The 1,113,674-nt window shown below is 47.6% G+C and overlaps 262 protein-coding genes across 262 annotated transcripts; 129 read left to right on the forward strand and 133 right to left on the reverse strand.

Moving 5' to 3' along the window:
• Positions 1-568: 568 nt before the first annotated feature.
• On the forward strand, positions 569-955 carry H6S33_006603 (uncharacterized protein; the record flags this gene model as incomplete). The annotated part of the gene is made up of 1 exon (XM_044838151.1): positions 569-955. The coding sequence occupies one exon, from the start codon at positions 569-571 to the stop codon at positions 953-955; it is 387 nt and encodes a 128-aa protein (XP_044689421.1).
• A 7,304-nt stretch (positions 956-8,259) lies between these two features.
• Positions 8,260-9,624, forward strand: H6S33_006604 (uncharacterized protein; the record flags this gene model as incomplete). The annotated part of the gene is made up of 2 exons (XM_044838262.1): positions 8,260-8,677; positions 8,765-9,624. The coding sequence occupies 2 exons, from the start codon at positions 8,260-8,262 to the stop codon at positions 9,622-9,624; spliced, it is 1,278 nt and encodes a 425-aa protein (XP_044689422.1).
• A 2,238-nt stretch (positions 9,625-11,862) lies between these two features.
• On the forward strand, positions 11,863-14,549 carry H6S33_006605 (uncharacterized protein; the record flags this gene model as incomplete). The annotated part of the gene is made up of 5 exons (XM_044838332.1): positions 11,863-12,455; positions 12,530-12,584; positions 12,644-13,624; positions 13,716-13,925; positions 13,992-14,549. The coding sequence occupies 5 exons, from the start codon at positions 11,863-11,865 to the stop codon at positions 14,547-14,549; spliced, it is 2,397 nt and encodes a 798-aa protein (XP_044689423.1).
• A 447-nt stretch (positions 14,550-14,996) lies between these two features.
• On the reverse strand, positions 14,997-16,891 carry H6S33_006606 (uncharacterized protein; the record flags this gene model as incomplete). The annotated part of the gene is made up of 6 exons (XM_044838343.1): positions 14,997-15,209; positions 15,272-15,424; positions 15,484-15,798; positions 15,884-16,185; positions 16,258-16,433; positions 16,512-16,891. The coding sequence occupies 6 exons, from the start codon at positions 16,889-16,891 to the stop codon at positions 14,997-14,999; spliced, it is 1,539 nt and encodes a 512-aa protein (XP_044689424.1).
• A 2,451-nt stretch (positions 16,892-19,342) lies between these two features.
• Positions 19,343-21,630, forward strand: H6S33_006607 (uncharacterized protein; the record flags this gene model as incomplete). Its single annotated transcript, XM_044838354.1, has 4 exons — positions 19,343-20,791; positions 20,882-21,045; positions 21,100-21,504; positions 21,603-21,630. The coding sequence occupies 4 exons, from the start codon at positions 19,343-19,345 to the stop codon at positions 21,628-21,630; spliced, it is 2,046 nt and encodes a 681-aa protein (XP_044689425.1).
• A 4,634-nt stretch (positions 21,631-26,264) lies between these two features.
• Positions 26,265-26,501, reverse strand: H6S33_006608 (uncharacterized protein; the record flags this gene model as incomplete). The annotated part of the gene is made up of 1 exon (XM_044838365.1): positions 26,265-26,501. One exon carries the CDS (start codon positions 26,499-26,501, stop codon positions 26,265-26,267), a length of 237 nt encoding a protein of 78 aa, XP_044689426.1.
• A 10,022-nt stretch (positions 26,502-36,523) lies between these two features.
• On the reverse strand, positions 36,524-36,985 carry H6S33_006609 (uncharacterized protein; the record flags this gene model as incomplete). The annotated part of the gene is made up of 1 exon (XM_044838376.1): positions 36,524-36,985. The coding sequence occupies one exon, from the start codon at positions 36,983-36,985 to the stop codon at positions 36,524-36,526; it is 462 nt and encodes a 153-aa protein (XP_044689427.1).
• A 1,320-nt stretch (positions 36,986-38,305) lies between these two features.
• Positions 38,306-39,493, forward strand: H6S33_006610 (uncharacterized protein; the record flags this gene model as incomplete). Its single annotated transcript, XM_044838387.1, has 3 exons — positions 38,306-38,465; positions 38,527-38,681; positions 38,843-39,493. 3 exons carry the CDS (start codon positions 38,306-38,308, stop codon positions 39,491-39,493), a joined length of 966 nt encoding a protein of 321 aa, XP_044689428.1.
• Positions 39,494-39,538: 45 nt separating this feature from the next.
• H6S33_006611 (uncharacterized protein) lies at positions 39,539-41,791 on the forward strand (the record flags this gene model as incomplete). The annotated part of the gene is made up of 9 exons (XM_044838041.1): positions 39,539-39,712; positions 39,804-39,917; positions 39,993-40,163; positions 40,221-40,339; positions 40,413-40,534; positions 40,586-40,782; positions 40,878-41,232; positions 41,511-41,635; positions 41,681-41,791. 9 exons carry the CDS (start codon positions 39,539-39,541, stop codon positions 41,789-41,791), a joined length of 1,488 nt encoding a protein of 495 aa, XP_044689429.1.
• An 18,488-nt stretch (positions 41,792-60,279) lies between these two features.
• H6S33_006612 (uncharacterized protein) lies at positions 60,280-60,609 on the reverse strand (the record flags this gene model as incomplete). Its single annotated transcript, XM_044838052.1, has 1 exon — positions 60,280-60,609. The coding sequence occupies one exon, from the start codon at positions 60,607-60,609 to the stop codon at positions 60,280-60,282; it is 330 nt and encodes a 109-aa protein (XP_044689430.1).
• Positions 60,610-61,809: 1,200 nt separating this feature from the next.
• H6S33_006613 (uncharacterized protein) lies at positions 61,810-62,449 on the reverse strand (the record flags this gene model as incomplete). The annotated part of the gene is made up of 3 exons (XM_044838063.1): positions 61,810-61,960; positions 62,044-62,234; positions 62,291-62,449. 3 exons carry the CDS (start codon positions 62,447-62,449, stop codon positions 61,810-61,812), a joined length of 501 nt encoding a protein of 166 aa, XP_044689431.1.
• Positions 62,450-63,794: 1,345 nt separating this feature from the next.
• H6S33_006614 (uncharacterized protein) lies at positions 63,795-65,484 on the forward strand (the record flags this gene model as incomplete). Its single annotated transcript, XM_044838074.1, has 4 exons — positions 63,795-63,902; positions 63,973-64,132; positions 64,224-65,340; positions 65,391-65,484. 4 exons carry the CDS (start codon positions 63,795-63,797, stop codon positions 65,482-65,484), a joined length of 1,479 nt encoding a protein of 492 aa, XP_044689432.1.
• Positions 65,485-73,883: 8,399 nt separating this feature from the next.
• On the forward strand, positions 73,884-77,987 carry H6S33_006615 (uncharacterized protein; the record flags this gene model as incomplete). The annotated part of the gene is made up of 11 exons (XM_044838085.1): positions 73,884-74,124; positions 74,216-74,829; positions 74,943-74,953; positions 75,099-75,193; positions 75,275-75,522; positions 75,596-76,072; positions 76,171-76,225; positions 76,384-76,481; positions 76,699-76,742; positions 76,926-76,992; positions 77,121-77,987. 11 exons carry the CDS (start codon positions 73,884-73,886, stop codon positions 77,985-77,987), a joined length of 2,817 nt encoding a protein of 938 aa, XP_044689433.1.
• Positions 77,988-82,846: 4,859 nt separating this feature from the next.
• Positions 82,847-83,746, forward strand: H6S33_006616 (uncharacterized protein; the record flags this gene model as incomplete). The annotated part of the gene is made up of 3 exons (XM_044838096.1): positions 82,847-82,991; positions 83,048-83,316; positions 83,381-83,746. The coding sequence occupies 3 exons, from the start codon at positions 82,847-82,849 to the stop codon at positions 83,744-83,746; spliced, it is 780 nt and encodes a 259-aa protein (XP_044689434.1).
• Positions 83,747-87,064: 3,318 nt separating this feature from the next.
• H6S33_006617 (uncharacterized protein) lies at positions 87,065-88,429 on the reverse strand (the record flags this gene model as incomplete). The annotated part of the gene is made up of 7 exons (XM_044838107.1): positions 87,065-87,121; positions 87,206-87,232; positions 87,542-87,583; positions 87,750-87,889; positions 87,955-87,994; positions 88,089-88,308; positions 88,365-88,429. The coding sequence occupies 7 exons, from the start codon at positions 88,427-88,429 to the stop codon at positions 87,065-87,067; spliced, it is 591 nt and encodes a 196-aa protein (XP_044689435.1).
• Positions 88,430-96,162: 7,733 nt separating this feature from the next.
• H6S33_006618 (uncharacterized protein) lies at positions 96,163-96,565 on the reverse strand (the record flags this gene model as incomplete). Its single annotated transcript, XM_044838118.1, has 2 exons — positions 96,163-96,234; positions 96,311-96,565. 2 exons carry the CDS (start codon positions 96,563-96,565, stop codon positions 96,163-96,165), a joined length of 327 nt encoding a protein of 108 aa, XP_044689436.1.
• A 1,238-nt stretch (positions 96,566-97,803) lies between these two features.
• On the reverse strand, positions 97,804-100,041 carry H6S33_006619 (uncharacterized protein; the record flags this gene model as incomplete). The annotated part of the gene is made up of 6 exons (XM_044838129.1): positions 97,804-97,806; positions 97,846-97,967; positions 98,016-98,215; positions 98,278-98,930; positions 99,532-99,964; positions 100,019-100,041. 6 exons carry the CDS (start codon positions 100,039-100,041, stop codon positions 97,804-97,806), a joined length of 1,434 nt encoding a protein of 477 aa, XP_044689437.1.
• Positions 100,042-104,500: 4,459 nt separating this feature from the next.
• On the forward strand, positions 104,501-106,935 carry H6S33_006620 (uncharacterized protein; the record flags this gene model as incomplete). The annotated part of the gene is made up of 15 exons (XM_044838140.1): positions 104,501-104,840; positions 104,897-104,947; positions 104,997-105,136; positions 105,187-105,253; positions 105,310-105,343; positions 105,409-105,421; positions 105,472-105,596; positions 105,659-105,686; positions 105,738-105,817; positions 105,871-106,015; positions 106,068-106,172; positions 106,236-106,262; positions 106,318-106,486; positions 106,539-106,682; positions 106,736-106,935. The coding sequence occupies 15 exons, from the start codon at positions 104,501-104,503 to the stop codon at positions 106,933-106,935; spliced, it is 1,668 nt and encodes a 555-aa protein (XP_044689438.1).
• Positions 106,936-108,415: 1,480 nt separating this feature from the next.
• Positions 108,416-111,614, reverse strand: H6S33_006621 (uncharacterized protein; the record flags this gene model as incomplete). Its single annotated transcript, XM_044838152.1, has 8 exons — positions 108,416-108,837; positions 108,999-109,214; positions 109,283-110,101; positions 110,160-110,684; positions 110,741-111,066; positions 111,127-111,190; positions 111,291-111,327; positions 111,408-111,614. 8 exons carry the CDS (start codon positions 111,612-111,614, stop codon positions 108,416-108,418), a joined length of 2,616 nt encoding a protein of 871 aa, XP_044689439.1.
• Positions 111,615-115,140: 3,526 nt separating this feature from the next.
• Positions 115,141-115,746, forward strand: H6S33_006622 (uncharacterized protein; the record flags this gene model as incomplete). The annotated part of the gene is made up of 1 exon (XM_044838163.1): positions 115,141-115,746. One exon carries the CDS (start codon positions 115,141-115,143, stop codon positions 115,744-115,746), a length of 606 nt encoding a protein of 201 aa, XP_044689440.1.
• A 2,451-nt stretch (positions 115,747-118,197) lies between these two features.
• On the reverse strand, positions 118,198-120,135 carry H6S33_006623 (uncharacterized protein; the record flags this gene model as incomplete). The annotated part of the gene is made up of 1 exon (XM_044838174.1): positions 118,198-120,135. One exon carries the CDS (start codon positions 120,133-120,135, stop codon positions 118,198-118,200), a length of 1,938 nt encoding a protein of 645 aa, XP_044689441.1.
• Positions 120,136-124,220: 4,085 nt separating this feature from the next.
• On the forward strand, positions 124,221-127,070 carry H6S33_006624 (uncharacterized protein; the record flags this gene model as incomplete). Its single annotated transcript, XM_044838185.1, has 1 exon — positions 124,221-127,070. One exon carries the CDS (start codon positions 124,221-124,223, stop codon positions 127,068-127,070), a length of 2,850 nt encoding a protein of 949 aa, XP_044689442.1.
• Positions 127,071-128,883: 1,813 nt separating this feature from the next.
• H6S33_006625 (uncharacterized protein) lies at positions 128,884-130,092 on the forward strand (the record flags this gene model as incomplete). Its single annotated transcript, XM_044838196.1, has 1 exon — positions 128,884-130,092. One exon carries the CDS (start codon positions 128,884-128,886, stop codon positions 130,090-130,092), a length of 1,209 nt encoding a protein of 402 aa, XP_044689443.1.
• A 1,584-nt stretch (positions 130,093-131,676) lies between these two features.
• On the reverse strand, positions 131,677-133,470 carry H6S33_006626 (uncharacterized protein; the record flags this gene model as incomplete). Its single annotated transcript, XM_044838207.1, has 3 exons — positions 131,677-131,907; positions 131,961-133,178; positions 133,267-133,470. The coding sequence occupies 3 exons, from the start codon at positions 133,468-133,470 to the stop codon at positions 131,677-131,679; spliced, it is 1,653 nt and encodes a 550-aa protein (XP_044689444.1).
• Positions 133,471-136,953: 3,483 nt separating this feature from the next.
• Positions 136,954-140,164, forward strand: H6S33_006627 (uncharacterized protein; the record flags this gene model as incomplete). Its single annotated transcript, XM_044838218.1, has 5 exons — positions 136,954-137,420; positions 137,500-137,713; positions 137,782-138,166; positions 138,220-138,371; positions 138,431-140,164. 5 exons carry the CDS (start codon positions 136,954-136,956, stop codon positions 140,162-140,164), a joined length of 2,952 nt encoding a protein of 983 aa, XP_044689445.1.
• An 808-nt stretch (positions 140,165-140,972) lies between these two features.
• On the forward strand, positions 140,973-141,815 carry H6S33_006628 (uncharacterized protein; the record flags this gene model as incomplete). Its single annotated transcript, XM_044838229.1, has 6 exons — positions 140,973-140,979; positions 141,180-141,197; positions 141,271-141,335; positions 141,403-141,474; positions 141,537-141,638; positions 141,708-141,815. 6 exons carry the CDS (start codon positions 140,973-140,975, stop codon positions 141,813-141,815), a joined length of 372 nt encoding a protein of 123 aa, XP_044689446.1.
• Positions 141,816-143,131: 1,316 nt separating this feature from the next.
• On the forward strand, positions 143,132-143,799 carry H6S33_006629 (uncharacterized protein; the record flags this gene model as incomplete). Its single annotated transcript, XM_044838240.1, has 4 exons — positions 143,132-143,180; positions 143,254-143,269; positions 143,352-143,444; positions 143,499-143,799. 4 exons carry the CDS (start codon positions 143,132-143,134, stop codon positions 143,797-143,799), a joined length of 459 nt encoding a protein of 152 aa, XP_044689447.1.
• A 1,503-nt stretch (positions 143,800-145,302) lies between these two features.
• H6S33_006630 (uncharacterized protein) lies at positions 145,303-148,357 on the forward strand (the record flags this gene model as incomplete). The annotated part of the gene is made up of 5 exons (XM_044838251.1): positions 145,303-145,735; positions 146,013-146,564; positions 146,613-146,971; positions 147,059-147,452; positions 147,627-148,357. The coding sequence occupies 5 exons, from the start codon at positions 145,303-145,305 to the stop codon at positions 148,355-148,357; spliced, it is 2,469 nt and encodes an 822-aa protein (XP_044689448.1).
• An 898-nt stretch (positions 148,358-149,255) lies between these two features.
• On the reverse strand, positions 149,256-150,725 carry H6S33_006631 (uncharacterized protein; the record flags this gene model as incomplete). The annotated part of the gene is made up of 3 exons (XM_044838263.1): positions 149,256-149,580; positions 149,818-150,102; positions 150,709-150,725. The coding sequence occupies 3 exons, from the start codon at positions 150,723-150,725 to the stop codon at positions 149,256-149,258; spliced, it is 627 nt and encodes a 208-aa protein (XP_044689449.1).
• Positions 150,726-152,036: 1,311 nt separating this feature from the next.
• On the forward strand, positions 152,037-153,071 carry H6S33_006632 (uncharacterized protein; the record flags this gene model as incomplete). The annotated part of the gene is made up of 1 exon (XM_044838274.1): positions 152,037-153,071. One exon carries the CDS (start codon positions 152,037-152,039, stop codon positions 153,069-153,071), a length of 1,035 nt encoding a protein of 344 aa, XP_044689450.1.
• Positions 153,072-160,256: 7,185 nt separating this feature from the next.
• On the forward strand, positions 160,257-161,027 carry H6S33_006633 (uncharacterized protein; the record flags this gene model as incomplete). Its single annotated transcript, XM_044838285.1, has 2 exons — positions 160,257-160,393; positions 160,619-161,027. The coding sequence occupies 2 exons, from the start codon at positions 160,257-160,259 to the stop codon at positions 161,025-161,027; spliced, it is 546 nt and encodes a 181-aa protein (XP_044689451.1).
• A 1,144-nt stretch (positions 161,028-162,171) lies between these two features.
• On the forward strand, positions 162,172-163,427 carry H6S33_006634 (uncharacterized protein; the record flags this gene model as incomplete). Its single annotated transcript, XM_044838296.1, has 2 exons — positions 162,172-162,490; positions 162,556-163,427. The coding sequence occupies 2 exons, from the start codon at positions 162,172-162,174 to the stop codon at positions 163,425-163,427; spliced, it is 1,191 nt and encodes a 396-aa protein (XP_044689452.1).
• A 4,134-nt stretch (positions 163,428-167,561) lies between these two features.
• On the forward strand, positions 167,562-169,130 carry H6S33_006635 (uncharacterized protein; the record flags this gene model as incomplete). Its single annotated transcript, XM_044838307.1, has 5 exons — positions 167,562-167,682; positions 167,750-168,133; positions 168,191-168,227; positions 168,298-168,341; positions 168,409-169,130. The coding sequence occupies 5 exons, from the start codon at positions 167,562-167,564 to the stop codon at positions 169,128-169,130; spliced, it is 1,308 nt and encodes a 435-aa protein (XP_044689453.1).
• Positions 169,131-170,392: 1,262 nt separating this feature from the next.
• H6S33_006636 (uncharacterized protein) lies at positions 170,393-174,562 on the forward strand (the record flags this gene model as incomplete). The annotated part of the gene is made up of 8 exons (XM_044838318.1): positions 170,393-170,499; positions 170,578-170,898; positions 170,968-171,131; positions 171,200-171,494; positions 171,573-172,347; positions 172,402-172,518; positions 172,581-172,943; positions 173,030-174,562. The coding sequence occupies 8 exons, from the start codon at positions 170,393-170,395 to the stop codon at positions 174,560-174,562; spliced, it is 3,675 nt and encodes a 1,224-aa protein (XP_044689454.1).
• Positions 174,563-175,485: 923 nt separating this feature from the next.
• On the reverse strand, positions 175,486-175,905 carry H6S33_006637 (uncharacterized protein; the record flags this gene model as incomplete). Its single annotated transcript, XM_044838328.1, has 1 exon — positions 175,486-175,905. One exon carries the CDS (start codon positions 175,903-175,905, stop codon positions 175,486-175,488), a length of 420 nt encoding a protein of 139 aa, XP_044689455.1.
• Positions 175,906-182,974: 7,069 nt separating this feature from the next.
• H6S33_006638 (uncharacterized protein) lies at positions 182,975-186,217 on the forward strand (the record flags this gene model as incomplete). Its single annotated transcript, XM_044838329.1, has 2 exons — positions 182,975-185,420; positions 185,469-186,217. The coding sequence occupies 2 exons, from the start codon at positions 182,975-182,977 to the stop codon at positions 186,215-186,217; spliced, it is 3,195 nt and encodes a 1,064-aa protein (XP_044689456.1).
• An 856-nt stretch (positions 186,218-187,073) lies between these two features.
• H6S33_006639 (uncharacterized protein) lies at positions 187,074-188,003 on the reverse strand (the record flags this gene model as incomplete). The annotated part of the gene is made up of 1 exon (XM_044838330.1): positions 187,074-188,003. The coding sequence occupies one exon, from the start codon at positions 188,001-188,003 to the stop codon at positions 187,074-187,076; it is 930 nt and encodes a 309-aa protein (XP_044689457.1).
• A 3,513-nt stretch (positions 188,004-191,516) lies between these two features.
• On the forward strand, positions 191,517-192,282 carry H6S33_006640 (uncharacterized protein; the record flags this gene model as incomplete). Its single annotated transcript, XM_044838331.1, has 2 exons — positions 191,517-191,587; positions 191,658-192,282. 2 exons carry the CDS (start codon positions 191,517-191,519, stop codon positions 192,280-192,282), a joined length of 696 nt encoding a protein of 231 aa, XP_044689458.1.
• A 4,116-nt stretch (positions 192,283-196,398) lies between these two features.
• On the reverse strand, positions 196,399-196,815 carry H6S33_006641 (uncharacterized protein; the record flags this gene model as incomplete). The annotated part of the gene is made up of 1 exon (XM_044838333.1): positions 196,399-196,815. The coding sequence occupies one exon, from the start codon at positions 196,813-196,815 to the stop codon at positions 196,399-196,401; it is 417 nt and encodes a 138-aa protein (XP_044689459.1).
• Positions 196,816-200,409: 3,594 nt separating this feature from the next.
• On the reverse strand, positions 200,410-200,754 carry H6S33_006642 (uncharacterized protein; the record flags this gene model as incomplete). The annotated part of the gene is made up of 3 exons (XM_044838334.1): positions 200,410-200,540; positions 200,601-200,641; positions 200,717-200,754. 3 exons carry the CDS (start codon positions 200,752-200,754, stop codon positions 200,410-200,412), a joined length of 210 nt encoding a protein of 69 aa, XP_044689460.1.
• Positions 200,755-202,887: 2,133 nt separating this feature from the next.
• H6S33_006643 (uncharacterized protein) lies at positions 202,888-203,834 on the forward strand (the record flags this gene model as incomplete). The annotated part of the gene is made up of 4 exons (XM_044838335.1): positions 202,888-203,028; positions 203,088-203,132; positions 203,192-203,270; positions 203,332-203,834. The coding sequence occupies 4 exons, from the start codon at positions 202,888-202,890 to the stop codon at positions 203,832-203,834; spliced, it is 768 nt and encodes a 255-aa protein (XP_044689461.1).
• Positions 203,835-207,352: 3,518 nt separating this feature from the next.
• H6S33_006644 (uncharacterized protein) lies at positions 207,353-208,006 on the forward strand (the record flags this gene model as incomplete). Its single annotated transcript, XM_044838336.1, has 3 exons — positions 207,353-207,431; positions 207,493-207,621; positions 207,687-208,006. 3 exons carry the CDS (start codon positions 207,353-207,355, stop codon positions 208,004-208,006), a joined length of 528 nt encoding a protein of 175 aa, XP_044689462.1.
• Positions 208,007-209,162: 1,156 nt separating this feature from the next.
• Positions 209,163-210,363, forward strand: H6S33_006645 (uncharacterized protein; the record flags this gene model as incomplete). The annotated part of the gene is made up of 5 exons (XM_044838337.1): positions 209,163-209,330; positions 209,400-209,645; positions 209,703-209,948; positions 210,032-210,038; positions 210,116-210,363. 5 exons carry the CDS (start codon positions 209,163-209,165, stop codon positions 210,361-210,363), a joined length of 915 nt encoding a protein of 304 aa, XP_044689463.1.
• A 2,365-nt stretch (positions 210,364-212,728) lies between these two features.
• H6S33_006646 (uncharacterized protein) lies at positions 212,729-213,856 on the forward strand (the record flags this gene model as incomplete). Its single annotated transcript, XM_044838338.1, has 4 exons — positions 212,729-212,745; positions 212,831-212,959; positions 213,032-213,280; positions 213,361-213,856. The coding sequence occupies 4 exons, from the start codon at positions 212,729-212,731 to the stop codon at positions 213,854-213,856; spliced, it is 891 nt and encodes a 296-aa protein (XP_044689464.1).
• A 1,834-nt stretch (positions 213,857-215,690) lies between these two features.
• On the reverse strand, positions 215,691-217,739 carry H6S33_006647 (uncharacterized protein; the record flags this gene model as incomplete). Its single annotated transcript, XM_044838339.1, has 4 exons — positions 215,691-216,740; positions 216,834-217,372; positions 217,433-217,519; positions 217,601-217,739. The coding sequence occupies 4 exons, from the start codon at positions 217,737-217,739 to the stop codon at positions 215,691-215,693; spliced, it is 1,815 nt and encodes a 604-aa protein (XP_044689465.1).
• A 4,291-nt stretch (positions 217,740-222,030) lies between these two features.
• H6S33_006648 (uncharacterized protein) lies at positions 222,031-223,070 on the reverse strand (the record flags this gene model as incomplete). Its single annotated transcript, XM_044838340.1, has 3 exons — positions 222,031-222,260; positions 222,322-222,781; positions 222,843-223,070. 3 exons carry the CDS (start codon positions 223,068-223,070, stop codon positions 222,031-222,033), a joined length of 918 nt encoding a protein of 305 aa, XP_044689466.1.
• A 2,872-nt stretch (positions 223,071-225,942) lies between these two features.
• H6S33_006649 (uncharacterized protein) lies at positions 225,943-227,538 on the reverse strand (the record flags this gene model as incomplete). The annotated part of the gene is made up of 3 exons (XM_044838341.1): positions 225,943-226,849; positions 226,901-227,169; positions 227,251-227,538. 3 exons carry the CDS (start codon positions 227,536-227,538, stop codon positions 225,943-225,945), a joined length of 1,464 nt encoding a protein of 487 aa, XP_044689467.1.
• Positions 227,539-229,391: 1,853 nt separating this feature from the next.
• On the reverse strand, positions 229,392-230,285 carry H6S33_006650 (uncharacterized protein; the record flags this gene model as incomplete). The annotated part of the gene is made up of 1 exon (XM_044838342.1): positions 229,392-230,285. One exon carries the CDS (start codon positions 230,283-230,285, stop codon positions 229,392-229,394), a length of 894 nt encoding a protein of 297 aa, XP_044689468.1.
• Positions 230,286-232,501: 2,216 nt separating this feature from the next.
• H6S33_006651 (uncharacterized protein) lies at positions 232,502-236,235 on the reverse strand (the record flags this gene model as incomplete). The annotated part of the gene is made up of 4 exons (XM_044838344.1): positions 232,502-234,342; positions 234,410-234,478; positions 234,728-235,709; positions 235,771-236,235. The coding sequence occupies 4 exons, from the start codon at positions 236,233-236,235 to the stop codon at positions 232,502-232,504; spliced, it is 3,357 nt and encodes a 1,118-aa protein (XP_044689469.1).
• Positions 236,236-237,155: 920 nt separating this feature from the next.
• Positions 237,156-238,584, forward strand: H6S33_006652 (uncharacterized protein; the record flags this gene model as incomplete). Its single annotated transcript, XM_044838345.1, has 3 exons — positions 237,156-237,378; positions 237,822-237,898; positions 237,964-238,584. 3 exons carry the CDS (start codon positions 237,156-237,158, stop codon positions 238,582-238,584), a joined length of 921 nt encoding a protein of 306 aa, XP_044689470.1.
• Positions 238,585-247,221: 8,637 nt separating this feature from the next.
• Positions 247,222-248,205, forward strand: H6S33_006653 (uncharacterized protein; the record flags this gene model as incomplete). Its single annotated transcript, XM_044838346.1, has 5 exons — positions 247,222-247,284; positions 247,336-247,436; positions 247,554-247,772; positions 248,033-248,086; positions 248,148-248,205. The coding sequence occupies 5 exons, from the start codon at positions 247,222-247,224 to the stop codon at positions 248,203-248,205; spliced, it is 495 nt and encodes a 164-aa protein (XP_044689471.1).
• A 2,086-nt stretch (positions 248,206-250,291) lies between these two features.
• Positions 250,292-252,175, reverse strand: H6S33_006654 (uncharacterized protein; the record flags this gene model as incomplete). The annotated part of the gene is made up of 4 exons (XM_044838347.1): positions 250,292-250,660; positions 250,767-251,170; positions 251,243-251,355; positions 251,484-252,175. 4 exons carry the CDS (start codon positions 252,173-252,175, stop codon positions 250,292-250,294), a joined length of 1,578 nt encoding a protein of 525 aa, XP_044689472.1.
• Positions 252,176-256,761: 4,586 nt separating this feature from the next.
• Positions 256,762-257,282, forward strand: H6S33_006655 (uncharacterized protein; the record flags this gene model as incomplete). Its single annotated transcript, XM_044838348.1, has 5 exons — positions 256,762-256,829; positions 256,895-256,960; positions 257,015-257,057; positions 257,138-257,164; positions 257,226-257,282. The coding sequence occupies 5 exons, from the start codon at positions 256,762-256,764 to the stop codon at positions 257,280-257,282; spliced, it is 261 nt and encodes an 86-aa protein (XP_044689473.1).
• A 392-nt stretch (positions 257,283-257,674) lies between these two features.
• Positions 257,675-258,600, reverse strand: H6S33_006656 (uncharacterized protein; the record flags this gene model as incomplete). The annotated part of the gene is made up of 2 exons (XM_044838349.1): positions 257,675-257,807; positions 257,882-258,600. The coding sequence occupies 2 exons, from the start codon at positions 258,598-258,600 to the stop codon at positions 257,675-257,677; spliced, it is 852 nt and encodes a 283-aa protein (XP_044689474.1).
• Positions 258,601-263,438: 4,838 nt separating this feature from the next.
• On the reverse strand, positions 263,439-264,254 carry H6S33_006657 (uncharacterized protein; the record flags this gene model as incomplete). Its single annotated transcript, XM_044838350.1, has 3 exons — positions 263,439-263,552; positions 263,610-263,918; positions 263,991-264,254. 3 exons carry the CDS (start codon positions 264,252-264,254, stop codon positions 263,439-263,441), a joined length of 687 nt encoding a protein of 228 aa, XP_044689475.1.
• A 6,240-nt stretch (positions 264,255-270,494) lies between these two features.
• On the forward strand, positions 270,495-270,950 carry H6S33_006658 (uncharacterized protein; the record flags this gene model as incomplete). The annotated part of the gene is made up of 2 exons (XM_044838351.1): positions 270,495-270,672; positions 270,871-270,950. The coding sequence occupies 2 exons, from the start codon at positions 270,495-270,497 to the stop codon at positions 270,948-270,950; spliced, it is 258 nt and encodes an 85-aa protein (XP_044689476.1).
• Positions 270,951-275,707: 4,757 nt separating this feature from the next.
• Positions 275,708-278,556, forward strand: H6S33_006659 (uncharacterized protein; the record flags this gene model as incomplete). The annotated part of the gene is made up of 3 exons (XM_044838352.1): positions 275,708-276,822; positions 277,026-278,394; positions 278,455-278,556. 3 exons carry the CDS (start codon positions 275,708-275,710, stop codon positions 278,554-278,556), a joined length of 2,586 nt encoding a protein of 861 aa, XP_044689477.1.
• Positions 278,557-280,444: 1,888 nt separating this feature from the next.
• H6S33_006660 (uncharacterized protein) lies at positions 280,445-280,970 on the forward strand (the record flags this gene model as incomplete). The annotated part of the gene is made up of 2 exons (XM_044838353.1): positions 280,445-280,609; positions 280,692-280,970. The coding sequence occupies 2 exons, from the start codon at positions 280,445-280,447 to the stop codon at positions 280,968-280,970; spliced, it is 444 nt and encodes a 147-aa protein (XP_044689478.1).
• A 2,002-nt stretch (positions 280,971-282,972) lies between these two features.
• Positions 282,973-283,466, forward strand: H6S33_006661 (uncharacterized protein; the record flags this gene model as incomplete). Its single annotated transcript, XM_044838355.1, has 2 exons — positions 282,973-283,146; positions 283,206-283,466. 2 exons carry the CDS (start codon positions 282,973-282,975, stop codon positions 283,464-283,466), a joined length of 435 nt encoding a protein of 144 aa, XP_044689479.1.
• A 4,021-nt stretch (positions 283,467-287,487) lies between these two features.
• On the reverse strand, positions 287,488-288,537 carry H6S33_006662 (uncharacterized protein; the record flags this gene model as incomplete). The annotated part of the gene is made up of 1 exon (XM_044838356.1): positions 287,488-288,537. One exon carries the CDS (start codon positions 288,535-288,537, stop codon positions 287,488-287,490), a length of 1,050 nt encoding a protein of 349 aa, XP_044689480.1.
• A 4,354-nt stretch (positions 288,538-292,891) lies between these two features.
• Positions 292,892-293,413, forward strand: H6S33_006663 (uncharacterized protein; the record flags this gene model as incomplete). Its single annotated transcript, XM_044838357.1, has 1 exon — positions 292,892-293,413. The coding sequence occupies one exon, from the start codon at positions 292,892-292,894 to the stop codon at positions 293,411-293,413; it is 522 nt and encodes a 173-aa protein (XP_044689481.1).
• Positions 293,414-294,618: 1,205 nt separating this feature from the next.
• H6S33_006664 (uncharacterized protein) lies at positions 294,619-296,787 on the forward strand (the record flags this gene model as incomplete). The annotated part of the gene is made up of 6 exons (XM_044838358.1): positions 294,619-294,694; positions 294,752-295,064; positions 295,144-295,329; positions 295,387-295,974; positions 296,031-296,571; positions 296,623-296,787. 6 exons carry the CDS (start codon positions 294,619-294,621, stop codon positions 296,785-296,787), a joined length of 1,869 nt encoding a protein of 622 aa, XP_044689482.1.
• A 1,805-nt stretch (positions 296,788-298,592) lies between these two features.
• H6S33_006665 (uncharacterized protein) lies at positions 298,593-299,249 on the forward strand (the record flags this gene model as incomplete). Its single annotated transcript, XM_044838359.1, has 2 exons — positions 298,593-298,924; positions 299,048-299,249. 2 exons carry the CDS (start codon positions 298,593-298,595, stop codon positions 299,247-299,249), a joined length of 534 nt encoding a protein of 177 aa, XP_044689483.1.
• Positions 299,250-302,375: 3,126 nt separating this feature from the next.
• On the reverse strand, positions 302,376-302,883 carry H6S33_006666 (uncharacterized protein; the record flags this gene model as incomplete). The annotated part of the gene is made up of 2 exons (XM_044838360.1): positions 302,376-302,636; positions 302,713-302,883. The coding sequence occupies 2 exons, from the start codon at positions 302,881-302,883 to the stop codon at positions 302,376-302,378; spliced, it is 432 nt and encodes a 143-aa protein (XP_044689484.1).
• Positions 302,884-306,992: 4,109 nt separating this feature from the next.
• On the reverse strand, positions 306,993-308,396 carry H6S33_006667 (uncharacterized protein; the record flags this gene model as incomplete). Its single annotated transcript, XM_044838361.1, has 8 exons — positions 306,993-307,055; positions 307,119-307,244; positions 307,475-307,507; positions 307,593-307,776; positions 308,001-308,023; positions 308,096-308,166; positions 308,243-308,270; positions 308,355-308,396. 8 exons carry the CDS (start codon positions 308,394-308,396, stop codon positions 306,993-306,995), a joined length of 570 nt encoding a protein of 189 aa, XP_044689485.1.
• A 5,875-nt stretch (positions 308,397-314,271) lies between these two features.
• H6S33_006668 (uncharacterized protein) lies at positions 314,272-315,642 on the reverse strand (the record flags this gene model as incomplete). Its single annotated transcript, XM_044838362.1, has 10 exons — positions 314,272-314,305; positions 314,401-314,430; positions 314,499-314,591; positions 314,688-314,758; positions 314,821-314,892; positions 314,980-315,128; positions 315,210-315,333; positions 315,398-315,403; positions 315,515-315,521; positions 315,602-315,642. The coding sequence occupies 10 exons, from the start codon at positions 315,640-315,642 to the stop codon at positions 314,272-314,274; spliced, it is 627 nt and encodes a 208-aa protein (XP_044689486.1).
• Positions 315,643-318,157: 2,515 nt separating this feature from the next.
• Positions 318,158-319,019, reverse strand: H6S33_006669 (uncharacterized protein; the record flags this gene model as incomplete). Its single annotated transcript, XM_044838363.1, has 3 exons — positions 318,158-318,366; positions 318,434-318,579; positions 318,667-319,019. The coding sequence occupies 3 exons, from the start codon at positions 319,017-319,019 to the stop codon at positions 318,158-318,160; spliced, it is 708 nt and encodes a 235-aa protein (XP_044689487.1).
• A 4,398-nt stretch (positions 319,020-323,417) lies between these two features.
• On the forward strand, positions 323,418-324,555 carry H6S33_006670 (uncharacterized protein; the record flags this gene model as incomplete). The annotated part of the gene is made up of 5 exons (XM_044838364.1): positions 323,418-323,457; positions 323,669-323,817; positions 323,931-324,010; positions 324,095-324,298; positions 324,363-324,555. 5 exons carry the CDS (start codon positions 323,418-323,420, stop codon positions 324,553-324,555), a joined length of 666 nt encoding a protein of 221 aa, XP_044689488.1.
• Positions 324,556-326,826: 2,271 nt separating this feature from the next.
• Positions 326,827-330,515, reverse strand: H6S33_006671 (uncharacterized protein; the record flags this gene model as incomplete). Its single annotated transcript, XM_044838366.1, has 3 exons — positions 326,827-327,151; positions 327,379-328,573; positions 328,646-330,515. The coding sequence occupies 3 exons, from the start codon at positions 330,513-330,515 to the stop codon at positions 326,827-326,829; spliced, it is 3,390 nt and encodes a 1,129-aa protein (XP_044689489.1).
• A 3,692-nt stretch (positions 330,516-334,207) lies between these two features.
• H6S33_006672 (uncharacterized protein) lies at positions 334,208-334,964 on the forward strand (the record flags this gene model as incomplete). Its single annotated transcript, XM_044838367.1, has 4 exons — positions 334,208-334,265; positions 334,460-334,555; positions 334,617-334,738; positions 334,914-334,964. 4 exons carry the CDS (start codon positions 334,208-334,210, stop codon positions 334,962-334,964), a joined length of 327 nt encoding a protein of 108 aa, XP_044689490.1.
• Positions 334,965-337,383: 2,419 nt separating this feature from the next.
• H6S33_006673 (uncharacterized protein) lies at positions 337,384-338,116 on the forward strand (the record flags this gene model as incomplete). Its single annotated transcript, XM_044838368.1, has 5 exons — positions 337,384-337,422; positions 337,483-337,499; positions 337,738-337,774; positions 337,829-337,927; positions 338,066-338,116. The coding sequence occupies 5 exons, from the start codon at positions 337,384-337,386 to the stop codon at positions 338,114-338,116; spliced, it is 243 nt and encodes an 80-aa protein (XP_044689491.1).
• Positions 338,117-339,699: 1,583 nt separating this feature from the next.
• H6S33_006674 (uncharacterized protein) lies at positions 339,700-341,977 on the forward strand (the record flags this gene model as incomplete). Its single annotated transcript, XM_044838369.1, has 5 exons — positions 339,700-340,133; positions 340,310-340,978; positions 341,054-341,134; positions 341,200-341,447; positions 341,523-341,977. 5 exons carry the CDS (start codon positions 339,700-339,702, stop codon positions 341,975-341,977), a joined length of 1,887 nt encoding a protein of 628 aa, XP_044689492.1.
• A 1,741-nt stretch (positions 341,978-343,718) lies between these two features.
• On the forward strand, positions 343,719-345,207 carry H6S33_006675 (uncharacterized protein; the record flags this gene model as incomplete). Its single annotated transcript, XM_044838370.1, has 2 exons — positions 343,719-344,227; positions 344,292-345,207. 2 exons carry the CDS (start codon positions 343,719-343,721, stop codon positions 345,205-345,207), a joined length of 1,425 nt encoding a protein of 474 aa, XP_044689493.1.
• A 5,045-nt stretch (positions 345,208-350,252) lies between these two features.
• Positions 350,253-350,591, forward strand: H6S33_006676 (uncharacterized protein; the record flags this gene model as incomplete). The annotated part of the gene is made up of 1 exon (XM_044838371.1): positions 350,253-350,591. One exon carries the CDS (start codon positions 350,253-350,255, stop codon positions 350,589-350,591), a length of 339 nt encoding a protein of 112 aa, XP_044689494.1.
• Positions 350,592-351,282: 691 nt separating this feature from the next.
• Positions 351,283-353,874, reverse strand: H6S33_006677 (uncharacterized protein; the record flags this gene model as incomplete). Its single annotated transcript, XM_044838372.1, has 4 exons — positions 351,283-352,636; positions 352,793-352,855; positions 352,927-353,792; positions 353,863-353,874. 4 exons carry the CDS (start codon positions 353,872-353,874, stop codon positions 351,283-351,285), a joined length of 2,295 nt encoding a protein of 764 aa, XP_044689495.1.
• A 4,828-nt stretch (positions 353,875-358,702) lies between these two features.
• Positions 358,703-359,080, forward strand: H6S33_006678 (uncharacterized protein; the record flags this gene model as incomplete). The annotated part of the gene is made up of 1 exon (XM_044838373.1): positions 358,703-359,080. One exon carries the CDS (start codon positions 358,703-358,705, stop codon positions 359,078-359,080), a length of 378 nt encoding a protein of 125 aa, XP_044689496.1.
• An 824-nt stretch (positions 359,081-359,904) lies between these two features.
• H6S33_006679 (uncharacterized protein) lies at positions 359,905-361,023 on the reverse strand (the record flags this gene model as incomplete). Its single annotated transcript, XM_044838374.1, has 1 exon — positions 359,905-361,023. The coding sequence occupies one exon, from the start codon at positions 361,021-361,023 to the stop codon at positions 359,905-359,907; it is 1,119 nt and encodes a 372-aa protein (XP_044689497.1).
• A 950-nt stretch (positions 361,024-361,973) lies between these two features.
• On the reverse strand, positions 361,974-362,495 carry H6S33_006680 (uncharacterized protein; the record flags this gene model as incomplete). The annotated part of the gene is made up of 2 exons (XM_044838375.1): positions 361,974-362,127; positions 362,230-362,495. The coding sequence occupies 2 exons, from the start codon at positions 362,493-362,495 to the stop codon at positions 361,974-361,976; spliced, it is 420 nt and encodes a 139-aa protein (XP_044689498.1).
• Positions 362,496-365,523: 3,028 nt separating this feature from the next.
• H6S33_006681 (uncharacterized protein) lies at positions 365,524-366,517 on the reverse strand (the record flags this gene model as incomplete). Its single annotated transcript, XM_044838377.1, has 2 exons — positions 365,524-366,243; positions 366,317-366,517. 2 exons carry the CDS (start codon positions 366,515-366,517, stop codon positions 365,524-365,526), a joined length of 921 nt encoding a protein of 306 aa, XP_044689499.1.
• Positions 366,518-367,135: 618 nt separating this feature from the next.
• Positions 367,136-368,209, reverse strand: H6S33_006682 (uncharacterized protein; the record flags this gene model as incomplete). Its single annotated transcript, XM_044838378.1, has 2 exons — positions 367,136-367,189; positions 367,241-368,209. 2 exons carry the CDS (start codon positions 368,207-368,209, stop codon positions 367,136-367,138), a joined length of 1,023 nt encoding a protein of 340 aa, XP_044689500.1.
• Positions 368,210-370,798: 2,589 nt separating this feature from the next.
• Positions 370,799-372,139, reverse strand: H6S33_006683 (uncharacterized protein; the record flags this gene model as incomplete). The annotated part of the gene is made up of 2 exons (XM_044838379.1): positions 370,799-371,753; positions 371,835-372,139. 2 exons carry the CDS (start codon positions 372,137-372,139, stop codon positions 370,799-370,801), a joined length of 1,260 nt encoding a protein of 419 aa, XP_044689501.1.
• Positions 372,140-374,437: 2,298 nt separating this feature from the next.
• H6S33_006684 (uncharacterized protein) lies at positions 374,438-375,218 on the reverse strand (the record flags this gene model as incomplete). Its single annotated transcript, XM_044838380.1, has 3 exons — positions 374,438-374,623; positions 374,689-375,157; positions 375,208-375,218. The coding sequence occupies 3 exons, from the start codon at positions 375,216-375,218 to the stop codon at positions 374,438-374,440; spliced, it is 666 nt and encodes a 221-aa protein (XP_044689502.1).
• Positions 375,219-375,711: 493 nt separating this feature from the next.
• On the reverse strand, positions 375,712-376,801 carry H6S33_006685 (uncharacterized protein; the record flags this gene model as incomplete). The annotated part of the gene is made up of 3 exons (XM_044838381.1): positions 375,712-375,786; positions 375,853-376,421; positions 376,480-376,801. The coding sequence occupies 3 exons, from the start codon at positions 376,799-376,801 to the stop codon at positions 375,712-375,714; spliced, it is 966 nt and encodes a 321-aa protein (XP_044689503.1).
• Positions 376,802-382,856: 6,055 nt separating this feature from the next.
• On the reverse strand, positions 382,857-384,939 carry H6S33_006686 (uncharacterized protein; the record flags this gene model as incomplete). The annotated part of the gene is made up of 3 exons (XM_044838382.1): positions 382,857-383,129; positions 383,193-384,865; positions 384,924-384,939. The coding sequence occupies 3 exons, from the start codon at positions 384,937-384,939 to the stop codon at positions 382,857-382,859; spliced, it is 1,962 nt and encodes a 653-aa protein (XP_044689504.1).
• Positions 384,940-386,092: 1,153 nt separating this feature from the next.
• H6S33_006687 (uncharacterized protein) lies at positions 386,093-386,604 on the reverse strand (the record flags this gene model as incomplete). Its single annotated transcript, XM_044838383.1, has 3 exons — positions 386,093-386,251; positions 386,313-386,460; positions 386,552-386,604. 3 exons carry the CDS (start codon positions 386,602-386,604, stop codon positions 386,093-386,095), a joined length of 360 nt encoding a protein of 119 aa, XP_044689505.1.
• A 1,095-nt stretch (positions 386,605-387,699) lies between these two features.
• On the reverse strand, positions 387,700-389,549 carry H6S33_006688 (uncharacterized protein; the record flags this gene model as incomplete). Its single annotated transcript, XM_044838384.1, has 2 exons — positions 387,700-389,068; positions 389,140-389,549. The coding sequence occupies 2 exons, from the start codon at positions 389,547-389,549 to the stop codon at positions 387,700-387,702; spliced, it is 1,779 nt and encodes a 592-aa protein (XP_044689506.1).
• Positions 389,550-393,495: 3,946 nt separating this feature from the next.
• H6S33_006689 (uncharacterized protein) lies at positions 393,496-394,431 on the forward strand (the record flags this gene model as incomplete). Its single annotated transcript, XM_044838385.1, has 4 exons — positions 393,496-393,567; positions 393,628-393,665; positions 393,719-394,173; positions 394,241-394,431. 4 exons carry the CDS (start codon positions 393,496-393,498, stop codon positions 394,429-394,431), a joined length of 756 nt encoding a protein of 251 aa, XP_044689507.1.
• Positions 394,432-396,481: 2,050 nt separating this feature from the next.
• H6S33_006690 (uncharacterized protein) lies at positions 396,482-400,342 on the forward strand (the record flags this gene model as incomplete). Its single annotated transcript, XM_044838386.1, has 4 exons — positions 396,482-396,549; positions 396,643-396,754; positions 396,819-397,676; positions 397,760-400,342. 4 exons carry the CDS (start codon positions 396,482-396,484, stop codon positions 400,340-400,342), a joined length of 3,621 nt encoding a protein of 1,206 aa, XP_044689508.1.
• A 584-nt stretch (positions 400,343-400,926) lies between these two features.
• Positions 400,927-402,625, reverse strand: H6S33_006691 (uncharacterized protein; the record flags this gene model as incomplete). The annotated part of the gene is made up of 5 exons (XM_044838388.1): positions 400,927-402,014; positions 402,078-402,266; positions 402,325-402,396; positions 402,461-402,537; positions 402,600-402,625. The coding sequence occupies 5 exons, from the start codon at positions 402,623-402,625 to the stop codon at positions 400,927-400,929; spliced, it is 1,452 nt and encodes a 483-aa protein (XP_044689509.1).
• A 16,560-nt stretch (positions 402,626-419,185) lies between these two features.
• On the forward strand, positions 419,186-419,839 carry H6S33_006692 (uncharacterized protein; the record flags this gene model as incomplete). The annotated part of the gene is made up of 2 exons (XM_044838389.1): positions 419,186-419,579; positions 419,646-419,839. The coding sequence occupies 2 exons, from the start codon at positions 419,186-419,188 to the stop codon at positions 419,837-419,839; spliced, it is 588 nt and encodes a 195-aa protein (XP_044689510.1).
• An 8,920-nt stretch (positions 419,840-428,759) lies between these two features.
• On the reverse strand, positions 428,760-429,086 carry H6S33_006693 (uncharacterized protein; the record flags this gene model as incomplete). The annotated part of the gene is made up of 2 exons (XM_044838390.1): positions 428,760-428,930; positions 429,009-429,086. 2 exons carry the CDS (start codon positions 429,084-429,086, stop codon positions 428,760-428,762), a joined length of 249 nt encoding a protein of 82 aa, XP_044689511.1.
• Positions 429,087-430,746: 1,660 nt separating this feature from the next.
• On the forward strand, positions 430,747-432,022 carry H6S33_006694 (uncharacterized protein; the record flags this gene model as incomplete). Its single annotated transcript, XM_044838391.1, has 4 exons — positions 430,747-430,774; positions 430,826-431,717; positions 431,784-431,888; positions 431,953-432,022. 4 exons carry the CDS (start codon positions 430,747-430,749, stop codon positions 432,020-432,022), a joined length of 1,095 nt encoding a protein of 364 aa, XP_044689512.1.
• Positions 432,023-433,861: 1,839 nt separating this feature from the next.
• H6S33_006695 (uncharacterized protein) lies at positions 433,862-435,515 on the forward strand (the record flags this gene model as incomplete). Its single annotated transcript, XM_044838392.1, has 4 exons — positions 433,862-433,921; positions 434,038-434,140; positions 434,209-435,299; positions 435,378-435,515. 4 exons carry the CDS (start codon positions 433,862-433,864, stop codon positions 435,513-435,515), a joined length of 1,392 nt encoding a protein of 463 aa, XP_044689513.1.
• Positions 435,516-437,748: 2,233 nt separating this feature from the next.
• H6S33_006696 (uncharacterized protein) lies at positions 437,749-441,464 on the reverse strand (the record flags this gene model as incomplete). The annotated part of the gene is made up of 3 exons (XM_044838393.1): positions 437,749-439,789; positions 439,873-440,422; positions 441,230-441,464. The coding sequence occupies 3 exons, from the start codon at positions 441,462-441,464 to the stop codon at positions 437,749-437,751; spliced, it is 2,826 nt and encodes a 941-aa protein (XP_044689514.1).
• Positions 441,465-442,109: 645 nt separating this feature from the next.
• On the reverse strand, positions 442,110-443,008 carry H6S33_006697 (uncharacterized protein; the record flags this gene model as incomplete). The annotated part of the gene is made up of 3 exons (XM_044838394.1): positions 442,110-442,491; positions 442,553-442,733; positions 442,804-443,008. 3 exons carry the CDS (start codon positions 443,006-443,008, stop codon positions 442,110-442,112), a joined length of 768 nt encoding a protein of 255 aa, XP_044689515.1.
• A 2,073-nt stretch (positions 443,009-445,081) lies between these two features.
• H6S33_006698 (uncharacterized protein) lies at positions 445,082-449,695 on the reverse strand (the record flags this gene model as incomplete). Its single annotated transcript, XM_044838395.1, has 11 exons — positions 445,082-446,792; positions 446,866-447,008; positions 447,058-447,176; positions 447,240-447,309; positions 447,371-447,991; positions 448,061-448,114; positions 448,164-448,582; positions 448,632-448,782; positions 448,841-449,296; positions 449,363-449,434; positions 449,504-449,695. The coding sequence occupies 11 exons, from the start codon at positions 449,693-449,695 to the stop codon at positions 445,082-445,084; spliced, it is 4,008 nt and encodes a 1,335-aa protein (XP_044689516.1).
• Positions 449,696-457,143: 7,448 nt separating this feature from the next.
• H6S33_006699 (uncharacterized protein) lies at positions 457,144-458,478 on the reverse strand (the record flags this gene model as incomplete). The annotated part of the gene is made up of 1 exon (XM_044838396.1): positions 457,144-458,478. The coding sequence occupies one exon, from the start codon at positions 458,476-458,478 to the stop codon at positions 457,144-457,146; it is 1,335 nt and encodes a 444-aa protein (XP_044689517.1).
• A 249-nt stretch (positions 458,479-458,727) lies between these two features.
• Positions 458,728-459,533, forward strand: H6S33_006700 (uncharacterized protein; the record flags this gene model as incomplete). Its single annotated transcript, XM_044838397.1, has 3 exons — positions 458,728-458,895; positions 458,984-459,112; positions 459,171-459,533. The coding sequence occupies 3 exons, from the start codon at positions 458,728-458,730 to the stop codon at positions 459,531-459,533; spliced, it is 660 nt and encodes a 219-aa protein (XP_044689518.1).
• A 1,477-nt stretch (positions 459,534-461,010) lies between these two features.
• On the reverse strand, positions 461,011-468,200 carry H6S33_006701 (uncharacterized protein; the record flags this gene model as incomplete). The annotated part of the gene is made up of 7 exons (XM_044838042.1): positions 461,011-461,076; positions 461,138-462,964; positions 463,013-463,339; positions 463,395-465,717; positions 465,774-467,160; positions 467,215-467,554; positions 467,670-468,200. The coding sequence occupies 7 exons, from the start codon at positions 468,198-468,200 to the stop codon at positions 461,011-461,013; spliced, it is 6,801 nt and encodes a 2,266-aa protein (XP_044689519.1).
• A 1,003-nt stretch (positions 468,201-469,203) lies between these two features.
• On the forward strand, positions 469,204-472,837 carry H6S33_006702 (uncharacterized protein; the record flags this gene model as incomplete). The annotated part of the gene is made up of 8 exons (XM_044838043.1): positions 469,204-469,240; positions 469,312-469,416; positions 469,475-469,752; positions 469,816-470,028; positions 470,081-470,179; positions 470,241-470,337; positions 470,385-472,613; positions 472,668-472,837. 8 exons carry the CDS (start codon positions 469,204-469,206, stop codon positions 472,835-472,837), a joined length of 3,228 nt encoding a protein of 1,075 aa, XP_044689520.1.
• Positions 472,838-474,275: 1,438 nt separating this feature from the next.
• On the forward strand, positions 474,276-478,377 carry H6S33_006703 (uncharacterized protein; the record flags this gene model as incomplete). The annotated part of the gene is made up of 5 exons (XM_044838044.1): positions 474,276-474,712; positions 474,771-474,868; positions 474,937-475,207; positions 475,277-475,849; positions 475,908-478,377. The coding sequence occupies 5 exons, from the start codon at positions 474,276-474,278 to the stop codon at positions 478,375-478,377; spliced, it is 3,849 nt and encodes a 1,282-aa protein (XP_044689521.1).
• Positions 478,378-479,180: 803 nt separating this feature from the next.
• Positions 479,181-480,417, reverse strand: H6S33_006704 (uncharacterized protein; the record flags this gene model as incomplete). Its single annotated transcript, XM_044838045.1, has 3 exons — positions 479,181-479,599; positions 479,668-479,948; positions 480,038-480,417. The coding sequence occupies 3 exons, from the start codon at positions 480,415-480,417 to the stop codon at positions 479,181-479,183; spliced, it is 1,080 nt and encodes a 359-aa protein (XP_044689522.1).
• A 265-nt stretch (positions 480,418-480,682) lies between these two features.
• H6S33_006705 (uncharacterized protein) lies at positions 480,683-482,119 on the forward strand (the record flags this gene model as incomplete). Its single annotated transcript, XM_044838046.1, has 3 exons — positions 480,683-480,773; positions 480,839-480,887; positions 480,967-482,119. 3 exons carry the CDS (start codon positions 480,683-480,685, stop codon positions 482,117-482,119), a joined length of 1,293 nt encoding a protein of 430 aa, XP_044689523.1.
• A 793-nt stretch (positions 482,120-482,912) lies between these two features.
• H6S33_006706 (uncharacterized protein) lies at positions 482,913-484,190 on the reverse strand (the record flags this gene model as incomplete). The annotated part of the gene is made up of 1 exon (XM_044838047.1): positions 482,913-484,190. The coding sequence occupies one exon, from the start codon at positions 484,188-484,190 to the stop codon at positions 482,913-482,915; it is 1,278 nt and encodes a 425-aa protein (XP_044689524.1).
• A 2,621-nt stretch (positions 484,191-486,811) lies between these two features.
• Positions 486,812-488,212, forward strand: H6S33_006707 (uncharacterized protein; the record flags this gene model as incomplete). Its single annotated transcript, XM_044838048.1, has 4 exons — positions 486,812-486,966; positions 487,179-487,461; positions 487,590-487,719; positions 487,815-488,212. 4 exons carry the CDS (start codon positions 486,812-486,814, stop codon positions 488,210-488,212), a joined length of 966 nt encoding a protein of 321 aa, XP_044689525.1.
• Positions 488,213-490,182: 1,970 nt separating this feature from the next.
• Positions 490,183-491,461, forward strand: H6S33_006708 (uncharacterized protein; the record flags this gene model as incomplete). Its single annotated transcript, XM_044838049.1, has 2 exons — positions 490,183-490,529; positions 490,591-491,461. 2 exons carry the CDS (start codon positions 490,183-490,185, stop codon positions 491,459-491,461), a joined length of 1,218 nt encoding a protein of 405 aa, XP_044689526.1.
• Positions 491,462-492,743: 1,282 nt separating this feature from the next.
• H6S33_006709 (uncharacterized protein) lies at positions 492,744-494,250 on the reverse strand (the record flags this gene model as incomplete). The annotated part of the gene is made up of 11 exons (XM_044838050.1): positions 492,744-492,795; positions 492,853-492,866; positions 492,960-492,974; positions 493,037-493,078; positions 493,350-493,384; positions 493,453-493,533; positions 493,614-493,676; positions 493,758-493,968; positions 494,023-494,050; positions 494,117-494,151; positions 494,248-494,250. The coding sequence occupies 11 exons, from the start codon at positions 494,248-494,250 to the stop codon at positions 492,744-492,746; spliced, it is 579 nt and encodes a 192-aa protein (XP_044689527.1).
• A 1,050-nt stretch (positions 494,251-495,300) lies between these two features.
• H6S33_006710 (uncharacterized protein) lies at positions 495,301-497,210 on the forward strand (the record flags this gene model as incomplete). Its single annotated transcript, XM_044838051.1, has 5 exons — positions 495,301-496,015; positions 496,090-496,129; positions 496,180-496,290; positions 496,344-496,386; positions 496,479-497,210. The coding sequence occupies 5 exons, from the start codon at positions 495,301-495,303 to the stop codon at positions 497,208-497,210; spliced, it is 1,641 nt and encodes a 546-aa protein (XP_044689528.1).
• Positions 497,211-498,069: 859 nt separating this feature from the next.
• H6S33_006711 (uncharacterized protein) lies at positions 498,070-499,077 on the reverse strand (the record flags this gene model as incomplete). Its single annotated transcript, XM_044838053.1, has 1 exon — positions 498,070-499,077. The coding sequence occupies one exon, from the start codon at positions 499,075-499,077 to the stop codon at positions 498,070-498,072; it is 1,008 nt and encodes a 335-aa protein (XP_044689529.1).
• A 1,096-nt stretch (positions 499,078-500,173) lies between these two features.
• On the reverse strand, positions 500,174-501,487 carry H6S33_006712 (uncharacterized protein; the record flags this gene model as incomplete). The annotated part of the gene is made up of 5 exons (XM_044838054.1): positions 500,174-500,229; positions 500,339-500,768; positions 500,826-501,128; positions 501,193-501,252; positions 501,320-501,487. The coding sequence occupies 5 exons, from the start codon at positions 501,485-501,487 to the stop codon at positions 500,174-500,176; spliced, it is 1,017 nt and encodes a 338-aa protein (XP_044689530.1).
• Positions 501,488-501,773: 286 nt separating this feature from the next.
• On the reverse strand, positions 501,774-502,307 carry H6S33_006713 (uncharacterized protein; the record flags this gene model as incomplete). Its single annotated transcript, XM_044838055.1, has 1 exon — positions 501,774-502,307. The coding sequence occupies one exon, from the start codon at positions 502,305-502,307 to the stop codon at positions 501,774-501,776; it is 534 nt and encodes a 177-aa protein (XP_044689531.1).
• Positions 502,308-504,030: 1,723 nt separating this feature from the next.
• Positions 504,031-504,838, forward strand: H6S33_006714 (uncharacterized protein; the record flags this gene model as incomplete). The annotated part of the gene is made up of 5 exons (XM_044838056.1): positions 504,031-504,248; positions 504,330-504,422; positions 504,487-504,529; positions 504,581-504,699; positions 504,784-504,838. The coding sequence occupies 5 exons, from the start codon at positions 504,031-504,033 to the stop codon at positions 504,836-504,838; spliced, it is 528 nt and encodes a 175-aa protein (XP_044689532.1).
• A 2,151-nt stretch (positions 504,839-506,989) lies between these two features.
• On the forward strand, positions 506,990-508,114 carry H6S33_006715 (uncharacterized protein; the record flags this gene model as incomplete). The annotated part of the gene is made up of 3 exons (XM_044838057.1): positions 506,990-506,992; positions 507,052-507,236; positions 507,343-508,114. The coding sequence occupies 3 exons, from the start codon at positions 506,990-506,992 to the stop codon at positions 508,112-508,114; spliced, it is 960 nt and encodes a 319-aa protein (XP_044689533.1).
• A 645-nt stretch (positions 508,115-508,759) lies between these two features.
• On the reverse strand, positions 508,760-510,075 carry H6S33_006716 (uncharacterized protein; the record flags this gene model as incomplete). Its single annotated transcript, XM_044838058.1, has 4 exons — positions 508,760-509,540; positions 509,614-509,836; positions 509,957-509,963; positions 510,049-510,075. 4 exons carry the CDS (start codon positions 510,073-510,075, stop codon positions 508,760-508,762), a joined length of 1,038 nt encoding a protein of 345 aa, XP_044689534.1.
• Positions 510,076-511,009: 934 nt separating this feature from the next.
• Positions 511,010-513,319, forward strand: H6S33_006717 (uncharacterized protein; the record flags this gene model as incomplete). The annotated part of the gene is made up of 3 exons (XM_044838059.1): positions 511,010-511,057; positions 511,190-513,021; positions 513,145-513,319. 3 exons carry the CDS (start codon positions 511,010-511,012, stop codon positions 513,317-513,319), a joined length of 2,055 nt encoding a protein of 684 aa, XP_044689535.1.
• A 555-nt stretch (positions 513,320-513,874) lies between these two features.
• Positions 513,875-515,156, forward strand: H6S33_006718 (uncharacterized protein; the record flags this gene model as incomplete). Its single annotated transcript, XM_044838060.1, has 2 exons — positions 513,875-513,920; positions 513,988-515,156. 2 exons carry the CDS (start codon positions 513,875-513,877, stop codon positions 515,154-515,156), a joined length of 1,215 nt encoding a protein of 404 aa, XP_044689536.1.
• Positions 515,157-519,774: 4,618 nt separating this feature from the next.
• H6S33_006719 (uncharacterized protein) lies at positions 519,775-521,862 on the forward strand (the record flags this gene model as incomplete). The annotated part of the gene is made up of 2 exons (XM_044838061.1): positions 519,775-520,144; positions 520,502-521,862. The coding sequence occupies 2 exons, from the start codon at positions 519,775-519,777 to the stop codon at positions 521,860-521,862; spliced, it is 1,731 nt and encodes a 576-aa protein (XP_044689537.1).
• Positions 521,863-524,510: 2,648 nt separating this feature from the next.
• Positions 524,511-527,796, reverse strand: H6S33_006720 (uncharacterized protein; the record flags this gene model as incomplete). The annotated part of the gene is made up of 12 exons (XM_044838062.1): positions 524,511-524,669; positions 524,734-525,423; positions 525,473-525,905; positions 525,953-525,974; positions 526,034-526,118; positions 526,185-526,693; positions 526,752-527,026; positions 527,083-527,151; positions 527,208-527,294; positions 527,348-527,390; positions 527,449-527,612; positions 527,681-527,796. The coding sequence occupies 12 exons, from the start codon at positions 527,794-527,796 to the stop codon at positions 524,511-524,513; spliced, it is 2,652 nt and encodes an 883-aa protein (XP_044689538.1).
• A 3,282-nt stretch (positions 527,797-531,078) lies between these two features.
• H6S33_006721 (uncharacterized protein) lies at positions 531,079-532,914 on the forward strand (the record flags this gene model as incomplete). Its single annotated transcript, XM_044838064.1, has 6 exons — positions 531,079-531,130; positions 531,301-531,429; positions 531,534-531,706; positions 532,116-532,192; positions 532,254-532,350; positions 532,405-532,914. 6 exons carry the CDS (start codon positions 531,079-531,081, stop codon positions 532,912-532,914), a joined length of 1,038 nt encoding a protein of 345 aa, XP_044689539.1.
• A 1,965-nt stretch (positions 532,915-534,879) lies between these two features.
• On the reverse strand, positions 534,880-536,095 carry H6S33_006722 (uncharacterized protein; the record flags this gene model as incomplete). Its single annotated transcript, XM_044838065.1, has 6 exons — positions 534,880-535,170; positions 535,234-535,326; positions 535,400-535,459; positions 535,511-535,549; positions 535,728-535,806; positions 536,061-536,095. The coding sequence occupies 6 exons, from the start codon at positions 536,093-536,095 to the stop codon at positions 534,880-534,882; spliced, it is 597 nt and encodes a 198-aa protein (XP_044689540.1).
• A 1,569-nt stretch (positions 536,096-537,664) lies between these two features.
• H6S33_006723 (uncharacterized protein) lies at positions 537,665-541,899 on the forward strand (the record flags this gene model as incomplete). The annotated part of the gene is made up of 6 exons (XM_044838066.1): positions 537,665-539,039; positions 539,122-539,259; positions 539,308-539,384; positions 539,438-541,199; positions 541,270-541,371; positions 541,421-541,899. The coding sequence occupies 6 exons, from the start codon at positions 537,665-537,667 to the stop codon at positions 541,897-541,899; spliced, it is 3,933 nt and encodes a 1,310-aa protein (XP_044689541.1).
• A 4,221-nt stretch (positions 541,900-546,120) lies between these two features.
• Positions 546,121-546,722, reverse strand: H6S33_006724 (uncharacterized protein; the record flags this gene model as incomplete). Its single annotated transcript, XM_044838067.1, has 2 exons — positions 546,121-546,440; positions 546,518-546,722. The coding sequence occupies 2 exons, from the start codon at positions 546,720-546,722 to the stop codon at positions 546,121-546,123; spliced, it is 525 nt and encodes a 174-aa protein (XP_044689542.1).
• Positions 546,723-547,234: 512 nt separating this feature from the next.
• Positions 547,235-548,511, reverse strand: H6S33_006725 (uncharacterized protein; the record flags this gene model as incomplete). Its single annotated transcript, XM_044838068.1, has 5 exons — positions 547,235-547,636; positions 547,710-548,163; positions 548,214-548,243; positions 548,314-548,326; positions 548,412-548,511. 5 exons carry the CDS (start codon positions 548,509-548,511, stop codon positions 547,235-547,237), a joined length of 999 nt encoding a protein of 332 aa, XP_044689543.1.
• Positions 548,512-549,186: 675 nt separating this feature from the next.
• Positions 549,187-550,455, reverse strand: H6S33_006726 (uncharacterized protein; the record flags this gene model as incomplete). The annotated part of the gene is made up of 4 exons (XM_044838069.1): positions 549,187-550,075; positions 550,137-550,163; positions 550,227-550,236; positions 550,326-550,455. 4 exons carry the CDS (start codon positions 550,453-550,455, stop codon positions 549,187-549,189), a joined length of 1,056 nt encoding a protein of 351 aa, XP_044689544.1.
• Positions 550,456-551,461: 1,006 nt separating this feature from the next.
• On the reverse strand, positions 551,462-551,994 carry H6S33_006727 (uncharacterized protein; the record flags this gene model as incomplete). The annotated part of the gene is made up of 5 exons (XM_044838070.1): positions 551,462-551,500; positions 551,579-551,631; positions 551,755-551,779; positions 551,843-551,907; positions 551,979-551,994. 5 exons carry the CDS (start codon positions 551,992-551,994, stop codon positions 551,462-551,464), a joined length of 198 nt encoding a protein of 65 aa, XP_044689545.1.
• Positions 551,995-559,230: 7,236 nt separating this feature from the next.
• H6S33_006728 (uncharacterized protein) lies at positions 559,231-560,602 on the reverse strand (the record flags this gene model as incomplete). The annotated part of the gene is made up of 2 exons (XM_044838071.1): positions 559,231-559,958; positions 560,017-560,602. The coding sequence occupies 2 exons, from the start codon at positions 560,600-560,602 to the stop codon at positions 559,231-559,233; spliced, it is 1,314 nt and encodes a 437-aa protein (XP_044689546.1).
• Positions 560,603-567,110: 6,508 nt separating this feature from the next.
• On the reverse strand, positions 567,111-568,893 carry H6S33_006729 (uncharacterized protein; the record flags this gene model as incomplete). The annotated part of the gene is made up of 5 exons (XM_044838072.1): positions 567,111-567,224; positions 567,517-568,112; positions 568,161-568,247; positions 568,307-568,345; positions 568,422-568,893. 5 exons carry the CDS (start codon positions 568,891-568,893, stop codon positions 567,111-567,113), a joined length of 1,308 nt encoding a protein of 435 aa, XP_044689547.1.
• Positions 568,894-570,244: 1,351 nt separating this feature from the next.
• H6S33_006730 (uncharacterized protein) lies at positions 570,245-570,888 on the reverse strand (the record flags this gene model as incomplete). Its single annotated transcript, XM_044838073.1, has 3 exons — positions 570,245-570,531; positions 570,592-570,670; positions 570,736-570,888. 3 exons carry the CDS (start codon positions 570,886-570,888, stop codon positions 570,245-570,247), a joined length of 519 nt encoding a protein of 172 aa, XP_044689548.1.
• A 916-nt stretch (positions 570,889-571,804) lies between these two features.
• Positions 571,805-573,051, reverse strand: H6S33_006731 (uncharacterized protein; the record flags this gene model as incomplete). Its single annotated transcript, XM_044838075.1, has 4 exons — positions 571,805-571,908; positions 571,981-572,171; positions 572,256-572,787; positions 572,817-573,051. 4 exons carry the CDS (start codon positions 573,049-573,051, stop codon positions 571,805-571,807), a joined length of 1,062 nt encoding a protein of 353 aa, XP_044689549.1.
• Positions 573,052-575,142: 2,091 nt separating this feature from the next.
• H6S33_006732 (uncharacterized protein) lies at positions 575,143-575,906 on the forward strand (the record flags this gene model as incomplete). The annotated part of the gene is made up of 5 exons (XM_044838076.1): positions 575,143-575,218; positions 575,284-575,379; positions 575,447-575,510; positions 575,574-575,661; positions 575,727-575,906. 5 exons carry the CDS (start codon positions 575,143-575,145, stop codon positions 575,904-575,906), a joined length of 504 nt encoding a protein of 167 aa, XP_044689550.1.
• Positions 575,907-576,539: 633 nt separating this feature from the next.
• H6S33_006733 (uncharacterized protein) lies at positions 576,540-578,458 on the reverse strand (the record flags this gene model as incomplete). Its single annotated transcript, XM_044838077.1, has 9 exons — positions 576,540-577,177; positions 577,249-577,348; positions 577,401-577,503; positions 577,565-577,652; positions 577,722-577,782; positions 577,833-577,917; positions 577,988-578,190; positions 578,267-578,348; positions 578,406-578,458. The coding sequence occupies 9 exons, from the start codon at positions 578,456-578,458 to the stop codon at positions 576,540-576,542; spliced, it is 1,413 nt and encodes a 470-aa protein (XP_044689551.1).
• Positions 578,459-581,566: 3,108 nt separating this feature from the next.
• On the reverse strand, positions 581,567-583,474 carry H6S33_006734 (uncharacterized protein; the record flags this gene model as incomplete). Its single annotated transcript, XM_044838078.1, has 3 exons — positions 581,567-581,827; positions 581,978-582,313; positions 582,368-583,474. The coding sequence occupies 3 exons, from the start codon at positions 583,472-583,474 to the stop codon at positions 581,567-581,569; spliced, it is 1,704 nt and encodes a 567-aa protein (XP_044689552.1).
• Positions 583,475-584,419: 945 nt separating this feature from the next.
• Positions 584,420-588,001, reverse strand: H6S33_006735 (uncharacterized protein; the record flags this gene model as incomplete). The annotated part of the gene is made up of 1 exon (XM_044838079.1): positions 584,420-588,001. One exon carries the CDS (start codon positions 587,999-588,001, stop codon positions 584,420-584,422), a length of 3,582 nt encoding a protein of 1,193 aa, XP_044689553.1.
• A 3,261-nt stretch (positions 588,002-591,262) lies between these two features.
• H6S33_006736 (uncharacterized protein) lies at positions 591,263-592,714 on the reverse strand (the record flags this gene model as incomplete). Its single annotated transcript, XM_044838080.1, has 1 exon — positions 591,263-592,714. One exon carries the CDS (start codon positions 592,712-592,714, stop codon positions 591,263-591,265), a length of 1,452 nt encoding a protein of 483 aa, XP_044689554.1.
• Positions 592,715-592,788: 74 nt separating this feature from the next.
• H6S33_006737 (uncharacterized protein) lies at positions 592,789-593,319 on the reverse strand (the record flags this gene model as incomplete). Its single annotated transcript, XM_044838081.1, has 1 exon — positions 592,789-593,319. The coding sequence occupies one exon, from the start codon at positions 593,317-593,319 to the stop codon at positions 592,789-592,791; it is 531 nt and encodes a 176-aa protein (XP_044689555.1).
• A 2,929-nt stretch (positions 593,320-596,248) lies between these two features.
• Positions 596,249-596,758, forward strand: H6S33_006738 (uncharacterized protein; the record flags this gene model as incomplete). Its single annotated transcript, XM_044838082.1, has 1 exon — positions 596,249-596,758. The coding sequence occupies one exon, from the start codon at positions 596,249-596,251 to the stop codon at positions 596,756-596,758; it is 510 nt and encodes a 169-aa protein (XP_044689556.1).
• Positions 596,759-596,835: 77 nt separating this feature from the next.
• Positions 596,836-600,393, forward strand: H6S33_006739 (uncharacterized protein; the record flags this gene model as incomplete). Its single annotated transcript, XM_044838083.1, has 1 exon — positions 596,836-600,393. The coding sequence occupies one exon, from the start codon at positions 596,836-596,838 to the stop codon at positions 600,391-600,393; it is 3,558 nt and encodes a 1,185-aa protein (XP_044689557.1).
• A 1,008-nt stretch (positions 600,394-601,401) lies between these two features.
• Positions 601,402-603,045, reverse strand: H6S33_006740 (uncharacterized protein; the record flags this gene model as incomplete). Its single annotated transcript, XM_044838084.1, has 1 exon — positions 601,402-603,045. The coding sequence occupies one exon, from the start codon at positions 603,043-603,045 to the stop codon at positions 601,402-601,404; it is 1,644 nt and encodes a 547-aa protein (XP_044689558.1).
• A 4,618-nt stretch (positions 603,046-607,663) lies between these two features.
• Positions 607,664-612,416, forward strand: H6S33_006741 (uncharacterized protein; the record flags this gene model as incomplete). Its single annotated transcript, XM_044838086.1, has 3 exons — positions 607,664-608,193; positions 608,622-609,598; positions 609,883-612,416. Coding segments are annotated over 3 exons (4,041 nt in total), but the record flags the coding sequence as incomplete, so codon positions are not given.
• A 1,826-nt stretch (positions 612,417-614,242) lies between these two features.
• H6S33_006742 (uncharacterized protein) lies at positions 614,243-614,425 on the forward strand (the record flags this gene model as incomplete). Its single annotated transcript, XM_044838087.1, has 1 exon — positions 614,243-614,425. A coding segment is annotated over one exon (183 nt), but the record flags the coding sequence as incomplete, so codon positions are not given.
• Positions 614,426-614,502: 77 nt separating this feature from the next.
• On the forward strand, positions 614,503-615,138 carry H6S33_006743 (uncharacterized protein; the record flags this gene model as incomplete). The annotated part of the gene is made up of 1 exon (XM_044838088.1): positions 614,503-615,138. The coding sequence occupies one exon, from the start codon at positions 614,503-614,505 to the stop codon at positions 615,136-615,138; it is 636 nt and encodes a 211-aa protein (XP_044689561.1).
• A 1,103-nt stretch (positions 615,139-616,241) lies between these two features.
• On the reverse strand, positions 616,242-619,799 carry H6S33_006744 (uncharacterized protein; the record flags this gene model as incomplete). Its single annotated transcript, XM_044838089.1, has 1 exon — positions 616,242-619,799. One exon carries the CDS (start codon positions 619,797-619,799, stop codon positions 616,242-616,244), a length of 3,558 nt encoding a protein of 1,185 aa, XP_044689562.1.
• A 76-nt stretch (positions 619,800-619,875) lies between these two features.
• On the reverse strand, positions 619,876-620,637 carry H6S33_006745 (uncharacterized protein; the record flags this gene model as incomplete). Its single annotated transcript, XM_044838090.1, has 1 exon — positions 619,876-620,637. The coding sequence occupies one exon, from the start codon at positions 620,635-620,637 to the stop codon at positions 619,876-619,878; it is 762 nt and encodes a 253-aa protein (XP_044689563.1).
• Positions 620,638-621,593: 956 nt separating this feature from the next.
• Positions 621,594-622,821, reverse strand: H6S33_006746 (uncharacterized protein; the record flags this gene model as incomplete). Its single annotated transcript, XM_044838091.1, has 1 exon — positions 621,594-622,821. A coding segment is annotated over one exon (1,228 nt), but the record flags the coding sequence as incomplete, so codon positions are not given.
• A 2,154-nt stretch (positions 622,822-624,975) lies between these two features.
• Positions 624,976-625,476, forward strand: H6S33_006747 (uncharacterized protein; the record flags this gene model as incomplete). Its single annotated transcript, XM_044838092.1, has 1 exon — positions 624,976-625,476. A coding segment is annotated over one exon (501 nt), but the record flags the coding sequence as incomplete, so codon positions are not given.
• A 57-nt stretch (positions 625,477-625,533) lies between these two features.
• H6S33_006748 (uncharacterized protein) lies at positions 625,534-625,745 on the forward strand (the record flags this gene model as incomplete). Its single annotated transcript, XM_044838093.1, has 1 exon — positions 625,534-625,745. A coding segment is annotated over one exon (212 nt), but the record flags the coding sequence as incomplete, so codon positions are not given.
• Positions 625,746-630,654: 4,909 nt separating this feature from the next.
• Positions 630,655-632,222, reverse strand: H6S33_006749 (uncharacterized protein; the record flags this gene model as incomplete). The annotated part of the gene is made up of 1 exon (XM_044838094.1): positions 630,655-632,222. A coding segment is annotated over one exon (1,568 nt), but the record flags the coding sequence as incomplete, so codon positions are not given.
• Positions 632,223-633,922: 1,700 nt separating this feature from the next.
• On the reverse strand, positions 633,923-634,231 carry H6S33_006750 (uncharacterized protein; the record flags this gene model as incomplete). Its single annotated transcript, XM_044838095.1, has 1 exon — positions 633,923-634,231. One exon carries the CDS (start codon positions 634,229-634,231, stop codon positions 633,923-633,925), a length of 309 nt encoding a protein of 102 aa, XP_044689568.1.
• An 855-nt stretch (positions 634,232-635,086) lies between these two features.
• On the reverse strand, positions 635,087-638,276 carry H6S33_006751 (uncharacterized protein; the record flags this gene model as incomplete). Its single annotated transcript, XM_044838097.1, has 1 exon — positions 635,087-638,276. A coding segment is annotated over one exon (3,190 nt), but the record flags the coding sequence as incomplete, so codon positions are not given.
• A 91-nt stretch (positions 638,277-638,367) lies between these two features.
• On the reverse strand, positions 638,368-639,935 carry H6S33_006752 (uncharacterized protein; the record flags this gene model as incomplete). Its single annotated transcript, XM_044838098.1, has 1 exon — positions 638,368-639,935. A coding segment is annotated over one exon (1,568 nt), but the record flags the coding sequence as incomplete, so codon positions are not given.
• Positions 639,936-640,512: 577 nt separating this feature from the next.
• On the forward strand, positions 640,513-641,658 carry H6S33_006753 (uncharacterized protein; the record flags this gene model as incomplete). Its single annotated transcript, XM_044838099.1, has 1 exon — positions 640,513-641,658. The coding sequence occupies one exon, from the start codon at positions 640,513-640,515 to the stop codon at positions 641,656-641,658; it is 1,146 nt and encodes a 381-aa protein (XP_044689571.1).
• Positions 641,659-642,674: 1,016 nt separating this feature from the next.
• On the forward strand, positions 642,675-644,705 carry H6S33_006754 (uncharacterized protein; the record flags this gene model as incomplete). Its single annotated transcript, XM_044838100.1, has 1 exon — positions 642,675-644,705. The coding sequence occupies one exon, from the start codon at positions 642,675-642,677 to the stop codon at positions 644,703-644,705; it is 2,031 nt and encodes a 676-aa protein (XP_044689572.1).
• A 77-nt stretch (positions 644,706-644,782) lies between these two features.
• H6S33_006755 (uncharacterized protein) lies at positions 644,783-648,340 on the forward strand (the record flags this gene model as incomplete). Its single annotated transcript, XM_044838101.1, has 1 exon — positions 644,783-648,340. The coding sequence occupies one exon, from the start codon at positions 644,783-644,785 to the stop codon at positions 648,338-648,340; it is 3,558 nt and encodes a 1,185-aa protein (XP_044689573.1).
• Positions 648,341-649,480: 1,140 nt separating this feature from the next.
• On the forward strand, positions 649,481-650,460 carry H6S33_006756 (uncharacterized protein; the record flags this gene model as incomplete). Its single annotated transcript, XM_044838102.1, has 1 exon — positions 649,481-650,460. A coding segment is annotated over one exon (980 nt), but the record flags the coding sequence as incomplete, so codon positions are not given.
• A 1,444-nt stretch (positions 650,461-651,904) lies between these two features.
• Positions 651,905-655,387, forward strand: H6S33_006757 (uncharacterized protein; the record flags this gene model as incomplete). The annotated part of the gene is made up of 1 exon (XM_044838103.1): positions 651,905-655,387. One exon carries the CDS (start codon positions 651,905-651,907, stop codon positions 655,385-655,387), a length of 3,483 nt encoding a protein of 1,160 aa, XP_044689575.1.
• A 1,656-nt stretch (positions 655,388-657,043) lies between these two features.
• H6S33_006758 (uncharacterized protein) lies at positions 657,044-658,714 on the forward strand (the record flags this gene model as incomplete). The annotated part of the gene is made up of 1 exon (XM_044838104.1): positions 657,044-658,714. The coding sequence occupies one exon, from the start codon at positions 657,044-657,046 to the stop codon at positions 658,712-658,714; it is 1,671 nt and encodes a 556-aa protein (XP_044689576.1).
• A 492-nt stretch (positions 658,715-659,206) lies between these two features.
• On the forward strand, positions 659,207-661,252 carry H6S33_006759 (uncharacterized protein; the record flags this gene model as incomplete). The annotated part of the gene is made up of 1 exon (XM_044838105.1): positions 659,207-661,252. One exon carries the CDS (start codon positions 659,207-659,209, stop codon positions 661,250-661,252), a length of 2,046 nt encoding a protein of 681 aa, XP_044689577.1.
• A 48-nt stretch (positions 661,253-661,300) lies between these two features.
• Positions 661,301-661,915, forward strand: H6S33_006760 (uncharacterized protein; the record flags this gene model as incomplete). Its single annotated transcript, XM_044838106.1, has 1 exon — positions 661,301-661,915. One exon carries the CDS (start codon positions 661,301-661,303, stop codon positions 661,913-661,915), a length of 615 nt encoding a protein of 204 aa, XP_044689578.1.
• A 1,738-nt stretch (positions 661,916-663,653) lies between these two features.
• Positions 663,654-664,146, forward strand: H6S33_006761 (uncharacterized protein; the record flags this gene model as incomplete). Its single annotated transcript, XM_044838108.1, has 1 exon — positions 663,654-664,146. A coding segment is annotated over one exon (493 nt), but the record flags the coding sequence as incomplete, so codon positions are not given.
• Positions 664,147-664,199: 53 nt separating this feature from the next.
• Positions 664,200-665,143, forward strand: H6S33_006762 (uncharacterized protein; the record flags this gene model as incomplete). The annotated part of the gene is made up of 1 exon (XM_044838109.1): positions 664,200-665,143. A coding segment is annotated over one exon (944 nt), but the record flags the coding sequence as incomplete, so codon positions are not given.
• Positions 665,144-666,479: 1,336 nt separating this feature from the next.
• H6S33_006763 (uncharacterized protein) lies at positions 666,480-667,903 on the reverse strand (the record flags this gene model as incomplete). The annotated part of the gene is made up of 1 exon (XM_044838110.1): positions 666,480-667,903. A coding segment is annotated over one exon (1,424 nt), but the record flags the coding sequence as incomplete, so codon positions are not given.
• A 1,092-nt stretch (positions 667,904-668,995) lies between these two features.
• H6S33_006764 (uncharacterized protein) lies at positions 668,996-671,026 on the forward strand (the record flags this gene model as incomplete). The annotated part of the gene is made up of 1 exon (XM_044838111.1): positions 668,996-671,026. One exon carries the CDS (start codon positions 668,996-668,998, stop codon positions 671,024-671,026), a length of 2,031 nt encoding a protein of 676 aa, XP_044689582.1.
• Positions 671,027-671,103: 77 nt separating this feature from the next.
• On the forward strand, positions 671,104-674,661 carry H6S33_006765 (uncharacterized protein; the record flags this gene model as incomplete). The annotated part of the gene is made up of 1 exon (XM_044838112.1): positions 671,104-674,661. The coding sequence occupies one exon, from the start codon at positions 671,104-671,106 to the stop codon at positions 674,659-674,661; it is 3,558 nt and encodes a 1,185-aa protein (XP_044689583.1).
• Positions 674,662-676,079: 1,418 nt separating this feature from the next.
• H6S33_006766 (uncharacterized protein) lies at positions 676,080-677,022 on the reverse strand (the record flags this gene model as incomplete). The annotated part of the gene is made up of 1 exon (XM_044838113.1): positions 676,080-677,022. A coding segment is annotated over one exon (943 nt), but the record flags the coding sequence as incomplete, so codon positions are not given.
• Positions 677,023-677,073: 51 nt separating this feature from the next.
• On the reverse strand, positions 677,074-677,909 carry H6S33_006767 (uncharacterized protein; the record flags this gene model as incomplete). The annotated part of the gene is made up of 1 exon (XM_044838114.1): positions 677,074-677,909. A coding segment is annotated over one exon (836 nt), but the record flags the coding sequence as incomplete, so codon positions are not given.
• A 77-nt stretch (positions 677,910-677,986) lies between these two features.
• Positions 677,987-680,011, reverse strand: H6S33_006768 (uncharacterized protein; the record flags this gene model as incomplete). The annotated part of the gene is made up of 1 exon (XM_044838115.1): positions 677,987-680,011. One exon carries the CDS (start codon positions 680,009-680,011, stop codon positions 677,987-677,989), a length of 2,025 nt encoding a protein of 674 aa, XP_044689586.1.
• Positions 680,012-680,851: 840 nt separating this feature from the next.
• H6S33_006769 (uncharacterized protein) lies at positions 680,852-684,334 on the reverse strand (the record flags this gene model as incomplete). Its single annotated transcript, XM_044838116.1, has 1 exon — positions 680,852-684,334. The coding sequence occupies one exon, from the start codon at positions 684,332-684,334 to the stop codon at positions 680,852-680,854; it is 3,483 nt and encodes a 1,160-aa protein (XP_044689587.1).
• A 74-nt stretch (positions 684,335-684,408) lies between these two features.
• Positions 684,409-685,638, reverse strand: H6S33_006770 (uncharacterized protein; the record flags this gene model as incomplete). The annotated part of the gene is made up of 1 exon (XM_044838117.1): positions 684,409-685,638. One exon carries the CDS (start codon positions 685,636-685,638, stop codon positions 684,409-684,411), a length of 1,230 nt encoding a protein of 409 aa, XP_044689588.1.
• A 1,780-nt stretch (positions 685,639-687,418) lies between these two features.
• On the reverse strand, positions 687,419-688,159 carry H6S33_006771 (uncharacterized protein; the record flags this gene model as incomplete). The annotated part of the gene is made up of 1 exon (XM_044838119.1): positions 687,419-688,159. The coding sequence occupies one exon, from the start codon at positions 688,157-688,159 to the stop codon at positions 687,419-687,421; it is 741 nt and encodes a 246-aa protein (XP_044689589.1).
• Positions 688,160-689,063: 904 nt separating this feature from the next.
• Positions 689,064-689,714, reverse strand: H6S33_006772 (uncharacterized protein; the record flags this gene model as incomplete). Its single annotated transcript, XM_044838120.1, has 1 exon — positions 689,064-689,714. The coding sequence occupies one exon, from the start codon at positions 689,712-689,714 to the stop codon at positions 689,064-689,066; it is 651 nt and encodes a 216-aa protein (XP_044689590.1).
• Positions 689,715-690,750: 1,036 nt separating this feature from the next.
• Positions 690,751-691,503, reverse strand: H6S33_006773 (uncharacterized protein; the record flags this gene model as incomplete). The annotated part of the gene is made up of 1 exon (XM_044838121.1): positions 690,751-691,503. One exon carries the CDS (start codon positions 691,501-691,503, stop codon positions 690,751-690,753), a length of 753 nt encoding a protein of 250 aa, XP_044689591.1.
• A 547-nt stretch (positions 691,504-692,050) lies between these two features.
• H6S33_006774 (uncharacterized protein) lies at positions 692,051-695,586 on the reverse strand (the record flags this gene model as incomplete). Its single annotated transcript, XM_044838122.1, has 1 exon — positions 692,051-695,586. A coding segment is annotated over one exon (3,536 nt), but the record flags the coding sequence as incomplete, so codon positions are not given.
• Positions 695,587-695,627: 41 nt separating this feature from the next.
• H6S33_006775 (uncharacterized protein) lies at positions 695,628-696,291 on the reverse strand (the record flags this gene model as incomplete). Its single annotated transcript, XM_044838123.1, has 1 exon — positions 695,628-696,291. A coding segment is annotated over one exon (664 nt), but the record flags the coding sequence as incomplete, so codon positions are not given.
• A 717-nt stretch (positions 696,292-697,008) lies between these two features.
• On the reverse strand, positions 697,009-697,407 carry H6S33_006776 (uncharacterized protein; the record flags this gene model as incomplete). The annotated part of the gene is made up of 1 exon (XM_044838124.1): positions 697,009-697,407. The coding sequence occupies one exon, from the start codon at positions 697,405-697,407 to the stop codon at positions 697,009-697,011; it is 399 nt and encodes a 132-aa protein (XP_044689594.1).
• Positions 697,408-697,463: 56 nt separating this feature from the next.
• Positions 697,464-699,515, reverse strand: H6S33_006777 (uncharacterized protein; the record flags this gene model as incomplete). Its single annotated transcript, XM_044838125.1, has 1 exon — positions 697,464-699,515. One exon carries the CDS (start codon positions 699,513-699,515, stop codon positions 697,464-697,466), a length of 2,052 nt encoding a protein of 683 aa, XP_044689595.1.
• A 38-nt stretch (positions 699,516-699,553) lies between these two features.
• H6S33_006778 (uncharacterized protein) lies at positions 699,554-700,783 on the reverse strand (the record flags this gene model as incomplete). The annotated part of the gene is made up of 1 exon (XM_044838126.1): positions 699,554-700,783. The coding sequence occupies one exon, from the start codon at positions 700,781-700,783 to the stop codon at positions 699,554-699,556; it is 1,230 nt and encodes a 409-aa protein (XP_044689596.1).
• Positions 700,784-702,120: 1,337 nt separating this feature from the next.
• Positions 702,121-705,426, reverse strand: H6S33_006779 (uncharacterized protein; the record flags this gene model as incomplete). The annotated part of the gene is made up of 1 exon (XM_044838127.1): positions 702,121-705,426. The coding sequence occupies one exon, from the start codon at positions 705,424-705,426 to the stop codon at positions 702,121-702,123; it is 3,306 nt and encodes a 1,101-aa protein (XP_044689597.1).
• A 538-nt stretch (positions 705,427-705,964) lies between these two features.
• H6S33_006780 (uncharacterized protein) lies at positions 705,965-708,118 on the reverse strand (the record flags this gene model as incomplete). The annotated part of the gene is made up of 1 exon (XM_044838128.1): positions 705,965-708,118. One exon carries the CDS (start codon positions 708,116-708,118, stop codon positions 705,965-705,967), a length of 2,154 nt encoding a protein of 717 aa, XP_044689598.1.
• Positions 708,119-711,241: 3,123 nt separating this feature from the next.
• On the forward strand, positions 711,242-712,343 carry H6S33_006781 (uncharacterized protein; the record flags this gene model as incomplete). Its single annotated transcript, XM_044838130.1, has 5 exons — positions 711,242-711,244; positions 711,305-711,322; positions 711,407-711,594; positions 711,764-711,975; positions 712,036-712,343. The coding sequence occupies 5 exons, from the start codon at positions 711,242-711,244 to the stop codon at positions 712,341-712,343; spliced, it is 729 nt and encodes a 242-aa protein (XP_044689599.1).
• Positions 712,344-713,680: 1,337 nt separating this feature from the next.
• H6S33_006782 (uncharacterized protein) lies at positions 713,681-717,231 on the reverse strand (the record flags this gene model as incomplete). The annotated part of the gene is made up of 5 exons (XM_044838131.1): positions 713,681-714,536; positions 714,597-716,138; positions 716,194-716,280; positions 716,333-716,922; positions 717,103-717,231. 5 exons carry the CDS (start codon positions 717,229-717,231, stop codon positions 713,681-713,683), a joined length of 3,204 nt encoding a protein of 1,067 aa, XP_044689600.1.
• Positions 717,232-718,599: 1,368 nt separating this feature from the next.
• H6S33_006783 (uncharacterized protein) lies at positions 718,600-719,629 on the forward strand (the record flags this gene model as incomplete). Its single annotated transcript, XM_044838132.1, has 6 exons — positions 718,600-718,693; positions 718,770-718,778; positions 719,220-719,310; positions 719,365-719,413; positions 719,492-719,529; positions 719,623-719,629. The coding sequence occupies 6 exons, from the start codon at positions 718,600-718,602 to the stop codon at positions 719,627-719,629; spliced, it is 288 nt and encodes a 95-aa protein (XP_044689601.1).
• Positions 719,630-721,183: 1,554 nt separating this feature from the next.
• Positions 721,184-722,919, forward strand: H6S33_006784 (uncharacterized protein; the record flags this gene model as incomplete). The annotated part of the gene is made up of 5 exons (XM_044838133.1): positions 721,184-721,481; positions 721,559-721,675; positions 722,039-722,194; positions 722,259-722,788; positions 722,854-722,919. The coding sequence occupies 5 exons, from the start codon at positions 721,184-721,186 to the stop codon at positions 722,917-722,919; spliced, it is 1,167 nt and encodes a 388-aa protein (XP_044689602.1).
• A 4,117-nt stretch (positions 722,920-727,036) lies between these two features.
• H6S33_006785 (uncharacterized protein) lies at positions 727,037-727,708 on the reverse strand (the record flags this gene model as incomplete). The annotated part of the gene is made up of 1 exon (XM_044838134.1): positions 727,037-727,708. One exon carries the CDS (start codon positions 727,706-727,708, stop codon positions 727,037-727,039), a length of 672 nt encoding a protein of 223 aa, XP_044689603.1.
• Positions 727,709-729,184: 1,476 nt separating this feature from the next.
• H6S33_006786 (uncharacterized protein) lies at positions 729,185-730,914 on the forward strand (the record flags this gene model as incomplete). Its single annotated transcript, XM_044838135.1, has 3 exons — positions 729,185-729,770; positions 729,834-729,948; positions 730,044-730,914. The coding sequence occupies 3 exons, from the start codon at positions 729,185-729,187 to the stop codon at positions 730,912-730,914; spliced, it is 1,572 nt and encodes a 523-aa protein (XP_044689604.1).
• Positions 730,915-732,779: 1,865 nt separating this feature from the next.
• H6S33_006787 (uncharacterized protein) lies at positions 732,780-735,549 on the forward strand (the record flags this gene model as incomplete). Its single annotated transcript, XM_044838136.1, has 4 exons — positions 732,780-733,549; positions 733,611-734,519; positions 734,586-735,357; positions 735,412-735,549. 4 exons carry the CDS (start codon positions 732,780-732,782, stop codon positions 735,547-735,549), a joined length of 2,589 nt encoding a protein of 862 aa, XP_044689605.1.
• A 4,249-nt stretch (positions 735,550-739,798) lies between these two features.
• On the reverse strand, positions 739,799-740,314 carry H6S33_006788 (uncharacterized protein; the record flags this gene model as incomplete). The annotated part of the gene is made up of 1 exon (XM_044838137.1): positions 739,799-740,314. The coding sequence occupies one exon, from the start codon at positions 740,312-740,314 to the stop codon at positions 739,799-739,801; it is 516 nt and encodes a 171-aa protein (XP_044689606.1).
• Positions 740,315-740,989: 675 nt separating this feature from the next.
• Positions 740,990-741,572, reverse strand: H6S33_006789 (uncharacterized protein; the record flags this gene model as incomplete). Its single annotated transcript, XM_044838138.1, has 2 exons — positions 740,990-741,461; positions 741,538-741,572. 2 exons carry the CDS (start codon positions 741,570-741,572, stop codon positions 740,990-740,992), a joined length of 507 nt encoding a protein of 168 aa, XP_044689607.1.
• A 3,161-nt stretch (positions 741,573-744,733) lies between these two features.
• H6S33_006790 (uncharacterized protein) lies at positions 744,734-746,340 on the forward strand (the record flags this gene model as incomplete). The annotated part of the gene is made up of 2 exons (XM_044838139.1): positions 744,734-744,969; positions 745,254-746,340. The coding sequence occupies 2 exons, from the start codon at positions 744,734-744,736 to the stop codon at positions 746,338-746,340; spliced, it is 1,323 nt and encodes a 440-aa protein (XP_044689608.1).
• Positions 746,341-749,073: 2,733 nt separating this feature from the next.
• On the forward strand, positions 749,074-750,023 carry H6S33_006791 (uncharacterized protein; the record flags this gene model as incomplete). Its single annotated transcript, XM_044838141.1, has 3 exons — positions 749,074-749,293; positions 749,357-749,597; positions 749,663-750,023. 3 exons carry the CDS (start codon positions 749,074-749,076, stop codon positions 750,021-750,023), a joined length of 822 nt encoding a protein of 273 aa, XP_044689609.1.
• A 298-nt stretch (positions 750,024-750,321) lies between these two features.
• Positions 750,322-751,821, reverse strand: H6S33_006792 (uncharacterized protein; the record flags this gene model as incomplete). The annotated part of the gene is made up of 7 exons (XM_044838142.1): positions 750,322-750,412; positions 750,478-750,588; positions 750,650-751,008; positions 751,064-751,366; positions 751,422-751,532; positions 751,610-751,654; positions 751,759-751,821. 7 exons carry the CDS (start codon positions 751,819-751,821, stop codon positions 750,322-750,324), a joined length of 1,083 nt encoding a protein of 360 aa, XP_044689610.1.
• An 843-nt stretch (positions 751,822-752,664) lies between these two features.
• H6S33_006793 (uncharacterized protein) lies at positions 752,665-753,613 on the reverse strand (the record flags this gene model as incomplete). The annotated part of the gene is made up of 5 exons (XM_044838143.1): positions 752,665-752,982; positions 753,035-753,182; positions 753,293-753,299; positions 753,354-753,389; positions 753,463-753,613. The coding sequence occupies 5 exons, from the start codon at positions 753,611-753,613 to the stop codon at positions 752,665-752,667; spliced, it is 660 nt and encodes a 219-aa protein (XP_044689611.1).
• A 643-nt stretch (positions 753,614-754,256) lies between these two features.
• On the forward strand, positions 754,257-756,194 carry H6S33_006794 (uncharacterized protein; the record flags this gene model as incomplete). The annotated part of the gene is made up of 4 exons (XM_044838144.1): positions 754,257-754,430; positions 754,490-754,637; positions 754,688-755,175; positions 755,241-756,194. The coding sequence occupies 4 exons, from the start codon at positions 754,257-754,259 to the stop codon at positions 756,192-756,194; spliced, it is 1,764 nt and encodes a 587-aa protein (XP_044689612.1).
• Positions 756,195-757,000: 806 nt separating this feature from the next.
• Positions 757,001-757,777, reverse strand: H6S33_006795 (uncharacterized protein; the record flags this gene model as incomplete). The annotated part of the gene is made up of 2 exons (XM_044838145.1): positions 757,001-757,665; positions 757,744-757,777. The coding sequence occupies 2 exons, from the start codon at positions 757,775-757,777 to the stop codon at positions 757,001-757,003; spliced, it is 699 nt and encodes a 232-aa protein (XP_044689613.1).
• A 3,111-nt stretch (positions 757,778-760,888) lies between these two features.
• H6S33_006796 (uncharacterized protein) lies at positions 760,889-764,079 on the forward strand (the record flags this gene model as incomplete). The annotated part of the gene is made up of 3 exons (XM_044838146.1): positions 760,889-761,192; positions 761,314-763,349; positions 763,405-764,079. 3 exons carry the CDS (start codon positions 760,889-760,891, stop codon positions 764,077-764,079), a joined length of 3,015 nt encoding a protein of 1,004 aa, XP_044689614.1.
• Positions 764,080-767,516: 3,437 nt separating this feature from the next.
• On the forward strand, positions 767,517-770,795 carry H6S33_006797 (uncharacterized protein; the record flags this gene model as incomplete). Its single annotated transcript, XM_044838147.1, has 7 exons — positions 767,517-768,191; positions 768,252-768,745; positions 768,799-768,928; positions 768,983-769,038; positions 769,106-769,283; positions 769,340-769,858; positions 769,911-770,795. 7 exons carry the CDS (start codon positions 767,517-767,519, stop codon positions 770,793-770,795), a joined length of 2,937 nt encoding a protein of 978 aa, XP_044689615.1.
• A 2,773-nt stretch (positions 770,796-773,568) lies between these two features.
• On the forward strand, positions 773,569-773,835 carry H6S33_006798 (uncharacterized protein; the record flags this gene model as incomplete). The annotated part of the gene is made up of 1 exon (XM_044838148.1): positions 773,569-773,835. The coding sequence occupies one exon, from the start codon at positions 773,569-773,571 to the stop codon at positions 773,833-773,835; it is 267 nt and encodes an 88-aa protein (XP_044689616.1).
• Positions 773,836-774,301: 466 nt separating this feature from the next.
• Positions 774,302-775,333, reverse strand: H6S33_006799 (uncharacterized protein; the record flags this gene model as incomplete). Its single annotated transcript, XM_044838149.1, has 5 exons — positions 774,302-774,327; positions 774,397-774,718; positions 774,806-775,089; positions 775,153-775,258; positions 775,331-775,333. The coding sequence occupies 5 exons, from the start codon at positions 775,331-775,333 to the stop codon at positions 774,302-774,304; spliced, it is 741 nt and encodes a 246-aa protein (XP_044689617.1).
• A 2,619-nt stretch (positions 775,334-777,952) lies between these two features.
• Positions 777,953-781,412, reverse strand: H6S33_006800 (uncharacterized protein; the record flags this gene model as incomplete). The annotated part of the gene is made up of 5 exons (XM_044838150.1): positions 777,953-779,113; positions 779,170-780,321; positions 780,387-780,816; positions 780,924-781,162; positions 781,377-781,412. The coding sequence occupies 5 exons, from the start codon at positions 781,410-781,412 to the stop codon at positions 777,953-777,955; spliced, it is 3,018 nt and encodes a 1,005-aa protein (XP_044689618.1).
• Positions 781,413-787,825: 6,413 nt separating this feature from the next.
• Positions 787,826-791,956, forward strand: H6S33_006801 (uncharacterized protein; the record flags this gene model as incomplete). The annotated part of the gene is made up of 7 exons (XM_044838153.1): positions 787,826-789,445; positions 789,519-789,774; positions 789,911-790,108; positions 790,178-790,548; positions 790,624-791,188; positions 791,360-791,577; positions 791,792-791,956. The coding sequence occupies 7 exons, from the start codon at positions 787,826-787,828 to the stop codon at positions 791,954-791,956; spliced, it is 3,393 nt and encodes a 1,130-aa protein (XP_044689619.1).
• Positions 791,957-797,356: 5,400 nt separating this feature from the next.
• H6S33_006802 (uncharacterized protein) lies at positions 797,357-799,794 on the forward strand (the record flags this gene model as incomplete). Its single annotated transcript, XM_044838154.1, has 2 exons — positions 797,357-799,186; positions 799,252-799,794. The coding sequence occupies 2 exons, from the start codon at positions 797,357-797,359 to the stop codon at positions 799,792-799,794; spliced, it is 2,373 nt and encodes a 790-aa protein (XP_044689620.1).
• An 8,184-nt stretch (positions 799,795-807,978) lies between these two features.
• Positions 807,979-808,887, reverse strand: H6S33_006803 (uncharacterized protein; the record flags this gene model as incomplete). Its single annotated transcript, XM_044838155.1, has 3 exons — positions 807,979-808,228; positions 808,285-808,717; positions 808,806-808,887. The coding sequence occupies 3 exons, from the start codon at positions 808,885-808,887 to the stop codon at positions 807,979-807,981; spliced, it is 765 nt and encodes a 254-aa protein (XP_044689621.1).
• A 407-nt stretch (positions 808,888-809,294) lies between these two features.
• On the forward strand, positions 809,295-810,156 carry H6S33_006804 (uncharacterized protein; the record flags this gene model as incomplete). Its single annotated transcript, XM_044838156.1, has 4 exons — positions 809,295-809,398; positions 809,585-809,626; positions 809,707-809,722; positions 809,794-810,156. The coding sequence occupies 4 exons, from the start codon at positions 809,295-809,297 to the stop codon at positions 810,154-810,156; spliced, it is 525 nt and encodes a 174-aa protein (XP_044689622.1).
• A 329-nt stretch (positions 810,157-810,485) lies between these two features.
• On the reverse strand, positions 810,486-811,233 carry H6S33_006805 (uncharacterized protein; the record flags this gene model as incomplete). Its single annotated transcript, XM_044838157.1, has 2 exons — positions 810,486-810,953; positions 811,015-811,233. The coding sequence occupies 2 exons, from the start codon at positions 811,231-811,233 to the stop codon at positions 810,486-810,488; spliced, it is 687 nt and encodes a 228-aa protein (XP_044689623.1).
• A 5,070-nt stretch (positions 811,234-816,303) lies between these two features.
• Positions 816,304-818,355, forward strand: H6S33_006806 (uncharacterized protein; the record flags this gene model as incomplete). The annotated part of the gene is made up of 7 exons (XM_044838158.1): positions 816,304-816,343; positions 816,410-816,428; positions 816,510-816,811; positions 816,867-816,994; positions 817,047-817,821; positions 817,876-818,168; positions 818,236-818,355. 7 exons carry the CDS (start codon positions 816,304-816,306, stop codon positions 818,353-818,355), a joined length of 1,677 nt encoding a protein of 558 aa, XP_044689624.1.
• Positions 818,356-825,132: 6,777 nt separating this feature from the next.
• On the reverse strand, positions 825,133-825,363 carry H6S33_006807 (uncharacterized protein; the record flags this gene model as incomplete). Its single annotated transcript, XM_044838159.1, has 2 exons — positions 825,133-825,236; positions 825,264-825,363. 2 exons carry the CDS (start codon positions 825,361-825,363, stop codon positions 825,133-825,135), a joined length of 204 nt encoding a protein of 67 aa, XP_044689625.1.
• Positions 825,364-828,833: 3,470 nt separating this feature from the next.
• H6S33_006808 (uncharacterized protein) lies at positions 828,834-829,946 on the reverse strand (the record flags this gene model as incomplete). Its single annotated transcript, XM_044838160.1, has 1 exon — positions 828,834-829,946. One exon carries the CDS (start codon positions 829,944-829,946, stop codon positions 828,834-828,836), a length of 1,113 nt encoding a protein of 370 aa, XP_044689626.1.
• Positions 829,947-838,120: 8,174 nt separating this feature from the next.
• On the forward strand, positions 838,121-841,635 carry H6S33_006809 (uncharacterized protein; the record flags this gene model as incomplete). The annotated part of the gene is made up of 5 exons (XM_044838161.1): positions 838,121-838,400; positions 838,637-838,998; positions 839,131-839,889; positions 839,962-840,341; positions 840,402-841,635. The coding sequence occupies 5 exons, from the start codon at positions 838,121-838,123 to the stop codon at positions 841,633-841,635; spliced, it is 3,015 nt and encodes a 1,004-aa protein (XP_044689627.1).
• An 8,613-nt stretch (positions 841,636-850,248) lies between these two features.
• On the forward strand, positions 850,249-851,550 carry H6S33_006810 (uncharacterized protein; the record flags this gene model as incomplete). The annotated part of the gene is made up of 5 exons (XM_044838162.1): positions 850,249-850,329; positions 850,389-850,696; positions 850,765-850,959; positions 851,013-851,432; positions 851,502-851,550. 5 exons carry the CDS (start codon positions 850,249-850,251, stop codon positions 851,548-851,550), a joined length of 1,053 nt encoding a protein of 350 aa, XP_044689628.1.
• Positions 851,551-852,764: 1,214 nt separating this feature from the next.
• Positions 852,765-853,316, forward strand: H6S33_006811 (uncharacterized protein; the record flags this gene model as incomplete). The annotated part of the gene is made up of 3 exons (XM_044838164.1): positions 852,765-852,839; positions 852,905-852,992; positions 853,063-853,316. The coding sequence occupies 3 exons, from the start codon at positions 852,765-852,767 to the stop codon at positions 853,314-853,316; spliced, it is 417 nt and encodes a 138-aa protein (XP_044689629.1).
• A 2,699-nt stretch (positions 853,317-856,015) lies between these two features.
• On the forward strand, positions 856,016-856,471 carry H6S33_006812 (uncharacterized protein; the record flags this gene model as incomplete). The annotated part of the gene is made up of 1 exon (XM_044838165.1): positions 856,016-856,471. The coding sequence occupies one exon, from the start codon at positions 856,016-856,018 to the stop codon at positions 856,469-856,471; it is 456 nt and encodes a 151-aa protein (XP_044689630.1).
• Positions 856,472-857,173: 702 nt separating this feature from the next.
• On the forward strand, positions 857,174-857,653 carry H6S33_006813 (uncharacterized protein; the record flags this gene model as incomplete). The annotated part of the gene is made up of 1 exon (XM_044838166.1): positions 857,174-857,653. The coding sequence occupies one exon, from the start codon at positions 857,174-857,176 to the stop codon at positions 857,651-857,653; it is 480 nt and encodes a 159-aa protein (XP_044689631.1).
• Positions 857,654-858,680: 1,027 nt separating this feature from the next.
• Positions 858,681-876,421, reverse strand: H6S33_006814 (uncharacterized protein; the record flags this gene model as incomplete). Its single annotated transcript, XM_044838167.1, has 18 exons — positions 858,681-858,818; positions 858,886-860,952; positions 861,002-862,645; positions 862,693-863,921; positions 863,971-864,635; positions 864,684-864,935; positions 864,988-866,108; positions 866,161-866,447; positions 866,501-867,452; positions 867,503-868,386; positions 868,449-868,841; positions 868,897-869,531; positions 869,586-869,656; positions 869,712-869,886; positions 869,956-871,655; positions 871,718-873,010; positions 873,062-876,049; positions 876,119-876,421. The coding sequence occupies 18 exons, from the start codon at positions 876,419-876,421 to the stop codon at positions 858,681-858,683; spliced, it is 16,797 nt and encodes a 5,598-aa protein (XP_044689632.1).
• Positions 876,422-879,410: 2,989 nt separating this feature from the next.
• On the forward strand, positions 879,411-883,478 carry H6S33_006815 (uncharacterized protein; the record flags this gene model as incomplete). The annotated part of the gene is made up of 5 exons (XM_044838168.1): positions 879,411-879,899; positions 879,955-880,364; positions 880,451-883,084; positions 883,145-883,304; positions 883,359-883,478. The coding sequence occupies 5 exons, from the start codon at positions 879,411-879,413 to the stop codon at positions 883,476-883,478; spliced, it is 3,813 nt and encodes a 1,270-aa protein (XP_044689633.1).
• Positions 883,479-890,732: 7,254 nt separating this feature from the next.
• On the forward strand, positions 890,733-892,634 carry H6S33_006816 (uncharacterized protein; the record flags this gene model as incomplete). The annotated part of the gene is made up of 4 exons (XM_044838169.1): positions 890,733-890,884; positions 891,080-891,814; positions 891,888-892,374; positions 892,428-892,634. 4 exons carry the CDS (start codon positions 890,733-890,735, stop codon positions 892,632-892,634), a joined length of 1,581 nt encoding a protein of 526 aa, XP_044689634.1.
• Positions 892,635-892,926: 292 nt separating this feature from the next.
• Positions 892,927-893,398, reverse strand: H6S33_006817 (uncharacterized protein; the record flags this gene model as incomplete). The annotated part of the gene is made up of 2 exons (XM_044838170.1): positions 892,927-893,242; positions 893,298-893,398. 2 exons carry the CDS (start codon positions 893,396-893,398, stop codon positions 892,927-892,929), a joined length of 417 nt encoding a protein of 138 aa, XP_044689635.1.
• A 476-nt stretch (positions 893,399-893,874) lies between these two features.
• H6S33_006818 (uncharacterized protein) lies at positions 893,875-895,540 on the forward strand (the record flags this gene model as incomplete). The annotated part of the gene is made up of 7 exons (XM_044838171.1): positions 893,875-893,927; positions 894,017-894,030; positions 894,143-894,162; positions 894,223-894,332; positions 894,609-894,940; positions 895,001-895,472; positions 895,534-895,540. 7 exons carry the CDS (start codon positions 893,875-893,877, stop codon positions 895,538-895,540), a joined length of 1,008 nt encoding a protein of 335 aa, XP_044689636.1.
• Positions 895,541-895,963: 423 nt separating this feature from the next.
• Positions 895,964-896,592, reverse strand: H6S33_006819 (uncharacterized protein; the record flags this gene model as incomplete). The annotated part of the gene is made up of 3 exons (XM_044838172.1): positions 895,964-896,046; positions 896,109-896,261; positions 896,322-896,592. The coding sequence occupies 3 exons, from the start codon at positions 896,590-896,592 to the stop codon at positions 895,964-895,966; spliced, it is 507 nt and encodes a 168-aa protein (XP_044689637.1).
• A 912-nt stretch (positions 896,593-897,504) lies between these two features.
• Positions 897,505-900,618, reverse strand: H6S33_006820 (uncharacterized protein; the record flags this gene model as incomplete). Its single annotated transcript, XM_044838173.1, has 12 exons — positions 897,505-898,093; positions 898,155-898,319; positions 898,374-898,628; positions 898,695-898,880; positions 898,940-899,444; positions 899,508-899,575; positions 899,648-899,850; positions 899,910-900,068; positions 900,129-900,155; positions 900,209-900,288; positions 900,360-900,396; positions 900,460-900,618. The coding sequence occupies 12 exons, from the start codon at positions 900,616-900,618 to the stop codon at positions 897,505-897,507; spliced, it is 2,433 nt and encodes an 810-aa protein (XP_044689638.1).
• Positions 900,619-907,971: 7,353 nt separating this feature from the next.
• H6S33_006821 (uncharacterized protein) lies at positions 907,972-909,314 on the forward strand (the record flags this gene model as incomplete). Its single annotated transcript, XM_044838175.1, has 4 exons — positions 907,972-908,075; positions 908,140-908,333; positions 908,396-909,125; positions 909,212-909,314. The coding sequence occupies 4 exons, from the start codon at positions 907,972-907,974 to the stop codon at positions 909,312-909,314; spliced, it is 1,131 nt and encodes a 376-aa protein (XP_044689639.1).
• A 3,225-nt stretch (positions 909,315-912,539) lies between these two features.
• H6S33_006822 (uncharacterized protein) lies at positions 912,540-913,965 on the reverse strand (the record flags this gene model as incomplete). Its single annotated transcript, XM_044838176.1, has 6 exons — positions 912,540-912,567; positions 912,636-912,721; positions 912,780-913,328; positions 913,389-913,442; positions 913,516-913,687; positions 913,760-913,965. The coding sequence occupies 6 exons, from the start codon at positions 913,963-913,965 to the stop codon at positions 912,540-912,542; spliced, it is 1,095 nt and encodes a 364-aa protein (XP_044689640.1).
• Positions 913,966-917,377: 3,412 nt separating this feature from the next.
• On the reverse strand, positions 917,378-917,912 carry H6S33_006823 (uncharacterized protein; the record flags this gene model as incomplete). Its single annotated transcript, XM_044838177.1, has 2 exons — positions 917,378-917,623; positions 917,700-917,912. 2 exons carry the CDS (start codon positions 917,910-917,912, stop codon positions 917,378-917,380), a joined length of 459 nt encoding a protein of 152 aa, XP_044689641.1.
• A 1,879-nt stretch (positions 917,913-919,791) lies between these two features.
• H6S33_006824 (uncharacterized protein) lies at positions 919,792-920,350 on the forward strand (the record flags this gene model as incomplete). Its single annotated transcript, XM_044838178.1, has 2 exons — positions 919,792-920,098; positions 920,151-920,350. 2 exons carry the CDS (start codon positions 919,792-919,794, stop codon positions 920,348-920,350), a joined length of 507 nt encoding a protein of 168 aa, XP_044689642.1.
• Positions 920,351-920,404: 54 nt separating this feature from the next.
• On the reverse strand, positions 920,405-921,495 carry H6S33_006825 (uncharacterized protein; the record flags this gene model as incomplete). Its single annotated transcript, XM_044838179.1, has 4 exons — positions 920,405-920,733; positions 921,059-921,235; positions 921,330-921,418; positions 921,485-921,495. 4 exons carry the CDS (start codon positions 921,493-921,495, stop codon positions 920,405-920,407), a joined length of 606 nt encoding a protein of 201 aa, XP_044689643.1.
• A 2,655-nt stretch (positions 921,496-924,150) lies between these two features.
• Positions 924,151-924,671, reverse strand: H6S33_006826 (uncharacterized protein; the record flags this gene model as incomplete). Its single annotated transcript, XM_044838180.1, has 2 exons — positions 924,151-924,372; positions 924,429-924,671. 2 exons carry the CDS (start codon positions 924,669-924,671, stop codon positions 924,151-924,153), a joined length of 465 nt encoding a protein of 154 aa, XP_044689644.1.
• A 670-nt stretch (positions 924,672-925,341) lies between these two features.
• On the forward strand, positions 925,342-926,207 carry H6S33_006827 (uncharacterized protein; the record flags this gene model as incomplete). The annotated part of the gene is made up of 5 exons (XM_044838181.1): positions 925,342-925,393; positions 925,443-925,766; positions 925,822-925,876; positions 926,064-926,115; positions 926,196-926,207. The coding sequence occupies 5 exons, from the start codon at positions 925,342-925,344 to the stop codon at positions 926,205-926,207; spliced, it is 495 nt and encodes a 164-aa protein (XP_044689645.1).
• Positions 926,208-930,046: 3,839 nt separating this feature from the next.
• Positions 930,047-937,220, forward strand: H6S33_006828 (uncharacterized protein; the record flags this gene model as incomplete). Its single annotated transcript, XM_044838182.1, has 12 exons — positions 930,047-930,097; positions 930,154-930,456; positions 930,509-930,771; positions 930,951-931,068; positions 931,137-931,334; positions 932,973-933,747; positions 933,810-933,867; positions 933,941-934,560; positions 934,614-934,756; positions 934,998-935,142; positions 935,992-937,085; positions 937,215-937,220. 12 exons carry the CDS (start codon positions 930,047-930,049, stop codon positions 937,218-937,220), a joined length of 3,774 nt encoding a protein of 1,257 aa, XP_044689646.1.
• Positions 937,221-940,241: 3,021 nt separating this feature from the next.
• On the reverse strand, positions 940,242-940,727 carry H6S33_006829 (uncharacterized protein; the record flags this gene model as incomplete). Its single annotated transcript, XM_044838183.1, has 2 exons — positions 940,242-940,372; positions 940,424-940,727. The coding sequence occupies 2 exons, from the start codon at positions 940,725-940,727 to the stop codon at positions 940,242-940,244; spliced, it is 435 nt and encodes a 144-aa protein (XP_044689647.1).
• A 946-nt stretch (positions 940,728-941,673) lies between these two features.
• On the forward strand, positions 941,674-943,128 carry H6S33_006830 (uncharacterized protein; the record flags this gene model as incomplete). Its single annotated transcript, XM_044838184.1, has 4 exons — positions 941,674-941,708; positions 941,786-941,834; positions 941,900-942,852; positions 942,927-943,128. The coding sequence occupies 4 exons, from the start codon at positions 941,674-941,676 to the stop codon at positions 943,126-943,128; spliced, it is 1,239 nt and encodes a 412-aa protein (XP_044689648.1).
• A 75-nt stretch (positions 943,129-943,203) lies between these two features.
• Positions 943,204-946,626, forward strand: H6S33_006831 (uncharacterized protein; the record flags this gene model as incomplete). The annotated part of the gene is made up of 6 exons (XM_044838186.1): positions 943,204-943,879; positions 943,952-945,544; positions 945,640-946,211; positions 946,287-946,328; positions 946,427-946,517; positions 946,571-946,626. The coding sequence occupies 6 exons, from the start codon at positions 943,204-943,206 to the stop codon at positions 946,624-946,626; spliced, it is 3,030 nt and encodes a 1,009-aa protein (XP_044689649.1).
• A 2,695-nt stretch (positions 946,627-949,321) lies between these two features.
• H6S33_006832 (uncharacterized protein) lies at positions 949,322-949,936 on the reverse strand (the record flags this gene model as incomplete). Its single annotated transcript, XM_044838187.1, has 5 exons — positions 949,322-949,326; positions 949,386-949,580; positions 949,646-949,662; positions 949,739-949,784; positions 949,897-949,936. The coding sequence occupies 5 exons, from the start codon at positions 949,934-949,936 to the stop codon at positions 949,322-949,324; spliced, it is 303 nt and encodes a 100-aa protein (XP_044689650.1).
• Positions 949,937-952,543: 2,607 nt separating this feature from the next.
• On the reverse strand, positions 952,544-954,609 carry H6S33_006833 (uncharacterized protein; the record flags this gene model as incomplete). The annotated part of the gene is made up of 4 exons (XM_044838188.1): positions 952,544-952,702; positions 952,785-954,296; positions 954,389-954,478; positions 954,541-954,609. The coding sequence occupies 4 exons, from the start codon at positions 954,607-954,609 to the stop codon at positions 952,544-952,546; spliced, it is 1,830 nt and encodes a 609-aa protein (XP_044689651.1).
• Positions 954,610-955,229: 620 nt separating this feature from the next.
• Positions 955,230-956,192, forward strand: H6S33_006834 (uncharacterized protein; the record flags this gene model as incomplete). Its single annotated transcript, XM_044838189.1, has 1 exon — positions 955,230-956,192. One exon carries the CDS (start codon positions 955,230-955,232, stop codon positions 956,190-956,192), a length of 963 nt encoding a protein of 320 aa, XP_044689652.1.
• An 8,428-nt stretch (positions 956,193-964,620) lies between these two features.
• Positions 964,621-964,815, reverse strand: H6S33_006835 (uncharacterized protein; the record flags this gene model as incomplete). Its single annotated transcript, XM_044838190.1, has 1 exon — positions 964,621-964,815. One exon carries the CDS (start codon positions 964,813-964,815, stop codon positions 964,621-964,623), a length of 195 nt encoding a protein of 64 aa, XP_044689653.1.
• Positions 964,816-974,114: 9,299 nt separating this feature from the next.
• On the forward strand, positions 974,115-975,658 carry H6S33_006836 (uncharacterized protein; the record flags this gene model as incomplete). The annotated part of the gene is made up of 7 exons (XM_044838191.1): positions 974,115-974,119; positions 974,186-974,330; positions 974,399-974,560; positions 974,626-974,691; positions 974,771-974,892; positions 975,032-975,270; positions 975,477-975,658. 7 exons carry the CDS (start codon positions 974,115-974,117, stop codon positions 975,656-975,658), a joined length of 921 nt encoding a protein of 306 aa, XP_044689654.1.
• Positions 975,659-983,695: 8,037 nt separating this feature from the next.
• H6S33_006837 (uncharacterized protein) lies at positions 983,696-986,134 on the reverse strand (the record flags this gene model as incomplete). Its single annotated transcript, XM_044838192.1, has 1 exon — positions 983,696-986,134. One exon carries the CDS (start codon positions 986,132-986,134, stop codon positions 983,696-983,698), a length of 2,439 nt encoding a protein of 812 aa, XP_044689655.1.
• Positions 986,135-987,526: 1,392 nt separating this feature from the next.
• Positions 987,527-989,700, forward strand: H6S33_006838 (uncharacterized protein; the record flags this gene model as incomplete). Its single annotated transcript, XM_044838193.1, has 5 exons — positions 987,527-987,790; positions 987,849-988,022; positions 988,079-988,793; positions 988,861-989,139; positions 989,213-989,700. 5 exons carry the CDS (start codon positions 987,527-987,529, stop codon positions 989,698-989,700), a joined length of 1,920 nt encoding a protein of 639 aa, XP_044689656.1.
• A 742-nt stretch (positions 989,701-990,442) lies between these two features.
• Positions 990,443-994,685, reverse strand: H6S33_006839 (uncharacterized protein; the record flags this gene model as incomplete). Its single annotated transcript, XM_044838194.1, has 3 exons — positions 990,443-992,791; positions 992,854-994,533; positions 994,599-994,685. The coding sequence occupies 3 exons, from the start codon at positions 994,683-994,685 to the stop codon at positions 990,443-990,445; spliced, it is 4,116 nt and encodes a 1,371-aa protein (XP_044689657.1).
• Positions 994,686-997,784: 3,099 nt separating this feature from the next.
• Positions 997,785-999,380, reverse strand: H6S33_006840 (uncharacterized protein; the record flags this gene model as incomplete). Its single annotated transcript, XM_044838195.1, has 1 exon — positions 997,785-999,380. One exon carries the CDS (start codon positions 999,378-999,380, stop codon positions 997,785-997,787), a length of 1,596 nt encoding a protein of 531 aa, XP_044689658.1.
• A 4,088-nt stretch (positions 999,381-1,003,468) lies between these two features.
• H6S33_006841 (uncharacterized protein) lies at positions 1,003,469-1,007,751 on the forward strand (the record flags this gene model as incomplete). The annotated part of the gene is made up of 4 exons (XM_044838197.1): positions 1,003,469-1,003,670; positions 1,003,738-1,004,505; positions 1,004,901-1,006,188; positions 1,006,308-1,007,751. The coding sequence occupies 4 exons, from the start codon at positions 1,003,469-1,003,471 to the stop codon at positions 1,007,749-1,007,751; spliced, it is 3,702 nt and encodes a 1,233-aa protein (XP_044689659.1).
• Positions 1,007,752-1,008,518: 767 nt separating this feature from the next.
• Positions 1,008,519-1,009,778, forward strand: H6S33_006842 (uncharacterized protein; the record flags this gene model as incomplete). Its single annotated transcript, XM_044838198.1, has 2 exons — positions 1,008,519-1,009,308; positions 1,009,420-1,009,778. The coding sequence occupies 2 exons, from the start codon at positions 1,008,519-1,008,521 to the stop codon at positions 1,009,776-1,009,778; spliced, it is 1,149 nt and encodes a 382-aa protein (XP_044689660.1).
• Positions 1,009,779-1,010,478: 700 nt separating this feature from the next.
• H6S33_006843 (uncharacterized protein) lies at positions 1,010,479-1,010,834 on the forward strand (the record flags this gene model as incomplete). The annotated part of the gene is made up of 2 exons (XM_044838199.1): positions 1,010,479-1,010,571; positions 1,010,637-1,010,834. The coding sequence occupies 2 exons, from the start codon at positions 1,010,479-1,010,481 to the stop codon at positions 1,010,832-1,010,834; spliced, it is 291 nt and encodes a 96-aa protein (XP_044689661.1).
• Positions 1,010,835-1,015,206: 4,372 nt separating this feature from the next.
• On the reverse strand, positions 1,015,207-1,015,940 carry H6S33_006844 (uncharacterized protein; the record flags this gene model as incomplete). Its single annotated transcript, XM_044838200.1, has 2 exons — positions 1,015,207-1,015,719; positions 1,015,794-1,015,940. 2 exons carry the CDS (start codon positions 1,015,938-1,015,940, stop codon positions 1,015,207-1,015,209), a joined length of 660 nt encoding a protein of 219 aa, XP_044689662.1.
• A 2,623-nt stretch (positions 1,015,941-1,018,563) lies between these two features.
• H6S33_006845 (uncharacterized protein) lies at positions 1,018,564-1,020,682 on the forward strand (the record flags this gene model as incomplete). The annotated part of the gene is made up of 4 exons (XM_044838201.1): positions 1,018,564-1,018,661; positions 1,019,238-1,019,730; positions 1,019,786-1,019,900; positions 1,019,955-1,020,682. The coding sequence occupies 4 exons, from the start codon at positions 1,018,564-1,018,566 to the stop codon at positions 1,020,680-1,020,682; spliced, it is 1,434 nt and encodes a 477-aa protein (XP_044689663.1).
• A 2,820-nt stretch (positions 1,020,683-1,023,502) lies between these two features.
• Positions 1,023,503-1,023,935, reverse strand: H6S33_006846 (uncharacterized protein; the record flags this gene model as incomplete). The annotated part of the gene is made up of 3 exons (XM_044838202.1): positions 1,023,503-1,023,600; positions 1,023,670-1,023,857; positions 1,023,925-1,023,935. 3 exons carry the CDS (start codon positions 1,023,933-1,023,935, stop codon positions 1,023,503-1,023,505), a joined length of 297 nt encoding a protein of 98 aa, XP_044689664.1.
• A 398-nt stretch (positions 1,023,936-1,024,333) lies between these two features.
• Positions 1,024,334-1,024,955, forward strand: H6S33_006847 (uncharacterized protein; the record flags this gene model as incomplete). The annotated part of the gene is made up of 4 exons (XM_044838203.1): positions 1,024,334-1,024,361; positions 1,024,483-1,024,504; positions 1,024,655-1,024,819; positions 1,024,892-1,024,955. The coding sequence occupies 4 exons, from the start codon at positions 1,024,334-1,024,336 to the stop codon at positions 1,024,953-1,024,955; spliced, it is 279 nt and encodes a 92-aa protein (XP_044689665.1).
• A 4,866-nt stretch (positions 1,024,956-1,029,821) lies between these two features.
• On the reverse strand, positions 1,029,822-1,032,184 carry H6S33_006848 (uncharacterized protein; the record flags this gene model as incomplete). The annotated part of the gene is made up of 13 exons (XM_044838204.1): positions 1,029,822-1,029,953; positions 1,030,115-1,030,144; positions 1,030,242-1,030,265; positions 1,030,328-1,030,351; positions 1,030,488-1,030,546; positions 1,030,624-1,030,659; positions 1,030,736-1,030,848; positions 1,030,930-1,030,968; positions 1,031,106-1,031,195; positions 1,031,415-1,031,530; positions 1,031,599-1,031,792; positions 1,031,932-1,031,946; positions 1,032,007-1,032,184. The coding sequence occupies 13 exons, from the start codon at positions 1,032,182-1,032,184 to the stop codon at positions 1,029,822-1,029,824; spliced, it is 1,050 nt and encodes a 349-aa protein (XP_044689666.1).
• Positions 1,032,185-1,032,887: 703 nt separating this feature from the next.
• On the forward strand, positions 1,032,888-1,034,286 carry H6S33_006849 (uncharacterized protein; the record flags this gene model as incomplete). The annotated part of the gene is made up of 2 exons (XM_044838205.1): positions 1,032,888-1,033,605; positions 1,033,688-1,034,286. 2 exons carry the CDS (start codon positions 1,032,888-1,032,890, stop codon positions 1,034,284-1,034,286), a joined length of 1,317 nt encoding a protein of 438 aa, XP_044689667.1.
• A 6,139-nt stretch (positions 1,034,287-1,040,425) lies between these two features.
• On the forward strand, positions 1,040,426-1,042,275 carry H6S33_006850 (uncharacterized protein; the record flags this gene model as incomplete). Its single annotated transcript, XM_044838206.1, has 3 exons — positions 1,040,426-1,040,991; positions 1,041,059-1,042,209; positions 1,042,268-1,042,275. The coding sequence occupies 3 exons, from the start codon at positions 1,040,426-1,040,428 to the stop codon at positions 1,042,273-1,042,275; spliced, it is 1,725 nt and encodes a 574-aa protein (XP_044689668.1).
• Positions 1,042,276-1,044,063: 1,788 nt separating this feature from the next.
• On the reverse strand, positions 1,044,064-1,044,853 carry H6S33_006851 (uncharacterized protein; the record flags this gene model as incomplete). Its single annotated transcript, XM_044838208.1, has 3 exons — positions 1,044,064-1,044,307; positions 1,044,389-1,044,751; positions 1,044,831-1,044,853. The coding sequence occupies 3 exons, from the start codon at positions 1,044,851-1,044,853 to the stop codon at positions 1,044,064-1,044,066; spliced, it is 630 nt and encodes a 209-aa protein (XP_044689669.1).
• A 3,384-nt stretch (positions 1,044,854-1,048,237) lies between these two features.
• On the reverse strand, positions 1,048,238-1,049,477 carry H6S33_006852 (uncharacterized protein; the record flags this gene model as incomplete). The annotated part of the gene is made up of 5 exons (XM_044838209.1): positions 1,048,238-1,048,411; positions 1,048,470-1,048,924; positions 1,048,992-1,049,116; positions 1,049,320-1,049,370; positions 1,049,437-1,049,477. The coding sequence occupies 5 exons, from the start codon at positions 1,049,475-1,049,477 to the stop codon at positions 1,048,238-1,048,240; spliced, it is 846 nt and encodes a 281-aa protein (XP_044689670.1).
• Positions 1,049,478-1,051,072: 1,595 nt separating this feature from the next.
• Positions 1,051,073-1,052,786, reverse strand: H6S33_006853 (uncharacterized protein; the record flags this gene model as incomplete). Its single annotated transcript, XM_044838210.1, has 6 exons — positions 1,051,073-1,051,108; positions 1,051,315-1,051,992; positions 1,052,045-1,052,068; positions 1,052,136-1,052,154; positions 1,052,227-1,052,309; positions 1,052,670-1,052,786. The coding sequence occupies 6 exons, from the start codon at positions 1,052,784-1,052,786 to the stop codon at positions 1,051,073-1,051,075; spliced, it is 957 nt and encodes a 318-aa protein (XP_044689671.1).
• A 5,875-nt stretch (positions 1,052,787-1,058,661) lies between these two features.
• On the reverse strand, positions 1,058,662-1,059,092 carry H6S33_006854 (uncharacterized protein; the record flags this gene model as incomplete). The annotated part of the gene is made up of 4 exons (XM_044838211.1): positions 1,058,662-1,058,696; positions 1,058,777-1,058,824; positions 1,058,890-1,058,949; positions 1,059,005-1,059,092. 4 exons carry the CDS (start codon positions 1,059,090-1,059,092, stop codon positions 1,058,662-1,058,664), a joined length of 231 nt encoding a protein of 76 aa, XP_044689672.1.
• Positions 1,059,093-1,062,176: 3,084 nt separating this feature from the next.
• Positions 1,062,177-1,062,662, forward strand: H6S33_006855 (uncharacterized protein; the record flags this gene model as incomplete). The annotated part of the gene is made up of 1 exon (XM_044838212.1): positions 1,062,177-1,062,662. One exon carries the CDS (start codon positions 1,062,177-1,062,179, stop codon positions 1,062,660-1,062,662), a length of 486 nt encoding a protein of 161 aa, XP_044689673.1.
• Positions 1,062,663-1,063,690: 1,028 nt separating this feature from the next.
• On the forward strand, positions 1,063,691-1,065,252 carry H6S33_006856 (uncharacterized protein; the record flags this gene model as incomplete). Its single annotated transcript, XM_044838213.1, has 3 exons — positions 1,063,691-1,064,258; positions 1,064,332-1,064,870; positions 1,064,923-1,065,252. The coding sequence occupies 3 exons, from the start codon at positions 1,063,691-1,063,693 to the stop codon at positions 1,065,250-1,065,252; spliced, it is 1,437 nt and encodes a 478-aa protein (XP_044689674.1).
• Positions 1,065,253-1,069,863: 4,611 nt separating this feature from the next.
• Positions 1,069,864-1,071,344, reverse strand: H6S33_006857 (uncharacterized protein; the record flags this gene model as incomplete). The annotated part of the gene is made up of 2 exons (XM_044838214.1): positions 1,069,864-1,070,871; positions 1,070,943-1,071,344. The coding sequence occupies 2 exons, from the start codon at positions 1,071,342-1,071,344 to the stop codon at positions 1,069,864-1,069,866; spliced, it is 1,410 nt and encodes a 469-aa protein (XP_044689675.1).
• Positions 1,071,345-1,073,635: 2,291 nt separating this feature from the next.
• Positions 1,073,636-1,074,130, forward strand: H6S33_006858 (uncharacterized protein; the record flags this gene model as incomplete). The annotated part of the gene is made up of 1 exon (XM_044838215.1): positions 1,073,636-1,074,130. One exon carries the CDS (start codon positions 1,073,636-1,073,638, stop codon positions 1,074,128-1,074,130), a length of 495 nt encoding a protein of 164 aa, XP_044689676.1.
• Positions 1,074,131-1,076,551: 2,421 nt separating this feature from the next.
• H6S33_006859 (uncharacterized protein) lies at positions 1,076,552-1,078,559 on the reverse strand (the record flags this gene model as incomplete). The annotated part of the gene is made up of 3 exons (XM_044838216.1): positions 1,076,552-1,076,575; positions 1,076,682-1,077,198; positions 1,077,412-1,078,559. 3 exons carry the CDS (start codon positions 1,078,557-1,078,559, stop codon positions 1,076,552-1,076,554), a joined length of 1,689 nt encoding a protein of 562 aa, XP_044689677.1.
• A 2,349-nt stretch (positions 1,078,560-1,080,908) lies between these two features.
• On the forward strand, positions 1,080,909-1,082,319 carry H6S33_006860 (uncharacterized protein; the record flags this gene model as incomplete). The annotated part of the gene is made up of 2 exons (XM_044838217.1): positions 1,080,909-1,081,028; positions 1,081,117-1,082,319. 2 exons carry the CDS (start codon positions 1,080,909-1,080,911, stop codon positions 1,082,317-1,082,319), a joined length of 1,323 nt encoding a protein of 440 aa, XP_044689678.1.
• A 1,956-nt stretch (positions 1,082,320-1,084,275) lies between these two features.
• Positions 1,084,276-1,084,989, forward strand: H6S33_006861 (uncharacterized protein; the record flags this gene model as incomplete). Its single annotated transcript, XM_044838219.1, has 1 exon — positions 1,084,276-1,084,989. The coding sequence occupies one exon, from the start codon at positions 1,084,276-1,084,278 to the stop codon at positions 1,084,987-1,084,989; it is 714 nt and encodes a 237-aa protein (XP_044689679.1).
• Positions 1,084,990-1,100,464: 15,475 nt separating this feature from the next.
• Positions 1,100,465-1,104,136, forward strand: H6S33_006862 (uncharacterized protein; the record flags this gene model as incomplete). Its single annotated transcript, XM_044838220.1, has 5 exons — positions 1,100,465-1,101,890; positions 1,101,958-1,101,962; positions 1,102,022-1,102,280; positions 1,102,411-1,102,490; positions 1,102,727-1,104,136. The coding sequence occupies 5 exons, from the start codon at positions 1,100,465-1,100,467 to the stop codon at positions 1,104,134-1,104,136; spliced, it is 3,180 nt and encodes a 1,059-aa protein (XP_044689680.1).
• Positions 1,104,137-1,107,434: 3,298 nt separating this feature from the next.
• Positions 1,107,435-1,107,743, reverse strand: H6S33_006863 (uncharacterized protein; the record flags this gene model as incomplete). Its single annotated transcript, XM_044838221.1, has 1 exon — positions 1,107,435-1,107,743. One exon carries the CDS (start codon positions 1,107,741-1,107,743, stop codon positions 1,107,435-1,107,437), a length of 309 nt encoding a protein of 102 aa, XP_044689681.1.
• A 1,631-nt stretch (positions 1,107,744-1,109,374) lies between these two features.
• H6S33_006864 (uncharacterized protein) lies at positions 1,109,375-1,111,966 on the reverse strand (the record flags this gene model as incomplete). The annotated part of the gene is made up of 5 exons (XM_044838222.1): positions 1,109,375-1,109,916; positions 1,109,964-1,109,972; positions 1,110,073-1,110,825; positions 1,110,889-1,111,439; positions 1,111,539-1,111,966. 5 exons carry the CDS (start codon positions 1,111,964-1,111,966, stop codon positions 1,109,375-1,109,377), a joined length of 2,283 nt encoding a protein of 760 aa, XP_044689682.1.
• Positions 1,111,967-1,113,674: the final 1,708 nt, after the last annotated feature.

Raw genomic sequence — 1,113,674 nt, forward strand, 5'->3', positions numbered from 1 at the left:
TACTCCTTGCAGCTCCATCTCGATGGACTTTTTCATTAGTTTGCCAGAATCTGAAGCCTATACCCGTATCGGGGTTATTGTTGAACGCTTTACAAAAATCACCTACTTCATACCGCTCAAGACCGAGACAACAATCAAGGAACTTTTGCATATATTCCTTCAAGAAATATGCCGACTACATGGACTATCCGAAGTAATCATTTCTGATCGGGACTTCAGATTCGAAAGCAAGTTCTGGCATTCATTGATCAAGCTTCTCGGAGTCAACCTTTGTCTGTTTACGGCATATCGTCCTCAAGCTGACAGTTGAACTGAGAGGGTCAATCAAACGCTAGAGCAATATTTCAGAAACTTTTGGTCCTACCAGTAGGACGATTGGGCAGGGTTACTGCCGCTTGCACAGTACGCCTACAAAACGGCAACCCAATAGTCCATTAAAGTATCTCAGTTCTACGCGACGTATGGGTTCGAGCCTGATTCCGATTGATATTTGCGCAGAAGGAAGCTGGACAATGCCAATGTTTCCAGTGCCGTACTAAAGTTCAAGTGGAAAGCTCTTTGAAAAACTATGAGGACTGATATTTTTAAGGCACAGGCCCGGCAGAAGAAATGGTATGACCAGAAGCATATGAAACCTCCAGAACCTGAAGATGGGGATAAGGTGATGATGGACCGACGCAATATGGTTGCCAATCGACCCTCAAGCAAGCTTGACTATAAGAAACTATGTCTCTTTAAGGTTGATGAAAAACTTGTTGTTGCGTTCTACAGGCTGAAGCTTCCCTCTCAATGGAACATTCATGATGACTTCCAAATATTTCTGCTGGAGTCCTATCGGGGACTGAAATACCCTCGACGCACTGAAGTCCCTCCTACTCCAGATGAGGTCGAAGGAGAATACAGTTACGCTCTCCAAGAAATAGCTAATAGCCGATGGCAACAGGCTGGGCATTAGAAAATGTTTGTAGAGTATCGTATTGTTTGGGAGGGTTATCGTTCGGAAGACTCCTGGGAACCATACGAAATACTGCAAGGAAGAGCCGATGACGCCCTGAAAGTATTTCATCAAAAATACCCGCAAAAACCTCGGAAAATACGGTGAAACTCTAGGGATCCTCAAAACACGCCGTGAGTAGTTCTGTATCTCAGAAGAAATCCGGGAACAAAAACCAACTCTCCTGTACCAGGTTTTTCATCGGTCTGACAGAGTTCGGATACCATTTTTCCCTGAAAACAATGCAAGAAACGATAGGAAACCGAAGCGTGAGGAAACCCGCGTAAAAAAGACAAGGGAAAAAGAGAGATTCTTGCTAACATCGAAATCTCCACTAGTGGAACGGAAGGTTCTACAACAAGAGTGGAGAATATGTCATTTTCTTTGTTTTTAAAAAGCATTTCATGTTAGAGTTTTCTTTCTCTAATGGAAATAGAAACAGAGATGTAATTTGTACGTAATCACCAATAGAGCTACAGTTTTACTTTTACGCCAAATACTAATGTTCCAGTAACACTACAGTGGACTCAAAACGAGTCTACAATAGAGGGGAGTAATGCAACAAGGCCACTATCAGGCTGTTACAAAAGAACCTATTCCATCAGTGAAGCCACCGACCCAAAGTAACAGCAGCTTGTTCTTCATCGACGCGTGAAGACAAGGGCAGTTAGGCTCCTACCCTTAGTGGTATAGAGGACAGTGATCTCAATGAGTAAGAAGTCTTACAAGTCAAAAATAGGGGCTGAGCAAGCCTGGAACAGAAGAACAAAGATGGCTGATAGCACAGGGAACCCCGGATGGCAGTTTCATACCTAGTCAGTCAAATCTTTCAGGTTTCATATATCTCCAACCGATGCTCAAAGACCATGCTTTAGCACGACAGGAATGATTCTGGCGGTGTCCCGGAGCTAATGGAAAATCTAATTCCAAAAACACGTTTTAATCCCCAACACTAACCTCCGCAGTGTCAAACTGTCGGAATGCTCCTGTTTTGCTGCGGAGCATCTTTGGGGAGTGGGAGTGCGACTCAAGCTACTAAAGCAAAACTTCGGTTTACAAACCCCCAAATCGGTTGTAATAAAGTTAGAATAACCAATTATTATCTGGTCGGCTGTTTCCAATAGTTCTTGAGATTCCAACTACAGATTTCGGCAAATTGAATGATTTGACTCGGACAGAAGTTCATCCAAGGTGTCGTAGTTACTCTGCTCTCCCCTGACAGAAAATAGTTGCTGTACCCCTGACTATCAATAGGCAGACTGTCAGTCGGAAAAAGAACTTGAGCAAATGCGCCATATTCCTATAAGGCACTCGGTGTTGGCCCAGGTTGGCCTCTCATCATCAAAGGATCTTTAATAGAGAGGAGACTCATTAAAGTTATAATTTTCTAGACTTGGGAACGTTCAAACATACAAACTGCCATTTTCTTCTTTCTGAACGTGTATCATCAAAACTCGCTCTCTTTATTTACACTATTCGAAAGGAAGTCACGGTTATGCCTCATCATAGCACGTCAGTCACATGTTTTTATCGATCGTCACTGACATGGTCGCATATGCTTCCACCACATTGGGTCTGTCCGTTCGATAGGTCATGACGTCTCTAAAGTTGTCAGACAATCTTTCCGCCAATTCGTCAATCTTGACCCCTTTATTGTAATGCAAGTGGGATACGTTTCTGATGAACTGCGAGTAGTAGGTGGCAAAGTCTCCTTTGCCCTGCCTCAGGGGGACGAGTTGGTGGTGGGTGGTACTTTGGGTGTTTAGGTCTCTAAATGAGCCTTTCATTTGGGCGACAAAGAAGGTGACGGAGGAAAAGAAGTCAGCAGGATTTGCGTTAACAAGTTGTATTACCTGATCAAGGGCTCTTCCCTCCAAACAGGTGACCGCATGGATAACCTTTGCTGGCCCATTGCGGAAATGATTATGGTTGACTTCGTGCTTCATTCGGAGTTGGGTAACGAATCCGGAGATTTTGGTCCGGATGCCATCAAACTTTTCGGGGAAAGTTTCAGACCCAAAGGTGGAGACAGTGGTTGGTGCAGTAGCAGCGAAAATGGGGATAGGAACATTGGGGGTGGAGGCGGTGTGGTCAACATGGAGGTCAAGGTTGACCTGTATTACTTGCTCTTCCAGGTTGCCAATGGTTTTGTGGACGGCGGAGAGCAGTGTACGAGCACTATCCCTCTCGTGTCGGATGCTTTAAAAGATAGTAGGGAGGTGGTCAAACAGGGCAGCAGTATTCTATTCGTACTGATGGTTAAACTACTCGATTTTGTTAGACGAGACCTATGTAGGTCGGTTGAGGGTGAACATGGCGTATGGTGCAGATTACGACGCAACGTAATCATAGGGAGTTGGGTGGCGAGTGTTCCGCAGGGTACGGGAGATGGTCATAGGGGCTGGTAGGTTAATCAGCGAGAGGGGTTGGAGAAACTTACAGTAGTTTAGGTCCAGCGGTGTTAAGGTCGGACAAGTGAGATGGTCTCCTTATAAAGGAAGAGAAAATAGTACTTGAATAGCAATAGCCAGCGTAGATCACCTAAGCCTTTGCGTACCAAAAGAAAGAGAAGAAAAGAGAGGGAAAAAGAATAGAATCGAGGGCAAAGCCCCTTAATATACATAAAGAAAGCTTAGCAATCACAAATCTCAAGTAACTCATACCCTTAAAATCGACGGAAACTTCTGGAAATCCATAGAAGTTTTCTGATCAATTCGACCCTTTGTAACCTACTATATTATTCAATCGATCCATGAAATCAGACAAGGTATTAGGATCTGAATTGGGTTATACTGAGAACGCTCAAGCCATTGAGGGCTATACTGACCGCCAGTCACCTCAAATATGATATTCTCAATCAAAACCCCCTATAATGTTAATTCTAAAGGTTTGGGGAAATGCGGGTGCATACTATTAATTGGTGGGTGAGGTGGAAGACATGATATTTTGCGGACATCGTCAAATTCCCAGCCGTTTACAAGAATACAAAATATGAGCATACACGTTATTCAGACTGTTATCAATTAAAATAATGAGTTTTAGAGATGACTGCTGAATATTGTTCACTCTCAAGTTCAGAATATGATCATAGATTGTATATATTTCAGAATGGATTGGAAAGCCGCAACCTCGTGTTTTGGGAGAAGATATTTTGCAAACCGTAGTGCAGTATTCAATCTATTCAATATTGATCCAGAACATGGTATACCAATCAAGCCATCAAATGCATTGAGTATCAATTTCAGTATTTTACTGTGCAAATAAATATTCATAGCTTTCAAACCTTCATGAACGATTGTAACAAATGAGAATCTGAATTTCTGATACACTCGCTGTCCTGATACATACCCATCAAAGGATTGTAAATAATACAAAAGGTTTTGTTTGTCAATAACTGTTAAATTTGCTGTTCTGATAAGAACGTATAAGTATGAATCAATTATTAATGATATCAACCAATTTCACTGCTAATTACTGATTCGAATATTTTTCTGACAGGTATCGACTCCTATTTAGTGTTGAAACATCATACAGTAAGCTTTTCTTATCGGTATACACTTTACTTGCCATTCGGATTTCTATGCATGCGTATCAAGCGATTGCCAAAAATCCTCTCAAATCTTATGTACTATTCCTGACTTACATTCTGTTACAGCAAGTATGCATACAAATCGAATCATAGCAAACCATACCAACAAATCTCAATTACAAACTCTGATGCACCTTCTGTTCCGATTGATATTTATACCTGTCAAGCGAGCACAAACATTAGTAACCAATTTCACCATTAATGTGTGCTTTGCATACTGTCCCAATAGGCATGCATATCTATCCACTGATTCAATATTATTCAGTAGTTTCGGGAACAATAACATGGTACAGTTTAACGACGTAGTGCGAGTAAGGAAGAAGATCAGGAAGGAGAGTGATTAGTAATCGGGATTTCGTTTGTTGTTTCTCTTTTGGAATTTTGGTAGTATTTGAGTTTTCTTTCTATGAGTTTCTGTTACGCGATTTAGTCATCAGGTTTTGGAATATATATATATGGTTGTAATTTCCCTTCGTACTTTCTTTCTTTTCTCCTTATTCGAACTTCCTATTCTATTAGAATATATTCTATTTTCTGTCTTTGAACCTCTACGAACTCAACTCATATAACCTCTTCGTTGTGCCCCTTGATGCCAGTCATAGTCTCACTTTCGCTTCAATTAACGTTAAGCATTTGACCCTGTTCTCGTTTGTTTCCTTCGACATTCTATCGTTAGGAAATTTCGTATAGTATCTATCGATATCAAGTCTGATAACCCCGAATTCTGACCCTGACCCTGACCCTGCACGAGGTGAAGAGTTTTCACCTACAAGACCCTGACTCAACTTCTACTGTTCTCTTACCGAAAACCCTCGAACCTCGTTCTAGTTCTCTCCGAGTTGGCCTGTAACACACAGCCCGAAGACTGGTAATTGCGAGGTTCATTGTTATGTATTGGAATTAGAATGTAGGACGGAATAATGAAGTCACACTTTTCTCACTGTTTTTCTTCAGATCGTTATGTTATTCTAGTGGTACAAAACACAATTTTTGGTCAAAATGTAACAGATCAATCTGTATTTGGTGGTGGTTGAAACCTGGTTGTGGGTAGTTAGGGTTACGAACGTTGAAAGTGGATTTTGCTAGTACATCAATGTGTTTTTGGTCGTGGTTGAAACCTGCTCGTGGGTAGTTAGGGTTATGAGCGTTGAAAGTTGGTTTGGTTACGTGTACAAAATACAATGTTCGGTAAAAATGAAATACAACAATGTGTATTTGGTGGTGGTTGAAACCTGGTTGTGTGTAGTTAGGGTTACGATCATTGAAAGCTGGTTTGGTTACGTGTACAAAGTACAATGTTCGGTCAAAATGAAATACATCAATTGTATTATGTGGTGGTTGGAACCTGGATGTGGGTAGTTAGGGTTATCAGCATTCGAAGCTGATTTTGTTAGATCTGCAACATACAATCTTCCGTCAAAATAAAATACATCAATGTGAATTTAGTAGTGGTTGAATCCTGCTTGTGGGTAGTTAGGGTTACGAGTTTTGAAAGTTGGTTTGGTTACGTGTACAAAATACAATCTTCGGTCAAAATTACATACATCAATGTGTATTTGGTGGTAGTTGAAACTTAGTTGTCGGTAGTTAGGATTACGTGCGTTGAAAATTGGTAAAGTGGTGACCTAGAGTACAGAATCCGCTTTAGCGTAAGAAGAAACAGCGGAAACTATTAGTGGGATTCACCCAATGTGGTAACCCAGAGTTCAGAATCCCAAATTTATGTATTCCATTGAAACAGAGGATGGAAAAATATGTCATTAGTAAATTTCGAGTACCGTCATAATCGTGGGCTTAAGAATGTACGTTTGGTAACATGTAGTCATCGATCATTGTACCCACCTGGTGAGTGGTGGTAGTAGGAGTGAACTGGGATATGTTCTTGGATCGATTAATTAATACACTAGGTTATGAGGAGTTGGATTAGTCAGAAAGATTCTATTAGGTTCTATCGGGTTCTGTTGGTCGTAAGTGTATGACTCACTTTGAAATAGTCATCGCTGAGATTTCCTTAGGTATATTAGGAGGTTTTGCCCTCGTTTCTTTTTCTCTTTCTCTTTCTTTCTTTTGACACGCAACGTCTTCTGTACCTATGCTGTCTATTGCTATATAATATTATTTCCTCTTCTTTATTCAAGAAGACCACCGTGCCGCTGCTTCCCTTGTCCCTTTGACCCTTACCAATGCTAGTCCCTCAGGATCCCTATCGCAGGCTCTCCCCCACCGACCTCTACTACCCCCTTCGTACCCTGCGGAATACTCGCTACTCGTACCCTTGAGAGATAGGTTGCCACGACTCACAGTGAGTTACCCTACTCAACACCCCCCAACCACCACCTCCCCCCACGCAATCACAACCACGACCCCCTGTAGGTGCATACCTGATGATGGGAATGGACTCGGGTCGTCCTGTTCAACCCATAGCCACGGAGCCCGGAATTGTGGGGCGACGGTTCCCGGGCAGCCTCAAAATCCTGTCCGACATTGCCCTACTAGACATTTTCTCTAACTTCAACTACTAATATATAAGTCCACTTAAAAGCTCAAGTACCTCGACTGCACCGGAGCTTTGAGAAGTCGAGTGGAGTTGAGCAGCTGTTATCAAAAATAAATTTTAGTCTTGTGTCTTTCTTGCCTCAAGCTGGCTTGTCGACCACACTAGTATTGCTCGGATACAAAAGTGTTCCAACGTTCTATTGAGAAATCATTGACCTGGGTTCCAACCCCTTTATATAATATCTTAAGAAAAATAAGATACCACAACGCGCACCCAATCAAAGATTTAATTTAATTTCGCAAACTCTTCACAACCAGGTGCTGCTTTACATTTAAGCTACGTTTTGATTAATTTCGGAAAAGACCTAGCACTTGTCGCTGACCATGGCTCCCTAGAAATCATCTCCTCCTCTTTTCGGAATTGCAGATAGAAGCAGTACTGGCAAGTGGCTGTTGCAATTGGAATATTTCAAAGGCATTGAAAGCCGCTTAGACATGTTACCGAAGGCTGTCAGTAGTGGTTGTATCAAGGTTTTACAATTCTGCACACGTAAGTACCCCATCTGGTATTTTGATTCGTTACCATGCCAATCAGCAGGCCTGCACACTGATGATTCTACACGTCACTCTCGATAAGACATTAGAGATAAAGACTCGTGATTTCAGAAGATCTTGTCGGGGGGCCCTTGTCTTATGCACGCAATCGGAGTACCTCTGAAAACATGGTTAAATACATGCAGGCAACAATGCTCTTGTAATGAATTGTCTGGAAGGGGTATCCTAGTAATGCGCGCCACTTTACAAATTATTAATCCCGTGCGGGTGGCGTATAAAAATTGGTCGGAGGTGTGCTGCCAATAATTACACTCATGTTAGTGGAATCTTCTGCAAAGTTTACGAATAGTTGTAGCAGAGTTCCCCAGATGGCAACTGGTAGTGGCGACCCGACTTTCTTTGGGCCGGAACCATGGCCCAAGTATCATGTGAATCCGTTCAATTGGACATTCAATTCTCTCCTCCGCGGCGTAGATAAATTGAAAATGGACCACCTACATGCTACAGATAGCCTCTCATCCCCCCCCCCCCATAAACAAAAAGCTACTCGATCGTTCCATCATCACTCTTGTCAACACAGTCCCCTCTCTCCTAGTTAATCTACTAAACTGAACTATTCTTCGCCATGGCTGATGCCCTTGAGTCCGCCGTGAAAAGCCTTGAGAACATCGCAGCCCTAGTTACCGGAGCACAGGTGTCGAAACCTCTCACTTCCAGCGATCTCTTGCGGCCACTTACTGGCCCAGGCCGAATCGTCACGAACCTATCGCCACGACCACCAAACTCACCGAACGGTACCAAAACAGCCTCCACTACCGCCGTGAATAAGCTCCAGAGCCAGAACGCATCCCTGATTTCAACAAACAACCAATTGAAGAATGAGACCGCGAAGATAAAGAATGGGCTGCTGGAAGCCTACAAGAGTTTAACAGAAGCAAAGAAAGGATTGGTGATCCTTACTCGGGATCTTTCAAACACGAAGAAGGAGTTATTGAAGGCGAAGGAGGCAAACGACGAACTTGCGGATGCCTTGGAAAGTAGACGTAAGACACTATGCCCATTCCATCGATCATGTTATGATACGATATCAGCTAGTACTGATTCTGATACTGATACTGATACTGCGACAGCGACTTCCTCTCGGCCAAGATCCACAAAGAACCCCGTCATTAGTAGTTTCAACACCAAGAACGTGAGGCCTGATACCGTCCCAGTCGAGAAAACGTCCAAGCATGTCACGTTTGCCAAGCCATACAAGGCACCCCCGAGTATGGCGATCGGACTGTACGCTCTCGATGTCGCCAGCGGGGATACTATGCGGATCTCGACCTTCATAAGCAATCTTGAAAATAACCGTTTCGAGGTCAACATTGATGGCAATCCGGTGAACTCGGGCGGTTGCATCTGGCTTGAAATCGAACCAGACCATCAAGACTTCCAATGCGGGCGCTACAGCACCCTTGAAGACCATCCTTGGAGCACCTCGCAGGCAACCCACGAGCGTCGAATCTCGTTTGCGAGACCATACGATGAACCACCCGAGGTGGTCGTCTGGTTGAGCGCCTTCAATATGCACTCGGAAAAGGATTGGCGTGTGAAATCGTTCGCATCAGATATCACTGCCACAGGATTCACGGTCCACATCGAAACATGGGGCGATAGCCAGTTGTGTGCCGCTGCGGCTAGCTGGATCGCCTACCCGAGAGAAAAGGCCGATGTTTGCAGTGGCAGCTTCAGCACAACTGATGTGCGCCCGAGGGACAATCCAAGGCCTAATACGTCCGGCCCTGTAGAATTTGCGGAGGATATGTTTTCGACCACACCAAGGGTTGTTCTAGGAATTAATAGCTTGGATGCAGGATGCGAAGGGGGTCTTAGGCTGGAGTTGATGGGGACAGATGTTTCTTCGAAGGGTATGACTTGGAATCTGAACTCATGGAAAGATACCACCATGTACTCGGCCGGTGGAACATATATAGCCCTTACGTGAGGGATAAAGGTTTCTCTATCTTAGGTCATGTACTCTGCAGTCCTGAAAATGTATGATCGGAGGTGCGAATGCTCTCGAGTGGGGGAAAATTGAGTTACACTGCATTCCATTTTCTCTTTTCAGTAGGAAAAATGGTGACCGGCTACCAACGTCTGTAGTCATTATGGCCCAAACATCACATAGGATATACGAGGTGCTCCCAATGATGCGATGTGGATTTTAAACTTACTCATGTACGAAATCGCGAACACTACAGCAAGCGGGCAAACATACCGTACCCCAGTAGGATCTATCATGGGTTAGATGACATGATCAGAACCACATGTAGCTAGTGTAAAATCGTGAGGAGCCAGGTGTTCATATAGTTTTTTGTATCAAAGCTTCCACATACGGTTGAATAACACGATTGAGATCAGACCTGACGGCGTAAAATTTACCTCGAAATATCATCGCCAACCGACTCGATTGTGAAAGGGTTGAGACGAAAGCTCGGTGTCCTCAGAACACTAGGGGGATCATCAAAAGCGCGCAGTGTTTCTCCCGCTACTGCCAGTCATTCCCAGCCGCCTGTAGTTGACTCTTCCGCCGTGACCACACATCCCATTCCGACAGACGTTTACTGGTAAACATATTCTTGCACTTGCATGTATTCATATTATAAGGAATGCTCTATGTTTGATTCGGCCGCTGATCGCCCTTCCCTCGACATACTAGGACATCGATATCAGCAGGTGCAATTGTACCAGATCCCAACGTCAACGGTACAGTCACGGTTAGGGTTCCCACGCAGACGACAGTCATAAACCCGGCGGAGGATGCAAACTTGATCTTTCAGGAGGCTGTTGAGAGGTATAAGCAGAAATTGGCAACAGGCGACAAGCAATATCTCCTGAGCGTAGGTGATGTTTCCGTCGCCAAACTTATAGAGTCCGTGGGAAGGTTCGACAGAGAACACAAGCAGAGGAGCTGCACGCGAAAGGGATTTACCCATGTACTAGGGTGTAGCGAAAAGTGATCAGAATCTGATAAGACAAATACACGTATTCACCGCAACATTCACTTATCAGATTCTGATCACTTACCCTCAACACCCGGTACAAGGATTTCTAGAGGTGGTTGACGGATATCTCAAGTCGATATCAATAATAATTCAGAGTAGCCCGGAGATATCCTCCCTAGTTATCAGTAGACTTAAGTTCTTTGTTGATGTAGGTAATTTATATGATTATCCGCCGACTTGACGATGTTGCCCCATTGAAGCGCTGATAATTTCCTTGAGATTGGTTTACGTTACATTGGCTTTTTCGACAAGCTAGGTGATACCTTGGCGAGGATGGAACGTGATCTGAAGTATATCTCTGAATATGCCATATACCATCATTACCAGGAGGTCAAAATGGTAGGACAGCTGCAGTAACTTGGAAGTCTTGAATATCATCGACTAAAACCTTGTAGGCTTTGTGCGATACGTATGAAGGCTTACTCGAATTTTGCGAAATTTATGGTATTTTCGCAAACCAGGATGGAACAATTAGAGGTATGTATGTAGCATGTTTAACCCCCGGCCCGGAGATCGTCCCGGTTGGATTTCGCCTATCGCTTTCCTCGAGTCGTCCCGGGAAAAACGTGGCTGATATTGTCTGTGGCCTGTCAGAAATCATCTCGGGCAGAATATTTCGTCGACAGCTGACGGCTCCGATTGAAAAAGATTTCGATTCGGTTGTTACCCGATTTGAGGAAAACGTGAGAATGGTCGAGAGGGTTGTATATATAAAGGAATGTAGGAGGAGGATAGATGAAGAGACACGAGAGGCCCAAGAGAGATCAGGTACGCAGCCAGCGCCCCGCTTTGTTTCAAAAGGCTAATTAATCTATGGCCATCATCTTGAAGAGCGGTATCGGCAGGAGCTGCTACGGTGGCTGTCTCAATTAAAACCCGAGAAAGACCATGAGAGGATATATGAGAAGAGGTATGAGAATACCGGGGAATGGTTACTGAAGTCGGAGGAGGTAGGAAACTGGTTTGAGAGTGTTGAGGCATGTCTTGTTTGGTGTTACGGGAAAGATATGTACTGATCCGTCAACGGTCCTCGCGTTTCCATTAATACTCTGTCTGATGATGACCCAATCCAAAAAGCTGGAGTTGGGAAGTCTGTTCTAGCGTAAGTCAATACCGGTGATTATAATTATATACCCTAATTTCATAATTCTGACGACAAACGTATCTGAAGTTCTGCCATGGTGGAGAATATACTATCCAAGTATAAGTCAGAGGATAGGATCGGGATAGCATATTTCTACTTCAGTTTTCAAAGTGAGGAAGAGCAAGATATCAGTAGCGTTATCCGTATCCTTATCAAACAGCTTTGCCGCTGTACCCAACACGTCCCATCTTCGCTTGAAGCACTTCACAAACTATACGGGCAGAGAGACATCTTGCCCAAACTTTCGGAGCTGAAACAGGAATTCCTTCAAATATCGCAGGCCTTCGACAAGGTCTTTATTGTCATTGATGCTATGGACGAATGTCCCAAGGATAAAAGGAATCAGTTACTTCCGTATATCAGCCAGACTTTGAAGGAAAGTCAAACGAAAAGCGGGACATCCGCTATTCTCAAGGTCTTCGTTACTAGCCGTCAACAGAGAGACATAGAGCGCCAATTCACGTCGGATACGTATGCGGTACTCCCGATCCGCGCCGGGGGTGTCCTGGAAGACATTGCTAGATATGTCGACAACGAATTGGAGCAACGTGTGAATGATTACTGTGATATCGACCAAGATCTGCGACAGGAGATTCGGCAAGCGCTTGTTTCTCGATCCGATGCGATGTGAGATATCTTTCGAACGAACAGATTGAATTGATACTGACATGCATCTCAGGTTCCTTTGGGTTCGCTGTCAGCTCGACCATATCTACGATCAACTATCAAGAGCAGACATCATCCACGCTTTGGAGTGTATGCCGGAGGATATGAATGCAACATATAGACGGATATTGGATAAGATAAATGGCTAGCACCAGGTCAGGCGTAGGATCGCAAGGAAGGCATTGATCTGGGTGATGAATGCAAGAGAGCCCTTGAATGCTTGCCAGCTAGCCGCCATCGTCGGGATTGACGAATCCTCACAAAGTGCGGTCAAGTGTTCCAAAAAGTACCACCCAAGTGCAATCATCGATGCCTGTTGTGGTCTGCTTGTCATTGAGGACGGGTGCACTGTAAGGCCAATCCATTTCAGTGCAATAGAGTTTCTCGAGAGCGAGGATGGTTTCGTCGGTAGCAGTATCGGAGGTGAGATTGAGATTGTGACAACATGCGCCTATTTCCTCCGTTGCAAGGATTTCAGTCTACTGGAAAAGACCCAATGGTTTTCTGAAATGAGGGACTGGAAACTGGATTTATCCTATATACTTCGTGAATGGCACTACCACCTCCGTCTCATTAATACACCCCTACCCGAAACCGTGAAGTCTCTTATACGGGCGTTGTTGGAATCCGATATTGACTGGTGGACCCGTTATACTCCATGGATGACTTTAGTTGCTGATTCAGAGCCCGGACAGGCGCCTTTTGTAATTTGCGCGGGGCCCGGTCTCTTGGATTTCTACAGGCAAATATATCATGATCAAGAGGATGATCTTCTGCCCGTTATCAACGGCGAAGTGTTGGCGAAAGCTTTGGAAGTCTACACGTACCTTGGCCATGGGGAGGGCAAAGCTACAATGTTGAAGGAGATGGCGGTTGCGCTCGGCAACACAGATCAGGAGGAAAGATTTTGGCATCTGCTGTTGCCATTTACAGTTAAGCAAAAGATGTACAGCTCATTGCAGCAACTACTGGACCAAGCAAAAGATAAGCCCTGGAAAGGTCAGACGATTAGTGAATTCTGGCAGGCAATGGCTAGTTTCGGAGACGAAAGGGTGCTCGAAATATTAATAAAAAACAATATCGACATTCAGTACAGCAATGACTACTCTGCCTCTCTTCTCCAGCACGTGGTATTATGGTGAAACAAGGAATTGACAGAAAAGCTGATATCGATCGGTGCTGATGTTCATTGTGGGTCATTTTTCCCATACGCTCCTGCAGGCTGCCGTAGCTTCCGGGGAATTGGAGCTTCTTTTCATGTTTTTGTCGGAGGAGATTGATGTTAATTCCGAGGGCGGGAAATATGGAACGGCTCTCCAAACGGCTCTTGCTGGTTATCTCCAGCGGAAGAAATACAATGATGACGTCAAGGAAGAGACTTTACCTATTATCCATCATCTGATCCTTAAGGGCGTACATATTGACGCCAGGGTTGGTCGAATCAAAGATGGAACGGCATTTATCCTATTTCGGTCGGGGTGAATCCGGGACCTTGAGGAGCGATTGCGAAACCCCATTCAAGATCGAGAAGACGATACCGTGCTCTCCAACGCAGCACGCTTTGGGGATACCCGGTTTGTATCGGTTCTTCTTGAGAAGAATGCAGACCCAAACATCACCAGTGGTGAGCTCGGAGCTCCCCTCATCGCTGCAGCATCTCGAGGAGAGTGTGAGATGGTGGGTTGTCTGCTGGAATACAACGCCGATATCCACGCTAGAGGCATGATTTTTGGCTTTCCTCTTGAGGCAGCAGAAACCCCATACAAATGGTTCCAAGCATTAATGGTGGAGACCGGATGCTGTGCCAGCAAGGATGAGCAAGCAGTTGCCTTCCACAAATACCTTTGCTCGGATCCTGCTCGCGCGGAGGTTTTCAGCATGTTTGACTTGGACTATGTGTCGGAAGCGAAGCTGGTTGCGAGCAAGGTTTTGCGTAATCACGAGACGCTTGTTTCGATGCTGAAAAACAGGAGCGACTTCGTAAAGGAGCTCGGTCTTCCATCGGATACTTGTGAACCTGCCGATGGTACACGTGATGAGGGGAGATGCTATTAGGAAGAGACAGTTAGACGTGCGCGTGGGACTTTAATTGACCTGGATCAGGTACTTATATACATATATTGATGCATGCATGAGATACAAATATGTTGGGTATCAGTCGAGGGTGATGGAGAGAGGGGGGAATTTCAGCCCAACTATTTCCACATACAATGAGTGTTAGTTCAAGATTAATTTGTGTTGTAATGTGCTCTAACTGGCGCGATCGGGGGGTTGTGATTATATTCTGTGAAATTGTCAAAGACAGCTAATCTGATAGGGATGATATCATGAAGAATGTATTTATTCAAGAACTTATTTCAATAGGCGCTCTAAACCACGCTCGATGACTAATTAGTTCTCTCTACTATTATCTACTGAGCGGTATTGTAACACTGGATCCAAAGCTACCGATCCCACATGTATGTATTCGAATGAAGTGCTAGGTTGATCTGGCTTCATATATCAGCAGCCAACCCCGGGGTTCTGAAAATGACCAGTTGCACGTTTATTTGTTTTCCATTTCTCGCCCAGTTTTCGCCCAACCAGAGTGAGCATTGTCACCGCCGTCATCGGTATAGTCAGCGCTGGATACCACCACCAGTTGCTACTAACCGAGAACCTGATATTCCCATTGTCATCGGTGTCGGTATTGAAAAAGCCCATACCGAAGATGCCCTAAAATGACATTTAAAATTAGTATCAACGAACCCGCTGTTAACAAAATCTGGGAGACTTACACTAAATAATGATGCTGGAAGGAAGATCATCGTGAGAATCTGTATTGTGCGAAGTGACCGTCCATCATCACGGCTTGATCGCGCAATCTGCGTACTCTCTCTGGCCATCTGGATATTTAACTCAGCGTCTCGCTGGTTGACCATCGCAAAACACTAGTGGTTATATCAGCAAAGTGATTGGATGACTATTCAACACAGAGGATAGGGTATACCTCGTTAATGGCGAGCTGCGTTCTAGTCTCGTATAGCTTTGCGTATGCTTTGAGAAGCTGAAGCTCGGAGATATAGACATCCCAAACATCTTTTAATTCCGAGTTGTCTACACCAGCCGAAGAGTTGTCCATTTCCAAATGATCATCGTTAGACTGAGCGGCTATCCATTCGTACTCAGTCTTGAGGTGGTGAAGAGCGGGACCGAGGATTTCATAGTCAGTTGCTACTTGGGTGATCTGGCGTGCGAGCGTTAGGAAAACCCTAGTCCGAGCTGTGAAAACGGATGTAGAGCCATTGTCATCGACCTTTTGCTCCTGTTTAATCATGCAAAGTTAGACAGCTCCATTCGGTGGCAGCATAGCTATAGAGGATGTGCTTGGGCATAACATGATTCATTACCCACTCATATATAGGATCAGCCCAGGTCTCTGTGAACTTATCCGCTTTCTGCAGGGAATTCTGCGCAAAGAATGCGTGTAGCAGCATGGGCTGCCGCATCACAACTTCACCTTTATCACTGAAACTTGATATAAGCTCAGCTCTCATATCTTTGGGACATCTCAGCACCAGCATGATCGTGGTTCCAGCAAATAAATTGCGGCCCACCCAGACGCAGAGACGCTTCCAGCCTAATACAGATTTGGATGAGTCTAAGGATGTGATGCTTTCGTTTAAACGGAGGATAGTCGAATACCAAAACTCTATAGGTGTCAAGACGATTAGTATATTTCAAGATGCTCTCGGGCAAGGCCCCACAGGACCGGGGGTCTCACGGTGGTGGATGGGTTTCTGGGTGATGGGATCATACTGCACAACTCGGCCAGGCATATGCTGCCGTTCCAAAAGCCTCGCTACTCGGGATGAGATGCAATATGTTTGAAAGATGGCCTGTAGCAGCTCGGAAGTGCACTTGAGACGGTCTAGGTCACCTTGAACCTCATCGATAAATCTATAATATACTGTAAGATTCTCGTATTATCAATATGGTGGACGAGAGTACATGTAGTTACATTATTCGAGTATGCACCCTCTCCTGTAACGTCGCTTCCGTGTCTGCCCGGGACGTTTCCTGCTCATCATATGGAGTATAAGATTAATAAACTCTAAGGATTGTGTGGTAGTTGGATTGGGTAAACAAGCCTCTAGCATAGCAAGAATCTGCCGATCACCGAGGTTGTACCGCATGACTTCCTTAGTATTAATATACGCTCCAAATATCTTTGAATTAAGTAGTTCCGTACCTCCACAGGTGCCTCGCATATCAAAGACATCTGCGCTTGAAGATGCTGAGAACCAACGATCATTTCCGAATGCTTTCTTTGCATCAGGGGCACATAAAAGATCGTGTACTTTGTAGCAATCGGCTTCTCTCTCATGAGATGGTGTGTAAATCGTTGATTTGGCCATTTGACTTTCTCGAGAGCGGCGGGTGCGTAGCTTAGATATAGAATTGTATGATGTTGAGATAGTAGGTTTGTGTAAATACAGTGGGAGGGGTGCTGGTAGAGAATGGAGATGACCTGAGAGATTTCCTAAGGATTTAAGGAGTTCAGAAACCCAACCTTGTGCTGGGCTCCATACTCAAACTTATCCGCTCACTGGCTTACTTTGCGGCTACGGGACGGCCCGTTTTATTTAGGCCAACATGCATGGGATGTACGACAGGGCCCACTCTATTCTAGACTTGACATATATAGCGTGGTGCTTGATCGTGTGTCTCGGAGTACGCCGTCGAGTGGGTTGCCTGATTCCTTTTAGCCAGCTTTAGTTAGCTTAGCCTGCTCTCAAGCAAATGCACGTACATATGCGGATAGAACCTTAGATGTTGTCTCAGGTGGCGGTTGACTTATAGCGTTTTCGTGTCCCCATATATGCTCATATATGTATTGTCTTGGTGTAAAGTGTTGGAGGGAAAGACATCACTACCAGGATCAATGTATTTCCGCTACTGTGATGTTAGTATGATGCCCTCTAGCTTTCGCTCCCAAGCCGGATCTCATTGGTAGTGACCTTTCCTTTTATCACAATCTTGAAGTATCCAGTTGTGCACAGCGTTCGACAAGACAGTATAGAGGATATATATTAGAGTCTTTTAGCTGCGCGAGTTGAACAGAAAGTCGAGCAGGTTGGACAGAAAGTCTAGCTGTTTTAGGAAGACACTTGCAGTCGTTCAATAAATAAGATCTGCAGGACATTTTGTCGAAGTGCTCGACTTTCTGTTCAACTCTTGCAGCTAAAAGATTCTGTTGCAATGGTCAACGGACCTCAGGAGTTCCGCAACGTTATGTACATTATATCCCTTAGTCTGACGGTGCTGTCCACCCTATAATACGAGAATTAGATTTCTATGGGAGATCTATTATTTGATAAGAGAGATAACAGGATCTGTTACTAAAGCTAGACATATATATATATATATATTTGGTTGGCAGCATTTTTCGCCAGACGAAGGGATAAGTCATTTATAGGCCATATCAAACGCTGCACGAGTTGTGTAACGTTGGGTAACGCTGGAACTCAGCGAAATATATTGATAGCTAGCAAAGGCGTACCCAGTTCTTCTCAGTGGATATCCGTGGAGCGTTCCTAGCAGTGTGTGCATGATCAAGCCGGCCTCCAAAGAACTCACAATTTTAATACCATGGACGCCTGGGCCGAATATGTTGCACCTTTTTAAATTATGATGTCGAAGGCTTGAACTATTTGCAAACGCCAACGGCTGCAATATACTCCATACCACGGGCCAAATTAACTACACATTCTCCAGCCTGAAGAGTAGTCTTCTATATAGATATACATACCAGCAGTGAATGTTATCAACATAACTGTCGTCTTCGAGCACGTGGGAATACATAAACGCCCCGCGGTCTTAGTCTGCATGGAATGCATTAAAGTGGTATAGCATAGTAAACGACGTCTATCCAGTGGATAACAAACAATTACAAGGTGAGACACAAGGTTAGACCAACTGAGGTACTGTTTGCATAGACTCGGTTATATTGCGCGCATAGGCCGGGTGGGAAGCGATGACTCTGATTTTCATGTATCCCAGGGCGGTTATCGGGTCCCGGGCGGTAACATGATAGAATGTGTGCTCTCAACTAATCGAGCTCTAGAGGTGGGTGCGGGGGTGTGTGGGAGGAATAGTAATGCGAAGGACGGTGAGAGCTGGGGTTCGTGTAATTGCGTAACTGTACCTGATCACCCACAATTGCAATATCATAAATGACTATCGCTCCCGGAATTACTTGCAATTGAAGTTTAGTGAATAAAGGCTTTCCATTCAGTAGGTATTGGATACGAAGCTGACTCTCTGCCCAATAACTGTGAAGATCTACTCCATGTGTAACAGCTAGGGTACTTGGTAAATTTTTAAGGCATCCAGCATTCCAAGAGCCTCATCTGCGAACCCTTGTATGTATACAAGGCTGTGTGTTGTTCCAGCAAAGCTAGGACGTCTTAGGTCCCAGCATATGGAACCAATGGAATAGGCAGATGATGGGTCGCAAAGAGTGACCTATCAGCCCAAAGAAGTATATATAGCACTCTCGGAGCGAGTGTTGGTTTACCGGCTCGGTGGAGTAGTGCTCGTGGCGGTGAAGGTTAGCTTTTGTGAAAACATACGAAGCTAGGGATCCTTCTGCTCCTCCTCCTCCTCCTCACCTTAAATGTGGATCTTTCTAGGGATTAGTTTTCTCCTCAATCAGGTATGCAGGATTATGTATCTCTAGTTCTCTCGTTACGTCTCTATAGCGGGGCTCCTTTGGCCGAGACTAACAGGCAGCATCAACAGTGTTTATAGAACGTCACAGGAACGGACAAAACAAACATCTATCTCACCATTCCCATATCAAGCTCATGGACCACAGTCGGTTCAATTACCCAACGTACGCGGTACCCGGCTCTGGTGCCATGAATGCGCGACGCGCCCGCTCAGAACGTCTTAATAGTTCTCCCCGCTCTACACCCTCGACCCACCCCAACCCCACACAAAGGGAAGGCCCTCTTCCCGAGCCTGGAAAGGTCCCAATGACCATCTCTGCACCGGGGGGTGGTAGCGTAGGTGTTTGGGAATGTCCGCTTTGCGACCAGACAATGCGCGCCATGTTGAAAGGCGCACACCTCGAGAGCAATGTACACCTTCAGAACGAAATATCACAGAAGCAGGTATTGGATCGAGCGCAGGGGCCGATAGTGCAGGAGGTGATGGGGAAGGATAGAAAGGAGGAGAAGTTAGTGGAACTAAAGAAGGTTAGGGACCTGCAGGACAATACGCAAGAGAAACAACGGTTAGAAGGATGGCTCAAGGAAGAGAAGGAAGAGAGAGTGCGGGGAATTGAGCAAAAAAGACTCGAAAAGAAGAGGTTCGAGGAGCACAGGCAACAGAAACAAGAGGAGGAACGGGGAAAGGTTAGGGAGCACAGAACGGAGAATGCGCGAAAGAGAGGGCAGAATCATGCTACACCAAAATATCAGCAACCGTTGAAGGATGTAACCCCCTGGGAATGCGATGTATGCGAAATAACGATGAAGACACATCTCAAGACCTACCACATTGCTAGTAGTTTACACAGACACAATGCGAACCAGCGGAAAGATGAAGAGAGGCAAAAGGAGCAAGCAAGTGTCGAAGAGCGGCGAATTAAGGAGGAGGAGCGGAAGGAGAAAATGCGCTTAGAGGAGGAGGAGAGGCTGAAGCAGCAAGAGAGAAAGATCGAGGAGCAACGGATGGCGGAAGAGAGAAGGATTGCGGAAGAGAGAAGGATTGCGGAAGAGAGAAGGATTGCGGAAGAGAGAAGGATTGCCGAAGAGAGGAGGATTGCGGAAGAGAAAAGGATTACGGAAGAGAGAAGGATTGCGGAAGAGAAAAGGATTGCGGAAGAGAAAAGGATTGCGGAAGAGAGAAGGATTGCCGAAGAGAGAAGGATTGCCGAAGAGATGAGGATTGCGGAAGAGAAAAGGATTGCGGAAGAGAGAAGGATTACGGATGAGAGAAGGATTGCGGAAGAGAGAAGGATTAGGGAAGAGAGAAGGATTGCGGAAGACAGAAGAATTGCGGAAGAGACAAGAATTGAGGAGAAGCGGAAAGAAGAAGAGAGACAGAAGGAGGAGCAAGTAATCTCAGAAGCGAAGTGGATTCAGGATGTGCGGGAAGATGAAGAGAGACGTAAAGACGAAGCGGCGAAGGAAAAAAGGAAAGAAGACGAACAACAGAGCCTGGAAGTTTCGCAGCTTGAAGACGAGGTGGAGTATTCCCGAAAGGAGAGAGAGATCGAACAGCTGGAGAAGCCTATTACGGAACAGAGAGTAGTTACAGAACCACCACTAGTGTTGAAATCAGCGGCCCCAAACGGGCATGGGCAGCGGCAAGGGCTGATTGGTGGACATAGTGAGAAGGACCACCGGGTGAAGATGCTCCAGTATCTATTATCACAAGGAGAACTTCAGCAGGAGTCAGCTGAGCTGAACACGAAGAGGGTATGGACACATGAAGAAATGTACTTGGAATACAAAGAACAAATGCCACAGGAACAGCCAATCTGGGTGCAAAGTCTTACAAGGTAAGGGTGTCCCGGTTCCCGTATTCTGCGCTACTAGTGATTGACATTTTCCAGCTTCCTCCCTCCGCCGGTGTCATGCGTGACGGACTTGCCACCAATATTGTACCGAGTCTATGATGAGACCTCCGTGAGTCAGTATACCATAGCTGGCTTTAACTCCGGAAATCCGTATCTGCCAAATAATCCGTCAAATTTCAAAACCATGGTCAAACGTCACGCCAATTGGAGCAGTAGAGCCGGGACACCGTTCATTTCCATGACAACAAGCCCAGATGCCGTGGGCTGGCACGTGGCTAAGAAAAAGGCTGATGGAAATTATTATGGTAATGTCATGGTGGCTTTGATAGACACCGCTACCCTCCTCACCACATGCCGATCACAGATCTGGAAGATGCACGATGCGATGGATCACTTCGGTCTTGAGCCGTACAAATGTCAGCGTCGAGCATATGACAATGAGTATATCTGCGCTCTGCGAATTCCAGCGATATCTATCTTTGCTTGTTGCCAACCCGACTATTTTATGGATGTTGCTTTAATTTTCTTGAAAAACTTAGATTCCCAGCGGTAGTGTCCAGCAGGTAGGCCGACTGAGGTGATGTTGATGAATATCCACTACCTGTTATTATAGCTTGTTTTTCACTCTTTACGTTGCACGACCTGTACTCACGTATTTGTATGCTCTCTATATTATAATAAATATGATTCCCGATATTAAATATGTCTAAGGCAGCCGTTAGGGGCCAAATGTTAGTTTTGGTGGGGGTGGTGATGGTAAAAATCATTATGAACTGGTCATGCCTGCAAATGATTTCTGGGTTCACAAGATTCACCCCGCATGAGTCTCGTAGTATAAATATACACCGCCCCCGTCTACCGAGATTTATCCTGAAGTCTTTGAGTAGACCTACGCTTCATATTTTGATTTGAAAAAAGGTTGTCAGTTACCCAATGTCAAAGTAGATCGTAGAACTGTCAGACTTTTGTTTTTCTTTTATACTTTAGTGCAAACTAGGGGGTAGGTTGTTCGGGGTCAGAGACGGGCCCGAGTAAAATTGTGCGAGGTCACGCATTGCCCGAATAAGATTTTTCACAACCTATGTGATTGTTCAATGCGCACACTGTTCATCATTACTGTCAATTATATCGTTATAGATAATCAATTCGAGTCTCAGTTACCCAGCCAGTACGCAATATCAACACTTCAAGATGATTGAGAACTTGATATTCTATCTTTTAATCCCGGAGAGGAGGGCCATTTACTCAAGCAACACTCGGGTGGAATAGCAAACCACAAACTCCATGTTCGGCAGAGGAGAGATCGTGGTTTGATTTGATTTTTTTGGCGGAAAAGAGCAAAGTGGAAAAGGAATCGGTCATTATGCCCTTATTTATATATGCCGGTTAATGGTACCGCGAAGTTCGGTAAATAAAGATGAAAATCGACCTAAGTACCGTATTTTTCAAAGTCTCTACTGGAAATTCCTTACCTCCTCCTCGTTATCACCTGTAGCTGAAATACAACTTCTTCTTGTATATGCGATGGGGATTTCAAGGTTGAAACCAGCAGCCTAGGGTAATGTGGAATTAAAAAGAACACGATACCTTGATAAATAATGGAGAAACAATTCATCTTCTTCAACTCCAAAAGCTTATACACGCTTTTACGGAGGTAAACGGACTTGTTTCATGGATCGATTGATTTACACACTGGGTTAAGAAGAGTTGGATTAGTCAGAAAGATTCTATTGAGTTCTATCGGGTTCTTTGGTTGCAAGGGTATGAGTTACTTTGGATTTGTTATCGCTGGGATTTCCTTGGGCATATTAGGAGATTTCGTCCTTGCTTCTGTTCTCTTTCTCTTCTTTCTTTTGATACACAATGTCTTCTGTACCTACGCTCTCTATTACTATATAATAACATCTCCCATTCTTTATTCAAGAAGACTACTGTGCTGCTGCTTCCCTTGTCCCATTGACCCTTAGCAACGCTAGAGTCCCTCAGGACCCCTCTCGCAGGCTCTCCCCCACCGACCTCTACTACTTCCTTCATACCCTGCGGAATACTAGCTACTCACCCCTTTGAGAACTTGAAGGATAGCGGAGGTACAACTCAGACTACGTAAGAACTTGCCCAATCGAAGCGGAGTCAGGGAACCAAGGAGTACAATCGAGGTCAGAGGTTACGATGGCAAGGACAAAAACTAGGACAGGAACTGGTACGAGGACTGGAGTAGGTTTTTCCTTGGTATGGTATACCAGGTAATATGGATTTAGCGTCAGGACAAGGATGAGGACTAGGACGGTAGGATCGGACTTGATACCGATGGGACTAAAGTTTACGGTAGAGAATATATTTAAAGTAACAGACAAAGCTAACAGAGGACTCGAGCTGAGATGAAGGTAGATGACAATAGTAACACTTAAAGAATAAAGAAAGAAAGAACAGAAAAGAAAGACAATAACCTTATTATATAACTATTTCGATACCCATATGGGATGACAGCTGAATCTCGTATAATAGAAATCTATAGAAACTCGATTACTCATCCAACCGAAAACTAATATTAAAGGAAGACCCAAAACATCCTTTCCTTCATAATGCTACAGAAAATCAAAAACGAAATAAGTACCAAGACAATGTAACACACAACCAAGTTATCAAAGTCTGATATATACTTCAAGAATTCCTTCAATTAAATCCCGATGATTATAGTTCAGACTATTTAAAGTATATAAAAAGCGATCAAACAGAATACACTAAGAAATATTCTTGCGTGTGCAATTATCGGAATGAAAAGTACCTAAAACCTTCAAGCACCTTCAATTTTTTTAAGAAATTATTGGCAAATCCCAACTGGCAAGAAAAGCTTGTCTGCAAAATTAATTGAAAAATTGAGTATATCTATGATGGTATATAGATTTATGAAAAGATTGATGAGAGATTATTGGAGAAGTTACTTATGTATTTCCATTTAATTAGTTTTGGTCCTGCTCGTAGCCTAGAATTAGTAACTATCTTAATTTGAAACTCAAGCACATAATTTAGTAATATCTTCATCTATGACATAGAGTTAGTTTTGGTTACGAATTACCACAAATCATTATCAACAACTTGATCCGACAAATTTATCGCAAGATTTTTACCATCAGGTATAGCTGCTATATTTATATTATATGTAACTGCAATACGTTTATTGGGTTATTCTTTCATTCCATTAAATCCTCAGAACCTGACACAATACCCAGTTATATAACGGGTACGTACACGGGCTAGCCGTGATGCTCCCTCCAAAATACGTGTCCTCCGCTCTCACTTAGAGACCATGCACCTGCATTAACCACCCACGTCACCTACCGCGTCAACTGCCATAACTCCAAATCGCCAAAAGATACCTACCAGCAAAATGATCTCCCTCGCAACCACACTTCAAGTCACAATCTCCAGAGCGGTACCCTCATCTGCGCCATGTAAAGCATTTATTAGCAAGCTCGCTTATTACCCAGGGGGCAGCCCCTTCATCCTGATGAGCGTTCCTCGCTCCGAGTGCTTACCGCTTCTGGTACTGCCAGTATACACCGCTCATTGCTAGTTCCGCCCCAGGAGCACCTAACCTTCTGGCATCACCAGGGGATATAGCTCACGTTCAGAGAGCACTCACCAATAGTCTATTTGTTTGGACCGCCATGAGATTACCTCCCTCTCCGGAGATGCTAGGATGGAATGACATTGCCTACAGCACCATTGGAACTTTTGCTTCTTTTCTTTACGTCGGTAGCGCCATACAAGTACTTTTCAATGTTCTCAAAGTTGTCTTGAATGGTCTCACGGTACGATCAATGCTCTCATCACATGACCAATGCTTTAATAGCAAACCCAATTTTCTCACAGCAGCGCGAATGCTCCCGCGAAGGCTCCCGTGAATGCTCACGTGAATACTCACTTGAATGCTCACGGGAATGCTCCCGCGAATACTCCCGCGAATGCTCTCACGAATCCTACCGGGAATGCTCCCGCGAATGCTCCCAGGAATGCTCCCGCGATTCCTCCCTCGAGTGCTTCTGCAAGTGCGTCCAGAGTACTCACCAGAGCTGAGATATTTGTTATATCCAGTTAAGTTGAAGGAACCCTCACCCCGTCCCATTTGGATTGATATATGGTTTTCAAAGGATAGGAAGATACCAGTCCCTCAAATGTTATCTAACGTAGGTATCTTCAACGCTACTGTATGGTCAGTCGCAGGATACTGATATGAGCACTGTCCTATATACTGTTGATGACTAGCCAATCTTTGATAGAGGTGTATGTTTCTGGTGATTCGTGAAATGCATAATTAGCGTTGAGGCCGAGACCGTGGTACGGCTTGTCTGAAAAACTCAATGTCTATGCATAAGCAGCAGACATAGACTGACATTGCCCTTCCACATCATGCTTGCTGGATAGCCAGACTCAGATACTGAGTGGCCGAAACTTTACCTCCTTCTTCCAATTAGAATGCATAGCAGAACTAAATGAACTTTGAATTAGAGAGTCCAATTGGTTCTAACATTCCTAGAGCACTCATGAATGCCCTCAAGGCTTTGCAAGCATTCACCCAAATTCATTCCATATACGCAATTCTATCCTGGTATTTATCAACTAATTACCAGTCTTCACGTTAAACAAATGGGGTATTCCCAATAGACTCCTAATATTAATGACTAATATCCTATTCCTTCTCCTCCTACAAACCTTCAGGAGCCTATTTGAGCTATCAGCAATACCACAATCCTTTGTGTTGAGTAGCTCCACTATACGTAGTCTACGAACTCGCCCCACACTGTCCCGTAGCTTGAACAAAGCATTCATACATCCTTATAAGTGTCCTAAAACCACTCGCGACTCCTCTGGGAATGCTACCCACACCCATACCCATTCCTACCTTAATTTCTGTTTCCTAAAAGCTACGTTTCCTGTACACCTAATATTGTAAAACTCGTACACCTCAGGTTTTTGGAAGATTGGTATCGGAACCTGCAAATATGTAAACATCTTCATCCGGTGCTCTGAAATGCTCTCAGAGCTTCCGGCAAAGCTTTGAGAACATCCTGCATTCTCTGCATACTCCTTTATTAGGTGCTATAATGTGGTATAGATTATTTGCAGTTAATCTGCAATATTGAAAAGTTCTTACGATTTCGTGGAGGGGTTGCAAAGATGCCCTAGTGGCAACCCTCCTTCTACTGTTGATCGTTCATTTGGAGTTTTCTCTGGTCTTCGGTTTTAAAAATCTGAAGTAACTCCTTCAGATTATATCGATGGCTCCAAAAGATGTTGTCAGTACTCTCAGGACCCCCAACAATGTCTTTCAGATTCAGCATCCGAATCTCTAACACCAACCGCCTCCCCTCATAGTCCAGTATCTGCGTTGCAGCATTGATCTTGTTCGATGCTCCGTATGCCTCTTTTATTTTCATAGATCGATTAGTGAATATACTGGGTTATGAGGAGTTGGATTAGTCAGAAGAGTTCTGTTGGGTTTTACCGGGTTCTGTGAATTGTTGATATATGAGTCACTTGGATTTGCCATCGCTGGGATTTCCTTGGGTATATTAGGGGGGTTCGTTCTTACTTCTTGTTCTTTTCTCTTTCTTTCTTTCTTTAAGCAACGTCTTCTGTATCTACGCTGTCTATTACCATACAATATTATTTTCCTCTTCTTTACTCGAGAAGACAACCGCTTCGCTGTCCCCTTGTTCCTTAGACCCTTACCGATGCTAGAGTCCCTCAGGACCCCTATTGCGAGTTCCCACATCGACCTCTACTACACCCTTCGTACCCTGCAGAATACTCGATACTCGCCCCCTTGAGATTTATCTGATGTACATAGGCGAGTCCGCTGATGTTGGTGGAGTACTGGGGAATACTCTCAAAGCGCTCGACATGTTCCCGATAGTGTGATAATATATGCAATTTGATGTAGTTGAAGTGGGACCTTTCTCGTATCTCGTGAATTTCCACTAAGCCTCGCTTAATACTCTACGAGCCTGAGCCATTTAAGGCTTTTCTCTGATTTGTCGTACCCTTAACAGCTCTCTTGTACGCCTGGAACCATAAAAAGATATTCTTTTACTAATGGCAACCATTGAGATAGCTCTCCATATAATTCAATGTGCTGATTGTGTAAGTCCCATACTGCGCCATTAGGTGGAAGTTGATTAAGCCTCGTACATATTTCAATACCTCTGCAAATTCATCCCTGTATTATGAACCTTATGTCGGCTTAGTCCTAAGACTACGAAATGGACCCATTATGCGAAAAGGAGTGGGTCATCATGAGTCCCAGGAGTTTCCGTGGTATTAGTCATCGGTTATTATTGGTTGTTATCGGTTGTCGTTTCATTGTTATATAAACGTCTCTTACTCTTCTTTGTCTATCTTTTCTTTCTTCTCTACGCAACATTTTGTATTATACCTTGAGTTATTACTTTGGGGGAGTTACTCGCTTCAATACACACTTTATCCAAAGTTACCTTACGTCTGCTGTTCCTAAATGAATAGCTCTATTGTGATCGCTGTCCTCTTGGTCCTCTCGACCATCGTTGCTCCTCTTGTGGCTATCATCACCCTTGCTGTTTCCCCCTCGGTTGTAAAGACCTCCGTCACCTTCGCTGTCTTCCTTGGCCTTGTGCAAGTCACCTCTTGCACCCTAGCGTGCTTTACTGTCCTCTTCCTCAGGTGAACTCCATTGATGTCCCTCAACCCCTATCATCAGCAAGCTCTGCTATTTCTCAGGGTGCAGAGCGCAAATCTCGGTGCCTAACTTACCCCTTGAGCACCTGGTGTGTCCGATGCTGCCAGAGGATACCACTTCCGCCAGGCTCCGCCAGACGATATTGCTTACATCAGGAGAGCACTCGCCAATGCTTTCCTCGCCAGGCAGCATCAGGAGATACTGTTCACGTCAGGGGAGCACTCGCCAAAGCCCTTTCCACCAGGTGCCGCCAGGCTATACACTTCACGCATGGAGAGCACTCGCTAATGCCCTTTTCATCAGGCGCTGCCAGGATATACCATTCAGGTCTCGAGAGTACTTGCCAATGCCCTCTTCACCAGGCACTATCAGGCTCTACTTTTCATGCCTGGAGAGCACTCGCTAATGCCCTCTCCGTCAGGCACCGATCGGGGATATCACCTGCATCCAGAGAACACCCGCCAATGCTCCCTTCAATAAGCCCCTTCGAAGAATATTACTCGCCTCCGGAGGGCACTCGCCAATACTCTCTCTGCTCCGTGAGCGGATATCACCTATATCCGGAAAGTACTCGCCAATACTCTCTTTGCCCACCTCTGCCAAATGAATTCATTCACGTCGGAGATCATTGGGCAATTCCTTCTTTACCTTGCTTTGCAGGAGATATTCCTCACATTCAGAGAGCATTCACTAATGCGCTCTTCGCCAGGCTCGACCAGGAGATACCACCTGTGTCCAGAGAGCGCTCGACAATGCTCCTATTACGAGGCTCCGCCAAATAAATTGACTCACGTCTGGTGGTACCATGAATGCTCCCGCAAATCCTTTCAGAGCACTCACCAATGCTCATAGAGCTACCAAAGCATCCTTAGTAATACCAACTAAGGTGAGGCAACCCTCACTTAGACCCCTTTGAATTGATACACTTTCGTCAACGCCTAGGTAGGTACCATCAGTCCCTCAAATAATATCTCACGTGGGTATCCTTCACGCCGCTGTACAGTCAGTCGCGGGATACTGATACGAGCACTGTCATGTATAGTGGTGATGACTACTAAATCTTTGATAAACGTGTATGTATCTGTCAATTCGTGAAAGGCATAAGCCTTGAGGTTGAGGCCATGGTACGGCTCATCTGAAAAGCTCAATGTCCATGCATAAGTAGCAAACATGGACTGGGAAAAGGTGTAGGATGACTTTACTGGTCGGAAGACCAATGCCTGCCTACCGCGCCCTCGTGGAGCGGGCTTGCTGGATAGTCAAACTCAGATACAGAGCGGCCGAAACTTCATATCCTTCTTCCAATCCGCATGCTTAGCAGAATGATATGAATTTTGAATTAGAGAGTCCAATTGTGGCTAACCTTCCTAGAGCACTCACGAATACCCTAACGGTATTCACTATGGAGCACTCATAACTGCTCTCACAGCATTCAACTAAATTCATTCCACGTATGCAAGTCTATCTTAGTATTTACCAACCAATTGCCAGCCTCCACCTCAAACAAATAGGCTATTCCCAATATACTCCGAATATTCACGACCCACATCCTCTTCCTCCTCCTCCTACATACCTTCAGCAGCCCATAGGAGCTATCAGTCATACCACGATCCTTTGCTTCCAGCAGCTCTACTATACATAGCCTATGGGCTCACCCCGTACTGTCCCGCACCTTGAACAAAGCCTCCACACGTCTTGAGAAGCGTCTCCAAAGTACTCCCCACTGCTCTGAGGAAGCTACCAACACCCATGCCCAATCCTTTCTTATTTTCCCCTTCTTAAAAAATGGATGTCCAGTACACCTAATGTTATGGACCTCGTATACCCTAGGTCTTTGAAAGATTGGTATCGGAACCTATAAACATGTGAACATCTCTACCCAGCGCTCTAAAATGCTCTCAGATCTCCCAGCGAAGCTTTGAGAGCATCCCGCATCCTCCGCATACTCTTTTATCAGGCGGTACAACGTGGTATGGCTTATTTGCAGTGTATCTGCAATATTGAAAAGTCTTTCCGATTTCGTGGAGGGGTTGCAAAGACCCTTTAGAGGCAGTCGCCTTTCTCCTATCGGTCGTTCATTTGGCGTTTTTCTAAGATCTTCGATTTTGAAAATCTCAAGTAACTTCTTTAGGTTATTTCAATGGCTCCAAAGAATGTCGTCAGTGCTCTCAGGAGCCCCACGATATCTTTCAGATTCAGAATCTGAATCTCTAACACCAATCGTCGCCCCCCATAGTCCAGTATGTGCGTTGCAGCATCGAACTTGTTCAATGCTCTGTGTGCTTTTTTTACCTGATACATATGGGCGAGCTCGCTGATGTCGGTGGAGTACTGAAAAATGCTCCCAAAGCACTCGACATGTTCCCGATAGTGCGTTAACACGTACAATTTGATGAAGTTGAAGTGAGACATTTCTCAGATCTCACGGATCTTGTCTAAGCATTGTTGAGTGCTCTGGAAGTCTGCGCCGCTCAAGCTCAATGCTTTTGTCCGATCTCTCGCATCCTTTAACGTCTTCTCACATGCCCGCAATTCTAAAAAGATATCTTTGTATTCATGGAAATCCTCCAGATAGCTCTCCATATAATTCAATGTGCTCGTCATATTACTCCCATACTGCGTCATTAAGTGGAAGTCTATTAAGCTTCGTACACATTTCAATACTTTTGCAAAATCACCCCTAACAGCCACCCCTGGGTTTCTCAGAGCAGCCGTGAGTACTCCAAGAACAACCCGCCTCAGATTTCGCATCTCCTTCCCTTGCCATTGGGTTGTAGCACGATATGCCTTGTTCGGTACGGCCAGTACAGGGTAAGGTGCAATCGAGGCTTAAGCCTTGTCAAATTCCTCCAATCGATGATGCTTCTTCAAGAAACCCTGCATCCACTCCATCATATGCTTCAACATACCCAGATAGATATTGTGTAGAATGTCCAGTTTGTTAAGATTGTATCGATTAACCCTTGACATACCTCAGAAAACATTGAAGAGTGTTTTCACGGATCTCGCAACAGGGTATTCCACCGGTCCAAGGTTTCCTGGGTTCTCTCCAAATTGCTTTACCTTCTCCCGGTAATCCTCGTGATTGCATATAGGGCTCCGGCGAGTGCTCCCAAGACTGTGAAATTCCACCTCGCATCTTGTACAAGAGATAGTACCAACATTTTGTAAGTTTGAATGCTCAGGTTGATCAGCGATCCAACCTGACAATCCCGGAAAGTATTGACGTTCGTATCCGTCGGTGTATGCGATTAGTTCGCCTTCCTAAGAGCACTCCCGAATGCTTTGAAAGATCTCCCCTAAGGTGCGATGCAGCGTCATTTGACTCTGACGTCGTAAAGCGGAATTAGCGAGTGAATTCTTCCCGAGCTTAGGTGGAACTGGCAGCAGCCCTAGGAGAATAAACAAATGGCCAGTGGGCTTGTTCCGCACTGATGACTTGATGTTCTCGATGGTAAGATAGATTGGCTAGGCTTTCTTGTCTCCACTGAAATTTGTTAAATATGTGCCATCCGACGCCCATATAATTGGTACCACAGTCAACTCCTCCGGTAAAGTATTCTGTCCAGAAAGTATTAGCGACTGTCCCTATAGAACTGGCCAGTGCAAGGCTTTGTACAGACATGTATCTCCCACCACCAATCTCTCGTATGCATTTCCCCGTACATTCGCTTGCTAGACTCATTATGCTCTACCACTAGCAGATACACCAATGACTCCCGAAAGGCTCGTTGGCCCTGAGGATATCGGACAATTACCATTGGTGTAACGGGGACTGTGGGCGTAGGAACTATGAAGCCAAGGGATACAACCGAGGCGAAGACGTGGACGTAGGAGGTTCGTGGACTATGGACTATGGACTATGGGGCCGAAGGGTACACCTAAGGCAAGAACGGGGACTGTGGACTATGGGGCCGAAGGGTATTCCTAAGGCGAGAACGGGGACTGTAGACTATGGATGGTTGTACCTGGTCTAGTATACCGGGTAAACCCTATGACGTAGCGCGAACCAAATAGTATTCGTAACTATGAAGTACAGAAGAAGAAGAAGAAACTTATATTGCTTTGAAGTACAAGACTTATCGCACGCCGACCCAACCGCCTAAAACACAAATCAAACCGAACAAACCGAACAAAAGAAAGAACGAAAAGAAAACAACAACAAACATAAACGCAAACGAACAAGAACAAGAACAGAACACGCACAAGCGAGCACGAACAGTAACAAGGAAATTCCAGAACAATACTCGACCAGAAAACCCAACGACAAGGAGAAATAACATATCTCAGCGGACTCGAGCGCTGGACCCATCAAAACAGAACATAAAAACAAATTTTTAAAGAGTAAAAGGAAACTGCCCTTCCTAATCCCGTCCCTAATCATTTTCTTCCATCCCCTCTTCCAAGTCCGCCTCCGCCTCCGCCGACTCGTACCATTTCGAGAGTTGAGATTGTTTTGCAAATTGTAGGATGAGGTCCGTTCTCAGGTTTGTAAACATCCAGTTTTCCCAGGTCATCGCTCCGGAGATCTTTTCTATCAAGGGGGTACGGATTCGAGCCCACGCTGGGCATTCCATGAGTATGTGTTTCGCTGAGTTTTCCATACCACACTGGCATGGTTCGGGGTCTGTATATACTGCGTGTTTGTCGATTCGGGTGGTTTGGCACCGGATTCGAAATACTTTTTTTGCTTCCGTAAGGGTGAGTTTCGCTATCTTGGGAGGGGGGCGGAATTCCCCCCGGTGGTGGTAGTTCGGTATTGATTGTGTGTTCCATTCTTCCAACAGGTGGTCGCGTAGTAGTTTATTTTGGTTCCACTTATCTCTCGCATTTCCGGGGGTCTGGTATGGGAGTAGTAGGGAAGCGATTCGGTGTAGGCCTGTTCCTTTGATATTTGCTTCTTTGTAAGGGAGGAGCTCGATCAGGGATTCATTGTTGGGGTGGGTTGTCTCGGAGCAGAGTATTCTGGTTCCGTACTTTCTTGAGCGATATGTCAGGAGGTGTTCTAAGGGGGGTAGGCCTGCTTCTCGGAGGAGTTTAGCTCTTTTGGTCCATCGTGGTAGGCCGGTGATGATCCGGGCCGCTTCATTATATAGTGGTTCAAGGGATCTTATAATATGGTCTGCGCCAGTCCACCAAGCCTCGGATCCGTAGAGTAGGCTTGGGAGGAAGCCTTGTGTTATGATATGATGGATTGTTTTGACCGTTATGCCTGGCAAGCGGGCTGTGTATCGAATCTGGTGGAGGGCTTTAAGGCCTTTTGCGATCGCTGCTTCGATGTGGGGCCGGAAGGAGAGGGTCGGATCTATCCAGACTCCTACATATTTCAGTCTTTCCTTGGGGTGTATATTGATATTGTTAATTTTGACCGGAAGTCGTGGTTGTTGTGTGGATGATTTGGTGGGCCGGAAGAAGATCAGATCGGATTTATCCGGGTCGTATTTAATTTGGAGTGGCTCAGCTTTTATTAGTCTCTCTCTCATTCGTTCCTCCATTCTCTTGATTGTGAAGCCTGGTGTTTTGGATATTTGTACCAGCGCGTCGTCATCGATGTAAGTAGTGTCCATCTCTTTCGGGCTGTTTGTTGGGTCCAGGATTACTCCAGCATAGATCATAAATAGCACCGGGGACATGGGGCTACCTTGCGGCACTCCAGAATCATAGGGCTGTGGCTCTTCTAGCTCATGGTTGAATTGAAACAGTAGTTTTCTGCCGGTATTGAATTCCTTGCACCATTCTGTTAAGTAGGTAGGGAATTTTTGTTGTTGCATGATTTCCGCGAGGAGTAGGTGGTCGACGCAGTTAAATGCTCCTTGGATATCATTGGTTAGGATCGCTGGTCTGTTTCGCCGAGCGACTCCGGTACTGTTTTTCAGTAGTAGGTTTTGTTGTATTGGCGTTAAGGTTCTCAGCAGGGCGTCGATTGCCGAGATGGTTGGTCTCCCCCCAAATTGATTCGCAGTAAGTGTGCCTAAGATTTCCCCGGAGGTACAGAGTCTTTGAGCCACTATTTTCTCCAGGATTTTGCTAAAGCATTGTAGAAGGGAAATGGGCCGGTAGGCTTTTGCTTCATGATAGTTTGCTTTACCGGGTTTCGGGATCGGGATACACTTAGCTATTTTCCATTCCGCTGGGTGTACGCCGTGCCGGAGCATGGCGGAGAACATATCTTGGATTAGAGTTGTGTTTGCTTTGGCTATTGCTTTAATAAAGGTATAAGGGATGCCATCCGGGCCGGTCGCCGAGTGCGCTGGGCAGGAGTCGATTGCTTTATGAAGTTCTTCGGGGGTGACTATGTCGAAGGTGTTGCTAAGGTCAAAAGAAGGGGGTCTAATGTTTAGGGGGGGGTGGTCGGGGGACGTCCGTTTCGAGGGGAAAAGTTGGGCTCTTAGAGCTTGGCACTTCCCCGTAAACGTTTCTTCACCTTGTATGGTTGGTATGATTGTGTCTCTTCTTCTTCCTACGTTTAGGATTCTCCAGACTTCACTACCTTTCGCCTCGTTCATCGTCTTTTCCCGCTGGTCCGCTTTTGCTTTCCGGATCATGACTGTCCATTCTCTGCAAGCCTTCCGGTGTTCCTCCACGTGATTGGGTTTCCTTGTGTTCCTCGCCTTCCTTTCTGCTGCATTTACCTTTGCCTTCATTTGTTTCATTTCATCTGACCACCAGGAGTTGGCTCTTACCCCCTCCTTCGGGAGCGGTGTTACTATGCTGACTGTCGACCTGACCAGATCTAGGAAGAAATCAACAGTCTGTTCTGTAAGTTCCTTGGTTTCCCATGCCTCTGCAGGGATGGAAATGTTTGACATGTAGTTTTCCAATAGCTTCCAGTCTGTTTGTCGCCACATTCGTCTTGGTACAAAAGGTGGTTTCTCCAAGTGTAAGTGAACGGAGGTTCTCCCATGGTCTGAGCCCGCTCCGTAGGGTTCAGTGCTCCATCGTAGGTTGTGATCGAGTATTGGGCCTTTTACAAATGTAAGGTCGATGGTTGTGGGCCTTTTCCCTCTGTCTCTGGGGAAATGCGTAAAGACGCCTGGTTCGTTCAGGAGGGACAGTTTCTGTCGGGTTATCCACCGTTTTAGTCGTGCACCATTGACGCGGTCTGCTCGAATGTTGTTTCTGTATTCATGTGAATTTACTCCGTACCACATTTGATGGTGGCAGTTGAAGTCTCCCATTAATAGGCAATTATCAAGGGTTTGGATTGTACTTGCTATCTGAGCGTAGGGGCCACTTCGGCCTGGGGAGTATATGTTTAGGATTTGGGTTTTCTTGTTCTGGATTTCTACCGTAATCGATACTATGAAATTATCGTGTGTGTAGTGGTGTTTTGGTTTGAGGTTGGCATGTTTGCGGACGTATGTTGCGCATTTTGTATTGGTATTGCTGGCTGTAAAGATATAAAAGAGATTCGATTCTGGTGGGTATCCCTCTGCTGAGGTCCATGGTTCTTGTAATAGTAGGAAATAAATACTAGAGTCTGTTTCCGCTTCTTCTACCGCCGCCTTGGTAATGAGTTCGCTCCGTGCACAATTGAGTTGGTGTGCGAGCGCGGTGGTTTGAGGCCTAAGCATTATTTGTCATGGGTTGGTCATCTTCGGGAACGGGTGTGGCTCCGACTGGGGCGGTGGCTGGTACTTGAACTATCGACTCTTGGACGGGTGCGGCCGGTGGGTCTTGAACGGGTGGGGCGTTTTCTTTTCCTTTGTTAAGGAATCGGCGTTTGACTCTTTCGGGGCATGCTGGGTCGGAGGCCTTATGGATTCCTTTACAGTTCAGACATCTGATTGGGGTGTGGGTGCATCTGTATCCTCCCTGGCATTGATTGCATGGGTGGAAGCTGGTGAGATGGTCTCCGGCACAGTGACCGCATCTCCCGTTGTTTTTGCATTTCTCCTGGTGGTGACCATATTCGAGGCACTTCGCGCATTGGGTGTCTGGGAAGGTTGGGAGGAAGGCCTCGATGTGGCAGCTCCGGTTAAAGAGGGATAGGAACTTAACTCCTAGTGATTCCATTGTAACTTGTCCTGGGAGCGCGATGACCATTGATGAGTGGGTTTTCTCCATTCGAGTCTCTGCTCTGGAGATCCAGCGGGGAACCTGGGCAAGTTGGAAGTTCTCTCCATAGTTGCTTCTAATTTCGGATGCTACCAGTTGTCCTGCCTCGACGCCTTCTCCGACCGTCGTGGGGATTCCGTGAATGAGGAACTTTGACCATTTGGAGTTTGCCCGGATGATAGCGACTGGTACTTGTAGGGTGAGGAGAGCCTCCTCAATTTCTCTGGCATATTCCATTGCCTTCGATGCTGGGGTGACAAACTTTGTTTCCAGAATAAAGTTATCCTTGGGTGTTCTCCTTGCTGAAATGAAGTGGCAGGATTCGTCCTGAACTCTTGAATTGACTAGGGTCCTGATCTCGGAGGGATTGACGTCGGATGGGGCAGTGGTTTCGACAATGATTTCTCTGTTGATTTTGGTATATTCTGGCTTGAAGAGGGGATCCGCTTTTGGTTTTGCAGACTTCTTTCTTCTCTCAACAACCTGGAAATTTCCTTGGGCAGGACCGGGGGCCGAGGCCACGGCGGCCCAGGTGCTTGCTTTCCATCCACGGGGTGGGGCTTGTTGGGGGGGTACGGGTGGGGGGGCCTGAGGAGCTGCCTGAGGCGCTGCTTGGGGAACTATTTGGGGGACCGCTGGAGGGGGCATTCTCTGTCCCTGCTGTTGTTGTTTTCGCTGTTGTTGCTGTTATTGCTGTTGTGGTTGCTGCGGTTGCTGCGGTTGTGGTTGTTTGTTGAGGAGAAGGTGGATCGCCGAGTGCATACTGGTGATCATGTTTGTCTGCGCTTCGATTTGGTGTTTCAGTGTATCCACTGTTCTCCGGAGTGTGGTCGTTTGCTCTTCGAGGATTTCCATCCTGTCGGTGGGTGGGCAGATTCGGCTGGTGGCATGTCTAATGGCCCAGGTAATGTAGTTCAGGTCCGTCTGGGTGTGAGTGTCCTGGGGAACGATGCTTGGGTAGAGGTAGTCAATTCTCGGTTGGTATGGGTCGTTGTAGTCGGATTGTGATGCAAAGGTCGAGGAGAATTCTTGTTCCTGAGCTCCGGATGGGGTTGGATCGGGAACCGGAGTATTCCTGTTCTGCGGAGGGGCTGTCCCTTGCTGGGAAGACTGGGTGAAAAAGGACTGGAGCGAGGCTTGTTGCGACATAATTGAATGTCCAGTTCTTCTGGCGGCGTAGAGTGATGTTTCGGAAAGGTTTCTTTTCCTTCCCTTTGGGAGGTCAAGGCTGGAGAATTCTTCGCTAGAAGCCAGTTTTCTTGGTGTTTCTTTCGCTTGGAACAACAAAACGCGACCGTACGATCGGGGACAAAGTGGCTCAACCTGGTATAGTATACCAGGGTAAACCGAGGGGAATAAAATGAAGTGTTTTTGAAGCGAGGTTTGTTATCAGGGAGTTTTTGCGAGCTAGAGGCGAGCAAGTAGAATACAGAGGTTGCATAAAGAGAAAAGGAAAAGAAAGAGAAACAAGAAATCACAAGACAACGCCCCCCTTATATATCCATACCCTATACCAATGCTGACTCATACCCTCGTGTAACAGAAACAGAAAGAACATAATAGAAACCCGCTTCACTAAACCCAACCACACTGCATAATCCTTCTCCCTTGTACCTAGACAACTCAAATAGCCAACCCGCCTAGCTGCCGTTACAATTGGATGCCGGTAATAGTAAGAGATTTTCACCCCCCAAATATCCACCTCCGAATGATGCTAGCTCGCTTTGCCCAATAGCTCGTTCATTTCCTCCAACCTATTGATAAAACCTCGCCCAGTCCTGTAGGAGTACTCACCACAGATTACCGGAGCATGTAGAAAGAAACTATCGATGTTTCCTTGTGAGGCTTTCGAGAGTATGAAATAACGTTCCATTCTAAACTCGTATGGTGAGCGGAATGGTTCCCACGGGGATCGGAGAATATTCTGTAAGCATTTATCGTAGTCCTCTGAGCAGTAGAGATGCTGCCCACAATCTTCATAAATTGTTGTTGCTGCCTTATGACTATTTGCATCTCTATCCGCCTCTTCCATCATAAAATATGATTCGGATTCTAGATCTTAACTATTACCAGGGTCTTGGTCCAAACTATCCAACTTCGAACCGTAATGGGTATCTGAATAGCAGTCGAGAATGCTCTCTGGGCTGTCGTCAATGTTATCTGATGTCTCTTCAGTTGATCGCGCTCCAGGAGTAAAAGTTGGTTTCCCAGCCATTCATCTGCTTCGAAAGGATGAATCGTTCAAAGATGTCTATCAAGGTTCGCGTAGGAGCTATACCTCTTCCTGCAAAATGGGCAAGACGATTTCATCGAAATGTCATGATGCTGGCAAAGCACTCGAAAATTTGGTTTCTACTGAGGCCGAGGAAGCTCGTTCCTACATGTGGTACAGAGTGCTCGAACCATTTGATTTGTCATTCAATCAGGCTCTTTCCTGCAGAGTGCTCAAACGATTGTGTTTATCACCCAATGAGGCTCTTGCTGGCAGCTGCGTCCCAGTCAGCAAGGTCGCAAATCGTCTCCCAAAACTGTCAAGACTATCCCGGAGGAGATAACAGGAACACCCTCGAGGCAGTCACCCGTGCTTTCCGGGTTCACCTTGATCAACAACAGCTGAAACCTAAATCCCGTACCTCCACCAATCCGGACTGAACCTCTGACTCCAAGCATAACTGCATCGGATACTGAAGGGCGCTTTCTGCCTGAGTGGGGAATCATCCAATCTGATTCCGAGCCTAACGATCAGGACCAAGAAGCAGGCTCAGCAACAGGCTCAGGAAGAGGCCCACTAGAATCAGTCTCCACTGTTTCCTCAGCATGCACCAGTGCTTCACCTGAGGCTCCTGTATAGACAACCGTACTTCCCGTTCGTTTTGCCCCAGCAGCACCCGCCAATGCTCACCAAAGAAACGTTGCCCTGAAGACCACAGTACATCGGCCCAGGTCAAGTACAGTAGGCTCGACTGTCCTAGAAGCATCCCCCACTCTCTCACAAGCACCCGTCAGTACTTTACAGAGGGCTCAAACACCGGCGACCCCTATATTCAATTACCGACACCCCCGCCGGTTACCAGTCCCTCCTGTCGCAGGCCCATCCAGACCTTAGTAGCAGAAAGCCCCTCACCACTGCCAGTATGCCAGAGACAAAACATACCTGAAACACCCCCGGGTGTTCAAGGAGCATGCGCGACTGTTCCAGAGGCATCCCTGAGTATTGGAGAGATATCCACAATCCCTCAAGAGACACCCCTGACACAGCGATTGCCTTTCAAGATGACTCAAGCAAGCAAAGCAAAGATGACTTTGGGTTTACTTAACATACCCAAAGTCTACATCCTCATCTGCAATAGCCTAAAGACGGAAATTCAAAATGTAGGTTGGGTCAATAAAAACACCTCCGGATTGGCTGCGTTTAATGCCCTATGCCTTTACTCAATGAACCTGCCCTACCTCAATAGTTTTCTTCCATTTTGGACTGGGGTTGACTCTTATACCCATGGAGCACTGGCAAGGGCTCTACAGTGGCTCATCGGAGATATTGGCACGAAGGATAAGTTATCAAGGGGACAGGGGGACCGTCAGTTCAAAGATGTTGCCGGTGATAGTGATGATGATGATGACGGTGGTGCTCAGACAGCTGGAAGATGCGCTCGCTAAGGCAAAGAGTATGCAGTACCCCCAGAGCTAGTGCGACCTTTCATAATGGTCACAGTGGTGGACCCTGATGCTCTAGGAGCATTCTTTATTCTCACCCCACCGCCTACCTATGACTGGAACGATCCCCTGAACGAGCCTTCCTTCATTGGAATTTTGACCAAGATAACTTTCCCCGAGCTATGCAACCTAATCCTGAAGCACATCGCACCAGGCAGAGCAGTCAGGACTATTTGGGAGGCCTCGGAGAATATTGGCGGCATTCTCCAGAGCAGGTGCGGGTACTAATCTATGTGGTTCTGAATCCTCCCAGTTGAACCACGCTTTCTCTCACATTGAGGAAGACGATTACAGTATGATCGATCTTCCTGCAGAGGATTCAGATTACGAGGAGGGAAGGCATCGCATAAATACAAAAGGACTGAGGGTATATTTGCCTAGAACTGATGCGAGTAATCAAAGCCCAATTCAGACTCTTGTTGGACGTCGCGATTGACAGCAGGATGCTATCGACGATTTAGACCCCAAATACCTTAGGAAGTATCCTTTGAGTGTGGGGGTTACTGACCCAAACTTCGTACAGGAGATCATCTGGACGCCTGCTGGGATAGTAGTCAAGAGAGCTGCTGATGCACTCGCGGCTTCTGGGGAGGAGGTGGAGGAGGTGGAGGAGGTGGAGGAGGTGGTGGTGATGGTAGTGGTAGTGGTCTAGGACCTCCTCCTCCTCCAGGTGGCAGGGATAGTGGAGGACCAGCTGGAGGTGGTTGTAGTGGTGGAGGTGATGGGTCAGCAGGAGGCGGTGGAGACGGTGGTGGTGGTGATGGTGGTGGGCATCATTAGTCTCCTTGAGTATAGTCTCTCACCACTCTTCCTGCGGATTTCTCACTACTAACCTTTGAAAAGCTGTACAGATTGTCCTCAGAGCACTCGCGACTGCTACTGAGATGGAGGAGGTGCGGTACAATTTTATGTTTTGGATTTCCTTTGTCTTGCGATTTCCCGAACTTCTTCCTTACTCGTGCTATGCGGTTACAACAGTCCCAGGTCAAGTTTTCACTGAGTCCAAGTCTAGTGCAGTCTGCTGAACAGGCCCAGGAGTAACAGGCCCAACAACAGGCTCAGCAACAGACCACTCAGCAAGCCCAACAGGCTCTACTAGTACTCCCTCACCAGCACCCGTCAGGGTTCCACCGAAGGCTCTTGCACCGGAGACCCCTACATTCAAGCCCCGATACTCCTCTCGGTTATTTTCTAGTACACGGCGGTCCGAGCTAGTGGACTACCCCTCACTAGTACGACAGAGATGAATTAGACTCGAGACATCGCTTATTGTCTAAGTGACATCCCCAGGGTTCAAGAGATATCCTTGGACTCTAACGCATTTAAGATTACTCAAGGAACCAAAGCGAAGATGACTTTATGTTTACTCAACCTATCTAAAGTGTACACCGGTATCTACAATGGCCTAAAGATGGAATTGCAAAATGTAGGTTGGGTCAATAAAAACACCTCCGGATTGGCTGCATTTAATGCCTCATGTCTCTACTTAATAAACCTGCCCTCCCTCAATGGCTCTCTAGCAATTTGGGCTAGAGGTAAATCCGATGCCCATGGAGCAGGGGCGAGAGCTCTACAGTCACTCATCGCGAATGTTGGTACCAAGAATAAGTTACTAAGGGGACAGGAAGACCGTCAGTTCAAAGATGCTATTGGTAATAGTGATGATGATGATGATGGTGGTGGTCAGGGACCCGGAAGATGCTCTCACAAAGGGGAAGTGAATGCAGTACCCTCACAACTCATGTGACCTTCCATAATTGTTACTATGTTGGACTCTGATGCTCTAGGAGCATCCTTTATCCTCGTCCCACCACTTACTTATTATAGCAATGATCCCCTGAACGAATTTTCGTTCATCAGAATTTTGAATAAGATTGGTTGAAGAACAGCAATACCAGGCCTCGGAGGATATTGGCAGTCCTCTACAGAGTAGGGTTGGGTGCTAACCTGGGTGGTACAGAATCCCCCCCATTCAACTCGGCTTTAACTCACGTTGAGGAAAATGATTATAGCATGATCGATATTCCTGCTGAGGATTCGGATTACGAGGAGGGAAAGCACCAGAGAAATGCCAAAGAATTGAAGGTATATATACCTAGAAGTGCTGCCAATAATCAAAGGCTAATTCAGACTCTTGTTAGGTATCGGGATAGACAGCAGGATGCTATCGACAATTTTGACTGCAAATACGTTAGGAAGTATCCCTCTGGTGTCGAGATTGTTGACTCAAACTTCTTATAGGGGACGATCTGGACACCTGCTGGGATAGCAGCCAATAGAGCTGCTGACTCAATTGTAGCTGTTGGTACTGAAGGTGGTGGTGACAATGGTGGTAGTGGTGATGATGGCAGGTATCATTAGTTCCCTTTGATATAATCTCCAACTTCCCTTCCTGTGGAATTGTCACTAACCTTTCAATAGTTTTTAGGATTACTATTTGAGCATTTGCGATAGCTGCTAAGGTGCAGTATGATTTGGTGTTTTGGAATTCCCTTTGTATATCAATTGATGGTTTATATCGGAGAAGTTTGGATGAGATTGAATTAGATTAGTCCAGGTAGTAATTGCATGGCTTTTATTTCATAGTCGAATCAAACTCCTACATTCCTCTCAGAGCACTCGGTACTCTTTCAGAAAGTGCAGTAAAACGATTGATGATAAATGATACGGTTGAGTACGGAAATAACGGTAACACCAGATGATCCCTATTGTATGAAGATTAGCGGCGCAAATCCTCTTGCCAAGAATTAATTTCTAATTGAAGATATCGCGAGTGCTCCTAGAGCACTGTAGATATTCCTACCAGTCATCAGGATAGTTCCCACTAAGCATTCTTCCAGTACAGCACCTCCTTCATCAAAGTACTCACGACTCCTAATATGACCTGAAGAAGATGGAGACACTGATTAATCTGAAATATATTACCGACTATTGACTCCACTGCCAGCCCGCACTTGGATTAGTCAGTCGACCACCGTTAGCTAAATAACTTGTAAAGGTATTCTCCGTTCTTCCGAAACCCCCACTGGTAGGAGCAGTCCCCATCTCTGGAGGGTACAATTCCATCTCTCCGAGCATCATACTGACAATTTTGAAGCACAGGGGACGCCTGAGACAATTGAGGTGCCTGAGGTGGAAGAAATAGTTGATACTAGCAATTCAGAATATTATGATGCTCCAAAGAATAACCTGGAAAGCTCTGAGGATGATGAGGATTAACTGAAGGATAAACCTCAAGCCCTCCCCCCATCTTCTATCCAGAGGTCTCAGACTGTTAGAAAGAGACCTCATACAGTTTAACCAATCACTCACAGAGCAATAGGCAATATTCAGAGGAAATCAACTGACGCCGTAGCGGAGGTCATTGCTTCTTCCGACATATCAGTGGATGTGGTACAGGTTCAACTCCATCTCAGTCATTGATGCTTTTTAATATGTAAGTATTAATGGCTAACGATTTAGAGTGGAACTCGACAAAGCGCGAAAGTAATACGTGAACACAGGAGAACAACACTCACTCCAGCATCCAGCCAGAATGCATTCCAGGGAGCACTCTCAGCATCCCAAAGAACACTCTCAATACCCTCATCGTATAGACCCTCTGTACCTGTTTATCTTCTTGAGTATATCTCTTCTCCGCTCCAAATCGATCTTTCCTCGATGCGCTCCTGACACTGGGAGTGCTCCCCCAGTTACCAGACATTTCGTTCTTCACTGTCTAACGAGGTTCTTGGCGAGATCTCTGTAAGCAGTTGTCAAATTCCTTCCAGCCAACCTTATGATCATGGTTGATCACAAAGAGTCTACAAAATCAAGTACCTTCCCTCATCTAGGGAGGATGAGAGTTCTCCGATGCCAGAAAGCGACAGTATTTTGATTCCGGGAAGTGAGGGTAGTATTCTGAAGGATACTCAAGATGTTTTAGAGAACACTAGCGATATTATTTCAAGCCAATTGATTCAGAGGTCTGTGGTCCCTAACTCTAGGAGTGCAAATGAGCTGTCAGTGCAGGCTCAGAGAATTGAGAAGCAATGTAGCGTATTAATCGGGGAGCATACTCTTCTAAATGAGCCCTTTTCAACTGCAGCAATGCTTTCGGTGCTGCTAGTGAATATCTGGGCAACTTCAAGTCACCGAGTGGAATTTAGAGTAGACCTTGATAAAGTTATTATTAAACAGTTGAGTGCACCCAAAGGGATTCGAAATGCTCCGGGAGCATAATTGAGAACAAGTGGTCAGAAGACCGCACTGCCGTATCAGTTCCTACTTGATGAACGAGGTGAAATGGTGCCTAGCAGACTCTACGATATATGGGTTGGAAATCTTATGGGGCATGAGGCAAGGGCATATCAATTGGAATCCCTTTTGAAGAAAGATCATTTTTTGAGCCCAAAAGGGCATTACGTGGTATGATGGATGCCCAGAAACCACTCGAGATAGACACTGACAGATTATAGATCCATCAACTGCACTTCCTGATGCAAGAAATTATAGATATATTCTATTTTAAATACTTCGATGGGGTAAGAATGTGAGGGGTTAAAGATCCAGGATTTCTAGAGCGGATAATCGCTACCCTTATTTGCATGATATTGACGGCGATCTGAGATGGCATTCGGGCATAGCCAACAGGAGTTACTTGAAACCTGATAATTTTCACTCGTAGGATGAGACTATTGTGAGTAAGTATGGCCCGATGCCCTCATTAATATGGCGAGTGCCTTAGGAGCTATGCCAGATGCTCCTAGTGCTATATGGGATTGCCGAGCTGAAATCCAAACTTGAGTAAAAACGTTCAACAGGAGCAGCAATACTTGGAATGAGGGAAGTAAATAGAAACAGGAGGCAACTTTGGAGGTAATCAAAGATAAACTCTGAGAAAAGGTATGATACTTCTAGATGCTGATAATGCGAGTGGTATTCTAAACGCTAACCCTATTTCATGGATCGACTAGTGAATACGCTGGGTTACGAGGAGTTGGATTAGTCAGAACGGTTCTATTGGGTTCTATCGGGTACCGTCGATTGTTATTGTATGAGTCGTGTTGGATTTGTCATCGTTGCGATTTTGTTGGGTATATCAAGGGGGGTTCGTTCTTATTTCTTGTTCTTTTCCTTTTCTTTCTTTCTCAACGCAACGTCTTCTGTATCTACGCTGTCTACTACTATACAATATTATCTTTCTCTTCTCTACTCAAGAAGAGCACCGCCTCGCTTCCCCTTGTCCCGTTGACCCTTACCGACGCCAAAGTCCCCTAGGACCCCTATTGCGAGTTCCCACACCGACCCCTACTTCACCCTTCGTACCATCCGGAATACTCGCTACTCGCCCCCTTGAGACCCTAATAGATACTAGATAAAAAGGGGTAACTAATGAGGTGACACTAGAGGAAGTTTTTAGCAAGGATGATGAATCTCTGACTGCGGACCTTGCCGCATTCCGACATACTTAGAGAACACCTTCGAGTGCTCCAGTAGGTCGAGTTTGTTCTGACAGCACCGAGAACGAAGTGATTAATGTACATCTTCACCGAATTGGCACCGAATAGGAGGGGAAGGAGGGAAAAGAGGAGATAGAATTATCTGTAGCGGGAGACTACGAAAGGGAAGGGGGGTCAAGATGTGTAGAATAATCGGGAATGCTGAGAGAGATAGTAGGGGATTTGTTATTTTCCATATATTGTATTATGGTTAGTTAAGGTGTTTAATAGCTTATTGTATTTACTATTAAGTGGAGTATCACAGTGTTGAATACAATAATTCTAAAAGTGGAGCCACAAGTACTCTGGAGGCAGTAGAGATTGTTTTGTGAGTGATGTTTTGGTAATTTCATAGGGAAATTGCGAATACCAGAGGCCGGTATGGTGATGAGGTGAAAGCCTGGAGAGAATGAGGGGCTGACATATAGGAATCGGTGCTTTGGGCATGAGCCAGGTTTCAAAGCACCCGATCCGGCAACGTTAGGAGCGGTCAGGGTAATCATTCTATCCCAGGGTCCGCTGAAGCATTCAGGAGTACCCCAGGAGTAATCAGGATATACCAACGAGCAACTAGCATTCTCTAGTGATTAGACTGACGTACGGGTTGCACCCAGTACTAGAATTAGGTGTCGGTACTTGTTGGGTAGACTAGTCTGCACTGGGGTGGATAACTATAATCCAGAACTCATTAGGAGTATTTGCCGTATCTCTGGTGAGGTAGTTTACCTACCGAGCTCCCTGAACGCCATAAGCATACTGGGCATCTGGGGAATGCTGCAAGTCTGCTGATGTACTACAAGTTCTTGTGGTCTGTAAAAACCGTGATTTCCTGCTCACAAGATTTGAGCATATACTACCATTCCAGGAAAAAGGCCATGATAGCTCATATTTCCTTATCATAAATGTCATCGCTAATCTCACCAAGAGAGAACTTCTTGGAATAGAATACCACCGGGTGTAGCTTTCCATTATCTCTATACTGAGAGAGTACTGCTCCATTGGCGTAATCATTGGCATTTGTTTCAACTACAGTTCACCTACTAGGGTCAAAATGGAGAAGGATTAGAGCACTTGTGAACAACCTCTTGAGTTCTTCAAAGACTTGCTCATGTGCTGCCATCCAATAATATTTCTTGTTATTTTGCAAGTGGTCAGTTAATGACTTGAAAACCTTGCTAAAATCTTCAATTAATCGGCGATAGAAGTTTGCAAATCCAAGGAATACCTGTACTGCCTTGTTATTTCCAGGGACCAGCTATTCTTTAACAACAACCACTTTGTCTTCTGACATATACGCTCTCTTCTTTGAGATATGGGAGCCTAGGTACTGTATTTCTCGGACATGGAAGGATGTCCTACAGATCGAGGCACTGAGCTTAGCGTTCTTGAGCCTCTGTATGACCTTCATGACCACTATCTCATGCTCTCCCTCAGTTTCTGAGTAGCTGAGAATATCATCAATGTAGACAACTACTCCTTCATACAGTTGTTCCTTTAGCACATCATTGATCATTACCCAGAAGGCAGAAGGAGTACTGCATAGATCAAGCGGCATCATATTGTACTGATACAGTCCATAGCGGGTTCTGAAATTGGTATTCCATTGATCACCTTCTGCTGTCACGATCAAATTGAAGCCGTTCTTTAAGTCTATCATTGTGAAGATCTTCGCTTTACACAACCTGTCTCTGAGCTCACTCATGATAGGCCGCAGGTACATGTCCTTGACAGTGACCTTGTTCAATGTTTCGTAGTCTACACAAATCCTCAATATCTCATTCTTTTTGAGAATGAACAAAATGGGGGCCGCAGCGGAGCTGTTAGATCTAGAGATCTTTCTTGAAGCCAATTCTTTATCCAAGTACTCACGGAGGGCCTTCAACTCTGGAGCGGAACATAGGTATAACAGTCCGAATGGGGGAACTATGCCAGATAAGAATTTGATGTTCAGATCATTATGGGAATGCGGCGGCATTTCTCCAATCATCTCTTGACTGAACACATCAGCCGATTCCCAGTATAGGTGGTATATTTTCTCAGCAATATCTCCACCATCCTAATCATATCATACTGAAGCAACCAGGTAAGAGACTGTGTCTTCTTCTTCCAGAATCTGGTATGGAAAGATCAGTACAATCTTGGTTGCCGTTGAGAGACAATTCTGCTTGCAGTAGTAACTTCTCCAACTTATGGTCTTGAGTTCCCAATTGATGTTCAGGTTATAATTCCTTGCCCAGCTAATTGATAGATAGCCGGTTATCTTTTCTTCCAAAGTAGCCAATTCCCATTGCAGTGTATCCTTATTATCTCCCATTGTTATACGTACTGGGTGAGTATAATCCTCGCCTCCTCCAATCATGATATCTCCTTGAGCATCAAAAATTGTCAGAGGCTGATCCTGCCGCACTAATGGAATTCCATATTTTCTGACAAAACTTTGATTGATAATAGTTACTGTACAATTGTTGTCAAACAGGAATGACCCTTGGACGTCTTCATCCTTTCCTTTGAACATTCATGACAGTCCTGCTTTCAGTATAGGGCTTTTTTGATTTACTAATACGGAGAGAAGCCTCTGTTCAAACCTTCTGAGCTCAATAACCGGTACTGATCTTGTTTCTCTTTGTATTCTCAAAATAGCTAACAGCTCTGGGGCACTATTTAACTCAAAAGATCTTTTGGTTCTATTCCTAAGCGGTGATTTAGCAAGTGTGATACGTAATATTCTGGTAGCTGTTTGGAATTCTCTTTGTCACAAATGTAACTGTGGTAGAGCACTGACAGACCAGCTGTTTCGTGTTTTAAACCCATTCTTTAAGTGCTTGGAGTGATCAAATAGTCAGAAACACAATCATAAATTTTTCAAGAGAAACATAGAAACCGAAAAACCCATAATAAAGAAAAGTAGTAAACAGATACCCAAACAGATACATTTTTACCAGATGATTTCATTGTCCGAGTTTTGCTCAAACTCAAAAACGAAATCTTCTGTAACCTCCGGGAGTACAACAAGTGGTTCTTCTACTACAATAGCAGCCACTTTAGTCTTCTTCTGAGGGTTCTCCTTGCCATTCCCTCTTTTCTGCTTTCGTACTCTCACTGCTGCCACTCTGACAACAGCATGTTCCTGGTACCAACAATTAGTCTATTTGTGTCTGGACTTGCCACAATATCGTACAAGTCAGTCTATTGAGTCTACCAATAAGGAGTACTGAAAGATCATACCTTCAAGCATACTTCTGCTTTTACTCTTTCTTCTTGAATATCCCGCAGGAAACCCTTCAGTTTCACCGCTCTGTCTTTGAGTCTGGAGGCCTTCTGAGGTCCAAAAGAGCTTGCAGCTTCTCTTTTCCTCTTGGACTACTGGTCCTTCTCAGCAGTAGGATCCTCTTAGTATGAGGAGGCATTTTCTTAGCTGCTAGCCCTTGATACCTCTCATGTGTATGCCATAACTCTCTTAGTGCAGCTATTCTCTTCATCAAATACTTTGGCATGGGGGCAAAAAGACCCCAACTCATACGCAGGTCTGGAAGTAGGGAATTGTGGATCTTGTAATCCACTAATTGACCTTCATAGCCAGTCTTCCAAATCAGCTGAATAATAGTATTCAGGAAGATATCCATTCCTCCTCGAGCAGTTTGGAGAAGGGTATTTAATTGGGTTACAGCGTCATTTCTGGAGATGGCTTCACCGAATGCTACTCTAAAAGCATCTACAATGGAATCCTAATGCTTCAATCTCTCATCTACCATCACCGGCATCCCAGCAAGTTGATTTCATGGAGGCTTGATCGATTGAATTGTGGCATTCCTCATACCATCGGATTACTGTTTCTTCTTTCATCAAGTTGCCTGCATAGTGAATCTTGACCTCCTTAGAGGTGAATGGTAGGCCCCCAATAGAGAACACATTCTCACATTGGCAGATGATAGTTTCCACTTGCTCCACTTTGCCTTGAAACTCGGAGGGAGGCAGTGTTTTAGTTCTCTAACCCAATTGGGTTCAGGAGGGGGAGAGGTGGCCGGAAATCAGTACTGCTGAGACATTATAGCTAACATATCCCTCTTTTGTTTCTCCAGCTTCTTTCTAAGTTATATTGCTAGCCTCTACTAGCACCATCTTCTGCCTCCGAGTCTGAACTGCCAGAGCTATGTGAATCTCCTAGAGAGGGATCGCAAGCCATAGTAGAAGGAGGATTCTGATTTTCACCGCTTCCAACTTGTGTATTAGCTGAAGGAGGAGCACCAACCAACAGCAGAAGAGACCACTGGTGCTATTGGTGCCAGGTTACTGGCCAATGATGAGGTTGATGCTGTATGAGTGGCTCCGAACATTGCTACTCTTCAGGGTTACTGGCTGGCGGGCTGGAAGGACCTTGGCCTCCACCTGAATAGAGCTCACCCTCATAGTCAAACAGTCGATGGATATCTACAAGAAGTGGGTGCATTCCACTAGAGCAGTTGAGTGGTAAGAGAGAGGTTACTACCACTGGTTGTACAATAGGATGACTCTTTTAGTGTATCATACTGGAAATGCTGTAAAGGGACTCTTTCCTCGCCGCATTGTTCTGGTAGCTGCCCGGGAACCAGACCTGAGGGAAGGATTTAGTGCCGGAGCTCCTGCTTTATCCACTATCAGCATTCCTTCATCAACAACTTGCTGTATTTTGGCAACAAAGTCTGATGGAGTAGCCAGGTTTTTCCACTCAATCTCTATGGCATCATTGTCCAGTTCATGCTTCTCCGCATAGCTCCGCAGTTTTTCCTGAAGAAAGTTAACCTCCATCTTCATATACTGGAGCGCTTCTCTCATGATGGCATTCTGTGCTTCCTGCCACTCTTGTATGACGAGAAGCCCCTGACTACCTCAAATCAACTGATTTCGCAGGCAATGGTGGAGGTAGCCCTGGAGTTCTGTAAAGAGCTGTTGGAGGGTAACCTCATATGTGTCTTGCCAGACAGGCTCACAACTAATGATTTAGGTCTGTAGATTGATTCTATGCTTCTTGACAAGCTATGTCTGCCAACTGGCATCAAGCTGGAGGGGCACTGGCTGCCATTCAATCTGGAGGGGCATATCTGGAGTTGGAAGTGTGAACATTTTGTCTAAAGGAAAAATAATGTGAAGTTGACTTGAGCTTTAAAGATTATCTCCCATCGGGGCCTCTTACAAGAGGAATTGAATAGGATAAAATAGAGATAGTTATGCAAGGTAGACAATCAGGTTCCAGATTATTCAAAAATACTATCACTGGAACTCAATAAGATTTAAGGGCTCTGCTACCGATAAAAACTTGGTTTCTTTTCTGATGAAAACGGGAGAGAAAAGGCCTGAAGGGCGAGAAAAAGTTTGAGTACTTATACTCCGAAGATTTCTATTCTCTGCTCCTAACTTCGTACTAACTTCTGATGAAACCTTTCCTCTGTTCGGGAAACAATACCACCGCTACTTTACTTTTCTCTAAGCGCCAGCAGGTATATCCGATACTCAAAGCAACCACCCTAATTTAAAGCCATTGTAATACCTGCAGTCTTGGTTGCCAAAAAACTGGGGCCTGCATGAATGAGCTGTCACTCATGTATAAGCTTAACCAATGCTGTATAGCTTTCGCTTATTGTAAACTTCCCTGCTATAGTCCCTGTCACTATCGGCGGACCTGCAATACTCAGAGGATACAGAGTATCAATGGGTAATCAGAGCTTCACTCTGGCCAGTCCTCTAGTCATTGGTTAGGTATAGTCTCATCAATCATTGCTCTCATGAATAGATCCTCTTACTCGCACCCAACATGTAGTTACTCTAACAGCTTGTAGCTAACTACACTGCCGGCACTTGCATATCACTGTGCAACTAGCTTCCAACAATAACTCTCAGCATGTAACCGGGCCAAATGTATGTACTCATATACCAGACAGTTGAAATGGCTCTGTTACATAGAATGGGTCTTTGATTTTGTCCGTAGAATTATTAGTTTCTCAAGGGGGCGAATAGCGAGTATTCCGCAGGGTACGAAGAGAATAGTAGAGGTCGGTGTGAGAACTCGCAATAGGGGTCCTGAGGGACTCTAACATGGGTAAGGGTCAATAAGATAGGGGGCAGCGAAGCGGTACTCTTTTCGGATAAAGAATAGGAAGATAATATTGTATAATAATAGATAGCGTAGGTACAGAAGACGTTGCGTAAGGCAAGAAGAAAAAGGAAAAAAAAACAAGAAATAAGAACGAACCCCCCTTAATATACCCAATGAAATCCTAGCGATGACAAATCCAAAGTGACTCCTACATTAACAATCAACAGAACCCGATAAAACTCAATAGAACTCTTCTGACTAATCCAACTCCTCGTAACATGGTATATTCACTAGTCGAGCCATGAAATAGTTCTAGTGAGGAGAGATGACCAAAGAGTGTTAAACTTGGTTAAATATCTCTTGATGCATTTGTTAGATATATACTGTAGTATCACAAATTAGTGAGTAGAGGATAAAGGTAAGAGACAGTTTTTCAATCGAATCTGTCCTCAAATTGAGTTCAGAAATGGTGAGGGGTATCATTCGGAGTGAAAATGAGAATGACTTTAAATTCGATTTTGGATTGAAAGAAGCTGATTGCAAGATTGTCTTTCTTGTCTTACTCACTGATTTTTTCAGTATTGTCTCTAGATTCTCCTTCTTCCTCTTCTGTTTCATCTCTATCTACTCCTGATACTAATGGTACAGTATTGGTGATGGTGGTCAACACGGGACAACGACTAGTACCATCGGCTAGATTCCACAGATCGTGAATCTTTCATATTCTGCAAGCAAAATCCCTCCATATAGTGTAATCGCCTTAGCCAGATAGTATAACATGGGTCTATTGGCAAGGAACTATAATGCCAAGGAATACAAATGAGGCAAGAACGTAGTAGAAGATATTCATGACTATGGACTATGGGGCGGCTCTGTTTGATTTGACAACCAAACTGAACCCTATGACGTAGCGTAGAATAAGAAAAATATTCGTGGAGTAGAATACAGAGAGAGAGAGAGAGAATCTTATATTGCATAGAGGCCGAAGCTTATTGCACACCTAACTACCCGATTACAACCTCCACCGACTAACCCGAAAGCAAAAACGAAGTACAAAAACTAACTACCGCAGCTACGAGAACTACGTACATAATATAAAAATAAAAACAGCGCTCGAAGAGGGCGCGAATAACAATTGGTACAGGTAAGCAGAATCTAAGCGACAATCAAAGAAACCTCCCCGTAGTAAGAATGAACCCCAAACCTCTCCGTCAACTACATTAGCGAGCACAATCCTAAACATGGTGTTCAACCGAAACGGTATCATTACCAATGTTCCCGGTGTCATATCTGTGGACGAACCTTAACAGGACTGGGAAACCACGCGCACGAAGGCAGGAGAGGCCAACCGCAACAGCGTCAGGTGTGAAAGCGAGGGGGGGTGGGTCGAATGTGTGTCCTCGGGCATCTAGTTGTCAGGCAGCGAGGAATTGAGGAGTGGTGACTGGTTGGTCAAGTAAGGAGTGGGTGGGGTCGTCGGTCCCAGGAGCAACGGCTAAAGACTGTGCCCGAGTCGTGGTTGAAGTGGTGTCCTCTGGAGCGGACATGCAAAGGGGTGAGTCGAAGACTCAGTATGTATGGGGGTCGCAATCGAAAGTGCCGACCGTATTGTATTGAGGGGTGGTCTCGGAGACCGGTTTAGGTTGGGGTGAGGGGAGCGGGCCGCCTCGGTTAAGAATGGGTTGCCTGGTTAAGGCCAATAGGGAGGGGTAAGGTCACGGGACCTCGGGTAAAAAATTTGACGATAGTTTCGCGACCGAAGGGTCGCTAACTTCGCGGGCTGTCGAGCGCTTTGGGAGTAGGTTTTCGCTTACTGGAGATTACTGACAGTGTGCGTACCCGGCGTGTGGGATCACTCGTGCGATGAGTGAAAATAAGGAGGGGCGAAGGCGGCTTTCGAGAGTAGCCGCTGGTTTGGCGAGGGGTGAACGGTGGACGCATCCCGTGAGGGCACCGAACGAACAAAGAAGGGGGGGTGTCGAGCGAGGGAAGTTCAGGGACCGAAGAAATTCGAGAATCAGTATAACTCCATCTCGGGGGGAAGAAATCCTATCGCGAGCCAGAGGCGAGCGAGTAGAATACAGAAGAAGAAGAAGAAACTTATATTGCTTTGAAGTACAAGACTTATCGCACGCCGACCCGACCGCCTAAAACACGAACCGCACAAAAGAAAGAAAGAAAAACAACAAACACAAACGCAAACGAACAAAAACAAGAACAAAGCAAACGCGAACAAACACAAGCAATAACAAGAGAATTCCAGAACGAAACTCAACCAGAAAGCCCAACGACAAGGAAAGATAACATATCTCAGCGGACTCGAGCGCTGGATCCATCAAAACAAAAAATAAAACCAAAATTAAAGAGTAAAAGGAAACTGCCCTTCCTAATCCCGTCCCTAATCATTTTCTTCCATACCCTCTTCCAGGTCCGCCTCCGTCTCCGCCGACTCGTACTATTTCGAGAGTTGAGATTGTTTTGCAAATTGTAGGATAAGGTCCGTTCTCAGGTTTGTAAACATCCAGTTTTCCCAGGTCATCGCTCCGGGGATCTTCTCTATCAGAGGGGTGCGGATTCGAGCCCACGCTGGCCATTCCATAGGTATGTGTTTCGCTGAGTTTTCCATTCCACACTGGCATGGTTCGGGGTCTGTATGAACTGCGTGCTTGTTGATTCGGGTGGTCTGGCACCGGATTCGAAATACTTTTTTTGCTTCCGTAAGGGTGAGTTTCGCTATCTTGGGAGGGGGGCGGAATTCCCCCCGGTGGTGGTAGTTCGGTATTGATTGTGTATTCCATTCTTCCAACAGGTGATCGCGTAGTAGTTTATATTGGTTCCACTTATCTCTCGCATTTCCGGGGGTCTGATATGGGAGTAGTAGGGAGGCGATTCGGTGTAAGCCTGTTCCTTTGATGTTTGCTTCTCTGTATGGGAGGAGCTCGATCAGGGATTCATTGTTGGGGTGGGTTGCGTCAGTGCAAAGTATTCTGGTTCCGTACTTTCTTGAGCGATATGTCAGAAGATGTTGTAAGGGGGGTAGGCCTGCTTCTCGGAGGAGTTTAGCTCTATTGGTCCATCGTGGTAGGCCGGTGATGATCCGGGCCGCTTCATTGTATAGTGGTTCGAGGGATCTTATAATGTGGTCTGCATCCGTCCAGCAAGCCTCGGATCCGTAGAGTAGACTTGGGAGGAAGCCTTGTGTTATGATGTGGTGGATCGTTTTAACCGTTATGCCTGGCAGGTGGGCGGTGTATCGAATCTGGTGGAGGGCTTTAAGGCCTTTTGCGATCGCTGCTTCGATGTGGGGCCGGAAGGAGAGGGTCGGATCTATCCAGACTCCTACATATTTCAGCCTCTCCTTGGGGTGTATCTCGATATTGTTGATTTAGACCGGGAGTCGTGGTTGTTGTATGGATGATGTGGTGGGCCGGAAGAAGATCAGATCGGATTTATCCGGGTCGTATTTGATTTGGAGTGGCTCAGCTTTTATTAGTCTCTCTCTCATTCGTTCCTCCATTCTCTTGATTGTGAAGCCTGGTGTTTTGGATATTTGTACCAGCGCGTCGTCATCGATGTAAGTAGTGTCCATCTCTTTCGGGCTGTTTGTTGGGTCCAGGATTACTCCAGCATAGATCATAAATAGCACCGGGGACATGAGGCTTCCTTGCGGCACTCCAGAATCATAGGGTTGTGGTTCCTCTAGCTCATGGTTAAATTGGAACTGTAGTTTTCTGCCGGCATTGAATTCCTTGCACCATTCTGTTAAGTAGGTGGGGAATTTTTGTTGGTGCATAATTTCCGCGAGGAGTAGGTGGTCGACGCAGTTAAATGCTCCTTGGATATCGTTGGTTAGGATCGCTGGTCTGCCTCGTCGAGCGATTCCGGTAATGTTTTTCAGTAGTAAGTTTTGTTGTATTAGTGTCAAGGTTCTCAGGAGAGCGTCGATTGCCGAGATGGTTGGTCTTCCTCCAAATTGATTCGCTGAGAGTGTGCCTAGGATTTCTCCAGCGGTGCAGAGTCTCTGAGCCACTATCTTGTCCAGGATTTTGCTGAAGCATTGTAGAAGGGAAATGGGCCGATAGGCTTTTGCTTCATGATAGTTTGCTTTGCCGGGTTTCGGGATCGGGATGCACTTAGCTATTTTCCATTCCGCTGGGTGTACTCCGTGCCGGAGCATGGCGGAGAACATGTCTTGGATTAGAGTTGTATTTGCTCTGACTATCGCTTTAATAAAGGTATAGGGGATGCCATCCGGGCCGGTCGCCGAATGCGCTGGACAGGAGTCGATTGCTTTATTCAGTTCTTCGGGGGTGACTATGTCGAAGGTATTGCTAAGGTCAAAAGAGGGGGGCCTAATGTTTAAAGGGGGATGGTTGGGGGACGTCCGTTTTGAGGGGAAACGTTGAGCTCTTAGAGCTTGGCATTTCCCCGCAAACGTTTCTTCACCTTGTATTGTTGGTATGATTGTGTCTCTTCTCCTTCCTGCATTTAGGATTCTCCAGACCTCACTACCTTTCGCCTCGTTCATTGTCTTTTCCCGCTGGTCCGCTTTTGCTTTCCGGATCATGCCTGTCCATTCTCTGCATGCCTTCCGGTGCTCCTCCACGTGGTTGGGTTTCTTTGTATTTCTCGCCTTCCTTTCTGCCGCGTTTACCCTTGCCTTCATTTGTTTCATTTCCTCTGACCACCAGGAGTTGGCTCTTACTCCTTCCTTCGAGAGTGGTGTTACTATACTGATTGTTGCCCTGACCAGTTCTAGGAAGAAGTCGACAGTTTGTTCCGTATGTTCCTTGGTTTCCCATGCCTCTGCAGGGAGGAAAATGTTTGACATGTGGTTCTCCAATAGCTTCCAGTCTGTTTGTCGCCACATCCGTCTTGGTACAAAGGGTGGTTTTTCCAAGTGTAAGTGAACGGAGGTTCTCCCGTGGTCTGAGCCCACTCCATAGGATTCAGTGCTCCATCGTAGGTTGTGGTCGAGAGTTGGGCCTTTTACAAATGTAAGGTCGATGATTGTCGGCCTTTTTCCTCTGGCTCTGGGGAAGTGCGTGAAGACGCCTGGTTCGTTCAGGAGGGTCAGTTTCTGTCGAGTTATCCATTGTTTTAGCCGTGCACCGTTGGCGCGGTCTGCTCGGCTGTTGTTTCTGTATTCATGTGATGTTATTCCGTACCACATTTGATGATGGCAGTTGAAGTCTCCCATTACTAGACAGTTGTCGAGGGTTTGGATTGTTTTTGCTATTTGGGCAAAGGGGCCACTTCGGCCTGGGGAGTATATATTTAGGATTTGGGTTTTCTTGTTCTGGATTTCTACCGAAATCGATACTATGAAATTATCGTGTGTGTAGTGGTGTTTTGGTTTGAGGTTGGCATGTTTGCGGACATATGTTGCACACTTTGTATTGGTGTTGCTGGCTGTAAAAATATAAAAGAGATTTGATTCTGGTGGGTATCCCTCTGCTGAGGTCCATGGTTCTTGTAATAGTAGAAAATAAATACTAGAGTCTGTTTCTGCTTCTTCTACCGCCGCCTTGATAATAAGTTCGCTCCGTGCACAATTGAGTTGGTGTGCGAGCGCGGTGTTTCGGGGCCTAGGCATTATTTGTCATGTGTTGGTCATTTTCGGGAACGGGTGTGGCTCCGACCGGGGCGGTGGCTGGTACTTGGACGATTGGGAGCAGCTCTTGGACGGGTGCCGGTGGGTCTTAAGCGGGTGGGGCGTTTTCCTTCCCTTTATTGAGGAATCGGCGTTTGGCCCTTTCGGGGCATGGTGGGTCGGAGGCCTTATGAGCTCCTTTGCAGTTCAGGCATCTGATTGGGGTGTGGGTGCATCTATATCCTCCCTGGCATTCATTACATGGGTGGAAGCTGGTGAGGTGATCTCCGGCGCAGTGGCCGCATTTCCCGTTGTTCTTACATTTCTCCTGGCGATGGTCGTATTCGAGGCACTTCGCACACTGGGTGTCCGGGAAGGTTGGAAGGAAGGCCTCGATATGACAGCTTCGGTTAAAGAGAGATAGGAATTTAACTCCTAGTGTTTCCATTGTAATTTGTCCTGGGAGCGCGATGACCATTAATGAGTGGGTTTTCTCCATTCGAGTCTCTGCTCTGGAGATCCAGCAGGGAACCTGGGCAAGTTGGAAGTTCTCTCCGTAGTTGCTTCTGATTTCTGATACTACCAATTGTCCCGCCTCGATGCCCTCCCCGACCGTTGTGGGGATTCCATGGAGGAGGAACTTTGACCATTTGGAGTTTGCGCGGATGACGGCGACCGGTACCTGTAGGGTGAGGAGAGCCTCCTCAATTTCTTTGGCGTATTCCATCGCCTTTGTTGCTGGGGTGATGAACTTTGTTTCCAGGATGAAGTTGTCCTTAGGTGTTCTTCTTGCTGAGATAAAGTGGCAGGACTCGTCCTGGATTCTTGCATTGATCAAGGTCCTGATCTCGGAGGGGTTGACGTCCGATGGGGCAGTGGTTTCAACAATCATCTCCCTGTTGATTTTAGTGTACTCTGGTTTGAATAGGGGGTCCGCTTTTGGCTTTGCGGGCTTCTTTCTTTTCTCGACAACCTGGAAATTTCCTTGGGCGGGACCGGGTGCTGAGGCCACGGCGGCCCAGGTGCCTGCCTTCCATCCACGGAGTGGGGCTTGTTGGGGAGGTGCGGGTGGGGGGGCCTGAGGAGCTGCCTGTGGCGCTGCTTGGGGAACTGTTTGGGGGACCGCTGGAGGGGGCATTCTCTGTCCCTGCGGTTGTTGTGGTTTTCGCTGTTGTTGCTGTTGTTGTTGATGTTGTTGCAGTTGCTGCAGTTGCTGCGGTTGTGGTTGTTTGTTGAGGAGGGCGTGGATCGCCGAATGCATGTTGGTGATCATGTTTGTTTGTGCCTCGATTTGGTGTTTTAGTGTATCCACTGTTCTCCGGAGAGTGAACGATTGCTCTTCGAGGTATTCAATCCTGTCGGAGGGTGGGCAGATCCGGCTTGTGGCATGTCTGATGGCCTAGGTGATGTAGTTTAAGTCTGTCTGGGTGTACGTGGTTTGAGGGACAACGCTCGGGTAGAGGTAGTCAATTCTCGGTTGGTATAGGTCGTTGTAGTCGGATTCTGTTGCAAAGGTCGAGGAGAATTCCTGTTCCTGAGCTCCAGATGGGGTTGGGTCGGGAACCGGAGTGTTCCTGTTCTGCGGAGGGGCTGTCCCTTGCTGGGAAGACTGGGTGAAAAAGGACTGGAGCGATGCTTGCTGCGACATGATTGAATGTCCAGTTCTTCTGGCGGCGTAGAGTGATGTTTCGGAAAGGTTTCTTTTCCTTCCTTTCGGGAGGTCAAGGCTGGAGAATTCTTCGCCGGAAGCCAGTTTTCGTAGGTTTCTTTCGCTTGGAACAACAAAACGCGACCGTACGATCGGGGACGAAGTGGCTCAGCCTGGTATGGTATACCAGGTAAACCGAAGGGAATAAAATAAAATGTTTTTAAAGCGAGGTTTGTTATCAGGGAGTTCTTTGCGAGCCTTAGCGAGCAAGTAGAATACAGAGGTTGCATAAGGAAAGAAGGAAAGAGAGAAAACAGGTAAAAGCACAAGACAATGCCCCCTTATATATCCAACCACAGTCCAATAATAACTAATACCTTCGCATAACAGAAACTGACAGAACGTAACAGAAATCCCCATTACAAATCCTAATTCCACTGCACAATACCTCCTTTCCTCGTTCCAGTTTATCACCTCACCGAAATACATAGCTGTCGTTACAGATAGCTTGAATGCTAAAGCGGGAATTTTGACACTATTGCTAGACATGTTTGAAGTAAAATGGGTTGGAGTGTGTAAGCATGAGTGCTCTCCGAGCTCATAACCTAGAGAAAATATATGTAAAGAATTGACGTAAATGAGCGTTTTGATTCAACTCTAGCTAAGTGGGAATCATCCCATATTTATACTTAAAGAAAAGTAGTACAAACAACAATAAACTGACGAATAGGAAATAAAGAATTAGTCAGAACCCGTGAATATGAGTACAAATGAAATCCTCCAATACTATGAATGGGTTCTGAGCATACTATTTCAAGAGAAGTCATTCTAGATCTCTTTATGGGAACAAATGCTCCTAGTCTTAGGGTTTCCTACTGCAACATTTTCAACTAAATTCCCAAGGATAATGTCACCCACCATTATGATTAAAATGATATACAAAACATTCGATCGTTTCAATTTGAGCATTGGAAAAGCTTGAGCCAATTCGATTCATCAGTATAGTTAGTCGTAACTGCTTGAGTCAAGTCAACCTGTCGACTATAACACTTTACCACCGATTTGGTATTTTTATAAGCGTCGTATAATGCTGAAATAATGCTTATTTAACTGTTTTTGGCAGTTTATTGCTTATTCCACTTTTACGTCTGCAGTAATAAACTCAAACGAATAACCATTATCTAAAATAAGCATTATCTCAAATAAGGATTATTTTAAATTTAAAAGCTTATTAAAAATTATAAGGATTATAAGGCTTATATTGATTTTTAAGGATTATTTTCAAATAAAAATAAAAAGAAAAAAGCGGGGTATCGAATCTAAAGTCTTGCAGGTGGTATCTACCTCATGCTACCCATTAAACTATAGAAGAACTAAAATACCGATGCTAGAAGTAATATATGGCTAATACAATGTGAATTTTTCAGCATTACATAAACTTTATCCACCAAAAATCCTTAAAAAAGCCTTATTTAATGTATAAGGGAGATCAGGTATAAAGACTTAAATTCTTTGGTAATAATTATCTAAATCTAATGCTTATCTATAAAATAAACTGTATATATGCCTTATTGTTGAAAAACTCTTACCCAAGAAAGAACCTTATCTCAACTTAAGGCTAATACCGCCATTGTTTATCAATAAATCCTTATTTAATGCTTATTTATCAATAAATTGTTTCTAGAGGCTTATCTTTTTACCAAATCGGGAATTAATGTACCGAAGAGTAGTAAGACTTGAGATAGGCAAGCATAATAGGTCAGGTTCGATCCCTGGTGAATTCTTTTTTCTTGTATCTCTTTTGTTTTTTCTTTTATTATATAAACTTCAGGGTTTATAAATAATGTGTTTATTAAAGTAACATATGGACTTAAGATTAATTTCCGAATTCACTTCCCCATAGTAAAAAGATTCATTTCCTCATTAAAGACAGTCTATTTAATAAACACATTTTCGATGATTTATTTCAGACCAAAGTTTTACGTGAGTATATGATGCACTTTTTGATTCATTTCCATAGTTGATAGAGTGGGTCTCGGCATCCTTGATGTATGCCTTCTCCTCCCTAACCTTCCTGTCAAGCGGAACTGAAGGCCTCCCTTGACTCTGCTGAAGCCGCACATATACCCGCATCTGAGCTTTCCTCAACCTCTCCTGGTTGGGTACATGCTCTTCCATGCAGAGCAGATCATCAACGCCGAGAATATCGTCAAGAACGAGTGAATTGATTTTTTGGAAGCGGGCAAGGTGGTCAGGTAGTTGAGACATGGTGATAGGGAAAAGGTCCATCTGGTCCGCGCCACCTGAGTTGAAATAGGTGGGTGCGCATAAAGGTTATTCATTATTGATGCTACTTCCGAACAACGTTATTACAAGTAGTTACTGTTCATGGAGAGGTTTAGGACGTACTAGTGATCCGGGACCCGATACAATAATTTTTCGTTGCTGAAACTCCCCATCCGGCGTTGTTTGTAGAACGTCGATAGCCCTAACCCTTAGTCTCGGCGGGGAAACGGCTTCTCCAATCCTAGCCCGCAGCACAAGTACTGATCACCACATTCATCATTGGCGGGAACTACCCGCTGATCATGGAGACCTTGTAAACTTAAGCTCAAACGTACAAGTCATAAATCTAGTGCCTATACCCCCAGGGATACCAACATATAGAGTAGTATTTACATACGGGATGATGCAATTCCAGGAACTAGGATATATATATATGCTTATCGGAAGCAGTCGATCGACTGTCGAGTTTACAGCGGATTCTCAAATTTCTTGGTACTTATCGATAACATGCAACAACTTCATGCAAGCCAGGTCTATGTTGAAAGTAACACGGGAAAGACGGATTGCCGGGGGGGTGTACCTGCGTCTACGGCTTATTGGCGCATACATTGTGCCGCACTTCGTCTGAGTCTTGAATTTTGGACTCAACTCAGGTGTAGCTGATCAGGTGTACGCTTTCATGTGACCAAAATTTATTCATACAATTACATGTAGTATGTGTTCCCAAACACAGATCTATTCCACCGCCGATACGCATGTAATATAAAGGCCAGCATACTCACGTGAAGGTGGTCCTTCGTTCGCCCTCACAGGTATGTATATTTTCTTGTCATGTGATGTACAGTACCTTATACTTGTGTCTAATTACACGTACGTACACTTTTGCAGTGCTATGAAGTACGGCCCCCGACGTGGTCCTATGACTGGCCAGAATGTAACAGAGCACTACAGCATGATCCTGTGATAAACCTCATAAAACATTTACTTGTCGGAAGCACTACGCTCATACCATTGGGAGTAGTGGCCACGATGACCGAAACAAACATTTATTTGCTATTTTTCTACGCTCTCTCAAACATCACCAAACACCCAGCTGGCCAGATGACCTCTCTCTCTGTTTGACACTGACCACAACTGCTAGTCTCTACCCATTACATCCTACAGTGCTGTACCTGGATATGTCTAAAAGATACCCGTCACCTCAGCCATTCTCGGCATCAGTGCCAAAGGCATCGTGGTTGTAACCGTCACCGTGCACTGGGCTGCACTGGTAGTAGTCGAGGATGTCGTCGCCGAGATTTGGTAGTTTACACTGTTCCCAGGGTCGTAGTATCTTTGCAATCACAGTCGTGTCAGCAAACATATTGTCTACAACTGCAACGAGGGGCGGGGGAGGGACGCATTGGGAGAACTTACGAAGTACCGCTAACGTCATACTTGACGTAGAACTGGGTCGCGCCCACCGCAGTTCCAGAGAAGGTCCACACCTCATAGCCGTCCGATGCTGGGCCACTGCTGTAGGCGGCCGCGAAGCTCTGCGAGGTTGTCCACGTGCTGCCGACGGCGTAGACAACAGTTACGACCTTGGTGTAGGCGAGGTTTTGGACCTGGTATTGTCAATTTCTGCGAGGATGCATGCGTTGAGTGAAGGGGGTATACGCACCTTGATGGAACCAGCAAGGACATTGTTGGTGAAGGTGTAGCTGGTGACAGAGACCTGGGTTGCACGCTTCTCAAGATGCGCTGCTGGGGAGGAGGTTGCCGCGCATGTGTAGGAGAGGAGCAGAGCGCTGAGGAACGTAAAGAGGGCGTGGAACTTCATGATGGCCGAAGATGATGAAAGTTACAATCAAAATCAGAGGGGGGAGATCAGGGAGAGAGGGGGGGCAGTGTAGGTTGTAGCAAAAGAGATCTCCAGAGGCCTTTATCTACCCACGTCCTTTGGAGCGGGAAACATCGTGAGGATAAACCTTCATGTTCAGCCCCGGGCCCATCTCGCTTGGTTCTTTTGGAAATTCCCATGCGCTTCTTTCACACGTGTGAATAACACAATCTGAATTAGAGTAAACCAGGCTACCCCAGCTTACGCCTGATGCCCCGCCTCTACCCCTGATTGCGCAAATACTCCACATTAACTAGAGGACAGGACATGGACCGGCATCGGCACCCAGGAACAGGAACGCTGCCACCACCGTCCGGGATGCCGCTGAGTCTCCGGCGAGGGGAATAGTTTAAAGACGACGGTATTTCCGGGAAGTTTCCCGTTGGTGAGCAAGACTCGCCCAAGAACTCAGCAGGATGGCCGAGAGACTGCAGGGATGGGCGTCGGATGCCGGAGGAATATGGTTATTCTAATGTTTGTACCACTCGACCCACGCCCTTGGCTTTCTTCCCCGGAATGAGAGGGCGGGGGTGGGGTTTCTACTATTTGGGCCTTAATTTGGTGGTAGTGATACTGGTTTCAGGGATCATTGGCTAATATTCCCAGTTTATTCAGATTGTTCCATGCGTGCTTACTACTACAACCCGGTCCCGATTAGGCCATTAGTGCAACCGGGACATCACATGCGCGCTTCTCAGGCACCATTTGCACCATCTGCTCCCTCATCAGAGGCACCACTTTCGACCGTTACCGAATGATGTTGGTTCTACAACCTAAAGACTTGGTATTAGCCCCAAGAAACTCTTCACGATTCACCACTAGCTACCCCACCAGCAACGGAAGTCAAACGGCCGGCCGGTTAATTGTTATTCCTTTTCACGAGAGTTCAGGGCAGACTCGCTATAGGCCGGCCGGAAATGAGGAAATACCTCGTTCAGTACTGTTGATGATGCCTTACGGGATTGCGAGCTGGGGACTGGGCTGAAGAAAACAGAGTGCAATTAATTAATTACACTCCCCCATGTTGCCCTGGGCAATCCACGTTGTGTGGGGTTAATCTTTGCAGGGAAAAAGGAAAACTCCCCAAGCCCTCTAGCTCTCCCCCCCTGTCGTTTCAGTGCTTGGATATCGAATTCGAATTGATCATTTCAGACACAAAAAGATGCAGATATATAAAGTCAATCATCTGTACCTCTCATTGTATCTATTCCTCATCATCATCACGGTGAACATTCCTTAAGCCTCAGGTCGCATATCTCAGCAGATCAGTCAGTCCACTGTCAACATGGTTAACCTCCGCAACACCTTCGCCTGCCTTCTCGGCGCCCTGCTCGCTCCTTCAGTCGTTCTAGCAGCGGACAGTGAAGCATGGAAGACAAGATCCATCTACTTTGTTTGTTCCCCAACCAACCAATAGCTATAGCTATGCCTCCACAGGTCAATGACTAACCAGCAGGATTTAGGTTCTTACGGACAGATTTGCCAAGACCTCCAGTTCCAGCACCACCGCCTGCAGCAGTCTGAGCTCTTACTGCGGCGGTACCTGGAAGGGGATGGAGCAGAGGCTCGACTACATCAAGGGACTCGGATTTGATGCCATCTGGATCACTCCCATCGTTGCTAGTAATTCAAACCCCCTCCTCTCCGCACTCCCGGTAATGATAATATACATATTCTATATGATTCGATTCTGACCACAATCATCTGCACTTAGACACTGATGGCGGATACCACGGCTACTGGGCCAAGGACCTCTACTCTGTCAACACCAACTATGGTTCTGCCGCGGACCTGACCTCGCTGATCACGGCTGCGCACAACAAGGGGATGTACATCATGGTTGACATTGTCGCCAACCACATGGGTGCTGGAGACGTCACCACCTTCAACCCCTTCAACAACGATGGCTATTACCACACAAGCTGTGACATCACCGACTACAACAACCAAGCCAACGTCGAGTACTGCCGTATCGCCGGTCTCCCTGATATCAAGACTGAGGACTCCAATGTCCGCTCAATCTTCCAGTCATGGATCAAGAACTTGGTCTCAACCTACCAGATCGATGGACTCCGTCTCGACACCGTCAAGCACGTCGAGAAGGACTTTTGGTCGGGATTCACCAGTGCTGCTGGTGTCTTCAGCATTGGAGAGGTCTACAACGGTGACCCCGCATATGTAGGACCTTACCAGAACTACATGTCCTCGCTCGTCAACTTCCCCATGTACTATGTGATCACGGACGCCTACGCCCGCAAGGCCAGCTTCCAGCCCCTTGTCGACCAGCACAACAGCGTCAGCAACAACTTCGCCCGTCCCGAGCTTCTCGGAATGTTCATCGACAACCACGATGTGCAGCGCTTCCTGAGCATCAACTCTGACTGGACCCTCCTCAAGAATGCCCTTGCCTTCACCATGCTTTCCCGTGGTATCCCCATTCTCTATGGTGGTACCGAGCAGGCATATACCGGTGGAAACGACCCAGCAAATCGTGAGGATCTCTGGAGGAGTGGATACAGCACCACGCACGACCTGTACACCTTCACCGCGAAGCTCATGGCCGCGAAGAAGGCTGCCGGTGGTCTTGGCGCGAACGATCACGTCCATCTGTATGTTACCGCGAACGCATACGCCTTCAGCCGTGCTGGCGGGAAAGTCGTTGTTTTGACCACCAACAACGGAAGTGGCACCAGCGGCCAGCACTGTTTCAACACCGGTGTTGCCAGCGGAACCGTCTTCACCAGTGCTTTGGGAACTGCGACCTACACTGCGGGCTCCAACGGAAACATTTGTGTCAACGTGTCGAATGGACAGCCGGAGGTTCTTGTCTCGTGAGTACCTCGGTCCGAGTGAGAACAATAAGTACTAACAGTGTAGATAGGGGAGTTACTCTCACGACTACCACGACGGCGGCTTCGACACCGACAACGACGGCCGGTACCTGCGTTACTGTCACGGCAACCGTTTATCAGTAGTTTATAAAAAAGGAAAGGTTCTGGCCAAAATGCGAGTTTGGACGGATCACGGAGATGGAATTGTTTATTGTTTGTGCTTGTTTTGTGTAATTAATATCATGGCAATTTATGTGTCTCAATTACGAAACATAAGTCTCGAAATTAGTTCAATAGTTGGATAAGCTTAAGGGAGTGTAAGGGGGCACTGCTCTGGCAATAGAGAGTACCGCCGCCTAATCAATCTTTCGCCTTTCCCGCTCCCAATATTCTCTTTCTGTTCATCTTCGAGCCCTTAAGATAATTGTTTCTCTAAGAAGACCACGTCCGTCAAATCGAAATATTGGCAAGCCTCTAAATTAAGATCTATCGACTTAAAGATATCAAATCCTTCGAATAACCTTCCGGATAGGATTGAGAAATAACGTGTAACCCAGTATTGATTAGTCTTTTCTTCTCTGATTGATCGATCAAAAATCGAAGGAAGACGGGTCTACATAAATTGAAAACTGAACCCTAACCCTGACCTTTACGAATACAGCAAAACCTACCACAATTCCACCCCCACGGTGGCCAAACTCTGCTAGAAGTATTTTAGGGATGAAATCTAGAGATAGGTATTTGTTAGAAAAAAATAGGTTCTGTTTCCTCCGAACGCTAGAAGTTTAGTAAGGTGGAATTTCGAGAATTATGATAGGTTTCTCTGTAGTCCTAATCTTGGTCAGGCTGGCCGGACAGGGGAATTCAAATAAAGCAAAGAGTATAGTATCAGAGAGCCTACTAGCTGTTGTAATGGTAACTCGAGAGTTTCAATTACAACTTATGGCCCGCCATGTGTACGAACTTGTTATCCCGTCTATTCTTTATCGATATTCCATCTATACTTGCCGGGAACAACAGGACTTTATATACTTAATCCAGAGATGCCGTGGGAAAGATTACAGCACCTGCCCATTTCCACGCCTGTTGAGAATCTTATTTTTTGGGTACAAATCTTTAGAACCCACCCCGGTTTCTCAATCCTTATCTTAACTTACGTATTTCATATCACTAGTATACTGACTCTACATCTATAAACATATACGCGGGCCCGTCGGATATCCCCAGCCTTAATGAATGCCATTTCTCAAAATTCTCAGTTGTCATGATTAGTTGATCATTCCTGAGCAATCCTAACGTTCCACACGCGTAATTACTCCAAGGATTACTACGTCGCAGGCGTGGTCAATTACTTAAACATTTGTATCTGTTGATTCAAGTTCTGGTGGCTAGGAAGGGGGATGAGCTCTTGACTTTGAAAGATGGGATGCCTGATATGGGGGTGCGTCAAGCTAGGAGTGGGTTACCTATGTATATTTAGGACAACACCCTAGGAAGAACTGGGTATCAACACCCGCCCCTATTGAATAGTTACTCTGCAATGTATTATCGATGCGTAGCGCAGGAGATATCGTCTCAAGTGGTGTAAGTGTCAAATCTACAGGGTTAGGGTTCCTCTTACATATAATTATCGAGATATCTCCCTTGGATTTCATTCGAAGGTAGATCTTCAATCCTCCACGACCCGGGAAAGAAAGAGGAAAACCGACCCAACCAACATATTTAATGTTAAAGAGCGTCGTAGTTACATGCAACAATAAAGATTGCACCTAGCATCTAACATTTACCACTCCTCCCCATGATCCGCCACAACTTAGGCTCAGCCCATTCCAACTTAGCAGCTTGTGCGGCCAATATTCCTGGCACAGCCTTCCTCATGCTTTATAGCCAGCTTCAACTGCAACTCTAACTCTGTTTCTCTCTCTCTCTCTCCTTTACTACCTATACTACATGCCTCCGCGTTGTTACTCTGGTAAGCGAGGGAAATCTTTTCTCCATTTGCTAGAGTAACGACTGAGGTGCAAAATCTCCTCCTTTACCTCGAGCTCCTGTCCCCCCAACTCTCTTCTGAACTGGAAGCATGGCCTCAAAACCAGCCCCCCGTTCAAACCCTCTAAACGAGAACCGCAAAGCTGTTCCAGGATTCTTTGGTGGATTAGGGTTTCTTCGGTGTGTAAGTTGTTTTTGTACATGCTCTACCACGGAAGTTGATGCATCAGGGAAATGCATCACATTTGTTGTGGAAATTCGAAAAGCATCAATAAAGTCGTCTGGAAATGAAGAAAATTAAGTCGTCCAGAAATGAATCACGAAATGAATCAAGCGATGAATCAAGTAATGAATCAGGAAACGGATCATGGGCTCAAACTAGGCTAAAAATCTATTTTTTGAAAAGATGACTTGAGTTGGGATTGAACTCAGGCTATCATAAGATTCACAGCTAATCTTTGGTTTTCTGATAGGTACAATTGTTGATTATTGTCAATCGTTGCTATGTTGTTATGTTTGTTGTCAACAATTCTATTGTAGACGTATCAGACGTATCATTGTAAAAGCTAGACGTTGTTCTATGCTATGTGTACTATTGTACTAGAGGCAGTTTTGGCCTCTAGATTTGTAACTATAAAGAGAGAGCTTTCGCTCTCCCACCTTTGTTTTCTTCATCAGTCATACAATATATTCTTCGTTTCTTGGTTACACTTCTTTGAAATATCTTAGAAAACAACAATATCATTAGCTCTTGAAAATCTATAATTTTAGTTAGTTTGACATCAGAAAGTCATCACAAAGGCATCGGGAAAGGCATCCCTGGATACCTTCCACAGGAAAGGCGTCCAAACGATGCCTTTCCAAGAGACCCTTGCTGGAAAGGCATCACCTTGATGCCTTTCCCTCAACATTACTATAGCACGATGCATTTCCCGATGCATTTACTCCCGTGGTAGAGACATAAGTATCAATTTTTTTTATCCTTTTTAAAATTGGTTTTTATTTCTTGTACATAGTTTCTTCGTATATGATTTATTTCTTTCTTGTACAGAGTTTTTATTTTGAACTTGGTCCATTTATCTTTATATTAAATTTAACTAATTCTTTCGAATAATATTTTTCAGTGAAACCAGCTAGTCGGCCGGAGGTCGCGGGCTATCCTTCTAGATCTAGATCAATGCGATATATCCAAACTGACCGTCTCAAGTAATCCAACCCCAGTGAAGGTTATATCAGCTTCACCCTCCTAAGCTTGGCGTGTATTTCAAATCATTGACCTTTAACCCAGGATATATTACACCTACGACCCGTTTGGGAGCCGTCCAAAACGGGGTTATGGGGGCTTAAGACTCCCTTTTGACGCGCGGAAACTCCGTTCTGGGAAAACGGGTTGTGTTTGGCGACCCATTTTGCGGGTCCAGAAAACAACGTTAACTCCATGAAAACGGAGGTTCCCAATAAGCAACTAGGACCTATTTTTTCGCTTAAAACTCCGTTTCGAAATTTCTCCGTATCCTACCCACTAACGGAGGATAATTATATAATTGAAACGTTGTTTTCTACTGAGGCCAGCTCCCAAGCGGGCCCTTAATGTTTCGCCTGAGCGGCCGCGGCGTGTATGCCCATTCAATGGTTAGGCGTATACCAGTGGCTTTAGCGTGTTGTACAGCCGGTCCGGGCCGAAGAAACGGTAAATCTGTCTCGTTTCGCCCATTGATAAACCTGACCCGTTCATGAACGCTCACCATAACACAATCTGTAAGCTTCGCCATTGTCTCTTTAAACGACTGCTAATGTTCCACGAAACCCTGATTGGTGATGGACCGCCAAGTCATAATTTAAGGCCAGACGAGGACGACAATGGCCCTTGGGCTAGGTAGGAGTGTCATTCCATGTTCTACACTGGGTCAGGCCTGTGGTTGTTTCGGGTTAAATTGAAACTTGAAACAGCAGGACCCGGCGGCATCTTTCGCTGGACGCCTCAAGTTTCGAGAGCCTCACCCGCCGGCCTATTTCTTTTCTCTCCTTGGTCCGACTGGGGCAGTTGAGTCCACTTGAAACGTGGGCTGGTCCAATGAGAGGCGTTCCCGAACAGAATTTCGTTATTTACCCAAATTTCATGTCAAATATCGAAGAAAATGAAATTTTCCAATATTACGTCGATGTTACAGGCCGAACCTCGTACTCTGGACTACGTTTTCCGCTGTGCACCGATATATGCCGGACCACTCCGGCCGAATAATGGCCCCGGCAGTACTTTTTCTACATTCTTCGGCCATATCGCTGTAAAAGGCCCATCTAAGCTCATGTCCTCGTGGACAAAACAATAAAGGTCGAGCACTCCACAATATACGTCGCCCTTGAAGTCTTCAAGGTTATCCATGGCCATTTCCACCCGCTATTCTCCTCGTCGATCATACAATTAATGAATTAAACAAAAGAAAGAAAAGAAATCCTCGTCGATCATATGATCAATCGCACTAGTACTCCGAATATCTATTTCAGCCAGAATGTGAATATAGTTCTTGATTACGATGGGCCGACCGAGCATTTTTCACCTAGTCGGGCCTTGGCCCCCGGCCTCCAAACACGGCCATACAGGCTAGACATTGTCGTTGGAAACTGTCGACAGAATTAATAGCACCTCGCCCTTCGATTCGAAGACACCAGTCACGTGGCCATACCTATTGAGGACAAATTGACTAAGCAGGTCCATATATTCCGGCGCACGCGATCATTGACAATAACGCTGATCGTTGGCCTTGGCACGCCTAAAGTCTTGGTTACGGGCACTACAAGCATATCCGTAAATTTCGGGGGGTTCTCAGGGACAGGTCTGGTGCGGTCCACATAATACTTCCTTGCCGGGATATAGTAGAATACGTGGACTATGGGGGGAGCTTCTGATAGTCATGATGCAGTGGAAAGCGGGGATGCTAGTACGTACTGAGAGGTGTAGAACAATGCCAAGAGGCACGAATAAGCACATTTTAATCATTGACACTGAGTACAAGTGGTGATGATGCGATTGCCGTGTGTTTGAGTGTGTTTTAACTGAATGTTCTGTTTACTTCTATTCATCTCCAATGTATGGTGCTGTTCATTCTACGGTATTCAGTCTCCCACTTTTACTTTTTTTAATACAGGGCGCGCGGTAAAGTGTATGACGTATGAACAGAGAGCTAGAGGCGAATGCCCGAGGTTCCTATAATTTGGATTTGGCCCTGACCACAAACAATAAACGCGGACCAGTTAAGACCACCGAAACTTATGGTCCATTCCCGTCCATCCACTAGATATCAAAGCCTGCGCATGATCCAAGGACGTGTAGGTCTTGGAACCACTCTGTTGACCTATTGATAACACCGACATTGCTGACGTCGCAACTAAATTTCCATCTTGTTTAGGGGCCGGAGGGACACCCATATATTAGAAAGTCTTGGGCCTCCTATCTGGGAGTCTAGGTGGCGGTGCCGAAACCGGTCCTAGTGATGCCGACTCGGCTGTGGTTGGTCTCCAGGTTCGTTTGTAGGGTGTGTGCATTGAAGCCGTCCCGTCGAGATTTTGTCTTTCGTGTCAAAATACACGTAGAAGCGAATGCAATATATCCCAGGCAAATCATGATTGCACTCCACCTATCACACACTGCCATATGAGCCGCCAGCTACACATGTGCAGCGCACCGACGATCCTTTCCCGTTCCCGAGTGACATCCCATGATCCAACCCCATCCCCCGCCAGGGCTCTCATATATAGTCCTCAGGACTCCATACCCGTCCCTAGCACAAAGCCATCCTGGTAAGCTCTCCCTGGGCCAGCTTACTCCCCCGCCCTCCACGTATCGGAGAGTTTCTCGCCACCTCGTCCCCGTGATTCGACCATGTATCCAGTCACCCATCACGTGTGCATTCTCGTTTCCGCTCCCAAAATACGGCCCGCATGTAATCTACCTTAAACTCAATCTCGCTGCAGGGGCAGCAGAGTCTCCAGATCCGCGTCTGTTCGCGAGTCGAGCCATGTTTGTTCCCCCCTCCCCTCCCCTCCCCCGGGAGGCCGTGCTCCATCCAAGTCAGCTCAGCATTTTTCCTGTCCTGGGTCCGTTCTAAACCCGCGTGAACATGTACAAGGATATGTGCAATATTCGTGATACCTGCCTGCCCTGCTGCCCCGGGATCAGGCAAGGTGTGTGTTTCTGCGAGGGGCCTGTGGTTGGCTATAGCGTTGAGATCGATTTTAAACTTTGCCATGTCTCTCAAACATGTTTGTGATTACATAAACACTAGGTGGGAGGGTGAGATATCACATGACGGACTGATTTGTGGGTGTGAGAGAGGCCGATGATCTGCTCTATGGATGTCTGTCTGTCTGTCCCTCTCACCTCCATGTCTGTCCCCTCCCCTACAGGCTACCTACCTAGTACAGACTACAGTCCCCCCCTTCCCTCCCCGGTCGACGGTCGGTCTGTCGGTCTTTCGGTTAGGGCCGGTCCCCATTACAATCATGTATATCAATATCACACCAGGGCCCAGCTCGAGCTCGGAACCACAGCATCCGCACATTATTAATTGGCAAACGGGCTGCCTGACTGTCTTCCCTGCAGGCCTGCCTTGTGCTCGACTCTATCCTGCTGCCTGCATATATCTATCCACATCCACCAATTCTCGAAGCCCGGTAGCAGCCCTTAACGCCGAAAAGGGCCGTCAAGTCTCCATAATCATCACTCGACAAGGTCCCCTCGGACCAGCAACTGGTCATTGCATGCAATACTATGTACCATCATCATCATCACCATAATTATAATATATCCCTATCCATATCTATCCCTCCATCTGCAGTCAAGATCCCACTCATCCACTATATATGCGCTCAGCTCTGCGACGAGAGCTGTGAGGAATGCAGCGTGACCACCTCGGAACGTTGCGAAGTACATACATCATATCCCTCTCGCTCTATTAATTATAATTATTTTATTCTACTCTCCGTACCCTGTGCTCTTGCTGCCTACCAAGCCCGGCAACAAGAGGCTGATGTGTGTGCTATGCTGCACCCGTCGCGTTTCAAACTCGGCGCGGAAGCGTACTTTCCAATTGTAGAGCAGGTCTAGACAGCCAATGGGCATCGGGGTTTGGCTGTGGGGGTATGGCTGGCCAATTTGTTTGTCAGGGTTAGGTGGGGCCGAGGCATAGCAAGCAGGCAGGGCATAGGCCAGCATGGCAAACAAACAAGTATGTAACCCTTGATCTACATACATGTAGTTACAGGCAAGTAAATGGCAGGATCACCGCCCAGGCAGAAACGTGGTTGACCGTTTCTGGCAGTGGGAATAGAATTAGTAGGAAGCGTTACTTGGATGGGTAGTCTGTCTGTGATTGGCGGGCGGGCCTAGACTTCTTGTGGTAGGTGAGGGGGAAAGTGAGGCTCTCTCTCACTCGATCACTAAGGGCCCATGGCCATCTGTGATCCCTTCCCTCGGTGGTCTCGTTAACCCTCGTTAAGCTTACTTGCTAGCCCTGTACTCTACTCTACTCCACAGTGGGGATGTTCAAGACCTCGTTTGGTTCAACACTCCACTCGCTAGCTAGCTCCAAGGCTTCGTTCGATTCAGCCATCAAGCCTTTCCCGGTGCCAAGACCGGCCTTTTTCTGGTGTGTATTTTCAATACCTGATTTGGCCCCTCCGTAGATGTCATCACGGACGACAACAGACGGTACTTGCTGTAGACTTACGGGTGCGCATCCTCTCACGGCATAACCTACATACATCCTATACATCACGGAGAAAACCGCGACAATCGAATGATCTCTCAGCCCAGAATTCTCCGCACAGTTTCTCCGAAGCATGACCGAGCATTCCCCGTGTCAATCAGTCCCCACAAACGTTCCCCAGAGCCCCAAAACCCCAAAGCCCCAAACCCCACGCTCCCAGAAAGACTGAAAGAACGTCGATAGAAACAGACAGAAACCGGGTCACAGAAAAGCCCGAGGATTATCCGTACCGAGATCTCGGCCAATCCTCGGGTTATCCCCCGCAAAGGGTTTAAGCACCTGGTCGGGTTGTCCATTGGCAGCGGTCTGGGGAAATAGAGTATGCAGATCAATCAACCCTCGTGCCTGAATGCGGTCCATGTCGTAGGTTTATGCATATTTTTCCCCGGCCGCGTCTAGCTTTTGGCCCTGGGGGGCTTGGAACGGGATACTCACGGCTTCGCGGAGATCATGGAGCATCGACAGCTACTGTATGCCGCCGGTAATTCTCGTGAGTCGAGTCTGTTGTTCTGTACGTCGGTGTACTGTCTGTAGGTACTCTACATCGCGGTCTGATCGTGTCTCTCTCTGTACTCATGTCCCCGTGTGAGCATGAGGCCTTGCTGAACGGGAAGGTACACACGGGCTATCGTGCTCTGCGGATTGCAAGATATAACTGCACGCTCCCGCTCGACGAATATATTCCCCACGACACAAGTACGTAGCAGCAGTCAGGACCGTACGCACAAGAGCTCCTCCTGCTATCATCCTATCGTACGTGCTCCGAAGTGAAGGTTTCCCTCTCCAGCCATGAAGTACAGAATCTACACCCTCTCGCTGCTGTTTGCCGTTGCAGCAGGCAGTGCCACCACCGTCGTCCCCTCGCTGCACAAACGCTCCGTGGACGTGGACGCCTGCCCTGGCTACAACGCAAAAAACATCAAGAAGACTGCAAACACCCTCACCGCCGACCTCCAGCTCGCGGGCAAGGGCTGCAACATCTACGGTGCAGACATTGCTGAGCTGCGTCTGGAGGTCACGTATGATGATGGTTTGTTTATACCAACTTTAACTTATCCCTCATGCCCTTCGTCCCCGGATTTCCACCCAGACTGATCGATCGTGTTGTCGTGCTTCCCCAGATTCGCGCATCCATGTCAAGATCCTTGACCCCCACAACCAACGCTACGAGGTGCCCGAGTCCGCCTTCCCCCGCCCCTCCAGCACGCCCAACCAGTACTCGTCCCGCTCGCACATCCGCTTCGACATCACGCCCTCGCCCTTCTCCTTCGCCGTCGTGCGCAGGTCCAACGGCGAGACGCTCTTCGACACTACGGACCACCCCCTCGTGTTCGAGAACCAGTACCTCCGCGTCAAGACGAGCCTCCCCGAAAAAGCAAACATCTATGGCCTCGGTGAGCACTCGGAGACGCTCCGATTGGACGAGCGCAACACGACGAGGACCATGTGGGCGCGCGACGCCTTTGGCATCCCCAAGGACTCGAACCTCTACGGCGTGCACCCCGTCTACATTGAGCACCGCACCACGGGCTCCCACGGTGTCTTCCTGCTCAACAGCAACGGCATGGACATCAAGCTGAGGGCGGACAAGGCCACGGGCACAAGCCTCGAGTACAACGTCATCGGCGGTGTCCTCGACTTTTACTTCTTTGCTGGCCCGTCGCCCGCTGATGTGTCGCGCCAGTATGCACAGGTGGCCGGACTGCCGGCCATGACGCCGTACTGGAATCTCGGTGTAAGTGGTGGGATCTCTCTCCCCCTTTCCATGCATATTCCAGTTTCGTCATCTAGCGTGTATGTGTGTGTGGTCATTATGCTAACCAAGCGCTGTAACGTTCGCACATGTAGTTCCATCAATGGTATGCTAGTGCTGGTCTTTTGCTTTTTTTTCAAACCTCCCACCTCCCCAATCCCCCCCGACATTCCCCGTGCAGGTGGTCAATGTCTCAGATGGCGTCTTATATAAATAGTAGCTGACCGTTGGCCCCAACCCTAACCCTAAAGTCGATGGGGGTACAGAGATGCCTTTGAGGTCGCCGAAGTGATTGCCAATTACAGCAAGGCCGAGATCCCGCTCGAGACCATGTGGACCGATATCGGTATGTGAAGCCTGCAGCGCTGTTAGATTCGGGGTGTTTGTGGTTGGTGCTTGTGGTGTTAACGATATCATTGGCATGTAGACTACATGAGCAACAGATGGATCTTTACGGTCGACGAGGGAAACTTCCCGCTCGAGAGCATGAGGCAGATTGTGGACTACCTCCACGAGCATGATCAGCACTACATGATGATGGTGGACCCTGCCGTCGCGTACACGGACTATCCGACGTTCAATAGGGGCGTGGAGAGCGGCGTGTTCTTGAAGGAGGACAACGGGACCATCTACAAGGCGGTGGTCTGGCCTGGTGTCACTGCGTATCCGGACTTCGTGCGTCTCTCCTCTCTATTCACTATCTCTCTATCTCGCACTGGGCCAGTTCTTAATATGAGGAAATGCGTAGATGCACCCCAACGCTTCGGCTTGGTGGACAAACGAGTTCAAGCTGTTTTTCAACCCAGAGACTGGTATCGACATTGACGGTCTCTGGATTGACATGAACGAGCCTACCAACGTAAGCCAGCAAGCACTCTCCCAACCCCCCAACCTCCCCCCAAAACCCCGGCCAAAACACTTCCAGCAAAGCCTGCATCTCAACAATCAAGAACAAGAAGAACAAAGAGCTAACACTGACAAATTCTCAATCAAGTTCTGCGACTATCCATGCGTTGATCCTGAGCAGACGGCAATTGACCGAGGAATGCCCCCGGCAGCTCCTCCGGTCAGAGCTCCCCCGCGCGAGCTGCCAGGGTTCCCCTTCACTCAGCAGAAACAATCAAAGGTCAAGCGCGGGGATGTGGAGGAGGATCTGATTGATCCCCCGTACGCGATTGCAAACGACTGGCCAAACGGCATCTCAGACAGAACGGCAGACACTGACGTGAGTGCCTCTACTTCACTTACAAGCTCTTGATACAACTCAACTCCCAGTCCTGTTTGAAACCGGTGCTAATTGGTTCCATCGTTCGGGCACAATAGCTTGTTCACGCAAACGGAATAACGGAATATGACGCGCACAATCTCTATGGGAGCAGTAAGTCAATCCTCTCTTTTTTTTTTTTTTTATTTCCTTTTTTTTTTTTTTTTTTACCTCTTTCCCCAGACATGTCGACAATTAAGACGAGACGAAACGGGACAGCTGTCCAATGAGAGAATCTGACTAACACCCCCTTTTTTTCTCGCTTTACTCAGTGATGAGCGTTGTTTCTCGCGAGGCCATGCTGGCTCGCCGCCCAGGGTTGAGGCCAGTGATCATCACCCGCAGCACCTTTGCTGGTGCTGGCGCCAAGGTTTGTAGCACTCACAAATTCCGCAACGTCTCCGCAAATCCGCAAATCCGCAAAAGACTCACAAAATGATTGTTCTCTTTTTTCCCTTGCGGTGACGCTGGGAATGATGGTGGTGGTGCGCCATGCCATGCCATGCCATGCAAAATCAAAAAAAAAAAATTTAATCTATTAATCTATTTTCGCCCCCTTCATTTACTAATTTGGGAATATTTGACAGGTATTCAAATGGCTTGGTGACAACAATTCGTTCTGGGAAAACTAGTAAGTTTCAACACCCCGCCGCCCCCGTCTCTGCCAATCCCCTCCCCCCCCACTCAACCCCCCCAATCTATCTCCCCCCCCCCCCCCCGCGAATCTGACCTGGCGGAAGACGTCCGTGCCCACGAGAATATCGGAGTTTTGAAAAGCTTCACATACTAAAATAAAGAAAAATGAAACAAACAGTCGTGATTCTATCGCCCACATGCTCGGGTTTGCCAGCATCTACCAAATCCCCATAGTTGGATCTGATGTGCGTGAGATTCCATCCAGATCAGACAACCTCTTTTTATTTATTTTTTATTCCTTTTTTATTCTTTTTTCTTTTCCCCAACAATTCCAATATGGGGTACATCCAATCTAACCCGGGAACGCACATAGGTCTGTGGATTCGGCGGCAACACCACCGAGACGCTCTGCGCCCGCTGGGCCACCCTGGGCGCCTTCTACCCCTTCTACCGCAACCACAACGTCCAGGAGGCCACCGTCTCGCAGGAGTTCTACCGCTGGGAGTCGGTCGCCCAGGCCGCCCGCAAGGCCATCAACATCCGCTACCGCCTACTCGACTACATGTACACGGCGCTGCAGCTGCAGCACACCACGGGCACGCCAGCGCTGAACCCGCTCTTCTTTGCCTACCCTCAGGACGAAAAGACCTTTGGCGTGGACATGCAGTTCCTCTACGGCCCGTACATCCTCGTGTCGCCGGTCACGGCCGAGAACGCGACCTCCGTCGACATCTACCTGCCCAAGGACATCTTCTACGACTTCGAGTCGCTCGCCCCCGTGCAGGGCGCCGGCAAGAACGTCACTCTGGAGGACGTGGGCTTTGATTCGATCCCGCTGCACATCAGGGGTGGCGGCATCATCCCCCTGCGCTCCGAGAGCGCAATGACAACTGCCGAGCTGCGCAAGAAGGACTTTGAGCTCGTCGTTGCGCCGGGGATGGACAACAGGGCGGAGGGGTCGCTCTATCTCGACGACGGCGTCTCCATTGAGCAGGAAGCAACTGTGGATGTTTCGTTTACCTACTTCCGGGGGGTGCTCAAGGCGACAGGGGGCTTTGGCTTCGACAGTGGGATCAGCGTCAAGACGGTCAAGTTCCTGGGCGTAGACAAGAAGCCGAGGAAGGTCACGGTCAATGATAGGGTGCTCGACGGGGGTGATATCACGTACGACGCGGAGACAAAGGTCCTGGTGGTCGCTACGAGTTTACCCTTGACGGCAGGTTTCGTGATTAGGTTGTAAACTACATGGGGGTTGGATCACTGTAGGTACGCAAGTATGATAGATTGAATGATAGCTCATAGTAGAGGTGGAGGGGGGTGGTTGTGGCGGGGTCGGGGAGAAGTTTGAATGAGAAAGAGTGTGAGGGTTGCAGTACCATTCATGTATGTAGTCAAGAGTAGCAGCCAATGAGAAACGTACACGAGAGTACATATAGTAAGGGAAACGGTCGTTCCGAATCTTTCCTGCTTTTCTTTTCTTTTCTTTTCTTTTCCTTCCTCTCTCCCTCTTGCTCTGACCAACAAGCTTGTGGGATAAAAAAGACATCAGAGTGGAGTGGACCAATATATTTTTCCACTTTGGACCTGGTGCAGCGGCCGGAAATCTGATTTAAGAAAAGAAAAATTACATAGTTTCGCCGTGCAAGCGGTGAATAATAAATACAACCCAAAAAGCGACAAGAGAGGAAATGTTTATGTATTACGCAGGGCACAGCTTGGTGGTTGGTTGGTGGTTCGTTGAAGGTTGCAATTGATCATGGTTGGTGGTTGGTGGTTGGTGGTTAGTGGTTAGTGGTTAGTGGTTGCATGTATGTAGTGGGTTGGTTGCCCAGCACAGCTCTTCCCTGCAGCCCAGCCAGGCCCTCCATTCAGAGGATCGAAGACGTTCATCCAACGCCGCCGCACCACCACCGAAACAGAGGGCAGAGAGCGATATGGGGAAAAACTAGTTTCCCTCTGGCTCACCCATTCCGATTGCCACTTTCCCAATCCAGATGTCATTGCATGGGCCGAGTGATAATCTGTGAATGTTACCACCACCGAGCCCCAACCCCGCACCAGCTATTAGCTGTTGTTGACTTTGCTTACTACCAGCTATCTATATCTCTGCCCACCAGCAGCACAGCACATGAGCAGGCAAGCAACCAGCACAGCGCCGGCGCGGCGCCTGTTTGTGTATTCAGCGAATATAATTATTCCGCAACCGCGACGCCGATATTATGTGCATCTCGTCTTGAAGACTAATCCGGGAACAACACCCGAGAACTATAGGGTAAGAAGATATGTACATAGCTATCTATTAATCCCCTCCCCCTCTATCTATCTATACTACCTACACTATCTATACCCCATCACATCACTGCACGAAAGATATGTAGTATTTTACCTGAAGTAGGTTTTTTTTTTGGGGGGGGGTGGCCATGGTTGGAAACATGCAATAGGATTGGGCCAACCAGATATAGGCACCACACATGATGGCGCTTTTCGTTTCTGAGCAAGCAAGCAGAGAGGGATTTATGTATGCGCGCGCTGCATCAGGGCGGTGCGGTGCGGTGCGGTGAAAGTGGCTCGAGGGGGGAGAGTGGATGGGGGGTAAGGGGGGTACCGGTACCGGTGGAGGGGTGTCATGGAGGTTAAGTATGAGCGGTACCTAGGTTTTTAGAGTGTGAGTAGAGAAAGTATGTATGTAGCGTGAAAAGGTATGTAGATTGGGCACAGTGGACTAAACCCGTTCTATCTATCACTACCTCAAAGCCAGGGCCCATGTCGTCGTGAAGGGACCTCGACCCTTCAACCCTCCCTTCCCTCGACCACCTTGCTATGGCCCAAACCCAACGGACCAACCACCTAAACGTCAGCGCAGCGCATCCAATTTCGGGAAAATTTATAACTGGCTCCCTGCTGCTCCCCTCGCTACCAAAATAAAACCACGACCACCAGAAAAGTAAGGAAAAAAAGTGAAAAAAGAAACGAGAAGTAAAGCCAACCCAATTCTTTCATGTGATTCGATCACAGACGAGAGGTGTTACCACTTGCAGCGAGCGAGGGTCCTCTTTCCCATTTTTATTTTATCACACACATCCATTCACTCACTCACTCAATCACTCACACACACTTCACACACACCATACAAATCTCAGCACGCAGAACACAAGAAGAAAAGAACAAGAAGAGGAAAATATTTTCGCCGAGGTTACCGAAGTTTGTCCGAAATGCCGCATCCGCTCCGCTAGGCCGTGTCGCTTGCAGGTGATCGACCGGGGGTAAGAGCGATAAGGAGGGGAGGGGGGTGTTATTATCTAAGGTACCCTAATATTTGGGGCAAGAAAAGAAAAAGGCCATGTAGGTACCAACATACCTACCTCTCTTTGTACTCTCTCATGTTCAAATGGGGGAATAGAGTGGTACGGTGCAATGTAGAGCAGGTGCAGCTGTGGTATGGTACGCCATCAAGGTGCAATGGCGCAAGATAAAACGAAATCTGTGAAATGAAAGGCAAAAAAAAAAAGAGAGTGCCAGGCCCTGGGTGTAATTATAGATTATGTAGAAAGTGGGTTTATTCAATGTTGGTTTAGTTTGTTCGTTTAAGATGTGGGAATCAGCCTATTGTTTCCCAGGGTCGCAGACGGGTGTGTGCTTTGCTGACTGATGAGTTGGTGTGGAGTATTAGTGGGCTTTGTGGAGGTTGTGGTGGAGGCGGAGGTGGAGAAGAGCTACGCTGCTGGTTACTGATTGTGGTGTTGAGAGAGAAAGAGAACAGTGGTGGTTAGCTGGTAACTAGTTACTAGGCAGTGTAGGTGGTGGTGGTTGTGGTGGTTGTGGTGGTTGTGGTGGCCTAAGAGACGACGTACTCTACTCAACAGGACATGTACGTATCTATCAACCCAATCAATTCTCTATCAAGATATATGGCCAAACAGCGAGGGTTGGTCAGGGCGCACCTACATACATTACATAGATAGACAGAGTAAACCTCTTTCAGGTTTTTTCGGTTAATAATCCTGGTACCCTTCAACAGCCCTCCCCTTCTCTTCCCTTCCCTTCCCTTGTCTTCCTTGTCTTCCCTAGTTTCCTCACTCCCTCTCTCTCTCTCTGACTATCCCTCCCTCCCCCAGTTCCGAATTTCTTCTTCACCGTAGAGTACCTAGCTCATGGAGCAGCTAAGCAGAAACGAGGGCAACCGACGCACCGCACTCAGTGAACGAGTAACCAAGTGAGTTGAGTGAGCAAGTGAGTACACCCCCCCCCCTCTTCCCTTCCACCTCCGCCCCCTCCCCCCCCCCCCCGGTTTATCCCTCCCTACATCATACCTTACCTGTATACAATACTCACCGACAGCCGTTCCAACCAGTCTACGAACCGAATTCATCCCAATATATTCCAAAAGTCTTGGGGTATGTAAAGTCTCCCTCCCAAGGTCCAAGCAAGTGCGTTATGGAACCCAGAAGGCTTCCCCGAGTGGACTTATATATGTCATTGACGCACGCAACACAACGCACATACATGCATAAGGTTGTGCTGTGAGCGTGTATAGGTTGTATATAGTGTATGTGTGTGTCTGTGTGAAACTAGGACTTGTTTAACATCCTCCGCCGTATGTATGTGTCTGAGTAGGGGGATCTGCCCACCTCTACCCCCGTCCCTTCATCCTTAAGCCGCCAAATAAGAATTTAAGACCGGTCCCCTAGGATCAGCGTTATGCATCCCGCTTGCTTCTGCGTTTGCTTGATTGATGATATATGTGCTCGTTGCTCCTAAACCTATTTTTTTTTCTATTCTATTCTTTTTTTTTTGCCTTTTCACAAGTAAGTTCCCCCTGGGAGACAACACTCCAAAACGCAATATGCATCAAGAATTAGGAAGGGGTTAGCTCGAGCCAGATTTTCTCTTGCAAAGTACGGACGGAGCAAAATACCATCAGGGAAGGGAAGAAAAAAAATCCGGTTCCAAGGATGATGATGAGCTGAGGGAATCATCTGTTCTTCCCCTACCTCTCTGACCTTATTCTGTTTGGTTGTGGTGGGACGTATGTAGTGGTGGGGACCCAATAGCTGGGACTCACGTTGCGTAGAAAAATGGGTACATGTTATTTTCTTATTCTCTGCGAAAAAAAATTGTGTTCTTTCACACAAGCTATTATTCCCGAACACTAGCTAGCTAGCTGGTAGAGCTACAACAGCAGTAGAGACACTTTTTTTTTTTTTTTTTTAGTATTTTTCTTTTCTTTTCTTTGCTTTGCGAAAAAAGCCACCGCCCCTTAAGCATTCTCTTCCTAGGGACTTCCATGCTCCCAATTTTCGTTCCTTTTTTCTTTTTCTAGCTGTATTCCGGTACCTGGGTGAGAACATGTGCGAGAATTGTGAAAGCCATCAAGCTGTGAGCCATACGTACATATGATAGAAAATGAAAAAAAAATAAAAAAAAAATACAAGAGCGACAAAACTAGGCCTACAAAGGCTGTCTTCGAATTCAGATTATTACCCTAACCGCTTTTTCACGGCCACCACCTTATCGAAGTGATACGAGACAGGCCATGGTCTCTCTGCACCCACATGCAGGAAGACATGGTGGGGCCCGTCGGCATCTCCCCTAGGCGTGTTGAGAAGGCCAGACAGATTACGTACGGTTCGCAGAGAGAATGAGCAAGTACTGCTAGGCATTTTCTTGTCGAACCTAACCTTGCTTGCTTACCTACTTGTTAGCTACGTGCATGTTCAACATATGATACCTCATTTAATTAATTCCTGGGGCCCCATCTCGTGGATATATCTTGTGGACGACAGCCCGCCGAAACGAAGGAAAAAAGAATCATCAATCATCGATCCATCGTGTATTCTCAAGATCCACGCTACCACTACTATTACCACTAGTACTACTTTTGCTACTACTACTATCACTACTGCTACTATCATTACCACTACCACTACCACTACTATCACTACCTCTACTATCACTACCTCTACTATCACTACCACTACCATTAGCACTACTACCTGCCTCTAACTCTCATCCAACTACATCACCATCAACGCCATCAACGCCATCATCATCTAAGACTACATCATCAAAACTCCCACAACCATCATTACCACCGCAAATATGATCTCCCTCCACCACACCACAAGCTCAAGAATCGGCTCAAGGAAATCCACAGCAACAAGACAGCGAGTCTCGCGCGCTTGCGACCGCTGCAACCAGCTGCGCACAAAATGCGACGGCCAGACACCCTGCGAACACTGTGTTGGTGAGTTGGTAATCATAGCTTCAGGTTTAAAGAAAACTTCAACTAACGCAACCCAGTATTTGGCCTCGACTGTGAATACAAGCGCGAACAGAAGAAAAGAGGAAAGGCCTCAAATGCATTTCTCTCCCGCCAGAAGCAGCGCCCATCAATCAGCAGCAGCATCGACGGACTCGAGACCCCCCTCCGCTCCCCCACCATGATCAACACCTCGAGCTCCTCCTCCTCCGCAGATAGTAGTGTCGCCAGCTCACCAAACTCGCTCCCACCTTCGCCACTCTTCAACATCGCTTCAGACGACGACAAGCTCGACCCCAGGCTACAATTCGTACGTTCCCCGCTCTTCATTAGACATCCCCGAAATTGTAAGCTAATAGGCACTTTTTTTCCAGATCAAGTCTGAAAACAGCGAGAGCTACTTCTCATCAAACTTCTTCTACCACAAATCGCCCGAAGCTCCCTCGGCGCACTTTGACGACACCCCTGACTCCTCGTTCATGCTACAGCCATGGGGGAACCGCTTCGCAGACACATACGACCCACCCACACAGCACCCGTCGCCCACCACAACCGCGCCAACATCTCCATATGTGCCGCTGTGCGCAAGTTGCCATGTAAACCCCAGCTCGAGGCTATACCCGGCGTCGATGTTCTGGATGCCAAATGGCGCATCAACCTGCTCATTCCCGTATCCGGCTGAGGATGAGGGCTTCGAGTTTGGTTCGTCTGAGGATGGGTCGAGGAAGGGGAGCCTATAGATTGGAAACCCGACTAGCTCTCTCTTAAAAACTTATTTTCTTTTTTTACTTTTTCCTATGTTACGACGGGTGGCTTATAAACATAATCTCTCTACACAGAGTACATTCCTTTACAAAAACTACATTTCCTTTGTCATTTTGATTTTTGAAAAAAGCAAAAACTACAGGAGTTTATTTGTTTATGGGATTGGGGCGATGGGGGGATCCGGGAGAGATGGGGGGTGGCGGCGCAATATACTCCACACACAAAAAAAAACTCACAGCGACGACGGACGGCTCCTGCTGGCGGAAGTTGAAGGTTGGAAACTCTTCTTTTACAATGGTTTAGATGTACTACGGGATGGGATGGGATGCAAAAATGATTTTTGATGATCTAACGATGATGATAAAAAAAGATTTTCTTTATTTATTTTTCTGCTGTATATATTTTCCTTTCTTTTTTTTCTTCCTTTTCTTCTTTATGAGATCTGGTTTTTGTTTTTCTTTTCTTTTTTGTATTATATTTTTCTTTTCTTTTTATCCATCCCTGTTTCAATGTTTGTATCGGTAGCGCCTACTCTAGAAGAATTCGAAAGAATAAAGAATACCTCTTTTTTTTCGAAACCCACGAACTCAACTCTGTTTCCAACATCTCCGTCGATTCCTAACTATCTACCTTATACGAACCAAACCTCTCGATAGATTTTCTCAGAGATTGATTGAGTGATATTCCGCAGATCCCCTCGTACCAGCAGATCAACCCCTCTGTCGATACTTCGATATTCCCACAGAAAGCTCAAGCTCAGACTCAGACAGGTTCGCCACCAGATCAGGTGGGTGAGACACAGATTTGTTTCCAAGGAACATTCCGTAAAGGAATGGAGGGGCCGTAGCTATGGTGGTGGAGGTGGTGGAGTCCCGTACCGGTACCGGTATACGTACCGGTGGGGAAAAAACCGTACGTACTCTTGGAACCCGTACCTACCTCATGCTCGAATCACCCCACATCACTCGATAGCGCAGAAACAAATGGAAACAAAAAAGAAAAATTAAACAACGTGCGTTATCGTCCATCACCTGAGAAAAGAGCCGACTAGCTAGCTAGCTAGCTGCTACACCTACATTGCAGTAGTTCTCTATTTTCCCCGGCTTGGAGACACCATTAGAAATAAACCAAAAGGCATGTTTTGCTCATGGTGGTCGAAAGCAAGTATAGTGCACGTGTGGAGCAAAGTACATACATAAGCTGATCCACCACCAATCCAGATCCGACCACTGCTCAATTACCGCAAGGACCAATGATCTGAGCGAGGATGTACATACACCCCCCCCCCCCTCTCTTCTCCACATCCTCTTCCTCCAGCTTCCCTCTACCAGCACAACCACCCCCCGCCGGAGATAACTACAAAAATGCCCGAAAGAACCCGCCCCCAGAAGCTGGAAAATCTACCTGTTCTGCACACCCTCAGAAAACCCACCCGCCTCTTCCGTCCGAACCCATCACGTTAGCAGCAAGTATGCTGGAATTCAGGCCCACGGTGCCTTGCAAAAATTATTATGCCAACAATGATATATCACCGAAACCACCACCCCCCTTCAAGTTCCTGCTTCTCCCGGCTGTGGGACAGACCTGATGGAAGATAGTACATGTATCACGGAGTGTGAATCCACCACTAATGTACCATCAATACCCACTCGAAACAATTGCCCTCGCATTGACCTCCCTGTTGTATGTATGATGATAATACGGCCCCTCCAAGGTCCATATCGCCGTGCATATCAGCTCGACGCAAAAATATCCTCATGTAGATGTAAATGCAAAGTAAAGGCACGAAGGGGTGACATTTCTTCCAGAGGATGAAAGCCGTTTCCCCGGTGTGGTGTTTGGATGAAGTCGATGAGCGCAGAGTGAAGAAGAAGCCCCACAAATGAAGATGAAGAACGAGAAGCTGATATTGCCCCCAATAAGGCATGGTATCGCTTGAATTGGTAAGTTTTCCTGGCCTGGTCACTCATCATCCCTCCCCTAGGCGGTAACTCTAACCCTTTTTTGTCGCGCGCACGTTTCATTCGGGCTGGGTACATAATAAACTAATAAGATGTTTTTTTCCCGCCGTATTTATCTCTGCCTCATCCTTGACCCTTTTTTTTTCTCTGCCCCTCTCTATGCCCCTTCTCTTTTCGCGTTTATTGAAAATAATTTATACATACGGTACGAATAGGTAGGTAGCTGAGCCTGGCCACGCTGGCATGCAATTCTCTTCTCTCTATCCCATTCTTACCAACTCAAGTCCATTTTGCCGGAATTTGGTGTGATTCAATTAGTGATTTGCTGCAATTTCCCCCCGTTTCCTATTCCAGATGCTTACTTTACGGGCCTTCCATCTAATTTCGTCCGTCTCTTTTTTTTTTCATCCTCATGCATTTTATGACGAGACGAAAGACGAGACGGTGGCCGTTTGGTTACAATCAGGTATAGTACTCTACTCCTGCTAGATGCAACTGGGGAAAGGAGGAAGAAGAGTAGGAGCAACGGGCCGCGGGCTTCTCCCGGGGCTACTTTGGTCGCATACATACGGTAGAGCAGATAACCTCTTATCTCCCACCAACAAACCTCTTCCCTGGTTCGTCTGGTTCGCCTTTTCGTCTACCGACCTACATTATTTTTAGGCGCACACACGGACTTTCCATCCTGCAACCAGAAACCAAGCTTGTTCGAGGGACGTGAGTTATTCCAGCAATAGAGTACCTACGGTACCCACTCCAGGAAGGGCATTGATGATGATGGTGATGATGGGTTTGGTTGGTGATATCTGTGGGCCTTTTTTTTATTATCTCTACTGCTGTCAATCAATTCCACAATCTGTCAGTCAGGCTTTAATTTGATTTACTTGTTGCCCCCTTCTCTTCTCCATACGTGCACCTGCCTACTCTTCTATCAGAAGAACATCAAGGTTCTCGCCAATCACGCTGCGAGCTGAAGTAAATGATTGTGCCTTGCACAATCGATTCGCCGCACAGACTCTGACTGCCTATGATCTTCAAAGAATAGATGCATATGTGTAGTAAAGCACAGTTAATTGCTTGGCCTTAAGCAACGCATAGGTAGCATAGAGTGGTACACACCCACATAGAGAGGTAGGTACCTGAGCATGGTAGTGTACTGGGAGGGTGGGTGGATGGATTATTGATGGAATCCAGCGGTGAGTTTCAATTGCGACTAATGTCGTTTAAATTCGTATTCCTGGGGTTTGCATTGGCCTAGCAAGGTACGTGAAGCGAGAAATTTCGGAAGTTGAAGCTTCCTCTCGAGAAATCATGCCTGCTTACAATATTCTCTCAAACCCAAACCATAGATAAAAGTGAAGCCACTACTGCCTCTCGCTGTCCTGATAGCTGAATATTCGCGTTGATAAGCATTCCTTCAATCCTGCTGCCTGCTTGCTTGCTTGCTGCACATATTCTATCTGCCTACCCTACCTGCTCGCTCACCGCACCGACATAAGTCTTCTCTTGGCCACGTCATGCACAGGAATCAGCCGTTGTATGCTGCCAAGGAAAGGCCGCCTGGGGGGGGGGGGGGGGCAGGGAAAACAACTGTCAGTCAGGGTTGGCTGTGTTCCTATCGACCCCGCAGCCCCGGGCCCCAAGGATGAAGGAGAGTTTGAGGCATAGTCCCTCACTCGCTGTACATGTTTACCCCTCGGTGTGAATAGCAATTGACCTGTGATTAAGCAAAGGAGGCTCTACGTTTCCTGTTCTGATGTAGATGTCGACCTTTCAATTGGTGAGGGGACAAGGATGGTGAGAGGTTACAGGGAATCTAGAGACAGAGGGGAGAGAGGACGTTGATTGGCGCTGCTATCGAGAGTGTCGTTAGCCACCTGTGTAACACACACCTGTTAAACATCTGTACTTGTACTAGCCACTTTCAACATCCAGTGTTTCGCGGGTGCCACAATATGCAAGCAGAATATTGAACGATTCAAGATAGAGTAGAGTAAATTAGGATGTATGCATGTACCTTGGATATTTCGAGTACATCAAACGGAGAAACCCAGAAGAGACCCCTAGCCCTGTATCTTGGATGTATTGATCCACCGGACTGCAAAAAAGGTTTCTGTGCAGCCAGGTAGTACTGTACTGCTGTACGGGCTCGGACAACTGTAAAGTAATGTCATCCATTCCAATTCAAAAAAATCCATGATTCACAATGATGTACTTCGTACAGATAGCTGTCTCTCCTTGCTGTACGTGCAAATCCTCAGACTGCATGTACATATTACACTCAGATCAAAGGCAAAACGTCAGTAAAGATTATAAGGTAGAGCATGTGGGTAATGTAGCTTCTACATGTACATACATCATGTAGAGTACACATCCCTTTGAAAGACCCACGATCCTTCAATCCACGTCCAGATCGTACACCCACAACCATCACCATCCACCGAACGTACATCCAGCCGCCCATAACCACGAACCCGGTAACACTCGCCAGATGAGATAGATGTTGGCATGTAGGGGGAGTATCACTATGGAGGGAGCCAGGGCAAGAAAAGTCACCCTCCTCCTCCGGCTTCTTCCTCCCTCCCACCTCCCCTTCCCTAGTCCCCACCCAAACCCAAGCCAGCCAACCCACCTAGACCACTTCTCGATCGTGAAACGGTCCCGTACCACCATCGCTTCACTCGGTGTGGTGGGCATAATGCGATACGCCGGTGTATTTGAAATGTTAAACCGCCCCCCCCGGTCCCCTGCTCTGCTCTTCTCTCTAAGAGCACGTATGTACGCCCCGTTATGTACCTACGTCCTAGCTTGCCCTGCGAGCAGATCGCCGCCGAAAAAAATAATAATTCACAGCCGCGTATCTAAGCAAAGTAAAGTATGTAGGTATTCTAGAGTGGAGTAACTAAAGCATTAGCACTCTACGGCAATTCCCAAGCGAGAATTTTTCATTCCCGTTTTTCACTTACATATTTTGCTTTTTTCTCTCTTCCGTTCTTTAAACAGGAACTTTGGCCCTGGTAACATGTTAGTCTCAGAACGAATTGTTCCGGTGTCTGTCTCGCTGCCCTCCCCGGGAACAACAATCAACGTATTCGCGAGATATGAACACGTTACCTGCTAGCCATGCACATAGTATGTTGAATAGCCTAAGCTCAGTACAGTGCTCTAGAGTGTTCTGGCCACATCCATCATCTCCCGCAAGCACCGACGATAATTATAACATCTACTTGATTTTAATCTGGATTGTTTAAACCTGGGTTCTGTAACGCAGGGTTAGGTGTAGGGCTAGGTGAAGGGCTAGGGTTCTGTCACTGGGTGGTGTGATCAAGATGCAGAAGACAATAGAGACTTTGCGCAAAGTCTCTAATGTCAGACATATTGATCGTGGGCGGTGAGATCCGGATGATTTGCACAATCTATTGTGAGATTTCAATCTTAATCTTTGGAGAGAAGAGTACGTGATTAGTGTATTATCCGTTGATCGCGTGATTCCATAACTTGTTTGATAGGGTAGGATAGAACACCGTATATTATTGTACCTACATGATACGAGAAATTTAAGAACTGCTCGTTATGGGCATGAGCACCCAGTGGTGTGTATCTACGTTGTATATGTGTGTGTGTGTTTGTGTGTGTCAGTGTGTGTGTGCGTCTTAGTATGTGTGTGGTTCACAAAGGTAATCAATCAAGCTTTGCAAACTGGCCGGAGCGATACAAGGATGGCCAAATCGCGAGCACTCAGGAAACGTCAAAGAAATGCAGGGTGCCGGTCAGAGATGCACTCTCGGACCATGACAGCATGGAGGAGTTGCTACATACATGCTTGAGTGCACACTCATGATAATACATATATAGCAGTATCATAGCCTAGCAATACATGGCTGTACACTATTAATCAGGATGTATTTATCATAACGTGTATATATGCTATCTCACAGCTCAAGATATGATTCCTCACCAGCTTGTTTGCTGTACATACATTTAGACCATGCCGGCGATGCATTTGATAACAAGTAAGCGGACCGGGAGCCAACACGGCTTAAAGGGGTTCTCTTTGCGAGCCAGCGTAAGAAACGGGTTTGAGGATCGGGGCCACCAGTAATTACACCATGGCCAGAAATCGTTATTTTGACAAGTTAGCCAGAGAGCGATGGTAGTGATAATATCATCCATGTAGTGATAATATAATATATGTAGTATACATTATTACACATATACAGCAACGATGCATAATGGTTTAGTTCCACGATGGTGGTTTGGGACACTGGGTTGTAATTTCGCCTGCTTCGGTCAAGGCGGTCATGCCGGAATTTCATGCATATAGCGGGGTATGCTGTGGACCGAAATGCCGGGGATTTTTTTCGGATCAGGGCGCTGAGTACATACCAATGGATGAGGTCGGAAGTGGAGAGGGAAAATACGGACAGGAAAAAGAAATTTGTTGTTGAAGATTACCCAATTGCAAATCACATGTCCGTGTCTTGTTGAGCAGACGGAAGAGCGATTATCGGTCAAGTGCACATGTCTCAGCGACCTTCAGTTAACGAAATAAGAATTACTGTGTTCGAGACATATCTATCGGCCTTGTCGTGTTACCGTACCGCCGTGAAACCTCGGCATCCCGGGGGCCACTGATGGTGAAGGTCTAAGACAGTGTGAGCCGTCACTACGGACAACATCGCGGTGGTACAGGGAAAGTGGTGATCAATGGTTCAACTAGCGAGAAAACGATCGAGGCAGAGGAGGGACGTAAACACAAGCCCTGTGCACTTAAAAGGGGATTCCGCGACGGCTGTCCAAAGAGAGTCTCGTTCTATCATCTTATTGCGTCAATCGCATATATTTGCGCACAACAAGCACGAGTGACACAGAAAGTGCACATCTTGCAAATCTCAATCTTATTGATGCGGAGAAGGTGGAACACGAGATGCTGAAATATGCGGATTGGAGGTGCAAGATCTTCGTTCAGTCCCGTTTTTCATTCGGTTGGTTTACACGTGTGACCATAAGACGACCGAACGAGCGCTGTACAGAGCCAAGGCAATATTTAGCTATAGGACCATGTGAAAGAAATGATGTTTGGACGTTTTTGGATGTTTACCACCTATGATGCTTCCTATTAAGGTATTATGCTTTGATAATTTTGATCTATGAAGAGAATTTTTTTTTTTTTAATACATGACATATAGCAAACATGGTCACATTCACTTGGACGTCCTCGTTCCACCGAGCCGTAGTCTTCATAGCCAAAAGCCACGGGCGCTATTACTTTAACCTTTCCAATCAAAAGGCAGGCGCCTGTTGATCTTTTTTCAGGTGCGCTTAAACTGTACGTAGCAATCCCGACTCTATATATCTCAAGCTGAACAAGACATCACCGTTTCCACTGCACTCCGCGCAGGCTTTATGTCCTATGGTCAAGAATCTAGCCGTGGACTATGATCGGCGTTTACGTGCTTTTCCTACTTGATGGATAAATCAATCAACCAATCAATTTCTACATCCTTCACAAATTATCACTCGGTTTTGCTTTTTGCTAGCGCGGTTGAGTTCGATTGATTGCTTGATTCGCACGGTGGAGCTCTCCGGTGTTGGTCCAATATGCATCCCATACTTGCTATCAATGATCGTCTACTACGCAGCAACTCTTGCATTGGCTCTTTTCGAATGGTGGTTGTTCAGGTAATGATCATGAGGTGTTACTGCGAATTCAATGCTGCAAGTTTTCCTGGGGTGCATTATTCCGCCAGGAGGGATATTGTGGGGAATGTAATATTAAGAGAGTGGTATGGGAGTGGTATGCGCATAGTCAGTAACCTTGATTGTTGACGGTATATATCATTCGTTATTGCATCATTTCCAACTCGTGTAGATCAGAGTCCATCGCTTAAAATTTAGCACTATTAAGAGGTGTGATATGGTAGTAGTTGCAGGTAAGCCCTCCCTCGGAGTGGTTCGAAATGATATATTTACTTGCCATTTACAGTTTATGCAGATGTAATGAACCTTATTTCTACCCCAGTCTTTAAATTTGAGAGTTGGTACTAGCATGCAGTGTAGATTATCTGATTAGATCCCGACGATCAACCCAGTCACGTGAAAGTGTCTAGCATGGACACAGAAAACAATCGGAGCGGACAGCAAATAAAATAAATGCAAATTTTTCAAAAATAGTTGTCATAAAAAAGGGGTTTCAAGCTGTTCCTTGATGACAAGTTATTCCGTTGCGGGGAATTGAACCCCGATCTAGTCGGTGAGAGCGACTGATGCTAACCATTACACCACAACGGATTGTGCCATTTCAGGGTTTAGCCGGTTTTATTCTTTACTCAACGTGTAGTGCTCAGTACCAATGATACAAGAATCAAGTATTTTGTTTCGGGAGATCATCGGAGGTTTAGGATCATCCTAGGTCCTTGCATAAATAATTTGTTCAACTGAAACAAGAGGAATACTCTGATGCCAAGAAAAGCTGTTATGGAAAGCTTTCTACAGAAAATGGAACAAGAAGCAATCGTATTATAACTGAATGTATCTCTACTGATCTGCGCGTGCCTATGAGGCCTAAACTCACATCACCTTCTGTAGATTTATCTTTCACGCCTGTAGGTCTTTATTGTGATCACCACGCCATTAGGCTTTGTATGTATCTCGGAAGCTGGGATGTGTCGAGTTCAAGAGGAATGATTTGGGATCTTCTTTCTTTTTAGGGAGGTTTATTCACTACTTATCTGTCCTGATGGAGCACAGGTTTATAATCATTTGTTCAACTCTCTTTCAATCATGAATATAGGATGCTTTGGTACCTAGGCAATGCCGGCGGTTGTTCTCCAGGCCTAGAACAAGCTCCTTAATTACGGTATTGTAGCGCAAACCGGTTCATGGACAAAATTCATTTCGTAGTGTTCTGTATTGAAAGATGATTGAATTAAATATAAGTGATGAACCGAAGTGGGTTCGTTTCACAATAGTTGTTATCGTAAAGCTCCAAGTCAAAGTCACAAAGTCTATCAAATACTAAGCCTGTCGAATACTAGGTCCGGCGGACCCCCAAAGTGATATTAAGCATGATAGGTCTATTCTCGAAGATATATACTGTCTTTATTCTGAGCTAGGCATGTACTGCTTCCGCCTTTCCTCCTTTGATACTGTTGGATAATTTAGTTCTACTAATTTGCTGGCCATTTGGGCTGCTTCAAACATCAACGATGAATTCTGGAGCCATTGTAAATATCCGTCGTGAAGGAATAAGTATAATATATCAGAAGGGTACGTATAACAGGCCAGGAAATAAGTTCCCCTCAATCATTCCCTGCCAAATTGCGAAGTGTTGGCACACAGGCTGCAGTATGCATAGTTTGTAGTACGTGGGGGTATAAGGATGAGTAAGCTACGGGGGCAAGTCTAGTTAGAGAGGACACTGTACTATAAGTCTTGACAGAAGCCAACATGTATCATTAGGCTAGTTTAAAGGGTGGTGGACTCTTCCTCCCTCGTAAGTCATCATCAATAGAAGTGTCTATCAAATTACTTAGTACGTGTCACTTCACAGGCGCTCAAGTTTCGGAGGTGATTTTCTATACTTCACTTCATACATAGAAGCTGTACGTAGCCATATTTGTTCAGACCTAACTATGAACGTGCTCTGACCCAACAACGAGCGCTGACTAACCGCAGACAGGACGTTCCATATACTTATATATGACTGGAGCTGCGCTACGCTTAGCAGTGCCCTGAAGCTTAAGCATACAGTCGACTCTAGTAAAATATAAAGAATTCGACTTATGACCCGTACTCTGCACTTGCAGCTTTTCGGCTCCGCCGCTGATCTGCTTCCTCTTGCAACCGTCAATTTCGAAGTATCAGTTACTCTATTACATAAATTCGAGTATGAAGTAGTCAATATTAAATAATTACATCTCGATAAAACTCATAGAAAATGGGTGGATATGAGCTAAATTAAGGTCAATAACTAATAAACGGAAGGACGTGGAAGAAGCTCTGTACGGGTAGGATGTCAACCCGGCCAGGCACACACCTCTCGAGCTCACCTTTAGCCTAGACGCAGCTACCCTTGAATGATCTAAGCCATGAGCGAGCACGATGATGACTAAAGTAGTTACTAAGCATGCCTGGAGTCCTGTGCAACGAAGTGATATGCAGGATTACAAGGTGTCTTTGAAATTTCGAGTTTGCTACTATGTTTCAGGGACGACATGCTATAGAGGTATTGCAGAAAGGCCTACAAGCCTATCAATTGGTTTAAACGACATTACATGGCCATTGATCATGAAGTGTTCAATCCTCGAACATTCGATATTAGTGGATGGAAGAGGATCGTGGATGGAAGGGGTTCGTGGTTCGATCAGAGCACCCCATTCGTTAATAAAACTTTACATTTCAGCGTTCTTACCAGGAGATGAGCGTTAATGATAGACGGTATAAGATGTAGTATTTTTGTGCATCACGGGCAAGCCCCCGATATCCACATGGGACGTAAGAAAGTGAAGATCAAGATACATACTCGTGCAAATGGACACGTATCTCCCCCTTTATATCTGAGTAGGACTGCAACGCCCATGAAGCCTCCATGGACACATGAAAAAGCGATGAATTAACAGTACAGAAAGGCTCGGATTTACTATTTACGTACTTGTCACAGGATGGGCTTTTGTGAGTCGAGGTTTTATGACTAACTCCACTCGGGAATGTTCCTATATGAAATTTCAGTTCATGAATGGCCATATGGGGCGCGCTATCTATGACCATTCGTGGTTGGGTACGTTCGGTTGGACCAGAACCAATGTCTCGGTACTGTGTCGCTGAGAGCGGAATTTTCACTACTCCAAGGGTCATTTCGATTCTCTTTCATAACATATATATACATGCTCAAAGAATCGCAGCTCAGCAAGCGGCAAATTGACCTAAAGATCTAATTCATCTTCGACGTTGGCGATTTTTGTATAGATAGATAGATTTCGAAGAGAAAGTCTTAAAAACGATATACTCCTATGAGATGTGTCAAAGATATGTCACTGAAAGAACACATATAATAAAAATGATATACCGTAGGAATTGTTCAGACGTACTGCAGGGGATTGTAATGGTGGGAATATATCACACTGGTGTATTCTTCGTTCAGTAGAATTATTCAGAACTCTGATTAGACTAATATTCATCCCAACTCTGACGTATACAAAATAGGCTAAAAACGATGAGAGTTAATTTACAGCATGCAATGGAGAGAGGTTTGAAGTCACAATGAAGTGAAATTGAGAATATCCGTTTGCAGATATCGGTGGGCATGCACAATGTTACTCCCATGGTCGATGGGGTCTGGAGATCTTAGTCTTGAATGATGTATTCCCTTCCTATATATACTGTACTAGTCGTATCTAATCAAATATCAATGCTCTGAAAAGGCAAAGCTTCTTGATGACTGCTTGATTCTTCAGGATCATGTAATATCACTCGATATCATATCCTCCTGTTTTTGGGTCCAAAACGCTCGAAAGGTTTCTCGACCTGTGTTACAACCTAAATCAACTCATCGATTAGTAGAACCTGATCCACGGTCCAAACACTTCGATGTGCTTATAAGATACCAATAACAAATCATAATGCATTCAAAGTCTTGGCGAGCAGTCAACGCCACAAACCCTAACCCTCATGTACGAGTGATCAGACATGAATCAGGCTCTATCAATGCGCTGGAAATGATCAGCCCCGTTATCTCCGCGCTGAATCCCTTGGAAGATTACAGAGGTCTCAATAGTATTCTTTCGCTCTATCCGAAGGCTGACAGGTAGCACATGAGGTTAAGCGACATTTGTCAGATACATGTATTCTAGCTAGACTAAGCACCTGGGGAATCACGGTGAAAGAAATGAAAACACAGGTGAGATTTAGAAAGATCTAGAGTAGAGAAAATGCAGGAGCCCTGAGCCCGAATTATGAGATAGCCGCCGTTATGATCTCGAGACCACACATCGTGATTTGCGCCCGTGCGCGCCGGAGCAGCTAGTGGCGGGCAAATCATTGACACGCGCCTGATGCAGGCACGATCGATGAAACACAAGCCTTCGTAATGGTGGACACGTCCGGAGAAGATCAAAAGATAGAACATCACGATTATTTATTCTGCTTCTGATCGTCCTACATGGTCTTTCTTTCTTTCACTAAAGTACAACTAAACCAAACAAAGGCGCCGAAAGAGAAGAATCCCTCGCGCCTCGCCAAAGAAAAACGGAACTCAATCCAATCAACATCCTCTCCAAAATCAATTTGGAGCTGTACAACCTATGAAGCGCACCTAACGCCAGCCCGCAAACATGAAAAGATCCTCGCCAGAGCCCCCGAAATAAAAAAGGCCGAATCAAATAATGAAAAAACTAAAGAAACCCCCATTCTTGATATGCGACTCTGACGTATTAACGCGAACTACGTGTTCTCCTGTGGCTGCCCTTTCCATCTGTGCCCCTCATCTTCTTCGTTCCCGCCGCCTTCCCATTCCACGAGTCAGCATCATCCTAGATCATTCCATGCGTCTGTTTCTCTTGGACACACTAAACAACATACCTTGACTCCCGGTCTTCCAGTAATAGTGCCCTCAACCTTCATGGCCGCACCAATTAGCTTGTCGCCAATACTTGGCTTTCTCTTGTGGTGAGTCGCAGGAGTTGGGGTCTTCTTCTTTGTCGGTGAAGATTTGGTGATCCTGCCAGTGGCAGTGACAGGCTTTTTGGGAGTCTTTGGAGGGGCGCGTGGGGCTTTGCGACCGGTGTTGGTGGGGGTGGTAGTCGCGCGGGTTGTGGAACGTGTGTTGTAGGCCATGGTAGCTGTGAATTATGTTTTGTTAGGTATATGAGAGATTCTGTGAGGCTTATAAGCTAGCGGATCAAATGGAGCGGTGAGGGAAGAGGAGTAAGAAGGGAGGAAAGCAAGACGGAGGGAGAGGGGCAGTGACACACTTTATATACACGGGCATAGGAAAAAAACAAAGGAATAGTTCATACATGATAGACCACCAGGTCATAAACTGGGCACGACGAGAGAAAGAGATAGAACGATCCTAGGAGAGAGGTCAACGTCATTGAGAAAAAGTCACGCATGGTTATGGAGGGGAATCATCATGTGGGTTGTCATAAATGGATGGTTTCAAACGCTCCGCGTGTGACATGAGGTTAGAAATGCAGGGATAATATTATAACCCTGTGGGGAGCTAAATGGTACTGGTACCGGTAATTATCAGTAAATTAGTGCTTTTTCTATCATCTAGATCGCTACATATCTCTACCGCCGTGAATGATACCTGGTAGGCAGGGAGGTATCTGGCACATCTATCGACCCAATCTTCTTTGGGGCTCTACATTTCGTGTTGCAGTTATACGTTACAGCTTTTTGCGGCGCGCGAAACAGATAAATTTAGTTGTTGTTATTCGACTGGATCCGGACCCAGAGCTAATGTGAATATTTAAGCGCCCGATCTTAGATCATACATCAATATTTTACTTACTTAGTGATAATTACTTACATATGTATTCACACTAAATCACTCGTAATCATACAAGCTTGCCAACGCATTCAAATTCAATCGACTTGGCATGTATGAATTTCAGCACTACCGATTTGTCAACTGTACGAAACATGGAGTATGAACCTAATCCGTCTGTATTTATCTCACCCCGCTGGGTATGTTTCCCTATAAAAAATTACATATCTCTAGGTACATGCATGAGGATGGTTTCCCGCCCTCTTGTCACTTTCTCAGTTCAACAATCCACTATACTCTCTCATCATATATCCCATCACAAAGCCGTCTGGACCTACGTATATGGAGGGTTTTTAGATTTCAAGCTGTAGATTATATCCTCAGATGCCGTAATGTGCCTAAAACAATCCGAGTGTCAATGGCTTTCGAGTAGCTTTACTGAGGTAGGTAGATAGGCCGGCACTCACCCAACTTGAGTCGCTTCCAACTTCAACATAACCAGATTTACAGTTAGGATGCCAAATACATCGAAGTTCATCTATCAGCCTATTCCATCCGGACTGTTCACTCAAAGTCAATCTCACTATCAGAGTTAGTATGGGATGCATGTCCTATCACTTACACCTCTCGTGCCCACGAAATTGTCACACTCTAGAGCCATTGTTAACTGCAGAAACCACTTTATTGTCATTTCGGTCCTATTTCCAAACTTCTCCAACTGCGTTACAGGCCCGCCGTTGAATCCTATCAAATCAGTAAAAAAGAGATGAACTGGGGAAAGAAGTTTCATACTAGGTATATCCGACCAATACCATTCCCAACCCTTACTTGTTGACATTGGCAGTAGGCTTGAGATATTTCGTGCATCATAGAGCACGCTTGGATCTTCAGTTGATATGAAAGCGATTCTGCGTGAGCTTTGCGGGTTCCTGATAATATGTTCCTCCGCGGCCATGACATATTTCTTGAGCTCAACGAGACTCATTTCGATACTACGATCCACAGCTCTTAGTCAATATTCCATCTTACCCCAGTGCTATGCTCGGAATCATACCCTTTATCCCCGTGCCTAACGTGCATACTCCAAGCCCCAACCGGGAATGGCCACGGCATCCCCAATTTTATTCCGGTAATCGGATGTTTCCCCTTCTGCAAAGTTACCCCTTTGTTCAGCCCATCTTCAACCCTCAATTCCTTGAGTCTTTCCATTGCAACTCTATTCGGCCGCATCGCAAACGCAGCGACTTGCCCTCGCCACCAGTACCGTACCGCATCATAGTTCATATCTGCAAATTGAGTTCTGAATACCTGCGCCAGGACGGGCGGGAGACTGGCCGGGTGCGTGCGGTAATAAATTTCGGTGGCTTCGGGCTCCCATGGGAAATAGACTTTGTCAGTTGAGGCGGCAACATCGGCAGGGGTGCAGCTGCTGAGGGGGTGAAAGATGTTGTCTAGGGTGCGTCCTGCCCCTGGAGGGGGGGAGAGAAAGTGTGCGCCAGGCGGATCATGAGCGTCATAGACGAGAATTCGATCAGTACGGATTGCGAGGGCGAGGTTGTGAGCAATGGATTGGGCCAGGGCGCCGAGCCCAAAGGCTTCATCATTGGGAAATTTGCGGAAAATGAGGAAGGCCTTGCCCGTGCAATTCTCTGGGTGCTGGTGACGGTGAAGGTATCTTTGCGTAAATTTCGTGAGTGGTGCTAGACCCTGAAGTTACTTGATAGTCAGTGAATGGTTGAGAAGACTAGATTATATTTGTGACATTGTGTCCGAGTAATGAATATCTTTTCACACAGCATGCCTCCAGTTCGATTTCCTCAGCTATAGTTGACCGACTCAAGGAGTACACGAATCTTTGACTGATTGAATCACCAATCTGCAAACTATATAAACTAGCTTGCAGAAAAGGAAGAATTTTTGAGCATATATAATTTTGTGTGATCGCGATGGAGACTGGCCCTGGCCTCTTTCACCCAGTTACTCAAAGTAATGGCATCCAATGCACATGTAATGGGTAATAACTCCATAATTCAGTATTTCTGGTGGGTATAAGTGTAAAGGAATTTTTGGCATCCATCCTTATCGAATAGAGGAGTTAAGTTGATTGGGATATTGAATCGGAGAAAGGCACTTAATCCGATGTCAAGAGTATATATGTCCTTACCGGCATGCAGTGCCATTAATTCCTAGGCACCTGAAGTTTGTGCTTTGATCCACTCTAAGACCCTCTCGGCTGGAGTTCTGGCAGAGAAAAGGGAATTCTTGTCGTTTGTGCAGAATATAGATATCGGGAAGAAAAAAAACCAACCTCATCACTATGTCCCTCAATATAGCGTCTCCAATCATCACTCGTCTTCAAGGCGTAGAAATTCTCAACCCTCGCTCTTTTATCTCTCTGTAAGTCGTCTGAGTACTTATAGAGCTCCTCTTGCATCATTGTTTTATCTTCTTCGCTCATCAATACCTCATAGTCTTCCTTTGACGGCACATTCAACCACAGTCCGTCATAGGGATCATCTTTCCATCCTGCTCCGAAGACATGTTCTTTCGGATTTTCGTATCCCCATGGGTCACCGAGGAGCTTGTCGACCAGACAAGTGGGGGTCTTCTTTGCGGAGAATGGTAGGAAGTTATAGGTGCTCGAGAATGAAGATGACGAGGAGACGATGGTGAGTTGCACGGTGAGAGAGACGATGAAACAGAGACTCGCGAGAATTATGAGAGCCCAGAGGCTATGTGCCCTAATAGAGAGGTATGTCAGACGGACTTGAGGGCACAGGTGTGGGGCAACTAACGTTAGATAAGGTTTAAAGAGCATCTGGGTGACGTCTATTTCGCTACATAAAATGTCATTAAAGAAGTTGAGGAGGTTCGAGCCTGGAGGAGTGGATTAATCATGATCATGAGCGTATAAAAAGGAATAGTCATAGGTGTTAGTATTCTCAGCTCCAAGTCCGGACCGTGATGCCATAGGGAAGTCACACAGGTTCACGGAGCGGGACAAAAAATGAGGTGAGGGTTGGGTTTGTGCAACACCATATATGGGGCCAAGCTTAGACATAACACGAGGCTTGAATTCGGATATCAGTACAGGAACACATCCAACGGCTGATGGTTTGTTCGGTATCGTGTCGATATTACCGATCGGCTATGTTCAACTGATAATTAACTCCCCTGAAGCTGTTTTATCCCAGTATAGACCCACTATCAAGACACGCGCGAATCGACCCCGGCGGAGGAAGCAACTCAATCTCATCGATCCCTATCTAGCCCTGCGTTTATCATCTGACCATACCTTCGGCTCCCAGTGTAGTACAACCCATAAGGAAACTCAAGAGGGATATTAACCTACTTTTGCCTGAGTCTAGACAACCTATGTAATCAAGAGGGTTTACCTGGTTAGGAAGGAGTTAACGACGTTGCCAATGGATCTTTAGTGAGATTCACACAGCAATTCTCCACTATCCGTATTTCGGCACGTCGTCGCTGTGGATGCTAAACCTTAGCGATGTTTCGTCTGGCTGTGTTCTCGCGCTCAAGAAGATGTTTACTCCACCAGACTGGAACGTAGCTCTGAAGCGCATAAGGAGCGGGAAATTCCGCAAAAAAACAACCATTTCCCTTTCGGTGCTAGGCCAGGGACACCAATGCATCGGTCGTTACACAACAACCACGGTGAAAGAACAAGAAGCATAAGAATAAAGATGTAGACAGGTTGCTCTGGTAGCTCAGGGGTTAGAGCATGCGATTGCAGATCGCAGGGTCGATCGTTCAAATCGGTCTCAGAGCTTCTTTTTTGCCTCCTCCTAAGAATGCTAACTAGTAGAAACCGCGAAAACAATACATAAACGGTAGTTTATTTTATTTCGCGCAACCGAACACCAGAATAAGCGAAGGCATTGAATATTGCGTACTTATATCTCTAAAATTTGTAGCAAAGTGGAAGAAAACGTCACAAACAGAATGAACAGAATGCATTGTTAAAAACAGCAGGAGCCATCGGGCATGTAATAGGGAAAACTTGTTAGACTACTTGTAAGTATGTACTCTTATTGGACTCTTCTCCCGAGGGCGATAACACAAGGAATTTATCGGAATGAAAACGCTCATCGAATGAAAGCACCTCCACGTTGTACCGAAGTCTTATAAAGGCATTAAAACATGCCAATGGCCAAATAGCTAGAGTCTGATACGTAGGAAGCCGGGCCCATATAGGACTCGCTTCTGGAGAAAGGTTCCATAAACTTTGAATAGGGATGTATATACACATTGTGAAGTTTTTTTTGCGGTGATATAATTATATACGTACAGTGGAGTCTGAGCCCGCGATCATACTACTAAGACATAAGTATATGCTCCGGAACGTCGCCCAGTGTGCTACTGCCGAGAATATGCTTCTACCGAACGTTTAAGGAAGTTGCCCGTGCGGGTTTTTCCGGGATTGGCCAACGATTAGTACGCATTCTACGGTGTTAGTAGTACTATCGGGACTCCGCTTTACATACTTTCTAGAGAGAAAACAAGCTTTCAACTCTTAAGATCTGCATTAGAGTTCCGGTCGATCCCTCCCTTGATTCGCAAGCTCGGCCTTTCTTCAGATACGCGAAGTCGCCGGCCTATTAGTCCGTACTTTTGAATTAGCGAATAAGTGGACTATTGGTCCTATGCTTTTGGAGGGAACCCATTCAATAGTTCCCAATGGTGCTACCACGGTCGAGTACCGTTGCACATCTAAAATGATATTATACCTGTCAATAAAACCCACATTTTAATCATTACTAACGTGTTCAGTCATAGAATGTTGAAAACTGGGAATCCCGTCGGCTCTGCCCGTACATAAACATATCGCCCAGTTAGTACTGCAGTGGGTAACCATGTGGGAATCCTAGGTACTGAACTCAGTTCCTCTCATTTTAATTTTTGAACCGCTAAAGGTGGTAGTTTTGGATCTAGCACGTGCACAGGGCGTATCGCTGGACTTCGTTAGGCTGTGAGGGGTGAATAGAGAGCGCTAACTGCGCCAGTTGAATAGAAAGTCGAACACTTGGATGGAAAGTCCTGCGCCTCTCATTGACTAAATTCTTGAAAGTCTTTTCCTAAAATCGCTAGCTATAGACTTGCTGTCCAACCTGTCTGGCTTTCTGTTCAACTGGCGTCGAAGCTAAAACTCTTGAATGAGAAGAGCATTTCAACTTCTTCGGGCAATGATGTATCATAGAAACTTAGAGGTTAATAGAATTGTATTATGCACTTGTAGTCCTAATGATGTTTCATAAGAAGGAATCCACATTGGGAAAGTTGTGGTTAAGGTTGTCAAATACAAATGCAGGCGGCTGTCCCAATCCCTCAGGCCCATCTAGTCCATTCAGGAACATTGCCAAGGATTCTGGAACTAGTACGGAGGTACCACTTAGGAAAGAACCTTACAGCGAAGCTAGCTTTCATCAATCATGAACCTCTCTATGACGGCAGAATGTCACAAATATCCTAGAAACACAGTCAACTGAATACAATACTTTATTGTGGGCTCACAGACGGCGTAAAGGCCCGTTAGTTGCGGGTGAAAGTAATATTGTGGGTTGACAAGAGTTCTCGTGGTTTTCGCATAAGAACCAGGAGAAATTACTCAAAATACTAATTCACAAAGTTGGTAATTTGAACTCATACCTAGGAGGAATTCTCTATCAACCTTCACCTCTCTAATCATATAACTATCTTCTCTATATCTTTTGTAGTTGTGGAGTTATAGTCGTTTCATGCCCCATCCTTGTACGAAATCACGAGAACTTTTGTCAACCCACAATACGTACAGTACTCCACCCACACTATGGCCAATCAATTCCAACTGACACAGTTATATGGTACATGGTACAGATTTCTTGTATTCCATTTCAACGATAATCTCTAGTTTGATGTTTACGAACTATGGCCATTATATAGCTTATCTTATAAAACCCGACTCTAGATAAGACTTTGTGTCTGAGTGGTACGCAGTACTTCATGCCGGAGTAGATGGAGGATCTCCGCGGATTGTCCAAGTATCCTCATCAATCGTGCTTTCGACTCGCGAGCTGGAGTAAGATATCATAAAGTGGACCGAGGAAAGCGAGTTGTTTCTTATTCGATATTATTGGTGGAGGCGCTGCGGAGGTAACACTGGGGATGGTGCCGGTCCTATAACTCTCATAAATCCCTTGCCGAGACCTTATCAAGTTACCACAAGTGAGGTTTAATTGTTATTTGAGAACCTAACCTCCCATTCATCACCATACTTTTTTCAGTTCTACAGCGTCGTAAAGATAGGCCTGGTCGAGATGATTGGTGTAGATATATCTACATGTACAACCCTCCCTTGTAGGCTAGTAAAACGTCAACTCGGTGAGGCTAGCCATCGAGGTTAATTTCTTTTGGGGCGTCAAATTTCGTGAGAGAATGGAGGCAAAAGAAAAAGAAACTTTAACTCCTAACTTGTACTAACTCCAAGGATGTACTTCAGGAATCAGCTGTCTATAAATCACCCCAATATATAAACATATTAGTAGAGCCCAGATAAGGTGATTAGTATACCAGAGCAGACAGCACGAGGACTACTTGAGTCAATTTCAACATAGCGAGTGATTCATATTCGTAGTAATTGATCTTTCGGCTGTCCTTTATTTAGAGGTTTACTTCCAGAACTTAGCTCCCTTCTCTCAGCCAATAGCGTGGTTCTTACGGAACGACTGAGGTTTTAAGTTGTTAATGATCTATCCGCGGTGGCAGCTGCAGAGAATATTTGATATAACCCCCACAGTCTGGTATCAAACGGGGCTGAAAACAACACTCCGGTATCTCTGCCATACCCATGCGAGCATGATCAACAGAATATGTGCACACGAGGACTCCAAGGCACAAGGCAGGAATTCTTGTTGGGTTCAGTTCTTCTTGGGAGGTTTTCATTTAAATACTAAACCGGACTGGATATGGCGAGCTCTGTCATCAAATGGCGGAATTTGCATAGCAACCGAGTCTCTCTCACGTGGTAATACGCCATCAGTACCTTGCGTCGCACCACCTGGAACAGACAGGGGTAGCTTGAGAGCTTGATAACAGCTATCCATATGTGTTTAACGTTGCAACCCAACTACATGTATTTGGTTTCAGTACCTGTTCAAACTCCCGACTCCCGATATCCTCAACCCCTCAATCATGGGTTACAAAAGTCCTCTGGTTCCCAACTATCCCGAGGACAGATTCTGCCCAAGTTCTCAAGGGTCCGTACTGATAGCTAGCCAGCCATGAAGCAATTCCGCCCCGTTGAGAACGAAGAGTCCAAACGACCTGCTTCCGCTTCCTCCTCCTCGTCTGCACCCCTTCTATCTAACGAACAGAAAGGCTCGTACGATACCCTAGAAAGCAGCACTTCCGACTCAGGAGTCCAACAGTCAGTATTCGATGATCCAGTACTAGCGCATTTCTATCAGCCCCATTATCTCTATGAGGGCCTTCACCGGTTCGATCCAAGGGCGGATTGGACAAAAGCGGAGGAGGAGAAAGTAGTGTCCAAGATCGATAAATGGATTATGAGCTGGTGTTGCGTTATGTTTATTGCATTGCAGTTAGATAGAGGGAATATAAGTATGCTTTTCAATGTGGTGAGGTGGATTTGGTGGGCTAGACTAATGGTGTATTAGAACAGGCGATGACAGATAATTTTTTGGAGGACCTGGGAATGAATACAAATGGTATATTTTGCGCTTCCACTATCCTGTACTTATTTTAACGCATGTACAGACTACAACATTGGTCAGGCGATATTCTATTCTTCGTTTCTGCTTGCGGAGCTTCCATCACAGATGCTCAGCAAAAGAATCGGTCCACATAGATGGATTCCTGTGCAGATGATATTATGGAGCGTAGTTGCTGCAGCGCAGGTAGATGCCATCATATCTTCCACGATACCAGAATCTAATATATGTTGTAGTGCGGATTGACCGGCAGGACTTCCTTTTTCATCACTAGAGGACTTGTGGGAATGATCGAGGGGGGATGTCAGTATATTTCTTGCAACTCCTATAAAAAGCCGGTATACTAACAGCGCCAATAGTTATCCCTACCGCAATTCTCTACCTATCTTACTTGTAAGCATATTCCCGAAGTATTCGATTTATTGCTACAGATCGCTAACTATTCTTGCCTCCATTAGTTACACATCAAAGGTTATATCAAGTCACATTTTCTGTGAGGAATTAACTGACAATACAAATAGGAACTTCCCGTTCGTCTTTCTTGGTTTTGGACTGGAACCGCTCTTACTGGAATTTTTGCTTCATTTCTTGCCTGCGGAATCCTTTCTCTGCGGGGATCATATGGTTGGGAAGGCTGGAGATATCTGTAATAACTCACTTAATCCTTGCTCTGTCATTTCATAAGCTAACAAAGTTGTTTCCTGAAAGTTTCGTAATAGAAGGAAGCGCTACAGGAGTAAGGACCCACTTAGCACGAATTTTCAATACTTAACTAACCACTTGGTAGATTGTTGGAATAATCAGCTGGTTCTATATGCCGCCTTCTCCCACACAAACCAAAAGCCGCTTTCGGGGCGAGGATGGATGGTTAGCACCCTGTTATATTTTTTTTCTGTGTTGTTAAATATTGACAAATCCAGGTTCACCCCGAGGGAGGAAGTGATTATGGTCAATAGAATCCTGCGAGATGATCCAACAAAGGGCGACATGCATAACCGACAAGCTATTGGAGCAAGCGGGTTTTTCAAAAGTCTCATGGATTATGACATGTGGCCACTCTATGTGGTACGTTTCGTAGTAAGAACTGAAGGTGGTTGAGAGTGCTAACGGAGTCCAGGTGGGAGTTATGGCATATATACCAATGAATCCGCCAATGAGTTATTTGACTCTGACATTGAGAGATTTGGGGTTCGATGTGATGCAGAGTAATCTTTTGACTATTGTGAGTTAATGTACTCCACCTGAGAATATTGAGGGGCGTACTAATCCACTCTCAAATCCTTAGCCATCCACTATGCTATTGATCTTTATGGTGAGTACTTTACTCTTCTTTAAGCTTATTGGGTATTGAGCTAAATTCCGCACAGCTTCTGAAAATTACAAAGCTCTCTGGCCGCTATTCTGAAAAGACGTTCATTGCTTCCTTTGGGGTTCTTTGGACCCTCCCGTTCCTCGTTCTTCTCCGGTTTCTCCCATCTCACGCAAATCCTTGGTTCAAGTATCTGATCACCACGTTGATTTGTGGCCATCCCTACCGTAAGCTCGTTCTACCCCCTCTCAACGTTTCCCCACTAATTTACAATCTTAGCGCATGCAATCCTTGTGGCCTGGGTCTCATCAAACTCTGGCTCGGTCCGTACCCGCAGTGTTTCCGCTGCAATTTACAACATGGCCGTCCAGTCCTCATCGATATTTGCAGCCACAATATATCGCGAGGATGATCGCCCTGACTGTCAGTATTCTCATTTCCTTTTTCGTTCCGTAAGCTGACTATGAGAAACACAGATCGTCGCGGAAATACGGCACTGATATGCATCGCATTGTTTGATGTGCTCTTATTTGTGGGAGTTAAGAAGTATTATGTGTGGAGGAATGCGCAGAAGGAGAAGGTATGGGGGAAGATGGATACCACGCAGAAGGCGAACTACCTAGCGACGACAGAAGATGAGGGGAATAAGAGGTTAGACTTTAGATTTATGCATTAAGAGTAGGTAAAGATACGGAGTTTTGGGGTTTGGGGGGCCTACAGGCCTGGCGGTGTTACGTAGCGGTGCTATTTTTGAGTTGAAATGATATGTTTATGCAATTTAGAAATTCGGATTTTTGCCTTCACTAATTTACTTGACGGGAATAAAAGCACGTAAATCTAGTAGAATCAGGTAAGCTATTGTAGTTTCCTCTCTTAGGTAGGGACAGAGATATAACTCAACCAAGCTGATAAATCTTTCATTCGAGGGAAAGAAGTGAGCCACGGGTTGGCCTTTTGATCCTTCAATATTAACCCCAATACATAAAGTTGAGAAGAGAAACTGAGTAGTGATAGTAATTAGGGAAGTATGAGCCACGGGAATCATACAGATCAACTCACCTTGAACCGCCGTGTGATTTTGTAGTTGGCTAGTTGTGTGTGGTTTCTGGGCGTGAAAGCTTAACGCAGAGAGAGGTTACGTCAATCCAAATTAACCCGCGGGCGCGCCAAGAGAAACGGCAGACAGCGGGGTCGAACTATGTACTATCACTGCCTGTCGGCGAACTAGTCTTGGCATCAAAGTTGCCGTAGCAACGCTGGACATAGCTGCATCACCCGCTGTCCTCTGGATATGGGTCTGTCGCACGTCTACCTTTTGGGGCTACCTACGTAGTATGTTGCTCACCATACTAGGAGCATAGCAGATCCAGATCCTGGGATGAGTCGAGCCTCATCGGAGGTACATATAAAAGCCAGGTATAGCCTTCGATCAGGATCATACTACGGCGTCTAGCTTCCTTCGATGCTAAGTACTTGGAGACAGTTTTGCAGGGATCATGGATTATCACTCGTCGTGGAAGACAAAATGCGGCGAGTGATTGTGTGTGATCCGGGGGAATTACTATGTAGTCTTATTGGAACTGTGGGATGCGGGCGGAGGGGAGATTTGGGGTGTGAGTGTACTTATGTTTTAAAGGGGGGTTGGGTATGGAGAAGAAGTGCGGAATGTGTCCAAGTGTGGTGACTGCGAAACACGAATTCATAGCGTTTAAGATGTAAAAGCGGAGGTCACAACTGGATTCTAGGAAAAATAGAAACTAGCGAGTAGAGAAAATATACACCCCTCGTCAACCCCCACGGTCTCTTTTTTCTTCAAAACTATACCTGCTCTGCAGTACATATAAAAACCACATACACACCAAATACACACAGGATATAAGCACCTACATAAACACCCCCCCCGGCGGGGGGCCAAACAAAGCCCACCAAATCATTAAACCCAGCCGCAGCCAGCTAGCACACATGCAACATACATAAATATAAGACCCCACCAATCAAAAATCAAACATACCCATTTCAAACCACAAAAACACACAAAAAAAAAAAAGCTGCTAGAAAATCCCTCCAAAACACAGACAGAACTCCAATTTTTTTTTTTTTTTACCATCCCTTCCTCCCTCTCTCCCCCCTTCCTTCATTTCGAGCTGGGAAGGGGGCTATCCGCTAAACCCCATCGCATACCCCCCATGCGCGCCCAACCCGCCCTGCCCCTGCCCACCATGCCCCTGCCCCTGCCCCTGCCCACTCCCCTCCTCACCAAACTCGTGCTCGCCCAGCCCCATGTCCATGCCGAGCGGCGGGAGGATGCTGTTGAGATACGTAAAGTCGCTCTCGAGCATGAACTCGCCGAGCTGTGCGCGGAAGGGCGAGGTGTTGTACCCGTTGACGGGCGCGTTGGGGTCGAGCGGCTGGTTGCTGGTGTGCGGGAGGGTGGCGGTGGAGGTGGAGGTGGGGGTTGGCGTGGTGGCGGTGGTGTGGTCCGTGGGCGGGTGCGAGGAGGTGCCGGATGCGGCAGCGGCGGCGGGGTTGTAGGTTATTGAGAGGGGGTTGGATTGCAGTGTGCGCGGGGAGGAGGTGACTGGGTTGTTAGTTTTGAGATGCGAGCAGGGAGGAAGGGGCTGGCTGGGTTCGCTTTCGGGGGAGGAGGGAGTGTAGCGTTTATTCAACGCTTGTGTCCTGCCTAGCCCTGAAAGCGGACCCACCCACCCGGGGGAGAGTAGCGGGGAGACAGAAACATACCTAGTGGCGCAACATACTGCATCAGGTTCTTCAAGAACAACTGACACCGGTTCGCGATGCGGTTCCCGGCGGCGAGCACCTCGATTGTCTCCATGGCCATCTCGAGATGCTTCAATAACGACCCCGTCTCGGGCACAAAGTCTGTCCGCATTGCCAGCTGTCGGACTTGGGAGAGTATCAACACCTTCGATACAAGCACGAGTGACGCATTGAACGCTACAATAAAGTCAGCCACCATATATCACTCGTTACTCGAAATAATAAAGAAAAGAAGGGGAACCCACTGTAATATAATGTAAACCACCAGAAACCCAACAGATCACTGCGGTACTTGACCTTATGCACAATCTCCACCGTCTCGATCGCACTCTCCGCACACACCTTGATACTCGCCCACCCAAAGTTCCAGAAAAAGTCTCCCTCAAACCTATTACAGCTCGGCCCGCCCCCCCAGATCTCACTCAGCCCCTTGACCACAAACTGCCTATGCAGCAGCGCCCTCGTATTATAGTACCTCAGCGACAGAATTATGCTCTGCCGCCAGAACTTACTCGGCGGGCCACCGCCCACGGGGATATCGGCGGCGCTGACGATGGTGAGCGCGCTAGGCAGCTGCTGCCGCCAGATGGACAGCTTCTCTTCGATCTCGGCGACGCGCGCGACGTCGGCGAAGGTGGGCTCGGGCTGGTCGCCGCCGCCGAGGTTGCCGCCGTAGAGGGTGTCGATGATGCTGCCGAGGAGCGAGTACAGCTTGATGCTGAGGATGAAGAAGGTTGTGGAGGTGGGGCCGGAGGGTGGGATGGGCGACATGTTGGGCTTGAAGACGTCGTCTTCGACGTCGAGTGGCAGGTCGAGCTTTTCGGCGTAGGCGGTGATGGCGGAGGGGCGCCCGAAGGTCATGCAGAGCGTGCGGTCAAGGAGGACGCACCCGTACCAGGCGCGTTTGCGGAGTTCGCGTTCCAGTGGGGGGAACCGTTGGAGGGCTTGGTTGGAGTGGAGGCCGAGCTGGAGGGCGATGCGGACTGCGAGGCCGTGGGTGGTCCAGCATTGGTTTGGTTTGCGAGTGGATTGGAGATAGTGCGACATTAGGAGGAGGAGATGCACTACACAATACCTATCGGTACTTGAATGATTGACGGGGGTGTTTTGACAGAAACTCACCTGAATCCAGACTTGCCAGCCGCAGAAAGTGCCCATCGCATAGGCCCCATCCGCGCTGGTAGAAGACCTCCGCGGCTTTGTACTTCTCCTCCGCGCTGACCTCACGCTCCGTACTTGCCCTGCTCCCCATGGCCATCACCAGATTCAGCAGTGCGAGCCATGTCCTCCGCACCTTGGTGAACCCCTCTTTCTGCGCCTCTTCATACGTCTCTAGGAAGCTTGGCTGATGTAGATACGGGAAGAGTATATTCGTGTTCTGGAAATACAGTGTCACGTAGTGCAGCACCCGTTTGCGCGGGGGTATCACGTAGATGTTGACATTACCGGTGCGGGCCTCGAACTCGCTGCCCGAGTCGAGAGGAGCGGGGGAGGCGCGCGCGGACATGAAGCGGGCTGAGGTTGCCGATGATTGCTCGAGCGCGCTCTCGGTGCGGCGGAAGTCTTTGGGGAAGGCGGCGGTCACGGAGACGGAGGTTGCGAGCGCGCGGGTTACGTGTCCAATGAATGCAATATTTGAGGACGGGCCTGCAGTTCGCTATCAGTATCTCCACAGGCAATTCCGGGGGTCTCGAAGCACGTACCAAAGTAGCCATAGTCCTCCTCATCACCGAGGTTGAGCGCTCCCATCCCGTCAAGAACCGTGTCCGGCGCACTTGACTCATCCTCCAATTGCCCCTGTCGCAGGTTCACAAACGTCTCTCCACCGTTCGTATCTACTGGCCCATCGACTCTGAGGCGTTTCTGGGGCTGCTGGAGCTCTTCGGGGCTGTGGCTGGTCTCGTAGTCATGGCTAATGGTGCTGTGGTCCGTAGGGGTTTGGGGCAGGTTATTTCGAAGTGAGAGCGACGCTTGTGCGGCGAGCAGGTTCTCGACGGCGAGCAGACGGGTTTCGAGGCGGCCAATGTAGCTGTAAAGTAGTATCAGTATGGAATCGCGAGTAGAGCAGGATGTGGTAGAATGTAGTTACTCTTTCCCGACTATCGTATTCGAGGAAGAGGCAGACTGCTGGTAGACACAATCGAAATCGAGATCTATGGCGTCACCGTCGAGTCAGTCAGTCATTCATCCTTCCCAACCCCAAGCCAAACCAAAACCAAACTGGAACAGAAGCTCCAAAACGATCGTTCTCACCTCGACACATTGAGCACTTTGGTCTCACCCCATCGCACTGTAGCCAACCCACGCACGCCATATCAGCCTCCTTTCAATCCACAATATGATCCAACGTGAACAAACTACCACACACACCTTTGACTTTCTCGTCCTGCACGCATTGCACGCCAACGACACCCGCTTCCTCTTGCTCCCCCCTCCCGCACTGCTGCTGCTCCCTCCGCCTCCTCCACCACCGTTGGAAACACCATCACTCGCGGGGGGCGGCGAGAACTGAGCCTTCCTCAGGCTGGGGTCGTCACGGTCCTGCGAGTTGCTGTCGCGGTCGTGGTCATGGTTCATCTCGGGAAGTAGGTGGTATTTACGAGGGCTCCTCTTTTTTCTTTTTTCTTTTCTTTTTTTTTTTTTTTTCTTCCTTCCTGCTATCGCTCTGTGGATGGACGGATACGTCGGGGAAAGGTCGGGGGGTGAGTGGGTATGTGTCCGGGACTTCTTGCTGGCTGGCTGGTGGGTACGGATGGATATGGATAGAGAGAGGCGGGCAGGTATCAGTCAGTCTGTCAGGTAGGTGGGAATGGACGCGAAAGCTACTAATGGACGGGAATTCTTTTTGGGTTACTATTCTACAACTGGAACTGGGTTGATCGAGGGTGTGCGCTGCGTGGGTTTGGGTTTGGAGGAGTAGGTATATAAGGTAGTGATCTAGCCCCAGGGATGGATGGAGGTGCGTGGGTAGACACAATTGGGAGAGGCGGTACGATGATGCCAGTGTCTGTCTGTCTGTCTGTCTGTCTGTCTGTCTGTGTCTATGTCTGTCTGTCTGTCTGTCTGTCTGTCTGTCCGTCTGTCTAGGTCTCTCTGTCTCTTCTCTGTAGACTCTTCTGTAGACTGTATAATGTACTCTAGATAGCGGGTCTCTCTCCATCACAAATCACAGCCATCCCTCGACTCTCTGCAACGCTTCCCTCCTGACTAATCCCCGCGCCCGCCCAATAGGAGCAATTACGACGCCGATGTCCAGTGCCGGTGCTTCCGAGATCCCTGCCTGCAGCAGGACCCCCAAGCCTTGGCAACTCCCCCCAACGTGCAATTCCACCCTCGCCTTGGCCTCGCAGCCAAAAGCTTGACTTATCTCCACTCTCGACGACACTGATCGCCGGCCCTTCACTTTACTTTAGACTCTAGATCTCCACCCCGCTACCCCCTAAGCAAAGCGGGCAAAGACTGACGGTTAGCCGAGGGTGAGGAATGCTCGACCCCTTGGCGTGGGGAAAAAAAAAAACCTGGGGTTTGGCGTGGACGGCTGGGGAATGGTGCAGGCGGGAGGCAAAGCGCAGCGATATTGGATCGCCAGTGAGGTTTGCCGAGTCTGGGGATGTGTGCCTAGAGTAAAGTGCATAGAGAGCCAAAGGTAGGTAGGTAGGGAAAGTAGGTTATTCCGAACTGGGCTCGAGGTTTTTTTAACCTTAGATTTGGCGAGAAGCGGAGGGCTTACGGCTTGGTTTCCACACCCGCGTAGAGTGAAGGTGTAGGGCTGGCTGGAGCTTATCGTTAACTTTGGGGGGGAGGGAGGGAGGGAGCCACAGATGGAGTAATGTGGCTGGAATGAGGCCGTGTTGCACGGGGTCGAACATGGCCGGATTGATTGATTGATAATTCGAACCTGACCTAGTTATGTCAGAAGAATATATCACCTGAGAATTAAAGAAGTGATTAGATGATCACCGCTGGATATTGAGGATCGGACCCTCGATTGAAATTGCGGTGCAGCAGCAGCAGTAATTACACTACTGTCCTGCCTCTTGTGGGCACATGATACCTGGTTACATGTATTCTCGAGGAGGTCCCAGGCGTGAAATGCAATATGCAGGATCAAGGCATCTATCTATAAGCTTCTAATTTCTTGTGGTGGCACTGCACCTGGAATATGAGATATAGCTCTAGTAATATCAACCCCCCTTACCGTACGGAACCCGGAACTTGAACTATCCAGGTAGAAGAGATTGGATTGAATCGGCCTCGAATGGTCAAAAGTAAATACTCCCTAGCCACTTGTACACCCATCTCACTCGGACAGTCAATGATGATTCGTAGAGAAGCCGCTTACAGCGTTGATCTTCTCTTTTAAGCCTTTCTACGTTAGCTATCCAAAACCGAAACCACGATATTGGCTACTCCGAGTGATATTTCATGGTTGTAAAAGTCGCATCACCCCTGATGAACCGCAACGTTGGGCTATCAAAGGCCGAGTGGCATCTTTACAATCAATGGAAATGCATATATATCGTTGTAACCTACCTTTGTAGACGTTCCGTCATCATCATCATTGGCGGTGCATTCCTTCATAGGGCACCTTCCTCTCCGCCTTATTGCAAATAGCGGCCTCGGGCCAATCCACAATTGCAATCAGTGTGGTCCACGAGGACGAGTATCCTTGTGTCTTTGCCTCGGGGATATGTCCTCGACAAAACGCAAGGACAGTGGTCCAAAAGGACAAGGAATCTTGAGGACAATCCCTGGCTATATATGTATATAATACACACTTAATATGCCCTAATCAGATGAGATCATGAATAAAACATAGCTTTCATTTTTTTGGGTATCATTTTTTTAGTTTACCGGGTCATTTCTTTATCGTCCTCGAGGTGTCCCGAGGCACCTCGAGGACGATAGTGTCGGATTTCAGGCACAGACAAGGACAGAGGTCAACAAGGACGAGGTACATCAAGGACACCCCAAAATCTTGCCTCGAGCGTCCTTGTGGACCACACTGACCACAATCTACCTTCTCTTCTAGCTCTTGATCAAATGTCATAGCCTCCGCCCGGGCTGCATATATAATCAATGAATTATCAATTATAGCTCTTGATCCGAACAAACGCACCCACAACTTCATGGTGTTCCCGAAAATGACTGATATCGTATGCTATGCATGCAAAAAGATGGATCTGGCGCGTTTTGTATGGCATCCGATATCAGTCGTGGTCGGAAAAGTCATTCATATACGGGTACCTGGCGTCCGGTGAATCTCCTGACCAGGGCGTTTTATTCAGCTGAGCTATTGTAGCCAATTTCTGTGCGATGATCATTGGCTCGCCAGTCGATCACCCGGATGTTTCTGCAGCTTTGGAATTGACTTATAATACTAAGTAGCTCTTTGGCTTTTGACACTATTGATTGCAATTCAGGGGATATACGCTGTAGACGGCTTCCCTAGCCACTAGTCGAACATGCCTCTCACTCGAGCAGTTGATGATGATTGGTGAAATACAGATAGAAGCCGGTTAGAACTGTTTCTTTCTTTTTCGTTCACTGTTCGAGTGACGGGGGTATTCGAGTCGCTAGAGAAGTCGTCTTTTAGTATACACTGATCAGGACATAAAGCAAACCTAGCTGGTATATGTACATTCTGTAATTTTGCGATGTGGGGTGCATTCAACTCCTGACGTTGTTATAATTATCCGGAGTGTAATATAATGTGTTAATTCTCCGTGTGTATAATGTATTATCCTCGTTATATGTATTAATGGTCGCTTCGGCCTTGTCTAGTTGTGAATGACCGAATCCGGTTAGTTACTTGTTTCAAAACCCAGTGGTCATAGGATATCACTCGGGCCACTACATAGTATTCTGTGCAGCAAACTCACCTCCGGCCAGCGCCAGACCAATCCCACAAATCAGGCAGCAAAGCGCAGATCACTAGAGTCCAGAAGCAATCAAGATTGCACTACCCCGGGTAACCCCGCTCTCAACCTCCATAGCTAGATACAAACGCGTGTGTCGGCCAATCGCACAGTACATACAGCTTCAAAACCCAACCACCTTGTTTATTTACCCCAGAAGTCTCCCCCCCCCCCCCCAAAGCAAGATGGCCTTCTTAGAGCTCCCAACAGAGATCTTATATCTCATAGCCACTGGCCTTGACACCTGCTCTCTCTCCCAGCTCATCCTAACCTCTCAATACTTCAATGTTCTCCTCACACCCTACCTCCACAAGCTCGCCGTCCAACAGGCACACGGAGACTTCACACCGCTCCACTGGGCTGCCTGGAAATCTTACCTCCCCCTCGTCAAGCTCATCCTAAGGCTCACTAACAACGCCAACATCAACAAGTACTCCCCAAACGCTGACGGCGGGAGTGCCCTCAACTATGCCATCTGCACCTGCAGAAGGAGCGCGGGAACGTTCGTTGCGCGCGCAGCAGACCCAAATGCCACGGGGACCAAAAGTACCCTGAATCCGTATCGCGGGTGGGCGGAATGTGAGGAAATTGTGGAGTTCTTGTTGATGAATGGGGCGGATCCGAACCTGCAGGATAACGATGGACTCACCGCGCTCCATAAGGTGCTGGCATTGGACTCTACAGATAGTTATGATTTGGTGGATATTCTACTGGAAAATGGAGCGGGGTCGCCCTTGCTACTTGCGGCGATGTATTGTGGGTGTGTGCTGATGGTGAGACCATTGAGGTGACCGTAGACTCGTCCCCAGCCTCCCTGTGGCCATTCGCACAATACTAAGGTGGACGATAGATGTGGAGCTTAGTAGGGTAGTATTGGTTTCTCATTTCTTTTCTTTTCTTCTTCATTTCCTGACTTGTGAGGATACCTGCGATACGGGTTAGCGATATTTTCCTATGCCATTGCCATTTACCTCTTAGGTCTCGTATCTATGCTCTTATTATACTGTGGATTATCTACCCGTTATAACGTTATCGGATGGTGAATAAACAAATAAAATCAAGTATACGTAACAATAATCGGTTTGCAGGTGATGGCATCGCTCCGGGTTAGAACTGGCGCTGATAGAGCTCTTGTGGGCGAGCTACAGCTCCTGGAGGCGTGGCAGAGGACTGCACTCGTGCACGTGCACATGAGCTACTGATCATGATATAGCTCCGATCCTGGGCAAGTGATCATGAAACAGCTCCTGGGGGCGTGGAAGAGCACCGGAAACGAGTAGAGCACTTGGTGCACTTACTAGTGGCGTGGCATGGCTCCTGGAGACGTTCTAAATACATGTAGTATAGCTACTAACAGAGCTACTGGAGCTCTTGCAGGTACCTAGGTGCTTATATAGCTGCTAGAGCTGGCCGTAGCGGGTGATCGTTCATCATGAGATATCACTCGGTTCATCCCCCCCCCCCCAACAAAAAAAAAAAAGAGAGAGAAAAAACGCAAGACACCCGTCGGAATCTTCCCAGACATGTATATGTGTTTCTCATGAGCGGCTGCAATACTACCATCCGTCTCCCGTCACTACTATGTGCCTATTGCCCCCCTATTTCTTTTTTTACTACTGCTACTGTTAGAGAAGTTAAAAACATCGCCCTCAGAACAACGCCGTCAAACATCCTGCGCTGTTATGATCCGTACTCTTCCGCTCTGATGCTGTGGGGAGCTTCGCGATTGCTTTTTTCGACTCCGGCGTGGAATATATATATATATATGAACAGCCTTCCTGGGGTGGTTGTTGGCGACATGGGACACAGCTTGATTGATTGATAATTCGTTAATTGTATACTAAGTAGCTTGATCAATTGGACAGGCATACAACAGCTAAAAAAAATTTCTTGTCGTGCAGGCACAGCACCAAAATGGGGGAACGCCTAGTGTTATATATCACAAATCTCGAGACAGAGAGGGCCAACACAGAAGAGAGATAAATGGAAACCAAGCTAATATTATTTAGGATAAGATTCAACCTATCAGTACAGCGGCCTTTGAGGGGAATATTAAGGTTTTTATGATTTTTCATACCAGTGGTTAGACTGGCGAAATACTTCATTACCAGCCTGCAGAAATTCGCCTCATTGGATATGGATATAGAGAGTGAAAGGGCTGTCTTGAATATCATATATTCCTTTTCTCCACCCCCGAAGCTATCCCCTGCCTAGCTACATGTAGTTAATTTGTGGCATTTTTGGATGTACCTATCTACAAGCGGCCTCAGAAATAGAAACGAGTTTCCAGACCCCTTGTAGTTATTCCCCGTCAGGTCTCTACAGTATGTGCTATCAACATTCTAAAGCCGGAAGCGGTATGTACTGCATGCCGAGTCCTCGTCCTTTATTAAGCTACGCGCCAATGCAAGAATGCCAGGCACGTGTCTAGCTGTTCTCTCAATCCTAGGAAGCTGGAAAGATACATACATTGATTCCAGGGGGCGTAGTTGCATACATCAATCAGTCAGTGTCATAGCAGAGCCTAGTCTCCGTGCCCAGCCTATGTTCTCTTTGTGTCTGCATGCACGCAGTGCGACAACAAAACAGCCTGGGAACGAGACTAAGCAGAGCCCATCATTCGCATCACGATTAAACCCAGACGTTGCGGTGCAGGTTATGCATATAATAGGTGCTGGGACACGATTCAGCGGTAGCTGAACTCGGTCAAGCATACTTTCTGTTACATAGTTTCTCAGATCTAGACTGTATAAAACTAGGCTGCGGCATCATCACTCCTCTATACACGCATCTGAGTATAATTAACCTATGCTGGCGGGACCTCGATCACGAACGGCGTACAGCCTGGAAACGTGCGACAAGCTTGGCGCACAGACGCTCACTCGGTCGAACTAAGGGTGGAACTGAAGCCTGATATCAGGAGCAGAGACTGAGACCGAGACAGTTCTACAATTGCAAAATGGAACACTAGTGATCACCATTGAGAATCTAGATCTCGACCTCTCACGGGATATAAATTATCTTTGAAATAAACAAAAACTTTTTTTTTTCCCCCCTCCAGCGGCACACAACACGCATTGCACAAAACAGTCCCTTAACAGTCAGATAAAGTATCGCAAACGCTCCCAAATAATAAATAATAAAATAAAAAATCAGCCACCAAGAAAAAAAAAACCACAGACAGAGCCCCCCCCCCCCCCCCCCCCACACACACCATCAAATTAAAGCAGCCAGTCACTCACTCACTGCCCCATCTCCTCCATCACCTCCTTCCAATGCCGATACGGATCCTCCACGCCCGCCTCCATCAGCGCCCTCCTCGCCCACCCCTCGCCCGCAACGTCCCACGCCGTCACCCCCTCGCAGTCCGACTGATCCGGGTTCGCGCCCCACTTCATCAAGAACCTCACCATCTCCCCACACCTCCCCTCCTCCCCCTCCATCACCACCTGGTGCAGCGCCGTGCGCCCCCTCACATCCCTCAGATGCAGGTCCGCCCCGCCCTCCAGCAGCGCCCTCGCAATCGCCACATGTCCCGCGACCGCCGCGCGCCTTAGCGGCGTCTCAACATCCATCTGCCCCATCCCCATCCCCATCCCCATCCCCATCCCCATCCCCGGCGCGCCACACCCCCACTCGTCAGCATCGTCCGCGCGCGCGTCCGCCTCCAGTAGCAAGCGCACGGTAGCCTCGTTGCCGCTGGCCACGGCGCACAGCAGCGGCGTGGTGTCGGCGTCGCCGCCGTCGAGGCGGGCATTGACGTTTGCGCCCGCGGCGATGAGGATGCGCGCGCTGTCGGTGAGGCCCTCGACGCAGGCGGCGTACAGCGCGGCGGTGAGGTAGAGCGTTGCGGGGACGGCGTGGGCGGCGAGCAGGTCGACGCTGGCGTTGACGATGATGTCCAGCGCGTCCGGGTCGCGCAGCTGCTCGGGGTCCGTGAGGTACTGCAGCGGGCAGAAGGGCGTGTGGTTGAGCATTGCGGTGACGAGATCGTACTTCTGGCGCATGTGCGCGAGGTGCACGGCGGTGTGGCCGTCGGCGGTGAGGTCGGCGGGCTGCACGCCGCGGTCGAGGAGGAGCTGGACGAGCGCGCGGTCGCCGTCGCCGAGGACGGCGGTGTGCAGGAGGGTGTAGCCGTTGTGCTCGCGGCCCTCGTCGATGCCGGCGCCGCGGTCGAGGAGGAGGGCCACGATGGCGGTGTGCCCACTGTATGCCGCCGAGTGCAGTGGGGATCTGGTGGGGTTCATGATGGTGAAGTCGGCGCCGTACGAGAGGAGCAGCGAGACCATCCGCAGGTATCCGCGCTGGGCGGCGATGTGGAGCGGCGTGTCGCGGTCGACGTTGTGGGCGTTGACGTTGGCGCCGTGGTCGAGGAGGATCCGGGCGAGCCCCTCGTGGTTCTCGCGCGCAGCCTCAATCAGCGGCGTCTGGGCATCGGAGCCCAGGTCTTCGACCGGCGCACCGTACTCCAGCAGCGCCACCGCAACCTCCTCGTGCCCCGCCCACGACGCCCAGTGCAGCGCCGTCTCGTTCCACATCGTGGTGGCCTTCACGTCCGCCCCGTTCCGCAGCAGCAGCCGCACGACTCTCTCGTGGTCGTTTATCGCCGCCAGGATCAGCGGCGTGTACCGCACCATGCCGCCCTTCTGGTCAATCTCCGCGCCCCGCTCCAGCAGCAGCTCCACGGCCGCCACGTTCCCGCAGGCCGTCGCCCAGTGCAGCGGCGCGTGGAAGACCAGGTGGCCGCGGAACCACGACCGCGAGGAGATGTCGGCGCCCCGGTCGAGCAGGATCCTGGCGGGCTCTGCATGGGCAGCGCTGGACTCGACGGTGTGCAGGTCCGACTTGACCACGGCGTGGATCTCCTGCCCGCACTCGAGGCGCGTGATGAGGTGGGCGTCGTGGGCGTACGTCGCGGCCCAGTGCAGCGCCGTGCGCTCGTCGCTGTCGTGCGAGTCGATGTCGGCGCCCATGTCGAGCACCAGGGATATCAGCTCGCCGCGGCCGTTGCGGGCGGCCCAGCGGAGAACCTTGTTCTTGTCCATGGAGTCGTAGAGAACCTTGCTGACGATCCTGTAGAGGCTGCGACTCGTGCGGGCGAATCTGTTCTTGTCGTCGAGGCCGTCGAGGCTCTCGGCGATCAGGAGGATGAGCTCCGGGGGGAGGTCGAGGAGGTTCATGGCGCTAGGTGTTGTCTGGGCATATATCATCTGGATTCTGTTTGCAAGGATTATTAGCTATATATAGTTGGTGGGGCTTGTCTCTTGTCTCCTGTCTCCTGTCTCCTGTCTCTTGTCTCTTGTTTCTTGCTTCTCCATGTATTCGAGGGATGGGGGGGGGGGGGGGGGGGGATGGCATACATGATCTGGTGTTTGGGGCCTGTGTCCATAACTGCTCTCCCTTCAGTTCGGTGAGCTCATCTGCAAAACTCGGTGAGCTCATCACTTGAGGTTGGCCTGGGGAAGAGCTAGTCGCTTGGCGTGGGCTAGGGTTGACGGGCCACTGGTTGCCTCGCTGATTGGTTCTCTTATTCCTTTTCCTCGGGCAGATCCAGTCAGGAGGAGGCACCAGCCAGAGAGAGCCCTGTTCTGTTTGTAGATGTATCTATCTATAATTGTAAGCATCTCTGCCTTGCAGCCGGGGATTGATTCGCTGCGTCTGGTACGTGGAATGAACGTCGCTTCATAGAGTCAAAGTGCTGTTTCAGCACAACACGCTGAATGGTCACGGGAGCTATGTATATATATGAGAGTAATCGCCCTGGGCAATACTCTGCTCTGCTCTGCTCTGCTCTGCTCTGCTCTGCCCTGCTCTGTTCTATTCTACTCTCCTCTGCTCTGCTCTATGTATACATGCTTAGCCACCCACTGGCCTGTCAGCCACTTTTGGCACTCGTACTTTACTCGTAGGCGCTGACGTCTCCCGTTGCAAGGCCAGCGTATGAGTGGAGTATATATGTAGAGTGTTCGCAGTCTATGTGTAGTAGTACATGTAGTAGTAGCAGCCCAAGATCTACACGGAATAGACTCTGATACAGCTGACAGCCAGCTACACACCTACATGTAGCCAGCTGTGTGGCTTTGCGCGGGGGGGGGCTATCGACGAAAGTGCCGAGCAGCGTTCATTACAGTACATACATGTAGTAATCGCAGATACGATATTCTCACTCATCCTTTCATCCTTGGTTCGGCGGCGGAGTGAGAGCCATCACTCGTCCTTGACACACACTAACCAGAATAGCCCGGGTACGTTAGATGTAGGTGTATGCCCAGCAACAATTGAGGGTTAGGGTTGGATTAATTGCCAACTTCAATTCTTCTACTTTGTACTCACATGTGCCTACAAACTAGACCGGAAGAATCAGTCATGTCATGTAGTAGTAATTAACTCTGGCATCCCCTCTCGTCGAAATCACAACATCTCACTCACCGCCGCTCGCACACTACATGCGCCAAACACCGTACCATGCATGCTGTGCACCCAATCACCCCAACACTTCCGAATTACTTTCCCCTCCCTCTCCTCATCCCCTCTGCCCCGCAACTGTGGGAAAGAAACCCCGCTCTCCAAGAAGCTAACAAAAAAAAAATGTATTTCGTCGCTCCGTCTACCCGGGGACGTACCGATAGTCACAAGCTGGGATTGCTGCTATCTCTACATCTTGAACATGTGTAGCCAGATGTGCCGGAGTGAAGGTTGAAGGTGTCCTTCTCGACGTTTCTCGACCGGCACCGCGGCCGGCGATTGGATACCGGCCATACATACATGTTCTGCAGGATATTATGGCCTGGTTTCAAACTTTGCCCCGGGGGGGGGGGGGGGGGGTGGGGAGACGATGATGCCACTCTCTCTGGATAACGTCACAGGAGCAGAGCAGCGCGCGGGTGAGGTATAGAAAAAAATAAAAAATAAAAAGGGTATTTTTCTGCTATTTTCTGCTGTGCGGCCTACATATACACATTGCTCTCTCTAGATGAGCGCTGGTGGGTGGTGGTACTTAGATCAGCCATCTTATCGATCGGCTAGAACCAGAACTAGGTAAACCAGATTATGATCTTTCTTTCTACCCTGGGCCCAATTAACCCCGTGACAGTACATACATGCACCGGGACGTTTGGATTGTCTTGTCTCGGGATGAAGGGCAAGGGCAAGGGGAAGGAAGGGGAAGAGGGGGGGAAGTCGAAAATCAGTTTTGTTTTTTGGTTGCCTGTTCCAGATCTGGCCGGCGTGGGTTGCTGAGGTGGTGATGTGCATAGCTGTCGGAATATAACTCAGCTGCCCTTTCTTTTGCCCTCCGGGCGCGGGCGGAACAGAGTGCAAGTAAGCAAAAGACAAGGATTAATTAAAATCAATTCTCTTTCTACGCGGGAATTGGGTTTTTCGGGATGCGGTGGGTAGGTACTACAAATACGCACATGCTCTCGAGCTCTATCTTATCGAGCAAGAGAGATGCCCGCCGGGTTTGGGGATGGAGTGGATGAGCGAGGGAAAGTCGATAATGTCAGTACCTACCAGTACCAGCCAGTACCGCATCTACATCTACCCCCGCCACGAGAGAAGACCCCATACCGAGTAGATGAACCCCCATGAAAGCTCGGTAGATGAAGGCACTCTCCCAAGCCCGCGCAAAAGGGAACTTTATCATATTCCTTATTTCCTCACGACCCCCCTACCCCTACCCCTACCCTCCTCTACCCCCCATCCGCAAGGCAGGCGAATCTCAATCATTTCCATAACTGTGGTGGAGGAGGAGGGGGGCGGTAGGACAGGGTATCATACGTAGGGCACACACACACACACACTTCTTCCATACACACCACACACCACACTCTCCCACCAACCTGCAGTGCCATGTCAACGTATGTACCACACACCACACACAGGGTGAAGGGAAAAAAAAAAAAAAAAAAAAAAAAAAGAGAGAGTCTGCCAACGTGTCTGTTGCAATGGCGGCCCCCTGCTCGGCGGACCATGTGTCTGACTGGCTGGCTAAGGGGAAGCATAATGTAGAGAGTATCCCCATTCTACGGAGCGACCGAAATATACTTTTGGCGGTTTGAGGAAGTAGAATGATGGAAAGACCGAAGGACGGAAGCAAGGAAGAAGTGTGGAAAGGAAGGCAGTATGGAAGGGGAGGAAAGGGCACCGAGGAGAGGAGAGGCGGAGAAAAGGCACCGAGAATCGAGGATTCGCCGCAGCTATATCACTAGTAGAGTAAGTACCCTAAAATACCCCTGCTTCTACCACTTTAAAGTACTAGATCCCTGTGCAGGAAGCGAGGGTTCGAGTGAAGTAAAGTGAAGTACATGTAAGTGAAGGTAAGTCAAGTGAAGGAAGGAAGGAGAAGGAGCGGAAGGAAAAAAGAGGCATCTCTTGCTCTCCTGGTTGTATCATAGCCCCTTCCCAATCCCAATCCCAACAGGCAGGGCAGGGCAGCGTAATCCCATAGGTTGAGAGGAACCTCAACACATGATTCATTCAGCCTCTGACAGCTCCCCGATCCACGATATCTATCACCTTGTCCCCTAGCTCTACTAGTACCTACTCTTACCGTCTCCTGGTTCTGGTTCTAGTTCTGGTTCTGGCCGCTCGCTGTTTGATTTGGGACGCTGAAATTGTTTTCTCGTCATCCGTCTTTCGAGAGTTACTCCTCATTGCAGCGAGGAGATTGACAGAGTGAACGTGAGAGAGAGAGAGAGTGTGTCTCCCCACATATCATCATCGTCAATCAAATCACATCACATCATAATATCACATCCCATCCAAAGAATTCCTCTCTCTTTTTTTTCTCCTGCTCGCCCGTGATATTTTTCTTCCAACGAGCTGCTGGTGGTCCCTTCTTTTCAGTCAGTGTCAGTCAGTCAGTCTTGCGCCCAGTCTGTGAAAAATTCCCATACCTACCAAAGAGGAGATCAAGAACAGAAACAGAGGGCCCAGAGGTACCAGGTTAGAAACTCCTCACTCAACCACCCTATCTTCGGCTGTGGTTCGCGATTCCCGATTTCCATTCCGCCTGCTGCTTGTTGCTTGGATACTTGTTCTCCTCTCACTCGCACCCGCGCTGACTCCTGTAAGTTACAGCTCGAAGCTCCATTGAGCCGTTACTTCCGCACCTACATACACCACGTCTATTTGCCCTCACCCACTCCACTCCACTCCACTCCTCCTCCCTCTCCCCCAACCCAAGCAAACAACCCATACAGCACACAACAAGAGTAGGAAAAAAAAATTAAATTAAAAGGAAAAGCGAGTAATAGGACGGAATATGGCCGATTTCTCACCCCCTCCGTCGTCACTGGAAGAGACGCATGGGCGACAGCGCCAACACTCCTCCCCGCTGCTGCTACTGCGCTCGATTTCTTCCGAAGAACAGCTCGTGGGTGGTTGTGGAGTTGCTGCTGCTGCTGCTGCTGCTCCTGCTTCTGGAGAAACCCCTCCCACACCGCCTGCTACAACTCGTGCATCTACTGCAATCTCTGGTGCCGCAGAGACCGATAACGAAGAGGAGGACTTCGACGAGCAGGAAACCACCGTAGGAAGAGCTGCTCCGGTAGTGGACGAACGACAGTACCCAGAGACTGTGTTTGTGGTGCCTGAACCGCAGAGAGCTCCGCCGTCTCCGCCGACCCTCTCTCTTCCTGCTGTTGCTGCTGCTGCTGCTGCTGCTGCTGCTGTTGCTGCTGTTGTCGACATCACAACTACTCCAGCAACACCGCAGGCACAAGAGGAAGAAGAGGAGTTGTCCATGCCTTCGATCAAGACAGTCCCCAAGCGGGACGGCCCCAAACAGAGCTCAAGCAGTAGTAGCAAACCGCGGCCAGCCCCGGTGTCCCTTCCCCTCCCCCCCCTTCGGCAGGTCTCCGATACCCACAGCTCTACAACAACAACAACCTCCACAACAATAACCTCCACAACCACACCACTGTCTCCATCGTCACTCTCGCGGGTACTGAGAGAAGAAGGAGTCCGCTCACCCAGCCACCCAAGCATCACCGCCCTCCCGCCCTCCCCCCCACTCACCAGACGGGGCACCAACAACACCCGCACCACCTCGTCCTCCCGCTACGGCCCGCAGGCCATCGCCGTCCGCGGCGGCTCCCCCGACAAGCTTGGCGCTCTCCGCCCTGGCACGTCGTCGTCAAACGCATCGCTGAAGGATGTCACCCGCATGGGCAAGAAGCTGGGCCGCCAACCCATCGACTACCTCCTCCCGAACGGCTCTCTTCCGAACCCAGTATCGACAAACTTCCACCCCTGGCAGGAACCAGACTCACTCGACGACAGCGTGGACACGGACCAGCCGGTGTCGGCGGTGTTTGCAAACCTGAACATACTGCTGGAGAACTACCACAGCATCCTCTCTAACGGCGGCAGCATTGCGGTCGCAAACGGGTACCACAGCGTCGCTAGAAAGCTCCTGGAACAGGTAGGCGGCGTGTTCACAAGGGACTTGGGCGTAGATGGCGTGGGCTGGCACGATATATTAGAGTATATCCGCGGGGGACGCACCCGGCCATGCCTGTGCGTGCTGCCGGTTAAAGGCCTGATGTCGCGGCGCAACATTGAAGCCTCGATCCTGAGCGGGGCCACCGGGGACGACGATGTCGCATCGCACCTCCACCCGCCAAGTATGTACATCACCAAGGAGCTCGCGCAATCCGTCGTCGCGGGCGTGAAGCAGAAGACGGGCAAAGTCGAGGACTGGCTCGAGGAGGTGGAGAAGGTGCTAAAACGGTCACAGCCACCGCCGTCCCCCACCACCGCATCGGTGCTCAGCGACGACGGCGAGTTCGACGAGCACAGCGAGATCGTCGTGCAGATCATTGAAGGCATCCTGAACCAGACTCAGATCCTCATCTTCCGCGCATACTTGTCCGACCCCCACATCCTGGCCGCCACAAAGCTCGCCCTGGTCCGCCTCTACCCGCAGCACACCCCCGCGGCCATCACCGCCCCCATCATCGCGCTATATCTCCTCCTCCACGACGAGCTGCACCCGCTGCTGACCGCCGTCTCCCGCCTCACCGACGCTGAGATGGAACTAATCAACTCCGGCCGCTTCGACGGCTTCCTCGACGGGTCCAGCAACGCCGTCCCCCGCGACGAGGAGGAGGAGCTGCGAACAATCACCAGCCTCGACCGCAGCCTCCTCCGCGTTCTCGAGGGCCTCGACGACGAGATTGAGGAGCTCCACAACCGCGCCCTCATCGTCCGCCGCGCGCTCAAGGAGCGCCAGAACGGAATCGCAAAGAAGATGAAGAAGCGCAGCATGCAGCAGCTGGCCGAGGGCGAGGTAGCGGCGCCTGTGCAGCTGCCGGACGAATTCGAAGATGAGAACGAGTTGCTTCTGCCGCCGGTTGAAGAGTGGGAGGGTGGGAAGAGTATATTACTGGGCCCAGATGACAGCGCTAGTAATGTGACGTTCAATCGCCGGCGACGGGCAGAACGGCGGATCGAGAAGGAGAAAGAGGAGGCGGAGCGGAAGAAGGCGGAGAAGAAGGCACGGCGCATTGAGGAGCGGGATGAAGCGAGTGGGAAGCGGGAACGGAAGAAGAAGACTGACGAAGAGGATGCCGCAGCTGAAGATGATGATGATGCAACAGTTGATGGCCGCAGTGTGCACAGGAAGGAACGTAAGGAGAAGAAGGAGCGTAGGGAGAAGCACCACTGTGACGGCAAGGATTCCTGCGACGACTGTAGCAGTTCCGCAGCGGCTAAGCGGTCACGGAGCGGTGGACGTAGAGAGGAACCAGAGACAATCAAGGAGGAGACCAAGGAGGAGCTGAAAGAGCTGAAAGAGAAGGCTTCAAAGAGCAGCAGCACAAAGGAGACCAAGGACAAACATAGGCATAAAACACCAAAGGAGGAGAAAGAGAAGGATGCAAAGAAGGGCGGGCTGTTTGATGCTACACGACGGCTCTTCGATAAAAAGATGATGGCCGATAAACCATCAAAGTCTGATAAGGAGAAGGATAAGGACCGACCCCCAACAGGGTCTTCAGGGAAGTCGTCGGAGAGGGAAAGGCCGCCGACGTCACACAGTCATAGGGGAGGCGGGCACAGTCATCGCGAAGTCGACCATCACAGGGATATACATCGGGAGATCAAGATATGATGTGCTACGTGAGAATTAGTGGGGAATATAAACATACGAGTGTGGGGGGGGGGGGGGGATTGGAATTGTGAATATGCGACTGATACGATTACAGGCCGGCGTTTTTTATTTTTATTTTATTTATCTCATCTCATAATGTTCTTCTCTTTCCTAGAGTTTATTTTTTATTTTATTTGGTTTGGAAACTTTCTTGGGAGGGGCGCATAGGGTGGGGATAAAAATGGCTATACTACACAGCAGGACACTTGACTTATTAATCCGTTTTTTTCCTTTGTCTTTTTTTTTTTTTTTTTCTCTCTTTCTCTTTTACTTTAGGAGGCCTGTAATTCTGATCTTTATTTTTTAAGAGTTTTTCATCTCTTTGGATACCTTGCCTACCGCTATCGTTTTTTGCACGAAGGAATGGAATGGAATTGGGATGTATGTAGTTAGTTGGATTGGGATTGGAAAAGTACTTACTTCACTGCTGTCTATTTTTACGATATTTATATATACATACTTACCGCTCTTCTAGGGCGTTGATTTTTTACTCTACTACACATTTGGTTCTGACCATTCACGTTCCCGGCAGTTGTGGTTGTGAGTTGAGGTTTGAAGATTTGAGTGTACGACAGTAGTAGTAGTAGTAGTCGGAGGTGGGGTTGTAGTTGGACACTGAACAGCGCAGTACTGCTGTAGTGATGGTGGTGGGGTGGGTAAGTGCATAACCTCTCACTCGCCTTTTCTCTCTCTCTCTCTCTCTCCCCCAATCCAATATGACGTCAACCAGCCAGCAACCCCATCCATCATGCACTCCATAGAACGTCCCACACAACCCGCACGCTCGCTGTCCACTTCCACATATATATTCTGCCCCCCCCCCTCTTTCCGCGGCCCAAACACCCAGCAAATCGAAACACTTGTTCCTCCGTCGTAGTTGACAAAAACCAGCTGAACCCCGGCCCAGTTTCTGATCTACCAGGATCCTCCGACTATCTCCCGCGTACGTCCCACAACACTGCAGTGATTTGCCCAGGCACATTGGTCTACATACACTACATGATTAATTGTGTTCTGCCTCTCCGTCCACACCACACACCGACATGTACATACACACACCCACCCACCCTACGCTACCTACTATTTTACCAGCCAGTCGCAGCAGCGCCCTGCAACCACCGCCGTACCCATCCTGCCGGCCTGCTGTGCAACCCCCGATCTGCTCCAGCCTGTGTGGTCGCGCCAGATCTCTGCGCGTGGCATTTAGAGTTTGCTGTCTAGACTCCTCACACTCTCTTTGTTGTGTGCAGCGCGTGCGGAGCAGACATGAAGTGAGCATAGCCAGCCAGCCAGCAATGTACAAGGATAGCGCGCCGCCGCTGCCATTGGCTACCGGCCACAAGCGCGGTTTCGCGCGCTGCACCTGCTGCCGATCAGGGGGGGGGGTTGCAGCTTGTGTGAAGTGCGAGTGATAGCGTGTGATGCTTGTGCACTGTGCTAGCTAGCCTAAATGATGGCCGCTTTGTGGGAGGGGGGGGGGGGGGGAGGGACAAACTTACGCGCGTATTGAGCCGTACCTCTCTCGTTGTTGTGGTGGCTCGTAGCATGGTGCGTATACGGTGCGGTACGGTAGCTCACATCATGGTGGGAGTACGTTGACAGTAATGGTACGTCGTGGCATCTCATGTCACATCACAATATCATGGTGGCTTTCTCATAGCACATATCACACATCATCATCATCATCATCAGACTGCCTCACTCGTCTTGTATCAACCCCTACATACTATACTACATACCCGCTTTGGCGTGTACGTATCCAAGCTGCGCGAGAATGTCTTCAAACGCACTGAGCATGTTCAGTCCCTACCACCTCGTCGTCACATGGCCAGCCGTCTTCCTGTGTGCCTTGATGCTGGTTGCGTGGGGGGGCGGCCAGGAGGAGCAGGAGATGGTGTTTGATGATCAGCGGTTTCTGCTGTACATGGAGAGTGAGCGGAGAAGACTACGTGCCGAGAGAAGAGCAGCGGCGGAGTCTAGAGCTGTGGTGGGTGGTAGGGTCAACAAGCGAAGGAGGAGGAGGACGAGTGGGGTGAAGATAAAGTTGGAGAAGGGTGAGAGTGATACAGAGGAACGAGGACAGGAGCAGAAAAAGAGGCAGAGACAGGTTGATGATGGTGATAAAAATGATGATGAGGTGGTGATGGTGGAGATGGAGGTAGAGGAGCTCTCTGATGCTTCTGATGTCCCTGCCCAGGGTGCCTTAGACACCATCGATCAGGACCAGTCCCAAGACCAGATCGAAAAGCCAGACAAGTTCGTCTCATTGGCTTTCAGCTTCCAGAGCAGGCACAGCCCACTCGGCTCACCCCCCCGCAGTCCTACTCAAACCTCCATTCAGGCCGCCCCCATCCCACCTCCCATCTTCTCTATCAAGCCCGAGTCCCCCCCACCCCGTACCTTGGGTCCAATCGTGGAGAACTGGTCCCTCCGCTCCCCTTCGATAATCGTTCCACCTACGCCCTCGCCCTTCACACCTCAGCCCACGCCCCCCACACAACCTGCACCACTAGTCAAGTCCCCACCACCCCCAGGAAGCTATGTTCTCCGCCGCCGCCCGCCCTCCTCCCATCTCCCCAACAGCATCGACACCACCGACCTCTACGACGGCCCCTTCCTCGTCGTCCCGAGTTTCCCCCGGCAAAACCGGTTTGTAACGATCTCGCTGCCCTTAGGCTCGCTGACATCGCCACGAATCGCAGTCGACGACGTCGTTGTTACCTCGGCGCCGGAAAATAAGGGGGGGTATGGGAAGGAGGGGAAGGGCGGAGAGCACGGGGTCTATATCATCGATAGGATCCGCGGTGAGAGGATTGTGGAGGCGAAGCGTGGGGTCGGGTGGGCGAGAGAGATGCTGGTGCATTGGGAGGGGTGGGGGTGTGAGGATGATACTTGGGAGCCGGAGGAGGGGCTTCCGGTGGAGGTGGTGGACGCGTTCGATGCGAGGGTTTTGGAGTGGAGGATAGGCTTGAAGGGGTATTGAGGCTAGGTATGTGGAGCGGTTATGGGGTGTGGGTTGATGGTAAGCTTAACTTGGGCGGTAGTGGACTTAGATATGGGCTGGATTTACCTTTCTTTTTGCTTTTATATGGATTTGGTGGTGGTTTTAGAGATGGCCTTTTCTTACATTTTTCATGGGCAGTTTGCCATACGATTGACTTGTTGGTGGCTCTGATTAGACGCACGGACTTAAGATTGATAGCTATATATTAGACAGTGCTTGATCCAGTAGGATATTATAGTTCGGTATGTAATTAGCTCGTAACCAACTAATAAACTTGGCTGATAGTACTCATCCACAGCTTTTACAAATTAGATTCTAGGATTCACATGCACCGCACTAGTCTCCCTTCGTATTTGCCAGAAGTGTTATTACTAGCGCGCCTTTCTGCACTGAGACGCACTAGCACGCACTAGTAACTATTCTACAATTGGAACACTCATATGCTTCTTAATTCCCCCGCCCTCACGCACGACAAGATCGTGGCCAATAACTAATACAATAGCTAATACTAACAATCAAAAAGCTCTTATCAATAGTTGATCCGAACCAATCCAATCCCCGATAAGCGGGGGCAGCATTATCAACAGTGCAACTAATACACAATCACAGCCCATCACTCGTACCATAACCACCACTCCAACACTCCCCCCCTCTCACCCTAACCAACCAACCACCCAGTTTCTCCAGCCACCACCCACGAATGATACTCCGGGACTGTTCGGAAACTCGCGCCCGAACACTGAAACCACCCACCGCCGCCAATGATCGGCCAATGCTGCTATCCAACCCTTACCCCGTCAATCCAGATTGCAGGATCGCTCCTGCCGACTCGGGGGCGAGGTCCGGAGGCGTTGGACTGGCGGTCTATGTGGGCGGGTGTACATGTAGTTAACGGTGTCTGTGTTATTTTTGGCGCAGACGGGGTACTTGGCAGAGATGGGTCTTTGGGTCAAGCGTTAACGCTAGGCTGGCCGCTGGCGGTGTTGGTTAGTGCTCCCACAGAGTGTATGGAACGAAGATTGCATTGATGCGTGGGGAATGCTATAAGTAGATTATTCCATATAGGTGTAACTATATGGTCTCGCTGCACAATTTACGGATAGTACGGTACGCGGATCAGAGATGCTACCATTTGTATTGATGTTCAACTGAGGGAAGTGAGGCTACAGATCTGAGTAGTATTGTGGGGTTTATAAGCTCGAGGATAGTACAAGAACCATATCAGCTAGATCGGGCTTACTCTCACAGACCATGGAAATTGGGAGAGAAAGACAGGGTTTACCTTGGGCTGCTAGTGTTGTATATATATTGTCTGTTAACCACTAGCTACATGTATGCCACAAAGCAATCTTTTCATTTATATTCAACTCACCAACTACGAACCACCACCCTCCCCCCTCTTTTCTCCCCCCCTCCCCCTCCCCTTAACCTATAATATATAAAGAAAAAAAACCCCAAAATTACACAAACCCCGCCATTAAAACTCCCCGCAACACAAATACACCCACCACATGCATAGAGAAGAAACTATCACACAATGAAAACGGAATACTTGCCCACCAACTAAAACGTCTGTACAGTCTTCACCCTCCTTGGCTTCACCGGCGTAAAATCGGTGCTTGCCACCTTCCTCAAAGTCACCTTTGTAATCCTCCTTGTGATTGCCGTGGCCGGTCGCCCGACTTCTTCATACACGACATAGTCGTCCCCGAAGCCTATTATTGGGGATCTCGGCGGTGATGGGGCCGGGAATGCGGAGAACTTGTAAGGAAGCTTCGGAAGTGGCTTTTGCAGCTGGTAAGGTTAGTTCATGTAACAGCATTGGGAATAGAGTAGGCGCTACTTACTTCTTGGGAAGGAGCAGCAGAAACGGCTAATGTGGAAGAGGTATCTCCAGTTCCACTCCTGCTGCGTCCTGCCAGTGTTTCACCATCGAGTTCCTTGAACATCTCGGTGATTTGGGCTTTATCGAGTGCGAGACTTTTGTATTGGGCGTTTGTTCCCAACTCAAGGCTTGGTCTTCGGGGTGGTATCGGCGGAGATATGATTGATAGTTTGCTGCTATTACGTGTAGAAGTGAATGACCTTGATCGAGGACGGAACTTTATGGATGGTGTGGGAGTGGGGAGTGGCGATGATGTGGTGGCCCTAGTAGATGAGAAGGAAGGTAGTTTTAAGTGTGATAGAGATTTTGAGCGCCGGACTTCAGCACGGTTACGAGTCGGGGTAGTAGTTATTGCGGGAGTGGCGACCGGCGCGAGCGACGGTATGCCGCGGCGGCGTGATATTGATGCTGTACGCCGTTCAGAGGGAATATGGTAGACACGGGTGTTGAATTGGCTTTTGGGAGGCTGTTTCTCGATGGCATCCATGGTGATTGTGCGCCTGGGCTTGTCTGACGGTGTAGGCGCCCGTTTCCTTTTGTCTGAGGATTTGGAGTGTGGTGAATCCTTCGAGTATGTGAGGACACACAGCACCGCCCGCGCAAAGCGAGATATGCTCGACTTGAAAGACTTCGGTTTGGGAGCATTTTCCTGCTGTACTGGTTTCTCTGTGGATGTGGTCTGCTCCTTCTCCGAGGGTTTGGAAGAATGCCCTGAGCTCAACCCAGAAAACATCTCAACAGACGCGTCCCTCTTCTCCTCCTCGTCCACCTTCTTAGACCACTCCTTAATCATGTCTCTTGATGTCCGTCTGCCATGAACATTAGGCGTTCCAACGGGGGTTGGAGGCATTGGCACAGCCTGCCCAATGATAACACCCAGTTGACCCATGTACGTACTAGCAGAGTCGTAAAGACAGCTATCCTCCGACATTCTGCTTGTAAAAGCCGGTGAAGCTGGTGGCGAACTGTGGCGGAAAGCAGGTAGTGGTTCGAACTTGAAGGTCACTGGTGAGTTTTCTGCCTGCAGGGAACAAGTGTCGACAATTATTGTCATATCCGGTTCGAGCAAATCTTTCCAAACGGGGGGTAGAATCGAGTTTCCGTGCTGGTCGGTTATGCGTATTGAAGAGTTGTTGAAGATGTCGAGGCCAAAAAGGCTCTTTAGAGCTTCGTGTAGGAGCTATATTTGTTTATATTTTGATCAGCATATGTATATAGACCTAGCTATAGATAGAGAAATTTAGTCCAATCGAGATTTATGCACGTACATCCCACGTTTCGACCTTGTGTAGTGGTACAATGAAAGAAGACATATAGGGTGCAAGCAGTATCCGGATCCTTGGGGCCGAAAGACTCTGCGGTTTAAATGTAGACTGCAGCGATGTCGTGGATGAGTTTGCCACCTCTGTTATTTTTGTCCCGATAGGGGGAATAATTGCTGAAGACGGTGATTTTGCTATTGGCTGAGCCATGCTGAAAGAATTGAACTAGCCTAGCTAGTGCTTGAGTGTACTGAAAGTAAGATCTTAAGGGTGAAATGACTGTAAGGCGATTGTAAAATGCTGATCCCCCAATAATTGCAATATCCAAACTGTTTGCATATGTAGGTGTACTAGTAGGTCCTTGGATATATCCTTACTTCGAAACCTAATCCTTCCAGAAGCCTAAAGAGCGAATGAAAATAATACAGAGAGGAACACCGTAGACTGGAGCCGGTCCTTTTCGAATATAATTTGAATGAATGTAAACGGACGTTAGACCAAACTCTCAAAGTTACTGTCCAACCGACCTTAACAATCCGACCAAGAAAAAGAAAGAAAAAGTTGTCAGAGAACGACGTCGTCACCGAAATGGATGAACGGAGAAGGAAAGAAAGAAAGAAAAGGAGGAGGGATAGATAGATTATAGATCTTTTTGACCCTTTGCCATACCAATAATTATTGGTCTGCCATCTTTCAGCGGAAATGTCCAGCATCTCCAATACTTTTTCTGAAACCTCTTATACAAGGGTGCCAGGTTCCAGGGATGGGCCACTGGGAGCGGGTTCTGAGGTTATCGATATTTGGTCCATCCTCCCTGCCACAGTAGGGATGGCTAGTCCGTTTCAGGTTTCATAGGCCCAGATGGATAGCCTGGCCAACGACAATCGAAGCGAAAAGAGTTTCGGCGCGTCAGAGGATGAGTGCAACGGTTCATGCAGTCGTTATAGGTGAAGGTTAAAATTTCCCAACGCCTGAAAATCGCCTTTAAGATCAATAACCAGTGATAGGGCAGTGGATAATTATTAAGGGCCCCATGTAGGATGCAATGGTAATTGTGTGTATAACCACGCAAACGCCCCATACGGAGGGCAAACGGCTGAGATGCGGATGCGTATAACACGTTCCTTACATACAGCAACCTAGCAAGGTGTTCCTTACATCGAATATTCCTCGCATCTAGCCCGGCAGGAACCCTCGACCAGCCTGCGTCCCGGGAGTAGCTGGTAACCATACTCTTTCGGCTCCTTCTCCGGGGTAATTCTGTGCAGGATGAATGACGAGTAAATTGAAGGAGTCATTCAGAGATGCCTTTGTACATACATTCGATGTGGCCGTCTACTTAGGTGACTTTCTAGCGCACATTCTACTAAGGCTAGCCTTCGTGGATCTCGGGGATTAAACTATAATTACACGCAATCGGTACCATGGGAAGGAAAAAAAGACCTCCTTCAACTGCCGTGAAACATCAGCCTCCATGAACCCTAACCCAGATGCGTGGTCCGTGGCTGGCGTACGCACCAACCGCCAGCACCTTGCCTGGAGTACTGGTTTGACAATGTATGGTACTGGTATCGCATATCTCAATTCTGCTTCTGACTTCCTATCGGATATGCTTTCTGTCCTTGGATCAGAAACGTTTGAAGATGTCTGGAGAGAGAACGAGAGAGCTAGATAGGAAGGTTAGCCGAAATCATTACACCAATGAAAGTCGAAAAAGGATATGGCCAGGGAGTAATCTTCTCCAAAGCTAGTAAGCAACAGGCCTGTGTGCACAGAATATCACGCCATGACCGATATCGATCTAAAGGATCGACATGAGGAAACTTGGTTTTTAGGGGCCATCAGCTATCTGATGACTTATAGCTTCGTAAAATGGAATCTATAATTGTCCTAATGTAAGTTTTGTAGATATAATATATCGGTCGAGTACTCGACTATCAAATAATACAATTCTCCTCGCTCTATAATGGCAAAGCTTGAAGGTCAAGTTTTGCTTTACTGAGACTTTTAATTTCTCTACTATTCCTTTACCCTGTGATATAGACTCGTTTCAAACAGCTGGCCTTTGTGGAAAGCTACAATTTCAATGCCAATTCTAGACTTATTTGGAGGTTATCTCAGGCGGTAGTACTCTAGACTGATACATACATATACAAGGGTTAATTAGTACATGAAAGACATGCTGACAAGTAGTACATGTAGTGACGTGGACGGAGGCATGTGCTCTCTCCCGATTTTTGTGTAATTTTACATTTTATACTTTTGAAAAGTGCTCTACCACGCGCCTTTTTCTTTCCCATGGATATGGAGTACATTATGTAGCACGTACACAGAAATTACCACATGCCCAATAATACAAATTCCATGTTTAACGTGATTGTACACAGCGCTTCTGTCGAGATGTGTACATTTCATTTCCCAAGAACTTTAAGAAACCGGACTTTTCGGTCGTGTACTACCAGCGAGTATTACACTTCGAGGAGTCCTCACACAGATACATTGAAGTGGACAGACAATATATATTCTCATCTGTATCGCCATGAAATAAATTGTCTAGACCCGGGTTAGAAAAGTGCCATATTAAGCCAAGAACTATTTCAAAACGAGATTGCGGGTAGAAGGGCCATATTACGCCTTTTCTATGAATCCAAATTACTCTACTCTACTATAAAGCCCTGCATGAATAGATGAATCGCGCAAGCTATTAACCCGTCCTACCTATATACATTTACATATAGCCATCATATTTTCTAGCCCCTAAGAATTCATTATGATCAACAAGATCTAACAAGTCAACTAACCAGAGCTGGGCGGATATATATGATACCTACAGCTAGGTTAAAGTGACGACTTTCGCGACTCGACGTTCAATAGCCGACATGAAGCTTGGATCAGGCTGACCGTTATTCATCCACCTAATTAACTGCCTGTTATCAGCTTATCCATGTAAATTAAAGTATACATGAAACGTGCTCCTCGGGAAACGCGAGGAGGGCTTGGAGTTCTTGATAAGATTTAATTCGCCTGTTTACCGATGTTATATTGAATTTCCAAGGGCAATTATCAACGACGTGAAGGAAAGCCCACCAATACCATTTACAAGCGCCGCCACCTTCCTTGCCGGTGATCAGTTTGGATGGGGTGGGTTTGAAGAGCTTTCTCTGGTATCCTGATCCATGAAATAAGGTTGCGGTATCCAGGGCGCGCCTACCTCGTGAACCCTTGGAATTGGAGGAGGATGTTAAATTAAAAGGGGATCGGGGACAGTCCTCTTCATCGCTTCTCACTCGTTCGGGGCCGGTCTGGGGATATGTGAAGAGCTAGAATAGTGAGACACAGAAAAGCTTGATTTCACCGATCAAATAATCCGGGGTAAGTATATACCGGGGGCTAGCAACAAGCTCTTACTGATCTACAATGAGCAGTATCTCATAATTAGCCATCTCTGAGGCTAAAAGAAAACATAGATGCAAAATAACATTTAAAGTTAGCCGATACCCACATAAAGGCTTTTATGCTTATGATGGACATGATCCCTCCAAAGTCGGTGCGGAATAGCCCGGTCGCCGACCTCAGTTCATGATATGTCACTCCTGAAGCGGTGTTTATAAGAGACCGTATGTTAGAGGTTGGCGTGTTATCGCAGTAAGAGAGAGGTATCGCGACTCTTTTTTTCCTGCACAATTCGCAAATATGTTGATACCATGCGCGGCATTGCTGCTCGCATCTGCGACCCTCTGCCATGCCCTCGGAGAGCAGCGTTTCATCTCCTTCACCTCACCTGGGGTCAGTCTTCTCTCCGCTCCAATCCTCGTAGATGAGGAAGACTTCAAAGGAGTACACATAGCCGCTCAATCGCTCTCCGATGATTTCCGCAAGGTCACCGGCCAGCCCGCCGGGGTGCAGAATTATACTGGAAAGATGAACGCTCCGATGGCGATCATTGTAGGTAGCTTAGGGCAATCTGGGGTTGTGGATGGGATGGTGAAGGAGGGAAGGGTCAATGTAACAGGGTTGGAAGGTCAGTGGGAGTCGTTTATGACGGCGGTAGTGGAGAAGCCTGTGAAAGGTGTGGATAGAGCGCTGGTAATTGTGGGGAGCGATAAAAGAGGGACCATATTTGGGGTGTATACACTTTCCGAACAGATTGGCGTCTCACCGTTAGTACCCTGATCTCTCTCTCTCTCTCTATTCTCCTTCTAAAGATAAAATTAATGACTAGGAGTACGTACTATACAGATGGTATTGGTGGGCAGACGTGGTTCCGCAGAAACGCAAAGAGATATATGCACTCCCCGTGAGAACACATCATGGAGAACCCAGTATTCGTTACCGGGGGATCTTCATCAACGATGAAGCTCCCTCTCTCACGTCCTTCGTGTTGGATAAATTTGGTCCGGTTTATAATGCCGAGTTCTACAAGCATGTTTTCGAGCTCCTTCTCCGGATGAAGGTTGTTCCCCCCCAAGCTAGGATTGGTCTCTTGAGCAATTTTAGGACTTACATGTGCGGTACCACCAGGCGAACTATCTTTGGCCCGCCATGTGGCCAAGCTACCCTGAACCTGGGAATAGTTTCTTCGTCGACGATCCACTGAATCAGGCCACTGCAGATGAATATGGAATTGTCATCTCTACTTCCCACCACGAACCCATGCAGAGGGCAACAAATGAGTGGCTTACCTCAGGCCAGGGTTCATGGGATTGGACTAGTAACAAGGCCAAGATTTCCGACTTTTTCCGAGTTGGAGCTGAGAGAGCAAGGGGTTTTGAAAGTTACTTCACTATGGGAATGAGAGGCGCGGGGGATTCTGGGATCAGTGGGGCAGATCCATTGGCAATTCTAGAGGAGGTTATTACGACCCAGCGTGATATTCTGAAGGAGAATGGAGAGGAGGATGTCAAACGTATTTGTTCCTTGGGAAGTTGGTAATGGGGCAGGACTGATTGTTTCTTATAGAGGTTTGGGCACTGTATAAGGAAGTCCAGGCGTACTATGAACAGGGCCTAGAGGTACCAGAAGATGTCACTTTACTGTTTGCAGATGACAACTTTGGAACAATTCGAAGACTTCCAACCGAAGCCGAGAAAGAACGCTCCGGAGGGATCGGGGTAAGTATTTACCTAAAGTGGTTACAAGAGGACTAGCTATTAACAGTTGCTACTTTCAGGTTTATTACCATCTCGAATTTGTTGGCTCTCCCAGAAGTTATAAGTGGATGAACACAAATTCTTTAGGAAAGGTATGGCAACAATTGAACACCGCCTGGCTTCGAGGGGCGGACCAAATATGGGTGATAAATGTTGCCGATATTAAGCCCATGGAGTTACCACTTTCTCTCATCATGACAATGGCTTGGAACGGCAGCTATGTCACTAAAGATTCAATTCCAGATTTCTTGGAGACTTATGCAAGTCGTGAATTTGGTGCAGAATACGCAAAGCCCATAGCAAATCTCCTACTGGGACACAGCCGTTTGGTGGGTTTGAGAAGACACGAAAGTATCGAAGCAGAAACTTTTTCGATTCTCAACTACAACGAAGCGGAGAGAGTTCTTGGACAGTGGAAGAATCTTTCCGACACGGCCTCAGCGTTGTACTCGAAAATTCCAGATAGTAGTAAACCAGCGTTTTTTCAGCTTGTGCTTCACCCGATCAAGGCTTCTTACACTTTTCTTGATGTTAAAGTATCGCTAGCCAAGAATAGCGTTTACGCCAGACAAAGGCGCAATTCTGCCAATAAATTCGCCGAGAACGCTATCGATAAATTCAACGATGATTTTGACTTGACGGAGGAGTATCACTCATTGCTCGGCGGTAAGTGGAATCACATTATGGGTCAAGCACATTATGGCTTCACTTCAGCTTTCCACCCGCCATCAAGAGATATGATCTCCGGTCTATCTTATGTGCAAGTCAGGCAGGACACCGTACCTGCGCTTGGACAAATGGGAGTTGGGGTGGAAGGAACAATCGGCGTTCGCCCTGGTCTTTTTAACGAAGGGAGCGATCTCGCAAAGCCTTCAAGAGATGACCTAGCACCAGGTTTCCTACTACCTCCCATTGATCCGTATGGAGCCGACAGATATATTGAAGTTTATGCCCGAGGAACACCAAAAATCCAATGGTCTGTAAAGGCGCAATACAGCTGGATAATCCTCACACCTTCATCCGGCACCCTCACCTCCGACAGACCAGACCAAAGAATTGAAATTAGTGTAAATTGGGCAGATGTACCCACCGACTTTATTGGCAAAAACGCATTGATTTACGTCAATTCGACACTCGGGGATTATGAGGAAGTCCGCCTCCCAGTTAACAACAGAAAGGTCCCTGACGGATTCAATGGGTTTGTAGAGACAGATGGCCACGTCTCAATGGAAGCTGCGCATTTCACCGCATCTACACAGTCTCCTTTAAACAGCTCTTCCCCCCACTATGAAACGCTGCCATATCTTGGCAGCCGCACAAACTCCGGGGGTATTGCCCTCTACCCGGGCACTTCACCCAGCCAAAGTCCCCCAGAATCACCATATCTAGATTACTCCGTCTACCTTTTCTCACAAAAGTCGACCGTGAATGTAACGCTTTACTTTACGACTACCCTTGACACTGACCCAGTACGGCCACTCATGTACGCTGTTTCTTTTGACCAAGATGCCCCGGCGAATAAAACTAGGCTTTTGGCTCAGCCAGCAACAGCGGGGGACCTACCGTCGGGATGGACTGATGCTGCTAGAGATGGTGTTTGGAGGAAGAGCCACACGTTTGAGAGTTCGGGGGCGGGCTCGCACAGAATTAGGTACTGGGCCTTGGAACCAGGTATTATATTAGAAAAAGTGCTGGTGGACCTTGGTGGTGTAAGAGGAGGGTATTTGGGACCACCGGAGAGTATGAAAATCTGATAAATGTAACATTCTTGTACATATGTGCGTGTATTTCTGCATACGGGTATATCGGTGTGTACATGTTCATGTAGCTAGGTGTGTGTGTGTGCGCGGGTGATTGTGTGAATGCGTGTGTGGAACGGGAACAAAGAAGAATCAATGCGCCCTCTTGTGCCCTTGTCTATCGCATTCCGTTCTCGACGGAGATACTATATAGAATAAGGGTTTTTCACTGATATATATATAATTTATCCGCCAGCGGGATGAATTAAACAAAAAAAAAAAAAGTCCGCCAGCGGGAGTGAGAGTTGATGCGAGTGATTTCTTATGAGTGAAACATATTTTGACCCTATCCCAGCAGTCCAGGATGGATATGATGTTTTATTTAGCGGCCAAAGCTCAAGTATAGAGAGCTCCGATATGTAGAGTGAGGGAGTGAAATTGACACAGATCGAAGTACGCGTACCTTAGGAGTATGCACGCCACGACATCGTCACTTCTAAGCAGAAAAATACATGTAAGTGGAAGGGAAATTTCTTAACAACACAATAGAAGGTTTGGGGTGGTCACGTTGGGAGAATCGAACTTCTATTATATTGCAGGTGCGTCTCAAAGGAAAAGAAACCCTATTCCAAACCCTTAATCTCTTGGCGGCCACCAACCACCACATCACATCCCACTTCAACCCCTCATTTGTTCCCCCTCTCAAAACCAACACCACCACCACCACCACCACCACCACCACCACCACCACACGGATACCTCAACTGCCCGTGAAGTATAATTTCTCGCCGCTCGACAGACACCCAATTTCCTGAAGCTCAAGATGTCCAGTAAGTTTCCCCTTATCCATGTATTCTTTTGAAGAGAGGGCGCGGGGGCACGGGAGTGAGTTTGTGCTAGGTCTAGATAAGAAGTAGGCGAGGGAAAGGTGGATTTTAGCTGCGACAGCACTCATGGGGCTTCCTTAAAGCTGTGTGGAGGTCACTTTTATATCCTTTGCGATTTACTAACACTCTTGTCAACTTTCTAGGTTTTGTTGAAGTTGCGAGTATGCGTCTCTCTTCACATTCCACTTTATGTAGCTACCCGAGGCGGGGACGGATTCTGATATGAGTGGATAGCTCAGTTCGCTGAATACTACTACAACACCTTCGACTCTGATCGCAGTGGCCTGGCTCCTCTCTACGTTCGACCGCCACCCCCGAATGTCTCGGTGGAGTAGATGAAAGGCTAACGACAGGTCCTAACACTAGAGGGAGAGCTCATTCATGACTTTCGAGACGAACCAACACCAGGGCGTTAAGCCTATCATTGAGAAGCTTACAGTCAGCGCTACTTCTGCTCTCTGGGGCTAGTTATGTGATACTAACTTTAGTATGAGTTATAGTCACTACCTTTTGCGAAGGTCGCCCACAGGATTACCACTCTTGATGCCCAGCCTGCTGGAGCTAGTGGATCCATCATTGTTCTTGTAACCGGCGAGCTCTTGGTTCGTTTCTTTATCTATCATTTCCCTTTCCTGCCTTGTACCCACTGCTGATACATGCCCTCACTTCAGATCGATGACAGCGAACACCCCCAGCGATATTCTCAGTCTTTCCACCTCGTCCCAGAGGCAGGGTCCTACTATGTACTCAACGATATCTTCAGGCTCGTTTACGCCTGATTACTGCAGTCAATGCTTCTACGCGCAGTATAAAATAAAAATATAAAGATCAAGTAGTTTTGGTGTTTTCCTTGTGCGTATTTGTGTTGTGGGCGGCCAGGCCCGCGGGGTGAGGTAAAGACGCAAAAGTTGGAGGCAGTTGGGGCAGAGGTAGAGATGCAGCAGTTACAGGCAGTCAAGGCAGTCCAGCAGCCCATGGATGTTGGCAAAATCTTTTTTTTAATTATTTTTACCTTGCTCTCTTCACATTCACCTATCTGCGCTTCTACTTTCACAAGTAATCATTCTTTCACTACATTTTCCCTCACTCTCTCGGTAGTTGCACGCGTGTGTTTTAAGTAGGAGGGCAATTGATAGAAGTACTCTTTATTCTATTTCTGGCCAATGAGAGGTCCAATTTTGCGGGTATTCGAAGGTTTTGTGTGAACAGGCTGGTTTCAAGGAGTTGGGGGAGGAGTTGAGGGGTCATGAAGGGGTCAAGGTGATCCTTGGTAGAAGTCATAGTTAAAAACGTCGATTTAGGTAAGTGAGCATGGTATGGTGATTGCTGGAGCTGTTAGTAGAAACTAGAACAGTGGCTAGTATGTACGGCGCCCGTATGGCCGATGATGACTAACAAAGAAGTGTTCATCGGTCCTCAGCCCTGCGGCCCTGACGGCGACGGGAGGCTGAACGCGCGTCTGCGGGAGAGTGGCCGAGTAGCCGCTGCGCACCGGAACAGTCTCTAGAGAAAGATACAGATGTCTCTCCGGTGGATGCTGAGGGAGGGAGGGATGAATGTAACAATAGTAGAGCCAGTATAGCAGAGGAATAGCAATCTATATAGAACTGCATATAAGACTTCTGACAGGATTCACGGGGGAGGAACATGTAATTTCTATTCCTGGCGCCAAGGACCGTTTGTTGCCGCAACGGTGCCCCATTCTACTTTTGGCGAGAGGAATGTGTGGCCACAAAGGAAGGAGAAGGGCCGATGACGGGAGCTCTTTTTCCCACCTGATCCCTTCTCTATCACTCACTCCCAACCACCACCACCACAACCACTGCAGCTATCGCATCAACACCATCGCAAGACGAAGGAAGGGATATACACATAGACAAGCAAGCTTGTTACGAGGGAACGAACAACAACGGCCACACCATATCTTCTTCACACATCACACGACTGCAGTTACGACCACGACTCCCACGCTTCCCCGGTTACTATATATACACTTCGCGCTTCATTCAACCACTACCACTACCGAGAAAGCCTCCGTGGTTATAGTTTAAAAAGGCACCTAAACCAAAGAAGCAACATATACACATAATTCAAAATGGGTATCATGGAGAGCATCGGTTCGGAATTTAAGACGAGGAATTTCAGTGAGTCTTACCTGGGATAAGGGCGGGGTTGGTGGTTTACGAAGATGAGGCTGACTGAGTTTGTCATTGATAGGTATATATGGCCAATGGTATTCCTCATCTCATCTACATCTAATACGAAGGGGTGGTTTGAACGTTTATAGATCTTTATCGCTGACTGGGGAATTTCAGGACGGGCATCCTTGCCATCATTCTTTGTGTCGCATTAGGTATTGCGAACATCTTCAGCTTTTCGCTTCTCATCATCTTCTCGATAATCTGCCTGTTTGTTTACTCTTTTATCCCCTTATGGAGAGCTGTAATCTGACGCGTAATTAGCGTTTGCGGGCTTCTTCTGGTCTTCATTGAAATTCCCCTGCTCCTCCGCATCTGCCCGACATCAAAGGTATTCGACGACTTTGTGCGCAAGTTCCACTCCAACTATGGTCGCGCGGGTATCTACCTCGCCATGGCAGCTGTCCAGTGGGTCTCGATCGCTGTAAAAGCTTCATCTCTCATCGCTGCAGCATTCATCCTGACCCTCGCGGGGTCCTTCTACGGATTGGCGGGGTTGAAGGGCCAGGAATTCATGGGTAGCAAGACGTTGGGCGGTGCAGGTGTTGCTCAGATGATCGTGTAATAAACACATAGATACTGACAGTGCTGGTCATGGGGGGAAGCATTGCAAGATCGTTTGAGGATGGCTAGATGAGGAAGAGAAAATATCGGTCACGGAGGCGGTTTTTGTGGATTTGGGGATGCGAAGGAGTTCTTTTCTTGTAGCTTTTGTAGCTCGGGTTTTCCTTGGTTTTGTCATGCTTGGCGATTTCGGGTGATCCGACTCCTATTTTTATTCCCTTTCTTTTTCTTTTTATTCATTCATCTATTCTTCTTGTGGTGAATTCAGTGTAGTAATGAAAGTTTTATGCCCCGAATGATTTTCTTTTTTCTTGTGGGTTCATTCTATGTCAGGTTGGGGATATTGATGGTTTGCGGGAATTTATGAGCTTGAGATGAATGGTTACTTGTGCCAAAATGTTGAGCTGAGATATTGTACTACAGAAGAAAGTGATGGGAGGCAAAAGGCACCCTACAAGATACATGAGGCACCTATATGTAGGTTTACCCCACAACCCCCTTTCGTGTTATGAAACGATATCGCTGAGAATCGTTCCAGTACCCGCTCAGAATAGCCAAGGGTAGCCCAACCCTGTTCTTCTGTTGAATCCACAAAGTTTCATGAGGCTAGCTGTGGATTTAAGCAGTTCTTATGATGAGTTATTTCTAGGGTTAAATATATTAAGATCAGAGCAAATCATCTCAGTCTGCCACGAAATAGCAGTTACATACATACATGATGTATGCGGGACATGTAGGTACAGTAAGTTAGAGTAGGACCATAGGAAGGAGCTCTTCCCCGCAAAAGTTATGGTTGGAGGGGTAGACTTGAAAGATTAAACCAATCAGAAGGAGCTCTCTGCAGCCTGCAAGTCGGACCGGGGGTACAAAGCGATTGTTGCAGCCGGATGTGTCAGAGAAATCACCAATTTGATATTCGTACCTGTGCTGTGCATGTTGGGGGGCATAATGAGGGGTTGTTTTGGGATGTTTGGATGGCCAAAACGGCATGGTATCGATGAGTAGCTTTGGGGTGGAGGAAAGAGAAGGCTCCGGTTTTCTGATGGAGAAAACAATCATTGTCTGCCTGGTAGGTGGTACATGTAAAGTACTGTAGGTAGGTAGGTACATCATGTAGGCATGCAGTTAGAATAGAGCTCCGTCGTACAACAGGCTACAGCACCTACTCTACTCTACAGTCCTCCTTCAACACCCCTCCTCATGCAAGCGGCTGCAAGCCTTGTTCCCATGACTTGAGACTTGAGCACGTCGTATGTTTTTGCTGGGATGAGTTGAGGATGGATGTATGATGGGTGGATGGATTCCGGATTCATAAGGATAGCGGACCCGCGGGTTTTCTTAACCTACCTAGCTCTGGATTTCCTTGCTTGTGTGGACGGATGATAAGAGGCGGTTTGAGCTTCAATAACGAGCTTCTATTTATCTAGTACCCTTTCCCACCTCTTTTGCATTCTCCCTCCTTCACCTCATCTCACCTCAAACAAACTTTAAAATAAACGTAACAATGGCCTCAGCAGCACCAGCACCCTTGGTCCCGCCGCGTCCCTCGAGGGCATCCAATAATGATGCAACTTCCGCATCAGCCTCCGTGCCCGCCATCCCGCCGCGGCCTTCCACGAAGCCACGTTCCACCCCTGAGGAGGGAGAGGCGGAGGGGGAGCAACAGCAGCAAGAGCCAGAGCTCCACACCATCTCACCATCTACGGAATTGCATCAACCAGTGGCCAGAGTTCCCTACAGAACTCCAGTGAGGAAGAATACTGGAATCCCGCAGATTGGGAAAAGAGTCCCAATGTATCCGAATGCGGGAGATGTGCAGGCCCCAACTCCGGCAGCTACGCCAGGGGGTGGGAGAAAGGCGCATGTGTATAAGGAGGAATGGGAGATGGATGAGGGAGCATACGGGAGCCATGGAACGCCGAGGGTGAATCCGCATGGTAAGTTTAAGTTTCTCTCCCCCGCAATTGTTTGGCGGGGTTTTAGGGGCAGGGATAATTGTTTTCCTTTTTTCTTCTCCCTCTCTTTGGGCCCTCCCATATTTCCTGTGTTAATCCAATCATCATTGCAAAACTGGCTGGGTCTTTGTTTCCTTTTTTTCGCTTTCTTTGCTTTTTGTTTCCTTGTTTCCATGTTCAGTTGTTTGTGAGGAGTCAAGGTGCGGAGGTACGGACAAACAAAAAAAAAAAAAAACTGACTTGGTGTTGCTTGCTTTAGCCCGAAGTGTTAGCGATCTCAACCAATCGGTTGCACAGGGATTGTCAGCACCAGAAACCTCCACTCCGGTTCCTGACGAAGAAATCGGTTATCTAGCCAGCGAACACTATGCACGCGTTATCTCTCCGCCCGAATCTGGGACCCCCGTGGTCGGTTTTTCCGATCAAGATACTGCTTCGCTAGCACGAGCAATTGGAGGGGATGCTTCTGAAGATAAGGATTCGGAGCTTGCGATACATCTGGATCCCCCGACTTATCACCACCATCTGCATAACCACCACCCCCACCGTATCCCAAGCTCTAGACCGGGAACCAGGCCTAGTACTAGGCCTGCTTCTCCGACTAAGCATTATCATGATGATGAAGATGCAAACGACACGGAAACTGAGATTGAGAGGGAGCAAGAGTACCCCATCTTGGCCGCTGATGAAGTATTGAAGAGAGCTGGTGGAGGGTATATGGCGCCAGCTATTTCGCCGCCTCTTGCTGCATGGAGACCCGAGTCTGCCGTCAATTCAAGGCCTCACTCAAGGCCGCAATCAACTCATCCGGGTATAGATGATGATGATGATGATGACGAGGATGCTGATGTCGAGCCAGTCAAGTTATCCGGCCATGGCTTCGAGTCGAAAGAATCACTCGTTCGGGAGTCTTTAGAATCCGGAGAACGTCCTGAACCATTGTTCCCCGAGTCCGATGAAGAAGCCGAAGGAAAGGAAACTCCAGGGGAGATGAAGGTTCATGAAAAACCAAAGAGACCTGGAATGCCGGAGTCTATGGGATCTTCAGGTGGACACAGGTTCCCGAGTAAGGATGTTTGGGAAGAGGCGCCAGAGTTCTCGCAGTTGGAAGCAACTGTCTCATCTACCCCGCCTCCGAAAGATACGGAGATGACAGATGAGGAAAGAGAAGCCGAAAGGACTATCCCAAAGAGGACCGATGGAAAGCCGGAAACTGGGGTTAAATTTATTCACGGCCAGCCGAACGAGCATTATGTACCCGGCGATGAGGTTGAGTTCGAGAGAAAACAGAAAGAAGCATTAAAGACGGCGGAATACAGACATCATGTCAGCCGCGAAGGACGAGACGATGGCCTCGAGAAGCTCCTCAAGCGCGGGTCTAGCACTGATGACCCCGATAAGCTAGGCGCCAGTTCCAGCCGCGAGAAGGTCAAAAGGTTCCCTAGTAATGATATCTGGGAGGATGTCCCACCCAGCTTGGAGCTCAGTGCCGAACTCACGCACCTCCCCGAAGAAGAGTACTCTGCAACGGAGCCCAAAGATCGCGCAACCACTAGCGGCACCACAAAGTTCGAAGACCCTACCACTTCAGAGGTTGAAAAACGCCCTACGACCGGCGCTCCTATCGAGGCCAGCTCAAGACCAGAAATTCCTGCCCGCCCAGCAGTTCCATCCGCAAGACCAGCACCGAAGGTGCGAGGTGTTCCCCCCACACTTCCGGACCGCCCACAAGCCTCGGACCAGCCTGCAACGGAGAAGAGGCTGCCGCCAGGTCTTCCTGACCGCCCAAAACCAAAGGTCCCATTGAACCGCCCGGTGCGCCCTGTTGGAAGCTTAGCCGCAAAATCCCCATCCGCGGATGCAGTCCCCACAGTCCCGAAATCAAAACCATCAGTACCTCCCCGTACAGGCGGCAAGATTGCAGCCTTGAAGGCAGGTTTCCTTAGCGACCTCGACAATCGATTGAAACTCGGCCCTATGGCTCCGAAGAAAGCGGAGGAAGAGGCCCCCGCAAGCCCTGAGAAGGAGAAGGAGAAAGAGGTTCTTGCGGATGTGAGGAAGAGCCGTGCAAAGGGCCCAAGAGGACGGAAGCTACCCACTGCAACTACAACTGAGGCTGCTGCACCCAAGGAAGAGAAGAAGCCGGAGATAATGAGCGTGGGCGTCTGGAGCATCTGGAGCGTAGGTGATCAAGGAGACGTTGAAGTCCTCACAGACTCACCGCCCCCTGAGAAAAAGGAGGCACAGGAAGACAAGAAGGAAAAGAAGGAGGACTCCTCTGTTCCTGCCGCGACAACCAGTACGCTTCCTGGTGTAACTGGAACCGGTGTTCAAACCGTTCCGTCAGTCTCAGACACGCAGGAGAAGGATCTTGAGGTGCCAGCTACCACCGCAGCAGAAGAGAAAGAAGAAAAGGGCGCTCTGCCTACCGTTATTCCGGCCGAGGAACATCCTGGAGACGCGGCCCCAGCTGCTGCTGAGAAAAAGAGTGATGCTGATGCGGTCGGGGAAACCGAAAAGGGCAGAGTAGATGAAGCGGCCGAGGTTGCGGTTGCGGGCGGCGATGTGAGTAATACGGAAGGAGACGCCAAGGTTGAGGTTTAAGGTCGGCAAGTCTGGCTTTGTTTTGGGGAGGCCGCTTTCTTTTCCGTAGCAATATTTTGAATTCGTTCCGTTCACTCTTTCTCTTTTTTTCGTTTTGTTTGCTCTCTTTTATATCCGCTGAATTTGTTTCACTCGTTTTGGGAGTAAGGCAGTGGGGAATTGAGTATGGATAAAAGGCCACCGCGAGGCGCATCATATAAAAAATACCCTAGATATATCCGACTAGGAAAGATCGTCCCTATTTGGGAACCATGGAATAAATTATTGGATCATGAGATATCACTCGATGTGGTGTGGCTGGATTCGCTGCAAAGTGATGAGTACAGTCGGGTCTCCCTATAAGGGTAGGTGTTTAGGGTCCTCATTAGGCTTCGTAGGTATTTACAAATTTGCTCCTCCTATGGGTAACGGCTCTATAAGGGTACCAAATTTCGGTATGCGAGCGTTCGTTACAACTGGCGAGCGTGTGATAGACGAGAATTTGACCTGGTTCCCAATAACACTAAGTCACGCTATCTGATGATTGTGTATGTCCCTCATCATCGAGGATGATGGTTACTACATGTAATATACAATGACCAAGAATACTTGCCTTCAAGAGAAGGCCACAATTTTGTTCCCTGACAGGGCGACTGTACTACTGTTTTGACGATAAGAGCTAGTAAAAACGTATCATATGAATCGATTCGTATAGGTATTACATGTAGTCAATAAACATAGTAAAAAAGAACGACAGATTAACAAATTAATGGATTAAAAAAAAAAAAAAAAAAAAAAAAAAAACGACAGATTAACAACCAAAATCAAGGAAATTCGTAGCCACGCTCATCTTCCCGCCACCTACAACTTCATCAACGCTCGATAAAGGACCTCCGTCACCGCCGCCATATCCTCCCTATCAAAAGTAACCGTCTCTCCCGCCTTTGCCATCTCCCCCATCCCCCCCCAAGTACGCGCACAGCGCCACCACTATCTGCGCCACCTGCTCGTGGGTACACTGCGCAAAATAGCCCTTTGGCAGATACGGGCGTCCCGTGGCGCTGAACGGGATTTCGGGCAGCTGCGGATACGGCGTCCGCACGCCGGTGGCCACATCGAAGCTGGGGTCTGTAAGGGCGTGGGATTGTAGGATCGTGGCCAAGTCGAACTGGATGGTGGTCTTACGGACGCCGAGGGTGGTGAAGGTGGAGATCGAGGTGGAGGTGGAGGTGGAGGTCTTCTTGCTGCATGAGGTATCACTCGGGTGGCTGACTCAGCACGGATCGCGACCAGAACTCCCGGAATAAGTTGACTGGAGCTGCGCTACGCTTAGCAACGCCCTGAAGCATACAGCCAGCTCTAGTAAAGTCTACTATGTAGTGGATTAACGATTTTTCTAAACTCTCTGGCATTTCATTGGTCGAGAGCGACAGGGGAAGTTTAATAAGCACGACACATCAAAGTACTGAGCACTCACTCACGAGAGGAGGAGGATGGGGCCGAAGGCCCCCCATAACTCTAGAGAGAATTGAATTGGAGAGAGCAGGAGGTGGAAGGGGAGGGAGGAGGTGGGGCCGAAAGCCCCCCATTGAAGGCCTCCGATTCCACCATGATTTGATACCCATAATCCAAAGTACAACTCGCGGTCGCGAGCTGGGCCACTACTAGTAGTACGTACTCTGCAAGTGCTCGAAGTCGGGCTCCCAAGCCGCTGCGCGGCTTTCGAACCCTCCTTTCTTGCCTTGCAGCTTTGCGGCTTCGCCGCTCTATGTAGTTTATCAGTTCTGCCTTTGCAACCGCCAATTTTCGAAGGGGCAATTGTCAAAATGACACTTAGGATAAATACGCTCTATTATGTAAATTCGTAAATCCGTAAATTCGAGTAACACAATAATGTTGCTGAGTTGGACCACATTGTCTGCCAGTTATATGAGTGATCACATTGATTTTTAACATTCCCATACTACTTCAAACTGAATATTTCAAATCATACTCCAAACCACTATTATTTAGAATTCAGTGGATACTAATACTAATTCGAACTGGTATAATATGGGTGTCGATCTAGCAAAAGGTACCTGTGTGGCAACGCAACAAGGCCTCATCAGTTTGCTACCGCGCCCTACAGGCTCCAACTGATGGAACCAATGTCCCGAAAAATTAATTCTGGGCTCTCGCCAAGGTTCTCTGAGCTTTAGGAAAATTTGGAGCTTATCGGTTGTGTGGTTGATCTTCGGAATAAGGATTTGGCTGTGCGGACGGTTTTCTTAGAACGACACCCATATGTATACCATGGCCAGTCGAGGCTCATGAGCCACCTGAATCCTAGGATTCAGGTGGCCCACATGCACATCATCCACTCTGCCAATTACATGAGGTGCACGCTCATGGTCTACGTACCAGCTTAGCTAAGCGCTTATTAATCGGCGATATGGATAGGCCGTGTAGTTTGTTGAAGGTACGGTGCATGCGCGAGGTGGGAGGGGCTGTATATATATATATATATCCAGTTTTGGGCAGGGTTAGGGGTGTGTGGCTGTCACGCTTCTGTGGGGGGTGTCACGCCTGCATGCAGCGGTCGATCTGCCTGTGACCGCGTATCAATTTAGACCCCCGGCCTTTGCAATACAATATATGCAGCTCAAATATACCAAGCCCTCTTCTCCGATAAGTAGGTGGAGTACGTACTAATAATAAGGTTGGTTCAGTCAAATTTAATTGTAGTGTCGGACAGGTACAATGTTGTCCACATGATAATGGAGTGTGAATTAATACTGGTCAAGCTTTTTGGTTGGGATGGATTGGTGCAAGCTAGGTGGGGGAAACACATATATGCCCTACCACACGAGAAATCTCGCGGATGTTAAGTGAGCCCGTAGGTAATTTAATTTTCTTGTTGAGTGGGTTAGGGTTGTCCTACGCACAGCAGATCACTCGGCCATCCAGCGGCTCAGTATCAACAACATGCATGCACCCTGATCACCTCGCATGCCGTGGATCAAATATTGATTGCAATTGAACGAAAGACTTGGTATTAGACTCGATTTCTTTGCTTGCACAAACCACAATCCAATGCATACAGCCCAAAGAATAGTACTGTCTGTTTCAACCATCCTCCCCAGTCAAGAAGGGACTCTTTTTACCAGGAGCCGGGATTAAAGTTGTCTACATGTCTACATCTGGGAGAGAGTGCAGCCTTTAGATTCGACTTTGCCGCCAAGCGCATGAAGCAGCGTTGCAGGGGCACAAAACAGCTAGCCAGGTACTCGCAATCAATCCCTGTGTCCCTCTTGGTTACATGTGTGTTTCCGCCGCACAGCCGCATGCATCTTGTTCCTCGCGGCGAAGATGAGGACCACACAGCTAATAATAGCAGACACCGACGTGACGGATATCAAACGCACCATATATAAACAACGCCGCATCACTGCACACTACACTGTCTAACGTGCTCTGCTCTGGCTGCACTCGCTCACCGTAGAAAGGACACACACACCACCTACTCCGTCTATCCACAGTACTTATTTAGCAGGCAGCAGGTCACTCAACCACAGCTCTCCTTCTCCCATATTATATTCTCATACTTCAACCCTTCCTCCTCCTCCTCCTCCTCCTCCTCATCTCCGCACCACCACCCCTCCTCATACTACACACTTGGATCAATCAAACCCATTAATTGCAATACACATACAACACCAAAATGGAGCCACTCACCTCCCCCACTCCCGCCCCCGCGGCCACCACCACCACCACCATCACCCCCACCGTCTCCCGCCTCACCTCCCTCCCCAATGAGCTTATCCTCGACATCGCCTCCCACCTCCCCGGCCGCGACATCGCCCGCTTCATGCGCGCCAACCACCACCTCCACACCCTCCTCCTCCCCTCCCTGCATGCCACCATCCCCGCGGCCGCCGACTCCATCCTCATCTGGGCCGCCCACTACAACGACCTCCCCGCCGCCCTCCTCGCGCTAAAACACAACGCAGACCCCAACGTCCTCTCCGCCGCCAACGTTGCCCCACTCTGCATCGCAGCCCGCAACAACTACATCCCCATCGTCGACGCCCTCCTCGACAACCCCAAAACAACAATCGAGTACCCCAAGACCGAGTGGCACTACTACCTGTCCAAGCGCCCCCTGTGCCTCGTCGTCGACGACGGGAACATCGCCATGGCGCGCCACCTCCTCTCCCGCGGCGCCCTCGTCTACCAGAAGCGCGAGGCGCACCCGCCCATTGTGTCGGCGCTCGTGCGCCGTAACGCGCCGATGGTGGCGCTGCTGCTCGACACGCAGAGCGGGTGGAAGAGCGACACTCAGAGTGTTGCCAACTCGAATGCGCTGATGGATGCGTTTGAGAGGGGAGAGGTCACGCTCGAGATATTGGAGCTGTTTGTGAAGTGGTCGTCGGAGGTGCTGGAGGTCGAGGGGGAGGGCGGGCTGTTTGGGATTGCGAAGGTGAATCTGAAGTATGAGGGGTACGATAAGATATTGGAGTTCTTGAAGCATTATGGCGCGCCGTATGAGCTTGTGGAGGATGTGAAGGAGGGTGCTGAGGCGGCGAGCACGGAGCCGGCGGCGCCGGCGAACACAGAGGGAAACGCTGAGGATGTGACTACGGTGGTGGCAGATGCTGACGACCTAGACGATGACGACACAGACGATGACGAACCGCGCGTATACGCTCCGCCGGCGGACACAGAGGGAAACGCTGGGGATGCGAGTGGGTGGTAACAGGCACTGAAGACCTAGATGTTTCGTCGACGCCCACTGCTTCCTAGGAGGCCTTTCTTTTAGTGCTCTAGTTTTCAAAAGGCGTATATGGGTGTGGGCTTTTCCTTGTAAAATTCGGGGTAGAGTAGATTTCAATGAATCAAAACTTCTGGTTTAGCGTTGTTATATAGAGTGTCAGTCGGTGCTGCCGGAATTGACTGGATTGTGACCCCTATGTTAAATGCGGTAGAAAGAAGAGCATGTGGGTATAGTCTGCTGTTGTAAATCTACGTAGGCCTGCCTGGTGTTAATCAGTCAAGTCTCAAATATCGAAATTCCTTCACGGGGGATCACTCGTGCTGTTTAATATACGCTTAATTGTAAATAGTAAAAATAAAACTTATAAATGATATGGGGTAGACCAGGGAGATGTAGTAATCGATGGCTTTGAAACTGGGGTTGGCTGGCTGGCTTTTCTTTTTCTTTTTTTCTTCCCTCCCTTTTGGGCTGGGCGTGATTGGAAAATAGGCTTGAAGGGGGCGTAATGAATCGATCACTAAAGTGTTCAGTCTTATCTTGCGGGAAGGGTGGAGAATCGTCATTTTATCCTTTACCATCTAATGAACATGTGACTAAACTACATCTATCTCGTCACCGTTCTCTGGCCTGATTAATTCCGAGCTACGCTAATAGCCTTACAGTATGATGTGATCTGTCCATATATACATGTATCTCATGCTCACATGCGCAATAACGCCTACTACAAGGCCTCTTTGGAGCCCCGGAATTTCAATTCGTCGTATGCAACGATTCAGCGAAAACATTTCTTGTTCTGTATCAGCTCACCGAATAAGCACTCTATTTCATCTTTAGCACACTTGTTAATACTACTTGTAATATTCGCTCAAATAATACTGCAACCACTTTATCTTGGCACATCCCATTTGGAGCTAGCATTCTAGAAGACTTGCTATGCCGTCTTGTGTCATTTTACTTTTGAGTTACCCTGGATGTACGTGCGCTCTGGAGGACAAGCCCTGAAGATGGTCCTCAGGTTCGACCGCAAGTCCTAGCATCCACCCACCAACGTCATCTGCGAACCGTTTATAACCGCATCGATGGTTTTTCATCTTCACCACTACTAGGCTCGTCCCCAACCCCCTCTGCTTCCATCCTTACTGGCGAGAGCAGCTTGCTGCTAAGTAGGGGATGGGTACGAGACTACACCACTACATGTTCAGACGGCTATGCATTCTTCTTGAATATGCTTCGAGGAGAATCTCACTGATTACACACGTCTAGGTTCTCCGGTCCTGTTACCCACACGGATACAGGCTCTACACGGTAAACGGCGCTGGGAGGGTTACAAGTCATCTCTTTTGTTAGACAAGGAGCGTCTTGATGAGACACCTTTCTCTACCGCCGGGACACCCTCAGAGGAACAATCAAAGCTAAGAAGGAAAATATCGTTAGTAGAGCTGGTTTCTCCACTATATATCAACCAATCAACACCCATCCCAGCGAGGGGGGAGCCGTCTACTGGCGATCCGGAAATGTGCAACATGAGTGATAATCTATGACTCAGTCAATATACAGCAAGTGGTTCATCCCAAAGCATAAGGGGCGGCGGCTTCGCGGGCCGATACTTCGGCGACTTGGGCAGGCGCCCGGATATATGTACTACGTACTACATGCTCTGTCCTATATTCTGACACTACACCAAAATGCTCCACTCAGAAAGCCGGTCGAATATACCGGGCGGCCCACCCATTGGGACCTGACTGTAATGGAACGAATATAACTAGGTTCGTCTGTCAGTACAGCGATTATTGTCCACTCGCTGATTGTATGCAACTGTCAGTACGATGGGCGATTTAGAAGGCTGTCTCTGTCCAGTAATACATGCTGATCACATCGCGGACCACCCCCAACGTCATCTCCGGCCCGCGGACCGCACATAGTCTTTGGCGAGGAGCCACTAATAATCCAGTAATGGTCTCTCTCATTTTTCTATTAGTTAACAGCACTTGGTTCCTCCGAAGCGTTAAGTTTTAAGACCTCGGAGATAGTCAATTAACCCCTCATCCACAAGAGATGATATATAGCGAAAAGGCATTTAATACTCTCCAAAACTCGCACTTAATATTATGTCTTGCGTAATGGTATTACTGGGGGTTCTGTTGTCGGGCGAACACAAGAACAGCGCTTCTGGGTGGGAGGGTTAGTTACGTAGCCGCAAAGAGTATCAGGTCGTGCGACATTCCCTTGGTCCTAGGAACAATGCATATAGAGCATTGGGATTACTATCTAAGAGCACGATATCTACTTGGTCGTATAGTAAAATGCCGTGAAGCACCTCAATATCCTCAACATCTATGCGATGGATTAAAGATTAGTTTCAAGCAAACCCCAGCCGGCGTTGAGGCCCGTTATTTCCGATCATTACAATGAGGAGGCTTCTAGTGATGTCTCTTGTATGGTCTATTCTACGGAGGTGCTGCTGACAGCTGACAGTCCATATCCAGCTATTGCCGATGTCCTTTAGACCTTAGAAGGAAAGGATTTTCTGGACGTCCGACGATATGCTTACTCTGCACGATTGTTCGCAATTCGCAATCTGAAACATGTCTAAGACAGACGGTTTTGCTACTACGTTGAGCTCAAGCCCACTATCAAAGTGACTATATCACCGCATCGCAAAAAGCTCTAACAATTAGTAGATTAATATTTGCATCTACACGTCCTAAATGGAATACATGAGAGCCTTTAAAAAGACATCTCAAATCAACGGTGTGAATTGCAGGAATACAGAGGTAAAGAAAAGAGAATTGTTTGGCCCGATTCGCTCTTTTTTACCTGCCCTAGCAGAATGAAGGAGCTCTTCCCTCAAATGGTATCTACAAAACCACAATTTGAAAGAAATTGCCGACTTCCGAGGATCATCACACAACATTTCAACCTATCGAGTGATAGGTTGAGATTTCAATTTCCCGGAATTTAAGCCTGATTCGGAACATGCCCGTCGATCTACCTGCAGGGAAAGCTTGATTTATGCATATATTGGTACCAACGGTACCAATCATCTGTGGCTTATGTGGAGGAATAACCTTTTGATAGTCGATTAGTTCTCCGGGCTTTACTGCCGTGGGGGGTAAGGGCTCCATGGTTCAAAGGTAAGCAATGTCTTGAGGGGTTTTATTTGATATGTCTATGGACAATATGAAATCTCAAACTACATGTCACTAACCTACATGCATGTCGTAGAATAGCTGACGTTTCCTCAGAAACTGAATGCTTCTTGATCCCCTTGAAAGTTTGACATGTCGTGCTCACTCCCGCATATATGGCCACGTCTACCTAGCTGCGCCGGCAGCGCGACCCAGTATAAATACATATAGCCGTCACCTGGGAACACTATATGTAAACTCTTTTACCCCCTCTCCACCTCCCCTTGGAAATTGAATACGCAATCCTGATATTATGATGCATATTCTTCTTTTCGTTTCTTCTAATGTGCGTGTGAGCTTCGACAAGGATCTCTTTATTTGCATTTACTCTATCAAATCTACTCTGCTCTACCGACGTATGATATCCCTGTACATACATGTATGTGCACACGATACATACATTCGTCAGTTTTGCTAGAGTGTACTCTACTGGCTGACACCTTAATTCAAATACACAGTTAGGTATATAATAAGTAGTATGCCAGCAGTTTTCAAAGTTCTGGAGGAACTTGTTTCTTCTAAAATCCATCTATTCTCAATACTCTCGAATATGTGAATAAAAATACAACAACCTCATCCCAGCTTCTCATCACACATACCACCACATCTCTTGGCTACATATCTTCTTGGCCCACATGCTCCTCTCCGACAACCAAGTAAGGTCCACGAGTCAAGACCTGCTCCAATTATCACCGGTATCGTGCATGTCTCCTAAAGGATATGGTTACAGCAGCCAATGCCCCTTGTGGTAGTGAAATGGTTATATGGGTTGAACACACCTCGTGGCTCGCTTCAGCTAGCCAAGTCTCTCGGCGCAGCTACTCTACCGTTTAGGTGCAGTCCACGAACAAATTAACGAGCCAATCCTATCAGCTCAGTAACAATACAACTTACCCAAAGATAAATACAACATCTCCCCGCTGTAAGACGATGTTTTCTCTACCTTTATTCATTTTTCTGCTCCCTTTGCTTTATTTGCTGCACTGCACTGTGCTGCACTGCTTATGCTGCAGTTGTAGCCAGGTAGTTATGATCTGATAACTCGATATCCTCGGCCCAGCTCGGCATCGTGCGGGTCCTTCTATCCTTTCATCATCCCAGTCGATTGCTTGCCTGGCTTGAGAGGTGACTGCAACGCATCGTTTATGATGATCTGTTTCCCCCGGATCTTAAAAACTAGTTTTGATTATGCTTTCCGTTTATCAACAGAAACTCTAAAGTACCTGCTACCGGCCAGTAGTAGTACTCTCGCAAATCCAGGTACCATTTCTCTCCCCCTGCGCGAATTTTCTAGAGTTCCCGCTCGCGCGAACCACTACCACCCCACACGTGCGAACCGTCGGTTCCCCGGACCCCCGGAAAATTAGGTGGGTTATAGATGAGCAGAACGGCCCAATCTATTCAATTTAAAGTACTCTATTTGCAGGCACGCACCACACCTACGGAGGACTCTTATCGGTTACTGACGAATATAATCCGGAGGTACTTGGTACTTATCTTCAACAGCCAGGCTGCAGAAAGGTTACATACCAACCAACCAAACACCAACTGCCTACTACCTACTGCCAAACAGCAAACGATAAGAAGGAAAGGGTGGAATAATTTTTGGGGATGGAGGTTGAAGCTATATACCGACACCCACCAGAGGGCAGGAGAGGTAGACAAGTCTGAGGAGTTGGACTACAAGTGAGTGATAATCTATTTCTTATCTTATTTCCCTCATACTTTACTTAAGTACCCTTTATTTATTTTTTGTTTCGTTTCTCCAGCTCCGAAGTCATCCGTGTTTCTTGGGGTTAAAATTTTTACTTAATACTCCTAACACTTACTTGGTCCTGTTCCCTACGCTCTTACCCCTTCTCTTCTTACCTTTTTATTCCTTCATGCTATTGTCTCTGGTGCTTTCTGTCGTGATGTTTCCTGATCTGACATCATGTGCCTATCCTTGCGTTAATCAGTAACGAACCAAACTGTTAACGTCAACTAGCTCTTCAATAGAAATCCTTTTAACTTCCAACAGCTACAATGGTCCACCTATTTCCAGCATTATCACATCACCTCACATGTATTCTAGCAAGATGCTAGGCTACTGTGGTGGTTAGCTACAATCAGTTACCACTAGGGGCGCACTGGCATCTCCCTCGACAACCTGACAACAGCCCACCATGCTTCAGCCGCCGACGTAGACGCCACAACTCCTACCGCATTTTAATCTCGTCATTTCTTATTCGCATATGGAACGTGCATCAGATCTTACTTACCGCTCGATGACATGTGTATAGGAAAAACGTTCTTCCATCATCCGGCGGAGTGTGATTATACAACGACGTCGTAGCAGGAGTGGTATGTCATGGCGAGGCTTGAGCAATATAGGTGACAGTGGCGTGGGTTTTGTTTTGGAATATCTGGGATATGGCTGTTTGGCGATGCCACTGAGTTGTCGGCAACCCGGAGTGAATATTTTATTTTTGGTCGGTGTATCGGGTGCTGCCCTGCTGGGCGACGGGAGATGTGGTGATTGTTAAGGACAGGTAGTGATATCGAAGGGAAGGCAGTTCAATTAAGTGTTAGTCTTCCCCTCCCTTCTTCCCGAAAATGGAATTCGTGGCATGGTGGATCATTAGCGGGGAAAGCTGCGAGCTGCGAGCTGCGAGACGTATCCTGTGGGCGGTCTCGTGCATGTCCGTTCTCTGAGTCCTAATCTGCAGCTATCCGAACCCGTGGAAAGTCTAATGATGCGGGAGGGAGGAAGGAGGAGCAAGTGTCTCGCAGTTCAGCCAGTCTACCCACACCTTCGGGATCGTGCACGTACAGACAGATAATAGCGTCGCACCCGGAGATTCGGAAATTCACGTTCACTGGCTCTGCGACTACTCTACTCTACGACGAGGGAGATTATCCGGGTTCTTAAAATGCTGTACAGAGTAATGGAATGAACGTTACATTGGAGCTGAGAGGTAACAATCCGATGATCACGCGGGGAGAGGTAGTGGTGGGTGGACATTTTGATAATGTGAGAAGATGATAGCCTGTGGGAGAGGAGGAGGAGGAATATCAGGAGGTCATTCATTGAGATGTTTCGCGATATTTTTTTTTGAGCGGGGGGGATGACGAGTTGGAATTGATTAGTGAACATGATATGACGACGATTATTATTCTTGGTGAGCATAGGGAACAGGAAAGAGATGAACATGGAGGAGCAGGAGGAGGAGTAGGAGGAGGGGTCAGGATTGGAGCCGTTGGTTCAGTTTGAGAGTGTTCAAGGATAACTACGCTACAGAGGCCGAATACGCAAGCGAGGCGCTAAGTCTAGTTGGTGCCAGAGGGTCAGAGAGCAAGTGATAAGAGGTATGTTTTGAAAATTGGATTTGTCGATGAAAACAAAACCGTGTTCTGGATTCAAGTTTGTTTCTAGAACCAGGCTGCGTTTAGTAGATGTGGGTATAGATTTCCAGGGTCCACCTCTCGTGATGATTCCCGGGTCCTGTACCCTGCGTCTCCCGGTTCCCCCACAGGTTGAGGCTCGTAAGCCCCGTGAAACGGGTACAAGACCCGTACCTCGCATGTGCTACGAAGGGCCCCCAAATCTTTAACTTTTTCGCCTTTGTGGATGTAATTGTTTTAGGGAAGGCAAGATAGGGAAGGGAAACTAACTGGGGGGTGGTTGTGGAAGGGCCCGAAGAGAGAGGGCGTGAGAGCGGTGGGCTTGATGGATGGATTGACTGGACGGATTGCCTGGAGAAACGAAAAAGAAATCAAACAGGGCCGCATCATAACCCCCGCGATCGCCTTTTCACCCCGCATCTACTCTACATCCATCACTTTTTCTGCGCGAAGAGGTTTCGGGCCTGTGGAGATGGTGAACCGTGATGGTTGTAGTGGTTGGGTGTGTTGGGGTAGTGCAAATATCCATTAGCGAAGCCGAAGCAATAAGCAATCAATCGCGCTAGCAAACGGCACCGAGTAGTCCTGGTCGCTCATGTCCGTGTTTACCGGCGACATGTCCCGCGCCATGCGCGTCACGCTTAGGCTTGAGGTGCGGGCTACGGGCTACGGGATCAACATAATCTCGCCCGAGATGGTGTCGGTCTTACTCTTCGGTGTGGTTGAGGGGGGGTGAGTGGGGTGGTGATGAAAGCGGGGCTGGCTGATGGTAGGATGCTGAGGACTGGGGGATGCTTGAGACCAAAAGCGTTACCTTGCGCTATCTTAAACCCGACCGAGACACGCATACAGATTACAGACCGGGGGGAGGGAAAGGGTTAGGACAGACAGAAACTAAAAGTGCTTTGGCGGCGAGTAAGATGATGGAATAGGATACTAAAAACAGCGGCTACACAGGGTCGCAGACCCAGGGACACAGGGACAAGACGCACACAGAGAGACAGGAAAAGAAAGCATCAAGATATCGATTTGGACTAGGGACCGTTACATTGAGCGCGGCATGTCAAATTGGGCCGAGGCAGCAGCAACAAGCAACAAGCAACAAGCAACAAGCAACAGCAGCAGCGCAGCAAGGGAACAGCGGAACATTAGGCATGATAGAGAGAGTGAGAAGGGGAAGAGAGATCAGAACGGACATAGTCATATCACGGCTATTAATTGCTTGCTTATGATTACAATTTTGATCTGGACAGGCAACTTCACGCAAGAAATCAAGCAATCAATCAAGCAAGGCAAGTCAAGCAAGTCCAGCAAGACGGACCGACACGTGGTGCTGGGATTGGTCAGAAAAATCAAGAAGGGCTAGGGTTACTCAAGCGGCTACGACGGAAATCTGCGAGTGTGTGGTTTCTGTGATTGTGTGGTTCTGTGGTTCTGTGGTTCTGTGGTTCCGCGGTTCTCTGGTCTGGGATTTGCTCATGAGCGGAGAAAAGAGAAGGGGATTGTCATGCTGCATATGTGTCTTCAAGTTTGTTACGTTGTGTCTGCCTACTACTTTTTGGGGTTGTGTCTTGTTGTTGAACAGTGTTGAAAGGGAAATTACAAATAGAATTAAGGTTATCTAGATGGCAAGAGGTTTAGTGTGTCCCTGTAATGACAGGATGGATCAAGTTATTTCTCTAGTCAAAGGGGGAACGAGAGGGTTGTCTTATCTAGCGCAGAGATAAGATACGCGAGGCTTAGCGGGCGTCAGACTCTGACACAGTGTTTAGAGAAGAGTGATTCTAGAGTGAGAAAGGCGCGCGCAGTGGAGAAAGAAGTTGTAAGAGAGTTAGGAAGAGTACAGTAGGCAGGTAGAGGAGCAGGCACGCAGGCAGGCAACAGGCAGGCGTGTGAGCAGGTATGTAGGCAAGTACTCTAGGTAAAGAGTACTAACAGACTGGCAGGCAGATATCGAACATGTAGGATAGCCCACAGGCATCGGCAAGTTGGTAGGCAGGGCACTTTCTTGGCTTTCAAATCGAGGATTCACGGGGAGGACGGCTTTCAAGGAATGATGTACTGCACTATGACTATTATAAAATGTATGTATCGAATAGTGAGCTAATGAGCCAAGAGATACATAATTCTCCCTCTACTTTATTAAGACTGCGTGTTTCCTCATCCTCATCCTCCTCCCCCTTCACACACACTCACCCACACACACAACACTCACACACTCAGACAACCCACACTTGATCAAGAACAGTCTCTGCACAGACGTAACAACCCAAATATACTCACCATCTTATATTAAACAAATTTAATATAAACTTTGGTTCCCCCCTCCCCTTTACTCGACTCTCCTCCTCTTGTTCCTCCACCCCATAAAGCAATCAATACCTCACTACTACATCATCACTATCATCATTGCTTCCTCACCTTCTTCCGTGTTATCTGAGTCAACACCTCAATCTTATTCTCTACCTTCTTCCTTAATTCACAAAGGAAGTCAACTTTTCGAATCAGATATGCTCCGTTTCGGTCCTGGTTCACAGCTACCCACTGGGCCTGCTTCCGCGGCCTATGGTGTTGTCTCTTTGGGAGCGATATTTCTTGTTCTCGGATATCTTCGACGTCGTAGATCTTTGTTCTCAACCTCAACACCGACAGCGACACCAGCAGTACCTGAGGCAGAAAAATTAATCCAGGCATACAAATGCCCGCTTCCCGTTGTGAATATCACTTCCCTCGCGGGATTCAATTACAGGGAAATGTCTCCGGCAAAGTTTAGGCCGTTCAAGCCCACTTATTCGCTTTCCATGGGAGCTTCTCCCCCAGATGCTCTTGGTTCGTACAACTTTTTCTTTCATCTGAATTCACTGGATGTTGGTGCTAACAATGTCGTGAAACAGGCATCGAATCTTGCTCACCTAACGATCTCATCTTGCTCGATCGCCTCTACCCGTCGAGAATCTCGCTACGGAAACGTATCATTCAGACGCAGCCCACGGAAATGATCCTTCACTCATCTCCGGCGTCCATCCCAGCTGTCGCCGAACTTTACACTTTCGTGCTACAGAAATATCTTCCGGTCAGGTTCCCAACCCACTTCATGCTTTCTCCCTCCGGAACGCTATTCACAAACACAATCACCCACGACACTCACCCGATCGCTCCCCCGCCACACACAAATCCCTCAGATCCCGCACCGGCGCTCAAGATTCTCGCCACAACTATTGAGGAAGATCTCATGATTCTTCTCCCCGACTCAAACGGCCTCTACAGTCTCGCTGCTTTTGCTTGCTGTTTCCCATCTGGCGCAGCCCCAGAGAAGAGGACTGGTCTGACTCTTGATGAGATCCACCATGCGCCTGCATCCGGCGATAGGCTCTCGGCGTCCATGAACCGCCTCTTCACCCGGCTGCGCCCCGGTCTTGAGAACGCCGTCAGGCGCTTCAACTGGAGCATCACCACTGACGACCGCTTGTTTGCACTCTCTGGAAACCACATGTACTCCGATGACGAGGATGATGAGCCCGAGGATGAAACTGTCGATCCCAGGAACTGCAGGCTGCGAGTGGAGCGCCAAGTCCTGTGGAAGCTACCAGGATCTCACGCGGCGGTCCTAACGGTCAAGACTTACATGTACACGCTTGCAGAAGTCAAGGCCGAAGGGCTCGGAGAGGAGCTTGCCAGGGGTGTTGAGGGTATGGGAGAAGAGGTTGGAAAGTACAAGAAGCGTTGTTTCTGGGGTAAGGATGTTGTTGAGTACTTGAGATCTTAGATCTTAGACGGTGCATCATAAACATGTGATTTTTCCTTTTTCTCTTTTTTTTATTATTAAATTTCTACTGGGAAGGGTTTGGGTTATTCTTTTTCTTTTTTTTACTTTACCTAGCTTCGGTGGTGTGATGGGATTCTAATTTTTCCTTTATCTTCTACATGACAGCGGAGACTGTCGGGCTGGGCTGGCGGACAATACGGAGTTTGATTATTGAGTCTTTTTTTCCCTTTTCTTTATTCTTATTCACAGCGTTGGGGATATACAACTGTTGAGCTTTTTGATTGAATTATTGGTTCCTTTTTCCTATATATACTATCTTTCGCTGGTTCCGTTTCTTTCATTTGTTGGCTTTCCTCAGGATTCTTTTTTATCTTTTTTTCTACAGGGTTTTTCTACAGGAGTGTGAAATCTGTTTTTTGTTTGTTTGCAAACATGCGCAGGACAGGAGTCTTACAAGGGCAAAGGGAATTTGAAAATAAACTCACTTACACTACCGTATCAAATTATTCATGGCCGTGCGTGCACCACCGCCATGTCTCGTTTCACATGTGCAATATCTACACAAGAGACACGCTCGCCTGGGTTGACAGCAGTTGGTTGGGTTCAGGGTTTTTGCTGCCTTGCTTGCGCTCGACGCAGCTCTACGCTGCATGATGATACATCGATATCCTACTCAGGGTCCTTCCATCCTTGGCCTCCCTATTCTTCTACCCTGCCTGGCTGGCAAACTTTCTAATCTACGGCGAAAAGTGTATCCGCCGCCCGGGCGTCCGTGAGATAGCCAATCAGCGTACCCCATCTTACCATACCGTGGTGGGGTGACTAAAACTGGTTTGATTACGTCAAAGCCACAGGTGAGTGAGATGTTCTACTCGTGTTCCAGAAGGACTTTTTTGTTGAGGTGGTGTATGTAGTTCGGGGTACACAGGGGGGGGGGGGTGGTCGGACAATTTCTCCTAGCAGATTTAAATTTCGTGGTGGCGGGACTGGATATGGACAGGGGAGATATGGCTATGCTACTCTTGGTACTCTAGCTGTTCTTGCTACGAACGTGCTTTAGAAGGGGGACAGCCAGCAAACAAGCAAGCCAAACCTCGCATCATAAGCGCTCGCTCGCTGGATAGTGGCGAAACCGTCGAAACGGAGCGCGAAACGGAACGAGTGATGCCAAGTGACGGGTACGCGTGCTGGAAAGGGAAATGACCGATTGGCCATCTTTTTGAGGTCGTCATCGACGAGGCAGCGCTGGAGGAGGGAGTTAGTTGGCTGCGCTGGATGGTGGAAAGAAGGGATATTGGATGGGCTGTGGGATCGGAAGGGATGTGTTCGATCCGATCGGGGAATATTGGTAGCGTATTTTATCCATTTAATTGTATTTATTGATTTGTGGAGGTGGGAGGCTCGTGATGGTTTGGCGGGGTAAAATCTAATTTATAAATTTGACAGGTCTACTGTGTATTACTACAAGGCTGTGGCATTAAGTGAGCAAACTAAATGGGGTGTTGACAGGTGAGGATCCGTTCACTCACTAAATGCCAGAGCCTTGTACATATACTCTACACTCATCGGCCAAGAAGGAGTACAAAACGCCAACATCACCGGTATGAAGAACACGTCTCCACGTGCACATCCCATAACTCCTCCTCCTCCTCTACGGCCCAAGCCTCCAAATCCGGTTCCCCAAGAACTCCCAAGAATAACACCCATAAACAATATGTTTCATCCGATTTAATCAATCCCTATCCCTTATCTCGCACCCACCGATCGGATCGCGGGGGGTCAGCACACCACGTTTGTCAACGAAACTACATGATTGGGTGGTTTGGCTTATGGCGTCCCTGGGTTCCACAGATCTCCCCTTCCCTCCCCCCATGCCTGGAGGTAAGGGGTTGGGGCCCCGGTTGCGATCGTGATTGCGGGCGCGGGGGGAGCGGCGAGGTGGTGTGTGGTGTGGGTGCGGGGGGTGGAGATATGTGCCGGCATATCGATATGTACTCTGCTAGTAGAGCAGAGTAGAATATGTAGCGTAAGTACGTATCCCCCTTCCTATTAGACGCGCGGATATGGTGGTGGTGGGTCACGATCTGGTCCAGGGTTAGGGTTCTGTGCAGGGGGGGATATACTTATGTCTATTTCTTGAATATACTGACTCAGGTATATACATGCACCATTCCAATAAAGTTAGGTTAAAGTTCGGACCAAGATTATATGTTGACGCTGTCTTATATGTAGTCTTATTCCTCGTACTCTACCCCCTTACCCCTAACAGCGTATCTTCTCGGCCGATCAGAGGTTGGACGGTGATTGGATGTCCGAGCTGAGGGTTGTTGTCGGTACCGGAGTAGATACGGCTCTCTCGTTCGAGGGCCAATTGATGCCGTGAGAATGGATTGTGGACCCGGGTAAGAAGAGCTCTAGGTACGTAGGTAGAGTATTGCACTTTGGTATGTAACGTAGAGATATAAACCCGAAGTTAGGTAGCCAGACAGACAGGTATATTTGGAAACACTGTCAGTAGGTGTGCAGTGGCTATCGTATCGGGCGTCTGATACAGCGAGTTTAATTAAGAATAACCAACATACTGTACGAGATACTCTACCTGGTATCCACTCCAAAGTGCAAACTTCCTGGCTTCTTCCTTATCCGTGACAGTATTATCATAGCTCACGGGCTGCATACAATTAATGAGTTGTCAGTCAATCAATCATTACCCGTGACAGTTTTCGGCTTGCCGAGTGATATCTCGTGAAATCCCCCCTCGAGCTCCCCCACGCACGACGAAACATTATTTTGGTTGAGGATCTGATTCAGGGGTTCATGTGTGTGTCTTGGCGAGAGGCTTTAGCGCGGGGGGCTTTGAGACATCCACCATCGGATATCGTAGAGGTATCGGTGGCATTCGGCGTTTTTGTGGATTGCATTGAGGAACGTAACGGCAGATTTTGGAGTTGTCGTTCGGGAATTGGAATTGACGTGTGTTTAATTGTTTCTTGTAGGATTGTTTGGAGTGTCTGGATATAATAGCAGCTCAGGATCAGGGAGGTGGGGTGGTCTCGTCCCTAGAGTTTTGGTTTGGTATATCACTTGTGTTGTTGACACACTTGGGAGGATCAATTCAGGCTGTACATCGTGGACTGTAACGTAGCTCTTGGCTTGAATACACCGACGCAATTGTCTAAGTATAACTATACTCCATCACATCACCAAGATCCCCTCAAGCATAGCACGAAAGCGCTTACTCCACTTTGCTAGTACTTGAAGGATCGCTATCGAACTGCAATACCACTACCAGAATACCACCACGATCTCCACAATCCCATATCGCTCCAACATCTATCCAGTCCCCCTTTTCAATACCGGACTAAGATATGTTCGCCCACCCCGGCAAAGTTCAAACATCCAAGTCACTGCTAGCTGTTCCTATCCCCATAGGCACTAGTTGGGCCGGGGGATTCCTCGCCAAGTAGGCTAATTTCACAGCTAAGAACAATTACATGTAGCCTTGCGGCCCAGTAAACTGGTCGCACCCCCAATGAAAAACCTAGGATGGCATTTGCGTATATTTTGTCAGGAATAGCTAGAGTCTAAAGAAAGTTACCCCTGTGGGCTCGGAAAGCTTGTGTTGGAGAGTTTAGACCTGGTAATGGGGTTGCTAAACGTTCTATCAAGAATGATGAATGTTTCGCCGTCGACAACGCTTTCGAAATCCTGAAGAATTTTGGACAACGCTCGAATAGGATAGTATTTCCTGATCAAGCTTGTTTGAGAGATTTTTGGGTGGGCACACACGCCTATGAGCCCAGACAAACGGCAAAAGTGTAAGGATCGAAGTGCAAGCCACATTATCTTAGCATAAGCTCACAAGGCCTGGTAGTTTCCCAGCGATATCCCAACTGGGCCGTGTTGGATATATGAATTACCGGTACCGTGTACGACTCTTCTCGGTTATCACAACTCTAAATCAGCGCGGGAAAAAACACAACTTGGTTCATGTTGTGGCTGTCTCGTCGTGCTGGATTTGGTCTAGGGAAGGGCGATTGTGGTCCCTATAAAAACGAAGGGGTTTCCCTCCTCCCGTGGAGGAATTGATACGGTGTATCGCTGCTTGAGTGTTTGTTTTCGAGAATAGTAAAAATGGTGGTTTTTGGTTTCTCGGGAGCTTTTAATGCTTGCATCGTTCTTGCATCCTTGCATTCGGCTGTTGCTGCTGCGAATGATATTGATAGACCGCTCTATGTCAGGGCGGATAAGAACTGTTAGCATATTCCCCTGCCCTGTTTATACCCTTACGCCGGTCTAAAGCTCACGTTTCAATTCTGCAGGGGGATACAATAGCAAGGCCGACACAGCACACATCATCCGCGAAAACCATCTCGAGAAATGGTGTTCCACATGGCTCGGCCACCCGTCGAAGCCGGCGCCAGTCACAGTTTCAGTGACCTCTACCAAGACTCAGAAGGTCCACACCACGGAGATTGTGACAAAGACTTTCACCATCACGAAGGGGACTACTACTGTTACGACGGATGTCACGGTGACAAATGATGCTACTGATAGGGTCGTTGGGACAGACTATGTTATGGAGACGGACCTGGGGTATGCTACTGATATCGCAACGACGACTGTGACGAGTGTGGTGGGGACGTCGACTGTTACTTCTGTGGCGGCGACGGAGACGGTTGTAACTGTTACTGGGGAGTCGACTGGTAGGGGATCTCTACTTTAGACTTGATCACTGAATGATACTAACTGGGTGTGTTTAGTTGTGGTTACTGCCACCGTGACGGATCCTAACACTGTGTAAGTGATATTGAATATATAATCATATATCCTAGGCCTCATCACATATTCCAGGGCTAATGATACTTAGGACATCAACATCAACCTTCCTCTTCACCCCAACCCTCGGCCCCCGTCCTGTACCAGCAAAGCAACGAAGAAACCACCGCCGCAGGGTCCCTGACTGCCTCCAATACTCCAGTGATGACCGCATCAGCGAGGGCTGCTCCTCCGTCATTGGCGGGCCCAAAGCAGGGCACACAATCACCAAGGTCATCGCAACCACCACCATCACAAACACGCACTCCAAGACGCACACCAGCTTCAGGTGGCCATGTCGTCGTCCCTAAGGAAACCGTGACTGTGACATCCACCATCACCGAGCAGGCCACAAACGACATCACCGCAACACTCACCACAATCCTCACCACCACCGCCACACTCTCTTCTACAACCTCCATCATCGCCCCCTCCACCGTCCTCACCACCGAGCTCTCCACCTCCACCACTATCATCCCCACCATCACAACCATCACCACAACCACCACTAGCATCACTACCCCTACTACAACCGTCACAGTAATATCCACCCGCTGCCCCGCGCCCCCGGCCTCCCGCATCACCGGCACCGACGGCGTCCAAGTCCCCGACAACAATGCCCCCGGAAGGCTGCAGTTCCCAGACGTGAAGGGCAGCGAGGAGTGTTGTCTTGCCTGCTGGGGGCCGGGCAGAGTGGAGGGGTGCTCGGCGTGGGCGTCGGGGCCGAATTATTGCTTCTTGATCGCGGCGGTGGAGGGGCCCGGGGCTACGGATGTGTGTCCCGCGGGATTGGGGGGCGGGGTGTTGTATTATTCGCCGGGGAGGATGGATGCGGTGGGCGGGCCGGGGCCGTGCGCGGGGGCGAGTTTTAGGACGTCGAATTAAGGGAGTTGGGGTGGGTTTTGGAGAGATAGAGGGGTAGGGGTAGGGGTAGGGGTAGGCGGTTGGAGGTGTTGGCGTGGGATTTAATGTATTGGGAAGATTAATGTAGGATTTAAGTTGTAATACAGATCATGTAAGTACATAAGTAGTTTTAAATGTAGTTAATTGTTTCGTTCAGGAATTAAATGTGCTAGTTATTGCATAAACCTCGATCAACACCAGCTTATGATAGGTCGTACATCATACCTACCAGGAAAGCGATCTCATCATTTCAACCCATCTGGCAAGTATTGCGCGCTCCATATCACACTACCGCGCAACCAATACCACACTCTATGTCCTCCCCCGAATCAGAACTCACAGCAGAATGCTATTCTAGTCACATTTTCTTGCTTGAAACCTATATAATATACTAGACCCTTGTATCAACCCTTCTCGTAGAAGAGCACGAATATGTAACTCCCGTAACGCTCTGAAACTGAAACTGAGGTCTGTGCACACCGAGTGATAGGTCATGACTAGCGCTAAGATACCTCAGGTACTATAGGCACAGTAAGAGGTGGGTTCTTTGTGGGATTGGAGTTTGATCACAGGATGTCACTCGGGTAAGAAATGAGGCTGATACAGGGCCGTGTTGTAATTCTTAGCCACTTGTTGGGTGGCGGGCTAGCGTATTCACGGCCGGGGTTGGGGGTTCTTGTTGTCGTATATCTGATAGATCACGTATGTAAGTCCTTTATTAATATATTTATGATAGATATAATATAAAAAAATTTAGAAAATACATGTACTGTCAAATCAAATCAAACCAAACGTGCTTTGAATGAACTACTATATCTTTTCTGATTTATGAGGTGGCGTATATTTGCATTTTCTGTAAAAAGATGTGATAGAAAAGTCTCGGGAGAGGTAGTACACAGACCAACTTGGTAAAACTGTATGGCCCGGTAGTGCGGGAGAACACCGGGAGGGTACTCTAGTGAAAAGTTTATCGTAAAACTAATTGAGAAATCACTAGTGCTGTTTCGGCTGTTTGGGTAACACTGGAGCTAGTGCCTGAGAAATAAGGTTGTTGAGGGGATAGTACGTACGTACTCTCTCTCCCGGTAACTTAACCTTTTCTTCAACCACCTCTCGTCAAACTTACGTGGACTTCCTCTTCATGATCTTTAATCATTGATAACCTCTTAACTATCTCGACCTTTTATCATTGATATCTTTGATATCGCCGCCAGTGTTAGTATCCAGCTATCTGCTGCGGTATCATGGAAAATCTGTCGAGGGTGGCTCCAGATACGATAAAAGCATCAAAATCATCGGGGAATAATAAGAAGTCCGGCCATTTGAGCTTAATTCATTCATTTCCGTCTCCGTCTATCACCCCTACTCCACGCCCTCCTCCTTTGCCTGCCCCTTCTTTACCTGCTCCTAAAGATATCGGTGTTCACAGTGTGGTGATGAACCCAATTTATCGACCAGATCCCTTTGGCGTACAGGCTGTTATTCCCACTGGTGATGCTACAAGAGAGCTTCATCGGAAGGCACCTTGGCACCACAAGATGAGGAATTATCTCAAATCCGAAGTAAGTGATCTCAAGGACCGTACTATTCACGCATTCTCGGCACATCATCGCACTAGGACCGAAGAGCTTCAAGCCGATACAGCACACCGTGAAGAGCCTGGAGAATCAGATGAAGACATTGGAACCAGAAAGGCAAGAGCAGTCTCGAGGAATTGGAAAAGAACTGATTTGATGGCATGTTATATTTGGTGAGCTGCTAATATTTTCCTTCGATCATTTCTGATGATCAATTACTAACAGTCTATTTTCCATCTCAGTCTCGTCATTCTTGTCAGCTTCTTCAGCTTTGGATCGACCAATTCGCCCTTAATCATTACTGAAGCACTCCATGATTTTGCAATGAGAGGAGAAGTAAGATTCTACCAATTCGAGTTGGCATTATCAATGTTGGATGTATCCAAAGTCATCGGGATCATTATCTGTAAGTTTTTTCTGATTCCTTTATTATCAATTGAATCAAGTAGCATGCTGATAATTAAAAAATTGCAGTTGCTAAGCTCACAAATACCCAATCTCGTCCTCTCGCCCTCTTAGTTGCTGTCCTAGTTGCTAGCGGAGGTGCAGGGCTGGCTGCATTTGCTGTGACTTGGGAGTCGTTCAGCGCAGGCACTGCATTGTTCCACCTAGGGATGTCAGGAGCTTTACTGGTATCTCAAGTTATTGTTGCTGATACTAGCGACCTGAGCTGGAGAGGCATATTGCTTTGGGGTCTGGAGATGAGTTCAATTCTCTGGGTTTGGTCAAAACCGACTGTGGCAAAATCTATTGTTGGAAAGGTTGAATGGTAAGACTGGTTTTTCCCATACTTGAACTCACCTATTATGTTAAAGATTTAAGTTACTAATTTGTGTTATTGGTATAGGAATGTCCCTGTCTGGATTTTCTTCAGTTTTTCAATACCAGCCATGATTCCATGCATTGTCACTACATATATCTTTCACCGCCGGGCAAAACATGGTGGTTTTTTCCCAGCATCAAACCATGTTTACAACCATATCTGGTGGAGCCCGAAAGGATTATGGAGAAGGCTTAGCTTGCTAAGTTGCGAGCTGGATCTTTTAGGGATGTTCCTATGGTCTTTAGGCATGGGCCTTTTATCTACGACGTTATCAATGTCCGAGAGGATGCAAGCCGGGATCGGAATGTGGGTAGTCGCGCTGGTCACTAGTGGAAGTTTATGCATCATGTTGCTCGCTCTTTGGGAGGTATGGCTTAACAAGGGCTTGAAGACAACACATAAAGCGCGGAGACAGGCACGACGCGCCCCTAGAGTCACATGGGGTGCTCTCCCAGGGGAACGTGTAATGATGATGGGGCCTGCTGTACCTGTCGGATACAGTTCAATCACAATGGAACAAGCGGCAGCAGAGTTATCTGTGAGGATTGCCGAATCGCAGGATCAAGGGAAACTCAAAACTTGGAGAAAGTTTTATAATAGTTTTAGAGAGAAATGTCACCCTCTCTTCCGGGAAAGGCTGTTAAGAACGTTTACAATTCCTGTGGGATGTATGATTGGGTTTTTGGCAAGCTTTGCCATGAAGATCGGGTCCTGGTCCCTCTGGGATCGACTGGAGACTTTACCTATTTCATATAGAAGGATTATTGAGTCGTTACAAGGAGGGTATACCCTTATCAACGTATGCCTTCCCTTATAGTCTAAAATATCTCAGTGGGTTTCTAACAATATCTAGGTCGAATTTACCTCCCTCATGGTAGGCGGTTTCTTTTCGGGGTTGCTCATTCGTTTGAGCCGTACTTACAAGGTTTTTGTGGTCGGCGGGCTGTTCCTTATGATTTGTGGTCTTTTGGTAGTTTTACCTTGCCCCCCCTTTTTTTACTATCCAATCGATTTAATTATAAGCTTTCGCAGGTCTTTCAATCCACCGAAGTGTATGAAATACAAACCTTCCAAATTTTCATGTCCCAAGCCATTACTGGGGTTGGTGCTGGTATGGTATGGATAAGCCTTCTGGCTGGTGTGCAAGCCTCTTGCAAGACGCATAGTGATGTTGGCATGTCTATAGGCTTACTCACAAGTTCAAATATACTTGGAGCGATGGCTGCAGGGGCCATGAAACGGTCTATGCAGGCATATATGATGAACCTACTACCCCCAGAGACTTCGCCAGAATACTTCTTGCGGGCGTTGAGCGGTCATTGGAGTGTTATGCTCATAGTAGCAATAATTGCGGCAGCATTGGCTCTAGTGACGACAGGTGTTGGATTAACAGGAGTATGTTGAACCACCCATAACCAGTCTACATAAAATCGTTTTGTGGATTTATGTGAACTATATATACTGACTGTATCGAATGATAGTACAACCTGGACAAGGTCAAGCAACATGTATCTGGGGTCGTATTTGGAAGGGATGATGCCGACCGCCACAACTTACTTGATGAACATGCTAGCTCTCGGACTCTCTCTCCGTTCGTTTCTACCCCCGAGTTTCAAGGTTCGCCTCTAAATGCACCAACGTCCTCGCCATCTACGACTCATTTGGACGGAGTAAGGACTGCTGAGAACTATAACGCAATGCTTCTACAAAAGCGCGCAAAGTTTCGTGGAATTAGCCCACCTCCGCGCCCGAGAAGTTTTTCTGAAGAGGAAGAAGAATCGCCCCCTAAAACTGAGAAGTCTATGGATAATCAAGAGCGTGAAAATACAGGATCGGGGACCGCACCTTCTGAATCAGCGAAAATTATATCCCGCCCAATCAGTGATTCATGCACGGCTCTGTCACCGCCACTGCAGATTCCTGAAAGCTATGGATGTGTATTTACAATGGATTCAGACTTGGAACCGACTCCTTGGGCTACTACCTCTAAGAAGGTTGAGTCTTCAAAGGAACTAGGAATTGATTCTTCGCCCCCCCAACAGGCTAATACGATTGAATATAGAGGACCAGCCACAATGAAAAGGATGATCAGTAAAGCCCGAACTTCTAACGTACCTGTGGTTGCTGAAAGTTCGAGTAGTTGTAAGACACAGTTCTCGTTCAAAAAAAGACCAATTGGTTCAGTACCTTTCGGCCCGAAAAAGGATCTTAGTCCGGAGAATAATATTGGCCTCGGGAATATTACTAGTCTGAGGAATGCTATTAGTCAAGGAAAAAATGTGGAAAATGAGGCAAGAGACAAGCCAACCTGGAGCAATTCGACCTCGACTAGCAATAAAGAAAGCTCTGAATCCAGCAGCGTTTTTGAGGAGTCCATTGTGGTTAACGGGTCTTTTGATGCTCAGACCCCAATGGACTGGGACATTCTCGACGACATTAGTGCAAATGGCACCATTCGCACACCGGAATCTAACTCTTTGACCGAATTTGGAGATTCTGGGAGCGGGAAAGCTTCACCGTACTCACATGCCGTACTTGGTCTGTCTTCGGATGGGGAACAGGAAATTTTGCAGAGATGGCAGTCTTGGGTAGAAGATGGTGACATTTCGGATGTCCCGTCTGAGGCGCGCGAGGCATCTGATGAAGAACCTTCTCTCCCATCTGGTCAGGGGGTGTCGCAGATCACTTCTGAGGTTAACGCCCTAACTGTCAAGAACTCATACTCACCAGAGCAGTACTTGTCTACAATTGAGGAGCTTAGTTCTAAAGCGCCATCCGCAACTGATTCTGTCGACTTGTCTTTCATTGGAGGAGCAGGAAGTCAGTTCCAAGCACGTCCTCCTTTGGTCATCGGCGTTTTGTCGCCATATCATCCTCATCCACGCGAGAGAGCTGAGGGAGATATGGCCGGCGCAGGCCAAAGTGCAGCTGCTGGTTCCGGATCCAATGGCAAGAGAAACAAAAACAAAAAGAGAGGTATGGGAAAGGAGGAGGGAGTGGCTAATAGTGATTGATCAAAAGTTAGGAGTAGTGGGTTGGAGGAGGATAAAATTTGTGCTTTGAGTGTTCTATTCCTTCGTATAGAAGATGATGTTCATTTCCGGGAGAGCCGTTGCTTAGATAGAGTTAGATGATGTGGGGATCACCAGTCATCACTCGAATAAAAGTGCTTTACGTTTTGCTGTAAAAAAAAAAGGGCTTCAGTTCAAGTGAAAGTGACTTCAAGGCTCTATTGTGAAGCTTTTATGTGTTTTTTCATATTAAACAATATATCCCAAAAAAGAAAGATGAATTATATTGAAAATCAGAGATGTGTCACTGTGGAGATTCGACAGCCCCAGATCCGTGGGTTGGAAGTTAGACGGAAATGTTCCAAGATAATTCCCACGAGTGATATTCTATGTATCACTACTTGATTGATGATTCACTCGTGTATGATGTATCACTACTCTAATTTAGTTAGTGCGCGCCAATATTACGCTAGTACGTATGTACGATATCTAGCCAATCCAGATGGAATGAATATACCATTGCAATTCAACATTCAACATTCTCTCCAACTGCGCAACAAAAAAGAGCTCCATTATTTGACAAGCATAAATACATAAATACATACAGATGAAACAACTCAGTGGGTATACGCATAGGTATCTAGTGATTAATAAAGAGAAGTGTAGAAGAATTCAATGGGAGGGTATCAAAAGGTCAGCCCCAAGAAAGGAAGAAAGGAAGAAAGGCACTACTCTGCTCCGGCTCCTACAAAAAAGAAAAAAAGAAAGGAAGAAGAAACACCAAACGCCCATTGCACAAGGCAAAGCAAGTTAACTAAGCCACACCTCAGCACCTCAAAAAGAAAAGAAAAGAAAAACCTTAGTGATAGCTATATAGCCCCCCTCCAGCCCTCCAGCCCTCCAGCCCTCCCCAACTCCCAGCTACACTACCACCCCTCCACTCCCCCCTCCACTTCCACCTCACTCCCCCACACGCCCTCACAATACCTCTCAAAGATCTTCTTCCACGCGCCCCGCTTCCACCACTCCAGCCTCCGCGGCTTCGCGCAGCTCACGCTCGCACACGTCTCCATATACTCCTCGACCGCGGCGGCCGCGGCCGCATCGCACACACACGCCTTTGTGGCGCAGCCGACGCGCGTACCGAAGTTGTGGGCGCTGAGGGCGCCGCCTGTGAAGCAGAGCTGGATGCAGGTGTCGAGGGAGGCGAAGCCGGGGGTTGTGGTGGGGTCGATGGCGGGCGGGAGGGCGGTGGTGGAGGCGGAGGTTGGGTGGAGTGTGAGGAGGAGGAGAGACAGGAGGAGGAGAGGTATGGAGAGGTGGTGGTTGCGGTGAAGGAGGTTCATTGTGGTTGTGGTGGGGGACAGCGGCGCAGTGGAGGGCGCGGGGAGGGAGGGAGGGAGCTGATAAGAGGCACGGTTGGACGTATGTATGTAGGTGGATAAGCTGGGATCCAGATCCTGGCAGCTTTCTGTTCGACTGGTGGAAGGCGCTGTTTGTGGGTTATGGCGCTCAGTGCTGCGATGGACGGGCTTGGAGTATGGAGGTCGTGAGAGAGAGAAGGTGTGTTGTCTGTTGTGTCTCGCACGCTTCCCCTAGATTGCGAGGAGGTCCTATCGTGAGTTGGTGGGCGTGTGTGTGCAGCAACCCTAACCCACACCGTTTCATGCAGAGAATTTCGGATGTCGGGTGCGTCGGCGCGCAATCCTTCGAGGGTGTGTGTGTGCGTGTGTGTGTGTGTGCAGAGAGTAATAGTTGTGGGAGTTATGCAATTGCGTCTGGGGATAACCTGGGAGCTTTGGTTTAGTTGACGGATGACAGGCTGGGTACCGCGGCCATGGTGCTTGTTCGGATCTACGATTTCCCGGCAGGGTCCACTTCCACTTCCACTTCCACTTCCACTACAGCTGGAGCTGGGTTGTAACTTGTTGGGCCCTGGAGTGTCATGGGGTGCGGACTTGGCTTGTTTTATGGGCATGAGCAGATGGATGGAACCCGTCAGGAATGATCGCAGTTTACAGGCCTACATAGGAGAGAGAAGCACTGCTGGTGGAGTCTTTCACAGAGCACCTTTGTTTCAATTGGCAATGGTAATTCGCAAAGGTCCCATTTTCTACGCTCAAGTCCTCTATCACATTAAGTCACGTTCTTGGATCATATAATTTGAAAACTCTTTTTATTATTTCTATGGATATCGGTAGGCATTGACGGCTAGTCCAATCAATGCCGTACCCCGGCGAACAAAACCTATATGTAACTTTCGATAATATCAGCTTTCGTCCAAAAGGAGCGGGCAGCTTCGAATTAGACAATTGATGTGTATGTTGTGAAGATCAGTTCGAGGAATTCATATTTCACATCAATGAGGACGACATTTTGTACATTGTCATTCCTCTAAGGTAATACATGCTATTAAACGTTCATCATTTCGACAACGTGTGAGGGAAAAGAAAATGTGCGGGATAAAAGAAGTTCGTTAAGCTTACCTGTGATTTGAGGGAAGGACTGCCTCCCGGAAGAGCAGTCCCTGTTTGATGCTCGAAAGTGTAGAGCTACATCCTATATTGATAACTGATTGAAATGTTAGCCTCATGCATTTCAAAGGTGTTGCGATATAGGGAAAGGAAAAAATTGGGTATAGAGGCGTAATGTCAGACTGTTGAGCTTGATATGTCGTTTGTTCACCATCCCTTTAAAAGGTCTGAAAGTGAAGAAGTAAAAGATCATCATTGTACGCAGGGAAGGAAAGGATTCAAGAGTGTATGATGAGAAAAAAAAAGGAAAAAAAAAACATACCATAAAGGGACAACGGCCAGAATCCGGTTTCTACCAATGGTAGAAAAAGAAAGCTCGCAAAGGAAGGAATGTAGTACACGTATAACCACCGGCTCCGCTATAGAGAAGCGGGACAGTTTTCTCAACAGAGCACACCATGCCCCATGCCCACGACAACACGATTTACGAATGATTGACTTGTGAGTCGCACACATGGAGGGTAATCTTCCTCTCTTCCAGGAACCCTAAAGCCTGATGACAACAGTAGGGGCAGATATGGAGAGGTTTTTTTGGGGGCGGGCCAACTTAGGAGAGGGGAAAGGGAGGAGGGTATGAGCGAAGGTGTTCGGACAACACCCCGATACGATCCAGACTTCGTACACCGACCAAGATGTGAAGTACCGATGATGCGTCCGAAGCGTGCACCTTCGTTCAACGTGATGTACACATACCTAGATCTTCAATGTACTAACATTAGTAACGATTATTGACGTAATGAACGCGGAAAACAAGCGTAAAGGGTATAATTTGGAGTCAGAGGATGCACGATGTCTTCAAATAATTTCAGACAATGTAGATAAGATTGAGTTTATGTTCATCACACAAATGTGAACAAGTGGCCTGGGCAACGAAGCGGATTGAGGATCAAGATCCGGAGTGTACTCACAATTTATTTCATAGCGGGGTACGGCTCTTGTCGCGTTCTTGATAGAGAAAGCAGCGAAATTCTGAAGGGGAGAGCGTTAGCTTCGATCTTCTCGTCACAGGCATGTCATTGGTGTTTCAAAGACATAAGAAAGCGGTAGTTCAGGAACCATAACGCATAAAATTTTAGACTTCATCGAGGAACTCAGAAGTAGAAATTGTTTTATGTCTTCATCATCCTACCGTACGGACAGGGCAGGCGGGATGATGAACAAAGGAGATGGATGAAGCTTACCTTTCACACGAGGAGAATTGATGATGGAGGCGGTCCAATTGATGAACATTGATGCATGATGTCGGTGTGGGGGTGGGGGGAAAATTATTCGCGATGGGCGTTGGGCAAAAAATCTTTTAAAGCAGGCGGGGTTGTGCGTACCCTAAGCCCTAGTCTTGAATAAATTTTTGGCCGCTTTGACCTTGGCCCCGCTAAAACCGGGATCTTATCGTTATCCTCCTGCCATCTGCACAACTAACCCATTTAAGAAATTTCACTTGAGTTGTGAACAGCAAGATATCGGCTCCGCACTGTGTGTGATCATACCGGATATCAAACTTGTCCGTAAATCCAGGTTCAAACTTGAAGGTGGGAGAGGGGGAAATGAGCGAGATAAACTACCTTAAACAACCCCTACTAAATCGTACGTACGCTTACAATAAATCACTTATCGTGTTAAGAGATTCACATATTGAGAAGACAATGTTTTGGCTGAGGTTTTAGCTAGGTAAGCTTTGTTTTTTGTGCTTTCTCGGCATGCTAGATGTACGATGTAGAACGGGCAAATTAAAGCAGGGCATGACCGACATCCTCTAGCTCTTCGCGCTCTTCAACGTACCTCATCGGCCCCATCCCAAACAGCCTTTTTCATAAGACTATCTCACAAAACAATGTCAGCTACGGGAATCTTTCTCACCGCCCGGGTATCTTTACGTATCGTGTTTGTGCAAACATACCTTAATCAAGGAATCAAACTCGCAAACATGACAGAATCCACTAGGCTCTTCAAAACAATATATCTCCGGCGTTCTCGGACTCGAGGTCTCCGCTACACCTCGCCAGTGGGCCTCCATCACTTCCGTATTATTATAGATACTGATTGGCAACTGCATCTTTCACATCTCCATAAGCAAACCACAAAAATATGGCCTGCTATTGAAAAAGGCCCGGTCTGGAACGGGTCGCCACGGACACATGGTCCTCGAGGAGCAGAAGATTCTAGACCCTCTCAACTTTTATCAAGTCCCCGGCCCCGACTTGAATATACCAAAATGACATAGTTTTCGTCATATAATTTGAGCTATGATGGGGGGATAAACCGCTATATATCGGAATTAACAATGATTTGGAACGTAAAAATCAAGTTTAAGCGCGGGAACCTGAGAGTGCGATAAATAACCTCTCTACAGCCTAGATGTGATGATGATGTGCTGGCTTGATACTACATGCAGGGGATTGGTCATTATTTTCTAAAGCGTCTAACATTCAAGAGGAATATACATGTAGGAATAATGCATATTATATGGTCCTTTTAGAAGTTGTAAATAAGGCGTTTTTGAGGGAGGATTTATTAGTCGGCTCGGGTGGGGATTAGCTTGATTAGGTAGTCATAAAGGAAACGAGCCAAAAACCCTAAATGGTGAAAATCCGCACATGTACATACGTATTGGTATAAGGGAGACCTTACAGCGTGTGTAACAAGTCTTTGTGCGTAAAAGAATTAGCTAATCCGATGATGGCTACAACTAGGACCTCCCTTTCCGAATTAGAATATTCTCTTCCTTTCTTTTCCATGTAACGAGGATCCATTCATTACACACATGCCCCTTGGTTATGATCTATCAAGTCCTTTTTTTAAATTTATTATTATCATCAACCATCATCCCTCATCTTCAAACATGTCCCCCAGCCTTTCAATTCCTCGTCTGAAGGGCACGATCCTTTTCCATCCAGAAAAGGGACTGTGAGGATCCAGAACCAGCGAAACATTGTCCCCCGTATGGCCTCGGTGCGGAATCGAGACTTCCGCTCATATGAAATATCAAATAAGAGAGACATGACGTTGTCTTGAGTATTGAGGTAACTTTCTGAGGTTTTCGACTTATCTCTTATGATGGGTTTAACCAACATAACCACAGATTCACAGTAATATTAGTCCATAAATAGTCTCAGAGCGTCGGCGAGGGGGACTGGGATCTTTGGCTCTCCTGCTTTGAGTATTATGGTACTCGTGAGATAATCCCACCCACTATGATTATGATCCAATACTGATGTTCAACGGGCACAGCTATTTCCAATTCCCTCCACTCACCAAAAAAAGAATCGAGGGCGAGTGGCTTAACCGAGATTCTCTGGGGCGGGGACAGAAGATTCAAAGGTTTGCAGAGTAAATTGTAATCAAATCTTTTGATACTAATTGATTTAGCTGTCGCTGATATCCCTCATCTAGGACATAAAATTAGGTTTTATGTATCGGTGGGGCCGGACACCGCCAGGGAGGCGCAAAGATCTCTTCCTCTACCAATCTTCATCTGAGATTTGAGACAGCGATTCAGAGTTGGACCTATTACACCAACGTTATGAGACTGGCTCAATAAGACTTTCAGCTCTGAGAGGGGAAAGGTATATATTGAATACAACCTTATAGCCCGGTAGACTAAGCTCGAACTGAGGTTGGGATATTATAATGAGTATTGAGAGCACCACTCGACTCGGAAGGTAGTCTTTACTGTAAGAATATGACAGATACTACAAGACAGGTTTCGGGGCCCGAGCCCTCAGCTGGTGATATCGAGGATGACTACATGTACTACATGCACCTTATCTGAGAATGATGGCAGCGATATGCATTGTTAACAATAGAACCTCTGGCCCCTTCTCTGTCTGTTATGTAGCTAGGGATGTAGTTTTTTTTAATTGATGTTATAGATAAGCCGAATCAGATAAGATATGCCCCGAATGTCGGAGACAGAGGGGGTCGCGGGTAGGGTGGTACAAAGTTACCTATCTAAGTTTAGTTCACTATGGAATCAATGATTATTCAGCCAAATCCATCACAGCCTGGGAGCATTTTCCGGCGTAGTTTCTGGCAGTCATTCCTTGGCACATATAAATCTCGAGGTCAGTCCCTTTTACTAGGTCAACAGAGAGGAGAGCGAAGGGGATCCCAGAGGGCGGGAGGAGGAGGGGGTGCCGAAGGCACCCCAATATCGATATCGAGTACCCCATGATTATTGAGGAAAAAGTCAATATATATCTATAATCCATAATTATAATCCAAGTAGTCGCAAGGTAGACTTCAAAGAAGAGCAGAAACATTCGGGGCCTAGCCAGACTGCTGGCAACCAGTTGGGATGGGTGTAGGCATTATTTACTCTATATTAGGTATAGCGTCTTGGTTTGGCAAACACTAAGAATTAGTAGAAAATGAAGCTCAATCACATACCTATGATAACCACACTCGAAGACCGCAAGATATATTATAATCCCCATTAATCCTCGTTTTGCATTCTTCGAATCCGTCTTTTCATATAGAAGCCCACATAGACCATCCGCGATTCTCTATGCAACATAGGTATTCAGCTTCTAATGTCAGAGGGGTAAAGAAAAAGCTGCTGTTGTGTTAGTTTTGGTGTGCGCAAGATGTCTTGCGAGTGGTGTAGTTGACTACGATTTAAGTTTTATCTCCCCTAGCAAGCACCAATAGAAAGATTAACAAACACACCCTCAAAGGTTTTAAATTGGGGGATATGAGAAGCATGGATTACTAAATACGTACTCTACGCCGGTGGACACTGAACTGTCCGATGCAACCAGCAAAAGCATGAGCCGCAAATGGGAGCGAGAAGTTTATGTCCAACCAGCCTGCACAAAAATAGGATTGGGAATTCTTCATCCCAGGCAGGTATGAACAGGTACTTATACTAAACGTTCGGGTCTCCGATGATTCATTGATGCTAGGTATGTGGGGAATGACTAATTATAACTGAGTCTTTTGGCACACCATACGCATAGGTTACATGTACTAGGTATTGGGTGCTTCAAAAATGTTAATGCACAGGATAATCCTCGTAGAATAAATAGTAAGAGTATTAGGGCTCTAGATACCTTTTTTCTGTTTCTCCCTCCAAGGTTAGCTTCGCAAACTTTGGCCCACAAGATTGAAACCCGAGCCCTAAACTTGTTGGTGGGTACCTCCCGCGCAGAGCCTCGTTGAATATAGGCGGGGGTTACACAAAGTCTAGGAGGTTTCCATTAGTGCCGGCATGGTACTCTAGCCGGGATAGCTACATACACGTATGAAGTACATGTACTCTAGCTATCGCTAGAATGTGACTGTAGCTTCTAATGGTCGGTCGAAGTAAGCTTCCACTAAACTCGATTTCATATGCTGTTTTGTATCTATGTATATATTCACTTACCTTAAGCCATTTTCTTCAACTTTCCAGCACTGAAAGCGGGTTGATTCCCCTTCCATGATGGCACTACTATCATCCAACCAGAGCGAGTGTGCTTCTAGCTGAGTACGAACCGCATACGCAGTAAGGCATCCACCTTAGCTATAGGATGTCAGCCCTGCACAAGATCAGTGATGTGATGGATGACTCTCCCCCCACCACAACTATCGTTAGCTACTTATCTATCATGAATCGCATCTGCGTGTCAAAGTCCCGCATGTACATAGTGTAACAATCGTCAGCTCTATCTCCTCTCCGCCCGTAGGTATCCCGTGCCCTTTCGCACTCAGCCCATATGTATAAAGGCTTCCCCTCCATTTTCCCGCCTAACAAATTCCACCCTTACCTTACCGTTAAGCTGTTTTCAGCTCCCCCTCCCATTAAGCTCGTTCAAGTTGCTCAATGACCAACACCGCTGTGTCGAAGCCAAAGCTAAAGCCAACAAATCAAGGAGGATACCACTACACCCAGGCTGACTGAAAAATGGCCACAACTACTCCCGTTAACGAAAACACCGACCGGACTATTCAAGAGGTCATACATTCCCTGATCATCTCGAAGAAAAAAACACGCACCTATTCATCTTCCACTCCCCGACTACCCCCAAGGCTCAGACTACCCCTCCTCAATCTCCAGTCACCCGAGAATGATACCATGATCTATGTGCAATCAAACTCGCACTCTCAACCACTTCGATGTAGTTCCCAAAAGCTTCTTGCGACCGGTTCATCGGTATTTGAAAGGCTCCTCGGTCCAACCTACCAGTTTCGAATTCTGCGTCGGAAAAACCTACTCAAGCTTGGCCTACCCTTAGGAATTAAATTTGTTGTGGACCTATCCCCGCCTATTGAGGGCGAAGAAGCAGTGGATGCGGTGGAGCGCTTTTGGTGCCCGGATGAAATCCTGGAGTGGAATAGCAATCTCGACGGCAATTTCATCGAGGATGACCAGTCCCCGCCGGATTCACCACTGTTCGACGTCAACTTACCACTTTCTCTCACAGTAAAGATGGAGAGTGATCTTGAGGCGTTTCGTGAAGACCTCCTCAAGAAAACCAAGGGGGAAACAGCTCAGCCTGAAGAAAATTTAAAGGTTGTAACGCAGGTGGAGAAGGAAGAGACGAAGAAGCCAGCATATTCGTTATTGAGGCACACGGGCGCCATTGAGAGGGTGCTGTATATCCTCCATGGCCTCGATCCACAGATTTCCACCACGCCCATGTGGTACACAGTTCACAAAGTTGCTTTGCAGATGGAATGTACAGCAGCAGTACAGGATCATATCCTGTCGTGGCTTTACCAGAATCAAAATTTCATGGAACAACACCCAGGATACGTACTGCAGACTGCTGCAGAGATGAAGAACGCCGGTCTATATCGTGATGCATTTGCAATACTGGTGGGGAAGCAGTTGCAGGGTGGCAAGGTGGAGAAGGCGGGAGTGTTCAATTTTGACGAGAGTATACCCCCCGGAGCGGAACCGTGGGGCGAGAGTATCATTGCGGCGAAAAGGTCCCTACAGGGGAGGCTAGAGAGGTTGTATAATTATATCAATAGCACGGCGTGGTTAGATAACGCTAAGGTTATTCCAGAGTACAACAAGATTACCGTTAATCTTAAAGCGAAGGGCCCAATGCTTCGCAGAGCCACATCGGAGTTAGATGAAGCTATCAGAGCCGTGATTAAAGCACAGCTCGCAACTCTATTCGCATTTTCGGAAGATCCTGGGGACCCAAATTGGATGAATCCATGGGAAAAGGCGATGTTTGATATGATGCCAGGGCCCAAGCAAATCTTCAGCAGAATGTATTGGAAGCAACTATTCAATTTTCCAACAGATAGGATAGGAACTCTCCAGGTGTCAAGAGCTCTAGCTCACTGGAATATTACATTACATACGGTAGAGACAGATTTGTTGATTGATGAGGACACGCAGGGGACGAACTTCGGGGCCACGAACTCTGAGGTGGAGACAGCAATCTGCTTGCTATCTTTGGGCCGAGAAGCGGAGGAGTCCGTAGAAGCTGATCCTGAACGTGCAGAAACCAGAGTAATGAGTTCAATGCCGAACAATCCGACAAGAACCCGGTGGCAGAATTTCAAGAGGCGGAGCACACAAAATACCGTCTCGTCTTCTTCTCGAACCCCGATTTCTGGTCCCACGGAAGGCAATGGCACAACCACGGGGTTTTCATATCCTTCTGCCTCGAATAGCGTACCACCGGGACAAAACTATCCGCATGAGCTTTCAACCATCGATCTTCTCGACGGGCCACCGCCGTACACACTCCACGCCATAGATACGGATAAGGTCGGCGAGAAGCGCAAAATGAGACTATCCGACTTGGATGGGTCATGTACAGATATGAAGGAGATTGAGTCACACCGTAAAGAAACAGAATTCATTGACTCCTCCACTATCTTCCCTGATATCAGGCCAGGGCGAGTTGAAGTTGAGAATCCAATGAGAAAGCGCCGTTGCTCTGTTGAAAGAGATCCTGGCGAAGACGAAGACGAAAACATCACCGAAGCCAGTTTCTTTAGGCAGGGTGATACTGAAGCCGGTGAACCAGAAATGTTCAACATCTCTGGTGTCTATTCCGATCCCCGACTTTCCTCTTCCCCACTCCCAACACCTCTCGGCAAAGGCAAGGAAAAAGCGATTGAGGATGAACCAGAAAACCCTCCATCCGAAGAGTATGATTTAGGGGACCATGAGACCTTGAATGCTGCCGACGACGAATACCAGTTACACTATTTTAGGGCTGCTCGCTCTGCTCCTCCCCTTTTTGACGAGCCAATGACCCTCGACCCCACCTCCGACTCAAGTCTTGGCCAGTTTACTTCCCTAGAATTCTCCCATTGGCTCCCCCCATCTCACGAAAACCTACCTTCCGATGCTTTAACCACAAATTGGGTTGATCCTACACGTGCACCTTGGGCCCCTCAACCCCATGCTTGGGCCGATCCTGCAACAGGCTCGATAATTGCCCGCGTTGTTAATGATCATAATTTTCAAAGATCATCCCATACGACCCATACAACGGGGGTAACTGAGACAGCTGAAGAGGGGCGGGCGCCCAGTTATTGGAGAATCCCAGTTTCAGCTTTAACGGTTCCTAACACGAGGCATCATTTACCCGACACCTGTCTTTTATTCAGCATAGAACAGCTGAAAAAGGAGATTAAAGCTTATCTAACGAAAGTGAGTTCGACGCAGCTGAAGATCCCTATCAGCTTTGAACCGTTCTGGGCCGGTGATGGATTGATCGTGAGCCTGAGAGAAGAAGAGTGGGCTTTTTGTCCAGCCTGGGCGGGGGGGTTGGATATCTCTGGAGCTCCTGCGGACACAGTCGATAATAATAACATTAGAACTGAGGGCAGAATGGTGGAACTTGAAATCAGGGGGGGGTTGTCCTCAGGTTTACCTAAAAGGGACCAGAGCGAAGGGGATGAGAAGGAAGAGGAATATGACGACTGTGCGACCGAAACTGGAAGCATAGGATCATTCAGCACGTCTGGATTCTCGAGCTTTGGTGTAATCTCCGAGGGAGATGGAGAGAGCGATAATGGAACGGTGGCTGGAGACGATGTCCAGTTTGACGTGGAGACGGAGAGCTTATTGGGTAGCGATGCAGAAGTAGGAGACCAAAGTGCAACAGAGGCAGGTGATAGTAGTGATAGTGATGATGGATTTGAGGAAGTGGTTTGGGATGAGGGATTTTGAAGGATTCTCCGGGTCTGTTTTTCGAAAGACTGAAGGGTAGGGGAGGGCGAAAAAATTGTGGTGCCTTTTCGGGGCCTTTATCATTGTTTATTTCTATTTTTATTACTTTTTATTTCAACTTTGTCTCTGGATGAGTGTAGTCATATAAGCACTATCTTTTTTCCTTTTATTCTCTGTTTTGAGATGCGATTGGTACGCTTAGGTGCAACAAATGAAGTGATGGCTTTCCTCTTCACACCAACGAAAATATATGACAACAAAATAGTAAAGATTGCTCGCTCTGGAATGAATATTCACTTTCCTGGAACTAAGAATGTACTCAGAACTCTTCAAATGCCCTTAAATTTACCCATAAATGCGTCACAAGGGATTAATGATGAATTAAAAGGGGCTATTTTTTCAACGAAGAACCGTGGCTGATACATGAGATGGGACAGGAGATAGAGTAGGCCAATCAATAGCAAATAGAGCGGGGATGGAGGTAGAGGGGATGGATAGGTACAAGACTGAGTGGAGGGAAGACAATTAAGAGATGCGTTGAGAGAAGGTAGAAATTTCTAGGATGAGAAAAAGTTCAAGTGGGTGTCTAGTTTAAACTGATGTCCCTATAGGTGAGATATCATTATGAGAGTGTGTCTTGTTGATCAGGGGGTTTCAAACAGTTCGTCATATTCGAATTCAAGCAATAGGATACATGCAACAACTTGTGCACTCAATCAAACACATAGAGATTTACTTCTCACCTTTATTTAATTTATTAGGGCAATTAAAAATATGTATAAGTACATGTAGAAGATATAATAAAAAATTTACCAAACAGCCTCCTTCATGCATAATCACTCGCCCCAGACATCTCTCAGTCTCGAACCGGCTGTATTTCGGATTCGGATACTTCTGGTTTAGCCCCTCCCGCCGGCAAAGCTGTCACACTCATCACTTCTCTTTTTACCCCGCCCAGATGGTCTCCTTCTGCTACATCCCTTGCACTATGCCCTTCAACTGCTCCGCCCGCGTTGTCTGCTTCTGCTGACCCGTTCTCCTTCCCTTTCTCCTTCCCTTCCGTTCTTGCCTCCTCCAATCTCTCTTCAATACTGGTAAACTGCGTAGGGTCTCCAAACGCGGACACTACCAGACCTAATTCTGTCTCATCGGGCTTACCCTCATGTGTGTCGACTTTTGGCTGATTTCTCTTTTTCTGGCGGCGGCGCCAAACAAAACCTAGAGAGCAGAGAGCAACGATTACAAGAACGCCCACCACAACTCCGCCCGCGACAGCCGCTGTTGGCAGCTCGCTGTCGGAGGGGGGTACCGGGTCTATCGGAATTCCAGAAGGAGTGGATTCTTCGCTGGCGGCGGCGCGCCGGTGAAGATCGGAGTGTGTTTGAATTGAGAGTTCCCGGCCCCTGGTGCCGAGTATCGTAGTTTCATCATCGCCGATCAGGATACCCTGATCATCGAGGATATATATATCTTCTTTTCTATTAATTCCGTTGTTTGGGCGGTGGATCGTTGTGCTATGTTCTTCATTCGCATGGATGAATAACATCTCGCCATCTCCCAGAAGTGGGCTCCGCCCAGTACATAAAGATTTATTTGGTATACACACCCCTTTCTGCGTATTTGTAGCAATGTCGATAATATGAAGGCAGCAGGTCCTCTTAGATCCGGTGATACAGAGGCCATCGTCGCCACCGAAGAGAGTATATCGAATATTGGCCCAGATGGAGTTTACGCAGTTTACCTCCGGCTGGGAAGCGGGGATATGCGTGAGCTTTAATACCGGCATTTTCTCCGACGATCAAAAGTCAATAATAAGAGGGGAAACTGGGATCATCCAGAACTTATGGAACTCATAGAAGAAGGCCCTCTGCTCGAGTAGCTATGCTTTGTGGCGTTTGGGGAACAAAGAACTTACCACCCATTTTCACCAAGGTTGCCAAGGAATATAAAAAATTACTATATCAGCCCTATAATAGTTAAATCTGTGACAGCGCGTCGAACAAAGCCTTGGCTTCATGAACTATCAATCTGATGTCGAGTGATAATATATGATGGATATGAGCTTCGCCTTGCTTATTCCAGGCTTAGAGAGCATCGACAGTTTCGGGATATTCACAGTGGAATTTTACTGTTTTTCAAAAGCTTAAGGCTATAGGTTGCGCACCTGTGATTCTCGTAACACAATTCCCTATTGGATGTTCGTGCATCCAGAGAAACTTTAATTTACAATTAGTAGAAATGGTTCAACATCTATATATAGCAAAAAGAAAGAATCCCTTGGGAGAAGTCTATTCCAAAGTATAACTTGTATACTATATGTGGAATTATATGAGCGTCATCAGTTGATTTGACTGTGATTAGACGGTAGTCATGGTCAATTTTCTGCCATTCAAAGCTGCTAGCTACAGACTTCACAAATCATGCTAGCTACATGTAGCTACACGCATGTACGAAAGCCAAATTTGCAAAGAATGTAAAATATATAATAGGCTCCAGGCCGAATTTCCCTTCAGCTTAATTTTGCTTGTTCTTGTTAACTTTTGTTTACAAGTACAAAAGCAGGGCTCACTTCTCGCTTCGACGTGCGCGTGATTGTGACTTCTTATCCGTCCATTCAATTGAGTACGTTACCCGCTTCACTATCTCCGCTGTGGTCTCTGCTAGTTCTCTCACATGTAAATTTCTCGTCCTGTTTTTAATTAACCTATAGCTATCCAACTACAATTCAAACTGACGTTTCAGGCCAGCAACTCGCCGTCGAGTACTACTATGTAAATCTTTGGAATGGGGTGGATCTCCACAGGACCATCTGACTTAGATCCGATCAAGAGCTTCAGCTACTTCAATTTCACTGGTAGACGATATAACCTAAGTCTAAGAAAATACACCTAGATTCTACCTCTCTTTCCAAGCCCCCCCCCCCCCCCAACCCCCCAAATCCGTCCATCGTTCTGAATACTGAATATATCACGTCTGTGCCTACAGCACGTAGTGGTGGTAGCACTAGCCTATTATCTCCACCGGGGCCAGAAAAATGCCAGAAAATCCACCTCGTCCATTACCAACCTTTCTTTCGCTACTAAGCCCCATCAGCTGCTATAGTGGAGACCGGTTTAATGAGCGGTAGTCTATTGGAAAATTCTTCATGAGGGAAGTGGCAGTGGGTAACTTGTTGATGTAGGCTATCCTGATTTCACATGAAATTCTCAACGAAATGGACACATTCCGTTAACACCTTTCACAAGAGAACCTCAAGATCAATACAGAAAACAAAACTGATTAGAACAATTAGGCACATAAATTCGAGGATGGTATAATACAGCCTTTTACTTTCGATAGGCGAACATTTCACCTTCGCCAGCACTGAAAAGGCTTTCAATCTCACCCACAAAGGGGGTGTCAAGAAACGGACTGGGAATTTAGAGATTACCTGTTCGATGTTATATTTAGGACCGTAGTATTGATATGTTCAGTCACATCGAGATGTTCTCAAAGGGCCTAAGAGCTAACCCTAGACACTTCCACCTGGGGTACCTCGGGCTCGAAGCCATTTGGCCTAGATTATTGAAGCTTGATGTCTATTCAGTGTGGTCCACGAGGCGCATCGAGGCGAGGAAGATGGGGTGTATCGAGAGGCCTCTACCTCTAAGGAGACATGCTCTAGGTTGCCTCGAGCCATATACACCTATGCCTCGACCTGTCTCGATGCTCCTCGAGATAGATATTGGCAGCGGGTTCTCAATAGTTCTTGTCTGGCTTGATCCTCCGAGATGTATATTTATACGAGTATCTCCGTTTTGGAAGCCTGAAGAGTATATCTTATGTTGACTCGAGTCGAGGAATATACCATATATCGAGGTACATCGGCCTCACCGAAGGGTATACCTCGTGCTACCTCGAAGCATTTGCTTCGAGGCGAGGCACGAAGTACTTCGCCCTCGTGGACCACACTGTGTCTATTGTTGAAATTTTTAATCCAGTATTTCTAGGTCTATTGGGGGGTCTGAGCCTTAAACACCATCGCGCCTTGAGATAGCTTGGGATTATATCGTGCCTGTGGCTTAATTTCTCCATTTCATTCTGAATGCTCAATTTTGTGTGCATAGGACTGCTGCCTGGGACTGTACTAAAAGGCGAGGTTTCGAACTGTGTTATGGAACAGTATTGGCAGCTCTTGGCATTTATACTGCGCTTCGGCACTGTTCGAAACCTAACTTATAGGACTGCAGCATGGGATCCAGGGGCACAACTTAATATTGAGCATTTGACCAAGAAAAATCTTTCGTGTCTTTGGACATTTTGCGTTTATACACCAATGATGATAAGCCAATGGGTATTCGTCCCCGCCCCCAATTGTGTCTTTGATAGCGATTGGATTAATGAATAGCAACGTGTTGAATCATTCGTTTCGCGTCGTTGTCGACGCGAATGATGTTGCAACACCCCACACAAATCACTACGAACACTGAGGAACTTATAATTGATCAAGAGACTCCCAACCTGAGGCTTAAGAGGCACTACGTGGTAATCACCGTAATAGCAGAATGATTTACCCGTTCTTGACCCGTTATGGAAGACTTTGCGGATCTTAGATAGAGTCCAGTCAACAAAGCACAATGCCGATCCCGAACTCTAGGTGAAACCATAGCTTATGTCCCAACAGCCGCTGGTCTAGCAAATATGCCCACTCTTCTATATCGCTGCCTTACCTAGCTTTCTGCCTCTCTCCCAATAACGCCTTCCGCCAAGGATCATCAAACAGCACTCGATTGTTATGGGACTAACAGTGTCACGTGAAGAGTTTTCGCTTGCAGCAATCGTTCGATAGGGATAGCCGGAGCACTCAGCGCCTAGGCTCTGAAAATTTCAGCCTCGAGTTTAGAACACTGATAAGTTGAAAGTTCATAGTATGCAGGGTATTTTTTTGCAGCCTTGTTGGTAAGGGAGAATTGTGGTTACGAGTTATGAACACGCCTGCATACACATATGCGTACATACCTGTGAACCAATGAGTAGATCATTTGTTTGATGGTGCATATGCATCTCACATTCTAATCGGATTATGCCGCCTATATCGGGAGACAGGGATCTACTGTTTGATATGAATTTTTATAAATTCCAAGCATTATCCAAAATAAAGGATTCAAACAACCTACCTATATATCACCACTATCAATCATTACTTAATACCACAGTAAACTACAAATTCCATATATAAATCTTTCTCTGAACACTCTCAGTCTTCAAATACACGATGGGTTTCGGATTCTTCAGCCGTATAAAACGAACGGCCCGAGCAATGAGAATTGCCTGGTCTTCCAAGTCGAGCAACGATGAGAAAATCCCCATCTACGAAGAAACATCCTCAAGGTTACACAGCACCATCGTCTACCTACAAATCTAGCCCAAGGTCTTCTCGCTAATACTTAATACGAAATAGCTGCTTCCCTGATGAGAAGATCCCACAAGGGAACAATCTCAGAGAGTCTACAGCAATAGATATAGTTGCACCCCCCGCATACGCTCAGCGAAGCACTCCAGCACCCCAAAAAGGCACCGTCGCTCTCCACCACGCAGCTTTCACAGGTAACGTACTTCTCACGTCTGCGCACCTATGTACACCCGGCATCAATGTCAATACTACCGACAAACACGGCTACACCCCACTCCTTTATGCCGCCCAAAAGGGACGAGCCGGGGTCGTCAAGCGTCTACTCAGGACTTCAGAAATCGAAGTGAACCCATGTGACTCCTTTGGAATATCGGCACTCTCCTGGGCTGCAAGACGCGGCCATTTAGAGGTTGTGGAACTTCTCTGCAAGACTCCGGGTGTTACTGTGGATCATAAATGTAATAAGGGTCGTACACCGCTGTTGAGAGCGGCTATGAAGGGGCATGTGGCGGTTGTAGATGCGCTGATTAAAACTGGTCAGGTGGAAATCGACGTGAAAGACAATATAGGAAGCACGCCATTGATGCTTGCGAGTCAGGGCGGGCATGAAGATGTAGTTGCGCTGCTTTTGAAAGTCTCCGGAGAAAGAGCTAGAAGCACTGGTTTAAGGTAGGGGGTATGGATTAGGAATTGGGAATATTGAGGGTATCATTGTCATATTGCAAACGAGCAAATTTTTCATTATCTTTTCACACAATTGGGTTTTCCGGATTCCATCACAAGGGTTTATTTGAATAAAGCAACAAGGGCAGTAGGACCACATGAGGGCTGCAGCAGTACTACAAAGTACCTCTACTCCATATGAGAGGCAGTGAAAAGAAAAAAGGTGCTTCCGGAAACCATTAGGCACATGTAAGAGAGTCCCGAAAGCTAAACCCCGAACACGCTCTTTCAGCTTCGTACATAACACATGAACCAATGGGACAGTAGCAGCACCATACCAGTAGGGCGGTTATCCAATCCTATGGGACGCGCGATGCCTTAGGGGTCCTCACACATATATTGAAACCCAAGGCTCCACTAAACCCCCACCCCCCCAATCCGCGGGGATCCACCACTTTCTACCAATAGGCGCAGCAGAGGCTAGGCACGTACTAGGGAAGCAACACTAGTACTAGCATCCATCAAATAGTAGACCCGACACCCCCACTAAGACCGTTGCATGTGCTGCTTGTAAGAGTGAATAGGACGAGAGTAAAGTGAATAAACGACGTATGTAATATATAAGGGTAGTTTCATCTTCTCCCCACGATCATGAGTGCTGGCTAGCTCTATGTAGTAGCTAGCTAGCTGGGTTTAGTTATACGACTTGCACCTCGCTATTCCGGACGGTGAAGATTCACCGAAATCTCGTACATAAATATCCCAAGCTAGGAAGCCGAGATAGCAAATTGATTTTGCAGGAGGAAAAATAGAACTCCCTGAGTAAGGGACCCGGCATATTGAGCTCTGCCATATATGGCGAGGTCGTCGTGCATATGCGCATGGACTATACCGTTTTCTGACCGGCGCCATAGAAGGTTCGAAACAACATCTCAACTACACAACGTCACAATCAACTGCGTGGAGAGCTCTCCGCTGTCAGCACGCTGTTACTTCAATTCTGCCAACACGAGATCAGGCGAACTTCGCACGCAAGCCACTGAATTAAGATACGATACTTGGCAGTCCTAGCAGTGTAAGGGACGTCCTCTGAAAGCCATGACAATCCAAGGCGACATCGCGGTACCAACCTCAACCTCGAAGGCAAGGGGGCCACTTACTTCGTGAACTTCCCGAACTTGAGCGCTCGTTAATGCATAATTAAACACATTGCATCTGCGATTACTCCATCGGGCTGTCATCAGCCGTACCGGTCAGCCTTATGCTCGAGGAACAAGGTACAGGCGACAAGGCTATCTACCAGCTCAAGTAAGGTGTACCTAGTTTCTGCATGTACTATACTGGCACTAGGAGACGTCGAGCTGTGTTGAGGTTTTCGTAGGGGCGGTGTTTGCGCGGGCTTTTTCTGTGTTGATACTGGCGTACGAGGTTGTGGGTTTGGGGGGCTTTGGGTAGGTTTTAATGGCGGTGAGAGCTGTGGGAGGGTTTTATTTACCAGTCTAGGAGGAGGGTGCAGGCTTGATCATGTGTACCTATATATGGAGAATCGGTTTCGTGAGGTGGGATAGGTGTTAATTGTCAAGACGTGCATACGTGTATCTCTATTAATGAGCTGTACACGTATAACTCAAATCATTTCCTACGAGCGAGGGATCCGGGATGATAGACGAAGACTTAGGCGTGACGGGCAAGTTCGAAGCCATGTCCACGTAGCCTACACGCAGGGACACCCATGTCTACGATTATTAAATCCAGCCAAAAGAATACATTTTCACTACTAAGAATCTCATGAAAGAATGATCGAATTTAAACCCAGCTACACAAATAGCCAGCTATAACTTCATTTCACAATGACTACGATGCACAGAAATATCTGACCGGAAATGAACTTGTATTTCTATCTCGCCAACCAACAAAAAACAGAACCTCATTAAAAACCCCGCTGGTCAATGCGTGGGAAAAGAGTGAACCGACAAACAGAAATACAAGCTCATAAGAGGTACATTTTAGGAACCCCATCTATCATAGATGGGTGATCCACAAGACGTGATAATGGTATGAGGGGGGAAATAAAAATATAAAAGAGATGTAAAACAAAGGAAAAAGGAACCCCATCTACCATACTAGATGGGCGATCCACAAGACATGATAATGGTATGAGGGGGTAAATAGAAATATAGTAGAAATGTCGTTGTGTAAGGAAAATAAGAAAAAAGAGAAATAAAAGGAAATGATATGACATGATAAACAGGAACCTCACTAAAAAAAACCCAGTGAGAAAAAGAGCGTTCCTAACATGAAAAGGAAATAAATGAAATGAAAGGTGACAGAAATGAAAGACATAAGAAAAATATATATACGAGAAATAGATGGGGTGGGGAGAAGGATTCCTAGGATTCACTAGAGGGGCGAATCAGAAAATATCAAGAAACGAAAAGAAGAGAAAGACTTTCCAATAGGTTTACTGAGGAGTGGTAAATCCCTATATATATTATACAAGTGAAATCAGAAAAAGGAAAGGAAATGACGAGAAGGGTGGGAAGACTTTCCGATATGAATAATCGGGAACGACATTTGAGATGCCTAGAATATACAAGACAGATCAGAAGGATAAGGAAAGAAGAGAAGAAGGAAAACTTTCCACTATATTCACTGAGAAATCGTGGATCCCTATATATAATTTACAAGGGAAATCAGAAAGAACAAAGGAAACAATATCAAGAATAGGAAGTAGAAAAGGAAGACTTCCAATATATCGAAAACTCGGGAGAAACACATCCCTGCGACAGACTAGAGAAGTGATAGTATAATACAAACCAAAAAGAAAGGGAGGAACACTTGCCCATATGAATACTCGGGAAATCCAAGTCCCTAAAATTACACAAGACACATCAGAAGACACCAAAAATAATTAGTAGAGAAAGAAGGAAGACTTCCCAAAATATGTAAACTACTTGTACATTGGGGGCCCGATCACCACCACCGCCGCCCCCAAGGAAAGAAGAAAAGGGAAGAAGAGGTTTAGGCGGAAAAAATGCCTCTTAAGCGAACTCAAAGAAATCGAGAGGGTAACAAGGTCGGCGAAATTTAAAGGCCACATATCGTGAGAAATGATTCCTAAACAGGTACCCGGCTTTCCGCGAAACGAAGTGGCCACATCGCGTGTATCTGGCCAGAACTGGAGGAAACATTTCGACGGAGGAGAAGATGTATGGGAATTGGGATTTGTAAATGTAGAAGTAATAAATATAGGATTTTAATTATTGCATGTTTTCGAATTCATGAATTATGTATTTGAGATTGATATATATTTTCCCACCCTGACGCGTCTATGGTCGCAACGCGCACGCACGCACGCGGAAGTGTTGAGAGAGTTCTATCTTGTCGCGTCTTCAGTATTAGATGTATTATTCTGGCACGTCCACAAAAACACTTCTTTCTCCGCGTCACAAAGTGTCACTCGCAACTCCAAACTTCAATAAATCATCAGGCCAGCCGACTAAGAGGTCCTATCACACATCAAACAACTCGCATGACAAACGATATTTGCCTAGAATTGACCCGGGCGCTTTGGAGTTCTCCTGTGGCGAAACATGTAGATGCCGCCAAATTGCTGTACATAGATAGGAAAACCCCCTCGAAGCGCGGCAGGACATTCTCATACACCGCCTTTGAAGCATCAACATGTCACATCAGTGAAAATTGTCGCTTCTCTTACCCAGAACCAGCAGGAGATAAAAAAAGCTTGTAACTTGGCTGCCGTAGAGTCATCAGTAATCACTCGGATCACAAGCTATCACTCGAAAAGGCACTCCGGTCCGGTGGAGAAACATCTGCAATCAGGCCCGTGGACGATGGAACAGATCGAAGACGGTATCATGAAGCCCGACTCGGCTTCTTGGGTTCCCCACAAACTTAGCGGGATGTAAGCAGCCTTAGGAAAAATGGGCAGCTGGTTGTACTGATTATCATATACTGGACCTTGCTTTGAGAACACATAGTTGAACAACTCAATCGGACACGAAACGTGCAGTATAGTGAGCTCAGGCTTTTGGGTAGCCACAAACAAAACATAAATAATGCGGCCCTCTAAACCAGGACAGAAGACGGTCTTTGCAGAATCTGCCTATACCCCGTCTGCTACCCCGCTACCACTACCAATACTTCCAACCCCGGCATCTGCCTTCTTCACCGGCGGCCACGTCGGCAGCGGAGAAAGCAGATGTTTCATCCCTAAACTTTCAAGACGTGTTTTCGTCTGCTCTATACCACACGCGGCTTGGATAATTCTTGTTCTGCTTCTCCCCTCCCTCTTGTTCTTAAACCATAGCGACCTTCGTACAGATAGTTTCCGCCCCACCACTCTCCAGCCGAGAAGACTATTCACGAGAGCCTGGTCGCACTTCTTGTCCACCGACTCGTTCCGAACATCGACACGACACACCTCTAGCAAAGACCATCGTCCTCTCACGCGCGCAGATATACGTTCGCCTCCCCGTGCGAGGAGGAAGGGTAAACGCGACTCCGGGCCCTCGTTGACCATTCTCTACTTCTCTAGACCCTCATTCTCGCGCCATCCATCTTCGAAGATCATTCCCATAGTAAATGAACTTACTCTATTCCGCTCGCCGCGGTGCCTTTTATGTTCCCGGTGCCGCTCACTCCCACTTATCGATGCATAGCTTCTCATCCACCCCTATTCACCATTAACTCCGCATTACTCTCGCGACCCCAAAGACCTGCCACTTTGCCCACCCGTTCATTCATCCATCGCCATCTCCATACCCACACGATCTCACGCCACAGCGCACCGATTTTCCGCCCGCTTATCATTGAGGTTGGAAGCGCCACGTATATGGGAGCTACGTTGAAGACGAGGGACTGAGCCATGATCCCAAGAAGATGCGGAATATGGGAGCGGTATCCATCGACACTGTGGATGGGGGTGAACATGCATGAGATTAGAACCAGCATGCGCAGTGATCTGGAATCTCTGTAAAGAGGCTGCTTGCGGTGTTATCATGGATGCGCGTACATTTCATGTAATCATAGATATATGTGTATATTCATAATCAATCCTCTAAAAACCACGGAGAAAAAGAATTGATCTCCTTGGATTCGAATCTTGATGACGTGCCCGGGGAACTCCCGCCCGATGCAAACGCATCCAGGTCTCTATTACCGACGCACCGCCCACAATCCCATCACTTCTGCTACTCATAAAATCCCACCCCAAGATACGGATAGTATGGGACCAAGTGGATACCCCCTGGCCGGCCTCCCACTAGCCGCTGCACGCTGCACCCATCCACACCCCCGCCGGCCCCGACTCAGTTTCGCCACAACCCGGCCACCAACCACACAATTATGCTTATCTGGGCATCTCCCAGCTAGCCACATACATATACATATTCCGCCAACTAGGCCCTCATCAGCGCTGCGACAAACAAGCCGCAGGGACTAACCACTTGGCGGAAATAGGATATGTATGCATGTCATGGGCTCCGGTGAAGATGGGGCTTGACAGCTGTCCTGCAGCGTGATCCGCAACGACGAACGACCCACTTCGTTCCCACTCCCCATTTCCGGCGGCGAACCGAATTTCAAACCCCCATCGCCGTCCGTGAAGAATTTTGAAAGGGTTAATTACTGGTAGACGTTCGGCCGGTCTGAGGTTGTATGACCGGAGATATGCAGTAGTATATGTAACTGAGTCCTAGACCTGTACTCTACTGGCGGCCAGAGAATATTAGATGGGGCTTGGACATGATATTCTTAACCAGGAGATGGCACCCGGCAGCATGTTGTGTGTGCTCATAGAAGTTCGTATCCGGCGGCCCCTCACATGTTCAAACAAGACGTAAGGCCTATTCCCGATGCTTTTGTTACCATGAGCAGCTAGACGGGAACCTACCGCGCTCAGAGATGGAGTTACCTGTAGTAGTGGCAGGGCATGGTCAATGCGTGCTTGGAGTAGGATGGCTTTTGTAAACTTTGTATATGTAGTCCGCCTTCGCGCTTAATGAGCGCCGCGTAGATGTCTTGGGAGATTGTCCAAGGAGGATCGCGGTTGTGTTTCGGAAGTCAGGGGGTTATTACTGCGCCGAAGGGCTCCAGACCTGCCGCATTCTCTGGAGGGTTTAAGATATTCCTCCTTCTTAATCTGTCTGTTTGAAGTCTGTCATATCAATTTAGTCCCTAATAGAGCTTAAGGAAATAGTGGCTTCCGCACCATAGGCGGCCCAATACAATTATGGAGATTGCTCAAGTTGAAAACCCTTGTAATTGAGAGTATTCGCAAAGGATCGGTCCTGAATTACCGGTACTTTGGCAGGGTAGGACGGCGGCCGATACGGGAATGCCCCAATAATCAAGGAGTTGAAACGACCGCTAAAGCCACAGTTTATACCTCGACCTACCGAAATGGGCACATATCAAGGCTGACGGGTAGCGAGCCAATCAATCCCATAGGGTGTCCCCCGAGTTCCTTTTTTGGACCCAGTAAGCAGCCTATCATTATGTAAATTCACACTTCGAAGATTCTTACTCAGGATCCTTAGCTAATAGGTGCCCTTTTGGCACGCAGATCAAGGTCTGTGCTGGAGCTGGCACCGCTGTCAGATATCTGTAACCCCACAATTTCCAGAAATCGCGGATACTCCTAGAAACTAAACAAGTACTACCACGTCCCCTTCCTCGTCTGATAATGACCGCTCTTGATTGTGTGTCTCCTTGGAATGCACTTCTGCTGGAGCCGGAATCCCCTCCTGACTAAGTTGTATTACATGTCTCCGAATGGTAGAATCTGTATGGGTTGCAGCTAACTAGCCAACTAGGCTCTTGACTCTAGGCCTCATACATGAAATCAATTTCTATGACATTAGTTATACCTCCGGGTAAATCCAGACATAAGTTGCCAAGTTTCAATTAAAAGAGTTTGAAATCGGAGCTATCTCATGATCATGTCAGGCAATAGATATCAAATTTCTATGTACCAAGACTAACCGCAGTAGTGTCCAGTACCGCAGTAATTCGTCTCAATGGACGTTTACATTGACGTTGAAATTCCTTGATCTGGTTATTTGTCTTGAAAACGCCCCCCTATAGCTAATCTTCCCTCATACGCGCAACCTCGACGTCTGTGTAACCATCCGCTGAGACGAATTGCTGCGGTAGTCGAAAGTCTCCTTCCGGTTTGTGACAAGCAGCAGGGTACCAGGGTTCTAGAAAGAAAGTTGAAATAATTTTCAGAAACACCAAGAGGGTAGGACAAAATCTCTCGGACAAAGCTTCGAAAACGGAATCTTCAGTCACCTTACATGCATTTGTCTACCCCTCCTGGCACTTATTCAACATGTTGGACCTGATAATCGCCCCCACCATAGTCTCTTCAGGTCTCGAGAATCAAGACAGACCTACGAGGAGGTCACAGGTGACCATACACCTTAAAAAGAAAAGTTATCTCTCTGGTGCGTTGGCGGGGGAAGGTCGTAGGGGATTCGCCCGTATTCGACTCTTTGCATTATAAAAGCCGATCATTAACATAACGTCCATAGCGCCTCTCTTCTACCAGAGCCCCGTGCCTTCTTAACTAACATCGTATACCCTGCGCATGCATGCATGATTTGTTTCTTAGGATCGCCCCCGTTTTTTTGCCCCTAGAGGCTGTCTCGCTCTCCGTAATGCCATCCCCTCCCCGCTTCTTCCTACAGTAGTTTAATTGGCAAATTGAGTTTAAAGATTCTGACACTGATGCCTGCAGAGGATCGAGTGGAGGATTCTTCCAGTGCAAAATCAAGAGGCTTTTCTCCTGTCCAGGCAATGTTTTGAAACACATTTAGTTCTAATGATTGAATGTGATATGTGTACCAAGCCGCATAGACCTCACCCAGTAGTTGGTCTGTCATCCAATCCTGTTGACCGGGGGTATCTTTACAGTGATATTTGCCCATATTTTCTACACGGAAGTAGGGTGAGAACATTTCACAAGAAAATTCCGCCTCAGCTGGAGCAATCAGCAGCAACATCTAGTTAACCATTCAAGATCTCATGACTTTAATATGCCTTTGTGCGCTGGCCTTGCCTGATGTTCCTGAATGTGTGCCTTAAGGTGTGCCTCGAGGTAAAGGAATGTTATTCAGAACGAGCACCGGATTTTATTTGAATTTCCAGGCCCTGAGGTCGGCCAAAGCGCTGCTTGAATTGATGAAGGGGAGCTTTTGATGTAAAATTCTACAGCAATATTACTCCCCCCAGATCCCTCGTATTCTGAGTCGATGAGCCCATAGCCAACGAATAGATCAAGGATAGCCACAGCTTTGCACATACCTCTCACTTTGAATCGACCGCTTATATGTGGACCAGCTGATCTGTGATCTGTGAAAGTCTCGGTATTAGCAAACTATGTCCAACATATAATAGCCAAAGCTTAGAACTTTGTTTACATCGCATGTATAAATATCGACACCGGGTCAAAAGCCATAGCCTCGTGGGCACGGTCAAAGTCATGAAGCCCCAGGGTTAGGGCCAACAATCACTGTTACTATTCTTAGAGAGTTATTTGGTTTCGGCAAATTAGCCCTAACATCCTTAGTTAGACGATGTCATAATTCACCGCCAAGAACCACTAAAAGTAGAAGTTCAACTCTGTGCCACCATGCATGCGCCTTCTACCACTTCTAACCCTTAGCCTCATTACATGTATCCTTTGCTTGCGCATAGAAATTTAAGCTCATGGACCTAGGTTGGAGGCTCCTTCGGATCCAACGGTTTTTCTGGAACAGTGTTTTGTTGTTCCTCAGGCGTGTTTACCAATTCCGGGCGTCCCATATGCATATATGCGGAGTAAAAGTATGTCAACTTATGAAGTATGCATCAGCTACAACTATGCCACGGTGGTACCGGTCATTCAGGAGACAGATATATGTGGTGAGATAAGAGAGTGATGAGCGAAAATCCTCCTAATTGTGATTGAGAGCCTGTGTATATAGCTTAGTTCATAATTTGCATGGGAATTAAAGTTTCGCAATTCGATTACTCAACCCTGCATATCTGGTAATCTATGTGCGAAAGGAATGATCAAAGGTGGGGGCATGGCAAATAGTACTCTATGTGATGTCGAAGGTCTCTTCACCTTTCAGGACGACACGTAAAATAGTCCCTGCCGGTAGTTAGTTCTGTATTGGAATTTCGATCGGAGTAGACGTTACTCTATTTACCCTGATATTATCCGACATTTCAAGACCAAAGTGTATTTCGGTCACTTTGGCCATATACATCTGGGAATATGGACGGTTTGAGTGATGTCCAGACAGAAATATCGATAGTTGTATGTTTGTGGGGTGCCGGTGCCTTCAATTACTTCTAGAACACCGGGTCGCTTCCGATAGGAATTCTTGTTGTGTAGTGCTGACAAGCGCACGGGCCCTTACTGTTTTCCCGGTACGGGGTTTGGAGTTTACTTGACTACACTAGTACAACTACTATGTACCAAGACCAGCTAGGGCATATAGGTACTCTATCAATGTAGAGCATAGCTCAATAGCACCCAATTTATACCCCTTATGCATGCGAAGAAACATATCTGTAGCCGCATATTGCATAGGGAGCATCTGAGAAAAGAAATCCGGCTATGCATGCTGCTTGAGTCCTATTAGTACTCTGTTGACCGATGCGAATTATGCGACTATCGAAATATCACGGTAGACAGGTAGGCACTGGACATTCAGATCCGTACGCAAGAGGTGAACGAAGAAAAAAAGAGAACTCCTTACCGTAGGGATAGATCTAATTCAGCCACTTCTTCTCGCTGCCGCTCTTATTGCCGCCCACATTGCCACTTTATTTGCCGCTTCCGTTGCCGTTGCTTGAATTATGAAGCCTACATGTAGCTAATGAAGTCAATATAGATTTATCAATAACGCCTCACGGGAAAAAGAAAGTTAAACCTCTGGGTAATTTCTGTAGGGCAAGAGGCTCAAAGTATCTACACTGTAGACACGTAGAGTTTAGCTTGGCTCCCTATGGCGCAGAACGTATGTATGTACCATGTCGTAGTGGTTTGGAATTTTGTATGGATTCGAGCTCTTGGCACGCACCAGTCGGAACGACCATACCCCCATCCTACAGCTAGTGCGACAGCCAAGTTATTCCGCCCATACAACCAAACAGGTCCTATGTATGCACCTGCTATTCTTCTAATTTGTAAACATTGGCCGGTTCGATTCTTAGTAGAGATGATAGATTACTTACCGAAGAAAGAAAGGAAGGGGTAATCGTGTTGCAATTATGGTTTGATTCTCTAGGACCGCCCACTCCGCCCCGGTTGTGCCAAATCCTAAGCCTCACCCTATTGCCGGCAATCTAAAGGTCAAGTATACAAGCTATCCCTGATAGATAGGGTCACCACAAGGGAGTGAGATCCGTGCATATACTTTTTGTGGAGTTGACGGGTGGGGGCAACTCAAGGTCAAGGTTCAAGTTAGCTGAAATATAATGACCCCTAATCCGCAAGAAACGAGGTACTCAAAAATTGAACTATCAGTCCCACGCGACCATAAACCCAACCCAACCCACCCCAACCACCCTCATTATTCAACTCAAGTCGACATATATAATGCTTTTAAACCTAGGAAAGAAAAAGACAGTGGATCAATTCATTTACGGAGAGGGGATGACACCGCGATGGTTTGAAGCAAACTTTGCAAAGTATGTTGGACCTGACGTAGAATGGAAATTCTGCGTCCACATGGATAATGTAGGTGCACTCCATTTTAGAATATCTGTCTTAAGAGAAATTTCTAATGATTGGGTTAGGGTAAAGAAGGTTTTCTATGTAAAGTTCGTCAACAGATTGCCCCAGTATGTTTAAACTTCTTTCACCGGTCAAGTACTAGCATGAGCTGATGATTATATCTTAGGAAGTTATCACGACCATGAGAATGGATTGCTATGACGCAAGGCAGAGGTCGAAAGAGAATGCAGAGCGTGCTTACTTTGGTAAGTATTCGCAGCTTATATTCCATTTTATTAGCATTTGTTAATGTAAAATTTCTCACAGAAAGGCTTGAACTTACTTGGAGAGAGGGGAATCGTGACTTTCCTGAGACGAGGCGAGAAGAAAGCTGGCGATACAACAGAGGAGGTCCTGGATCAGACATCCCCGCCCTCCAGGTTCCACCACCATATACCCTTACTCCAGATAATCTACCTTATGGAGATCGACCTCAATCAATTGGAGAGACAGCATGGAATTCCGAGACCGGATGCTGGGAGAATCGCAACTCCCGGTTCACACGGTCAACACCGGCAACCCCGACTACTCCGTCTGCAGGCTTTTGGAGAAGCAGACCCGACAGTGGAGTAGGCTTATCTCCAGTATCGAGCCATTCATCTGACCCCACTTTCCTCGGAATAAGATGCTCAACTCGCTCATCGGGTGTCGTTTCACTCCACGATAAATCCATGGGCATCCGAAGGCCGCGTTCTGCTGCAGATATGCGGACATCATCCACCGGCCAGATGTTAATCAATATGTCCCGAGGCTCATACGGCTGGATATAATCGTCTATCTAATCATTACTGTATTATAAGTGTTATCTTTGCTTTGTTTTATAACTTATTCTCTTTCTTTCTTTATTTCTTCAGTTATAGAGTATCGGGATTCGGCGTTTAGGATTTATTTAGATTGGACACAGGTTTTATTTCGTTTTTCTTTTCTCACTCTTGTAACTATACACCCATTTATTTTCGTCCGTGTACTGCATAACTGCAGATCTATCAGCACTTGATCCTTATCAGTCATCCCTTCATTTTCAATGTTTGGATATTTCATAATACTTCCCTTGAGTACTTCATAGTTCACCCTCATTTGATCTCTATTTCTTTTCTTGTGTGATTTGGCATCAATAGAAGATATGAGATTGTTCAAGAGAGATAATACGTTTTACATGCCTCTAGTCCTTGCGGTTTCATTGATAGCTACAAAATTTGTGACCAACAATCTTACGAGATGAGCAGTATAAATCAGGATTGATTAGCGTATGTGTATCATTGAACAGGAAAGGGGAAGTTAAGGATGTTGTTACTCTCCAGTTGTTCTAAGATCTCTTTGTATATATTCACGAAATGATCTTCTCGACGATCTGACATAAACGCGAATAGCTTGAGCACAAACCAAGGTACATAAGTCATTCGATGATGATGATGATGATAATGATGATTATGATGGCAAGATAAAGTGATAATTCATACGACGATTTGTCTCTTTCGGCCACGTACATACTCCCGCCGGCCTTGAGCTACTCATCCCCAATTAGTCCCACCATGCGCCACAACGCCGAGCTAAGAATCTTGGCGCACAACTACTCACTCGATCTAGTGCACGTGTACTTATTAATTAGAACACGATGTATATTTTTCTTCCAATGCCCCTGGCCTATACACCCCAATCTCAGCTAAATATCTTGATGAATTCCGCGCCATACAGCTGTAACTGGTATTATCTTAAGGTTTTGACTTGAAGGACATGCATGCTATAATGAATAACTGATTAAACGGAATGAGGTTTGGTTTAATTCAATTCGACCCTCGGCTAACTAGGCTGATATCAAACTCATGATATTTGCCGAATAAACTGGAGGTGATTAGAAGTTATCCTTTGTCAGTCTTGGCCCAGTTGCTTAAGACTGTATTTCAATGCATAGTTCAATTATTTATCAACCATTATCATACACCCAACTTCCCCAGAAACCAAGGCCGGCATCGATTATGAGGGACGCCGAATAAAGTTAAGACTTGACCCTCCTCCGGTCCCTACTAGGCATTCTGAAGCCATCGAACCAACCTTTCGTGCCGCGACTCAAATACGATGGTATACACTACGATAGTGATGAGCCTGAGACTTTTCGGGAAACGTATGAGACTTTTGGTTTCACTATGAGACTTACAACTAACGTTGTCGTTGTCTTATGCCCAGGCTAATTTATAAACCTTGGCACGAGTTCGTACCTCACGCGTGCACGACGTTCGTTTCCTCTGTAACTAGAAATCTGGCACTAATCAAGCCCTCTATAGCTACAACTACACGTATGTACGCACGACCTATGAGTTCAAATAGAATAAATCTCCGGAATCAAAAAAGGAAGACTTAAAGCACTTTTCTAGAATATATAAAATTTTCGAAAAAAGTTAATTTACCGGCCGAGGCTTGTCCGGAGTTTTGGTATTACGTACATGTAGTTCCGAATTTACTAAACAAAAATGTATTCTATCACTCTCAGTTCGAATTAGTACAGAGATATGTATCTATATGTTTTTCAGTCTGAGCACTGGAAGATGTTCCGTACAACATAGCTTTTCACGGGTCGATATTGATCATGTATATAGTGGAGTCGGGAACAATGTCCCGCACCACATAAATCTCATGACCACCCCACCCACACATTTAGAAGTATAGCTAGGTATTAAACCAGGTTGTACTTATGATGAAAGCACACACCCGACCAATACATGTATCCAATCCGAAGAATTCTTGGACACGAGACAGACATCATCGGCGTGTGAGTTTTTCCCCAGGAGGTGTTATGTGGCTATAGTCCCGCGGCCCAACCCGGAGCCACGTACCGCAAAAACTCGCTAACTTTAGTAGCGGATCTGTCCAAAAACTAACTTGTAGAGAAGCTGAGCTCTGCCTTTCAGCCAATCATCAATGGGGAAATCCCTGCACGGAGGTAATCAAGTCGGTGAGTTTCTGCGGTACTTCACTTCGAACCTTAATTCAACGACGCATATGTTACCCCCGAAATCCTTGATACACGCGTCCCCCCGGATATTCTTGTCCACCGAAAGCTCACGATTTCCTTTATAGGAGGCCTACCATCTCAATACTACATGTAGTAAGTGTGGTGGGGTATGTACACGAAGCTGTATGTGCTTATAACCCGCTTCGAATCCTGAGCTAGTCCCCACCTTTTTAGTTCCGCCAACCCCCGAGACTTAATCGTGACTCCACGGACAACCTCCGGCTTCAAAGAAACGTCTTGCGTCCGCTAGTTCAACAAATTCCTTTTTCAACACGACTCATGTATTTTGAACTTCGAGCACAAATAAAGAGATCTCCCTCTCCCCTATCGGCAAGGGATCTCAAAGGCCCTAGCGTTACCTTGTGTTTCCAGATAAAATATTGGTCCGCGGATACCCCGCGTTGTGCAAAACGGACTGATCTGCAAGGTATGTTTAGATCCCATCTACTTGCGACCTGGACCGTGCACCACTTAGTAAGGGAATTATCTTGCTTTTTACGGTTGGCAATAACAACAGAGCCAATCAAGAATTTCGAACAATTGCCATATTAAGCTAGTGATAGCTGAAAGAGTGTGGTCGCGAATTTGACAACTTTCATCCGTCCAAGGGATAACATGTAATAATCCACGGAACGTAAGTCTGGCACCCCCCTCACCCGCCGGGGTCTGAATTTTCACTCACAACGTAATAGAAAGGGCAGAAAAACATATTGAGGATTTCAATTGCGAGTATTGTAGCTAGATAAGAAATATTCCCTTTCTGTCTTTCACTTTTTTTCTATAATCGATACAGTAATCTCAATTGCACTTTGTTGACTATTTCTCAGAAAAACCAACGCCTCCGCACCTGGACCGGGGTATTGGCGCTCTATGTGGGTATAGTTATGTTATACGTACATACATAACAGGCTATAGAAGCGTTATGTAAGTATCTTAGCACTTATAAACCTATCGTTTACTGAAACATACGTACGTACGTGCGTATCATGAGGTGTCGAAGTCTCAGTGGTTGAAGAGCGGAGAGGAGAGCACCAAGAGACACTGCGGTGCCATTATAACCAGTCATTCATGATCAGTCAAGCATGTACTGGGCATTTCAAATTAGACCGCATCAATATTTGCAAACCCACTAAGTTTACAAGAAATACTATATATATTGCACCAAGAAGCTGTTTGCACATCCTAAAAACACTCAGTCGTCCTAACTGCACTTCATCCTTGGGTGAATACACGATACCTACCGACCTCGGCAATTGTTAATTTCGTTTTGAAGACGAAATGGATGTGGATGATGACAAGGCTGATCTTCTCCGCAAGGAGATGGATGTTTTGATGGGAGCTGTGAATAAGCATTACGGTAATAGCTATTCTTCCACAAGTTTTTAGGAATTATCTTTGCTAAATCTTAACGCGTGTAGCTTGGCTCGTCTCGGACAAACTTCCAGGATCTGTTAAACGTAGGAGGGAGATGCAAAATTACATCAAACTTCCAGAGGGGGCAGAATGTAGCAATAATACCGGACACATATCAGTGCTATTGGGGGCCTGTAAGATTTAGTTATTTGTGTAACTATCATATATTAACGCGTATCATATATTAACATATATCAAGTTTTCGAATATAACGCTCCGGTGGACCCGGAACTTATGGGCCAGGGCCTAGTTGAAAGGACTTATTTCGCGCCTGAGGGGACACTCACCGCCACTCCTTTGCATCATCTATATCATGTTACCGATAAGGGTAGCGATCATGTTACTCTTTCGATGAGCACACCAAAGGAATTCCGTAGGCGAATTACCGAGACAGAGGAATTCCGTACGCGGATACCCGAGAGAGAGTACTACAAGATGACATTATGTTCCATGTATTTCCTTCCTAATCTGGATTCTCGAACCCTACTTAAGCTTCTTGCGCCATTATTGGCACAATAATATGGGGCGGTAAATGTGTCAAAAGTAATTTTACCAACGGTAGTAAATTATTTTACCACCGGTGGTGAAAATAATATCAGTATTTATACCCTATAATGCCAATTTTTATGATAAAAGCACAGACCTTTTGGCCAAAAGGGGCCATATAATGCCAATATATATGAAGATTGTCCATTGGTGGCGGTATTTCACCACCGGTGGGAAATTTTCATAAGTTTTGGCATTAATGATTGAACATTTACTTATTTAGTATAGCGCAGCATAAAGACCGAAACTCAGTGTTTATACCGGTGGAAATGTACTAATGTAGGATAGCGTGCAGATACAATGACTGAAATTCAGTGCTTATACCACCGGTGGTAAATAATTTACCACCGTTGGTAAAATTACTTTTGACACATTTACCGCTCCATACAATAATACGTTTTGCTTCGCTAACTACATAATCGAATGATTAGTGAATTTCCAACTTTCCGTTATGTCGCAGTAAGTCAAACAATTTATGAAAGGATTAATATGATTAGTATCCGCATTAAAATCTTTTAGGACTTTGTTCGAATGGTCAGGCCTGATATATCACTAGAAGAAATATTAAAAAATTCCGAGAAAAAAATAATCAAAGCAAGCCAGAATTCAGACTTCCTTGAAAGTGCGTTCTATTGGGACATCGATCCGGATCCGGAGCGTACGTTACTGTTTATAACAATTCCATATCTCGGCTGGGAACCCTTAGACTATGGAAGCCAGCAAACCGATTTACATGACCCAAATATCTCTATTCCAAAGTCCGGGGACAAGTCCAGCAATAAAGAGAGGGAATCATTCGAATACCGGTCTCAAAGGCCCCCCCAGGAGCCTTCCGGAGGCCCATCTACCATACTCAGCCCTCTAGAGAAAGAGCTCGAAAGATTGACTTCATATAATTTAACGAGCGGTGAAGAAACCCCTTGGAAATCAACTTTGAGCTTATTCGAATACCGCTTTCCATTTAGACCAGGTCTTGATACGAATAGCATTTTCACCGAAAGGGGGATGTTAGATTCCCTGGATATGTATTATAAGGCAGTATCTGTTCACAGCATCACTTTTATACTTCTTGATAAGAGTTTGTTTCCTTCTATCTCTCGTTTTCTATGATTCACTTCCTGAGCTCATCATGCCAGCAGCTCTCATCTCCTTTAGAGCTGAAAGCGACCAACAGTCCGGGATTAATATTCCCAGCCCGACCAGTCCTTACCCTGAGTTAAACAGTGCCATCGAAAGAACTATGCAATCGCAAAAAGACGAGCTCATTCAGATCTTTCAAGACAGGATATCTTACATTGTTCGTCTAAACACTACTATCTACGTCTAGACTCTAGATGACTAGTCATAATTTATTAACCTAATGCAGGACCTAATTATACACAGCAAATTTGCTGAACACCAAAAAAAATTGTTTGATCTACTTGCCTCTATAAAGATAGAGCTTATAAGTATTACGAGAGTTGTCGAAACCCAGATACAAGCATTAAATAAGCTCCAAATACATTTCGGTGATAACAATAACTCTCAAACTCAGCAGCGTGTAGAAGAGCGGAAAAAATTCAAGAAGTGTTTTGAGGACTTTTTGGTAGAAATAAAGAACTCTCAAAATATTGTAGGTTTTCTGGCTTCTTAACTCTGCCGGCCTCTTTAACGGCCAACTGGTGCATAGACAGTGGAGCTCGCAAAGATTGAGACGATGCGCCAACAGCAAACCGCAGCAGAGACTTCTATACGGATGACAGAGGAGAGAATTTCTCAGGAAGCCGCGGCTGCAGAGAGATTTCGAGCGAGGCAAGAAGAGATGCACGAGAGAAACATGGAATATACTATACGGGCACAGGAGTTCCGTGAAGAGACCACACTGGTATTCACGATTGTCACGACAATCTTTCTACCACTAAACTTTTTCACATCGGTATATATACTTCAACTATCGATCTATCGAGTTAGTTGAGCTTGAAATGATCGCGATCGCTGACTGGCCGGCTACGCTTTTAGTACTACGGTATTAAATTGAGCCCGCTATATATACGAGGGCCCTAGATACACTACATGGAAAGAATACTAACCAGCAATTATCAGGAATGAACACAGCTGACATACGTTCGACCGCATCGACTCAGGACGACTTCTGGACCGTTTGCGGGCCTATTTCAGTCGTTGTTGCCGTGATAGCGCTTGCAATCGGATGCCGCAAGCAAATAGCCCGTTCTGCGCCCTCCCGGTGGATAAAGGCCAGGACCCCCCGAGTACTAGTGCGAACCCCCGCAATTGATAGGGTAATATATGCAGCGTTCTCCGGCCTCTACTCCCTGGTTTTACTCAATTGAAAATAAAAAGAAAAAAGAGAAAAGGAACTAGAACCTAGCTAACTCGCGATCGGTTTATTAGTCTATACCTTTATAGGAAAAAACGAAGACGTGTTTTTCGGCGCAATTATCGATCGGTGAACTGGCTTTGGTGGATGTATCGCGCGCATCGCCGCGCCTGAGTAAACACATACGTACGTGTATGTAACTTGCGATGACTGGGGAGCTGGAGAGGAACATGCGTGTGTTGATTTGCTTCATGATTTTCCTTATGCACTGTTTCCAGATATTGTTTTTCACATATATTATTTTTAGCACTTATGATATATTCCCTTCAAATCAATGATTATTTTTACACTTTATTAGCATGTGCCCCCGAACGACAAGTGACAAGCCCTGAACCCGACCCTGATGGTTGATTCTACTCGCCAATAAAGAGTAGGCGGTTTCCCTGGCCACCCGGACACTCCCCTCACTCGGACAGTCAATGATGATTGGTGGAGAGCTTAAGAGGTACAGAAACCACTTGTAATATACAACGTTGATCTTCTCTTTTCTACGTTAGCTGTCCGAGTGAGGGGGGATCCGAGTGGCCAGGGAAACCGTCTATCTCCTATTACTAACTGTCAATTTCGACAACTGACGATTTGTGGGGCTAAAAAGCGCGCGGCAATTGGACCTGCAGTCAATTTTGGATTTAACACGTTATCGCCACTTCAGGGGTCAATTGTCCAAAATGATAGTTAGTAAATATAAATACTCTCCAATGTAGAGATTACGCCAATCGTAACCTTGGAGGATGAATGGCCTCACTTTTTCCGGCCCATTTAGCACAATCAGTGCAGATGGTCTTCATACGGTATCACTCGGTGAAGCGTTACCACTGCACCTATCCTTTTTTTTTTTTTTTTTTTTTCTTTTGTTTAATGCACCTATCCTCTCTACAGCAACACATACATCTAAGCCTACAAAGAGATACCCAGCTAGCTACGGATCGTGCTCCGCCTGCGCTCTCTCTAACTTGCACTGTCCCCACGAACCCCCGGCCCCGCCTATATACAGGTCCCTGATATTTATTGCCGCCGCGCCGCGCCGCACCGCAATTAATCTGGCTCGGTGGCGGATGGCTACTAATTATATTACCCGCGTAAATAAAATGGCCTGTTTGGGCCTTGCCCGGTTACGGAATAGATGCCTGGGGTGCACGGGGTGTGCTGGGGTCGTCTAGGCATATATAGGCGACCAACCATGCCATAGGTATGTAGATCAGAATACTGTATGTTAGACATTGGCCTACATGTAGACAACGTACGTGTTATTAACTACAAGGAGAACTGTATTTAGAGCAGAGGGCGGAGATAATAGAACATCATTATTGCTTTACTTATATACTCATGCAGGTACTCTACTTTGCTCCGCTTTACTCTACTCTACTCTACTCCGGACTACCTGGATGGATGGATGGATAAATACATGTGTGTAGTTCATCGCACTACAACCGGTAAAACTGGGGCTTTCTTCATCAAGGTAAATGGATTTCCATAAGAACTACATATAACCTGGGATGCTGCCATCGCTGCAGCGCTGGCTATGGTGGTCTGGGTATTGGATCGAATGTGAGCGCATGGTTGACGCAATTGAAGCTGTCGATGAGACTAGCTCATGTTTGCTGTACTTGAGAGCAGATACGTGCCTTGACATCGCTTTTGAAAACGAGTCAAGGACTCAAGTAGACACTGTAAGGATACTCCCATGGTCTAGAACGCACCGCAACCTCGTATCTTCGGAGGACGAACCCCTTCTTGGCGCTCCTCTACCAGCCAGACTGACTAATGATCTTCACTGATGTTCATAATCCCACTTCTGCACGTCGGAGAGCTGAGCGATATCCAGTCTCGCTTTGTAATTCCATCCTCCAAACGTCGCATCTCTCCCTCTCCCTCTCTAGCTCCCCCCTCACTTCAGCCTGAACACGCTGCCTCGCTCCCACGCGACCCCGCTGACGTCAACCCGCACCCCTGGGCCCTCCCGCAGCCATGCCGCATTGGGGGCAGACTACGGACGGATTCTGGAAGGGCTGGCTTTTACCGGCGGCTTTAACCGGTTACCCCTCCGCTGCGTGTGCGGGATGGCTGGATGGAGGAGAGAGAGAGCTCATCTGAATCTTGGCCGGGCGTGAGGGTTGAGGGTTTGCGGGGAGAGGGAGAGGGAGAGGACAGGTATATTTATACCCCCTCCTCCCCCCCCCGCTGCCTGTCTAATTCCCTATCCATACCCATCAATTGTGCTGCTCAACTCCGTAGACTGAACTGTTCTGCTCCTGTCTAAAGACTCAATTCCTATCCACCAGAATCCATCAAGAAACATTCATACACACACTACAATAATGACTGAGTGGACCAAGTAAGAAGCCCCCCCCCCCCCCCCCCCCACTGCAATTGCACCAAAACTCAAGAAGCAAACAATCCGCTGACCCCCGCACCACCAGGAAAACTGCCACCCTTAACACTGGTGCCAAGATCCCCCTCGTCGGCCTCGGCACCTGGCAGTCCGGCCCCAACGAAGTCAAGCACGCCGTCGAGGCCGCCCTCCGCGCCGGCTACCGCCATATCGACACGTAAAGCCCCCCCAACCCTTCTTCCCCAACTCCTCAAACCAGCCCGCTAATTGACCCCCGCCGCCCCCACAGCGCACTCGCCTACGGCAACGAGTCCGAAGTCGGCGAGGGCATCAAGGCCTCCGGCGTCCCGCGCGAGGAGATCTGGATCACCACAAAGCTCGACAACCCATGGCACAAGCGCGTTGAAGAGGGCATCGAGTCGTCGCTCAAGTCCCTCGGCGTCGACTATGTCGACCTCTACCTCATGCACTGGCCGAGCTCCACAGATCCCACGGACCTCAAGAAGCACTATCCCGACTGGGACTTTGTCAAGACCTGGTTCGCTCCCCCCCCCCCCCCTCTCCTCCTCCCCCTCCCAGCCGGGCAGCTTCCCCTTGGCATAACTAACCACCCTCCAGGGCCGAAATGCAAAAGATCCCCGCGACCGGCCGCGCCAAGAACATCGGCGTGTCAAACTTCGGCATCAAGAACCTCGAGATCCTACTCAACGCGCCCACCACCACCATCGTCCCCGCCGTCAACCAGATCGAGCTGCACCCCAACAACCCCTCGCCCAAGCTCGTCGCCTACAACACCTCCAAGGGCATCCACAGCACCGGCTACTCCTGCCTCGGCTCCACCGGCTCCCCGCTGCACAAGGACCCCGTCCTGCAGGACATCGTCAAGAAGACTGGGAAAACGTCGTCGCAGGTGCTGCTCAACTGGGGGCTGCAGAACGGCTGGTCCGTCATCCCGAAGTCGGTCACGCCGGAGAGGATTGTTGCAAACTTTCAGCTGGATGGATTTGATCTGGAGAAGGAGGATGTGCAGAGGTTGAGTAGCTTGAAGGATAGGTTCAAGGTGTGTGGGGATTCGTGGTTGCCGGTTAAGGTGTTTTTTGGGGATGATGAGTAGGGGTTTGTATCGGGGGGTTGAAGAGGCAGAGGCGCGTGTGCAGGGTGCATGTACCTACCTACCTACTTTTTAGAAAAAAAATATCAGAGCTTGTGAATGGCTTGTTTCGTCAATCGTTGGTAGCTACATGTAGTTGTGATGAGTTGTTTTGCAATTACCCCCGTGACTGTCTCATATTACAAAGCCAACCCAGAATCTCACGAGTATAAAAGGGGCCAAACTTGGAATCATGCCACTGTAAAATACCACGGTTCTCGGGGGCTGGTGTAATCTGGCGTTCCATCCCACCCCTGACCTTGGGCATTCTCAAAAAATAAAAATAAAAATAAAAAACTGCCAAGCCAAGCGAGCCGAGTGCTAGGCTATGATTGACCAACTACATGTAGCTATGGTGCGCACACTCGTAAAGGTGATATGGCGGCATACGGAAGTGGAACAATTGTGGCTGCAATAGGGCTCATGAGCCAATAAGAGGGCCCATTTCTGGCCATTCTGCCACGGATCAGTCAGGTTTGCTTTTCTGGGGGGGGGTATAAATGGGTATAATACTGTTCCACTTTGTTCAGTCTTGGCGCATTTTACATTCAAAAATACGCAATTCCAACTTCCTAAGGCTTTTACAACCCAGACAGATATTTTAAAAATTCTGGAAAAAATAGAACGAAAGTTCATCACTATTACTATACTTTCTATTTTTTTTTCCACTTTTTTGATATCATTTTTTTGGTGAAGTTATAAGCGATTGACTTTCCGTCACCTTTGGGTTGGTTACCTTTTAAGAGTGGGCGCGCCACACCATCATCATAACTGGGCTCAGTCCCATTCCGCCTAGCTCGTTCAACCGGCGCGTCCGTGCGTGCGTGGCGGTGCGCTGCGCCATGACGGAATCGATTTTTTTTTTTGTTTTTGTTTTGTTTTGTTTTGTGCAACCTATGTCGGAACCGTTAACATTAATTGCAACGTTAGGAACGTCGACGAAATTAATCTTCGATAAGACCGTCATCTTAATTCTGTATAACTATACTGGAAAAAAAAGGGTCTCGTGACGTTCTTTTACCCCCCCCCCCCTGTGCGCGACGTCGTTCCGAGAGTACATGCAGTTATTTTAACTGCGCCGCAGGACTTTAATTTGGGGGTGAGCTCCTTGATCTGGGAATTTGAACTCGTTGGTGTGACCGGCTGGGCGTTTAATTGTTGTGCCTACCTGGTCGAGACGAGTAGCGTACTGGGTATTGGTACTCAACTAATTAAATGGGAGGGGGATACATAGAATAGTCGGGTGATGAATTAAACAAACAAAACAAAACAAAACAAAAAAAAAAAAAAAAATAGAATAGCCGGGTGTATGTAGTTTAGTTCGTCAATATTATTGTGGGTCGATATCATGGTGATCATTGACATCTGCCACGGTTTGTTTTGAGGTTTATTGTATGGATTCTGCCGTAGCATTTCTACATACTACATGTACAGAGTCCTCTCTCTCTACCATACGTTATCACCGGTGGTTAATGAAACAATGAAACGAAACACTCTCACGCATGATATACCCTAATAATATACTGCAATTATCTCCTGCTTCTCTAGTATCCCTCCTCCCGCCGATCGTCTGCGCGTGTACATACATCCATAAAAGATAAATACAAAAGAAATTATCACTGCTCGCTGCAGCACAAACTACATATTTGCAACACACAAACTCCAACTGCATATATATGGCTCCCAAAACAGTCAAAAAAAAATAAACAATACGTAACATTGAAATACGATGCGATGCCCGGTGAAAGGAAAAAGGAAAAAGGAAAAAAAAAAGGGAAAAAGGGAAAAAGATTATTATTTAGGCACCCTCCGACTTCTTGGTAGTGGGAGACGGGTTTGCCCCCGCTACGAAGCGCTCTACCCCATCCACAGTACTCTCTGTTCGTGATGATGGTACGTATGCGTCTAGTTCATTGAGTGCAGTGTATTCAGGGACTCCGTCTGCCTGCCTCGCATAGTAGCCCCCCCCAAGTTCGTAGACTGAGGCTTCTCCTGGGTCAAGCTCGTGGGGGGTCCCCGCATTAAGTTCTTGTGCGCTTGGATGGAGATCTTTGGATTCAACAACCTGGCTGTGGGCAATGCGGCGGCGGCGGCGCAGGAAAAACAGACCAAACGCTATGGCAGCCAGTGCGGCCACTCCGCCGGCTATACCCCCTACGATTGCACCAGTGGGGGTAGAGCTCTCTTGAGGGGGTGTATTGCCATCTGGTGTTGATGTTGATGTTGATGTTGGTGTTGATGTTGCAGTGCTTGATGCATTTGTCTGTGATACATCACTGCCGAAGAAGATATCCTGGACAGCTGCATTTGTCCAGGATTCGGGTCTGTTCCTGCTTTCGACCGCGTTCCCAAACTCGTTGCCCCCAATCACGTTCGTGATGTTCTTCGGCAGCTCATACGCAACCTCATCCGGGTCATATCTATTCCTCCATACCAGCGTGGTCAGGTCGAATACAAACACCGACCTTGTATTGCACTGCTTATGCGCCGCAACATCGCGCGCGCCCCCAACAACCGTCATCTGTCGTTTCCCAACGAGGCTGCAGGTATGGGATGTCCGCGCTCCTGGAATGTCGTTGCTGTCACTCGCCGTGTTTCTGATCTTGATCCATTTGAAAGAGGGAAGCGATAGGATCCACATATCGTTGTAGGACCCTTCTGTGTTATCGCTGGTGGATCCCCCAAACATGTAGATATTATAAGAACTGTTGTCCGCAGCAGGCACAACCACTGTACAGGCCTGCACCCGCGCAGTAGGTATGCCATCCGCCGACGAAGCTGCCATAGTAGTCTGGTAGTACCAGGTTGACGATGCAATGTCGAAAACTCTGATTTCGGAAAAGCCTGACTAAAGCACATCCCCCCACTATATTAGCGCTAGAATCAAAGGGCATGGATGGAAGAACACCAAACCGGATATATGAGATGGAATTAAACATACCAATTGTGAAAATCCGTCTGCTGCGTTCGACCTCCTTCCACTGAGAGCCACCAGAATACCCTGACTCCCCACAGGAACATACGCTATCGCGTTATCCAGCGTGCCCGGATCATTCGACAGATCTGTATAAGTTACATTCCGGGCGGTTTTTGTCTCCCAGTCAAACTCAATTAAACTTGGACTTCCATATCCCTCCGCCGTTAACACCCACCACGGATCGCTCGTTGTCTGTGCGTTCTGAAATCCACCATAGGCATACGACTTCTTAATCATGGGCGCATCAGTACAACCACCTGATGCTAGGCGGTTGACAGTCCCAGGAGAGACCGATGACCATTTAGACCCATCGTAGTCCCATACTCTGAAGCTCTCCTGATACGAGCTGGATCGCCAGCCTCCGTATTGGTAGAAATCGACCCCATCGCTCCAGGCACAGGCCTCAAGAATAGACACTAAGGAAGACGGTTTGGTTTGGGTCGTGAGTTCTGGAGCGCCAATAGTCCAGCTTTTGGATAGGTCGATGTATTGAATATCGTTAACTATTTTGACTCATTAATTATTGCTGATCATGAAAGTGGCCGCTGGATATGATGACATACAATTATCAGCGTAATCCTCTGTACTCGCGGTTCTGTTTTTAATATTCTGGCCGCCGTTTATCCAGAGCTTGTTGCCTGCAACAGTACCTACACCCGGGTGTTAGCAGGCATTTCGTTTTCCAATTTTGGGGGATATATATCTCTGTGTGATCATGAGGGTTCACTTACTAGAATGTAATCTTCTGTCACAGAGATCAGCGGCATCCTGTGAGATAGTCGGGGACTGCCGTTTACTAATCAAGGCACCTCCCCAGGAGAAACCAAACAGCGTCGAGAGCATCATCACAAGCAAAATAGCGGACTTCATATCTGCTATTATTCTCAGAGTGCAAATGAAAAAGTTCACAATATAAATCGGTGTGTGCTAGTCCACCACCCGGGCACACGCGAATATAAGTACTGCATGAAGCGAGTGTAGTACCCTCCAAAGCAAAGCCTCCTTAACTTGGTTTGGTAAAGAGGGGTACTAGTTACATGTATCAGTTTATGTGCTTTTTCTCATTTTGCGAGTTCGACAACTCATTCAAGCTTTCTGCTTTATTTAGACTCTTGGTCGGGGGGCTTCCCGTTTGGCAATCTATGCTCATACTGGCCCCCTAGCTAAGCCCTACTCGATAGCTACTGGTTAATGTTAGAGTCTGGTGAGGTGAGTTGCTTCTCGCGTTAAATGCTGTGGCTGAATACACCCGCATCTGTACAAATTCTTCGGATAAATTTGATGAGGTTAAAAGGAAAGGCAAGGATCCAATAGACTGAGAGGCTATTTGGGAACACATGTAGGTACTCGCGCGGCCGAGTTTCGACTAATTAATCACATTGCCGCGCAAAAAACCTGCTAGTTAGCGTCACGTGAGTAAGTTGAAACTCGGCGCCGCGCCAGTATGTAGTTACGTTACTAGAGCACGGGTAAATCGGAGTGGGCCGGAATACCACTTACCCATTGGTCAAGACGACTGAACTTTACGCTTTGGGTCTGTCTGATTGAGGCTCAACTCGCGTTTGACCAATCTGAAGCCCAGTATTCCCAGTCCAGTTCGATTCATTATCCCTGTGATTTTGCGGGAGGCGTTCAGCTCAGGGCGAGACACTCATACCAAAATAAGTTTGTGAATATGCACGATTTACGCCCAGTCCAGTTCGGGAAAGTAAAAAAAACTAGGAGTACCTACGCCTCTTAGACATCCTTTTATGTAACCGCGCGCACACGTGAAACGTTAACACCCGCTCGATCGATAAGCTTAAAAATAAACTTTATACATGTACTCAATAAGGCTTTATTCGTCCGTTCCATCTTCTTGCCATCACCATTCCAACACATGTTCTACTGCTATGAAATCTCAGTTTTGTTCGACGGTTCGTACTACTGACATGGATTCATGTACGTAAATTATAAAGCAGAGATGAAACCGTGGGAGCATGTTTACTGGGGCATACAGCGAGAGGTAGAATTATTGTAGAGTAGAAACAGGGGTCTAGAAACAGGGTTTCTATGGCTGGGCAAGCCAATAGGACTCTACTGCACAATCCCAACTAGTATTGCCAAGACATGTCAACCGCCCGTTCGTTGACGCCTACATAAATCTACTTCTAGCTCTAGAAGCACAACGCCCAGAGAAAGTAGTGATGATCATGATTGTGCCACAACCCAACTTGATAGGTAAGCCGCTTCTACCAATCAACTCGGATTTAGCTGACAACGGCCGGTGAGCCAGTCAATATATGCAGGTACTATATAAACACCGAAATGCCTCGAGAAGAATACCCCCAGCCATCAGATTCTAACTAGTATCTCTTCCCCGATTTCCCTTTTTGTCAATCTAATACTACTATCGCCTGGTAGGCCGAGACCTGCTCAGAATCTGGTGCTCTACAGCCTTGGTAACTTTGGGTCAAAAATTACTGTTCGTGGAAGTTTCTTGTTGAAATCTCAACTGTATCAGTACCCTATATATGGCAAGGCAATCACCGGGTTTGTACAATATGTAGAGAACCAGATTGAGCATGTTTTGGCCCACCAGGCGATACTCGTAAAGTCCTAAGACCATGGTGCATGCAGCTAGGTTACACTCATATGCATATCTTTTTCTTAGAGTAGTTACATACTCCCCCGCGATAAATGAAGTCCGGTGATTATTAGGACCATTCTATCCAAGTTCCTATAAGATATGCACACTACATGTAGTTCGGACTAACAAAATGACTTTATTAAGGAGAGCTATGTTGTATAGGTACACGTGACTTCGCGTCGCAGGACGCGAGATGAGGAAGTACTAAAGTACCTACTTTTGAAAAACTCAACGCCGTCAGTGGATGGGTTTTGCAAGTACTTAAGTGGCGCAAGTGGAACGAGTCAATTAGGCTGCGAGGCCCATGCGGTCCGTTACTCACAGTATATCCAGACTGAGTAAACCTCTACAACGACGCAACACCGGCACTTTAGAGTACTAGTATTAAAAAGTTGAACAGACTCCCCCCCCCCCCCAAATTAACCCACATTTTGGAGAATTCTCTTCGCTTTCGATCTCTGGGTGGATGATTTCCTCCTATCGATTAATAAGCGCAGTCTACAAATATACCGCAAAATCTGAGTTCGTTCGGACGGTTGCCAAGAGGACAGCTTTGCAGAGGAGCTGAAAAATATCACCCTTAAAGGAAGAGATCAGAGCCTTTTACAGCAGGATTAAAGCCAACACCGCTCTTGGCAACCGTCCGAACGAACTCATATTTTGCGGTATGCGAGATTTGAGTGGTTTACTTTATTATATATGTACCTAGATGTAGTGAATAACCATGTCCTGGCCATACGCGGGTATCTTATTGATCATTTTTGATGAAGAGTAGATTATGCAGTGTTCCGCTACCTAGAGCCTCAAGTCTTTGATGCTCACAGTGGCCTCTCGATCATCGCATACCCGAACACTACATGTACCGTACACGGTAGCACATCAGACATGGATATTCCTAGCCAAAGCACTTTCTGTATTCTCTGAAAAGTGTAAGAGAAAGCGAGATGCGCGCTTGTCCATAATCTGTTTCGAGCAGTGAGGCCTAGTACATCTAATTAGTATGTATATAGCTTATATACCGAGTATGCAATGTGTATTTTAAAAGTTTTGATTGGCTGTATTTTGGATGTTTTCTTTTTCTCGAGCTATTGATTAGGGAGAGTCAGCTAAAAAGAAAGATTATGTTGGAGCTTTTGTTAGGTTACCGTTTCTTTTGGTTGTTATTGAATTATGCTATTCGGTAATTGTGATATGTTTTGTGATTTTGATATCGTTTGGGATTGTTCTGTGATACTATGATTGTGATATATCAATGGTATACCACTTTAGCAGAGCAGCGCAGAGGCAGTACACCTCTCTGGCCATGACACTCTTCATTATTCTTTATTTCATTATATAATTATCCTCACCGGCTTGTACATGTATATGGTGATCAAAAAATATTCTTAATCAAGAGCGATCACTCGGCTGCCAAGACATCCTAGAGGCGGAGTGCGATTTCCGCTTCATACCCCTCTCCCGAACATCGAATCGGTATTTCTTTTTGTGACTTTACTCTACTCGTATATTCCTGACGTTTATAAAAGAACCACTATTGCATACCATACAAATACGCGCTAAGTCCACAATTTAGTATGGTATGCAATAGCGGTTCCCTTTACAAACGTCTATCACTGGCTGCAGTGAAGGCCACTGCACCTACTTTCGCGAAAACTCCGGCTACGTATGTACATACACCAGTAGTATGTCGCCACTTACGAGGCGGTTTCGCACTGGCATGTCTCTGAATTAGGTAGCCTTGCGATGTGGGTATACCCCATGATGCCGTTTGTCTCACACGAGACATGTCCTTGAAATCTATATCGGCCCCTATGACATGTATGTATCTACGGCAATCCAGATCATACTATCTATATACCTACATATACATGCATCCACCAACGTCTTTATCCCCAAAGTCTCAGCCACTGTTGGCAAAGTTCGACTCTCGCGTGAAGTTTACTCCTTCGGCTGTTCCTTATCTTCTCCTCCAATATGGCCAGCTCGAGAGACCTATAGGCACTTCCGAGCTGCATCTGGAACCGATGGCTAACATATTTCCAACGCGAATATTGCCATGTTTGTTTCTTTTTTTTCCTTTTTTGGAAGAATGATTTTTTTCATCACGTACAGACTGAATGGACCCGCACCGTCATGTACGGTGATAAGCACGATACTCTAGGGGGTCCGGGTCGTAAAGATACCTCCTTTCTTCTCCCTTTATATAGGCTAGAGAAGAAGAGACTGTTGATGACGGCCTCATGTGCTATTTGGTTTTCTCAACACCATATCATTATGGCCAAGTACGGAGATGGGCCGCCCCATCTCAAAAATTGAGGACCTGGCGTGACCCAAAGCTTTCACGGGGTCACCTCCGTCTTACCTTGGGGGATAGAATTCTAGCTTGCCAATTTTCGCACGATGAGTTTTCTCCTAATCATCTCTTTAACGTTATCTAATCACTTTGGTAGGTAGGGCGTAAACCCAACCAATTCTCTATTAAATACAAGGTGTATTATTATGTATTTACAACTACAAGGAAACCTTTTGTCGTCATGACTCGTTATCATCATACTCCTCACTATCCACCCTGATTACAGTTCCGTGCCTCACCACCCCCGACAATTGCGGGACATCCTGCGGCGCCGTCCACTCGTACAGATCCCAACTGTCGCTATAGATATATCTCGACTCCTTATACCGGTCTCCAAAGATCCTATACCTTCCATCTGCCAATCTCACGACCGTAGGCCCTTCCATCTCACCCCACCCAGCAAAGTCACCTACAATACCACTATTATCAGCACAACTTCAATTCCGAACCTGTGGGGAGAAGGTACATACCAGTCTGCACAAGTGTATAAGGCCCCTCGACGTTATCCGCCACCGCATGCTCTGTATTCGGCACCCCCTTCGTAAATGCATGGTACACACCGTCTTTATACACCAATACTGTGTCGATGTAATTACTCGGGATACCCTCCATCACCACAGGGCCCTCCCACTCCGTCAGCGCATCGTTAGTTGCCGTATACAGATTCGTCGTGAAATCCGGATTATTGGTCCCCAACGAGACGATTATATGTACTTTCTTCGTCTTTGGATCCTTCCAGATCTCGGGCGCCCATGTGCGTGTGATGGTGGTGTTGGTGATCTCGATGGTGGCGAAGGGAGTCCATGACAAGAGGTCGGTGGAGGTGATGAGGGCAAAGGTCCTACCTGTCCAGCCAGTGGTGTGCGCAACATAGTACGTACCATCTTTGAGCATTATACTGGGGTCTCGCAGAAGGCCTGTGGCGGGCGTCTGGATGTTGTTAGTCTGGAGAAAAGGAAATACTAGGGGATGGAGTAAGGGATAGACGAACATAGGCAGGGCCTTTGATGAGGTCCCATGAGGTCGCATTGGAGGAACCCCAGATATACATGTCGCGCTCACTTGTCTCTGTGAAAGACGTGAAGACATACTCTGCTGGTGACACTGCCGGTAGCAAAAAGAGGCTTGAGAGGAACGGGAGAGCCTTGAGGAACTTCATAGCTGTTGCTCGGATATCTGTCTGGTCGAGGAAGACTTGGGCTGCTGCTGAGAACAACATGATGGGCGATTCGGCTTTGGTCTTATATATCTAAATCTTTCTCTGCAATGAGAATTTGGCCGTCTGTTCGCGATGATGATGTGGAAATGGAGGTTCTCAAGCATGGAATGTTGACATCTCACCCCGCGTGGCTTACTGATCCCGGGCGGTATAGACCAATGCGGACATTCTGGGGCCGGTCCTTGCCCTTTGTGGGGGATGGTCCCTGAGTTGCGCCATGGATTAACCCAGGCACAGGTGACAACTGTTGATGTCTACCCCTGTGACTTTAAAGTACAACACCTCCAAACACGAACAAGAGGGGTTCATTGTACCTGGCAAGGCAGTCAGAAGACAGAGATTTTTCAGGTGGTATCGCTATTCTTTGGCACTGATAGGAAACAGCACACGACGGAAGAATAGCGCCATCCCACTACTACAGGTGACAGACGTGGGAGGTAGGTACAACTCAGGTACGTATACCTACTCTTTTTTGACTGTTGGAATGCGTGCCGTGCAAAAAGCGTGGATGCGATAGCAGTCCGTTTTAAAAACACTAAATTTCAGCTCCTGGCTTTCATCTGAACTTTCTGCACTTCTACTCGTGAGGGCAGGAAAAAAGAGAACCCCGCCCAATCAAAGTACCCGCCGTTGCGGTTCGGTAACATCCGGAACACCTCGCGATGTCTCATTTGCTGAATATCTTATTACTCTAGTTACAACGAGATAGGTACCTATATTCATACGGAAATATAACTAACCACATAGTTTAGTCCGAGGCCCGTGACAAACAAAAATTTGCACCGTGCTCTAAAAGACCACGGGAAACAAAAAAAGACTTCTCCGCCGGCCTCGAGGGCGGGACACATGACCAATCATAATTTACTAACTAGTACTACCTCACGTCTTGGCGCCCGCTCCCCCGCTCCCCCGCCGAGAATATGGCACAAGGCACACCACAGTACAATATCAATATATCTCTAGACATCTTGTGATGCAAAGAATTCAAACTTCGGGAGAACAACGACCCGGACGAGAGATGAAAAGGAGGGAAAAATGTATTTTGGACTAAAAAACAGTACTGAGTTCCCGGTGTAATTCATGCCGGTATTTCTTGATAGGAGCGGAATTTTTGAAGGCTTATGAAGTAGTTCAGAGTGGTATGGATAATAGGATGAGGGACAGGAGGATACGATAAGTTGTATAACGCCGGATGTTTTCAGCGCTTGGGTATATATGTATATAAGGTTCGGAGAAATGGCACTATCTCTAGCAGTACTGTATCACAACAACTATAAAGCCGAGAGAGTTGTTGTAGAACCACCCTTTTCACTACAATGGTATTGGGATATAAACACATATACATGTACTTGTCATTGTCGTCATTCTATCTCATATATCCGCACCGTCGCACACGCCGCACAAGTCCGTTCCATCACAACTCCAAATGCTGTGTGAGAACTCCTTGAAGGGGAATCGTACCAACATCTATAATGCTAACCAACTTATACCAAATGCTCAAAAGAATTGTTATGATGTAATAATGATTGTATTCCATTCAACATACTAGCCAAGACTGATTCCTAGCCGCGGAGGAGATTTCAGTTGTCCGATTCTTTACTAGTGCGGTATCCATTCTTGGAAATATATAAAGGGAATCCAGCGTGCCAAATGAAGGCTGTGAGTGATATTCGTTGATCGGGCTTAACATTACTCTACACCTGAACCCTCACTTCATCCTAAATCTAATATGCACATGATGTGATAGACCAACTCGCGCGCATGACCACAACGCCCTAGGCCCTGCAGGCGTTATATAAGTCCTGTATGAGCCCATTTCATCCCGGGAAATAGGAAATCAGGAGCTCTGGATATTCAGATGCCTGAAGTACTACACTACGGGAGGGTGATATCATCATAGAATATCACTCGGCTTTCTCCGTACCCCTGTCCTGTAATTAAGAAGACACCACTGTCATTTTCAAAGCAAGAGGGGGCTAAACGTCTTTCTCCGCTCCGTGAATGAAGGAACGTGTAGATGGCAGCTAGACCTTTTGTGAAAAAAATAAGAGTGGTCGTGTGAGACAGATATCTGCATGGTGTATCACTCGGTTTTCAAATGCTATGTATCTGGGTGAAATCGGAGCGAGAACAAAGAGAAAGCCAATCAAATGACTATCTATCGTATCATATTATCATTTCCTTGTATCGACCTGCATGTATTCTGAGTAACCACGCGGAAATGGCTCACTCTGGAGCTTCGGCTTTAGGTAGATTCGGTCACTACTACAACTACCCACTTGCAAGAAAGAGATACTCATCGTTTCGTTGCTAACACTCAGGCTAGTATCCTGATGGGTAATAAGACAAAATGAAACATGGAGGCAGAAAATGCGACAGCTTTTTCACCACCGTTATTTGAACCCCCAGATTAGTTTCAAAGTTTGATTTCGCATTATGAGTTGCTAGCCAGCCTTAGCATGCACCTAGAAAATCAATGTCACCGGGAATGAAACATGGGGTTTTTCCAGCGGTGTTTCAGACAGGTCATGCAGGTATAATATTTGGTTACGTTTGCTAGCAGTCGTGACCGTCCAGTCTGGTGCTCGTGGATTTTAGGACTGGATACCCACTGGTTATGGGCCAGTCATCTTTTAGAGGAGGGGGTGCATGACGGGTTTGGTCGCAGATCTAGAGTGCCAAGACATACGTACATGTAGCGACATAACTGAATCTTGAGTAATCACTCATTTATCGAATAACATGGCCGCTTTCCACTGTTATCAAAATCAATAAAACATAGGGAAAAAAGAAAAAAGAAAACCTGCGATACACAATTCTCACCAAAACTTCATGGACCTCTTACCGTCATCCCCTACCTCACGAAAGTCTATTACGCCCCCTGTCCTACCTCCCTGTTCCACCATTCATCCCAGTCCACAACCTTCCTCCCGAGCCGAGCCTCCTCCGCAGCAAACACCGCTGCATGGCTCCTGAGCACATCATCAACCGTCACACCTACAACCTTGTTCTGAGCCTCCTCCACTGTCCACCCTTCACCAACCTTTATAATCGCTCGCACAAAAGCACCGACCAGTCCGCCATCTCCACCGCCATGTCCACTAACCATATCTACCCACGGTCTATAGACCTTGCTCTGTCCCGTTCTAAAGTCATGGACTGTGATAGTATTACTATTCGCCTCCACCTCACCCAAAGTGCCGTATACTCTCGTAAACCTCTCACAAATCCGCTTCGAAAATGCTGTCATAGTCAATGTAGCTGTCTTTGCACCTCGGCCCGCTGGTCCGTCGTCATCCCAGGTCATGGTGACAACCTGGTTATCCACGACGTCGTTACCTGCCTCATACACACACCTCCCGTAGTAGCTTTTATCTCCCTGTTCTTTATCAGTGCTGTAGTCCGCTTCCAGCGCTGTTTTTAGCATCGTCTGTGCGTCCGCGATTGAAGGTGCTTCTTCAATCTCTGGGACTACGATCTTAACTGGCCAGCCTTTATTGCCTTGCGCAAGGTTAAACTCGTCGTAGATCTTCTTTGCCGAAAAGATGCATTCAGTTTCGGCTGCAGGGCATGAGTAACAATTGGTTGCAGCGCCTGCTGTGAGGGGCTTCTGGCTGGGTTTGAAGTGTACGAGTGAGCCAGAGGATGTTATAGAGCTTGGAAGATGTGGGCGAGCAGAGGTAGACGGTGAGCAAAGAAGCCATAAGAGGAGGTCTATGTCATGGCAACATTTCGTCAGGAGAGATGGGGCGGACGTGGACGTTTTGCGCCAGTTACCGCTGTAAGTGTCAGGAGCTTGCATGTGTAGAGACGAAAGTCAGGGTGGTTACCGGACGTAGCTATGGGCAAAATGCCACCACCCGACAGGTTCGGTGTGGTTTATATTGACGATGTCACCAACTACTTTATCGTCACAAAGGAGCTTGCGGAGGAGCATGTTGTGGGGGGAATATCGTAGCACATGTCCGATTGCGAATATGATGGGTTCGTGCTTTTTTGAGTTGAGAGCTTGGCACATCTGCACGCAAGAATCTAGAGTTGTGCTGAGTGGCTTCTCGCAGAGAATGTGAATGTTGAGAGGGCGAAGAGCTAGTACGATCTTTCGAATGTTTAGTAACATAACGTGAGGGTATACTCGTATCCAGACCAGGCTTGAAAGCTAGTCAACATAAACACTCACTTCACAATGAGTCTCATCAAGTGTGCAGACGCAAATCCCGTCCACTTCCCTCTTCAACTTTTCTCTAGCCTCCTCTGTTGCGATCATATGTTTCCAGTCTTCGAACACTAACCCCGCACTAACGTCAAGAGCGTGTTTCGACGCGAACAAATCCCGTTTGAATTCCACCGGTTCGGCGACACCGACTATGGTGCCGGGAGTACCTGTTTTGATTGCCCATGCGTATGCGGAACCTCGAGAACCTGCGCCAATGACGAAAATACGGGGGACTTCGGTGGAGCTTGACATTCTGGAGACTGTTGTAATGGAGGACTCTGACAAGGCTGCACTGTGGTTATCGGTACATGTAGCTACATGTAAGCTTCTTGACACCAAACGGCAGGCAGGCAGGGTTACACGAAACTATTGTCGAATCAGCAGGAGTTGATTACGAAATCTACTAAAGAGGGAATAAACGAACAGGGGTTTTTAATAAGGAACTGCGCATGTTTGGCGTCCGTTTCCGCGATATAATTATTGATCCGCCCTTGCATACACGTGAAGTATCTGCGCTATAGGTAAAGACCCAGGTAAATGTTGTTGAGCATCAGCCAGTCTGGTCGCCGGTGCGTGACAGGTGCGCATGATATCACTGTCCAGGTAGCCCAGTCTTAAAGCTCGGTGGCCATGACAAGAACGCCAAGACCTCTATAACTCCACAACCACAATAGATATTGAAATCCGGTAAAGAAAAACTCTTCTTTATTATGATACCCAGCCTTTGTCTTTACGGACCTTTCCTAGCACCTGTGGTTGTAAAGTTATATAGGGCTTGGCGCCCTGGCGCTCTTGGCGTCACCTTTGAGATTGCAGGTAGGGCAGAGTGTAGTGTACCAAAAAAAATCGAGTTGTAAGTAATAGATGTAACATACGACCGTCATCAATTGGAGAGCTAGAGTTCAGAGCTGGTAAGGGAGAAAATGCTCGATCCAGTTTACTAAGATATCGCCAGCTTGCTACGTATACGTAGCGGTCATGTTATAAGATGTCCTTGACGGTTCTTTATGACTTTAAAATCAGAGATGTTTAATCCGTTCGGGAATGCAGTGAATTCAGGAAGAGAGAGGGTTATCTACTTAGCAATGCGAATTGTATGCCAAGATACAACCACGCGCAGCTATAGCTATTCTCTCATTGATATTTGCCATTCCATTTCAGAAGCTAATCGGGAGCGATACGTGAAGAAGGAACTCTTGAAACATATCTCTCTCGGCAACGTGGTCTACTTACAGGTGTACCGGCCTATGATAGGCACTTACAGGTGTACTGGCCTACGATAGGCCAGGAAGACATACCTTGCAAGCTCACTCGATCTTTCGAGAGATGGCGCCAGATTCCCGATGTTGCCACCAATATTGCCCTAGAAACGGATATCACATTAGGACAGATCTTATCGCGTATGTTTATTCACGTCACTTATAATACCGAAACCTCTGACCTTATTTTAGAATTCTTGTGTCCTAATATTCGCAATGAAATTGTCTGCTCTACCTAATAGTCAATATTCGAAGATATAGACACGAAATCTAGATGGCTATCCTCCTAGAGTATGTACTTTGGCCCCGTGATTAATTCGGAGGTCATCAGCTCACAACTATCTAGGCTCATCTGTATTCAACTCAAGGATAGACCCTTTTGTATTTCCTGAATGCAGTATAAATTCACAATTCCTAGGACAAGAGTAACATTTAACAAATATCAGATATTCTATCATTGAATGCCTCGAGTTCCTCCGATCCGCAAGGTATCTTCTGTATTTGGCAGACAAGATAAATCATGTCCCCAAAAGACATAAATCAATACAGTGGCCTCTACCCATATCGAGCGGCTTTATAGAGCACACACTCTATCTAACATTGATAATTGTTAATACCCTACATACAAGTTAGCTAATTGGTTTCTGAAGCTTGAGTATCTCAAGATGTTCAATACCTATCGAAGAAACAAATATGTTTATGTTTATTAATGCGGATTCATGTAGACTCTCTATCCCAAGATATGAAGACTTCTGTCTGATTCTATCTGATCTAAGCCGCTTTATAGAAAACTTTATGCTTTCCTTCACCCACAAATTAGTGCTTCCCCTTTCTATCGGGGCTGCTTCACTCACTTGGCATTCTTTGGTCAATAGTATCATGATCAGATTCGCTCTCATCGGATTCACTCCCATCATCAGAAGGTTTGCACTGAACTACTCGATCGAGCCGTGCTTTCAATTCAAGATCACATCCAACACCCGTCCTTTTCTGTGAGTAAACTGAAAACTCTTTCCAGTCAAGCTCGTCAAGCTCGTTAACATCATCGATTTCCCTCAATCCACTATCCTCAGAGTGAGGGCGGTCATCGATCCGATGAGAAGACAAGTCTCCGATGAAATCCGCCCAAATTGCCTCCCTCTCTGGATCCTTGACAACAGCCTCCATCAAGGAGCATTGCGACTCGTCCGACGACTCTCCCAGGCTCGAGTTCTCGTCGAATACAAAATCTTGCATCTTGACGTTCCCCTTCTCAACCCCAATCTGCTCCACCAACCACTGCTTGAGTTCTTTCCAATTAGGACCGGAACCAGAATTTGTAACCCAATCAAACTCGACGATTCCCGGCTCAACCCCATCCTTCTTTGCCTCCCACAACCAATGAAGAATCCCCTTCTCTTTGTCGATCGGTTTTGTGCGGATCCACCTTAGCAGCATCTCATATGCGGTTAACCTCATGCGCGGATCCCAAGTTGCTGTATGGACCGTTGGGACATGACCGCGGCGCCAGTAGCGGGGCATGGGTGGGTTTCTCACCACTGCCGGAAGTCGAAAGTCGATAAGTCTGTTGCAGTCGCGGAACATATGGCTGTACACGAAACGGGGCGGGCAAGCCCTGTAGGTGGAATACCTCGGATACTTGTGGATGGGGTAATTGGCCGGAGGAGTCACATTGTGGCCGGTGGTGTTCTCGCGGAACGGGGTGGTGGGTGAGCCATAGTCGGTGGTGCTTCGGAACATTTTGATATATGTCCCTGGGTTTCGAAGATAGAGGTAATTGTGACGGATGATTAGGAGAGGTTTGAAGTCGATAAGATGTTTGGGAGAGAAGGGGATGGGGTGCAGATAGACGAGCGGTGGGGTTATGTTGCTTTGGCGCACTGGTAATAGAATGTGGGGGGGCTTCTGAGATGGTTTGTTTGGTTCAAATTTGAGCCTGCTGGCGGATACAGAGCTTATTTTCCTGTAACCACTGTTTTAGTGCGAATGACAGTGTTTTATTTCTAGAAACAGCACAATTCGTCTGTATATATCAAACTCTTATCCCCGAATCAACTATCATAACGTGAAGCTTTTTTGACGACCAAGGAGATTAAATAGGCCACTCAATCCCGGGATCTCATGGACCATGGTAGGTAGGCTTCATGAGCTGGAAAACAGCTGTCTACCCAAGGGGGTTCAGTGTTTGTTCAAATTCAACCTTTGAACCTAGTGCGATCGCTCAGCAATCATTACATCTTCGAACACGCGATAGTAAGGCTCTGTAATTGTTTTATTACCCGTTAGTATCGATGACTACTCCCGGGAATGTTTTAAAGAAAGCCAAGCAGGGAGAGAGATATATCTACTCTTTGCGCTCTGCTGGTGTCAGCTTTGACCAATAGATATTCTCCGCAGCATGCTTGCCTCTGACCAATCAGGATATTCACAGGATACAAATAGATTTTGTACGCCCAAGTGGGAAAGCATGAGAACTACTCTCCCGAGTGTTTTTGACAGCTCATCATGTCCTGCGAGAGCGCTGAAGTATTAACTTACAATCGGCAATAATTAATACCTCATTAATTAAGCTAGACTCAGATGGATCCATAGAGAGCCCGTGGGCTGACGAGATAGATACCTACTAAGAGTTAACCTTAATATCAGTATGTAGTAGAAGCAATACTGCTTATTATGGGGATTTGGATCAATTGTGGGGGGTTATTTCATCATAATTGTCAAAAACCTACCCCGCAAGATATCACGCGCAGCGCAAAAATCTCCCCTGCTCTTGTATGAGGTGATATATCTGTTCTCCATCGTCCCAATTCTCCATTCACCACTCCTCGATAGATCCTCTCGGTCTGTCGAGTTTCTCCTAAAAATTTAGGAATCCCCCGTTTGCCTACTGCGCCCCGCCCGAAGCCACCGGCCGCCGAACCGCGCCCGCACTGTAAATTCTGCCTCTTGTTCATATCTCTACTCTCTTAAGATACTATCTTAATAAATACCTAAGTCTTAACGTCCTTTCCCTCTATTCCACAGCTTGTTGTAAATTCTTCCGAAGTCACCAGCTGAGCGCCACATGTGCGCACTGGGTGCGCATCCCATAACAGCCTCCTTGACTACGAAGAAAAACGCAACCCCACAGTTCCCCACTCCACATTGGAGGCCGAAGCCGTAGATTTTAGCAGTAGACGCGCTGGATATGTCTTTATACCTATTCTTGAGGATAGGCTCGGGGACGACGGTTTGCGGTGGTGATCCTCGAGTGTATTTTTTTTGGCGGCCGCTGTTAGGGCTTGGGGCTTCGGGCGTGCCGTGACCTGATATGAGGACTGGGTAACAGCGAGGTCTCAACTAAAAAACCGGAAGGGCTTGGAGTTTGTGAACTCAGGGAAATATCTGAGTTAATGTCTATTGATAACCTCTATAATTAATCTAAGTATATTTTCCAGCAAGAAGTTGCGGATATGGCGGACTCGTCAATGCGAATACCTAGGTTCTACGGACTACTCTTACTCGGGGATAATTACATATAGGAGGAACAATGGTGACCAAATAGCCGCGTTCACTAACAAAACGATAGAAATAACAGTAGCGATCAAGGCCATGTCAATGACCTGGAACACAATAGACGCCCCTGGTAAAAAAGAAAACTGCAGAAGAGCAATAAAACAGAAGAGATGAGAGGAATCTAACGCTCCAAGAAAGAAAGAAGGGAAGAAGAGAATTGCATGAACAGACACCAACTATATCAATAACATCGATCATAGCCCTTAAGCTTCGATCTTCATTTCACTCATTAGAAAAAGCAAGTCATGCAGAGGTATAGCAACAAGAAAAAAAGAAATTACAAATGAAAACAGTATTTATTTGACGGTCCCTGACGGAGCTTGCCTGATAGTTAAGATTTACGATGCCAAAATGATATCACTATGCTCTCTCAGCAGTCAATCTACCATAATTGCGGTCATTCACCACCTCAACTTCTTCTTCCTCCGCATCTTCTTCTTCGCATCGGCGGCGGCAATAGCGGCGGCGGCTTCAAGCTCGGAAGGGGAAGGGTCCGGGGCCGGCTCTGGTTGCATTGTGGCCCAGGGAATCAAGCGTTTCAAAAATTCTCGAGCCATGCTATAGCCTTCGATCTCCGTTTCTGCGAGGATAGGATCCATCGTAGGGAAATGATCCATTATAGAGAAAGGAACTGGGTCTGAGCCCGCATCCATCAAATCGGACACTGATGAAGCGGATTTTGTAGCTGTTGGTGTGGTACTCCCGTCGCTCGGCCCCTTATCCTGGGTGGGGATGTCAAGCTCTTCCACAGTTTTTTTCCTTTGAGAGAGACACCAGGCCTTCTCAGCCGCAATCTTCGAGGCTTTATCTACAAGACGCACGGTTTCGCGTGTATAGTCTTCCCGAAGGCTATCTCTCTTCCTTATGAGCTCGCGATATTCTTCCCAATTGGCTTGGCCTCCATCATTTGTGACTTTTAATGAAGCATCAATTCTGCGTTGATAGTAGAGCTCTTGAGATTTAGCTGATGCGTTGAGAGCATCAAGTTCAGCTTTGACATCATTTTCCGCTTTGTTGAGACGGAGGATCCTGGGGAAGTATTCATCGTCTTTTTCTTGACGTTTCCTGAGGAGGAGAGATGCCTGGTGTAACTGTAGTGCTTTATCACATTTTGATTCACTCAAAAGGTCCTCGACGGTGAAACGTTCGAATATCTTCCTTTTACGCTTGTTTGAGACGAAAGACTTGGCCACAGTTGTGGCGGAACCCTGCAAGGTAGTGGCCGAAGCGGCATTCTCTTCTTGAATCTGATTACTCGGACTTGAGGGCACTGCAACCTCCTCTGGAGTCTCCACGATTGGACTTGGTGAACCCTCTTCCTCTTGCTCTGCAACCACCAGATTCTCCGCCATTTGATTTGATAGCTCCTCTTCCTCCTCTTCTGCAACCACCTCTGGATTCTCCACGGTTGGACTTGCTAACCCCTCTTCATCTTGTTCTGCAACCATTGGATTCTCTGCGATTTGACTTCGTAACTCCTCTTTCTCCTGTTCTGCAACAACCTCGGGATTCTCCGCCATTGGGCCTGGTAAACCTTCTTCCTCTTGGGAGTCATCACTAGTCCCCAGAGTCTGTTCCTCGATGTACTCGGTTGAACATATGGGTTCTGTAGATCCCTCAGATAGTACTGATTCTTGTAAATTTAAAGGTGAGCTGAGTGACCCAACTAGCTGTACGACATCACTGGCGATGGAGCCTTCAGTTCTCCGTGGTTTTCGTCCTACCAATTGTTCAAGTGCATTTCCCGTTTCTTGGGCATTAGGCACAGAATAGTGGCTGCTACCACTATCTGAAGTAATCGAGGTTCTCCTAGAAATACCAGGCGATCTTGGGATTGACAATATTTCTGAGGCAGAGATGATTTCTGGAATATGAGATTTGGGCACCTCAGCGGCCAATGTCTTACCCGGTTCTTCTCTCACTGCCGAAGATTCGATGATTTCAGGTGGCACACCTTCAGATCTCTTTTCACAAGACCTCTGTGCATGTTCTGCATCTTCAGGTAGTATGAATTGGCCTTTAAACCTTGATTTATCTTCCTTCCAACATTCGAAGGTGACAATTGACCCTTCATCTGTTACTACACATAAACGTCTCAAAAGTACTGCAAGGTTCTCTGATGTAGGGTACGCTCGGTTTTCGGACCACGTAATGTGATGTCGTAAAGCTTTGCTCTGGTCTTTTTGAATCTCTAACCTTTGGATGATGTCTTCAATGCCTATACATAGGCGCTTGCGCTCATCTAAAGAGATTTTGACCATGGTTAGTTTAGGAAGGTTTGCTAGCTGAATTCTCCAAGGTGTTCGTACCTGGCGGTGTTTGAGGCGAAACACACTTCGTAAATAAAATATCCGTCACACTCAATGCCCCTGTTAATCCTAAATGAGTTTGGTTAGCCGGGTTTATCAGAAATGCCTAGTGCTGCGAACTGCGCTCGGTAAAGGTTATTGCCGTTCGATACCCTTTACCCAACAGGAATCACGGTCCTTACTGCTCTACAGGAAAGGAAACTTCGTAGGTTACATGATTCCATCAATCAATGGGTAGAGGACATTATTGAAAGCGTAACAGAAAGGGCTCTCTTCATTACCGAAAATGATGGACAAAAGAAAGTTGAAAGCACCCACCAGCATAACTTGGGGTATTCGAAGATTGTTTTTTCTGCGTTCGTCGCGTGTCCTCTCCGGACTGTGGGGAGGGTAAGTTTATTGTAATGTCATCGCTATCTGAAGGAATATTGTAAACGGGAGGCTTTTCTAGCCCTCTTCGTTTCTCATTTTGTAGGTTAAATCGATTATCTTTGTTTTTCTCCACGGAGGATGGAGAAGAGTCTATTAAAATAGCCTCGGTTACACTATTCCCTTGCGCTTTATATGGAGCGCGAGAGGAAGCCGAGCGGTTTGGTGTTTTTGACTTGGTTTTGGGCGGAGGGTGCGGTATGGCAGCCTGGGGATTGGCACTAAACTCAATGATCATGGGTTCATGGGATACTGAAGGAGGGATTGAAGAGTTAGTTGTTTCCTGCTGTACGTTAGAGACGGGTTGCCTTTGCAGGTAGCGGTCCCTAGGAACCTCATAACGAGGCGGCAAGGTGGGGACGACGGGACCTCGCGGAAGATGCTTGAGGCGAGGGAGATGCGCGACGGGTTGAGGCTTGGCGGCAACGTTTATTGTCGCGCCCGTGATGGGCTCAATTGTATCCCTCAGGCTAAACCTCCCGGAGCCCTTGATAGCTTTAGCTTTCCTACGTTCTCTTGCCTTTTCTTTCTCGGACATAACTCCTGGAGGTCTTCTCTTCTTTACTGCAGTGCCATCGGCATTCATAAAGGGCTCCTTCGCAAGAGCAGCAGCCTTTGCAGTTGCGACCTTTTGCCGTTTCGGTTTCGTTGAAGAAATTGTTTCGGATAATACGAGCTGTAGCCTTTTCGTGCTACTCGATTTGGAGGGTGCTGCTACTGCCGATGGTGCTGCTGCCGCCTCGGAGGCAGGTACAGCAGAGGAAGCTGCCGCGGGCATCGTAGAGCCACTATCTTCGTTGTTGATGGGTGGTTGTGGTGTTTGCTGGATTTGTTGTGGTTTAGGGGGCAGAGGGAATTTTTTTGGAGTGTGCTGCAGGGTGTGGTTAGCGGGATGGATTCAACCAAGCCAAACTTTGCCAACATGAAATTACCTTATGATTTTCGAGTGAATTCTTTGCTTGGACTCGAATCGGCGAACCAGTGGATACTTCACTCGTTGACAAAGAGTCGCTCTCTTTCTTGTCCCCCTCTGAACTAGAACCAGAAACACACTTCCGGCCACTAGTTCTACTAGGTGATGTGCTATACCCGCTGTCTCCTCGGGATGAGGGACTCACATGAAACGCTGATTTCCTTGCTGTCCTTGCTTGGGCATTGGTCCTGGGTGGAGGTGCCAGAAGCGATTGAGGACTGCTAAGAAGTGAATTAATTGGTATTTTGCCGTTAGCACGTGCCGACGCTACTCTTTCAATGTGACCAGGTGGCACTCGAACATTGCTCGTGAGGATCGTGGGCTGGAACCCGTTTGTCGCCGAAATATTGTTGTCGTTCATCGGCGGGATCCTGGGAATACCCGCAGTTTGTACTGCCTGCGGAAAAAAATGCGATGAAGACATGATGGACGCGTGTGTATAGTGAGCGTTGCTCAATGGCGAACTTATATTGATAGACAATTCACACAATACTCTCGGCTATGACTGGGTCAAAAAGTGAATTTCACCAAGTCATCCCGTCTGTGGATGCGCAGGGAACACTCCTCGCTCTCGCAGATAGAAAATTTGAGCCTCTGAGATTTTGAAAATTCAACTTGAAAACGAAAGGTGCTAGAGCACTCGATCGTTGTGGTGAAGAAAAGGAGTGGTGGCAAGAATAAGTTCACCAAGCTGAAAACGATTCAAAGGGTAGGATGGGGAGGCCTCGAGGACTGAGGTGGTAAATAGAAAGAATAGAAAATCTCTGGGATTTTACCCCTCAGTTTTAGCTCTCCCGAAGAGGAAAAAATGCCCTCGGTTTTAGCCCTAGATTAACTTACCTAGACGGAGGTGTGTCAGTGAAAATAAGTCTGGATCACATAAGTAATTACTCAACTATCCATTTCCTCTTATAGTATAGGAGCACAATGGTCAACAGCCGAAGTTCACATCCTTTCGTACCTCTGCGATATGATTACAACATACTCAGATTCGGGTCTGCTTCGAGTGACTCTTGCTCAGTAGAAACGCCCAATCTTTTATGACAAACATGGTTAGCGTGCGGAGCATTAATTTATCGGCCAAGACATATGTAGACAACGTTAACGACACGCCGAAAAAGTCGATCTCTGCACCTCCTCTTTAAATGTGTGTGGACTCCTTCGGCCCACACACTTGGAGCTGTGCGATCTCATATATCAGAACGGCTGGAAGACACTCCAGAGAACCCATATTGCTGGAAGATCCAAGACTTCGAAGCAGATCGATTGCATTTCTACTGGGAATAATTGGCCGACCTCCAGGGAAGACCCAGCCGCCCTACCCCGCCGCTAAATTCTCAAATCATGAGGGCATTTCAACCGATCAGTCGGATCAGACATATTGGTCGAAGAAACTATGGCCCCTGGCAGTCTTCTCGTCCTAAAGTCAACCTACTACTGACCTTCGATGCTTTCGGGACGCTCTTCGAGCCGAAGGATTCGATTGCCGCCCAGTATGCTCATGTGGCATGGGAGCATGGCATAACAGGTGTGGAAGAATCTGACATTCAAGTGACATTCAAGCAAGGTAATAAGACTCTCTCCACTTGAGAATTGCTTCATTTCAGAACGTAATTCTTGTTATCCACTTTTCCATACGTATACGTGATGTCATTACATTTATACGTCAAATGTCCGGCTATAACTTACCCGGTTCAACAACTCTCCTGGCTTTTTTTCCGTTGAAATTATATATACTTTTGAGGGCCAATCATGACTTGATAAATCAAAAGAACATAAATACCAATACACCCCTGAGCAATAGGGGGCTATCTATAGCAAGAACGTCTCTACCTTCATATTGAGCAGCAGCACCAGGTACAGATATCAGATACCCATCTAAGATTTGAAGCGAGACGAAGCCAGTGCCAGATATGTTGAAGATTGATTACATCCCTATTCAAGCGCTTTTTAACCACTGCGGGCTCCTATTACGTTCTTTTTGGTGTTCCACCTGCTAATGGAACCTAGCCTTCAAGCAACAGGCCTCAAAGAATCCTAACTACGGAAAGAAGTCTGGAATGACACCTGAGCAATGGTGGACCAGCGTGTGTCTCCCTACGTGCAGCCTTTCTATATCAAAGACTAATCATGTGTCTAATCTCTAACGTAGGTAATAACCAATACATTCACCCCTTTAACCAAATCACCTCTTCCTCCTTCCTTAGCACACGCACTTCTCCATCGCTTCGCCAGCAAAGAAGCCTATAGACTCTTCCCAGATGTCCTCCCGCTTTTGAATCGCCTGAGGCAAGACACGCAGTACGATACGGTCACGCTGGGGGTCATCACCAACTCCGACCACCGCGTAATATCAATCCTGAACGATCTAGGAATAGGAGTACGCGAGTACAAGTCTACTGTTCCAGGCCAACCACATCCTGAGAAAGGTGTGGGCGACAGCGCGTTGATTGATTTCGTGGCCTTTTCATACGATATTGGCTGTGAGAAGCCTGATCGTAAAATATTTGACGCTGCACGAAGGATCTGGAAGGACTTGAACCCAGAAGATGATTACGGTATGCTGGTGCCAGTGCATGCTGGTGATGATTATCGTAAGGATTTCTGGGGTGCTCAGAATGCAAGCTGGAATGCTATCTTGGTCGACGAGAGAGTAAGGGAGAGCGCCGTTGCCAATGATTGGGAAAAGGGAAGCTCGGGTGATTTCGTGGAAAGCCTTGAGCAAGTCTATAACATTGTAGAAGAGATTGCCAGCGACATGTATTACCCTTAGGGCGTAGCTTCATGGCTAAAAAAGACTTGTACGGCAGGAGCTTACCTTGGCCATGGGCATTTTATCTTAATTAGCGAGGTGGGTTAATAGGTAGCTGAGCTTAAATAGATCAACTGGGCTGTTTTCTTTGCTTAGACACGTCAAGCAGTGATGCGTGTCAAAAGTGAAGTTATTTGAGGTTGGAGCAAATTGGAAGTCTCTTTATTGTTTCGATCCTAATTTTGTACCCATTTCCAAAGGAACAGCCTGAAGGTGAAGTTATTAGTGCAGAGCTTGCAACCCGGGAGCGAATTAACCTTTCTGGAATTGCAGTGTTTAATACTAACCCACGTCACTAGCACCGTATTTTCGACGTTTCTGGAATCAATGCCATATATATGTCATGTCCATTTATCAAGGTACCTTGGATTTGGTTACCTTGCGTGACGCCGAAGCATAATCATTACCTCTAGCAGGTTGAAAGGTCTTTTTTGTTCACAAACCCTATTGTTGTCAACGGTGGTCGGAGATAATAATAAAAATATAGAAAAAAAAGATTGTAAAAACATAAAAACCGACGAAAAGAAAAAAGAAAACGGGTACTGCGTAGTGTTGGGCACGAGCCTGTTCGAGACGAGCCACACCTAGAGCTCGAGCTGGCTCGGATTGTGCTAACGAAGGCTGGGAATGTTCGAGCCCGGGAGTATGGCTCGAGCTCTCATTAATATACATGTAGTTAAAATAGTCATCTCGATATACTTTTCAATTTGAAGGACGAACTCGGAGGATTTACCCCCGTTCTATTATCTAATTTTACCATATAAATCAACCCATTAATACTAGTCCAAAGGCTCGAGCCTAAGCTCGAGATTTTCCAATATTGCTCCGAGCTGGCTTAGACTCGTGAGAAGGAGAGCTCGAGGTGTTCGAGCCTAAAGCTCAAGCCCAAAGTTTGACCCGGCTCGGCTCGTGCCCAGAACTAGTACTGCGGTACGGCACCCCAGAGGGGACCCCGCCCTGACCTTCGGGAGTCCCCTCCTGTTTTCTATTGTTAAAAAAACCATGATTCGCGGGGTGTCTTGCACCGGGAAGAACGATGAAACGAGCAGTGCCCTCTGGGGCAAGACTGACAGATTCTAGGACGAGTACAACAAAAACAACGCTAATCCATAGGGGCAGGAGGGTACGAGATAGGAGCATAACCCGGGCAGGAAGAGGACGTGTGATACTCGCAATGAGAATGAGTGCAAGAAGAACAAATAGAAGGTCGACAACAGGAGAAACAAAAAACAGGAAGAGGTGGAGGCGGCGGGGTCTCAGCCGCCTTTTCGTAAAGATGCAAAAAACAAGGACACGCTGCAGTGATATGCCGAAGACAGTGAGCCCTAGGACAGCGGGTACAACGGGAAGGCAGAGAACAGCCAGAAGACGCACAGGAGGAAGACGGATTAACCGCATGAACACACTCATCACAACAAGGAATATATTGACCCATCACGAAACATGATGAACTAGAAGAAGGACAGACTAATAAAACATTTATACCAAGAAAAAAAAAAAAAAGGCATCCAACAGAAACCAGTCGAAAGTGACATGCCGCCAGCTGAACAATAAAAGAGTAACATAAATTTAAAAATACAAGTGTGCGGGTACTCCGGTACCGCGGTGCGGCACCGCAGCAGGGATCCCGCGGCTGACCTGCATCCCTATTTTTTATATCCATATGTAACCATACTTCGACTTGGAAAATAATAAGACAGAAAAAAAAAGAGAAACAGAAAACCCAAAAAATGATCCTAACCGCCACGACGACGTCGCCTTTTCTAGTTTGACGTTGTGAAAAGACTTAGAGTGTAGAATAGGTGGGAGCTTCGGCGCCGGTGAAATACCACTACCCTTCTCGTTTTTTTACTTAATCAATGGAACGGAGGGGTTAGTAGCTACCGCGTACCATAGAGACGGGATCTCCCCTGCCTCGCAAGCTCGGGGGGTCCCCCCCCGCCGGCTAGCAGGAGGTATCATGCAAGCCTAAAAAAGAAAAATGAGATGATAGAGAATATGTACATATTTAAACCGAAGAATCTCCACAAGAAATAAATCACAATGCTCATAGATATCCAAAACGCAATCCGAGACGCAATAAAAACAACGAAAACCCCTTCAACAACATAACAAGTTAACAACTCAAAACATCAACCCAAACAACCCAAAACATAATGAAGTCTTCATCGGAAACAGTCTTTTACGAGGCCCGTAGAGGGTTCATGGAAGAATTCTTCCTAATCGCAACGCTATGCCTCGTATAGCTACGATCTGGCTGGTAACAAAACCTGGGCCCGACGAAACGGGTATGAACTTATAATTATTGCTTTGTCAGCTTTCGTGGCGCTAGGTGTTGGTAAAGACCGTGGCGGGTCAGTACGCTGCGATTAATTAGGTATTCGATCCCATCAACTATGAGATTAAAAGGAGGATAGAACTATAGATTTTGGTATGGGTAGTGTCTGTATAAATATCTTCCCACTAGACTTCGTGATCGAATATATCCTATATATATGTCTTTAAGACGCTATGCGCGTAGGTACATATATAATTTAATTAGATTTCTTGATTGGAGTCATCTTACATGCGGGGTAATCCGAGTAAGTAAGTGATTCGATAAGACGCATCCCAAGTTGACGTTAAAGCTTTCGTTCGATTATACAAAATCAATAACTACATGTATCCACGCGCACGGGGATTCCAAACGCAGAGTCAACCGATAAAGTAGGTCCATATCGTTCTTTATATACTCTAGAAACTGAGCTTTAGTTAATTCAATTGACATTATCATATGACATAATTATTATAAATACCAGCTCTCATGCGTGTGGACACCAGAATGTTTCAGTGGTTGAATTCACCTAACCCTGTTGTCTTGTTGTCGCAGTCATCATCCCCTCTTTTACGCAGTGGAACAGGTCCAATTACAATGAAGAAATACATAACCGATTAGAATTATGTCGGCACGGGCATATGCATGCACGGGCAAAATCGACGGCCCGCATGATCGATATCTCGTTTATGAGTAGAGAATGCGCTTTTGTGATCTATTGATCCCCAGCTGAGCGGTCACCTTTGCAAGTTACCCTGTTGCCGGGTGTTCTCGGCCTGATAATCGTTCTGTCTTTCATCTCACACCCTGTTGACTCTAGATCTTGAGATCTCTCTAGTTCAGGTCTCAGTCCTCCTCGAGACGCCCGAGAGGTCGCTCGGCCGCTGACTGAACCGAGCTCTCGTCCACTGTTGATGCTACACTCACCCTCGAAGTTTAGGCATTAATTTGTCCACTCGGACCCAGAGTTAGTGAGGGTGAGTAGATGACTACCCCCGACAGACTCACCTAGTACGTTGGATTAACCCTGATAAAGGTGGAACTTTATTTGAACATCAGGTATCTTCTAGTCTCGAGCTCGAAATGGGACATTTGCACTGGGGTTTTGGGGCTCTATAGATCCCTCGAACCCCAAATATGTGTTCTCCCTGAACCCAGTACGCACCACTTACCTGCAGGATGTTCATTTTTGCTGACTTAACCAATCATATCGACACCAGAACTCGTCCTCGACATCTAGACCTACACGGTTATCTTGATCATGAGGTATAGCGAAGTAGAACAAGTTTAATACTACCCCGCATTTCCATCCCAGTATCCGATTGCACCTCATATATATAAACCACACGCAACCCAGTATGATAAACCTCACCTCTCGCTTTTGTGACGTTCAGGAGGGAAACTGACTCTGGTTGAAAGAGACCCATAGGAACAAAGGCTTCTAGTAAACAGCAAGGCTCACTGCAGTGCTTCATGCCTACGATGGCGTAACCCATATCCAATGATTACTACCGCTTACTAAATAGGTGATCGACGACTGGCCCGTCATCTCTCAATTACTCTTCGTCAGAGTATGACTTTCGGAAACTGAAATCTCATTCACTTTCATTCGCCATTACATCAGCCTATCAATGTTCTAGTCCTTGAATTGAAAGGTGGGGTTTTCCGAACTAAGCGTCGCTAACCTCCAAAGTAAATCGAGGACTCGTAATGATTGTCATCACCTTGCTGATAGGTGTGACGGATTTTACATATGACCTAGCAAATTTATCTTTGGTTTGGCATTCCCGAAATACAGAGGTAGGACTCAGACCAGATAATTATAAATCGGATCCCTTTGAACCAGAACATAGCCTTAGTGTAGGGGCGTACCGGCTCACAGAGAGAGGACTTATCCCCTTTGTCTTTTCGGATTTCTTCCCAAAGGACAAGTAGAAGGTCTCACGGGGTCGATATACATCAGCCTATGAACTATCTTGTTCTCGGTTCAATGAGACCAGAAATCACAACGGACTGGATGAGGCAGGCAGAGATGTTTTATATGGGCCTATGGCCAGAGTATTCTACCTGGAAAGCTCGCTGGAAGGAAGCGACCCCTCTGGCGTCTGACTAGATGGGCGCTATTGAAATATATATGGGGCCTATATAACTTTCAAATACCCATCGCTTATACATCAACCTCCTTGGGAAGTTCTCTAATCGCCGCGATTTCTCTGTCCCGGGCATGAATTACCTTCCTCACGAATTCACAAACTTTCATGAGTCAGATCTTATACTACGGCGATCATCACCGGCATTCCTACCTCAGACAGAAACATTAGGTCTACCTATCGTTATTTAAACCAACTCTTATGTCCGGCAACAATTAGGTTTTTTAGATCGCGTCTTAGTGCCTATATGAGGTTTCTATAATAGAAATAAGGAGCACTGTGCCATCTACTAGATCTTTTTTTTCGTAAGTGGGCCCTATTCCCGCTTGTGATAGTGAGGCGATGGGTAAGTCCGGATACCAAGAAGCGGGCAGCCATGAAGCTTCAAAAAAAGAAGAGAAAAAGTAAAAAAAAATAAAAGATATATCATGGAATTACTAGCTTTTCTTCTATGCTCGCGGTCAATATTCTCAGCTCAATTCCTGTTCATATGGTATATGAGGACACTCGGATGCGCAAATCCCCGGCCTGCCCGGTCTCGGCCATTTCGAGGGGTTGGCCTTGGGGTATCATGTCTTGAGGCTTCTAGAGCCTATCAGCAACTTTTTTTCCGTCTAAATCAACGCATTCATACTCAAAATTAAGACATTGCCATTCTCCACTGGGCTGAGCTCCATTAGTAGCCTCTGCGCGAATCCGCGTGGTCACCGACTTCATGAATCATGCTACTCTTTATTATCAGAAGCCGCAGAGCATTGGGTTCGATAGACCAACCTTGATATCATGTCGATAAATTAGGTATTCAGTAAACACAATTCTTTACTGGCGTGCAGGTGGCAGGTGCTCCATGGAGCGCCGGCCCGCATGAGTGTTCACATTTCATATCGCATTCGATATGCGTGCATTGCTTACTTAGTACTCATATGAACTAATATTCAGAGTTTTTATATGAACTGGTTTAAACTTGCAGATACAATACGCGCGTCCTGCATTTACTATTCCTTGACGGAGGACTCACCGAGTGTGGCTAGTGCCGCGATTACCCATGTCGCTTAGGCCTTGTGGCGGCGCGTCACATAAAGGGAAGTTTAACGACACTCTCAGTTAGCTACTCTCACAGGCTTCAAGTAGCCGTTCAGAATGGTTCTCCCGTATATCTCCGTCACCAGATAAATCCATAGTTTAAAGTCGGGCAATTTATCTTTCTCCGCAGTTGAGACTGCGCATGAATGCCGTGCAAGTACGGCAGTCCTCACCTGGAAAACTCCCTAGCTTGAGAACACTTTCAATTCGGCTCTTCCTTAGTTTAGTAGACTGGAATATACTGCTTGGGCAGCATCCCGGTACACGGTGCAGATCAAACTGAACCTCCCTCACGCAGGCCGGCCAACGACACCTAAAATATGACGAAGAAAATACCAAAGAACCCAGTTCACCCTGCTTGTAAGGATTACCGCAAATATCGGCGCTCTCTAGAATCTAACAATTGGTCAAACCGCGGATAACAGCAGTGGCTTTCCTTAACGAAAAAAGTCACTTCAGTTCTGCCAGTATTCAAAAAGGTCTTTATTTCCGGAAAATATAATAAGACCACCATAATTTCTAAGATCTGTTGCGGCTCATGGGAAGTCTTTCCTTCTGGTAAGTCCTGTCAATAGATCGTTATTTCAAGGATTTGTGTTACACCGGAGTTCCCTGGTTTACTCAGTTCATCCAAGACATTACCATATACGTATCCCCTGGGTTGGTGAATCTTGCATATTACAGACTTTCGATTCAGGTAATTCTAAGCCAGATTTCTTCGAATAATCGGGCGCAGTTAGTGGTTGACCGTCGGGCCTAGTGATTTCGCCACTGGAAAACACTACATATATATCAAGATAACTAGAAAGTCCTGGAATCTACGTGTCTCACCAACTCAGGGGATATCATAGTTGGTGGCTAATGATTATACTATGCAACCTTTTGGTCATTCAATGCACCATAGATATTTAAATATAAGCTATACTTAGAGTTTCAAATGATAAACGGTTCAGTTCCTACGGCGAGACAGGCTCCCATTGACAGAAAGGTTTACAGAAAACCTTTCTCTGGTAGAAAGTCTTGCCAGACTTTTCTTTATCTATTAAAAGGACTCTTGTCCTGCAGATAGAATGCTGAACTCAACGTGGTTTGTTCATAGCTCTTCCTGTGATGCTGGTCTGATCTGATTATAGAAACGCTACATACCACAGGTCCCGATTCCTTATTTCTCAACGACCACAATTAACTTTTCAAAGCTAGGTTTTTGAACCAATTCGTAGGCGTATGTCTCTCGCAAATAAAGAGAATTAGATCACGTAACGTCTGGATATGCTTTGCGTTTTCCCTCTATTTTTAATTTTAGGTGTTCAACCCTGATTTAACATCCTATAGCCTACTCTAGGGGGAGTGGAAATGTGTACCTAGAATATTCAGTAAAGTCGTCGGTAAAGTCGTTTTTCGAGCTTGGATTTACGTGGGTAATGTCAATATTTTGGCAGAGGGAAAGTCGTTTTAAGGGAAATCGGACGACATTACAAACGATATTTAATGACTTTACCGACGACTTTACCGATGCCTTTCCCTGTCACGCTTCTGTTACCCATATTGGGCGTATACACATGGGGGGGATAAGTTTCGGCCACCGGTGATGCTTCACATGATTGACCAAGGCCACCGCCAATGAAACGAATCATCACAGAGAATCCTACTCTTATACCTGAAGCATCAAGTCAGAATATCCTACATGTATATGCGAAACAATGGATCCACAAAAATGAAATTGTATTCCCCAACTGTTACAAGCCCATTGATGCCAGATACCATTTGATGACCCAACCGAAATATTCTATTTGGGGACTCAACTATCTCGAGATCTAGAGGAGAGGCTTCATTGGAAAACATTGATTTTCTGGCGGAAAACAGGAAACCCCGGAAACAGTCAGTAAAGTCGTATTTTATTGGCTTTAACATGCCTTTAACATGCCTTTAACAGGTAAAGGTATCTGTAAATGCATCAGTAAACTCGTCTGTAATGGGACAGGAATGCCTTTAACACAGAGTAGGTCGATTATTGCATCAAATAATGTGTATCTCGCAACTTTTTGTATGGGAAACGTCAAAATTGATGCATTCCCACTCCTACTAGAGCTAGTCATGTCAGAGACAAACCTTTTATCGTAGAACGAAGTAAATACTAACTCGGGCACTTATATCAGTATAATTGTGGCTGTAGTTCAGTCGGCATACGTGGCTGTACTGAAACTAGACGGGTAGATGTGTTAGAAAATATGCCCATCATATGATTAGAAATCCGGTGAGTTGGACTAGTATACCATGATGATTGTTTTCTTCATATATCAACGTTGCGTTTGCTCAACGACGGAAGTGGAAATCCTTGGCGGCGATCACTGGCTCTCCGAGTGATATTGTGTGGAACTGCCACGCAAGTGATAAATGAAAATTGGCGACGGGGGCAGATATTTCTAACACGTGCACAAATTCTGCATCTTCAGATGAATTTAGCGTTTTCTTTCATAGTCATGCCTTACGTATGCAACGTCTGCATAACACCTATGAAGAAAAAGGCGGATAACTACATGACATTATGAGTTCATATCCATGGAATGGTTATTTAGATAAAGCGCGACATATACGTAACGTGTTGACCCCAACTACCTCAAAGGACGAGAGGTAGAAAATAATCGAGTTTGGCCGATACGGAAATAATGGCTATCCAAACGCGTTTTTGAAAGGACCGTCCGATAGGGAACATGTCAATAGTTATGGCTAGTTTCTCTGTTACGGAACCGAGTTACGACTGGATACACCGATAAGCTAGTAATTAGCCCAACATTCCTCTATCGACTAGAACACGCCGCTAGCAGGTTCGGCATAAGGTCTGGCTAACGTACATGTAATGTAGTCTCGTGCGCAGCCTGTGGTGTGATTCTGTAGTCTGCAGGACGAGGAACGAGTTGACAAAAGTCTGGCACGAGACTGCATATAATGTTGTTCTTCCTAGACACGTATACGTGATGTATATGACCCTTAGATCTCTCTATACAAGTTCAACTGGCCAACCCAAACACCTTCCCAACTCATATTTGTTCAATGTTTAACTCCAACCAGTCTAGCAAAGCAAATGGAAACAAAATTTTCATGACCAAGACAAACGTTTGCCCTCTTGGATCGGATGAGGAACCACAGCATCTAACGGTTTAACAGAAGTCACCCGCCCAGCTCCGAAGTTGGCAATTGACCTCCATCGCGGACTATTCGATACTGTTGTACCTCTTCGGCTATGGGGCTTACTACTTTGAGGCATTGTGAATATGCATGGGTTCTTGTGGCCACCTTGACTTTCTATGATATATATCTTGTGATAGGATTTTCAAAAAAAGGACATGAGTTAAGTTCCATTCTCGAAACATGCAGTACAAAAGGCTGATTCGAGATGAGAAGGCCTTCATGAATAATGATTGGACATCAATGTCCCCAGATCTCAAGGAGCTTAATGTTCTCTACTCCTTGGTTAGCCCAAGTGGTTCGCGATCGATTATCACCACTTATAAACAACTTAACTGCATTGAAAATCAATCCAGTCCTAGAGTTCCTACGGCACCTTCGTGTGATACAGCTTGCTTATTCCAGGCCATTGTGAGGTTAGTTCAGCTACTTGGTCTCAGATAAAGACATGAGTACTGTGTAACTCTAATTCCTTTATTTGCAATTAATTGTATGCTGCGCGTATGCTTAAATTTATAAAGGGGCGTTATAAGTCAGCTCAGCCGACACCTATCTATCTCAAACACCCACTATTTGCGTTATGTCAAGGAGTGGACGTCTATGTATCGTCAGCTATTCCATGTACTCAATGGAGCCTTTGATTCGCCAAAGTTACTTGGCATTTGACGATGCGCAGATTTCTCTTATTCTCGGTTTCAGCTCTGAAGTTCACCTGCTTCGTTCAATTCAAGTCGAATATATTCTTTCATTCTTTACGCTTACGTTGGAAGACTAATCTAGCGATATTATAGAAACTTGAATGTGTTCTCAACTCGACGTATCATCGCTGCGCACGACATTTATATTTAATAAGGCAAACACTCCTACCAGCGAGTAGGTCCACCAGATTTAAGGAGTACACCAACCTTGTATAATGCCAACTTCCTACTCTATTAATTAAGCCATACAGCAGACATTTTAAACAACATAATTCTCAAGTTCACGGCTGGACCAAAACGTGCGCAATGCGCAATCATCGGGGCGCAGCACTGCAATGTAACGCAACCCCAGCTCTAAAGCTATATAACTAATCAGAAGAGGTACCAATCCCTGAATCTACCAGGCATTTTCATTCCTACACCTCTAGAGACAGACAAAGCTCGAATACCAGCTCTGAACCTCGACCGATGCGGCTCTGTCGATGCTAACCGCGCATCGATTACCCTACCTAGAAACCGAGTGATATCCTCTGAACCTCACCTCCCAATTAATTATCGATATCGCCAATTGATATACCCCAACAAGATAAGATTACGGGCCTCTTTGAATCTAGAGCCAGGCCTTTGGGTGTTTTACTACCGCCCGGCGCTAAAAAAAAAAAACAGTCTAGAACCCACACCGCAATCTCCGGCTAGAAACATTTCCAACAGCTCCCGCGGACGAAAAAGTGCGAGGCACCCATGCCAGTAGCTACCTAACGGCGAGACGCTCCGGCCCGGGCCTGCGTACATACATGTATGTAATTCTCGTCATCATCCAGCGACGTGCGGCACTTGCACATGACTCAGAAAATGCAGCAGACTCTCATTAGACGGGAACGGGAGTTGTGGTCGCCTCATCTTTTGGGCTGGCGGCTGCCACCACCAATGGAGACGAGGTTGCTGGATTAATGCCGCATTTGGCTTAGCTCGAGTCAACACGCGGAAAATCAATTTCGAAAGAGAAAAATAAATCTCAGATATTTTGGATGGGGTTTTCTTTGCATGGGTTCTTTATGACAGTTCACAGTCTTCCCTTAAGAAAAAAGGCTGCCAGCAGACCTCGTGCGCAAAACGGGAGAGGTCGTTAATATCCCGATTTTCGGAAGTGACCCTGTCTGTGCCTCAAGGTTTTGTTGGGGAAACAAGCTTTTTAGAGTACGGTGCTAGAATATTGTAGATGAATGTCCCACGAACCTTGGAAACGTGGGTTGGGGTTGGTCTAACACTAAGGTAACCCTAACCCACAGCTAGTACAGTCCAATCAGCGTATAGTAAACCTAACCCACATTGCATGATTATTGCATTTATTGTATTTTTGAGAACGCGGTTTCGGTACCGTGTAGGATATTCAAAACAGGTTTTACCATGTATATAAAGTTATGCTATTCATGGAATAGATGCAGATATCCGTGAAACACCCGAAAACTATCTGCGCATCCTTATCGTATCAAACTACCGCACTAAAATTTATTCTTAAATATATATTTGCTAAAAACTACGATGACGCAGATGGGCTAGCTAGCAAAGCAATCCGGCTTCCAAAATATGAAATTAAAAAGAGAGTAGAGTACACCCTTGCCTCCCTAAAATCCTGCTCTTTCTTTGCTATAATCGAACACGATTCAAAGTCGAAACGTTAAGCAGTGGTATAGTACCCTCAACTCCACCCCCAAAAGACGAAGACACTAAATGAGTGGATGGACGTGATGATATGAAAAGGTTGGAAGGGAGAAAGGAAATACTTCAAACATAAATATAAGGAAAGAGTAAAAAGAATGTGGTTAATGATGATACAGGAATCATGTGAAAAAGAAAATAAAAGAATACGTGTGTCGATCTCCGGAAAATCTATGCCTTTCCCCATGTCTTGACTTTCACGTCCACCAAAACTATCTCAAGCCTAAACCCCCGAATTCTTTACAACCAACATACTACAAACCGCACTTCGCGCCCTAGGACCCCATATAGGAGAAAACTTGCAATGATTGTCAAGTTCCTTCTCCAGGTATCTCACGGGTTAACTCGGCGCAGCATCCCCTTTGTGCAAACAGACACAAACTTAACGTACTCAACAAATAGAAAGAAAAAAGAAATTCAACCAAGAATAGCACTTAGAAAGGCCCAGAAATACCTGAAATGGTGTTAAGAATTCCACCACTCCTCTACCATTGCCCCCATCCATTCCTGTGAGTCCTTCATAGGATCTCTTCCTCCATCTCCATGCCGCTCGATAATAGCCCCCCAAACTCCATTTTCCCACCCCCATAACCCGCTGTCATCGAAGTGATAGGAGGGGTGTTGTGCCCAAATCCCACCCCCCTTCCCATAGCAGCAGCATTGTTTGCTGCAAGATTGGGGCTCTTTACGTCAATATCACCACTTCCACGGCGCTTTTTAAGTGGAGTTTCTGCCTCCGTATTAGCCGCTTCGGGTGCCAGGTGATTATTTCCCGGGGTGGTAGCGAAATTATTCGAATTCCCGTCCCCAACTACCGGGGGTGGGGTGGCATCCTTGGACTTTGATCCATCACCCTGGAGTGAAGATGTAGAATGGGAGCGCTTGAGCTGAAAACCAAAATACAGATCAGTATTCCGATGCAGGTCATTTGGGGTTCATTGAGGAGAGAGAGGTGGAAAAAAAGAAACGTGCTGGAGATGAGCATGATCAGACCTTAATTCGTCCGACTCTTCCGACAAGTTCTTCCTCAAGCCTAACTTCCTCCTCGGTCTTCATCCTTTCTCTGATAGCGTCCCTAGCGTCTCTACTCAAATCATCTCCCATGAGGAGTTCACCATCATCCCTTTCATGGATGCCTGGGATGAACTTGCCGCTTCCATTTGAGTGGCCGTTTTGGTGCCATTCGGCGTCACCTTCGCGGAAGTCTGTAAATCCTTTCTTTTTCCCATTCAGTAACCCGTCACTCTTGGGGATGAGCGAAGAGAGGGCAGAGGAGAGAGATGCGAAATCTTGCTTCTTCCACTTGGTCTCAGCGGCAGATGTTACAATAGTCTCAGCACGCGTGAGAACGGGGAGCGGAGGGGGCGGTTTGATCAAGCCCATCTTTTTAAGTTGACCTAGATATATAAACCTAGTTAGCCTTGCTCCCAATTGATAATGGAATTGCAAAAGTAGACATGAACACATACGCTCTCCGCGGTAAAAGAACACGAAACTGGCGTAGACAACGCCCTCGGGATCCAAATGACTGACACTCTGTGTCGAGACGGTCTCTCTGTCAAGTGGTTTCGGTTCCGATAATCTGTTCGCGCGGAAAAGAAAAATGAATAAGCTCTCTATAAGAATTGATACTCACTGCCGGAAACTTTGTTCCGTGTGCCCACCCGGCCAATTCTTCCCACCAAACCGGGTTTAAGACAGTTAACGTACCCCGCAGTGTGGCTCACATCCACTCCGCCTCCAAAATCTTCATTGTCAGTTCTGTTATTGTTGTCCTTGAACATTCCGCCCCAAACACCTCTTCTGACAGGACCTTCGCATCGGACTCTAAACAAATCTACCCTGATTTGCCCTGCTGATTCCTTAGCTCCTTCTTCCTCCTCTTCTTCTCCTTCAATCATTTTTGCCGGCATGCTGTGCCTCCTGTTGACTGCTTTCCGACCACTGGACTTGGAATTGGCCTGCTTCTCGGATTTGGAGATATCCAACCCGTTGAGGAAGTTTTCCAGCCCAACCTCTTTGAACACAAACTCCCGCTCTGCGAGCTCCCCCTCTTTAACCTCAACCCACCTACTGCTAATCCACGTTTCAACGCCCCGACGCAGCAAGGTGGCGGTTTCTTCCTTCTCTCTCCCGTCGAAGTAGACATACGCCGCCAAACTCTCCCGGTCATCGCCCTCGTTCTTCGGAACATAGCTGTCAAGAATCGTGATGGAGATAGCGAAGGGCGAGTTTGTCGAAGAGGGGATATAACTGGTGATTTTGGGGGTATTGCGGAGACGGTGCACCCCATACTCGGACAAGGAAGAATGGGCAGTGTTGGCCCAAGAGAAGTTTTCGGTAGACACCGGGGGGTCCTTCGGTGTGTGAATGTTGAGGGTGACGTGCTTAAAAGTCGGCATTTTTGGCTAGTTTATAGCGACGTGCGATGTTGGTTGTCTTTAGGTGAAATCTGTGCGAAGGCGACTTTTTGTGAGCCTTCGTTTCAATGGACCACAAAAACGCACTACGAAAAGAACGTAACTCAAGAAGCTTGGTGACAAGAGTGGGGATTTGGGAACAGAATGGACAAAGTAGGAATGGAATGTGTTCGAGCCTGTAGAGCACGTTGATGCTGTCCTTTCGGAAAACTATTTATTGGGTGGGTTTCGGGGAAGTAGGGCACTAGATAGAGGGTGTGATGCAGGGGGGGTATCGATGATAGCAAGGAGCAGAAGTGCAGAAGATTGAATCAAAGAGAGTCAGAGAAATATCACCAGGCTGGCAATTACCTAACAGAGACTTTGGACGTGGGCAAAGCAAGTTGGCCTCCTGGACGGTTTTGAATACGAGTTCCTAGCCGAGCGAGTCTGCAATGGAAAAAAACTATGAACCGTTGCTGGGGCAGGAACGCAATCGATGGAACTGTAGAGCAGGAAGCGATGGGACGAAGGGGTGTCGAGATGATGATAGTACTCTTGGAGTGAAGTCAGAAAGAGAGTGGAGAGGCTAGGGGTTGTTGAGGGAGGTGGTGGGTGGGAGGAGACGAGAACAGGTGAGGAGATCCGACCGAGATGGAGAGATGGGTAGTGTAAGTGGAGCGAGAGAGCAAAGTGGCTGAGGAACAACAACAATAACAACAACAACGGAGAGGATATACTTCGCAAGAGTGGAAGAGAAAAAAGTCCTACTCTAGTTCGCTACCCCCGTGGTAGTGAAGTCACACTTTGTGGTGTTTCGCCGCTTCTTGAGTGCCCACTGCCAACGCTCCAAATCTCCACCCCCCAGCTCCCCTAGCGCCATCTGACTGACTAAACTTACCCCATCCCCGCCTTGCTCCATACGGCGTTCTTCCACGCTGTCCCCTAACCCTGCAGGACTCAAACGTTAAACGCGAGATTCACATAGAAAACGAAAGCGTGCACGAACCCAGGCGCCAATTGCCAAACCAGGAGCATCAAAAGCAATAACCGAGAATTTCCTATCACGAGCGCTCTACATATATACGCTACATGAGGGAGGTGGAAGTGGCAGGAGATCCCCCACACTAGACCCCTCTCTTCCCCAACGGATCTCATCCCCACTTTGGAGAAGAATGAACTTGTGAGGATAATAAAGAAACATTTTCTTTTTCTTACGGAACGAGGAAAAAGTCTCTGTTGTAAAAAAAAATTCCCGGGACGTCCAGCTTTCTTGTGTCGAGAATACTGGGACTCCTCATTGCACCCCGATTGTTGTACCTGCTTCTTTTCCTTTCCCCTTCCACAACCTCTCGTCACCTGCAGATTCCACACATGTCGGCATCCCATTGGCTCTCCATCAAACAGCGCGGGAAAGATAATCTATGTACCATTTTTTTCTCATGTACCCTTACAACCCTTACATGCTTCAAGACATCCCAGTCATCTCACAATAGGTGTGTAGGTCTCTCCGCTTTGGCGGAACGGTGGTTTCCGAGGTTTTGGCATCAGTTGATATCGATAAGTTCCCCGAACCCGGGAAAACAAAAACGGGAAATGGGAAATCATATCGTGAAGACGAAATAACAAATCATCACTGTGTATCCCACGTTTTTTATGTTTCCTACTGCGAATCAGCACCGTCTGTCTAGAGTACGCGCATGGGATTAGATGGTTCACTCATATCACCGCATCCGCAAGCGTCTTTTGAGGCTCTCGACAGACGTGTGGAGCATGCAAGGTGTCGGTTGAACAAAAGCAATTGCTCAGCGTCCTGTGTCAACCAACGGATGAAAAGATTATCCGTTACCCTAGAATTTGGAGTTTCTCAGTGGCAAGACCAGGAGAACCTTCTCTACTGGTAATCAGGGAGGTATCTAAAATAAAAGGATCTAAGAGCTGCATATGCCCTCAAACCAATAGGTAGAGCCCTTGTGCTGCAATTGACGGTGAAATCGATCTCACCCTCTCCATCATCCACAACTTTCGAACGAGAAACGTTACTTCTTCTTTCAAGGAAGCATGCACTGCATGCAAACGCAACGACATGTCTATCCTACCGATTCCTAGGCCTGCTCTACTGCTCTGCTATTTAACAGATATTTAAGTTGCGGAAGACAGGCACAACTTCCGGCAGAAAAGCTGAAATACCGGCAGAGCCCTTCGTGTTTCCACTGTACTACTCATTGGAGGAGTAACAGTTCCGTAATTATGGACATATGCTGCCAATGATAATTTTCGTTGCTCGACAAAACCTGAACAACAACAACCTTACGCCTGGAACGTTTGGGATTCAATATCGTATCAGCGATGCAGGAGCTGAATCGCCGTTCAAAGAGCCTGGGCGACCAATAGCTTTTGACGTTTCGAAATGCGTAGAAAATATAAAGAACAACCCTTTCAGAAGTTTCGAGACTTTAAACCATGAAAGAGAACTAACTAGACTCTTTTTGAAAAATTTCGAGCAGGTGTGAAAAAGACCTCGCGTGGAGACAACATTCGCTACACGTACGCATCGGTCGATTTCCTCGATTCGAGGGATTCCAAGGATCCTCCCGCATTGAGACCCGATAGAGAACCCCGCGCCTCGGAACACCATCGCGGCAATACCAAAAAGCTATCATGCTTTCCACGAGTGATGTCTCATGATCAGTACTACTTATCCGAGTGGTGCATGGAATCGCGAGACGGATAATTCCTTTCTCTTTGAGCTAGCGGCTATCTAGATAGGCAATAGTCACGGGCCGAGTTTATCAATCGCGGTGAGAATATTACCCCGATATAAATTCGGCAGATCTGGCTTTTACATGTTCGCTTATAAAAAGTTGAGTTATGGTGCCCCCAGTCTTAAAGGTAACATGGGAAAAACGCCAAATCGCTTATAACTTTTCAACCACGATAGATATTAAAAACCTGTCAAGACAAACCCTTCTTCATCACGGTATCCAGCTTTTATCTTGAAAGATTTTTAATACATATCGTGGTTGAAAAGTTATAAGCGATTTGGCGTTTTTCCCATGTTAACTTTAAGACTGGGGGCACCATACTACTAATAATCATGTGCGATGCTAATTTAGGTACGGAATCTTCAGCTGCAGCACAGGGATGTGGGCACATCACCAAAGCCTAAAAAACCAACCAGAAGTATATATTCTTTACTCAATAATCAATAAGAGAATAAAGTCACTGCAGTAAGGGCCTTTGTTTTTGATGAAAAATTCAAGCTTATCAAGCGGCCTAGTTGCATTTCAAAAATATTGATATTTCCATCAGACCTAGCCCGTTACAAAAGTGGGGGCGATAGCGAAAGGCACTTTCAACTCGCGTGACAAATCGGAGTGACGCCCCATGACCCACAACTCAACTGTTCTTTATTCTGGCAGCCAATAGAAGTATCATAGATCAGATACTAAATATCCTTGCTAATAAGGCTACGAATGAAAGTACCTAATCTAAATTTTTATTCTTGGGTGAATGGGGTGGTTTTAGCTATTGGCTATGGAGAGGCGCTTCCTGTGAAACTATTTGTCGACAACGGACCACTCGACATGTGATGACTTTTACGAAGTTGGAGGCTATCCAGCCGAGAAACAGATAAAAAAAATCTGATCAGATCATCGGTTTCATTTGTTTGACTCAGGGAGGACGCTCATGTTAATTACCTTTATAGCCACACCCGTGATAAAACAAAGCTAGCAGCACAAACGGTGAACTCAACCAACCAAAATTCAAGGGGTTATATATGTATATCATTGTACACAGATGTGTCATTATGGCGAGTAGGTTGACTCTGTATGTTAATTCTCCTGTCGATAAGCCGATGTATCTCCGAGTCATCACATCATTCCAATCATTTGAACATATCAGCATCGAAAAACACTGGTCCTCTGGGCCTTTAATTATACAGCTCTAACATACATGAGTTCACTACTCGTCGGTCATTTCAATAAGATATATAAACCGATTTACTTGCTAAAATAGAGACTTTACGCAAAATCCTCCCCTTCCCATGACCTTAACGGAGCATCATGAACTTCTACCAAAACTCGGCATCGATATTTCATTAATTTTATACAGCCAGGAGGCTATGACAGAAACTCGGCATCCATAACTAACTTGGCATCAACTCACTTGACTACTCGGCTGTAGCTGGCTCTTATCTATCCTGTCAGTGCGATTATAATTGAACCATAATACACTCGGGAGTGGATTTATCAGACGTCAAGCTAACAGGATGGACCGCGTACCCGCAGCAGATATATTCCGCAGACTTGTGCTCATTGCAAAAAATCTAGTACAAGCATATGGAGAATCTCTTTCAGTGCTGTCGTATGCGTGTGGCACACGTAACTATCAGTTACGTATACTATAACTGCGGACTTGTGGCGAGGAATAGGTGGCGTGACAATCTGTCCTTAATCATTTTGTATAAAGCTAGAGATTCTAGTAATCCTAGCAATACATTATCATCTCTTCTCTCATCCAATAGTTTGGTCTCCTTGCAACCATTGGAACACACAACGCCTTACAGCACCCAAACACATAGAAACATGGGTTCACAAGCGTTTCAACTCGGTAAACGAGATTATTTTTGCCTCCCCCATCTCATAATACTTTTGTACGCATCTACTCTGAGAAAGGGACCATCTATCGTGCGTTATTCACCAATTCTACTTATCTAAGGGGAACTTTTACGGACAAAAATCTTCTATTTGGCCGATCGACGAAGTTTATTCGAAACTCACCTTGGTTTGTTTTCAGAAATTATTACCTAAGTCAGTTTACTGACTGAATCTTCTTTAGTGGACTTTGGAAACCCAGTGGCAACACCACACAAGGGCGATTGGTACAGGTGTAATTAAGACAAGCCTTCTTATCGAGAATATTCAGCTATATTCAAGTTGCTAATATCACGGCTTCAGCTAGGGGAACATGGAAATCAATAAGGTTGAAGTACAGATATATTTCTCCTATACTCTCCCTTCGAGCCACTGATTTAGGGTGTGTGTGCTAGGCGAAACAATCACTGGATAACAAAGAATATTCAAGTTCCTCGGGATTCTGCATCTAAATAGCTTATTGGCTCTCTGCGGTTTCATGCCCAGCCTGGAAACAAGATATGGATACACAACCTTCGACTGAGGCGACAACTATGACTGCATCGTTTAGCGCTCCGGCTTTATCAATGACTATCTCTTACTCTTCTAGATTCTAATGCGGGAGGGTTGGGTGTAACAGCAAATCCATACTATGATTCATGCTGATCGAGTGATAATCTGTGATTGCATTACCTATCTTCCAGTCAGTTGAACTAAATATGTACAGAGAACTAGGGGATTTGTTCGTCAGGGTTCATTCGCTCATCAACACATGGCCACATAACTCTATTTGGCAGCTGATTATCTCGAAAACGTACCCACCCTACACATGTACACCCAGCCCATTATCAGATAAAGACCAGCCTTATCTTCGGACTGCCGCAGGTACAACAGGAGCCCTCAAGGACGCCCGCGGGCGTGGGAAATACTCGCCCTCACTATTCACTTCCCGGCGCCTAATCTGAATCATCGACGGAATCTTTGCGTACGGGCTGGGGCTGAAGGAAGAAACGTATAATACAAGCGTCTGAATTAGCCCACTACGACAACGCCGCAAAATTGGCCCACATACCACATAGATCCGCCAGTCACTTCCACTGCATCGTCAAGTATCCTCTTCAGCTCGGCGTGCGCCTCTTCAATCGCGCGGATATGTGTCTGCAGATTATCTCGCAGCGCGAACAACGCGCCAGCCTTCAGGAGCGCCTTGAAGCCATAGCGTATGGCATACATATCGGCCGCAATTGACCCCATCTTCTTCTCTGTATCGTACGCAAGGTTGAAAAGGAGGTACATCCTGGGATTTGGGTTTTCGCCCTCAACCCGCGACCATAGGAAGATCTTGACGTCTTCCATCTCCTTGCGTAGTCGAGCGGCTACTCCGGGGTCTGGCGCGGTAGGGGAACGAGAACCGTTGTTGTATCTGGAAGCGCTCCGCCGCTGCTCGACCTCTCGCACTAAATTTACCTCAATGGCTGTACTGTACAGGGCCCTACTAGAGGATCCAGTGCCATTGAGCCGTGTACGGTCAATGAAATTATACGAAAATCTCGTTCTGGCGTAGTCTTCATTCTGGCCCGTATCCCAAAGGCTGGCTGGCCGCAGATGTTGCGTAGCTCTCCCACTAGCCGCGTATTCGCTGGCCCAAGGGTGTGGTGGTGGTGGTGGTGGTGGGTTTTGATCAAGCTCCGGGCCCGGACCTCGCTCATTCGGGTTGTAGAGAGTACTACACGTACTGCTACTCAGACTGTTACCGCCCTCATTGCTGTTGTTCAGGTTGGTCTCGGACATTGATCAATTTCAATTGAAGATACTTCCCGAATTCTATCAGTGAGATTTAGTATGCGCGAGAAGATGACGATTGAGCGGGTTTTTATAGACTCGTTCGGGCGCATCCCATGACGAAAGACAGTGGAAACGCGGCCTTGGGAGCTGTCATTACCAGGACGGATTACGCCCGGGCGGCAAATAGAAAAAAAGCATCTGTATTGCAGACCTGACGGTGAATGGAACTGTGTGGTGATGGTTACGCAACTGGCCATTCAGGTAATTTAAGGTGCGTGCTAACCCAACTTGGGATCGCGATGTGGAACGCTCATGATGAGGTGAGCTTTTCAGCGAGTCTGTGTCTACGGCACAGAATACAGTCCGATGACGCAAGAGTAGCTATATAGCTATCCCTTAAGCTGGCATGCTGACCCCTATAATAGAGGAATTAGATTTGTATGGGGGGTCTATTATTTGATAAGAGAGATAACAGGATCTGTTAGTAAAGCCGCATAAAAATTTGCTCTTTTGAGGGGTCAGCATTTAAGGGATAGCTGGTTCTCCTGTTAGGGTTTGCATGCACCTCGTTTTCTTTGGATTTCATAAGGCTAAAAGGACATACAGATAAATATATACGCTCCGGGAGTCACTCTTGATCATGCATATATATGCTATACGTATGGTTAAGAGAGTTCACAACCTCGTCACCGGTGTTTCCTCACATGATTGACACGGATTAAACATTATGGCTAGCGGTCAATTATCAAAACACCATCTTTCCAGCGGGCACGGTGACCGCAGTGTCGTCGCCATTGCAACATGCAACCGGCCATATTGCTCGTTAGGGTAATGACCGCCAGAGCACGGGTCCATAGGCGATCCGAGGTTGCGCGCATGCAGGTACCGGCCGATCGACGCGTAGAAGTGTTGCTTCTTACGACTAAAACGAATACCGGTGACACCGGGGGAGCGACTGGCGGCCGAGACACAACTGTTCAAGCAGCGTAGGAGTTCCTTGGATTGTTTGTATTCAAGATGACTGCGACAGCTCTGGCTCCTTTATACGAGCTAGTTTATGACAACAACGTGCAGTCACCTATCTGTGACTACAGATACCTATTCTAACTACATGTCGCTACAACCCCGTGCGACTAGCCTAACGCCAGCCAGTCCCAAGTTAGCTGTCCCTCATACATTCTTAAGTTGCGCAAAGGACTCCAGCTCTAAGTCTCGCTGGGCCATGAGATCCTAAACCATTGCAATATCCATCAACCTTTAAGCAGCAATGCGGTAAGGATATCCGCAATGGATGGTAGATATACTAATAAGAACTCATAAGGTGGGCAAGAATGAAACGTCGACAAATATCCTGATTAATAACTACATTGACCCCATATCTAGGTAGTCCATTCCGTCTCAACTATTTTGCAGGTCGCTCGCGCTTTCGCGGCCAGGAGCCCGAATGATAAGCTAGCTCGACCGAGCCGCCGGTGGTCAATGACCAGGGTATAACGACACATCCTTAATTCTGCCAGGAGATATAGCCGTGACTGGAACGAGAGATGTGTGCTAACAATATTATAAATACTCGGGCTCCTAGGCTTGAGCCTTTTGTATATGAGCGTGAGCTGGTTCAGGCCCGTTGGGTATGGGGCTCGTCAAGCTCGACACTTAAGGCTTGACTATCTAGTACGTACCAGTGCATAGCCTTCAGATCGTGAAAGAACCGATAGAATTATCGGCATCGCTTCATGTGCTTCCGCACAGTTTATGTATGATGCTCAAGATGTTTTATTGATTACTATCGTACAGCAGGTTTAAGCATGGCGGTAGCACAAAAAGTTCACTTTGAGCCGCAGACGCCAAGGCAAGATGGCCGAGTGGTTATGGCGCAAGTCCTAGGTCCCATCCGCCAAGCCTGGATCCTCGCTGACTCATCACCCCTCACCACCATGGACTGGAGCTGCGCTACGCTTAGCAACGCCCTGAAGCTTAAGCATAGATTCGACTCTAGTAAAATATAAAGAATTCGACTTATGACCCGTACTCTGCACTTGCAGCTTTTCGGCTCCGGGGCTCTGGTTTCCTCTTGCAACTGTCAATTTCAAAGTATCAATTACTCTACTACATAAATTCGAGTATGAAGTAGTCAATATTAAATAATTACATCTCGATAAAACTCATAGAAAATGGGTGGATATGAGCTAAATTACGGTCATTAACTAATAAACGGAAGGACGTGGAAGAAGCTCTGTACGGGTAGGATGTCTACCCGGCCAGGTACACACCTCTCGAGCTCACCTTTAGCCTAGACGCAGCTACCCTTGTGCCCGCTTAACCCTGAAGGCACCACTCTCTGGAGGGTGGCTCTAGTACGCGCCAGGCCAGATAGACGCTGCCGCGATACTAGGCGCCACCTAATGCTTGGCGTGCTAGTAATAATAGTTGTACACAATTAAGAATAGTACATGTATCATGTTTCCTGCTACACCAGCGCACAGCAGTTGCCCTTGATATAAAAGATTGTAACGTCTCGTTAGTCACACCAAGTTTCGATCCTCCATGGCATTGGTATAATACTCTTACGCCTGATTACTTCGTTCTAGCTTCCTATTAATTGTGTAAAAAAACATCCCGGCGCGCCAGTGAAATGCCAAAATCAATGTTTTTTTTTGTTTTGAAAATAAGAACTCTAGGGGCCCATACAAGGTCCCCCTGTTTTTTTTTTTTTTTTTTTTGATGGCATTTTGGACAGTTAATATATAGTGAGGCCTCGAGGCCATGATATTGAGGTTGGGCCGTTGCTATGGAAAAACAGTCTCGATAATCATTTCCTTGTTTTTTTGTCTGAGCGGCTTCAATCCGGTCGCGCGAGTATCAGCAAAAATACCATTTCCCTCTTCCCCGACTCCTATCCATCTCATTGCTCGCCTGTGGGCACCATAAACAGGGCGCACCACGCGGCGGCAACTTTCTACCAACGATACAGACGGAAACGCGACTAAATAGAGCTCAAATAATGCATGGAGGGTGGGAATAAAATATACCCACTCCTGCGATAGATCGACGAGTAGCACCCTCTCCCTCTCCCTCTCTCGATCTCTCTATCAAGTCTGCCTCTTTTCTAGATCTGGGACCAGCTGCTCGGTCGGTGTTCTAGTGCGTGAGAATATAGAGCGCGCGAGTAGCCGATATCGCTACTATACTAACACCCCAAAGCCTAGCTCAGGATCTAGAAACATAGCCGTCCAGATCGAACGTGTAGATTCCTAATATCCCGAATTAGATCTCATTAGCCATCCCTATCATAACTCTAACGCCCGGTTTGCATCTTACCAAAAACCAACCGGAGCTGTCAATTTTTTGAATTTCAGTGGGGGGCCGGCAGCGTGCTGTGAGATATACGAGGAGAACCACAATTTTTACCCAGTTTTGGCACCACTACTGTAATTAGCATCATATTGGGTATATATATATATGAATGTCAAGTCCCGACGGTCGCGCGGCGCCGTATTTCACAAGTAAGCGTGACAAGCTCTTTGGTTTTCCGAGTTTATTGTGTCATTCCATCTAATTAGCCAGATCGATTTTGCCAGTGAGGGGGGGAACTGCCAACTCCGCCTGTCCCCCGCAACTGTCAAGTTTGAAGCGTCAATAGTCGAAATTGACGGTTGGAAAAAAATACTCTCTAATAGGATAGCGTAGGTTTACATCAATTGACCGATCACGACATTCGGTCACGTGAATAGAGGACACATCGCAAGATTCGAGTGAGTTTCTCGAGTATTAACGAGCCCGGTTCGATTCTCCGCGAGGCAGACCGGAGCGACTTGATGCTTGGCTCGTCTCGCCAGAGACAGCTCGTCTTAAGCCAGTAAGCTAGTCGTTGAGCCAGCTAGTCGTCTCGAGCCAGTAGCCAGCTCCGCTTAAACCAGCGTGATAGAGGAACGGGAACCACGATACCGGCAGTCGTGATCAGCGAGGGAAATGATTAATCCTCCGTTTATTTCGGGACGGGGGTGAGAAATAGCGTGCTATTTGTGCTTTGGGTAGACTCGAACCAGGCTCGAGCGAGTCGAGCATTGACGAGCTGTCGAGCTTTGAGGGACGAGTCGAGCCTTAACGAGTTAGCGAGTAGAGCCTAAGTCAGTATATATCACGAGTGAGCTCGAGACAGAGCTAGAGCAATCTCAGCTTGAGCGGCCCATGGGTTGCAGTTACAAGAAACCCGAGCAAAAGGACAACATGGCGGGGGAAGACTGGTGTATACGTAGTAGTGGTTGTGCGATCATTACAATACCATCGCCGTCTGGCAGCTGGTCTTCTTTTTCATCTTCTACTGAGTTCAGTTCAAAAACCACGGGCCATATGAGGATAAAGAAACATGAATCCATTATATTAGTGACAAAATAACAATACAATGGACCCATGGCCATGTGCTAGAACACTATGAAAAAGAAGAAAACTCCAGTCTAATTAATGTAGACTACCCTTGCTCTTAGGATAATAATAGTAATAACAGTATAATAATAACGATGATGATGATGATATCGATAAGTGAACCCCGCCCCCCCCCCCCCCCCGGGCCTGTATAAATGTGGATTCCCTCCACGTATTAAAAAAAACTAAATATTGTAAGAAATGGATAGCTCATAAGGTGGCTATAAATAATAGTAAGAAAAAATAAAAGTAGATCGCTAATGAGCCTAGCAGCCATGTGAGAAATCACCACACTCAGTCGTAATAAACGCATGAAAACCGAATGAGAACCTAAACCATTAGTCAACAAATGCCCAACATCTGAACCTACGAGACCAAAGGGCCACGCAAATACAGACACTGACCACGTATGAAGCAAGCAGTCAAATATCCTCATACCACCCACTACTGCCGAACCTCATCCTCCAGTTTGTGGCAAACCACAGCCTCCAATTCATGGCACCAAGCAACCTCTGGTCGACGCAGAGTACAATGATCTATATATATGCATCCATGTCAACAAGCTCTGCAAATTAGAATATACGTACGCACACCCGTGTCGAAAATTTAAACGGCACACGATCTGGGGGTGAAGCATTACCATCCCGCACTCCGGACCACGTAGCGGCTCCGAGACGGGTACGTAACAGTGCGCGTTCCTCGGCGTTCGGGGTAATCCTACTAGCGGGCCTCACGAGAGCTGCAGCCGGCAACTGCAGGTCGGCCGCGGGGTGGTCGTGATGGAAGCTGTAGTAGTTATTCACTACCTGCGTGGTGTGGCTGTTGGCCATGCTGATGCTGGACTCGAGGGGAGCGCCGGCTTCGTTTTCGATGTCTTTAACCCCCCCTTCCTGGTCGGGAGTCTAGGAGGTGTGCTTGTTAGTTGAGAGTACGTCCATGTCTCGCATCCATGGCGGGGAGGTATCTTAGAATACCTTTCCTCGAATTGACCGCCACCACCTCTTCACCGCAAGCTTCTTCTTCGCCGCCCAAGAGAGCACCTCCTTTACAAGCAAAACAATCTTCTCTTTCCAGAATGCGAGGAGAATTTCGATCAGAATACCGGCGATGGCTAGCCATGCTTCCACAGAAATCCCTCGAAAGCCCCAGCTAGCTATACTAGTAGTATTGCTAATAGTATTACTAGTAGTGGTACTAGTAGTAGTATTATTCATGGCCATGAGCGTGGAGGAGTTCATATTGAGTGTGTCTGTATGTGTGGGATTTCTGTGCGTCTAGCTGCTGGTATGAAAATTTAGAGTGGTTACTTTTTTGTATCGATCGATCGTTTTCCTGAGACAGATAGAGTGAAGAAAGCAAGGAAAGCGAGTCGACTGAAACTAGCAAGTATCCAGGAAGAGCGGCTGCTGGAGCGATCTGTGAGCTGCGGTGCAAATAGGCTTTGGTTAGGCTGCAATTGTGCTACTATCATCAGCTGATATTTGGGGTCGAGCGGTATGCGCCTTGGAGTCACGGTTAGGGTTCTCAAGGCTTTCCAGTACTTACGTGGGGGTTCTGTACTTCTTTATTTGCTGTTGATGGCGACGATTTGTAGGATATTGATAGGTAGCTAGTATAGTGGGGAGAGGTTCCTAATTGTTGATTAGTTTATGGATTCATTAATTAATTGAGTATTTCCTTCATACCTACGTATCTGAAATGCTATAGTCGAAGATACGTTCTCTCAGATAAAGACCCGTCGTAGGATCAAATCATCAGTAATAATTCAGATATCATAAGCTTGTCTTTGCACATTGACGTTATAGCGTCAATTGGGCGATTTGCAGCACTCGTAAAGCAGGGCACTCCGAATCAGTACAAGCTTTATATACACCTCCGCCCCATGCAGGGACTCGTGCAGTCTGGCAAACCAGCGTCCTGTTGATCATTCCCCTTCACCGCGTCGCGTCGAGCAGTACCGGTACGGTACCATGAACACTCCGAAAACAAGATTTGTATATACGCCTGGCTCAATTGTATTGGGCGGCCCATAAGGCTACCATATTTCGACAATGATCCCAACGGCAATTGCGTAATTGCTGCGATCCGTTAATTACGCATTCTCGGCGGTGTTGGTAATGACCCACCGCCCGGGCGGGACATGCGATCATTGACAAGACCCATAGGTCGCGTCGTGAAATGTCACGACCTAGGACTTCGTACCTATATCCTAGGCGTAGGGCTGAGAGTTATTATCCTCTACTGAAAATACCCCTTCTTGGCGCCGATATATCGCGATAGGGCCTGCATGTAGGATAAGTTACAACCCCGCAGTTAATTGCGGACCTGCGCCATCAGTCTTCTCCCCGCGAATCAACGTCTTCCCGTCTACAGATCCACGGCTATGCCTTCCCACTTCGCCTTGAACTCACACACCCCCCCCCCCCCCCCCCGCGCAGTACATGCAGTGCAGATTCCAGGCAGTGCCTGTGTACCCAACGTCCGATCATGATCCGCCCTGCCAAACCACTACTGCTCAAGGGCTAATTAATTTAAGCTCGCGATCAAACATGCACAGCTGTACAGTACAACGTGCAACCGGGGAATGAGTGAGGGGTAACATAACCGCAACACCCAGATCCGTCTACTCTAGGTATGTAGCTAGGTAGGCTCTTCCGGGCGCTTCATGTTCGAGATCTCTCTATCGGCAGTCTTGGAATGTAGGAGTGATGACGGTAGTATTGAGTGGGTGCCGCAGCGCAATTTTATAGGTTGTAAGAAATTAACACATATATGCTTAACCGAGTCCAGCCGCTGCAACGTGTTGATAAAACACCTATGGGAATAACCCGCACTACAGCGTCCTAACTTCTGGCCCTGAGCTGGCCTCTTGGGTAGCTTAATCAATCAGGCCCCGCGCGCGAGGCCGAGAGTACCGGCTGGTGGTAGCATGCACAAAGGCACTATATGCAACGGGTTTCGACTGTCTATATAAGTATATATATCGATTTAGCTTTTGCCCCGAAGCCACATTTTTACGTACCTACGCTAGCTCTCAAATTCACGAGTCCTCAAGCCCCCAATTAATCAAGTCCTCAAATATAGGGTGCAGTGAGTACGTCTGTAGCTAGGAGTAGTACTTACAAACTGCCGTCGCGGTCAACTGATAGCGCCACAAAGCAAGTATGTTGTAGTACTTACATAATTACCTACCGTCGCGATCAACTGATAGCGCCACAAAGTGTAAATACATGTAATTATAAAGTCATTCCTGGGTTAAGCTACCTAACGACGTTACAACAGCTGCAGACCGCACATCCCCGCAGGGCTGAGGTTCTTACCATTGTTCTCTGCTAGATACTCTCGGGATCCCACATGAATTCAATCGCGTCCGCTCAGTTCAGTGTGAGCTGAACGACGCGTATGTCAGGAGGAGGGGTCGTTTCACGAAATCTGACACCACTACTTATAGCACTACTGACGTTGTAGATACATCTGACTAACCCTAACCCTGACTTGGGACCAGGCTATGGGACAGACTTTTTTGGAAACTTTTTTTTTATAGAGTTTGAAGGGTCGTTGAAGGTAGCAAGATTCCTTCATATGGGCATGCACAATCGTGATGAAATACTAAATCTACATGCAACGATACCAGTCTAGTCTAGGCATCTAGCGCTCAGAATGGTCAATGATCGATATTGCAAGATATTTTCTAAACTGGAGAATATGCGCTTGGCGTTGATTAAATCAAAACAAGGCAATTGGAGTAGGCTTTTTTGCGAGATTTGCGTTGAGGGAATAATAAATAAGACCTCTTGGGCGCGGTGTGAGTCAATTGGCCTCGTAAGATACTTTCATTGGGTAGCTAGCTCGGAGATGGGGGTCTTCTTGCATGGCTTCAAGATTGCTGTCTCCCAGCCCAACTCCCGCCATAAATAGCATCACGTGTACCTGAATTCACCGTTAATCAGTAAGATTGTCATGGACAGCGCTAGCTAGTACGTAGTTCAATTACTCACCGCTCTGCCCATAATCATTGTAGGTTTATCCGCTATCAAATTATCAGGATGCGAGCGTCCCGCCGGCGTGCACCGTATCGTGACCCATACTCTACTCAGAGTACCTTACGCGCTCGCGGGGGACAGGAGCTTTATATAACGGCGAGCAACCCGCCAAGCCACTCATGTATGTATAAGTGACAGCTGCGTGGAGTATTTATGGCTACATGTGGATATGTGTAGCTCGAGAAGGCCGGCGATTTAAGGTTTTCGCATGTAGGTGGGTATATGGTGCTTAGCGACGGGATTGTGCGCATAGCCAGGGGAGCAATTGAAATGATCGTCAATACTGCGAACTTTGGTTCCATGCCGGCGCAGCAAGCCTTCTTGACATGACGCGAAGATCACAGAGACGGGAGGATCACAGGGCCGGAATTGAGCGGCTTTTTCTTCCAAACGTGGAGGCGCGCCTTGCAATTGAGCTTCTTATCGCGGGCTTGTCAGTGAGTCAATTGAGATTCCGGCGACGCGCGATATATCGATATTATGCTATCTATTGCAATTATAGCCAAATTAAATGTCTAGGTAGACAGCTATGTAGAGAGCATGTGCCTATAGCTAGCTAGGATTGAGCTTCCCGCTGGGATTAGTAGGCCTCGACAAGGCGCTCGCGGTAAGTCTCTGTGGTATCATATGCTCAAACCAGGCGTCCTCTACATACCATGCCCCGAGTAACTTACGGCAATAAACGGGTATACCACCTGCTCTCGGTCTGTCCCCCGCATGCATCACTCGGTCAAAATTTCATGCATGCTCCCGTAATCTAGATTGCCTGATCGAATTGAGGGGAGCTGGGTCATGTCATATGAACTGCTTCTTATAAGAACTGTGAGGAATGTCAGAATAATTGTGTACGTCGTTGCTAGATGATAGTCGATACTGCCTAAGCTTCAATTCGATCTCTTGTCTGTCAGCGCTGGTCAGATACTTTCTACAGAGAGATAGTCTAGTGGGAATACTTGGACCGCCCGTCCCAGCCGTACATTCCTACGCCTCAACCAGTCGACATCTTGCATTTAGTCTGCCTACAGCTGAACTACAGCCCCCTCCTAGGGCGGTGAATAACACCTACGGGTCGAGATCGAGAGAAGCCTACATATTAGAGGAAGTATGGTCCTTATTGGGTACCTGGGCGCAGTCCGAGGGGCCTGAAAAGAGTCCTGCTCCTTTTACTAGTCAGAACACCACTGCAATTTCTGCCATCCTCATGTCTCTAGATTGTTTTTTCAAAGTTGTTCGAATATTGGCTGCTAGTAGCCTTGGGGGGGTAGGGAAGGGGCGCGGTCGTCTATCGCCTTGTTAGCTATCTCTTCATCTGCGCCCTAAAGTTAGTGCTAAGAGTGTATAATTTTACTCACAGATAGATCGATTTATCTTTCTTTCTTATCAACAAATCAATCTCTCATCAAGATTGCGACCCTCCGTCATAAGGTGGGCAGCATCGACAACGAACGCAGTACAGTGTGGACACAGTAGATGTCTTTTCATTACAGACTGCTCGGTCCCCGCTCGCGACTTATAGACGGTTGCTAGATGATCTAGCGATGTGTCCTTTGTCCAATCTCAGCTAGTTGGCTTTACACGCTGTCTTCATCTATCGCTGATATAATGACAGTACATACAGTACATACAGTACCTACACGCACATCTACACAGCCAGTAATACGTATGTAGCAAAATTGAAGACAAAGCACAGATATAGCGTCCAGTCCGTCCTCCCCATTGCATTCAACTTCCCAACAGCCGCATCGATCGCGCACTCATGGCCGTATCTCTCTAGCTCTTGTGAGGACCAATTGCAATCATTACTTAAATAATACTAGCCCGAATTGCAACACCGGCCCGAATTGGAACGCAATTATTACACACCGCCCGATCGGGACATGATCAACTAACCATCCCCTGTCGCTCTCAGCCACCAACCAAATCGGTATCTATATATTTCAAATGTGTCGAAAAACAACCCGTAGTCGACGCCACTATAACAACGAACGTCATAACATGTAGATTTAAAGTGGTTGTTCTCCCTCCTTCCCCGCAAATCGCAAATTATACCGGTCGGACCTGCATCTGGGAGACCTAAGCGCATGTCTGAGTGGAAGGTACCTAGGTATCTAGATCTAGAGCTAGATCTATAGAATTCTAGAAGACACATGCTCCAAATATCCGGCTCCATCGGTAGGAACCCTAATCCCCCCCCGGGGCCCAGTTCGTTGGGTCGGCGTCTTTACTTCAAGCCTTCAAGCCACAAAGCTACACCTACGTAGCTGACTTTTCAACTCATCATCGCACGCACAAAGTAGTCTTCCCCATTTGAAATCCTTCAAACAAACACCCCATCTATTTCGAATGAAAACAAGCTTTCTCCATCCCCATCTAACCGTCCCATTTCCTCCATTCCCCCGATAAAGGAACCCCCATCTACAAACCCCGGATTCCCAGGGTTAGGGTTCCCACGTTGCAATCCGGAACCGGACAAGGCACCGGTCGACAAATTAAACAACGTGCAACCCGGCACCGATTACAACGGGAACAAAAAGAGACGGAAGGTGGTGCCTAGAAACAGAAACAGAGCGGTCGGAGCCATGCTTGCCATGCGGAGAAGTGCGGACATTTCCGATGAGTAGCGTGGGGAGGAACCTTTTTGGGGAGCTTGGAGTTTTTTTGTTGCGGTTTGGAGGTATGGGGATCGGGATATGACGTAGAGTATTTGGACATTCATCCTCACTCGACTAGGTCACACCAGATTCTTTCTTCGCTCATGACTAACCAGGCCAGCTTGGGGATACATAATTGCCAACAGCTATGAAAACGCCAATAACCGATCACAGCGCAACACACCCTACCAACCAATCGCGCATGAGCCAAGCCAAGCCGATACATCTATATTCTTAATATTAAAATTTAGCGTACATACCATACGTACAGATACCAAGAACCAGATGTGCTGTCTCGGCCAAGCTTTTGCACAGAGATCGTGGAGGAAAGCTTATCGAGACCCCGGTGATGGCGGCTGAATTTAGGGATTTCATTGTTCCCGACAATTATGGGACCCACGGTGGCGGGACTGGATGTTTGCGGACGGTCCTTGGCGGGGAGAGGGTGTTTTCTTATTATTGAACTTCAGAATCGATACGGGATAGGTTTCCTTGATGGAGTGAACTCCTTGATGAGGCGGTATTTGTGTTGTTGAAGGGAGACAATGAAAGGGCATGACATGACGTGGGGATCATGAATGAATAGGTAGATAGACCAACGGCTTGACCGGCAGGATCATGTCTGTTTAGGTGACTATAAAGCCAGAGACATTCTTCTCCATTACTCTCACCAATCCAATCACTCCAGCAGCAGCATCATCATCACAACCACACAATAGTACAAACAAATACACAAGCACAGCAATCCAACCAATAACACATACTCACAGCCAAAATCAGAAACATGCAATTCTCCACCTCAAAAAGTCTCATCCTCGCCCTCTGCTTCTTCCTCTCCCTCCTCTCGGTCTCGGATGCATTCCCCATTCTGCCACTTCCCAGCATAGTCCCCCAGGAGTTGAAAAATCTCTATATCATCTTGTCCGCGTCGACTGCAAACTTCATCGCCCAAGCCGTCACCTGTATGATATCCCACCCAGCCCCTCCCCGTTTTTCCCCCTCGTAAACAAAAGCATCCCACTAATACTTTTTTTTTTTTTTGCACCATAGACAGTTGCACGACCACCCTCCTCAAATGCACCAAAAAGGCGAAACTGAGTCAAGCTCAGTGCGTAGCTAACTATGACTATTGTCTTAATATTGCCGAATACCTCAACCAGATCTTCTCGGCACCCTAGTGGCGCCAATTGGAAACATAGCGGTCTTAGAGTTCGACCAAAGGGGAGCGGTGGCAAGTTAGTTCTTTTCCTGATATTGGTCGGGTCTGGAGGGATTTGTCGGACGAGTTACATGTATCAGATCTTTGGATGGGGGCTGTATTGAGAGCCTAGCTATTTATGTAAGCCCAATTAAGTGGGATATGGGAGGAGGTGCGGGGAACAATCAAACATGTATTCTTTCTTTAAGAAACTCAATAATAACAATCACTCGTTACATTAATTCTGTCTTTTTCCGGCCCTATCGAGCTAGAAAAACCGCCTCGCAATCCCAGTCCGTGCCGACCAATACTGCCCTTCCTGCGCACAAGCACCATCAAGCATCGACCGTGCAACACTAGGCTCCGATTGTGGGTCCATAGACGGATTCCCAGTTCTTAAGTACCGTACCGTTCGTTATTGTTCTCCAAGTTAGAGTTGTGCATGTAGCCGGTTTTGATATTCGCACCGTTTATAACTAACTCTGCTGTTTCATGCATGGCTTGGCAATGGCTTGGCAATGGCTTGTTTCATGATATGCGGTTTGATGTATATAGACATATCGTTACGCGTCGCCCCCGGGGGAGCTCGACACCGTTCTGCGGTTAGCTAGGCTGTGGTGGAGGTGGTAGTGCCATCGGTTGATGTGGCTCTGGAGAGAGGAGCTGTGGGTGGTGGTGGTTGGGTGGTTTTTTGTTAAGTTGGATTCCATCGAAAGTACGTAGGTAGGAAGTTTAAATATGGCCCTGTATGAGGCGATGGAGAGCTAAAGGGTCAATAGTAGATGGGGTGACATGGAGGCGTGGTTGACTATGGAGTAGGCCTGCTGTAGTAGTTGGAGTATGTGGTTGTTGAAGCGTGGTGGTTGTGAGGCTGAGTGGAAAGCATTTGGTCTTGGCTTGTAATGTGGTCTTTTACTGCTCGTCTATTGTACGTCAATTTAGTTAGGGACACGTTTACATGTGTAGTGCGATCTCATCTATGTCCAATAGAGCTCTTTCCTCGAGAATTGTTTATAATCAAGATCTAGGGCTTATCCAGAAGATCGAGGTTTCCCTTGCTTTCTGTTCCATACTGGTAAGTGGGCCATGGGCGGATAGATTTCTTTGAACGCAACAAGCACTTCTTCTGCTCCATACGATCCAGGCACTGATTCATCTTATCCTAGAGCAAATATGAAGCTAAAGTAAATTAGACAGCTTGAAATGTGGGTTAGCGCGATGCCCGCGGGAAGGCTTGATCATGGAATATCACTCGTGTGGTAGCCAGGGCTTTGTGGTTATGGGCTCGGTGTGCAAGCTTCGGTCCGACGGACCAGAAATAAGAACTACCCTGGACACACCTGCATAGATTTATTGCAACCGTAATTCTAGTGGTCGGAGGGGTTTTCTGATCGATTGGTTGAGTGATTCATCAAGGCGTTTTTCTGACCATCTGGTCAATACATTTAGATAATCCTCGAGGCTGGCCACATTTATCTATACCTATTTAACACATGTAGTTACTTTGAGTGCCGCCACATATTCCTTGTTTTTCTGTGAAGTTGATTTACAATGGCCAATTCTGCTTCCGACTCATGCATCCGGATCTATTCAACACATTGGCACATTACTTGACTTCAGAGTTTACGAATATCCAGTTATTCTCACCGCCGTGTCCCTATCTACCTTGTTAGTCTTTATCTGAATACACGCGCACCCCTGGGTATGCCGCTTCGATCTTAATTGCTTCGGCGCGACTCCAAAATACGGTCGGTCGGGTTGATAGCAAGGTCGCTCCCTGCGAACATTCGAAAATATGTGTGGTATTCGGTACGTATATATACTAGAACGCATGCGTACAGCCTATAATACAGTGTTAATTGATTGTATTTGTATTATACTCAACTTCCAAGAAGCCTCTGCCATGGAAGCTTAAAGGGCCAAAATCCCCCGAGGACGGCATGGCATCCCGGACCTCACCTCACTCTACTTTACACTTCGTTGTCGATCATCACGCACAACCCCTGGCACCGCGTTCCACCTATATTACATCAGTGCATTGCACCACCCCACAAAAAAAAAGTGACATAGTAAGAGAATTTTCTTTCTCAATTTACCCAGTGAGCACGAAGAGGCTAACTAACAAAGAGACATTGGGTTATTACTCACCTTGGGTTGGTACTCCGTTCCATCGGGTAACTATAGTTGATGCACATATGCAGATCGTCGATCTGGTATTGGTTTGCAAGGGTGCGGTTCGGCGCTTTGAACAGATCAGGACCGAGTTGGTTGCTGCGAAAAATTTAAAGACCTGGAGGCAGATGAGGAGGTGGATGAGCGGGGGATGGATATCTACCTATGTGCGCATGCCAGATGGGTGTGGCGTTGTGTCGCAACGGAGGCTGAGAACATCGAGATTTCTCTGCAGAGCCTCTTTTTCGTAATTCTTTCGCACAGTTTTATCCATTTCCATCAGCAACTGCGTCTCACTCAGAACACTGATCTGAGAAAAAATTGGCGCTCGGGCCTGCGGACCAATGCCGCAAGGCAATCAACCACTATTAGACCTTCCTGTAGCGGTTGGGATCAGCCACATGTGTTCCTACGAGTGATTCTCCGTGATATTTGCATACTGGGCAGCTAGCTAGATAGCTAGAGTAGCTAGTAACATTTGCCAACGGTTATTCCGTGTCTCACCCAACCAACTGGCGAGAAAATGAATGGTGGAATCTGAGATTTCTGGAAGAAATCACACCTGCCTGCTACCTGACGACTCGGAGTAACGTTCATCACCGACTGGCTGGATGGGCTGGACCGTGACGTTTTTGATATGATCCGCAGTGGACATATACTTCTTACTCGGGTTATCTAAAGGCAGGTATCAAGCCCACCAATTCAAACCGGCCAGCGTGAGGTATGTATGTATATTAAAACATTTTATTGCCCCTCACGGTCGATGTGACGCAGTAATACGAGTATTCTGTTTGAATTTCTGCCCTCGTTGACGTTTTTATGATTACAACAGTAATGTGTCGTTTTCACATGCTCCTTAGTGCGATCTCATATCACCAGTAATTCTCTCGAGTGATCCTTCATGACCCATGAGTATCTCACCTAACCCTATGCTTAATTTAGAGTATACTACTAGGTTAATTTGGCGAAGCTGTTTGTGGAGTGACGTCGGGCTTGCTAGCAAGATGTAGATGATGGATACATGGCACCTGTAAGTCTACGGAAATCTCCGGTTATGCTTATGGAACTTCTAATTCGGAGATAGGGCCGTGAGCAGACGGGATTGGTGTTCCGTGAGAGTGGATGTGGGATAAAATCGGGTTTTGTATAGCCCAGAGTGAGGGGAGAGTGAGGGTTATGGCAACAGCGGCAAGTAACCTACCCCATGGATTGTGGGGGAGAATTGGTTCGTGATTGGGCGATATCCATCCAGTGTTGATAGAGAGTCCAAATGCTGTCGTTATCAAAAGAACCGTCAAGCACAGTAAGTTAGTAGAGTAGCTCGGCTTTGAGAATCTCAAGAATCATCCATCCAGAATTAAATAAGGAAGAGAAAATTGCCGTTCGTGGTGCGTGCCTGCATCATACCCTGTCAAACCGGGGAACCAAAGAGGGCAGGCGGCAAAGCATGATCTCTTGGAGTTTAAAAACCAAGTTTCCTCCATAACGAAGCCAGAGAGAGAGAAAGAAAAAAACAGTTAATAACCAATGGCTGAAACAATGCAATTCTCGAGGGCAAGCTGCCCAGCCAGACATGTTTTCGTGGGGGCTGTGTCCAAGGGAAGGGTTATTCCTTTCTATTTTAGCGGCAGAGACAGTTTCGACAGGGGACAAGGATGGCGCTACGGCCCGAAGAGGAAATGGCCACCGCTGGACAGGAGGCTGCCAAAGGTCACAGAGATGATGAGGTGAGAGAAGGTGAGAGGGTGAGAGTGAAAGGTTGAGCCGAAGGATGATACCTAGCGACAGGACAGCTGAGAGTCGAAGAAGCATGTTCTTTTTTCTTTCTTCTGGAGGGGGGAGGGTGTATGTTTCCCACCTTGTTTGCTTTCTCCTCGACCTCCTTCTTCCCCTTGACTGGACTTTCGGATCTGTACCCTGGCTGGCGACTAGGATGATACGCCTAGTGTATCTTTTTGCTGCTGTTGTGCCATTCGCTGGGGCGGGAAGTGTGCAGGAGCTCAAGAGAGAGTTCAGTTAGCATGCAGAGTAGCGGGTGGAGCGGAGCCAATAGCGAACGAGAGGGGGGGTGTCCCTAACCCTCTTAAAATTCTGTAAAGGCAAGCCCTGGGCTTCTCTGCTTACGCTCGTATGCTCTATGCGCCCCTGCCCACTACCACTACTACCACCACCCCCCATCGCCTAGCCAACTTCACCTCGCAAGGTGTGTGTGTGTGTGTGTTCAACTGTGTGGGAGTGTGTTCTCTGCTAAATCTAATTCATTTCACACAAAGGGGAAAAAAATAATCAACCGGGATTATATTAATATTTTCTCGAATTCGTTCCTATTCCTCACACATCTGTCGAACTGCAGAAAGAAGAAACAGGTAACATACCTATTCTCACCGGTCGCTTACTCCGTTCCATTCAGTACCAGCTCGTTTGATACAGACAACAACAACATCACCCACTGTCACCCATCATCGCCGCCCACACCACCTTTATCCCCCTCGAGGTAAGGGGACATTCTTGCTCCCTTTCACCCCATCATTATCACCACCGGGCCTTACAACCATCAACCCTCGCCTAGAGCGTTCTCACCGTCAACCCCCCCCCCCCTCGACTCTCGCCCTTAAGGGCTGACCGTAATGGAGAACCGCTTCTCTCGCGCTTCCTCTCAACGGTCGGCTACTGCCAGTGACCTCGACGATGCTCTCTATCCTGTCTACACCCAGTATCGACCAGGTCAATCACTAGGAATATCAACATCTGGTCGTCGTCCAGCTCCTTCACCATCACGCGATTACCAACAGGCCCGTCCAAGTAGCCCCGAAGATGTGTTCGCCGACCCAGCCGACTCGCCTCCCCCCTCGCCAAGCGGGTCTGCATTCTACTCGAGTTCCATTGTTACACCAACTCCCTCGGTTCGCCGTCCGTCCTTGTCGTTATCGTCACGACGTTCCCCGAGTCCGTTGCCAGGTGGTGGTGGTACCGGGTATTACCAACACCACAGAATATCACAGTCGTTGACACCTTCCGTTAGATCTTCGTCTTCGTCAACATATGGACATGGAGCCCCTCTTAATAGATCTAACACTACAGGAACTACTGGAACTGGTTACTCGACACTATCATCGATACCTTCTAACCTATCTGACTCGACGGCCGCAGGAGTAGCACCGCGATGGAATTATGGGGGACATCAACAGAATATATACCCAGAGTCGATAAATACTCAGGGGTCCGTTGTGCCTGAGGAGGAAGATGGCGGGATGGATGATCCTTTTGCGGACGATTTTGGGATACCTGTGAATGATGGGTTTGCGCCACACAGGCCGCCGCCGGCGGTGGTGTTCCCCTCTGGTGCTAGTAGTTTGAGGAACGTGGAGCCGCCGCCGTATACAAAGTATCCCGACCAGCCAAAGCCGGAGGTTGTGGGGGTGCCACTGAGGCTACAGGTGTCGAATGGGGATTCGGGGATTGATGTGGGTCGGGACGAGGAGGATGAGGAGGAACGGAGGAGGAGAGCAGGGGCATTGGCCGCAACTGGGGCGGTTGGATTGTTGGCTGCAAATAGGGATCAGGGAGGAGATGGAGGAGAGCCGGATGATGGAGGTGGAGGGCATCTCAAGGAGTGGGATGAAAAGAGGTGGATGGGATTCAGGACAAAGACAGTCCTGATGGGAGTAGCGATTGCGATCGTGATACTCCTAGCTGTAGGGTTGGGAGTTGGCTTGGGTGTAGGGTTACACCACGCACAAGCGTAAGAATGGCTTTTTTTATAGATTTTTATCTATCATAGCCTTTTGCGGGAACAGAGCGAGCTCCAGTTTTCAGCAACCTGGATGGTGCCAATGCCTTATTTACCATGCAGGTAACGGAGAACTGGAACTGGCTCTGTTTGCGCAAAGGCTCATTTTAGGCTCTTCCATATTTTTCATTGGCACTGTAACTAACACATCCCAGTCCAACAGCAACAGCAACCGTTTACCCAGAGCCTACGACTGAGGTTCCACCAACCTCTGAGGAGACTGGCCCACCGCTATCAAGTCCTAATGACACCTTTCCCGTAATCCCCACCGGCACCGCTCTGATCGACCCTATTCTCCTCTCCGAAAAATCCACTTCTTGTGATATTTCAGCCCAAGATGCATCCTCGCCTGGCTGGTTTGGCATGGGTGCTAGTCTCCTCTGGTCCTGTGCCTACGATCAAGATGACACCAACGAAGCTCTAACGTGGCGTTTTGAGCGGGGTCCAGTCAACCTTACCAACATGGAGCTCTTTCCCAGTGAACCCGATTTTCTCCGCGGCGCAGAATATGGCGAGGGAGCCTGGGGAGGCTACGTGGTTAGTTCTGCAGAGGGAATTACAAAGTGGGAGATTGGCGACGATATGATGGAAGTTACTGTTAATGGGGACGTAGTGGAGTACTCGGGTAAGCCGTCGTGGAGGGATGGAACACAAAATCAAGTGTTTTGGAAGATCCCATTTGCGTTTTATAATACGACGGAGGCTAGTCATAATAAGGGCAGGAAAAAACAGCTTGCAGGGAGGAGTCCTACCGCACATGAGTTGGGTACAAGGTCTACTGGAAATAGGTTGTGGGGCAGAGGAGATCACCCATTAGACGACAGCTACAAATTTGGGATCCTGTTCAATAAGACAGTGATCATCAAGCAGTCAACCATTGACGAGAATATCGCCCGAGACGACAACATCATCAAATCTGGAAATGGTACCGCCCTATACCCGGGTGAAATAGTATGGAAATGTGTATGGGAAAAGACCCTCCTCGAAGTTGAAGTGATGCCCGATGTTCCCTCTACAGCGGTCACAAAGGAGAAGGAAACACATGACGATAAAGACGAAAACGATAATGGATATGATAGTGATGACGACGATCATACCACATGCTCCACGTCAACCACAGCAACCCCAACAATGTCTGCAAACACATCATTCACCAAAACCAATGAACAGCACCCACCCCCAACCGGATGCAATTTCGAACCCGATTGCCCCCACTTTGACGACGGCGAAGACCACAGCTTCCCCAGCTTCCCCAGCATCCCCCCACCACCGCCCCCAAGCCATCAGCACAACACGGACGACTTCTTTGGCCTTAAACCCCCAAAACCCACCGAAACCCCCACCACCAACGGTAATCTCACCCGTAAACTCCGCCTGAAACGCCACGTCGAACGCTCAACACCCACCTCGTACCCGCTGAAAGTCAACATCAAGGAGTCTCGCCCCAGCAGCTCGCGACTCCGACGACTGTTGGGAATGGATTTGACAGATCCGGACCCGAATGGGCGTGCAAACCTTGGTGAGGTGAGGTGTACGCAGTATGTGGTTACTATAAAGGGAGGGTTGACACCGCTTGTGGATAAGGACACAGGGGAAGGATATGTGATACTCGACGAGAAGCCGAATTCAAAAGGAAGGCTCCGGGAGAGGGACGATAGCACCTGCTATTGTAAGTGGGATTCGTGAAGCGTTACAAGTGGGGAGGGTATCCTGGTTGGTTCGGTTGTTCGATTGCTTTTTTTTTTATATATATTGGTTTAAGGTGTCTTGGTGTAATTTGGACGGAGTTATGGGTGATATACTATTCTCTAAGGAAGAGCAGGACTTATTTTTGTCGTGGCGAGTGATGTTTGGGGGACCTGAATACATGAGATGGATAAGATAAAGATAAGATAAAAGATGGTAGTATGAAAGATCAAGATCATGATCATGATAAAGATAAGACGCTTGGGCTCGTGCAGGGCTTAAGGTTAGTACTCACCTCCAGTCCCACCCCTGTGGATCTATGCTTACCTTTATCTTAGTTATATCACTACCGAGTGCATTGAAGGAAGGGCATACAAAAATTCTAGTTAGCCAATTAGCTAGCTAGACCATCTCGTCTCCGGGCTGGCTCCCGCTTCGCGATACTTTTTTACTCCTAATGGTTACATTCCTTTCACTCAATCATTCATTTTGGGGGCTTATGGACTTCTTTTCTTTCCTGGTGAGGCGGTTACCTTCGTTTTAGTATCTCTTTTTTTAAACTACTTTTTATATATGTTATTTCCTTGCGGAGTACTCTTTCTTTTCGGTGTTTAGCATATCGGATACCTATGTTTCTTTTGAGTTTTGGGTGGTCTTTTGTTTCGATTGGGTTTCTTTTTTTTATTTTCTTTTCGGGAATATCTTTTTTTAGGGCCCGTTTGGAAGCCACCCAAATCATGGTTGCAACGCCCTAAACATGATCCCGGGACCGATTGTGATTTGGGGGGTGGGAGCTGTTTGGATACACCATTTGAAGAGCCTGGGAACCATGATTCTTGTAATTCTACTTTTTCTCTATTGCAACGCAATTGCATTCCACATCTTCGTTGCAACTGACATGCCCCACCAAAATATACCCAACCTCAATATAAATTTTGATGTGGTGAGCCGTTGCTACGCAGTACTGTCAAGGCTTCGATTCAGAGGTGTTTGGCTCACCAAATCATGAATTGGGCAGATTGCGAATCGGCGAGGATGCGGTTGCCACACCGGCGTTCCTCCTCACTCGCCAAAAAATAAAGTCTGGGGTGAATTAAGTACCTGGCCGAATGGCTGCACTTATTTCACCGCCAGACTTTATTTTTTGGCGAGTACAGTCGTTCGCCGATATAACGAATACCAAAAAAGCCACAAATTTGCTATAACGAACGGGTTTCGGTGATCCGAATCTAAATTTCACATAGAAACTTGCCTGCTATACCGAATAATCTGCTGTATTGAACGGAAAACTTTGGAATATGCACGTTCGTTATATCGGCGGACGACTGTAGTTAGTACCGCCAAAACTCGATAAATTGGCTATCTCCGGCCAGGGATTATCTCTTTAACGATTGGTTGAACGCTATTGATCAGCCTCAGAAGTGACCATTAGTAGTAATTTTGATCTTGCATGCATAGCCAATTTCTCGAGTTTTGGCGGTACTCGAATCCCGGCGGATGGGCGCAAGCATATGGCAAAATGGTAACCACAACCATTGCAACGGCCGAAATCTTGCGCCCAGGCGAAGAGGGTTACGAAGAGATTTTTTTTTTTTTTTAATTCATTAATTGGGTTACGAAGAGAGCCTCGAGCGTCAAAAGAGACAGAGAGAGCAGGGACCAGAGGAAAAGCAGAAACAGGAGAAGCAATATCACGAGAGCAGGAAATGGGCAAATGGAGACAGGACAATGCACCATATATACCCTCTAGAGCAACCGGGCCAACGCCTCCGTACCAGAACACACCTTACCAACCCCGCTACAACTGGCTTTTAATTTCCACGACTATTCGGAATCGGACAATCTCGATCTAATATATATAACCACAATAAACCACATATTTCAAGCCATGATTAACGAATACAGCCGCCATCCCCGCGCTGAAGGCAGTAAAAACCTCGACAACAGTGATATTATTGCTATTGTGGGAATCTTTGCGTCTGTTATCGCGACAGTTTTTGGCGTGTGGTTTCTGGATAATCTTCGGAGAAGGTTTAGAAGGTCAGCAGCGGACGTAAGGGCTTTAAACTTTCTCTTCACCTAAATGTGTATACGAATGTACAGTGAGAGCTAAACTCTACATTCTGCCATTGTAGCATGAAGAATCAACTGAAGGTCTCGAAGCAAATGTTCATCAGGTCCCATCATCTCGCGAGCCCCGTTCAGCCTCCGTTATCCCCCGACAAGACCCGGGGCCTTCGACTATTCAACCTGTACAAATATCACGGGCAATGACAATGGCCATATTATCGGCACCCGAGGGGAACGTATCCCCATCGCACCCGCGAACAGACCCGGTCCACCGGCTTGAGGCTGGAATAAACAAGCCAAAGCGAGCCTATACCTGGACTGCAGACAAAACGAATTTGTATTGAGAGCTATAATGTCAACGGACACCCCTATCGTGGGGAAGCCTTGCAATGTCACGGAGTGATTTGGGGACACCCATAGCCCAACTTTCGTTAATGTATTTTTTTTATTATATAGATCAACTCAGTTTTACCTGCTCTTTCATCCTATCTGCTTGGAATTTTAAAATCGTTGCTTTGTTGAGTTATAAAGATTCTGAATTCGAGGCAACGTGAGATTCAGGGAGCAAAAAGCACCACCAACTCTAATCTACAATATTGTGACCCTTTGGTCAGGTTTAGGGTTATATGTGTTTCGAGGCAACGTGAGATTTGTCAGGTTTAGGGTTATATGTATTTCGAGGCAGCGTGAGATTCAGGGAGCAAACAGCACCACCCACTCTAATCTACAATATTTGTGACCCTTTGGTACCAACCCGCCCACAACGCTCCACCTGCAATGATATCTTGCAGCGCTTGTGTATATATATTATCGAGTGAAAGGACAACCTCATTGGCACGCCATAGCGTCAGCTGCATGCGAGACAACCTCCATTGGACATCAAGCATTGCGGCTCTTGCCCATATTTTGTTTGATTTTTCGTCAAAAACACTGCCGTCCCTCAAATTCGCAGCCTTGTTTTCGCGACTTTCCTATCTGCAGATATAAGTCTACGGGAGGAACAGGTATTTTTATACGCCTGATAGGCGGAATCAAAGCTTTTATTGTTTAGCCTTGCGTCTCAAAAAAGCTCAAAATTGGCCTGTTTTGGGCGAAATCCCGACTTTTACTCAGGATTACATAGGCATAGATCAGGTTCTGTTAAGGTCTTTCCCGATAATAATGCCTAGATAGGTAAAAAATAAGGTTTCGTGGGTTAAGGTCAGGAACTTAGCGAAAATATACCACCGCCGTTCCCTCTACCGCCCTTTCCAAAAATATAGGCTAATCAGCGAATTTATTGTCAAACCAACACCAAACCAAATCTAGCAGCAAATTGCTCTGAATCAAGCACCTAACCAAGCACCGAATCCAGCAGCAAATTCAGATAATCTATCGCCAAGCCAGCAGCTACTAGTAATCCAGCACTAAGTCAATTAGCTAACCCATCACCGCATGCAGCAGCAAATCCAGAAAATCCACTTTCGAATTCCAGCACCAAATCTAGCACTAAATTAACCCAACCAATTCAGCGAATTTAGTCGATAGGCAGGCAGGCAGGCGGGCGAGTAGGCGGGCAGGCGAGTGGGCGGGTAGGCGAGTAGGCGGGTAGGCAAGCTAGCAGCCACATGTAGCCCTCTAGATGACTGAATATCATACTTTTCCCACGAATAAATAATATTAAGTCTTATCCGATATCATCAGCCTTCCGAAATATAAGGTTTAATGAAATCACAAGCTTTCAAGAGACTAAAAATGCAGTAAGAGCTTATTGTCAGAAGAGCCCAATATCGGACTTATATAAGCCTATGAACAGGCTCCGTTCTAACCGTACTTAATGTACTAATTTAGTAACCGTAGTAGAAATGGCCTTAATACAGCCTTACGTGGAGCAAAAGTCATGTTCGAAATCAGGCCTATAAAAAACCCTATTCGGGCGGTAATTATAAAAGGGGGTTGTTCACGCGTGCGCGCTCTGTGGGGGGGGGGGGGGGGAGGAGCGTGCGTATGTAGGTATTGCTAGGTGACGTGATTTTGTACCCTGCGTCCGCGGCCGGCAACGCAGGCCGTTGAACGACACGACGAATAGCCTTGAAACGGTGGCGCTCAGTGCTAATAGAAATTGTCTCGATCGGTTAAAATCTGCCTTTTCTTAAGCATTTGCATTGAATCCTACCGTATAGAGTCCCATCATGAGATATCACTCGCCACTCAACTCCCAGCTAGCAACCGTTCCAGCCCGATTGATTCGTTACATTGCCTTCGGTCTAGGTCATCAACAGAAAATAAAATTGACTCTCACTCCTCACCAACACTACCACAACACCCTTTCTTTTCCCTGACTATTCTTTGGACGGATTCCAAGCCATGAACGAATTCGAATACAGCCTCCGTTCCCGTGATGAAGGCAGCGGCAGTAGGGGTGGCCTTGACAATGGTGATATTATTGCCATAGTCGAAATCTTTGCGTCTGTTATCGCGACAGTTTTTGGCGTGTGGCTTCTTGATAAACTTCGGAAGAGATGCGGAAGGTCAGCAGCGGTAAGGAGTGTGAACTACCTGTTTATTTCAGTGAGCTAAACTTTACATTCTACTTATAGCATGAAGGTCTCGAAGCAAATCATAATCAGAACCCATCATCTCACGAGCCCTGTTCAGCCTCAGTTCGCCCCCGACAAGACCTGGAACCTTCGACTACACAACAAATAACACGGGCAACGATGATGATGGCCATATCGGTGCCCGAGGTGAACGGATCCCCATTGCGCCCGCGAGCAGCCCTGGACCACCCGCTTGAGGCTGGAAATATAAACAGGCCGAAACGAGCCTATACCTGGACTGCAGACAAAACAAAACATTGAGAGAGACCAGAAGTCAGGATTAATATACAGTTACGAGTGCGATGGTAAATCTCCCAGTATTTGGCCAATTTATACATCTTCCGGCATGATTGCTAACGAATTTACTTGAGCTGGAAGACGATTTTTCGCTTAGCAAGTAGAGAGGGGCTTTGATTTAGCTACCAAGGAAAGTATGTAAAGGAGTAGATATAAATTTATATATTTGAAAAGTCGAATGTCGCGATAAATAATACAGAGTATATACCACGCAGCCAGTTTGAAGCCGCCCAAAGAACTATGGCGAGTCTTTGGAGCGTTTGTTTTGGGCTGCTTTGATCTCATCCAAAACTTCTTGGCAGTCACGTGATTTTCTGCCATGGCGAGTGATAAGTAATGACACAAAATACCAGACTGGGTACGAGGTCACAGCGCACCTTATCCTCACTATTACCGCACCTATATATTTGAGGAGTAGGGCATAATTGGTTGGAAAAGTCGACAGCTTACATTAGTATGTAAGGTTTTCGATGTGGCGCTGCTCCTCCTCCACCTCCATACGTATACACTGCCCTCCAACTCTCTAGTAGCAATGTAAATGCATCGGGAAATGCATCTCATTTGCACCTATATTTTATGTGGGGAAATGTATTGGGAAAGGCATCAGGAAAGTCGTTATAGAAAATGCATCCGGTAATGATCGAATCAGGAAATGCATGAATTTAGTATGAGGAAAGACATCTGGAAATACACCTGGTAATGAATCAGGAAATGAATCAGGAAATGCATCCCGAGTGTAAACGAACGACCTTTTAGACGACGTTCAAGACGACTTTCCAGACGACTTTCCTTCTAAAATATCATGTAAAAAAAAAAACAGTTTCCTAGGATTTGAACCCTGGAATATCCAATAACTAGAACAGAACAGAACTATTAAATTATGAATTGTTAGAATAATAAAATATACTAGCTTCTTTCAGCGAGTTATTTCTTGGAATATAAGGTTATGTGGACGACTTTTCCAACGACTTTTCCAACGACTTTCCCGACGACTTTCCAGTTGAAAACGTGAAATGTGTAGGGAAAAGCATCACTTGATACATTTCCACACGGCCTCGTCAGTCAATGCATCTTTTGATGCCTTTCCGTCAATCTTTTGTATGGGAAATGTGTGATTTGATGCATTTACTTCGCTAGTAGAGCCTCCACATCCTCCCGTCCCTTTTCCCCAGGAAATAGAGAGCCCAGATTCCCCTAAAAAGAAAAAAAAAATAGTATGGCTTTCCTATCGTATCCCATAGTCCGTTAAAACTGCCTATTGATTCGGGCGGCGTATTTTCTGCTGCGGCTTGTGTCTGGATCACACACTTATTCGGCTGCCACCCTTCCTCTTTTAGTAATTATAATATTCTGTCAAAATAGACAGCATCTATATCTAAGCACCAGATCATGGGAGAGCAATATATTAGCGATGAAGTTTGTAGTCGTAACTCGATATGCCGGAACTCAATACCCCGGATCCCTTGCTGTCCCGCACGGAATCCTCTGAGATTTTAATTTTCTTACTGCAAAATCAATTTTCTATCCCGGATTTCTCGGCGCTATTCCGTATGAAATTGCCTGAATCTTGGCAATCCGGCATAGCGAGGTGCGCCTGTAGCTGACGTGAACAAGGTGGAATACTCTAATATTATATCTATTTATACCTCCGGCCCGAAAAGCGTGACGTCGTAAACTACGGGTTGCGTACACGGATGAATTATCTACCGATCAATAATCCGGCCCGAAAGGCAAATTGAGTGATTTCTCGTGGGTTAGGCCAGTGGTCTGTGTTTGTTTTTATTTTGATGGTGCCGCGCCGCGCCGGTGGTGGTATGGAATCATATATTTCCCTTTCTTGCACAACGCTTTGTAAACCTACCAGCTGGCTGCTGCTGCGGCGCTGCGGCGTACGTTACCTAGTCATACACGCACAGCTAGATCTATAGATAGCTTATCCATAGTTAATTTATGCCAAATATCATCACCCAGGCAGGTATGGCCTTCTTCTAGCTTGTCATGTTTGGGCATCTTGGTTCTATATCTTCGTCGCCTCGCGTTTCTCCTCCTTCAGGTTCTTGCGCAATTGTTTCACTTCAAATACCGCCGTATCACCCCTAAGACTAGTGGGCGCGCCATAACTATCATACAGAGTGGCTACAGCCGGTGGTCATGTCAGTTTGGCTTATATAGACTAAACAGGAGGAGACAAGTTAATTGCAAAGCTCGAGCATGATGTAAATACAATTCGACATTGAACTGTCACTGTAGCTGATAGGGTGCAACTTCGATTGATAGTGCGCTGCGCAGAAGCCTTTCTCGGTGTTGATTGCGAGAAAGTTGACTAACCAGCGAGACTGGTATATCTACATATATACAGTCGAATCTCCCTATAATTAACGGTACGCTGGGGACTGGAAATTGGCACCCTTATAATTATAGTGCGTGTAACGTACCCTTATATATAGCAGGCATTATTTTGTACGTAGAAGGGCCAATAAGGACCGAGAGGTCGTGCCCTTATAGGGCGATTATTCTTATAGGAGGTATCCTTATAGAGAGATTCGACTGTAACCCGGGATTCGTTTCCAGAATATATGGTCATATGATCATTGGTACGTAGCTAGCTCAATTAAGGCACATTTGGATGATACTAAGCTAGGCGTTTAGAATATGGTTAGCGGGTGGAGTTGGCTTATAATATTACCCCACAGCAACGAATACTTAATCAACTGGGAAGATCAATGCAATGAACGCTTTCTGGTCCCATACTCAGTGCAATCTCTATGGATGAGAATCTTTGAAAAAAAGAAAAAAATGCATCGACCAATCCGTGCCGGTTACAGAATAGTTCGGGCGGTGTGTTTCTTTCACGTGCACAAGTTTCAAAGTACATACATGTACATACATGTAGACAGAACAGATATAGGTTGGCATTCGCGGCGCATCGGTGCGTTGGCCCTTTCTTTCCCCCTTTCCTCCCCGAATCCCCGGCGCCCACTACACAGGTGTATGGGATGGATGTATCAGAGAGCTTCCCTATTTCAACAATAATAGAACTGAGGTAAAAGAAAGAAGAAAAGAAAAAAAAACAATTGTTTGTATAGTGGATCTAAGCGGGATTCGAACCCGGTATCCGCTGTCGTCATAAGTTTCCTAAACCGGAGGCATAGACCACTACACAAACAGAACTTGTTGGAGGAACTGCGTGCTGGGGAGGGTTGTAAACGACACACGTATACATACATAGTCTCGTACCCATCTGTAAGTACCGTACGCGTACTTGCAGTAACTTCTATGCTAGCTGCCCACCAGTCCCAACAAGCCGTCCGTCGGTCTTCCTTTCTGGCGTATGTACAATGTATCACACAATGTACATACAGCCACTCTGCAAAAGTGTTCGTGATTCCGATTTCGGAGTGAGACATTTCTCTATATATGTAACTCTGGCGGACCATTAAAACCCTCCCCAAGAGAAAACCTTCCCAGTGACCAATGGAGCCCGGAATCAATGAAGAATAAGATCAATGACCTATCTTCTTTTATATATAGTCACCAACTATATTATATATTTTTCGTTGTTTTAAATCTCTACATTAATAACATCAACGTCATGGGTGCGCCACACTGCGCACTGACATTAAAACTAAATCACGAACACTTTTGCTAAGTGGCTGTAGAGCATGCAAGCATTAATAGCACTAGCATTATATTGCTCTTGATATCCGGTTTACCCCTAAATATAGCTCTATAGAGGGGTTTGTGGGAGCACTGGAACGCCATGCAGGCAAAAAAAAGAAAACGCATAATTCCCATGGCATAAAAATTACAAGCAATTTTAGTTGGATCATCTACAACATTACCATGATTCGGAGACGCATTCTCCAAGCACACTATAGTGCTAAGAGTGAAATGAAAATCAGCCTATACTCCTAGAAGAAGAAAAGAAAAGAAAACCCAGATAAAAAGAAAACAGAAGCGGAGATATAAACGCTAAGGAAACCCTTCAACTCTCTTCCTCAACCTCTCCCTGATCAGCAGAGGCAGGAGCAGCCGGAGACTCGGCCAACTCTCCCATAAATCCCTCCAGCCACTTATCGCCAACCTTCTCCCTGCGTCTCCTCTGCACCTCTTCCCTCTTCTTCTCCACCGCCTCCTTCCTCTTCTTCTTTTTCTCCTCAACCTTCTTCCTCTCCTCAGTCGTCCTCAACCTCAACCTCTCCAACTCCTCCATCTCCGCCATCCTCCCCTTCTCATCCCTACTAAACTGGTAAAATCCCACACCCTTCGTGCGCACCTCCTTAGTCGCATCATAGTGCAGCTTCGTCTCCTCCTCCTCCTTCGGCATCGCCCCCGCCAACATCGCACTCGACGGCACCGCCGAGAACGTCGCCGTCGTAAACGCCGCCGTCTGTATCGTATTCCCCACGATCAGCCCCTCGGGCACCGCATTCATCGCCGCCGCCTCCTCCGCGGCCCTCTTCGCAGCCGCAACACGCCTCTTCTCGCGCTCAACAACCCCCCTCTTCCCCTTCCGCGTACGCCCAAACTCATCCTCATACTCGATGATCTCGTCGTCGTCGTCGTCGTCGCCACCGGCCTCCTCCTCCCCCTCCTCGTCCGACTCATCCGACGGGTGCTCGGCCCACTTGCGATCAAAGTCGACCAGCCCCTCCCCGCCCTCGTCGGCGAAGTCCCCGCGCTTCATGGCCGCGTACAGACGGCTCTTCTCCTTGAGCTTCTTCCTGCTGCGCTCCAGGTCGCGCTCGGAGACGCCGCCGCCGCGCTGCGCGATCGTCTGGCCGCCGTAGTGGACATTTGGGGTCTCGTCGCGCGCGGCGCGCTTACTGACGCCCTTGTTGGATGGGGCGAAGAGTGCCTTGGTCTTGGAGGGGCGGGTGCGGCCCGGTGCGGTCTTTGTGGTGCTGGTGGAGGAGAGGCGCGCGCGGGCGAGGGTGAGCTCGTTGGCGAGGGCGTGGATGGACGTGGAGGAGAGGGGGATGGGGTTTGCTTTGGACTTGGGCCGCGGGGCGCCGTAGAGTGAGTTGGAGCTCATTTGTGAGGTTTTGGGTGGTGGTTTATGGGGGGTTTGGGGTTGGGCTGACGTTGGGGGTTTGGAGCAGGTTCGAGGCGTGGTGACAAAGCAGCTGCAGGGAGGGATGCAGTTGCAGGGACAGGGCCAATCGGTAGTTGCGGGTTAGTTACCAGCCACACAGAGCCTGCCAATTGGGGGTTGCGATATGTGCGATTACCAAAGGAGACGCCAGTGATGGCACGACTGGTTTTTGTGCGGCGTGGGGGCAGGATAGGCACATATAGGCTAGGAAGATGTCACTACAGGCCTACAGCGACCAGAATTAGAGATTGCAGACTAGGTTTTATCGTATCATTAGAGCAATAATCAATACAAACTACGTACAAAAGGATGTTCTTTTGGTGAAGCAAATCCCCAGCACCGCGTCAAGGTAGAACAGGAGTACAGGCAACTCCATAGCTAGGGTGGGCATAGAATCTAAGGGGAGAGCGGGTAGCGACAGTGGAGTGCGGGTAATGAAGACTAGGAGAGCTTAGCACTGTATATAGACCGGTTCTTCCCACTAACGAGTGTACCCCCTCGTGGGTTTCATTAGGTGGCGGCCGGAGGGTTTCAATCTAGCTAAAGTCACGAGTGAGGGAGGCGTGGTACGCTCGTTGGCGGGAAGAACCGGTATAAGACCTCACGATTTAAAAGATGTTTGGGTATATATAGTACTGAAGGGCCGGGGGGAGTAATGAATTATATGTAGTATTATGGCCACCGAAAAGAGAAAAGAGGAGAGACATATCTAGAGATCGAGAGCTGACCCTCGCGAGAGCCTCCACACAGTCATAAATCAGAAAGCAGATCAGCTATTGATTGGTTTTCTTAAGGTCGGGTAGTTTTGTTGATAAGGTGTGAACGTACATTGAATCCTTAAGGCTCTTGATACAAAATATGGCGCTCATGGACGCTTCTTGCGTGTTGTGGGCTGACGCGTGATGTAGAGAGCTATTAATAAGATGTAAGAGACTTAAACAGAGACATTGGAAAGTAGAATGAGTGAAGGAAAGTAAACGAAACAAGATAGATATATGCAGTGAGTAAATTATAGAGAGGTCGCAGTACCTAAGGACGGCGGAGTTCTTGCTCCAGCTCCGGCGGCCGGGAATGACGGGTAGAGAATCGAACATAACACGGTCGTACGTGGGACCGATCGGCAGCTGGGTTAGGGGAATCGATACGAAACATCTGAACACATATATCATTAGTCGCGAGCACGAAACAAGCACGATCGACAGCTGGCCTTTAGAATTTCGCCGCCTTGTTACCCTCTCTCAATTTCAGGTTCGGTTAAAAGCCTTTTTTCGCCGTAACTCCTCCTCTTCCTCTTCTTCTCTCCTCGGGGGCGGCGGTGGCTTCGAGGCCCTCATTCAGTTAAGTCTTTCCTTCCTCAACTTACTGTCTTACTTTCCTTCAACATCTTTGATAGACATTGAGTTACATGTCTCGTGTACTTTTAGGAATATATCTATATTTTTCCACTCGAAAGATTCATCTGTCGACCGTGTCCTTTCATTCGAATTCTCGAATGGGAAGTTTTCTTCCTCCCTTTTTTTTCCCTTGATGTTTCTGATTTCTGACCTTTTGATTATTTTATATCGAAGGTCTTCCTCATCATTCGTCATCTATTCTTTCATGTGTCGACTTTTCTTTCTGTTCTTTTATGTCTTCATATCTTTCATCTCTTATTTTCTGTTTTTTTTTTTTCATGTAAGGAACGCTCTTTTTCCCACTGGGTTTTTTAATGAGGTTCCTGTTGTTCGTCATGTCATCTGTCATTTTCTTTTCTTTTCCTTTTTCTTATTTTTCCTTACACATTTCTTTTATATTTCTATTTCCCCCCTCATACCATTATCACGTCTTGTGGATCGCCCATCTATGATAGATGGGGTTCCTTTTTATATTTCACATATTTCTATTTCCCCCCTCATACCATTATCACGTTTTGCGGATCGCCTATCTATGATAGATAGGGTTCCTTTTTCTTTTAACATTTCTTTTATATTTTCATTTCCCCCCTCATACCATTATCATGTCTCGTGGATCTCCCATCTATGATAGATGGGGTTCCTAAAATGTACTTGTTATGACTTGTATCGCTATCGGCGGTTCGCTCTTTTCCCAAGCATTGACCAGCTGGGTTTTTAATGAGGTTCCGCGTTGTCTGTCAAAATAGAATACAAGTCATTTTCCGGTCAAATATATGTGCATGTGCTAGTGATTATCGTAAATGCTTTCATTCCTGTAGATACAGTGTGACGGTATGAGCATGTGTCTAGCTAGTACGTAGACGCGGCATTCTCATATTGTGTATCCCTTAAGCGGTCGGTGATTCCGTGCATATAATATACAAAGTGTCTACATGAATATTGATGAACCATCGCTATCTGTGACGCCCATAATCGAAGGAAGCACATGCACGGGGGAGTGTGAGATGTACTTTGGGGGGTTTGGGATAGGTGAGAAGACACCCTTCTCACGGTCTCCGCAGGTAGGTGTCTTCTCACTTACGTACCCTTGCACCTAAGTACCTGGGCATTCTGAATCCATCTAACGTCCAGCTATGTATCGAGTTATCTTAACAGCGATGCAGACCCATCTTCCATCACAACCTAAAGCTTTCCAACATCTTATCACATCTACACGGCCACGTGGAAATATCTCCCGAAGCCATCACTGGCGGCCCGCCGACACGGCATCCTGGAGGGTGGTACTAATGACCGTGTCCGGCCACAGTCTGGCTTAGCTAGACGTGTCACCTTTAAGTAGATACTTGGCTCTTTTCCTCCTTCGACGTGATGGAATCTTCCATCCCATTATTTATTCACTCTTCCAACATATCCTCTCCGTGAAGACCAGCCGCGACAGCTGACAGGCACGAGTCCGAGTCATGATTGGAATTCATCCTAGAAGGAGGTTCGGGTTCCGCTATCTCCACTGTTTTGCGCGTCCTCGTGTGACATGGCAGGCTGCACGCGTCCGGTTTATGTACGTACGGGACTACACGTCGTCTCTGGCCGTCTGGACGCTGTACGTATACAAGTGAGTGCACAGTATCCTATCGCCTTCTAGTAGACTAGAGCGTGGGCAATTGGGCCAACACTTTCGAGATGTAACAGGTACGTACCTCCACGATTCGACTTGCAAATTGCAAATTTCTTTTGTTTTGCGCGAGACATGCCCTGTATTTCAAACTACCTGGCTATATCGCATCTCGGAACACCACATATTTGCGTAGCTCATCTCAAGTCAGCGTGCTTGATTTCTCAAGAAAAAGAGCATCCTAGGGGTTCCTTGGTGAAACGGCTATTGTACTAGGTCCCTCGTTTTAATCTGGTCCGGATGTGGATGGGATTGATGAGGCCGCCAGATGACGGTAAGTCCTTTGTTCTTGCCAGTACGGTGTGCAGCCACTCCAATAGGCATTGCTAACGGCCAAACATCACTTCTGTTTAGATCATCGATATCAAGAACCTCAAAGCCGATGTTTGGTTCATCAGCCAGGATAGAGGTCAGTTCCGATGCACTGGTCTACCGCTCGCTTGGCGTGCCTTATCAGGATTGACGTTGGGTTCTGGGGGGGGCATCGTTGCCAGATCGGGCCGTGCAGCAACTAGCGGCATCGATTCCCAGTATTCTATTCGATCCCCAAACTGGCTATTCCCCAAACCGTCCAAAACTCTGCAGCATCAGGGCCTATCGCACCTTTCAGGGTCCATCTTGCCTAACAGCACGTTTGCCAAGGCCGAGTGATAGACTGTGATTGTCTTGGCTCTCACTGACGTCATTGCAATCTTCCCCACGTTTGGTTCTAGTCTACGCTCGTTGTCGTTGGAATCCAAGTCACGCACAGGCTAGAGCAGAAGGAGAGGATCATGCCCGTGTTAACGTTCTCTGGCAGACAAAGGGCCAAAGTGGTGGAGATTCCCGTTGTCCGTCTCGGGCTTTCCGTCATTAGATGTGAGGCGGTGACATCATGGCCGCTTTAATTTATGCGCTCATCAAACCTCCTCGGGAGGCAAAGAAAGAAGGGGGTGGTGGGGGGGAGAATGGGGGTCATGGGGAGGAGGAGGAAGGAGGAGGAGGAGGGCACACTTTATATCGCAAACATACCCAATACTTTCGTCTCTCCTCACTCCTCCCACCGAAAGGAAATAAGCATAAAGGCCCAAAACAAAGAAAGGAAAGGAAAGCATCAACCTAACATCATCATCACCCACAAACCGACCAAACCACACCCACCTCACTACAAAACCATTAAAGCACGTGAAGAAGAAGAAGAAGAAGCAGAAAAAGAAAAGAAAAGGATAAAGATAAAGTATATCCCATAATGCGCTCCATCCTCCACCTCCCCCGCTCCTCCCTTCTCACCCGCACCGCCGTCCCCTCCGCCGCCACCGCCCGCGTAACCCTCTCCATCCCGCGCCGCCGCTCCTTCACCCGCAGCCTCGCAACCCCCTCCACAAGCGGCTACGGCGATGCCGACCAGACCGGCGAGTCCGCCTACCCCGAGCGCGCCGGCTCTCGCCCCCGCATCGACACCGAGCACCCCGGTCGCGAGCCCGTAGACGCAGGCAAAGGCACTGGTAGTGGCGGCACTGCCGAGACTGGCAGCAGCAAGCACAGCAACAAGACCTCTGGAAAGGGCTACGGCGAGGCAACTAGCGATGGCCCGGGAGACCTCCACAAGGGGGGTTCATCTTGCCACAAGAACGTGTTTGATATGGACGACCGGCCGGAGGTCGAGAGCGCTGATGTTAAAAAGCATAATCGCGAGATGGACAACCGCTATGACCACAAGAAGGCGGGGCCTGACGAGAAGGTTGAAAAGGGCTACTGGAATGGTGAGTAAGAAAGGGTTTCACAGCCAAAACGAGTTCTATCCTGGCGATGCATCCGGGGCTGTCTCCCCTTTTTTTTTCTCTCTTTACTGATTCTTGGTTTTTTTTTATGGCATGTGAAGATGGCGAGAGGTGAAGTAGAGTTATGTTTGTTGGATCCCTGGCGATATGTCTCTCATTTGTACCACCTGCTCTACTCTGCTCTACCTGAGTGAAGGGAGGGGAGGGGAGGGGTACACTTTGAACGACCGGGGAGATTCTGTTTCTATTTCTGTTCTAGTACGCATCTGCATTGGGGCCTTTCTGTGCTTTCGCATTATTATTTATTGATGTTGCATGATGTTTGTTTTTTTGTGTTTTTTGTTTTTTGCTATTACTTGCATTGACGGATGAGAAAAGCGTGACGGGGAATGCTGGCACAATCAACGCCTGTCACGTAGTAATTTTGTATATGTACAGTTTTGATACGATAGGATGGTAAGCTACCGGGGATGAGCAATTGGAATTGAGCACTTTGTATTTTGTCTTTGACCAGTAGAGTTCGAGTTCCTCCACCGTGTCCAATTGCACAAATTGCATCAATTAAATCTCACTGTCAACTCACAATCCCCATGTATGTACCAAGCTTTCAATTGCCCTTACTGAACGTTGGTGTTCCTTGCTTGTGTAACACCGAACCTGTTTCCTTGATTACTATGTCAATCACGTGACGCATCCTTCACAACAGGAATGACGAGAGATTGCATCACCTCCGTTCCAGCCCACGCCAGCCCACAGCCAACCCTTTCCTTTCTCCACAACAAGGCGGGTGCGTCGATCGATGCCCGGCATGAGGCATGGATGGCATGGAGGGAGGTAGGTAAAAGTAGGTTTTGGTGGAGTTGGCGTCCGGTCGCGTTACAAGTAAAGGAACAAGTTACATAGCGGCATCATTACGACACCCGGTTTTTTTTTTTTTTAGAGGAGGGTAGGGGAGTGGGGGGGGGGGGGGAATAAATAAAGAGAGGAGAGCCCCGTCGACTCAACCCTTAATTTTTTTTTCATTGTCACCTCATCCATCGATTCTACCTTTTTTTTTTTTTTTTTTTTTTTACCCATCTCGTGTGTAGAGTGCCCGAGCTGATATCCCGTGATATTGTTTGCCTACTACTTTTTATACGACGAACGGAAAGGAATTGGTTTGATTGATTGATTGTTAATTTTTTTATTTGCAACCATGAAACTCTCGCACATTATACTCGCGGCTGCGCTAGCCGGCGAGGCCTGCGCCTGGGGAATGGGCAGCAAGACTGGTTTGTTTTCCCCGTTTTATTATTCCCCAATCCGCCCATTGCTTACTGACCGGATAGCCTACAACAAATGGAATGAAAACGAGCTCGAGCGCTGGCTCAGCGACCACAACGTCCCATATCCCACACCCGCCGACCGAAAGGATCTCGAGAAGCTGGTCAAGGAGAACTGGAACAGCAAGGTCGTGAGTCCGTACTCCGACTGGGACACACCCCAGCTGCAGCACTACCTGTCGCAAAAGGGCCAGCAGATTGACGTGGAGCAGGCAAAGTCAAAGAACTGGCTAGTGGAAAACGTCAAGAAGGCATGGGAAGAGACAGAGAGCACGGCTGAGGAGGCGTACGGAAGTGTCAAGGGGTGGATTTTTGATTCGTATGTTTGCAACTTTTTTGTGTTTTGCGTGGTGGTTGTCATGATGACGTCATTAACCGTTGTGGTTGATTGGTTGCAGGTGGTCGGAGAGTGCGCTCAAGGCATTCCTGGATAGACATGGGATTCCAAACCCGCAGCCCCGGACCCGCGACACGCTTTTGGCGACCGCGAGAGACAACTACGATACCGTTGCCAACAAGCTTGGCGAGACCACTGCGTACCCCGGAAACTGGCTTTATGAATCCTGGAGCGACAGCGACCTGAAGTAAGCTTGCATTTTTCTTGCCAAATTATCATTACCCTGCTAACCACCACCGCACAGGAAATGGCTTGAAACCAACGGCTACGCTGCACCCAAGCCATCAACCCGTGACAAGCTCATTGCCATTGTCCGTCGCAGCTCCCGTATTGTATCCCTAAAGGCAAACTCAGCTGCCAACTCCGCGCAGTACCACGCCAACAACGCTAAGCAGGCTGTCTCAGACACCGTTTTCAACTCGTGGAGTGACAGCAAACTCAAGGAATTCCTCGACAAGAACAATGTCAAGGTCCCTCAAGGATCTGGTCGCAACGAGCTCCTGGCTCTTGCGAGGAGGAACAAGGCTTACTACACTGGCGATACCATCTCCGCTTCCGCAAACAGTGCCTACGACTCTGCAACTTCGTACGCCGGGGAGAAAACCTCCCAGGCAACCGATACTGCCGCTGCATACAAGAATGATGCTTTCGAGGCTTTGATCCAGAACTGGAGCGACAGCCGTTTGAAGGAGTACCTTGACTCCCGCGGTGTCCCTGTCCCACAGAACGGAAAGCGTGATGAGCTTCTCGCAAAGGTCAGGCTCAGCAAGCACAAGGCCGCCACTGGATTTGGTGCTTGGACATTTGACACCTGGACATACGACAACCTGAAGTATTTTCTCACGCACCCTCCCCCCCATTGTTCTTTATTTTCTAACCCACTATTAGGAAATGGCTTGAGGCCCGGGGCAACAAAGCTTCCGCCAACGCCGCCGCCTCCCGCGACGAGCTCTACTCTTCCGCCGTCTCCGCCTACTCCGTCGCCAGCGTCTCCGCCGCATCGGCCGCATCAGTCGGTTCTGCCTCTGCCGCCTCCGCCGCTTCCTCCGCCGCCTCGGTCGCCTCAGCGTCCGCCTCATCTGCTGGAACCGTCGTCGGATCATCCGCCACTTCCGCAGGATCAAAGGCCACCGATGCCGCCAAGGACGGAGCTAACGTAGCCTATGATGCAGCCACGGACGGAGCAGCAATCGCATATGCCTCTTTGACGTCTGCGCTGGCCGCTGCTACTGACTCTGCCAAGGACATCACCTTCGACACCTGGTCTGACAGCGAACTCAAGGCATACCTCGACCGCTACGGCATCAACACCTACCAGGGTTCTACCCGCAACGAGCTCATTGCCGCGGCGAGAAGAAACGCTCACGCCTTCCGATATGGCTCTGCGGACCAGGGAGTTTATGGCCAGTTTTCCACTGGTATGGGCTGGGTAAGAGACCGTATTTATGAGATATTGGGATACGGAGCTAAGAAGGCCGAGGTCGTCGGCGATAAGGCGTACGAGGCTGGACAGAAGGCTGGTGATAGAGCCTATGAGGCTGGTCAGCAGGCTAGTGACTCGGCGAAGGAGAAGGTACAGCAGGGATACGATGCCACGAAGGAGAAGGTGCAAGAGGGTTATGATAGGGTTAAGGAGGAGTTGTAGATGGAGAAAAAAACGAAGTCTTGGCGAAATTCCCTTTTAGTTTCTTTTGTTGAGTGGCGGGGGTCTCTTTTGTTGTGATTTAAGGTTATTTCTTATGGCTTTGCTTTATGAAGATATGATGTGGTTTACTTACTTTGGGGTTTTGTATTTCTGCATTTTTTTTGGATGTACTGCAGGATTAACAGAAACCTTTAATCTTATATATTCCGGTATTTATAAGCTATATATTACCATTTGCCGTGAGTTGTGATGTATACACCACTGCCTGAAGCTTAATTAAAATCGAAAATAATCAAATTTGATTCATTTGACATGTAACGTGCCTCCATAAACCACTTCCCACAAATAGATTTCTTTTTCAAACACCACATCTCACTCGGGCGCCACACCCGTTATCAAATATTATGGACCTTGAGCAGCCCCGTCCAGATGCTTAACTTGGATGGAACAAGTGATACTTCCATTTATGCCCGAGTACCCAAATTTTTTCAAAAATGCAACCCTTAATTATAAGCTTTAGCTCTCGAAGTTTTCTAGAGGCTATTCTAACTGTGCTAAAGGCTATATGCAGGTATCCACGTTTTCAGGCTGTTGGTGATCGAGGCCTCGCTCTCTAAGGTCTAGAGGCTCTATTTCTCTTAATGCTCGAGATGAGGGAGGATGAGAGTGATGATGATTGGATCAAGTCGGTGTCGCAGCTCAACTTTATAGGAGCTCAAAACTAACACATATGCTTAACCAGTTACAACAACGTAGCCGTCGTAACGTATCGCAACACCTATTCCGCTAAGTTGCACTGTGGCTACAAAGTCAGCTCACGAATAAGGACAGCTAGCGGATCCTCACATCATTATCCCGAGGGCAGCAATCACCCCAGCAAAAATGAAAAGAGAGAGGCTGGCGAGTGATATGCGGTGATGCAAGTACTCGGTACGGGTCCGCGCGCAGCCGCGCAGGTAGCGGAGTGACACTTCATGATCTGGTTTGAAAGAGTTGGAGACAGAAGATACTAGGGCAAGGAGACGGACGTAGATGCAGCAAGCCATTGATTGACAAATATGATGGCTAGTTGCTGCTGCTGGAGTGAGTGATTATAGGGATTGGTTGGATGATGATAGGAACAGAGGAGAGAGGGGATGCGGAGTGGGAGGTCGATCTGTGGCTTTTCTACTCGTATCTCTTGGCACGCTCCCAACAGCACGAGTACAAGTCCTCTCAGCGTGGGCGGGCATGTCAAGTAGCCAAGTAGCCGATGGAGCCGGAGGCGGCGTCGGATGTGTCGAGCTGGTCAAGTTACGAACGCCAGCCAGCACCCAACATTAGATGACTTGTCTTCATGAATCCAAGCTTCGATATATATATGGCTACATGTACACGCAGTTCCGATCCGCTTCTTTGTCTTGTCGTCTTTGTGATAATGCACGCCCTCGGGATCCTGCAGTATTCGAGACATCCTTTCCACCCTGCTCCTCTGACTAAGGCCCGCTGTCAGTCCTCTGGGAACTCCTTCTAGAAGAGTCCCAGCCATCGATCCTTCGCATCCATGGCCTCTTGCAATCGGCACCAGTAACACCAACTATGAGATTGAATGAAGCATCTCATAGCTGCCCCGCCCCCCCCCATCTATACGCCCTTCCCTCCCTCCCTCCCTCCCTCCCTCCCTTCCTTCCTCCCTCCCTTCATCCCTCCCTCCCTTCATCCCTCCTCCCTTCCTGCCGCCCCCTTCCTCACGATTATCTTGATTGCTGACCTTCGCACCTCCCAGCACCAACCCACTCCCATAAATACCCCATAAATAACCCCCGATGCCCAATCACGCCCCCAGCACCCTCACCCTCACCATGCCCAAAACCGACCCCTCCAACTACCCCCTCATTCGCGAGCTCCTCCAGCACTACCCCTCGTCCTCCATCAGCGACACCCACCCCTCCTCATGGCTCTCCGACCCGGGCGTGCTACAGGTACTGCGCTCCAACATGCCGCCCGGGTACTCGGACCCCACGCTGCTGAGCCGCACGGGGCAGCTGCTGATGTATGGGTGCCCGAAGGCGAGCTGGCGGCATTGTCTCGTTGTGGAGGGCCTACCCTGGGGGACGCTGAAGCAGGATCTAGAGGCGCTGTTTGAGGTGCATGATAAGTGAGTTTAGCTCATATACAATTCGTGTTTTTTTTTGGCGGGTCAATGATACGGCGGAGCTAGCTGTGGGTGCGAGAGCTGTCGCGGGTGTGTTAACTAGCTGGCCAGTGCTAATATGTGCAGTGTGGAACCACCAATTATCTTAGGGAACGATAGGGCGTTTATGGCGTTGGTGTACATGATGGGGAGCGAGGCGTGTGAGATTGCGATTACAGACCTGGACGGGGCAGTGGTTGGCGGAGAGGCGCCATTGAGGGTGAGGTTTGCAGGGCAGACGGATTTGGAGAGGGCTTTGAAAGCTCAAGGAAGGGGATCGATTTCTTAAATAGGAAGCTATGAGTGTTAGGTATTATACTACGGACCTGGAGTTGTGCTGGTTTTTCTATGTGGTGTTTAGGGAGATTTTTGGGTTTGGATTGGACGAATTGGTTATAGACGGGCGTTTCTTTCTGGTGCGGTTTGAGTAATGGAGTAGGTTGGGGTCGTGTAGCGGTGGATATCGGCGATTTTTGGTATGTCTTATAAGCTGTTGGAGACTAGAATCTATAGACTGTTTGTTTTTCCATTTCTAAAATTTAGACTTTAAAAATACGTACTTCAGGCTCATAACCTCCACCGACCCAAATCAGATTATAAACCGAGGAGAAAAGAGTGAATATACACATGGAATTAAAGTTTCCGCCCGCCCTATACGTGAACCAGCATGCCACAGCCTGACCCACGAAACCGGACCAGAGAGTTGTTACCTAACTCACAGACTCGGGCTATATTGAGCCATAAGTGCACAATACCGGCCAAAAACTAAGGCACAATTCCTCATGTAGTTACGAAATTACTAATTCCTCCCGTACGTTTCTCAACGTTAATGTCCCAGCATCACCATTCAAACCTATTAAGCTCGGAAGCGGGGGAATTGACCACTCATTTCTGCTTCTGTACCGCGCTGTCAGCTTCGATGATTGGCGGAGTCTGTGCTGTGTATTTAGTTGTTGGCGTAAAATTTGGTCCTTTTGGGCATGAGCAGTGTGGTCCACGAGGTTTGAGAGTGTCCTCGAGGTGCCTCGATGACGGTTCCGGGAGAGCAAAAAGCGGTATTTATTTCAATTAGGAAGCATATTCAGTCCTTGATCTCATCTCAATCGGGCAGATTAAGTATATAATATACCAATAATTGCCCTCGGGGGTCCTCGAGGCAAGGATAGGTAGTGTCCTCGAGACTCCTTGTCCTTTTAGACTATTGTCCTTGTATGTCATCGAGGATATATCCTCGAGGCAAGAACACAAGGACGTTCGTCCTCGAGGACCATGTTAGGCATGAGATCTAGACATGCTGTATTGCGTTCTAAGATTTTACCGGATATATATTGGAGAATAAGGGATTGGGATATAGGGAGAAAATACATCGAGGGAGGATGGAGTATACGTGTGAGTGTTAAGATGGCTGAAAGGGGCGAAAAAGTCCGAAACTGGGTTTTGGGCATTATATTTCCAGTTTTCATTGGGTAAGTTCTAATTATTTATCTCTTTCTAGTCGTAAAGCTTTGTATCCTTTGTGAGAGAACCTATCAAGAAGGTCCCCGCGTGCAAGCTTCAGAACTTGACTAAAATTCTCATGCTCATTCATGTACGTACGTACGTACGAGATCCCCATATTTTAGATGTCTGTGTCAATTAAAGTGAAAAAGAAAGATTCAGCAAGATGGGTATAACTATTGTGTCAAATACGTATCCGTGAGCACTCATGTCTGCCACGCGGACAAAGTCCTGAGATTTGTAACCTTGATGATTTAACCTATATAGTAAAAGACAATGTGTGGCTCTTAGCACTGGTATATAGCAATGATAAAAATAAAGGTATATATATTCTACAAATTGATTGGCAAATCGCCGGTAGTGCTGAGTTTCAATTTTCAAACATGCCAAGCCGGTTAATTTTGAATGCGTTGGCAAGCTTAGAGTGTTAAAATGCCAAAGATGTCCAGTCATTATCACTGATCTGAGTACATAGCACCTAGATATTGGATATGTAGGTTTGCTATCCCATGAACCGTAGAGGCCTGAGGTCCCAATTGGGCTCTTTGCAACTCCAGCCTCGATAAAAACACAAAAACACTATAATTCAGTTCTGTTCACTAACACCAAAGAAGCGGGGAAGTTTATCAAGCGATCTCGATAACAGCTCCTAATATAGGACTCACGGAGCTGGTGTTGTTGTGAATTTAAGAAAGGTCACTTTATTTCAAGTGGGAGCTTTTTTTCAAAGCCGCACTTTCCATCAAAAGGTCCTTAACTCGGTTGCTACGGTCGATGGGATATATATTTTATTCAAATTTGTTGATCTGGTGATCATTGACTCATACGACCGAACCACATATTATCAATAAATAAGCCAGTAGGAACTTCGTGTGGTCACTTACATATGATCTGCGAACAGGAAATTCCAACCTCAGCACGCGAAAACCAGGCTACGAATTTGAGGGATGGCGTGTCAGCGACAAATAATTCTAGACAAATCAAAAGAACCGATCTAAGGTATAGTTACACTGCACTTGGCCAAACAACCCTGTTCACACGTACCAGTTCTTACATGTAGGTATTGTGTCCTGAACTCCGCAGCTTTATGGGTTTAGATCTCCAATGAATCGACCGAACGCGGGCCAGTCGCCCAATAAGTGGTCCCTAGCAAGTAGCCACTCTCCATACATGGAGCTTGTTGAGTCAAAAGCCCTAACCCTCGCAGCTTGCATGCGCATCTATGCAGGCGGAGTGAAACATATGACCTGTCAGCAGCTTGCGGCTACCAATGATAAGCCAGCCCGGCCCACTTACTCTGGCCCACCTACTCAACCGTATTCCACACATGTTGTTATGGTTCCTTATAGTACAGCCAGAAAAACCTATCATAATTCCGGATCCGCTCGATCGAAAGTTTCAGAGACGGCCGTCAATTTTTCTGATAAAACTCGACTTCTCAGGCCAAACCCCGCCACTGTGCAGAGTTCATGGTCAGTGATTGATCTTGGAAAAGGCTTACACAAAATATTTTATATATGTAACTCAACAACAAGCAATAACTTTAAAAGTTCAAGCAGATAAGACGATAATCGGGTGAAACTGAGGTGATTTATATTAAATAAAATTAAAATCACAAATGCCTCCAAACTGCTCCGTGATAAGGTGCTGTATTCTCACTATCTGGACAACTTTGTTGACATCATAATATTGTTTATCCCGACATTTGTACGTAGTTAGTTTGACAAAATCTATATAAATCCTCTCTTTTCCTTAACAGCTAATTCAAAGTCCCTCCCTAATAAGCGAAAAACTTCTTCCAGCTCAACCTATCCGTCACATAAACTCGTTAGCCATGTCGCAAGACGTATTGGAAAGGTACCGGGAGATTTACCTTCACACTGGTAATTAATACCGAACTCTAATCTCTCTCAATGTTTCATTTATCTGCAGCCCAAGTATGGGCTCGTTTTGGCTGGTTTATTCCGACTTCAAGCCGGCGGACCGGGTCTGCCCACAGGCGCGACGGAGATGCGTTCACCTCGGGCGTCGATATGGTCATCATCATTGTCTGTGATGTTTGTACAGGTTGAGTGGTCGTAGGTTCCAGGTCTTGTCGGCAGTGAACGGCAGCTGAACAAGGCTCCTGCGATGAGCCGTGGTTAACATTTGCTTCGAGACTTTCGGCTGATACTTCATGCTATAAGGTAGAATTATAGTTTAGCTCTCACTGTATATTAACGTATACCTTAAATAAACAGAAAGTTCACACTCACCGCTCCTGGCCCTCTAAATCTTTTCCGAAGTTTATCTAGAAGCCACGCGCCGAAGATTGTAGCGATAACAGACGCAAAGATTCCAATAATAGCGATAATATCACCGTTGTCGAGACGGCCCCTAGTGCCACCGATGCCTTCAGCGCGGGGATGGAGGCTGTAATTCTTCATGGCTTGGGACCTGTGGTATGGTGGCAGTTAGATCGGGATTATACGGTTCTGAAGATAGTCGTAAAGATTAAAAGCCTGTCTATTGTAGCGGTTACAGTAAGGGATTAGAGAGTTAAAGGCAATTTTCTTTGCTGTGTGCTGGCCAGACTGACGGCAGCCCGCCAAGGCGCGATATTCATCAATAATCACTCGATCGGTGGTGACTGCGTAACCCTAACCCATCTGGACGATTCCAAACCTTGGCAGGCATGGTACATGTATTAATCGGCTCCAACTGAACTAATGATGCGCGGTGGGGGGGAAGAACGTCCATGCCCTTCCGAAAACGAGACGGGAACTAGTCAGGTATTCCTTTGGGATGCACCCAGAGACCCTGCCTGCAGCAGTTTCGCCCATCTGTAAAGCACTAGGGCCAGCCAGCTTCTTAATATCTCCCATTCGCGCAACATAGCCGGTAGAAGGGATGAATAGATTTTTTTTAGGTGCATGCAGATAAATGTGAAGTGGGAATCATGTGCAGCTTGGAAACAAATTTGCGCAGCTTGGTGCAGTCAATCTTTGATCCCGTCCAGACGTAATAGGTCGGGGTTCTGAATGCGAAAGCCACATGTCCTAGCTACAGCCACATGTCCTAGATTAAGCCACCCGCTGCGCCACACCAACTGTGCCAGGCATCCCGAGGGGAACTGTAACACGAGCTCCGTGAAGGACTACTACTAGGTGTTTTACGTGATGAAATTGTATTAGATGTACAAGTCTACACGATAAAAAGCGGTTTTAGGCGTAATCAGTGCCAAGACTGGTTACGTAAGTAGACACGCATTCTTTGGATGACAGGAACACTTCAGCAAAAGGTCATGAACTATTGAATCGTTCCATACATGAACGTTCCGAGAAGTGGTCTCCTGGGATTTAGGCGAGCTGTTGCTTGCGCGCCATCATGCTGCGTACCCAGTCCGTCCTCGGTAACTGAATTTTGGCGAGTTGTTGCCGCGTGTACTTGGATGGGGGGAAGCAGCTGCAGCCTCTCACCTTGCGGGGGCTAGAACACAGGCAATCAAAGGTCTGTATCAAGTAGGCACACAACGTGCCCAAAAGATATGGATACATGTATCTTATTGGCCTAAAGGAGGATGTGTGTACGTTGCAGGTGGAGATCGATGGCTCAATTCAAAGAGACATGTACAAAACAATCGAAACTGCTTTATATTTCCAGTTTTCGGGGGGAGGGGGAAGGTGGGGGGAATTAGCAGTTCGCACCTCGCGACCGCAAGTTGTACTTTGGGTCTCCAAGAATTTTGGAAGGCCTTCAATTTGGGGGGGGGGAGCCTTCGTTCCCCGTCCTTCCCCTCAGTATTTTGATGTGCTTATGTACATGTACTTACCATCTCGACCAATCAAAGCTCTAGTACATATTACATATTATGTAGATATTATGTGTTTGTAGCTCAACAAACTCAACAAGTATTCTCATTATGGGACCAACTTTGTTAACATCAACCTGATATTATTTGCCCCGATATTTATACAAGGTATATAAATATCTATGTCTTCTTCGAATTGTTTCTTTTGCTAGCTTGGTTGCTAAACCCCTCTACCTGCTAAGCGAAAAATGTAATGAGTTAAACAAAAAAAAAAGCTAAGTCAAAAAGCGTCTAAATTATAAACTCGTTAGTAACTATATCGGAAAATGCGTTAAATTGGCCAAATACTAGGAGATTTACCATCGCACTCCTAATTATATATTAATCCCGACTCCCGATCTCTCTCAATGCTTCGTTCTGCCTGCAGTCCAGGTAGAGGCTCGTTCCGGTCTGTTTATTCCAACCTCAAGCGGATGGTCCAGCAATTCTCGTGGGTATGGCGGGAATCCGTTCACCTCGGGCGTCGATATGGCCATCATCATCATCAGTGTCTGTGGTATTTGGGCAGGTTGTTTGGGCGAAGGTCGCAGGTCTTGTCGGGGGAGGACGGAGGCTAAACAGGGCTCATGAGATGACGAGCCCTGAATAATATTTGCTTCGAGACCTTCAGTTGATTCTTCATGCTAGTCAAGTTTAGTTTTCATTGTATATACTTATACACACTTAGATAAACAGAAAGTTCGTCCTTACCGCTGCTGATCCTCTGAAGTTTTTCTAGAAGCCACACGCCAAAAATTGCCGCGACAATAGACGCAAAGATTCCGGTGATAGCGATAATATCACCGTTGCTGAGACTGCCCCTACTACAGCCGCCTTCGACGCGGAAATGGAGGTTTTGTTCGTTCATAGCTTATAACCTGTAGTGTATGGCGTTTATATATTGGGTAATGAAGATTGTACGATTGCAATTGCAAGGAATAGTCGTAGAAATAAAGAGACTGTTCTGGCGGTGTTGGTAGGGATTGAGCCAGAGACTAGTATCTTTTCTGTTGATGTTCCGGACTGAGGGCGCTGACCGGGTTGCCGGACTTTTTTTTTTGTCTGTCCAGCGGTTTTAGCTTATACAGGTCGGGAAATAAGGTCTTGGTCGCCTCGAGTCTCATGCATATGTCTAATATAAACGCAGCAACGCCTCTCCTTCTCTCCACCTTCCATGGCCAATGCTGCGACGGCACTGCAGGAAGGTGAGATTGGGATAACTCTGAAGATCTGATAATTCCTCACACTATCTGTAATACGCTGACGGGATATGAAATGCGTAGGCTGCATTTTATATCCTTTTGACGCATTTCACAGCCTGGCAAGCAACCCCATCCAAAATTGACACTTGCGGATGTCGCTTTAGAGAGTGGCGAAGTGTCAATTGTCAGAATTGACGGTTAGTAAATACGCTCTATTAGAGTCTTTTTGCCAACGACCGTAAGAGGTGTTAATAGGGGAAGGGGACCTTGGCCTGCATGGTAATATGAGGAATACTCGTAAAGAACAATTCTAAGGATTTGTATTCTAAGTATTTGACGGCGTATTCTTAAGCACGGTGTTCAAAAAGTGATATATGATACGCACCCTGCATACAGCAGTCTTGGGTATTTTAATTTAGTGTTAACGATTCTCACGGTTGTTGGCATAAAGACTAGCTCTAATGTAAACACTATGGCGGAAGAAGCTCTGTACGGGTAGGATGTCAACCCTGCACACACCATCTTGAAAAGATTTCGCACGGAAGCCACAGTTCGCCACAAGAGTATGGGCAGCAACAAGGGCCACTAAAACGGATCAAGGCACCTTCCACGCTATTTGATAGACCAAAAGTGAGAGGTGTGCCGCAGGGTTGACATCCTACCCGTACAGAGCTTCTTCCGCCGGCCATATATTCAAACACAACGTCTACCGATCGAACGGGCCCTTAAATTTGCTATGTAATTAGCGTGACGAGTTTTACTGTTTTCTTGGGGATCGCTCCCTCTAAAGTCAGATGTTTGCCTTATCTCCTGATTTTCCCGCGCTTAAGAATACGCGCCCGGTTTTTATTCGATCTAACAGAATATGATATATAAATACAGTTGCCGTGTTTACCTAGCACCAATGTCAAGTCCCAATGCATGGCAAATGCAGATTCCATGTCATACATTTACCTACCAAGGGTTTTTCTGAGTGTTTCACTCGGAGTTGTCCTGAGAAACCAAAGATTGATTATCAACTTATGTTGAGATTCCCCCAGTTGGCCAGCTTCCCAATTGTATATATATTATCTTTTTGATAGGAAAATGTTAGATATGGATTCACTGATAGGGATAGTATCTATAGCTGTAGCTCAATTGTCAAATATTGCGTTCGCTCACTTGTGGCACAGAATAATTCCTAGACTACATGTACTACATATATATGTACAAATTAAAGTAACGTTATCCACTAACAAAAGCAGTTTTATAACTCGAAAAGCAATGATTAAAATACAAGCAAATAGAATAATAGAGAATGTAAAATCTAGCTAGTTTATCTATATAATGAAATATCGCGAAAAATATGTGTGGTGGTTGATATAAGAGGTAAGAGTTGGGTGTCCAAATATGTACCCTGTGATAAGGTCTCCCCACAATAGGGGTGTCCGTTGACATCATAATATCATCTACCCCGACGTTCGTAATTGTATGTAGTTTAAAGCCCAAATCTTTATCTACCCCATTACTTTCCTTGGTAGCTAAGTCCCTCTCCACCTACCAAGCGAAAAGCGACTTTCGGCTCAACCTATTCGTCCCATGAACTTGTTAGCAGTCGCAAGACGTATTGGCAAGATACTGGGAGATTTACTATCGATATAACACGCTCGCGATTAATCCTGACCCCCGGCCCCCGACCTCCGACTCCCCCCCCCCCCCAACCCCCTTCCCCCAGTATTTTGTTTTGCCTGCAGCCCAAGTATGTGCTCGTTTCGGCCTGTTTATTCCAACCTCAGATAGGTGGTCCGGGACTGCTTGCGGACCCGATGAGGATCCGTTTATCACGGGCGCCGATATTATAATGGGTACGATCTCTTCTGGGTTATTAATTCCCTTCGTTCTTGTCCCTGATATTCGTGTAGGTTGTGTATGCGAAGGTTCTAAGTTTTGTAGTAGGGGGGTGGAGACTGAAAAGGGTTCATGAAATGGTGGTGAACCCTGACTAACATTTGCTTCGAGGTCTTCAGCTGGTCGTTCATGCTATAAGGTGGAATGTAGCTTAGCCCACTTAATCACACTGTATAAATGTACACACATAGATAGACGGAACCTGTAAAGTCCTTACATATATAGCTCCCGGTCTGCTGAATCCTTTTCGAAGTTTATCTACAAGCCACACACCGAAAATTGTCGTGATAACAGACGCAAAGATTCCGACGATGGCGATAATATCACTGTTGTCGAGACCACCCCTAGTACCGCTGCCTGCAGCGCGGGGATGGAGGCTGTATTCGTTCATGGCTTGGAAGCTATGGTGTATGTCTTATATATTAGATGATAAAGATTGTACGATTGCAAAGAATAGTCGTAGAAATCAAGAGCCTGTTGTAGCGGCGTCGATATTTAGAGATGATTTCTTTTCTGTTGATTTTTCTAAACTGAAGGCCATGGGCGGGTTTCTATAATTCCGCATCGCAACGAGTGATTTTTGTGTCAAATATCGAGTTGTGGGTTAGAGGTAACGAAGACCCACGTATGGCTAAGAACCTTGCGCTTCTTGGACGTTTCAGCAGCACCCCGAAAAGAAATGCATCTAATATCTAGATCTTCCATCCCGATTGGACGTACCACAATATAGCTGTTAGGTCCCAGCGAGCTGCCCGTAGTGAATGGACACACGTAGGTAGAACCTTGTATAGCTTGGACATCTCAGCAGCATGGACAGAACATTGTACACCAATCAGATCTTGAAGAGAAATTCGTCTTGGTTCCTACATCTCAGTGCATCTCTATTGTACAGCCTCTGGCAGAATTATTACCAATGCTATCGTTCAAATCTTCGATCTACCATGCCACATTTCCACAATAATTCTACCAGAGGCTGTACTGATAGAGTATTGGCGCCGTGAACAGAGCTTTGGCAGAACATTGTTATGCGCCGCCGTGGACAGAGCCTTGTCACCGTGGATGGAGTTTGTGCATGTAGGTAGTACTGTGGACAGAGTCTTGGCACCGTGAACAGGTCTTGGGCAGAACCCCGACAGCACCGCCGTGGGGTCCGAGTCTTGGCAGAGCTTGCCGGGATAGAGTCTTGGCACAAAAGCTTGGGCAGAACGTCGTCATGCGCCGCCGTGGTGGTCCGAGTCTTGGCACAGTTCTGAGATATTGTAGTTTGGACACCTCAGCTTTGACCGCTTATAGCTCATCAACCACCACACTTATTTTTAATTTTATTAGATATACTCAATTTCAACTGCTCTATCATTCTATCTACAGTCGCACCTCTAGCGTATTCTAGGAGCCAAACCCCTACGAGATAGCAAATATACGAGACAGCAAATAGTTTTTGGTGGAGAAGGGCAGTACCTATCCCGCAAGTCCGCACGAGACAGCAAGAGATCCGAGATATCGAATTATGAGATAGCGAGGTGCGACTGTACTCGGATTTTTAAAATCATTCTTCGTTGTTGAGTTATAAAAATATTTTAGCCGGAACAATCCTGCTTGTATGGTTAAAAAAAAGTACTTTTCCTAGTCCTAGACCACTCTTGGCACATAATTTGTATGCAAAGTCAATAGAGCGATTTGACCAACGACTTCTGAACCTAAATATTTAGTTCTTGGCGACAGTTTTTGGTGTGAAAATCCCGCCAAGACCTCAAAATTTGAGCTCAAAATTTGAAAAACAGGGATTGGCCAAATCGCTCTAATGCCGCAGCACTCCGTAGAGTTTTGGCACCGGGACAGAGCTTTCCGGGATAGAGCCTTGGCACAGAAGCTTGGGCAGAACGTCGTCATGCGCCGCCGTGGTGGTCCGAGTCTTGGCACAGCTCTGAGATAGAGTCTTGGCACAAAAGCTTGGGCAGAGCGTCGTCATGCGCCGCCGTGGTGGTCCGAGTCTTGGCACAGCTCCGGGATAGAGTCTTGGCACAAAAGCTTGGGCAGAACGTCGACATGCGCCGCCGTGGTGGTCCGAGTCTTGGCACAGTTCATAGATAGAGTCTTGGCACCATGAACAGCTTCGTCATGCACCGCCGTGGACAGTCATGGAACTGTGGGCGGAGTTTCTCCGAGTTTGTGCATGTACTGAGGACAGGGTCTTGGCACTATGGATAGAACTTTGTTGCATGAGTTTCAGTTTCATCTCTGGCAGCTAAAACTTTTTAATAACGAAACAGCAGATTGTAGCGATAGAGTGAATTTCTATTAGCACTCATTATCCCATAAACCGTCGATACTATAGAAATATAAGCGCCAGCTTCACCCCAATCTAGGTCCACCAATCGGGCTTTTCCTATTAGCTTTCGAGCTCTGATGTAAAAACAAAGGCAACTGTCATGAGCCCCATAAGACCAGCTATGGTCTTGGCGATTTGGCACTAGATAAATCGTTATTCTTAGGACTAGACCTTGTAATCTCATCATCACAATACAATTACATTCAGTCTTCGCACTAAATCATCACTCCCGTGTCTTTAATTTGTGACCGTAGTGGGGTGATAGCAACCGTAAATTTTATTTATAATCACTGATTACGACTAGGAAAAGATCTATGTGACAGCGAAGAAATACAGCGTGTCGCCTGTGACATGTCCTCCTTCCATGTGCAGTCATGCTGAGATTCCTGTCAAGACCTCGAATTTACATACGGCTTGGCAAATATCACAAATCGCTCTTTTAGCTGCACGAGTTGCATAGAAAGATTACTTCTGTACTTCTTAGGAGCGGAACGTGTATTTTTATAAGCCTTAGAGACGGAGGGAAAGCCTTGTTTAATTAAGCCTTGTTTAAGCCTTGTGTCCAAAAAAAATTACCTTTGCTCAGGATTACGCATATATCAGGTATTTACTGGCGCTAAGACTTCCGAATAGGTAAGAATTAGGGAAATTTGTCAGGAAAGAAGAGCTTCACGGGCTAGCTAGGGTTAGATACTTGGCAAATATCAAGCCATGTTCCAATCATCAAAATCATCAAAATATGGGTTAATTGGCGAATTAAGCAGCGAATCCAGCAAATTAGCATCTATCACCGAATGAAGCAAATCCAGCGAACCCGCCATCAAATTAGCATCAATCCAGCATCAAATCCAGCAGCTAATCTACCTCCGAATTGAGTAGAGAATCTACCTCCGAATTAAGCCAATTCAGCGAATTTGGTCGATAGGCGCCCGCGGGCAGGTAGACAGATAGGCAAGCAGGTAGGCAGGCGTGCAAGCAGGCAAGTACATAGGCAGGCCAGTAGGTACAAGTATGTATGTAGGCAGGGAAACAGCTAGAGTGAAAGCGCGCCTACTCATGTATCAATCTTTTCCAACAAATAAATAGTACATAATAAGTTTATCCGATATATATCATCAGCCTGATGGAATATAAGGTTTAGTGAAATCATATCTTTGCAAAGGACTGAAATCAATAAAATCTTAATGTCGAAAAAGCCCAATATCCGGTTTATATAAATCTATAGTTTTATGAAAATACCTGTTCCGACCTAAGTAATTAAATCATGAAACTTTGTTACGCAACGGCTCGTTACAAGTAGGCGAGTGCAAACGGAGAGATATTTTTTGAAAGTAGACAGCAGGGTTATGAGCCAGCCCGTCGAGTGATAGTTTATGATGATGCAAAACAGGATGCCGTCAACTCATTCTATTCAACAAAGACCAATGCATCCCAAGCACAGAGAATATATAAATTGGCCAAATACTGGGAGATTTACCATCGCACTCTTAATTGTATATTAACCCCGACTTCTGGTCTCTCAATGTTTTGTTTTGTCTGCAGTCCAGGTATAGGCTCGTTTCGGCCTGTTTATATTTCCAGCCTCAAGCGGGTTGTCCAGGACTGCTCGCGAGCGCGATGGGGATATTCCGTTCACCTCGGGCGCCGATATGGCCATCATCATCGTTGCCCGTGTTATTTGTTGTGTAGTCGAAGGTTCCAGGTCTTGTCGGGGGCGAACTGAGGCTGAACAGGGCTCGTGAGATGATGGGTTCTGGTTATGATTTGCTTCGAGACCTTCGGTTGACCCTTCATGAATTCATGCTATAAGTAGAATGTAAGGTTCGGCTCACTGAAATAAACAGTTCACACTCCTTACCCTTCCGAATCTCTTCCGAAGTTTATCTAGAAGCCACACGCATGGTGCCATGGCGTTCCAGTGCTCCCCCAAACCCCTCTATAGAGCTAGGTTTCAAAATAAAACGGATATCAAGAGCAATATAATACCACTGCGCATGCTTCTAATGCTTGCTCTGCTTTGAAACTCGCGTGAAGGAAACATCATTCTTTAATGTCCCCTCCTCTTTAGTCTAAGCCAAACTGTCCACCTATGGCCACTCTGTATGATAACTATGGTGCGCCCAGTGTTAAGTGTTAATAGTATTTGATAATCGCACGATTAGAAAAACTTGATTGAAGCAGGAGAAACGCGAGGCGCAAAAAACCAGGATGCCCGGCCAAACACGTCAAGGATAGAAGAACATGATCATGATTAGCGGTCGGCAAGAAAGGGAAATATATGACTCCACGCGTACGCGCGTCACCACTATCAAAATAAGAGAAATAATGACCACCGGTTTAATTCATGTCAAATCACTCGGTTTGCTTTTCGGGCCGGGGTATCCCTTGGACGGATGAAAGTTGTCGTATCCTGTGGCTAAGTGTCGATCTACCCCTGCCCGTTGGAGAAGGTCCTGCACCCCACCTGTCAACTGGTCCGAGCGGGGGCACTTGGATCCACTACACGTATCTGCCCAGACAATTGCCTAGAACAATGGCTGTACATGTCTGGATAGACCCTACATGATCATTGAAGGGAAATCTCGCTTCCTCTCACCTTATTTCATCGGCGTATGAATTCCCATTGGCCAGAATACTCGTTAGCGTCGTCTCTAGAGAAGAATTAGTAGTGATTTATTTCTTTTGCCATAGGATACACACCTACATGTACCCTCCATCGATTCTTGAACCATATATGTATGTTGGTCGCGAATTTGACAAGTTTCATCGATCCGTCCAAGGGATAGTTGCCCGGCTTCCCGGCATGGTTGTTGGCGCCGCTGGTGCCGAACATGCATGACTCAGTCTACAGTGGAGTCCCGATAGTAGCATTCTCGATAATAGCATATCCTCGATTGTAGCATATAGTTGGGCAATCCCAAACGAGTCGGTACGGGCAAATTTGTTCTCGATACAAGCATATTCTCGATAGTAGCACACGAAAATCCGTTCCCGACCATATGCTACTATCGAGACTCCACTGTATCTACAGCGAGAGGTAGAATTATTGTAGAAACAGGGATCTAAAAACAGGGTTTAGGTGCTGGCTCGGCCAATAGGACTCTTACCATACTTCTACAATAATTCTGTAATATGTGCTGTCTCAATACGTCTTGCGACTGCTAACAAGTTCATAGGACAGATAGATTGATCAATTGAACCGAAAGACGCTTTCGCTTGGTAGGTGGAGAGGGACTTAGCTACCTGCAAGGAAAGTAAAGGAGAAGATAAAGATTTGGGTTTTAAACTACATACAATTACGAACGTCGGGGTAAATGATATTATGATGTCAACGGACACCCCTATGGTGAGGAGGTCTTGTCACAGAGTACATATTTGAACACCCCAACTCTGACCGCTTACTGATCAACCACCACATATATCTTTCGCGAATCGCGATATTTCATTATATAGATAAACTAGCTAGATTTTTCATTCTCTATTATCCTATATTCTTATATTTTTAATCATTGCTTGTTGAGTTATAAAACTGCTTTTGCTATAGCTAGATATAGAATATAACGTCACTTTAATTTGTACATATATATGTAAATGTAGTTCATGTAAACATCCGGGCCATGATACGTCGATAGCGCAATAAATATACGAGCACTATATATACAAAATCATTAAATTTAATTCTACTTTTAAAGCTCGGTTACATATTACTATCTACACGACACAGTCTTCATCATGGAAACTGTGTTCTTCCAGATCTCGATACCAAGCCAGTTTTCGCCGACTTATTGCCCTCCTCTCGATTTGTTTCATGTCCTCGAAAGGCTCGATCGAACACATATTACAGTAACCAGTAATCAATGTAAGTATATTAGTAATTATAACGAAACGGTGTGAAACAGAATTATACCTACAAATACCTATATAGCTACATGTATATACCGGTGGAGTACCACCCAAAAAGGTGTCTGTTTTTTCAGGCCGTTCCATCACTTATAATTATGTAGAACATAGGTACATGTACTTTGGTAAAGAGGTAGCTACAAGTACATGTAGAATTTCTAAATCCTACGTATGTATGCAAATCACATCACAAACTCTCACTCGTCGTATCACCCTACTCTTGCCAAATGTAAAATCCCTAACTCTAGAGCAATGAACGTTGATTGGTTGGACAGCTTTAGTAGCTTTACGAAACCGGCTAGCTGGTTTATTAGCTTCCATTGGTAGACTAGACTAGCTACATGTGGATGGATTTAGATCACCCCACATCCATGCGCAAAGACACCCTAGCCAGCCCGTCGCACAACCATAATTATAAACAACCCGCCGACTTCCTGGTGTAAAATACATGTGCCTCCATCCCCTCTACCACCCATAAACACACACGCAATACCGCAGCTACAGTACGCGCGATCGGTGACACTACTGTCCCTGTTGTTACTGCCGACATCAACACCTAGTAATATTACAGCCATGCTGAATACCGCGCATCCCGTCCACGCTGTAGTACCGCTTCCCAGACCACCCCGCCTCGATATGAATTCGAAGAGCCCGCCTCGTCGATGTTTCAGAGCGCTGTTAAGGCCAAGATATCTACTCGTCTTCTCAAGATCGACGATCTAGTTAGTTGTTGGTCGGAAAAGTTGAGGAAAGACAGTAGTTCAAATAAGACTGAAGAAAGTTTTCGAGGTCCAACCTAACATAACCGGTTAATTCTCCGGTTCCTCTTGCAAGGGCGCATCGTAGCTAATGGTATTTCCAGTCGCCCGACCATATCTCAGGGCGCAAAGCTACTGGGAAACAAAGTTACGGGGCAGAAATGTAGCCAAATCGGGTCTAGTAGACTGCACAGTTATGAGCCAGTCGGTCGAGTGATATATTATGATGCTATAAAGCAGGATGCCGTCAGCTCATTCTATTCAGCAGCTCGCCGGCAATCCGAACACAAAGAAAGAGACTCCCCTAGCAAAAATGGCACCATACTTGGCAAACCCCACCACGATCATACCGGCTTCTGCACCGTTCCCTTCCCTCCACCGCTTGCCGCCAAGACTCTTCCGTCAACTCATTTCACTATCATTCCTAACCTCCTCGCCAGCATCCTTCCCTCCTTCACCACAGCTACCACCGATTTTCGCCGGCCGCTAAATACGCCGTGTCGCCGTAAGCATGCATGGAAAGTGTGAGACTGGAGAAAGCTCGAGGCTCATCCTAATTAAGATAGGCTTTGATTGATTGATTGATTTATATTTTCAACAAAGATAGAATTACATACCTCGATATGTTTATCCCTCTTCTTCTTCTCAAAGCACACTATATTATCAGCGGCATAGGTGAAACCATGTGGGAGGAGCACAGAGGCTCCACCCATACGCCAGCCAATGGAGTAGAATTTCCCAGCATCGGAAGTCTCGAGAGAAGTAGCTTTTCGTTACCACTACTATTCAAGGTTGTTTGACAATCCATGTGAGCGTTTTGGGGCGAACGCAGCTCAGATCCGGGAACCTGGGTCTACAGGATGTGCGTCCTCTCTAGAGCCCGAGCCTGCGCGTAAGGATTGATAATTCAACAATCGTTGAGTGTTAGAGGGCCCCGGAAAACCACGAGTGAACAACCAGAAGGATAATTTCTAAAATTCTCGAAGGAACGTTAGCTGCAAGGATCCTTCCAACAAAGATTCCCATGATCACAACCTTATACTACACCCAAGCAGACGGTAGACGGTACTGCCAACTAGTGTATAGTTGGTGCATCTCGTGCATGCTGCGATGCTCTCCTTGAGTATTTGAGGCTGGACAGAAACGGTGAACTTTGATTCTGTTGGCTCATAAGCCCATGAGTACTGGTACCTCACGTGCGGGACAAACATCAACACCAAAGGAGTAATAGGAAACTACCTCAAAAGCCGGAGTTCTCCTTCAGATGTATGGCCTTCCATGGACAATGACTTCTCGGTCTAGGTATTTCGCGTTGCTTGACCAATTGAAGAGATTGAATTGAAGACTTTGGAATAAGACTGTTGTCATTTGATCGTCGTCTATTTGAACCTACATCAAACGCGTGTTAACTGTGCGCCCCTCAAGTAGAATAACTGCTCACCGGTCGTTTGGTGACGCTCTCGGCGGCGGCTAGTGATTGAAATCCTCGAGCGGTACAAACAAGTCAACGCATCTCAACTCATGGTCATCCACAATCAGTAAACAATATCACACAAGTACTATGGTTCCATGGCCTAGATAAAGATACTAGTATTGTCAGACCGCAACAAGAGGGGGAAGTCGAGGAGCTCTCAACAGGAAAAGAAGTAATTCATAGGTTAATCCAGTGGCTTACCAGTATCACATCGGCATGAACGTTCTCAAAGTACGGGGTCGGGAATTGACAGGTTGGATCTTTGCTATAATGACTACAATCACCACAGCCTTTATCATTCGGACTCAAATTACCAACTGGATTTCCGGGTTGACGCGAGACAGGATTTCAGCTTACCAGTATAACTTCCCTCGTTAATTCTGTAAGAGGCACATAAATGTTTTTTGGTGGACCGCATCACCAAAAACCTAAAGAGGCCAGATTTCTGACACGCCACGGACGTGTTCGATACTCGCAACATTAAAAGGATTATATTCTATTCCGAATATATTATTTGTTTAAAACATACATGCATAGATATATATAGAGAGAATACGAAGAATCACATATCAGAAAGATCTTATTTAGAATTAGAATTCGCATATATAAAAACTTGACATGTATATAAGCTACTCGCAGTACCTATCTCTCCTCAGAGATGGAGTATAATAGAGTATGCTAAGATCATGTGTTTATCGAACACGGTGTACTCAGTCTCAAGTGTTCGCGCGCACATAGTAGAATTCCCGAGCTCTTGGAGGGCACAGTGGCCTCAAGCCAATATCTGGCCTTTCGTCCCATATTTCGCCGACTTGTTACCCTCTCTCACAACCCTTTAAACCCCCTTTTTCGCCGTAACTCCTCCTCCTCTTCTTCTTCTTCTCTCCTTGGGGGCGGCGGTGGCTTCGAGGCCCCCAAACTGGAAAACTCCCTTTCCTTCCTTCTTTGATTTTCTTTGATATTGTCTGATCCTCTTATGTGCTTTTAGGAAATTATTCGAATGTTTATCACATTTCAAATGGCAAGTTTTCGCTTACATAGAACTTTTTCCGAGCTTTGTTTCCTTTTTTCTTTTGTTTTACATTTCTTTTATATTTCTATTTCCCCCCTCATACCATTATCACGTCTTGTGGATCTCCCATCTATGATAGATGGGGTTCCTTTTTATATTTCTCATATTTCTATTTCCCCCCTCATACCATTATCACGTCCTGTGGATCGCCTATCTATGATAGATAGGGTTCCTTTTATATTTTTCCATATTTTTATTTCCCCCCTCATACCATTATCATGTCTTATGGATCTCCCATCTATGATAGATAGGGTTCCTAAAATTAATGTGTACCCCTTATTACTTGTATCTCTATCTGTTGGTTTACTCTTTTCCCAGCATTGACCAGCTGGGTTTTTAACGAGATTCCGTTATTTTGTCTGTCAAAATAGAATACAAGTCATTTCCGGTCATAAATTTCTTTTCATACGTGAATTGCAAATCCTAGTGTGAATGATGTCGTGGCCTCACATGCCATCCAGCCACCTTCTTTGAGCCTGTCTAGTGCATCATGATATATCACTCGGAAACATTATCTTGTGAAACCAATGAGAGGAAACATTGTAACACTGAAATGTACTATTAGTGTATGGAGAAGACAATCTATAGGTACCAGTTGCTGTCATACCGATTTGAGTAAGAAACGCTCACGCTTGCCATTATCTATGTATATACTACATACTGTTGGTACACGTACACACAGGTGTCAATTCAGTTTCCACGTTTTTACGACCGACAAGCTATCTCGCGTGCTTCTTATGTTCATATTAAGCTTGCTAAACTATACGTAACTAAAAAAAACTAAAAAACTAAAAAAGAACATCATAGTCTTATTAAGATTCATGTACATACTAACCCTATTTTATATAATTTATACGCCCTGTTGGCGCTAGAATCGTGGTACCCACTTTCTGGTATATGCGCATACATATCAAGTAAATGAGAATTCGGTTATGCCTTCATTGGGGTTTAAAAGTTATCGATGAAGAATAGATGTGTCTTCTTTTAATCAAGTATACAAACAAAGATAAATTGACTCTGGTCTTACACCGATAAGACCTAAAGATGAAAACCCGAAAGCAACCCTGAATCCTACACACCCTAAAGAAATATAGGAAGGAAATTATAAGCAAAGGTACTGACCGCCGCAATCGGCGTCAATGACCCGTCGGTATCAGCTGTAACCCCCACCCCAAAAATCTAAAAGAAATTCTTCTAAAAAAGTCCTCCGCGCCTAACAATTCTCATGTTATTGATATCCCGTGCAGCATTAATAGCCGCTAGCACCATGCCTCTCGTGCCTAGAACAAAATATTTCCTCTTCTACGTCTCTATGGGGGATTAGATGATCTGCACCAAGGAATTCCAAAAGACGCCAGAGCTTATTTTTCTTGGTCTCTCCATGGGGACGATACTTCCGGTCGCAGCTGTGTCCAGACGTGAGATTATATGCAAGGAGAATACGATCCAGGGCGCTGCCTAAATCATGATGTGGCTATCAGTACGGCAGCAACCAGGTGAATCCGAACACAAAATTGATACTTACTGTCCATAGAGTTGAGGTCATCCACTGTCTTGGGGATGCTGAATTCCTTGGGCCAAGAGCCATTGTACATCATTTTAGGATGGACCTCGCTCCAGAGTGCAGTCGTTGTAATGCTCCGATTGACCATATCCGTTTCCAGATGGTTCCTATGAGAATGCGACTTGTTACATCCTGAACACCCTCTGCAATTTATATGGGTAGTAGTGGTAATAGCAACAGGTTTAAAGGCCAACCTCCTGATAATATCCGCTAACATGGTGGGCTCAATGCGTGCATGCCCTCCCCCATGGCCTTCTCCTCCTCCATGACTTCCATGCCCGCCATGTTCCCTATGCCCTCTTTCATTTCTTCCTCCTCCGACATATATCCAACGTCCTGCTGGGGATTCGGACGTATAGTGTGTATCAGAACTTCCTGTCGTAAGGCTCCCATTAAAACAGAAAGACATTCCGGCTCCAGCTCTGGGGCTTTTGTGTCTTGGGCTGAGGGCCTCTTCTACCACACCAAACTGACATGGGGGGCCATCTTCGCAGCTACGGAGATATGAAACCCTGTCGTCGTCGTAGCTTCTGAATGGACTAGACATGTCAAATCGCTGCTCAAGGTATATTTTTTAGTAGTTTTGATTAAATTTCAAAGTAATAAATTGAGTTTAAGATCGAAATGTGACTTTAGTCCACTTAAAGGGTAGAGGAGTTGAATGAGGAGTTGAATGAGAACTAAAATCTGGCAGGAACTAAGGCTATTTAACGTCTGAAGGTTTGTAAAGATTGCTGTGAAGTCTTCTGTCGACTGGGTAGTACCCCTGGGAGTTCATGATCTGTTATGGAAATAGATACTTCGCATACAAGGTCATGATTTGACGGGTATATACATACACCCCTATGATTTCGTGACTTTATTGATATGAAATCAACGCCTTGAATACTTGTAAGGGGAGTCACTAATTCGTTTTCGTGACCGGGCGAATGAACCCTATAGCGTATACCAGTCTAAGGTTAATTGAATCAGCATATTTTCAGAAAAGGAAAGCCCAGATCAATCCCATGTGAGCTTTTCGATGTAGCTATCCGATATGCTGTTGGTGGGCCGTTATTAATCACAAGGTCGTTCGTCATTTGGATAGAATAAATATGTCAAATAAAACCATCAGTACAAGATCACTAACCCATAGCTCCACGGTTATAATTAAAGCATACGGTGGATGGAATCGTGTATAATTTGCATACATCATTTCTCGTTCATGACAGTTCTGTTGTTCATATAGACACAAAACTTATATGTATGTATACATGCATATCACCGGATTAATCGTATACTTCCCCGTTTGTGGGGTATCGTCGCACCTGGGCTGGAATTTGGATACGACGCGCATAGGAGGAATCGGTTAGACTTTCTTTCCTTGTTTCCAGTTGAGATAAAGATGCACCAATGCATATGTAAATGCACTATTGGATGTATGGTGAGCTCATGTGTCTCCCTTAACCCCAGAGTTATTTATTATCGGAATGCATTGTTTATAGAAGTCAACAACAACTTCAATAAACATAAAATGAGAGTTCATCGCATGCAGTCGTATCCATATTTCTTTTTGTCTTTATTTCGTCATCTGATAACTTTGCCCGTACTCTGCTATCTCTGTACTTTGCGTAAGGTTGCAAGACAAACGGTGGATTCCTTAATATCTAATGGTATGAAAGTGTAAAAGACGATCGCTCGATGAGTGTCGTACAATGAGGTGCATAGGGTTTACTTTTTCTCCAGTGCATACCCGGAATATGTTGTGCTGGCCAGTACTTTGCGCTTAACTAGACCAGCGGCCGCGTGCATGCAGTTCATCCCGAGGCAAGTAAGCGAGTGATAGGCTGTGAAGCATATTGTTTGTGAAGCTCATGATCAGCAGGGAAACGCTTAAATCTCCCATATTGAGCCCAGAAGACCGGAATTCAGTATTAATTATCAAGGCCTCTGCTGGTATCCTCCCTAGTCGAGGCATATCTGGAAGTACAGAGCTTATATCCTGTAGCCAATGAAGAACCGGAACCAGAACCAGAACCAGGTTGGTAATATGTTAAACACAGGCCTGATTAGTGATACAAACCTTTGCTCGGGTATATCAGCCCAATTCATATTCAATCATAGATATTATTTGAAGAATTGCCGTCTAGTAGTACGTTGAATGTTTGTTCCTTATATCCTCGCCTGATAAAATGACGATATTTCATCACTAAGACCTCCCTTTGGTAAGCAAAAGTGGTGAGGGCAAGGTCCTATCTGTTCGTACGTCATTACTCATGTATTCGCAGCTGATTATCTCAAACCCTAAGTGAAATGAATTAAGTCTCGAATAACCCCAGAAACCTCGTGCTAGCCTAGACCCAGGCCATGAAAATAGACCACCAATTCTGTATTTCAAGAGGACAAGTTGGTTTCAATGCTATCCCCGCTCAAAACGGTTATAGCCATCTAGTAATTTATTTTTCTAAAGAACGTGTCGTAATTCGGACCCAGCAGTCATGATATGACTTAATGGGGAACCCGATATATGTTGATTGCATCCCCATTAGTTAACCCGGATAATTAAACGTATCAGTCCACAAAAAAATGATAATGAGGTGGTTGATGACCGGCAAGGTACGGCCGGTATCCAGTATAATCGCTCACAGCCTCGGTTCCAGGTCATCCCCATCTCTATTACGAAAAATGTTAGTCGTCTTCTATTAAAGTGTTAAGAACCTCCTACTCAAAGCAGTTCAGCACTGATTCTCTTATTTCTCTGAGCTGAATCACCGGCCGTAGTGGCCCAACGCTACGTAATAAGCCCTGGGATGAGCGTTGGGCACTAATTCTCGTGTTTCCCAGTGTTGAATAACTAGCCCCAGCGGCCTCCTCTCTGCGTAGAAGGCCCTACAGCAAGTGTGGAGCACTGGATTGTTTCAATATCTCCGCTGTAGCTTAATGCTTTAGAAGTTATTCAGAGGTCGAAAATGAGCCTTGCTATAACTCTATAGGCCTTCATACAGCTGTCTACTATATCATAGTAGAGTCCCGGTCCCAGCTGGATGGTATCCAAACTCCCAGTGAGGGGCGCCTCTTTGTAAGAGAGGAAGGATAATAAAACGGCCGATAGTCATTGTTCTCTACCCCTAGTCAAGAGTAAGTTTGATGGCTTTAGTTGAGCTACTAGTCAAGTGGCGCGCATCTAGTAACTAACATTACTGAAAAGTGTGGTTGGAGCCTGGGTGGGTGCGACTATGGTTGGTGGTATCGTCTAGCTCTGGTGGTTGAGTTAGGTTTGTCCCTTCGTCTGTCGGAAAATGCCACCCACCTTAAAGTTTGTGGCAAGAGAGTGGGTGGCTTTTTCCCACAGATCACTTTATATTTCTTATCAAATTAATCTCTCATCAAAATTGCGACCCTCTATCATAGGGTGAGTAACACCGACAGAAAGGATACCAGTACCAAACACTCACTCACCAAACACCGTCAAGCCAAGTCATCCTAAACCTCAGAGGTATCAAAAGGATACATTACAATCGTAGGGGGCAGGATAGCCAGGGTGAAAGAGCAGTTGGTTCTGACTCTTGCACTTTTAATTACTTGAAGAGTAGGATCGTCACCGGAGCAGTGCGTATAGGAGAGCACGTAAGTCTCCCGCCACGCAGAAGAACAACGAGCCTTTATCGGGATAGCTGCTAGTCACTCTTCCTCCCCCCATATTTCAAGTTCTTCCTCCCCCCATGTTATTCGCGAGAATTGAAACCGTTCATTCCTTCCTATTCTATTCGTTCTCCCACTTTCTTATAGTTTCAGATAAACCCACCCATACCACCAAGCAGAGCATAATCTCAATGACTATGAAACAAAACAGGCAAAACTCCAATCTTCTCTCGGTTTCCATCATAAGACAAAACGTGTGTCAAGCATGTATTAGTGCAAGTATGTGAAACTGCTTACAATACTGCTAGGAAATAAATCAATAGTAGCAATAAAACGTTATCTTAAACAAAGTGAAAACAGATAGATGTGTGTGTGTGGAGGAGAGAGACGGTGCTCCCTACCGGCCACCAGTAGCTACCAACGCATTTTGGGTATGTATGGGTACGAGGCGTCGACTATATAAGAAAAAAAAAGCGAAGTGCTAGCTTCCTACTCGGAGGGGATACGTACGAACTACATTAGTAGGAAATAGGTCACCGTAGATGCCATCTCCCTATTATACTCCATTTCACAGCGCTCTTTATCTTCCGAACTATATTCCACAGCTTATTCATAAGCAATCAGTAGCCGCAGGCCTTTAGAAACAGCTGTATACGCCAATGGGTAGCTAGAGCCAGATCGACGAGTGATATCTCATGATGGAAACCCTACCCACATGTGTGGGTGAGCTTACGTAGAATGAACCAGCGCGTTCCATTTGAGGAAGGGATCTCTTTCTGCTGCCGCCCCTGGCGCGAAATTCAGCTCGGTATCAAAAACACCTCTGTCCTGTGCATCATATGCTGACAAAGCTGTTGTATGTGTGAGTCAATGACGTCTGCAAGTCAAGTCGCACTATCTAGAAAAATATAGTAGCAGCCAGTCAGTCGGCATAACATTGCGCCTTAAGCACTCATAAAAAGGGACTTCACAGAGTAATTTCTCGCAAACTCTCCATTTCTGCACAGCCAATCATTTCCCTTTCCCACCGTTGTCGTTGGGATTGGTTCGAATCCTGACAAATGTCGTCTGTCGCCTAGGGTTGCCGCCCTACCCGGAGTTAGGACTGTTTTTTTCGGTATTTAGCCCTGCAGCCGACCCACACAAATCACCCCTCTCACTTTCCTCGCCACCTTGCTCGGTAATCCGCATTGCCAAGACGCAGCATTAGAAATCAACCACAACTGCCTCTTGATCAAAACTCCTCCCCCTTCCCCTCGCAACTCGACCAACACAGCACACCCTAACGACACCTATTCACGACTAACCCACACATCAAGAAAAAATGGCCCGCCGTCCCGCCCGTTGCTACCGTTACTGCAAGAGTGAGTTTCTCTTCCCAACTGCTGTTGGCTTTTTTTTGTGAGAGGAAGTTGGAGGAATTCTTGGGCGTGGGAAAGCGGGAGGAAATGGAGATTTGGATTCTGAGAGCGGGGGGGTGTGGGATGGGTGCTGCGTGGCGGCGAGAAGGAGGAATTTTGTTGTTGAAAGTGAAGTGGGAACGAAAGACTGACGGTGATTTTTTCTTCTGAATAGACAAGCCGTACCCCAAGTCGCGCTTCAACCGTGGTGTGCCCGACCCCAAGATCAGGATCTTCGATTTGGGCCGTAAGCGTGCCGGTGTCGACGAGTTCCCTCTCTGTATCCACCTCGTCTCCAACGAGTACGAGCAGCTTTCTTCCGAGGTACGTCATCAGCGAATCATTTTTCTTATCACCCCAAGCTCCACCCATTACACCACAGCACCTACAAATACACACTCGAAGAACAAAATAGCTAACGGTAACTATTTGGATAGGCTCTTGAGGCTGCCCGTATTTGCGCCAACAAGTACCTTGTCAAGATTGCCGGAAAGGATGGTTTCCACATGAGAGTCCGGTATGTTCCACAGACGTCACCTCCGAACCGAACGGAGTAAATATCAATAGTTGGATCAGCCTTTTGCTAACTTGGACCTCGCAGTGCCCACCCCTTCCACGTCATCCGTATCAACAAGATGTTGTCCTGTGCCGGTGCGGATAGACTCCAAACCGGTATGCGTGGTGCCTGGGGTAAGCCCAACGGCACTGTCGCCCGTGTCAACATCGGACAGATCATTCTCTCCGTCCGTACCCGTGACTCACACCGCGCCACCGCTATTGAGGCTCTGAGGAGATCTCAGTACAAGTATGCTCCCCCCCTCCGAGCTCCCATACAAAGCGAAGACATTAACCTCACTGTCACCAACTAGGTTCCCCGGTCGCCAAAAGATCATTGTCTCCAAGAACTGGGGTTTCACCCCTCTCCGCCGTGAGGAGTACCTCGAGAAGCGCCAGGCCGGTGAGGTCAAGGTCGACGGAGCCTACGTCCAGTTCCTCCGCCCCAAGGGTAGTCTCGAGCAGAACATACGCCGCTTCCCTGAGGCCTTCGCCGCCCAGGCTTAAATTTTCTAATTTTCATTTGGCTTTGGGGCTTCGGGAATTTGGGAGTGCAGGGGGTTTAAAAAACTTTTTTGTATGATTTTAAAAAAACTGAAAAATTACATTTAAAAGTTTTTCTCTCTTACAAATTGGAGTTGGTTCGTTTGTTTGCGCGTGCTGCTACTGTTCTTTTTGAAGGGAAATAGATAACTGGTTTTAACACGTACCGGGATCGCGAATGCTAGAAGCTTGATTTGATGCAGGGCTTGTATTACCTCGAGCTATGATCAGTTTCTCTAGCTCGATTGTGAATGGGTGTCGTAAATGGAGCGGGAGATCATCGAGAAGCTGCATGTAGTAAAGGACGCTTGGAGCCATTGATGTCATCAACCTAATCGTCATTGCGCGCGTCCAGTTGAGAACTGGGGTTCGCATCTGTAAACCCCCAGTTCAGGAAAGGTCTCCAGCCACAAGAGTGCTAGATCAAAATGTGCGAGTGAGATAACATGCTTAGGGTGTTTCAGCGAGGTCTTGAAGGGTAGTGCAATACCTTGTTCTGTAGTAGAATTGCTGCCGTGAATTATGTACCATCAACCTCGTGTTCCATCATGCACTGTCGTGCTATGTAGCTACATTAAATCAGACGTGCCATGTCAGATCCTACAGACATTGAGGAGTTACCCCATAAGCCATCAGCTATATATTAGTCTCTTGTTCTTATGCTTGATCCATCAGATACTCCCATCCACCACAGGGGAAACACAGTGCTAGCCCCAAGCCATTCCAGAGAAACGCCCGTCCTCAACCCATGCAGGCCCAAAGTCTAGGCGGAGGGGACCAGCCCAGGACCAGCCCCGGGCCTTGGAGACCGCCCGCTGGAGCAGGGGCAGAATTCGTATTACAAGTGGGCATATAAGGACAGGTCGCTGGTACCGATGCGAACACAAGATGACAGAGGCGTGGTGCAGGATGGCTGTAGGAGGTATTTTGACAGAATTATCATAGGTCATTCGATTTTATTATGACGTTCGGAGGGAACCTCCTTAAAATACATGTACTCTACTAGCATTACCTTAGCGTCATGCTGATACCACGGCACCCTTAGCCTCTATTGTACACATAACTACTAACGGCTAACTACAATGACGCCGAACCTGAGCTGGGAGCCCGAGATTGAGATTTGGTGTGCGAACTGAAGGATGGGGGTAGAGGTTGAGGCTGTCACAGCTGTATATATACATGTACATGTAGTTTACTGAGACCCGGAAACGAATGGCAATGTGTATACTGAACACACCCGACTAAGGATAAATTTGGATAGAGAACCCTATGCTCTTGTAGAAGTGTACATATAAGTGATTTGCAAGGCAACATGGGGCAAAGCCGTTAGATTAGGATTGGGCTTCCAATTCACTGTATCGAGGACATCAAAGCTGCATATATCCAGTAGGAACTGTCACAAGTAAAACAGGCCCCCCTTAGGTATTCTTCACCCCTCCACAGCTACCTCCCTCAGTGACCTGCGTAGCTCCAGAAACAATATATATATATCTTATATCCATATATATCCCACCACCATTTTTTCCCGTTTCCATCCTCTCTCCCCACCCCACCCCACCCAACCCAGCGCGAGTGATATCCCATGACCACACCCAGAAAAAACCAGACAGGAAATAAAAAATGAAAATGAATGAATGGAATGGATAATATGCTATACCCTCCCTCCTCCCTTCCACCTCCCCTCACCCCCTCCACGGCGTCTCGTGATAATTACTAGTACTAACTTAACTACATCCCACACTACACAAAAGAAAAGGTAAGAATGATAATAGAAAACAAAAAATATACAGCCCAGACTGACACGACAATATCCTGCTCTCTGGTCGACCCCTACCCACCACCATCTACCCCCTACCACCCACTCCACCGCACCCGAATCCTCCTCTTTTTCTTTCTCTGCCCATGGCTAAGCCTCCTCCTCCTAATATAGAGAAGAGCAGAACCAAAAAAGAAAGCAAGAAACACAAAAAAACAAGCAAAAGAAAAAATTAAAAACAACGCCCACACTCAAAAGAGATTCGTCTTAGAACACCTAACAAAAAAAAGAGGATTTCCGCACAGGAAAAAGGAAAGCCATTAATCACAGCCAGACAAACAGGCAGACAGAGGAAAGCGAACAAAAGAAACCGCTATAAAAGATAAACCCCTCCTCCCAGCCACCCACCATTCCCCTGCCGCTCCACCCACCCTCTACCCTACCTAACCAGACACCCGTAAGCACCCGCAACCCAATCCTTACCACACAAACTCCGCCCCCCAAACCACCTCCTCGGCCGCCGTCTCGACGATAATCTCGACAGCCTCCTGCACAATCTCTTCCACCACCTCCGGCGCGGCCGCGAAACGGGCCGCCCACAACTCCGTGATCCTGTCGGGTGCGGCGGAGATGTATTCGGTGAGGAGCCACAGTGCGTGGCCGATGCTGTGGATGGCTGTCCATGCGTGGCGGAACAGCCAGATTGCGGTGAAGACGATTGCTCTTGTTGGTCTTGTGCCGACTGGCGGGGGGTCCTTGAGAACGACGGGGACGCGCGAGAACTCGGGGGGCATTTGCGAGACACTACACGTTGTACAGCGAGAACACGATTGGTATTAGAATGGCGGACTATAAAAAACCGAAGATATAGAAAAAAAAGAAAAAATCCCGCCGTCCCCCTAAGAAAAAACATGAAGAGAAGAAAAAAGTAACCAAAGAAGAAAAACAGGCGGCCGCCACCACCACCACCCCGGGTTTAGGTGGGGTGGAACGTATCTCCAATCTCATATTCAACGAAAGGGTATGCATACAATATCGCGACCTCGATTGCCATCCACAGCGCCATTCCAAGGAACACCACAAATCCCCACTTGAGCAACCACATCATCCAGCTCCACCCCGAGTTTTTGCGCTTAAGCGCGTCTTCAAGGATCTTTGTCTGGAGTCTTAGTCGTTGTCGTTCCTCGTCGCACCGCAAGCGGTAAAGAATCTCCTCCTGCTCCGAGATGTCGCTGATGATGTCGGATGATGAACCCGACGAGATTGTCTCGCCGCCGGGAGAGTGTAGCCACTGCTCGAGCACCTCAATGCCCCGTGTTGCAGAGCGTACTTCGAGCTGCAGAGTCTTGAGCCTGTTCATGAGTTTTTCGTGGACGGCGCGCTCGGCTTCTGACTGGCGATCGCCGGTCGTTGCGTCGGAGACTGAGCGGACAGGCTGGTCCTTTGTTTCTTGTGGGTCGTAGGGCTTGCTAGCGACAAGAACTTCAATGCTGTCGACGTCGTCCTCGTCGTCGCTAGAGCCTGGCTTGAGAAGGGCGGAAAAGTCTTGGTCGTGTTTGATGAGGTGGTCGAGGGAGTCGTCAGAGTCTTCTTCAAGGATAGAGCGCTTAGGGATGACGAGGCTCTTGGGGCGAACCGTTTTCTTGATGATGGCTGTTTTGATGATTGCGCGGCGGAGCTTGCCGGGCTTGGTTGTTTCTTGTGGTTCCTCAACGGTGCCGCTGTGCTTCTCCGCAATGGGGCTGTTGAGGCTCTCGGGGCTCATTGGAGGGCTGATTGGCTCCCTTGGCGATTGCTTCTCCCGCACGTTCTTGCTATTACGTTGTTCTTCCTCTTCTTTGTCACTGTCTACGAGATTGAGTAGATCCTCATAATCCTCAACGGCAGGGCTTCTCAGTAATCTTGCCGTAAAGTCTCCCATCTCACTGGTGGGTGAAAAGAGCTTCAATGGCGTCTCCAAGTCCATTTCCGAATCACGACCAGCGGATCTCGGCCTCGACGGGGTTTTCTTCTCTGCCTCTAGAGCTGCACGATTGGGTACCAGCGAGTCCAATGATTTCGTCCTCGACAGTCTTGACGGCGATCGGATTTCCTGGTCTTTTCCCAGAGAGTCAATTGATGCAATGATATCCTTCAGCTTCGCCGCCTCTCGTTCAGCATCCCTGCGCTCGTCATCCTTCTTTTTCCTCTCCTCACGGCGGCGTTCCCTTGGCTTTTGTTCATCACCTGCTGCCTCCTCAGCCTCTGTGGACCAGCTGCTTCTATTTGAACCTGGGGGGGAAACACGGGTAAGCTTACGAAGTGTTTCTAAATGCTCGACAATGTGATGATGCTCCTCCTCCTGCTTCGAACCCTTATCCGCAGTAGCTGACGTCGGACTGTATATTGCCGAATGGCTGGAAGACGGCCGACTAGACGACTGTCCAGATGAAGACGATGATTTTGTCATTCCGAATGGGAGAGGGCTCTCGGGCATTCGCGAAATATCTTCCTTTGATGCTTCGTGCACTGTTGACGGCTGCTGGGCAGCAGAGCCAGCAAAACCACGAAGTTTGGGGGGTTCCCTGCTCCTGATTGTTGATGATCCTTGGAAGCGGGAGGTTGTTGATGCAGACGTGGTTGTGGCTGCAGCTGCAGCATTGGCGTTAGCGGATGTCGAGGATGTGCCGGATGTTGCCGACGTAGCGGATGTAGACGAGTGCGACCGATACAGGGCTGACGATGATGGCGCAGACGACTTTGTTCGCTCGTGCCTGGTTGAGGGTGAGGGTAGCCCGGTCTTGGCACGGATAGGCGGGGCGGGTGAGGGAATCGACGACTTTGAGGTTTTGATGGGCGTGTTTGGCCCTGAGTTTGACGGTCGAGGGAGCCCGCTTCGTAGGGACAAGCCAGAGGCGGGACGGCCTAGTGGGGGGGATGCCCGCTGTTGTGTGATTGTCGGTGATCTGTTGCGGGTTCCCTCTTTCTCATCTGCTGCTTTGCGTGTTTTGGAGGCGCCTGCACCACTACCGCTACCCCCTCCTGATTGTGTGCCATTGCTGTCTCGCACTGGGATGACCGATCCTTTTCCTCCTCGCTCGAAACCATTGCTGCTGCCATTCATCAGGGTCCCAGGAGCCCTGATTGTGCCTGAGCCTCCAAGACTGCCACCAGTCCTGCGTGGTCCTGGCCGCACAGGGCCCCCGTTCGATGTCGCTGCTGGGGCGGTATCTGATCCGTTTGTTGCCATTTTTTCTTTGCCTTTGCTGATTTCCTCAAGGGCTGCAGTCTCTGCATCCTTTTCTTCCTTGCTGTACTCTAACGAAGACTTTTTAGAACCCGCCGGCTGGTTCTCCATCCTTCGTCGCCTCCATGCACTCATTGTGGTCCCAACCTGCTCTCCGTCTTCACCCTCACCATCCTTCTTGTCGAACCCAAGTGATTCAATAGACTGGGCTGGTCGTTGCCTTCGTCTGCCAGGGCTGGTCTGCAACTCTGATATGGGGCCCTTCCTCCCCACTTCTTCCGACACGCCTCTATACACCTCCGGCCTCGCCCCAGAGGTTGACATCTGCCGCCCCATCTTCTCTCCACCATTCCTCCGCCTCCTCTCCTCCTCTTCCGCCTCTTCCTCCTCCTCTTCCCTGATCGAGTTGGACGTACTCGACCTACTCTCAATGCTACGTCCGCTCTGCGCACTACCCACCCTCTGCGGATGATAGTCCCTATTGCGTTTCACTTCTATAACTTCCCGGTCGTGGATCTTCCCCATGATGCTCGTTGCATCATCAATCACCTTGGGGAGGCCAAAATCCAGTTGTCCCCTCTGTCCCCCGGTATGCCGTCTTGGCATCGCATGTGAACACTTTGACCCTGGGGCCTGACATAGTCGGCGGGTCCGCGTACGCGGGGAGGGGTCGTCGGTGGTGCTGCTCACCGAGTCGAGGTCCATCGAGTCCATGAGTGTGATGTGGGAGTCGAGCTCCTCGTGGTCGCCGGTGCATTCATGGTCATCGCCGGTGTAGTCCTGCCCTCCACCTCCTCCACCCAGTGGGGGGAGACTGCTGCGGCGATCCAGTATTGGCGGGGAGGGGAGATCGGTACGCGGGTTACTGAGTCTGTTGATAGTCGATGTTGTGATAGTGCCGGTCCCGCTGCGGGCTTTTGGAGCGCCCTGTTGCGTGACCATTGTGTCGTGGTGGTGGGTGGTGCCTTGATGGCCGGGAACGGGAATGGTGAGTGCTCCCTCACCTTGGTGGGTTGGTACAAAGGAATTGATAGACAGAGGGGAAGGGGGGGTGCGCGCCCGGCGGTGGTGGGGAGCGGAATATTGTCAATATAATCGATCGAATCCGGGGAAGTAGTTTGTTTCCCTTTCTCTTATCCCTTCCCCTTCTTTGTATCTATGTAGGTGTAGTAGTGTGTAAGACCTTTGAAGAAGGCCCGGAATGGGATGGAAAGAAAGGGAAAAAAAAGCGGTCGCCGCTATAATAAAAATTCTGGAAAATAAAAACAAAATGGCGCGCGCGCTGAACCGTACAAACGTAAGGGTTGACACACCCACACTCACTCAACTCACGCACACCCACAAAACACACACACACACAAACAAACAGTTAGGCTGCTAGGTTTGTTTCTACGCGGGGTATGTAGTATGTGCTAGTGAACGTAGTAGTAGGCAGGTAGGTGGTGGTGGTGTCCGTGGTGGTGGTGGTGGTGGTGGGAGATTGCAATTGTTAGGGAGGGATGTGGAATAGTGAAGTCAGCATCGGTCGATAGCCTTGTTCCCTTCCCTTCCCTTGCGCAACGCGTCAAAAAGAGGGTAAGAAGGAAAAAAAAAAGGATGCTCAAATCCAAAAAGCAAAAGCACCTTGCTGGGGCTCTGAGGGGGGGGCTTGTTTGCCTGTGGGGCGTGAGTTATGATGGAATTGTTTTGCTAAAATTCAGAGACAAGTTACGAACACGAGTATCAATGGGAAAAGGGTTTGTTTTGCATCCGGCCATGCCAGCCTCTCTCCCTCCTTCTATGCCCGATGAGGATAGAGCATCTACAAAAAGGGGGCGAGAAGAGAAAGGGTTGCTGCCAAGCCTCCCCGCGAATCACGTAGAATTAACCCCCCTAGTTATGCATAGAATGTTCAGTGGTAGATGACACGATGACTAATGATCGTATTGTAAGGAACTGACTGACTCGGTTCTCTGCCAATGTTTGCCAATGATCCAACATCCCGTTCTTTCTGAACCACCAACCTCCCCACCAGGCCTCCGGTGTGTGTGTGTGGGTGTGTGTGTGAGAGAGAGTGTGTGTGTGGGCACAGGTATGGTAGGTACCTAGGTATGTGAGAGGCAGGTATGAGGTAGGTGCTAGGTAGGGGGAACTGTGATTGCTCCTGCCTATGTATTGATTGTTACATGGCACTTTTCTTTTGCTCAGCAGCCGCCTGGCAAACAGGGCTGAGGGTGGTGGGCGAGAAGGGAAGGGGAGAGCAAAGAGAGGAAGAAATGAGCAACAAGGCAATACCCACAAACAAGTGAGCAGGTGGGTGTGTATGTTATGTACCGTGAGTGGTATGGGTCATCATCACTCGCTCGGTCGAAAGAAGAACAATCCCCTTTCTTCCTCTTGATTTGTATGGCATGCCACAGCTGTTGTCTTGGACTGCCAAACAGATGATCGTTTTGAGCGTGGCGGTTTTGTTACGCTTTTGGCTGAGGGCGTGGCAAATTACCACCCACGGCGGCGCGAGGAAACTCGATTCGTGCCTTTGGATGACTAACATGGATATGGATGGATACGCCGGTACCGTACGGTGAGAGTGAAGCCATACAATCCATACACAATGTCCTCATGTTGATTGCACTCAACCATTGCCCCCTCCAATGAAATTGAAAATACCCACGCGAAGGATGCTGCTGTTTTCGAATATGGCCGAGGCTACCTACCTACCTGGTTCGCTCCTATCCACCACCCACCAGGTTTGTCGTTGCAAAAATTGCTTAACTTCATGTACTACCGGTAACTCTCTCTCCTTCATTTTGTGCCTATAACCATGTAGGCAGAGTACTACACCCCCATGTTGCACCAGCCAGCTTTGGTTCCAGCAGCCGCCTGAAGGGAGGATGGATGTAGCAACCAGGCCAAGGCTGCTGCTGCTGGTGGTGGTGGTGCTGCTGATACACCTGCTGAGGAAAGATGCTACATACACCCTATTTCAGTGATCCTTGGACGTGGGCACTCTTGTAGAGCAATTGCCGCAGCTGGACACCTGAGCGAAAAAAAAAGAGAAAAAGTGAGAGTGAGAAAGAGATTTCCTTCCGCCTGCAGGCTTTGCTGTGTTTCCTATCAAATCTTATCCTCGAGATGTATCATAATAGATTGTCTCTGCTCTATGTGGGTAGATACGGTAGAGTGGTTCGTCGTAGCAGACAGCCCATACAAACATCCATTCATGCATACTTCCGAGCTAGAACGTCTTCGGAAGCCGCCAAGCCGTCTGTTTGCTGACTAACAGCCATCCAACTGGTGCCCGATAATTCGAGCGCCGAGCTTAAGCACAGACCAACGCGACCTTCCCATGGCGAGCACGGCAAACACTGTGGCCAGGCAAACTCGAGTCGTTTGATACATTTTTTACGAGTTTGCTGCTCGAGAATTTGCTTGCAATATGCTTACCTGTACATAATTCCGCTGCCTGCGTATCCCAGCTACAAACAGCCCATACACATCTCCCTCCCCTACATGAAATTACATACCAGTACGCACACCTACCCACCACCGCGCGCAGCTCAACGCCCGTCATGGTTGCTTGCTGGACGGTAGGCGGTGGTGGTGCCCTGGTGGGGTTAGGGGAGAATGCGGCATACTGTGCTCTAATTGGGTGGCTGGGCCTGCGGTGGTTGCTGCTATGCGTGCTAATTAACCCATAGGCAAATTTGGGTGGGCCTTGCTAACTAACTGCTGTGTGTGCCTTCCCCCCGAATGAGACGGGGTGATCTGAGGTCTGCCCACAGCATAAGGTCTCCCACTCCCACTGTTTTTTCTTCCCACCCAACCTGTACTGTGTTCTCTCACTCTCATCTTTCCCTCACTGTCCCATACATCCCACTGTTGTGAGTAAGTCTCCTCCCTCCCAAATTTTCCCCCTTCACCAAAAAATTTCCCCCTACAAAATTGCCCTCTACCATTTCTCTCTTGTTGCTACAAGGCGATAAGATAGGGATAGTGTCCCACCCCATCCCACTCCACAACCATACATAACGACTGACATCGAATTTTCGTAATTATCAGAATCGACAGTTCTTTGCAGGTTTATTCTGTGTTGTGATTCTCATCTCGTTTGAAAGGTTTGTTGACTCCTCTCTTCCATTTTGTTGTCTGTTCTCCATCACCGTTCCTCCTGCCTATTATTCTTCATACCCCCGAGCCTCGCATACACGAGGCGAGTTAAGCGACGACGACGGTTTCTGTCAAGTCGCCTCGTCTCGCGCTCTCGCCTTTTTGGCTGTAATTGTATTATCGACGCTTTCTTGCTTTTTTCTCCCCATCTTTCCTCCCCTTATGATAGTATCATTATTTGAGGGTAAAACAAATTTGTATCTGCCGATATTCTAGAAATCTCAATTCCTTTTTCCCAATGACGATCCGCACCATTCTTTCTTGTTCCGCCAACAACAGCCTTTTCATTCCGTCCTTCTCATCCGCTTTCTTGTTTTTTTGTCGCTAGCACTCGTCATCCCGTTCGCTTTTTTCCTGGGCGTTCTTGACTAACACCCTCCCTCTCTCTTCCTCCCATCCACAGACGCGCTACTAAAACATTCGCGTCTCCCCATACAACCTCCATCATCACCAACACCATCCTCATCACCAAATAAACCACAGAGATGCCACGCACAGAGAAAGCCCGTAATAAGCCCGTCAAGGGAGCCAAGAAGAAGAAGGGTATGTTGTTATCTCTCCATCCACTTCTGTGTTCGTTTTTCATGCCATTGCCGCTGCTTCTCATCATAGGATGATGGATGATGATAATCCATCCCACAATCGATGAGATGAGAGATGGCGGTGATGAAACGGAAGAACGCAGAAAACCATCCAATCGATCGGTTCATTGCTAACATCCTTTTCTTGTCCTCCAGACCCCAATGCCCCTAAGCGTGGTCTCTCCGCCTACATGTTCTTCGCCAACGAACAGCGTGAGAATGTCCGCTCCGAGAACCCCGGCATTGCCTTCGGTAAGTAACTTCCATCAATTGACCCCCTTATCCATTGAAACCCATCCTGACTTTTTCACAGGTCAAGTCGGCAAAGTGCTTGGTGAGCGCTGGAAGGCCCTGACCCCTCTGCAACGGAAACCATACGAGGACAAGGCCCTCATCGATAAGGAGCGCTACGAAAAGCAGAAGGCGGCCTACCTTGTAAGTCCACCCGCGCCCGTCAAAATGGACGACAAACCCACTATCACTAGCACAAGACCAAGAAGAAGAAATGCCAGCCCTGTCGTCTAGCAATATTGCCTTGTTCTCTTTGTTTTTTCATGTTTTTCATTTCTTGCTCTGAAAGTCGCGAGGCCATCATAGCTGACACGATAAGGAGGAACAGTCTGCGGCTCCCGAGGATGAAGAGGAGGAGGACGACGACTAGAGTTTCGGTTCGTTCGTTGTCCGGGCAGAAAGGGGGAAATCTTAAAAGAACAAAGTGGGAAAAGATATAATATAAACTCTTTTTTCCTCGCTAGTTTTTTTACTTCTCTCTCTTGCTGCCATTTTCTTGCTGCTTGTTCGTTGTTGGGTTGTTCTGTTGCCTTTTTTTTTTATCTATAATTGCAGTAAACTTTAGTTCTCTCGTCTTCGTCTCTGTTTCATTTTTCTCATTTTTTTTATATTTTTTACTCTCGAGCTTTCACTCATTCTCCCGCGCCTCCTCATCTCCCCGTCACCCCCTCCTCCGCTCCTATTCATACTAGTTTCGGGGGGTTCAACAACCTCTATATTTATTTTTCTTTTCTTCGGCGGCATTCGTGCCACCGGCGAGGAGGCGGAGAGAGAGAGAGAGGTGTGAGGAGGATGAGTGAGAGGAGATGGTTGAATGCTCGCCTCACCCGGGAGTGTTTTATAAAAGCATTGGCATATCGGAGTCGGGAAGAGGGAGGGGGGGAAGGAGGAGAGGAAGAGGCGGGGGGATTATCATAAAGTTTAAAAAAATGTAGCTGTTGATCTCTGTGGGGGGTGGAAGGATTGAATGGGACGGGAAAGAGGGTCAATGATGTAGGATACGTTTTCTGCACTACGAATGGAAACGGATATGGTTGCTGTTGATGTTTGTGTGATCATTTTTTGAATATGTAGTAGAGAAGGATAAGGGTGATTTAATATATACTGTACTATACAATACCTACCATTGATTGCATTTGCATGTCTTTCAAGTATGTATCCCTCCAGCTATTTGTTCTTAAACTCCTCACGCCGAGTCGTGATGTGATCATAACTGGGAGTGCTTGCACTGCCTTTGTTTGCACCTTCTCGGTGGCTCCATACTACACTACCACTATGTAGGTACTACTGCTAGCTAGTGTACCACAGGGGCACTCGCATGTAGATGCCCCCATACTTTACATCACCGCCCAGACCGGCTACATCATAACTCAGGCGTAACTTCTCCTTACTCCTCCCTTCAATCTAATCCCCTGGTACGGTAACTCCCTGACCGCCCACGTGCACAAGGGTTTGCGCCATTCTCGCGTGGGAAGGGAACTAGGGGAAACGCGTCGGCATGTGATCGCGCGCGCAACAGCGACGGTCGGATGTGTGCAGCTCCGGGGGTGTGGGAGATTTGGGGTTGGGTTGGGGTCATGGACGATCACTCAGGTTTGTGGAATGGGTAGGGGACTCTAGGGTAGGGTAGAGTGTCTCAGTCGGGGTTGGGTAGTTAAGTGAGTACTACCGCCAATTTTGCCTGCACGAATTTTTTTTTTCGGACTTGGGTTTGCTGGATATGGAGTGTGCTCGTGTGATGTAATATGAAGCCATGAAGAGAAATAGTTCTGATATGAAGCCAGGGAGAGAAATAGTTGTAAAATAGAACCCGAGAGAGGAAGTGAGTTAGGAGATGGTGCCAATTGCAAGGGCGGCGGACGGGGTGAAAAAAGAGGCAGATATTTACGAAGATGAGGGTACACGATGGTACTACTCTATAAAGTACTTACTCTCAAACACAAAGTACCAGTACTTGGAGTCGCAGGGAAACCCAAAGAAGGGAATATTCTGGTTCAGGAGTACTCAGGAGTTTGTACCTGTCTGTACCTAACCTACCAACGGGGTTTCGTTCGTGACGCCAACTGCCGGTAGGCAGCAGGCACATAATAAACGCGTCATGCAACCATGCGAGGACTCTCCCCCTTGATTAGCGGAGATTCCAACCAACACCCTTGGAGCGTCTAGCTGATGTTGTTTGAGTGGGAAGGAACAGAGGAAGGTTTTGTTCCCCCTCTCGCCCCTCACGGCTCTCGTCCCCGCATTCAAAAAAAGAAATAAGGATATAGAAAGAAAAAAGTAAAAATATATCAAGGATTTTCTCTTCAAGTCCGAGGCGATAGCACGAAAGAAGGCAATAGAAAAACCTGAAACTAAGGGGAAGAATAAAAATAAGGTCATCTGTTCGTTTCCTGTCAGATTTTGTCGCCTTACCCATCGTCGGATCCTATCACTCAGGGAGCGAGAACTGAGTATGGTTACGTACTCAGCGTCATTGTCGCACTCATATATGATGAGGGATCCCATCCCGCCCAGACTGGAATTTTCCCTACACATCTGAAGATGGCGAAGTGGTTTCGCAATTCGCATCTTGACCTCAATCGGGAGGTGAGGCTGTACCCTACAGTGATCACGGGCACCTGGGGTCAGGGGAATAATCACATCGGCCGAATTCTTTTGCGAGGAAATTGCGAGCGGAGGAAAACGGAGCCAACTCTTTTTTCCTTCCCTCTCTCACTCTTCTTCCTTTCGTTCGTTTATGGTGGGGAGGGAAAAAAGAGAGGGGAGAGGGAGGAAATAGGTTTATTACGATGGCGCGGTTTCCGCTGTTCTACTCTACCTGTAGGCAGGTAGGCAGGCAAGGTACTCTACCCTATGCACAGGTACAGATGCTGACAATTTGGGTATAGCAGAAGCGATTCTTCCGGTCCGTCATTTCTGCGATACCTGCCATGCGATATAGAAGATGTCTACCCCGCCATATATTGGTTAAAAACGTTTCCTTCTGATGGCTTACTGATGCTCTGATGGACCGCCGGATGGCCGCTTGATGACTTGCTGGAGATAGGTGGGGGGTGGGTGGGGTGGTTCTTCACTGATGGGATTCGTGGCGGGCAGCCCGTCATCGGAATCTCAAGTTAGGGGAGAACGAATCGAGGATTAAGCCCTTGGGAAATCATCGATTTCTTTTTTGGAATACCCGTAAGGTGCTGTTATTCTATATTGCTTACCTACATGCCCTTAATGTGCAGGCAGGTCACTGTGCTAGCTGCCTATGACGATGGTTCGGACTTAGTCCTCGAGCAGAGACTGGTGCCGGTTATTATACTCATGCCGGGCACGGTGCACCGGAAGGTAGGTGCCTGTCTTTGCCTACTCTTCTCCGCCGGGGCGGCGCCGCCAGGGGCACCACGTTTGCATTCGTGTTTGGTGGTTTTGATTTTCTCTGTGGCGGCGTTCTCACAGAGATCGTGGATTGGAAACACATTGCAGACTGGGACTTGCGTGCTATCCCACGATCCGCCACAACCCTGCAGCCGTTGACAGAAAACCCCACCCTAGGTGGGCTGCATGTGATGGTACGTTTTTTCTGGGTTGTTTCTCCCATTCCTTTGTTTTTTCCCTACACCTCGCTTTCCCACGCGAATTGGGTTTTACCTTGATGTTGGATGTTCGTCTCTCTAACGATGGGATAGGGTCAAGCATTTGTACTTTGTTTTCCCTGGTTTTGTACTCTTCTGGTTGTCTATGTTCATAGGGTTCCTGCATAACAAAGAGAAAAAAATACATACGCCATCATTCGCCGACTGGAATATTGTTGAGCCTGTTGGACTATTACTCAAGTCATGTTACCAAGAAAGATGATTTTTCCTTTTTTTTTCTCCCTCAGAGAAACCCGTCCTTTCCGCGCCGCAGATCCAAATCCCGGGAGAAGAAACCGATTTGCCTGGTTTCTCTGCTGTGGCTGGATGGAATTGAGGGCCGGGAGAGAGAGAGATAGAGAGAGTACAGTTTCAATTCTCGGAAGTTTTTTTAGGTCAGGGAACATGATCGCTCGATCGGAAGGAGATCATTGCGGATATGCGCAGGAATTTCTTGTGATCTTGGGAAAGAGCGATATATCTTGTTGCTGACCGGTTTCACGAGAGCCTTCTATGCTGGTGGAGGTTAGAAGGCGGTGGAGAAAGGTGGGTTATCTGGGTGGGGTAAGAAGGCACCCAAGTAAACCAACGAATGCTGAAAGTACTCAATCGATGATGCAGCAACAGCGTGGTCCTATCAGAATCAATTTCGTCAACAAACGGCCGCAGGGTCAGATATATACTCTACCATACGAAGGGGGACGGTTGCAAAGTTGGGACTACGATTTCGCTTACTGTTGGTCAGTGGGATCGCTAGCGAGCGGCGCACCTCGCGGGTTTTTTTATGGATGCTGATGCTTGCTTCTGCTTGCTGCTGCTTGCTTCTGCATGAAACTGGAGCTCCGCTCGCCGAAAGTTCTCCCCCACATCTCCGGTCTAAGGCTTGTGCGTGCCTTGGTTTGGGCATGATTCTGGTAGGGCGAATTGAGTGGTCAGAGCAGGGAGGGTGCACCTCGAATCCAATTGGTGAAGGGTACAGTAACTTTTTTTGTCCATCATTGAGAGCCAGTCACAACCAGACGTTTACATCTCTGCAGCAGGCTCTATGGAAAAGACAGTTCAGAACCAGCGGGGAGTATTACGCTAAAGTGGTGATGCATTGATAACCACATTCTCCTCGTACTCTGCCAGACACGTCAGAGCCCACCTTGACTTGACCTGGAGCCGCATGGTAACATCCCCTCTTTCGAAGGGCAGCTAGGCTGTCAGCCCGCCTCGAGAGATATTACATTATCTGGTCGGTCCGCACCCTTCACACGGAGGGTCTAAAAACAGCTCGTTCGGTGTTGAGATTTCGACTTTTTTCTTTCCTTCGTTTTCGTGTGTGTGTTCCGAAATTGCTCCATGGCCAGCAAGCTTTAAAGATCAACCCTCGACCCATCCAAAGCAACCAATTTGACCACCAAAAAAAATATCCAAAAATATATTTTCTTAACAAAAAAAAGAAGATACATTCAATAAAGAAAAAGGATCTCGCTTGTTCCGATGGCTGACAGGTCGGCTATATTCGGTGTTATCACCACCTCAACCATTGCAGGGACCATCGCAGAATCCCTTCACCGCTACGCTGAAGACCTTCCAGAGGACTCTTCGCGTGATATTCGTGGTGTTTTTAACTGTCTACTTGACATCAAGGCCATATTGAGGGATCTAGATTTAGCATTTCAAGACCCTCGGTTCAATCGCTCATCGCGAGAGTTGCTGGACGACATTGAACTGGGTATTGGAAGCTGCTCCAGGAGCTTGAGGGAATTGGATGTTATTGTGGCACGATACACGTCTGGGAGACGAGTAGCGAGTGCAAGAAGGGCATGGCACGAAATACAGGCGAGCTTTCATAAAGCAGATGGATATGCTCTTGTTGGAAGATTGGGGGTTCACAGGACGTTCTTGTTGCAGTTGAAGGGCATTCTTCAATTGTAATTATTTCACCCATCTCTTTTTTTTTTTTTTTTTTTTTTTTTTAGTAGCCAATTGATCTGCTACCCCGCGTTTCAACTCGGTTGTTTCGGGAGGCTTGCGGGATTGGATCGTCGTTTTGTCTCACTCAGTCTTGGCGATGGTATCGGCATTGCTAACCTTTAAGCCCTTCTAGTAAAACCGGTGCTGGTCGGACCGAGACACACCGCACGAAGGAGAAAATGAAGTACCATGGCGAGAGCCACGAGCGTGCCGCCAGACAAGTCCGTGACATGGAGGACCATCAAAGACGCTTCCCAGAGGAGAAGACATATGTCTACAGATACCCGGCACCAGTCCCTTCACCTCCCTATGATGCACCTCAACAACAACGCCGGACCTATGTTCCTCCTGGAACATTCCCACCGACACCACCCATGGAGCCACAGAGGAGGAGTTTCACCCCAGGTGTTGGATTGACGACTTCGTTCCCACCCACACCACCGATGGAGCCGCTTAGGTATCACCATATGTCATCTCCGCATGGATCTTCCCACGGATCTACCCACGGATCCGTCCACGGATCTTCTCATGGGTCTCCCCATGGGTCCGTTCATGGGTCGAGGCCTATGTCACCTGAGACACCAATGACGCCTCCCAGTAGGTATGCACCGCCACCAGCACCATCACCAATGTCGTCTCCTGCCGGAAGGTCGAGGGGGAGCGGTGGTCTTGGTAGTGCCCTTGCTGCCGTGCCCGGATCCAAACCAAGCTGGTGGAACGGTATCTCCGACGTGCCAGCCCCTGGAAACGTCAGTCCAGTAAGCAGCGGCGGTAGCAGTGGTGGTAGCAGCTCTGGATCAAGGTACAAATCTCCCGTACCGCGCGGTTCGAAGATCGTCGTGAAGGATTTGAGTGTTAATTCGTTATTGTGGCGTAGGAATGTTGAGGGTTCGCAATGCTTTGGGATGCCTATGGACTCGTTGAATATGGCGAGGGAGGAGATTGAGATTATCAAAGTGTATGTTTTATTTCTCTACCTATTTTCTGCTCTATGCATTTTTGCTAACGTTGCCATCATTACAGTGAATTTGATAACGACCTCACCCTCCGTCTCTATCGCGACGAAAGTAGCGATGCAGCTAAAGTAGTATGCACCATCGGCCCGCAATTCGGCGTCGGTGCAGGCGACTACTTCAACCAGCGCTCCGCACCGAACAAGTTCCAAACCTTCATCGACGCCAGCCTCCTCACCGTCAGCCGAGCAGGCAGCAGCCTCCACCTCAAGAGACGCGGAATCATGTGGGCCTGTCTCTACTTCACCGACATTGAGAGTAAGCATTCCCCTACCCCACAAACCAAACCAACCTGTCCAACCGATCATTTCACTAACAAAAAGCTCTTGGCAGACATGGTTCTCTTCTACCACACCTTCCTTGCCCTGCGCTTCAACGGACCCAACGCACCAAGCCCCAAAAAGTCCGAATACTGGCTCGACGGCGAAGAGCTCCTCTTCTCCGCCGAGGTCGACGACGCCGGCTACCCGCACCTCCTGCGCGTCCTCCAGGACCGCGACTCGGGCGTCGTCCGCCTCGCGTCCGCCAACGTCGAGGGCGAGTTCACCGACAGCACCGTCTGGACCGCGTTCATCACGGACTACATTGGACAGCCCGAGTGGATGCATTGCTCGCGCTCGAACAAGATTGTGCTCCGCACGATGAGGCAGTTTGCGTTTACAGACTACTTTGACACGAATACGTGGAAAAACTTTGAGTTGAGGTTTATGGTGCCCGGTGATGCGAAGGCGTTTGAGACGGTTATTAATGAGTTGAGGCTGCCGGCTGTTGGGGGTACTCCATACTAAAAAAGTAAGGTGAAGATTGGAGGGGAGATGCAAAAAAAGAAGGAGTGATTTCCTTGCACTCGCTTGTGGTTCCTTTTGTTTATTCTCTAATTTGGTCTGGATTTTGGATTTTGGATCTTGGGTTTCTGTTTCTGCTTCTGATTTTGTTTTTTGGAAAGGGGGCAGCGGGTGGGAAATGCGTTTATACCTTGACGACTGTAACGCGACTATGAACACGGTGTTTGGGTTTTTGTTTTATCTTATTTCTATCTTATTTTGGGGGAATATTTCCTGTTTTTGTTTCTCTTTTTTATTTTATTCCTTTATTCCCCTAGGCGCAAAAGCTAGTCTTTCTGGAAACCCGTCTTTTCTCCATTCGCTTTTATTATCACCTTCTATTTGTCTTTGCGTTTATCTGTGTTGGGCTTTTTTTATTTTATTTACTACCCCCCCCTTACCCTTATTAGTACTATTAAGTCTTGTATTTTCCGACGTATATCCTATTTCTCTTCTCGTGGCTGTTGGATGGCTGGATCTATATCTGTATCTGGGGATTTTGTTGTTAGTAGTTCTGTAGCGGTGGATGGAGTGGGGAGAGAGGAGAGGGGGGATTGGGGGATGTGTTACATACTGAATACTTACTTTACTCACTTACTACTTACTATTCCACTCTACATGCCACTCTACTCTGTGCCTGACTGACGTGCACTTTTTCCTACCCCCCCCCCCCAAACCAAAAACACCCACCCACAAGCAAAAACTGCCAACAACCCATACAAAAAAAAAACCCAAGATCGAAGAACCATCCCCATCTCCAAACCTCGTGTGCATCCAACCCGGGATCGAATCTACAAGGCTGAAATATCTCACCTCTACCACCGATGCAGCGTCCCAAAAATAACCTAGTGGGTGTAGATATATAGTGGGTAGGTGGTGCTTCGATCAGATGTCACGATCATGGCCAGAGCCTAAAATGTTGTACATACCCGTGTTGGGGGCGGCGGGGGTGGTGGTGGTGGTGGTGGGGACGCTCGGGGATAGAGGAGTGGAGGGGCAGGAGTAGCTAGGGAGGGGTACTGAGAGAGGGCAGTGACAGGTAATAGTAGTATGGCAATAGTAGGGGGCGGCTGGGTACGTAGTAGAACTACCATGCTACAGATCGCGAGATAAGCGATATGCCCCCTAGCTGGCTACTATGTAAGCTACTCTTACTCACGATGGTAGCCAGATACAGACTAATAGAGTATTTACCAGGTCCCACCCAGGTCCCAGGCCCCGGGAGTTGGGAGCTGTGACTTTCAGTCTGGGCAGACTCCGTCACGTGAGCCCGTATATACCAAATGAGTTTAATTCCCAACGGCTAATAATTCAACCGCCACAGACCATCGGCGCCCAATCTGCCGGCCGCCGAGTGAGCGTCTTGGGAAGGTGCGAGAGTAGACAATCCGCTTATTAACTAATCCGGGTCCCTCAATTGCAGGGGAGCTCGGCAATCTACGGGGAACAGAGACATTGGCGGCATACCTACAAAAAAAGGGCCTCTTCTTCTTCCCTGTTGGCTGTGGAAGTGGTGTTATTGCCATGTCACTGAGTATCAGCATCCGGGTTTTCAAGAACCGTGACCGTGATAGTGCCAGTAGTAGTAGTAGCAGCAGCTGGTGGTGGAGTGTCGATTTTAGGATCAAGATTATCATCCCCGCCGCCGTCGCCATCCCCACCCCCATCACCGCCCCCGCGGCCGCGGCCGCATAGCAACCGAACCATGGCCCATGAAGCCGCCGAGTCCGCCGTCGTCGCCGACGACAGCACCGACAGCGGGTCCAACAACCTCAAGACCCCGACCGCCGGCCAGCGTCTCCTGGGGATCCTCCTCTATGTGCCCGCCCGCTGCCGTTATGACCCCACCACCCCCTTCGAGTTCACCTTCGCGCTCAACCTCCTGTTTGCCTTTGCCGCCACATTCACCGTCGCAAATCTCTACTACAACCACCCCATCCTTGACAAGATGGCCGAGACTTTCGATGTCTCGTATGAGCGCGTCGCAGTCGTGCCCACGCTCATGCAGGCGGGTTATGCAAGCGGTCTGCTGTTCCTGAACCCGCTTGGGGACCTGTTCAGAAGGAGGGCGCTGGTGCTGGTGTTGATATTGTTTACGACGCTGTGCTGGGTGGCGCTGTGTGTGACAAAGAGCTTTGAGGTGTTTGCGGCGTTCAGCTTTATAGTTGCAGTGTCGACGGTGACGCCGCAGTTGATGTTGCCGCTGGTCGGGGAGTGAATCTACCTCCATCCTGGGTCCTGTTCTGTTTGACATATAGATGCTGACAGTATTGTGTAGTCTTGCACCGCCGGCGAAAAGAGCCACGGCGCTGTCATACGTGACCTCCGGCATCCTCCTCGGCATGCTCCTCGCCCGCATCCTCTCCGGCATCATCACACAGTTCACGCACTGGCGCACCGTCTACTACGTCGCCCTGGGCCTGCAGGCCCTCATCTTCGTGCTCCTCTACCTCTTCATGCCCGACTACCCGTCCACCAACCCCTCGGGCCTCACCTACACGCGCTCGCTCCTCTCCCTCGCCGCCCTGGCCAAAGCCCATCCCACGCTCGTCCAGGCCGCCCTGATCGGCCTCTGCGTCAGCGCCGTCTTCACAACATACTGGACAACACTTACGTTCCTGCTTATCGCCCCGCCGTACGGGTACTCATCACTGGTGGTGGGGCTGTTCGGCCTCATCGGCGTTGCAGCCATCTTCCTAGCGCCACTTGTCGGGCGGTTCGTTATCGACCGGCATACACCCAGTCTTGGGCTGCTCCTGGGGCTCCTGGTGGTGCTGGCGGGCCAGGTGGTTGGGTGTTTTGGCGGGCTGTATTCGGTGGCTGCGCCGGTGCTGCAGGCGTTTCTGGTGGATCTGGGCATCCAGACGACGCAGGTGAGTAACCGTACGGCTATCTATCGGCTGGATGCCGGCGCGAGGAATAGGGTCAATAGTGTGTATATGCTTGGGGTGTTTTTTGGGCAAGTGGTGGGGACCGCGAGTGGCGCACCGTTGCTGCATAGGTATGGGTGGAAGGGGAGTGCGGGGGCGGGGGTAGGGTTTGCAGGGCTTGCGTTGGTGGTGCTGGCGGCGAGAGCGCCGGGGGCGGGGTGGGTGGGGTGGAAGGGAGGATGGGGATGGAGGGGGAAGACACAGAGTACAAGTGGGGATGCGGGCGGAGCGGGGGGTGAGGTGAAGGGTGAGGGGAAGGTGTAGTGGCGGGGTTGGGTGTGTGCATGCATGTAGTTGTAGATTGTATATTTAGAGTATATAGAATATATCCTTACTGAGCTTTTTATATGATTTTGAAATCACCCATGACGTTGCAAAGCCAAAGCCAAAGCCTATGAAGAATGAACCCCCAAGTCGCATCAGCGACGAGTCAATCACGGTGAATCACCCGCCACATCCCTCACACAAGCTGTTGAAAAAAAGGGCAGGATTGATTGATTGATTGATTGATTGACTGATTGGCAGTAGTGTGGTCTACTAGGACGAGCGTCCTTATGACTTTACCTCGATGACATTCAAGGACAATGGTCTACAAGGACAAGTTGTCTCGAGGACACTACCTTTCCTTGCCTCGAGGCCCCCGAAGACACTTCTTACGTTTCAGCATGGCAATGACAGGTGTTCACAGGTTCGGACAGGTCGCCTGTATATACGGGCTCGGGTGCACCATTTGAAAAGCCAAATATCCAACACGGCGAATAACCCGTTGCAACCTTCGCACTGTCAGCCGAAGCAATCACGATCAATCACCCGCCACACCAAAGACCCTACGAGTGATGTTCCATGACCCACTCATCATCACCACATTCACAAAACGTTTGATTTTATAATATTAATATTAATATTTACAGAAATATAACCGACCTTCAAGCCCTCTCTAATTCCCGATCCCCATAAAAATACTTCCCCCACCGAACCGCACAGCGCAGACAAACCTGCATCCCTTGTCCTACTTCCCACCCTCAGTCTGACGGTAACTCCAGCGCAATCAACCACCGGAACCGGAAATTCAGCTCCGGAGGATCATCAGGCCATCTGGTGATGCCAATGTAATCAACCCTTAAAACCGGAGGTGCGGTTCTGGAGATGCACCAGTGCTGATGCAATCAACCATTAGAGCCAGAGATATGGCTCGGGTGATGCGTCTGGCCATCTGTTTTTGGAGTCGAGTTAGCTCTATATAAATTCTTTTGGAGTATGGTTCTAGCTTACCGAGTGAATCGAGGTGAAGTGAGTGACGGAGATGGAAAGGAATGAATTGAGCGACCATATTTGGGTACGAACGATCAGAAGATTGACCGGGAGGAGATCTGATGGCGTGTGGGTGTATCCCTTCGCCCGGTCTGCCGAGTAGATTGTTACTGGGCTAGTAGTACCGGTGCAAACTCTGGCTCGGCTGGATTTTTATATATATGTGAGCCATGAATTGCCACAGATGAAGGAATATATAGAAGGGGTCTTACACCTGCATTGCGGTCGGTATAGTGCAGTGCAGACACCCCGCAGGATATCTGCAACGGCCACCAGTCGCCCTGCTATGGAGTCCGTTGTGCAGTACAGTCGCCCTACAGGATGTGACGGCCACCTGCCGCAACTCCTTTGGTGTGGATCTGGTTTGTTGTGCAGTACGTTTTCCCTATAAAAGGGGAAAAGAAATAACGGCCGGTAAACCTGCTATCAACACCGATGATGATGTTGATGATGTCGAAGACGGCGGTGGTATCGTGGTGGGCAGTACACTCCCCCCACAAGATGCAAGGGCCACCAATCGCCCCGGCATAAATGCTGACAGTGGGCTTGGTAGGGTGGAGGTGTGGTGTGCAGTACAACCGCCCTACAGGATCGATTTTCTTCCTGGAACTAGTACTGATGTTAGTGGTTTTCAGTACACTCGCTCTATAAGAGTATGGGGATATCGATCCTACCGATTGCTTGGAGTTTCGTTGGTGGTTAGGAGTCCACCCGCCCTAATGATTTGGGAGACTTCGATCGGCCCTATCGATTCTTCGAATCATTTCTGAGGAGGGTATAAATGCAGTACAGTGGCCCTGCAGGATGCAAGGGCCACCAGTCGCCCTGGTATCGATGCTGCTGGTGGTGCAGTACAGCCGCCCTATTCGATTGAGGAACTTTTTCAAGTTCCTAAATTGTTGGTGGTGGTAAATCAACAGTACATTCGCCCTACAAGAAGGTGTAGGGGCCACCATTCACCCTGGTGTCGAAGTTGACGGTATGGTGTAGTACCTTTGCCTATAATATTTATGGGATGTTAATCTCGGAGCTAGAAACTGATGATGATAGTAGGCGGGTCAAACACTTACCCTACAAAATATAGGGGCCACCATTCGCCCTAATCTCAAAATTTACGATATGGTGCAGTACTTTTGCCTATAACATTTATGGGATGTTAATCTCAGAGATAGAAATTGATGATGATATATAGCTATAGTAGGTAGAACACTTACCCTACAAGAAATAGGAGCCACCATTCACCCTGATTTCGAAGCTAATAGTGGCACAGTACTTTTGCCTATAAGATTTTGGGAATGTTAATCTTGGAGCTAGGAATTAATGATGATAATAGGCAGTAAACTTACCCTACAAGATGTAAGGGCCACCAATCGCCTCTGTTGAGGATTGATTGTAGTGATTGTGTTGGCTATAGTACCTGTGGTGTACAGTACAGCCGCCCCATAGACCTCAGATAGTTTTTCATCTGTGCCGGATATCTTGATGCCCACAGTTGCATATGGTCTCGAGACCCCCTTTGTATGTGATCAAGACTTGCTGTCGATCAATCAATCGGTCAAGACTTTCGGTCTTGGTATTGCTGAATTTTATGTTAGCTTATAATTAATAGATAGAAGGTTTGATTGGAAATTTGTACTAGTAATTACCCCGATTGTGATTGATGGTGATGATGGAATCGGATGGATGAGGGGGTGCAGTACACTTGCCCTACAAGAGGTAGGAGCCACCAATCATTGAGATTGACCATGGATTGTGATGGCGGTGCAGTACTCTCGCCCTATAAGAGTTGGGGGATATCAATTATCTCAAAAGTGAGAATTGATGATACTGGCGTGGATGCCGTTTGGATAATAATATGATGATGGAAAGAGGAAGAGGAGGTTGACGGACAAATGTAGTATATGGGATGTGAAATATACTTCGCAAGGGTGGGGTGGGATAGGTTTTAGGGCTAATTGTTTGAGTATATGGAGATATTCGCGGGAGGCGGGTACTGGGAGTACCTTATGATTACTGGGATCTACTTTTTAATATAATACTTGAAGAGTGTAATACTTGGAGATGTATCTATGTACTCTATGCGTATTTATATCTCAATATAATTATCTATAGCAATTGGGATTGATTATATGTATTGTGAATGAGTTGGTATGTGCCATTTCAATCCATCAAGAAGCGGCTCTCACAAGCTTTGTGTTGGATCTCAGTATGCCCGTGTCTTGGCTGCATTCGAGCTCGGCTCTTGATTGACAAGCTCCACGGCCATACATGTTTTAATCCAAACTTTATATAATTTGATTAGCATGGAAGTGTTATTATCGAGTAAAGGCCTGTTAGAGATTATGCACAGTTGGAGCAGCAGCCTTGACAAACAAAAACAGTGTGAAGCGAAAAGATTGCCTTCATTGAGAGGAGAACGAAGCCGACAAAAAAGAGTCACTATAGCAGCTACTTCCTGCAACACTTACTACTACTAATGACCCCACAGCCACTCAAAGTCCAATTGAGACGGAGAACAAAAGTGTACTCAATCTACAGATTCGCTCTGTACAGCCGCATTCGAAAAGTTTTGCCACCTCCGGGCCAAACTAACGAGGCAGTCCTTTCTGCTTTGCAATTCCCATATTCGAGACCGTTGTCAGAGAGAGCTGCAATGTCTCTATTGCGGTCATACCTGTCAATAAGTTGAGTATTTACAAGTACCATGGTTGTTGGTGGGCTACAATTCATGAACGACTCAACATAGTAGGGTGCCAGTACTTTTCGAATGCGGCTGTACATGGTCTGCGTCACAATTTATCACTCGCTTGACGATCTTGCGCGAGTGTGGGATATTTGGCTTTTCAAATGATGTCGAACCCGTACAGGTGATCTGTCCGAACCTGTCACTGCCATATTGACACTTGTCCGATCTGTGACTATATAGTTAGACTCTTTGTCAAGACAAGAGTTAAGTCAGTTGACTATCTCATCCCACTTTTTCAACAGCAAGACATTAGGCTTGGGGCTTGGGGCGAATTGTCACATTCTATCGATAACGAGCTGGTGGTTTAAAATGAACGCAACATACACACTTGACTGACGACTACTACCATCGCTAGCTTGGATCATGGGGCTAAAGACTAAGCTGAAATGATAGTTCGCGTATTCCGACCACTCTATTAGTCTTCGCGATTAACGTTCAACATACTCCTCTACAGATCTGGCTGTCCTATATATAGCTACCACCACTATCTCGTAACGAATATCCTCTAGCTTCGCAGCCGCAAAACCACCAACCCCACATTCCCATTCGAGTGACAACCCATGACGCACGCGGCGCCTGCATGTCTGACAACCTGAATGCATGACGTAAGAAACAGCCTGAGTGGCTTTTATTCTTTGCTTTTTTTTTTCACCGTGACCGTCGATTGCTCCTACATAGATGGATGTTCAGCCGTTTTGTTACCATGGAAGTGATAAATATGCGCCAATAACCCAGCTCTTATTCTCGGTTGCGCTCAGCCTTGTATGTACAGACCAGCAGTTTCAACGCTGCTAGAAAATCATGAATCTGAAACACCTAATATGCGTGTTGGTTAGCTGCGTCTTCCTATGCGTGGTGAGTATACTGCCGATTGAGTCTCTCTGATGTAGCGGGGCCAATATACAGCAGGTACTGATGTGCTCAGAATGGAGCCCCGCAAGAAACAGAGACGGCATTGCTATCCAAGATGTACACCCCACTCGCTCTCTCTCTACAATGGGGAAGATTCAAGCCCTAACCATATCATTCTAGCTCCATCATAACATCAAGCACGAATACTACCACCACCAATACCACCACCACCAAACAAACCCCATCACGGACCCCGTCCACCTTCTACTCCACTACCGGGTACCCGACCGGGGGCACATACTCTCAAAGACCCACAACCTATGATGCACCACTGCCAACCCCAACCGGTGACGGCACTTATCCAAATTACCCTAGCCGGCCTCGGCAGGGGATTTTTGGTATGGCACCCCTTTCCCCACTCCTCACCCCTAATAAGTCTGGTGCTGATTTGGTAAAAGCGTTTGCGCTGTGGGCAAAGATTGTGATCCCACTAGTGGTGATAGGGGCGCTGGGGTTCGGCGTGTATTGTTGCAGAAGCCATCGAAAGCAGAAGAGGAGGAGGAGGGTCGGGATGTTGAGGAGCCTGGATGCGGTGGAGGAGAAGGAGGCGCAGGGGAAGATAAAGGGTGGCGCGGGGGTGGAGGTAGTGAGAGATGTGGATGGTGGTGGGATGCAGGTAGATCGCATCCAGTCTTATCCGGAGAGGGATGACGGGATAGTGAGGCCTCATGGATCTTAGGTTCGGGGTTTGTGGAAACGCTGGGACTGATACATGCACGGCTTTTATAAGTCTACTGATACGACACTGCACTACAATGCTAATATATAGGCCCAGGTAAAATATGATTCGATTCCTTATTGAAACAGTTATCTTGATGCGTTCGACTGGACTGGTAGTTTAGCTTAGTGCATGTATGTAGTTAGACAAATATAAAAAAATAAAGTATTACGAAGACCTTCTCAGAGGAAATCGAGTAAAGTCATAGGATACTCTGCTGGTGGTTCCCGGCCCGCCCGTTAAATATTAGTTGACAAGGCATGTTAGGAACTGAGGCTTGGCCAAAACCACTACTGTAAGACGTCCACCTTACGGCGGTATAGTAGAGTCATTGACTCTGTACGTACTGGCTGTGTTGGCATGATCATTGGGGACTTCTTCTCTAAGAATGTTTGCTCAATTACGTAATAACATATAAGGCGAGTGATGCCTTGTGATTGACAGATGCAATCTTTTTACGGGTACATATTACCGACCCTTAATCAAGTTATCTGGACTACATAAGTACATGTAATTCAAGACAGATTGCAAGCACGTATGGAAATCGAGCTGTGATATCTTACAAGGCCCCTTCCGACCTATTTTTACTTCTATCTAGAGTACATACAGGCCCAACTATATACAGCACAAGACCTCCCTCCCCTCTATAGATCTACCAACTCCCCAACTCCACATCCAACACCTTCACCATCTCACTCTCCCCGTCCTCCCCCTCCTCCTTACCTACCCCCAAAAACGGCATCACAGCCCTCTCCACCACGCCCTCAAACAACCCCTCAATCACCCCGCCCAACTCCTCCCCCGTCTGCTTAAAATCCGGATACGCATTCACCTCGAGCAAATACACGCCCATCCCCGCATCCACCAAAAAGTCCACCCCAAATACCTCAAACGCATTCGGCAGCGCCTGAAAATGGACCCTCTGCCCCCTCGCCGCGGCCTCCCACGTCTCGCCCACAACACGCTGAATCTTACCCCACACGCCCTCCAACGCCTCCCGGCCACCCGCCACATCACCAGCAAGGTCCCAAAAGAGCCGGACGCTCCCGTCGCGCTCGCCGCTCTGTAAGCAGGTGTTCGTCAGGTGCCCGGCGAGGTCGGCGCTCTCCTCCCACGGCGCCACGTATGGCCGCCCTGCAAACAGCGCGAGCATGCGGCGGAACACGTAGACGCGCAGCCCGCCGACGGCGAGCACGTAGGTGCGGATGTGGAACTTTGTGTTGTTGATGAGTAGCGGCGGGTGGATGTAGGACTGGGCGACGAAGTGGCGGAGCTGGCTTGTGACGATGCCGGATGCGGTTGCGGCCGCGTCGGAGATGGGGGTCGTGACCGCGTTGCCGTTCTCGACGCCCCAGGCGTCGTTGTCGTTGGTGTTGTTGTTGTTGGTGTCGTCGGCTTCGTCTTCGTCTTCGTCGGTGGTGTCGCCCTCGAATTCTTCAAACACGGCCTCCAGCTCCGGCAGCGTCGAGAACAGCCGGATGCCCTGCCCGCGGTCACTCATTCCCGGCTTCAGGATCCACCACTCTCGCTGCTCCGCGGGCTTGTCGTCGTTGGCGGCGAGGGAGTCGCGCAGCTCATATGCCTCTGCGAGGGCCTCGTCGAGGTACTCTGCGTAGTCGAGCTCGAGCTCACATGTTGTCGACGCCGCCGTTGCGAGGATGGAGGTCGGGTGCTTCGTGGTCCAGGAGGCGAGGGTGTGCGAGAGGTAGTGCTTGCGGATGAGCGCTTTGCGGATGATGTAGGAGCAGCAGAGGGCCGTGTCGGGGTGGGCGAGGATGTCCTCGAAGGGGATGGCCTCGTAGGAGGACCAGTGGAGGATCTTTGCCGTGGGGTCTAATGGTGGGGTAGGGGTGGAGGAGAGGATTTGGATTTGGGGGAGGTGTTTTTGGAGGGCGGCGATGATGCGGGGGCGGACGTAGGGGTCGGAGTAGTCTACGAGGGCGTAGTAGGGGGCTTGCTCTACTGCTGCTGATTGCTCTCTTACTGCGAGGGTGCTGGTTTGGGGTCTGGAGAGGGGTGTTAGGTAGAGGCTTGCAAGAGAAACAGAGGTAGATAATTGGAATTTGATTCTAAGCAAGCAAGATGTACAGATGCAGCGGTACTTGTATGTAACAAAGTCTAGGCACAGCTCTGACCACGCGCGCAGTTATGTATGTACTTACAGCTTAATCTCGCCCCCGATGAGTCCATCGAAATGCATGAAGTTAGCTTTCAACGGCGTCACGCTGCAGAACGAGCAATTTGTCAGTATCTATATCTGCACCCCCCACAGCCCAAAGCAGGGCAAAAGACTCACCTAACATGCCCCTCCTTCACCGCCCATCCATCATTGCCCGGCGGCGCCTCCTCCACACTCTTATACACATCCGCAAACTTCGGCGCCCACTGAAACGTCTTATGCTTCAGCCCCACGACCTTCAGGTCGGCGCCCTCCCCGCGCTCACCACCCTCCCTGATCTGCATCTCCCTCTCGTCCGGATCCAGCTCATCGTTCGCCTCGACCTCCTCAAACGACGACCCCATCGTCCAATAGTTCTGCAAGATATTCGTATATAGGATCTTCGTCCCCTCCCCATCAACGCCCAAGATCAGCGGCACATTCACCGTATACAAATCCACGCCCTCCGCCCAGTTCTCATACAGATACTTGACGACCCTCACACTGATCTCCGATGCGCCCTTAATGACCGCCGGATCATGGTTGCGGTCAAAGAACGCATAACTCAGCGCCACGCTCTTGACACCACACACCGCGCCCTCCATCGCGCCGCCAATGGTGCCCGAGCTCAGACTAAACAGCGACGTCGAGTTGCGCCCGTAGTTTGGGCCCGACACGACCAGGTCAATTTTCCCGCGGTCCTGGAAGTAGTGGTTGAGCCCGATCTGCGTGCACGAGGCCGGCGTGCCGTCGACGAGCACCCATTCCTCCCCGCCGTCGGTGCGCGGCCGCGTGTGCGTTGTGCCGTCGTCGGTGTGCAGGGTCCCGGGCCGGAAGTAGGTTGGTGTGAGGCGGCGGCCGGCGAGGTGGGCCTTGCCGATCCAGGAGCGCTGGATGTGCGGGAGGACGACGGAGACGGTGTGGCCGTGGGTTTGGAGCGTGTGGATGAAGGAGTGGACGTAGGGGGAGGATTGCTGCGAGGGGGGGCCGTCGTCGTTGACTACCTGCGAGGGGGGTTAGTGGGGGGTGCTGTTTGCAGGAGGGAGGGAAAGGGGGGGGGGGGGGGGTAGGTACGAGGATGTGCATTTTGATAGTGCTGTTTCTAGTGGGGGACTTTGCAATTGGGTGGGTGGTGTACCTGGGTGGGTGGGTGGGTGGGTGGGTTGGTGACTTGGGTACTTGGGCGTGAGGTTGCTTCGTGTGAGGCTCAAGGTGGGGTGCGACGTGCGGCCATGTACCCCGCTAATGACGTATGTACAGCGAGAGGTAGAAATATGGGAGGAGTTCTATTGGCTTGCCCAGCCATAGAAACCCCCCTGTTTCTACAATAATTTTACCTCTCGCTGTAGCCGAAAGGGACTAAAATACATGTAACATGTAGTACCCGGATCCTTGTCAACGAATATCTGAGCACAAGTCTTGACTCTATTAGTATTAGGAGCGCTAGCATATAAATATGGAATTCGAATTGAGCTCGAGAAACGATGTTTGCTTGTTCTGGTACCGAGAACTATGGCTGCTGGTCGGTTATGTATGTAGAATGGGTAAAGGAAGTTTCACAATTCTTCCACAGTGGGCAATATTCCTTTAGCGGGTTCATTTGACAAAGCACCCACTCACAAACTTAGCTTATGATCCAGATTTTCCTTCTTTAATACTCTTTGACTCTGATGCATCAATCTTTCATCCCCCTCTTTACGCATAATTCTTGCATTGTCCGGTACTTTTTGCCTGCCCCGAGTATAGAGTGGTCCAGCCTGGTATACCATACCATACCAGGCTGGACCACTACATGATGTGTATATGGGTTTATGTAATCACCCGCTAATAAGCTGCCACCCACCGCTGCCACACAAATATATGATATGCGACTCCGGACCACACTGAGCCGGCATTGGTCTAGAGTAGATGAAATATATTTATCCGGACCGAAACAAAATTCCTTTGCAAAAAAGACTAACTATTCCTCCATTCTTACGTCTCTGATTATTAAGTAGATATCGAGAGAGGAAGCGATTTGGGGGCGGCGCACCAGAGCTCTTCTTACACAATTGATCTACGAAGATCATGATTATGTAAACAATATCGCGAAACGAATCAAATTGCAAATAGTTGTTGATCACCCCATGGGACTGTATCAAGGACCTAGAGCCCAAGAGCCGAGAGGCCAGAAAACTAATGTCAACATCTTACCTTGGAAGCAGAACTATATTTCCACTCCCGGCATTGATGAGCTTCCATTGGCGCTACTCCATCCGCCGTATTTCCCTTGCTAAAGATCTTGGCTTGTCCCGCCCCAAAGAACAGGGGAGAGAGATGAGAAGAGTACTTGCTATGGTGGTAGGGAGGGGAAAGGGTTCTGAAATTTCAAACTAATTCTGTCCTTTTTAGACCCCCGGCATTGTCCAAGACCCAGGAGGGATAAAAGGATTCTCGGTAATAGTACGTGCGGCCCTAATATGAGAGGGGGAGATGATGAGTCTCCTCCTTTGTAAAGCAGAGGTGAGTGCTGGTGCATCTAGAAAGGGTGGAGTCAAGAATCTCCTTACCCTATCACCCCCAATGAGGTCGGTCGGTAAGTCTCTCACCTGAGCGACAGAGGCGGGCGGGGGGGTTGGGGGAGTTGGAGAGGCATCTTACTTTACCTCCATTCGTGGGAGCGGGGTAGCGATTGTTGAGTACTATATGGACATGTAGTGATAATAGAGATAGGAAGTACAAGTAATCAAATATTTGGTTGTGGTGGTGCTGGCAGCGGTTGCACGTACTGTAACGTAGGTGGAAGGGTGGTTTCTTGGCATGCGAGTGATCTCCCATGATGATATCTTCACCAAATATCTAACCTTTTGCTAGTGAAACGTTATTACTCCACACCTCTCTTTCTCGTAAATCACCTTCTTTACCAATATCGCGAAGCCGGCCAGTACCATCGCCAAACCGCCCTTTGATGATTCTGCCGCTGAGCCCGCCCCCAATCGCTATACTGACTTGCAATTGGTCACAGCTGCTTGAAATCACCATTAACACTGCTAGTATAAGTATAAGTAGCAGTAGCAACATATGGTAGCAGTGTAGGCAGTACTAAGGTGGATTAACTTCATCATCAGCCCCTTTTCGTTCTCTCACGCTCGGTCTCCAGGAGCCCCGCTGTAACTCGATCGACCGACTACAAGCGTCTTCGGTTGTCTGTCATTGGCGCCATTGATCCCGAAAGACTCTCCATTAATACCGAAAGACTCTCCATTAATACAGCATCCATGAAAACCAAGTGGTCCTCTAGCTAGATCTTTATATGAGTCAATAGAATAACTCTATTCCCCAAAACAGGTACGGCAGTTCTCTCCCTTGAGGTTCTTCTAACTATTTGTCAGAGGTCTATATATAGTTACAAGTCGGAGCGGTATCAAGGATCAAGAAATAGGTAGGTCTCGAGACACATACGAGGCTACCCAAACTGCGTCTGTGGATTGGCCTTGGCAACCGAGTACTAGCCCATGATGCTGGTTTGTACGCCAAGTCTAACCTATGGCTTTGGTGCGAGTGGGAGTAGAGGACGCGTTGAAGTTACAGCTCTTTATCATCTACCCCCGCAAAACCAAGAGAAGAACCCGCTAGAGTGGTGTGTACAGAGTTAATAAGGCCACCCTTTTGTTCCCCCCACCTCGATAGCTGATCAAGCGACGGCCTCGACCAAGTCTCCGGCGGCCGGCCGGCCGCAGTGTGCCGCCACGAGTCGGGTGATAAACCATGATCACATCTAAAATTTGAAAACTTCGGCCCAAAGAACACTCTCTTCATCGGCACGTGGCGAACACATATGGGCCAAATGCGCAACCCGTGCACCTACCGCTTCCAATATAGGCCGTCGACTAACATGGGCCGGGGGAAGCCATGCTTTACTTTAGTCAGACCTAGACCGTGGCAGGCCTCTATCATGGCCCGGGCCAAGCCAACCCACCAACTGTCTGGCTTGCTCATCTTCTTAATCTCGAACGCAGGCCTCTTGAACCCATCTCTGAGCACCCTCCACACACGAGCCAAACTTAGCTCGTACCGCGACCCGCAGGCCACGATATATACGCAACGTTCCGGATTGTAAAATGGAGCTACCCCCTCCCGATTAAAAGGTTCGACTACAGCAGGTATGACACAGGAACTCTATGGGCGAATTAAGCCTTTCGATACTATACTGCTCGCCACGAACTAAGGATACTCCTAGCGTGAGAGGTATATCCTCTGCCCGGGTTCAAAATGTCATAGCTGTTGTATGTAGCTAGTATTAAGTCGACCTTTTGATTGAGCCTGACCGTGGAAGGGATACATACAGAGCCACCATGGCCAAATAAATCGTGATCCCTGACTTTGATAAGGTTATCTGTATGTTGGGACAATGCCAAGACTCGAGTGACTTCCGATGCAAAAACCGAATCCGCCAAGCGCCACCACCCACTAGAATCCCCGCATGTGAAATAAAAAGTTTTGCGCCCTCCCTTCCCCCGCAACAAAAAGCTTGTGTAGCAACAACGTTCATGCCACCAGCAAAAGTCTGGTTCCAGAGGGGGTCGAACCCTCGACCTTGGCGTTAACATTCTTCAATATTAGCACCACGCGCTAACCAACTGAGCCATGGAACCATGTTTCACGTCCCAAAATTGAAACATATGAAGAAAAAAAAGACTCATGCCTCCTCACTCGTTTTGAGGCTGTGAGAGTGATCATTCATGAAGTTCGGTACACGCGCTCACGGTGGAGTGTCGACCACGCGTGGGGATGGGGGGGGATTTTCTACTGCAACACTGGTGAGTACTGAATCAACCAATCTGCGAATATCTAGATACATGTAGGTTAGGAGGATGAATCGTTACTTATTCCTTTAAATTCAATCACTGTCCTAGAAGGGAAAAAAAAAGCCAAATATTTCCACACACCCCGGCCCGTGGGAGAGTGAGGCGTTAATTCAACACATCCTACCTGCTGTATGTGGCCGCTGATATCTATTCGCATCATCTAAGGAATGCGGTGAGATTTAACTACATACATAGCCCGCCACCCTTCCCCGTAACCCGATCGATCACGACAACCGTAGCTACCCTCTTCGCCCCACGAGTAACAGGGAAATATGCCCCTCATACCAGTAGAATTGCTACTTAGTATGAGTATACTAGATAGTGTTTTTTTTTTTTGGGGGGGGGGGGTGTACTATGGGGGCTGAGGCAGATAAGATCGAACCTACAGCGGCCGATCGAGAGCGCCCATATACGGAGAGAAGAGAAAAAAGGGAAAGAAGTGGCGGTGTCTTATATAGAAACCGCGAGGAGAAGAGAAAGTTTTATTTCGCCGCTGGGAAGGGTCTTGCATGACTTGGTGGTGGCCAGACTTTATATATACAACTCAGCGACTGTTTTTACTCCCATTTTGGGGATTCTGCTAAGTAAGTACACACGCGTATGCATCGCCTACATATGTGAGGGAATCGTCATGTAGCATATCACCCACGAGAACTGTACTGCTCGTTTTATAGAGTATTCGAGTGCCTGACGGTTATTATATTATCACCGAGGTTTATATACGGGGGTTTTGGGGGGGGGGGGGGGGGGGGGAACACTCGCTGGGAGTGAACAGGTTTATCTGATCATGATCAGAGTACATACGTTTGTTTAGCTGCATGCTCAGAACTAACACGATACATATACTCAAGTTATGTTGCTCTACATATCATGTAGCCTTTTTCCGAAACTCCACATATATCCATCCATCACCCGCACCCAACGAACAAGTGGCCCAAGTTTAAGAGCCACCATATATCATCCCACGCCCTCAATCCACGCACCTCCCCTCCTCCTCCCAGACACCACTCCTGCCACCACTGCAGCATACTCATCGAATCTATCATACCCACCACCACCACCACACCATGGTAACCCACCGCACCACCGGCCTCCCCCCCCTCCTCCCCGCCCACCTCACACGCCCCGACCCCGCCGGGCTCCCCGCGCCCCGCCCCACAACCGGCACGCGCACACCCACCGCCCCCACCGACACCAACCTCCTGCGCGCGCGGGCCGTCGACATCGCCATCCCGCGGCCGCCGCCCCCGCCGCCGCCGCCCGCGCGCCGGACGGGGTGGTGGGGGCGCGTGGTGCGCGTCTTGCGCTGGCTGCGCCTGTATAAGAGGGGCGCGTATGGTGGGGACTGCGCGCTGCAGTGGTGGAGGGGGCTGCATAGGAGGGAGGTGGCGGCGAGGGGCCCGCTGAGGATGGCGTGCTGGAGGATTCTGCAGGGGGGGGGATAGGAAGAGGAAGGAGAGGTGGGGGGAGGAAGGAGGAAGGGAGGAAGGGAGGAAGGGAGGAAGGGGAGGAAGGGGAAGATGCAGGTGGGGTGGAGGTGGTGTTATGTTTTGTTTTGTTGGTTGTACGTTGGATCAATTGCGTGTAATGGACGTTGTTGGGCTGTAAAATTTGGGGGGGGGCGGTACGGTTGTTAACTGTTATCAATTGTTTGCGGTTTTGGGAGGATTTTGTGGAGCGATATCGCCCGCCCGCTGTATAAATTCAAAAGCACAAGTAAAAATAAAGTTTTTCTTTGTCTTGTTTTCTCTTCCTCAATCATTAATTTGCATTTGCATCGATTTGCAAATTAATTAATGGCCCCGATCGTGTATGCCGCGCCGCCAATGGTTAGCAATGGTTTTTGCTTTTCTAGATCATAAGGTATCACTCGGCAGTCATCGGCCGAGTGTCAGTTTTATTGGGGTCATGATGTATCACTCGTTGCACCTGGCAGGATGTGAAGGTTCGGATTGTGCAACTGTCGGGAATTATATGTCACAGCGACATGCACGGGGGTCCAACTGCCTGGCTACTTGTAGTTACGGGACTACTAACGTCCATGTCATGTACTTTTCATCCCATCCCATCCCATCCCATCCCATCCCATCCCATCCCATTCCCGCCCTGCGCGCCGCAAACTGGAAAGCTATCTAAAAAAAAAAAAAAAAAAAAAAAAAAAACGGAAAACAAGGGGGGGGGGGGTATTCACATCCATTACCAACAGCCACCATCACGCATCAAACCACAAAAAAGGAAAGAGAAAAAAACCACAACACAAAAATCCCAGCTACGTCTCCTTCTTCTTAAAAAAGCTCGTCATCTTCGCCATCCCCCTCGTATTCACCTTCCCCAGATCCCTAACAGCCTTACTCGCCGCCGGCGCCCTCTTCTTCCGCTCCTCCTCCTCCTCCTCCTTCTTCTTCCTCCGCTTCTTCTCCCCACCCCCACCCCCACCGCCACCCCCCCTCCCACCCCCAATAGCGAAATCCCCACTCCTCAACACCGCAACCTCATTCCTCGCCGCCCGCACCTCCCCCACCCGCACCTCCACCGCCCCAAAATCCCACCGACCCGCCAAAAACACCATCAGCGCCTCCGCATGATGCGCCGCCAGATACGCGCCCCCCAGGAACTCAGCCGCCGTCCGCAGCCGCAGCAGCCGCCGCAGCCGCTCGTCCTCCGCTGCGTCCGCTGCATCCTTGTCAGCAGAGACACCCAGCCTCTCGACGCCCGCGACAACGCCCTCCACGCCCATCGCGCCCCCCGCCGACAACGCCCGGCCCACCGCCGCCGCCTCCATGCTCCCCGGCAACGCCGGGGCTGCCATGGCTTCGCACTTCTTCGCCAGCACCGCCATGGCACGGGCGAGCGCGGGGCGGTACGCGCCGGTGGCGGGGGTAGTGGTCTCGCTGATGGCCTTGACCCGCGCCTCAAGGACGGCTCTGCAGCGCGGCGCCGCCAGGACCGCTGCCCAATGGTACTCTGCGCCCTCCTCTGCCCCGGCCTCCGACTCTGCGAGGGCGTCGAGGAGGTCGTCGAGCGGCTGGTAGAGCGTGCTTGTGGGCGTGGGGACGGGGGGGAGGAGGAGCGGGAGGAGGAGGAAGAGCGGGTCGTAGGGGGTTGTGAGGTAGAGGGTTGCGTCGGAGAGGGTTTGGCCGGTGCCGAGCCAGGTGTCGGCGGTTTTGGTTTTGGTGTCGGTGTCGGTGTCGGTGGTGGGGGCGAGGAGCCAGGAGCGCGGGGCGGAGGAGGCGGGGACGATCTTTGTGATCTCGTGCAGGCCGGTGGACCCGTGCAGGAGGAAGCGGGTGGGGACTGAGGTGCGTGGGTGCGGGAGGGTGACGATCGTGAAGGGCGTGGAGGCGTCGTTCTTGGGGAGCAGGAAGACTCGTGGCACTTGGGGCGCCATTGCGATGGGTTTGGGTTTGGGTATCGTGAGGCTGGGCAATTGGGCTGGTGGAGGGGAGCGAGAGTCTGTCGATATCTCGGAGGCTTGCAATTGGGTATCGTGAGGTTGAGTGAGCAATTGGGCTGGTGGAGGGGAGCGAGAGTCTGTCGATATCTCGGAGGCTTGGGTATCGTGAGGTTGAGTGAGCAATTGGGCTGGTGGTGGTGGAGGAGAGCTGGGGACGTCTGTCGATGCCTCGTCGTGGGAGACGCGTTGGGCTGGGCGTTGCAATTGTGGTTGCTATGCGTTGTTGGCCGGTTGTTGTATTCACTCTTCTTCGACGACGATTCGAAAGATACGAGAATGAATAAAACTTCGATCAAGACAAAACGAGAGCAATGATGTATATTCGAATGATGATGATGATGATAAGACAAAAGAAAACTAGCTAGAGGTAATCCATGATCTGGACACCTAAACGAACTGTTGCTGGCGCTATCGCTACGTTTCCTTTTGCTGCGCCTGTCTCGGCAATTCCACGCGTCTACTGTATGACTAACGCTTGACCGTAAATCTGTCCAACAGCGTCTGCAGATCACCACTGCATTGGGGGGGGAAGCACTTGGACTGGCCCTCGATTCTGATTCTGATTACGCGTCACTGCTCAATTGCATCCGAAGGCAAAAAGACTCAACTCAATGCAGCTCCCAACGATCGCTAGTTACTGCGCGTCTGTCGAGATCGGTCCAGATCACAGAAACGCCAAGCGGGCGAGAAGAAGAAGAAGCCCGCCTGCACAAGTGGAACAGACCCCGAACTATCATACACAAACGCAGCAGTCCATGCACGTAGCACCCACCACATCCACATCCACATCCACATCCACATGCTGCCACATCCACATCCACATGCTGTTCAACTCCAACACACAACGTACAACCCTCGCCTCGCCTCACCTCTAGCCGTCTGCTTCACCCCACCCAAGCCTTAACGCAACAGATAATAAACACTACAAAAACCACCGCCACCGTCGCCGCCGCCAGCCCCGCCAGCAGAAGCAGCACCGCCTGCACCCACGGCCTCACCACCTCCCTCCACCCCCTCCGTGTCTCGCCTTCATAGTCACTACCACCACCAAGAACTAAGTCAGCCCACGTCACACACACACACACACACACACACACACACACACACACACACACACACACACAACACGCAGCCACATACCTGTCTCCCAGCGGCCTCAGCGGCGCAGTCTCATCCACAATGTACGGCGGCGGGGTGCCAGCCGTCCCCGAGCGGGTGTAGTCCGGGATGTGCTGCTGCCGCGGGTGCCGGGAGCTGCCCGCGAAGCCGGGCGACGAGAACATGGGTGGGTTGGTGTGGATGGCCTCGTGGAGCGCTGCGGAGAGGTCGGGGCAGCTGCTGTCGACGGTGGAGACGCTGTGGGAGGAGCTGGAGGAGCTGGAGCTGGAGCTGGAGCTAGGGGCCATGGTGTGATATGATAGGTGGGAGATAGATGGTAGTAGATAGATGGCTGGGATGGCGATGGAGATGGAGGAGGATGCGGTGAGTGGAGTGGAGTGGAGTGGAGCGGAGTGGAGGGTGCGTTATAAGTACTCAATTGATTGCAATGATGGCAGGCTAGCAGCTGCCACATCTCCCACTGAGACTCAATTGCAATGATGGCAGGCTAGCAGCTGCCACATCTCCCACTGAGACTCAATTGCAATGATGGCAGGCTAGCAGCTGCCACATCTCCCATTGAGACTCAAACGAACACATTGCCAGATCTCTTGATCAATGGGAGGCTTTACGAAACACACACATACACATACAGACAGACAGACAGCAATGCCGTTGTTTCCCCAAGACGCGCACGTCGGCGTCTGGTAAACAAACCTCCGGACCTGCCACGAAAAAAAAACGGCAAAATACCGGCCCGACCACACGACCCTCGATTATTTCCAGGAACAATCGAATCTCACGCCCGCTATATATCAAGCCAGACATTGAACTGCGCGGCGGCGTTATCTATCCGCTCTGTGTATGCATATCTCGATGAAACCGCTCATATCACAGATGCATCCTGGGGAGACATCACGCAGCGTATCTTGGTGGACTGGTCATAAGGGCCAAACTGAAGCAGATCAGACTGTCGTTAAAAACAACAGAACAGCCACCTAAGCAGCTATGAGAGGGGTTAGACGTTCGGTTCTTTCTTAAAGAAACACCCAAACCCAACCAACCGGGAATCTTCCACTCAAACGGCGTTAGCACCCCGGTGGCGTTTCTCCCTGGCTTCCGCACTGCGGGTGGGATGGCCTCCGAAGTCGTGTAGTTGGCCATGACCACTCCTTATGGCGCCGGACGCATGGGGGGTTGTGGTCATGTATACGTAGTCTACGGCATTTGAGACCGGAGACCCTCCCATTGTGGGGACGTATCTCCCCTGGCCACGGTGAAGGAGAGAGTATATGCAAGAGGCTGTGATATTCTGGTGCGGAGAAACAGAGGTTGATGGATGGCACAGGAGCCGACTGTATATCGGGGAATACGGATCGCAGTCGGGACTGTGGCACGGAGGCTGTCGTGTGGAAAGTGCCGAGTGATAATTCATGGCGCAGGTCGGGTCGGGTCGGGTCGGGGGTGTGCACGGTATGAGTATGTGCTAGCGCCTTGATTCGATCTTGAAATACATCTCGTTGCGGACAGAGTGTAATTTTTACTTGAATGCGGCAGCTACAAAACGGGCTTTTTTTGGGGGGGTGATAATTACAGACTACGGACACTGCAATGGACGATCGATTATCTGGGGGCTTCTTTTTGCGAGTAGATGGGGGGGAGAGGAAGAGATCTTGCAAGGTGCAGAGCTAGCTCTTGGTAAGTATGTATATATTATGATCGGCCTTATTAGTAAGTTACAGTACAATCTCCTTATAAGGGTAGGTGTTTGGGGTCCCCATTCCCATTGGGCTAATTCGTAGGTACAAATTTGCTCCTCCTATAAGGGTAACGGCTCTATCAAGTACCAAATTTCGGTCCTGACGTACCCTTATAAGGAGATTATACTGTATTACCTACCATTGTTATATACGACCTCATATATATGCAGTGGTCTATATTCCTAGTATATAGTACTTTACCAGGCTGTACCACAGTACTGTGTGTAGCAGCGGTGGGTAATAAGTAGGTACCCGAAAATTGCAGCTGCAAGGGTTTGGTTTATTTTTTTTTCACTTCTGCTCCAATAGCAATTGCAGATCAAGGCTTGCCATTTTTCGGGTGCTTGTTACCTGGCGCATATATGTATTCTAGAGTGGTCGAGTGGATCACATGCTAAGAAGAATCACTCGAGCCGGCTGGGCCCGATTGGGCCAGGAACGGCTTTTTTTTTTCACATGGGTTTTTTTTAATGAGGTTCCTGTCATTTCCCTTTTTTCTTATTTCCCTTACTAACAACATTTCTACTCTATTCCCCCCCCCCAAAAAAAAAAACTCATACCATTATCATTCGTGTGGATCACCGATCTATCATAGATGATGGGTTCCTAGAATGCACTTGTAACAACTTGTACCTCTACAATTCAGTCGACCCGAGGTAATTCCAGGGCGGCCGGGGGACCTTAAGGATTGAGTTTCAGTCCAGATCGCGGTCCAGCACAAATGGCCGGAACAGGAAATTTGGGATATGAGAAGAGGCTCCGAGGACCACTTCTGTGATACCATGACTGCAGATCTTGCTTGTTAGCCGGTGCCAGGAGCATTGAGCTCTATCGGTTTCCGATAGAGTGCAATCCACGCGGATATGAGCTCGACACAGTGATCTCGTTCATGTTTTGGCTGGCCGGGTGGTTGGTGGGTGGTGGGTGGTTGGTAGGTAGGAGGGAGGGTCGAGGGTGAGAGGATGAGAATTCGTGATCAACGGGGGGGGGGGGGCTGGCGGGTATGCTGGTTTGTAACGGGTGGATGCGCGCGCACTTGCCTTTGATGTGTAAGGAGTATATGTAGTATCTTCTTTCTTGGCTTGGGTCGTGTTGTGCTGGATTCGTTGTGTGGCGTATGTCTAGATGGACCGAGTGATAGTCTGTGAAGCAATGCAGGCCGAGAAGTGTGCATGTGGTGTGCATGTGGCGCTGTGAAGATCAAAATGGGCGAGTGAGGTTCGATAGAGTAGTCGGGTGAGGATCGAAGAACGGGGGGGTTTGGTACAATCTGCCTTTGCTAGAGCCACACGCGCGCATGGCTGTGCTGTGGGTGACAAGCCCGCTCTCTGTCTAGCTTGGCCACGTAAATACTGTATGCCAATGCCAATGCCAATGCCAATGTCACTGTCACTGTCACAGGTTCACATTTCAAGAAGCGGCGGAGGAGCACAGCTCTGTATGGTGAGAGTACGTCGGGGAATTGATTCCTTATTCCACATTAAAGTATAAAAACGTTGAACAACCAAACATTAAAACTACCAACCATTACCAAGTAAACACAAAGCACAGCACGATTTCCAGACCAGCTCGAATTCTATCCCTCCTCCACCTTCATATCATCACCATAGAAATCATCATCATCAAAGCTATCACCCTCCTCTTTAACAACAGCATCACCCTCATTAGTCTCACCCCCATCCCCTACGGGCAGCAGCTCGCTGCCCACCGTACAGTCGACATAACCCTCCTCTCCCATAGCGGCCCGACCATCCCACATGCTCTGCATCATCGCCCGATACTCCTCCGTCCTCCTAATCCTCCCCCACCCACTGCTCACAAACATCTCCACCACCGCCTCCTCCTCCTCCCCCAACCCCTCCTCACCATCCTCCTTCACGAGCGCCCTCAAATACGACCTAGGATCCTGCGCGCCCCACGCCCTCCCCAGCGACCCATTCGCCTCCCGCTCATACAGCGCCGCCCACCGGTGGACCCAGGGGATACTCTCATGGTACGGGTGCGGCGGGGCGTCGTCCGCATCGCGGGGCGCGAAAAACGCGGCCGTGGTGGTGACACCCAGATGGTGGAAGTGGGCGCTCAGCGCCGACCGCTTCGCCGTCACGAGCTGCACGAGGGTGTCGATGGAGGCGGCGCCGTACCACGCGAGGCAGGCGTCCTTGGTTGCGTGGAAGCGCCAGAAGTTCTTGCTGTTGAGGACGAGGCCGAGGCGGGTGGTGAGGATGAGCGGGGCGGAGGCGGGGACGGGGTCGAGGTTGGCGCTGTGCCAGGAGCGTTTGATGAGTGGGCAGGCGGTCTGGTTATGGGGGGGGTGAGTGGGGGGGGGTACTAGGGTAAAGGGGGGGGGGGGGGGGATGTGGGAGGCTTACGCTGTAGGTGTAGGAATATGCCCGCATATCGACGACAATGGGTAGTCGCCCGCCGGAGTGCATCAGGCATACGTGTAGGGGGTAGGTAAAACGGGCTGGGTCAAAGATTTGGGGTTCGGGCACTGGGAGCATTGGAGAGGGTAGGATGTCCATGGAATCTAGTCCTGGCAGATGAACGCCTGTAAATGGCGTGGTGCTCATGTTTTGATTTGGAAATAACTAACAGGTGCAGTAGTGTGGGGTAGCAATATCGCAGGATGATATCGATAGGAGACTTGAGGGAAAGATGCTAAGTATCGAACAGAAAACATGAATTAGAAAAAAAAAAAAGAGAGAAAGAGCTTATGAGCAGTTAGTTATATAGACTTAATGTGGTATGTAATGAACTCCCCCTCCCAGAAACGATTGACCATGAGACTCCGTATCCGTAAACTAATATTGAAAATATACATAAAAAACGCAACCATAACGCCAGCACCAGATGTGTATAATACAAAAAAATAGAAAGGAGATATATAATAGAATATTTGTAGAATCTGTTTGGTTGTCCGAGTTAGTTTTAAGGCTCTCCAGTGTCATTTGATTTCGTAGGTTTGTTTCTGCATACCCTTAATTCTATCTGATGAAATTGTGGTGACAGTCTTTTAGGACGAAAACAGCTGATTCAGGTGATCGTAATGTTGGAGAATAGAAATGATTCCTGTTACACAAAATTGAAATGCGTCAACTCAAGCATTCCCAGAATCATGAATACTCACTCGGCAGGGGTGTTTTTTTTTTACCTGACACCAGCTAAGTCCACAACCCCGTCACCTACTACTACTCATAATGTACAACCACCACCTTCCTTGGGCTCTCGCTCGGTCCGATAATCTGCAATGTCGGTTTCGACTCTGGCCTCATCGCGACCTGCGCAAAACTAACCTTTCCTGTATCTGTCGACAAAATACTCACGCCGCTCATCTGGCTATGAAACGACAACCTCTTCCCGCTACTGCCCCGGCGATAATCACTGAACTCCCCGCCACGCGACGAAAACGCCTCATAGTCCACCGTCGACACCTCCTCCGCATCCTCCGCATCCGACAGCGACTCCACGCAGTCGGAGAACACCAGCTCAGACTGGTTGGGACTTATCGGCTCCGGGCCCGTCCCATCCTCGTAGTTTGTCCACGACAGCGTCATGGTCGGCAGCGACAGGGTTAGTGGCGGGAGATCGCCATATACAGGGGCTGATATTGAGAGCTTGGGCCCTGTGCCTCCCTTCTTTGCAGATCGTGCGCTGCGGAAGCCGTATTTCCGCGGGGACAGCTGCGGCGGCAGCACCCGCGGCGGGGCGATATTGGGCGTCCCCTTTGCAGACGGGGACTTTGAGAATGTCTGGAATATAGAGAGGTACTGTGCATCCTTTGTGACATATCTTATCGCCTTGGACATTGCCAATCTCGGGGTTCCCAAGCTCGCCACGGGTTTGGGAAAAGCAGTATGAGCATCATCAGCAGCAGCAGCAGTAGTCACATCCACCCTCGAGCTATCCTTCTCTCTGCTCGGCATCACTGCGTGGTCGTCCTCCCTGCGCAGCTCCTTCTCCCGTGCAAGATCAGCATAGCTCATGTCCGACCTCTGTGTGTTTGGCCGGGACTCCTCCAGGTCTCCGGCGCCCTCGATGCCGAGGCCCTTTGCGCGGGCCGTGGCATTGGCGTCTACCTGGGCGGCAGCGGCCTTCCGCCGCCACGCCGACAGCCAGTGCGGATTGCGCCAGCAGAACACCATGCCGGCGATGAGGAGGATGAAGAGGATTGCGAGGAATACGGCTACAGTGATGATCGTGGTCGGGGATATGCGGTCGTCGCCTTCTCGTTCTTTACGCTCGCGGTGTTCGAGCAGGATCATTCACAATGTTTATATGGGAGGGAGGGAGGGAGGGGTTTTGGGGGGGGGGGGGTGTCTGGGCCCGGGTAGGTTGGTGGGTGGGTGTGGTGGGTAATAGGGTGGAGAGTTATGTAATGTATGTAATGTACGGAGTAAGATTGGAGCAGCAGCTGAGCTATCGTGAGCAGATAAGGGCAGAAAAAAGTGCTGACGGAAACAGGTTCTCTTTTTTTTCAGTATGGATCGATCGATGAATGAATGGGATGAACTACTAGATGCAGCAACGGCAGCAGCAACGGGAGCAGTACTAGAAGCGGTAGCAGTACTAGTAAAATAGTAATAGCAATAGTAGCAATAGTAGCAACAGTAGTAGTAGTGGTAGTAAAAGAAATAAAAAGTCGAACTTAAGCTTCACACCTAGCACCCTTTCCTCCCTCCCTCCGCAGGCAGGCAGGCGGAGAAGAAGTATGTGACACTTTTGTACAAAAAACCGAGTATTTTTTTTCCCAGCTGCGGGAAGAGAGAGGGGGGGGGGGGGGGGTTGGTGGGTGCTTGGTGCTTAGGCGGATTGCAAACGCATTACACCCACATCACATCCACATCCACATCCACATCCACATCCTCCACCGGAAGCTACATCTATCTACCACTACCACTCTACATCCATGCACCAAGACGTACTCCTTCTTCCTTGATCTTTGTCGAAAGCAACGACCAAAAAAATAAACACAAGCCGAATTGGAGCCTCCCCAGGAAAAATAATAACCTGCGTGGCCTATTTACACTGGCCCAGCCCGGGCCCCGGCCGGGGGGAGGGGGGTGAGTGAATGGGAAAAAAATTCAAAAGGGCTGGCTGTCAAATAGAAACCCCCGCCCCACCCCCTCCTCCACGTAGGTGCATATCCGATCATTGGCCAGTGCTTTCTTTACGTCACGCGTGTGTGAGTGTGTGTGTGTGTGAGTGTTTCTGGTAGAGAGCTCGCTCGCCGGGTTGTTTCTGCCAAGCTGGGTAGGTACTAGGTCCCGCGGCGGAGGGCTACTAGTAGCTACTCTACCCTACTCCAGTGATCCGCAACGCAGTAAGCGGTTACTGTAAGCCAGTGCAGCAGTGAGTGAGCCTTGGCAAGCTGCCTCTACTGCTATTCCCCTCCAGCTAGGGCAGGGGTTCTGAAAACAGCTGATGCTAGATAATCAGTAACACCTACGTACCTAGATCTGATCCGCCCTACGTAGGTACTCCACCTACCTCCTCTACAATAAATACGGGGAACAAGAACAAGATCTAATACCTATATCTACCAGGACCCACCACCCCAATCACGCCCAGCACCCGCTCCCCCACCACCCGCACTCCAAACAACGAAACAACGTGTCCACTCCGTGATATGAACGATATGATCCTGATCCCCCCCCCCTCCCCGGCAGTGTCTCTGGTACCTGGGACGACTCTACCTGTAGGGAAGGGGTAGCCTAAGTATTGTAGATCCGTCAAAGATCTGAAACCACAGTAACGACATGGCTTAAATACCCCCCTCGGGCTCCACCACCATCGTCCTACTTCTCCCTCCTCCCCCCGCGGATGCTTTTTTTGCGCTCTCTCGGGGGGGGAAGGGAAGCGTTGCGAAACAAGCTCGCTGTACATATACCATACCACCTGTCTGCCCCCTGCAGACACCCGACCGACGCGACTGAACTAGGTACCTAACTGACCACCTCATGCTCACGTACCTACATCCGACGCAGGTACACTCTACACTCTACTGACCACCTCCTTCTCCACAACGTCCTACATCCACCACCTCCTCTGCTGCTGCTTCTTCTACGAACCGAACCGCGGTTTTAGCCTCCTACCGAATTGACTGCTAAAACGACTGAATTGACTACTAGGCTCTAACTCTCTCTCCATGCAGGGACCATATCCCGTTCACGTGGGAGCGCGAACGCCCAATCACCCGCGCGCGCGTGAAACGTAACGTAGATATAGGGCTCCCTCCTCCCCCTTCTTCTCCTTGGACCTTGCATGACAACAGACAGACACAAGCAGGTACACACCGCGCGAGAAGCATAATGAACCGAACTGAACCAGACTGGACCGAGCCGTAGGTAGGGGGTAAGAATTAAATTTTTTTTTATCTTTCTCGCAATGCGCTGCGTGCTAAGGAACCGGCCAGCGAGACCAACAGACCGCCATCCAGACCGATCCGACAGACAACTAACTAACCATCCAGCCAGCCAGCCCAACAACTAGCCCAACAGACAAGACAGCCAGACAGACAGCTAGCCAGCCAGAGGTAACATGAAAATAAATAAAAATAAATAGAAAACAAAAAAAGACATGTGAATAACGGCCTCAGCACATAGGTGTAGCATGGGTACATGTATAAGTTAAAGTTAGGTATCCTGTCGTCGATCTCGCACCTGCCTGCCTGCCTGCATCACCAAACCAAATCCATCATCCAAACAAAAAAAAAAAAACACAAGAAAAACACAATGCCATGTCCTTCTACATAAAAATAGCTCATTCACATTTACACCGTCACGAAATTATATAAAAAAAAAGGCCCGCCTCCCTTACTCCCCCCCTCCCCCTCTAAACCCTATGCTTCCATCCTACATGGACCTATAATTGTCCTCATGCATCTCATACACCTGCCCCTGCGGCGGCGGCGGGGGCGGCGGTGGTTGCTGATGCCCCCCCATACCACCCATACCCCCCATCCCCGCCGTCGTAGACCCCGTCACCTGCGGACTAATCATATGCTGACTTCCCCCCAGCTCACTCGGCGCCACGCCGGGGCTCTGCGCACTAACCGTGCTAGGCGTCGTATTGCTATACATCTGCTGCTGCCCATACTGCTGCTGCTGCCCATACTGCTGCTGCTGCTGGCCGTACTGCTGCTGCTGCCCATACTGCTGCTGGTTATACTGCTGCTGCTGCTGGCTATAATCCTGCTGTGGCTGCTGTGGCTGCTGTTGCTGCTGCTGCTGCTGCTGATAGTACGCCGAGTCGCCAACAGCCTCCACCATGCCCGCCGGCGGCGGCGGCGGCTGCCCGGCCCCAAAGTATCCAACCCCGGGCGGCTTCTGGTCCTGCATTGGCGGCGGGGGCGGCGGCGTCGACATGTATCCTCCGTACGGGCCTGGCGTCGGCGGCTGCGACGGGGGCGGCGGCGGCATGACCGTTGTCATGAGGGGCTGCGGCGGGTTCATTGCCGCTGCGGCGGCCTTGTTCCTGTTGCGGCGGCGGATGAAGAACCATGCGGCGAGGGCGAGGATTGCGACAACGGCGACGGCGACGACGATGCCGGCGATCATGCCGGTGTTGGATTTCTTCTTTGACTTTTTGCTGGAGGAGGTGGAGGAGGAGGAGGAGGAGGAGGAGTCACCGTAGAATGTGTCGGAGGAGGAGGAGCCGGTGCCCGTGGGGCTGGCGGAGAAGCCGGTGGGGATTGCGGCCTCGGTGCTTATGCCCATTTGGGAGAGGTAGGAGTTGTAGATGGAGGAGTAGTAGGCGTTTGTGGTATAGTCTGCCAGCATTGAGGAGAGCATTGCGTCGCTGTTTGAGCTGTTGGCGGGAATGAAGGTGTCAGTGACAGATATCAAAAATATAAAAATGCAGAAGGGGGGGGGGGGGATTGACTATGACGAGTCGTAGCAGATGCCGCTGCCTATACAGGTGGTGCCTGACGCACAGCAGTAGCCGTCATTGCAGTTGCTATAGCTCGCGGGGCAGGTGTACTGGCGCTTGTTGAGCGCCAGGGCGGGGACTCCGCTGCGGCGTTTGAGCTCTTGCAGAGTGGGGAGGTTGGTGGGGAGCGGGGCATCGGCGGTGGGCGGGGATAGGGCGGAGGCGGCGGTGGGCGTGGGCGTGGTGAGGGCGCTGGGAGAGGAGGAGGCGGAGGCGGTGAGCGCTAGCAACGCTATGGAGGGGAGGAGCGTTAATGGCCGCATTGTGGGTGGGTGCTGGTGAATGCGGTGTTCCGATTTGGATGGGCTGAAGTTTGGATATATTGTTTTTCCCTTGTTTTTCCTTTCTTTTTTCCTTTCTTCTCACGGTTCTGGGCTGGTCGTTCCTCCGGTCCTTGCTCACGCTTCTTATGATGGTCCCGAGAGAAAGGTAACAACCACAACCACAACGCAGCGGGGACGCAGTTATTATGGACGAAGAGAAAGTGAAGGAAAGAAGGGAGAGAAGGGGAAGAAGGAGGCAGTGACGGAGAGGAAGGGGGGGGGGGGGGGTGGGAGATCAGGAGAAGAAAAGGAAGACACAGAAGCCGAAAAAGGGGATCCGGAGATTTCTAAGACAATTGTTGAGATGTATCCCACACGTACAGGGCTTTATTTAAGGACACCTGCACACATAACATCACACAACAACACTTCACTTTTCTTTTCCCTTTCGTATTTACAGCACTTTGGGGCGGGATTGGCCTATCACAGGAAGGCCTAGCGCTACCTCGCTGGTTACACAGTGTTACTCTCATGGTTAAATTGTCCCCCATCCCTGCCGGATCGTATGTCTGGCGCTGCACAGCGTCGCACAAAGAGTCAGTCACCCATTCCATTCGCTCTCTCGTGCCTCTCTGTTCCCTCTCTGTAAGACTGCGATGCTTAATTCACAGACTCTATTATGTATTCTCTATGTAGCCCAGCCAGCCACCGCCCAAAAGAACATCCTCTTTGCTCCTCCCACAAAGGCGCTCCCCAATTGCCCCTCATTAAGCTTAATCCTAGTGCGCAAACAACCTACCTCGCCTAACAAAGTACCGCACCGGTAACCTAGCAACCGTACCCTAACTTCTAAGTACCTACCCTACCCAGCCTACAGATCGCCCACGCTTCGCCAAACACAGCCGTGTTTGTGCTAGGCCTTGTGTAACGCGTTACAGATTGGCTGGGGGTTCCTGTCTTCCCTTCTACCACACACACCCCAGGCTTTAAGAGCCTCTCTCTCCCACCCTTCGCTTTTCCCCGCACCGTACCGCACTGCACTGCCATGGCTGTTGACAAAAGTGAATAAGAAGCAGAAATGGCCGAATCAGAGCACAACCGTTATCTAACGATTAGGTTTGGCCCGAAGCAAGCCGCGCCCGGATATACGGCCTGGCCGACTGACTGACTGACTGACTGGCGAGACTTTACCGTTCAGTCTGCCTACCTGCCTACTCTAGGTAGGTACTCTAGCTACATGTGCAAGTGCAGTGACTTCATGATTTCATGAAGGGGGAAGGAAAAAAAGGCAAATAGCCGCGCCGGGCCAGGAAGCAGCCCCGAATAGGGTAGAGTAGAGTACTCTACCTGCCTACATACATACATAAATAGAGTAACAAAAAACAAGACACGCAGAGACAGTCTCGCAATTGCCAATGGGTCCCGCTGCCCGGTTTCTGGGATTCAAGCCGTTGTGCTACAGAAAGCTTGCTTTGCTTCCCACTCTACCTGCTGCTTCGAATCCGTCCAAGTACCTTGGCCTACAGGCCAAGATGAAGCAAAACCAACCAATACCCGAGTCGCACAATGTACATACCTACATGTAATGTACTCTAGCTAGAAGGACGGCTACTGCCATCCGAGCGGAGGGGGTAGAGTAGATAACTACAAGGCTGAACTCAAGGCTTTATCTTTATCTTTATCCGCCTCTCGAGTGAAGTGGTCGGGCGGGTTATTAATACTTCATACACAACCTCTACTACATGGCTCACGCGCTGTCACTCGGTCGGCTTACTCATCTGGCAGGAATAGTTTTCTGTTTTCGGCCCCACGAGCAGGGCTATTAATATCGGCCAATACATGTTGTGCTACTCTTATACTCTACCCAAAGCAGAACAACTATTGGCCGCGAATGAATGTACCAATGATCGTGGGGAGAATAGTTGAGAGAGGAGAGTGCAGAGTGGAGTGGAGTGGAGAGAGCCGCATGTAATCTCGATTTCAAAGAGTAGAGTAGTAGGTAGGTGCGGTTTGATTGGGCCGCTATTAAAAGTTTGTAGTGGTAAGCTTTCTTGATCCCCGATCCCCACATACTCTTCCCAGCTAGCTAGCTGGCTGGCTGGCCCAGTTCCATACAGTAGCTACATGTAGCTCACACACATCTCATCACCACCAACGCTCCACCATCGATACTCAACAGGAACATCAGGAGCACCGTCTACCATCTACCATCTCCACCCACGCCCACTCGATCCCGCCCTCATTTCCTCACCCTCCAACCCCCAACTCCCCACCAACAACCACCACCACCCCACCCACCTACAGATCCTTCCCAATCATAAACGCATCCACCATCCTGCCCGGATAGCTCTTCAACCTCGCCGCGCCCTTCACCCTCCCAATCCGCTCAAACCCCAGCCCGTCCCAGATGCGCAGCGAGGCCACATTCGTCTCAAACACCAGGTTGAACACCGAGTACGTGTACCCCTTTCCCCGCCCCCCCGCCTCTCGTTAGCACCCACCACACAACGCCGCACAACACCGCACACCGCACCCCAAGGAGGACTCACCAGCTGCTTCGCAACCACCAAATACTCCCTCCCCATCACACTGCCACACCCCCGTCCCCTCGCCGCCGGCATCGTCAGGAACCCCGCATTACACACGTGCCCGCACCTCCCGGGGTAATTCGGCTTGACATAAAACGTGCCGAGACAACACTCCGCCCAGTCCCTGCCCTCATCCTGCAGCACGCCCTCCTCATACGCACCGAGCAGCAAGACCGCGCCAAACGCGCCAAACCAGTACTCGCGGAAGTGCTCCGGCGCGAGAGGCTGGTCGTGCGGATATGTGTCGCCGCGTTCGACCTCGGCGTTGAACTGGGCGGCGAGGAAGGTGACGAGGGAGGTGGGGAGGGAGGCGGGGGTGAGGATTGGGTAGAGGGTTGCGGGGGTGCCGTCGCGGAGGGTGACGGGTGTTGGGGTGGGTGTTGTGGTGGGGGTGGGGGCGGGGAGGGTGGCCGCGGTGGGGTCGTCGAGCCTGGAGGTGTTAGTGGTGGGGGAGGCCGGGCGGGGCGGGGAGGGAGTTACATTGCGGGCATGGTGGGTGGGTTGTGGTTGTGGTTGTGGTTGCAGTGGGATTATTGAGTTGTGGTGAGGATATAGAAAGATGCTGATGGTACCGAGCTGTGGAGTGGAACGAGTGGGTTAATATAGTAGCTAAACCTCTCTCTCCCCCCGCTTTTTAACTGACACGGAGCCTAGAAGATAGCTATCGAATTCGAAGTTTAAGAATGTGGGAGAAGTCCAAAGAAAGATTAGTGAGTCACTAATAATCCGAACCGAGATACCCGTCAATCCTGGGAAGCAGATTGTGTCAACTATTATGACATCTCAATATTACAGCACATATATATATATATTGGAGAGCTTCAGTTTTTTTTACGCAGTAAAAAATATATTTGTGTTTTTATAAAAGAATTCCCTCAATAATAACCGAACCAGATACCAGATAATAATGAAAAATAACAACCAATTTCCCAGGACCGATCCATCTAGGATTAGGTCAAACAAAAAACCTCAAGCAGTTGTGATTTACTCCATGTTCTGCTTAGCACGCTCGTCGTAGACCTCCAAAACGGCCTCGGCAGCCTTGACACCAGACAAAGCCTATCAAACACATCATTAGCCATATGGTTCAGCAGACCAACGACACAACAACAAGGATACACATACCATGGCACCAAAGGTGGGTCCCATACGGTTAGCACCGTCAACCTCCGACAACTCCATACCGCCGACAACCATACCGGGGACGATCTCCCTGGTTCCCTTCACAATCGCGTCCTCGGCCAACTTCATGTCCAATCCCCTCATACCACCGAGCTTCTCAATGGCGTTCATGGAGAGAAGTCTCTTGACAGAGAAGGCACCGAAGGGGCCATCGTGACCAGTAGTGGAGATGATGATGGGGGCGTTGATGGTGTTGGGGTCCATGCAGCTCTGGTCATCGTGGTGCATCGACACCAAGGTCCAGTTGGTGACAACACCGGCAACACGGATCTGGCCGGTGGCAGGGTCGATACGGGTGATGAGGTCCTCAACGGCGGTAGCGTTGAAGAGCTTGACGTTGGGGAAGGTGAGAACCTTGGACATGAGAGTGGATGTGAAGAGTGCAGCGTGCTTGACGACAACATAGGTGTCCTCCTCCTCGTAGGGGACGCCGATCTCCTCAAGGAAGAGCTGGGCGGGCTTACGCATGATCATTGCGGAGAAGAGCTGACCTCCGAGCCATGCACCACCACCTATTACAAGGATTAGTAGGTGGACTCTAGAGTCAATAGATATAGAAGGGGAACTAACCAGGGGCAACACCGGCCTCAATGATAGCGATCTTAAGGTCAGGGCGGGCCTTGGCGAGAGTGTAGGCGGCACTGAGACCGCAGGATCCGGCACCGATAATGACAACGTCGGACTCGGCGTACTTGTCGAGGTCCTCGAAGTAGCGCTTGGTCATAGCACGAGACACAGTGGACTCACGGATGTGCTCGAACTTGAAGTCGGCCCATTTGTCGACCTTCTCGGCGGTCTTGGTGACTGGGGCGGCATCCTGGACAAAGGTCGAGGGGTGCTCGAAGCGGTGGGCCTCAACGGGGGCGGATATGACAGCAGCTGGGGGAGACATTGTATAAATGTTACTTTGTGAGTTCTGTAGCGGAGGCTAAAGGTCAGTGTTTCGCGCTCTTGGGGCCGGAAAAGCAACGGAGGGGGAAGCATGTTCTTTCGCTAGTATTATCTAGATCAAGTCCATTTAACGGTATAATCTCAGAACGGCCACAGCAGATCCCTCTTCATCTCCCCTCTCTCAGAACCATAATTACTCTGAGTTGGAGGGAAGGGGGAAGAGGGGTGCTGTGGCCGAACACCCGTCATGCTTTGAATACTTTTACCTTGACTCTTTAAAGATAATAATGTTGTGAAAGATACCATGTTTCCCGTAGTAAAATATGCATACTGTTTGTTTTTGTTTGTGCTGTGGGAAATGTTAGTATGGGTTTGAGAAGAGGGAAGGAGTGTGCTAAAAGAAGGATATGGCTAATCAATTACAATTGACAGAAGCAAAGATGTCGAAGCTGGCGATATGTGATTTCAGATGTGGGAGAAGAAGAAGAACCCCCCCAAGGTAGGAATTGAGAGCAGTTATATAGAAAAGCCACCTAACTAGCAATTGCAATTGCGGCCAACTAATCATAATCATGAGCGGGGTTAATTGCTCTACGAAAAGTCCAAAGCAGCCCCTCCCCCTCATCAGGACCCCTCATCTCGTGACGTGCATGCATACATCATCTATGTCCATCGCCCAGCAATTGCGAATTGCGCGATGAGCTGCATGAGTAGCTGGGGTAATTCCGTGATATCCCCAACAGAACCGTGGCTTGGCAACGAGTTTTTCTTTTCTTTTGAATTTCGGGCGTTATTTAGATGCGCAAATTTGCAGACGAGATCTACGGATTAACGTTGGGACTAGCAGAGGCTTTTTTAGGCGATCCCTGTCATCGTCATCATGGCGTTGTGGAAGCCGGTGGTGGGGGTGGGGGGCTTGGATTCTCATGCAAAACTCCTGCTTCAGGTACGTTAACAACTCTATTCGACAATTGAACCGCCGGCGAGTGCTAATATAAGGCTTTTAAACAGTCACAAGCAAAATCCTGTCACTCTAATAAACCTCATTGATTGAGGGTGTGGGGGTCAAGATGCTGTGCCCCCGAGGAGAATAGAGTGCCCTTCACTTCTCCAGCTCCCGGTGCTCTACCCGCAAGGCAGAAAAATGATGTTCTAGCGCACTTTCCGCGGGCTGGAGGGGGAACAGAATCTTACGCACCCTAGAGTAGACCGGGATCGATTTTGCCAAATATCACATTCGTTCTCACCAATTTGAGGTCCCCTGTCTGCGTAGGTTACGCACCGTTGGGGGATATGGACTGGCTCGAATTGAGTGAGATAGTACGTGATGCCTGCCGGTATATGATATCAGATTTCAGAAAGTATCCAGAAGGCGCCAAGTGAGGGAGATAGGGAGGATTTTACATGAGCAAAGGCGTCATCTTTTCAACGGCGTTAAAGAGACCAGAGCTTTGGAATTCCTACATTGGACCTTTCCCTGATACTATTTCATACTCATTTGATCAATTGAACACGTTCAAATCAATTGGATACCTGTGAGATGGTCAGAAGACCACAGTGCACCACCCAGACTCCAAGGTACTCAATATCGATCAGCCTCCAAGGGTCTTGGTGCTCTACAAATTCCCTCTCTTCGCGAATGCGGCATATGCCGTCTCGACGTCGTCTGCGGATAGGGATGCCTTCTTCGCCCAGAAGGACAAGCCTTCGCATCACGGGGAGCACGGGCCAGACGACATGGGCTAAGAAAGCCCTTCACGGCGCTACTTGCGACCAATTCCCTCGAGGCTTAGAATTGATCGCCGGGGGAACTTCAAGCGAGACATCAAAACCGAGATCACAAACCGACACATGAAGCTTTGTGCCGTCTCATCTAGATCTATGTACACACCGACAGGTAGAGAACAGATCCTGGCCATATGACTGGTCAAGGGCACCGCTACTAAGCTTGGGATTCTCCTTGAAGAGATTTCTCCACGGAAAATATAGCTTTGTTACGGGCTTGTGAATGAGCTTTGGCTTTGGCTAAGTTGTGTGAGGAAAGGGGGGCTGGAGGATCGTGGATATCTTTCGGTGTGTTGGGTTTAACTACTTGTGAAAGATTCTTCGCAGGATTTTTCTCTGATCAAATCTCGCGGCCAAACTTGGCAACTGAAGGGCTCCGTCTTCTAAGTTCGAGACTGCCTGATACCTAGCCTCTCCGAGTTTCCAAAGCCTATCCAGGGCTACCTCAAGCGTTTTCACACAAATTCCTACCGTAATTGCGCCTCCCTTCTGTCCGCGCATGACCGGGAAATTATTTAGTTTTCTAGAATGCGGCGGACCGGGCATGCGCATATGCGCGGAACAAACTGTAAGCCGCGCAGATATCCGACCTGCTCTGCGCAAAGCCGGGGTATTATGCGCATGTGCGGAAACGCCTTCAGATATCCGGACGAAGAAGCGGTTCACCCTGCGTTTCTGCGTGAGAGAGGCGGTGAACTTTCTGGTTCTACCTCGCTTGGCTGTGGACTCCCACACACCGTGCGAGTCGGAGATAGACCTGCAGCTTGTGATGAGAGCTCAAGTCCTTCAAGCAGCTCTGTGGTCAGGGTACGATATACGACATCCATATAACCGCCTCCGGTAGTTCTCTCCTGACTCCGCAACACCCGGCTCCGGCATAGATATCACGCCCGGATTACGCAGTCTTGCGCAGTAGTTATATCTTGTGGTATTATCAACTCGCAGCATATAGTCTGCGGCCGACTACTCACTATCACGCTCCAAGACGAACTCGGAGCGGATCATAAAACATCACTCGGGGCCAAACCATTCCCGGGTGAATATCGCCGCGCCCGTATTCCGTCGCCTTATGAGCCAATAAATCTCGCAGTCTGTGATTGACATCCAGAGGGCCAAAGATCGGCTGGCGGTGACCGGGAGTGGGTAGGTGGGTTTGGAATAAAGAAAGTTGACTAATCAAATCTATTTCTTTTTGTCATTTCTTTATCCCATTTGGGAAATTCTTTATTCTTTTGATTTTTCTCTGTTCCTTTTTCTTTCCTTTTTCTTTGCCGCTTCTATTCTCTTTCATGCAGTATTAATTTCTTTGGATTTTCGGGATATTTCATAAAAGGCTATATAAATTTCACTTTCTAGAACTCTCAAATATTCTAAAGGAAAAGTTGAATAACTATAAAATAGAGAGCCAAAGAAGAAATATAATAAAAATCATCGGCCATAAAAACAAAAAGTCTTATCACATCCCTTATTTGCACCCACATTGACAGGTTATGAGCCCGGAATTGCTATATAAATCCTTGGGCAACGTACCTAGCTTTAAATTGAGGTGTATCCATCTCGCTGCCTGAGAGGGGATATTTGAGCTCATTAATCCACTTACCTCCTACCTCGTGCGCTCCAGGGGGTAGCTCGACGACGTCTGCCGTATCGTTGCGTATGTATTAAGCTGTCTAGCTCCTTCTGGTACATTGGGTACGCTGGGGACCCTGCATTGCCTTCCTAATCGTCGAGGGCGTAGTAAGCTCTGCTGACACGAAGTATCACTCGGAGCGTATCCCGAAAGAGCTACGCCATGTCAACAGAGCTTACTACGCCCTCAACGATTAGGAAGGCAATGCAGGGTCCCCAGCGTACCCAATGTACCAGAAGGAGCTAGACAGCTTAATAAGCAACGATATGGCAGACGTCGTCGAGATGGATACACCTCAATTTAAAGCCAGGTACGTTGCCCAAGGATTCACACAGCAATCCCGGGCTCATAACCTGTCAATGTGGGTGCAAATAAGGGATGTGATAAGACGACTTTTTACACCCACATTGACAAGTAGTCGGTCGGTTGCGCATTTTAGTGTCGGATGTGCGCATGCAAAACCGACCTCTCTTCAGATCGCTATCATCGCCGTGTCTGCCTTTAATTTGGGTGAGGCTGTGGTTAAATTTGAGAGTTGAACCCAGTTTTGAACATCTTCTTCAGTGTTTATAGCCCGAGGGGTTTTGGATCCCACTTGAAAGTTTATAGGGTTTATGTTCGAGAGCTTTGTGCGAGTGTTTTCTTAGTGGAATCAAGATAACGGGGTTTGGTCTCTGTAACCCAAGCACCGCCCAAGGATAGGCTTCTGAGAATCCTAAACAGAGGTACACATACAGAAAATACGGTTTTGATTCCTATCAGTATGGTCCAAGCATAGAAAAAACGAATTTTTGTCAATCGTGACTGCTGGTAAGACTTCGCTTGTCGCCATAATTGCTTGAACCGAGTGAGAACCTATGATGATAATTGTTTATATATTTTAAAGTTTGTTTCGAAACCACGGTTCCATGGCTCAGTTGGTTAGCGCGTGGTGCTAATATTGAAAAATGTTAACGCCAAGGTCGAGGGTTCGACCCCCTCTGGAACCATTAATTCAACCTGGATCTTACAGGATTCGTTTTTTGACTTTCTGTTTTGTCGCAAGTTGTTTCGCCGGATTAGTGTGGTTCCTTTTGTATGTGTAATTGCAAACTTAATAGGCCCAGTTGGCTGTTTTTTTTTTTTTTTTTAGACTGCGAAAGAGCTGTGACATAACTCTCAACATCTGGCGAAATGTCCAGGCCGAGTTTGTCCCCATAGGAGATTCAAGATGATACTTTCCAACCTCAGCTAAAGCGCTAGGTTATCGCTAGGATATGAATCGCGGAACAGGGCATAGCAAGGTAAAGAAAAATTTGCCTGCTGTCGGCCAAAAGCAGCGGTCACACCCATGATAACATAATCCGAAAACCAAGGCCCACAACCGCCTACAGGCGGTATAAAAAGGGCGCTCCCCCCGCCCCCCTCTTCTCTCACTATGCGATTTTACTTCATAGGATCATTTCTATAGTAAATCGCCTCATCTGAACTCTTTACCAGAGCCACAGAATCTCCAACCTGGGGGATGAGGTTTATCCTCCCCATCCAAGAGTGATGCCGCTTTTTGCCTCTGCTTCGTGCGGTGGTGGCTATGATCTCGGCCCTGCGACGCCGTGTGTGAACCCCTTTAATTTGGGGCGAGCTGGCGTTGTGGGGTGGGTGGGGATGGACGTCTGACAGGTCCTGATCTTTTGATCTTTTCTTCTTTTTAGATTCTGTAGTTATGTAGTTTCCAGCCGGTTTGGCAAATAAAGATTTTTATATTTTTTTTCGATAAAACTTTTGGTCCTGATGCGAAAACCTCTCTTCTCGTGATTCGCGCGACTTTAACGACTTTTCTTACTAGTAGTCTCGAGCCGATCTTCTATCGGCTTTAGTAGGGTTGATATCCAGGTCCTTTAAAAGGGCGCAAGCCCATCGTTGATCAAAGCTTATCGTATCGCTAACGCCTTTAAGTCCACTCAAATAACCCCTAGCCAATCGCTCTATGAGATGAGTAGTAAAAGCCTTCTCCATCACCGCTGCGGCGCGAGGCGCATATCAGAGCAGCGCATGCAAGCCATGCACCCCGGTGCTTGGGCCCATCTTTTGTCGGTGGTTGGTTGTGGTGATTGGAGGTTCAAACGTTCGCTGGTGGAATAAACAATATCACAAGTCCGATTGCCCTCAGGGCTAGGGTTCTCGTTCGTAGTTGGAGTCGCTATTCAGTCTTGAGCATCCACTCAAGAGCGACCGTTCATCGATATTGTAGACATGCCAAACCGGGAGTAGAAAATATATGTGCCCTGCAGAGAGGAGGTGAAACGATTGGAATCCAGTAATTAAATTTCAATTCAATCAACGTACAAGCTAGGCATGAGAATAATATTAGGATATGATAAAAGCCCCCCTTGAACGTAACTGTATGTACTCCATAAGAATATATATAAAGAGCTACTTAGTACTAACAATCCCCCCCCCATTACCGCCAGGGCAACCAGAGTAGTAAACAATTACCAGGAAGAAAATAATCCGTCCCACCACGCACGCGCGCCCTCTAACCACAATCCACAACAACCCACCAAGACTAGAATCTATTTTCACCTCACCCACAAAGTAAAAGCAACAACCCGAGAAAAAAACAAAGAAAGCCAATGGTATTAAACGCCCTGGAAAAAAAAAATTAAACAATAATCAAATCGTCGTCTTCGTCGACATCTCTTACAAACGGGTCGTCCCGAAAGGTGCTTTCCAGTCCCGGCAGCGCGAACCGTGTCCGCTTGGTTGCACCCTTCTCCGGGCTCATGTCTCTGCTCATCTGGCTTTCGGGCCGTTTTCGCTTGATGGGGCTCAGGGACACTGATTGCGCTGTCACGCCCTTGGAGCGGAGAAGGAGCGATGTTAAGCTGTCTACCGATGTATTCTGTGAGCTATTGACGGAGTTCGCAGTTGACGGCTGTTGGTTTCATAGTTAGTTTTTCAGTCGAGAGAAATGAAGGGCAAGTAGAAGAGCGCTTACTCTTGAATTGAGATCAAACCTATCCACACTTAGTTTTAGGTAGTCCACACCCACGCCGCCATCACGGCCCTGGCTCTCAATGATTCTTCTAGTCATCTGCCTCTCCTTCTCCGCCTCCGCGAGGCGCTTCTGCAGCCTCTCTTCCCGACTACCCCTGTGCATGCCATCATACTCATCATCCAGGAGCCTTGTCGCTGATCTACCCGGGGCCACAAAGACCTTCCCTCCTGCGCCCCCTGCCCGCTGCGGGAGATCTGTAAGCGCGCCCTCATGCAGCAATCCATTATCCCTCCCGCCGCCGCGACCACCGAGAAATCGCCTCGGGCGGACGCTACCCTTCTTTGGTGGAGAAAAGAGCTTCCCCATCGAGTTGACCTCGGCACGCCCAACACGCGCCTTCTTGACCCCGGCCTCGATGTGGAACGCGCAGTAGTGCGTGTGCCGCTTGTCGACCCAGCTCCCGCATATCTTGCCATCCCGCTTCATGGCCTTGCAGAAGCCCAGATCGCGTGCCCGGCCGATCTCTAGTAGCGTGTCGCTGGAATCATTGAGTGTGAGCGAGAATCGCCCCGTGTCGGCGACCCGCGGCTTCATGATTCCGGGGTTCATGATGGCTACCACGGCACCTACGGGGAGCTTCCAGAACTTGTCAAAGCCGCTGCCAAAGAGAAAACACTCAATCTCCCACTTGAGATCTGTTAGTGTGAGGACCATGTACTTTCCGGTCCCCTTCTTGGAATTGGTGTTCTGGCCGACCTCGCGAGGTTCGGATTTTGAACAGATGGTTGCCAGCACGACCCAGTCGCCCTCGATATCTGGGGGCTCAAAATCAGGGCCTTTAACTTCCTTGAGAAGATTGGGGAGAAGGTAGATAGTTGTCGGCGACAGATGGCGTGTCAACGTCAAATGCGGTATCAGCCGCGAAGACAAGTGCAGGCCCGAGAAACTATCGAACCCACCCGTTTCTGTCGGCTCCGTACTCTCAGGGGCCACAGTTGGTGCACGCGAAGCCTCAACAAACGGATCAGGCCCTCCCCTACCTCCAGCAGTAAATGTGGTAGCGATAGGGTCGAAATTGAACCCCATTGACCGGGACTTCTCGACCACCTTCTGCCGCTCAGCCTTCGACTTCTCCTTCGCCCGCTCCTCCGCAATGCGCTCACTGTACGTTTTCCGGGGCTGCTCAGACGGCGACGTGGCCCGAGTATTAACCGCCCTGTACGGCGGCGGCCGACGCAGCGACACATCAGCCCCCCGGAGGCCCTTATCGATACCCAGCAACACCCGACTCGGCGATTTCGGCATCGGCGGGTCCGCATTCTTGACAGCCGAGCTCTTGACGGGTGACTGCGGCACCTGGACAAGCGACCCCGAGCGATTTCGGGTCGAAGAGGTACTGGGCTTTCTTGCGCTATCAGCTACCCCACCCTCCGCAGCCTTCCGCCGCTTCTGCAATTGCTTCAGCTTCAGCTTCGCCTCCAGCGCCGCGAGCTTCAGCTTCAGCATCTCCTCGTCCTCGTCCTCATCGTCCGAGTTGTCGGAGTTTGCGCCGTCGAAGGGGGAGGGGAGGGAGTTTTTGCGCAGGGGCGAGGGCGAGAAGGGGGCCTCTGGACGGTGTTTGCGCGGGGTTAGCATTAGCACATCTTCGGTTGTTTGAGGAGGCCAAACAATATCTAGGCAACTAGTTAGTATAAAGGTGTTTGCAGGTAGGAGGTCGATGGATAGATGTACCTTTGTTTGAAGACATTTTTTTTTTCTCAGGTGAGGTTGCGTGGATTTGGTTTGACGCGAGGGACGCGACGGACGTTGGCGTGTTAAGTGCATTACCCGGTCGAGAGTCACGTGGAGGAGATAAGGAATCGAAATAGGTGCGATATGAGAGATACATGTACTCTAGACACATGCACACTGTCTAAGAAGGTCTAGGGCGTGATGAGAAAAAGATAAAATTGAAGATTGTTTTAGGATCACTATTTTTCTTGTTATTGAAAACTAAGAGCCATCAAAATAGTGAATACATTTGCTCTACCGATAAGGAGGAACTCTAGGTTCCACGGCCATCTAAAAAAAAAAAAAAAAAAGAGAATGAACATGATTATCATGCACTGTTATATCTATACTGAGCCTAACTGATAACACTGAGCTGCAGCTTTCCCAAAGTCGTTTGCGGCGCATGTCCTACTAGCCAACTATACGTACATGTATTAGTCGCGGTAGTAAGTTTACACACATGCTTTAAAAGCCACGTAGAGCGCAAAATTAGCCTCAGAAACAAAAACCAAAAATCTTAGTAGGAGACGTCACTGATCGCCCATCCTTCTACCCACGCAACAAAATGACCCATCCCACCCCCTTCAAGGCAGAAAGACGCAAAAAGGATGATTTCGCCCGGGCTCGAACCGGGGACCACAAGTGTGTTAGACTTGTGTGATAACCAACTACACCACGAAACCAGGTATTTGATGGTGTGGGATGAATTTGGCGCACTTTGTTCATTAGCGCATTGCTGCTGCCACAGGTGGTGAGCATGGGTTCTAGTTTTGGGGGAAGGAACAAGGGTCGTTTTGATCGGATAATTATCGACAGAAGGAAGGAAGGATTGAGATATACACGTCGGAAACTACTGCATGTACATGTCAGATAGAACGCTGTTACGACTTCACTTAGCCAATGATATCGCAGAGTCTTGGAGATTAGTAGCACCTAAGTTTTATTACTAACGGCGCTAACCCCTTTTTGTGAATCTACTATTTGCGATATATTGCTGGACCCCACTTGTTGAGGAATTACCCAACCACATTTCTATCCCCCCATAACCGATAGTACATACATGTCCATTGTTTATTCGGACATCACTCTCTTACAACCATAGCCCCCCACTTATCGACGAACCAAAACCACTATTCCTCCCCCCGCGGATCCGCATTATGCGCAATAACCAACATCCTCTCCGCGCGTACCGGCTTCACCGCCCCCTCCCTCGCATCCAGCGTGAGCCTCACATCCTCCAACTGAAAACACCACACATTGTCCAAAAACCTGTACGCACTCAAACGCCCCTACACACTGACCGTCAGCCCCCCATAGCACCCAGCGCGGCCTTCCCCCAGCAATACATACCGTAATATTCAAGCTCGCGCGCGCCATCTCAGCCAGTACTCGTGTCATTACGACATCAAAGTTCATCATCACCCTCACCGCCATCTCTGGCGTCATTATGCGGCGGAACCATGGTTGGTCTAGTGTGTCCATGAGCGCTATGCCGATGCTGTGCGGGCACTGTCAGTCTGGCTAGCTATATAGCTGCTGTGGGGGGATGGGGGATGGGGGAGGGGGGAGGGGGGAGGGCGGTAGTCAACCTGGAGTGCCGGTAGATTGGGAATGGGAGACGGGCGCTGTCGATGGGTGCCATGTTTGGCTGGATGAAGTAATGGGGGAGATCTGATGGGAGTGTGGAGATGACGTGAGGGGGATATATATGCCTGCTTGATCACGAGTTGCAATGTGGCCGAGAAAGAGCGGGATATGGCCCTTGTTGGCTGACGGAAGATGTATCGATATCTGGCACCGGGGATAAAAGACAGCAAGTACGAAGGGCGTATACGTGCGCGAGAGTCTAGCTTTAATAGTTAAACGTCCCCTATATTCACTGGACTAGTCCGATTCCGGACCGACTACGTATATGCGGGCTGTGGAACTTTTCGAGCAGAGTCAGTCCATCAAAACTTTTAGACGGACTACAAGGACTATGCACTGAACATGATAACAAGAACTGTCTAAAAGGGCTTAGTGGGGCTTTTTTGATATTGATAATAATCACGGGAACACCAATCATTCCAACAGTGGTAGGAGCACAAAACCAGGCGATATATCGAATTCCACACAGCGAAGAGACTCTCGTCGATATTAAAACCGAGTGATGCATCATGATTCTGGCGCCTGGGTCCATCATTATCACGCGTTATGGAGCAGGTTGTCCGAACAGGACAACAGCTACGTGGTTGTAGTTGGTTAAGCATATATATTATTTTTGAGATTCTATAAAAAGGTTAGGCTGCGGCACCGACTTGATCCAATCATCACCACCTCTCTCGTCTTCTTTCATCCGAGCAATAGAGCGACAGAGCCTGGGCTTGGGGCTATCTTTTTTGAGAACCTTCCAGGCATCAGATAGCGGGACCTCGGTCACCAACAGCTTTAAGGGTTCCAGCCATTGATTCCTGGTACAAGAATATCGCATGCAGTTAACGCTAAACCCCACTGGCCTTCTACATCAGCGCCGCAATATGAGAGTTTGCAAAGTGAAGTTTTATGAGTGTATCTCCACCCCGCCAGCTCTTATATTGCCAATGGCTGCTAACGTTAGAGAAATCGATGGTGCCCTCGCATAAGGATGAGGGTGGCTGTTTGCTATAAGAGAATCTTCCCGGAATGACTACAGTAATAGCAATTCTTAAGCTAGGTATGTACTCTATGAAGCCTATTAGTGTTATCTATCTACATACAGCTACCCCCACGTCTCCTGCCTCCACCTCCCCTCCGTCTCCAACGCCTTCAAGATCTCCTCCGCCTCCTCCCTCCCCACGCCCCCCCACCTCTCAAACACCTCCACCAGCGCCTCCCTCACCGCACTCGGCATCCTACCACTACTCCCACACACATACACCACGCCCCCCCTCCTCACCACCGCCTCATATATCTCCTCCCCCTTCTCGCGGATTACATGCTGCACATATCTCTTCCTCTCCTGATCCCTCGAGAAGGCCGTAAACACCCTCACCGCGCCCCTCTCCTCTAGCGCCTCCCACTCCCCCCTAAAGAAATAGTCCGCCCCCTCATTCCTACACCCGAAAAACAGCAGCGCCTCCGCCTCCTCCCCCTTCGCCGCCCGCGCACCAACAAGCGCCCGCATCGGCGCAACCCCCGTCCCCGGCGCCACCATGACCGCCGGCCTCCCCGCCGCATCGCCCAGCCCTCCGCGCTGAAACGCCACGGTGATCTCCGCGCCGGGCTGCAGCGCCGCGAGCCAGCGCGTGCACACGCCCTCGCGGATCTTCTTGATGATGGTCCGATACTTGACGACGGCCACGAGGATCTCGACCTCTGGCCTCGTCGTTGGCGGCGAAGCAATTGAAAAACGGCGCTCGTGCAGCGGGGGGAAAACCTCCAGGACGCGATCGAGGGGGATGCCCACGGTCGAGAACTCCTGCAGGACCTCGAGGATGCTGCGGCGCGGGCGGGTGGTGTAGTCATACAGCTCGTCTGTGTACTGTGGGTCCGTGAACTCGCGGAGACGCTCTGCGTGGGTCTCGTCAGTAGTAAGGGCCGCGATTGTGGAAAAGAAGGAGCGGCGCGGGATGGCGGTGATGTCTACGTGGTGGGTCAGGAGAGTTCTGAGCGTCAGCGGGGACACAGGGGAGGGTATCGGCGATGGCGGGAGCGCGGCGGTGGGGACTTCGGGGTTCGGGAGTAACTGGAGGGGGCGGTCGGCGATAGACTGCCAGGACTGCAGCTCGAGGAGGTGGGACACGTCGTCGGGGTGGTTCTTGGGCAGGAGGGAGATGGTGTCGCCCGGTGCGTAGGAGACGGGCGTGGGCAGCGTGATCTTGATGTGCCGCACGTCCTGGAAATGTGTCTCGGGGGTGACTCTGACATTCGCACTGAGCACCCCGACGAGTGCGCCTGGCCGCGGCACATGCGTCTCCTCCACGCCCGCCGCCGCCACTACCTCCGGCGCACCCTCGTCAAGCTGCAGCACCCACTTTGGCGGCAGCAGCACCTCCTTCGGGATCGGCGCCACGCCCTCCGGCAACGGATATCGCTCCAGCAGGACCTCCAATAACCTACTCGACCATGGCAAGAACGCGCCATCAATCCTACACCCATCAGCACTCCCACCCTCTAACCCTCCCTCTCTCTCACCCAGGGGCCGGGGGCACAAACACACCCGTCACCATGCTGCTCATCGCCCTCCCCCCTCTCCGCCACCTCTACACCCCCCACCTGCAGCAGCCGCCGATGCAGCTTCCTCACCGCCCAGTTAAACCCCGCATACGTACTATCCCCACAGCCAAACGTCGTGAAGCACGTATCCTTCAGCCAATCGCGCGGAATCTTCTTCCTGAGCAAGAACCTCCAGAACGCCTTCGCATTCGCGGGCATCTCGCCCTGCCCCGTAGTGGCACACACAAACACCACGAGCGGCCACGACGGCAGCGATTCCGGCGGCGAGAGCGACGAGGCCGCGAGGCAGGTCGGGAGGAAGTGGTGGCGCTCGACGAGGCGCGAGAGCTCGTGGGCGAGGTCGGCGGCGGTGCCGGTCTCGGAGCCGTAGAGGATTAGGAGGCGGCGGGACATGTTGGCTTTAGTTTGGAGGAGTGCATGGTTGCACGGGGGGTTGTTAGGGTGGGGGTGGGGTGCGGGTGCGGGGGGCAGGCCGGGTAAGGGGTGGCGTGCGGCGAGTGAGGGGCTGTGAGTGTGGCGAGTGAGGGCTTGTGAAGAGGGTGAGTGATGGCGTGTGATGGAGGTGGCGAGGAGTGAGCCCTGATTTAATGGCTAACGAGACTTTATAAAGGGAGTATAACGGCCGCGCGCACCTGTGCCGATAAAACTGGAAGTAAGTAGCTGGTTTTTCGTGTAGGAATTTGTAGATGGATATGACTAACACAAACAATTTTCAACCACAGCGCCAATTGCAACCGGCTGACTTCTCAAATCTAAACCTGGGCGTTAATTGGAAAAAGAGAAACTGTTTGACATTCAGCCCATAGTACCAAACCACGTAATCTTTCAGTCCTGTAGGATTCACCGTGAGTGGTACATGGCAGCCACAGGTTCCAAAATGCTCTCGATAGCGTATCTAAGAAATCTACATGTATTTAGCCAATATTACATTCCCGCTCGCTACCTCGTAGAACTCCATCAATTGATCCACCACACAGCGAAATCCCCCCCCGGGCCCCCCGAAAAGAAAAAGAAAAAAAGGGGAAAGCAGTACGTAGCCCGATTGAACATACAAAACAGCCACCGATCTACCAAGCCGCCGCCTACCCCCTAATACCGCCTCTCTAGCTCCCATAATCAGTTCTGTAACAAAAAAGCCATCTAAGAACACCCTAATTACCCAACCCTAACCCTCAATCCCACTTTCACGGCCGATATCCTAAAGCTTCACCTACAAATCCCACACTTATCACCTTAGAGTACCGAATTTCAAGTTGAAATTCTGACTTGCCCCTTATTATCCTCAGGGCATCTAATGCCTGTATTGGTTTCTGATACCTAGGGTCTAAACTGGCAATGGCTATCTTTGCAGAATTTCATCTTTGAAAGATGTGGCAATGCTGGGAGTTTCAGTTGTGAAAGTAGAGTCGGAATTGCTGAGTTTCAAGGGATAGGTATGATCTGGTGTTGTGTGTGGGGGTAAATGTGGAAACATAGACTGGGAATGGATGGGGTTTTTAGGTGTCATTGTGGTGGGATGGGTGTATGTTGGGGGTTGAGTTGGTGGGAATGTGGTTTGAAGATGGTAGAAGTAATGGTTGAAAATCGGTATTGAAAGGTTATTGTGGGTTTGTGAGTATGTTTTGTATCACTTGTATCAATGGGTGAGTGGATTGAGTTTATTGACTTGACATAGCTGTGCCTGCTAAGATATTAAGCACAGTGTGTCGATAGTAGGTAATAATCCTGTTATATTCATAGGATCAATCTTGGTGTAAGACTTCCGGAGTTGATCGTTATTTCACAACGCTTTGTGTCAAGACATGAGATGTTAAGCTAGTATAACAGTGATCGAGTGGTAATATCAAGTCATTGAAATGTACAGATGCCCGAGTTTTGGCAACACCTTATTATATGAGTATAATTCGTTTCGAAAGCTATTCGGGTACCGGCATATTGCGCAGCGCGTCGGTATGCGTTTTCCTTACCAGTTTCCGTAACTATCCCTTAGGCGGTCAGTCCAAATCGAAATCGTGACCGAACCAGATATGGCTGGGTGTGCTCAGTTGAACGCAATTACTGTTCATTCTCTCCCCATCTCTAGTGGAACAGGTGGAGCTTTCTAGCGTGTGAGAAGAAACTTGAGGATAGAATAAACAGGAACTGCGTTTATCAGAGCATAACTACCATATCTGGTTCGGTCACGATTTCGATTTGGACTGACCGCCCAAGGGATACGGCTCCAATCACAGGCTGCCACTCGGCAATACCTTATTATATGAGTATAATTAATTATTTACTAGCTATTGAAGAGATCAGGTTGCCTGCAGTGTTTCGGTACGCGTTTCCATTACCTAGTTCAACACATGTTGGATTTCAAGATATGACTCGATATATCTCAGAACTCGGTGCTGTAAAAGGATCTATATCTAAATAATAAAGCACCCCTCGTTGTAATAATGACACGTTTTGATTAGTCCTCAGTCTAGTGACCTGAGCGGGTGGGAACTATACCGTAGAGCTGTTAGGAGCGGTCCGAGTTTCGGATAGGAGCTGTTTGCTTGACCCACGGGTATCAGCTAGAGTAAGACGCTTGCTCCTTGGGGATATATACCGCCGTAGTTTTAGCAGTCCTTTCACCAAATTACTTACCATGCCACTTATCAGCACCAATAGCCGGTCCTTTGACCAAGATCATAAAAGTATTTTCCACTCTAATGATACTCGTTCTAGTGGCTTAGCACCCGTCTAGATATTCAAATCCCTTCTCCGAGTATTGATACGTATACTTCCATAGAGATTCTGCTCTCTGTCCGGTGTGCCCACTAATAGAACTCCAGGTCATTTACCCTAGTCCGAGACCGCACACCTCTTGTAGTGTCCGGTACGCGTACGTTATACCGAACCCGCACAACCGGGGAGCCAGAAAAACTTCTATAGATCGCCCGGAACTCCCGAACACTCCACCGCAGCGACACCCCTACCTACGGCTAGTGATATTCCGGCACTAGTAAAACGTACCTTCTTTCCCTTCAATACCAGGAGCGACCGCACACCGAATAGTACAAACCTGCCCTTATAACCGCTCCCTTTGAAGGGCTAACCGTAGTCTATCTGCCCTGTGACCTGATCGCGATACCATCATCGCTTCCGCATGTTGAGCATGAGTAAACCGAGCGGGCGAGATCCAACCACTGCCACTTCCGCGGGGGAACAGCCGGAGCCTCTGCAGCTAATTGATACAAACCGGCCCTTCCTGCGCCACTGCGATGCGGCTTGATGTCGGCCGCAACTTCTCTGGGTATCCTGGCCGGTGCCGCCGTGTCTGAGGGTCAACGGGCCAGGCTTTCTCGGCGGCTCAGAGAGTTGTCGTTGCAGGCCGATCGTAGCAAGCTGCAATTTTCTAGCCGGGGCGCTAGGGCGGGAGGAGCGGGACGCGGTTATATATGGCGTGCCACCATCGACTGTAGGAATAACGGTATGCGGTGACTACAACTGGGGGCATTATATTACTCACATACTCACATCCTAGCTACATGTAAGTAACCAGGGGCTAGCTGCTCCTGGGTGAAGTGGCCGACCTGGGCGGAATCATGAGCATCCGCGGGCGGACTGGCGGGTCTGACGTGTGTGTTCTCGTTTAGACCTTCGCATCCTCGGCGCAGGACAGAGAATATAATACGTCAAGAGCGCAGTGGTGTAGCTATAGAGAAACCACAGTTCGATGTCCTATCGAAAGTCGCAGTTTAGTAAGCACAGACTCTCCACCGAGTGATAGCCCATGACGTGGCGCCATCTCACTGCAAGACACAAACCTTGGCAACCAAATCTACTGGGCCCTCGGTATGCCGAGCCTCCAGTCCGGCACACTCGTAATTCATGACGTCTCGGACGACAACCGTGCAGCTGCGCAGTCCGAGACACCTAATTATGGCGTTTACTCTGCAGATCCGGCCAGGGAGCCGTTTTACGAGTATATGCACTATCTCCAACTGCCGATATATTGTCAGCCCTCGTATGCCTCACGGAAATTAACTAGGCATTAACTGATGTTTGGATCATCGAAAGATACGGGAGGAGTGTTTATTGGCCGGCCCCCGTTGTCCCTGCCAACTGATCTCTAGAATGTTTCTGCCCTTTTTGTGGGATGCAGCCAGCATGCACTAGGATATAAATGGCTCCATGTGCACTTATCTCTTTCCTTTCTTTTTGGAGGATCCGAGGGGTCTTATATCGACCTACATATCTGCCTACCGCCCACCAGTGCGTGCAGCATTCAAGCATTTAAGCCTCATAACTTAGTGCCTGTAGTGAGTCCTTAGCTTTTCCCGAAACCGATAAGCTAGCTCACTACCTAGCCATGGGGTTTCCTACGATGAAATACCAACTTCTCGTTTACATTTTGTTTTACCAACTGCTTGTGCTCTATGTCGTGAGTAACGCTGAGCTGATTGCGTGCGATACATACCAGTATCGCTAACGTCATCCACAGTCCGCAATTCCACGCCCGCAAGGCCTCGAAACAATATTGTCCACATCCCACCACTCCTCTCAGAGCGGTCAATACTAACCGCTAGCCATAGAACACTCGAAACCGCAAGCCCGACCGATAATGGCTCGGCCGTTGAAAATACCACGCGGGACCCAACAGCATCTGAAACATTATCACTCGAGCCTGAGGTCTCAAGCTCACTAGTCGTTACAACCATTGGCGACTTAACTACACTCAGAACATCATCAATAGGGCTCCAGATCGATATCTCGGGCTCGGTTAGTACTGTGAATGCCTCGCTCTTTATATCATCAATCGTTGCGGAGCCGGAGACCTCTTCATTCTCCGGCAGGATTGGCGACGACAGTACCTCAACGAAATTCTACTCTATAGACACAACACCTCCACCCCCACCACCACCTCCACCGACACCACCACCACCACCAATTACTGACATCGCTACAATCACATTCACAACCACAGCTACAGCCTCATCTCACGCCCCAACAAACACCGAAGAGCCACTCCGCTACCGAGGGATCTTTGGTTCGCCAGTCCCAGGCCCCCCATGTACATCCAGCTAGTCCACAAGCTAACTAAGCCGCGGGCCTAGGTCTGTCCCTGTGGGCAAAGATCGTGATACCCCTTGCACTGGCGAGCGCGCTGGGATTCGGCATCTTCCTGTGCGTGGCGCATAGAAAGAATATGAGGCATAAAAAAGCACTGACGATCGCGTCGGGGGAAAGTACGCCCGTGAAGACTGTTATGCGGGAGGTGAGGGTGGAGAGGCGGTTGACGCTGTGAGCTTAGTATCGAGTGATGGCCTATGATACGGTAGCGGGCGGTGAAGTATGTGCGCCCCGCCCTAGTCCAACCTCGGACGGTCCTTTATTAGGCAATTTCATTTTTTAGACAACCCCCCTTCTTTTAGGAATTTATAGCAGCGGTGGGTTATAGATGCTGCAAGAAGCTCTGCTGACTGGTTCCGTGTACATATTTTTTCTCTTAATATGCTATAAAGGCATTTCCGTAATATCCTTCCTAAGTATTGAAAAACATCGTTATCGCGTACGTAATATTGCCATGTTATTCCGTGACGCTGCTTAGAGGGTGTTCGGCACTGCCACTTCTGCGTATACTGCCACTGGTACTTAAATGTAGTATTCTCTTCGGGCCTTGCATGACGCCGGCGCTGGCGTTGAGTACAATAGGACCCCGCCAAGCCGCCAGTACCACAAATCGCTGCTATACTCGATGGAGAGATATTTTAGACTTTCTATTGCAGTCCATACTATCGAACTTAAGCGAAACATATCTTCCTCGATACACATAGAGTCAGGGGATTGGAACGTTGTTTGGGCCATGTTTATAATTTGTAAAGAGCTTCAAGGAGGCAATAAACTCCGTAATCTGCAGCAGATGCAAAATGATTTTCCCTTAGTAATGTTCCCCCCTCTACTTCTTATTTAAAACGTTCTGCTTCAAGGTAAATCCTTGCTAATAAAGTACGTACCGCATATCCCACTGCCGATGAAACACCTAGATCTCAGCAGCTTAAGACTAGCTCTCCGTCCGACTGAGAAGATTCAACTCTTCATTTGACGATGAACCTTTGAATCGAGTAATGAGTACACATTATGTTGTGTTTAAGGCTTGACGTTGGTTAGCTAGCTTCTGCACCGTTCTTTATTTGCTGGAAATTGACTTAAGGCCGTCTCGATTATGAGCACTTTTCTAAATGGACTGGTGATGTTCCGGTATAACTTGACTTCCCAAATGAACCGACTTTGGGGGTAAATGTAGAAGTCTTGTGCCAATGCACTTGTATCACTATGTGACTGACCCTATCAATCACATTGTTGGCTGTTGTATCCACGGGTAGTTTCCTAGGTAGTAGAGATAGAAGACTGCTCGATATATAACGAGAACGATGAAAGCTCTATTCAACCATACCATGGGCGTATCATAATGGATAAAGAAGGAAGAAGCCAAACTAAATCTATGATTATGCTTTGTTTCACGTATCCTAAATTTATAAAGTACACGACACCACATGTTTAGTCTAGTACTCTGATTAGTCATCTAACGTCTGGGCTTTGTTTTCGAATGGCAGCCGACCTGAAACGACCATCTGATAGAAAGCTAGCGTGAGGAAAGATCTGCTCCTACAATTTAGGGTCTTAGCATAACAGGTACTCGAACAACAGCCATATTATAGTAATCTAATCTGACGGCTAATTCGCACAACATTCACGGCGAAGATTTCTAATACAATTATGATTACCGCAATAGGAAATGGCAAGGAAGATCAGAGGCTGTAGGAGGTTAGATCCTGTATCACAACTGCCTAAAGCGGTAGTTATATGTAAATAAAACACTTTAGGTGTCGTGCTAGATAGAGCTCCACGCTGGCGATACTATGATAATGTCTCTCCAATGAATGTATGCCCTAATATAATTGTTGTAGCTGTTCCTTGTAGATTCAGGTGGCACTTGATAAACACCATGGGACAGTGAAGAAACATCATAGCTCACGTGCGACATCTTGGCGACAACCGTCACTTGTCGACGCCTTAACCTTACTCACCTCTCATCGCCTGTCAAAATCAAAATCAGTGCCAACCTGTGGCGTTCCGACAAGGCGAGCATTCTTTTTTTTATTTGTATTTTTTATCTTAATCTCCCCCCCCCTCTCTCTCTCATTCTCCTCTCTTCTTGTAAAGCACCCTCGCGCCGTAGAACACGACATATTGGTCTTATTCACCGTATCACGACCTATCCTCATAGCCACAACTCATAAACCGAACTGGAAGAAGGGCACAGCACAGGACCCGGACCTCCACCGTGAGGAGGAATGCCGATACTAATTTATACGGCCCATACGGGAGAGTGTCTACAAGCCGAATCCGGATCCTTCGCCTCGTGAGCATCTCCGTCCTCTATCGCTGTCCAAGCTAGCTAGAGTGCTGAGCTACAGATAGCTACGAGCTTTGAAACTAACAGCTCTCTCTGTAGCGTCGAAGAACTCCGAAAATGGATCGATTCAAAGATCTCTCTTCCCCCGGCTTGCCAGATCTTGATGACGAGTCGGGGCACAAACTTCAAGCCCGCGTCCCTCACCCAGGAGGTCTGTTCTCGTCGGCTCCCACCGATCCCACTGACAGCTAGCTCACTAACTAATATTATGATAGCGCGAACTTTACCTGTTTGATCGTCGACACCTCACACATCCGTTTCCCCCGCCCCCCACATCTCCGATCCCCCGTGTTCAAATACCCACCCCGTTTCCGACGAATCTTGATTCCGAGACCGAGCTTTCCTCCTGGCGCTCTCTATTTAAAAAACGTTTGAGTTGGAGTGAGAGCGTGTTGAGCCATGCCCAGATGCTCGCCCAACAGATTGCGGAGAACGACACAGGGACTGTGGTAATACGCCAGGCCGTCAAAGTCGCATTTAGCAATCTCGAGTACCATTCCGGAACTCTCAACAGTTCGTTAGGGAAGCTACGGGATTGGGCTGAAGGAGTCCTCGTGGACCAGGACCGCGTCTTGGCCGAGTGGGAGGACGGAGTGGGTGTCCTTACTCGCCTCCCGGTACACCCTGAGTTGAGGAGATATCATCAAACGGGCTTGGAGGAAGAGCAGGAAGCTAAGGTGCTTGCGGACTTTTTCACCATAAAAGATGTCCAGCTTGCCGCCTCAACCCTCTCAAGCTTGAGTCAGAAGTTTGAAAAGGATGTGATTGAACTCAGCGAGACAATCGAGGATATAGTTGGTCAAACGCAGGTACTCAAAGGAGAGATCCAACGCGAAAAAGAACTTGCAGAACGGGATGGGGTGGCGGAGAATTGCAAAATGTTGATTGGAGAGATAGAGGTATTAGTTAAGAAGGTAAAGACGGATTATGACTACGTGCTCACGCTGCAGGGGCCAAGAGCTATCTCTACAGCGAGTAAGAGGGCTTATGCTAGTACGACCGAGTATCTGCCAGGATTGGTCAGTGTAGTCGGGGATGTAGGGAGAGTCTTGCAGGAGGCTGTCAAACTTAAGGTAGACCCAACTAATCCAAATCCAAATCCAAATCCGCGTTTTTTATCATCGCGCTTCACAGAACCCTAATTAACGTAATAAAGAACGAGGCCTCTGAAAGAAGTACTGCTCATCTGCAAACGATTGCACACATTCAATCTCTCTGTGCACCTGTTAACCCCGCCCTCACCTCTCTTGACAGTACCTTCGCTGAAGACGCTTCCCTCCGTCTCTTAACCCTCATCACGCGCTTCCCCAGTATCTATGGCTCTCTTCTTATCGAGTGTGTTCGCCGCCGTGAATGGTCTGCAAAATTCACCAGTGATTCTCAACGCGTTGCAGAGGATCTTGCGAATATCAAAGAAGATGAAGAAAAGCGACGAAGAAAGTGGATGCGGAACACCGGATCTCTCCTACCTTTCAGCCTTGAAGGTGGTGACGGCGTACAAGGGGTTGTTCGTGCAGAGCTGACCACGCGCGGCGATGCGAGCGGAGGTTTACCAAACATCAACCGTGCAGATATTGAAGCATTTCTTACAATGCTCAAGACAATGGAAGGGATGGAAGGAACATGGAAAGATCTCCAGGGGCTCTACACCAAACTAGATGAACCGCAAACCACGGGAGGAAGAAAACACGGCGGGAAACGCCCAAAAGGCTTCAAGTTCGGCTCTATACACGAGGCTACAAACACAGGTGGAGGCTCATTCTATGTCTCTCATGGCGATGAAGAACTCAAAACTCTGCGCACGGAGAAGGAGGCCTTGCAACAACGTGTGCAAGGTTATGAAAGCCGTGTGAGAAAGCTAGAGGACCTAATCCATAGAGCTAGGGCAACCACGGGGAATGTTTATACCCCTTCACAGACTCCGCAGTCCGCATCAAATACACCACAACTCACGCAACAGGCTTTCCCAAATGATGGGCCCACAAGCCCAGTCAACGTGAGACGAATAAGCTCTGAGAATATTGTAGATCGGACCCGTATAACCACACTTGAAGCAGAGCTTGTGGCAGAGCGGGAACTTACCGCGAGGCTACAGAAGGAGGCCGCAGCCCATGCAGGGAGTGAGAAGGAGATGAGCGAACGGATGAGAAGCGCTGATGATACCAAGCGTGATCTTGTCGCAAACTTGGAGGCATTGGATCAGCAACACATCGTTGAGCGTAAAGCTTTCCAGCAAGAAATCGAGGAGCTAAAAGGTAAAATTGAGGAAGCATATGAAGAGCTTGATCGCGATGAGGAACGCATTAAGAGTCTCGAAGGAGAGTTGGAAATAACTAGCGTGGAAGTCGAGAGACTCCAAGGTGAGAATGCAAGACTTATCGAGAGTGTGCGTGCGATGGAGGAATCGATGAAGGGTATGAAGGAAGTATTGGAGAATGCAAAGAAAGATAGTTTGGAACGAGAGAGTCTAGTAGGTAGAGTGAAGGGGGCACACGAGAAGTTTGGGGGGGAGACTGCGCCAAATGATCTAGGCAAATTAATGGACGGAATTGAAGAACTAATTGCGAAGAGTGTCGACCGGTGTAAAGATCTTTCAAGACAATTGGAGGATGTGAAGGAACATGGTGAGACAGTCGAGAAGGAGAAGGAAATGTTGGAGAGGAGACTAGAAAGCAGAAGCATCAAAGCCAAGGATCTTACCCAGAGGTTGTATACACATAATATCCGCTCAATCCAATTGCTGGAGGCGCTCGGATATCGGATTGTTAGGAACGAGGGCAGTACCACTATCGTGAAGGTCACTCGAAGCAACAACAGCGATAGCGCCGTGCTAAGTCGCTCATCCCACGACATGTCCGCATCCATGAAGAAATCCGGACATCTCCCACCTGCCACGGCCGAAGATGTATCTCTTCTCTATTGGCTGCACGACTCAGACTCTTCCGCTGAGGATGAAGCCTTCTCCGCATATCTTACCAACATTTCTTCCCTTGATCTAGACGCATTCGCAGACACCGTTACTAGCAGAGTAAAGAAGGTTGAAAACGACTGCCGCCAGCTTATGAAGCAGTGCCGCGCTTACCGCGAGAAATACTACCGCTCCCGCGATGAAGCCAACGAGAAAATCGCGTTTAAATCTTTCAAATCAGGTGACCTAGCTCTCTTCCTTCCTACACGCAACTCCGCGACCCGCCCATGGGCCGCCTTCAACGTCGGCGCACCCCACTTTTTCCTCAAAGAGGAAACAGGCCATAACCTTCGTTCACGAGATTGGCTCCTCGCACGTATTACCAAGATTGAAGATCGTGTTGTCGACCTCTCTCGTTCCTCGGCATCGATACAGCTGCCGCCCGATCGTGCTAGTCTGCACTCATCGGACGGCGCAAGTATCGATGACGAGAACCCATTTGAACTATCTGATGGTCTAAGGTGGTATTTACTTGATGCCGTTGAGGAGAAACCGGGTGCGCCTTCCACCCCTGGCCAATCATCGAGTACTGTTGTCGTCGCGAATGTGGATGCGAAGGGATCACTTCGTTCCCGAAAACCTGTTACAGGAGCGAAGAAGACACTGTCGCAGATCACGACAGAGCACTCGCGTCGGAGCTCTTCGGCCAGTGGAAGAGGTAATTTGCATTCGCGTGATGGGCCACCGGTAGATGTAGTGGCTGCTGTGCGGGAGGGATTGGAAGGTGCGGGGGTTGCAGTTATAGAAGGAGTAGAGAAGGATGCAAGTTGACGATTATGGGCAGGGATTTGGAGGAGAAAGTAGCTGTGCTTTTTGGCGTTCTAGGTCTTGTGATTCTTGATTCGGATTCGACTGGCTTTTGATGGGAAATTGGACTGGTAAAGCGAGGTGGCTGAATTGGGAGACTGAGTTTGGTTGTTTTTTTATTTTATTTCCTTTTGTTTTGCCTTTTGTAACTGGTAATTCCTAACCCTTTCAAGATAAAACTTGTCTTTGACAGACTCTTGCAATACGGAATGGTATGGGTGCCTGTACAGCTTGATTGTTGTAGTTATATATTTCCTGTCGTCTTATTCGGGCTTGGCCCTATTTGTTTATATAGGTCATCATTCAATCAAATATCACATGGGACCGTCACTTCAATATGAATACGATATTTTATCTCAGTGCAAATCTTATATTCACGCTTAGCTAGGGCAAAAACCCCGAAGATAACATTATGCTATTGTGAACAATGAGACTGCAGAACACCTTCATAGTATGTATGTGTACCTGTTTAACACTCTCATAATCACCTCTACAAGTGCAGTGATGTTAATTTATTAACATGACACTCATTTTTAACCGGTTCAAGTTCAAGTGAAACGGCTCCTCTTCTTCTTTTCATTAAGCTCATCGTCTGTCTCATCCTTCTCAAAGTCACTAACGGTGTTGTCTTTTTTTGGACTAGTAATTCTAAAGATGGAATTTTTTGCCAACGGACTACAGTCTCGGGTAGGTTTTCTGCCCCTCATGAAATGCAAGTCTAACGGCACTTGCATTTCTCCGGCCATGAGTCTTCCCCTCTGGCTACTTAGCGGCGAATTTTCCACACCCTTGTGCACAGGAGAACGTCCCATCTTCTCAACATTCGGATTTAATGAGTGCCCCCCGCCAGGCCTCGACAAAAGAATCGGGATTTTTGACGCAACGTGCCCAGGTTCAATTGTTCGTGAACTGGAATCCTCCATTTTTTCAGGACTGCAAGACGAGCTTGCCCCTCTATTTTCTCCTAGAATCTTCGAGATCCAAATTTCCTTTGCGGGTACACTTTCCCTTTGCCCTGGAATAGTTAAAGACGCAACCTTTCTAGGTGATTTGGTCTTTTCGGCCTCGATAACTCTCGAGGTGGGTTGAGAGTCTTGGTGGGATGCAGCCTGGTCAACTATCTCCCAATCGTCAAACGTGGCATCCTCGGACGCCATCATCATTTTATCGGCTGGGGCTTCGACTTTAAGATCTTTCTTCACGAGTCGAGGAATCTTCGAGATTCTCCGAGTAACGCTCCCAAGTGCTGGATTCTCAGATCTGGATGCCCCGGGGATACCTGTGCTCTCAAGAAGAGAAAGAACACGACGTGATGCACTGGTAATTGATATGTTTCCTTCAATATCTTCTTGGCAGAGATCTCTTGTATTTTGGTCAAAGTTTGGAGATACGCCTGGCCACGGTGCCATTCCTGCCTCGTACCTCTGCATTCCCTCAAGAACATAGGCAATTATTATGTGGAAATCACGAAGAACATCGCCAACTGTAGACCGCGTATTCCACTGCCTCAGGATTTCGCTCAAAGGAGAATGTGAACCATTCATTTGCGTGTTAAAACCTTCCAACTCCTCGTTATTGGGCGATTCTTTTTCTTCTCCTGCTTCGCCCAACCGTCTTGTTATTCTTGCTTGTTCAACTGAAGAAAGTGAGATATATGCGTCAAAGTGAGGCCATCCTGGGCTTAATCCATTCAACGAACTTCCATCATTCGGGCATACTTGTATCCGACTTCCTTCACCTTCCTCGCCAATTTCGATCTCATACCTATTCCAGTATTCCGGTTCGTGTAAAATCATGTCTGGTGTAAGGGCTTGAAGATCTCCAAGACAGAAATCAGTCATAGAACCATTTGCAGGCTCCTCAGGCGATACGACCATTGAAGTTTCCCCTAAAGCATTCAGGGTATCAGATACATAGCGAGATGTCCTTCTTGTTCTTCTCAACACCGTTCCCCCTCCCGATGAAGAGAGTGTCGTCCAGCTTGGATGCCGTCTTCTCTGGGGGGGCAACGGTGACGCCTGTATTGGGTCTGATGTATACGTGACTCTAGGTTGCTCCTCGCTCTGACTACGGATAGTGAACGAAACCCTTCTTGAAATTGATGGGTAATGTGGGTGCCCATCAAGATAAGCATCTGCACTGCTATCTTCACGATCTCCCTGCCAGTTATATCTCAATCGCCAACCCTCGTAGCAAAATAATTCACTCCATCGATACTCACGGAACCTGTACTGCCTTCTGCAACATGGACAACTAGGACTTCCGTGAGAATCAAAGAGTTAGCTAAGCCCGAGAACTTCATGTCACAGGAATACTTATCTCGTGGAACCAAACAGCAAGGCAAGCACTATGAAATGCGTGTCCGCATGGCAATCTAGCGACTTCCCACTCAGCACCACTTGAATCTAAGATAGCCATCTCTGCTGGAGTAAATCCTCTCCAAATCCATTCTTCTTGGCATATCGGACACACTCTTGATTCGAAACATGATGCAAGCCCGGCCTGAGATTCGATCACTTCACCCGGTTGGAAATGCCCTTCAGAATGTCTAATAACAACAGCAGAATTTCCATTTGGTTCCACTCTGAAAGTCATCAGTCCTAAAGATAAAGGAGAATCTGTATTCTCCGGGACTTGAGATGTCTGTAATCCTAGGCTAGCCAGATGCAATACCCCAGGTGCAGGAACCTCATTGCGTGATACACTCGCAGTATTAAATTGTATCTGGGTATAATTTCCAAGATAATTTTGATCAGTATCGTCCCGGAGACCCTCTTGGTTTTGTCTACTTGGGTAAATATTGTAGTGTTCGAGTGGAAGTGTGTCTAGAGGCTGTCGATATGTCATCCTTAATGAATTCAGTGAATAAGTACTAGAATGCCTAGTAGTATCACGTCTTTCTGATAAACGATATGGTGCTCTTTGAGTGAATCGTCGTAGATTTTGGATTGCAGGATGACGAGGCAGGGGCCCGGGTCGACCTGAGTGCTCAGGGGGTCTCGGTGTGAAGGTCTGTTGGACTGCCTGTGCAGCAGTCGGGGAGGGCTGTTGGCTTTGGGATTGCTCTGTTGGGTCCCTGCTATTAAGGCCTGGTCCACATTCCGCACCGGCCACCATGGTGGGATAACGCAAATGTGATGGGTGCATCTCCGCGCTATTCAGACCCTCTGAGCTTTGTGTAGGAGCTGTGGGGAGCAAGGCGGTTCAAGAGTGATCGGGCAAGCTGTTTTGCAGTTAAAAGGTGATAGGCGAGACTACGTGTACATGTGTTCAATACGAAAGGAGAGAAAACTTATACTCCAGAGTCACGTACATAATTTCGGTAAATTAGTAACTTGTTGACGTATGCTCGCTGAGAGGCTACATCTATAGGATTTTGTGTAAGTAACCGCCACCTCAGTGGCAGCATCACGTTATCGATACATGTACTACATGTATGTATCATATACAACATTAAATGTTATGCTAAGGTGTAAACCAGTCAATACAACGGTGTTTAGTAGAATAGAGCTAGCTTCTCACTACATATTAGATCTGGATTCATAATGATACGTGTTCCATTAAACAATGTTCCCAGTGTCTTCTTACGCTTAGAACGAGATTCTATCACGTGACCTAAGGTGTCCTGAGCACAGATCCTCACTCGACCGAGATGTTAAATTGACCAGCATCGTAACACCGGTACTAGCGCCACCTCACCATTTCCTTAGGCCACCAACCACCGCCACCATAACCATGATAATTAAAGCAGGAGATAATTACTTTTGAGCACAAAAATGACTGACTTTAATACATTTGGTTTTAAATTAGCTATTGGTTGTGGTTTTATAGGGTCTTAAGTTTGGTGGGGTTGAATGGTTGCGAGCGCAATTGGGACAATACTTAATTTCACCGCAAGTATAAAGAGGACCAAATATATTCTCCAATGTTCGGAAGCCAGAAATCAACAGCGCCCAGGCCTTCATTATGTCTTGAACATACGGTCTCGTGGAGAGCACCAGTGGCATTTAATTCAACTATAGATGGGATATCAACAGCTCACCACCGCATGCTATTTATGAAACATCATTTCTCGCAATTTAATTGTTCCTAACTCTCACAAGTCCATTGATTAAGGGAATCAATTACAGGCTCTGCTGATATAGTGTGTTTATCAAACTTAATATATAGATCTCAAAATCATACAAAGTTGAAACGCCACCTCTTGGGAATAGAGGGAAAGGAATCACGTTCACAGAAACTCTATCATGCGACCTGATAGAGAAGCTAAATCAAAAAATCCTGCATGTAAATTCACTCCCATATACATAATTTCTATACTAACAAAGAAACCTATTGCAAACCCTAAGGGGATCTCGAGGTAAAATGTTTCCCTTTGGAGTCACAAGCTATCACTCGGTTAATCAATATACAGCCCTCAAACCCATTTTGCGATTGTTGTTATTGTCGCTTATTCTTCAATCGAATCTAACTAGGATGTACGTTAACGTTGGTAGATATATACCAGAGTTATATAAATGTGGAATCAGGACGCGAGGTTCTTGAATGAGTACACTTACGACCTAGTATCTACGCGTATATATACGGATATGTGGCATGCGCAAATACATGTAGTTACAAGCTCCATATATATATATATACGTTTATAAGGTCTATAATACTTAGCTAGTATATAAGCTAAAGGATGTTACCCGGAGTGTTACAGGCTTCTCCTCGTCGACCCCGAGACATCCACACGTGTACTCGCCAGGTTATATATATATACGTACTGCAGCCAAGTGATCCTAACATCAAGCACAACCTATTCCAACAATCCTCACAAAGATCTATATTACATTTATTATCACTAGGCCTATGAGAATATACCTTCAAAATCGCCAGTACTCTCTGTTTCCCGGAGGTATGTGATCAAGTGGCCACCCGTGGAACCTACATTGGATGCAAAGTCGATCGCGATGTCTTGAAACAAAAAACGTATTGAAAATCACCGCACTGAAGAAGGTGCATTACAACCCAGGAATCCCCATACTTGTTTAATTTGGGTGTAGCCCTCTAGCACCTGACATAAGTCGATGATCGAAGACTCTAGGATATTGCCATAATAAAGTTTGTGACGTAGGTCCACAAGCGGCCGGTCATTTATACATAAATCTAGCGATGATATATCCAAATTAATTACAAAAACGACGAGCTCCATCGAAAGCAATGATGACTCTTGACGTAAGAGTTCCTATAACACGAACAGATCGACTGAATAATGGAGTGGTAAGTACGAGATTTCATTTGTCTCTATAGTTCTATCACTAACCTTCAAAATTTTGACAGCTGTCGCACCAGTTCGCTAATGCATCAACGTGAGTGGATGAGCACCTAGGCTGTCTCCAGCTGCGTGGAGTGGACAGAGCACCCTGCCACATAATGCACACACTTTACTCTACGTAGTTAATCAGATGCATGTTATTCACGATCTGCAAGTGAATAGGACATGCAGAGACATTAATACGGCGGTGAGCTTCTTGTATGTGTCTATCGAACAGCACCAAACATATCCTGATTCATTCTAACGAAATTCATACTCGTCTTGTTCCCGTTCGCTCCCATGATCACAGATAAACGGCCATATCCCTATATTAAGCCTTCATCGTCGAGCATCGAACATAACACTATGCAATAGGAAATAGAAATTCCAAATTCTATAAACAGGGATACATTTGTTGGAACTTGGAGGTAAACTCCACTGTAGGAAAAGTACAGCACTATAGCTAGGTAAGCTTATTGGAGAGTATTCATTTCCATGTTCTGATTTAAGCGGCTGCTTGCAGTTAATTAACATCGAATATTAAACAGGGCAATGAGGCCGGTATGTCGCAACTCCCCCACATTTTCTCATTGGTTTAGATGGAGTTGAGTAGCTGCCTGGCTAACTGTCTTTCAGCAGGGCAGGGATAACCAAGGCGACAAGAAGCTTATCCGGGAAGATTCCATGGTATTTACCGAAGCCTAGACTTATATACGAGGTCATATGGAATATAGCTTACGAATATATGTGTGATGTGCCGGTACTTCATATAACCATGGATCATAACCAATAGGAGAACTAGGACCCTTGAAACAATGTGAATCGATCTGAGGCATAAGAACCAAGGCAGGCAGGAGATCTAAGATCCACTCCCATAAGTTTTCGAAATCGTGCATCTTTGTACACACCTTTCGGGAATTAGGTTTACTAGATACCGGAGCTACACTTCCTGTTAAAGAAGGGCTAGCACACGGAATGAATATTACGGTAGATACAATAGAAATATTTTCATTGCCACACGCAAGATTAGTTTACAAACCCCGAGAAAGGCTCAAAGCCAATCATGTGCCTATCATAAACCTTCCCCAAGACACCTTTCTCCGATGCAAGACAGGCCATGCTCTATTCAGTAAGAGAGAATCATACTCAGCCTAATGAGCATTCAACTCTAGGGAATCTGCACCTCAAAAATATCGCGAATGAAGCCGCGCCGGCCTATCACTTTTACAATAAAAATAATGATTACAATCTTTTAAAAATACCTTTGAGACAGGTCTCATGAGACGCCGTATCAGATTGCATACCTACATACCTGCATTGTCACGCGCAAGCTGGTGAAAAAAACCCGTGATGTCAATGCTTCGGCTGTCTGTGGTGGCAGATTAGTTGAGGGCTTTGTATGTATCTGCTCATGTATTGTAGTTAGATGTCTGTTCCCGTGCAGTTGATGCGCATTTTCAAACGTCAAAAAGTGTGCTGGAAATCACAAAACATACATGCGTGTACAGTTCATACATCACGAATAGGTTTTACGAATACTTCGTCTACAATAAACAAACCAGGGAAAATAAAAACTAATCTCTCGGGAAGATTCGGTAGTAAGAATTTGTATAGATCCTAGCCTTCCATTTCTCCGGCTCAAGGGGCGTAGCTGGACGTAACATGATATCAGGCCACTATTCTAAAATCACGTGACGCATATAACACGCCATGTCAGATTACATATAGTTGATAAAAATGCCACTCCATTCATATCTTGCCTTCCGCATAATAGTATACTCGACTCTCTATGTTGAACTTTCTCTTGGATCATTATTGTCCAACTACCGGTACTGTTACTGTTCTAGCTTCGTTGGCCTTGTGTGGAACCCGAATTCCGAAACGGCATATATGCTAGCTAGGCCCGAAAGATCTACACCGAAGACAAACTGACAAAAGGGGCTACCTATCTCGTTAATCAATAATGATAGGATATCGCTGGTTTTTGTGGGACTGTGATAGCTAGCTAACGTGTACATATCATCCAGCTGAAAGCCTTATCCCCTTATAATTAGGATGGTGACGTCGGAGTTGGAGCTGCGTTCTTATCAGTGCATCATGATCAATAAACAGAAAGATTCTCGATAGATTACCTGACTCGCTGTTTCGGCCAGACCTGGAATATCTACATGGAAAGGTATCACGGTTTAAAGTGAGAGCGCTTCATAATTGGTGCAAGTTGACAGATTGCGCAATGATATTGACTACAGGCCTTAGAAGAAGCCAAGGTTGGTCGTGAATTCAAGCTTCGAATCTTCTCTGAGGTATTCTTAGGGGCTGTCAGATTAGGTCACTACCACGGCATGTTATAATCTGTTCTTCTTTTCTGGAAACTGGATTTTATATTGAAGGGGCATAACAATAACGTTTTTTGACCGAGTACCGTGTCAGACCTAGAACCGTGTCGTATGGCAACAGCACCAAAATCTTGACTTAAATTTTGGAGGCGAAAAGGCTCGGCAATAAATACGACCAAATTTGTATGGTAATGACCTGATTCCCAGTCTGACACGGTACCAGGTCAAAAACGTTACGGATGGGGAGTACTTCACATGTGGGAGCTGACTCGATCTCCGCGGGGATATATAAACTTAACTATAATATCGCTTACACTAACCTTATTCCTATCACAATACAAGGCGGAAAGTCCCGGAGCTTTGGGGTGGGAATATGCAGAAAGCCGTTTTAATTTAGAAAGTTCTTTTCATAGGTATCTTAAAGAGATAAATTCACGCATTATTAAGGGCCTGTCTCAGAATTAACACTATCACGATTAACCCAGTGGCACCGAAGCTCATGATCATATGCCATAATCTCATGTATTCAACCAGGCCAGAGATAGTATCGAAGGTGATCGAAGGCCTATACTTGTAACTAGGGGCACGCGCTCACTATGTAGCTGCTCAACAGCTGCGATGCATCGATGGCTAGGTTGTTTGCTTAAATCTCTAGTCTTCTTGATAGCCATGAATATCCGTGGATACATGTGCTTGGTAGGTTGATACGATATGTATTTTGTTGTTGGCCGAGGGTATGCGCCTATCCATTTACACTGCATGGGATAGCTTCGCGAGTGATGGCCCATGAGTAGGCGATGTGTCACGTCACCCGACATGATCCCCTCCAAGGTTTTTCTCGGTCGTAAACGTTTAAACAACCATCCAAGACCAATGAGTTATATATTATATAATTATCTATCTTAACCTGCTCTCCATTCTCTCGTGTTTCAGAGGAGGGGTATAATGCCCTCTGCTCGCCATCGCCTCGCATGATAGTTAGTGTCTAAGTACTCCGGAGACCTTGAAGTACCGTTTTTAGACTAGGTTGCTAATCATATATAACCTTTCAGGAAATAGGTACTGCGTCGTGTATCAAAGGCGGGTTATGTGTCGATGAGACTGAGATCGTCATTTTCGAAATGGCCACAAATAGGGATCAAGAGGATTGGTGGCAGCAACAAATACAAGCGAAAGATGCTACATAAAGGGATGCGATTGCGGGTCACTTGGACTATCTAGTGGCGGATGCGTTGCTCAAATGAGTACGTTCTTCAAAGCTCCTGACAACGGTGGAGTGACACCGTCTGATCTCCATATTAAATGAATGTGAACAGGATGTTGGAATGAGCCCTGCGGAACTGGACCTTTAAGAATCAGTATACCAATTATGCAGTGGTAGTGAGCAAATGCTCGAATTCACTACTTAGAATCCTTTCAATAATATTGTAGTAGTATATGTAATCACACCACCACAACCACTCTCGACGCACCAAGCATCATTTCAAGTACTTCACTGTGAAATCAATAGTAAAAAAACCTCTCCCTAGTGGCACGGTATCCCACAATACTCGACGGTAAGCATGGCGCATATCAGATATTCAAGGCCCGATATCGTTCATAATGCGCCCCAGCCGGATGGAAGGTAAATAAGGAAGTTTTTTTTATTTTTTTATTTTTATTTTATGTATGTGGGTATTCTCATGAAAAATATCTCCAAGGCCAAAGGGGTTCTCATACGCCAGGCTAGGCTTTGTTTCAGGCCTATCGTTGATCTAACATTAACTAGCAGCCCCTCTCGAAAACCAACCAGACCCCTGTTCAAAAAAAAAAAGAAAATCGATTTTCGGCAGCGTGACCACCTAAGCGAGGAGAGTGACAACCAACAAGCCGAGCCTCATACCTAGAGCGAGAGGTAGAAACCGGGGTGTAAAAACAGGGTTTAAGTGGCTGACTCGGCCAATAGGACTCTTCCAATAATTTTACCACACGCTATACATATAACCATTCCAGTAACCCTACTGTGCAACCCCTTGATATAATTATATGTATAAGTCACTGTTCTCTTTTCAGACATGCGTGCACCATACAGATATGGGTAACTTACCACACTAACATTGTCAATCGCTGGCGGATAAATTATCATTACCACAAGCGCGCGCGCTCCACAACTCGTTAATGGAGAATAAGGTGTTTGAGAAACGCCGCTAATTGGTTAATCTCATTAATTCATTACCTAAACACCATATTCTACGCTTTCAACTTAGGCTTAACTGCACCTTTTGACTGGATGAATTAGTTTTTGCGAGTTTTTTTGTAGGCTATATTATGTCCCATAATCTGGCCGATTCAAGCGCCGACCTTTCCAGGCGGCATTTCACAAGAGTTCCATTACAATAACATGCCCATATGAGTGATAATCGATGTCTTGACAGATTCTCCTGGGGGTGTGGGGTCCAACTCCACGATGTCTCGGCGAATCCGTGAGTTGAGCTGAGTTGGCCCCGGCGAGATCTGAGTTCTGCCAAATATTATTAGGCTAGATGGTGCACTGGGGGCGCGCGGGGGTGTCAATCTCTTCACTTGCCCACAGGCCCTTAGCTCTGATTTAAACAATATGCAATGTATTCATCCATCCCATCGCTCATTATGGATGCCGTTCTATAGATGAAGAGAGTACAACCGTCAACGTTGTACATGTGCATGTGGCTTCGTCCTGTAGTACGTACCTTCTGTGGTTTTTCACGATGGCACGTACAGGCTTCAACTGTAACAACTGCGCAGTTAATCAATGTCAATTTTACCGGTGTAACTAACATCCCCCTTGTCTCCCTTGGTATAGTTGACGAGAGATCGAAGAAATTCGCTTGGGAACAAGCTTCCGAGCCTATGGATTGCAACTGTTGCCTTTTCCCTTGATAGTTAGATCTAGTCGGCCATTGTTCTAGCGGGTAACGGAGGTAGCTAGGCAGCTAAAGGAGGTGAAAAATCAAGACACAAATGTTTTCTTTTTGCCTAGTTCCCCATTGCCTTATTAATCATTGCGACTTTCAAAACTAGAAACCTGCTTCATTTTTCATTTTATTTCTAGCTATTTTTGTTTTTTCGTTACCTAATAAACAAACAAAAAGCATTATATATGCATCTCCCCGGTGAGGCCTCGAGCTCAAGGAATTTGCCGCCTAGTACATGAGTTTGATTGATCGACAGTGTATTCGTGTATGCTTGCCGCCTAGCTTGATATCCCGATAAGAAGTACGCCTAGCTTATCAAATAAGCTATATGTAATATTACCAACTACTAGTAGTATACGTACACGTGCACTTCGAGTTGTTTGTTACTAATTAATGGTGTATGTAACTCTATCCATACGGTAGTAATATATATCTCAAATACACTCGTTTATTCCTTCTACAATTGATATATACATGTACAGTCCACCCTCATGGTCACATCTCAGTAAATCGCTGGCGGCCAGGGTCATGTCAGCTGATCAATCTACCGCGCGAGAGTTAAAGAAAGAAAACCAATATCATAGCTAATGCATATTATATCCGGTATATATAGCATGTACGTACTCTACATACTAATACAACCTCTGGCAAGATTATTGTGGGACGGGAAAGAAAAAACCAGGTCAGCTAGCAACGCAAACATCCGGCAGGTCATACCAATGCACTGCACCGGAATCTTTAACTTGGAATAATTAATCGCTTCAAAGCTGCCAACATTATGAGTAATACATCTCAGTATACTACTGCTACGCTCACAATGTTTTTTTTTTCAGAATCCTGTATACAAGCACACATTCCATAGCTGGCTAAAATATACCCAGCATCTCAATAGTCAGGGCACCATGACCAACGTCGAAAGAAAAGTTTAAAAACCCTGATCATGTCGATACTAGAAAACAAGGTGCCGGGGGGAAATACACGACCCTTTAATTCTTCGCTAAAAAAAAGTTGGTCTTACCGAGGTGGGGGAAATCAATGCCTGCTACTTACTCCTATATTATTGGACCACATACAATTAAACCTTAAGCTTAACTTTCAAGATCTGGCTGGGCTTACATTAAACGAATATCATTAACCCCACATACAACTCAAGGCCAGGCACACAGTAAACAGGCAAATCAGGAGAGTAGGCAGGATGTTGGATGTAGGGATGTTAAGCCCGCCGCCGCCGCCGCTGACGAGGCATGCAAAAGAAAACCTGCCCCGGCCGATGCCGTGATATTATTATTCGGCTCCTCACAGCTGCCCTCGACCTAGCTGGTTATAAGTTGCCTTAATCTAACCAACTTCCTCGCGAGTAATATAGTAAGGCACTAATTAATTGCCAAGCCATATTATATAAGTAGTTACAGATATATATAGTCAAATAAACAAGTATTAACCCAGATCAATCTTGTCAAACAATTGAACGTCTAACTGGCATCGATGATTCGAATTCCCACTAACCTAAATATCGTCTCTGCAGCACATCATATGCATATATGTATGTAAGCTATAAGCCATGCACTACATGTAGTGAACAATTAGATACGGGGATATGGGTTCGTGCCCCAATGAACTCCCCAGTAAGTAACCACAAACTCGACCAATATGGCCACGCAGTATGCACTTGACCCAAAATAATTAACTGCCAAGCAATATTAATAGCTATATCCATAGCACAGTCATGATCAGTACTACATATTAGAGCAAGAAAAGTTACCCTGCGCCTCTCCAACCAAGCTTTTAGATTACAATTGGGAAAAACAGGTTTCACATTGCGGCAGAGAAATCTTCAGGGTCCTAGTGCAGCCCACAACAACGAAAAAGAGGCTTGGTAAAGCGCCCTTCTCTTCTCAATAGCCAACAAAACAACTCAGTTCCACCTCACCTTGCGCGCGCAATATGTACGAACCATGGCCATCCCCACCAAACCCATGGGAGTTCCACTGGAGGACGGTCATATCTCCCCTCAGGCCTGCGGATCCGGCACGATTACTACCGACCCAAAAAGCTAAAATCGAAGAAAAACAAAACTTCTAGCACACACATGTATTGACGGCCGGAACAGTCAATGATCATCTCATCTGGCCGAGGCAGTGTACCCTGTGACAGATATACATACGGGACTCATTGGCCTTTTTTTTTTGTGGCGTTCTTTTTTACGGTAATGATCGTGAGGATTGATGAGTTTTCTTCACCTTCCCCCCATTCTCCCGCCGAGTGAAGAACTCTAAAACGCGGGGGCTGAAATCCCAACGATTATGATGGGAAGTATGTGCCCTTAGACTATCTCCTCCGGCAATTATCAGGACTCCCCGCCTGGCTAAGTGAAATCTGGTCCGGAAAACCTCAAACCGTGATCCCGAAGGCTTCCATTAAGGCAACGATCGTGAAGATTAGAGGATCTGGATCTTCCATTCACATCGCCATCCAGGTGTCCTTTCCTTCTGCCAGAAACTAACCCCCCCCCCCCTCCCCCCCCAAAACTCCAGTCCTAAAAATCTCTCTTTGGCAACGATCATGAGTCAGTATTCCCCTCTAATCTCGCCAATCTTTCCATGACTCCCTCGGTTGTGGAATCTGATATATCATTTCTATATACTTACCGATAATCTCCCTCTCTTTCCCTCCTCCCCGCCACCTCCCCGGCTCACCGCGAACCAGATATATCATGTCCTATAAAAAATATATCCAAAACGCGGGGGCCAACTTCTGGCTCCTTCATGCCCTGCAGTAGAGGTTCACACGCAGAACATTCATGTATGTTCCATCACCAATATGTCTCGCTGCGAAATTGAAAGGAAGAAGAAAAAACAATTTTTAAAACCTGTAGCCTAGCTTTGGGTGATCGTGAATCGAGCCAGCTAGCCAATTTTACGTCCTCTGTACTGTACCCGTACACCGCTTTTATCTTTGATAGATGTCCAGCCGGATCATTGAGGTCCTAGCCATGTGCCGAAACATTATCTTTCTTGAAGTGAGCAAGTCGAGTGATATCTCAAGTATCACCCACCCCCACGGCCTAGCCCAACTCTAACCCCCGCCGCCCAAGCCCAGATCGAAAGGCGCAAGCGTGAGTGTGCTCAGATAAAGACCCTGTCACTACCGGGTTCTGGGGGGTTTGATATATTTAAGGCGGATGTCGAACGGCGCGGCTCACCCGGAAGCTGGCAGCTCCGACTGGTAGACAGACGTCACTTGAGCTGGTTATCGAGTTAGTTACATACAGTTCACAGAGTAGTACGGTTGTACATGTAGCTGTAGTTAGTCCTCGGTTGGTGGTTTTGATGATTGTGGGAGCTTGTATGGTGGTTGTTACTTGGAGGCAGTTTGCCCCCCCCCCAAGCCAAAAAGGGCAGCATAAGCCCAATTCGGCCGCACATACAGTGTCCGGTAGAATTATTGCGAAAGTCAGAACTAAAAGGGTGGGTTTCTTGGCCCGTGCTCACTGCAAAAATTCCTTTGAGGGCCAATGGGACTATCGGGTCACGGGAAAACCCACTTTCGCATTAATTCTACCAAAATCTGTACAAATGATCCCGGCTACTATCGCTATATCCGACCCTCTTATGACGATCACCCATATAGCCATTCAGATCTGTCTCCATGGTTAAGGTTCCCCCTGCGACTACCCTCCACGTGCTGCTCGCCCTCAATCATGTATTGTCAATCGAATTCGACACCTGCGCATATGCCTCACAAGCCTTTTCCTTCGCCACGCCATGACAGTACAGTACAATTATACAGTGTAGAGTTGAAACTCGTATGATTCAAATCAAACAACGGATAACAATGAGACACCGACACTCCTACTATTCCCTTCAGACCTGCTATAGCTAATCATCATATGATCTCTCTGAGCGGAGTAATCAGTCAGCAGCGGAGTCCGAGAGTGAGACTGAGCATGAGACCGAGACTGAGACATGGCAAGTAACTGCCACCCGACCCCGATCGGCTTCGAGTCTATGATCTGATATGGGGGCCGGAAGCTATGCGCAGCGCTCTTTCGACCGCAGCCGCCCCCGATGTTTTTCATGGCGGCGTGTACTCCAATTGAATAGTCGATGTTACATAGGGTACTGCTGCCATGTATCACGAACGAGAGCCGCGCGCGCCGTCACTTCCCCCGATGCCCGAGGGGGAGGGGTATTGAGGTAGGAGCAAAAAAAAAAAAAAGAAGTTGTACCTACAGATGCTTCATCTCCTAGCCGTCTTGCTAGTAGAATCTGTCATATTCGGGTACTTGACTCCCCAAAATTTCCGCGGGTGGGTTTTGGGGGGGGGGGGCCAAAATTACCCTTTGGGATCCATACCTCAAAAGCTACATGTACTCGGGGCAGGTAACAAGAACCTGAACATAAAAACGCGCTAGCAGGGGTCAAAGTGGTTGCTACCAGAAAAACGATGTTCAGGTTCTTCATGCCTATCGCGAGTACATAGCTTGCCAACATGCACCGACAAGATCTCCAGTGCAAGCCACTCAAATCAATAACTGCAAGTACCCATTTGGCATTGTTCCTGTGGCTTACGCCGTAAACCGACCCCTAGACTTGCCAGATACGATCAGTCCCTCCAACGGAACTTTTATGGCGGTGATGGTGATGGTGTACATATGCATATATGTAGTGTACCAGCTTTAACACCCGGCCCACTACATGAACGGCAGTTCGCACAGTTAAGATCTGCACCGTTACACAGATTTCGGCTATATCGGTAGTTTGGGCTATGCGTTACCTGTCAAGGCTGTCAAAAAAAAAAGAGAGAGCAAAGTTACACATCGCCGCCAAAACAGGCCTTCTCATTGTTGCACGGGAGATCTACGCGCCAAGGGGAGGCGAGGGAGATTTGAGGCCAATCGCGTAGAGTGCTGTACCTAGATCTTGCTTTCGAGCTACTCTAGAGTGCATAACCTAGACACCCTCTCGCACTCATCAAAAATAGAAACAGAGTGACGAGTGTGGGCAGAAGGCCGACACGTCTCAAGCTCTGGGGCCTTTTTTCTTCTGGAAAAAAGTTGGATACGTCCGATATTTGTCGTCGTCGGTGTCGTTGGTAATGCTGTTTAATAGCATAGCACCGGATATTATGCACCTCATGCGGAAACAACTACCATGAACCCAGATCGACGCCTGGCCCTCGACAAGCTTACAATTTCCTCCTCTACTTCTACCTGCTCTACTCTACCAACTTAACCCATCCCGATATCCGGTAGGTATATATGTGACTAACCCGTGATTAGCAAGTTCCCGCCGCCAGTCAGTAGCGCACCGAGATCTAGCCGTAGCCGTGGCGTCCCGAGGCAAGTGGAATATGTTCGTTCCAGGGGTGCGTGGGGTAAAGGGGAAGAAGGGGAGAGGTTGTTCTTAGATTAGTAGCAATAGTAGTCGTTGTAGCTAGCTGCATGCGGTTATAAATTAATTAGTAGATGCCAAGAAGTGAGATAATCAGATTACGACAATTACTAGTAAAATATCTACTTGGGAATTTCACTTGTCTTGAAGTCTCACTCTCTCTCTCACACACACCCGTACCCACAAATTCCTTCTGGAACACCGCGCACCGCACATCTCTGAAGGCCTGCATCTTCCCTGAGTGAGTTTGAGCCAAAGCAACTGATCCCTTCACCGCTGCCTAAAATCTCCCACACCACCCCCTCTCGCCTACCAGACAAGGCGATGATCGTCCGGATAATTATCCGATACAGAAAATTTGAACAACAAACCTAGTTGCAGTGTGTTACCTGAGATCTGGAATCCTAGTTTCCCGAGGGCGGTAGGTTTTGCTAGTCATGTTCCTTGTTCTTCTAGGCTGCTAGCTTTCCCCCGGGATATGGAAAGGAGGAGTGATGGAGTGTATTGCAATTGTACTACTATCACTCACTGGATGGATGGATGGATGGATGGGTGGGTGGATGGATGGATGGATGGTGGGTGGGTGGGTGGAGGGTGGGTGGAGGGATGGGTGTACCTACCTACGCCCAGGCAGAGAGGGATTACCTGATTGTTGGCCGGCTGGTAAAGCTTGACTCCTGCTTGCCTCCCAGCAATATCTTCCTATCGTAAGTATGTATGTAGCTAGCGGCCAGACCGCCAGCTACACGATGAAAGACGTCATCTTGAAGTCACCAGCTAATTAGCGGAGGGACGGACCGCCGTAGCTCTTTTTCTTTTGCGATCGTGATTTAATTCAGCTGAGAAGAAGGATACACAAACAAACCAGCTACCCAGATAGACAGACAGATATGATATCGGCTACCACTGCACTGCTGCTATACCCACCGCAATTGTTAAGCGAAGAGCTAAATATAACGAAACGGGGGGCGGAAATAAGCTCCCACAAATCGCAAACAAAAGAACTCACTATGTAAGTTCTGTAGCTATGACAGCCAGCCTCAGTGACCAGTTTTCTGCCAAATACGAAACCTGAGAGCCTTTCGGTCCGAGACACCGCATTGGAGGTACTCTTCCGATTTGCGGCGGTGATGCTGGTTAGATTGTTTAGTTTGCTGGTTTAGTTACTAGTATGTACATGTAGTTGTGGTTTATTTAGTAGTAGCTTAGCTGTAGGTACTACAGTAGGCCCGCGCGCGGTTGCAGTGTCCGTGTGTCTTCCACGGGGCTTCTAGCTTCCACACACTCACCAACAACCTACATCCTGCTACTACCACTACCACCACTACTACATGTAGCCGACGCCCACGTCCCTCTCCACGCGACATTGACACTGGTACACCGCCATGGCAGCAGGCCTAACTCCCCATTGTCTGTCTCATCTTCGTGGGCGCCGTACGTACCGTACCGGCGCGCGACCGTTTGACTCAGTTCCACTAGTAAGAAAACGCAATAATACTCCGGCGCCCCTATAGAACTAACTAAGCCCTACCGTACGCCCAAAAACAAAAAAGAAAGAATAATGAAAAAAATCGGGGTCATACGTAGAGAAAAAAATCAAAGAACAATCAAGTATCCACAGTAGACCCTCAAAAACCAAAAGAGTGCAGAGAAAAAAAGCCAATGATCAGAACCACACACCACCAACACCACCACCCCTCCACCCCTTTTTTCTGTTCGCCCCTGGGACGATATTGACGCTGATCTCTTAGGATCGGATCGGCAGCTATGCTTTCTTGCTATAGTGTACTAGCTGCAGTATCAATTGGCCATGGTTTTCCCTCGGGAGGTGGGAAAGCTACGTTAGTAGGTGCAGGTACGTACATATACGTAGGTGCGTGGGTAGGTGCGTGGGTAGGTGTGTGGGTAGGTTGGGTGCGATATCGATAGAGTACCGTACCTACACTTACCTCCCTACCTCCGACTCCCGACCCTTGGAAGGCGCTGCATGGGGAGGAGGGTTCCGTGTAGCTCCGAGTATTGTACTGTAAATGTTTGTTTCTTTGAAATCCAAAGGCCAAGGGAGATCTAGAAGAGTTTAGGGTATCTATGGTAGCTAGATAGGCAGGATACACTAGAGCAGCAGTAGTAGTAGTGCACTGTAATATTATTATGGTAGAACAATTCAAAGAGGATCGATGGTACAGCCGTATCCTGTATAGCTAGTCAGTTAGATAGTTAAATTACTTGCTCATGCATGCCAAAACAGGACAGACAGTTAAGATCAACCCGCCACCGACTTCATCAAAGCCAATGCCTTATTCCCAAAAAAAGAATTGAAAAGAAAACGAGAAAAACAGTGAAGAAAAAACAACTCCTCTGGTCTAGATGCAGAGGTCCTGTGCTACGGCAAGGAATAGTAGAGATAATTTTTTTCTTTCCTGTTCTAGGTTTAATTTCGGCATTTGAAGGAAAAAAGATATGCACATCGAAGATAGCGAGAAAGAGAGTGAGAGAAAAAAGAAAGAAAAAAAACTATCCTTGAACAAACTTACCAGGGGAGGTAGGAGGGCAAAGATACTGCATCGAGATACCCATACGGAAATTCCAACTAGCTAGCTTGCTTGCTGGATGTCCGTACGGGAGACGCACTGACAATCAACATACTAACCTACTAACCTAACTTATTCGATTTTCTCTATATAAGACTCAACAATCTTCCCCCATCAGTCAATTCCTCACCTCGCTCTTCACTCCTCATCCGCCTACCACCACTACCACTCACTACTACCACTCACTACTACCACTACTACTCTCACTTTAATATCTTCTTCTTCTTCCTCCCACCACCACAACCAACAGTCAATATGCGTACTTCATTCATCCTCTCTGCCGTCGTGGCCATCTTCAGCGTCTTCGCTGCTGCCTCCCCCGTCGCAGCTCCCGCTCCAGAGCTCATAGTCCGCGACACTACCAGCGATGCCATCACTGGGCACCTCACCAGCTGCAAAACTGAGCTCGATACCTGCCACAAAAAGTGGACCAGCACCTGCAGCGGAAGCTGCTCCAGCAATGACATTATCAGCTGGCAGAAGGAGTGCGCAGTCATCATTGTCAAGTGGACCGGCACAATCAAGGGAACTATCCCCAGCGGATGGAAGTGCCCTACCAGTGTCATCAGCATCATTGTTAAACTTGTAGTGGAGATTATCATCGCCATCAATATTTGCCTTACCTTCTTGCTCGGAAAGTGTGGTCTTCGTATGTTTTCCTCATCTTCTTCTGCTCATTCTTCATAAGCTTTATATACTGACAGATTAACTATAGTCGGTGGTATCCTCTCCCTCGTCATCATTCTTGTTGCCTCCCTTCTTGTTGAGCTCAAGATTGCGATCAACGGTCTTCTCGTCGTCCTCGCCCTCGTTATCGATGGATTGCTCAGCCTCGTCGTAACCCTTCTTGTCTCCCTTCTCGGAGGCGCCACTTGCTTCTGCTGCAGCTTGTTTGGTTTGATCTTGTAAACAGATCGCACACTATACTAGTGTTTGGGGGTGGCTACTGCAGCATAGAGTATACTGGCTAGGGGATAGTCGACGATCTTTTGGTTTTAGTTTTCTTTATTCTTGCGGGTGGCTGTAACTTGTGCGGAAAATCAACAGGCAACAAGGAAGGGATGGAGGGGGATCGACTTTATGGATTTCTTATTATTTTTAGGTGGTGGAAGAGCGGTGGTATAGCGGGGTCTCCATTGGTCCTTACTGGACCAAAACTCTCTTTATAGTATTTGTAATTCAATTGCAATTGATTATAAAAAAAAACCCTTTTTGGTTCCTGGGCTGCGATCGTGAATTCGAAACTTTTTTATCGCTGTCTTACTACTAACATGATTATTGCTTAGCAAATATTCCTACAGAGAAAAGAAGAAAGGGTAGATAGATATGATCAGCGCTGCAATAAAATACTTATCTCAAAATCGAAGTGTTTATTTATATCTAATTCGAACTCGGTAGGAAGTGGCCCCGAGATGTTTGTTGGTGTAACGGCATTCATGCCGGTTTCTTGTGTGCAGGCGAGTGATTGTTTGTGACACACGGTCCGTTGTTGACCAGGGCATGGATGTGATCAGTCAGTAAATATCCATGTCGTTGTCCTCCAGAACGATTTGGCTTGGCATTACAGGAGCGACTATGTGGCCCCTTGATGTAGGTACATTTTTTTTTTTATATTTTCGGGGAAAAAATAGTTTTCGTGCCGTTTTGCTCTAGTATTGTGGAACCCAAGGCTTAAAATTGAAGGAACAGCTACGACAAGGGGCCACTACTATTAGTAGTATCAATGATATCGATGAATGTAAAGCTATTCCACGAACAGTATGCGACTGTAAACTATTGAGACAGCTTGGAAAGATGAAAACCCGTCAGCCATAAACTCTGGATCATCCCATGCCATCTCTCAGATCGCCATCATTAATTACCGTGCATTTGCCAAGAGAGCGCACGTACTGTTCCATGAGAAGTATTTCTCGGTATCAACGCTTTGACACATACATATGTAAGATGTCTCTCCTTCGCTGCGGAGATTTTCATACCGTCTCCATGGGCATGGCATTTTATTGGCCTTTTTCATACTTAGGGGTCGTGTATTAGATTAAGGAACTCACCGCTGTGCACATCAATTCAGGATTGATGTGCATGATCATCGATCAATATAAGTTAATATATCTTTTCCTGTTTAGTATTCTTGAGAGGAATAAAGTCCCTGTAGCGATGAACAAGATTTTAACGCATTAAAATCCCGACGCTTCAGTAAGCTTTAATATTCGACCAAACTTGCAGGATACATGTAACTACTACCATCGGGCTTGGCACATTATGTCCACGATTTTCTGGGTGTGCGATATCTTGGATAGAAAGTCAATTTATTTCTTTGTTTCTCCAGCGTTTTCTTTTCTTGGAAGGATTTGATTGCGCTTGTCTTGGCAACAAAACTGGCCGGTGGCCTGGCTTCAAATCTCATCACGCGATTGTATAGTATATATTCTCTTGAAATTTACCATTAACTAGAACTGAAGGTTATTATATCCACTTGAATGTAGACCCAAGATGCTAAGGTGTACATCCACTTAAACGTGGACCTGAAGTAGGATCCCCTAATCGTTTATTTGAGTAGCAATTTACTTTAGGCGTACGTGTTTAGTATCAACTCAACAACTTTATCTTTTTTCCATGTCGATCCAAAGGCGAGGCCAGAGGAGCATTATATATAATACAATGCATTACCTCTACATATTATTTGATAGTTGGCATGATAGAGTAGCGTTTCGATATTGACTGTGGAATATGCCGAGATAGATGATAGAGTAAACAGCTGGTTTGAATAACCATTATAAGGTATTCTTCCATAAATAATTGCCGACACGAAGATCTCGAGCTGTATATGGCCCATAAGACACTTGGTAGTCCAGTGGTGTATGTACACTCTGCGGAAGAATGGGACGAGTGATGTATCATGACGCAGATCAGGAGGGGAAAGTTAACTCAGTTGAGGTTACAACCTGCCGGTGTCCAACTTTCCGTTTCATCGGGAAGATTTTTACCTCTCCGAAGTGAAGCCTGTTAACCTTGTAGCCTAGTCTAAGTCTTTGCGATGACGTTAAGCTTACAGGATAAAGGAATTGTACATAACTCTGGATAAACATTATTTTCCTTGATTCTTCCATTGTTCTCGGGGAATAGGCCCGGCAGAAACTATATCGGAGATATCAGTATCGGTATTGTGTTGCGCAGTACGGGTAAATATCCCTTCAGTCATATATAAGATACATCCTAGATCCCGAATCTATATGCGCCCGTATTAATTTTCTCGTCTCCCAACCAATCCCTGCTCCGCATCGTAGACCAAGAAATGAACCACACAGCAACTCTAAAGTACTCAGCGAGTGAGTGCATGGACCAGCTGCAGGTGAATTAAAGCTCCTGTCGAGCTACCCATGTACTCAAAATGTACGGGTATATTATACCTACTCCACTTTATTCAATATTTCGGTTAAAGATGATTTTAAATTTCATCAGAGAGTGCAAATATAGTTCCAGTTCTCTAATCGCCCAAAAAATCAGCCTTGAATCTAACTGATAGAACAGGTTTCTATAAAGCAAGAACAAAAGAGGAGCCCGCAGGATCTACACCCCCAACCCGGGGTAAAGCTTATATCCGTGCGGGGCCTTGCATATCGGCAACAATCGCATCTTTACTTGCCACGTACTTCATCAGCCATCATTGTCATAGTTATATTTGCCGATACCCGCATAATTTCTAAGATCCATAGTACCGGCTGTCGCACCTTCGACATTTCCCCCCTACCTTTTGGTAGTCAAGATGTATTCTGTAAAGTAGTAAGTGCAATTTACCTTTGACACCGGCTCATTGCGATATATATTCCAGTACAACTAGGGTCCTTGTTTCTTGCTTGTTTATGCCTCTAATCATATTTAGAGACATTGGTAGTTGAGTTGACTGCTACATTGTTTCTAGTATTCTTTCTTCGACCCCATAGTCTTAGTAATAGGACTTTTGATGTATAGTTGTATTCCTCTGTTTATGGTATGAGCTTCGGTGATTGTTATACGCTAGCCAGAAATATTGATAGTCTTTTTTCCCTGAGGTTCGCCATTCGGGAAAAGTTCCTAGCTTAATTGTTGGCAAGTGTTCTTAAATTGAACCCTTTTGAGCTTTCTTATCCATTGGATCCATAAAGAGAACGTCTAGATATATTTGCGAAAACCCTTGACTGCAGCACCTTACAGATGAATAACGCAGTGACGGTTCGTTAAGATAACATTTGATTGGTTTTAGCTAATTCCATCCTCTCGGTCTATGATGATATTTTGACCCATATTCTGTTCAACGGGAAGGGAATTTGGTGTCAGATTAAGTCGTCAGACCAGTAAGAACGACGATTGTCATTTTGCAATACGATTGCGATATTGATACCTACGATATGCATAGTTTTATCGCGTAATTGGGGTACAATTCTTTCTTGGAATAGAGCGCGCACTCCAACTAAGCCCCCCAGGCTATCGAACGCCCATGGATACAGGGTTCCATTTATGTATGGGTCTCACACCCGCGATTTCGTTTAAGCTGAACAGAATGTCGTATGTCTGGGATATGTGACCCTTTCCTATTAGGTTCCGTAAGCTTGGAAGAGTCTTTGTGTAGCCAGAAATTGTCGGCGGCTATCATCTCACGTGCCATTGATCATAGGTTATAGTATGACGGTTTTTAGTTTCTAATTTGTTGAAATGGTGATGACTGGTAAGTTATTGAAGCCCTGACTTTCTCCGCCTTCTAACCACGGGGTTTCGGTAACGAGCGAGTACACAGGCAACGAATACCCCGGCCCGATGCATTCGCCGCTTATTGATGATCGAGTGATAGCCAGTGTTTGATACCCTAAGGCATAACAGACAGCTTATCTAAGACCCCTCCCGTTCATCCACTAAATAAAACATAAGCAGTGTCCACCTAAATATAAATCTCAATAGCATATGTAGTTTCTGTTGGCCCCGTGGGAAGGGCACTCACTATGTTAATTCGTGATGGTGTCATAGTTTACCGCGTGATATTTGATGATGCTATTTTTTAAAATCGTTTGAGATATACCGGGTGTCTTGGTAGCTTTTTGCTATTGAAAGCCTGTTAAAAGTTCATCAAAATACACCAAAGAGTGTTTCGTTATGTTTTGGTATTGATGGCTGGCTGCTCGATTCGTTGAGTCTTAGGATAGATTGTGAGTGGCGAACCCTCCGGAAGATTCCCATCCGCCAAACATATATTAGGATATCTAAAAGCTCGCCCGATCAATCAGTGACACCAATCTAGTCCAGAAATTCCTGCCCGTTTCAGGATAAAGAGACGACCTAAAGGATTATCGGGGCCGGCCAGAATGTCAGGGCGGAGGAGGGTCAGATAGGTCAGGGCTCACAGCTAGACATGAAGCGAGGTTTTTTTGTTGGGATAGAGATAGGACAGTAAAGAGCTGTATCTCCCACGAATATATGAGAGTACAGTTGCCTGTGGAATAAACCGAGCGAATTTGATGAATGTGGTGGTAAATTTTATTGAATCGATGATACTGGAGGGAAGTCGGTTGAAAAGTATATCTCCAGAGAGAGACGTGTAAGAAGGGCCCACAGTACGGGGGAAGTCCATCCATTTTTGTGGATTTGGGGATGATGGCGGTGGCTACATCGTATCCACAGGTATGTCAGGCGCATATAGCGGCATGCACTGCCTAAGGTTGAGCAGGGGGATTGAAGAAAGAACTGAAGATGGAACTGGTATGTCACGATAGATTCGGTATTGATGAAAACAAGGATGGTGGTTGTGATGTTCGTGTGTGGAGAAGGAGAGAGGGAGAAGAAAAGTCGGACGTGGTAGTGAACACCCGCGTTTTAGCCCAGCACACGCACACACCGAAAATACCCCGCACTAGCAAGTTACATATCAGCAGATACGTGTATCTGTACATACATGTATCTGAACCTTAAATATCTCCGGTGAACCTTAAATCTTCTTAAGTTCGCCAAGGAAAACTCTCCAAACTCCTAAACTCTCTAATGGGCGCTTGTCCCTTCCCAAATGACTCGAACATTCTTCGGGAAAAGATTAAGCTAGTACCATCCGTTGGATGAGACGTCTCCAGATCAAATCCCCCTGTCCTCAGCTAGGACCGGCCCCGGAAAACTAGCAAGATACCAGCAAAACGGCTAGTAGAAGATCCGGTCCAAGGCACCATGCACCACCAAGCCCCAACGTGAAGGCAGCAGCTAATTTTCGGCAGCAGATTGTGCACTTCCATCATCCAATTATAAAAACTCGCATCTATATGTAGCAGCACCAACGAATAGGTATATTGGCTTCGTTATGAGATTCTGGTGTGGGTTGGCTCACAGTCAGTCACTCGGTTCTCTCGAAGAGTGGCCATGAATATCACAGGACGGGACGAGACTACGGCATGGTATCGTAGAAAACGCTGAGTACACCAGATTCTGAATAAACCGCATAGTTAGAGAACGAGACTAATAACGTACATGCCATAAAAAGACACTCTCGTTGACGATTCCAGCTAAGGTACAGAAAGCTGTATGTATTTATTGGTTGTGGAGAAGACCATCTACCTAGCTAAACAGCCTCAAGGGAAACTTAAGAAGAAAACCCTCGAGAGGGGAGGGAGGGGGGGTATAATTCCCGAGACTACTGATGGATACGAGACAAAACGAGATCATTTTGGATCCTGACTAAGTCTCGACTTGTTTCGTCTTGTCACACCCTAGCCTTGGAAGTCTCGAGATGAATATCGAGACTGATATAAGCTCAACTCAACCCCGATTTGAGGTAAGAATTTTTCCATAAATCTAGATTTTGATCCTTAATAATATCTAGCAGCAAACAGGGGACCATCTTGGCAGAACATGATGGTGCCTTATTTTGGATCATTCGGCATCACTCGGGGGTCTCGGGAATTGGGTCTCGTGCCCATCATTTATACCCGAGACCCAGGCACCTGGTAGCTAGATCAAGTACTAGGCAAAGTTATATTTCGAAAAAGAATTTACGTTTCTAATAAAGGTCCCAGCACCGGGCAAAAGGCAAACCCTAGGCAAAGTTATGTTGAAAGCGAGAATAATACTGCCCACAATCCGAAGGAGTGCACGCCTCGGGACACACGCACCTAGCGGAAAACCGAGCCCCCCGCATCTACTCGTGACTGATATGATATGATTGCAGAGCGACCAAGTTTACAAAGATCAGGATAACGACCCTATATCGATACCCGGATATATGCCGCACTCTAGCTCTGTCCATGGTCTTCTACTATTTGTATGGTCGTTATAGTATAATGCTCTGGGCTACCGCGAGATCGATATACTATGGTTGATTCTTCTTTATTGGAGTCTCAAACCATCACGGCTACCGTACAACACATCACAATACTATCTATAGTCGAAATTTCCTTCTTCCAGCTTTGCCCAATTGAGCAAACTATACACACGCCCCCTAGGTCTCACCACATCGATATCCGCAGCACATGTACGCATCCGCAGCACCACCACTACAAGCACATCCCCATATACTAAACAAACAACTCTACAAGCACTAAACGCACTACATCGCTGTCATATCTCCAGCCCACACACCCATCACACCCGTCACACCCGGCACTAGGAGGCCATGACTCACTCACGCACACGCCCGCGAGTCAACACACCGCAGAACCGCGACCCCGAGAACCCCTTAAAGATTCAACAAACAAAACAAACACCCAACAACCGCGCCTTAGGTATTAAACCAATAAATAAACAATTACGTCTTGGTGCTAACTGTCTTGGCAACCGAGTGATACTTCATGACTCAATTTCTACCAGCACTGTTACACTGTTACTGCAAATATATATGCTCCGCCTCATAATGTGCCCCCCCCAAAACCAAGGCTACCGCTGTAATCCCAAGTTATACCCCTATACCACAGTCCACCACGTCCTACAAGCAGCCCGTCTCAAGCTCGCGGCCCCACCCCGCCTCCTACAACAAGGCGGGAACATATCCGCACCCACAGCCTAGTATCTGCATGGGAAGCGGGAGACACCCGCGTCTTATAGACTACGGCACTATATGTACACGATTCTCCTAAATTAACGTTAGTTGGCCATGAGGCTCGGCTAGCGAGTGCCCGGTATGGTTCTTGTGTGCAATATAATGGCAACCCGGTCTTCGAGTCACTTCTCGGGCCGGTTCGGCGCCGCATTATATATTGAAATACCACCCCGGCCCACGGAGTCCCTCCGTGTCTATACGCAATCCCCCCCGGGCCCCCAGAATATAGAAGATAGTCATAACCATAACCAGCTAGCCAGACCCCACGCGGTATTGTTCCGTCGACAAAGCTTATCACACAATGCTAGCTAATCCTCACTCTAGGGACAGTACGTCCTCCAGGTTAAGAAGTACGGTTATATACCGGCTTAGATCCGATAGATACCTGTGTAACAAGCGCGGGCCTCTGTGGCCGAGATGGCACCGCCCCCAACGTGGATACACTACCCGGCTACCAAGGTATCGTTATCTTGTGGCTGCGCCCCGCGGCACCGAGCCCGCCGAAACATGCCACTCGGCCGGGGTTCCAAGCCCATATCTCATAGATTTACTATCGCTACACGCGGGACGAAGGAAGGGCTACATGTAGCTACCTGCACACGCGGACGTTGTGTGATAGGTGTTAAGAGACGGTACAGCGGCTACGTGGTTGTAGGCTCGTCCCCAACCCGTCTGCTTCTATGCTTCTAGCGGGCGGGCTAGGCGAGATTTTTTTGTATGGGGTGCCGGGCTGTTGGGGAGGCTGTCGGGCTCAATTTACATACAAAAAATAAAGTTTCTTTAACTTCCGACATCAAAATTAAGCTTTTATATCACAAGTCGGCCTTCTATATTATAAGTCGGCCTTCTATATCACATTGTCGGTTCTTATATCACATTGTCGGCTCTTATCACATTGTCGGTCTTTATATCACAAGTCGGGCTCCTACATCACAATCCAGAGCCCGATGTCACATTTCAGAGGCCGACGAGAGTGTCGGCCGACATTTGTCGGGAAGATAATGTTCCAGACCCTACTGGCGAGCAGCTTGCTGCTAAGTATGGGATGGGTACGAGACTAACGTGGTTGTAACATTGAAGTTAAGCATATGTTTTAGTTTCAAGAAGCTATAAACTTAAGCTGCGGCACGGACTAACTCCAATCATTATCACCTTTTTCTTGAGAACCTTCCAGACCTCAGATAGCGAGACCTCGATCACCAACAGCCTGAAAACGTGCGCGCGCGGGACATGTGGAGAACCTGGTAAACAGATAGATACAGGTTATGATACATACGTTACATACATACATGTACATCATCATCAAGTCATGAGTGAGCGTGAAAGAAAGGACCAGCGCCGGTAGAAAGGGAAGATCTATAACGGAAAGAAAAGAAACACCGGGTAGGAAGCAACTGCCAAAAAGGAAGGAAAGAACAAGAACTCCAGATACATACACCCATACTTTCGATTTCTCAGTCCCAGGCAGTCTGGAGGGGGTCAGGCAGTCGGTAGGCAGGTGCTACACATGTCAGCTACCCCCGGCCCGCGCGCGCTTTGCCCAGGCACAAATTAAGGTTCGGGACCGGACAGGTCCAGCTAGTAGAAAGTCGACAGCCTGCCTGCCTGTCAGTTAGCACAGCCAGCACCGCGCTCAGATGGCGAGCACCTACCTACCTCCACCTCCACCTCCCGGACCCCGCCTCCCGCCTCCCACCTACACCCGCGCCCGCACCATACCACCACCATCTCACCCCACCATCTCACCCCATCATCTCACCCCACCATCCCACAACCCACCGGAGCTCACGCCTCCTTCTCCCCCATCTCTCCCCCATCCGCATCCACATCCATACACACCATCTTCTCCCCCGCCTCCAGACCTAGCGCAAGCAGAAGGCACCGCCATATATACACCCCCGCATCAAAGACGATCAGCAGCACCCACGGCAGCAGCGTTATCGCACCCATGAAGAACTACAGCCACCCCGCGCCATCGTCAGCAAAAAGGCCTCTTTCTCCGCCGGGCCAAGGAGGGGAAGGATAGGTGATTACAAATAGCCGAACCGCCCAGTTCTCGACGCTGCTCCAGAGCGGCTGGAGCTCGCGGAGCCTGGCGGCGTAGAGGTCCATGGGGAAGCTAGGTTTTGGCGTTACTTTCTGGGCAGAGTATCGAAACCCGTGGAGCAGAGTAGAGTAATAGTGGGTGGTGTAGTACGTAGGTAGTGTAGTCACGAAGTGTAGCCGCACGGACGGAGGGACGGGGTGAATAAATGCCGGTTATCCTTGTACCTTGAAATCCACGGTGTGCAGGCTGGCACTGCTACTGCTGCGCACACTACACATGAAGAGATGAAGAGGAGAAGGAGGGGGGCGGAGGAGGAGCATCGTGGGAAACAAAAGGGCGGTTTGGGGCACCGGTCGGCAGCAGTTATACAGGTTCCGGGAATAAGGCACCTTCTTCTTTGACTGTGAGCGAGGGACTGACAGGCGGAGACGTTGCGGGCGCTCACGTCATCCAAGACAGCACAACGTCAGATGGGTGGTGGGTGGCACGTGAGGAATTATTAATACGCGGTGTCGACAAAAAGCAAGCATCTCAGTAATCTGGGGATGTAGGTAAAGTACCTACCGACTCGATCCTACAGTCAAGGACTGGGACTGGCTCGAATCGCGAGACGGTGGGGGAGACATGGCATGCAGGGATCGATGGATCTCCGCATTCTAACGTTCGGCGATAAAGTAGAACAGTCTGTCACTGTAGTTAACTACTCCTCTACAGAGAATCTAAATTCCATAGACTAGCGAGGATTGGAATGTAGTCGGTAGAGTAACAACTCAAATCACAGAACCCGAGTATTAGAGCTAGTTGGATGTTTCCAGATTGCTTTTTCTGGGATCTGCAACACGCCAGACGAAGTATTGCTTCAGCGAGACGGCATATCTATTCTTACTTCAATCTAAGATACGCCAATATCTATAGTTATAATTACTGCCTTCTGTCCATCCCACTATCATATTACTACGGCACTGCACCTCGTCTTTGACCCAGGTACATACATGCACCAAACCACTAATCCAAAACGCCAATCTGGAAGCGAGTCTAAGCGACAGACTAGGGCCAGTAGTTTACGATAGTTGAAGTGATAAGCTTTGGAGATGCTGATCGGTACTCCAATGTTTCTACAGTCGAATCTCTCTATAAGGGCACCTCCTATAAGAATAATCGCCCCACAAGGGCACAAAATAACGCTTGCTATAAAGGCACACGCTTTATAAGGGTACTAATTTCGGCCCCGACGTACCCTTATAGGGAGATTCGACTGTATGGTCTATACACTCCCGCGGAGGGTGATTTTTTATATCTACAGACGAGCGTTCCACTGATTCCAGGCGTAAGAATACCTCATGCCGCTAATCCGCGAAGGGTGTTCAGTATGTAGCTACATAGCTGTCCGCGGGTGCCAAGCCCATGCATGAGATATCACTCGCCATGACAGCCACTTCCCAACTGTTAGCATAGCCACATCCCAGTCTATCACTCGTCAGTTCAACTGCTATGCGTAGATATTCCTCCAGTTATGCGAGTTCTGATGTGATTCCCATAGTTTTTTTTTTTTTTGCCATCCAGAATGGCGTGCTCCGGTCGCATTCTGAACAAACCCTGCTCGTCTGTCAGTTTTCCGTGAGGCTCAAAAGTCTTCAAATCCCCCCCGCAATTGCCCCACCATTGCTTCCCCAAAACACCTCCAACAAACACCACCACCTCAATTCCCCACCACAACACAGCACAATGTCCAAAGTCTACGTAGCAATCATCGGTAAGCCCCCCTCCCCCGCGCGTCCCTCTCCCACGCACTAACCCCCACCAGGAGCCGGCGGCGTCGGCAAAGCCTTCATCTCCCAGCTCGCGTCCTACGCCTCGACCTCCCGCCGCCCCCTCAGCACCATCCTCATCGCGCGCAGCACCCAAGCCATCATCTCCGCCGACTACGCCGGGATCGACCTCACCTCCTGGAGCACCGCGGCCACCAGCCCCGCCCCCAGCTTCTCGCAGACCCTCTCCTTCCTGACCGCCGCTCCCGGCCCCGTCATCCTCGTCGACAACACCGCCGACGTCGGCTTCGCGGGGAACTACCCAGCCCTGCTCAAGTCGGGCATCAGTGTCGTCACGCCAAACAAGAAGGGCTTCTCCAGTGACCTCTCCCTCTGGAACGCCATCTACGGCGCGTCCGCTAATAACGGCGTCGACGGCGCCGGATACGTCTTCCACGAGGCGACCGTGGGCGCCGGGCTCCCGGTGCTCAGCACGCTCAAGGAGCTCATCGAGACGGGCGACGAGGTGCAGAGGATCGAGGGCGTCTTCTCGGGGACCATGAGCTTCCTGTTCAACTCGTTTGCGCCGTTGGGCGGCGATAACGGCGGGAAGGGCTTCGCAGAGTGTGTCAAGGAGGCCAGGGACTTGGGGTACACGGAGCCTGATCCGAGGGACGACCTGAATGGGCTGGATGTGGCGAGGAAGCTGACGATCCTCGCGAGGCTGTCGGGTCTGATGGTCGAGTCGCCGACGGCGTTTCCGATACAGTCGTTGGTGCCCGAGCCGCTGGTTGCGGCGGCGACGGCGGAGGAGTTTCTGGAGGGGCTGGCGGGCTTCGATGGGGAGATGAAGAAGGTGAAGGAGGAGGCGGAGGCGGCGGGTGGGGTGACGAGGTTTGTGGGGAGCTTGGACGTCGGGACGAAGGCGGTCAGTGTGGGGTTGAAGACGTAAGTTGGTGGATGTTTGAGTGGAGCTCTGGGGGTTTGCGGTGCTGACGACGTGTTTGTGGGTAGCTTCGATAAGTCTTCGGCGATTGCGGGATTGAAGGGGAGTGATAACATCATCTCTTTCTACACCAAGAGATATGGCGAGAGGGCACTCATTGTGCAGGGTGCAGGGTAGGTTGCTCCTTGGCTCAATCATCCTCGACTCGACTGGTATTTGTACTGACACCCTGATCAGTGCTGGAGCTGAAGTCACAGCCATGGGAGTCCTTGGAGACCTCATCAAGGTTTTGCAAAGGCTAAAATAAGCTCCCCGCACCCCACTACGTAGGCAACTAACCCTACTAGAGTACGTAGGCAATGCTAGGGGCACGTGCCCTGACTGCCCTGCGATGTAGAAACAGAAATAAATAAATAAAAAGAGAACATTTGCGCATCATAAGCTCCGTAACCTAATACATCATCGAAGGGAGAGAGCTTCCTGAAGTACGGTCAATGACTGGAGCTTCGAGAAGCTGGGCCCCTCCGGTCCCAAGCCCAAACCAGAAAAGGCGTGCCCCCGGTCCGGTTCCTTCTGCGGCGCTAGCGGCCGGCGGGTGTTTGCTGGCCTTGCAGGTTATGATGCGCCTTTATTTTCCTGCCCTACATGAGTATGTAGCCGCATGGGTTGGGGGAACAGAAATTCATCAATCCACCACGAGTGAGACGCCAAATATGCGAATTGCAGAGCAAAAGACTCAATGGTTTTACTATGCTATATAGCTCTTTCCTTTTTCGTAGCCCCTGAAATGGGACTGGTCTGGTTCCAAATCCGTGAATGGAGCCGGCATCGTTCCATTGGAACGATGGCCATGCTGCTGCCCGCACGCCCGAAAACTTACTTATCCATTGCGGCTCTGTCGCAGAAACAACAGCAAATCATACAGCAATACTTCTACTCGCATTGGTTTCTTCTCACGTTTTTCTTTCTTTTTTTCTTTTGCTTTCTTTCTTTGCTTTCCAGGAGTGTGGATCCTCCCAACGGTCCTGCTCAGCAACCAACGAGAGCGAGGGATGGATGTGAGAGAAAAAGGAAAGAAGAAAAAAAGTCGCGCTCATATGTATGGTAGTTCAGGGGTTTGTCCCAAAAGAAAAAAGAGAAAGGTCGGGCAAGGTCACCCGCTCCGAAATGAGCTTCTCCCGGAAATCCCAACGAAGCTCTGTTCTATTGCCCAGATACATCCAAAAAAACATCGTACGATGAGAGGGCTTTTTTTTCTATTTGTTTGGTTTGTTGGGAGAACACGGATCGACAAGAAACATGAAGGGTTCAGGGTGAGAGGGAGGGAGAAATTTAAGATTGCCAAGTTCAGGGCACGAGATAAGGTCTCAGTAGGGGCTATGTATGCCGCAAGCATTGCGAATTTTGGGGGGGGTGGTCCCTTGAGTTTTTTGCTCGTTTCTCGGAGCTGCATGCAGGGTGCTGCAAGCCCTAACCCATGGCGCAAGGAAACACAGAGTCTCAGTCTTTGCCGGGGATCGGAGGACAGTGTGTTCGTAACTTGTAGCTACTGATACAACACGTACTCTGGAGATGTAGCTACACAGAAATTGGTGGAGGTGTGAACTGGGTTTGCGGAGCTCTTTTGTTTTGCGAGAATCTGCTATGGGATCCTCAGCAGTGGCTAAAGCCTTTGGGAGAGATGGGGATGATGGGATGATCAAGTCGTTCTTGAATTGCCTGTTGATAGATAGAGGACATACACCACATGCACAACCTACATGTATGTACCTCACAACGGGCACCCTCTGGTCTGTCACAAAGTGTAGAGTAGGATGTAGGTTCTCCCAAGACTTGAGCTGCCTCCACCTGCCGTTGCTGTTGTGCTGTTCCTGAATGGGGTTGGTCACCGCACGTTTGGGGGGACAACAAAAAAATCGCCCATCCGCTCAGGCCCTTTAGCCTCCTCTTGCTCTGCCACCCCAAGAGCTACTTTATCTGCACGAGCCCTTCCACCGTTCATCCTCTTTCCTACCTTCTCCCTTCCTCCCTCCATCCACTCCATTCATCCTACAAGCTCCTTCTGCACTGCGGTTCCTTCTCAATTGCTCTTTTACATCACAGCCTTAGAACTTTAGATTTCAACATTTAATCAACATCAGCAATAATGTGTACTCGTGCTCAGAATGTCGGCATCAAGGCCATGGAAATCTATTTCCCCAGCCAGGTGAGTTGGTCTCCTGTTGCTCCGAGACCCCCGGGGATGAAAAAAAAAGGGGGGGTGGGGTCTGATGGACCCAATCGAAGTTGTAATTCTTGCTAACCGTGACAATCATCATGTAGTGCGTTGACCAAGCCGAGCTGGAGAAGTTCGACGGCGTGTCCGCTGGAAAGTACACCATCGGTCTTGGACAGACAAAAATGTCCTTCTGCGATGACCGGGAAGGTATGCTGGCCCATATTCGCAACCTTTTGGGAATGTTGTATCGACGTATGGCTTACCCCGCAATGTAGACATCTACTCCCTCGCTTTGACCGCCACAAAGTCGCTCCTTGAGAAGTACTCGATCGACCCCACCTCAATTGGTCGTCTCGAGGTTGGTACCGAGACAATTATCGACAAATCCAAGTCTGTAAAGTCCGTCTTGATGCAGCTTTTTGCACCATCTGGAAACACCAACATTGAGGGTGTCGATACCGTCAATGCCTGCTATGGTGGCACCAACGCCCTTTTCAACGCCATCAACTGGGTTGAGTCCTCCGCGTGGGACGGCCGCAACGCGATTGTCGTTGCCGGTGACATTGCGCTGTACAAGAAGGGCGCTGCCAGACCTACCGGTGGTGTTGGTTGTGTTGCTATGCTTATCGGTCCTGATGCCCCTCTTGTCCTCGAGCCAGGAAAGCGTGGTAGTTACATGGCGCACGCATATGACTTCTACAAGCCTGACTTCACAAGCGAGTACCCGGTTGTTGATGGCCACTTCTCTATCCGTTGCTACACCGAGGCTGTTGACGCTTGCTACAAGGCGTACAACAACCGGGAAGCAACCCTTGCCGCCGCCGCTGCAAAGCACCACGGCGCCGCCAATGGTAATGGCCACACTACTGTAAATGAGGGCATCGAGCGATTCGATTACATGCTCTTCCACGCCCCCACCTGCAAGCTTGTCTCCAAATCTTATGCCCGCTTGCTATACAACGACTTCTTGGCCACTCCTGAGGCTGAGCAGTTCAGCACCATCCCCGCGGACCTCCGCGAACTCGACTACGAGCAATCGCTATCTGACCGCAACATTGAGAAGACTTTCATGGGTCTCGCCAAGAAGAGGTTCCAGGACCGTGTCCAGCCTGGTTTGACCGCGCCCACGATGTGCGGTAACATGTACACTGCCAGTGTCTACTCTGGACTTGTTTCTCTTTTGTCAAACGTTTCTTCTGAGAATCTTCAGGGTAAGAGAATTGGTCTCTTCTCCTACGGTTCAGGGTTGGCGGCTTCCCTGTTCTCCCTGAGAATAAACGGAAGCACACAGGAGATCTCTGAGAAGCTTAACTTGCTGGAGAGACTCGAGCAGAGGCGAGTTGTTGAGCCACAGGTTTACGATGATGTATGCTCTCCCTCGTTCCACCCTGGTTGATTTTGATATTTTTGTGGTTACTAACATCGGTTTTTTTCTTCTTAATAGATGTGCAATCTCCGCCACAACGTACACGGAAAGGGCAACTTCACTCCCGCCGGTTCAGCCGACACCGTCGCAAAGGGAGCTTACTACCTGAGCAAGGTTGATGAGCTCTACCGCAGGGAATACATCCGCAAGGAGTAATTCTTTTTTAAAATACACAAGAAAAAGAAAGAAAGAAGAAAACAGTTGTAATTCATGACCATCATAGAGTATTTTTTTCTTTTACAGGGGTTGGCTAGGGTAGGCGAATAGGATAGGGATGGTGCGTGGGAAAACGATACCAGTACGACATAATAATCATTTTGGAGGACTTTCATATTCTGTCTTCACTACTTAAGAGGACTTTTACTTGAGCCATCTATTTTATCGGAGCTTGTACGGTATGGGGGGAACGACTCATGCTTGCGTTTGGATAACCAAACGAGGGTTTTAATGGATGCTGTTTGACGTTCTGATTATTATTGTTTACGAGGGATTCATGTGATAACGATGATTTTTCTCTCATGAAGACCACCTGTTTATCATTATATCATTGATTGTGAGCGGTTACTCCATAGAGTGCATTGTATATATCATTCACACGATCCTGCATCTGTAGAATCAACTTATCCGTATCCAACCCATAACACATACTAAGTCTAGTGAAACATTGTGACGGTCATTCCTGGCCAAGTGACGCCCTCTTGTGGAAGGCAAAACCTTTCAATTCAAGCTCATCTTATATATAGGCCTTATCAATTGCAAGCCACTTTCTAGATTCTGTGAAAATGAGTATCAGTACTACATGTAGTTTCTGAGCACTGCTTCCTTACTTGTGTTAGTTCAGGGTGAGCTTTCAGGTTTGAGAGGTACCGGGTAAACGATAGACAAGTTTCTCATACTGGGGAGATCACGTGTAGAGTGGATTAAAATAAGAAAGACCCAGCCACTCCGGCTCTTTTCCGATCGTACATCTCAAGCTCGACATCCCGGGGCTTGGCACTTCGATCAACTCCTGCCTACGATGACGCTATAGATCCGATTGCTACGTAGCCGATCCAGGCCCGGCAACGATAATAACCTTCGTCGTCCACAACCATAAATGCTCGGTTTTGTTGGCGCGGGGGTAGGTGGGTCATGCTGCATCACTCGCTTAGCATTGTGTGCTGAAACAATATGTTTATAAACGCTAAGTGGTGTGCAGAAGGTATGGTTCCATGGCTCAGTTGGTTAGCGCGTGGTGCTAATATTATAATAAATGTTAACGCCAAGGTCGAGGGTTCGACCCCCTCTGGAACCACATATACTTCTTTTTCTTTTTTTCTCCAACCTCTGGTTGGACTCTATGCGGGAGAGCAAAGAAAAGGTTGCTTATGTAGAAGGCTCGGGTTCAGTATTGCACAGACCGGGGCTAGGTTATGGTGTGCGGGCGGAACCACTTTCTATAGCTTGTCGCAAAGAGACAAAGTATTCATAGGGAAATATCCTCAAGGGTTTGCCGGACCAGGCGCTCATATCATGAATCTAAGGCATATCCTTATAGCGAGAGGTTACTGTACTGCATACTCTTTTTTTTCTACTCGTCTATAAATGCAAGCAAATCCCAGGAAAACCTGCGGCCGAATCCTTTCATGATTTCGCTTTATCTCGTCATATTACTAGGCCAATGGAAGACTACATGTAGCTATGTTATGGTGGTCTATGCCCTAAGTTGCGCAAGGGGTCGTTTTTGTTGTTACAACGCAAGTCATGGGTAATCACTCGAACAACCGGCATGATAGCTTGGATAAATTTGCTACCCTACGAGCTTGGGTATTAATCTGTCCGTATACTCTGATAGGCCAGGTGGTGGAATGGGCCAGTGATAGATAAGTAGGTTCATATAGCAGAGGGGTCTGGCGCCGAAAAGAGTATGTTATATCTAAAGACGAGAAACACCCCGAGGTGCGCCATACTTTGTAGGCTTGCTCTCCATGCTTATAGGGAGGGTTATGTATGTGTAGTATATCTCTTGATCCAGATTTCCGGTGGAATACTAAAGAGACCTTGTAGCAATAGAGTGGCAAATATGGTGGAGCTGTATAAATATTAGGCGTTATGAGATGTCGTTGTAAATTAAAGCTGGGGACGGTCCATGTATGTATATATTATATATGGCCCGACATGAACTCCCGTAAATACTCTCAGTAACAATGATCCATCAGATGTTAAAAAGACCCATAAAAATCAATGTGCTAATATCGTGGCTTAGTAACAGGGTAAACAGGAGATAGAAGATAAAAGAAATTTCCTTCGAGAAAAAAAGTAATGAAATAAAACGAGTATGTTCACCCGCCCAAACACACCACATGTACATACGAAACACCTGCACCCGCCTCTTTATATCCGTTACGATTTACGACGAGGGTTTACTGGCACCCTCAAGAAGTCGGTCAATTACCTTATTCCTGCAGTTCGCCCTCGCGATACGGAGTGCTGTCCGCCCATCGCTATTCTTGGCCTCGATGTCCGCACCCCGATCAAGCAGCAGCCCGACGATCGCTTCATGCCCGCGTGATGCCACGTAAAGGAGTGCTGTCCACCCATTCTTAGTCTTGGCCTCGGTGTCCGCACCCCGATCAAGCAGCAGTCCGACGATCGCTTCATGCCCGCGTGATGCCGCGTAAAGGAGTGCTGTCCACCCATTGCTATCCTTGGCCTCGGTGTCCGCACCCCGATCAAGCAGCAGTCCGACGATCGCTTCATGCCCGCGTGATGCCGCGTAAAGGAGTGCTGTCCACCCATTGCTATCCTTGGCCTCGGTGTCCGCACCCCGATCAAGCAGCAGCCCGACGATCGCTTCATCCCCGCTTGATGCCGCGTAAAGGAGTGCTGTCCACCCATTGCTATCCTTGGCCTCGGTGTCCGCACCCCGATCAAGCAGCAGTCCGACGACCGCTCCATGCCCGCGTAATGCCGCGCAATGGAGTGCTGTCCACCCATTGCTATTCTTGGCCTCGGTGTCCGCACCCCGGTCAAGCAGCAGTCCGACGACCGCTCCATGCCCGCGTAATGCCGCGCAATGGAGTGCTGTCCACTCATCTTCATCCTTGGCCTCGATGTCCGCACCCCGATCAAGCAGCAGTCCGACGACCGCTTCATGCCCGCTTGATGCCGCGTAAAGGAGTGCTGTCCACCCATTGCTATCCTTGGCCTCGGTGTCCGCACCCCGATCAAGCAGCAGCCCGACGATCGCTTCATCCCCGCTTGATGCCGCGTAAAGGAGTGCTGTCCACCAATTCCTAGTCTTGGCCTCGATGTCCGCACCCCGATCAAGCAGCAGTCCGACGACCGCTTCATGCCCGCTTGATGCCGCGTAAAGGAGTGCTGTCCACTCATAGTTATCCTTGGCCTCGATGTTCGCACCCCAGTCAAGCAGTATATTCACTGTCTCTGCTAGTCCTATTTTTGCTGCGAAGTGCTGCGGCAGTTTGCCTTCGTGATCCGAAATATCAGAGACATTTACTCCGTTATTGAGTAGAAGCCTAACAACGTCCCCGTGTCCTTCAGATGCTGCTAGTCTCACAGCGATTGGAGAATTATACCCGTCCCTTACTAGTCTCTGAACTAGTAGAGCGTGGCCAATTCGAGATGCACCTTCTAGAGGGGTCCAAACCTCACTATAGGAGCTTGAGAATGGCCAAGCAAGTGGTAGCCCCTCCACCCCGTCTTTGTTGGAAAAAATAGGATAGTGCCGGTAGTGACTTAGTCTCTTTTCTTTGAAATAGTAAAGAGCGAGAACCCAAAAATTAAGGCTTCCCGAACGGTTGAGAAATGCAAGAACAACATCTTGTGTTGACTCCTCTTCGCAAGATTTAAGGTGCGAAGACATGAAGAGTGCGCTATATTCTAGGAAGGGATACAATTCAAGCCGAGCCTCCCATAGATCCACCCTATTTATAAATTCACGCGGCACCAACTCGGCAAAAATACTAAAAGAGTTGTACGTTGTGCAAGTAATAGCCACATTAAGGATTGCGTCTTTTAGTATGACGGGATCTCTCATGAGATAATCGTGAACTGTGAGGTGGGATAGCCTGATGGTGCCGCTATTCTCATCGATGCTTACCAGGCCAAAACACACGTCGAGAAGTGTTTTGATGTCTGGTAGGTCTGAATCATCTAGTTCGTATCGCCCAGGCTCAATAGAGACAGCAATCTGGATCTCCTTAATGGTAAGTATCCGCTTTGTATGTACAAGCCACGAAAGAATGCGAATTGCTAATCTTGCACAATTCTTCGGCTGATTTACAATAGCTTCCTTGACTCGATCATAAGTAGGGTCTAGTAAGTTCTCCCCAACAATATGATCCTTCAAGGTCTCGAGTGCGGTGAAAACCTGCTTGACTGTGGTCTGTTGGCAAAGGTAGTCAAGATGGAACCGCACTGCCAAGAACCTATGCAAGTAGTAATGGTTTAGAATATATATGTATATATATTTCTATTGTAAAGATGGAGGGGTTTGGGTTCAAGCACATACATCCCATTGGCGCATTTGGTCAGCTGCGAGACTATACGATTCCCAAATTTTCCATCATGAACCAGTCGTTTCGCCTTTGCATTCTTCTCAATCCTCTCTTCTATATAACTTTTTATATCGTCACTTTTTGCCGAAAGTTCAATCTTGGCCACCTCTTTGAACGATTCTTGAATGTCCTCTGGGTGATGACGACTAGTGATGAATAAGCCGGCCCCCGCACCCGCCATCTCATGAAACAATGGAAGGAGCTTCCCCCGCTGGGAATCTTCGTCACACTCGTCCAGGGCGTCGAAGACTATAAACACTTGACCAAACAACTTGAAAGTTGCAAGAAGGACTTCGACTAGTTGGTCTAAAGTGGGACGTTTATTTTCCTTTTCTAGCTTGTATAGTTCTGAAATTCTTTCGGGCAAATGTACCAACTGGCTAGCAAGTTGTTTTAAAAGACTAGCGATGACGACATCAGGACTTTGCTGCGCCTTTTCTTTGTAGTTGAAATAGAAATAAGCTACTCCATAGCCTTTCTGCTGTGCCTGAGATAGGAAATGATCTGCCACGGCGAAGCTAGTAGATATCATGCATTTAGACTTTTCCCTTTCGTTTGGGGTTAGAGGGGGGGGGGTTAAACCTCAAAAATGTTTTGCCAGCTCCAGCTATTGGGCCACTCGTTAAAATTCCTTGTATATAAACTCTTCGATTGACAGCTTGTATTACTTACGAATCCCAAAACCCCAAAGAAGCCTAGAGCCCTGTTCCCCTCTGACCAGTTTTTGAAAACTTTGAGATCTTAAAAGCCAACCACCAGTGTCTTTTTGTCTCACGCTTCCAATCTGGGTATGTGTTTTTTCGAAGTCTCCGGAGTACAGCCAATTAAGAGCTTTTTTGCGTGTTTCTTCTACATTTCCCCAGATATATAAGCATAAAATTCGAACACTACTCATATACCCTTCGCGGATGATATCCAACGACAATACAAAGCTTGCTTGTTAAGAGGGATGTGACATGATTGATTGATGGCAGAAATTAGAAAATATTCGCATACCTGCACGAGCGGAATCTTCGACCTGTCTCGAAGAGCTCTGGGCTATTAAGTTGGCCCGAAGCTGCGAACTTATTCCCAGTGACATCAGTAAGGGTTTTCAGCAGGAAGAGAGTAAAGTTCATGCTTACATATTGTCTAAACTCAGTGCCAAAAGAAACGAGGTTTTATTCCTCTCTATCTTTATTATTATCTCAGTGACCTCTTTCTCTTTTAAAGGCCACATGAGTGAGGTTAACCCCATTTTCTTTCTGAACCATGCCGTTTTTTTTTTTTTAGGCTTCAGCTTTAACTCTAAGTTCTTCAGCTCTCGCCTACATGTGCGAAGCGGTTCGTCTAATGCCTGTAGTGCATCAGATGTTGCTGAGCCTGCTTTGACATAACTGTCAATAAGTTCAAGGAACTTCTCAAGAGAAGTAAGCTCTTTGAGGAAATTTTCGATGTCTTGCTGCGCTTGACCAACTTTGCTAATATAACCGTAACCCAGAGAAGAGACCTTTCCAGTAAGTTGAATAACACCGATGAGGCTTGCCGCAATGCCTAGCCCTTCCATAATGATGTTTAAACGTGATGGCGACGGTAACGGTGACAATAATCTAGTGATCTAATGTGGGCGGATAATACCACTGGTAGTGGATGCAGACTACCTAGGCTTATTAACTGCGGGGTTTCACAGTACACGTGATCATGATATGTACCCAACCAATTACAGCCTCCTTGCTTAAAGTACATTCCCCAGAGGTGATTGGCGAAATGAAACGTGTGGTAGAGATGCATAATTATATTAGTTTAGCTTTTTGCATTTGTATTTCTGTGCGTAGTATGTACCACGGCTGGATTATAAGGTAGTGGCTGGTACTATGTTGTTAATCTAGAGCTTGACATAGTATAATAAGTGAACTTATTTTAACGGGCGATTATCGTTTATTTAAGAGGTAGATAGAGTAGCCGATAGTACCTAATAAAAAATGATAACGCCTTTAAGATTTTATACCTAGTCGAGTGATGGTATATGACCCAAATTCACGTGAAGACTTCCCCATTGCAATATACGCTAGTTAATCTGTATGTTATGGGAGAGGGAAAAGGGGTACTTCTGACTTTAATTTAGGGAGATTAAGGCAAGAATTAAGCGGGTGGCAATCCCTAATTAGCTAAAACACCTGGAAGTGAAATAACGCCTAGAAAGCCACAACGATCAATCATCATCCCTCACATCCTCACCACACGCTAGTACCGTTTTCCTCAGTCTCGCATCACTAGTCCAGTCCACCCCACTTCCTACGATGATGGCCTGTACCGCATTCCTCATAATCTCCCACCTAACCTTCGCATTTTTTAGATCCTTCTCAGACTCATTGTATCTCTCATCTCTCTCTCCCGCAACCCTCCTTCTTTCCTTCTTCCGCTTCTCAGTCAGCGCCAGTAATCTTGCAGCGAGCTGCCTATTGGTTTCCCGCGCATCTTCAATTGCTGCCTGCGTCTGCGAGATGTTGTCGAGCGTGGAAGTGAGAACTTGGGAGAGGTTCGCGTGCGTGAGTGAGAGCATGTCGCGGCGTTGGATGAGGGGCAGTAAGGCCCTATACATACAATGTTAGACCTGATGTGATCTACAATAGAGCAGGAAAGCAATATACGGACCGTTCTTTGGCCGTGCTCCCTGCGCCGGAATGCACCGCCTTCAAGATGGGGTGGGTGATGAGGGTCGTCTCGAGGACCTTGTCTTTCATCTGTGTCTTTGCCGTGCTTTGCAGAAGCTCGCTTTCCGCTACCTCAGTCCTCTCCTGGAGATTTTCCTCGCTCTCATGTGCAGTTGATGTGTCTAAGTCAAAACCAACATATTAGTCTCATCTCAATGATTGGCTCACGCAGAGAAGGTGGGGAAAACGAACCATCACCCTCCAATTCTGCCACCAGTACCCTTCGCTCAAGGCAGACCTCTCCTAGCCGGTCGTAAAGCCCCAGCAGGTACTGCTCTTGCTCGCTCAGGATATTAACATTCTCCTGGACTCCCAACCGGGCAAATCCAACCTTGTGCGCTTGTGTTGAGAATAGCAGACCCAGACATGAAGTCTGCAATTGTTGGAGCGTGGTCATTGTACAGTAATACTTTGCCAAACAAAGGAGACGCGTCGTGGGGGATGCTTAGTTGGAAATTACGTGCTCGTTGATAACGTGCAAGACGGTGTCCCACCCGAAACCTAAAATAAACTATATCGCGTCAAGCAGCCAATTACATGTAGGGTACATATCGGTTTGCGTAATAATGCCTGTACTCTATGTATCTGACCCCGCATCGCCAGTGCGGGCCGCACGCAAACTACGATGCATGTGGTGCGGAATTGGCCCCTGCATCCGCGATAATTTTGATCGGGTTGCCTTTTGATCGGGTTGCCTTTGATTGGCTAAGACATGAAGAGATGTGCTGTCGGGAAACATTTCGGTATCCGCAACATCTCGAGTTATTCGGGGGGTTGCCAAGGCCACCTGCTAAACATTTAGTAAAAGAGGGCTGTTTTCTTCCTCTAAAGGTGAAGACCCTCAGCTTTTTGCCTTGGCAACCCCCCGAATAACTCGAGATTTTGCGGTAGTAGATCGTTCGTTCCAGCTCTACATGTACCTGCTCTATAATATTTTTGGGATAGGGTTAACTTGCTATTAATACATGTATGGACCAAGTGTACAGAGATACATACTTATGTACATGTACATATACTCAAATTCTGATTAATAGGTACCTATATACATGTACATACGAGTACGTGATACATGATGTATGTAACCTCATCCAATGTACATGTACTTAACCTACGAAATCGATTACATGTATCTACAACGTACAGCCGCATTCAAAAAGTTTTGGCACCTCCAGGCCAAACTCACGAGGAGGTCCTTTCTGCTTTGCAATTCTCATATTCGAGACCGTTGTCAGAGAGAGCTGCAATGTCTCTGTTGTGGTCATACCTGTTAATAATTTGAGTATGCGCGAGTGCCATGGTTGTTGGTAGGCTACAATTCATGAACGACTCAATATATATATATATATAGTAGGGTGCCAGTACTTTTCGAATGCGGCTGTACATTTTCCAAGGCCGGTCTCTCTTGGGGCAATTTTCGGTTCACCAGATATCATCTATGACAACGGCTATAAATGGTAGAGTCCCTCAAATTCAATTCAACTTTAATTTCGGTATAGCAAATAATTGTATGTATCTACATGTACTCTACCATTCGGTGTGCTCGAGTCGACCGCACTAACCCACAGTTCATCCGAGGCTCATATAGTTACCACTATATATCGATATCATATTTTTGATCTCGATCACAAGCACAATTAGTGTACATATGTAATCCCTTCCAACTCCGCGAGAAGGAACCTAATTCTTCATCTAGCCGCGCAGGCGGATCAATTGGCCCATGTCCACAGAGTCTTTTGCGCCCCCTCACGTCGGCCCCGCCTGACCTCTGATATGTGCATGTATGGTATTTTGGTATTTTATTGAGAGCTTTCTTCATTACCTTCGTCCTCGTTGTTACTCACTCTGACACACGACAAATACTACCACAGTACACGGTCCTTTATCTATATCAGACGGAAAAAAATGCTCTATACATGGACAAAAGCCCATCTCCACTAAATTAACGAGAGAAAGAATCTTGGTTTTCTAAAACCTACGTATCTCATGCTCATAGCAACTATCGCGCTAGTTTAGCCATCCAGCAGGTAACAGCAGTAAGGGAGACATGTCTGAAATAAGGGGAAATTAAGAAGAAACAAGAGTTTATGAAAGCCGCCCAGCTTTTAGACCTTCCAGGCTAACTAATACCCCTAAATTTCATTTGGTTTTGAAAACAGATAACCCCCAAACCTTTAACCACACGAGGGATACACAGAATCAATTTTTTCTATCAGCTTTTCGAAATCAAAGCTCACAAATGGGATAGTAATAGAGAAATACAGACCCCACAGAAGTATAAGTGGGGCGAAGAGAAAAAGAAAAACCTTTAAATTTAACACGGGTGAAAAACACAGACGAACGAAAAAAGACCCAGGAATGAACCAATGCAGGATATATATCAACAAGCCTTCCAAACCTGACAACTGGTTCCACATGTATTGGAAGCATTGAACAATAACAAAAGGATTTATAGGCAAACCCCTACCCTATATCAAGCGCCAGGTGATTCGTTCGAATATTTGCGATAACTACCTTGCGACCCATCACCAGGGCCCTCGCTGTCTGGTTTCCTCCAATTATTTGTGGACTTTGAACCATAAGACCTCCCCCAGGTCTTTCGTCGGCCTGGGCCTTTAGGGATGGTTCCATTATTAGATGCCGATTGTTCAGGTTGGTTAGAATGGATAGAAGTCTGCAGTCCATCTCTTGGGGAAGGACGGGTATCTTCTCTCGTTATAGAACGATAATCACCATCGATGAAAGAACTAGCTCTGCCCTTTCCTTTAAATTGCCTTGAGGATACCTCGTTAGAAGGAGTAGAACCCCGGTGGGGACCTGGTTCCTGATTTTCAGTTTCAGCTTTAGGACTCTGCGGTTTAGCTGAAGGCCTAGTACGGAAGCGGCGCTTTGGCTTCTTCTCGAGACCAGAGGCTGTGGAATTAAGATCTCCTCCGATGACATTTGAGGGCCCTCCATCATTTACGGGGCGTGGAGAAATAGAAACCATTTGAGGCACATTGCTAGTATCACTGGGTAGAGTGGTAATTGGGGTGGGCTCAGGGTATCCGGTGACGATGACACCGCCGGCATCTTGATCCTCCATCGATGCGTCCACTAAGGACTTTGACTTATTACTTCTTCGACGGCTCCTTCGGCGCTTCTTTTTAAGTTCAGCGTCGGGTTGAGTCTCCATTAGAGGAGAGGTAGGCTGTTCATCTTGACCATCTTCCTCATGAATTTCGTTCTTTGAGGAGGAAATTGGTGTTTTGATGTATGTCCCCCCCCCATCCCTTCCTTCAAGTTCTTTCATCTTTTCCTCGGCGATTTTGAGGGCTTCATCGATCCTATCCTCGACATTCTGCACAATAACACCCTGGTCTTCTTCATGGGCTTCAGATTCCTGATTGGTATTCGATGTTTTTTCTGACCTTGAATCTTCATTTGTCAGAACAGATACTGACGTAGTGGTATCACCAGTAAAGTTCTTGTTATTGATGGAAAAGGACTCCTTGGGAGTAAACCCAACTTGAACTTGTTGTGGAATCGAGTTGTATTCCTGGGGTATATCCCTGGGGACGGCCTCGTTCGGAATAAATTCTCTAGCATCGGGCTTAAGTGAGGACGAGAGCTTGGGAGTTACCGAACGCGATGCAAATGAAAGCTGACCCTCCGGCTGCTTTGGGATATCAACATTCTTCAGGATGCTGTGGGCCGGGGACATGGCCCGGAAAAGGTTCTGGGGACGGAACTGGGAATCTTGTGATCTCCCGAGAGAAGGAGTTTCCTGAGTAGCAAAGGAAACATTTGGATGTCCGTTTGACCTTACAGATGCTTGAGTAGAAACGGATTCTCCAACCGCGGCCTTTTTATCTTTCTTCATAAAAATACCGGAGCTACTAGAAGTTCCATCCATTTTATTGTCTTCAAGTAGGCAGGGATCAGCAGTATGAAATCGAGCCCCTGTTTTTTGGAGAGCTGTCCTAAGTTTTTCTTCTCGAGATTTTGGAGAAAGATCATTGACCATGGCCATATCTTTTAGATCCGCACTGGATTTTGGCCCCTCGTTTTTCATTTGTTTGGACCATAGATGGTAGTACTTGCCCTTTAGCTCGATGAGCTCATCATGACTACCTTTCTCGAGGATTCCGCCATCCTGGATGACAATAATAAGGTTGGCATTCATTATCGTCGAAAGACGATGCCTGGAATTAAAGCGTTATCAATAACAATGCACTCATCCTTGAACTATCTGTGCCCGGACAAGGGAAAACCTACGCAACCACAAACATTGTACGACCTATTGAGAGTTCCTTAAATGCGGATTGGATTTGACGCTCAGTCTCCATATCGACCATGCTGGTCGCTTCGTCTAGTAAGATGATCTTCGGGTCCTTGAGAATCGCCCTGGCTATGGCTACCTGCACAATCGCTTAGTACTAGAATACTGAATATTTACAGGAAGCATACTCTTTGAAGTTCGCCGCCTGAAAGCTTTACACCACGCTCGCCGACCTTAGAAAGATACCCATCGGGAAAACTTTCAATCTTATCGTGAATCGATGCCGCGCGACAAGCAGCAAAAACCTCTAGTTAATTGATGAGCAAATTCTTTGAAAGATCATGGGATTAGGCATGTTGCAAAAACTTACGTTCATCTGTCGCATCAAAATTGGCATATCTGATATTATTCATGATGGTGTCATTAAACAGCTCCGGATCCTAAGTAAACAGTCAGACCTTGCGCCGAAAAACCAAAGCAGTTGCTTTAAGAGATATATACTTGAGGAACAACGCCCATATTTTCTCGTAAGCTCCAGAGGGTCACATCTTTGATATCCTGTCCATCGATTTTGATGGCCCCGGATTCCACATCAAAGAACCTAAAAAGTAACTTCAAACAAGTTGTTTTACCCCCACCCGTTTCGCCCACCAGCGCGATAGTCGACCCTCCAGGGGCCTTGAAGTTGATTCCATTTATAGCGGGCTTTCGAGGATCGTATGAAAATTTTACATTTTCGAACTCAATTTCTCCGCTTATCAGCTTCAGGTCCATTGCTCCTGGCTTATCGACAACGGTGGGCTTTGTTTGGAAAAGCTCCAAAAGTCTTTCTGCATCAAGCATCTGCGTCTGGATCCTACGGTAAAAATTGGCAAAGTATGCTAGGGGGCTTGAGAGCTGAGCCCAGTAGGACAACAGAGTGACAAAACTTCCGACTGGCCTTTGTCCCATGGTTACCATGTAGATGGCAAGGAAACTGGCAGCTAGGAGGCCAATGGTAAAGATAAGGCTCTGTGCAACATTCAAAACACGCAAACCAATATCCCACTTTCGTTCGGCACGCTGGTAATTTCGAATTGCCTCCGAGTATCGGTCCTGTTCGTAAGGGACGCGATTGAAGTACTAATACTTCGTTAGACTTCCATCCGAAGTAAACTTTGAACGGAAATACAGGTCCTAACTTACACTTACTGTTGTCCAACTAGACATAGTTTCCCACATTATACTTGCCTCCTTTCTTGACGCCTAGAGAATATTTAGCAATTGACTAATAGTAAGTCGATAGAACACCTACAGCGTTGAAATCCCTTCGCATCTGGTTCTTCCTTGCGCCGAGTCTCGCAGTGACCCATAGATAAACCATGGAAACCACCGCCACAATCAACGCCATATACGAATTAAATGCTATGTAAAAGTATACAAAAGCAACGCACAGATCAGCAAGCATTGGCAATACTGAAAATAGAACCGATTCGATAAACCCATTAACAGATCTTCCTTGATTGACTGAGCTATATAAGTCGCCCGTTTTCTTGTTGGTATGGAAGTCATGGGACAGTGACATGACATGGTTATACGCAGCAGTCGTGATGGAACGGTAAGCATATTGATCGATTGGCATCCAGAGATATCTTTGCAATGCTGAGATACCGGACCCGGAATCCAGCCAACGATACATAACATAAAGGGAGACCTGAACCCATGGGATGGAACCTATTTTCATGAGCCATGTTATCATGTTACAACTCAAGGAAGAGCTTACCATTCCCATGAGCTAAAGCGTTGGTAACAACGCCGAGCTGATAAGGGACCATGACATTCAAACCGCGTTCGATAAGCAGACATATGCCGACTAAGACCATCGAGATTTTAAGCCACCCATCTTTGCTGGGCCAAACATAAGGCCAAAAGATCTTGAGGGATATCATATAAGTCACTTCTATCAAAATAGAGAGTACATCCGGAACTTACAGCAAAAGACTTGGCGTATATCCACCAGTTACCGCTTTCTTCAATTTTTTTAAGCATCCTCGCCTTGGCTTCCCTCGTCTCCACGCTCTCGTCGACACACTCCGGACTAGCAGTGCCATATAAGCGACTTCCACCCGAATTACTATTATTGCGTGTGAGCAACCCAGCCGACTCTTCATCATTACCAGCCTCTTTCCTGTTATCATATATTTGAAATCCCCAGAATACGGCAGGTAACAGTATAAGAAAAGTAATCCTAATGGCTTGGATAATGGACTTTGCCCTCTTGAAAGCGTTGTCCGGTGCGCTGGAATAATTGGGAAGGATGATCAAACAAATTTCCGTGATAAGGGATAGGACCCAGCATCCGTAATAGGGATACCAGACGGTGTTTACGCTGTCGAGAAGAGCAAGTTCTATAGCACCCCATGCTAGTATTGCGGAGAGTACATAAACCTAATGATATTATAGTCTCAGCACTATTTAATTGAAGTGGAGAAAATCCAGCGATTCGTTACTTACGACATGGTCTTCGGGACTGTACCACCCCTTCTGAACCAGAGATCTAGCAAGCAACAATACAGCTTCTGCGACCTTTAAAATTTAAGAATCCCGGTTAGAAAATAACCTTCAGTACTGACATTATCAACCATTGAGGCTTACATATGTAACTATAACGAAAGATTGAATCCCAAGGATCAGGTTCCTCCGTACGATCTTGTTTGGGGCCTTCAAGTTCTTCATGGTGCAAACCGTAATGCCCTGCATGACGAGAAAGCACAGAAACAACGCGGGAGGGTAGATATAGTGTATGACACTAGACGCCTTGAGCACAGCTTCTGGAGAGTGCAACATGTTTCTAACCGCGCAGAATTAATCCACCTCCGCTTCAAATGAAAAAAAAAAAAAAAAAGAATGCAGCCAGGCCGAGATGGGAACAGAAACAGAACACGGTGGTTAGGTGATAAGAACGAGAGGGAATTGAAGGTGTAAGTCGAGGGGAGTTAAAGAACGAACGAGAGTATGTGAATTGGTGGTGGATCCAAGGGGCTGCTAACTTGAAGAGGCCAGTCAAAGGAAGGCTGAAAATAATAGATAAGAAAGATGACGCTGGCTTTGGTGAGCTGGCAGCACGCTTAACGACGTGTAGGCGTACAAAAGCACCAGCTACTCAGCTAGCGGGCGGTATTGTGCTTCAACAAAAAGACCAAACAAACTTTCGTGGAAGATACAAAATAAGGATTTCAGTTAGTTCTCTTCCTCCGGGCTAGTACCTGAGCGTTTTTCTCTTTTCTTGTTTCAATCACAGCTTGGTTCCGCTATCCCCCCGATTTGGAATTGATGAAAAATTTCAAGAAGCGTATCGGCTATAGTGTAGGGAAACTTAATCACACAATATTGTGTACCTTCAGATGAACTTGAAGACAAGAAGAAGAAGTGATCATGAGGGAAAGAAAGCTGATGTGGATTGATGTAGGTAGAGTATGTATCTGCAGGAATTATCAAAGCTCCGATAGGCCCACGTCAGAACCAAGCTAGAGTACCTAGCTCAAGCACATAAGATATCTTCTAGGTATGCGGGCCGCAATGGTACCAGTTATTGCTTAGGCACACTTGGACTTCATACGTATGTACGTACAGGCATCCATTTCTCCCCAGCCGCAGTCGACGATGCATACTGGTGCACAGACAGGACTTTTTTTTTTTTTTTTCGGCTGTTTTCCTGGGACCAAGCTACCTAGTTTCAAGACATAAACCAACCACGACTGCGTCAGCTCCTGGACCTTCATTAAGCGCCATGAATTCCTAACGTCCCTATAATTGCTAAGAGAATGCTGAAAGGTTTCGAATTTCGGGTCTCAAAGCACATTCGAAAAACACTGCATCTGCCAGCAAGCGTGCAGGAAACAATGAACAGCTAGCAACCTAATGACCACGCGCCTGAACAACAACCGGCCTACCTATCTGCATGAATTGCTTACATACACTCTACTCTAGATCTAGAGTTTCTATTATGGCAGTGGGACATGCATACCGCATGTAGAGTATTCAGCTAAAAAATTTATAACCTTCCGATAACACTTGCAGCGGTAGCAGCTCCCAAAATAAGCATCCGCATAGATGTGAACCACGGAAGCCCAGTCACTCTAAACAAACGCTAAAACTGAGCCTCATGCTCAACTCCATGGATCCAGATCACATCCTCAATCAGATCGTCCTAGCAACCATCGTTTAATCGGAATTCACCGGTATCTAGATTGTGTTTTAAACTTGATTTTTAATTTTGGACATCACCTGAGACAATAGGAGACCTTCTGAGCTGTTTGGCGTGCCACTACTGATCCCGTAATTATAATGGGTGGGGTATGGAAATTATCCGGTAGACTACCTACTAGCTGCGCCAAAGTCTACATCTCATGGCGTCGCTCCATAGCTGCCGACCATGTTGGACATATCTTACAATATATATTCCCAGGGGTATTTAGGTACATATGTAGAGTACATATGTGGAGTACTACTAGGAAGTGCATGTAGGTACATACATAAAACCCACATACTCTACATACATGTAGAGTACTCTAATTCCCAGGATCCATCACAGTGGGTCCGAACCTAATCATACATGTATTTACTGGGATACTTATACGCCCTGTTAAACATTAAACGCGTGTCTTTGATGGGATGCATGATGGGATGCATGTTGGATATGGATATGTTTTTAAGCAACAGACGCAGTCCATGTACTCCCTGTATACATGTAAGTACTCTGTATATACTACAGTACCAAAAAAAATGTGCGGATTCAGTACCTTAGGTACATGTATCTAGCAGAATACCGCGAGGTTACGGTATAATGGTTTTTTAGTACTGTAATACACCTTGTTATCTCCTGCGCTACATAGAGTACAATATACCTACATAGAGATGTACTTACAATATACATGTAGAGTACCTACATACAGTAGCAAAAAAGGGGGTGTAATCCGTGCCGCAGAAAAAAGAGTTGTGCGGTATTCTATGTACTATGGTATAGATAGAAATCAAATATTTGCTGCAGTACGGTATTTGTCTTGAATGCCGCATTTATGCGCATGCAGCATTGCTACTAATGCTACTAAATGCTATGCATTTCCGGGGTTTCCGGGCGTTTTCCGGGCTGTACACTGCCAAAAAAAGGTACATGTATTATTTTGTATGAAATAGTTTGCTGATTACATGCAATATTTTCTTCTCATGAGGCATTACACCTATCAAAATAACAATAAATTAATTCATCAATATCTCGGTCATCTTTGATCCCTCATCAAAGGGCTAAAGAGAGTTGGGGAATACTTTTAAAAAATAATTTTTGTCCCTCGGGTATTCACTAAATGATGAAACAGTTATTCTACTATGTGCTCAGGATGATATTGATAATTCTGATTGGTTGATGGTGATGATCACGAGAATGGGTTGGTGTTGATCATGACCGAACAATCTTATTCCCCTGTCATGAAGTGTTACTGTCACGCCTGAGGGTGACAGAGGCAGATGGTGCTGGAACAGAGGCAGTGATGCCGTATTTCTGAAGTACTAATATCAATAATTGATTTTCAAAAGTGCGGCTTTAAGTCGGAATTTGTCAAAATGCGCATAGCTTGACAAAATGCGGCATTCCTACGGTATTTCTACGGCACGAATCACACCCCCTTTTTTTGCTACTGTAGCTACATGTATTTACATGTAGCCCGTTATTATAACACTAGAGCCGCCCGCAGCTCCAGATAATTCTCAAAGTACGCGTATACGATTAGTATAATAAATACATGTAGTATTAATATAACGGCCGGTCATAGCCATCTTAATTAAATTGCGGCTTCCTTAATCTACTCATGAATGTTTATTTCTGTTGAAATCGAGCGTCCTATGCTGCCTATTAGTTTGAGGTATACGTACGGACAGGATGACTACGGTAGGACGGGTTAGGACGAGTGAGGACGGGTAAAGAGGTTCGATGTCAATACTTACCAGGGTTGTGGTCAACGAACTCTCTTCTAGCTGTAATCAAGCACGAGCAATCAATAAAAAGCTATCATCGTTTCCAACAATTTCTATCATGATCGACGATCTCTTAGGCTTTCTTAAGGCTTGACCACCACCATAATTGAAAGTGATACAAAATTAAGTAGGACGTTGGCAGAGTTGGTATTAATTATACGTGTAGTAGATGTTCAAATATTGTTTATTGACGGAAAAAAGCGTGCTGCTGGGAAATTTCATTTTGCTACTGGAATTCCTAGGACGCGGGGATCTGAAATGTAGGTACATACAGTGAGCTGAAATTATTACCCAATAAAACTCTCCGGGGATATATGTCCGAGTAGGTATGTACTCGCAATTTCACAGCGTTTCCGGACGCAACTGCTATTGCATACACAGAAAAAACCCGCCAAGGCTATCTTTTGTATGGCATGCAATAGTGGTCGCGTCCGGAAACGTCAAAAAACTACGAGTATGTACTTTACCGCAAAGTGATATGTGACGGCCGCGGTTATACATGACGTGAATCCAATCTTTTACCCCAAACTAGATTTACCCTCCTTCGCTTCTTCTCAGCTAAACGCACCGGCCCAATATATACTCAGTAATATAACCATGACACCCACTTAGTTCGATCGTGGAAAACAAAATCTTATCATGTAAATTACTCATTTTAACAGTAAGATAAATTGATTTATCATATGCAGTACGTTAGCGCTATAGCTACATGTAGTGAATTAATTAGCTAGCCGCTGATACCTAGGCGACTAATAGGCGAGTGAGACCATATGATTTGAAAAGTCGCCGCATTTATCATAAATAGCCGCGCGCGAGGGGTTTTAGTACTCTGCTCGTCCCTCATGCTTAAATAATCAGCATGCTCAGATCCGAGTCAGAAGTCAACAGTTTAGGTCACCTATCCCAGCAGTTGGCCTAGGCACGTGGTGATGAAATCATGGACTTCTATACGTTGACTGTACCTACTATGTTTCTTTACGATATAGGCACATGTACATATGACGTGCACATATGGTGGTCTTAATGGGCTGACTTTGATTGGCCTTTAAGTCATTGCTATATTTATTTTTTTATTTACAGAGACGTTTGCAACTTATCATATATATAATTACGTTTGAACGCTATATATATATGCCTATAGTGAGTAATTCTAGATCTGTATATAAAGGAGATACCGACGGAAGGAACTTTTGACTGCTGACAGTTTATCTTTGTCTATAGGTAGTATATATATAAGTTGTGTCCAAAAAGTAATGATCCTGAATGCGGCTATCTCAATCCTACTACATACTCTAAATATATATATATTTACAGTGAAAGCTTCATCTAAGCTATATATATTGATTAAAACAATGCCATATTAGAATATATTACAGTATGTCTTTCCTTATACCAGTGCAGCCAGTACTCCAACGTCCATCTTGTCGGCAAGTAAGAACAAAATATCTACGTAAATTAAATAATATACAGCTGTACAGGGAGGTAGACCAAACATGCCATTGATACCCACATATCCCACCTGTGGCCTGGGGGGTTGGTCAATTGAGGGCTCATTCTTTACTATATACCTGAAGTCACATTATATTATGTCGAGCTTCAACCAAGACATTTCGCATATGCAGGGTCATTTTTAATCATGCGATCTCGGCTTTGATTCCAATATATGCATATGCCCATTTTTTCGATAGGCGAATGTTATGCCCAATCCACGGTGCTCCTCTGAAGATCGACGATCTTTCTCCCAGCTTGCGGAACATAGACCCGGAAAGGTACTTGGAAGAGTCCCATAGGATTGCATACCCGGTCTTGGTATATATTACTTTACCGGCAAAATCCTCAAACTACCGAGGATTTAAGACTTATGGTGTCTAGAGCTAGAGCAAGTTTAGTACGTCTAGAATACCTAGTGGTAAAAAGTCGAGTGAAGAACGGTGCAACGTGAGCTTATATCCAGTATTATAAGCGGCACCCTTTCACCCTGTCAGTTATCAATAAATTAGCACTAGCCCCTCCTTCTCTCGATTCCCAGAGCTTCACTCCTATTGTTAAGAAGTGCAAGTGAATTTTTAACGCACGAGATCATTTCATTGCTGCAAGGCGTTTCCGAACACAGCTTTGTCATGTTGGAGTAGTTCCGTGAAATATCTGCTCTACAATCATATCTATCCCCGGCTAATTCGTTGATGCGCGTTACATTATGCCCTCCTGATCCATCCAGGCCGCGGGCAAACCTGACAACATGGTGAACCAACAAATATTTTCGAAAAAGAAAGCTATGTATGAGCCACAATTATATAGACGCCAGGCGCCGGTCATGCTTAAGCCACGCATAACTATCTGTTGTACTTTGTGGTGCTGAAACAAGGATCGACGCAACAACATCGAATCCTAGGTCAATGATTGGATAGACATTAAATGTTGGTGTCTCTGCAGTGCAATCCCCGCAGCAAACCAAGCACCACTGAAGAAAGGAGAGCGAGCCTGCTTCATGCTTACTGAAAAAAAAAAGTTGATAACTAACGAGTACGGACCTATGTACATGTCATGTCATATGCAAGATGGTTCTGATTGGATTTAGTTGGTGGTTTAAATTATAAAGTAAAACTCTTCCGTCCCTGTCTATCAAGAAGCGAGGTCTCGATAACTAGAGCTGATCATGGCTACCAATAGGGCGGAAAGGAAAGAAAATTCAGGGTAGGAAGCACGTTGAAAGTTTTTCTAGCCAATGGATATGTTACAGAGGCAGTTCCGGACTGCAGGTTCTGGTTTAAACGGATAGAGCTAGAGTTTAAGGCCTAGATATATGTAAAGGACTCTACTCTAAATTAGAATTCGGTAACACAAGATATTTCTCAGACGTTAGCGTCCTTGATTCGATGGGGCGTGACAGCAACAGCTTTAGATTTGAGTTATCCTGGCATATATGGAGTGGATATTTACCAGTATACGTTACCTAATCCTCGCTGCATGAATAGGCTATAGCCGATTCGTAAATTTTTAATATATATATTTTACTCTGGGGGTTGTGATAACTAGAACTTTAGCTAGACCGCAGCCGTATCGATCCCCAATTATAAAGAGTTCAGCATTCTTAGATCCCCGATATGAATATTAAAAAATATCACAGCTAGCGCCTGCAGGGGCATATATTTTCTTGACGTCTACGATATATACATGTACTCGTAAACTTCTGACGTTTCTGAACGCGACTGCTATTGCATCCCGCCGGTTTAAAAACGTTTAAACGTCAGGAAAATGCGAGTAGATCAGTACTGATCTAGTAGAACATACATGTAATACATTGATATATTGTATATGTACTAGGCCACGAGCTTCGACGGGAAAATAAATTCAGATCGTAGGAGCCCGCAGGAGAGCTACCAGATCATGCCTGGCCAGTTTTCATACGCACACAGTACAATTCTCTAAACTTTAGATTCGTAGTCTATCTAGGAAATTTGGGCGACGCCTAAGTAGACCCCTTCATTGGGGTATGGTGCAACTACGAACGTCAAAAATGAGCACGAATATCCCAAATAAAGACTTCTGCTGTCTTGACTTTCCTACTTTCGTCGATTCCTTCTCGCAATAGAGGAAAGCACCGTACCCTCGTGAAATCGTGCATCTTGGAAAATCGCTATATGGGAAAAGAATACTACATACACATGCCAAGGTATGTCCATGGGGCTGCACATATTGTGCATACCTATAGGTATCTGTTAACCAGCACCGGTATCCCAATGTCCAATGCTTTATGTTACTGGTTGTGCATCTAAACCGCAAATACGCCTAGATATGCACAAAGCTACATGTACATGTAACTCTGTTTTCAGACAACATTCTGGGGGGGTGACGTACGTGACTGCAGCTGACTATAATATGTACTCAAGTTGCACATTGTCAGTTGAAATGCAGAGACGGCGGACCCATCCTTTAAACTCGCGATAGTGTAAATATCCAATATATTGCTCCCACGTACAAGTGTCTTTTTGGGTCATAAATAGAGTACCGCTAGCAATTAACTAAGGATGATTCAGTATTCGAGTGATGGTGCATGATGAGTACACCTGATATATATCCTCGACTCCCATACAAAAACTATTGTCCCGGCTTTGAGAAAGCAACATAAATCCATAACCCCTTCAACGCTTTAATTTGACCAATGAAAAAGAAAATTGAGGAGCTCGCTCACGCTATCAAAATAAACAAACAGGTAATACGTAATGAAACTAGAAGAAAGGAAGTCATCATTTTCAAGTCTTCCCCTACAATTCACCGTCAACAGAAGTCTTCGGTTCTACACCCTCAGGCTTGGCAGCTTCCGTCTCTTTGATGCTAGCACTGCTGCTGACAGCTTCAACTGGCATAACTACCTCCTCTTCGACAAGGCCCGTCTTCTCAATGATTGATGGAACCCGCTTCGTGGGCCACAAACTCTCCTTAATGAGCTTTTTATATCCCGCAACAGCCTCAAAAAGGTCAGACTTAAGAACATATTCGTTGTCAGAGTGTGCAGTTAAGATGCTACCAGGTCCATAAAGGTATTTCTTATGCTCTCCGTGAAGGTTGGGGACATCAGTGCCGTATGAGCATACGATGGTTTGGAAACCTTCAACTTCATAATCAAGCACCTGTGGCCCATAAGTGACGCCTAGAAATTTTATCTCCACAGGAAGATTCCGAACGCTCTTCTGAATTACGGCAAGAGTTTCGTCGAGATCGCCGGCAACTCTGACAAGTACAGATGCTATAGCGTGAGGAGAGATCACATTAGCGGCAACGCCGCCCTCAATCTTTCCAACATTCATAGTCGATTCTCCAAGGAGATCAGAGGACGGTAGCTTCGCGTTTTCGAGATTATATAGCGCACGAATGAGATGGCTATTTGCATTGACCCCTAACTCGGGATATCCTGAGTGGCTTGCTCGACCCTCGGCGATGACATCAAACATGATTATTCCCTTGTGCCCAACAGCGAGCTTATTTTCCGTGGGTTCGCCAAAAATAACCGTTTTCCACGTGGGGCCGAGTTCGTTCGCTGCCTTCATGCCATCACCAGTGGTCTCCTCGCCCACCACAAATAGAAGGGAGACATCGCCTTCGTGGATTGTAGATGATGCAATCAACTCTTCGACGGCGGTTATTTGTGCAGCAACGCTTGACTTTGCATCATTTGAGCCGCGGCCGTAGATGCTCCCCGATGAGACGCGGTGGGGTATATAAGGCGGGACGGTGTCTATATGGGAGGTTACGAGGGTGTGAGTTGTGCGGTTTTGACCGATATACGCGAAGATATTGAACCTTTCGCCATCTTCTGATACACTTTGTGTTTCGACTGTGAAATTCTTCGAGATGAGATAGTTTGAGAGCCATTGTCCGACCTCGCGCTCGTTGCCACTGATAGATGGGATATCGATAAGGGATTTGTGCAAGGAGAGCAGCGGAGAAGTTGAGATTGGGTCTGCATATTTCTTGATGAATTGTGGGAGCTCAATAGATTCAAAGCGCGTCTTGATCGTCTCAAGGGTGAATGGGAGCTTGAAAGCACTCGATGCGAGAGGGAAGAGAAGAAAAGCTAGAGGGGTCGAGGAGACCTTCATTATTGCAAACAACGTAGGAGACGCAGTATGGGAGGATTTGGAGAGGCGATTGTGGGTGTAAGTGGGTATAGATAGGTGGTGAGGCAAATACAGAAATATCAAGGCACAGACCACTCTCAAAATACAGGATGACGCTGCCAAGTTTCCTCCCCAACATTTCTCGTCCGGGTAATACGTCACGTCTCCCCGCAGTTTCTCCACACGCGTTCACTCCTCGCGTCCCTGCCCCCACGCGGCAGCTACTTCAAAATGGATATCGATGACCTCCTCCAAGAATTCGACGATAAGAGTGTTCCTGCCGGAACCCGTGATATTAATGACCTCACGCAGGCATGGATTGCAGAACGGACGGCCCCTGAGATTCTGCCCTACCAGAATGACCTACTCGAGAGGCTGATGGAGCGGATACGGGCGCAGGTACGGTAGTTCTAAGAATGGATGAGGGATCAGGGGCATGGAGGAAAAGCTAACTTACTCCACGTCTTACTTTTCTCGTTGAGAACAGATTGAACTAGTTGAAACTCAAACGGGAGACCTGGACCCAAAGACGAATTTCAGCTTAATCCTGATCCAGACAGAGCTCGAAAGAGTCAAATTCCTCGTTCGTAGCTACCTGCGCGCGCGTATTCATAAGGTATTCGTACTTCTCCACTGCGGTTCATCCTTCCAAGCCTTGCTAATTACCCCACTAGATTGACAAGCACGCAATTCACATCCTCACCACGCCTACTACTCGTGGTAATCTCAGCGCCCCTGAACTCTCATATCTGAAGTCCCACCTCGCCATACTCAACTCCCATTACCTGTCATCCTTCCTCCGTAATTTCCCCGAGCAGCTGCGCCGCCTTGACGACAAAGCTGGAGGTATATCTATGGTTGAGGAGCCTGACCTTGACGGCGCAGTATTCTGTAAGGTTGTACGAGATGTCGAAGATCGGACAGTCAAGATTCTAGGGACAGATGCCGAGTTTGAGCTCAAAAAAGGGGATATCTATGTCGTTAGATACTCGGCAGTTAGGGAGTTTGTATTGAACGGGGAGGTGGAGCTTATTTAATTCTGGGCACTGGCGTTATGGATTTCTTTTCCTGACATCTTCTAGTAAATATTTATCAATTGGTCGCAGTTCTTTATTCAGATATATTTTTTCGTTGGGTGAAAATTGCAGGTATGAGATCTTTTAGTCATCAGCATTTTTAGTCATCAGCATTTTTAAACCTGGATCATGTAATATCACTCGCTCAGTATCGTTTTCCGAAGTTGTTGATTGATTTGGTTGATTTGATTGATAATTCATTCGTGTCCCTGACGTTGTTGTTAATTCCTTGGTTGTATGGGGGTTGTTTGAACAATTACTGCAGTAGCTTTTGTAGTTGCCCTGGATGGAGTGAAGGGTTATGGGTAAGAGCTTATATCGCTGATCTCTGGTTGGCTACTCCGCTGGACAACAACCCTAACCCAAAATAACAATATTCAGTAATATGAACCCCCCCTCACCTTACGAGCGAGGAGAAATCAAGCATCGCGCAAGGATGCGGGGTTCCGACTACGAGCTAGGAGGCGTTTGTTTATAAATCATTTTAAATCCTTCGTTCAGGGTATACGACTACCCCTAGAATAAAGTCAGAGTCCGGGGCGTCATGCCTACATGTAGTATACATGTTTTGGGGACATTAAAACCGAGGGTCCTTGGCCATCAGAAGAGATAGAACTAGATGCGATATCAATCTAGTCTCGTACCCATCCCCTACTTAGCAGCATCTCGCTCTCGCTGGAAGGATGGAAGCAGGGTTGGGGACGAGCCTGGTGTCGATCGTGTCGACCACCATAATGGGGCGCAAACTCGCTACGCCTTAAACCGAATAATTGAGGTACTTATCCTGGAGAAAATGTTCTTGATCTCTCATGAAGTCTTCATCATTCTCGAACCACAATTATCAGTATACTAATATAATACATACCGTCTCAGGATCCCCAACCCCATTTTGATGCCACTGTAGCCCGCCTCATGACCCTCATTGTCCCCATTTTAAACCCTTCGAGAAACAAGATACAATGCCCGACATAGCAAACCTGAAGAAAAAAAAGAAGAAAAAAAGAAAAAACTAAACCGCTTCCGACTCCTCCCCACGTCAACGTGCCGTTTATGGTGTAACACCTTGAATATGAAAGCGAAAATGTCGACGCAGAGCAGACATATATCCATCACAATGTGGAATGGGCAGAGTGGCGACGAAAGGGATCCCCAGAACACAAATGACATAACTCCATGACAAAAAAAAGCAGTAGAAAACAAACCATAAGATACATTGAAAAGATAGATGAGGGCCTTCCCTCTTCCCCGGCCCCACTCAAACCTGCCTACCTTACTGGCGGAAAGACTTCCGCATCCATCTAATTACACAAACATACTTTTTCTTTTTTTTTTTTTGGGGGGGGGGGGGGATTCACGCCAGATTGAGACCAATGATCAAGAGGTAAAATAAAATAATAGAAAGAAGTTCCGCAATGTAATTGAACCGATGAAGCATGATTTACTGACGGGGGGGTGACGAAGAGTTGTTGATGTGTTGGAACAAAGCTCCAAATAGCCTTTCAATCTGTCTCGGGGGTCAGCACAAGTACATGGGAAAAAAAGAAAAAAAAAGGAGAATTCGGTACCTCTGGTGCTGATTTGATGAATGGTAGGTTCCAGAAATCATAAGTTGGATTCTTGAGTAGCTCAAGCAAAGTAATGATCAGTCCCCATGGATGTGGTCGATGAACAATCAACCTTTCCAACAAAACACGCGTAATTTGCTGGCGAACGTCTGACTCGGTAGACTTGTTCTGAACAGGCCCGAATAAAAACAATAGCAGATAACTGAAGTAATGGGTATGGCTGTTCGGATAGCGAAGATGGTTCGCAATGGCACTTAGGAAGAAATAACGTGCTTGGGGACTCAGATCTGCAGCTAGTCTTGCGAATAGAGCAGCATGGGGACTTGCCGTCTGAAAAGATAAACCCTTCGCGTTCATATCTTTAATCGCCTCCATACCAACATATAGAACAAGACTGTTGAGAATGCTCGAGTTGATAGTGACAGTGTTAAAGCCTAGCCCTGCTTCTTTCCTTGGTTCGGTTTCGAGCCTCTCCAAGATCCCACGAACTGCGGTGTTACTGGGCCCATCGGTAGAAGCTAAACAAGAATCCACCAACTCCTTAACTCCACTTTTGACGAGAGGTTTGAGAATATCCCCACAAATCTTCGGGGCGATCCGAATTTCAGGAAGGCGGTCCACTTTCAAGCCCGCAGTAAACGGATCTGGGAGGTCCGAAAGCGTGGAGGGGTATGCGCTTAAGATGAGATTGCGCAGCTGGGTGCAATGTACTGGAATGACCTCGCAAATCGAAAAGTGCCACTCAGCAAGGAACTCCGGGAAATCGTGATGCAAGACCAAAAGAATCCTGAGAACACCCCTGTAAAGAAGTTTGATGACCGGAGGAATGGGCAATTCCTTTAATAGAGTGCCGATGTATATCAACATCGTCTCTAATATTTTCGCAAATGTAGAGCAGCCTTTATCACCCTCCAGCGTCAGGAGCTTTGGCATAAAATACCGATGGCAAACCAGGGTCATCCAATGGAAGCTGAACATTGGGAAGAAAGCTGGTTGAATTGTCAAAAAACACTCCGAAAAGACCATTAATATCCTTTCTTGATATGCTCCCAATTGGCTTTCGATGCAATGATATTCGTACAGCATACTTGAAAAAAATCTGAAAAAGACCTTCTGAGAGAAATGCTCCCCGCGAGTCTCATGGTGGAAATTAAACACGAAGACGACCAGAGCTAGGATGCTGTTGAGATAATCCGCCTTGTCCAAGAATTGGCCCTTTGAATCGTCCTCCACCTGATATTTAACCAGTAATATGACTAGCTTCGCTAGTGCATCAATAGGAATATAGCAGTTGGTTTGGATGCTTCCACCATTGACGGTAGTCTGCTCGTACTCGCCGATACAGAATTCAATACAGGTTCGGAAAAACTCGCACGAAGATGCCATGTCGGCAAGGACCTTGCCCTGATGCAGTTGCATGATGAACGCTGAATAATTTTTCTCCGTCGTAGAGAGATGTTGACAAAGCTGCATCCATTCAGTGAAAATGTACTCCATCTGATCTCTCTTCTCGCGATCCTCCAGATCGAGCTGATCCTGTTCGTCCTTTTCTTCCGGCCCTTGAATTTCTCTGACCAGATCTAGAGCAACCTTATTTGTTGGCTCCTGTTTCAGCCAATGGCCCAAAGCATCAAGAGATGCCGCGAAATCGGATCTCAGGACCAACGGGTTTGGGCCCAAAACTGTTTCTTTCATCACCCTTGACAAGAACTCTAGCGTACGCGGTCTTCTGGTGTTGAGAGATTTGGCAATGGTGGTATCTAGATGTGTAACCGAAATCAAATCCGTCTTCAGGAGCATGACTGTAACAGGGGCGTTAAAGAGTCGCTTTACATTATTAGCCAATATCATCTTAAACCTGATCGAAACTCATACCTCGTCTTCTCGTGGCTGAGCAAGCCATAGCACAACATCCTGCCTGGTACTCGCCGATAGCTCACACACTTTCCGCAGGAGATAAACTAACGCTTCCACTTCTAGCTGAGTCTGATCCTGCCCATCGGTGAATAGGATTTGACAAATTTGAGAAGCCACTGCTGAACATAAACCATCTTTCACAGGGCGCGTGAGAAGTGGGTGGTTGGCAGAGATACTCTGCAGAATTGCATTGCAGAAATGGAAGATAAGGTGTTCTGTGCTGATGTCTTCAAGGTGCTCTTCATCGCTGCTTCGAGCAGCTCTTCGCATTTCGCTTAAAAGGGACTGTAATTGTTAGTATTTCCCAAACATTGTAAGCAAAGACTTAAAAACTGCTTACCCCAATTTTAATGTTTAGCTCTTTCGGATCAATTTGAAGTTGCTGATGAACACTGGCAGGTTGTTCCTGGGCCCTTTGTATGTCAACGATCCCAGTTGATTGCGCCCCACCTGACATATACTCTGACGGGAAAGGGTCCGTGAAGGAATTCCTTGCTGCTGCCTCATGACTTGCTATCCTCGAACTCCGGCCGAAATCATCGTAGACACTCATTTGCTGTGGTGTAATTCCCCCAGGCTTTAACCTAAACTGATCCGGGAGGTGGAAGGCGATTCGAGGAATATTTGCCGCCATGAACGGGTGCTGAAGCCTTCTTTCCCGATGCTGCTTGCGCGTTTGATAGGCTTGAGCTAAGCTATCATCAATTTCAGGGATCGCTCGATCTTGCGCTGTTTTTTCAATAATATTACAAGCGAGATCAATATTGTCGTTAACGCACATGGTGACTGTTTGATCTGAAACCGATGCCTCGTTATATCCGTTCTGAGCAAGTAGTGAACGGATATTGTTCGTCATACTCATGCGTAGTGGATCTTTGCAAGTTACGTGTGCAAGACTACCAGCGAGATGTCGGACCAAATTATGCGCGGCACCCCTCATCTTGCTTTCATCGCCTTCCGTAGCATAGTCTTTCTGAATAAGCTCTGAAGTTGAGATACTGGCAATTGTAACAGATCTCTCAACGACTGGCCCGATGATTTCCCTAATTGCGCGGTCAATTGCAGTCTGCAATATCCTTTTTAAAGCAGGATGCTGGATTAGAGAGTTTATTATAACTTCGTCTGCGTATCCCGAAGGAACTGGGTCGGTGATCGGTGCGAAACCTTGAGGCGGCTGTAAAGAAAGATCTTCTATTGGCGGCAACGTCTCCTCTTCTTTCACAACAGGCCTATCTCTAGTCTCTCTAATATCGGTTGCAGGCTCAATTGTTTTGATGTCTAACCCCAGGTTTTTGCAGAGAACTTCAATCTCAAACCTTGAGTTAAGTTTGAGTTCAACATGCTGATAAAGTTCTGCTAGGAGACGAATAATAGCCATCAACCAAGGGTTCGGGGGTTTAAACACTGTGGATTTTGTCGATTGCTCAAGAACCTTGCGTGTGAATGGCAGAACGACACTGAGTCTCTCAGTGATGTACCCCTCAATAATGAGGTCCTTGAAAGACACATTCTTGAACTTTATGGGTTTATCCTTCGCAATTGTCAATCCTCCCAACCAACTCGCAAGTTGTTTCAAGTATGTCCTCTCGCTGGCATTTTGCATTGTGGCTTCTGCGTTGAGCATTCCAATGATATTGATGTACGTCTCCCGCAGAACTTCTGCCATCAATCCCTTGTGACCGAATTTGTCCAATAGATCCAGGTACAACGGGTGGTAGTTAGGTTCCATCTTTGCGCGCTTGACAACTAAGTAGTCGGCGAACCACTGGTGGTGTTCCTCCTGTAAAGCGTCTTTGAGATCCTTGAGTTTACTATCTAGGTTTGTATGTGAAAGGTTGTTAACAATAAACAAGACCTTATCCTGCACCTCGATATCTGGGTCCTTGTACAGTGACTGATCGCGAAGTGGTGGGTCTGCATTTACAGACTGGAAGTGCGGGTGGGATGGCTGGACGGGAGACGGGGGTTGAACAGAGGAATTGCCGTTTGTCAAGGGAGGAGCAAGGTCATCAGAATCTGAACTTCCGTTAACAGGTTGTGGGTCAACCTGTCTATCAGCTGTACCCGCGATGACGTCTTGTACAATATTCCAGATATCTGTCCCCTGGAGACCGGGAACTTGTGCCAACAATTTGCAGTACTCCTTCCATTCTTTCAACCGGTCCTTGAAGTGCAAGAGTGCTTGGAGACCAAATTTGTACATTGTAGACGATGGCTCGTGATCGCGTACAGCTTGCCATACCATTGCCAAAGCAACGCGCAATGGAATACCGTCGATCAGCTTGTATAGAATGATACTCCCAAATAAAACAGAGGTTGTAGCAAGGGCTTGAAGGGGGTACGAAGGGTAACAATGGTATTCGTCAAATAGACCGTGAATCATACAAGCAAAGAGGTCCTGTTCTTGAGGGACAACGGAGATCTTGAGCTTTTGAAGATATTGGACTACTTCGTTGAGCTCAGTCTCTTGACTATACATCATTTTGTAGTTCTGCTGCATATCCTTATCAACGTGAGGCGGAAATCCATTGCTTTCAGCGTTATTTTGCAGGATAATGGCGTCCAGTCCAGAGCCGAGGTTTATTAGACGGGGATAAGCTTGGATACAAAGGCGTTGACATTCTGTAACCCGCTCCTGATGCTCTTGGGTCATCGGTGGTTGACTAGCAGAACATTAGTATAGTTGATATAAGGGGTGCCAATCTGTGAAAGGGCTTACTTTTTGTCAAGCAATGTAAGAAATGTATGCACAGGTCCTACACGGAGACTAACCATGGTTGGTTTGCCACCTTCTCTTGCTTGGGTATATTCTGCATCGGCCTTTATGTGTAAAAATCTATAACACTGCATCACGAATTCCCCCTCATATTTGTTGATCATTTCCTGAAGCCACTTTTCCAAATTAAGATATTCCCTCCTAGCCGCCAACGACGCAACATCCAATACAAATATGGCATTCTGAGCTTCTAAAAGGTCGCTTAGACATCGCAGATCTTGTGAAATATCGAGAATCCGGGTGATATTTAAGTTGTTGGCAGCATGATATTCAAGGAATCGATTAGTGACAAATGGTTTATCGACTTGCCACAATCTCCAAAAGACTAGCTGGTGACTCGTGTGCCCTTCAAAGAAAATGTCAAGCAACTTTGAAACTATGCGGTCAAGCGTTTGGGGCCAGGGTTTTGGGATCATCAAGGCTCCACAAAGCAGAAGCTCTGGCGTGAATTTTGCAGCTTTCTCCATTTCTGCTTGTGCTGCTTGTTGTATATCCCGGGGAATAGTTTCATTTAGAGCCAAATAAAACAGAACATCGACAGCATCAAAGGAGATGAACTTGTGAGTTTCGAAGGTAGCAACCATGAGTTTAAGGGCACTACTAGCCGTGGCGAAATCCGCAGAGGAGAAGACTTTCCTAATCCCAGGAATCCTCGTAACATCCAAAGTGTCCGCCTTGATATAGCCTCTTAATACCGACCACTGCGCCCGCGGATGCTGCCATCGTCCGCCCCAGAGCTTATAAATTGGAAATTCGACACTGCTAGTTCCATGCTGCAGAGCGCTCAGTATGACATGCAGCCCCTCTGGGCCTTCCAAGATGAAGTCCTCCCGATCCAAACCTTCAATAACTCTCTCCCAATCAAACGATTGAGCCAGGTTCTCCTGCTGTAAAGCCTGCACAAAAATATCGGCATGCCAGGCAATTGCATTTCGGCTTGTGGCCATGAGGACCAAAACGTCTGTGACTTCGCTCTCAGAAATTTGGACCCTCCATTTCCGCTTTAACACCTCCCGGCACTTTTCTAGCGAGGCTGTACTCTCAGGTCCTATTTGCTGGAATATCTGAACTAGGGATTCTTGCTGACGAAGCTTTTCGATAGATTCTGTGATGTTGAAAACCTCTTGAGGCAATGCGGTGTTCTTGTACCGCGATCTTGCGGCGTATGAAAGGTTGAGTTTTTCAACATTATCAAGGAACTGATAGGCGGGTTCCGAGAGCATTTGCTCGACAAATAGGGCAACCGCTTCGGGTGTCATCTCAGGATGCTTAGAGGGATTTGCAAGGATCTCAAGCATTGACCGAAATGATTTGCTCACGATATCGTGACCTGTAGCACTAAAATTAAGAAAGAATAAAGATAATGAAGAGACAAAGTCCTAACCTTTGTTCCGCAAATCAACTCGGGGACTAGATTTCAAACCAACAGCCAATATACATTTCTGCAAGGAGTCCAGGCCGAAATGGTTGAAAAACGTAGATACGTCGAAATCTCTAAACACCTCTCCATCTGGGGTCACCGGCGTGATCACATCAACGAATTTATCCTTAACCTGGTGTGGTAAGCTAGCCAACTCCTTAATTCCCTCTGCAAGCATTCGATGACTGCTGCTAGGCGAGTTTTCGAAAGACCGACTACTCGAAGATGACATAATGTAAGTGTAATTAGTCGTGATGATTCTCCGCATGACTTTCTGATCGATCTCCATGCTTTCGTTTCGGAGCTATCATGTCAATTCTTGGTTAGCAAATGAGTGGCTGCAGGTAATGTCAATAAGTACATGACAGCAGGATAAACACTAAGGTCTAAAGCAGAAAGGTAGCGTCAGTAATACACACCTTCCGTATCTCCTTAATGTTCACGTCGTAATTCTTTTCGTTCGTAGCAGTTATCAAAAGATTGAGCTGCGCAATAGCTAGATTGTTCAAGTGCGATGACCCCGCACTCCCACTTCCCGCACCGCCTCCAGCGGGCTTCGCAACCGAACCCGGAAAAATATTTGATTGTGGCGTCGTGAAGGACGAGGTGGGCAGCAGCTGAGATGATAGATGCTGCTGATGATGGATGGGGTGGCTAGAAGTGGATGAGCTAGTAGAATGGTGCCGTGATGTTGGCTCAGCGGATGAAAATAGCGAGAAGGCAGAGGAGGAGGACGGATTGGCAGAGGAATATGATTGACGGAGGTCAGAGTTACTCCGGTGACTGGCGTTCCTGTATTGCTGGGACAGAAGAAGATGAGAAGATCCACCGGAGGTGTGGTCGGATATTGTCTGCGGTTGTGGTAGTTGTGCTATGTTCTGATGAGGGTAATTGTGGGTATTAGAAGTGGTATTATTACTTGGAGGCGTGGAACTATTCTGCGCTGTCATTCTATTGGCGACAGAGAGGTCCGATGCTCATTATTCGCAAGAGCGGACAGTAAATGCAGGATGGGGAGTATGCAAAGGGATGAGACGAGGACAATGTGGGTATGGAAGGAGCGGGGTTAGAGGAAGTGGGAGAGTAGAAAGCGGGACGAGTGAGGTAGGCTTCTAGGGAGGGGGGAGAGGGGCGCCGGTAGGTAGGTTCGTACGTCTTTAGAATTCGGAATCGTTTTCTTTCTCTTCCTCTCTTTTTTTTCTACTACTGAATCTTGTCACGATGTGATGTGAAGGTCAACAGGGATTTCCGTGTTGGTGAGAAGACAAGACAGATCTGTGAAGAGATAAAGGTGAGTGTAGACAGAGGTAGGATGTGATCGAAATGACAAAAGAGAATAAATAAGGAAGCGAAGCGATGATACAGTGCTGAGCCTTCTTCACCTTCTCCCAGCTAGTTTGCAGCAGGGCTTACTGTGTAGCCTTTCTTTCTCTTCTTTCTTACACTGAGATTGAAACTGGCACTTGCTCTTTACAATCTTTGCATTGCGGTGGTGGCGTCTTGTGGCTAGTGTTATTCTGGCTTCTACTCATGTAAACAGTATAACGCATACTGTGTGCGTTTTTGAAGCTGAAGGAAGGAAGGGCTGAAGACATCCCCTACTCATAGTAGCTCGACGTTTCCACGGCAACATCACCAACCTGTGTGGCCCAGGCTGCAATCATAGGCGATAGGCAGTAACATCTCAACCGCGAACCACAACTTAGCTCTTGGGCCTCGCTCATCTCTCTTCAGCCCTATTGTCCCTCTTCCCCTCAGTGCGATCGTGTCCATTTAACTAAGAGTTCTGCTACAAACGCTTCATATACCTGGGGCATTTCTTCTAGTTCTCTTGCTTGGGTTTTACTACGATATCCTACTCCTTACTTACCTTATTACCATTACGACTGTCACGATTTAACGTTTAAACGCCATCAGTACTAACCCACAGACATCCTGCACAAGTCTTGCGCTATGTCTATTGCCCCAACAGAATCAACCACCCTATCTTGTGCGCTTCCCCTACCTCCCTCGAGCACATTGCTGCCTGTCAAGATCCTAACATCTAACAATTCCTCATAGTTGCGAATAACTTCTGGGGTAAAGATGACGCTGGCGTCGGTCCTCTCTTCCAGCGCATGCATGATGCCAAAACTACCTGCGACGAATTGAAGACTTTCTACACAGGTAACCGTTAACTCCAGGATTTTCACCTGTATTGAAAATTACCTCTGACAGATTAAAGCCCGTGCGGCTATTGAGGAGGAATTTGCCAAAAAATTATTGGCTCTTGCTAAGAAGCCTTTAGGCTCTAGTGAAACTGGAACCTTGAAGGCATCCATGGATATTTTGAGGTTGGAGGTGGAAGGCATGGGTAAAGCGCACCAAAGTATCGCGAGCCAGATGAAAACGGAACTAGAAGAACCATTGACGGCATTTTCCAGTACGATGCGGGAAAGGCGGAAAATTGTGCAAGGAGGTTGTGAGAAGATTCTAAAGCTTAAGATGCAGCAAACCCAGCAAGTAAATAAGGTCATTCGTCCCATCGCCTCTCGACAGCAGACAGCAGCACTAATATTATAATAGACAAGAGATCGTTATGAGCAAGATTGTTTGAAGATCAAAGGATACCTTGCCCAAGGGCATATGGTTATGGGCCAAGAAGAGCGGAAGAATAAGGCTAGACTTGAGAAGACCCAAGCTGCACTGGCTGGCTCAAATGCAGAATACGAAGCCGCTATCAAGGCGTTAGAGGAGACTACCACGCGATGGAACAGGGACTGGAAGGCTGCTTGTGATGTGGGTTCAGCATTATCAAGTGTTGGACTTTATTACTAATATTTGTGGATAGAAATTTCAAGATCTCGAAGAGGAGAGGATTGATTTCCTCAAGGTTAGCCTGTGGAGTTTCGCGAATATATCGTCCACTGTTTGTGTTCATGATGATGAGGTAAGTGCCGAAACAATCCTTTAGTTTAGACTTGTAACAAGATTACGCTGACCGCAAACAGTCTTGTGAGAAAGTCCGAATGTCCCTGGAAGATTGTGAGGTTGAAAAAGACATCACTTCCTTTATCTTGGATAGGGGAACTGGACAAGATATCCCTGGTAAGATAGACTTGCCTAACTCAAAGCCGAATACTAACAGAACTAAGATGCCCCCAAGTATATCAACTTCAGTCGTGGCGATGTCTCGGACGATGATATTTCGGAAGCTGGGGGGGAAAATTACAGCGTAGCTCAATTCCCTCGAGCAGGAAATCCAGCATATAGATCCTCTTCCCCCAACCCTTCAATGACGTCCTCTTCTCAGTCTGGATCTACACCACCATCCGAGGTAATGTCCCGTATCCAGAGCAAATCTACCCCCGAGCTACAAGCCCAGTCTCAAAGCGCTAGATCTCGAGATAGACAGCGTCGTGAACATGAGCGTCGAGAATCTGAACGGCAAGAGCTAGAAAGGAAAGATCTTGAGCGACGTGAACTTGAACACCGGGAACACAGCCGTCGTAATAGTCGTGATCAACGTCTCCGATCTGCTGAACCGCTCACTCCGCCTGCCAACCGAGAGATACTTCAGAACGCAACACCTTCTTCAAGGTCTCGCCGTGATACACAATATGCTCTGAGTTCATCTACTGCGTCAAGATCTCAGCAATACGAAAGAGAAAATTCACAACGTCAGTCAACACCCCATAATGAGTATCCTCTGGACGGGATGACCATGTATTGTCGCCCAGGTGCCCTTGTTTCTGACGCTGCCAGCTCGAGTGGAAGTCCAGTTGCCCGACCGCCTAGTAGTCATGCTTCAGGAAGCGACTATTCGAATCCAACGTCCGTTTCGAGCCTCGGCGATGTTGTACCTCCTCCTAGCATCGGCGGCGACCGAAGAGGGTCTCCGACAAAACAACAACAAATCACCAAAGACGACCCTACACAAAAACGCAGGAGCGGGTTCTTCAGTAGCGGTGGCCCATTTAGAAGGAAGAGCAAAAGTGAAAAGGAATCGAATCGCCAGATACAATTACAGCAGCAACAGGTTCAACAGCAACAACAACAGGCTCAGCAACAGCAGGCTCAGCAGCAGCAGCAGGTAACTCAACAGCGCCGCATTGAGGCTCAGAGACAACAAGAACAGGCTCAGAGCAGGCCCACGGGTTCTGCAAGTGCGAGGAGCAATCGTAATACTTGGGCACCAGGGACAATTACTAAGAACACGATCGCCTCACAGAGTGGTCAAAATAGGGGCGGATACGAAAGTGGCTCTTCTAATAGACGCCAGCAGGAACTTTTGATCGGTAATGATCGTCATGAGAGCCCTGAACCTATTGACCCTAGGGCCAGTTTAGCATTGAATGTTGGGGGTAATGTTTTTGATGTGTCAACGCCCGCGATTAAAGATAGGAGTTTGCAAAAGCCACAGGAGGAGGAGGAGGAGGTCCCAGACCTCGACCCTATTGCACAAGCGTTGGCAGAGTTGAAAGGTGTGACGAAAGGTTCAACTAGCAGTAGAAATACTGCAGATAGATATTTTGGGTTGGCCACTCCTACCCCAGGCACGATTCCCACACCAAATTCGAATCCTGGAACGGCTAGCTCTCAGCGCGGAACACCTCTCCCAGGATATGCCCCACCAAAATCAAGTGCTCTTGGTCTTCCACCGCCAGCTTTCACTTCTGCTCAGATGATTGAGTCAACTAAAAGATATGTCAATCAAAGAGACCAAATGCTTGATGGGCCCCCGCAAATGCCTGCTGCAGCAGCAGAGAACTCATTGCGAGGGAATTCTGGGCGACAACGAGCAAATACCATGGATTATGCTGGCAATCGTGCACAATCCCGTCAAAGTTCCCATGATATACCTAGAAATCGACAGGAAAATAACAGATCGGTCAGCCCTGTTCCGACAAACCGAAGTGTTAGCCCACGCCCGCAATTATATGGAGACCATAGATATCGCAATACTTCACCTCAGCCTCAACCAATGAACAGTTACTCCCGTGGAAATTCTCCAAACCCTTACACACAATCTCGCCCAGGCACAGCAAACTCCAAGGGCCAGTACACTGCCTATTCGCATCGTTCTATGTCACCAATGCCATCTGGACAGGAGGTTGCTCTTAATGGTTTTAGAAACCATTCACCTGCTCCAAGTCATCACAGCAGAAATGACAGTTACGGATCAAGAGGGAGGAATGCGGAGAGTGTTAGAGGTGGTTATGAAGGGAATACCTCAAGGCAAAGCTACTATGAAGGTAGTCAGGGTGGAAGTCAGATAGGAGCTGTTTCGGCATATCAGGGACAGGTCGCTCGGCCTAGGAGTAAGAGCGTTGTCGATACTAGCAGAAAGTACACTAGAGAAGGAAGGCTTGTCTTACATTATGGTGAGTTATTTAGATTCTCTGGGTAAAGATCTTGTTACTAATTCCTTACTATAGCGAGAGCAATATACCCCTACCAAGCTACCATTGACGTAGAATTATCTTTCGCAAAGGGTGATATATTGGCCATTTTAAACGAACAAGAAGACGGGTGGTGGGAGTCGGAGATTGTTGGTGTTCAGGGCAGAACTGGTTTGGTGCCAAGCAATTATCTCCAAAATTGCTAGGTGGTTTAGCGTGAGAATACGAATACACCATTTTGGGATACAGGAGCATGAAGATATTCTGGTTGAATACAATTCCATATCTTTTGATGTGAGGGTTAGGTTTTCCTTGTTCGGTGTGCAGTGGGCGGCGGATGGGTTTAGCGAAAACAAGCGCAACCAGTTTATACATACATGTACTCACAAAGATACATGTATCTACATGTAGTAGGGCACTACGTTTCAGTCCTTTTTTTCTTTCTTTTGAACATGATTGTTAGCGTGTTTTCTATTCTTTACTTCTTATATATCCTTCATATTTCTTAGTCTTATGCGGTTTACATTCACTCGGCGTGTACCTACCCTTTTTCTTCTATCTCCATTGCCTCTGCTCAATCAAACTACATGTACTCGACGCGGAATGTCTTCCTCGCTTAATGATTAGTGGGTCAATGATCAAATTCCCTTATTATATTCAACGGAGCCTGGAGGAAATAAATCGGTAAATATCTATTTTCTGATCATGATCATGACCCAAGTAATCACATAAAGCTCTCTTTTTTGCTATAATAAGAGGCGGGAGATTTTTTGGTCTTCACTCGAAATTCAAGTTTGTATTGTTTGGCAGACTTCCCCTTTCGCTTCAGGGCCAGCTGGAGATGGAGAGGTAAACTTTGGTTTATTCCTAGTCGGTAGGGTGGTTGATGAGCAGGCTCAAGTTGAGCTTTCACCCTACATATGTAGCTCGAGCCAAAGTCAAAGTTGTTTTATCCAAATTACCCCAGGATTCATATAAATACTTAGGGTTAGGCATCTCATAGCTGTACCAGGCAATATGTTTTAAGGCAATTGATGTACGGTAGCTAAATACCAGTGATACCACAGTAACCCTTACCTTAGAGGTTGTCTATCCGATATATACAAAGTAGCAACACCGCATGTGGAAAAATAATGGGACGTGGACAATTAGATACATGAGAAAAAGCTCGCAATATACATACATACATGTAGGTACTGTATTCTTGTAGGTTTAATTTAAAGATGTCTACATGTTTATGCTAGTTTAGATGGAAAATAAAATCACGTCATGGTACATATTAGCCACTGGCTACCACATAGATGACAGCTGCTGTGCATGTTTGTGTTTCATGACAAGAATGGAGCAAAAAAAAGTTTAATGTGTTCAAGGTACCTGAGTTAATCACAGCAGCTTGGGTGGGAAAATAGCCCCCACGGACACCCGCCCGGTTCGATCCAACTCGCTCTCTCTGTACCTGAACCCCGCAATATGATGAGCGGGTAAGACATGCATCTGAGCCCGTCGAGACAGCTAACCCCGCATACAAGCTGGGCCTTTCGACACAAAAGGAGTTTTTTTTTTTCAACGGACAGCTCTTTTTCCCTGGGGGCACTCGACACGATCAGGCTTTAGCGCCCGTCCTAGGCCCCTGAAGATCATAGAATGGCTGAAGCTATAGGACTTGCGTCGGGCATCGTCGGCCTAGCTACAGTTGCTGTGCAGGTTACCGAAATAAGTTACAGATATTATACAGGAGTGAAGGGAGCGCCAACGGAGATTAAGGAGCTTTTGGATGAGCTGAACTCACTTAGCCAGGTACTTAACGCTCTGAAAGAGGTGGCCAAAAAGAGCCCACACTCAACGGCTCTGCGGAAACTCAGTGAAAGCATCAATGGTGTCGATGGACCTCTTCCACAATGTCTCGATATGTTAAATGATCTCAAGACTAAGTTGGAGCGTTCGAAGTCTGAACAGGGACGATGGAGAAGATTCTTGCATCGTCTCAAATGGCCACTTGTACAAGGAGACACCCAGCAATATATAAGTCGAATTCAAAGACAGAGGAGTCTTTTGACCACAGCTTTGAATATTGACCATCTGTGAGTTAGGGGGATAGAGGTCGGGAGAATAAACTTATACTAATACCATTAATCCAAGGTCGTTATCGACTGAAATCAGAGAATCTGTAGGCAAAACGGAGATAGCCATCCGAGACCTTCAAACCCAGGCGGAGGAAGAGAAAAAAGTCCGCTTGGGTAAGAACCTGTATTTTAGTGTGTTTACTATTAGAACTTCCCTGCTAATACCAGTACTTGCACATCAGCGGAAAAACAGACTAAAAAATATCAAAAGACTCTCCACTGGTTGCACCCTTATGATACAGTCACAAAGCAGATTCACATTACTAGCAGGCGACATCCGAACACTGGGGGATGGATCTTTGAAACGCCTGAGTTTAAAGCATTTGAGAAGGCGTCTAGTCTAGGATCTGGATCTCAACTACTCTGGGGCTATGGCATTCGTATGTTTGACCGACTTGAGCATTTTTTGGAGACGGCTATTGACTGGAAGCGCAATCGTTACAGCTGGAGCTGGTAAATCGTTTTTGAGGTATGCGATAACAGCTCTTCCTGAGTTTCTTGCGACTAAAGCAATTGCCATAGCTCCTTTATAATCGACTATTTCCTGGGTAAAGCAGCGGCACAAGATTATGGAGTAGCCTATGTATATTTTGATTTCAAAGAGAAAGATACGCAAACGCCGCTGCACACCCTGGCTAGCTTGGTCAAACAACTTGCATCTCAAACCAAGACTCTCCCAGCAGAGCTCGACAAGCTCTATGATAGATGCATGGATAACGCGGTTGAGGGCAGGCCAACGTTCGAGGAACTCTACAATATCCTCAACATTCTTTTTAAATCATTTAACCAAGCTTTCTTGATCTTTGATGCGTTGGACGAGTGTGACCAAAGGGAGCAGCGGACAGAACTTCTTAAACTGATTCATCGTATGAGGAACGATGGAGCTAACATGTTTGTGACGAGCCGCCAGCACCCAGGTGATATCCAAGAATCCTTTCGTGAAGCTCAGAAGATTGAACTGTCAGCACACGGTGAAGACATTGCCACCTATATTCGCCAGACCATCAACAACGATCTGCAAGCAAAGCGTCTTATTAAACAGGCAAAATGCGAGAAACGGATTGTGTCCGAGCTTACTGAAAGTGCACACGGGATGTAAGTAGTTTTGTTTGGATGTTGGAATTCTGCTGGGCATTCTCATGCTTTGTCTTAGGTTTTTGATGGTCCATTTCCACGTTGAGTACTTGTGCCAGCAAACGACTGGGAGGCAGATACTGTCCGCTCTTGAGAAGCTAAAAACATCTTCGGCCGATGGGAGACCTTTAGACAACACATACAGAAGAGCTATGGAGACAATTCGCGGGCAGACTCTTGTACGGGCAAAGCTAGGGATGGACGTGCTCTCGTGGCTGGTCAACTCAAGGCGCCCACTTACGCTGGAAGAACTTCGAGTTGCAATATCAGTAGAGCCAGGACGGTATGAGCTCGACGATCTAAACTTGCTGGTAGAAATGACAACGATTCTCGATGTCTGTGCCGGTCTTGCCATGTTTGACAAAAACGGCAACACTATCCGTCTGGTCCACTACACCGTGGAGGAATACATCTTGGAGAACTCAGTGCTCCAGGGCGCAGAATTCACACTTGCCATGGCCTGCACTACTTTCCTGTCCTTTGATATCCTTGCAAAAGGGCCCTGCTCGGACAAAGTCTCGTTTATGGCCCGGGTCAAGTCGCACCCTTTTCTCCTCTATGCAGTGCGCTATCTACGCCATCATCTTGTGCAATGTGACGAGACCTTGTCGGTTGATATGGTCCTCAAGCTGTGCGAGAGCCCCGGCAACGTTTCTTCCTATTACCAAGTGGAGGGCTGCTATGATGAGATTGAAAACTTTTACCTCAATTTCTATCTCAACTGTCAGAACTATCCAAAGGACGTTCCATCTCTTCATCTGGCGTCCTCACTGGGACACTACCAAGCAGTTCAAGCTCTACTTAATAAAGGAGCGGATATATCATTGCAAGATAGTAGCGGCTTTACAGCGCTGCATGCAGCAGTTCGTGATGGTCCAGCTTCAGTAGTACAACTACTCATTGATAGCGGGGCCGACATACTAGCCCAAGAAGAAGAAGGATGGACTGCCCTGCACATAGCTGCCTTGTGGGGCAATTACGATGTAGTGAAACTGCTTCTTGATAACGGGGCCGAAATATCGACCCAGACCCACGAAGGCCACACAGCGCTCCACCAAGCTGCTAGGGTCCAAAGCTATGAAGTGGTGAAGCTACTCATTGAAAAGGGTGTTGATATATCTGCCCAGGATGATACTGGATTCACTGCATTACACCTAGCAGCTAACGAGGGCTATGACGAGATAGTAAGACTGCTCATTGAAAAAGGAGCGGACGTCTCTACCCAAGCCAGAGAGGGAGAGACACCTCTGAATCTAGCCTCCAGATATGGCCATGAGACGATTGCAAAGCAACTAATTCAACACGGGGCCGATATAACAGCCAAGGACAAGCACAGCCGCACGCCGCTGCACAGGGCCGCCCTACACGGCCACACCGCCGTAGTAAAACTCCTCCTCGACAGCGGCGCCGACATCACCACCCGAAACGGGAACGAATGGACGGCGCTGCACCTCGCTGCAGACGACGGCCACACTGCCGTCGTCCGACTCCTCATCGACCGCGGCATCGACATCTCCGCGCGCGCCGAGTTCGGCCACACAGCGCTCGAATTCGCCGCCACCAACGGCCACGCCGAGGTGCAGCGCGTGATCGTCCAGAAGTTCGCCGAAGAATCGCTCACGACCGACGGCGGCAGCAGCGGGCTGATTGAGGCCGCCATCCACGGCTGCGACGCTGTCGTAAAGATGCTCATTACCAGCGGCGCCGACATCGCTGCGCGCGACTGGGACGGCTCCACTGCGCTACACGGCGCGGCAAGAAACGGCCATACAGACATCCTAAGACACCTGCTCCAGTGCGGCGCTGACATCTCCGCCGTCGACACGGACAACCAGACGGCGCTGCACTCCGCCATCTTCGCCGGCCAGCGCGCGGCCGCAAAGCTCCTCATCGACAGCGGCATCGACATATCTGTCCAGAACATCCTCGCCGAGGCCACGGCGCTCCACCTCGCGGTCGAGGACAGCTGCGACACACTCGTCGCCCTCCTCCTCGATAAGGGCGCGGCCATCAATGCGCAAAACACCTTCCAAGAAAGCGCGCTGCACCTCGCCTGCGAAGGGGGCCGCGACCCCGTAGCGGCCATCCTGATCGACCGCGGCGCCGACATGGCGCTCCGCGACAACCAGGGCCGCAGTGCGCTGCACCGCGCCGCGCAGAACGGCTGCGAGGCCGTCGTGAAGGCGCTGCTGGATAAGGGCGCTGATATCGGGGCGAAGGATAAGGGTGGCGAGACGCCGCTGCATGTGGTGGGCCATGTGGCGGTAGCGAGGTTACTGGTAGATGGGGGCGCGGATAGAAAGGTGGGGGATGGGAATGGGAGGACGCCGGGGGAGGCGGCGGGGGAGAGGGGGCTGGCGAGGGTGGCGGCGGTGATCGATCCGATGCTTGTGCAGCCGGTTGCGGGTCGGGGTGGTGGTGGGGGGAGGGGGAGGGGGAGGGGGAGGGGGAAGGGGAAGGGGAAGGGGAAGGGGAGGGGTGGCAAATAGATGTGGGGCGGGGGAGGGGGAGGGGGAAGGGGAAGGGGAAGGGGAGGGGGAGGGGGAGGGGTGGCAAATAGATGTGGGGCGAGTGAGAGTTTGTGATTCTGGGATTGGTTATTGTGTATTTGTAGCGGGTGTATTTGGAGTTTGTTTTAGATAGCGCTCTTTCGGTATGCACTTCATAGACTAAAGAAAACATACACACACAGTGGGAGTAAGAGCACACACACATACCAGAGATAGAATTACCAAAGCAAGCTGGTACTCAGCCCAACCAATTGAATCACAATCACTCACTCGGCCACACTGCACCCGCGCCGTACACGGTACTACATGTAGTCTCGTACCCATCCGCTTACATGACCCACCAAGCCGGTAAATACTATAAAAACAACAGATAACCGCCCATCGTAAAATAGCCACCATCTGAGTAGATTACTAGCTAGGGTTTATAGCTACAGATACCGCTCCAACAGCTATTCCCTTCTCTTAATGAATTAAACAAAACAAAACCAATATTCCCTTCTCTCTTCTTCTTGATTCTCGTAGGGCGGGCGGAGATGGCGATGGAGAGGTGGGTGGGTTGGTTGATGAGCGGGTGAGTGTTTCAAACAAAGCAGTGGGTACATATATAGATAACCATTACGTCGCATCCGCAGCCGCAGCCGCAGCGCGGAAAGCAAAACCAAAGCAAAACCAGAAAAACAGCAAAACAGCAAAACAGCAAAAAACAGCACACAAAAAGCACTAATAAAAAAAATACACCCCTCCGCCCTCCGCCCTTCCCCCCTCCTTCCCCACACACACACCTACTGAAACCTCCCCGCCAACGCCCTCAGCATCGCCATAGTCCTCTCCTCCTTCACGCGATGCATCGCCATCCGCTCCTCGCGCTCCGCAATCCTCGCCTGCAGCAGCTGCTCCTTCCGCAGCTCCCGGTCGTTCTTTTTCCGCTCCAGCGCCGCCTTCTTCTGCTTGAACCCCTCGGTGCCGCCGCCGTCCTCGCCGCCCATCAGCGTCGCGTCGTCGACCTCGAGCCCGGGCGACTTCTCTTTGAACGACGACAGCTTGGCCGTGATGTCGGCTTTCTTCTCGAGACGGCGGGCGTGTGTGCCGGCGTCGGCGCGCGGCGCGAGTTCGTCGAGGAGCGCGGTTTGGGCGCGGCGCTCGGCTTTGCGCTCGTGGCGCACGTCGGCGTGGGCGAGGGCGGTGGCGGCGGCGGTTTGCTCTGCGGCGTGTTAGTATCCTAGGGCAGGGAGCAGGGAAGAGGGGGGGGGGGGGGGGGCAGGAGGGTACCTTTCTGCATCTCCAGATCCTCAAACGTTGGTCGTGCGGCGCCGAGCTTGCGGCGCTTGTGCGGCTCCTGGCCCGGTAGGAAGGGGCCGACGATCTCGTCTTCGCTGGTGTCGGCCTCTTCGGGCGGGGGTGGGGTTGGGTGGCGGGGTTTGCGCTTTGCGTCCCCGCTGGGTGTGCCGGTGGTGCTGGTTGGGTTGGTGGTGGAGGGAGGATTGGCGGCGGTACTAGAAGACTCCTTCACGGCGCGCTCATACCACCCCCGCGCGAGCTCTCCACGATTACTGCCAATTAGTCGCTGCGGTACACTACGACACCCCTCCCTTCGAAGAAAGAGCGGAACACATACTAGTGGCTCACAAAGCGCTTATACCGTCCCTTCAGCTCGCGCGTCGACAGGCTGTCGAGATACAGCCCCTTCTGGATGTCCAGGTAGTCGCTGAAGATTGCGCGCACGTGCGCCGCGCCCAGGCCGTGCTTGGTGAGCGGGGGCGCGTTGAACGGGAGCGGTGCCTGTGCGGCGGGTGCGGCGGGTGCGGGGGAGGGCGAGGGGGTGCGCGTGCGTTTGCGGCGCCGGGGGGAGCGCGAGCGGGTGTGGTGACGGCGGGAGTGGTGCGTGGGGGAGCGGGAGCGGGAACGGGGGTGGCGGTGGGAGCGCCGGTGGCTGTGGGAGGGGGACTTGGAGCGGGAGCGGGTGTGCCCTCTGTCGCGGCCCCGGGTGCGGTCGGGGCGGTGGTGGTGTGGTTTGTCCATTGTGGCTGTCGGGGTTGTGGTTGGCAGCTGTAGCTGTAGCTGTGTGGTGTGTCGTGAGTGTCTAAAGAAGGGGAAGGGAAACGCTCCCTGCTGCTCTGAGCCCTCCTCGCCAGTTACCCTGCCTGCTGCCCACGCTTCCCTCCCTTCTTCCCTGTCCGTCCGCCGAGCTCACGTCAATGATCATTAGCGAGACCCGACACTGCAATTCACAGCCTAATCGACCCGCAACCGAAACAGAAGAAGCACTACAGAGAAACCTCGCCTCATGAGCGCCACACCGCCGCCGCCGCCGCCGCTAGACACGGCCGGAAAGAAGGGCCATGTAAGGAATACGCCCTCGATTGACGAGCGCAGAGGTGAGTTCGAGCTGGGGAGCCGTGGGGGAGCTAGCTGTGGGAGCTAACGGAGCTGTGCTGAGCAGTTGCGGTGCCGCGGAGGAGAACGAAGGGGCCGTTGGACTTTGAGGAGAAGTAGCTAGCCCTCTCTCTCTCTCTCTCTCTCTCTGTCTGCTCCCTACCTGTGACTTGTAGCGATTCTAACACACCGCAGCCCACCCCCGAAACCCTCCGACCTGCTCTCCCCCACCTCGCCCACCACAACCACAACCACAACCCCCACCCCCGTCTCCCCCTCCCCCTCTCCGACCCCAACCCCCATCCCCAACACACCCCTCACCCCCGCCAAAGACCACACCTTCCTCCGCCACCCCCCCCTCTTCCACCCCCTCCCCCCCACCCTCCTCCCACCCCCCTACCACGCCCTCCCCGCGCCCCCACCCACCACCCCCCTCCCAACCCTCATCACATCCGGCCACCTCCGCTCCGCCGCCATCTCCGCTGCCACCACCCTCGCAGACCCCACCATCCCCCTCACACCCGCCGAGATCTACAGACTATGGTACATCCGCCTCGCCACCCTCACCCTCCTCTCCCTGACGCCCACGGCCGCGCAGGAGGTCCGCGCACTGAGTGATCTCAACTCGTCGTTCTACAAGGACCCCGTCTCCGGCGCGTGTCTGCTGCCGTGGGAGCTCCGAGTGCTCGCGGTGCGCCTGCAGGCCGTGGCCTACGGCGACTGGAGGAGGGCCGTCGCGATGTACTATGAGCTGGGGCGGGAGGCGCGGGGCGCCGTTGTAGCCGCGGGGGGTGGGGAGGCGGCGGGGGTGTGGCGGGAGCGGCTGGTGGAGCTGGGCGTGCGGGTTGGGAGCGCGTTGGTGGAGATGGGGGATGTGGGGGGCGCGGCGAGGCATCTTGTTGGTGTGCGGGGGGGCGGGGAGGGGGTGGTGGTCGCGAGGGCGCTGCTGTGGGTGAGGGCCGGGAATGTGGATGCTGCACGGGGGTGTCTGGGGGAGTTGGGGGAGGGGGCGGCGAGGGGGGTGTTGGCGGCGCTGTTGGTGATGGCGGATGGGCGGTGGGGGGAGGCGGTGGAGGCGTGGCGGGGGTTGGAGGGGGTGGGGGCCGTGGGCGAGGTGTGTAGGAGGTGTAATGAGGCGGTGTGTCTGCTGTATACGGGGCGCTTGGAGGAGGCGCGGGGCGTGCTGGAGGGGCTGGTGGATGAGGGGAGTGTGGCCGCGGGGGGCGTGTTTAATCTGGCGACGGTGTATGAGCTGTGTAGTGATGCGTCGAGGGGGTTGAAGATGCGGCTGGCGGAGAGGGTGGCGGGGTTGGGGGTTGAGATGGTGGGTGCGAGCTTTAAGATGTAGATTGTGGTAGTGTTGGTACTTGGGTTGGGGTGGTGGGGTGGTGGGGTGCGATGGGAGGGGAGGGGATGAGTGGGGATTGGTCCGGTACCTCTGACTTCTCGTTCCTCGTTTGTCCTTGGCGTGAACTTCAGTTCGGCGTTACAGCAATAAATGTATCTATTGCCAACGGTTGTTGTTGATTTGTTCGTATTGTGCGCATCCGTCATGGGCTGTCACTCGGTGGCAATGACCGGTTGTGTAGTTTTTTGGGTGTGGGGGCTCCTTAGTTTAGCCGGTAGATAGGTTGGGACATGGATGCTAACGGAATATATTATCTTGCACATCCATGGATTGGGGCGATGTATTAGTTATTAGTTATTAGTAGCAACCGGGTTTTGGTGAGTGATTGGTACCGGTAAAATGCATTAGTATGACCGTTGTTAATAATAGCTGCATGTATACTAGTGATTGCAATTTATATCTGGAGTGGTTGGAATTGCTATAGTGAACTTGACAGCGCTCGAATGTTTGTGGAGTGTCCAGTTAGGACCTTGGATTGCTATGATTTTTAGCACTAGAAATACAGCTGTTGGAAACTACGAAGAAAAGAAAGAAAGAAAATGAGTAATATACGTCACTTGCTGTATATGATTACATGTAGCCACACCGATCCGATATCATCATGAGGGGAATACACCCTTCCAAACAGCAAGAAAAAAAACAAAAAGCAAGAAAAAAAAGAAGCCAACATTCACGAAAGAAAAAAAACGACTAAACGCCAGATATCCCCCCCCCCCTTTTTCTCCCCCTCTCACTACCTCGCCGCCGCCGCCGCCGCCGCCGCCTGCCTCTCAGCCCTCTCCCTCTCGGTCCTCTCCACCACATCCCTCCACCTCCTCGCAAACTCCCACACCGCCTCCTCGCCCTCCAGCCCCACCTCCACCACATCCCTCGGCAACTTACTCGCGCTATACTGCTGCGACGCAAACTGATACGCCTCCGGATCATCCCTTCCCACCAGCCGCATCTCCACCTCCCTCGCCCCCTCCCCCTCCCCCTGGCCCCCCGATTCATCACCGTTGCGCAGCCGCAGCAGCTCAACCCACGAAAACAGGATCGGGTCCGTGCGCGGCGCAAACGGGTTGATGTCGATCAGCCATACGCGCAGCGGCGTGGCGTGCGGCAGGTACACGTCGAAGACGAAGTCGGGGTCGGGGAACGTGGGGGCGAGGTGCTCGGTGAAGAAGGCGGCAATGGCGGCGGTGAAGGTGGGGCGCAGCGCGGGGAGGAAGTCGTAGTGGTTGGGGTCCCGCTGGGTGATGGCGAGGATGCGGCGCGAGGAGACGAAGACGCGGAATTCGAGGGAGGGGTTGATGGCGAACCATTTGCGAAGGACGAGGTGGTAGGGGATGGTTTCTTGCGTGAGTTTTGGTGGTGGTGGGGAGTCTGCGTTGGTGGTGGTGACGGTGGCGGTGGTGGTGGTGCTTGGGTCGGCGGCGGCGGCGGCGGCGGTGGTGGTGGTGGGTTCCTCGTCGGCGTCGTCGGAGTAAGGGTCGTCGGCGCAGTCGCGGAAGGCATGCTCCAGGTCGTGCGTCACAAAATCAGAGCTCTTGAGCAGCAGGTAGACCTCCCCAGGCGTGCGACACTCCAGCGTATTCGTCGCCGTCATGAACGCCGCATCCTTGGGCGCGCTCCAGTTCAGCTTCGGCGCCACGCTGCCGCCCAGCTCGCGCATCGTCGTCTTGATCTTCTGGTGCAGCTCTGGAAACCGCTGCGTTGGGTTGAGCACCCTCTGCGGCGGCGCCTCGCCGTCCCCCTCGTCGTCCTCGGTCTCGTCGTCGGACTCGGTGTCGGAGTCGGAGAGCGTGGTGATCTGCTCTTCGTCGTCGGGGAGCACGATCCCGTCTTCGCGCAGGTAGGACATGAATTCGGAGGTCAGCGGGATTGTGCGGGCTTTGGGAGTGATGGGCCGGTAGATGGGGTGCCAGGTGGCGAAGGCGCAGTTCATGATGTGGGATTTGCGCACGGGGGGGAAGATGTCGAGGAGGGACTTGGGCGCCTCGAGGGTGTCTGGGGTTGTGGAGTGGGCCATTGTGTTTGGTGGGGAATTGAGGGGTTGGTGGATTGGTGGGTTGGTGGTGTATGTGGAGGGGAGTAGGTTGTGGAGTTGGTGGGAGAAATGGACGGTGTTGAGCTAGCTGTGTATAAAATTGTATTTTTATGCTTGTGTGCCCTTTGGTGGGGCATTTGGCGGGGTGAAGAGGCCGGGTAAGCGGGGTGACCCAAGCGTCATAGCATATCACTCGCTATATCCTACCCAGCTACGCAGATCTAAAGGCCCAATGGTAAATAGAATGGATAAAGATACATGTAGTTCAACTATGGCATTACTTCCCATTTTCTTGATGTATACGGTGTGCATGTGCAGGAGTATACTCTATCTAAACAACAAAACTTAAATCTCACCTCATGGCCTGAAGCAAACTGACCCTTGTGTTCCGATGTTTGTTTTTAATTTTTGTCTTTTTTTTTTAATTCATTAATTGTATGCAGACCGTAGTCTAGGATAATATCGCACTACCACAGAACTTCCCAACCTCTTCCTCCACCTCCCACACAGTAGGAAAGTAAATAAAATAGAATAAGATAAAGAAATAGTCGCGAAAACAGTAGGCTAGTGGCCTGTCCGGTCCCAGATGGGAATTTGTGAAATAAGAAATAGTAGCTTATGGAAGTTAATTTTTGTCTTGAATTGTATGGCGGATTCGGATTAAACAATATTTCAATACGCTGCATTAGAGAGCAACATAGATTGATAATGGTGAGTCAAAGCTTTAATCAGTCATCTAAGCTATTTTTGACGACAAACATCAATTGAGCAATTGACCCGGTATTGGTCATGATGTGCATGAACGTGCTCAGCCGTACACGCGAGAAATACAATATATCTGTATTGGAGATCCACTTTATGCGCTCTCGTTCTAACTCCACAGATCCGAATAGACGCAATAAGCGAATCATCCAGATCCATGAACACGATGTACATCTCCAAGCACTGGTCCCACTGTAATCGTGCCCCAGAAAGCCCGGCATTGGGAACTGTGGTATTGACCCTAGTTTGGCATTGGCCATTGCCCAGTCACAGTCTTAGCAACTCTTGGAACATGTTATGCGCCAAGCGATGATACCTTCTCACCAACAAGTGCGCCTAGTGTTATGTCCATACCAGAGTCATACCCAGAACTTCAATTGACCCAGATTGCAAATGTCGCTTGGTCGATGTCCAGTGTTACAGGCTCATAGCTAAAATCTTGCATCATTAGTGAAATGCTTGGTTATCTTTGAACGCGAGAATGAGCTGTGGTGCGGCATCTTTGGAAACTCAACTTGCAGTGCTGGGATTTAGTTTTGTGAATAGTATTAAGTAATTTGCAGTTAGTGTTTTTGTTGGTGTTTTTGTTTGTTGGCCTTAGTCAAAGAGAGAAAATTGTTTGCCCCTGTTGGAATTAGAGGTTTTAGGGAGATGAGAGGAATGGAAGAAATGAGAACGGTTGGAGATCTCGAGAGAAGGGGATGGATGACAGAAAGAAGAGGATGGATTTCGCCGTTTGGCTTGGGATTGGCCATTGGTTAATCCTAGAATCTCAAATAAGAGCCCAGATGCAATTTGAAAGTATAGAGTAGATAGGAGATCTGTCTAAGCTTCATGTAATGTGATAGAGGGCGGTAAGACCCAGATAATATTATCGCAGGGCCGTTAATAACAATAAAAAAAAAACTCGTTTCTGCAAATACTCTCTGAGCTGTATCATTAAAATGGCCTCCGAAAAACTTCTAGAGTCTAGCATCCATTATTCTAGGGTAGAGACGTTAGACAACGAACTCGTAAAAGGGCTTATTCGCCATCCTGCTAGAGTCACTATTGCTCTTCTGAGCGGCTGTGAAGACAACCAGCGAGGGACTGGCTAGTACACCGTTTTTTAATATCGGGCCTTATTAAACCACCTTGAATTAAGGGCCAATATGGTGGCATCGTTGATTATGGCTTTTGCCGCCCTAAAATCGTCGAGTGATAGCATATGATTTCATTGGGATGGCCCGTAAATCCACTTACCACTCGCTTGTGCGGTGATCGACTGATATCAAGTCTTGAAAAACGAAATCTTAGATATGTAGTGAGAATTTCAATCTCCAAAACCCGCGCGTAGCTGCAATAGACGCTGGAATGAAGATGCAGCGCTTGTCCTGCGGATAGTAGGGATTCATAGCCTCTGGCGGAGGTAACGATAGGTCGAATATGATATGTCCATTTCATCGATGTCATAATGTCTAAGGACCCAGGGGAAGGATATCCATGGATGACCATTGAGTTTAACTTGCGGGTGAGGTTGACGACGTTGAAAGGAAGCACTCCCCTAACCCTCAGATCCGAGCCTCACGTCTTGGCGCACCCGTAGATCTTCCTAGCAGTATCCTCTGATTGATCCTCTGTAAGCTCAAGGCTCCGGGCCAATAACTTCACTAAATCCTTTTTCCATTCTCAGTACGCTCACGTTATACGAGGTTATAACATTTTTACATAAAAGGCTGAGTTCTGTTTCTTTCACCCGGAAATTTCTGCTTGGGGTACCTACATGTAAGACCTGCTACTTCAACGACACCACGACCTAACATCTACCTCGAGACCAATTGAAGGAATTTTTTCAAAGGACCATGAGCACCACTACTCGCTCTAAAAAGAAAGCTTCTAAAGCTGGAGTGCGGGCAACTATAACCCCTCCCGTACCTGCTCCCCTTCGATCACATCTTGCAGCTCAAAAAACTGTGCCAGGGGGTTCTTTGCCAGCTGTAGGGCTGCCGATGTCAAGGTAAATTTCTTACTTTTTGAAATTTCTTCCTTCTTTGAAAAATCCACATTCCCTTTGATTCTTCGAGTTTCTACACCTGGAGAGGTCCGCACGGTGCTTCCATAATGGCAGTCACAGTTTTCATTGACTCTGGCAATGTACCTCTCACATTTGAATTTGTCTTCTATGCAATAATCCTCATTAAGACATATTACTAACCGCATTGTTGATAGAGCCGGCCAAAATACCCCACCAAAGCTTCCTACCCCTCCAAAGCCAAGAAACAAAGCACCGTTTATACTGGCAGGGATAGCAGCATACACACTGACAGCCTACGGAACCTACGTTTATTTTTCGCTCAAGAACGTTCCTGAGTACGTTCCACAGGAGCAAGATCAAACTGATAAGTCACACGTCTTTGAGGGCATTGCTAAGGATTATGATCGCGAAATATGGGCGAGCGAGTTTTTCATGGGCATGCCATTGTTGAGGAGGGCTTTGGGCAAGAGGGCTCAGGTGAGTATCCTTTGCTTTCCTTCATGATATGCCTAAGCGTTGTCATTTCCTTATTGATTATGAGGGATATATATTGGGGCTCTTAAGATCTTGCTAACATGATCTCACTCCACGATTGGGATTTCAAGGGCGATGTTCTGGAGGTCTCGGCGGGGACTGGAAGGAATGTTGATTATTATCCAGTGAAAAAATGCAGTTCGATCACTATGGTGGATACCAGTGCGAGTATGCTTAAGGAGGCAAGGAAGAAATTTCAAAGTAAGTCCACTTTCTATCTATAACAGCTAACCACATTTTCCTTCGAATATTATAAAATTTTCCGGTAACATATCACTGATGCATATACCGTATAGAGAAGTATCCCAAGTATAAGAACGCTTCATTTGTGGTCCAGGATGCTGCTGAACCCATCGCTCCGCCCCCGACAGGAAAGGGCTATGACACAGTCATTCAATCAATGGGCTTGTGTTCCCATCATTCCCCGGTGGACCTATTAAGAAATCTTGGAAAGATATGCAAAGACGACGGTAAAATTATATTGTTGGAGCATGGAAGATCACACTACGACTTGCTCAACAATGTCCTTGACTCTTTGGCCCCCAAACATGCCGAAACATGGGGGTGCTGGTGGAATAGAGACGTCGAAGGTATATTGAAGGAAAGTGGCCTAGTGATTGATAAGGTTTCAAGGTATCACTTTGGGACAACGTACTGGGTTGAGGCAAGGCCAGCTAAATCGTCGCCCCCGTAAGCTTATAAATGAAGGCAGCAATCGTTGACTCATAGGTTTTTGGTAACGTCTCCCGAATATGTATAATAACTTAAGGTAAGTTTTACACCAGGTGAAAATGACTGTTTGGTCAGGTGATCGGTTGACGGACGTTAACGGGATTCGCTAACATGTTTAGAAATAAAACACATTCTCAAAATCATTGGCACGTGAAGAAGGCAGAAAATAGACTTTCTTTCTTTACAGGGAAGCTGACAATGGGTCATTATGATATATTTCTGCCTATCAGGCAAAAGCACCAGCATGACGGTGTGTCCTCTTGGTTGTTCTGACGTCGGACTTTACCTGGAACAAGCCCCCAGAGGATCTGTGGTGGCGATCTATACTTTGCCTCGGTAGGGAAGTGATAGTCGTGGCTATCCTCTCCCCCCGCGAATTTAGGGGCGCTTTCGTACTTCATGGGTCACCGCACAAATACACGCGCCGATTTATTTGGAGATACGAAAATAACTTTTTGGACCTTCTACTCCATGCTCCCCCCCCCAAGGTGTGTTTGATAAACATAACCGATGGGGCAGGCTTATCGCATACCAAAACAAGGGGCACCACAGCATGGAGGAATCAACAAACGAATAAATCTGACCCAACGGCAGGTTTGTTCTAGGGTTTTGAACCTTCGGCACGGGGCAGTTTGCGACGCATGCAGCACTTTAACGACACAACAACAACAACCGCCTGGAATGCGCGATATCGGGCCATCCCATATCGAGGTAAGGTTGTGGGGGTGACAAGCTAGGCAAGAGGGTAACTTATTTTCCGATATGAGCGGAGAAGCATATTTTCGGCCTTTCCGCATTTAGGAGGGTGTAAGTTCTTTGAACCATGCATGACTCCTCACCGACAGGGGCCACGTCACCTCTGATTGGCTACTTGTTTCGCGGTTGCCTTCTCGCAACTGGCGGCCGGAAAAGGCAAACGGCGGTCGGTCTCAAGGTTGCCGGGGCGGCGGTCGTCTGGCGGGAGTTTCTCCAGAACTTTGAGGCTTTGGGTGTGGTGGGTTCTGGCGTGGGTTCTACGACTGGGGGTGGTTGCTGGGATGGAAAATTCGGTTTACCGTTGGTCCAAGGAAAAAAACACGGTCAGAGGGGGAAAAGGGCCAAGCGGCGTGACACCACGAAACAGAACGACGGGAAAAAGAAAGTGGGAAGGAAAAAAGGAAGGAAAAAAACCTCAGACACCACCCCTCAGTAACCAAATCGATAATCCTGGCGATATCATTTGCTGCACGCACCCTGTTTTCCTCTGCGCCTCAAATCTCCAACCTTAGTAACGGCTCCAAAAAAATCCAAGATGATGTACTCCACCATCCGTCATCCTCAAATCCTCCTGATCAAGGAATTTACAGCAGCTCGTTCATTTCTCTCCCCCTCCGTTCTTTCCTACACTTCTCCACTTCTACGATACACACAATCAAACCCTCTACTGTCGGTTGGTTATCTCTGCAAATACTCAGATTATTGCCCGTATTGTCAGGCGGATTAAAAATTCAACAAGCATCTGCACAACATCTTCTTTCAACGATACTAGTATTTTCATATCGCACCTATTTGTCAACTGCCGGTTTCTCGCCGCTGTTGTCGCCAGTATTTCCTAGCGACGCCATTTTTTTCTCTTTGGGTCTCTTTTCCCTTTCCCGCGCCTAACAGGTGTTGCTGTTTACCTACAACATATTATTATTCTTTGTACCACCACCACACCGCATTTTTATCCGACTTACCTAGTCGGTGTCGACAGGCGTAATTGGCTGCTTTCCCCGATAGATTGTCTTCGTCAAAAAAAAAAAAAAAAAATAGCAAACCGCCATCTTTTCGATTGATTTCTTTACACTCATATTTCTTCCAAGTGACCGGTGATTCTTCGATTGTAAAAGGCTACATTCGACACTCGGACTCCACCACATTAATTTCATCCCTCTCCTACCAAAAAATACAATGGGTTACAATACTCGCAGAAAGTCGTTATCTCTACCCTCTCTTGGAATACAACTCCCCCAAACTACAGCATCCAGAAGACTCTCTGCCTCTCCAGCGAAAGGCGATTTACCCCTCCAGAAAAAAGTCAAAAGAGAATATTCCCCTCCAGCCGCTCTATCTCGTCAAGACCGCTATGGCAGTAACCTTCCCCCTTCACCGCCACCAGAAAATAGAATCAGTCGTGAGGGTATCAATGATGATATTGTTTCTGGGGTTGTAGATGTCCTTGAGCGGACAGGAAATCGGCCTCATACAGTTAAAGAATTGGCTGCCGAACTTGCGGGTGTTGTTAATATTGTTGAGAAGTAAGTTCTGCTGAGTGTGTTCTGAGTTTTGGTGTTCATGCAATGCTGACGTTCCCCACAGTTCGGCTAATCCCCACGCGATCATTTCCTCGCGATTAAATTCGTTTCTCAAACGCGACAAAACACCCTCGACGCCTTGTATCATCGCTAAACAGCTAATCACTACTCACCCGAGGCGCATCTACTTCTACCTTACTACCTGCCCACATCAACCAATCCCAAAACATGAAAACGACAATATTCCCGCAAGACGCAGTGTTGTCTCGCCCGCACTATCCGACGATGAAGACAACAGGAGAAGAACTGAGATGTCGCCTAGTCCGGAAATTGATTTGGGTCTACATGATGAATCCGATAACGAGTCTTCTGAGGAAAACAGCGGCACTCTGAGCACTTCTAGGGCTAGTATCATTGAGCGCGAGAGGACCACCTCTCCCGCTTCATTAGATAACAAAAGTGCTCTTTCTACACCAGTGCTCGAAGGCGATGAACGGGAGTTCAGCCAGTCAGCCATATTCATTGTGCGCCGCTCCGCCTCTAGGGAAATTGACCAGAACAAGGAGTCTGACAAAAAGAGATCACGGGGAGAATATGAAGCAGACGTGAGCGAAGACCGCCACATTGAATCTTCTACCAACGATGCAGCAGCGATGCTTTTGGGCTATGGAACTTCTGCACCGGCTGTTCCTGTTCCCACTAGCCCTATGGTGGTGCCTACACAAATTACAACAATAACTCCTAATATAAAGGTGGAGGGTGCCACTGGAGTAGATGCTGCCCAAAACCACAACCGGGATCAAGAGAAACCTAATAACGCCACCGATTCCGTCCTCGGTCTCGGGTTAGGCAACTGGGGCGGCGAGCTCGAGAGACATCTCGGTAGCCCAGAAAGCGTCGAACTTGACGAATTGGATGATCTCCTAGACTTTTGAAATCAATCTCTTATCCAAATTCAATCTATTTTTCCTATTTTAAATCTTTGGGTGGTTCTATCATGCTATTATGCGTTGCGACTTGAATTTTGTATATTTTGATGTCTGTCTTGTCTTTTTCCCCTTGATCATGCATAGATCATGCTCTTCTCTCACTCCATTTGTTCCACATGTACGAGTTTGGATCAGGCCAGTTATGATTGGCGGGTAATGATTCTTCGAGCGAACGACATAGCCTAGCTAGGGTCTCGCGCAGTGTATTATTTACATCTACTTCTTTTTGTCCCCCTTTGCCCTACTTTTAATTGAGTAGTTGGGAATGATTGCTGGTGCCCCTTACTGTTCTGTTTTCATTTTTTTCTAGATTGGGATCGCGATTGTACTACCAGAAGGAGGAGAAAAAGAAAACCGGCACGGGCAGAGCCCCGTATCGTGGTGTTCAAGAATGCTTTTTATTATTATCATTACTTTAGTTTATGGAGCTAGGAATGAAGAGGATAAAAAATTACGAAGAATTTGTCAGATCGCTCTGATGCTGCTACGTTGTTACTTATGTCTTGCACTGTTGCACTTAACGAACTCTTTATTTCCTTTTTTTATAGGATAACTCTGCTGTACTCAATTTTAGTATTCTTTGCAGGTGGGGTGGTTTTTCTTTTGTCTGTATGGGGACGCGCTTTTTTTTTTTTTTTTTTTTTTTTGGTGGAAGGAGGGGAACCCAATTTGATGGGGTCGGCATGTTATGTACGGCGTCTCAGATCTGTACTAGGTAGGCAGGGTAGAACTGCATGCACAGACTTCATTGACATGTACACGCGAACGCAAAGTAAACATGTGAGGGGCAGATAGATAAGTAGATGATGGGGTGCATCACCAGAAATCACCCCTCACGATCAACTTCGCTGGCATTATTATTATTTTTTTGGATTTTCTCCGTTTTTTTTTTTTTTTTTTTTTTTTTTTCGTCAAGCGTCACAACCTCCCACTTCTTGTTTTGATATTTGGGGACTAAACTGAAAACTCCATGATCCCGGGGCATTTTTCTCCGCACAGCACGGGTGGGTTTTCTTTCTTTGCTTTTCCGTCCTTGGAATTAAAATAAGGGGCGCCGTAATCATTTCCATGTTTGCTTTACTCGGTGATATCATTTTGGGGGAATTCGTATGGGAGTGACATGTCTCGGATCTGGGCCGAGGGGAACTGTTTCACAGAAACGGCAACAACAGCGCTCCCGCAAACGGCATTTCACTGGTTGAGCCCTTGAATTTGGACCCTGGTTTTCTTAACCGGTAGTCAACCGACCCCTCTGTAATTGGCCAACAGGCGTCATGAACCTGTTCAATTCGAAGAGGTTAGGTTAATCACCTCCTCAACGGTGTTAAGCACATCACCTCCTATTTATTTTCTAGTGCTTGTCTGCTTGGTCGGAAGGGTGCGCGTTCCCCCGTAGTAGTAGCGGTAGTTTAGGAAAATAATTTGCTCGACAACGCGAAAAAACTTCCTTCAGCGTGCTCTGTTGTTTGCAGGTTAGCATGTGTGTGGAGTAACTTTAGTTTGCATTTTTTATATGCGTACAGCACACGCCGCCCGATAGATGCCTGCTCGTCCATCGGGCTTCTAGATGTTCCAGGGGAGGACCCCATCAACCATCGCTAATTAAATAAAGCGCCCCTCGGAGTGGTCCAGATACTCCGTCAGTCCTAATTAAAACATCTCTTATCAGATCCCATCTATTATATGCAGCCGAGGAGGAACCTTCATAATATATCACTCGATATGATGTACGCTGCATGTTGTTGTACACCGTGTTAAATTCCGCCACATCGCGGATCGAAGCAACAACGACGAGGTCCTTTTAAAAGGTCCTCGGGTAAGCAACCCTTGACACCAGTTGAAGCGATGTGCCGTCCCGTTGCTGTGTCCCTGCAGTCGAATGGCCCAGCCCATTACTTACCTGGGCTACGTTACAGAGTGCTGTTTGTACCACTCACGAGTATGCACCAAGAACTGTTGTTGTTGTCTTTGAGGATCGACCCTGTGTTGACCGACGGCGATAACAGATGTTTCGGGCACTGTATTTTGCGGGAAGCACGGACACATCTTAGGTGACTTAATGGAAGAGTGTGATGTAGTCTTCGGATGGATCTCGTACCCGGTTGTGTGCGTCTTGTTTTGAAACATATAGGACAAAGAGAGGGGGCAGTCATCGATATGACTGTATGAGCGATCAGATAATCGTGTCAGTTATATTACAAACGGTGACGGCCATATTGAAAGGGTAATGGGTGATAACAACATGCCCGTAACCGGGAGAATACTATGAAAGGCTTTATTAGATCGATGGAATAATACTGAAAGACCTCGCGACTGATTTTTGAGAAAGAAATAGGATGGTTTGTTAGTGATGATGGTAGTGGTGTTGGAAGATGAAGCGGTGAAGCTAGAGGGAGCATGTAGAAGTTGTGGTAGACGCAACCACCCGCTGTGACTGTTATGTCATCGTTTCTCTGGTAGAACAAAACCATGTATTATCACTCGTGCAATGTTTGCTCATCACTGACCTTATATCTTCCTTTGCATTCGATATCCCTTGGGGACGCTCAAGTGAATAAGTAATCCCTCTTCAAATATTTAGAAAGATAAAGATCGACAAACCACAAATAGACACTATGTAACAGTAGTAATTTCGTCTGAGATATTGGTCACGTGGGGGTCACATAAGGCATAAAAAATGGCGCAACCAGAGGCATTACCACCTAGGCCTCTCCTTTCGATTTACTACATACCATTGCAATAGCGATGCGGCTGATACCTTGCGTGAAATGCTAATAGTGAAGGTGAAAGTCAAGAGCCCTTGATTGAATCATAGACTGTCACTCACCACGGGCCACACAACACGAAATAGCTTAATATGATTTTTATATAGCATGATACCGTTAGCTGGAGTCTCACTGGAGAAAAGATATTTATTGATGAAATAAAGGAGTCCTGTATGTACAAACAGCTATATATATGTTTGGTTTTGGCTCGCTTCTTTCACTATATAGCTGTTTCTTCCGACCCTGCACAATTAATTGGTCTTATTTCAGTCATGCAACTGAAGCCAGCCAGCAGTTCGGTGTATTCATGACCGAGGATATAGTACCGAGTGACAGATGATGAATATAGTAGTTGTTCGGGAACGACTTTATCCCGAGATGGTATGATATGATACGAGGTAGAGATAGCAATATACCAGCTTACCGTAATCGTTGGGAATGGTAGTCTATCTTCGTTTGAGAGGATGAATTTGAGAGGAGAATTTGGCCTGAATGACTTGAAGGTTGTTTACAAAGACCAGGGTTAGGTTTTGTAGGAGCCCCTGACGTATTCGAGTGCGACAAGGAGATCCTTGGAGAAAGAGTTTCGAGCACTTGTTACCTATTTTGCTGCTTCTTCTCGGTCTTTTAAATATCCGTCTCTACCTAGGTACGTGGACTAGGTACACAGATCTCTTTTCTTCAAGTACTCTCACACGCTGTGTTACAATATCTCTATCCTCATTGGCTAATCTTGAATGGTAATGGTGCCAGATGTGGGGGATCTCGGAGAAGGGAGTGGGGATGATTCAAGGTTAAGTGTGGCTATACCCGGCTCACATGTGCCCTGACGTGCGCGATGAGGAAAAGAGAAAAAAAAAACACTCCAACCCAACAAAAATCCGCGAACCCAAACACCGAGCGAGAGATTGTGACTCAGTCTTTACCGAGGGACACGACATACAAAACCAATTGATACCCGCTCCCCCTGTGAATTGTGTATTCTAGTGTTGTTTCGTTCAATTCACACTATTCCACAAAATGGCTGCATCACGAAGAGTTTCTTCTCTACTCATTCGACGAGTCGCGAATTCACCAGCACACTCATTACTGTCGATACCCCGCCAAATCCCCCGACTACGCTCTTCGCTCCCTACTGCTGCCGCTTCACGACTTCCAGCGCTACGCTCATTCCACGTTTCCTCATTACGCTTTAACGATGCCCTCCACTTCGAGCGTGAGTCTGACGAAGTTGATGTCTGCATTGTCGGTGGTGGCCCTGCCGGTCTCTCAGCTGCAATTCGTTTGAAACAACAAGCCAATGCCGCTGGCAACGAAGACTTCCGTGTTCTCCTGCTTGAAAAAGCGGGTGACATGGGAGCGCACATTCTCTCTGGCGCCGTGATTGAACCCAGCGCCCTCAATGAGCTCCTCCCGGACTGGAATAGCCCGGACAACGAGAACGGATTCAAGAACGTCACGGCGGTTACGTCGGATCGCATGCGCTTTCTTACAAAGAACAAGGCTATACCCATGCCTGGGCCTCCGCAGATGAACAACCACGGCAACTACATCGTTTCTCTCAATGAATTGACAAAGTGGCTGGCTGAACGTGCTGAGGAAATTGGTGTGGAAGTGTACCCTGGGTTTGCGGCGAGTGAGGTCCTGTACGCCCCCGATGGGAGTGTGAAGGGTGTGGCGACCAACGATCTCGGTATCGGGCGTGATGGGAAGCCGAAGCCGAGCTTTGAGCGGGGTATGGAGTTCCATGCAAGGTGTACATTGTTTGCAGAGGGGTGCCACGGGAGCTTAACAAAGAAGGTCATTAAGAAGTTCGACCTGAGGAAGAACTCTCAACCGCAGACATACGGTATTGGACTGAAGGAGGTGTGGGAGATCAAGCCCGAGAACTTTGTTAAGGGTCAAGTCAGCCATACCTTGGGGTGGCCACTTCCGACAAACACATATGGTGGCAGCTGGATGTACCATTTTGGGGAGAACAAGGTGTCGCTTGGGCTCGTCGTCGGTCTTGTATGTTTCCTTGAAACTGACGACAAACCCAGCAATATGCTAATGTGACGCAGGATTACCCTAACCCATACCTATCGCCCTATGGCGAATTCCAACGTATGAAGCACCACCCATTCTTCGCCTCTGTCCTTGAAGGTGGTCGCTGTATCTCATATGGTGCCCGCGCTCTCAACGAGGGTGGATTTCAGTCCATTCCCCAGGTTACCTTCCCCGGTGGAGCTCTCATCGGTGACACCGCCGGGTTCCTTAACGTCCCTAAGATCAAGGGAACCCACACTGCCATGAAGTCCGGAATGTTGGCTGCAGAGGCCTGCTTCGATGCATTGGAAACCAACAAGACTGGCGGAACAGTCATGCTATACAACTACGAAGACGCATTGCGCAAGAGCAGTATCTGGAAGGAGCTCAAGGAGGTTCGCAATATGCGACCCAGTTTTCACTCCCCTCTAAAGCTCTTCGGCGGGATTTTGTACTCCGGGCTTGAAGCCTATGTCCTGAAGGGTCGCGTTCCATGGACTCTCAAGCACCCGGGCCCCGACTACGCCGCCACCAAGACCGCAGACAAGTCAACTCCCATCACATACCCCAAGCCTGATGGAGTGTTATCGTTTGATATCCTCACTTCTGTCTCGCGGACTGGCACGAACCATGAAGAGGATCAGCCAGTGCATCTGCAGGTTGCGGACTGGGACAAGCATGCGGAAAAGGAATGGCCACGATTCAAGGGTGTAGAGAACAGGTTTTGCCCGGCCGGGGTGTATGAATATGTAGAAGATGCGACAAAGAAGGATGGCGTGAGATTCCAGATCAACGCGCAGAACTGTATCCACTGCAAGACGTGTGATATCAAGGCACCAAGTCAGGATATCAACTGGACGACGCCCCAGGGAGGAGAAGGACCGAAGTATTATATGACTTGAGCTCAGAGATCGAGAGTAAATTCTTAGATGAGAAGAGGAGTGGAATGTAGGACACGAAGCGCGCTGGGTTTGGCCTTATGGGTGTTTTTAGATAGACTACTCATTGAGACTTGGGTTTAGCTGTCTTCTCGAGGTTGTATAAGCATGCATGTTGTATGGGCGCTTGGTGTAGATTTTTTTATTTCCTTTCTGTTTCTTTTGTTGGTTTTCTTTTATTGTGCGTGGTTTGCGAGAACATAGGTGTCGAGAGCTGCGGGCCATGAGGCTAAGCTACTGAGGACGATTAAATTCATAATATCTCAAGCTTAAGCTTCCACAAGATATCACTGGTTAGAAATTATTGGGGGAGGGGGCGGGTGCGGATATAGGATATACATTTCCAACTACAGCTGAATCAGATTATATCCTGTGAATTTTTGAGTTGTGTAGTAGACTTTTAACCTTACTCTTTGATCCATGGTGTTTGGAAATCAGCCTGTCAAGCGTTGCCAAGAATCGGGCACGAACTTCCCAACTTGCCGGACTTTAGAGGGCTTGGTGGTAGACACAGTTTAATGGCGCATAATCAAGTAGGTAAACTACTTTGGGCGATTGGTTTGGTGTGGTGAGCCACTGATAGCCACAAACCCTGAAAACAGAAGAACGGATCATTGACCCATAACAGGGACCTTCCATTATTACTACTACTTTACTACTAAGTCAACCTTACTGAAATCGGCACTAACTACATGTAATCAACTAACTGCTGGGTACCAGCCCAATTAATAGAAAAATATTAATAAAATAAAATAAAACGAACGAAACAATTGAAATGAGCAAAATAAAATCCCTTCAAGTGTCGTCCTTATTGCAGTATACTTTAAGCCTTGATAGCCTTCGACTTTCTCGCGATTCTTGCCTTCGCCTTCGCGTTATGCTCCCTTAGCTCCCACTGGCCCGCATGTGGATTACTCTCCACCAAAGCCTTCGCCACAGCCCTCACTTTATTTCTCCACCCTTTCCCGCACGCCAACCGCCAATACTCCACCCCGCCCCTAAAACCTACTTGTACCGGTGGCCTCTCATCGTAAAACTTGCCCTCCAACTTCCCCACCAGCCTGCGCTTCTGCAGAAACTTAACAACCTCTGCATCCTCCCTATACAGAGCCAGCTCCAACGCAGTATCCCCACTATATCTCCTTATTGTCGCCGACGCCCCATGATCCAGCAGTATAGCCAGCATGTCGAGATTTCGCCGCATCACAGCGTCGTGGAGTGCTGTGGTCCCTAACTCGCCGTAGCGGCTATTGATATTGGCGCCAGATTCAATAAGTAGCTCAAATACTCGCGGGCTCCAGTGCGTGTTTGCTAGCCGTGAGCTCGATGCTAGTAGTGCAGGGAATGACCGCCCGTCAAGTCCGTTTACGTCTGCGCCCCTCTCAATCAAGAAACGCGCAGCGTCCTCATGGCCACCGAGAACGGCAAAGTGCAATGGCGTACACCCATCTGCGCTATCCTCGCGCTTGTTGAGCTCGTCGGCGAAGCTAGCGTGGTTGAGGAGGTACGTGATGATGCCGACGTTTCCGCCGAAGGCGGCAAGATGTAGGAGCGGGGTTGTAGCTTCATGACGGCGGCAAGGTGGGCGATAGTCTGCGATGAGGAGCCTGAAGAGGCCGAGGTGGCCACGGAGGACAGACCAGTGGAGGGTGCAGGAGATTGTTGCTCCAGCGTGGGTGAAGGTGCGGTCTGGGGGGATGAACCTTTTGAGAGATGGGGTGAAGAGGGCGCAGAAGCGGCGAGAGGTGCGGGCTAGGGCGCAGACGGAGGCGCCGGGGAGGTAAGTGGGGATTTGGAGTAGGAGTTCGATGGGCAGGGCGAGGAGGGACATGGACCTTTCTGCAAGGTTCGTGGGGGTTGCGTTTCTTTGCTTTTCTGCCGGTCTCACTATGTAGGTACTTCACAGCTGAAGGAAAGGCCCGAGAGTGCGTTGTTTTGGGGATGGGTAGGCGGGATGTGTTGTGGGGATCGGTTGGGGAATCATGGTAGCCAATGATTTGGAATAACCAATCATGACATGGCTGGGCATTGAACATGGGTTTTCGAATTAATGGTATTTTGTTTTTAGAGTTGTGCTAACTTTTATAAGGTCAGTCTTAAGTTTATCTCAAGTTTGAATTTGTTACTTGTGTTTATACTAACTTCTTGCGGTTGACGAGATGATATAAATAGTTGGAATTTTGAAGTTAGTGTTAAAGACTTCCTGATATCAACGCAACACAACAACTGGGCCCAATCCAAACACATCAAGACTTGAACCACAAACCAGGATGATTGAAAGTATAACAGACCTTGTCGGATTCTTTAGTCATCCTTTGGGTTTCGAATTGTGTGTGAGGGCCGAGTTTGATAAACATCCGGTTGTAACGATTTCACGAGGCCTTAATGAGTGCCTAAATAACATGCGTCTTTCAGAAACCATATGACGAGGAGGGAAATGTGATGTTTGATCATTGACAGTTGTCGAATGCTTAGCGGCTACGCAGTCAATGAAAAGTACCACAATAGAGACTATCCCGGAAGTCGTGTAGGGTCAGTGATCCGGAAATCACTTTTTGAGTAGACTCGACCAATTTGGACAATCCCACGGTATTCCTGTAGCACTACGTATTTGAGGCTAGATTGACTTTTGCAATTTGCACTTTCATCTGACATTATATGCATGTAGTACATACATGCTCTATGCCACTGTTGAACTAAATCTTTTGGATTCTTCAATCAAAGTACAAACTACTGACTACTTAGCTTTGGACATGTAAATACAATCCTCATGGTTTCATAATACTTATAGCTCTCTAGCTTATTTCTCCACCGTAATGGTCTCCTAACTGTTCCTTAACTCTCCTCGCAACGAACTTTTTAAGTTTTCTTTTCCCCCTGCGATCGAGCCTATTGCCACGTGCACCAAAAAGCTTGTTTAAAGCGTCCTACATCTCTTCATCGTCAGTTTCGTCGCTTGAACTTTTATTGACGACGGGGCCATCTGAATCCCACTCCCAAGCGTTCGGGTCCAGCTTGTCTTTCTTTTTTTTATTCTTCCCCCGAGTTGTCTCCCAGGGTTCCTTGCCATCATCGTTGTGAATATATATTACCACTGTTCTCTCCGCTCTCGCTTGAGCTGTCAGAACTATCACTGCTAGGAGTACTACTTTCCCCCTCAGTCCCGCTTCCACTCTCGTCCTCGTCATCACTTTCGCTTTCACTATTGTTTCTACTGCTTATCACCCTTCTCCTCTTTCTCTTTCTCTTTCTCCTTCGTTCGTCCGGGTCGGTAGTGTCACTTCCACACTCCTCACTATCATCCTCGTCGCTATCCTCTCGAGAAATAATGTCTTTTACGCAATTCCCTATATGGGTTGCTACCGTGCGATAATCTTTATCTGCCGCAGAGCTGAATTTGACCATTTCCGTATGGTTCCGTGAAATAGGAATCGGAATCTCATTCCTCAAATGCAACAGAGCCGACATCTTCTTTACCATCCCCACTGCCTTTCCAAACCTTTTCCACTCGCCCGCGGTAAGCTAGAGAGAAAAAAAGTCAGCTCTCAGTGTACAAGGGAAGATTTCCAGTATGTTTACCTCTTTTTGGACGGTTGGCGTCTTCCCAAGTTCATAGAAGCTGAAAACTTTCAAAGTGTCCGGATCCCAGATATCAGTCAGACCATCTCGCAGAGTTGCCAAAAACTCAGAATCCTCGGTGAGGAGACTGAGAAGCTTTATTCTGCTCGAAGGAGTTCCATGCCCTGACATGTCTCGAACCATGTCCATCAGTTCGCTGACTCCATTGAGGCCCGCGTGCGGGGTCCCAAAGAATAGTATGGCTTCGGTAGAGTCTAGGATGTGCCCGTGGAATCTCGGCCTATTCTTGGCTTGACTTAATGCCTGATAATACTCTTTATTAGCCCCAGGCGGGATCCAATTCATAATCCTTGGCAATTGGACTCACCTGCAATATCACAATACCACCAAGACTATGCCCTATGAATATGATAGGCCTTTCACTCTCCTGAATTTCGTATGGGACCGTTAGCATCAGTCAACTGTTGCCAATATTCGTTTGCTAATATAATAACCTCTTCCGAGTTTCTAGCATTCTCAAGTTGCTGGATAAAATTTCTCCTGTAATCCAAGAACGTGTCGTCCACCGTGCCTTTCCCAACGAGTTTGGTATTATACCCGTACGAAAGAATCCTGACATTTTCGCAGGAGGCCTCTCTGGGGAGAAAATCTTTGAGCCACATTGCGTGAGTTTCTCTATGCCTCCAGGACCCGAATGCATGGCCGGCAAGGCCGGTCACTGCGACAACACTTGTTCATACACAACGACGTTAACTTCTTTACTAACCACATTACTTCAAGTTTATAACTAGAGCAAAGATATGGAACTAACTCGGCCACAATTTCTTCTCCTCCAGTTGGTGTGTATAGTGGCGTCAGATCATAGAAATTCGAGTCGATTTCAAGATCAACTTTTTTCCTTTCTGAATCATTGGATACTCGCAGTCTCATCGAGTCTTGGCCTTCAGGTCATCGAAGGCATGCAGGTGTCTCCTCCGGATAGAGTAATGCCGTCTGTGTCGGGCCAGAAAATGCAGGGCAGAGCGAGATATCACTCTCATCTAAGCTTTGGAGCGACTCATCAGCTCTCCGAAGGAAGTCGAGTAAAATGTATTTGCTCCATGCTGGTGGCACGTTTTGGATTCTGAAGCACTGCCCGGTTGTCTTGGTGGCTCTAACGATACTCACATCGCTGTTTACTGGCTGCGGTTCCGGTACATCTTCCGGGTGCTCTGATACGTTTTCTGGGAGTCCTGGCTCCACGCCGGTAGACTCTAATGGGGCCTCGGCCTCCTCCGAGCTCTTCTGCTTCTTTGCGCTTCTTCGTTTCAAACGCGTATCGTTCAGCTTGGTGGGAGATTTGGGACCGAGCTTTCGCATCCACGCTTTGCGCGTTCTCCCAAGGACTCCTCCTATTTCTTCGCCTGGGAGCTTTCGCTTTTGTTTCGGCTTCGGCGCTTCATTTGAGAGTCTTCCCTGTCGTCGCGGTTTTTGTTCATCCATGGACGCATGCACTAGGAGCTGCGTTTGGGAGGACCGGAATGCGACGTCTTGATTGAGAAGGGGTAAAGTTCCGCGTCTACGAGGGAAGGCTGTGGATTTAAGGGAAAGAAAAAGCAAAGAAGAGTGGTATTGATAAATACTGAGAGGTAAAGTGAGAAGTGTTAAAGCTGCCAATCATTTCCCCATCGGATACTCACGGCGCATAAACATATCCCTGTCTTGTATTAGAGCATCCAATTGGATACTCTTGTCTCAACTCCTTACCTATGGTTCACTTCTCAGCTGTATGTTGTCTAGAATTATACCGACAAGTAGTACTTAGAAAATTACTAGTGTGGATATCACCCAAAGTTCGAAATGTCCACTGTACAAAAAGGGGATTATCCTCTTTGGGGCCGGGTATACATGTACCCAGCGTGTTGGAAAGTGATGCACATTTTAGCCTAGCAACGCCCAATTACCCCAAATACCTATATTTTGGCACAACGCAACACGCTTCCTAAATTCAAGCTTCGAGTGTAGGACATCTCGGTAATGCCTAAGAATATATTTAGTCTTATTTAGATGTGAAATAACCATTCTTCAGGCAAGAAGTCACTACTAGATAGCCAAAACCAGTAAAACCCCAAAATGTATCAATGACAGACCCTCCCACCCATTTTTCATTATGAAAGAAATCCGCACACTTAAATTGACCTCAAGATAGACTTTTGTGAAGGTTAATTCTCTCATGGTTGAGATATCACCAAATGTGCATCATTTTCCGACACCCTGGGTACATGTGTACAGACACAGTAGAACGACAATGATATGGAGATACCGGTTGATTTAGTATACTCTAGCTACTAGGTCCCATACTATATTAATGTAGTAATTGCATCATCCTATTTTAAAATTATTCTTCATTTAGTAAAAATTAGCAGTCATGACTATGCAGTAAAAACTCATCTTCTTTTTCCCCCTGGTAGGACCAGAGATGTTCTATACAAGGGCCTTTAATGCGCATGGGGAAAACCGGGGCCATTTTGGGTGTTTAGTCGATTTGATGTACAAGTAACCATGACGAGAGCTTGGGTGTATGTTTTATCGAGCCCTATCAAATAACATGAGGAAAGGAAGTGCGGAGGAGGCCGCAAGGTCATGATGTGTACATTTTAGAAGACTCTAAGGACAGAACAATACTACCGGTATTAGTCTCTATACTTTCCCTTGAGAACCCTTAGAGAATCTCCTATGATCGGGAATATGTGAGGGGTTGAGGTTCGGTGGGTGGGCTGAGATTTCCGAGGCCACTTTGGTGAAAGCTGTCTTTAATTAGAACACAAAAACGTCAGTGATCTACTTCAACTTATGTGTGTAGTGTATCCTTTTCCCGAAGTGCTTAAAAGGCTTAGATTCGTCCCTATAACTCGATTAAACAAAAAAAAATCCCTACAACTTGATATCAATCATAGTAGATCACTCGGTAGAGCTCGCGCACCGCCACACAATAGTATGCGCCACAAAAGACCCTGCCTCGGCAAGCTCACCAATAACTTTACCCGTTCCACCGTTACCTGACAAGTGCAACCAACCATACCTACCAGGAATCCAAGCCAACCGCGCAGCACCTCCCCACCAGACTAGTAGTCGTCACCAACTCACCTCCACCTCCTCCAGCCAGAAAAGTAAAAAAACCGCCATTTCTCCCTCCCCCTCAGCTAGCTAGCTAGCCAACTTCAAAATGGATTTCGCGCCCTACCAATCCGAGTCCCCCGAAGCTTCCCGCTCCTACAATCGTCCGCTGTCACCACCTGTCAGAGCATCGACGTATTCACCGCTGCCAGCTTCGTCGCAGCTGCCGCCACCGATATTACCGCCTGGAGGTGGCTACAGACCGAGTGGATGGGGCTCCGGGGATAGGGAGACGGTTAATCAGTTTGAGACCAGCTTGCCGATACGGTAGATAACCCCTTAGTATGGAAAGGCTCTCGTGGGGTGCGTTCTGATTGATGGGGTGGAGTACTGACTTGGGGCGAATAGACTTGACTGGGAGGCTGTTATGGCATACGTTTTGTTACCGCCTGCAGGAGGCGTGTTGTTATTGATCATGGAGCACAAGAGCGACTATGTTAGGTGTGTCATTGTCTCCTTTCTGATAGCTTAACCATGAACTGTGCTGAACCAAAGGTTTCAACAGATTCCACGCATGGCAGTCATCACTACTCTTCGCGGCCCTTGTGGTAGGTCCCCTTAGTATCTGCTCTAGCATGGATGAGAAGCTTATTGAATAGATTCTGCACGCCCTCCTCATGTTCTCGGCGTTCCTGTCGTATACGCTGCTGCTCGTCGACCTGGGCCTCATTGCGTGGTTGAGTTTGCACGCGTATAGAGACGCGGATACATTGGATAGGTTTCTACACCCCTTTACCCCCCCCTCCCATCCATTGACTGAATGGCCGGCTAACGAGTGGGCTTAATTGCTGGTTTGGAACAGATGCGAAGTACCTTTCTTCGGACCGCTCGCGAGCTCAATTCTGGACGATGAGTGAGAGATGACGCATTTCCTTTTCTCTCTCTCTCTCTCTCTCTTCTTTCCTTCGTTTCTTTTTTTCATTCAAGTCTCTGCAAATCAATCTCTACCTCTCCTTTGTTGTTTCATTTTCAATTTTTTTTTTTGCGAGGGAAAAAATAATTCATAATACCATGCGCGCGAATAATCTAATGGTACGTACGGGAAAAAACTAGACCGTGAAGGTGGTCAGTCAGTCAATGGAATGAAAAAAAAAACCGAAGCGGACCTCTACCGGAGCGGGAAGGTATTGAGGGGAAGGGGAAGTTTCCTGTAAGTGGAATGCGGGGGAGAGGGAAGCGGGGCAGAGGTAGAGGAGAGGAGGGTTCATGGACACTTGTTTCTTGGGAGGGGTATAGTCAGGTCTTGTCTTCTGGTTTGGTTCTGGTTTCTCTTTTGTTGTTGCGGCTCTTTTTTCTGTTCTGTCTGTCTGTCCGGGGCCGGGGCGGGGGGATCTAAATGGCGTACCTATGTGATTAATTTCTCTTGCTTTCTTTTTTTGCTGCTTAATCCTGACGGTATATAACATCACACACGGAGCGGGCGAAAAACTGGGAAGGTAATGTTTACTCTTTTGGTTTTTGTTTGCGCTTGCTTGCTATTATTGGTTGTTTCTTTTGTCCGGTTCTATATTAGCTATCCATCTCATCTCTGTAATTTGCGCCACACCACCACCACTCTCCATAAGTAGAATATACATCATACACATACGCACTTTGCTATATTCCCCCCTCACCGCAGCTCCCACACCGCCGTTTTGGGCCGTTACACGCGGATCATGATCAGATGAGATGTCGATGCAATGCATGGCGATTGATGATGTGATGGGTGCAGCAGCAGGGCAGCCAGCTACTCTGGCGGGGGGCACCGTTTTAGTTTCAAAACGGAAGGTCGAGTGACTACACGTGATGTGCGGTGTGGGGTGTGGCTGCGCCTGATCATGAGCGCGATAAGAGATAAGGAGCTTGGTGTGGTCGGCGTGTGTCAATGATTGCGGAGCCTGCTTTTTTTTAGGGTAGTGGAGGGGTCACATGATGCGGTACTAGCTTGGAATGGCCGGGGTGAGGTGGGAGACGGGGTTTGAGAGATGTTCCGGGGATGGGCCGCCTTGGCCGGTCTCTTGGACTTCCCGGGATTCGGTATCTGGTCTGGTCTGGATTCTGGGCTGTTGTCGGCATGGTGCTCAGGTGTTTAGCCGTGTACGTTGATGGTATGTAGTTCACTCGGAAGTATTCGAATTCCCGACGAACCAGTTTACCCAGGGACGACTTGCGATTCCGGATATGCCTCTCATGAAAAGCCTCGTTGCCAATAGTGTAATATGGTCAATTGGCAAGGTCCACTCAAGTTCGAGATGCAATTTCTTAGGCCCAGGCCTTAAGGACAGGTTACGAGACTACCGATAGCGTTAGTCAATAGCTTGTAACAGTGTATCCATAGCTAGAAGAGAACACCGGGGACTGTACAAGTAGAACAGATATAGATACCACTTAGCTGGTATATATTTCCGGTTAGAGGACTCTTCCTCTTTAATCACTGAAGTCATTCACATTACACCAAGCGTGACTTTCACAGGTCATACATCTAACCCAGGAATTATCGGGGGTGTTCAAATAACACAAACACATGCAAGACGGTCCGTTGGGGGACATTCATGTTCACCGAAACTGGATCTGGAACAGCAGCATAATAGCTTTCTTTCTGGAAGAGAAAGTTAGATGAATACGAGACTATGAAACCGGAGAATTAGAAAAAGCTTCCTTTCTATATTCCGACTAAATTGAAGCCGTCTTATACCCTCCGACTGAGAGAGATACAGCCTCTCAATTAGATACAGCCTCTCAATTAGATACAGCCTCTCAATTTCGAGCTGCCATTGATACCCAGAGCCCGTCCTGTCCAATTTAGCCGTTTCTGGCGAAATCGGCCCTCTCTCACATGCATTCTTGAACCCGATAAACCCTAACCCCACCCAATCGGCATCACGTGCAAGGCAACCACCCTAGCTCCGACGTCACCCATTCATGCCGCATCACTCACTCCACTCACTCACCCGCCCCTCACTAGATATCACCCGGTCACCAACGACGAACATCAAACAACATCATAGCAACAAAAACTCGATACAGCTATGGTAAAGCCTACTATTCCCAATTGATATTACGATTGACTGCAAGCTAACTGGGTGAACAGGACACACTGTTGGCTCCGCTGAGAGTTGCGAGCTCCAAGCCGGCGAGGAGGGCGTATATCACGACGTTCTTGCTGACGACGTCGGCGACGTTTTTGCTCCTGGTTGCTGCCGCGACTTATGTGGCCTTTTATATGAACTATATACCGGACCTGAGCCATAGGCATATGCTACATTTGCAGTATTCGTTTGTGCCCCCCCTTCTCTCTCCTTCCTCTTTCCACCCCCCCCCCCCCCCCCCCTCCTTAAGCTTCCTCCGCAACTAGAACTAAGAACTAACAACTCTCCAACAGCCCCAACAAGCACCCCACGGCTCTCCTAAAGCTCCCCCCCGCCACCACAAAGGCAAACCAACACTACATCATCACCCTACACCTGCACCTCCCCACCACGCCCTCCAACCTCGCCCTCGGCAACTTCATGACCTCCATCACGCTGCTCAGCCCCACCAACGCCGCCATCACGACCTCGCGCCGCCCCACCACGCTCACGCACCGCACGCAGCTGCTCGAAACACTCGACACGCTGCTCCGCGCGCCGCTGTACCTCTCGGGCCTGCAGTCGCAGTCGCAGCGCCTCGCCGTCACGCTCGTGGACGGCAGCTTCCCGCAGCAGATTGCGACCGTCAAGGTCGTGCTCGAGGCCGAGGGCGTCGGCGTGTATGGCGCGGAAGTGGAGTTCACGGCGCAGCTGGAGGGCCTGCGCTGGTGGATGTGGAATAGGAGGGTGCTGTCGTTTTTGGTGGCTACGGCGCTGTTCTGGGGGTTTGAGGTGGGGGCGATGGCGGTGGTGTGGTGGGCGGCTTGGGCGTATTTGGGCGGGGGCAAGGCGCAAGTGGAGGAGAAGGAGGAGAGGGTGGGTGAGGAGGGAGAGGCGGAGGGGGAGGAGGTGTATGCGGATGATGAGGAGACGGAGACGGAGGGGGAGATCAAGGTGGAGGAGGAGTCGGGGAGGGAGGTGTCCGTGGATTCGGGGCTGGGGAGTATGAGTGAGAGTGCGAGCTCGTCGAGGGCGAGGGCTGCGGAGGCGGGGCAGAGGAGGAGGAGGAGTCGGGGGAAGGATTAGGGTTCGTTTGGTAGTAGGTAGTTAGGTAGTTAGGTAGTTAGGTAGTTAGGTAGGCAGATTAGGTAGGCAGATTAGGTAAGTGGGTAGGCTAGGTAGTTAGATTTCCATATGTAGAATTTGTAGGAATTGAAGCCTTTCGGAATATCGAGTGCACATCAGTATCAATTGGAATCAGAGTGCGCAAAACTAGTAGTTAGAACCCCATAGTGCACAGTACCAGTACTAATCGGAACCCCAGCGTGCACAGTACAGCACAGTACTGGTAACTAGAACCCCAAAGTCCACAAAACTATCAAACAGAAAAATGCACAAGTTCTATATTCGTCTATAATGATATTCCGATGCTTCATTGCGGCAAAAACAAACATTTATAAGTACATGTATGCTACATTGCTACATGTCCGCTCGATCCCGCCTGCTCAATGATATATATGATATGATATGCCGTGTCATTTTATCCTCCCTCCCTACGTCTCCATAACGAAAAAAAGCCAACAAAAAAAGCAGAAAGAAAAAAAAAAAAAAGAGCAAAACTGGGGGAAAAAAACCGCACATATGGATTATAATAATGACAATGACCAAAAAAAAAGCGTCCTCAAACCACACACAAAAACCAGCAAAACATCATCCTACCCTCCTCCTCCTCTACCCACTACTCGCCCCCTCCCCCTGGCTCTCTGGCGCCGGACTCGCCACCGCCGCCGCAGCAGCCTTATTCGCGGCGGCCATCTGCCACGCAGGAATCGCCGGGCGACTGCCCACCCCGCCAAACGGCAGCGGCGCACTCCCCTTCGCAGCCCCCAAGCCACCCAGCGCATTCCCGCCCGTGCCCAGCGCCTGCCCCTGCCCCCCGCTGCCCCCGGCGCCATTCACGACACCGCCGCCGACGCCGGGATCCAGCGGCGGCGTACCGCCAGCCACGCCGCCGGGCGGCGCGTACTGCGCCCGCCCGGCGCCCGTCCGGTTCATGACGAGCTGCTTGAGGCTCTTGAGCTCGCTGCCAAGGTCCTCGAGGGCCTTCTTCTGGCTCTCCTTCTGGCCCTCGAGGGCCTTTGGGATGAGGTCGCGGAGGCCGCGGACCTCGTCGCCGACGCGCTTGCTCTCGTCCTCGCGGCGCTTGCCGGCGTCCTTGAGGGACTGGATGACGGACTCGACCTCGGCGAGGGCGGCGTCGACGCGCGTTTTGCGCTCCTCTTCGGCGGTCTTGAGGGCGCTGGTGTCGGTGCGGAGGGTGTCGAGGAGGGTGAAGGCTTTGGCGAATTCGGCGTCGATGGCGGCTTTGTCGGTTGCGAGTTGCGGGGGGGTGGGCGGGGCGATGAGGGGGGTGATGTAGCGGCGGGCGAGGTGGTAGAGGGTTAGTGAGGCGGTGGTGGTCACGGTGGCGAGGATGAAGTAGTCGCGCCAGTCGCGGGCGCGCGGGGGGAGTCTGGAGGGGGTTAGTTGGGTGTCTGCGGTGGGTGGGTGGGCTGGGGGGTTAGGGGGTGGGGATTGGGACATACTCTTGTGGGGCATAGCGGTAGGGGCTAGCTTGTGGGGCGAAGTAGCCACCGGGGGGGTAGAGGCCGCCGACGGGCGGTGGGTGGGGGGCGCCGCCGGCAGGGACGAGGGCTGATTGTGCGCGGAGGAGGGAGGCGTCGATTTCTTCCTGCGTCAGGTTTTTGGACTGCAGGAAGGCGATGCGTTTCTCGAGGGGTGAGGCGGCGATGGCGGGGTCCGACAGGACTGTTTGGGGTTGTTAGTCTAAGCTGGATTGGAATTGGGGGGGGTGAATTGGGGGGATTGGGATGTTGTGGGGGGTTCGGGGGTTGGTGAAGGGGGAGCTTGATATTGATCTGCACTTACAGTTGACCTGTGATTGGTTGGCGAGTTAGCGTGTGTGTGGTAAGCTAGGGCAAGGGAAGGGAAGGGATGGCAGTGAGGAAGAGACGACTTACGGCGGAGGCAATGAGGTCTTCTCGCATGGTGATGGTTGGGGGTGTGTAGGGGGCTCTAGAAGAAGCTCTGGAAGGTGTCTTTGAGGAGTGTGGACAGAAGGGGGTCCAGGGGGTCAGGAGTGGCAGTGGAAGGTAGCAGATAGCAGATAGCAGGCACCGGCAGAGAGGACGACTGTATTAATGGAGAGAGCTTAACAATGCAGTGATATATATTCCTCGGTCCGGGAGAAGAAGAAGAAAGAAAGAAAGAAGATGGTGATAGAGAAGGAACAACAGAAAGAGAGCAGAGGAACCCCAGCAAGGCAAGCAATTAAAACCCCCGTGCTGTGATCTGTGTCTGTGTCTGTGTCTGTGTCTGTCTGTCTGTCCCGAGAGAGTGAACACAGGCCGAGCCGAGGTTGCTGGCTGCAAAAACACCTGGTCGACGGTGAGAGGGCAGGGCGAATATGCACACAAAGCGATTGTGAGAGCTTGGCCGTGCGGGAGATGAGATGTGCAGGCGATCTAGGGCCTGTCGAGGGTGTTTTGTGTATATTCGGTGGTGGTGGTGGTGGTGGTGGTGCTGTGTGTGTGTGTGTGTGTGTTTGTTTTGGTTGCTGCAATCTCCCTTATCTGATGGAGATGATGGAGGGGAGAGAGAGAGAGAGACAGAGAGACAGACAGACACACACACAGACACACACACAGACACAGACAGACACACACACACACTGACACACAGCCAAACATCCCCCCACCACTCACTCGCCACAACAACACAACAACGTCTGTCCGTCTGTCTGCCAGCCAGCCAACCACAACCGCGCACTCGCACTCGCACTCGCACAAAGCTTGACGACGCACAACGACAGAGCATCACGACCACCACCACCACAGACAGAGAACAGTACAATACTATAGCAAGAGGGTAATACTACAGCAGGCAGACACTACTACATACATACACTGTACAGACATCACAATGTCTCAAGACCCGAACCTCTTCAGCGCCTTCAAGCGGCCCAGAGAAGTAAGAATCCCTTCCTTCCACCACCCACCACCCACCACCCACCACCCACTACCCACTACCCACTACCCACTACCACCACCTCTCCCCCAATGGCCCACCTACTAACCCCCTCCCCCCCGCACCCCCCGCCAGACCCTCTCCGGAATCCCCACCGCCTCCCAGAGCTCAAACTTCTCCTCAATCCCGCAACCCGCCTCCGCCCTGCGCCGCTCAAACTCCAAATCACGTCCCCCAGCCTCCAGCAGCCGCATGTCCCTCGCACCCCCCGCAACCTACTCCCGCCCCTCCGACGCGGACCTCATGTCGACGGCCCGCCGCGACCCCCGCTCCGCCCGCCAATCCTACGCCCCCACCTCCTCGCAGCCACCCCCCTCCACCGCCCGCCGCTCCTCCGTCATGCGCCGCTCGTCCGTCGGCGGCGCGGCCCTCGGCGCCCTCAACAGCTTCTTCACCTCCTCCACCAGCGCCATCCCGCAGCGCGACCCCCGCCCGCTCAAGGACCGCAGCTTCCAGGCCAAGATCGGCCAAGAGATCCACGAATACCTGCTCACCAACGGCTTCGAGCTCGAAGCCGGCCACTCGCTCACCCCCACGGCCCTCAAGAGCCCCACGCAAAAGGACTTCACAATGATCTTCCAGTGGCTCTACCACCGCCTCGACCCCAACTACCGCTTCCAGAAGCCCATCGAGCAGGAGGCGCCCCCGATCCTCAAGGCGCTGCGCTACCCCTTCGCCCAGAGCATCACAAAGAGCCAGCTCACCGCCGTCGGCAGCGCAAACAGCTGGCCCAGCTTCCTGGCCATGCTGCACTGGATGCTCGAGCTCATCGTCACCGTCGAGCGCTACCAGAGCGGCGCATACGACGACGCCGCCGCAGCGGAGGGCATCGACGTCGGCGCGGACCGCATCATCTTCCGCTACCTCGTCAGCTGCTACCGCGCGTGGCTCGCCGGCGACGACGACCACGACGAGTTCCTCGACGAGATGTCGGCCGCCTTCGACGAGCGCGCCGAGACATACACCACGGAGCTCGCGCGCCTCGACGCCGAGAACGCGGCGCTCCGGGAGCAGCTGGCGGCCCTCCACGACGGCGAGGAGCCGCTGAAGAAGGTCGAGGACTCGCGCACGCTGATCGAGACCGACACGAAGAAGTTCCTCGACTACTGCAGCCGCATCGAGGCGCGCATCACAAAGATCACGGCCACGAACGCGAAGCTGCGCGACGAGATCACGGCCTCGGACGCCGAGCTGCAGGCCGCAGAGGAGGAGAAGGCGGCGCTGCAGGCCGCCGTCGACCGACAGGGCCTCACGCCCGCCGATATCGACCGCATGACGACGGAGCGCGACAAGCTGTCCAAGGGGCTCGCGGCCATCTCCGCGCGCGTCGCCGAGACGCGGCAGAAGCTGGCGGAGCGGGAGGGCGCGGCCACGAGTGCGCTGGAGGCGCTGGAGCGCGCTGTCACACGCTACAACACCCTCGCGTACCAGATTGGGCTTGTGCCGGCGTCGGCGCCGAATGCCGGGGGGAGGGAGTTTGAGGTTGCGGTGGTGCCGCTGGCGGGTGGGGAGGAGGCGAGGCTGCTGGTGGATGCGGCGACGGGGTGGCAGGCGGGGGCGGTGGTGGGCAGGGATTTGAGGCATGAGGTGAGGCCGGCGCTGATGGAGCTGCGGAGGGAGATTGCGGGGAGGATCCATGAGGCGCAGGATGAGGGGATACGCACGCAGGAGGCGATTGATCGGGTGACGGAGGCGCTGGCGGAGAAGGCGGATGAGGTGGATACGCTGCATGCGAGGGTGCAGAGCGCGGTGGGCGAGTATCAGGAGATTAAGGATAATATTGCGGTCGAGGGGAATGCGAGTAATGCCGAGATTGAGAAGTTGGAGAAGGAGCTGGCGGGGATGAGGGTGGGGATGAGGGAGGGGGTGCTGGCGGTCGAGCAGAGGGTGCAGGGGGTCATGATTGAGTACGTATCTTCCTTCCGTTTCTTGGGTTTTGGAATTGTGGTTTGGGGTGGATTGTTTGCATTGGAGGTTGGAGTTGGGAGCTTGGCTGTGGGAAACAAAATCACTAACAAGGCCAATGATAGACGCGACCAACTCGCCCACGCCGCCCAAGCCCTCCGCGAACGCTTCCACGGCGAGGTCGACAGGATCCTCAACGAGATCATCAAGTTCAAAGTGCACATCCAGGACACCCTGCAGGGCTACGAGCAGCTTGTGGAGGGGGAGCTTAGAGGCAACGACGCCCTCATGGAGGGCTAAAAGAACAATGGGAGGCTTTTTTTGTTGTTCTCGTTTTTTTATATATTCATTATATAACGTCCTCTTTTTTTTTCTCTCTCGCTTTTTTTATGGGCTTCTTCTTGTGGTTTGGTGGGTTTGTGGTGGAGCTTTATTTGTTAATTACTACTAGGGACGGGTGTTACGGTTTCTGTTCTTTTGCTTTTGCTCTTTTGTTCCTTTTTTTTTGTGTGTGTTTGTCTTGTGGTGGCCGTGATGTAATGTCAGGATGTGTGTTGAACGTTTCTTTCCACGGGTCACGAAAAGGTTTGGATACCCTGTGTAGGCAGCCAGGCAGGCAGGGCTCTTGGGGGCGTTTTGCGTACCTACCCGTTGTAGCAGTAGATACTGGATGTCCTTTAGCGGTTAGCTGCAGATAGATAGCTTGAGCGCATACCTGTCTGTCTTGTCTTATCGGCATATGTAACCCAGAACCGCATCCCCTGGACCGGTCCGTAATCCCTGGCCCTGTCTGGAGGGGTAGATGGCATATATAGCGTCCCCCTCCCCTCCCCCCCCTCAATGACAGAACCCACAATGGCACCATCCTCAATCATCATCATCGGCTCCGGCGTCTTCGGGCGTAAGCATTCCCCCGAGCACCCCCAAACTCTAAAGATACCTCTCCACTGACGGACATAACCTCGCAGTCTCGACCGCCCACGAACTCTCCCAGCGCGCCACCTTCTCCAGCACGCACATCACACTACTCGACGCCCACCCCTTCCCCACCCCCCACGGCTCCTCCATCGACTCATCGCGCATCATCCGCTCCGACTACAGCGACCCGCTGTACGCCGCGCTCGCCGCCGAGGCGCAGGCCCACTGGCGCGCCGACCTCGGCGCCGGCGGCGTCTACACCGAGAGCGGGCTTGTGCTCGTGGGCGACGACTCGGACTACGTCGCAAAGAGCATGCGCAACGTGGTGGCGCTGTTTGGGGCGGGCAAGATACGGCCGCTGACGGATACCGCGGCGATCCGTGAGGCGTGTGGCACGGGAGGGAGCACGGGGGAGAGCGGGTATGTGAATAGGGTGTCGGGGTGGGCGGACGCAGAGGCGGGGATGCGGTATCTGCGTGCGCAGGTGGAGCGCAGCGGGCGGGTTGAGTTTGTGGTCGGGGAGGTGGTGGGGCTGCTTGGTGGGGGCGTGGTGGAGGGGGTGGTGCTGAAGGATGGGAGGGTGCTGAAGGCGGAGCTGACGGTGTTGGCGGCGGGCGCGTGGTCGCCGGGGTTGGTGGATCTGGGGGGGAGGGCCGTGCCGACGGGGCAGGTCGTGGGCTATGTTGACCTCACAGAGGAGGAGCAGAGGCGCTATGAGAACATGCCCGTGATACTGAACTTCACCACGGGCCTATTCGTGCTCCCCCCGCGCGGGCGGGTGCTGAAAGTCGCGTGCCACGCCCTCGGCTACACGAGTGCCAGCGGCCCCGTCACGGGCCGCGGAATCCCGAAGGACGGGGAGGACGAGCTGCGGTCGGCGGTGGCGGAGATGGTGCCGGGGCTTGCGGGGCGGGCGTTGGCGCGGACGAGGCTGTGCTGGTATACGGATACGCCGACGGGCGACTTTTTGGTGTGCCATCATCCGGAGCGGAGGGGGCTGTTTTTGTGTACGGGGGGAAGCGGGCATGCGTATAAGTTCTTGCCCGTGCTGGGGAGGGAGGTGGTGGATGTGTTGGAGGGGGTGGAGGGCGCGAGGTTTGAGGCGAGGTGGGGGTGGAGGGAGAGGGTGTGGGAGGTGGTGACGGGGGATGGGAGTAGGGGCGGGGCGGGGCAGGTGGCGTTGGAGGAGGCGTGGGGTGGGGCGAGTGATGGCGTGTGATTGGGGGGGGGGGTGTGTGGTGTTGTAGATGGTTTCTTAAGGTCTTCCTTTGTGTATATACTTAGAAGCGAATTAAACGTGCGTAGTGCTGTGCCCAGATATCAATTGAAACAGCACAAACAAGGATATCTAGGCGCAGAGATTGGTTGGATGAATAGAATGAATTCAATAACAATTGTACCGCCATTACCGGCACATGACTACATGTAGGCAGCAGTTCAAAAGACGCCGAAAACAACATTTTCTGTTTGTTGTGCTGTTACCCGCCTGTCATTCTTTTTTCTTGTATTCCCGTCTTCCCGTCTTCTCGTTCCTCCTATCTTCCCATCTTCCCATCTTCCATCTTTCTATCTTTCCAATCTTCTTGTCCTTCTCATCTTCCTGTCCGTCCCATCTTCTTGTCTTTCTCATCTTCTCGTCCTTCACTTCTACCTGTCCTTCCCATCTCCCTGTATCTTGACGAAAGACAGCACTATCCCCGCGGGAAAGTCTCGACCGAAGATGTTTTGGTAGTGGCAGATGCAGCTGACTTGACAACATATCACCACGGCCACCAAGAAGATCTTGATGGCACATGCAGAGACATGCCATAATAAATAGATGGATGTGATTCTATTATCCACAGTTGATATCGGGCTACTAAGATCGCCTTGATACCAGCAGCAACCAACCACAGAGACCGTTAGGTCTGTTAGAATCAGGGGCCTGCGATGAAAGGATAACAATCGCATATTACTAACTTACATCAGACGCAACAGGAAGTTGTTGGAAAACCACGCTGTGTAAAGCCAGTGAGACATTAACCGCTAAAGAAAACTTTTCGGCCACAGGGCCTCGATTATGAGAGTAGCGCCGCAGAGGTTCTACTAGGCAATACTGACAAGATTAAGGCCATAGAGGCCGTTCGAGGAGTAGCAGTGGTTGTTGGTTAATATCACAGCAAGCCAGAGAACCATCTTGGACAGAGGAGATCACCGACAGCATACCAATTACAGGGAATACTTGACCTAAGAAATCTTTTCGGCGACAGGGCCTCGATTATGAGAGTTAAACCGTAGAGGTTCTCCCAAGCAATATTGGTAGAATCAAGGCCATAGAGGCCATTCTGCACAGTGGTAGTAGTTAATTAACACCACATCAAGCTAGGGTTCTAGGGATCTTGGACAGATGCAATGCTATGGAGGCCACCGACAGCATCTTAGCTGCAGGGAATACGTATGAAGATTTCGACCTTATTCAGCGCGGCAAATACCAGGATAAATCAACATAGCTGCTATACTTTCGGCCGTCACCATGAAATGTATTTAAACGAAAAGGGGTCCAACTCCTACTTAAATGTTACCGGGATCTTTATAGGGGCAGCGAACACATAACCTTGGATGTATATGCTATGGAAAGCCGAGTCTATGATCACCGAAGCAGTCTAAGAGTCAATGATGAGGAACTTCAGATTCTAGTCTCTATATCACAACACAAGCAGCCATGGCTAAGAAATAAGACTACAAGACTAAGCCCTGTACTACTTCAGTATCAAGAGATTCTCTTCATAATAACTGGTACAAGGGTCACTCGAAGGATATAACTCAGTAAACACAGCTCTGGTCTTATCACTGAACATGTGAGTTATTTGGATGTTCGTTGCGCTCCCCTGGGATCATCGGAAGTTCGGAACCTGGCAAATATCTAAGGTGGGGGAACTTAAACCCATCCAGCACAAATTTATAAACAGGAAACCATAGAAACTTTGATGGTCTCGCGGTTGCATGGATACTGGTTTCACGAGGTCTACTATATGAACTGCACAAAGAGCCTAGTCAGGAATAAGTGCGGTGTATTGACTATGTCCAGCACCGCGTCTAGTCTACACATAGCTGCATGCACGAAAATACTAGCTTTGCTGTGGTAAACTCGACTAAGTAACGATTCAATTTCTAAGGAATATATACTTAGGCGGCGGGACTTTGGTTTTTGTGGAGGTTTGTATTACAAACTTGCCCCCGCTAGTAATCTCCGGACTACAGCCCGTAGGTTATTGCAATCGCTACTCTTCTGTGCGATGCCAACTTTGCCCATAAAATCGAGGAAAATTGGTTTGCGATTATATAGAGCTTGGCTCCCTCATTGAGGTTGGCATGCAAACCTATCGTTATTAGTAAGCTACACGCTAGCTACCGAGTGATATTTTATGACGAAAGGCCATACCCCAAATTAAACTAGGCCTGAATCAACCATACATGGAATAGATACTGGGACACATTCACATGTTATAATTTATTCGGCTCTCTCCTTACCCATCATTATCTATCACAACATACATCGACTCTCGCTCTCTAGGGGCCTATCTTGTCACCGTAACCTTAAATGTCTCGAAATGTACATCCCGACATCTTCACCGCCACAGCCTGTTTCCGTTCAAGTACTTTACCTTTCAGCTAAAGCTTGCGTGAGGGTACGACTGTTACTAGAACTGACTCCATCAGCCGATTCCCTATAGATGCGCCCGAAAGCTCCGCAGTAGCCGGTGGAGGAGCATACCCTAGTAATTCGTCTCAGCGGACGGTTACACAGACGTCGAAGTTGCCTTTTACAGCGCGTATGAGGGAAGATTAGGGGGGCGTTTTCAAGTGACCAGATCAAGGAATTTCAATGTCAATGTGAGCGTCCGCTGAGATGAATTACTGTGGTAGTTCGAAGTTCTGTTCCAACTCTAGCTAGAATCTGGTTAAGAAGTGGGGCTATGACTAACCGCACTCTATCTCGGTATGAGGGAACATCGAGTTGCGAGCTTGGAAATCCGTGGGCTCTCTATCTTGAGGATGTTTCTGTAGCCGCCAACCACCATGTTTTAACAACTTTGGAGAAGTTCCTTGCAGCTTACAACGTGACGCTCAATGGAGCGATCTGGCTTTAAGACCCGGAAGGGCTGGATAAAGCAACGTAGTTGGTCTATTCAAGTGACGTACGCCGCTGGATAAAGATATAAATACATATAGCCATCGTTCCTTCGAGACAAAATTAACAATTTCACTCCTTTCATCGGGTTGGTGTCTGTTCTTGACATCACAGGCACCGAGGCTCGGATGCAAGGGATGTATGTCAACCATAGACATGTTTCCCACGGAGTCTTTGGGTTTTGTAGCAGGGCCAGTATGCTTGAAATGTATCACACTAACAGTAGAACAGGATAAAAGCTACCGGGTAGTTTGCCTTTAGCGTTTCTGGGGGAGCCCAGGGGACACTTTGCCAAGCCTAAATGGATCTCTACGCTATCACGGGGTATCACTCGCTTGTCTACCTGAATTGCAACAACCATCCCCAAAAGAAGAGAATGACAATCAAAGTAAGTGGGTTCCAAAACTGACGTTCCCATCTGAAGTGAGACATTGCTGATCAATATTTCACATCTCTTCTCCCAAGCCTCCCGATTGATAATAACCGAACGTTCCAAGCTCAACACTGGCAACCCAAAGCGCAGCCAGCGCTCCAGAACATCCACAGAAGAGCTGCTCCAAACTCCGAGTGATTCGAAAAAACTCATTGACACACACGCTAGCGCTAGTCAGACGCTATAACTGGGGGGAGAGAAGTGAAAGATTCAAACAAGCAACATAATGCCGCTTTCCACATTGACAGTATTGCCTACCGATCCCAGCAGGCTTTTCTTTCCCCACTCACAAGGCTATTCTTCCCCTCAATCCCCATCGCCGGCACTCCCAAGCGTCAGTCTCGGAATCCGGAATCTAGCAGCAGACGCGGATATGGGATGCCGGAGACGCACTGGGTTTCAGTGATCCCTGCGCCTGGGCGGCGGTCGCGACAAGCTTTCCCCGTTGTCTCGGCTCGCTTCCCGAATTGCTTGGAATTCCTTCTGTTTCTTGGGGAGGTGACACAGCGCCTAAGTGCTCGAAACGCCCCTCGCAGTCTACCTGTAGCTTTCGCCAATAGTTGTGGGCGGGCGTGTAGGGCGTTGCCAAGGAGGTGATATAGTTGCGACTTATGCAGTACCAAGAGTTCAGACGACATCGAAACACGGGTCCTTACTACTACTGCTACTGACTACCGCCTGTGACCTTCTTTGTCTACAATACTTAGCGAGGGTAGATACATTGCTGCAGTTAGCTCGATGGTTGGAAGTGGGTTTAAGCTACATCTAACTAACAGAATTGATAGAAGAACCGTGCCCATGTAGGGATATGTTAACCTAAACGCTTACGGGGTTGGATGGAGGGGGAAGGGGAGTTTGACTCTTTTTGTTACGAGGGTAAGTATTCCGAAAAAGAGAACATCTACTAACATGTGGTAGTACAGTGCTGTAGTAACTAGAAATAAACTGCTACTGCATGTACTATTAACCAGCTCTCCATAATTATAAGTAGAGGGTTTTTTCCTTCCAATAGTTATTCTCTCCAGCAGTTCTCCAGTTCTCTTTCTCATTCCATCATATTCCTTTCTTCCCAAGAGGTTTGTTTTTCCCGCTTCTTATTGATTGATATACAATTCTAGCCATTGATCACTAACTTTTTCTAGCTGTGCTCATTTTATATTCTCTTCTTCACCCATTCTTTTAAACAAAGTCTTTGATAGACATTTATCTTTTTTTCCTTTGAAAATATCCATCATGAAGCTCACGCTCGCCCTTTCCGCCCTCATGGCCTCGGCGGCCATGGTCTCCGCCGTGCCCATGCCGCACGTCCATACCAACAACGCCCAAGTCAAGCGCGCACCCGAAGTCCACGCCAAACGCGCACCCGAAGCCCATGTGCATACGCACAACAATAACAATGCCCAGGTCAAGCGTGCCCCCGAAATGGAAAAGAGGGTCCCAGAACCACATCGTAGACGCAAGTCGGCGTCGGCGTCGGCGACGGATGTGGCTGCTACTACTACGGATGCTGCAGCGGCAGATACGACGGCGGTGGCAGATACCACTGCTGTCGCGGATACTACTGCTGTTGCGGATACTACTGCGGCAGCAACAGATACGGCAAGTGCGGTGGTTAAGCGTGCCCCGGAACCTCACAAAAAACATAGTACCGCAGCAGCTGCAGCAGCCACGACAACTGCAGTAGTCAAACGTGCCCCAGAACCTCACAAGAAGCATAGTACAGCAGCAGCAGCAGCAGTAGCAGCCACAACTGCAGTAGTCAAACGTGCTCCAGAGCCTCACAAAAAGCACAGTACAGCAGCAGCAGCAGCAGCTACAACTGCAGTAGTTAAACGTGCTCCAGAACCCCACCGCAAGCACAAGTCCGCCTCAGCAGCAGCAGACACCACCGCAGTGGCCGCAACCACCACAGCCGCCGCAGCGGACACCACAGCAGTAGCAGACACAACCGCCGCCGCAGATACAGCAACAGCAAGTGCAGTAGCCAAGCGCGCCCCAGAAGCTCATGTCCATACACACAATAATAATAAGCGTCAAGCTCTGGATTTTGGCTCCTGCTCCGACCCAACCATCATTTTCTCCACCGGGCTCGACGGCCGTAAAGAGGCGTCATTTGGGCCCGCTTCAAGCGACTTCAACCACGGGTCAGCCTTGAAGATTGGCGTTATTGCGGACTTTATCTGTAGCCAGCTGGCAAGCTCCTGCAAAGCTTCAGATGCCGCAGTCGCAGCCTGCAAGTCAGGCGCAACTGCAGCCTCGGCGCTCACTGGACAGGCTGCTGCAGATGCGTTTAATGCTGCTGTTGGCGGTGCTGGTGTTTCCACTGCTTCGGTTGATACTGCGGCCGACCCTTGCGATGATGCTTCTGCGACTGTTGCGGCGGCCGCGGCCACTGCTACTGATCCTTGTGACGAAGCTACTGGCACTGTCGCTGCCCGAGCTGTGACTGATCCTTGTGATGAAGCAACTCCCACTGTAGCTGCTAGAGCTGTGACAGATCCTTGTGACGAAGCCACTGCCACTGCCACTGTCGCCGCCCGAGCAGTCACCGAGCCCTGTGACGACGCTACTGTGGCCGCCGCCGCAGCCACCACGGACCCTTGTGATGAAGCCACAGCTACTGTCGCCGCCCGAGCCATGAGCGAACCATGCGATGACAGCACCGTAGCTGCTGCCGCTGCCACCACCGACCCCTGTGACGAGGCCACCGCCACTGTTGCTGCCAGAGCCATGAGCGAGCCTTGCGACGACAGCACCGTAGCCGCGGCCGCTGCCACCACTGACCCCTGCGACGAGGCCACCGCCACTGTTGCTGCCCGCGCAGTCACCGAGCCATGCGACGATGCCACTGTGGCCGCTGCTGCAGCTACCACCGACCCTTGCGACGACTCCACCGCAACCGTCGCAGTGGCTGCCGCAACACCCACCCCACCCTGCGACGAGGACACCACTGTTGCCGCCGCCGCAGCCACCACCGAGCCCTGCGCAGACGACGTCGCCGCAGCAGCCGTCGCCGGAAGCAAGAACCTCGACTTCGGCATCTGTACCGACCCCACGATGAAGTTTGGCGGCGGCTTTGACGGCCGTGCCGCCACCGAGAACTCGTTCCTCCCCACAAACAGCGACGGCAAGTTTGGCGGCCAGTCGAGTGCGCTGAACCCGAACATCATTGCGAACTTTATCTGTGATAATCTGGTGAACACGTGTAAGGCGGGCGCGGACGCGCTGGCGGCGTGTCAGGCGGCGAAGGCGGTGGTGGCGGGGTTGAATGTGAGAGATGCGAGTGTGGCGGTGAAGTTTAATGCTGCGCTTGGGTTTTAAGTTTAGTTTTGGGAATATGTTTTGTAGTGTAGTGTGGAGGGTGGAATGGGAATGATTTGGGATGATGTAGGAGTAGAGGCTGGTCCTTTGGTTAATGTTTATGTTTATGTATACGAGCTTTGAAGTATTTGGAATTGATAGTCGTAGAGAGTGGAGTTCTATAGGAATATAGTTTTTAAGCCTATTCAGTGCGCCCATCATACAAATCCCAAGTAAACCTCATCATCTCCTCTCAACCATCCTTCCAAAAAAGGCTTGGCTATCGAGTGATCGCCCATGATTCACTATCATTCCTAGCCATTCATCGCATCCTGTAGATAGGACTAATCTGTATAAAGATCCAATCATACTCTCAAAGCCATATACTCTAACTGTTATATGTACGAGACTCATGCGCTCAAGTCGCCTCTGTCGGCACTCTAAACATAAAACGAGGTTTCTTGGCACCGAGTGATGGTTCATGATTACCACACCGCCGCTGCAGTTCAATGCCGCAGCCAAACAATGCAGTCCTACCTACAAACTCAACTCCTCGCCACAAGGCCAAGCCCCGACTACCTCTAACCGTCTCGTCGTTAAAACGGCCCTCCAAGCCAGCCGCCTTGGCACCATTCTATCGACACTAGAAATCACTAAATCCACATCCACACTGCCAACTAGTCCGGGGCTTGGCCCGCCCCAGTAGGTCTATTCTCCTACAATCTAGAGTCCCAACAACTCTGGGAGGGGTCTCAGACGGAATACTTACTGGAGACGTCGTCAGCCCAAGAGGGAGAATCCAGGCGAGGGGGCGAGGTTGGGGGGTGAGGTGAGGACGAATGAATGGCTTTGATCTAGCTTGCGTTTGCCTTTCTACGGCCGCGGACTTTTTTGGGTTGGGGTTTTTGTCTTCTTGCGAGGGAGTGATGTGGAAAGAGTCTCTGTGGGTTTGACGGCCGGTCCTCTAGCTCTCTGCGCTTTGTCTCTGGGGGTAAATGGGGGAAAGAGTGTGGGCTTGGGCTTTTTCTCTGTGGGTTTTTTGGGTTTTTCTTTTCTTTTTCTTTTTTTCTTTTTCTTTTTGGGCTGTCCCCTCTGGCTCTGGGGAGCTCGGGGGGACGATGAAAGAAATGGTGAGAAATGAGGATCAGTAGGCTTATCTACTGGTGCTTTCTTGCTCGTCCCCTAGCTTCATAACGAGAGGACGAGAGGGAGAAAAAACTGCGGGGTTTGGCCCCCTCTTTCCTATAGGCCTCCTGCTCCCCCAATCTCTCTCCTTCTATTTCTCAACAGCTCAAGGAAGAGAGATGAAGGAATATGAGTGAGCTTTTTGGTTTGTCTTTTCGCCTCCCTCTGGCTTCTCGGCGAGGGGACGACGAAAAAATGCCATGAGCTTATCTATTTTCCTCTCCGTCGTTCTCTCCCTCCAGGCTAGCAAGAACAATGAACTTATGGGGTAAGTTCATGATCATGACCGTACATATAACCGTGCTTCATAGATGGACAAGACGACAGTGGTGGGAAACAGAGCTATAATACTGAAGTCCGCTCGGATAAGCGTAGATGTTGGACGGAAGTAACGAGTGTCTTGGCAACCATACTATGGAAAAGAAGCTGTTTAATATAAGTTCAGAACCCAGACTTGTAGTTATTATACAGGGCCGGATAATGGAAGACGGGAAAGAGAGACAAACCAAAATTGTCAGAATAGTTACAGTTGTTTAGTTTTTCCTCGTTTGAGAGTATTGGTACCGGTTAGATGGGTGTTCTAGGGACGAAATATTACAGTTATTGTTATAGCCTTCGATCGGTCAATGGTAACAAGTATCGAGTGATAGCCCATGATTATGCGCTGTTTTTTTTTTTTTTTTTTTTTTTTCTAATTCATTAATCGTATGCAGACCGTAGTCTATGACGATTTATGCGCTGTGTGCGATGTGCCTCACCGACGTAATCTCAGCTGCTTTTGTCACCATCACTTCCTGTGAGCGAGACCGGGGCGTGCTCTCACTCGGTTATGATAGTATGGTTCTGGGGAATCTTTTATATACTACCAAAGCCAAAGCAATATACGATGTTTTAGTAGGTACATGTATCTGCGTGAGAGTGCGGGTCCTGCTGCCAGGGTTTATTCTCTTAGTACATACTATGCTGTTTAATTCGTGTTTCCAAAGCGGACAACAATCCGCTTGGTGAATACACTATATATGAATAACTATTTTAATCTTCACTTTTATTAAGCTTGGGGAGTTTTCTCAAACTTATAAGATATGAATATTCCCACATTTAATGTTTGGAATTTTGAAGCATCAGTCTGATAGGATAAACTCGGATTTTGAGTATTCGAAAATCAGGGCGTCTCATGTCTAAAGGATCTAGCAAGTAGATAAAACAAATGTAATATATGGCTACATACATACATACATGTATACACTGCATCTATCCGTGGCCTTAATTCACATCAATGCCCTCCAAAACAGAGCCAAAGGTAGAGAGTACTTTTTTCTAAGATCTAGCTAGTTGAAGGATTTCGGGGGCGGTTTTATTCACTTTCTTACAGTTGGAAAAGACAATAGGTACATGTAGTATTGTCCACTCCACTAATTCTGTCAATTGAACCTAATAAAAACATATAACAACGCATTCATATCTTTTGTGGAATAGCCACCCACTCATTTCGGGTCAAGAATCACCCCCTCAAACTCCCTTGATGCAATATAGTCCAAAGTTCTTTCAAAGTGCTTCCTCGGCGTCTCGGTCGTGGAACTGTCGTTCGCACTAAGGTTGCTCTGGATCAACTCAATGAGACCATTGAGATATTTCACCGTGACCTATAAAATCCGCCCTGAATTAGCATTTACCCCTCAAATTCCTAAGAGAGATTTCTTGACTTACGGCCTCATTCTGTCTGTCAAAGTAGTACACATAACGATTAAGAATCTCTACAAATAACTCTACACTAACTGCTGTATCCATGCACGCATCTGCAACCCTGAGCGCACGTTGGAGGCACTCAAGTACTCTCTTTCCATCCCGGTATAGTGGCGTCTTCTCATCTTCATTTCTAGCCGCGATTTCGACAGCCCACCAGAGGTGACTAGCAAGGTACACTGCACGGCACTGGTCTGGTTTCTTCAAAAGCTTACTGCCATATTGAGCACACTTTGTGATGAGTGTATCGTAATTCTCTTTTGAAAAGTTTCTTGTCGAGTGTAGAGCATTCGCAATGACGCATACCGCCTGGAACTGAGCGCGAGAATCGCTGATAGCTTCCTCATAAACAGTGAACGCTTGCGCAAAAAACTCATATGAAACTTCCTCAAACTCAGTTTGGTCTGCTACTTGTCCGCAGAGGAGGAACAAGCGGAGGCACAGATCCGGAATACCAACTCGGGCGTAAAGCGCAGATACACTCTGGTGGAGAAACTTATAGAGTGCAGCCGACATTGTCTGCCATTCATCGTCGTAATGCTCGCGGGTCTTATAGCGACGGGCGAGCTTGATGCCAGCGGTGATGAGAGCAGGGGTTGTGTAGCGCACTCTTTCACCACCTTCAGCGAAGGCCTTTTTGGCGGCTTGGAGGAGCTGAAATTGATTAGCACAACTTTAGGTGTATTGTAAGAATAGTACACACCTTAAACTGAGTGTCATTGTTCTCGTTGTATAGCAGATGAACAATTCTTGCTAGTCGTCCTTGCTCTTCTACCGTCTCATCGGTCTCGGCCTCTCTCTTTCGAGGGGCTTGAACTCCAGGGTATCCTTGAGCTTGTTGGGCACCTTCACGGATCAAAACGCGTAAAAGTTCGAACACTCCTTCAGCATGCTCAGGGGTAGAAATCTGGGTTTGGTTTTTGAGTATGTTTTGAGCGACTGTGCCAGCGACTGAGCGTCGAGTGGGGTAAGACTGTGCGTGTAAGAGGGGGACATAGCTTGGTAACGCAAGCACGGTAAAAAGAGATGCGTATGACTTGACTGGGGCAAGCATAATGCTAAGAATATTCTGCTGGCATGGTGCAGAGTGTAGATCCGCACTGTTGGCCATTTCAGACACCTTTTGATGGGTGTATCTATGAATAATTAATATTATGTCTGAAATGTTTGGGATTGGACTTACGCTAAGATCTGATCGACATATTCTGCGTGAAATATTCAGTTAGCACAATTAAAACGAAAGATAGAAATGCAATTCATATACCTAGTTTGTCGGGATAGACATTCAATGCCAAATTCGATAATGACACCAGAAGCGCTGTAATATCTTGAATTGGTAGGTTTTGGGCCTTCGAAGAAACGTGGAAATCAGCCGAACTCGAACCGGAATTAAAACTCCTCGTGTGTGCCCTTACATTCACCAGGTTCAAAACCTGCTCGTAGAAGATCTCGTAAAGCTTTACGTCTTCCGGTATTCCCCTTGCAGGTTTACCGGATGCTGACTCTGTGTCCTCACCATCATTCTTGCCCTTGTCCTCGCCTCGAGTTTCCTGATGCTCATTACCTTCAGATGCAGCTATTGTTGTCTGATCATCATCCTTCAAAGCCAGAGTTGCGTCATCATCACCATTTTCCGCGGCAGGTTTTGTATTCCCATCAACTTCTGTGGAAGCCTTTTCCTCGGCTTTCTCTGCTGCTTTGAGACTTAGTTTTTCAAGCAATCTCACAGCAGCTTCCTCTTCTTTCCTTAGTCTCTCTTCGGGAGTTTCGGATTCGGCTTCCCGAGCTGCATATGCCGATAAGCGATCCATAATACCAATGACAATAGCTTTAACATTGACATTTGGGTTGAGCCGTGCTGTAGCGGAAAGAAATTGATCCAGAGTGTGCAAATGAAATTCATCAGGGAAAACCTGAGTAATTACTATAGAAGCTCAGAACTTGCATCGTTTTTCCCATACTCTCTTGGAAATGATACATACCTTCAAGGAGATATTCTTGAGCTAAAACATCACGGCACTGTACAACTTGCTCCAATAATGGTGCTAAGATGATATTTTTGTAAGTCTCAAGGTCCACAAGCTGGCTTAGCCTGACCAAATTGCTTCCAACAAGAAGCTGAAGCTCTTTTCTTTCTTGGATTCTCTTATCGCGTTCCCGGGAGTGCCCCTGGTGTTGTAAACGGACCCAGAGCTTGTTCATTTCGATAAAATTAGTAATAATAAAGGATATAGAATCCTGAAAATTTCCTTCCGGTCTAAAGATAGTTAGTAATTTGGTGCGTAGCTGTGGAGGCTTTCTGTGAGTTCTAACCCTTCACTTGTCCCTGTGGGAAGAGAATCACGTGATTGTCCGGATAGATAATATCTCAAGAAAAGCCCTCTGTTCATGTCAGACAAAATCCGCAAGAGGACCAAAATCGATATCCGAGCTCGTACCGGATAGGGTGCTGTACGCCGCGGCTCATTTCCATCATATCCTTCATTATCTCCTTTACCGGCGCATCCTCAATCGACATGTATACTCTATGGAGTTTTTAGCTTTATTAAACAGTAACGGTTTAGCTATAAACACTTACGTCCCGACGGTAATCATAAGATACAAACGTGGAACAATGTTTCCTATGCGTTAAAACATTAGAAATCTGAGATGACCTTCCAATGTCAAGCGAAAACCAACCGGCATACTGTACAAGCTCATATAGATCTGCCAGATGATTCACCGGGTGACTCTCTTTTAGGTAAACTGAAAGATGTCTCAGAGCATCAAAGACAGCCATATAGAGCTCGTAATATTGTTTCGGCCCCAGGGAGCTAGTCCTCAGTTCGGAAACTAACGTTGAGCTAATCGCAACCCCATTCACACTGTCAGCGCTTCCAATATCTCAAGAGACGGATTTCCAATTGCGCACCTGCATTTAAGGGCATCCATAAGCTTCCCCGGAGTTTCGAGGCATTTGCGCATCAGGGCCGTTTGCTGCCGCACGACCCCGAGAGCATCTTGAAGAAGGCCCGCTTGATCCTCCATGAGTAGACCGTGCGAGAAAGGGGTGGGAGGAGTGAGATGCGGGGGATTGATGAGAGGTCGAGGCGAGGTTTCAGTTTGGAAGAGTTGATGGTCGCTAATCGATGGAAGGACAGGTGTGATGGGTGACGGATGGGGAGTTGGTTGAATATCTGTGTTAGGAGGGTCGCAACACAAACCGCAGTAGCGATTTTAGAACAAGTAGCGATGACGCCTCGGTGGATCGGCAGGGCAACCAACCCGACCCCTTCACAACTTATCACTCTAACCACGTTGCCATGAGGTCCTGACAGACGAGCTTGCTTTTTTAAAGTGCACAGCTCTTCATTTCCTTGAGTTTTGAAGTGACATCGCGTCCAATACTGATCTCCCAATAATACACTCCTATCATCCTATTATGCACCATGTACAAGCTCTTTCGGAAAATATGTTTCGCCACACGAGGAGCAGTGTTTTAGAAATATTAAGATCACGTGTCTTTCTATATTGAATACCTTTTCTAGACCCTAACCCGTGAATTGAAGTTGCAGGTTATTTGTACACCCCTAGTACATCGATAGAGTTGTGGGTTACAGGTACCCTTTTTTTTAGATAGAAATGCAAGTGTGTATACTGGGCATAGAGTTTACGAGTGATCAGCTGTGATCATTCGATCCATAACACAGGCAGTAGATAGCGGCAATCAGTATTTAGATGGAGAAATTCTTAAAGCTATGTACATCGAGTTTTTCAATATATAATTTGCAACATATTTCCCCCCTTAACGGTTGGGATAAACGATAATATTCGGGTTTGGATGCGGTACTAGATCTAGGATTATGCCCTTGGGCAGAATGGCAGCCTTCTAATATCCGACTCCACTGGTTATGTATGGTAGGCGGCCAGTTTGATTCGGGAATTGGACCCATCTGAACTGGGCTACAGGGTGAGTACATAGTTGGCCCTGATTCTCTAGGTACCTCTCCAGTTCCTCAAAGAAACCATACACGTCTCACAGCGTATCTAGGACCATCCTATCCCCGCTTGAGTCCCATGCAATCAATGTTCGACTAGATCACGCGAAAGATAGCCCCAGATATGGCCCCCTTATATGTGTTTAAACCTTCCTAAGATCATAGGTAGTGTATTACACTACAAAGCGATCGTAGTCAACGCATCGTATGTAGTCCTGCATTATCGTACTTTCTCTTTCCCTCTTTTGGTGATAATATTCCCAATCCCTTCACATCTATCGTTTCCTAAGCCTTGGTGCTTCCAGATCTGACCAATGTTTTCCTTGGACACACGCATGTGGGCACATAGCGAGTCCACACGTTTCAGGAGCAGATACGATATATATCTTTAATAAGCCAGCCCAGTGAAAGCTAGGCAGGCAGTCTTGAATGTCTCAACATGTATGCGGGCTCGAGCGCCATGCATTGATGTCCTGATTGCGTGCTGGCTAGTTTGGCTTATCTCGTGGTTTTTCCGGGTAGATTTGGTATTTGGTTTTTCCAGGCTTTGAACGATTCCGTTTAAATAGGTGATAGGTTAACGATAGTAGGTCAATAGTTGTAGCCGTATTTAAGTAGTGTAAGATCCAAGTGATATATGTTGCACAGTCTTGAGTACTAAGTTTGATGGCCCTCTGCCCCTCTTCTCAGCGGGAAGATCAGAAAGAAAAGGAGATGTTTATGAGCCTGGTATGTGATTTCATTCCATGGTCCAGGGCACGCGTAGCCAACAGCAAGAACGTTCACAACAACAACTCAGTCAACTCAGTTATGACCAAGAGGGAGGAAAAAAGAATGAAATAGAAGATAAACATGCCGACAGCGGCAGTTAGGGATAGATAAAGACTATCGCCAATACTTCTGGTAGTTATTCCGCCCACTATCTGCAAGGCAACCTCAATAAATAATTGAGCATGCGGGGTGGGAGAGGAGAGGGGGGTCTTATGTTTCTATGTTTATGTTTGTTAGTTGGATTGACGCGCATCTCGGTTCTGTGGCTTGCAACAGGGGACAGCGGTTGGTCAGATGAGGGATTATCTTCGACATTTCTTCGTGGATCGACGAAGAAGGCTGAGATAAAGAGTTAGTAGAAGATAGTATGGTACTCATACACCTGGATGTTAAAAGAGACGCCTCTAGAGTAGATAGATTTGAGTGAGGGAAGCGCATTATAAATCAAGGACAGCATTTTAAATCCAATACAGTAGGGGGGTAGTCGTATATATACTTTGCATCTTTGCTACAGGTTTGTACATGTACCTAGGTAGGTACATGGTGATTTAACAGCTTTGGAATGTCAATTCAACCTTCACGCAGGCTGCAAGTGGATCTGAATATCTTACTTTTGGACCGTGGTAACTGCTTCTGTATCTGCAACATCGACTGAGAACATGGGTAGACCAAATCAGATTTTGTTGTCAACAATAAATAGAACCAGTCATAACTTAACAATCTATGGTCAACTTTACTCACCAGGACAACTGGTAATTTGGCTCGTGATCTATGTATGTACTGTATTTGGAGCTCGCGAGATACTTTCGATGTCCAGCATGCATTAAGAAGATAGAGCAGGTACGTGTAGTGACTACATTTCGGTCCTAGAGGCCAAGGCACGAGCCGTTTAAAGAGAAGCGGCCGTCTCTCGCTCGACGCCTTCCCCGCTTTAGCCTGTTCCTCGGGGGGAAGAGCCACAGAAGAGCCAGTGCTTTCCCATAGAGCTGTTGTGCTCAGTTTGCGTCGTGTTGCGTTACTTGTAAGTTGCTGCATGTGAGTGCGTGCCTGCTCGCCTCGCCTCGTAGTGTATGTATGTGCATGTATGTCTATTCCTCGCCTCATCTCTCTGTCCATAGGAAAAATAAATTAAAAAGGTGTTCCAAATTCCGCAAGGAGTGTGGAGTGGGCACCCCCTCTCCAAGACATCGTTTATTTGGTAGTAAACCAGGCACCAGTCATCAAGAGTAAGAGAAGTGAAAACTGTGGAGTACCTGGCGACCTACATACAATATCTGCGATAGCTGTGGTATATATAAGTGTTCCCGAGTCCCGACCCGTTCGTCAGCCCCATCCGTTTGCCTCCTCTTGAGTTCGCGTCTCTCCTCTCTGGCTGCCTATTTCTCTGGCTGCTGTGGTCGCCGTCGATCTCATCACATCCATCATCATTGTCGCTCCCTCCCCTCCCCCAAAAAACACACAGACACTCACGCATCACACATCCCTCCACTTCACAACCATCCATTGACATCACCGATAAACATCAACTCCCAAATATCAAAACCAGTCTGCTGTAATCATCATGGCTGAATATTCGGGAACTCGCCTCTACTTGGGCAATCTTCACAAAGATGGTATGCTACTCTCGCTCTCTTGTCTCCTTCACTTTGTTCGTTTCGTTTCACTCAATGACATCTTTGTCGTCGCTTTGACCGCCCGCCACTCATGATGATGTCTTTCGCGCGAACTTTGTTCGGCCTAAACCCTCTTGATCATCGCTCTTCACTAACATGAAAAATAACAGCCAGGAAACAAGAGGTCGAAGATTTCTTCAAGGAACACGGCAGTGGAAACATCGTTGAGGTTAAACTCATGAATGGCTTCGGCTTCATTCAGTACGATAACGAGGCTGACGCGAAGGATGTGGTTCCTGGTGCGCATTCACCTCTTCCTTTCTCTATTATCACATTATTTCATCGGCAATTTCTATCGCTTTGGCTGTTTAACAAGCTAACATTTTCTCTCTTGAATCTGTAGCCTATCATGGGCGCGACTTCAAGGGCCAAACTCTTACTGTACAGTTTGCCCGTGGTAATCGTCATCAACCTCGCCATGAATATACTGGTGGAGCGGATCGCAGCTTCCCACGCCCCAGGCGCACTGCTTTCAGAATGAATGTTACTGGCCTTCAACCCGATACGAGCTGGCAGGTGGGCGCACTCCTCATTCCTGCTGCAACATAGGCTTTCGTGACTCCGATTCAAGTCTTTTTACACCCACCCCTCTGTCCATATTTTTATCCTTTGCCAGTCCTGGCTAGAAAACATTCCCTGGTCCCGATGGAATTTGCTCCGTGGCCTCTATATTGCCTGCTTTATCCCAGGATTTGGGCGTCCCAATTGTTGGAGAAAAATAACTTCCTATTATTATGGCTTGGACTGTCGTATCGATCTTTATGTATCCCAATGAGCCAGGAACCCATTTACCCCCCGACATTACCTGCCAGATCTTTGTCCAGGAAAATATTTTACATGCGCGTCTGCTTTTACTGGAGGAGCCACAGGCCCACAAGAGTCTTGTTTCGGATTTCAACTCATACGAACGTTCTCTTCTACCTAGGATCTCAAAGACTTCGCACGCAGGTCCAATGTCGACGTTGTATTCTCCGAGGTCAGCCGTGACCGTGATGGCCGTGGGTAAGTTAACTTTTCACTCTTCCCTATAGAATTAATAGAGGGTTTACTTATAATGTTATAGAATGGTCGAATTTGAGACTTACGAAGACCTCAAAAGAGCTGTCGGTTCTCTCGATGGCACTGACTTCAAGGGCGCACATGTGAACTGTGTCGCCGATGTATTTCCCACCCTCCTTATTTCAGCTAAAAGATATTGTGCTGACTTAAACTAGCCGGACCATGACGCACCACCACGCGGCGGTCATGGACCTCCTCGTCGTTCTGTCTCTCCCCGAGCCTACGGAGGCCGCCGCTATTCTCCAGGCCCCGGTGGCCGTTACCACTCCCCACCCCGTCATGGGCGTCGTTACGATTCACCCCCATCTCGTTACCGTGAGCGTTCCCCCGCTCCTCGTGGAGGTGGTGGAGGTCGCGAACCATACTATGGTGGTGGTGGCGGCCGTGACAGGTCCCCCCCGCCTAGGCGCGCACCTCCAGCGGCCGACGAATACCCACCCCCGCGCGGTGGAGGATACGGAGGCCGCGATGACTACCCGCCCCCCAGGCGCTACGATGACGACACATATGCCGGAGGTGCCAATGGAGGAGGAGGTGGAGGTGGCAGAAGGCATTATGATGAACCCCACAGAGGGCGTCCGGTGAGTCCTCCTTATAGAGGCAGGAGTCCACCACGAGGGCCACCACCGAGGGGTTATGATGAATACGAAAGACGTCGTTTTTAGGTTGGTAGTTTGCTGCGCTATTTGTTGCTAATGGATTTGGTGTTGCGATTCTAAGACTAGCTAGCTGACCAGGTTACACTTCGACAAAGGGTGGAGGGGTTGATGGGTGGGGGAGGAATGAAAAAAAGGAGTATGATTAATGTTTCTTCCTTAGTGGGGCTCTACTCTATCTGTTCTTCTGCCTAGGTTGGTGCGGTTTCCTTCAATAGTTAACAAACAAATAAAACGGGTTCTGGGGTAAAACGTGTCGGAAATAAAGAAAAATTGCGAAAGAAGGTAACGGACGTGTGCGTCGAATGAAGCTTGTCAAATGAATACTTCATATGCTATTATAATCATGTTTTTTTGTTTCTTTTGCGGCTAATCTTGCTTGGTGGATGAGAGAATGAGAAAAGATTGGCTGGCAGATTTAAGTCCATGGATGTTTGCTGGCAATTTCCTATTTCTGCACATGAATTTGAATATGTAGAGAATCAAATGGGTTGAAAAAGGCATGCTGTGAGCGTGTCGACAATGTGACTTCTCCCTGGGTTGCACGAGTGATCCCGCATGACGCCGTTGCGGGTGAGCTAGTTACTAAATAGGTATTGTATCCTTTTCGACGTCGTTGGATTGCTGGATGAGCTGCAGTGCACTGCAAGCCATCAATCGTACTCTAAATAAAAAGTAACAGCTACATACATGTATGTATCTCGGTCTATTATTTCGCCCCCAAGCATCCAAGCCTCGGTTTATTGACTTCCACTTCCATAAATATCCACATTTTTCAGCTGGCGTCGCACTCGGCCATTTTGAAATCTCATTCAAGAGGAAGGAAGAGGGTGAGTGAGAAATGGTGTTTAAAAGGAGTAAGCACACCGAAAGCCGTGCAGTACCGACATAATAGAGGGTTGAAAAGGTGTTGCATGTCAAAACTCGCGTACATACATGTTGAAGGAAACGAGGACCAAAATAAACTTTTGATGAGTGATCGACTTGCGCAACCCGGGGCCCCTTCCAATGAAAGTAACACATCCCTTCAACCATCGCCCCCATGTTACTGATTTAACCTAAGCCCAACTATCATACATCCCATCCCCTATTCTTTCATCACTTTCAATCCCATCGATGGATTACCAGCCGAACCGAACCGAACTAGGAGAACTTTCCTCTGCAGTAACAAGACAGATTCTGTTCAAGAAACTACTAAAATTCTCACATTTTCCTGTTTGAGTAGAAGAACCCCTCCCCAAGCCCCTACCGATTTTCCACCTGATCCAACCAGCCAGTAAACCCGGCCCCACGCCAATATCAAAAGAATAAATTTTTCCCGGTCTAAAAAAACCACCCAATCCAAATGAGCAAAGAAAACGGAGCAGAAAAACGAATGCTAGTAAAACAGAAATAACAGTAGCAGCAACAGAAGAGAAAAGCAAAACAGCCCTTTCACAAATCCACCCACTCCCAAGATAATCCTAAGCAATTAGAGAGGACGGAGACTAGGAAAAAGTACAAAACAATCAAATCGCTGAAAATATCAGATTAATAACTCGAAAACTCGGAGTAAAGAAAGACCTGGGAAAACCACCCGGATTAAGGGAAAAAAAAAAAAGCAGGGAGAATTTAGGCTTCCTTCACACGAGCTTGGAGAACAGATGCAATAGACAACTGTTGAATATAGGAAATTAATGGAGAAATAAAAAACAGAGTATGTGAGGAGAAGATGAAACCTATTATGGTACACCAGGCTGGATTTTGAGGCCCCTCATTCCAAGCTCTCGGCGATGATTCGTAAAATGGCGTGTTCGTAGGATTTCATTCTGGTTCGGATGCCTGTAAACCACTACTTCCTCCAACTTCCCTTCGTTGATAAAAAAAATCGATTGGTCGACTAAATCCGGAATGAGTGCCCATTTGCTGTATCGTAGTATCGTTTCATGGATTTTCTTCATCCCCGTCCCTCGTTCCATCGGTACTCATGTGCATTTACAAGATGGTGCAGCACCCGCCACCACGCTCCTTCTCAAAAGTTAACAATGCTGCCCTGGTGGCAGCCTCAAACACATCGTCCACACCCTCCCCGGTCAAACTGCTGCACTCTAGGTATTTCCTTGCGCCGACCTGTTTGGCGATGGTCTCGGCGTAACTGGTTTGCACGAAATGCATTGACTTCTTGCGCATTTCCTCCCGAGCATTGGCATCTTCGCGGAGGTCCTTCTTGAGCCCAACAAGTATTTTGGGAACGCCAGGACAGCGTTCATGGGCTTCCTCAATCCACTACACAGGTTTTCTTTTAGCAAGTCTACCAAAAACGTACTAACAGGCCATGATGAAATTTACTTTATTGGCAACGTTCTCGAGCGAATCGGGTGTATCAACGGCATATCCAATTAGAATGACATGGGCTTTGGCGTAAGCTAGTGGCCGCAGTCTCTGGATTTTGAGTTTTAGCAGAATCCTTCAAAGTCTCGGACTATTAAAGGAATAAAGAAACAGAAGAAATTACCTCATAATCTTCTTGACCGGCTGTATCCCATAACGCCAGCTGAACAGATTTCCCATCGACCTGTTGATTATGTTAGCAGATAAATGAGAGTATCCAAGGCGCGGAACATACTCTACAATCTGTAACATAGTTCTCAAAAACAGTGGGTACCTATATTTGGTTGTTAGAGAATATCTAGTTGAGGCTAACGCTCAAGGCTCATATAGAATTAACTCACGTAATGCTAAACAGGAACGTCAGTACGAAAAATCTTCATTTTGGCAAAGCAGACTAGGAGCAATATAGCGCCATTTATTTGAAAGCAATTCTAGAGGAACCTTTAACATACCGTAGGAAAGTATCCCAAAGTAAACACACTTAGTAAACTCGTCTTCCCACATGCGCCGTCGCCGATGATCACCAACTTCCTGTGCCAAAAAGAGTTCAATGTTAGCTAAAACTATAAAAAGCTTTGCGGACATCTCCGACGACCGGGAGATGAGCTGAGATCGAAGATTTCAATCCAAATTGTCTAGGGGAGGAATCTAAATTTGGTAACCACACATCATGTCATGGTGGTGTAGCGATTCCCAACATGGATAGCTCCCGAAGCGAGCGGAAACAATAAAATGAGAGTAACAACGGAAGGATAATAACCGAGGGTGAGGAGTGAATAGAGTACCTTCGAATGACGTTCTGGGCGTTGTTCTGAGCCATTGTTCTGTTAGGAAAGTTGACAAGAACAAAAGTGAAGTGGTCGGTAACAGCAGGGGTGCAAGACGATTCTGTCGCTTGAGGCTGAAGATTGGATAGAGATTGGATACGACTCGTGGAGCTGGTTGGCGAGTGTGATCAAGAGAGAGGCTACTATGAAGGGGGTGGGTGTAAGATTGTAGCAGAAATGGAGGCGAGGGAGAGGGAGATATTGGAGGGTTAAAGAAGAGGGTGGATGAGCAGCAGTAGCTGTAGTAGTAAAGAAGGGGAAGGCGAAGCAGAGAGGTAGGTAGGAGTAAATGTCTCGGAGCAATTAGAGCAGAGCGGAAGAAGGCCGGGAACGACAAGTGCAATAGCGAGGGTACGATGTCTGGTCGCGGAGACGGCACGGAGGAAGCTCAGGCGAGAACGGAGGAGGGGAAGGGAGAGAGGAGAGAAGAGGAGAAGAGAGAACAGAAGTGTAAGGCTTGCTGCCCAGTAGGTGTTGCGGCGTATGTGAGCGAGTGAGTGAGAGGGTGAGCAACGAAGTCTTTCTGCGCTCAAATAAAGCGTGCGTTAGTTAGGGCCATAAGACGACAGGGTGAGCCTTGCGCCTGTACTACCTGCTGCTTACACGTACTTCTTCTCCCTTGCCTTCTAAAGTGCCCCTCCCTACCTGCTCCCCGCGCAACCCAGAGAACTGACTGACCATGCAGACTGTCATGTCAGCGAGACGTTGGCCGCGGAACCAACCAGCACTCTGGAAAACATCCTATGAAGGCCCTTGTCAATAGACTCATATACTGAACGGAGTGAACGCTCTAACACAAAGGAGGTACATACATGTAGTGCTTCATACGAATAAACACTGCATACCACCAAGGGAACATTACAACTGTTCCAAGTGTCATTGGCCCCCGTAATTTGTACATGTAGTGGCCGCTAGCACTGCCACAGTGCCACACCGCTAGCACCACCCCAACGGTTGCTAAAGCTGCTTTCCAACACCGTCCCGCCCATTTTGCTCACTGGACACCCCACTACTTGCCCGCCTGCCCGCACGCATCACTTATTTGAACATTTATTTTGGCCGCTGTGCACTGACCGCCCGCCACTATTACCACAACCTCAATCGGCACTACCCGGACCTTCGTGAGGCTCTGCTCCACCAACCACCATTTGCCGCTTACATCACCTGTCACATCTCCGCGCAGACGACCAAGCATCTCTCTCGCACATACATGCCTGTGGGTCTGAGTTGACATTGTTGCGGCTCCTCATCCCTCTCTCAATTGTTGTTGAACGGGTACCATTCCCTTTTCCTAACGCCAATCCTTCTCCCATCTACCACTCGCCTGGTAAAATCTACCCAATTCCACTGTCGTCGATCGGATCTGACTACCACTTGTAAGTCCTTCCACAGCGTTAGTTGTACCTCCCCAAGCCAAATTCAGGAGCAGAAGAGGGCAGACTTCCTGCATCTACCCGCCCCCCGCACCCATACACACCCTTCTTTTGACCCTTCACCCCACTTGCCCACTTGTCCACCCCCGGTTACGTCTTCTGTTGCCGAGCATTCTTTCCCGCCCCACCATGTCCGCTGAATGTCCCATGCGCAACATACCATCAACTACAGACATCTATCACCGAAAGTCCCTCTTGTCTTCTTCCAATAGCAAGGCAACCCACATACGCAACAAGGACGGTGCAGAACTGATTACCGTGCCTTCTAGGAAGGTGTCGAATCCCGATCCCAGATCACTCAGCAATATTAGCAACAGCAGCAGCAGCACTAGCACTAGCAACGTTATACCCACATCAACTGCTGCTACTGCTACGACCAACAACCACTCCGCCCAAATAACCAATCAGCTGTCACCCACAGTGCCCTCCGCATCTATGGATTTCCCCCACAACACTGGCTCAAACAATATCGGCGGCAAGAAGAAAAAGAAGAAGAAGGGAAAGCAGCAGCAACAGCAGCAGCAGGAACGGCAACAAGAATCAGATACACTATCTAATAACCACAGTCATACTCACGACCACGATAGTAACAATCACAAGGACCATTTACATGATGGCTATTACAACGAGGCCCGCTATAACCATGTTAATGAAAGAGTTGGCCAATATCAAAAGGATATTAAAACTAATAGACCCGATTATGACGACCATCCCTCGGAAACTATCCCGGAACTTGTTGATCCAGAGGAAGAGGGGGGATACTACAGTCAAGGATATGACGATGAGGATGATGATTCTTATACCCCACCAATTCAAGCTCCTGCGCCCCTGACCGGCAAAAAAAAGAACAAAAAGAAGAAAAAGAAGGGGGTAAATAGTACTCAGGAAGTTTACCAGAGCTCCGAAGTATCGCCTGTGAGACAGCTTGGTGGGCCCTCAAAAAAAAAAGACCGGATCTGGAATACATCGACAAATGAGGAACGTGAAAGGATCAAGGATTTTTGGCTTTCTTTGGGTGAAGAAGAACGCCGCTCTTTAGTAAAAGTAGAGAAGGAAGCGGTCTTGCGGAAAATGAAAGAACAACAGAAGCACTCCTGCTCATGTAGTGTTTGCGGAAGAAAAAGAACAGCCATTGAAGAAGAGCTGGAGGTTCTGTACGATGCATACTACGAGGAATTGGAACAGTATGCTCATCAACAACAAAACTCAAAGTACGCTGCTCAGATACCTCATAGTCACCCCCCCGGATCGTATTCTACCACCAGAATACCCCCCCCTCCGCCTCCGCCAGGTCCTCCTCCGGGCAATCATCTTATACATCTTGGGCATCATCATCACAAACATCAAGGACATCGCGTTGAGGAGATTGACGATGATGAATTTGAGGATGATGACGACGAAGATGAAGAATATGATGAGGACGATGATGTTCTGGATGAACCTTTGCCGGAGAACGATCCTCAACCTGACTTCTTCAACTTTGGGAACAGTCTCACTGTTCAAGGTGGGGTCCTCTTTGTTTTATGATAGGCATTCGAAAATATACGGAGAGAGAGTATACAGCTAACGTTCCTTACGGATATCAGGTGGCATTTTAACTGTAGCTGATGATTTGCTCAAAAACGATGGTAAAAAGTTTATTGAAATGATGGAACAACTTGCAGAGCGCCGAATGCAACGGGAAGAAGAAGCAAGTGCTGCTTCCAGTGGTCACACATCCCAGAGTATGTCGGTAGGGCAAACTCATATAAGCCATACCCATTCGCAAACAGACTATGATGATGAGGATTATGACGAAGATGACGAGGAGGATGACGGAGAGTACGATGAAGAGGAGGAGGATGAGCCCGTGGGTTACTATCATGTATTATATTACTGCCAATCAACACTGACACGATTTAGGACACCATGACTGAAGAACAGCGCATGGAAGAAGGCCGTAGGATGTTCCAAATATTTGCTGCCAGAATGTTTGAACAACGTGTTCTTACCGCCTATCGAGAAAAGGTTGCTCGGGAAAGACAGGATAAGCTTCTTGAGGAATTAGATGAAGAGGACCAGCTCCGAGCGGCACGTGAGGAGAAGAAGGCCAAAGAGAAGGAGAAGAGGAGGGAAAAGAAGAGACTGCAAAAGCTTGCCAAAGAAGATGAAAGAAAGAAGCGGGAAGCCGAAAAGGCCGAGGAGGAGGCTAAACAACGGGCGATTGAGGAAAAGAAAGCCGAAGAAGTAAGGAGACGGAAAGAGGAGCAGCGGATGAAGCGGGAAGCCGAAAAAAGGGTTCAAGAAGAAGAAAGACGCCGTAAGGAGGAGGAGAGAAAGAAGAGACTCGAAGAAGAACGAGAGAGGGATGCTGAGCGTGAAAGAAAAAGGAAAGAGAATTTGGAGAGGGAACGAAAGAGAAAGGAAGAGCTTGCAAAAAAAGCTAAGGAGGAGAAGGAGGCTAGGGAGAAGGAGGCTAGGGAGAAAAGAGAGCGCGAGGATCGTGAGCGAAAAGAAAAGGAAGCGAAAGCCAAAAAGGAAGCGCTGGAACGGGAGCGTATAAAGAAGGAGGAAGAAGCAAAGGCCAAGGCCGAGAATGCGGCAGCAGCGGCGATGGCAGCAGCTGCTGCAAAAAGACCCCCAGTCTCAATACAGACGTCCATATCCGTACCACAACATCCTCATGGAGTTTATAATAGCTCGCCCCATCTCTCTGTTGCAACACCGGCAATGCCTAAACAGTCGGTGGGAAACTCACCTGCTCGTACTCGGAATGCCTCTCAGCAAGGATCAATACAAGGATCTGTAGCTTCTTCCCCAAAGACCCCTCAAGCTGCCCCTAGAATAGGGTCTTCAGTATCCCCAAATACACCCATTCTACAACAAAACATTCCTGGTCCAATAATCCCCCCGAATAAAATATTTCAGTATCCGTCACATATGCCCACTTCACCATTACCACATCACATTGCCCCTCCGCCAGGTGTACCGCCGCTAGAGAATGCTTTTCATATGATGAACCAAATGGGAATGGGTGGCCCAAGTCCAATCCAACCGTTTCTTGCCGGAATGCCTCAAAGACAGCCTTTCGGAAACGGGATGCCGATGTATGCACCAACACAAATGCCTCTGGGTTCGAGCCCGCAATATCGGGGGTTTGCAGCCCCAAACGGTATGTCAATGCAGGGCCCCGCTCCTCTAGGAATGCGCCCAATGCAGCCACAAGGTCGTGGGATCTTTATGGGCGAGCTTGCGCCCGTCATGCAGCATCAACTCCCTCCGGGTATGCCTCTCGGCATGCCACCGGGCATGCCACCAGGTATGCCACCAGGCATGCCACCAGGATCGCCGTTCATAGGGAATCGAGTGGAACCGGTACCTATACCCGGTGTACATTCCCATACACGGGCGTTGTCAGGCTCGTTCGAACCTATTCAGCGGCCCACACCAATTCAACGCCCCTCGAGTGTAGCTCCACCTAGAAATCTAGAGGATGGGACAAATAGTGTTGATGAGCTTTCCAAGGTCATGGGTAGCCGTGCACTGCTGGAGGACGATGAAGACGACTCAATGCTGGAAGCACAATCGCCGAATCGAAGAGGGAGCAGTGTTATGGGATTTTCACCAAGACCAACTAGGGGATTACCGGCTGGATCCCCTTTATTTATAGATCCTACTATGTCTCGTAAGTTATTGATTTCATTTGGCCATTACGCTTCCTATAAACACACTAACAATCCGCATATTAATGATAGACATGGGATTTCCCCAGCCTTCATGGTCTAATCCTGCGCCATTGGGAACTCCATTGGGAAATATCTCAAACTCTCTCCCAACCTCCACTTGGTCAGGAGCAGGTATGTCCAGCATATTCACTTCATTATGCTTATATACTAATGAAGTAAGGCTGGTCTGAAACTGATGCTGCTCGAAGTACATTCAACCGCCGGCGGCCGAACAGGCATGAACAGATTCGCAGCCTCGCCACGGTCAAGTGCCGCGAGCTTGGAGGAGAGAATAGTAGCTTTGTCGAAATATCAACGCTGCATCGGGTTATTGAGCAGTCTGTGCCCGAGATGGTAGTCACCATTAAAGAGGTAATGGATGTACTTGATGTCGAAGGAGAGGCTCTGAATGGCGGTGGAAATTTTATTACCACACACGATACCAACGGAAGGACATTGGTCAAGTTCCAGGATGATGAGGAAAAGAGTGCGGATGGGAATTGTATATATCAAAACCCTGTGGCACCCATCGGACATCATAACCACCACCTTCATCCAGGGGAAATTGGGTCACCGACAGGCGGTGGCTTTACACATCCGTTTAAAGCGGCTGTAGGGCCTCCGCCTGGGATAGCCACTAACGGGTTTCCTTCTTTTTAAATCGTAGTGCAAGAAAAAGTTTCTTCTCGGATTCAGGGTTGTGTTGGGCATAGTATTTTTATTATTCTGTTCATTTCTTTAAAGGGTGCTACATCTGTATTTCACTTTACGCATTTCTTTCTGCAGAGCATGTGTTACATGCTGTATTGACGACTTGGGCGATTCGGTGAATTATGTTGGGGAATCATGGTTCAGAGGAGCATCGTATTTGCTCTAGAGCTTGTCAGGGCTACGCACCTCATAGTGCTCACATCATCACCGCTATCATTAGCTTACTTTGTTTGCGGTTCTACATATTCCTTTATAAGGATGAAATACCCACTTTTTTTTTCTCGCTTTTCTGTCTGTTGTGATTGTTGTCGTGAGGAGCTGCTAAAGAGATTCGGTGGAATCTTTAGAGATTTCGGGTGCACAGCAAATTTCTGTTCTTACTAGAATAGCTTTTTGTGAATTTAATCCATCAATAGTAGATAAATACTGCTAAGTTGTAATTTAATGCTAAACATGAAGCTTTTTTTCTGCTAATGGCTTTGACTAGACTTTAAGAATGATGCACTGAGGCAGTTACACTTCTAGGGGGTCAGACATCTTCTGGCTACATAGCTCTACTTAAGTTGAGACTTTCGTTTAGTATGTATTGGAAAGTTATTTAAACCAACATAGTCAATTCACGGTCTCATCCCCGCTTCAATCTGAGCCAATCTCTCACTTAGAATATCCATCACTGCTTTTGACCCCGCCACAAAGGGTCGGCATTTTGGTGACAGCTCGAGGGGAGTGTTCAAGACACAATTAATAGGTATAGCCGGCCGTCGATGCGGCATACAAGGCGCTCAACCTTAGTCTTGTCGGTCCTTTATATATCCCGGCCTCGAGATGTCGGCAAGGCTCTTTGAGTAAAGAGGTGTGTATGTACATGTATCGATGCTTGGTTTCATATAGGTGAGCTGGCATTTGGGTGCTTGGAGGGAAACACATACTCGAGACGCCTCAAATCAAAGCAATCTGATTGCCTCGAGGTATTATAATTCGCCATTGTGAGCCCTTTACCTTGTGGATCACCGCGGGAGAGAAATCGTCCTACGTGTGCTCGAACTATTCCCACTTGAAATTCTCGATGCTATATAGTAAATGTCAAGGTATAGAAGATACCAAGCTATAGTAAATATTATGGTGTAAATTAGAAACTATTGTACCTATATGAAACCACGAAACAGCGTAATGTAGCTTGAGATGTTCAGCGATTCTCTGTCATGGATCATCACTCGGATAGCCATGCGCACGCAACACGATGCAACCCAACTCAACAACACAGGTCCGGCTTCTTCCATATCTCTTCTCCTAGTACCAGAACATTAAACATTCCACGCCCACGCCATAAAGTGCCCCGAGATAAAACATCAAGAGTGCCGGCAGGTTAAAGCTTAAGTGAACGCCCACCCTATTGCGGAATATACAGCATGACCTCTCCTCCCACTCCTACTAGCCGATTCCCCGTCATTCCTGTTATTATTTGGGGTGCCAGTTATTTAGGCCGCGCGTACGGTTGTTGCCCAGTAGGACTGTTGCCGGTATATCCGTAGCTGACTCCCAATATGCTACATCATCTTTCCGCCCTACATTCGGGTACCGTCGGTCCAGTAACGGGTCTAGTGACACCTGGCTATACGGCATAGGCCGCATTAGCGAAGGACTTTGTGCATATCTCCCGAGCGATTCTGTTCCTCCAGGTCTCGAGGTGGTATCTCACGGATGGAACTTTTGCTGCTTGAGCACACCGGGGCCATCTACATGTAAATCTACCTGCCAGCCCGTAGTTATGTGATACCAACACACAGTCTGTGGCCATCAAGCCTGTCTCACTTCCTAGACCATCACTGGTGGTATAGGTACAAAAGAAAAGAAATACTGAGTAACAAAAGACTTATGTGATGAGTGTCATCCCTCAAGAGCGTCGCTACCATGTTGGGCATTCTCATCACTGCTTCCATCCTGGGTTGAACCAGAGATGTCATGCAACGTAGTAGAGGCTATTACCCCTCGACCACGCCACGATGTCTTCAATGGGGCTCGGGTCGTATATAAGCGGCTGGACAGCTACACAGAGCCCCCAGGACGGGTGAGGAGTTGGTATACACACAACCAAAGCCAAGGGTGCCCCAGATACCGAGGACAGCTACTCCCGCTCACAAGTATGGCCCAGAACCTAAAAGCTACAAGATGATCTCGGGGTTGGTTGTACGTCAATGTGTTTCTGCCCTTATCCGTTCTAGGGAGCCGGAAAGTTTAAATATCTGGCCCCCCTCTGGAGCCTAGACTAGCCAGAAATTCGGGCCATCCAGGAATATTATGCGTAACAAACCTAGGCTACTCAGGGAGTAGTTTTCTTTCTATTGTACTGTACTATCTATATACTTTCTCCCTTTGGGCCTATTTAGAGTGAGCGGCGTTGCCTGCATGCAGCAGCCCTTTTACGTCCTGGGTCTTTGATGGACTAGCTAATATATGGCTACCTTGGTCGGATGTATGCGGCTATGTGTCTAGACGATTTTCATGATAGAGGCCTGTAGATCGTAAAATTAGGTTCGACAGCCAGTCGGGATAATCCACTGGCAAGAGGTTCTCCTCATCGTAAGTCCGGTCATGAATTATCACTCGAATAGTACACATCCCGGTAATGCTAGATAAACTGTAAAGTCATATCGATAATTTTGTGTACTCAATCTACAAGCAGAGCTAGCTGGGTCTCCAGACTTGTGTTCGTGTACTAACTATACTACTTCTCAATCTTGTCCTTTTTCAATAGATCAGTCTGGGTAACAGCACCAACTTCACCCACTTCACCAACATCGTGAGGTGCCCTCGTTCTACCCACATCCCACGCACGTACTGGCTTGAATATATCGATATAACAGGGTATAACACTCTTGGAGTACTACTACTAACTTATCGACCATCTATCAGCTCGGAACAGCACCAGTCTAAGAAACGCACTTGCAATTGAGGTGTCTACACATAAAGATCTATGGGATACATACGCCAGCCATGCAATGATCCTATCCGCCAGCGGGGGGCCCAGCGAAGAGAGCTCGCCTCGGGAATTGCACATCAATATTAGATGGCACAAACGACGCGAAACCTCTCGCATACCGCATGGCACTAGCTAGCTACATATTCCACCCCCTTTCCAATGGATGGGTAGAACGGAGAGCCATCGCTCTGCCGGTTCATGGACAGACACGCGCGCGGCCGGCCCGTCAGTGAAGAAACGCCTAACCATCGGTGTTCACAAACGCCCAGAACTGCTTTCTACTGCAGCGGGAGGCAGGCGGCCTAGAGTAGTGGATTGGCTAATGCATGGCTGGCCATAAGAGTCTCGGAGAGCTTGCGGTTATCCTTGTGGCTGTTTCTATTCTTGGGCTGCGTGCGGTCGGCTGGCCGGCACGGATTGTGTGATACCATTCAAGAATTACACTATTAGAGAGAGCGGCCAAAGAAAGGCTGGGCGGCAACTGAAAGACGGATTATAAACGAATTCAGCATCGCATAATTGGGCTTGATAGGCCCGTAGAGTCAGCGTTAAGTCTGCCTGCCTGGGATATTGACTGAATATATGAGCCCGAGTAATGCTTATCGTCGAACAGATAAAATCAAAGCTTACTGCTTAATATTGATCTGAGATTTGACCTGTCTACAGTGGCTACGGTTGACCGTGGCGGCGGGCGGTAAAGCCAATAATCAGATCTCCAATGTTTCATGCATGAGTGGTGCAATCATAGGACATCACTCGGGAACGTATACATGTGGGTGAGTTCCTGGTGGAAATGCTACCCCCGTCACTAGTGTGGTGGCCGGGCGTGAACGATGGTTACAAATATGATAGTTGATGTCGCTACCGAAGTCACATTCTCCTTTAACTTCCTCGCCTGGAGCTAACTTACTGCTCGGCATATCCTACGAATGTTATGGCATTCCCATACGTTGCCAATGATACCTGGTTATTTGACAGGGCTTTATTCAAATATCGACATGAATTTAAACCAGCTTGGTTCTGAAGTTCTTCACTGGGCCCACTTTCCATGACTCCAGCCCACAGCAGACCATCTCACCAGCACCAGCACACTACCAGCACACACACAAACACACGTAACCTCTAAAATTCCCTTTTTTAAAAAAGCTCTATCCTCTCCTATCTACACCCCCCCCTTTCCTTTTCCCAATCTAAACCGCCCTAGTCCAGCCATGATTCCACCCCTTCATCGGCGGCGTATCCGTCGGAATCCTCATCTCGATCGGCGGCACGCCCACGCCCTTCTTCGACACGGCGATCCTAAACAGCCTCAGATCCGTCCTGCGCAGTTCCTCGCATGCCTCCTTGATCTTGTTGTACTGGCGCTCCAGCTCGCCCTCGCGCGCGCGCCGCATGTTGCGCTTGTATATCTGCCACGCCCGGTGGATGGCCCAGTGCCGCAGCATGCGCATCGTGCCGAACCGCAGCGGCCGTGGGGTGAGCGGGTGGTAGAGCGAGTAGCGGATCATGCCTGGTCACCCCCCGAGTGTGTCAGCAATGGCAGAGTGAGGGGAGGAGGGGGGTGGGGGAGAGTGGGGGGACACGGACGGACACGCAGATCTCCTTCATCCTTCCCGCCCTTCTTCCCCTTACTGCGGCCGCCGCCACCGGCCGCCATGCCGCGGACGTGCTGCTGGGCCCCCAGCGCCATTGCCAGCGCCGGGGGTGGTGCAAGTACCGGACGGCGGAGCAGGTGCTGCGCGCTAAAGTGCGGGAGCTTGAATGCTGTGAGGCCGAGTCTCGAGGATGACATGTTTGCGGGTGTGTGGTGGGTTTTTCGGTAGCAATTGAGTGGTGTCCTGTGCTGTGCGGCGGACGCGGGCGGGTAGGGTGGGGGACCTTGGTGATTATCGGAAGTGAGGTTGGAGAATCTTTAATTTGTGCCAAGATTTAAGATGGCGTGTGGGTTAGGGTTGTTTGGTGGGGGTGTGCTGGGGAGGGAGTTTTGGCCGGGTTTCCGACGCTTTGGGTTGCGAGTTGGGGCGGGAGATTGTGGGGAGAGGGCGTGCGGTGTTTGTACTTATGTGTAGGTTATGGTGGGTCAGCGTCACAGAATATGACTCGGTCATGCCCGGAGTCAAGAGATTGCCGAGTCAAGAGATCGTCGAGTGATTGAACGAGATAGCCAATATTATAGCTATTAAAAAATCGATATCTCGCTCGGATCGCTATCTTTATATACGGTATTCAAACCGCACGCCCAACGACTGCCATGCCCACTCTACAATGACGTCTAGATCTAGCTAGCTACCCATAAAAAACCGTCTACATCCCCGCACAAAGCCCCTCCACCGTCTTCCCCTCCAAGAACGCCGCACTCTTCACCAACCCCACCAAATGGCACGCCGCCGCCGCCACCACCAAAAAATGGAAAATCTGGTGGCTACTCCCCCATATGTCGAACCTACCGGGCGCCCACTTCTCGGGCACCCTCGCCGCATATAGGCCGGCGCCCGTGACATACAGCGCGCCCTCAGCCAGCATCCAGCTCAGCCCCATGCGCTCCTCCAGGTCCGCCCACCCGTACAGGCGCAGGCCGTGCAGCACGGGGACCACGCTCGAGCCGCCCATGGCCACGAACATGGCTGCGCGGAAGGGCCGCCAGGCGGGGGTGCGGAAGGAGGGCACTGTTGAGACGACCGCGCAGCCGGCGCCGAGGAGGGCAATCTACCGCGATTGTTAGTCCGTGCCGGTGGTGGAGGGGGGAGGCCCGGGGGGGGGGAGGGGGAGAAGGGAGTACCATGGACCAATACACCCACATGAGTGTCGAATCACAATAGAAGCCGTAATACACACTGGGTATGAAGCTGCCCATGATGAGGATGACGATACCGAGGTAGTCGAGCTTGTTGCCGAGCTTTGCGACCTCGTGGGAGTGGCAGGAGATGGTGTGGTAGGTGGCGGACATGCCGAGGCATGCTGCGGCGGAGAGGAGGAAGGTGCTGAAGGCGAGGAGGTTCGCGGTGGAGGGTGGGTGGTACAGCGTGTAGAGGAGGAGCGCGAGGTAGGGGATGGAGAGCGCGGGGAGGAGGTGCGAGTAGATGTTCACTGGGGAGGTTAGCCGGGTGCGGGGAGGAGGAGGAGGAGGAGGAGGAGGGGAGGGCGAGTTGGGGGCGGGCGGGAGGGAGGTACCAGTCTCGTTGTGCAGGTAGCCGAGTGAGATGAAGCATTTCTTGAATGAGAGGAATTCGGGTCTAGGCGGGTGAGTGCGGGTGCTTTAACGATATCGGGATGCTAGACAGACCTGTATCCGGAGAGGATATAATGGTTATCCCTAAGTAACAGCAGTACAGAGTCAGCCCACAGCTCCCTAGGTTCAAACAGCTACAACAAGAGCTACTCACTGCTGCCACAACGCTACACCGGTCCAAAAAACACAAAACTCAGTCAACCCATCCGATCCCATAAACACTCCAAACTTAGCTATAAATCAAGCACATACGCAGTTCGTCCCACATCACCGTAAATGCGCGCTCAATCTTCTCTTCCGCGCTCTTGACCTTCTGCGCTACTGTCTGCGGGGCTCGTTTGCGCACTGCCATTGTGATTGTATATATTGTCGTCTGTAGTCTATATGTGTTGATTCCAAGTAATGTAATATCAATGGGGGCGGATCAATGGCTCCCAATATATACATATACAGCGGGTGAATTGTGTTGGGAGCGAACCGCCAATTGTTGAACTGATCACCGCATTCTCGCATCCTCGGATTCCCTCCGCAGACACGCGCTATGGCCCCCACGTTGTTGCCAGATATGCTAGCCCGTCTCCCACGTGGTGCCGAGATTGTTAAAAAAATATTTGCCCTTTGCCCTAACTAACGGGCGGATGGAAGGAAGTGGATATGCGAGTGATGGTCTGTGACTCCAATTCTACGATGCAAAAAAAAACATGGTTGAGCGATCATTGGTGTGTCGGCATACTAGGCTGGAATGGTGGAGTTGTTACTATTCTGATCCAACCCTAACCAGAAACACAGCCAGTAGCGAATCGACTAGCTCGAGACAATAATAGTATAGTAGCCCAGAAGCGGACTGCTGCTACTATTGTAATAATTAGGAGCCTGGTGCTAGTTAAACTAAAGGCCTGAGGTTCGGGAAAGGGATCTACAGCTAAAAGATTGCTCATTCCTCGTAAATGCGTTATTACCCTGGTTTCTACCTAACAATACTAGAAGGGTAACTTTTGTTAGGCCCCAACCTGAGAGCCCCCTATCTTCAATCATCATCCCAGGCACTCCACCTCTTCCCCACGTCCACCGACGGCTCCACCGCCAACGGCTCTACTACCGGCTTCTGCACAACCGGCGCCTGCACAACCGGCTCCTGCACCGCCGGCTTCGCCCTCCCCTTCTGCCTCCTTACCGTCAGCACCTCCCCCTCCCCCATCTCCCACCCCACCGCAAACTCCCTCCTCACCTCCTCCCACTCCATCCCCATCACCGCCTCCACATACCCCACCTCCACCGTGAAATACGCCTTCCCCACACACTTCAGCGCCAGCACCCTGACCCTCTTCTCCGCGCCCTCCAGCAGCCTCCCCTTATACAGATCCACCTTGCGCTTAATCACCCTCCACCCCCAATAATCACCATGCACTAGCGCGCCCACCGCCTGCCTCACCCGGTAGTCCGTCACGCCGAACCGCACCCCCGCCTCATACGCCCCGGCGTAGTCCTCGAGCCCGCACGCAAGGTGCAGCATATGGTAGCCGGCAAACTCCTGCAGCTCCATGGGCGGCAGCGGGTGCAGCGGGTGCAGCGTGTACAGCAGGTGCAGCAGCGCCGGGTGGTACGACTCGGCGTGCGCCATGAGGATGCTGGCGCGGATGATGAACGTGTACGCCTGGACCGTGAAGGTGTCGAGGCGGGAGGAGGCCACAAGGCCCTCGCGCAGCTTGCGCATGGAGAGGAGGAGCGAGGCGAGCACGCTGTTGGAGGGGTCGGCGAAGCGGGTGTTTTTGGATGTGGAGGCGGCGGCGGTGGTGGGGTCGGTGTTGGGTGGGGTGGGGAGGATGAGGGCGGTGGAGAGGGCGTGGTCGAGCGTTTTGGAGTTGTCGGCGGAGCCGCAGAATTTTAGGTATTTTTCGACGATGGTGGTGTAGTATCTAGATAGGTGAGTGGGGGGTCCTATTTTATGGGATGATGCTGCTGACGGTGGGGACGGACTTCTCTTGGTTCTTGTGGTCTAGGAGTCTGTGTTTCCGGTTCCTAGGTTAGATACAGATACAGATACTGTTACAAGAGAGGCAAACGAACCTACTATCTCCTAATTACGACCTCCAGCGTTAGCCATACCAGCCGCCAGCGCTACCCACATATCTATTATGGGCGCCGTATACAACTGAAGCTACTGACCTTTACTCACAAACCCATAATCATCCGCCGCCGGCTTCAACCTACTGGATCGCCACGACGCCGTGCGCATGCCCATTCCACCGCGCGTGGGCGTTCGGTCGCCGCGGTCTCTCTTATCGGAGGTTGACATTGTGCTGATGTTGAGGATCCAACCATTAACAAGCTACAGGTACAGTACTAGTAGCGGTGGGTGGTGGTGGGGAACCCTTGTTCAATGGAGGTTGAGCCGCAGTGCACGGGCCCGGTCTGGCTGGAGCTTAGGGTAACCATGCTTGAGCTATGTATCTGGATATCGGACGACGACATCGAATGCCGGCAACGGCGGTCATTATAATGCCGGCAGCAGATGATTATATACTGGGGGCCATGCCATGCAATAACCGATCTGGAATGAAAAGTTTTGTTTTGTTTTAGGGAGTTTGCGGATCGAACCCCGATATCAGATTCGAACGGCGCATTGGGCAGAATGGAACATTAGTTATGGAGATCATGGACCGTGAGTTTACAGATATCTGCACGGAGGATATGTTCAATCTGGAGTGGCACTCCTTGTTTATTCCGCGCACGAATAGCTATCGTTCCTGCGACAGATCGGGTATGCATACATATAATGCCGATAAATATAGTCCGAAGCTCATCGCTGTGGGTAAGGAATAAATATATATCAAGACCAAGGGTTCATGCAGTCAATTACATGTATGCATACTTAAAAAAAGGGTATAATGACATGAAGGGCCTCTGTTGTAAAAAAAAAAAAAAAAAAAAAAGGAGAACCTAACAGAAGAAAAAGAGGTTACTTACTTAACGTTCTACGAATTTTGCTTGGAAGGCCTAGGTGAACTCGATCATTACTGACACCTCATTTGACACATCTAGGATATATGACTCTCCGGCGATGCATTATGTATAATGGAACACCAAGATCATGAATTCATATACATATGCCAGCGCGGGAGAGATCGAAACCAAGAATGTATACGTTCAATTATGCATACACTTCAAGCATAAGAAAAGGATATAACCAGATGAGGAACCTCCAGTGTAAGAAAGAGTTAATAGAAGGGAGAAAAACTGAAAAGGGAAATCATATTTTTATTTCGTCGATGTATTGTGTAATACACCGCCTCTATGATTGATCATTTCTTTCCAGACTTTTTGATCCCACCACCAGAGCCCTATATTCCGTCAGTATCTCGTGCATGATAGAGAGAGATCTGTGATCGAGCACGAGGAACCACGAGGGGTGCACAAACCAAAGGACCCTTCTGCTTTGCCTTCTCGGCCATAGCTTTACGCTCGGCAGCTTCTAGAGTGAACGTTAGAATCTTGCGTAAAAGAATACCCATCCCTCACACGCACGCGGGTCCGCATCATCGTTTTTCCATGCGCCCTGTGGTACCGGGAAATGCTCGGGCCTAAAAAACCGTACCTTGCTTCTGTCTTTCCTTGAAAGCCTGTTGACGTTCATCGTTAGCTCCCGTCCCTGATTTCCGCACGTGGAAGTGGTGTGTGTGTACCTTATCTTCATCATCATCCTCCTTCTTCTCCTTCTTGGGGGCCTTCAAAGGCTTCGCTTTACCTCCTGCATTCGTCCGTATATTTTAGCATGTATAATCTCTCCTCAAGAACACACGAGGCGCGGAAACAACAAACCTTGACGACCAGACATTTTGCGATAGCGTAGGGTATTGTGATGGGGGGATTTTTCGTTTCCTTCACGAAATTCGAGAAGTAGTCTACTGCAGTAGTGGGGCTGACGTGAAGTCGATCGAGCCGGTATCAACCATCCCTCTCAAGCCGGTACCGCAGCCTTCAGGCAGGGAGTGCATCTGGGACCGATCTAAACCAAACCCTAGCCTACTAACTTTCTAGTTGACTAGAATGCCTGTAAATTGACCCTGATATTTCGCTACTCCACATTTGCGGTATCATATCTTTTACAGCTCATAGATATCCTCAAGAGATCGCGAATATGATTCCTGGAGGTATGATGACGACGAGACAGAAGTGACAGACGCCGCAAACACATCGTTTAACTCAATGTTTCCCCCGCTTTTTTTCCCGTCTACATGTACCTACACCTATGAGACTTTCCCTAGAATCTACATACATGATACGACTAGATGCTCCGATCGTGAGCCAATATCTTACTGCCGTTCTATGTGACTGTATGTACGTACGGCTGTGCCGACATGTATTCCATCACAGGGTATCATATGATAGCAGTGAGCTAACCTACTCTCACGATGGTTGTCGCTTCTCTACTCCTCCACAAAGCTTCTCCTCAAGCTTCCTACATATCTACCTACCTCCATTTTTTTTTTCTTTTGCTCTAGAATAGGCGGCACGGTGGAAAAATGAGCTGTAACTAACAGGAGTGTAACTTAGAACGCATGCGCGTCCCAGACAGTGGCGATAGGTTATGTCACTTGTCCAAGCGACTCAAAAAAAAAGAAAGCAAAAGTCGTTGTCTAGAGGGTCTCTCTACTCTAGTTGAAATATGGACACTTGTTACAGATTAAGACAGCCTGCATACATACTCCTCCGATTTTTTTGACCCGAAAAAACTCCGAAGGCGGAAAACGACAAAACACCCTCCTCCTAAGAACTAAAAAAACGGACTAATACCACATGCCAAGGCTGTCGTTTGCTTGAGGCGAAATATTCACTTGGGGAAATCCTTTTCGGCATTTCGTCCGTATGGATGGTGCTCCACGGCCTCTTTGCTGTACCTACATGCATTGGGCTCGAATCCCATTTCCTGGTTATTTCCATAATCCATTCGCACATAGCTATGACAGCATCCTTCTAGAATTCTGAGGATTAAAATCAGACGATGCTATAGTTCCAAGCATTCAAAAAGCAAGGCGAACGGAAAACTACATGCATTGGATGGAATTCAGAATCGGGGGGTACATACAAGAACATGCAATTTCTAATCTTTGTAAAACCTCGATCACCTCGATCAACGACATAATGGTGTAGTGCGTCTTGTATTTTTCTTTTATTTCTTTATTTCTTGTATTATGGTGATCCATCGCTGAGACCACCCCCCCCCCCCCCCCCCCCCTGGATACTTCTCCGCTTTCCCCTCCCCATACACCATCTCGTTCAATTCGCGATTCGTCTAAATCATGGATCCCCCAACTCTCGTCTGACCGAACTCCCTGCCTTGCTGTGCTGGCACTCGACCCCCATTAGCCCTAGTCCAATGATCTGAGCTGGGGTCTAACTAACTCATCGGATGAGCTGCAGGCGCCGGCAAGCTTGTTAACCCAGGGTCAGACGCGTCTTTCCCTCGATAACCGGCCGCTAATCCAATCCTCAGACCTTGGTTAATATTCCGCACAGCGCAGGCCGTGGCCAGGACGAACCAGATCTGTTTTATGTCTGACATGCATATATTGGTGGACCGCCCATCTTTTTGGATCCCCTGAGGCTCCCTAAATACTGATCTAGTGTAGTATGGTTTATGACCTGTTTATGTCCGTATATGGCAGGAGGAAGGAAGGGCATAGGGCACTAGCAGTCGAGATGCACTGTGGCAATCATTCAAGTATTGCTTGCAAAGCTAGGGCATTATCTTGGTATGTTGTATCAGATAATTGTAAAGCAGAGCATCTTGGTTTCTACAGGAGATTCCTCGTAAGCTAAGAAGATCTTGTGGGTACTTGAGCCTAATAGCTAGATACTCTAGACTGGTTGACCAATGATCGACACGAGGCGAGTTTCTGGCGATAATATTCTTCACTCTACTCCACCAGCAACCGGAAATAAAGGGCAGTGGCTGGATTACAAAAATGCCTGGAGATTGCCAAACCCAGAAAAAATATGCCATTGCCCGCGGCCGACCTTCAGAAACCGACTATGCTTTGTGTTATTTAATAAAAGTCTCGGCCAACATACGACATTTACGGTTTCGTAAACCAGGTCTGGAAAAATTCTCATGTGTCCTGGGGACCTGATTCCCCGTTCCTGGAACATCGGCATGCCCTACCGGCTGCATCCGACATGAAAAAGGACCTTCTGTTCATCTCTTCTCGATTTCCCCTTACTTTTTCGTGGGGGGGATCGAGCTTTCTCCAGCTTTTTTTCTTTCTTTCTTTAACCTAGCATTTTGCGTTTCGAACGTTCCTTTTTACAAGCGGGTTAAGATCCTTTCTGTACCCCGCTGCTCAACGCCTTGTAAACCGATCGTGAAGTGTAGTGAAAATCGATGATTCAGAGATCGTCAGCCGTCTTTCGAGTATGCTTATTTCCTACGATTTTCGACAGTGCGACCCCTCCCCTTCAAGACGGATCCTCCGTGCAGCACCTACACTAGGTAGGTATATGTTATTGAGCTTGGTTCAGTCATCAACCAGTCCGAGTGAGATGCCATGACTCCGGACGACAGGAGACGCATTGATCTACAAGCATCACGTGACGCGGGAGGCAATTTTTCGCTCTCTACACAAATCATTGTTTCAGACTGTCTTGAGGCGCAAGCTGGGACCTGGGGACGTACGAGAAATGGAATAAGGGCGGGGTAGGTAGCCAGTGCGTTCGTTATCATCTGAAAAACATGGCTCAAGGAGCCAGTGAGAAAAATTTTGTGCACTCTGCAGCAGTGGAGATGCTCTTTATGGGACTCTAGGGAAAGTCCTTGCGCATGTTGACCGCGGCCGCTGTGCAGCATCTGTGCTGTGCAGTTGAAATGATGGCCTTTTGGAGCTAATTAGGTAGCTGTCGACGTTGGCCCATTGGGGGTTGCATCGAGGGCCATCAATAGACGTAACGCACTGTCCAGATAACGTCCTGGACCAGCTGTGCAATGGGGATGCCGGGCCACTAGCAGCGCTACACTTACTCTACTCTAGGATAACACCTCGAAACACAGTTGGATGAAGGATGAGGTTTCAGGAGTCCGATGCGTTGCGGCTCTCGTCGACATGCTGTTCTCGTGGTCATGGTGGGCCCATGGGCGGGTTTAATTGGAGAACAGGAAAACTTCGCGTGCTGAGGCACTTGGAAACGTATATGTACGCATATACTTAGAATACTATACATATGTAATGTACATCTGTCCAAAGTTGGAATTGCGGACGAATGTGTTTACTACAGTTTCCGGTAGAATTATTGCGAAAGTGGGTTCCCCGTGACCCGATAGTCCTATTGGCCCTTAAAAGATTTTTGCTACGAGCACAGACCAACAAAATCCACTCTTTTAGCTCTGACTTTCGCAATAATTCTACCGGAAACTGTACTCGCGACAGGCATGAAGTACCCGAATATGCAGCTGCAAGTTTTTGGTGTATTTTTGACTTCTACTCCAATGGAAATTGCAGATTAGGACGTGCATTTTCGGGTACTTGTTACCTGCTGCGAGTATATGTACATATATGTACATATATGGTTCGACAAGGCTTGAGTAGCCCAGTTCGAGATCTACCTGCTCTGGGGTTTGGATTAAATTCTTCCATGCGCACCTGTTTCTACAGCTGTGCATGAAGAAGGGTATCTGGACCCGTGGCTACTCTAACCACCTTCCCGGTTGATTTTCTTTTGATCTGCAATTTGCTGTTAGTCGGCCCGCACAGAAACCCCGGTTCGGGATGCGGATACATGATGGATATAATAGTCGGCATATTTCATTATCATACGTATATTACATGTTAGTACTTTGTACAAGTCACCAGCATAATTTTCTTAGATGCCCCGTCGCCGGCATTACAGTGCAAGCCCGACACTACATCGCGCGGTTGGTTTTTGAACTCGAGCTCCTGGCCCAACAAGTTTTTCTGAAATTAGATATGTAGGTAGGTACCTACATACTCTACCTACAGTAGGTACTTCGCTATCATAGAAGATAGTTACCCTTGGTGGTTAGAGAATTTGGAACCCGTTTTACCCGGAGATGCACATCAGGTCTAGGTACACCAAACATAGGCATACCACTATATACACACATCCAGCGTATAAACCATCGACATATATGTATATGTTCGCTAACAGAATGTTCCATCATAAATTTGGACTGAGGGCCGGACATCTTGCATGCATCAAAATTTCTGGTGCCTTACTTGAGACAAGGTACATAGGCCGTTTAAATCGCAAATAAACACCTATTTTGGTATAAAAAAAAAGTGATAGAAAAAGGGGTTGTCCGCGGTGATATTCTATCAACCCTTACCCCGGTTTCTTCCTGCAGGCTACTACCCAGTACTTGTCGGGCTGGATTCATACTCTTCTTCATCTGTCTACTCTGCCTCGAGTATCTGAATGCTTTACACACATGCATAAACTGCCATGTCTAGATCGGCCTTCCCAAGATATTCGCGAAACGATATTTACCGCATACATACTACAATATACATGCTTTATTTTATTTGGGTTTCTTCTACACATGGACCACAGCTCCGTCCCCGCCACCTTTTGACTACAGGTACTTTATAGGCAGGTGTAAGACACACACTCATACACATGTACATGTAACTTACACTTCAAAGAAATGGAGGCTGTACCTATGGTAAACAAATCACACTGTCCGACTCTGGGCTGTAATTGTCATAATGACTCCCAGAAACGAGTAATGATGACTCAACGGGTTGCTTTACTATCACAGCAGTCAGTTCAGTAATGATCACGATTGCAACCAAGAGTATGGGCGGACGTGTAAAGCCAAAGCCTCACGAGGGCAAGTCTGATTGCATCTACTTTACAAATGGTACAACAGACCAGTTTTAGATAGTCCTGAATTGAAGATCAAGTGCCTCTGTCCTGCCTATGGTATTGATTGATTGAGCTCTATAATATAAATACCTTTACGGCAAGGACAGTATAGTACTATTCGTACGGTGGTTGTTTCAAAGTCAAATATATCTCTAATCCAGCCACCATAAGCTCTCCAGACACGCACCACCACCACCGCCGGCCTACTGGTGTCTTGTCTTGATACACCACACGGTACATGAAATCCAAGGTTCCACCGGCAAAAAGACCGTGGTGCCTGCAATATGTAAACCTTCATTGGTCGCCTTGCCAATATGTCGCAACTCGACTCCGCTGCTGACGACACACCCGATTGTCGTTTAAATAAAACCCGCCGAGCTGTTCCATGAACATGTTTTCGGATTTATCCAGAATCACAAGGTCCGGGACCTGCAAATCATCTAGCCTTCTCCTCTCTTCGTCATTGTGCTTTGGGGAGCAGGCGGCGCAACGATTCTGGGTGTGGGCTTGCTTCTTTCTTTACAAGCCAGTGAGTTCAGAGTAATAATTAATACTCATACTTATTGTGGTTACTCGTTTATCTACTCTAGTTAGTTCATGTCTATTTCCTCTAAATTCAAAAACAAATCTAAGATCAAAAAACACATTACCGACGACTGCCGGAAACAAGACATTAAAAGAATGGTAAATAACCACCGGTACAGGTTTAATAGGATCCAACAAATACTGGGGCGTCCGTTGCACCTAGTTAAGGCAGATAGAGAGGTGATTGCAGCAGCATGAGCAGCCTTCCTTTCCATGTTCCATCCTTCCCTCACTCCTTCTCTTATACTCTATCAAGTAACCGCGCTGCCTGCCTCATGACAAGCATATGCATGTCCGAACCGTGATTCCACAAAATACATATCATACCCTGCCCTGTAGTTGCGAGGCTAACCATGTCCCTTTTTGTATTCTCAATATACGAGGCGAATGAATTAAACAACCGGATAGGTAGTTGGGGAAATAAATATGATAACCCCTTTCTCTAGTTTACTCCGCGAATGTTTATCGTAGCACGAAACAGCCCATCTCATGTATGTATATGCGTATGCGTATGTATAAGGGCATGCATGGGGAGTAAGTAGGGAGGGTTAAGTAGTTAGAGGAGTAGACATCTTCTACAAATCACCTGGATCGGCTGGAAGGCGAATAAGAAAACATCCCCTTCCTGTCGCAAAGCTTGAAGTATGAACTGGAGCGAGACAGGCAAGGTTGTCACCAGCAAACCCCCAGCAGCAGAAGCAAGCAGCCCAGCAAACCCCTTCCATCTTCCCTCGTGAATGACTGACAGTGATGGATTGTTGCCACGTAGCTGCCTAGTAGCGCAGTGCAGGTCGCCAAAGATGATGATTACGATGAAGTTGTTCGTGTAATATAACATTGGTTCGTTCGTTCAAACACCCCTCTATACTTTTAGGTGTTTCTGATGAGAGCTGACCCCTCTCCTAATTGCTTGCCCTGCCCTTTCAGCTCAAGCCCCAAATACGTACATGAATATGCTGAGCATACTTTTTTGGATATGACAAAAGAAAATGTGTTGCCCCAAGTAACCAAATCTTCATCATAATTCCTGCGCTATTGTGCGGAGAAGAAAAGGAACACTTCCGTATGTAATCTCCGTCACCGCTGCCCCCCAAGCTCCAGCAAACAAAATGGATGGGGTTGTAAAACACAAAACAAAAAACCAATCGAAAGTACATGCTTTATATGCAAGACGCCATGAACCGACCCTTCCCTCCCAAAAAAGTAAACACTGCGAGAGCGACCACACCAATCATATCAAAAAATAGACAAGCCTCTAAAGCTCTTTTATCGCACGTGAAAGATTTATCAGATCTCCACTTGCCTTAGAAGAGCAGTATAGGTAAAATAAGAACAGAGAAATATATATAAAATAAAAAGACCAGTAAACTCCTTGCTGAAGCCAACGCTATCCATGAAGCAGAATAAGCCAATAGAAACAATATCGCCCCACAGATGAAAAAATAAAAATAAAATAAAGATGGCAAAATTTTAAATGAAACCGTAGCGCGTCCGTGTGGTATTATCATTACCCGCCATCGCGGTGTATCGAAGCCCTGGTCCCGCCCTTCACTCACGAGTATCCACTCCGTGTTCAAAACCCCCCATCCAATGGCTAGTGAGGAATCGCCTAAAAGACAGGAACGCTCTGTGGAGCCCGGATAATCGATTGCTGTACTTTCTCAACATCGTCCAAGGCATGGAGAAAATGTGAGTGCCAGTTGTTCTGACTTGAAGGCGAAGTGAAATCTGTGGGGGACACGGGAACGATAATGGGACTAACATCTCCGGATGGAGAGTTAGTCTCGTTGTAAAATTGAGAATTGACCGAAGAAGATTCGGATGGGGGTGGTGTTGCAAGGGGCTTAGAGAATATGAAGGGGGTGGGCCTTGAGGTTTGTGTGGTTTGAGGTGTAGTGGAGGGGGTAGAATCTGGGGTAAAGAGACCGGCAGCTTTTGACTGATAAGGTGTGGCAGGGAGCTGGAAAAGCTCTGGCTCCACAAGATCTGTGCTGTTAGAAACCTCTGAAAGAGGTGGGCTATCCAATGGTCCAGGTCCAGTAGTAAACCTGTGACAAGACATAATCCGGTATCTCAGATCTTGAATGGAAATCCTTTTCTGGGGGTTGATCTCAAAAATGAGGCGTAAAATGGCATCGAGCTCGGAAGACAACGGTAGGATGGTCCTGAGCATGCGGGGATCCTTCAAGTATGCACGGAATGTACTGTCGGATGGGGAAGCGCGTTTCCAAGGGTTCCGGCCACATGTAAGGTTTACCAGGATAACTCCGAGAGACCAGATATCGTTGGGGGCGGATTCATAACAGCTAGAACTCCGGGGAGAAGATTGTTGGCACTCTATCACACAAAATTAGTACCTCGAAGAAATCGGAGAATTGTACCCTATCAATCGTACCAGGAGACATATAAAATGTTGAGCCACATCCAAAGTCGGAAGTGACAGCCTCAGTAGTTGCAAGGCCAAAATCGGCAAGTTTGACGGTAAGACCACCGTTTGTAACGAGAACATTTTCTGGCTTTAGATCCCGGTGGTAAATTCCCATGGAATGACAATGCTCAACGGCGTCCAAAAGTTGAAGGAAAACACGCTTGGCAAGAATATCATTCCCGACGTAATGGCCACGTTCCGTTATGTTGGTAAATAGATCACCCTCAGGGCAATACTCAATGATCACATAGGTGCAGTCGACGGTGTCCAGGACCTTAACTAGGGAGACAACGTTGGGATGAGCACTGGCCTTATGGTGAAGCGCAATTTCGCGCTGCTGAAATCGCTTTTGCCGTGCATCCAATCCGGTTTTCGACAAGGCCTTGACAGCGAACGGGGTGCAGGTAAAGATATCCACGGCAGTATAGACCACTCCATAGGCACCGAGTCCAAGTATTCCAGTGAGTTCTAGGCGTCCGGCCAATAATGATCCTATTCGGTCCTCCGGGCGGGTGGTAGAAGACGAACTCGAGTTTGACGATGTATTGCTCATGTTGAAAGATTGGGTAAGAGTGTTTAAGCTTTTAGATAATTGAAGGTAATTAAATAAATGCCAAAAAATAGAAAAACGAAAAAAAGAAGTTGAGTTAAAGTTGTTGGCTCGAATCCCTGATAAGACAAGACTGGCCTGGTATATACTATTAATATGATCGAAGATGATGTTGAAGCCGAGGCCGATTGAGTAAAGTGCAGGAATTATTATTGTATGCCACAAGGAGGGAGGGTTCGGTCGAGGTTTGAGCCTTTGAGCCTGATAGAAATCGAGGAACCAAGGGAGTATATAAAATACGAGTGATGTCGAAATGATGTTGCCCAGGTCGATCACGATGGCTTCGCCGGGTGACGGGGACGGGGGGGTTAGGGTGAATGTTTATAGGAGCCAACAACAAGGGCGTTCTGATGACGAGAGGCTAACTCAAAGCTGAGCCTTCTACTCCCAGTACTCTCTCTACACACCACCCACACACACTCGCCTGCATGGCGTGTAAGGTATGGTGAGGTGGGGGTGAGCAGTGAGGGGGGTACTGTAGTGGATAGGTGTAAATGCAGGTGTGTACCTATTGTACGTGGGAGCATGTTTGTAAGGGCATGTTACTCAAACCAAGAGGAAAGCGTAAGGGACGGGATAACTGAAGCTGGATGTGTCTGGCTGGCTATGTGCATATGTGAGGACAAGGACTATTGATGTAGGTATTCAAGAGTAGAGTAGAGTAGGTACAGTACGAGTCTAGGTACTCTTCCTAGTGGCTACAAGGGAGGAGGACGCGGCTGCAGTAGCATCGGCGGAGCGATTTGGCCAGATATTTTTGGGGCATAACTAACGGGCATTGGTTCCAGCCGCGCATGGATGAGAAGCCCATGTAACTCGAGTCGATAGAGATAAGTGTGGATAGTTGTGTGGTGGGTACCATGTACCACCACTGTACCAGACAACACATAAAGAGGGTCTCTAACTAGCACACAATCTTGTTAGCCCTGAGCCAGATGACAAACATGAGAAGTGATCAAGGGGCCAACACCAGGTCGTCTTTGAGGCGGGGGGGCGCAAACCAGAAGAGGGCGCAGACAGGCCTGCCATGCCAGCGAACGATGACGACTAGGATTAGTGAGCGGCCGCAGTTTGTGTGTATGAACAGCTTGAGGCGCTAGGTATGAACCAGCATAAAGAGAAAGTAATAATGAGGGTTCTATATTTTGGATGCCCAAAACAGTCCCTTTCTGGCTGGCACGGTAGGGTAGCTTCGCATACACTAACCTGACATACAGTAATGGGCCATGAACAGAGAACCGCTCCCGATGCAATGCTTCAAAAAAGGCAGAAAAATGGAAGAATTGGAAGATTAGAAATCAGATTAACAAAGCAGCTGTGTAAAGTAGAACTTCGAAAGTACATCACTAGGTAGAGACACAAGTATCTACTATTTACTAATGGAAGTTGAGCAAGTATGTACGTATATTAGTATATTACGGGCACCCGCAGCAAACAGTTCTGGCACTGCAGTTGCCAGTTGCATGGTGAACTTGACAACCGGCAACAACCATCACACCAACACCCTCGAAGACTTTTTGGTTCTGGGTCTGAGCGGGCACGGACTATCCCCTTCACCCTCGTAAACAGTTGTCCCAGAAATTGACAGCAATGCTGCGAATTAGAATTCCAAATATGATCTTTTAATAAATTCTGCAAGCGAAAGAACAGCATACTCCACTCTAGAGAGTACATGCACTCTACTCCATGTAGGTACATACTAAGTAGGTACTACTCCACATATACCGTATCTACAAAAAACTAAAATGGAGGGTGCTCAGATCGAAACAAAACTTATTATTCATGCAGTCATGAGGTGTGTACATGTACTCACATAGGTACAAGTATATTAGATGGTCTCTCATAATTCAAACTACACGTATCTTGATAACTTGACCGCGACAATATCTGCATATTTTATACCATTGCCTATGTAGTTATGGCATATGGTATTTGGGGAGACTCTAAATACCTGTTCCCTTTCAAAGTCAAGGCCGGTAAAGACATAAGCAGTTAGACTAGAAGTGCTGTGCCTGGCTCTTGTGTTGACACTAAATAAGCCGAAACCGCTACACTCCCGAGAAAATACCGTGATGGGTGCTAGTGAGCCAGTTGGTCGGGAGTGTGTGGGGCAGCAAGACCAAAAAGAAGCAAAACATGTTTTGCTATGTCCCGCCATCCCTTAAAACTTTTTCCAATAAATCTCACGATCCTCGTTCGAACTCTCCGGGACTCTCCCAAAGCCTGGGCTGTCTCTTTTCTGAGTGAGGTGGCTACTGTAGGTGCTCTTCTCTATCCATGTACCTACCTACTTGGAGTGCTCTACTTGTCTTCGGCGTCCCCTTCCGCCATCCAGATGGAGATGCTAGATCCCCTTTTAGGTCAGTTCTTGCGAAGGAGCTTATGTCGCCCCGAACGGCTCAACTCTTTCTTTCACCCTAATGATGCATGCTTTTTGGTTGGCAGCCCAATGATTTGCTCTTGTCGACAATTATTTTGAACATAGCGAGATGCCTCCAAGCAACAAAGCTCCTTCTATTGAGGAAAAAAAAAATACCTACGTGGCTCGTCTAATATCCTCTCCACCAGCTTTTCATCGTTCCTAGTAATTCCCACACTACTTAGTGAGTCAACCATTGACAGACACTTCCCGATTTCGATTCTGGTATGCCATATTGAGATCCATGCACAGTTGTAGAGTGGGGTGCATTCTTGAAGCATTATGGTAAACCGACAAATCAAGACTTTGTATTAAATTAAACAGAAGGTACAGTTTCCGGTAGAATTATTGCGAAAGTGGGTTCCCCGTGACCCGATAGTCCTATTGGCCCTTAAAAGATTTTTTCTACGAGCACAGACCAACAAAATCCACTCTTTTAGCTCTGACTTTCGCAATAATTCTACCGGAAACTGTAAATCTTCTGTGATAGGCTTGAAGCACCCAGTGTAAGGGTTCTTCAGTCAGTCTCGTGTTCGCGTGTCGGAGAAAAGACATCAGACCTGGCTTTGTCTTGACCCATGCTTTGGCTGCATCTAATCCCACGCAAACCCGAGGGTAGGCGAAGAAGCTGTCAATCAAAGCTGCAGACAAAGGTCGAACTAGACACACATACCGCTGTATTTGAGAAAATTCGTTGCGCTGCAGCAGGGGTGTTCTCTACCAAATCTTGCATATTGACGTCCAAATACTGCCTCTGGTTGGCCTATACCCCTGCTGCAGCGCAACGAATTTTCTCAAATACAGCGGTATTCATGGTAAATACCCCACAGCTACGTTCAAAAGAACGTTGAAAGAAGGAGCAGATAAACCACAAAGAGGTTTTCGGTCACTCCATGTCTCTATCGGTCCCGAGGATCGTGAACGGCGTTGCAGATCGCAGGCACAAGAAACTGTCAATTGATTCGCTGATGGATCCAATTATGGATTGGAAGTTCCCAACATGAGGGGTAGTTAAGGTAGATTCAAAACAACGTGCACTGGCCGGATCTTGGTATGTCCACAGGTCCCGGGCATGAAGCGCCTAGCAACATACCCCATAAGGGCAAGAGGTGGAAAAAAAAACCTCGACGTTGAGTGTGGTGTTCACCGGCCAATCCTATTTCCATCCATACCATTTTTCTTTTTGGCATACCAGGAAATGAACGTGATTATTATACGACACTTAAAAATCGCGATCGTTTTGTAATCGCAGTAGTGTTGTTTCCTTTTTGGATCGATATCAGTTATCTACATGACATTGGATGGGTTTAGTTGAAACAGCAAACATCCAAGGTTAAAGGGCCAATGACCGGAAATGATTTCTCTCGCTGCCTCAAATTTTGAAAGTTGGTTTCGCCGAGTTTCCGTTTTCGAGATTTCGCATTTTCGATGGGCATGGCCGGTGCGACTTGAAGTTTGAGCGGACCAATTATGCTCCGTATGCGCTCATACTGACACACGTTTAGAAGCCGCTCAAGGGTCTGTTTCTAGTAATTAAATGCTTGAACCATCAAATATGTTTTCTTCAGCCGCGCTTTGTGAAAATAAATTTCGAATTCAGATCTTTCTTTCCTAACGGAGATTCCGGGAGACAAACTGAAATTACACCCTTGAAGGTGTTGTGTGCGGCGTTTGTGTTTGTGTGTGATCGGCTGAAAGAGAAAACGTTTTTGCAGGGGCTCCTTGCAGAGCCCTATTTATATGCGTAACCGTAACTGTCTAACAGATTGCGCAGCCATGACGACCGTCAATGGCGCGGATGATCAGAGGGGGGTTCGAGTACCTTACAGGGTTATAGGAGATTCTAGAACATCTCAGGTCAAATGCTTTGCACCGTAGGGGATTCGGGTGAAAAGATCAAGCCTACGGGTGCACAAGTCTTCGTGTTTGACCAGCAGCTAGCTAAGCTTTGAAGCAGCACTCCATATCCATATCTGTACGAGTACGTCGGATCTGATAAGTCTGGGCCTCATTTAGGCATTAAGCTCATGTCACCTAAAGTAAAAGATAAGCTGTGGTACTGTATGCTTTACTGTTGATCTACTAGTTTAGAATGAAGAGTGGGTACTTTGGAGACAATACCATAATCCAGAGAAACTACTGCAGCGTGCCCGTGCGCTGTGAGATTAGTAACTCAGCATGATCGGTCGAGGAATTGGATGAGCTGTGGTTGTTTCGAGCTATCCACACGTTTTCATCTTGGAGATCGAATTGGCTGGAACCGCATACCTCCTTCCAGGCATGCAATAGGTAGTGCCCATCACGCGCAAGTGCATCTACGTACTTAATATCACTTGGTTCTGGAGCGGCGGGATCACCATTGATTGGTAGTGACGGTAATCGCTCACTGGAACTGATTATCTGTAGCGAATAGTAGGCAGAGGATAATATCTAGTAACCGATACGGTCTAGCCTGCTTCAGAAAGAATGCATCCCAATAGACAACGTACGTAAATACACACATGCCTTTTTTCTCTAACATGTGCACTTGTATCAATTATCATTACCGCCCAGTATCTGTGACTGTTTCCACGAAACTTGTTTGGGTAATTTAGGAACAGGATGCGCACTTCTACATAGCCACATGCATCAGGTTCGGAAGCACTTGATTGCGATAGGTACCTGGGTCACTGGGAATCTAGGTACATGTATCCTGCTATGAAAGGAAACGTGGTAGATCACGGCACTAGATACCTACATAAATATACCTATCGCTAGAGGAGATATCATAAGCTGAGACAAGGATAACTATACATAAAAGGTAGGTACGTATGTATAGCAGAGAGTCCACTGAGAGGCTGGGACCGATCTGAACGCGGTTCCTTAACATTGGGGGATCAAGATGGGCTGATCACGACGAACAGATTTCCTAAGCCTTGAGGATTTTTCTTTGCCACTAGAGTGATGAGATTGTGGCGTTGTTTCGGACATGTGATTCTGGACAGTGCTGGACAAGGCGCAGACAAGAAAACTGGGGCGACCAAACGATTTCATCCAAGCGTTATTCAGCACGTAACTACATACATGTAGAGGAAGCTTGCTATTATCAAATCAACCACAGAGAAACAAGTACCCGTGTCTTACCGTGGACCTTAGATTAAGTTATGGAACACTTCTTTTGTATTATTTACTGTACCCGATATTTGTGTATGTTAACTATTAGTACCTGGGATACGTGAGTCTTACAATCATAATCCATCACTCGACCATATATTCCTCCACGTTTATTTTCGCTTATAGGGTGTGCTTGCCATAATGCGTCACTTTATGTAGCAATGGCCACACGTGGAGCGTTTCGTTGTTGTGGACGCCTTCGCCGTCCTCGTTTGATGGCATTGCTCATCTGTCTTTTCCCGAGGTGTTGAAATAAACTTTTGTGTGATAGTGAGATTTCACATGAGACTCAAACCCGACCAATCCCGGAGTAAGCGGGATCCTACCAATAGAGCCTATGAACACGGACCCTACCTGCCACCGGGGAGATGATTTGCCTAGGCGGATGATTGATCCATGGGCTGCTTCCGGACTAAGATCCCTTGAAACATGCCCAGTCAACCTTTGTGTGTTCCACAGAGTGTTTTTCTAGGCCTGCCCGGGGAACATGCGGCGATAGGCGCACGTTCTAGTGCTGGTTATAGGAACAACCGTGTACATGCGCTTGGGAAGGAATTCGAGCCGGAAGTATGATTTTCAGTTCCAGTTCGATTTGGAGTGATGAACCACAGCCGACAATAGAGAGAGGGAAGGAAAAAAGAAAGACAAACGCCGCAAATGAAGGAATAGCTAAGCAACATAACCAACCAGAAACATTTTGCCAAGAATGCGGTGGCAATCCAACCAGCGTATCATGGGAATATAAAAATCCAACCGAGGCCATTAAATGAAAGTTTTACCATCAACAAATGTAGATAAAATGGGAAGGAGAGAATCTAATCAAACAAATGAATAAAAGCAATGAATAAAATAGGATAAAGTAAAATGATATAATTACAGCTACCTCCGTCCTGCGGCAGCCGCTTTCTCCTTCTTAACCTCGTTGTAGTTCATAACTTTTCGGGTGCGGAATTGTTGGGCTCGCTTGTACTTGCAGTACAGAGAAATGAAGTCCTATTGGTGGATCAACAAATACGTCAGAAAACAGAATCCCATCATGTGTGCGGCGCAGCAAACATCAAAGAAGAAACATAAATAAGATAACGTAAAGAAAGGGAATGAGAAAAACAGTATAACAACCAACATCCCTCTCGGCTCTTGCCGCACTAGCTAGATTGGCTAATTTGACCAATTCGACCAATCTGGCCTGACAGTTGATAATTCCCAATACCATTCTCAAGAAGCACGTACAACAAAAAGGGAATTTCGCAGAATCAAGTTTAAAGAATCTCTAAAAGCAACATACCTTCAAAACAACCGCTATCAAACCTCCAACAACGTTTCTTACGACTCCTTCTGGTAAGCATTTCCTTACAACATCTCCACCCCAAGCCTTGGGCCATTTCCCCAGAATGTTCTCTCCGACCATTCTGGCCACACTGGGCCATAGTAGAGCTCCCAGAATCATGTTTGTGATGTTGCTTCCCTGTACAATTATGTTGTGGTTCTCGAGGCGTACCTCACCGTCCCATCCGTTTACAACCTCTTCCCTCGGCGGAGCATTCTCAGGGCGTCTCTCCCGTTGCGCATTTGCATTGTTATTGTTCTCTGCTCGTCTTTGGTTGTTTTCTTGCTCCGAGTTTTCCAGAGCGTACGCTGGCGTTACATCTTTAATCCACCGATCCTCATAAGGCCCTATGAACCGATTCCAAAGGCTGTTGTACGATACCCTTAAATATGGTAGTAATGCTAGCGTGATGGCGGGTGATGGTGGAAATGAGATATAGAGTGGATCCGAGTGGCAGAAGAAGATCAATGGAAGAACCGGGAGTGCGGACTCGAATGTTCGTGTCCGCGAGGCCACGAGTACGAAAGGAATGAGGGGAAGACCAATGCCAAGCCCTGTATCTATTAGCTATATATCTGCATTACAGTGAACATTCAACATACTCCAGGTCCAAGAGAATTCCGAATCTGGCCCTAACAGAACCCGATTTGCGTATTCAGGTCCACAGACAGCATATATTGTATTTACTCCTATGAAGAAGGATTAGTCACTTGGACTTGAGTTCCAAAGACAAACCTGAAGGAAGTACCATAGACCGTGCAAGCTACAAATACTACCGAACCCACACCTGAATAGAACCGCAAGTAGGAGTCAGCACAAGTGCCCTAAAAATTTTGGTGTATCTATAGACAGGAGAAGCAAACCCGCAAGTATCAAGACCGGTACAGCTTTGCCTACGGCCCTACCCGCCCCCTCAACAACCTCCAATACCATGCTCCTCTTCTGCTTCAGTCGGATCTGTGTCTTACACTGCGGACAAGCAATCTTCCCCCCAGAGTTATTATTTTCTGACCTCTGGAGGTCTGCAATCCACTCAAGCAGGCAGGACTCATGAGCTATGAGGGTGCACCTGCATGGGGACTTCCAATCGCTCTTTGGTGCTTCCTCCTCGGCGTCGCTTGTATAGCATATCCAACACCGCTTCTCCTCCTCGTCTATCGTTTCTTTCTCCTTCTCTTTCTGTGGTAGTACGGAAGATTCAGATACTCGCGGGGTAAGTTGGATTAGTGAGGATGTTTGTATATCTGCAGTAGAGTCTACTGCTGCTGTAGTTGGCCTGACAAGCTCCCCCCCGGAAGCACGTCTCGGCTGTGGAACAGCCTGTAAATTCGACATGCTTTATGTATATCGCAGCCACCTAAGGATGAAGTCCAGCTGAAGAGATCTGTGAATTTCCTGATGGCGGGAAACAAGCAGGCTTGCGAGTGTTTGCTGTATGATTGAGGTCACTGGAATTCGCGTTCAGTTGTGTATGTACGGTGTCTGATAAGATGGACAAGATTAGATTTCGATGTGGCGTGAAGGCGACAACAAAGCGATTGTGTCACACCGCACGTCTAAAACAAAACTCGTGATCTGTATTTGTCTAGCAAATCTTAGACGACGAACGAGCGATAGAACGCATAATGCTTCCTTCGCGCATCCTGTTACAGCTCTATAAACCGAAGCGTCCATGGCCGCCAGACTTCTCATTACTGACACCTAAACACCAGTTCAGTCTGGAGCGACGGTATAGACGTCGTGCGAAGCTGAAGTGGGCAAGGCCAAAGCTACAAAAGTTTGTGAAGTCAATGCAATTGGGCAGTAGTGTCTGTTAGTTCCCCATTCATGTTTTATATATTTTGTTTTTCCTCTTAGTTGTGATTGACCTTGCCTCTCTTTTTGCTGGTGATCATGAACTCTAATCGCTAACGATAATGGTTGCAATAGTGGTTATATGGTATGCGGTATTCTGGGCTGACTGGGGAAATACCCATCCGTTTGGTCCAGTATGTTCTTTTCTACGCATTATCCACTCAATTTATTTTGCATCTTGCTTTGCTCATGGTAATGTTTTTACCTAGATACGCGAGTGGGCAGCGGACTTGAAGAGCTCATTCTGGTCCACTCCACCTCCACGCCCGGAGTTTTCTACCACACCAAGGGGGAGTTCCGAAAAAACCAGGTAACCATGTTTATAACCCTGGGTATCTGGTTCGGTAACTTTAGGAGCATACTTCAACGTTAATGGTCTGATGGTGGCTATTGGTATTAATATCCTGTAATAGCTCCTAAGGTTGATGAGTACTTCAGTAAATAGATCTGGATACATCATGTCGTGGAATTTACTTTGACAAAGAATGGTTTGATGAAGCATCGCATAAAAAACATATATGGAATTGGGTATGGCCAAACAAATCAATCAATCTTCGGGAAGAAAGATCGAAGGATGAGTAACTGGGTAATTCAAGTATCAGCGGGAATCCATCACTACCGTGCTAGATAATCAACTGCAATTAGTCTGAATAATGAAAAGATCATGTTGCAAAGGGTTCAATTGAAAAATTACAGTATTGTGTTACACCAGATTCGGGAATAGTCGATATTCTTGATACTCCATTTATCTTTCCCAATGAATGAGATTATTTTGAACTAGGCTCTGTACATTCTGAAAATTCTATGCTTCATCCATCAGAGGTCATAAGCTCTAATGGCCGTGGGCCTCAGGTTCAGCAAAGGTCAATTCCTCCTCAAACCAGTCCTCCTCAACGGCAGCCTCGGCCGGCTCACCGGCGGCGGCCTGCCCCTCAACCTCAACTTCCTGGGTCTCGTAAGCCTTCAACTGCTCAGCCAAAGAGGCCTCAGCCTCCTCAGGGCTCTTTGGGGCGGCGGGAAGAGCCCATTTCTTAACCTGGCCTTCGCTGTCTGAGGCCTTGGCAGTGGGGGGCTTGTAGGCTTTCAGTTCGCGGAGATATATTTCCTGGACAATATCGGCTGAAGAACACTGTCAGTTCTGATAAGTTGAGAGATAGTGAATCACAGGGGATGACTAACCCTGGCGGACAGCTGTTGGCGCGATGAATGCACGGGTGAATGTAGGCTGGCGGACCAGACAGCGGGTGAGTGAAGAGCGCTGGAGTGGCTGTTAGATTTTTATATGGCATTGAATTGGGTATCGGAGGGTATGGAGAACTTTACCGAAGCTCGGATAGACTGAACCAACATGACGGCAGAGAGCAGGTGGGATCTCAATTGAAGGCGGGGGAGAGATTTGGTGGTGAGAAATGGTGTTTCGATACAAGTTCGTTGTTTGATCGGGATTCGGGTGTTGTTGGGACGTTGCTTAGTCATACTAAAGCTTGGCGCATATTCACCCGCTATCACTCGAGGTGATTTCGAGCGTCACAATAGCAAAAATGTACATATATATTCATGATTATATGTAAAGAGCATTGTATCATATATCAAGATGTGGCTAATGTATTTGAACCGGTTAAGGTAAACCTTATGATGATATGGCATGGGGGTTGAAACATAATTACGTCCAGTGATCTGAACACTTTCTTAAATTTCATCTCTCCGAGCGAAACTCGCGCCAATACGTAACGAGATGATCATTTCACTGTGAATGCCCATCATTGATGGGAATTGTACATCTTATGTAAAGGTTCTTAGGTTCATTTATCGTATATATATCACTAGTATAGGCTGTCTGTCTGCTTGGAACGTATAATACCCCGCACCCACCGGCAATCTCGTAAAGAAAATCGAGTTTCCTAAAACTTTAAAAGCCTCCAGCAAATCTGTCTCTGGACTCTACCCGCGACGAGAAAAAAAAAAGAAAAAAAAAAGAAAAAGAGAAAAGTGGATATAGGGGATACCGCAATCTAATAAACCCACTCAATCCTATGATATGAGTTTTTTCAATCATGAAAACTTTTTTTAGCCAGGTCTCCACATCGGTACGGTCATAAGGAACCACAAACGTAGGATAGGTAAGTTACAAGAAGGTTGAAATAAATATAAGTAGGTTTCCGGGTAAAGTCTTATTTCAAGGGGGACAGAAAAGAAAGTCAAAACTCCAATTCGCCAAGTGCAGGACAGAAGATAAGGACGAATGAGACACAGGGTATCGACAAAAGAACAGGGAGCCCAAACAAAGCATAATAATACATGGCTTTTCCCTTTCACATCGAACCACCCCTTTCAGGCATTCGTATCTTCGCGTTATCAAGAAAAAGTACCAACCTTAAGATGCAAACAATCGCTAATCATCAAGTTCACCCTCCTCTAATTCACCGGACTCGTTTCTCGGAAGGGCGGGTACGGATTTTTCATCGTCAACTTTTCGCCTCGACTCGTCTCCGCTGTCTGTTCCGTTCATCACGGATAGGTCTTCATTGAGTCGGAGCTTCTTTCTAACAGCCTCATCGGGAACCTCACCCTCTTCGGTCCTGCTGCTGTCGTCCCTAGGCCTCTTCCCCCCTTCACTGCCCGATCGACTTTCAGTCCTGCTACTTCTAGACCCACTCTCGGGACTGGCATCGCTTACGGCTCTTGCCTGGGTTCTGTTATTGTCATCGCCGTTTTCGGGGGTTGCAACGTATTTGACTTCAGTTCGGAGCGGATTGTTCCTAATAAAAAAGGTCTTCATGAGTAATTCAAATTCCATTTTAAAATAAACGTGATTGTACCAGGCAGTTTTAGGTACTGCGTACTCATAGATCATAGCCATGTAATTACAGGCTTTCTTGATATCCCTAATCTTAACTCCAATGACATCCCACCATGGCCTCCCACCGTGATCAGGGAATTCTCTTTCGCAATGCTTGGCCGCACAGTAGAGGGCAGCAGCAGCGATTGTTTTGCTTGGATATAACACACATAGCATAGTGAGAGTTGAATCGTTTATGAAGGTCCATGCGATGCGAATAAGCTCGCGGTCTCGCACACCCAGACGTTTGGTGATCAGCAGAAGCATACTGTATGGGGGTTCAGTCTCTAAATCAAAACAAATTGATTCAAGTAGGTAATCCTCCTTTGTGAGGATGCAATCTTTCCATTTCCAAAACTCCTTGTCATCGCGATGCACCGGCATAGTGTGATTTTTCTGTGCCGCGCGAACACAGGCTGCGACAAGCTCGCCGAATTTGCGCATATTCTCTTCAACCTTAGTTGCGACAAAAAGAGCAGTAGCGGCAGTTTCCTGAAGTCGCAGCGTTAGAACCGTCTTCTCACGAATCGCATTGCCTGTCCCGGAGCATGAGAAAAGGAGGGACCAACATAGTAGTGGTGTTTCTTCAGCGAATTTTGCATGTAGAAACGGTGCAAGAACATGGAGGCTGTTGCGAGGGTAACTTGTGGTAACCTGAGCTGAATTCCCAATTGCACGATGAAATTACAACCCTTGCTACGTTGTTCGCGCTCTGCTTCAGGCGAGAGTCCGTCGAGAACCGAAGGAGTACGGAGTAATTCCTCCTCAGTGAATATCCACTGGCTCTCCGAGTCTGGCATTTCTGCGTAAAAGGATTTGGAGCGTGAGGGGGAGGAGGGTGGAGGGAGAGAAGATCGTTGCGGCGGAGTGCTAATGGTCATGCAAGCGTAAAGAGAGAAAGGAAAGAAAGAAAGAAAGACAGAAGGAGATATGAGACGATAGTGGGGGTGGGTGGCTCCGTGGACAAGCGGGGAGGGGGGGAGAAAAGGTGGTAATGGCTATTATTTGGGTTGTGGCGACGACAGTTATGCAGGAGGGTACCTGGAGAAGAAATAATGATTGAGAGGAAGAGAGGGTAAACGATTAATGTATTTACTGATGAGTGAAGAAGCTCGAGGAAGGAGCAAGGGAGAATAATATATGGGAATAGGGCAAGGAAGAAGAATAAGAATAGCAAGAAGGAAAAAGGTCAGGTTACAGCAAAGATGGGACGATCGAGAATTGTAATATGTTTAAATGGCGTGTGAACTACTCTAGCTAGCTAAGTATAAGTTGTACGCAATAATGATCTGTCCTCGCTGCTGTGGTAGGTGGTAAAGTAGTGGTAGCGGTAGTGGTAATAGCGGTAGTAGTAACTGCCACTGGAATGCTCAAAGTGGACGACGACAACCACCTCGAGTGAGAGTGGTGGGAGGAAAACGACTAGAGCGTGATGGATAGAACAATGGGAAGAATGGTGATGGATGGATGGATGAGTGGAAGGAAGGATGGAAAGAAAGCGTGAAAGAAGGAAAGAAAGAAAGGAAAAGAAAAAAAAGGGAATAGAAATAAATAAAGCGAACCCTCCTGGCCCGGTTCAGTATGGGAATGGATTCAACCCACCAGAAGTCTCTCACACACTTACTGTGTGTCTCTGCCCGAAACTTTCACTCCTGGCCCAGTTCTGTATGCTTACCTTGACGGATGAAGCGAGGAGTACCTTCTCGAGTACCTTCTCGAGCATCGCAGTACTCGTAAGTTCATAGCGTTTCCGAACACGACCAATATTGCATGACATACAAAAAGGTGGATTTAGCGCTTTTTATATGGTATGCAATAGCAGTCGTGTTCGGAAACGTCATGAATTTACGAGTAGGTATTGCAAGTATGTGCCTTCCTATCACCTCTGCGTGACTTGCTCACCTCCCCACCCCCGCCTGCCTAGGACCCAAACCATGCTTCAACGTAGAAAGTGTGTGGAACTTCGCCCAGACTTTTGGCTCCCGCTCGCGGCTCTTCTGTCGCCGTTGTTCCGTCGAGTCTTATTAATGCCGGCCATCGTCATCCCGATCGGTAGCAACTCCACGAACTAGTGGATCGTGATAGAGTGTGGACCGTTTCCTAGTTTACGCACATACTGATGTTCTCTGCACGATAATAATATTTCCCTCTTCTCCATACAGACCTACATGATTTATGCGGATTGTGCATACATATGTAAATAGATATGTATGTATGTAGGTTCTTTACTCGAGAATAGAGAAGAACCTGCTAGGCGCATGGCCAAGTCAGTAAATGGGATTAAAAACACCCTCATCCTACCTCCCCTAGGCCTATAGTGCTTACATGTACCTACAGGTATTGTATGTATCTACTGGTGTTAAGCTCTTCTTTTAATCCATGGCATGTTACCGAGACGAGTGCGAATCGATAATCGTTCGGGTCCTAGTAATTCCTTCAATCGTCCGAAATTGTTCCCCGGTTCTGAAACGGTGCGTTTGCAGTGGTGACCCCCTCCTCTCCGGGCAGAGCCCCAGACAGCTCACGATCAATACTGAAAAGAAAAGAAAAGAATGAGTGGACCTGACGACACGCACGTTTTGCAGGGTAAATACGTCACGGGTGCAAGAAAGTATTGTCTCCTGGACTATATTTGTTTTTTCCCCAACAAGTAGAGTTCTGAGTGGGATATAGACTCGTCTCCAAAATTTTCGATTCCTTGCTCCCTTGCAGCTTAAGCTTGTCATCCTTGAGGTAAGCTCTAAACTTCTTGGCATCAATGTGGCCTTGGCACGTGCAAGGGGGCTCTACACTAAAATCCTCGACGACATTCTAAGATTCAGTTATCAACACAGCAGTTGACCTCCAATTTATCCACCCCACACAGTTTATTACATCTTCAATACCCCACGATGGCTGCCAACAACGAGCAGTTCTATTTGCGTTACTACTCTGGGCACAACGGGAGGTTCGGGCACGAATTTCTCGGTATTTCCCTCTACCGCACGCCACCAATTGTGGTTGACAATTTCTAACAACTAAAATTATTCTAGAATTCGATTTCCGTGTTCTCGGGGATGGCCGCAGCGCGACAGCTCGATATGCCAACAACTCGAATTATCGTAATGACTCTTTGATACGCAAGGAAAGTCTGTTACCAATGATCCCCCCAAGCGGTCACACTTTGAACCAATATTGACTAGATGGAACTTTTAGTGTGCGTGAGCTCTCTCATGATCAAGGAGATCAAACGTATAATTAAAGAGAGTGAAATTATGAAGTAAATTTCCGTATAGAGCGTTCAAAGCTGTCATCAGAGTATAATTTAACCCGGGAACAACAGAGAAGACGACGCGAAATGGCCCCCAAAGAACAAGGATGGTCGTCAAGAGCTCGAGATTCGTCTCGGGAATGAACACATCTCATTCGAGGTTGGTGGATTTTTGAAGTCCTTATATCTAGTCCTGGTTGCTGATAATTATCTGCCCGACTCAAGACTGCCAAAATTGGCTCACTGGCAGATGTTCAAGAATCTGATGATCCGGAAGGTCTTCGTGTCTTTTACTACCTCGTGCAGGACCTGAAAGCACTTGTTTTCTCGCTTATTGCTCTCCACTTTAAGGTAATCACTTCCCGCTTGTTGACTATTTTTTCCAAATCCCCACCGAAAAGGTAAAGTAGTGGTTATCCATAAAACACAATGACTAAGTAATAATAGCGATATTGTTGCTCCTCTGTGTTGATTGGATTAACTGAAGCTCCTTGGTGCAGTTTTGATAGCAGTGACTGTAGGAGAATGAATAATAACGTTTGTTGGTGGATAGATTAAACCGATTTAGATGTGATGGGACTATGGCGTTAGTGTCGTGGTAGGATTCTACAGGCAGGATGTTATTTCTCCTTCTCCCAGAGTTGTACCCTTCTATTGTTGCTTTTGTTAGGCGTTCTGAATATCTTAGAGCCTTTTTTGGTTTGTCTGAACGGGTTTCCTTTCTTTTTTTCTCTCTTTTCTTTTTTTGACGTCACGACAATGACCGAGGATGGCTAGGTTTTACCAAGAAAAGAAACAATACATGTATCTATAAACAATTTGAAAGGTTAGCGGAATCAAGCTAAATTGTGCTGTGCTGTGGTACTAGCTTCACTTATCTTAGATCGTATTAGCTGATCGTGATGACCAAAATGTGCACTTCTTTAGCGTTGAATCGACTCATACGTGCCTTAGCAATATTTAAGAAGCATACATATATGTATTTACAATTGTTTAAGAGCCCAGGAGAAAGAGGAGGTAAAAACTTAAGCTATAAAATCAAAGCGCTCTTAAAACATCCTCTCTCTTCGAGTTTGTCATCATAAACCTACTCATAAAATCATCTCTACTAACATAGGCCCCGCACATCGTCCTCGACCCATCAAATGCCGCCCTTCCGTGAAGAACTCTCCAGTTATCAAATATCAACGCCTTTCCTGGCACTAACTGCTCCCAATACTCGCTCTCTCTGCGCGCGAGCACCTCATTCCAACTTCTAATTGCGTCATAAAATGCCTCAACCTCATCAGGATCATTCCATCGATCCATCGTTGCTCTATCATCGTTATTCCACCTTACTTGGAACAGCTCGCCATTGACTGGGTGGTGATTCAACACTGGGAAAGGCGCGTAAGGCTGTATCGAGATTCCATTATTCCCAGAGGAATGCGCTGGTATTCGTGTATTCGACAGAATTCTATACGAAGTAGGGTCTTCATCACGGAGGAGCTTCGCCGCACGGAAACCGTCAACTAGTAATGTTTGACCGCCAGTACCACCGGTGTGAGAGAGGAGATGGAAGAGTTGAAGACCAGCGGGACAGCTGAAATAGGTTGTGTCTGTATGTGCAGAGAGAGGGAGGCTGGTGTAAGCTGTATCTTTCGAAGCAAGATCTGATGTGAAGGACCAGAAACCTCCTGAAGGGAGTGTTATTCGTTAGCCGGCGGTTATGAAAAGCATAGAAAGAAGAAATATTGGAGAAAGATACCGTAGTGGGTATGCTGGATATGGGCTATTCGTTCGATGAGTGCTTTTGTAGCATCAGGGCTGACCGGAACCCCGTTTATATAGCAGAAGCCGTAGATGTACTGGGAATTTCTGGTTAGATTCCTTGACACCTCTTGATATAGGGCAACCCACTATCTTTCTTGTCCATTCAGCAACCCCTTTCTCCGTCTCCATTACCGATTCATATTCCACCTCAGGCGGACAGTCCGTAATTTCGGATCCCCAAAGTTTGAATCTTGGTCTCTTAGTTAGTATAATGATTCCCTACTCAAGAAATTGGTGATTTTGACACATACTGTGGCGACAAATATCTTTCGAGTCGTGGGTTGTAAGAATGTAGATGCAGCCATTCCCACGTAAAGAAACTCTTATGCCCGTTCTTCCCTGATATATACCACATAAGACATCATTCCACAGTTTTTTATCCATTAGGAAGTAAACTGAATCACTAACATGAAATTTGCATGCCTGTTTCAGTTGCCTCAACCGATTCTGGTCTAACATGGTTTGGAATCTACCGCCTGTTAGAAATACTAAATAGTTTTTAAAAAGTGCATTACTTACGGAAAATGTATTCAACAGTCGCTGTTTTGTGTCAGGGTGGAAACACTCCGGGCATTGACAATGATCCCTGATCCACAAATGTTGGCTAAGGACACTAGTTAATTATATCCAATGAATCAAGGGGTAGAAAATTATCAAGATAAAGAATCTCATACAAATGTGATGTCTTGCCCTCTTCCCACGGGACAGAGATTTTTTTGTCATCAAATAGTATCTTATGATGTTCTGACAATTTTGGTCTTGCATCGACTTTCGTGACATTATAGGTTTTTAGCGGAATATTAGTTGTGTTTTCCACGCCAAGAGGTCCCTTTAAAGGTTTCCTAATATCCGGAGATACATCTGGCTGGAGTGGCACCTGTTCGAATAGAGTTAAATATAATTGCAGGTATATATGGAGCGGAAAGGACTAGGGTTTGTGCGGGGTGGGATACACTGCTATACGGCCGGGAGTGCATAACAGCTAAAATTCCATTCAAATTCAGCGGCCAACATTTTGATCTATCCAGCAACTTCCTGTGTCGCAGATTAGCCTTCGATTATTGGTGCTCGGGAGATGGGCAGATAGCACACGGTTTCAGGAGAGATCCGAGGACACGCAGGGATGTGCGGGAAAGGTTCGCCATCGAGTGAAGCAGACTGGAGGAGCAAACGAGAAAATAAAAGAAGTGGTTTCGATGAAGTGGGTGGGGGGGGGGGGGGGGGGTTGCTATGGTAGAGCTATAGTACTTTAGTTTACTCTACCTTAGGAAGGGTACTGCATGTATGTAGGTAATAACATCCGTTGATCGCATGACCTCAGGAGCTTGGTGATCGACAAAGGAAGCGGACGGTAGCCCGATATCCGGATTCGATTTCAGCCCAGTGAATAAAAAAACATTGTAAAGTTAAACGCACGATTTCCCAATATCATCAAATGGACCAATCGATCTCTCCTATCATGTTCATACTCTGCATATTCGTAATCATAGCGGTCGTGATTGTCGACGATGCAGGGACCACAGACGGACCCGTGCACTGGGCCGCCGGGATATTTCATCCCATCTTACTTTAAAGCGAACACGATCACAGAAAGCCCAATATCTAAAGAAGTCTAGATCTAGCCACCGGGGTTAGAAAATGCGGGAACGTAGAGTACAAGTAGGTACATACATACATCTACATCAATTTGATGCACAGTTCCGCACGGTATAGGCAGGTAACAACAGATTAGAATTAGCAAATGTACTTCTGCTTAAAGTACATGTGCATACTGGGACTACAGTAATGAATCCTATAAATGAGGCTGGCGTTAGGATCTCAATCGAGCAGGCCGCCCTGTATTTGCAAATCCAGCGTCTTTGATACTGCTCGAGCTCGAAAGAGGGTTGGTGTAAAAAGCCCTCTTTATGAAGCTGATGGAATGAGTCAAATCTGGATGGGAATGAGCTTCGACATTTGGTTCAAATATCCGATCGCTCGATAAGAGGAGAAGCTTGAGCACTACATTTAGTTAGACATCATGGAATTGAGCACCGGCCGATGCAAATACATATACCTATTAGAGTAAATTCTGTAATTGAATATATACTTGTAGCCAGATACCTCTATCTACAGATCTACAAGTAGATATTTAAAAGAGTATCATAGTACCTGGAAGTTTACAAACACTATATAATACATTGGCTAGCTAATCCTGCATTGATTGATTGATTAATTGATTGATTGATAATTCATCATTTGTGTATGCAGCCAGTGCTGACACTCAGCTAATCCTGCATGGTAAACCGGCCACTTAACGAAAAAGAGACAGGCGACTAACAAGTACTACACAGGGCCGCAGAAATATTAAGACATGTCGTTTGTTGTTACAAATCGAGTGATGAACTGTGACGAGTGAGGCTCGCCTCTCTCAATTGGCAACCTTCTGGTTAGATTAGCGCCCGTTTGAGTGCAATTAGTCTCTGACTCTAGCACTAACGATATTATCAAGAGAAAGAAATCAATAAAAGCTTTTCCATGGCTGGAACGCTGTCTACTGCGTGTTTGCAAGTGGTTGGCGGTTCAATCAAACAGCCAAGCCGCAATATTATCTATATACTATCTGTGATTATCCCAGAAAATCTCGAGGTAGAGAAAGCTTATATCTACAATAACTTTGTTTATATAGATCGCTAATTTTATGTGTGCTCAAGGCAAGGAGATAGGAATAGTCATCCTTTTGGAATGGTGATAGGTACAAGACGAGACAAGACGAGACTTGGGAAAGTCTCGTCTCGTCTTTATTGTTTGGGTTGGGTCTTGAAGATCTCGGGACAATGATCTGGTCTCAAAGTCTCGAGACTTTTAGTCATGTAACTTTGTTACTCGGAAATTCCTACAATTATGTTAATGAATATAAATGAAAAGTTAATTTTTTTTCGCGACCAGGCTGAGGAGCATATTCAGGTGGGAAAAAAGTCAAAAAAGTGTGGAGAGTTAGTCTCGAGACAACTTGTCTCGTGCCCATATGCATTACTATTTTGGAACGAGACCATAGAGGCAATGACCGGTTTGAATTCTATTAGCGATTGAATTTGTTGGTGGTACACTCTGACTCGCATAGAGGAGATTCAATACTGGTAGAGGCATCATGATTCCAGAACTCCAGATATCATGGTGAGCCATAAGTGAATGTAATATGTTGTTTATTCATTGTGGGATTACTCATTGGAGCGCCAAGTTACACAAGAAGCTGCCGAGTGATATCCAATGATTTTGATGTTGTTAAAAAAAATTTTTTTTTTTTTTAATTCATTGATTATAAGCAAACCATAGTTTATGACAATATCGCACTACCCAAGATCTACTCATCTGCCTCCATCATCACTTAAAAGTAAAGAAAGGAAAGTAACTATTTAAAAATAAAATGAAGAAAATTGACTATCTTATTCTAACAAATTTGACTCTATCCCTCATTCCATTTTCTCTGCTGGGACCATATACAGCGGTGGGTAATAAGTCATCAGATGGAATTCCACCAAAATACGCGTTTTGTGAGGGATGCGTACCAGACGACAGGAGTACACTACGCAGAGTTCAGAGTTCGGCTAACAGCTACAAAGGCAGAAGTCTCCAAGGTCTCTTCAATCAACGTCGAGTATGATTCTCCTTGATCCGATACGGGTCCCGCGAGCTACGTTATCAACAAAGATTCACTAGAGTTAGCGGATGGTGTTCGTGTAACGTGGGTCTATGGACAAGAGACTATAGTGCCAAGGAATACAACCGAGGCGAGAACGTAGTAGAGTATGTTCGTGACTATGGACTATGAGATGGTTCAATCCTGATCGGAGATCCAAGATGAGCCCTATGACATAGCGTAGAACAAAAGTAATATTTGTGGAGTAGAATACAGAGGTTGGGTAAAGAAGAAAGGAAAGAAGGAAAACAGATAAAATACAAGACAACGCCCCCTTATATATCCAACCATAGTCCAATGATGACTAATACCTTCGCGTAACAGAAACAAAAAGAATATAACAGAAATCCTCATTACAAATCCTAATTCAACTACACAATACCTCCTTTCCTCGTTCCAGTTTATCACCTAACCAAAATACATAGCTGCCATTACAGACCACGCCCCCCTCTAAGGCCTACCTCCTGGTATGCTTAGGTTTCTCTGGATAACGCTCATGGAATCGTTTAACGATATCAGGTGAATGCTCAAGGTCCGATAGGGGTTGCCAGGAGGCTTCATCATATCCCATATATCATACCAAATACTCAAATCTTCCTCTTTGTTTCCTCGAATCCAAAATATTTTCGACTTCCCATTCTTCCTCTCCTTCAATTTCGACCGAAGGTGGCGGCAATTGTTGTTGTCCCGGTAAAGGATCATTCGCTTCGGGTGATAATAACGAAACATGAAATACTGGATGAATTTTCATTAACCGGGGAAGTTCCAACTCGTAAGCGTAGGGATTGACAATGCGTTTAACGCTATAAGGTCCAATACGTTTCCAGTCGAATTTCTTGGAAGGTCGCTTGGTTAGAATATGACGGGTCGATAGGAAAACTTTATCCCATAAATGGTACTGAGGAGCTGGAGTTCGATTCCTATTGGCTGATTCTTCTTATATCCTTTGTGCCCGAAACATCTCTTCTCTGAGGAAATCCACTACATCCTTCATTTCTCTTGCAATACAGTTCGCTTGATCTTCCCCCGTCGTTCGACCATGTTCCAAAGGGCCAAAAGTCATTCTTGGATTTCTTCCAGAATTGGCATAGAACGGAGAGACCTTTGTTGTTTCGGAAGCATGATTGTTTGTCGCAAATTCAGCCATTGGTACCATTCGAGCCCAATCATCCTGTTGATAGGAAACATAGCTTCGGAGGTACTGTTCCATTACGGCATTGATTCTTTCCGTTTGTCCATCTGTTTGAGGGTGAAATGCGGTGGAGAATTTTGGTGATATTTCCAACCGATCACAAAGCGATTTCCAAAATTCCGCAACAAACTGTGTTCCTCGATCAGATACAATGGTATCAGGTAATCCGTGTAGCTTTCAAACGTTATTGATATATAGCCTTGCTACTTCCTTTGAATCTACCTCTTTAGTCGTTGGTATTAGATGCCGCATTTTGGTTAGTCTATCCACCACGACCAAAATCGCATTATACCCATCACTCTCAGGAAGATCAGTCACAAAATCCATCGAGACGTCTGTCCAGGGTCCATCGGGAATTGGCATGGTGCGAAGTACTCCATAAGGTGCATTGTGTGATGCCTTGCTACGGGTACACACATTGCAATTCCTAATATACTGATCGACGAACTTCCGCATCTGTGGCCAATAATATCCTCGACTTAGGAGCTCCAGAGTCTTCGCTCTACCCGGATGTCCTGCAGATGGTTCATCATGGTATTCTTTTAAAAGCCTTAGTCGAAGGTCATCGTCGTCTGGTACATATAGCATGCCTCGATAAAGCAGCCGACCGTTATTATCTTCCGTACATTCGGCGAGCGGGATTTTGTTCGAGTGGCGTATGCTATTCCGAAGCATATTGAGGACCTTGTTTGGGAAACTATCTACTTGGTAAGCTTTTGAAAATAACTCCTCTACAGTGGACGCTCCTTCAGCGGATTCATTTGACAAAGAACCCGCGAACAAACTTAGCTTATTATCCAAATTTTTTCGCTTCAGAATCACTTGACTCTGATGCGTCAACCGTTCATCCCCCTCTTTTGGTAGGTCACCTGACCTCCTAGTCAATGCATCTGGTTTTGTTCCTTGTTTTCCTGGCCGAAATTGTATAACGAAATCGAAGCGTGAAAGAAATTCAGACCAACGGGCTTGTCGACGATTTAACAATTTTGTTGTCATAAAATATTCAAGATTCCGATGGTCGCTAAGAACTTCAATTGGAAATTGAGCTCCCTCCAGGTGATGTCGCCATTTTTCGAAACATCGTATAATTGCTAAAAGTTCTTTATCATAGATTTCGTAGTTGCATTCTGCAGGAGAATGTTTCTTGGAAAAGAAAGCGACTGGATGTAGGATTCCTTCGTTGTCCCGTTGAGATAGGATTCCTGCTGAGACATAGTCGGATGCATCGGTTTCTATCACAATTTTTCGATCCGGATTGAAATGAGCTAGGATTGGTGTCGTTGTAAACATCTTTTTCAAAGTTTGAAATGCTTCCTCCCTTTCATCCGTCCATTCTGTAACGGGGGTCCTTTCTAAGAGAAATAGATTGGTATAGAATAGAGACGGCCGTGCAAGATAGACAATCAGGTTGCAGATTATTCAAAGATACTATCGCTAGAACTCAATAATCTTTAAGGGCTCTGCTACCGATAAGAACTTGGTTTTTCTTTCTGATGAAGACTGGAGAGAATCGGACTGAAGGGCGAGAATGAACCTGAGTACTTATACTCCGAAGGCCTCTATTGTCTGCTCCTAATTCCTTTACTAAGTTCCGGTGGGCCTTCCCTCAGTACCGGAAACAATACCACCGCTACCCCGCTTTTCTCTAAGCGTCAGCAGGTGCTTCCGATACCCAAGGCAACCACCTTTAGTCAAAGCCTTTTGTAACACCTGCAGCCTTGGTTGCCACACAACCGAGGACCTGCATGAATGAGCTGCCGCTCAGGTGTAAGCTTAATCATTGCTGTAGAGCTTTCGCTTATTGTAGACTTCCCTAGCATAGTCCCTGCCCTTCAGGTGGACTTACAATGCTCCGAGGATACAGTGGATCACCGGACAATCAGAGCTTCACTCTGGCCGGTCTTCTAGACACTGGCAAGGCATAGACTCGTCAGTCATTGCTTCCATGAATAGATCCCCTTCCTAGCGCCCGGAATGTAGTTACTCTAACAGCTGGTAGCTAACCACACTGCTGGTACTTGCATATCACCGTGCAACTGGCTTCTAACAATAACTCTCAGCATGTAACCGGGCCCTGTGTGTACTCATACACCAGACAGTTGAAATGGCTCCGTTACACCACTCCCCTCTTCCAGGATCTTGGTCTCCGAGATCTATAACCATTCTATTACCATCCAATCTATATGACAAGAAACTCCGTGATATGCAAGGAAATGAAAACCCAAAGGAACAAATCTACATCCCAACAATCCGCTTGTCCTTGGGTTTCTTAGGATACCTCATATGGAAATCCCGAAGGGCTTCTTCAGCACTCTTCTTGAGATGCTCCCAAGGTTCCCATGTAGCATCCTCGTTCTCATAACCTTCCCACAGCACTAGATATTCCACTCGTCTTCTCTTCTTATTGACCCGGCTATCAGCTACCTCTCGGACAACCCAGTTCTGTTCTCCCTCAACCTCTTCGGGTTCCGGTGGGGGAACTCTTCTCTCAGGATCTTCCGGTGCTCTGTAGGGTTCTAGGAGAGAGACATGAAAGACCGGGTGGATTCCCATCTGGGGGGGAAGAGAGAGCTTGTAGGCACGGGTACCAATAGCTTCTAAGACCTTAAAGGGTCCCATCTTCTTCTGATCCAGTTTTCCCAAAGGCCGCTTTGTTTGCACATTGCGCCGGTCCAACATAACTTCATCTCCGGGCTTGATTTCAGGTGGTGCCAGGGCATGAGCATCATACCACCGGGCCATCCTTAATCTAGCTTTACCCAAGCTGGCGTTCATAGCCTGCCAGATAGATTCCCATTGAGATATCATGACCTCGCTCGCTGGATTGTTCCATTCTACTCCTCCCTTTGGGGCCGGCCAGTTGGTCCTGGGTTCGTATCCATAGTTGGCATAAAAAGCCGATACTTTGGTAGACTCAGAGACCGCCGAGTTATATGCATACTCTGCCAAAGGCAACAGCTCTGCCCAGTCATCCTGTTGATATGAACAATAACTCCGCAAGTAATGTTCCAGGGTCTGGTTAACTCTTTCTGTTTGACCGTCCGTTTGGGGGTGGAAAGAAGTGGACATCTTCAGCTTCACATTGAGGAGGCTCATGAGAGATTGCCAAAAGTGAGAGATGAACCTGCTATCTCTGTCCGAGACTATGTCATCAGGTAAACCATGGAGTCTCCAAACTTCCTTCAAGAACAACTTAGCCAAATCTTCCGTTTTATTGAGGGTAGGAAGAGGGATGTAGTGTGCCATTTTCGAAAAACGGTCCACTATTACCCAGATCTTTGTAAACCCACTAGATTCCGGTAATCCCACAATGAAGTCCATAGAGATGGAAGTCCATGGCCGATAGGGTATCTCCAACGGTTGGAGCATACCAAACTTCTTGTGTCTTGAGGTCTTATTCCTCTGGCAGCTGTCACAGCTCCGGACATATTCCTCAACATCCTTATCCATGTTGGGCCAAAAGAAGTTGTTTTTCACCCGCTCAAGTGTCTTAAATTGGCCAAAATGACCAGCCACCTTAGAGTCATGGGTATCGGACAGTATTTCCATCTGAAGCTTCTTATCTTTGGGTATATACCATCTATTCTTGTAGAAGAGGAGACCGTTCTTGACCGACAAGTTCTGGTCCAAATTTGGTTTCCTTTCAACCAGGGAGCGGTGCAATTCCTGCCAGAAACTATCCTCTTTAGCAGCCGCATATAGGCGCTCCAAGAATGTATTCTGCAATTGATTCACCCTGACAGCCGCTAGCTTTGCAGGATCCAAAACCAATTGACCTGGCCTAAAAAAGATCTGTGGCTCCGGCTGCAGAGTTTCACCTCCCTCTCCAAGGCGGTGATCCCAGCGCCTAGATAGCACATCAGTCTTGCCATTCTTTTCCCCCGGTCTGTAGACAACTTTGAAATTGTAGCCTGCGAGGTCTTCAGACCATCTAGCTTGCCGCCTAGTGAGAACCTTGGTAGAATTAAAGTACTCCAAGTTCTTGTGGTCTGTAAAAACCGTGATTTCTTGCTCACAAGATTTGAGCATGTGTTCCCATTCCCGGAAAGAGGCTACAATAGCTCCCATTTCCTTATCATGAATGTCATAGTTGATCTCAGCAGGGGAGAACTTCTTAGAATAGAATGCCACCGGATGTAGCTTCCCATCATCCCCATACTGAGAGAGCACCGCTCCCTTGGCAAAATCACTGGCATCTGTCTCAACCACCGTTCTCCTACTAGGGTCAAAATGAAGGAGGATTGGAGCGCTTGTGAACAGCCTTTTGAGTTCTTCAAAGGCCTGCTCATGTGCTGCCGTCCAATACCATTTCTTGTCTTTTTGTAGGAGGTCAGTTAATGGCTTGCAAACCTTACTGAAGCCTTCAATGAAGCGGCGATAGAAGTTTGCAAATCCGAGGAATGCCTGTACTGCCTTGATATTCTCAGGGACCGGCCATTCCTTAACTGCCTCCACCTTGTCTTCTGACATAGATACTCCTTCTTCCGAGATGTGATAGCCTAGGTATTCTACTTCTCGGACATGGAAGGATGTCTTACTGATCGAGGCACAGAGCTTAGCTTCCCTAAGCTTCTGTAGTACCTTCTTGACCAATAGCTCATGCTCTTTCTCAGTCTCCGAGTAGATGAGGATATCGTCGATATAGACAACCACTCCTTCATCCAGTAGTTCCTTTAGCACATCATTGATCATTGCCTGGAAGGCGGAGGGAGCGTTGCATAGACCAAACGGCATCACATTATACTGATACAGTCCATAGCGGGTTCTGAAAGCGGTTTTCCACTCATCACCTTCTGCTATCCTGATCAAATTGAAGCCGTTCTTCAGGTCTATCTTTGTGAAGATCTTGGCCTTGAACAACCTGTCTCTGAGCTCACTCATGATAGGCAGCGGGTACTTGTCCTTGACAGTGACCTTGTTCAATCCTCTATAGTCCACACAAATCCGCAATGTCCCATCCTTCTTAGGAATGAACAGTATGGGCGCCGCAGCAGGGCTATTAGATCTAGAGATCTTTCCTGAAGACAATTCTTTGTCCAGGTACTCTCGGAGGGCCTTCAACTCTGGAGCGGAACATGGGTACAGCGGGCCAAATGGGGGAGCGGTGCCAGGCAAGAGTTTTATTTTCAAATCATTATGGGAATGCGGCGGCATTTCCTCAATCTTCTCTTGACTGAACACATCAGCCCAATCCCGGTATAGGTGGTGTATTTTCTCAGCAATATCACCTCCGTCCTCATCATGCCATACTGAACCAACCAATTGATAGACTGTCTCTTCTTCTTCCAACATTTGATATGGAGAGATCAGTTCAATCTTGGTGGCCGCTGGGAGACAATTCTGCTTGCAGTAGTCACTTCTCCAGCTCATGGTGTTGAGTTCCCAATTGATGTCCGGATTATGTTTCCTAGCCCAACTAATTGGCAGGTAACCGGTCATTCCTTCTTCCAGTGTAGCCACCTCCCATCGGAGTGTCTCTTTATGATCTCCCATAGTCATGCGGACCGGGTGAGTGTAATACTCGCCTCCTCCCATCATGACATCTCCTTGAGCATCAAACATTGTCAGAGGTTGATCCCGCCGCACTAAGGGAATTCCATGTTTCCTGACAAAACTCTGGTTGAGGATAGCTCCTGTACAACCGGTGTCAAACAGGAAAGATCCTTGGGCGCCTTCATCTTTCCCTTTGACCGTCCATGACAGTCCTGCCTTCAGTATAGGTCTTTTTCCATGTACTGGTAAGGAGGGAAGCCTCTGTTCCAACCTTCTCTGCTTAACAGCGGTTTCCGGACTCGTTTCTCTTTGTCTTTTCAACATAGCTAATAGCTTCGGGCACTACTAAGATCAAAGATCCTTTGGTTCTATTCCCAAGTAGTAATATAGCAGATGTATTGTGTAGTAGTCTTTTTAGCAGCGGTTTTGGAAGTGTCTTGGTAACAAATGTAACTTTGGTAGAGCACTGACAGACCAGCTGTTTCGGGTCTTAAACCCATCCTCAGAGTGCTTGGAGCAATCAAATAGGCGGAAACACAATCATAATTTATTCAAGAGACACATAGAAACCGAAAAACCCAAATAAAAAGAAAACTAGTAAACATAAACTCAAACAGACACTTTTCTACCAGAGGATTTCATTGTCCGAGTCTTGCTCAGGCTGCAAAACAAAATCTTCTGTAACCTCCGGGAGTACAACAAGTGGATCCTCTGCTACTACAGCAGCCACTTTAGCCTTCTTCTGAGAGTTGGACTTGCCATTCCCTCTTTTCCGCTTTTGTACTCTCACTGCTGCCACTCGGACAACAGTAGGTTCCTTTGACCAACAATCGGTCCATTTGTGTCTGGACTTGCCGCACTATTGCACAAGTCAGTCTATGCACTCTACCAATAGGGAGTACCGGAAGGTCATACCTTCAAGCATACTTCTGCTTTCCTTCTTTCTTCTAGAATATCCCCCGGGATACCCTTCAGTTCCACCGCTTTGTCTTTAGGTCCTGGAGTCTTCTGAGGTCCGGAGGAGCTCGCAGCTTCTCTTTTCCTCTTAGGCTGCTGGTCCTTCTGAGCGGGAGGATCTTTCTTGGTCCGAGGGTGCGCTTTCTCAGCTGCCATCCCTTGGTACCTCTCATGGGTATGCCCTAATTCTCTTAGAGCAGCTATCCGCTCCATCAAGGACTTTGGCTTAGGGTTGAAAAGAGCCCAACTCATGCCTAGGTCCGGGAGAAGGGAGTTATGGATCTTGTCATCCACCAACTGACCCTCATAGCCAGTCTTCCACATCAGCTGAATAATAGTATTCAGGAAGAGATCAATTCCTCCTCGGGCTGTGTGGGTAAGAGTATTCCATTGGGCTACAGCATCATCTCGAGAGATGGCTTCACCGAAGGCAGCTCTAAAAGCATCCACAAAGGAATCCCAGCGCTTCCATCTCTGATCCAACTGCACCGGTATTCCAGCAAGACGGTTGGCGGAGGCTTGATCAATTGAATTGTGGTATGCCTCATACCATCGGATCGCTGCCTCGCCTTCCATCAAGTTGCCTGCATATCGGATCTTAACCTCCTCAGAGGTAAAGGATAGACTCTCAATGGAGAAGACGTTCTCACATTGCCGGATAAAGGTCTCCACTTGCTCCGCCTTGCCCTGGAACTTGGAAGGTGGTGGTGCCTTTGGTTCTCGAGCCCTGGTGGAAGTAGAAGGGGGAGAGGCGGCCGGAAATCGGAACTGCTGGGATATCGTAGCCAACAGATCCTTCTGCTGCCTTTCCAACTTCTTCTTGAAATATCTCCGCCAGGCTCTTCTATCACCACCTTCTGGTTCCGAGTCTGAACTGTCTGAATCTCCAGGAGCAGGAGCTTGGGCCGCAGGAGGTGGAGGGTTCTGATTCCCACCACTTCCTCCCTGTGCCTGAGCTGGAGGGGGAGCGGTGGCCACAGCAGGAGGGGCCACAGGTGCTACTGGTGCCGGGTTGCTGGCCAGTGGTGAGGTTGCTGCTGGTTGCGCAGCCCCAGACATGGTGAACCTTCCTGGGTTCCTGGCTAGCGGACTAGGAGGTCCTCGGCCTGCACCTAAGAAGAACTCTCCTTCATAGTCAAAGGATCGGTCGGCTCCTCCAAGGAGTGGATGTGTTCCACCGAAGCGGCTAGGTGGTAAGGGTGAAGCCCCCACCGCTGGCTGCACAATAGGGATAACTCTCCTAGTGGATCGGACCGGAAATGCTGCAAAGGGGCTGGTCTTCCGCTGCATTGTCCTGGTAGCTGCTCTGGAAGAGGACCTGGAGACTGAAAGTGGTGCCGGAGTTGCTGGTCTAGCCACCACCAGTCTTCCTTCATCAAGGGCTCTCTGTATCTCGGCCACAAAGTCCGGTGGAGTAGCCGGGTTTGTCCACTCAATCTCCATAGCATCGGCATTCAGCTCATCTTTCTCCACATACTTCCGGAGTTCTTCCTGAACAGAGTTGACCTCCATTCTCATGTACTCAAGAGCTTCCGCCATCAGAGCATTCTGTGCTGCCTGGCGCTCTTGTACCAGGAGTAGGGCCTGACTGCCCCGGGTCAACTGATTCTGCAGGCTGTGCTGGAGGTAGGTCTGGAGCTCTGTGAAGAACTGCTGGACGGAAATCTCGTCGGTATCCTGCCAAGCAGGCTCGCAACCGGGGATGTAGGTCTGTAAAGCGGTCCTGGGCTTCTTGACAAGCTGTGTCTGCCCGGTGGCATCAAGCTGGAGGGGCACCGGCTGCCATTCAATCTCCAGGGGCGCATCCGGAGCTGAGAGGGCGGACATTTTTGTATATAGGAAGAATAATCTGAAGGTGACTTGAGCCTTAAAGATTATCTGTAACGGGGGTCCTTTCTAAGAGAAATAGATTGGTATAGAATAGAGACGGCCGTGCAAGATAGACAATCAGGTTGCAGATTATTCAAAGATACTATCGCTAGAACTCAATAATCTTTAAGGGCTCTGCTACCGATAAGAACTTGGTTTTTCTTTCTGATGAAGACTGGAGAGAATCGGACTGAAGGGCGAGAATGAACCTGAGTACTTATACTCCGAAGGCCTCTATTGTCTGCTCCTAATTCCTTTACTAAGTTCCGGTGGGCCTTCCCTCAGTACCGGAAACAATACCACCGCTACCCCGCTTTTCTCTAAGCGTCAGCAGGTGCTTCCGATACCCAAGGCAACCACCTTTAGTCAAAGCCTTTTGTAACACCTGCAGCCTTGGTTGCCACACAACCGAGGACCTGCATGAATGAGCTGCCGCTCAGGTGTAAGCTTAATCATTGCTGTAGAGCTTTCGCTTATTGTAGACTTCCCTAGCATAGTCCCTGCCCTTCAGGTGGACTTACAATGCTCCGAGGATACAGTGGATCACCGGACAATCAGAGCTTCACTCTGGCCGGTCTTCTAGACACTGGCAAGGCATAGACTCGTCAGTCATTGCTTCCATGAATAGATCCCCTTCCTAGCGCCCGGAATGTAGTTACTCTAACAGCTGGTAGCTAACCACACTGCCGGTACTTGCATATCACCGTGCAACTGGCTTCTAACAATAACTCTCAGCATGTAACCGGGCCCTGTGTGTACTCATACACCAGACAGTTGAAATGGCTCCGTTACACATTCAAACTTAACATTCTTTTTCGTCAAGGCTGTAAGTGGGGCAACAATTTTTGAATATCCTAGAATAAATCGTCGATAGAAATTTGCAAATCCTAAAAATACTTGAACATCACGAAGGTTTGTCGGTGTGGTCCATTCTAAAACATCGATAACTTTCTTTGGGTCCATTCTATTTCCATTCGGAGGAAGGATTAAACCAAGATATTTCGTTTCCTGAACCATAAATTCACATTTTTCAGGTTTAAGGTGAACATGATTCTCATCAAGTACCTTTAAAACCTTTTGAATGTGTTCTTTATGTTCTGATAAAGTTTCGGAATAGATAAGGATATCGTCTAAGTATGCTGTTACGAATTGATCGAGATAGGGACGTAAAATATCATTGATCCAATGTTGAAATGTAGCAGGTGCATTAGCTAATCCAAATGGCATTACTGTATATTCGAAATGTCCATATCGAGTCCGGAATGCCGTTTTCCATTCATCTCCCTCCGCTATCCTGATTTGATTATATCCCCAACGTAAATCCAACTTGGTATAGTATTGTGCTCTTGACAGCTTAGCCAGGGTTTCCTTTAACAATGGTAATGGATATCGATTTCTGATTGTGATCGCATTTAGGCCTCGATAGTCAACACAAAGTCGAAGAGTTCCATCGCTTTTCTTTACGAACAGTATGGGTGCTCCCGCTGGCGATTCACTAGCCCGAATAAATCCTTTAGGTAAATTTTCGTCAAGATATTCCCGTAGTGCCTTTAACTTGATTTGCGATAATCTATATATAGGTCCATATGGTGGTCGTTTACTTTCTTCCAATACTATTTCGATATCGTGAGAAGATCGGTGTGGTGGAAGAATTGAAGCATCGTATTCTTTAAACATATGGAGACGATGGTGGAATTCCTTTGGCACTAGTTGTTCAATGTTGACAGTGGATTTTTCAGTTGCTGAAACGATGACCGTATGGTGTTCCGGTAAGGGAATCGAGATACCATGAACAATAACTGCAGTTCCATTGAGTGAACAGTATTGACAACAGCTTCGAGAGTCAAAAACAAGTAGATTCTCTTTCGGTCGAATCGTAACATCATGTCGTCGCATCCAAGGTATCCCCATCACAATCGGATAGTGTCCTAACTTCGTTACAAAACATGGCGCAACTTCCCGATGACCATGAATGTCTAGCGAGACATCGACAATATGGGTAATTTTTCCTGACTTAATAGGCCTTCCATCTATAACGTCTACATGGCGAGGTGTTTTAAGGGGGGTCATTATAAGATTGTTGTGGCGTACAAAAGATTCATCAATAAAAGCATATCCTGATGCTCCGGTATCAATAAGGGCGTAGGTAGGTATGAAAGACTTTTTATTCTGTGAAATCGAACAACTTACTACAAGTTGATTTCCATCCATTTCCTCCTCTGATACCGAAAAACCAGAAATACACATTCTAGAAAAATCCTTGAATGGTCCCTGGGCTAAGCCACTTAGTGCAGGGACAAATCTTTTACCGACTCGTTATCACTCCCGCCATTTTCTTCCACCGTCAACGCCACTCCTCTCATCACAGGCCTCCTTGGTTGATTTCCAGTTGCCCTCGCTTGGGGGCAATCTCTAACCATATGTCCAACACCGCCGCAATAGAAACATCGGCCCTCAACTAAGTGGGCATTTCTTTCGGCAGGGGTGGGGCGACGACGTCCTCCAGATAGATCCCTTGGTACGTCACCTCCTGGGCGGAACGAGGGATGATTTTCAGTAGCAGGTGCATTGGCGACCGGGGCGGCAACACGAGGAGCAGGAACAGGATTTGCTGGTAGGGGACGAGGGGCCGGAGTAGTAGTCCAAGGTTTTTTATTCCCTCGTTTAGCTTCTGCCGCTCGACGACGATTATCCAATCGTTGCAAAAGTGTCGCACAGGCATCTACCGTCGCAGGAGTGTCATGATGTATCATTGATTCATCGAGTTCCCCGTTAATACCTTCCATCAAAGCCTCAATCCGAGAGACTTCATCCATACCCGACTCAGCAGCATACCGTTGAAATTCAGCGAAGTAATCAGCGAAAGTTCGAGTACATTGTCTGATATTCCGGAGATTTCTCCAGCCATACGCATTCGATCGGGGTCCCCAAAAGCTGTATCTAGAATTTCATAAAACCGCGTCATAGAAGGTAAGGCAATACCTTCTTCTCCCATATACTGTAAGAACTGATTGGCAGCAGCGCCTTCCAATCTGCTGAACGCATACGATAACTTAGACTGTAGTGTAGGATAGCAATCTGTATTTCCTAATAGCTAGAGTTTCATTTGTTGCTTGAATAAGTGTAGTCTTTCTCGGTCGCGATCCCCCCTGAACACGTCGGGGTCTGGGAGTTTCTCCGACCGATAGGTGGTACCTGTAACTGGTGGTGCTAGGGGTACAGGTGGAGCATTGTTTCCAATAGGTTCTTCGTCAGGGGCCACAACCTCAACAGCAGTTCGTTGAGCTCGGGCAGCAGTAAGATCTCTGTGAGGGATGCGTACCAGACCACAAGAGTACACTACGCAGAGCTCAGAGTTCGGCTAACAGCTACAAAGGTAGAAGTCTCCAAGGTCTCTTCAGTCAATCATCGAGTATGAATCTCCTTGATCCGATACGGGCCCCGCGAGCTACGTTATCAACAAAGATTCACTAGAGTTAGCGTATAGGATTCGACCGTCTTCGAGGTAATAGTTCAGGTAGAGTTCGAAGTCACGATAGAGTAAAGTATTTCCAAAAGTATAGTCAAATAAAGTTGTAACTCGCGTATCAACGATTTATATTGTTAAGACTCTGATTTCGCCGATGATGGTTTGGCTAGTCAGTGAATGACACAGTATTTATATCCCTCGCTTATTTCTCCAGGACCCAATCTACTAATAATACAGAATACACTCGGGGCATGCCCGAGACCCTGAAAAACAACCAAGAACATTTAACTCCTAAATCCGTAACCCAAACTCCTAAACCCGCTGAAACCCCTCAACCTATTTATCCACTCTAATGCACGTTTCCCTGTCGATGTTTCTTCTCCATCGGCCGTCTGGTGGATAATCGTCAGCGTCGGCTATTCGGAGGTCTCGGACGGCAAGGCTACCTACTCAGGCCTCTTCCCACATCGCTTTCCCACATCGCAGAGTCCTCTCATGCCCACAGGTACCGCCGATAGGTACTCGGTCGGCTGGCAGCTTGCGCCGATTCGCTCCGAGCGGTCCGATCTTCGATCCGATTGATTCCAGCTGTCCCTCATATATCCACCGGTACCAAAACACTCCCCTCCGGCGGTTTGACGCTGCGGGAGTTATTATTGGGGTCGAAAACGTGTTTTTTAACTAGGAAAACCGCGACTCCGCATTTGGTCGCATATCGATCGCACCACACCTCGTGGGTGCGAACCGGAGTTGATAGTGATGTTGCCATTAGTGTACAGAGGGTATTGGGGTATCTACTAGCCTTTCTCTCACTCCCGTAAATGCTTGGCATGCCCGTAACAGTTTATCCCCCTTCCAGAGTGTCACGTCTCGGGACATCTTCTGACAGACTATGGTTCCAGTAAACCTGCTCCACATATCACCTGCGGTGTCTGTGGAGGGGAAGGACTTAGCCCCGTAGGGTACCTCTATAGTCTCAGGCGTTGGTCCTTCACGGCCTTGGGGTTCCTTCGATGAAAGTCGCGGACTAGATCAAGTACGTCTTCATTCACAACGTCCATGACTTGGTAAGTACAGTCGCTCATCGAATAGCCCCGCCATTTCACCAGGTATTCCACTAATCCTCTTCTACTCTTCCGGCTTCCCACAATACTTTCCACTTCATACAAAACCTCTCCTTCCTTATCGACCTCTTCGGGAGTCGGGGGACGCTGTTCGCGGCCTGGGATACTGCTCTGTCGGTAACGTTCCAAAAGTTCGATGTGGAACACTGTGAGGGATGCGTACCAGACCACAAGAGTACACTACGCAGAGCTCAGAGTTCGGCTAACAGCTACAAAGGTAGAAGTCTCCAAGGTCTCTTCAGTCAACGTCGGGTATGATTCTCCTTGATCCGATACGGGCCCCGCGAGCTACGTTATCAACAAAGATTCACTAGAGTTAGCGTATGATGTTCGACCGTCTTCGACGTAATAGTTCAGGTAGAGTTCGAAGTCACGATAGAGTAAAGTAATTCCAAAAGTATAGTCAAATAAAGTTGTAACTCGCGTATCAACGATTTATATTGTTAAGACTCTGATTTCGCCGATGATGGTTTGGCTAGTCAGTAAATGACACAGTATTTATATCCCTCGCTTATGTCTCGAGGACCCAGTCTACTAATAATACAGAATACACTCGGGGCCTACATGAGAACCTGAAAAACAACCAAGAACATTTAACTCCTAAGTCCGTAACCCAAACTCCTAAAGCCGCTGAAACCCCTCAACCTATTTATCCACTCTAATGCACGTTTCCCTGTCGATGTTTCTTCCCCATCGGCCGTCTGGTGGATAATCGTCAGCGTCGGCTATTCGGAGGTCTCGGACGGCAAGACTACCTACTCAGGCCTCTTCCCACATCGCTTTCCCACATAGCAGAGTCTTCTCATGCCCACAGGTACCGCCGATAGGTACTCGGTCGGCTGGCAACTTGCGCCGATTCAATCCGAGTGGTCCGATCTTCGATCCGATTGATTCCAGCTGTCCCTCATATATCCACCGGTACCAAAACACTCCCCTCCGGTGGTTTAACGCTCCGGGGGTTGTTATTGGGGTCGAAAATGTATTTTTTAACTAGGAAAACCGCAACTCCGCATTTGGTCGCATATCGATCGCACCGTACCTCGTAGGTGCGAACCGGAGTTGATAGTGGTGTTGCCATTAGTATTAAAGGGTATAGGGGTATCTACTAGCCTTTCTCTCACTCCGTAAATGCTTGGCATGCCCGTAACAAAGATGTTGGGGAAAGCGGAGTCGAAAGGAAGGGAGTCGAACAATGGTCGGAACTCGCGGCAGAAGGAGAAGGGGTTTAAGATCAAGGGGAGGGCTCAGACTGAGGAGAAGGAAAAAGGGCAAGATGAGAAGAGCACCAGCAAGAACAAGTCGGGGAATAAGCCAATATACCACGACTACGACGAAGCCACCAAAGGAGTTCCACAGCCGGTCCGAGAACAGCGAAAGACCGATGGAGCCTGTGTGCGATGTGGCCGAAAGGGTCATCTTTGGAAATGGTGTCGTTCAGATGCTAACAGCAGTGCATCTATCTCCTCTTTCTCCCGAAAGCGTACCCGCGATGACGATGGCGACCACGATATGGAACCACCGGAACTCCAACCTCAGAGAAAGCGCATGAGGCACCGTGCTAGGAAGCCGGCTGCTACGGCTGCGGCAGAATACACTGGTGGGCAAGCGTTTGTGCGAGAACGCGGATCGGAATCTGAGATGGATTTCGACGAGGATTTTTAAAAGGGGACTCTGATGAGTCAGGTCAGGAGTATCCCCAGATTGCTATGTTATCACTGACGGAAAACAATAAAAAAAATATGAAAAGAAAAAGGCAGGAAGGGAGAGCGCCCCAACTGGAGAAAAAACAGAAAATTTTGGAGGAACCTATTCATGGTCCTCGACCTATCGTTAATCAGCTCCTTTGTTTTGCGAAAAAATGTTTACCTTGTAAGGTGTTGTTGGATACTGGTGCAACTGGTCCTGTTTTGTCTGCTGTTTTTGTTGATAGTTTTGAGGTCCCGAAGGTGAAACGAGACGTCCCGGCCCGGGTATTTGGATTTACGGGAGAAGTTATGAAGGGCACGGGACACGCCTTTACACAACCATTAATTATAATGTCAAGGGGGCATCAAACACAGTTGTCATTCGAGATCGCCCCTCTCCCACTTGGCATCGATGCAATATTACCAAACTGGTGGTTGAAAGAACACAAGCCGGTTATAGGAGCAAATGGAGAAGTTTCCTACGATGGCGAGAACTGTAAGAGTCAATGCTTCACTGACAAGGAACCTCAAATAGAAATGGACGAGGGTGTACTGGACGATCCGGAGGCCCAATTCATCGGTAGCATCTGTCTCTTGGAAGATGAATCGGTTAACCTCCGTGAGACCCTTCCCTCTTGGCTCCACGGGTTCCTTAAAGTCTTCCTATCATCGGAAGCCGACAAATTACCACCGCATCGATCTTACGACCATGCGATAGATCTCGAACAAGGGAAACAGCCACCATGGGGACCCGTCTACTCCCTATCCGAAGTTGAGCTGAAGGTGCTTCGGGAGTACCTGGACAAAATGTTGCGATTGGGAAAGATTAGGCCGAGCAAATCCCCAGCAGGAGCCCCAATCCTATTTGTGAAGAAGAAGGACGGTAGTCTACGACTTTGCGTTGACTACCGTGGACTTAACCGTGTGTCCATTAAGAACAGGTATCCGTTACCGCTTATGGACGAGCTGCGAGATCCAGTGGCAGGCGCGGTTATCTTCTCGAAGATTGACCTGAAGGAAGGTTACAACCTTATCAGGATCAAAGACGGCGACGAGTGGAAGACAGCCTTTCGTACGCGGTATGGGCATTTTGAGTACCTCGTCATGCCTTTTGGGCTGGCAAATGCGCCGGCGACCTTCCAGAACATGATGAATGATGCGCTGAGGGAATTTTTGGATCAAGGGGTAGTAGTATACCTTGATGATATCCTAATATATAGCAAGTCTCGAGAGGAACACAGGGAGCTGGTTGGCAAAGTACTTAGCAGGCTACAAGAATACAACCTGGTCGCCAACCCGAAGAAATCATTCTTCGAGCTCACCGAAATCGAGTTCCTCGGATACATCCTTGCCCCAGCAGGCGTCACCATGGCACTGGATAAGGTCATATCTGTTACGAATTGGCTAGCCCCGCGCAGTGTTAAAGAAGTACAGATCTTCATGGGCTTTGCCAACTTCTACAGAAGGTTTATCCACAATTTCTCCGGGGTCTGTAAACCCATTACCGATTGTCTCAGGGGTGATGCTAAGAACTTTGTCTGGTCTATGACGGCCCAAGCAGCCTTCGAAAAACTCAAAACCCTGTTTACGTCTGCGCCGATCTTGGTACACTTCTCTCCAGATCGCCAGACTATCGTGGAAACGGACGCAAGTGATTTTGCTATCGCCGCAATTCTATCCCAGGTTATTGACGGAAAGACTCACCCTGTTGCCTTTTATTCTCGAAAACTTAACCCAGCGGAACTCAACTACGACGTCTGGGATAAGGAGATGCTAGGAATTGTGTCGGCCTTCAAGCAATGGCGTCACTACATCGAAGGACCTAGCCGAACGGTTCTCGTTTATACGGATCACAAGAACTTAGAGTACTTCTCTACAACCAAGGTTCTTAATCGACGACAGGCAAGGTGGGCTGAGTCTTTGGCGGAATTTGACTTCAAGATTATTTACTGCCCGGGAACCAAAAATGGGAAGGCAGATGCACTATCGCGACGGCCGGAGTACCGTCCTGAAGGGGGAGGCACGCTTGGGAAACAGCCGATAGATAGGTTCTTTAAGCCCGGACAGTTGGCGGAGGAAGAGTTTGTGGTATCAGCGGTGTCGCTTGCCTCCAAGGGGGTGATTGACTGGTCTAAGAACTTTCTGGATCATGTCAGGCAGGCGGCATCGGGAGACCCGACATGGGTAGGATTGAAAGAGAGAGTTGAGAAGGGAGAGAAGCTGGGGGAAATAAAGGATATCGCTGAGAAAGACGGGCTACTCTTCTATAAGAACCGACTCTATATTCCGGCAGACGACCGCATTAAGATCCGAATCGCACAGGCAGAACACGATTCGAAGGTGGCAGGACACTTTGGACAAGATAAAACTTTGGAACTCATCACGCGCAACTTCTATTCGCCAAAAATGAACGAGTGGATTGATGATTACGTTCGGTCATGTGACGAGTGCCAGCGCAACAAACCCAGCCGCCATAAGAAATACGGCGCGCTTCTACCACTGTCCACGCCTCATTCTGTCTGGCAATCGATATCAATGGACTTCGTCGTGCAGTTACCGGAATCAAAGGGCTACAACCAAATTTGGGTAGTAGTCGATAGGTTCTCAAAGATGTCGCATTTTATCCCCCTAGTAGCAGAAACGACCGCGCAGGATTTAGCGAAGATATTCCTCGGTCAAATCTGGCGACTCCATGGGCTGCCTCTTGATATAGTTTCCGACAGGGACGCCAAGTTTACTTCAAGCTTTTGGGCATCCCTTATGGAATTATTGGACGTGAGGATAAGAATGAGTACGGCTTTCCACCCTCAGACCGATGGGCAAACAGAGCGGGTTAATCAAACCCTCGAGCACTACCTACGAGCGTTCTGTAACTATGAGCAAGATGATTGGGCAGAGCTATTCCCGTTGGCGGAGTATGCTTACAACAACTCGGTTACCACCGCCACGGGCCAATCTCCGTTCTATACCAATTACGGTTACAACCCAAGAACCAACTGGCCGACGGAAGCCGAAGTGGTCAACCCAACCAGTGACCTGTACGCTCACTTCATTCGAGGAGTTCATGACTCTGCTCTCGCTCGTTTAACAGACACCAGGGAGAAGATGGGGAAATACTATGATCGGAAAAGGGACGAACCGCCGAACTTTAAGATAGGCGACATGGTCATGCTCAATGCGGCCAATATTAAGACCCGTTGCTCCACCAAAAAGCTCGATCATAAGAAACTCGGCCCGTTCAAAATTATCCGACTAGCCGGAAAACGAGCCTGTGAATTGGAACTGCCACCACAAGTCAAAATTCATAACGTGTTCCATATCGAACTCTTGGAACGGTATCGACAGAGCAGTATCCCAGGCCGTGAACAACGTCCCCCGACTCCCGAAGAGGTCGATAAGGAAGGAGAGGTCCTGTATGAAGTGGAAAGTATTGTGGGAAGCCGGAAGAGTAGAAAAGGATTAGTGGAATACCTGGTGAAATGGCGGGGCTATTCGATGAGCGACTGCACTTACCAAGTCATGGACGTTATGGACGAAGGCGTACTTGATCTAGTCCGCGACTTTCATCGAAGGAACCCCAAGGCTGTGAAGGACCAACGCCTGAGACTATAGAGGTACCCCACGGGGCTAAGTCCTTCCCCTCCACAGACACCACGGGTGATATGTGGAGCAGGTTTACTGGAACCATAGTCTGTCAGAAGATGTCCCGAGACGTGACACCCTGGAAGGGGGGTAAGCTGTTACGGGCATGCCAAGCATTTACGGGAGTGAGAGAAAGGCTAGTAGATACCCCAATACTCTTTGATACTAATGTCAACACCACTATCAACTCCGGTTCGCACCCACGAGGTGTGGTGCGATCGATATGCGACTAAATGCGGAGTTGCGGTTTTCCTAGTTAAAAAATACGTTTTCGACCCCAATAACAACCCCCGGAGCGGCAAACCGCCGGAGGGGTGTGTTTTGGTATCGGTGGATATATGAGGGACAGCTGGAATCAATCGGATCGAAGATCGGACCGCTCGGAGCGAATCGGCGCAAGCTGCCAGCCGACCGAGTACCTATCGGCGGTACCTGTGGGCATGAGAGGACTCTGCTATGTGGGAAAGCGATGTGGGAAGAGGTCTGAGTAGGTAGCCTTGCCGTCCGAGACCTCCGAATAGCCGACGCTGACGATTATCCACCAGACGGCCGATGGAGAAGAAATATCGACAGGGAAACGTGCATTAGAGTGGATAAATAGGTTGAGGGGTTCTAGCGGATTTAGGAGTTTGGGTTATGGACTTAGGAGTTAAATGTTCTTGGTTGTTTTTCAGGGTCTCGGGCATGCCCCGAGTGTATTCTGTATTATTAGTAGACTGGGTCCTCGAGACATAAGCGAGGGATATAAATACTGTGTCATTTACTGACTAGCCAAACCATCATCGGCGAAATCAGAGTCTTAACAATATAAATCGTTGATACGCGAGTTACAACTTTATTTGACTATACTTTTGGAATTACTTTACTCTATCGTGACTTCGAACTCTACCTGAACTATTACGTCGAAGACGGTCGAACATCATACGCTAACTCTAGTGAATCTTTGTTGATAACGTAGCTCGCGGGGCCCGTATCGGATCAAGGAGAATCATACCCGACGTTGACTGAAGAGACCTTGGAGACTTCTACCTTTGTAGCTGTTAGCCGAACTCTGAGCTCTGCGTAGTGTACTCTTGTGGTCTGGTACGCATCCCTCACAATCTTCATCTGCTCTTGATAAGCCTCGTGAGCCTTGCCGGCTTGTTCCAACTGTTGGATGTACTCGGAGTCGTCATCGGTTGGATCGAAGCGTGAGTGGCTCTCCCGGATTTTATTTGGTAGCCCTTGGAGCTGAGCGGCGCGATAGGATGCTCCTTTCATTTGAGCATGCTGGTTCATGATCTCCATTCTCATCAGGTAGTCCCCGATGTTGGCAGAGTACTTAAACTGCTGCATCTTCATCGCGTTCTCCATAGCCTCCTGAGTGCTTAAGAATCTTTTCCTGATCTCCTGACGGAACCGCGTCCAAGTAGCGTAGTCAGCGGCTGCCGGTCCTAGCATCTTGGTCTCGATATATTCCATAAACCATTCCTTTGCCAATCCACACGTATACGTCCCAGCGAACAGTACCTTGTTCCTATCTGTTCGGAACTTCTTGGGCTTCTGCTCGAAGTAGATCTCGCACTCCATGAGCCAATGCCGCAGGTTATGCTTCCTGGCATTATCGAACTCAAAGGGTATTTTGGCGAGCGAATCTACCATATCGTCGTTTTCAGGCGGCGCCGAATTCCGGTTCCCGCCTCGGTTCATTCTCCAATTCTTCCGACCATGCGACCATTCACTGTTATCGTCGTCATCGTCGTCGGAAGGTTCTGGGTCTCCCCCAACGTTTCCTCTTGGTGGGTTTTGTGGAGGTTGATTTCCACCATTCCCACCAACTGGAGTAGCTCCCACCGGTCCTCTGCCACTATTGCCCTGCACTGGGCCGGCATCCTCCGGTTGCCTGCCTCCATTTCCTCCTACTGGACCAGCGTTTCCTCCTACTCGGCCAGCATTTTCGGGTTTCTTACCATTGCCAACAGGAACCGTTCGGGGTGCATTAGGGTCTAAGGGAGCACTAGCCACGGAAGGTGCTACTGACAGATGTTGTCGCAGTAGTTCCTCCATCTCGGCTATCCGTTGGTTTCTTATCTCATCGGACTGCTTGAATTGTGCAAACATAGCCCGTTGTTCCCCTTTTTCCTGCTCCCGCTCTTCTCGTGCCATCCTCAGCTGTCGCTCCGCCTCCAACAGTTGGTTCTGGGTAATCCGATGGTTGCGATCCAGAACCTCGTGGTCGGCGGCTCGTGCGGCTTCATGCATTTGTTGGACATTGGTGACGAGCTCAAAGAGCGATTCGAGATGTTGTTTTTGGGCAATGGCTTCTTGTCGTACCTTCTTATCCAGGATTTGTCCACTCCCTTGGACTTGTTCCTGGAGGTTTTGTAGTTGCTGCCAAACGGCCTGTCCAGCTGAGCCAAGATACCTCATTTGCGCCTCATGGGTATCCAGAAACTCCTGCATGTTCCTCACGAACTGATCTTGAACAGAGCGTTTTTTCGATTGCCTAGTTTGTGTGGAGGGTCCGCCCGTAAGTAGGGGGTCTGGGCTAACAGCACTTGATATTACCATAGAATCTTCCCCTCCGGCCTCCTCAGTTGCGGCCGAGGTATCTATGAAATAATTATCCCTTCGGGTAGTCATTGTGATAGGGGATAATGATGATAGTTTTTCTTTTTGAGGTGACTTCGTTACTCCAAGTGAACTTGTGAGTAACAATATACTGTGAGGGATGCGTACCAGACCACAAGAGTACACTACGCAGAGCTCAGAGTTCGGCTAACAGCTACAAAGGTAGAAGTCTCCAAGGTCTCTTCAGTCAACATCGGGTATGATTCTCCTTGATCCGATACGGGCCCCGCGAGCTACGTTATCAACAAAGATTCACTAGAGTTAGCGTATGATGTTCGACCGTCTTCGACGTAATAGTTCAGGTAGACTTCGAAGTCACGATAGAGTAAAGTAATTCCAAAAGTATAGTCAAATAAAGTTGTAACTCGCGTATCAACGATTTATATTGTTAAGACTCTGATTTCGCCGATGATGGTTTGGCTAGTCAGTGAATGACACAGTATTTATATCCCTCGCTTATGTCTCGAGGACCCAGTCTACTAATAATACAGAATACACTCAGGGCATGCCCGAGACCCTGAAAAACAACCAAGAACATTTAACTCCTAAGTCCATAACCCAAACTCCTAAATCCGCTAGAACCCCTCAACCTATTTATCCACTCTAATGCACGTTTCCCTGTCGATATTTCTTCTCCATCGGCCGTCTGGTGGATAATTGTCAGCGTCGGCTATTCGGAGGTCTCGGACGGCAAGGCTACCTACTCAGGCCTCTTCCCACATCGCTTTCCCACATAGCAGAGTCCTCTCATGCCCACAGGTACCGCCGATAGGTACTCGGTCGGCTGGCAGCTTGCGCCGATTCGCTCCGAGCGGTCCGATCTTCGATTCGATTGATTCCAGCTGTCCCTCATATATCCACCGATACCAAAACACACCCCTCCGGCGGTTTGACGCTCCGGGGGTTGTTATTGGGGTCGAAAACGTATTTTTTAACTAGGAAAACCGCAACTCCGCATTTAGTCGCATATCGATCGCACCACACCTCGTGGGTGCGAACCGGAGTTGATAGTGGTGTTGCCATTAGTATCAAAGAGTATTGGGGTATCTACTAGCCTTTCTCTCACTCCCGTAAATGCTTGGCATGCCCGTAACAAACACATTATGGATTTTGATTTGTGGCGGCAGTTCCAATTCGCAGGCTCGTTTCCCGGCTAGTCGCATGATCTGGAACGGACCGAGTTTCTTATGATCGAGCTTTTTGGTGGAGCGAAGTGTTTTGATATTGGCCGCATGGAGCATGACCATGTCGCCTATCTTAAAGTTCGGCGGTTCGTCCCTTTTCCGATCATAGTATTTCCCCATCTTCTCCCTGGTGTCTGTTAAGCGAGCGAGAGCAGAATCGTGAACTCTTCGGATGAAGTGAGTGTACAGGTCACTGGTTGGGTTGACCACTTCGGCTTCCGTCGGCCAGTTGGTTCTTGGGTTGTAACCGTAATTGGTATAGAACGGAGATTGACCCGTTGCGGTGGTAACCGAGTTGTTGTAAGCATACTCCGCCAACGGGAGTAGCTTTGCCCAATCATCTTGCTCGTAATTACAGAACGCTCGTAAATAGTGCTCAAGGGTTTGGTTGACCCGCTCTGTTTGCCCATCGGTCTGAGGGTGGAAAGCCGTACTCATTCTTATCCTCACGTCCAATAATTCCATCAGGGATGCCCAAAAGCTTGACATAAATTTAGCGTCCCTGTTGGAAACTATATCAAGTGGCAGCCCGTGGAGTCGCCAGATTTGACCGAGGAATATCTTCGCTAAATCCTGCGCGGTCGTTTCTGCTACTAGGGGGATGAAGTGCGACATCTTTGAGAACCTATCGACTACTACCCAAATTTGATTGTATCCCTTTGATTCCGGTAACTGCACAATGAAGTCCATAGATATCGATTGCCAGACAGAATGTGGCGTGGACAGTGGTAGAAGCGCACCGTATTTCTTATCGCGGCTGGGTTTGTTGCGCTGGCACTCGTCACATGACCGAACATAATCATCAATCTACTCGTTCATTTTTGGCCAATAACAGTTACGCGTAATGAGTTCCTGTAACGGAGCTATTTCAACTGTCTGGTGTATGAGTACATACAGGGCCCGGTTACATGCTGAGAGTTATTGTTAGAAGCCAGTTGCACGGTGATATGCAAGTACCGGCAGTGTGGTTACCTACCAGCTGTTAGAGTAACTACATTCCGGGCGCTAGGAAGGGGATCTATTCATGGGAGCAATGACTGACGAGTCTATGCCTCGCCAGTTTCTAGAAGACCGGCCAGAGTGAAGCTCTGATTGTCCGGTGATCCACTGTATCCTCTGAGCATTGTAAGTCCGCCGAAGGGCAGGGACTATGCTAGGGAAGTCTGCAATAAGCGAAAAAGCTCTACAGCAATGATTAAGCTTACACTTGAGCGGCAGCTCATTTGTGCAGGTCCTCGGTTGTGTGGCAACCAAGGCTGCAGGTGTTACAAAGGCTTTGACTAAGGGTGGTTGCCTTGGGTATCGGAAACACCTGCTGACGCTTAGAGAAAAGCGGGGTAGCGGTGGTATTGTTTCCGGCACCGAGGAAAGGGCCACCGGAACTTAGTAAAGGAGTTAGGAGCAGAGAACAGAGGCCTTCGGAGTATAAGTACTCAGGTTCATTCTCGCCCTTCAGTCCTGTTCTCTCCAGTCTTCATCAGAAAGAAAAAACCAAGTTTTTATCGGTAGCAGAGCCCTTAAAGATTATTGAGTTCTAGCGATAGTATCTTTGAATAATCTGCAACCTGATTGTCTATCTTGCACGGCCATCTCTATTCTATCCGATTCTATTTCTCTTAGAAAGGACCCCCGTTACAGTTCCAACGTCGTGTCTTGTCCAAAGTGTCCTGCCACTTTTGAATCGTGTTCTGCCTGTGCTATCCGAATCTTGATATGGTCGTCTGCCGGAATATAGAGTCGGTTCTTATAGAAGAGTAGCCCGTCTTTCTCAGCAATGTCTTTTAGGTCCCCCAGCTTCTCCCCTTGCTCAACTCTCTCTTTCAATCCTACCCATGTCGGGTCTCCAGATGCCGCCTGCCTGACATAATCCAGAAAGTTCTTAGACCAGTCGGTCGCCCCCTTGGAGGCAGGCGACACAGCTGGTACCACAAACTCTTCCTCCGCCAACTGTCCGGGCTTAAAGAACCTGTCTATCGGCTGTTTCCCAAGCGTGCCTCCCCCTTCAGGACGGTACTCCGGCCGTCGCGATAGTGCATCTGCCTTCCCATTTTTGGTTCCCGGGCAGTAAATAATCTTGAAGTCAAATTCCGCCAAAGACTCAGCCCACCTTGCCTGTCGTCGGTTAAGAACCTTGGTTGTTGAAAAATATTCCAAGTTCTTGTGATCCGTATAGACGAGGACCGTTCGGCTAGATCCTTCGAGGTAGTGACGCCATTGCTTGAAGGCTGACACAATTCCTAGCATCTCCTTATCCCAGACGTCGTAATTGAGTTCCGCTGGGTTAAGCTTTCGAGAATAAAAGGCAACATGGTGAGTCTTTCCGTCAATAACCTGGGATAGAATTGCGGCGATAGCAAAATCACTTGCGTCCGTTTCCACGATAGTCTGGCGATCTGGAGAGAAATTGTTACGGGCATGCCAAGCATTTACGGGAGTGAGAGAAAGGCTAGTAGATACCCCAATACCCTTTGATACTAATGGCAACACCACTATCAACTCCGGTTCGTACCCACGAGGTACGGTGCGATTAATATACGACCAAATGCGGAGTTGCGGTTTTCCTAGTTAAAAAACACGTTTTCGACCCCAATAATAACCCCCGGAACGTCAAACCGCCGGAGGGGAGTGTTTTGGTACCGGTGGATATATGAGGGACAGCTGGAATCAATCGGATCGAAGATCAGACCGCTCGGAGCGAATCGGCGCAAGCTGCCAGCCGACCGAGTACCTATCGGCGGTACCTGTGGGCATGAGAGGACTCTGCTATGTGGGAAAGCGATGTGGGAAGAGGCCTGAGTAGGTAGCCTTGCCGTCCGAGACCCCCGAATAGCCGACGCTGACGATCATCCACCAGATAGCCAATGGAGAAGAAACATCGACAGGGAAACGTGCATTAGAGTGGATAAATAGGTTGAGGGGTTTCAGCGGATTAAGGAGTTTGGGTTATGGACTTAGGAGTTAAATGTTCTTGGTTGTTTTTCAGGGTCTCGGGCATGCCCCGAGTGTATTCTGTATTATTAGTAGACTGGGTCCTCGAGACATAAGCGAGGGATATAAATACTGTGTCATTCACTGACTAGCCAAACCATCATCGGCGAAATCAGAGTCTTAACAATATAAATCGTTGATACGCGAGTTACAACTTTAATTGACTATACTTTTGGAATTACTTTACTCTATCGTGACTTCGAACTCTACCTGAACTATTACGTCGAAGACGGTCGAACACTATCCGCTAACTCTAGTGAATCTTTGTTGATAACGTAGCTCGCGGGGCCCGTATCGGATCAAGGAGAATCATACTCGACGTTGACTGAAGAGACCTTGGAGACTTCTACCTTTGTAGCTGTTAGCCGAACTCTGAGCTCTGCGTAGTGTACTCTTGTGGTCTGGTACGCATCCCTCACACCTCGGCCGTAACTGAGGAGGCCGGAGGGGAAGATTCTATGGTGATATCAAGGGCTGCTAGCTCAGACCCCCTACTTACGGGAGGACCCTCCACACAAACTAGGCAATCGAGTAAACGCTCTGCTCAAGCCCAGTTCGTGAGGAATATTCAGGAGTTTTTGGATACCCATGAAGCACAAATGAGGTATCTTGGTTCAGCTGGACACGCCATTTGGCAGCAGCTACATAACCTCCAGGAACAAGTGCAGGGGAGTGGGCAGATCCTGGATAAGAAAGTACGGCAAGAAGCCATCGCCCAGAAGAAACATCTCGAATCGCTCTTTGAGCTCGTCGAAAATGTTCGACAAGTACAGGAAGCCGCACGAGCCGCCGACCACGAGGTTCTGGATCGTAACCATCGGATTACCCAGAACCAACTGTTGGAGGCAGAACGACAGCTGAGAGTTGCAAGAGAAGAGCGGGAGCAGGAGAAAAGGGAACAGCGGGAACTGTTGGCGCAATTCAAGCAGTCCGATGATGTAAGAAACCAACGAATAGCCGAGATGGAGGAACGACTACGACAACATATGTCGGTAGCACCTGTAAAAATATGGCATTGCGACATCGGTTATGTATGGTAATTACTCATGTATAAGGGATGACTCATAGTTGGAACAAGGAGGCTTAGCGCTAGGATTATGTAATCAGGGGATCACGTGGTACTAAGAACTATCTGTATATAAGGAGCAACAAACTCCCATAGTTGTTGCTGGAACTTAGCGGCGCAATAGTATCTTCTTTGCACTATAAACATATTCCTCACAAAGGTCACATGTTCAAACCCTCCACAAGTCGTCTATTCTCCCACACTCCAAATCACAGGTTATGAGCCCGGGTTCTGCCAAATAGAATCCGCACTACACCATCGCCACCTCGCTTAACTCAACAACACTTCATACAACATCATGCCTTCAGAAGGAGAATCGTCATCCAAGGCTGCTGAGATCAAACCCTCAGAGACAACAGCAAAACCGAGATAAAGAAGGCTCGTAAACAAATGCACAGCCTTCTCATCTCTGCTGTATGCGAAGAAATACAACCAACAGTCGTCTCCGCCGAAAATGCATTCTACGCATGGAAGGCGTTCAAAGACCTCTATGATAGTGTCTCACCCAACACCACGATCACCCTCCTCAGCCGCGTCCTAGACACGAAGATGCAAGAAGGCGGATCACTGACCGAGCATCTCACAACCTTCGATGCGAACTGGAATACTCTCAAGTCCAGATGCCAAAGCGCAGACCACAAACTCGCTCAGGCTCTCCTACCCCTCACCAAATCCAACGAAGCAATGGCGGCATTTCTGCTAAGCTCGCTACCCAAATCGATGAGCAACGTTGTAGACAACATCCAGACCAAACAGGATGTCACCTACGAAGACGTACGCCAACGACTACAGAACCTGGATGAGGTAGCCCCTCAAACAGGAAACAAAGTGCTCCATACCAGGAGTACCACAAGCGACAAGGAATGCACCTGGTGCAAGAAAAGGGGACAGCCTTACAAAGGCCACGAGTACACGGAGTGCAGAAAGCTCAAAGAACAGAACAAGAACAGAAAGGGAAGGAGAAAGGACAACTCGGCATCGGTTGTAGTAAATGACTCTACAACCACTAGCTGTATGGTACGCCACGACATCTCCCAACCCCTTACTTGGATCCTTGATTCTGGAGCGACCTCTCACGTCACACCTTTCCAAGACCAACTCATCGACATCCGATTCACACCGGCAATGTCCGAACAGCTGATGGAACCAACCACGCTGTCACCGGAATGGGAAGCGCTAGTTTCAGCTGCCACCTTCCCGATGGAAGCAGATCTTCCATACTCCTCACCGATGTGCTGTTGGTCCCAACCTTGGGTAATGTGGGATTGGTCTCCGAAACCGTGCTCGACAAAAAGGGATTTAGAACGGAGTCAGGAGGAGGAAACAAGTTGGTTACAAAAGAAAAGAAAGGAATAATTTGGGCAAAATTGGAGAAGGGACTTTGGAATGTACAAGTAGTTAGCAATACAGTTCGTTTGACCACTTACGATGAATGGCGTCAAGCGTTAGGCCACCCTGTGACACTAGAAAACTTGTATCACGACATTCAAAGGCTGCCTCCCAAACCAGAAAGATTCCACTGTAGTCAATGTGCACTATCAAAAAGCATACACTAGAAACCTGCACCAATTAGTACTAGATCCAAACGACCATTCGAACTAATCCACTCAGATCTATCTGGAAAGTTCAGCATACAGTCACAAGGAAAAGCTCAGTACTATATGTCCTTCATCGATGATTACACCCGCTTCGCATGGATATACTTCCTGAAACAGAAAGAAGACGCAAATAAGGGCATCAAGGATTACGTTACAAGAATCGAGAAACAGTATAGCACAACAATACTGAGATTCAGAACGGATGGTGGTGGTGAATACATCAACAAGGACATAACGAACTACTTCGATTCACAAGGAATAGTTCATGAACAGACTCCCCCATACACTCCTGAATCTAATGGAGTTGCAGAACGATTCAACAGGACGGTAACCACAATGGTCAGGTGCATGATCATGGACCACCCTAAGTCGTTATGGAGAGAAGCATACGCAACAGCTGTCTACCTCAAAAATAGGCTACCACACAGTACGCTTAAGGGAAAGACCCCCTTTGAAGCCCTGAAAGGAACCAAGCCAAGTATACAATACCTTCAACCATTCGGTAAAAAATGCTATGTCCACATCCCAGAAAACTCTAGGCCAGCAGGAAGCAAACTAGCACCCCGAGCATATGAAGGAATCATAGTTGGATACTCAGACAGTAGTAAAATATACCGTATCTGGATAGGAACACAACATAGGGTAATTGAAAGTCGGGACATCACATTCCCCCCTCCTGAATCAGGGGAAGTCTCAGTGGAACTCGACTTCATCCCCAGCCTGAAACCAGAAACGGCAAATGCACTATCAGACGACGGATACGAATCAGAAGACAGGTCTGATCCAGAATCCGAGTCAAATGCAATCGAAGAGAACCGTACAGAAATGCCAGGATTATTCCCGGAATCACCGGAGCAGGTTAGACAACCACTACCGGCTACACCACACAAGGGAAAAGAACCTGCCATACCTATGGGACAACCGCGAGACCCAAGAGATAACTGGGAGAAAATTCCAGCACCAGTTGTACCATTCAAAGGCTTCAAAATAAAACCTCTTGCGTCAACGACACCCAAAGGTACACCACCACAACCTCCAAAACGATCAGATCGAATATGCCAGCGAAAAAATAGAGCAATTGAAATGGAAGTAGGAAGGAAAGAGTATAACGAAAAGGTAGTAGAACAACAGAAGTTACTTTCGAGTTATATCGAAGATGTGAAAGAAAATGGCCCAGGAGACAAAGCCACTGAACAAGAATTAATCGATCAATACAAAGAAGACTTCAGACGTCATAGGGCTGAGTTAGATACGGAATATCGAGACATATCCGAACTCCCCCCGAACTACCAAATACACCTCGTAACAGCACCTTCCACCTTCAATCAAGCTATGCAGAGCGACGATCAACACCTATGGAAAAAGGCGATACAGACTGAGAAAGACGCCCTTAACAAAGCCCACACCTGGGATATTGTCAACAGACCATCCAACCGAGCAGTAGTCAAAGGAAAATGGGTATTTAAAGTGAAACACAACGCGGACGGAACAATCGAGCGGTACAAAGCAAGGTACGTTGCTAAAGGCTTCACCCAAGTACAGTACCAAGACTACGATGAGACCTTCGCCCCCGTTGCACGATATGATTCTCTACGACTCCTACTGGCACTAGCTGTACACAACGGTTGGATACCACAACAAATGGACGTCAAGTCAGCCTTCCTGTATGGTGTACTCAAGGAGGAAATCTACATGGAACTGCCTGAAGGCTACAGGCAGGACAACAAGGTTTGTAAACTTCGAAAATGCATATACGGACTAAAGCAATCACCCCGTGAATGGTATGCTTGCCTAGCAGACTCCCTTCAACGGAAAGAATTCGTCCCAGCCAAATTCGACGCATGTGTCTTCATACATAAGAACCACCATCTATATATATCGGTGTATGTAGATGACATCATGATATTCGGACCCGACTCCCCATTCAGAAAAGAAATCAGACAACTACTCAAGGCAGATTTCGAATGTACGGATCTCGGTAACTCGAAGTTCATACTGGGAATAGAAATAACGGTAACCAACAACGGTATCACACTATCACAACGCGCATACATCAACAAGATCCTGGATAGATTTGGAATGAGTAACTGCAAACCAGTTGGCACACCACTCGAACCGAACCTCAACCTTAACAAAGGCGAACCGGAAGACCAAATCGAGAAACCAACTGAGTACCAATCCATAATAGGATCACTGATGTACGCAAGTATAGCTACCAGACCTGATATCACCCATGCCGTTACCGCTCTCTCCCAGTACTCCTCATGTCCAACCGAGGATCACCTACGAGCAGCCAAGCGAACTCTCCGATACCTCAACGGAACCAAAGACTGGAACCTGTTCTACCCGAAGGGGAATACTAGAACACTCGACGGATTCTCAGACAGTTCCTACGCTTCAGATCTAGATGACAGAAAATCGTTCTCAGGATACGTGTTCAGACTAGGGAAGTCGGCCATTAGCTGGAGAAGCCGGAAGCAGAAATCAGTCGCAGTCTCAACAACAGAAGCCGAATACATGGCCCTGTCCCTCGCAGCTCGACAACTGGTATGGATTCGTAATGCCTTGCACGAACTCCAACAATAATACCAGTACTTCATACACGCCGACAACACAGGTTCTATTGAACTCTGTCGGAACCCACGTATCCACGACCGGTCCAAGCACATCGACGTTCACTACCACTACACACGTGAACAACTCGAGGCCGGAACCTTTGAAATCCTCTACGTCCCTACCGAAGACAATGTCGCGGACATAATGACTAAAGGACTACCAAACCCAGCTCACCAAAAATTGTCAGAATTGATACGATGTGGCAAGTGAGGGGAAGTGTAAAAATATGGCATTGCGACATCGGTTATGTATGGTAATTACTCATGTATAAGGGATGACTCATAGTTGGAACAAGGAGGCTTAGCGCTAGGATTATGTAATCAGGGGATCACGTGGTACTAAGAACTATCTGTATATAAGGAGCAACAAACTCCCATAGTTGTCGCTGGAACTTAGCGGCGCAATAGTATCTTCTTTGCACTATAAACATATTCCTCACAAAGGTCATGTGTTCAAACCCTCCACAAGTCGTCTATTCTCCCACACTCCAAATCACAGCACCCTCCATGGTGAGTATTCCCTTGGACCCTAATGCACCCCAAACGGTTCCTGTTGGCAATGGCAAGAACCCCGAAAATGCTGGCCCAGTAGGAGGAAACGCTGGCCCAGTGGGAGGAAACGCTGGTCCCGTAGGAGGAAATGGAGGCAGGCAACCGGAGGATGCCGGCCCAGTGCAGGGGAATAGTGGCAGGAGACCGGTGGGAGCTGCCCCCGTCGGCGGGAATGGTGGAAATCAACCTCCCCAGAACCCACCAAGAGGAAACGTTGGGGGAGACCCAGAACCTTCCGACGATGATGACGACGATAATAGCGAATGGTCGCATGGTCGGAAGAATTGGAGAACGAATCGGGGCAGGAACCGGAATTCGGCGCCGCCTGAAGATGAGGATATGGTAGATTCGCTCGCCAAAATACCCTTCGAGTTCGATAATGCCCGGAAGCGTAACCTGCAGCATTGGCTCATGGAGTGCGAGATCTACTTCGAGCAGAAGCCCAAGAAGTTCCGAACAGATAGGAACAAGGTACTGTTCGCTGGGACGTATACGTGTGGATTGGCAAAGGAATGGTTTATGGAATATATCGAGACCAAGATGCTAGGACCGGCAGCCGCGGACTACGCTACTTGGACGCGGTTCCGTCAGGAGATCAGGAAAAGGTTCTTAAGCACTCAGGAGGCTATGGAGAACGCGATGAAGATGCAGCAGTTTAAGTACTCTGCTAACATCGGAGACTACCTGACGAGGATGGAGATTATGAACCAGCATGCCCAGATGAAAGGGGCATCCTACCGCGCCGCCTTGCTCCAAGGACTGCCAAATGAGATCCGGGAGCGCCATTCACGCTTCGACCCAACCGAGGACGACTCCGAGTACATCCAACAGTTGGAACGAGCCGGCAAGGCTCACGAGGCTTATCAAGAGCAAATGAAGATGTTGGGGAAAGCGGAGTCGAGAGGAAGCGAGTCGAACAATGGTGGGAACTCGCGGCAGAAGGAAAAGGGGTTTAGGATCAAGGGGAGGGCTCAGACTGAGGAGAAAGAAAAAGAGCAAGATAAGAAGAGCACCAGCAAGAACAAGTCGGGAAATAAGCCAATATACCACGAGTATGATGAAGCCACCAAAGGAGTTCCACAGCCGGTCCGAGACCAGCGAAAGATCGATGGCGTCTGTGTGCGATGTGGCCGAAAGGGTCATCTTTGGAAATAGTGTCGTTCAGATGCTAATAGTAGTGCATCAATCTCCTCTTTCTCCCGAAAGCGTACCCGCGATGACGATGGCGACCACGATATGGAACCACCGGAACTCCAACCTCAGAGAAAGCGCATGAGGCACCGTGCTAGGAAGCCGGCTGCTACGGCTGCGGCAGAATACACTGGTGGGCAAGCGTTTGTACGAGAACGCGGATCGGAATCTGAGATGGATTTCGACGAGGATTTTTAAAAGGGGACTCTGATGAGTCAGGTCAGGAGTATCTCCAGATTGCTATGTTATCACTGACGGAAAACAACAAAAAAAATATGAAAAGAAAAAGGCAGGAAGGGGGAGCGTCCCAACCGGAGAAAAAACAGAAAATTTTGGAGGAACCTATTCATGGTCCTCGACCTATCGTTAATCAGCTCCTTTGTTTTGCGAAAAAATGTTTACCTTGTAAGGTGTTGTTGGATACTGGTGCAACTGGTCCTGTTTTGTCTGCTGTTTTTGTTGATAGTTTTGAGGTCCCGAAGGTGAAACGAGACGTCCCGGGCCGGGTATTTGGATTTACGGGAGAAGTTATGAAGGGCACAGGACACGCCTTTACACAACCATTAATTATAATGTCAAGGGGGCATCAAACACAACTATCATTCGAGATCGCCCCTCTCCCATCTGGCATCGATGCGATACTACCGAACTGGTGGTTGAAAGAACACAAACCAGTTATAGGAGCAAATGGGGAAGTTTCCTACGATGGCGATAACTGTAAGAGTCGATGCTTCACTGACAAGGAACCTCAAATAGAAATGGACGAGGGTGTACTGGATGATCCGGAGGCCCAATTCATCGGTAGCATTTGTCTCTTGGAAGATGAATCGGTCAACCTCCGCGAAACTCTTCCCTCTTGGCTCCATGGGTTCCTTAAAGTCTTCCTACCATCGGAAGCAGACAAACTGTGAGGGATGCGTACCAGACCACAAGAGTACACTACGCAGAGCTCAGAGTTCGGCTAACAGCTACAAAGGTAGAAGTCTCCAAGGTCTCTTCAGTCAACGTCGAGTATGATTCTCCTTGATCCGATACGGGCCCCGCGAGCTACGTTATCAACAAAGATTCACTAGAGTTAGCGTATAGAATTCGACCGTCTTCGACGTAATAGTTCAGGTAGAGTTCGAAGTCACGATAGAGTAAAGTATTTTCAAAAGTATAGTCAAATAAAGTTGTAACTCGCGTATCAACGATTTATATTGTTAAGACTCTGATTTCGCCGATGATAGTTTGGCTAGTCAGTGAATGACACAGTATTTATATCCCTCGCTTATGTCTCGAGGACCCAGTCTACTAATAATACAGAATACACTCGGGGCATGCCCGAGACCCTGAAAAACAACCAAGAACATTTAACTCCTAAGTCCGTAACCCAAACTCCTAAATCCGCTGAAACCCCTCAACCTATTTATCCACTCTAATGCACGTTTCCCTATCGATGTTTCTTCTCCATCGGCCGTCTGGTGGATAATCGTCAGCGTCGGCTATTCGGAGGTCTCGGACGGCAAAGCTACCTACTCAGGCCTCTTCCCACATCGCTTTCCCACATAGCAGAGTCCTCTCATGCCCACAGGTACCGCCGATAGGTACTCGGTCGGCTGGCAGCTTGCGCCGATTCGCTCCGAGCGGTACGATCTTCGATCCGATCGATTTCAGCTGTCCCTCATATATCCACCGGTACCAAAACACTCCCCTCCGGCGGTTTGACGCTCCGGGGGTTATTATTGGGGTCGAAAACGTGTTTTTTATGACTCTGGGTTTTTTGGTCGTAATTTGGTCGCACCACACTCCGCGAGTGTGGTCAAGAGTTGATATTAGCGTACAGAGGGTATTGGGGTATCTACTAGCCTTTCTCTCACTCCCGTAAATACTTGGCATGCCCGTAACAGCTTACCCCCCTTCCAGGGTGTCACGTCTCGGGACATCTTCTGACAGACTATGGTTCCAGTAAACCTGCTCCACATATCACCCGCGGTGTCTGTGGAGGGGAAGGACTTAGCCCCGTAGGGTACCTCTATAGTCTCAGGCGTTGGTCCTTCACGGCCTTGGGGTTCCTTCGATGGAAGTCGCGGACAAGGTCAAGTACTTCCTCATCCATAGCGTCCATGACTTGATACGTACAGTCACTCATCGAATAGCCCCGCCATTTCACCAGGTATTCCACTAATCCTCTTCTGCTTTTCCGGCTCCCCACGATACTTTCCACTTCGTACAGCACCTCTCCTTCCTTATCGACCTCTTCGGGAGTTGGGGGACGTTGTTCTCGGCCTGGGATACTGCTCTGTCGATACCGTTCCAAGAGTTCAATATGGAACACATTATGGATTTTGACTTGTGGCGGCAGTTCCAGTTCGCAGGCTCGTTTTCCGGCTAGTCGGATGATTTTGAAGGGGCCGAGTTTCTTGTGATCGAGTTTCTTGGTGGAGCGACGTGTCTTAATATTGGTCGCATTGAGCATAACCATGTCTCCCACCTTGAAGTTAGGCGGTTCGTCCCTTTTTCGATCATAGTATTTCCCCATCTTCTCCCTGGTGTCTGTTAAGCGAGCGAGAGCAGAATCATGAACCCCTCGGATGAAGTGAGCGTACAGGTCACTAGTTGGGTTGACCACTTCGGCTTCTGTTGGCCAGTTGGTTCTTGGGTTATAACCGTAATTGGTATAAAACGGAGATTGACCCGTGGCGGTGGTAACCGAGTTGTTGTAAGCATACTCCGCCAACGGGATTAGCTCTGCCCAATCATCTTGCTCGTAGTTGCAGAACGCTCGTAAGTAATGCTCGAGGGTTTGGTTGACTCGCTCTGTTTGCCCATCGGTCTGAGGGTGGAAAGCCGTACTCATTCTTATCCTCACGTCCAATAATTCCATAAGGGATGCCCAAAAGCTTGAAGTAAACTTGGCGTCCCTGTCGGAAACTATATCAAGAGGCAGCCCATGGAGTCGCCAGATTTGACCGAGGAATATCTTCGCTAAATCCTGCGCGGTCGTTTCTGCTACTAGGGGAATGAAGTGCGATATCTTCGAGAACCTATCGACTACTACCCAAATTTGGTTGTATCCCTTCGATTCCGGTAACTGCACGACGAAGTCCATTGATATCGATTGCCAGACAGAATGTGGTGTGGACAATGGTAGAAGCGCACCGTACTTCTTATGGCGGCTGGGTTTGTTGCGCTGGCACTCGTCACATGACCGAACGTAATCATCAATCCACTCGTTCATTTTTGGCCAGTAGAAGTTACGCGTGATGAGTTCCAGTGTCTTGTCTTGTCCAAAGTGTCCTGCCACTTTCGAATCGTGTTCTGCCTGTGCGATTCGGATCTTGATACGGTCGTCTGCCGGAATGTAGAGTCGATTCTTATAGAAGAGTAGCCCGTCTTTCTCAGCGATATCCTTCATTTCCCCCAGCTTCTCTCCCTGCTCAACTCTCTCTTTCAATCCTACCCATGTCGGGTCTCCCGATGCCGCCTGCCTGACGTGATCCAGGAAATTCTTAGACCAGTCAATCACCCCCTTGGAGGCAAGCGACACCGCTGATACCACAAACTCTTCCTCCGCCAACTGTCCGGGCTTAAAGAACCTGTCTATCGGCTGTTTCCCAAGCGTGCCTCCCCCTTCAGGACGGTACTCCGGCCGTCGCGATAGTGCATCTGCCTTCCCATTTTTGGTTCCCGGGCGGTAAATAATCTTGAAGTCAAATTCCGCCAAAGACTCAGCCCACCTTGCCTGTCGTCGGTTAAGAACCTTGGTTGTTGAAAAATATTCCAAGTTCTTGTGATCCGTATATACGAGAACCGTTCGGCTAGGTCCTTCGAGGTAGTGACGCCATTGCTTGAAGGCTGACACAATTCCCAACATCTCCTTATCCCAGACGTCGTAGTTGAGTTCCGCTGGGTTAAGTTTTCGGGAATAGAAGGCAACAGGGTGAGTCTTTCCGTCAATAACCTGGGATAAAATTGCGGCGATAGCAAAATCACTTGCGTCCGTTTCCACGATAGTCTGGCGATCTGGAGAGAAGTGTACCAAGATCGGCGCAGACGTAAACAGGGTTTTGAGTTTTTCGAAGGCTGCTTGGGCCGTCATAGACCAGACAAAGTTCTTAGCATCACCCCTGAGACAATCGGTAATGGGTTTACAGACCCCGGAGAAATTGTGGATAAACCTTCTGTAGAAGTTGGCAAAGCCCATGAAGATCTGTACTTCCTTAACGCTACGCGGGGCTTGCCAATTCGTAACAGACATAACCTTATCCAGTGCCATGGTGACGCCTGCTGGGGCAAGGATGTATCCGAGGAACTCGATTTCGGTGAGCTCGAAGAACGATTTCTTCGGGTTGGCGACCAGGTTGTATTCTTGTAGCCTGCTAAGTACTTTGCCGACCAGCTCCCTGTGTTCCTCTCGGGACTTGCTATATATTAGAATGTCATCAAGGTATACTACTACCCCTTGATCCAGGAATTCCCTCAGCGCATCATTCATCATATTCTGGAAGGTCGCCGGCGCATTTGCCAGCCCAAAAGGCATAACGAGGTACTCAAAATGCCCGTACCGCGTACGAAAGGCTGTCTTCCACTCGTCGCCGTCTTTGATCCTGATGAGGTTATAACCTTCCTTCAGGTCAATCTTCGAGAAGATAACCGCGCCCGCCACTCGATCTCGCAGCTCGTCCATAAGTGGTAACGGATACCTGTTCTTGATGGACACACGGTTAAGTCCACGGTAGTCAAGGCAAAGTCGCAGACTACCGTCCTTCTTCTTCACAAATAGGATTGGGGCTCCTGCAGGAGATTTGCTTGGCCTAATTTTTCCCAATCGCAACATTTTGTCCAGGTATTCCCGAAGCACCTTTAGCTCGACTTCGGATAGGGAGTAAACGGGTCCCCATGATGGCTGCTTCCCTGGTTCAAGATCTATCGCATGGTCGTAGGATCGATGCGGTGGTAGTTTGTCTGCTTCCGATGGTAGGAAGACTTTAAGGAACCCATGGAGCCAAGAGGGAAGAGTTTCGCGGAGGTTGACCGATTCATCTTCCAAAAGACAAATGTTACCGATGAATTGGGCCTCCGGATCGTCCAGTACACCCTCGTCCATCTCTATTTGAGGTTCCTTGTCAGTGAAGCATCGACTCTTGCAGTTCTCGCCCTCGTAGGAAACTTCCCCATTTGCCCCTATAATCGGTTTATGTTCTTTCAACCACCAGTTTGGTAATATTGCATCGATGCCAAGTGGGAGAGGGGCAATCTCGAATGACAACTGTGTTTGGTGCCCCCTTGACATTATAATTAATGGTTGTGTAAAGGCGTGTCCCGTGCCCTTCATAACTTCTCCCGTAAATCCAAATACCCGGGCCGGGACGTCTCGTTTCACCTTCGGGACCTCAAAACTATCAACAAAGACAGCAGACAAAACAGGACCAGTTGCACCAGTATCCAACAACACCTTACAAGGTAAACATTTTTTTACAAAACAAAGGAACTGATTAACGATAGGCCGAGGACCATGAATAGGTTCCTCCAAAATTTTCTGTTTTTTCTCCGGTTGGGACGCTCTCCCTTCCTGCCTTTTTCTTTTCATATTTTTTTATTGTTTTCCGTCAGTGATAACATAGCAATCTGGGGATACTCCTGACCTGACTCATCAGAGTCCCCTTTCAAAAATCCTCGTCGAAATCCATCTCAGATTCCGATCCGCGTTCTCGCACAAACGCTTGCCCACTGGTGTACTCCGCAGCAGCCGTTGCAGCCGGCTTCTTAGCACGGTGCCTCATTCGCTTTCTCTGAGGTTGGGGTTCCGGTGGTTCCATATCGTGGTCGCCATCGTCATCGCGGGTACGCTTTCGGGAGAAAGAGGAGATAGATGCACTGCTGTTAGCATCTGAACGACACCACTTCCAAAGATGACCCTTTCGGCCACATCGCACACAGGCTCCATCGGTCTTTCGCTGTTCTCGGACCGGCTGTGGAACTCCTTTGGTGGCTTCGTCGTAGTCGTGGTATATTGGCTTATTCCCCGACTTGTTCTTGCTAGTGCTCTTCTTATCTTGCCCTTTTTCTTTCTCCTCAGTCTGAGCCCTCCCCTTGATCTTAAACCCCTTCTCCTTTTGCCGCGAGTTTCCACCATTATTCGTCTCCCTTCCTCTCGACTCCGCTTTCCCCAACATCTTCATCTGCTCTTGATAAGCCTCATGAGCCTTGCCGGCTCGTTCCAGCTGTTGGATGTACTCGGAGTCGTCATCGGTTGGATCGAAGCGTGAGTGGCGCTCCCGGATTTCATTTGGTAGCCCTTGGAGCAAGGCGGCACGATAGGATGCTCCTTTCATTTGAGCGTGCTGGTTCATGATTTCCATTCTCGTCAGGTAGTCCCCGATGTTAGCAGAGTACTTAAACTGCTGCATCTTCATCGCGTTCTCCATAGCTGTGAGGGATGCGTACCAGACCACAAGAGTACACTACGCAGAGCTCAGAGTTCGGCTAACAGCTACAAAGGTAGAAGTCTCCAAGGTCTCTTCAGTCAACGTCGAGTATGATTCTCCTTGATTCGATACGGGCCCCGCGAGCTACGTTATCAACAAAGATTCACTAGAGTTAGCGTGTGATATTCGACCGTCTTCGACGTAATAGTTCAGGTAGAGTTCGAAGTCACGATAGAATAAAGTATTTCCAAAAGTGTAGTCAAATAAGGTTGTAACTCGCGTATCAACGATTTATATTGTTAAGACTCTGATTTCGCCGATGATGGTTTGGCTAGTCAGTGAATGACACAGTATTTATATCCCTCGCTTATGTCTCGAGGACCCAGTCTACTAATAATACAGAATACACTCGGGGCATGCCCGAGACCCTGAAAAACAACCAAAAACATTTAACTCCTAAGTCCGTAACCCAAACTCCTAAATCCGCCGAAACCCCTCAACCTATTTATCCACTCTAATGCACATTTCCCTGTCGATGTTTCTTCTCCATCGGCCGTCTGGTGGATAATCGTCAGCGTCGGCTATTCGGAGGTCTCGGACGGCAAGGCTACCTACTCAGGCCTCTTCCCACATCGCTTTCCCACATAGCAGAGTCCTCTCATGCCCACAGGTACCGCCGATAGGTACTCGGTCGGCTGGCAGCTTGCGCCGATTCGCTCCGAGCGGTCCGATCTTCGATCCGATTGATTCCAGCTGTCCCTCATATATCCACCGGTACCAAAACACTCCCCTCCGGCGGTTTGACGCTCCGGGGGTTATTATTGGGGTCGAAAACGTGTTTTTTATGACTCTGGGTTTTTTGGTCGTAATTTGGTCGCACCACACTCCGCGAGTGTGGTCAAGAGTTGACATTAGCGTACAGAGGGTATTAGGGTATCTACTAGCCTTTCTCTCACTCCCGTAAATGCTTGGCATGCCCGTAACAATAGCCTCCTGAGTGCTTAAGAAACGTTTCCTAATCTCCTGACGGAACCGAGTCCAAGTAGCATAGTCCGCGGCTGCCGGTCCTAGCATCTTGGTCTCGATATACTCCATAAACCATTCCTTCGCCAACCCACACGTATATGTTCCAGCGAACAGTACTTTGTTCCTGTCCGTTCGGAACTTCTTGGGCTTCTGCTCGAAGTAGATCTCGCACTCCATGAGCCAATGCCGCAGGTTATGCTTCCTGGCATTATCGAACTCAAAGGGTATTTTGGCGAGCGAATCTACCATATCGTCGTCTTCAGGCGGCGCCGAATTCCGGTTCCCGCCTCGGTTCCTTCTCCAATTCTTCCGACCGTGCGACCATTCACTGTTATCGTCGTCATCGTCGTCGGAAGGTTCTGGGTCTCCCCCAACGTTTCCTCTTGGTGGGTTCTGGGGAGGTTGATTTCCACCATTCCCACCAACTGGAGCAGCTTCCACCGGTCCTCTGCCACTATTGCCATGCACTGGGCCGGCATCCTCCGGTTGCCTGCCTCCATTTCCTCCTACAGGACCAGCATTTCCTCCTACTGGGCCAGCATTTTCGGGTTTCTTGCCATTGTCAACAGGAACCGTTCGGGGTGCATTAGGGTCTAAGGGAGCACTAGCCACGGAAGGTGCTACTGACAGGTGTTGTCGCAGTAGTTCCTCCATCTCGGCTATCCGTTGGTTTCTTATCTCATCGGACTGCTTGAATTGTGCAAACATAGCCCGTTGTTCCCCTTTTTCCTGCTCCCGCTCTTCTCGTGCCATCCTCAGCTGTCGCTCCGCCTCCAACAGTTGGTTCTGGGTAATCCGATGGTTGCGATCCAGAACCTCGTGGTCGGCGGCTCGTGTGGTTTCTTGCATTTGTTGGACATGGGTGACGAGCTCAAAGAGCGACTCGAGATGTTGTTTTTGGGCAATGGCTTCTTGCCGTACTTTCTTATCCAGGATTTGTCCACTCCCTTGGACTTGCTCCTGGAGGTTTTGTAGCTGCTGCCAAACGGCCTGTCCAGCTGCACCAAGATACCTCATTTGTGCCTCATGTGTATCCAAAAACTCCTGCATATTCCTCACGAACTGGGCTTGAGCAGAGCGTTTACTCGATTGCCTAGTTGTTGTAGAGGGTCCTCCCGTGAGTAGGGGGTCTGGGCTAGCAGCCCTTGATATCACCATAGAATCTTTCTGGCCTCCTCAGTTACGGCCGAGGTATCTATGAAGTAATTATCCCTTCGGGTAGTCATTGTAATAGGGGATAACGATAATAGTTCTTTTCTTTGAGGTGACTTCGTTACTCCAAGTGAACTTGTGAGTAACAATATACTGTGAGGGATGCGTACCAGACCACAAGAGTACACTACGCAGAGCTCAGAGTTCGGCTAACAGCTACAAAGGTAGAAGTCTCCAAGGTCTCTTCAGTCAACATCGGGTATGATTCTCCTTGATCCGATACGGGCCCCGCGAGCTACGTTATCAACAAAGATTCACTAGAGTTAGTGTGAGGGATGCGTACCAGACCGCAAGAGTACACTACGCAGAGCTCAGAGTTCGGCTAACAGCTACAAAGGTAGAAGTCTCCAAGGTCTCTTCAGTCAACGTCGAGTATAATTCTCCTTGATCCGATACGGGCCCCGCGAGCTACGTTATCAACAAAGATTCACTAGAGTTAGCGTATAGAATTCGACCGTCTTCGACGTAATAGTTCAGGTAGAGTTCGAAGTCACGATAGAGTAAAGTATTTTCAAAAGTATAGTCAAATAAAGTTGTAACTCGCGTATCAACGATCTATATTGTTAAGACTCTGATTTCGCCGATGATGGTTTGGCTAGTCAGTGAATGACACAGTATTTATATCCCTCGCTTATGTCTCGAGGACCCAGTCTACTAATAATACAGAATACACTCGGGGCATGCCCGAGACCCTGAAAAACAACCAAGAACATTTAACTCCTAAGTCCGTAACCCAAACTCCTAAATCCGCTGAAACCCCTCAACCTATTTATCCACTCTAATGCACGTTTCCCTGTCGATGTTTCTTCTCCATCGGCCGTCTGGTGGATAATCGTCAGCGTCGGCTATTCGGAGGTCTCGGACGGCAAGGCTACCTACTCAGGCCTCTTCCCACATCGCTTTCCCACATAGCAGAGTCCTCTCATGCCCACAGGTACCGCCGATAGGTACTCGGTCGGCTGGCAGCTTGCGCCGATTCGCTCCGAGCGGTCCGATCTTCGATCCGATTGATTCCAGCTGTCCCTCATATATCCACCGGTACCAAAACACTCCCCTCCGGCGGTTTGACGCTCCGGGGGTTATTATTGGGGTCGAAAACGTGTTTTTTATGACTCTGGGTTTTTTGGTCGCAATTTGGTCGCACCACACTCCGCGAGTGTGGTCAAGAGTTGATATTAGTGTACAGAGGGTATTGGGGTATCTACTAGCCTTTCTCTCACTCCCGTAAATGCTTGGCATGCCCGTAACAGTTAGCGTATAGAATTCGACCGTCTTCGACGTAATAGTTCAGGTAGAGTTCGAAGTCACGATAGAGTAAAGTATTTTCAATGTATAGTCAAATAAAGTTGTAACTCGCGTATCAACGATTTATATTGTTAAGACTCTGATTTCGCCGATGATAGTTTGGCTAGTCAGTGAATGACACAGTATTTATATCCCTCGCTTATGTCTCGAGGACCCAGTCTACTAATAATACAGAATACACTCGGGGCATGCCCGAGACCCTGAAAAACAACCAAGAACATTTAACTCCTAAGTCCGTAACCCAAACTCCTAAATCCGCTGAAACCCCTCAACCTATTTATCCACTCTAATGCACGTTTCCCTATCGATGTTTCTTCTCCATCGGCCGTCTGGTGGATAATCGTCAGCGTCGGCTATTCGGAGGTCTCGGACGGCAAAGCTACCTACTCAGGCCTCTTCCCACATCGCTTTCCCACATAGCAGAGTCCTCTCATGCCCACAGGTACCGCCGATAGGTACTCGGTCGGCTGGCAGCTTGCGCCGATTCGCTCCGAGCGGTCCGATCTTCGATCCGATCGATTCCAGCTGTCCCTCATATATCCACCGGTACCAAAACACTCCCCTCCGGCGGTTTGACGCTCCGGGGGTTATTATTGGGGTCGAAAACGTGTTTTTTATGACTCTGGGTTTTTTGGTCGTAATTTGGTCGCACCACACTCCGCGAGTGTGGTCAAGAGTTGATATTAGCGTACAGAGGGTATTGGGGTATCTACTAGCCTTTCTCTCACTCCCGTAAATACTTGGCATGCCCGTAACACAAACTACCACCGCATCGATCTTACGACCATGCGATAGATCTCAAATCAGGAAAGCAGCCACCATGGGGACCCGTTTACTCCCTATCCGAAGTCGAGCTGAAGGTGCTTCGGGAGTACCTGGATAATATGTTGCGATTGGGAAAGATTAGGTTGAGCAAATCTCCGGCAGGAGCCCCAATCCTATTTGTGAATAAGAAGGACGGTAGTCTACGACTTTGCGTGGATTACCGTGTACTTAACCGTGTGTCCATCAAGAACAGGTATCCTCTACCGCTTATGAACGAGCTGCGAGATCGAGTGGCAGGCGCGGTTATCTTCTCGAAGATTGACCTGAAGGAAGGTTACAACCTCATCAGGATCAAAGACGGCGACGAGTGGAAGACAGCCTTCCGTACGCGGTATGGACATTTTGAGTACCTCGTCATGCCTTTTGGGCTGGCAAATGCGCCGGCGACCTTCCAGAACATGATGAATGATGCGCTGAGGGAATTCTTGGATCAAGGTGTAGTAGTATACCTCGATGATATCCTAATATATAGCAAGTCTTGAGAGGAACACAGGGAGCTGGTCGGCAAAGTACTTAGCAGGTTACAAGAATACAACCTGGTCGCCAACCCGAAGAAATCGTTCTTCGAGCTCACCGAAATCGAGTTCCTCGGATACATCCTTGCCCCAGCAGGCGTCACCATGGCACTGGATAAGGTTATGTCTGTTACGAATTGGCAAGCCCCGCGCAGCGGTAAGGAAGTACAAATCTTCATGGGCTTTGCCAACTTCTACAGAAGGTTTATCCTTATCACGGGGACCGTAGGCGATAGACTGTGGTGCCAAGGAATACAACCTAGGTAGTGACGTAGACGTGGACGTAGACGTAAAGGTATGCTTTGACTATGGACTATGGGTGGCTCTACCCGGTATGATAAACCGATTGGAGCCCTATGACGTGGTGCAAACAAAGAATAGTATTCGTGGAATAAATACAGAAGAAGAAGAAACTTATATTGCTTAGAAGCCGAAGCTTATCGCACACCTAACTACCCGACTACAACCTCCACCGACTAACCCGAAAACAAAAACGAAGTACAAAAACTAACTACCGCAGCTACGAGAACTACGTACATAAAAAGAGAAAAAGAGCGCACGAAGAGGGCGCGAATAACAAGTGGTACAGGTGAATAGAATCTAAGCGACAACAAAGAAACCTTCCCGTAGTAAAATAAGTAAGAACCCCAAACTTCTCCGTCAACTGCATTAGCGAGCACAATCCTAAACGTAGTGTTCAATCGAAACGATATCATTACCAACGTTCCCGGTGTCATATCTGTGGACGAACCTTAACAGGACTGGGAAACCACGCGCACGAAGGCAGGAGAAGCCAACCGCAACAGCGTCAGGGTGGAAGCGAGGGGGGTGGTGTAAGAGTGGGTCCTCGGGCGTCTGGTTGTCAGGCAGCGAGGAGTTGAGGAGTGGTGACCGGTAGGTCAAGTAAGAATGGGTGGGGTCGTCGGTCCCTGGAGCAACGGCTAAAGACTGTGCCCGAGTCGTATTTGAAGTGGTGTCCTCTGGAGAGGACATGCAAAAAGGGTTGAGCCGAAGGCTCAGTATGTATGGGGGTCGCAATCGAAGGTGCCGACCGTGTTGTGTTGAGGGTGGTCTCGGAGACTGGTTGGGTTTGGGTGAGGGGAGCAGGCCGGCTCGGGTAAAAGTGGGTGGCCTGGTTAAGGCCGATAAAGAGGGGTAAGGTCAGGGGACCTCGGGTAAAAATTTGACGATAGTTTCGCGACCGAGAGGTCGCTAACTTCGCGGGCTGTCGAGCGCTTTGGCAGTAGGTTCTCGCTGACTGGAGATTACTGACAGTGTGCGTACCCGACGTGTGGGATCACTCGTGCGATGAGTGAAAATAAGGAGGGGCGAAGGCGGCTTTCGAGAGTAACCGCTGGTTTGTCGAGGGGTGAACGGTGGACGCGTCCCGTGAGGGCACTGAACGAGCAAAGAATGGGGGGTGTCGAGCGAGGGAAGTTCAGGGACCGAAGCAATTCGAGAATCAGTATAACTCCATCTCGGGGGGAAGAAATCCTACCGCGAGCCAGAGGCGAGCGGGTAGAATACAGAATAAGAAGAAGAAACTTATATTGCTTTGAAGTACAAGACTTATCGCACACCGACCCGACCGCCTAAAACACGAACCAAACAAAAGAACGAAAGGAAAGAAAACAACAAACGCTAACAAACAAACAAGAACAAAAACAAACACGAACGATCACGAGCGAACATCAACAAGAAATAAGGAAATTCCGGAACGACACTCAACCAGAAACAACCCAACGACAAGGAGAAATAACATATCTCAGCGAACTCGGGCGCTGGATCCATCAAAACAAAGTAAAACCAAAGTTAAAAAGGTAAAAGGAAACCACCCTTTCCTAATCCCGTCCCTAATCATTTTCTTCCATCCCCTCTTCTAGGTCCACCTCCGCTTCCGCCGACTCGTACCACTTCGAGAGTTGAGAATTTTTTGCAAATTGTAAGATAAGGTCCGTTTTCAAGTTTATAAACATCCAGTTTTCCCAGGTCATCGCTCCGGGGATCTTTTCTATCAGGGGGGCGCGGATTCGAGCCCACACTGGGCATTCCATAAGTGTGTGTTTCGCTGAGTTTTCCATACCACACTGGCATGGTTCGGGGTCTGTATATACCGCGTGTTTATCGATTCGGGTAGTTTGGCACCGGATTCGAAAAACTTTTTTCGCCTCCGTTAGGGTAAGTTTCGCAATCTTGGGAGGGGGGCGGAAATCCCCCCGGTGATGGTAGTCCGGTATTGGTTGTGTATTCCATTCTTCCAACAGGTGGTCGCGTAGCAGTTTGTTTTGATTCCACTTGTCTCTCGCATTTCCGGGGGTTTGATATGGGAGTAGGAGGGAAGCGATTCGGTGTAGACCTGTCCCTTTGATGTTTGCTTCTCTGTATGGGAGGAGCTCAATTAGGGATTCATTGTTGGGGTGGGTTGCCTCGGTGCAGAGTATTCTGGTTCCGTACTTTCTTGAGCGATATGTTAGGAGGTGTTCTAGGGGGGGTAGTCCTGCTTCTCGGAGGAGTTTAGCTCTCTTGGTCCATCGAGGTAGGCCCGTAATGATCCGGGCAGCTTCGTTGTATAGTGGTTCTAGCGATCTAATGATGTGGTCTGCGCCAGTCCACCAAGCCTCAGATCCGTAGAGCAGGCTTGGAAGGAAGCCCTGTGTTATTAGGTGATGAACTGTCTTGACTGTTATCCCTGGCAGGCGGGCGGTGTTTCGGATTTGGTGGAGGGCTTTTAGGCCTTTTGCGATTGCTGCTTCGATATGGGGCCGGAAGGAGAGGGTTGGATCTATCCAGACTCCTACGTATTTCAGCCTCTCCTTGGGGTATATATTGATATTGTTAACTTTGACTGGAAGTCGTGGTTGTTGTTTGGATGATGTGGTGGGCCGGAAGAAGATCAGATCGGATTTATCCGGGTCGTATTTGATTTGGAGTGGCTCAGCTTTAATTAGTCTTTCTCTCATTCGTTCCTCCATTCTCTTGATTGTAAAGCCTGGTGTTTTGGATATTTGCACCAGCGCATCGTCATCGATGTAAGTTGTGTCCATCTCTTTTGGGCTGCTAGTTGGGTCCAGAATTACTCAGGCATAGATCATGAATAGTACCGGAGATATGGGGCTACCTTGCGGCACTCCAGAATCATAGGGCTGTGGGTCCTCTAGCTCATGGTTGAATTGGAACTGTAGTTTTCTGCCGGTGTTGAATTCCTTGCACCATTCTGTCAGATAGGTGGGGAATTTTTGTTGGTGCATGATTTCCGCGAGGAGTAGGTGATCGACACAATTGAATGCTCCTTGGATGTCATTGGTTAGGATCGCTGGTCTATCTCGCCGAGCGATTCCGGTGCTGTTTTTTAGTAGTAGGTTTTGTTGTATTGGTGTCAAGGTTCTCAGGAGGGCATCGATTGCCGAGATGGTTGGTCTTCCTCCGAATTGGTTTGCTGAGAGTGTGCCTAGGATTTCTCCAGCGGTGCAGAGTCTCTGGGCCACTATCTTCTCCAGGATTTTGCTGAAACATTGTAGAAGGGAAATGGGCCGGTAGGCTTTTGCTTCATGATAATTTGCTTTACCGGGTTTCGGGATCGGGATACACTTAGCTATTTTCCATTCCGCTGGATGTACACCGTGCCGGAGCATAGCGGAGAACATGTCTTGGATTAGAGTTGTATTTGCTTTGACTATAGCTTTAATAAAGGTAGAAGGGATGCCATCCGGGCCGGTCGCCGAGTGCGCTGGACAGGAGTCGATTGCTTTGTTAAGTTCTTCGGGGGTGACTATGTCGAAGGTGTTGCTAAGGTCAAAAGAGGGGGGTCTAATGTTCAAGGGGGGATGGTCGGGGGACGTCCGTTTCGAGGGGAAAAGTTGGGCTCTTAGAGCTTGACACTTCCCCGCAAACGTTTCTTCACCTTGTATGGTTGGTATGATTGTGTCTCGTCTCCTTCCTGCGCTTAGGATTCTCCAGACTTCACTACCTTTCGCCTCGTTCATCGTCTTTTCCCGCTGGTCCGCTTTTGCTTTCCGGATCATGACTGTCCATTCTCTGCAAGCCTTCCGGTGTTCCTACACGTGATTGGGTTTCCCTGTATTTCTCGCCTTTCTTTCTGCTGCATTTACCCTTGCCTTCATTTGTTTCATTTCATCTGACCACCAGGAGTTGGCTCTTACCCCCTCCTTCGAAAGTGGTGTTACTATGCTGACTGTTGACCTGAACAGTTCTAGGAAGAAATCGACAGTTTGTTCCGTATGTTCCTTGGTTTCCCATGCCTCTGCAGGGATGGAAATGTTTGACATGTGGTTCTCCAATAGCTTCCAGTCTGTTTGTCACCACATTCGTCTTGGTACGAAAGGTGGTTTTTCCAGGTGTAAGTGGACGGAGGTTCTCCCGTGGTCTGAGCCCGCTCCATAGGGTTCAGTGCTCCATCGTAGGTTGTGGTCAAGTGTTGGGCCTTTTACAAATGCAAGGTCGATGGTTGTGGGCCTTTTCCCTTTGTCTCTGGGGAAGTGCGTAAAGACGCCTGGTTCGTTCAGGAGGGTCAGTTTCTGTCGGGTTATCCATCGTTTTAACCGTGCGCCGTTGACGCGGTCTGCTCGAATGTTGTTTCTGTATTCATGTGAATTTACTCCGTACCACATTTGGTGGTGGCAGTTGAAGTCTCCCATTACTAGACAGTTATCAAGGGTTTGGATTGTACTTGTTATTTGAGCGAAGGGGCCACTTCGGCCTGGGGAGTATATGTTCAGGATTTGGGTTTTCTTGTTCTGGATTTCTACCGTAATCGATACTATGAAGTTATCGTGTGTGTAGTGGTGTTTTGGTTTGAGGTTGGCATGTTTGCGGACGTATGTTGCACATTTTGTATTGGTGTTGCTGGCCGTAAAAATATAAAAGAGATTTGATTCTGGTGGGTATCCCCCTGCTGAGGTCCATGGTTCTTGTAATAATAAGAAATAAATACTAGAGTCTGTTTCCGCTTCTTCTACCGCCGCCTTGGTAATAAGATCGCTCCGTGCACAATTGAGTTGGTGTGAGAGCGCGGTGGTTCGAGGCCTAAGCATTATTTGTCATGTGTTGGTCGTCTTCAGGAACGGGTGTGGCTCCGACTGGGGCGGTGGCTGGTACTTGAACTACCGGAAGCAACTCTTGGATGGGTGCGGCCGGTGGGTCTTGAGCGGGTGGAGCGTTTTCCTTTCCTTTATTGAGGAAACGGCGTTTGACTCTTTCGGGGCATGCTGGATCGGAGGCCTTATGGATTCCTTTACAGTTCAGACATCTGATTGGGGTGTGGGTGCATCTATATCCTCCTTGGCATTGATTGCATGGGTGGAAGCTGGTGAGGTGATCTCCGGCACAATGACCACATCTCCCATTGTTTTTGCATTTCTCCTGGCGGTGACCGTATTCAAGGCACTTCGCGCACTGGGTGTCTGGGAAGGTTGGGAAGAAGGCCTCGATGTGACAGCTTCGGTTAAAGAGGGATAGGAACTTAACTCCTAGTGTTTCCATTGTAACTTGTCCTGGGAGCGCGATGACCATTGATGAGTGGGTTTTCTCCATTCGAGTCTCTGCTCTGGAGATCCAGCGGGGAACCTGGGCAAGTTGGAAGTTCTCTCCATAGTTGCTTCTAATTTCGGATGCCACCAGTTGTCCTGCCTCGACGCCTTCTCCGACCGTTGTGGGGATTCCGTGAATAAGGAACTTTGACCATTTGGAGTTTGCCCGGATGATGGCGACTGGTACTTGTAGGGTGAGGAGAGCCTCCTCAATTTCTTTGGCGTATTCCATTGCCTTTGTTGCTGGGGTGACAAACTTTGTTTCTAGGATAAAATTATCCTTGGGTGTTCTCCTTGCTGAAATGAAGTGGCAAGATTCGTCCTGAATTCTTGCATTGACTAGGGTCCTGATCTCGGAGGGATTGACGTCAGATGGAGCAGTGGTTTCAACAATGATTTCTCTGTTGATTTTGGTATATTCTGGCTTGAAGAGAGGGCCCGCTTTTGGCTTTGCGGGCTTCTTTCTTCTCTCAACAACCTGGAAATTTCCTTGAGCAGGACCGGGTGCCGAGGCCACGGCGGCCCAGGTGCCTGCTTTCCATCCACGGGGTGGGGCTTGTTGGGGGGGTACGGGTGGGGGGGCCTGAGGGGCTGCCTGAGGCACTGCTTGGGGAATTATTTGAGGGACCGCTGGAGGGGGCATTCTCTGTCCCTGCGGTTGTTGTTTTCGCTGTTGTTGCAGTTGTTGCTGTTGTTGGTTTTGTTGTGGTTGTTGCGGTTGCTGCGGTTGTGGTTGTTTGTTGAGGAGAAGATGGATCGCCGAGTGCATACTGGTGATCATAGTTGTCTGCGCCTCGATTTGGTGCCTCAGTGTATCCACTGTTCTCCGGAGTGTGGTCGTTTGCTCTTCGAGGATTTCAATCCTGTCGGTGGGTGGGCAGATTCGGCTGGTGGCATGTCTAATGGCCCAGGTAATATAGTTCAGGTCCGTCTGGGTGTGAGTGTCCTGGGGAACAACGCTTGGGTAGAGGTAGTCAATTCTCGGTTGGTATGGGTCGTTGTAGTCGGATTCTGTTGCAAAGGTCGAGGAGAATTCTTGTTCCTGAGCTCCGGATGGGGTTGGATCGGGGACCGGGGTATTCCTGTTCTGCGGAGGTGCTGTCCCTTGCTGGGAAGACTGGGTGAAAAAGGACTGGAGCGAGGCTTGTTGCGACATGATTGAATGTCCAGTTCTTCTGGCGGCGTAGAGTGATGTTTCGGAAAGGTTTCTTTTCCTTCCCTTTGGGAGGTCAAGGCTGGAGAATTCTTCGCTAGAAGCCAGTTTTCTTGGTGTTTCTTTCGCTTGGAACAACAAAACGTGACCGTACGATCAGGGACGAAGTGGCTCAACCTGGTATGGTATACCAGGGTAAACCGAGGGGAATAAAATAAAGTGTTTTTGAAGCGAGGTTTGTTATCAGGGAGTTCTTTGCGAGCCTTAGCGAGCAAGAGTAAATACAGAGAGAGAGAGAGAATCTTATATTGCATAGAAGCCGAAGCTTATCGCACACCTAACTACCCGACTACAACCTCCACCGACTAACCCGAAAGCAAAAACGAAGTACAAAAACTAACTACCGCAGCTACAAGAACTGCGTACATAAATAAAACAAAAACAGCGCACGAAGAGGGCGCGAATAACAAGTGGTACAGGTAAGCAGAATCTAAGCGACAACAAAGAAACCTCCCCGTAGTAAAAGTAAAAACCCCAAACTTCTCCGTCAACTGCATTAGCGAGCACAAACCTAAACGTAATGTTCAATCGAAACGATATCATTACCAACGTTCCCGGTGTCATATCTGTGGACGAACCTTAACAGGACTGGGAAACCACGCGCACGAAGGCAGGAGAGGCCAACCGCAACAGCGTCAGGTGTGAAAGCGAGGGGGGGTGGGTCGAGTGTGGGTCCTCGGGCTTCTGGTTGTCAGGCAGCAAGGAATTGAGGAGTGGTGACCGGTTGGTCAAATAAGGAGTGGGTGGGGTCGTCGGTCCCTGGAGCAACGGCTAAAGACTGTGCCCGAGTCGTGTTTGAAGTGGTGTCCTCTGGAGGGGACATGCAAAAAGGGTTGAGCCGAAGGCTCAGTATGTATGGGGGTCGCAATCGAAAGTGCCGACCGTGTTGTGTTGAGGGTGGTCTCGGAGACCGGTTGGGTTGGGGTGAGGGGAGCGGGCCGCCTCGGGTAAAAGTGGGTGGCCTGGTTAAGGCCGATAAAGAGGGGTAAGGTCACGGGACCTCGGGTAAAAAATTTGACGATAGTTTCGCGACCGAGAGGTCGCTAACTTCGCGGGCTGTCGAGCGCTTTGGCAGTAGGTTCTCGCTGACTGGAGATTACTGACAGTGTGCGTACCCGACGTGTGGGATCACTCGTGCGATGAGTGAAAGTAAGGAGGGGCGAAGGCGGCTTTCGAGAGTAGCCGCTGGTTTGGCGAGGGGTGAACGGTGGACGCATCCCGTGAGGGCACCGAACGAGCAAAGAATGGGGGGTGTCGAGCGAGGGAAGTTCAGGGACCGAAGCAATTCGAGAATCAGTATAACTCCATCTCGGGGGGAAGAAATCCTACCGCGAGCCAGAGGCGAGCGGGTAGAATACAGAAGAAGAAGAAGAAGAAACTTATATTGCTTAGAAGCCGAAGCTTATCGCACACCTAACTACCCGACTACAACCTCCACCGACTAACCCGAAAGCAAAAACAAAGTACAAAAACTAACTACCGCAGCTACGAGAACTACTTACATAAAATAAGTAAACGACGCACGAAGAGGGCGCAAATAACAAGTGGTACAGGTAAGCAGAATCTAAGCGACAACAAAGAAACCTCCCCGTAGTAAGAGTGAACCCCAAACTTCTCCGTCAACTACATAAGCAAGCACAATCCTAAACGTAGTGTTCAATCGAAACGATATCATTACCAACGTTCCCGATGTCATATCTGTGGACAAACCTTAACAGGACTGGGAAACCACGCGCACGAAGGCAGGAGAAGCCAACCGCAACAGTGTCAGGGTGGAAGCGAGGGGGGTGGTGTAAGAGTGGGTCCTCGGGCGTCTGGTTGTCAGGCAGCGAGGAGTTGAGGAGTGGTGACCGGTAGGTCAAGTAAGAATAGGTGGGGTCGTCGGTCCCTGGAGCAACGGCTAAAGACTGTGCCCGAGTCGTATTTGAAGTGGTGTCCTCTGGAGGGGACATGCAAAAAGGGGTTGAGCCGAAGGCTCAGTATGTATGGGGGTCGCAATCGAAGGTGCCGACCGTGTTGTGTTGAGGGTGGTCTCGGAGACCGGTTGGGCTTGGGTGAGGGGAGCGGGCCGCCTCGGGTAAAAGTGGGTGGCCTGGTTAAGGCCGATAAAGAGGGGTAAGGTCACGGGACCTCGGGTAAAAATTTGACGATAGTTTCGCGACCGAGAGGTCGCTAACTTCGCGGGCTGTCGAGCGCTTTGGCAGTAGGTTCTCGCTGACTGGAGATTACTGACAGTGTGCGTACCCGACGTGTCGGATCACTCGTGCGATGAGTGAAAATAAGGAGGGGCGAAGGCGGCTTTCGAGAGTAGCCGCTGGTTTGGCGAGGGGTGAACGGTGGACGCGTCCCGTGAGGGCACCGAACGAGCAAAGAATGGGGGGGGTCGAGCGAGGGAAGTTCAGGGACCGAAGCAATTCGAGAATTAGTATAACTCCATCTCGGGGGGAAGAAATCCTACCGCGAGCCAGAGGCGAGCGGGTAGAATGCAGAAGAAGAAGAAGAAGAAACTTATATTGCTTTGAAGTACAAGACTTATCGCACACCGACCCGACCGCCTAAAACACAAACCAAACAGAAGAACGAAAGAAAAGAAAAACAACAAACACGAACAAACAACCAAGAACAAAAGCGAACACGAACGATCATCAACAAGAAATAAGGAAATTCCAGAACGACATTCGACCAGAAACAACCCAACGATAAGGAGGAATAACATATCTCAGCGAACTCGGGCGCTGGATCCATCAAAACAAAGTAAGACCAAAGTTAAAAAGGTAAAAGGAAACCGCCCTTTCCTAATCCCGTCCCTAATCATTTCCTTCCATCCCCTCTTCTAGGTCCACCTCCGCTTCCGCCGACTCGTACCACTTCGAGAGTTGAGAGTTTTTTGCAAATTGTAAGATAAGGTCCGTTTTCAAGTTTGTAAACATCCAGTTTTCCCAGGTCATCGCTCCGGGGATCTTTTCTATCAGGGGGGCACGGATTCGAGCCCACGCTGGGCATTCCATGAGTGTGTGTTTCGCTGAGTTTTCCATACCACACTGGCATGGTTCGGGGTCTGTATATACCGCGTGTTTATCGATTCGGGTAGTTTGGCACCGGATTCGAAAAACTTTTTTCGCCTCCGTTAGGGTGAGTTTCGCAATCTTGGAAGGGGGGCGGAACTCCCCCCGGTGATGGTAGTCCGGTATTGGTTGTGTATTCCATTCTTCCAACAGGTGGTCGCGTAGTAGTTTGTTTTGGTTCCACTTGTCTCTCGCATTTCCGGGGGTTTGATATGGGAGTAGGAGGGAAGCGATTCGGTGTAGACCTGTCCCTTTGATATTTGCTTCTCTGTATGGGAGGAGCTCAATTAGGGATTCATTGTTGGGGTGGGTTGCCTCGGTGCAGAGTATTCTGGTTCCGTACTTTCTTGAGCGATATGTTAGGAGGTATTCTAGGGGGGGTAGTCCTGCTTCTCGGAGGAGTTTAGCTCTCTTGGTCCATCGAGGTAGGCCCGTGATAATCCGGGCAGCTTCGTTGTATAGTGGTTCTAGTGATCTAATAATGTGGTCTGCGCCAGTCCACCAGGCCTCAGATCCGTAGAGCAGGCTTGGAAGGAAGCCCTGTGTTATTAGATGATGAACTGTCTTAACTGTTGTCCCTGGCAGGCGGGCGGTGTTTCGGATTTGGTGGAGGGCTTTTAGGCCTTTTGCGATTGCTGCTTCGATATGGGGCCGGAAGGAGAGGGTTGGATCTATCCAGACTCCTACATATTTCAGCCTCTCCTTGGGGTATATATCGGTGTTGTTAACTTTGACTGGAAGTCGTGGTTGTTGTGTGGATGATGTGGTGGGCCGGAAGAAGATCAGATCGGATTTATCCGGGTCGTACTTGATTTGGAGTGGCTCAGCTTTAATTAGTCTTTCTCTCATTCGTTCCTCCATTCTCTTAATTGTAAAGCCTGGTGTTTTGGATATTTGCACCAGCGCATCGTCATCGATGTAAGTTGTGTCCATCTCTTTTGGGCTGCTAGTTGGGTCCAGAATTACTCCGGCATAGATCATGAATAGTACCGGAGACATGGGGCTACCTTGCGGTACTCCAGAATCATAGGGCTGTGGTTCCTCTAGCTCGTGGTTGAATTGGAACTGTAGTTTTCTGCCGGTGTTGAATTCCTTGCACCATTCTGTCAGATAGATGGGGAATTTTTGTTGGTGCATGATTTCCGCGAGGAGTAGGTGGTCGACACAATTAAATGCTCCTTGGATGTCGTTGGTTAGGATCGCTGGTCTATCTCGCCGGGCGATTCCGGTGCTATTTTTTAGTAGTAGGTTTTGTTGTATTGGTGTCAAGGTTCTCAGGAGGGCATCGATTGCCGAGATGGTTGGTCTTCCTCCGAATTGGTTTGCTGAGAGTGTGCCTAGGATTTCTCCAGCGGTGCAGAGTCTCTGGGCCACTATCTTCTCCAGGATTTTGCTGAAACATTGTAGAAGGGAAATGGGCCGGTAGGCTTTTGCTTCATGATAATTTGCTTTACCGGGTTTCGGGATCGGGATACACTTAGCTATTTTCCATTCCGCTGGATGTACACCGTGCCGGAGCATAGCGGAGAACATGTCTTGGATTAGAGTTGTGTTTGCTTTGACTATAGCTTTAATGAAGGTATAAGGGATGCCATCCGGGCCGGTCGCCGAGTGCGCTGGGCAGGAGTCGATTGCTTTGTTAAGTTCTTCGGGGGTGACTATGTCGAAGGTGTCGCTAAGGTCAAAAGAGGGGGGTCTAATGTTCAAGGGGGGATGGTCGGGGGGCGTCCGTTTCGAGGGGAAAAGTTGGGCTCTTAGAGCTTGACACTTCCCCGCAAACGTTTCTTCACCTTGTATAGTTGGTATGATTGTGTCTCGTCTCTTTCCTACGCTTAGGATTCTCCAGACTTCACTACCTTTCGCCTCATTCATCGTCTTTTCCCGCTGGTCCGCTTTAGCTTTCCGGATCATGACTGTCCACTCTCTGCAAGCCTTCCGGTGTTCCTCCACGTGATTGGGTTTCCTTGTATTTCTCGCCTTCCTTTCTGCTGCGTTTACCCTTGCCTTCATCTGTTTCATCTCATCTGACCACCAGGAGTTGGCTCTTACCCCCTCCTTCGAGAGTGGTGTTACTATGCTGACTGTTGACCTGACCAGTTCTAGGAAGAAATCGACAGTTTGTTCCGTGTGTTCCTTGGTTTCCCATGCCTCTGCAGGGATGGAGATGTTTAACATATGGTTCTCCAATAGCTTCCAGTCTGTTTGTCGCCACATTCGTCTTGGCACGAAAGGTGGTTTTTCCAGGTGTAAGTGGACGGAGGTTCTCCCGTGGTCTGAGCCCGCTCCGTAGGGTTCAGTACTCCATCGTAGGTTGTGGTCGAGTATTGGGCCTTTTACAAATGCCAGGTCGATGGTTGTGGGCCTTTTCCCTCTGTCTCTGGGGAAGTGCGTAAAGACGCCTGGTTCGTTCAGGAGGGTCAGTTTCTGTCGGGTTATCCATCGTTTTAGCCGTGCGCCATTGACGCGGTCTGCTCGAATGTTGTTTCTGTATTCATGTGAATTTACTCCGTACCACATTTGATGGTGGCAGTTGAAGTCTCCCATTACTAGACAGTTATCAAGGGTTTGGATTGTACTTGCTATTTGAGCGAAGGGGCCGCTTCGGCCCGGGGAGTATATGTTTAGGATTTGGGTTTTTTTGGTTTGGATTTCTACCGTGATCGATACTATAAAATTATCGTGTGTGTAATGGTGTTTTGGTTTGAGATTGGCATGTTTGCGGACGTATGTTGCACATTTTGTATTGGTGTTGCTGGCCGTAAAAATATAAAAGAGATTTGATTCTGGTGGGTATCCCTCTGCTGAGGTCCATGGTTCTTGTAGTAATAGGAAATAAATGTTAGAGTCTGTTTCCGCTTCTTCTACCGCCGCCTTGGTAATGAGTTCGCTCCGTGCACAATTGAGTTGGTGTGCGAGCGCGGTGGTTCGAGGCCTAAGCATTATTTGTCATGGGTTGGTCGTCTTCGGGAACGGGTGTGGCTCCGACTGGGGCAGTGGCTGGTACTTGAACTATCGGAAGCAACTCTTGAACGGGTGCGGCCGGTGGGTCTTGGGCGGGTGGGGCGTTTTCCTTTCCTTTATTGAGGAATCGGCGTTTGACTCTCTCGGGGCATGCTGGGTCGGAGGCCTTATGGATTCCTTTACAGTTCAGACATCTGATTGGGGTGTGGGTGCATCTGTATCCTCCCTGGCATTGATTGCATGGGTGGAAGCTGGTGAGGTGATCTCCGGCACAATGACCGCATCTCCCATTGTTTTTGCATTTCTCCTGGCGATGACCGTATTCGAGGCACTTTGCGCACTGGGTGTCTGGGAAGGTTGGGAGGAAGGCCTCAATGTGGCAGCTTCGGTTAAAGAGGGATAGGAACTTAACTCCTAATGTTTCCATTGTAACTTGTCCTGGGAGCGCAATAACCATTGATGAGTGGGTTTTCTCCATTCGTGTCTCTGCTCTGGAGATCCAGCGGGGAATCTGGGCAAGTTGGAAGTTCTCTCCATAGTTGCTTCTAATTTCGGATGCTACCAGTTGTCCTGCCTCGGCGCCTTCTCCGATCGTTGTGGGGATTCCGTGAATGAGGAACTTTGACCATTTGGAATTTGCCCGGATGATGGCGACTGGTACTTGTAGGGTGAGGAGAGCCTCCTCAATTTCTTTGGCGTATTCCATTGCCTTTGTTGCTGGGGTGACAAACTTAGTTTCCAGGATAAAATTATCCTTGGGTGTTCTCCTTGCTGAGATGAAGTGGCAGGATTCGTCCTGAATTCTTGCATTGACTAGGGTCCTGATTTCGGAGGGATTGACATCGGATGGGGCAGTGGTTTCAACAATGATTTCTCTGTTGATTTTGGTATATTCGGGCTTGAAGAGGGGGTCCGCTTTTGGCTTTGCGGACTTCTTTCTTCTCTCAACAACCTGGAAACTTCCTTGAGCAGGACCGGGTGCCGAGGCCACAGCGGCCCAGGTGCCTGCTTTCCATCCACGGGGTGGGGCTTGTTGGGGGGGTGCGGGTGGAGGGGCCTGAGGGGCTGCCTGAGGCGCTGCTTGGGGAATTGTTTGAGGGACCGCTGGAGGGGGTATTCTCTGTCCCTGCGGTTGTTGTTTTCGCTGTTGTTGTTGTTGTTGCTGTTGTTGGTTTTGTTGTGGTTGTTGCGGTTGCTGCGATTGTGGTTGTTTGTTGAGGAGAAGGTGGATCGCCGAGTGCATACTGGTGATCATAGTTGTCTGCGCCTCGATTTGGTGCCTCAGTGTATCCACTGTTCTCCGGAGTGTGGTTGTTTGCTCTTCGAGGATTTCAATCCTGTCGGTGGGTGGGCAGATTCGGCTGGTGGCATGTCTGATGGCCCAGGTAATATAGTTCAGGTCCGTCTGGGTGTGAGTATCCTGGGGGACAATGCTCGGGTAGAGGTAGTCGACTCTCGGTTGGTAGGGGTCGTTGTAGTCGGATTCTGTTGCAAAGGTCGAGGAGAATTCCTGTTCTTGAGCTCCGGATGGGGTTGGGTCGGGAACCTGAGTGTTCCTGATCTGCGAGGGGGCTGTCCCTTGCTGGGAAGACTGGGTGAAAAAGGACTGGAGCGAAGCTTGCTGCGACATGATTGAATGTCCAGTTCTCCTGGCGGCGTAGAGTGACGTTTCAGAAAGGTTTCTTTTCCTTCCTTTCGGGAGGTCAAGGCTGGAGAATTCTTCGCTAGAAGCCAGTTTTCGTGGTGTTTCTTTCGCTAGTAACAACAAACGCGACCGTACGATCGGGGACGAAGTGGCTCAGCCTGGTATGGTATACCAGGGTAAACCGAGAGGAATAAAATAAAATGTTTTTGAAGCGAGGTTAATTGTCAGGAAGTTTTGCGAGCCTTAGCGAGCAAGGAGAATACAGAGGTTGCGTGAGGAAAGAAGAGAAGAAGGAAGACAGAGAAAAACACAAGACAACACTCCCTTATATATCCATCCATAATCCAACGATGACTAATACCTTCGCGTAACAGAAACCAAAAGAACATAATCGAAATTCCCATTACAAATCCTACTTCCACTGCACAATACCTCCTTCCCTCGTTCCAGTTTATCACCTAGCCAGAAATACCTAATTGCCGTTACAATCCTCAATTTCTCCGGGGTCTGTAAACCCATTACCGATTGTCTCAGGGGTGGTGCTAAGAACTTTGTCTGGTCTATGACGGCCCAAGCAGCCTTCGAAAAACTCAAAACCCTGTTTACGTCTGCGCCGATCTTGGTACACTTCTCTCCAGATCGCCAGACTATCGTGGAAACGGACGCAAGTGATTTTGGTATCGCCGCAATTCTATCCCAGGTTATTGACGGAAAGACTCACCCTGTTGCCTTTTATTCTCAAAAGCTTAACCCAGTGGAGCTTAACTACGACGTGTGGGATACGGAGATGCTAGGAATTGTGTCGGCCTTCAAGCAATGGCGTCACTACATCGAAGGACCTAGTCGAACGGTTCTCGTTTATACGGATCATAAGAACTTAGAGTACTTCTCTACAACCAAGGTTCTTAATCGACGACAGGCAAGGTGGGCTGAGTCTTTGGCGGAATTTGACTTCAAGATTATTTACTGCCCGGGAACCAAAAATAGGAAGGCAGATGCACTATCGCGACGGCCGGAGTACCGTCCTGAAGGGGGAGGCATGCTTGGGAAACAGCCAATAGACAGGTTCTTTAAGCCCGGACAGTTGGCGGAGGAAGAGTTTGTGGTATCAGCGGTGTCGCTTGCCTCCAAGGGGGTGATTGACTGGTCTAAGAACTTTCTGGATCATGTCAGGCAGGCGGCATCGGGAGACCCGACATGGGTAGGATTGAAAGAGAGAGTTGAGCAGGGAGAGAAGCTGGGGGAAATAAACGATATCGCTGAGAAAGACGGGCTACTCTTCTATAAGAACCGACTCTATATTCCGGCAGACGACCGCATTAAGATCCGAATCGCACAGGCAGAACACGATTCGAAGGTGGCAGAACACTTTGGACAAGATAAAACTTTGGAACTCATCACACGCAACTTCTATTGGCAAAAAATGAACGAGTGGATTGATGATTACGTTCGGTCATGTGACGAGTGCCAGCGCAACAAACCCAGCCGCCATAAGAAATACGGCGCGCTTCTACCACTGTCCACGCCTCATTCTGTCTGGCAATCGATATCAATGGACTTCGTCGTGCAGTTACCGGAATCAAAGGGCTACAACCAAATTTGGGTAGTAGTCGATAGGTTCTCAAAGATGTCGCATTTTATCTGTTACGGGCATGCCAAGCATTTACGGAGTGAGAGAAAGGCTAGTAGATACCCCTATACCCTTTAATACTAATGGCAACACCACTATCAACTCTGGTTTGCACCTACGAGGTACGGTGCGATTAATATACGACCAAATGCGGAGTTGCGGTTTTCCTAGTTAAAAAACACGTTTTCGACCCCAATAATAACCCCCGGAACGTCAAACCGCCGGAGGGGAGTGTTTTGGTACCGGTGGATATATGAGGGACAGCTGGAATCAATCGGATCGAAGATCGGACCGCTCGGAGCGAATCGGCGCAAGCTGCCAGCCGACCGAGTACCTATCGGCGGTACCTGTGGGCATGAGAGGACTCTGCTATGTGGGAAAGCGATGTGGGAAGAGGCCTGAGTAGGTAGCCTTGCCGTCCGAGACTTCCGAATAGCCGACGCTGACGATTATCCACCAGACGGCCGATGGAGAAGAAACATCGACAGGGAAACGTGCATTAGAGTGGATAAATAGGTTGAGGGGTTTTAGCGGATTTAGGAGTTTGGGTTACGGACTTAGGAGTTAAATGTTCTTGGTTGTTTTTCAGGGTCTCGGGCAGGCCCCGAGTGTATACTGTATTATTAGAAGACTGGGTCCTCGAGACATAAGCGAGGAGTATAAATACTGTGTCATTCACTGACTAGCCAAACCATCATCGGCGAAATCAGAGTCTTAACAATATAAATCGTTGATACGCGAGTTACAACTTTATTTGAATATACTTTTGGAATTACTTTACTCTATCGTGACTTCGAACTCTACCTGAACTGTTACGTCGAAGACGGTCGAACATCATACGCTAACTCTAGTGAATCTTTGTTGATAACGTAGCTCGCGGGGCCCGTATCGGATCAAGGAGAATCATACTCGACGTTGACTGAAGAGACCTTGGAGACTTCTACCTTTGTAGCTGTTAGCCGAACTCTGAGCTCTGCGTAGTGTACTCTTGTGGTCTGGTACGCATCCCTCACAGTATATTGTTACTCACAAGTTCACTTGGAGTAACGAAGTCACCTCAAAGAAAAGAACTATCATCGTTATCCCCTATCACAATGACTACACGAAGGGATAATTACTTCATAGATACCTCGGCCGTAACTGAGGAGGCCGGAGGAGAAGATTCTATGGTGATATCAAGGGCTGCTAGCCCAGACCCCCTACTTACGGGAGGACCCTCTACAACAACTAGGCAATCGAGTAAGCGCTCTGCTCAAGCCCAGTTCGTGAGGAATATGCAGGAGTTTTTGGATACCCATGAGGCACAAATGAGGTATCTTGGTGCAGCTGGACAGGCCATTTGGCAGCAGCTACAAAACCTCCAGGAGCAAGTCCAAGGGAGTGGACAAATCCTAGATAAGAAAGTACGGCAAGAAGCCATTGCCCAAAAACAACATCTCGAGTCGCTCTTTGAGCTCGTCACCCATGTCCAACAAATGCAAGAAACCGCACGAGCCGCCGACCACGAGGTTCTGGACCGTAACCATCGGATTACCCAGAACCAACTGTTGGAAGCGGAGCGACAGCTGAGGATGGTACGAGAAGAGCGGGAGCAGGAGAAAGGGGAACAACGGGCTATGTTTGCGCAATTTAAGCAGTCCGATGAGATAAGAAATCAACGGATAGCCGAGATGGAGGAACTACTGCGACAACACCTGTCAGTCGTGCCTTCCGTGGCTAGTGCTCCCTTAGACCCTAACGCGCCCCGAACGGTTCCTGTTGGCAATGGCAAGAAACCCGAAAATGCTGGTCCAGTAGGAGGAAATGCTGGTCCAGTAGGAGGAAATAGAGGCAGGCAACCACAGGATGCCGGCCCAGTGCATGGCAATAGTGGCAGAGGACCGGTGGAAGCTGCTCCAGTTGGTGGGAATGGTGGGAATCAACCTCCACAAAACCCACCAAGAGGAAACGTTGGGGGAGACCCAGAACCTTCCGACGACGATGACGACGATAACAGTGAATGGTCGCACGGTCGGAAGAATTGGAGAAGGAACCGAGGCGGGAACCGGAATTCGGCGCCGCCTGAAGACAACGATATGGTAGATTCGCTCGCCAAAATACCCTTTGAGTTTGATAATGCCAGGAAGCATAACCTGCGACATTGGCTCATGGAGTGCGAGATCTGCTTCGAGCAGAAGCCCAAGAAGTTCCGAACGGACAGGAACAAGGTACTGTTCGCTGGAACATACACGTGTGGGTTGGCAAAGGAATGGTTCATGGAATACATCGAGACCAAGATGCTAGGACCGGCAGCCGCGGACTACGCTACTTGGACTCGGTTCCGTCAGGAGATTAGGAAACGCTTCTTAAGCACTCAGGAGGCTATGGAGAACGCGATGAAAATGCAGCAGTTTAAGTACTCTGCTAACATCGGAGACTACCTGACGAGAATGGAGATCATGAACCAGCATGCTCAGATGAAAGGAGCATCCTATCGCGCCGCCCTGCTCCAAGGGCTACCAAATGAAATCCGGGAGCGCCACTCACGCTTCGATCCAACCGATGACGACTCCGAGTACATCCAACAGTTGGAACGAGCCGGCAAGGCTCACGAGGCTTATCAAGAGCAGATGAAGATGTTGGGGAAAGTGGAGTCGAGAGTAAGAGAGTCGAACAATGGTGGGAATTTGCGACAGAAGGACGAGGGGTTTAAAATCAAGGGGAGGGCTCAGACTGAGGAGAAAGAGAAAGGGCAAGATAAGAAGAGCACTAGCAAGAACAAGTCGGGGAATAAGCCAATATACCACGACTACGACGAAGCCACCAAAGGAGTTCCACAGCCGGTCCGAGAACAGCGAAAGACCGATGGAGCCTGTGTGCGATGTGGCCGAAAGGGTCATCTTTGGAAGTGGTGTCGTTCAGATGCTAACAGCAGTGCATCTATCTCCTCTTTCTCCCGAAAGCGTACCCGCGATGATGATGGCGACCACGATATGGAACCACCGGAACCCCAACCTCAGAGAAAACGAATGAGGCACCGTGCTAAGAAGCCGGCTGCGACGGCCGCTGTGGAGTACACCAGTGGGCAAGCGTTTGTGCGAGAACGCGGATCGGAATCTGAGATGGATTTCGACGAGGATTTTTAAAAGGGGACTCTGATGAGTCAGGTCAGGAGTATCCCCAGATTGCTATGTTATCACTGACGGAAAACAACAAAAAAAATATGAAAAGAAAAAGGCAGGAAGGGAGAGCGTCCCAACCGGAGAAAAAACAGAAAATTTTGGAGGAACCTATTCATGGTCCTCGACCCATCGTTAATCAGTTCCTTTGTTTTGCGGAAAAATGTTTACCTTGTAAGGTGTTGTTGGATACTGGTGCAACTGGTCCTGTTTTGTGTGCTGTTTTTGTTGATAGTTTTGAGGTCTCGAAGGTGAAACGAGACGTCCCGGCCCGGGTATTTGGATTTACGGGAGAAGTTATGAAGGACACGGGACATGCCTTTACACAACCATTAATTATAATGTCAAGGGGGCATCAAACACAGTTATCATTCGAGATCGCCCCTCTCCCACTTGGCATCGATGCAATATTACCAAACTGGTGGTTGAAAGAACACAAGCCGGTTATAGGGACAAATGGGGAAGTTTCCTACGATGGTGAGAACTGCAAGAGTCGATGCTTCACTGACAAGGAACCTCAAATAGAAATGGACGAGGGTGTACTGGACGATCCGGAGGCCCAATTCATCGGTAGTATCTGTCTCTTGGAAGATGAATCGGTTAACCTCCGTGAGACTCTTCCCTCTTGGCTCCATGGGTTCCTTAAAGTCTTCCTACCATCGGAAGCCGACAAATTACCACCGCATCGATCTTACGACCATGCGATAGATCTCAAATCAGGAAAGCAGCCACCATGGGGACCCGTTTATTCTTTATCCGAAGTCGAGCTGAAGGTGCTTCGGGAGTACCTAGACAAAATGTTGCGATTGGGAAAGATTAGGCCAAGCAAATCCCCGGCGGGAGCCCCAATCCTATTTGTGAAGAAGAAGGACGGTAGTCTGCGACTTTGCGTTGACTACCGTGGACTTAACCGTGTGTCCATCAAGAACAGGTATCTGTTACCGCTTATGGACGAGCTGCGAGATCGAGTGGCAGGCACGGTTATCTTCTCGAAGATTGACCTGAAGGAAGGTTATAACCTTATCAGGATCAAAGACGGCGACGAGTGGAAGACAGCCTTCCGTACGCGTTACGGGCATTTTGAGTACCTCGTCATGCCTTTTGGGCTGGCAAATGCGCCGGCGACCTTCCAGAACATGATGAATGATGCGCTGAGGGAATTTTTGGATCAGGGTGTAGTAGTATACCTTGATGATATCCTAATATATAGCAAGTCCCGAGAGGAACACAGGGAGCTGGTCGGCAAAGTACTTAGTAGGCTACAAGAATACAACCTAGTTGCCAACCCGAAGAAATCGTTCTTCGAGCTCACCGAAATCGAGTTCCTCGGATACATCCTTGCCCCAGCAGGCGTCACCATGGCACTGGATAAGGTTATGTCTGTTACGAATTGGCAAGCCCCGCGCAGCGTTAAGGAAGTACAAATCTTCATGGGCTTTGCCAACTTCTACAGAAGGTTTATCCACAATTTCTCCGGGGTCTGTAAACCCATTACCGATTGTCTCAGGGGTGATGCTAAGAACTTTGTCTGGTCTATGACGGCCCAAGCAGCCTTCGAAAAACTCAAAACCCTGTTTACGTCTGCGCCGATCTTGGTACACTTCTCTCCAGATCGCCAGACTATCGTGGAAACGGACGCAAGTGATTTTGCTATCGCTGCAATTCTATCCCAGGTTATTGACGGAAAGACTCACCCTGTTGCCTTTTATTCTCGAAAACTTAACCCAGCGGAACTCAACTACGACGTCTGGGATAAGGAGATGCTAGGAATTGTGTCGGCCTTCAAGCAATGGCGTCACTACATCGAAGGACCTAGCCGAACGGTTCTCGTTTATACGGATCACAAGAACTTAGAGTACTTCTCTACAACCAAGGTTCTTAATCGACGACAGGCAAGGTGGGCTGAGTCTTTGGCGGAATTTGACTTCAAGATTATTTACTGCCCGGGAACCAAAAATGGGAAGGCAGATGCACTATCGCGACGGCCGGAGTACCGTCCTGAAGGGGGAGGCACGCTTGGGAAACAGTCGATAGACAGGTTCTTTAAGCCCGGACAGTTGGCGGAGGAAGAGTTTGTGGTATCAGCGGTGTCGCTTGCCTCCAAGGGAGTGATCGACTGGTCTAAGAATTTTCTGGATCATGTCAGGCAGGCGGCATCGGGAGACCCGATATGGGTAGGATTGAAAGAGAGAGTTGAGCAAGGGGAGAAGCTGGGGGAATTGAAGGATATTGCTGAGAAAGACGGGCTACTCTTCTATAAGAACCGACTCTACATTCCGGCAGACGACCGTATCAAGATCCGGATAGCACAGGCAGAGCACGATTCAAAAGTGGCAGGACACTTTGGACAAGACAAGACGTTGGAACTCATCACGCGCAACTTCTATTGGCCAAAAATGAACGAGTGGATTGATGACTACGTTCGGTCATGCGACGAGTGCCAGCGCAACAAACCCAGCCGCCACAAGAAATACGGTGCGCTTTTACCACTGTCCACGCCACATTCTGTCTGGCAATCGATATCAATGGACTTCGTCGTGCAGTTACCGGAATCAAAAGGATACAACCAAATCTGGGTAGTAGTCGATAGGTTCTCGAAGATGTCGCATTTCATCCCCCTAGTAGCAGAAACGACCGCGCAGGATTTAGCAAAGATATTCCTCGGTCAAATCTGGCGACTCCATGGGCTACCTCTTGATATAGTTTCCGACAGGGACGCCAAATTTACTTCAAGCTTTTGGGCATCCCTTATGGAATTATTGGATGTGAGGATAAGAATGAGTACGGCTTTCCACCCCCAGACCGACGGGCAAACAGAGCGGGTGAACCAAACCCTTGAACACTACCTACGAGCGTTCTGTAACTACGAGCAAGATGATTGGGCAGAGCTACTCCCGCTGGCGGAGTATGCTTATAATAACTCGGTTACCTCCGCCACGGGTCAATCTCTGTTCTATACCAATTACGGTTACAACCCAAGAACCAACTGGCCGACGGAAGCCGAAGTGGTCAACCCAACCAGTGACCTGTACGCTCACTTCATCCGAGGAGTTCACGACTCCGCTCTCGCTCGCTTAATAGACACCCGGGAAAAGATGGGGAAATACTATGATCGGAAAAGGGACGAACCGCCGAACTTTAAGATAGGCGACATGGTCATGCTCAATGCGGCCAATATCAAGACACGTCGCTCCACCAAAAAGCTCGATCATAAGAAACTCGGTCCGTTCAAGATCATCCGACTAGCGGGAAAACGAGCCTGCGAATTGGAACTGCCACCACAAGTTAAGATCCATAACGTGTTCCACATCGAACTTTTGGAACGTTATCGACAGAGCAGTATCCCAGGCCGCGAACAGCGTCCCCCGACTCCCGAAGAGGTCGATAAGGAAGGAGAAGTTCTGTACGAAGTGGAAAGTATTGTGGGCAGCCGGAAGAGCAGAAGAGGATTAGTGGAATATCTGGTGAAATGGCGGGGCTATTCGATGAGCGACTGTACTTACCAAGTCATGGACGTTATGAACGAAGACGTACTTGATCTAGTCCGCGACTTTCATCGAAGGAATCCCAAGGCCGTGAAGGACCAACGCCTGAGACTATAGAGGTACCCTACGGGGCTAAGTCCTTCCCCTCCACAGACACCACGGGTGATATGTGGAGCAGGTTTACTGGAACCATAGTCTGTCAGAAGATGTCCCGAGACGTGATACCCTGGAAGGGGGGTAAGCTGTTACGGGCATGCCAAGCATTTACGGAGTGAGAGAAAGGCTAGTAGATACCCCTATACCCTTTAATACTAATGGCAACACCACTATCAACTCCGGTTCGCACCTACGAGGTACGGTGCGATCAATATACGACCAAATGCGGAGTTGCGGTTTTCCTAGTTAAAAAACACGTTTTCGACCCCAATAATAACCCCCGGAACGTCAAACCGCCGGAGGGGAGTGTTTTGGTACCGGTGGATATATGAGGGACAGCTGGAATCAATCGGATCGAAGATCGGACCGCTCGGAGCGAATCGGCGCAAGCTGCCAGCCGACCGAGTACCTATCGGCGGTACCTGTGGGCATGAGAGGACTCTGCTATGTGGGAAAGCGATGTGGGAAGAGGCCTGAGTAGGTAGCCTTGCCGTCCGAGACTTCCGAATAGCCGACGCTGACGATTATCCACCAGACGGCCGATGGAGAAGAAACATCGACAGGGAAACGTGCATTAGAGTGGATAAATAGGTTGAGGGGTTTTAGCGGATTTAGGAGTTTGGGTTACGGACTTAGGAGTTAAATGTTCTTGGTTGTTTTTCAGGGTCTCGGGCAGGCCCCGAGTGTATACTGTATTATTAGAAGACTGGGTCCTCGAGACATAAGCGAGGAGTATAAATACTGTGTCATTCACTGACTAGCCAAACCATCATCGGCGAAATCAGAGTCTTAACAATATAAATCGTTGATACGCGAGTTACAACTTTATTTGAATATACTTTTGGAATTACTTTACTCTATCGTGACTTCGAACTCTACCTGAACTGTTAGGTCGAAGACGGTCGAACATCATACGCTAACTCTAGTGAATCTTTGTTGATAACGTAGCTCGCGGGGCCCGTATCGGATCAAGGAGAATCATACTCGACGTTGACTGAAGAGACCTTGGAGACTTCTACCTTTGTAGCTGTTAGCCGAACTCTGAGCTCTGCATAGTGTACTCTTGTGGTCTGGTACGCATCCCTCACATTATCCCCCTAGTAGCAGAAACGACCGCGCAGGATTTAGCGAAGATATTCCTCGGTCAAATCTGGCGACTCCATGGGCTGCCTCTTGATATAGTTTCCGACAGGGACGCCAAGTTTACTTCAAGCTTTTGGGCATCCCTTATGGAATTATTGGACATGAGGATAAGAATGAGTACGGCTTTCCACCCTCAGACCGATGGGCAAACAGAGCAGGTTAATCAAACCCTCGAGCACTACCTACGAGCGTTCTGTAACTATGAGCAAGATAATTGGGCAGAGCTACTCCCGTTGGCGGAGTATGCTTACAACAACTCGGTTACCACCGCCACGGGCCAATCTCCGTTCTATACCAATTACGGTTACAACCCAAGAACCAACTGGCCGACGGAAGCCGAAGTGGTCAACCCAACCAGTGACCTGTACGCTCACTTCATTCGAGGAGTTCACGACTCCGCTCTCGCTCGCTTAATAGACACCCGGGAAAAGATGGGGAAATACTATGATCGGAAAAGGGACGAACCGCCGAACTTTAAGATAGGCGACATGGTCATGCTCAATGCGGCCAATATCAAGACACGTCGCTCCACCAAAAAGCTCGATCATAAGAAACTCGGTCCGTTCAAGATCATCCGACTAGCGGGAAAACGAGCCTGTGAATTGGAACTGCCACCACAAATCAAAATCCATAACGTGTTCCATATTGAACTTTTGGAACGTTACCGACAGAGCAGTATCCCAGGCCGTGAACAACGCCCCCCGACTCCCGAAGAGGTCGATAAGGAAGGAGAGGTTTTGTACGAAGTGGAAAGTATAGTGGGAAGCCGGAAGAGCAGAAGAGGATTAGTGGAATACCTGGTGAAATGGCGGGGCTATTCGATGAGCGACTGTACTTACCAAGTCATGGACGCTATGGACGAAGGCGTACTTGATCTAGTCCGCGACTTTCATCGAAGGAACCCCAAGGCTGTGAAGGACCAACGCCTGAGACTATAGAGGTACCCCACGGGGCTAAGTCCTTCCCCTCCACAGACACCACGGGTGATATGTGGAGCAGGTTTACTGGAACCATAGTCTGTCAGAAGATGTCCCGAGACGTGACACCCTGGAAGGGGGGTAAGCTGTTACGGGCATGTCAAGCATTTACGGAGTGAGAGAAAGGCTAGTAGATACCCCTATACCCTTTAATACTAATGGCAACACCACTATCAACTCCGGTTCGCACCTACGAGGTACGGTGCGATCGATATGCGACCAAATGCGGAGTTGCGGTTTTCCTAGTTAAAAAATACATTTTCGACCCCAATAACAACCCCCGGAGCGTTAAACCACCGGAGGGGAGTGTTTTGGTACCGGTGGATATATGAGGGACAGCTGGAATCAATCGGATCGAAGATCGGACCACTCGGAGTGAATCGGCGCAAGTTGCCAGCCGACCGAGTACCTATCGGCGGTACCTGTGGGCATGAGAAGACTCTGCTATGTGGGAAAGCGATGTGGGAAGAGGCCTGAGTAGGTAGTCTTGCCGTCCGAGACCTCCGAATAGCCGACGCTGACGATTATCCACCAGACGGCCGATGGGGAAGAAACATCGACAGGGAAACGTGCATTAGAGTGGATAAATAGGTTGAGGGGTTTCAGCGGCTTTAGGAGTTTGGGTTACGGACTTAGGAGTTAAATGTTCTTGGTTGTTTTTCAGGTTCTCATGTAGGCCCCGAGTGTATTCTGTATTATTAGTAGACTGGGTCCTCGAGACATAAGCGAGGGATATAAATACTGTGTCATTCACTGACTAGCCAAACCATCATCGGCGAAATCAGAGTCTTAACAATATAAATCGTTGATACGCGAGTTACAACTTTATTTGAATATACTTTTGGAATTACTTTACTCTATCGTGACTTCGAACTCTACCTGAACTGTTACGTCGAAGACGGTCGAACATCATACGCTAACTCTAGTGAATCTTTGTTGATAACGTAGCTCGCGGGGCCCGTATCGGATCAAGGAGAATCATACTCGACGTTGACTGAAGAGACCTTGGAGACTTCTACCTTTGTAGCTGTTAGCCGAACTCTGAGCTCTGCGTAGTGTACTCTTGTGGTCTGGTACGCATCCCTCACAGTGATGTACCCATAGACCTGTCTGGAGGACGTCGTCGCCCTACCCCTGCCGAAAGAAACGCCCGCTTAGCTGAAGGCCGATGTTTCTATTGCGGAGGTGTTGGACATATGGTTAGGGATTGCCCCCAGGCGAGGGCAACTGGAAATCAACCAAGGAGACCTGTGATGAGAGGAGCGGCATTGACGGTGGAAGAAAATGCTGGAAGTGATAACGAGTCGGGAAAAGATTTGTCCCTGCACTAAGTGGCTTAGCCCAGGGACCATTTAAGGATTTTTCTAGGATGTGTATTTCTGGTTTTTCGGTATCAGAGGAGGAAATGGATGGAAATCAACTTGTAGAACCTTGTTCGATTTCACAGAATAAAAATTCTTTCATACCTACCTACGCCCTTATTGATACCGGAGCATCAGGATATGCTTTCATTGATGAATCTTTTGCACGCCACAACAATCTTACAATGACCCCCCTTAAAATACCTCGCCATGTAGACGTTATAGACGGAAGGCCCATTAAGTCAGGAAAAATTACCCATATTGTCGATGTCTCGCTAGACATTCATGGTCATCGGGAGACGACGCCATGTTTTGTGACAAAGTTAGGACACTATCCGATTGTGATGGGGATACCTTGGATGCGACGACATGACATTACGATTCGGCCCAAAGAAAATCTACTTGTTTTTGACTCTCGAAACTGTTGTCAGTACTGTTCAATCAGTGGAACTGCAGTTATTGTTCATGGCATCTCGATTCCCCTACCGGAACACCATACAGTAATTATTTCAGCAGCTGAAAAATCTACTGTCGACATTGAACAACTAGTACCGAAGGAGTTTCACCATCATCTCCATATGTTTAAAGAATACGATGCTTCAATTCTTCCACCACATCGACCATCCCACGACATCGAGATAATACTGGAAGAAGGTAAACGACCACCATATGGACCTATATATGGATTGTCTCAAATTGAGTTGAAAGCACTACGGGAATATCTTGATGAAAATTTACCTAAAGGATTCATTCGAGCCAGTGAATCAACAGCGGGAGCACCTATATTGTTCGTAAAGAAAAACGATGGAACTCTTCGACTTTGTGTTGACTATCGAGGCCTAAATGCGATCACAATCAAAAACCGATATCCGTTACCATTGTTAAAGGAAACCCTAGCTAAGTTGTCAAGAGCAAAATACTATACAAAGTTGGATTTACGTTGGGGATATAATCAAATCAGGATAGCGGAGGGGGACGAATGGAAAACAGCATTCCGGACTCGATATGGACATTTCGAATATACAGTAATGCCGTTTGGATTAGCTAATGCTCCTGCCACATTTCAGCATTGGATTAATGATATTCTATGTCCCTACCTCGATCAATTCGTAACGGCATACTTAGACGATATCCTCATCTATTCCGAGACCCTATCAGAACATAAAGAACATATTCAAAAGGTTCTAAAGGTACTTGATGAAAATCATGTTCACCTTAAACCTGAAAAATGTGAATTTATAGTTCAAGAAACGAAATATCTCGGTTTAATCCTTACTCCGAATGGAAATAGAATGGACCCAAAGAAAGTTGTCGATGTTTTGGAATGGACTACACCGACAAACCTTCGTGATGTTCAAGTATTTCTAGGATTTGCAAATTTTTATCGGCGATTTATTTTAGGATATTCAAAAATTGTTGCTCCACTTACAGCCTTGACGAAAAAGAATGTTAAATTTGAATGGACGGATGAAAGGGAGGAAGCATTTCAAATTTTGAAAAAGATGTTTACAACGGCACCAATCCTGGCTCATTTCAATCCGGATCGAAAAATTGTGATAGAAACCGATACATCCGACTATGTCTCAGCAGGAATCCTATCTCAACGGGACAACGAAGGAATCCTACATCCAGTCGCTTTCTTCTCAAAGAAACACTCTCCTGCAGAATGCAACTACGAAATATACGACAAAGAACTTTTAGCAATTATACGATGTTTCGAAGAATGGCGACATCACCTGGAGGGAGCTCAATTTCCAATTGAAGTTCTTAGTGACCATCGGAATCTTGAATATTTTATGACAACAAAATTGTTAAATCGTCGACAAGCCCGTTGGTCCGAATTCCTTCCATGCTTCGATTTCGTCATACAATTTCGGCCAGGAAAACAAGGAACGAAACCAGATGCATTGACTAGGAGGTCAGGTGACCTACCTAAAGAGGGGGATGAACGGTTAACACATCAAAGTCAAGTGATTTTGAAGCGAAAAAATTTGGATACCAAGCTAAGTTTGTTCGCGGGTTCTTTGTCAAATGAATCCGCTGAAGGAGCGTCTACTGTAGAGGAGTTATTTTCAAAAGCTTACCAAATCGATAGTTTTCCAAATAAGATCCTTACTATGCTTCGGAATGGCATTCGCCACTCAAACAAAATCTCGCTTGCCGAATGTACGGAAGATAATAACGGTCGACTACTTTATCGAGGCATGCTATATGTACCAGACGATGATAACCTTCGACTAAGGCTTTTAAAAGAATACCATGACAAACCATCCGCAGGACATCCGGGTAGAGCGAAGACTCTGGAGCTCCTAAGTCGAGGATATTATTGGCCACAGATGCGGAAGTTCGTCGATCAGTATATTAGGAATTGCAATGTGTGTACCCGTAGCAAGGCACCACGCAATGCACCCTATGGAGTACTTCGCCCTTTGTCGATACCTGAGGGACCATGGATGGATATATCAATGGATTTTGTTACTGATCTCCCTGAGAGCGATGGATATAATGCAATCTTGGTTGTGGTGGATAGATTAACCAAGATGCGACATTTAATACCGACGATTAAAGAGGCAGATTCAAAGGAAGTAGCGAGGCTATACATCGATAATGTTTGGAAGTTACATGGATTACCAGATACTATTATATCCGATCGAGGAACACAGTTCGTTGCAGAATTCTGGAGGTCGCTTTGTGATCGGTTGGAAATATTACCAAAATTCTCTACCGCATTCCACCCTCAAACAGATGGACAAACGGAAAGAATCAATGCCGTAATGGAACAATACCTCCGAAGCTGTATTTCCTACCAACAAGATGATTGGGCTCGAATGTTACCAATGGCTGAAATTGCGACGAACAACCATGCTTCCGAAACAACAAAGGTCTCCCCGTTCTATGCCAATTCGGGAAGAAATCCAAGAATGACTTTTGGCCCTTTGGAACATGGTCGAACAACAGCGGAGGATCAAGCGAACCGTATTGCAAGAGAGATGAAGGATGTAGTGGATTTCCTGAGAGAAGAGATGTTTCGGGCACAAAGGATACAAGAAGAATCAGCCAATAGAAATCGGACTCCAGCTCCTCGATATCATTTAGGAGATAAGGTTTTCCTGTCGACCCGTCATATTCTAACAAAACGACCCTCCAAGAAATTCGACTGGAAACGTATTGGACCTTATCACGTTAAACGTATCGTTAATCCCTGTGCTTATGAGTTGGAACTTCCCCGGTCAATGAAAATTCATCCAGTATTTCATGTTTCGTTGTTATCACCCGAAGTGAACGATCATTTACCGGGACAACAACAATTACCACCACCTCCGGTTGAAATCGAAGGGGAGGAAGAATGGGAAGTCGAAGATATTTTGGATTCGAGGAAACGAAGAGGAAGGTTTGAGTATTTGGTACGATATATGGGATATGATGAAGCCTCCTGGCAACCACTATCCGACCTTAAGCATTCACCTGATATCGTCAAACGATTCCACGAGCGTTATCCAGGGAAACCTAAGCCTACCAGGAGGTAGGCCTTAGAGGGGGGCGTGGTCTGTAACGGCAGCTATGTATTTCTGGCTAGGCGATGAACCGGAACGAGGGAAGGAGGTATTGTGTAGTGGAATTAGGATTTGTAATGGGGATTTCTGTTATGTTCTTTTGGTTTCTATTACGCGAAGGTATTAGTCATCGTTGGATTATGGATGGATATATAAGGGGGTGTTGTGTCGTGCTTTTGTCTGTTTTCCTTCTTCTCTTCTTTCCTTACGCAACCTCTGTATTCTACCCGCTCGCCTCTGGCTCGCGGTAGGATTTCTTCCCCCCGAGATGGAGTTATACTGATTCTCGAATTGCTTCGGTCCCTGAACTTCCCTCGCTCGACCCCCCCATTCTTTGCTCGTTCGGTGCCCTCACGGGACGCGTCCACCGTTCACCCCTCGCCAAACCAGCGGCTACTCTCGAAAGCCGCCTTCGCCCCTCCTTACTTTCACTCATCGCACGAGTGATCCCACACGTTGGGTACGCACACTGTCAGTAATCTCCAGTCAGCGAGAACCTACTGCCAAAGCGCTCGACAGCCCGCGAAGTTAGCGACCTCTCGGTCGCGAAACTACCGTCAAATTTTTTACCCGAGGTCCCGTGACCTTACCCCTCTTTATCGGCCTTAACCAGGCAACCCCTTTTTTACCCGAGGCGGCCCGCTCCCCTCACCCCAACCCAACAGGTCTCCGAGACCACCCTCAACACAATACGGTCGGCACTTTCGATTGCGACCCCCATACATACTGAGCCTTCGGCTCAACCCTTTTTGCATGTCCCATCCAGAGGACACCACTTCAAACACGACTCGGGCACAGTCTTTAGCCGTTGCTCCAGGGACCGACGACCCCACCCACTCCTTACTTGACCTACCGGTCACCACTCTTTACTTCCTCGCTGTTTGACAAGCAGATGCTCGAGGACCAATACTCAACCCACCCCCCTCGCTTTCACCCCTGACGCTGTTGCGGTTGGCTTTTCCTGCCTTCGTGCGCGTGGTTTCCCAGTCCTGTTAAGGTTCGTCCACAGATATGACACCGGGAACGTTGGTAATGATATCGTTTCGATTGAACACTACGTATAGGATTGTGCTCGCTAATGCAGTTGACGGAGAAGTTTGGGGTTTTATTCTTACTACGGGGAGGTTTCTTTGTTGTCGCTTAGATTCTGCTTACCTGTACCACTTGTTATTCGCGCCCTCTTCGTGCGCTGTTTTGTTTTATTATGTACGCGGTTCTTGTAGCTGCGGTAGTTAGTTTTTGTACTTCGTTTTTGCTTTCGGGTTAGTCGGTGGAGGTTGTAGTCGGGTAGTTAGGTGTGCGATAAGCTTCGGCTTCTAAGCAATATAAGTTTCTTCTTCTTCTTCTTCTGTATTCTACTTGCTCGCTAAGGCTCGCAAAGAACTCCCTGATAATCAACCTCGCTTTAAAAACTTCTTATTTTACTCCTCTCGGTTTACCCTGGTATATCATACCAGGCTGAGCCACTTCGTCCCCGATCGTACGGTCGCGTTTTGTTGTTCCAAGCGAAAGAAACCTACGAAACTGGCTTCTAGCGAAGAATTCTCTAGTCTTGACCTCCCGAAGGGAAGGAAAAGAAATCTATCCGAAACATCACTCTACGCCGCCAGGAGAACTGGACACTCAATCATGTCGCAGCAAGCCTCGCTCCAGTCCTTTTTTACCCAGTCTTCCCAGCCTTCCCAGCAAGGGACAGCCCCCTCGCAGAACAGGAACACTCAGGTTCCGGACCCAACCCCACCCGGAGCTCAGGAACAAGAATTCTCCTCGACCTTTGCAACAGAATCCGACTACAACGACCCCTACCAACCGAGAGTCGACTACCTCTACCCGAGCATTGTTCCCCAGGACACTCACACCCAGACGGACCTGAATTATATTACCTGGGCCATTAGACATGCCACCAGCCGAATCTGCCCACCCACCGACAGGATTGAAATCCTCGAAGAGCAAACGACCACACTCCGGAGAACAGTGGATACACTGAGGCACCAAATCGAGGCGCAGACAACTATGATCACCAGTATGCACTCGGCGATCCATCTTCTCCTCAACAAACAACCACAACCGCAGCAACTGCAGCAACCGCAGCAACCGCAACAACAACAACAACAGCAACAACAGCGAAAACCGCAACAACCGCAAGGACAGAGAATGCCCCCTCCAGCGGTCCCACAAACAGTTCCCCAAGCAGCGCCACAGGCAGCTCCTCAGGCCCCCCCACCCGCACCCCCCCAACAAGCCCCAACCCGTGGATGGAAAGCAGGCACCTGGGCCGCCGTAGCCTCGGCACCCGGACCTGCTCAAGGAAATTTCCAGGTTGTTGAGAGAAGAAAGAAGTCCGCAAAGCCAAAAGCGGACCCTCTCTTCAAGCCAGAATATACCAAAATCAACAGAGAAATCATTGTTGATACCACTGCCCCATCCGACGTCAATCCCTCCGAGATCAGGACCCTAGTCAATGCAAGAATTCAGGATGAATCTTGCCACTTCATTTCAGCAAGGAGAACACCCAAGGACAACTTTATTCTGGAAACAAAGTTTGTCACCCCAGCAACAAAGGCAATGGAATATGCCAAAGAAATTGAGGAGGCTCTCCTCACCCTACAAGTACCAGTCGCCATTATCCGGGCAAACTCCAAATGGTCAAAGTTCCTTATTCACGGAATCCCCACAACGGTCGGAGAAGGCGCCGAGGCAGGACAACTGGTAGCATCCGAAATTAGAAGCAATTACGGAGATAACTTCCAACTTGCCCAGATTCCGCGCTGGATCTCCAGAGCAGAGACTCGAATGGAGAAAACCCACTCATCAATGGTCATCGCGCTCCCAGGACAAGTTACAATGGAAACACTAGGAGTTAAGTTCCTATCCCTTTTTAACCGAAGCTGCTACATCGAGGCCTTCCTCCCAACCTTCCCAGACACCCAATGCGCGAAGTGCCTCGAATACGGCCACCGCCAGGAGAAATGTAAGAACAATGGGAAATGCGGCCACTGCGCCGGAGATCACCTCACCAGTTTCCACCCATGCAATCAATGCCAGGGAGGATATAGATGCACCCACACCCCAATCAGATGTCTGAACTGTAAAGGAATCCATAAGGCCTCCGACCCAGCATGCCCTGAAAGAGTCAAACGCCGATTCCTTAACAAAGGAAAGGAAAACGCCCTACCCGCCCAAGACCCACCTGCCGCACCCGCCCAAGAGCCTATTTCAATAATCCAAGTACCAGCCACCGCCCCGGTCGGAGCCACACCCGTTCCCGAAGACGACCAACCCATGACGAATAATGCCTAGGCTGCGAACAACCGCGCTCGCACACCAACTTAACTGTGCACGGAGCGAACTAATCACCAAGGCGGCGGTGGAAGAAGCAGAAACAGACTCGAGCATTTATTTCCTACTACTACAAGAACCATGGACCTCAACAGAAGGATACCCACCAGAATCAAATCTCTTTTACCTTTTTACAGCCAGTAACACCAACACGAAATGCGCAACATACGTCCGCAAACATGCCAACCTTAAACCGAAACACCACTACACACATGATAATTTCATAGTTTCGATTACGGTAGAAATCCAGACCAAGAAAACCTAAATCCTAAACATATACTCCCCAGGCCGAAGTGGCCCCTTCGCTCAAATAGCAAGTACAATCCAAACCCTTGATAACTGTCTAGTAATGGGAGACTTCAACTGCCACCATCAAATGTGGTACGGAGTAAATTCACATGAATACAGAAACAATATTCGAGCAGACCGTGCCAACGGCGCACGGTTAAAACGATGGATAACCCGACAGAAATTGACCCTCCTGAACGAACCAGGCGTTTTACACATTTCCCCAGAGACAGAGGGAAAAGGCCCACAACCATCGACCTTGCATTCGTAAAAGGCCCAACACTTGACCACAACCTACGATGGAGCACTGAACCCTACGGAGCGGGCTCAGACCACGGGAGAACCTCCGTTCACCTACACCTGGAAAAACCACCTTTTGTACCAAGACGAATGTGGCGACAAACGGACTGGAAGCTATTGGAGAACCACATGTCAAACATTTCCATCCCTGCAGAGGCATGGGAAACCAAGGAACATACAGAACAAACTGTCGATTTCTTCCTAGAACTGGTCAGGTCAACAGTCAGCATAGTAACACCAGTATCGAAGGAGGGGGTAAGAGCCAACTTCTGGTGGTCAGATGAAATGAAACAAATGAAGGCAAGGGTAAATGCAGCAGAAAGGAAGTCGAGAAACACAAGGAAACCCAATCACGTGGAGGAGCACCGGAAGGCTTGCAGAGAATGGACAGTCATGATCCGGAAAGCAAAAGCGGACCAACGGGAAAAGACGATGAACGAGGCGAAAGGTAGTGAAGTCTGGAGAATCCTAAACGCAGGAAGGAGAAGAGACACAATCATACCAACCATACAAGGTGAAGAAACATTCGCGGGGAAGTGTCAAGCTTTAAGAGCCCAACTTTTCCCCTCGAAACGGACGTCCCCCGACCATCCCCCCCTAAACATCAGACCCCCTTCTTTTGACCTTAGCAACACTTTCGACATAGTCACCCCCGAAGAACTTAATAAAGCAATCGACTCCTGTCCAGTGCACTCGGCGACCGGCCCGGATGGCATCCCTTATACCTTTATTAAAGCAATAGTCAGAGCAAATACAACTCTAATCCAAGACATGTTCTCCGCCATGCTCCGGCACGGTGTACACCCAGCGGAATGGAAAATAGCTAAGTGTATCCCGATCCCGAAACCCGGTAAAGCAAACTACCATGAAGCGAAAGCCTACCGGCCCATTTCCCTTCTACAATGTTTCAGCAAAATCCTGGAGAAGATAGTGGCCCAAAGACTATGCACCGCTGGAGAAATTCTAGGCACACTCTCAGCGAATCAATTTGGAGGAAGACCAACCATCTCGGCAATCGACGCCCTCCTGAGAACCTTGACACCAATACAACAAAACCTACTACTGAAAAACAGTACCGGAGTCGCTCGGCGAGATAGACCAGCGATCCTAACCAATGACATCCAAGGAGCATTCAATTGTGTCGATCACCTACTCCTCGCGGAAATCATGCACCAACAAAAATTCCCCACCTATCTGACAGAATGGTGCAAGGAATTCAACACCGGCAGAAAACTACAGTTCCAATTCAACCATGAGCTAGAGGAACCACAGCCTTATGATTCTGGAGTGCCGCAAGGTAGCCCCATGTCCCCGGTACTATTCATGATCTATGCTGGAGTAATCCTGGACCCAACAAGTAGCCCGAAAGAGATGGACACCATATATATCGACGACGATGCACTGGTGCAAATATCCAAAACACCAGGCTTCACAATCAAGAGAATGGAGGAACGAATGAGAGAGAGACTAATAAAAGCTGAGCCACTCCAAATCAAGTACGACCCGGATAAATCCGACCTGATCTTCTTCCGGCCCACTACATCATCCACACAACAACCACGACTTTCGGTCAAAATTAACAATACCAACATACACCCCAAGGAGAGGTTGAAATATGTAGGAGTCTGGATAGATCCGACCCTCTCCTTCCGGCCCCACATTGAAGCAGCGATCGCAAAAGGCCTTAAAGCCCTCCACCAGATTCGATACACCGCCCGCCTGCCAGGAATAACGGTTAAAACAATCCATCACATTATAACACAAGGCTTCCTCCCAAGTCTACTCTACGGATCCGAGGCTTGGTGGACTGGCGCAGACCACATTATAAGATCCCTCGAACCACTATACAATGAAGCGGCCCGGGTCATCACCGGCCTACCACGATGGACCAAAAGAACTAAACTCCTCTGAGAAGCAGGCTTACCCCCCTTAGAACATCTCCTGACATATCGCTCAAGAATGCACGGAACTAGAATACTCTGCACCGACGCAACCCACCCAAACAACGAATCTCTGATCGAGCTCCTCCCATACAGAGAAGCAAATATCAAAGGAACAGGCTTACACCGAATCGCCTCCTTACTACTCCCATACCAGACCCCCAGAAATGCGAGAGATAAGTGGAACCAAAACAAACTACTACGCGACCACCTATTGGAAGAATGGAACACACAATCAATACCGAACTACCATCATCGGGGGGAATTCCGCCCCCCTCCCAAGATAGCGAAACTCACCCTTACGGAAGCAAAGAAAGTATTTCGGATCCGGTGCCAAACCACCCGAGTCGACAAACACGCAGTACACACAGACCCCGAACCATGTCAGTGTGGGATGGAAAACTCAGCGAAACATATACTTATGGAATGCCCAGCATGGGCTCGAATCCGCGCCCCTCTGATAGAGAAGATCCCCGGAGCGATGACCTGGGAAAACTGGATGTTTACAAACCTGAGAACGGACCTCATCCTACAATTTGCGAAACAATCTCAACTCTCGAAATGGTACGAGTCGGTGGAGGCGGAGGCGGACCTGGAAGAGGGGATGGGAGAAAATGACCGGGAACGGGATTAGGAAGGGGAGTTTCCTTTTACTCTTTAAAATTGTTTTTATTCTTTGATTTGATGGATCCAGCGCTCGAGTCCGCTGAGATATGTTATTTCTCCTTGTCGTTGGGTTTTCTGGTCGAAGTGTTGTTCTGGATTTTCCTTGTTATTGTTCGTGCTCGCTTGTGCTTGTTTTGTTCTTGTTCTTGTTTTTTTGTTTGTTTGCGTTTGTGTTTGTCGTTTTTCTTTCTTTCTTTTGTTCGGTTCGGTTCGTGTTTTAGGCGGTTGGGTCGGTGTGCGATAAGTCTTGTACTTCAAAGCAATATAAGTTTCTTCTTCTTCTTCTGCATTCTACTCGCTCGCCTCTGGCTCGCGATAGGATTTCTTTCCCCCCGAGATGGAGTTATACTGATTCTCGAATTGCTTCGGTCCCTGAACTTCCCTCGCTCGACACCCCCCATTCTTTGTTCGTTCGGTGCCCTCACGGGATGCGTCCACCGTTCACCCCTTGCCAAACCAGCGGCTACTCTCGAAAGCCGCCTTCGCCCCTCCCTACTTTCACTCATCGCACGAGTGATCCCACACGTCGGGTACGCACACTGTCAGTAATCTCTAGTCAGCGAGAACCTACTGCCAAAGCGCTCGACAGCCCGCGAAGTTAGCGACCTCTCGGTCGCGAAACTATCGTCAAATCTTTTACCCGAGGTCCCGTGACCTTACCCCTCCTTACCGGCCTTAACCAGGCAACCCTTTTTACCCGAGGCGGCCCGCTCCCCTCACCCCAACCCAACCGGTCTCCGAGACCACCCTCAACACAACACGGTCGGCACTTTCGATTGCGACCCCCATACATACTGAGCCTTCGGCTCAACCCTTTTTGCATGTCCCCTCCAGAGGACACCACTTCAAACACGACTCGGGCACAGTCTTTAGCCGTTGCTCCAGGGACCGACGACCCCACCCACTTCTTACTTGACCAACCGGTCACCATTCCTCAATTCCTCGCTGCCTGACAACCAGAAGCCCGAGGACCCACATTCGATCTACCCCCCCTCGCTTTCACACCTGACGCTGTTGCGGTTGGCCTCTCCTGCCTTCGTGCGCGTGGTTTCCCAGTCCTGTTAAGGTTCGTCCACAGATATGACACCGGGAACGTTGGTAATGATATCGTTTCGATTGAACACTACGTTTAGGATTGTGCTCGCTAATGCAGTTGACGGAGAAGTTTGGGGTTCTTACTTATTTTACTACGGGAAGGTTTCTTTGTTATCGCTTAGATTCTGCTTACCTGTACCACTTGTTATCCGCGCCCTCTTCGTGCGCTGTTTTTCTTTTATTATGTACGCAGTTCTCGTAGCTGCGGTAGTTAGTTTTTTGTACTTTGTTTTTGTTTTCGGGTTAGTCGGTGGAGGTTGTAGTTGGGTAGTTAGGTGTGCGAGAAGCTTCAGCTTCTATGCAATATAAGATTCTCTCTCTCTCTCTCTCTGCATTCTACTTGCTCGCTAAGGCTTGCAAAGAACTCCCTGACAATTAACCTCGCTTCAAAAACACTTTATTTTATTCCTCTTGGTTTACCCTGGTATACAATACCAGGCTGAGCCACTTCGCCCTCGATCGTACGGTCGCGTTTGTTGTTCCTAGCCAAAGAAACACCACGAAAACTGGCTTCTAGCGAAGAATTCTCCAGCCTTGACCTCCCAAAGGGAAGGAAAAGAAACCTATCTGAAACATCACTTTACGCCGCCAGAAGAACTGGACACTCAGTTATGTCGCAGCAAGCTTCGCTCCAGTCCTTTTTCACTCAGTCTTTCCAGCAAGGGACAGCCCCCTCGCAGAACAGGAACACTCAGGTTCCCGACCCAACCCCATCCGGAGCTCAGGAACAGGAATTCTCCTCGACCTTTGCAACAGAATCCGACTACAATGACCCCTATCAACCAAGAATTGACTACCTCTACCCGAGCACTGTCCCTCAGGACACTCACACCCAGACAGACCTGAACTATATTACCTGGGCCATCAGACATGCCACCAGCCGGATCTGCCCGCCCTCCGACAGGATTGAAATCCTCGAAGAGCAAACGACTACACTCCGGAGAACAGTGGATACACTGAAACATCAAATCGAGGCGCAGACAAACATGATCACCAATATGCATTCGGCGATCCATGCGCTCCTCAATAAACAACCACAACCGCAGCAACCGCAGCAACCGCAACAACAGCAACAACAGCAACAACAGCGAAACCACAACAACCGCAAGGACAGAGAATGCCCCCTCCAGCGGTCCCACAAACAGTTCCCCAAGCAGCGCCACAGGCAGCTCCTCAGGCCCCCCCACCCGCACCCCCCCAACAAGCCCCACCTCATGGATGGAAGGGAGGCACCTGGGCCGCCGTGGCCTCGGCACCCGGTCCTGCCCAAGGAAACTTCCAGGTCATCGAGAGGAAAAAGAAGTCCGCAAAGCCAAAAGCGGACCCCCTCTTCAAACCAGAGTACACCAAAATCAACAGGGAGATCATTGTTGAAACTACTGCCCCATCCGACGTTAACCCCTCCGAGATCAGGACCCTTGTCAATGCAAGAATCCAAGACGAGTCCTGCCATTTCATCTCGGCAAGAAGAACACCCAAGGACAACTTCATCCTGGAAACAAAATTCGTTACCCCTGCAACAAAGGCAATGGAATATGCCAAAGAAATTGAGGAGGCTCTCCTCACCCTACAGGTACCGGTCGCTGTCATCCGCGCAAACTCTAAATGGTCAAAGTTTCTCCTCCATGGAATCCCCACAACGGTCGGGGAGGGCATTGAGGCGGGACAATTAGTAGCATCAGAAATCAGAAGCAATTATGGGGAGAACTTCCAACTTGCCCAGGTTCCCCGCTGGATATCCAGGGCAGAAACTCGAATGGAGAAAACCCACTCATCAATGGTCATCGCGCTGCCAGGACAAATTACAATAGAAACACTAGGAGTTAAATTCCTATCTCTCTTCAACCGAAGCTGCCATATCGAGGCCTTCCTCCCAACCTTCCCGGATACCCAGTGTGCGAAGTGCCTCGAATACGGCCACCGCCAGGAGAAATGTAAGAACAATGGGAAATGCGGCCACTGCGCCGGAGATCACCTCACCAGTTTCCACCCATGCAATCAATGCCAGGGAGGATATAGATGTACCCACACCCCAATCAGATGTCTGAACTGCAAAGGAATCCATAAGGCCTCCGAGCCGGCATGCCCTGAAAGAGTCTAACGCCGATTCCTCAACAAAGGAAAGGAAAACGCCTCACCTGCCCAAGACCCACCTGCCGCACCCGCCCAAGAGCTACTTCCAATAATCCAAGTACCAGCCACCGCCCCGGTCGGAGCCACACCCGTTCCCGAAGATGACCAACACATGACGAATAATGCCTAGGTCTCGAACAACCGCGCTCGCACACCAACTTAACTGTGCACGGAGCGAACTAATCACCAAGGCGGCTGTGAGGGATGCGTACCAGACCACAAGAGTACACTACGCAGAGCTCAGAGTTCGGCTAACAGCTACAAAGGTAGAAGTCTCCGAGGTCTCTTCAGTCAACGTCGAGTATGATTCTCCTTGATCCGATACGGGCCCCGCGAGCTACGTTATCAACAAAGATTCACTAGAGTTGGCGTGTGATGTTCGACCGTCTTCGACGTAATAGTTCAGGTAGAGTTCGAAGTCACAATAGAGTAAAGTAATTCCAAAAGTATAGTCAAAATAAAGTTGTAACTCGCGTATCAACGATTTATATTGTTAAGACTCTGATTTCGCCGATGATGGTTTGGCTAGTCAGTGAATGACACAGTATTTATATCCCTCGCTTATGTCTCGAGGACCCAGTCTACTAATAATACAGAATACACTCGGGGCCTACCCGAGACCCTGAAAAACAACTAAGAACATTTAACTCCTAAGTCCGTAACCCAAACTCCTAACGCCGCTAAAACCCCTCAATCTTTTTATCCACTCTAATGCACGTTTCCCTGTCGATGTTTCTTCCCCATCGGCCGTCTGGTGGATAATCGTCAGCGTCGGCTATTCGGAGGTCTCGGACGGCAAGGCTACCTACTCAGGCCTCTTCCCACATCGCTTTCCCACATAGCAGAGTCCTCTCATGCCCACAGGTACCGCCGATAGGTACTCGGTCGGCTGGCAGCTTGCGCCGATTCGCTCCGAGCGGTCCGATCTTCAATCCGATTGATTCCAGCTGTCCCTCATATATCCACCGGTACCAAAACACTCCCCTCCGGCGGTTTGACGCTCCGGGGGTTATTATTGGGGTCGAAAACGTGTTTTTTATGACTCTGGGTTTTTGGTCGTAATTTGGTCGCACCACACTCCGCGAGTGTGGTCAAGAGTTGATATTAGCGTACAGAGGGTATTGGGGTATCTACTAGCCTTTCTCTCACTCCCGTAAATACTTGGCATGCCCGTAACAGCTCACCCCCCTTCCAGGGTGTCACGTCTCGGGACATCTTCTGACAGACTATGGTTCCAGTAAACCTGCTCCACATATCACCCGCGGTGTCTGTGGAGCGGAAGGACTTAGCCCCGTAGGGTACCTCTATAGTCTCAGGCGTTGGTCCTTCACGGCCTTGGGGTTCCTTCGATGGAAGTCGCGGACAAGGTCAAGTACTTCCTCATCCATAGCGTCCATGACTTGATACGTACAGTCACTCATCGAATAGCCCCGCCATTTCACCAGGTATTCCACTAATCCTCTTCTGCTTTTCCGACTCCCCACGATACTTTCCACTTCGTACAGCACCTCTCCTTCCTTATCGACCTCTTCGGGAGTTGGGGGACGTTGTTCTCGGCCTGGGATACTGCTCTGTCGATACCGTTCCAAGAGTTCGATATGGAACACGTTATGGATTTTGATTTGCAGTGGCAGTTCCAGTTCGCACGCTCGTTTACCGGCTAGTCGGACAATTTTGAACGGGCCGAGTTTCTTATGATCGAGTTTCTTGGTAGAGCGATGAGTCTTGATGTTGGTCGCATTGAGCATAACCATATCTCCCACCTTGAAGTTAGGCGGTTCGTCCCTTTTCCGATCATAGTATTTCCCCATCTTCTCCCTGGTGTCTGTTAGGCGAGCGAGAGCATAGTCGTGAACTCCTCGGATGAAGTGAGCGTATAGGTCACTGGTTGGGTTGACCACTTCGGCTTCCGTCGGCCAGTTGGTTCTTGGGTTGTAACCGTAATTGGTATAGAACGGAGATTGGTCCGTGGCGGTGGTAACCGAGTTGTTGTAAGCATACTCCGCCAACGGGAGTAGCTCTGCCCAATCATCTTGCTCGTAGTTACAAAACGCTCGTAAGTAGTGCTCGAGGGTTTGGTTGACTCGCTCTGTTTGCCCGTCGGTCTGAGGGTGAAAAGCCGTACTCATTCTTATCCTCACATCCAACAATTCCATAAGGGATGCCCAAAAACTTGAAGTATACTTGGCGTCCCTGTCGGGAACTATATCGAGAGGCAGCCCATGGAGTCGCCATATTTGACCGAGGAATATCTTCGCTAAATCCTGTGCGGTCGTTTCTGCTACTAAGGGAATGAAGTGCGACATCTTCGAGAACCTATCGACTACTACCCAGATTTGATTGTATCCCTTTGATTCCGGTAACTGTACGACAAAGTCCATTGATATCGATTGCCAGACAGAATGTGGCGTGGACAGTGGTAAAAGCGCACCGTATTTCTTGTGGCGGCTGGGTTTGTTGCGCTGGCACTCGTCACATGACCGAACGTAGTCATCAATCCACTCGTTCATTTTTGGCCAATAGAAGTTACGCGTGATGAGTTCCAGTGTCTTGTCTTGTCCAAAGTGTCCTGCGCCTTTTGAATCGTGCTCTGCCTGTGCTATCCGGATCTTAATACGGTCGTCTGCCGGAATGTAGAGTCGGTTCTTATAGAAGAGTAGCCCGTCTTTCTCAGCGATATCCTTCAATTCCCCCAGCTTCTCCCCTTGCTCAACTCTCTCTTTCAATCCTACCCATGTCGGATGTTACGGGCATGCCAAGTATTTACGGAGTGAGAGAAAGGCTAGTAGATACCCTTATACCCTTTAATACTAATAGTAACACCACTATCAACTCCGGTTCGCACCTACGAGGTACGGTGCGATCAATATGCGACCAAATGCGGAGTTGCGGTTTTCCTAGTTAAAAAACACGTTTTCGACCCCAATAATAACCCCCGGAGCGTCAAACCGCCGGAGGGGTGTGTTTTGGTACCGGTGGATATATGAGGGACAGCTGGAATCAATCGGATCGAAGATCGGACCACCCGGAGCGAATCGGCGCAAGCTGCCAGCCGACCGAGTACCTATCGGCGGTACCTATGGGCATGAGAGGACTCTGCTATGTGGGAAAGCGATGTGGGAAGAGGCCTGAGTAGGTAGCCTTGCCGTCCGAGACCTCCGAATAGCCGACGCTGACGATTACCCACCAGACGGCCGATGGAGAAGAAACATCGACAGGGAAACGTGCATTAGAGTGGGTAATTAGGATGAGGGGTTTCTGCGGGTTTAGGAGTTTGGGTAACGGATTTAGGAGTTAAATGTTCTTGGTTGTTTTTCAGGGTCTCGGGTAGGCCCCGAGTGTATTCTGTACTATTAGTAGATTGGGTCCTCGAGACATAAGCGAGGGATATAAATACTGTGTCATTCACTGACTAGCCAAACCATCATCGGCGAAATCAGAGTCTTAACAATATAAATCGTTGATACGCGAGTTACAACTTTATTTATACTTTCTGAAATACTTTACTCTATTGTGACTTCGAACTCTACCTGAACTATTACGTCGAAGACGGTCGAACATCACACGCTAACTCTAGTGAATCTTTGTTGATAACGTAGCTCGCGGGGCCCGTATCGGATCAAGGAGAATCATACTCGACGTTGACTGAAGAGACCTTGGAGACTTCTACCTTTGTAGCTGTTAGCCGAACTCTGAGCTCTGCGTAGTGTACTCTTGTGGTCTGGTACGCATCCCTCACAGTATATTGTTACTCACAAGTTCACTTGGAGTAACGAAGTCACCTCAAAAAGAAGAACTATCACCATTATCCCTTACCACAATGGCATTTCGAGGGGATAATTACTTCATAGATACCTCGGCCGTAACTGAGGAGGCCGGAGGAGAAGATTCTATGGTAATATCAAGGGCTGCTAGCCCAGATCCCCTACTCCAGGGAGGACCCTCTACACACACTAGGTCGACGAAGAGAAACTCTGCTCAAGCCCAGTTTACGAGGTCCATGCAGGAGTTTTTGGATACCCATGCGGCACAAATGAGGTATCTTGGTGCAGCTGGACAGGCCGTTTGGCAGCAGCTACAAAACCTCCAGGAACAAGTGCAGGGGAGTGGGCAGGTTCTGGATAAGAAAGTACGGCAAGAAGCTATCGCCCAGAAGCAACATCTCGAATCGCTCTTTGAGCTCGTCTCCCATGTCCAACAAGAACACGAAGCAGCACGAGCCGCCGACCACGAGGTCCTGGACCGTAACCATCGAATTACCCAGAACCAACTGTTGGAGGCGGAACGGCAGCTGAGACTTGCAAGAGAAGAGCGAGAGCAGGAAAAAAGGGAACAGCGGGAACTGTTGGCACAATTCAAGCAGTCTGATGATGTAAGAAACCAACGAATAGCCGAAATGGAGGAACGCCTACGACAACATATGTCGGTAGCACCCTCCATGGTAAGCATTCCCCTGGACCCTACTGCACCCCAAACGGTTCCTGTTGGTAATGGCAAGAACCCCGAAAACGCTGGCCCAGTAGGAGGAAATGCTGGTCCCGTAGGAGGAAACGGAGGCAGGCAACCAGAGGATGCCGGCCCAGTGCAGGGAAATAGTGGCAAGAAACCGGTGGGAGCTGCCCCCGTCGGCGGGAATGGTGGAAATCAACCTCCCCAGAACCCACCAAGAGGAAACGTTGGGGGAGATCCAGAACCTTCCGACGACGATGACGACGATAACAGTGAATGGTCGCACGGTCGGAAGAATTGGAGAACGAACCGAGGCGGAAACCGGAATTCGGCGCCGCCTGAAAACGATGATATGGTAGATTCGCTCGCCAAAATACCCTTTGAGTTCGATAATGCCAGGAAGCATAACCTGCGGCATTGGCTCATGGAGTGCGAGATCTACTTCGAGCAGAAGCCCAAGAAGTTCCGAACGGACAGAAATAAGGTGCTGTTCGCTGGAACGTATACGTGTGGGTTGGCAAAGGAATGGTTTATGGAGTATATCGAGACCAAGATGCTAGGTCCGGCAGCTGCCGACTACGCTACTTGGACTCGGTTCCGTCAGGAGATTAGGAAACGCTTCTTAAGCACTCAGGAGGCTATGGAAAACGCGATGAAAATGCAGCAGTTTAAGTACTCTGCTAACATCGGGGACTACCTGACGAGAATGGAGATCATGAACCAGCATGCTCAGATGAAAGGAGCATCCTATCGCGCCGCCCTGCTCCAAGGGCTACCAAATGAAATCCGAGAGCGCCACTCACGCTTCGATCCAACCGAGGACGACTCCGAGTACATCCAACAGTTGGAACGAGCCGGCAAGGCTCATGAGGCTTATCAAGAGCAGATGAAGATGTTGGGGAAAGCGGAGTCAAAAGGAAGGGAGCCGAATAATGGTGGGAACTCGCGGCAAAAGGAGAAGGGGTTTAAGATTAAGGGGAGGGCTCAGACTGAGGAGAAAGAAAAAGGACAAGATAAGAAGAGCACCAGCAAGAACAAGTCGGGGAATAAGCCAATATACCACGACTACGATGAAGCCACCAAAGGAGTTCCACAGCCGGTCCGAGAACAGCGAAAGACCGATGGAGCCTGTGTACGATGTGGCCGAAAGGGTCATCTTTGGAAGTGGTGTCGTTCAGATGCTAACAGCAGTGCATCTATCTCCTCTTTCTCCCGAAAGCGTACCCGCGATGACGATGGCGACCACGATATGGAACCACCGGAACCCCAACCTCAGAGAAAGCGAATGAGGCACCGTGCTAAGAAGCCGGCTGCGACGGCTGCTGCAGAGTATACCAGTGGGCAAGCGTTTGTGCGAGAACGCGGATCGGAATCTGAGATGGATTTCGACGAGGATTTTTAAAAGGGGACTCTGATGAGTCAGGTCAGGAGTATCCCCAGATTGCTATGTTATCACTGACGGAAAACAACAAAAAAAATATGAAAAGAAAAAGGCAGGAAGGGAGAGCGTCCCAACCGGAGAAAAAACAGAAAATTTTGGAGGAACCAATTCATGGTCCTCGACCTATCGTTAATCAGTTCCTTTGTTTTGCGAAAAAATGTTTACCTTGTAAGGTGTTGTTGGATACTGGTGCAACTGGTCCTGTTTTGTCTGCTGTTTTTGTTGATAGTTTTGAGGTCCCGAAGGTGAAACGAGACGTCCCGGCCCGGGTATTTGGATTTACGGGAGAAATTATGAAGGGCACGGGACACGCCTTTACACAACCATTAATTATAATGTCAAGGGGGCATCAAACACAGTTATCATTCGAAATCGCCCCTCTCCCACTTGGCATCGATGCAATATTACCGAACTGGTGGTTGAAAGAACATAAGCCGGTTATAGGGGCAAATGGAGAAGTCTCCTACGATGGCGAGAACTGTAAGAATCGATGCTTCACTGACAAGGAACCTCAAATAGAAATGGACGAGGGTGTATTGGACGATCCGGAGGCCCAATTCATCGGTAGTATTTGCCTTTTGGAAGATGAATCGGTCAACCTCCGCGAGACTCTTCCCTCTTGGCTCCATGGATTCCTTAAAGTCTTTCTACCATCGGAAGCAGACAAACTACCACCGCATCGATCCTACGACCATGCGATAGATCTTGAGCCAGGTAAACAGCCACCATGGGGACCCGTTTACTCCCTATCCGAAGTCGAGCTGAAGGTGCTTCGGGAGTACCTGGACAAAATGTTGCGATTGGGAAAGATTAGGCCGAGCAAATCCCCAGCAGGAGCCCCAATTCTATTTGTGAAGAAGAAGGACGGTAGTCTGCGACTTTGCGTTGACTACCGTGGACTTAACCGTGTGTCCATCAAGAACAGGTATCCGTTACCGCTTATGGACGAGCTGCGAGATCGAGTGGCAGGCGCGGTTATCTTCTCGAAGATTGACCTGAAGGAAGGTTATAACCTCATCAGGATCAAAGACGGCGACGAGTGGAAGACAGCCTTTCGTACGCGGTACGGGCATTTTGAGTACCTCGTCATGCCTTTTGGGCTGGCAAATGCGCCGGCGACCTTCCAGAACATGATGAATGATGCGCTGAGGGAATTTTTGGATCAAGGGGTAGTAGTATACCTTGATGATATCCTAATATATAGCAAGTCTCGAGAGGAACACAGGGAGCTGGTTGCCAAAGTACTTAGCAGACTGCAAGAATACAACCTGGTCGCCAACCCGAAGAAATCGTTCTTCGAGCTCACCGAAATTGAGTTCCTCGGATACATCCTTGCCCCAGCAGGCGTCACCATGGCACTGGATAAGGTCATGTCTGTTACGAATTGGCAAGCCCCGCGCAGCGTTAAGGAAGTACAGATCTTCATGGGCTTTGCCAACTTCTACAGAAGGTTTATCCACAATTTCTCCGGGGTCTGTAAACCCATTACCGATTGTCTCAGGGGTGATGCTAAGAACTTTGTCTGGTCTATGACGGCCCAAGCAGCCTTCGAAAAACTCAAAACCCTATTTACGTCTGCGCCGATCTTGGTACACTTCTCTCCAGATCGCCAGACTATCGTGGAAACGGACGCAAGTGATTTTGCTATTGCCGCAATTTTATCCCAGGTTATTGACGGAAAGACTCACCCTGTTGCCTTTTATTCTCGAAAACTTAACCCAGCGGAACTCAACTACGACGTCTGGGATAAGGAGATGCTAGGAATTGTGTCGGCCTTTAAGCAATGGCGTCACTACCTCGAAGGACCTAGCAAAACGGTTCTCGTCTATACGGATCATAAGAACTTAGAGTACTTCTCTACAACTAAGGTTCTTAACCGACGACAGGCAAGGTGGGCTGAATCTTTGGCGGAATTTGACTTCAAGATTATTTACCGCCCAGGAACCAAAAATGGGAAGGCAGATGCACTATCGCGACGGCCGGAGTACCGTCCTGAAGGGGGAGGCACGCTTGGGAAACAGCCGATAGACAGGTTCTTTAAGCCCGGGCAGTTGGCGGAGGAAGAGTTTGTGGTATCAGCGGTGTCGCTTGCCTCCAAGGGAGTGATCGACTGGTCTAAGAATTTTCTGGATCATGTCAGGCAGGCGGCATCGGGAGACCCGATATGGGTAGGAATGAGAGAGAGAGTTGAGCAAGGGGAGAAGCTGGGGGAATTGAAGGATATTGCCGAGAAAGACGGGCTACTCTTCTATAAGAACCGACTCTACATTCCGGCAGACGACCGTATCAAGATCCGAATCGCACAGGCAGAACACGACTCGAAAGTGGCAGGACACTTTGGACAAGACAAGACACTGGAACTCATCACGCGTAACTTCTATTGGCCAAAAATGAACGAGTGGATTGATGACTACGTTCGGTCATGTGACGAGTGCCAGCGCAACAAACCCAGCCGCCATAAAAAATACGGTGCGCTTCTACCACTGTCCACGCCACATTCTGTCTGGCAATCGATATCAATGGACTTCGTCGTGCAGTTACCGGAATCAAAGGGATATAACCAAATCTGGGTAGTAGTCGATAGGTTCTCGAAGATGTCGCACTTCATCCCCCTAGTAGCAGAAACGACCGCGCAGGATTTAGCGAAGATATTCCTCGGTCAAATCTGGCGACTACATGGGCTGCCTCTTGATATAGTTTCCGACAGGGACGCCAAGTTTACTTCAAGCTTTTGGGCATCCCTCATGGAATTATTGGATGTAAGGATAAGAATGAGTACGGCTTTCCACCCTCAGACCGATGGGCAAACAGAGCGGGTCAACCAAACCCTCGAACACTACCTGCGAGCGTTCTGCAACTACGAGCAAGATGATTGGGCAGAGCTACTCCCGTTGGCGGAGTATGCTTATAACAACTCGGTTACCACCGCCACGGGTCAATCTCCGTTCTATACCAATTACGGTTACAACCCAAGAACCAACTGGCCGACGGAAGCCGAAGTGGTCAACCCAACCAGTGACCTGTACGCTCACTTCATCCGAGGAGTTCATGATTCTGCTCTCGCTCGCTTAACAGACACCAGGGAGAAGATGGGGAAATACTATGATCGGAGAAGAAACGAACCGCCGAACTTTAAGATAGGCGACATGGTCATGCTCAATGCGTCCAATATCAAGACACGTCGCTCTACCAAAAAGCTCGATCATAAGAAACTCGGTCCGTTCAAGATCATCCGACTAGCGGGAAAACGAGCCTGTGAATTGGAACTGCCACCACAAATCAAAATCCATAACGTGTTCCATATTGAACTTTTGGAACGTTACCGACAGAGCAGTATCCCAGGCCGTGAACAACGTCCCCCAACTCCAGAAGAGGTCGATAAGGAAGGAGAGGTTTTGTACGAAGTGGAAAGTATAGTGGGAAGTCGGAAGAGTAGAAGAGGATTAGTGGAATATCTGGTGAAATGGCGGGGCTATTCGATGAGTGACTGCACGTACCAAGTCATGGACGCTATGAACGAGGAGGTACTTGACCTTGTTCGCGACTTCCATCGAAGGAACCCCAAGGCCGTGAAGGACCAACGCCTGAGACTATAGAGGTACCCCACGGGGCTAAGTCCTTCCCCTCCACAGACACCACGGGTGATATGTGGAGCAGGTTTACTGGAACCATAGTCTGTCAGAAGATGTCCCGAGACGTGACACCCTGGAAGGGGGGTAAGCTGTTACGGGCATGCCAAGTATTTACGGAGTGAGAGAAAGGCTAGTAGATACCCTTATACCCTTTAATACTAATAGTAACACCACTATCAACTCCGGTTCGCACCTACGAGGTACGGTGCGATCAATATGCGACCAAATGCGGAGTTGCGGTTTTCCTAGTTAAAAAACACGTTTTCGACCCCAATAATAACCCCCGGAGCGTCAAACCGCCGGAGGGGTGTGTTTTGGTACCGGTGGATATATGAGGGACAGCTGGAATCAATCGGATCGAAGATCGGACCACCCGGAGTGAATCGGCGCAAGCTGCCAGCCGACCGAGTACCTATCGGCGGTACCTATGGGCATGAGAGGACTCTGCTATGTGGGAAAGCGATGTGGGAAGAGGCCTGAGTAGGTAGCCTTGCCGTCCGAGACCTCCGAATAGCCGACGCTGACGATTACCCACCAGACGGCCGATGGAGAAGAAACATCGACAGGGAAACGTGCATTAGAGTGGGTAATTAGGATGAGGGGTTTCTGCGGGTTTAGGAGTTTGGGTAACGGATTTAGGAGTTAAATGTTCTTGGTTGTTTTTCAGGGTCTCGGGTAGGCCCCGAGTGTATTCTGTACTATTAGTAGATTGGGTCCTCGAGACATAAGCGAGGGATATAAATACTGTGTCATTCACTGACTAGCCAAACCATCATCGGCGAAATCAGAGTCTTAACAATATAAATCGTTGATACGCGAGTTACAACTTTATTTATACTTTCTGAAATACTTTACTCTATTGTGACTTCGAACTCTACCTGAACTATTACGTCGAAGACGGTCGAACATCACACGCTAACTCTAGTGAATCTTTGTTGATAACGTAGCTCGCGGGGCCCGTATCGGATCAAGGAGAATCATACTCGACGTTGACTGAAGAGACCTTGGAGACTTCTACCTTTGTAGCTGTTAGCCGAACTCTGAGCTCTGCGTAGTGTACTCTTGTGGTCTGGTACGCATCCCTCACATCGGATCTCCCGATGCCGCCTGCCTGACATGATCCAGAAAATTCTTAGACCAGTCAATCACCCCCTTGGAGGCAAGCGACACCGCTGATACCACAAACTCTTCCTCCGCCAACTGTCCGGGCTTAAAGAACCTGTCTATCGACTGTTTCCCAAGCGTGCCTCCCCCTTCAGGACGGTACTCCAGCCGTTGCGATAGTGCATCTGCCTTCCCATTTTTGTTCCCGGGCGGTAAATAATCTTGAAATCAAATTCAGCTAAAGACTCAGTCCACCTTGCCTGTCGTCGGTTAAGAACCTTGGTTGTTGAAAAATATTCCAAGTTCTTATGATCTGTGTAGACGAGAACCGTTCGGCTAGGTCCTTCGAGGTAGTGACGCCATTGCTTGAAGGCCGACACAATTCCTAGCATCTCCTTATCCCAGACGTCGTAGTTGAGTTCCGCTGGGTTAAGCTTTCGAGAATAAAAGGCAACAGGGTGAGTCTTTCCGTCAATAACCTGGGATAGAATTGCGGCGATACCAAAATCACTTGCGTCCGTTTCCACGATAGTCTGGCGATCTGGAGAGAAGTGTACCAAGATCGGCGCAGACGTAAACAGGGTTTTGAGTTTTTCGAAGGCTGCTTGGGCCGTCATAGACCAGACAAAGTTCTTAGCATCACCCCTGAGACAATCGGTAATGGGTTTACAGACCCCGGAGAAATTGTGGATAAACCTTCTGTAGAAGTTGGCAAAGCCCATGAAGATTTGTACTTCCTTAACGCTGCGCGGGGCTTGCCAATTCGTAACAGACATAACCTTATCCAGTGCCATGGTGACGCCTGCTGGGGCAAGGATGTATCCGAGGAACTCGATTTCGGTGAGCTCGAAGAACGATTTCTTCGGGTTGGCAACTAGGTTGTATTCTTGTAGCCTACTAAGTACTTTGCCGACCAGCTCCCTGTGTTCCTCTCGAGACTTGCTATATATTAGGATATCATCAAGGTATACTACTACACCTTGATCCAGGAATTCCCTCAGCGCATCATTCATCATATTCTGGAAGGTCGCCGGCGCATTTGCCAGCCCAAAAGGCATGACGAGGTACTCAAAATGCCCGTACCGCGTACGGAATGCTGTCTTCCACTCGTCGCCGTCTTTGATCCTGATGAGGTTGTAACCTTCCTTCAGGTCAATCTTCGAGAAGATAACCGCGCCTGCCACTCGATCTCGTAGTTCGTCCATAAGTGGTAACGGATACCTGTTCTTGATGGACACGCGGTTAAGTCCACGGTAGTCGACGCAAAGTCACAGACTACCGTCCTTCTTCTTCACAAATAGGATTGGGGCTCCTGCTGGGGATTTGCTCGGCCTAATCTTTCCCAATCGCAACATTTTGTCCAGGTATTCCCGAAGCACTTTCAGTTCGACTTCGGATAGGGAGTAAACGGGTCCCCATGGTGGCTGCTTTCCTGGTTCGAGATCTATCGCATGGTCGTAGGATCGATGCGGTGGTAACTTGTCTGCTTCTGACGGTAAGAAGACTTTAAGGAACCCATGGAGCCAAGAGGGAAGAGTTTCGCGGAGGTTGACCGATTCATCTTCCAATAGACAGATGCTACCGATGAATTGGGCCTCCGAATCGTTCAGTACACGCTCGTCCATCTCTATTTGAGGTTCCTTGTCAGTGAAGCATCGACTCTTGCAGTTCTCACCATCGTAGGAAACTTCCCCATTTGTCCCTATAACCGGCTTGTGTTCTTTCAACCACCAGTTTGGTAATATTGCATCGATGCCAAGTGGGAGAGGGGCGATCTCGAATGATAACTGTGTTTGATGCCCCCTTGACATTATAATTAATGGTTGTGTAAAGGCATGTCCCGTGTCCTTCATAACTTCTCCCGTAAATCCAAATACCCGGGCCGGGATGTCTCGTTTCACCTTCGGGACCTCAAAACTATCAACAAAAACAGCAGACAAAACAGGACCAGTTGCACCAGTATCCAACAACACCTTACAAGGTAAACATTTTTCCGCAAAACAAAGGAACTGATTAACGATAGGTCGAGGACCATGAATAGGTTCCTCCAAAATCTTCTGTTTTTTCTTCGGTTGGGACGCTCTCCCTTCCTGCCTTTTTCTTTTCATATTTTTTTTGTTGTTTTCCGTCAGTGATAACATAGCAATCTGGGGATACTCCTGACCTGACTCATCAGAGTCCCCTTTTAAAAATCCTCGTCGAAATCCATCTCAGATTCCGATCCGCGTTCTCGCACAAACGCTTGCCCACTAGTGTACTCTGCCGCAGCCGTAGCAGCCGGCTTCCTAGCACGGTGCCTCATTCGCTTTCTTTGAGGTTGGGGTTCCGGTGGTTCCATATCGTGGTCGCCATCGTCATCGCGGGTACGCTTTCGGGAGAAAGAGGAGATAGATGCACTACTATTAGCATCTGAACGACACCATTTCCAAAGATGACCGTTTCGGCCACATCGCACACAGGCTCCATCGGTCTTTCGCTGTTCTCGGACCGGCTGTGGAACTCCTTTGGTGGCTTCGTCGTAGTCGTGGTATATTGGCTTGTTCCCCGACTTGTTCTTGCTGGTGCTCTTCTTATCTTGCCCTTTTTCCTTCTCCTCGGTCTGAGCCCTTCCCTTGATCTTAAACCCCTTCTCCTTCTGCCGCGAGTTCCCACCATTATTCGATTCCCTTCCTCTCGACTCTGCTTTCCCCAACATCTTCATCTGCTCCTGATAAGCCTCATGAGCCTTGCCGGCTCGTTCCAACTGTTGGATGTACTCGGAGTCGTCCTCGGTTGGATCGAAACGTGAGTGGCGCTCCCGGATTTCATTTGGTAGCCCTTGTAGCAGGGCGGCGCGATAGGATGCTCCTTTCATCTGAGCATGCTGGTTCATGATCTCCATTCTCGTCAGGTAGTCCCCGATGTTAGCAGAGTACTTAAACTGCTGCAGCTTCATCGCATTCTCCATAGCCTCCTGAGTGCTTAAGAAGCGTTTCCTGATCTCCTGACGGAACCGAGTCCAAGTAGCGTAGTCCGCGGCTGCCGGTCCTAGCATCTTGGTCTCGATGTATTCCATGAACCATTCCTTTGCCAACCCACACGTATACGTTCCAGCGAACAGTACCTTGTTCCTGTCCGTTCGGAACTTTTTGGGCTTCTGCTCGAAGTAGATCTCGCATTCCATGAGCCAATGCCGCAGGTTATGCTTCCTGGCATTATCGAACTCAAAGGGTATTTTAGCGAGCGAATCTACCATATCGTCGTCTTCAGGCGGCGCCGAATTCCGGTTTCCGCCTCGGTTCATTCTCCAATTCTTCCGACCGTGCGACCATTCACTGTTATCGTCGTCATCGTCGTCGGAAGGTTCTGGATCTCCCCCAACGTTTCCTCTTGGTGGTTTTTGTGGAGGTTGATTCCCACCATTCCCCCCAACTGGAGCAGCTCCCACCGGTCCTCTGCCACTATTGCCATGCACTGGGCCGGCATCCTGTGGTTGCCTGCCTCTATTTCCTCCTACTGGACCAGCATTTCCTCCTACTGGACCAGCATTTTCGGGTTTCTTACCATTGCCAACAGGAACCGTTTCGGGTGCATTAGGGTCCAGGGGAATACTCACCATGGAGGGTGCTACCGACAAATGTTGTCGTAGACGTTCCTCCATTTCGGCTATTCGTTGGTTTCTCACGTCATCGGACTGCTTGAATTGTGCAAACAGTTCCCGCTGTTCCCTTTTCTCCTGCTCTCGCTCTTCTCTTACAACTCTCAGCTGTCGTTCCGCCTCCAACAGTTGGTCCTGGGTTATTCGATGGTTACGGTCCAGAACCTCGTGGTCGGCGGCTCGTGCAGTTTCTTGCATTTGTCGAACATTTTCGACGAGCTCAAAGAGCGATTCGAGATGTTGCTTCTGGGCGATGGCTTCTTGCCGTGCTTTCTTATCCAGAATCTGCCCAGTCCCCTGCACTTGTTCCTGGAGGTTTTGTAGCTGCTGCCAAACGGCCTGTCCAGCTATACCAAGATACCTCATTTGTGCCTCATGGGTGTCCAAAAACTCCTGCATGGACCTCGTAAACTGGGCTTGAGTAGAGCGTTTACTCGTTGACCTAGTGTGTGTAGAGGGTCCTCCCTGGAGTAGGGGATCGGGGCTAACAGCCTCAGATAGTACCATAGCGTCCTCTGCGGCCTCGTCTGTTACGGCCGAGGTGTCTACGAAATAATCCCTTTGGCCAGCCATTGTAATAAGGGATAATGATGATAGTTCTTCTTTTTTGAGGTGACTTCGTTACTCCAAGTGAACTTGTGAGTAACAATATACTGTGAGGGATGCGTACCAGACCACAAGAGTACACTACGCAGAGCTCAGAGTTCGGCTAACAGCTACAAAGGTAGAAGTCTCCGAGGTCTCTTCAGTCAACGTCGAGTATGATTCTCCTTGATCCGATACGGGCCCCGCGAGCTACGTTATCAACAAAGATTCACTAGAGTTGGCGTGTGATGTTCGACCGTCTTCGACGTAATAGTTCAGGTAGAGTTCGAAGTCACAATAGAATAAAGTATTTCCAAAAGTATAGTCCAATAAAGTTGTAACTCGCGTATCAACGATTTATATTGTTAAGACTCTGATTTCGCCGATGATGGTTTGTATCACGGGGACTGTAGGCAATAGACTGTGGTGCCAAGGAATACAACCTAGGTAGTGACGTAGACGTGAACGTAGATGTAAAGGTATGCTTTGACTATGGACTATGGGGTGGCTCTGCCTGGTATGATAAACCGGTTGGAGCCCTATGACGTAGTGCGGACAGAGAATAGTATTCGTGGAATAAATACAGAGGTTGCGTAAGGAAGAAAGAGAAGAAGGAAAACAGACAAAAGCACGAGACAACGCCCCCTTATATATCCATCCATAATCCAACAATGACTAATACCTTCGCGTAACAGAAACCCAAAGAACATAACAGAAATCCCCATTACAAATCCTAATTCCACTGCACGATACCTCCTTCCCTCATCCCAGTTCATCACCTAGCCGAAATACATAGCTGCCATTACAGACCACGCCCCCCTCTAAGGCCTACCTCCTGGTAGGCTTAGGCTTCTCTGGATAACGCTTATGGAATCGTCTAATAATTTCAGGTGAATGTTCAAGGTCCGATAGCGGTTGCCAGGAGGCTTCGTCATATCCCATATATCGTACCAAATATTCAAATCTTCCTCTTCGTTTCCTCGAATCCAAAATATCTTCGACTTCCCATTCTTCCTCCCCTTCGATTTCAACCGGAGGTGGTGGTAATCGTTGTTGTCCTGGTAAAGGATCATTCGCTTCAGGTGACAATAACGAAACATGAAATACTGGATGAATTTTCATCGACCGGGGAAGTTCCAACTCGTAAGCATAGGGATTAACGATTCGTTTAACGCTATAAGGTCCAATACGTTTCCAATCGAATTTCTTAGAGGGTCGCTTTGTTAGAATATGACGGGTCGAGAGAAAAACCTTATCTCCTAAATAATATCGAGGAGCTGGAGTTCGATTCCTATTGGCTGATTCTTCTTGTATCCTTTGCGCCCGGAACATTTCTTCTCTTAGGAAGTCCACCACATCCTTCATTTCCCTTGCAATACGGTTCGCTTGATCCTCCGCCGTCGTTCGACCATGTTCCAAAGGCCCAAATGTTATCCTAGGATTCCTTCCCGAATTAGCATAAAAGGGGGAAACTTTTGTTGTTTCGGAAACGTGGTTGTTGGTTGCAAATTCAGCCATCGGTAGCCATCGGACCCAGTCATCTTGTTGATAGGAAACATAGCTTCGGAGGTATTGTTCCATTATGGCATTAATTCTTTCTGTCTGTCCATCTGTTTGGGGGTGGAATGCAGTAGAGAACTTTGGCGAGATTTCCAATCGATCACAAAGGGACCTCCAGAATTCCGCGACGAACTGTGTTCCTCGATCGGATACCATAGTGTCGGGTAATCCATGTAGCTTCCAGACGTTATCAATATATAGCCTTGCTACTTCCTGTGAGTCCGCCTCCTTTGTCGTTGGTATCAGATGCCGCATTTTGGTTAGTCTATCCACCACGACCAAAATCGCATTATACCCATCACTCTCAGGAAGATCAGTTACAAAGTCCATCGAGACATCTGTCCAGGGTCCATCGGGAATTGGCATGGGGCGAAGTACTCCATAAGGTGCATTGTGTGATGCCTTGCTACGGGTGCACACATTGCAATTCCTAATATACTGATCGACAAACTTCCGCATCTGTGGCCAGTAATATTCTCGACTTAGGAGCTCCAGAGTCTTCGCTCTACCCGGATGTCCTGCAGATGGTTTGTCATGATATTCTTTTAAAAGCCTTAGTCGAAGGTCATCATCGTCTGGTACATATAGCATGCCTCGATAAAGCAGCCGACCGTTGTTATCTTCCATACATTCGGCAAGTGAGATTTTGTTTGAGTGGCGTATGCCATTCCGAAGCATATTGAGAACCTTGTTTGGGAAACTATCCACTTGGTAAGCTTTTGAAAATAACTCCTCTACAGTGGACGCTCCTTCAGCGGATTCATTTGACAAAGAACCCGCGAACAAACTTAGCTTGGTATCCAAATTTTTTCGCTTCAGAATCACTTGACTCTGATGCGTTAACCGTTCATCCCCCTCTTTAGGTAGGTCACCTGACCTCCTAGTCAATGCATCTGGTTTTGTTCCTTGTTTTCCTGGCCGAAATTGTATAACGAAATCGAAGCGTGAAAGAAATTCGGACCAACGGGCTTGTCGACGATTTAACAATTTTGTTGTCATAAAATACTCAAGATTCCGATGGTCGCTAAGAACTTCAATTGGAAATTGAGCTCCCTCCAGATGATGTCGCCATTCTTCAAAACATCGTATAATTGCTAAAAGCTCTTTGTCATAGATTTCGTAGTTGCATTCTGCGGGAGAGTGTTTCTTGGAAAAGAAAGCAACTGGATGTAGAATTCCTTCGTTGTCACGTTGAGATAGGATTCCTGCTGAAACATAGTCGGATGCATCAGTTTCTATCACAATTTTTCGATCTGGATTAAAATGAGCTAGTATCGGTGCCGTTGTAAACATCTTTTTCAAAGTCTGAAATGCTTCCTCCCTTTCATCCGTCCATTCAAATTTAACGTTTTTCTTTGTCAAGGCTGTAAGCGGGGCAACAATTTTCGAATATCCCAAAATAAACCGTCGGTAGAAATTTGCAAATCCTAGGAATACTTGAACATCACGAAGGTTTGTCGGTGTAGTCCATTCCAAAACATCGATAACTTTCTTTGGATCCATTCTATTCCCATTCGGAGTAAGGATTAAACCAAGATATTTTGTTTCCTGAACCATAAATTCACATTTTTCAGGTTTAAGGTGAACATGATTTTCATCAAGTACCTTTAGAACCTTTTGAATATGTTCTTTATGTTCTGATAGGGTCTCGGAATAGATAAGGATATCGTCTAAGTATGCTGTTACGAATTGATCGAGGTAGGGACGTAGAATATCATTGATCCAATGCTGAAATGTAGCAGGGGCATTAGCTAATCCAAACGGCATTACTGTATATTCGAAATGTCCATATCGAGTCCGGAATGCTGTTTTCCATTCATCTCCCTCCGCTATCCTGATTTGATTATATCCCCATCGTAAATCCAACTTAGTATAGTATCGTGCTCTTGATAACTTAGCCAGGGTTTCTTTCAACAATGGTAATGGATATCGATTTTTGATTGTAATCGCATTTAGGCCTCGATAGTCAACACAAAGTCGAAGGGTTCCATCGCTTTTCTTCACAAACAGTATGGGTGCTCCCGCTGGTGATTCACTGGCTCGAATAAATCCTTTGGGTAAATTTTCATCAAGATATTCTCGTAGTGCTTTTAACTCAATTTGAGATAATCCATATATAGGTCCATATGGTGGTCGTTTGCCTTCCTCTAATACTATCTCGATGTCATGGGATGGTCGATGTGGTGGGAGAATTGAAGCATCATATTCTTTGAACATATGAAGACGATGGTGAAATTCTTTCGGTACTAATTGTTCGATATCGATAGTGGATTTTTCGGTTGCTGAAACGATGACTGTATGGTGTTCCGGTAAGGGGATCGAGATACCATGAACAATAACTGCAGTTCCACTGAGTGAACAGTGTTGACAACAGCTTCGAGAGTCAAAAACAAGTAGATTTTCTTTTGGTCGAATCGTAACATCATGTCGTCGCATCCAAGGTGTCCCCATCACAATCGGATAGTGTCCTAACTTCGTTACAAAACATGGCGCCGTCTCCCGATGACCATGAATGTCTAGCGAGACATCGACAATATGGGTAATTTTTCCTGACTTAATAGGCCTTCCGTCTATAACGTCTACATGGCGAGGTATTTTAAGGGGGGTCATTGTAAGATTGTTGTGGCGTGCAAAGGATTCATCAATGAAAGCATATCCTGATGCTCCGGTATCAATAAGGGCGTAGGTAGGTATAAACGAATTTTTATTCTGTGAAATCGAACAAGTTACTACAAGTTGATTTCCATCCATTTCCTCCTCTGATACCGAAAAACCAGAAATACACATCTTAGAAAAATCCTTAAACGGTCCCTGGGCTAAGCCACTTAGTGCAGGGACAAATCTTTTGCCGACTCATTATCGCTTCCATCATTTTCTTCCACTGTCAACGCCGCTCCTCTCATCACAGGCCTCCTTGGTTGATTTCCAGTTGCCCTCGCTTGGGGGCAATTTCTAACCATATGCCCGACACCTCCGCAATAGAAACATCGGCCCTCAGCTAATCGGGCGTTTCTTTCGGCAGGGGTAGGGCGACGACGTCCTCCAGACAGGTCCATGGGTACATCACCTCCAGGACGGAATGAGGGGTGATTCTCAGTAGCAGGTGGGTTGGCAGCAGGGGCAGCAGGACGGGGAGCAGGAACAGGATTTGTTGGTGGAGGGCGCGGAGCCGGGGTCGCAGTAGTAGTCCAAGGTTTTTTACTACCTCGCTTAGCTTCCGCCGCCCGTCGTCGGTTATCCAATCGTTGCAAGAGTGTTGCACAACCATCTACCGTTGCAGGAGTCTCATGGTGTATCATCGATTCGTCCAGTTCCCCATTAATTCCTTCCATCAAAGCCTCAATCCGAGAGACTTCATCCATACCCGACTCAGCAGCATACCGTTGAAACTCAGCAAAATAATCGGCAAAGGTTCGAGTGCGTTGTCTGATGTTCCGAAGATTTCTTCTAGCTGTACGCATTCGATCGGGGTCTCCAAAAGCTGTATCCAGAATCTCATAAAACCGTGTCATAGAAGGTAAGGCAATACCTTCTTCTCCCATGTACTGTAAAAACTGATTGGCAGCAGCACCTTCCAATCTGCTGAACGCGTACGATAACTTAGACTGTAGTGTAGGATAGCGATCGGCATTTCCTAATAGCTTAAGTTTCATTTGTTGCTTGAATAAGTGTAGCCTTTCCCGGTCACGATCCCCCCTGAACACGTCGGGGTCTGGGAGTTTCTCCGACCGATAGGTGGTACCGGTAACTGGTGGTGCTGGGGGTACAGGTGGAGCATTATTTCCAATAGGTTCTTCGTCAGGGGCCACAATCTGAACAGCAGTTTGTTGAGCTCGGGCAGCAGTAAGATCTCGTTCAAACATTCTTCTTGCCCTCTCAGCCTCCGCTTCTACCTCTTGTAAATCCGTTGCATATTGAGTAAGACCATTTTGACACTGTTGAAGAAGCGCATAAGCTTCAGCTCCGACAACATGATCGACCTGTGGATGCGCTTCAAAAAATCTTTGGAGGTTATCGTTGAGTTGTTGATAATCGACATGGACATGTTCCGACATTGTAGGCTATGGTGTTGTATTGGTTGGCGATAGAGGACGCAACCTACGTATCACGGGGACTGTAGGCAATAGACTGTGGTGCCAAGGAATACAACCTAGGTAGTGACGTAGACGTGAACGTAGATGTAAAGGTATGCTTTGACTATGGACTATGGGGTGGCTCTGCCTGGTATGATAAACCGGTTGGAGCCCTATGACGTAGTGCGGACAGAGAATAGTATTCGTGGAATAAATACAGAGGTTGCGTAAGGAAGAAAGAGAAGAAGGAAAACAGACAAAAGCACGAGACAACGCCCCCTTATATATCCATCCATAATCCAACAATGACTAATACCTTCGCGTAACAGAAACCCAAAGAACATAACAGAAATCCCCATTACAAATCCTAATTCCACTGCACGATACCTCCTTCCCTCATCCCAGTTCATCACCTAGCCGAAATACATAGCTGCCATTACAGTTTGGCTAGTCAGTGAATGACACAGTATTTATATCCCTCGCTTATGTCTCGAGGACCCAGTCTACTAATAATACAGAATGCACTCGGGGCATGCCCGAGACCCTGAAAAACAACCAAGAACATTTAACTCCTAAGTCCATAACCCAAACTCCTAAATCCGCTGAAACCCCTCAACCTATTTATCCACTCTAATGCACGTTCCCCTGTCGATGTTTCTTCTCCATCGACCGTCTGGTGGATGATCGTCAGCGTCGGCTATTCGGAGGTCTGGGACGGCGAGGCTACCTACTCAGGCCTCTTCCCACATCGCTTTCCCACATAGCAGAGTCCTCTCATGCCCACAGATACTGCCGATAGGTACTCGGTCGGCTGGCAGCTTGCACCGATTCGCTCCGAGCGGTCCGATCTTCGATCCGATTGATTCCAGCTGTCCCTCATATGTCCACCGGTACCAAAACACTCCCCTCCGGCGGTTTGACGCTCCGGGGGTTATTATTGGGGTCGAAAACGTGTTTTTTAACTAGGAAAACCGCAACTCCGCATTTGGTCGCATATTGATCGCACCGCACCTCGTGGGTGCGAACCGGAGTTGTCATTAGTGTACAGAGGGTATTGGGGTATCTACTGGCCTTTTCTCTTACTCCCGTAAATGCTTGGCATGCCCGTAACAAAAGTATTTCAAAGGTATAGTCAAATTAAGTTGTAACTCGCGTATCAACGATTTATATTGTTAAGACTCTGATTTCGCCGATGATGGTTTGGCTAGTCAGTGAATGAAACGGTATTTATATCCCTCGCTTATGTCTCGAGGACCCAGTCTACTAATAATACAGAATGCACTCGGGGCATGCCCGAGACCCTGAAAAACAACCAAGAACATTTAACTCCTAAGTCCGTAACCCAAACTCCTAAATCCACTAAAACCCCTCAACCTATTTATCCACTCTAATGCACGTTTCCCTGTCGATGTTTCTTCTCCATCGGCCGTTCAGGCCTCTTCCCACATCGTTTTCCCACATAGCAGAGTCCTCTCATGCCCACAGGTACCGCCGATAGGTACTCGGTCGGCTGGTAGCTTGCGCCGATTCGCTCCGGGTGGTCCGATCTTCGATCCGATTGATTCCAGCTGTCCCTCATATATCCACCGGTCCAAAAGCACTCCCCTCCGGCGGTTTGACGCTCCGGGGGTTATTATTGGGGTCGAAAACGTGTTTTTTAACTAGGAAAACCGCAACTCCGCAGTTGGTCGCATATTGATCGCACCGCACCTCGTGGGTGCGAACCGGAGTTGACATTAGTGTACAGTGGGTATTGGGGTATCTACTGGCCTTTTTTCTTACTCCCGTAAATGCTTGGCATACCCGTAACAGTAAGGGTATTCCATTGGGCTACAGCATCATCTCGAGAGATGGCTTCACCGAAGGCTGCTCTAAAGGCATCCACAAAGGGATCCCAGCGCTTCCATCTCAGATCCAAAGACACCGGCATTCCAGCAAGGCGGTTGGCGGAGGCTTGATCAATTGAATTGTGGTATGCCTCATACCATCTGATCGCTGCCTCTCCTTCCATCAAGTTGCCTGCATATCTAATCTTAACCTCCTCAGAGGTAAATGACAGGCTCTCAATGGAGAACACATTCTCGCATTGCCGGATGAAGGTCTCCACTTGCTCTGCTTTGCCTTGGAACTTTGAGGGTGGTGGTGCCTTCGGTTCTCGGGCCCTGGTGGCTGAGGAAGGGGGAGAGGCGGCGGGAGGACGGTACTGCTGGGACATCATAGCAAACAGATCCTTCTGTTGCTTCTCCAGCTTCTTCTTAAGGTATCTCCGCCAGCCTCTTCTATCACCACCTTCTGGTTCCGAGTCTGAGCTGTCAGAACGGTCTGAATCTCCAGGAGCGGGAGCGCGGGCCACGGGAGGTGGAGGGTTCTGATTTCTACCGCTTCCACCCTGTTCGTTAGCTGGTGGGGCAGCGGTGGCCGCAGCAGGAGGGGCCACAGGTGCTACTAGTGCCGGGTTGCTGGCCAGTGGTGAGGTTGCTGCTGGTTGAGCGGCCCCAGACATAGTAAACCTTCCCGGGTTCCTGGCTAGTGGACTGGGAGGTCCTCGGCCTGCACCTGGGTAGAGTTCTCCCTCATAATCAAAGGATCGGTCGGCTAATCCAAGAAAGGGGTTTATTCCTGCGAAGCAGCTAGGAGGTAAGGGAGTGTAACGGAGCCATTTCAACTGTTTGGTGTATGAGTACACACAGGGCCCGGTTACATGCTGAGAGTTATTGTTAGAAGCCAGTTGCACGGTGATATGCAAGTACCGGCAGTGTGGTTAGCTACCAGCTGTTAGAGTAATTACATTCCGGGCGCTAGGAAGAAGATCTATTCATGGGAGCAATGACTGATGAGTCTATGCCTCGCCAGTGACTAGAAGACCGGCCAGAGTGAAGTTCTGATTGCCCGGTGATCCTCTATATCCTCTGAGCATTGTAAGTCCGCCGAAGGGCAGGGACTATGCTAGGGAAGTCTACAATAAGCGAAAGCTCTACAGCAATGATTAAGCTTACACCTGAGTGGCAGCTCATTCATGCAGGTCCTCGTTTGTGTGGCAACCAAGGCTGCAGGTGTTACAAAGGCTTTGACTAAGAGTGGTTGCCTTGGGTATCGGAAAACACCTGCTGACGCTTAGAGAAAAGCGGGGTAGCGGTGGTATTGTTTCCGGTACTGAAGGAAGGCCCACCGGAACTTAGTAAGGAGTTAGGAGCAGAGAATAGAGGCCTTCGGAGTATAAGTACTCAGGTTCATTCTCGCCCTTCCGTCCGATTCTCTCCAGTCTTCATCAGAAAGAAAAAACCAAGTCCTCATCGGTAGCAGAGCCCTTAAAGATTATTGAGTTCTAGCGATAGTATCTTTGAATAATCTGCAACCTGATTGTCTATCTTGCACGGCCGTCTCTATTCTATCCGATTCTATTCCTCTTAGAAAGGACCCCCATTACAGGGAGATGCTCCCACCGCTGGCTGCACAAGAGGAACAACTCTCCTAGTGGATCGGACCGGAAATGCTGCAAAGGGGCTGGTCTTTCGCTGCATTGTTCTGGTGGCTGCTCTGGAAGAGGACCTGGAGCCTGGATTTGGTGCCGGAGTTGCTGGTCTACCCACCACCAGTCTTCCCTCATCAAGGGCTCTCTGTATCTCGGCAACAAAGTCTAATGGAGTAGCCGGGTTTGTCCACTCAATCTCCATGGCATCGGCATTTAATTCGTCTCTCTCCGCATACTTCCGGAGTTCTTCCTGAACAGAGTTGACCTCCATCTTCATGTACTCAAGAGCCTCTGCCATTAGAGCATTCTGTACTGCCTGGCGCTCTTGTACAAGGAGTAGGGCCTGACTGCCCCGGATCAACTGATTCTGCAGGCTGTGCTGGAGGTAGGTCTGGAGCTCTGTGAAGAACTGTTGTATGGAAACCTCGTTGGTATCCTGCCAGGCAGGCTCACCACCGGGAATGTAGGTCTGTAGCGCAGTCCTGGGCTTCTTAACAAGCTGTGTTTGCCCGGTGGCTTCAAGCTGGAGGGGCACCGGCTGCCATTCAATCTGAAGGGGTGCATCTGAAGCCGGGAGCGCAGACATTTTATATAGAGGAAGAATAATCTGAAGGTGACTTGAGCCTTAAAGATTATCTGTAACGGGGGTCCTTTCTAAGAGAAATAGAATTGGATAGAATAGAGATGGCCATGCAAGATCAACAATCAGGTTGCAGATTATTCAAAGATACTATCGCTAGAACTCAATAATCTTTAAGGGCTCTGCTCCCTATAAGAACTTGGTTTTTCATTCTGATGAAGACTGGAGAGAATAGGACTGAAGGGCGAGAATGAACCTGAGTACTTATACTCCGAAGGCCTCTATTCTCTGTTCCTAACTCCTTACTAAGTTCCGGCGGGCCTTTCCTCGGTGCCGGAAACAATACCACCGCTACCCCGCTTTTCTCTAAGCGTCAGCAGGTGTTTCCAATACCCAAGGCAACCACCCTTAGTCAAAGCCTTTGTAACACCTGCAGCCTTGGTTGCCACACAACCGAGGACCTGCATGAATGAGCTACCGCTCAGGTGTAAGCTTAATCATCGCTGTAGAGCTTTCGCTTATTGTAGACTTCCCTAGCAAAGTCCGTGCCCTTCGGCGGACTTACCTTGCTCCGAGGATACAGAGGATCACCGGGCAATCAGAGCTTCACTATCACGGGGACTATAGGCGATAGACTGTGGTGCCAAGGAATACAACCTAGGTAGTGACGTAGACGTGGACGTAGACGTAAAGGTATACTTTAACTATAGACTATGGGGTGGCTCTACCTGGTATGATAAACCGGTTGGAGCCCTATGACGTAGTGCGGACAAAGAATAGTATTCGTGGAATAAATACAGAGGTTGCGTAAAGAGGAAAGGAAAGAAAAGAAAACAGAAGAAAACCGAGACAACACCCCTTTATATATCCAGACCTCAACCCACAATGACTCATCTTCTCGCGTAACAGAAACAAAAAGAACATAATAGAAACTCGCTTAACAAATCCCACACACACTACGCAATCCTTCCTTTACATACTCTGACACTTCACATAACCGAAACGTATGGCTGCCGTTACAGACCACTCCCCCCTCTAATACCTACCTCCTGGTAGGCTTAGGCTTCCGTGGGTAACATTCGTGGAATCGTTTAACAATATCGGGCGAATGTTCGACGTCCGACAATGGTTGCCAAGAAGCTTCATCATACCCAACATACTTCAGTAGATATTCGAATCTCCCCCGGCGCTTCCTTGAATCCAAAATATCTTCAACCTCCCACTCCTCCTGTCCTTCAATTTCAACTGGGGGTGGAGGTAGTTGTTCCTGACTGGGCAAGGGATCATTGGCTGCGGGCGACAATAACGAAACGTGGAATACTGGATGAATTTTCATTGATCGGGGAAGTTCCAACTCGTAAGCATAGGGATTGACAATACGTTTAACGTTATAGGGTCCAATACGTTTCCAGTCAAATTTCTTGGAAGGTCGCTTGGTTAGGATATGACGGGTCGATAGGAAAACCTTATCTCCTAAATGGTATCGAGGAGCTGGAGTCCGATTCTTATTGGCTGATTCTTCTTGTATCCTTTGCGCTCGAAACATCTCTTCTCTTAGGAAATCCACTACATCCTTCATTTCCCTTGCAATACGATTCGCTTGATCTTCCGCCGTCGTTCGACCATGTTCCAAAGGGCCAAAAGTCATTCTTGGATTTCTTCCCGAATTGGCATAGAACGGGGAGACCTTTGTTGTTTCGGAAGCATGGTTGTTCGTCGCAAATTCAGCCATTGGTAACATTCGAGCCCAATCATCTTGTTGGTAGGAAACATAACTTCGGAGGTACTGTTCCATTACTGCATTGATTCTTTCCGTTTGTCCATCTGTTTGGGGGTGAAATGCGGTAGAGAATTTTGGTAATTGTAACGGGGACTATGGGCGTAGGAACTATAAAGCCAAGGAATACAACCGAGGCGAAGACGTGGACGTAGGAGGTTCGTGGACTATGGACTATGGACTATGGGGCCGAAGGGTACACCTAAGGCAAGAACGAGGACTGTGGACTATGGACTATGGATGGTTATACCTGGTCTAGTATACCGGGTAAACCCTATGACGTAGCGCGAACCAAATAATATTCGTAACTGTGAAGTACAGAGATTGCGTAAAGAGAAAAGAGAAAGAAAGAGAAACAAGAAATCACAAGACAACACCCCCCTTATATATCCATACCCTATTCCAATGCTGACTCATACCCTCGCGTAACAGAAACAAAAAGAACATAATAGAAACCCGCTTCACTAAACCCAACCACACTGCATAATCCTTCTCCCTTATACTCAGACAACTCAAATAGCCAACCCGCCTAGCTGCCGTTACAGACCACTCCCTCCTCTAAGGCCTATCTCCTGGTAGGCTTAGGCTTCCGTGGATAACGTTCATGGAATCGTTTGACGATATCGGGCGAATGTTCGATATCCGACAATGGCTGCCACGAAGCTTCGTCATAACCGGCATACTTAACCAAGTATTCAAATCTTCCCCGACGATCCCTGGAATCTAAAATATCCTCGACTTCCCACTCCTCCTGTCCTTCAACTTCGACCGGCGGTGGTGGTAACTGTTGTTGTCCTGGTAAAGGATCGTTTGCTGCAGACGACAATAAAGAGACATGGAATACAGGATGAACTTTCATAGAACGAGGGAGTTCCAACTCATAGGCATAAGGACTAACGATCCGCTTCACGATATATGGTCCAATGCGTTTCCAATCGAGTTTCTTCGAAGGGCGTTTAGTGAGGACATGGCGTGTTGATAAGAAAACCTTGTCTCCTACCCGATAATGGGGGGCTGGAGTTCGATTCGAATTGGCCGATTCTTCTTGAATCCTTTGCGCTCGAAATAATTCATCCTTTAGAAAATCCAATATATCCTTTATCTCCCTTGCAATACTATTGGCCTGATCCTCCGCTGTCGTCCTACCATGTTCCAAAGGGCCAAAAGTCATTCTTGGATTCCTCCCTGAGTTGGCGTAAAATGGAGAGATTCTCGTCGTTTCCGAAGCATGGTTGTTTGTTGCAAACTCGGCCATTGGCAACCATCGAACCCAGTCGTCCTGTTGATAGGAAACATAACTTCGAAGGTATTGTTCCATCATAGCATTGATTCTTTCCGTTTGTCCATCCGTCTGGGGGTGAAACGCTGTAGAAAACTTTGGCGATATTTCCAAACGATCGCAAAGAGACCTCCAGAATTCCGCAACAAATTGTGTTCCTCGATCAGATACCATAGTTTCAGGAAGTCCATGTAATTTCCAAACATTTTCGATATACAGCCTCGCTACTTCCCTCGAGTCTGCCTCCTTAGTCGTTGGTATTAGATGTCGCATTTTGGTTAGTCTATCTACCACAACTAGAATCGCATTATACCCATTGCTTTCGGGGAGATCGGTGACAAAATCCATTGACACATCCGTCCACGGTCCATCAGGTATTGGCATGGGACGGAGTACTCCATAAGGCGCATTACGTGTTGCCTTACTACGGGCACACACATTGCAATTCCTAACATACTGGTCGACATACTTTCGCATTTGTGGCCAGTAGTATTCTCGATTCAAAAGCTCTAGGGTCTTTGCTCTACCAGGATGTCCTGCTGATGGTTTGTCATGGTGTTCTTTAAGAAGTCTTAGCCGAAGGTCGTTGACATCCGGTACATAGAGTGCGCCACGGTAAAGTAGCCGACCATTATTATCTTCCATACATTCGGCAAGCGAAATCTTATTCGAGTGACGGACGCCGTTCCGAAGCATCGCGAGTACTTTGTTCGGGAAACTGTCAACTTGATAAGCATTTAAAAACAACTCTTCTACAGTGGACATTCCTTCAGCGGATTCATTTGAAAAAGAACCCGCGAACAAACTTAGCTTTGAATCCAAATTTTTTCGCTTCAAAACCACCTGGCTTTGATGCATCAACCGTTCATCCCCCTCCTTAGGTAGGTCACCCGACCTCCTAGTCAATGCATCCGGCTTTGCCCCTTGTTTCCCTGGTCTAAATTGAATAACGAAATCGAAACGTGAAAGAAATTCCGACCAACGGGCTTGTCGACGGTTTAATAGCTTTGTTGACATAAAATATTCGAGGTTCCTATGATCACTGAGGACTTCGATTGGATATTGTGCCCCTTCTAAATGATGTCGCCATTCCTCAAAACATCGTACGATTGCCAGAAGTTCTTTGTCATAGATCTCATAGTTACATTCCGCAGGGGAATGTTTCTTAGAGAAGAAAGCAACTGGATGTAAAATTCCTTCATCATCACGTTGGGACAGGATTCCAGCAGAAACATAGTCGGATGCATCGGTTTCTATTACGATTTTCCGATCCGGATCAAAGTGCGCTAGGATGGGTGCTGTGGTGAACATCTTCTTCAATGTCTGGAATGCTTCCTCCCTTTCATCCGTCCATTCGAATTTAACATTTTTCTTTGTTAACGCTGTAAGGGGAGCAACAATTTTTGAATATCCTAAGATAAACCGTCGATAGAAATTTGCAAAACCCAAAAATACCTGAACATCATGAAGATTCCTTGGTATAGACCATTCTAAAACATCAACAACTTTTTTCGGGTCCATCCTATTCCCATCAGGGGTGAGAATAAGGCCGAGATACTTTGTTTCCTGGACCATGAATTCACATTTCTCAGGCTTAAGGTGAACATGATTCTCATCAAGTACCTTCAAAACCTTCTGAATGTGTTCCTTGTGTTCCGACAGGGTTTCCGAATATATCAGGATATCATCCAGATATGCCGTTACGAATTGGTCAAGATAAGGTCGTAGGATATCATTGATCCAATGTTGGAATGTGGCCGGAGCGTTGGCTAATCCAAATGGCATTACTGTGTACTCGAAATGTCCATAACGAGTCCTGAACGCCGTCTTCCATTCATCTCCCTTAGCTACCCTGATCTGATTATATCCCCAACGTAGATCCAACTTGGTGTAGTACTGTGCCCTTGACAGTTTGGCTAGAGTTTCCTTCAAGAGTGGTAACGGATACCGATTTTTGACCGTGATTGCATTTAGACCTCGGTAATCCACACAGAGTCGAAGAGTCCCATCATTTTTCTTCACGAACAATATGGGTGCTCCCGCCGGCGATTCACTGGCCCTGATAAATCCTTTTGGTAGATTTTCATCGAGGTATTCCCGTAGCGCTTTTAATTCTATCTGGGACAGGCCGTATATTGGTCCATATGGAGGTCGTTTACCTTCCTCCAATACGATCTCAATATCATGGGACGGTCGATGTGGCGGCAGGACAGAAGCATCATATTCTTGGAACATGTGGAGACGATGGTGGAACTCCTTTGGTACTAGCTGCTTGACGTTGACGGTGGATTTCTCAACTGCTGAAACGACAACAGTATGATGTTCCGGTAGAGGGATCGATATTCCATGGACAGTAACTGCAGTTCCACTGAGTGAACAGTGTTTAACACAGTCCCGAGAATCAAAAACAAGTAGATTATCCTTTGGCCGAATGGTGACATCGTGCCGTCGCATCCACGGTATTCCCATCACGATCGGATAATGTCCCAACTTTGTAACGAAACATGAGGCAATTTCTCGGTGGCCATGAATATCTAGTGAAACATCGACAATGTGGGTAATTTCTCCTGACTGGATAGGTCTTCCATCCATAACATCTACCTGGCGAGGTTTCCTAAGGGGGGTCATTGCAAGATTGTTGTGACGTACGAAAGATTCATCGATAAAAGCATATCCTGATGCTCCAGTATCAATGAGAGCGTAGATGGAAATGAAAGAGTCGGGATTCTGAGAGACCGAACAGGTAACAACAAGAGAGTCTTCGGACATCTTATCCTCAGACACAGCAGCAGCAGCAGAGAGAACAGAAACAGGTGGCGGGGCTGGCCCCTTTGGTTTGCCATTTTTTACCAAAGGGGCTAACCTTTTAACGCCGGCTTTGGGGATCCATTTTCAAGTGGCCTTTCTCGCCAATTGCTAATGGAACGGGGATCTTTGGTGCGGGGAGCCAGGTAACGAGGCTTGGAGACATGGCGAGATTTAACTGTAGCGGTGGAGACGGAGATACGAGAACGAAGGTCAGCAATAATGGCATTTGCTTGAACCTCCCAGGCCTTTGCAACAGAGGTGATGTGAAGAATCTCATCTTCAGCATCAGCGAGGTTCTCATCGGCGATAGCGAGACTTTCCTGATGTAGTGCCAGGCGATACCGAAGCTCCTCCTCTTCGGCCTTAGACTCCTCCAGCTCAATCTTCAGAGCAACGATAACCTCGTCGCGACCTCGGATGATCTCAGTAGAATCTTCCTGGTTATCGCACAAGGTTTGCCAAAAATCGGCAGCCTTTTCGTTGGCTGCTTCTAGTTCTGTGGTGAGGCTGGTAATAACCTCTTCCTGGGCCGTATCGATAACGGGTTCTGATGGCGTGGGGGTGTCGAGAGGCTTGGTGAGAGCCTCCAAACACTCAGCAATAAGGCCATGAACCTCGGTAAGTTCTTCGCCGAAGTCTATATCGGCTGGGAGGGGACCATAGGTGATCAGAAATTCTGAAAGACGCTGTAGCAGCGTATCCTGAGTGCTGTCGGACATAGTCGCCACCAGAGTTAAGCAAGGTGGTGTTGTATCGGTTGGCTGTAGAGGACGCAATCTAAGTGTAACGGGGACTATGGGCGTAGGAACTATAAAGCCAAGGAATACAACCGAGGCGAAGACGTGGACGTAGGAGGTTCGTGGACTATGGACTATGGACTATGGGGCCGAAGGGTACACCTAAGGCAAGAACGAGGACTGTGGACTATGGACTATGGATGGTTATACCTGGTCTAGTATACCGGGTAAACCCTATGACGTAGCGCGAACCAAATAATATTCGTAACTGTGAAGTACAGAGATTGCGTAAAGAGAAAAGAGAAAGAAAGAGAAACAAGAAATCACAAGACAACACCCCCCTTATATATCCATACCCTATTCCAATGCTGACTCATACCCTCGCGTAACAGAAACAAAAAGAACATAATAGAAACCCGCTTCACTAAACCCAACCACACTGCATAATCCTTCTCCCTTATACTCAGACAACTCAAATAGCCAACCCGCCTAGCTGCCGTTACAGTAATATTTCCAACCGATCACAAAGCGACCTCCAGAATTCTGCAACGAACTGTGTCCCTCGATCGGATACGATGGTATCTGGTAATCCATGCAGCTTCCAAACGTTATCGATATATAGCCTCGCTACTTCCCTTGAATCTGCCTCTTTAGTCGTTGGTATTAGATGTCGCATCTTAGTTAATCTATCCACCACAACTAAGATTGCATCATATCCATCGCTCTCAGGGAGATCAGTGACAAATCCATCGATATATCCATCCATGGTCCTTCAGGTATTGGCATAGGACGGAGTACTCCATAAGGTGCATTGCGTGGTGCCTTGCTACAGACACACACATGGCAATTCCTAACGTATTGATCAACATATTTTCGCATTTGTGGCCAATAATATTCTCGGTTTAGAAGTTCCAATGTCTTTGCTCTACCCGGATGTCCTGCGGATGGTTTGTCATGGTATTCTTTCAAAAACCTTAGTCGGAGGTCATCGTCGTCTGGTACATATAGCATGCCTCGATAAAGTAGCCGACCGTTGTCATCTTCCGTACATTCGGTAAGCGAGATTTTATTTGAGTGGCGAACGCCATTCCGAAGCATAGTGAGGATCTTGTTTGGAAAACTATCGACTTGGTAAGCCTTTGAAAATAATTCCTCTACAGCGGACGCTCCTTCAGCGGATTCATTTGACAAGAACCCGCGAACAAACTTAGCTTGGTATCCAAATTTTTTCGCTTCAGAATCACTTGACTCTGATGCGTCAACCGTTCATCCCCCTCCTTAGGTAGGTCACCTGACCTCCTAGTCAATGCATCTGGTTTTGTTCCTTGTTTTCCTGGCCGAAATTGTATAACGAAATCAAAGCGTGAAAGAAATTCGGACCAACGGGCTTGTCGACGATTTAAAAATTTTGTTGTCATAAAATATTCAAGATTCCGATGGTCGCTAAGAACTTCAATTGGGAATTGAGCTCCTTCCAGGTGATGTCGCCATTCTTCGAAGCATCGTATAATTGCTAAAAGTTCTTTGTCATAGATTTCGTAGTTGCACTCTGCAGGAGAATGCTTCTTGGAGAAGAAAGCGACTGGATGTAGGATTCCCTCATCATCACGTTGAGATAGGATTCCTGGTGAAACATAGTCGGATGCATCGGTTTCTATCACAATTTTTCGATCCGGATTAAAATGAGCTAGTATCGGTGCCGTTGTAAACATCTTTTTCAAAGTTTGAAATGCTTCCTCCCTTTCATCTGTCCATTCAAATTTAACATTTTTCTTTGTCAAGGCTGTAAGCGGAGCAACAATTTTCGAATATCCCAGAATAAACCGTCGATAGAAATTTGCAAATCCTAAAAATACTTGAACATCGTGAAGGTTTGTTGGTATGGACCATTCTAAAACATCGACAACTTTCCTTGGGTCCATTCTGTTTCCATTCGGAGTAAGGATTAAACCGAGATATTTTGTTTCCTGAACTATAAATTCACATTTTTCAGGTTTAAGATGAACATGATTCTCATCAAGTACCTCTAGAACCTTTTGAATGTGTTTTTTATGTTCTGATAGAGTCTCGGAATAAATAAGGATATCGTCTAGGTATGCCGTTACGAATTGGTCGAGATAAGGACGTAAAATATCATTGATCCAGTGTTGAAATTTGGCAGGGGCATTAACTAATCCAAACGGCATTACTGTATATTCGAAATGTCCATGTCGAGTCCGGAACGCTGTTTTCCATTCATCTCCTTCCGCTATCCTGATTTGATTATATCCCCATCGTAAATCCAACTTGGTATAGTATTCTGCTCTTGATAACTTAGCCAGGGTTTCCTTTAACAATGGTAATGGATATCGATTTTTGATTGTAATCGCATTTAGGCCTCGATAGTCAACGCAGAGTCGAAGAGTTCCATCGTTTTTCTTTACGAACAATATAGGCGCTCCCGCTGGTGATTCACTAGCCCGAATAAATCCTTTAGGTAAATTTTCATCAAGATATTCCCGTAGTGCCTTCAACTCAATTTGCGATAATCCATATATAGGTCCATATGGTGGTCGTTTACCTTCTTCTAATACTATTTCGATATCATGAGGCGGTCGATGTGGTGGGAGAATTGAAGCATCGTATTCTTTAAACATATGGAGGCGATGGTGAAATTCCTTTGGTACTAGTTGTTCAATGTCGACAATAGATTTTTCGGTTGCTGAAACAATGACTGTATCGTGTTCCGGTAGAGGAATCGAGATACCATGAACAATAACTGCAGTTCCATTGAGTGAACAGTATTGACAACAGCTTCGAGAGTCAAAAACAAATAGATTCTCTTTCGGTCGAATCGTAACATCATGACGTCGCATCCAAGGTATCCCCATCACAATCGGATAGTGTCCTAATTTCGTCACAAAACATGGCACCGTCTCCCGATGACCATGAATGTCTAACGAGACAGCGACAATATGGGTAATCTTTCCTGACTTGATAGGCCTTCCGTCTATCACGTCTACATGGCGAGGTATTTTAAGGGGGGTTATTGTAAGATTGTTGTGGCGTACAAAAGATTCATCAATGAAAGTATATCCTGATGCTCCGGTATCAATAAGGGCGTAGGTAGGTACGAAAGAATTTTTATTTTGTGAAATCGAACAAGTTACTACAAGTTGATTTCCATCTATTTCCTCCTCTGATACCGAAAAGCCAGAAATATGCATCCTAGAAAAATCCTTAAACGGTCCCTGGGCTAAGCCACTTAGTGCAGGGACAAATCTTTTGCCGACTCGTTATCACTTCCATCATTATCCTCCACCCTCAACGCTGCTCCCCTCATAACCGGTCTCCTTTGTTGACCTCCTGTTGCCCTTGCTTGAGGGCAATCCCTAACCATATGCCCGACACCTCCGCAATAGAAACATCGGCCCTCAGCTAAGCGGGCGTTTCTTTCGGCAGGGGTAGGGCGACGACGTCCTCCAGACAGATCCATGGGTACATCACCTCCAGGACGGAACGAGGGGTGATTCTCAGTGGCAGGTGGGTTGGCAGCAGGGGCAGCGGGACGGGGAGCAGGAACAGGATTTGTTGGTGGGGGACGCGGAGCCGGGGTCGCAGTAGTAGTCCAAGGTTTTTTACTACCTCGCTTAGCTTTCGCCGCCCGTCGTCGGTTATCCAACCGTTGCAAAAGTGTTGCACAACCATCCACCGTTGCAGGGGTCTCATGGTGTATCATCGATTCGTCCAGTTCCCCATTAATTCCTTCCATCAAAGCTTCAATCCGAGAGACTTCATCCATTCCCGACTCAGCAGCATACCGTTGAAATTCAGCGAAGTAGTCAGCGAAAGTTCGAGTGCGTTGTCTGATATTCCGGAGATTTCTCCTAGCCGTACGCATTCGATCGGGGTCTCCAAAAGCTGTATCCAGAATCTCATAAAACCGTGTCATAGAAGGTAAGGCAATACCTTCTTCTCCCATATACTGTAAGAACTGATTGGCAGCAGCACCTTCCAATCTGCTGAACGCATACGATAACTTAGACTGTAGTGTAGGATAGCGATCGGTATTTCCTAATAGCTTGAGTTTCATTTGTTGCTTGAATAAGTGTAACCTTTCTCGATCACGATCCCCTCTGAATACGTCGGGGTCTGGGAGTTTCTCCGACCGATAGATAGTGCCTGCAACTGGTGGTACTGGAGGTACGGGTGGAGCATTGTTTCCAATAGGTTCTTCGTCAGGGGCCACAACCTCAACAGCAGTTCGTTGAGCTCGGGCAGCAGTAAGATCTCGTTCAAACATCCTTCTTGCCCTCTCAGCCTCCGCTTCTACCTCCTGTAAATCGGTTGCATATTGAGTAAGACCATTTTGACACTGTTGAAGAAGCGCATAGGCTTCAGCTCCGACAACGTTGTCGACCTGTGGATGCGCTTGAAAAAATCTTTGGAGGTTATCGTTGAGTTGTTGATAATCGACATGGACATGTTCCGACATTGTAGACTATGGTGTTGTATTAGTTGGCGATAGAGGACGCAACCTACGTATTACGGGGACTATAGGCGATAGACTGTAGTGCCAAGGAATACAACCTAGGTAGTGACGTCGACGTGGACGTAGACGTAAAGGTATACTTTAACTATAGACTATGGGGTGGCTCTACCTGGTATGATAAACCGGTTGGAGCCCTATGACGTAGTGCGGACAAAGAATAGTATTCGTGGAATAAATACAGAGGTTGCGTAAAGAGGAAAGGAAAGAAAAGAAAACAGAAGAAAACCGAGACAACACCCCTTTATATATCCAGACCTCAACCCACAATGACTCATCTTCTCGCGTAACAGAAACAAAAAGAACATAATAGAAACTCGCTTAACAAATCCCACACACACTACGCAATCCTTCCTTTACATACTCTGACACTTCACATAACCGAAACGTATGGCTGCCGTTACATTCACTCTGGCCGGTCTTCTAGTCACTGGTGAGGCTTAGACTCGTCAGTCATTGCTCCCATGAATATATCCTCTTCCTAGCGCCCGGAATGTAGTTACTCTAACAGCTGGTAGCTAACCACACTGCCGGTACTTGCATATCACCGTGCAACTGGCTTCTAGCAATAACTCTCAGCATGTAACCGGGCCCTGTGTGTACTAATACACCAGACAGTGTTTGGGGAGATGCCAATGCTAAGCGATAATTCTGTAGCTTTTAAACTTATAATATTGTAGACCGGATTCCGCTCGCTGAGTGACTGATGATGCCACTAAGACGAGGCGGAACCCTTCCCTATTTATACATATTGGAACCTATGCCAAGGCCCGCTTTCTAATACTAATGAGATAACGATAATAGAATAAGACAATCAACCCGAAGATAACCCTAATAGAAAAGCGCCCCCGCATAGTTCCGTTCCTCCATTCTAATTCCGACACGTAACCATGAACCCCGCAATTGCCAGTAACCGAGCTGTATCATGCTATTGTCCTAGAGCAACTTCCCTAAGTAGAATGGCCTGCAGCCATAAGCCCCGCTTCTATTCCGTTCCTGGTGAGACACCCGATAGTAAACGTGCCCTCACAACAGCCTAATACTAGTGTGGTTGCACCCGGTGCCCCCACACCCCTCGGTACCTTTCTATGCTTGTTCCCTCGTTACCCGACCGTACTCACATCACAACCCATCACTCGTATTATCCTTGTTCCTTGACTTAGGAGCAGTGTTCGTATTTCCTGTAACACTACTCCCCCTTCCTAGACGTCGCCCTCGACCGTTAAAACCTCTCTATGATAAAAACCCTTTGGGAAAAGTCATAGAGTAGGAAAGGTATCGAGCTAGTCTTCCCTAGTCCGCTGTCGTTTCAGAGGTCGTCTCGAGTCGGTGACTGGCCCTTGACTCCGCGTATGGGGCCGAGTGTTGGTAACCGGTTTGAAGTTCTCATCTAAGAGTGCCTCTTGAGGGTCGGGTGTTGCGAGTCGTTTTCGTGTGTTCTGTTGCCTGCCCATGTTGGGCTCCTCTCGATAAGGTCTTAGCAACATCTCGTGGAATACGTCATGAACCTTCCATTCTGCCGGAAGATTCAATCTATAAGCCCTGTTTCCTACAGCCGCGGCGACCTCGAAGGGGCCTGTAAACTTGTCCGACCATTTATTGTAACCACCGAGGTTCCGAGTATCCAGCAAAACCTTTTGACCGATTGTGAACCGCTGAACTGCTGGCCCTGGCCTTGACGCCATCCTGTCAAAGGTCTTCTGCAGCGTGTCTCTCGCTGACTCATGGGCTAGGAGAAGGTCTTCCAGGTAGGTGCTTCCCTTGGCATCCAGCTGTCCGATTTTCGCATCCGTTGGCCAATCTGTTCGCGGGTGGAAACCATAGTTACAGTAGAACGGCGATTGTCCTGTCGACGAGTGTTTCGCATTATTGTATGCATACTCGCAAATCGGTAGTAGGTCCTTCCATTTCTTTCCTGTTCCTGCGGTATAGGCCCGGATGTAGGATTCGAGGTGCTGATTGGTCTTTTCTGTTTGTCCATCCGTCTGTGGGTGGAACGAGGTCGAGAGTCTTCTACGAATCCCTAGTCGTTCTGTGATCGCAGCCCAGAATGCCGATACGAACTGTGTTCCTCTGTCAGAGACAATGCTTCTAGGAAGTCCGTGAAAGCGCCAAATGTCCTTGACAAAGGCGTTAGCGGTCTGTTCCGCATTGATTCCCGTCATTGGAATGAAGTGAGCCATTTTCGTAAAACGGTCCACAACTACCAATACGTTACGGAACCCTGATTTCTCCTTTGGCATTTCTACTACGAAATCCATTGAGATATCAGTCCAAGGTGTGGTGGCTAACTCTAGGGGTTGAGGGAGTGACAAGTGTCTCCGGCGTTGCTTGGCTCTCTGGCACACGTCGCAAGTCTTGACGAAGTTGGCTACATCCGTGGACATTCCTGGCCACCAATAGTTCCTATCGATCAACTCGAGGGTTTTATCCCTTCCTAGATGCCCCGCTACGGGTCTGTCATGATGGTCCTCAATGACTTGTCTGACCGCGTATCCTGGCACTACCCAAGGGCCATCGTGGGTGGCCTCATTCGATCCCGGGGTCCATTCAGTGGCAAGCTCCGTTATTACGGCATCAGCTTCCTCTGTCCCGAAGACTTCAAGGTTTGCGTCAGGGAGAGGTTCATCCCGGAACACTCTCCGAACCCATTGTCTATCCTGTTCATACCAGTCTTGTAGTGGCTGAGGCAGCTCAGTACCTGGTATGTCGTACCACTGATCCAACGGAGTCCATTCTTCTTCGGGGTTGCCAATGATTTCAGGGCCAGTTTCTACACTGGTCCGTGATTTCCTGACAAATTGTTCTGCGCTGAGCAACTGTTTTACGGGTTGTTCACGCATTACTCCCCCTTCCATAGCGAACTCTGGGCGCCTTGTAAGTGCATCTGGCTTGCCATTTTTTTCGCCTGGTCGGTAATGAATCCTGAAGCGAAAAGGTGCTATCTTTTCGGCCCATCTGGCTTGTCTTCTCGACAACTTCTTGGTCGTTGTGAAGTACTGTAGGTTTTGATGATCCGAATGTATCTGGATAGGAATGTCCGTTCCTTCCAGCCAATGTCTCCAAGTCAAGAGAGCAGAAACTATAGCGAGCATCTCCTTGTCATAGATCTCGTAGTTTACCTCTGCCTCGTTGAACTTGCGAGAGTGGTAAGCTACCGGGTGTAGAATACCATCCTCGAACACCTGAGAGAGTACCGCGGCCTCAGCCCAGTCACTCGCGTCAGTTTCTATGATCGCTTCGCGGTGTTCGTCATAGTGTCGTAGTATTGGGGCAGACGTAAATCTCTCCTTGAGTTCGTCGAAAGCACTTTGCTGTTCACTGCTCCATCGCCATACGGAACCTTTCTTCAGGAGATCGGTCATTGGTCGGCAAACCTCGGAGTACCTGTGGATGAACCGTCGTAGGAAGTTGGCGAATCCGAGGAAACATTGAAGTTCCTTGATCTTGGTGGGTGGTAACCATTCTGTGATTGCCTTTACCTTCTTAGGCGAGACCTGGTTCCCTTTCCCTGATAGTACAAATCCCAGGAATTCTTCCTCCTGTTTGTACCATTCCCTTTTCTCGAGGTTCCCGTATAGATGGTTTTGCTGCAGTCGCTCCAATACCTTTCTCACAAGAGTCGTATGCTCTTCCTTAGTCTTTGAATATATTAGAATATCATCCAAGTAGACTACGACGCCTTGATCTAGAAGATCCTTGAATATGGTATTGACCATGACCTGGAATGACGCCGGTGCATTGGTTAGGCCAAAAGGCATTACCCTATATTCGAAGTGGCCGTACTTCGTTCTGAAAGCTGTTTTCCATTCCTCGCCAGCAGCAATCCTAATCAAGTTATAGCCATTTTTCAGGTCTATCTTGGTGAAGAACTCTGCTCCTTTCGTTGAATCGGCCAACTCTGTCATGAGTGGAAGGGGGTAGCGATTCTTGACCGTGATAGCATTTAAGCCACGAAAGTCTACGCATAACCTCAGTTTTCCATTGGCTTTCTTCACGAACAGGATCGGTGCTGCTGCCGGGCTGGTGGAGGGGACTATTTTGCCAGAGACTAGCATTTCGTCCAAGTACTCCCGGAGTGCCTTTTGTTCCACTGGGGAGAGCGCATAGATCGGTCCCCATGGGGGCTGCTTTCCTTCCATAAGGGGAATGGTGTGATCCCATTCAGAGTGATCAGGTAGTCGATCGGCTCCTTCCTTAGAGAAGACATCGACGAAGTCCTGGTACTCCATTGGTATAGCACTAGCGAGAGCCTCGCCTACCAATGCCCTTGCCCAGAAGGGGTGTTGCTCGATCATCATCTGTGTCTCGGGTGACGACCTCAACAGCCTGATGACCAGCTCTTCTGGGTCTTCTTCGTATATATCATACATGGTCCTGAAGCATCCCTTCACTTGACAATTGATGTTGTCGAAGGTGACCTTATTCTGACCCCAATGTATGGTAGGTTGATGCTCCTTGAGCCATCGATGTGGTATGACGAGATCTTCTCCTGCGAATGAGCCAACCTCACAGACGATGTCTCGGTCTAGATGGTTGCCGACGCGGAGGGTAAGAGATTTGGTGATGTAAGTGCCGGAGTTAGGCATAGGGGTGCCGTCAGCCTGTCTGATGATGAGGGGCTTGGGTCGAGGTTGAGTTGGGATCTTTAGACGATGGATACAGTTCCAGGACATAACCCAGTCCTCTGTTCCGCTGTCTAGGAGTGCGTTGACTACTTCTGCATGTTGGGTACTAGTTGCGGGGTGGTTCCAAGAGATCTCAATCTCAAGGCGGGTTCTTGGTGATGTGAAGACATGTTCGTATGTTTAAGAAGTGTAAGGTAAATTGTCCTTGGGTATGAGTGGATTGATGTTGATGGTTCTTGTTCTGAGCGCGGGGCGAGGGAGTTTATATAGAAAATTCGAGCGTTGATAAAGATCATAGTACAACACTTACGCACCAGGCGTTTCGGAATGTGACCCCGCTTCTCGAGTGTGTGTAAAGAGAATTTAAATTGCGCAAAATAAAAACCGATAGAACATAACACAACCCGATCCCTTAGAAAAGTCTTCCTTTCAAAACAGAATAGAAAAGCCGTAACACAACATAGAATGAAACACCGCAAAATAGAAATACCCAATCAATTTAGTCCTCCAAATTCGTAATCCTTGCCCTAAATGCCTCATTTTGTTGCCCCAATTTTCGTTTCTTATCACCCTCCCTTCCGTGGTCCTTTCTCCCGGAAGGATGCTCTCTTCTCTTCAGGTTCGTTAACCTGACCTTACTCGTCGCCACGCAATCCTTTACGAAGTGGTTATCTCTACCACAACGGAAACACTTTCCTTCCTTCTGCCATTTCTCCTTCTCTTCTTTGGTAACACCTAAATCATCCGAGGTCTTGGAGTTGTTGGCTGATGCGGGAAAAGTTTTCCGAGGATTTGCATTGTTGCGCGATTTCCGCCGTTCCGTTTTTTCCTCGCGAGGTTTCACAGTGTCCTTACCTCGCAGGATTTCCTTTCGAGCCTTTACCTCGTGGTCCTTGCGTCCGACTTTTCGTACCCAGGCTAACCAGTCCACGAAATCACTAGGTTCCTCAATCGCATTGGAGAGCCGTTGTTCCAGCGAGGAGTTTATTCCTGTTAGGATCATGGATCTCATGACAACTGGTCCAACTCGTGCGTCCCATTCTAGGTTCTGCATCTCGTTGATGTAGTCGTCGATTGGGCCAGTTTGCCGGAGTCTGTCCATCTTCTGCTTGGCCTGTTCCTGACTCGTGCGGTTGCCATATTGAGTGCGAAGTTCTTGCTTGAACCGTTCCCAGGTTCCGATGCTGCTATCCACAGCTAACCTCTCCGTAAAATTCCGCCAAAAGTTCGCCGCACTACCGGTAAACTCGAGGGATGCCCACATGATCTTAGTGCCGTTATCCCATTGGACCTTCTTCTGGAGACTGATTAGGATTTCCATCTGATCGATCCAGAGTCTTACGTCTTGATCGGCTCTTCCGGAGAAGGGAATGTTGGCCTTTTTGGGTGCATCACCTACGGTGGCGCGAGGGGGGTGCGAGAGTTCTTGCTCTCGTTGGCGCCTTCTTTCGTGTCTTCGTTTCTTACGTTCCAGCCGCTTGCGGCGTTCGCCTTCCGAATCTGAGGAATCCGATGGGGACGATCCTGGTGCTTCCGGGGCGTTACCTCCCTTATTGCCATTTCCGTTACCTCCACCTTGTGCTCCTTGACCCCCTTGCTTCCCTTGTTGGCTACTACGCTCAGGGTTGCTTTTTGGTGCTAGGTTTTGACCTTCGGGGTCCTCACTGGATTCGGAGCCAGCTGGAGGGACGACTGGTTGTTGGGGAGGTGGTTTGGGAGGTGGGCCTGATCCGCCGCCACCTGTCTCTGGGGCCAGTGGTTTTTCCGCAGCCGCTTTACGGACTGTTTCCTTCATCTGCTCCATCATTTCTTCTAGAGCCGTCCTTGTTCCAGAGAACCCATCTACCAAGGATACCTGCTGCTGCATGGTCCTCTCCAATTGTGCCAGTGTAGCTGCTACGCCGTCTGGGACTTGGGCTGGGCCATCTTTCGGCAGTCTTTGAATCCAGTCAGCCAGCATGGTTATGTGCTGGGCCTGCTCTTCCTGCCGCTGTTGGTGGGCCCTAGTAGTGGTGACGATCTGTTCCAAGACTTGACCGAGGTTCGTAGTAGTTGCGGCTGTCTCTGCCCGTACTTGCGCGAGGATGTACCCATCTCGGCGCTCCCGTTCTTCTTGGTCCTGGTTGAACTTCATCTGCAATTCGCGGATGAGTCTGGTCTGCTCTTCGTGCTGCTGGGTAAGCTGCGCCGTGTGCTGCCGAGTAATTTCCCTGATTGCGGGGAGGTCTTGGACGCTCACAGTGAGGTCTCCAAGTCCGCGGCTCAGCTGCTGGACCACTGGGGCTCCTCTGCGTTCGATTTCCTGCCCGATGATTTCTCCAAAGGGGTGCTCGATACGGCGTTCCTCTACGTCCATATCCGTATCCTCGTCCTCGTCCGTTACCCTGGGGACCGAGGGCCTCGGAATAGAAGACCTCTCTCTGATTGGCGTTTTGTACGGGGAATAGTCTCGATAGTCCCCTTGCCTGCGGGAGCGGGGTTGACCATAGGATGCGGCCGGCTGAGTCGATCTGAAGAGGTCGCTGATTGGCATATCCAGATCCCTCCTGTGGCGCTGTCTCGCCTGGGTCTCGACTATACCTCGATCTCTCACGGTGATCGAGCTCTCCATGTTGTAGTCTTCCTCCATTTGTTGCTGATGACCCCTTGACATCGCTAAGTTGCTCGATTCTGAGTTGTGGCTGTCTTCTACACCAGGGTTGAACGACGAACCAAGGGACGGAGTGAGCTAATCCGTGGGATTGCTGACTGAGGGTGACTTTAATGGGGAACAGCTCGGGATAGTTGAGGATCTCCGGGTCGTGTTCTTCGAACGTGCAAGTAGTACCTGCTTCGGCAAAAAATCCGGCGTACTCAAGGTATCCGCAATAGAGGTGTTCGGCACTGCCTCTGCGAACGACAAAAGAGGTGGTGCAAGTAAAGTTGTTGATAGCTGCTGTTGCTACTCGGGGATGCATACGGTATCAAAGAGTCCTCCTAATAGACTACTTTCTTATTCTTCTACTTGAGCGCACGGTGACTATCCGCCACAAACAAAATACTCTCAAGTATTGGTCTAAGCAAGTAGTTGTCTTATCGGGACGTTGATAATATGCGATCGATAAAATAATAGCGTAGTGGATAAGGTACAATATAGTGTTTGGGGAGATGCCAATGCTAAGCGATAATTCTGTAGCTTTTAAACTTATAATATTGTAGACCGGATTCCGCTCGCTGAGTGACTGATGATGCCACTAAGACGAGGCGGAACCCTTCCCTATTTATACATATTGGAACCTATGCCAAGGCCCGCTTTCTAATACTAATGAGATAACGATAATAGAATAAGACAATCAACCCGAAGATAACCCTAATAGAAAAGCGCCCCCGCATAGTTCCGTTCCTCCATTCTAATTCCGACACGTAACCATGAACCCCGCAATTGCCAGTAACCGAGCTGTATCATGCTATTGTCCTAGAGCTACTTCCCTAAGTAGAATGGCCTGCAGCCATAAGCCCCGCTTCTATTCCGTTCCTGGTGAGACACCCGATAGTAAACGTGCCCTCACAACAGCCTAATACTAGTGTGGTTGCACCCGGTGCCCCCACACCCCTCGGTACCTTTCTATGCTTGTTCCCTCGTTACCCGACCGTACTCACATCACAACCCATCACTCGTATTATCCTTGTTCCTTGACTTAGGAGCAGTGTTCGTATTTCCTGTAACAGACAGTTGAAATGGCTCCGTTACAGTATTGGGGTATCTACTAGCCTTTCTCTCACTCCCGTAAATGCTTGGCATGCCCGTAACAGAAGTCTACAATAAGCGAAAGCTCTACAGCAATGATTAAGCTTACACCTGAGCGGCAGCTCATTCATGTAGGCCCTCGGTTGTGTGGCAATCAAGGCTGCAGGTGTTACAAAGGTTTTGACTAAGGGTGGTTGCCTTGGGTATCGGAAACACCTGCTGACGCTTAGAGAAAAGTGGGGTAGCGGTGGTATTGTTTCCGGACCGAGGAAAGGCTTGACCGGGACTTAGTAAGGAAGTTAGGAGCAGAGAATAGAGGCCTTCGGAGTATAAGTACTCAGGTTCATTCTCGCCCTTCAGTCCTGTTCTTCTGAGTCTTCATCAGAAAGAAAAACCAAGTTTTTATCGGTAGCAGAGCCCTTAAAGATTATTGAGTTCTAGCGATAGTATCTTTGAATAATCTGCAACCTGATTGTTGATCTTGCATGGCCATCTCTATTCTATCCAATTCTATTTCTCTTAGAAAGGACCCCCGTTACAGCTTTGCCCGATCCTTTCTGATTGCTTCCAGCTGTCTCTCATATATCCACTGGTCCAAAAGCAGTACCTTCCGGTAGTTTGACGCTCTGGAGTTTATTATTGGGGTCGAAAACGTGTTTTTTAACTAAGAAAACCGCAACTCCGCATTTGGTCGTATATTGATCGCACCACACCTCGTAGGTGTGAACCAGAGTTGATAGTGATGTTCCCATTAGTATTAGAGGGTATTGGGGTTATCTACTAGCCTTTCTCTTACTCCCGTAAATGCTTGGCATGCCCGTAACAGGGTTCGAGAAGGTGCCCATTTTGGCCAATTTTGGTGTATTTTGCTTCAAGTTGGTAACTTATGTCATGGTACTATACATGTAATGAACCCTTGAGTTTATATTGAAGTATTTAGTAGGTATTGATCATTGCCTGTAGTGACATAATTCGCCACTGCCCAAAATTGATGGTTCAGCAAACCGTCAGTTATAAAATACATTCTAATCAACCGTTTTGCAGAAGAGCTACTAAGTTTTATATCAAAACCCATAACTTCTCATTCTTGCTGATTTCCAACTTCTATAGAAAACAACCGGACTCTGGAGGAATTTGAGCCATTGACATTGACAACAGTTGAATCAAGTTCAGAACAAGAATCGGGTGAGGAAAGCGAATGAGAAAACGCAGTTGAGAACGGGTTTTTTTATATTTATTTTTGTATGGACATTGTTAGTAATTAAAGTCACTATTTTCGGGGTGGAATCTTTTTTTCCACATTGCCGCTCGACAAAAAGCACACATACTCGTACTATAGGGAATGATTTCAATTTTCAATTTGTTTCTTAATTAATATTTTATTACTCTATTCTCTCTCATTTATTCGGCTTTTTTTCACTTCGTTCGTCGTGGTTGTTGGTTGTGTTGCCCCAATACATTATAATGGATGTAGATAGATCTGTTGCAAACCCTATCATGATACGCGTATATTTAGGTACCAGTTCAACTCATGAAGCCGTAATTAGTTATAGTGATTGAAGACAATATTCCTAGACGAAATCATATTATTCAATTTTTCTCTTTTTCCTTTTCATTTCTTGCTTCTTCCTTTATATTTAAAGCACGTTTCTATTGGTGCCTACCAGTTCTGGTTGTCTGAAACGAATGTCTGTGTAACATCAACATTCGTTCCTCGCATCCTCTCAAGGACGCAAACCTCCCCAGTCGTCATGTCAACTAGAAATGAGCTCCCACCACGGCGAGACAGTCACCAGTAAATCCCTCGTTCCCTCTCCCCTGCCTTATACGGGATTATGAAATAATTGAGATTGTAGTCCCCTGCGACTATTCGAGGCAGCGAAAGCGGTCAACCGACCATTATTTATACAAGCACCCATGGTCAGGTAACTCATTTAAACGCTTGATCAATCATTTTGATATAACTTTCGTTGATTCCTATGTAGATACAGTAAATTGCCCTTTCGTACATTGATTAGAGAATATGGAGTCGATCTTTGCTATACACCTATGGTTAGTTATCTTTCTACCTCTACGGGTTGATAATGTAAATTGAGACTGATAAGAACGTAGATACTTGCAAAGGAATTCGTGAGAAATCAATCTGCTCGTCTTAGTGGTACATGTTATCTTTCCAAAGTAACGGACACATTTTGACCTGACCCGAATGATTAGATTTCAGCACCAGCTCAGAAGACGGGCCACTTGTTGTCCAATTTGGAGCCCATACAGTTTTGGATTTTGCCAAAGCCGCAGAACTGGTACAGCCCTACTGTGATGGTGTGGATCTCAATTGTGGATGTCCACAAACGTGGGCCATTCAGGAGGGTATTGGATGTGGGCTCATGCGAAAGCCAGAGCTTGTAAGGGATATGATCTTGGCTGCAAAAGAGAGATGCGGGCCGCAATTTTGTGTTTCAGTAAAAATACGAATTCACTCTGATCTACAGCAAGTGCCCCCTCTTGATTTCCACCTTCACCTGCCCCCCATTTTTCGCCTTCAGTGGGTGCCGCCATACTCATAATCATTAGGGAGACTGTAAGATTCGTTGCCATAGTCGAATCTGGTGGCCCAGATTACATCACTGTTCATGGACGGCGGAGATCCCAAAGATCAAGTGAACCTGTAAATTTGGAAGCAATCAGACTCATCAAGTCCGTCGCGAAGGTTCCAATCGTTGCGAATGGTGATGTTTTCTGCTTGGATGATGTAGATAGGATTATCAAAGCAACTCGGGTCGATGGTATAACAAATTCCAGCTCGCCATATAATAATCCATGGATAAAGAGCTTACAATTGCTAGGCGTTATGGCCGCTCGTGGGTTAATGGAAAACCCTGCTCTCTTTGCTGGTTACTCGACGACACCCTGGGGCGCCGTCGAGAAGTTTCTTCATCTTAATATGACTCTTGGACCACTACCTCATCAACTTACAGTACACCATGTTGGGGAAATGATGCTCAAGATGTTAAACAAAAAAGAGAGGTCGAGCATGGTTGACAGCTCCTCAAACACTGTAGAGCTCTTGGACTGGTTAGATGAGAGATTCGTTTTGGCAAGGCCATCTGATGAAGGGTTTGGAAAGGGCGTTCATGCAGTGAGGATTGTCTAGTGAAAACATGTATCTATTCCTTTTATTCATGAACTCTCACTCGGTTTTTGAGGATGTTGTTCTCCCTTTTATATCCTTACTCTCTCAATACTACGCCCCATCTCATGCGGACACAACAAATCCGAGTGTAAGATTAGCCAGAGATTTCTCAATGGTACCAGCCACGATCTCGGCTTGCATACAGTGAGAGGCAGCATTTATTGACAGTGAAAGGGATAGCGGGGAACTCTATACCCTATATTCAGTCGATATCCCCTGAATTACCTCTCAAATGTGGGAATGTGGTAGGGAAATAACTACATACTCCCATGCCCATTTCTTCGCCATGATACAGCAGCACCATCATAGGGCGTGTGCCTTTATAGTCGGGGTAGGTCTATACCCACGAAGCATTCATCTACCCTCTGGCCAGAGACCCGATAGGAACGTCTTGCGCATGTAGATTAAGACATGGTTTATCACTCGAGGCCAGCTGAACATCAATCGTGTCGCGGAATGATGTTGTTAATTCATTTATTGCATGCAACATCGTGTCGCGGGATTAGTACAGCGAAAGCTTGCTATAACGATACCTTCTATAAGGGTAATCTCTCTATAACGGTAGCACTTCTCGGTCCTTTTTGCCCGGATTTCAGCACAATCACCTCTTATATAAGGGTAATCTCTCTATAACGGTACCAAATTCCGGTCCCGAGCGTACCGTTATAGCAAGCTTTCGCTGTATGTAGGTGGGTGTTTAAATGGACACAAGGGTCCCAAATGTTTGATCCGTATGCTTTGTTTAGACGCAAACTTGCTGTCAAATCTTTTTCAGCTTGATATCCCTAAAAGCTACTTAAGTTACAACCCATCCCGTATAAATGAAAATATTACAACGTAGGATGAAAATACAATGCACCACCCCTACCCTAATTTTTGTTAGTCCCAGTGATTTTTCCCACATACTACGAAACGAGGACGCGCTGTCCGGCCCAGTCCTCTAAGAAAAATAAGGAAAGAAAGTTAAGAAAGAAAATCGACTTGATATGCAAGAAAGAGCCTCCCAAAATGCCGTAGGTGCTAAAATGAAGAAAATCTACCCACAAGAGACGGCTAGAAAGGTAGAAGAAACGGATTCATGGAATGGGATATGAACCACAAATGAGAGACCTCCATATAAAGAGTGAACGCCGTATAAAGTGGCCTAAATATGATCCACCAACCAAAATACAACTGACAAAGGAATAATCCACCGTGATAACCACAAGAAAGCTGCCGAATAGCGGTTTGCTCAACTCTTTAGATATAAACCGAAACGACGGGGATTTAAGCTCGGTCATTAGTTTTATAGATACCCCCTAGAATTTTCGCGCAGAATCAACTCCGAGACTCGGCGTCTCTACATCCTTGTCACACTCTTTACCTTCCATTTTTCGTCTCTCAAAGAAATTTTCATATTCGACTACCACCAGTATCCATTCCGCTAAAGCACGCCCAGCATACGTCCACTGGCTTCCATAAGAGTGGCATCCGGACATATCGATTTCAAAGGACTTTTTCGAATTTGAATCAAGGAATGTTTGGGCTGGTGCTGGTAACCTGGGAAGTCCCAACTTCCGATCTCGGTTTCCATATGGAGGCCTCTCCATCCACTCTATTGAGAATTTGAAAGTCGTTTTCTTTTGTGGGACTGGTAGTTTCGGTGGTGTGGTTTCACGCTTAGGACTAACATTTGTGGATGTAAGGCTAGAGGTTCTTTTCCTAAAGGGTGGGGTCTCGGGTGAAGTTGGTTCAGGTGTAGATTCTGATTGAGTAGCTGCCGAACGAAAGCCAATGACATTTCGTATCTGGCTCCATCTCCTACTGAACGTGGATATGACTGTTTCCGTTGATTGCGTTGTTTCGGTCGATGTATCTGAAAGGACCGATTGTGCATCACTTATAGCAGATGACACCGAAGAAGTCGAGGAATTAGACCGCTTCGCCGGCTCCGGGTTTAAAATCGGGATAGCAGTCGGAATGATCCCATCAAGTAGCACACCCTGAGGAGTGGTCATGATATCATTGCGAAGGATAACAAGTCGACGACAAGGCGCCGGAAGACAAGGTGCAGTAGATGGCAATGCCCCGTTTTTCATTTCTGCCGTGTCTCTCAAACGCTGGTAATGAGCATAGCTTATTCTTAGTCTGAGTAGCAAAGTCTCCAAAATCTCCCTGAGCATTTGATCAGTTCAAAGCACCGCAACTAAGCTAGTATTATGGACGGGAACCCACTGATCTAGCGCACTTTCACTCCCTTCGCATCTTGCCAGCCTCCAGCAGACTAGCCTCATGAAATATGCTCTCACCATTGGACACCAATGGCAGAAAAATCTCTCCCACGTTGGTTTAGATAACAGCCACTCAAGGCAGAGAGCCCGCTTTCGCTCTTCATCCTCCACAATGACATCCCACGATGTGTAAACAAATGCCACTAAACGTAGCTCAGTCATGTTATTATGACTTTCTGACATTTGTTTCACAACGTCCATCCAGAACGGCCAATCGACCATTTGTGCACCAGAGATCATTTCGGCTTGCGAGAATATTGGCAAAACTTCCTCCATGAGGTCACATAAAGTAAAGCACGCATCTGCATCGAACACTCTTGTTTTTTTTACCGCTGCCTTAAGCATACCCATGAATGATTCTGCATATAGCTCGCGACATTTGTCTGAACAATTCGTTTTATCCGTCACCATGTCACGTAAAAGCACAACCATCTTGTTCTCGGCCATTGTGCGCAGAATATTTCGAGCAGTCATTGGAATCGCAGCTGTGGCATTCGCAAGCATATCCTCGAAAGTTGTCGAGGCTGATGGTTCTGGTCCGGATGCCGGTTTCCGATGAATGGTCGTATCGAGAATCGACAAAATATGAGCATGTACCAGAACATAGCCTGGAGCGGCAATTCGGGCAGTCGCTGAGATGTTTGGCGGCAAATAGTCGCACAGGAGGATGTGATAGTATTTTAAAAAGACGAAAAGCAAATCCGAGTCGCGCCCACACCAACGATTTGTCCAGGGTCCGTACCAGTCAACCTGACTCCCTCCAATTGGCAGCTTTGTTGGTTGTTTCATTTGCCGTAAGGTGGATGCTAATGTGGTAAAACCCAATGATTGCAGAGTCTCTGGAAAATCTGCGATTATACCCTCTGCAACTCCGCTGAGATTGATACCTCTCCCGACTCCGAACTCTGGTAAAACCCTTCTCACAGTAGCAGCTTGAATTCCCAAAAGACGTATTAACATTTCCGCAACACCGGAGCAGAAATAAAAGGCGTAGGCCAAAACTTTCCCGCCAAATGCTACCAAACTCGGAGGGACAGTTCTCAGACCCATCTTCTCAACAGTGTAGGCTAGAGTATCAAATAGGGTGCGTGTGAAAAGGACTTTGATGTTATGTTGGACTGATTTTTGGACCGAATAAGCAGAAGATGTAGAAGCCAAGGATGATGTGGACTGTGATTTCGAACTTGAAGGACATTTCAGCGACAAGGGTGCAAATGATGAAGGGGCAGCTCGCCACTCAGGGCGAGACATTAAACCGGAGATTCCCTCGAGATACGCTGGCCTGTCGGCCCCGGCAATGGCTTGAGAGTTGCGGTTCCGGAGTTGAGCAAGAAGTCCAGTCCACCAGCGGTGCAAAGAGCGCACTCTTTTATCAAGCTCATCGGGAGAGATATTTACTGAAGATTGTTGATGATACTTGCGCAGAAAGGGCAAAAGAGATTGTCGGAGAACGTTTGCCTTCTGGACGCTAGATTTACTTTGGAATCTACTCATACAGATTAGACAAAAGAACGTTCCCTATACCTGGACCGCATAGATACCTCTGAAAGTCATTCTCAAGTAATCTGAAAGCTTCGAAAATTTCATCTTTAACCTTTTTGTTGATTCCAGCCTTCTCCGCCATAATACTGAGGTTGTTAGTTGAGTTTGTTTTGGGGCTTATTAAGCGACTCCACTTACGGTATAGAAGGCTCAGATGCAGAAGATTTCATAAACACACTCAATGGTCTCCTTGTCACTTTACTCATTGTACTTGGCGTCCGGGACAACCCTGGCCTAACGGGAAGCTCGTTTTTGTCGGAATTGAATTCATCCTGCTCACCCGAGTTGGTGGGGCTTGAGGAAGATACAGAGCTTCCTGTCACATATTCCTCCTCATCCCTGCTATTCCTCCCATCCCGGCTACCTGGAGATGTTGATCTGGAAACACTAGGAGAGCTCCAAGAACGGCGGAACGTCTCAGAAACTGGACGGGTGTTTAGATCTAGGAGATCCGGCGCCGAACTGGAAGATGATAAAGCGGGATGCTGATATGATGTGTCTTTTATGACATCGGGGGACTTAAGAAATGTTGATATCGTAATTCGCGGTTGTCCCTTTTCTGTGGAGGTATCGACTTCAAACGTGGCAGAAGGTTGTAGAGATGGGGTATCTGCCACCAATTCGTCGAGGGTGGTCAGGGGCGTGGACGATGGCTTCTCGGACTGTTCGAAGGGATTTTCATTTGTGGTTATGATAGCTGTGGGGATTTCCTTCACGAAGTCACGGGACTTGAGTCCGTCAATAGATGAAAGAGCAACTTGGGTGGAGGAGCTGAAATCGCCCGTGTCCCTCCTTGTTTTCGATGGAGATCTAAAGGACAGAGAGAGACGGGGTGGGGGTCCTGTATGGATAGCAGGGGGTGCGGAGGTAGAGGCAGTAATTGGCAGCACTGGGATTGGGGGAAGTACTTCAGGCGGAGGAGCGGGTGCTTTCGTTTTGGACAATGACAAGCGCCGTGATGCCCGTCGGAACGAAAAGCCGCGTTGTGGTACTGCTGCCGTCTCTGCTACGGCGGGCGAGCTGGCGGCCATCGTCATGTAAATTTGACGAGAGAGAGCTCCTACTACTAGACTGTCGGACCAGGCAGTTTGGTATGCAGGTGGGCAGGAGGGTAAGGTACAAGTATATATATAAATGTGGGGTTATAAAATATCCCCTCCCCCCGGTATGGTGCTCCCTGTTCAGACAAGTAGTTCTACGAGAGCCGCACTTGCCGGTCGAAGAAACGGACGAACCGGCTTTCTTACACGGTTTAACGACACTGAATTGTATGTCGTTTTCTCTCTTGAGTGTTGTCCGAAGATCACGATATCGATAAATGGTTGTAGTTTGCTTTTTCTTACTTCGAAGTACTGGGGTGGGGGACCTCCGGAGAGCTTGGAGAACTTATCAAAGTTGAACGAGATGTAGCTGGATTGAATGGGCGTCGGTAGGGTCGAATCAGCCGAGAATGCTTCTTGACCAAGCTGACTGAGGCGTGAACTGGAACGCCGTAAACGACTGTAGGCCAGTAACTGATAGCTGGGCTTCAGACAGAAATAAGAAAATAAAAAACGAGCGGTAGAAAAGAAGGCGAACAACGACAGTTAACGTGCCGGAATAGAAGAAGTCGGAGATAGTTAGTACTTGAGTAAGTCCGTCCTCCCTTCAAAGGAAGTAAGGAAAGGGTGAGAAAAAGGAGCCTGGGGTTGGCAATAATAAAAGCCACAAAAGCACAAAAGCACCAAGCGGGACATGTCTTTGAAGGTGATTTTACTAAACCCTTCCTTCCCTTCCCTCAATGACACTGACCCAGCCTCGTATCCCTGCCAGTTCTTCCAGATCTATCGTGGAACACCATTCAGGTGGTGGTGGTGGTGGGAGGGGGCCCAGGAAAGGCTGTGAACATCCACACAACCCACCTAAACGTACAGATCTTTGTCTCTTTACATCACTTTCTATTTTCCACACCCAGACCATGCTGTTGGTTGTTGTCTTAGCCAGACTTGTCTTCCCCGTTTGGTAATTGTGGTGCCCAGGCACACAAAACACGGCCCAAGAATATTCCACAGCTAACCGGCCCGATCCCCCTCCCAACTGTATGTAGTTGGGTTTTACCTCCTTGAGAAATAGCGAGAGGCCGCGCGACTAAAGAACTTAAATCTGTCTCTCCGGGCCATTTCTCTTGAATTTCGTTCGTTGTCGTCCTCGTCTAACCTTCGGGTCCCCCAACATCCGATCCTTGTCCAGGATTAGTGGATGCAAGCGCTCAAGTGTCAGTCATTATTCACCCTTCTCTCTCTCTCTCTCTCTCTCTTTCTATCTGATCTATTGCAGATCTGATCATGACTGCCAGCTGCGCATGCGCAACTACAGATAATAATTATTTTTCCATCTCACACCCACTCTGGTACCACGACAAGTCCATGCACCTACGTCCTGTATGCAGTGGGAGTACTCCACCCAAACACAGGGCAGTACATCCTCCCCTGACCTGTCCTGTCAATGAATTAAATACATGTATTTACTCTGCTCTGCACACGCCCTGTATGTAGAATAGATACATGTATTCTTTAACACTAACATGCGCTGGTAGGTTGCACGAGTAAGGCGAAAAGCCAATTCTCCATGTAGAGCAACGACGGTCAGCCACCTACCTAAGTACCTACATGTACATGTACCTACATAGTGGTACAGAGTCCCCACGCACATACCTACCCGAAAACCAATCATTCCGGAACATGCTGGCTCCCTAACAAACATATTCCGAATTGCCGGTGGGTTGCAGGTTCGAGGCTTTTCGTCTGAACTTTTGTTCCTAGAGTACATAGTATTCTAATTGAGAATTATGCAATGCAAAGTTCAGAAAATTCTCAACTGCCTTTAGCATATTCCGGAGACTTTGCGAGTACCTGCCTATACAAGCTTTTTTCTCTTCGTTAAAAATTTTTCCCCATCATAGCCCCCCAGAATCGCGTGTCTTGAAGACACCGCCAATCATAAATGATCCTAGATGAGGCTGAAATGTGTTGACTTGCAAGGCTAGGCGACCCGCATACGCCCCTTCCAGAGGACCTCTCTGATGTCAAAAGACAAGGGGTTGCGTTGTCCAGAAAAATGGCAACCCCACTATTACAGTACCTATTTGCCTAAGGATGAATCTGGTAGCATAGTATCCATGGGCCTTCCAGCCTTGCACTCAAAATATTAACAGTTGGAGTCAAATGGGTCTATTACGGCGTAAGTATGCATGTATTTCGGGCTGAACCTCTTGCCGCGCTGAGAGACTTGACAAATAACTAGAAGCATGCAATACAGAGGCCGGGGAAACAGGTTTGCATGCGACTACTCTACATGTAGGTACCTACCTCTGTATGGTGTTTTTCCTCGTCTCTCCTGCACACCTGCCGCTTTTTTGAGACTCAAAATGTGTATTTCAAGGAGAACAGCTTTTGATTTAGATTTTGTACGCTGTTGTCTTGTTGTCTCTCAACACGCTACAACACCATATTTATCGGCCGAATCGGACAGTACAGTTGCCCTACTTTTGCACTTTCAGCTTTGAGGCGATCGATAGGGTAAACACAACCATTTACATATTGCATCCTCGTAAGCTGAATACATCCGGCCATTGTAATGATACAAAAAGGTAGAGTACCTCTCATCATGCTGCGGACCTTCACAAGTATGTCCCTCAGACAACTTTCGCAAATAATACAAATTACGCGTAGTATTAGTAGACAAATCGAGCTATTTGAAACTTTATCGTCTCATCTACTCATATATAAACGTTTGTAGATAATGTACCAGTAATAATGGTCTCTGGCTCTTTTGCAGACTGGTTAATATGATATTTTCAGCGAGAGAGCTCATAACCAATAGGACTCAAGGTATATAAAAATCAGCCGAGAACCGATCGTTGATCGTCACGTAGAGGATTATAGCTGGTTACGCTCGCTCTCAGGTCTTCCGTCTGGGTACATGTACTCAACACACATTGGGCTCTGCGAAAGTGCAGCATCAAAAGTTGAAGGGAATTCTTACAGAACTATCTTGAGTTCATAAAGAGACTAGTAGGTACACTAGAGCTCTGCTGGGTTCGAACGTGATCCTAAGGTGTGCCGGGCGATCGGATTGAGGTCTGGTTACAGAAATTCGAAGGAAGCTCCATATGATTGGCTTTCATATCCTTCTAGGCCTCGCTAGGTGCGTGTTTTGTATGGAGCTTGAAAACAGAAAGAGAGAAAAGCCTTGAGAACCAAGAGTTGAGGGGGACGGGGTACTGGGATATTCTTATTCTAAGTAGGATGGATGTTAAGCAGTGCTCTACTTGAGTACATACATAGGCCACAAGCTTGAGACCAGCAAAACAATTAAACTGGAGGATATTTCGGTAGTAATGGAGTTGTGAGAAGATGAGACGTTGACGACATTCTAGAGTGTTTCACAGACTATCCGCATTGCATCAAGCGCATGGTAATCATTCCTCTCTGGAACCTTAGCGAGACGCAACTAAGTGCCAATCCCGCTCTTAGCGGCTTCGTTAAAGTTTCAGTAGTCCCTTCTCATGGTGCTCTCCTGTTAGAGCCCATGCATCATTGTGTTCGTGTGCTACATATTGTCATAGACTTTTTCTTTTCCCGACTCCATGTTCGTAGACTGGAGTAACAGGTGAACCACGTGTAGATACATCATCATGTATACATACATACATGTATCTCACTTCCCTCACTACATATTATAATAATTATTTCTTTCTCTTCTGTTTCTTTACTCTACTTTCTTCAACAGCTGGTACTGTTTCTATTCGGCTGTGCTTGAAATTTTTTTTAATTATTACTACGGTTATCTACTCCATATACCCATATCAGAACCTGAGATCTCGTAAAGGTTTACTTGGTCAACGGGATCAATTTCAAGACGTACTCACGGAGAAAGGCCTTGTTGAACTTCCCTCTAGTGAACACCTCTGCTTTGATATACGGGAACTGGGACGAGAAAAGATCGAAAATGCCTATTCCAGCGTTTAACCGGACGACGGCCGTATCACAATGGACGTCCTTCAACATCACACAGGCACAAGTCAAAGGAATCCCCAACTTCTTCTCCAGATCCATGTTTGGCAACACCACCGAGCTTAAATCTGCAGCGCAGTTTATCGTAGTATGGGCGGTGGTAGCAGTGATCTTGAGGATATTTTCACGGCGAAGACTGAAGACAAGGATTGGTTGGGACGATATTTGCGCGATGGCTGCCGTGTTTTTTTTGGTCACTAATCAGATGATATTCTCCATGATAGAGTTTCTTGGTAGTTCTTTCTAATCTTCATCCTCTGTGGGACCTTGTGGTTGCTCTGATAGATCAAGTCCTAATATGTGTTTCTAGGGAAATCCAGCTTCGCTTTTGTTGGAAGGGCAGATATGGTAGAGGAGATGAAAAGGCTTTCGAAGATTGTGATAGGACTAAAGCTGAGCCTGGCATACGAAGTTATGTACCTGATCAGTATATTTCTTGTCAAGTTCAGCATGCTGTTTCTTTATAACCGGTTTGCGTGAGTTTGCGCCTCCCCGGAAATATCTTTTAGGCACCAAACAGATTTTGATTATTTGGCTTTACTTCTTTAGTCGCCATACAACACATATCACTCTTTATCTACGGGTCACCCAAGGGATATGCCTCCTCACTTTTGCAATCTGCATTCTGTCTCTTTTCCTCAGTTGTATCCCAATTAATATGTTTTGGAGCTTAAGCAACGATAATGGTAAGATCGAGAAGCCTTTCTTATGTTTACGACCACCTGCAGTTGCTTGTATATATTGGTCGTAAAGATGTTGAGAATTTTAACTAACACCCCGCCATCTTTAGAGCAGTGTACGAAAAGAACTCTACTTACATTTACCTCCGGGATCTCGAACATTGTTACAAACACATTAGTATTAGCAGTTCCAGTCCCGCTGCTCGTCCGCGCAAACCTCACTTTACGACAACGAATCGGGGTATCCGTCCTCTATTTTTTTGGAGGTAACTCAAAAACAGCCATACACAAGCTAGCTAGTGAACTTAACTTACTGATATCAATGTGTAGCATTCGTGATCGTCGCCTCCGCCCTCCGCTTCACAACCCAGCTCCTCGACGTCTCCGTCCCGCAAGCCATCGGCTGGTCTCAAATCGAAGTCTCCCTAGCCATAATCCTAGCCTGCGCCCCCATGTGCGTCAAGCTGCTCATCACGCCACTAATCGATCCGCGAGAGTTCGAAAAAGCCACAGACACCACGCAGTTTGTCGAAACGCCCACGTCCCTCACTGGGCGCATGATCTCAGAGAAATCGCAGCACGTGTATTACGAGAACCAGTTACGCAAATCGTCAAATATGCGGCCTCACCAGCAGCAGCATACGTCCCGACTTGCGCCGTTTATCATGTCCGGGAAGCGTCCGTCCAACGACGGGAAGGTGGCGTCGTTGTTCTCCAGGTTCACAGGGAAGGTACCGATCATGGGTCGGCTGAACATTGGTGGGTCTGCGCAGGTGGAGAGCCCTGGGAACATTAACACGCGGGAGTACCAGCGACTGAAGATAGTAAGGGCAGAAGTGAATGGACAATCTATTTGGCGGGTGAGTAAAAATCAATTGGTCCTTTGGATGGAAGAAAGTTTAAGCTGATTTACCGTTTACTTCAGGTCCGCCCAATATCGCCGGCATCTCCCTCAAAGGTTGCACAACAAGCCGAGAAATGGCCTCTGTAGAATTTCAGCTATGTTTTTGAGTCAGTGGGTTATTTGGCAATTCGGTTATTGATGCTTAATGAGATTCTTGTAGCCCGCCTTAATGTATATTTCAGAGAATATGAATGATTATGAGTAACTTCACATGTCATGTCACCGATATCCAGGCCCATGTACTTGGGCAATATCGGGCATTCCGCCAGTTACCGAGACTCAAATGTAACGATCTCTCTGTTTGATGTGCAACGCTATCCGTGATAGATAAGGTGCAATGATAAGCAATGCAGGTAATTGACAAAGCGAATGCACATACCACGCGATACGTCGATCTCAAATTTAAAAAATATCTTTCTACTGCTACATAACGGAGGGGTAGGGGAGAGGAAACGGCGTATTCGCCAAGGCCAAGCAAGCTACGGTCTAGAGCACCCTAGGTATGTGCCTACATCTTTCAGCCCTGAAAAACGAACTTTTCTGTGATACCATCGATAGTATACCATCATCGACGAAGACACAATAACCGAACAGAAGATTCCTGCCCACGGATTATGCCCATTGCATGTTGAAACCCCCACAGTGTCAGGGATCATCATAACCATAACTCTGGTTTCCGGAAATCTAGAACCCCTAGCCCTGTCACCGTTTCAGCTCCATACACGATGATACAAACCATCGCTTCTTGAATCGTGCAGCTAAAACACGCGGGGTATGTAAGTAGTATGTAGTACTTAGGGCTACATACATGTAGACGCCTATAACTGTGGCGCACAGCAGGCACGGTTGGAAATTAAACCTGACGTTACACTGACTGAGGCGGCGACTTGCCGCCAAGCAGGCGCTAGGAGCCGTGAAGATCCTACGTTTGTAGATATCTTTAGAAAATTCCCGTACCTGTCCAGCCAGCCATGAAGAGCGGGGTGAGCATCTTAATTTTGGACCGTTGATCTGGAGCTGACTGTGGCTTGATTCGCACAAAGCTTGTTTTGGGACTGGCCTCACCTCACTCAGCCAGAAAGTCAGGTCCGGTCAAGCCAGCCCAGGCCCATCTAGAACATTGAGCCACATAGCGGTTAATAGAATAGGTTCTTATACGTGGCGTCTGTCTGGCGTCTGTCTGGGAGTGGGGTGTATCACACACTATCACTCGACACCCGCATGCGCAGGAAATCATTTCCCGCCAACATTGGCTCTAGAGCGGTCGGGGTTAGCGGGCTTGGCGTGCGCCTTCTTTGGTTTCGGGACTAGCGCTGACACAGCGATCTTGCACTTTGGATTCTTATTGCGCCAGAAGCAGAACTCCGTGTGCAGATACACGTAGAAATGGTTGTTTGGTGCATGCATTGGCCGGCTTTGATCGCGACCGGCCTCTGTGTTGAGTAGGCCGAGCCCTGTTTACTCGGAGCTTGAGTCAGTCTCGGGTACCGAGTGATACCTTGTGTTCGATAACCGTCGGCCGAATAGATGGTGGGAGCAGGAATGTGCACATTACATTATTCCTGGAGCATACGAAAAGAACGTTGGACGAGAGGTCTTACACTTCAACTGTTATCGGGCGGGGAATTGGACGATGTAAAGTGTGCTCCACATATACTCTGGGTTGCCCCGGGTTGAGATTGGGCTTCACCCGGCCGAGTCGAGGCAGAATACCGCCCGGCCCGACCCATTACCGGATACCCGCACCAGAAATCCGGGTGTTCCGGTGTATCGTTTATCAATGTGGCAATGAGGGAGCGATATCTAGGAAATATGAGGATCTATCTTGTAGTTTGGGTTCCTTTCGTGTGATCATCTCCCATCACTCGACCCTTGGTTTTGGTGGTGAAACGGCGCGGGCCTCTCTCGCCCGGGCCGACGCAAGTACATATATCCTTACCCACCGGTAGTTGTCAGGCTCGCCCACCCTCCTCGATGATTTCGTGCAGCTCTATGGTACGCACGGTGGATAGAGGGTCAAACATCCTGCAAGTTAGGGCTTGAGCTTGGGGAGAGCCAATCCGGTGTAGCGGCCCATTGACGAACACAGACCGGGATATCCACGGGTACAGTGCAAGAAGATAAAGTTTAGCGGATAACTACATGTAATTGTCTTGATGATGATGAGAAGAAGAGGAGCGCTTCCCACGAATAAACACAATCTAAGCCACCCATGATAAAGACAACATGCGGTAGTCCTAATATATCACTACATGTAGTCTAACTATGTCAATTCTTATTATCATGACAAGCACTAACTAGGGTTAGGGGTAGGCCCCCGCATAGAGCCCTGCACTGTAACCCCGGAGGCCAGTTGTGAGAAGACCGGTTGACATCTGTTACATACATATAGCTCTCGCTTCATTCAGCACGTAACGTTCTTACAGCTAAAGGATGTCTTAAGACTCATGGAAGGTCGGAATCGAAGGCCAGAAGCATCTATCCTCATACGTTACATCTTGATGTGACATTTGAGGAAAGGGATACCCTTTAAAAACTACATACATGTAGCATTCTTTCTCTCGAATTGTATGCTTTGCATTTTACACCGCAGCCCAGACACAGCCTATCAAGCTGAGTTATGTACTGTGTCGACCTCTGTGCGTGTACAGCCCGCATTCATAAAAACAGTACAATACGAGCTCCCAATCACGCCATCGTCCACCCCGCAGACCCTACATGCCCCAGACCCTGCACGCCCCACGAACTCATCACACCGGGCGAAAGCTATGCTCGGGCATAACTGCCGGGCCTTGGCATGGTCGGGTGGAGCGGACCAGGTGCAGATGGCTACAATCCATTTCGGGACTTGAGGCGACCTCAAGTAGTGCCTGTCTCATGCTAGGTCTGCATAGCGCCGCTGCTGCATAATGCAGGTGCTGTGGCTTGTATCCCCGATTGTGAACGAGGTGCGTCATGGAGGATCACTCGGTTATCTCTACGGATCTAATTTTTGATACTACCCTGCCACAGTCAGGTAAGTAGTTTAAAAACAGGGTATATCAATGGGGATATAGCTGATACAGAGTAGATGGGTGAGTTCTGATGGAAATTTGTGGAATAGCGAAGATTACGTTGAAATCCTCGTCTGAGTCTTGTTACTGCCCAGGGTTGATCTGATCACACAAACACTCGTATCGAAATGCGACCCAGAAATCAGTTGGGACTCAAAATTGCCTGGTTGGTGTCATACCAATGAGCACTTGTGCTTCCTTGAGGGTTGGAGGGCATCACTGACGGTGACGGTGGTGGTGACTATGGCAGTAATGTGCTACCAGGCATTACATGAATCAATTATCTCATGCCCTCCGCTCAAGAGAAAGTAAGTTTGGAAGAAACAAGTGGTATGTGGTATTATGTGTTTTACTCACTGTGGGAAGCGATCTTGGCGTGAAGAGGAGGTTCCGGCGACGAGGACACTAGCTAACCTAGGCGGGTCCGGGTGGAAGAGCAACTCTGCAGTACTGCTACATACCGGCCACAATATAGGTTGACTTATCTTATCAATACTATCTACTCTATACCTTACCCTTGACATATTGCTCTGCTGATATACATTCAAGTAAATCCGTGTAGTGCTCCGGGCGGAGGACAGTCTACTAAAACAACAATTTTGGCAGATTTCTTGATTCTTGAGATAGATCTACCCCCCGCGCCCAGAATAAGCACTCACCAACTCATATGTGAAGTTCTCTTTTCATAAAGTGTAAGGTGTTTTGGATAAGAGCGCATGAACGGTCTTGTCTTTTTAACTTCTGTCAAGGGCTCTCCGCTTGTGGATGCGTCTACTTCATAGAATCTCACTCGCATATTTATACCAGTCTAGTCTGGAGTTACTCTCATAACCTTTAATTCTCTACGTGCCGCTCACGTATTTAATCTCTCTCAGCCTGGGACGTATCAACCAGCTAACTCCCATTTGTGTATTGGATTTGCGTCAGCCCAGTGGATCCCCGAGGCTTGCCAGATGGGATTTTGGGGGCCGATTTCTTTACGATCACTGGGACTAAGACCTGCTATAAAAATAAGCATGGCAGTAAAGATTCAAAGCAAAGTTAGATTTTTATCTATCCCGTTGCCTACCTCCCCCAGGGAGTGGGTATTAGTCTTGTTAAGAGTATTAAAAAAAAGAGAAAAAACCAGCGTCTTCCCTCCACCCAACCGCTTATACAGCCCTCCCCCTCCCAATCCCCGCCCCCCTCGTCGTCCTCGATGCCGGCACCCCCCTCGCCATCGGCGGCGGCGCCGCAATCCTCGACCCACCCCTCGAAGACCCCGCGGCCGATCCCGTAGTCCTCACCGCCCTCCTCAACCCTCTCGTACCTCTCGTCGGCGTTGGCTTCTTCTCCGCCGCATTTCTCCTCGCCTCCGCTTCCGCGGCGGCCCTCTCACGCTCCGCTATCCTCCCGCGCTCGGCCTCCCTACGGCGCTCCGCTTCCTGCGCCTTATTCGCCGTCTCCGCCTCGATGTCGTCGAGGTCCTGCGTCGCGCCCTGCCAATGACCCGAGAGGAGGAGGCGCTGCGTGTGCTCTGTTTGCGAGAGGATGCGGATCCACAGGTCGAGGAGTGTGTTTGCGTTTGCGACTGTTTGCGAGACGGTCTGTAGCACGGCGGCTTGGTTAGCTTTTTCGCCAATCTGCCTCTGGGAGCTGGAAGCTGGGAGCTGGGGACGGACCTCCATGTTGTCTTTGGCCTTGTCAAGGGATGCGACGACGCCCTCGATTACGCTGTTGATCTTGCGGACGCCCGCGAGTTCGGCGCGGAGGGCGTCGTCGCGGGAAATTGTGTCGACGCGGGGAGCATCGGTGGGGCGGGAGCTGTCTTCTTCGGCGGACATGGTGGGATTGGGGGTATTGGATGGGGGAGGTGGTGGGGTGCTGGGGAGGTTGCTTGGGGTGGAGGGGCGGGCTTGGCGAGGCTTGGCTTTAGCTCTATCTATGCGCATATGGGGAATCAACGGCTGAGCAGATATGAAGATTGAAGCATTGGGTGATGAAGCTTGGGTTGATGGTACGAGTGATCTCCTATGAGGAACTACTGTGATCTGTGTTGTCTTGATTAGCGGTAAAGCTATGAAACGCCCCTCAAGCATTCTACATGTTTCGGTCATGGCTTCTCAACAACAACCGAGTGATACATGGTGACGCATCTACTCATTTTATTTCTCTAAATGACGAAGAAAAGGAATGTTGTTGAGGAATCCGGTCATTTAGAACCCCCAAACACACTATGCTGAGCCGGAATGCACCTCAAATCAAAAGCGGGTGTTTGGCATGTGAAAATCTTCTGCAGCTGGATTTACTTGAGCTCCCCTGGCTACGCTCTCCTAGCTTCACTTACCTACATGTAGTATTTAGGTCAAAACGGACGGAAGTCGGGTGAAATTGACTATTGGAATAGGGATATCGAGAGCCTGATAGAGCTGAGATCTTGGCATCCAATCCTTATATGGGTTTGCGCAATCGCTCACAGAAACGATTCAATTGAATTTGAGGCCTCTTTGGTCAAACCAGTTCAAATAATTCCTAGATACGTACTAGAACGTACAATGGCTGCTTCGGGTACAGTTGAGTGGGGGGCATTTATCTACTTAGGAATCAGTTGTCTCGTTGCCAGCGGGGGTTTCTTTTTGGTCGTGGTTGTATCCTCTAGCTTAGCGATGTATATTTCCACACCGCAATAAACATAGGTGGCACGAGACTAGGTAGGAATTTATCTTGACATAGGTATTGCAATTAAGAATATAATTTACCAGGAGCGAGATATCTTCTTCATTTCCAGTATTTTTAATTCCCGGTTCTGCATAAGAGAGCCGATATCCCCCCTGCACTCCGTTTGGCTGTTGTTCAACTGCAGGAGAGCGTAGCAACAAGTTGCCAACAACAACAGAGAACCCTGCCATGCCCACTCCCACTACTTTACACTCGCTTCATCCAGCCAACCAACACTTTGCTTGTTTCTCACCACACCCCCTCCTCTCCTCACCCTCTCTCTGGAAGAAATCCTCCTAGAGTGTGCTCATTTGCTTCTACATCAAACTCCCTGTACCTCCTCATAAAATCTATCTACTTGCTCGATCGATTGCACATCGTCGCTCCTTTTTTTATCATCTTTTTTTTTGCTGCAACGTATTTTTTTTTTTTTTTTTTTCAATTTACGCGTGTAATCCAATTGGCTTTCTCCGCGCGACCTAGTGCCTGTGTTTACGGCCCTACCATCACTCAGGGGATTCGCGTCTCCGTCGTTCCCCTCAACTAAACACCACAACAAACCCACCTCTCAACAAGCCCACAGACAGACCACAATCTCCACAATGAACACTCCACCCCGCACACGCACCTCGCGAGCTGACCGTGTCCCCCCAACCCCGCTCCACGGCGCTCGGTTCGATTCCCCACCTCCGACTTCCAGAAAGCAGAAGGGCAAGGGCAAAGCCGGATCCTCAGCATCGTCATCCACATACTCCACAGCTACACTTTCACCACCCCCTTCATCTCCTCTGGGCCCAGATGACTCCGCATTGCCGTTCGAGCCAACACGTAAATCCCGCAAGAGGCGGGCATCCGTGTTCGATGATGTCGTTGACAAGCCGGTAGAAGTTGAGAGTGAGGGATGGAAGGAATTGGAAAAGATGTTCGGGAAGGACTTTGGGAGGGGCCCTACAGCTGTTCCTAGTGGCGTTGGGCTCCCTACGCCGTCAAAGACTCCTGCCAGGAAAAGAAAGCACTTCTCAATCGATTCAGTTGCTGGCTCTTCAAGGAGGCTATTTGGATCAAAGAGCTTCACACCAGCTCCCACTGTCTCTACCTCGAAGGAGGATATCTTTGGCACCACCATGAAGACAGGCAGTAAGAAGCGTGCCGGAAGGTTGGATTTGACGGGAGAGGGCGAAGATAATGGTAGCCCCATCAGTATCTTTACCGATAACAACGCCAGAATCCCTAAATATGATCCATGTCCAGAGAATCCGTTTGTCTCCCAGAAGGATAGCAAGAAGAAGAAGGAAAAGAAGACTGTCAAGGAGGTTGACACACTAGGCGAGGATGGCAGAAGGGAGGACGGAATGGTCTATATTTTGTGAGTTTTACTTTTTTCTTGCCTTTTTTTTCCAACTTTTTGATGTTGCTCATCTTTTGATTTTTCAAATTCCTAATAATTGTAATTTTATATAGCCGTGGAAAGAAGATGTTCCGCAAATTCACCGACATGGATGACCCTGACGAACCACTTCCTAAGGCTGCTTCCCCGACTCTTGAGAATTCTGTCGGAGAGGAGGAAGAAGAAGAAGAACAGGAAGAGGAGGATGAGGAAGCGGTGGTAGAGGAGGCGAGTGAGAAGGAGGAAGAGAAGGAGGGGGAGGAGGAGGTAAAAGCCAAAGTCAAGCTTAACCTGGAGCTCGTGGGACAACCTGGTGGAGATAAAGCGGAAGGAGACGAATTAGAGGAGGAGAAGGAAGAGGAGGAGGAGGAGGAGGAGGAGGACCTCGAAGAGTTCGAACTGGAGGAGCAGGAAGAAGAGGACGAATTCGAGGAAGAGGAAGATGAGGAAATCAACGCCATTTTGCGCAAGCGTTCCTCAATCCGTCCTCGCCTCCTTTTCCCCTCCAAGGACGTCGAAGAATCTGAAGACGACGAGGAGGAAGAGGACGAAGAGGAGGAGGAGGAGGCCGAGACCGATGTCGAGGACGTTTTTGCGGCCATTACTGCCGAGATCATCGAGAAGAAGAAGGGCAAAGATGATATCTTCTCCAGGAGCACCATTTCTCGTCTAACACCAGAATCCGATGACGATTTTTCATCAGGCAGTAAGAAGAGCGGCGCCAAACTCGATGACAGCGTTTTTGGCTCTCATGGAGATATCCCAAAGAGCACCCGCAAGAGGTCATCTCTCTTTGATAAGCCAATAAAGAGACCTGGCAAGGGGTTGTTTGAGGATCTTTCGGAGGGAGCAGCAGTTGGAGAGAAGCGTAGCAGGAATGATGCTTTTGCTGGAACCTTGAGTCCTCCTAGGACGAGCAAGAAATCAAAGGGTCCCATTGCCTAAGGGGTTTTGACGGGGGATAGATACAATAGATTGTATTGCTTTTGGCTCTGCTGATCATTGGCCCTTGAGATATCAGTGGTCATTACATGTAGTAACACTAGCATCTTTCTGTCTCTCCGAGTGTGCTTTTTTTGTTAAAGGTCGAAATATCATTCGACAGTTTTCAGATTGTTCTTTTCTTACTACTAAGCGGCAAAGGCTTGCCTCATCATTCTCCTTTTCTTTCTGGCTTTCCTTTTCCTTTTCTTATACACTGGCGGTTTTGTACGATCAACTTTTATTACTTCTCAACTTTTGTTTCCTTACCTCTCTTCTTTTTTCGTTTTCATGAAGCATATTTTTTAGTGTCTCCTTTTTTCCTCCCGGCTTTTAAAAGAATGCCATGGTTTTTTTCTTTTTATTATTATCGGCAGCCAATCTGCCTGGGTTCTGTAGGGAAGTGAATAGTCGGGATTGTCTTTCAGGAACCCGGAGGGTTCAGAAGCATGTGATTTGATCTTCCCAAGTAAGTAGCAGTTGTTTTATGTTATGTAGGTTGTTTTACGGAGAATATCATTCAAGAAAGACCATTGGGATAAAGGCTTGGGATGCGATGATAATAGTTATGTGTAGTGATGTGACGATGATTGTTTGTATATTTTGGGCTTTGGAGCTTTGGGGTTTTTGATACGGTATGTCACTCGGAAGTGATATTTTTGAAGGCATGGAGCGTCCTAGATGAAATGCGGGGTGATAATGATAAGGTTTAAGGCGTAAATGCTTGTATGGTTCAGATGCCTTTGTGATACCTATTGGACCACCTATCACGTTGTAAGCTGAAGTTACATGGACACTTAAGCTGTCCTAGCCTGAAGCCATCAAAACATCTTTATCTGATAGGTATTAGAGTTTAACTATAATCTAGATTCCTACCTCCGTTAACTGAACTGTAATGCTCCGCTCCAAGGTCTAATAGTTGTTCTCCTGCCGTGGTGACTTTTCATCTGCGGTGGTGACTTCATGTTTACCCAGCCAAGACTCACCATGGCGAGAATTGGATTGTTTCGAGCTCGAGGAGATTGCACGATCCTCCTGCGCGAAATCGGCCAGGCACATGAAAAACTGTACCACATGGACATCTGACAGGTACTCCACATGTAGTTAGAGTAGATCTCCGGATCAAAGGTAGCTCAAACTTCTTCACCTCCCTTCCTCTTCACATCCCCTTAGTTAGGCCGGTCTGTGGTTCTCTCCAAATATTTATAAAACTTAACTTGAAGTAAAGCTTGGTTTCGTGCTTCTTGCATGTTGTGTTCCAGGACCAGTAGGTCATTGATAGGTTGCTTTTGAAAGTTGTTCGGGCCGTTGCAGGGGATATTTCGTCCCAAGACTTCGGTAACCTAAGGACAGTCGAGTACGCGTTGTCCATATTTGGCAGATGTGCTTCGCCCCCCAGGCATTAAGCAATCAGCACGAACATCTTCATCATCCATCCCCTCCACCACCATCGCCATCTCCTGTATCAGTCTACTGTTGATCTGGCTTGTAACCGTGCCACAATCACAATAAACACCCTTTTGTCCCCTCGTTCAGTTTCCCATTCTTCCAACCCGCATCTCTCTCTCGGATCCTTATCAACTTCCTGCCGGATCAATTTACACACTGGATGGGTTGTCTGTGACACGCCCCCAGCGGTTTTCATTCTCTACAAAGCCCCACCCCCCCTCCCCTTTCCTTTCTCTTGTTTATAGGTTTCTCTCACTTTCGTTGCCGTAATCCTTTCGTTACTACGTTCACATAGCTGCTTTTTCGGCCACTGCACATACCGCCCAGCACACAACAGCTTTAAGTTACCCCTAACACCCCCCGCGGGGACCACCTGCCCGATGAGCGACGAGAAGCGTTCTATGCTAGCTCTCGATCCTCCGATCCCGACCTACGAAGAGACTATCGCTTCCCGTGCACCAAGCGATGTCGGCGAACACGCAGAGACCTCGCAATTGCTTGGAGACCGGAGGAGTGGTACTCGAGGCTATCGACAACCCACTGTTGAGAGTGAACGGAGCTCCTTGGAAAGCTCTTTCTTAGATGATTTTGCGTCTAGCCGGGGGTCCGGGGATGGTCTGGAACCGGAGATAGAGCAAATGGGGATTTTAGATCCGGGCGAAGATGAGCACGGTAATGATCGGAGTAGGAGGAGGCCTGGGAGGTTACGACAGAATATAAGCAAGCGCATATCCTCGATAACAATGTCGTTGTCATCGATAAGCTTACCGGATTCTTGGAAGGTGAATCCGTTTAAAAAATGCTTCCCGCGGTTTTCAATACCTGAGGTCCCTTGCTTCAGTGCTGGGCTGATACCGGTGTATCGATTCTTGGGTGTTGTGGTAGTCTTGATAGTGGTATATACACTACTTGCAACAGATGCCATCAGCATGAACGGCCCGGGAAATCCCGCGAATGGGTTGATTAGCTTTGACCCGGAGATAGTAAAGCAGTATGTGAAGGACACATTGGACAAGGACAAAATATCACATTACCTGGAGTATTTGACCAGTTTTGATCATGTTGCCGGCACACGGGGAGACCTCGTGCTAGCAAAATGGGTGGAAAAGGAGTTTAGGAGCTTTGGACTAGAAAGTGTTGAATTAATAGAGTATAGAACCCTAACCTTATTTTCTAGAGTACATTGCGCATTAATCTAATGACTGCTTCAGATATTTTGCCTACGTTAATTATCCAAAACCCGGAGGGCGAAAAGTTGCGATAATAGACCCCCCATGGGAAGCAGTTCTGGAGGAACCAAAAACTGAAGGAAAAGAAAACACACTTGTTTTTCACAGTCACTCGAAATCAGGCAGTGCGACAGGTCCGCTAATATACGCCAATTATGGGTCACGAGAAGACTTCTTCGAATTGGAAAAGAAGGGTATCGACTTAAAAGGCGCCATTGTCCTGGTTAGAAATGGTGGAACACAGCCAGATAGATCCCTCAAGGTCAAGGCTGCCCAGGACAAGGGTGCAGCTGGATGTATTATATTTTCGGATCCTAAAACGGAAGGATGGGATCTACCCGGGGATGCGGTACAGAGAGGCGGTGTTGGTCTGTCGAACTGGCTTGTCGGAGATGTGTTAACACCGGGGTATGCTGCGGAAGAGGATTCTGTGAGGATCAAGAAGGAAGATAGTCCTGGACTTCTGGAGATTCCTTCGTTACCATTATCATGGAATGATGCACAACATTTGCTCAAGTCACTCAAAGGCCATGGAAAGAAGGTTGAGGGGTCTTGGGAGGCTGGTAATAATTTCAACGAGGAAATCTGGACAGGTGCTATGGATTCCTCGCCGAAAGTTCAACTCGACAATCTTCAAAACGAGGAGGAGAAGCAACCAGTGTTCAATGTTCTAGGGTTGATCAAAGGTTATGATGACTACAAGAAAAGAATCACTATTGGAAATCACAGAGACGCTTGGTGTTTTGGCGCCAGTGATCCAAATTCCGGAACTGCTATCATGCTGGAGGTTGCTAGGATTTTTGGACAAATGGTGGAAGTGGGGTGGAAGCCTAGTAGAAGTATTATCTTTGCAAGCTGGGATGCCAAGGAGTATAATCTCATTGGCTCAACGTAAGTTTAAACATATACTCCTCCCAATTCTCAATTGCTTAGAGATATTGATGTCGCGATCTACAGCGAGTACGTTGAGGATAATATTGAGTCTTTACGCCTTCATGGAATGGCGTACGTCAATCTTGATACAGCCATAGCTGGAACCAAATTTTCGGCATCTGGTTCACCACTCTTACAAACCGCACTCATGAATTCTTTGGAAATGGTGGATGATCCCCAGACCAGCGAATCGCTGAGGAAGCTTTGGGGCGATAAATTTCTCCCTGGGCTAGGTTCCGGGGGTGACTGGGTAGCATGGCAAGATTACGCGGGAGTTTCTTCAATTGACCTAGGTTTTACTGGAGGAGGGTTCCCGCACCATAGTTGTTACGATAGCTATGAATGGATGAAAACTCGTGGCGACCCAGACTTCAACTATCATAAAGCCATGGCTCAAGTTCTTGCAATGCTCATCCTTGAGCTTGCAGACACTCCGCAATTACCATTCAACATGACAAATTATGCCGTTGCCCTCGACCGCTATACCCAGGACCTTGAAGGATTCATCGATAAGAAGGCGAAAGCCTCGCCATCTCAAGACTCTCACGTTGATTTAAGTAAACTGAGAGAAGCGATTACAACAGCTCATTCGAGACTTTATGAATTTGATACTAAGCACGAACCGTGGATGGATCAAATGGGAACAGTCATGGGGGGTCTAGATAATTATGGGACTATTCATCGGAATAGTCGAAATGCAAGGATGAGCAATTTTGAGGAGCATCTCCTAGATCTGGATGACGGTGGTGGACTACCCGGCAGACCGTGGTTCAAACATGTAGTCTTTTCGCCAGAGGTACGTTTGAATGCAGTGATACCACACAAAAGAGGTACTAACTTGTATTAATAGGCATGGGGTGGGGCAGAACCTGGCTACTTCCCTGGTATCCGAGATGCTGTGGATAAGGGTCATTGGAAGCTGGCACAGGAGCAGGTCGAAATAATAGCGAAACGAATTGATCGGGCTAGCTGGAAGCTTCTTAATTGAGGGGCTAGATCATGGCATTAGCGCATTTTATTTTATTTTATTTTATTTACCTCTCGTGGTCCTAGTGTAGGGTACGATCTTGAGGAACTTTTCTTTACCTTTTATATCGCATGGGTGGGGCTGGCTATGTATGCCATCTATATACCCTTTTCTTACCCCCTCTACCTCCCCATTGTTTGCTTTTTTTATCTCTTTCAGGAGTTTGTTTGGCATCTTTTCTATTTTACCTACCTCTTTCGTGGCTATCTTACTATTGTTGAAACATAGATGTCCGAGGACTTGCCCGAGGGTGTGTTCTAGCTAATTCCTACCGAAAACTTGTTCGATGGTAGTGAGACAGGACTGGTTGTACGGATAACTATTGCGTCTCGGTATGGGTAGACATGCGGAGATAGTTTTCTTCGTGGCAAAGCAACTATGGCTGTGTCTTCTTGACTGTAATTTTTGTATATATCGGTTTTGTTTATTTCTTTGGGGAAAATGGGTAGTGGGGGTCGGTGGGGGTTGGTGGAAGGGGCTAATCATACATAAGGCATTAACATTGATGGAATTAGGTGTAATGGTATGAATCGTATCATGGGCAAAGATCTCTAGCGCCATTGATGTTTGCGGCAAAAGAATGGTATTGCTACACCTCTATTGTATGGTTTCTGGTCACTAATTTAGTGAGAGTTCCGTTTTAAGTACATATACGTACACTTTTGAGTACATGTGTATGTCGTGTAGAGAGAATGTCTAGGTCAGTAAAACAGGTACGGTAACACCACACCATATAGCTATGCTTTCAGATTCCCCGAGCAGATAAGATCTCGACCTTGATCGCTATGACCCAATTGCAATGCCGTCCGTCCCGTTTGTCCGTTTAGTGACGAAAGCCAACCAACACTTTATGGCCACAATGCGGAAGACCATACTCCTAGACACATTAATGCCCTTAAGCTCTGTCCCAAACCATAATCCAATCCCAACCCAGAGTTGTGCCCGGGAAATCATCATGGTATTCACCTCGACCGTGGTCATAGCCCAGTCCCAGTATTCATGCCAACAACTATCTATGAATCGCATTTCCCGTGCGATATCTGCTACCCACCCCGAAGTATCCACGAATTCAGCGTCCATACTCCAGCCATTTCTAGCACATGGACTAATCGCGCAGTAGAATATCTACAGACCAGCATCGAGTAGCCCTCTACCTGTAGTCAAAGTCTTATATCACCGGGCACAATTCTCAATTCTCTATGCTCTTGAGGAGAGGTCATGGGCTGACAGGATCAAAAATGGAGACTGAAGCGTCGGAATTTACGATTGTGAATACCTGTATGAAATTCCGGGTTGCAGGTTTTCGATTGCTTTGTGTTGTTTGTCCTATCGGACAGCAGATCGGGGGGGAGGAATAACGTTGCTCCCAGGCATTCCATTCAGAGAGCATGAAGATATTACGCATCACGACCAATCACTCGCAATCCACCCCGCGCGCGCCCATTCTCAAAGCCTGCACAACCCACCACCCACAACCCACCACCCTGCGTGGCCCCCAAAACCCCACACCACCCACCAAATCTTACAAACGGCGGCAAGTAGACAACCGCGAGGACAGCCAGTCTACACGCCCAAATAACGTGTTTCGCACGAAACAACCCGCCTTATCCCACAACCCCGGTACCCTGCCTGCCCTGTCTTGCCATGTCTTGCCTTGTTGTTGCGAACTTAGCCGTATGACAGCAACCCGGGATAGTCTGTTTTACATTACCGTAAGCGTAAAACAAGCGTACGAGCTTTAACTTAAAGCCTTATGTACATTCTTAAGTGCTGACTGACTACGTGTTGTGGGTAGAGTGTAGGGCCAGGGTCTGATTCTGTCACCCTAGGTTAGAATTCATAAGCGCAGATGCGGAGGGTGGGTGGTATGACTAAAGGAAACTGAGTGATTCTGTTTGTTTCTGCGTTCTAGCTATATGCTAGGCTAGGATATCGCGGGTTCTATCATTGGCAAGGCATTGAAGGGGGCAGGATGACTTCTACTAAGCCGGACGGATACGCCGTAGTGAGAAGAAGAGGCAATTGGTTGCTGTTCTTTTGCATAATCGAGACAGAAGTAAGATGTCTGCCCCCGATCGATTTTTGAGCTTTTTCCAGAATCACTGCGCCGGACATGAGATATCACTCGTTATTTACCCTTAGGTTTCCATTCTGGGCTATATATTTATCTTGGTAGGCGATTGGATGGCGATATGTGCGCTCGGCCAGGTAGGTAATATGGTGCACACAAGTGCGCATCTCGATTCTCAAGGGGAAAGATGTCGCGTGGTGCAGAAATTGATTCTTATCTTATACCTACTGACCAATATCATTATGGTGCTCAGTAGTTTGATAGATGGATATCTACGTGTGCTGCGAGAATAAACCTCCACGCCCCGTTTCAACCCCCAACAATTGGGCGAGAACCACGCAAGTCGATCGAACCACTCAGCTGCTGCACTTCATGGGAGCAGCTACGTAACATACGTAACCAAGACCGCAGCCGTCCGTGACACAGAAAGCCAGCCTCAGCTCGCACGTAACTAAGTGCACACCTGGAACCAGCCAGCCGGCCAGGTAGTCACACATCAGCTCAAAAAACCGCCATGGCCAATGATCACATCCTCCGGGAAAACGCCACGAGGGGAATACCGCGCGGGCAGGGCGCAGATCTTCATTAAAGCCCCGGGTGGTGCGCGTGCGGGACTGGCTTGGGGTTTGGGGTTGTCTGAGATGAGAATTCGAGGGTGCCGCTAGGATTGAGGGTTAGGTGTAGTAAAGTTAGTAGTTCGGGGATTTTAAGATCGATCCTAGGTTAGTTAGGGCAGATATCTAGAAGGTATATACTCGGACAGAAGTTTTAGTAATATACCCTTTTTACAGCCAAAGTAGCCATGTTTAGCTACCCAAAACAACCAACTAACCTCATCAAAAAAATTCCAACTCTTCAAGGGCAGTTGGAAATTATCTCACGACGGAGTTCAGAGAATTCTAGAATTTTGAGTCCATTCTTCAGGCGTGTGCAATCTAATTTTTACCAAAACTTCTGTACCCCGACTGTACGTAGCGTAGTGTTTGAGAAGAGATCAGGAAAGGTAAATGTAGCTAGCTATTATCGATTCAGTAGAGAACGAAGATGGAGGTGAAGTCATCCCGTAGAGCACGTACAGTACGTACTCTACTGCTCTGCTTCGTAACGCGGCCGGTGCCAAGCTATGTAGCTCCGAGAGCGGAGAAAAGGTTGAAACGCAGCGTAAACTTAGCCTAACGTCGTCGTCGGCAGTAAACATCCAGAAGCAAAAAGAAAAGAAAAAAACCTCCCGCGTTTCCAGGACCAGGCGCCGTATTTCGGAAGACAGCTCTTGCTCCGAAGGAAAGCTAATCCTGCCATCTAGAGTACACTCTGCAGGCAGTTGTGTAGCTAAATTCACCGACTATCACTACGACTAATGTCTCTCTATTTCTGCGAGGGGGATATGTATGTATAGTACTAGGACAGAAGTTTTGGCGATTTTTTCAATCGCCTCGTTGGCAACCACAGGCGATCCCTCAACCACCTGTTGTGTAATCACGAATAGGCCTCAGAACCACTTCAAATTTTACGAGTGAATAGTTTATATCTATATTGTAAATTCGATTTAATTACATCCATGTCATCTGAACTCCTTGCCATCTAATACTTTGTATACCATCCTTCTGCCTCTATAAGAGCCTCTACTCGATCCACCATTGATTTTGTCAAATTCTCAAGGAAATCCTGTTCTATTCCTTCCCACATACATGGAAGAACTTCAGCAAGCCTTGCTCTAACTGCTTCTGGACCTCCTCTAGTATTTGCAAGGTTTGGGTAGGATGTGTGAAGCCTATCCTTAAGGCGTTTCCAGACATGCTGGATAGGGTTCATATCAGGTGAATAAGGAGGCCAGTCTTCCAACTTGATATCATTTGCCGTCAACCAAATCATAGGAGAGTATGCCTTATGTACCGGAGCATTATCCTGCATGAATGTTGCATCGCCCAGTGTGTCTTGTACTCGTTCATAGACCGGTTTCATGCAGGTGTCGAGGAGGCGAGTATAGACAAACTGATCTATAGATTTGACGACAATAGGAACAAAGGTACCACAATTCCTCTCCCAAAAACAGCCTCAAACCATCAGTTTTACCACCCCACTCTTTTGTTTGGGGTTAATACAGTCATTTTTCCATTTTTCCCACCAAGAACGAAATACCTATATTTGACCGCCATGTCGGCATTTTTCTACCGAGCATTCATCACTCCAGATGACCTTCTCCCAGTCCCCTACCGTCCAATGCCTATGTGCAAGGGCCCAAGCAAGTCTACTAGCAGCATGTTCAGGTTTTAAAAGAGATCTGGCTGCGGCTTTCCACTTGCGAATACCTCTTTTCTGGAGGTAGCGTTTTACGGTCCTAGTTGAGACCTCAGGTGCTAGATTGTCCCATAATTGGCGAACAGACTGGGTTCTGTTTTCTTTTGCATCAGTAAAAACCCGATTTCGGGTCCTAAGATTCATCTTAAGAGGTCTTCCAGGTGCAGGTAAATTTCTCGTAGAGTTGCGAGCTTGGTAATGACGGATAAAATTTCGTACCGTACTCTCTGAGCGGGGGTGTGTCAAGCGAGGGAGGATTTTGGCTACGTGACCAAACTCCTGCCAAAGAGCAACTATTTGGCCTTTTTCAAAGTCAGGTAGGCGACCCTGTCCTTCAGTTCTGTCTTCGTCCGGCATCTCTGTATTGAGCTGTGGTGATTTGAAGTGGGGTCGAAGTTGTGAAAAGTTGGGGTTTGCGGGCATGTTTCATCTACGGGCTTGCTGCTAGCAGGGCGGGCGGGGCAGGGCGGCGTTTGCCGATATGTTGAGCTTATTTGCTCTGTACCGTGGTACCTGGCAGGGTGGAGATAAGTACTCTACTCTAGATAGAGTAGTATGGAGTAGGAGCCTGCTGTGAATCTGTAGACGGGGGCTACTTGTAGTACTCACGGTAACTGCCTTAGTCGTTAAGTTAAATAAGTAAAGTAAATGTACTCTACGGTGCATAGGCTGTTTATGTGAAATTGATCATTGCATGCAGAGGCTAATAATCGATGGACGGAGATCCCCGTACTATGGAGAGCGCAACAGACAGGGCAGGGAACCGGGTACCAGAACGAGATTTGACATTCGCTCTCACCCGAGATTGCGTTGACAGCTTTTTTATTATTATTGTTACTCGTATGGAGAAATCGGTTTTTAGATTGAGATCGTTGCCCACTTCAATTCATCAACACTCAAAAACCCAGTCGCGAAAATCCCCAGCTGCTGGTAAATAAACCATAATGAATTGCGGGACGAGCAAAAAAAAAAAAAAAGGACAGTATTAACTAAAGCCTACAGCTAGCTAGACGCAGCAATTTCAATTCCTCTCTACTCATCCTTGGCCTCCTCGGCCTCCTTGCTACCCTCCTCTACCAGCTTCCCCACAAGCAGGTACTTGCCCTCGAAATGGCTCGCCCACCCGGCCAAGCTCTCCTTCTCCTCATCCGTCAAGTCCTCAAGCTTATCAATCGGTTTATCCAGCGGCGTCAGCACATCCTCATCGAAGCTATTCTTCGCCAACCCTCGTGACGCATCGCGCCCCGCAAAGTTCGAGTACGGCCCGCCGGGGCCATAGAACGACTTTCCGGCCGTGACGTCAAAGACACGACCCTCGACCGCTAGGTAGACGCTCGGCGACTCCGTCCCGTTGTAGGGGCTGAGCGTCTTTGGCGTGAAGGTGCGGAAGACCCGTGGGGCGTCGTGTTTGATGTTTGAGGGCGGCGCGGGGCGGAGGCGGCTGTAGATTATGTAGACGGCCAGGGAGAGGAGGATCAGGTTCACGGGAGTGAAGATTGACAGCCTGGTTCGGTCGCCGCCGAGGTGTTAGTAATGTGGAGCTTCTTGGAGACGGGGGAGAACCTGGGATGGAGACGGACGCTTGTGCCTCTACGGCGGTGGGTTGGTGCGGCATGGTAATGGGTATTTATTTATTTTACTGGCTCAATTCTGTTCTCGGTAAGTGGACGGGATGGTAATAGAGTGGATCCGAAGAGGTGAGAAAGTTGTTGTGGTGGTGGTGGTGGTTGAGGAGGCACTGATGATGGAAGATGAGTTGAGGTTGATTCCGGTGACGTTTATTGGATTACCTAGACCGTAGGTGACAGGTGTTCTGGTTCTGGTTGCTACGCTCTCGGAACGGAGTCAAATGTCTAGAGTTTGTCATCCTAGAACACTTTGTGCCAGGGACGGTGCAATACTAATTGCTAGCGTACCCGAGATCACTGGTAGGGGAATGAATAACGGTGCATGCTACAAGAGAAGAGCTTTGATACAGTGCTCTATAGACATGCATCCAATGCCACAGTGCTTTGCACTTTGCTGCAAATTATAATTATAATTACATTGCATTAATTAACGAGAATTATTAGATGTCTCGGTATCGGTTTGGTCCCTGCCTGTGCAGCAGCACTCTATCACCCGAGTTGAACATCGCCAGTGCCAGAGTGGATCCATCCAGCCAGCAACCGGCAAGTGTTCTTCAGCCCAGCATTGCATGTCAATGATAGTTATTATTGCCCTGAAACGGCTTCGCTTGGCACCAGTTATGTGCTTTGGGGAATAAATAGAGAGGGGCAGCATATTCAGGTATATGTATACAGCTGCTCTCGTGCATTATCACCAGCATCATCATGGCAGTGTTTATCAACATGTGAATCGTATAAAAAGCTTAAAGCCCATGCAGAACGGCCAGGCAGAGCACCAACTAGAACTATCCAGGCCACGCGAGAATAACTCTAAAGCTCAAACACCTGCAGAATGTAGGTACAGGCAGGAACCCTTATCGTCTGGGCTAAACTTGTCACCTCGAGATCTCTCTGAAAATTCCGAGCAGGGTTATCGACATTCTTCGATGGACCACGCAAGGGGGGCGATGTTTCATTCCTTTTTAGAGTACCTAGAAGGGCTGTAACGCCCCCCCTCCCTCGCCTGTCGCTAAACACCCCAAACACCCGACGCCCCGGGATCACCACAATGGCACAACCTCACCCCTGGTCAGCTCATTACTATTCTGAATTGAAGGCATGTACTGGTCTGGTGTTGAAGTGCAACTCGCTGTGTACTGGATAGTAGGCATGCCACGCGGAATTACGCACCAATCTGGTGGAGATTGGAACCTGAGATGCTTGGATGAGCCATTAGTTTTGATAGGCCTGTCTCAACGTCGAAGCTATTCTCTGTCAATTGTATTGGCCGGCTTGGTCGTGGCCGTACGTGTTCTAGAGTCCGAATTGCAGTCAGACAAGTCCGTACCATATATCACATCGTATTCGAGAAACCGGACTCACATGACTGTGCTGCGGTCCCATTTCCCCTTCACTTCCTTTTCATTCCCCCCCGCCCATCCCGCGCGCTTCCCCTCCATGGTAACTACTCTCTACATACATAGGTAGAATTGCATAGCACACATCCCACCGGTAGAATTGATTCCCCAGTCAACCCCAGCAGCGATATTCCAGTACCTGCTCCTCCTCCGTTCTCCTCCTCTCTCCTCCACTAGGGTGCATTACTTTGTTCCCCCCTGCGCCGTGTTTCTATTTTAGAACTCCATCTACTCTACCATTGCCAAAACCACCGAGGGTAAAGCTGGGGAGATCTCTCCTGAATAATAAACCGTGAAGATAATACATAGAAAATCCCAGCTAAAAAAATTCCAAGCAGTCATTTTTCCCAAGGCCTGTTACTTCTGCCCAGTCTACTTATTCCCCGTGACGATCTAAATTTCTCCTTATCCCATCTTTTTTGCACTTTTTTCCCCTTCACTCCCACACACTCTCTCGCACACCCACTCGCAGCACAATACTCGTTCGCACCACACCCTCGGAGAGACCGCAGCAACTTCCTTACTACGAAAAAGGTAAATAAGTGTTTTTTTTCTGGCTAGTAGTAGCCAACCAAACCAAACCAACCAATCATTGTATGTACAACATCACTAACTAGACCATATCTCGGCCACTGTACTGATCAAGAAGAAAGAACGCACTGACAGTTATAAAAAAAGATCGCATACCGGTACCTTATCTCGTCAACTGAACCCTTGACCAGTACATACAGTGCAGTGCAGTGCAGTGCACATCCATCCGACAGGTGATCTAACCCCGGTCCACTGTGGGGAAAGGGAAAACCACCACGTCCATAGGGCAGGGAAAGTTCCGATCGTCTCCTTTAGAGACAAATACAGAAGAAAGGGACAAACATCAGTTCAACTATTCAACACCGGACGTTGTTGTTTCTGTTGGCTACATTCATACCCGCATCTCTACTAGCTCTACTGGACCAGAGCGGTTATCGATTCTCGAAAAAGATATTTTGCTTGGCCTCCCGTGCCGTGTGTCTCTCGCTGTACTATCCCTTGCGTCCCTCACGAGTGCTTGCTGCTAGTAAGGTAAGGGAATAGTTAGGCCGCCGTTAGGATTAACATATCTTGGGTACGTTCGAACGCCTAAGCCCTCCCTTTCTCTCCCCCACCCCCCCTTCTGTGCACTTCCTCGAGTTCTTTGGTCCCTGGACCCTTCTTCTGTTCCCTACACCTACATACCCTACATACCCTCTGCTTTGATTCACTCCCTATTGCTTGTTTTTCTTTCCTTGATTCACTCCCTTCTTTCCTGCACAATCTCATCATTGCATATACTCTACCATTCCCACTTGACTACTACTGCGACTACTTTCAAATCATTCTTGATATTAATCTTAAATCTTTTTTCTTTCTTTCCCTTTCTTCTTACTTGGTACTAAATACCTACTGTAGTGCTGCTGCAATTACAAGTCTTCTTTTTTAATTCCTGGAGTTCTATTTTTGCCCCGTTATCAGAATATTTCTTGATTTCGCCTATTCCCTTAAGCTTGTACAACCCTTTATTTGAACAAAACCCGCCCATCATCAGCATCATCATCATCATCCCGCCTGCATTTAAATTAAACCCATCCCATACATATACATATATCACCGCCCCCCCCCCACCATCCCATACCACATCACCACCCGTAATCACCGTCATCGGTGAACTACATTTTCTTCAGTGAAGAAAAAAAAATTATAAAGGGGGGAATCTCTAGACTAACACCTTCGCCATGACGACGCTCACCAGCACAATCACGACGATGTTCAACAGACTACCCATCTACACGCGGCCCAAGGAGCCGGCAATTGGCTACCCGACGCTGACCGAGAGCACAAACACGCATCTGACGGGGCAGATCTTGGGGCTGGATGGAAGGCCGATACCGCTGCCAAGCATCGGTGGGAACCCGTATACCATTGGGTATAAGATTGCGAGCTTTAAGGGTTTGCCGGACATTCCGAGCGTGTAAGTTGGCACCGTTTTTTTTTTGTCTGTTCGTCACTCTCTATTCTGTGGAGGATGTTCCGTTGGGTTTGGTGTTTGGAAGGTACCTGGTGATCCCTACTGGGGATGGATAGTATGCGCACCATGGACATTGTATTTGTATGGGTGGGCGCGGTCCTGCAGGTTTCGTGTAGATCAGGAACCAACGGTCGTTGCTATCAATTTGATGCTTGAGTGGCATTGAATATCTGTAACTTGTCTACTTGAAACACATACTAACCCTTGGATTTGCGCTCATTATATAGAGGATCCAGCCTGCGCGACGACTCATACGGTTCTTCAGAAGACTCTGAAGAAGAAAGCCTGCGCCCACCCGCCCCTCTGAAAATCAAAAACCTCAGCACTTCCACTGCATCTTCCTCAGAATCAACACTCACCCACAAAAAGACGGAAAGCATGTCATCCTCAAACTCATCCCCGCGCCTGCCCCCACCGCAGCAGCAGCGCAAAGGAATCCACCGCAAGCCCGCCCCGCCTACAAACCCCAACTTCTCCATCAGCGCCAAATCCTCCGCCGAGACGATCCGTGGCAAGTCCACTACTCCAGAAGGAAGCTCACGCAGAGGCTTTGGGCTTGGGAATGTAAAGGAGAAAGTTTCTGGGCGCCGCAGGCCGGTGGAGACCCCATCATACTCGTCGGACCACCACAACAGCGACATCCTGGACCCGCTAGAAGCGCCCTCCCCCATCGCTCTTGCAAAGCCGCCAAACTTTGTCTCGATTGATGACTGGTTGGACACACGTGAGCGGGAAGGCCTCCATAGAAGGAGCAACACCGTCACAACTGTCAACACTGTAGCGACTAGATACAACGACCCCATCCGGCTGCATATCCGCCAGTCCACCTTTGAGCCGCTCCCAACACCGCACGAGCTAGCACTGTCAGAGAGTATCCCATCGATGCCGCAAATTCCGAGCCAGTATAAATCGGCCGTCAGCAAGATCAGCATCCCGAGCGCGCCGCTACCAACCCAGGAGGTCAGGCGCCCAAAGACGCCGCCGCCGCAGCTAGAGGAGGAGGAGGAGAAGAAACCAAGGGGTCATATCGAGCAGCTGGAGTGTGAGCAGGATAAGCTCGCGACGAGACGGTCAGATATCAAGCGCGAGATTTGGGATATCAAGCAGCTGCTGCCGCCGAACCCAAGTACGCATAATAGGAGTGCGAGGGAGGATATGAATAAACGATTGGCAGAGCTTGTCCAGCAACTGGCAGATGTGGAGAAGGAGGTGCATGAGAATGGCATGAAGTTGCACAGGGCCTGGCGAAGGAGGGACAAGAAGATGGGCATTGAGGGACCTACGCACTTGTGGGTTAGTCGTGTCAGGGAGTAAGCCACGCACCGATCATGATTATGGGTGATGGATGAGTGGACTGGGCTAGGCTGGTCGGCTTAGTTGGTATTTTTCGTTTTGTCTTACCATATTTTTTCTTTCTTTTTTCTTTCGCCTTGTGGGCTTTTTTTTTCCCTCTAGAGCATCTTTCTGCCATTTCTCCCCTCGTTGAAGACTTATCATTGATCTGTATATGCCCCTCCACCTCTTGGATATCTTATCTGTGGATAGTTAGCGCCCTTTTTTCCTTTTTCCTTTTCTTATATCTTTTCTTTCGCTTTTGATTATATCCCCTGAGAACGCGGAGTTTATGTGTTGCTGATGGAGTTATTTTTTTGGTCTCTTTTTGGCTTATGTCCCTGGTTGCTACAGCTTCTTACTCGCTATTTTAATACCTTTACTGTGTTATTATATATTCACTCGTTATTTTTAGGTGTTTGGTTTTGCTCGGTCTTGGTTTTTTTTATTTTCTTCTTTATCATACCTTCTTACACCCTCGTTTTTCATTGTATTTAACTACCCGCTCGCTCACTCGCTCTCTTTCTTCTTCATAGAGTAGTAGTTGTAGTATTAGAGCTTTCCATGACTTATTTGCTGTTCGGTTCAGGTTACCTATCCAGGAGGAGGAGAAGGGGGGGAGGAAGGAGGAAGGAGGATGAGGATTATAGGATAGAAAATCCAGGAATGAGATACAGCCATAGTTTATGTGCCCAGTTTTCGTGCATGAATGTGCTTGACACGTATGGAAAACATTCCGGGAGCGGCGTTAAGCATGAGCCAGCGCAGCGGGATTTATTTTAGGCTTGCATTGCAGCATGCACAGAAAACAGGAAACATTCGAATTTCCCCGGGACGGTCGCTGTCAGGCGGATAGGCTGGCCCGAGGAGGGGGTGGAGGAGAGAATATACAGCCGGGTCTGTGGGTGTGGTTGTGCTGAGTGGGCTGGCGTCGTTGGTGGGGTCGAGTGATGGTTGGTGATGGTGATGTGTGGTTGACTGGTCTTACTTATATCGCCTTGGGCGCTGCAGCGGATCGTGCTTGTATTGTCGCATGAAGTATGCCTGGACTTGCAACGAGAAATAACTCTAGAAAGGCTAATAGACTCACCAGTTGAGCGGGCGCACTAGCTGTCCGGAATATGGACACTTGGTGATGGGTGTCCATCATAGCATTCCTTTGACCCTCTTTTCTTAGGCTGTTATCCATATACACTCTCTGGTAATATCAATGCTCTGATTCGCAAGAGATTCTCATTTCCGCTACTGGCGTTACGAAAAGATGGTAGGCGTTGTTGAAGGCAGGAGCGCCGAACTGCAGTGATGCCGGTAGTGATCGATCCCATCCTATGTTAACTCAGGTATATCAACTCAGGTCGGTGGCCAAATACATACATTTCATTGCCAGTGCTGTTTTGGCTTACTTGTCTTCGTCTCATGGACGCCCCCGGGTGGTGCATCGTAGGAGCAGGTTTCTGGGTGCGGAGCTGCCAAAGTCATGGATATATCTGAAGCTTCGAGGTCCAACTATATCGAAGAGAGACTGTTACGGTGGGATATTTGGGGCTATATTATAATATTGTGTAGTGCTAGGGCCATCACTTACAACTTATGATGCTTGAGTTGAGCTAGATTTGTAGCGTCAAGGATCGAGATGTTTCTCGCCTGAAGTTCGGCTGCGTAAACCAGCAAGCTACCGCGTGCAATTAATGAAAGAAAAACCTACCACGTAGTTGGAATGTCAGCAGAAGGACAGAGTACTATGGGAATACACACGTAGTCTTGTGCCTATCCGGCGATCCCTTACAAACAGCTTTTGAATTTTCTTAACACTACTGCAGCTGGGCTTCACGACAACTGCAACAGTAGGGACTGGTGGCATTTTGGCCAGAGTAACAAGGCAATATCGTGGCCTCGCAGCAGCATTCAATTCATATGCAGTAGTGATACTACCCAGTTGTAGTTGCTAAACAGATTGGAAATCGAACAAAAACCTCATGAATGTGGATCACCTACATGTACTAACTACTAAGTACTACTGAGACAGAGCTAACTAATCATGGTGTTGGTACTGCTCCAGCAAAGAATGGCATAGCACGAATCGATCTGCCGGCATGAGTGAGACATGCATATGCCAAGTGTACACCGCGATCGAATACGTACCTGATCCTTAATAATCACTGATCTTCAAGTAATAGGTGGGATGGCACTAGTGGAACATCACAGGCAGGTAACTCTAAATCACTGGTATCTAATAATTCTAAGACCCGACTACAAACACCTCTTGCCCAATGGTCGTAATTGCCGTCCGGCCCTAAGGTTAAGCAGCTGAGATATATCCCGTCGGGCATTCACCCAAAAGTAGAAGTTTGAAGCACTAATACTACTTCAAGAACCCTTACCTCAATCGCATAAGTATCCATCTAATCCTATGTCCCATCGTCTTCAGCTCATCCAAAGTCCTCCACCATGGCTTCCGTTCTGCGTACGTCTAAGTTTGCCGCGATCTTCTTGCATCTCCTCGTTCCCTTCGTAGTATCTCTGAACTTCACAGCATCATCACAGCAAGGCGTTTTACACAATTATGTAAGGATTCCCTGTTCCATATATATATACAAATTACACAAAAGCGATCATGACCTCACTGTGCGGGGGAAAAAGGCGTATCACCTAGTGGCATTTGAACATAACCCTCCAACCTGTACAAACAGCTCAGACCGTGACACCCTACTGTTCATGGGCGGCCTCGGTGAAGGTTTCACCACAGTCCCATATGTTTCCGGGCTTGCAGACGCGCTTGAAGACTGGAGTGTGGTTGAAGTTTTGACCACTTCGTCATACTACGGCTGGGGCATGGGGAGCCTAAAGCGGGATGTCGAGGAGCTTTCTCAAGCCGTGGCTTACATCAAGCAAATTCGCCCCCACGGACGTGTGGTTCTGCTGGGTCACTCCACAGGTAAAGAAAAACACTACCCAAAAATCATTTCCAACTCTAACTTTCCGTGATGCAAAAAAAAAGGCAGCCAAGACGCCATTGAGTACATTTCAAAACCCGCCGCAGGCGCCCCAGACCTCGATGGTGCGATCTTCCAAGCCCCAGTTAGCGACAGGGAAGCAATGCGCTATCTTATGGGAGATGAATCGTATTATGAGGCCCTCGATTTTGTTACGAAATGGGTTGCGGAAGGCTTGGGCGAGGAAATAATCCCAATCAAGTATCGTGGGCCATTTGCAGCTTACCCTATCACTGCTCGTCGATGGTACCTTAACCCTGATCGACCTCACTTGCTTTCTTATATGTAAAGGCTGTGCTGACCTTTTGTAGGTACAGTTTGCTTGTTCCATTAGGTCCCGATGGTATCCCACGAGGTGATGACGATTATTGGTCCTCAGATATCAGTGAGGATGTTGTGAGGTCCGTGTATGAAAGAGTCACAGCTGAAACAAAACTACTCTACCTGTTCTCGGGAGACGATGAGTATATGTCAAGCAGTCTCGATAAAGAAGCGTTGCTTCAAAAGTGGTACCGTGCTGCAGCTGCAGCTGGAGTAACTGTGGATACGGAGAACAGTGGAACAGTGGCTAAAGCAAACCATCGGTACGAGGATGTACCCGAGGGGGTAACTCAAGACCTTTATGGAAGAGTGAAGAGATTCTTGGAGGGGTTAGGTAGCGATTTAAAATAATCGTGGATCAGGTCCTATTACTTTGGGTCTTGGGCTAGGAGCTCGTTTAGTCCTACTGAAACATGGACTTCTTCTACGAGATGCATTCATTCCAGCACGCTGATATCACAATACGAGTGATTGTTCATGATCACAAGGCACTTCTTCTTTATCGTAATTTATTCCGTCTTTTGTAAAGTCCTAAAAGCGTTGCGACACTAAGAACCCTTCCTGTTGTGTTCACAACTCATACGACCAAAAAAGCAAAGAAACAAAATCGATTACCATGTAAAACCCATACTAGCCAGCTATTGTTCTTTTACAACTGGTTGGCAGTGTTGAAGTCAGTCAAGGCCTCCTTGACACGGGCAGTCATGGTCTTCTCTCCCTCACGGACCCAGACGCGGGGACTAGTAAAGTATCTTGTGTTAGATCCCAACACTCATTGGGGGGGATTTATTAAAAGGAAGCTTACTCGAAGTATTTCTTGTTGGGCTTGTCATCACCGTCAGGGTTTCCGACTTGCTGCATCAGGTAATCCTTCTTGTTGAGGACGTAATCACGGATACCAGTCAGGTAGGCGTACCTTTTTACTGGTGAGTAAAAGACTCTATACACTCTCTCATAGCGGAACAACGATAACTTACTGCAAATCGGTGTCCAAGTTGACCTTAATAACACCGTTCTCAATTCCCTGTCTGAACTCCTCCTTGGAGGAACCAGAGCCTCCGTGGAAAACAAGGAACAATGGCTTCTCCTCGGTACCGCCGATCTGCTGCCTGGTGTAGGCCTGGTGCTTTCCGAGGAGCTCGGGGTGGAGCTTGACGTTACCGGGCTTGTACACACCGTGAACGTTTCCGAAGGCGGCAGCGATGGAGAAGTACGGGGAAACAGAGGATAGAGCCTTGTAGACCTCATAAATGTCCTCGGGTTGAGTGTACAGGGCGCTGTTGTCGACATCGGTGTTGTCAACACCATCCTCCTCACCTCCAGTGATTCCAATTTCCTATAATAATAATTAACTAAAGGCTCGTTTAGATTTACTGGATAAAACCACGAACCATCTCAAGCCACTGCTTCATAGGAGCAGCACGCTCGGCGTACTTCTTCGTAATAGCAATGTTCTCTTCCTTCTCCTCCTCAGACAGATCGATCATGTGAGATGAGAAAAGAGGCTCTCCATGCTCAGCGAAGTACTTCTCGTCAGCATCGAGCATTCCGTCCAACCAAGGAAGGAGCTTCTTGGCGCAGTGATCGGTGTGGAGAATAACTGGGATGCCGTATGCTGGGGCGATTGAGCGGATGTAGTGGGCCGCGGCGATGGCACCGGAGATAGAGGCGAATTGGTCAGTGTTGGGGACGCCCTATATAGAAGTTATGAGTTGAATGTTCAATATCTGGAGCGAGTACGATACGAACCTTTCCAGCGAAGTAGGCAGCACCACCCTGAGACATTTGGATGATGATTGGGGACTTTGCATCGCGGGCCGCCTCGAGGGAAGCGACTACCGTTGAGGAAGAAGTGACATTCTATTTGTTATCTGTAAGTTAATAATCCCTCCAACGGTTGTAAAAAAATGGCGAGAGAAAGGAATGAGTAAACTCACGATGGCAGGAATGGCGAACTTGTGCTCCTTGGCATATTTGAAAAGCTATTTTTGCAGATTATAGTCAGAATAATCCGGGTAAAGCAAGTACATGTAGTTATCCAATAACGTGGAGTGAAAACGTTGTATGGCGGGGCATTTAGACTTACGTTCAAGACGTCATCACCAACGATAACACCAGACTTCCTCTTAAGAACTTCGAGAGCACCCATTATGATAATTCTAATAAGGAGAGGAGAAGTGTTAGTTGATGAATTCCCGATCAAAATTTCAAATGGAGATTTTGATTCTTTGAAGAGGAATAGTGGGGCAGCTTGAGAGTATCCTTAAGGCGACAATCCTAGGCAAGTACACAAGGTAAATGAGGGGGTTGATGAAGAGCTCACCTAAATTTGACGAGGGCGAGTCTTTTTCTGTGTTTGTTTGAGCAGTGTTGCTTTGCAGTTGGAAGATGAGGGGGATAGGGTGGTTTATGTAGACGTTGATTTCTCAACAAACGGAGAGAACACCACTTTTATTAATGGCGGGGTTAATTCGCACGGCAGGACAGATAGACAGGGATGTTGGTGGAAGTCTCAGAGATACCGCCTCTGTGGAGTTTTCTTTCTATATGACGTACTGAAAACTTGAAATATCTACAATTATATTTTGCGGCGCATACGGGATGATTGCCGTACTGGCAGTAGTACCCGGCCGAGCCCTTTACTCTTGTTAAAATCGCGAATCGCGATGAATGGAGTACCGATACTTTTTTTCTTATTCCGGTTCGCTGCAAAAACGTAAATGATCCTGCTAAATAACATATACAGCCCCCCACGTGGAGGATGGGTGGGAGGGGAATGGTAAAATATACAGAGAAAGAAAAAAAAGCATCCCACAATCTAATTCTTTTTACATCTCCCTTTCATAAATGCCCGGTTGCATAGATAGATAGCTTTATTTCCCTTTTGACAGCTGACGCTTGCTGGTGATCGTACGCATATCGAAGAGTTTTTATTCCGAGATTCGGCCTTTTTTTTGGTTATGCAGCTCTAAACCTAACCCATTCCCATCTTCTAATGTATTTCCTGCCTCTGGACTGTAGCCCGTCTTCTGACGAAATCATTGGTTCCCTTCATCTTGATTTCAAACTGGTATTCTCCAATCATTTTGATCTTGTCACCATCAACTCCTATCAACTCAATCTGATCAGGTGTGATAACGACCCTCGATCCCTCCTCTCCGTTCGCGGCAGAGACCATTTTAATTGCGTTGGCAATATCAACTGTAGACACCGATCCGTGAAGGGAGTGGTCTGTTGGAGAAATAGTTGCGCTGGAGAACTGGAGGGAGGGGGGGAGCAAAGCCTCGAGGATAGCGATGGTTTGCGTGGGCTATGGTAAATATTAATAACGCTGTGATTATCCTAGGATGGATCGAACGCACAGAAAGGAGAGAAACGGTGGCCCTTTGTTTCTTTTTACCGCCTGTAACAGTGTCGGCGAGAAAGAAGAAGTCTCGTTGGGGGGCTTCACCGCGCGGTATCTTCTTTAGCTCTGTGTAGTGGACATAGTCTGCTACCTTCTGAGGATACCTGGGGAGTGGATTAGTATGTTCTCGGAATTTTCGACATCAGATTGCCATATATAGGGATATGATTGTGCATAGATTCTGCCTCACACAGAAGTGGCATGTTAGACATACCATATGCCTAAAGTCGTCCAGTTAGTAAAAATGGTTCACAAACAAAATTAAGAAGACTCACTCCTCATTCTTCCCTTTGCAACAGGAATCAAGGTCCCTATTATCCCGGACACATCAGAATCTCAGGTCCCCAACAATGAACACATCAGGTAACTGGACGACCATCATACCAGCTGGTCCATATTTTGGCACATCTTTTAGCAGCCTAACCGTGACCGTGGGGACCTTCACCATCTTCTTATTCCCTCGAATTTGCTGGAAGGCACCGCCGGCGAGTTGCCGGATACATGACGGACACTTTGGAGTGCTGAATAACGCCATTGGGACCCTGAATGGCTCTGTGGTAAACTGTTTGTTGGTGGTTGTTCCTGACTAGATTTGCGATTCCGAGAATCTTGGACTAGAGCCGCTTCAACGCGCGGGGTGTGATACATGGGCAACACACATGCCAAAAATCATATATATTATAAAGCGTGCATCATAATAAACGGTGGTAAAGATTTGAGTACCAGCTTTACATCTCACTACAATTTTGTTACTGGAAATAAAACACTGCATTGGAAGAAAAAAAAATGACCGGACCGAACTCTATTATCTTCCGGCTGACAAAGGACTTGCGCACCCCTCCAAGACAAGACATCCTGGGGTGTAGCCCCTCCTCTTTTAGGTGTCTTTACCTACGACTTTGCCCACGCTATCACCCGGTTAGAAAAAGTTGAACAGACATCATCGCCATTCTGTTCTTTTGTTTGTCGTCAACATAACGCAACCACAAAAAAAAACTAAAAGGAGCCTCAATTCAGATACGGGAAAGGAAAGGAATATCGTCAGACATAAACTAAGCAGACCATCAGTCACTTTTCTACTGTACATATCTCAACATAAATTGGCGGTGATGAAAGTCCCTCACTCTCGGCTCTCTTTCTCGCCATAGCTCAGAAACAAGTCCAAAAAGGAATCCGGAATGCCGGCGCCAAATAACAAGCAGCTCACGATCGCCTATGCTGCTGGTGCATCCCTCGCTGCTGTAACCCTCGTCTATGTTTTTGGCCCTACATGGTTTATCGATTCAAACCCTTCCTCATCACAGCGGAAGAAGGGAGTGGTGGGTCTTGTCAACACAGCCAATGACTGCTTTGTATGAATGCACCCACGTCCTACTCAGCCCTATGGACATTCCATTAATCCCATAAACAGATAAATTCAATTCTACAATCCCTTGCAGGACTAGGAGAGCTCAGGGCATATTTGGTCAGACGGACAAGGGCGGCAAAGGCCAACGGGGAATTTATCGAGGGTGATGAAAAACCGTTTCTGACCGCAGCTTTAAAAGATATATTAGATGGTGGGTTTGGATATCAGCGGATTTCGGAGGTGAGAACTGATGAGTTACAGGTCTTAACGAGAGGCCATTATATAGGAAGACGTTATCTGCACGACCTTTTTTGACTGTTCTAGAGAGAGTATTCCGGCAGAGGATTTCCCGCAGCCAACAGGACGCCCACGAATTCTTGCAGGTTGTTGCCGAGACAATAGCGGAGGAATATCATAAGCAGAAAAAGTCAGTGAAAGCAGCAAAAAGAGTAGTGAAGGAAAAGGATTTAGAGGACGAAAAGGCTCACGAGGAGGAGGAAGAGGCGGAGGAGAGAAATATTCTCCTCAATGTGGGTGAGGCTGATGGGGAGAAAGTAGAAGAGGAAGAGGATGGGGTCATCATTAATGTGGAACATTCGGATTCAAATTTAGATGACGAGACAGAAGACGAAGCCGGGATGCCACTTGAGGGGAAAGTTGAATCGGAGATAGAGTGTCAGAAATGCCACTTCAAGCCAAAACCTACAGTTTCCACATTCGTCGTTTTGACATTACCGGTTCCTCAAAAGGTGCGTTGAATCTACTTTTATCGAATTTCTTTAGCATGAGCAATACTCTAATAGTCTCTTTACAGAGTAGTACAACCCTCTCAGACTGCATTAAGGGTGTTCTCTCCACAGAGTACATAGACGATTTCCAATGCGCAAAATGCAGACTTGAACATGCCATAGCAACCCTAACCCGTAAAATTGCAAGTACACCTGTCACAAAGCAAGAAAAGATTCAAGAGATAATCGACACTCTCCGACAAACTCTTGAAAAAGATCCTGAAAAAATTCCTGAGGGAATCGATATACCACCATCTTCCTCGGCCCCCAAATCCCGTATAGCTCGTAGGACCCGCATGTCGTCCCACCCCCGAATTCTCGCTCTCCATCTCTCCCGCTCTATCTACGAGGGTTATTCATCGTCGAGAAAGAATAGTGCTCGGGTTTCATTCCCAGAAACCTTGCAGATGGGCGGTATCATGGAGAAGCATGAATATAAACTTCTCTGCATGGTGACACACAAGGGCGGCCACGAGAGTGGGCATTATGAATGCTTTAGGAGGCAGATTGTGTCCCCGCCGCCCTATTCCACACCTACGCCCACACTTGCACCTTCTACCCCTGCAGCAAGTGGTCAAGCGTCACCGATTGGTGGTTCGACTCCAGGATCCACCGTTCGATTGGTAGACCCAAGGGAACCGGGCGTAGACTCCCCTTCCTTATCACCTTATGCTGCATCGTCCAATATTCTACCCTCGGATGCATCGTCCAATTTATCAAGCTCGGATTCAAAATCTACACCGTCCCCTTCTCTGTTGACACCCGATATTTCTTCTATCCCGGAGGCTGGCCCGGGAACCGCAGCAGATAGTGCTTTTGAAAAAAAGGCCCATGTTCCGAATAAAGTCAGAAAGAAGCACGGCAATAATAAGTGGTGGCGCATAAGCGACGACAAGATCAGAGAGACGAAAACTGGGGACGTCCTTGGTATGCAAAAGGAGGTCTATTTGCTATTTTATGAAGAGCAGAAACCGGAATAAATTTTATCAGCATACTGCATAAAACAAAACGAATACCATTTTATACGTCGATTTTTTTCTATCTTTTACTATTTATGCTTCATTCATAATGTGGGAACTGTAGAGTACTGCTAGAAGTACGGATGGGCATTGTTTGGTTTAGAGGCATTTTTCCACTGGTCACTCAGGGTTTGGCTTAAACGTGATAGTAGGCTTTGGAAGAAAGAACATCGACATCATAGGGGACTCATCAGGTATTATGGGTTTTGTTTTATCCTTTAATCCCCTCTCCCTTGGCTTGGAAAAGACGTTAGATTATGGAAAATTTGACATCCAGTTTTTTACTGTACAGTATCATAGCATGGCAATATTTCCTCAGAGAAACACATTCATATTTCAATTCTGGGCTACGTTGCCGATGTTCTACAATGCATTCGCAATATTTGCGAACATCATGATATCAGGTCGAGCAACTTTTTTTATTACCCTTCAAAAAAAAGATAACTTTAACTTGAACCTCGCTATTAAGCGCCTGGCACATTGAAATCCAAAGGGAAAAAGGGGGGAGAGGGAATCCGAACATTAGAGATTCATTTAAGAAATACACGGGTTATACCATTTACAAAACAAAGATGCTGCTTTTTAATACTGCAGCTCCAGTCTGATATAGTCAGATACTACGGGCAATTTTTTTCTTTCCAGTTTTAAACTCCTGGACATGAGGACATCAGCTATGGCTCTTGCTTGCTATGAATTTTGACTGATAATAATGGTCGATGGTTAGCCTACCTACCAGAAATCAGATTGCGGTCACCAGGACGGACAATCTAGGCCTTTGAACGAGTCCTTTGTGATATTTTCTCCGCACCGCCTGCACCGGTTTCAAGTTTTGCTGCCTCCTCTTTTTTCCTCGCTTCGATTTCGGATTTCTTGGGGCGACCTGGTCCACGCTTCTTTGGTGCAGGAGACTTCTCGGCGTCACCTGAGTCGGCTTCTTCGGACTTCTTTGAATCTCCGTTGCCGTTCTTTTCCTTGGCGTTTTCGTCGTGGAGCTTGGGCTTCTTAGCTTCCTTGCCGGTCTCTTTCTCGACTTCCAGTTGCTCTTCGGCCGGTGATTTGCCATTACCATCAACGTCGGCCTCCGAGCGGTCTCGCTTCTCGCCAGCCTCGGCTTCCTTCTTTTCGGCTGCCGCTTCTTTCGCTTCTTTCGCTTCTTTCGCTTCTTTCGCTTCTTTAGTCTCTCTCGCTTCTTTCGCTTCTTTAGCGGCCGTCTTCTTGTCTTTCTTCTCGGCAGGAGCTGCAGACGACTCCTTGGTGAGCTCGCTTGCACGCTTAACAACGTCGTTGCCTTCACGCTCTACGTGCACTGCAGGGTTGTCAGGGTCAGCGTTCTTGTGTACTCGTTTACCCTTCGATACGATCTCGAGGGAGCCGTGGTTCTTGATCTCGGCAACGGTCCCCGAAGGATGACCAGAGCCCCAATTCCAGGTGACTGGATTCGGGGGGCTTTATGAGCACCAATCCCTCTCTTTTTGCGAGTCAATTTATGGAAATATCAGAGGGGTCCTACCTTCATCGCCCTTCTTGATGCTCTTATCAGTCATTTTGGAGTATGGAGGGATTTTTGTTTTTGTATGTGAGAGGTGAGGTTGGTTGAGTAGTTTACGTTTGAGTAATACAAATAAGTAGATGGAAGCTCAATGAGAACTGAAATACGATGGAAAAATTGCTAGGTGTTTGGATTGGAAGAAGGAGGAAGAAGGTATAAAAGTGTGATGGAAAGGAGAGCGAGGAATGGCTCTCTTAAATAAATTCAGGACAACGTGCAATAGACTATCTAAGCAATGACGCGCAATAATCAATTTTGGGGGAAGGACGGGGGGAACCATAAAGTTGGCTGATGCATTTTTCGTTCAACTTTGGCCGCCGCCTTCCATAGCAGCATCCATACCCCCCAGGGGAGAGAGCGAGGCAAGGTCAGGTACATACCTACATTCTAATGGATCAGCAAAATACCCCAACAAAGTAACCTCATATAATACTCAATTGTCGTACACCCGCCCCCTCCCTTTCGCGAAAGCAGGTAAAATGGAGAGACAGACCCCCCCTCCCCTTTGAATACATGTACTTATTTGATACAGGTAGTACCGGAAGACGGGGAACTTTATTTATGGGGGTGTACTTTATGTAGGTATGTAATGTATCTTAGGTGCGAGGTAAGGCAGGTGCGGTTACCTACATTTGGCGCAAAGCAAAAAAAAAAAAAAAAAAAGAAATAGCGGCTGCAAACCAGACTGTGGGGATGAATATCAATGGGGGGATAATGTGCGACACAATTAGTAGTATGGCTGCATCCAGAAAGAGCTGAACTTTCAGTGGTGGGAGCTTCAATAAAACGGCAAAATTAACACGGGGCTAAGATAAGAGGCTATTGGCTGTATTGGGTTATAATACATTGAATGTTTCTACCGACTTCTATGAGATTGAGACAGAAAATTAGTGGGAGAGGTTTCAATAATAAGTAGCAATTGGGTGTTTATGCTTCACGAGAAATTAGACGGCAGTTGGCAGGTCAAAGTAGGCCAATTTTCTAAAGGCGCAAGGAGCGATAAAGCATGGTTGTGGTAACCGATCCTTGATCGATCCATGAGGCTGTTAATGGTAACTCATAAGAACATATTTCGTGCATCAGATTCTCTACTTCCCGGTTAGAAACTCTGTGACGCAGGAGAAGAAACCAGAACACGGGGCGCGGGCACAGGGTATAGGGTATGGGGCTTAGGGTTTCTAGCAAATCTCCGCGGTTCCATAAAGCACGAGCCCGTAGTGCAAAAAACTATTTATATTGGAGTTGGAGACGGATTTCTTTGGGTGCGCACCAGCAGATAATTTCTTTCAACATGTATATTGAGAAAGAGCGAGTTAACTGTTTGTAGATGCGATATGTACTTCCACCCCTAACCCTCACCTCGCCTAGCTGTCGACTGCTGTTTAGGGATGAAGAGGAGGAAATCAAGGTTATCCCCCCAGGATCTCTTGGCACCTGCGTTTGCGCAATGCGCATAAACCACACCCAGGGTTCCAAGATTCCGGGGACATTCCACCGTGTCCGTGCCCATTAATTGATCTTGATCCATTTTGGAGAACGAAACTGCCTCAATTATCACCTATCAGTAAGCTCTAGAGCTCGGGGGTGCCTAATATACACAACTTTCCAGCGATTCCCATCTTGACGATGCTTATTGTGATCGGGGCTGGTCCGGGGGTTGAACCCAGTTCGGTGCACGAGGCTCTTTCGACATGTTGTTTAAAGCTAAAGACTTGATACCATGTACCTACCGTTCTGCCAACACCATCTCTCCAAACTTAGAGTATGGAAGCGAGGTCACCAATAGCAGCTGTGTGGGAAACAGGGCGCTGGGGCTGTTCTTGGAGTAAGCCATCGACAGCGTAACTCATTTGTAGTTATGTGTGTGTGTCTTATGGGTGCATAAGTGATTCATGCCATACTATGGAGAGAGCTCTATTCTTCAGAGGTACTGGCATTATCTAAGCTGTGGATACATCTAGCCATACTAAACAGGCCTCCACCGAAGTCTGTGGTTAGTCGTCCCTTACAGTAGAGAGATTGAGAGTAGAGTAGCATGTACCTACATATATAGCCTTCTTAGGCATTGAGTTGGTTTCATCTGTATTGTAGTTGCGCAATACCGGTTTCACCCCACTACATGTATGTACATCAGCAGAGTACAAGTACATACATGTACATGTACATATACGCAAAGTAAATGCCAGCTAGAATGATCAATTAGACCTTTGAAACTGTTGAATTCAAACCTTTACGGAGATGGCAATCGAGATATCGGTGCTGGCTATCGGGGATGTTCAATCAAAATCATGTAGCCTTTTACTGAAGGACAAGGTCACCCGCCACTTGTCCTTCCTCCATCCATCCCTCTCTTCCAATGTTCATCTCTCTTCAGCTTTTTGATCTCACACCCTCCTCAAGCCCGGACTGCTTTGCTGTACAAAAAAAGAGCATACATACATATGTAGATTAGACACATACATGATATCGTAGAGCTGTTTCAATGGATGCCAACCAAAGTGGCGGGGTCAGACGGCCGTAAGTTACGTAACCAGAATGTACTTACATTCAGAATTACAACGTCGGAGAGAGTGAACCCTAGCCACAGATTAGTCCATTAGCAGCGCACCGTAAGCCAGGCAGACGTTGGTTGCGTGTGTGTGCACAGTGCAACAGCCCCGGTCACCCCTTCTCCAGCCCCAAGAGAACACTCAGAAAGAGTAGTCCTCCCCCATTATCGTCAATCCGTCCAGATCCTCTTTAGAACACCACCTCCACCACCTCTACCTCCCCCCTCGACCGTCCCCCTTTCATCTCCATTACACCTCCATCTTCTCAATCTGATCCCTCATTCACCAAATATTTTGTCAGCATCGTCGGTCTTCATCGGTCGGTGCTCTCGCTAATTTCATTTTTCGAACCCTCTATCCGGGTTTCGCCTTTTTGGCATTCTATTCTTACTGTCCGTGCTCATCCCATCAATCAATCTGCTGCTTCCTCCATCTATCTATCTATATTTTCCTTTCTTGCTACAGAGGCTCGGCTAGGAGCCTCTTTCAAACTTCATCTTTTCATACCATATCATTTGGTATTATATTCTAACTAAGTTTATTACAGTCTCACACACATGTCTGAAGTTCATCCACGTATCCCCTATACCCCTCGTGGCGGCGGTGGTAGGGGTGCTAGTCGGGGCGGCCGTAGCGGTTCTACTGGCACCCGGGGCGGATCAGCCCGTTCAGTCCGTAACTTAAATGGCGACATCAATACACCTTACAGCAACGAAGATGAAGGTCAATTGAAGACGAAATACCCCAAAGCACTGTTACAACTGGAAGAGATGTTCGAGAACCAGGCTTCTGAAGACCTCATCTCCATTCTAGAAGAGTGCGATGGTGATCCTAATATTGCAGCAGATAGGCTAGCTGAGGGTCCGTTCTCCTATCTTCAAGCTCTTCTTTTACATGTTCACTATCTTCCCGCTGCTTTGCGGCTCTTGTTGTGTAACCTTGTGTAGCAGCCTAGCTAAAATATATATTTATGCTTGTTCAGGTCGGGCCCGCCAGTGGGTGGTACAGGGGGGCCATAAACCTCGTCCTAGCCCCAAGCCTAAGGCTTACGACCGCGCATCAACTGGAGCTGCCACTGATTCTGGTCGTGGTCCTCGTGCGAGGGGCAACTCTGAGGCTGGCCGCTCTCGTGGCCGAGTAACAGGGCCGGAGAACCGCAATAACCCAAGCCGTGCACGCCCCGGACCCCCCCCTCCAAACGGTGTCGCACGTCAACCCGAAGACTTGGGCGGGTGGTCTGCCGTTGGGGAGACTGTTCCGACAACTGAAGCTGAGAGCACAGGGGACGCAAAGAAGAAGCCCGATTCCAGTGTAACTTCACCTCCAACAACCACTAAAGCTGCCCCATGGACCAGCCTTTTCAAACCTGCTCCTACTCCTGCACCGGTACCGAAAAGGGTCCCCAAACCAGTTTCTCTTCCACCTGCGCCTACTCCTGCGCCTGAAACAAAAGCTGCTCCAGAACCAAAAGTGCCCGAATCTAATGTCGAAGCTGTCCCACCTCAAGAGCCCACAACTGAGCCGCTTGCCGAACCTTCTGCGCCTCAAGTCGAAGCTCCAGTTATCACTCCCGTCGCAGAGCCAGACCCAGAGCCAGAAGTAAAACCCGAGGTCCCCTCGGTGGTCCCTGCAGTTCCACCAATTCCAGTAACCTTAGTAACGCCAGCAGTTCCAGTAGCTCCTGCGGTCCCAGCTACACCAGCAGCTTCAGAAAGCCCAGTGGCTCCCATAGCTCCCGAAGCTCCCGCAGCTCCCGCAGCTCCAGAAACACCAGTAGCTCCAGAAACCCCCGAAGTTATTGAGACTATCCCCTCCCCCCAGCCTCAACAGCCACTTACAGAAGACAATTTGGAAAAAATTGAGGATGTTGCCCCACCTGCTCCAACAGGTACCCAGGCAAGCACAATCGCGTCACCTGCGCCTACTCCTAGTGCTATTGGTGTCAGCATTGCACCCCCACCCACCCAGCCCGTAGCAACAACACCTAGGACTGCGTATGCCGTGGCTATACCGAAAAACACCCCAAGATCAAAGTACCGGACCTTAACACAACAGGAACCTGTCATTATGCCCAGTCCTATAACTCATAACGCAGTAGAGCACCCAACCCTTCAATTCGGCAGTATGGGTCTTGGTGATGAAGATGGCGATGAAGCTGAGCCAGTCGAGACTGTGTCGCAACCTGAGCAGCCGTCTCAAATTGCTCAGCCAATTTCTGCACTTCCTCCGACTGGCCCTGCCCAGGCTCCAGTCTCTCAGCCACCCGTTACGGATGCACTTCCCACCCCTCGACAGGCCCCTGGACTACCTGTGCACCCCCAGGTTGCCCCTCAGCAACCTAGCCCGCAGCCGCCCCTCGCCCCCCAGAGTATGACGCAACAGCACCTAAACCAGCATATGCAATACAATCGCTACGAAATTCCTAATCCCCAACAACAGCCTCAAACCAAGCCATTCGACACTTTTGGACCACCCGCACAACAGCAACCAGCACCCCAACCTCAAAACCAACCACAACAATCACAGGTGCAACCACCTCACAGTCAACCTCAAACCTACACTGGCTATGCTTACTCCCAATTGCAGCCTCATCAACAGCCTTCGCATATTAGTGTAGGTCTTTCAACAACCCCAGACCACCAGTACAATAACTACTACGATCGCACCCAGCCTCCTGGATTTGGAAATCTTTATAACTCCACTTACATGCAGCAAGGTCAGTCTCAGCAAGATGCTGGCGCAAACCAACAACGTGCTTCAAGCGGTCTTGGTGGTGCTGGAGAAGCTCTTGGTCAAGTTCCCACCTCAGCGCCTGTGTCCGGCCAAGTACAGCAACCCACTTCAAGATACGGCGCGCAGACCGGGGAGCAATCTAGTGGGCATGGAACTCCAAGCCCAGCAATCACTGCTGCTCAGCAGACATCTCAGCCCCACCAGCCAGGTCTAGCTCAATATCCTGGAGGAATGCCGTCGTACGGATACCAGCAGCACCCCTACTACAGTCAATTTATGCATCAGGTATGAATGTCTTCATTGAAAATAATCTAACAACACTGACTTAAAGGTGTTACAGAGTTATTACAACCACCCCAATCCTTTCGGAAAGCACCAGGGAATGTATGGATATCCTCAGGCCTATATGTCTCCTCAATACTCAGATCATTCCTCGAGCCCAGCGGGCCTTGGTGGGTTTGGTACACCTTCGACACAGGGTCGTGAAAGTGTTGGACTTGGCGACTACGGTCGCATGAATGCAACTGCATCGCAGCAACAGCAGCAACAGCAGTCACTTCCGCAGCACTCATCAGCCGGTGCCTACGGTAACAGCAACGCCATACCAAACTTTCTGGGCAGTCGTGGTTTGCCTGAGCAGCAGCAACTTGGCAGCGGCGTTGGTCAACAACAAGTTACCCAGCAAGCCCAAAACGATGATTCTATGAAGTTTGGTGAAAACAAGCCCCCGACTGGCCCCTCATCCACCCCGTCGATCCAAGGACAGCCTGGAAGACCGGGATCAGCTACCAGTGGCGCAAATATGGGGCCACAGCACGGAGCACAGACCCCAGGAAGCATGTATGGTGGTACCCATTTGAACCATAACTTGCACCAAGCCCAGCAGAGCCAGTATGGCGTTGGGCAGGGCCAGACTGCTACAAGCCAGTATTCCATGTATGGGCACCCCCATTACGGACAGTCTACTCAGAGGCACAACAACGCCGGTGGTTGGGGTACTGGGTATAGTCACTAGGTATTCTGTACGAAGTGATTAGCAGTTATTTTTTTCACGAAATGACGAGCATGATGCGAAAATGATGATGTATCATGGGGTAATTTCTCTACCTTCAGTGATGTGGGCCGAGCTGTGATGGGTCTCTTCTGTTTTTTTCACTTCTTTGTTATATCGTCAACTATTTCTTTTTAGTTTCTTGGTCATCTTTGGTTTGGTTTGGTATTCGTTTTTCCAGCTAGGGGGCAGTTAGGGGTAGTTATGCATTATTACCTTTCTTTCTTGTGGATCTTTTTTTTCGTTACCGAGGGGTTATTACCTTTTTGTATTCGCATCTCTTTTTCAATTTTTCCTTTCCACTACGTTGCTTCCTCTGATGGGATGGTATGACTCAATCTACCCATTCATATTGTCAATCGGTTCTTCATACTATTTCTGGGGTTGGGCGGCACAAAAAAATTCAAATCAATAAGGGCTGGGGGGGGTCTGCGGGTTTTTTCTGCTTTCAATTCTTCTTTGGGTGCGCCGAGGTTGTCTTTTGCGTTCCCGTACTTTCAAAAAGGAAAAAATGGAGTTGCCTGTTTATTTCTCCTTCCTTTGCAACATTCTTGATCAGATCTTGCATCTTCGTGATAGATGAACGAGTGCCGAATGAGCATTGCAATGCTCATTTGGCAGTAAATACATGTATTTCTGGTATTCCGAGTACATATAGCGTAAACTTGTGTTTTTGTCTCGATCTCACCATCATGCTCACGTGAATATACATGTGTGGAAAGGGTTTAAAATGACAGCTTTCGGTACACTTGATGTATGATGACACATAGTGCGAGATATCACTTCTTTAGCCAACTTTAAACGGCAGAAATCCCTTTTTATCTTGTAACTACATGTAGGGACCCACCTAAGAAGTATTAGAAGTATAAAAACCCGTAACTACATGTAATCACCGAATAAGATAAGAATTCGAACTGCCCCTTAAAACACGCAACATTGCGCTGTTGCCTGATGAAAACAAATTCGGGAGTCGCTTGAACGATAAAGACGGTTCGTTCTATGAATGTTGAACTTTCTCTCTTTGGATTGTGGTAGTGTCAATTTAGATCATAGAATTGTGTTATTTTACGTCATGTGTTATTTTACATCAGGCGTTTCGAAAGTTGTATCATTGTAGTAGACCCCTAGGCCTTTCGGCATATTAATACGTATGTATGTATTGAGAAATTTGGTCATGCTAGAACATTTCAGAGGTATATGATCGTATGGCATATAATTGAAGTTATAAATGTCTATATTAAGCAAAATCATGGGACACGCTTAGTGGGGGCATTGGACCCTTAGATAGTGTTCTACGCTGTATAAGAGGGGGTGAGTGAGAATTGGTGCAAATGTGACCATGGTAAGCAAAAGAGGTCGCGTGCCGGTAGCGCTACACAACCACGTAAATAGGCAAAATTTGATACGAGCACCAAGCATTCAAAGTCTATTCCTGGAGCACAGGATGGAGAAATGATCAGCTCCCCTCCGTTATTTGGTAAAATTTGTACATGGGCGGCGAAATGGGCAGACAAAACTACAAATAAGCTGTTGAGTAATCCAGTCGACAAAGGAGGTCAATATCGATAGTCATCACTTTAAGCTGCTGTGTAAGACGTCGAATTTCTTATGTTGACTAACCTGGGATTGTCGTGTTTAAATACATGTAATCCCGAAGCATGGTTGAAACTGCCACGTATGGTGGAGGAGCTTAAAGACGACGTCCTTTTGGCGAAAAGTTTGTCCAGGGTTCAGAATACTAGGGTCTCTGCAAAACCTGGGAAGAAAGATATTTGCCCATGGGTCTTTCCTGCATGTTTACGGCGCCACACCTGCCCAACCAGGCGGAGATTTTTCGGCCAAAGAGTTGCGGACGTCGTGTCTATTTGTGAACAAGCTTCCTGTTGTGGAGGGGGAGATCTGGAGGAGTGCACCGAGCTGAGCTGAGCGGTTGATTAGATTAAAGCTCTCGGATATGTTTAATCTTGTTCTTCTCCGGGATTTTCGGATTTGGGAAACGAAATGTTGCTCATATCAAGACCTAGGTGGGAGCTCAGATAACAGAGCGTAAAAGTCATGGCAAGCCTCCCGTGGTGCGTAATCAGTTGCTCGAGTCAACCTGGCTGAAAATAACCATAATATTGTCCGAGGATGCAACATAAACCATCCTGAATCACCGAGGAAGTAGAAAAAGACCCGGTGGCTTTCTGAGCGGGGGATCTTGACTTGATAATTTAAAGAGTCTTTTTATGTGCCGTTGTTCTAGTGTTTCCACAGTATATCTAGGAACGGTAGATCTGGCACGGTAATGTACATATCCACGGTGTACATCGATGTTGCGTACATCGATGTCTGGAGTACACCGTAAACGGTGCCGGTGGACCCTGACCGTTGCTTTCTGGAAGGCTGGAACCCCAACAGCGCCTAACTACATAAGGAAAACTTCCCTGAAGTAAGGCTACCGATGCGACAAAGGGCAGTTTCAACGTCCTTGCATCTCAACTCTGCACATTGTCCCTGAACCGTTTGCGAGATCTGTTGCCTCAGTGGATGGAAAAAAAGAGAGCTCTGAATATTTAAACATGACATAATAAGACCAATCCCTTCGAGAAAAGCTCTGGAGAACGTTTGATGAGCCGCCACAGGCCTGGAAGATCTCTTTCTGGTGTGGATGCCCAGGGATCCTCCCGATGGCCGAGACAGCTGGTGTTTCCCAAAATAGTGGATCCGTACAGGACAGGGGGTAAGGAGAGGTAGGGATTTCCGGGTGGAAATCTTGAAAGGACCAAAAGGATGCCGTAATCCTTCTCTTGGGCTTGTTTCTCCAGGTTCTTGGACAGAGAGTGTGAGTGACAGACCTCTCTATCTAATCTCTGCCAATGGTTGGAGAGAGACTCTCGTCTTATCCTTCTTTCATTCGTTCTTCTATCCCTTTCTATTGTTTGTCACTCACAATTGAAAGGGAACATTCTCTCCTTAACTCCCAATAGCTCCCATCAGCTTCCCGAATTAGCCGGTCTACCTACTGCTCTCCCCCCACTACTTTCCCTCTTTTCTTTTTTCTAAACTCTTGTGATCTTGGGAGCCACTGCAGCTTTGTGCGGGCCAGGAAAAAACATTCCTTGTTGAGAAAAGGGAAACCTTGAAGTGGGCGTCACACGACACGACGTACCCAGCTCCGGTTTTTTTTGACAGGACATAATAGCCACACTGCAGGGCTGTATTACTTTCGGCAGCCACCACCTCCGTCACAACTTGCGTTAAATATCTGCCCATCCTCGCCAAACTTGCACTTACACTCCCCCACAAATATCTAGCACTCGCAACATTCGTTTTCTTGTCTACGCCTCACCTAGCCTCCGTCTCAACTTTTTGAGACTCGTCATTCGTTTTTTCAGTCATTCGTTACTACTGTGCGCAATATGGGTACCTGTCTAGTTGACGGTGTTAATCACCTATTCCGGCGTGAAATGGACCAGAAGCTTTCGTTGTTCCTTAACATGGTTCAGTCTCCCTTCCGGCAGGAATTCAGTACAGACGCTTTCTTTGCGTCTTTGGGATCGTCTTTGGGAATATCAGCAGCGATACTATTAGCATGGTGTTTAGTCAGACCCTATAACTCTGTCGTTTACGCTCCAAAACTACGGAATGCAGACGAGAAGCACGCGCCCCCGCGGATAGAGAAGGGATACTTTGCATGGCTTACGCCACTATTGAAATGCCACGAGGCGGATCTCCTACCAAAGCTCGGGCTTGATGCCATCGTCTTTCTGAGGTTCTTACGAATGTGCCGAAACATATTTTTTGTCTTGGCCATTCTTGGTTGCGCGGTCATGATTCCAGTCAACGTCAGCTGTAACCTAAAGAATTCTTGGACAGATGTAAATGGGACTTCGAGCTCGAGAAAGTGGTTTGTCCTTATGAGCCCTAACTACACTTGGGGCAATTGCATGTGGGCCCATGTCATCGTCGCTTGGGTCTTCAACTTTATCATTATGTACTTCCTATACACAAATTATGCCGCTATTACAACTATGCGTAAGAATTTCTTCGAGACTCCCGAGTACCAGGCGTCACTTCATTCGAGAACATTGATGGTACGCTCCATGTTTGGCTGGTTGCTAATCAGTGAAACCAAGCTGACAATATGGTATTAGATCACGGATATCCCAAGCTCATATCGTTCCGATGATGGCCTTGGCAAGATAATTGGAACACTCAGTGTTCCTCACCATGGTGACGAGAGATGCGCTATAGGGAGAAACGTCAAGGATCTTCCGGAGCTTATTGACGAACATGGGCAAGCTGTCAGAAAGCTTGAAGGGTTTCTTGCAAAATACTTGAAGAATCCCGATAACCTCCCTGCAAGAAGACCTGTTTGTAAGCCGCATAAAAATGATAAATCGGTCCCACAGGATTCGGATGTGGATGCTATCGAATATCTTGGTCAGAGGATCAAAGATTTGGAGAAGCACATTTATGCCATCCGGGATACAATCGACAAACGGGATGCTCTGCAATATGGATTTGTGTCGTTTCCAACGATCTCAAGGGCTCATATAGCTGCCAAGGCCACTCGAGGGAAGCACCCTAAGGGCACTACTATCAAATTAGCCCCGAGGCCTAATGATATCATTTGGGATAACTTGACGTACGTGCTTATCTTGTGCCCGTAATATAGCAATAGTAACTGATATATAATAGTCGCTCAAAGAGTGCAAGGCGTGGGAACAAGATGATTGGAAATTTCCTTTTCGTAATGCTTTCAATCCTCTTCGTAATACCCAATGCTCTTATTGCGGTGTTTCTGTCGAATCTTCACAATATTGCAGCTGTAAGAAATCCTTTGCGATGTGAGTGGACGTTTAATGATCCTAACACATAATAGATTTGGTTTGAGTTTTCGGTATATTTGAACCAACATTACAAAGCATTCGCTATAGTGTATGTAACCGCTTTCCTAATCGCCATTGGAGTTTGATGCTTACAGAAACGGAATTGTCCTAAATAGTCAGGGTTTCCTTGCACCGACTATTACATCAATTATTTATCTACTTCTTCCCATTGTTATGAGACGTATCTCAGCATGGCAGGGCGATGTCACGAAAGCTTCTCGTGAGCGGCATGTCACCAGCAAGCTGTACTTCTTCTTTGTGGTCAATAATTTGATCATCTTCACTTTGTTCGGAGTGAGTACTTATTGTCCATTTTGAAATATGAAATTACTAATTTGAGGGGAGGGCAGACTCTCTGGACCACCATTCAAACTTTGGTTACAATTTCGGATACTGCGGGGCTTACCTGGGACGCTGTCAAGAGTATTGGGATAGCAACGAAAATTGCTATCGCCATGTTCGACGTCTCGACATTCTGGATAACCTATCTCTTACAAAGAAATCTTGGCGCCATTCTGGATATTGCACAGCTAGTCTCATTAGTCTCGAAAAGTCTTTACAGGCGATTTGCATCCCCAACCCCAAGGCAGATGATTGAGTGGACTGCTCCGCCTGCGTTCGAGTATGCAACATATTACAACTACTTCCTTTTCTACGCCACGATTGGCTTGGTATTTTCGACAATCCAGCCTATCGTCCTTCCGATCGCATTTATATACTTTTTGGTTGATAGCTTTCTCAAGAAATACTGTCTCATGTATATATTCGTTACCAAGGTTGAGAGTGACGGGTCGTTTTGGAGATTACTCTTCAACAGGTTCTTATTTGCAACTGGCTTTTTCAATATCGTGGTAGCTCTAGTTGTCTGGGTAAGTTTGCGATCCATTCCACGTTTGCTTATCCGTAACTAATGGTACGTAGGTACGATACACCTCCCAAGCAGCGTTTTGCGTACTTCCTTTGATTGCATTCTTGATTGGATTCAAGTTTTATTGCCGCAGAGTCTTTGATGTTCAAATTCGTTATCATACCAAGGGTACAGACCGGGAGAGTATGATTAGTGCAGGCAAATTCACACGTAAAGACAAATTAGACAAGAGATATGGCCATCCTGCACTTTGGCGCCCCTTGATTACACCAATGGTAGACGCCAAGGCGAAGCACGTTTTGAGCCAGGTTTACTACGGCAGAATCAACTCGGAGCAGCACAAATCAACCTATGGAGACGTCGGGTTGAGTCTCATGCAGCCAGGACAGGCAGGGAGAAGACAACAAGACCCACTTGCTCACCAATTTGAGATGGTCGATGAGGCAGACATGGACTTTCAGAATTTCAAGCATCGCGCCGAATTCGCATCTGAGCACGGCGGAAGCAATGCATATGGGCCTAATTTTGATGCATACAGCGACGCTGGAACATTTACCCCACCACCTGGATTCCAGTCGCCGGCAAGTTCCAGACCTGGTACCCCCACCGGAAGACCAAATCCTAGTCCCTTGTCATTATCCATGATAGGGTCGGACTACCAACAGGTTCCCAATCCTGCGCCTCCAAGTTTTCGTGCGCAGAAACGCTCCGAGAGCCCATATCTTGGCGACAGAGTCAGCATGATGAGTCCAGATGGAGGAGAAGCCACGGTGGATTGGAGCATACATGACGGTCGCAGCGAAACGGGCTCAGTTACACATCTCTTGAAGGATCAAGGGCAGCATCACTACGTACCTGGGCCATCTTCGCGGCGAGGCCCTCAATATCCACAACAGCCTTACGATCATGAAGAATACAGGGGGGTTCCGAGGCGGTAAATGGACATATCCATTTTTATCGGCTGGAAGTTTTTAGATGAGATATTAGCATGTAGCATTTGGCTTTCGTTAATTTTCTGATTTCGAAGGGCAATTAGCCTCAAAATACCCCTTGTCTTTCTTTTCTCCACAAGATTGTTGGCATTAGGGTATCGTTTTTCTTTTTTGGTTGCGGCTTATTTTTTTTATTTATTTTGTATAGAGTTTTGGGCCACTAGGGTGTTTTTTTTTTATATTATTCTTGTATCATGCATGGCTTTCTTTGTCTTTGGGTAGGTGTTGCTTCCGGGGGTCTTTGGTGCATCTGTAAACTATCACGAACCATTGGTTTTTCGTATAAATAATCGGGATCTGTGTTATAATCTTCTCGACCTGCAAACTAATACGCAATGTCGCGAGTTGCGACAGTCGTTCATGGTCGCCCCTCATCACCGTCAGACTATATCCCGCCCTTCAACGGGCACCTTCCAGTTGACCCGAGAGGTCAAAAAAAAATATCGCAACTCAAGCTCTGCATATTGCAGAACCAGAAACCGCACGTAGTAAACCAGAGATTTTAAGTGTCCTCGGAGGGAGTCGAACCCTCGACCTTCGGATATCTGATTCTAAGAACCAGTCATAGTGCCATATGAGACCGACGCTTTAACCAACTAAGCCACAAAGACAGTGGCTAATTGTGTTTGCGGTCCTTTTTTTTTTTTTTTTTTTTGCCCCGCTAGTACTGGGCTACTACTACTAGTGCCGCTGCGGGCTGTGAACCTTGTATAGGGTTCTTGGGATGGTGTTAAGTGCATTAGTACGTAGTAAGGTTTTGAAGCGGAAGGTATTTTTCTGTATGTGTGTGTTGATAGAGTAGGGAATATCGGAGCTGATGTTTCCTACTCGGTGGTGGTGTGAAAGATATCTGTTGAAGAGGCGTTCCGGTTGGTTGGCTCATTCTATTGATCTGGTTGGCTAAGAGCTGCCAAGACATTAGTACCCAGTACGGCACAGGTACTAACGGGTCATGGCGTGTCACTCGGCGGTGTTTTGCACGTGGTGGTCAAACATTCCAAACTGACTACTACGCTCGTGATCTCCCTATCAGCCCCGGCGGTGTCGGTGGGCTGGTAGGTCGCTTGATTGATGGAACACATGGGTCACTGCCTTGCCTTTGAGTCTGTAGGTACAGTCGCAGTCGTACCGTCACCGTGCCTGGCTGGCTGGCTTGGGAAGGGCCGTGGTACACTACTTACCGTTCAAACCTACCAGGATTAAGCTTGAAGAGTTATGCTGATTTAAAGGTAGAATCCGAGGAAAGGGTAGAGCTCAAGCTCAAAGTTGCGATCAGAAGTAAAAGATAGACTAGAACAGAGTGGGCCCTAGGTGAAGGAGGGGGTGGTGGGGGTTTATGACTTGGATATCAACAACAGCTCATCCCAAATTCTGCCTGTCGGGGTGCAACCGAGAGGATAGGCTGGTGGAGTTCAGGCTATGGCGATAGGCACCATCTTGGAGTACTTATTCTAGTAGGTAGAGTATTATCTAGTTGGTATCTCATGTAGGTACAGATATATCGTGGCCCGATGACGGGTTTCGATGACGGGATTCGAACTTGATTTTCGACCGCAGCAGCTAGAGTTAGAAAAGAGAGGATCAATCAGTCAATCAGTCAGTCGGTCACTTTACGTAACACAGCACCTCCCTCCTCACTATTCCCCAGCGAGACTCGAGAGACAGTAAACTGCTGATTACTTATTCCCCCTGCCTACTAGTATTGACGTGACTCAAGAATTAAACCCAAACCCAAACCCAAACCCCCATCATGAGAACACTCCCCAACTCAACTCCCCACTAATCCAGCCCCAGCCACAAACCCCCGCCCTAGGCCTTCTACCCCTTCCGCCCCTACAACCTGCCAATCCCAACGTCATACCCTGTCAATCAGCCTCACGGACAAACCACCCACTAACCCCTACCCTACATGTTTACCCTGTCCACCTTACACCGACTATTGGATGGTGACACAGGCACCACCCATCCCTTGCGTGTAACCGTCTGTCAAGGCAGACAACGACAGACACGGCAGAAACGATAGAGAGAGAGGGAAACTCTAAATTTATTTTCCTCTGTGATCCCGCGGGTGAGACTGGGATCGTCGTACAATCACAGTGAATCAGCCTTGGTTGGTGGTGGTGGAGGAAAGTAAGTAGTTGGGCAGGCAGGGCACATCATTATTAGTATTGTTACTCTACTTACCTTAGTATACCCTACTAACTGAGCCACCGGCGATTGGCGATTGGTGATGATCGGGGGTGAGTGGTGAGTGGTATGATGACAATTATACGAGAAACACACGTGAATGACCACCTATTGCAATGCAGTGTCCATCGTATCTGGGGACGTAACTTGTTTTCTATCTTGCGTGAGAGGAAGGCAGAGATAAATACCGGCCTGGACCGCTGGTTTCTTTTATATTTCGATCAATCACAATAACCATCCTCTCACAAGAACACGAGAAATTCGAGTCATCATCCTATAACTATCGCATTAAGAAAATCCAAACTCAAGTCATAAGTAAATCCTCCTCTTATACCAACACCAAACCACACCAGCGAGCGGCACTACGAGCTGATATCCAGTCTAAAGACCAATAAATCCGTACTTTGTGCTATACCTACATCGTGTACCCACCCATAAACACAAACACCCAAAACCACAATGTGTTTCGGCAGAAAGCCTAAACCCTCGGACCACACGAGTTCTCTCGGTCCCCGGAAGCCAAAAGCCAGCAATGGCTATAGCGGGGGCTACAGTGGTACAAATACCCGTGGTGGCGGTCACCGCGGCAGGCACAATGGGGGAGGGGGACATGGCGGCGGTCATCATGACGGGGGAGGGGGACATGGCGGCGGTCATCATGACGGGGGAGGCGGCGGTCATCATGACGGGGGAGGCGGCGGTGGATGCGGTGGCGGCGGAGGAGGAAGTGGTGGGTGTGGCGGGGGTGGCGGGGGTGGTTGAGGTGGGGGTGGGGGCGGGTGTTAAGAACCCCTTCTAGAATCATCAATTGGGAGAGTTGGTACTTTGTGGGCGGGTGTTAGGAACCCCCTTCAGGAATCATCGATTGGGAGAGTTGGTACTTTATGGGTGGGTGTTAAGAACCCCCCTTCTGGAATCATCAATTGGGAGAGTTGGGACTTTGTGGGCGTTTCTTTTGTTGTCGGGATGTTATGCGGGATTCTGTTGTTTCTTTCCTTTCCTCTTTGTCTTGGTTTGGTAGACGTTGTTTGTAGTAAGCAGGAGGTTTCGTTTGTGTTAACAGGTAGACCAATGCCACAATACCGAAATACAGTTATTACGGTCAAGTGAATACTTTTTCTCATCGGTGAAATTGCTCCCCCACACAACGAACCGTGACTGCATGTTCCCCTGCACATTCAACACTTGCCAAAACACTTTTATTTTCTTATCTAGTTATTTCTCATGGTATACAGCATTTTTTAAAAAGGGCACCACAGCACACTCTACGCAGAGTTGATGATATCCACAACTGCACACACACACACACACCCCGTTAGCCAACAAACCCCACACAAAGCGCATTCCGGGGAAAACTCACAGGCCGGCTTCAAGCTGGCTCCACCAACCAAGAACCCATCGACATCCGGCTGCTGCGCCAGCTCCTTGGCGTTCTTGTCGGTGACGCTCCCGCCATACAAGATCCTCGTCTCCTCCGCCGCCTTCTCCGACACGTTCTCCTTGAGCCAAGCCCGGATGGCCGCGTGGACCTCCTGGGCCTGCGCAGTCGTCGCAACCTTCCCGGTGCCAATGGCCCACACGGGCTCGTATGCGATCACAATCTTGCTCCAGTCGCTGACCTCCTCCGCGACGGCCGCAAGCTGCGAGGTCACGACATCGATGGTGACGCCGGCCTCACGTTGCTATCACCCGCCCGGCCCCGCCATATCAGCAAATGCCCGACCCGGCCCGGCCCGGCCCTGAGTATAAGAAGAAGACGCGGAACAAACCTCCAAGCTCTCGCCAATGCACAGAATGACGCTCAGGCCCTGCGCGAGTGCGGCCTTGGTCTTTGAGGCGATAAACTTGTCGCTCTCGCCCAGGAGCGCGCGGCGCTCAGAGTGGCCGATGAGGACCCAGTTTATGCCGGCATCCTTGAGCTGCTCGGCGCTGATCTCGCCGGTGTAGGCGCCGTTGCCCTTGTCGTAGACGTTCTGGGCGGCGATGGCAATATCTTTGCGGGTGATCTCCCTGGCGAGGAGGAGGTAGAGGGCGGGCGGGGCGATCACGACCTCTGTGGAATGCACCCGGGGAGGTTAGTATTGGTATGGGTTTGAGGGCGGAGGGGGAGACGGACCAACGTTAGGGTTGAGAGTGGCATTGTTGAGGTGCTCAATAATGGATTTGATTGAGGCGACTGTGCCGTTGCTCTTGAAGTTTCCACCTACGAAGAATTTGCGTGCCTATTTGTTTTTGCATATTAGAATTCCGGGTTTTGATCATATATTAAATAGCATAGCAGGGCACCAACACACCATGTTGATATGTTATATGAGGAATGTGCTGGAGTTTTCGCGGTCGTGGTGCTTGCAGGACGGTTGAAACAATTGAAATATCGTGCCGTCTTTAAAAGTTTGGTGGCCACCGCGGGGGTGGTGGAGGAGGAAGGACCACCGATAAATACTCACACCACTAGATCGCATCATTATTACCCACGAAAACAATTCGTATTAATCGGCAGGTGGAGATCACCACCGAATTTTTCTGAGAGGAGGAGCTCTTTCCGGCAGCAAGGACGACTGTAAAAAGAAAATATCTCTCAATAAGGTGTTGATCGGGTACTTGATCCGGGAACTATCGCCAAGATCGGGTTCAATACCGACTGCAAGGAAAGCGATGTATCCGAATATAAACCGAATTCGAGCCGAGTTGCAGTTTATGTGTAACTGATGAGAGGATGTTCGACTTGTTTGCGGTGAATTGTAAATTTCCAGGTTGCGGGTTATTCGGACAATCTCGGAGTGGCTTCATGGGCGGTCACTCGCACCAGGATGCTACTCCAGAACGACAGTCCGCATCATGCCATCCGGGTACATGGAATAGCCATTATACCATATCCGAAGCTGATGTTCCTTGGAACCCCACGCCTAGGAATTGGTTTGTTTCGGTGCCGGTCCTAATTTGGCAACTTAATCCAAAGGCTACTAATTAATTGCTGGTATTGATGGAACTTCTTTGGGTGATTAACGCTAAGAAATCTGTTTATGCACTGGATCATTAGGCGATACTCGCCTCGTCTTTAATTTCTCTAATAACTTGTAAAAACCCGATGGATACTTATAGATCCCATATCTGTATATAATTTCTTTGCGTGCGATATTGCGGGAGGCGTGACTTGCCTGACTTTATCCATTCAGCAATGACTCCAGGCTCATCCGGAGCTTGTCCCCAATGAGACAATCTGTTCGATAGCAAAGATTGGAATAATAAGGAATCATATAATTAAGTTGGCAAATCCTGTGATTCCAAGATCTTTTGAAGTAAATAACGCGATGGGCAGCATGGGAATGAAAAAGGTCGTTTTATAAGAAATGAAACAGCCAAGATAACAGATACCAAACAACAGAACAACATGCGCGCCATAATACCACGTATCAAAAAAAGTACATCTTCAAGGAAATTACAGGTTACTGTGGTCAGATCTATCCACTGTAAGACAAAACTATCACCACTGCAACACCTTATCATTTGACACCCCATTTCTCCCCCACGGTTTCTAAAGATCTCAGTGATATCTTGAAGCTTTGAAAAGCTTGAGCTTTCCGGTACGCGGTGATATCGGGCCAGCCAACTCAAATCTCAAGCACCGAGACAGGATAATCATTGACCCCAATCGCCAGCCAGTTCGTTGACATGAATCAATGTCGTCATATCTACTTTTCTCCAGGTCGCTATCTATCCACTATCAAGCCAAAAGAAACACTGGAGAACGGTTTCGCACAACGAGGGCTCTGTCTACTGGCAACCCCCCCCACCCCCCCCCCCAAACTATAGTAGCTCTATCGATCGGCCACAAACACGTGGAACGGGGCGCCCCGGCCACTAACCTACAGAGAAGGCTACTATTCGAAGCCGAAAATTGAACTTACATGATCTCTTTACAGGCTCTAGGCTCTAAGGATGTACGTCTTCTACAAATCTCAATCTTGGTCTGTGGGGGTTTAACAGCGGAATATCCTACGTACCTTTCCATGGCCAGCCAAACAGGAAGAAAAGAAAGAGCTAGGGCAGTACATCCTTATTCTAACCCATCCCGCTCCATCTTGACCGCACTCGACCATTAATTGAATGGTCGGAATATTTACTAAGGGTAATATAGTTACAACGACATCCGACCATTTAATGAACGTGCGAGCAATCCGCCTGCGGACCTAATCGAATATACCGAGTGATCTCTCATGACGCACATCACTCGTACCTCTTCTCCCTATTCCAGCAGGCAACTACCATGTACAGTCAGATACGACACTACAACACGTCTAGGCTGAATACCAATGCTTCTACTTCTAGTTTGGAGATGTAAATAACAAATGTTATTGGTCTTTTTATATTTGCGTCCGCCCTGTTGGCGAACGGGTGCCACCTTTCCGTAATATACATTGTGTTCACCAAATGTGCTAGGATTTAGTTAAGCGTGGGTCATGAACTATCACTCCGTTTCATATAGCTCGAGAGCCATTTCACAGCTCCGAAAACATCACTAGAACCCAAGTAGAATAGCAACCCAGATTTCATTAAAATACCACACACCCACACCTCTCCTCTCCTCTTCTCTCCTCACATATCCTCACTCACTCATGAACATACATAGCATCTCAACCATGAACTTTTAATGCCGCGCCACGCCCGGGCCTACAATATATTTTCCACATACTCTCACACACAACACACGCACATATTCAAACACTTCCATTCAACCCCAAGCACACGCACGCACACGCACACGCTACAAATGCACAACCACAAGTCCCTCTTCCTGCCATAGCAAGAAAAAATCCATATCACAAGTAAAGTAAAAAGATTTAAAAAAAGAACATATAAAAAAGCCACTACTACTTTAATAAAAAAAACGCAAGCTCCCCTATCCTATTGCCACGCTACTTCCACCCTGCCAAGCCCGCCCACGGATCTCCCTGCTGTCCCTGTTGCTGCTGCGACTGTCCATACTGCTGATACGCCTGTCCCTGCTGCTGCTGGCCGGGCGTGCCTGGCTGCTGCTGCGGCTGGTACACTGTTTGCGGTAGGGCCGTGAAGCTCTGTCTCTGGGCCTGTCCGGGAGGTGGCCCAGGTGGTGGTGGTGGCGGCACATATGTCTGCGGGTTATACGGGTAGTTCTGAGCTGTACCTCCGCCGGTATACATACTGGGAGGATTCGAGAAGTGTCCAGGATGATACTGCTGTGGCTGTGCGCCAGATGGCGGTGGAGATGTGGGCAGCTGAGAGTCCCGGCGGGCCATTGGTTGTGCCTGCTGGTAGCTATCGCGTCTGGGCAGCCCCGGGAGCTGGCCGTATGACTCGCGGCGCGGATAACCGTTGGGCGGTGGGGGGTACTGGTACCCTGTGTATCCAGTTGGCGGGGGCGGCGGGGGAGGTGGCGGCGTAGGTGTCGGGTATCCGCTGTACTGGTGTGGTGCATAGCGGGGAGTGCCAGGTGGACTTCCTAGAGCGCCGGCGGAGGTAGGGTGTGGAGTGTGTGGGGAGACGTTATTTGATAATGGGGCGGGACGCTTCGGCGGGAGTTTTGCCGACCCAGGAGGCTCGGATTGGCTACCGACGGTCATCCGCTCCATCATTCCTTGGAGTTTGCGCTGGTCGATGTCTGAGCCCTTTTGCTGCTCGATTTGGCTGAGGAGTTGAGCGCCCTCAACACGTCGATTGGAGACGAAGGTCTCAACGTTCTTGTCGAGGCTCTCAGCGGTCTCCATCATTTCTGTGTAGAATTGTCGGGCTTTATCGAGGCCAGCCCAGACGTCAAGGAAGGCCTGGTAGGTCTTTTTGAATTTTGAGAGAACAGCATTTCTCTGGCGTGACAAGGCCTCGTATTTCGACTGCTCGGCCCTGATACGCTTGTCTTGTAAAAGGTCACCGTAGGCGGCAGTAAGATCCTTCATTAATGCCGACTGCTTATGAGCAGCCTGCAGCAGGCGGTTCTGATGCGGCCTAAACTTTTCCAGCTCTGTCGCAAACAGCTGAGGTTCTATATTCTGTATAGCTTTCTTATTAAGGATCAGAACGTTTGATATATCATCGTTATGAATCTGCCTCACACACGCCATTAGCTCTTAATCGCCGCCACCACCAACATAACTCTCACCTTATCCTTCAGATCCTTCAAGACCTGTGCCCGCTCCCTCTTGATCATGTTCATCCTCTTAAGCAGTTCCTCCACCCTCTCGATTTGCTCCATGACCGACGTCCCGCTTTCACCATCATCTACATCCAGCAGGGTCTCCCCACCCCTATTATCATAACCATTACTCTGCTGGCCCCTAGCCTTTGCGATCCACAGATCGTCTACCGTGCCCTCTTCGGCCCTCTCTCCAGCAATCCTCATTTCCTCGATATCGTCCCTGACTGTGCGGTACTGCGAAAACAACTGATTATCGCTCCCGATGGCCGCCTCAATCGCCTCTCTATAGCTTCTGATATCGCCTCTTAACGTTTGTGTTAATCGGCTTGAAGGCTGCTGCGTCCAGTCGTCAAAATACTTCGCCCTCATCCTCTCACAGACACTCTCCTCCTGGTCCAAGCTCTTCCATGACCTATCCAGCACTTCAACAATGCGTTTCTTGTCACGTTTAAGCCCCGCAAACCGGGCCTCGAGGCTCTCGGGCTTATTCGCGATGTCGTCGCACCACGTGCGGAAGTCATCGTCAACTTCAATTCCATTCTCATACCCGCCCTTGAGCAGCTTAAGAGATCCAGGCAACTTCAGGTAGTCGAGAGCTGCGACCATCTCCGCGTTTGCCAAGTCGCACTTCTCGGTCTCGGCACGGACTAGCTTAGCCTTTTCCTCGTCGTAGAGCGAGGCACTCTCGGTAACACTCATAGGCACGATCTTCTGGAAGATATCGGGGCCGATGATACGGTTGATGTCCGCGCCGGCGTAGAGCTCCTGGACGGGGATGGCCTTTGCCGCGGGCATCTTGGGGATTACTGGGATTGAAGTCTCTGCTGGAACCGTCTGGTGGTAGATGTAGTCGTTGTCCTTGACAAGCTCCATGAGCTTCTCTTGCAGCTGCGAAAGATGTCTCTTCGTCATTTGTACCAGCGCGGGGCCGGTCTCGGCGGACAAGTTAGATGTCGCCGACGGTGAGTTTGGGAACGACTGAGAAAACCGTTGCGCATCCTTTGCTAGGTCCTCCGCAAGGTGCAGACGCGCAATTGCAAGTCCGTAGTTTCCATTATCCGTATCCGCGAGGGCCTGTAGATGCTGCGAGAGCGACTCCATGTAGCATTGTTTTGCCTATCCACCCTACACCGTCAATTCCATCCCGCCACCCACCCCAAAAACCAAACAGCAGCACATACCTGAACAACAATCAACCACACCCTCTCAAACACGCCTTTCGCCGAATTCTCCTGGACGCCCTCCACCGCTTGGGAATACAACAGTCCGGCCTGTGCTGCGAGCTTTGCCAGCATCCCCGGCTTCTTCCCGTCCGCAATCTGCTTTTCCAAAAATACCTCCTGCGCTTGCGCCAGCATGATGCTAATCAGCGTCTTGACCGTCTCCCTACTCAGATCCGTACTGGGCGCATGCAGAAAGTTCTCGTTGATATACGTAAACATCCCCGCCGACGCCTGGAACGAGTGGAAGGCCGTCTTTATCCCAAGCTCCTCAGACCTATTCTGGTTTGCCGCATGACACGAGTGTACCGCCGAGATATTAAATATGATGGATGCCTTCTCGAACGCGAGCGAGAACTGCGAAGTCTGCTTATGTGTGAACGCATCATACCTATTACCCATGCCCGCGCGCAATCACCAGTCAGCAAAACCCCCGTCCTCATGCCAATTTATTTATTTTCGTTTAAACATCAATTTCATTTCTCATTTCCCACTCACCAGGTAAAACCCACCCTGACGCCTCTTTCCTCGACGGGGAACCTGAGGTCCAGCAGCTCGAGCTGGCCGTAGTAGCGGTAGAGCAGATCACGGCCGGCGGCGGAGTCGCGGCCGGCGCCGCGCATGTCCTGCCGTAGCCGGTTGAGCGTTGCGCATTCCTCGCTGTACTTCTCGGGATCGCCGTAGGTTGTGCGGATGTAGGATTTCAGCGGGGTGATCCAGTCGACTTCCGTCGTTGTCTGTTACGATGACGTATGAGCTGGCTGTGGTAGTAGAAGAGGGGGTGGGGGAGGTAGGGAGGGGGTAGGGGGTAATGTAAGTAGCAGCATCAGCAGTAGGAGAGTAGAAGTGCTTGATGGGGGGAGGGGGGGGGGAGAGGTATATGATGTGAGAAGCGAGGTCCTCGAGGGGTCAGGTCGGAGAGAGGGGAGGGGCTGCAGAAGGTCTATCTACCTTGAGAGGGCAGCTAATTGTCGGAGACTGCTGCATGATCTTCTAAATATGCTCGTGACGGATTGGGGGGTCTCTCTCTCTCTCTCCCAAGCGTTGTTGTGAGAGTGGTGTGTGCGAGCGAGCAAGCGTGCGTGCGAGCAGAGCAGGAAAGCGTCAATGTAGGTATGTGTATGTAGGTATGGTAGGTATGGTAAGGTAAGGTAAGGTAAGGTATTGAATTGCACTAAACTTGTATGGTGAGATATAATTATCGCAACGTACGTATGTTTCGGCACAGACAACAAGTCAACTTCGATTTCTTCTTGCTCTTCTTTCTCGTTCTCGTTCTCCCTCTTCTTCCACTCGCCTCTTTCCTTCTTTCTCCACAACCAAAACTGTTGAAACAGAGGTCCGGAAAATACTTGTTATGCAGTTGTTAAAATAAAAAACACACGCGCACAACAGCAGCAGCAGCAGCGGTTCAGCAGAGACGGACAGAGCAGAGCAAAGTAGAGCAGAGAAGTGAAGATTAAAGAAAGAAAAGATATCCTAATCTCCCCTCTCTCCTCGCACGTAGCTGAAAAAAAAAAGCGACAAACACAAGCAGAAGAGGTACAGCGATTTTCACCCCCTGTCACAGGAAGGGGTCGTTTCGCACTACGGTAGTGCCACTGCCTGACCTGACCTGCTCTACGATTGATGTATGGATATGCCCGCAGCTTACGGGTAGGTGGTAACTGTGGCTCCTGCTGGCGGGGGTGTGTGATCCAAGCGAGTGGTTGGTGGGAGGGAGCACTGCAGAACGGCTATGTATGGATGGGCAGAATGGGGCAGCAGCAAGCAGGCAAGATGGTATGGGGGTGGAGGGGGGTGGTTATTGGGGGGGAGGGGGGCGGCGTTGTTGTGTGTGGTGGGCTGGATATGGAGATGGATTGATTGACGTCTATGAATAGATAGATGGCAATTAGGGTAGCAACAACAATAGCAAACGGGTAGACTGGTAAATAGAGAGGAGTAGTGAAACGAAAGGGGGGGGGGGTGGAAAGGGAACTTTGTCGACGAGAGAAATGGCCCAAACAGAGTGGACACAGGTATGGAATAATTTCAGCAGCACCACAGCAACAACCCAGAAGAAACAAGCACCACAGCAGGCACCTCTGCAACCATGAGCGCACGGAAGTGTGATCGCTACCAGAAAAACGGCAGGGCAGCAGACCAACCAGAAACGATGCTGGTTAAGCGCTGTACCTAGCTGCTGCGTCCGTTCTCTTTTGATGGGGGGATGCAGCCGACGGATAGGATGAGGATGTATCTGTATTTATGTAGGTACCGATGGGACGCTGCTCCTGTGGTAGGTAACCGTGGGATCTCTGCGGTGACAGGTCTACGTCCTAGGTATCTGGTCTGTCTGGTGTGAGTGAGTTGTGGTGATGAGAATGATAACGACGGAATGCGGAGATTCTACGTCCGTACGATATTGTTGTGCAGAGACAAGAACAAGAATGTAATAGCAGCAGTATTGGCGGCAGAAATGTGTGTGTGTACATGTATGCACATAACAAATGTTTTATTTCCCTTCTATCTTTTCCTTCAATCTCTCTCTCCTCATCTGCTCCAATCTTTATTTCCCCTGTCTCTTAATTAGAAATTGTATCAAACTGGCGGCAGAGCTCGTGACTGAATCCGCCTTAGTGCTCAATTGTACCCTGCTCAGTCGTAATCTATGTAGCTGTTGGCTTTCTGTTGGTTTCGTTCGTTGGTTGTCGATAAAAGCTGTCTGTCCCTGCCTGTGTTACGAGGAGAGAGAGCCCGTCTTGGCAGGTGTCTCTTCATTGCTTCTGCACTTCGCCGGATTGGCCTGTCTGACGTCGGCAGGCTGAGACTCACGCCCACGCGACCATCGAAACGGGTAAGGCCCCCGACCGTTGAAGGAGCACAAACAAGAGTCTTATCGATAAACGCGGGTCACTAACGAGCCTTTCCCTTAGCTCAGTGGTCTAAGCATGACCTAGCAGCTAGAGCATGCAGTGAACTCCAACTTAACACAACTACAGTCCTCCTCTTCCTCATTCTCCTCCTCCTCATCACTTTGCCTTCCTCCCCTTCACTGAGGCCCTGGAAATTCAGGATGAGGAGACAGATACGAACAGGTCTAGGGTAGATTAAAAAACGATTTACCCGCTGACCGACTCCTCTCTCAGCTGCTCATGCTCCTGAGGAAGTAGAGTACTTACTCCAGTCGAGCGATCCTATCTTGTTTTGTGGTACTCGTAGAGTACCGGTAAGCCTCGACACTGGGATATCCTTCCCAGAACTCTCCTCGTAAAGCCCTCCCACGGGAACAGGATAGATATATCCAACACCCTCCACATCCCCTCCCCCTTCGTCAGTTATATAGCTCATCCCGCCCAGCTATGCGGCCGTTTGTCTCATGCGGGCATCTCCATCCACCGCGACTGACTGGATTGATCGACCGATGAGAGACGGTCGTACCAGATAAAAAGGATATTCGCCTAGGATTAATCTAACGTCGCTTACTTTTTTTTTTTTTTTTGCACCAGGATGTTAACGTTGCAATGTGGTAGGTGCTCGGTGGGGCTTTTTTGTTGCGAGTGTGGTGAAAGCTTAATTCAGCTGCCACCAAAAAAATAAAAAATAAGGAAGTGAGGGAGGTCTTATCTCACCTCACCTCACTCAGCACTCTATGTGCTACCCGCGGCCGGAAGGCTAACCTCGGAGCGAGAAGTGGTGGAGTGCCTTTGTGCCCTCAAGGGTACATAAATTGAGTGCACGGACCTGCAGCTGGCGAGAGAAACGACCGTTATCGGGGTTGATAATGGGGCGGGTATAGGACCAGGATGTAATAGAGGTCCTCTGAAACACAGAGAGACCCATATAAATAAGAGAGAAAGGACATAGTCCTTTATAAGAGAGGCAGCCGCTTACAATAGATAAGAAAACTACTTATCACAACAACCCACAGAATAACCTAACAGTAACCCTCACCATGAATTAAGAACGGGTCAAAATCCTGGTAGCCCGTCAAGCACGAGTGATATTTCATGACCGAGCAGCATGCAAGGGAGGATCACGTTACCCCGACCACAGCGCGTACTTGGAAGCAGCTTTGCGGTAACGTACCTGCATGATGCAGGCCCACTGGCGTATTTCGACAACGTGAAACTTAGAGGCGCAGAAAAAGTGATAACCTTATTTTGTTCACAAAGCCCCATTCAGCTGTCTCTTAGTGCCCTGCATATATATGCCTGATGATAATCAAAAATTGGATATAGGGTCGGCGATTACAAACCTGCTCTTCCTCTTCCCATCTTTTTTTCTCACCTGCACTCGCCCGTCGCTGGTGACCTAAAAGCACTGGATTCGAATAGATATGAATCATAGCTAATCAGTGGAACCCCTCCCCTACATAGGCGTGGATGAGATCTCGCAGCTCAAGTGCCAACGATCCTTTGAGATTGCGGGCAGGTAGGCGGCACTTTACAGCACCAGAAATATGGGATAGGCTACAGCCGTCCTTGACAACATGAAGCGGTGCAAGCACCGCACCCTCATCCACAATGCGGGCTGTTCGCACAGCTTGGCGCACATATGGGTACCAAATTCTCGGGCTGACGAAGGTTACAGGAAGGCCAGTCACCACCTCATGTGGTCAATATAGCAGATGGAGAGGGGGTTAGTGGGGCAAGATGCGGCGCTAGTTATGTATAGCTTCAATAGCTGCTCGATCTAAGATGGAAATGATCATCATGACATGAACTGGCCCTTGTCAAAGGCGTTAGGTCGCGCACGTGCAACCATTCTTTCGACTGCCTGGATCGAGCCTGGCTTTATAGATACGCCTCACTTCTCTTTGGACCTTCTTTATCTGATCACCTTTTCGATGGCCTGTGGGAGAGCTAAAGTGTCCTTTGCCAAATTATCCAGCTGTTTCAGGAATTAAAGACACTCAAGAACCACCGGCTTGATCAATTGAGTGGCTTCTTAGACGTCCATCAATATTTTGAGCAGTATTAGTTTAACTATAGGCCTCATCCCTCCAGGAAGGAACGACCTTTGATTATCCATCCAATGGTCCCAGTCGTATTGATCGCGGAATAGGCCCCTCCCGACGTCACCAGGCGTGGATTAAGTCAACAACCTTGAGATCTCGTCAAGTGAGAATCTCAAGTAGTCTTGTTTTAGCGCTGACAACGGAGCTGATGCTCTCTGCTTTAAAGCCTATCAATCGTCTCGAATCCTTCGCTCGATAGACGGAGATATCAGCACATGAAAGAAAATGTCAAAAGCCCCCCCCCCCCCAAACGCAGGTATAAATACTCTCTAGCCCCAGTTGGGCCCTCCCCCGCGTTATAGAGTTCACATATAGCTAGGCTGCACAATGTCGATGATCTTACAACTTGTCTCAGTAGCCCTTGGAGTTATACTGATATCAGCCTAGTACTTTTGGAATAGCTTAGTCCGCCAGCGAAGCTACTGTATATCGTCAAATTACCGATGAAACATCCCATAGATACAGCCCATTGGAGTAAGAGGCGACTAAGTTCAGTCATCAGAATCACATTGGCACAAAGGTGGCCGGTTGTGCTCTACAATTGATCCAAATAATCTGCATCAATCATAATTCTGTGGTAATGTTTGCATCCTGTCTTTTTCTGGCATACTAGAAGAAGCTTGAGAGGTGGTTTCTGAATGAGGGGGCCTAGATATCGGGTTTGTGGTCCAGCACAGGCTATAAGATTCTATTCCTGGCCTCGCTGGTCTGGTCTGGCTTGACCCACAAACAGCCCCAAGAGGCTATCTAACGGCCTGCTCGAGACTTTATTAAGCCTTTCGATGAGTTATAAAAGTTCTCAGCTTCCCCAAGAAGCTTCTCTACCGACTCGAGACTAGCTAACGCCCAGGCTGTGTAATCGAAAGCCGTGGAAACAGTTTAGGTTTTGGTACACTGTCGTAGCTGTGTCTTCTCCCTCAGATGGAATTTGTTTCATGAACCTGTCCTTGATGGCATAATTTGTAGCCGAGATATCCGGAAAAACGATTCTGCGCTGTGAATTATAAATACATGTATACATAGTTAGATTGTCCAACTTGGTCGAAATGCCGAGAAAGTTTGTATTGATACCGGCCTACTAGGCAGGTCGGGATACCGAGTACCCGATTTGTAACCCACAAAATCCAAGAGAATGGCCACATAGCTATTTTTGAAAGCTAGTCCAAACATCTTGCCTAAGCGGCTTCCTCACGAGTTTGAAGGGGAAAGTTCTCGAATAGAGAGCAGTATCTTTGCGAAGAGTAAAGTTTGACCCTAGCCCTGGACGACTTCTAAAATAGTAAAAATTATGTAGAGGTCATTGCGTCTTGAAATATCACTCGGCTTTTCGGGGTGGTAACTTAAGTCGCCTCAACTATTGGTTCTTTATCATTGGTCTCAAAGTGTGTGATGTGATATTCTGGGTCCATGAGATCCTGAGAGTAATAATTCATTGGGTTGAAGATCATATATCTTTTGAGGTCGGTAAGTACCTATATGTAGGTCTGAGTGGGACACGCTTTCCCAAGAAAACTCCACTAGTATAACAGAGTATGACAATCTGGACGAGGATCCAGATTGGACAGTCACTTTGAGTTTTAAGACTTTTGAGACGTCCATGCCTTTGTTTCATGATGTCTGGAACCAAAGTCCCGTTTACCATAATCCCAATCCCAATACCAGATTATTGGTTGGTTGATCAGTTTGTCGGGGAACTTTTGTTTGGAGGCTCATTGCTTATGGTCCCGGCCCAGATTCCAGTTGGAGAGAGTATTCTTAAATACCCCCGGTGTGTGCAGACTGGTGGTAAAGCATTCGTTTAAACCCCACAGAGTGAGATCCAGTGAGCGAATAGCTGCGCGTGCAGTATGTCGTATGCACCTGTATGTGGTGTTCTGGGTGTTGGGTTATCGGGGTTAGATAAGCGAGGTTCGGAGCATCCTCGGTAGAGGCAACCCCAAGCGTTCCCGGAAGTGAGGAAGAAGAGAGAGGAGGCGAAGAGGCGAAAAAGAGAGGCGAGAAGGCAAGAGTTCGGCGGGGTTCTATGACTGACAAATGGCGGGGTGACAAAACCCCGTGCTGGGTTGTACGCCCCAGGTACCCGCCAAGGAACCCGCCGCACATGGTATGGGGTGGGAATATCGAGATGCAGGAATGAAGTCAGCGTTCTCGCAACTGGGTGGCTCAACAAGGCGATCAGTTTTTCTTCTTTCCTTCCCTTTTCTCCATCACATCAACACCCTAACTTGCCCTATCTGTACTACATTCGACAGTTGCTATAGGAGGCCCATCTTTTCTTTCCTGTTCTCTTTAATTGATTGCACTGTGAGTCTTATCTATTGCTACTCAGCATTTACTCTTCGGAGGGAGGTTTCTAATCGATTGTATTTTCTATCTACAGTAGCATTTACTATTTTGCATGGCTTGCGGACGAAACATAGCGTGGCGGGCCGCACTCCAGGGCAGGCTATTAAGAACCAACAATACAATCCCCACTGGAAGATACTACACGGTCGCCTCATCGGTTATAAAACGGAATGCATCATCATTCGCGTTACTTGAAGCTCGGAGACTGAACACTTCATCAGGACTTTCTCTCGCCACCTCCCCATCCACCAGGAAACTATGGCAGAGCTACGGTGAAGCCGCTGTGATACGGGGGTTCTCTAACTCTGCGCTGTTGGGCAAGGAAAGGCCGCCACCAAAGGATGAAGAAGAGGCGAAGGAGAAGCAACAAGAGAAGCCGAAGCAGGATGCTGTCGAAGAAGAAGTCGAGCAAGAAGTGAAGCGAAAAGAAGAGGGAGAGAAGGAGAAGGGCGGTGTGAAGGTCGACTCTGGGAAGGAGCGATCCGGAGAAGGCGCTCCGTATCCGGGAGAGATCCTAAAAGGTGGCAGAGGGGCCGCCGGGGGTGCTGGTGGCGAGAACGGAGGTTCAAATGGAGGAATGGGCGGTGGCAGGAAGAGAGGTACTTCTGACCGCGCATTGCAGAAACCTACTGTGCCGGACATCTACCCCCAAGTGATGGCTCTGCCAATTGCCGGACGTCCGTTATTCCCGGGATTCTACAAGGCCGTCACGATCCGAAATCCAACGGTTGCGACAGCTATTCAAGAAATGATGAAGCGAGGACAGCCGTACATCGGAGCGTTCCTGTTTAAGGATGAGAACGCCGATCGGGATGTAATTGACAGCTTGGATGAGGTCCATGATGTCGGTGTTTTTGCACAAATCACGAGCGCTTTCCCAGTCCACGGCGAGGAGGGGAGTCTGACAACCGTGCTTTACCCCCATCGTCGTATTAGGATCTCTAACTTGCTCCCGCGCGAAACCGGCGAAACTGATGGTAAAGGTGACGTCTCTGAAGCAGCAATTGAGGAGATCGACGAGATTCCAGAGCCCGAAAACAAGGGCGATGTTGTTGCCAGCTTCGAGGAGGAGGCGGTAGAGAAGAAATCAGCACCTTCGCCCAACGCCACTCATAACCCCTATGCCACTGCTTTCCTGAAAAAGTACAAAGTAAGCATTGTGGATGTCGAGAACCTCGTCGAGCAAAGCTACGACAAAAAGTCACCCGTTATTCGTGCAGTCACATCAGAGATTGTCAACGTGTTCAAGGAAATCGCCAACCTGAACCCCCTCTTCCGCGATCAGATCTCAACTTTCTCAATGTCGCAATCCGCCGGTAACGTCATTGATGAGCCAGCCAAGCTTGCCGACTTTGCAGCCGCCGTGTCCGCAGGTGAGTTCAAGGAGCTCCAAGAGGTTTTAGAGACTCTTCCAGTTGAGGAGAGGTTGCAGAAAGCACTGGTAGTACTGAAGAAGGAGCTCATGAATGCTCAGCTTCAAAGCAAGATCTCAAAGGATGTCGAGGCCAAGATCCAGAAGAGGCAAAGGGAGTATTGGCTTATGGAGCAGATGAAGGGAATCAAGAGGGAGCTTGGAATTGAGAGTGATGGGAAAGATAAACTGGTAGAGAGGTTTAAGGAGAAGGCCGACAAGTTGGCTATGCCGGAAGCCGTCAAGAAAGTTTTCGATGAGGTTTGTCTCTTCTTTTCCTCAATCCCGGGATCTCTTATCCATGTGTAAGGCTTAATTACTGATCTTGGTACAGGAACTAAATAAACTGTCACATCTTGAATCTGCAGCTTCGGAGTTCAATGTTACCCGGAACTACTTGGATTGGCTCACACAGATACCTTGGGGACAGCGTTCAACGGAGAATTATGACATCAGGCATGCCATGGGGGTCTTAGACGACGATCACCACGGACTCAAGGATGTGAAAGATAGAATCTTGGAATTCATTGCTGTGGGGAAACTAAGAGGCAGCGTGGAGGGGAAGATCATTTGCTTTGTTGGACCTCCAGGTATGTTCGGAAAATATTTTGTTTAACCCTGACACTCCTTGGGACGAACGGCGTTTTGCTTTCCGTTTCAAGAAATTGAGCTCCACGAATCGGTTCCAGTCCAGGGTGGCACGGAAGCTGATCATTTAACCTACAGGTGTTGGTAAGACTTCGATTGGAAAGTCAATTGCTAGAGCCCTGAATCGGCAGTTTTATAGATTCAGTGTTGGTGGTTTGACAGATGTCGCGGAGATTAAGGGGCACAGGAGAACATATGTCGGTGCTTTACCGGGACGTATCATCCAAGCTTTGAAAAAATGCCAGACGGAGAACCCCTTGGTTCTCATCGACGAGAGTAGGCCAATCACCCACCCCCACCTCGCTATCGATTGGTGAATATCCTTTACTGAGTGTATGAACGCAGTCGACAAGATCGGGCGAGGCCACCAAGGCGATCCTGCATCTGCTTTGCTGGAGCTCCTTGACCCGGAACAGAATTCTTCGTTCTTGGACCATTACTTGGATGTGCCCGTCGATCTCTCCAAGGTGTTGTTTGTCTGCACAGCGAACATGACAGACACAATTCCTCGCCCACTGCTAGATCGTATGGAAATGATCGAACTCTCTGGATACGTCGCTGATGAGAAGATGGCTATCGCGGATAAGTACCTAGCGCCACAAGCAAAGGCGATGAGTGGATTGAAAGATGTCGACGTGGTGTTGCAGAAGGATGCCATTGAAGAATTGATCAAATCATATTGCCGAGAGAGTGGGGTCCGCAACCTCAAGAAACAGGTAGGCAACCAAAAATGGCAGATCGCCCAGCCAGTGAGATCTTAATGCTTACTTTATCTTCCCTGAAAAAATCAGATCGAAAAGGTTTTTAGGAAATCCGCCCTGAAGATCGTTCAAGATCTGGGCGAGTCAGCCTTGCCCGAGGAAAAGGCAATAACTGAGGAAGGAAAAGCAGCACTCAAGGAATCCGAGAAACGGGAGGAAGCTGTCGGTAAGGATGAGAAGCCGACCACTATTGATGAGGCCGAGACAACCGAGAAACCACGAGTGGCTCTCCAGGTTCCGGAGTCCGTCCACGTCAGCATAACCAGAGAGAACCTGAAGGACTACGTTGGTCCCCCAGTGTTTACCTCGGACAGGCTGTATGACATTACACCTCCGGGAGTGGTTATGGGTCTTGCGTGGACACAGATGGGTGGGGCTGCGCTCTACGTCGAGTCGATACTGGAGCAGGCCTTGACGCCCAATTCACGCCCGGGAATGGAGCGCACTGGTAACTTAAAGAATGTGATGAAGGAGTCGACCTCAATTGCCTATTCGTTTGCCAAGAGCTTGATGGCAAAGGGCTTCCCCTCAAACCGTTTCTTTGAGAAGGCTAAAATCCATTTGCATTGCCCTGAAGGTGCTGTGCAGAAAGATGGTAAGCAGCAGTCCACTCATGTCCAGTTCACCCTCACTTTTCTGATTACACCCGCATCCTTTCTACACCGCTTACCCTTGTTCCTGCACGTGATGTTTTCGTACATAACATGTATTTTCGCTTGTTGGTCAATTACCCGAGAACTAATTTCCCATTGGTGCGGTTAACTAGGACCCTCGGCCGGTATCACGATGGCGACGTCGTTGTTATCATTGGCTCTCGATCACAAAATTGATCCTACAATTGCGATGACTGGCGAACTTACAGTCACGGGTAAGGTCTTGAGGATAGGCGGCCTTCGCGAGAAGGCTGTTGCTGCGCGTAGATCCGGGGCAAAGAGGATCATCTTCCCGGCTGACAACATGAGCGACTGGCTCGAGCTCCCGGCGGTATGTAGCCTTCCTAGGTTTTCTTTCGTTTTTCTTTTCTTTTTCCGTTTTTTGTTTTTAGTCTTTCCGGGGGAGGGTTGCCTAGCAGCACTTTCAAACCCCGCGTTATTTCACGCGCAACCGAGTGTTGTTCCTGCCATGAGGCTGAAACGGCGGCGGATCAAGAGCTTATTTTTACTACTGGACGCCTTGCTGACTGGGTTTTTTATAATAGAATATCAAAGAAGGCCTCGAAGGGCGCCCGGCCAGCTGGTATCAGGATGTCTACGATCTGGTGTTCAATGATCTTGATAAGAGCAGAGCTGCAGGGCTGTGGGCAGAACAGCTGAAGGAAGAGGAGGGGAAATTCAAGAGGGATAGAGATGAAGACGATGATTGAATTTTTGGTTAGCTGCCCGAAACATCAACGAATATTTATATGATAGGCCCGTGAGATTCTTTTTTTGTACTAATGAGGTTTTGGGGTTTTCTCGGGTTAGATGTATAAATTTCTTCTTACCCATGGGGTTTTTTGCACCTTTTATTTCTTTTCTTTGTTCTATACTTGACGTATTTGGGGAGACCATTCTAGACGTTTTCCTTTTGGTTTCGGTTGCTGGTTGGGGGGTATTTTTTGTCAGTAGTTATCTGTCCTGCCCTATCCTGTCTAGGGGCCATTGAACATCTCTGCTCTTCGCACTCATCATCTAGCATCTCTCTTCGAGCAGGCCTTGCATCTAAGTAGCGCTAACCTTAAGTCCTTGTCACATATTATTATTGTCTTATCTACCTTTATTTTTCTCTCTTTCTCCCATGCCTTACACTGAGTTTCCTCCTCTCTCGTTCTGCACTGTATGTCTAAGGCAGTGCATAAATCATGTATGTATGGATATAGGGAAGTAGTATATCCCCCGACACACCACGAGAGGCATCGTCATCAGCATCGTCATCCACTCCCACGAACGGGATGCAGTATCAAAACCGACTGAGCTGTTGTATGCCCTTCACTGCTGTTCGTCTTTCATCTGGTGTTGTGCCATCGAATTCGGATGCAGTATACTTATCTGAGACGGACAGCACATCATTCATCGTGATAGTTGTGGTGCTGATGACGACGGAGGAGGGAGGGGGGGGAGGCCAGCTGATAAAGACCACGTTCGTTGGTTGGGCGATCCATCCCGTGTATTTTTGAGTCCCAGCAGATAGGCAGGGAGGTAAGTAGGTAGGTAAGCGGGCGTCTCCATAAAATAAAATAAAACTATAATATCATTGTGGGGATCGAAGGGAAGGGAAGGGCTTGGGAGGTGGATCATCAGGGACGTTTTATCTATGATGAGTCTAGAGTACAGTGGTTGCAGTTGAGCTTTAGTGGCAGGCAGGGATGGCCTGGTGTGTTACTTCAATGTACAGTTTACTTGTTTGGCTTGTACACCCCAGATATACGATCCCGTTTATTGTAGGGTACTCCCGGAATACCTGTCCCACATGTGTATCTACTGTATAAGTCGAGACGGAATATGTAACTGTAACTGGGAGAGAGGACGTTAGTCTCTGAGTGACTGAGGTTACCTACATGTGCCTACATCATACAAGAAGTATATACACATAATGTACCCTATGTAACCGTTCTGATCTGATTAAAGTTTATGACGCCCAGGAAGGTAAGTACCTCCATATATACTCTACCTCCCAACCTACTATACACCCCACGATAACCCCACGATCTCTTCGCTTGGATCTGCAAAGTACCGATGCACTGTATTGTAGTGGTAGGATACATATCGCGTGGACAGGCTTAAGTACGGCGCCGCTATAGGTGCAAGCTACATGTAGTACTACCCTGTGGACCACAAGTTAAGTACATGTACTCTAGGCAGAGTAGGTACTACATGTACTACTATGTACATGTACCCACTATACTACACACATCTTACCCTTGTATCTCAAAGGTTTAGTATTTTTGCGACGGTAGTACTTTCTTACTATGTACCGAGAGACCGATAGGTTGAGTTGGGACGGTCACTGGCTGGCTGGGTGGGCTGATTGTTACGACTGGCACATGTTGTAGATTTGATCAGTATCATGGCCTAGATAGATGTGTGTATGTATGTACCTAAGTGATGGCCTACCGGCCTACATCCTACGATGGATGTGTCAAGTGTTTAGATGGCACATGTTCGTTGGCAACTGTGTGCTTTATGTATGGTAATGGGTAACAGGAAACACCGTCAATTGGGCAGGACGGCGATTATGGCATGTGCAGTACCTGGTAAGTAGAAAACGAGACTCGTCGTGAGATCAAAAAGGTGTGGTGAACTAGCAAAATAGGTACCGGGGAGGTGGGGCGGTAGCTCTACGGTTTGGGGTGGGGGCGTATGTGTGGATGTCGAGCTCTAGGTATGTAGCTACTAGCTAGAGTAAGGTGTTTGGGGATGATGGTGGTGATGATGCTGATGTTCCTCCTCTCGTCTCCTCTCACCTCCCCACGTTGTGGATTTGTTCCGAGACCTGCTTGTTGGTCTTACTCTGTAGGGTACTCTTGCTTGCAGCTGCATTCTCTCCGAGTGAACGAGCGAGCGCTTGCTACTAGAGTACTCTAGCTACAGCTACACCCACCTGCCTTAGTGTGATGCTGTACCTCTTCTCTAGTTCCGGGATTTTATATCGACTACCCTTAGTACATTTCTTGGCAATTGCGGAAGGGCATGATGAAAGCTACCTAGCTAGAGTAGAGCATCCTCATATACCTACCGTAGAAGATGATAGAGCTGGAGCAGAGGAGAAAGGGCTTTCGGGGCGGCGGCACTGAGAACCGAGACATTGCTGCTTTTTTCCCCTCTCCTTCTTCCCCTGGACTCCGCCTTATGGTGGGCCGTTTTATGTCTGTTTAAATCTCGATTGTTTCGTTGTCCGCTGTGTTGTTGATTGACATCCTGTTGACGTTGCATTTTGGCTGTGCCTCGATGCCAGCAGAAGCATCTCGTTTTTATTTTATTTTTTCCCGTCTATTATGATGATTATTTACCTTAATTGCCCATACGAGCAGTAGTAGCACTAGCAGCAGCGAACAGACTACTGCTGTGCGAGGGGACACAAGACAAGACAAAGACAGGTCAAGGTTTTTTTTTCCCACCAAGTTAGCACATCAGGGTTAACTAGCTCGGGGAAGCAAAACACGCGAGCGCACCTGATCCCCGCTCTGCTAAGAATTAGTTGAGCCTCAATGTCTAGCTGCCCCTCAGACTAGGCCCAAGTGCGTTTTTCTAACTCGCCTATGAAAAGTAGGCTATCCCTAACAAGGCAAATCTAACATCACATCACATCACATCACATCACACACATCAGGAACATCTTCCTTTTTGTTTATCCTTGTAACTGGTACATACAGGATACAGGACTGTAGTGTACCCGTACACATATGGGACTTCCCACAACCTTTTTTTTTTATCTACTCTACCTCGACGGCCAGGAACACGTCAACACAATTTTTTTTCCCACTACAGCACTTACCTACCTTACCTTCCCACCTTCCATCCCGTCCCCGTATGTTAAAACAATCTTATCCGTTGGTGGTTGGCTGGCCGATCCCCTCGTTTGGTGTTTGATAGATGATGAAATAGGGTGACACACGATGGAACCAGAATCAATCCCACCCCTTCAGGGATTGGGGAAACATAGACATACCGAAGAAGAAGGATGAGGTGGAAAAGACCTTCCACAGAGATACCTCCCTAGAGGGGCAAAGATTGACTATCAGAAACCCATTGCTGCCCTTCAGCTCGAACTGATGGAGGAGGGGTTGTCAACAAGGTTATCTATCATACCTATACAGTAATGTACTCTTCCTACAGACCGGTAACTACGCCGGCGGGCGCGTCTGTGGTGCCTGCGGGGTGATGCTGGGGAGAGCCCAGAACGGTTTTTATTGGTGCCAGCACTGCATCCGAACGCATGTGTTCATGCAGTAAGGGAATGGGTTATTCTCAACCCGTCGGCTGCATGAGAAAAAAGCTCGGCTTTTCTGGAAGCTCAACTTACCAGTAAGTATGTGCTACACACTGCTCACTTTTGAACACACTCACTCTATTTCCAAGTGAGTGAGAGTTTCGTAACTCTGACTACTACTGGCACCGACATCACCACCTCCACCACCACCACAATTGGCACCCACACGCAACCACACCACCACCGCACCCCACCGCACCGGTGGTTCTTCAATTCATTCAGTCAGACATACTGTACCTACCCCCATCCCGAACGGGCTTGTCAACATTCATAAACACACATCATGGTTTGACAGCACTGCAACCCTCTGTCGCTACCAAATAAAGGTGGCAGAGGCATTTATATAGCGGGAAATGAAAAAAACAAAAACTAAATAATAATATATTAAGAAAGAGAGAAAGGGGAAAGGAGAAAAAAATTGTTCCCAGTGTAGGAGGGGGGATACAGGCTGAACGATGGCGGATTTTATGTAGGGAAGCATTTCTTGGTACCAGAAGAAGAAGAAAAGGAAGCAATTCTTAAAGGCACACAATTCTTCTCAAACAACCAGAGAAAAAAAACATAATAATAATTGAAATCGATAAACGGAAGATACCCTTTCTAACTTTTCCTACCTTACTTTACCTTACCCACCGCTCTACATTTATCTCTACCTTACCTCTACCTACCTATTCGACTTACTGGACGAGAGCTCAGTTCGTTCACGGCTTGTAAGGATTTTGAGCGTGCCAGCTCACTCTGCAGAGAAAACCCTCTATAATTGGGCCTTCAGCCAGGCGATGAGGAAAGCTTGCATACGCTGGAAAAAAGCGTGCTTGAGTTAAAACCGTCGAGAAAAGAAAGGAAAAGCAAAGAAAGAAACACGGCGTCCGGTAACGAGAATCTCGTTGACCTTCACCCCGTCCTTCTCCCTCTCGCTCGTTGTCTGAACCAGTACCGTATCTTGTCGTTCATTTTTTTTTTTCCCCCCCCAAATACGGGAGGTTTTTTTTATATTGTTGTTTCCAAGAACAGCCTCGTCCATTCACAGCCCTCTAAGCCCGCATTGGCTCGTCTGAGCCTCTTCGATGATGCTACCATCCTGCCTTGGTTGAGCACGCATAACACTTACGTCCCTTTACATTCAGGCCTACATACATACATGCTCATACTAAATCTTCTCGATTACAGGCACTCTGCTCGTCTCTCCGGAAAAACACGAACTGAGGGCGGGGGAACCCTTTTATTAACGGGTACTTATTAAACACACCCTGTGCGCAGTGGTGTTCCAAAAACGAAAGGGCTATTTTTCCGCTCCAAACTTCTAACGGCGCTACTACAGTCAGTTCGTAAGCTGCAGCTTAATTCTTCTGATCCTCGTCCCCTCGTTTCTCCTTCAGCCTTCGCTCCTCCCACATCTCGTCATCAGTGAGTCTGACCAGACCAGACACCCTGGCGCTTGCTCCTCGCGCCCGGTACGAACATCCCGGTTGGTGGCGCCGCGCCTACGCCATCGCTTTTTCATCCGAAGACGATACAGGAAACACTCATCTGAGCCCTTCATCCACATATCCACCCAACAGTTCCACATCATATCCCAACCACACCTGAACGCCCGCGAACCATCCCCCAATTCTCCTCATACGAACATCATAACTAAACATCAACACAAAAGCAACCAAAAAAACATCTAGGGGACTGTAATAAGCAACTGAGAAAGAGAGAGAGAGAGAAAGAGAATCGCAAGGTGGGCAATTGGGGTTGGATGTTTGGACCAGACAAAATTTCCCCCAATTACGGTTAGATGACCCTCTGCATGGGTATGGCATCTGCTCATCCTAACGGACCGGCCGGCGCTCAAAAGGCCGACATCTTCACGCGAATCAAAAAAAAGTTTTTAGCATTCAAAGATGACCATCAACACGTCCTTGGTAGGCGGGGTGGGGGTAGTAGTTTATTGCCGGGGAAGCGCCCGCAGCAGCAGGTGGAACGCAGAGAAGTTCAAGTATCACCGAACGAGCCCAGGAGGACTACGCCCAACGGCCAGAGGCACCCGCCCGAAAATCGCCAGCATGTACCCTCCCGACCCAAGACCTTAACGGAAGAAAATTCTGATGGTAACGAGACAACGTCGTCATCGTCGTCACCGTCACCTGATACGGTCAGAGAGGGGGAAGGGGAAGCCGAGCCAACGTACACCGCACCAGCCCTAGAAGCAACCACAACATCTCCAGTATCAGCAACCCATAACGAGCTTCTTACTGCGGCGGGCGATGGCGAGCCACCCCATGAAGAGGAGAAAACCAGTAGCGAGTTGATTCGACAAGAAGAGATCAATAAGGAAATAGACTGGCGGTGGATCCTGAACCTCAGCATGCATTTCCGCGATCAATCTGACCGAGAAAAATTCTTCGTCACTTATGCCGAGACGCCGAACCTGCGCCGCAGGCTCACGGTTTCGTGCGACTACCGTGATGCTCCGGAGGGGACGTTGGAGCGAGAGTTGGCGGATATGCGATATCAGCGCGACAAGAGTGCGAAGATATACGAAGCTATCAAGGAATCGTTGCCATCGATACAGTTCTACGAGACCATCACAAATCTCAAATTGCAAACTAGCGGCGGGCGACTCCATGTCCACGTTACCGAAGATATACACGAAATCATCCCGTACCCCCCAGTAGTCGCCATTGCGCATCTAAGATGCCCGAAATATAAGGAGTCGGAGCTGGAATTCGAATCCCATCTTTCCGGGTTCGTTTATAAGGTCAAGATTAAAGACAAAGTTTATATCAAGAAAGAAATCCCCGGTCCCGATACTGTCGACGAATTCCTGTACGAAATCAACGCTCTTTACGCATTGAAAGGTTCTCAAAATGTCATCCGATTTGGAGGTTGCATTGTGGATGAGAGGCGGCAAAAAGTCAAAGGGCTCCTTATCAGCTTTGCGCCAAAGGGGGCTCTCATTGACATTATTTACCACGAAAAAAATCTCCCATGGAGGCTGCGGGAGAAATGGGCAAAACAAATCGTTTCGGGGCTTTCCGAGGTCCATGAAGCGGGGTATGTCCAAGGCGACTTTACCCTATCTAATATCGTGATAGACGAAAACGACGATGCGAAGATTATCGACATCAACCGCCGAGGTTGCCCCGTAGGATGGGAGCCGCCAGAGGTGACAGCGATGATTGACGGTCTGCAGAGAATTGGAATGTATATTGGTGTGAAATCTGATATATTTCAGCTTGGAATGGTGTTGTGGGGAATTGCGCACATAATGGATGAGCCCGAAGCGATCCAAAGACCTCTGGGTATGGATGGGGCACCAGCAGATGTGCCAGAGTACTTTAAGAATATTGTTGATGCCTGCTTATGTGAACGGCCCCAAGGCCGCATGTCTGCGAAGGATATCATCGCACTTTTCCCAAAGCATAATGATGGTTATGTACCCCGTCTTGGTGACGGATATCATGACGAAGATAATGCTGGAATTGAGGGTGCTGGTACTGGGAATGGGCACGGATATGTCATTGGGGAGCCTGATGCCGATGGAATTGTTGAAGTATCTCTCAATGGGAGACACGGCGGTCAAGCAGGTGAAAGCGGATACAACAGCGGGGTGACTGGGCTTTTGCTCAATGGAAGGGTAAGACTCACTTCCCCGTAATCTTTATGCGTCGTGATGGCTTACCATAGTGAAAATCAACTTAGACATCTTCAGAGCCAGACAATCATTCTAGTGAAACATTTACCCATCTATATCGGCCCTCCGAATCTGGCCATGGAAGGGATCATTCAGAAGGCAGCATTATAGACCGTGCTCATCCCGAACCTCACAGGATCAATACACAATTTAATTCATCATATGAAGATCTGCAGGTCATAACCGCTTCCCCGGGGCCAAGTGAATCCGGGGCTTCTGGAGACGAACCGTTTGCATGGCCAAGTATTCATGAGGCCGCTTTTGGTGCTGGAACAGGTCCTGGAGCAAGTGCCGATGTGGCATTAGAGAGTCCGGTATCTCCCACTACTGTACCGACTTCTCGGCTTAGTACTGCCGGTACACAAGAATCAATGGGCCAGGGCGAAAATTGGGTACTCCCCCCAGAGCCGAATAGAAACGAATACAACCCAATGGATCCATTACCCCGTCCTACGATGAATGGGCGAGTGGGGACCAGGGACAGTGAATTCGGCGAAAGATTCACGACTGCTAGGTCATCAATTGACACCAGAAAAAGTGTCGCTGTCTAGCGACAAGTCATCTTTAAAAAAAATATGGAAATATTGAATTTTTCGGGGGAGAAATTTTTGGGAGACCGTATAGACAATTCTTTTTTTGGCCGGGCGTAACGCAACATATTTAACTACTTATCACTTTTTTTCCTTTGTAGTGTTATTTTCTATCATTATTTCTCCCTGTTTTTTGGCTGGATTTTATGGCTAGTTATGGTGGTGGAGGAGATGCGAGATCAGATGAGGATATTATTATACCTTTGGGGATTTTTTGTCTATTTGGGAAGCTCCTTTTTTTTTTGTTGGACCGAGTTGTTGAAGTGAGCGGATTATTTTCTATTGACCTTTTTTTATCTCAGTGTTTTTCCTATGCACCGCTCCTTCTTAAACGCTTTTCCGATTTTTTTTCTTTTTTTTAATCCTGGAAATTCTTCAATTGTAGTTTATTAGCCTTTTTTTCTTAATATTCTTTTTTCATTTTTGGTTTCTGTTCGTCGTATGAAATATCCTCTTTGCTCTTATCTCAATATTTTTTTTTCTCACTCGAGTTCTCCGTTCTCCGTTCTCCGTTCTCCGTTTCTTGAAAGGGTCCGCGCGCCTTGTTTTTTGGACCGCTGTTGGTAATTTGCTGGTTCTTATATTCCTTCAAACTCTTTTGGCTGGCTGGCTGTTTTTATGTGATTCATCTTTGTTCTTTTTGGCTTTCGGGGGTCCGGTTGGCGGTGGGTATTGGTATTGGAAGGGGGTTCGTGGGGTTTGCAGGCTTGAAATGATACCAACACTTCAATCCATTGACACTGATAGTCACGGTTTTTGCTAACGGGTGAAAATAACGGCTTAGGGGGAACTACATGTGCAGTCACAGAATATCACTCGGCTGCAATCCGGGCCCTGGATGGTAGTATTCACCCGCTACAGCATCATGGTACCAGTACCTAGATAGTAAGGCTCTTTCTGTAAGTTTGGAACCACGAGTAGAGCATATAATTATGGTTATGGTGCTCAATCACTCAATCACGAACCTCACGAACCGTGAGGTTGCGCACGTTTGATCAGCATCATGCACAATTGATCAACGATCAATCAGCAACCAGCACCCAGTGATGATCGCCTGCTAGCCTTACGACTCTCAAAACATCTCGGTATCTTGCCCATCTCCCCCACTGGTCCCGCCCCCCCGTAGCTCCTCCCAAATTAATAAAAACTCACATCTACCATCTCCGCTCCTTATCCACTAGAATCCCACAAACCCACTATTGTGATTCTTGATTAAAAAAAGACCCATATGAGACGACATGTGACAGCGCGTGTATCCTCCCCACTCCCAACCTTTCCAATCCAAATCCTCCCCCCCCCACACAGACCTCCGCGACAATAATTCCCAAAACCAGGTTTTTTCCTCCGCCAATTAAGACATTTTTTTTTGTCCGCGGCCGGCCCGCAGCCACCACAGCACATCGATAAGGGAGGATCGAAAGGGCACATTTTGTCGAAAAAAGATAAAAAAGAAATTCTGGCGGCGGCTAAGATTGCGATCAAGAAAAAAAGTAGAGTACCCACATACGCACTGTCTGTGCGTTGTGCCCAGCACCGCACCATCCCATCATAGAGTAGGTACATATCGCACCGCACCGCACAGCACCCACAGACAGTCTGTGTGCAAAAGATATGTAAACATAATTAACCTCGCTCGCTCGCGTCTTAGCGAGCACTCGGTCATGCGACGTCCCCTTAGGTAACTCCCCCAGCTATGTCATATTCCGCCATTGAACCGCCCAGCTCGCACAGATGATATGCAACCCACCATCGCTCACCATCCTCCAACCGATCACTAAACATCACTCGAAGATCAAGGGGGTGGGTGGTACACTACTCTCGAGTTTGAAAGAAAAAAAAAAAAGTAAAAAAAATCCTCTGGGACCTGAAAAAGGTAATGTGAAACACGGCGGAAAAGATAGCTAGCATCCGTGGTGGTATGGAGTGGGCAATTCACAACGGAGGCCGGAGGAGGAGGGATGGGGGAGGGCTTTCAGGCTTCTATTGGTTCCCTGGATTCACGAATCCTTGACCGGTCCCATCCATCGGTCACTGTGAGGGAACCACGAGACCCCGCGAGTTGGGATTAAACCTGCCATGTTGGGTTCTGTGTGCGGTCCGCAATAACAGGGGGAAGAGGGGGGCAGACAGCACGGTAGATTAGAGCAGAGGAGGGTGTATCAAATCGCGCCGCGAACGGGAGAGTTACTGGTGATGTCGAATGGTATTTGGTCATGTGATTGGATGGTGGTGGGCTAGATAAATTAAATAAAAGTCTATTGATTCTAAAAGAGGGTGTGAGAGACATTAAAAGACGCGGGAGGGAATGAGGACCCTGCAATTAAGCTGTAGGGTCCAGTAACTGGAAAGGAAAAAATTATGACGACACCGACGAGATTCGAACTCGCGCGCCCGAAGGCATCCACATACACTTTCCTAAGAATAGCAGGCGAACGTGTTAACCACTCCACCACAGTGTCATTGTAAGACCTTGTAAAAAGAGTATTGTTATCAGCTTGACCAAGCAGGGATTATGACAAGGGGAAGCGGCAACGATTCAGAACTTCAAAGTGACCTATGGATTATATAAGCGTTCATGAACCGCAGGGTAAGAAGGAAACAACAGTCTTGAGCACCCGACTAAAACGGCGCACGACTAATAAACTTTAAATTCGCTGGCCCAAAATACTGAAACATTTCCAGGGTAGAGTTGAGACTCCAGGGGTGGTACTAAGCCGTTGCAATCACGGCGTATCACTCGTTTAGTCGGGACGTTACACCCGGCCCCAAACACAAATCGCGCAGTGAGAACGAACACGAGACTTGAAACCGATACAGGGGCCGAGGCACATATACACATAAAGTTAGCCATAGAATATTCATGTGCTAGTTACTCTTCTACCATATCTGGCTTTTGTCTCCCACCCACGATAAAACTTCTCTAATACATATATGGCCTTTCCACCGCGACAGTCAGCAATCGGGCACACAACCCGCCCGAAATCTCTCGGAGAAAACCACGTTTTCTCTGCTTCATGCATTATTAGCATGACGCTCTATAATACCCTCATACAAGAATACTGAAAATTTTGGCCTTGGACTCGAATCCGAACGGTACAGCTGTCGATCTGTCCTAGGATCCATTCTGACTCAGGTGTGGCGTTCTGTAAGTGTTCGCATAAAAACTTGCAACGTCGTCCTATTCAGGAGATATGGATTAAGGGATCCAGCCATCCGAACAGGAAGCTGAGGAAACGGCCGATTCAAAAGAACTAGTTCAGCAAACACGTCCATGTGCATGTGTTATCAGCAGTGAGCCGTGTGAACGACCCAGGTCGCGGCAAATCTACGACAACGGCCTGTCCCAGGAAACGGCTGTGATATTAGTCTAACGGGCTTAATATGTATCTTATGTCTCTGGTTTCTTTTGTACGATTTAAAGACTTCTTAGTCCACTAATTATCGAATAGGTTTCGTGGCGACTACCCGTGTTCTAACCTTCCAGTAATATGGTGTTTCCGCTCTCCGTCCCGTTTACGATCGTGCCTGGTAGCCTTTTTTGTTAATCACACTCAGTAAAAGACCTTTCCGTTGTACAGATGTAGTATCGGAATCCTTTCGCAAATTATCTCTATCCTTATTGGGTAAGTTCGACTCACGAAGTATCACTCGGATTACTTTTTCTTAGTTCTCTAGTGGGCATTAATTATTGACTGATAGTTCATTCGTTCTCTAACGGGCATGGGATGAGCCCATTTTAACTTCCTTGTAAAGATGTCAAGCGCCCTATGGTCTTTGATATCCACCAACACTGCAAGCTTCTCCACACGAATATCAGCCCCTTGGGTCAGAGCCACTACATATCCCCCATGTTAACTTTGCTCCAAGGCACGGATCCTACGGACGGCATACTAATAAGCAGCCGAAATTACAGCTATCTGTCTTTACGCGATTTTAGGGGCTTTCATCTAGCCCATTGGTGATGAATAGTATCCGTTCTATATTATATCGGTACCCACTACAGACTATAAACGGAGATCGGATTTATTGGATATACTACCTAGAACTTGGTCTTTATGGAAACGTGAGAGAAAGTCACTGTAGGCTATGAACGAGCGGTCATCATATATGGGTATGATGGTTTTACCATAAAACACGCGTTACTTCATAAGTACTCGCCTGCTTAACCCACGACCATAAAGCCAATATTTACCTATAGATTAAAGACTCTCATGGCAAGCAAGGCGGAAGCTCGTCTATCAAGAATTTCATATACTTGTATCTAAACCATGTCTATTAGAAGAATAAACTAGGAAATCAGGAACGCGCTGAGGGGCGGGTCATGGAATATCACTCGGTCACAATTTTCTTGCTAGGCATGATTGACCGACTGATCGATCGCCCGCTCGCGGCCCAGAGGCTATGAGAATAAAAAATGATACCCCAGGTCAGGGTCGAACTGACGGCTTTCGCATTGCATACAAGTTGGAATACTTAGTATAAGAACGACACGCTAACCACTGCGTCACAAGGGTATTCGATAGAATACTTGCATGAGGAAGTGTAAAAAAGAGAGGGGGGGTTGGGAAGAAGAAACCCTAACCCACCATGAATCGCCCTAACCGTAGCCTCGCCGACCCCTGTCTCTCTAAAATGGAAGCGGGGAAACCGTAGATAGATGTTCCCAGTTCCAAAAAAAAAAAAAAAAAAGTGGGACCAGGAGACTATTGGGCTTAGGAGAGGTAGGGGCGTGCTGTTGAGGGGTAACCCAGGCTTCTAGGCGACTGGCTCAGAAGCAGCACTATGGAGTTTTAAAGAGGTGGAGCCGAGAGACTGTATATTAAGGGCCCGTTTGGCAACAGGGTCGAGTTGTCGGATTTTGGCGTATTCTGGACTTTTAAAAAGTTTTGGCTGTTTGGCAACACATTTGGTCCAGTAGATTTGTCACCCAAACTCAATAAATCGACTGAAATATAAAAGCAGCTTCGAGCCTGCTTTTTTGTTTCCGTTGCAACGATATCACCTCCAACCCAACCACATTCGGTCAACTCAACCTAAACTACCAAACAGCAGGTAACCAAACTTTTCTGGAGAGCGACTTATCCTCTCCACATAAGTGACCCTTTGGATAAGTCAGTTGCAACGACTTAAACTGCCAAACGGGCCCTAAGCAATAAGGGACATTGCCGGGACGAGATTGTTCCGACCGAGCCAGTAGACGCATTCACGGGGGTATGACGTTTTTCCTCGACTATGAGAAAGACTTATCAGAGGAGTACATGTTATGTACAAATTTTTCAATGACAAAGCCCAAGTTCTCCCGTTAAAGGGAAGTCTCCAAAAAAAAAAAAAAAAAAAATATAGCGGTTCAAGTACTGTATCTAGACCGTGTTTACTACTTGGCAAGATGAAGTTGAGGGTGAATGCGCTACGGGTCATAACGTATCACTCGACAACAACAACTATTTCTTTCTTGCCGAGAAACGCAGCAGGTAAGGCTCGCACTTTCGGCGGAGCTGGGGTGTCCCCGGTGATCTGTATGCTCTACTACGATCAGAAGGGAAGGGGGGGCACTGATCTCGTGTTCCTGCGCGGCGAGAAGACCATCCGTAGGCACGGCGGAGCCTGGAAACCACGCACAGCACGCGCGTGCCCTAGACACAGAAGTACTGAAGAACCGCTGCGGCACGCTGAAGTTTGCAATTAACGGTCCACATTCCTTGGAAGAGATCAAACAATTCTACTTCTAACCTCACACGTACCCGTGTTTTGTTACCAGAGCGAGGTTAGTAGGGAGCTGGGAATCACATAGAGGGATCATGACCTATCACTCGATCACCATTTCTCTCGCCAAGAAAGGCCGCACTAGTGATGGGCACGAGACCTTTTGGCAGAACAAGACGAGACCTAGGGGCTAACACATGGGACGAGACAAGACAAGGTCTACTAGAGGTCTCGAAGACCTTTTTAACTTTCTTTCCCCCATCTAAAGATGCTCGAAAGAATTGCAGTGAAAGCACATAAAAAAAGGAAGAGGGATAAAAAGAAAAATGTAGCCTTATCCGGTGATCGAACCCGGGTCACTCGCCGTCGTACTCAGTTTCTATACGAGAGCATTAGCATTATGCTAATAAGACCCGAAAGAATAGATACCCGGAGAGATGTTAAACATGGCTTTCCGGCCCTCTAAATTACATGTATCTTTAATATACGTACTCTACTCTCAAGCCCCCCAAAATTCACATGACGAAAAGTCTCGAGACTTTGACCATTATGTATCTCGAGTTTTTTTTCAAGACTCGCTTTGTTGGATACAAGACGGGAAGAGGGTTTTTCCCAAGTCCCGTCTCGTCTCGCTCCCGCACATTCCGATTATGCAAAAAACCAAGAGCCAAAACCTCCATATAAACATCCCCTGACTAGACTATTGATTATGCTATACTTTGCGCAACCGAACACTATCGATTCCGGCCCCCCCTTCACAATATGCACAATAGTTCCCATAGCAAAAACCAGCGTAAAACGAAACCTCCAAGGACATCAAAACCTTCCCCCCACCCCAGAGCTCACCGAGCCCCCCATCCACATCCACCTTATAATAGCCACGGGTGCAGGAGGTCCCGAGACACTTGTGCGCTCGATTACGCGGAAAGTATGAGGGAGCACCCTCACTATCGTGCCCTGAACAGGTGGTGGGTTGGGGCCGCTGTTTTTATGCGCCTCCGTTCTTAAATCTGTGGGGGCCCTACGAAACTGGGAGGAGTTGGTTGGGAGGGGATATAGTAGCGGGCGAGATTGGGCAACCTAATGGTACTGTGAGGGAGGCGCTTGAATAGAAATAAAAGGTGAGAGGTCTAGCGAAAGGCTTGGTAGAGAGAGGCCATAGTGGGAGTTGGGGCAAGAACACGAAGGCGGGTGCATCGGAAGACAGTGGTATACATGTAGAATGAGAGAAGAGCAAGTGAGACACACGGCGACGAAGGCAGGGACCGTGGGGTGTGCAGCGGTGAAATGAAAAGACACCCAAGGGACAGAAAAGTCAAGATGAAGCGGGTAACGCCGCCCGGAAAGATATAGGGACCGGAAGGACGGTAGATGGGGTATAGAAACAGGCCACAATGGGCAACAGAACAGAACAAACACGGAAGCGAGAGGCCCGGCAAGCCACAGGATGCGCGGAACGACGACACTACCCACACAGAACAAAAGAAGCGCAGGGGAATGAACAGCGGTGAAGTTAGATCTAGAGTAGGCACCGATAAAGAACTAGAGACGGATGAAAAGGCGCGTGGGGGGATGATAGAAGTGGTGATGAGGTTGGGGCTGAGATCATATCAGCTAGCTACTAGGGCGGAATAAAGCCGGTGTATCGTTGAAGAAGGTATGTATAGGGAAGAAGTGAGGGGGCGTAGAGGAGGTGGTAGGGTGGGGCGGAAGTATAGGAAGCAAGAAGCTCTATAAAGCAGCTTTAATTGGCAGCTGGAGTGGGTAATGGGTGGCGCGTGGAGAACGCAGCAGAAAACGGACATCAAGGAAGACGAGGGTGTAGATAAAGGCGGTGCAGTGAGGAGATGGTGATGAGATGAAGATGAGTTGGTGATAGAAAGCGTGACCAACGAACGGAAAGAGTAGAAAGAGCAGAGAAGACGGGATGCGAAGAAGGAAGTGAGCAATCACAACTCATCACTCGCACCACGCTAGTCCACCCGTTGACCAACCACACAACCAACCCAAATCAACCCAATCTCACCCAAACTCCACCACACCACCGAATAGCTCTCCTACGCCAGATATGAAGCGACGTTGTTCTGTTTCTAAGGGTACGGCTGTCGCAATTTAAAGGCTGGGTACAATGATGTCAAATCATTACCAGCCCATTCTCAATTTCAATTTCAAATTGAATAGAAATTGCTCAAATCTACAGCGGGCAAAGCCATCGGAATAGAGGGCGGAGAAGCAGTCGCCTTAGCATGTATATATATATTTTTCCCACAGCCCAACCCACAAGCACCTTAGTACCAGCGCCCACCAAGCCCCTCGATCCTCCTTACCGCCCCAAAGCCACAAGTAAAAACCCCACAAAACAGCAAAGAAACAAGCAAAAGAAAACACCCCATCATTCCGCCCCCCGCCCTCCTCATTTATCCCCTCTACGCCAACAACCCCCTAGCTAACCAAGCACAAGCACACCAAGCCTCCGTAAAACACGCCCAACGGAAACACCGCCAGCCCCACGCGATTCCTCACGACCCCGCTGCCGCCGAGAATGCTCACCCCCGCCGCCAGCGACCACAGGAAGCACGCCGCATACACGGGCACGCGCACCACCGACGGCACGTGCAGCGCCGACAGCAGCGCGCAGATCACGACGGGGAAGAGCGTGTACCCGATGATCGAGACGGATGAGAAAAACGAACTACCCCCCCCCCCATGTTAGCACTCTAATGTCTGTTGTCTGTGGGCGCAACTCACATGTTCCCGCCCAGCAGCTTAATCTGCGCCGTCACCACCGCCTCCCCAACCCACACCATCGCAAACACGCCCGCAAACACCTGCGTCTTCTGCTCCGCGGCCGCCGCCATACTCAGCAGCGTGCTGAGCGCCAGGCAGAACACGAGCGGGCCCCACAGGTCCCACTCGCCCAGCACCCTGCTGCCCCCGCTGCCGCCGGACTCGAGCACGTCGTTGGCGTCGGGCCAGCGCTTGAACGTGAACTTGGGGTACAGGACGGCCTTCATCTTGGCCCACACGGCGAGGATGTCGCGCGAGAGCGTGTCCCACACGGACTCGTCGAGGGTGTTTGTGGGCGCGCGGCGGTCCTCGCCGGGGATGGCGGAGGTGAGGGCGGACGGGTTGAGCGGGGTGGTGGGGTTGTCGAGGGGGTCGTCGAGGTCGTTGATGTCTACTGTGGGCGGGGAGAGAGGGGGTTAGCATGGGGGGTGGGGGGTGGGGGGTTTTTTGAGGGGAGTGGGGAGAGGGGTGGAGGAGCGTACGGTCGTCGGGGTCGATGATGTCGGCGGAGATGCGGGTGGACTCGTAGTTGTCGTAGGGGTTCATGTGTGCTGAGGAGGCCATTGTGCGGGCAGGTCTGGCTGTGTGTGTGATTGTTTGTGAGGGTGAGGGTGAGGGGGGGTTGTGTATATTGTTCGTGATGTCTGATATCGCAGTGCAGAATAGAAGAGTAGCGGTTGTAGCAGCAGAGTCGCAGCAGAGTCGCAGTCTTGCCTGTAGCTGTGGTCGAGAATAGCAACCTCAACCTCAACCTCAACCTCACTCGCTGACACACACACCGGCAGCCAGCCCTTCCCGCATCGGGACGCGGCTGACGTCGCCAACCGAACCCCTGTCTGTCGCTAACCCTAACCCTCCGGGCCCCCGTGGGCTGATTTTGGAATTTTCACACCCGCAAGCAGCGCCGAACGTCACCCGACTCATTTCGAAGCACCCGACCTTGGAATTCAATTCTCCGACACAAGAAAGAGATGCTTGCACGAACGCTATTCCGCAGAGCCGCGGCGGCGGCGGCGCAGAGGCTCTACTCGACGCCGGCGCAGTCGTCGTCGCCGCCGTTGTTGGGCAAGATTAGGTTTGTGCTCTAGGACTCTCTGGTTTACGACTCTCTACGATTGCAATTGAGGCCCGGGCCTTGGTGGGATCAATGGCAATGGCAGTGGCAGTGGCAGTGGCAATGCATATACATGGGCTACTATCATGAGACAACTACAAGAAGAGATTTGATCGGAACAGTCAGACTAACTCTCCCCTCCAACAGATGCGACATGAAAGACGCCATGCGCGCAAAAGACACAAACAAGTGCGTCTCCCGCCTCCCCCCCCCGCACCCGCTCCTCTCCCGCTTCCGCACCCGCTAACATAACCCCCCCTCTCTCCTAGGCTCAACGTCTGCCGCGTACTTCTCCCCCCCCCCTCCCTCCCTCCCTTCCCCTCCCCTCCCCGCACACACTAACCCCTCCCGTCTAGTCACTCATCGCCGAGATCTCCAACGCCAGCAAAACGCCCGCCCCGCCAACCACCGACATCCACCTCCTCGCCATCATCACCAAGACGCTCGACAAGTCGCTCGCCAGCCTTAACGAGTTCCAGAGCGCCGGCCGCGACGACCTGGCGGCCAAGGAGGCTGGCCAGATCGAGGTGCTGAAGGCCTATGCCGCGCAGGTGGAGAAGGTGGGGCTGGACGAGATTGAGGGCGTCGTGAAGAAGGTGCTGGAGGGCGGCGTGGGCAAGATGGGGGAGGTCATGAAGGCGGTCATGAACCAGCTGGAGGGACGGCCCGTGGTGCAGGGGGATGTGGCGGGCGCGGTGCAGAGGGCGTTGAAGAAGTAGGCGGAGTAGAGGGATGGCATGGGGAGGTTAGAGGAGTGCTAACTAGAAGGACGAAGGTTTTCGTGTAAAATATATCATTACTCTAGGTATTCTTCGTACCGGCTGTATATACTATTCGTTTGATCCCCAATATAACCCAAAAACCCTGCTCCAGACAAAGGAAAAAAAAAAACCACAACCCAAAAGAGAGAAAAGCTAACAAGAAATAGTCTACAAAAGAAAATATCAAAAAAAGAAGAAAAAAACTGACAACCTCTAGCTCTATTACTCCCCCAATCACAACCTCTCACCCGCACAGTCCAATTGAATTCCCAACGCTAACCACCAAGCTAAAACACCCCCTCCACAACCTCCACCAAATACCCGCTCCGTACCACCACCTCCTCCACCACCACCCCAAACTGCACCTCCTCCTCCTCCCCCGCCGCCGCCTCCCCCTCCACCTTCAACCTTAACCCAAGATTCCCCCTCTCATCCAACCACACCATCCTGCCCTCGGCACACTTGACGCCCTCCAGCAGCCACGACCTGCGCACCCGGAAGAACGTCTCGCTGAACACGGGCCGCACGCTCGCAACCTTGGCGAGGAAGCTGCTCGCGCACAGCTGCGTGAAGAACTCGCCGGCCTCGAGAACAACGTCGGTGCGCGTCTGCGGGTGCGGCGTGAAGTGCGAGAAGACGCTGCTGGGGCTGGTCCCCGCGGGGATCGGGAGCGTGGGCGTCGGCGTGTTGGCGGTGAGGGTTGCGGTGCTGGGGTGCGTGCTCGTGTGTTTGCAGGGGTGGTAGGGCGCCGTGAACTGGAGAATTGACATGTTAGCTAATGAATGGACCGGTGGAAGAGAGAGGGAGAGGGCTTACGCGGTTGCTGGGCGGCGAGCATTCGATTACCATGGCGTGCCCGTCGAGCTCGGGGATGTGCCGGATGCGCTGGCGCAGGAGGTAGTCGGCGCAGTCGTGGATGGCGTGGTTGACGCTGGAGGCGTGCACGAGGTCTTTTGTGAAGAGGTGCGAGAGGACGCTGGTGAGGAGCTCGGGGGGAAGCGTGGACAGGCAGGAGGGCGTGGGTATTGAAGACATGGCTTTTGAGTGTGTGTGGATTGTAGGAGGTAGAAAAGGTAGGTTGTAGGTGGTAATGATATCCTCAATGTTCTTCTATGAGTGATATTGCGGTGGGTATATAGCTTGTAAAGACTTAAAGTCGAGCGTGAGGTAGTGTAAAAAAAAAACTGAAGAATCGGATATAGGTAAAAAGCTCTATGGTAGATCTAGCTCTATGATCTAATCTGCGGTAGAATATATTGCTGTTGCTGCTGCTGTAATACTGTAGAACACAATTGCTGAAGAATAATACTCTCTGCTCCCGGTGCGAATAAAGCAACCTTTATACAACAGGCCCGCCGTGCGCCGCCGAAACAAGAAAAAAATTAATCCGCCCGCATATACGAAATTAATCCGGGACACAATCTCGCGCTGACCATGTATGTGGAGTGACCTCACTCGATTCCTCCTGCCCACGCACCGCAGTCCACGGGTGCAACGGTACGTACGGGGGGGGGGGGGGGACGTACGAGAAAGACCCGTCAGGAGACAGCAGCAGCAACTCGGAGGCCCGAAGGAATTAACGGAGCTCTCGTGTGGGGGAGCTATATCTGGCTGGCCGGAGCTGTTGGGTTTGCTTATCCTGGTTGATGGTTGCTGCACGTCAGTTGGGAGTGTCTCTGAGTGTCTGACTGATAAGGAAGGATGCGCCCGTTGTTGCCTCTTTTGTGGCTGGGGGCCGCGCCGAGGTGTGAATAGTCATCATATATGGTAGGCTTGTAGCTGGGAGCTCCGTGTCTGGGGAGTCTAGATGGTAGAGAGGGGTTTTAGAGCTGCTATGGGCTCCCTCGAGCGGTCTTGAGTACTAGCTAGCTAGCTAGCTAATTGTTATTCAGAGTGCAGTTTTACAAAAGAGACTGAAGAGATTCGTATTGTATGATTGATGATTAACAAGAGCAGAAGAACAAGCTCCTTTTAAATTTAGAGTGAACAAAGACGTTGTAAATAAACACGTATTATCAAGACAACCAAACTCGTTGTCCGGACACAGTACTAATATCAGATAGCAATTGCAAAGACTGCAAAACACACTAATGATCTTAGAGTCCAAACCTCTCTGCTAGAAGCTAGAGTCGCCGACGTCGAACAACTACTCTACTCAAAACACTCGAACTCATGATCATATACTGAGTGAAATGGGATCAATTACCCCTAATTGGCAGTCTTTATATGCGGCAGCTATCAATTGCCTTGCGCACGGCGTAGCGTCGGGTCAAAACTTCCCAGTAGTATACTTCTAGGTCCTTATATCGGAGCACCGAGGTGGTATAGTAATTCAAATTACCCACGAGGCCAACAGAGTTGATCGCTGGATTTACGTTGGCAGCTAGCTAGCTAGTAAATGATCGACTCCGGGTGTGCGGCCTAGGGTAGGTTTTCGGAGGCCTAGGTCGAGGTCGAGGTTAATCGGGATATATGATATTACAATTAGCGGAACGGCGGATCCGAGCTACTTGGCTGGTGGTTAGCTATAGAGCTAAATGAGGAGAGAGAGTAGACTATTTGCCGAGATTTAGCGAGGAGTGGGTGGTGGTTTTGGGGAGTGAGATAGATGAAGTCCCTCTAGTCACTATGTCTGGATCTTTCTGGGAGTAAGTTTGCAATTGAGATGACATGCAACACGAAGTTGAAATCACGACGACATCCGTTACCGAAAGAGGAGCTGGGACGATGAAGACTCTCAATCTCAGATCGCCCAACTTACACTTCAGACGACCTCCCACCAAGAGTCAAGGCATCTGGCACAGCTAGACCCAAACACCCAAAACCCAATGGTACTCCAGCTCTACCCACCTTCAAGACACCACAACTGATCTGGTCTCCAGCAGTCACTCGAAAATACTCCGGAACATTACAAGCACAGAACCAGCAATGCTATCCCAAAGCATAATGAGGGATTATTCCATCACGCGCAGTCCCGGGGCTGAGCTGGGGCCTCCATGATCAGCTCAGATAGATTGCAGCCATACAGACGAGAGAGCACACTCACCATGGATTAAATTCCCCGGAACTCCCATAAACCATGGCCACATGGCTAACCTCGAACCAGTGCTGCTGCTGGAGGGGCTAGAATAACATTGGAGGAGGAGGAGGAGAAGGCGGGAAGTTGGAATGTTTTCTCATGCGACATGCGCGAAGGATGGCACCATGGCGGGAGAGCAGCTAGGCGTGGACCTAGCTAGCATCAAACAATCACCGGAATAGACATGGCATCGATCAGAGATAGCACCGGCGTGCAGCAAAAAAAAAAACCATCAATACGAAAATCTCAATACCTGAATCCCAAACTCCTAATCCGTCACTCTTCAAATTCCAGGTCACATTAAGGTTTCCACACAAACGTATACCGGCGTTCGGAGCTGTCTGTGCTACCTTGGCCCTGATCTGATCTGCCCAGCTGCTCGACTCAGTTAAATTCTCCTAACCTCCGACAGACCCGGCCGTTTCGCTTACTCCCGTGCGTAGGTAGCCTAGCACTTCGCATTGTGGCATGATCGACCGAATTAAACATGCAACAAGCCTTACGCCCGAACAGCGTCCCTCGGGTATGCGTACCTACCGCTACCTAGGTATTCCTTGTACCTGTCTAGCTATACCCAGGACACGGGTCTGCAGCTGGGATATATTGATAGATTTTTTATTTTGAAAAGGGGGGATAAACATGTGATGCCCGCCTGAGGTTTCCAAACCCAACACAAACCTCCAACTCTCTACAAAGAAAGAAAGAAAAATCTTTTTTTCTTTTTGCGAAAAGACCTCACTCAGCAGGGAGCACCCCAGCCCGCGCGGCCTATAGCTAGGGAATGAAATGAACGACATGGCCCGTTCGCTATCATAACCAAGGAAGAAATTTTCGCCGTTTCATCATACGGTCAGTCCACAAAGCTACATACTTGTTGTTGTTGCTGTACTTGCTATCTATGATGTTTCCGTGCCCGGATGGAGCTGCCTGTGGCGATATCAGCCTGATTGTGTCGAGGGTAGCCTGGTCATCAGTAATCACTCGTATCTTTGCGGGTTATGTCGTAAAGAATGGGGTTTTTTTTTATCTTGCTTGCGTTCTTTCTCGGGAAGATGCGGAATGGAAGTAGGACGATGTTGAGAGATCTGTTGAGAGCTTATCTTGCCAAGAAGATAGATGGGACCGTTTGAGGGCATGTTAGCCTAAGGGTGAGTCAACGCTCCGGTATATAACTCCCAGTTGTCCCCGACGGAGAGCCAGAATATCTGGTTGTGGCACCGGAGTGTAGAGGTGGAGGCTGAAAAGCCGGGTGGGAAGATCCGCGGTTTAAGCTTCTTGGAGATCATACCGGAGCTGTCAAGATATTGTGAAACATGCGGAAGGCATATTAAAACATTTCTTGATCGTACAAAGACATCCTGCTCATGTGTCACGGGATATTTGTATTTGCCTACGCCGCAAAAAATAAGGTTCTGTGAAATATATCTTCGGTAGGCGAGTTAGTCATGATATGATTCTGATATATACCAGAACAGTGAAATGAATCTTCTAATCTCGTTCAATTACAATGCGAATTCTCCTAGCTATTTACCCCTTCGATCGTCTGCAGTCAACTTTCCTAAGAAAATGCCCGCTCTTTTGAAGAAATCACAGTAAGAATGAAGTAATTAGCCCGAGATTCTCTGGCTCAGTTACTTTATCGGCATAGAAGCGATTGCGTAGTCCTAGTACATGTGGTTTCATCACTGAGACCCGAAGTCTCTTTAAGCTTTTTCGTCACACTAGCGCGTATTTCTGGCCGGTGTTGTTGGTTACGTGTGACTGGATCGGGGGACACGAGATAATAAGTTTAAGGCAACGATGTGAATATCGTATGGAGGGCAACGTGATGTGTGGGTATAGGGTGTATATATACCGTGGGAGTGGGCGCCCATCCTTCCCTTTGTTTCAATTCCATTCCCAATCATCAACACGGGTTGCGCAGTCCACCAACCAGCCTCCGGTTTCCAGTGTTGTTTAGTTCTGGAAATGATTATATTTCCAGATTCCCTTTGAAGCAAAGCTTTTGCCAAGAATTAGTTAAAAATTAGTACCCTTAGCGCTGTCAACCTAATTCAAGGGGCAGTAGAGCAGTGTTTCTCACTTCTCGGACCTCCATCGGAAAGAAACTCTCGGCCATGAACCCTAGCACCAAATACCACCGTCACCAAGAACGTTGAGGAACCCCAGCTCCCTATTCGGCGAATATATCCAAAGCTCTGCCTGTGCTCGATGGACGCTTCTAGAGCTACAATTGGAAAGAGGACCCCCCTAATCTCCATCAAAAGAGAAAGCTTGAGAGCTAACTTTGCGACCATCGTCGACCTAGAAACCCACCTTCCTCCATTCTGCAATTGAGCTGTGCTTCCACCCTGACCACGTGTATAGCTCGTGAAGTGGACAGGGGTGCGGCTTCTAGCGTCAAAGCTTGAGCTGTAAGTCCAAATGTAACTATCCCGCTAGTGTTAGCTGAGCGAACGGAGAATCCACCAGAGCTTTTTGTTCTTGTAGCGCATCCATCGTTTTGATTCTGCAAGGAAAGCTCTTTTCTCACCTTGCGGCAACGGACCGAGTGATGCGCTGTGCGTGGTACCCGGTGATGGCTAAACATTGAATGTACCGGGATATCTTCGTGAAAAAAAATTAGGATTTTTCTTCTTCCGCTGCTTCATTTTTATATCCGCACCACTCGTGTATCGTGCTTGATCTCCCAGCTGCGGTTGGGGAGATCCCGCCCCTCGGAAGAAACAAATCGGATGAATAGGGTGCATGGTGGAAACATCCGCATTGCCAAGACGGCGAAGCGTCATAGCAACGAACCCCTCCAACTCCACACTTGGGCCTCCACTTCAAGTTTGATCTGGCCCAGAGCCATTTAAATGTGATTTACCCCTCTTCCCGGCCCACCTGTTTTTCCCTCAGTTGCAGCAGCTCTTTATATTCGACATCTATCCCATCGAGAGCTTCTCTCTTTCCCATCCTTCTAATTGATTGATCGATACCTCTCTTCATCAGTATCAAATCAATTTCTAGAGTTATCTTCAAACATGAGCGTTTCCATCTCCACAGTTAAGACCAAGGTCTATGGTAGGTGATATCATTTCACACATCCTTCAAGGAACAAGAATTGCAGCTAAGTTACGTCAATTGCAGAGGGACAGAAGCCCGGAACGTAAGTTTGTCAATTAAATCTCAATCCCACCTTTATCGAATTCCATCCAATTGCTGAGCCAAAGCTAATTGTCGTAAATAGCTCTGGTCTCCGCAAGAAGGTGACTGTCTTCCAGCAGGAACACTATGCCGAGAACTTCATTACCGCCCTCCTTCTGTCCATCCCAGAAGGAGTTGAGGGATCGTTCCTCGTCATTGGTGGTGACGGCCGTTACTACAACCCCGAAGTTGTCCAGAAGATTGCAAAGATTGGTGCTGCCTATGGAGTCAAGAAGATGCTCATTGGCCAGAACGGCATTCTGAGTACTCCTGCTGCCAGTCATATCATCAGGAAGCGGAAGGCCACTGGTGGTATCTTGTTGACCGCCAGTCACAACCCCGGTGGTAAGTTTTTATGACTTTAAGAAACTCTAGAACGATTCTGATTTTATCGTGTTAGGTCCCACTGAGGACTTCGGAATCAAGTACAACCTTGCGAACGGTGCCCCGGCTCCCGAGAAGGTTACCGACCAGATCTACGAATACACCAAGACCATCCAGGAATACAAGATTTCTGACATTCCAGACGTAAGAAGAGCCATATACCAGCTATCTCAAAACTCCCGCTAACACTCACTAGATTGACTTGACAACAATCGGAACCAAGACCTACGGCTCCCTTGAGATTGAAATTATCGACAGCGTCGAAGACTATGTCCTCTACATGAAGGAGATCTTCGACTTCCCGCTCATCAAGTCCTTCTTCGCCGAGAACCCAGGCTTTAAGGTCCTCTTCGACGGTCTTCACGGTGTCACCGGACCCTACGGTATTGCCATCTTCCAGAAGGAACTCGGTCTTCCCGAATCCTCCACCCAGAACTGTGTCTCACTCCCCGACTTTGGCGGCGGGCACCCCGACCCCAACCTCACCTATGCCCACTCTCTCGTCGCCGCAGTCGACAAGGACAACATCCCCTTCGGTGCCGCCTCCGACGGTGACGGTGACAGGAACATGATCTACGGAGCGAACGCATTCGTCTCCCCCGGAGACTCACTCGCCATCATTGCGCACCACGCTGAAAAGATCCCGTACTTCAAGAAGCAGGGTGTCTATGGGCTTGCCAGGTCAATGCCAACATCTGCGGCCGTTGATCTTGTTGCCAAGAAGAAGGGCCTTGAGTGCTACGAGGTGCCGACCGGATGGAAGTTCTTCTGCAGTCTGTTTGACAGCGACAAGCTGAGCATCTGTGGTGAGGAGAGTTTCGGAACCGGCTCAAATCACATCAGAGAGAAGGACGGCATGTGGGCTGTTGTTGCCTGGTTGAACATCATTGCGGGTATCGCCAAGGAGTTGCCCGCCGGTGAACAGCCGTCAATCACAAACATCCAGAACGAGTTCTGGAAAGAATATGGCCGTAAGTTTTATATTGATATCTTGTATTAGTAAGGGGAGAATCTAATCTCTACAGGCACTTTCTTCACCCGTTACGACTACGAGAACGTTGACTCCGCTGGCGCCCAGAAGCTCGTTGACGGCTTCGCCGCCCACGTCGCCGACAGCTCCTTCATTGGCAGCGATGTCGCCGGCAAGAAGGTCACCGATGCTGGAAACTTTAGCTACATCGACCCTGTTGACGGCAGCGTGTCCAAGAACCAGGGTCTGTACGCCCGCTTCGACGATGGCTCTAGAATCGTCGTCCGTCTATCTGGAACCGGTAGTTCCGGCGCCACCATCAGACTTTACCTGGAGAGACACACCTCGGTATGAACAGATTCCCCCCCTCCCATCTATCTATTTCAGTCAAATGCTAACAAACGAAAAACTATAGGACGAGAGCAAGTACGCCCTCGACGCACAGGACTATCTCAAGGAGAACATCAAACTTTCTGTAGACTTCCTTGGCTTCCAGAAGCACGTCGGAAGAGTGGACCCGGATGTCAAGACTTAAGCGCGGTTTGTTTTTAGGGTGCATGCATTTTGCTAGTGGGGAGGTTTTTAGTTAGTTATTGCTGTGATGATATCTTGCGGCATGGGAAAGGCATTATGAGCACATGCATGGAGTTTTTTGTGATTGACATTTGAAGGGTTGAATACTTGAGCTTCTATAGGGGGATTAAAATAAAACTCCTCGTTTGCGAATTACCTTTGTGGCCCGAAAGTGGCGTGACGTAGAGGTCCGATTGCGTTTTCGGTATGTGACCGGCGAGAGTGGTTGCGGTTGTTATGTTGGTCGGTTGCCAGCAGGTGGTTGGCTAGCGTTTTGTGGTTGTTATCGGTCGAGTGATATACCATGACTCCACCACTCTACCCATCTCCCCCATCCGCCCCACCTTATGTTTCCTCTCATCCTCCAACCCGCCTACCACACTTCTCGTCGACGACTCTTCTCAACCTCTTCTAACCATCTCATCTCTCAATCTCGCCTTAGGTTTCATCTCAACCTTCAATTCACCGACAGACCTCAACTTCCCTCCTCGTAAGTCATTTTCGTCTACAACCAATCGAACCCCCCAGACTGCTGGTATCTACAGCACCTTCTCTACGCACGCTCATCAACGCTGTTCTCGTAACGCACATCTCCCCCTTCATGTTTCTCGCGCTGCTCCCTATCCATCAAGCTATGATCATTCTACAGCACCTTGCTATCCCCACTTATCAACGCTGTTCTTCGCTCTATTCCCTATTCCGCGGCCCACTTCTCCTGCTTCTCATCAGTCTCGATCGACCCTCGCTTTATCGGTACTGCTCCTCCTATCTTCCCCCTTATCACCTATCGGTGTACCTTTTATCTGCTTCTGCTCGTGGTGCCTTTTCCTCCGCAGCACACCCGCTCCATTCCCCGCTTCGCTACTTTCTCTCTGCATACCTACTTCTCAGCGGCTATCTACTGCACATATCCCCCTTCTAACACTCCTGTACCGCTGTCATCGGCTCCTATACCTGTTACCGGCTCTGCGTATGCGTATCTTTCATTCTACACACTATTACATCATCGGGAGATAAGAAAGTGCTGACGGTTTTTTTGTAGGGTCAAAGACGAGGTTGTTGGTATCGGCAGTAGTCTCTACTGTGTGCCGCTGCTCCTGCATTGCTCTGTAGTGGGGGCTTCGCGTGGTACTGGTTTGTTTGTCTGCTGCCTTCCGCGTCCATGTTGCCCATCGTTCCGATATGCAACTTTCATTCCCATATACCCACTTAAATCTTACATATATTTGCCTTCGAGTCCACTCAATTGCCCACCATACCCCTGTATCCCATTCTACTCTCTATCTATCGTGTCATCTTCTATCCAGAACGGCATCAGGATTGTTCTACACATTAGTACATCACCGATAGCTAAGAAAATGCTGACAATTTTTTTTTACAGAACCAAGTTTATATCATCTACACGTAGGTACCTAATCTACTTCCTATCGATGCCGCTCCTCACTCTACCCTTAGTTCACTCTCTTATATACATGTATTCTTCCTCCCCTGTCCCCGGTCAATTTGTTGCACTGTTTCCTTTCACGATACATTCTTCTTCTTCTCCACGCAGCTCCTCATTCTGCTTTCTACTTCGTTGTCAGCCCCTGTTCCTTCTTGCCCTCCGCGTGGTTTAGTTCTGCGCGGATATCTCTATTCTGAACATTATTTTATAGGCGGAAGCTAAGAGAGTGCTGTCAATTTTTTAGAGCAAGAATGTCGATATCGTTGATCACCCCTTTGCCATTTTACTACACTTACCTCGGGCATATTCTTTCTGCTCCGCTTGTTGTTTAAACCCTTTCCCCGTCTGATTTCCGTTTTTTCTATCATTCAGTTTTGTGTTACGTTAACCATGCCTTCCATTCTACCTATTTTCTGCCCGATTCCTAGTCTACGCTTACCAAAGTCCTTTTCAAACTGGCGTTGCGTTTTTTATACGCACTATTACATTACTAATAACTAAGAAAGCTGGCAATTTTTTTTAGGGCGAAAGGTTAATAGATATAAATCTCGTTAATCCTATGCCTACCCAACGTTTCTGTCCTGAGATTACACTTCTTCCCCGTTAATTCCTCCTACACTTCTTGCCCCACACTTCCCGTCTGCCTTTTGATTTCACCGGAGGAGGCCCTATTGTTACACTATATCCCTACTTTCAATTCTTCTCTTCACTCCATACTCGCATCCTATTTCCTAAACCACTTCCCATGTTATTAAATCAACGTTACGTCTATTCTATACATTATTACATCAACAGCTAAGAAAGTGCTGACAATTTTTCTAGGGTAAAGGGGTTATATAACATTAGTCCCGTTGATCTCATTCCCAGAACTGCCATATCCCAACAGAACAAGTTAACATCGAAAAGTCATGGGATGCGCGTTTTTCTGGGTCTACTAACTTGACCTAACATAATGGCAACTAGCAAGTCGATGTCGAGGCATCATATAGTGCGAACGAGGGTGACTTTAACAAAGATTATAAGGAGGTCACTAAGCAAGTTAGCTAGCTACAAGTTCGCCATAACGAAGGTGTGGTTTTTAGCGAGAGCTACGTAGAGGCTGCATCCATTCCCAAAGGCGGGTATTTTGGGGGTATTTCGGTCCTTGGATTGTACGGATCGCGAGCCTAGGTCCTTTACTGATCTCTTAGGAGAGCAGAGGTTCTCAGATCATGGTCTGATGATTGCCTGCACACAAACTATCACCTTTCGTGAAAGCTAGACCCTGTCAGGTACTGCGGGCTGTCCATTGTTGGATTGGGCTAGTGTTTAATATGAAGGAAGTCTAGATCTGGGTATTTGGGATTCTGGATTTGCGAATTTGGTGTCCCTAGAAACAAGGCATTTGGGAGGCAAGGTTTCGGATTAAGGTGTCTCTTGATACCCAAGAACATGGTATTTTTTTAAAGGCGGGCCCCTATTAGGACGTATACCCTGATAGGGTATCTCCAAAACTCCACACGGCGCCTAGGTATCCAAGCACAAGGCATTACACGGAATATTTATAAGCCTCGGAAACTATGCAATACGTGTCGATAAAGGAAACCAATGAGAGTTGGTAAGTTTAAGGAGCGGGTGCGTGGTTTAGTTTAACAGTGAACCAGACACCGTCCCTTACAACAAACCACGCCTTACCGCAACAGCATTTCACTGGATGCCGCACCCCTGTCAGAATGGCCCCTTCTCACAACAGAATGGACAAGGAATCGATCTGTTGAGTGCCGGCTAATATAGCCATTTGTCAAAGGCATCATACTTCGGGCAGGACCAAGTAATAACAGAGATTAGTGAATATCAAAAGCTAGAAAGGCCAGTTCTTGGGCAGTCCGGATAGATTCGCCTTTTGGCCAGTTTGGTTCAGTCTACTTAATTTTACAACAGAGGAAACACGTAGAACACATAAGGTACCAAGGACATAAGAACCGGAACTATGAAGCTGCAGTGGTTTAATCCCAAACCGCATTTTAAAAACAATAACACTACATAAAAAAGGATCTGGGTCAATAGGCACTGCCGCTAGCGCCTGGATAGAACGCAGACAGAACAGTGCAGAAAAGGCACAGGGAACTTTAATAATGAACAGCGTAGTATGTACTAGTACCGAAATTATATACCCAGATCAAGTGCGGTCAGGGTATCCTCTTTCCAGGATAGTCAACCAAGTAATCACAAGGTCAAATAAGTACTGGACCTTCCATCTTTTTTAAAATATAAGCCAAACATTTCCCTACCACAAAGATTATTATAACGGATTCGGATATCAACGAAAGGTCTTATATATCATGGCCTGTAGCATTAAAACGCCCCAATTAGGTTTTGGGCACCTCTCGGAATTTAAGGATATCAGTAAGGCATCAAAGACCAATACCGTACACCTAGTGGCAACCACAACTGCTGAAATACCTCCCACAGCGTAAGCAGGAGATGGTATATACCGAGGGAGATGGAGCAATAATATCAAGATCAATTGTGTTCAAGACAAAATAACATCACCATCTAAACACATATGGAAGAACTAGAAGCCAAGATTATAACATGGCAAGAAGCAGTCTGGGTTTGCGGCTGTGTGTATCTGAATGCCTACTTGAACCTATACATAGTCCAGTTCAGTCTAGCATCCCTCAAGACGACACCTGGGTAATTACAACCCCACGCCCGGGAAATCTTACTCACCCGTTCTCCTCTAAAATTAATGCGATCAGGATCCCAATGGGTCCGTTGATAATGAGGTTCTCAGGGCGCAATTAGAAGGTCAATGATTGAGAATACAAGATATTTCGTGCCAAGTGTAGCACGAGTAGAGGTGTGGGCAGGGAACAACCATACCTGTCAAAAACAGTTAGATCGGTCTTGTCCTGCCTCCAGAAAGGATATGAAACCCTATTGACCCGGTCTGTCTTCCTCATATATTTTATTCAACAGTCTACAATTGAGGCTAGACTCGGGGCTCAAGAAAAAGACCTCGAGAAGGTTCGGTTCACTGGATAATAAGACTTGCTTTTAATAAGCTGAAAGTTCAAATCCAAGGCCCGAGCTATCTAGATAGCCCGTGGGCCGTGGGATCCCGTATTAGAATTAGACTGTCTTTCTACATCTCATCAGAAAAAGGCGTACCCAACAACGCCTTGTCTGGAAAGCCACATAGAAGAACAAAATGACCATATCTGTAATAAGGGGCCAATATTCCAATTTAATAAACTAGGTTATGTGGTTGAGGTCTTAACTTAATTAACCCCCGCCTGTTATGACTGCTAATGGGTTAGGTGTCAAAGCATGGAAGGTCAAGTTAGAGAATTGACATCGGACATAACTGATAACTTTGAAATGTATGATCGCCCCTCAAGTTATGGCCATGTCCTTTTCCTTTGGACGGTTGCCAGGTTTGTGGCTTTCAGATAGCTAGTTTCATGCCCAGATGTTACGCGCAGTTTGCGCGTGCCTAGAATAAACCGAAACCAGTCCGCGGGCACTGCGCAAGAGGCAACCGTGCCTATTTGCTGGGCACGTGATCCCGGCTCAACACTCAATGTGCTCTGTGCTTCTCCGAAACTGTGATCGCTTCCTCAAGGCGTGGAGATGATCTGTTGATCACCAGACGACTTTAGTTTTATGAGTCCTGTTGCGCAATGGCTTGGCCAGTGTTGAATTAAGCATCGTGGGGGGGTACGAGTGACTATCGGTGAGGATATTCATTACCACCCAGGCTAAAAATGGCAATTTCTTCCCTCATGAGGTCGGACACTTGAGAGATAAGTTGCTGGGCCAAGGTGACTGCTTTTCGGCGCCGGAAATATGTGCAGAGAAGCTGAAGATAGTGTTGCTTTCGACGATGAAACCTACTAGCTAGCTACGTTAACCTGAGCACAGGATCTCGAAATTTACTTTTTCAAGTGTAGAAGTGCAGTTATACTCTACGCTAGCTCTTGATAGCCCGTCGATCGGTACGTCTACAACTATGGCACCACAATACCGAAAAGACCCCAAAATCAGGCCATTGGTACACTTACAGAGTATGGCCCCGAATTTCTCCAGCTTCATGTGGGGTATTCCACATGTGGTGGCCATGGCCGTTGCTTATCTTTGTGGAATATCTATGTAGTGGTGGGATTAAGCTTCGGGAATATATTGCTACACTGGGTGCTGAGTCGATTGGACAATCGGAACGCCGAGACATTATCGGCATGCGGGGTTCTTAACGGCAGCTCTTGGCTCATGGCTGGTCGGATCACCTGAACTGCTGTGAATATCTGGAGCGGACAGTAATAGATAACGATAAAGTAGAGACCTTTTGTGATTGGAAAGAGGCGTTTGTAGGCCACAATTGAATTATTAGCCGTGGGATGTTATAGGTTGTCAGCTGTTTGTTTCGTGATCAGGACTATGAAGCTACATAGACATGTTTGTGTTATATACGTGCACACGTAAAAACTTTGATCCGTGCCGATGATCGACCCCAGTCCCGGGTTACCCAAAAAAAAAAACGGTAAACATGCAGATGAACACCTTTCGGGAGTTTATTGCCTGGGCATGACTCGCGTACCTTGCAAAGACACAAGAGCAAGCAAACCTTCCATCTCCCTCTTAGCTTCGTCGACACTCTCCTATCCTATACCATCCTATCCCTTATCAATTGGCATTTAGACCGAATCAGCTCTGGATGAATCCCAAGACTCTTTGGAAAGTACCACTCTCTGTGAAGCTAGGTACTTGGAACCATTAGAATTGGACGGTTGCGTTATCAATAATCCTCGCCCAAGAAGAGAGATTCTTCCAAGTGAGTCTATGTTCAATATTACCCCTTATACATGAAGGCTAACCAGTAATACCTACATGTAGGTCCAAGGTCATCGCCATAGTTTTCACCGCTAATAGAAAACCTAGGCGAATATTGTTCCAAGGGATTACCACCTCAGAGTCTTGGGGTAGTCTATCGATTTCAATATCTTAAAGCTCGAGCGCTCGCTTACTTTACCAAATTGACCGGACCAAACTACCTATTGAATGGCTACAAAGTGTCGTTCCAAAGGATGTCACATCCGGTCGTATCCCCTCCACACGGGGAGAAAGCTAAAAAGACATCGGCCTGTGTACGGAAATAAAGCCAAGTTCGAATCACGAACCGGTAATAACAAGCTTGAGAACAATGTGCTTTCTTCAAATAATCTCTGGCCATCTCTGTACTACCTGTACATTTATTTATCTATACAAGACGGTCTTCAGAAACAACAGAACAAATTTACTGTGATTAGGCCTGCTTCATAGGATTAATCCTGCAGGTATTCCGCGGTACTCGAAGTTTGCGAGGACATTGTTACCAATTGGGCGGCCGAGCGAGAAGATGTTCACCGCGTTTGAAGGACCTGAAATTAGTTAGTACAGTCACTCACGGGGTGAAGGTGGATCCTGTCTGATGGCGGTCAGGGATTTGAGGCCAATAACAGAGTTAACCTTGGGACGCCAAGGGGAAATTACTGCAAACACAACCATCAGACAGGATCCGCCGTCACTAGGTGAGCGACTGTACCTTAATTTCTCCAGTCTGGCTAGGGCGAGATGAGGGGCTCCAAATTGGAAACGTCTGTAAATAGAAATTCTGGTGCGGGGAAATTTTAGAGTAAGTGATATCAGTATGTATGGTTCATAATCCTGAAATTCGGGCGCTAGTAACTTAGAAGTGGCCAGAAAACCTGAGGACTCTGTTCCTGATACACAATATCGATCTCTTCAATTTCTACCATCTGCAGTGCTAGCCATCCATGGATAGATGTGCAATGTTGGATTTCTTGGTCCACGGACCCCATGATATATCAACACCTCGTTGAAAGCATCTCACTGTTTCACAATCGAGGTTGTGATATTCCAAGTCCCGCATACACATGTCTTCTCAAGTAATGTTCGGGGGCTCTTTGCTGGCCATTTAATCCAGGCGAAATAGTAGGGCTATATTCGCATCCTTGAGACTCATGCTCGCTTCGATCTGCCCCTGTGACTGACTGTCAATCAAGCTGGTTTCCTCAAAATTAACAGAGACAAGATGATACTTCTCCCTGCATAGACCAAAAACCCTAGAGCAAGCGATTTGGGCAAAACGTGTCTCTGCCTACAGCTGGGATAAGGTGTAGTAGATATAGTCTACCATGACAAGACAAACCACTTTCAAAGCTACATATCGTGTTTGGGAGTTTGGTTTTGAGATGGTAATCTCGTTAATTTCTACTCGGCTCCATATGGGATCTAATCGTGTGTAGGGGATCGTACCGCGCTGGAATCTAGATAGATAAACCAATATTACTGCTCTCAATTGACTCTGTCGCACATGTAGTCATCCTTTGCAAAACACAGAGGCTGCCCACAGGCTGCAGGGTGAGCAGAACTTTCAAAAAAGCAAGCAATCATATCATCAAAGGCGGGTCACACGGCGGCCAATAAACTCCTATTGGTTCTAATAAGATTAAGAGCAACATGGCTCAGTGAGAGATAAAGCCAGAAACCGCATATTGATTCAGGTTGATTGCTATTGCCTCAATATTCCCTGTGCACAAAATTTCAGGCCTCTCAAACAGCATATTGATTCAAGTATTCTTATCAGCACCAAAACAGGAAAGCCATTCCCTGGTATCTATGTGCCGCGGAATGGTCAGACTACAAAGCGGCCGTAGAGTACTAGGATGAGGCTGAAACCCCACGAAAAGGTTCCGAAGTTTGGTAGCGAGAAGTTAATCCTTGCGCACACTGACAATTATTTTTGCCTACTCGATGTGCTCGGTATAGATCCAGCCAGTAGCATCGGAAGTATGTGATATCCAGGGGACACCTCGATAATGGTCATTCGCAATGTGGTTGGGGCTGAAAGGGCTTGCATGAGCTTGCATGGGCGTCGAAAGTTTGGTATGAGATAAGGTAGTCTATAGACAGCTGGCAGTCAATTCATAATTCTTGGTAGGAAGTCCAAATTCTATCGGCTGAACAGTCAAATAAGATCTCACTACTAGCGATGCCGAATATTTTATTGCCCACGTGACCTACCACTCTCACACTTCACACCAATACAACAGTCACGTGGGCAATAAAATTTCCGGCATCGCTAGTACAGTCAGTTGCAACTACGCAGTAGTACGTACCAAGCGAAAGAGGGGTCTAGACAACATATACAAGATCACCTCAATGCAAGGGACTTGATTAGAATACTGTCCAATGTCAACAGTGAAAGCATATCATTTCCACCAAGACAAAGAACAAGTGCATATTGTAACTCTAGCGGTCGATTGTTAGGGCTGGATCTTGGGGCGGCTTTTCCCGAGTTAGTATTCAGCCGGGAGCGCGGGTTAATCCGTTTCTAAAAATCGCATATGTCTCTCTAAGACTAATAAACGACCCGAGTACCGACACACAGGTGTCGAATCTTTGGTTCTTGGATGAATTGCTAGTTAGACCCCACATGGCGCAGAGGTAGGTAGTTACAACACCTTCAACGGATAGAAATATGTTGAGGAAAATAACTAAACGGCCATGTGAGGCACCAGGTCTACTCTAAGTGACCTTCAAAACGCAGGTGCCACCAAAAAGCTCAAGCCCCTCGCTGGCTTACACCCTGACATCAATTTGGCACGGCATTTGTTCACTCTATTTCAAGCAACACGGAAAGGTGAACCCAGTTCAAAGGAATATTTCGCTTGGCCTGCTGGTTTCTTGCCCTTCTAATTCGTCCATCAGCAGAGTGTTCACTCAGCCCCCAGTTAATTGCTAAAATACTCTTCGCAACGGCACGCCCAAATTAGTCAATGTGCGGTCGAAAAATTATCCACGAATAACATTTGCGTAATGCTGTTCATTCACTTTTACTCTAGATTTTAACAAGGCAAGCTGCGGCACGCTGGAAAGAAAAAAAAAAAAAAAAAAAGACGCTCGGATACCAGAAAGCTCAAGAGCCGGGATGATTGCCGTGCGCGTGAGTGCATTCCGGCCCATCTACGTTGGCTTCATACTTGATATGATATGAACCCCTCTCTTTTTGGGTTTATATCATTTCCGCGGAGAGGACATGGCGATGGGAGGTAGAAAGAAGGTATTGTGGAATGCGCACGCGACTTACCTACTTCGTACCTCGGAGGGGTATTTGAAACTTCGGATATTTTTATTGTATCTACATGAGGGACTCCGAAGTGAACTCAAACCCGACCACGCGGTTTACGCAAGGTGGTGCGATATGTCCCTAGCTATTCGTGCACCTATAACTACTCTGTCTACTGACAGGAAAATCCTCGAACAACTAGACTCTAGAGACATGGTATGATACGCCCGAATTTGAGTTACGGAGAGAGTGAATATGTTAAGAGGGAGAAATTATATGTATGACCTGCGACAACTACACACGATCTTCATGATATATCACTCGTCGGTGAGATCCGTGTATATATGGCCTGATCTTTCGGTGACGTTCGAGTAGCGTGTAAGATTTCTTCTTTTCCAATTACTTTAAGCTTGATTAAGGGGATGATCCCGAGAAGAGAATTTTCTTATTTGCTCTTAGGGACATGGTATGCATATGTGAGTATGTAATGTATGTATGTATGTGTGTGCGTGTGTGGTGTGTATCCACTCTACTAAGTAACTTGTAGTTAATACTCAACTTTATGGTAGGCAGGGTTTGTAGACTATAACCTACCATATAATAAACATATGTAGAAAAAACAGGTAGTAGTAGCAGAAGAACAGGAAGCTCACGTGTACGATGCGTTTATGTAACGATGAACAAACAAGTAAGCCCAGAGCAGAATGGAGTCTCTCTAAAAAGCAAAATTTGGTCCTAGAGGAAGGAAAAAAGCAAGCATAAAAAGAAAACAATAGAGAGATGTCTATTATGATCCATGACCCATCAACAGGAGATATACCTGTACCACCGCAACCAATAGGAGAAAAGCTCAACAATCATCAACAATCACTCGATCGAGTTTGGCCTACCATCCAAACTTCTCCGTGACGATCCTAACGTCCAGCCCCCGTCTCATCATCCCCGCACACGAATTTCGTGTATCACGAACCATGCCTGAGGGACCACAAACAACCACACCCATGGAACCACACCCACGACCACCATCGCTCCTCGAATCACATCCTTGACTACTGCTCCTCAAATCACACCCCACACCCTCGACCACGTCCTCCATTTTAGGCCGCTTACCGACGACAACGTTGCCTTGGGTTACATGTGTCACAATTTCCACGCCCAACTTCCTTAGATCCTCTAATTCGCCACCATGTAGCCAGGACAGCTGACATTCCTCCCTCACGACCCAAACCATAACGATTCTCTTCGGAGCATCATTTCCTCTCACCAGGCTTGTCCCGTGTTCTTCATCCCCGGTACTAGTGATAGTGATGGCAAGCTCGTGCACAAGAGGATAGATGACAGCAATACCACTGCCGCCAGCAACCAGTAACGCCACATCGGAGTCCCGTAGACACTCATACGCGAAGCAGGACCCGTAAGGTCCGTCCACAATTGCGGTGAACTCGCTAAGCCCACTACCAGCTGCCTCAAGTAACTTCTTTGAGAAGCCATCGCGGGCACGGATCAAGAACTCCAGAGAATTGCCTGGCGTCGACGCTATGGAGAATGGGTGGGGGTGCAGATACGCCACAGAGGGAATGGAGAGAAATACGTGATCTCCAGCGTGCCATTTCAACGGGCTGCTGGGGTTCGGACGAAGGGTGACGCGGACAGTCTTCTTATCTGGGAGAATCGTAACTGTTCCAGTCGCCCGCGTGGAGCGGATTGTAAGGCGGAGGACAATTCTGTCGGTTACGAAGATGAATATGCAGACCAAGACATAGGGACGGGAGCCCTTATGATGGAAATAGAGAAATGCTAGTGCGAATATCTGAAAGAGGACATGGACGAACAGGAACACCTCGTAGAAGGCGTTTCTGAACTCCTCTTTGGAGGTGACGCCGATGAGGAGGTAGGAAGCCCAGGCTAGTAAACCGAGAAAAATGGCTGGGGTTGACACGAATTGACGGAATGAGAGGAGGTTATACTTTTTTTTTGAAGGTTTCAGTAAATAGGACATGGTGTGAGTTTCATGGAATCATACCAATGTTTTATCCCAAACCCATATGAAAGTTGCAAAATGTCCAATAGCAGTCGTGATACAAACCCTCCCGACAGCTCTATGAAGCACATTAAGTTGTTCGTAACTCCACCCCGTGAGTAACTTAACCGGGCAGTTCTTAGCGGCCATCAAGTATAGCAGTGGCAGGTTTGAAACAAAGACAAGGCCAAGCCGATCTGCGAAAACAAACATCTTCAACGGATGAAATGGAATTCTATGGAATGCATAAAACACGTTCAAAGCATAGTAGCAGGCGGTTACAATGCATGTCGAGATCGGCGGATACTGATAAGATAGACCAAATAATTTAATGTGAGTTGGTTGGTACACTAGTACCCCACGAATACAATAAAGAATCGATAACGGTTTTATGCCCTTAGCACCACCACTACCACGAGATTTCGGGATAAGCGGTTTTCTTTCATCGTTCAACGGAGTACTCGTGCCTGAGGATGAGGGGTCCGATAAAGAAGCACTTGTCAACCCCCGGCGAATGCCTGGTGACGATGATAGACACCTCTTCCTTAAAAATCTGTTCACTTGATAAACAGCGGTTATGGCCAAGAGACAGCCCAACAGGACTAGGTTATATGACTTGATGAAAGATCGGGAGAATAAAACACATCTGACTATTTCTCTAAAAAAGGAGACTCCGGGGTTGCGTGGGGGAGGTCTGGTAGGGGCATCTGAATTTGCACTTGAGATGTCGAGATCACCTTTCTCCGAGGAAGATAATGTTGATATTGGGGACAATATGTGCGATGTAAACTCGAATAACTTGTCCGACATTGACAAGCGGATAAGAGCTCGTAAATCGACATCTCCGTCCTGAATAGGGGGAGCAGCAGTCTCAGTCATGGAGGTAAGATCGTCTTTTGAAACCTAGTGCAGGATAATTTTGTATGTATCCGGAAGAAGGAGCCTATGTACGGTGTATAAAAAGAACAGTTATTAATTTTATTATTATTTATTTTTGCCTTGTGCGTGCCGGCCGATTCGTGACTGAGATGGTTTGAAAGATCTTGGACGTCGAACAAGTACCTATTGCCATGCATGCGGCCCAGTTGACAGTGGTAAGGGAGGTGGCGATGAGGTTATCAGATCGTTTGAGGCGTCTGGGCAGCATATCTACTATTCCTATTCCATTCGATACAGCAATTGATCCCTAGCCGATATCGGATGTTGGAATCCGGGGCAGGCCCAAGGAGCAATCACCCCTACCAGATACTCTATTATCCCATCCCCCACGTAAGGTTTTCCCCCACGCCTCTCCACATGATCGGATCCGGCAAGCAGACTCGTATGTGGAGTAGTAAATATCAACTCGAGGACCACTCAAATCTGCATGTTGAGTAGAGTACTTGTACGAGAAGAGCAATCCTCATGCGCACCCCCTGTATCTCCAGTATCAAGTTAGGGACGGAGCATGATCATTGTCAAAGCCTTGCCTTGTCTTGTAAGACATCAGAAAAGGTCTGTTTACTCTCATAAACCATAACTCGGAAAATGAGTCCGCGGTTGCAATTGACCTTATATTTGAATATTTCTTCTTTCCTACAAGTTTGTGCCATCAGTGAACGTTAAAGCCGGGATACTTCTTTTGAGGGGAAGATAGAGGTTCAGTGAGATGCCGCTGGTGCTGAATAACATTAGACCGAATCAACATCTTCGGGATGGCTTTGGCTGCGGGTTTCGCAGCCGGGTCAAAAGAGGCGCCTAGCCAGGAGAGCTAAACATCGTTGGGTCGGTGTTTTGACAGCAGCCGGAAGAGCCATACCCCTCGGCGGGATAAATACGAATGGAATACTAGTACGATAGACGAGGTAGACGAATATTTAATCTCTTTATGGAATGAGCTTAAGCAGGATACGGAGAACGACCAATTGATGCCGATGGTCAACGGAAGTGGTGTTCTTTGATGACATGTACTTACGGCGGGAACTAACAGCCATTACCACGAGGCACAGTAGGTACATCTGTGCATTCGTAAACGTAGTACCTATATCCCAAGCTTACCCTTCTATTCCACGAGATGCATTCCCACAGTGGAATCGTCCAATCAGTCCGACCATATCTCAATATTCATTTCTTTCTTCCCCTGACTTGCACTCCTTTGAATTCCGTGCTACCTATCCCCTCTAGAATCACGGTAGAAGACCTGAGTTCCATTTCGACATGCACGCGGTATGAAGGGTGCCGTCGTTTCGGTAGTTTACCAACAAACTACCGCATCATTGTTCCAAATGGGTTCCAAGGAAGCTAGCCCCAGCCCTTTACAACATCTTAAACAAACAAACAAATTGATTGTGTAAATATCTTACTGGCCGGTCATACAATAGTTGATGATAATGCCTACAAGGAATATCCCAGCCACCGTCCCTATTAGCCGGAAGATCCGGGGGGGTAGACAGGTAGGAGCGGCTCCGAGAGGTTGCACTCTATGTATGTAGGTTCTCTAAAGTACTCTACGCTTAGCCGGTCACAGATTGGCTCGTACTACTCCGTCTGTACCTGCCTGAGAGCGGGCAGGTTGTGTTGGATCGCTGCAGGAAGGGGAGACCCAAGGGCTCGGTTTCGTGATTTTGTAGGGTCAGTTTTTTGACATGAAGATTGCCCTAAGCTACCACGCGAACCTACCCTAAACTCCCCTAATCAAGATACCCCTAACTTACATGTACCTAACCTCAACTAGAGTATCTATTTTCCAACTACATACATGTATGTACGTTTAACTACTCGCAATTTCACAGCGTTTCCGGACGCAACTGCTATTGCATACACAGAAAAAACCCGCCAAGGCTATCTTTTGTATGGCATGCAATAGTGGTCGCGTCCGGAAACGTCAAAAAACTACGAGTACATAGGTACTATGTTCAATTACATATGACGAAATCTAAATCATACAAAAATCGATGAAATGAGAGAGGGCCTATGAGGAGCACATGTGTTGATACGACGTGACGTGACGGGTGCGGGACCCGTTCCGTCTTTTGTATGATCTCTCTTCCTACCTTATTTAATTACATCTCAGCCCCAAACAGCATGTGCATCTCAAATTCTGAGAAATTCCTCATCAGCTGGTGAGTTCGTTACTAGCTTATGTAACTTGGCGTGCTACACATGATAATAGTTGACAATGTTAGGGAGACAAATAATGCTAGAGAAGGTATATCCTGGCTCTATTAGGACTAGACACATATGTACATAACACATACCCCAGAAATTCAATCATTGACCATAGGTAGGCCTAGATCTCAGGTAAGACAAGACAAGATGGATGCTCGCTTGTTGAGCTCCACTTCTACTACTCTATGCAGTACCTACCCCTTGTGTCTCTGGTCGCGTTGACACTATTTTACTTACTCGGATCAGGGTCTGGCCGAAAGGGTAGGCGTCTAGTCTAACTATGATTTCCATTACCTCACAGGGAGAGTATATTACAAGATCGAATTAGTAGAGCAGGTTCATGTCTAGTGGTACTATTACAGTGTCAGGATTAAGTAGATGTCATGTCAGACTGTGGAGTAGCCATTTCCTGGCTGACTGACTCATTCGCAGACATTAGATACAATCAGATGAGAAAAAACGAAAGAAGAGGCTAAGGGAAATAATTCCCGATATAACTAGATTAGTTCAACCAAGCCAGTTGCCAGGAAGTTGGAAACACTCCATGGCCGTTGTTCTAGAAGATTTTGATCAGGACTCAGACCGGTGGAATGTTGTGGACTCAGTTAATGATAGGCTGCTGGTAGAACAGCTCTTCCCCCCACTGACCCGAGTACCGTAAATTTCTGTTCCTTTTTTGACTAAGCACAGTACCTTTCATAGTTCTTTTCTTGCTTCCCCTTTCCTTTCCCGTGCTGTTGGGTCCGTCTCGCCGATTCGGAGTGGGAAAAACAAAAGCGGGAGAAGGAAAGGAAAAAGAAACCACACCGATGGCGCGATTCCCTTCACTGGGGTATCCAAATAAAAAAATTTCATTGGGGAGGCCTGAAAAAAAAAAGAACAATGAATCTTTACAGTATCGTGGTCGGTCGTTGAAGATGCCTACATGGTAGTAATTATACCATGAACGTAAAAGTCCACACAGTCAAGCCGTTGAATCTCTCGGTATACCGTGCCGGCGTATACAGTATTTCCGGCCTCTATTCGGCTTCTCTCTCCACTCCGTATCGTTCGTCAAGCCCGTAAGCCCTCTTCCTGTCTGTCTTACATCGGAGGTGACCGCTGGCTGGCTTGGGAGCATATGCTTAAGCTTGAGAGGGTCTTCTTTCTCTTACAAACGAATTGATTGGGTGGGAAATTCCGCGCGTTCTTTCCCCGCAATTTTGCTTTTTTCTGCACGCATGCAAGGCAGTGCAGATGTCATTCATTTAGGTAAGGTCTCGTGAGCGGCGACGGAGGTTGAATGGATGAAATGGTTTGAATGGATAATCCACTCGGGATATTTGGCAGTGAACTAGTTGACCGAGGGGGTATCTGAGTTTCGATTCAAGGTTTGGTTTACAAAAAACCATATTGGCAGACAGTGCTACTCCAGTTGGATTAGTTATGCACCCTATATATCTACTGCGATATACTCAACCTCACACCGGTACCGGTTCATTCTTGGAAAAGAACCCCTGAGGTGAAGCCGAGTCTAGGGATGAAGAAAAAACTGTCTCGAAGCTCGATCCTTCATCTCAATATGAGGAAAGGAATTCCATTACGCCAATGAAGAAGAGTACAGAAACACGTGCAGTGGACCGGCAATGGGGGGGAAAAAGTTACCTATTCATACCTGTATACAATGACGTTTTTCCTAGGTATCTTGGAGCTCCTCCAGAAGCTGTTTTCCTTTTTGTGGTGGAGGAGGGTGAAAAGCGTGGTAATAAGCCCGGGAACTCGGGAGGAGAAAGGGGAGGGAGTCGACAGGAAGATTTCTCCTGTTCCTTCCTTCCTTCCCTTTCACGATGAGACGAAAAGGCACATAAACTGACGGAGTAGGTATACATCGGTGGAGCCCTAGCAGCCAAGAAAGGGAGAAGGGAGCTGTAAAAGAAATTTAAATCGACAATATGTCATTGGGAACAAATGTTAAAACGGCATGGATGGAACCATTGGTACCAAATAACACAAGAGCGCGGATAGAGCGCTTCCTTCCTACCCCGCCTTTACGAGATGAAAACCACGTTCGCAGAGCTTTTTTTCCCCAGGGCCATTGTGACTGTGGTACAAGGTGCGTGCCACTTTGTGCTTTCTTTTTCCCTTAACTAATTCACTTCGTCGAGTACATGAATCTATCAACATGGCTCGTTGTCCATCCTTTTTTTTCGAACTGATGACTGTTGATGATACAGTGGCTGCTGGACGACATGTCCTTTAATTTTGATATTGCTTAGCTGCTAGGTAGCAGATATGTCACTGCTGATGATCATGAGTGGATACTAGTATTTCGCTGACGTTTTTGAACTGGGCCATTATTGCATACACCCAAAATCATGAGCTTGGCGTATTTTTGTATGGCATGCAATATCAGTCGCGTCCACAAACGTCAGAGAAATACGAGTAGAGCGAGTCAAGCAATAGTAGTGACCGCATTTCTAATTGATTGCTACAAGGGTAAGGCGGCACTAACATACCCAGCCAGCCTTCAGATCTGGTATGTATGCAATACTGCTTAATCCCAAACCGCTTACATACCATCTCGATTTTAGTGACATCCAGTCAGGGCACCTGGAGGTTCTTTTTCTTCCTTACTTTTTTGGTGATTTAAAGCAGAGTAGAAAAGAAGGGGGTGGATGCAGCCACTGCTAGGAAAGGATTCATCTCAGATGATAGACGACATTGGGGTTGGCCTTGGTGGCTGGTACATAGGTACTGTAGGTAAACCTTTTATTCTAGTTGGTTTGCGGTAGTTCATGTGTGACTGGTTTGCACGATGGATGAGTTGCTATAATTGTCTAAGGATTTGAATTAGAAGGTGGATGCCGATGAGAACTTGTATCAAGATCTAGCAGGACCATGAGTTAGTACTCTAGAAGATAGACCTACATAAGGGATACTAATGTGAGTAAAGTACAGCGCATTGATGACTGCTATTGTTGAGACTTTAACGTTGTCTGTACGGGTACCAAGCCGTTGATGAAGCTATCAGATCTCTCCATCTAGAAAGAAAAAATTCATCCCCTGTTGATTTCTTTTTCTTTTTTGTTCTTCCACTCCTTCCCAAGTTCGTCATCTGGGACAGAACAGTGCCACACGCAGGATTTTCACTGAGTAGATAGAACATCGGCGAAAAAAGAGTACGGCTCTTAGGCCGCCTTTGCACAATTTTTGTTGTTGCGTCGTTCGCAAGGTATCTCTACTTGGTTATGATGGGCGAGGCCTGCTACTACTAGTGTAACTGAAATACTACATTTATATTTTTTTCTTCTTTCACCTAATCTAAACGTACCTAAGCACAGATTCAAAGCATGAGTTGAATGACAGCCTGTAACAGAGTGCACCCTACAATCTTCTGCTAGGTACGACTTACTATATGCACCCTGTAAGTTTTCGGTCTATCTGATCATTAGTTTGTCCTAAATAGCTGAGAGCTGTGAATTCCAGTGAGCTGTGTGAGCGAATGAGCTGGGGCCCTCTAAAGTGACATCTGTCTGTCTATCTCCCTCGGTTCACCCTGCGGTCTTTCCCATCCTCAAAATTCATACACCCCTCACCCCCCTCTTCAATCATAGTCCCTCACTTACCCCCCCCCTCCCCCTTCACCATCTCACCCCATTCATACCCCCATCTACCCACATATCCCATCAATCCCCCTCCCTCATCATCATCATCACTTTCGCCTTCATCACCACCTTATTTCCAAGGTTTCTCACTATCCGGATTGGGTACCCGTCTTGCTGTTCTTTACTAGGGCTTTCCCTCTTTAACTACTTGTTTCTTTCTGCTGCTCCTTCTTAGTAGTGTTACTCTTTCTGGCTGGCTGCTTCTTATTGCTCCTGTTGGAAGGTCCCTTCTACACAACCTTGCTGCTGCTCTGAGCTGAGGCATCGATTTTTACCAGTTTCTCCTACATACATACCTACCCTGCCCCGTGTGTCTAGCCCTCGTGCACTTTTTCTCCATCCTCATTCTCGCCGCGCGCCGCTACGGCTGGTGCCACTGATTACATCCATCCATCACCTCCGACCACCTCATCCAAAGAGCTCTATCGCTAGCATAGGTAGTGTCACTACTCTACTACATACGTACATTACATACTCACATAAACCAACACGGATCTTCATCTGCAACTTGCGCTCTGCTTCGGTTCCACAAAACTTAGGCAAGCAGGAGCATTGGCGTTGCTGCATCTGTCGGCCTAAGAAACCCAACAACTACCCCCCAGAGGTAAAAGGGAAAGAAAAAAAAGGAATCCTAGTTGCGAGACTCGTGCAATTGGGTCTGCTCCACCTGCCCCCTTCGCCCCGCGTTAAACTATAGGAGACACGATACTCCAACAGTTCTGTGTCATCTCCACCTTTCACGATCGATCATTCCTCGAAACAAAAAAGGTAATATCATACGCTCGCCCTCCCCGCATCAACCCAAGCGACCCCAACTGGTCCGCTTGATGTGTGCGATTCATCGGTGGTCCGATCCTCGCTTCCATTGTGGCCGTGTGTGCTTGTGGGGCGCTCCCGCTCGTCCATCTGCCTAGCTAGTGATATAGGAACTTGCTAACTCTGAATTATTACTGTTACAGTCGCATTCCCATCTTGTGCGTCGTTAAAGGGTCTATTTCCGACCCAACACCCCCGCATTCCGCTTTGCGATTCAGACCTTTCCCCACCCCCTACGACGAACGCCCCTGAATTTACGGTAATAATAAAATATCTAGCCGGTTCGAGATTATATTTTGGGTAGAATATTTCACCATCGGAGCTTGTTTTTGTTATATTTTTTCTATTTTCGCATGAGCTGTTGAGCTCACGGCTATGGGAATTGAATCGCATCGCTCACACGATGGTTCGCAATTAGCTACATTATCACCTGGAATTACCCGTATCGAAGACGTACAACAACACCAACATAGAGCAGGAAGTTATCATCCACTAGTAGATCAGCACGATTACCGGTCAGGACATTCGGAAGAAGGCATACATAACATGTCGATGGCTGCAGGAGAACACCATCAAACTATAGGGCAATATCAACAGCCCCATGAGCTTGATGAGAAGCCTCGAGGAAGGGAACGAGATAGAGAGGGTATGGGAGAAGGAAGTGGAACTTCCGGTCCTGGTGGACCACTGAGTAGCAGCACAGAACCTCAAACACGGAAAAGGAGGAGGAGCAGAAAGGGGATGGAGAAAACTTTTACTTGTCCGCAGCCAGGATGTGGAAGGGCATATTCGAGAGCAGAGCATCTCTACCGGCATCAACTTAACCGTAGGGACCCCTTATAACTTTCTTTAAACTATCCTTTGGGTGAGCAGCCGTTTGAATACCCGTATAAGATATTGAAGAGATGGGGAATGTTACAGGGCTGCATATGATTTTTTGCTTTATTTCTTTTCCTGACTTTTTTGGACTTGTACTGGGACAAGGTCCACTAGGTGTGAATTAAAGTGAATCGGGTTTTAGGATGGGTAGTAGAATGGGTGCTGACGGTTGGTGGGCTTTAGATCAACCCAAGCAGATATACTTTTGCGATTTCCCCGATTGCAAGCGGTCATTCGTTCGGCAGGACCTCTGTACACGACATCGTGATCGGCATACAAACCGGGGCTCTCAACTCCAGAGGAAGGACAGCTTCTTGAACAACCCCGTTGGTGCAGCTGCAAGGAATATTCTTCAGGATCGGAAAAATTCGATGACTTCCATGACCCAAGGGTCATCCTCACCCGAGTCTCCAACCACCCCCAGCATTTCGATGAAGGCCGAAGATTCACCGATCATGACACCGAATGGAATACATTCTAGAGGACCTCTGGATATGACCGCTTCCCCTGAAACGTCCTCGGCAACATTGCCTGGCTCTTCAAGTGTTTCAACACCTGCAGCTGAAAACCGGTCCAAAATTCGCAAGATCTCGGCCGATCACTCGCACCCAGGTCAGCGTATGTCAAATGGAAGTATTGATGCGGGAAGAAGGTTTAGCATGGATTCAAGGTCACAGTCGATTTCTGAAGCCTCGCAAATGAACGGTAACCAAATGTATGCTGGTATGAATCATCAGAATCAACAGGTTTCTCAGGCCAATAGACCGACTATTCAAACCATGGCTGGAACACCCAACATGAACGGTCTATCCTTACAGTCGCCTTTTTCCGCAACATCTTCATCTTCGGGAAATCCTTATTCAGGGCACCCAGCTACTGCCGGCGTATCTATGCCAATGGCCTCAGGCGCAGCTTCGAGTCCAGGGACGTTTGTTCCTTCGTCTGCATTCGCAACATTCTCTCTCCCTCAACCAGCTTACCCAAACCTAAGTCAGAGCAGTGCGCCGAATAATGGGCACACTGGATACATAACCTCACCACCTACTAGCTCGTCACCTGGAGACCAACAAGGGCCTACTGGAGCTGCTACAACCTCTGCGTCGGACTTTGACATCATACAGTATACCATCCCGATGTTTGGCGGAGATGGGTATACTCGATCCCCAAACTGGATGGCTAACGATTTCGCGTCTTGGTTCTTCGATGATCCTTCAATGGGAATTAACTCGCAGAGGCAAGCTTCAATACCGGGCAGCTATGTAGAAAATCTGAATGCCATGTCTCCTCAAGGTTACTATATGACGGGCCACGACTTCAGCGGTGGAGGTTTTTATCCTTCTCCTTTGCCACAACATCCAATGTCAGTCACCAGTCTTATCGCGCCTCCAAGCCCGCCTCAGGAATCTCTTCTGTCAGAGCACAGAAGACTAGAACTGGTAGACATAATTGAGCAATCGATTAACGCTGAGGACCTGGATGAGAACCTCTTGAGCTTATGCATGATGCAGTCGTATATCTCGGATTACTGGACTCATTTTCACCCCCAGCTACCCATCCTTCACCGGCCAACGTTCTCTGCCGACAAGACGCAGAACTATCTACTTATCACAATAATTGCCATTGGAGCTTCCATGATGGAGTATAAAAGGGATCCTACAACAGCAGAAGCAGCATGTGCGCTAGCTGCAAAACTGGCGGTTGGTGTCCGATGGTCAATATTTGCCGATCAGGATTTTCGGCCTCCAGCAAAACTTTGGGTATTTCAGGCTTTACTTCTTTTGGAGACCTTTGAAAAGATGTTTTCGAGTAGGCAGCTTCATGAGCGTGCGCATATTCACCATGCTACTACGCTCACTCTGATGAGACGAGGATCTTCGTTGACTGGAAGGTGTGCCTACGATTCCCCACAAAGCGGTCGTGATGTGAAGTCCAACAGTGAAAGCGGTAGTGTAATATTTTCTGGCCAAATCTCCGGAACAAATACTCAAGACGAAAACTGGAACCGGTGGATTGTTAGCGAGGCAACAAGACGAGCGGCCTTCGCAGCCTTCGTGCTAGACTCGACCCACGCCACAATGTTCGGTCATTCGGCAGTCATGGTTGCACATGAAATGCGATTACAGTTACCTTGTGACGAGACCCTATGGGCCGCAACAAGTTTCAGCGAAGTGTGCAAAATCGAGCAGTCTCTGAACCAAGCAGGAGTCAAGCAAACAACCTTCCTGGAAGGACTGAAGAAGACTCTGAACGGGCAGAATGTACGAACAAACTCCTTCGGGCGAACAATCCTCATGGCTGGTTTGCTCAGCGTAAGCTGGCACATGCATCAACGAGATCTTCAAGTGACGTCCCTCGGCGTTGCAACCCAGCTAGGCGGACAAGTCAAATGGCGCCAAGCACTAACCAGGTCTTTTGATCACTGGAGGAAGGATTTTGATGCTGCTTTGGCTGGCATTCGGACAACCTTTGAGGGTATGGATTATTTTATTCCCTCAACTGAGGATATAGAGCATGAAAATATCTTCGAAAGTCGAACCGTTTTGCACCACTTAGCCCACATGTCAATGCACGTCGATATAGTGGACCTTCAGATCTACGGTGGCGCGAAACGTTTGTTGGGTCGAACCATAACACCAAACGATGCTGGCATGGCTCGTAAGCGGATGGAAGCCTGGGCCCCTAGCGCGAGGGCGAGAGATGCCACATTTTACGCCCTTCGATTCTTGAGCCAGGTAATGCTGCCAGAAGAGCGATTAGACATGTCTTTCGACAATGAGCATCCAGGGACGCCGGGATCAATAAAGAGAATGGCCGCAACTACAGGGGTGCCGATATACAACGCTCGAGATGACCACCTTCTCAACCGACCTTGGGTTCTTTACTACGCTTGTTTAGTCGTTTGGTCCTATGGATTTGCGCTAGAAGGCGTCCTTAAGGGGCCCATTCGACTTCCGACAACCAGCCAAGAGAAATATGCAGATATGAGGGCGTATCTAAACAGGGTAGCAACTGTACCTTCGCCGGAAGGGCTGACGGAAATTCGTGACAAGAATGCCACTTTGGGGCTAGTTATGACTTTGCAAGAGATGTTCCATAATTCGGGCTGGGAACTATTGGACGAGGCGTCGCGATTGCTACAGCAGTGTATCAGGATTTTGGTTGGAGAAGTCCCACAGAAGTGATTTCATATGTTTTCTTTTTATGTCTTCAATTATTTCAAATCAGCATCTTTCCTTTGTTTGGATGGATTATTTGGGTGGAATTTGTGCTCTTTTCTTTTGTCTGGTTTGGGAGGAACAATCTGCTTTATTCTTAACTTATTTCCACTCGCACAGTCCTATCCCCATTTCAGCGTTTATATTATTATCATATATATCGGTATATATACTTAACCTTGTCCCTTTCGTTTATTCTATTTTCTTTTATTTTACTTTCGTTGGGTGTGTAGGAGGGGCTTACATCTTCTTATTACTTGACATATTCCGAACTCATTTAAGTGGTATTTTGGTTAGTTTTTTTCCGGCGTAATCCCTTCCGCGCGTGTGGGTTTTTATTTTTGATGAGGTTCCTTTTTACGGTCTATCGTTTCGCACCTGGTTTCATATACCTATTTCTTTGGTTTGTTGGGAGTAAAATGATACCAAAAAACTTTGTACTTTTTGATGGAGCAGTGAGTCAGTCACTGTGTGTATGCTAGCGTTCGTTTCGTATTCTTTTCTTTTCTCTTCTTGACCCAGGCTCAATTACTTTTTTCTTCTCTTTCTTACTTCAAGGGCTGGCTGGTGTTCCTTTTTTCTTATTTTGTAGTAGGGATGATATTTATGTGTGAGATCAAATCCGTTGAGTGTCAATCCAAAAGACATCTCGTTTTACTTCCAATCGAAATGGGTCTTTGCATGGTGTTTCGTCCCCCCGGTCCTGTGTCGTCATTGGGGAGGTGGGATATGTGGTTTGTTTTGTGTGGCCGATATGGGCTGACGAGCTCATCTCCGAGTGACGACCTTCATCTGGCTAGTCTTTCCACATCAATCGATCGTGGATTGACAACTCGGCGTTTTTTTTCTTCTCTTTTTTTTCAGTCTCTCTTCTTTTCTTTTCACGTTGCTAGCTAGGATTCTTTTTTTTTTTGTCTTTCTTTTTCGGCGATGATGGCATATCGCATGGCATAGGTAAATAGTAACCACGTCTCAGCAACCACATACATGTATTATTATTAATATTATGGGCAGGGCTGCTTAAACCAAAATTATCCAATGCAAAGTTGCCTATCTACTCTACTCTACACTTATTTGTGAAGTTGTGGATTCGTATGGCTGCCCTAGTTAGAGCTACGCCAAGTTATGGATCGGTCAGGGACGAGATATAATGTACATGTATGGTACCTATTCAACCAGGCAACCAGTCATTGACATCTGAATATACCGGTTTATTAGATTGGTCGATCAAGCGAGAGTAACTCACCTAAGATCAAAATTGTACAAGTAGCCTTATTGGTAGGGTGTTTTTCGTTATCTCTCTTATATAAGGTTTAACTACATATATGTATGGGTGATGAACGTCTCATGCCTGCCGTGTACGTACTAGGGAACACTCAAAGTAATCCTGCGAAGAAAACTCTAGAATGTTGCCTTAAAAGATCCCACGGTGAAACTGTGGGGAGCACTACAAACTGAATTGCGGGAACATCGTGGGGGTGTCAGAGCCACGATATATATATCGAGCTCTAACAATCATCTTGATTAAACGTTCGGGCACGTGCCTACAACACCCGCAAGTAAGCAAAGAAGCGTGCACGACCGTACTACATGTACTATGTTCTTCGAGAACCTCTAAACGATTCTAAATTAATCCACTGGTAAGTTTGGTTGGAAGATATGAAACGACTTCTTCAAACTTACCGTTGACCAGACACCAGTTAACTGCCAAGGTATCAGAGCCCATACATGCTTGATTTAACGCTTGATCCGATAAGATCGATCGCCCGGCATCACCTTAGTCGACAGCACATTGATTGTGTGATATGATGCAGGGGCTGGCGAGGATAAGGGCGTGAAGATCAGCCTGCGAATCTGGCGACATGTAGAGTATGTGCAAAGTACGGGGTTGCTCACCACCGAAGCAGGTCTTTTTTGGTTAACCGCGAGTACCCATCCTTCAGCCCCGGATAATAGCCATTTAAGGCTTTCCTTAATTGCTTCATATGTTGCTGAAGAGGATAAAGGCACACCATATCAACCTATCTCAGAGGCCTAGGATTGTTAGTTTGAGAAACTAGATTGAATTCATCATCCGCTATCAATAATTAGAGCATTCTATCTAGTACTGACACCCTCCCTATGCAGAATTAAATTCTGCATGTGGCAGGTAGCCCAGCGGGGTGCATAGGAACCACCCAAACCTGGCGCCCCCGGGATCTCCTTGCCAATAAAAAACGATGGTTACCCCACGAACACTGGTTCATCCGATGTTCCATAGGGTTCCATAGGGTAGGCTCCTTCGCTACGTGCGTCTATTCCCTAGTGCCATCCCCAGATTTATTGAGATCGTACGTGTGTTACCCCCACGCTCACGCTTGTTGTTACCCCCACGCAAGCGCCGGAAAACACGGTATTTTATCCGTAATGCTTCCCTCGGGATTGGTAACTAGACTTGAGATAACGCCTTTCCCTTCCTTTGACAGAGTAGATAGGTACGTATAAGTACCTAAATCGCGAGTGAGGCTTTTTCCACGCGGGTCTGATCATGGGCGCCACCAAGCACGTCAGTAAGTTTGTTTAGAATTTGAATTCCGCTAGGTGTGTGCGTGCTCTACATAATAGTTAATACCTCAAAGATGTTATAAGTGCGAAACAGTGACTCAGATAGTAGGCAATACTTAAACGATAAAGCAGTTGTAATGCAAATGAAATTGTATGCCTAAGGTGAGACACACCACGCCCATTAATTCGAGTTTTAAAGGAGTGTCTGGCACGTACATGGGTATGGCCAATTACTAAAACCATTTTCTCAGTAGAAACATCATTCATATAATCATCGATTTATGATCACAAGGGTGCAATATTGAAACACCTCCGACTAGAAGGGTAATAGTGGTCCACAAACCTCCGAAGATATTCTACGGCTTTAGAAAGTAGATCAGTTCTAGATCTCATGAACCCCCCCGGATGAACTGAGCTTGTGCAAACAGCCAGGACATTTGCGAGCAGGTAGACCCCAGCTTATTACATACCTTTTATTTATTTTTTTCTTTTTACTGATATTCTTTTTCTTCCAGTAATAAGTGTTTCATCTGGAGATAGATTTGACTAAAGTTAGAAACCACTACCTCCACAATTAATCAATCAAACCACTACCTCCACCCTAGCGCCAAGCCTGGGGATATCGAGTGATATATGGTGCGGATTGAATCCCAACTATCTTTTTAATAGTCTAGGACTCTCGCCGAGTAAGAGATATTAAAAAATTCTTTTCTTTCCACTCATAGCGTCTCACGGCTCATTACACCCAGTTGAGCTACTTAGGTGAGCTTGAGGCTTACGATTTGAGTTAGAAGCCGATCAGATTGGGTTCCAAGGAAGATAGACCGTCGGATAATCCAGCTTGCTTCGTGAGTGGTCAATTCACTTCTAGGCTTTTAGCGTCCGGCTCAGCTTTGGTGAAGATCGGAATCAATTTGGACCCTTGAAATCACTGTCAATGACAGTGACGTGATTTTCTAGAAGTTCAACTGGTCAATAATTTGTCGCATGAACGGTTATCAAGAATGGCTAAACCAATCGAGACAGTTGGAATTGATCTGTCAACGGTCAAGACTGCACCGATCTCCTATTGAGCCAACGGTTCCAGCAAATCGGTTGGAAATATAAATGTAATTTACTACTGGCTCCTGTTGAGGAATGTATGACGACCTCTTAGCACTAAGTGCAGCATAGTTATTCTTAGACGACAAAGGAAACTAAAATCCCTGGATCAACCATACCAATGAAATTGTAGAGTCCGTAAAATAAATCCTATAGCCCCTAGTGGCCTGCCATTTTAGCGGGTAAGCCGGTTAGTTTTGATCATGTATACGAGCTTTTATCCGGTTTACTAGTCTAGTTAGCTGGTTTTGGTTTGGATTTAATCTTCAATGATTGGAAACGCCAGTGTCCAACGCCAACGAAATAGTTCATGAATTGCCAGCAAATGTAGGTCACGAGCTAAGGTAAGATAACGTGGGTGTGTTGGGTTAACCCGGATCTTGATGAAGTCCACTCATGTGATATCGTCTAACTCTGGTATATGTCCCTCATATCTTCTCAAGACACCTCGAGGCAAAGATCTTGTATTAAAATATTTGTCTCAGTAATGTGGAGCACGCTGGCTGTAGAAGTTGCATATAATACCTGCGCAATCCAGATACTGGTAGGCCCGGATCAAATTCTCAAACTCTACTCCTTAATCGTTCTAGATATCTTTTATGGCCCAAAGACCTCGAGCTTCTGTACAGCACTCTCTAGTCCTTTGACCTGAAACAGCAAACATTTGGGTGGGAGTATAAAATAGCGTTCGATGGCTGATCTCCAGCCTAACGCTGTATAGATTGAGAAAGTAGCTATATAAAATGCCTCGCTCTCGTCCTATCAACCTAGGAATTTTAAAGGGGAAACGGTGTTGAATATACGTACCGAGTGATAATCTGTGATTATACCCATCAAAGTCTGGATGGCTATATATATGCCGGGGATAAAGGTAAAAGGGGAAGCCAGAAAAAAGATTGGCTATACACCCGTTCGTATGGTAAATAAAGGCTCCATTAAGCTACTGTAAAGTCGAGGGGGGGGGGGGGGGGGGGGCTTCTGGAAAGTAGAATGATGATTTAAGCAGGGAAAGATGCTCTATGCTATGTCAGGGGGTCGAAGGATACTGTCATTTCCACAGTGCTTGGGACATCGCTGTCAGCGTTGCCCGTTGTGTCCCATAAATATGGGACAGTATCAGGTCAGCCAAGTGGATGTCCCTTATTATTCGGGCGGTCAGAAAAACAAGGAGATGCCGGCAAAAAATGAGGTGTGCCGTTATAGAACTTGATTTCACATTCATGAGCTACCTGGTCATGCTTAGTATCTACTCTATTCTTCATTATCATCCTTGGGGTTTTCATAGTTTAGAGCCATGCTTTTCTCAACCTTGCAGACCTACGATATCCTACCGGTAGCAATATTATTTTTCAAGGCCCGGCTTTGTCCTATAACCGCAAAATTCCCTGTCAGCCCGGGGGTGGCTTGTCCCATCTTTTGCAGCCTGTCAGCGAGACCGTTTGTTCCAAATACTGTGAAAATGAGAGTTTATGAAGAATGATAGTATCAATCTAGGCTAACTGCTTGTAAACTTGGCGATGACTTAAGTGTGGGGTGAAGTGAAGCGAGATAGGGTAGGTTGAGCTGGATGAGGTGAAGTGGAGGGAGTGAAGCGGGTATTAACCATATACATGCAGAGGATGTCATGCGAGGAGTACTGTGTCGCGACGCCGCACATCCTATTTAAATTTCCAGCAAGCTAGATTGCAGGCATGTTACCGGTACATATATGTACCCCTTTTATACGTCAGAAACCGAACGAATCAATATATTAAAGACCAGGTCGCGGGCTAATCAATGTGGATTCAGGTTTAAGAATTTCATCCGATGAAGGAGGAAACCATCGGTCCGTCTAGAGATCTACTCGGGAAAAGAGGGGCATCTAATTAAACAAGAGACGGAGTTGGGGGTTTTGAGGGGGGGAGAGGTAATACCTTTGATATTCGCTAAGAAAGAGCTTGTATACGTACTATACTAGCTTGAGAGCCCGTTTTTAACTCTAGTATGTACTACTTAATTAAGTAGCCTTAGCTAGGTCAATCCTTTAAATTCAATTGTACCATGCAAATACGGTAAGCAAAGTGATGCTGATGCGAAAAGGATGGTAGAAAGGATGGTATTCTGTAGGCCCGGGTGCTGTTGAGGTGCTTATAGCCTTGTAACGATGAACTGTTTCAATTTCAGACGTCGACAGGGCGCCACTTGGAGACAGATTTAATTAGGACACAGCAGGACACAGTATCTGTATGATGTAATCTTCTTTGAAAGCGAAGCTTTGAGAGCACATGCAGCATGTGAATCCAAAGAGATCCATGGAATATAAAACATAGGGTTTACGGTGAAGGTACCGTATACGTACGCCTAGAATTACGAGACATATACTATGATGCTCAAATAATTACATCAGAGGTGGTTAGGACGCCGGAAAGTCCATCCCTCATCTCAATGGAGTAATACTTGAGCTCAGTCATCTGCTAAATGTTTTAAAATTGCAAATTCAATGTCCACTCTGATTTGTAGACACTTTGGTTGTAGTAGTTTTTCGACAAGGCAGGCAGTTTCAAAGGAGAGCGGGAACTGGTCTTATTTTTGCCATGGGATGCTTGACCTCGAAACATTACATCTTACGGATCATTCACTGCCACCCAAGATGGGGTATAGTTTTGGCTCAAAATACACGAATAGGTGATCATGAACGCAGGTACTAAGTACCAATTTAAATTACTCGACCTAGGTTAAAGCAAGTAAGTAAACGTCATTAGATTTCAACCAAAACAATATTTATTAATGCAAATACTACTCACATCTCAAGGACATTTCTGGGGTATAAATAAAGTATAATACCGTTAGTAAAGATCGTTGACGGCCGAGGTCATGGTAAATCACTCAAGTTCTTTTCACACTCGTTTGGAATAATAAAAATAATAGTCTTCTTTTAGCAGCTAGCTGAGTGTCGTTCTCAAATTAAAAATATCCAATTTCTGGGAGAAACGGTGTAGCTTTAGATATTGTTGATACACCTAAAGAATAACCCTGTACCTTCAGTTCTCCTAATTAGTCACCATTCGTTACACGGGGTTCAGGTCCACCATATGACGAGGTAATTTGTCCTTAGGGTTAGGGTTAGTGTAGAGAAGTCCTTGTTTCACCGACTTCACTTCTCTGGAAAAGACTTTCTGGTTGAGAGGGAAGTATTCGGAAAAAACACAGTTACCACCCCCCTTCCTGTTATCAAGTGCTGGCTTGTTAGTCTTGATACTCGTGGATTCGACCTTTCATTTCCCCGCTCGGCCACACGTCGTGGACATTCACTACTGGCTGCCACCTTGATCCGAGTTCCAGTCAAGAAACAAAGAAGCGGAGCTTGCAAGTCCGCTTCACCCACGATCATAACCCGATCACGCTCATCCTTTCATAAAGTGCGGTTCCAGTCATAATGCAAGGAGAGGCTAGTGCGGAAGAGAAAAGGAAGAAATCGGGTGTCCCGAGGAGATGGCCATAGGTAATCGGACTAATTACATATATACTGCAGAGACTAGGTACATGTAGTAGGGCTGGTGGTCCCTTCTATTGATGTCATGTAGCAGATATCCAGAGTCTTACTATTGTTTCGAACTTCCTGGCTCAGTACTTACGTGTGGGTACCCTTGGCCCTGTGTAACCGATAACCGACGCTAACCTCCCCGTAAACAGTTTAAACTCGCCCTACCAACCAACCCCTGACGACGCCAATACACAGAAAGTCACTCGACACTCCCAACAACCGCAACGACTTTCCCACTGCTTTAGGTTACACCGATCACTCGATCCTGCAATAATGGGCCTTATTATTATTTTTATGCATGAAAAAAAAGGAGGATTGTTACGGGTGCGGAGTTTTTGAGACCTGCAGGGGGTTTCAGGGGTGGCTTTTTGGGCCATGGGGTACATAAGATGTAGGTACCCAGAGTACCTACCTCTACGTAGGTACTCTACTCTATCAGGCTGGCCTCTAAGGTGGAGTGGTGTGATAATAGGTATGTGATGTGATGTGATGTGATGTGATGTGATGTGATGTGATGTGATGTTCCACTTATCGGCGGATACACAGCTCTGAATTCTTGGAAAGAAGATGTTTGGTACTTATGTGTGGCACCTCTGGAAACTGTGGCAAATCAAAGGAAAAATGATTTATTCCACCATTTGACGGCCCGCTGCCCGTTTCTTCTCTTTTGCCTTCCATTAAACGCATACATACTTGTGTGCAGGACGCATTCACCATCTTCCCCCTCGGGCACCCATGTTCTACGCACGGGCTTCTTCCACATTGGCGGTTCACTGGAACCAAATCATCGGAACAGATGTGTACATACCTACATGTATGTACACTTACTGTACCTGGTTCCTTGTCCGCTGGCAATCGTAACAACGTCTCTCGACACGATCATACATGAGAATTTCTGCGGTAAATCGGCCAAGTGGAAAATATTTTTTTATCATACTTCTGTTTCGTAACATGCACCCCTCTTCCCACGATCCACCATCCACTGGGAAAACCAAAGGCATGAAGCTGTCACACATACTCTATGTGTGCTCTATTGTGCTTGAAGAATGTAGGGGGAGGTGAAGGGGGTTCGAGCGCGTGGGTTTGTTGGGGATAAAGGGGAGCTAAGGTTCCACTCCCTCGGAAAGGAAGCCAGCGCAAATCTACTCCTCACCCACTCCGTCGGAATTTGATTTTCTCTGGGCGGGTATTTTTATCCCTACATATCAAACAGCCTACAACCCAGTAAAATTAATCAAAGATACTGCTGCCGCGCTGCCTCTATCCAAACTCTACTAGTTATTAAGACCTCTGCTAGAGTCCCTCCTTCTCAACTCGTGCTATATATCATCCCCTCACTCGACCGACCTAGGAGAAGATTTGAACAACACCTATAAAGCATTAACGGTACTCACATATATACACATCGCAAAATGGCAGAATTGGTAGTTTCACCACAGATTTATCGCGAAGATAGTGAGGAATACTCCAACAAAGCGAACTGCGACGGCAATGTACGTTACCTGATTACTCTTTCTTTAGGACCTAGTGTTCGTTGCTAATTATCCCGCAGTCGTCAATCCTCAGTACCAGCGACTCCTTTTTCACTCCCTCCACGTCCTCTTCCCGCACCTCAGCTGTGCGCTCAAACGCGTCCTCAGCAAGCAATTACCGCTTCGAGCACAACCGTCGATACCATGCCTACCGTGATGGCCACTATTTGGTACCCAATGACCAGCAGGAACAAGACCGAATGGATGTGATTCATCAGATAATGTTCTTACTGCTAGACAATGAGCTCCATCTGTCACCGTTGAAGGAACCGAGGAGGATTTTGGATGTAGGCACTGGGACAGGTATTTGGGCAATTGAGATGGCATTGTGAGTTACATTCTTATGTCTTAGAGGGGTTAGGTAGTGGAGGTGCTAATACGCGATGGAATTTTTAGCAAGTACCCAAATGCTAGAGTTATCGGGAACGACCTGTCACCAATCCAAGTCTCACCTCCCGCGAACTGCAGCTTCGATGTTGAAGACGCAGAGTCGGATTGGTTATACCCTATCAACAATTTTGACTTCATCCATACTAGACAACTACTCGGAGGAATAACAAATTGGCCTCGATTTTTTCGGCAAGCCTATGAGTACGCAATACCCTTACTAGCTGTTTAGTTCTAGATACTAACCTAGACCGCAGTCATATCCGCCCGGGTGGTTGGCTTGAACTACAGGAGACACCCGCCAACCCCTTTACCGACACTGCCATCCCGCCTCCTTCCGACCTCCCAATCTTCCGGGTGTTCTCCCTCCTGAAATTGGCGTCACTGAATGCTGGACGTGCGTTCTCCGACGAGTCATTCAAGTTACAGATGGAGGAAGCAGGGTTCGTGGATGTTCAGGAAACGCGGTTTCGGATACCCCTAGGTCCGTGGGAAAGCGATAGTAGGGGGAAGGAGGTTGGGAGGTATAATATGATCAATTTTATGGAAGGCCTAGAGGGATATTCTTTGGCGCTCTTCACAAGGGTTCTGGGGATGGGAGTTGAGGAGGTACGGGAGTTGTTAGAAAACGCGAAAAGAGATGGGAGGAATAGGAAACTGAGGATATATTTTTGGCTGTAAGTCTTGATCTCCCGGGCATATAAGTTTCAACACGGAGAGTACGTGGTAACTAACGGTCGGAACAGGGTCGTTGTACGAGGGCGAAAACCAGAGGCGCCTCCTGCATCTACATGAGCAGTACAGCGTTTTTGTAATTTTTTTTCTTTCACTTTTTCAAAGCGTTTGGAGTTATTGTTGTTTATTTATATTGTTTTGATGAGGGTATTGACCTTCTTTTACTTTGTTGGTGGCGTTTTTTACTATATCGTTTGCATGACCAGGGGGGTACATTGTTTTAGACCTTTCTTACTACAACCATCTTATTATTTATGCTACTTACTACTATTTGGATTTATGTTTTACGACTATTTAATAACACTAAGGCTCTATTTTCTACGTATCGTTATCAGTGGTTTCAGAGCTCAACTATGGTATCAAAGGGGAGGGTGTGATATTGTAGAGATTCCCCTTCTAAGCGGTTTCGTCCATTGAAATTTTAATCTGAACGGCTATAAAACTTTATCTGTCCTACCCAAGGTCTCAGAGACCATGACTGCAGATATCGCATGAGTTGGAGCCTTGTTTTCTGGCTGTTGTTATCCTACTAATGTCTTTGTATAAGTATGTAAATACTAAGCATGGCCCTAACTGAATCTGCGGCGTCAATGTAATCATGAAAAGCGTTTCGATTAGTTGAATTATAAAATCTGAACCCTTAGAAATCATGACCCTACGCTCTGGTACTTGCAGGCGGGGCTGCTTACATACGAATTTCCAGTTGGCTTTGTTTCTGCTGCTGTACAGGGCTCTGTCTCGTTGGCTGAAGCAAAGAGTATACTAACCTGTAGGCAGCAACGCTTAGCAAATCCATTGATAAAAGTTATTTGTGAGTGTTTCATCATGGCTCCGTAGCGTAATGGCTAACGCATTGCTTTCCGGTTTCTGGTCGCCTGGCAAAGACTGTGGGTTCGAGTCCCATCGGGGTCGCAAATTTAACATCCTTTTCAAATGAAGGGATACAAGAAACTCTTTTTGGCGGTTTCATCTAAGCCCATTATTAACGCCTGCTGAAGTAGCTTCATGCGTCGAATGTAGTTGCCTGAAAAGTGATGTCTCGCTCGCGGCTCAATGATTTGAAAACAGCCCTAACCCGACGATCATAATAGTTCAGGGGAGGTCGCAGTCCACTCACTGGACAGGGAGTGCTAGAGGCTCTTTGGTCAACCACACCATAAACCGCACCAACTACAGTAAGTCCACGTAGCTTTTTGTCAAGATACATACATTGCCCATACCACAATCCGTACATCCGCCAAACGAACACCGAAACAAACACCACAAACATCACAATGTCTGAACTGATTTCACAAGTCCTCAGCTATCTTCCCCAGGACGAGGGTTGGCTCCCTAAATGGATGTTCCTCGTACGTTTTGTCCACCCACTCCGAAATCACCAGTAGAAGAGAGTTGAGCTGAATTGAACGAACAGGTGTCCGTCATCGCGGTCGGTAACTCGGTGCAGACATACATGACCCTGCACTTCACCAAACGCGTCTATTCTGGACGTCCTGATCAAGGTAACTCTGACCCCCCCCCCAAAAAAAAAAAAACAATCTTCTCCGTTTACTGACAAAACAAACCAAAAAGTCAACTGGCTGTCGTCCCGCACATTCGGTACATGGACCTTCATGGCCTCGGTGCTGCGCCTGTACGCAGCGTACAACATCACGAACCCGGTCGTTTACGACCTCGCCATCTGGAGTTACATCATTGCCGGATGGCACTTTTTGAGCGAGTGGTTGATCTTTGGGACTGCGTCGTGGGGCGCGGGGCTGGCAGGGCCGATCTGTGTGAGCAGTTTGAGCACAGTGTGGATGGTTACCCAGAGGGGGTTGTATTAGTGGTGGTAGCAGTGGGTGTATGTAGGCGTAATCGTAGTTGTGCTGGTGTCGGGTGGTAATGCGATATAGAAGCTTTTTTTGTTTTGGCTTGTTTGGTTTTTTGTGTTTCGGGTAGGCCGGGTATCTGGGGATGGGTTAGGGATACAGTGGAGTGGTGAAGTGGGCGAGTGATTTGTGGTGAACTGAAACGGTTTGATGTAGAGTGAATATGAGATATAGGTTCCCGGCAGAAGTGGGCATTTCAGTGGCCAGAGTTTCAAGCGTTTATGGTCTGAGTTGATCCACAGTAGTGTCAGTTTTTAAGATGACTAGTCATTGGCAGGTATCTTCCGTACCCTGCGGCCGTGGGAGGAGCGTAGTGTATTCACTATATATTGTTTACGTGTACGGGAATCACCTTCTCGGTACGTCAATTAGCTTGTGGGAAATTTTGGATAAAATTCAGTACCGAGACCCCGAACCCTGACTACCGTGTCTACTAGCTTGTTTCATACAATATCGTAAATGATTTTGGTTTTGATTTTGTCATTATCTAGGATGAGTCGTAATATATGCCGACAAACTTGCACACTAACAAGTGCACGTGTAGTGACAACACGTGTGAAAAACTGAACATTTCTCTGGACAGTGCTAGCGTGACATTTGAAACGTGCGTGCAATTGCACCTGTACTCTGCTCTAGCTAGAGAGCGAAAAAAAAACATACGCCATTATTATGGCTTTGCTTTGTCTATGCCTACGTAGCAAGTGTCTACTCAATGTAGTTACTCGGGGGGCAAGTTCCACCCAAAAGTGCCGGGGCACGTGAATGTGTTTCTAACTTGCCTCCAATGCTCTCACAGCGCTATTTCAGTCATCGAGCACTAAACTGCCGAAAATGTGGCGTCGGTCAAGCTAAGGCAGCTAAGATGGAAATCTGCACTTTGCAGCCTGCGTACGTTGCCTGCCTACGTACGAAGAAGAAACTTCACCAGCATGATCAATCATTGGCCTCTGGCTATGTGGTTTGTTGATCATCCAATCTGGCTTTACCAGCACGATCAATCATTGACCTCGCCCGGGGGAGTTGTTGATCGTCCAATCTGGCTGGTGCGGGGTCGATCGAGCTGCCTAGCTGCGGGTTATCGTGGGGGGAGAGGGGCTGCGGGTTTTAATTCTGGATTGGTTACAGTTAGGGCCGCGTGTGAGTTATGAAAACGAATATAGAGTACCTACATATATAGAGTATAGTACATACTTCTTCGTATCTAGCTAGGCCGAGTTAGTCCTCCCCGATCGGTATGGGATAGCTACAGCGAGAGGTAACTGCTTAAGCCAATAGGACTCCTCCCATATTTCTACCCCTCGCTGTACATAGAAGGGTTGCGGGTGGTCTTCGAATCGGAGTCGAGGGCGGTGGTAGTTGTAATTGGGTTATGATTTACGAATCGCAGCGCCGGAGCGGAAGATGCCGAGATATTACTTACTATCTGGTCGGATTACACCAAGTAAGGATGTTAATTACTTAGAAAAAGGAACTTTTAGTTGTAGTTGGAACCGAATGGCTACCGGTTATCGCCGGATGTGGTATTGCTTGCTTGGTATGGCCTAGTACTACAGCTGCCTGGGCTGATATGATATTTATATAGAAGTATCTATCAAAGATTGTATTAAATATACCTCGAGGATGGACCTTGGAGATAGTCTTTATATATATGGCCAATTAGTGTGGCCCGTGAGGCTGCTCGAGGCGAGCAGAGATTAGTGCCTCGAGTTGCCTCTGCTTTGTATGGCCCATGTATATATATGCCTTTGCTCCCTCGATCGTGCAAAGAGAGGCAATGCCACGAGGTAGATAATTACTATATTCAGACCTATCAGAGCTGTATCTTACTGTTAAAAGTGCAATTAATGCTGGTATGGAATTTAATCAAAGCAAATATTAATATTTATTGATTTGCGATTTAGATTGCTAACAAAGATTGACGAGACTGTACTGGAGAGAATCCGAGGGATGGTATATGCTTCTATAACAGGGAATTTGGAAAGTTAACACAAAACTCACTAGACGATTGAGCTCTGTCTCGAGCGTGGACCACACTATGGCTACTGTAACTCACGAATGAGATTTGCTTGCGGGGACTTTGAATTTACTATGGACTATGACCACGTACCTGAGGAAACATCTCATATCATGATTCATGGCCACAGACTACAGCTGCAGAAACTATCCTAGTAGTACTCACAGCGCTATGGGAGGCTCAGTTCACTTAGAAAATCGAAATATATCCAAACAAAAATGTCCTAGCGCGTTACAGCAAGTTTCATAATACTAGGCTCAAATTGCTTTCAAGCACATAAAGCGTAATTCTTCGAACCTTAAAATAATAGCCTGCTTTGGAAGTCCGAGCCTGAGATTCTCAAGTAATTGCCCGAAAAGGTAGGCTATCTTTCGAGAATCGTTCTATGAGTTGAGAACGTTTGAATTCCTGGGCCTAGCATTATGAAACCCTCTGTAATTCAATGACTTACTAAATCCCGGGCCCGCTTCCCATCTTCAAAGTATAAATACAAAACATTCCCCAGCCAGCCTTACAGTACTACTACTCCCCAAACCAAACCACAATCCAAACCATTACCACACCGTCAGAAAAACAGTTCCACAGCTTTAAACTACAACAAGTCTTAACAAACACCACCAACAACAACGTACACACCACAATGCAGTTCCACCTCCTCACCCTCGCCCTCTCCCTCCTCGCCCTAACCCACGCACATCCCACCCTCACCCCCCGTGCCGACACCAACACCTACACCTGCACCACCCTAAAATCCTCCCCCCTCATCTCCCACCTCCCGGATCTCGGTACTCTCAAAACCTTCCCCGACGGCAACGGCTTCTGCCTCACCGCCGCCAGGCTCTGCCGTGGTCAGTCCAGCATCTGGTGCGAACAGAAAAGAGGCACCGTCGTAGGTGTGCAGCTGGCCCGCGGGGGCACCATGCTCGTGCAGGCCTTTGGGCACTTGGAGAACATGCAGATCCGGTGCGACGATCTGCGGCGCGGGATCGAAGAGCTGGTGAGCAGATGTGGGAAGGATGGGAACGTGGCGGGGAAGGTAAAGTTTGTGGGGAATGAGGGGCAGGGAGATGTTACGGTTGAGCTCACTGGGTGGTAGTTGAGATTGGTTGTATTATTAGATTACATATTAACTAGGCTATAGAAGAGAGCGGAGTGATGAGCCCATAGGGGACCAGCTCATGGCTGGGAGGAGTTAGTTTGGCTTGTATTCGTAATTTTTATACTTTTTTTTTGTAGTAGTATCTCATCAACCGTAACAAACGAGTTAAGGGCCCAAATGGGTCCCACTTGAATTCATGAAGTAAAGTGACCTTTCATTGATAATACCGGCTCTATGAGTACTATTTTGTAAAATGTCATTCAAGACCAGCTCTGTACTGATAAGTACTATATTGCGAACTGTCATCTTGAAAAACTTTCCCGCTTCTTTGTTGTTAGGGAATAAGGACTGGATTATAAAGTCTTTGTGTTTTTATCGGGGCTGCATTTTCAAAGAACTATGTATTCAAGTGGGACCTGAAACATCTACGGTTCGTTTGATACATGTAGTAGGATATATCATTTCTATAGTTAGAATGTCGATACATAATTCAACATAGTGCTGAAACCGTTAATTCAATTGACTCCATTCCACCGACGCTGATCTTCGAGGTATATAAGATCTCCCAGACAGCCACAAGTCTCTCCTTTATAAAACCATAACCAAACTACCTCACCACACCAGCTTCAGCAAAGAGCTCCACAATTTACAACAACTGATAATAAACAGCGTACCAACAGCAAAAACATATATATCATCATGCAGTTTTTCGTTATCACTTTCGCCCTCACCCTACTCACCCTAACCCGCGCACACCCCACCGTCACCCACCGGCCACAAGCGCACCCACGCCTCCTCACCCCCCGCGCCCCCGCTATCCAGTGCCGCACCACCGGCTCCTCCCCCTCCGTCTCGGACCTCAAGTCTCTCGGCGCCCTCTCCCCTTTCGCCGACGGCCGCGGCTTCTGCCTCACCACCAATGCGCTCTGCCCTGGCCAGTTCAACAACTTCTGCGTCGAGAACGGTGGCGTCACGGAAACGGTGCTGGCGCGCAAGGGTAATCTCGTCGTGAAGGCCAAAGGGAATAAGAAGAACATGCAGCTCCTGTGCGGCGATCTGCAGCGCGGGATCGAGGACCTTAGGAGCAGGTGCGAGAAGGATGGTAAGGTGGAGGGCACGGTGCAGTTCGAGGGGAAGGAAGGGAGGGGGTATGTTACGGTTGAGGTGAAGAATGCGTAATTTAGGTAGATAGTAATGTAGGTTAGATACTTAATTAGCTAGTTGGTCAGGGATGAGAGATGCTTGAATGCCCACAGCTAAGGGGGGCCAAGCTGTCCAGGAGGAGGAGGTCTTGTTTTTTGTATTTCTTTTTGTATTTCTTTTGTAGTAGGATCCTAGAATATGTGGTTTTAGTATTCTCCAAACACCAATAATAAACATAATAATAAATACCCACATTGCCATTCAAGTGCGAAATGAACGTTGCCCACATAAGAATGCTCGTGCATCACAGGTTATCATTCGCACCAGGGTTAGGGTTCTTCCATGGAATCCTAGTACTAGTATCAGTCTTCGCAGCTCGGGGACTCTTTCTCTATCATCAACCAAGTCAACTGAGCGTGGTTTACGTACCCATCCCCAGACGCCGGTCCCCAGCCGGCCGGCAGCTACATCAACGGACGAAGGTGTGAGGGCGCCGGTTGAAAGCCCACGCGGCGAGAGAAACTCCCTGGTGTTGTTGAGTATACCAGCTGGTCTGGTATATATATACCTGCTCTCTATAGCTATATATGGATACGGTGTTGCTAACTACTGATTGACTAACATCCCTATCGGTAATCTCGTGGTCTGCCCTTACAGTCTGGCATGGGTGGTGGCTATTGATGTTAACTCGCAGTAATGAGTATGCAGCTCTCCTACCGCATGAGAAGCTGTGATCTGCCTGCCTGGCCTCCGGATTCTGGTATCGGTCGATATTTAAAATGTGGTCAGAAATTGCCGTATTACCGGATATCGATTCCCCGAAACGATTTCCCTTTTATTCGAATCTACTATCATAGGAAACTCTAACAAACAAAACCGACAGCAAAATAAAAAAAAATCTATAGAAAAACAAAGACAAAAACAAAAATAAAAAACAGAACAAAAACTTTGAACTCAAAAAAGATACCAAAAACAAAAAAAAAAGACAAAACTAAAAGTTTACAACCTCGCCTCCCCCCCCCCCCCCCCCAAACCACCAACCCCCACGATATCAAATTTAAATCTACAAAATACCCATCACGATATCACGCATCCATTCAATAGTATTATTCGCATCTTCCCTGTTGAGGGTCTGCGCAGTAGAAAACACCCCGATATCAACCTTGTCACCGCGGACCGCAACCTCGATATCCAAATGTGTCTAATAACAGCACGAATCAGTAAAATCATTCTCGATACGAAAGGGGAGAAAGTGATGTCGGGCTTACCTTTGCGCTATCCATCCATGGCTTTCCTGGTAGTTCTGCTCTTGCAGCACCAAGATCCGACTTCACGTCAACCTTCATATCCTCAAAACCCATCCCACCATCTGCACCTGCCGCCTCATCTCCAACCGGCATCTTCAGATAGTTAAAGAAGCAATCAACCTGCACCCCCGTCCACTTCTCGACTTGCCACAGCCCCACGGTCCCATTACCGGCGCTTCCGATCTCAGCCAGGTCCGCCTGGACTTGGCGAGCGAGCTGAATAAGAGTAGTTGTTCTCGACGAGCGAATTCGGAGGGGGACAAGATTCAGAGTGGGAGCCGCCATGAGGGCAAGGTCTGGGGTGGAGAGGTGCCTGTTGGAGAGGTAGATACCAAATATGATATCCTCCCTCCTCTTGACGGGGCCATCTTTGAGATCGAGATGATAGGCGTAGACCTTTGCGTAGGCTGCTAGGAAGACGGATTGGAGTGAGACACCCTCGGTGCGGCAGCGGCTCTCGAGGAGATTGCTCTTATCGATGACGCCGGTTCGGAATAGTTCTGTTCTCTCAGGGGTCTGTATGTCCGGGTATTTGAGCGGAACAAGAGTGGAAACGGCGCCATCTAGGTATTTACTCCAGAAGCGGGACTGTTGCTGGATATCTTGCGAATGTGTAAATGTCACGAAATCTAGGAAGCGTGGGGCCTCGGGTTCTGGGGTTGGGAGACGTTCTACGCTGTCATCGAGGAAGCCTTGAAATTTCGAAAGTAGGAGTGGAAGACTGACTCCATCATATAACGCATGGTGAATCGTCAGGAAGACTATTGTATCAATTGGCGTGGTGAGGGCGGTGAGACGGACAGGAGGCTGTTCCAAATTGACAGGCTTGCTCTGCTCCTGCGATTTGAGGAAATTAATGAAGCCGTCGTTGTTGGTTGCCGAGGATTGATACCACTCGGTTTGGATAGGTGGATTTCTAAGGGCCACTTGAACAAGAGGTGTATCTTCGCTATCTGTTGCTAGGAAAGTAGTACGGAGGATCGACTCCTGGCGTACAAGGGACTCCCAGGCAGAGAGAATCCGAGAATGCTCAATCTTCCGGTATCTGAAGGTGAATGTTGGCATAAAGATTGTGTAGTTCGAGTTCTTCCATGCAGAGAGCATGTAAACCTGACCAGCGGTTGCAGGCGCCACACTTTCTATGCTAGCTTCAGGGATTCCGCAGAGAAGTGACTTGATGTTGATATCTCCTAGAGCCTTCTCCAAAGCCTCCTCCGTGTCCACAAGAGTCTTGGGAGCTTCACCATTCATTTTTTTCGTAACGGCTGCCATGCGTTCAATTGTGGCTGCACGCAAGATCTCGGCGACACTGAGGAAGATTGACTGCTCTCGAAGCTTCGAGGAGAAGCTAATGGCACTGATTGAGTCTAAGCCTAGGTGGAAGATTGTCTGTGTACGACCGATTTCAGACTCTGGTAGTTGAGAAACAGCTGATAGAATACGGCGGAGGGTGAGTTCCAATGGTGTCCATTCGCCTTTCTTTTCCTGTACAGCAAATTCGTCGCGTTCCTCGAGTTTCATTGAACGGAAATGGGATTCTAGCTGCGATCGATCGATTTTACCATCCTTATGAGGTAATGTGCTCATGGGAATTATGAAAGATGGCATCGACCAGTGGGGGAATTCGTGACGGGCAAATGATGCTACGTTGTGAACAGATTGTTCCCCGGTAATGAAAACGACTAGCAATTGCCTTCCGTTATTACTCGCTATAATAGCTGCAGCATCTCCTGTGTTGCTCTGAGCCTCTCGGATTTTCTTAGCTGTCTCGTCAAGGTCGATACGTAGGCCATTGAGACTCGTGGTGCTGTCCGAGCGGCGGGCACATATAGGGATATTTCCAAATGAGATCCCTTCTTTATGGTACACCATGGCTGGATGGTCGGTATTGTTGACGATATGCAGCAGAAGTGAATCAAGCGTCTGAAGAAGTGATTCAGAATCGATTTCTGACAGCACGGTAGATTTGCAGGCGTTCCTCCAGAGAAGATTATCCCCACAGTGCTCCATTTCGATGCATATATTGTACTAGACCCATTAGCTTCAAAATGATTGTAAAAGGTTAAAGAAGATTTACCTCAACGTTTGCAGCTCCATCGACTGAATTCCATAATGGCTTTTGGCTACTCTCACTGGGTTCGCGGCCACGTTGGTAAATAAAGAGAGTATCAAAAAGTCGTTGTCCCTGGCTATCCACCAGCTTTTGGATTTGACGTAGAGGCGTATGCTGATATTTAAGAACTCTCGCAGAATTGTCTTGCATGTAGCGAAGCATGTCTTTGTAGTCTCCATGAGCAATAGCACGCACAGGAACCGTGTTCATTGCCGGGAAAAGCATTCCGTCTGCCGACTCGATATCCCTTCCTGAAAGAACGGTACCAAAAAGAACATCAGGCTCCCCTAGGTGATGAGCCAAGAGAAGTGCCCAACACATTTGTCCAAGTGATTGAACCGTTACTCCCATCTGTTTACAGAAAGACTGAATCCTCCAAAATGGCAAAGAAGATGGCTTTTCAAAGCGGTGGGTAATAGCAGGGGAATTCTCAGTAGATCTCTGAAACATTGAGGGCGAGGAACCTGCGAGCATCTGTTTCCAAAATTTATTTGAATCTTTTGGATCCACGCTGAATATATCTTCCAAAAGGGGACGGCAGGTCGGTCTTGATGAAGGTGAATCGAGGTATGCATTTTGTACGTCTTCATGCAAAAGACCCAGAGACCATCCATCGTATAATGCGTGAGACATAGAAAGAATCAAATAATTTGTCTTTGGAGACTTTACGATAGTGATCTGTAGCGGGGGCTCTTGAAGCATGTCGACGTTTTGCGCGGCTTGTTGCATAGCGGCCTTGATAGCTTTTCTTGTGTTTGATGATATGAGGACCTCCTTCCACTTGAGCTGAGGTCGTTTGTGAACGGCTTGGCCAAAGCTATATGGTAAATCAACAGATATATCAGAGACCTTGAAGAAGCTCGTCCTTAGTATCTCGCTATTTTGGAAAACTAATTCCCACGCATTCCTCAATTGCCTTATATCAACCGTACTGTCGAGCTCCAAGACATCGTGGTTGAAGTAAAGTTTATAGTCAGATGCAAGTGTTTCCGCGATCATGCCTTCCTGGAGCGGTGTAGCGGGATAAATGGCTTCGATCTGATCCAAATCCAAGTTATGCTTTCGTCCTTTGAGATTCTCACGGATGCTTTGTTCAAACTCAGTAAGTCGATTCGCCTTTAGAATGGTTTTGCTATTCTTTGTCGATTGTGAGAGGACTTCATGCATTTTTCGAATAGTCGGGTTTCTCATAATTGTGCTGACTGAAAGCTTGATGCTGCTGGAACGTAGCCTCGAAGAGAGTTTGATAGCCTCGATACTGTCGAGACCCAATTCAAAAATAGAGGAATCTTCATCAACTTCCGATTCACCGACATCTGCAAGCTTGGCAATTGTCGTACGAAGGATCTTTGCATCGGGTCCCCATTGGAAGCCAGCTTGTCCATTTGTATGTATATCATTGGATTCTTTTGGCGCAATGGGATCGGATTCGGGCGTTTTCTCCAGAGAAGGTTTGCTAAGGGGGCTTCGTAGGATCTCTTTGATATTTCTTTCAAGGCTACTCAGTAACCCAAGAGAGTTGTCAGTTGTGAGGACCGAGCTTTTCGCAACAATCGAGAAATTCAACCCATGAAGGTGACTCTCTTCAATCTCCAAGGCAAGCGGGTACTAAAACTTGTTAGCATGTTTCTATTATATAAATTAAGGTGACTTACATCTGCTACCGCCGAGCTTTCCATTATATTCCAAATAGGGGCCTCAGTACTATCATCGCTGCCTGGGACTTTTTGGTACACGAACAAAGTGTCGAAAAGTGGCTTTTCTGAAGTAGCATGCATCAACTTATTGATGAGACGAAGAGGAGTATGGTGGTAAGTGATAGACTCCGAATTGAAGTTATGAGCTTGCTGAATTAGCTTCTCCCAAGAAGAGGCATTTTTCACATCTAAGGAACATGGGATTGTGTTGAACATTGGTCCGATAGTATCTTCAACGCCGTCTATTGGTAATGATCGCCCAGAGACAACGATTCCAAAAGCAAACTGGGTTCCCAGATATGGAGAAAGGGTATTTGCCCAAGCAGCCTGGAATACCGATTGCGGGGTACAATTCAATTTCTTGCAGCACTTCTCAACGTCCTCCATTACGATCTTTGGCTTGAACTGCACTAGCTGGTCGATATCTGCGGCTGATTGAGTGAGTTGAGGGAAATTGGATGGTTTGGCTTCCGCAAGAGTAGACTTCCAGAATTTACTTGCACCGTCCATGTCTACAGAGAGAATATGTCCGACGATTTCGTGAAAATGATGAGTCCTTGGTTTTAGTTGGTTTCGGTAGGCTCTCTGGACGTCTTGGAAGATAAGAGGCAAACTGTTTCCATCGTAAAGGGCATGGAAAATGTTGACTACTAGGATTATTCTCGAAGGTGTTCGAAGAAGGAGTAGGTATAATGGTGTTTGGTGTAAGTCCCTATTCATACTAATATGTTCCATCATCTCGCCGGTGATCACGCTCTGAGAGTTTTCGTTTTTGACATTAATTTCTCGCCACTGAACTTCCGAATCCCTAAGTACGACTTGAGCATAACCATCCGAGGTCTCGCAGAAGCAGGTTCGTAGGACACCAGTGGATTTTACCACCGCATCCCAAGCCGAATGAAGTAAGTTGGTATCTGTACGCTTTGTAAGTGAAAAGGAGAAGGAGTTGTAGTAAAGAGGCTTCTCTGAATCGATGAAGCGAAGAATCATTCCTTCCTGAAGGGCTGTGCAGGGAACGATAGCCTCAATCTGATCCGGCTCAAGGTTAAGGTGTTCGCACACCTCAAAGGAACCTTTATTGGCAAATGCTGTTAATTTTTGGTTGATCGATCCTGTTCTTGCAAGTTCTTCTGAGCTATTGTTTTCGCCGTTGCTCAACTCTGCTGCCAGTTGCTTCACACCCGGATCTGTTCCAAATTGTCAGAATCGTAACCACAAAATCATTTGGAGACTTACATTTCATGACAAGAGACACAGTCGATGCAAAAAATCCATCCTTCTTCAATCTGCGCGCTAATCCAACCACAGAAACTGAATCCAACCCAAGCTCGAACACAGTCGAAGAATGCTTGATCTCCGAGGTTTGAAATCCGGTCATTTCGGCCAATATCTTTCGAATACGAGCCTCGCTATCAGTCCAATTTTCTTCATTAACTTCCTCTCTCCTTGAGATTTGTTGAAGAAGTGCGAGAGACGTGTCTTTATAAATTGCTGTGAGCTTTTTGTTATCGACCTTGTTGTTCACTGACAATGGCATCTTCGATATAGGCAAGAAATGAGTAGGAACCATATATACGGGTAGTTTTCTCCTGCATCCGTCGGCCAAAATTGGGATGACCTGGTGATGTTCAGGATCATCCAGGACTACTGGATCTAATGTACTGGAGGCTTTGGCTGTTCCCAAGACAATAAATGAGACGAGTTGATCTTTCTGCTGCTTCGGGTGCCTTAGAACCAGTGTGGCGACTGCTTTGACCCGTGAGTCTGCCTGTTTGAGGGTCTCATTGATCTCTCCAATCTCGAGGCGCTGTCCACGGAGCTTGACCTGGTCGTCCGCTCGTCCTGCGAAATCAAAAGTACCATCATAGAGAATGCGCACCAAATCACCAGTCCGGTATATCCTACTAATATTAGCGGGAAACCCTCTTATTAAAGGCGGGTATTCATACCTTGTATCAAATTCCTTTAGGTGTGGGAACTTCTCTTCAGTGAGAGCTGCCCTCTTGAGATATCCACGTCCAACCAGCTTTCCAGAAACACACAGCTCACCAATTGCTCCTCTAAGAACAGGTCGACTTGTATTGGGTGTAAAAACAAAAGAACCAACATTGTCAAATGCAGTGCCGATATTGGAGGGTTTCCCGTTCGCCGGGACCCTAGCGTACATTGTACATCCGATAGTGACTTCCGTAGGCCCGTATCTTGCATTTTGTTAGTATATATTTCTTCGGAATGCTATAAGGTCCTTCTTACCCGTTATAAATTACTCCTGTCTCCCCCCAAGTGTTCAAAATCTCCTGTTTCAATTGCTCACCTCCCGTGATAAAAACGCCTCTACACAATGAAGGACAATCTTCTGGACGAAGCAACGCCGCAAGACTAGGTGTGAGATCTAAATGCGTGATCTGAAGCTCGTTTATTGTGAGAGCAAGATCCTGGAAAATAACGTCTCTTGGTGCTGAAGTAACACACATGCCCACGCTCCAACTGAAATATTGTTCCATAACGCTGACATCAAAGTGAAAAGATGCGAACTGAAGGAAACGTGACTCAGAATCCCAATGACCGCTGAATATGCGTTGGAAAGCAAGCATCGCCTGTACAGCGTTTTCGTGTGTGAGCTCGCATCCCTTCGGTGTTCCAGTGGTGCCGGACGTGTATAGGCAGTAGCAAAGGTCTTCCGGTTTGAGATCTGCAATAAAAGGAGTTTCGGATGAAGATGTTTTGACCTCCGTGTCACTCTCTAGAGACACAACTCTCACTTTAACTTTGCTTTTGAGTTCCTGAGCATATTTGTCTATCGTCAACACACATTTCGCATCCGAGTCCTCGACAATGAAAGCCTTTCTGTCAATGGGTGCATTATAGTCAAGCGCCATGAATGCACAACCGGCTTTCAGGATTCCAAGAATAGCGAATGACGCTTCGGGGCACTTCTCAAAGCAGATGGCAATAATTTGTCCAGTTTTGACTCCAAAGTTTAGTAGGTAGTTTGCGATTCGGTTGCCCTCTTCGTCGAGTTGGGTATAGTTCCATGTTTCTTTGATCGCGCACCCTTCCTGAATTGATGTGGCAAACTCGAAGGCAATTTTGTCTGGTGTTAGTTTCCTGTACTTTTCAACGAATTTGTGCAACAAGGTGATATCTGTAGGAATTTCGTCGATTAAGGGCGGGGTACATGAGAGCAATGCCGACGGAAAACTCAAGAACTCTGTGCTCGAGCTATTAGGGTTCTGTAAAATGTCTACCAATGCAGCATTAACTTGCTGAATGAGCAACTGTGTTTGTTCCTTGGGCATGACGTTGTCTCTACATGTTGCCCGGATAAGAAGGGAGTCGCTATTTGTGGGTTCGATTTCTAAGGAGATCGTGTACTAAATTTCATATTAGTCAATATTATCATAGGAACGGGGGAATAAAACATACGTCAACGAAAGCATCCTCCTCTACAACTTCCCATGAATTCTTGCTGCTAGACCCTGTCTTCTGGTACACAAAGATAGAGTCAAAGAAAGATTCTTGGCGATGCTCAAACCACCCTTGAATGTTTCGAAGAGGTGTATGCTGATGCTTCAGCGTCTGTGCATTGCTATGTTGTAAAGCCAATGCAAGTTCGAGGTTTGTACCGGTTAATAGACATAGGGAAGGCACAGTTGTGATACACGGGAAAGCCACATTCTCGGCACCAATAACGCCAGATCTTCCCGAAAGCACTACTTAAAGTCAGAATCGACATTTTTAAAGGACCTGGAGAAAGGTCTCTTACCGATTCCCATTGTGACAGCAGTATCCCCCATATACGCCGAGAGCACCCTTGCCCAGGCAGCTTGCCCTGCAGAATTCACCGAGATTCCCAATTTCCGACACCCGCTCTCGATCTTTGACAAACTCCAACTCGTTTCTGTCGAACAAACATGACTGGAAGTACTCTTGACTCTGACGGGGCATAAGTTTGGGAAACGTGAGATGCTCGTTCCTTGAAGTTGCTGTAGCCAGAAGGTTTTGTCCTCTTCGATAACCTCGGCATCCAGTGAATGCTTCACAATGTTGCTAAGAACAGCAGAAAATTTGGGGCGGGAAGCGACACGTTTACCAGAATACTCAGAGAAAACATCGTCGAGGAAAAGACTTAAGGTTTCTGCGTCGTACAAAGCATGGTGTGCAGAAAACAGCAGTAGTGATTTCACGTCACTTTCTCTAATCACAGTGACACTCCATGGCGGGAGGTGGAGATTCTCAAGCGCGCGAGAAGCCCCGAGCTCCTTTTGTGCAGAGAGCACAGTATCCTTATTCTCTCGGTTATCCACTATAGCCCACGGCAGGTCAACGGAACCCTGACCATAGATAATGGTAGCAAAAGCATGTGTATTGTGTTCAACCTCAACGAAACCAGCACGGAGCATGTCGTGCGAGTCAGAGACAGCATTCCAAGACTCGCGCAGGCGACTCAAGTCGACATTCTGGGGTAGTTTGAAGACAGAGTGATTGAAATATAGGCCGCCTTTAGAACGCAGAAACTGTGATAGCATTCCCTCTTGCGCCGGCGTACACGGGAATACCCCGGCGATTCTGTCTTTTGCGATACCCGTGTCCTTGAGAATTTGATCCATGAATTGGTCGTTGAAATTCACCAGGTAGTCATCAGAATTCTGACTGTTAGCTTCGATATGTTTGCTATCTGTAGTGAGTAGCTTTGATAATTGTTTTATAGATGGTCGCTAAGTGTTGTCAGTAATATTTCTCCCTCCTGCTTTCCATGAATACATACCTCAAGAATATCCAAAACTGAGATTTCCAAACCAATACGCTTCAACTGCATCGCGACCTGAGCAGCACTGATACTATCAAGCCCGATTTCATAAATAGTAGAGTTCCGAGAAATTTGCTCAACTGGAACCCTCGATATCTGAGAAAACACACTTCTGATCTTCTTTTCTTCCTCAGTCCACACACTCTCATCCTCCTCTACACCCGCAGCCCCAAATGACTGGATATCTTGTTCCCTAAAAAACGCTCCTAATGTTTTCTTATCAACCTTTCCTGCTGCTGAACGTGGAACATGGTCAATGATCAAAATAACCGCCGGGATCATGTATCTTGGCAGTTTGGCCCTCGCCGCCTTCAACGCCGAGCTTTGGATTTCTTCGGTTAGTGAGCCGGCCTTCAATACTTTAGGCTTTGATCCATGTTGTTTTCTACCCTCAACGGCTAGGAAGGACACGAGCTGCTCCTTTGCTCCTTCGCTGTGCTTAACCACGATCGTTGTCGCATCCTTAATATCCCTGTGTCCGCTCCTTAAAACAGAACTGATTTCATCTAGTTCAACCCGCAACCCGCGAATCTTCACCTGGTCGTCTGCACGCCCAAGAAACTCAAAAGTTCCGTCTCCCAGCATGCGAACAAGATCACCAGTCCTGTATACCGTACCCCCCTCCAATTGAATAAATTGGCGTTTTGTAAGCTGTATGTTGTTGTGATATTCGCGTGCTACTTGTGGCCCTCCAATACAGAGCTCGCCGCTACCGAAAATAGGGACCACATACTCTCCGCGGCGGGAGAGAACGAAGAAACTTGCTGTAGGGAATGGTTTGCCGATGTTGGAAGATTTTGTGTGCCTGTTTGTGGCTGTGATTGTACAACACATTGCCGCCTCTACAATTGCCAGTTAATTAGGTTCATACGCCTTCAACCAAGCTTCTTCAGCCAAAACATACCAGTAGGTCCGTAAGAGTTAACGCATCTTCCGTCCCAATCATTGACCACCTTCTGCGGCATTGCCTCTCCAATACAATACAGCATCTCCACAGTCGTAAGATTTTCTACAACAAGAGTAGCTGCAACAGTCGGTGTCAGATCCAAAAGGGTTGCTTTCATGGTCTTGATAGTCCCTTCGAGGTCACCAAGGAGATGTTTCTTCGCCGCGGAACAAAGTGTAAACCCATAACTCCACGCCATGAAGCAGTCGTAGTAGCACATATCAAAGGTGGTTGCAGCGAATTGGAGGAGTCTTGAATCCGATTTCCATGGGATGAGGGGCTTTGAGGCGCGGAAAGTTTGTACAGCGCTCTTGATTTCAACGGAGACAGCTTTTGGCTGACCAGTGGAGCCTGATAAAAACAATCAATAAATATACGTTTGAATCACTGATATGGATCGACTTACCTGAAGTATAAAGTCTATAGGCTAAGCATCTCGACGTAAGACCCCTAATGCTTAAATTCGTAACCGGTTGAGAATCCATGACCCCACTCTCAACATCCACCATTGCCACACGTCCCATACCCCCTGCCGTAGCAGCAGTAACAAGCACAACCCTCGCCCCAAGTTCCTCTACCATAAACATTTTCCTCTGATCTGGCAGTGTAGGATCGATTGGCGTGAATGCGCACCCGGCCTTCAACACACCCAAAATACAAATATAGAATAACGGAGACTTCTCGAGGCATAGCGGTACAGCCTCGTCACGCTTTAGCCCCAGAGAGACAAGGTAATGAGCGACTCGATTTGCGGCTTCATTGAGTTCGCGGAATGTCCAGCTTGTGATTTTGCAGTCGTTGTCAAGGAATTCAAGTGCGACATGTGATGGGTTCTCGCGGGCATGGCGCTCAAATTCAGAGTGTAGTAAATCGTAGCCTTCGCTTTCGAGATTGAGCGGCTTGTCGTTTGCCCTCGCCAAGATTGATGGCTTGAATGTTTGGAAGTTTATCGCGAGCTCATCAGGATATTGTAGGGAGTCAATGATCGCCGCATTCAACTGCTGAATCATCAAATCAACTTGCTCCTCGAGTATGATATTCCTACACTATGTTAGTCCCAACCCTACCTGATAAATATTATAGTAGGTTACACACCGGCGGAAGTAAAGAACAATGTCTAAGCTGTTTCTATTGCGATTAGGTACAAGCTCGACAACGACGGAGAACTATCCACTATCAGCAACAATATCTAGGCTATATTGCTATTAATTAAGAACTCACATCCATCTCCCCGCGGTCGTCGACTTCTTCCCACAAGTCTGCTAATGCCTCATTCGCATACTGCAAGATAAATAGGGTATCAAATAGGCCCTGGCCCTCAGTCTTCAGCGTGTTCATGATCCTTCTCAACGGGGTTAGCTGATACGGCAGAATATCCGCATTAAGACCCCTGATACTATTCATAACCGTTAAATTAGTAGCACCTGGGGTTAGCTGTACTCTCAACGGGACTGTATTAAAGCACGGGGCAATAACGTCCTCCACTCCCTCCACAGGGATGGTCCTTCCGCTCACAACACTACCAAAACAAACATCGGTTTCTCCGGAATAGGCCGCCAATAACCTTGCCCATCCGGTCTGTCCTAATGCCAACAGCGAGGTTGAGATTTCTCTACAGCCCTCCTCAATTTCACTCAACGTCTTTGAACAAGTCATTCTTGCTGCCGTCATACCTGTAAGTTTAGTTTCTTCTTTGAATAGTGCTGTCTTGCCTGTTATATCTGGGAATGCAGAAGCTTCGAAACCAGTCAGTAGGCCCTTCCAGAAAATGTCAGATGCTTCGAGGTCAATGTTCTCCATATACTCCAACACGCGATCAAAAGGACGTCGTATTGGGAGCTGTAGTCCTAGATAAGCGCTTCGCACATCGTCAAGCAGGAGACCCATTGCATAACCATCGTAAAGGGAGTGGTGGAACGACATGACCAAAGTCGCCCCTGCAAACAATGAAAATGCATATGGAGCACTGTTGATGCTCATAGATGCTGAGATTTCACTGATACGCTGGTCGATTTGCTCCCGCGTCGCCTCTACCTCAAAGGTAGTCCACGGCAGGTCATGTTTCTTGAGTACGACCTGCGCGTACGCATGTCTCGAATCCTCGGTGACACAGAAGCAGGTCCTCATGATATCATGTCTCTCGGCCATGAGCTCCCATGCCTTTCTCAAGTGTGCAGGGTCAGCCCGAAGATGCAGGACGGTGTGGTTGTAATAAGTGCTCGCATCAACGCCTTTCTTTTGTGTCAACATGGCCTCTTGTAGTGGGGAGCAAGGCAATATTTTCATGATGTCTTCTGGGGCTACACCGAGCTGCTCGATGGCCGTCGCTTTAACACTCTCAGCAAACAGCTTCAACGAATCCTCTCGAATAATCTTGGTAGCGGCCTGCCCTTCATCCTTTTCCCTAGGCAAGGTGGCAAGAGCACCAACAGTCGGATTCTTCATAATCTGTGACACATCTAATCTCTTGTAGCCTGCCTTCATGATGCGATTTGATAACTGAATCACTGAGATTGAATCCAGTCCGAGCTTGAAGATCGACGTCCCTCTACCAATTTCACTAACGGTTACTTGCGCAACATCGGCAACAATCCCAACGATCTCCATCTCAACCTGTGTCCACTGCGCATCGACTTCCTTACCAGATTCCTCGCTGTACGATTCAACTGTAGCGGTATCGATGTCGAAGAATATCTTTTCGAGAATCTTTTTGTCAATCTTTCCTGTTGCAGTCATCGGGATTGTCGTCACGGGTAGCAACACCGCAGGAATCATGTACTCTGGTAGGGAAGCTGATAGCGCCTCGAACAATACGCCCAGTATCTCACGAACCCCTTGGTCTGCCTTTACAACACCAAACTCCTTGTCCCGATGAGATACAAGGAGAACGAATGCAACAAGTAGATACGGATCTGTCGAAGATTTTCTCACTGGGATAGCGGCAGCATCAAGAACAGTTGCTGAACGCAGGAGAATGGAGGTAATTTCACCCAGCTCAATACGGTGCCCGCGAATCTTAACTTGATCGTCTATGCGGCCGACAAACTCGAGTGACCCGTCGGAGAGGAGACGCCCGATATCACCGGAACGGTAAACACGACCATATGTGGGATGGGTGGGGAACTTTTGGGCGGTAAGCTCGGGCTGCTTGAGGTATCCGCGTGCCTATATTCCATAGCTATCAGAATCAAATTCCAAACCAACGGCATCGCCATGAGTAAACCTACGACTTGAGCACCTCCGAAACAAAGCTCTCCAACTGCACCGCTAGGGAGCAAACAGAACTCATCTTCATCTTGAGAAATTACGAAGGTAGAGGTGTTGGCAAATGTTTCTCCTAGTGTATTAATATGATCTCCCTTTCTCAAATTCGGTCTTACCGTGCAGATGTTCACCATCTCACTTGGTCCATACCCGGCCCAGAATCCTCTACCAGTCCAGGCCTCAAACACCTTCCTGTTAAGACCTTCTCCGGCAGTAACGAGAAATTCCACAGACGGTACATTATCAGGGTTGACTAGCGCCGCGACAGTAGCTGTCATACTCAGATGTGTGATCTTGAAGGCGTTTATGGCGCTCTCGATATCACGTAGCAGCACATCCTTCCTTGCTACACAGAGTGTCATGCCCATTGCCCACGTAAAAAATAGCTCAAACACCGACACATCAAAGGCAACGGTACAGAACTGTAACAGCCTCTTCCCTAACGCTGCCGGGTACATCTCTGCGAGCAGTCTAAGATGGTTCACAATCGCATGATTCTCCACCAACACACCCTTTGGCTTTCCTGTACTCCCGGAGGTAAAAACCGCGTATGCCAGGTCTCTCTCGGATCTTTGAACATCTGGGTTTGCCTCGGAATACCAGAGTGTATTTACCATGTCCACGCAAACTACCATGACGCCCTGTGGCACGCCTGAAAGTTGCGGGGCGAGGTCGCTAGTGGTAAGATGAATACGTACATCGCCGCTTTCTATAATCTGGTTCTTTCTCTCGTTTGGAGTCTCTGGGGTTATAGGAGCATAGGCGGCACCGGATTTAAGGATGGCAAGGATAGAGATGTAGAGGATTGGCGATTTTTCCATGCAGATTGATATAAGTGTGTCCGGTTTCGCACCAAGAGAGAGTAGATGATAGGCTAGTTTATTAGCGTTGGTGTTGAAGGTTTGGTAGGTTAGTGTTGTAGATTCAGTAGTGGTGCCAATGATGTCATCTGCAAAGTCAATCGCGATTGCATTTGGGTTGCGGGAAGCAGCGAGTTCGACGAGGTGAGAGATGGAAGGTGTAGAGGCTATTGAGGAAGTTACGGGATGGGGATTCTCAATAGACAGAGCAGATGATGGAAGGGATTGAAGGAGGTCTGTGAGGGTCCGGTCGGGGTGGGAAATGATCGAAGTGACAAATTGGTCGAGTTGGGCTAATATCAGTGCTGCGTGGGCAGGCGGAAGAATGGAAGTTTGATAGGTTGCTCGTAGGGATATATCAGCAGTACCAGGTGTAACTTCGAGGAGAATCGGGAACTACAGGTAATGTTAGTAATTTTCCAGAGTTGATCATAGGGTATCACTCGCCTCTAGCATATCTTTCAAATCGACGACCCTCACGCTTCCTTCAGCAGTCAAAGACTCCTGTTGCCAGACAAGCAAACTCTCAAAAAGTCTACCCTCACCACCCCAGGCCTTCTTTACCTCTCTCAGTCCAATCTCATTCCCCAAAACTTCTCTCCCACGCTTCGCAACCTCGCTTACAACCTCTCTCACACTACGCTGTCTCCTCACGTTTACCCTAACCGGCACAGTGACAATCATTGGCCCGATTACATCCTCAACCCCCTCTAAGGGAATTGTCCTACCAGAGAGAGTATTTCCTACAACAACGTCGCTTTCGCCAACGTATAATGACCACAACATGGCCCATGCAGCCTGTACCAAAACCACTGGCGCCACACCAAACTTTCTTGCAGCACCCTCGTATGCTTCTTTCCCGGTACTCATCGTAGCAGTCTCCTGGCGCACCTCATCAACCACGTCACTCTTCCCTGTTAAGCATGGGAAGGGCACCGGCTCAATTCCGGACAGGGCCTTTCGCCAGTAATCGATACTGCTGGAGTTATCTGTGGCCAATTCGCCCTCTACAACAACTTGGTACTGTGGACGTGGAGCTACGGGGCGTCTGGAAAGGTGTGCGGCAAGATCGTACATGATATTGTCCCAACACCAACCGTCGTAGAGTGCATGGTGGATTTGAACGCTTAGTTGACCATCAACAAGAGATACTCTGAAAGGTGGCGACAGCAGCTGGGGAACGGAAACGCTCCAGTTCTTCTCAATCGTGTTCGATAGGGTAAATTGAGATGGGTAAGAGGTACGATATACTACCTGCGCGAACCCACCTTCCAGGACTACAAACCCGGTGCGCAGAATCTCATTGGCATCGATAATCTTTCTGACAGCAGCTTCTACTGCAGCTGCGTTGCTGTTCGGTGGCAAGGAGAGTAGCATCCAATTACAGTATGCGGCGCTATCTTTCGCTGTTTCTGAGAGCATAGCGGCCTGCACAGAAGTACACGGAATAACCTTCAGCACGTTCTGGTCCTCGTGTAATTCTCTTGAAGCGTTCGCGACCTCCTCGAATCGCCTCTGGGCAGCTGCATTCACGACTCTCGGGGGTGCACCCACACTCTTCTCAATACCTGCTGCAATACCAGAGATTGTGTCAGACCTAATCACATCTACTGTCTCCACTTCAAGGCCTCGTTTCCGAAGCGCGATAGCTAGGCGAATGGCCTGCATTGAGTCAAGCCCACGCGAAACAAGACTGACTTCCTTGCCGGGCGCAGCGCCAAGAAGAAGTGATGCTTCATGGGCGATCACTCGCTCAACGGCGTTCATATCTTCCGTTACTACTTGAGGTTCAATGATCCTATTCTTGTAGTCTGCCTCCAAGAGTTTTCTGTCTGCCTTTCCGGAAGCAAGACGGGGGAGCGTAGGGAGAATAAGGATGTCGCCAGGGATCATGTACGCCGGTAACCATTTTTTGCACGTCTCAATGATTGCCAATTTTGAAGTTGCGCCGCTGACCCAGATGACAAGAGTATTCTTAATCACATTGGCCACACATGCTTTGACTCCTGGCGTCTTGAGAACAACTTCCTCGATCTCTCCAAGCTCAATACGCTGGCCGTGCATTTTGACCTGACCAGCCCCAATACGGCCTAGACACTCAATTGCTCCGCTCGGGAGAACCCGAGCTCGGTCACCGGTCCGATACAATCGGCCGAATCGAGTTGAGTTGATGAATACTTCTCGCGTTTGTTCTGGGCGGTTGATATATCCATCTGCCAACTGTGGCCCTCCTACCACAAGCTCGCCCACACAACCTACGGGGAGAACTTCAATTTCACTACCTTTGTAGGGGGCGATGACGAATGCTGACACAGTCTCAAAGGGTATGCCAATATCGCCAACCCTTTCGACCGCAGTAGAGGCCGTACAGTGGATTGCTGCTTCAGTAGGCCCATACATCCCCACCAACATATCCTTCCACATATCTACCACTCCCTTTGTCAACATTTCTCCAATCGTCAACAAACACTTCAAGCCCGGAATATCCTCGCGTTTCCCTAATAAGCCTCCTGCAACTGTCGGCGTAAGCTCCACCACGTCCACGGCCATTCTCCTCACTACGCCCGGAAGGTCACGCAACATAACCGCACGCTCACATCCTACCAACACAATTCCGCGCATTAACGGGAAGAACATCTCAAAGACAAAGACATCGAATGTCGGCGCCGCTTGTTGTAACCACCTCCCGACACTTTTCGGTACGAGCACGTCTTGCGCTAGCAAGCTCTGTGCCGCAGCGTAGTGACTGACGAGAACGCCCTTGGGTGTTCCGGTTGTGCCGCTGGTGTACATTACATACGCTGGGTCACTCGGTGAGATCGTCGTGGGGAGTTCCATTAGGCTGGCCAGTGAGAAGGTGGGGGTGTCTTCGTCCGGTGTGACACATGGGAGATTTGGAACCGGAGGTGAAGCAGGATCGCAGACAATACATGGCGCTTTGATGTCATCGACAATGAATTGTAGTCTCTGAGGAGGTGCGTCTAGAGGTAACGGAACAAATGCGCATCCTGCCTTGAGAATACCGATGAGGGCAATGTAAAGAGTTGGTGACTGCTGGAGAAGTACAGGGATTAGGCGCTGGGTAGGTGTAGTATGCGGAAGGAGCTTTAGGGCAAACTGCGTCGAGAGAATGTCGAGATCCGCGTAGCTATAAGTACTCTGCGAGGAGTTGGAGTGGAGAAATTCAAGCGCAGGGAGGCTATCGTGAGTGGAGAAGGTGATGAGGTTGTGGAGAAGAGTAGGTCCGGGGAGATGTCGCGGGGTGGGGTTAAGAACCGACAAGGTGTGTACTGAATGAGCAGTGGAGGCAAAAAGGTGGTGAAGATGTGTACAAATTATGTGGATGTAACTCTCCGGTACCACCGCTGTCGAGATATTGATATATGCCATCGCAGATCCGCCGTCTACAGTCAAATACAGCTGCGAATCCAGGGGCTACAGTTGACATATCGGATTAGAATCAGCGCTCTGTTTTTCTCTAGAAATATCCTGTAGTAAACTTACATTAAAGCCTTCAGAATTTAAAAAGACTCCTGTCCACCGTCCGCCCGAAGGATTCTCCACACTCCCTTTTGAAATCCAACCCATACTCCCATCTTCTGCAAATTCAACTCCCGAGGTTATCCCATTCACCCTGAATACAACAGTGTCGGTACCGCAGTAACCGCGGAGAAGGTGCGCCCATGATGCTACAACCTGGTCGTTCGTACAGCCTTGTGGGAGAGCGATGGGTGCGGTAAGTATGCTGGGAGAACCGTGGAGGGTATGAAGGGTTGGGAAGGCAGTGAAGCGGTAGTGTTTGGACATTTTCTAGGTGATGATTTTCGCAAGGTGTTAGTATATAGCTTTCATCAAGTGAGTACGCAGCCGAAGCTTCTTCTGAGGAAGGGAAGAGTTACAGAAATAGCCTGCTGTAGTATATATTGTGTATTGTATGTTGGAAAGCAGTTTGAAGTGGGAATAAAGAGCTAGGAATTATCGTGTGGTACTTTCTTTCCAAAACAGTCCAATTGAAGTGATATGTCGTGTGAGAAGCAGAAGCAGATGAATGTAGCTGCATAGATCTGATAGCAGCACAGCACTCTAAAGTAACAAAAGCTTCTATCCTTCGCGCAGTAGAGTCGCAGCAGAGTTGTGGATCCTCCCGACTTTGGGTAGGAGTTATAAACCACGATCGTACAGTAATAATTTCGCAGAAGGGTTCGAGTCCAACCCAGTCTATAGTCTAGCTAGGCGGTAGTAAACCATGTAGCACACAAGCCATGTGCACTCCTGTCATACCTACCAAAGCTGCCTCCAACCAACCAACCACACGATTTTGCTTGAATGGAAAAGCAATTACACAGTGTAGAGGCGCGACCTATCACGTTGCTTGTATTGCTACACGTCTATCGTTCGCTCACTCTCTTTCTTTCGTGCGTTCTGTTTGTTTGCTGCCTGTCCGTCTGTCAGTCTTTGTGTTCTTCTCTGCACCTAAGGTCAGTAAGGTGGTGGGGTATGCGGGTAATGACGCGTTGATACGACAGCTGACCCTCATCGACCAGTGACTCGCTTAATCCACAACTAGTAACCAAGGACCGTGACTCTGCCCCTGTTTTTGACCCGGACCGGCTCTGACCTTGACTCTGAAGTCCAGCCCCACACACACATTCTACGGGTCAGAGTCAATCGGATATTGATTGATTGATTGATTAGACAAACCAGTTATCAATCACATCAATCAATCGGCTGCCCAACCTGCATTTTACCATGCAGGCAGGGGTCTGAATGTGATAGGTGGGGTTATCAGATCCTTCATAAGTCTTAGCTCGACGACCAGATGAAAATTTACGTACATACTTTGGTTTAAACGACTCCGATGATCAAAAGGGGAATATCGGGGGTCGAGCTGCATGAAGAAAGGGCTTGGGAATAAATTGCCGATATCTGATTTTTCTTTCTTCCCAGTGCTTTTTCTACCTCGGTATCAGATCCTTTCTTCGAAACGACACGATCCAACTGATACGCCGTGACTGGTCCAAACAAACCTAGTAAAGTCAATAAAATTGACGGAATTAGTCCCACAGATATTCAGCTGCCTAGTAGAGGGATCCGTGGCTAGACTTGGTGTCAATGGGGTACTATTACATAGATATTGGTCGATTTTCAGGTACGTACATACAATTACTTGGTATAGTATATATCTCGTTAGTTAAAGAAACCAATGGATTCGTATAGCCTGGTGCAATAGAGAAGTACATGTAGTTAGTATATGGGCGTGTCTGTAAGCACCAAATAAAGATGAGGTGAAATTGTGCAGCCAAAGGTCAAAACCCCTTTATCGTCGTTTACTTCTAGATCTCTTTGTCTGCTCTAGGCTAAATGTAACAAAGTTACAATACACAGGCCAAGGTAATTGAAGCTAACTATCGCCAAGTATGAAACGATATCTGATCATGATCCTTCCCTGGTTTAATTCCGCTTCTCTAAGGCTTCAATCTAAAAGATCCTTAGCGACAGGTGCCTACAGGATTTTTGTGGAAGCAAGTAACTCAAGGAGATCCTAGTCCAAAATGTAACGGTGTCCATGGGACCGTGACAGGGAAAATTTTGATCAACATTCCAATTTCGCTACATACATGCACCTACGCATATCTGATCTAATTTGCTTGGCAACAATAACGCAAGGATTTGACAATCTGGACTGTACTGTTCAGTTCCTGCTTCTCTTTCTGTGACAGGGAAAATTTTTGATCAATTGGATTCTGTAGCTTTATATTGTGCATACGTGTATGCACGCGTGTAATACTAGAGTAGAGTAAATTCTGAGCTGGACCCAGCTCCTCAAAGGGCATCAAGTGGGCACACGGCAGAGATGTGGACAGAACCTACTGTACTAGCACGGCGTCTCCGAAAATATCTCTTTTGAAACACCTTCTCTACCCCTTCAATCAATCTTCAAGGCACATGTATGCATGTAGTGAGCTCCACAAAGCAGCCTCCAATGCCTCGCCATCAGGTTCCCCAGATCCAGAAGCTATTCACCTTGACCTTCATCATCTGTCGTTTGTCATTCGGGTCAGTTGAGATGGGCAGTTCACCGTCATCGCAAATCACTACTACTGTGCCGTCTCTCCCACATCTCCACCCCACGATCTGATAATAATTCACTCATTCTTTGCCACTACGATCCCACTAACTAGTACTACGATGCAGGGTGACGGATCTGATAACTTAACTTCATCTGGCAGATGGCAGGAGGCAGTAGGGACGTCAAGTGAGAGGGGGTCAGATACCTAGGTAGAGTGGTTATCAGATCCGGTTTCCCACCGCCAGGGTAGATGAGGGAAAAGGGAGTAAGTACTAAAATTCGGCGGATTCCTGTCACGAGTGAGCGAGGATTTTCTCTTTCTCGGTAAATTCCTTTTCTTGCTTCAATTGCCCGCTTACTTCCGCTCTCTCGCAAGCTGCTGGGAAGACTTTATTTGCGCTTTGTCTTTTTTGTTTTCTGACCTACATACCGTACTCTGCGATAGAGTATCGAGCTGTATTTTTTTTTTATAGTTATACCCACCCTCATAGCCTCAAGGTAATTTTCTTCTTCCTCCTGACAATTTTTTCGGTCTTTGCGTTTCAATTTTACGATTTATGTATTGTCAATGATTATTCAGTTTTGATTGATACTCCTTTCAGGGTCTTACGGGTGCCCTCACGAGTTTACTGACAACCATATTCAGACCCTACGCTACGATAGAATTATTGTCCACGATATCTCACGGCCTCACGCAATTCACGAACTATACTTCCTCCTGCCTCAATGGCTGCACCCCAGCGCGAAGGGAGTCTCGACCTCCCTCACCTTACCACCACCGCCACACAGCCTGATCCTACGCTCTCTTTACCGCCTCTACCTACAACCAAACCTATCCAACCCTCATCCACGACCCCCGTTCCACTCCACCGCCTGCACTCTAGTTACCTAACCCTATACCGACCACTCACCTCCGTGAAAGACCGCTGTATTCTTGCTGCAGCTATCATTCTCGCTCTCGCTGCGGGGGCGCCCCTCCCCATCATCGGTGTCATCTTCGGAAAGATAATTAATTCATTCCCTCCCACCGCGGATGAGATTAACACACGTATTGGCCAGCTGCTCGGCGTGGCGGTGGCGTATTTCTTCATAACATGGGGGTGGGCGACGGCCTGGGGTATGATCGGGGAGCGTGTCGCTAGAGGACTACGGGTGCGGCTATTACAGAGAGCTGTTGGAATGGAGGTTGGATGGTGGGATAGTGAATCTCTAGATGTGCGTACCACTCATACCCTTTTATGTCTCCACTACTCACAAAGTTCCCAACTAGATCGCGCATCGCCTTACGGCCGACACGCAAACCATCCAACTCGGCACTTCCGAAAAAGTTGGTCTCTTCCTTCAATCCGTTGCCTACTTTCTCGCGGCATTTATCACCGGTTTTATTCTCAATGCTCGCCTTACGGGAATCCTTTTTGTCGGCGTTGTTCCTGCAATGTTTTTGGTCGTCTATGGCGGTTCTAAGATCGTTTCAAAATATGCAAAGCGAGCTGTCGATTACTCGGAGAAAGCTACATCTGTCGCAGAGGGCGCAATTACCGCAGTACAGGTAGTGCAGGCTTTTGGGGCAGCTAATTTACTGGCCGGAAAGCACTGGGAATTGATGGGGCCTGCGGTAGCTTGTGGTGTTCGAAGGGCTGTCGCGGGTGCAGCGATGCTAGCGTTGGTTTTCTTTGTTGCGTAAGTCTCCTACTATTCGCCAACCCTAGCCCAGGCTACTAATTAGCTTATGTAATTCGTACTGATAATAATGTTACTAAAAATAGCTACTCCGCCAACGCTCTCGCGTTCTGGGAAGGTTCCCGTCAGATAGTAAAGGGTCTCTTTAAGGGTAGCGAAGGAGCTGGGACTATCTATACTGTTGTTTTCCTTATTCTTGACGCCTCCTTCGTTGTAGGCTCTTTTGGGCCGTTCCTGCAAACATTTGCACTCGCGGCCGCGGCCGGGGAAAAGATTATTGCATTACTTGATAGCCCGGAGACGGGGATCAATGTTTATTCTAACGTTGGAGATCCCATGCCGACACCGCCGGAAGCCAATGATATCACACTGGAGAATGTAACCTTCCGGTACCCGACTAGGGATGTGGAGGTTGTGAAGAACGTCAGCATGACCTTTCCTGCGGGGAAACTCACTGCAGTTGTGGGCGCCAGTGGCAGCGGAAAGAGTACGGTTGCGGCGCTATTGATGCGATTCTACGATCCCGTCTCTGGGCGCGTTCTTATCGGCGGTCGTGATCTGAAGGATTTGAACCTACGAGACTACCGCCGCCACCTGGCACTCGTTGATCAAGAACCTGTCCTCTTCGCCGGAACTATCATGGAAAACATCCAGCACGGTCTACTACACAAAGGAGATATGTCTCTGGAAACAAAAGAGCAATTGTGCTTACAGGCCGCGAAGAATGCAAACGCACACGACTTCATCAGCGCGCTCCCAGAGGGGTTTAACACCAAGATCGGCGGCAGCGGCGCTACACAGCTCTCCGGAGGACAGAGACAGAGAGTTGCGCTAGCTCGAGCTCTCGTGGCTGAACCTGAGGTGCTGGTACTTGATGAGCCGACTAGTGCCCTTGATGCGAGCAGTGAGGCGGTTGTTCAAGATGCACTTGAGCGAGCTCGTGAAGGAAGTGGAAGAACGATGGTAATGATTGCGCATAGACTTGCGACAGTGAGAGGGGCAGACAAAATTGTTGTCATGTCTTTTGGAACTGTTATTGAGGAGGGTACACATGAGGAGCTCGTGTCCCGGAAGGGCGCATACTATGAGCTAGTGAAGGCGCAGAGACTTTTAGGTGGGAACAGTTCGGCCAGTAGTCTCAGCTCGGCCAAAACCAGAGTCGAAGAAGATCCAGAACGTGTCGGCGAGAAAGGAGACTTCGAGGCTACAAAAGAAGAAGTTGCTTCGGACGATGATACTCCCATCTCTTACTCCTCTAAACAACTTCTGAAACGCTGTCTATTGATCAGTAAGCCCGACTGGCCCATCGTAGCTTTGGGTCTTTGCGCAAGTTTAGTAACTGGTGCTATCATTCTTGGGGAATCTATCGTCTTCGGAAACCTCATCCACATCCTGAACTCAAAGTCTGAGGGAACTATGCAGTCCCGTGCTGACTTTTTCTCGCTGATCTTTTTTATCCTTGCCCTTATCGCTTTGTGCGCCTATACCATCTCTGGAACTGCCTTCGGTATTGTTTCTGAGCGTCTCATTCGCCGCATTCGTGACCGCTCCCTCCGCACAATACTCCGACAGGATATATCGTGGTTCCAAGTGCCCTCTCATTCCCCTGGAGCACTCATGAGTATGCTTAACATGGATACCGGCCATCTCTCTGGTCTTTCCGGTGTCATCCTGGGTACGATATTCTCCGTCGCAACCTCCATGATCGGTGGTATCGTACTTGCCCACGTTGTAGCCTGGAAAATCGCAATTGTCCTCCTCGCTGCAGTACCCGTTATGATAGTATCCGGTTTCCTGCGTCTTCGTGTCCTTGCAAAATTCGAACAACGCCATGAAACCGCTTATCTTGATGCCGCCACACTTGCAACCGAAGCATGTACTGCCATCCGCACCATCGCCGCATTGGGACGTGAGCAAGACGTTTCAAGACTCTACAACGAAGCCGTGGATAAGCCATATCAAGAGAGTCTGCGCTTCATTGTACAGGGGAATTTCTGGCTGGCGTTTGCGCTAGCCATCACCTATTTCGTTTACGCCTTGGCATACTATTGGGGTAGTAGACAGGTGCGAGAGGGAAACTACGGCACTTTGGAATTTTTCATTGTGTTGCCTGCTTTACTGTTCAGTGCTCAGGCTTCGGGACAGATGTTTTCACTCGCCCCGGAGGTGACAAGAGCAAGGACAGCAGCAATCTCCGTATTTAAACTCCACGACCAGATGCCCACTATTGATCTCGAATATGTTTCCACCGCTGCAATTGCGTTCACACCCGCGCCTACGCCTACTTCAGTGGAGAAAAGTAAAGCCACCACTGGTAAAGTAGAATTCCGCAATGTTAACTTCCGCTACGCTACACGCCCCAATATCCCCGTTCTCCAAAGCCTCTCCCTTACGATCAAGCCCGGGCAATTCGTTGCATTCGTAGGATACTCCGGCGCGGGGAAATCCAGCGCCGTAGGGCTACTTGAGCGATTCTACGATGTCGATACCGGAGCGGTGCTAGTAGATGACGTTGACATCAGGAGTATTCCTGTAAGCCAACACCGTTCTAGGATATCGCTTGTTAGCCAGGAGCCTTGTTTGTTCCCTGGGAGCATCGCGTTCAATGTCGGCCTCGGATTGGGAGAGACAAAAACCGTGGGCAGGGAAGATGTAGAGAGAGTTTGTAAGATGTGTGGACTACACGATTTTATCATGAGTTTGCCCGATGGTTACGATACGTATGTTTCTCCTCCATTTCTATATATTGTTGCAAACACGCAATCCTAACAAACTTACAGTGACTGCGGTACCAACGGCTCGCTCCTCTCCGGCGGGCAGAAGCAGCGCATTGCATTAGCAAGAGCGCTGATGCGGGATCCCTCGATTCTGCTGCTGGATGAGGCGACGTCTGCGTTAGACTCCCACTCGGAGAAGCTGGTGCAAGAAGCTATCGCGAGTGTAAGTAGAGGTAGAACATGCATTGCTGTGGCGCATAGACTTGCGAGTATTCAGCGGGCGGATTGCATCTATGTGTTTGAGGCTGGAAGAGTGGTAGAGTCAGGGAGACATGAGGAGTTGGTGGCGAGGGGGGGAATCTACGCGGGCATGAGCAAGCAGCAGACATTAACATGAGTGAGGGTATTATTGTCATTATTGGGAAAAGTTTTGGATATCACGGGGTTTTGGTTTACTTTTTTATTTGTTTATTTTGTTCTAACTATACTATAGGAGTTTGTAAATGTCTTTTATCTACGAAAGTATTGAAGTCATGATATGACACGAGTTCAAGCTCATATTTGCCCCTCTTGATTGCGATCAGGGAATGAGATTGATAGGCAATGCCAACATGCGCAAAAACATGCTCGTAAAGAAGCTGCACCCAGTCGGCATTCTAGTCTGAAGAATATCCACTGCAACCCCGTGGTGTCCTTATTTAACTTGACAGCACAATCGTGATTTCAGCAGCAATATCTGCACAAAACTCAATGCAACTAAAAGACTTCAACCCCCCCTCATCCTCCTCACTCTTGGCCTAGCTAGCTAGGTATGTAGCTATCGCATCCCCCTCAATTGCGCCTCGCATGTCATTCCCAAGATCGGCTTCTATGAGCCATTAAACCATTGACTCGGCACAGTCTCGAAGCCCCTCCTCTTCTTTTTCCACACCCACCCCGCCAACGAAAAATTTCACCCCAGCGCTAGAACCTGCATGTGAAGCAGCCCAAGTAACACAACAGATCAACAAGGATCTGTCTCAAAGATAACTCTATTTGGACGGTTTATCAGATCCGCCGACGGCTTTCCCCGTCCCCTTTTTTCTTTTCTTTTCGTGGGTCACCCACGATCTACAGTTTCAGCTTAGGGCTTCAAGGTGGTAGGCGGACCAATGGCAGAGCTGCGACTACAGCAACCCCGACTAGTAATCTAGTTTTTGAGCGGAATTGCGGCTGCCGAACGCGAAACGCGGGATGGAAAGGAATTTCTCACGGAAAAGTGACTATCCTGACGCAGGTGATTTCGACTGACGCAATTAATTGTTTGCTTGGGATTTTGTAGTGGGGTTTGTAGTGGATCGGTATGAAGTGTGCCTTATGTGGTGTAGGTCTGGTCACTGTATGCTGTATGCAATACGTCAGGGGAGGTTCTTGGCATTACAAATGTTACTATTTGAAATTGCCAGTAGTGGTACACACAAAGATCTCGAGACTGTAGGTACATCGATCTAAGTATTCTGGGTGTGAAACGAAATATTCTTGCAGTCCATTAATGTGACAAGCCTTAAGGAAAGTCGAAAGATAATATTATAAATATTATGTACAACAATGAATGTGCTATATAATGGACAGAAAATATTAAAGCTAAAGCATTGTCATCTGTTTCGAATTCGTCTATATATATTGAGACGAGTGGGAAGATGGAAAATATTACACTGTAACCCCTCCGGCATACATTATTAAAGAATCAAAATGATAAATCTTGAAGTGAGATTCACCTAAATACATACATGTATAGCACGTATATATGTACAAGTAAGACATGCGCTCCGCTGTTGGCCGTAGAAACTGGTGAACCAAATTTATCCACAGAGATATATTTATCTGGAGTTGTATCAATGCACCAGTGGTAACTTCAGGCGTATCTAGACGGTGTTTATAGTAATCGATGGGATATAAAGGTGCACCTCCTATGGGCTAACGAGACCAACGAATTTTACCCAAACATATGTACATATGCGTAGATATGCGTAGTTATTTACTGTATTGAAATAAATATAATAAAAAACCTGGTCAGGTGTGTCCAATATAATGAAAATTCTAGTCCTACACCCTTGTACGAATTATATATTACAAAACTACAGACGCTAGGGTTAGGGTTACCTTGGTATCTATGCCACGGAAAGGAAAGAAAAGTTTAATTTACTTAGCATATTATGCCGTCGATAGTGGAGTAAATGGCCATTTAGGCTTTCGAAAATGTTGGGGTTTAGGTCCTCAGGACTAGTAGGTAAGCGCATAATTTCTGTTTCACTCAAGCTTTTGTAGAAACGACATGAAAATAAAGGCAACTAGGGACATACGAAGTATCGATAGCATCTCACGGTATATACTGCTTTACTCCAATATATTTGGGGAACCCTGTAGAATATTCTTTCAGCCCTTACGCGTTGTAGTGTTTCCTCTTCTGATCTGTTGACATATGCGAGTGATAGTTTATGGGCTGATCATCGGCGGGTCGTATTTTTCTCTTGATGTGTTGTCTCTAAGGATTAGAGATCATATACCATCACAAAATAAATTAACTTATTTCAGAGAAAGAGGTTTCAGGACCTGCTGGGGTTGGAAAATGTTTGTCGCACCGTTCCATCCAATACTTACAACGAGTGATCTTTCATGTCTGAAACCGGACCTCAATTCTGCAACGCTTGATTGATAAGATCAATTTTAAATTTATTCCAAATTAGAGTCCAAAGTATGACGGGTCTGTTAGATAAAAGAAGCAGCGGGGTAATTTGAGCTTGAAACGCATGTTGATAAAGAAGTTCAAGCTTGAGTACATTTGAGGCAGAACAGATGTTAGGTAAGTCAAGTAAATGTTAGCATTCCTGGATTATATAATATTAAGGGATAATACCTGGATGTTTTGGGTTCTCTGTTGTTGTATGTCGGCGATATAAGTAATAAGAGATGGTATAACTCGATAAATAAATAATTTGTATTAGTGCACATTTTGCAGAAGTTACTCCCAGGAAGGATTTTGATGATTCCGTGAGTAGAATTGCCTTTATCTAGTCTTGAAGTGGACAAACGGTAAAAGGATGAATTATACTGAGATATAAATGTCAGTTTCCTCTAGGAGTGATGCATGCAATGTACGTGTACAGCTACATGTAGCCAGAATCGTATATATATATTAATTTTAGGAGTATACAGTCAGGTGAGTAGTGAGAATTCCAAGTATACTATACGGCACAGTGAGGTTAGAATTCTTGCAGTCAAAGAAGAGTATGTATGTACCTAAAAAACCGAGCCTTGCCACAGTCATTCATCTCTATTCCTTGAGCTTAAAATCTGTCAGCATCAATATCTTCCTGTCCCGTATATAGCTACAAAATACCAATATTGCTCAGGCATAGTGGGGACAACCTCACTTAACACCCTCCACACTTTAAAATCTTTCTTCTAACACTTAGATATAACTCTGTTCCTGTCATTGACCTCCCCCAAATATATCTAGGTCTGAAAGCCAGCTGGACCATAAACAGATTGGTCTTTGTTTCCCTTTTGTACCAGCCTCATGCATGACTGTGCGGTACAGTATCTCATTCTGACCAAAGATGGTGATATTTGTAAATTTGAAATTTGAAATATAGAATGAGGATCTAGCAAGAACGCAATGAACCAAATCTCAAAAGTCTCATGGTGGCTGTATAAAAACTGATCTGGAAGTATCTTATCGCCTAGTATTTCAAGATCTAATCTCATCTCATCTGATCTGCGATCAGATCAGATCAGATCTTGTACACTAGTCATCGCTCAACAGGGTACCGAACACAATCCCTCCCAGCTCTCGAGTCAAAAAAGGGTCAATGATGTTACTCAGAATCATTTAGAACATTTATGGTGGCCAGTGACCTCGATCTCAATCACAGTGGTTTATCCATGTTTTTCCCGGGATCACAATAATAGATGTAATTAATAATTGGTAATCATTGACAACCCACCCTTCTATTTACCGAACCAGTATCTTGGGTAATATGAAAGATCTTGCTCACACCACTGATATTGTTCCCATTGGTCTCCAAAGTTTCTCGCACGCCCATAATGTCATCCTGGTTGCAGGATTGCATTCTCGCGCCAATCAGGAATCGATGATTTCTATATGCAGATCTTCGCTTTCGAGGGATGATCTCCCGTGCTAATGCAAGCGGACGTGTCGCTTGATCCCAGTTGGTCCCAGGGCTATGCTTTGTTACTGGATGAGGGGTCGAGTGATCAATCATGATGCACTGACAGGCCGGTGTCTCCTCGATTTAAGACCACTCCATACCCCAAAACATTCTTTCTAATGCCACCTCTAATCGTTACATTCGAAATCCGAAGACTCTTCGCTACTACGGCCATTGAAGACTTTTGATGAACTCCCCCATACGGAATAGAATCGTATATCAAGGTGGGGTACCTAATAAATTGTAAGCAAGTTCGAGCTCTTATCTGATCCTTTGAAACTTCTTACTAAGTCTTCACCAGCAATTCTCCCGTCCGTAAAGGGTTTACTATACTGTGGAATCGGGCGAACGGGAACTTACAGCGGCATGATCTTGCGAGGCAATGAATCGGAACCATTTCGCCAAGTCTATAGCCTCTGAACACCATGAAGTTGATCAATTGAGGCACGTGTACAATATCGGTCATCCTCTTCCCAGTCCTATATTGGCATTGTGTATTACACACCTCACTTATCAGATCTAGACGAAACACCCACTCTCAGAAAGGCTTAATTATTAAAACTCAACGATGTAAGAGCCTGAGTGATTAGTTCTGTTCGATCTCCCTGCGTTGAACAGGAACTTCCCAGCGATATTCCCTCAAAATATAGTCAAAGGAAAATAAAAGCGAGGAGAAAAACGCATATCCCCTTTTCGTTAAGTGCTACTAGATTGTCTGATAAATTGATTAAATTTGCTCATCGCTGCAGGGAGCATGGGGAAGATGGGAGAAGTGGGCCTTTTCTCCTTGGGCATGGGTGTGTGTATCTACATACCCAATATATCAGATCCCTTGATAAATTTTCAACTCTGCAGGCATGAGAAGGTTTGTTGATGACGGACCTGTGATGGAGAAGAAAGAGAAGTGGGGAAGCCTCAGATCAATCTGGTATGGAACTTGACAAATTGTGTTTGGCTTCTTGCTTGGCACGGGTATGTACTCCTTCGCGAGCTGGCAAACGCGTGTGCTCGTATATTTCTGCGTGCCGCGTGGGCTATTCGTAGGCCATTTGTGCGGTCTAGGCAAGGATCTACTTCGGAGATGGTATTTACGATAACTTAATTTCGAGACACATCACTAGGCTGCGTGTTTTTTTATCAGATGGTGGGGTGAGAGGTGCCCCTGGTAAACGTCATTCCCAATTCAGGTTCTGGGCCGATCATCAAACATCCCTTCTACCCCAAAGAGCGCCAATGGGGCCTGGTGAGGAAGCTTCGTTAAAAGAATTTGTTCGGTAATTCAAAGGAACGGCAGAACGGTTTCAAATCTCACAAGGTCTAGGCGGGGAGGAACGGAGGAAGGCTAAGTAGACGGACGGGAAAGACACAGGGAAAAATAAAAAAAAACCATTCAAAAACAGGAAGCTCTTCATGGCGTTGCAAATTTTTATCAGATTTGATGATCTGATTCCTGCAGCTAGATGGATTAGATATCGCTAGCAGTGCATCTAGTGGCACAGTGACCCAGCAATCCTGTGATGGACCCACTTTCTGCTGTGTCCTGCAAGGATTAATGCAGGTCCCACCGTATGACCCAGCCGTGACACCACAACTTTTGGTATGATTCACTAACTCCTCCTCCTCAATCCTGGAAAGAAGGAAAGAGACGAATCTCTCAAAAGCAACATCGCCATAAGAACGACACCCCCACTTGAATCCTTGGATCCATTGCGAGATATTTTTAACGATCTTATCCACATTATCAGATCAGCTAGCTTTGATTGATAGATATGATTATGATCAGCTGAGAAGTTACAAGGAAAAAACTAGTACGAAGGTGCAAGAAAGCCCTGTTTCAACCCCATTGGGAAAAGATATCAAGCTGCAACTAATTCCTCCTCGTGGATTCTGCAGGCAGGGATTCTATCTTAACTTCAATCTTACGATCTGATTACGATAATCGAATCAATCAATCAACCCGAGGCAGTCATCACGCTGTATCATGATCTCAACTCTCTGAGAATCCTAGCAGGATATGAAGGTCTTTCTTTTGGGCCTAAATTACGTCAATTTTCTCCTCCCCATAATCCCTCATCTCCGCCACTGCCTGCCAAGTATGGAGGATTCCTTTTTACTATTCCTTTCCTGCTAGAGGAGCTTCAATGAGAAAGGCTATGGATATTATTGCTCCTGCAACAATGGCACAACTAGAATCTTCGGCTTGTCCGAATAGCCCGCCTAGTGGTAACAAGGAAGAGTATTTTACCTTGTTCTGATTGTACAACGTAGAAACCTCAAACCCATGAGCCCAGCGTTCTACTAACGAGGAATTATTAAACGAAAAACACGTTCTTCTGCAAAGACATTGAAAAAGAAAGTAAAAGGCACATGCAATTCAGTATCGGTCATCAATAAAACAATTCTTCTAATTGGACGTTGGTTCAAGAGAATGTGAGATCGAGTGGATGAGGTTGTATGGTTTTTCAAATTGGTCTGTCTCACGACCAAAAATACTATGGATTTTGAAATTCTCGCTTGTTTCTGTTCATCTTACCTCTCTACAAGCGAGAAAAAAACATCTGATCTCGACCCATGGCCTCCCTCAGGCCAGCTGGCAGCTAGTTGGTACTCCTGGTAATGTAACAAGCTTGGGGGGACGTGTCCTGCAGTGGTAGTTCCTTTGGACCACGACCTAAAGCACATGTATGCTCAGGACCACAGCTTTATGTGAACCAGTCTGGATGATTGCACCTACATACTTAAATATCTGGATATCCGCTTGAGTTATCTAGCCACTCACTCCCCTACCATCCCTTAAGATAGACAGAAGCTCACAAGACACAAACCACAAACCACACTTGTCTATTCTCAATCGTCCCCCCCCCCCCAAACCAGCACATTAAGTTAAAATATTCTTGCCTTTGCTTTGAGGGTATTTGCTAGATTTGAGGGTAGCTTATTGCTATTGTCATCTGAAAAGAACTCTACCATCACTCAGGTAAGTTTTAATTTATACTGTTTCTGATACCGCTTTTGGCCTCATTCATGAGACAAAAGGTCCCATTCATTAACAGCCCAGTGCTCCTGCTTAGTGTATTACGTCGTGTTGTAAGATTAAGCACCGCTTTCAGCGCCCTACGCTTCTGCAACACAAAGCTCTAAATCTGCGCCGCCGTTGCAAGCAAACGCATAGGTCAGTAGTAGTAAAACAGATCCGCGCCCTCGATCTCACTCACACTCCGGTTGCTTTTGCTTTTTCTATCCAACCATCATCACACATCACTTGAAGATTATAAACACCCACACTCTGATTGGCCAGCACCTATAGATAGAGAATCGGTGCACTGACAAGTATAGAAGGCCGTTCCCTAGATCTTTCCGCCTCAGCAGTCATCAGAAACCCATCAGAAAGACTACCATAATAAACAGTTTCTTCTTGGCACAATCCTCAAGCAGACGCGATGCCTGAATATTATCACGTCATAGATGGTACGTCGGGTAGCAACGGCTTCGCCAACGGTACCTTTAATCAGAAGAACGGGACTAGTAGCGGCACCTCCGGGCGCAACACTGATGGACATCCGAATGGTGCAAGTTGGTTTCTACCGGGTGGGTCACAAAACGGTAGTACCAATGGTCACATAAATGAGCTCTCTAATGGATCATCTGCAATCTTCAATGGTTCACGCGATGTCTACAGCAACGGCAAAAGCAATGGCTATAGTAACGGCCATGGCAACGGTCATAGCAACGGCTATAGCAATGGCTCGACATACAAGGAACAAAATAACGGCTACATCAATGGCAGCTCCGGAGAGTCTTACGACCTAATCTGTGTCGGCTTTGGTCCAGCATCTCTTGCGATTGCTATTGCCCTCCATGAACGACATGCCAATGCGCGCGTCCTTTTTATTGAGCGTCAGTCTAAGTTCGCATGGCACTCTGGCATGCTCCTCCCTGGAAGTCGCATGCAAATCTCATTTATCAAAGATCTTGCAACACTTCGGAATCCGCGATCCGAATTCACATTCATCAACTATCTCCACCAGAAGGGCCGTTTGGTTGCATTCACCAACCTGGGAACTTTCTTACCATTGAGAGAGGAGTACAACGATTACATGTCCTGGTGCGCATCACATTTCGGGGATTATGTAAAATACGGCCAGGAGTGCGTTTCCGTGAGTCCCACAGAAACAAGCGGAAAGACAGTTAAGAGTTGGGAGGTTGTTTCAAAGAGCATTGAGACTGGAGAACTTCTGAAGTTGTCTGCAAAGCATGTAGTCATTGCGGTTGGCGGAAAACCGAGAATTCCAGATGTGTTCCCTCAGAACCCATTGAACGAAAGGGTTATCCATTCATCAAGATATTCGACCGCTGTTCCATCCTTGCTGAACGATAAAGACAGAGCTTATAAAATCGCTGTTGTGGGAGGTGGTCAGAGCGCTGCCGAGATCTTCAATGATATTCACTCGCGGTATCCAAACTCAAAGACCTCATTGATCATCAAGGGGTCTGCTCTAAGGCCAAGCGACGATAGTCCTTTGTAATACCCCCCACCACACCCCAATTTCTGCCTGAAGCCTGAAGCTCCATACCTAACAGAATTTTCATATTAGTGTCAATGAGATTTTCGACCCCGAGCGTGTGGATACCCTCTACACTCTTCCAGCTGATATTCGCCGCGAATCTATCATTCAGGACCGCGCAACTAACTATGGTGTCGTTCGTCTCGAGCTGATCGAGCGCCTCTACGACACCATCTACCACCAACGTCTCAAAAATTCTGATGAGTCTACTTGGCAACACCACATTGTCCCCCTGCAAGAGGTTGTGGGATGTGAAGAAAATAAGCTTGGAGAAATTCATCTCAAGTTGCGAAATACTAGGTCAGGTTCTGTGGAGACAACAATTGGATATGATGCGATTATCGTTGCGACTGGTTATGTCCGAAATGTCCACGAAACATTGCTGAAGTCAGCAAAGTGCTTAATGAAGGGCAACATTTGCGCCGTCGGCAGAGACTATCGTGTTGAGTTTTCAGAGGGCGCTGTTGCAGATGACGCAGGTATCTGGCTTCAGGGATGCTGTGAGAGCACACATGGTGTAAGGACCCATCGCATATATCCCGTTCAAGATAAATACTTATCTGTGTACAGCTGAGTGATACTCTCTTATCAATCCTTTCCGTTAGAGGCGGAGAAATCGTGGATTCGATCTTTGGTAAAGAGCTTCCTTCCCGCGTCGAATCCAAGTCTAAGCATGCGAGTGTCATCGAGAAATCTGTGAGAAAATACGCCGACGCAATGGTAAAGGATATCCTTAATGGAATGGGTATCAATGGAAAGGTCATGGAGGTGGTTTGAATAAGGGTTTTCTTATTGTGCGCGCGTGGGAATATGGAGTTTGACAATGAAAAATTTCTTCTGTTTCTGGTTCGGTTTGCAGTGTCTGGCTTTTTGTTTGGCTATTTGTGTGTTTGATTATTCTTTTCATGTTTCTCAATTATAGTCATGTGGGCGGCATTATGATCGTTCTTTTCTGTATTTCCGTGCTTTAGTTAGCTAGTGCATTTAGCAGTCGGTATCCAATATAGGAAATATTCTCTTTACAATACCGTACCCTTTCCTTACAAATCTTCGGCCTCCCATTAAATGCCTATGCCCACAAAGCATCTTCCTCCCCCTTTCCTACAACTCCCATCGGGAAGTCACCCATTCCCAGTGTCTTAAACCCCACACTCTTCCCCTCGATTGTACCAACATAGCCGCTAACCGCCGCCGCAAACATAGTCGTATCATTCTGCGGCAACCTCAACCATGCTTCATCGTTCTCGAGATGCAAGATATCAATATGAATAGCCGACCCCATAAGCCCGAGAAATTGTGTCAAACACATTGTGAGTGTTGTGCGCCAGGTCAGAATATCAGGTGGGTATGAGGGTGACTCGGCGGTGTATGGGGGATCATAAATCCTGCCGTTTCAATATCAGCCCTCAATCCATGGAGGCTTTTCACCGGGAGTTTTACATCTTGAGGCGGGCATAACCCCATTCGGGATTCTTGATTGTTATCTGAACCGGAGGTCCGGCCTTTGGTGTCTTGGGGGGGGTTAGGGATGGTTCTTCCATGACTGTTTTAAAGTTTTGAGGCCCGAAATCTTCGCTGGTTGATATGATCTAGGTTGGGGTTCAAATTGGTTATCAATATGCGGTCGCCGCCCTTTTTGATTGTTAGGCGGTGATGGTGGGCATATCGTGCACAAACAAATTACGCTGTAGGTGGTCTTACACGTTTCTCAGAAATGGACCTGATAGCATTAAGGCAGACAAGCTGTAGATTTACCCCCTGCTATCTGCCTTATCTATCTCAGCGCTGGGTTGTCGGGCAAGGAGAAAGCGGCTCTGCTCGTAGCGGGAGAAAAAATAAATTGGCGAGGGAAGAAAAAAGTTCCCCACCCTAAAGTGGTCAGCAACAACCAACCACACCCCACCTCACCCTTCCATCCTCCCATCCTCCTTCCCTTTCCCTCTTTTTTCTTCCCATCTCTGTCTTTCATCTTCTACCAAGGATATTTTTTGAAAACCCTTTCACTTTTTCAGAAAACATGGCCACTAAAATGGAGGGAATGGAGCACTCTGAGGTTCACTACTTTCAGAGGTATGTTCTACCCTTTCTTTCTATCCCCAGCCGGACACAAACGAATCAATGAAGAAAAGACAATGCTGATAATTCTCTCCCCCGGATAGCTACAATCATCATGGTCAGTTTGCAATAATTGCGTCGGAATAAAACCAGCCTTCCTTTGTTTTTCTTCCCCGGGGCCAGACAGAACGTTAAGGCGGAAAAACTAACATAATTTCGCTGCAATGAAGGCATCCACGAGGAGATGTTGGTTGGTTATATCCATTCTCACTTTTACTCGGATAAGAGCTGATACCCTGGTCTTTGCTAGAAAGATGAAGTGCGCACCAATTCGTATAAGAATGCTATCTACCAGAATGCCCACCTTTTCAAGGACAAGGTAGTTTTGGATGTTGGATGTGGAACTTCCATTCTTAGCATGTAAGTTCTTTCTCTTGCTCAATTTACTCCTGGGAGCCCATAAATTTTCCATCCCGAAAAAAGGAAAAAAGAAATTGCTTTTTCCGTCGCCGCATCACCAACAATGATGAGAAACACTTTCAATTTACAGTTATCCCTGTCTGAAAAGGCGATATTATGATATCTGTTTGTCTGTTGATTTTATAACCTCTGAGAAAAATACCATCTTCAGTTCATGTTACCAAAAGCCCAACTTTCTGTGATTTCCCCGGCTAATATTTATTTCCTCGCGTTCAGGTTCGCCGTTAAAGCCGGTGCTAAGCATGTTATTGGTGTGGACATGTCCACCATCATCGAGAAGGCACGGGAGATTGTTGAGGTCAATGGCATGAGCGATAAGATCACCCTTCTCCAGGGAAAAATGGAGGAGGTCGTCCTTCCTGTCGACAAGGTCGATATCATCATCTCGGAATGGATGGGATACTTCCTCCTCTACGAATCCATGTTGGACACCGTTCTTCTCGCTAGAGACAAGTACCTTGCTCCGGGTGGATTGATCTTCCCCGACAAGGCGAATATCTACATGGCCGCCATTGAAGATGGCGACTACAAGGAGGAAAAGATTGGATGTGAGTTTACAACTTAACAATATGCGGTGTCTAGGCGCTTTCTCTAATGAAGGATAATAGTCTGGAATAACGTCTACGGGTTCAACTTCTCCCCTCTTCAGAAGACTGCTCTCGCCGAGCCCCTCGTGGACACGGTTGAAATGAAAGCAATCGTCACCGACCCCGGTCTCATCTTCTCCATCGATCTCTACACTGTCACCCCCGCCGAGCTCGCCTTTAGCGTTCCTTACTCGCTAACTGTTACCCGCAATGACTTCGTCCATGCGCTTATATCCTGGTTCGATATAGAGTTCACTGCCTGCCATAAGCCCATCCGCTTCAGTACTGGTCCTCATGCCAAATACACCCACTGGAAGCAGACTGTGTTCTACCTTCAGGAGATCCTGACCGTTAACCGTGGGGAGACCATTGTTGGTCATATCAGCAGCAAGCCGACAGAGAGGAACAGGAGGGACTTGGATGTGAAGATCGATTACAAGTTGGAGGCGGAGGATCCTCATAGGAGCACTGGTGGCTCTTGCGAGTACAAGATGTGAGTTGAATAACCTCATATTTCAGATCTCTCTTGATGATACAGGTGCTAATACGATAAGGCATTGATACAGGTGCTAATCTTGAGGCGCCACATCTGTTTCTTTTTACGGTTCAATTTTATTTTCTACCGCTTTCTTCTTTTTTTTTTTTTTACCTTTCTTTTTCTCTGCAGAGCATAAAACGAAATAAAAATGATTTAGTTGGGAGGTTTTGTGAATGGATCGATATGGGTACAATATGATACCTTTCACTCTTTTTTGCATTTAAAGCGATAAAACGAGATTAAGGATTGAGGCTGCATTTGTATGATAGATAGGCGATATTTTTGATGGTCAATTTCTCTCAATAACCGGATCAAATATGCGTAAGGGCGTTCGTCAATTGTATAATGCCGTGATAAAATTTGTATCTTCCTACATAATTCTTAACCTGCGCGCATCTAACTCCTACTCCATCCCTACATGTCTCTTCCGCAAAATCTTTCTGCATCTAAACCCTTTTCTTTCCCTTCACAGCCTTGGGCGCCATCTTCGCTTGAATACGGCAAGACATATCCATCGCCATGAACCCAACTATCACAGACACGCTAATTAGTCCAATTCACATCTCATACTTTTATAAAGGCTATACATACAGATACCGGCAAATGGCGCATAGAATCCCAACAGAATATACTTCTGCATTTCAGTCATATCACCATCCTTCCAGATGGCCCAGCAGCTTGTGAGAGTGGTCAAAAACGAGATCGACGCATAGGTCAATGCGCGCGCCGGGAACTTTGGGTTTTCTTTCCCAGAAACACTCAATTAGCCGCCATCCCTTCATCAATCGCGAAAGGCCAACTAACCACTTGGAATCGCGCTCAAGAACCAGATGGTTGTAGGCAACTGATATAAGGCCTCGACCGCCAAGAAGGCCGCAAACCAAGGCTCAAACTTGATCATGAGCTGGTCGTTGAAGGTGGTAAGATACCACGTATGGTTGTCCTTCAGGGCCTGCGGCAGAATGGCCTTGGGCCAGAGCGGGATAAGGTCCATGAAGACCATGGATGTTGTAAACATTGCCGAGAAAAGAAAGTAAAAAAGATCTTTCGGACGGGAGGTCATTGGGGTTGCCATTTTTGCCTTTCTCTTGTTTAGGGGAAGCGGGGGGGGAAGTGAAGGAAGATGGGGATGATTCAGGGCTAAAGACTCGACGGGCTGCTGCTTATATTTGTAGTCTGGTCTTTAATAGCTCCTGAGGCTCTGCGGCGCAGCGCACGGATCACAGGGTTCCGTGGGTTAGGGGTGTGCTTCACAGTGGGTCACTCGTGGCTTAGAGAGTCTTGGTATGTATGCAGCCTAATTGAACAGTGGCACAAGAGCATGTGCACATGAATCACCCCACTTCTGATTACCTCAACTCAATGATGGCATCTTCCACTTTCTACATCCCAACTAGCTATTACCCAATACAAATATCGATTACGAACTACTATTCGAACTCATGGGAAGTGATATAAGACCCTACAGGAAAACTTTTTAGAAACCGCCTCCGTACCTCCCGAACGCCCAAAAAATTGATCATTGCATACGCCAAGAAGACCAAAAGAAATCCCAAACAAAAGAAATATTTTAGTTAGACGAATCATGTCAGGGGATATATCCCCCAAAAGCGACGAGTCCATAGACTCGCTTCCCCCCCCCCCCCTTTTTTCTTTCTTCCAAACTAATGGACACTCCACCAGCTGCAGCTCGACTAGGTTCTTGCTTTGACTGATGTATGCACTGTTCTCATCCTCTTGTGTGCCTTTCGTGTTCGGTGTCTCCCTGTTTCGTGAATTCAAGAAGTCCGTAAGGCATAGTGCTTAGGGCGGCTATGAATATATATTGTCGCCGCCGTAGGCTTTACCGGGAAAAAGGTTTAAATCTTTCGATGGTGAGTGATATAACCTAGAGTAAAGAGAGCTCGACCATACGGTGTCAGAAGCTGTCACCATCTTATCCCCCACGAGCAACTGAAAGTATCGTCTCAGTCATCCTCAAACCACCTCATACTGGTAGGTTCTCGATATGCTCTACGGCTTTTAACTGCTTCGCACCTAAACCCTTTCTAACATATTGAATCACGTCCTTAGCCATTGGCGGGACGTCATTCAGCGCACCCGATGTGTTGCCCCTGATTGCAGCTCCAAATCGCTGGAACTGGTTCGGGGATAAGTAGCTGTAAATTGGAAACGCCAAGCATAGACCAAAGAGGATCGTTGGAACAAGCATGCCAAAGCTATATCCCCTAGCCTTCGATACAGCATAATAGACATTTAAAAGTGCCGGACCGCCGCAAATGGCGGTGACAAGGTAGACTGAGACAGTTTTACTGTGGCGTCCAAGGCCACGAAGGCCCATTCCGAAAACTATGGGGAAAATGCTAGCCTGGAAAAAGCGGTTCAAGACCATCATAGTTGCGGCTGCCTTTCCAGTTCTTGTTATTGCGAGTGCGGCGGTCACAACACAGCCAACTGAAGTGCAGGACAAAACGACGCGGGGGCAAAGCCAGAGTAGAGCCAAGCTACCCGCGAAACGGCCAACTGCGAAAAGACCGAAACCAAGCATTTCCCAGTTCATTTCAACTCTTAGATTACTAGGGAAATATCAGTTAGTGACGTTACCACAAACTACATGTAGGTAGCGAGGAGGCTTACCCTATCCCGATGGAGGCGAAGTATTCTTCCCAAAATACGTTAAACATTTCTTGGGCACCGACGTACAAGAAGATTGTCAAAACAGCGAGTATCGGTCCAAGCGCAAACTCGGTCCTCCAAAACTTAGGGTCGTCACAGATTGGCAGACTAGGGCATTCATCGTCACTGTAGCCGATGTTAGAAAAGACTGAAAAACCAACAGATCTCGGTCACACTTACCTTATCTCTGGGAGTGGAAAATAATAAAAGACAACCGCAAGTGACACCATAAATAAAATAATTGCCAAAAAGACCCAATTCATGTCCGCAACCCCCTCATCATTAGAAGTTATTCTCGAGAAGACTGGATAATATTCCAAAAGAGATGCACAGATAGTGCCGACTGCCTGGAACCCTTGTGCAAAGCAAATCCGGGATTCGCCCATTCCCTGTGGGCCAACCAAAATAACATATGGATTGGCAGCAGTCTCGATTCTATAGAAAGAAATGTTTAGTATAACTAATTAATAGCTCGAGTATGTTTGAAAATGAAAGACTCACGTTGCAATACCAACTCCCAAAATGATTGCTGCCACAATGAATCCCGGAAAGGTGCCTAAGGTTCCAGCCGGCCAAAAGACCAAACAGCCGGCAGTGTATGTGAGTAGCCCGGTAATAAAAGTAGCCTTGAAACCATATTTCTTCAGCAAAGGCCCTGAAAGAAATTGGGGCGTAAACGCATATGGTCTACGAAATATTGGTTAAAACAAAGAACAAAATGATTCCTGTCTCAAGTAGACACCTACGCAAAATATACACCCTCTAATACCAAAGACTGTGCGAGCGAGAAGTCATAAAGCAGAGTAAACTTGCTCCTCAAAACACCGATAAGGCCATACGAGAATCCCCAAAAGAAGAATAGAATCGTGACAAGGATTAACGGCTTGTAGACCTGTCTCACTGAGGCCTCAACAGGGTTCATTCGTGATGCCGAAACGGGTGAAAGCAATTCTGTCGTGTTACCGCAAGTCCCAGATGATGCAGTATTATGGCTCATATTGGCGCCAAAAGTGCTGTGATTCTGCATTGCAGATTCGTTGTTCGCGGTGCCGCGTAGAGTCAATTCATGTGTTCCAGAAATCCCATGAAAAGTAGGGTTTCTTCTGGTGTGGGTGTTATAGCCGATTTCATGGATGGAAGAAAAGCTCGGAATCAAAATCACAACCAGGGGCTTGAGCATTGGAATTGAGGAACACATTATCCCCACGTTGACCTCAATGGCTGACCACATAAACGATAGAGAGACATCCGCTGTCATATCACGCCAGTTGTTAGTTTCATTCCTGCCCCTAGAATGACTGGTATTCTGCTTACAGTCGAAGTTACCCGAAAGCACAGCTTTGTCAAGGAAGTAGATCCGCACGACACCAATAATTACAACACTTAGGTTTATAGTTAGTACTGTGGTATAAACTTGAATCATAACCCAGTGAATAGGGGACCAATCCACCTACAATCCACCACCTGCAAACAAACAAACCACAACGATCTTCTCTTTCCGAGGCAGGTTCAATGATGTCAGGACTGGCATTGGCAGTAGTAGGATTGCCAAATCGGTAATGATATTCAGTGGCGCTGAGGCATAAAATATTGTGATTACATTCCTGCAGTGTGACTCCAATGGGGGAGTATAATCCGTCGTGAAGGCTGCAGAAATCTATTCGGAACACCACACGTAAGCTACCTTAATATGATATACGATTCAGCGGAACTCACAGGATGACATTGAAACAATATCAGCATTGTCATTATCAATCCTCCAATTCCAACGACTGCCATGGTAATCCAGGCGCCCCACTTGAGCGGCTTAAAGTTTTTGAAAAGACTCAAGTAGAAAAATAATATCGATATCTTCGTTGCCATGTATGTTGGGTTCTATTGCGAGGTTAGCTCAGCTTATTCTCACATGACCTAGTACCAGCTATGAAGATATACATATAGGAGGACCATTGCAAATCGAGCCTATATAAATATGTCAACATTATTCTTTAGTTATGAGAGCAATGGCAACGTACCTTTCTTCTTGCCTCTAGATTGTGTGTATCCATAGAGGCGTCCACTAAAGGCTCATTACTCCCAAGACCATACTTCGCCCCTACAGTTACATATCTTTAGCAATCAAATTAATCATATATTTAAAATTTCCTAAGAATCTCAATAATTTACCTATAGCCAAAGAAGCCGTCAATCCAAACGCTAGAATCTAAAAATTCGCAAGATCAGTAAATTGAATTAAACGAGAGTATTCCGAAAGAGTCCCACTTACCCATGCCAATAGAATCAGCCAATCGTCCACAGTTATTCGTCTCCTGACTAAAGTCCTAGATATGAATCGCAAAACCACGGCCACAAAAGAGACTGCGGTGATCACTATGGGAACGATGAAGACAGTTTCGTTCCCTGGCCATCCCTTGAAGTCACTCATGCTTCATTTAACCACCAAAAACAATCCCAATATATAGTGTCAAAGGAGAAAAAAAACTTTTAGCGCGGTTTTACTGAAAGGGTATGTAGGCCAGTTAATTAGGTAGATTGGTACACAAGGTATATAATCGGTCGGGGAGGGTAGGAGGGGAGTGAAGGGAATATTCCGTGCCTCAGTGTGAAGAGGGAGGCGAATTAAACCTGATCCCAAGGCATATGTAAAGCAAGTAAGTTGGGTACAAGTAGTTAGAGTTAGGGTTGAAGTTTGGGCTGGTAACGAGTTGTTCCCACAACAAAACCTGGGTCTCGGGTTGGTTTTGTACTTTTTAGCTCTGCAATTGGGGATCCTGGCTCCTCGGAATCCAACCAATCAACCAACACCAATTCTGTCAGAAGCGAGACGATCACTGGGGTGAGGGCTGGAGCTTGTGAAGCGAAAAATCAGGATCGACGATCACAATGACACCATCAAATCCAAATCAGCCCCACAAGCAAACGTTGAGGGTGCTGCTCTTGCTGCTGCATCTTCATGGCCAAAGAAGAAAAGAATTTCAATTCGGTACACCCTCATCGCTGGGACCGCCAACCAACCACCTTCCTTACTTTGATGTCTAAGAAAGCTGTTTTACAAGCATTCGAGAATACAAAACTCACGCGGGCTGCAGGAACCACTATCGTCTCTCGAACACGGCAAATTTAGCCCCAGAGCACGTGGCTTTCCTGTTCAGCCCCGTTGTGGAGTCTAACGCGATACTAACATAACCAGACAGAAAAGGGCACTCTTTCGTCCATCGCAACGATAAAACCACCATGGGCTCCGTGCACGAGGGGAAAGAGGGAGAAAATTCTGTCGGCTAACGGTTATCAAACAGGCCAAGGTGGAGTTGTGCTCGACCGGCGGGAGGCTCGGTAGAAGGGTGCGAATTTGAAATCCCCTGTGGAAGTAACAAAAATTCCTCCGGTGAGAGGAGTGGAGTTTCGATATCAAACTTTTATGACGATCACTTTGGTTTCGTTACCATGTGGGGGATCTTAAAGAACGATGATATAGGCGCTGTATTCGGCTTATGGGGACCCAGCGACCGGGTGAGCTCGCAAATAGCCGGTTAATAAGGGTTTCTCAAACCGGACGGAGGGCTCAACACATCAACAGCTGGATGAACGCGGCTTCAACCAGACGCACTTCTGGGGATATGGTTAACCTGGAGGTATGACCAACTCCTAAACGATTTCAACAAAACAGCACTCCACTCTTGGTGACTCCTGACAAAAACGGTTCTCCATACTCTTGCAAAGAATAAAGCCTATTTTCTTAAATTTAGGTGGAATTAATCATACCCCCACTTTAACCCTACCTGCGGGGGATCGCGTCCACCCTTAAATTCCGAGCGATTACTACTACTAGTAGGTGCCTCCCGAAAGCAGAAAAGAAACCCTCAAGTTTCTCAACCTGAAGTAAGTCCACAGTGGTACTGTCTCTACCAGAAATCTCCTACCCCTCACCGTTTAATACGAGTGATTGGATGTACATTTAGTCGGTTAAATATTTTGCTGATAGGTGTATGTAACTACACTGTCTCATCTCTATATCATTAGCAACGCAAGACAGGACCAGACTTAACGGTGCAGGCACAGACATATGAGATAAGACGTTCCTCGTCGCTTAGGGGCACTGGATACTCAAAAACACTACAAAGTGCATTTAATTAACCAAACTTGGTGACAGCTTCCTAAGCTATCATTTCCACAAAAACAACATACGAGTGACACCTTGTGAATCTCTAACTGCTCTCGCTAAGAAAACCCCGCAAGGACTTTCCAATAGCTCGATTTTCCCCAGAAAAAAAACCATCTACAAACAGAAAGTCCAAACTAGTCACCCTTGTTGGGAATTAGAGCGAGATGTCAACCAGGTAGAACAAGAACGCAGGGGCTAGCATCTAGCTGAATTTGCACTTTTTCGAAGCCCAGACCAGACTTTACATATCGCTTACAGCGCATGGCGTAGAAGATGAAGAGAAGGGGATCCATGTGTAAATCGCCTACTCTGGGGCCGTATGTTCCAACTCCAACCATCTCGAATTTGATTTTGAAGAACAGATAACTGAGCGTCTCGCACAGAAAGCCGGTAGCAACTCCACCGACCCAAAGGTTTACGAACGCACTCCATAGCGCCAGGAGCACAACCCGTAAATAAGCTTCTTCCTCCGCAGTGGCAAATTTCCCCACAAAAGCCAGTAAGAGAAATGCGGATACCCCATGAACTGTAAAAGTCGGGTCATATCAAAATGCCAACTATTCTGGTTTCATATCATGGAAAAGCAAAACACAAATCCCTAATTGCGCAACGAGGTCGACGTGCCATGGATAATCCCTCTTCGACGACTGCACCATGGGTCCCTAGCCGACACTCCCCTTCTGTCGGGCGCGGAAGCTGTGTTATCGGCTCTTTTGTGTTACGAGGGTACGATGAGACGCAAAGAAGACCGGTGGTGTGTATGACAAAATTCGTTTAAGTTTGGGGGGGGGGGGGGGGGGGCAGGTCTGCGACAACAACAACATGGGGATTGGGGATACGAGTCGATTTATCGATACATGTATAAATACATGTATTAATGTCTTTCATCGATACCCCCTCCCTCCCTCCCGAGTGATTGGCTACTGTTCGGCTTCCCGTGTTTTTGGTGCGAGGCTAAACACTTTACCGGCCCGATTTCGAGTTCGATATCGCCGCACTGGCCCCTTTCTGGAGGCTGTCTGAGCTACATCATACTTGGAGTAGGCAGGTGCTCTAGAGTAGAGACTAGAGCTATCAATGCGGGGAGATGGGTGGACAACTGCGTGTGTACTCAGTATCGTGTGGCTTTTTTTTTCTTTTCTCTGCTCGCGAGTTTCTGGGGTAAGAGGAGTACGCGTTCTTTTTTTGATTGAGCGATAAGTGGGGTTCATTTACTAGGGCTGAGAAGCTAGCAGCTCTACTCTGCCAGAATATCAAGGTCGGACTCGTTGGCGTTCCAGCTTGAATCCAACGGAAATTTCCAACGCCGACAGCTAATACAATATATTATTAGGAAAAAAGTTATATTCAATACTAACAACTCAGTCGTGCAATTGAATATCAGACATCGGCGAAACAGCACTGACTTCAATGACTCAATATATGAGGCACAGTTTAACAGCGACACTCCGCGACCGCAACGCCTGTGACAGCAGGAAGCTTAAGGGGAGGAGAGAAGAGTCCGCGCAGGTTCCCTGGTCTGCGCCTCAACCCCTGACACTACTAAACAAAATCATTGATCAGCCCTATGGAATCCCCTCTGATAGGATAGGTATCGGATTAGAAATCACATATATATAAAATCATAAGACAATAAATACCGGGTGTTGATATTCCCGGCGTTCAAATATACGGACTTCTTGCGCTCTCTTCATCTAGGCGCGCCCTACATCCTCTTGATTTCCGAGTCTGAGGTATCCATGTATGCAACTACAGTCGCCCGCTGTTGTAACGAACGCTCCCATACCGAATATTTGCTGTATCGAACCACTTGGGCTGGCTTTTTTCCTACCCCCAGCAAAGAGTTTGGTCTGCTGTACCGAACAATCTGCTATACCGAGCGGAAAGGTGCTCAATATGCACGTTCGTTATAGCGGCGGGCAACCGTACACACCCAGAGCACTGCGTACCTACATCGTCTCTGCCTGCCCCGCCCGCTGATCTCCCGAGCTCTCTCCCTATGACAATGAATAATACAGGGACCCCTGAATGTTGTTCTCTGAGTAGGCACAGATAGACGACGCGGCAATTTCCCCTCATATATATAGCGGCAAGCTATATTTATTGATCACTACGTTTTGACCACCTCTCTCTCCCCATTCGTGCGCGATTTACAGCACAACTGGCTTCTTAGAGTGAATGAAGAAGGTAGGAAGAGTGTTGTAGAGGCCCGTACCATACCTAGGAAGGAGGGGTGCGATATCGAGTCTTTCCCTTTTTCTTTTCTTTTTTCGGCCGAGAAACCCGCCGAGGACTGGCCGTGAAAAGATGTCGATGATGATGAAAAACGGTTTCGTCCCGTAGGTAGAGCATCGCCGTGTGTATGTGTGTAAGAAGGAGATAGTCGTTATGCAAAAGATTGGCTCAGGGAGAGAGTGTGTGAGAGAGAGAGAGAGAGAGGGGGGGGAATAAGCAAAAAAAAAAACCGCCCCCGCTGCCGGGTGTTGCAGATATATTGTCGGAGGAATTCGGCGTAATATCGGCGCGGAAACTGTGACAAAGGGACAGAGGGGATATATAAAGTGCAATAAAAAAAAGACCGATGTTTTGCCGTGGACCCCGTAGCTGTGATGCAGCGCATTTTTGGCCCGTAAGCATGCACAGGCCGAGCTTAATGCGAGCGGGAATTTGAGGATGACCGATATATGTCGTATTACCAGACAGGACGGCTACCTGCGAGGATGGTGCGAGTTTGAATCGGCGTGTCTGATCAAGTGTATCGATAATTTCTACAGCACATGCACACACGGCTTCTTCCCTAGTGAAGCTTGCTGGCTATGTGAGCACCGCACCGGCGCGGATGACTATAGAAAAACCTCCGATAGCCCTCTGGTGGATTTCCGACAGAATTCCGGCGAACCTCCAGGCCTCCGAAGACCCCGGGTTTTGCCAAGTAGAGTCCGGAGGTCTACTAACGTCCCGGAGTGCCTACACCTCGCGCGCACATTGTTGAAATTATACCCTCGAAAAAACGTTATTCCTCGACTGTTCCTACCTATGTGACTTGGCACACAAGACATGTATGTAGCTACATGCATACAAGTGGTTTCCGGCCTTCGGCCGGTACTAAATGTATATCAATTAGTACAATATACAGGCAAGCCGCTTTGCGGCTTATTTTCTCTATTTGCCTGCCAGGAGGGGTCGAGCCCCGGCTGACAGGCAAAGTCCATCACTATATCTGCTCTGGTCGATATGTGCTTTTCTGGTATCTTACATATATCAGTGGATAGGTCAGACAATTTCTCCCGTTAAAGCTGCAAGTATATCCCTTTAACAGCCACCAAGCCGCTAAAATCGAACTACTAATCGATTCCCAGAACCTGTAGAAAACCTATTAACAATCTAATACCACTCAGAGCAATACATATACCCTATGTTCATGATCCAACACAACATGTTTCAAGTGAAATAAAATCTCTCTCAATGAGCCAATCAGAAGCTTTTAAATGCACATGCATATGCAGGTTATAATTATATACTTATTAGATGTATGTAGTGGCTGACTTCCGGGCCTGGGCAAAAGCTTTTCCTCCGGACCTCCGGAGCTCGGGGAGAGTTTCGGAGAAAATTCGGTGCGTGAAACCTAATCTATAAAAAACCTGTCAAAGTAGACTTCCGGGTCTTGGTTTTGTTCTTTCTCTTTCTTTTCTTTCTCCGGGGATAAATAGGATATTTGAGAGTCTTGGAGGTTTCGGCTGGCGAACCCGAGTGCTTCCGGGTGACCGAGATGTTGCAATGATCGGAGCTCTCGGGCATCTGCGAAGTCTCGGAGGACGTACGTCGGAGGCTAGCGGGAATATATCAAAGAATCCTTTAAATATCAAGACAATACCGAGAACTTCGCAACATATAATAGGGATAGGCAATCTTAGCCCGGGCCAAGAACACCACCGCTCAAGTCTGATACAAAAGCATCCGACGCATCCAGTAGGCCTATCTCGGGCAAACAGATCTCCAGAAAAGTTGCTCCCATCAATTCCCCCATTCCACCCCCACCGCGGAGGTATTCAGAAGCCCCCCGAGACCTTCTGCTGCTTCTAGCTCCGACAGTTCCTCCGAGCTCATGCGCTCATGCGTCTCCGGAGATGCCCGATCAAAGCTTTACGTATTGACTGTCTCAGATTTCATCGCCGACACGGAATCTGCTTCGCACATAAATCACGCCATTCAATCGAACGAACTGCCAACTCTTCGGCGACGTTCTGTTGCTTGCGCATCTTCGCCCGAGGGCCGCGCCGAGATGTAGTTCCTATTCTGAGTCCGAACGTATGCAGACCGGACGGTCCCTTTTTTATCAATTCTGGCATGCAGTAAACGGCGATATCTGGCGTGCGGCGGACCGGCGAGGCCGTGCGGGCGGCCGTGCGGGCTATTCCTGGATGTATATCTTGTCCCGGGCCGCGCGCTACGCTAGTGCTTGTGAACAAGTTGCCTTGGAGTAATTGGTTGGGCCAGCTGAGAACGGATCGTCGCTATATCAGATCTGGTATTAAGAAAAGTTATATCTAATCGATATATTGAGCTGTTAAAAACACTCGGTGATCAGTGTGTGATTTACCGGCTAGCTGCGACCGACTCTGCAGCTCTGCAGATCTGGCCAACACATGCAAAAGTTTAATCGTGTTCGGGTCATTTTTCAACTCCTCGCGCTCGTCGAAATTGAAAACAGAGTATGAATATAGTACCTCAAGCTTTTATAGGATTAGATGTTGAAGACCGTTAAAAAGGCACGGGCGAACTAGCTTTCAGCTACAATCACAGGATCTCGCTCGCTCGCTGACTCGAGCGTGGACCATGCCGGGTAACTACGGCCAGATAACCTGCGAAATAAACATTGACCTTGACTAACTTCTGCCTACATAGCTATGGAGAGCTGTTTACGGATTCGGTCCTGCGGAGAATACAAACTCATAGGTTATACCGATATGGCGCTGGAAACCTGACTTCCTTTACTATAGTCGCGGGAAAATTTAAAATTTTAGTTGCAAATATGCCTTTTGCTTGGGAAAAGTCCACATCCGAGTCCGTCTCAACAGCAAAGCTGCTATTACGGTTTGAGAACACGGGTACTTTGAAGTTGATGAATATCGTTACCTACAGACGGAATTCAACGTTACCTGAGCATTGCAATTAATTGTGATACTCCGTCATTGCCACTTCTCATATATAAATGATAGACACGGTTGCCAGTTCTTGATCTCTACCGTTTCTCAACAATACGGGTTCCCGAGATTAGGAATTCTCCTTGTTTCCAAAGGAAACAACACTCCCTTCCAGACAGCTCCAGCACCCGGTCTTGGCAGGCCTTCCCTCACCGCAGTCAGCCATTCCGACGGGCATCGGAGACGCTACCGGCATCTCAGCCGATCCCTGCGCGCACACGTGGAAATTACCCGGGAAATGATATGTGAAGCAGCCAGCAGCCCCACCACGACATTAAACGGCGGGACAGCTCTCTCTCCGTGACTGACCCCACCTCTCACCGGCTGAACTCTCACGATATTTATAAGGGATCGTCCATCATCATTGGCTTCGAACTCCAACTTAACCCCTCACCACACACACACACACACAATGTCGGAAGACAAGATTCTCAACGACATCTCGCACCGCCGCTTCAATCCTCTGCGCGGGTCTTGGATCCTCGTTTCGCCGCACCGCACGAAGCGGCCATGGCAGTATGTTTCATGCTAGCTGGATGTACATGTAGGAGTGGTCAGTCGCTAACAGATGTGAGCGCAGAGGGCAGCAGGAATCGCCGTCGAAGGTTACGCTCCCGGATTACGACCCGGCATGCTACCTCTGTCCTGGTAATAAGCGCGCTGCGGGCGACGTCAACCCGGATTACAAGGAGACCTTCGTATTCGTCAATGACTATAGCGCCGTCAAAGAGAACCAGCCCGACTACATCGAGCCCCTTGCGGAGTCTGCAGACGGTAACCCCCACCATCCCCCTCTCCGCCCGTATCCTCACATCTAACCCTCTCCTCGCCCACAGACAAGTCCCCACTCCTCCTGCGCGCAACCGCCACAAAGGGCAAGTGCTACGTGATAACCTTCAACCCGACCCACAACCTCACCCTCGCCGACCTCCTACCTGCCGACATCGTCCCGATAATCAACACCTGGACCTCCATCTACACCGCGCACCTCCCCCCCTCCCACCCGCACTACGCTCCCACCCCGGCCATCACCCCACCACGGGAGCAGTACACCTACCTGCAGATCTTCGAAAACAAAGGCGCGGCCATGGGCTGCTCCAACCCGCATCCGCACGGCCAAGTCTGGAGCACCATCGGCGTCCCCGAAGAGCCCGCGCTCGAGCTGCAACACATGGCCGCCTACAAAGCAGCGCACGGGACCGGCCTGCTCGCGGACTACGTTGCACTCGAGCTGCGCAAGCAGGAGCGCGTCGTGTACGCGAACGCGCACTTTGTAGCGCTGTGTCCGTGGTGGGCCGTGTGGCCGTTCGAGACGATGGTGGTGTCGGTGCGGCAGGTGGCGAGTCTGGCGGAGCTGACGGAAGAGGAGAGGCTGGCGCTGGCGGAGGTGGTCGCCCAGGTGACGAAGCGCTATGATAACCTGTTTGAGACGTCGTTTCCGTATAGTATGGGTGTGCATCAGGCGCCGCTGGTGTGTACGGAGGAGGAGAGGGCGGCGAGTCACCTGCATTTGCACTTTTATCCGCCGTTGTTGAGGAGTGCGAGTGTGAGGAAGTTTTTGGTCGGGTATGTTGTCCTTGGGGTGGAGTGTGGTGGTGGTGGTGGTGGTGGTGGTGGGAGTGTGCTGTGCTAATATATTTGGTGTGCGCTAGGTATGAGATGATGGCGGAGCCGCAGAGGGATATTACGCCGGAGCAGGCGGCGGAGAGGTTGAGGAATTTGAATGGAGATGAGGTTTATAGAAAGTACTTATAGATGTGTGCTAACACCCGGCTGGTCTGGAGAAAAAAAGAGTGGTTGAGAAAGAATAAAGACATAGACATGCTGCAACCTGATTTACTGTTTTCAGAGATGATCAAAGTGAAGAAACCGCGGACGTAGAAAATGGGTTGTAAGAACTGATGAGTATAAGAGAGAGAGCGCGAAAGCTCTTGCAGTTTAGAGGGACAGGCTGCCTCTGGTATGTACAAAAGCACAGATAGTTTGGAATAACATAACGAAACGCTTAACAATAAGAATTGTTAACAACATCCGCGGCCACCGCAATGACTGACCAGAATTAACAATTACATGGTAAAATAATGATATTCATGAGCTATCACTCGCTCTATCCCGAAAATAAAGATTCTTTTTACCACCCCCTCCGTTATTTCCTTTTTTTCAGACGCTCTGAACATAGCCAAAACCACCTGATTATGAACTGCGAAGATAGATTTACAGAAAGATGCGAAAAATCGTTGAGGACGATGCTCAAGATGTCAGGGTTAGGTGAAACCTTGGTCTTCCCCAAGACACTTTCCGGTTCTTGAGGACAGATAAGACGACAGATAGTGAGTTTGTAATTGCCTTCGGCCATTGATTGTGCTTTACAAATCTATCAAGACTATCTCTGCCTGCTATCTCTATATATACCACGTCTCTATTTGCAGGCGTGGCATCATGAAGTGCTCTCTGGAGTCCTCGCGATCGTTAATTCCACATAATGTCGAAAAACACCGGCAGTCAGTCCCCAACGTCTTCGGCACGCCAACTATCGCTATAACCCGAGCATTCGTTTCCGTCTCTCCAAGACCAAGACCCAGCTATCGAGATTACTCTCATTTGCGTCAATTAACGCCCGCCGGGAGGAACGTTCACTTGCGAGTTTCATACTCTCGGCACTGTTTTGTCTGGTTTTAAAGGTTCTGTTTTGCTTGGTGGGTACGTGTTTAATCATCCTGTCGTATCTGGGAATTCGATGGGCGCTTTATGGTAGATTCTGCAAGTACATATGTACTAACGTAGTAGCCTTTTTGTAAGGCTTCACGTCAGAGCTGTAGTATAAAGTTAACGATACGAAAGGTAAATCATAGATTTAGTAACTCACATGTGTTAGTCCTTATGCTATAAAGTTATGTCGTATTGACATTCCATTTCACACGGGATCCAGATCGGTGTTCACCCCCATGACCCAAAGGCCATACATATCCATAAACGTCAACTCATACTTATCTTCAACCGAGAATGTTTCCAATTCTCTGAACACTCCACCATAGCTTGCGAGAGAACAAAAGAAAAAAAAGGAGGATTGAGTTCGTTATCCAGGATTCCCACATGGTCACCCACTGCAGTACTAACTGGACGATATGTTGTTTATGTATGGCAGAGCGGACGGGATGCCCAGTTTTCAACATTCTATGAACGAACACGTTGGCTTCAGCTAGATTGCGAATTTTGTCATGGTTAAAATATTAGCGAGTGATAGCTTGTGAACGAGTGCTATCAAATGATCCTTGCGGAGAGAGCTTTTACACCCGTTATTGTTGCCGAGGACATTGACAGTTATACTTGTACCATTGTTAAGCTATAATATTCTGGTTCAATCTCATATGTGAGATTTCTGGGCGTCTGGTTCTTGTAACATCGTCCGGGGGTCGTCGGTCGTGGACTGAGCTGGCTCGAGCTTCTTGGGGTTTCGCTCAGGAAATCACGAGAGTTTACAATAACGAGGAGGAGGACGCGCATTTTCTGGGGAGTATGGTGGCATTTTGTCAATGTTTCGTTGGGAAAGTGCGTGTGATATCATATATCAAAGCGTCCTTGATACTTGGAATTTTGGTAGCCTACGATATGTTCAAGTTTTCTGGGTGACAACGATAGGAGTGGGCGGGTCTGCATTGGTAAGGCCGAAAGGAAAGGAGTGACCGAAATTCACTCTGGAGAGATCACATTGGACCGGTCTATATCGTGTCTTCAGAGTTCTCCAAAATTCCTTTTACCATGAATTTTAGAATTCCGACAAATAGGTGTGTGTTTCGATAAAAATAAGACTTTCATAGTAGGTCAGACCTGGACTGTCGGCTCTCTGACCGCACTATCCTCCCCTTCTGAATACCGTCTGAGATCGGAACCAAATTCAGGGATGAACCACACCCGCGAGTAAACGGGCTACATTGTAACGAAAGCTCGGGTTCGAGGTTCTTTGGCTTAAGGGTGCTTTGAAATAGCTGTAGTGGTGATGTTGGCGCGGACTACAGATCATTCGATGTGATCATAGTCCTCTGGTCTATCGGCAGGAAAGGCTTGTCGACGGAAGAGGCTTCTATCAGGTCTAGGATAGGGAGGAAACCCGTGGCCAAGGAGTCTATATAAGTTGACCAGAGATTTTGACTGACAAGACCGGGGAGCAGGATTGATAGTTGTGATATATTCGTGCGCCGTTGATGATACTGGATGGCTCAGGGGGAATGCTGGGTAATTGGTATTAGTGGTAGCGCTGAGCTCGAGGTTATCGTGCCGTGGTACTTGGAAGCGGGCCTTTATATAAGCTTTGTTGTGGTCGTGAAATCTCACTCGAAAAATACTGGTAGACCGGCTTATTGCAACTAATGGAATGTCTTCAATAGCATACTGTTCATACGTACTTAGTAGGTATACTCGTATTACGCAAAGAAGACAGTTCGGGGGATGTCTGGTTTGGTCTTTCACGGCTATTGACTAAGACCTTTGTGGGAGGTTGGTAATAATAACGGGGCGGAGCTTTCTATGTCTATTTCAACCTCGATTTTCATTTTCACTCCATATAATTCTAATTCCTGGGCGTATATTGGCAGTATTCCTTGACCAGAACAGGTTTAGGTGTTTTTTTTTAATCAATAACAGCGACTTAAGCAGGCTAGGATTGTTGGGGTTATGTATTGAACTGAAAAAAGACAAGAGTGCACTGATTTGTGGGTTTTGATTTTTACATGACGAAACACTGGCTGGCAGATTCGAATATCGAGTGAGTCAAAGAAACGAACAAAAAGGGAGTATTTATAGCTAGTCATGAACCATGTGGGTTATTCATGAGCCGGAGCAAATCACAATCTCTAAATTTCACGCAAAAAACAATCAATCGTGGCTATATTAACCCTAACCATATGTTTTCAATTTGACTACTCTGGCTATAATCTATTAACATGGACTGCCGCCATGATATGCTATTTACCAGAGTTTTTCTTAGATCTGTGACATCATGTTGACACTCCTATAACCCCAATACGTTAGAACTCTGTCCATACTTGATCACTCGTTGGAATGAGGAGTGCGACTTACGATCTCGCCTTCGCAATAACTGTACTTGGATACCCGCTCCAGTCACCAGTAAACAAAACATTATCACTACATGAGCTTCCCAGACTCTTCTCGCTATTAGCATTATTTCTAAAAACCACGACGCAAAGGTTACGGGAAGCTTACAGCATTATCAATCCAGCCCGGTTCCCAGTACATAACACCGACACCGAGACTATTCGGGATCGCCTTGACCACCGTCGCAATCGCCTTAACCCATGAGACCTGCCCCGCCGCCGAGAACGGATACGCTGACAACAACGAACTTGGGAAGTTCGTCGTCGTTGTGCACGTCACTGGCCAATCTGTCTCCATAACAATGATCTTCTTTCCGTAAGTGTTAGCCATGTTGTTGACTGCCGTCTGGAAGTTCGCGATGGTGCTGGAGGTGGACCAGAATGGGTAGTAAGAGACACCCTGGACGTCAAAAGAGCTCATGCTGAAGGTTCCGGAGGCCGCAAGAGAGTCGTAGAACCATTTCTGTGTGTCCCATGAGTAGCCCTCGTCGAGATGGATCATGATGAGGGCGGAACTGAGGCTGGAGGCGCGGACACCTTGGGCACCGGCGGTAAGTAGCGTGCCGATGTTGGCGAAGTTGGTGTAAGAACCGAGGGGCCAGAGGAGGCCGGCGCGAATCTCGTTGCCGATGGAGATGAGGTTGACATCGATTCCGTTCTGGAGAGAGTTAGTGCTGCGGTTTTAGAGGTTATTGCGGGTGTAAGTGATGTGACTTACGGATGCGAATGTGTTGAGAACGTTAGTGGTATAGGATTTCACGGCTGCGGCGAGCTGCGGGGAGGTTAATTAGTATCATTGACAGCCTAGTTATGTTTGGATTGGGGGGTATATGAATGATTCGTACCTGAGTGATAGTGTAACTCGACCACGCGCTGGGGGTGGTCTGGTGTCCTGGATCCGCCCAGGTATCGGAGTAGTGCAAGTTCAAAGTAACAGACAAGCCCGCAGCCTTTGCCCTCAATCCAACCTTGACCGCATAGTCCAGGTTGTAAATTCCATCCGATGGGTTGACCCAGCTAATACACCACAAACCCATAAGCTCATCTCCAATAGAAATAGCAGCCTGGTTGAGAGAGAGAGAAACTCACATTCGGATTTTCATGTTGTTTGCGCCGTTCTCCTTGAGAATTACCTCAAGGTTCTTAGTATTTCCGTTGACATCCTGATACTTGACGTTTGCAGCTTCCTCCACCAAAAGGGACGAGATATCGAAAGTCTTCCACGTCAAGGCACCGAGTGCGCCAAGAATCTGCGTGGTCAAAAACAAGAGGAAAAAGGTTCTGATTCGAAACATTGTAGGTGTTCGATCTGTTTGTCAAAGAAGCTATTCTGCTGTCTGGAGGGCGAAACCTTGGCTGCGATATCCCGTCGTTTTATAGACACTAGAGCCAACAAACATTAATATACTCCCCGTCCCTCTTCTGATTCTTTTCCTACTTTCTCCAGCTAGCTAGCTAGAGTAGTCGGTGGTCAGTGGTCCATATTCCCATGTCATCTCATGCCCATCGTCCTATACTACCCCGCGTTGCAATACCCCCCGTCTTGCTGGTTCTCTATTGTAAACGAAACGCTGGGAGCCATCATCTCGCTTTTATGAAGGCCGAGTGCAGAAAAAAAACGGGGCGAGTTTCCGGACCGAGGGGCGTGGGTAGATAGAGTTTTTGTTTGTCTATTTGACAGGTAAACCTTCATGCTTCCAGCTAGCTAGGGCGAACGTCCGAACGCAGAGTTTTATATTAATATATACGGGGCGGACTTGTGCTACTGTTGTACTGGGAGGAGAACCTTGCATTGCTAAGCAGTTGGCATGCAGGTTAGAAGGTTCATGTGGACCTCGCTGTTGTGGCCGGTCCTGGGAAATACGAGGATGGATTGGGAGGACGGTGCGTGATTTGTTGTGAAGAAGGTCTTGTCGAGCTAGGGGATTGACACGCCACAGCCGTTGGTAGCGGATGTCTGTGGGTTAGTTTAGTTGCAGGCTAGCTACATACATAGGCATGGAATGATATCTCATGATTCTACACTAGTTGTAGTTATGTGTGCAATTAGTATGAGACTTCACTCAATAATTCTCAAATCTACGCGTACGGACTTTTCTCTCCCTACGTGGCAAGTATGTGGGGCGACGCTGTTTGTAAGCGGGGATGAACTCAAATTCTATTGGCCTTTGAAGATGTGGCTTGGGGAACTGGGTAAATTCACCTCTGTGTCACTCTAACGAGTACTAGCTGTCCTCCCCAGCATCATATGATGTTGATACACTTCCCTTTCGTCCGTTTCTTGATATTCTGCCAAGTGTAGACATGGATAAAAAACAAACTAAACCTCGTAGAATGTCTAAAGGAATCATCTTTCTAGCTTTCTTCCACCGAATTCCGAGATAGTAATATTATCTACTTAATTTTGGTTTATACTCCCTTTAAAGACTGCAAGTAGATATAAAAGCTCAACAGATTGACCTCTAATGTGTCCCTATGAACGGCTGTCAGACGTTCCGAAGACGTCAAGAACGACAATTAACCTTCCTATCTCAGTTCACAACTACTGTAAGATGCCCTTGGCATCACCAAACCAGCACCATGCATGGGCTTATGTACGACGGGAATTAATTTATTACTTCGACTATTGGATTGCGGGGTAACAGTAAAGGATCTATTGTGGAATATAGTTCTATAGAAAGAATTTACTTTGACTGTACGGATCCTGCCTGGGGTTTTAGGTTTTTAATTCAAAGTGCTACTCTGCTACTATGAAATGATGTTACTACTATGAAATGATGTTACTACATACTACAACGCCAATCACGTCAAAGGGAAAAATCAGTAATCTACAAAATAAAGCGACCTGCTCGGCTACATCAGTAATTAAACCTAAATAAATAAATATCCGGCGGCAGGGAACATGCATGCGTCAACATGTGAAGCAGCTAGCCCCCCTAGTCGGTAGTCCCTGCACTACGTAGCCTGATATATGCCCAACATAATCTTCCGGACTGGTACTCCAACCATGTGCCTACATAACCTTGCGCCCAGAATGTTCGTTCCCAAACACCCGCTTCAATGTAAAACTGCGCTATAAACAAGTGAAGTATATTACCGCCCTGATATATTGACTGGATGGTGCTAACTAGGAGTCATGGCAGTATACTACAAGTCCTGAGATTCTCCATGCTGCTGTATCTGGTTACTTATACTTGTGTACGTGCAAGTATGACCTTTTTTCTCGCGGGCTCAGAGGGCCGGCCTCTGGGTGGGGGGTGGGGGGTGGAGAACACCCGTACCCGCGATGGTCTTCCGCACTTGGTCATCAGGAGCTTGATCTGACTAAGCTCTTCAACATTTAATATATTTCTCTTGTCTTCTCTCAGAGTCGTTGAACGGCCATATCATTGTGGGGATGGGGAAGAGGAGGAGAAGGTTGGTTGGCGAGTGACGTGCCTATATATATTAACCGGGGAAAAAAACGCCCAAAGCGGGCAGGAGGCGGTGGGGATCTGAAGAACAAGGGGTTTGTCGGAGAGCCAGCACCACGGCCGGCACGAAAACAATCATACCAATACCCTACCTCAATAATACCACGCTCGGCTCGGAAAGCGGATCCAACAAGGGGATGGGGGGGGGTTATTAATGCCTGTCAAGGATCACAATCAAAGAGTTGTTTTTTTTGCCGATTAGTAGTACTCTTAAGCACCTCGTTTCAACTAAAAGAAAATCCAGGCAGTAGTGGAGTAGCTAAGTAGGGCTTTCTCGGATCGGGTGCCGTGCCAGTACCCGTAGTCTTCGAGTAGGCTGGTACCATGGGAAGGGGGCCGATATATTGGGCCCAGTAATATGTGGTGGGGATCACGAGGGCGCATATATATATAGCCGGTGATTAATTTATTGGGTTCTTGGCATTGATTTGCGCTTCATGGCTTCTCACTCTTGTTGTGGGTGTCTGTGTACATACATGCGCAGACTTCCCATAAAGCTTATATCGCTGCTCTCTCAGGCAAGAAACTGAACAAACCCACATAATGGGATATCAACATGGCAAGATTTCGATTATTAAGTGTTAATTTTATATTGGTAATATATGAGGACTCGCGTTGAGCATATGTATGAGAGGAATATTGATCAGGAGTGGGGACAAGATTAGGGAAAGTATATCAAAGTTATAGATCAATAAATACTTAACAAATCGGCAACATTAATAAAATAATAATAAGAGTTTCAGTGCTTAAGTTCGAATCAGTTAGTAAAGGACAACAATGGGCTGGGGGAGAGAGGGTACCTGATCAGTTAAAAGGGCGGGTACACGCGTGGTCAATGCGTGTACATGTAGTGAGATGATACTTGTCTTTATTGTGGAAATTTTTGAATAGTTCACATGTAGGCTCCGTCATTTACAATAAACTATGTCTTAACACTTTATCAGAATCCATCACTCGACCCCACCTGCCTGCTAGAATCTTTGGGACGAACCCATAAACTTATCACTATCACTACATTTATGCCAGTACTTCTTATATTGCTAATGAATCACAAACCTTGGGGTTATAACAGCTACTATCATTGACACCCCCCCCCCCCCCCCCGCCGTTCCACAGTAGATTATCCAGGTACGTACAGATATACCAGGGGCCGTTATAGCTGACGACGACTGACTCCTCACATGCAGCACCACGACACCTTCACACACCTTCACCATCTAAATCAAAACAAATCTCACCCCGAGATGAGCTCCAATCCCGACCTCACCAGCTCCTTCGCATTCCACGAATCCGACGTCCACAATAGCAAATAAGCCCCATCCGGCTTAATAAACGCGTCCGCCAATATCGGCAAGCAGCTTCCATGGATCATTTCGATCTTCGCGTTAGATTCTGGAGGTGAGAGTGCAGAAATCAAAACCCAGTCCTTGGGGACACTTTTCATCCCAAGCGCAATGAGGTCGATTTTATCTTTGACCTGCTGTATTCATGTACGTCGATCGCAGGTTAGTGTGGCACAGAGATCTAGCCGGGAGAGGGGGGCGGGGGGAATGTACGTTCCCGATACAACGCGCGTAATTGTTGGGTTGGTAGGGTATGATGAATGGTATGTTCTGGTAAGGGAAGTAGACGTTGATCCGTTTGTAGGTCTGCGCTTTGTCACTGCTTGTGGATATATTTTCACTGTTGTGATTGTGTGCGGGAGGGGTAGTCTGGCCAAAAAGTCCTTGATTGTTAGGATGTTGGGTTGCGCCGCCGAATAGTGACATTTTTCTGGTTTGTTGGGCTGTAGGTAGATGTTCGAATGCTGGGTTTAAGTAGGCATGTAACGAGTTAAGGCGGCCATAGTTGGGCGTGTAGCCCAAGCATTTCAAACTGGCCGGGTGCACAGTCATCTGCATAATATGATGCTGTGGATTGGTCAACAGAGTGTAACTCCCACACCCAAAAAGCAAAATTTGGTGTAACTTTGCTAACAGATCTCATTATCTCTCTTATCAGATAATAGATTTCTCATTCAGATATCGATTTTGACACTCTCTATAGCTATTATATATATGCCTGGTACCAGTCTCGCGCCCAGACTTGTCAACTCGTTCCTCGTTGATCTGCAGACCTGGATACCTGTATGTATGTGCACATTACCCCTCAATGCGTCAGGCGAAATCAAAATCGGCACTCAAACCCTTTATGGGCGTAACTTTGATATAAGGATTAAAGTGCGGGGAAACGGAATTCCATCACGGCCCATCATGAATGCGGTTGGGTACAATCCCACACTGTAGGAGTGGACTTCATCCAAATTACAGTAAAGGGTGGGTGCCGCTGGTTTAGATTTAGTTTGACGGTTTAATTAAGGGGAGTCGTCAATAAAAAAAGATATATGGTGTGGTGATTGAGACCGCTCAGGATTGTTACTAGTGTTGTAGGGCATGTGTGAAACGAAAATACTGCTTAACGCTTATCAAGTACTTCGTTATTGGAAGCAAAAACCCTGGCCATAGTACTGGGCCACATCGGATGTACATAATAGCGAATTGCAGGTTTTCTAATATTACGGGTCTATATGAAGTCTTATAATTCCACACAAAAACTAAGATTCTGAAAAATTAGATAGATGAATCGATAATAAAGACCGTTATTTTTACCAATGCTCCTGCTTATAATATTGGTACGGATACTTGGGTTTTTCTTTCGGTGAGCATGCAAATTAAACGGGAACTATGGAGTCCGTGGCGATCACCTTATTAGTGTTAGCAAATTAAACTGGAATTTTGGCTCTTTTATGCCAATTCGTATGGATTTGTGTGGTTTCACGTCTAGGATGGAGTAAGGAAACCTCTCTCCTGTCGATTCCTGCTTGCGATACTGCTCTCAATAGTTGGAACAATCCACCTATACCTGCATCCCCAGGCGGTCATGACACCAGAAGGGCATACCCGCTGCTGCCCAGCTATTTAAGAGGGCATAACCAATAGCGGAGACGACGGCGGTAAAGCTTTGTCATGAGCACTTTGATTTTGTACCAAGCAGGAAAGGGTAGTCACGAGAACCAAGTATTGGGGCTTTAATTGACCCTAGGCCGGTGGATTGTAGCAGTGGATAATACGACCTCAGCAAGATTAAACAGTCGGGAAGAGAGAGAGGTGCAAGAGTATATCGTGGGATAAAATAAGACTAAAGGTCGCTAGAGAGAACGGTGAGACCGATGAGAGTAAGAAATGCCAACATAAGTATGGCGATAATGTTCCGGGCGATTGGCAGATACCCCGAATTCGTGAATGGACCGCTTAACACATGTATTCGAGAGGGGACCGGTCCATTCACGAATGGACTGGTAAAATGTAGTTTGTAAAAAATTGTTGATCATGATTCATGAGCGCGCTCAGCAACCAAGGCTGCTACTAGGGCGCGCGACCTCAACCAGCAATGATTTTGGGCGAGGGTTGGTTGCTAGGGCGAGGGTTGCTAGGGCGCGCGACCTCAACCAGCAATGATTTTGGGTGAGGGTTGGTTGCAGTCGCGCACGCGCGACCTCAACCAGCAATGATTTTGGGTGAGAGTTGGTTGATGTCGCACGCGCGGCCCTAGTACTTAATCCCTTCTTGAGTGCCACTGTACCGTGATAATCAATCTTTCAAAATCAACATGCCAGACAACACTTCAGATCCTGCTGCCCCCTATGGGCGAACAGCTACAGGGAGAATTAGAAAGAAGCCAACGAAGGCTCAATCAAGTAAAACTGCACCAACTCTGCCTGCTATACCTGATCAACTTTCTACTTTTTGCCCTGTTCCTGCATGTGCAAGAGATTTCAGATACCGGAAAAACCCAGAGAAAGCTGTTTGGCAACACCTCCGGTACTATTCTAGAAGATATGAGGAGGGAAAAATTAAGGAGGGCGGACACACTAAAGCTCATTATTACTATAAGGAAAAAGCCAAACCAGCATCAGGTACTAGGTTTTCTCTTTTCCGGGAATTGAATTAATAATTAATTTTTTTTAGGAATGAGCAAGAAGGAAAGAGAGCGCGCAAATTCAGCTAAATGGAGGGCTAAAAATCCAGAAAAAGCAAAGAGATCTTCTGCTCTCGGTGCTATCAAGGTTAAGGCTGAGCTACAGCTTAGGCGTTCCGGAGATTTTAGTGAGGAGAAATTGAAGGAATTGGTGGACGAGATGATGAGAAAATGGGAAGAGAAAAATTAAGAATAGAAAATTTTATGTAGAATTCAATCATTTTAGGTACAAATAATAAAATACTTAATTTTTCCTCAACTGACGTCCCCTCTTTGTACTTTGTTGTTGTGGTGGAGGTGATTTATATACAAGACCCTCGAGATCCGTTAACAACATATCCACATCAATAAAAGAACCATACTCCTGTGCAATTGGGTCACGTAATACCTCCAACGCCTCATCATACTGTATCTGCATATCAGAGCAAATAAAGTGTGTTAAAATCTCTGGAGCAATCACAGATCTGAACAATATCTCTGGATCCTCGTTTTGATCTCCTTCAATTTCCATTTGCCTCCGGAATTGTCCAGAATGTCCTACCCAAAATGCGACCGGTGTGATTTCCACAAGAACTGTTTGACCAGTTTGATTAGTTTAATAATTTTAGGAAAATTGGAATCATTCTACCTGATTTATAATATCCACAAGGAATAGACTTATTCTGCTCAAATGTCCGCTTAGCCGATACGGAAGGCCCATTTTTTCTCCTTCTTCTTCAGTTAATAAACTCTTGATAGAAATCCAACTGTCGGTAATTCTTGATAGTGCGTTTGATAATATTTTCATGTTGACGTAGGCGTTCCTCTATAACAAGTTCTTTTGTCCTTTCAATAATATCTGAGAGGAGCGGGTATTTTTTCTCCATCGCATATATCACTGCACCATGAATCTTCTCACCGTATTTCCATTGTATCCGGTCCAATTTCTCCTCCATAATTCTCTGTTCATTATTATTGCTAGCAGATGAATATTGACTGTCATTGCTAGAGGGTTCTGGAGAACTACTTTGATTTTCATTCTCGGTGGCTTCATCTGAATCATCCGATAATAGTAGCGGATCAATTGGAATTTCTTCTATACGAAAATTAATACCTAATATGAATTATCAGAAAGTGACTAAATACCAATTACGTTGGGAATATTTGTTGTATTAGTACATTCTTCTAACCGGGGGTGACAGCGGGAGGTGCAAGTTCGGTTTTCCTTAAAACATCGGCAGTATCGAAGATTGCAGTTTTTCCGACAGTTACATGGTACCTATAATCCATTGAAAAAATCAGTATATGAATAGTTTTATAAATGGAATTTGAATATATTTTATACATTTCCGTCATTACGTAAACCAGCTGAGATCATTTGTGATGCTACCTGTAACGATATGCTATTTCTATTGTCTGGGATTTCAATTCCTGCAGTAAGAGCTTTCGGGATTCTTTCTAGTTCTGTGGTTGGGTAATGACGCTCTAGAATACCATGTAAACATTGCAGTTGGTGCCTGTCTGGATGCGGTTTATTGATTATTCGACAAAAGATTCTTTTGTTATCTATTGACCGACGGGATAATGGAGGAACTGCCAATGCTACTATATCTCCAACATTAAAAATGTCAACTTTTTTCCGAATGTTGTATTTTTTAGCCATTGATAGCTGTGCTTTGGCTGTATTGCGTCTCACTGTTTCCAGAATATCCTCGCTGTATGAATTGATAATATCTTCCGCCGAATTGATTTGAGAATTGAGAGGAATAGATACTGATCCAGTTTCCGTTGAACCGGTTTCAAATAGTCCAGAACCTGAAGGGATAATGCTTCCACGGGCACTCAAGTAGTCACTTTCTGGCTCTAGAGTATGTATCTGAACTGGAGTAATTGATCTTGAATTTGATTCAAGATTTAGATAGCTGTCAGTATCTGTAATACGTTAGGGAATATAGAGTAGTATCGGGACAGGATTAGACTGTACCTAAAGGTGCATTATCCCTATATAAGCTTCTAAGAACTAATGACGTAGGTTCAGTATCAAGAATTGATTCTTCAACCTCATCAATAATTGTTGCCAATACTCGTTCACTCAAAGAGAGCTTGTGTGGGTTCATCGGTTGTTTGAAAACAATTTCATATGGTGTAAGTTTTGTTGTTTCATGGCGTTGACTATTAATCGCAATACAAATCTCCGGCAAAGCTAGAGACCATTGAGTTGCTCGATTGGGATTGTCGTTAATCCATGCCCGTAACTTTCGCTTAAAGGTTCCATTTGCTTTTTCAATTAAGCCTTGAGACTGTGGATGACGTGGTCTACCATTTATAACCTGAATTCCATAACGTTCGAGTAAAATTAAGAGTGCACCCTTAAACTCTCCCCCATTGTCGCATTGCAAGATTTTCGGAGGCCCAAAATGACTCAACCAATTGGCCATTGCATTTGCAACCTGCTCGCTCTCTTTGGCAGTCAATGCATATGCAGATGAAAACTTACTAAAGTGATCACAGACATGCATTATCCATTTATATCGACCATCTGGTTCCATACTCATATCCATTAGATCCACCTGTACTCGTTCAAAGAGATTGCCGACCTTAATAGGTTGCAGGGGCCCAGTTGTAGTTTTCGGCTTGTTAGAAATACAAGTCAAGCAATTCCGTACCACCCACTCAACCTCCGACCGTGTGATTCCATAGAATCTTTCATCAATTGCATTGAAAGATTTATTTTTTCCGGGATGCAATAGATCACAATGTACCTATAAAATTATCAGTAGTTCAACAGGAAATAGGAGAATCGGTATGGAATACTTTTACTATAACTTCAAAGGCTTCCAATTCCGGTACCACATAGAGCGGTTGTTTAAAAACTTTGTCCTTGCTACTTATTTTATGCAGCCGTCCACCAATCATTTTAAAGTACCTGAGAGCTTCAAACTTTGCTTTTGACTCCGCCGCATTCCCAGCTGCAGGTCTGTGTTCAGGATCCGATGCGAAAATTGTGAGTAATTTGTGCTTAGTAGGAGAAATACGAAAACGGTTTACATGGTTGGGGTTCTGAAGAAATCTCATAAACTCGGCCCTGACTGACTCGGTAAAGGGAGGTGGTAAAGGCATACTCAATGGTGCTGAAGAATCGGTAAAAATCTCTTGTAGATACAGATTTTATTTAGAGGGAAAAATTTTTCCGCACTATGATTTTTAATCGGTCGCCAAGCATTGTAGGGGTGATCGTGCATTATACAACAACTAGATCAAAGCATTAAACCTCAATTTATTGTGGGCCATCAAGATATTAGAACTACATTATTAGCGGGCCATTCGTGAATAGACTGGTCTGCTGGGAGATGTATGTGGCTAGCAGTCTATTCACGAATACTTCAAGTCTATTCGCGAATTTCTCTTGTCCATTCACGAATTCGCAATATCTGCGGATCGCCCGGAACAATAATGCGGTATCTGGGAGAAATAATAAAAAAGAAGACAATGATGTAGCGGAAGAAAACGGTCGAAAAGGTCAAAAGAGAGGGAGATTGATGGAAGAGTCCAAGAACAGTTATATTCGGGCGGCAGGGTCTTTTACTGATAGCGACAGAGAGAGATCTAATGGATTGTAATATTTTTCTCACCCCAGGACGGCGGTTGATCAGCGGGGGTGTTGTTTCTACTGGCGGAGTTGCGGGGAGGTGCGAGGGGCCACTATATGTATGCGTTTCGACTTTGTTACATAACCCTTACTCCATACCTCACAGTATCTGTCTCTGACGGTAGGGCTGCGATATTCAATCATAGTCTATCACCCGCACACACACCACCACCCCCGCAACTTTCCATAGCAACCCGCAAACCAAAAGCTATCGAGACACCGGCAGCCTCCAAGTCCCATACGCCTACCCGGAGTATAAGCTCTCTAAGGTATACCGCGCGGAAGCTTCGTATACACACCCTTTCCTCCGTCATACAAAGTCCCCGCAGCAGCCCCTTGTCACGGTGGACTGCAATATCCGGTCACAGGCTATCACTCGGCGCTCCTCGTCTGCGCCGGCGTTTTTTAGGTAGCGCAGCCGCGCGGGCGTAGTGGTGCGGTGGGATCGCTAAGAATAAAGTATCCGGTACCTGAGGGGTTTCCACCGGATGGGCGCCGTCTATCAGCGTGTCCGGCCTGTCGGCCGCGGTGTCTTCTCCCGACGCCGTAAAACTGCGCCGGGGATCTATCTTCCGTTTGAACGGCTACCGGTTTATCAGCTAGGGGAGCCGCATAAGGAGGTAAGTGTAGAGCTACCGACCGATAGCGGCTGTCTGTCGATCGCAGATATGTTTACTGAAAGGCACGGTGGTAGACTGTCGATCCCCGCCGCTCCCCGCCGCACCGGGCGGACTATGCTACTGCTAGTACCCCGTTCGGCGGTGCAGCGTGCATGGAGGCTGTCCAGCTCCTCGGGTTGTGCGCTGACTATCGGGTCTTTGTACCACTGTGTATTCTGGCGTATGGCGGCGTAGGGTGTGGGTATCTGGAGCTCGGGTTGCATGGTTGCATGGTCGCATGTGGTGGTGCGGGACGCTTTTGCTTTGTGTCCGCTGTGGTTGTGGAGCACTGGGAATGTGAGGGCTGCGGTAGTATTGGGTGGGTAGGGTGGGTGAGAGGGGCGGTCACACGGCGACTGATGCACTAGTCGAATCCGGGTAACCCCGCATCCCGCACCCCGCACCCCCAACTCTCCACGCACCGCGCCCCGCACACTCACAATAAAAAACCCATCTCGGCCAGCCAATACACTCTGACCAGAGCCCCAGCTACCAATCCCACCGTCCTCGTCCACCCAACGCACCCGCCCTCCAGCACTCCAACCCCGCAACAAAGCAGGTCTCAGGGTCTCACTCGCTCACAACCCGTCACTCGCCGCTCCACGGGCACCCTGTGACGCGCATCGACCGGGTGCTGGCATATGGTGCGATAGCGCTATTGGTATGTTGGCCGGGAAGGGATGCAAACGGTGTGTCGCGTGCTTGCGCGGTGCGGGGTGTTTGTGCGGACTTGACCAGTGCCGACTCCTCGCTGCCGGAAGGAAGAACATACTGCCGAGAGCTATGTATAACAAGCCCGAGATAAGACCATGAGTAGGATTAAGACAGCCCGAGTTGGTGTGTGCGGTCTTTTCTGCAGCAGAGTCGGCGTCATAGCGCGTCACTCGGTGAGTCATGAGACGTCACTCGCCGAGGATCACGTGGCGGTGTCTTGGCGTGGACTTGAGTGTGTTGGGTGCTGGATGTATATGCGAGAGTCTTCTGACACTGAGTAGGTTGGATTCTGGACCGGTGTGCGTATCGATCCTCTAATCACGGCGTCATCGCTACCTCGAGGACTGACACATTCCCACCAACCATATCGCTTTTCCCATCATATAATCCTGGGGGTACCGCGGTGCGAGGTCGCCCCCGACCCGGAAACAGGGACCACCACGTCAGAAGAAACCCAACACCCACCGCACTATACACAAAACATCGCTCGCCCGGCGGTGCCCGTTGGCTTCGATATGGCCAGCTCGAATATGATGCTTTCAGCAGAGTAATCGATTGGCATGAGCAGTACACTTTCCGAGCGACGCTATCCACGTATTTCGTAGGTAGAATACGCCACTAGGTCATAGACATTGCGTAGCTCAGTGCAGTGTAAGGCAGCGTGCGGTGTATTCAACCCTCCAACAATAAACACACCCGAAGCCAGAAAACACCGGTCTATAGATAGTATTATATCTTTATCCCCGCGACGATATGTCTAGAACCCGTGGAATGGATTCACTCAGAAGATTCCTTTGGGCGTCTATAATCTCCGGAAGGGACAAGAGTCCTCATATAGATCCTAGGAGGTTTACCTAGAATTGAGCTCCGGTTAAAGCTTGGGCTTGGAGCTATGGAGATAGGATTGAGGCTTTGGAAGGGCTTCAAATCTTATTTGGGCGTTGGGCCGGTATGGTAGGGTCAACATCCTTTACTAAACGCGGATCTGGCCTGCACTTATGCTGAGTCCATCCGAGAACATTTTTTGCATACAGATAATCCATTGAGATGAAGTATACGCTTTGTATCAGTGGGTATCAGTGGATGGATATGTATGGGCCATCAACGCATCAACAAGAGTAGATATGGTAGGTGGTAAGGAAGCCGAGAAAACAGTTAGCAAAGCTACATATCACGGAGCTGTCACAAGGTTGAGGAATGCGGGCTCGGGATTGATGAGAACGCTTTGTTACGATATAGATCTCGGGCCTGCATTAGGCTAAGGCCGAGGTCTAGTCGGGTCCTCCCTAGTGAGAGGGCAGAGCTGGCCCTAAGTATGGGCTAGAATAATCTCCGTCCTGAGGAGGTCTTGATTGGTCTTTTCTTCTTCCTAGTCGAACTGTGCTGGAAGAGATTGGATCCGGTTTAGAAATGACTAATTGCAAAATGATTTGTCTATTTCATTTCCCTATTATTCAGAGTAACTTTTGCGGTGGAGTTTGGGGGGGGGGGGGGGGGGGGGGGGGTGCATTCTGGTGGTAAGTGCTTTGCGCTAAGCGTGATGAGCGTCGTAGCTTCAGGGCTGCGAATGAATTTGAAAAAATAATAACACAAAAGCAACAGATTGCAGGGGGAATCCTGCCATACTGGAGGACTTGCACTTGCGGCAGAAAAACTCGACGATATCCGACGAACGGGGCTGCAGTGGCAGACTGGAATATTGCACTCCTACTGGAATATTGCACTCCTACTGGTCAAGGTCTGCTTTTGGCGGTTATGACTGAGGCTGAACGCCCACTCGCTCTACAATATGCAGCCTCAGGTCAGCTGGTTCTATTCGTTTTGGCTATATATGTAATTTGAACTTCCTATTGGTTGCAACGCGCAGAGTTTCTATCCAAACCACACAATCTCAGTGAAGTTACTCTACTTGCCTGCGCATTTTACATGGATCGTTACTGCGGGGTTCTCGACGGGGATCCGTCATATTCTGTAGTACGTTCAGGCAGGATCCAGCCTCTGCCTACCGGAGCGATGCACATACAGCGCCTAACCAACAATAAAGCTCCAACGAGCGCATCAACTTTTTGTAGCCATCGCAATACATATATATGTGATATCATATCATGCAATTCCAGACAGGACCAGGAGGTTATGCCTCCATACAATATATGTATATACATGTATACATACTCTATGTGCATACATGTACTACATATAACTCAGCCTCGTTACGTTTCTCGCCATAACGCTTCCGGGCTGGGCTAAGCCTGCATATGGGCGTAAATTGTGCATAAATATCAGATTTCGGTGGTACTTGTATGTAGGTCAATTCTAGGCCCCAAACGTTATATGTATAAATGTATGGTTTGGCATCGATCGCCGTAATATTGGTGGCTGCGCAAGCAGCCCAAACTAAAGAGGAAAATTGTGCATCGAATAATTAACCGAGGTAATCGGCTGATTCGCATTGGATCAGATCTTTGCAATTGAGTGAGCATTCCTCTGCGCAGTATCATGTGCAGTATCTTGGAACTCCAATCGTCGACATCATGATCATGAGCAAGCTGTGTAGCTAAAGTGTACTGTCATATCGACGTGAGTACTGATATCAGTTGAAACTGGTAAGATTCATGTCAAACGTCCTACTAGTTATTTGTTTGATTATTAGCAACCCCCAAGGCCTAGGCTAGAGCTATAGTTCAATGAGATATCCTGGCTCGAAAAAACATCTGGCCCGGCCTGCCCAATTCAAGCCCAGCCCATATATTCGGGTTTGCTAGAGGAAGCCTAAAATTTACTTATATGGTGCGCCCACGCATAAAGGTGACAAAAGGTGACAAGTCAGGTTTGGTGGGTGGAACAGGCTTGGCAATAGGGTAACTGCAACCTCACCACACCTCAACTACATCTTTACGCACCCAAAACTGATAGGCAACAACACAACCAGTTTTCAAGAGTTAAATTCGTAATTTTGGGAGGTTATCCAGCGAGATACTGTGAAAAGTACTTGTCTTAATCTCGAAAACTCATAGAGTTATGGTGCATAAACCAAGAGGACAATAATATTGCATCTCTATCATTCCCAGCGGTAACGGAGCCATTTCAACTGTCTGATGTATGAGCACACACAGGGCCCGGTTACATGCTGAGAGTTATTGTTAGAAGCCAGTTGCACGGTGATATGCAAATACCGGTAGTGTGGTTAGCTGCCAGCTGTTAGAGTAACTACATTCCGGGCGCTAGGAAGGGGATCTATTCATGGGAGCAATGACTGACGAGTCTATGCCTCACCAGTGATTAGAAGGCCGGCCAGAGTGAAGCTCTGATTGCCTGGTGATCCTCTGTATCCTCTGAGCATTGTAAGACCGCCGATAGTGGCATGGACTATGCCAGGAAAGTCTACAATGAGCGGAAGCTCTACAGCAATGATTAAGCTTACACCTGAGTGGCAGCTCATTTATGCAGGCCTTGACTAAGGGTAGTTGTCTTGGGTATCAGAAATACCTGCTGACGCTTAGAGAAAAGCAGGGTAGCGGTGGTATTGTTTCCCTGATCAAGGAAAAGCTTCACCAGAACTTAGTAAGGAATTAGCAGCAGAGATTAGAAGCCTTCGAAGTATAAGTACTCAGGTTCATTCTCACCATTCAGTCCTTTTCTCTCGAGTCTTCATCAGAAAGAAATATCAAGTTCTTATCGGTAGCAGAGATTTTAAAGGTTATTGAGTTCTAGTGATAGTATCTTTGAAGAATCCGCAACCTGATTGTCTATCTTGCATGGCCGTCTCTATTCTATCCTATTTTATTTCTCTTAGAAGAGACCCCCATTACACCAGCTCCATGGCAACCACCCACACCAAATAATTTTGAGCACAACAACCACACAAGATATTATTCTCTCCTTCGGGAATGTAGTAAATAAGATGTAGCTTAACAATATAGAACCCTGAAAATAATTTTACATTAAATAGACAATGATTTATAGCCTTTTTAACAATGAAAATGCAAATCCTATCACTATTTGTGTATTTAAAAATTCATTTTAAATTTTCTATATACTTTTAAGCTAATCGACTATTACCTCCCAAAATTACGAATTTAACTCTTGAAAACTGGTTGTGTTGTTGCGTACCAGCTTTGGGTGCGTAAAGGTGTAGTTGAGGTATGGTGTGGTGAGATTGAGGTTGCAGTTACCCTACTGCCAAGCCTGTTCCACTTTGTGATTGCTTGGCGCATTTTACATACTAAAATACCGAATTTCAAGCTTGAATAACTTTTTAACCAGGAGAGATATCAAAAATCTGGTTGGTAAAATTCTTCTTCATTACTAGTACTTCAATTTTACCAACCGGATTTTTCATAATTTGTTTCGTTGGAAAGTTATTCAACCTCGACCTCGCCCCAATTTTTTGACTACCTTTATGATTGGGCGCACCATACTCTATGTACCATGTAGGTACTTATATGTGTATACACGGATAGTACTCTACATTTACTACACATATATGCATGCGCATGTGCATGTAATTTTGTGTTTTCAAGTAGAGTACATGTAGCTCACCTTGAATATAACTGAATTTTAAACTGAACGACTCTCTATATACATGTACGTACATGCATGTAGTACGGGGAGCCAAGTCGCTTTTTTGTGATCTCAAGCTCAACACAAAGTACTGGAGCCATGATCGACATGGCAGGTGTGCCTGGGTAGATCTTGGAAAATTTGGCCTTCGAAAGCTTATAATCCTCTACATGCAACATAGAGGGGCACCCTACTCTCACCAGGACCCCGCCTCTCACTTTTATATTTCTATTTACATCTTCCACAACAGCAGTTTCAAATCTTTCATAGTGAATATCGCAATCAAAGAGAATGCCTTTAATTCAGGTTGCTGATGAATGTCAACATGACTATCAAAATCCAAAGCATGAAGGGGAACCAAAATATTGTCATCCCTGTGAGGCGGTATATTGCGATAGTTGTTACGAAGCTCAGCGGATCCACAGCAAACAGACCGAGAGGCACAAGACTCATGAGAGAACTGACTTAGAGGTGGCAAGATTTGTCCTTCGGTTGTTCAATACCTACGTTCCTCGTATCGAAGATCGTCAGCAGCAACATGAAGATGCATATCCCTCGAAATGGTTCGGGGTCCATTTAGAAACCCCAACAAAACCGTCGTTGCACGTCTTCGGAGCTCTTGCTACTCTTTTGAAAGAGTCTCAGCTTCCTCCCTTCCAACATTATCCTTCTTTAGTATCTTTCGTTGGAGATACTGGAGCTGGAAAAAGCACATTAATCAATGGGATTACCAAGGTAAATGTTCTTAGCACTAGAACCCATTGCATAGATGCTGAATAAGATACAGCTGGTAGCGTTTATAAACAAAGGAGAGACCAACACGGATTCCCCTCAGTCGGAGGCCATCGACACTTTATCTCCGGTTATGGGAACGACCACCGACCAATGTGTCCCCACCAGCGGCGATGTACATTTATTCTGCGATCCGGTGACCCGCGACACCAAATACCCCATGTACTATGCCGACTGCGAAGGGATGAATGGCGGCGAGAATGTCCCAATTGCTGAAAAGTGTCTAGGGAGTAAGACACTTCAGAGGATGCGGGATTTGTACGTGGAGAAGCGAAGAGCAATGCCTCCTCCTATAACCCGCGGTTCGGCGGTAAAGACGCTCTACCCTAGGATTCTATTTCCTTTCTCAGACGTTGTGTGCTTTGTTACACGGAACGCAAGGTACATACATCATATAACACCTTGAAATGATGAATTCAAATAACTTATAATTATAGGAACTTCGAGAAACACCTAGAAAAACTACTCCTTTGGGCAAATAAGGCCATTGATATGTCTACCAATCAACCTCTACTTCCTCACGCGGTTATTATAATCAATGTCTTCGAACCGGAGGTATCAGAGGCTGTCTTTATAAATTAATGGTACCAGGTGAATCCAACAGCTAATTGTATTTTATTTAGACTTCGTCTGATGATGATGGCTTCCACGACTGGTGGAATCATGACAAAGTCACAACGGAGTTTCTAAGGTTGCACCAAAATTTGGTCGATAATGACTCCTCAATAATAGGACAGATGGCGAATAAGTGGAGAAACCAGAGTGGGCGGGAAATCAAGACTCTTCGACATCTGATAAGATGCTACTACTCCGACTTTAAGGTTATATGTATACCTGATATGAAGAATGATAAACTTTCACTTACAATGACGCAATATGTAGAGCTTCAGAAGGTGCTGACAAGGTTTTCGAAGCAAGCTCGAGGAACCAGGAAAAGGCTCGGTTTTTTGATGTCTGGTGAAACTCTAGAGAGATATTTTGGTATGGCTTTTGACCATTTCGCGGCCTCTCCCAGTAAAGCTTTCAACTTTCTATCTGCTGCTTTACTACGTAATCCGGTTACACAGACACTCAAAGACCATATATGCAATCTAGCCGTACAATTCATGAAGGTTTACCCGAAGAAAACGGGAAATGAAATATTCTCCGAGCTAGGGATGTGGGTTGGATCTTGCATTTTCTTAGATTCCCACCGACTAGACCTACCAAGTAACGGTATCTGATCCTCTCTTTTATCAATGGCGAATTTTTTATAGCTATATCCCAGCTTAGGAAACCTTTGAGTTTCTTCTTTTAAGGGTGTGTCCTTCTTACAACCGCTCCTGGGATACCCAAAACTCCTACGCTCCCCATAGTTTCTATATCCTGGCAATTATGTTGCACTGCATGTAAGCTATCGATTCCCGAGCGGCTGGCTTAATTCTACCACGATCGGTGCGGGAGGTTACCGGCTAGATACACCTCAAAATCATTGTTTTATGCATTTGCTTTCATACAAGATTCCACCTTATATAATTCCACCAATACCATCATAAGACCTTCCTATAATCTTTGGCTAATCTTATCAAATTTAATTTAAATAGAGGTGGCGGAAGTTATGCTCAAACGATATCAACATTTTTGCACAACAGCACAGTCAGAATTTTACGATCAAAAATGGCCTTGCGAAGCGATGGACAAATACCATAACCGATGCGTCAATCTCAAGTCTACTCACGATTCAAAGAATCACCAAAATAGTGAGGGAAAGATATTTAGCGCAACAGACCCAAACTACAGGCTGGAATTTAAATCATCCTTCGAAACACCGGAGGACAAAAAACTGGCTGAGGAGTCTTTCTTAGAAGCCATTAAAAAGTCATTGGAGAGATGTATCAAGACGAATTATAAAAAACGTACGAGAGCAAAGGAAACACGCGAGGATCATATCACTATCAGGGAGATCGCCGCGGACATCCACATGTCTACATTTGAGACCCTTCGCAGGACTACATGTAATGGAATCAGTGTCTTTGTTAGCCATAGATCATGTTGCTGCTGCCTGACATCTATTCCGGCTCACAAGTTGTTCTGTGGTCATGTTATCTGTCAGGCTTGTCTTGAAGACTATTCGAGCAAGGGCGATCATTTTTGTTGTCTTGTGCTGAGAGCATGTCCACTCTGTGCCTCCAATAGAGGGCCTTCAAAATTTGAAATCAAGCCCCCAACAGCTGGACTGCGGATTTTATGTTTGGACGGGTGGGTTACCTGTGCACAGTGGGTTCATCTAATACGTCCCGATCACTAACCCACATTCAACTCGTTTAGCGGCGGGATAAGATCAATCATGCAGCTTCATATTCTTAAATATTTATTGAAGCTCATTGATTTAGATATACCCATAGAGAGGTATTTCGACTTGATGGTGGGTACAAGGTATGCTACCTCTTTTATCCTAATTTTGGTCCCTTGTCCCCAAGCGTTACTTTGATCGATGGCTTACTACTGCGGTACAACGGCCAAGCGGCGGAGGTATAATCGCCGCAGGAATAGGCCTCAGACAGTTTGATATTGACGAGGCGATTGGAGTATTCAAGAGATTGGCGAATACAGCGTTCATCAAACGACGAGGCGCCGAGATACCAATCATCGGACACTTGGTTGTGGCTCGCCATCATGGCCTTTATAAGACATTACCGCTGGAAAGCACATTGAAGGAGGTTTTCCGGGATACCCCGATTTTTGGGGCCAATCTTGACAGAAACCAAGAAATCGTAAGAAACTTGAAAGTGGCAGTTACGATGACATCTAACCGCCGTTCTTTCCTCGTCGGAAACTATAATCGACCTTCTCGCCAAAAGCTTTGCATAAAGAAGATGGAGAATGAATGCGTAGATTTACCTATAGAGGAGCCGTGGGCCATCGAGACTGGAAGCGAGCCTGGTACCGGTCCTAACGAAGTACTCAATATGAATAGTGAAAGGGGTGTACTTCCACTTAAGAAAAACACTAGTAATATACAACTCCTTCAGGATGACGGCTCAGCAAGCAGGGAAGATGAAGAAGACACGCATAGCATCGACACAGACATGTACAGCGAAGACGAAAGTAAACAACACTGCGAAGATGTTCCAAGAACATCACCTTCAGCTTCAGAAGCAAGTGACGACCGGTCTGTTTGGGATACAGATGCCGAATCTTTTGAGCCCTCCATGATCAAGGTTATAGAAAGTACTGATAATTCTCCAGACACTGGTGGGTTATATCTACTTCGTCCACTCTTTTGAAATTAAAGGTTCTGATACATATCTCTCCAGGTGATTATGTTTTTCTCAGGGGAGACAATATAGAAACAGAGTTGCAAGTTTGGGAAGCGTAGCGTACTCCCAGACCCCTGGCAGCTGCATTTTAAAGCGATTTGCTGATCATGATTTCTCCACGATGATAGAGCCCGGGCTACATCAGCAGCACCGGGGTATTTCAAGTCGTTTCTACACCCTGCAACTAAGTATGCCTTCGATGATGGTGCTCTAAAATGCAATAATCCTGTATTTATTGCAGACTGGGAAAGGAAGGCAATATGGCCGAATTTCTCAAAACAAGACCCCGATATCGTGCTTTCAATTGGAACAGGTTTTGATCCAAATCCGCCAGCTCCTGCAACCGAGAACTCAAAACCTGTGCCAAAGCGGGGTGTCAGGAGTTTTGCGAAAAAGCTTTGGAAAATCGGATCTGAAGCTGTATTGGAGGACATGAATTCGGAACTTATGTGGAATGACTTTATTAAAAGTATCGGACTCGAAGACATTGAGTGCGAAGGATTTGAAAGATATCAGAGACTCAATCCGCATCTCAAATCACCGATTCCACGACTAGATGCTATCGATCAACTTGAAAACTTAGAACAGGCTGTGAAAGAATATGTATCGAAAGATACTACAAAGCTCACTCTAATTTCGAATATGATGGTTGCATCGCTTTTTTACTTCGATTTCTGCGATGCCTTCATGGAAGTCACTCAAGATACATGCACATACCACTCGAAAGACGCAAACCTCACATGCAAAGGTAATCCCACTTGCGGATAGTTATTTGAGCTTCTAAAATACTAACACCTACAGGGCGGATAAAATGTCGGGTGGGATCAGTCGCACTATCACGGAAAATGGAAACCTATCGATGTAGGGGTGGGAAAAGTAGAGCGCTTTTCCTGATCGGTGAGAAATATAGGCCGATCGAGGAAATGGAAGAATTGAAAGCGGAAGTGAGCCCAGGAGATGGAACAAGATCACCTGAGAAGATATCTTATGATGTCAAATTTACCCTAAAGAACATCCATAGATATAAGGAGATATGCATTTTCCTCTCTCTTTGGGGGGACTATGGGAAACCAATTTGTATCAGTGGCTTTCCACGACTTCTCTCTTCCGAAGCAAGATGTGAGAACCACATCCGCTTGCCAACTATACATAAATATTCGTAGCTAATTTATACTAAATTTTTAGCTGTCCATCACAGACGGTCCACAAGACACGAGAGTATTCGGTTACCTGCACAACGCGAGCGCCGGAAAGTTTAGGCATTTCGACATTGATATTAAATTCGAGCTTAATTCGCGAAGATACGGGGTATTGGTTATGTATATGAACGGTAAATACCCGGGCATTAGCATTAGGTGAATAAGCTTAATTTGTAGGATATATTTGTAGTTCTATGCTGTTTCAAATCTATTTGGGTTTGACCAATAGCCCAATTGCAAGGCTTTGAGTAAGTCACTAGTTGACCAACTGCAAATCCAATTCCTCGTCTGTGTTAAAGATTATGAAGGTGTAAAGTTGGACTGGCTTTAGAGGTTCTTGGAATTAGTGAAATGACTGAAATGACAAAGTTAGCTGGTAGAAAGCTAATATAAACCATCTAATCAGAGCAGATTGAAGGTACACTAATGCGTGGACAATAATATATAACCCATCCTTCTGTACCCTCTTACTGTAAAGATTAGATTTCGTTCCTCAGATATGTACCCGCATAGCCCACCACACTCCGGTGTAAAGGATTGTGTCGCTAAGCGTAGAATAAATGCCATACCACAAGTGCAAGTGTTCTGCGCGTGGCAGTAAACCAGGCTTTGCAACCCTCTTGTAGTGAGGCTCTGCGGCTCTGCGGCTCTGCGGCTCCTCCCGAGTGTCGCTAGGCTTGTTCTGCTTAGATTGTTACCCCGCAATTACCCCACATGTGTGTAAGAGCCTCAATCGCCCTAACCAAATCTCGAAAATTATGATCAACACTATGTACCGCAACGAAGCATAGCCGAACCCGCAAGCGACGGAAATATGACGACCAGCAGTCCCAGATACTGCCACCCGCACGTAGAGTACAAAGCATGATCCTCTTCCCGTAGTACATACTACTAGGGGTGTGCCACCTCGCGACCGCGAGTTGTTGCATTATGAGTATCTATGAGTATTAAATATTGATATTGATGGAGGTTACAAACAGCGGCGGAGGGAGGACACCTAGATGTTGTGAATCGGTTACTGGATACAAATGCCACTATCAATGCTCCTCCGGCGAAAGAACACGGGCTAACGGCCCTGCAAGCTGCCGCAGGTGGAGGTTTTCTCTCCGTGGTACAATCGTTGCTACAGAGTGGGGCAGATGTAGGTGGAGGTTTGTCCGGCTGTCGCGGGAGAACAGCACTACAAGCTGCGGCAGAGGGTGGCCATATGAATCTGGTCAATCTACTATTAGATCAAGGGGCCGTTTTGAACTCTGGGCCCGCCAGAAAGAACGGGCGAACAGCACTACAAGCTGCGGCAGAAGGGGGCCATCTTGACGTTGTTAAGAGATTGGTAGATTATGGAGCAGATGTTAATGAGTCGCCAGGAGATGAGGAGGGAAGAACAGCGTTACAGGCGGCAGCAGAGTGTGGACATTTGGGCGTGGTTGATGCATTGCTGAGATATGGGAGTCATGTGGATGCGGAGGCAGCGAAGCATGGAGGCCGCACAGCGGTGGAGGCCGCGGCTGAAAACGGCCACGTGGAGGTTCTAATTCAATTACTAAGAAATAGAATCGATCCAAAGTCAGGCGACTTGGCGAATGCGCTAAAATGTGCGGCAGAACGCGGTCATCTGGCGCTGGTCGCTATATTACTTGACCTTGGGGCCGATGACAATGCGCCCGCAGTGTACCCCGGCCGAACAGCACTACAGTCGGCGGCGGGAAGGGGCCACGCTGTCAATATCCTGCTCGCGAAAGGTGCCGACGTCAATGCCCGCCCCTCAGAGTTGTCCGGCCGAACGGCACTACAGGCGGCGGCGGCGGGGAGGGGCCACATCGATGTTTTTAATATCCTGCTCGCGAAGGGTGCCGACGTTAATGCACCCCCCGCCTGGTATGGCCGAACAACACTACAAGCGGCGGCGGAAGGGGCCCACATCGATGTTGTCAATATTCTGCTCGCGAAGGGTGCCGACGTCAATGCCCGCCCCTCAGAGTTGTCCGACCGAACAGCACTACATGCGGCAGCGGAAGGGGGCTACATCGATGTTGTCAATATTCTTCAGAAAGAGAAAGATCAATACTTGATTGTTCGATTATTGAGACGTAGCTATTTGGGTGTGGTGAGGCGAGCCCGGTGCTACGGTTTCTAGTGGAAGTGGGTTTTTCATGATCCGATAATCTTATCAGCGCTACTGTACTAACGGAACCCCAATTAGGACTAGCCCCCGCAACAATTCTACCGGAAACTGTAAGCCAGCGAGCAATACTAGTCTCGTACCCATCCCCTACTTAGCAGCAAGCTGCTCTCGCCAGCAGGGGGGTTGGGGACGAGCCTAGACCAATACCTAAGTAAGCCTGTATGCCGCATGGGTGTAGGACCAAGAGGAGCCACATGTGTACCGATTCAATGAGCTGTACCATCCAATTGCGCATGCCCTTTCCTCTCTTCATCTATGTTTCTCCTTCATCGTATTAGTCGCAATTCACCGAGATCTCTAACTTCCTTACAAAATATTTCACTATTTTACATTTCTTTTGAGTGTGGTCTTCATAACATGTCGATGTAATTAGAAACATTATCTCTTCTCCTTATCCTATGTTTCCTTCAGTCACAAGCATTTCTCGCTAATGGTAAACAAACCGCCACATGTAGTTCAAAATCGATCACCCCGATGGGAACGTAGCAGAATCATTTCATCGCACTCGGTCACCATCTGTCACTCATCACGCGAACTACTAAATACAAAGATGCCTCTGAGCACGTATGAGTGTGTTCGTTCATAGAATGTTGAAAACTGGGCATCCCGTCCGCTCTGCCATACATAACCAACATATCGCCTAGTCAGTACTGCGGTGGGTGACCACGTGGGAATCCTGGGTAACGAACTCATTCCTTTTACTTTTTGTGGTTAAGGATTATTCCTTTGATGATCGTGGTTACAGATGAGCGCGGTTAGTGATAGTGATTGCACTCCTCAAGTTCTCAGGCGCTGGGGTAGCGGGTAGGTTGAGGTACTCTTTTTCTGTCCTGGACCATGGTGTCGGGTCGTGCTTGTGGGGGACTGCACTCGTTCGCTATCACTCGACGAATCATTCAAGCTCACAGGGGACGAAGTTATAGCAAGCTGTAGGATCTCCAGGTTCCTTTTTTTTGATTTTACTAACCCTAACTCCTGTTCGCCAGACGATAGCGCCAAAAGAGGGCGACAACGGACGGCACAGGACAGCAAAGGACAGCAAGCAATTTTAGGGAGGAGGCAAGTACGTACTTGTACTCTACGGATTTCAACTAGCCAGGTGTCCCAACACGATGGTCTTTGCGGTCTTCCAAAGCTCGCCACCGAACGGACACTTCAACGTCTTTGTCGTGCGAATACTACACCGCCGCCGCCAGAAGGCCATGTAGATATCAATATGTATGTAGTTTTGTTAGTATAAACGAGCGCAGTGTCGCATTAAATTATAACAGCAGAACCATAGACACATTTCTATCTTCAAAGTTGCTCCTGATATGCGTCGTAGCCGCGCCAGATAAGACATGCGGCGGTGATATACTTACTTTATCTGTGGGTTACGGAAGGGCACATAACTACATACATTACCGCCCGAATGGGTATTTTTATAAGCCTCCAGCAACAATTTATTGCCAAATAAGCGTTAAATAAGGCCTTATTGACAAACAATGGTGGTATTAGCCTTAATTTGGGATAAGGCTCTTTCTTGGGTAAGAGTTTTTCAAAAATAAGGCATATATACGGCTTATTTTATGTATGAGTATTAGATTTAGATGATTATTATCAAATGGTTTAAGTCTTTACACCAGATACACCTTATCCATCAAATAAGGCTTTTTTTTAAGGATTTTTGGTGAATAAGGTTTATATAAGGCTTAAAAATTCGTATTATATTGGCCATATATTACTTCTAGCACCGGAATTTCAGTTCCCCTATGGCTCAATGGGTAGCATGAGGTAGATGCTACCTGCAAGGCTTTGGGTTCAACCCCCCCCCGCCTTTTTCTTTTTGTCTTTATTTAAAAAATAATCCTTAAAAATCGACATAAGCCTTAAAATATTAGAAAATCCTTATCAGGGATAATGCTCAACGACGAGAGTTGTTTATTGGAGACGTAAAAACGGAATAAGCAATATGCGAGCAAAGACGATTAAATAAGCCTTATTTAAGCGTTATACAACGCTTATAAAAATACCCATTCGGGCGTTAAAGTAACCCCAAGCTCATGGTCTATTTTGTGGGTACGGTGCTGGCAGAAAGTAGTACTTTATTTGTCGGCTATGGGACTCTTTAGTCGTAAACTGGTAGGGCATGTGGGGTTCTGGCACGACAGTAGCGCAGGTGCGGCTCCGCACAGACAGGTGCGGTTCAGCACGACAATGCGGTGTGCGACCAAAGCCGGCGTCGGCAACACACCAGCAGCAAAACAAACCGTACGTAGGCTCGATGGACTACAAGTAGCTTTTGTATAGCGTACAATAATTAACTCGAACCTCAACAAAGATTTCAGGTGTCGCTAAAAAGGCAAGTATTTCCCTGCCAGTCACAGTTTCGCACTCGTCTCCATCACAACGTAGCACTCGGTTTTGAATTCACACAGACAGGCTTCAACGTGTTCGTTCATAGAATCGTGAAAATTGGGCATCCCGTCCGCTCTGCCATACACAAACACGATATCGCTTAGTCAGTACTGCAGTGGGTGACCATGTGGGAATCCTGGGTAACGAACTCATCCCTACCTCTTTTTGCTCGTTTTGGTGGCGGGGCGGTTGATGAAGAGGGCGGTTTGCAACCCTGGCCATGATCAGTGCTCCGAACCCGCATCCTAGGCCCTATCACACTGTCAGTTCGCATGATATCTAATATGTACTGGAATATCATCATCCGTTGATTGTTGCAGTCTGATTGGTTGACAGCGACAGGGGTGTTTTGTAAGCACGACACTTCAAATTCGTATCTTTGGTGCAGTTACCCTGCCCGATTTTGTTCAGTTACCCTGCCTATTTTGAGATGATTACCCTACCCGATTAGTGCGGTTACCCTGCCTGCTCTGAGCTGTTACCCTACCTTTTTTGTGCGTTACCCTACCTTTTTTGAGCGTTACCCTGCCTGCTCAGGGCCGTTACCCTGCCTATTTTCCTGCCAAGCACAAACCCTAACCCTGACCTTACCCATGAGACCAGCCCAACCAACGGAACCCTTTATGATTAAATAATAAATATAGCTATTTAGTAGTCAAATATGAGCAGAATAGGCGAGTGAGACAAACAGTAGTTGGCGGAGGGTGCGAAGAGGGAGAGGGAAGACCAGTAAGAGGGGGAGAGGAGGTGCCAGTGCGGTGGAGGAACGGTGAAGGGAGCTGGAATATATCAGAGCTGGCACCGGAGCTGGCATATAGTGGAGCGGGCACCGGAAGGGGCATTGGAGCCGGCATTGGAGCTGGCACAGGAGCTGGCATCGAGGGGAACATCGGAGTAGTCACTCGAGCGGTCACCGGAGCGGACACAAGAGCGGGAACATGAGCAGGAACAGGAGCGGGAATAGGGGTGGGCACAAGAGTGGGCACAGGAGTGGGCGTTAGAGCTGGCACCGGAGCTGGCACCGTAGCGGGCACCGGAGCGGGTACTGGAGCTGCCACTGGAGCGGGCATCAGAGCTGGCACTGGAGCCGGCATCTAATGGAGCTGGCACTGGAGCGGGCATTAGAGATGGCATTTGGGCGGCCCCGGCTAGAGCTGGCATATATTTGAGCCGACACCGAAGCTGACACTGGGGCTGACCTTGATTTTAGCTCGCACCGGAGCGGGCATTAGAGCTGGCACTGGACCTGGCATTGAAAATCGGAAATAGATCTCCAGAGCAAGATTTAGGCATTTATGCGACATGGCCGGGAAAACAGACCATGAGACGGCTAAGACAAAATTAACTAATTACTGGAGGTGCCTAGATACTACACATAGGTGGGAGAGAAGGGGACCTCGCGGTCGCGAGGTGGTGCACCCCTAGTCTAATATGTACTGGAATACACTTCTTCTGAACTCTCTGCAATATGATTGGTCGAGAGCGACAGGGGTGTGTAGTAAGCACGACACATCAAATTTCGTGCGGTTACCCTGCCTAATTCGGTGCAGTTACCCTACCTGGGGTTACCCTACCTGGGGTTACCCTGCCTGGGGTTACCCTGCCTGCAGGTAGCGGGTGCACTCTGAATTTGAGGTGTCGCGCCCGTTGCACCCTTGGGGTACGGATTCTGAGTGTGGGTTGCGGAGTTGCGGAAATGCACTAAAAAAAACCCGTTTTCAACCCTGAAAATAACCCCCAGTGCGTCAAGTGGCCGGAACCCCCCTATTTTGCACTGGTGGGTCTATGGGAGCTGGGTGATAACACACACAACTCCTTGGGACCGGACTCTTTGCCAAAAATTCAATCTACTGAATACAATCTACTGAACAAAATCTACTGAATAAAATCTGCTGAATAAAATACCATCAACTCTTTAACAATCAATATCTTCGATTGAATTATCTGCTCTCTAGCCAAACAAATTCCATTATATACCATTCCATAGTGTTCTCACCCAGCTCTCTCGACAAGATGTCGACGGTTAAATGCACAACGTGCAAACACAATAAAAATATTACGGATTATGATTCCGATAGAAATGGCCGGCCCCGTAAATCATGTCGGTCATGCTTGGTGAGTTTTGAATTGACTACTTTAAATTGAATTCTACTGATTAGAACTTATTATAAGGCTCGCGCGCTACAAAGTAGGCATCGTCGGGCCGAAGCCAGACGGCAACAAATTTCGAACAATGAAGAGGTGAGTTATAGCATAGCTCTTAATACCACTACTCGGGGCAGTTATTCTAATAGATACTATGGCAGCCATTTCGGCCGCCAATTCAACCTGCAGTACCATTAGCATTCCAGTCGGCACGAACCCGTTGGACGCCATTGGAGTTAGGCAGAATGACAGTGATTTGTTCATCATGTCAAGCTTTACATTGGCTTAATGAGCGCGTGCATGGGAGCTCAATTACGCTACCGCGGTTTGAAAATTGTTGCAAGAAAGGCGATGTTCAATTGCCGGCATTGGAACAAGCCCCCGAGTACCTACGGTACCTCCTCGAATCAACTGATACAATTGCTAGACAGTTCCGTAGCCGCATTAGGGAGTACAACTCCGCTTTGACCTTTACTTCCGTTAAATATACCTCAGATGAACGCATCGACCGTCAAGCTGGGGGGGTTAATTGCTTCCAAATCCATGGCGAGCTATACCACCTTCAGGGGCCCCTGACTGCAGTAGCAAACGATACGCCCGCTTTTGCTCAGTTATATTTCTATGACCCACTCTACGCTGCACAAATGATGCAGCAGGGACATCCAACTCTAGATATTGCGGTTTTGGAACGGTTGATACAAGAGATACACACAGTCAATCCATTTATTCCATTATACAAGACAGCGAAGGAAAGATTGGAAGCTGTGTCCTCACAAGATGGAGATGTACGTGTCTTACTCAATCCGCAATTGCGGTTGATAGTGGAGAGTGGAGCGGACAAGCGGAGACACAATTTGCCTACAAGCAATGAAGTCGCTGCGATTATCCCGGATGAATATGGTGAAGCAGGATTCCGGGATATTGTCTTAGCACATAGAAATCCAGATGCCAATAGGCAGTTTAGTATAATTGATCCTAATCATGCCGCTTATATGCCCTTACATTATGTTCTGCTATTTCCAAATGGTGAGAGGGGTTGGCATTGGGGCTTACGGCTGCGGGATGAGTTGAACCGACGGAAGAATTTAAGGTTACAGCAACGCGAATTTTACAGGTTAGTTATAAACACCAATGGCTCAAAGACTTTTTGATATGGCTAACTTTTTGATTACTATACATGGTGTGCAGGTACCGACTGCATACTAGGACGACTGAACCCATGACTTTGTTCCTCTCGCAACGCCTATTTCAGCAGTATTTGGTAGATGCTTGGGCTGTTTGTGATCAGAATAAGTTGAATTGGCTTCGACTGAATCAGGCAAATATTCAGGCTGATCTGTACAATGGGTTGGCGGATAATATGCGGCAAGAGGACTTCAACCCGGAATAAACCGGGAAGCGTATCATTCTACCACGAAGCTATACAGGAGGCGACCGATACATGCTGCAGTTGTTCCAGGATTCCATGGCTATAGTCCGTCATTTTGGGCGTCCCTCACTATTTGTTACCTTTACCGCGAATCCAAAGTGGGAAGAGATTACTGCGGAGTTACTACCGGGGCAAACTGCTGTTGATAGGTCAGATTTAGTTGCAAGGGTGTTCCATCTCAAGCAACAACAACTCCTCCAAGAAATAAAGCGTAAACACATCTTTGATCGCTATCTTAGGTCTGTATGGACCATTGAGTACCAGAAGAGAGGGCTGCCACACATGCATCTACTGATATTCCTTCATCCGGATGATCGCTTTCTGACAGCAGAGAGGATCGACGAAATTGTGTGTGCAGAGTTACCGGACCCCGCGACTGATCCTACGGGGGAACTAAATGCAATCATTAGAAGTTGTATGGTACACGGTCCATGTGGAGAGGCCAATATGCGATCGCCCTGCATGGCTTCAAAGGAGAATGGGGGACCAACTGCATGTTCGAAACGGTACCCTAAGGCCTATCAATTAGAGACAGTTGTACAGGAGGATGGCTATCCACTGTATAGAAGACGTAATGATGGCAGAACCTTTTCAGTGGCAGTAAGGGGCTCAGGGTTTAATCAAGAGTATCAGATGGACAACAGATGGGTGGTTCCATATAATCCTTATCTTTCTTTACGGTATAAAGCTCATATCAATGTCGAGATCTGTGGTTCTATCCACGCGATAAAATATATACACAAATATATATATAAAGGTTCAGATCGAACAACACTTCATGTAGGGAGTGACTCGGATGAAATTACTAGATACCTCCAAGGGCGTTATATAGGACCCACTGAGGCTGTATGGCGTTTGTTCGAATACTGGATGCATGAAGAATACCCGTCAGTCATTCACTTGGCTGTTCACTTGCCTGGCGAGCAACCGGTATACTATGGGGATAACTCTAACTGGGAGGAGTTGATACAGAGGATGCAAAACTCGAGAACTACACTGATAGCTTATTTTGAGTACAATACAGAGCACGAGGATGGTACCCAGTATCTCTATCAAGATTTCCCGGTGTACTTTACCTATGACGCTAGATCGCGGAAGTGGGCATCCAGGAAGAAAGGTGTGGCTATTGGACGTATGTGGCATTGCAATCCTATGATGGGGGAGAAATACTATATGCGTTTACTGTTAACCGTGATCCCTGGCGCAAGATCTTTTGATCATCTGAAAACTGTCAATCATGTGCTGTTTCCTACATTCAAGGCTGCATGTATTGCCCTTGGCTTATTGGACGATGATCAAGAGTGGGTGCAGTGCTTTACTGAAACAAGCTTATTCTCGAGCGGATATTCCCTCCGTACACTCTTCACTACTGCCTTACTATTTGGCAACGTGACTGAACCTTTACAATTATGGGATAGATTCAAGTCAAATATCTGCGATGACTTGCCCCGAGCTATGGAAAAAAACACAGGTCTCATTATCCCCCCTGAGCTTCCGGATGCCCACCTGGACTATGGCCTCTACCTGATATCACAGATTCTTGCCGACTCCAACAGAACGCTTAACGACTTTGGATTGCCCCTCTATACAGTGGATTGGAACCGAACAGGTGGGAACGAGATGATTGCATCAGAACTACGATATGATGTGGTTGCGGAAGCGGCAAGTCTACAGTTGAGGATTTCACAACTCAATTCAGAACAGTTGGAATGCTTTAATACTATTACACACAGTATTGAAGAAGCTGCGTCCGCCCTATTCTTCATTCAAGGGCCCGCAGGTACTGGAAAAATGTTCCTATACAATGTCATCTGTAACCATTTCCGCTCCCAGGGTAAGATTGTGCTTTGTATTGCCTCTTCTGGCATTGCGGCACAGTTGCTCCCTGGAGGCAGAACATCCCATTCCAGATTCAAAATTCCGATTGCTATCCATGAGGGCTCAACATCTGACATCAAACGGGGCACCCTGTTGGCCGGTTTAATTCAAAAGACCGCGCTGATCATCTGGGATGAGGTACCTATGCAGAATAAGTATTGCTTCGAAGCGGTTAGCCGGACCCTGAATGATATATGTAGTGTGAGTGATGATTGCCTGTTTGGAAATATTCCGGTCGTACTCGGAGGGGATTTTGCACAGATTTTACCAGTTGTGCAACGCGGTAATAGGGCTCAGATAGTGCAGGCATGCCTACAACGGTCTTCTTTATGGCAGCATTTCAAGATATTAAGACTCAAGATCAACATGAGGGTCCGCAATGGTGTTGAGAATGAGGCGTTTGCGGCTTGGCTTGGGCAGATGAGCCATGATTCCCGATGGTATGGTAGAATATCTCTACCATCATACATCCAGAGCTGTAAGACAATTGAGGACCTTTGTATGCATGTATTCCCGCGGCATATAATTGAATCCGCCCAACAAATTACACCGCATTCTCGAAGTGGGCGATTCTGGCGATGAGAAACGATACAGTCGCTGAGTTCAATGATAGAGTTCTACAGCAAATTCAAGGCGAGGTGCACACGTACTATTCGGTAGACACTGTTGATAGCGGGAATTCAGAAGAGAATGCAAACCTGCTACCTCCAGAATATCTGCAGGGTCTCAATCCATCTGGCCTCCCACCATCTATCATCAAACTAAAGGTGGGGGCGCCCATAATTCTACTCCGCAATCTATTTCCGAAGCAAGGTCTCTGCAATGGAACACGAATGACGGTAACTAAACTGGGTATACGGTGTATCGAAGCCAAGATTCTGGGTGGTGAGTTTGACGGGGAGCCAAAGGTTATACCACGTATACAGCTTTCATCCACTGAGGGAGATCTACCTTTCACATTAATGAGGAGGCAGTTGCCTATTCGGCTATGCTTTGCGATGACCGTCAATAAATCGCAGGGTCAATCACTGGATGTTGTTGGGGTTGACTTGAGGTCTGATCCCTTCACTCACGGGCAGCTCTATGTAGCGCTCTCGAGAGTCACAGATGTAGCTGGCTCGATGGTGCTGCAACGAGATGAGACACCGCCTCAAACAGACAACATTGTATACCGTGAAGTGCTGCTGTAAAGAAGTAAGTCCCCTTAATCCATATTTTTATTGATACTGACTGTCGGTTAGGATACAAAGGATTTGTGCTGGAGCCGGTTGAAGGACTCGGGGGTATATGATTAGAGGAGCTAGACGGTGGATTTTTGAATAGATGGTATATATATGCTGCGAGCTGACAGATTGGTATATTACACTAACACTTATTATAGGTTCTTGGTAAGGGAAGGGAAAGAGAGGTGGGTTACGGTATTGGGTGTAGGATGGGGGAATGGAAGAAGCCGGAGGACTGGGTATCGAATGGTAAGTATATATCTCAATAACGTACTCCATGGAACTGCTAACCAAACGTATAGGTAGAACAAATTCGGGAAGTGATGGAAAGGATCAGGGCATGGAGGAAATAGGATAGAAGGATGGACTTGCAGGCGGAAAAAAGGGCTGGAAATGGCGAAGGAAACGGTGGGATACAGGATAGTGGAGGAAATGAGATGGCAGGTGGGAGGAAACTTGATAGAAAAGTGGAGGAAACGGGGAGGAATTGGAGTTGGATTAAAAGCGGTAGACTGTATTTAGTTAGCACTTTGTATTTCTTTAGCGTGTATGTTTCCTTACATTTACCTGTCTTATTCCCTGTCTTATTGTTGTTTTCTAGAGTGCTCTCTTTGTAATAGAAATATATAAAACTGTTAAAAAAAACATATAATTAGTAGAAAAAAACTGCATCGAGTTACCCCGGTTATTTACCCCATTCCCCGACTATGATCGTGTGAATTTATTAATTTTGTCACAGACTGCTGGATGGAGTAAATAACCGGGGCATTACACTTTTGGATCGTTGACTGTTCCCAGCCTCCCCAAGCGGACAACCCTCTTCCCTATAAGAGACATAAATGCCAACGTTATAGGGTTATCAATGACACATTCTCTAACTAACGTCTGAATTTCACAGCTCGCGCTCCCGCCATGAGTTGAACCCATAGCATTGAGGACATGTATCAGATATTTACCACTAAGCTAAGTACCTTTGTTGCACCAGCAACTCTTTTGGACCCTAAATACCTTGCAAGTATTATTTTTTATTTTTTAATTTTTTTATTTTTTATTATTATTTTTTTTTTATATCTAATTTAATATAATATTTCCGCTGCCTAAATTGTGCACACAACTCGCGGTCGCGAGGTGGCCCACCTCTAGTGTTAAGTACTTGTAAAAATAAGCAGCACCCCCGTCTGGGCGGCGTGGTATGGGTCATTCCCGCCATTTCCTCATTTCGCGTGGCGGCCGGGTAGGAGTTTTCTGCCTCGGTGTTACTGTTGCAGTCACTTAGGGTATAGAAGCTAAGGGTGTCAAGTTGCTGGTAGGGGATGGCAGGCTCGAGAATTAGATGCCATGTGGTTAAAGCAAAGTACTCACAGCGTGAGAACATGATTGGTTTGAAAAATGTTTTAGAACCCGTAGGTTCGTATTGCCGCCATCGATTAATCCCTCCCAACGGGAGAAGTCTTTTACGCCAAAATTGGTTTTACCTTTCCGCATCTTACAAGCTGCCAAAGCCTCATTTCACCCTTGTTCCACCCTTATCTCAACCTTACGCCACACCCACACTCCCCAACCCACCGGCACCCCACCAAGAAACCCCCTTCCCACATCACAACCCATCACTCGTCCCCTGCCCAACTCTCTTTTGACCGCAAACCCCGCACACACCGCTGTGTTCGGTCATAGAACGATGAAAATTGGACTCTGCCATACACAAACATCGTATCGCCTAGTCAGTACTGCAGTGGGTGACTATGTGGGAATCCTGGGTACCGAACTCTTTTGTCTTTTGCTCCCCTTTTTGTTTTCGGCGGGGGGTTTGACATTTTGTTGTGTGCTGGGAGCTGGAATGATAGGAAGGATTGAATAGTGGCGCGCACTGAGGAAAAGAGGCGGGATGGACGTCGATATAGTGCCCCTTGACCACGATGGGTTCGACTACGGTGCGATTGTTTCTAGGTTTCACCTAGCCATATGGTAGCTCGTCATGTCTTAGGATTACTAGAAAGCACCAGTATGCAAAGCATTCGAATCACCTCATATTGCTCTAGAGGACATTTCCTTGGGGGAAGGGGCCAACTAAAAGCATCATTATCATCGTTACCTCAAATCGAGCTGTATAATTCAGGATTAAGCTACCACCTACAAAACGGCATGGTTAACCAGCATAGAGCAACCAACCACAATTACAACATCAATCAACGGAGAAGAAATGTATGACACCCACACAACCAAGAATGAAATAGCAAAGGCTCAAAGAGCGCCAAAATGTTAAAGATACGAGTTCGTTACCCAGGATTCCCACGTGGTCACCCACCGCAGTACTGACTAGGCGATATGTTGTTTATGTATGGCAGAGCGGACGGGATGCCCAGTTTTCAACATTCTATGAACGAACACGTTAGATGAGGCCGATTTAGCGTATTTCAAGTCAAACAGAAATCTGTGGATGTGCGAGTGATTTTTCATGATACGAGTGTTACTTCTGGGGCTGTTGTTTGTGAAGGCATGGAACTTATAGATCGTTCCTGGGTAGCTTTCCGAAAAAGTACTTGGCTCTTCTTATCTCGAGGTCCAAGTACTTGTAAAAACATCAGGGTCACGCCGTTATATGAGATTGTATGCCTGTCTCGGGAGTGATAGGAATCCTGCAAAATAACCCCCGCCCCATTTAAGACTTTTGACAGAGTTTTCTTGTGGGCTGTAGTAGTCAGTAGTGTGCAGCATTCCAGATACATGAAACAAATCTCATAGTGTTGTGTCTTTAGCCTTTACTTAACTATAGAGCCTTTTTCCCCATCCAGTTCTCGTAGCGCCCGCCAGACAAGCTAGCGGCTCATATTCCATTCTCCCCTCCATCCTAGGACTGCTGAGAATTTCAACCCATCATGTCAGAGCCTGGAGGGACGTCAATCTCGGATATATATAGGTTCGCCTATAATCCTCGTATTATCCAGGACACCCTGTCGGAAATGCCAGGGTAACTTAAGAGCTGGTTCAGGTCGTACGAGAATCATCGCAAAGGCTGCACCACTTTGATTCCGGCGGCAGCAGACACTTTATAGTTATCCTAGTAGAAGAATAGTCAGTCAGTGTACTAGACCTTTGAAGGGGCGCAAAAAACCATACGTGGGTATTGACCGACACGATTTATATAGACATCAAACAGGATGTGGATGCCATGCATATTTGAGTAGAAAAAAGTTCTAAACCGAGGGAATAGGTCCTGCAATAGTCGACTCAATGCTGACCAAAGACGATAGTTATTCGTATTCCAGTGCATGATTTCGTAGGCTAGAAGAACTACGTGTGTAGCCTCGAAACCTGGCCACTCGTCAAATCAGTATCTGTCTCTTCCGCCGTGATAGTCTGTTGAGGATCCCGCTGACGTCTAGCATCACGAAAGCTGAAACGCGAGTTCCGTCAGCGAGAGAAATTGTACGGGCTAACCATGGCTCATTGTTGACCGTGAATGAACCTACTTATAAATTAGTAGACACTCTAGCACCACTCGGACAATTCCCTCGTCTAGATAGTTGACATAACAAGAAGATCTACTAGGTAGCTATGCCAAAATTGATCGTGAAGCCTTAGGGTGTTGTGAGAACGTAATGGTCCGGATGACGCACCCGGCTTATACCTTTTAATTTTCTCGGCAAATCATCATCAACCATGGCCATCCGACTAAGAAGGGTATACCCTGATGAGTGGACTATTCTAAAAGAAACGTACCATTAGTAACCACGTAGAAATTACTGGACTACAGCGGATTATCATCCCTGTTGACCGTGGTGCCGCCTGTATCTTGTGGATGGTATGTACATGTAGTCGCCATCGAAGAAGAGGACGACCACCATTGAGTGGATTGGCGTTCGTAATATATTAATACCGTTGGTGAGAGCGAGACCACCAGGAACATCTACGGTATTACATATATCTTAGATGTGGACACTGAGCCTTGGTTCACTATTTGGGGGGGGAGTGGAATTTGTGTTGTTGATGGACTGTGCAGCTGTCAGATGAGAAGTGAAGTTAACTACATGTACTCTACGCCTTCGGTCATACAAGTACGCCGATATTCTCAATACTGAATGAACGTGCATACCCTGTAGATACATGTCCTCTAAAACGTTATACGAACGTGTTTAGCTACATCGCAGGCCAAGAGGTGGACTGTGTGTGGCCTGAGGCCATGCATATGGCTTACGTCACAGACCATCACTCGTGTTCCGTCGCCAAGTGGAACCGGCACGGTATTTCTGTGCGCTGTTGGATTCGCCCGCTTTTCCGGCAGATCCTAGCAGGAAATCATATTTATTCTACGTTTATTCCAGTAATACATATACGTTTTTTGGCGCTTCTAGCGGACACGGCCTCATAAATACCCGTGGAGTGTAGTTTCAAGATCTGTGATTAAATATATACATAAGCGTATTTCTGAGACTTCCCTGCGTTGGCAATGATTAAATGACCTGTAATATGGCTGAAACTGAACCTTTCTGTGCCGGATACAGATCTTCATCAAACCCTGATGACCCTCTTATTATAATTTAGCTTAACGAGAGTAGAATAGATAGCATTTTGTAATAAAACAAAAAAGATGCGCGGAAGAATGAGCGCCAGTGTCAGTGCATCTTGGCCCGATTATTCCTTCCGCCGCGTTGCGGTCGGGCATGCCATAACATTGCCTGCGTCGGCCCGACCGGGCTTCCTATAGTTTTCCACTTCTGATACCTGGGAGCCGTACGTATACGCGTAAGCAGTGTCTTTAGCCACAGCTTCTTATCCGCACCGGGCGCACCGGCTTTAGATTCCGGCATTAACACAATTGATGTATACCCGGTGAATAGGATATACGCACACAGAAACCCTCTACTAATAAGAGATACCTAGCTAGTTCAATTGACATCCTCCTTAGCATATCGTTTCTAGCGTGTATACACGCAGCCAGTACCAGTTTCTCCAAGTGACGTATGGTGAAATGGTGCTGATTCGCAGTACGGCTTCATGATGCACGCATGATGAGTAACGAGATAGAACCAGATATTGTGTGAGAAACCTACTTACGTAGCCCGCCCGTAATTCAGCGGCATGCTGTTCAACACGGTGGCTGTCGGCCTCTATTAAACTACACTAGACCGTAAGGACCAACACACATGCCACGCCTCGAGTTTGTCTTACTACCGACAGTCGACACGGTGACATGTGCAACACCGTGCTATCCACTGCAGCTGCAGTCTACAGATCCATTCCGAACTCGTAGAGCCACATTATCACAACCCGAGCAGACAACCGTAAACAAAAAAAAAAAAAAAAAAACACTATACAATCCCTCTTTCCTCTTTCCGCCATCTCCATCAACACATTCCACGAACATATTGGATAAAAAAACCCTACGTCCAGCAAATATATCACCTCACCCCTACTCTCGACATCTGACCACTCTACTCGCCTCACAAAAAACCCATATTCCTTCCCATCGATCCCCAATACCACCGCAGTTGCGTACCCTGTCTGCTATGAAGCGCCTCTCCTCATGATCCATCGAGGCCACTTCACGTCTGCGACGGCCGACCCCCTGCCCCCCCCCCCCCCCCGCGGGGGGCCAAGAGAGGAAGTTTCGGTGATAATACCGTCTCTTGCGAATATGCGAGCAACTTAATGGTCAGGGTTTTAATTTTGTTAGCTGCAAACTATACGCACAACGAAATGCGGTCTCCATCTGCCGCCCTGATCTGTTGGAAAGTATTATTTGGGATGTACGTTTTGAGATTATTGGATTAAGATTGGGATGTATCGACTGTATTCTAGCTACGCATGAGGATCGGAGGAAAGCGGGTGTGGCTGATGCTGTAGTGATTCTGGCCCTTTGTTACTGAAAGCTATACACCAGAAGAAAATATCTTCTTCCATTGTGGGTTTATCTGTTGTAAAAATGTGATCATTGGTCCAGATAGCTATTGTGGCGATTGTAACTGGCTGATACCGGTTGGGGATGATTTATATAAGTATTGGCCATGATACGATAGGTGAATGTGACTTAAATCCTGCAAAGGGTCCGTCGTTACACGGTAGAAGAGGGTCTTTGTAGAGCCTTAACATTACGCCAGAAGGGCCACACCATCCCATCACAGCATCCAAACCGCCCATGAAACCAACACTGCCCACTACCACGCCGCCAGACCGCCCGAAGTGCAATTCTCATGATATCACATCATTACAAGACCCACAATAGCTAAACACGTATTATCCTAGCAAACTAACCACTGGTATCTCAACCCGCACCCCTACTCGTCCACAAGACTCGGCACAATCGCCCTGCAAACCCTCTCATACTCCCTAAACCTCCGCACGCCCTCCGCATCCGCGCCCGCATCCCGCGACGTCCAGAACATCGTCCACCCGCTGTGGGGGATCTTGTATGTTCCTTTTGCACGCTCGAAATACTAACACAGATCAGCGCCACATCCCACATACCCCCCACCCCCACCGCACAACCAAAATCAAAAGAGAGAAATATAAACATACCCACTTATTAACCGGGTTCCACCGCCGACTCCGCCACACAATCCCCTCCGCATCCAGCCGCCCACTGCGCACAGCCTCCACCATGCCCTTAAACACCACGTCCGCAACGCCGCCCGTGCCCTGGCTGCGCTTCAGCACCGCGAACTTGTCCAGGTAGAGCACGCGCTTCGGCCTTGCGGCTAGGGGCGCGCTGGCGAGGCGCACGGCGGCCGCTTCGGCCGCCTCCGCGTCGCAGTGCGTGGCGGTGTCGGAGGGGGGGTGGGCAGCGACAGCCCCCACGTCGCTGTCACTGTCGCTGTCGGGATACTCCCAAGTGACAATAGCAGCGCCCTCATACTCGCCGGCCACCACCAGCGCCGCCACGCGCCCATCCACCCTGTTCAAATAGTGTTCCAGATCCAGCCGCTTCCCGAACGAGTCTTCGACGAGCGCCACGAGTTTTGGAAGGTCGATGGACCCGTGCGAGAGCTGCGTGCCGACATGGACGGTCAGCGGGATGCCGCGCTTCAGCAGCGTCGTGAGCGTCCCCGTGTGGTGCGCTTGCACGGGCAGCGAAGACGAGGTGAGCGGCTTGTCGGTGAGGAGGTTGTGGATTAGCGGGTTTTTTGTCTTTGTGGTTGCGGTCGTGCTGGGGGTGCTAGGGGGGGTTGTGGCCGCGGCGGCGGCGGCGGCGGCGGCGGCGGCCAGCAACGGCGTCGTAATCAGCGCGGAGCTCGTAGCAGGCAGCCCCTCGAGCGCCGTGCGCAGCGTGTGTAGATTCCTGGCGTGCGGCGAGTCGGCGGGCAGGTGCCCCGTGATGGTGGCGTGCTCCTGCGCAAGGTTGATAAACACGTGTGCGCCCGCGGGGCGGTCGTGCGACGGGATGCCGCCGAGGGGGTCGAGGAGGATGATGCGGTCCAGCGCGACGCCCTCCTGCGCTGCCAGCAGCGTCGTGAGGCATAGTAGCAGGTCGTCGCCTGTGGCCGCGGCGTACATGTGCGCGGTCGTCATTGAGAGTGGGGGGAGGACGGGGATCACGCCGCGGGCGAGCGGCGCGAGGAGCAGCTCTGGCGTGCTGATGGTGAGGGAGCTGGGGGCTCCGGGGGAGGTGGTGGTAGTGGTGCAGCCGTCGACGCGCCTCGCCCGCCCGCCGGATGCCTCGATGGCGGCCAGGACACGGTCGCACTGCGCCTCGATGTGGCGGCGCCATTGGGACAGCTGGCCGGGGGCGGGAGGGGGCGGCTCATCGAGGATGACGGCGGTGTAGAGGCCCAGCCGGGTCAGCTGCGAGAGGGTGCGGCCGATGCCGCGCAGCGTGGGTGTGTCGATTGTTGCCGCGTCGCGGATCTTCACGATGCCGATGTGGAGGTCGGCGGTGGGTGGCGGCGGCAGGGCGGCGGTGGGGGCGCCGGGCTGCGTGAATGAGGACTCTTTGAGGTATTTCAGGATGGCGGGCGCGGGGGTGAAGCGCTTTAGGTAGGAGCGGGCTTCGCGCTTGGTGGAGGTTGAGGTGAGGACGGAGAGGTAGAGCTCCTAGTGCGGGGGGGGGGGGGGGCGTCAGGAGGGTTGGTCTGGTATGGGTTGGGCTGCATGGTGCGGTGGTAGGTGGGGGCGGGGGGACGAACTTTGTCTGCGGTATTGCTACAGTACGGGGGGTTGTTGGGGCGGTGGTCGGCGGCGGTGGCGGTGGTGCTGAGGTGCTGGGCTGCGGAGGCCTGTGGGTTTGTTAGTCTGCAGGTAGAGAGAGAGATATGGGGATAGAGGAGAGGGCACGTACGGCGGCGCGGGAGACGCTCACGGCGGCAGTGACCTTGACGCGGGATGCGGCGGCCGTGAGGGCTGCCATTGCGAGGAATTGGTGGTGGGGGAGAGGAGGAGAAGAAGCAGAGGGGGAGAGAGAAGGGAAGACGAAGAAGCAGAGGGAGGAGAGAGAAGGGAAGACGAAGAAGAAGAAGAAGACGAGGTTGTGTGTGTTCTGAATCACATGCGCCCCCGATAAGCACACACACGCACGCACTCACGTCACCCAGCCCCGTCAATGATCACGGTGCAGGAAGTGAGTGACTGCAGTCTGCAGCTGCCAATGATTGCAGATTGCAGATTGCAGATTGCAGATTGCGGATGTCAAGATAAGATGAGTTTTATGCACCCCACGCGGAGGATTGCGTGATCTGATTAGATAACGCATCCATCACCCATCAGTCCACCCGCAACAAACTAAGGCAATCACAGCTTCTCACCCAGCGCAGCACTCAATCGCATCTACGCAGCGCACGGATCTACACGTTTAATCCGCCGCGTTGATTCTTGGATCCACAGCACCTACAAAGTCCCCCTGACGATCTACGCTTTCTACGAGTCTCGCCCGCCGCGTCACTCTTCACGACCACCAGCGGCGCTCTGGCGTCTGATCACCGCGCCAACCTTATCTACACACAACGCACGACTCACCCCCAACCCGCAACCATGCAGCCCCACCGCCCGCAAACCTCCTTCCACACCCCCCCCATCTTCCCCCCCCTCCCCCGCAAGCGGCGCCCCCCCCTTTCCCGCTCCCCCTCCCCCTCCTCCTCCTCCATCCGCACCCCCTCCACCCACACCGCCCGCCACCCCCTCCACTCCGGCCACCGCCCCCAAACCACCACCCTAACACACCTGCACACAAACTCGCTCCCCTCCGCCCCCCTGCCCCCCTCCACCCTGCGCCAGCGCCACCTCGCAACCCTCACCACCCTCCTCCACCACGCCCTCTCCACCAACGACCTCCCGCGCGCCTCGCGCGCCTACGCCCTCCTGCTCCGCACGCCCAGCACCGACATCCGCGCCTTCTGGCGCCTCGGCGTCGAGTTGCTGATACGGCGCGGGGAGCCGCAGAAGGCCGTGGAGCTCGTGACGCGGCTGGCGCTGGGGTATCCGTACAACAAGGGGACGCACGCGTTCCACTCGGCGCTGAGCGGCGGCGAGGAAGGGGGTGGTGGTGGTGGCGGTGGCGGTGGCGGTGGCGGTGGGATTGATGGTGGTGGGGAGGGGGCGCTGGTGAGGCCCAGTGTGCTGGAGTTTGTGCCGGGGCTGCTGGAGGTGCTGGTGTTGGTGGGTGAGGGGGTGGAGGCAAGAGGGAAGGTGTGGGAGCGGCTGGAGGGGTGGATGGTGGGGCCGCCGTGGGCGGAGATGAGGGTGCTGTGGGGGTGGAGGGGGTGTGTTGCGGCGTGGTGTGCTGATGGGGTGGCGGTCGGGGGGGAGGAATGGAAGAGGTGGAGGGCGGAGGAGGATAGGGCGTGGAGGGGGTTTGTGGAACGGGGGGGGGTGGTGCCGGCGGTGGCGAGGAGGGGGGTGCGGGAGGAGGGGGAGGGGAGCGAGGGGGAGGAGGGGGAAGAAGGGGGGGAAGAGGAGGAGGAGGAAGAGGAGGTTGTGGGGCAGGTATCCAAGTAGTTAAAATAGTTAATAAAGCCCCATTCTGCGAGTATTTCACTTTCCCGAGTCCTAGCGTCGTTTCATACGGTTCTACATAAAGCGCTTCTATAGTTCATTAGCATTTACGGCCACCTAGCATCGTTCCGATCTACTACGACTCCTGTCTAAGACTATTCCAACACCCCAGCTACCACTTCCGTCACAAGGTCAAATCATCCAATCACGGGCACGCCAATAACTACGCCCCAATCATGCAAACCTACCTACCACCAGGTACGGACAAGTTCCATTGTCACTGTCATTGTAATTATTATTATTATTATTATACCGCCAACCGTCCAAAATGCCAAGTCAGTCCAAGGACTGACAGACCGGACTGCATGTGGACTGCATGAAAAGACTTGGCAGTCCGTCCAAACAGTCAGTCGACTGATGGACTGACGGGACTGCGTAAGACACAAAAGGAGTTTAGTGTAATCTGAAAAAAGAATTAACATAATTATGGCATAGAAACTACATTGTATATTGTACTTCAAAATATCGTACATTCAGACTTCAGCCAGAACTCTCTTTAAAAAAATCTCAATTTTTTTTTTTTTTTTTTCAATTAGATACTTATGGCCTCCATGAGTTTTACAAACCCCCCCACCCAAACCGGGCAAGCAGTACGCGCCGAGGGGGGGGGGGGGGGGAAAGGAATCATATACTGCCCATGCTTCATGTCAACAGCTAGTAAACTGAGATACCTACTATCGAATAATTCCAGCCCTTATACCAGCTCTGTCTTCTCCGTCTGTTAACCTCTAGTAGACAAAATCTATAGCTATTAAACGCACGTGGTACTTAAGTAACCTTAAGGGCAACCTTTCTTTCAAAGCTTTTCTGTTCTGCTATATACATAGATGTATTCACATAAAAAAAAAAGGGGTGGAGGGGGGGGTATATATACTACCGGCCCTACAGGAAGTGTCTATTTTTTCGGTTTTATCCAAGCCTAGCTCGATGAACGCCCGCCCACCCATGATACTAACTCTTGTTTCGCCTCTCCCCTCTAGGAGCATAAGATAAGTGACCAAGTCCTTTACTGTATAAAGGTGACGAAGTCATATAGTGACTAAATGACCGAGTCTTTTAAAATCGTCATTTATATGACCACCGTTAATAAATGACTAGTCATTTAGAGCTAAATGACCTTTTTTTTTTTTAATTTATTATTTTACTTCTAAATTATATTATTTACTACGGATACGGTATATATATATATCTCTGTCCGTCGTTATTTATCTCGTATAATCTGCTGCTACCACTGCTGCTGCTGCTGCTATTAGTGGTGGCTATACCAATTGGCACGATAGATCTGACCTACATACCTGTTACTGGTGATGATGGTGGTAGTGATGGTGTTGATGAGGATGAGAATGATGAGGATGATGGCGAGGTTTTGGAGAGAAGAGGTGGGAGGAGAGGCATCTTTACAGCTGGAGGATCAGAAATAAGGTTTCACTAGCGTAAAGTTAAAGTTTTCAACCAAAAAAACCTACGGTCAATTAGTAGAAAATGACGAAATAATTTCTATTCTTATACCCCAGAGGCCCTCCCCCTCCCCCCCCCCCCCAAAACCGTAAAACTCCAGAATTGACAGCGCCAACCAGATTAGTACTCCGCCTCCCCAAAAAAACACTCTCAGGATTCTCCATGTTCTACGTAAATACGTAACAATACACCACGGCTATATCCGGAGGGGTCACTCAATCACAACCCAGCCCACGTACCCACGACCCCCCCAGATTCCACTACCTCCAAGATCACACACTCCCGGCAATAAATACCTCACTATATGCAGTACGATGAGAGAGAGAAACTCTGCCCTGCTAAACTCAATATATTCCAATAATTCGGGTGGGACAATCTAAAGCTAGGATTAAGGGTGATTGATAACAGGTTTATGTGTTTTTCTCACCAGCACGTAAAGTTGCTCCTAGACTGACATGCGAGTGTATTTAGGTGTCAAAACACACCTGATCCTATAAGCTTTCGACCTTCTCCACGCGTTTCCAAGGAACCGGACGTAGGTTTAAGAGGTCAGAACCAATCATTAGCAAAAACAAAAAGCGAATGATGAGTTCGTTACCCAGGATTCCCACGTGGTCACCCACCGCAGTACTGACTAGGCGATATGTTGGTTATGTATGGCAGAGCGGACGGGATGCCCAGTTTTCAACATTCTATGAACGAACACGTCAGTGTCAACGGTTTTGAAACTTTCAATGGTGTCTGTCGCATTATGGATCAATGCTTTAACACCGACATGGCTTTTTTATATATATATATATAAGCCTTATATAAACCTTACAAAAACCTTAGCTAAATTACAGGGTTATAAAAGGCTTATTCATCATATAAACCCACGATAAGTGTAATCTAAGGATGTTTTAAGGATCAAGTAAGACTCAAACCGAAATCCCCTTAAAAAGGATGACATTCGGAAGAGACCCTTATAAATCTATGATTTGTCTAAGAATCTTATATGGTCTAGGTAAGACTTAACCTCCTGTGGTTGATCGGGCGATAAAGTAATCACCAGCAAGTACCTTACCGTCGAAACGGGTAAAATAATAAGGCTGATTTTGAGCTCTAAGATGTAGAAAAGCCTTAAATAAGACATATATCTCAAAAAAGCAAAAAATAAGGGTGTTTTGGGCAAAAGCATGATATTTGCTTAATATTACCACCAAATAAGGCTCTTTTAAAACCTTTACTAGTATTAGGATTACCAGATAAATAAGCATTATGGAAATTCATCAGGTTTATAGACATTTACGAGTGCTAAGGCTGTGTTAGGGTTAGGCACTTAGCAAATATTAAACCGTGTTCTTCCATCTGTTCTTTAATACCCTCTCCTCTACCTCTCTGTCACCTCCGTCCCCTCTACCTCTCTATCACCTCCGTCCCCTCTACTCTCCTAGCACCACCACCACCCCCCCCCCCCCCCCAAATCTCCTAATCATCAAAAACATAGGCTAATCAGCGAATCTAGCAGCAGCAGCAGCACCGAACCAAGCACCAAATCGAGCATCAAATAGAGCAGCAAATCGAGCATCAAATAGAGCAGCTAATCGAGTACCTAATCGAGTACCTAGTCGAGCACCTAATCGAGCACCCAATTGAGCGAACTAGGTCAATAGGCAGGTAGACAGGTAGGCAGGTAGGGAGATGTGTAGGCGGGGATATAGATAGATTGTCTTAAATCAATGTACACATTAAATTCAGTATTAATAGAAACTTCATTTCCGAAATTCACTATGGCGAATAAGTGTAAAAGTATACCTATCAGGCTATCATGCTGATCTCACGAATAAACATTATTCAGCCTTATTTTTCAAAATACCTTAAATAAGACTGATCAAGCCCGTTAAGCCTTAAAATATTTTAAGATAATCAAAACCATAGTCTAATAAGGACCTTAAAAAGAAATAAGAGAAAATCGTCAAAAAAGGCAAATATCATGCTTATTTAAGCCTAAAATAAGACTTAAAATAATACCCGTTTCGACGGTAAGGTAGCTTGATTAGAGTCTTTTAGCTGCGCGAGTTGAACAGAAAGTCAAGCAGGTTGGACAGAAAGTCTCGCTGTTTTAGGAAGAGACTTGCAGTCGTTCAACCAATAAGATGTGCAGGATTTTTTGTCGAAGTGCTCGACTTCTGTCCAACTCTTGCAGCTAAAAGACTCCCAAACAAAAAATTTGAGTTCGGTACCCAGGATTCCCACATGGTCACCCACTGCCGGACTAACTAGGCGATATATTGTTTATGTATGGTAGAGCGGACGGGATGCCCAGATTTCAATATTCTACGACCGAACACGCTGAGAATGATCACTTTACTGGTTTTAGTTTTTACAAAAATCATGATTGTCCAACAAGCACCGCTTTGGCCGAGTCCACCGACACAAACCTCAGGCGACTTTTTCCATTGAACCTAGCCTACTTCTTTGTCGCCTTTCAAGGGTTTAATAGCACATGACGAGCACCCACCTCCGGGTCTTCTGTCATTGACTAAGGATTTCGATGCCTGTAAACTCGTGAGCCGTAGTCAAAGTACTATAATAATAGCCTATCATGTAAGTCTATGCCAGTGGCACAGCTCCTTTCTGGGGTATTGGCATGGAAGACATTCTAATACTTCATATCCGTAGATGAGGCAGTATGTGTTTCTCCATGCACGTATGTACAGCCACGCTACAAAAGTGTTCGTGAGACATTTCTCCATAAGTATGTAACCGTGGCGGACCATCAAAAAAAAACCCCAAGAGAAGACTTTCCCAGTGACCAATGGCGCCCGAATCATTGAAGAAAAAGTATATAGTCACGAACTATATTATATATTTTTCGTTATTTTGAATCTCAAAATTAACAGCATCAATATTACGGGTGTGCCACACTGCGCACTGACATTAAAACTAAATCACGAACACCTTTGCAGAGTGGCTGTATACTTGATTTGTGTCTCTCCTTCTGTGAGAAACGCTGCAACCACTTGAACCGATCGATTACAACTCTCTCTGAACTGTGGGCAACTCACGTCAGCGAACTTTACGGGGCGTTCAAGCAAAAAACCGCCAATAGTTGTGTGGTGCAAAAGAACTCGAAGTACCTTTTCCGAATAGGAGCATATTATCTCTTGATATTTATCGGTCCATCTTGGACACCGTTAGGCTTAACTAGGGTCAGTTAGGGTTACGAAAGCGTTGTATTGATGTGTACGCACCAGCAGATTAATGGCAGCGAGTAAAAAAAAATTATTTGAGTTCGTTACCTAGGATTCCCACATGGTCACCCACTGCAGTACTGACTAAGCGATATCATGTTTGTGTATGGCAGAGCGGACGGGATGCCCAATTTTCATGATTCTATGAACGAACACGTCAGGTTCTTCCGCTAAAAGAATTTATTTTTTTGCCATGAAACGAGTGCTACGTGGTGAACAAGATTTCGAGTGCTATTCCATGATGCTTGCGAAAACATTCCACTCCACACCGTTTGTAGGGTTTGGTGCTTTTCCTGTAAACAGAAATCGTTGACGAAGTACTGAAGACTTAAACCACACCAAACTCTTAGCCAGAACAGGATTTTATAAGGACCCTTTAGAAGTATAAATCCTTTTTCTAGTCTTATTTCATCATTATTTCGAATTCATCCTCATTTCATCCTTATTTTACCCTTATATCACACTTACACCACACTTATATCACACTTATGGGGGAGTTACGTATACGAACGGACTTATCATAAAACTCTGTTTTTGCAAAGGGTTTTATAAGCTTCCGACGGGCCATAAATGTAAGTACATATTTCTTCAGGAAACATATCGATGGATATGTATATCCAAAGCAAATCAATAGGTGTGTACATAGTTCTACTCATATAGACAAACAATAAATACTACGGTAGTCCCGTAGTGGATTGACGTGCTAGTAGGTGCCAGAATAGAGGTCAGAATATGCCTGCCTGTCTGTCCGCCGGTCTAGATGTGTCCTCATGTCTGTTTAGAAAATTGACGCCAAAATAGATATCTGAGAAAGAGTCCTAGCAATAGTCAGAATAGGAATCCGAATAAATACCAGGATAGGAGTCATAATATTATAAATCTCCTTACCCCCTCGTATGCGTCTACTTCTGACCGGCGCTCCGAATGAGCAGTGAACTGAACAAATATCCTACTGTTGGGCGTCATAATATAAATCAGTATCGATGGCCTAGTTTTAGTCAAACATGTTTAAAAGATTTCTTTTTGGAACTCTAAACCTACTAGCAACCCTTATCCATCCTAGCCGTTGTGACAGTAAAGTAGAAGGATTTCCTGCACCAATTATCACTCGGCTACTTCCGTTCCCATCGCAATTATTTCCCATAGGGTACATATGTACCTAGTGCAGGTAGTACCATCAATTCTTGCTCAGCCATTATATATACTCGCAACTCGGATCGTTTCAATATTCTGTCTCGCGATTTGGCAGCGGCGATTGGTAGATCCGATCTAGACCTTCGATCAATAAATTACGCGCCCACTCTAAAAATTCAGAAAGACAGTGATCACTACTTATCGCAGGCACGATACAAGTATATGTATCGATCATACAAGTCAATGCCCGACAACGACCCAGGCTGGCCACAACGCCTGAATGCAACGCTTGAAATACATATTCGCTAGTATGGATGATTGTTCATTATCATAGTCGCTAAATCTTAAAAGGGAACCAATTTACAGAATAAATCGGGAGTGCCCGGCAGCCTCTGGATGTGATGTTCGGCCTCCTATCCTATTCTCACGATGAATGTTAAGTAAAGATCCAGGGCCTCGAATGGACTTAGGCCCGAATTTGTTTGTCCGGGTAGGACATGCGAGAATATATTTGGGCTGGGCCGGGCCGTACGTAAAATACTTAATCCTACTCGGCCTTCGCATTCGACAGACTTTGCCAACACTAGATATTCTGGGTTGGGAACGCCTTTCCAAGGACATGTCTGCATGGACCAGGCCTAACTGAGCCTACCTTGGGCTAGAGTGGGCTAGCTGGGCCTATGATGTTTCGATCCCGGACTAGTACATCGGCCTTACAAAAGAAAAGGTAAAAGATACGAGTTCGTTACCCAGGATTCCCACGTGGTCACCCACCGCAGTACTGACTAGGCGATATGTTGGTTATGTATGGCAGAGCGGACGGGATGCCCAGTTTTCAACATTCTATGAACGAACACGGTGGTTAAAGCTCAAAGACAATACTTATTGATTTGACGAAGAACTCCCGACTCTTGCGGTCTACAACTACAACAGCCCCAACCACTCAACTTTCGTACTATTTCCGAGAGGAACTTATTATGGTGGAGATATCAAAAGTGCAATCCTCATCCAAGGCTTATAAACCCTTATCCGGAAGGGGATGTTATAAAGACGTTTTCTACGTATACATAAGTATGTATGACTCAAATAAGTTAGCGATAAGCATGTTTCAATGCCTTTATAATGCTTAAATAAGTATTCGAAGAGTGTCTTCATTCAGATAACTTGATAAGGTTCTTGTAATACTTATCTCCTTCTGGATAAATTTTCAGTGAGTTTTTATCTGTTTCTAACGATACGACGATAAATTCTCAAGGATGGAAGGACTTGAAGGAATCAGCCAAAAGGCGCGGAGGCAGCAACACCAACAGTTGCTTCGACCAACACAAGCGGGGCAAGTCTTCAACCAAACAAGTTTTCTTTTGAGAAGAAGCAAAATGAGAAGAATGTGTGAGTTCGGTACCCAGGATTCCCAGATGGTCACTCACTGTAGTATGACTGAGTGGACGAGATGCCCAAATTTCATCGTTCTATGACCGAACACGCCGCGCCAGATTCTGTTGATTTGAATACAAGAAGCAAATTCTTGGCATAATTACCTTTTTGTAGATTGATACTGGGCAAAAATTACCTCTCTGCTGGATGCGGTGGGAACATTCGAATACATATCCCGTACTGGCTTTCTTTTTTCACTCACTCAGACCCACTATGAGTCGTGGCGCCTCGTAGTAAACTCTCATGAACGGATATTAGAAAGTTACAAAGTTATTTCTATTATCTCTCTCGGAAATAAGAGGTATTTTTACTAAATATCAGTACTAAATATCCTTTTTTAATGCATATAACCTAAGCTAATCGATTGTTAATGCAATAACGACAGAAAAGTCAAGCCTAATACTAGCCACATTTTCTCTACTGCATAATTAATCGCTTTATGTTAATAAAAATATATAGGCATCGGCAATTATCTACCCCAGGAGTAGAATTATCACAGGATGTCGTCGTCATAAGGCCGAACCCCGTACAGCACCAAGGCCCCCGAACCATCGAGGCGCAATACTCCCGCAGTTCATGCTATTACGCTCTTGACATATTAGTCCAAGCACAAACCCGCCTGTATTCACCGTATTTACCACTTCGATCATTGCCAGAAACCAGCACCTAAAAATGGCTCTTCTCCAGTGCTTGACACCCTTTAATCACGACTATCACTCGGGCCCACCCTTACAACCCAGACCTTAGCCTACGAGGCCTAGCCTAGACCACGCCTGATTAGAAGAAGTACCACGAGACCTTCGTCCCCCCACCCTCCTCGATGTTTCACCTTTTTTTGCACGGATCCAAAGCTTCCCGAGAGTGCAATAGGTAGTAGCTAGGGGGGTTGTCAATCTCCGACATCTACTAGTTGCAGGAAGGCAATGCCTTGGCGTAGATTCCGGATGTAGAGTAGAGCCACATATAACCGAGCGACTATCGCAACCGATCTTGGTGAGGGATCGTGGGAGCCAGCTTAGGGATTCGCAGGAGTTGAGAAGACTATGTATGCAGTTGGCAAGGCGGATTGTTGACATCATGACCGATTCCCTCTTCTAGTGAGCTCACAAGAGTCAACCGATCCAGACAACCGGATTTTGAAGCCTGTGCGAGTTGAGAGACGGGTTCGTAGTGAGACTTACGCATGGGGGTAGGTTATGTATGAATTGGCATCTGTCTGATAGGAACAGTGCAGGATAATACAGGCAGAGACCATGCGAAGCATTTCGCGCTGTAACATCTGATGCAATCGCGACTTCTGAACGCATAGCTTTTTGTGCATGCGTGGAATAAGGAATATCATGCGAATATTAATTTATTCTTCTTGACTAAAATTGGCCGCTAACTCTACTTTGCGCTTGATCGGGTATATCAATCATGTATGATCACTCGATATTTATTATCCCCACGCACTTCAGCTTGCAAATAAAATCAATCACCGAGATATACCGCCCTTAAAAATTGATAACAATAATCAGGAACATCACAATCTCCGCTTGTAAAACGTGTTCGTAGAGCATGCTCAAATTTCAACCACCCGTGGTAATATTCCGGCGACCCCATTTCGCAACCGTGTAACCCATGATACCTCCTGAGCGGCATGCTCTAGCCTAGATCTTTATAGGTGCATGGAGGTGCGGGAACAGGCGGTAAAAAGATATTGAATATATGCGCCAAACCCGGATCGAACGGGTGACCTTCAGATTATTTGACTGAGTGTTAACTTCAGTCTGACGCTCTCCCAACTGAGCTATTAGCGCATGGTGTCAACAACAAAATAAGAGGGTTGTCAACCAATCTTTTTCCTAATAATTAAGTTGGCACAATAGTAAAAATATTTGTACTTCTCCCCAAATCTATTTTTTGCTTCCGACAGGGTCGCAAACTCGGGCAAATAATTCTTCAACGTACTCAAGCTTTCCATGCATGACGTACATAAGTTATATCTTACGGTGTCCCAATCCCCCCGATAATCCACGTACCTAGAGCTGAGTGAGATCTGATGATGCGGTAATCGCGCGGTTTAATTTTAATACGAAAATCGTTAAGATGCCATGTGGTTTTAACCCAATACATGCATGTACAGTCCTATTATGCTAAATAGAAAATAGGGCTCAATTACTTACCCAAATCAAAAACCGAATCATTCAGCTACTCGATCGAACAACTAAAGTCGAATTCGATGCCCCGGCTGTCGTGGGCGGAGAACCCTGATACTTGTATTTAGTTAATTCCGATATTGCAGATGTAGAGAGGAATGTACTCTAGAGATTTATCTCAGGACCATCACCCTTGTTCCCCTACCGTCAATGACCGATATCACACCATCCCATGGCAGTCCATGGATGTGTAGACGACGCATACCCTGAAGAAAAAGGCTATGATATACCGATCCGGAATTCGAAACTGGACTTGCTGGATTGGAATTCCCTACTAATAAGTACTAGACGCTCATAGTATTTAGCTCTATAGAGCCAAGGCTAGTCCCTAAAGGGCAAGTTCACCCGCACCAATCAAACAATTTTTATAGGGAAGCTTCTCGGATATCCCAAGATTGTAATGCAGATAACCGAATATCCGACCGTGAGCTTCAGAGTCTTTAGTAACGGACAAGTATTACTCAAGATCAAAAAATATCACTCCGACACAGGCAGGATTGCCATGATATGATGATGTGCATCCCCTTTCCAGGCACTGATTGTATTGAGAATTAGTTATCTGGTTCTAGTTAGAGATTATTACTACATTAGTTTCTTGATGTCAAGTAAACAACATACTGGAAACAACAGGGAGAGCGTGCAGATAAAGCTACACACTGGATTTCTAGCGTAGTTTGGTTTAAAGAGAAGGAAGCTTGCGAGTAAATGTATTCCATCCAAGTCTTAGCAGCACATGTTCTTATGCTACTGCTTCCCCCCGGCTAGACCTTCGACGGGATATCTAAACTGTATAGTCTTCATTGGCGTGGTCAGGAACGCTTCTGATTGGTTGAATAGTCTGCATATACACCACAAAGAATTCACTGCTCCCGACCCGGAAGTGAAGAGGTTTGATATCGAATTTTTTTTTTATAAGCTATATATCAATATTAGGAGCCCTTTATTGAGAAGACAGAATTGATATATATCATAGACAACTGACTACGTAGATTGTATTATTTCACTCTCTTAGGCTTTAGCGAAACTACGAATCTACATAGGTGGTCAACTTTAGAATATTTGCGGCTGGAGATCGCACTACACTTGTATAATGAAGGGCAGTGCCAACACGAGCCCTTTTTTAAGTGAGCTATTAATTGTGAAATTCTGCTAGTACTTTCTTCTTTGTTTAGGCCATGTACATACCGCTCTATTCATAGCGTTTCCGAACACGACCAATATTGCATGACATACAAAAAGGTGGATTTGGCGCTTTTTTGTATGGCATGCAATAGCAGTCGTGTTCGGAAACGTCATGAAATTAGTAGTAGAGTACGTATGCAGGTATCGGCTATTACTAGTATATCAGCCTCACAATGCGAGGGAAGTACTCGCGACAGGCATGAAGTACCCGAATATGCGGCTGCAAGCTTTTGGTGTATTTTTGTCTTCTACTCCAATGAAATTGCAGATTAGGACGTGCATTTTCGGGTACTTGTTACCTGCTGCGAGTAAGAACGCAACCTTACAGAGCCGTGATAGTCAATGTTAGCATCGTTTCATGACAATGAGAGACCCGAAAATAGCACAGGTATCGCGCTTCGAATGCTTGGACCAGTGCTCCCAGTGAGGTCGTACTATATCTTGCGAGTGATACTTCATGAGTTCATGGGTCATAATTCCCGACAGAGCGGTTGAGGGGGGGCCAGGATAAGTGTCTAGGCAACCACCAGTTGCAACGCGTGTGTGAAACCATCACCTCCGCTAATCCTACTCCTCCGAGGCTTAGAGCTAGAGCCTAGAAGCCAAGAACTTTCCGTGCATCAATGAAATGAATTGTATTTGTGCGACTAGCTATATTGGCCGCCGATGTACTAGGCCCTTGGAGATAATTTAAGGCGATGCAATCATGCAGAATTCAATGGCCTGTTCCTTGGTACATGTGCTGAGGCCGAAATGTGTGGTCAAAGAGCTTCAACCGTTTTCTTATGGCCAAATCAGCATACTACCTAGAAATTATATCCACAGCGATGCCTTCATGTCCGTTAAGCAGATTTAGGGTGTACCCGAATGTCCACAAAAAGCACCGAGCTGACATTTCCCACGGATTTTCCCGGTGGACTATGTACCTACTCGAATTACGAATAGGTAGCCCTATCCTTTTAATTTTATCTGCGAGCCCCCACAATGCGGGCCGTCCCGAGCTGGTTCTCTCCTCTCATGGAGGCTGTCCTGAGTGGGGGAACACCTTTAGCTGGTGGGGCCTGGTGGTTGTGAGTGATGCATGATTGTAGGTACAAGGCTAAACAACTCCATACAACCAGGGGTGTTGGCGCAACAGTTGATTGTTAAGGGGGGACTGAAACAATTTTGATACGCCTACCCAGCCAGACGGTTCGGGATTGTATTCTTGGGGAACGATTTCCGACGGTTTGGGCGCTACAGTTCAACCACCTGTCATTGGGTAGGAGGGCAGCTCCAAGTAGACGTCCTCGCTTCCAAAATAGTCGCCATCCTATAAACACGTTACAAACAACCAATGATCGATGTAAACTAGACACAAGAAGTATTCAGGCCCGTGTCTCAGTCACCCCACATAAAAGATGAGCAAAAGGCATTGGGAGCTGGGTATATATGCGTGTTTCTCTTCCCGCAAGCCGCATCTAGAGAGCCTGTCGAAAATAGGGGAAAGTCCCGGAAACCCCTACCAGCCCGAACAGCGAAGTCAACATAAACCAACTTCTGTCGGAATTGTTATTCACTTATTTTCTCTTCAATTGAAAGGAACCTACTCTAATATGGTGGTAGCACCGGTGATCCAGCGCTTTAAGGGCAATTTGCCGGGTCGATGCGGATACTAGGAGATGGCGACCCAAGCGGCTGGTAACAGCAAATACCAAACTGTCGTATCCGATCGGCTGGAGAAATTTGTTGCAGATCTGCCGGTAAACAGATCGCCTTTTGATTCCTGAGGACTGATACCACCCACAAAATCGATAAAATCATTGATTGGGTTTCTGATTGTTCCAAAATTTCCTACTGTGCGATGTTATTCTGGTTATGCCTATAAAGAAGTTCAAGTTTTAGCAAAATGAGTACTTTATCAAGAGCATCCGTTGTGCTTCAAGCTCCGGCTTTGCTTTGACCTTCTTTCTGGAACAGATAGCAGCAGCATCATCCCCTGTTATCCCGAAGGTAAACCGCAGAATAATCACTCCAACACGTCCCGGGGGCCCGTCTCTCTACCCCGGCTCTATTGCACCGGCTGCAACATGCTGGCACCTACAAAGTTGGTGCTCGGGCGCCGATTCCCAATTCGTTAAAATCCGATGAGCAATCGATGGTCCGATCCGGTCATGCGTAGATCAGACATCAACATTACCTGTTACCGGGTACTTGGTCTCAGACGATGCCAAAGCTTCAATCAACTTCACCCCACCACCACCACCACCACGCCAGGCCAGACCAGGCCAGACCAGGCCCTGGTAAGTCTGCCTTGCTTGAAGCCACTTGAGTTGGAAAAAAGCGCCATATTGATTATGGAAACAGGATTTGTGAAACGTAGTTAACGAGTTGCATTTGAAACATTATGTGGACTTCAAAAGCGTAGGCACCAGGCTTAAAAAAACGCCGTGTTTACTGAGTCAAGCGGGGTTCATGAATCTACGGCTTAAAGTGAGTCAATCAACGAATTGAGATGTAAATGCAAAGCTATACAAAATACCATGATGCCATAATCGCAGGTGAGGGGGTATGTTGGGATTTCGAATTTCCCTTCAAGCTGGTCATTATGTATTTTTTTCTGTAAACTTTTGATTTTGAGTGTCTGCCGAATTGGAGATGAGAGGAGTGTCGAGAATATGGGAACTGATCGAAAAGTATGAGAAAATCTTAAAGGAATATATGCGCGTAATTTGCCTCGGCCCTGCGATAACTATAGCTATAATAATCAGTATTCCTGAGTCTCTCACGTTGTCATATCTATTCTATATTTACAAAATATAACACGGTTTCCGGCAACAAGCATATCGAAGTTGAACTACCGCGAGGTTGGCATAAATCGTGCAGAGATGCTCCAATGCAAATCGTCTAGAAGGTTATGTGAATGGAACTAAGCTTAATTTGTAACCGTTTGGGGGAAAGTCGATGTAAAGGCGGTTTGGCGCGCGCTGCATGACCTGGAGTAGTAAATTCGAGGAGCACCGGCCTAATACCAAAAAAACAGACAGGAAGCTAACCTCAAATGTAACTCAGCACATTTTATTAGGTTGGGTATCTGGTCAATCGACCCTGCTTTTACGTTAAGGTGTTTCAGATTTTCCGATGATTCAAATCCCACTACTTGAGAGGAGCCAGAATCGAGTGGTCCGCCACCTTTATACATGGCGAACCGGAGAGTGGCCCCACCGTCGACTGCAATGTAATAAATTGCTCTGACTTGTGTTTAGGTAGATAAATCGGCAGACGTGATGTCGGAATCTAGCCTCAATATGCTGAAAAAGCGGTAGATGAGTTGACATTTGACCCCCGTCGGTGATCGCGGGATCTTAGACCATGGTCTCTTCGAGCTTCTAAATACAGGTTAGTCATTAAGCACCCCCATAGAGATAAACATTTGAGTAACACCAAATTTCTCAGCGTTTAAGCGGTTTTAACAGTAGCACGGGGTAAAATACGCATGCGAAATTTGCATAGCCAATTATCAGGGATTTTCCAACAGGTGAAATGGAATTATTTGCCACCTTTCCCCCCTGATCTTAAATGAGGGTGTTACGTGGCTGATGTCGATAACAATTCCTCATGTTCTTCTGTTTTTTGAAAGCAGTTACATACATGGATTTATTGACCCAGAAGACTTCTGTTCTGTTCCTAATTGAGGTTTAAGGGATATTGCATTTCATTCTGATTTTAAAAACCACCAACAATTTACTAGGCCTAGATCTTTCGGAGCCCGATCTCACTTCAGCTTGGTCACTCTCAAGGGGTTTGTATTCAATGACATCCATCTTGCAGATATTTTCAAGGTGTTTCCAAGCTAAATAACAGCAACAATTCCTTTAGATCACGTCATCGTGCGGTTTCCCCAGAGACCTTTGACCCGGCACGCATCTCTCATAAAAGCTCGCCCAATCGGTATATGCAGAAAAACTCTTCAGAAACCACCTGCAGAAGGTTCAATGCCTCCCATACTTGGCGTACAGATGTCTAGTCTAATCCTCAGGGAAAACTCGGGTTGACATGAATTACAAACTTCCCCTCTTTTTTTTATTCAGATGCAGATAAGTGCCTAGTAGTAACTCTAAGTTGAAGAAGGGATTATTGGATATCGTAGGGAAGTCCTCCATCTTATTCGGAATTTATAACTAGAGATCATATCTCTATTCAGATCTATATCCCACTAAAAGAACGGAAGTGACGCTTGCAGACGGATGGGTCCTGTCGGTAATCAATCGTGCGACATTGGGTCACAACCTGCCCCTTTCTCTCCCTATACTGACCTAGAAAGTATCATGTGGTCAATGGTCCTCTCACAATCAAGACCCAAAAGCACCTCAAATAAAATGTGACAAAACTCACAAGTCCAATAAAGTCGACGTGAGATTGATCAATGCCCTTGAGTAAGACCCTGCTTGTTTGAACTGTGTGTGGATAAAATCGAGAGCCAACGACTACCTTCCGGCTATAGATCAAGGCATGGACCCCATCTTTGTATGCAAAGGCTTTGTGGTCACCTACAGAAGTTACATGTATTCAATCTATAGGGGACACGTGACAGGTCCGCGTGGTCTTCAAGAATCCGGCACACGGACAGCGAAGAGAACCCCATAGGCCTCTTAACTTCAAATTCTGGTTCGTAAGATAGGTATATTGTGACGAGAGATAAGGTTGCCAAAGAGGGCCTAGAAAGAAAAGTTAGTTCCTGGTTGAGGAAAAGAATGCAGAAATAGGATCCAGGGGCAGACATGCAGAAAGGAAAAACCAATTAAATAAAACGGGTATTATCACTCTTTCATACCCTCGCACAAGGATCACCCAGCACCAATTTGGCCCGCCTAGACTCCATAGAATCGACAGCGGACTCTGGGGCACATACCCTACTACCCTACTACCCTCAGATGATTGAACGCCAAATTGCAAATCCCATTCGTTGATCGGACTCGGGACCCTAGGTTACATATGTCAAAGATAGTTGGGTAAGACCACTTTATTGTATAGGGCCTATATTGACATAGGACCCCGATATAAACATGGACCCCCTAACGGCAGATCGGGGCAGGATCTCATTGGTGAAGATATACTACTGTATGGGAAGATAGTGTAAAAGGGCTGGGCTGGTTGAGGCCACGGCCTGCTCGCTAGATTAGAGCATTATATGACCCCTGCACTCGCTGCCTCAATGACGAAAGTATCGTCCATTAGGTCGTGTGTTCCTGCAAGACGGGTGAGGGAATTGGGCTTGCCCCAAGCTTTTGGATGTTTTGTCCGAAGAAAACGTGTATGTACGAGTCATCGACATTCCTCCCTTTGAAAACATAAAAGTATGCAGCCGATATTCTGAGCCTGTTGTGTTAGGGCACTCAATAGCAGCTAGCTTCGACATGAATGGTGGATCAGACAATGCGCACCGGTTTTTTGTCACACAGACTTAGTAACTGCCTAGAGAATTGCTCCAAGACATATATATGTGTGCACATCGGGACTAAAGGTGGATTTAATTATCATTAATGCTATCATTTTTATCGTTTGATTATCTCGCCTCATCTGGAATTGTTTTCATCGATCTCTAGATTTAGAGGTCTTGCAGGAAATATTGCTCATATGAAAGGTATCTAATTTGAGCCATTACCTATCCGGGAAGCGAACCGTCTCAAATACATAAACCACTGCACGTGTCGTAATATATATTACGTGCCCGGTGTCGAAAGCGTGTTTCACAGACTTGTGTAGCGTGGTGCCGAACACTTTGAGAAAGCTCAGGCTCAGACATGGGAGATCTAACATCCTAGACATGGACGAATATTGACAATGCTCCGTCCTTGCTTCTTAGTAGCTTTTCTATTTAATTTTAATGTTCGTTGTCGTATTATGCTCAAAATCGAGATGAGACTTTGCAGGTCAAGCAAGTATCAATCCAGTCAACGGGTAGTGGGAAAATAGATAAAACTCCCAAATCAAATAAATAAAAGGATACTGACGTTAAGATCCCGAGTGACGGCAATGCCCGAAGGCGCCGAACCTGTGGAACATTCCTGTGGTTAGGCCTCGTGCGAAAAATTTCTCCGACACGCTTTAAAAAGATGAGAATGCTTAGTTTTAGAGGACTGTGCGCACACAACTCAAAAAGGATATCGAAAAGCCCAGAATTCTTCGCTACCAAATTGGCGGGAAGCCATTGAAAGAAGTGGAGTAAGTAAGAGAGACATGCGAAGCCGCGGAGATGACTATGCAACATCTGATCTCAGGGCGACTTTCTACCTGTTACGACAATGGGGGTGTCAAGGTGGAATGAGGCATCCCGAGACCCCGGTCTTGGATCGGGGCCACCCACGCGAGTTTCTGAACCAGCAGCTTGGTCCATTCGAAAGGGGTTCTCCACACCCTCTACAGCGGAGACATGTATTGAATTGAAGTTATGTCGATTTCTCGATATTCAACGAGAGAAGTGTTTTTTTTTTCTTTCTTTCCATGTTGTTTCAGAAACGTCAAGACCAAAAGCAAGGCTGCCTGCCTCTCTTCCCCCTCCCATTAGCATGCCTCAAGTCAGTAACCCTCAGTGTCGGCACAGACTTCCCTCTAGATCTCTCCAATGCATACTTTACCTTTACTGACTTTCCCACGCGGGGGGGGTTCGTCCGCCCTTGCGCACAGACACCGTTTTTTCCCGGAGTAAGGCAAGCATGAAAATGTGAGGCTAACGACAGGACAAGCGGAAACGGGTCCTCGGTTCTTCTTCATACAAAGATTCCTTGAAACAAGTGCTAGCTCAAGTCTTTGGAATTATCAATTCCCAATTCCACGGTTTGAAGTTCTCTCCGTAACGGGTAGTACCATAGTGAGAACAGACACCATAAAACTAAGACCGGGGTTATCGCGGCAACCCAACCAAGATATGCATGCCCGAACGGTTGGGTCACAAGAATGCAGGAAAGGCTATAAGACGATTGTTGCTGCAGTCTGGACGGGGGTGCCAATCCCCGACTTTTCTCATACCTTTGATGGCCCCGTGTTGTGTTGTTCTGTGTGTGTGCGTGTGCTCTTTTAACTAGCGGTGTTGTCGTGCCCTTTTTCCACCACGTCCAGCAAGTCGGTAGCAGCACCAATCCAGTAGAACACAACCTTCAACAGGATTTTGCAAATATATTCACCGTTCCCCAGCAATTTTCGGTTTCGTAGAATCCAAATCCAACCCAGGCCAGAACGACAGTAAAATGAGGTATAGCAAAGCTCCCCTTCCATTTACTTATTCTATCCTTTCTCATTTGTGTGCATGATGTTGTAGTAGTGGCTCAGATATCGACCAAAGCAACCCTGAGTCTGAAACTTGGTCGCTTGACCCTGTTTACAGAACAACGATCGAGATCAATGGACGGCTGTACCAGCAATGGGCTCTGGAGAATGGGACGTCTTTCTCCCCCGTCGATGAGGTATTCCAGTTATAACCTTTCAAATGTTTAGCTGTATCTGTGTCAATTCCATACTGAAATTTGTCTAGGATGAGAGGGAAAGGCTTGATAGAGTGCATAACGTATTCAAGCTCGTTTTCGACAATAGATTAATATTTCCACCCGTCAACAACCCTCAGAAAATTTTGGACTGTGGTTTTGGTTCTGCTGCATGGGCAGTGGAGGCCGCTGAAAGATATCCGAATTGTGAAGTCCGACCCCAGCTAAACAAGCCAGGTAGTTGATAAAATTAGCCTTTTCTAACAACGAGTGCTAGGTTATCGGTGTTGACATTAGCCCACATATGATGCCAGAAGAAACGCCTACAAATTTGTGGCTTCAAGTAAGTAATCTTTGGTTAACTGAAGCTAATCAAAAAAACCTCAAAGTGACTGACTAGGTCTACTTACCGTAAAATGAAGATCGATGATTTGAATCAACCTTTCACATTCCAAACAAACGAGTTTGACTTTATCCAATCCCGAGAGGTTATGGGTGGTATCAAAAAGGATCGATGGTCATCATATGTTAAGGACTGTGTTCGGTAAGTTTATAAGCAGTTCTAGGGATGCCCCCAGTAAAGGCTTGGTCAAGTCCCACAATCAGTCCACCTGAGATTCAATAGCTTTATTGAACGATTGGTGGAACAGGCTTTGTATGATAAATATGTCTGACGAACATAGTATCCTGAAGCCAGGGGGGTGGTTACAGCTCGTTGAAATTTATCCCATGATCCAGTCTGACAACGGTATGATCGACGACAATCACATCCTTCGTCAGGTCAGCAAGAATTACTTCAGCTCCATCGAAGATACCAAGGATCCGCGAGCTCCTTTGAAGCTGGATTCCATGATGAGGGAAGCGGGGTTAGTTGAGCTGGGAAGCAGAATGGTTCAATTGCATTTAAATGGATGGTCAAATGGTTAGTTACCCGTCTTATCCTTTCGTCATCAGCTACTGTTACAAACTATGAGCAGTTGCTGTGTCTTAGCGTGGAAATAAGCATAAGGACGTCCATGGACCGAAACAATCGGGACTGACAACGTTTGATGCGCACGGATACATTTTATCCAACTATTTTTCACTGTAACTTACTGACTCCTTTTTTTTTTTAATCACAACCATCAGTCGAGCGTGATCGCCTGATTGGCGAGAAATATGGCGAGGTCTTCAAGGACTGTATTGAAGGTCTACTTCAAATCCCATTCAAGGATAAATTTGGAATGTCCATAAATGAAGTTAGGGTCATGGCCGCGCGATTTCGACAGGAGGTGGATAACAAGAGCCTCAAACCATATTTTGGACTGTAAGTCTTTGTCAATATCCCAAAAGCAAGCACTAAAGACGAGAAGAGCTTATAGTTGACCATTGCCTCTCTAGGTACATCTCGATCGGACGCAAACCCAACCCATAACAGGTACAGTTCCAGAAGGGACTTTCAAAACAGAAAGGACTCACTTCGACCTACACCCATCATGAAACTTCAAATCAGTGACAGCGATAAGAAAATCAGCCTGGTGAAAATTAACATAAGCATAGGGATACAAGTATACGGGTGCTTGAGGGAAATTGGAGTTACGGGGTATACAATGAATTGGAGGAGCTATTCAATAGACATACAGTCATATTGACATGCGAGTTTTGTAGGGTGCAGTCATTCATTCGATTTAATTTTTTTTTTATTTCAAGCGAGTGGTTTTGTCGCGAACTTTAAGGTGCTGCACTTCGGGAGATATCCTTCCACCACCCATTTCGAATTCCGAGTTTGTCGAGATGACTATTTTCCAAATCATTTATTCATATTCAATTTAATATTTCTTTCCATATTTATTTCAGCAGGAAGGTATGGATGTCGTGATATCTTCTTGTTCAGTTTCCCATGGCCGATATTTCCAAGGCTTATAAGGCCTAGGGTGTTTCCGAGATGTTTCGAAGAAATGTTTCCCAAAGGTGTTTCCGAAGGATGTTTCCGAAGGGTGTTTCCGAGAGATGTTTCCGAAATCTCCCGCAGGTCGTTACAAATTTTTCCAGCCGGCGGATGAATGTACCAAACTTTATTTTGTTTTTCTCGTTCATATTCTTTAATTCAATGCTTGCTGAAAATAAGTTGCAGGTTGGAATTGCTGCTGTCTTTCGACGCGGATTGTCGTATGCTAGTTCCAAACAGACCTGTTGCAATCAACCAATCCGAACCAACCGGCCAATAGTACGCTCTTTCTCATCAGCTATGCCACCATTTCAGGATCCACCAACCAGACGATATGTTCCTGACGACAAAGATAATTATCTGGAAACAAACAAACGCATCAGCAGGTATCTCCCACGATGCACTCGTCCTCCAGATATCACCTCGGTCTCAGTTGGGGGGAAGGATATGCAAAATCATCTGTTTCGGCCGAAAGAAACTGGATCTCTCAGTTTGCCCATAGATCTAGGAGTTCAATTGCATCCGTTTCTTGGATTTGAAAATTATTCCATTCTTTTCCTGATGTTCTGTTTGTATTTTTGTTTGTGTTGATTCCGGTGTGCTGACAACGAAGGAAGGGAGAAAAAAGAAGGGGTGCTTTCGTTGTGGACCAAGTACATGTACGTACACCGCCGGTCCACTCAATAACCTGGGTGAGCAACGAGCAGCATACGCGCAGAATTGGCAAAATCAAAGCTAACTTTGCAGAAAGCTGCCTGGCGTTTAGCCGAACGCGGTCTGCTGCGTCTACTCGTAAATTCATGACGTTTCCGAACACGACTGCTATTGCATACCATATAAAAAGCGCTAAATCCACCTTTTTGTATGTCATGCAATATTGGTCGTGTTCGGAAACGCTATGAACTTACGAGTATATCAAGGATAGCAAACATAGGCGAAGAAATCACATGACTCTCTTTTCCACAGTGAGTTATGTAAGCTCACGTTTCTATGTCTGCCAGGAATTTGGGTGCACTCACCAAATTCTCCTGACCCTGCTTATGTATCGCCATGGCGAAAAACTCAGAGAGCAACTGGAATAACAAGAGGTGGCCAGCTTAAGAGAGAGAGGAGAGAGGAGTGGGAAGCTGCAAATTGAATGGTAGGAGGAGGGGGTACGTACCTCTTAGCTGGTTGTTACTTGCTTAGGCCACCATCTGGCCAGCTGTCTGTGGGGTCTGTAACCATTTCCATTCAGGAAGTGACGACGAGGAACGGTAGCGAGGAGGGTCCATGCTCTTCAATGTCATGGTGCTTGAATGGGGGAAAAACTAACGACGAGATATCAAACAAAGACAGGTGTGCACGGGAGCAACCTGATATTTGCGAGGCAGGAGGTGCCGATACATTGCCAATAAGACTCCGATCTAGATGTGGTTCCACGACCATGGGATCTTTGCAAGCAGCTCACGGGCCATCTTCCCGTTGGTATGCACCTCCGTGCTTTAACAGGTTTTTCTGCCCTTTCTGCCTTTCTGCCCTGCAGTCAATGCTAACTCTTGCACTTCTCCCTACTCACCCTCCGAAAGCCTCTTGACCTATAGGTATTTGAACCGACGATAAACCGGCGGGAAATTGCGTCTGAAAATGCATGCTCTTTCTCTTCTTCTGGTAAGGATATTTCGCACTACGGGAACCAGAGCGAGGAAAACCAAACCGTATTCAGTTACGATCACTCTCATTTCCGCGGGCCAATGTTCTCTATGGTACGTGCCTGCGATTTCCATTGTTTGTCCGCAGTGATTTTACAGCTCACAAGTAGCATTCTGATCGAAACTGGCTGTCACACTGTTAAATGCATAAAGAAATCCCCTTTGAGGTGATTAACGAAAGCTACTGGTCACTCATAAAATGAATGCTAGTGATTGGTGTATCTAGGTTTCCGGCGACCATTCACTTGCAACTAGAAGTAGCGTCACGCATAAAAACTCAGATTCTATTGGTGCACGAATATGACGAGATTTCTGTGGGGGGTATTTATAGTCCGAGCGAGGATTCTTCTGGGCCTAGACACGTTAGGTCGATGTCACGTCAAGTAGCCTTCAAACCCCACTTATCAACAAAAATAACGTTCTGATAGCCCCCACCCCAGGAGGAAGCGCCTACAACAATGGAGAACATTATCATGGGCTCTCACTCGTAAGGGAGCATTTATATCCTCTTTCTATCTTTATAAAATGCGTATACTGAAAGACACCCCGATAATTTACCCCTTATTCTCGGAGTTTCGGTATTCTTATTAACCGAATCGAAAGCTCTAAGCGCAACTTGCGCAATCGCAATATGGGTTGGTAAGATGATTTTTGTCATATGGTAAAGCTAGATTTTTGTCATATGGTGGTAGAATTGTGGGCTCGAGCGCAGTCTCTCTAAACCCACGATACCCCACCCCCACCCCCACCCCTGTGATTAGCAGCTTCATTACATCTTTAAAGGTTACAAGAGGAAGATTTGAAAAAGGAACGGCCGACACAAATCATATGAGAGAACTACATGTACCTATCTTACGATCCTAGCTTTGGCAGTATTGTGGTCTGTGCTCACTAGTCTGTAGTCTATCATGTGATTTCTAGGCCCAATCTCTTGGGGCAGGTGGCTTCCCGCACATCTCGCGAATCATATCTCGAGAAGGAGGACTCAAACAATCCTTCAATAATGTTTCTCAAGGAAGTATGATCTTACAACGTACGGCACGCTGCATGATATGAAAAGGTTTCTTACTGATGCTTAATTTAGTCGTATGAGACATTGTCTGGGACCTTCCGTGTACTCCCTTAGTTTTCAGGAAACGTTATGATTTCAGCAACAAAATACGGTACACGTGTGTATGACGATACAAGTCGTGTGGAAATCTTTATGTGGATGCTTTAAAACGTTGGTCAATGACTGACCGTAACGCTTGTGGCTTTTGTGCAATTTCATCTAAACCAGCGACTAGAGGCTGGCCAAACAATGTCCCTGCAATCTCTCTGATGAAAACTTGGAAGAATACTTCTCATGTCTGAGTCAATGAATCGTCGTCATCTAGAGAGATGAAATAATAAGACATATATCATCATCGTTGAGAGGCGTCTGTTTGATCAATAAACATACTCGCTGGTGCCATCCCTGTTAGCCGAATATCGAACAGGTTTATGAAATAAATGCATCACATATCATTTCATACGTGGTCGCGTTAAGGAGATCTATCAATATGCAAAAGTAGATAGGGAATGATGCCCCATTTCTGCAAACCCGAGAAGGTAGAGTAGGTCACCGTACACCGGGACAAATTTCCAATAGGAAGCTCGGATCCGTAGAGAATTCGTATATCATTGACGCCGGAATTCCGCTAGCTGTCCTGTTTTGTAGGCAGTGAGCCGCCGCTGCAGACCACTCAAGGATACTAATGCAAGTCTCAGACAACGTACACTTTGCAAAAAAAGGGGGTTTTCTGCCTTCAACGGCATATCTAACAAGCTACGCACCCAGGAAAGTTTCATTACTTATGAGTTATCTATCAATCATACGCCAGAATTTTCCCCTCAGTAAATTCGACGTGTGTGACTTTCGCAGAAATCAAATGGAACGGCCCTTGACAATGCGGTCTAAATAAGGTGCGGCGTTCTGAATCAGGTGGTCCAAGTTCAGCCTTGTCTACATGTAGTTCAACGGGATCGATGCGTCTCAAACCCTGAAAAAGCATCCTAGTTCAAAGGCAGTGTTAGATTATTTAGAGACGGTTGACGAGGCAGAAAAGACACATCAAGTAAAAATTATGCAGCCAAGAGATTCAACCATTCAACCATCAACGGGTTACCTGCTCTAGAAACGTATTGAAGGAGGACAGCAGCTTTCAAATGAATTTCTGTTCTGCCGTGTCCTTTAGAAAAATAGACACGTCAGCTCAGCTCTAAAAATTGGGGGTGAGCTGCTTTGATGATACATGTATGTACCTACATGTATTTCTTGAGGTTGTACGTGCATTCATGTATGTACACCCGACAGAGCTGAGAGAACGCACGATACATCGGTAATGTGTGGGTGACTACTTCTAGCCTCCCGTTACGCATATATATATTGGTCGATAAAGCTATCTAAATCTTTTTTATGCTGATTAAATTTAACAGCACAGCGGTACAATATGCAATCGATCACCGTACTCACTCTACCCTGTTGATGAACAGGGGATCCAGTTAAGCCGGTAGAGATTAATAGTATTTCACATCTTGGCAATGTATTTCTTGCCATATGTACGGAGGTATCACTTTCCTCCCTCGTTAGTCAATAGGCAGTTACGTACCAAGTAACGGTTAACGACTGTAGATTACTACGAGGGTAGGATGATCTGTTGATGGTTGGCCCGTGGCTGCAACATTTCAGAATCAGAATCTCATTAGAGTGTATTTGCCAACCGTCAATTTCAAGAATTTACAAATTGTGGGGCTCCGAAATGGCAACCGGGGCTGTTAATTTTGAATTTCGGTGGGGCGGCGTGCTGTGAGATATACCAGGAGGATCACAGGTATGTACCCAGTTTTGTTACTACCGAAGCTAGTATCATGGGTATGAATTTTCAGTTCCAACAGCGTATTTCACAGGTAGCGTGATGGATTGTCTGGTTTTCGGGGTTTATTCTGTCATACCGTTAACCAGATCTATTTTGGCCACTGAGGGGAACTGTCAATTTTGCCTCCCGAAACTGTCAAGTTTGAAGTGTCAATAGTTGAAATTGACGGTTGGCAAATACGCTCTATTGTCAACAGTTTTACCCGGCAGGCGTATGAACACGAACTTAACTGGTACCCAAGCTTTCATGAAATGGAAGTTGTACTTTCACTGGTCAAGACGATTGAAATCAAGGCTCAACGCGCATTTGACGAATCAAAGCTAGGCGAATACCCCAGCCCGGTTACGTTTGTTATTATTCCTGAGATTTTGCACTATGCTAGAAAAAGTCAAAGGCAACAAATTTTATCCACCCCAATACTCGCTGCAATTGAGTTACGTTGTTTCCCCTACGTTTGTTGGCTATGCATTATTGAGAAAATTTTCCACTCAACGTGCATGCGCCCTTCAACCGATCGCGATGCAAAAAGAAAGGAAAGCAGAAAAAGAATTTCTAGGTTAACGACACGTACTCATAAATACCGGAACACGATGAATCGTTTGAATCGAGAGTCTCAGCCTTTTGTATTTGCGGAGGACTATTTGTGATCCGGAAATCAGATTATGGATGGTCGCTCGGCGTCGTCTTATAATTAGCCGAGTGATCCAAGATGATCCTCGGTCAACACAGTTCCCGCCCGGGCGTTGCCCGGTTTTCTCCGGCCTCGGCCCGGACATACTCTGTACAATCCCTTGGTGCTCTAGTGTGTGGGGGTGGAAGTGGACACACAGAGTTACTATAAAAACAAAACAAAAACCCGAGAAACAGAGTCGCGGGACAGGTTCCCGATCCTGCATTTGTACCATGGCCCTGGGTCCCGGGACCAGGGTTTGACGGGTGAAATGCTTCTCGCATCGCAGATGTCATCGCTAAGGTGCAGTTGGGTTATGGGTACATGCCTCAACGCTTGGAATCCTGGGAGCATTCCCCCTTTGGCGGTGTTCTGTGAGACATGCACCCCATCCAACCCAACCCCCCCCTCGTCCTGCCTCCTCATCACTCCCTACGCCTCGGAGCCCCGGGGTAAGATGTGCCAGGACGGCTGACGGGCACGCAAGGAATTGAGTTGATCTGTAGCCCGGAAGGACTCTCAATGGGGGAGAGGGATTAGAGTATCGGCTGGATGCTACTGGACACCTCGTGTCCTTTACACAGCGATTGCCCCCACGGCCCTCTACCGTATTATGTCTGAATGGCGTACTCTAAGGCACCATGCCCTCTGGGGTGGTTCCATTCCGGGAACACGGATTGGGGACCGGAAAAGTCAAAATCGCCGTAAAGGAGGTGGTTAATTATGATACTTGCCTGTGAGACTGCATCGGAATAATCGACCTGGTGAGAAATGTCTGTGACTTCGAGTTACGCCACATTTTGGATTTGATCAAATGGTCATCAGATGCGCGCAAGGCCCCGAGGAGGGAATGAGGGCAGATAGCATTAAGTCAAAAATTCAAATTATGCGAGAGTGGGAGTTCCTATGAACTTTCTGTTCTGGACTCGGTACTTGCACATTTTAATCATGTGATATCACTCGTGAGTCAATAAGGGTCACTTTTTCCAACCAAAACCAACACCCAACCACAAATTTGTTTCATAGGTCCTGCGCGGGTAATATACAATGACAATTACTATGAGGTTTGTTGAACCACCCTGCAAAGAGTGGCATACAGGCATTGAAAATTCAGATCAAATTTGCTAGCCTGTGAATTCCCCGCGGCCGGCACTGCGCAAACCACCGCTATATATTGCGTGGATTTGAATGTCATTGACTGAGGGGAATTTAATTCCAAATTTAAGAGAACATTGAATACTTGATCAATTGATCCACACCCTCTAGGCATGAGTACCGCCGAACTAATAGACTAGGTCACATCATCGCCAGGCCAGCTGGATGCTTCTGACAATATTTTTTAATTAATGCAGACCATTTCCACGTGCACAGCAAGTATGTACATACTTGCCCTTCGAAATCCTTTTGGCGCACGTATGTACGTAGAAGGGTCCAGCCAGATATCTCACCTCCGGCAAGGTATTTTCTAACACAAGCCGATATTCTAAAGCTTTTTAGTATCCCTAACCGTTCCATATACAACATCAAATCTTCTGGAATGACCTGACAAAGCACTAACGAGTTCTTCTCTGTGTGTACAAGTCGGGTCTCTTCTGGCCACTGATCTCACAATTCATTAACTAGTGTAGTATTCTGAATTGAACTAAACCAATTAACTTGAAAGGTACACAAGACTGTTGGATTAGTTTAGCTATGGTCTTTGGTATGTTAAAAAACCTCTTGGTTGAGACCTCCTATACATGTAGCTATAGTTTGCGCTTTAATCTCTGTACTAGTTTTAAATAGGGTGCTGTATATCTGTATTTTCAAGCGGTGATTCATGTTCTGCCCTGGTTCAGACGTTACAGCATTTTATTCAAGCTTAATTGTCTATGCTAACTGCCGTTGTCGTAATACCATGATCAAGAAAATGCCGAATCAACCACGCGGTGGCGAAAACAATAACATGTGCTTCAATGGCGCACTCAAACCATTTTCATGATGTAACTGGCATCTCTCATGGCTAATGTATAAAAAAGCATTTGGTATTTCTTTCCCAGCGATCTACTTTTAAGTAAGAAAAAAAGCAGCCAAACAAAGAAACCTTTGAATCTGAAATATAAGCTTATGAAAAATTATCAAGACTATCTTGATAATACGAATTGTCTTTCATCGACGCAAGGCTAAAAATCCTCTGACTCTGAGCAGGACTCTAGACCCAAACATGAACTTTCCGAAAGGGCATATCCACGGTATGCACACTTTAAGCCTTTCGCGGTTTTATGGATATCTACATCTACCCCAATGGAATTCAAGAGAAACCCAAGTCTTTCCCTTAGATCGGGGCTGGCCGCCAGTGCTTGCACAAGTGAGATAATCGGTTTTTCCAAACTCCCTTCCGCTCCAAGCCCTCCTGCCACATTGGTCATTTCTGCACGCTGCTTGGCTGTGACATCACCCGTAAGATTATCTGGTGCATACTCGATATGGCACGGTTTGTTGAACTTAGTATCATTGTACCCAGTTTGCATATGAGGAGCCGGATGTGGATCGATTTGCTTGCCTAACCATTCACGCTGCGCTGTATTACTTCTTAAGTTGTAATGGGTTACTGGCCTCGTATTATTTTCGTGTCCAGTTGCGAATAGATCCTTGGTTTCTGTGTCTTCACGATCGTCGCTGTCACTAGATATAGTTTCATAGCTAAGATTCGCAGCATGGTTCTCTATGACCATCTCCGATGTCGGTTTAAATCCGTTAGCAAATTGAAGACTTTTATCCGTGTTTTCCATCATACAGTTTGCCTTCGAATTGTGATATGCAGTGTTGCTATACATCACGTCAATGGCAGAGGTACTTTGATCATATGTATATGAACCATGGGCATCAACGGCTTCGACATTTCTCGAGGCTAGGATTGGCATAGGAAGGTTGTCCGCGTCTCTCACAGTGGTGGATTTGCCTAACGTTTGTTCTGTATTTCCATCGCTGACAAAGAGGTTGACGATCTTTCGGGCGAGGTTTTCTTTATTATTTTGGGTGCTTCCATGGCTCCCCATACCATCAAAAAACCCCTCGAGGTATCCTTGAAGGTTTCCCACCTTCTGTAAAACCTCAATGGTTCTATCGTACTTTTGATAAGCCCCTGCCATGATTGAGTCACACCTCCTGCGTTGGTGGTCGATAGTTTGCAGTGCGTTTTCGGTTTCCATTAATACAACTTCCTGGAGTTTAGTTCGGATTTCATCTCCGATAGAAGCCCTCTCGGTGAGTGTTACCTCTCCTGCCATCACTTGGTTGAACATTGAAGTAATTTGGGAGAATATTGGATTGTCCGTGATTTCCTTCGTATCGGGAATGTTTAGATCTAAACTGGTCGACTGGGCTGCAACCGAGGTCCTTACTGGAGCTTCGTCTTTGTGCGTTCCATTGGTAAGAGGAATCTTGTCCTGTGTCGTGGTCTTCCCTGGGGAGTTACTTATAACCGGTGTCTTGACGTCCATCGGGGTTTCTCTCTCATGAGAACTTCTGATGGGAGATTTCTCAGTGGAGACTAACTTATCATCCAAATCCTTTGTGATAGCTGTCGGTCTCTCGCTAGGAGAAGTATAATCCTGATAGGACTCTAGGATCCTCTTGATCGTCTTATTAACCTCCTTTTTGGAGACAACAAAAACATCTTTATGGTTGTCGAAATGGTAATACTGCTCGTCGTTTGGATTAGACGGGAGCTCGCCCTTAAAATGTAATTGAGACATCTTGCTACCCAGCTTTGCAAGTTCCCTGGCGTACTCCATATATTCGGGTATCCCATTAAATTCGACATTGACACATGTCAATTCGTCAAGGCAATTTCTATCGGCGTAACTCTTGCGGTATTTAAGGAATAACACCACATTCTGTTTCATGGGAAGCAGCTTCAGGTTTTGAAAATCCTGACTAACCTTCAATTCTTTGCTCTTGATTTTCACGAAGGGGGAGAATCTCTCCCAGGTATATTTATCGCTTGTGATAAGCTGGATTGTTGGAGCTGTCTCAGAAGGAGGCATCTGGTTTACAATCCTGAGTGCCATGATCATAGCGAAGAGACCAATATCCTCTCGTGGATCCCAGTAACTAGGTTTGTACGGGCGCCAAATGTTGAAAGGTGTGCATATGTTGGTATAGACTGCAACACCTCCTTTGGTGCTACTCAAATGTGACGCTGTGTATATTTCGAGACGAGTATTCGGCTTATCGGGCCAGATAGTGCGGTTGATGCAAGACTTGCTCAACTGCAGTCCATTGTTGTTTCTCTTATAAAAGAGGAACGAGTAAACGTTGATGAAATCCTGACCAAGAATGAGGTCCACCGCGCCACCTGTCTCTCCAAAGAAATCAACTAGCTCACTAGAAGATACAGATTCAACTTCAGGGAGCTTGAATTGGTAATCAGAGATGGTGAACTTCAACCCTCTTTTCCCATTAAAATCTTGAAACTTGGTCTTGCTGCGTACAACCCAAGTTGTGTGGAATCCTTCATCTATGTAGTACGCAGCAACAACTGGAGGCTTGATAGACAAATTCACGTATTCTCGAGGAGCACTCTTGAAAAGAGCTACTTGGCGAGTAGTAGGTTTCATTCTAAACTAGCAGGAGTCAGTACATATATATAGAAGTAGACAAATTAAAATAATGATAAACATACCTAGACTGGTACCAGGAACGTAGCAAAGCTTTAGGGATCTTCAGACAGAAGATCGACTTATGAGTGATCACGGATCAGCGATAGTGAGAGGGGAATGGAGGGGATGTTATTGTTGTTGATGATGAGGATCGATGATGATTAAAAACAAGCGTATGATGACATTAAGGAGAGATGTGTTTAAGTACAAATGTACTTAGGACACTTCTTAGCTAATTCTGCCGCTTAAATCAGACGTATGTCTCAACTTTCGAACAACTGGCTCGAAGTATAAAATTTAGTGCACATTGGACTCAATGTAGGGGGTGACGTCAACCTTCTGGCGGGTATATACTGGGTTCCTGAGTGGTTTGATAATTACCCCAGTAATTAAACAAACAATAAATATACCCCCACCCGTAATTCAAGAAGACAAATAGCGGGCATCCCCAACAATACATGTACACCCGCAGGAAAAAAGTGAGGAAACAATGAGTAGCGTGACAACGAGTGCGTCTAACTTGACATCCCCACACCCGCAATACAGCCTCACGAGTATTCCCTAGCCATGCCTTTTGACAAGTCCGGAAAGTGAAGAGAGGCTACTCTTAATGAAAACATAAAAGTTATTGAAGCCCCAGCTAGGGAAGAGTGGGAAAGGCTAGATTGGGAAAATGTATATAAAATCATTGACAGCATACCAAAGAGAATTGCAGCAGTAGTAAAGAACAAGCTGCAAGGGAAGTCATAAAAAGTGGTAAATATAGTTCAGAGGCCATAGTATCTATTCTGTATCTCATTGTGTAGTCATATTACTTCTATTCGTTTCCATTTTCACTTTTTCATTAGGGTTCTGATTGGTTGCACTCGTTGTTTCCTCACCTTTTTCCTGCGGGTGTACATATATAGGGTATGATGTTAGCAGTATATCAAATTCATGCCAAGGAAATCTTCAATTTAAAATAATATCAAACATCACTCGTCCTCAAAACTGGTAAAAAGACTCGACCATTGTTTTTTTTTTTTGTTTAATTCATTAATTGTATGACTCGACCAGTACAGTGTGATATATAAACTTATTGACAACAAATCATCTCCCCTGTTGGGTACATGTATACATGTGCTCAATACACCTTCCAAGCGATCTGCGCTCCAGCAGGTCTTTCTCGGGAAAAAGCAACTCCACAATCATGATGAACACAGCCTCGTGACATATGTTGGACGCCTTAATGCGCAGTATATTGCTGACTAACCTAGCAAGGCTGCAGTGCTGTCAATACTACAAAAAGAGGCGGAGACAGAGCTCAGCTTTCGTTTTTGCTACCCGAAACCCACAAACAACAGGTAGAAGATGGAACCGACTATTCAGAGCATCTCAAATGCCCCTACCGCAGTTCAGGATAAAAAGCAGGGGTTATGGACCTGTGAGATATGCAACCATCCCATGGAAGAAAGGTCCCAACAGAGCCATTTGGCAGGCAAGAAACATAAGGCAAAGGCCGGAAAAATTGAACAGCCGAGCGATGAAAACTCCTCCAGCGTCCATGGAAATCTAATGGAATTTGGATCTCCAAAAACCGGAGCTCCAGCGGGAGAAGTAATAACGGGCCCTGTCGTGAGTCATTAATGCTATTCTGCTCGAATTTCCCGGAGGCTAAGACTTAATCCCATAGAAACTTTCGTATCTGAGGATGAAAGAACAAATGGAGTTATATGGTGGCTTTGCAACCAAAACAATTACAACCAATTTTAAGACGCCCAGCGGAAAGGAAGACTCCGCCCGTGATACACGAGCTGTATACCCACAAACAGAATTACATGGCGAGGAGCGGGAAGGTGACGAAAATGTAGAGTGTTCTTTATTTAAGTTCACCACCTCTCGAGTGCTAATATATCTGGTAAGAGTAACTCGACCACTACAGATATCCCGTTGGCAAAAACATCCTCACTTCAGCTCCGGAAAAAGCCCGGTTTACATATTGCCCCTCTGACAGATCGGGATATCCCTTTTACACCCCCGGCTGCAGCTTTAGTATCATTGAAAGAAGCTCGACAGATTCAAGATTTTAAGAGCCTAAACTACCCCGCCGATATTTTGTCACCAGGCCTGTCTCAACACTCTGCTGGGAATTTTAAATACAATAAAGATTTTTTGATGCAGTTTGAGAATATTTTTACGGAGAAACCTTTGAATTGGGACAAAAAGGTATACGGACTTTTCGGGGATGGAGCACCCTTGACGGAGGCCGCTCGCACTGCACTTGGTCTTACTGCCTTGTCTAGTACAATCAAAAAACCCCGTACAAGTTCGGTAGCTGGCCAACCTCTAAATATGATGACTTCATTGCAGAGATTTGAGCTTTCTAGAGCCGGGCGGAGACCTGAGACAGGAACCAGTGCCACTCGCTCTGGGAGAGATTTTGTTCGAAAAGGGCCAGAAAGCTCACTGAAGAGCTCAGAGCCCAATAAGTCTAGATCTAGACCCGGTAATCGTTCTTCACGGAGAGTTTGGCTCCGGGAGAATGGGGAGAACGCTATCGATGGGATCACCGAGCCTGAACAAGGAGATATTACAAACTCGGCCCCACCAACCGCCGACTTTGGAAGCTTCCCCAACAGTATGCCAGCCAATTTCAAGCCATAATAGTCATAACTGGAAACCATCTTTCTAATATTTAACTCCAGATAACAGTTCCGAACGTGAAATCACTCCTATACCCGACAACCCACCTTATACTGCCCACATCGGTAATCTTAGCTTTGATATCGAAGCCCAAGAGATCTCGGATTTGTTCTGGGGGTGCGACTTTAAAACGGTGAGGCTTGTTCGGGATAAACTAAATGATCGCCTCAAAGGCTTTGGTTACGTCGAGTTCAACACCAAGGAGGGCCTGATTGCAGCCACAGAGCTTAATGGAGTCAACGTCTGCGGTAGAAATATTAGAGTTAGCATTGCAAGACCACGTAAGAAGATTGCCCCGTGAATAGAGTAATTTTATGTTCAGAAATTCAAATGATAACATTACCCTCACTCTAGCAAAAACAACCCAGGCAGATCAGCGTCATGCCGCCGGAAGATGGAGAGATCCAGAATCAACAAATTTGGAATCTCTGGTAAATCAAACACCGATAGATCATTTATCAGTCGTGGCGAGAGCACTTGAGGAAAGTGTAGGAATACGGAGACTCAGCGTAGTAGAAAAGCCTCCGGTAGACCGCATTGGAGGATGGAGGAATACAACACTGGAGAAAAAAGCGCCCCCAAAAGAAATAACACCGAAATGGGATTGTGTGAGCTGTGGTATTTCGATTGCTCTAGATAAAAAAGATATCCATCTTTTGAGGCATGCTGCGAGACTTAAGAAACAGCAGCAACAGGGATTAGGGAGTAACTCAAACATCCGGAAGGATGAACGGCGCCGATCTTCGCTGATACGTGGCGAGACCGCCGAAGAAAGTGATATTGATATCTGGGGCGGAAACCCAAGCGATGAAACGTTCAGTAACTGTGATTGGGAGTCTTAGAACTTCATACGGATTGGATATTAAGTTACCCTTTGATGATGAGTTTGGTTGGGGTTTTTTTTTTCTGGGAAAAGGGGGGGGGGGAGGGGGGGAGATCAAAGAAACAATATTTTGACACATGCATCACATTTCATGAATTTCTCACCGTATTGTAGTTTACACATGACGTGTCGGGATTTAACCTTCGTGGTACGTACCTGTCCATAAATGTATGGTCAACCAAAGGATTGCAACGTACTATTACCTACCTAACCTCAAAAATTTAGTGGTGCTAGAATGAGCCGTCAAAATGCACAACTACATGTATGCACTTAATATGTACGCCACCAGCGTGAGATAGGTACATTTTAGGCTGATAAATGTTTTGTATACTATATTAACCTTATAAGCGCATAACTATTCCCGACTGTGCCCATGAATCAACCAATAAAATAATAATAATAATAAACAGGTTATAGTACTCATTGTAATGCATACGAGTGATATCCTATGACCAAGGGGCTGCATTAATTCACAACTGGTTAATTAGTTGAGTGGTAGTTCGTTAGTTGTCTTGTGGCTATATGCACAAGAAATTAACGACGGCTAAAGGAAATTTAAAATTTATTGCTATTTCTTATAGCTATAGCTATAGGATCAGCTGGTTCAAACAACAAGAGCAAAGAAAGAAAAACAGTATAGCTAATCGTAAGCTACAAAAAAAGACCTATTCTCACCAGAACCAAATGGTATCAATCAGCTCCTATCTCGTGAATGGAATTATTCTCTCCCCTTTCTTGAATTTCAGACGCTCATCAACGGCATCCTTATAGAGCTCAATTCTATGAACGAAACGCTCCTCTTGCTCACATTCCCTAAAGAAGGCTTTCGCTGCATCGGGACAGTGATTTATAATTTGACCAAGAGTAATCTCTGCCTCAGCAGCTTCCAATCTTTCTGTAAAATCTTCGGCAGACAGTGGTCCGTCGTCCTCTGAATCCTTAGGTTCTAAAAACATCTGGTAAAATCTCTCAGGAGTAAGAGGAAGGGCACTACCAAGGACATCGCCACGAATTGGATAATCGTCTTGCGCTTTCATGGCGTTCTCAATAATCTGATTTGCCTCTTCATTGGCCTTATCCAGTAGTTTACGTGCTTCGTCCTTTGCCTTCTTTTTTTGGGAGGCAGTCTCTTCGAGTAAATTCTTCTTCGCTTTTCCAATCTTCTCCTGCTCTTCCTCAATCTTTTTATATTCATTCTTGATCTTTTCTGTACTATTCTTCTTCATATCTTCGCAGAGTTTGTTTGTTTCCGCTATTTTCCTCGAAGTTGTCTCTTTTTGAACTCTCAAAGCCTCTTCTTGCTCGCCCTTCATGGTTATTGCAAATGCAATTTCAGCGTCTTCACTTGCTTGAAGTCTCGCTTCAGCCTCGCTAACGATTTTTTTGGACATTTCTGTCGCCTCCCGTTTTTTGGCCTCCGCTTCTCGCATGATCTTATCTGCATGTGCCTTGATTTTTGACGCCTCTTCTCTGGCTTCAGCCTTTATTTTTTCACTGATTATCACCACACGTGACTTTGAATCTTCAGCATCTTTCTTCACTTTTAAGGCTTGCTCTGTAATATTTGCCGCATCTGTTTTTGCTTTTGTCCTGATCAAATCAGCTTCCTTCCGTGCATTTTCAACGCTTTCCTTCACCGCACCAGCCTCTTTCTTTGCTTCCTCAGTTTCTGTCTTCTTAGCCCCGATATCTCGCTCCAAGGTTTCGGCGATCTTCTTCAGTTTTTCAATCTCTTTCTTGGCCGCTTCAGCCTCTTGCTTCGCCTTCTCGGCCTCTTTCTCCGCATTCTCGGCCTCTTTCCTCGCCTTGTCGGCCTCTTTCTTCGCCTTTATAAACTCCGTGTATTTTTTCCCCTTGTCTAAGTCGATCTGCACAAGCTCAGCTTTCTCCTGTACTAATCCGGCAACAGTTTTCCTGGCTGCTAGATCCCTGGTCTGTTTTTCAATCAATATTCCTTGCACCCTGATAATTTCTTGCGACTCCATGAGGCACATATGATGCTCCCTCTTCAATTCCTCCATCTCCTGATCATATTTTAATTTCTGTGCTGCTCTTTGCTCCTCTTCGTTAACTCTCTCTTTCATTACTTGCTGCATAATCACGGAAGCCTCCTTTATTATCTTTTCGGCTTCCACCTTCGCATCTTCAACGATTCTTTGGCCCTGGAGTTTACTAATTTCGCCATCCTTCTGGATCTTCTCGGCTTGAGCTATTGTACGTTCCTGCGTCTTGATAGCTTCGTTGGTCATATCTTCGGAGCGCATCCTAACTTCCATTGCTTTCGCCAATATATCTTCTTCCAACCTTTTATTATGCTCTAGAATTGCTTCGTTTTCCTTCTTTGCTTCCGAAATCCTCTCCTCTGTTTTCTTCAATATTTCTTCAGTCTCTATCTGTATCTGTGCCTTATTCTTTATGAGCTGCTCAGTCTCTATTTCCAACTCATCCATCCTTTCCTCGGCGTTTTTCCGGACTTCTTCGGCAAATTTCACTTTTCCAGCTTGTTCGGCGAAGTACGTCTTGACCAACTTAATATTTTGCGACCCGTTGGTGATGGCTTTACAGACCTCTCCACCTTTTCCTTCTTCTGCAAGCCTTACTGATTCAGCTGCCTTTTCTAGTATATCTTTTTTCATTCTTTCGGCACTTTCCAAAATTTCATTTGCCTTCTCGTTTGCTTCATCGATAATCAGCTTGGGAGGATAATGCCCGGTATGCTGCAGCTGTGGTGCCACCAGGTCAGGATCTGGCCGTGCGACCCCGAACCTTTTTTTTAAATCTTCTTCGTGATAACGAATATCCCGAAGTGCTTTTGATTTCATGTTTTGAATTTCTCCAAGAGTTTTTAACCAGATATTTTGCGCATCCGCTTCAGCGTCCAAGCGAGTTTTGGTCGCCATGGCTGAAGCCATGATATGGGAGTCAATCCCCTCGGCCCACATCAACTTAGCTTGTGAGACAATCCTGTCTGCCTCAGCCTGAGCCTTTAGGACTATCTCATTTGCATGAGTCCTAGCTAACTGATCACAATGCTGGTTCTCTCTAACGGTCTTTTCTCCAATTAGAAATCTGTGGTCACTTCCCTTGAGTTATTTATTTCTGGTTTACGTACCTGATACCCCCCGAGTATTTCAAGACCTGTTATTTCATACGTCTCCCGTGAGAATTCATCAGGGTAGTCATGAGAATTAACCTGAGAGACAATTTCAATTCTCTTGGCCTTTGGCTTATGTGCCCCATTAGAACAAATTATCCCCGTAAGTTGCTCACCAATATCTGTTCCATGATCTACTACGAACTCAGGTATCCCATTATGGAGCGGCCGATCCTCAACTCCATCAGTCAATCTCAAGGGGCGCGGTAAGCTATTTGAACCTTCCTTCTTAAATATATCTGGACTAGTCCTTGCACTTGACACGATATATTTCGCGCTATTCGGTTCCTTCGAATTAAGATTATCGCTTGAGCTACTTAGGTGGGATATTCCCGGAGCACGCCCCGTGGGAGCTCCATTGGACGAGTTGGCCTCTACCGACCCAGCTTTATCGCCCTCTGTGTGGGGTGTTTGACAGGCCAGTAATATTTTATCCATTGCCATGTCCATGATTTCTTTGGGAATCCAAATGTGACCACAGGGAAGACATCTTAGGTAACAGTCGTGGTTTGACACATTTCGAGACTTTGAACTCTTTATAGCAAGTTCTGCAAGAGCTTTAGCTTGTTCATAACCAAGTAGGATTTGAGCCCTATTTGAATCGTTGCTATCTTTGTAAGATAGTATCTCGAGACAGTCATTTTCGTTGGAACCCACATCGATGGCAAGTCGCTTTCTTAAGCGTATAAATCGATCATAGCTCTTAGGATAAGGCCCACATTTTGGGTTAAATTGAATATCTGATATGGAATTCCACCAGGTGACGAGAGGCTCCTGGTCTGTATAGAGCTCAACCCGAACAAATGGAGTTATGTTAGACTTCCCCCTCAAGGATTCAATAACTTCCAAAAAGGTCTCAAATGTAACTAATTCACACATCTTTCGTCTATCCCTCTCTGACTTTGAAAAGAATAGGAGGTGGTCACCGAAACAGGGAATCCATGTGTTTAAAGATACTTCTGGCCCAAGGAAGACGCCGATACCAAGGATGGGTCTCCATGGCTCCTCTCCTAGACCGATCACTGCAATATCCGTATAGATTCTCAGTGTTCGTTGATCACTTGAATCATAGGGGAGTAGGGGGTAGAGCGAAAATCTTGATGGCATAATATATCCTTCTGATATGGATACGAAGGACATATAGTTGAATCTTTGAAGAAATCCTAAGCCAAATATTCCATCGACTCCTTTTGTAGGAAGATCAGCTCGATGCCATATCTGAGTCCCTTCAAGCATAAAATTAATGCCAAAGAGTTCCCATGTAACAGTATAATCCGGCCATGGTACTGTTGCACCGTAATCCGAAGAAATAATTGTCACCTCCAGTCTTGTGTCAATACAGACACGAATGTAGTGCTCCCGGTTCAAAGAGCTATCAGTAGCAGAGGTAAGCTTTAGTAGCGGTTGAAGTGTTGGACCTGTGTAAGTATTTGGAGAACTATCAAAATAGTTATCTGGTACCCTGGTGATTCCGATTGTTGCATCCATATTCAGGTGTTCTGACCCAGCCGATGGAGTCAAAGTTTCTTTTAAGGACCCACATTCAGAAGGTGCTGCTGCATTTACATTTTCAACAGCAGCTGGCTCTGATCCGGAGCGATTTTCGAGTGGAGACACGGAGACTCCGGAAAAGCTAGCCTTGGAATTGTTATTTCTCGAGTTGGTATAAAGATCTTGCTTGGAGCGATTTGCTAAATACTCACTTCTCTCTCGGGGCTGAGCGTGATTGCCTGTTCTGAAGTTCGTTCAGTTTTTCGTTCGATCCGACTAGATGCCGTCTCGATGGTCATATTTGGGCCGAGCTCCTATGTTCCAAACGGCAAATATATTAAACGTTAATGGGGGTTTCATATATCTGCTTGCTCTTGAAAAGAGTTTCAGTCAAGATGTATACATACGTTTGATGGTTGTGTTGGTTGAATAACGGTCGTCACTTATGGCCGTCACGTGGCTGTAGAGGATAGATGCAGAGTATGAAGGTAGTTGAGGGAGTATACAGATATGAGGTATACACACGTACTTATCTACATAACACTTACCTGGGGTACTAATGAAAAGAACAGATGTACTCATGAAAATAACAGGTAGAGGATCAGGTTGATCTGTTCGAAGACTTTGGTAGGTGGTTACTTGCATGGATTATGAATTTGATTCGTTGGAAATACACGCTACTATCAGTGTTAAGGCCCGGTTAGCTTAGTAGTAGAGCGTGTGGCTTTTACGGGATTGTATCCTCTGGAAGTTCACCTCAAGGTCGCGGGTTCGACCCCCGCATCGGGATAGAAACTATATTTTTGGATGCTTCTACTACGGTAGTAGTAAGTAATGCTAATGTTGATGGTGGTCTCGTTCCTAGACTTTTATCTTATATGTGCGCTGTCTTGACACACAAAACAGTATGGGCACGGGACATCTATGTTGATGGACGTAATGCCAGGATCACAGGGAAGAATTGCAATAGTTCTCACTGTCAACAGACTTACTTAGCAGGTGTAGTATAACATGCACTAATCGTTCGAGAAATTATAAAGGGTTGATTTTATTTATGGTACATGAACAGCGATCCAATCTAGATACTTGTGTATCCTTGCGCTGAATTTACATGCAGAATTCGAAAGCTATCGAAACTACATGTGCCTTATTTTATTATGTACTTATCTCGATGACGATTGAGTACAAATATTATACCTTATGTATTACAAGTGTAGTGCAGCCTCCGGCCGCAAATATGCATGTAGTGAGTAAATAGGATTCCGTATATGTAGTTTATTATAGTTTTAATATGTCTCCTCGTCTGACTTTGGGTCGATTGGATAATACTATTTAGAATATCAGTTCCAATTAGTTGTCCGCCTATAGATTCGCTAAAGCTTGAGAGAGAGAAATAATACTGTCCATGATATATCTCGGTTCTTCCTTCTCAACAAAGGGCTCCTAATCTTATATATATAGTTCAAAAAAATAATAGTTTTAACTTTACTCTCCTGAAGATCTAGTAGATAGTATGTACTATAGTTCAAGATTAATATATTAGTGTCAGACTATTCCTACAATTATATCAATGTTTGCCCTTTCGATGTCAACTCCCTTCCTTTCCTGGATCGGGAGCAGTTCTTTATCTATATATGTGATTCTATCTAGCTGTTGTATACATACAGACTATTCAACCAATCAGAAATCTTCCTGACCACGCCGATGATCACGAAGAGTACTATTGTTTAGACGACGTATTTGCCCTGAAGTTTACTTCAGGGTTAAGCAGGCATATTCGCTCAGACTTCACTTAGTCATCCTTGAGTCATCATCGTGCTGAGCAGCTCAAGCTTGAATGTCGACCGTCAAGCAGTTATCCGTTCCCAATTTCGGAAGGTTTCTATTTTCCAGAATTACGGCTAGACTACAAGTGCGAGAAAGGAGAGCCCGACTTCGAGCCCTTGTAGAGTAGGACTAGTACGTACGTACGAGCCATAGCTCCATTATATAGATACTACTTGAGCTTCAGGCCGGTGTTGCTAAGCGCAGCGCAGCCCCAGTTTTAATGATACAGAATTATGTACTCAAAAGTAGTACGTACATACATGTAGCTCATGTATCTTAGTAATCACGATCTTGTGAATACATGTAGATAGCATACTGTAACTAGATCAAGAGCCATTATCTTTGTTATATTTTAGCAATGAAGGGGACAATCGACAAATATTTTTCGCTCTATAGTAACTATGAGCCTAATCCGTGTATGGGCCAGACTATTTCAATCATCATCAGGCTGAGTATGTCAATGATTGATAATATAAGTAGTTAGAACCAGGCTATATATAAATTAGATGCCGGCCCGGGGCATCAGTATTCTTTGGTTAATACAGACTGCAGAAGGACCCAAACCCTCATAAACCCAAAGTCGTGTATCTAATGATGGTGCTATATCAAAAAGTTGATTTTAAAGTCATTGAAGATCACCTGTTTGTATATCTTGGCAGTCTCAAACAAGCTCGAAAGGCTCAGACTTTGGGATGGGGCCGGCTTATATTGCTTCGATTTCGGACTCGTCTCAAACTGGCTTAAACGCGGGGGCCACCAGATAAACCATACATACAAACATCGATTTCCAATGAAGATTATTATCATGTTCCGGTAAGCTTATCGGTGATGGGATGATTGAGTCATTCATGGTAGATCGTACCCTATCAGTAGAGAATGAGAATGTTGATGCAGTCGTTGACACAAGTGGGTCTCACGGCTTAAAATAAAACCTTGACACCATGCACAAGAGTGCTCTACTCTGCAGAAATTCGAGATTGATTAGAACAGAGCACTAAAATTGGCTCGTGTTCAACAATGCTGCCCCTCTTACATGGTGGGCATAGTGCAACGAATTAAAGGCCGACGTCATACTGACCCACATATGTACCCCAGCCCAAGAAACCCAAGAAAATCAAGAGAACCAAGAAGGCAAAAAAAGACCCTTGTGAATATTGACTACTCTAGAGTACATAATATTTGCAGGATATTTTTAGCAGATATAAGGTCGTACAAACCTACCTGCGGCGTGCACATACCGATATAAGCACAGCAGCCACGTGGTAAGCATGTACATAGAGTTTACTAGGAAGTACGTTGTGACAGTATTCCCATCTACCGAGTTTGAGTTTCCTCTGGTTGCACTGACAGTGGGTTATGTAAATTCATGAGTTCCTAGATGCATGGCTAGGTCCCAAGGCGTTAATTCAGGGTTAGGGTAACCAGAAATGGTAGTAACAAGATTGTGAACACAGACTATCACTCGGTAGATGGTAAACTACCATTGAAAAAAACAATGCTTTTTTAACATTACAACGCATATCGCCGTGATTACCTGCAGTATTCTGTTTCCTTCTTGTCCTCGACCTCGACTATCTTAGTTTGTACACACATGGCTTGAGGATCTTGCTCTCATCTACCTCACCCTCCAAGAACTTTGACTTCTTCTTTTTCGCCTTCCAGGTCTCCCCCTGTCCCTGTTTCTCGCCTTCTTCTTCATCGTCTTGGATCCTCTTTTCACGCTCAGGAATTTTTACAAACTCCATACGAACAAACATTTTATTTCCAGAGTCGACCTGTCCCCGCAAGGTGAACCCCCGTTTGGAAAGTGCGTCGATGAATGACTTGTATGTCTCCGTATCCGGCTTCTTGCTGCCGTCTGGCTCGATACTCTCGCCATCATCCTCTTCCTCTTTCTTGCCTTTCTTGCTACCAACTGTTATGCCTTTGGTTGACGCAGGGCGATGGAAGCGGCTCTTGATCTCCGCGATCCACAGCTCCCCGCGCCATCGCAGCACGCGATACGCTTCCTCAATGAAATCTAGGAAATTGGTCCCCATGAGTGCGAGACAGAATATGACAATATCAACACTCTCGGGTTCCAATGGGAGGTGCGCGATATCAGCTACTGTTACATCCTTAGTTGAGGGCTGCAGATCGTAGCTCAAAATCTTGACTTTGCCCTTCCCGCGAGGCTTCTGGTGGTTGATCGTTGCGGCGATCTTTGCGTCACCGCACCCCAAGTCTGCGACTGTGCACCATCCCTCCTCGCGATCTCTCGGCAGAGGGAGGAGCCCTTTCTCAGTGTTATTCCATTTCTTGTTGTGTCCTCGCTCAAATTTGATTTTTGAACGGTCTTGCAGGGCCTTGATGAAGATATCTACGGGGTTTTCTGGCCACACCTCGACCTGCCGCCGGAAACCGGCATGGTATTCCTGGTACATTTCGGGCTGGGAGGTGAAGAGTGAGAGCGAAGAGTCTGAGGGTGTGGTGTAGAGAATTTCATTGATATGACGGAAGCGCGCAGATGTGAGCTTAGCGCGCATCTTCTGTTGGAGAGGGGTCAGTGCTGGGATTGTGGAGAGCGCGGGTGCGGGTGCAGCGGGAGGATCGGGGGCTGCCGCAGCGGGAGTGGTCGTCGCGGGGTCTGAGATCTTTTTGTTGTCTTGCTTTTTCTTCTTTTTCGGGGGCGCCGCTTCGTCTGATGCTGCGTCTTTGGGAATCCCGGATTGCTCTCCGTCGTCTGGTTTGCTGCGCTTCTTTTTCCGGCTCTCCTCCTTCGCTGGTGCTACGGGATCATCCTCCTTTGTGGTGGCAGTGTCTTGTTCTCCTGCAATCCTTTCCCTCTTCTCCTTCCTCTTCTTTCTGTCGCGAGACCTCTTGGCTGCCTTGCCTTCAATTACTTTCTCGTAGAGTGCCAACACATTATCGGCAGTCACCACTGTGTTCTTTGCAGATGTGTTGTTGTTATTGGGGACTGGCTCGGATTCTGGCTCCGCAGCCTCGACAGCTTCATCCGTACCAGGAAGATTCCGTTTTTTTGAAAGTGGGATGGCGTTGGTATCGGATGCGGTGTTTCCAGATTTCTTCTTCTTGGGGTTATTTGTGTGCTTCTTTGAGGCCTTGCCGGTCTCAATGACCTGGGTCTTGGGAGCCGTTGCTAGGTTCCAGCCATTGACGGCAAACATGATTGCCTATCTGCTGAGGTTTTTGTGTGTTGGTGGCGATGATGGTGACAACTGCTATTGTGCTGTTGTTGTTGTCGGAGGTGTTCACTGAGGTCACTGCCGTATGAGAGATGGAATTTTTTTTCGGCGTTGTTTGTTTCGTGTAACATGCAGGGCTGTTGCTTGGCGAGTGTTACATACCCGTTATCTGATTTGATAGTATGATAGCATAGGTACAAGGCTCTGGGATTTAGTGAGTGAACGGGTCCTCACCTGTCAACACCCATTTAGTTCGCTCACTTAATGCCAGAGCCTTGTACATACTCTACAGCCACTCAGCAAAAGTGTTCGTGATTTAGTTTTAATGTCAGTGCGCAGTGTGGCGCACCCGTGACGTTGATGTTATTAATGGAGAGATTCAAGCTAAAGAAAAATATGTAATGTAGTTTGTGACTACATATAAAAGAAGATATGTTATTGATCTTATTCTTCATTGATTCCGGGCTCCATTGGTCACTGGGAAAGTTTTCTCTTGGGGGTTCTTGATGGTCCGCCACGGTTACATATAGAGAAATGTCTCACTCTGAAATCGGAATCACGAACACTTTTGCAGAGTGGCTGTATGTATACTCATGTAATCCTCTATGTAGTATGCACAAGCCACACAAATCATGGTGTGCTAGAATCACTCACTGCGCATGAGCACGGGACAGGTGCAGAGTAGAGTGAGTGGGGTGGAGTCTTACCTATACGTATAGATGGTCTGATCCTTAGGTCTCACGTTCTTTGGGGGCGTATGTATGCCTTTCTCATGTACTCGTAGTCTCTTGGCGTTTTTGGACTGGGCCACTATTGCATACACCCAAAATCAGGATCTTGGCGTATTTTTGTATGGTATGCAATATCAGTCGCGTTCAAAAACGTCAGGAAGTTACGAGTACTCAACCTACAAGGCTCTGTAGAGTAATATCACAGGAGATATCACTTTAAGCCTGATACTATTCTTGTGTTGACAAATGAATGGATACATGTACATGTACATATGTAGCCCGACTTTACAGGGTAGAAACAAGGCATGAAATCACGGCCTGTTGAACCTCAAGGACCACATGTAGAGACAATGCCTCAGTACATGTAGTACAAGTACAATACATGATTGTAGCTACATGTACTTGTAGGTACATACATGTAGAATACAGTACTGTAGGTAAGGAAAGACAGTGAGAAAAACTACATACATCTTTGTAAACATACATGTAGTTTTGTCCCGCGAGCTCGAGCTCTAGAAACATCTTCTTCCTACAAATTCTTGAGGATGTATATCACAAAAACAATTACTACATGTAAGTTAGTGGTAAAACCTTACAATCATCTGGCATGCCCCACGCCCAGCTTCCCAATGCTATTTTTGATTGAGAAAAAGAGTTCTGTTCGCCGGGCTGAAAATCCGTTTACTTTATATCTGCACAGAATGATACGTAACGTACATATAGTTCCCTGCACCTATTATCGATTATTCATCTACGGGGCGGCGGAAAGGCCGGGAGGTTGCACAAAGAAAATTCTCACTCTTACCAATTGCTCTCGAGTATCACGACATGGATAGGTTAAGAACTGCTATTCTAGAATATGATATGCTAACTCCATTTGCTCTACGATTTATTAGCAGCCCTTCTGGTGTGGATTAAATATAGAAACCTTTGCTCCAAGTGGGGCTTGCACATCCCCAACTTAAGCTTCTTTTCCACGTTCGGCACGTTCCAGCGCCGCACTCTGAGGTCCACGTTGTCGACCCGAGAAAGGGTTTCGCGATATCACATCGATCGATTTTCAACATCTTACTCTCCTGGGGGTATCAATTTCTAGGTTAAAGTGCATGAAATTCTCCTCGTACGGACCCCCGCCGAATACGAGTACGCGGAGTCAATTGATGCCGACTAAGTGGATTGTTTACTGCACAGACATTTGCCTACAGAAAGTCCGGTCTTTCTTTTTTTTCATTCTTTCCCGTTGGTTCGGGGAAATATTTTCTATTTGCCCGGCTTTTCTTAAGCCGGTTGTTCATCAATGTATCAGCAACGGAAAGCCCCGAGATTTCAGCTGAAGTTGAGCAGATCGTGCATGAAGACTAGTTCATAGACAACTAATTTTATAGCCCTACCCCGAATGCATAATCTGCTATGCGAACCGTTTTTAGAGCAAGGCTAGCAACACGCGCAATTGATTGCTATGTAGCGAGTGCTAATCCAACAGTTGATAGGACCAGAAACCTGTGCATCTAGGGCTCTACTATCTTAACTCACCTGCGTGTGAAGCTTTAGAGAAAACAATGTGCCTTTGCGTTCTATGTCTGCGACGGACATTTAATTTATATCCAGAGGTGAAAATCGATGGGGTCACGTCAGCCGGGAAACCCAAACGGGTCTGTAAACCCTCCCAACAACCCCAACAATCAACTGAAGGGGTGCCACAGCCTGTGGCTTTCCATGGAATAACTCTGCGGTTTGCCACACCACATCTTACCTGGGAATCAATTGACTCGCATCCCAAGGCGTCAGGGATTCTTGTGAACTGAGACCGGTCTATGTCTCAGTTTCAGATGTCACGGCGAAATGGGAAACGGTTGCCAGTTAACCCCGCTGAATTGAACTTGGACTGTCTTTGCCAAGCCTTATAGTGCGCGGGTCAATGGAAAAAAGCAAAATCTGAAGCTGCCGGAGGAACATTCGTCCTGGCTCGCTTCTTTGTGTAATTGAGGCGCAATATATCGATGTTTCTGTTCTGCGCAGAAGGAACATTTTTTAGAAGACATGGGTCTACTTGCTTCCATTTCCCGTGGGAGGGAGATGAATGGGTTTAAACTTTTGGGTTTGGAGGGTGGTATGTATGGCCCGGAGGCGCCGATAGATGTCTCTCCTAAAACTATATTTTCTACAGGTACTTGGCGTCTGGAAGGGACGAGGATTTCTATAGCGAGGCCTAGTATGATAAATCGGCAAGTTGAGCTTCTCCATCTTCCTACGAAAGTGCCATTATCTCTAGAGCTATCTCTGACACTAGAACACTTACTAGTGATAGTACACACGTACCCTCATCCTATTTAACCCGTTTTTGGTTGAATTCTCCCTCTCCCCCCACAGTATAGTAATCTAAATTCGGTCACGGTTTGTACGAATAGCTACATGTACTCTACCTTTGGACACATCCCGTTTTTCTACCCTGCATCCCGGTCCAAAGGTAGGAAGGAACGCTTTTAGTTGCCCTTTTGCATCTACATCCCCCAGTTTCCGCAACTCCTAACCAGAAAGTCAGCCAGTTGGTGGGTTATATAATTGAGTGGGAGAGTGGAAGAAGAAAAAAAAAAAAGCAAGAGTGGTGAAAAGAGATTCGTTCATGTATGTACGATACAGTACCGTGCACCACTATTGGATTCAGCTTGGTGTTCCACAGGTCTAAAGAGAAAAACATATCAATCCTCTTGGAGATTCTACTTCTTCTCTTCCTTTTATCCATGGTTTCATGATAGGATTTCTCTTCCCCACGGATCTCTTATCACCCCGGTTCAATAACGCCTCCAAAAAAAGACTATCTATTAGTATTGCGCCTACTTGTCTTCATTGGTGTCACTAGCACTGTTACTCCACCTTTTTGTGCAATCAGCCCATCTACCACATACACAAACTTGGGTAGCACAGACGGGAAACCTCGAGAAGAAGGTTGTGGCTGGCAGGAAAAAAAAGGAAAGGCTGTACAAGAAAAAATCTGACGGGGGGGTTGTCTTGATTGTGATAGGTTCCCAGGAAGTGAGTGGTGGTGAGATCATTCAAGGAGCCCGATAGTAAGCGAATCGGAGTGTGGGATTTATATTCTGTGCTTTCCTTCTTCCTCTTCTTTCGCCTACCCTTACTTTCCTTTCTGCGTATCTTTCACCAAGGAAGGAAAACAAGTCGAAGAAGAGAAAACAGACTGATTTCTCCAAGCCATCCCGGAAGAGTTCAGTAAACGAGTTTGCATCATCACACAGCAGATTAAGTTCCACTGTGTTGGTATCCGGACGTACACTTTGAAGCAATCCAAATAATTCGGACAAGAGTAAATCGTACCTCAGAATGGACGAAGGGGCAGCTCCACTTAATCAGCAACAACAACAAACTACCGGGGGCTCACCCACAGAAACAACAGATGGCACCGTCTCCAATTCAACATTACAGAATGAGGCCACCAGCGGTGAGAAGAGTGACAGTGGTAAGGTGGCTTCAGCAAGTGCTACCGCGAAGGCTTCGAGGAAACGTACAAAGACAGGATGTTTGAGTCAGTCGCCTACCTATCCCCTTGCTACATGGAGTGGAAAGAGACTTCTATTAACACAGCAATGCAGCCTGCCGAAAACGTCGCATAAAATGCGGAGAAGAACGCCCAACCTGCGGGAATTGCATCAAATCCAAACGTAACTGCGAGGGATACAACCAACGCGTCGTCTTCAAGGACGGTATGAACGGGATGTATAGGCCTGGGATGCTGGGTGCGGCAGGAGGTACGGGTGGTTCGTCAACAGATAATCGACGTCTTATACAACCATATCCCATCCAACCTGCCCCAGCTCCTGGGTCGTCTGTTACACATCAGCCAATTGCAATTCGACCTGCACCGGTCCCACAGGCACAGGCAGAAGCATACTTGAACCTCGCCCAAGACCAGTCCAAACCACCACATCTGAGGTCCATATATGCGGAACGTGGACAAGCACTCCAGGCCCATGAGCAGCTACCTCCCCATCCATTGACACCGTCGGATCCACATGTGCAACCCGAGCAGTATGGACATCACGATCCATACCAGCAGCAGGTACCCGTGTCGCAGTCCAACGACCCTACGGGCCAGTACCCGCCTTACTATGTGAATGTATCAGGTCCGGGGACGGGGTCCTTCCCTAGAGGAGTTGATAGGTCCCTTCCACCAGGATCGTCTACTGAATTTGGTGCTCAAACATTTTATCCAACACCTCAGTATATCGGATCATCGTTGGCGCCTTCTTTTCCATCGTCTCACCCGTCGGCGTCAAACTCATGTACTTTCGACCCACCAATGCCTACGAAGTACACCATGGAACAGATGAATCAACCAGGGCAGGAGTTCTCGGATAATCGTAGGTCTCCCCTCCTCTGTTTCCCATGATTCTCCCAAGAATATGTCTTGAACGGCATCGCGTTATGTGAAGAATATGTTTGTGAACGTTTGCGTGTAGAATTTTTCTATCAATGAGAGGAGTGCGCGCCTGTCTGTCATGTGTAAATGTTGGGACTGCGTGGTTAAATCCATGTATGTGACTCCTCCTCTCAAATCTTTATCTCTGCCCACCCCAATGAGTTATGCTAGACGATTTCTCCCTCTTCTTTTTCGTCGTCATGTTCACGTAGAAGGCTTTTATATTGTACTTTTGTTTTTGTTTTCTTTATTACGTAGTGATGTTTGCTACTTGCGAGCTCAAACTTACGTCGAAGGTATCCCGTCGTATTTCCGACGCTGACCCTGAAAATGTAGCGACTTCCACGTCCTACCCAGAACCACCTATGATTGCTGCTCCTAGCCACGACCTCTACTTTCTCGGGCCAGAGACAGCACACCTATCTCATCGTCGCGCAAGTGGGGTTGAATATAACGACGATGAGGACGATGATCTATACGACGTAGAAGACGACGAGGGGGAGGACGACGACGACGACGATGACGACGACGACTATGAAGTGCATGAACTTGACCAGATGATGCTTGACCCGGACGGCCAATCAATCTCACCCAGAGCCCATATCAGCAACATCATCGCCCCACTCAGCAAGCATCTGAATGAGCACAGCAGAATATCATTCAGGAGCTTTCTGCCCGACCAGAACACACTGACAAACTACCACCCGTCAATGAGCTCAAGCCCGCTCATGAACAGCACCACAGCAAAGATCTTCTGCCACTTTGTATACGTCCTCGGCCCCAGCCTGTCGCTGTTTGAGCGGCAACCACCAAACCCCCACGTCGCATTCACGCCCGGGGCCGGGCTGCAGGGCCCGCAGAACGTGTGGTCATACACGATCCCGATGCTGTCGCTGAGCCACCCACCATTGATGCACGCCATACTGGCACTGAGCAGCCTGCACATCTCAAAGCTCACCAAGGGGCCCTCGCACCCCAGCCTGCTGCACTACCACATTGCGCTGCGGCGGCTCGGAAAGTCGATTGCGAGCGACAAGCACCGGGGCCATGTCGCGACCCTGTCGGCAACCCTCCTCCTAGGGTACTACGAGACCATGGCCGCGGAGCACGATAAGTGGAGCTCGCACATCCACGGCGCGAAGCAGCTGCTGAAGGAGATTGATTTCGACCGTGTGGCGAGGCGGGTCGAGATTCTGGACGAGGAGGACCGCATCAGCCAGCAGCAGCAGCAGCGCGAGGGCGGCGGTCCGGGTGGTGAGCAGCAGCATCTGCAGACAGAGGGACAGCTGTGGCCGCCGCCTCCCCCGCCGCCGGGGCAGCAGCCGAGTATGCTCCGGCTGCGCAAGATGCGGAAGCAGCAGGTGTACAACGACGCTGACGAGAACTTTGCCTCCATGCTCTCCGGGCATGGCCGTGCTGCGCGGAACCGCGGAGCCAGAAGAGGGGGACAGCAGCACTATCAGCAGCAGGAAGGAGGAGGAGGAGGAGGAGGAGGGGGGGGAGGCACAGCAGCAGGAACAACCACCAGTAAGGAGTTGGATGTGATGCAGTTGCAGGCAGACATGTTTTGGTGGTTTGCCAAGATGGACTGCTACCAGAGCCTTGTTAGTGGATGTCCCCTCGTGTAAGTTGTCACCCTTAGCCTTAGCCTTACTTCGGTGCCAGCCAGCCCTAACCCTGCCACGTCGCTTTCTGTCTGCGGGAGTCTAACCGGGGGATTGGGATTGTTAACGGAAATGATAGATTGGACTACATTTACTGGTCGCAGTGTCCGCCCCGCGCGCGCATCGGCACGCTCGGCATGTCGTATGGCAGCTCCGACCACTACTTCCTCCTGCTCGGAAGGCTGTGCGCGTTCCAGGAGAAGGATTTGAAGAGGAAGAAGGCGGTGCAGAGGGCCAATGGCGGGATGTGGCTTCCTCCGCCGGAGCTGGGAGGCCCGCCGAGAGGGATGGCGGGCAGAGGGGCTGGGGCTGGGGGGATGGGGAGAGGGGGGATGCAGGGGCCACCGCCAGGGTGGACGGGGCCGCCGCCGCCGGGATGGGGGAGAGGTGGGCCGCCGCCGCCGGGAATGGGAATGGGGGGTCCGCCGGGTGGTATGGGAGGTCCTCCAAATGGTATGGGAGGCCCGCCGAACGGCATGGGCGGGCCGCCAGGTATGGGGTTCCCAGGTGGACCTCCGAGTGGTATGGGGCCACCAAATGGCATGGGAGGGCCGCCTAATGGTATGAATGGCCCACCTCCAGGCATGAGCGGTATGCCGGGCATGAGCGGTGAGAACATACAATACGGCATGGCACCAGCGCCCTCCGGCCCCCCGCGAGTCCCCCAAGCCTTCGCCCAAAACTTCCCCGAACTCTCCCGCGAAAACGCGCAACGCCACCACTCCCAAAACGAACACCCCGAAGACCTCGCCGCCGCAACCCTCGAAGCCGAGCGCGAATGGTCCGCCATCCAACACGCATTCCACGTCTTCCAGCAGTCCCTCGGCAACGAATACCAACCCTTGCCAATCGAATACATGCCGGTACAAAACACGCCCTTCGGCGCCGCAATCTACTACCGCACCTACTCCATCGCAACACTGCAGATGCTCTACTACATGGCCATGATCGTCCTCGAGCGCTGCCACCCGTCCATGCCCGCCGTCACCATGATGGCCGCCGGCGTCGCCGCCCCGAAGACTACTAGAATGGCAATCGACATCGCGCGTATCACGGCCGGGCTGGTCCCCACGGATCCCAACGGCCAGATTAACCCCGCGCTCGGCGCGGGGCTCATCGAGTCGTCGATGCCGCTGTTCTTTGCGGCCGTGCAGTACCAGGAGCAGGCGCAGCGCGACTGGGTCGTGCGGAAGTTGAGGGAGATTACGCGGCTGACGGGGTGGGCGACGGCGTCGAGGGTTCTGCTGGGGTGCCAGAGGGCGTGGGAGAGGGCGGCTGAGATGGGGAAAGGGCCCAGGTATGAGAGGCCGCCGTTTGAGGAGGAGGGCGAGTTTTTCTATGAGTGGAATTTGGGCTCGGGGAGTGCGGGTGCTGCGGGTGGTGGGGGGATGACGGCGGAGGCGGGGAGTGGCGACGGGAGTGGACGGTATTTGTGGAGGAGTGCGGGGAGGCGGTTGGCGGGGGCGGCGGGGATATTGGGGCCGTTGAGGGAGGATTTAGGGGTGGGGGATTTGAGTATTTAGGGGGTGGGTTGTTTTGGGGGTGGGTTGTTTTGGGGGTAGGGTAGGGTGGATGTGGAGAGTAGGGGTAATATGTGTACAATAGGAGCTGGCGATAGTTGCTATCGCGGGCATGTTTTTATGGTTGTGGACTTTTGTTGTTGCGTTCGACGCGGTATGTAACTAGAGCTAGAAAAATATATATTTCACAAATGTCCCGGCTAGTTAAACTGTCACCCATCCGAGCGATCGAGTGATCATCCATGCTGTGCTGCATGCACCAACTCCACACCACCCTGGCACGGCGATTGCTACCCTTACCCAGACTCTACTATGTACCGCACGCAATACCAATGACCACTGTTACTACTTTTTGTGCAGACATGGACGTGGACGATGGCGTTTAGGCTCGATACTGACATAGCGATGCATGCATATGGCGCCGGTGGTTCAGCCCCGGGCTTGCGAGTCATTGGAATGGGATGGGTTGCGGTGAGGATTTCTTGGTACTGCGAGAGCTACATGTACATACGCTACATACATACTGAGCTACTAGCTACAGAGCTGGGCGTATCTGGGGGGGGGGGGGGTATCCTTGCTGTTTGCTTGCTTGCTTGCTTACTTGCAGTAACCGCAGCGGTAGTTGGTGGAGTACCTGCGTGGGGCAGATGCATGAGGAATGTGCTTCTACTGCACAATCGTCCATCCCTGCCTGGCACCATAACTCCCGGGTCTGTGGTGGCGGCCTTCGGTGGTCAGTGTCGTGGTGGGGAGGGGGGAAGTCAGTGCCGATGCTTGAAACCCCAAGTCCGCGGGGTAAACAGCACCCCTCCTCCTCCTCCTCCTCCTCGAGCTCATATATAGCCACCTCCCCTCCCCCTCCCCCTCTCCCCCCTCTCCCTCCCTACAAACTCCGCCCACCACCCTCGCCGCCCACCTCCTCTCCGACCACCGCCTCACAACCCAACACCTCCCCCCCTCCCCCCTCGCTCTACACATCCCACACCACCTCATCGACCCCATCGCAACCGCCCTCTGGAACCCCACCACCGCTCCCCGCACTCCGCATCCGCTACAACGGCATCATCACCTCCATCACAGACGCAATCACAACCCCACACCCCCCACCACCCGTGCCATCCAGCATCCTCCCAACGGACGCCGACTTCGAGGCCGCCCTCCGCGTGCTCGAGTTCGCCACCCGCGTCCCCGCCACCCTCGCCACCGCCGACACGCCACTACGGCGATGTCACCGTGTCGCTCCGCAGCCTATGGGGCGTCGGCGCCGACGGCCGCGCTCCACCCCCGGCGCCGGGAAGAAGACGCGGGTGCAGCAGAACAGGTGCTACATGTGCCGCTACGCCAACCCCACGCCGCACCCGCTCTACCAGCCCCCCTGCACGTCCTGCGGGTCATTCAACATCGCGGCGAGCGCCCTGAGCGCGCCCGGGGTGCTGGCGATGGCGGGGCGCACGGCGCTGGTGACGGGCGGGCGGGTGGGTGGGGCTGGGGTTCGAGGTTGCGCTGCGGCTGCGGCTGCGGCTGCGGCTGCGGCTGCTGAGGTGTGGGGCGGCGGTGGTGGTGAGTTCGCGGTATCCGCTGGATGCGGAGCGGCGGCTGAGGGGGGAGGCGGATTTTGGGGTGTGGCGGGGGGAGGGTGTGTGTGCTGGGCGCGGACTTTCGAAGGATGAGGGAGGGGGCTGGAGGACTGCTGGCCGAAGGTGCGGGGCGGGGCGGGGCGGGGCGGGGCGGGGAGCGGGAGAATCGAGACGCTGCCGGAGGAGAAGGATGAGGGGGGGGCGCACTGGCGACGCAGCACCACTCCTCCTGGACGCAGAAGCTCGCCGACATTCCCGTACCAGGACATCGGCGGCGTGCTCGCCATCAACTCGTTCGTGCCGCCGCTGCTGCTCATCCGCGAGCTGCTCCCGCTCATGGGCCGCGCGCGTGGATCCGGGCTTTATGAGTGCCGCCGATGGAGGGGAGTGTCCGATTGGGTGGGCGGATGGCGCGGCGAGGGTGCTGTGGTGCGGTGTGGGGGAGGTTCTTGAAGCATTTTGGGGGGGGGGGAGGTGGAGGCGGTGGTGAGGGGCGTGTGAGGGACCGAGTGATGGGTGGTGAGTGGTGAGTGGGGAAGTGATTGGTGGGGCGGGAATGGGGGTGGGCTTGTGTGGCGTGTTGTAGACTCGTGTGGATACATGTACAGATTCTGGTAGAATTAATGCGAAAGTGGGTTTTCCGTGACCAGATAGTCCATTGGCCCTTAAAGGAATTTTTGCAGTGAGCACGGACCAAGAAACCCACTCTTTTAGTTCTGACTTTCGCAATAATTCTACCGGATACTGTAGACTTGGTTCCTGCACTTTCTCGGCGCTCGGCTCTCCCCCAGCGTAAACAAGGGCATGGGCATGGGGTTAATGTCCGGCCATCGATGCGGCCCAGGGCCGGCCGGCAGTTGTGGGTGGACCGCCGAGTGAATCTCATGCATGCAAACCAAAAAACACACACATGTACCTACAATACCTGCCCTTACCCCGCGGACCACCATCATCATCATCATCATCATCATGCAGGCAGTGCAATAAATGGCTCGTTACATCTCATCTGCCCAGCTCTAGCTCTAAAGTATATAAACCGAGTCCAGGTCCCCCACACCTGTCCCCTACCCATGCCATCCATAGATAACCCCGGTCCCAAGTCCCCCAACCAACCCAACCCAACCCAAGCCACCCAAACCCAACCCCACCCACCATGCTAGTGAGGTTGAGGAGGCAGGTGAAGATGCTGGAGGTGCCGGTGCCGAGGGAGAGGATGTGGGGGCCGCGCTGGGAGGAGGTGGTGAGGGTGTGGAGGTATCTGGGGAGGTGGGTGCCCGTGCCGTATGATCGGTATTTGGGCATGGTGCTGAGGGTGCTGGGGGAGGTGGCCGCTGGAGGATGCGGCGATGCCGGGGGGTGGCGGTGCCGGCGTATGCGCTGGACAACAGGGAGCTCGAGTGGCTGGAGGCGTTTTTGGAGACGTGTGACTATATGAGTGGGATGCAGGAGATGTGGTCGGAGGGCGTGACGGTGCAGGAGTGGTGGAGGAGTAGGGAGGTGGGGGTGTAGGTGAGCGTGAGGGTGTGGGGCTGGCTGCAGGTGTTTTGGTGGTGCTGGTGTTGGTGTTGACGCTGTTGAAATCTGGGTTTGCGGCAGGTATTCTGTGTGCAGAGGGGGGAGAGATATGTGAGGTTAATTTCCTTGAAAGCTGGGCAAGTGCCGCAGAGGTTTAGTAGTGCAGTTTTGTGTTTTCCATTCGAATAGCTATGTATTTCGGAGTGAAACCCTTACAAGTATCGAGTGAGAAAGGTAGCCAAATCCCTAGCTGTGGTTATACCGGTTGATTCCAGCCTACTGGGTTCGGGAGCTCGAGTCCACCCCATTAAGCTGCCCACAGTAGAATATCAGGCATACTGCTGCATAAAAGAGTATAATATGCATGCGCAATATATATATATATATCTAGATCCCGCATAATAATATGTCCTAGATCTCCGGAGATATTCGAGTGGCAATACATATCTAGATCCCGCATAATGATTTGTCCCAGATTTCCGGGGATATCCGAGTGGCAATACATATATAAGCATAGAACGAATATGAGCTCTCCTTCGTCCTCTAGTCCTATTGCAATGTAGTGAAGCCCAGGATTCAGATTGCTGTCTGCCGTTGACCTATATAGCTACCATGAGCCAACTTAATCTCAAGTCATAAGCGGGAAGATCTGCCCGCCTGTGGTCCGGCCGCCCCGGGGAATTCTCTTCTCCTTCTAGCCAATAGAGAGGCTTCGCACTAAATATTTTAAATTTGGGTAGGGTTGCCAGATACAGCAAGGAAGTGTGGTATGAGCCAGATTTCTTTGATGTGATAGGTGTATTGGCGACCGGTGGAGACTTTTAAAACTACAGATTGGGATTCGCAGTTACAGAAGCCTCGCCAGAAGTCTGTATGTTAGGTTGACGGTGGAATTTAGCTTGATATTTGCTGGATGGGGAAGATTTCTGGTTACTCTGCTCCACTACGGTGTCCTTCCTCCAATCGCAACAGGCACTTACAGTGCGGTATCCGAATTTAAAATATTCGCTGCGAAACCTCTCTAACACATGTAAGTAGGTACATGTAGCCCACTCGAGTAGCTACAGCATAATGGCCTAGGCCAGGTTGTCAGCTCAGTCTCCCGCTTCAGCCACCGCGGAGAGCCACATAGCCCCTGGGGTGATCATTTCCAACGCGAGGGAAGTGGAACGCAACAGCTTCAAAACAACTTCAGGGAGGGGAAGGCGTTGTTGACGCTGTCCTGATGGATGTGCCATAGGTGGCACAGCGGGTAAAGCAGATGTGTCCTTAGGGTACAAGTAGTATATTAGCCCGGCGGAGAGGACTTCCCTCCGTTCTTCTCCCAAACTTGAGCTCACTACACCCACTCACGGGGTGATGGCGGATCGATGCTGACTGATGGCGGCCGGGGGAGCATTTGCAGTGTAAGCGAGTGGCTGGAATTTCCAAGGTGAGTTCTACATTCTATTGTGACCGTTATCGATACCAATACAGTCGATCTGTTATCCACACCTCGTCAATAACTTCTCTGCAGCACACCCATCCGAGCTTTGACCCCTTGCATGCCTGTTGCATGTATGGGACGCCCGATGCAATAAACTTTCTACACGAGGTCATCCCGGTTGGATCAGAATAGGCGGGCCGGATGTGTCCACCATCGTAAGATTAGGGCTAGGCCCGGGCCAGTCTGGCCAGATCTATTTTGAGTTTCGGGAGTCCAGGCCGGTCAGTGGCACTGTGCAAGTTGCTGATATCGATAACAATATGGTCCCACTTACCTGTCTCCTGGCTCGCTACACAGAATGGCAGGGTCCCCTGATCGCTCAATCTGGCCAATCAGACCTGTCCCGGCCGCCCCTCTACACTCATTTGCCCGCTCCGTCCCTTATTCCTGGCCCCAACACATTCCAACTGGAAGGCTATGGAACGAGTATCCGACAAATCAATCACGGTGCGATCCACAACACTATCCAGAACTACCAACTACAACTGGGGGTTCCAGAACCTGTCCGCCTTTGTTCGCGGAGCTACAACAAAAAAAGCAAGTTTTGTTGGTACCCCCGAGTGATGGCCCATGACCCGCCACATTTCTTAGCGCGGTGAGCTATGAGCACATGTCTAAATTTAAGGTTTAGGGGCACACCTCCGACCGCCCCACAGAGAAGGCAACAAAAAAAAACCTGCAGCTTTGGTCGCTGGAACAGGCACAAGGCTGACCCCGCACAAAAGACATGTCTCAAATACATGTAATAATATCCCCAAAAACGGAGGTCACAGCCAGTCGAAGGATCAGTTTCAGTGATTAGTAAATAAAACCAAGCTGAGATGGTGGTGTGTGTGTTGACAGCCCCACCACCATCCTGATCACAGCTATGCGGGGGCGTATGGTGCGACTTTTGCAGTTGGGCGTCTCCATTGGACGGCGGATATCCCCGGCGTTCGCTAGCATGTGTTTCAAAATCCTGGGTTTTGTCCGTGGTTCCTGGATGGCGCAATACGCTGGAGAATCCTATCCCGCAAAAACCGTCTGCTGAACCCCACATAAAATCATGCACGAGTGATATCTTGTGATCCCTGCTAAATTCCCCCCCCCAAAATCCTGTGACAGCAGGAGCTGGGGGCGGGGATGTATGATCTACAAACCAACATCACGTCCAGGATCTCTAGTCCAGACCTTGCTACATATCCGATAGCATGCGCAGGCTGCACGCAGATCATATGTTTATCGCACAGTCCCTCTAACGACCAGTGTGAGTTTTTCCTATTTTCCTATCAGCATCCTTGCGGCTCTCAGCTCGCTCGAACCGCAAAAATAATGGGGATGGGGGAAATACGGTATGGTACGTACAACTTTGTCACCTTTCTCGGTGAGAAAACATAATTCCCTCATGCTCGCTCGAACCAAAACACTCACACACACACACCGTTGCAAGGTTGAGCGTCGTTCGGGGGTTGGGTTGGACTTTCCCAAACATTCGGGGTTAAAAACAAAAACAGCAAAAAAAACGAAACAAAAGAGCGAAAAATGATAGAGTAGGATACAGCAACATAACCGAGCGGGTAAGTAGGCGTAGCAAGGGAGGCAACCAAAAAAAAGAAAAAGAGGGGGCAATAATCTCGAAGGCAGAAGGAATGGAGAGAAGGAAAGCAAAGCGGTCATTTTTTCTGTTTCTCCGTTTCAGCACACAGTCCGTTTCCCATCGCGCCCTTCCCAGCCGTCTGATTGGCTGGCCAGCTGAGCGTCCCACGCATTCCAAACCCCAAGGGTTAGGTGAATGCGAAAAAACACCACATCCCCGGCGCAAATCACAAAGGTCCCTTTTGTCTAAATTCACGATGCACCGCCAGATCCGCGGGTTGCCGCTATCCGCACGCCTTCTCACGTCGTATCTTACCTAAGCCCTCCCCTCCCCCTCTCCGCTCTCTCGGCTATCTGGAGTTGTGCAATATACCTAGCTAAGGTATACTATATTTGGCAGGCTGCTATTAATTTATTAACGCATGTGCACTCACTCACCTTACCTCACTGACTACAACTACTAACAAGTACGGCTACAGACGGGCGATTGGGATTGGTTGGATCCGACCGTACTCTCTCCCTCACGCTGTACCACCAGCGTACCACACGCACCCACGGAGGGAGGGAGGCAACGGGCAAAGGAAAAAAAAAAAAAAAAAAATGGCATTCCCATGTGAACGCGTCGCATTCCCCCTTCAAGAGAGGTCATGGGTGGTGCTTCTATTCAATCTGGGTTTAGCAGCTAGACCTAGGTCCGAGGGGCGCGCGCGGGGCGGTATGCCAAAAGACGTTATGGGAGCAGGGGACGGCGTTATTATCAGTTAATTTAGGATTGGTTTTTATTTTACAAATACAAGCAGCGCGCAAAGTAAGTAACTAGGTAACTAAGTAGTGAGGAGGACTCATTAAGTACTATACTTTTGGGTGGATAGGATAATTGCTGGGTCCAGCCAAACAACAAATTGTGGCTGTGATGTGTAGGAATATTGCGAGAGAAAAAAAGACCCAGGTAGACTGAGAGAAAGAGATGAGGGAAGAATGGGATGAGGTACGTTCCTGATGAAACCATTGAAAAGTGCAGGGCTGGGGGGAAAATTAAGTGGTGAAGAAAGAACGGGGATAAAACCGGGAAATAAAAAAAAAAACGAATACCATACAGAGACGAGAGAGATGAGAAAAGAGGTAGAAAAAGAATACCCAGAAAAAAATAATAAAAAGCCGAATGATAATGAGAAAAAGCCCCCATCTATAAAAATAACCCCCAAACAAATAAAAAAAATCCCAAATAAAAAATAAAAAAGAGGAAGAAAAAAAAAACCCAAAGAAAAGAGAACACCGAATAAACCACCTACATCCCCCCTACCACTAATTAACCAACGGCGCACTCCACGTCAGGCCGCCCACCGCGCCCCCACACCCCGCCTTCACCACTCCCCTACTAGGCTTCTTAATCTCACACACCAAGTCCCTCCACCCGCCTCCCCCGAACCCAACACTACTCAACCCATAACACACAAACCCAAAGCGCTCATAAAACCTGACCAAGCCCTCTCTCGCAATGATCGCAATGCGCTCCACCGCCCCCGCCATCTCGCGACAGTAATCAATGAACTCGCGCATCAGCGCCGTGCCCAGCGTGCGGCGCTGGCACGCCGGCACGATAGCGAGCGAGTGCAGCGCGATCGTCGCACCGGTGGTGTGGCTGGTGGCCGCCGAGCTGTAGCACGAGTCGGTGATGAGCTTGCTTGTAATCTTTGAGGCGATGGCGTGGCCGAGCAGGTGCTCGGTGGGGTTGTGGGCGCCCTGGCTGGGGCTAGTGGAGGCGAAGATGCCGAGGGAGAGCGGGGGGGAGGTCGTTGTGGAGAGTAGTGCATGAAACTGTAATTATTATAGTGTTAGTGGTTGAATTGAGGAAGAAGGGAGGAGGGGTTTGGGGGGGGGGGGGAATGTACCTGTTTCCTGGTACACCGCTCCGCGGGCACGAAGGCCTGCGTCTCGACGAGCATCACGGCGTCGAGGTCTTTCAGCGTCAGCGGGCGCACGTAGATGCACTCCTTGCCCGCCTTTGTAGGCACGAGGGATTTGGGGTCGAGGACCATTGTGGCGGGTGCTGTGGATGTTGTGGTGGATGTGGTAGGTATCGTTGTAGCGGGTATGGCAGCCGTGGATATGCGGGTACGTAAAGGTGGTGCGGTGTGGTGGTGGTAGAGTGGGCTGATGTGATATATGGGAGGTTTCTTTGTGCGGATTAAGGTTTTGGGGTTTTAGCGGTGGCGGTTTGTGGGGGGAGGTGTGTGGAGAGGTTCTTGTAGCAGTGGAAGGTGTAGTAGGTGGTAGAATGTGTAGTAGTAGGAGCAGGTAGGAGGCAAAAAAAGGTTGTGAGGTTTTGGAAGTTGTGGTAGGAGCTGTAGCTGTCGAGCTGGATATGTAGGTGGGTAAGTAGGTAAAAAGAGCGACTGTAGAAACCCAGGCTGTAGTAGTGAACAGAATCTCAGCGAACGTAAGAATTATTAAAAACGAAGGTTGGTGGGGGGAAGGGAGGGAGGGGAGGTGGTGGGGGGGGGGGAGCCGTGTTATCTATATAGATAGAGTATGAGTGGTAAGTAGAGTAAGGAAGGGAAGTATGATAACAGGGCCAAGTACTTGTAGCTAGCTATTAGAGGCTGAAGTTGGAAGTGAAGGATGAGCACCAAGCTAGCTAGGGACAGACTGTGACTCTTAATAGCCGCACCACGAAGTAGGTATTGACAGGCAGGTACGTACATGTGGATTAATAAAATGCAAACAAGCAAATTGCAAAAAAGAGGTTGGCAGACTACTATTGATCCACCGCTCCCCTCCGTCTAATCCTCCATCCCTCCTCCACCCCTGGCTGGTAGGGAGGTGCGTGCTTTTCTCTTTCTTTGCTTTATTGCACCGGTCAGTAACATGTAGGGTAAGCTTTGGTTCTGTGTGTTTCTCAGCTCATGTAACGCTCGGCCGGAGGAGGCGTGCGGTGGTGGTGGTGGTGGTGTGCATGTGTATGTGTATGTTAGTTATTCACACCCAGCCTAGGGCCATCGATCGTACATCGTACATTACATAGGCGAGGGCGAAGGACTAGGGCGAGGGAAGAAAGAAGAATCCATCTGTCCATTCAGGGCGCATGATGCAAGGTATTTTTTTTTATAGATATATATTGGATGGGATGGGATGGGGTGTGTGGTTGGTTGGTAGATGGCCTGTAGAGTAGATGGAGGGGTTCTACGTACATACATGATCATATGTAGGTACGGCCGAAGCAAGATGGGATGAGGGTGAGGGGGGGGCGTCGGCGAATCGTGCGGATAAAAAAGAAAAAAAAAGAAAGGACAGGATAAGACAGGACGGGTCATCATCATCGACGGCGGCGATGCTGCTGCTGCACAATGACAATATGCAATCCTCCCTCCAATGCTATGCCAGCAACCCAGTACCACCGACCGCAGAGAACTCAGCCGCTTCTACCCTCATGCCATGGGTTAGGTAATACCGCACGGGGCTGGGGACACCGTCTGTTGCTGTTGGTGGGTTGGTGGAGCGTGGTGGAATGAAGGACGTGAATAAGGGGGCTTAGCTTACTTACCTGGTAGAGGGGTTGCTTTCAGCTGGTGAGGGGGTGTGTAGCGAATCGCTGGGGGAAGAGAAGTCTGCACATGACTTGGGGAAAACCATCGGAGAATTAAACGGTTAAAGGCCGCACGCAGATGGATGGCGCACATCAAATCAGTCCATGGGAATGGGATGGGGATTTGGAGGGGGGTGGTCGGAGGTGAAAGAGGAGGAGGATGGTTGGTTGCTTGGTTGCTTGGTTAGATGGATGGTGTGAATAAAACCCCTGGTTCTGAAATAGGTGATCGATGTTCTATGTAGTTGTAACATTGGTGGTGTAGATTGTAGTTGTAATAGTACCTGGTAGAGCGAGTAAGGCTCGACAAGTCAGGTCCGACAGAGCACATTGTGGTACCTGCTCCCAGCATCCTATGCATACGGCAACCCATAGGATGATGTAGCTTATCCAGACAACCCCCCTCCCCCCCAATTGCACCATTGCACCATTGCACCACACCGCACTTCATGTAGGTACTCGTACAGAACAGGGCCTGGTGACGTGCCGGCGGCAGGATGACGCGGAAAGACCGCAGCTGAGGGCTGATGTGATGATTGAGTGGTTGATTGATATATTGATTGATTGAAATTGAAATTGAAAATAGATCAATACGGGCAAACACAGGTATGATACTCGTACAACAAGTATTAGCCATTTTTTTATATTAAAGGGTTGAGGACGTCTCACGTCCAACGATGGATGCTTCGGCCGGTGACGATGCTTTTGTGGATTGGATAACACCACACCCATGCTGGACGAGAAGATAAGTAAAGTTGCAAATGGATGATATTGATGACCCAACAAGGTGCAGAGCCTCAGTCGGCGCCGGCGGTGAGAGCTCCTTATCCACACACTCACCATCCTATCGTCGTCCTCCACCTCCGACAGCTGCAGACGGATGCAAATAGATGCAGATCCATCAATCCGTTAATTATCACTGGTCAAGGTCATGAGTCAATTCCCGGATTCTTTTGCATGCTATCTGCCTGCAGATATTTTTACCAAACTCACGACATGCATGAATTGTAGGCAGAGGCCTCCCCAAACGGAGCTATCTCAGAGAGCAAAACGCTTTCTGTCTGCTGCAGTGCATCATGTCTGTCCCCTCAACGGGGAGAGTTAGGTGGAGGAGGAGCGCTGCAACCGATAATGAAGCGGGGGGAGATCTGCCTGCCTTCTGCCTGGTGCAGCTGTCAGTTGCGGTCAGAGATCGGATTGGGGAAGGTAGGGCCAATATTATTTGGTTTGGCACTACTGCTTCTGCTGCTGCTGCTTGTGGCTTGTCCAGGTTGTCGCTTACTCTGCGGCGGCGTATCACATTAGTCTTTTTCCTACGCCGTCCGCCACAAGAGTAACGCTCGAAACGCCCCTCTTACACGTAGGTATCTTCTCTCACATCCTGACTTGACTCTCTCTGTCTGTCTGTCTCTTTCTATCCCTCGCCTTCTCTCTCTCTCACTCTCTCTCTCTCATCCATCCTCTTCTTTTTCACATCCTTCACACCCCATCCTCCCCGCCTAACTACCCCGCGCTTATCCATTCCCATCATCAACCATCAATCCTCATTCTCACCAACTCAATCTCTCTCCCGAAATAGCTCTGACCTAACTTCCCCACAATCTTATCGGAAATGTAATAATTGTCTCCCCCCGCCACCCCTTCCACTACCCGCCAAAAACCAAAAGAAAAACTACCCCACTTATTTTTGATGATTTAACTCCTTTCAAGCTATTCACTTTCGAACGACTGACAAACCGTGACCCTACAGGCGCATTACTATCTCCTTCATCAGTACGAATGAAATCGTAACGCTCGATGTACCCGAGAGCATCCCAGTCCAGGACTTTAAGGCTCTTATCGCCTCCGAGCTCCCCACTGTCCCACCAAACGCCCAGCATCTGTACCACAATGGGCGATTGCTGGGCGACCAAACGAGAACACTACAGCAGTACGGCGTTGTGAATGATGACTTAATTGTCCTACACTCTCGAGCTCCCGGCGGCCAGCAGCAACAGCAGCAAGCCGGGGGTGTGCCTCGGAGACCACAGCAGCAGCAACCACAACATCAGCAGCAGGGCGGTGGGCATGACCCAGAGCTTATTCGTCTACAGGTTCTAGGAGACCCCCGGTTGTTGGGTCAGCTTCGGGAATCGCAGCCAGAGCTAGTGGCGGCGGTGAACGATCCTGAGAGGTTCGCCCAAACATTTCGGAACCTGGAACAACAAAGAGCCGAGATGGAAAGACAGAAACAAAGAGAGATCGTAAGTTTTATTAAATTTAATATTCACAAATTCATTAACTAATCTAACCCGGTAGCAAATGTTGAACGAGGAACCATTCAACATTGAGGCTCAAAGAAAGATTGAGGAACTTATCAGGCAGGAGGCCGTTATGGAGAATTTACAGAGCGCCCTAGAGCACAATCCAGAAGGTCCTTTACCTGTAAGGTCTTATTTTTGGGATCGGAATGCTGACTGATGCTTAGCTTTCGGTCGTGTAACCATGTTGTACATCCCCGTTGAGGTTAATGGAATGAAAGTCAAGGCTTTTGTAGACTCTGGTGCACAAGCAACCATTATGTCGCCCTCATGTGCTGAAAGGTGTGGAATCATGCGTCTTGTTGATCAACGCTTCGCCGGTATTGCGCGCGGTGTCGGAACAGCCAAAATTCTTGGACGAGTTCATTCCGCGCAAATCAGGATTGGAAATCTTTTTCTTGCGTGTTCATTTACAGTCATGGAAGGCAAGGATGTGGACCTTTTGCTTGGATTGGACATGTTAAAGAGACATCAAGCAATGCTAGACTTCAGGAAGGGATGCTTGGTGATCCAAGATGAGCAAGTTGAGTTTCTTGGAGAGAGCGAGATCCCAAAGAACATCCACGAGATGGAAGCAGAGAACGAGCCAACCGTCGAGGGACCCGGTGGCGCGAAGGTTGGTGGGCGGACTGGAGCTTTAATTGAACCATCGATCCAGTCAACGCCAGCAAGATACGGGGGTACGAGTGGAAGTGGCAGTGGAAGTGCCCAATCATCGGCGCAACAGCCGATACAACCGCAACAGCTACCGCAGCAACCAGCTGCACCGCCATGCTATACAGCCGAGGCGGTAGAGCAATTGGAGAATTTAGGATTCTCCAAGCAACAGGCAGTGGCTGCACTGAACGCTACCGGGGGTGATGTCGACATGGCCGCCAGTTTGTTGTTTCAGTGATTTGGACATATGGGGTGGAGAAACAAAGGAGTTTTGACGTGTAGGAGTCAGTGGCTGGATTTACGCAAACAGAAAATGTGGGAGTTACGGTATTCTTTGTTTTTTCCTTTTTTCCATAATATGGTTTATCCTGAAATTCCTTTGAATCTGCCTGGATCAACTTACCGGTATTAAAATAGAGGGGTAATGAAGGTTACGGGGCGACATTATCATGACAGGGGACACAATTGGCTTGCTACATATAACGAATCTCATTTTTCCCTTTCCCATCTATTTCTATCTCTGTTTCTATTGTTTCCACTTCAAATCATGTCGAGTTGCTGTTGCAAGAATCTATCGACATGTGAATTAGCTTTCCTCCCAAATTTGACAAGCACTTGATTTGCTCGGGTACCAGTATTTTCCTCACAACTGCATGTATGTAACGTAACAACCACGAGTGATTTCTCAAGACTCACACAGCACCACAGTTCAGTCATATTCTGATGACGTGGTTCCGGCGAGCCTCTTGGATACAGAGTGAACCTATGTCATTTTTTTTTTTTTTTTTACACCGGACGATAGTGCCAGTCCAATCCAATCCAAGCCAACCATCTGTGCCTATCCAATCCAACCCATCTCATCCCATCATGGCCTCTCACTCGATCCCACCGGTAAGTTTCGGCTGTGGCTAATCTACATTTACCCGGTCCGTTCATACGAGCCAGATATACAAAATGATGAGAGCGTGACATAATGTAACAGAACGTAAGGTAAGGCTGGAATTGAAACGGGGCGGCGGATTTTGCTTTGAGCACTACCTACATATATGTATTCCATCCATACACTGTTTCATAGCTATGCGCGTGTGTGATGTGGCTTTAGGATGAGTGGTGGTGGAGGGCGGTGTTAGCGGAGCTTAGACTAGGCTGCGCGTGCGCGTGTGGGGTGGGGTGGAGGGCGGTGTGGAAGGTGGGGTGGGTGAGCCAATGATTTTTTTTACGGGTGTTGGCGTTGGCGGGGACGCTGACCACCACCAGCGAGATATCGCACCCGAGATCAGAAAACTCGTTGCAAAACTGCTATGCTGCTTCTGTCAATTTATGCGCGAAAATAAATGCGATTCCTAAGTTACCTAGAAATCACCCACACCGCTCCAGACACCCTCACGGCTGTAATAGGGAACTTGACTACAAAATCAAAGAGCAGTACTGTATCCTCGTAAAAGTACTGTGGCACATCATAGAAAGCCAGTTGCTACCCGCCGGGCCTACTACCCCGAGAAGAAAAAAAGCTGGAGACGCGGGGAATCGAACCCCGGACCACCTCTAGATTATTGAACATCCTGAAGGACGCTCAACTGCTAAAGAGGTATTATACCACTAAACCACATCCCCTTCTTGGCTTTGACGCTAGAAAATAAAACTTTTCAAGTAGTAGTGTCATGGTGTGTCACTCGGTTGAGTAATCATTTCTAGGGGTTGTGGCGCTAAGACGAGTTGGGTTTGGTTGGGGATTAAGTTTTTCGAATGAGGGTGTTTTACACTTGAGATCAGAGAAGCCTCGCATTTGCACTATAGGAAGTTCCAAAGGGCGTATAAACACCTCGCTTTGGTGGTTGAAATTTCAAACTGCCCCGCCAGCCCGCCGAAGCCTTGGCATAGAGAAAAAAAAAACTTCCAACAACTCCACCAGCACGAAAAGAATGGAGACGCGGGGAATCGAACCCCGGACCACCTCTAGATTATTGAACACCCTGAAAGGACGCCCACTTGCTAAAGAGGTATTATACCACTAAACCACATCCCCTTTCGTGTTAATCGTCGTGGTGGGACGCTCAAGTCGCGCACGGGAGGACAGGCAGGCTAGTAAATATCCTTGTCGAGAGGGTTGGGTGTACGTTTCAACGAAGTACTCGGTGGAACCGTACTAGTAAGCGGTGCCTGATCATTTTAGTGAGGAATTGAGCTGGGACGTTGGTTTCCGAGTCTCAGCACTTTGGGTCGAGCCGTGGCACGTTTTAGTATGCCTTGCCTAGAAAATCGGTTCTTAACGTTACCCCCCCCTACACCTTAGTAAGTATATAATCCTCCGGTAAGTCATATAAAAGCATATTATAAGGCTTTAAGTAGATAAGGCTGTAATAACCGCTTATATTCCAAAGACTGATCTAACGAGGAGCTTCACGATACAAGTAGTGTTTTGAGGACGTAGTGGTTATAAAGTATCGGTTTTGGACGCAGAACTTCACAGGCTTTTAAGGGACGGGGTAATGAGAAATCCACGGGTGGAGCGGCCGGGAGCCCAGTTTCATTGGAACGGGCCGATGTTTATAATAATGTAGTCTCACTGACGGCTCAGACTAGAATTACGAGTTGAAGGAAGCCATCTATTTCTAAAGAGCTTCATTGGGAATGATATGGATTACGTTTATTTCGATTATTATAAAAGAGGTGGTAGAGAAATGGCTTGAAAGCGTTATGTTTTTGCTAAAGTATTGTAATTCGTGGGGTGTTGTGCGCAATAGTAGTTCTCCAGGACTATGATGCCTTGATTATCTATTGCGGACTCTCGGCAAGTATCCACACTAATACCCCGAGTATTCAAAACTCAAAAGGCTGTCTAATAGAACCACATCCGTCCCACTCCCCAACTTCTACCTCCACAAAACACAACTTTAAAGCCAAAAAATATCAATTGCTGCATTGCCATTATAACGCGAAAAACAGAAGCACAGAAAGAAACCCGAAATCCAAACCCGCAATAACACAAAGTGATATATTGTACAGTCCCACCGTGTTTACACCCAGTCCATCAAGCCATAACCCGCCGGCGAGCGCCCTACAAGGCGAACCGAATAGCGTTCGAGTCCTCCTCCAGTCTCAGATCCGACCTTCGGGGTGCAATAAGGGGGTAGAGCTGCGCAAGCAACGTTATAGCTATATCCCAGGAACGACAGTTAGTCAGTGATCTCAAGAGCTACAACTCTACGGGTAAGGGCTACATACACCACATGAGGTAGCAGGCGACAAAGGTCAAGATCAAGGAGCTCCGCCAGACACTAGTGAACAGATTAGCTTCCGGAGGAGGAGGGAGGAGGAGGATGGTGGAGACGGACGTTTGGTTTTCGCCCTTTGGTGAGAAGAACCAGGCCGCGCCGGAGATCACGGCGACGACGATGAAGCCGACGAGAAGACTGTAGCTATTCTAGGTGTCAGTCGGGGGTTCGGTGTGCGTAGAAAGAGGGTTGGGGGGGAAGGTACCCGTTTGCCATTGTGGTAGTAGTATGTTTTATGGGATATGGTGTTTTTTTGAAGATAGATCTTTAGCTCGGAAAGCACAGCAAAGTATTGACGTCGTGAACGCGCCGCCCCTGTTCGGTAGGTGGTCTTGTCATCGCAACAGTCTAACACAACAAAGCTATTGTTCGTATCACCGGGTAACCAAACTTGAGGCTCTGCAGCGCATCCTCTCTCCCCGATTATGTCATCATACCTACGGCTGGACTGCCATAGGGCAGGAAACCCTACTACGCAACCCATACCCCACACACACAACGGCGCCAGAGGAGGATTGCACCCACGAACAATTCCCAACCCACATACACCCGGACCGACCGCAACGCCAAACTCCAAAGATTATCCCAAGGAAAAAAAATAATCATCACTCAAAATGACCAAGCGCACTAAGAAGGTCGGAGGTACGTAAACATCGAATTCTCGAGATTTTTTCCCCGGGAAGTGGTGGAGGAATTGGAGGAGGGGGAAATATTGAAAGTTTTGGTCTTGGGGAACTGAAAGCTAATCTTATGGCGTGAATAGTTACCGGTAAATACGGTGTCAGGTACAGATAACCCCCCACTATCCCTCCACCATCCCGCGCTATACCCTTCGGATCGAGCCACGTGCAGCGAGAGAGCCAGAGAGCACGGAATTGCGACCTCGAGCCACGAAGCCGGTGCAGAAGAAGCCGAAGCTAACAACGGAAAAACAGATATGGTGCCTCTCTGAGGAAGCAGGTCAAGAAGATGGAAATCACCCAGCACGCCCGCTACACCTGCACTTTCTGCGGAAAGACCACCGTCAAGCGCACATCCGTCGGTATCTGGGAGTGCAAGTCTTGCAAGAAGACTGTTGCCGGGGGCGCCTGGGTTGTCTCGTATGTGTTTTCCTCTACCTTCTCTACTCCGGCTCCCCCGCGGTTAGCTGACAATCTGTGTGTGTCTGATAGTACCCCCGCTGCCGCTGCCACCCGCTCAACAATCCGTCGTCTCCGTGAGATCGCCGAGGTCTAAACGGTCGGGGGGCTGGTTTCCTTTTTTTCCTCTTTTTGCCAAATAAAAATAAATTCAAATCTGTTAGGGATCAGGGTGTTTCTTGCTGTTTTTGTTCTTGCTTTTGCGAGGTGCGGTTTTTAATGACGCAGAATTTCAAAGATTGCTTCCTCATCCTCTGGCTTTTTTCCGGTGATCATCGAGTTGGGTCAGATTAGTGTTGTGATATGCAAGGGATTGGAGTCCTGGGAGAGGGAAGAAGCAGGATGGGAGGTTATCCACGGGTTTATTGGAGTCGGCAATTGAGAAGGATATGACTATGAATGCCACGGACTTGGGTATTGGTATTGGATCCAACATACCTCCAGCTATGTTTGTGCATTCTCCACCGGAAAGGCACATATTTCATCCGTGAATATTTTTCGTAAAGACATGACCCTCCTGATCGATCAAAGGATGCTTGCAGCTGTAGATGGATAATGCCCAACCCTACGTCATAACAATAGCGTAGCTCTCAGAGCGCAATGAGCCAGCCCATTTGGAGCTCCCCAGGGTGCTCATAAGCTACCAGTATAGTTTAGTGTTGTTTTATAGTAATTGCGATTTCCGTAGACTATGTAAGGTAGGTAAAGTCTAGGGTAATAACAGCCCTTCGCCGAGGAGCACCTCATCCTAGGTCAAAAATCTGTCTGCCCATCTTCAACAATAGCATACCATTCCACCGGGCTTCAGTTGTAAGTAGCCTATGTCTGTGTATATTAATATTAGTATGTAGAGTAATTCAAGTGGTTTGGGGGATTTAAAGTAGGACTTGTTTTTCGAGGAGCGGTGTGTAGTAATAGCTCCATTGAAACATTTTCGACATGTACGGGAAGACGTCTCTGAGGTAGAACTCAGAGCTGGTCAGGGCGCGGGCAGACAGGGCTCTGAATTAGAAAAGTTTCAAGGCCTCCGAACTCAAATACAGAGAAATTCAGGATCAAAACCCTGCACACAATAAATGTACTAGTGCTCGGACGGAGCCAAGTTTTTGGCAGAATACCTACCCCGAGCTACCAAATCCCGTGCTCATAACAAAAAAAAGAGATTCTGGTCTGGGGTGAAAGGAAGATTTTTCAACGCCTGGCATGGAAACCATATATCTCCACTGGTACCAGAGGTACATGTAGGTTAGCATTGGCGAAGAGATGATCGTAACTACTAACCTCAGGAATCAATATAATATTTTATAGAAAGTCACCAAACCTCAAATTTCAACTCACATACTGTCTTCAAGTACCTAATCGCTGTCACTTTTTAAGATGGAAACATAAGAAACGTAACTCCCCGGCATCCACTCCAAGCCTGGTATCAAAACTGCTATGTATATCGTGAGTTTTCGAGGCGGAGCTGTATCCAAAATAACTTAGAAGGGTTAGGGTTATAACCGAGTGATACCGTGTGATTAACATGTCTTCCATTTGGATAAGAAAGCTACTTAAACAGGTATGAGAACATGACATATATCAAATTTACACATAGGACTCTATTAAAGTATCTGCGTAGAAAAATATCTTGGTATCAAGTTTAACTTCACGATCCGCATCCGATAACGAGTGATAGGCTGTGATTCACATCAAAAGTTCCGCAACACCAATCCCGAAGATCTGCTGCAAGATTATACCCAACACAAACTTATCGTTCATGACTAAACATCGATCGTTACTTTGATCTACCACAACAAACCTATCGCATGGACCTAACTATATTCTGGAAGGTGCCCGAGAACAATCAACGGGGATCATGGTAAAGACCCAATTCGAGGTCTTACTGGGGTGATTTACTATGGGTTGTCTAATGACCGATCGTTTGGATTTCTGGACTCCAAGCAAGCTTAGTGATCAGAATGCCGATAAGCCGACATGCCGAGGAACCCGAATAGGGAACAACCAGTCGGAATTCTGTTCGGAAGGGAGTCAAACAATAGGCTTATATATATTGGTGCTATAGGGTCAGTCGCTGACTTACACATGACGAAACTTATATTGGAATTCTAACTACTCGAAATTAATATTACACTAAATTGTGTAATGAGTTTCTTATGTCATGTAGAAGTATTTTCATCCCTGATCATGTGTTGCTTTCTTGGACCTGTTTGCAATGGAAGTGTTGAATGACCCTGAAGCTTTTATGTAGACGGACAACTTCGAAAACAGATTCTCCAATATCCCCTCTCCGATGAATAAGTAGAGCCGTGAGGCCAAAAGCACTCAAATTCGCGGGCCGTGCCGCCCTGGAAATCACTAGGCAGCGATTAGTATGCAGCTAAATGTCCTCAAAACGTTTCTGTAGATGTTCTTGAATAGATATCAGTTGTGGAGGATCGCTTTGAAACAAACACCACAACATATCGAAGGAATAAGCCGGGGTAAGACAAAACGAACAAAACCATTGGAGGGGGTTCCGAAGGAAAGAATGGTAGGATTGGTTTAGAGGAACCTAAAAGAACCCAGCCGAACACAAAAGAAAGATACGTACGAATACGAAATACCGATACATGCCAACCCCCGAAGTATGTAACGAGTTGTATGTATATTCGTATGCACCGAATGACATAACTATTGGAGATACGATAAAGAAAAGGGAACCAATATCCCACAACGGACGCCACGTAATTTCTGGTACTCCAGGAACCTATGAGCGACCTTCTGATTCCTGTTTCCTAGACGACGGTATCTCATTGGTCCGAATGATTCTGCCGTGTACCAATGACACGCTGGGCGAGGGAACATGCTTAATCCAGCTACACAGCCCTTTCCGCAATTCCCCAAACGATCCAGACCTAAAGAAAATGTTGCGTCAAAACGATCTCCAGAGTTATCACACAGCCTTCGAATCTACGTCCACATCGTGACGTCTGATTCAATCTATCAAGATGGAGATATTTTTCATGTAGTGTGAGTCTCGCCGAATGAATTCTGGACGCTCGACTGCAATCATATTTGTGGTGGTAATGGTGGTAATGGTGGTAATGGTGGTGTCTCCAGAGTAAACAGCGAAAACTCCCCGCACTGAATGACGCTAACGGTTATTCCTTTCGTTGACAGGTCATTCTGTAACGTCACTCCGCATTTGTTCTGTGCATGGTTGGGAGTCGATCATAACTCACATCCGTTTATTTCGTTGCCTGGTGTTATCTAGTTGCGTAAGCATAGATATCAAATGGATTGGATTCACAGGCGGAGTAGGGTTGATGATTCTGAAAGAAACAATTGACTACTCGCCGTAAAATCCAGGTCTCTGTTTGATATCTGGCTGCTAATTGGAAGCAGATAATCTTTATATCGGATAAGATTTTAATCGAATTAAGGGATTGTTTGCTGGCGATAGAGTTTTTAACCACAAGATTCCGGCCCGGATAATTATGAGATAGAGAACAAACTATGATCATGACTATGTAGTACAAAAAAGATATCAGACCCGGTGTTTTTACCTGTACCCAGATCTCGGGGCCCACACAAAGTGAAATTCAATTCCCCACAAGAATTCGGGTTCGATCTACATACTTTCTGCCAAAGGTTAATGACGCGTGAAGAAAAAATTTCTCGGAGTTTCTACTAACCTTTAACTTAAAATCTAAATATTGGGCTATATTTCTGGAATCATCGCCATACTTGATACACTCAAGGATCTGAATTTAATGAATACCACATATCAATGGGTAACTATAGGCATGCAAGTCGTATCAGTTAGCTATGCATTATTGCGTCCGTGTTATGCACATATCCACCTAAAAAGATACAGTCATGTGCTATTGATACCTACTATGCGGCCACTTCTCACAAGGCTCGGCCGAGCTGAATATTCAATGAATCGCCACCGCTGCCACGTATCCAGCATATTGATGTAAGATTCATAATGTACTTTCTGTCTTTGTTTGTGTTCTGTGACACATACTCGGGACCTTGTTTGTCAGTCTTTTCTTCCGTATGGGAACCTGCTGCACACTCAGAAAAGCGAAGTTGCCAAGACCATAGGTACTCAAGGTGATGAGATGCATTCAAGATCTTCTTCGTTATATTTATCAGCTATAGTAAAGAGTACTTAGTGGTGGAGTGTCAAGTCCTTCGTGCATACATGCGAGTTTGTTAGGGATGTAGCGATTGGGGTCCCGGTCGATCAAGTAATTTGACAGAGGGGAAACCCAAGGGAGCCCAGACAACAAGAAAAACAAGAAACTTGTAGATGGACCCTTGAAATCATGAAACAGCCTCAAGCCCTCGCTTGTTGATTAGTATGGTCTGCAGGCTGACGGGAGGCTCCGTCCGGCGCAGGGAACCCTATCCACAGGACGTTCCATTTCATTGGATGGATTGCGACATGAAAAGCTCAACACCAAAAACTTGATCCACGATGCATACGACCGGAGCAAAGTGCAAAACGGTGACCAACAAACGGACGTTTATCAGCATTCACTGACCCAACTGCTGCCTTGTTCGGCCGCTTTTTCTTGGGTATTGATGTAAGAGGCAAGGAATTGCTTTGCCAATTGGTCACCAGTACTTGATGTGAAAAGATTTGTAAAGTTTCGTGATGATCATCATAACGAAGCACTTGGTCCCTGAGCATCGGTGTCGACGACAGGAACCAACGCTGAACAGTTAGAGTAAGGGTCTAGAGATTTATTCCCGCTATCCATCGATCAAGTGCCTAGGCAATTGCACAAATGCAGTATATCCATTCCTGTCACCTCCAAAATCTGAGAGAGAATAACCCCCTGCGGATAGAAAAAAACTCTTCATACCATATAACCACGCATTTTATGATCAGCCTCTGGGGTGCGTCTTGCCATCTGGAATTTAATTTGAGTTGTTGCTTGTGTTTCTCAAATGTGTTGTCAGTCGGAATTCATCCGGACGTTGGTTCGTCTGATTTCCTGGTTTTCTGCCCCGCCTGCCGGAGGATGGAGTATGGAGAGGAGGAGGGTTCAAGTCTCGAATAGGGTGTCTGGGAAAGTGATGAGTTGTTCGTTTTAATATGCTAGGTGGCGAGATGATCATCGTTTCAGTCTTGGGATGAGCGTTCGAGAAACACGATGTGACGCAGATCTTTCCAGATTTGGATGTGGGGAGAAAGCCAAAATTTACGAGTAGATGGATGGATCGTGAGATGTGTCTTTGAGGCTTTGGGTGCGTACTCACAGGTTGATGAATTGATGCAAAGTGCCCTAGCTGAAGATATTTCGACGAGGCTTATAATTACTGTGCAAACCCACGCCAGAATTGGCTATCTTTACCACCACTCTACTCTAGAATAAAGCTGAAGTACCACAATGACTGCACTCTTGGTCATCTAAATTGGTCTCTGCATTTCAGCCCTTATTATCCCTGAGATCGAATTGAGGAATATGGTACATAGCTAGTGTAGAATAGCCTGCTCTGAATACGTAGAGTAAGGAAAACTACATTATATTTCCTTCATCCAGCAACACGATTAATACGACAAACCCTGCTCAAGATTCGACTGAAGACGTCCAGGCACAGATGATTAGGAACAAGGATGTCGTAGTTGTACTCGCGAGTATTGACTTGTCTCTGGTAGAGTACTGCATGTTGCTATTCCCGGAAGCAGCTCTAAATTCCCCGCTGTGTAAGTCCATGCACATATATGTCGATACCCCGGAGCAAAACGCATGTTAGGGCGTATGTACCAGAATTGAGCCGCCTCGCGCTTCGCGCTCCAAAATCTTTTGTTGGTGTTCATGGGTTATCGTGCGCTGTCCAGCTGTGCCTTGCCATACCGGGCGCCGGAGATTCCTTTACCTTTGATAGAGTACATACCTAGTTCCTGCGCGGAAGCAGGGACGTTCAACATTGACGTGGAGGGATCAGCCCCTGTTGCATATTGATAGATGGGCTGCGTCAAGAGAACTACACTGCAGCGCAGGTACATGAGTAGGTAGTGTTCAAAAATTCCATAGCCAGATCTGGTCAAACCCGCGGTAATTAGTACTAACCAACCCTCAATGTCTTGCCTAGATCCTGTGCGTATCGACCTTGCTTCTGTCAGTCATCTCATGTGCGGCCCAGAGAGGAGGAGGAAAGATAACCAAGGTACGGGGAGTGAAAAAAATTTCAAAACCGAGTGATACCAATAGGAGGGACGAGCGGATCACTACAGACAGGGGAATACCTGTGAGCAAGATTGATATTGTTGCGGGAGATAAATGCGGGCCATTCCATTCCGGGCATGGGATCCCTGCTCGCGTCCCTGTAGTGTGGGCTGAGATTCGGTCATCCAGACCGAAACGAAAACCTTAGTTCAACCTTGGTTGAGTGCATGGCTGCCATGTCTTGTCGTGAGTGCAGCATCGGGGCAGAGTATATTGTGTCTAAGTCAGTCAAATTCGTGATAGTACCTAGCCCAATCCGTATATTTCACCTGTCAAATTGAAGGATTTCAAACCTCACGATACATGTGTTTCTGCTATTTGGAACGGACCCAACTAGCCATGATCTCATTGTGAAGGCTGTGTTTCCATCGGAGAAGGTCCCTAAAGGAAGAGGTGGATGAAAGTAGGCTTTCTGTACGCCAAAACGGCTGAGCTGGCATTGGATCTTCTCTGCAGTCAGCCTTTTATACTCACGTGATGTTTAGAGCTCCGGGAATTTATTTGGAATCACACATGTTGGTTGAGCCGCGAGAAGAGCCGCCGTTTCGTGATGAAACGGGGTTTTAAAATTTTATGTGCGTTTGTGTTTACTTTTTTTTCCCCTTTCTTGTGGTTGTTAACTTCACAGAGACCCTGGCGACCCTGGAGACCCTTGAGGTCCGCTGCCGAACTTCGCGCACAAGCGGATAGACAGGGGTGACGCGTAGCTAAGGTTAGGATAAAGCTTGTCACACTAGAAATGAGATAATGATGAAAGTGACGTCATGAGATGTTGATCTTGGCGTTATCTTTCATTCTCGGCGCACGGGCGCTAGCCAGGGCCTCAACTGAACTTCCAAGGCAAACCTGCAAGATCTAAGACTAAAATTTCGAGGTTACGGCGATCGACTCCTCTTTCCCACACTCAACCCCCTCCCCTACCGCGCACTCCACCTGCGCATCCACCATTGCCTGGTTCTTGCTGACGCTTTTCGGCCGCCCTCCGTACAAGCGACATCATGCAGACATGCAGAATTGGGATTGCCAACTCATCAATCATCACCGTCGACCCTGGGGGGTTCAGGTAGACAGAGACATACCAGTCCGTGCGTTTTTGCATTACGGGAAATAGTGATTTTCTGGTTTTCCTTGATATCGTTGAGAAAACGGCCAGACATGCCAGATTGCCGGTCTATTCTAGGCTCCCAGACCAATGGATGACTCTGGGTTTGAATTTCTGGACCACCTTGTTCAGCACCGCTAGAGTACTCTGTAGTGCTACTCTGGGGTATGTAGCTTTCTGAATGGCTCGCATAATAGAGAAATTGCGCTATTTTTTTCTTCCCATCATCGTTGTTTTCATGATACCCCAGACCCTATGGCGTAGAGGGCGTAATGCGGCCGGAAGTGGCCCCTGCAAGCCTCGTTCCGTCACTCGGTTGAGACAGACTGTCCAGCCACAGGCTGCACACCCTCTTTTTTCCCAGACAGAACTCGAGGAAGAGCCCAGGATGCTAAGTGGTCTGTCAAGTGAAACACTAACATGGGGAAATCCTGCTTGTCACACCAGATGTAGCTCCCGTAGCTAGGTAATGGAGTTTGGGGGGTGAGGGTGGTGAGGATAAAGGTGTATAAAACTTCTCCTCTCCCACCCCTTCGAGCTTTCTTTCTGCTCATCATCCAGCAGCATCATCCAGCAGCATCATCCAGCAGCATCATCAAACTCCATCATACTATATCACTCATACTCAGTTGTATAACCGGCTCATCTCTACAAATCAGTAACCATTAAGGACCCAAGGCATTCCCCAGATACACCAAAAATGAGCTACTACGCAGCCCAGAACCCTTACAGGAACTCCACTGGAGGCCTGAACCTCGGTCGTTCTCCTCCACGAACTCAGATTCTCATTCCCGTTAGACCTCCATCCCCAGCAGACTCTACATGCTCATCATGCGATTCCTCTCTTCCTCTCAACACCCCATGGTCTGGCTCGGGAACCCAATTGGACCAGAGTCACCAGACTGAGCGTGTCTGCACCCGCACTAGGCGTCTTTCCACTCACTCCGAGGGCCGCCACTCCGATGGCCGCCATATGGATGGCCACCATCACATGGATAGCCACCATGATAGAGGCCGCCCAGCCCCTCTGATCATTCGCCAGGGCGGTGGTCCAGCTCCACTCTCAGCTCCTCTGGCTCAGCATCGAGGATACCGCTCTGACCATTCCGGCCACGCCTTGATTGTTCCAGCATCCTCTATTGATCGTCACCGTTCGGCCTCTAGGTCCCGCAGTGGCTACACTAAATACCACCATGCCATCGAGCACCTTAACGACGAGTCCCTTGAGGTCGGTTCCATTGGCTCCGAAGTTGGACGTAGGGGACGCACTAGATTCCCACGCAAGCTAGTTAGCAAGGAGGCAGTCGAGGAAATGGGCCTTCCGTGGACCGAGGAATCCGATGGAGCTCTTGTCGTCCTGAGAGCACTTGATAGAACTGAAATTGAACGATTGGTGGATCTAACCGAGGAGATCCGACGTGAGTCCACTGTATTTCTCTCTTTCCTACGTTGAGAGCCCCCCCTCTCACAATTGAGTAAAGGCTAACTTCCTACCCATAGGTCGTCGTAGTGGATCCGGAAAATCAGTATCATTCATCGATAAGGCAATAATTCATGACCCTATCCCATACGCTCCTACTCCCCCTCCGGTCATTACTGAGCAGCGAGTCGTCCACCACTACGCCGGAGAACGCCCATCCACCCCATTAACATCTGAAAACATTGCACATCTCAACAACCAGGGTCAAAATTCCTCATTTTCTCAGGTCACCACCACAACTACTACCACCACAACTGAAGAACCTATTTTGATCCCAATCATCGGTAAATCTCATGGAGCGACGAAGATCAAGACAACATACACAACACCTTCTTTTCCATTACCACAAGATAGCTTAAGCAGAGCGGAGGAAAAGGCAATTCGGGCCGAGGAGAAAGCACACAAACTAGCTATTGTCGCGAAATCTACTGGAAACTCAAAAGATGAACATGATGCTTACAGGGCGAGGGTAAAGGCAGATGAGAAGAGGAAGAAGTTTGAGGATAAGGAGTGGAGGGAGAGAGTAAAGAGAGATGAGAAGGAAATCAGGCACAGGGACGAGAGGGAGACTGTCAGGACTACCAAGCTCCGAAGAGGTGAAACTGTGATCATTCGATGATCTTTTGCACCTGTTTGCTTGAGCATTTTAGATACTCTTTTTCATTCTCTGTTTAGTCTTACGAAGGTGGCTGATTGTTTTACTGCATTGATTGTCTTTTTTCCTAGTCGGACGCGATTTAATTCTTGTACCCATTTTTTGTGTGACATTTCTCTGGAGTTTGTTTCTACATTGGATCATTTCTTTCCTTAATTTTGGCTATTTCATGGATTCTCTTTGGGATGATGGGTGTTTGGAGAACAAAAAAAATTATAGGAATAAATCTCGTTTCCACTTACACACTTACACTTCCACTCTCACACTACTACTGCCTTTGATATTTACCATCCACTTCTAAAGGAGGGTCAAACTCGATGGTGAGTCTAGTCAGATATCCGAGTTCCTCAATCTAGAAGTCACTGACGGCAAAACTGTCTTACTAGTCTCGTGCCCATTACTTCAACAAATAAAGTTTATTGCTGACTCTTAGCTCATCATAAGCTATGATCACGAGACGACAATATACTTTGATATGTGAGATACCGGCCTACCACATGAGTTCCAAGTTAAACCTACCCCGCACGAATGTTTCGATCCACAAAAAATACTCCTCAGCCAGCGACTGGTTCGAGAGCGTTTGTAACCGAAACGAGTGACAACTGTCACAACGATCGACAACTCAACCGGACTGTCTTCGAATACATAGACTAATCGGTCGTCGTCGTCGTCACGATGTGATGCATCGGGGATCGTCAGTGGTGGCGCTTGTGGCTAGTTGGGTGAGAACATGCAGGGATTATGGATAAGCGCCGGTTTAATAATCATGGGTTGTCACTCGGAGGTGACTCCGGATGATTTTTAGTGTTGAAGTGATAGAGAGGTATTGTATCTGTTCGGTTCTAGATAGACGGTTGAGGTTCTTAAAACCACAGCGACATGAAGTCTCACCTTGTTACATGGTGCTGGGTGCATGTAATGATCCGTACCAATGATAACTTATCATGCGAACCGCCTCGAGAACCAAGATTGCTAGAGGTCGACTGGAACATGACAACGCGCTGGTTCCTGCCGTCGTCAAACGCGAGCGTCATATGATATTGAGGAGAGTCTCAATTTTAATTCTGAGACTACGCTAAAACTGAAGTGATTAAATTTGCAAGGGTTGTCGCTTGGTGAGCTCGGGACTCGGTGAAAAGACATTGGTATACCAAAGCCAGCTACAGGGGGAGCTTGTGGGGGAGCTGGAAATTGCAAAGAAGAAGAGGGCAAGGGGATCGAGGATGAAAATTCTGCTTTTGAAAGGTATATTTAGGTTTATGGGGCGGGGTTGATAGGAATCGGAGGATAGGAGAAATTGTGTAGGGCGGTTCTCTTATTTCTTTTTTTGAGAAGTGTAGATTTGGACGACTGGGAAATGTCTTATCGGCTAGGAGCTATTTTCCTATAGCTAGAAAGTTCTTAACAAAGACATGTGTAGATCTAGCCCTACAGTTCAATAAAAAATTATTGACTACATGTAAAGAATAGGATGCTTCATGTCAGAGACAGTCCGGTACTCTAGCCCACAAAAGAATTCGATTTCCCAGCCAAGCTCATTTAGGTCAAGTTTAGCTGTCCCTTTACTACACCTGTAAAAAAAAAAGCCACGCCCCTTGTTTGTAGAAAATGACATAGGAAGGTTGACTTTCAGAGGAATATTTGACGTAGGCGAAAAACATCAAGGAATTGGGGTTCTGGCGCCAAGACACCGACGAAAAATTTCCTAACCGAGTGACACATCATGACACACTACTACAAATTTCATCAACTATGTAATTTTTTTAATTGTTTATTGAATGCGCCAGACGATGCAGGATGATACTAAGAGAGCCCTAGCAATGGTGCCGAATGTCCAGAGAGCATCAGGCGCGTAGCTAAGTGTAAAGCCAGTGTCTGGCGTTGAAGGACACACATACATCTGATGTGCGCTGTCAGGAATAGCACTACACTGGGTCAGAGGCCTTCAGAAGAGTGGTGGAGGCGCCAGGGATATTGGGGGCTTATCACAATCGCTAGAGAGCATCAGGTGCCGGGAGATGGTTTGCGTCGCCCCGAGGGCTGGGGCGCTAGGAGCTGCGCCCGATGCGCCCTGAGATGCCAGTAGCATCTCCGGAGTTGGAGTTTTCCTACTGAGCGCCCACAGCCCCGGAGCGTCTGTAGCGTCTGACCAGAACCTAGAGTTTGCTGATGATGTTATTTCAGTACATGATACGTAGCTACAAGTATTAGTTTTGGGCTTTATATGGAGACAAGGCTAATGCCACCGGTTTTTCCCTCAAAAAAAACGCTACAATACAGTATGTCTTTTTAGATGATATGATAACCCTTAGCAAGTATTAATTTTTTTTTACCCGTTTCAACAGTAAAGTAGTAAGCGCTCCTACTATTATGGGTCAGAGGTTTCTCTCACTCCTTTTTGGCCTCGAATCTATATAGAATTCTAGTTAAAGGAGAGGGTACGAGGCCTATGAGATTTTGTATCGGCAATGGGAATGTTTCACCGTAACGGGCCTAGAAATGGTTGAATATAAAATGTTAACATGGAAAAGAACATGGTTACATCCCTTCTTGTTCCTTCAACACCCTTCCTCAACTCCGCCAAGACTTGACGAAGAGCGGGGTCACACCTCCTCTAAAGACTTTGCTTAGGCTTCATTGCCAACGCCAGTCCTTCCTCTCCCTCCTTCTTCCCTCTGGGGATAACCTCCTTCTCAAGTATAATGTACCTTCTTGGCCGTCTCCTCCTCGGGTTGAACTCTTCTTCTCTGTCCGGATCTCAAGGGGGCGAGTAGCGAGTATTCCGCAGGGTACGAAGGGGGTAGTAGAGGTCGGTGTGGGAACTCGCAATAGGGGTCCTGAGGGACTCTAGCATTGGTAAGGGTCAACGGGACAAAGGGGCAGCGAAGCGGTGGTCTTCTTGAGTAAAGTAGAGGAAAATAATATTGTATTGTAATAGACAGCGTAGGTACAGAAGGCGTTGCGTATCAAAAGAAAGAAGAGAAAGAGAACAGAAACGAAGACAAAACCCCCCTAATATACCCAAGGAAATCCTAGCGATGACAAATCCCAAATGACTCATGCGCTTACGACCAACAGAACCCGATAGAACTCAATAGAACCCTTCTGACTAATCCAACTCCTCGTAACCCAGTGTACTAACTAGTCGATCCATGAAACTGGAGCCTCCTCCTCACCGAAGAACTCCACCTCTTTTCTCTCCCCGAGTAACGCATCCTCACCAGAAACGCGAAGATAGTGCAGCCTACGAGACTGTGGAAAACAGTAAACATGGCAGCTCTCCTCTCTCAACAACTGAACCAAACCTCGGCTAAATTCGGTTAATCTCTTTCTACCGGCCGGGTAGCGGCTAAATTCTTGACACCGGCTCAGCCCCACGGGGAGGAGTTCCCCTTCGATATTACACTGCATTTGATCGTGGACCCATCAGGTGGTACAGCTATATTAGCCATTTGGTTACTCTTTTATCTTTCCTTTGTTGTGTTTTTCGTTTTGTGGAGGTCAGGGGAAGTTTCTTGTCGTCTGCTTTGTAAGAAAATATGCGGTTGGTATCAGACCATAGTTACTATAACAAGGGACCGGGTGGGGGATAGGAGGGGTTTTGTTCACGCCATAGCTTAGGCTCCATGCGATATTCATGTACCCAGAAACAACAGAAACTATGAAACAAAAAAAAAAAAAAAAAAAAAAAAAAAATTCATGGTTACATGGCCCAATGGCAAGGCGCTTGACTACGAATCAAGAGATTCCAGGTTCGACCCCTGGTGTGATCAGATCTAGCTCAATCAAGCTTAGGTGCAGAAGAACCCTTCTTTACATAACTTTCACAGCTCCCCTATGTAGGACGAAGAGAACATCGCTCTGTGGCAAGTATGCTTTTTTTTGGCTTTGGCAAGTGTAGCTAGATATAATACTAAAAAAGGTATGGATTCACTACGTTATTCCCGTTAATGCGCTAGTAATGCAGCAAGAATACGGCATTACTACGGTATTCCTTTTGTAATGCCGGTTTAATTCCGTATTATTCACTACTGATTTCACCCCGTTTTTCGTACTGTAGTCAATCGGAATCCGGAGCAGCAAATAAATATTTTACGTATCGGGTAAGGAAGGAAGGAAGGGAAGACCCGGAAGGAATGCTACTGATCTGAGTGAGATTGAATTGCTATATATTCCGTGTTCAAGACCCTCAATCATACGGAGTCGAAGTAGACACTACGCTTCTTACATGTAGTTTAGTACTTGTAGTCTTCCATTCCACCACGACAAGCTTCTGACAAGCTTACAAGTATCGATTACTTCGTGAAATAAAGATATTTACCACGAGAGGAGGCGGACGAATCGAAGAATTGTCTTCAACATCCTGTAAGAGCCAGTCTCCCGGTATTGCGAGTTTTTGTAGCCACTTGCTTAGTACATGTATAGTATCCTCATGCTTCGATTCAACGATGCTTCTTATCGTATGGCTCACATCATCAATACTTGTATCAGGAGATATAAGGTAACCCGTAACTAGATACGATACTCAGTGCCTATCGATTCTTAAAAGGTATGTCAAATAGGTTTCTGCCCTCGAAAGGCTGTTTTTGTATTCCTTTGCCTGTGACCGTTTTATATGACCTTTTGTGCATTCAGCGTGGATGTTTGGATGTGGAAAAATATATCATCCTCTCCTTTGAAAATAGAAACATTCGTTTCCCTCAGCATCAACCCTTTAGACTGGAGATGTCATGTTGAAATTCGATAAATTACCATGACAACTTCGATGATGACAAAATTTGATTACAACAAATCTGGACTGATAATGTTTAATCAAAAGAAGAAGAAAAACGTATTACTAGCGTAGCTTTGAGTGGCTTAGAGGTTATAGTTCAAGGTTCGATTCCTCACGATCACGCCTCATGCATGAACTTTTGGAAAATGTAGGATCCTCCCCTTTCTCCTTCCACTGCCGAGTTATCTCACATGAAGAAAACAGTCTTCGTCTTCTTCATTTTAGATAGGCAAGAATTCATATCCCTGATTTTCGGATCGAAAATACAACCCTCTAAGGATGGGGTCATGTGCGATCACTCGGTCCGGTCTTTGCGAAGCGATTGAAGCCGTAGTCTTTAATTAGGCTAGTCTGTATTGAATGAGACCAGCACCTGCGTACGTGCTGAAACGGGTACAAAAATAACCCTCACTACAAGTACGTACGATGTACTTGATTCTTTAGCTAAATTATAGTACCATTACCACAATCTTCTTTGCCCACGAAATGAGACTGAAAAAATCGTCGAAAGGGGATTTGTGTACATACAAGTGCTGAAAACGCTAATGTACCTTTTCTAAGGATTTGATAGTAGTTTTATCTGAGACTTATAAGAAAATCGGTTCCGCCCATAATATATTGATATCCCAATTCCATCATGAATCATCCACAGACAATCGATCAAGGAAAAAATAATGGTACGGCACCATGAATATGATTCTGGCAGGGTTCGAACCTGCGACCTTCTGCGATTTTTTGTAAAGCAGACGCGCCTCCACTACGCCACAGAACCGTGAGGATAATCAATTCTGTGCATGATTTGTTGAAAAAAATTAGTACACTAGAAGGTTTCATGGATCATCGATCTATCTAAACTCCATTAAGCGTAAGAGTGAGCAGACCCATGCTAGCGTATAGTGCCACCATGCGAAAAGTACATATACTAGCCTCTTATCACACAAAGGCCCGTTCTGGAAGAAATAGGAGCCACCATTGTACTCAATTAGCAGTGCGTTCGATGTATCTGTGGCTTCCTATAAAGTATCAGTGCATGTACGTACTACATACATTACAGTTACCTCTAATCTAATCTAACACGTATATGAGGATATCCCAGCGCAAACAAAGGTCTGGCCTTTTCGTTATGCTCTTCGACTTTCATTGGAACAAGCCCCTTAATTTCTTCTTTACCATCACTGAGGATCTTAAGTATTTTTATAATTTTGTGCCCGATATATCTCACCTTGTGAAGATTTCTTGGTAGGATAAGATCCATATCAATCACGATTCAAAAATTTCTCTATTATTTGTTAATCTCTCCTTTCTCTAGGAATCTCGAATTAAGAGCACATGGCGAATCGAAACCCTTTCCCTTATCGTGAAAAGGTAACCGAAGCAGAAGGGATTGAGAGCGAAGAATTACAGGACGATGGTCAAGAAGTCTCAATAGATCAAGGAGTCTTACTAGACCAAGGTGCCAGAGTCTCACTAGATCGAGATTTAGGCAGGCACAGAGGGGACACAGATGGAACAGGAGAGGACGCCATCACTGACGACTTTGGGGGTTTGTGTTCAAGAAATGAATTGTTATACGTCCCGGATCCCCATCTCGTGCCAAAATCCGTAAAAGCAACATCGCTGGACAGAGCTCTGGCCTATCTTGATTCCATTTCAAATCACAGGCCTACTGGAAACTACGCCCTTCAACGGTTTATTCAATCGCCAACAGTACCATCAGCCCATCTGGCAGAGCCTTTTAGCCTAAACACTGCTCCAACAGACCAAGAATCTAGACATGAGATGGACAGACCGAGCGATTCCTCATGCTCAGAGCCTCCTGAAATGATAAGATCATATTCACAGCCGACATATGGAATAAACGGCCAGATTGTACAGCTGGGAAATTCGAATTACTTGTAAGTATCTTTAACTGGGTTATGCCCCGGAAGACTTTAATCTAATATGTAGTTACTGTCTATGTAGAGCAAAGCATAACCCGGTGTCTCCCTCCCTACCATCAAGGTCCCGACTGCAGCTGGGCAATCTGCAACAGCAACAATTAGAAGCCAGCTCAATGGGTAGGGCTACACAATCTCTACCAGGAGATTTGGAACTTGAACCACGTCCTGGCTATGGGTCGAAATCAGAACGGGGAAGTGTAACTACTGGAATTGGTTCAAGTTTGGACCGACTACGTGCATTAAGACAGCGATCCACTAATCCATCCACCAACCGATCCGCTTCGAATGCGAGTCGCGAGCGTGAAGAGGACGAGTGGTTGAATGATGATCTAGAGTTATTAGATTTTGCCCCACCTATAACGACAAGCCCCAAAGAGGTAGAGTTTCCGATTGAAGATATTATTAACACCTGGTTGGTGGATAATGTAAGCGGGACATCATCAGGCCGAGTCAATATTACACCGATGCAAAATCATCAATTTGCACCTGAGCGGTCCCTTCTGCTAGACTATCCTCAAAATATCATAGCTCCAGAGGGAACGGCTCAAAATTCTGGCCAGGCAATATCATCGATGTCATTTTCATCATCTTTCTTGGTAGCACCGCCTGACTCATCAGCATCCCGACCCAGAGAACTTTCACAGTTCACACCACCACCGTCAGGCATGGGATATTATTCATTAGAGGGACTACCCAGGGCTCCGCACATTCAATATGGACTCTTCCCACCACCTGGAGTACTGCATTCACATGGAATACCAACACCTATATCCCAATCCTCATTTGGAGTACAGAATCCATACGGGATACAAACACGTATGCCACATGTACAATCCTCATTTGCAATTGGGGTACGGCATCCATATGATCTACAAGCGTCTGGAGTCCCATCCTCACCTGAAATGATAGGGAGACTACCACTACCACCACTACCACCGCCACAACCACAACCTAGGCCACCACCTGGGCCACCACCTGGATTAATGGGGGATATGCATGAGCTATCACCACGGCCGCTTGTGCCCTTCTCAACTGAATTAAGGCTACTACCTGGAGTACCGATACCTTCTATACGGCCTAGTGTAACTGAAAATCCGATAGCAAAGAAAAAGAAAAAGGACACGCGCAAATCGTTCCAGAGTCAACAATACGGTTCTAGGAAGACATCTTCTAGTCTATCTGCAAGACCGATAGTACCTCCTGTACCGCATATAGCTAATATACCTGAAAGGCACATAACGCCTTATATACCGCCTAGTCTACCTGGGGGGCCGATATTACCTTCTGAACCCCCATCCATGATAGGTCAAGTAGCGCCTAGTCTACCTGCATCTCAACCACCTTTTCCAAGTGGAGAATATCCTAGAGTGTGGGTACCAGGAGCACGGCCCCGTGGAGATGTACAGTGGCAGTTTAGTGAGCCAATAATACAAAACAGGACATTTCCACCGGGCTTACAACCATATCCCCAGGATATAGGTCAAATAATAGAAATACAAAATGGACAATCAAGCCATCTAAATGAGAGCAGAGCACCTTCACAACATATATTACCATATCCGGGAGCGGCGCCTAGGTTATTGGAAATACAAAACACTCAGTCGGTTGGTGATGATTCACCAAGCAATTTTCAACCTTCAGTTAATATAACTCCGGTTTTGCGCCCACCGCCTGGGCTGACCTTACCAAGGCCTGGAACTGGATCCCCCTTTTTATCTCTAGATCCTCTACTTGCCCATCTTCAGGAAATACCTACAAGACCTGTAGAAACCTATTTTAATTCTCCGGAGACTACAGAGAACCCTAATCATGGTATAATCGTCAACTATCGGCATCCAGAGCTACATGAACGCGGTGGAGTATTGATGGAACTACGTCCGCAAAGAGAAGGTGTAACGCAACGAAGTACGAGAAATTCAGTGAATCGACGTACTCGGTTGGGGCCAGAATTTTTGGAACAAACCGACCTAATAAGACCACCCAATAATAGATTACTCCGTGAATAAATTTTGAAATCATGATTAATCTGACATACAGCTATAAGGCCCACCTGGCGGCGTGGCGAGGAGGGGCGGTTTTTTACATTCACAACACGCGAGTAATTGAAAGGGAAGAGCGAGGTGTTGTGTTCTCGACCTGACTGAGAGTACAACCGGAGCAAGAGTTAAATGATGTGTATGATTAAACTTGTATGTGGCCAATGAGGTTGTCATTAGGGCCTTCTCATATTGTATTTCATGCAAGGTAACTGTCAGGGAACAGATACTTAAATGCGATGGAATAGAGTTACAAGTAACTCTCTCAGTAATAACTCTTTTATGCTACTAAATGAAGATTTGGAGGTCGATTTGTATGCGAGTGATGGTCTGTGATCCAAACGACCACGGCCTTGAATACTTCAGCAAAGTTTTAAAAATGGGTAAAGAGACCGCTTACCAAGCCCCCTCTTTTTTTTTGAATTTTTAGGATGGTTTCTGTATGTGCAATGCTGTGACGGTTAATGTAAAAAAAGGTAGCACTTATTTCTAACCACAAAATGTATTTACATTTGAAAAGGATTATATTACTATATGTACCTTGTATATATCACTCGGGGCTCGGGGACGCCATAAAAAGGGGGGGGGGGGAATGGGGAGCCCCTCACCATGGGTTCAAGCCTTAGCCCTGCAGTATGACGATACTTTTCGTACGGGTTCCTTATTCGGTCCCCGGTAAGTGGAGTAGTACTATAGTGGTCAGCTTGTGGCCGCACACATTAGTCCCCGGTGGCTATTTCGAATAATCTAGTCTTGTCATCAATACCATGCGACTGGTACACCTGAAGAACCTCACTCTTCTTCCACAGAATTTCCATCGGCCCGAAACACCAGAGAAAGAAAGAAAAAAAAAAGATTTTCGAATTTCTAATCCCGCCACATAAAACAAAGAGAGAGAAAAGGCTAAAATACAAATGTATCCAGGACACCCCCATATTTCACGCAAGCACTAATTATACTAACACAACCGGCAATGTTATCAAACAACACCTTACCAACCCCTCCCGGCATCTGGGCTCCGCTCCCCGCCAGCAACAGCCCCTTTCCCCGACTTTCCAAAAACAAGGCACACATGGTCCCCATTGGGACCCTTGTGGACAAAGCGCTCTAGATACCCAATGACGTGGTTTGGGTCGTCGCTCTTTGCGTAGTTCATAGTCTCCTGCTCGTGCACGTCCAGCTCTATCCCCTGCGAATCGGCTTTAAGAATCTTCAGTGCAACCGGCCTCTCAACTCTGCCGCCTCGGTGTTAGACTCGAGTGCGTCGCAACCCCTCATCCCACGGAAAATCACTGAAAAAAGTAGACCAAGCTCACGTAGTGTCAATCGCGAGCCATATCGTCGAAAACTTGCCAAACCCCAGCTTCCGCACAATCTCGTATTTTGCGTTGAACATGTCGCCCAGCTGCACGGGGTGGTACCCGCCTGGTCTGTACTCGGCGATGTCCTCTTCGTAGAACTGGATTGTTGCCTCTGGGACGATTTGTCGTTCTGGTTGTTGTTCTTCCTCTTCGTCGTCGCTTCCGGAGCTGGTGTTGTGGGCCCCTAAGAAGTTGGTGGCACCGGCGGTAGCGGGGGTAGAGAGGGGGGATTTAGGACGCTGGACGGATTTGGGGGATGTTTTTTCTTTTTCTTTGACGGGGAAGCTGTGGAGGTTGGCGAGGTTGCTGGATGGATTGCTATGTTAGGAGAGAAAGGGGTTAGTGCTTTTGGGTTTTATTAAGGGGGATGAAGAATGGAAAGGGGGGGGGGGTTTACTAGGGATTACAGAAGGGAATCATTGTGTGAGGGTTATTGTGGTGGTTATGGTGGGGAGAAGTTGGTGGGTATTTTCCCAGATCTACTTGTTGCAGGGTCCCTTATATAGATATAGAGTTATACAGGGAAATAACTCATGACGTCCCTGGATGCTGCACGTGCAAGTGCATTAACACTTCCGGCATGAGGCTCTGTTCCGGACCCCGGAGGGCGTTTTTTCTTTACCGGGATTTTTTTCCTTTGGACTGGAAACGAGAAATCATTGAATCTGCGTAGAAATTTGCGGCGAGATGCGTGGTGTGTTGCGGAGAACTACTGAAGGCTTTGGAATAGGAGTTGGTGTATACTAGTTGTCTATATGTGTCATGGGTTATCACTCGGATGTTGTCTATTGCCCGAAATGGTAAAACCTCAAAAGTTGAAGCTCATTCACTACATGTAGTAGATAAGCCTCCCGTAAGTGTGATATAAGCATGTTTTAAGTATTTCATAAGACTGAAAAGTTTCCCTAAAACGATTAATATTCCTAGAGCTTTATGTTTTGCTACGGCCTACTCTTATTCCCTACGGGCCGGCGGGTTCACCGCTTGCCGGGCGCAGCACATAGGTATTTCTTCGCTGCAGCTTTAGCGGCCAGTTTTTTTGTATGGGAGAGGATCTCAAACTCTGTAGGTGGTGAACTCGCTCGGTGGGGAACGAGGGTAATGGTTTTTTAAACGCCTATACTATTTGCTCGGTTCCAGGTTTATGGTAGGGTTAGGGTTTGGAACGAGCGAGTGGTTTGTTTGAAGGACTAAACCATTCGGACAACCGACTCGCCAAGACTTATAACCCATGTTTTTACTAAAGGTCTTGGCGTTACGGGTCTGCTACATAAATCATAAAATAGTCAAAGCTTGATCTGGGCACTGAGAAATAAGGATTACTGTCGGTGTTTCATCTCGCCAAAGAATCACCCGGACACCCGGACAGTTGATGGTGGTTGATTGAGAAGAGTGTAAAAAGCCAATTACAAGAGGATCTTCTTGTTATGGCAACTATCCGGAGTCGTCTACCCCATAGACTGTGACAGCGTGGTGGCTTGATCACAGATTATCACTCTGTCTTTAAATCCAAGCTCGGGTTTTCCAATCAACTCACTGGCTGTATTCGGTTTTTCCAGTACTGAATCCGTGCGGAAGCAACGAGCGCAATTCTAGTGCAGAAAATACTGGGTCATCTGGTTACCTACAAGTAAACCTCGAGCAGCTCGAGGCGGGCAAGAGGGTCTGCCTCGAGCATGCGCCTCGTCGACCCCCATGCCTTGAGCTCCCTCGAGGCGAGGCCTTGAGCGTTAATGCCTTGTGGATTACACTAGACCGTCTACGGCGAGGCTTTGATATAAGGTAGTCTCTGCAAAAGCACCGCTTTAAGCCCTTTGCTTTAGTTTTCAGCGCTGATACCCCCTCTATAAACGTAAGTAATCTCCCTATAACTATACCAAATCCTGGTCCTGGGCATATCCCTCTAGCAAGGTTTCGCTATAGAAGGCTTATTGGCCTCTTCTCTCCTGGAAAAAATACAAACAAGCACAACTGGGAGAACGACGGTCCAGAGCTTCGATTGTCTTACAAGTGAAAAACCTACTAAATGTATTTGCAGCATTAGTTCTACTATGGCTGGTTGGCGCAATGGTAGCGCGTGGTCCTCCTAAGACCGAGGTTGAGGGTTCGAGTCCCTTGCTGGTCGTACAACACAACAGTGCGAAAAACTTCTCCTAGATGGGTGCGAGCATTTTTTTGATGTGAAGAATTTTTGCATACACTAATCTAGCTACTTTAGGGCCGGAACGGGTATTAAAACAAAGGGCTCCCGGAGGTTCAGGAGGGGCTTAGACAAGGCGAAAACAAATATTTTGTGTAGAATATACCTTTTTTGTGAATAAGCCTCTAACAAATGTATTGTGGAAAAAAAAGCCTTATTTGGGGTGTTAAGGCTTATTTAAATTACCGTCTAGGGGGGCAAAAAAAACAAGACTCCAGTAATGATTAGGGTGCAAAAAAGGCGTATATAAGCGTTTTTTTTGACGAGGGTAGTTTATTATTTTGGTATAAGGATCTATTTTGTGTAAGGGCTTGTCCAGAATAAGGCACACATATGCCTTATTCATAATTATTATCAAGTAGTTTAAGTCTTTATATCGGATCCCTCTTATTCATCAAGTAAGGGTATTTTTTTAAACATTCCGGCTTTAATGTACGACAATTTGAATACGTTCCATTTTTCCCTCTGGTTCTGCTCATACCTCGCAAAGTCATGTAAAATGAAAGAACATCATCAAATGGATGAAACGACTTTCTAAACGATAAAAGTGCAAAAATGAAGGCTTTGATAAAGCCCCACGCGGGGGTCGAACCCGCAACCTTGAGATTACAATAAGAGTCTCACGCTCTACCGATTGAGCTAGCGAGGCATGTGTCTTGTGGCGCCCCAAGTCATTAGAAAGCACTCGGCGAAAAGAAATATGAGTGACCAGAAGTGATTCGATCGGCTATGTAACAAAAACTATCCTAGAACAAATGGCCAATAGATAGAGGTCTCGCTTATCCGGCCTATTGCGCTTAGAAATCGGTAGTAGTGCGATGATTGGATAGAGAGACGTCAAGTGTCGTGTCGCAGTAGGGTACCGCAAAATCTGGACTGAAGTACTGTACATACGTTGCTAGGACCGTGGAGATTTACTCTTTTGACGGCTGCGATTGATGCTCAACGCCAATTTAACAAACCAGAAAACTGTATTCACCCTTCAGTCCCCGATTTTTATTATCGAGTCTTTGCGGTATTTAGTCCGGAGGGGTGGAGATATATAGCCAATAAAATTCTTATTTCCACACGTTAATAACAATAGACAGCTAATAAAATGACACACACCACCCAATCAAGCCAGTACTACAAAACAGTATAAACACACTGTCGCCACCTTTCCTCCTTTTGTTAGTAGCTGGTATATGGTTAATCTACTCTTAACGCTTCAGCGGTGGCGTTAAATAAGAAAAATAAGGAAATTAAGTAGGGAAAATTGTTAATACTCCAATCCATAGCTTATGCTCAAAGAAATAACACCCCCGAAATTTGTATAAAAAACAACCAGAAAAGCTTTAAAGAAATCCGGACTCCGATTTAGTGGTTTACTTTGATCCACCTGCAACAAGCAACGAAAAACATTTGAAAACGTGACAAAAACTTGGCAGAAAAATGAAACGTTGGGGAAGAAATAGCAGAACCAAAAGAAATATGAGGTGAAAAGTAGTGGCGGAAAGGTAGGGCTAAAACTACTCATTCACCCATAATCCTGATACCACAAAAGGGTATTATATGCACATATCAAGAAAAAAGTATTTTGCGACATGAAATCGACGATACCTCTATCACCAATCAACCGCCCATCCGTTCTCTTTCAAAAATAGATCACTGGCCGCCTTCAGTGCGTAATTCGGGACGAGATCTTTCTCACTCAAAGGCTCCCTGGTCAGCGGGTCAGTTTGCGAGCGCTTCAAATGATCTAGAAGCGTTGCACGGTCGTAAGAATGCCCATTCTTCGTCTATTTTACCGTTAACTCATATAAGCGAAAATAAGCCAAGAAAACGTGGGGAGCTTACGATAACTGGATCCAACATGATGGAGAAAGTGATATTGTCGATGAGATAATCCGGAACCTCCCTTCTGGCACACCTTACGGCCTCTGCCTTCCCGAACACGTCCTCTAAAGTTCTGACTCTTTCCTTCGCCTCGTGCCTAATTTCCTCTTCTTGCTCGGAAATGGTCATGTTTCCATTTGTCCTACCCCTTTTCAACAGCTCGTCGACTGCCCTATCAGCATCGCGCTCAATGATATCCGTCATCTTCCGCATCAGCTGGCATTCTCTCTCCCTACGTTTCTCTTCACGCTGCTCCCAACGCTTTTTTTTGGCCTCGAGACAGGCTGCTGCAATTGATGCGACAGAAGGGGAGCGCTGCGTAATTGCGAGCTCGTAGGCGGTCATAGAGGAGTGGAGGGCCTCGCTGGGGTGATTGAGCGCAAGTTGAGCTTGCCCGAGATAGCTATATGCTTTCACTGTGGGTGTGTTAGCTTGAGAATGTGGATGGGAAGGCAGGGGAGGGTGATAGATGGGGTGACTGACTGTTTGAGGGGGAGAGCTCAATGGCTTTAAGACAGTCATTAATGACTTCTTCGAACATCTCCATTTTGAGCCTGGCAAGAGCGCGGTTGGTGAAGAACGCAGCATTGGTGCTGTCGCGAATTATACTGTTGGGGTTAGATGTTAGCCAGGTCGATTGTTGTATATAGGCAGCTGCTGAAATATATTTGATCCCGAACCCATTCAACCACCATCAAGCAGGCCAACCTGTATACTTACCTACATGTACTTACCCATAGAGACTTCACTTACTGGTGCCCCTCCGATCCTCCCTAATGAAGATAGACGCACAGATGGAGAGTAGGCTTACGCTTGAGTATAAAACTTTTCTGCCCCAGAGAAGTCGCCAGCTTGGAAGCACCTGTAGCGTCCCCCGCGCATTAGCTTTCCATCTATCTATTTATTCCCGGAAGAGCGAAAGACTTACGCATTCCCCTTCTGCTTCAGTTCGTCCGCTTTCATTGCCATTTTCTCCGCTTTACTCAGTATCTTTCCTGTTCCCTTTCCCTTTCCTTTTCGAAATCCACCCTTTTCCCGATTCCGCTCGGAGCTCAAAGAGGCTCAAAGAGGAGCCCAGTTGATTCTCTTTCCTAGCGATCCGGCTAGAGATAGATAGAATCCCTTATCCTCTACACTGAATCTCTCCGGGGATAAAGTCGGAAACGATTGAGGATGATGGGATGTAGAGGAGTGAGTGAGAGAGAGTGTGTGTAGGTAGATAACAGAATTAATCTAGAGTTACAATGGCTTGTGTGCGGCTCAACGGTCAACAGACGATCTAACTCTAGTCTTGCTGTCTATTTAGTGCAGGAGAACCCTGGACAAGACAATGAATGACCGCTATGCAGTAAAGTGACGCTGAAACAAAGTAAGATCGCAAAAATATCGCATGGATAGGAACAGAGCAACGAACGAAGGGGAGAGGGGAAGAAAGTGGTGGTACCGGTGCCGGTGGTTATAGTCTTAACAGAGGATCACGAAGCTTGCTTACAGAACGATAGATCGAACGTGCTGGAACTCACAGTTCGCAGGGATTGGTGGGTTGGGTTGGCACGAGCGTCAAGTGGTGCTCAGCCATGTTCAACCGTCGGGTCGGGTTCGAGCCACAGCCGCAGGAAACGTGGAGGCAAATTTTGGGTTGCCTGACATTGTCAACTGCATGATTGGACTGGAAGCAATTGACCAAGATAGGGCAGCAACATGCGAAGTTTATGGCACATCGGCGTACCCCAAAGACTGGGAAATGCGGCGAGCTGCTTACCGGGGGATTTCTCACCCAAGTTTTGAGATCACATGACGTTCAATATATTCTGGATCGCATGACATACATATAACTGGCAGTCACTGTGGATGACAGCGAGCAAGTAGAAGTTTGTACGCACCTACTACATGACTGACTAAATATTCTTAGAATGATCACAACGCGCGCCTTTTATCATCAATAGCGCCCATTGTAAGGGTAAAAACGGTTTCTAGGCACAGCAGTGCTCGCCTAATGACTGAAGAGGTTGAATGAAGCAATGCAGATACATATTCTCCCCAGTATTCCGCCCTACATGCATGTACCGGGAAACGAAAGGGAAGAAGAACCTCTTGTATAGCCCGGTAGTGCTTCAAGGAAATCGGTGGGCATGTAACAAGAACTCTTTGTTTTTATATGATAAAAAGATTCAGTCAAATAGCCCAAATTCATAAAATATCTCAAATTTCAATAAATACCCAGATTAGGTCTCATGCTTGCTATCTTGACTGACCTATATTGAGCATACCAGCACCCAAAGACAAAATATTTCATTCAAAAGGTTATAGTCAGATTTGTGAATCAATAAACACAGCCAACTTACCTCTTAATCAGCTACAATCTGATTCAAAAGCAAAAATTTCAACAAAGGCACCGCGTGATTGGACAAGACCACTATTTCAATTGAGACGAAACGAAACGAAACGCGAAAAGAGGGGGCCCTAAACGGAAAAATGACAGGAACGAACGAGAAATGAAAAAAAGAAAAGGAACCCAATTATGTGAGCCCTCCGGGATTCAGTTTGTTTCCAAATGTGCAAATTTACGCCCCGCCTTCTCTGTTTTTCCTGTAGCTTGCCTATTTAACGTCCCTGTTAGTCTTCTCCGTTATTTGTTCCAAAATATTAGAAAGAGAAAAGTAGTCTAGTCGCTCATCCCATCCCCATAATCTTCACTTCTTTTGGCCTTCATAACATCGTCCAACCCCAACAGCTCCGATCAGCTGCCCACACAAAAGAAAGAAGATGTGCAAAGTACAGGAGAGAAGGAAGAAAGAATTCATACCTCCTGTTCGACTTGTAGCCCCTCAATCAATGGTGCAAGCTCAGAGTAAATCTCAAAAGCTTTCTTGTGGAACTCCAACTGGGCCTGAACCAAGTCCGCAAGATTTCTCAAAGGTTCGGGGGTGTCGAGGACGTTCTTCATCACGCCAACAGCCTCCTCTGTGCAGCCGACAAACTCATCCTCAGCTGTCTCAACCTCAACTCTTTGCTCATCGGTCAGGTGCTCCTCGTGATGGGGGTCTTGTTGTCTGGCACCGCCAAGGTTAGGGAACCCGATTCCACCACCGCTCTTGGCCTTAGATTTAGCTGCATCAAGAGATAGGCGAGCATTCTCCACATTTTTGCGCGCTTTTTGTGCGAACATAATATTCGTGTTCAATGTGGTTGTGAATGCCGCGTTGAAACGAGACTGAATCTGTGCATCTTGTTGGAGACGGGCTTCTCCGACCTGTTCAGATGCGAGAGCGTATTTCTCGAGGGCGGTCGCAAGGGGTTCAGACGATTCAAGCGCATGCGCAGAATTGAGTGAGGCCCGGGCGATGGCGTGGGCAAAGGTCTTTGGGGCGGATTTTGTACCGGGCTTTGTCAAGATGTTTTGGGCCTCAGTAGCGGTGTTTGCAGCGGAGAGAAGCTGGACCTTCTCGGTGAGTGTGCGGGAAAGATCGACAACGGACTCGCGCTGTGGAGGAATCAGTTTGGCTGCCCCGAGCTGGAGGGGAGGGGGTGCTTACGTAGTTTGAGGGGTAATCATAGGACTTTATTTGAAATGAAATCTCGTTAGCATGTTTAAAAATAGATTATTCGAACAGACTGGGTTTCTACCTCGTTAGAAAATTGAGAACTGTAAGAGAAAACATTAGCACGTGACACTCTACCGGATAAAGTATCTACAGGGCGGGCGGGGAAGACATACGTTACAGCCAAGAGTTGCTGATGAACGAGTCTCAAGGCATCGACACGTTTCTCGAGCTCGAGGTAGTCCGGCGGTAATTGAGTCTTGGTCTCAGTCAGCTTCCTGCGGATCATAAATACCAAAGCTGTCTCGTTGAGTAGCTCCGCGAGACGCCTGGCAGTAGCAGCCGCAGAAGCAGTAGCATTGGCAGTAGCATTGACAGCAGCAGTGGAGACGGAGGCAGCAGTAGCTGCAACGCCGGGGGCAGATGATGATGGTGGGGAAGCAGCAGAAGCATCGGGTATAGGGACAGCAGTATCATCAGAGTCAGGGGAAGAAGCAGAGGAAGTGGGGTTGGTGGTATCAGGAGAGGCAGCAGCAGTGGCATCATCGACGGGAGCATCAGCTGGGCCATCAGTGCTAGCACTCTTACTAGCACTGGGAGCGGGAGAGGGGGCGGAGACCTTATCCTCGACCTGGGTGAGCTGCTCCCGAACGAACTGCTGAGTACGAGCAGCAAAGGGAGTGAAGCTCGTTGAGATGTTCTTGCCAAAATTGGCAATGTTCTTGGTGAAATCCATTATTGTAAGAGAGGTTGATGATAATTAGGCGATGACGTGGGAAAAGGCAGAGAGGAATATCCGTCTGAGAGAAATATGTACGGCGGTTGAGTGCGAGATGATTGATGGATGAATACAAGACTTCTGATAAGTGGATAAGATGATGTGGTGGGGTGTGGTTAGGTATTCGACTCAGCTGCAACCCAAACTGCGGGCGCTGGCCCGTGATTGTGAGACATCACTGGCTGACTAGTGCTAAAAGTTACGCCGACCGCGGACAACTGAGTCTTCAATGTTTTCATGGAATATCACTCGATTATCATCAACAAAACATCCCCGGTGAAATTCTTAGTTGGTGGAATCTTTGAACTAAAATATATATGTCGGTAGCATCCGTTCTGCTAGAACCTACATTCTTTTCAATACGAAATAGCCTCGTCTTTAATAAGATCTGTGCAAGGCCTAAAACACTCTCGATGTGATTGGGGGTTAAACTCGAAGGATTCCTAATATTGAAATGATCCCAAAACCGATAAACCCGCACCCCGAGTCTATGTAGTTGAGGTTTCGAAGATCATGTCTATAATATCGGATATTGATATTCAAATTGAATTACGTAGATGTTACGCTTAGGATTCGGAGACGTTGCACAATATTCTAGTTTTGCTAACTCTTATAGGCGTTTGCCTCAACAACGAAGAAAATTGCCTAGCGCCAACACAAAATTAGAACTATCTGTGCCGTGATTGTTGAAGTACATATATCTAGTTAGAAGGAACGAAGAGAAAGGGGATATGGTTTAGTGGTATAATACCTCTTTAGCAACTGAGGATTGCAAGATGTTCAACTTGAATAGAGGTGGTCCGGGGTTCGATTCCCCGCGTCTCTATTTTTCTTCCACATGTGCATGTGATTGTTTGTTTTTTGTTTCTCCGTTCTTCGTTGAAGCGCAAGCGTATGATATGTCGATTTGGGGACTCCCTTTCCCTTTTCCCTTATGCGCACGGCAGATAATCCAATTGTATGTCATCAATAGGATAATAGTGGTAATTAAAGTGCGTTAGGTTGGGTCGGGTTGTGTTGAGCTTTTTTTGTGGCGAGGCTGCGATTCAAAAAAAAACTCGACTGGATCTAATCAGGCTCTGAAGCCAGTTGAGAAAAGGTCAACTGCGCTTAAAAAAATCTCAACTGGTTTTCAGACGGTCGAGTTGAGTTGAGTTCGACAAAGAGGATAAAGAAAGCATCGAAAGAATAGTGCACCACGGGAAGCAGGGAATATGAAGCTAAGGAAATTAACCCCCCAAGACTCAAGATAAGAGCCTCTAAAAAAAACCCAAAGTCAGTCCCACTTTCAACTTTTGGTTTCTCTCGGGAGGCACTCAAGCCTCAAAGTTTCAACCCTACTGGCTTTTTTAATTGGAAAAAAAAACCGCCCTAGAAAATTTAACCGACTTTGATTACCATCATTACCACTATTACTACTATTAGTACCACTATCTATACATAGACGTAGTTCGACGAAGATACAAGCATTTTCCGGCCTTTGGCCGGAGTAGGAACTGTTATGGCTTAAACAATATCAGTTTACCAACGCTTAAGATCACTGAAACCCCAAGATGCCCTGTGCACATATCTGATATACTATTTGGTTGACTCAAGGTATGTTGGAACCAATATCTACTGGCTGACTCAAACATATTTGATAGAATATCTACTAACTCCAACATATTTGATAGAATATCTACTTACTGACAAACATATTTGATAGAGAAAAAGAAAACCCCTCAAACCTGGCCAATCAAAACCTTTAAATAACACATTGCATATCGGTATATCTATATACTTATTAGATATGTAGTTTGAAGTTGATGGTGACACGAGACTGGGTTTAACCGTTGCCAATCCCGGTGGGTCCCTGCATACGCACCACACCAGCAGAGGGTAGAGGATTTTTCAACTACTCCCAGTGAAAAAAATGAATCAATGGACGTACTGGGAATCGAACCCAGGACCATCTCAAGTCACGTACTCTAGATGTGAAATCTTGAATTGTTGAAGTATTATGACTCAGAGTTAATATCATTATTTGCAAAAAACGAACACTCGGCGTTCATCGATTTGGACGCCTTCTTTAGCCACTCAAACGGCCACCGCTCAGATAAGTAATATTGATAGTTTAAAAGGGTATACAAGTGAACGTATTCTTGTTTCTGCTTTAACGAGAGTGAGGTGGTTGTCAAACTGGCTAGAGAAACGTTCATGACTGAATCATGATATTTCTCCTCCCTTGGCTATAGCACGACTGTAAAATTGAGATACTAAGTGTTACAAGTGATAAGTACTTGTACGTAAGAACTCTCGAATAGAAGATTAAGAGATGGGGGGGGAGGCATTCTAGTTCAAACCTTACGTATTTACATCGGACACGAGAGTTATTATTACAGCCTTATATTTAGGCCTTATAACATCCTTATACATAATCTATCCGAGGCTTATATGGAGAAACAGCTGATGAAAATCTTTCTCTAATTGCAAGTATGCACTTGAAGAAAGGTTCGAAAATTTTGAAGGCTTTCACCCGGACACAACCCATCCGCCGGACAGTTAAAGGTGATTGGTACGTTAAGAAAAGGTAAACTGGTAGATTTCCAATCTAGAGCATGCAACGCTGGTGCTACTTTGCCTGGTCCGTTGGGTGAAGGGCTTTGTTTACTTGAATGATCCGGAACGTGGGTCATTTCCAATGTAGCCCGGCGGCAAAGTATCAGAAGATCGACAAATGAGATCAGGATCAAGCTGGCTGCAGCTGGATGACCAATTATAGACTTGATTTGCAGGCTTGACTTTGACTACTTCTAGGAGTGAGCTGAATGGCCTTTGCTGGGATGAGTTCTTGTATCGACTTATGTTTGTTTTACTGAGAATCCGAGATGCGACCCAAGTCATTTCAGGGTCAGGATGAGACATGAGGGGAAAAGAAAGAATCGAATCTGCATCGGAAAGATGAGGTTATTCTATTTAAGTAGCCAGTGTGAAAGATGGAATTCCTCAACGGCTCTGACTTTTATCTAGAATTAAGAGTCTCAGGACTCGAACCTAGTACTGGGTCCATGAGCAGAGCCAGCTCGAGCTCTGCGCTTGAGCTTTCGGCTTGTTGAAAGCGAGCCTCATCATTCAGCGAGCACAAGCCGGCTTGAGCTTTTTCCGTCAAGGCTCGATCGAGCCTAGGCTTGAGCTCAAACCATTGAGCCCAAGGGGTTATGGGGACTGTAAGAAGGAGAGATATGGGCTCTGACAAGGAGATATATGGGCCACCAAATACCTTTAGCCCTTGGAACGCCCATTTCAATTATTTATCTCATCACTCTAGCTGCTTTCCCAATCACAATATCGGCCATACCTGCCATTTGGCTGAAGGAAATCTTGTTTTTCTAATCATTGACCACCGGCTAGAGCTTATGGGCCCCCTCTTTTCCTTTTGTCACCATGTACATATTCTTATTTAAAAATAAGCCTAAAATCGAAGTAATCATTATTGGAGATAATGTTTAGTGGCCGGAGTTTATTACTGGAGACTTAGCTAAAATAAATAAGCGTCATATAATTATGCTACCAAAAACTGTGATTTAAAGATTATTTGAGCCCTTTTAACGCTTATATAAAATAGAGCTTTATATCGAAATAATGCTAACTCTTTTTGGTCAAAAAACGCTTATGTATATTTGCCTTCTTTGCACGCTACAAGTAATCATGTTTGGAGTCTAGTATTAGTTTTTTGCCCGTTCCAACGGCAGTGGAGGGAGAGAACAGTTCTGGCGTGCAGCGCAGTACAGGTTGTCTTACCCACCGTCCAGAACTAGAAATTTGAGCTCGACTCTGAGGCCAAAATATCCTATTGAAAATGGCAAAAATTCATTAAACTCACGTGTTCGTTCATAGAATGTTGAAAACTGGGCATCCCGTCCGCTCTGCCATACATAACCAACATATCGCCTAGTCAGTACTGCGGTGGGTGACCACGTGGGAATCCTGGGTAACGAACTCAAGTTTTATTTTTTATTTGGCAAAATGCCAATGCCCATGAGCTCACTGTACCTGGCCGTTAAACCATCTCATGCAGGATCTCCTATCGATCACGCATCCGGTACCTCAAGTAATACGCAAAACCTTTCTCATGGATCCCTAAAACATTGATATCTGTACCTCAATTATATTGGTGTTTATTCTAGTAACACCTGCTCCAAACATGAGTGGCGGAATTAAATGGCGCCAAACCGACCCTAACGGCCTCTCGCCTGGTGAAGATTCCTCATATTATCCTTGGCATGCACAAGTGCTTTTTTTACAGCTCATTTGTACGATATACAACATATCATAAACAAATAACAGCATAGGTATGCACGGGAGGCAGTGGAGATTATCTCCTTATATTTTAGGGCACCATTCATTACCAAATAAAATTCAGGGGTGATCACACCCGCGAGTGAGAACTCATGACGGAAGGGTTTATGATGAAATTGGTGATTGTTCATGACCCGTGTTGATACGAACGAATAAACGAATATAGGACCTGAATGTAATGTATAATTGTGATGTATTCCATGTGTGATATAAACATTTTCTAAAGTCATTCCTAGAAATTAAAGCGAGTGACAGTAGGTGTATAAGATTGTATTAATTACGAAGATCTTTAACTGTATTCGTGGTCTCACGATTTGATTTGAGCAGGAACATACACGTATAGAGCTCGTATCGAGGTTCTGTTGGGTACATGTACTTGGGTCGGGTTTCTTGGTGTCCTTGTCAATCATCTGCTGAGAGCGAGTGATATATTCCTTAATATCTCGTATGCGCCGAGGCCCCATCAAGCTGCGTCTCTGTAATCTAGGATAAGGCCAGTCAATATCCCAAGTCCTGTAAGGTTTCTTGGCGATATTTCGAGGCTCCTGATAAAAATTATTTAAACTTGGGGAGAGATATAGTCGGCATAGGCATACCACAGCCCTCCTATCACTGATATATTGTTAGCCGAAATATGACGGTAGCCTGCGAAAGTCATCCAGGTTCGGTGTCTATATAGAGGGCACCAATATAGCAGCTTCGTTCACGTAACCCAAGGCCCGAGAAGATTTCTTTCCTTGCCGAGGAGCATAAGTCGGTGGGCATTGATCGCTGAAATGCTTTTACTTTAAATTTTCCTTAGTAGAAAGTGCTGGAACCGGAGGATTGGGAAACACATGGACCATATTCTTTTAACACAAAGGCCGGTTCTGAGTTGTCCGGTCAATCTGGTTAAGAGCTCTATAGTTGAGCTTGAATAATAATTCTAATTTAGCCTAGTCCGTTTAGCCCATCCTGTTGTCTAGTCTATTATGATCCAGTACAAAGAATAAAAAATCTAAAGATGCGGAGATGATGGTGATATCTCAAGCATTTCTTCTCGTGACATTTCTCCTTGTGACGGGTCCGAGATCTGCATCTCTTTATTAAGCCATAATGGGCTAATCTAGGATGATGAGCTGTACGTACTCGACCATTTTTCGTAAGCCTTCGTGATCTTTATGATCTCATTACTAGTGATGCTCAAATAGGCACAATTTAAGTGGGAAATAATAGGTGTTCCATGATTGAAAGGAAATAGTGGTAATCATCACTCGCATACATCTTGTATGCCAATGCAAGATATCCTGATGGAGGTACATGTATCTGGCAAGTTGAGAAATCGGCCTTTCTGCGAGAATAAGTCCAAGAAGGGGCTAGTCTGTTTAGCTCAGGAGCTCCTTTGTAAAATTCCCTAAAGGTCGTGATAGCTAGGAATTCCACTAGTGGTATTGAGCCCGATCTTTCTTCCTTTCCGAAGACATAGTGGTTGATAACAGGTAATAGCTACAAGACGCTACGAGCCAGTTCCCTGAACTTCGTACGAGACTCCTATTATCGAGATCGTCTTAGACCGAACGAACTTTACAAGACTACGCAAACTGGTGTTCCCCTAGCCTTGAGAAGATTACCTAACGAGGTGACACGAAGTGGAACACATTGTGTGCTCAAAGAATCTTCTAGTTGTTTAGTGAGAAACACTTATTGCTGATAGATTTTTGGCTTGTGAGCCTCGAAATCCTACCCCATCTAGGTCGGAGTATCCCGCTAATGTGAGACTGAGTGTGGGCGACATTTTGCCCGGCTAGAAGAAATATTATGATCGAACTCCTTCATGGATGGATGTGGTTGGATAATACCTGGGTATGTTGGTGGTTGGTTGTTGGTATTTGGGTGGTATATACATGTGTGTGGGGAGACGTTGCGGGAAGAAGAAAGATGCGGCATGCGGGCTAAGCTCCAGTTTTGAGCCGGTTTCTGTTACCTGGTGGATTGCGTTTTATCTTGAGCGATTTTTCTTTCCCCCAGGATCCCGATAGTTAAAGTTACATAACTATCGACATGTCTACTTAAAATAGTCCTTCTTACTAGGTGGAATGAGCTGGCCGTTTTTGTATCACAAGTATACGTAGGCTAGCCAGCCCCAGCACCTATAAAGTTTGCCTCCGGCCTAGGGTCCAAGCTTTGTGCGACAAGATGAATTAACCGTGAAATTCCGTCGACCCTGAGCGGTTTCAAGAAGTCTCTGATTGATCACATGTATGTACTTTGTTTTGTCCTCATAGGCTACTAATATCTCAAGACCTATCATATCGAAGTTTTCCATAATAACTGAATACCCCTAAACGGATTGGTCCATTGAGGAAGTGGACTACTACATGTACATAGTTGAATACTTCTGAATACTACATGTGCATGTAGGCATTTTCGAATCTCTATCAAATCTCAGCTCGTACAGGCCAGGGCGGCCAGCGACATATCAGCTCGCCCATGGAAGGTTCAGGCCAACATGGGGTTTAGATGGCTACACAAATGACGGGTACGGATCGAGGTATATAAGAACTATTTGAATGCTAAGTTTGGTTCGTAGACGTAGCCTGTACAGCTGCTCCGCGGCACCGCGGCCCGTCAGCTCTAGCTCTGCTCGACGACATCCCATTACCACTACCACTAAACACCTACACTCAATCCTCAAAGCTGACCCAGAATTCCTTCTACCACTATCCATGTTGTCTCATCATCAGTTCATCACTCACGGATATATGAACCAACTGACGGGGGAGCCGCTCTAGGAAGGTTTCCCGGGCGGTTCGACTTTTTTTTTTTTTTTGTTTAATTCATACTCGCATGCAGACCGTAGTCTATGGCGGCGCACCACAATCTACAGTACAAGTACAGGGTTTCACCCTTATGCCTACTAGTCGCTTCGGGCGGTTCGACTTCGGCCTTTTGAAAGACAGAGTCTGATTCGCCCGCCGGCAACTCTTAACCGTAAAATCTGGGCTGAAGGACTTATTGGTAACCAGGTAAATTCAAACTGACGCCTGGGTTATTCCGTGATATTTATTGATTGGTTTAGTAGTACTATAGCTAACGGTCAAGTCTCTTAATTAATCACCACCACACATCATTTACATGGAAACATGAGCTGGGCCAGGCCGACTATAGCTAGCTAGACTACATGTATCTAGTGACCGGTACAAGATCAACGAAATCTCCTCCATGAAGGATCCAAACTCATTGAAGTCTTTTGCTAGGAAGGTGCAGGCAACAATTGGTTTTCCGTTAGCTTGGGCCAAGCCGTCATTTTATAGGCCGGGCAAGGCCAAGCCAATGTTTAACCCGGACTGGCCTATTAGAAGCTTTGAAGCTACTATTACTGGTTTCGGGCCCTGTTGCTCAACAATAGATCTCCGGAGACGAGCAGGTCACAGTCCATGGCTGAATTCATTGGCTTCTGGTCAGGCTAAGGTTCTGGGCTGTGACCCTCCTATGAAGCTTTCAATAGTCACTCCGAGTCACGCCTATCACGCGTTTCATGCATACCACTCTCCTTCCTAACCTCAACCCTTCATGTCTCTTGGAATGTTTATATACCAAGGACTCATGTGCACCACCTCAAATAAACTTGGGCTGGCGCGATAATTTCCGTCAGTTCCCCGCAGTGTTAATAGCATTCGGCAAAGGTTTGGTCTCCACAGTCACGTTGACGAATGGGAAAGCTGTCATAGTCACCGTGCAATCCAGAATTTCGGCATCCCAGTCATGAGTATTGGCAGAGGGAGAGAGGCTATTTACACTCTTGCTATCAAGCGGACGGGATGAGGCCCGCTGTCTAGCGGGCCAGCCCCCAGAAAGGCCGCCCATTCCACGATCTAGATCTAGATCCTTATGGAGAATAAAGTTTACAAGGTTTTCAATACAGGCCTAGAAACTCAAGCCATTTGCACACACTAAACTCGATATGAGTGCGCTTAAAATTACTAGCGATGCCGAGATCTCGGCACTAGGTGCTAGTAAACGGCGCCGTCTCCATGCATTTGCAGCCTCCTAGCGAGAACCCACAATTGTACAAGTCATGAAACATCACAGCCAAGTATTTGATATAACGATGCTTTAGCACCTCATCTGGAATCAAACCGTCTATATAAAGGACACGTTTGACGCGCCGGGAAACTTGGGAAGATCTAACAATAATACGCCGTGTCATTGCTCTCGTATGATTCCAAAAAAGACTCGTTTGTCTATCAATATGTGTTGTCCTGGACGAGAAAGAAAAAAACAGTCTCAGTCGCAGACCTACCTGCCTGCCTTATCACTGCGGACAAGTTTACTGCCATGTACTTTTTCTTCGCCATCGATGAGAGATACTGCTTGGATTGGTTGAGTTTATGATAAAGTTAGGTATCTCGGGCGCTAAGCCATTTCCAGCCAACTTTACCCCTGGGGCACAAGCCGTCACCCTCAAGTGTGCCCGTGTCACGACTGTCGAGAGCCAATGATTGCCTCCCGCGGGCGCTGGGAATTGTATCTGAAACCCCTTGAGATCTCAAGCTGAGACCCTGGATGAAAATCGGATTAAATCGCGAGCCGTGTAGACGCTAGCTTGGCAACAGCTAGGGGGGCATCTCTCCGTAGGTGCACATACACATACACATACATAACCACAAACCACAAACCCACCACCTGCCTGCCTGCCTGCCTGCCTGCCTACATATTATGTAGGTAGGCCCCTTATTGAACCCGCTTCCTCCCCTCTTTACTGTCTCCGTCTTTGTAACTTTCAAGCCAACCAGATCAACGATTGACGGCTACGCAATCATACCTTCTTTCCTCCCTTGCTTCATTCACTCGCTTTACAGTCTGCCTGCCAGTCAGCGCCAATCCACGCTCGTTCTTCCTTAACCGTCAACCTTCAAACCCACTACCACTACTCCTGCAGCACCATACTAAACCCCACCACTATTACTATTACCACTTATCACCACTACTCATTACACCCCCAATCCAACCAACCATCCACACGCAACCATGACCAACCCCGCCGCCTCCCACCTCCTCACCCTCCCCAACGAGCTCCTCTTCATCATCGCCGAGCACCTCCCCGTCCCCGACCTCAACTCCTTCCTGCAAACCAACCGCCACCTCGCCGCAATGCTCACGCCGCTGCTGCACCAATCCGCCGTGACGGACCTGGACGGGTGTCCCGCGCTGCTGTGGGCGCTCGGCACGGCGCACGAGCAGCTCGTGCGCCTGCTGCTCGAGAAGGGCGTCGACGCCAACTCGCAGCGCAACGGCGTCACGGCGCTCCTGTACGCCGTCATCAGGCTGCGCGAGCCCATCATGCGCATGCTGATCGACGAGGGCAGCGACGGCGTGAGGGATGCGGTCGTCCGGCTCGGCGAGTCGATCTTTGGGCTGCTGAGTACTGGCAGGGGCGGCGGGCCGGCGGGCTTGGGCTTGGGCTGTAGGAAGGGGGTGGCGCTGGAGAGGGTGCAGGTTGCGCAGTGTGCGTAGCGAGGGGTGAAGGGGGTGGGTGGGTGGGTGGGCGCGGGGTCACGGGGGCGCGGGGGAAGGGGGAAGGGGGAAGGGGGGAAAGATGGGCATGCGGTAATGTACCTGTGCAGAAACCGGGTATGCGGCCGGCTGGTATCATAAACGGACATGCGCGACAACGTACACAACCTGTAGAGTACGGCGCCATGCCTTAGTAGCCGGATATTTCGCGGATGGCTCGGGGTCGGGAGGGTCGGGCGGGAGGGAGGGAGGGGCATTTAATGTTTAATCATAGTTTCTGTTGTGTCTAGGCCGGAACAGGCCCGGGGGTTGTATGTAAATAAATCAAAAAACTGGTGTCACGGGGGGGAGGGGAGGAGGGGGCAACGGGGATGGGAAGGGGAGGGGGGTGCATTGCATAGCCGGAGTTCTACATATACATATGGATGGATTATCTGTTTTTTTATTTTCATTTTCTTTTTACTTGCATGTATGCAGCTTTATTTGTATCAGGCAGAAACGCAAAAAAACGAAATCACGTGCGGTGTCTCTCTCTGTCTGCAGGTGGTACGCTGTGGTTGGTGCACGGGGGTACAGGTGCCGAATCAGAGCTCATGATTGCAGCTGCTTCTTTACCCTGCACTGCTAGCTCGTACTACCGTTCGAACCAACGCTCCATCCCACAAATCTGCTCTATCGCTATCATCGTTCCACAGATAGACTTCTCCCGCCACCTCCTTAAAGCGAGTGCCAAGTCGACTCCAAAAGCTTATATCCGCTGTGCTGACATCACCGCGTGTTACCAGGGGCCGTAGCCCTGTCAATGATTAGAGTTTGCCGGTAGTTGCGGTGCTTGGCGTGTGCGTGGAGACGATATGTCACGTCGTAAAGTTGCACTCGGAGAACACATTCACAGCCGATGCATGAGCGGTGATGACGATTCGGCATGGGGGAGGGGCGGCGGGTTTATATATGGCCTAGCTAGCTAGCTAGCTGTGGGATTGGAATGAATGCTATATACGAGTTCCGGCGGAAATAATCCCCCCAACATGCAGCTACCTATATCCAGTTCTCGATACCACCTCCCCCTCCTCTGTCTCCTCGACCTGGCATTCAGCATCCCCACCGGTGCCGGTACGCTCGCGCCCCCTCCCCCCGCCTACGCGACACACACCATCACCGTCTCTGGCGCCCTCCCCGCCACCGCCTCCCTCGCCGGCCCGCTCCTGGCCGGCGCCAGCGCAGAGCCCACGCAAAACACGATCAATGCCCACCCTGACCTCGTCCCCGGGCAAGCCTCAAACTCGTCCACCGACGCAAATCAGTCGTTCGACTTCCTGAACGTGACCGACCCGCAGCCAATCCGCGGGGACGAGGGCAGCAACGATCCGGGGCCCCATGACTCGGCGTATGACCGGCTGAACCCGGACACACTGGCGAGGCCGACGACGGATGAGGGGGATGTGCAGCAGGCAAAGTGGCCGATGGGCTTGTCGAGTACGCGCATGACGGGCGCGGGGTGGGCGCGGCAGCAGAATGTAGACGTGTTGCCGGCGGCGAAGCAGATGGCGGGGGTGGATATGAGGCTGGGGCCGGATGCGTATCGGGAGCTGCATTGTAACCTCTCTCTATACTTCGTGACCGGTGCGGTTCTCTGTGTAGATAGCTTCTGATGTGTGTATTTATGCAGGGCACAGCGCAAACGAGTGGGCCTATGTTTTCAACGGGAGCGCGCGAATCTCGGCGATTGATGCGCAGGGCCGCAACTTCAACGACGACGTCTCAGAGGGCGACCTCTGGTACTTCCCCTCCGGCCTCCCGCACTCCATCCAGGCGCTCGAAAATGGCGTCGAGTTCCTGCTCGTCTTTGATGACGGCGCCTTCTCGGAGGACGACACGTTCCTCATCACCGAGTGGTTCTCGCACACGCCGCGGGAGGTCCTGGCGAAGAATTTTGGAGTCCCCATGAAGGCGTTTGACGATGTGCCGAAGGAGCAGCTTTATATATTCAATGGGACGCCCCCGGCGGTCAATGTGAGTGCGGATGCGGTGCAAAGCCCAGAGGGCACGATCCCCAAGCCGTTTAGTTTCCATTTGTCGAGGCAGGAGCCGATGGTGGTGCCGGGGGGGAGTGTCAAGGTCGTGGACTCGGGGACGTTTAAGGCGAGTACGAGTATTGCGGCTGCTGTGGTGACGATAAAGCCGGGTGCTATGAGGGAGATGCATTGGGTTTCTCTCTCCCCCTCCATTCCTCTTCTTATGTAGATTCTGATTGGACTAGCACCCCAATTCCGATGAATGGAATTTCTTCATCTCGGGCCGGGCACGAATCACGGTGTTTGATGCTCCACAGTCAGCACGAACGTTTGATTATGCTGCGGGGGACGTGGGCTATATCCTCGTAGACCAGGGGCATTACATTGAGAATATCGGAGATGAGAATGTGGTATTGCTCGAGGTGCTGAAGGCGCCGCAGTTTGAAGATGTGAGTTTGGGACAGTGGATGGCACTCACACCCCCGCAGGTGGTGAAGGATACGCTGCATTTGGACAACGATGTCTTGAGCGGGCTGAGTATGGAGAAGCAGTATGTTGTTGCTGCTCAGCCTTAGAGTGTATACTTTTTTTATATCTCCTCGTGTCTGTATGCAGGACGAGGTTGGTAATGCTAATATTGGTAATGGTAATGGTTTATACTCAAGATGTTTGTCTCGCAGTGCTGCATGTTGAAACGTAGCGAGTCTGATATCATCCCGAATATGTATCCCTTGTGCAGCAGCAAAGTTCAAGATGACGCTACCGGGAGTGTCATTGCCCAAAATAGTCCACCCACATACATGAAGGACTGTGCATATGGAACACAGATCCATGGGTTTCGTGTTAAAAGCAGGAACCCGGTGGAACAGAAAAGGCTTTAACACCGATAGTATCTCCCCAGTGATCTCTGATCCGTACATGCAGATACTGCCGACTATGGACAACGAGGCCCATTCCTACTGTGCTTTGGAGAGAGGTTAAGCAGTTATCCAGTTCTCTGATGATCGGTAACAGCAGGAATACCGTGGCTCTTGGATCGAGGTTGGTATTGTTTCTAAATCCAGCGATGCGTTGTTGGAGCTGGTTCAGGGTCGGGGTACTTCAAACCGGGAAGTGCATGCCATCACCCGTATCATCCAGGGCCGGAAATAAACCCAGCCCGTTTCTTAAATATCTCGGTTTGGGATATTGTTGCTCAGATCTGGTGATAACCCAGACCTGTAGGATATGTGCTGGTTAGCTTTCGGGTAGGAGCATTGACAGGACTGAAGAGGTAGCAGGGAATACCACCTGCTTTATACTAGTAACACACCCGAGATGATAGTGATGGAGAGATGGAGAAAGAGAGGACAGACGAGTGAGGAAGGGGGAAGTGAAAGGGAGTACAAAGACAACTATGACAGTGAGGCCAAGATGGCTTACTTGTCCTCTCCCTCGACCACACGCCTGTATGTCCACCCTTGTTACGTGTCTTACTGAGAATTAATAGGGCACTCGAAAAGTATCTGTTCAGTGGTGTAGTCTTATAAACCATGCAATTTGCGTGTAGACAGCTGCAAATGCTCTTTGAAATATCGGATTCAATTGAATATAGTAGAAGGGAAGTAATCCTACCAAACATTAGTTATAATAACTTAGTTCAGGCTTATGGGTTGGTTAATAGGTAAGAGACAACGGAAAATGGGGTATGCGAAGAAGTTGGGGGTCTATGCTTGAAATCATGCGTGATCATTCGATATCTCCACATGCTTGCAAAACAAACCCTACCCCCTGAATCACAAGAAGACTATAGCTGCATTAACATCGTCGTTGCTGTTATCGATAGCGGTGGGTCTGGGTTAAAATTCGAGCTCGAACTTATCGCATAATCCGAGCCATTTCAAGCCAGGCTCCGGCTCTATATCCAGCTGCAATCACAGCTGGCATAGTTATTCAGTGCCCCCTTCCGGAAGATATTGAAATTTACCAGGGAAATATTACTTTTGTAGGCTGGAGCTAAACTCATGAGCCTGAAGTACTCCATGATCCGACGACCTATCTCGCACCAAGGGCCTTCTCTGCATGCTAGTAAACGATAGGTTAACAGACGCATGCGAAAGAGGTATTGATAGACTTCTCTTTCGTGGCCCGCAACAGCCTTTAAGCCTGGTCGGCATCTATTCTCTCTTGGTCTCAGATGAATAGAGACCTATATCTCGATGAGATATACGTCATTTGATAGTTAAATTTATCATAAGGCCTTTGGGGTGTGTGGGTAACTTGTCCTTCATCTGGGGACCACGAACTCTGTTTGATGAAGTGCAGTAATGGTTCCAGGAATGTTCTCGGTCTAATCAGTAAAACAAGAGTTGAACAAGTACTGAAGGGCATGAGACAGGGTTATACCCAATCACCTATGCCCTCACTTGTGGATCAAAGTCTTTCTACTCTCGGGATACCTATCTGTCTTCAACTCATCGACACTTCACGTTCAAAAGTCTCAATGCAATACGCTATACGGTTTGCGCAAAGCTGCTAGCTCTAGCTCTGTAGACTGACTGGGTGGTCCAAATCTTTCTATGTCATTTATTTAACTACATGTAGGCTTGTTATCAGTAAAGAACTCCTCTCAACCACAAAGTAGAAGTACATGTAGCCATACCACATATGCGATTATAAGCAGACATGGCTTGACCCTGCCAGGCAATAATTGTGCACTATTTACCCGCCAGCAATCTCTAGAGATAGTCTTAAACTTCTTAAATCTTATGGGAAAACGCATCTCCATTATTGTCTCAATGCTGGTTAAAGCTTTGTATAGAGAAAGCTTTCAGTCAACAAACTGACGCATCGCTCAGGAGCGCATAATTGTTCCGGGCCGTCCGGGGGTTTTTCCTCACAAGGGCAAACACCTTTGGTGCTTTCATGAGTCGTCGGTCACTACACGTACACGGGAGCTCCGGAATGCTATTTATCAGTAATTATATCGATACTAGTATTTGCAAAGGTCTAAAACAGACCTCTCCTACTTTCTTGCCACCGCTAGATGACCTTCTTAAGCAGTTAATGTGCAGCTGTTCGTAACCAACTCTCTCCAGGTGAACCGGCCCGTCGAGGAATGTTCCTAGATGTATTAAAGTCCAGGTATTCTGAATTCGAGGACTTTGCGAGCCTTGAACAAACTTCTTCGATGAATGTAGGCTAGAGCTTGAGATACATCGACGTTGCAATCCATCAAAAAGTCAGTCCAACACCTGTGTTAGGTTGCAATTGTTACACAAATGCCAGGTATGAACAAACTTTTCTGACGGCGGGATTGTTTCGTAGTGGTTGGCTACCCGTCCTCCGAGATCGTAATACGACCTTTGTTTAATTAACAATATCCACCTTTCATCCCCTCACAGTCGCTCTCAGGCAAATAATCTAGTCCAAAATCACTAAGAACCTCTCTTCACACTTCTCTGCTATCATTGTAGAGCCAAACATTCAACTCAGCCACATGAACGCCAATGTCCCAGTTTCCATTGCCACTAGGTCTCGCCTCTCCCAATTTAAACCTAAACTAAATTAACCGAGTGATAATTTATGATTCAACCATCAACGCAACCACAGCTCCGTTAGCTACCGGTGCTCGACGCACCACCGAGTTTACGATAAAGTACTTCAGATGCATTGGTACCTACGTAGCCGATAGACGGTCACAAACACCAAACGCAGGTCCCAGTGCTCAACTCATTCGCAAACCGTCTACCCGCTACGAATCAGGACTACAGTTTATGTAAGTGCTATCTTGAAGAACTGCGTGTTGTATATGATGATAACAATCATAATGAGTTGTCTACTATATACGAAACACCCATGCTAGTGTCTCGACAGCATCCCTCCCTCCCTGTCTCAGACCCAGCAGGAGCCCCCTGTGCTGCAGAACACGGAGATACCCCATAGCCACCTCGGAGCTTTTTTTATTCTCCACTCCATTCTGCAGATACAGCTTCACCCAAGCTTCTCCAAGCTATGTCATCACCCACGACCACGTGCTCGCCGTTCTACAGGCTCCCACATCAACCATGACATCAATCCCAACCTTCACCCTGGGGGTACTCCAGCTCGTATGACGCACAAATCTGGCCTCGAAACACTATATGTACTATATATCACCCACCACCTCCCCACGCCGCACCTTTCTACAAGATGGTTGGACCTTTGCCCCTCGGGCCCTGACAGCCAATCAACAGGGCACGTTTCACGTGCTGTTGGAGATTGTTGACTATGGGTTTCAAATGCTGCTAGAACGGCTGAAACACATCATTGAGGGGGCCGATCTAGCTAGAGGGGGTTGGGGGGGTTGTGGAGAAAGGGGGGGTTGGTTTTAACCCTTGGAGAGTTTCCAGATGCGGTTTTGGGCGGTTTTAATTGTTGGGGCTAATGGACGTTAGGAATTGAGGTTTTTAGGAGCGGTTTGTAACTGTTGAATTGAGGACTGGCTACCTGCCGGCCGGTACTTACAACCTTCGGTACCTACCCTGGTAGTACAGTCTTCTGATCATCCTGGTGACTCAATTGACGTATGCATTGAGTGAGTATGATCTCACTCTAGATCTACTGTGACCACTACACCACACCCTGGGGGAGATTAAGAATCCTCAGTCAATGCGGCGATATTGAGCTAGCTAGGTCACAGTTCGCTCTTGACTTTCGATGTATTAAGTTGCCACGGAAGCACCCCAGTCTTATTCCAGTCCCTATCACAGCCAATGGATATTGGTTGCAGGCTGTGATATCGACCTGATAAGGCGACGGTTTAGGGCCTATTCGGTTGACACTGAATTGGTTGCAATCCATGGATTGAATAAAACACCTCTGGAGGTAATTATTTATTAGGCCCAATTTATGGATTTTTGTGTCAACCGAACAGGCCCTAAGACCGTTTGGTAGTGGTTGGTCAAGGGTCGGATCTGAGAGGGTTTGTTTGTCGGATATCAAACTTTGGAAGCAGGCTCAGCCAAGCTTTACCGGTGGTTTGGAAACCTAGATTTAAAGCTCATCATTCATCGAGAATTCTATAACAAAGAAACACCACAATATAGGCACAAATTCAACCAACGCTCTAGTACGGCAAAGCACAAATTCTAAGCACGCAATTTTTATTTACACTACCGGAAGAAAAGAACGCAAGTATATCGTCTATCACACAAAGTCACAGGTATCTATTTCTTCCCCTCTAAGATGCTCGCCATCTCCTCCGCCACTCTACCCCAGAAGCCCACCCCACCATACACCATCCCCGTGTACCCCATCACCACATCCGCCCCCCTCTTCCTCGCCTCTACCGCATCCCTCCCGCTCGTGATCCCCCCACTCGCAAACACCACCGCCCTATCGCCCAGCTCCTTCTTAAACCTCTCCACCAGCTCCAACGTCTTCGGCAGCAGCGCGGGCCCGGACAACCCTCCAATCTCCTTCGCCGCAATCCTCTTCTCCTCCTCCGTCGTCTGCGGCGACGCCAATATCTCCGCCGGCCGCGAGACCGTCGTGTTTGCCACGATCACTCCCGCAACGCCGGAGCCCAGGATGGCGGCAGAGATGTCCTTGATATCGCTCGGCGACGAGGAGTCTGGCGACACCTTCACGACAACCTTGGGTTTCACTTTGCGCGGCGTATCGTTCGTCGCCTTGACGACGGCGCCGAGGAGGTCCTGCAGGAGCTCGCGCTTCTGCAGGGAGCGCAGGCCGGGGGTGTTGGGGGAGGAGACGTTGACGACGATGATGTCGGCGTAGCGGCCGAGCTTGCCGACACACTCAGTGTAGTCACGTTTCACGGCCTCGATGTCGGTCTCGGGGGTGGTCTTGTTCTTGCCGATCTGCACGGCGAGGAGGCGGTTGGGGTACAGAGAGGCGGGGAGGGTGGTGGAGTTGTAGACGTCGTCTTCGGAGATGCCGTGGGCTTGGGCGTAGCGGCGGACGCGGTCGCGGAGGCGGATTGCGGCGACGTCGGCGCCGACGGAGTTGAAGCCGTAGCGGTTGATGAGGGAGTTACTTGTGGGGAGGCGGAACATGCGTGGCTTGGGGTTTCCGACCTGGGGCTGGGGCGTGATGCAGCCGATCTCGAGGATGGAGATGGCGGGGGAGATGGCGAAGAGGGGGTCGATGCAGGTGGCATGTTTGTCGAGGCCGGCCGAGATTGCGAGCGGAGTCTTGAGGTGGTGGCCGAAGAGCTGGTTGCGGTTATTTCTTGGTCAGTCGAGCTGATGATGGGTACATTTTCACCGGAGGGGGGGTGTGGTACCTCGACGCCCATTCCTTCCGCATCAAGATATTCGTGGTCCCCGCGCTCGCGGAGGGGGAGGCCAATGTCGTAGAGGCCCTTCAGAGCTTTGATGCCGACCTCGTGTGCCTTCTCTGCGCCATCGCCCTTCCCGCCGGCTTCTTTCGGGATGTCGTCGCCGCTGTAGAACCAGCGCAGGAACGGCACCACAGGGTATTGGTGGATGGCCGAGCGGGTGTCGGTGAGGTAGTAGTACCCAAAGGCTACCGTACCCACCAGTGCGGTTCCAATCAGCCCATTGCGGATCTTGTTCCCTGGGCGGGCGAGATTGGCAGCGGTAGACGAGAGACGCTGCTGGCTGGACCTCTGGACTAGCAGCTTAGAGGATGCCAGACGCAGCGTGGGCTGGCGTAGGAGAGACATTCTTCTCAGAGCGGGCACAATTGGGGATTCTGAAGTGGCGGGGGGGGGCGGGGGGGCGGGGGGACAAGATGTGTTTCGGAGCCTCAAATTGAAAGAAACCTAGGTAAGGAAAGGTATGATAAAATGTTCCGAGAAACACGTTCTCCCGAGAATGTCTATCACCTTCTTTTTCTTTTTTTTTTTTGCAAAACAACCAATAACTACATGTAACCAGCAGTAACAAAATTAAAAGAAGTCATTAAGACCGGATAAACAGACCGGCCAAGCCCTTGCTACAATTTTTTTCAGAGCTCTTTTGCACGGCCAATGATAGCCTCCGCGGGCGAGTCTCTTGTTATGCTCATGACGTTGGATTAAAGTTTGGCGGGGGGGGGCAAAGGCTCGGGGTCTTGGAACTGGTTACCCGGACGCACCGGTTGGAAACACAGATATTAGATACCCGCCCATTGAATAATTCGGTGGTGTAAACAATTCCCGCATTCAGGCAGCGATCGCGATTGTGGGGACGTGGGTGAAGCAGAAGGAACGCATCCTAGCCAACAATTCCACAATTCCAACCAAGAAACCAACCATCAACCCTTCCATCATCCGTCCGTCCATATACATCCCCATCCATCCATCCATCCATCCATCCATCCATCCATCCAACCATCCCGCCCCGACACAAAACACCAAGGCACAAGGCACAAGGCACACAAAAAAAAGAATCGAAGGGGAAAGATGGAAGAACATCAAGAAACAAGAGGAATAAGAAGTAGAGTACTGCGGCGGTATACGTACATGTACCTACATGTAGGCATGTGTGCATGTGGGTATGACAATAGGTAGGTGGTACAGTCAGCATTTCCAATCTTAGTCTACCTTTCTCTCTCATTCATGCCCATGACCCATCTCATTCATGTCGTAGAACGAACCTTGAACCTGGGTTTTATTTCAAAGCTACCCAGCCCAGCCAGTCCAAATGAGCAATACACGAAAGAAAAGAAAGATGAGGCGTGGACAAGGTCATGGAAAAGTAGGTACATACGCGAAGTAAAGAAGTGCAAGTAAACTAGGCATGTCACAAGTTCATCTCCTCTCACTCGCCGCCCGCACCGCACAATCCTTGTGACGTGATATTTGAGTATGATCTGCACGCACGCACACACGCTCGCACCCACCGCTCATGCTTCATGCACACAACGGGGGGGGATTACTCATCATTTCAAGTTCCCATTTCAACCGAAGGGAATAATAATAATGAAAGTTACATAACTGACTTTATTGCCCTAGGGCTAACGGAGAGTAAGGGAGAGTTGTAATTCTTCCCACACACCCGTTCATTTGTTTTGAATCTGACGGTTATTGGGGGAGCCACCCGGTCCTAATTGCTACATTGGGCCTTTGAGGGAAGGGGAGGTGAGGGGGGGAGTTACTGTAAACCAGTAGGTAAACCGCCTTCCCTTTCCCCATTCCCATGTTGTTTTCCCTCGACCTTCCCTTTAATTCGACTTCTAGGCGGGGGGAGGCGCGCGGCGGCTCTTTACTGCACCTCTCGATGCGGGCAGAAGCAAAGCAAAAAATTTTCTTTTCCATATATGCCTGGACGCAGTTAGCTCAGTCTCCTCCTAGCTAGCCACTGCAAGGGCTCATTCACCACCAATCCTCCACCACCATTACCACCATTACCACCACCACCACCACCACCACCACCATCATCCACCGCCGCCGGCGAGGAAGCAGGAGCAGATAGCAGGCAAAAAAAAAAAAAAGAATGGCATCCTCTAACCACATTTAGCGAGGATCATTTTCCTTTTTTTTTTTTTTTCCTTCTTTTTTTTATCCGGCCTAACCTACAATACTTAACCTAACCCCCCCCAACTAGCGTCTCCCATCCCCCCCTTCAGAAAGGCAGATCACTCTCGACAAGACCAGAGACAGCACCTATTCATCCCATTTATAATTACTGGGCCTGCTACCCCCGTCTTTTTCGAGTTCTTCTTCCTCTTCTCTTTCTTCTTCTCTTTGCTAGCATCCACTATCCACAGCAATTGAGGACGCGTTTGGTTCTGGTTTAGCAGTCACCTTTACTACTACCATTACTGCACTATTACCTACTACTACCGCCATTACTACACCAACCTCCAACTACTACAACTACAATCACTACTAGTATAAACCATTACCCATATCATATCATAACTACCTCACCTATCTTACCTCACCTCACCTACCTCTCGCTACCACCTCTCTATAAAACACCCACCTCCCACCCATAACCCCACCCCCTATAAACCCCCACACAGCTCAAAATGGTAGCACGCGACACCTACCGCTGGGCCCTTATCAAGCACGCCACCACCAACCCCGCCTTCGTCGCCGTCGCCTTCCCAATGCCCTACAGCAAGTACGTCCTCCGCAACGACAAAGGCCCCGAACGCAACCTCAAGTCCTACCGGTCCAAGGCGCCGCTCTCCACAACCACCACCGCCTCCTCTCCTACTACCACCCCCACAGCCTCCTCGGCCCCCTCACAGAATCCCTCGCCGCTCAAGAAGGAGGTCATCTACACCGCCGCCGAGCTCGAGCCCCCCGCCCCCATCGTCGTGAAGCCGACGAAAACGGCACGCACGGTGCGCTGGGTGGTGGACGACGAGCCGTATGAGGCTCTCCCTACTCCTCCCCCACCACCCCCGCCCCAGCAGCAGAGAAGGAAGGGGGGCCGTAGGGAGCACCAGACGCAGACGCCCTGTAGGAGTCAGTATACGCCTGTGAGGGGCGTGAGTATGTGGTTCACCGCTGTCTGAGGCGTGAGGCGGGACGGGGCTGGGGAGAGGAAGAAGGCTGTAGGAATAGGATGAGGGAGGCATATAAAAAAAAAAGGGATGGTACAGAATTGGGAGTTTTTTGTTTTTTTGTTTCTTTACTTTTTTTTTTTTTTGAGTTTGCGTGTGTGGTATGTGCAGTGTGCTGAGGTGTGGCTCACCGGGTAAATTATTATTGGGACTCTTTTTTGTTTTGGTGGTTGTGTTTTCTTCAGATGGAGATGGCTGAGGGAGAGCAGAAAGTGAGTGTGAGGAGAGAAAAAAAAAAGTTGTTTGTTTTAGAGGGCGTTCTTGTTTTACTATTATTATTATTATTATTTTTTTGGTTGGTTCTTATTTGGGGGTTTTTTTTTTACTTTTTTTTTTTTTTTTTTTTTTTTGTTGCTTTCAACCTTGTGCAGCAGAAACAGCAACTCCAATTGCTCACTCGCTCACTTCACTAATTCTTTTTTTTTTTTGACCGTTGCGGTTGCATTGTTGCACACCCGCATCCAACTGTACAGGCTGGCTGTGAGTTGAGCGTCCACGTTCAGTTGCTCTCTTCTCGCTCACTCAGTCCCTCAGCCACAGCCAGCCAGTACAGTACAGTTCGCATCACAATCACGTCCAGCCAGCTATATAACGGGCCGGCCGGGTCGGGTCCGGCTGCCTGCCAAATAACCACGGGGAAGGGAGTGGGGAAGGAGGAGGAGGAGGGGCGATGTTGGAGAGGGGTCGAAGCAAACGGAAGGAAAGGGGAGGGGGGGGTGGGTTTGGGCATGGATCGGAATAGCTTTTCGTCTACCTACTTCTCTTTTCCAGTTTCGCGTTCTCCCCTTTCCTGTTGGTACTCTATCAGCTTCACCTTTCTGGTGGTTCTTACATATGTCCCAACCAGGCCCATTGTCATCGGTAGATACCGTTGCTTTTTCCTTCTTCTTCTGATCAGAACCCCCCCCCCCCCCCCCTTGCTCTTCCTTCATTCCTTTTTTCGATCTCTTGGTTTTTCTGTTTGTATATATTATCCATACAGCTAGAGTAGAGGGAGTAGTAGTAGCATTAGAGTAGAGAGAGACACACTGGCAGAGTGAGAGGTACATGATGCGAGCTCTATGTCAAGTATCTACCTGGTACCTTGGGTCAGAAGCTACCTACCCAACAGCGGGCCAGTTAACCTAGTTCCATAGGTAGAGACAGAGCTCAAGATCTTGTGCGGGACCTCCGGACTGCTTGTTTGCGGGGTACATGTGGGCGTGGGGTACATACCCATCCATCTATCCACCCTGTGTAGCCCTACCCTGCCTTGCCCTGCTCTCTCCAACCGGTTGTTCCCGCCCCTCTGCAAAGGGTGGAATCGGAATGCCAACCCTGAAGGAAGGGGGGTTGCAGGCAGGCTAGGAGGGATCGAGTGAGACAGCAAAAACCGGTAACCCACGCGACCGACCGAGACACAGAGCCTCAAAACGGCAGTGGATGGGGGGGTCATGGCGCCCGCCGCCAAATGAATATCACTTTTGTATCATCGACAGAAGAAGGAAAAAAAAAAAAAAAGACATATGACTCGATGAAGAATTTAATGAGGACTCGAGGGCCTCTTCTTTGATTCTGCATGGCCCGTGGAATATGGTTGAAATCAATCATGCAGTACGCACGACGGGTATGTACGGTAAGGCAGAATGAATCAAATGTGTGAAATGGATGAATGCAACAACATCACCTCTTCATGTCGTGACTTCACGTCATTCCCTCTCACTCGGGCGCGAGTGCGCGCGTGGTGGGCTCACCCTGCCTACCCCGAGCTGCCTGCTTTCTTGCCTTGGACGGCGTGAGCTAAAATGTCGCGGGCATTGACGGAGGCCCAGGTTTCGAGTGGGATATGAGTGCCGTCAGACAATACCGAGGACCGGGCTCTCTGTTCTTGGATTCTCGCCTTTCGAGGTCAGCGGCCACGCCACTGATCTGAGGGAAAGGGGGCTAAAAATAGCAAGCGCCTTGGTTTCTGGACATCGCCATAACCTTGACTCTTGAGGGGTTGAAGCAGAAAACGAGAACGGAGAGAGGAACTGCACGGTTTCTAATTGCCAGACGAGAAGATGTACGAGAATTGACTAGGTCTGGGTAATAGACCGGTGCGTTTATTGCAGCTCCCTGCTTCATTAGTCATATTATCGTCTATTGCGTGGCTCTCATCTAGAATTGAATATCCCCCCCGGTCCAAGAGTTGCTTTCCCCCTTCCCTGTATTTCCCCGGATGCTTGCAGCAGAATTTCTGCTCCTGCTCTACTCTACATATCAGATCGATCCTGATCGCAGCGCAGTAGATATCCCCCCACCCCCTTTCTCCCGCCCGTTCCTCCATATTAATAAACAATGTCCCTAATTTATCCACAAAGTCAATGTAATTGCTACATATGTAGAAAGACCTCAAGCTTCCTCTTCCATTTCGCTCTGGTTAACCCTCGAGTTAGCAAGCTAGACTCCGTGAGGAAATTACCCGGGAAAACAAATACCCGGGCCCTCGGCATACTGATAATCTGAAAAGGTCATTACTTACGCTTAGTGGAGCTGTGATATCGATATCCCGGTCTATCGTAAACAGCTGCCTCTCCGTATAAGCAATCGGTTTTCCTCTAACAACATATGTGGTGGTGTTCCCGAAATTCAAGAACATCGGAGACCTCTTCACAATCATGCTCTCCGGTATGATGAAGGTTCCGTCTTCACTTCTTTCAAGCGTCGGCCCAGGGTTCAAAGTCCCAGGCGCCTCCAATGAATCATCCTGGGGATTCTCTTTAGGTTCCTCGACTGATATAAAGTACTTTTCTGGATCCAGGCCCGGGTCATTGTCTGAATCAATTCCCCATTCCCCGATACTAAGGGGATGCTCGGTGCCTGAAGCCATTCTTGACTCTTCAAACGACCCCGGGCCGGCCTTAAAAGGTATCATACAAGTGCTCAAGGTCGCAAGATTCATGGCAGCTTCCAATTGCTTTTCTTCACCCCTCACGAACTTCACGTGGCCTAAATTGCCTCTTTTGGTGTCCTTAACCATTGCCTGAAGATGCCTTAATCTATATATCAAGTCCATATTAGGGTATGAAATTCCAGCCGCTAGATAATAAGCCCTTTCTATCCTTTTTTTTTCGTCGAAATAGTCAGTGTTATGATAAATGACCACTCCATCGAAGTTGCGGGGTAAATTCAAACGACGCAGAGATGTGGCGAGCTCTAATGCTAGAACGAGACTGGCAAGGCAAGCTCGTACCAAAGTTGGAGCCACCAACTTAAGATCGACTTTCTTTGGTGCCTTCATTCTTCGTTGTCTCAAGTTAGGTAGGCGGTGGTAAGTATTGTACACCGATTGGGGAGCAAAATGAACCGCAAAGCCATTCTCCAAAACGAGTTTACCACCGCCCGAATCTCTGCCGACACAGGTTCCAACCGCGCAGATAGATAACGACCGCCCTTCGTAGGTAAGTTGTGTTGTAGACTGTCCAAAATGAACAGATGAAATCCGCTGTTCGAGGGCTGGAGTAGCTACAATGCTGAACATGAGGTGAGGATACATTTGAAAGAAATCCTGTCCTAGGCAAAGTTCGAAACCTTCGCGGTCTGGATCCTCTTCGCTTTCCTCTGGTCCTCCGTTTATTTCTTTTTCCTTACCCTTTTCTTTTTCCTCTTCCTTTATTTCTCCTTCTCTTTCCTTTGTTTCTCCTTCCTTTTCCTTTATTTCCCCTTCCTTTTCTTTTATTTCTCCTTCCTTTTCTTTTATTTCTCCTTTCTCCTCACCTTTTTCTCCCCCCTCGACTACTTCTGCCTTTTCTTTCTTGTCATTCCTTTCCTTCTCGTCCATCCTTTTCTTCTCGTCCATTATTTTCCTCTCGTCCATCCTCCTCTTCTCAGCCGGCGTGATAATCGAAGGCCCCGACCCAGGGCCAAAGAACTCCGTCACCAAGACCACATCCGGCATGTGAAAATAGTGATAACTCTTCTCCACCCCCGGCGCCTTCTCCCCCCCTTCCTCCTCATTCACCACCATGAAATGGAGATCCATCAACCCATGCGCCACCAGCTGCGGCGTGCACGGATTCTTCTTATCCCTATCCTCCTCCAACACATCTCCCAACGCAGAGGTGAAAAAATAGTTCTGGTCATCCCGATAGACGAACGGGGAATCGAGCTCCACGGTGCGGCCCTCCCAGAGGAACCTCTTGGGAAGCTTGCGGGAGGCCTTGACGGTGAGCATGCTGTGGGACGTGGTCTCGCTGAAGAAGCAGCGCAGCGTCTGCGGGGGCTTGGGACCGCGCTTGCCGGTGCCGGTGGGGAGGTGGGCGAGGAAGCCTTCGAGGCAGTGGATGCGGCCGGTGGGGGGCGGGAAGAAGTCCATGCTGAGGTGGATGATTTTGGGGGTTGGCAGATAGGGGCGGGCCATTTTGTGGTGGAGACGAGGGTTCCTGGTTAATTTTGTTGGTTATGTTGCTGTATTGGTATTGACCGAGCTTCGAGGGGGATATAGAGAATGACAGCTTAAAGAGGATGGTCACGGATTGTGGGGATTAGGACGCCATAAAAATCTATCGAGAATAGGACGTGGCCATGTGAGTGGTTCTTTTAGTGGATTTGCAATATTTGGCAGGATTAGAACGTAGAGTTCAATTAGGCCACTGGCGGGCACTGCTACGTGTGTATCGGAGAACGGTCCCAACCACCCGGCCGACCCTTGAACTAAACCTATACCGCACTTACTGGGAACCATTGGACCATTCAAGAACATAGTGAGTGGTTATTACAAGCAACGACAAAGGCCTGGCCAACGAGACTAAGTATCTTTCCTCATAACCTACACTCCTACAGCAGCGCAGCTAGCTGCGCAGAGCCCCTCACACCTATTGAACGGCTCTTCAATCGGATGAGATATATACTTATACCTACGGGCATTGTATCTCGATAAAAAAAAAAACCGACAATACGCATTCATGTTACTCTTATATAGCTAATTCAGAGGATCATGGTATATCACTCGCCATGCGTACGCACGTCATTGGGGACTTGTGGCTTCTATTATATCCTCAATCGAGTCCGAGATTCGCTGAACTAGGTTCACACAGCTGTCTAAACTGCATGGCGCGCAGGAGTACACCACCGAATAGATACTTTTCAACTACGCGCCCTATTTCTCAGTAAGACACGTAAGGTGTGAACACGGGCATATGTGGGATTCGAGAGGACAAGTATCCCCCTTCCCCCCCTTCCTCACTCGTTTTTTCTCGCTTTCTTTCTCCGTCTCTCTATCGCTGTCATCTCGGGCGCGCGCGTTACTATGAACCAGTGCTACCCCTTTCAGTCGTGTAGATGCTACTACCCGGCTCTGAGACTAAGAGAGAATAGATGTTGGCAAAGCCCGAACCATATAAGAGGTGCCTAAAACACTTCTTCCTGACCGTCAACTAGCAAGCGTACTGTGGTATTGGTGCGAGATAGATCGGATCAGGGGGTACTTCAGGCTCAAGCTTAGATCCAGCCTACAAAACTAATATTTCCCTGGTGAATTTCAGTATCTTTAGGAAAAAAATACTGAATAACTATGCCAGCCGTAATTGCAGCTTGATCTAGAGGCAGAGCCTGGCCCGAGATGGCTCGGGTTGTGAGACAAGTTCGAGCCCAAAGCTTGACCGCTATCGACGAAAACAGTGCATAGTGATGATGCCGATGCAGCTACATGCAGTCTTCTTACTACTCAGGGAGCAAGGTTTGTTCTGCGCGCAAGTGCAGGTATCGAGTGATAACGCATGATTCTTAACATCGACCCGTCCCGCAACTTCTCCATATAGTTCATTTCCCGCTGTCTCTCCAGTCTCTAAGCCTGGACTAAATTATTTCAGCGGTTGCTTGGTAGGCTTGCTTCCCTCGGGAAAGGGGGACTGGTCAAAAGACTATGGTTTTGGTGTGTTGGATACAGTCAGGGATTGAAAAGACTCTACCCGTCGGAAATAATGAGTCTACTCAGAATTGAAGAGTCCTAGTTAGTCCCGTTTTTCTCAGTTCAAACCTGTTCTAATCCGTCTCGACGGAGGAGGCGGTGTGGCGCCGCCATTCCGAGTGAGCGGGAAGTCAAAACTTGTCTCCAGAATGAACATATACTTTCCGGGAGCACTGAAAGACCACTACATGTACACACATGTACAAGACCCCCACGAGTGCTTTTCTATGACTCGCGAAAAATAAAGTGAGTCGAGCACGTGATTCGGAGGAACCCTGCCAGGATGAATTCCGAAAACACTCAATCCGTGATTGCCACTCTGCGTGACAGCCCTCACACAACTTGAATACCTCGAGGTAATTCTTTGCCAGATCTCTCTTTGAGACGTCTAGCTATTACTTAGGTGAGTGTTGACTGCATGTACAAGTGATTGAGTGCGCACTAGCTAGCAGACGCGTTCCCTCGCCCTGAGCTAAAGACCTCGCAGCTAGCTCAACCTCAACCCCAACCTCAACCTCAACCTCAACCTCAACCTCAACCTCAACCTCAACCTCAACCTCATCTCACGACATTGACGACATCTCACGGCGCCTCACGAATTGTTCTGACAACAGAAGTCCGTTTGACTAATTCATCTACCTAGGCAGCTGTTACCCACTTCCAAGGCTCTCTAGTGAACCAAGCACTCTCTTCCTGGACTTTTCTCGCCTCTGCGAGCCTGCTTTCGATAAACCTACGACCAGGCACAGCTCCGTTCAGGACCACAGCTATTCTACCATCACCAATTCACCTCCCACCACAATGAACAAAAAACGCGACACCGAGACGCCCAGCTCCACAACCACGCCCATCACCACCTCAGCGCCCACCCCCCGCCCCCTCGACCACTGGAAGTTCCCCACCGTCAAAGCCACCATCGGCGTAGGCCCCCCCCTCCCCCCTCCTCCATCTCTCACACACACCACTAACCCCCCTTCCAGCCCACTCACTAACACCCCCCTCCTCCTAGCCCAACAAAGGCTCCCCGGGCGTCACCTACTACGGCGCCTACTTCTACCCCTACACGCCCCCCGGCGTCGACCCCGTCTTCGCCGTCGTCGGCGGCCGCGAAGCCATCATCGCGCGCCCGCACCCCACCCGCGGCATCGAGATCATCCACTACTTCCACGACGACCTCTTCTTCCCCACGGAGGCGCTCTGCTCCGCCTGCTGGACGCGCTGCACACGCACGGGCGCGCCGCTCCTCGCCGTCGGCGGCGCCGCAGGCATCATCAAGATCCTCAACATCCGCACGGGCAAGGTGCAGCAAACACTCGTCGGCCACGGCGACGAGATCATGGAGATCCTGGTCTCGCCCGTCGACCAGGACATCCTGGCCTCCGCGTCGGCGGACTCCACAGTGCGGCTGTGGAACATCGGCGCGCAGTACGAGCGCCAGCCGTGCGCGCTCATATGTGCGGGGGAGGGCCACCGCGAGACGATACTCAGCATCGCGTTCCACGCCTCGGGCCGCTACCTGCTGTCGGGGGGCATGGACCACATCGTGAATCTGTGGGTGCTGCCGGCGGCGATGCCGGCGGGGAGCGACGACCCGCTGGTGCTGCATTACCCGCACTTTGCCACGAGCATGGTGCACAGTAACTACATTGACTGCCTGGCGTGGCACGGCGACGTGGTCCTGAGTAAGGCGGCGAAGGAGAGCCGCATCGTGCTCTGGTCCATCCAGGGGTTCACGAGCCGCGTGGACCCCGATGCGTGGGGCGCGCCGCCGACCACGCATGAGTTCCGCGAGACACGGAGCGTCTTCGGCGCGGGGTTTGAGCGGCTGGTGATGTTTGAGTGCCGCGATACGGAGCCGTTTTTCATGCGCTTTGGGTTCTTTGGGGCGCGGGGGCTGCATCCGGTGTTGGCGATGGGGAGCACGCTGGGGAGGGTCAACATGTGGGATTTGTGTAGGACGGAGATGTTTAGGAGGGAGAGTGGCAGGGGGAGGGAGGAGAGCGTGGGGAGTGCGGGGGGGGAGGTGCCGCTGGGGGTGAAGGTGAAGGTCGTGGATGATGTGTCGGATCCGTTTGCGCTGGTGAGGCCGCATCACTTTGTGGATATTCCGAAGGTGAGGAGCCCGGTGAGGCATATTGCGTTTAGTGTGGGCGGCGAGTATATGGTCATGGTGGGGGAGCAGAGTATGATTACGGTGTGTAAGAGGTGGTAGTGGGGGGGGGGGGGGGGTAGATAGGGTGGAGTTAATATACTGTTTTTCTCTCTACTAGTTGTTGTGTTTGAAAAGATGTGACTTCAAGACTGGATATAGCATTAAACATATCAATCTCAACTGCAATCATTGACCTTCCAAGCAGCCATAGAAATACGCTCCCTGTACTGTAAACCCACCCAATGAATTCGTCTCCGGGCCGGGGCTGATACCAAATCCAAGAAATTCACCCACTAGAGCTCTAACAAGCCCGCTTAATTATTCAGCCAGCTTCTTATCTTAGACTCAGCTACGCTCGAGGATCACAGATTGGCAACAGTGAGGTTGGGACGGTGATATACTAGTACATGTAGCTAGTAACCTCCGCCGGCGCCGAGAGAGAGATCGAATCGTAAGTACATCTCTCTGTGTAATATGAAGCTTGGGCCTGCTAGTGGAGATAAAGGCTCATGGTCAGTTCTGGACAATTCAATATTGCGGGCCCGGCGGGAAAATATGGGTAAAGCTAAGCGCTAAGGGCAAGGGCTGAGGGTAAGGGCTAGCTTGTATCGGTTTGCTCTCTGCCGCTACACTACTGTCGTTGCCATTGCCTATATATTGTTTCTGTATCTTGTCTCTTGTCTCCTGTCTCGGGATTGGGGGCTATCAGTAGCCATGCACTTTCCGCGATCAGGCAAAGGTGGTTTTCCTAACATCAATGGTGAATAAAACCACTGTTCACTTTGCTTTGGTTGATTCTCATCCTTCTGATAGGTCATTCGCCCTTGAGACAGAAATGACTGTTCTCCTGTCTTTAATACGGAATAGTTGCCTAGCTGTGAACTTATTTGGCAACTTAAGTGAGGACCTCGAGGTGTATATTCCTCATTATACATTGCACTGCCCTATGAATCACAGAGGCTGTTATATACCCTCACCCAGAACGGCTCTATGAGCGGACGGAGCGTTTAGAATTGTGTCCGCATCCGGGCTGGGGGGGATATACACATTCAATCCTACCTAAATATATCCGCAGAGAAAAGGTCGAACCGACCCTACCGGCACGGGTTTACCTCCAATAGGGCGCAGATAGCTTTTTGTATTAGCATGTACTGCTAGCTTCCGAAGATATAGCTATTGAATCATGATCAATTTGTCCCAGGATGGTACTCTATATGATGTCAATATAGAGCGTTGTGGGGCAGGTTAGCGGAATAGGTGTTAAGACACGTTACAGACAGCTACGTAGTTGTAATCGGTTCAGCATATGTGTTAGCTTTGACATGCTATAAGTGAAGCTGCGGCGATCCACTTGATCCAATCATCATCACGCTCATCTTCTTTCATTCGAGCAATAGGGCAATAGAGCTCGGGCTTTCTTTTTTGAGAATTAACCTTCCAGCGAAACCTCAATCACCAACGGCCTGAATTAAAGCGCGCGGTATCAGCTTGATACTGTTGGCCAAGACATTGGATACCGTTTACATTATCTAGTCACAATGTCGCCTGAATACGTCGCTGGGAGACTGAGGATATCGTGGACTACTCTTTGCTTTCACTAGTCATTAAGGTACATCTCCTTTGGGTTGTTAACTTGTTCTTTGGTTCAGTTTGATGAGTAGCTGGACTCACAGCGTCGGTCTGGTATGTCGGGAATCTCAGATGCTCATGGCTCATTGGTATCTTAGAAGCTTCTTCAATGTCGAAAGGCTTTTGCTCATCCTGGCATAGACCGCAGGCAGCACACACAATATCTGGGCCCGAGATCAGGCTGTATGCCGCCCCTTGCCCAATCCAGCATAGACCGCGAGTGACAGCCCATGAAGCCCGAGCTTGCCTGCTGACATAATCGCCCCACTGATTGGCCACCGCCAACAACCAAGGTTCCAACGACCCGGCCCATCCCCGCCATCACCGACATCACCGTCCACACACACAAACCAATTGGCCGCCGCATCAGCCGTCAAATTCACCGCCATGCATCCCACCCTCCGCCTTCTCACCGCGCGCCTGCCCCCCTTCTCCCCCACGGGTCTGACGGGCCTCCTCACACACCCGAACCCCCGCCCAACGCTCATCGCCCTCTACAACCACACCCTCACGCTCCTCTCCCGCCTCCCCGCCCACTCGGTTTACCGCAAGTCCGTCGAGAATCTCACCCGCCACCGCCTCGCCATCATCTCCTCCGTCCAGCCCGAGGGCCTCGAAGACTACCAGCAAGAAATAGCTGCCCTCAAGCAACAACACAAGATCGGCACCGCAAGCACCACCGCCGACGAACTCGATATCGTAGTCAAGCAGGCCCGTGTCCTACTCGAAGAGTTTGCGTCTGAGCACCTCCGCACGGACAAGAACATCCGCGAGTACCACGCTGCCGAGAACCGCAGATGGACATACCCGCGTGGGACAGGTGCGCCGCCGCCTAAGCATGGAGAGACGGCGCAGCCCATGGAGACTGCGGTTGTGGGGGGTGGGGGAGATACGCCCTATTTGCCGGTGGAGCCGCCATTGTCGGCGGAGCAGGTGGCGGAGGTGGAGGCGCAGTTTGGCGGCGGGCTGATTGAGGAGGTGGTGGATCAGGGCTGGGCGGAATTGAAGTTGGTGAGCACGATGGAGGAGGCGAGGGTGTGGGAGGAGTTGGAGGTTGTGCCGGAGGAGGGGCAGTGGGTTGGGTTTGAGAGGAAGCCATAGATGCGGTGGGAGGGAATGGAGACAGTTGTGCCCTTCCTCCGAGTGAGGGAGGGGTTAAATAAATAAATGGTTAGAGGTTCTGGTTTTCGCGCTTGCTCGCTTTTTGTAGGTAGCTGAAAAGATTGCATATATCAGTCTTCCGTCTTCGTCTTTCTCTGCGCGATCTTCTTTCTTTCGTCTTTTCTTTCATTCGTTTCTCCATGTTGATATTAAAACTCGAAAAAAACCTACTGTACAAAAATATCATTGACCCCCGTAACCTACGAAAAACACCACCGTCGATACGAATACAATCCTCCAAGAACCTCTTTCAAGCCACGGTAGTGTAACCGGTAACACACTCTGACAACCGTCGGTTGAGGGGGTTTGGAGGTTCGAATCCTCCTCGTGGCATCATCGTTATATTTTTTGGTGCTGTGGGGGCGGTGGGAACATTTTACGCAGCTTTTTTGAAGGGTTTTGAGGGGGTGGTGGAAGGTGGAAGAAGTTTGGGGGGAGTGGGGGTGGGGGTGGGGGTGGGGGTGGGGGAGAGGGGGGTGGGGGAGAGGGGGGTGGGCGGACGTTATGGCGGGCGGACGTTTTGAGGTTTGGGTGTGAAGAGAAAAGGGGGGGGGGGGGGGGTTGGTGTCAAGTATCTTTCATTAATTACAGCCGATATGTGATCATATGAGCTTGTCAAGCTCGAGCTCGAGCTTTTGTCTCTACCACGTAAGGTAACGTATCGTGTTATAGTAGCATACCCGGTTGACCCCTCTCGACCTCTAGACTCCATGATCGATTGATAGGGTGCGGGTACGCAGTCTGCGTGCACGTCGTTAAATGCTGTAACAGCGAGTGTTTCTGGAATGAGATGGATGAGGGTGATGGGGTTTTTCGGGAGGGAGGGTCAATGATTGACTGTGTGGGTTTGTGTGTGGGTTTGTGTGGGTGGGTGGGTGGGTGGGAAGCGGCGGTTGGGTGACTCGAAGATCATGGTAGAATCGTTTAGGCGAGCTTGTAATTGGTTAAGTCGTATAGTTAGTGTATACAAGTCTTCTAGTTAGTGTATACAAGTCTTCTAGTTAGTGTATACAAGTCTTCTAGTCTTTGGCCGGTGTAGGTAATGAACTGGTTCTAGTGATATAATTGGGATTGATAACCTTCACAAAACCAACCACAATTGCGATATAGTAGTCACCGAATGATAGCGAATATATAGAATAACGATCGATTATGTACTGTCATAGTCACCAAAAACACCTTATATTTATTCTTTACTTTTTTTTTTTTTTTTTTTTCCTTAACTAATTGGAACAATCGGTCCCGGGTGACGCCTGCGGCGTATAACATATCAGACCCCCGGTATATACATGCAGTGAACGGTGCGCGGCACTCATTCTAATAGTTAAATAATGGTTCAATAGCCTCTATGCTATTCTCTGTTCCTTTATTCCTTCATCCGTACTTTTGATGGTGGTCTTCAAAGCTGGACCCGGGGGTAGCACTAGAGAATGTCCGCGAAGTGTCATTGACTGCGTCCACGCGGTTTAATTAAATATGTCCCCTCCGTGATAATCAAGTGTGGCATCTAGAGGATGTGTCTACTAAAATCAGTCCAAGTACAATGAGTATATATATATAGGTTGAAGGGTAATGTTACTTCCGACATCGTTTTCTTAGCTCCGCTAGGTTCCTTGAAATCAAAAGGGAGGGCTGTTGGGGCTAGAAATGAGTGGAGAAGAGGTGATGGGTACAAGTAATAGTTTTGGTGCACGTTTTCTTTCTTATGTAATACCAGTAGTCTTGGCATCACACCTATAGGCGTGATGCCTTCTCATCTTCTTATTATCATCATCATTTGAGCTGCCAATCGGTTTTCATTATTGTGACTACATGTAGTGATTCATATCCCTCCACGAGTCTACAGGTACTGTAAGCTGTCTGAGCTGTAACTCGGATGGTCTTGGCTAGGTACGACCGTAGAAGTCCAAATGGAAAAAGACCACTCGGGCGTGTAGGTTGCCCTGTCAAGGTATTCCTAATCCCGTACGGGCCAAGTCCTCTACATACATATCTTGATATATTATCTTGGGTTAGGGTTGCTAGTCCACATGAAGTAGGCGATCAGTGAGCGATATAACTCTTGCCCCCATAACCCTTCGCTTCGTTCGGGGCACTAATATGATATGGGATAAGTGATCGAGTAAACGGCCGAAAACACTCCACAGTTTGCCAAAAGCAATAAACGAGAATGGAAAGATGAATCTTGAGCCAGTGCTTCACAGCCGAGGGATTATGGAAATATTTCTTTACCTCAAGGCCTAGCATAATTACATACCATAACACCAGTCCCTCGAAAACCATCGTCTCCTCAGAAAGTACATTCAGAAACACTCGAGAAAAAAGTCGAACCGCGAAAAAAGCACTGAGTGACACCCCATGTCCAAATCACCGAAGACAAGACTCTCTCCATACAAAACTATGATCGGTTCTAAATCAGGATTCTTACGAGGCGAATACCACTATAAAAAAGAAAGAGGGATGTTCTAGTAGAATAGCACTTTGGGGGTACTGATTGAGATCCATATAAAGCGAGTATCTATATGCAGATCATAAGGACGAGAGTCGAATATACCGCGAGCTTCTTTCCTGAATACGATTATAGATACGTAGCTACATAGTAGTTTCCGGTAGAATTATTGTGAAAGCGAGAGCAAAAAGAGCGGGTTGGTTTGTTTGTGCTCGTAAAAGATCTTTGAAGGTCTAATGGGACTATAAGGTGACGGAAAACCAACTTTCGCAATAATCCTACCGGAAACTGGATCTTCTAAAAAATCTTGGAGTTCTCACCGAGGCGCCGGGCTGCATACACGAATGAATTATCTATCAATCAACCGAGGCACCTCCGGATTCCGAATCTGAGAATCGACTAAGAAAACCGAGTGACACCCCATGACCACCCAACCCGGCTAGCCGGTCCACCAACAGTTTACACTCACCCGCCCGAGTCCACGCTACACTTTAGGCACTTTACGTGCGTTAACTTTATTTCCCTGCACATCTCCCGTCGGCAAAAAAAAGAATAGATAAAAGAAAGAAAAAATGGGCCCGATTCCGGGATCGAACCGGAGACCTGTCACATTTGAGAAGTTTAATTCTCGGGGAGAAACCCGAAGCGACAATCATACCACTAGACCAACCGGGCATGGATGTGCAACCGAGGTTTGAAAATTTCAACAGCCGCAATATATTGTAACCCTAACCCTCGTATAAAAAAAAAAAACCGTTGGGGTTTGTACTGTCAAACCCGCCGATTTTAACCCTGAATGACAGTTTAAGGGCTTCGCAGTGAGAAAAAGGCACAGTGACCTGGTGCATTTTGAGACCAATGAAGATCAGCGTTGAATTTTATAAAATAAATTGAATTGAATAGTATTTCCGACGTGTTCGTTCATAGAATGTTGAAAACTGGGCATCCCGTCCGCTCTGCCATACATAAACAACATATCGTCCAGTTAGTACTGCAGTGGGTGACCATGTGGGAATCCTGGATAACGAACTCAATTTTTGTTTTTTGTGGGTTTGTCGATCATTACCATGTTCGGATCGTTGGGGATATGGTTTATCCACAAATAAGCCCACGGATAGATGATTGACAAGTAAAAAGATTTTTTAAGATTCAGGAGTCCGAAGGGCACGTAACACATTAGTATTAGCAATTTTAGGCCAACCATCAATTTTGAAAAATGCTGGTTCAAAACTGCTACATAGTTGCGGGAACCGTTTTGCCGGGAACCGTTTTGCTGGGTGGCAAATAGCAATTTTCAAAATTGATCGTTGGCCTAACGTTTCTATTAGAGCATCGTCCTTGCCTGTGTAGGGGTGGCCCGGTGTTCGATTTCCCCGCGTTTCGAGTTCTTTTCTTTTCGATTTGGATTTGGACTGAGCCTTGTTTTTCTCGTGGTGATGATGCGTCGATTTGAACGGAATTACTTCATAGAATTGACGACACTTTTATTGAATTGCGATCTGGATTGCGACTGGAAACATTGCTGGGGCTTCGTGGTTGGGACCTGCAACTTTTGATGAAGTAGTTGTTCGACCTCAATTGTGAACAGAATTACCTCATAACGGTCTGGATTCTTGAGAAGTTGTAACGTTTTCGACCCAGTACTGTCAGACCTAGAAGTGTGTCGCATGGCAACGGCACTGAAACTAGACATAAAGCCTTCGAAAAACTAAGACTCTACAATCACCATAATAGAGGATAGTTAATCCGGAAACTATTCAAATGTATGTATTTTTAAATGAAATTCATTTCTTAAAAATTTGGTAGTAAGTGTCTCGAGTGGTGGTGGAGGTGGCCTTCACCGTGGAAATCCCCATACAAATTTGTGTGGGATTGACACTCTTCTAGGTCTGACACGGTACCCGGTCTAAAACGTTAACCCTTTTGATCTGAGTCTGAATCGGGGCTGAAAATTCTGCGTTCATGTGGGGCCCGAAATTTTTTATGCCAAGCCTCCGTGCTAGGGAAGAATTTTTCCCGCTCCCGACCACCACAAAGAGGAATTTGAAGGGTAAGAGATAAGCGAGATCACAAGGGGATGTGGTTTAGTGGTATAATACCTCTTTAGCATTATGTACTCTCATCCTGAGTAGTATATTGAGTAGAGGTGGTCCGGGGTTCGATTCCCCGCGTCTCCAGTCTTTTTCGCTCTTGAGTGGTTATGGAGCCAGTAGAGTAAGCCTCAGTGTGTTATTTGCGGGATCGCGATCGTGTGGTTTTCACATGTTAGTGATGTGAGACTGGCAGTTGTTTGTGTCGTGGCGGAGCAATACTCATTCGGGTCAGGTCTCGATAAATGACGAGCCGAAGAATTCTGAGTGGGCGAATTTGGAGCAAAGATATCTCAACTTTGACTTCGAGGAACATTTAACTGTGTTTAGATAGGGGAAGCGGGCCTTCTTGACTACGCAATTAGACCACTTATTGGAGGAGGAAACTTATACCAGTTTCTCGGAGAGTGTCATTGAGGAAATGGGTTAATTAGTGGTCAATTTTCATTCCTTATTTGTTTGATATTGAGGGCAGGTGGGGAAACTTGCAATTTGGAGGTGAGGATTATGGTCCCGAGGGTAGGTCTCCCCAGCAAGCCACGAGAACACCAGCAGGTATTGGTTCATAGGCGCTTGCTTTGTCAGATCTATAGACCGCACCCGATTCGAGCTGCTCCTAGAATACGTTTCTTTTTGCTCCTGCTTGCCTCGCGCGCGGGTGTGTGTGGCCTTTTCATGGATTGTCCACTCGTCCCAGGCTTACACGACCGTCAGATCTAGACGACACCCAGCTAGCGAGAGAGGTATAGTGATGGGCACAAGACAAAAAGTCTCAAGACTTTGTCCCGAGATACGAGACAAAAGAAAACAGAGAGAAAATGAGAGAAGACAAAACAAGACAAAACAGAAACAGTCTAGTCTCGAGACTTTTCGAAACCTACGAGTGATTGTCTATGACCTTAGTTTTGCTTGTTTTCCCCGCCAAAAAATATCATGGTGTAAAAAAATTTCCCGTGCGGAAAAATCCCGTTTTATAAAAAGATCTCATCATGTAAGAAAACATCATAAACCTGATGACCTAACCCCTAACCCTAAGTCTCGAGACTTTGCATGATACATGGCCCAAGTATTGTCAATTCCGAGACCTCCTTCTGTAATTCACAAGAAAAGACGAAACATCCTCAAGTATCGTCTTGTTTTGTATTGTGCCCATCACTAGAGAGGTAGATACAGGTTCGTTTTAACTTGATCGTCGTTAAACATGCAGACGAGGGAGTAAACCTGTGTTTGGGAGACCGAATCCCCTGATAATTGATACTATTTCTTATTTAGGTCTTCAAATTCGGAGATATCGCCGAGGCCCGCCAAGGAGGCCATAAACACATTCCCTAGCTAGAGAGAGTATTTACGTCTTCGTCTAGCCTGGGTAGATCTATAGAGACGAATCTCTGTACTAGACAATGCAAATCCCAGAGTCACGCGTGGTAATCAATAAGAGACGCATTGTTCAATATTTGCCAGGGGTATCATCAAATCGCTCAGAAAGTTAGTAATGAAAGACCAACGAGTGCTACATGTCAGTGGAAAGTTTCATGCATGAATGACAATCAATCCAGGCCTGACCGCCGAAATTGAGTCATATATAATCACTCGATATCTCCTAAAAAAAGAAATATTTCATGGTAGGTAAATCATAATGTATCACTCGTATCTGTATGGTTGATTATTGATCTACCCACGAACTTCGCATAGATCTCCGGTTATAGTGCTTATAATTAAGAATATGAATACCGTAGTAAATGCTTCTGATTGTTCCGCCGGCGGTATTGGAGTCTTGAGGACAGAAAACTAATAATTGGGACTAGGCTATCGGAATATCAACACAGCCAATACTAGCATGTACCAGACCGAGCATGGACGGTTCAATTCGCGTAAACAGAAGTCTTTATTATAAATTCTTGGTTTCTCTAAGGATTGGGCCACCGATAATTAAAAGTCTACATACATGTAGTACATGCTAAGGCTTATGTTTTATTTAGGTCTATAACACTTTCTCCCGTAAAACTATGAGTGTGGTTAGAAGAAATAAGGTTTGAGACTAAGGCGTAATAGGTTATACTATAGCTAGGGTTTAATGTAGTCCTGATGTCACTGTTGCTGCGTTTAGCTTTGAGCAACGTCAACGTAACATCCAGCACCAAAGTTCCCTTCTATCACTTCCGTCCTCATTTCTTTGGCCCCTCCCATCGCCAAAGGTTCTCTACCTTACCAATAGAGATTATTTATCATCAAAGTTGCATCGAGGAGATATTCTCAGCCTCTGCTTTCTACCGAAGATATCATCATCAGTGATAAGCATTCTCTTAATTGATCAACTATTCGCTCAGATCCATATTTTACTCACCTCCGAATGAGGCGACATATCATGAAATTGGGACTTATCCCATCATATAATTTGAATCAAAGATTTGAAACTAACAGCCTTTTAATTTGACAAATTTCTTGATCGAACCGGCCCAAACCACACAGAGGACCCGGCCGGACTAGTAATGGACACGAGGCATACCACCCACTCATGAGAGAATCACACTATACTCGTCTTCTCTTGTGCTTATTACGAGACCACAACATTTTTGAGTCGATCCAACCAGATATACTCTTAGGATTGGGATTTGTGGGATGCAAACCAAAGTTCGGGCCATCACGGGCTGTATCAAGCTAAAGTTTTATCACAATTTTGCTCAAATAATAACTTACACTGCCGTTTAGACTACAATCCGGATTGGCTCGAGAAAAATATCAGGCTCGTGCTATCAGCAGTAGCCAGAAGACCCGTTGTAATTTAATATTCAGTCCGCTAATGCAGACAGTATTTCTGGGTCTAGTGGCATGATATAAGGCTTAGGAAATGTAAGGGACTTCCCTCAGCTGTCAGGGAAATATCTTGCATACAAACTAACCTAGTTTTATGTGGATAGCCAAGCGACCAATATATAAGATCAGCCGGGAGGCTTGGGGTCTTGTGACCCAGAAGCTCACATTGTCCCTTCTAGCTATAGACACGAGATAAGACAAGATATTTTCAAATCTTCAAGTCGTAGAAACAATCTCAAAACAGAGGATACTAAGTCTAGTTTATACTAGGTGCAACAGGTCCTAAACATGGGTGGTGAAACCCAACGGTTTTTAGATCTAGTCTCTTGAGGATCAAATCAGCAAGCTTCTATTCTCAGGTCTTGTCTGTGACTTGTGTTCAAGTTCAATATTCCCTCAAGCTGAGTTTTAGTTCCTGCATATAAGTTTAGGCTTGACTATGTTTCCATAGCACTCGTCGAAGATAAATCGTTTAGGAATCGCTACACTGATGTATATACCACTTTCACGTCGAGGAGTTCAACATTATCCTGGCATACAATAATATGTGGATCGGTCTTGGCGCATAGAAACTCACTCGATCCTGTCTCATCCTCACAATTGATTGATTCATTAATTGATTGAGTGATCGACTCATTGGGTACATGTAGCCTTTAGGCTATGGTATTTAATCTTCGCAAAACTCTAAGATTTAGTCTTGCTATTTTCCGGAGAGGAATGTTGCTCAGCTTAACTTAGTTACCGCTAGGATCCGAGTCTACAATATTCCGGGTCTTGGTAGATTAGTCCGTCGTGTCAGATTACTGCTAGGTTGAAACTAAAACCTGATTGCTGTTTAGCGGATTCAATGTGGTTTTTCTTAGTTTTTGTTACAAACAGTAAGCTATTCTAACATTTAGCGAAACATCCCGACAGAATATTATGTGCTAATTATATCTGTGTATGTACGTAGTATAAAAGCCACCAACATTGCAGCAGCCCTTCGTCAATCTTTTACCAAATCCAAACTCTTACTACAGAATTTATTTGCTGGCTTAGTCGCTTACTTGTTTACTAGTATGTATTCACTGCATACATCGATCGGAGTCTTCCGTTAAAGATTATATTGCCTACGGTATATATCTACCCCGAACGAAAGCAGATCGAGATAAGAACTCGCTAAGCAACTCGCTCACTCAGACCATTTATTATGTATGACTAATAGTCCGGTTTCTATCCGGCTTAACCGCTTACATGGGGGGTATCACTGACACTCGCGTGAGTACAAAACTTCGGGACCTCCGAGATTTCATAGCTGCTCATGGAGAACTCCGCGAACCTAGAAAACAGAGTATTCTGTCCTAGCTCTTTGAACGTCTAAGTCTTACTTCATGTTAGGGAAGACACATATATAATTATGAAACAAAGCATTGGAGCTGAATCTTAGTTTGATGATCCTACCTTTCACCGCAAGCGAAGTTTCAGGATCGATGGCCATCTAAATAAGGAAATAAAAGAAACCTTGGCCTATGCAGCATGACTGACGTGAAGGATTTAACCAAATTATCGTTAGTCAACTGCGTTTCTGTAACAAAGCTTGGATGGACTTGTACAACTTTTGTCATGCATTATCACCCGGCCGGTTCCACAATGAATTTAGTGGTGATGATCCTACATCCTTTGATCTCCATTCAAATCCTATCCCAGAAGAAAAAGGACAACGGAAGGTGGGAACGTTGGGATTCACACAAGGTTCCCCAGGCGGCCATTCTGCTCGAGCTTCCTGTCAAAGATAGGAGGAGGCTAATAATTTCTCCGTAACAAAATCCTGTAATGTACGCGTACAAAGGGGATAAGTTACTTACTCTGTTATAATTACACACGCTCATTGATCCATTCACAGTTAAACGGCTTCTCGACCCGAGGTTAAATACTAAAAACTGGAGAACTGAATATGAGTTCCCTTTCCTAAAGTTGCCTCACTAGTATGATATAAAGGCTAATAAATCAAGTTACTAACCTGGCCCCTGGAGATATGGAGATGCGGCTCTGTTATTACTTAATTTCTCCCTTGTTCCGTTACCGGAATATTGGTTTAACTCCTTTCCAAACATACCTCGGTTGTTAGCCAAATTAAAGTTGCGATTCTGTACAACTTCGTGGTTCATTTCCGTCTTGATCAGTGCACTGCAGACAAGCTCCAATGGGTAAATAATTCCTCCTGAGCCAGTCAGCCTAGTTTCTTATGCGAGGATAAAATCAGGGTAGGTTATTCGGCGAGGAATTATCGGCGAAGTGGTTTAGTTACCAGGGTTCACCGCGTGGGGGTCTGTCTCTCAGCCTGTCCAGGACCGTGTGTAGAAGAGGCTGTTTATGAGCTATGCAAACTACAAGCAAGCTAAGCCATAACCCAAGGCGAGCCAGTTTTGTTTTCCTCCAAAAGGAAATCATGGCTTTGACGATGCTTGGTCCACCACGTGGAAAGTGGGGACCCTTTTACAAGTAAGAGAAGAGGCCCCGCAAAGGTGCATCGTTCTCTCCGGCTGATGCTCATTCGCTCTCAGAGTGGGCATCGTATATACGTATGAGCCCCCGCTGGGCCATGTGGAGTACAATTCTTATTTCAACGACATGTTATCCACTATCCAAGCTGATGTCAGCTATAAAACTGCGAGAACAAAATAATTTGGTTTAGCAGTTTCCCAGGGCAGAAACTGATAATCATGTCGTCCATAATTATAAAGGAAAGATATAATCCCGTGATTTTCCGGCCGTGCACGTTTTGGCCCCCTTCACCTTGACCCTGGGCGACGCATACATACTGGTATTCGTCTCCAGCAAAAAGACCTCCAACCACTGTAATTCACAACCAATGCTATCCCGACATGCAATGCAGCGTAGTCTTCCTGCAGGTCTCAGCCAGCATAAGCGATGTCTCTGTATCTGTAAGCTACATTATGTATGCTCCTAAAGTTCCAAAAGCAGGCGGATATCATTACCCCCCGCCGCGGTGAGAAGAAGAGGAATATTGACAATGTCAGAGTCGGCATTTTGATCCGACTTTACTTTTTTCTTGCCAACAATTACTCCGAAGTTTCCCCGATATGGGCAATGATAGTTGTGTTTCTTGAGACAATCATGCAGACCTTTATGTTACATAGACTGCAGCTTACAAGATTTTATCAAACCTCAAACTTCAGGCTCGCGCTTGCGCTAATATCTCCATAGAAGCATCCATACCAGAGATATTGTACTAAATATTGCAGAGAGTAGTAACTCAGACGTCAACATGTCGTGCAAGGATACGCTGCTGATCGATAGACATCGGAGTCTCAAGTCAATAACAAGGATATTGCCTGTGAAGCTGCAACTTGATTACAGCGGCAGGGACTTCTTACACCTTTGGGACTGTCACCCATTCAACCGCTGGGGAGTGTTACAGAGTTGTATCAAAAAGAAAACTTCCCCGTTAATCAATCCTTAGGTAAACCAGAAAGCTCTGTTTCAACTGTGCTGCATTCCAACAAGTTCCAACAAGGCACGAACTGGACGCACATTTCTGCAGAGTTACTACTCTAAAGCACAGTATGCACATGTATTCGAAACGTACTCCTCATGCGCGCATCTCACGACCAGGTCTGACGGCATCATTTGACCAATACAGATCCAGGGGATGGCTGTCATCCTCAATCGAGACCCATAAATTACAAAAGCACACATTACTTATCAGACATGGATCAGTAGAGAGATATATATTAAAAAGAGAACATCTCTGTAGAACGTTCTGTTCGAATTGGGCCTCAAATTAATTAATTGTCGACCTCGGCCCCTGGTTTAAGTTCAAAGTTCTTAGGGCTTCGTCTCCGGAACAGCCGACAACACCCAGGTACTCCGTGTATGTAGGTATTAATATGGATGGGACGTAATATGGGTATGTAGTAATTCCCTTCCCCTTTGTTTGTACTGCCCAAGCTGTAGAAAAGGGATAAAGTTAAATGAAATAAAGAACAGCGGAACGCGCGGCAAGATCCAGTCAGTTAGAAACGGTAAAGTAAATTTATTTCTTGTTATGCTTCCTAACAAGATTTTCGCCCAACATCTATTTCTCTACGGAAGGGGGTACTGTGGGAGGGTTGAAAGGGTCCAACGGTTAACCGAAATGGATTTAACCGATGACAATAACTGCATGACTGCCACAGTGGCCAACCAGAACAACGATTATGCGCGCCTTCTTCTACAAACGACCTCAACCCCGAGAATATCTTCCAATAAGCAGGATTACCCGGAATTGTGACCGATATTGTTAAAGCCGTTAAGGAGGCGAATGAGTGACGTGATATGATCAGATCATGTTAGGGGAAAGTAGATTGCGTACATGTATGTTATGTTGACATCTCAACCTTACGGGGAGATAAGAAAACTGTCCGCGGCGCAATATCAAAAAAAATATTGGAGGTTTACCAAACGCGTCTTGCTGGGATAACATCAACATTGACAACGACAATAGCAATTGGCATCGGGAGGAATAAATAAAAACCAGCAAATAGAGTATCGGTATTATTCCACTGGATTGTTTACGGTGTGTCAAAATGTGCTCACTCGGCTTAGTTCTCGTAGTAACTACCTACATGTATGTACCCAAGTTCTTTTTTTACCTGTAGGTACAGAACGCCCCTACAGCAGTTCCCGGATCAAGAGAAGCCCCCCGTTCCGAGATTTTGAAAGGCAGACTGCTTGGTTATACCTACCAAATCGACAAAATTGTGGATTTGTGGATAAACCATCGAAGCCGTGTTCCCTTGCCGGTGCATATTTGACGTTCCGAGTCTTTGGCTGCACTCCAAGCGAACGCGGGGAATCATCTGCTCGTTGGGTAGGTGTGAGATTCGCGCCATGCGGCCCGGATGCATAGAAAACCACCAGTGCCACTCTCCTCACATAGGTACATACATATTCTAAGGTAACCTACCTACCGCCCAAGAGAACCTACCTTCTCTCAACGGCCGTGCGCGTGCCCCGGGGAAATGCATCTGCCCTACTGGTTTAACATACCGACAGATACCGAAGGTGAAACGGATGTTTGTCTCACTTCTACCCCTCATGAGGTAACTGTCCAGCCATAAAGAACCTTCGATATGTCGAATTGAAACGAGATGTGCGCCAGCCATAGACGTAGTGCATGTAGGTGTGAGGCTGGGCTGCAGGTTGCTTTCTTTTTCCATTTGTTCTTTTGTGACGAGAGTTCCTCCCTCTTTCTTGTGTGAGGATCAGTGATCAGTTGAACGAGAAAAATATTAGCTTCGGAGAAAAGAGCGGGAGCATCTTGCATAAGTACGGTCCACTGTGTAATTAACTGACCGGTGGGCCCGTACATGGCGGACAGGGACCGACCTGTCCTACTCTAGAGTAGCAATACGCTTGCACTCTCTGACTGCAGAGTACTAGGTGATGGCAATCCAATTGGGATTCTGCTTGACTGTGGGAAAACATGGAAAAGTGGCGCATGCGGTGTTGGTGATCAAAATCAATTTACCCTAGAGTGCTCTAGAGTGACAAGTCGTGGAAAGAAAGAAAATACCGAGTGAAAAAGTAAGCATGAAACCGCCGTAGGACGTCGGGTACATACATCTAGGGTGGTACAGCAAAGGATCGATATATCCCAATCAGGTGCTCAAGTTAGTTATCCTGCAAGTAAGTAATTTCCAACCTCTCAACTTTTTTTTGCATGCATGTTATTCGAACCATCATCTAATTGGTTTCTATTGAACATCTTCCTACCGCTTTGCGCTATTATTTGTAGAGTATGCCGCTTAGACATTACGCACTAATTGTATAAGTGAATACCATCAGCACTCTAACCGAACTGTGGGTATCTTTTGAGTTGAGTACGTGACTTAGTACATACCGTATCCCTGGTAATATGGTATTCTCAATTATTACTTATTTTCAGGCGGCTCAATTTGGAGTAGTAGCGCAGTGTGAATATTAGTAGAGGCATTGCGTAAAGCCTCCAATCCCCAACTATCTGGCCTGAGAGTGCGTAATATCATAGCTAAGACTGGTGGCAATTATGTGTGGATTATGAGAGTTCATTGCAGTGTCAGCCTCCGGGAATCGTTCAAATCGGCGGCGAACGTCGTGATATTCCGATGTTCCAGAGCTACAAGAACTAGTTAGACTGACCCAATTACGATCAACCGATCCGTACGGAGAGGTGAGCCGCTTCTCACTCGGGATGTGGCAATATTACCAAGAGGCCAGTAAGCTTAAGCAGGAAAGCAATATTGAGGCTCTATCTATATATGATCATGAATAACGGTCAGAACTCGTATTTTTCACTGGAGTTCCGCTCAGGTTGACATCAGGGTAAGGTATATATGGTTGCCGGGAACCATGAACATGAAATAAGACTTGGAGGCTCTTTAGATCTGTGTTAACCCGACGTCTGTTCTGACACCGGCAGCTAAACATTAACCCTTACCAACCCTCTCCTTTTACCCCCACCCTTTATGGTCTCTTGTTATTCTTATCCTGTCTGTCTGTCGCTTTCAAATTTCAGCAGTTCTTTACCGTCGTGCACGAGGACAACCAGGTTCTAGGTGTCACGGCGTTTACCGAAGTAAAAGTGGTTTCCTAGCTGCGCCCCTCCTCCTCAGAAGGTGCAGTTTGCACACATACACCACACATTCTTAGGTTACCAGCATACAGACTCAGTGGTGCAAAAACTCTAAACGCTTTACCCGGTTCACACGCACCACCGTTGGCTGCCTGCCCCTAGAAGATCCAATCCTACGAGGCCGATTTGCAGCATCTATCCAATCCTACCAATCATCACCATCATCGCCATTATCATCATCCATCCATCATATCAATCATATCAATCATATCTCTCTCACACACCCATTTGTGAGCGAGTGTGTCTTATTATTGAGTTGGCTACCGGCACCCCCATTATCTGATTCTTTTCCTTCGTCCGGCGGGATGCATTCGAGTATGAGCTAGAAGCGCTGCTCTAAACGGAAAAAAAAGAAGCCGATCTTTCCAGAAGCAGTGTCTAGACCTAGACAGGTTATTCGCATTTTCTATTCCGACCCTAGGTCCTCCTCTAGCGCGGAAGTAACAAATTTCATCCCGCTGCAGAGGAAAGCATCATCGACTTTTGAAAACTGCACGAAGAAGGAGAGGGAGAGGGAGAGGAACTGTGTGTAGGTGCGCTGCTGTTCTTAGTAATAGTACCTCGTTCAAGGGTGCGGGGGCCCTTAGACATAGGTACCCTCTATTATTTCTAGGGAGAGAAAAAGGGCCAGACAAGTCCGTTGTATTGTGCTGGTTGGTGTGAGTGAGTGAATGTGAGAGAGTTAATCTGCAGGAATTTTCACTGGCAGTCGTCATAGACTCATAACGGACCTTCTCCGGGGTAGGGAAGGAACGAACGAACGAAGGGGTGCCCGAGGTTTCATTCCTGCTGGCCAGCGCGCTCGCGCGTTACTATCGGGAATCTCCTAGGGCGGTTTTTTTTTTTTTTCCCTTCTTCGCTCCGGGAAGAGCTCGATCTCTCAAAAGGTTACGAAGGTTACGCTAGGAGTCGAGAGGCGAAAAGGAGAGGCTTCGGACTGGGTTGGTGGGCAAGGACCGCGCGAGAGTTGTGCATATTGTCATATCCCGAAAGGCAGGCACCGCGGTCGACATCGCAATTGTCTTGACTACTAGCGGCAGATACACGTCCGAATATCGAATTTTGCAGCGCAAATCAATTGAGACAAGGGGATCAAACAGCGGTGAAGGGAGAAAAGGCTGAGGAGAAAAAGGAAGACCTAAACTAGAGAGTTTATAGAGAGAGTATTTTGGTTTAGTGTAAGTAGTGGGGGTGGGTTTGCTTTTCTTTTCCATTCATTCATCCACACATCCACACTTTCGAAGACTTTCCTTCACGAAGTGGAATGAGTGTGTGAACGAGTGTGATCAGAGTGCCCATCATTAATCCTTTGCGTCATTGGCGAAACCAATAGGTCTCATTCCTAACCTTCCTTACACAAACCCTTCCAGCCAGCGGTGCTGCTGTGCTGCTGCTACCCGTTCAATCATGGACAGACACCATCGCCACCCGCAACAAAACCAAAATCCTCATCACCAGCCTTTACATCCGCATTTACTTCAGCATCAACAGCAACAGCATCAACAGCATCAACAACAGCAGCAGCATCAACAGCAGCATCAACAGCAGCATCAACAGCAGCAACAACAGCAGCAGCACCAATATCAGCACCAGCAGCACCAGCAGCTCACCCCACAACAGCAACAACACCATCAGCAGCATCAGCAGCAGCAGCAACTGCCACAGCCTCTACAGCATCAGCAGCAACAGCAGCCTCTCCAGCAGCAGCACCAGCAGCACCCAGGCCTCCAAATAGACCCTAGACTTCACCACCAGCAACAGCAGCAGCAATCGGACGTGCCTTCCCCACATCATCCTCATGCTCTTCGCCCGTTACAGTCAGCGTCACCAGCCTCATCAACCCCATCGCCTGCTGGCTACCATCCTAACGTAGCCCTACCGAATCTGCACGGCGTGAATCCGGGTGGGCCTTTAGGCCAGAATACCAATAGCCAACCCCAACCGCAGAGTGGGCCTTCTCCACATATGCAGCAGTATCATCACCCACTTGCCCCTCATCCCCACCCCCACCCGCAGTCGAACCCATCGTTGCAGCAGCACCAAAACCCGCACCAGAACCAGAACCAGCACCAGCACCAGCACCAGCATCAGCCACAGTCCCACCCACCCATCCAGTCGCTGCAGTCTCTTCCTCCTCAACAACGCCCTCAGAATGTTGTACCTCAACGGCAAAACCCTGTACCTCTGCGTCCAATGCCCCCGCCGCCACTCTCTGCAGCCCCGTCGTCAGGCATGCAGGTGACTGCCTCGCCCACTCTATCGTCTTCGTCGTCTTCCCCCTCAGGCCCGCAACCGATATCTGTAAATCCGAACCAGCCTGGTGTGATAGTCGGCGGACGTCAGGTCTTGCCTAATGTGGTGAGTTCAGGGCCGTCACCCACAGTGGTGCCAGGAACTGCGGGTCCGCCCCCGCCCCCGCCTAATCCTCGCCCCGCGAATGCGCGAGCATCTACCAACAGTGGGATCACTCCCGGCGCCACTAGTCAAATCACTCCAGTAAAGGACCAAGACGGCAAATTCCCATGTCCCCACTGCCCTAAGACATACCTGCACGCCAAGCATTTGAAGAGGCATCTCTTACGGCATACCGGTGATCGTCCTTACCAGTGCCTTTTGTGCAAGGATACATTTTCTAGATCGGATATCTTGAAGAGACATTTCCAAAAATGTTCCATCAGGAGGGGAAACCCTACAGGCGCAACCCATTTAAGTCATGCTCATGCTCACCAGCAGGGAAAACAAGCAAACAATCAGAAAAATACTGATGCCGCATCTATTTCGACACCTTCGACAGTCGCGGATGGATTGTCGCCCAGCGCAACGTCACCCGGGGGTAAGAAAAAGTCCACAAGGGCGTGTGATCAATGCGTGAGGCTAAAAGTCCGCTGTGATCTTGCCAGCCCTTGTGAGAGATGTAGAACAAAAGGCGGTGATTGCACATATTCTAAATCCCTAAAACGACAGGATTCACGAGAGGAGGGCGGTTTGTTACCACCTACAAGTTTTGCGGAGCAGGTTGGAGGAGTGGGCCAGACAGTTGGATATGCATCAGAGGGCTTTAACTTTCCCCCACCCGCACATCCCCAGGCCCACATGGCGCAACAGGGACATCAACAACAGCAGGCAATTGTAGCATCACAGCAGCGACAGCCTCAGTCAGCAGCCCCTCACCAACAGCCCCCTCGCCAATTAACAAATGTTTCACAGCCACCAACAAGCACAGGTTACTATGCGAATTCCCACACGCAACCGCCAAATGGAGAAGTGGATTGGTCCTCTTTTATGCATTTAGCGGGTCCGGGGTTTATGGATCCTTTTTATATCCCACAAACAGGAGGTCCCTCAACTGATAGTGGGACGCCGACAACGACTGCAAGTATCGAGCACTCAGCGGGAGGAGGAACAGGAGGGAGTGCGTTTACAATATATAATGGTGGGAGTGATCCCTCTGCGATGAATGGAATTCTAGGCGGCTTTAATGGGTGGACACACCTAGCCATGCATCAAATTGATCCTTTGCAAGCTAAATGTGACCAACTGATTGCGGTCTGCTTTCCCGAAAGTTTGGATCAGAGTAGTCCTGGCAGTGGTTCGCCAAATCAGCAAATCAAGCAAGAGCCTGGAAACGACGCAGATTTGAAAAGTTGGCTAACTCCTGATCATGTTAAGCATTTCGTCCACCTGTTCTTTCTCAACTTCCAAGGACATTTCCCGATGATCCACCTCCCGACATTCAACATCACCCTCATCTATGACGGGTTGTTGATGGCGATAATTTGCATTGGTGCTGTTTACGCAGAGGGGGGTATTAGTGTCGACCAGGTACGGACGTTGATTGATAAGTCATTTGAAGCTATGGATAGAAACGAAGCGCCACCCGGGCCGCTGGAGATTGAAGAAATTCAGGCAAGATATTTTCTTCATGTCTTGGCAACCTGGCATGGTCATCTTCATCAACGAGAAGATTCACGACGAAAATATGGAAAGGTTATTCAGAAGGCCAGACGGGCGGGTCTTTTCCAGCCCTTGTCACCGAGTAACCCTGGCACTGGCACCGCGGGCTACAGTATATATCACCAACTTGACGATCAACCAATCAGAGGCAACTGGAATTGGAATGCATGGCTCGAGCAAGAAAAGCGAAATAGGGTCATGTTTGGTATATTCCTTTTGAATTCGGCGTTTGTTATCTTTTTCAATTCACCACCCCAAATCCAGCCCAATGAAATACGACTACCATTGCCAGCTGATGATGCCGCCTGGGAAGCTCGTGATGCAAATGAGTGCGCCAATGCTTTAGGGTTGAACGGGGAAAATGGCATTAGCCAAAACATTGCCGGGTCTCGGCAGGTACGGCAGCCAGAGTTTATCCTCGCCCTTAGATCGTTGCTACAGATGCATCTAGACTTCAACCCGGGTACGACGAACGCTTATTCGAAATTCATCCTCATCCATGCCTTGCATGTGCATATTTGGACAACACAAAAGTTGATGTCGAACGCATCAGAAATGGGTATCGGCAAACAGATAGGTAGCACGGCAAGAGTTGGAACAGGTGAATGGAAGCTGGATGGCCAAAACAGGAATGGTTCTGGCACGCCCGAGGGCTTTGGAGATAGCGAAATGGCGATGTCGGATGCAGCAAAGGCAGTCAGGATCACCCAATATGCGCTGGAGAAATGGAAGAGGGCTTGGGATACGGACCTTGCAACACAATACCCTTCGCCCGAGTCCAGGAAAGGGTTTGGAAGAGATGGAGTGCCATTCTATCTTTTGGGAAAGTTATACTTGGCGCGGAATAGAACCATTGATTGGAGGCATGGAGTTGATGACGACAAGACGGTCTCCAAAGTCAAGAATATGCTGAAGCATGTCCAGGGGTTCATCACGGATGGGACCGGGAGGTTGGACTTACAGGGTGCAGTTTCTGCAATTGACGAGGGTTTTGCGATGGATGAGTTGACGTACGATATGAAACTGCTGTTCAGGCCAATGGAAGAGATTGACAACAAATCACCACTACAACAACCAAGAGAGTTGCTCCCACCTGGAAATAACGACACAAGAGCCTTTCTTTGAAAAAGGGCACAGTGCGAGTATATTGCTTTTCGCGTCATGGGTTTATGGTTTTTGGGTTTTTTTATTATTGTTTTTTTGTTCTATTCCACTAGTATTCTTTTCTTCTGGTATATTACGTTTCTCTCCGCCTTTGATCAGATAAGTATTTCTTATATGGACGGAGGAGCGTCGAGGGGACAGGTAATTTTGTTACCTAGCACTTTTTATGATGGGATTTCACTTTTTATTTTTTTTTTTTTTTTTTTTTTTTGGTTTGGTATGGGACTGAATTTTCTCGATAGTCTGTCACTATCGTAGTTATTCTTGTAATCTTTCATGGTTTTCCTTTACTCTTTTTTATTAGGAGATTGACTTTTTTTCTTTCTTCCGTTCTATATCTCATCACATCTCGTTAACTTTTTGGTCATTGTTTTGGGCGTATATACATATCTCTACATTCGTTATTGATATCATTTTTACTTTGGGGGTGGGGTTGGCGGTCTGTCTGTCGTTCTATATCCAAAAAGAAAACAAATAGTTTATTTATTTTATTTATATGCATGGTTAAAGGCGCGCGGCGCGGGAGGGGGGCGGCCTTGTAGCGGAAATTTTTAATACTTCTCTATATACCACTCATTTACAGTTATTTACCATCATTTCTTCTTTCTCTCTTCGTTCTTTCGTTCACTATACCACAGTCGTTCTATTGATCACCATGTACAGTAACTGCCTCTTCATACTTACTTTCGTTTCTTACTTTCTTGGCGATTGTCTTTTGTCTTCTCTTTTTCTCCCTTTGATCTTGGCTTGTTCTGGGTTGGGCTTTTTACTTTACGATTTGACGACGAAGGGAAGGGAAGGGCAGAAAAGGCTTGGGTTGGACTGGGTTGGCGGGGGAAATAAAAAAGTGCTGATTGATGTATGATAAAGAAATAAAACCTAGGTAAGGCTTAAGGGCGGAGCAATATATTGGGTTTAATTGTGCATATAGTAACTACTCGTGTCGATGTTGGTTGGTCGTCATCAAAAGGGCCAGAAAACCCGGATGATTTGACCGTTCTCTACCCCTGTCTCGTCACTTGCACTTTGGTGCTATCCCAGGTTGCAATTGGGTGGGATAGAGATGTGAGATGTGTTTTAATTTCTGATACCACGATACCGAGGCATCGCGCGGATCTTGGGGCGTTATTACCCGCGATGCTGATATTTGATCACGCATCTTGGTACTGCAATATCAGAGTGAAGTAGTTATATTGACCCATCTCGTCTCATCACACCCACCCGGCTACAGATACCACAATCCCCAGCGGCTACACAGTAACGTTACGTAATCACGAACTCTTGATACATACTCGCGTTTCCGGACGCAACTGCTATTGCATACACAGAAAAAACCCGCCAAGGCTATCTTTTGTATGGCATGCAATAGTGGTCGCGTCCGGAAACGTCAAAAAACTACGAGTACATAGAGTACTGCAATATCACGCCTGATATCGAGTCTCTATTTCACGTGGCCGGCCCTACTCTCCTCTACCGGGGTGTGCACATGATTAATAACGAAAACCCTCAGCTCAGCCTAAACATGGCATCCCTGGCGCACATCACGACCGCGGCACCGGACGGCATTCCGGGACTCGATCTCTGGGAGGGCCAGTAGCTAGGGGGAAGGGGGAAGGGAGATTGATTATTAGATTGGGTTTCTGTAGGGGTGTATCGATATATTGATACAGTGCCTAGACTCAGAGCCGGCCCATGCAGGGTGCTATAGGTACAATTATTTTGCAGACAGGCCGGTCACGGGGGTGAGTGTGAGGTGACATGACCGGCCGCGGCTGTTGCTGCGCTGGGTTGTTTTTTGTGGCGGGTTGGTCATTGACAATGGGGTCTGAAGTCTGGACCCGGAGTTGGTGCCCATTTCTTCTCCTCGCTTGCTGGGGGGATCTGAAGAGTAGTGGAATGATCTTTGGGCTGGAAATGTCTGGGCATGGGGTGTAGGATGGAGCTGGGGAGGGCCGGCCGGGGATCCGTTAGACTGATTAATCCGTTTGGTTTCGTTAGTACTGGATCTACAGATCTTACTGTAGGACAAGGCATATGTTATAATTATCTCTTCGCATTCGCCAACAGCGAACCCCGGTAACCGACACCCCGGCATTCTCCAAAGCGACATACAAGTCATTTTGAAGTGGAGTCGCTTGCCGGACTATGATTTACACTCCTAATGATACCAAGTCCGCGAGCCAGACACCACAGTAGTTGACATCATGGTAATATCTAGTCAAGCCCTGACCGCAGACAGTAAGTGTCAGATTCGAAGTGTGGATTGCCAGAATTGACGGTTGGCAAATACGTTTTAATCAAATTTTGGGTAGTTTTGGTTAATCTTGCACCGTTTGTTGACGTTAATTTTATGGTGAGAGCCAGATTCTAATTAAGTTCTGAAAACAGACGAAGTGATGACTCTAGCTATGGTTTAAAAGACCACTCCCATCTCCTCCAAGACTCGTGGACATTGCAAAACATACCTGTCAAGCCAATTATACATATATCTATCATCTAGATCAAGTTTGGTGATGGCTGACCATACAGGAATCCTAACCCTGGGAAATAATAAAATAGATTATTATGTTCTGGCCTAACAGCGAACGGGATATCGATGGGGAAAGTCATCTAAAAAATACACTATCTACAGAAATCTACCCTTGTAAGAGGAACGGATACTATGAGTTGCTAGATGGATAGTGTTGGTGTATGGGCCAGGATAAATAAAAGCTGGAATAATTAATTGATCGATTACTTCATTGATTGTACTTACTGCGAGAATAAGTTTCCGCCACCACTTTGTGTTGCAACCGCATTTTCACGTACAAATTTGGCGGAAACTTATTCTCGCCGCAAGTATGAAAGCTGGAATAAAATGACTAGGGAATATATTTCAACTGGCGTTTGAGGGGGGGGGGGGGGGGTTACTGCATTAATGGAGCGTTTGAACCGATAACGTGGACGATCTCTCTTTAGCATTCCTGTATTTGACGGATGAAGCTTATCAAAAGTTTGAAGCGGTAATGATCATGATAGCACGAAACCTCAAATATCGAACCTGTCTTTAATCAAAGAAAACGATCGATCGAATCGTATTGGACTGCAAGCACTAAAGAAGGACCAGAAAACAGGATCCTCTCATCAGGATAAAACAAAGTGCAACATTCATAAACCTTCTAGAACAACACCAAGTTACCAAAACCAGCTAACTGACAATTACAATCATCCACAAGCACAACAACCTAGCTCTGCACACAGCAAGCAGTATCCCAACCACCTACTTTCCCTCAACCCCCCACCCCGCACTCCTACACCTCAGACAATTCCCATCCCAATACACCTCCCTCGCCGACTCCTCCCGCTTTCTCTTCCTCAGCCCCTCCCCTCTCTCAATCATCTGTACATCTTCCTTTTCTTTCTTTTTCCCATCCGTTTGCTCGATTGGGGCTTGGAAAAGCCGGCGTACAGTGCGGGGAAACAGCTCGTCAATCTCGCGGTCCGAGAACGGGTTCCCGAGCTGCCCGTTGTGGTAGTGCAGGATTATCATTTTGGGCACGTAGGCGCGGCGGGTACTGGGGCGAGGCATTTGATTATTTTGATAATGGGGTTTAACTTGGGAATGATATATAGTGTGTTTTGCTTGATAGGAGTAACTGACAGACTGATAGATATCCTCAGTAACAGATATCCCTCCAGAGTATTTATCACATCCCAAATCTTTCAAAAACCGACACGTCTATTCAAGACGCAGTGCACATTCATACTGCCCTTTTTCATAACGCTTGGAGCGCACATCACCCCCGTCCGAAACACATTCACACACTATCACTCGGCCGCATTCTCAACCGCAACCGCACCCGCAACCAAAAAGTGCGGGCAGGGCAGTGCACCAGCGATTATACCAATCCTATAATTCATCTAGATAGTAGACTACGAGCGAGCACAGCCCCGAATACGTCATACCGAGAGCGAATATGTAGGTACAGATACGAGATTGCGCGCATTGCGCGCATTGCGCACTTCTCACAGTCTCGGATAATAAAAACACCACTCCTGCGAAAAACACACCACTTCCCAACAAAAAAATCATCATCATGATGATCCTTCAAGAAAAACACCATTCATCCTGCCAACTTTCAAGGCATACTGGGACGAATCAATCAATCAGTCGATCACCCAGCTTTCAAGTCAACCCTAACCCTGTGCCATCTGTTTTCAAGGGACCCATGACTTCACGTCCACCCCCCCCACTCTTCACCCCACACCCACCCCCCAGGTTATTTGTACCAGTGGTCCGCTGCTAAAAGCACAAGTCTCGATCAAAATCACATCGGTGGGCCACTCATCTCTATCCCCCCAGAGAACACAACCCCCCTGTCACATCCGGGGTAAGACGATGGGTGTATCAGATGTAAGTTTTCTACTGAGTGGAAGAAAGCAGCTAACTACTAAAGTAACGGATATATGTTTTACAGCAGATTGATGTTCACAGTTTGCGTGCAGCTACGCGCCGCAAGCTAGCGGGTTGTTCATAAAAAAATCGTTTTATTCGTTATTTAACCGTACACGTTCGTGTTCTTAAATGAAGGACTTGTAACCCTAACCCTCATCGGTACCCTTTTTTTTCGTTTTTTTCTTTTTCTTTGTGTGGAGATGTATACCTTACCGCAATAACAGGGAAAATAAGACTCAAAGAGGGAGAGAATGTCCGTTCTGAAACGAGACAGGAGGCAGCTGAAAGGTGCCAAGGTCCCAATCAACGGTAGTTGGGGAGGAACATACAGGATCAAAAGTATGAGATGGAAGGAAAGGTGGGGTATTGGTGGCAGAGAAGATGTGATAGAGGAATGGGAAAACAGAGAGAAAGGCCAGATAGGCGTGTAATGCGCTTTGATACAAGCATTGAAGGAGCTGACTGAGAACCACACCATGTCGTTGACCCAGCATCGACAATCACCAGATATCACTCACGATCACATTAATTGCCAAGATCTGCAGTTTGTGACCCCACATTCCATTGTCAGGCGGTACTTCTATTCACATCCGTCCTGCGGCGTGATCCATACCGATCCCCCAATCGCGGCCACAGAAAATCGCAAAGGGAAAGCGGAAGGGAAGGGAAAGAAACAGCAACAATCCCTTCCCCACTATTGCACGCCAAGTGCTCGCGTTGAAGCAAACAAGAGCCAAGCAAATCCGTCCACACATCCTTATACATTATTTTTTAATTCCCCCCCTCCCTTCGCTCAGAACTCCTTCGTCATCGCTATCCTCGTCGTTTTCATCCGCATTGCAAGCCAAAAGTCCATTGGTATTGAGAAACCTCACACTGACCGGACTCCTTGCAGGTCCAGGACTCGTCTGACTCGCCGCCGGTGTCTCAGGATAACTCCGAGACACAGTGCTCATGCTCCTGGAAACAGGGCTTGAACTACTTTGCGGCGTAATCTTAACATATGTTCCTGAAGAAAGTTCCTGCAACACAAATAGATAAGGTCTCTTCGAGCTCAATAACATCTGATACTGGCAGGGAGAAATATTAGGAGGGGAGACAGAAGAAGAAGCGGAAGGGTTCGTGCTGCTGGCGGTCGTAGTGCGTGTTGTTGTGGCGGTGGAGGCGGTGGTGGTGGTGGCCGCCTGCATGTGTGTCGAGGCTAGGCGTGGAAATGTTGGCGTTGAGCCGGATGGCTGTTCTGTTGAGCTCGACGAAGCTGTGCAGGGACTCGCGTCCGGCTCGTTAGATGATGGTGATGGCTCTGCTAGCATACTAAAGCGGAAACTCGGGAGTGGAAAATCATAATCACACTCGGGCACACTCACATCATCCAAATTGGCATCATCATCATGAGAGGGACGTTTAGGGTATCTATCTAGCCCTGCGATTTCACGAACCGCAGAAGCATAGGTAAACTCACCGTCTTCATCTTCCACTCTAGAGCCCGAGCCTGAGGGGGCATCACTTCGGTGATTCACTTCCGGGTCAAGACCCATGATGCCAGTATCCCTGCTTTTTCTTCTCTTCTCCTCTTCCAGAACCTCTATCGACTTTCCACTAGTGTCCACATAAAAACGACTATTCCCCGGGAGCTCAAGGCGGTCAGTATCGCTCATCACAGCCTTTCCTTTTCCTTTGTCGATAGCCTGCCCTTCGTCAACTCTGTTCGAACCCGAGCCCTGCTCTACCGCCCAGTAGATGTCCGAGAGATTCTGCCCACCACTGGAGCGTTTCGGGGTCATAGAATACTCCCGATTCACCATTCCTCCAACTGAAAGCGGGGCTATTGGATCGATCTCCGGTAGAAAGAAGGGAGTTTCCTCTGAAGTCAACTTCAACCATTCCTTTGTTCCATCTGATGCCTTTATCCACGGAGAGATCGGCGGCGACTCTTCCATTCCTGGGGGGGACAAAGGGGGAGGGGACTGTATCATGGAAACCTGTTCAAAATCTCTCTCTCGCCACCCATCCGGAGTGGAATTTTCGGTGACCTTTGGTGGGGCGGCATAGTTGGGCTCCACATTCGTTGCCTCGGATGGAAGGAAATCGCGTCCTGGTTTGCTATTGAGTGCAAACTCAGATCCGCCAGGACTAATCCAAGCCCCCTTGCTCTCGTCACGTCTTTCTAGCGGGACTGTTTGTGGTCTTTCCGGGGGTTCGGTTTCAATGGTCCCTGTACCAGACACATCATTAGAAGCTAGAGGTACTGATAAAAATGGCACCGATACCCTCCTACGTGCGGAAGCGACCCCTCTTCGCACAGCTTCCCTAAACCCGGATCCATGGCTGGAGCCACGAGCTGTAGACGACTGTCCTGAGGAAACATACGGGGGCGTATGAGCGGGAGTGCGGGTGGATAGTGATTCTGGGTGTCCAGGCTCGGAGCCTGCAGCAGCAGCAGCACTCGAAGCAGGTGATGCCGTTGAGCTTGCGTGATGTTTTCCAGACCGTAAAAATCGATTGACTCGAGTCCTAAATCTCTGGGTAGGAGGTGAGGAAGACGATCTAAGCTGTTCAGCTGCTGCTGTAAACTCGATCCCTTCATGTTCCTCTTCCAACGATTCTCTACCTCGTCCTTTCCGGTGATGGTGTCTCCATGATGCCAATTTGCTCGAGAATCTCGACGGGCTGGAGTGTTTGGCTGTGCTCCCAGAGGATGTTTCCGGGACGTGTGGTGGAGCTGTGCTTGCCAAAGATGTGGCAGCAGTCGGGTGCGGAGGAGCTGGAGAATGATGACCTGTGCCCTGATGTGAGGACATATTGAGGTTATCTCTGGATAAAGCTTCCCTTGAGTTAAGTTCATTCATCAGATGGTCCACCTTGGGCATGACGCTATTCTGTCTGCTTCTTGAGGACAGGGTGTCTCGAAGATTGTGTCTGACTGACAACACATTCCCAAACTTGGATCGAGCAGAATTCCATCGATGCCTTGTCCTCCCTTCCCCCTCTCTATCTCTCTCGTCCGGCTGAGCACTTTCGTGGCCCGGCGGCGGATAACGTTGAACATCTTCAGAAAAGCGAGTACCCTCCTCACGGTTTTGCTGCTGTTGTAGCAAGTTTCCAACAGAATCCCTCACAGGTGTCATGCCCAAATAAGCACCGACATTGGGCCTGCTTTCGTCTGGTTTGGCCTGGCTGGGTAAATCTGTAGTGCTGGAAAGCTGCGAGGTTGGTGTTCCAAAAACTATCCTCCGGTCTGAGGATTTTCTAGGTTTGAGCGGTGAACCAGCACCATTCTCTGAGGGTTTAACATTAGAGCTGCTTGTCTCTCCACCATCACGGGCTCCCGTAGGATGGGGAAGAAGGCCTGACATCTTCGCTCGATAAGGGATAATAATATTACTAGGTGATTGTTAGCAAACGTTACTAGTACTACTCACGACGATAAGATAAGATTGGGAGGGAATACTCACTGCAACAGCAACAAACAAAAGGGAAGTAATACGCAAAGTGATGTGCCCTTTGGATAACCAGTATCAAAGGGATAAAAAGGTGATGAGATAAGGATGGTGAGGATGAGGATTAGAGGGAAGAGGAGAAGAGAAGAGGGAAGATAAGCGAGATTCCCAGTGTCTTTTAACGTTTAATACTCAAAGCGTGATTCGATGATGTGGTCCAGGGTTAGGTGTTTCAGCTGAGCCTCTCTGCGCTGGGACTTGGCGTTCGCTGTTCGACAGTACTTCTCAACAATGCCCAACACTGCCACTGCCTTGCTGTCAATTAGATGCGTTGAGCAGACAAACAATACCATTTGTTTCCCAGTGGATGAGTTGTCTTTCGCTAAACTTACCGAGTGTGAAAATTTTCCGAAACCTATCGGCAGTTCACATCACATTGAGGGAACCCCGGGTTTTTACACTATTATTAGACAAATCATGACGTGTCACTCGGCATGATCAATGATTTCCCTGGGGGTGAAAAACAGGATTCTGGACAGCCTCATGAGCCACCTCTTCTCGTCCCAACCGGATATCTACCTTTGTTCCCCAGCGATAGAGCAAACGATAAGAACAATCTCGACTTTGTTACAGCCGCTCTCTTGCAGAGTGCCATGACGGTTTTTCCCTCTCTCTGGTCCTATCTTCAAAACTCAACCAACTGTGGCATGTCTCCCCCCGGTGCGCACCGAACCATCTGGTGGCTGAAGCTCAAGCCCCCCCCAGACGAGGCCGTGTGCAGTCACGAACGAAATTCCCAGGTTTGTGCCGGAGGCCGGAGTTGCTTGGTTGCTTGGTTGCTTTCTTGCTTGGTTGCGTGCAGTGCAGCGGCGGGCGATTAGTCGTTCCTAGATCTTGGTGATCTGACTGGTGGTGAGATCTGCCACCGAGTGCGGAGTCGGCGTGGTCCGTGCGCGTCATGATATGTCACTCTCGGACGGAGGCTGACGTATACGGGAGGACGTTGCCCAATCAGTACCGTCCAACCATTCGGATTCCGACTTCCAGGTTTGACCTGGATGGCATCACCCATCACCATGTCCATTCCACCCCCGAATATTTTGGCGGAAGCAGCGGTTGAGATGATGTGTGCAAGGATGACCTGCTCATCAGGAGATGCAGGTTACTAATGTGGTTAAAGGACGAGATCTTACATGCAGAGTACTCTATCTACTGACAGAATTAGTAAGTACAGTAACAAACACAGTCAGGGAAAGAAAAAGATATATCTCTTGAACATCTCCCCCACGCTGTTTTGCAGGACCTACTTGATGTTAAAACGATTTTTGGCCGGTTTCCAAATGCGTTCACGGCCAATAGAAACGAAACAAAGACAGATGTCTCTGGACATTGCCACCGACCATATGTAGCAAGGACAAAGAACGAATGCCACAACCAGAACCAGTTTTTCCGGCGACGTTCGAAACAAAGAACGAATGTCTCATATGAACAACCTTTTACCGACTATAAGAATTTACTTAGACCGAAACTAGCTTATTCCGGATAAGCGTCACGGATAGAAATATACGTGTCAATAGTGAACACGTCAACATTTTTGGTAAAAAAACGTTTCTAGACGAGGCGA

This window comes from Morchella sextelata (genome assembly GCF_020137385.1).
Source record: "Morchella sextelata strain SCLS chromosome Unknown scls_21, whole genome shotgun sequence".
Taxonomy (NCBI): Eukaryota; Fungi; Ascomycota; class Pezizomycetes; order Pezizales; family Morchellaceae; genus Morchella; species Morchella sextelata.